This window comes from Anolis sagrei, chromosome 5 (assembly GCF_037176765.1).
Source record: "Anolis sagrei isolate rAnoSag1 chromosome 5, rAnoSag1.mat, whole genome shotgun sequence".
Taxonomy (NCBI): domain Eukaryota; kingdom Metazoa; phylum Chordata; class Lepidosauria; order Squamata; family Dactyloidae; genus Anolis; species Anolis sagrei.
Window position 1 is genome coordinate 179254046 of NC_090025.1, and position 887237 is coordinate 180141282.

The window sequence follows — 887237 nt, forward strand, 5'->3', positions numbered from 1 at the left end:
TTTATCTCAGCTTGCTATTATGAAAGTCTCAGCACCATACTTCCCTATATCTAGAGTTGTAGAATTCCTTTGGTGGTAATATTATGAACATTGAGATCCCTTGAAAGTATAATATTATAGGACAGTGGTTCTCAACCTGTGGGTCCCCCAGGTGTTTTGGCCTATAACTCCCAGAAATCCCAGCCAGTTTGCTAGTTTTTAGGATTTCTGGGAGTTGAAGGCCAAAACATCTGGGGACCCACAGGTTGAGAACCACTGTTATAGGATCTCTACTGGATATTACTACAGCTAATTCCCTACTGGAATATGAAAAAGAGATAAAACTAGTAACTGGGTATTGCAACAAAAAACCATGGAAACAACATTACAGGAATCTTTGCACTGAAAATATTTTCCAAAATAGTAGTATGCCACTTTCCAAGATCTCTTGGAATTTTGATTTTTCCAGATACTGTGGTAAACACAATGCAAGCTGGGAGGAAAACAGATGTTCAGGAAGAAACTGTTGGCACTTGAAAGGGAATTAGAGAGACATGGGAAGAAGTATTAGATGCTAGAGAGTGTTTAGGTCTGGGAGAGAGGGACTGATGGAGCAATGTTGGTGCTGCTGAAGACCACCAAGGAGATAAGAAGAATAGTGACATGCTGTGATTGGATGACTTATTTGTCTAATTAAACCTTGTTCTTACTGCAATAAAAACTGGCACTACTTCTCTGAAAATGTGTGAGCTTCTGGAAACCTTCGCCTCTGTTTCCCAACATCTCTACTTGAAGTTCTCACAACCAACCAAAGAACAGACCTTATTAAAATAGGTTCTGGCTCATTTCCTAGTAATTCCCATTAGTTTTGATGGACCAGAGTAAGCTGACTACTATTTGTATGTAGAAGAGAGGCAAAACTTTCTAAGAAAATTGTGTCATTGGCACAGTATTAGACTGTGTCTCTGAATACATTATTTCATTTTTTCCTATGTCAATATAGAAGGGAAAGAAAATATAATAGTGGAACCTTGACTTAAGAGCACCCCAACTTAACAGTGTCTTGAGTTAAGAGCTATAACTTGGCACAGGTTTCACTTTGACATACAAGCAGGGTTTTGAGTTAAGTGCTAGTGCCAGACTAAGTGCTAGCATGAGAGTACAGAGCTTTAGGGCTTCAATGGAGCAGCCTCTGTGCCTCATGCTTGTGCTCTTGTCTGATTTGGGAGGCTGCTGTCCACTTTGCTCTTTCCACTTTCAGGAAGTTCGGGTTAGTTGATTTTTTGTTATTTTTATTCCTGGCATGTTTGGCTTCATGAAGAGTGAGAGGGAGAGAGAGCAAGAGCAGGAGGGAGGCTGGAATGAGTACAGTATGAAAAAAATGATTTTTCTGCCTCTTCACTCTGTGCTTCGTGCTTCCTTGCTGCAACTTTGTGCTTCTACCATTTTAAAGTTGATATATCTTTTTTATTGTTCCATGTGAATGTGTATTTATACATTGTTATTTATAAAGTAAATTTTTAGTTGAAAAACACGTAACAAAAAATCGGGGGGGGGTGGGGGGTGGGTGGTTCGAGGCCCCAGAACGGATTAATTCCATTTAAATGGGAAAAATTGCCTTGAGAAAAGAGCAATTTGTGTTAAGAGCTCAATCTTAACACAAATTAAATTAAACCCTTGGCTCAAAGTATCACTGTATATGCCAGGACATTGTTTCAAGGCAACGCAATCTCCACTGAGTGATTCTCCAAAGAATGTAAAATGCCTCCTCCTACTTCGGCAACATAAAGCCCAATCCCAGATACGCTATGGGCAGGAATGACAGGCACTTGTTACTTATATAATAAAACACTCTGTGCATAAGCTTTCCAGTCCATGCCATGCATAACATTAGAAACCTTATTAAAATTTCACATCACAAAGCCATTATCAAATTCTGTGCAAAAATGTTGTTTTTCCATCTCATTTTATTCCAAATGTCATAAGCATATTTTTAATTATTATCCTTCAAATGTAGGGACAATGAGTCATCAGTTCCAACTTTCTTGTTTTGACATGTCTCCCATTTTCTCACGCTTTCTATTAGTTCAAATTATACAGCTTAACAATAAGCCCTATTTCCAATTTTATTTAATAGTGTGCTTGGCTGCAGTCTGTTGAGGAGGGGAGGGGAAATGGCAGAAAGAAGAAAGAAAGATAGAAAGGAAGAAGCAGCAGCCAAGGCCCAAAAGTCTTCACAGCTGCACAAATCCCATTCACTCAAGTGCAAGATTTCTGGGGATTATTAAAGAGATGATTTGACTGGGTTGGGAGGTGGGTGGCAAAGGAAAGCGATCCCATTATAATTCAGAAACGTCTTTTGAAGGGATTCATGTGGATGTAGCAAAGTATACCGAAATATATATATAGGAGGCTTAATAAAACCAATTACGAAATCCAGCATTGATAATCAATGGGAAAGCAAAACCATCTTCGAAACTGCCACAGCTATAGAAAACTAGATTTGTCTGGGATCATTAAGAGTCAGTAGTGTAAAATGGATGGGTTGGTATGTCATCCTTACCCCTATTGCTTATTCCTGCTGGACCCAGGCATGTAGCTGGGGGGGGGGGGGCTTGAGGGGCTTCAGCACCCCCCCCCCCCCCCAATTCTCATGGTGGTTTGCGAAAAGGCCTTACTGGTGCATTATTTAAACTGTTATGTTTATTCATATCATGATCTGATCACCATGCTCCATGTATCCCATATGCTTGGGGGTATTGGGGTAACGATACAAAAGGTTTGCTAGGGTAGACCCTCTTTCACTCAGACTCAGCCCCCCCCCCCCCCCCAAATCGAAATCCTGGCTACGGGCCTGACCTCTCCTTACTACTACCTTGTACTTCATTCAGTTTTAACATATGGAACAATATCTACATCTCTCCTAACTCTAAATGCTACTGCATTTCTTCTTAGATTTTCATTTCCTGAGTAAAACATGGTGTAATTGTTTGACTCAGAATGTCTCCTTCCTCCCATTTTATCTCTCTCACCTGAACTATTACAATGTTAATATATTCTATTTCATGTTTCACTATGTCTAGTTTCCCCGATTTCACATTCTGTATTCTTACAACAAACAACAACAAAACTTTATTTATATATCGCTTTATCTCCCCGAGGGGACTCAGAGCTGTTTCCAAGTAACTTCATCAATACATACAGAGTAAACAACATAAACATAAATTTAACAAAACAATATAAGCATAAAAAATCACAATAGCACATATATATTTAAAATAATCCTGCCTGTTCAAGGCAATTTTAAAAGGCCGAGCCAAGGATAATGCAGTTTCTAGAGGGCCCGGATAATTAGGTGCAATGCTATAGCAGGCAACAACAACAATAGGTATAGTCTATGGCTGTTTCCGGGGCCTAATAAGAGGAAGTGACCTGGGTAATTGGTAGAAAAAGATATGGCCATATTCAACAATATCGGGACTGAGCTAGAACTAGTAATTCTCAAAGGCTTGTTTAAACCACCAGGTCTTCAGGCTCTTACAAAAGGAGGGGAGGGATGGGGCCTGTTTTATTTCTCTAGAAAGGGTGTTCCAGAGATGGGGGGGCACCACCAAGAAGGCCCTCTCTCTCATCCCCACCAACTGTGCTTGTGACGGTGATGGGAGCAAAAGGAGGGCCTCCCTGGAAGTTCATAAAGGGAGATGCGATCACAAAGATAGGTGGGGCCCAAACCGTATTCTTATTCTCTGTGTTGGGCAGCTTCAGACTTTCCTTTCACCTCTAAGTATATCAACATCAAACTTCTTTTTTGCACAGTTGCATCATTAGACACACATCTACTCCTAGTTGTACTCTGCTGTATCAAATGGCTCCTTGAGTGCCATCTAATCTGGGAATATCATCTTCTGGTGCCATTGTTTCATCATAGGGTTTTTCATGGTAGAAGACATTCAAAAGTGGATTACTGTATCTCCTTCACTGTATCAAAAGGCCATGGTGCCACTAACACTTTCTTTCAGAGGTCCTCCACCTGTGTCATCATGCAGTAATGCTGCTGCTGGACGGTAGCTATTTGATACATTTAATCTGGCTTCTAAGCAAAAGCCTATCTGACATTGGAGTTCTGCTGCCATATAACCTCTTGCCTCATGCAATCTTACTCACCATGACAAAATAGTAGTGCCACTGGTGTTTATAGTATACTAATTATTATTTTCATTTTTGCAGCTATGGATATTACTACTGCATAAAGTCATGAATACTAATTTACAAACAACATGACCACCTGTCGCAAAAATTGACCAAGACCATTAAGGGAAAGGAAATAGTGCTGCTGAACCAATGCTCATATTGGAACAAAAATAAATAACAAATTAGGTTTACTGTGAAATGCTTTGGTATTTTTCTCCTGGTTTTAATCAGTTTCGGTGCCCATTTTTACAGATTGTCCTTATACCCATTTATTTTAACTGGCCACTGTCCAAGCTTTGTCTGATATATATATATATATATATATATATATATATATATATATATATATATCCTTCTCCCTGGCTGTGGGTTTTGGCACCAAAATGTCAGTGAATAGGGAATTTCCGATCTGTCAATCGCAGATAGGGGTTAATTCCACTTTTGGTCTATTTTATTTTACAAAAAAAATAACATTCTTGAGAAAATGCTATAATTATATAATGAACCTTGTGTGTAGAAATGTGGTAGTCTTTTTTAAAAAATGATTTTTATTAAAGTATTATAAGGTTATATAGAAAGAGGGGGAATATTTGAAAGGAGATAGTAAAGTAGGAAAAAATAGATTAACACCCACTCCCAACCAACAGTTCAAAAATCTATATATTCAAAAGAGAAAAAAAAAGAAAAAAATGAGAAAAAGGAAAAAGAAAAAAAGCAGCACACACACACACAAAGAGATAGCTGTATATATATATAAAAATTGACTTCCATCTCATCTTCAGGCTTTTAGTCTCATTAATTATCCGATGTTTCAAAACAACAACAACATTTCGTCTTAATCTCTTCTTCCTTTATCATAGTCACTAAAGAGGGCCCAGTCCGTCCTCTTGAAATGTGGTAGTCTTTAAAACTACAATTTTGTCTGTTGATGATGTCTGGATGCAAACCCACACTATGGACACAATAGAAAGACTTCAAAGAATGCACTGATGATATTGAAAGAGAGTGGTAATCATCATACTGATTTCCAAAAGCAACAAATACATAAATATCATGTCCACAGGTGTATATAGAGTATCAAGGGTCACAGTTTCATAGATATTTTAGACTAGGCATGGGCAAACTTTTTTACCCTGGGCAGCACAGAAGGGCCGGGTTGGGAGGGAAGACCCCAGGAAAAAGCGAGGCTGTGCATTGGAGGGCTGGGGCCATGGGTGGGAGGGGCAGGGGAAAATCACCCTCTGGCTTTCCTCCCAGCATAAGGATAGGGCTGCTCACATGATGCTGGGAGAAGGCAGAGGGAGGCAGGGGCTGAGGGGGCTTTGTAGCTCCCTCAGCCCCCGTCTGCCTCCTCCCTCGGGCCAGGTTTTTCCCAGCATCTGAATGGGGTCTTGCATCATCCTGATGCTGGAAGATGGGAGAAACAAGTGGTGGGTGAGGGAGAGGATGCTTTGGAGCCACCTTGTCCACCGCCTGCGTTTTCCCCCGGGCTGGATATTTCCTGGGATCAGGATGGGGCTTTGCATCACCTGATGCCAAGGGAAGGGACAGGCAAACCGTGGGGGGGGGGGGGGGGGGGGGTTGGAGCTGCCTTGCCTGCCATCTGCTTCCTTCCTCTGGTCGGGCTTCTGCTGGCATCAGTAAAGGGCCGCTCACCCAGTCCTTATGCCGGCAGGAGGGCCTGAGGAGGGTACACAGCAGGCTGAGAGCACTCATGCCTTCCTCCCTTGTCCTTTCAGCATACTGATGCAGTGGACATGGGTCTTAGTTTGTCCATGTCTGTTTTAGACCCTGCAAGCTTATTTAGGAAATTCATTTTAAGTTCCTTCAGAGATTCAGCGGCAGTGGTGACTCCTGAAAATGATATCTTGAGTTTGAGTCAAGCATGTGAAGAACAGCTCTACAAGATCTCGAGGACACTAAGAGCCCTTCCAGACAGGCCCTATATCCCAGGATCTGATCCCAGGATTTCTGTTTATCCCAAATTATCTGGCAGTGCAGACTCATATAATCCAGTTTAAACCAGAAAACCTGGGACCAGAACCTGGGATATAGGGCATGTCTGGAAGGGCTCTTAGTTCTTTTAGTAATAAGCTTTCCTGTGTAGAATTGACAATAGGAACAGAAGAGATATTTACTATTTGTCATAGTAGTTATAGAGATGGTAGTCTGTGCATTCAGTGTTCTCTGCAGTGAAGCAAAAGAATATTGCATAGTGTCAAGATTAATCACTGCTTTTCATCATTAATTGATTAAATGTTCATTGATTTCATATTAATGGATTAATTCAAAAGAAGGGAAAGCTTGCTTTTGCTCTTCTTCTCCTCTCTGTGTTCACGTGGGACCTCATCAGGTGCTGTGTTTCCTTTGTGTCTATACACTTAAAAATGGAATCCCACAGAGCTCTTCAGACAACACAAGAGTGGTCTGTGAGTTGTCTGTGTGACTCCATTTCTGAAGTGTATAGAAATGGGAGGCTTCTCTACACTTCAGTGGTGTACCTGCACACAGAAATAGTGAATGATGGGTAATGTAATATGGGATGGGAATACACCCCCTTGAGATGAGAAGATGAGAGATGAGGTCCTAAATGCACATCTGTTGTTGCCGTTACTAGAATTTCCAGTAACTTCCTTTGTGAGAAAAATGTTTCTACTAGCCTCTTATGTGAGAGAATGTGAAGAAAGGATGCCTCATCTAAGAAAATACTTTGCCCATGGATTAGTAAATACTTGCATTAGATATATCTAACTCTTCTTTTTAAAAAGGTATCTTGCAACTTAATTGGGGTCTTTTCGGTGATTAAGAGCTCCTTAAATCAGTCCACTGTATGTTGAGTCCTACTGTTATGCAAGAGAATCAGATTCTGGGAATAAATTGTATCATACAGACAGAATTCCTGATTTAAACAGGATCCTCTTAAGAACAGGGTCACCCTAGAGGACTTCATTTTTAAAGGGCAAAATTGAGGAAGAGAATGTATCTAGCTTAAAATTGGCTTTGTAGATGTTTCTTATTTTAAGCATAAATATGTTTTGTTCTCCTAAAAGCCTCTAGAGCCCTTAATAGCACAGAAAAACAAAACTACTCATCAGTACAAATTAAAGCAATAAAACTACAAAAACAGTTATCACAAGAAAACAAGAACAAGCTGCTGCAATAACCTGTATAAAATAGCAACCAACCAACCAGTAAATTATATCCCACTAAGAATTCCCACCCTTATTTCTCTGTGCACATTCCAAAGTCTGAAATTTCTTTCCTTCTTTTATTTCTTTATGGTTATTGCAAATGACAGTAAGGATCAAATCTAAGAAGGGTAGACAAACTGATTCCATTACAATGAATTTGGCTCACCGAATAACAGAATGTAAAATAGCTATTTTCAGAAGCAAAGAGGGGTTGAGATGCACTGCAATTCACCACTGCTCAAGTTTTAAGTGGACAGTTATTCCTGGATTACAGTTATCGCTATTGACAACACTTGGTAGCCAATTATAATTAAGTAATATAGGTAGGGAAGGAGCTAAATAGTAGGAAAGACTGACTCATCCATAAGATATATCGTTGTCAAACAAATATCTTAAATGGTAACATCAGAAAAAAGGATAATCACTTCAGTGTATGCACGTCTTTTACAGTCTTGTTTACAATAACTAAAAGGAGACAATTAAGGACCTCATCACATGGAGGTCAGGAAGCTGTGGGACAGTGTGGAACAATGGGATGGTGGGGATGGGGGGGGGGGGGGAAGCCGGCCTCAACCTCAGCAACATGGAGTGGATGAAGGATTAGGGGAAATCCAATCCCAAATAGGGAAACAAGTCATACAGGAATACCTGGCCGCTCTAAATGAATTCAAGTCCCTAGGGTAGATCAACTACATCCAAGAGTATTGAAAAAACTAGCAGAAGTCATTTCAGAACCAATGACAATCATCTTTGAGAGTTCTTGGAGAATGGGAAAAGTCCCATCAGATTGGAGTTGGGCAAGCGTGTCCATATCTTCAAGAAGGGAAAAAGGGACGATCCAAACAATTACCATCTGGTAGGCCTCATGTCAATACAAGGCAAGATTCTGCAAAAGATCATTAAGAAATTGGTCTGCAAACACTTAGAAATGAATGTGGTCATTTCCAATAGTCCACATGGATTTATCAAAAACAAGTCATGCCAGACTAATCTGATCTCTTTTTTCAATAGAGTTACAAGCTGGGTAGATGCATGGATCAACGTGGATGTAGCGCATCTGGATTTCAATAAGGCTTTCAACAAGGTCCCCCATGACCTTCTGGTGAAAAAACTAATCAACTGAGAGCTATCCAAAACTGAAGTTAGGTGGATCTGTAATTGGCTAAGTGAACGAACCCAAAGGGTGCTCACTAATTCCTCCTCTTCATCCTGGAAAGAAGTGACGAACGGAGTGCCATAAGCAGGGTTCCATCCTGGGCCCGGTTCTGTTCAACATCTTTAATAATGTCTTAGATGAAGGGTTAGAAGGCATGATCATCAAGTTTGCAGACAACACCAAATTGGGAGGGATAGCCAATACCACAGAAGACAGGAACAGAATTCAAAATGGTTTTAACAGATTAGAGAAATGGGCCAAAATGAAGTTCAACAGGGACAAATGCAAGACACTCCACTTGGGCAGAAAAACTGAAATGCAAAGATACAGAATGGGAGATAATGCCTGGCTTGACAGCAGTACATGTGAAAAAGATCTTGGAGTCCTTGTGGACGGGAAGGTGAACACGAGGCAACAATGTCATGCAGCAGCTTAAAAAGCCAATGGGATTTTAGCCTGCATAAGTAGGACTATAGTGCCTAGATCCAGTGAATTCATGCTCCCCCTCTATTCTGCCTTGGTCAAATCACATCTGGAATACTGTGTCCACTTCTGGGCACTGCAATTGAAGAGAGATGTTGACAAACTGGAATGTGTCCAGAGGAGGGTGACCAAAATGATCAAGGGTCTGGAGAACAAGCTGTATGAGGAGTGGCTTAAAGATCGGGGCATGTGGAGCTGAGAGGAGACATGGTGGCCATGTGTAAATATGTGAGGGGAAGTCATAGGGAGGAGGGAGCAAGTTTGTTTTCTGCTGTCCTGGAGACTAGGACGTGGAAGAATGGCTTCAAATTAAAGGAAAGGAGATTCCATCTGAACATTAGGAAGAACTTCCTAACTGTGAGAATTGTTCAGCAGTGGAACCCTCTGCCCTGGGCTGTGGTGGAGACTTCTTCTTTGGAGGTTTTTAAACAAAGGCTGGATGGCCATCTATCAGGGGTGCTTTGAATGTGATTTTCCTGCTTTTTGGCAGAAAGGGGTGTGACTGGATGGCCCATGAGGTGTCTTACAACTCTTTGACTCCATGAAACCTTGGGGCAGCTTACTGATTTGTCCCCTTACCATGCTTAATGATGGGATCCCTTCACATGACGTTTCTCTGCTGTCCCAGGCTTCCTCATGCTTCTTCCCCAGTTTCTTCTATGAGATGTTGGGTGTACACCCGACTCCTCAGATTTCTGTGTTTCTGTGCTGCCAGAAGTAGCTCTGCCAGAAGTAGCCCTACATCATCTGATGGGTTCCAGCGGACTCCGTGCCAGCAGCGGGGAGAAGATACTACTCGGCCGCCATGTGATCAGCTCGTACATCTCTCTACAATCAAGTACCCACCATGTATTCTATAATGAGCAGGCATCAGAAAATCTAGGATGTACAGGGGATGGTGCCTCACCTGAATATATTCATTTGTGGCTTTGAGAAATATGTGTTGGGCACCTACTTCTTTACTGTCATCTGAATTCAGACTTAACAGGCTCAATTCCTTTGCTAGCACCTGCTATGGTTTCGCTTGTTCTTGCTGAGTTAAGCTGGAAATGAGGGGTGACTGTTTAAAAAAAATGAATGAGAAAATGTAATTCATTCCCAATTGCTTCAAATAATTTAGTAGACATTAAAAACCTTTTCATGGAGTGTGTTTTTCCTGCATTGTATCCTGAATGAAAAACGTAGGTTTGCCTAAGGTTGATAATGTGATTTCTCCAATTGTGTGCACATTGGACCATAAAAGACTTTAATATCACCAACTCAGACACAGCTTGTATAGCCAGGAGGTACATTAAAGTGTAGCTCATTTCATGATTGTTGGTAGTGGAAGGGTAGCAAATATGTGCAAAGAAGTCTTTAACTGCTAGTAAATGACCAATTTCCTGCCCCAGCTGTTTTATAATAACTGCAAACTGCTGAGAATACTAACATGCAGTAACAACTTGGCGGAACTACACTGTGGTTTTAACTAGATTGATTGTAGCTATTATAATAACTAAACATGGTTTACAATCATACAAATACTCTACAAACTAGTCTTTTACTGGAATAAATTAGCAGTATGAGATATATTTAATCATCAGCAATTGTGAGGTTAGCTTGTTTACAAAATTAACTGTCCCAGTTGTGCAGTTCAAGGATGACAGCTTGCTTTCTCCAAAATCTAGAGTAAGCTACAGTATTACAGCACCACTCATGTACATGAGAAGTCAATATAAGGAAGCCGTCTGCTCCTAAGCTCTGTCTATGGAACAAAGCAAGCATAAACTAAAACTTTTCACAGGTGAAAATCTGGAAATTTGTTAACTGAGCAACTTCTGAGTTGGATCAAGATGAAAAAAATGTTATTAATGAGAGGCAACACACAGGATAGGAGAGGATGCAGCAATTTGCTTTTGGCTTGTTGTAGGTTTTTCGGGCTATATGGCCATGTTCTAGAAAAAAGCTGTTTCCCGTCTTACTTCTTCCTTGGAAGAAGTAAGGTTTTCCCCTGACATTAAGTCCAGTTGTGTCTGATTCTGGGGTGTGGTGCTCATCTCCATTTCTAAGCTGAAGAGCCAGCGTTGTTGGTAAACAACTCCAAGGTCATGTGGCCAGCATGTGGCCAGCATGACTACATGGAGCACTGTTACCTTCCCGCCGGAGCGGTACCTATTGATCAACTCCCATTTGCATGTTTTCAAACTGCTAGGTTGGCAGAAGCTGGGGCTGACAGCGAAAGCTTACGCCACTCCCCGGAATCGAACCTGTGACCTTTCGGTCAACAAGTTTTGCAGCTCAGTGGTTTAACCCACTGCGCCACAGGGGGCTCCTTACTTTTTCCTTGAGGAGGTGATAAATTTCTGATTCAACATAAGCAATGATGTTTTCTACTGGGATCCTGGTGGTGGTAACAGCAAAATTGCCTCCTTTAGCTAGTATGAATACTTGGTCTTCAGAGAGTTGTCTGTCTGTCAGGTTGATGATGGTCTACGACATATGCAGTTCTGATTTCAACTGTTGCTTTTGTGGATTTTCGTTTTTGTCTATTAGTATGTGGAGCCATGTCTTTCTCATTTTTTCTGTAGGTGAGTTTGTCTATTTTGTCCCAGTCCTGGAATTCATCTTTTGGCTGATGTTGATATGGAGGTGCAGCAGTTCCTTGTCTGTGTTTGCGAGTTCTTTGCAGATGGTGTGAATTCTCTCTCATAAGAGGTTGCGTTCCAGGCTGTCATAGATATGGTGAGCCTGTGGTTTTTGCTTTTGCCTAAGTCTACAGAGAAGACTCAAAGAGAATATTGTATCCCTACTGCTGAGTTGAGTACAAACTACTTATGATATATATATAAGCACACACACACCATTAAATCGAAAGCACAAACACTTCTAAAGATTTAGTGGCAGTTAAAAGTAATTTCTAAAGAATAAAATAGATACATTATAAAGAGAAGCAGCAGACCTAGAAAAGTAGAAAATTAGAAATAAATACAGAGCATTAAAGTAACAGCTAAAAATATCAGCTAGAAGCAGAAAGCACTTATTTCATTGCCTCAGGTTTTGCCCCTTAAATCTCAAGAAAAAAATTGCTTTTGATCTTGGAAGTTTAGGTGGTTAACCATATTCAAATTATGCTTCCAGACCACTTCCTGTTGAAAAAAGATCTAAAGAAGACTGAAAACAATGTAGCAAAACTGTGCCCTCCAACACTTCTGGAGACTTGGGGGGTGGGGTGGCAAACTGGAACATTAAAACCTTTCAAAAAATTTGGGATGGGGTTGGACTTGCAGCAATCCTAGATTTCCTGGAAGACTGGTATAGCATACCTGATAATAGATTTTAGCTCTGCAATTTTGGGGTCCCAGCATGCCTAAGCTCCGAAGGATCAAATAAGGCATGAATGGGTTGAAGGCAAGAAAGTTGCCTAGAAATTGGAGCAAAGGTCGTCTCTGAGTATTAGCCAGATTGTGCTTCTGAGGGAAAGGTCACCCTTGGACCTGGCTAATGAGACACTTCATGGCACCATCCTTGGTAATGTGTTTTTGAGGTCTCTGGGTTTTGACAAAATACCTACCAGCATTCACAGATGAAAATAACAACAATAAAACGTTTATTTATATCCTGCACCTATTTCACCGAGGGGACTTTGGGCAGTGTAGTCAAGCAAGATCAGATGGTAAATGTTAATAATGAGAAAGAACACATAGGCTAGGAGAGATTGCAGAAGTTTGCTTTAACTGGGCGTTCTAGGAAGGGCAAGATTCTGCCTTGTTTTTGCTCAATTTCCAGTTGGATTGAGTGCACCATTTCCTTCCCCATTTTAATAGGGTGGGGGCACCTTTGGCTTTTCAGATGTTTTGTAATAGATATCCTATATTACTTATAATAGACTAGGATTTTTGGGACCTGAAGTCCAAAGAGATTCCCAAGCTTTCTCTCAAAAGATGAGGAATTGTGCCATGATATTCCATGTATTAGAACAGTGGTTCTCAACCTGTGGATTCCCAGGTGTTTTGGCCACCAACTCCCAGAAATCCCGTCCAGTTACCAGCTGTTAGGATTTCTGGGAGTTGAAGTCCAAAACATCTGGAGACCCACAGGTTGAGAACCAGTGCACTAGAACCTGTCTCTCATTCTAGGCTGTAACCACTATATAGCAAAAGTATAGATGAGTAACCAAACAGGGGCAGAGAGCTATTTGATAATAAGACTGAACGCAAGGTGAGGTCAAACTAGATATGCCATTGAGCACAGAGTGTTAAGTTGAAAACTTTAACTTTAACTAGGTCTGCATACGAAGCACATGCATTTCTATTGAGAACCCGCCTGGAAATCAAATGTGACATACTACATAGCCCTGTGTGTCCAGGGAGCATTTTATTTTATTTATATCCCGCCCTCCTCAAACATCTTCAAATGCCCCTGGGCTTATTATGTTGGTAGAAAGGGCCATCCAGATTTGCAGGAGCCGGAACTATCTTTTTTAGGCAAAAGACAGAAGCTCACAGTTGCTCAAAGCATCTCCTCCATAACTGGAAGGCTGCTTTGCTGGCTACCTCTAGTAGTTGCCCAGAATCCAGACCTCTTTGTCTTTTAAGTGCTTTAATCCTAATTTTAACAGCCTGGTAGAAGCATAATGTAGCATAAGCTATAGTATTCTATATTAGCAGAGAGAGATACAGAGATGCATAGAAGAAATGGACAGGTTCATAAATAGTGTGTTCCAAAGACCATCAAATAGCCCTGTTAATCTTTATGGTGCCTCAGAACAGTTTATTTTACTACAAAAAGAACCCCCACATCTATATTTCTTACAATTCAAGGATTTCCCCCCCCCCCCCCCCCAAGTACATTAGATAGCAGCTATACAAATATATAAAGCATTTGGATGGCTTTCTGTGCAGTTTTTAAACAGAAAAAGACCAACTTGTTCAATTTTTTGAAGGAAGGCTTAGATGCTTGGCATGAGGCTTCAGGACCAAAAAAGTAGGGTTTCAAGACCACATGTGACCTAAAAGCTGCACTTTTCTATCACTGATTTAAAGAATAGAAAACCAAAACCTTTACTGGACTCAATCTAAATTTATTTTAAAGGAAGGTACTCTAGCAAAAACACTTCTGAGTATTCTTATTTATTTATTTATTTACTTCATTTCTACCCCGCCTTTCTCGACCCTGGAGAGGACTCAAGGCTGTTTACAAATCTGGCAAAAATTTAATGCCACACAGATGAACAATAAAACACATCTCATCAAAATATAAAACAATCTAAACATATAAGCAATTAAAATACGTATCAATCAAACAGATTAAAAGCCATATAAAATGCTGAGTCATGATCTCATATCCATAATTGTTTTCCAAAATCCATAGTCCATTATTCAAGCTGTTAAAATCTCTTTCCGTAGTTTCCTATTCACCAAACGCCTACGTAAAAAGCCAAGTCTTAAGGTGTTTTTTTCTCTAAAAACCAGGAGGAATGGGGCCTGCCTGATGTCACTGGGGAGGAAGTACCACAGCTGAGGGGTCACCACTGAGAAGGCCCTGTATCTCATCCCAACCAATTGCACTTACGAAGAGGTTGGGGCAAAGATTAGGGCCTTCCCAGAAGATCTTAAAGCTCTTATTCTTTGCCCAAGAAAAACATTTGAAATGCATTGGATTGTATAAGTTGACTTGAAGGTTTACTCACATCTTCTGGCCTACTGTAACAACTCTACAGGGATTATGGGATTTCAAATAACTTGATCTACTCATGTATGTTGTTGAGCTTCCATTACAACAATCAGATGGAAGCAAGTTTTCCATTTAAAACTACTGCAGTGTTTAGGGGTCATGCCCATTAAAACTCTGTCTTTAATTCGACAAACTTAAGACAGGACTTATCAGTCTTATGTGTGGCCAGTCCATCTTGATGTGAAAGCCCATAATGCAGGACATTCGAAAGAGCTGCTATTTGACAGTCTGTGGACATCTAAAATATAAGCCTCCTAAAGAATTCTAGTACCGTCCTATATTATATTAAGTACATAAATAATCTTTATTGAAAGTGTCTTTGCTTGTAAAATCTGAGTTTCATTAAAGGTACTAAAGCATGTTTCAGGAACATTAATTTTCAAAATCACCCTATTTTAAAAGGTCAGAAAATCTACCAAGGCAAGACGAATCAAAGCAATTCAGAGCATACAAAACAAAATGCAAAAAAGTACATTTTTTCTAAGCTATTTTTCCTTGTCAGAGTCATAACATGATTATATTAATTATTACAGATGAGAAAATTCTGCTTACCCTATTGAAAAAATAACTCACCGAGACACCCACAATTAATTTTGTCAGTAAAAGAATACAGTAATTTACAAAGCAATTTTTCCTAGGATTATTTAAATATAAATCCCATTGATTTCCGCGAGACTGAGTATGCAAAACTCTGCATAAGATTTCCATCTGAGCAAGCTTTCTGTTTTAATAAGTTCTAACAATTGTGTTGCTATTTTTTCTATAAAGAGAGTGAATATTACAAGAATAATCTACACTAAACTAACATGCAAAAACACATGAAATATAATTATAGGATCTTGAAAAGGACTACAAGGGTTCATGTATCCAATATGATAGCATGCAAGAATACACAAATAAAAGGTCTTGGTTGTGACTGGTGGCTTCCATGCCAAATAGATGATAAATCCACTCCATTTTTTAGCCTGAACTTTATGTAAACTATTCAAAGGACTGATATGCTCTTGCTACGCCAGCTCCACTGGCTGCCTATTAGCTTCAGAGCACAATTCAAAGTGCTGGCTTCAGCCAATAAAGCCCTTAAAAGTTCTGGCCCAGTTTACCTTTCCAAACGTATTTCTCTCTATGAACCACCTAGGACCTGAAGATCATCTAGGGAGGCCCTACTCTCGGTCCCTCCACCATTGCAATCGCGTTTGGCAGGAATGAGAGACAGGGCCTTCTCTGTGGTGGCCCCTCAGCTATGGAATTCCCTCCCAAACAAGATCAGATCTGCTCCGTCACTCCTGAAATCCTGGCTGTGGGATCAAGTGTTTGCAGATTAGACTCACTTGCTGGCAAAGATATGGTTTAATGGACTGTGCTGGACTGCTTTTAGGATGACAACTTAAATCAGCAAACTGTTTTGATGTTTTATATTGTTTATTATAATATTTATATTTATGCTTATTTTACTCTGTTGTTGGCACTGTACTGTGCTGGTTGGTAGCCGTCCTGAATCCCTCTGTGGAGGCTGAGATAGGATGGGAGACAAATGCCCTAAATAAATAAATGCATAAATAAATACTGTTTGTGAACAGGGTTAAGCAAACTGGATACCTCCTTTAAAGTATGGGAGAAATCTCAGAGTGGATTGACTGATATGGAAGCCACCAGTCACATCAATGCTTTTTTTAACGAGCTCTGCAACCAAATGCCATAAATGAACACTATAAATGTGGGTTGCTGTGAGTTTTCCAGAATGTGTGGCCATGTTCCAGAAGCATTCCCTCCTGACGTTTCACCCACATCTATGGCAGGCATTCTCAGAGGTTGTGAGGTGTGTTGGAAACTAGGCAACAGGCCCGTAGCCAGGATTTCGTTTCGGGGGGGGGGGGGGGCTAAAAAATTTTCAGGGGGGGTTTCGGGGGGGGGGCTGAGTTTCGGGGGGGGGCTGAGTCTGAGTGAAAGAGGGTCTAGCCTAGCAAACCTTTTGTATCATTACCCCAATACCCCCATACATATGGGATATATTGAGAATGGTGATCAAATCATGATATTAATAAACATAACAGTTTAAATAATGCACCAGTAAGGCCTTTTCGCGAACCACCATGAGAATTTCGGGGGGGGCTGAAGCCCCCCAAGCCCCCCCCCTGGCTACATGCCTGCTAGGCAAGCGAGGTTTATATATCTGTGGAATGTGCAGGGTGGGAGAGAAGCCATTGAAATCCACAAGCATGTGGACAATTTCGACAGAAAGGAGGAAACCATAAAAATGAACAAAATCTGGCTACCAGTATTATTATTTTTTTAAAAAAACCCTCTAAAATCAGGACAGTAAATAAAGAGGCACACTAAAAAAACGGGGAATTCCTGACATGAAACAATCAGTGCCAGCGAACACCTCCCAACAAAGGATCCCCCCAAGCAGGAAGCAGCCAGGCTTTGAAGCAGCAAGGCTATTCAAGGTTAATCAAGATGGCAAATTGCAACATTCACACTTGCCTCAAGCAGACAAGAGTTCTTTCTCCCATCCTGGACATTCCACAAATATATAAACCTCATTTGTCTAGTTTCCAACAGGCCTCACAACCTCTGAGCATGCCTGCCATAGATGTGGGTGAAACATCAGGAGAGAATTCTTCTGGAACATGGCCATACAGCCCGGAAAACTCACAGCAACCCAGTGATTCCAGCCATGAAAACCTTCAACAACAAATAAATTGTGGACAATGCAGTATTGTGTGAGCCCTCAAGCCCTCTTTCACAGAGAGATTGTTAAACTCCATTTGCAAGAGTTTGTTTATTTAAACCTTTGGAAAATATGTTGCCAACAAGACAGTATTTTACTTGGCTGGTGGGGAAAGCTGTTTCTCTCAGGTCACTAATATTATGTTATGAAAATCCAAGAAATTTGGGATTACAAGAGTTTAAAAAATGGGAGAGACCTTCTATACTTTTAATGGGTTTTTTAAAAAGAGAAGATTGAATTTCAGCAGGTGCTGCTTGTTACCTGGTTACATGACAAGCATCACCTGCTGATTTTTTCTTTTCTATACAATCATTAAAGATATAAAAGCCCTCTTACAATTTTAATCTGTCAACCTTACATAAACCCTTCAGTCTGTCAAACTGTGCAAATAACCCAACAGCTTTACGATGATTATGCCCCTGCCTCTACGTCCTCTCCTTATCTTTTAGAGTCCATATTGATGCCATCTCCATCAAAAAAAAGTTTTTAATGCGTCTAGCTTAGTCCCACATAACAAAATAGTTTTTTGAAATGTACATAATTTAGAACAGGGTTGGGGTACATGTGGATTCTACAAAGTTTGTTGTGCCACAGTCAGAGGCGGCCGTAGGTAATTTTCAACGGTAAGCAAACAGTATTTTGGTCCCCCTCCCCCAACCAATCACTGATATATATTTTCTGTTCGTCGTGGGAGTTCTTGCCATATTTGGTTCAATTCCATCATTGGTGGAGTTCAGAATGCTCTTTGATTGTAGGTGAACTATACATCCCAGTAACTACAACTCGCATATGTCAAGGTCTATTTTCCCCCAAGAGCGCCTTAAGAGCACCCCTGGGCAAAATCAACTATACTGCAAATGCGTATAGCTGTGTAATGGGTTGAGCCGCCCCGGCCACAGTTCCCGCTATCCTATAAAGGGTAAATGTAAAGGTTTTCCCCAGACATTAAATTCAGTTGTGTCCAACTTTGGGGTTGATGCTGATCTCCATTTCTAAGCCGAAGAGCCTGCATTGTCTGTAGACACCTCCAAGGTCATGTGCCGGCATGACTGCATGGAACGCCGTGAGCAGTACCACCAGAGCAGTACCTATTGATCTACTCACATTTGCATGTTTTCAAAGTGGTAGGTCGGCAGAAGCTGGGGCTAACAGCAGGAGCTTACACCATTCTTCGGATTCGAACCTGCAGTCTTAGATTAGCAAGTTCAGCAGCTCAGCGCTTTAACTCACTGGGGGCTCCAGTATCACTGGCTATGTTGCTGGGGACTGATGTGACCTATAATCCCAAAATACATGTTTCCTACCCCTAATGTAAACCCTTTGTTGCTGGAAACCATACTAATTAGGCCTGGGCGGTTTCGTTTTGTTAATTCGTAATTCGTTAATAATTCGTTAATTTTTTCAATTACAAAACGATAACGAACCATTCTGTAGCAATTATTTAAAAAAACGAATTTTTAAATACGTTTTGTAAATGCTTCGTAATTCGTTATTGTGTTCATTTCGTTATTGTTTTGAGGTTGTTTCGTTATTATTTCCGCATGTCTGGGCCAGTTTTATGGTTTAATTAGTGAAAAAAAATTATAATATCACACCAACAGTCAACAACAGAGGGAGAGGGAAGCTTCAGAAGTTTTTGGAGGTTTTTTAGCGTATTTCGCGGTCGCGTCCGTCATTAACGAATCGATTTGTTATTGTTTCGGAAATCGATTCGTTAATTTTTTACCATTTATGAAATTTCGTAAATATCGAACTTTTTTAAGGGAAAATTTTGTAATTATTTTAAATATCGAAACAAAAAAAAACCCCAAATACAATCGATTTTAGAAACAAATTTTTCCGTTGTTACCCAGGCCTAATACTAATCCATGGTATCCCCTATCCCTAATGTAAACAGGCAGCATACATTTATTTGCATGAAAGAGAGCTTAGCAGGCATGTAGCCAGGAGGGGGGGGGGCTTGGGGGGGCTTCAGCCCCCCCCCCCCCGAAATTCTCATGGTGGTCCGTGAGAAGGCCTTACTGGTACATTATTTAAACTGTTATGTTTATTCATATCATGATATGATCACCATGCTCAATATATCCCATATGCATGGGAGTATTGGGGTAACAATACAAAAGTTTTGCCAGGGTAGACCCTCTTTCATTCAGACTCAGCCCCCCTCCCGAACCAAACTCAGCCCCCCCCCCAAAAAAAAACCAAAATCCTGGCTATGGGCCTGGATCTTAGGATACTTTCTGAACTTTTAGGCTTGAGTCCTATTTGTAATTCTAACTGGAGTAAATCCACTGAGTATTGAATCAATACTTGTACAAATCCCACTGAATCAATGAGTCTACATTCGCTGGTCTCTGCTTTTCATACATCACCACCACCATCTCTCAGATAACGTAGCCTTGTATTTGGAGAAAGTTGGCTTCCTAAAGGGGGGTTGTTTGATTTTCTGGGTTTCGCTGAGAATTTAAGCCTTAGTATTTTATGAGAGATCTGGAGCTTCTGCCTTCTACTTTAAAAGTGGAGCAGTGAGGCTGATCAAGAGTTCAAAATACATGAAATTTTATCTACCCCCCCCCCCCCCCCAAACACCTATTCAAAGAGTCCATTGTTAGCAATTACATGTCCTGGCATCTGCTAGGGAATTAATTTGCATTTATTGAGGTGGGTGGTGAAATTCTCACTATAACTAGAGAAGCAGCACCAATGTTTAAAATGCCACATCCATTTTTGTGGAACATTTTCTAATCACTACCCCTAATATTATATTACTTGTCTATATAAAGCATTTAACACAATAGGTTGTAATGGCTCTGGGATTACTGTATACATAATTTAGGAGATGCTGTTAGTTTTAGATTGTGCAAATATGTCCACATTTTGTGCAGGAAATTAAACCTTGAGGACAAGCCAACAAATCCCACTCCAGAAATGTTTAACAGAAGATTGAATGGAAATGATAATGAGTCATTACAGTGCTTGAATTAGGAAGGGTATATATAATGCCATTTTTCAAACAGAAGATGAAAATAAAACTCATCCTTGAACCATCTCAAGATAGAAGTTTATGTCACACCTTTATTATAGACGTTTAGGATACATTTTTGTAATAAATGTTTGGTTTGGAACACCCAGAGTCTAAACCAGTGGTTCCCAACCCCCCCCCCCCTTTTTTTTTTTTTTTTTTTGGACCAGGGACCACTTTCCAACATTAGTACCAAAAGGGTTACAAATCAGTTTTTGGTCAACTTTAGATTTGGTTTAGTTTTTTGGGCTGCTGATTCTGAAAATTGCATTGAATAGACTACATCAGCTCTAGTTTCTGATACAAAACATATGCCATAGTCAACAACAGGGAAGGAGTGGCAGGCAACGCAAAAGGAGCGGAAATAAAATAAAATAAAATAAAATAAAGAGGAAGGAGGCTCATGGACCAGATTTTCGTCCTTGTGGTCTACTGGTGGTCTGCAGGCCACAGGTTAAGAACCACTGGTCTAAGCGTATGAACTTAAGTTCTATCAGTGTTGGTGTGACTTATTTCCAATTAGATAGCCATGATACATGTTTAAAATATGTTTTAAAGGACTCAAGATGGTGTATGTACCATTGAATTAAAGAGATTAAGACTCAATCAACAAACAATGTTAATATAATATTTACAAAGAAGTAAAATGGCTGTGAGTTCTGTTGTGTTTTGCTGTCTGGTAGGCTGGCTAAGGGTTGCCATAATTTGGAAAAAAGTTGAAGGCACAATCATAACAAGGACTAGCTTTTGCTATATACAGTATTTCAAAGAATTTTTTAAAGAAGGGGAAAGTTCCATTTAGGCCAAACATTGCATATAACTTCATTTTTTAAAAAAACCTTGTCACAAAGCAGATGGTTTAAAACAGCCTTTGGAGTATAGATCTGTCTTGTATACAGGCTTATCTACCATCTGGGTATTCCTGGCTTGTGGTTTACCATCAAACTTTTGCCATTAATGCCTCTTTTCTGAGATAGACACAAATTCAGAATACCAGCAGTCCTGCTGTAACACCGCCCCCACCTGCTGCCAAAAAAACCCCCAAAACACCCCCCTTCCCTGGCTAGAACCAGGTGTCAAACATAATAATGTGGAGATGTAGCTGATCTGTTTGGGGTTTTTTTTGGGGGGGGGGGAGCCACTTAATGCTGCACTCCCATTGGATTCTGTGTGTGCTTGGGCTGATACCTCATCCCTCACATATGTTGCCTTCACCCCCTTTAATTTGTCCAAATAGCAATGACTTTTCCAAGTGTTTGCAGAATTATAGCCTTAAATAGCACAATTCTGTGCATGTGTATTCATAAGTAAAGCCTACTGAGTACAGTGGGGATAACTCAAGGAATATGTGTATAGGATTGAAGGTCTACTCAGAAGTAAGTTCCATTAATGTCAATAGTGCTTACACCCAGGAAAGTGGATGTGGCTTGAAATCATATGTGCTAACTAGAAATACAAAGTCTGTCACTACTTCCATGTTTTCTCCCTTTATTTGCCAGTTATCAATCAGTCTGATTGCCATAATCTTGGTTTTTTTAAAAAATATTTAATTGCAACCTAACTTTTGCACTTTCTTCTTTCATCTTGGTTGTAAGGCTATTCAGCTCCTACTCACTTTCAGCCATCACAGTCAGGCCCGTAGCCAGGATTTCGATTTTGGGGGGGGGGGGGGGGAAGCTGAGTTGTTTTCAGGGGGGGTTTTCGGGGGGACTGAGTTTCAGGGGGGGCTGAGTCTGAGTGAAAGAGGGTCTACCCTAGCAAACCTTTTGTATTATTACCCCAATACCCCCATGCATATGGGATATATTGAGTATGGTGATCAGATCTCTAATGGTATTCCGCAAAAAAGTGAAGACCTGGCTGTTTGTGCAGGCATTCAAATAACTAGTGCAATGATTGGTAATGAACACAGGAATGGAACAATGGATGACGAATCTGGATTATGGTTTTGATGATGAGACGATAGTGATTGGTTACTGTAGTAATTGTCTAATTTATGTAATTTGTTAAGTTGTTAAATGTTTTTATACTGTTTTTTTGGTTGTGAACCGCTGTGAGTTGCCTTCGGGCTGAGAACAGTGGTATATAAGTAAAGTAAAGTAAAGTAAATAAATAAATATGAATAAACATAACAGTTTAAATAATGCACCAGTAAGGCCTTTTCGCGAACCACCATGAGAATTTCGGGGGGGGGGGGGGGGCTGAAGCCCCTCAAGCCCCCCCCCCCCCCCCGGCTACATGCCTGATCACAGTGGTATCATCTGTATAGCTAGGATTGGTAATGTTTCTTCCAGCAATTTTAACTCCAGCCTCGGATTCATCAAGCCCTGCACAAAACCTGATGTGTTCTGTATACAAGTTGAATAGGTAGGGTGAGAGTATACAGCCCTGCCATAGTCCTTTCTCAATCTTGAACCAGTCTGCTGCTCAATGGCCTATTTTTACTATTGCTACTTGGTCATTATACAGATTCCTCAAGAGACAGGCAAGGTAGATACAACAGGGCCTCCCAACACATACACACATCTCACCCCATTTTGCTTCAATCCCAATCTCGGCTACAAGGCACATAGGAAAAAAAACCCAAATTATTCCTCAAAAACACCAGACTAAACTGGAGGTGTTATTTTTATTGCTTCAAAACATTAAGCAAAAGATCAGATTTCAAAATGAATTGGGAAGAACAGTGTGTGATATATCAGGACTGAAATCATGGTAAAGCTCCATTATTTCCCATGTGAAGATTCAGCCCTAGAAAAGAACAGAGAACGTTTCCCCTGTTTTATCCTGGCTAGCATACTCTGTTTCATCTGCTATCTTTAACTAACAAGCATTTCCAAGAACTGAGACAAACTTGCTGATAGCAATTTTTTTTAGGGATGACTCAGAAGTTCATCTTTCCCTTTGGAATAAGTCATGGTTGAATAAGATTTGGTTCCACCTCCTATTTTGAAAGACTCTGATACATCTTGTACCCTGCAGCCCAAGACTCAGCAGCTCAGTTACAGTCATATGCAGCTGGGCCTTTTCTATGAACAGCTGCAGAATAGTTTAAGCCTCCACAGTCTTACTTTCCATAGATGAATATGAACCTCAGTTGCAGATAAGAGTTCACTGGAATAGAGCAAAAGACTGAAATAAGCTGGTTAATATCAAAGATGTGCCCTGAAGTCAGTGGAACTAATGAGAAATGAGCCCTTTGAAAACTGAAGCCAGGTGTAATAATTTTGAAATGCTGAATACACCAATGTTTTTTTTTTCCTATAGTTTTTCATCAACAGTGTTTCCCCCTCCTCTAGTATGTAATCCTTCACCACATAAGACTTTCATGTCAGGACCATTTTGTACTTAACTGATTGACTTCTTAAAGATACTTCGTAAGTACTTAGAGGTATATGAAATAATGCTCCACACAACCAAACAAACTGAAATGTAATCTATGCAATCATTCCAATCCATGCTCCTGGTCAGTTGAAAGGCAGATGTGTGTAGTGCCATATTCTTCAAAGGTAATTTAAAGATGGGTTTAAAGCTAACCCTAAAAATGTGGTATAAACACTGAGAACTGGGAAGGACAAATGGTTCCTCTTCATCCTGGAAAGAAGTGACTAGTGGAGTGCTACAGAGTTCAGAAGATTTAGGGTGTGCTTATCAAGTTTGCAGATGACACCAAATTGGGAGGGATAGCTAATACTCCAGAAAACAGGATCAGTATTCAAAATGACCTTAACAGATTAGAGAACTAGGCTAAAATTAACAAAATGAAATCCAACAAGGACAAATTTAAGATACTACACTAAGGCAAAAAAAAATGATATGCAGAGATACAGAATGGGTAATGCCTCGCTCAACAAGAGCCCATGTGAAAAAGATCTTGGAGTCTTTGTGGACAAGTTGAATATGAGCCAACCGTGTACTGCAGCAAGAGATACTGACAAACTGGAAGGCGTCCAGAGGAGGGCAACCACAAGGATAAAAGGTCTAGAGACCATACCCCATGAGGAGCATCTTAAAGAGCTAGGCATGTTGTAGGTTTTTTGGGCTGTATGGCCATGTTCTAGAACATGGCCATACAGCCCGAAAAACGTACAACAACCCAGTGATTCCTGCCATGAAAGCCTTCAACAATACAGAACTAGGTATGTTTTAGGTATGTTTAGCCTGCAGAAGAGAAAGATGAGAGGAGGCATGATAGCTATATATAAATATGTGAAGGGGTTTCATAAGAAAGAGGGAGCAGACTTGTTTTCTGCTGCCCTGGAGACTAGGACTAGTGGCGTAAAGACCTGGGCATGTGGAGCTGAGAGGAGACACGGTGGCCATGTGTAAATATGTGAGGGGAAGTCATAGGGAGGGGGGAGCAAGTTTGTTTTCTGCTGTCCTGAAGACTAGGGTGCACAGCAATGGGTTCGAATTACAGGAAAGGAGATTCCATCTGAACATTAGGAAAGAACTTCCTGACTGTTCAGCAGTGGAACTTTCTGCCTCTGAGTGTGGTAGAAACTGGATGGCCATCTGTCAGGGATACTTTGATTGTGCTTTTCCTGCATGGCAGGGAGTTGGAATGGATGGTCTATGTGGGCTCTTCCAACTTTATTATTCTATGACCATGGTTACATACTTAAATATCTCTGTCCACAAAGAATGGCATAAATTATATACTTTACCTAAAACAAGTAAACTTCATTTCCTTACTAATGTCATGGTTAGGTGCACAGGATTTATAGCCCTATAACAGTAATAATCATGTCCAAAAATCATGTCCAATGGCCAAATCCCAAAGAATTTGGATACTTAAGAAATAAAAAGACAATATTAAAAGCAACTTGGATTTTTAACAGTAGCTTGAGCACTTGTACATTATTTTATAAGAAATGAATACTATGAGATCCAGTTTCTAGTGAAACAGACTAGTAACCAGATATAATTTTATTACTCATTTGCACAAAGTCTGGCTATAAAGCGAAGGCAACAAAGCCATTAAAGCATGCTGTTCCATCATGATTTACAGTCCCAGACACAGTCCTTCACCATCTTCTGAGGCCAATCTCTGGAGCCATTTGCAATCTCAAGATTAATTTCACTGGAAAGGTTGCATAGTTACAGAGTAGACTGCATTCCTTTCCTTTTAAGGGGATGCTTGTCTGCCCTTATTTTTTTAATTGCTGGAAAATATGTGAAGGCTAGTGTTCAGTACTTGCACTAAAGGAGGCACTTTACATCAGTCATGTTGCTCATAGATGAAAGAATCTAGACATTCATTGCATGATCTACATGGCATTTTGCATCTCTTAATTTCCTTGTGTTTATTATTACTATTCATAAGTATATTGGACTGGATCCCTTTTAAAGAAATGTATGGTTTATATCTCTGGAAAAAGACAGTTTCACATTGGGTGAAGCCCAGAAAATCAAACAACCCCTTTAGGAAGCCAACTTGCTCCAAATACATGGTTACATTATCAGAGAGACGGTGGTGGTGATGTATGAAAAGCAGAGACCTCCATGACTCAGGGAGGTGATGAACTGACAGGCAGATGGAGCCCGTTATCTTAACTTCTCATTCCAAGTTTTCCTGTAAAACTAGTTGAAGGGGAGAGGGCTTTTAAGCAAGTGCGAGACACAGAAAGTAAAAAAAAAAAATGGGGAGGAGGAGACTGAAAAAACAGATGGGCAATGCATGAGATGGTGCTTGCTTTCTAAAGTGCATGACTGAAAAGTCTGCACAGTTGGAAAGTTTTAGACTTCACCAATTCTGTGGCAACTAGGTTTGGATATCTCTGAAGTCTCCTGAATTGTCACTATCAAGGAGAGTTTGTTGATGCTATTTATCTATTGAGCCTAGAAACATTCATTTGGAGAAACAGGATGTTTCAGAACCTGGTTCGGCATGCGACCTCGGCTTATCGTCCGCTCCCCACGCACCATCCAGGGGAGCCAGGAACAAAGTATACTGGCAAGATGGTCCATGAAACCCAACTCAGCTGCTTCTATAGTCCACCTGGAGGTAAGGGGCTCAAAGTGGCATGCTGTGTATAACCTCATAAAGATAAACTTGGATTTTATGCTATATAAACATGTTTTATAAATACTTGAGTAACTGATAAGGTATTTCAACCCCTTGCTGCAAAATATGCAACATACTGATCTATGGAATTCGGGGGGGGGGGGGGATCATAACAAATCCTGTTGTGTTTTGAATACTTCATGTCTAGTATTTTTGTCTAGATTACATATGAAAGTGAATTTCTCTGGAATGGGGAGAGATGGACCTAGAATGCCGTATTAACAAACAAAGTTCAGGAGCAGGGAATGTACTAGTTTGAGAGAATAATGCAATTTATACAAATGTTAAATTTTATTTATTATGCAGAACCTACTGAAAGACAATTTGATACACTGAGGACTAGTGAATGCAGAATATAATTCATATCAGATACCATTTAATTTGTGCATTGTCATTATTTTCAACCTCAACATTGCTATACTACATAATTTTGTTTCCACTGTTAAAAATAACCTGGCTGTTCTTTTGCCAGATCTTATGTTTTGCACTCTTGTTTCCTAACATGCATTTTTAAAAAAATCTGTCCCCACTGAAATTAAAGTGGTTTGTGCATAAGCACCTTACCAAAGGGCTTGTAGACTTTTGAAACTGACTAACAGATGTTAAACCTGATTAAGTTATTAATTATCGAATCTCTCATTTTTGAAAAGTTTTTAAGTCATGTGGAGTTTCCATTTTACCTGTTTGGATAGAATTAGAACCTATTTTGATGAGTATTCTCTAACACTATGGAACAGGGATAGTAAGCAATCTGACTTCTCCCCAGCCTTAACTACTATCAGCTACTTATGGTTTTTCTTATCGCAACAAAATCTAGGATTCCTCCAGTGGGTAGAATGTGCTTAATAAAAAATATACATCTAGACTAGAGTGGTGTGTTACACATGTTGAGAAATCCAAAAAGGAACAATCTGATATATGGCAATACGTTTTGTTTAGTTTTATGAATGCCATTCATATCTCCAATGCACAACAAGTGCTCAGAGTATCTATCCACTTTCACTTGTCTTAGATTCCTCCCACGTCCAATTGTAATGCCATCAAGCCTCACTGTTGACAGTCCACATAGCAATGTTATCTTAGGCACTTCAGTCCATCTCCTCTCACATGGCATTGTTCTGATTTGATATAATATTTATTTAACACTAATTAAAGCAATATTGTAAACTATTATAATTTGCTTTATATATGTATGCATGGTTGGTGATGTTTACTGATACGTTTCCAGAAGAAACAAAGTAGATAATCCCATAAATTATTTAAATCATTTGAAGTAATCACTTTTACCACTATATACATTACTATATACATAACCTAGCCTACATATAAGCAAACAAAACTGGAGTGATTCAGACCGCAGGTTTATATAGCTCAGTTGCTGTCAGGAAGCAATTCTACAAAAATTAAATAAATAGGAAATTCTCAAGTGAGAACAGAGGGAATGGAACTTTTAAGAAAACTTTGCTACTTTGCCTTTTTTCTGAATAAGGGAGCACATGTCATGGTCACATCCAGATTAGATTACTGAAACAAGACAACCTTGGAAGAGTGCTTGGAAATTTCAGCTAAGGCAGAATGTAGCAGCTACAATACCACTTGAAGCCTACTGATTTGATCACTAGTTTTGCTGTTGGTCCATTCCAAGCTCAGTTTGAAGTGCTAGATATGACCTTTAAAGCCCAAAGTGGTTTGGAAACTAGATATATTAAGAACTGTGTACATAATCACAGCTTCAGTAGAGCCTTGTTCCTTTTATCAGTAACTAAGAAACAATGTGTGAATAAATGGGAATAGTCCCCATTAATTTATGCTATATAAACATGTTTTATAAATATTTGAATGACTGATAAAGTATTCCAAAATTATAGCTTACAGTCTATAGCAGTAGTTCCCAACCTTTTTGACCAGGCCCCACTTGAATGGGGCCACTTGACCAGGGACCACTTTGACCAGGGACCACTCTCCAATATTAGTACCAAAAGGGGCAGGGCTGGTTAGCTCTGTGGAAAGGAACGGAAATATAAATAAATAAATAAAGAGGAAGGAGGTTCACAGACTGGATTTTTGTTCTCGTGGTTCACCGCTGGGCCACAGCCCACAGGTTGAGAACCACTGGTCTATAGTGTACCAGATAACCAACCTATGTGTATATATAGATGTCAGGGAATGACATCCCCCAAGAATCCGTTAAAATTTTGGATCTATTGGCAAACTTTGGCTTCTTTGAAAAACCGTCAGCACCTGTTTATTTTTAATGGAAGAAATCTTAAACTTCCAAACTGATACCATTAAAAATAAATCGAATTAACATAATAAGCAAAATTATCAGTTTCAACCCAAACAATGCTGTTAAATTTTCTAGTAATTAATACTAGGTATGTAATAGTGGGTATGTGTTCTGAAAACCTAGATGTTGATCATTACCAGTCTACTCTTCCATTTAGAGGAAAGTTTTGAGATGGTTTAGGTTTCACATGATGAATGATAAGGCAAGTCAATGTTCCATATTAAAAAAAACATGCCCTCAAATATGTCTCATAATTCACTGCAAGGCACTGGGCTACATAACAAATATACATTAAGGCATTCCCTAGGTAAATGTGAATCTAGCTAATCCAGAACAACTTTTGGAAAATGAAACACTTTTCCTAAACATACAAAGTTGTTTAAACCAAACTGAAGACATTTCCTGTTTAAATAATCTATATGTTAGTTACTAACTACCTCATTAGATGGGGTACTTTTTGGCGGTGTGCACCTGTTCCTCTTTACTTTTGCAACGGAGCCTGCCGGTTCCCATCTCATTATGTACAGCTACTTCCAATGGGGCTCCATCATAAAAGCAAAGAGGAACCGGTGCATGCCACTGCCATGGCAACACCGGAGGCTTTCCGTGTTACATTGGTAACAATGAAAGGAAGCTGGATGGCGGGTGCTCCCCCCCCCCCCCCATGGGATGAGATTTCTTGTACGTTGGGTAATGCAGGTCGTAAGGCAACGGGCTCCCCAATGAAAGGAAGCTGGATGGCAGATGACCCCCCCCCCCCGCTATGGGATGGGATTTCTTGTAAGTTGGGGGATGCAGGCCATGGGGCGATGGGTTCCCCACACACTCCAAAGGACTCTGGTGGATACTCCACAATCCATGGCAATTCTGGCCACAAGTATGATGAAGTCGTTGTTCTAGAATACATCGATGCAGATATTCTATCTCAAAACCAAAGCTTTTAGTCCTCCGCTCTGTTGCAATCCAGAGCAGGGAACGAGGCCCTCAGATAACTATCCACCACACTTGGCTGTGAAAAACAATCCTTTTTTATTGAAGAAAAATGGTTACAAAATAAAGGAAAAATGCAAGTCAAAAGCCACAGCAAAATCAGAAAACATGAATTTAAATGGACAAAGCAAACCCAAAAGCCTCACTGGGAAAATACTGGAATCTGTTAGCAATCCACTAACCGTACTTGATATCCTAGAAATCTTTCCAAACTATGGCCAGGGAACCGGAAGAACTGCCAAGGTCTTCATCAATTCTGAAACGATGCCTGAACTGAGGCAATCAGCCTGGCATATTGCAATTAAAACTCAAGAATCAGTTCCGTGAACCGCCCTTCTGTTTTGAAGCCAATGTTTTTAATTCTTGAATTCGGGAGGATCAACGCAAACTGAGTGTTTTACTTCTGTCTTCCCAAATTTGGCCCCTTCTGTTGTCATTACAGTTAACAGGTGCAGAAGGGAGGGAAAGTTCAAGGTCTCCCTCTGAAACATTCTCAGGAACACTGGTACTTTCATTTTCCAAATCTACAGCAGTTTCTTCCTCACTAATTTCAGGAGCATTGGCATCAAAAGGTACATTTCCACTAGCATCAGTAAATATACTTTCATTAGCATCAGGAGGAACAAACAGAGAATCAGGTTCAAGTTCAAACTCAGGCTGAACCCCAACACGCTCTTACAAATAACTATACACTTCTTTGAATACTCACAACGATGCATATAGAATGAAATCAATCTGGTTTCAAAGTCTGCTGAACAGAATGTTGCTGTTATCAACACAATTCAAAGGTTTTCATTTGGCTGTTCAAGTCCTCCTACTTGATTTTCAAATTTCTGTCATTGATAGAATTTTGTTTATGTGTAACAGGTACTTGAATATTATATAAAATAACTTAACCAGCATAAAATTGCAGACAAAAATATATTACTCAAAATCATACATAACAGAAAAATAGTTTATAGTTATTTATGGAATTCAAGCACTTGCTAACTTAATGATAGTGCATTAGGAGGTAATTTTCTTACAGAAAGCCCTAATTTTGCTTCCAGAATATGGTAAGTTAGACCAACCAAATAGCTATTATTGAATTTACTCATGCTTACAGATGTGGCCACGAGTGTATTTGCTCCTAGAATAGCACTTTTTTTGACTAAACATCTGCATTGCTATGGACAAAACACGCAGTTGAAGGAAAACATAAAACTATGTATAGGAAATAATTAAAAACAAATAGAAACAGCATCCCATTCCATTGTATTAAATTAAGATTTGAATAAGCTGTCACTATTATTTAAGAAAACCATGTTTTGTTTTAAAATTTGCAGGGAAACTTGAGATCTGCTAAACTGATTGCTTAACAGGATTGCATGCATGAACAAAAGGTCCCATTTATATTTCTCTTTAATAAGCAGTGTGATATAATTGTCCGATCCAGGCCACTGTGTGAAGATGAACTAAAATAGATAGCATACATACAGGAAGCAAAGAAGTGGTGTGTGATGATTATTATCTACATGCCAAAAATTACACCTAGTACATTTCCATTGGGATAATGCACTGCACACTGTGTCCTACTAAAACCAAAGGCAATCTGAAAGTGCTTAAATTAAACTAGGCAGTGCTCCTGTTTCAACACAATTCATTTCACTGTTTAATTTGGAGTAACTTATCTCATCATAATAAAACATAGTTAAATAAAATGTATGAACCATATACTCTACAGCAGTGGTTCACAACCTGTGGGCTGCGGTCTCAACCGTGGGCCGCAAGAATGAAAATCCAGTCTGCGAACCACCTTCCTATTTATTTTACTTTATTTGCTTTCCACAGAGCTGACCAGCCCTGCCCCTTTTGGTACTAATGTTGAAGAGCGGTCCCTGGTCAAAGTGGTCCCCAGTTAAAGTGGGTCCTGGTCAAGTGGGTTGTGGTAAAGTGGGCCCTGTTCAAAAAAAGGTTGGGAACCACTGCTCTTCAGAGAAAACTGAAGAAATAAACCAGAGAACACTGATGTAAGATGAATGGTTAGGATGCCATATTGTCCATGGGTGGCAAAAAGAGAAACAGATATGAATTACTTTTATAGAAATTAAAAGAGAAGAATGGCACTCTTTTCTGTTGTTTATTAATTACACCAAGGAGTTGCACTATAATCTTATTAGTCCTAGAACAGAAAACAATTTTTCTGGTAATTTATGTAGCAACACATGCACACACGGGAGTGGAATGAAAATAGCAGCAACAAAACTCCTATATATAAAGCTATGCAGACAGAACTTAAATTGAAGTCGCACGCTCATAACTACATGGCTTCAAATCAAGGTTAGGGTGACCTGTAAATCAGATCAGTGGTGTAACGAAGCGTTAATCCCACCGCTTGTCAACCAAAAATGTAAAGAAGCAGCGCTAATCTCACTAAAATGCCACCAAAAATTGTGTGAGGAAGTATTAATCTTCTTTAATGCCACCAATATTCTGTGAGGAACCTTCTTTTAAATATCAATTAAGCTGCCACCAATATGTTTAGAGACGCTGGTTTATGTCTCTGTTTATCTTTAGTTGGGTTGTGAGGTGATTTTGGTAGTGTGGAATGCACCAAGCATAACAGCAATGGAGGAGGCAGGTTTGAAATAAAAAGAGAACAAGTTTTATTGTTAACAGAACGTAATTGTTGCAGTTTTGAGAGTTTGAACTTGGCACAAGGCTTGATGTTACAAAATGGCTGGTTTGAGATACTTTCAGGCTTCTGAATGTTACAAATCTACAAACTCCTTCTTTAGTGAAGTGCTTATACTATTCCAGAGTTCCCTATTGTGAATGTCCACACTGTTTGCCCTATACTCGGAACAAACCACTGATCACCAGTCTTTCCTTACTGGCGATCCTTAAAACCCCCTCTGTTAGATTCTTTAACCTAAGTAATCTAACAAGGTAACACCTTCAGCTCTCTTGCTGAAGAAATATTCACAAATTCTAAGAACTACTGAATTCTCACAGCTTCACAACAGAGCCCTAACTAACTGGCTCTGCTCTTCTCCGGGTCTCCTCCACCGGACTAAACTACTTTCCCCCAGAGTCCTTTCTTGACTCTGCTATTTCCCAGAGCCCTTAACTGGCTCTGCTCTTCTCCGGGTCTCCTCCACCGGACTGGAGCTTAACTGCCACTTTCCCACCTTTTTCTCCTTAAGCTCCGCCCACCTTCTCTGAGGCTTTGTCTTGTCACCATGGCAACCTATCCCTCACAGCTAGGCCATGGCAATAAATGTAATACATAAATGCAGTTTAAACACAGTACATTAAACACTCTATAATAAACATTATAAATACAGTTTAAACACATTATAAATAACACTTTATAATGAACACATCTCTACACCTTCCCCCCCAGAAATATTATTTTTTTGGACCATTCCCAGTCCCAGAATGGCAAAAAAATAATTCCACATATTATCCAACAATAAATACATATATATCAATTCTGAAAGGGAAACATATTATGGTTAAGTATATTTCAATTACCATACATACAAACCTTTAACCTATGAAATTCTAGTATCATCTATGGATGTGGTATCAAAGTCTCACATTTTTATACTTATACATATATTCGTAAATATCTATTGCCTATTGTAAAACATATATACCTACCACACTTTAATATTACACTACCTTACACATACATTAGATTTTAAAAGCTAAATCCTTTTCCATGGAATCAGTATTGATGAAACACCTTCCAATGAAACTAACAGGCTAACACTAAACCTATATCTATATAGCTTACCTGAATAAAACTATCCTTGTCTAAATGTGTTTCTATCTCATTAACATATATAATTGACCTTCTACCTAGTCTGGTCAATTTATAAGACATTTATCTATATACCATACCACAACTTTTTTCCATACATATGGTCCCACTTTGTTAATAGCCCACACAATAGTTAAACTCCCACATTTGATCATTGACATGTCTTAGTGTCCAATGTCCCATGGTTCAAACACAACCTCGGTTGTATTGGACCAACTGTCCACAGCAATGTCTCTTTATGATGATCTTTTAGCTTCTTTTTTTCCACTTCTTCGTTTCTTCTTTTTAGGTTTCTTCTTTTGTCTGACCTTCCAATTATCAGGAACAGTTCTGTTTCCATCGATTTTCAGGGCTTGAACAATGGCTTGCTTCCATGAAGCATCAGGTTGTGGTGAATAATCTGGAATTCCTCGAGCATCTTTTCTTGGCACTGAAGAGAACTCACTGTCCTTGGAAGAACGAACACGAATATTGTCCTTCTTCATGGCAAGCTCATCACTGCTATCTGGACAAACTTCCAAAGCTAGAAATTGCAGCTTTTTCTTTTTATCATCACCAATATAGTCTGTGTATATTAGTTTTCTTGTCAGTCTATCAGCTTGGCTTTTATTCTCTCTTTCCTCTCCGTTCAAGGATAAAGGAGATCTCTCTTCCGACACATGGCCAAATCTTCTTTTTCTGTTTACTTTCTCTTCAGATGTATGGATCTTTGTTTCACAGAAGACCCCTGGATATTCTGAACTCGCATCAGCTTCTACTGTCACATCCAGAGTTTGTTTTCCTTTAGCTTTCTCTTTTACTTTTATTTTATTGTCTTTGTCAAAAAGTTCGGCTGAGGTAATTTCTTTATGTGGCGCTGAAGGAAATACATCTTTTAAGGTCAAGGATTCCTCTTTCTCCTCAGAGTTTATCACTTGTCTTTCCAGACCTATTGTTTCTATACTCTCTTCACTGGCTCTCAAATAATCAGCCACTGGAATCGGCTCTGCTGCAGGGCTTGTTCCTCGTTTGCATGGTCTCTTCTGGCTGTACACTTCTGACTTTATATTTGGAACACCATCTTCAGCAATAAATCTATAGGGTTGTTCTTTTGCTCTTTGTTCCTGTTGAATTTCTTTGACTCCTCCTGTCTTCTTAATAAGCTCAGCAACCGTAGTGCTAGATTCTGGCTTCTCATCCCCATCCTGTTGTATGGTGAAACACAGGGCTTTCTGTTCAGGGCTTTCATTGTTACATTCTTTCTCCCCATACGCCATCTTACAGTATTTAATCTCTTCAGCCAAATCATTTCCAATTAAACATTGATATGGTATGTCAGGACTGACTGCAAAATCCCACACACCCTTCCATCCTTTATATTCTATTGGCAAGGTCACCACGGGTGTCGGGATCGCGGGACCTAAACCTTTTAATCTTACTTCAGAGGTTGGCTGCTGAAATCTCTGAGGTATTATTTCGGGATGCGCTATGCATATTTCGGAACCTGTATCTCGAAGTCCTTTCCTGTCTTTGTTATCAATATAAATGGTTTCTAAATAATCCTTAGATGGGCTGCCTGACAGGATAAACAGACATTGTTTCTCTTGAGGCTCTGAGCTTGAACTCTCCTTTGGAACAGTATCTGCTTCTGCCCTTGGTGTTTCTTTCATTTTATTCACAAAGAGGGTTGTTTTCTCTTTCCTTAACAAGGGACATTGATATTTTAAATGATTCCATTCTCCACATAGATAGCACCGTCGTTTTACCTCAGGAGCAGTTGGTCTTATTACACTCTGCCTCCTACAGGTGGTGTCTTCTAAGTCAGCACCCTTTTCTTGCTGTGGGCGCTTTTGTTGTGAATAAAATGGCTGCCTGTTTGTTCTTTTGTCCCCTGGCAGATCTTCCCTTTTAAATCCTTCTTTTAAGGTTGTTATTTGATCCGCCATACCCGCTGCCTCTACAATCGTGGATGGCTTGCGATCTTGAATCACCCAACGAATTTCATAAGGAACTAATTGGAAAAATTGTTCCAATTTCAAAAGTTCCCTCAGCTGATGATAATCTTCTACCTCAGACGTCTTTATCCAACTATCAAACAGTTGAGACAATCTAGAGGCCACCTGAGCAAAACTTTGAGTTTTATCTTTCTTCAACGTCCTGAACTTAAATCTATAATATTCAGGAGTCAATCTATATTCCTGTTGAACCTGCTTCTTAAACAGATCATAGTCTCTACAAGACTCCTCCGGCATCTGTCCATAAATCTGTAAAAGCTTCTCATTTATCTGAGGCCTTAGGTATATCATCCATTTGTCTTTAGCCAACCCAAAATCTCGACAACATCTTTCAAAAGATATAAGGAATTTCTCTGGGTCATCTCCTTTGGTAAATTTTGGGAATTTCTTTGTCAAATCTGGGGTATCCCCTCCAGATCTCCCTTCCTGAACATCACTGGATGTTTGAGACAAAGTCAATCTTTGTTTTTCTAGCTCAAACTCCAGTCTCTTCAGGGGCGTGGGTTCGAATCCCACCGCTGCCACCAAAAATGTAACGAAGCGTTAATCCCACCGCTTGTCAACCAAAAATGTAAAGAAGCAGCGCTAATCTCACTAAAATGCCACCAAAAATTATGTGAGGAAGTATTAATCTTCTTTAATGCCACCAATATTCTGTGAGGAACCTTCTTTTAAATATCAATTAAGCTGCCACCAATATGTTTAGAGACGCTGGTTTATGTCTCTGTTTATCTTTAGTTGGGTTGTGAGGTGATTTTGGTAGTGTGGAATGCACCAAGCATAACAGCAATGGAGGAGGCAGGTTTGAAATAAAAAGAGAACAAGTTTTATTGTTAACAGAACGTAATTGTTGCAGTTTTGAGAGTTTGAACTTGGCACAAGGCTTGATGTTACAAAATGGCTGGTTTGAGATACTTTCAGGCTTCTGAATGTTACAAATCTACAAACTCCTTCTTTAGTGAAGTGCTTATACTATTCCAGAGTTCCCTATTGTGAATGTCCACACTGTTTGCCCTATACTCGGAACAAACCACTGATCACCAGTCTTTCCTTACTGGCGATCCTTAAAACCCCCTCTGTTAGATTCTTTAACCTAAGTAATCTAACAAGGTAACACCTTCAGCTCTCTTGCTGAAGAAATATTCACAAATTCTAAGAACTACTGAATTCTCACAGCTTCACAACAGAGCCCTAACTAACTGGCTCTGCTCTTCTCCGGGTCTCCTCCACCGGACTAAACTACTTTCCCCCAGAGTCCTTTCTTGACTCTGCTATTTCCCAGAGCCCTTAACTGGCTCTGCTCTTCTCCGGGTCTCCTCCACCGGACTGGAGCTTAACTGCCACTTTCCCACCTTTTTCTCCTTAAGCTCCGCCCACCTTCTCTGAGGCTTTGTCTTGTCACCATGGCAACCTATCCCTCACAGCTAGGCCATGGCAATAAATGTAATACATAAATGCAGTTTAAACACAGTACATTAAACACTCTATAATAAACATTATAAATACAGTTTAAACACATTATAAATAACACTTTATAATGAACACATCTCTACAAGTGGTAATTCAGATCATGGGTAATGTTTCCTTAAATATTTATATTTAAGACAAGAGGTTGTCCTCTACAACTGTTTCCCAATTCACAATCCATGTAAAGAGCAAGCCAAGCATTGGCCATACCCTAGTTCCAATAAACAGATGTCTAACAGTTATTTTGTCAGAATGGTGGTGAATTCACTTCAGACTTGATTACAAAAGGTAGGTAAAGGTTGTCCCCTGACATTAAGTCTAGTCACGTCTGACTCTGGAGTGTGGTGCTCATCTCCATTTCTAAGCCAAAGAGCCAGCGTTGTCTATAGACACCTCCAAGGTCATGTGGCTGGCATGACTGCATGGAGCACCGTTACCTTCCCTTGTTACCTTGATTACAAAGTAGCCAGCCATGTAGCCGGGGGGGGGGGGCTTTGGGGGCTTCACCCCTCCCCACCCGAAATTCTCATGGTGGTTTGAGAAAAGGCCTTACTGGTACATTATTTAAACTGTCATTTTTATTCATATCATAATCTGATCACTATGCTCAATATATCTCATATGCATGGGGGTATTGGGGTAACGATACAAAAGGTTTGCTAGGGTAGACCCTCTTTCACTCAGACTCAGCCCCCCGCCCTCCGAATCAAAATCCTGGCTACAGGCCTGGAAGGAGCTATCCAGTTTGCTAAGTCTGATCTCTAACACAGGAGGAAGTGCTTTGAAAAGATCCTTTAAAGTCCAAAATTCACCCCCGTACTGAAATGGGAGCTACCAAACACCATGGGATTATTCACTTTCTGCTGTTTTTCTGCATTCCTTTCCGCCCTTTATGTAAACCCTTCATATATTGTGTAGGTCACAAGTCTGTACACAAGCATTTATGATACAGAATTCAATTCATGTTATTTATCCCCTTCAATTATATATTACGCCTACTGGTCTTGAAAGAGAGGTAATGCTGTAATAGGCAGATGGATTGTTTATTAATATACATTTGTGAAAATCCTAGCATAATAGAGATGCAAGCTGTTCAGAGTCACTAGATGCTACTGTTATATAAAGAACTATAAGACTACATGTTATGTGCAAATGTGTCAAAGCAAGTCACAATCACTTTTTTCTTAAAGGAAACCTTTGGAAGGGGAACTAGGAGCAAAGAAGGAAGCGGCTAACCCTTTCCTTGTCTGATGTCTCTATGCCCAAAAGGCCATTCTTTAGCGCCAGCTGCTTTTTCGCACTACAAAGCTCTAAACAACGGCTCTCTTCTTTATTTTGCAAATCAGTCCATGATTCAGCCAGACTCCTTTGCAGTTTGGGTCCCTAGATACATACCTGGAGTTTGCTTCCAAAAGATATCAAATCCATCTGAAAAGGTTTTACAGAAATTGGGGGGGGGGGGGGGGCAAGCTGAGGATGTGCATTCTTTTGCTATAATACGCAATTTTTCAAACCCTTCATAATATTCCACTCCTAGCCAATAATGTGCTGCCACCTATAATCTATGTTTCATTTTTTTTATTTAGTGACTTTTCAAAACAAATTCCACATATGTAGAAGGATGGTGTATGCAGTTTCTTTCTAGAGTTGGTCAAGATCAGCAAGGACAAAAGCCAAAGGAGCCATCATTTAGTCCTGAATCCTATTGGGGATTCCAGTTTTTGAGTAGATCAAAATGATTTAGACCAGTGTTGACTCACTATTCAACAACTGACTCAGTTAAATACGAGGGTTGAATGAAAAGTAATGCCTCCACCTTCATAACTCCTCAACAGATGGCAGTACTAGTGTGCGGAAGGTACTGGCTTGTTCAGTAGACTCTCCTCTACAATTCCATTTTGGTGGGAAGCCTTAGCATTGAATGGTTGTGTTGTTAAAGTGCAAAGTATGGAACCCTGTGCAGATGGTCAGTCAATATGACTTAAGCAATGTGTAGTCAGTGAATTCTTGACAGCAGAAGGTGTCACTCTAAAGGAGATTCATCAGAGAATGCAAGCTGTTTATGGTGTTGATGTGAGTACTGTGCATCATTGGGCGAGTAAGTTTAAAGATGTTGAGGTGGGAACATCTAACTTGCATGACAAACAAAGAGTTGGATGTTCTGTGACAGCAACCACCAAGTTTCACAACCTCAGGGGAGGTCCCAGGTTTGGCCATCCTCAGCTAATGTCTCTGCACCATAAAATACGTATTATAAAATACGTATGGTGGAGAATATGAAACAAAAAGTGGAAGTGATGGGCAGCAAACCTCAAAGAATTATCAGATGAAGCGATTGTCTTTTTACTGTTATCCCCCATAAGAGATTTATTTTGACACTTTGAAATACACTTCATTCTCCCTTCATTTTCAAAAATGGGAGGCTGTAAATAATTCAAGTAAAATTATCTAAATATTACGAAATCTTCACAAATAGATGCAGCTGACATCCGCCCACTTCTGTTCCTTGATTTACTTATAGCTATCTTAATATGTTAATTCTGTATTATTATTGACTCACATTTTCAAAATGAAAGAAGCCATCCAATCTTAAAATATTTTGCACGTCAAAAACGAGATTTGCAAATATGTCTGCAGAACTAGCTAACAATTTCAGCTGACCTTTTTACCATAGAGTAACCAATTTAAAGCACAATCCTAAGTGGGTGAAGGGGAGTGGGGGTGAATGGATATCCATCATTTTCAAATCCCTGCTTCGTTACCATGGCCAAAGCAAAATAAAAACAAGATGTTATACAGCTTTAGGCTGTTAGGCAGGGTTTTTTGGAATCTTCCCCATGTGAGGATTAACTATATCATATCCAGTCTTGGGGACCTACCATTGAAGGAAACATTACCTGTAATGCTTGAAAAGTCAACCTCTGGACTATAGGACAATCACTGCCCCATTAGCCACCAGTGGATTTGATCATTACCAGCAGAGGGCACTTTTGCCATATGCTAATTTCATATGGATGGCAGTTCAGGATTTTTCTTGACCTAAGTAGCAAAGAAGATATCATGTGAAATCATTTCCTGTCTGACAATCTACATATTTTTGTATTGACCAAAGGTGACTCAGTGAGTAGCTATTAACAAGCATGAGCTTAACTGAATTAAAAAAAATCATGTCAGGACCGACTTGAGAAACTGAAAGTCGTTTCTGGTGTGAGAGAATTAGCTGTCTGCAAGGACCTTGCCCAAGGGATGCTCGGATGTTTTGATGTTTTACCATCCTTGTGGGAGGCTTCTCTCATGTCCCTACATGTGGAGCTGGAGCTGACAGAGGGAGTTCATCTGCACTATCCTCAGCTTCGAACTTTCAGTCCTGCCAGCACAAGGGTTTAACTCATTGCACCTCTAGGGGCTCCTACTGAATTAAATGGTAAAGGATTACATTATAAACTCCAGAAAACTGAAACATCACTATAAAAAATCCAGAAAGATTGGTGATTTGTAGAGAAAGCTGAAGCAAGTTTCCCCAGAAGCAAGTTTTAATAAGCTCAACTTACATCCTGGTAACCATACCTAAAGCCAGTATGGTGTAGTGGTTTGAGTATCTGACGGGGAGACCATCTATACCATAGAATTAATGCAATTTGATGCCACTTTAACTGCCATGGCCCAATGCTATGGAATCACTTACACTGAAGAAGTGGTCCCGTGAACCTAACAGATGGAGGAGACAGAGTGTTTTCTCCCACATCTGAAATTAATCAGTTTGAAGAGAATTTGCCAATTTTTGCATCATAGCAAGTAACGTACACTTATAGGAAACTTAGTATATCTTTAATGGGAAAGCAATTTTCTATGTTTTCTTGCCTGTTTGCTTCTATTCATCACTGCAATCTCATACCCTGTATTCCCTTTGACACTTTCTAATTATTCTTTTTCTCCAGGGATTAATACAGAAAACAAGGCAGACTGTTAACTACTAGGTAGAAACAGGATACTGTCAGAAAGACGCTCTGAGGTAATTCCAGTGTTTTTGAGGTGTGGTCAGCTGGATTGGGCTGGATCTGGCCCTATCCAGGATCCACATGTAAACAGATCTGTGTTGTCCGCTAGAAGGAGCTCCCTGGTAGATCCTTTCTGGCAAGGTCACTTCTGCTGGCCACGTGGCTGGGCACCCTGTTGTGACCTCATCAGATGTAATGTGGCCAGTAAGCAGCTTTTGGCTGGTGAAACTGAGGCAGTGTGGCAGCCCCAATGCACTACCATCTTGGCTGGCCATCAGGAAACCAAAACGATTCCAGAGGTGATCCTGTACTGTATCCAGAGCATCTCCAGAGCACAGTAGACTGGATTATTTTGGTAGATGTAGATTCAGCAGTATCAACAGACCTACTCTGGTCTTGCAAATTCATGGCCATGTCCTCCTTGACTGAGTCTGTACACCTGTATTCTTTTTTAGTGTGCTCTATGACTATTTTTATAAGAAGAAGAAATCTATTTTGAAAATTAATGATAATTGTGCTTATAGTTAATATTTCATGTCCGCCTTTGCCTCTAGTTATTAGTTTCTCATTTGACTGCTTTGCCACACACCCAGCTCATTCTGAGAAGAACAATGAACAGAATGACTGACAGAGCAATATGGTGACAACTGAATCAATCATGCAATTTATTTCAGCAAAGATTGCTTGAAATCTTTAAGTGGTGTGGTGGAGGCGCATTCTTTGGAGGCTTTTAAGCAGAGGCTGGATGGCCCTCTGTCAGGGATGCTTTGAATGCAATTTTCCTGCTTCTTGGCAGGGAGTTGGACTGGATGGCTTACAAGGTCTCTTCCATCTCTATGATTCTATGACTCTAAGCACATGTGTGTATGTGAAAGTTGCACTGTACATTAGGTCCCTGATTCATTCTAGAAGTCCATTTTCAATTCAAGGTCTTCCCCTTTCTTTCGACATCTAGTCTATGAAGAATTTTTGGCCCACCCAGTTACCATTACTGAAAAGAAATTCTTCAAATGAAATTCCAATTGAATGCATGCACTGTATTAGGTTATGTGGAAAGCATGCGCAGTGCCCTCTAGTGGAATACTCATTGCCACACTGACATAAACATAAACTGCTTTGCTTCCTGACATAATTCCTGATATAAATCTTTAAAATCATTTCCCTTCGTGTCAGCACCAGAATTGTTCCCTTGGCTTGTAATGTTTTGCATTTTATAAGTAATAAGCTCATACACACCATTTCATTAATTTTAGCAATACTTTATATTTACGCACATCATGTTTTCATTTTCACCTGCTATAGTTTAAAGACTAATGTAATAAACATTCTGCTGCTAATAATATTACTGCCTGATTGAAACTATAGCAAAATGAGAATGTTTACTTTCATACTACTAATTACAGTTGCTTGGTGACTAATTAACTGTATTGATCATTTCTTTACTCATTTTTTTCTTATAGAAGGTTTGAGACCAAATGATGAGGCACAAAAACCACTGCGACAAATTTAGTAATGTCTATAGCAGTTTGCGACTTGCCAACCTAAATGTAGGCACTAACTATGTATTATTGTGCACATCAGGAGTTTAATCAATGTTTCATTTTTTTGTGCTTGGGACTGTTCTAAAAGTTAGTTGATAAACATGTAGAAACTGTGGACTATATAGAATTGTTCATTACAGAACACTAATTGTATAAAGGTTACCACAAACTACCATCATTCCTGAACAGGGATATCCAGTGTAGGGTTTCCAGAATGAAACTGGGAAAGATGTCTGTATTTTTGTCAGGGGTTCAAATCAGCAGGAAATTCCCTGTTGTATAGTGGAAGGGACTCTTCGCTCCTGTTTGGGAGCCAAACACCTTCTTGCAGTGAAGTGTCCTCCTCTGGAACAAAAACAACACAGTGACACAAAGCAGTTCATTCCAACAGGAAGGCTTTTCTTTCTTAAGTTGCAGTAACAACAACAACAACTTTTTTATCCCACCTTATCTTCCCAAGGGGATTCAAATAGTGCAAAAACTAACAAATAGTGCAAAAACTAATAATAATAATAATAATAATAATAATAATAATAATAATTTTAGTCTTGTATTCCGTCTCCATCTTCCTGAAGGGACTCGGGGCGGCTTACATATGGCACAAAGTGCCTGAAACAAAACATAAAATAAGCTCACAGTACAATATAATAAAGTAAAACTACAACATACAAAACAACAATTTAAAACACAGAACAATGCCCAGTGACCTCTGCTGACCATTACCGTAAGACATGGCCAAACTGTAAACAAGACAAGGGAATGGGATTGTGCAAATTGTAGTTATATTCAATCTCAATCCCCCCTTCTATTTTATTTATTTATTTATTTATTAGATGCACTTATTGACCGCCATTCTCAGCCCTTACGGGCGACTCATGGCGGTGTACAGTACACATAAAAAGACAGTTACAGAGGCCAGTATCAACAACATATGACTATACAACAAATACAAACTACATAAAAATCCGCTTCGTCTCTTAGTAGAATCATAGCCAGTCTCATCTTCCTTATACCATTCCAGTTCTCATTACCGTAATGTTGTTGCTTAGCACTTAATTAAATGCCCTCTCGAACAGCCAGGTCTTTAGGCTTTTTCGAAAGGACATGAGGGAGGGCGCCTGTCTGATGTGTGCCGGGAGAGTGTTCCACAGCCGGGGGGCCACCACCGAGAAGGCCCTCTCCCTCGTCCCCGCCAGCCGTGCCTGTGATGCAGGCGGGATCGAGAGAAGGGCCTCCCCAGACGATCTCAAGGTCCTCGTGGGCTCATAGGCCAAGATGCGGTCAGAAAGGTATTTTGGGCCGGAACCGTTTAGGGCTTTGTAGGCCAAGACCAGCACCTTGAATTGGGTCCGGTAGCAAATCGGCAGCCAGTGAAGCTGGGACAACAAGGGCGTTGTGTGCTCCCTGCTACCCGCTCCTGTTAGTAACATGGCTGCCGCACGCTGGACCAGCTGAAGCTTCCGGGCCGTCTTCAAGGGCAGCCCCACGTAGAGAGCGTTGCAGTAATCCAGGCGGGATGTGACAAGAGCGTGTACCACCGTGGCCAAGTCAGACTTCCCGAGATACGGGCGTAGCTGGCGCACGAGCCTAAGCTGTGCAAATGCTCCCCTGGTCACCGCTGAAACCTGGGGATCCAGGCTCAACGATGAGTCCAGGGTCACACCCAAGCTGCGAACCTGCGCCTTCAAGGGGAGTGCGACCCCGTCCAGCACAGGCTGTAACCCTATATCCCATTCGGCCTTGCGACTGACCAGGAGTACCTCTGTCTTGTCTGGATTTAGTTTCAGTTTGTTCGCCCTCATCCAGACCGTTACAGCGGCCAGGCACCGGTTCAGGACCTCGACAGCCTCCTTAGTAGCAGGTGGGAAGGAGTGACAGAGTTGGACATCATCTGCGTACAGATGACACCGCACCCCGAAACTCCGGATGATCTCACCCAGCGGCTTCATGTAGATGTTAAACAGCATGGGGGACAGTATGGAACCCTGTGGCACCCCACAAGTCAAAGGTTGTGGTGCGGAACAGGAGTCCCCCAATGACACCTTCTGGGTGCGACCCTCCAGAAATGACCGGAGCCACCGCAAAGCAATGCCTCCAAGACCCATTTCCGCAAGGCGCCCCAGAAGGATACCGTGGTCGACGGTATCGAAGGCCGCTGAGAGGTCCAGGAGCACCAACAGGGACACACTCCCCCTGTCTAGCTCCCGGCGCAGATCATCCACTAAGGCGACCAAGACCGTCTCGGTACCATGCCCCGGTCTGAAACCAGACTGTGCCGGATCCAGATAATCCGTGTCTCTCAAGAATACCTGGAGTTGTGAGGCCACCACGCTTTCCATGACTTTGCCCAAAAAGGGGAGATTGGAAACAGGCCGAAAGTTGTCCAATTTAGTGGGGTCCAGTGATGGCTTCTTCAACAGCGGCTTTATAATAGCCTGTTTTAGGCTCGCTGGAATCTTGCCTTCCCGAAGGGAGGCATTCACCACCACTGTTACCCACTCGGCCAATCCCCCTCTGGCCTCTCTCAGAAGCCAGGATGGGCAGGGGTCTAGGATGGACGTGGTGGGCCTCATTCCTCCAAGTATCTTGTCCACATCCTCGGGTTTCACAAACTGAAAAGAATCCAACAAAATAGGACAAGCAGGTGCTCTCGTTACATCCACAGAGTCTGCATCTAACGCGGCGTCCAGCCCAGAACGGATCAAGGCGACTTTGTCTGCGAAGAACCGAGCAAATGCTTCACAGCGCGCGACCGAATTGTCAGGGCTCCCACCTGCAGAGGCGGGAGTTAAAAGACCTCTGACAATCCGAAACAGCTCCGCCGGACGGTTCTTTGCAGACGCAATAGTGGCCGCAAAGAAAGTTTTCTTTGCGGTCTTTATTGCCGCGGCATATGCCCTAAGAAAGGACACAAACCGTGCTCGGTTTGACTCGCTCGGTTCCGAACGCCACACGCTCTCTAGTTCCCTCTTCCTTCGCTTCATAGCTGCCAGCTCCTCAGTAAACCAAGGGGCTGGTTTAGCTCGGCTACTTGAGAGGGGACGTTCCGGAGCAATCATGTCAATAGCCCTGGTCATCTCCCCATTCCAGAGAGCCACCAAGGCTTCGACATGGTCACCTACCGAGGTGGCGGGAAAATCCCCAAGAGCCGTCAGGAAGCCATTTGGATCCATCAGTCTCCTGGGGCGGACCATCTTAATGGGTCCTCCACCTTTGCAGAGGTTAGGGGGCGCAGTGAGCCTAAATCTGATCAGGAAGTGGTCGGTCCATGGCAACGGAGAGATGGACAACTCCTCCACACCGCCACCCTGTTCCCATCCCTGACAGAAAACCAAATCCAATGTGTGTCCAGCACAGTGGGTGGGGCCAGATATTTGTTGGGACAGCCCCATGGTTGCCATGGCAGACATGAAGTCCTGAGCCGCACCTGTGAGGGTCGTCTCGGCATGGACGTTGAAGTCTCCCAGCACAAGAAGCTGTTGAGACTTCAATGCCAGGCTCGAGACCACCCCCGCTAGCTCAGGTAGGGAGACTGTAGTGCAGCGAGGTGGACGGTACACTACTAGAATCCCTATACTGTCCCGGTCACCCACCCTCAGGTAGACGCTTTCGAAATTTGCGGTCTGCGGGATGGGGCACCTGGTCAGATGGATGGAGTCCCTATAGACCACTGCGACCCCACCTCCCCGCCCTCCGGATCTAGGTTGGTGCTGCACGGAGAAACCCTGAGGACAAAGCTGGGTCAGATTTACTCCTCCAGCTTCATCCAACCAGGTCTCCGTGATGCAAGCCAGATCTGCCCGTTCGTCCAGGATTAAGTCCTGGATCCAGGTCGTTTTTCCGTTGACAGATCTGGCGTTCAACAGCACCACCTTCAGACCGGAGGGTCCGCTCACCTGGTTACACCAATTTACCTTAGGAGACCGATTTGGAATTTTGATTATAGATAAGTGGTCCGAATTTGGCCGAATTTGAGGTCTCCTTTTCCCGCATCTCCTCCTTCCCACCACGACCTCTATGGGGGCCCCTCGGCTAGTGGAACACCTCCCCTCCTCCATGCCGCTATTTCTGGCTAGGGTCTTAATCACACTTTCACCAGCTGTTTGGGATGTTGGCGTTTTATCTTGCCAATTGTGCTGGCCTTCTTCATCCCCCCTCCTCCCCTCATTGTTTCCCACAGGTTCCAGCCCACTACCTCCCCTGCCCCTTCCACCAGATAATAGTGACAGAGACAGTAAGCATAGGAGGGTGGGGGACCACATGGATGGAAATGGACACTTCGGTAGATGAAGGGTACCAGAGGCGAGCGTTAGTCGCGAAATAGGATGGTCCTTGAATACTAGAGTCTTAAAGTGCAAAGTGCAAGGTAAATTCCGCGGCTACCGAGTAATTTTCATCGACCATTCACCGACCCTCATCAAACTAACACACTGTTACTGCAACCTATATACTATAGTCTCAGCACTAGCCACCACACCCCAAATGCAATGACACCTGTGTTTAAGCCTGAGACACTCATCCTGTTATCACTTAGGCCCCTTCCACACAGCTGAATAAAATCCCACACTATCTGCTTTGAACTGGAATATATAGCAGTGTGGACTCACATAACCCAATTCAAAGCAGATATTGTGGGATTTTCTGCCTTGATATTCTGGGTTATATGGCTGTGTGGAAGGGCCCTAAAAGAAACGTTGTGTAACATTTTTAATAGTTGTAGTAAAGAAGGGAATCTTGGGAATTTGAAACTGGTGAAATGTTGGCATACCAGGTTTTCTTGGTTGATCAAGCTTGACACAGCTACAGGATTTCCTGGGTTGCATTTCTGTGAATATCAGCATGGGATTGCACAAACTAATCATACCTTTATGGATCTTGAATTGTCTTTTGGAAACACAATCCTCTATATGTCCCATTTTGCATGACGCAAGAAAGGATAGACATTGCCAAGAAAGAGAAAATGCATCACTAAAAGAAATTCCAAAAAAGAGATCTGTATGTGCTATGTTTATGAAAAGTTACAAATTCAGAATTAATTACTATGCTTTAAATAGTAATGCTTCACTGGGATAGAGAGGTCTACATAGCCTTTATGTCTGGTCTTGTCTCCAGATGTTGCTGAGGGTCAACTTCAAGCAGCTTCTTATACCTCTTTACCTTTAAGATGCATTTACACTGTAGAATTAATGCTAAATCCCAGGATTCTATAACATTGATCCATGGCAGTTAAAGTGGTGTTAATTCTACAGTGCAGATACACCTTAAGTCAGACTTTGACAATACAGACTTGCTGTCCTCCAAACAGAGGAGGACTTCTGTCCTGACAGTCCTCCAAAAAGAGGCACAGCACCATCCTAGACCTGAAATTGCTGCACAGTAAGGCTTTCTCCACAGAACTGTGTGTCATCTGGCATTGTAAAAAATTTATACTATGTGAAGGGCATATGAAGGCCACTCTGTTTGATGAAAAAAAGGAGCTGCAATGAGCAAAAAATGAAAAAGAACTACCATTAAATCTATTTCAGATGGCAAAAGGAGTATATGCGGGCAAAAAGGTAATCATTACAATTTGCTCTCAATATTATGCTGAGTTCATTATGTTACTTGACAAATTAAATATGATATTCAAGCAGTTAGGACTTGATTATGACATTTTAACATAAAAGCATACTGCTCCTCAGCATGGTTGATATAATTCTAGTGTGGAAAAAATTAAAATGAGAATTATTCTGAAACATCCAGACACTTAGCCAGGTCTGGTTTTCTGTCTCCTAAAGTGAAAGTGGCCTGCAGAAGAGTAGAATCTGAGCAATTAAATCCGACAGCAAGCCATTATGGGAGTGGGACATGGGAGCTGTAGCCTCCATATCCTTGCTCTACTTTCAAAATTTTCTCTTCAATAGAAGAGGGAAAGAACCAGGTTCCTTCTAATAACTGTAGTTCTTAAAATATAGGATGAGACTTCCATTTATGTCCAGACTTCAATCTGGCTTCAATATAATAACAGCCTTTGCTACCTTACTGGATGACTGCAGTGAAAGCTAGATGGTTCCTTGTTTCTTCTGGACCTCTCATTCGCTTTTCATGCCACTGAACATAATGTTTTTCTATCGGTTGAGCCAAGGCCTTGGGGAAACGAGTTACAATGAGTCCTTGATATCTTAAATGGTCAGTACCATGCAATCAGCATTGGCTTTGGAAACCAGCATTCAAATCCCTGCTCACTCATGGAAACTCACTGGGGGAGCTTGGATAAATCACTCTCTCTTGGCCTCAGAGGAATGCATTGGGGGGGGGGGCTCTGAATAAACCAAGAAAACCCTATGAAAGGCTCCCCTTAGGGTCACCATAAATTGAAAATGACTTGAAGGCATACAACAACAACAAACTAGAAAGTAATGCCAGGTGCCTGGAGGGCACAACATGAAAGTAAGTTCACTTACCTTTAGATTTCAGCCGCAGATGCTCATCCTGCAAAAGTATGATAGCTGGGACCCTACGAACGCTACGCTAGTTGCACAATGCACATCAGAAATAATGAAGGGAAATCCGCTTGGACTCTTCCCAGCTGCTGGGCTGATTTCTTTGAAGAGCGGAAAGTGTGCTGCTGGCTGGAGAAGGTTTTTTTTTAAATAATCTTTATTGAGTTTGAAATTTTATCACAATAGAAAGTCCACTGAGTGGGGCATAGAGAGTGAATATAGAAAAGTGTGAGAAATAGAAAAGAGCAAGAGTATAGCGTGAGGGAGGTATGGAGTGGTGAGGGGAAGAGGAGAGAGAGGGGGGGAAAAGAGGAAAGGAAAAAGCTGAAGATTAAAAAAGAGACTAGAGATATATATATATAGTATTAAAAGAAAAAGACTGAAGTGTTAAAAGTATAAGGAAACTCTTAATTTCCTGGTATCTTCAAAGATGTTTCCTCCCTTTTCCTTCTTCGTCTTTAAATTTCTTTCTTCTTTTCTCCTGCTCTTCTTTTCTCATCTGACTTTTTCTTTTTCAAAAGAGTTCATTCATGTTATGTCTTGACAAGAACGTTGCAACTTGGTTCCAATCGGTCTTTTCTCTAGGTGTGCCCTTGTCCTTGGATAGTAAAAATGTAAGCTTGTCCATGTTCCTTATATCATGTACTTTTATCAGCCACTCGTCTTCCTCTGGGATTTCTTCTCTTTTCCATTTTTTTTGCATACGTAATTCCTGCTGCTGTCGTCAAAAGGAATAACAATTTATCTTTATTTCTATCTAATTCCAAATTGTGTATTTCTAGGAGGAAGATTTCTGGTCTAGTAGGTTCTTGTGGGTCTTTTGGATTTCTGGTCTTTTGGGGATTTCTATTTCTAAGATTTCTTGTATATTTTATAGATTCTTTTTGCAGCAAGTCCACCACATGTGGAAATATCTACCTCCTATTTCCCCACATTTTCAACATTTCGAATTAGTGTTTTTGTAATATTTTCCTAATTTATGTGGGGTCAGATACCACCCATGGGCCATCTTTAGCCAATTTTCTTTTAATTCCATGGCACTGGTATACTTTAATTTTTTGTTCCATACGTCTTCCCATTCTTCTTCTTTTATTTTTCTTCCAATATTTTCTGTCCATCTCTTCACATATTCTTTTTCTTCCCCCTACCTCTGGTTGGGGAAGGTTTTTACAAGGCCCTAGTGCGAACAGAGCAGCAGGAACCAGATTTCCCCCTTCCCTTCTTCTTCTGCTTTCCCCTGCCCGTTTTCTGACAGTGAAGGAGCCGGGGCTTTGGGAGGGCAGGGCGTGTGAGCCGTAGACCCCCTCCTCCTCCCTCCCTCCCTCCCTCGCAGCTGCACATATTCCCTTCATGAATTCTGACCCGCAGTGTGCAACCAGCATATGGTCCCAGCTATCATACTTTTGCCCTCATCCCACTGTATTTCATGGCACTGCCTTCACAACCTCCTCTATAATGCTACTGTAACCTCACACTTTAAATGAACTGTTAATAAACATCCCATTCAAAACACCAGTTTCCTGGTACAGCATATCTTCAGTGAGGAGATGCCAGCTACCATCACTGCATCTCTCCCTCATCCCTTGATTTTGGAGGGTTTCTGTTGTGACAATATGTGAGAACACTCAACCTAGAGTTACTTTCACTGATTCATTAATCAATCAAAACAGCACAGAAAATCAACTAAAACAATCTCTAATCAATTGACAGCCTTACTAAAAATACCCAAAGGCTATCTTTTGTTTTAGCCTGACTTCCTTTTCAAGTTGACAGTGGACACTTCGTTACATCTCAGTGAGCACTGCAGCCGTGATTCATAATTGTGCATTTGCTGTGAATACTGATACAGCTGATAGAAAGCCCTGGAATTATTTTCTCAGATTGTGATTTTCTTAAGATGTTTCCTAGGACTACAGATTGGATTGCAACAGGTATACATTTTTAAAACAACAACATAATTTGCTTAAAATTACCTACTAGCAATGATGGGTACATATTTTTAGTATGTACCAACCCCTGCATGTTTCAGTCCTTCATTCTTTCAGGTCTACAACACACACACACACATTAATCAGAAGAAAGCAACAGTAAGTATCCTTCCTACAAATTAATGAAAATGATCAATCAAAACTGGGTGGTGTGCTGTACGTAATGTGTACTTTCCCTGCTGTAATCGTGGTTCTTTTAACTTTCTCATGGTGAAAAATGTGGAAAAATGAAATTAATTTCACACATAAATATTTTACAGGCACAACAAAAAATGTAATATATCTACATATCAATAAAACTTGTTTCCAGAAATTAATAACTACCACAAAGTTGTGGCAGGATACACCACTTTTTAAGTGTAGGCCGGTTCTAAATATGACTTCTCTCTGTGGTGATTAAAGTCCTGGCAGTGACATCTTCTGGACTGACCACAGTAGTGTAGGCTGGCCACTGGGCAGGAGGGACTAGAAAAGGAGTCTTTTTATGGGGAGGATTCTGACCTTGTCTTAGGGCCCTTCCACACAGCCATATAACCCAAAATATCAAGGCAGAAAATCCCACAGTATCTGCTTTGAACTGGGTTTTTTGAGTCCACACTCTCATATATTCCAGTTGAAAGCAGAAAATGTGGGGTTTTATTTAGCTGTGTGGATGGAGCCTTATTAACACTTTTCTTGGCTCTAAAATAACTCTTTTGTTTCCTGACTCTGACTCCTGACTTTGTTCTTCTGATCTAATTCTCTTACTTTTACTTTTACTTACTTTTAACAGATGTCTATGCCCCAGACATAGATACATAGAATCATAGAATCAAAGAGTTGGAAGAGACCTCATGGGCCATCCAGTCCAACCCCCTGCCAAGAAGCAGGAATATTGCATTCAAATCACCCCTGACAGATGGCCATCCAGCCTCTGTTTAGAAGCTTCCAAAGAAGGAGCCTCCACCACACTCTGGGGCAGAGAGTTCCACTGCTGAACGGCTCTCACAGTCAGGAAGTTCTTCCTCATGTTCAGATGGAATCTCCTCTCTTGTAGTTTGAAGCCATTGTTCTGCATCCTAGTCTCCAGGGAAGCAGAAAACAAGCTTTCTCCCTCCTCCCTGTGGCTTCTTCTCACATATTTATACATGGCTATCATAGGTGAGAGGAAGCCACAGGGAGGAGGGAGCAAGCTTGTTTTCTGCTTCCCTGGAGACTAGGATGCAGAACAATGGCTTCAAACTACAAGAAAGGAGTTTCCATTGATATGTTCTGGAAAACACATGTTCACTATCGTGCAAGTTATGGAATAGTCCCGAGTACCATTTAGAGGAGGCCTGGGCAAACTTCAGGCCTCCAGGTGTTTTGGACTTCAACTCCCACAATTCCTAACAGCCAGGAGACTGTTAGGAATTGTGGGAGTTGGAGTCCAAAACACCTGGAGGGCCAAAGTTTGCCCAGGCCTGATTTAGAGAATGTCCAGTGAGGTTAGACTGCAGGGTCTCATACCTTGGAATACCTCTCACATTATAAAAAAACCTTTATGCAATAAACACACCAGGGAGGAAAGTTTGGTGGGCCACATTAGTCCAATGCCAGGAGCCTTTATGTGGGAATATATCAAAAAACTTATATATTCTCTTCACCATTTTGGAATAGTACTGCCCAGAACTCTGCCACCTAAATCTGTAGAATATATAGTGATATTTATATCAAGTTCTGGTCCAACACTGAATTCCAAGCAAGTCTGAGGACTACTTCAAACAGCTTGCATGGGTATGAAGATAGAGGGAAACATTTATTTATATATACCTTGACTTTCTAATGAGTGCTCACAAATTGTCACAATCTCTAGCTTCCAAACACATGGAGACAAGGCAAGAGCAATAGTATGGTTTTCATGCATAAATACGTACAGTAGACACTAGATATTTTCATATAAACTTCCCTGCTACACTAGGAAACAAAAAAAAATGTCCGAAGTGTATTGAGGTTCAGTGTGTAGATACTGGGAGGCAGGCATGTAGCCGGGGAGGGGGGGGGGGCTTGAGGGGCTTCAGCCCCCCCCCCCCCCCAAATTCTCATGGTGGTTCGCGAAAAGGCCTTACTGGTGCATTATTTAAACTGTTATGTTTATTGATATCATGATCTGATCACCATACTCAATATATCCCATATGCATGGGGGTATTGTGTTAACGATACAAAAGGTTTGCTAGGGTAGACCCTCTTTCACTCCGACTTAGCCCCCCCCCCCCCCCCCCCGAATCAAAATCTTGGCTACGGGCCTGCTGGGAGGATTGGGAATTTGCAACAAAAACAACCCCACTTCTTTTTTTAGACTAAGAGCTGAAGATGTTAACAGCCCTAAGCATAAATGGCCAACTGACAGAAAAGTCTGGGGTTAATCTATTTGTGTGGATTTGTTTTCCCTGGTGTGCTTTGAGTGCCACTGGGTTGTTTAGCAGTCACTCCTCCGCTGTCTGATTTTTTGTCATTTTCAAGTGAGGCCGCGGCTGTGATATGTTTGCTGTCAGATGGAATTTACAAGCACATTACCCTTCCTGATGGCTATGGGAGGTCCATCCAAAGTGCATATGGAATATCATTTTTCTTTTGGCTGTTCTCTGGACTATATTCAATTCTACTAGTTTTGTTGTATTATTAATATAATTTAAACTGCAATCACGAAGGAGTCAGAGGAGGGGGTCTCCAACCTGTCCAAAGTTCTTCATTAATGATTTCCTGCTCCTTTCACCCTGCATGGGGTTTTGCCTTGACTTTGGATAGACAAACTCTCCAATGATGTTTTTGGTTCCAAAACAGTGGTATGCCAAAGTATCCACAGCCATAAATTGCAAGTTCACATGAGGTGGACGGTTTAATCTGAATGGCTATCAGTCCTCCCTTTTTGCCAGGACACACATATGCACACTAACAACCATTGAGAAATGTAAAAACACAGTAGGTTTGTTGGGAAATTTCCTCAACCATTTTGTTCAGTGAAGAAAAAGATAAGAGCTGAAACTTGGGAACATTGATTTGCATTATAATCTATATAAATAAAAATGTAATGTATGTTTGTGGGATTAACATAACTCAAAAACCACTGGATGGATTGACACCAAATTTGGACACAATACACATATCAGGCCAACGAGTGACCATCACTCGTCAAAACATTGAAAAACACAGCAGAAGAGACTTAAAAAGCCAAAAAACAAAATATAAATTACAACACATACACAAAACCACACACACACACACATATATGCAAACGCACATATACACAAATATATACACACACATATATACACACACATATACACAAATATATACAGCCCCCAGTGGCGCAGTGGGTTAAACCCCTGTGCCGGCAGGACTGAAGACCGACAGGTCACAGGTTCGAATCCGGGGAGAGGTGGATGAGCTCCCTCTATCAGCTCCAGCTCCTCATGTGGGGACATGAGAGAAGCCTCCCACAAGGATGATAAAACATCAAAACAGGATGCTCCTGACACGACAAATATATATATATATATATATATATATATATAAGGCCTGGGTAACAACGGAAAAATTTGTTTCTAAAATCGATTCGTTTTTTGGGGGGTTTTGCGTTTTGTTATTTAAAATAATTACAAAATTTTCCTTTAAAAAAGTTCGATATTTACGAAATTTCGTAAATGTGAAAAAAATTACAAAACAATAACGAATCGATTCGTTAATGGCGGACGCGACTGCGCAATATGCTAAAAAACCTCCAAATGGGACAGGGGGAACTTCTGAAGCTTAATTAAACCAAAAACAACTATAAAAACCCTTAGAAAACCAAAAACAACTATAAAACTTGCCCCAGACATGCGGAAATAATAACGAAACGACCTCAAAACGATAACGAAACAAATACAATAACGAAATACAAAACATTTACAAAACGATTTAAAAATTCGTTTTTAAAAAAAATTGCTCCAGACTGGTTCGTTATCGTTTTGTAATTGAAAAATTAACGAATTTTTTAACGAATTACGAATTAACGAAACGAAACCGCGCAGCCCTAATATATATATATACACATACATATATATATATATACACATACACACACATATACATACACACAAAACACATATACACAGACTGGGCCACAGCAACGCGTGGCAGGGGATGGGTAGTAATGGAATAAAATGGGTTGTTGTGAGTTTTCCGGGCTGTATGGCCATGTTCCAGAAGCATTCTCTCCTGACGCTTCACCCACATCTATCGCAGGCATCCTCAGAGGTTGTCAGGCGAAAAGTCAGGAAAGAATGCTTCTGGAACATAGCCATATAGCCCAGAAAACTCACAACAATGCAGTGATTCCAGCCATGAAAGTCTTTGACAATGTAATAAAATGTCCACCTTGAAGGTTCAGGTCTGCATGAAATCTGTAGCAGTACATGGCTTTCAGGATCCCTTGCTATGGTCTCAATGTGCCCACTTAGGGAACTAGGGACTCAGTTGGCCAAATCTAACTATCATTTGCTTGATAGATCAATCAAGAATGGTTATCTTAAATTTCGTTCTCATGGTTAGATTTAGGGAGAAATGTCATAATGTCAACCCACATTACAGAACTTACACAGTATCATGGAGATGCAAGTGATAGAAAAGAGCAGGTGGAAGAACTTTAACTCTCATTCTCTCTGATGGTCACTCTAAGATGCCAGCCACTATTCTGAATATGTTTGCCCTTTGCCCCAGATATAGAGATTGGTGCTAGTTTTGTGTTCTACCTGATCAAAGCACAGAGAGATGCTAAGAATCCTTGCATTTTTCTAAGAAGATCTCAAATCCTTCATTTTTTAAAAAAATATATAAAAAGCAAAAGTTAGTCATATCTAATAGGCAGAGAGCTGAAGTTTAGAACCTGTTCAGTAGATTTATTTTGTAATGAGCCTGTGCTCATTCATCCATGGATGATAATGGAGACGTTCCCTGTCCCTTTAATGGCTATGTAGAAGAGGGAATCTCAGCAGGTGTGCCTTATCACACAACAAGGTAACAAGCAGCACCTGGTGAAATTCCCCTTTCAACATAGTTATCTCCAGTTTTCACTCTGTCAAATGTGTGATTTATCTCAGTTGAAAGGCAATGCACAGCTGACTATGATAAAAAGAAAGTTTTGTCTGTCATAATTAATCTGGGATAGGCGGATTCAGAAGGGCAAAGTTTTGCTCCATCTGACCATTAAACTTGTGAAAGCAGGTGTGTTAACTAGCTTTCTTCCTATCCTTGTTGTTGTTTATTCGTTCAGTCACTTCCTACTCTTCGTGACCTCTTGGACCAGCCCATGTCAGAGCTCCCTGTTGGCTATAGCCACCCCCAGCACCTTCAGAGTCAAACCAGTCACTTCAAGGATACATCCATCCAAGGAAGAGGGTCGGCCCCTCTTCCTTTTTCCTTCCATTTTTCCCAGCATAATTGTCTTCTCTAAGCTTTCCTTTCTTCTCATGATGTGGCCAAAGTACTTCATCTTTGCCTCTAATATCTTTCCCTCCAGTGACCAATTGGGATTTATTTCCTGGAATATGGACTGGTTGGATCTTCTTGCAGTCCAAGGCAGTCTCAGAATGTTCCTCCAACACCACATTTCAAAAATCCTTCGCTCAGCCTTTCTTATGGTCCAGCTCTCACATCCATAGGTTACTACAGGGAATACCATTGCTTTAACTATGTGGATCTTCACTGCCAGTGCGATGTCTCTACTCTTAACTATTTTATCAAGATTGGTCATTGCTCTCCTCCCAAGAAGGAAACATCTTCTGATTTCTTGGCTGCAGTCTGCGTCTGCAATAATCTTCGTGCCTAGAAATACAAAGCCTGTCACTGCCTCCACGTTTTCTCCCTCTATTTCTCAGTTATCAATCAGTCTGGTTGCCATAGTCTTGGTTTTTTATGTTTATCTGCAACCTAGCTTTTGCACTTTCTTCTTTCACCTTGGTTAGAAGGTTCCTTAGCTAATTCTCACTTTCAGTCATCAAAGTGGTATCATCTGCATATCTGAAGTTGCTAATGTTCCTATCCTTACTTTCACATTTGTAAATTGGATTTATGTTAGCCTACTCATATAATTGATGCAATAAAGTGTTTACAAATTCAGCATCCTATATAAATGGAAAATAATAGCATATTATATAGAACCTGTTGCATGTGGTATTTCTTGTAAGACTTCTAATTGGCTGCACATGCATCTTTCTTTACAATGATTGACAGGATATATGGACAGCAAAGAATATTCCTAGAGAGCTTTGTATGAAATATATGTGCAACATCTATCTGGCCACTTGTACGTATTGCATAGAGATTAATATTTCTGTTTCTTTCTTGGTTCATTATCTAACAGTGTTTCCAAAAATGTGAAAAGCAATTCTGATTCAAGTCAATTAAAAATTAGCTTCACTGGGATTTTAGTTTTTAAAAATGGATATGTTAATACCAAATTCCGCCAAACCTTCCACAGATCATGGTTGCCATGGAGATGGTTCTGGTAAAACGGCAATTCAAAGCTGTCATAGAAGAACACTGAACACAGTGTACAGAAAGTAGCATGTGTAATGCGTTCAATGCAATTTGTGATATATTATGCTGACTTCCAAGGTTACAGTTAGGTATGTAGTATTTATGCTCTATACTAAACCAATTAATTTGACTCTGAAAAATATATAAAAATTATCATCTGTGCATGACGTTATTAATATGGCGACACATTCAGCAGCAAAAAAGGGGAGTGTATCACCAAAAAGGACAAAAGAAGACAATAATCTGCATATAATTTGTGCTAATTGATCTGTACAGATGCAGATTGAAAAAACCCCCACTGAAATTCAAGTAAGACTACAATACATCTCACCATAGTGAGGAAGGCTGTGAATAAGTCACCTACAATCCTGCTCAATCTGCTTTCCAGATGCTCTAGATGGGCCACTTCCAGGACCCTGCTGTCTCCCGTGCAATGGCTCTTTATCTTTAAATTACACTTGTGTGGAACAAGGCTTGATATGGAAATTATATCTTAGTTGGAATCAAGCTGAAATTAGTCAAATTCTTTGGCATGAACATTTCGTACAGCTAAATGCTGAATTCTGAGAAAAGAAATGGAGAAACGAACAAAGATCTGGAATAATCAGACACTTAAACAGGTAGTGAAAGAGAGAAACATTCTCCAACCTGTTCAATACAGCCCTGCTTTTTAATGTAAAACCTCGTTTGTGTGGGAGAAGATGACAGATAGCTAAAATCTGAGTTGGTATACTGACAGATGGTGCATGGCAGCCACATCCAATTTCAGCAGTTATGATATTCACATAGTGTACAAAGTCTTGCTTATGAAGTGTTTTGGTGTTTGTATTGTAACTTAGGTTATTATAGGATTTACTTGTGAGCCAGGCCATGCAAATTTAATTGCTCTGAACCAATCGATGCCAAGTCTTTCCAGGTTATTACACTAACACCCACCTTCTGTCCAGTCTTGGGAGGAAATCTACAAGGTTCACACCTACCATGCTGTTGCGGGATGTTGCATATTAGTGGAAAGGAAGGATGGACTAATATGAATGCTTAAGGCAGAAAAACCAAAAAAAGCAAGTTACATGGCTTGTAAAAGTATGATACCAAGTAGTAACAACTGCCCTTTAATTTTATCCCTAAATTTGCCACTTGAAGTACACGGCCTAGAATAGTGTGGTGGCAAATTCACAGGGTAATCAAACACTAGAATATTCAGAAGTACATCCCACTTTGCTCAACGGAATGTGTGTGCATTGCCTTCAAGTCTTATGCAATCCCATGTACTTCATGGGGTTTTCTTAGGAAACCAATACTCAGAGGCATTTTAGCCAGTTCCTTACTTTGAAATATAATCTAAAACATCTGGTATTCATCAGCAGTTCCAAATCCAAGACCTAATCAAAGCTGACCTTGTTTTGGTTCCAAGATCAGATGGAACCTGGTGCCTTTAAGATATTTTTCAGTGGGATTTACTGCCAGTTAATTTTGCACAGAACTGCAGATTGCAATCTGAAGCACACTTACTGGGAAGTATGTTCTAGCATACACAGTATGCAAAGGAATCTTGCTGCAACTTAGAGTGCATCTACAATGTACAGTGAATGCAGTTTGACACCACTTTGACTACCATGACTCAATGCTATGGAATCATGGGAATTGTCATTTGATAACACACTAGCACTCTTTAGCAGAGAAGGATAAAGACTTTGTAAAATTACAATGTCCACTATTCCATAGCATTGAACCATGGCAGTCAAAGTACATTCTACAGTGTAGATCAGGGGTCCCCAAACTAAGGCCCAGAGGCCAGATAGAGCCCTCCAAGGTCATTTACCCGGCCCTCGCTCAGGTCAACCTAAGTCTGAAACGACTTGAAAGCAATACACAACAATGACAACAACAACAATCCTATCTCATCAGCTAAAAGCAGGCCCACACTTCCCATTGAAATACTAATGACTTTATATTTGTTAAAATTGTTCTTCATTTTAATTATTGTATTTTTAAAGTGTCTTTTGCATTACAAATAAGATATGTGCATTGTGCACAGGAATTCATTCATTTTTTTTCAAATTATAATCTGGCCCTCCAACAGTTTGAGGGACTGTGACCTGGTCCTCTGTTTAAAAGGTTTGAGGACCCCTGGTGTAGGTGCATCTTATGTCAAATGATCTATAAGCCACCTGGTTTTTATTCTATAGTTGCTAAAATGGGGGGGGGGGATGCTTGTGAGAAGAATCCTAAACTGAATGCATGTTTTTACTTTTATGTCTTATTTTAATTAATGGCATAGTATTAAGGGGAAATCTGTGCCTCTTGGGCTGTGAGGAAGGCAAATGCCAAAGCCCTAGGAGGACCTTGACCCTCAACACGCTATTTTTACAGGGCTCCCAAGGAAACAGCCTTGGAGGCCAGCACACAAGGATAACACACAACCACTACCTCCCACCCTTCAGGGAAAGATGTTCAGTGTGGAGGGAAACCTGAGAGAATGTGAGAACCTTTCCTCAGTAGAAGGGAAAGCAGAAACAGTAAGTCTACAGTAAATCACACACACACACATTATGACAGACAGCCCAATCCTATATTTACCCAAGGTAAGTCCAGTTGATTCTGTGATGCATTTTCTTACACTAATAGTATAGACAAATGTGCAGTGTTTAAGAAGCCATTCTAATTCTCCCTTTGTCTTCTCCTGAGGACAAACTACCACTTTCTGTGTGCTAATGTGGACCCAAAGAGTGGCTGCCTGACAGTTCAGTATGACTCAAGTTTAAGGAAGAGTAAAGCTAGGGGAGGGATCAGGAAACAGTTATGACTACATGAGACAAAACTGCAAATGGGAGTGGGGTGGGGGAGGCAGTGAACAGTAATAGAAAAGATTCAGTTCCTTCTCCTCTCACAGGAGATAGATCTGTTGGATTTTCTGACCAAGCATGGATTTGATTTCTGTTCTCCAGAGACTTAGTCCAACATTCAAGCTACGTTCTACACCACACTGGCTCTCAAAAGGAGGACATACCTTCCAATGTGTCACGGATGGCATACCTCCAATATGTCACTTCTGCAGCCAAGCAACATCTATGTTATGAACATGGCAAATTAATGAAGACAAATACACAAGCTCAGAGAGGCTGCTTTTGTATGAACCTACTGGAAAGGACAAAGTTGTGTCCCCTTCCTTTCTCTCTTCTCTCTCCAGAATCTAATTGGATGCAAACTTCTTTCAGACTTTGAACTCTTATTTGCTGCAATTGAAAGGGGGGGGGGGGGCATAATTGGGATTATTCCTGCCAAGTAGGAAATTTGAAGGGCACGAGGTCAGCATAGTCTGCTTAAAGGGAAGAGGAGAAATGCTTTATTGAGGGAGGCACTACAAAGCATCAAATAACATAAGAAAGGGTATTACAGATACATGTGTCCCTGTTTTTATCACTGATACGAGTACGTTAAAAGCGAGATGATTAATGCACTAAAAAAAGAAAACCATAAATTGACAGGCCTAGTTTCAACCTGCTCTAGGGTAAAGAGTAAAAAAAAGGAAAAAGAAAAATTGCATTGTCCTAGAAACTTAATCTGAAAAGAAATAATCCCCTTTTTGTAGTCTGATACATTTAGGCATTTTGTTAAATGTATTCTGTTATGATAGTCATTTAAAATGAATGAAACGACTTTTCTTCTGGAGTCTGACCTTCATTTAGTAAATTCATTTTTCTGTGTTTGAAGGAAATGTCTTTGGAGCTTGCCAACTTCATATTCTATCTATCAATCTATTCTATCAATCTCATGTCTGTTCTAAGACAGTCATATAGTGAAGGATACATAGACTGCTAGTTAAATCCCAACTTTTGCCTATTTGTTGGCAATGAAAAACACTTGAATATTTTATTGCAAAACAAAACAAGCTCAGTGTTTCTATCTGGGGCACCTTAATGTTTTCTAGTCAGACATTATCACATGAAACATTATCGCATAAAACATCTAATCTGATTAATAATTATCTTAAACCAGATTATTAGATATTCTCACACTCCATCTGTTACAGATAGGTATGGTAGTCCCCTGGCTGGCTTTGGAGTAAAAAATCAATATCTGCAAAAGCATGTCCATATTGATTTATCTTCACACTAATTTACCAATTTACTAATGCCAGCCATTAGTAATATAACATTGCAGAAAGATTCTCAGGCAAATAGATGGACAAGTATGTATCTAGAAATCCCTTCTAGAGAACTGTACTTTTATCACTGTTACTATCTGATATCAACTGGAGAATTGTGACTGGCACTTATCACCTTCAAAATACCTCTGTATATAGTTGCTGGGGATGCAGTTGTACTCCCTTTAATGTTGAGATGAATGATTCTAATGTTTATACTGTATTTTTGTCCTGGCATTGAATGTTTGCCATTTGTATGCTATGTGCCGCCCTGAGTCCCTTCGGAGTGAGAAGGGTGGAATATAAATGTTTTAAATAAATAATTAATAAATGTCCTCGCTGCAAACTTTTCACCAGCATCTTGCCCCTTACATTTTCAGCATTACTCTAGGTACCTTCCTTTTCAGGTCTGCTTTTTGTTGTAGAAAAGGCTGAATGAGTGAAAGACTCATGCCCATAATAACTTAATAATAATTACTTTATTTTTATACCCTGCCTCCATCTCCACAAAGGGACTCAGGGTGGCTTACATGGGGACAAGCCTGAGATTCGACATAGTTAAAATATAACATAATGCCATTCATAAAAACAATTCCAACAGTATAAAAACAACCATACATAATACAATGTATAGCAACCGCCTAACAACCGTCAGTGGTCTGAGTAGTGCACAATTCTGAGCTCGGATGGGCGGGTTGGTGCAATCACTTGCAAAGGATAAAGTGCTGAAGGCAAATGCCAAGATTAGAAACTGAGGGGGGGGGGGGGAGAGATAGTGTAAAGAGAGCACTATATTGCTAATTAGGGAATAATGGTAATGTGTAAGAGCTGGTTTTGCATCAAACTGGGAGCCAAAATTATTTGGGGAACTGTCTAGTCAAAAGCACACTGGAACATTCATGTTTTTAGTTCTTTATGGAAGGTGGACAAGGTGGCTGCAAGTCTAATCTAGGGAGAGATTTCCAGAGCCAGGAGACCACCACCTTGTTGCCATGTCAGTTTTCATCATGAATTGTGAACTTGTGTCTTGCATTCACTATATTTTAATCTTTGCTCTATGTATTTAATATATATATTTGTAGAAATATGTTTTAAAATGAATATTTCTATGTTTATTATGATTATGTGTTTGAGCTATGTTGTAACCTGCTTTGAGCTTTGTAGACTGAGACATTTAGGTATTGGATAAGAAAGAAAATCATCATCATCCTCACCCCAAGATCCACAACAGAGCCTGTGGCATAGCATGAACTAGCATTCGAGCCACATTCCTCCTCTCTGTCATCTTCTAAAGGCATACCTCTGTAGCTATAAATGCAACTAAGTGTATTATTACAACTTTCATTATCTTCAACAAAGTTACAATTGCAATGGAGCATAGTTATGGAATACATTACTGTAAGAATGAACTAATTGTAAGTCACAGTTTAGCACATAATTACTTCCAAATTTTGAAGTCGACAGAGTGTCTATCGTATCAGATTTTCATCTCTCTTGCTGTAATATGTAATACAGCAGCAAAGAAAGGAGAAATTTTGAACCTTCTGATCTGTTGTCTGTCTCCCTAGCCACTGTCTTTGGATCCCATACAGAGAGTTCAACTACTCTATTTTCTAAGATAATACCTGTTATGGATTTCCATAAAGCCCTTTGGATATTATTATTATTGAAGTTATTGTTTTTGTTATTAATTTCCCGCCTTTTCCCCACCTGGGGCTCAAGGAAACTTACTAGTATCATGTTGTTCAGCCCCAGGACAGTGCAAGAATCCACAGCTAAAGCATTTTTGAAAGGTGGCCATCCAACTTTTGTTTATAAAAGCTCAAATAGACAGTCCACTACTAAAGCAGCCCATTCCACTGTCAAATATCTTTTATTGGTGAAAAGTCCTTCCTACTGTTGAGTTGGAATTTCTTTTCTTTTCTTTGTAACTTGAATCCAGTGATTCAGGCCCTTTTCTTTGTAGCAAGCTTCCTTCCTTTTCCATGCAACAATTCTTCAAATACTTAAAGATGGCTATCATGTCATTTATCAGTCTTCCCTTTCTCCAGGCTAAACATATCCCATTGCATCATCTGTTCCTCATGAGGACTGGTTTCCAGATCTTTTACTATCTTTTGTCCTTCTCTTCTGGATACATTCCAGCTTGTCAATATGCTTCTTAAACCATGGGGTGCTGCACCAGGTATAGTACGCCAGATGAGATCAGTTCAAACCACATTTGAAAAGTAGCATTACTGCCCTTGCATATTCCTTGGCCATGAAGCTGTAGCCTGAATCTGTATCAGCCGAAGTTCCAATTTACACATTATGGCTTCTGTATGTAAATTTACCCATAGGGCACTCAAAGACTATCATGAGAATACCATAGCAATCCCATGCACTATATAAAAAGTTACAAATTCTGTAAATAAATTAAAACAAAACAAAATAGCAAACTCTCCCTCCCCACATACCCTTTCCCTCGTCATAGAAATGCTTGCTGCTGAACACTTCTTGCCTTTCTAAGGGCTTGAATGTGTTGCTTTCTGAAGGAAGGCCACTGTTACAAAGTAGGACATTTATTAACCCAGAGACCAGAGGAAAATAGTGACTTCCTGAAAAATAACGGTTTGACTAATTGGGTCACCATGGGAGCGGGTCAGATGCCCGCAGGTACCCGGCATGCCTGCTGTGCTTTTGATCCTCTAAAGCTGATCATTTAAATACTGAGATTGATATTTTTAAAAGAAAAGCTTTCTGAGTCTTTACTTCTAGTTTGTTTCTAACCGGACTCAGCAACTTACGTCAAATATGAGATGTGTATGCTTTATCTCCGAGGAGCTCCGCAACAAGACAGGAATTCAGATAGTACCGTTGCTGTTGTTACTGGCAGATGAGACACAATAACAGAAGTGAAATATTAATACCTCATTCATAAATAATATATGAGGTTTTTTAAATGCTAACCTTAAACACCACACAAGATTGTCAGGGAGGATTTGTGCTACTTATAAGCAACACCAATGGACCATGAGGAACAAGACAGAAACTTTCATATTATTAGACAGTCCCAGCTAATCCCTTGTCATCCCACTTTTTCAGATCCTTTTAAAATGTTGCTCTGTTCTCCTCTAACTTTCTCTCTTTGTTGTCGGCTTACAAGCTAAAAGCAAAGTGCAAAAATAGTTATCCCTAAATTAACTCAGACGGGGAATGAGATGGGGCAGAATCTTGGCCTCCCCAGTAGACTCAGGGAAAAACAAACTGCTTCAGCCTCTCCTAACCTGTACGTTCTTCCTCATTATTAACTTTTACGATATTGACCACCACATACTGAGGCTACTTGACCACATATGCCTTAGTTGTAAATAGTGAAATGTACAAGGATATGCTACATTAGTCTTCCAGGAAACCCTGGAGAGCTGCATCTCGAACCCCAAACCACCCCACCTCCCCAGAATTGATTTTTAAAAATCTTACAAAATGGCCTCTAGAATCCCCAGGAAAGTTTTGCCATATTTTCTCAGCCTTCCTTGGGCCTTAAAAAAAAAACAGGAAGTGACCTAGAAGCATATTTTGAATTCAGGGAGTGGGGTGAGCTCCCATCCGTCAGCTCTTACTTTTCATTGGGGAACATGAGAGAAGCCTCCCACTGGATGGTAAAACATCTGGGCACCCCTGGGCAATATCCTTGTAGACAGCCACTTCTCTCACACTAGAAGCAACTTGAAGTTTCTCAAGTCGCTTCTGGCATGGAAAAAAAAAGATTATTACCTAGAGTTACCAAGTCAGAAGTAATGTTTTCCTTGAAATTTGAGGGGAAAAACTTGAAACAATTAAATGGATGCTTCTGCTTTTAGCTGATATTTTTAGCTGCTCCTTTAATGTCTGATATTTATTTCCAATTCTCTACATTTCTAGGTTTGCTTCTTGTTCTTATAATGAATCTGTTCCTTTCAGCTGAAATTACTTTTAACTTTCACTGGTGCTATTATCTCTTTAGATGAGATTGCGCTTATGATTTAATGGCACATTTACCTTTCTGTACATATGAAAATCATCAGCCAATTTGGAAAGAGTCAGCCCTAAAATCAGCCTGTAAATAACAAAACAATAAAAGAACCAACCATCTCTACTTATGATTTCCCATTGGAAGTTTCTCTGCTACCAGTTGCTCTTTGCTTCCACCGTGATGCAAAGAAATAACTCAAGGAGAGACTCAAAACAATATCAGATATTTCAGGCAGTCTTAACAAGCAAGACCAAGAGTAGGAATTTGGGGAAAGCAATGAGTGGAAGATTGAAGTTCACAGAAAATACAGATAGCAGAAACAGAAAGAACAGTTGGAACACAAACAAGAAGAATAAACTGAATTGAAATAATCCCTGAAGCATGGTCAATTTATTCTAAGTAAAAATACACAATCAGCCAATCAGAAACCTCTAGCTCAGTGGTTCTCAACCTTCCCTTTAATACAGTTTCTCATGTTGTGGTGACCCCCAACCATAACATTATTTTCATTGCTACTTCATAACTGTAATTTTGCTACTGTTATGAATTGTAATGTAAATATCTGATATGCAGGATGTATTTTCATTCACTGTACCAAATTTGGCACAAATACCCAATTCACCCAAATTTGAATACTGATGGGGTTGGAGGGGACTATTTTTGTCATTTGGAAGTTGTAGTTGCTGGGATTTATAGTTCACCTACAATGAATGAGCATTCTGAACTCCAACAATGATGGAATTGAACCAAACATGGCACACAGAACTCCTATGACCAACAGAAAATTCTGGAAGGGTTTGGTGGGCATTGACCTTGAGTTTTAGAATTGTAGTTCATCTACATCCAGAGAGCACAGTGGGCTGAAGCAGTGCTAGATCTGGACCAAACTTGGCACAAATACTCAATATGCCCAAATGTGAACATTGGTGGAGATGGGGAAAATAGACCTTGACATTTGGGAGTTGTAGTTGTTGGGATTTATAGTTCACCTACAATCATGGAGCATTCTGAACCTCACCAATGATTGAATTGGGCCAAACTTCCCACACAGAACCCTCATGTCTTGAAGGGACGCACTGGTGTGAACCTCCTTCCAGCCTCACACACTCTCCCTTGCCTGCACATGTGCACCCTGCTGCCATACGCCAAGCATACCTGCTCTCCCCTCCCTGCTTGGAGTCTCAGAAACAGACCTCCCCTTGACTGAGAGTCCAGCCAATCACAGTGGAGGAGGGTTTTTGGTGGGAGGATTTGCTGTCTGTCTCCAAAAAGGATGAGAGGGACAGCAATAGAGATCTTCAGCCTTCTCTGCCCAAAGGTTTCCTAAGACCATCAGAAATATGTGTTTTCTGATTGTCTTTGGCAACCCCCCTGAAACCCCCTCATGATTCCCCTTATGACTTCATGACCTCTGAGTTGAGAAATGCTGCTCTAGCCTATCCCAACTGCAAAGTTCATTGAATGGGGAGGTCAAAGAAACAAAGCAGCCAAAAATAGGATTTTCCTTATGAGAAATTAAGTTCAAGTATTCACCCATTTAGCTAAATATTGCCTAATTTGTCCTTGATTATTTGCATTGCAATCCCAATCACTGGCAAGGTTTACAATGATCAAATAGTCAATAGCCATAATTCAACAAATTATTGAGTGATGAGATTTGCTACAGGTTCATAATGGCCTTCTGTTATCAAACCACCTATGAGTTTTTGGATGGTGAGAGTTTTCATTTACAAAGCATATACACAATGTACAAGAAATACCTTTGTACTTGCAACCCAAAAGGCACATGTGTTTGGTGCAAGCCTCTTAATGTCTTTCACACATTTAACATTTGTGAAACATAAGCAGAGAGACAAGTAAAGTTGTCCACTTCTCAGTCATATTCTGTGCCCATTCTTTTAGAACCTCATCACATTTACCTTTATCACGTTTATCACATTTAGCCTCCTAGATGCTAAAGGGACAGTCTAGCTTTCCCCCAGCCAGAAAGGAAGCATCATAAGAAGGCTCCTATGTTGTGTCGTAGGAAGCGTCATAGGAAGGCTCCCACTTCAGCAATGCTTTGGCATCACTTCCCGCATATGATGGAAAACTGTCACTGCTTGGAAGTGGGGCGTGTGGCAATGGAGTCATCCTGTGTCCCTGCCGTTTTGCCACAGAGGCTGGCGAAATGGCACAGGGAGGAGTTGTCCATGTGATGAGGTCATAAGCAGAAACCTAATGTGCTGGTACTGTTACCTAAAAAAGCTTCACTTTCCTAATTTTGCAAACCAAACAACTGTTAGGTGCACACATGAAGTCTGGTCATTTTTCTCTTGCTCCTTAGCAGTGTTACATATTAGAAAGGTAGAACTGTATGGCTGAAGAACAATATGATTGGAAAGATTACATCTGTTTTACCTTGGAAAGGCAAGTGTGTTATCAAAGCAAGAAAAGCATGGCCAGTAAAAGTACTGTTTATCGTAAAGGTAGGGGAACCTGTGATTTTCCAGATTTTGGTGGATTATGGTATCCATGAGTCCCATCCCAGCATGCATGGACAATAGTTAGGTATTATGGGATGTGTAATCCAACATTTAATGGATTTTAGATTTAACACTCTCAGTTTAAAGCAGAGTTGGACAGTTGCATCTCTTTCTTTGTCTACAATTCTCATCCACTCTAGGTAGCACAGTCAAACGTGAGAAATTATTGGAGAGATCAGCCTAAAAGCATTTGAAGGCCATAGTTGCTCAGTTCTACCAAAATCATTATTTTCCAGAAATTCCAGATACACAATGTTGAATCTGGAGAAAAGTAGAAATACTAATGGTGCGCATACATATTTCTATAAGAAACATCAGGCATTGTTTCATGTGCTAATTTCTGCACGTTTCAATAATAAATCACCCAGCACTCCACGAACCTCATTCCCCCCCAGCTGTGAACATATCAACTCGCTCAGTGTCTCACAGATGGAGGAGGAAAGACATGGAGAGATGTGAGCACAAAAGTCTTTATTTACTTTGCCTGTTGGCTTCAAAGGTGAAACAAAATTGGCTTTTATATAATAGTTCTTATAAATCTGGTCATTAAACAGTGCATTTTTAAAGAAAAGATTGATCTTTAGGCTTTTATGTGAATTTAGTTTTTGATACGCAGTGGAATTCTGTGCCATATTTACTCAAAACTGGGTTAACCATTAGTCAGTTGCTAGTGTTTGGCCACGATGCTAACAACAGCTCCTAATCCCATCTGCCTAATGGCAGAGGCTCAACTCATCACATTTTTTCCTGATCTCTATGGAAATAATAGCAAAGAACCAAGGATGCCTACATGGTGTATAAATGTTGTTAGTATTTATTTATTATTTATTTATTTCCAGTATTTCTACCCTGTCCTTTCCAACCCCCGGAGAGGGGCTCAGGACGACTCACATTTGGCAACAATTTGATCCCACTACATATAACAAAGCAATATAACAACAATTAAAACAATAAATAGAGCATTAATTAAAACAATAGAAACAGTATTAACAGCCGTATCACCATTCCAGTCGAATTCCACAGTGCCTGATGTCCAAAAGCCTGGTCCCAGAACCACAATTTCGATTTCCTCCTAAAAGTCTGGAGGGATGAAGCCAATCTTACCTCTTTGGAAAGCAAGTTCCACAGGAGGGGGGCTACAGCTGAGAAGGCCCTGTCTCTCATCCCCACCAGATGCATTTGCGATGCTGGAGGGAGTGAGAGCAGGGCCTCCCCGGATGATCTTAAACTGTGAGGCAGGATGTAGAGGGAGATGCGTTCGGACAAGTATGGAAGTATTATTGTTGTATTCGGGCATTGAATGTTTGCCTTTTATGTTTGGAATCCACCCTGATAGAGTGGAATATAAATATGTTGTTGTTGTTGTTGTTGTATGGAATAGAACATAGACATATCACTTTTTCTCTCAATCCCCTTGGCCATGCTGCTGGGGGATTCTGAGTGCTGAAGTACAAAACCTTAACTATTTCATCTCTTGCAGTGTCTGTCCATTTGTGTGTAGAACCTAGAACAAAATTATCAAACACTAAAGTTTTCACCCTGGCCTTGGAAGTGCTCCCTCTGCACAAAAACAGCTTTGCTTGCAGACACAGGAAAGTTAGTAAAAACTGCTGCCATTACATTATGTTTACACTAGCACAGCAAAAAAGTTAATTATACTTAAATTTAAAAGAGGGTGTTTATTTTAATTCTACGTTGGCATGCAAATTTATGTTGAAATACTACACTGAAAGCCTTGTTGAAGTGAAGGCAGAAAATCCTATGAAATATTTTTATTTCTCTCCAGTACTTTGTCTGTGTTTTGAGTCTGGAAGAGAAGCAGACAATAACTGGAAGAACCAGAAAGTGGCCTAAGCATGCTGTTTAAAAAATCATCTTTGTCTGTTTCATTGAATCTTGCTTTTATCACTATATCTATATCTATACATCATCATCATCATCATCATCACTTTATTTCTTAATTAGTCGCTCTCCACCAAAGTGCTCTGAGCGACTTACAATTTAAAATACACACACACACATACATATAAGTAAAGGTAAAGGTTTTCCCCTGACATTAAGTCTAGTCGTGACTGACTCTGAGGGTTGGTGTTCATTTCCATTTCTAAGCCAAAGAGCTGGCGTTGTCCATAGACACTCCCAAGGTCATGTGACTGGCATGACCGCACGGAGCATCGTTGCCTTCCCGCAGAAGCAGTACCTATTGATCTACTCACATTTGCATGATATTGAAATGCTAGGTTGGCAGAAGCTGGGGCTAACAGAGGGAGCTCACCCCACTCCTCAGATTCCAATCACTGACCTTTCGATCAGCAAGTTCAGCAGATCAGTGGTTTAACTTGCTGTGCCACCAGGGGTTCCACACACACACACATATATACACCTATATATATAGGGGAGTGGGGAAGGATGGTGAATGTAATCCCTTACTACTCCTCATTGAGAAACCCCATATGAGCAAAAGCAGGTGTCCTAGTGTTAAGGGTGCCGCAAGAGAGAAGACATCTCCCCACTTAGCAATCAAAATGGCTCATGTCTTTCAATTTGGGGACAATCCATGAATAGATCAAACAGTCACTTTTGGAAACACTGTTTTTGGAGTCATTCAGTTTGATCCAGTCTTGATTAGCAATCAAAATGAAGCAACTAAAACAAGGTAAAATCACTACAGACCTTCCCTTCCCTTCCTCACTCCTCTTCATATTTCATCCAACTTTCAGTTGCTACCTGCCATGGAAAATAATAGGGAAATTGATAACATAATAAGTCTAAAACACTATTTCCCCCAACATTGTTCTTGAGAAGATGCACAAAAACCTCCACAGAATTTTATTGGGGGGGGGGGGGGTACATTCTTATGTAAGGGCAAAATAATTAGTGTCAAAGCTTTGATAACAATATCTGCTTGCTTGTTATCCGTTGAACTTGTTAATGGAGAAATTTATTTTTTCCCATTGAATATGGTGAGACAGGTTTTAAAGCAATATTTGTTATTGTTCATTCGTTCAGTCGCTTCTGACTCTTTGTGACCTCATGGACCAGCCCAGAGCTCCCTGTCAGCCGTCACCACCCCAGCTCCTTCAAGGTCAAGGCAGTCACTTCAAGGATACCATCCATCCATCTTGCCCTTGGTCGGCCCTTTTCCTTTTTCCTTCCATTTTCCCAAGCATAATTGTTTTCTCTAAGCTTTCCTGTCTTCTCATGATGTGGCCAAAATACTTCATCTTTGCCTCTATTATCCTTTCCTCCAATGAGCAGCCGGACTTTATTTCCTGAAGTATGGACTGGTTGGATCTTCTCGTGGTCCAAGGCACTCTCAGAACTTTCCTCGAACACCACAGTTCAAAAGCGTCTATGTTCCTTCACTCAGCCTTCCCTATGGTCCAGCTCTCACATCCGTAGATTACTACGGGGAATATACTAAACTATAAATCCCAGAGCCTTCAGTGCCTATTAACTTACTAAACATTTGGCTGCATCACTCTTAAAAGGTTACAATGAGCAACAATAAAATGAAGAAGGTGAAAGCAAATACCCCAAGCATCATTCTAATATCCTGCCTGAGAAGTGGTGTGGTGTGTGTGTGGTGGTGAGGTTGCCTTTGAGCCATTGTGGTTTTATTTCTTGTCTGATGAACTGAGCTAGAAAAAGTGGTCTGGAGAGAAGTGGAGAGTTTACCATTAAACTGATGTACTGTATATTATTATTTCCCTAGAGCATTCTATGATTTTTCTTGTCGGCACTTCAAGAACAGCCATAATCCACTCACAGTCTGGTTTGACAGTTACTTATGGCATGTGTTTTATATCTCCAGCTATCCAGTTCAATTGACATTTAGCTTAACTAGAGAAACAGGAGGCGATACACTTAAATGCAACGTTGGGGCCAATCAGTTGTATCTCCATTGATTTGAGTGGAATTGTGCCCAGTTGCCCAGGGCTTAGTAAGGCCTGATGATTTATCACATGTTCAGTGAAAAATTAGCACCATCTCGTCCCTATTGGTTAAATTACTAAATATTTGGCTAGATTGCTCCCAAGTGGTTGCAGAATAATAACTGAGGCAGGGAATATGCTAATAAAATATATAGAATCATACAGTTGGAAGAGATCACCATCCTCATCCAGTGCAAGCTCCTATTTTACAGATATACACAAATCAAAACATTCCTGGCAGATGGTCATCCAGTCTTTGTTTAATAACCTCCTGAAAGGGAGATTCCACCATAATCTGAGGAAGTCTGTTTCACTGTCAATCAGCTCTTACAGCCAGGAAGTTCTTCTTAATGTTTAGATGGAATGTCTTTCCTGTAGTTTGGATCCATTGCTCCATGTTTCTGGATCACCAGAAAACAAGCTGCTCTCTCTTCAATATGACATTTTTTCAAATATTTAAGCATGAATATCATGTCCGTAATTGAGGTCTTCTTTGCACTCCCAAGTTCTTTTACATTCTCTGCCCTCCTAAATCCTCCCTTTATTCCTTGATGGAAAAATGCATCCAAATGCTGTTCCAGAAGGAGGAATGTATGTGTAAAAGGTTCCTCTGAATCTTCACCAGAAAAGGCCAGATAACCCAGAAATTCAAATCAGAAGTCACTATCCCAAACTCATAGAAGCAGATGTGTAATGGCCAGGTCGCAAACAGGACGGGGCTCCTGGACCTTTAACAGAGTGTTGAACAAAGTATGATCCCAGGCCATGTGTTCCTCAAATGTTATTGTCTATTTCTCCCCAATTTGTCAGGCATTTCCCACTACTGGACTGAATTCAGCACTTGTAGGATAGGATCTCCACTCCACTCCAAGCTTGCAAATATCTCATATTCATCCTGAAAGCCAAGACTGGACATGAAATCAGATTTTCTTTTCAGCTGTGGTGCTGCCCAGTATAGCAGTGAAAAGTGGCCCCTGCATTCACTGAAGATGCCCATTCCTGGTTTAACAGCTTATTTATTTATTTATTTATTTATTTATTTATTATCAGGAGCAAATCAAACAGTTGTATTGCATTTTTTAACAAACAAATGAACAAAACACAAAGTTTGCAAGCTTGGTAGTTGATTAAATGTCCTTTGACCAGTATCTGGCCACTTGGAGTGCCTCTGGTGTTGCTGCAAGAAGGTCCTCCATTGTGCATGTAGGTTGTGCATGTTGTGCTCAGGTTGCATTGCAGCAGATGGTCTGTGGTTTGCTCTTCTCCACACTTGCATGTTGTGGATTCCACTTTGTAGCCCCATTTCTTAAGGTTGGCTCTGCATCTCGTGGTGCCAGAGCGCAGTCTGTTCAGCACCTTCCAAGTCGCCCAGTTTTCTGTGTATCAGCCATTGATTGAGGTTCTGGGTTTGAGCCTGCCAGTTTTGAGTTAGGGTTCTTCTTCTTCTAGGTGAGCTCTGATGTTAAAACTGATGTCAAAATAACAGTATTTTCCATGTGGGAAGGCTACAGAGAAGAGATGGGTGTGGGAAAGGTTGTGTGCTTTTCTTTATCTGTACACCCCTTTTGCTTCCTTGTTAAACTGGCCCTAGATTGTATTACTCTTGTATTACTCTTACAAGAGTACACCCCTTTTGCGGTGACTCCTGCACATTATAAGCAGGCCTGGGTTTAAACAGACAGACCAGCACTGCCATTTTCTCTTTAGCTCTGCTGTGTTAAACACAGGAACTAATATATTATGTCTGTTTGGTGTCCCTGTTTTTATGCAGAACTTGCAAAAGCAGGCGCAGTTCACTGCTGTTTATTAGTGACCTTGTCTTGTCCTCTGAATTATGAGCAGTCTGCTTTGATCACAGGGAAATGCTAGCAGCACTCATGATACGGTCCTTTGACTTTTTATTTTGTACATTTTTTGGCAGATGGGATAATGGTGAACAGTTCCTGGGCCAAACTGCAGTCATAAATTTGGAGAGTTTAAAACTATATTTTGAGTGCTTGAAACTCTGATATTTAGTGAAACAGTGATTTGAAAAAATCAGTAATTGAATTTGTCAAGAAGATCAGTTGTTTCTACTCTGAAAAACAAAAACTAGATAACTATTTTTACAAATCGCAAGCATGTGAATTTTGAAACAATAATTTAATTGACAAGACATTCTGTCCCTTGCACTGAAAGGTGCTTGGAAAAATAATAAGACAAAAGTCACGAAATAGGTAAACTATGCTTTTGTGGAAAGGATTTATATTCTTGTCCTTTGTCTTCAGATACTCTAATACCAGGTGCTGGCATGTTTTTTTTTAATTGCTAAGGAAATATTCCTGAGCCAACAGAGGAAAACATGATTCCTTATTCATGCAGACTTTGAATCACAACGTAGACATGCAATGTGGTACTTGAAGGTTTAGCCAATATAAATGATTCTCTTATTCAAAGTGAACTGTCATTTTTCTTTCTCTAGAGGACAGGTGATTTTTTAAAGCAAAGGGATGCCTTCTCCTTTGAAATTATTATGACATTTTGGAAGCTGAAGAAATTATTTATATGCTTTCCTGGGTTTTGTCCTCTTACCATCCTGTGAGGTAAGAGTGGCTGAAAGATAATAACTGATCCAAGATCACCCAGTTAGTTTTCTGTATGGAAGATGGATTTGAAGCCAAGTCCCAATCCAATGCATGTGTACACTGTATTTTATAAAGGAGAGGACTCTCTTACAAGAGTAATACAATCTAGGGCAAGTTTAAGAAGGAAGACCCATAAGCAGGAAGAACAGCGGTCTTGAAATTGCCCATAATTGTTTCCCTTGGCAACACACCAAAGGCAAACTAGTCTCCTGATCACAGTCTTGCCTGTCATAGTGCCATATAGTCTGTTTTGGTTTAATCACAGAAAAGCATTTGACTGGTTTAAATGAAATGAGAGCACCACAACATCACATTGTTCTGACATGTAACCGGGACTCTGGATATGAGCCTATTGTCAGGACACAATATAAAGATAATAGTTTCCAATCGGCAAGGAGGTCAGGTCAGGAAAGGTTGCATTTTATTACTCTTTTTGTTTATATGTAGAACATCTGTATCTGTATATATAATAAAGAAGAGTGTTTGTTTGTATAGGACAGAGGAAGGACGGAGGGAGGGCGGAAGTGTATGTGCCAGCGTTCTGATTGGCTGCCGCTGTGGTGCTATTTGCATATGGTCTCTGATTGGCCAGCTTCAATAGGAGCCCCTGGTGGAGAAAAGAGTTCATGGCAGAAACGGGGCATGACAGAAGGAAATTTGCATATGGTCTCTGATTGGCCAGCCTCATTTCCAACATTCCGAGATGACAATGAGAGGAAAGGAAAGGCCAAAGGGGGCTGGGTCAGAACACTACCAGTATAGACCGAAATAGGCACACAGAGCCCCCATCACCCACTCTACATCCTACTGCAGTTTGGAGGAGGATGAACCATGGATGATGGGACTTGCAGTACCACCACTCACATTCTGAGACTGCTGTTAACCTCATCCAGTGACTGATCAGGACCAAACTTCGCACAGAGACCTCTCATGACCCACTTTACGTCCTGGTGTGGTTTGGCCGGGGATGGACCGTGGATTATGGGACTTGCAGTACCATTGCTCAATTCTTCAGACCACTGCAACCCTCATCCAATTACCGATAAATACCAAACTTGGCACACTGAGTCTCCATGACGCACTCTACATCCAGGTGCAGTTTGAAGGAGGATGCACCATGGACGATGGGACTTACAATACCTAAACTCCCTTCCTAAGACCATTACAACTGCCAACAATGATGGATCAGGACTACAATTTACACTGAGAGCCTGCATGACCCACTCTACATCCTGGTGCGGTTTGGAAGAATTTGGCAATGGATGATGGGACTTGCAATCATTTCACTCACTTCCTGAGATCACTGCGACCCTCACCAATGACTGATCAAGACCAAACTTGGCAAACAGAGTCCCCATGACCCACTCTACATCCTGGTGCACTTTCGAGGAGGACAGACCATGGATGATGGGACTTGAAGTACCTCCACTCCCTTCCCAAGACTGCTGCAACCCTCATCTAATGTCCAAACAAAACCAAACTTGGCACACAGAGCCCCCATGACCCACTCTACATCCTAATACGGTTTGGAGTAGGGCATGCCATGGATGATGGGACTTGAAGTACCTCTACTCGCTTTCCGAGACTGCTGCGACCCTCAACAATGACTGATCAGGACCAAACTTGGCACATAGACCTCTCATGACCCACTTTATGCCCTGGTGAGGTTTGACTGTGGATCGTGCATGGATTTTGGGACTTGCAGTACCTTCGCTCAATTTCTGAGACCACTGCAAAACATCATCCAATTTCTGATAAGGACCATACTTGGCACACCGGGTCTCCATTATGCACTCTACATCCTGGTATGGTTTGGAGGATGATGCACCATGGATGATGGGACTTAGAGTACCTTCACTCAGTGAAACCACTGAGACCCTCATCCAATGACTGATGAAGACCAAACTTGGCACACAGAGCCCCCATGGCCAACTCAACATTCTGGTGAGGTTTGGGAGAGAACAGACTATGGATGATGGGACTTCAAGTACCTCCACTCACTTCCCAAGACTGGTGCAACCCTCATCTAATGACCAATCAAGACCAAACTTGGCACACAGAGCCCCCATGAGCGACTCTACATCCTGGTGCTGTTTGGAGGAGGACGGACAATGGATGATGGGACTTGCAGTACCTTCACTCACTTCCTGAAAGCACAGTGACACTCATCCAAATACCAAGAAAGACCAAACTTGGCACAGAGAGCCCCCATGGCCAACTCAACATTCTGGTGATGTTTGAGGGAGACTATGGATTATGGGACTTGCAGTACCTTAACTTATGTTCTGAGACTGCTGTGATCCTCATCCAATGACTGATCAAGACCACACTTAGCACACAGAGCCCCCATGACCCCCTTTACGTCCTGCTGCAGTTTGAAAGGGGATGGACTTTGGGTGATGGGACTTGCAGTACCTTCACTCACTTACTGACACCACTGCCACCCTCATCTAATGACTGATAAAGACCAAACTTGGCACACAGAGCCCCCATGACCCACTCTATATCCTGCTGCTGTTTGTAGGAGGATGGCCCATGGATGATGGGACTTCAAGTACCTTCACTCACTTCCTGAAAATAATGCAGCCGTTATCCAAAGACCAATAAAGACCAAACTTGGCATACAGAACCGCTATTACCCACTTTCTCTAATAACCCGGGCAACGCCGGGTCCCCAAGCTAGTATAATATAAAAGACAGGATTAGATTCAGAGTAAGCAGATGTAAAAACTGGGCAAGGAACCCCAACCATTTCAGATATACAGATGACACCATATTACTTGCAAAAAATAGCAAAGACTTAGAGCAGCTAATGATGAAAGTGAAAGAAGAAAGGGTGAAAGCAGGATTACAGCTGAATATTAAGAAGACAAAAATAAAGACAGATTATTTAAATAGCTTTAAAGTGGGTATTGAGGACACTGAACAATTAAAGATTTTCTATACTTCATGTAACACATTAACAAAACTGGAGGCTGTATTCATGTAATCGGAAGAAGATTTAGACAGGCATTCAGAACTAGATAAGGCTGGCGGCAGGAAAATCACATGGAGGGAACTGAGGAGTGTGTGTAGTGTGCATGGCTCCCCCCCCCCCCCCCCCCCCGTGGAGCTGGCAACGGGGGGGGGGGGGCTTCCCATGTTGCAATATCCATGCCAGCTCCATGGGGAGAAGCTGTACGCACTACACATGCTCCTCACTTCCCTCCATGTGATTTTCCTGCCAGCAGGCGAGGTGAGGTCTCTATGCCTCGCCCTTAAGAGAACCACTATTGCCCGCCACCGGTCATTTGATAAGGTCCGAAGACCCTCAAGTGTAAAAACGTACAACTAAATGCCTGTCAGATTCATCTGAGCCATACTATTTCTGATCACCATAGGTTTAAGTTGATCTGATAACAACCACATAACCAAGATGACTTTGGTGCCCAAATCCAAATGGTAACCTCATCCCCCTCACACACGCACAAGAGGCATGGTAATAAAACAAGCAACACAATCAAGTAATTTGCAGTTGCTTATTGTTTAATGCAGAAGTGGGAAGCCTCTAACCTGTGAGCCAAGTGCTCATAATGTGTGTGAATGCTAAGTACAAAGGAATAAATGAAGTCTGGGTGAGATGGCAGACAATGTGACTGTCCCAGCAAAAAAGTCTGATTTATTTTGGCCTTGTGTTCTCTGGCTCTGCTACATCAAGGAAGAGACAGCCTTGAGCTTTGAGAAGGAAAGAAGATAAAAAGAAGTATTGCAAGGTAGAAGGAAATAAAGATGATAAAGTGAGACAGTATTTACTACTTTGCACTGGCAAATTGTCATCTTAATTATGTGAAAAATGTGTGCTTAGGATATTGTGTACCACAGTCATTTTAGAAAACAAAATGTTTAATCTTTCCATTTCAGAGTGCACACAGATGCCACAATTTGGTATTGGTTAATTCAATATATATAGGTTTAATGCTTCTGTCTTCATTACAAAAAACACAGGAGTAACTTTGTTGACTATTAAATAAATTCCAAAATCTTTCAGGGGAACAAAAATTAGAGTCACAGGTCTGCCTTTTGTTCTAGATCTGCCTTTTGTTGCTTGGGATTTACAGAAAGATGGTTAATTGAAGCAGAAAGCAAAGACCTTGTGAAATTTTTCTTCCCTTTTGTCAAATTGCTTCTAGGTTTATACATATAGTAGCCAATTGGATACTCTGTTCAACCTTGAGCCTAATGACCCTAAAGTTATTGGGTAGACTTTCATACCCAAAACAGTCATAACTTTCACTTTGAAGCATATAGCTGTATGAGAGATTTTTTATTTATTTTTTCCCTTTGATCTGGATTGAGATAACTGCACATAGATATGGGAGAGCTCGACAGTCATAGAATCATAGGATCATAGAGTTGGAAGAGACCATCTAATCCAACTTTAAAAAATTAAACCCAGCCCCTCTCCAGAGGGATAAGTTTTACAAACTTTTTAGCCTCTTATGTAAAAAGGGAAGATGAACTTTAAAACTGGCTAGAGGGGATACTTCACTTTTATCTGTTTCTACATGGTGTACACAATCTTGGATCTCTTCTAAGTAAGTATCCTGCTCTTACAAACAACAAAAAAGCATTAATAGGCAAAAACCGTAGACATATAGTAGACCCCCACCACCACCATCACCACCACCATGGATACCAAAATCTATGAATATTCAAGTCACATTATATACAATGGTGTAGTAAAATGTTGTTCCGTAGATAAAATGGCAAAATACAGGTTTGCTTTTTTTGTATAGTTGTGGATACAGAATCTGTGGCTATGGAGGGCTGATTATACTAATTCCATTGTAACATGGATTCTGCATATAAATGTGATTTTCCCCTTTTCTTGGGCTATCAAAATTATCTTTAAAGCAATTCATTTTGAAAATGTTGAGATACATTAGCGTCTCTGACAACTTCAAATTTCACATTGTCTCCCTATTCAGAGACAAAGAAACAAACATTTTTATTGTATTGTTGAAGGCTTTCATGGCTGGAATCACTAGGTTCTTGTGGGTTTTTTCAGGCTATAGAGCCATGTTCTAGAGGCATTTCTCCTGACGTTTCGCCTGCATTTATGGCAAGCATCCACAGAGGTAGTGAGGTCTGTTGGAATACACAGATTCTGTATCCACAAGTATTCCAACAGACCTCACTACTTCTGAGGATGCTTGCCATAGATGCAGGCGAAAAGTCAGGAGAAATGCCTCTAGAACATGGCTCTATAGCCCGAAAAAAACATTTTTATTTACTTCCTATCATTTATTCAATTATTAAGCAGTTGTTTTACATATATCTGTATTTCATCTGGAGGGCAAAAGTTTATTATTTATTTTATTTTACTTTCAATCATTTCTCTCCTCTGGTGAATATTTTCAGTACTTACCCTTGGCCCAATAAATAACATGGGTTGGATTTCACTACAAATAGAATTGATCTAGAATGCTTTGCTATCTGAGACGGAATAATAATGACCCCCCCCCCCAAAAAAAAAAACTTGTGTGATAACCAAGTTATTTAAGCACAGGAAGCAGAAACTCCCTTCTCCCTATCTCAGACAGTAAAATGCAACAATAAATATAGCCAACTATTTGCCACTCTTTCATGGCACTCTGAATCTGCGACCTGAGGCATCAATCTCATTATATCTAATGACAGAGCTGACCCTGCTTTCTTGAGGAAAAAGAAATTTAAGTCAATCTTTACAAATGCAGACACTGTAGAAGCAGCAGGGTATTCTGTTGCCTTTCTTTTAAAAATCTGTTTATCTACAAATTTACAGGCTGAGAAGGGGAAAAAAGCAATAAAGATTGGAAAAAGGCAGCATTGCTTCAAAAGACTAGTTGAGGTTGAAAGCCGAGTTCAAATTCCATTTCTGTCATACTGTTGTCCAGGACAACTCTCACACTCCATATCTCACCATCTGTAAAATGCAAAATAATAATGAGTGACCTCAGAAAATTGCCCAGATGGCAACAACAACTCAGGACATCATTAGGTTGGCAGGTGGCTGTTGTACCATTCCATTTGGCTGCATTAGCAGGAGAAGTGAGGCATCAAGGTTCACTCCATTGTCCTGGCTAGGCTAAGTGCCATTTGATTTTCTTTCCCATCCTATTGGTTTTGCTTTTTGATTGCAGATCTATTGGAATGCTATCTTACTTGTGAATCAATGTGGAAGTTTTATGTTCAGATTTTATGTCATTATATATTTTTGTTTGATTACGTTTTGTTTAATTTAGCGATGTTAGGTTCCAATGTTGTTTTCATATGTGGGGTTTTTCTGGGATTATTTATTTATTTATTTATTTACTTTGCTTATATACCGCTGTATCTCAAGCCCGAAGGCGACTCATGGCGGTTCACAAACATTATTATGTTGGTATTTCATAGAATCATAGAATCAAAGAGTTGGAAGAGACCTCCTGGGCCATCCAGTCCAAACCCCTGCCAAGAAGCAGGAATATTGCATTCAAATCACCCCTGACAGATGGCCATCCAACCTCTGTTTAAAAGCTTCCAAAGAAGGAGCCTCCACCACACTCCGGGGCAGAGAGTTCCACTGCTGAACGGCTCTCACAGTCAGGAAGTTCTTCCTCATGTTCAGATGGAATCTCCTCTCTTGTAGTTAGTTTGTTCTATGGTGGCATTGAACGTTTCTGGTTGCTTCTGGTGTGAGAGAATCAGCCATCTACAAAGACATTGCCCAGGGGGCGCCCGGATGTGTTGCAATCCTGTGGGGAGGCTTCTCACCATCTTATAGCAACTCCAAGTGACCAGCTACTGGTCAAAGGACATTTAATATAATGCCAAGTTTTAAACTTTGTGTTTTCTTAAATACATTAAAACTGTGCCCTTAGTTCGCTCCTGATATGATAAATAAATAAATTGAATGTTTGCCTTTGTATGTTGGAATCCACCCTGAGTCCCCCTAGGGAGATAGGACAGAATTTAAATAAAGCATTTATTTTTTATTATCTGTTTTTAAAGCAATGTATAGAACCTGTTATGTCCTTTTAGAGCAATACATAAATTATTATTAACAATAACAATGTGTCAAGGATAAACCACATTTGACCCTAAATCCAAACCTCCATGGAGCACTTACACCTATAACCCCCCCCCCCCCCAAAAAAAAGAAGAAGAAGCAGGGTTTGCTATAAAAATCCACAGACTATTAAAAACAATGGCCCTCTTTCACAAATAAAATGAAGTACATTCTCACCTACTTCAATAATTGTGTAAAAAAAATTCTGGTGATTCCCAGATGTAGTCCACAGTAGGTGATAGGGTCAACATTCTGTCCATTTGCCCAATTAAGTAGGTATCTCCAAGTATATGGTAATTGTGGAACCACAGCTATAAAGATAAAGGTAATAATAATAATAATGATAAGAAGAAGAAGAAGAAGAAGAAGAAGAAGAAGAAGAAGAAGAAGAAGAAAGGATTTGGGGCGGCTAACATGAGGCCACGCCCAACAATTTCAACAAGGCAAAAAGAATACAGACATACAATCACACGATAATATATCAAATAAAATACAATAAAATATATCAAAAGAAAATAAAACAAAATAAACACAAAATATAACATAAATAACAAAAAAATTGAGCTGAGTGGGCAGGTCAAAAAATACAACGGATAGGATATTAAAACCCTGGGTGAGATGGATGAATAGAGTAATGTATCTGGTATGAGATTCAGATTGGACAAACAATCTGAAGGGACAAACAATTTCTCTGAAGGGTGAGATAAAGTAAAGGTAAAAGTTTCCCCTGACATTAAATCTAGTTGTGTTCAACTCTGAGGGGTGGTGCTCATCTCCATGTCTCGTTGTCCGTAGGCACTTCCAAGGTCATGTGTTACCTTCCCACACAAGCAGTACCTATTGATCTACTCTCATTTGCATGTTTTCAAACTGCTAGGTTTGCAGAAGCTGGGCCTAACAGTGGGAGCTCACCCCGCTTACCAGACTTGAACCACCAACCTTTCAGAAAGCAAGTTCAGCAGCTCAGTGGTTTAACCTGCTGCGCCACCCGATCACAGCTATAGCCTCCCCTAATTATCTTAAATCCCAGGCAGGTCAGTGCTAAGAGACCCTTTTGTACACAGGCTTCCTTGCATGTTGTAAGAAAAGCTATGTCTGTTTTAAAACTTATTTAACATCTCTTCTAGTAAATTTTACTTAATAAATAAGGTCTGTTTCTCTCACGCTGTAGTCTCAGAAGCTAGAAACCACAGGTATAATTTGTCATGCTGATATTATTTTTCATTCACAAATAGCTGGGGTGATTACTTTGAAATTAATACATTGCAGATTTTTTTTGCATACTATGTTTGGCTAGGATTTGAATTTATTTAGCATGTAAAAATATTATGAGCTGCCTTGTTCAAGGGTTGCCTCTTGAAGAGAACGGCTGTTTTTCTTTATTGCACGCTTCCGACACTTCTGTGCACTTTTTCAAAAAGTCTCAGAAATGAGGCTTCAAATGTCCTCAGAGAACAATTATTCAAAGCAGCACCATAATAAAACATACAAATTTACAGTCAATGATTTACGCAGTCCAATTAGAGCCTGTTTAGCAACTGCTTATGGTGTTTCAGTGTTGACTTTTTGAAAATGGTAACAAAAAACATTCTGAACAGTTTTATTGCAATTAATTTTATTTTGGCGCACAATGACTCGAGTGAACAATGACTTTAGTAAATGGGGCTACAAAAAAATGCAAGGGTGAAATGCAACCCATTAAAGGAATAAATACAATGTTGAAATCACAACTACAGACAATTGTTTAAATGAAAAATACATGGAACATTTAATAATGATGGCGCATATAACCAGTATCACTTTAGTGCAATTTAGTACAGCTAATATCAAAAGCAAAGGGAGATTTCTAAAATATATGTACTGAGAGAGATCCCAGTAAAAGCTTTCTAATTAGGGGGATACTGGGAATATAGTGTACTAATCCCTCCCATTTATGTAGTTAGGGTCACAGGGACCTGGAGGAAGTGGGGAAAAATAGTAACAGAAAGAAGAAGAAAAGCAAATGCTTTTTTTTAAACCCAAGATATTGCTTATTTTATTTATTTATTTATTTATTTATTTGGCCATTTGTTTCCCGCCCTTCTCAACCCCCGAAGAAGGACTCAGGACGGCTTACAATTGGCAGTCATTAGATGCCGACAAAGAAACAGAGCACAACAATTAACATAAACAGGTCAATAACAATAAAAAATACATTTAAAATATTGGCCCTTAAAATATTAACACAACCAAGTCTGAGTCCGCAAATCCAAATCATAGTCCAGAGTTCCAGTCCAAGGTCTCTTAACTGACAATTCTCATGAGTCATTACAATTGTTGCTCAGACAGCTGCCCGAATACTTAGTCCCAAAGCGAAGACTTGAGTTTCTTAGATATTCTTGAGTTATTTAGATATTTATAAATCTTCCAATGCAATTTTATTGTCAACTCATGAGCAGAGAGATTGTAATTTCCTAGGAATAGCTAACAGAAAGGAACTAAACATTGAAGCATATCCTTTCAACACTACCATGAAAAAATCGTATTTAGAATAATATGGAATTTCTTTTTCTAATGTGACATCCACTGGATGCTTAATTATAACTTAAACCACCAGTTTGCTCACATCTGAAAGATGCCAGGCTGGGATAAACCCATTTTAAAAGTGCATGACACTCAGCCCAACATATGTTATAAAGAAAACACAGATGCCAGCCTACCAGTATCATAAATCATCAAACATTTACATTGGCATTGAACTGATCTTATGTTGTCATTGGGCTTGGAGCATTAGAAAGCTGATATTCTCACATTCTGAGTGACACGCACTTGCTGCAGATCAGATGCTGCTGTAGCACAGTCTTCATTTATTTCAATGTGAGGCGTTTGTTATCACCTGGTTCATCCATAGTACTCATATGGATGATCTTGTACTTCTGTTTCATGTCTCATCCCACCCCAGTTTCGTAGGATCCTCAATATATTTATTCAGTTCTCAAATTAAAAGTTTCATACCTCTGTTAACCCAACAGCATGCTACCCGAATGCTTTACAATAGCAGAGCTAAACTCTGGTATTCACTTCACAGAACGATTAAAATTGGTTGTTGGGCCTTATGTATGATGCTTAGGATTAGAAAAACAATTTCTTGCGCATCACAGGTTCTTCATCTCTTTTAAGAAGGTGCTGGTTGCATTAATTGTTTGCCATTGATCTCAGCAAATTGAGCAGCATTTATATGATACAAGCCACAGTTGCTAGATTCTTCTTCACGTGCATTCAAATTAGCTCTTGTACTGGTGTTTAAAATGTTTGCTTTATTTCTGTTGCAGTTTTCTACAGGCTAAAGAAACACAACACTGAATACATATTTCATTGGCATAAAAGTGCAATCGTTGAACAGAGATAGCCATGCAATGTCCTTGTGCATCATTTGCTTTGTTAATTAAAAAGCTTCAGTTAGTGCATGGTGGCTCAATCTTCATTTGAACCATTATGCATGAGGAAAAGGTAGTTAAACCTCTCCTGTATCCTTCTCCTTGTTAAATTCAGTCTATAGAATTTTTAAAACTCCATTGGTTTCAATCCACAATTTCCTTAACTTTTAAGGGAGAGTGTCTGAAGTGGAGGATTAAACTCCTTTTCCCGTATACTATGGTCCCAATCCAAATAGAAACTGAATATCTAGACACAGATTGCTTCTCACATGGACAAATATATGTTGCATGTTCTAGAGTTGCCAAACCAGACAATCTCCATATCTGCACAGACAATGGAGCAGCAAAACGTATTGTATACCCATAAGCATTGTGAAATTAAATATATTAGAAACCTGCTCTTTCTTTTTTCTTTCTTTTCCATTTAACCAGACTGGGCCACAGCAACATGTGGCCGGGGACAGCAAGTTTATCATATAGTCATGGGGAGACTGGCTTCAGGTTTATGGATGCTTTTTCTTAACTTCATTTACCATCAAGTTATAAAGATGAAGAGAATGTCCCTTTTGCTGAAGAATAAAATGGAAAACATCACATCTTGTTGCTTTAAAAGAACCAGCTGAAGTCAATAGAATATGACTCATCTAAAATAAATACAAAGTGGTCATGTAGGAAAGAATAATCATAGGCATCAACATAGAGGGAATGAATACTAATTAGAGAATAGCATCACACGGAAAAGCCCAAGAGACATAGTAAATTATATACTAAATCTGAATTAACAATGCTCAGCTGCTACAAGAAGAGGAGAAGTGCTACACTAAGCTGTGTGAGGTGAACTACGCATTCATCAAATATATTGACAATTCTGTTCCTGTGTTCCTCTCTGGTTGAAGAAGGACCAGGTTTAAATCCTGAAATTAGATCAAATTTCTGCATCATTGAACGGGGTATGTTCAAAGGGCAGATGGACATCACAGATCAAGAGTCAACAGATTCAGTGGTGGGTGGCTAGCCTTTTCAACAATTTAGAGCGTGACAGAATGCCATGTTAGTACATCATACCACAATGCGTGCATCATGTTATTTGATGCTGTTATATCTCTAGGTTTGGGGTAGGAATTGTGCAAACCTGAACTGTTGCTCACAATAAGTTTGACCAGCATAGAATGAGGAAACTACTTCCAAGGTTCCGTGTTGCTCTTAGTCTAATATTAAACATTCTCTGTAGGCAATACATATCTCTGCCAAGAGGGATTTGTTCCTTCTTCTGCATTTCATTGGCTGGAGAAGAAGTGGAGAGTGGAAGGCTTAGCAGTGAGAGGGTTTAGACCAGTGTTTCTCAACCTGGGGGTCGGGACCCCTGGGGGGGGTCACAAGGGGATATCGGAGGGGTCGCCAAAGACCGTCAGCAAACACAGTATTTTCTGTTGGTCATGGGGGTTCTGTGTGGGAAGTTTGGCCCAATTCTCTCATTTGTGGGGTTCAGAATGCTCTTTGATTGTAGGTGAATTATAAATCCCAGCAACTACAACTCCCAAATGGCAAGGTCTATTTTCTCCAAACTCCACCAGTGTTCAGATTTTGGCAAATTGAGTATTCGTGCCAAGTTTGGTCCAGATCTATCATTGTTTGAGTCCATTGTGCTCTCTGAATGTAGATGAACTACAACTCCCAAACTCGAGATCAAAGCCCACCAAACCCTTCCATTATTTTCTCTTGGTCATGGGAGTTCTGTGTGCCAAGTTTGGTCCAATTCTATCGTTGGAATGCTCAGAATGCTCTTTGATTGTAAGGTGAACTATAAATCTCAGCAACTACAACTCCCAAATGACAAATCAACCCCAACCCCCCCAATCCCACCAGTATTCAAATTTGGGTGTATGGGGTATTTGTGTCAGATTTGGTCCAGTGATTGAAAATACATCCTGCATATTGGATATTTACATGACAATTCATAACAGTAACAAAATTACAGTTGTGAAGTAGCAATGAAAATAATGTTCTGGTTGGGGGTCACCACCACATGAGGAACTGGATTAAGGGGTCATGGAATTATGAAGGTTGAGAAACACTGGTTTAGACTATGGCACTTTGGGGGGTTTGATCTCTCATCACTATATTCTTCCTTGAGTTTTCTGACAATTACCCATGAGAGAAAGTAACCCTAAACAGATAGATATGGAGATAGAGACAAAAATATAGAGATCAAACAATTTTCCATGATCAAGGAATAACCTTTCTAGAAAAAAAGCATCATTGTTTTACCTTTTAGAAACAAACGAAAACATTAAAAAATGTGTTTAAGCGCATGTTTTCTCAGAGGAGATTAACATGATGGTATGCTGTGTTGCTTGATTCCTAATTTGTTATGCATTATTTGTTGTGCATGCAAGGATTAGTGGAAAACAATATGTTAAGTAAGTCTACATGCAAATTTTGATTTAAGATATACTATAGAAGAGATGAAGGAAAGCTATTTCTGGTCCCTAATTGAGCTTTCTGAAGAGGAGAGGGACATAAGAAGTAAGTGATGGGGAAGGCCATGGGTTCAATATATAATATGTCCAATTCCAATATGCCCACTTCCCCCACATGACTAAAATGCATATGGCTTTAATCAAAATCTGCAGCCCTTGAAAGGCGAGTTGATTTCCACAAATTGTTACAGCAGACAGGCCCGTAGCCAGGATTTTGTTTCGGGGGGGGGGGGGGGCTGAGTTTGAGTCTGAGTGAAAGAGGGTCTACCCTAGCAAACCTTTTGTATCGTTACCCCAATACCCTCATGCATATGGGATATATTGAGTATAGTGATCAGATCATGATATGAATAAACATAACAATTTAAATAATGTACCAGTAAGGCCTTCTCGTGGACCACCATGAGAATTTGGGGGGGGGGGCTGAAGCCCCCCAAGCCCCGGCTACATGCCTGACAGCAGATCTTCCAATGTGGAGCAGAATTCGAGCATGGGCACAGGAGGACTTTAGCGCTTTGCAATTAGAATCTGGTTTAGAGATTTATGCAACTCCTATTTGCACTCCTAACAACGTCGTTAAACTCAGGCAGACACACAGTGGTGACCAAAGGTTTAAAACTCTGTACATTAGCCCTGTACATTAGCCATGTAGAGAGCTATGAATGGAAAGTCATGTTATATTCTTCATCGGCAGAGAAAACCAATTCAGGCACCTGATGTAGTAATCAAAATCGTGTTGCATTCTTCTATAGTCCTGCTTTTGCAGAACATTTCTTCTGTTTCTGCTTTAGCCCATGAAGCAACAGACTCTGAGAACATACTCCTCATATTATAAGTAGACACCTCCTGTGGGACACCACCAAAATAATCAGTTTTAAGATACTTAAGAGGTAGTTGTTTGCACACCCTACCTGCATGAGTTCACAATCTCTATTTGATTGTCTTCAGACCAGAGATACATTCTCATTGCCATCAAGTGGGCAGAAAATAAGCGAATGGGATATCCCTGGGTACTTCCAGTCTAGATAAACAGCAAGCCTAGGCACTAACAATCAAAAGGCATTGTGTGGCTGTGATGGCGTGAGTGGCACCACCTGTGTATAGAACTTTAAAGTGCAAAGGTTTAAACTGTATAACATGCCCATACTTGCTTAGTTTGTAAATGTATAGTTGGATTGATTGGTTATTTATAGCTGTGAATCAATGTTGTTTGCACCAGTTATATTGCTTCCTCAGCTCAATTGCTTGGCTCCACCTCTTTCTGAAGGAGAGCAGAGTTTTTCCTTTTCCATTCTACCATCAAACTTTCTATCAGATAAATGTGAGAAAGAGACTTGGCTCTAAAGCCCTTAATTAAGTTACCGCTCATCACTAATTCTAAGGTTTTTACCCTTGGGACTCATGCTTCATGTCCAGATCGCCCTGGACAACGTTGAGAAGACCCAAGCGCCTTCAAATCGGTCCTTTGGCATCAAAAGGAAGACTCTGTGCCTTCAACATAGGCCATTGGACTGGGGGTTGTGTTTGTTTCAACTTTCACAGCCATTGAGAAAAGAGGGAACAGGAAAAGCTTCTCAGCTACGAAATCTCCTTTGACCCAAGACAACCAGAGACTGTAATGTATATTTCCTTTACCCCGTTTGAAACTTCCAGCTTATTGCCTTAAAGGGATAACTCTTTGTGAACATTAAACCTATTTTGAGTTATTTCCAGTGTTTTGGTCCTTGGGAGTTCCAGTTCTTTAAAGGAAGGCAAGAAGCAATCCCCTGGGGGAAAGATGTCACGTCTATGTCTCTTTCACTAAGAGTTATAGCCCCCAGGCACGACGGCATAGTGGCTATGCGATTTTTACCTCCTTAATGGCTTTTCTGTGATTAAAAATGGAGCAAGATTACAAACGGAACACAACACTGACTGGTCCCCTTAAAAATTATGTGAATGAGGCTAAGTGAAAGTGCAATAAGATCCCCGTGTATGCCTACATGAGGATTATCTTTACAGTGGAAAGTAGGGGTAAAATTTGTGCATGACATTTTCAGTATATCATTTGAAAATCTGAAGGTGAAGCAGATAATGAGAATAGTTGGCACAATTGGTCAAGCAATTGTCCAAAGCAGGAAGATATGTGACACTGAGGAAGAGTTGACTTCCTTTATCAGGAGAAAGGTGTGTTGTGTTCATTCGTTCAGTCGTCTCCGACTCTTCGTGACCTCATGGACCAGCCTACGCCAGAGCTCCCTGTCGGCCGTTACCACCCCCAGCTCCCTCAAGGTCAGTCCAGTCACTTCAAGGATGCCATCCATCCATCTTGCCCTTGGTCGGCCCCTCTTCCTTTTGCCTTCCACTTTCCCCAGCATAATTGTCTTCTCTAGGCTTTCCTGTCTCCTCATGATGTGGCCAAAGTACTTCAGCTTTGTCTCTAGTATCTTTCCCTCCAGTGAGCAGTCGGGCTTTATTTCCTGGAGGATGGACTGGTTGGATCTTCTCGCAGTCCAAGGCACTCTCAGAACTTTCCTCCAACACCACAGCTCAAAAGCATCGATCTTCCTTCGCTCAGCCTTCCCTAAGGTCCAGCTCTCACATCCGTAGGTGACTACAGGGAATACCATGGCTTTGACTAGGCGGATCTTTGTTGCCAGTCTGATGTCTCTACTCTTTACTATTTTATCGAGACTGGACATTGCTCTCCTCCCAAGAAGTAAGCGTCTTCTGATTTCCTGGCCACAGTCTGCATCTGCAGTAATCTTTGCACCTAGAAATACAAAGTCTGTCACGGCCTCCACGGTTTCTCCCTCTATTTTCCAGTTGTCAATCATTCTTGTTGCCATAATCTTGGTTTTTTTGACGTTTAGCTGCAACCTGGCTTTTGCGCTTTCTTCTTTCACCTTGATTAGAAGGCTCCTCAGCTCCTCCTCGCTTTCGGCCATCAGAGTGGTGTCATCTGCATATCTGAGGTTGTTAATGTTTCTTCCAGCAATTTTCACCCCAGCTTTGCATTCATCCAGCCCCGCGCATCGCATGATGTGTTCTGCATACAAGTTAAAAAGGTTGGGTGAGAGTATGCAGCCTTGCCGTACGCCTTTCCCAATCTTGAACCAGTCTGTTGTTCCGTGGTCAGTTCTGACTGTTGCGACTTGGTCCTTGTACAGATTCCTCAGGAGAGAGACAAGGTGGCTTGGTATGCCCATCCCACCAAGAACTTGCCACAATTTATTATGATCCACACAGTCAAAGGCTTTAGAATAGTCAATGAAGCAGAAGCAGAAGTAGATGTAGGAGAAAGGTAGGATAAAATATATTATATAACTGTTGTATTATGGATATGTTGTTATTTTGTTATTGCCTTTTGTAAATTGCCTTTTATATGTTGTACACCGCCGTGAGTCGCCCTAGGGCTGAGAACGGCGGTCAACAAATGCAGCTAATAAATAATAAATAAATAATAAATAATAAATAAAGTAAATAAATACATCAAAAATTAAGATTTTTCTGTGACCTGCAGGATTTAGCAGTAAAATCCTGGGCAATTCCTGGTATGAAATTCCATTGAATTTAGTGGGGTTTATTTTCACTGAAGTGCAGCTAAAATCTCTGTGAACTCTTTGAGTAAATATGCTTATGATCAGGCTGTTTTAATCTGCCTCTGAGAAAAATGGCCCGGTTTAATCACATTCTCATCTGTTTCCCAGGGTATTTTTCTTTTGTATGTGAAATGTTTATCTTCTTGTGGTATTACAGCATATAAAGCATAACTTCCAAAAAAGAGTGTGAAGATAATCTGTTAAAAATAGGTTTAAGAAGATAAAATATGCAGTAGCCATATAAAAAGTTGCTAAGGGGCAAAAACTATTTAAGGAAGGGAAAAGATGCTTAATTCCATAAAAGACTTCATATGATCTTTATTGGAAAGCTTCTCCTTGCTTATTTATTTTCCTTCTCCACAATCCCCCCATTAAATTGATTCCACGTATCACTTGGAATAATAATGAAATCAAAGAGGCAGGAAACAGGGGTTAGAGCTACGACTGATGTTTTTGGCACAATGCAATGGAGATTCTGTCTATCACACTGATCCCCATTTCCTTTTGGAGCAACAAACGAAACAGTAAACTCCCCTGTGTATTTTTGAGGATGCGTCGCATTGTGATTTAGAGCACGGATTCCCTGACAAACAAGCCTCTTGGAAATACCCTTATGCTGTCAACTCTAGCACAAGAAGTTCAGGCTATACTAGTTCACATAAAACTAGTCTGATGTAATTGCCTTTTCTGATGTAACCCATTTATTAGCCTGCAATTTAGGGTTAGATATTTTCACACTTTCAGTGCAGCCATAAATCAAAGATGTACTTCTTGTAGTGTGTTAGAAGTAGGCCCAAACCACTCCGCTAGCAGAAATGCTTGTTTACCAACAGTAATACTTTTCTGGGGCAGAGCTTTATTCTGCTGATTGACCCAAAAGGGATAGATAGGGCACACCAGCACCAATCTTCTCCATTTCAGGGGTACAACATCACTGTCAACACAAAGATAGGCCAGTAGTCGTTACTGTGGTATTTGTTTGCAGGCTAAGTATATACATTTATATTGCAGAATAAATGTTATAATAATCCCCTGAAGATGCCAGCCACAGATGCAGGCAAAACAGATGTCAGGAGAAAATGCTGCTAGAACACGGCCATACAGCCCAGAAACGACACAACACTCCAGTTATAATAATGATTTAATCAGAGTTATAAATTACATCTTAAATTAGAATTTTATGTAGGGTGTTCAAATTATCTCTGTGCAGGAATGCACTGCTCACATTGTCAAAGTGCAGAATTGCAAACCCCACTTAAAGTTTCTCTTGTAATTTTGCAATATTTTTCTACAATAGGAATCTTTAATTCTGTTAAGAGTGTACACATTTTTATGGAGGAGCAAAATGAATTCCAGAATTATTAACTGTTTCAGGAAATGGGCATTATGATGGCTAATGCAGTTTGATATTAGCAAGAGTAAAGTGAGGTACACTCAGGGGCGGCTCAACCCATTACACAAAGTAAGCATTTGCAGTATAGTTGATTTTGACCAGGGGTGCTCTTGAGGCGCTCTTGGGGAAAAATAGACCTTGACATATGCAAGTTGTAGTTACTGGGATGTATAGTTCACCTACAATCAAAGAGCATTCGGAACTCCACCAATGATGGAATTGAACCAAATATGGCACACAGAACTCCCACGACGAACAGAAAATATATATCAGTGATTGGTTGGGGGGGGGGAGGGGGCAAAATCCTGTTTGCTTACTGTTGAAAATTACCTAGGGCCGCCTCTGGGTACACACTGGAGATGGGGAAAAGCCCTAGCTTCAGGTTTTCTCATGGAGTCTAATCTGTTTATGAATGGGTAGGTTGCATTTGATAGCCTATTGGAAGTGGCGCCCAGGGTATAGACACTGTAAATAAAGCAAACTGGAATGGAAAAGGAATTTCAAATACAATTCCCAGTTGACATTTGCATCATAGCCTTTATGGAGAGCTCTGATGAAAATGTCCTTGGAATATTGTCTACAGTTCTGTTCATTACACCTCAAAAACATATTTTAGAGTTGAAGGAGTAGCAAGAAAGTACAACCAAAATTATCACGGAGCTGGAATAAGCTCCCTATAAAGAAAGGATTGGGGCTGTTTAGCTTAGAAGAAATATATGTTACTGGAAGAAGGGATATTATACAGGTTTGTAGTTATTCATGGTATGAAGAAAGTATACAGGATTTATCTCTAAAAATGCCAGGGTTCATCATGCTGAGTGATGGGATCTTCCGAGCAGATAAAAACAAGCAACTTCTTCACACGGTATAAAATGAAACTGGAATTAACTGCCTCAGGTTGTAGTGATGTTTGCCAATATGGATAGCTATAAAAAGTGATTGGTCTATTAATTAAAAATAAGACTATCAGCAAGTACTAATCATGATGACTGTATATTATCATAAGTATATTAAATACCATGGCTCTGAATGCCATTTGCTGGGGAACACAAACAGTACTGTCGTGCTTGTGAGCTTCCCAGAGTCATCTGGTTGGGTTGAGCCAGAAAAGAATATCAGACTAGATGGGTTTTTGTTTCAATCAAGCAGGGCTCTTTTTATATGCATATGTTCATTTAGGCCTCTACTATTTGCAGTAGCTAACTATAGGTCGTCATATTTTCTGTTGAAAGCATTTTCCACCTCTATTTGGAAATACTAGGGTATTGATGTCAACTCTTTGGGGTGTAAAACATTGAGCTGCAGCCCTTCCTTGATGTGCTGTTTATCACATGGCAATAACTAGGTTTGTGCACGGATTCATTTTGGATGTTTGCCTTCGGCTGTTTCGGCTTGTTCAGATGTCCGTAACAGCATTTTTTTTTTACTGAAATGGACCATGCAACTGCCAATTGTAGCTACCTTTGGTTTATATTCGGAATGACGCAACAAGCACGGGATTTCCCTGAGAGACAGAGGTGACCAGATCTGGCAATGGTGGCCAGGAAGTACCTCAGCTGCCCATATACCAGTGTGGCAAGTGAGAGGCTGTTCAACATGGCTGGAGATGTTGTCAGCTTTCAATGCAGCCAGCTGAACTCTGCTACAGCAGTTGTTTCTTAGTCAGTCTCCCACTCCTGGGCTCCCTAAATCTTGAGCCCAACTTGCAGTGAGCGAGGCAGTATGGTAGGCTGACTCAGTTGCTCTCAGAATTTCTCTTTTCTTTCTTTTATCCCGTGATTAAAAGAGAATCTCTTTCTTTCCCAAAACTCAAAGTAAACTCTCACATGGCACCTTAGCACATGTCAGTGTCATTGCACCAACTCTCTACGCAGTGTAATAGTGCTCATTCCCAAAGGGGCACCTACCCACCAATGTTGCTGTTGCTGCTTCTAGGCCAGGTCTCAGTCTCTCCTCTCTATAACCCACCTGTACACTACACTTCATGCCATGGAAGCCAGCAGCATCCCCCACTGGCCCATACTTTATTGGCACTTAAATCCATCATCATAAAACCACAGGTGAGCTGCTGCTGCCGCCTCCCAAGCAACCACCCCTGCAACATGAGGTCTGTGGCTCAATGGATCTCTGCAGGAATGTGGCCCTCATTCAGTCACTTCTGTGTGGAAGAGGGCCCTGTCTCCATAGTGCTTTCTCTCCCTCACCGATACCCGATGAGGTCATTGTCCATGGTGAAGTGGATAGACGTCCATCCAGTGCTATCCAGCAACTGCTCCATGTGTTTCCTGCAGTCCCAATACAGGGATGGCACTACCAGGCTTGGGAAAGTGGTATGCAACATTGCAGTATGAGGATGTTGTAGTGTGGTGGAGCCACTAGCACCATCAAGTGATGAAACCCTCCCAGCTTCACCATAACAAAGGGCTAGTCGTTGAGAGTCAGCGTCTTTCCTTGGCACTGTATTATATCCCTCACTGTGTGCAGCTTAGTTACCATACACATAGTGGTTGCCCCCAGCTGCACCCCACTGTTCTGGATTGTCCTGTCTCTTCAGCCTTATGAACTGGCAATAATTTATCGCTGTAATTTTTTGTCTTGATATTTATAAGAAGCACAATGCTGAAGTGGTTTGATGATTAGGGCCATGAATAGTTATCATGCACCACTATCAGAGGCAGGATGACTGTGTATATTGTGACTTGAATACATGAACTGGAGATGTAGTTGCACTCATGTCCCTTTGGTGGGCTTGCTGTAGGTCACTAAATGGCCACTGTATCAATACACTGCTGAACGAGACACTCAAGCGTTTTGGATTTCAATTTGAAAGAGTTCCATTCAGTTTGGAACCAATCTTATAGATGTCCTAAAAGATAGCTAACACATGTGTAGTAATCAGGGATTCTGGGAGCTGAAGTCCAACCACCCCAAGAACCAAAAACTGAAACAAGTATGTTGTATTATACTGTACTTAATAATATTTTATTGGATGTAGCCAATCCATCATAATGAACATAATAAGGAAGCAAATCAAAGGTCAGTAATCATGAATTCACAGATGCACAAAAGAATTGTCTCCTTTTTAAATGTAAATTTTATTGAATGCTTTTCTGGTTCTACATATAAAATATAGTAATGGGGAGGGGAAGGAATGGGGGAGGGATGGTAACTTATCAGCATGGTGGGTACACACATGAGGGAAAGTGAGGTTATTGGAAGGGGAGGAAAACATCTTGACTTCCCATTCTAATTATCCACGTGTTCCAAGAAATAAATTGGTGAAGTAGAGGTATAACTCTCAGTTCCTTTCTATATCTTCGGCTTCTCTCCTGCTCGTGGTTAAATTTGCTCTGTTTTCTTCTTCAGTCTAAGGTTTTTCTTCTTAAGAATTGTCTCCTATAGACAACTCCAGGCTTATATTCCTATTAGCAAGATCGGAATGACAATTAGCACTCTGCAAATAAAGTTATAAAAGTTAAAGCTGACAAAGCAGATTTTAAGAAAAACATGGCTGTTTTCCTTCTCATTCTCTCTTTCCCTTTCTCCCATTCTTTCTTTTTGTTGTTGTTGTATTATGAATGTGCATTTGGCTCACATTCACAGTTCTTTCATTGTTCTTTTTTTCGTAATTTTGATGGCAAAGTATATGAAGAATGGGGAAGGGTACGAAAGTGGAGTAACTCTCATTATTGAAAGTTATTGACAAAAATGCTGAATCAGGCAACTGAATTTTATGATACAAATGACTTTGTACTAAAGTAATTAGTGCCCACTTACAAAAAAAAATGCTTCCTGTGTTCTTTTTCTACCAAGTCTTATTTTCAGTAATTGGACTTAATTGTGTCCCATGTTGAGTACTTGGCAGGCACAAGAGCATCAAGACAGGAGAAGTTTTGTAGGTTATGGGGACAACTTGTGCATGTGCCTGCATATGTATGTGATTTGGCAGAAAAGGATGCTTCAGTTTCCGATAGATGACATTTGAGCGATATTATCCATAAATGTGCTACTTATTGATTACTTATCTAGCTAACAATATCAATAATATGTACTATAGATGTCCTAAAAGATAGCTTACTCATGTGTAGTAATTATGAATATTTTTGTAAATGCTTCCTAAGTGAACAAATGTATGAAATGGACAGTTTACTTAGTGAATCATACTTGGAATTCTCTGTTGACTCATCCTTTGAGACAAACAGAATCATACCACCCCAACAAAATGAAGAATTGTGCAAGCACTGAGAAAGAGAAAAAATATCAATGTAATATTATTACATTTCTTAAGAAAGAGTGCCGAATGTATGAGAATACTTTTAAAAATAGGTATGTTTCCATGAGAAAAAGTAAATTTAACATCAAAATAAATGTTGAATGCAATATGCTTCTTCATGTCTCTCAAATTATTATTTTCCTCTTATGAAAAAGGTGCTTTCACTCTTAATTAGGAGTAAAGGATTGCGCTGTTTCTTCACAATTATCTGTTCCTTTTTAGTCCTCAGCATTTTTGAGCAACAGACTGAGGGAATATACAGAAGTGCTCCATATGAACTGTGCCCTTTCCGAATTCAGACTGGCAAGCATTGGGCTATTTATGGCACCATGTTTCTATACTTGGGGAATTGTCATCAGACCATGATCCTGAGGTGAAGCTTTCTAATTGTATCTTGCAACTCCTTGAGACAGGCAAAAGAGATGGTAAAGGAAAGTACTGAAGGTGTAGAAATACTAGTTGAGGAATCTATGGAGAAGAGGTTTACATAACATACATGAAATACAATTTAGAATCACAGAGTTGGAAGGGACTAATGGGCAATCTAATCCAGCCTCCTGCCATACAAGAATAAAGCATTCCTGCAAGATGCCCAGCTAACTTCTGTTTAAATAATGCTGTCTTCTGAGGTAGTTCCATTGTCAGTTTTCAGTGAAAAAAGGTTCTTCCTTATTTCTTATCATAACATGGAATGTCTTGTAATTTGAATCCATTGGTTTGTATTCTAGTATCTGGATCATCAGATCACAAGCTATCTCCATGTTTCATGGCATCCCTTTAGATCAGTAGTTTCCAACCTTTTTTTGACCAGGGACCACTTGACCAGGGACCACTTTGACCAGGGGCCATTCTCCAACATTAGTACCAAAAGGGTTATTAATCAATTTTTGGTCAACTTTAAACTTGGTTTGGTTATTTAAAGTGCTGACTCAGAAAATTGCATTGGATAGACCACATCAGCTCTAGTTTCTGATACAGAACAAGCAGAACATATGCCATCTGGTAGTCGCCATCTGCTCGCCCATAGAAAACCATATTTAATAATCTAGAGCTGATGTGGTCTATCCAATGCAATTTTCTGAATCAGCACCCCAAATAACCCCAGTAACAGGTCTAAAAATGAAGACACCAAGGCGCCGCTGGTCCCAGGCACCACATGGAATGGAAAGAGGAGGAGGAGAAGCACCAGTCAGAAGGCTTACTACCTTTCGTGGGTAGTAAGCCTCTCCACTCCCAAAATCTTTGTTGCCTCTACATTATAACAGGGTTTTGTGAGACCAATCACTCTTGTTGCAACAGTGTAGTAACAGTGCGGCAACGGACCACATTTTAGTTCTTGACCACTGGTGGTCCATATATACCATATATGGATCTCTGTTGAAATTCATATTTTGTTAATATTGCCCCAGTTTTCAAAAATCCTAATTCTGTTCTATTTGGTGTTAGAGTTTCAAACTATGAAGAATTTGTTTTGTTTTTTTTAAAGGTAAAATAAAACTATGGCACTTCATAGCTGCAAATCCCAATGAAGGCAGGCCCATTCAATCAATTTGTGAATGGTAGCTGACATTAACATAAATCCCATTGATTTAACTATTAGTCCCCCTGAGAAGGGCAGATTACCAATACCATAAATAAATAATAAATAAAACAAATCATCATGCATTTTCCACTAATATTTAGGCCACAAATTTGACATATTTTAGGGCCTTCTCAAGTCTTGGGAAAGGGACATGGAAGCAAGAATGATAAAAGTGATGTGTGAGACAAAGACTTGAGAGAATACTTTATTTTATTTCACTTGATATTGCTCAGCAAAAAAATATTTTCAGGATGACTTTCAGTCCAGCTGAAACCAATCTGAACTAAAATTATTTGGTGAAAAAAAAAAGCCAAAGTGGTGAAGGAAAGAAGCAGAAAAGGTAGGATGCCAAAGGGAAGAGTAGGATGAGAAAACATTATAGTGCAAATCTTATAACTGTATCTATTTAGGAAAATTAGAGGATAACAGCTGAGGGAACCATCCCTCCCCCCAAATAGTAATGGGAGTATCCCCCACATGATATGCTCACTTCCCTTTTCCCTGTTGAAAGAAAGCCCAAGGCTGCTGTGCTAAACCAGGTTCTAGGTTTTGGGGGGTTATTTGGAAGATGTTGCCAGTAGTTTAGATTTGTGGAGTAATATGTAGGTTTAGACATGTGTTAAACATAGATAAGGCTACAGCAGAAATGTGTTGTTATTATGTCCCATTAAGCCAGCTTCAACTTACAGTGACCAAATAAGAGCCCTCCAAGAGTCAATGTTGTTAACAGCACCACCAAAATCTTGCAGGTCTTTCTTTCATTGAGTTGTTACTATAGCTGCCCTGAGTCTCTATGACAGGAGAAAGGCAAGATAAAAATAAAATAAAGAGAAATAATCCTATGGCTTCAGGTTTACTAAACATAATTGTTTTTTGACCATATGAGCCAGTGCTGTTTGAGTGTGGTATTAGCACACAGGAAAACGTAAATCTTCAATCTCTGCTTGCCTATGGAAATTCATGGCATGGCCTTGGCCAAGTCACACTCTAAGCATTAGAGGAAGATAATAGGAAGCCTTTTCTGAATATATATTACCAAGAAAACCACATGATAGGTTTATCCTAGGATCACCATAAATCAAAATCCAGCTGACAAAAAATATTTCATATATATCTATACACATATCCATGCACACACACATCTCTCTTACGGCTTCCTCAGACTGGCTCCAAAGCCCTGGAATTTAGCAAGTAATGTAACTGTACTTACTGTGTATTATGTACACAACACACAAATATGCATATGCACAGGGAACCCCAAAAATGTATACTCATAAAACCACTTATACTTCTGGGTTTTTTGTGTGCATTAAAAATAAATAATCCTGTTAACAGGATTAAAATTCAATGGAATTTGAAATTCTTCCTCTGTACATGAGGCAGGACACAGTGGACAAGCATACAGATGTGGAGTTGTCTGTTCTGCTCCACAGTCACATAAGGTGTGGGATTCTTTTAGGTAGTGCCATTTTGCCAGGTTGTCTTTTGATCTGCCCACTTCACTTCTGAGTCTGTTCAGGGACTTCCAAGTTGCCCATTCTTGCTTTGCCCCTGGAGGAAGACCCTCGTGGGGGGCCATCCAGTTGGGATTTCCTGGTTTAGCTGCCCAGAGGGATACTCTCGCTGTTGCTGGGGGGACGCCAAGAGGAGTGGCAGTTCTCATAAAGCTTTTCCTTGATTTGAGTCTACTGGGAGGAGGCTGGTAGCAATGTAGTGGGTGGCTTTCACAGTGTTCAACCTTATTTCTCTCACATTTAGCAGCAACTTCCTGTGGCACATCAGGGGGGCAATGCCAGCTGTTTATCAACAGGTGTAGGTTTAAGACATCCTGTGATTATTCCGCATGTTTCATTCAATGCTATGTTCACCTGCTTTGCATGGGGAGACCTATGCCAAACAGAGCAGGCATACTCGCAGTTGAGTAAGACAAGGCCAGGGCTGATGTTCTTACTAATTTTGGGTCTGCACCCCATGTGCTTCTAATCAAGGTGAAAGAAGAAAGCACAAAAGCTGGGTTGTAGCTAAACATAAAAAAACAAAGATTATGGCAACAAGAATGATTGACAACTGGAAAATAGAGGGAGAAAATGTGGAGGCTGTGACAGACTTTGTATTTCTAGGTGCAAAGATTACTGCAGATGCAGACTGTGGCCAGGAAATCAGAAGACGCTTACTTTTTGGGAGGAGAGCAATGTCCAGTCTCGATAAAATAGTAAAGAGTAGAGACATCAGACTGGCAACAAAGATCCGCCTAGTCAAAGCCATGGTATTCCCTGTAGTAACCTACGGATGTGAGAGCTGGAACTTAGGGAAGGCTGAGCGAAGGAAGATAGATACTTTTGAACTGTGGTGTTGGAAGAAAGTTCTGAGAGTGCCTTGGACTGCGAGAAGATCCAACCAGTCCGTCCTCCAGGAAATAAAGCCCGGCTGCTCATTGGAAGGAAGGAGACTAGAGACAAAGTTGAAGTACTTTGGCCACATCATGAGGAGACAGCAAAGCCTAGAGAAGACAATTATGCTGGGGAAAGTGGAAGGTAAAAGGAAGAGGGGCCAACCAAGGGCAAGATGGATGGATGGCATCCTTGAAGTGACTGGACTGACCTTGAAGGAGCTGGGGGTGGTGACGGCTGACAGGGAGCTCTGGCGTGGGCTGGTCCATGAGGTCACGAAGAGTCGGAGACGACTGAAGGAATGAACAACAACACTTTGTGCTTGGTGTTCAAGCAGTGTTTCCTATATGCTACCTCTATGGTTCTATGTTTCTACAGTGCAGAAGTACTCAGAGAACGCCTGGAGAAAAACAAGCACATTGTTCAGAAACTGGGGTTGGCAGGAAGGGATCCGTCTGCTGCTTTGGTGTGAATTGAACCTAACGCTACTTTGCCGAATTCCACCCCACTTACAGCAACCTGTTGTTGCTGTTGTTGTTGTTGTTGTGTGTGTCATCGGCTGTTCTGCGCAGCTGCGCTTCTCCACTCCGCTCCCCTTCCCCGGCTTCCAATCCCCGTGATGGCTGCCGTGGATGCTTCGTGGCCAAGAGAGCTCCGTGGGCCAACTTTGCGCCTCGCCGCCGACGCCGGGAAAGGCTGCCTTGGGCTGCCCCCGCCTGCCTCTCCTGGCCCAGAAAGCCCTCCGCAGAAGCCCACGTCATTGGCAAGGGCAAAGGCAAAGGCAACATCGCCTCAGCCGGTTGACGTTTGGCACCGATTTGTCGCGCTTGTCACCCCCACCTGAATGCAGAGGGAAGCGGAGGAGGAGGAAGAGGAGGACCTCCTTGGGCTCGCTTAGGATCTAGTCCCAAAGCCACACGCCTGGGGAGCATCACAAGGGGATCCTCTATGTCAGTGCCATTCAGTGCCATACTCTCGAATCCTGGGAGTTATCGTTTTACAAGGCCTTATAGCAGGCATGGGCAAACTTCGGCCCTCCAAGTGTTTGGGACTTCAACTCCCACAATTCCTAACAGCATCAGGCCCCTTCCTTTTCCATCCAGTCCAACCCCCTGCCAAGAAACAGGAAAATAGCATTCAAAGCACCTTCGACAGATGGCCATCCAGCATCTGTTTAAAAACCTCCGAAGGAGGAGCCTCCACCACACTCCGGGGCAGAGAGTTCCACTGCTGAACAGCTCTCACAGTCAGGAAGTTCTGCCTCGTGTTCAGGTGGAATCTCCTTTCCTGTAGTTTGAAGCTGTGTCCTAGTCTCCAGGGCAGCAGAAAACATGCTTGCTCCCTCCTCCTTATGACTTCCCCTCACATATTTATACATGGCTATCATGTCTCTTCTCAGTCTTCTCTCCTGCAAGCTAAACATGCCCAGCTCTTTAAGCCGCTCCTCATAGGGCTTGTTCTCCAGACCCTTGATCGTTCTAGTCACTCTCCTTTGGACACATTCCAGTTTGTCCAAAAGGGAAGGGGCCTGAGGCTGTTAGGAATGGTGGGAGTTGAAGAACAAAACACCTGCAGGGGCAATGTTTGCCCATTCATGTCTTTTAGCCAAAGAATGCTGGAGCTTTAAACTGCAACTCCTCTCATTCTCTAGCAGTTCAAGTGGTGTCAAAACAGCCTTAATTCTGCACACTGTGTCCAGAGCAGTGGTGCTCAACCTGTGGCTCCCCAGGTGTTTTGGCCTTGAATTCCCAGAAATCCCAACAGCTGGTAAACTGGCTGGGATTTCTGGGAGTTGTAAGCCAAAATACCTTAGGGACCCACAGGTTGGGAACCACTGGTCTAGAGGATGATGATGATAATCATCATCATCATGATCATGATCATGATCATCATCATCATCATCATCATCTTTATTTATACCCTGCCACCATCTCCCCAAAGGCCAAGCCCAAAGGTACAAAACAGCAAAAAATAAAATACAGACTACAAACAACGGAGTGTGGTGGAGGCTCCTTCTTTGGAAGCTTTTAAACAGAGGCTGGATGGCCATCTGTCAGGGGTGATTTGAATGCAATATTCCTGCTTCTTGGCAGGGGGTTGGACTGGATGGCCCATGAGGTCTCTTCCAACTCTTTGATTCTATGATTCTATGAACATACATTGCATCAGAATAAAATACATACAGTAATAAAATAACATTAGTAAAGCAAATTAACGCGATACAAAAATCAAACAGAATGGGCAGGCCAAATGGACAAGGTAAAATGACAAAACCCTGGATGAGGTAGAGATAAAAATTATGTGATTGAGAGAAGCCCAAAAAAGATAAACAGTGAGGTAGGATTTCAGTATGACTGTGTCTTGATAGGGTCCGGAAAAGGGACAGTTTGAACTGCCATGGCCCAATGCTATGGCACCCTGAGAGTTGTAGTTTGGCGAGGCACCAGCCTTGTTGGGCAAAGAAGGCTAAAAACCTTGTGAAAGGACAACTCCAAGGATTCCATAGCATGAAGCCTTGGCAGTGAAAGTGGTGTCAAACGGCACCAGCTCTACTGTTGGGACCAAACTTCGGCCCTCCAGGTGTTTTGTACTTCAAGTCTCACCATTCCCAACAGCCTAGCGGCAAAGGAGAAGGGGTACATCTAGACCAGGCATGGGAAAGCTTCAGCCCTCCAGGTGTTTTGGACTTCAACTCTCACCATTCCTAGCAGCCTACCGGCTGCTAGGAATGGTGGGAGTTGAAGTCCAAAACACCTGGAGGGCCGAAGTTTTCCCATGCCTGGTTTAGATATATTCTCCCCCCCCCCCCCCTTGCCGCTTGCTTAATATGGCAGCCGGCTGCCTGCTTGGCTTCCTCTGGAGCTGGAAGGGAGCCATGGCAAGGCTCGCAGCGCTGGGGAAGGGGGGCCCCTTGAGCGCGCTCCCCTCCCTCCTTCCACCCCAGGGCTGCAGTCCGCCGGGTCCCTGACTTTGCCCACACGGCCAGCCACGCGTGTGCGGGTCCTGCTACGTGTGGATCGCAAGGGACCGGCTCGGAAGCGCCACCAGCAAAGCCTGCCTGGCCGGCTGCTGGGCTTGGCCCCCGCCCTCCACCCCCCTCCCTGTTCCAAGCCCCGCTCCGTCTCCCCACGCGCGCAAATCAGGGATGGATCCCCCCTCTTCCCCCCTCCCCCCAGAAACAGCAGCAAGGCTGGCAAATCACACAGGGGATTTGGGGGGGGGGGAGAGAGAGAGAGAGGGAGGGAGAATGTTGCTGATTTTAAAAAAAACACCAATATCCCCCCCCATTGTACAATAGCCCCCTCCCCACTTTTCCTGGCAAGGCAGATCCATCTTCTTGACGTCATGTCTGTAGGAAAAAGGATTCAGCAGCAGCAGCAAAAACATAATAATAATAAATTACAAAAAAGCAAACCACCATCAGCCCAGTGAGCAAATGGAGGGGAGGGAAGGGGAGGGGGGGGGGGTCCTTCGGTTATGCTCAACTTTGAGATCTGGACCTCAATGTGATGAGGTCCCAAGTCGGTGGGTTGCTCAAAAGGAGGGAGGGGGAGAGGGGGCTTAGCTGCTGCTTGCTGCCCCAGCTGGAACATCTGGAAGGGCTCAGCGTCTGTCTGTCTGTCTGTCAAGGAGGGACGGAGGCTTCTGTGGAGGGAGGGGAAAGCAAGGGAGGGGGAGAGGGGAGAGGGAGGGGGCGAGGGGCTGGGACTAGCGCTGGGCTCCGTCCCTCTCCCTCTCTCGCTGCAGAAACAGCTCCCTGCCAACACAACGCACGGAATTGGCTTTGAAGAGGAGGAGGAGGAAGAGGAGGAGGAGGAGGAGGAGGAGGGAGGGGGAAAAAAAAGAAGCAGCCGCCTTTGAACATTTCTTCTTCCTCGCCCCCCCCCTCCTTCCTTGCTCCCCAATCGCCTTTCTCCTCGAGTTGGTGGATCTAAACAAGTCAAGAGAGACATTGGAGAGCGATTTTCATCCCCCTTTCCCCCCCCGTCCTCCTTGGATGCCCATCACTCCCCGTTTCCCCCTGGCCGGGCTCCTCCACGCGCCTTCTCCGTGGGCCCCCCTCCCTCCTTCCCTTTCCCAACCCGAGGAGCCCCTTCTTCTCCCCTTGGATCTCCCTCCACAGGCGCGCGTGGCCGGGCAGAGGCGGTGTGCGGGGAATCGTGCGCCAGGGGCCCGGATGTTCTCCGAGGATGCTTTGCAATTGTACTAAAGGAGGCAGTAGTGGAAAGGATCAGATTTTGGGCTTTGATGCAATCATGGGAATCAGGTAATACACCCAGCCGGGAGGAGGAGGAGGATCTCGCCGACGCCGCAGCACTCACTCGCCGCCGCCGCTTCGGTCCCCTTCCTCGAACTGCTCACCCCCCCATCTGGGGTGGGGGGTCTTCTTATAGATATATAGATAATATATTTTTGGATTTGGAGGAATTAAAACCTGAACTCCGGCTTGGTTGCATTTTTTGTTGTTGCTCTTTCCTCGCTCTTCTACTTCAATGGTCAGTGAAAACAAGAGGATGTACATTCCAGAGGAAAACCACCAAGGTAAGCCTGCGTGTTGTGTGTGTGTGTGTGTCTATATAGGGAGGGGGGAGATGTAGGTAGCTAATGTTAATAATTCTCTGCTTTTCCCTTCACTTCTACTCCCTTCGTCCTGAGCCCCCTTTTTCCTTTCTGCTAGAGAAGCCAGTGGGAAAGGATGGGAGCCACCATCCACATTTGAGATGCTCATGATGTTATGGGGAGATGCCATGCGGGGGTTTTGCATGAAGGCTGGTGGGCGCTGGAAAGAAAGAAAACAACTGCCAAGCCCTCCCCCCCCCCCCCATTCCGCGGCCAAAGCCACACACTCCGGATCAGCCCTATTTCTGGCAGGGGATACAAGCAAAGCAAAGTTGCTTTCTACAAGGAATTGGGACTTTGGGAGGATGCTGCTGTTTCAATCTCTTGACCATGGCAGCAGGTTCTTCCTCCTTCTGACATTTCCAATATAGTTCTTTGGTTTTTGGAGGGAGCAAAGTGAAATTGGGGCCATTTCCAAGTCCTACTCTTTTATCCCCCCCCCCCTTCCCTCCATCCCTATGGTATTTGTAGCTGCAGTCCAACCATGTTTACTAAGAAGTCAGCTCCAACAAGTTCATCTTCCACAAGGGAAATGTATCCCCTACCTGAGAGTAAGCCTCCCTGAAAATAGATTACTTCCTAATTCATTCTGAGTGGAGACAGCAAAACCTTAAGGTTGCCCCTGGCAGTAACTCCTTGTATTTCTCACTATGGAAGCACAAACCAACCCCATAGAAAAACTTGTCAGTTTCATTCCAACATTCACCAATCCCTTGGTGATGGAGAGACACCGAAGGAAGCAGGGGAGAGGTTTGTTTGGTAGCAATCCTGTTATCCACCTACCCAGCAATCCTGTTATCCACCTATCCTGTTATCCACCTACCTTAGGAGCCTCACAGGTTTACTTCTGAGTTCGCAGGCATAAAATTCTGCATTCAGAGGCTCTTACCCTCTCCTGCGGTCCATGTCATAGCTCCCTTTTGGGGACAGACATGATAACAGACAAAACACAGAAGGCCACCGTTAGATGTTTGTGCGCATACATTTCCCGCCTAGCCCAAAGCTGAGCCCTGTTTGGTTTAAAAAAAAATCACAGGCACCCGCTCAAACCACAATTTGCTGGAGGCGTTTCTCTGAAAAAGTCTGTAATGTTATATAAGTATTTACTTGTACAAAAAAAACTTCAGGGGGGTGGCAGGTAGGGGGTGGCCATGACCTCTATGCACTCTTCCTCCTTTCTCAGCAATTCTCACAAATAGGGTTGACCTTTGAACCTTGCGTAGTTCCCACCCTACCCCTCTTGCTAAGATAGATGGATGTGCCAGAGAGGGCCCCAGCCATGACTGCCTTGGCTCAGAGTCACTACAGCAGTGGTTCTCAACCTGTGGGTTCCCAGATGTTTTGGCCTTCAACTCCAAGAAATCCTAACAGCTGGTAAACTGGCTGGGATTTCTGGGGGTTGTAGGCCAAAACAGCTGGGGACCCTCAGGTTGAAAACCACTGCACTAAAGAAAGAGGAAGAAATCCCCAGGCCAACATATGCAGCTCAGGAGACAAGTGTCTGCCATCTCCCATAGGGCCCAATTTCTTCCTTATCTCCAACAGTCTTCCTCTCCAAGGAGTCAGCCTCGCCAGGTGTCGACTTGAGGCTAGAGGGGAACCAATTTGTCTTATTGGGAAGATTGCCCCACTTCCCTGTCTGACATGGGAGGCCTGAGGTTTGGGGTGCTGTGTGTCATAGGATAAGAAGTAAGTCCTTGATGGTTCAGATGGTGCCCTTGACTTTTTCAGTTTCCATCCTTGGTATATCTGATTTGTTGTTTTTGTTTCAAATGTTAGAGATGAGAAGGATTACAAGGGTCCATTCCTCTGGACCCTTCTAGCCCAATCCTCTGCAATGCATAATACACAACTGAAGCACTACTAGAAGATGGCCATCAAACTTCTGCTTATAGATTTCCAAGGTGGAAAGTCCACCATCTCCAAGGCAGTTTACTGTTGAATAGCTCTTTCATGCTGCATAGAGTCTCTTTTCTTGTAATCTGAACTCTTTGGTTCATGTTCTAGTAAACAGTACAACCCCCATATCAGCAAAGGATATGTTTCAAGACTATCAACCTTATATTTTTACTATATGTGGTCCAGAAGCATAACATTGACCATTCCAATGACTGGTGAACTTAAGAGAGGCCCACAAACTCTCTTGAGAAGTGAAGGATACTTTTGGAGAATGGATAAATGAAACCATGGCTGTTGAGTCCGTGGATAAGGGAGTCATACTGTATATAAATAATGTATAAGGATCACAGGCATCAGAGTTGGGTCAGAGTGTGGAGCAATAACCTCAGCTTGACATCCTAGAGAGCTATGCTTTTCAAAGGCTGATCCCTGAGCTTTTGGTCAATACTGGAAAATAATGGCAGCCAATTGGAACAAACATAGTAGTGGTCCCTGGCATACTGGAAAAAAAAACCCTAATTACTAGTCTTCCTCTTCAGATAGCATGAGAATCACTGTCCTAGAAAGCAGTTGCAAATCAGAGTTGATAGCAGTGGACTAGGGGACCCATGGTCAGAACTCTTACCAGTTTTTTTTCAGAATGGAGAGTAATTGTGCTTGATCTCATGCCCTCTTGTCCCCAGTGGAGGAGAAAGTATAAGTAAATATGCATTCCATTATAGCTATCATATGAGGAATTATGACGCTCATTACCATTACCATCAATCATTCACATGGCCAAATGGTTCCTGTAAGGCAAAGAAGTGAAACAAAAGAATAAAAGCAACAGTAGTCATCCTCCCATGTAAACAAGGACCCATCTGTCAGGCAACTCTGTGTGTGTGTGTGTGTTTCTCTCTCTTTGCAATCAATGCTACTGATAAGTGGACCAGACCTCAGCCTCCATAGAAATATTCCAAACACTATGGCAACCCAAATCCAGCTCAAGTCTTATACCAGATGCAGTGATTATATAATATATATGGAGTAGGTCTGCCATCTCTTCCACTCCCTCTGCAGATTAATTTTTTATTGCTCCTAAGGGAAAGGCCAACAATTTTACAACAGGAAATAGAGAAGGAAAGCTAGAATTACTTGCATCTATTTGAATATTTCCCCTGCAAATAAAGACGGGCTAATCTTTATTACAAATAAGAGACATAAAATACGTCATTCTTACGGGAAGAGGCAGTCTTTTAAAACTCCCTCCATTTTCACTAGTCAAACAATTGTTCTACCTGAAGTAATATACAACTTTCTCGCTATTTTTTCTATTCTTATACTCCGATCCCTGCAATTTGTCAGGACAGTCCCTTAGGTTTTCCAACCAAAACTGACATTGATTTGTGGTTATGGTGGCAAAGAGCAGAACTTAAAACAAACTAATCCTAGGCTATATTGCTGTAATTAGAGTAAATGTGTAGACCCGAGGGGATTAGAAAGATTAGAATAAAGGCAGAATGCAACTGCCATTCTTTGCATTAGAAAAAAAAATCTATATTTGAGAGAACTAGAATAGCTCAGGTAATACTTTCCAGCACTTTTCAACAAATAAATTATTTCTTAGACTGCCTATGAAAACTTGTTTGATAACTTTGTATTAGAAGGAGAGTAGGCTTCTTTTATTTCTAGTCTCAGATTCATAAGCATTCAGTTAGCTACTTAACACATTTTATGGACTAAAATGTAGGGACCAAATAAGACATATGACTAGCATCAAAAACTGTAGTATGACTAAGGCCCCTTCTACACAGATGAATAATATCCCACATTTTATCCTTTTAACTGGAATATATGGCAGTGTGGACTCAGAAAACCCAGTTTGAAGCAGATATTGTGGGAATTCTTGCCTTGATATTCTGGTTTATATGGCTGTGTGGAAGGGCCCTAGGAGTCTTTTGCTATGAACCACCCATACCACTTACTTTCTTTGGGCCCTTCCACACAGCCCACGAGGACCTTGAGATCATCCAGGGAGGCCCTTCTCTCGGTCCCGCCTGCCTCACAGGCACGTCTGGCGGGGACGAGAGAGCGGGCCTTCTCGGTGGTGGCCCCCCGGCTGTGGAACACCCTCCCTGCTGAAGTTAGACAGGCACCCTCCCTTATGGCCTTTCGTAGGAGCCTGAAAACATGGCTCTTCGAGTTGGCCTTCAACTGAGTGCCATATCATTGGAATGATGACCGGAATGGACTACGACTATGAAATCGACTATGACCCCAGGATATGACGAAGCGGATTTTTAGTATAAGTATATGTTATGTAGTAGTAGATTGTTGTGTACTGTCTTGATTTATTGTAAACTGTCTTTTCTATGTTGTTGTTCACCGCCACGAGTCGCCCTAGGGCTGAGAGTGGCGGTCAATAAGTGCAAGAAATAAATAAATAAATAATAAATAAATATTCTGGGATATAGGGCTGTGTGGAAGGGCCCTTACTTAATAATATGTGTCTGGTTTCCCTTGTCTGGTACCTGGCTTCTGTACAATTTCCAGGCCTTGTTCTATTACACAGAGTAAGGAGCTAAGAGGAATTCCTTAAATCAACAGTAGTTTTGTAGTAATGTTTTTAATGTTAAAGAATTCCACATAAACCATAATTTCTCCAAATATATTTACCACTGTATAAAGTGTGTGTGTGTGTGAGTGTGTCAGTGCAAATGGGAAATAACACAAGAAAACCACAAGAAAAAAAGCTTTAAAAAGTGGTCACAGAATATTTGAGATATATGATTGATAATAAGATTCAAATGTAGGGATATCTTATATATCGCACTATAGTATTGCTATCATTTTGCATTTGTAAAGTTACTCATGTGATCATTCAGGGACAATAAGTGGGAAGATGGAGTTCAATTTGCACTTCTTACTCTGCAACAAGGGTTTTCTGCTGCCAAATCTTCCAATATGGATTACGTAGTATTCATTTTAGGTGTGATTTAATGTTTGTTGTCATACAGCTGTGCTTTGCTTTGGAGGAATGAGGGCCAGTTCTCTGGCAGAACATGTTGGCCAAAGTAGGAAAGCCACAAACCCCTCACTTGTTGCATAGCTGATTTAAAGAACTAGGAGGAAGGATGCAGTAATACATGGTGCTGTATGGGTTCTGCCTCTGTCAGAAGCTAGTGATAAAGAGCTGTGGGGCCCAACATTAAAATATATTTGGAAAACTGACAGTACAGCTATAGCACCAAATGGAAATTAATAGGCATTCCCTGTCCTCCAGGGAACTGGTTAGTGTAGTTCTGTATCTTTGGGAATGTTTAATAGGATTCTCGACAGCATCATAAGCATATAGTTCCAAGCAATCTTTAGGTGGGTAGTTCTCAGCCTGTGGGTCCCCAGGTATTCTAGCCTGGGGATCCACAGAAATCCCAGCTGGTTTACCAGCTATTGGGATTTCTGGGAGTTGAAGGCCAAAACACTGGGGACCCACAGGTTGAGAACTACTGATTTAGAGGAGAGGAATGTTAGTTCATGCATATGCTCTGATAGGAGAAGGCACCCAAGGTTTACCACTCTGCCCTTTTCTCTTGGGAGATCCATATAGCTAAAGACATCAAAATCCTAGATCATAAACTCATCCTAGATTAATAATTTTTGACACAAAAGGGCTCCTACAGCTAGGCCATCTATTCCTTATAGACATGTTTCTCTAAGCATTGTGCTGATTAATATTAATAAATCTAAACCACTTTTTTCACCTTTGGGCTTTGTTCGTGTTGCATCACTCTGGCAGGTTCCTGCTGGTTCCTTATGCTATCAAAACTAGGTCTTCATTGGCCTCTTTTTCTCCTTTACGTTTTGGCTTTCTCAGACTTGGTATTCTCAAGTAAACTTCTAGCCATGTAACACATTATGTAAGGGAATTTAACCGCGGCCATATAGGCCAGATTGAGGATCAGTTTACTCTCCCTTCTTTTTCGCCTTTATGGAGTCAAGAGATATATTGCAGACAGAGAATAAACAAGTTGTTAAAGAATCAATAATCTCTCATAATTTTACATGCATATATTCCTAAGTACATTTCAAAATGCATATTCTGTGGCTGACTTGCTTTATTCTGTGTCTCAACACACTTCACTAGAAATAAATCTATCAATTGATTCCCAGATCTGTTTTCAACTTTTAACTTGACAGATTGATGGCTGATAATTTTCAATCCAAAGTTGCACCAGCACATAGTACTTAGAGTGGTGAATAATTACAGTCGCATCATTATTATGACATCACATAAGGTGTTGTGCCACTGTCCAAGTGACATTATGCTACTGATGCAGTGTAATGCACCAATACAGCTATTTGAGAATTCCTCATATTACCATTATTACTTTTGTATTTCTGCAATTGTCAGTGTGCTTTATAATAGAAATTCTTTTTATTCTTTTTTTCTGAACATTTATTAATCTGAAGCCAGTGCCCATGTTCTCGAATTAGTCTGTGTATGTTCTCTTAATTTGGAAGATACACGTTTAAAGGATTGTTTTGTCATTTATGCTGCAATCCTCTACACACTTACCTGGAAAAGAACCCAGCTGAACTCTTGTGGATTTACTTCTAGTAAATATTCACAGAATTACTTTAGGCATTGCCGCTTATGGAGGGTGGAAATCTTTCCTTGTGTGTGCCATACGCCCTAGAAATACATATCTTCTAGCATTTAACAGATGAATGCAGCAGATGTGTAGACAAGCAAGAGAACAGTTTGGTTGAGATGGCAAAAAATACTTGTAAGGAAGAGCACATGCTTGAGAAGCTGCAGCAGTTTGCCATTGTCTGAACCTACTGATAATGGCCCCCTCCCCTCTTCTCCTTCCTGCTGATTGTTTATTTATTTTTATCCCACTTTATCTCTCCATATGGAGACTCAAAGCGGCTCACAATCAAAAACATTACAACTTACAATATACAATAATAAAATTTTATATCACATATTGTTATAAATTATCAGTGGTTTATATTTAATATATTAGTGTTATTAGTTGAGCTCAAACTATTTTTTCACTTTGAGTTTAGTTTGCAGCAATTGAAGTAGGATGAGTAAAATAGGGAAAGTGGGTGGAGGAGAAAAAAGTTGGTACAATGTAAAGGCAGCTGAAAAAGTTGAGTAACAAAATTAATTAGGGCAGTTCCTGCTGAACTGGAGCAGTTGGAGGGTATGGAAGTGGCCCGTATCTCCAGTAATAATGAGGTAGTAGGAGTATCAACAAGAACTTGTATTTGTAGTTAATCTTAAATATAAAAGGCCTTTGAATCAATGCAAGTCTTTGAATCTTCTTTAATTAAGTGCAGGGATGTTGGTGTACAATTGCAAGTTATCAAGATAGCCTTCTTATGGTAGAACCAAACAGTCACATTTAGGTTTTAAAAACTAATAGCATGTTTAGGACTTCTTTTAAGCGGTCATGACAGAAGACAGGGAAAGACAACCAAAGAAAAGGAAAGAACAAAAAAGGCTGTATGTATATTGCAATGATCTTTGGATAATAAAGGTCAACAACAGAAATTGGTTAAGACCAGTCCATATTCTGCATCTCATGTAAGAGCTGTTGGGGCAGCTGGATCTTTTGCCCTGCTGATGGCCACAAGAATATTGTTCTTTTCTTCCTCTTATTTGCATATATTGGTGATGGGAATTTCTACACAAATCTGCAACTTATGAGTTTGGAGCATAAAAACATGGCAGACCAAAAGCATGCTATATAAACAACTTGAAAAGCCACACCATAATGAAAATGCAGCTGTCTTTCTGTGCTCATTCTGATCCTTCCAGAATCATGGATGTAACATTAATGCAGGCATAACTTGATGGCAGTAAATCCTCCAAGGATGTATTCAGGGACGTTCTTCTATCAACTAACCTTAAAAGGAATTTTTGAAAAGATTGCCAGCTTGGAGATAGAATCTTTATTTAGGTTAGGCAAATGTCTAAGGGATTCTTCTAATTGGTTCTAGCAGAGTTTCTCCTCGGTTGGCCATGCCATCTAAACCCCTTAAGGCCTAATGAAGAGCTCTGTGATGCTAAAAAAATTACATTGCAGATAGATTTCTCCACAGAAGGTTATTACCTTTTGTGCTTCAATCTGTCTTCAAACTGCAAAATCCTTTATTTTGTTGAAGAGTGGCTAATTGAAATACCTTTCAGGAGCATGAATGAATGCTTGTATGTAAAGCAAAATCTGTGGTCCTTTTTCTTCTTTTTTCTTTCAGGTTTAAAGGTTCTGAATTCAGGTGGTTTGGGGCAAGGGGAGAATACATAATACAGCCTTCCTAAGGATATGGTATTTTAGAATGTCAAAAACCAAAGCCAGAAATACCTTTGTGGCCCCTTTAAGGCTAACAGATTCATTCTACCATGGAATTTTATTGAGTTTAGCACATGCTTCTGACAAATTAGGCCATAGGCCATGAAAACATATTCTGTCATAAATCTGTCAGTTTTAGAGGTGCCACAGGAACCCTGTTGTTTCAGCTACTTCAGAATGTAAGTGAGGGAAGGCATGTCTGCATGGAATTTTTTAAAAAAATATTTGATTATCCTTCCTGTATTCTCTTAACAGACACACTAAAATATTCTGTTTGAACACATGAGAATTAAATGGCTTTCACAATATGACATAATGTGCTTTTTCTGTGTCTCTAAACATACTTTCTAATTTAAAAACCTCCTTGGACAGTGATTATTGATGGCTCCCATGTCACTCCAGGATTTAGTCTGAACTTTGAATGAGCTAACAAAGTTTTTATATTAGGAATATGAGTCACCAGCTGCTATTGCTTGGGATCTAAATAGACATGTCCTGGATTGCATATTTAGTACGTTGTTTTATCAGTAGGACCGATCCCATGATCTGGGAATGCCTGATTTTGTCTGTCTAGTGATTCACACAAAAGGTCATTTTGATATTTTCTGCATTAGTGCTGTTCTTCTTCAACAACAGTTACATATGATTATAGTATTCATGATCTTCTAAAACACCCAATTCACTTTGGTATAATTTCATAGAATCATAAAGTTGGAAGAGACCTCATGGGCCATCCAGTCCAACCCTTTGCCAAAACCCAGGAAAATTGCATTCAAAGCACCCAACCACCCACCCAAATATTTGATTTAATATTTATACTGTATCATTTATAGAGTCCATTTTAAAAATTTAAATGTATACCTCTCAACCTGTGGGTCCCCAGAAGTTTTGGCCTACAACTCCCAGAAATCCCAGCCAGTTAGCATTTCTGGGAGTTGAAGGCCAAAACATCTGGGGACCCATAGGTTGAGAACCACTGCTCTATACTATTCTTGCTTCATGTCAAAGGGCCGATCCAGGGCATAATTTATGTCAGGGGAACAGCACAATGGGAAGGAATTAATATATTTTTCTTCTACTCTGTGCTAGAGTTGGGTAAAATTTCAAAGAAGACAAAGTGATTGAAGCCAAGAGTTACAAGGTTTGGGACCCCAAACCTTGTAACTCTTGGCTTCCTATACTCTGCCTGGAAGCAGAATATATACTATGAGTTATTTTGATCAAAGTTCAATATTCTAAGCACTATATTTATTATTCAAGGTATAATTTATGGGCATTAATAATTATTTCTAAAATAGGAAGCAACAAGTTAAGTGCTAGTGGTCAAATCTGATTTCTGGGTGCCTGGCCATGATTACATAACTACATGAAAGAGTGTGTAGAAGGATAATCGGTTGAACCAGTAAGGATTGATGTCAAGTCCTTTTGAAAGTGGGAACTCCCCTCATCACCATGTTAAAAAATCTATCTTCCACTTGTTAGATTGATTGTTGATCAGGATTTTGAACATGCATGTTTACACAGAAGTAACATGTAGATTACTCTCTGATCATTGTGCCTCAGTACAAAACATGCTGAGGAACAGGTCTATAAATTGTTTTATTCCCAGTATGCAGTGCCTGCCTTTGGGTGTTTTGGAAAAGAAAACTAACCAAAAGACTGAACATGACACCATAATTATAAAGTAAATGGGGCCTAATAAAGTTATTAGGCCAGCATGTCTTCCTGTGGGCATTGCAGGGAACAGGCTGCCCTCATGTTGCTGATCAAATTTCAGCTTGTTTATTCAAAAGGGGGAAAGAGAGAGGAAAAGATTTCTCAAATGGATATAAAAGGGCATTTTACAAGCCTGTTTATACATATACATGTATACATATATGATTTATTGATCTTTTTCTGTCCTGAATTTATTTTGTTCTCTCCTGCAATTTTTATGTACAGTATTATCAGATAAAATACACTTTCAGGACACATGAAGTAACTACTGGAAAAGTAGTCTTTGCAAAGCAGTCTTGATAAATCATATGCAGCCTATATTGTCTTCGTACATTATTGACCACAGTACTAATTCTGAAATTGTAACCTGTCTTATATTATCTTGTTACAAGCACCAAACTTCTTGCATTGTAGATAAAGAGGAGATAGTAATGTTTTGCATTCCTGAACTCATGTGACTTCATATAACGTGTCATACAATAGCACAGGAGTCTCTGTGGTACATGGTTTAAGTACATGAAACAGTAAAGTGAGCTGCATTGTGGGACTGGCACTTCTGTGGTTATTGCTCATGCATCCAAATTCCAGGCCCATATATGGATGCAACTGGAAGCTCATAAATGTGAACCTTAGTGCAACAGATTTTTCTTCCACAGTCAGAAGGAGTAAATGGAGGAGAATGTTAAGGCATTCAGTTTTGGAGAGTCGAAGGGGTACAGCAGCCAAGAGAAATTATTGTACAGGAAATAAAGAGACTGGTATTTGAGAGTGAACACTGAAAATGAAAATATTCCTTGCTGTTTCTGGCCACGCTGCCAACCTCTCTTCAATACCTCTGTATCTCACACATCCTCTGCATTTTCTGCCTTTATCAATACATGGCTGCTTTAAATTCAAAACTCTGTCATTCTTGCAGTTTTTCCTCATTTCTGTTGTTTTTCTTCCCACCTTCAGTATATTTCTCACCTTTTTATTATTTTTCTTTTCCTGATCTTCTTTCTCCTGTTTTCTGCTTTTAACTTGATTTCATTCCAGACATTTAAAAGAAGCAAATTAAGAAGTTAGAAACTAGTATAATATATTTTAAGTTAAATAGACTAAACCTTGTCCCTAAATCATTATCTAATCCAAATCAACCATAATCTTAAAGTGTCCATTCTTTAAGTCCTGTGTAAGTCTGTGAAGATGCAATTGTACAGTGAGGCCTTTGTATCTACTGGGGTTTGGTTACAGGACTCCTATGCAGGCCCGTAGCCAGGAATTTGATTCGGGGGGGGGGGGGGGGGCTGAGTCTGAGTGAAAGAGGACCCTAGCAAACCTTTTGTATCGTTACCCCAATACCCCCATGCATATGGGATATATTGAGTATGCTGATCAGATCATGATATGAATAAACATAACAGTTTAAATAATGCACCAGTAAGGCCTTTTCGCGAACCACCATGAGAATTTTGGGGGTGGGGTGGGGTGGCTGAAGCCCCTCAAACCCCCCCCCCCCCCAGCTACATGCCTGCTCCTATGGATTCCAAAATCCATAGATGCTTAAGTCCCATTATATGCTTTGGCAAAAGTAAAATGGTTTCCTTATATAAAATAGCAAAATCAAGGTTAGATTTTTGAAAAATAAAATGTATTTATTTATTTATTTGCAACATTTGTATACCGCTTTTCTCACCCCTAGGGGGACTCAAAGAGGTTTTCAAGCTGTGGCTGGCTGAATATGTAGATATAGAATCTGTTGATACTGAGGACCAACTCTATGTAAATAGGACTCAAATATTGTAAATTTGAGAATGTTAAGGATGTAACAAAGTCAACTTTTTAGTGTGCTATTTTGCTATCTGCATCCTGCAGTTTGAAACCGCCTTTTCAGAAAATATCTGCTATCCATGAGCAGAATATATAAAATAATGTGCAAAGAGTTCTGAGAAACATGTCTGGAAAATGAATACACACTTGGGGTTGTTATAGTACATTTTAAGATTAGTTCTCACTGAAATCTTGTGGTCTCTTGTGTGCTGCCCCTTTAAAAGGTCAAGCATGTGAGGGCTAGGGTTCTTTTCAGCTTCTGGCAGAAGGCAATAGGAAGTGCAGAGGCTTGCTTTTATTTTCTCAGATGCCATGACATTTCTGGGCCTTTTTCATTTAAGTCATTCTATTTAAAGTTAGATTGTTGCTCCATGTTAGGCAGCTGTATTAAATGACTAAAAACTGGAGCTAGCATGGGAGCAGGCATGGTTTGGGTCATCATAAGTCAGAAATGAGTTGTAGGCACACAACCAGGGGCGGCTCAACCCATTAGGCAAAGTAAGCATTTGAAGTATAGTTGATTTTGTCCAGGGGCGCTCTTGAGGCTCTCTTGGGGGAAAATAGACCTTGACATATGTGAGTTGTAGTTACTAGGATGAATAGTTCACCTACAATCAAAGAGCATTCTGAACTCCACCAATGATGGAATTGAACCAAATTTGGCACACGAGTGATTGGTTGGGGGGGGGGGGGGGGTGCCAAAATACGCCTCTGCTGACACAGCAACAAGCTGGAGATCTTCAGTTCCAAGTAGTACAGGCTTGTTTGATCTATTAGATTTGTTCATTCACAATCCAACAATTTATTGTGTGTAGTGCTGATTTCCATGTTCAAAACAAGCTCACAAAATAATAAAATAAAAATAACATAATCTGTATGGAATATACTGTGATGCTAATATAATGCAAGTGTTGTGGTACATGTTATTCTCCATCTGTTCTTAGGAAAGTGCTGATATTCTCAATGTGTTAGATTTTTCATGTGGCATTTTGAATAACATGCTCTGTATTCCCGGAGTGTTATTTTGTTAACTATTGTAACATTCCTCTAAGGTAGGCCATTGCTACAGAATGTATCTACATTGCTAAGGTATAGTAGCTCAAAGGCATTCAAAGAATTCATGCATGTCACACTGATACACAGGTACGCAGCTTGGGGATGATCACCACTTACTCTAAAGCAGAGGTCCTCAAACTATTGGAGGGCTAGATTATAATTTGAAAAAAAATGAATAAATTCCTATGCACACTGCACATATCTTATTTGTAGTATAAAAATGCTTTAAAACAATACAATAATTAAAATGAAGAACAATCTCAGAATCATAGAATCAAATTGTTGGAAGAGACCTCATGGGCCATCCAGTCCAACCCCCTGCCAAGAAGCAGGAATATTGCATTCAAATCACCCCTGACAGATGGCCATCCAGCCTCTGTTTAAAAGCTTCCAAAGAAGGAGCCTCCACCATGCTCCGGGGCAGAGAGTTCCACTGCTGAAAAACTTATTAGTATTTCAGAGAAGTGTGGGCCTGCTTTTGGCTAATGAGATAGGATTGTTGTTGTTGTTGTTGTTGTTGTTCAGACTTAGGGTGACCTCAAGCAAGGGCTGGGTAAATGACCTTGAAGGGCCGTATCCAGACCCTGGGCCTTAGTTTGAGGGCCCCTGCCCTAGAGGATCAGGTATCGGTGGTGGTCAGGAATGCCTTTGCACAACTAAAATTTGTGCACCAGTTGCACCCATACCTTGAGAAACTGGATCTGGCCATGGTAGTACATGCCTTAGTTACATCTTGACTGGACTACTGCAATGTGCTCTATGTGGAGCTGCCTTTAAAGAGCACTCGGAACCTTCAGCTGTTCCAGAGATTGGTAGCCAGGCTACTAACAGGAGCACTGTACAAGGAAAGATCAACTCCCATGCTCTGGCAGCTCCACTGACTTCCAGTTTGCTACCGGGCTAAATTTAAAGTGCTGGTTGTTACCTTTAAAGCCATAAACGGTTCGAGTCCAGACTACCTAGCCAACCACATCTCATATGAGTCTGCCTGGACACTGCACTCATCAGGGGAGGCCCTCCTCTCGGTCCCACCCCCATCTTAAACCTGGCTGATGGGGACAAGAGAGAGGGCCTTCTCTGTGACTGTCCCCACCTCTAGAACTCCCTCCTTTAGGAAATCAGAGTGGCCCTTTGCTGTCCTTCTTTAGGAAGCAATTAAAAACTTTCCTATGTAACTCAAGATGGGAATGTCTAAAGTTCCAGCTTTATGAATTAAGGAATGAAATTTGAATATGGTTTGAATCCCTGTTTTAATATTGTGCAATCTTATTATTGTCCTCTTATGATTTGATTTATTGCTGAATGTTCAATTTTATTTATTTGGAATTGTTTAGTCTATTGTTGTATTTTATGGCATTGGATGTTTGCCTTTATGTTGTGAACTGCCCTATGCCCCTATGGGGAGATAGGGCTGGATAGAAATAAAGTTTTACTTACTAACTAACTTACTACACTGGCTTTGTCAGAACATTCTGGTTTTGTGCCATAGTAATGATCATTTTCTGTTCATACTGTAGGTAGTTGGAATAGTAAATACGATAGATTAAAAGCATAGTCTTTGATAATATAAGATATATAAGATACAAGATTTTAATATCCTCTTGGTGAAAAAAGTGGTTCAAAAGTCCTGTGACTAACTCTTCTTTCCCTTTAAAATAAGCATTAAAATATGTGCCAAAGTAACCCCTGTAATTGTTTTGTTATGTAGCTATAATTGTTATATCTATATTTTTGTTCATGCTCATGAAGATTTTGGAGGGGATGGGTGGGGGGAGAGAAAGTTATAGTGGGATGTGCAGAAACAGAATATATGAAAACATAGAACTTGCCAAATAAAACTTATGTAAGGTTGAATGTTTATATTTTTAAAACTATTTGTTTGATACAGAAGCTGGATTTGAATAGAAAATGATCCTCTGGTCTCTGTCTATGTGCAGGATATGTATAAGAAAAGTCCCTCACAAATCAATACACAAGATGAAATATTCATAGGCATCTGGTTGTGTTTCATAGTTATGAATTATCGTACCCACTTCAATATTAGTGAGGACATGGGGCACAGCAAAGCCACTACGCAGGGGTGGGGTGGGGGAGCTAGCTGGTTGATGTGTATGTGTGCTGCAATGATCAATGAATCTGCTTTTGTATAAACAGGAATTTATATTTTTAGAAAGGATCTATAAAACCAGTCCCGTGCCTTACTGTTCACCCAGTGCAGGAAAGGTCACAGAGAAATTGCTTAAACAGTTATGTTTGCATAGCTTCCTCATGACATGTTTCGAGATTCACAGACATATTTCAAGATTAGCTCCTAAGCAAACAGGCAAGTCAGGCACAGGCAGTTCAGCTCATAACCATTCTCCTAAAGAATCCCATCTCTTAACTGTTCCCACCGACTTTTCCATTGTCCTTGGATGTACAAGCTAGCAACATTGCTGTGACTTTTATCTTGCTATTTACTTTATTTCAATTTAATTATAGGCATTTATTTAAAATATTATTTTGCTTTCAAAGACAATGTCTCCTTACGGGAGGTTTAAAGGTGGTATTATACACCAATAAAATATAACATGCAATTAATTAAAATAGCATAACACATCTGAAAGAACAGCAACAATAATTAAGAAGTCCAATTTATAGATAAATCCATTCATTTATAAGCATACCAAAACATCAAGGTACTTAAAAATAATCAGGGAGGGACTCAAATACACCTCCTGTATTCCATAAATATATGGCTATCAAAGTCAAGACCCAATCTTGTCTTTGCCAAACTAATAGATCTTTCCAGTCTGGCAGGCACAGACAGGGCCAGGCAGGATTATGTAGCAGATTTATAAATACAGAATTAGAGAAAACTTTTAAAACACTGAAATATGTCTGTGAATTTATAGCAGAGATCTTTAGAGCAACGCTGTCTGGGTTTGGATCACGTCAGAGAATCACAAGTACTTCTTGGGCAGTTCAATGAGACAGCACTAGCTACAAAATGGATTTGAGAAATACTATTTTGTAAAAAGAAAACAATGCTAGAAATTCCATCATGACTATGAGCTTAGGATAATATAATTCCAGTATAAACCCCAATAGGATTAAGGATATCTGTACTTCTAAAAACCATTTAGTCCCACACTGTCTGATGGACACAGTGGTTTCAATATGCCATAGATTACCAAAGTTGTGTACCTATATCTGGTGAATTGATTTTATATCCCACCTTTATCCTGATATGGAACTCAAAGCAGCCCAAATATTCAAATTGCCTTTGAATGGAGTACATATAAAACAAAGTTTTATCAGTGTTATAAATAAATATGAATTTAAGTTGAAATTTGCTGTCACTTCAGAAGAAATTATATTGACAATGTAACCCAAATAATGTGTAATGAAAAATAAGTATAATTGTGTTCAATGCAGCTTACTTTTTAGTAATTGATTTCAAAATCAGTGGCATACCATGCTTGAATCTTGAAGTTCCTGATAGTCAATGTGACTGCTATCAATGTATTGTCGAAGGCTTTCATGGCCAGAATCACTGTGTTGTTGTAGGTTTTTCAGGCTGTATGGCCATACTTCTAGAACATGGCCATACAGCCCGAAAAACTTACAACATCCCAGTGACTGGTATCACTCTACAGATAGGCTATCCTCTTCATACTCACCCTATGACTATATCGAATGATGCTAGGTTTCAGAAGCTATTTGTTCTGTACAAAGTTCTTTCTTTTCTCTACCCTAAATGTACTACCAGTCAAGACATGGTATTTAGAGAGTGAAAAGGCTTTTCTCTCTGTCTGCTTTTACTACACATGACTTGTTTTTAAGTCATGTAGGTGGTCCCTCTTAAAACCTAAACCTAAAAAAAACCCGGATCCACAACAAATTTTAGGCATTTGGGGAATGTCAATGAGAGTAGCAGTTTATAGTTTTGTTCTACAGATGTCATGGTAGTATGACCCTAGTTAACATTTATGATAGACTGGGAGGGCTTTCTCTCTGTCCCACCATCCACTTAAGCTTGTTTAGTGGGAACACAGGAGAGGGCCTTGTTGGTGGCTGCCCCCAGACTGTGGAACTCCCTCCCAAGAGATTCCAGAATGGCCCCATCCCTCGTGGCCTTCCGCAACCAGGTCAAGACTTTTTTCTGCAGGCAGGCATTTGGAGAAGGATAAGGGGCACATTACTGAGGAGGATGTGGGTGGGATTTGGGGGGGGGGGGGTTTGGGTGTTTTGAAATGCATTTAATTGTAATTATTATATTTTAATTGTATTTTTAACCTAACAAACACATACTGATTTTTTAAATGTTTGTATTTGCTTTGTTTTAAATAGATCAAAGTGTGTGGCTGTTAGCTGTCTTGAGTTCCCTCAGGAAAGAAGATGGGGTGTAAATAAAGTAAATAATATAAATATAAATAATAGGAAGCCCACTGAGAGCAATACACCTGCAGCCAGTCTTGCAAAATTGTAAGAAATGTACTGCAGTTCCTTGATCTTTCTGGTCACACCTTTCATTGTATATAACTAGAACTATGTTTTTCAAATATGGCTGCAGCATGGATTTCTATAAAGTCATTATGACACCCTCAAATTGTATATTAGGAGCTGTTCCGAAGAGTCCCAGAATCTGTCTCTTTTCCAAATCCCATTGATGGGGTTGATCATTTTGATTGAGCTACTAACTACCACAGCCCTTATGTCTCTTTTCTTGCCATCAACGATTGCCAGAATGAAAACTGGAGAGAGTTCCTCTATCTTTACTTGATGTGAGAAGATGCAATTTCAGCAGGTATTGGATTGTAACACAACTAAGTAACTCGCAACACTTACTGAATTTTTTTCTTCGCAACCATTAAAGTTACAGGAGCCCACTCCAGTTTTTACTGTGGCAACCTTGTCTCCATCAGAAGAATACACATGAAAGCCCTCCCACCCTTGCTTGGCCCATAATGTACCTTTACAGTGAACAGAATTGTTCGTTGACCATTCATTTGAAGTTCTTTGTCATTCACTCAGGTTTTCATCATGCTGAGTCAGCAACTTTAGCCAAATTATTCTTCACCTAGCTCCAGGTTATTTCAGGGCAAATTAAAATAGGACCAGTGCCAGTACAGATCTTAGGAAGGAACCTATATCTACTTTTTACTATATAAAGTATCTATTTGAGCAATTACTAATCTGAGGATTAAGTGCATAGACAAAGGGTCCTTCCACAGAGCCCAGAATATCAAGGCAGAAAATCCCACAATATCTGCTTTGAATTGGGTTATTTGAGTCCACACTGCTATCTATTCCAGTTCAAAGCAGGTAATGTGAGATTTTATTTAGTTGCGTGGAAGGGGCCAATGAAACTGAGAGAAGTAGTTCAAAGTATTCACAATGGAGGGAACTAAGTGGGGCCTCCTAACGGTATACATCCTTTCAGTGTCCCCAGTGTTTTTAGTCAACTGCACAATCCATCAAATGTACTCCTGTATACTAATTGTCAGTGTGCCTTGCATCCTAATATGGCACCTTAATTTGACCTGATTTTCAGATAGTACTGAGCTTTAAAAATAAGCCTCACTCATGCTGATGAGCATACAAAATCGTTAGTTGCCTCAGGGAAATGTAAAATCAATCACTCATTCATGATCATCTTACTTACTAAGGTTGAAGACAAGTTCTGGCTCCTTTACTGTAGATGCCTTAATGGTAAAGCAGAGAGTTGGACATTAAATACAAACACTAGTGGAATTAACTAATGTAAGCTACTGTTGTCTGGGAACCATATGTTCTTGACTTAGTTTCTATGATGATTTTCATGGCCATTCCTGAAAATGTGTCTGGATTTTACATCTGTTTCCAAGGTTATGTGGCACTGCAGTATTAATTTCAAGTTCTGATGAGACAAAGAGCTTAGAATCATGTCAACAAAGAAGCCCTCTGGCCTTCTTGGTGGTTCAGAGAAAGTAAAAAATGGTAGTACAATACTGTTGGTGAGTTCTTTAGATCAGAGATTAAGAGCCTCTATTGGGTTGGGAAATAAATCCCAATTTGGACAAGGTTGAGAGGCAGCTACATTGCAGCAAGAGGCATGGAATGGGGGCAAAGTAAAGTGAATGGAACAGACGTAATTCTAACTCAGTGTTCAGCTGAGTTTAACAATTCAGCTGAGTTCAGTTTAACAATTTCCCAAGATGCACTGCACAACTCCAGCCCATGTAATAGTTCCCAGGCTGCCAACCAGATCAGATGTCACTTCAATGTAGGAGAGTTTCCTAGACTGCAAATCAGAATTCAGCTCTGTGCAACAGGTCCAGCTGGATCAAGTAGGATTCAGGATTTTAAACTAGAGTTCTTTGACATCCAAAAGGCTTAGCTCTTTATCTCAGCTCACTGATTTAAAGTAATAGCAGAACCTTCCAACAGCAGAACATTTGGGTCAGTCAGAAGACCCTCATTCCTCCTTTAGATGGTACATTGGGTTGTTGTAGGTTTTTTCAGACTACATGGCCATGTTCTAGAATACCTCTAGAACATGGCCATATAGCCTGAAAAAAACCTACTAAAACCCAGTGATTCCAGCCACGAAAGCCTTCAACAATACATAGATGGTACATTGTTTGCCACGTCTTGGAATCCTAGCAAAAAGGGTTGACAGCTCTTGAAATAAAAATGAATAGTACCCAAACACTTGTTAATCTAGAGCATACAGCCATTAAATGTGCGAACAGGTCCCTTATTGCTGAACAATATAATGTGGACATCATGTCAGGTCACCAGGGATCACTAAACAATCTAACTACAATCTGTGCCATAGTCAGACAATATGAAATCTGCATACAGAATCACTCCATAAAGTTAGCAAAGCCACAGACTACAAGCCAAGTCTTCATATACACAATATATTAAAAGAATTAAGCATGCAGTGAGAAATAAACAGGAATGCTTTATTAAGAATTCATGTAGAAAAACCTAGGAGCATTTCTCTTATTGGATTCACAAACACACAATGGAAAGAAATAAGCCAGGTCCATGCTGTGTGTTATGTGTTGTACACAAACATGCACAACAAGGCTATGGTCTGGTGTGGAGTTTTTTTTACCAACTCTCTCCCCTCTGGCTGGGTCATTTGTTCATCCAGCAACATTCCCCTAGCTTGACCTCTTATTTGGCAGCTGAACAGGGAGATATGTATGTATACTGTAGAATTAATGTAGTTCAACGCTACTTTACCTGCTATAACTCAATGCCATTGAATAATGGGATTTGTAGTTTGATGACATACCAGCACTCTTTGGCAAAGAAAGTTAAAGACTGTGTAAAGCTATAGCTCCCATAATTCCTTAGCATTGAGCCATGACAGTTAAAGGGGTATCAAACTGTATTAGTTCAACAGTGTAAACAAACACACCCTTGATCTCTGTATTGGTGAAAGCTAAATTGGGAACTGGCATTTAAGAGGACCATTGGAGCCTGTCCTTTTTTTCATGGCCTTGTGCTTCTGTGAGGCAGATTGGCTGGTCATGAGATGAAACAAAGAAATCTGAAAGCCTGCTCAAGTTAATGCAGAAGCAACTCCTCAAGATATAATAATAATATACTTTATTTACATTCCATTCTATCTCCCCGAGGGGACTCAGAACAGATTACAATATACACATATATAGTCAAACATTCAATGCCTTTTATACAGTAAACAATGACATACAGTTCACAAACAAAGGCAAAGGTTTCCCTTTCCATCTCCAGCATCTGGAGGCAATACTCAACTCTGGTCATGGGGGAGGTGCTCTTGTTCCATTTTTTTTCCTTGCCAAGGGGCCTGTTGTCCGTAGACTCTCCTGGTCATGTTGCCGGTATGGCTGCATGGGCACCTTTTACCTTCCTGCCGAGGTGGTACCTATTGATCTACTCACATTACATGTTTTCGTACTGCTAGGTTGGCAGAAGCTAGGGATAATAGCAGGAGCTTACCATGACCCAGGGCTTCAAACTGCCAACATTCCGGTCAGCAGTTTTTCTGCAGCTAGCGGTTTAACCCGCTGTGCTGCCTATCCCTGTAACTGTTTACTTGCTATCTCTGGTTTCTTCCACAACAATGAAAATATGAGATGCTTTGGCTGTGGACTATATGTATGGGTCACATCATCTGCTAGGGCCAAGTCACCTCAGTGATATATATAGAGGAAGATAGTAACTATTTTTCTTTCTCTTGTCCAGCAATAATAATATCAACGGAACACAAAAAAATTCCCTCCCCACCCTCCCTGTGCTTGTATAGGAATCCCATGGCACTTGACCTGTATGAGTATAAGGTCACCTTGTCATAACTCTGAAAACATCCGCTATAGCCTTGTTGGTAGTTTTTGGAAGAGGTTTTGAAAGGATTACCTACAATGGGTTATGTTTTGTGATCTGAATGTACAGTCCTAGTTAATTGTCTGGACTGGGTGTGTGACAAATGTAATCATACTCAGAAACATTTGCAATCCCCTCCCCTCCACCCTCCCACCGTAGTTTTTGGTCTGGCTGTTGCCTTAGCTGACATGAATCTGACCCTTTGTTCTGGGAAAATGAGCCTCATGTACTTGACCTCTTTGAATGCAAACTCAATCTTGTTGTGATGGAACTTAATATTCTCTGCTAGAATGTGCTTTGCCGCATTCTCCGGATCTCAACTTGCTCCTTTTGGCTGGAAATAGCTATGAATTTGTTCGTATGCAGATCACTGTGAAGCTCTCCAGTGTCTTGTTATTTTTGTTATTGAAATACTTCATTAGTTGACTAAATTCAGTCAGGTGGATGAAAGAAATTACTTCTCTGTTATAAAAGGCCATCAGTTTCCTCACCAAATCTCAGTTACTAACATTCATTTCTCTGATCTTAAATACTGAAAGATCATTTTATCAGTCACTGGAACACCAAACTTCTGTTGTAAAGCACCACTGAAATGGAGTTTATTAAGTGTCTGGGATCGAAGCTTTGTCACTTTTCTTCTCAGTGAAGACGCTTCTAATCTAAAGCATCAGTTTAAAAAAAGCTTAAATTACTATACAGCTGTCTCTAGCACCAGTAATGATAGTTTGCAATGTTCTTTTCATTACAGGTGTGATTACAGGTGCTGTGAATATGTGATATGTTCCCAATCCCTTAGATATCTCTGAAAATTGTGTATGGTTATTTAATCTAAAGTGCTTTTGTATGCTTTCATTGTTGTAATTTTCATTTTCCAGTCACACCCTGCCTCCTTTTTATGCTCCAAGAGACTAAAACAGGTACATTAAAAAACCCTACCACAAAGGAAAGCACTAGATTTAGCTAGATAGAATAGAAGTCCGTTAGTCCCCTCAAGAAACTTGCACAAGTACAGATGGACATCATCTTTCTGAATAAATTTCAAGATCAAGATATCATTCCTAAGGGTTTAAAGGAGAAAAATCCACTACATACCACACAAATTACAGTGACAAATTCTGAGGTAAGATTAATACCCAGGAACAAGACAAACAAAAATGACGGAACATCCCTAGTCATCACCGGCAGCACCCATCTTATACCACCCAAATGCATAATCAACGAACTGCAGTCAGTTCTGGAGAATAACATAGCATAGCTCGCTCACAAATTCTGAGAGGCAAACCTTTAGCAGCCTGTAGACAGTCTCCTCCAAATATTCAACAGCTACCCATTGGCAAGAGGATGTATAGCATGGATGGTAATACAGGGACAAGATTCTGTCACAAACCTGATGCCAACTCTTACCTCACATCTTCTCTGATGTTTTTGACCCCTATACAGTTACAATATCAGAGGTGCAATTACTTGCACTTCCTCCTATCTGATACATGCTATCCTACATCTGCAATGCCCTTCTACATTCTATATTGTATAAACAGAACAGTATCTGTGTAAGAGCATTAATAGACACAAGTTTAATAGTAGAAATGACAATACCCCAAACCTTCTTGAGCATATAGTAAGGGGTTTACAGGTCACAGTTCTTGAAAAAGAAGACTAGAAAGAGAAAGAACTGATTTTAATTATATATACAAATTCCAATCCATTAGCAGAGATGAACAAAGACAATGGCTTCATGGCACTCTACCTATATTAAAACAAGATACCTCACTACTGCACATATAACAAAATATCTTGTCAAAGAGAAAGGAAGGCACATTCTTTGTATTTATACTATAAAACTAACTGACCACTGTAAAAATCTGAAAAATCATGTGGTGGGGCATAGTATGGATGACTGGCCCTAGGGGTATACTTTGGCACTTGTGGATGGTAGTTTACTGTGAAGATGCCTCCAGTGTAAATACACTTTGCATAGCAGAAGTGCAGAATAGCATCTTGGCCATATTATTTAAAAGGAAAGGGATTTATTGTGCGAATGTTTTTTTCTGGGTAAATTATATAGACATTTTTTTTTTTACAAAAATATCATTTGAGTTTTTAGCTTTGCTTCAAATGCCTATGGTGTTCTGTGTTATAGCCTAAACAAACTTACTGTCACCATGTGATCAAGTCATAAACTCAGTTTGTGTTTATGTGGCTTCAGAGATACTGCAAATGTCCGTTGCCTTTTGTAAACCTGGTCCCAATTCCCTTAGCAATTGCTACGTTAGTGTTTTATCAGTCACACTGAACACATTTTTGCCCTGGAGCACGTAATATTTAGTGTCCCCAAATTCCCAGTTTCTCTGTCAGCAATGAATCATATTTGTGGATCTCAATTTCTGATAGATGAGGATGAGGATTATAATTCCTAAGTGCTAATAAACACCATTCTTTCCAGCTGCCTTTCTATTTGGCTGTTGGGCTGGGGTATAGTAAATGTCTAAATCCAGAATTTCTCCCATCATGTGTACATAACATTACAACCTTTTGTGTTTTCCTTTCTTTCCGTCTGTCTCATGTACAGTATAGTTTGTTGTAGTGAAGCTGAAACTGGTCTTTTGGAGAATTTACTGTATAGGTGATGCTAACAATTCTGTAATTTTCCTCACTCTGAGTGTGGATAGGTATCCCAAGCTTCTGAATTAATGGTTTATAAACATGTGGCTCTTCTTTAAGTAATAATATATATGCTTTTTATTATGTTCTTTTTCTCTTGTCAGTTATACTTCTGCTAGATTAAAGTGAAGCTGGTACTTTATGTATTTTTAATTTTTATAATATACACAAATGCAAATTAAAATATGATTTGGTTTACTTTAAATTATCAGAGACTGTGCTTTCTTCATTTCATTATTATTCCACTCCCCTTTCCCATTTACGGTATATATTGTTAGAGAAAGCTTAGATGACACACAAGTCAGGAAGCTAGACGAGAACATCTTGTCTTTTAAACAAGAAAGCAACAGGAAATTCCTGACTCCATCCAGACTCCATCCTGATATGATTAAGTCCAGTGCCACCTTTTTTGCGATATAATGAGACTATCTGTTATGAGGGCTCTTCCAGCTTCTGATGAGATAGACTCTAGCCCATGAAAAGTTTTGCTGGTAAACAAATCTATTTGGGTTTGAAGTATCTCAATAATTCTTCTTTTTATTCTGAGAGATTAACTAAGATATTCCTCTGGAGGTTATTACACTATGTGACATAATTTTTGTGTCTGGATTATAAATGCTATTTCCTAATTTCTATCATAAAAACATGGAAAAGGTTTATTAAACTGTGAAAACTTTGTTTTTGTGGGACATTCTGCAGCACATTTTGCTATAGTTTTTCAATGAATATCTAATAGAGTCTCAACCAATTTGGCATAGTTTGTGGCAGCCACAGAAACAAAGTTTCTAAAGTATATCAACTACTTTTAAAGTAAGTACCACACAATTAAACAGGAAAAGACACTTTCAAACCAGGAACAGATTTTTTCCCCAAATTTTGTTACATAGTGTCATCCTGTCATACATGGAAAATTTAGTCATTGGTTGTGGTAGTAGATGGCAAAAAATATGTTCACACCATTGAGTTACAAACCACATAAAAGGAAACCACATGAAATGAATTCATGTGTATGAACCAGGATAGTATAGGAAGAAGAAATGTCTTCTCTTTCATCAGTTATTTCCCAGTTTTGGGGGGAAAGTCATGATCTGATTAATGCCTATATAAGCCAACTGTTTACATGAGATTTTTTTTTTGCATGCAACAACATATGCATACAAATCTAAATGTTTGTATGAACATTACCCTTTAACCCCACAACTACCCCAGTCCCCATGGGACAGAAAATAGACCACTGTTTACTCCTCTTCTTTTTGGATTTGTTACTTGCTTTATAGTTTTTGCTTCCTAATTTCAGTCTCCAGGGAATGATCCTTGAATACTGCTTGGAGAAAATCTTGCTTTATGTTTATGTGTTCTACTGTAATATAGCTGGAGACTGCTTGATTATTTCCATCACAAACATGTAACAGTGTAACTTGTTGCTGGCATCAACACTGGATATCCTTTTTTAAAAAACCTTTGTGTTCAATGTCACCAAGACTTAATAATGTCTTTAAAATTAGAATTTGTGGAGAAACAAGCTCTTTCAGTATAGTGCACTGCCAAGTAATTTATGAAGTCTATGTGCATTACTGGCTAAGGGAATGAAACTTACATTCAGTTGCTGGTTCAAAATAAAGTACAACCACTGAATGCACAAAACATGCTCAAGCATTGTGTTAATCTATTTGCAGTTGATTCAGTGGATCTTTTCTGTTTAGGACAAGCAATTACATTTAGATTTATTATTTACAATAAATTGTTGGATATAATATTCAGCACAGCTGAATCGGGTTTAGGAATTCCTCATTACTCCTCTGGCATGTTTGCTAATCACTGCCTTCCATGTGGTCCCATGCATTGGGAATATTCAGAAGTAGCGGAGAAATTTTATATATGTACTTGTTGACTGGGCAATCAAATTGCATGGTTTTCACAGCCTAGGCCTAAAATATAAGGAAGCATGCACCCCCTGAGGCATTTGTACTGCTTGCTGCAAATGTTAGGAAGAAAGAGCAAAACAGCCCATTAGTTTTTGAGAGGTACCTCGTCTTTCGTCTTAGGACTGGCTGCTTTCCTAAGCTTCAGTCTTTGGATTTTGTAAACAGATTTTAACTCAAGCCTGTAATGTTCACTGTCTTGAAAGCAAACTGACCCTGCAAAAGTTGCCCTGAGGTTTTCACTGTGTGCAGAGGAAAGAACAAAACATCATTACCATATAAAATAAAATAGCTTTCCTAGAATTGGATGTAGCTACATTGCCACTGGGAATTGCAATTGAATCTGTGAATCACATGCAACAGTATAATGTTCCATTTTAGTTCACCAATATACATCCCTCTTATCCTAGTTCCATGTGATAGGACATATTTCTGTCTGCAGCTGAATAATGGTAAGGAATCTGGGTCTCTAGTCTCTAAATCAGGCAGAATTCAATCCATTCAAAAGCTTTTATTGGCATATTTTAACCTAGTTTATTCTTCATGCGGTTTATAGCCACAGCTCTTTCAGCTTTCTGTCATACTGGTTCTATTTAACCTTGTGACACTCACTGCTGTGGATAGACTATTTTAAAAAATCCACCTCAGTGGCATGGGATCATATTATAACAGCTACATCATCTTCATCCTTTCACATGTGAAAATCTGAATGTGTGTGCACAAGAAACATCAGAGCGTGACAAAACTGGCTCCCCCTCAAAGCCCTGCAAGCTTTAGATTGCATTTTGAACAAAAAAAATCTGTTTAATGGGGAGGGGGGTTGATATGAATTTGAGTGTTCTCTGTGGGAATCAATGTAGCACACTATTCACATTTTTAAAGAAGGGACACATGCAGCCTAGCAACATCAAAGTGCAGTCAAGATGGGAAAAGTTATGAAAGAGGAAGAAAACAAAATTAGGAGAGGCTACAGCAGTTTGCTTTTGCTTGAACAGGGCAAGATTCTGCTCCTCCGTTTTAAAAGCAATACAACAAATTAATTGGGGCAGTTTCTGCCGGATTGGATAGTTTGGGGGTGGGGAGCATGGAAATAACATTTTTCATTGGTGCCTTTTAAATATTTTAGGCTACTAGGCTTATAAATCTCAACTAGGATAGCCAATGGTCGGGCAATATGGGAATCACAGCTCAAATGCACCAGGGAAAGGTTATGCTACTTGTTAGTGGCTCTCATAAAGCTGTGTGTGAAAGGAAGACAAGCATTAATAAAACAGTAAAGAGTTCTTGAACAGCAGGTGTTGAAGACGTCATAACTCCAGCCTTCATTGCCCTGTTTCCATTGTTGCTACAAAAGCAATGGGATAGTTTGAAAAGGCGGATATTAAGCTTTGAAATGCACAAATAGTAGGATTTAACTTCTTGGAGGTAGGGAAAAATAGTTTGAAATTACAATCTCTAGAATAATCTAATGCACTGTTGCTTTTGGCAAGCTATATGAAACCTTGCTTTTCATTTCACTTCCTTCAAATGCTCTTTTATGTAAAGCCAAATATGGAGTGGTTAGTAGGAACATAGGAAGCTGTCTTAAACTGAGTCAGACAATTGATCCAGCTAGCTTATGGTTTCAGTTACAACAATTGGCAACAGTTTGTTAAGATTTCACACACAATTCTTTCCTTGCTGTACATGGTAAAGGTTGGAATTGGACCTGGACTCTTGAGCGTACAAAGCATGTGCTGTACCACTGCGCGATAGTCCCTCACGTCATGATTTTACAGAGTTATCTTTGTATAAGAGAAACATGGTTAGCCAAATGCTCATCAGCCTGTTTCAGGTTCTTGTTTCTGTCCCCTCTTACATTTTGCAGCATCTACTATGAGCAGCAATAGCTTCCAAGCACTGATGTAAACCTCTTCAGCAGCTTAGCAGAATACACTCTTTCTCTATAGCAAGGCTTCTAAATTTTTTTCAGCCATGGAGCCCGTTTTGAAGGAAAAGTTTATCATAGAGCTCCAATAAACTTTTGGACACAGGGGCCATATTGCATGTTTAAAGTTGACAGATGGGCCGGGCCACTGGCAGATGCATAGAGAATGTTTGTGTGAACTAATTGAAGAAAAAAACATGAACAAATACCTATGCACACTGCACATATCATGTTTGTAGTGTACATAATAGTAATAAGGAGGAGGAGGAGGAAAGAAATAAAATACAATATTTAAAATGAAGAACAATTTTAACTAACATAAACTTAACAGTATTTCAGTGGAAGACCCCAGGGATCATCCAGTCCAACCCCCTTTATTCTGCCATGCAAGAAAAGCACAATCAAAGTATCCCAAACAGATGGCTAGCCAGCCTTTGCAATAATAATAATAATAATAATAATAATAATAATAATAATAATATACCCATCCAGTTCAACTCTCTTCTGCCAGGCAATAAAAACCCTGAGAAGTGGGAGAGAAAGAGGCTTTTGGGGGTGAGGGAGGTGGGGCAGTGGGAAATCAGGGAAGAGGAGGGAAAGCTTGGAGGGGGAGGAGGGAACCGCAGAGCCCCTTGGTGTGCTTTGTGGAGCCCCATGGGCTCTACAGAGCACACTGAGAGAAAGTTGAACAACAAATCACATAATATATCGAGGCAAAATAAGTACTTGTAGTTTTGTTGAGAAACAGAATAACTTTATTTTCTTTGGAGACAGTGAGCTACCTTAAATCAAAAAGTAGGCAGACTCTCCTTTACTCCTTGTCACAGACATTCATTAGCCAGTCAATCTTGTTGATCCTTAAATTTGTGCTGGGCAAGGTAGAGAAGAACAAGTGATTTCAAAGGTTGTCTTACTATTTCTGTCTGTCTCTGCAAGGAGAAGATGGGTGAGGCAGAGATACTAAATTAGCCCTTCACCTACTTGTGTATATGATCCTCTGGGATCAGCATAACAATTAACCTCTGAATTTGGATAATGTTTCTGATGAGTCCTCCAGAGATAATTCTTTTTTCCCTAATAAGTGCTGCAAATAAAACACTGGGCCAGTCTACTCAGTTTTCTTAGATGACATTTAGTTGATGTGTCACCGCATGTAGACTTTTGATAATTTGAAGAATTATCAAAAGTGGACTTATTTGGTGGCTCCAGAGGGTAAAAGTTGTGTCTATTATGGTAACGTGCCAATTGCTTTGAATGAGGCTGTGATGCATCCTCTCCTAAAGAGGACCAGATGTATATGACCAGTACCATCCATTAGTCAGAGCTCCTTTTGGACTAAGTCCTTAAGGATGTGATGGCTGCATAGCTTGAGAAGTTTTTGGAGAAAAGATTATTTGGAGTTTTCAAAGTCTGCTTTCCGATCAGATTGCTAAAAAAGCCTTAGGTGCCCATAGCTGAATGGTGACCTATTCTGGATGAAAGATAGAGCACTTTTATCTGGATCTCTCAAGGACTTTTGATCATGGGCCGATTTTAAATAATCTCTATACCTGTCAGTTAAGTGCTGGCTTTATTTTACCAATTTAGCCATGCAGAATGCAGACTACTTATGTATGTGGAGATAGTGGAGACTTGAAATATGGTATTTCATTTTTACCCTTACTGAACTCTGGAAGATATATTTGATGGTTGTTTTTATATATGTAACATTTTCTGTAGCTCTTCTACAACAGCATTCAAGACAGTGTACAATTTAGATTAATTTTGCATTTCAGGGTGAAGCCTCTGTGGCAAAAGTTCTTGCAGCAAGAAGGATTGTACACAATTGATGTTGACAATGCTAAGCTGAAATCAATGTCAATATATCTTGTAGTCTGTATCTTTCAAAAACACTGTTCACATTTGAGTTTACTCTTGTTATTGTTGTTTTTACAAGCCATTTCGGTTTGTATGTTACTTTTTAAGAAAGGTCACTTTAAATTAGAGAGCTTAAATTTTTGCAAAAAATTGATTTGAAATGGGCCATAGATAGCTTTACCCCATAGTAAGTAAGTGTCATAGGTGATTGGAACAACCTATGGACAACTCACTCCTCGTAAGGCCTGTAGAGTAAATTGGTGTCAACATACCTATGGCCCAATTAGACAATTACTTCATGAAAAATAGAGTGTACATGCATCTCATTCATATTGATATTTTATTTATTAAATTATAAACTATCTCATATTTAAGAATAACCTCATTTGCCTTCTTTCCAACATTCGCAGGGGCTTAGGGGCACATGCTGAAAACTCATCTTCGTATCATATGTGTGCTATATTGTGCTGCCATGTAGTAACAGACTGTCATGTACCAATTTAAAAGCTGACAAGGGGATTTGTTATTTGGGTTCAGGATTTACAAGATAAATCTTGTCATCCTAAGCTTCATTACTGGCATTGTAAAATCAACATCATTAGTGAAAGAGCATGAAAAAGTAGGTTATAGAAGTTGGGTGTTCCTTATTTGAAATTCCAAAATCCAACAAAATACCCTAGAATCCAATATTGTCCACATGGGTGGCTGAGATAGTGACCCCTTTGATTTTGATGATTCGATATATACAAACTTTGTTTAATGTGAAATTATTAAAACCTACTGTGCACAAAACTACTATCAGGTAATGCCTATGAGGTGTCTATGAAACAGTGAATTTTATATTTAGATCTGGATCCTATCTCCAAAATATCTCATTATGTATATGCCAAGTATTGGAAAATCCAAAAAAATCCAAAATTTGAAATATGTCTGATCCAAGCATTTTGCATAATGGATACTCAGCTTGTTTTCTGTGTTCATGATTCTGTGCATGAAACAGTAGCAATACAGGAAAAGTTTATGGAGGGGTGTGTGTATGTAAGTTGGGGGAGAGAGAATGAAAATGAGTGCACTAATACACATTAGACTTCAGTAAGAAAGGAAGAAAATACTTTATGGTGTGGTTGGAGAAACTAATGTGTGTGTTGCTTGCTCCTGCCCCTACTCAATCAACATTGTGTATATAAGGGCAATGTAACAGATTGTATGTTAAATCCTCTCTTTCCCTGGACCCACAAATACAAAGTCATTAGGTATGAGGGATCCTTCTATATCTTCCCTCTAGCCAGCCGTCTATAAAAAATGAATACATAGTGCTTTAAAAACAGAAAAGTGTAGCTCAACCAACCACTCCAAAGTGTCTTCCTGCAAACAACCCATAACCACATTTATTCATTCAGTTTGGATACGGGGAAGTTCAGGTGATAATGCTAAGTCCACAAAGTGCACAATTGTAGTAACATGTAATGTCAAATCTAAAACTTACAACCATCACAAAATGAAACCCCAACATAAGGGCAACAAGAACAGAGAACAGCACTACATGTATCTAACAATACATTGCTAAAACCAGAAGACATTTTAATAAGACAATTCTTCAGTGCAAGAACAGAGTTGAACTCAAAGACACAACTTTCCAGTAAATACTCATAAAAAAGGAAAATGTCCCTTGTCAAGAAGAGACAATGGAATCATATAGCAATGCTTAGACAGTATACAATTACTGTTTCTCGGACAGTACAATATTACTTTTAAACCAATCAACTGACTAAACATCAGATATTGGGCAATTCTAAAATGTTCATAAATTGACCACAGGGTTATAAATCTCGGTAAATTTTATTCTTGGAGGCAAAAAATAATAATTTTGCTACTTTAATCTCTACTGCTATCAAGTTTGAAAATTGCAGTTTTGATAAATATTTTCAGTTTCATTAAAATGCATGTGTTCTTTTAAATCTAAAATACCAGGTATGTTATTTTATATGAAGACATTATTTGCATAGAAAAATATATTTTCTTTAAAAAGCAACCTGTTATCTGTCTTCTGTTCAAAAACGTGTGGTGGTGGTGGTAGTGAGGTGCACAGTGCACAATAAATTCCAAATGGTGAAGTTTCTTATCCATCCAGTATTCCCCCTTTCAGTATTTTTCAACCCATTATTCATCTAGGAAACATATGCAGGGTAGCTGTGTTTGCCATGCAGCAAATTACAGCAAAACCCTACCCCCACTCCCCAAACAGTGATATTTCTATTGGATTAACGAATAGACACAAAATACATAATGTCAGCTTTCAACATTTCATTGGCTTCTTCAGGCAAAGATGTTAAAAACCATACAGGAGAAGAAATGTGATAACATTAAAGTCACGAGTCTGCATTCTGGCTCAGAAGTTCCTTCTGTTGTCAATTAAGATGGCCTGGAAGGATTTCAACACAGGCAGAGACCACTCCCCTTCTTATCCATATTGGGACCAGGGACCAATGGCAATAAAACACAGGCAATAAAATTTCAAATCTGTTAGCAGTAGCAACCACAAAATAACTTCCATTGAGATCTCTGTTCCATATGAGGCTAATTGCCCTTTTTTAGACAGAGAACATTGAATTTCTCAAGAAGTCTCTTTACGTATATATCTGGAAATAAGATTACATGCTGTTTAGGTAAAAACTTCTCAATTGTAGTAAGAATTGGAGGTAAGAATCTCAAAGAGTTAACTCCAAGTTCATTAGCTTCCTTTTGTTAAAGGTTCCCCTATTGCAGTTAAGTTCAGTATTTTCCAATCCAGGAAGCATAATATATTTCTAATTTTTAGCCAGCCATTTTTCATCATTCACTCAAATATTTTCAAGTATTCTTTCTGCCACTAGTTGGCAACCTAAATATAAACATGGCTTCTGAAGAAATATAGGGAGTGGTGGTAGATGAGCTAGAACATTTTAGTTCCGGATTGTTTGACATTTAAATAGCTTTGCTACTCACACCCAGTTTGTTTATAAATCCTTTGAATTTTGCAGGATCATTTCAATTGTACAAGTTTAACAGAGCTTATAAAAGCTTCTAATATTTGTGGGAATTTTGTAGTCTAAATATTTGTAGAGAAAACCATTTGAAGGTGACAATGAAATATTATTCTGTACACAGCTTTTCAATGGAACTATACACACATAAAATGTATTTGGTGCTATGACTTCTTAATGAAACTAGACAGATATCTGGATTCAATCTAAAATACAAGTCACTTTTTAGTATAGTTCAAAGGAAGCCCTGCCATATTTTGTGTGGGTGAAAATGACATATCATGGAGACTTTATAAACCTAAGCCTTACAACCTTAAGACTCTGCAGTGATCTTTACATTCAGTGCATTTTCTAAGTCCCCAGTATTTTGGTCCTTTTGAAAAACTCCCCCTCCTCACTTGGGGGAAATTCAGAAATGGCCTTGGAAAGAACATGAAATCTTTTTTTTTTAAAGGAGAAAACATTAACAGTTATACCAGTTCACATACATGTAGGCTGTGCAGGCTACACGTAGAAGACCATGACATGTTTATCTCCCACTTTAGGAATACTTTAGGATGGATTATTTGTACAGTTCTATATGTGATGTATACATGCATTTTGCATTTCATGACTCAGAATTATATCATACACACACACACACACAAACACACACACACACACACACACACACACACACACATATATATATAGATAGATATATGTTGGAACACATTTGAACCCATGATGTGGATATGACATAAAGGAAGGCTTGAGTGAAGTGATCAGAGAACTCTATAGTATGATTTCACTGAACAGTTTCATTGTCGTTTTTAATAGGCTACTTTCCAGACAAATGAAGTAATCATACAGGCATATAAATGAAATTATTTATACAGGAAAGCATGGCCAATCCTGTTTGTGTTTTTATAGGTCATAACTAAACTATCAACTTGATTGTGCCTAGGGCCACACTGGAAGCCAGTGCACTTAGTTGAAAACAAGTCCTGAGCAGTTTTCAGTAGTCACATTTTCAGTTGATTTTTTGCTAAAACCAATGAAGAATTATATGGCACCTTAAGATCTAACACAGTTACTATGGCATAAATTCTCATGAGCTGAAGTCCACATCATTATGAGAAAGAAAATAGAATGTAGAAAATGAATAACTCTTTTAACACTGGAAAGTTTATTCCACATTTCTTGTTTATATATATTTACAGCAAGATGTAGAGAGTAGTTCAATCTGTGTGGTAAGCTGTTACATCTAGTATAAACCACCACCCCCCACCCACCCCCAAATAACATGCTGTTTTTCTTGATCCACCAAACCTGGCTTTTCTGTTACCAATGATAAAAACACAGTTTTTGTATAGAAACTATTGTTTCTATGAAGAAATCAACACTGATTCAGCATACAAGTTCCTAACAGAAGTTCCCTGTTTGAATGTGTCTTTTTGTTGGTCTATTGCAGTGGTTCTCAACCAGGGGTCCTTAGATGTTTTTGGACTTCAACTCCCAGAAATCCTGATAGCTGGTAAACTGGCTGGGATTTCTGGGAGTTGTAGGCCAAAAACATCTGGGGACCCCAGGTTGAGAACCACTGGTCTATTGCCTCACACGGGTCAGATACATTTCAGCATACTCTCTATGTTTAAGTTAAGCAGAGCAAGCTAGCAGGTTAATCAGACTAGGAATGTCTGTGCTGAAAGAATGGTGATGATAACAGAGGAAAGAGCTCTAGAGTGAGAGAAAATCCCGGATAGCGATTGGCTGTTAATCTGCCTATCAAAGCCAGTGAGGAGGGGGGCTACAGCACCTGCGATGTTCCAGCTTGAGCTGCAGAAAGCTAAATTAGCCGGTAAGTGAGGATATCATTTACTTTTAGAACCATCGCAGCCTCAAGACCCTGCTTAGTGAATAATTAAATCCATATTTTCAGAGATAATTGGGTGGGGGGATGCATATTTTTACAACAGAAAAACAGCCTTCCAGAGCCATCTCATCTCAAAGAGACAACAGAAAAGAAATCTCTGGTCTGTTACAGCTTCTTCTTCCCACTGTGACAATGACTGACTCGTTGCTGGTTTTGTTTGCAAGAAGAGATTGCCTTTTTCAAAACAATAAAATTAAGAAATGTGGGGATAATAGGAGAGGCATTAAATGAAACCTGGTATCGTCACGCATTGTGTGAGAAACTAAGGATGCAACATCTTGGTGGTTATTTATTAATTAAATGCTAACCAAATCCCCCACACTATGGCTTTTTTTGAGAATGTGAATAAAATAATGGAAAGGGAGCACTAAAAATACTCCTTCATTACCATTAGAAATAACATTCTCTGTATTACATGTTATGATATTTTGCTGTTATTTGTTCTCCCTTTTGTGCACACTCCCATTTTCTTGCTATTTATATAACTGCCCATCTACAATCGAAAATACCACTCTTGTGCAGCATTAGTTTGCTTCTATGTGATTCAGACAAGGCGTTGTCTCAGGGGGTTGGGGCCTTTAGATAACTCACAGCACTCCAAATAATTTGCAAAGAGTACCAACTCTCAAAACCATTCCAAAGTGCTAAGGAGGGTTCTTTTGTCTTGTTATCTTGAGAGATTGAATGCTAAAAATACATAATATACATATACATACATCATATACAGACGATCAAATAAAATAAAATATACATTATGAATAACTGCAGTGGAGCTGTGTATCTTATATTAAATTAAAATAAAAATGGCCTTTTGCGAGTCCCAAGTCCAATTGACACACTGAATTGATAGAATTTATATCAATGCTATACAAGTTCATCATTCTTTATCTGAAATTGTGAAATTCTAAATTGCTCAGATGGGTGATTGAAAAGGTGATGCTTTTCATTCTGATGGTTCAATGTACTCAAACTGTTTCATGCTAAAAATTACATTTGGGCTATGTGGATAAGGTATATTTATTTACTTTGCTTATATACCGCTGTATCTCAAGCCCGAAGGCGACTCACAGCGGTTCACAAACAGTAAAAACAGTAGAAACAGCAGTGGTTCCATGCAACATATAACAATTGGCTTAACACATTATCCATAAATTACTAATAAGCAATTACAATGCACAATTATTACGAAAAACAACCGTACCCAATCTTCTCATCATCCAAGCGTAGTCCAGGTTCGTCGTCCATTGTTCCATTCCTATGTTCCATTACCAGAATGCACTAAATTACTCAAACGCCTGCACAAACATCCAGGTCTTCACCTTTTTGCGGAATACCATTAGAGATGGTGCTAGTCTAATGTCCGTAGGAAGGGCGTTCCACAGCCGAGGAGCCACCACCGAGAAGGCCCTATCTCTCGTCCCCGCCAGCCGAGCTTGAGAAGCAGGCGGGATCGAGAGCAGGGTCTCCCCGGAAGATCTCAAAGTCCTGGTGGTATATATGAATTATATATTGGTCCTGTCACTAAGATATTTTATGCTGTATGTATATTCATATATAAGCAGTCCTCAAGCTGTGAACAGATAGGTTCTTTAGGTTTGTTCTTAAGTTGAATTTATTCGTAAGTCGGAACAGGTACATCTTTTTAAGTGTAATGCCAGTCAAAAATATATCTATTTTAGCTTTGGATGAGTTAACCACCCCTGTGGTGTTCATTTTGCAGTCTGTGTCCTGTTCCAAAGATTTTACCTCACTTTCTGTCCCTGAGAACTGGATTTTGAAAAAAAAAAAAAAAAGGCTTGTTGTGGGACATGGATTGGTGATAATCTTTAGTGGAAACTCCTTTTCCCCCATGGTAACTCTTTTGGGAGTGAATTTCCCTTTCTAGAGGTAATTTTCTCTCATTTCCTGTTTTCTCTCCCCTGTTCTTAACTATGAGTCATTTGTAAGTTTGTAACACTTCTGGTCTCAAGAATTCTAGATACTGTATCAGATATTTACCCTGTTACATATTCCCATCCATTTAGTAGATTTGGTTCAGATGAAGGTAATGATTGGATTCAGGCCCAATGTCCCATCTTCACAGATAACTCTGCTGACATTTATTCCTCTGAAAACATTTTAGAAGACGTTTACTTCTTGGGAGGAGAGCAATCTTGATAAAATAGTGAAGAGTAGAGACATCACACTGTCAACACAGGTATGCATAGTTAAAAGCAATGGTGTTCCCCATAGTAATCTATGGATGTGAGAGCTGGACCATAAGGAAGGCTGAATGAAGGAAGAAAGACACTTTTGAGTGTTGGAGGAAAATTCTGAGAGTGCCTTGGACTGCGAGAAGATCCAACCAGTCCATACTCCAGGAAATAAAGCCTGACTGCTCACTGGAGGAAAGGATATTAAAGGCAAAGATGAAGTACTTTGGCCACATAATGAGAAGACACGAAAGCTTGAAGAAGATAATGGTGCTGGGGAAAATGGAGGGTAAAAGAAAAAGGGCCAGACCAAGGGAAAGAGGGACGGATGGTATTCTTGAAGTGACTGGATTGACCTTGAAGGAGCTGGGGGTGGCCACGGCTGACAGGAAGCTCTGGCGTGGGCTGGTCCATGAGGTCATGGAGAGTCAGAAGCGACTGAATGATTTAAAAACTTGCCATTATATTAAATGTCCTTTGACCAGTAGCTGGTGTTGTTATAAGGAGGTCCTCCATTGTGCATATGGCACGGCTCTGACTGCATTGTAATAGGTGGCCTGTGATTTGCTTTTCTCCCCACTTGCATGTCGTGTACTCCACTTTGTTGCTCCATTTAAGGTTCTGCATCTCATGGTGCCAGAGTGCAGTCTGTTCAGCGCCTTTCAAATCTCCCAGCCTTCTGCATACCCAGGAGGGAGTCTCTCATTCGGTATCAGCCATGGGTTGTTGAGGTTCCGGGTTTTAGCCTGCCAGTTTTGGACTCTTGCTTGCTGAGGTTTCCTGTGAGTATCTCTGTAGATCTTAGAAAACTATTTCTTGATTTAAGGCATTAGTTTGCTGGCTGATATCCGAACATGGAGATGTCACTGACTTGGTCCTTTCATTATTACCTGCTACTTTCTGGCAGATGTCAGGTGATGCAATACCGGAGAAACAGTATAATTTCTCCAGTGGTGTAGGGCATAGACATCCTGTGATAATACTTTGCTACTCTGCTGCTGAGTACGCATGCCCAATGTGGAAAACATCTCACCACGCTAAAATATTGGATGTGGCTCTTAATGAGACTGAACGAATAAGCAACCACAACAATCTGATGTTCACTTTGAGATGGTTTTGAGAATGGGCTGCACATCTTTACAGAAGGGTAGCTTTATCAATGCCTTTTAGCCAAAACAGCTAAATGGAGCTTCCAATTTATTGTCGAAGGCTTTCATTGCCGGAATCACTTGGTTGTTGTAGGTTTTTCAGGCTGTATGGCCATGTTCTAGAAGCATTCTCTCCTGACGTTTCACTTGCACCTGTGACAAGCATCCCCCGAGGATGCTTGCCACAGATGCAGGCAAAGCGTCAGGAGAGAATGCTTCTAGAACATGGCCATACAGCTCGAAAAACCTACAACAACCTAGAGCTTCCAATTCCTAAAGTGGAGTTATATTATTGTACTAGCCGTCCCCTGCCACACCTTGCTGTGGCCCAGTCTGTGTATATGTGTTTTGTATGTGCATATATTTGTGTATATGTGTATATATGTGTTTTGTGTATATACATGTGTTGTATTTTTTGTTTTGGCTTTTAAGTCTCTTTTGCTGTGTTTTTATGAGTGATGGTCACTCGTTGGCCTGATAGGTGTATTGTGTCCAAATTTGGTGTCAAGTTGCCCTGCGATTTTTGATTTATGTTAATCCCACAAATGAACATTACATTGTTATTTATATACTAGCCATCCCCTGCCATGCGTTGCTGTGGCCCAGCCTGTGTTTATGTGTTTTGTGTATGTATATGTGTGTGTATATATTTGTGTATATAGAATCATAGAATCAAAGAGTTGGAAGAGACCTCATGGGCCATCCAGTCCAACCCCCTGCCAAGAAGCAGTAATATTGCATTCAAATCACCCCTGACAGATGGCCACCCAGCCTCTGTTTAAAAGCTTCCAAAGAAGGAGCCTCCAACACACTCCGGGGCAGAGAGTTCCACTGCTGAACGGCTCTCACAGTCAGGAAGTTCTTCCTCATGTTCAGATGGAATCTCCTCTGTGTGTTTGCATATATATGTGCGTGTGTGTGGTTTTGCACATGCATTGTAATATATTTTTTGTTTTCTTGTTTTGTTTTCAAGTCTCTTTGCTGTGTTTTTCACTGTTTTTATGAGTGATGATCACTCGTTGGCCTGATAAGTGTATTGTGTCCAAATTTCCAATTCATCCAGTGGTTTTTGAGTTATTTTAATCCCACAAATGAGCATTACATTTTTATTTATATAGACTAGCCATCCCCTGCCACGTGTTGGTGTGGTGGACTCTGGTGGTCATGGGGGTTCTGTGTGGGAGTTTTGGCCCAATTCTATCGTTGGTGGGGTTCAGAATGCTCTGTGATTGTAAGTGAACTACAAATCCCAGCCACTATAACTCCCAAATGTCAAGATTATTTTCCCCCTCAGCCACTTAAGTAACAAAAGGAGTAACAGTAAAAGAAGTCTACCAGGCATGGGCAAACTGGGGCCCTTCAGGTGTTTTGGACTCCAACTCCCACCATTCCTAACAGCCTCAGGCCCTTTCCTTTCCCCTCTCAGCTGCTGAGGGGGGAAAGGAAAGGGCCTGAGGTTGTTAGGAATGGTGGGAGTTGAAGTCCAAAACACCTGAAGGGCCCCAGTTTGCCCATGCCTGGTAGACTTCTTTTACTGTTACTATAATTCATTTCCTCTTCACCTAAAAAAGAGAGAAAGGTTTCTGAGGTGATTTGACTGTTTCTGTCAACTGACTGGATGTAACGGTTTTTCCCGCCTTTTCTTCCTTATATGGTCATTCCCTCTCACTTGAAAGGCCTACTAGCCAAAGCTGCATTGTCACTGTAAGCAAAGAGGAAATGCACCCTGTTTTGTGTCTACATGGCACTAATAGGAGCATAGTGTCTAGATCTAGGGAAGTAATGCTACCCCTCTATTCTGCTCTGGTTAGACCACACCTGGAATATTGTGTCCAATTCTGGGCACCACAATTCAAGAGAGATATTGACAAGCTGGAATGTGTCCAGAGGAGGGCGACTTTAATGATCCAGGGTCTGGAGAACAAGCCCTATGAGGAGCGGCTTAAAGAGCTGGACATGTTTAGCTGGACATGTTGTAAACCGCAATGAGTCGCCGTTTTAGGCTGAGATATTAGTGGTATACAAGTGTACTAAATAAATAAATAAATAAATAAATAAATAGCCTGAAGAAGAGAAGGCTGAGAGGAGATATGATAGCCATGTATAAATATGTGAGAGGAAGCCATAGGGAGGAGGGAGCAAGATTGTTTTCTGCTTCCTTGGAAACTAGGACACGGAACAATGGCTTCAAACTACAAGAGAGGAGATTCCATCTGAACATGAGGAAGAACTTCCTGACTGTGAGAGCCGTTCAGCCGTGGAACTCTCTGCCCCGGAGTGTGATAGAGGCTCCTTCTTTGGAAGCTTTTAAACAGGGGCTGGATGGCCATCTGTCAGGGGTGATTTGAATGCAATATTCCTGCTTCTTGGCAGGGGTTGGACTGGATGGCCCATGAGTTCTCTTCCAACTCTTTGATTCTATGATTCTATGACATATCTCACCCTGTTCACCAAGATATTTATCCCACCATTTTCTAGCTGATTTTTTTTAAAAAAATATGTCCTATAGTATTCTACTTCACAGTATTCTACTTCATATGAAGATTTCATAACATTTTAAAAGTTTGTCTCTAACATGGTATTAATGCTATTATAGGCTCCAGATTGATTAGGGTGTCATTTTTTAACTCTTATTTCGACCTCCAGACACAACATTTGTAAGTTGAGAGCAAAACAATTCTGTAGCTAGAGATTCCCTAGACCAGTATACTACTGGTAGTAAATTTAAAAATCAAAATTAAAGGAAAATGTCATGAGACTAATATGGGGTTTTGTGTTTTCAGAACATGTAAAAGGTTACAATTCTATGTGCACATCTATTGTACCTCACTGTGAGATTTATTTGATACAAGGTGGTTTATTTCTGAATACCAAGCATAGGATAGGATGGCTGTGAGTTTTCCAGGCTGTGTAGCCATGTTGCAGAAGCATTCTCTCCTGATGTTTTGCCCACATCTGTGGCAGGCATCCTCAGAGGTTGTGAAGTCTGTTGGAACCTAGGCAAGTGAGGTTTACATATCTGTGGAATGATGCTCAGGGTGGGAGAAAGAACTATTGTCTGTTTGAGGCAAATGTTAATGTTGCAATTGTCCGCATTGAATAGCCTAGCAGCTTTAAAGCCTGGCTGCTTCCTGCCTGGGGGAATCCATTGTTGGGAAGTGTTAGCTGGCCCTGATTGTTTCCTTTCTGAGACTCCCTGGTTTTTTGAGTGTTGCTCTTTATTTACTGTTCTGATTTTAAAGTTTATTTTAATACTGGTGATGATGAACTAACCTGCACATTGCATATTATTTGGGAACACAGAAATGCTGGACCACTCTAACAAACCACCATGTCAGACTATACAGAGAAGCAATTAAAATCAACAAGCATGTGAACAATGGAAAGGAGGAAACAATGAAAATGAACAAAATCTGGCTACCTGTATTAAAAACTGTAAATTCAGGATAATGAGCAACACACAGGAAACAATCAGGGCCAGCTAACGTCTCCCAAGAAAGGATTCCGCAGGCAGGAAGCACCTGGGCTTTGAAGCTGCAAGACCTTTCAATGCTAATCAAAGTGGCCAATTGCAACATTCACACTTGCCTCAAACAGATAAGAGTTCTTTCTCCTGCGCTGGACAGTCTACAGATATATAAACCTCACTTGCCTAGTTTCTAACAGACCTCACAACCTTTGGGGCTAGCCTTCTATAGATGTGGGTGAACCATCAGGAGAGAATGCTTCTGGAACATGGCCATACAGCCTGGAAAACTCACAGCAACTCAGTGATTCCGGCCATGAAAGTCTTCGGGGAAACATTAAACATAGGATTGTTCTGTTTACAAGAAGTTCTGTAACTGTCTCCTCCTCTTCCTTTTTGCTGTTTTATAGTACCGCACCTATTTTATGTTTCTGCCTTTAAAAGTTTAAAAGAATGCAGATTGAGAAGGATTTTATATTGCAACTAATGAAATAAATTTCAGTACTGTATATATAAAAATACGATTCTCATTTTAGCCTTAGTTCACAGAAATTTCACTGCTATAATGGTTACTTTAATATAATTATAGTGTAATATAGCACATGCTACATTAATTATTTGTATTTTTTAAAAACCTTTCTATAGATTTTATAGCTGCTATATGCAAACTTTGTGCTGTAAAATGAATAGTGTACTAAAGAGTTTCTGCTGTGTAGCTAAATTTCTGTTTGAAGCAGCTGAGCTTTTACATTTTCTGACGTTTTGTTTTAACTATGAAATGCTTCCAGTATGTCCTATTTAAGAAAATACTGCAAGTTTTTACAACATTGCCCCACAGATATAAATCTTTCTTCCAGGGAGACTACAATTGAACATCTGGATTCATGATACAGCTACAATGAAGGCCAGCAATTGAATCTAAGCCAACTGGCACCTGAGTGCTATATTTCTCTTCTGGCCCACTGAGCTATAAAAATGTATTAGTTCTTTGTAGAGCACTGTGGTTTGAGACATAGTGTTGATGTGCTTGGTGAACTCTGTAAGAGTATACATTGACACAACACCTGTTTTAAAAACCTGTTTAGACAATGAGTTGAATGTAATGTTGAAGACTTTCATGGCCAGAATCACTGGGTTGTTGTAGGGTTTTTTGGGTTATATGGCCATGGTCTAGAGGCATTCCCTCCTGAAGTTTCGCCTGCATCTATGGCATGCATCCTCAGAGGTAGTGAGTTGAATGATGTTGCTGTTGTGTGCCTTCAAATAATTACCTCAGAGGGAATGAGTTGAATGCTGTTACTGTTGTGTGCCTTCAAATTATTTTTAAATTACAGGGATGCCAAAGTGACCCTATCAGGTATTTTTCTGGGGCTGAGAGTGTGTGACCTGTCCAAGGCCACCCAATGGGTTTCCATGGCCAAGTGGAGATTCAAACCCAGGTCTCCAGAGTTGTAGCCCAATGCTCAAACCACTACACCATACTAGTTATTATTATTATTATTATTATTATTATTATTATCTTTATTTGTACCCCGCTAGCATCTCCCAAAGGACTCGATGCGGCTTACAAAGGCCAAGGCCTCAAAACATAACATAACAATACACAACCTAAAGCAAATCAAAAACAGTTAAAGCAATATTAAAACAACAGGCAATAAAACAATACACCAAGACACAATAAAATTGGGCCGGGCCAGAGTAATGGGTACAGATTAAAAGTGCTGATGTGACAGGTGATATGTAGGATTATAGTTCTATAAATGCTGTGTACTTCTACTAATTTATTAAAATATTTATAATTTAGCCTAGATTTTTGGCCAGCTTCTTTGTTGGCAGACTAAGGCTACATCCAGACAGATAGCTTTTACTAGTCCTTCTAATCATATGACATTGTGCAGCTGTTCCATCTTTCCCATGAGGAGAGGAGGATAAGAAGACCTCCTCCTCCTCCTCTTCTATGTTTGGATCTCTGGTAAAATGATAAAGTGCAGTTGCACATTCTAAAAAAAACAAAACAAAAAAAACCCCTAGGTCTATCCTAAAGGTAATATGCTTGTGATTTTTGATATTTAATTCTCTTGGCTTATTCTATTTTTTCTTCCTCCCCATCTGTTCATGGTTGCTTGGGTTTCCTTCCTTTCTTCATTTCTTGGGATACTCATACCTTATGTCAGATCTCTGCCTTTCACCACTCTTCCCTTGTAATTCTCTCTACTTAGTGCTGTAACCACAATAATAAGGTAGCATCCTATGGACATTTATATGGGAAATGTACCCCTAAGGGAAACCAATGGGATTTTTGGGTGAAGTGATGAGGGGTACTGTCTCAAACAATCCAAAGCCAGTTTCTTAGAATGGTCTCTTAGAGCTTTAGGACTCGGAAAAAATACAGGTGATCCCATGAACCACATGCCAGACCCCCCCCCTTTTTTTTTGTTTTTTTACTGACATGTTTTGCATTTTCTTATACAGTCAAACCACATATCACATCCATCTTGGATTAATCAAATTCAGTTTGCAAAAATCAAAGCAAGTTGTTTATTGCTTTTCATTTATATCCAGGACTCCCCATTCCATGCATGTAACAGGAAATACTTATTTTCATGCATAGCAGGAATAGATGGGGTAGGGGTTTTCTTTTTTTTTTTTGTGACTGCATCTAGTCATATTGTTAGCGGTTTGAAGATAATTCCTCACAAGGATTTGTGGGCCAAAGTGCTGCAGGGGAAAGGACTTTGCAGGAAAGCCTGATGAACATTTGGTGTTTTTCAAATGGCCTTTTAAAACTATTTTAATCACTTTGCAAGAATACTAAATTGTTATGCAGATATTAATATTAATATTTGATATAATAAAACTTTAATGATTTTTATTTGGAATCTCAGGGAGAGGCCACACAATTATGAATGTGTGAAATGAAATATGAAAATGGAACACTCACTGATTATCCAAGGCTGGCACTAGGATTAAATCCAATTGCTATTCCCAGTTACAGTAGAAGACAGTTGATGAAGTCCAGTGTGGTGGAGTAGTTTGAGTGTGGAAAGCACACAACAATAGAGTTGGCTCAATAGGAATTTGCTAATTCGGTGCTCTTGTTAAGTTGTATTAAGTTACTCTACTTATGACCAATAATGATTAGATTTAAGTCTTAGGATCATGTGGTGTGGGCATCTAGATGTTAGACTGTCCCACCAACTCTAGTTAGCACAACCAATGTTGAAGAATGTTGGGAGCTCTAGTTCAACAGCATCTGGAGAACTGCAGGATACACACCCCTCCCTGCCTTAGTATTTAAATACAGTTTACTCTGGGCAGATATTTGCAATATTACATTGGTTTTTGGAGGCCATGTAGGGATAGAGTTTTTTTTCTGTAGCAGCCCACATCATCAGCTCCCTCCTTTACGGTGATACCTATGGCCTCATCACTGTTTTTAATTCAATTGGCAGCAACTGCTTGTACGTATTCGTGTCTGCACACACATTATTATATGAAGGCAACACTGGGAAAGGCTAGGAAACTTGGAAACTGCAATCTGTCTTTTCTTCCTTGGTTATCCCATTCGACCACAGTTAAATTGTGTCAAATAATATGCTACATTCAGGCTGCATCATGAATCTTGGATCCTTCTCTGTTCTTTCATTTTGCTGATGTAATATAGTTAAATGCTTTAATTAACTTTTGTTTCCTAGAAACAATAGTGAATCCATCATGGGTAAAAATTCCAACTATGTGTCCATTCAGATATCTATTAGCAAACTCTGCCAGTTCGGTACAACTTGTTTCTTACAGAATCGGACAGTTTCCTTCCAATTTGTGAAGAGTGCTGTTTCCATAAGCTGTCTGGAAATCAGGCCATTTTTTACTGCCTAAGTTACTTAGAATAGTTTATGTCTGAGACAGAATTTCATAAAAGTGAAAAGTCCTTATCAAGAATCAATACTTGCAATATTTGTTCATATAAATCTGCCATTAGTGACAGATCATTGGAAATTAATTCAAGATAAAAGGCTCTATCATTGTACATTCCATTATAGTAGAAACAAACCAAACACAACTTATGTTCTGAAGTGTCAGTGTACCAAGAATAGGGTTTTCTCTGAACATGTACTGCTCTTATTTGCAAATGTTTTACTCATGAAAGTCAGAGCAAAAGTATATCTGAATTCTCCATAATAAAGGGGAACTTTGTCTTCTGAGAATAATCTCTGAACAGAAGATATGGTTTAGCAAAATATACTGGAGCTTTTACCCTAGGTGAATTAAACAGTAGGAGTGGTCTATGGTGCATTCAGATTCATTCAAAAGGTTGTGACAACATAATTCACAGTAATATTTACAGTTCTAAGAAGCTTGTGCCATAATTCCAACACAACCCCATCTCAGCATTAAAAAAGGAATGGAAATTTCTATTTGGCAGTAATTATATTTAATGGCCTGTGCAGGGAAATAGTGATTCTACCCATGTTGGATTATTTGCTGAGGTGTGTCCAGGTAAATTAGTAATAAGTTTTCAGTTCCAAGAAAGTGCAGTGCCTATTGGTATTGTGCCCACTCCTGCCTTGTTCCATGTAATTAATAAGTGATAAAAATCAAAAGACAGATCCTTAGAATTGCTGAACATTTATGAAAAGTAGAATACTGCAGCTGTTTATTGTGGCAACAAAGTCCCAGCCCAGCATGTTAGGAACACAGCAATTTTGACAGTATTATGATAGCTTCTTCATTTTGCAGAATCCTTATGACTGCACATTCAAATCAGGAAATCCTGTAATTGCTTTTTTAAATCATATGGTTAGTTTTATAATACAAAAAGGAGATGTTTTGTACATTTACTGCATGGGCTACATTCTTAGTTCCTTAAGAAAGAGCATCTGTTCCAGAAGTCCAGCATATTATAGGCCAAATACTATACTGTTGTTTAGGAAAATGTTTCATTTCACATTTAAATATTAGAATGTTTTGTAGGATGACACAATGGTGTGTGGTTTACTATGGTCCAAAAAGCTAACATGTGAAATGGTTGTTAAATGCGGACTAGATACCAGACTTTTGCATTTTGGTTATTGCATTGGGCTATCATATACCCTTCCATGGTCCTGATTTGACAGGGACATCCATTGTGAAACTTGTTCATCTGCTTCTTACATGACCATTTTATTCTCTTTCTCTTGCTTTCTCCTTTTGCACTCAGTTTTTCAACCAGTACAAATTGAGTTCAAAGTGTAAAAGTAGTTAACTCAGCATGGGGCAGAAGAACCTTCTCAATAGGCTCAGGCAAAAGTAAACTTCTGCATTTTCTCCTAGCTTGTATGTTACTCATTAAATACTTAATAGAAATCTTAATCACACAATATTCCTCTTTTCATCTAAGAAATGTTGTAGGGTATGCTATCATGCAATTGTTAAAATGAAGTATGACAATGCTTCAAAATGATAATATGGCATGCGTGATAACATCTCCCAAACTCCATAACCTCCAATATATCTTTTGCACATAAATGCAATAAGCTGCTGACATTCTGTTATATAATGCTCTGATTATATCAGGTTGTGAAAAAAATGGAATTGGACCGACATTCTTCTTGAGTGTGATTTTCTAAGATATTCCCAGAAAGAGGTTCATACTAAAATGCTATCTGGAGCATGTTAAAACTGCATTAAAAACCAGGAGAGAGATAACCAAGCAAAATAATTTTACCAGTCCTATAGTTGTTCCATTTTTATTTTCTGGCTTCTACCTTTTTTTAAATAAAAGCCAATGAAACCTCTTTTTAAAGTTCATGATTCATGTAACTTACTGTGCTGAGTAGTGTGTTAAGGAAATTGCATGAGATAGTAATTAAAACATCAGGATTTTCTTTGAAGGCCACATCAACCTTATGGTTGCCTTCAAAGGGCCATTGAATATGTGATTATACAGATGACCAACTATATTTTTTTTTACACAGTGTTTGGTTCTCTTAAGTTTTTTACCTAGTTTGGATCCCCGTTTCTTATGGAACAACAACCCCCATCACTTCTGATTATCTGCCATGTGCATTGGGGTTAATGGGAATTGCAGGCCATCAATTCTTGTGATTCGGAGGTTGAGGAGAGGTTATAAGGCAATTTCAAGTTATCATATCCACAGATGTTGAGTCTCAATTCAAATAGCATTATCTTGACTAAATGGAACAAACTGCAGCCTTTCAGATGTTACTAGATTGCAATTCCCATCATCTATACCTTTGATTACTAATGATGAGGAATATAGGAGTTGTAACAGTCCAGGATCTTGAGAGCCATATAAAATGGCATGGTGCCTCCCCCCCCCCCCCCCAGCTTTGTGTTTGACATAACGTGTGTGTGTGTGTGTGTATTCAAACTGTTTCAAGATTTAAATAAATACATGTATCCTGCAAATGTGCAAATTTGGCACAGACAGTCCCATTCATTTTCTTTCATCCCACTTGCTCAGTTGCTTTTAAAATGTAACAGTCTCCCTCTCCCTCCTTCTTTCCTATTTTCCCCTAATTTACTTCAATTCCTGCACATTTCATTCTCAGTGCAAAGATTGTTTGTACTCAACTTAGCTGTGTGGAAAAGAGAGGGCAGAAGAGGTGAGGTGTGGAATATTCTTTTTTGCAATAGGCTCCAGCAACAACACACTGCTTATCTTTTTGTTCCTTCTGAACAACTTTTGCAATCTTAACTATACTATTTCTTTGTCATATGTGTCCCAGTTTTCATTTGTAAAACATTATAGATGGTATGTGTAAACCTAACTTACAACGTTTCTTATTTAAATCAGACCCTCCTTAAGAAAAATATCAGCTATGTTTGACATCACAGATGTTAAATAGGTGACACAACCATTAAAGGGATGGAAGCCATTTTTCTGTTAGTTTCCGTTTTTTCTAGAGCAGTGGTCCTCTACTTGTGAGTCCTCGGATGTTTTGGCCTTCAATCCCCAGAAATCCTAACAGCTGGTAAACTGGCTGGGATTTCTGGGAATTGTAGGCCAAAACACCTGGGGACCCACAGGTTGAGAACCACTCTTCTAGAGTCTGGTTCCTCTGTAATATGCTCTTTCGTGACTTTTAAACATTTATATTTCTGTATTTTTGAGCTGTTTTTCAATTCTCTCTTTTTACATGCTTCTTTCTTCTGTCTGCTTTATAATTTTTATATAAATACAAATCTAATGCAGTCTTAACCTGTGAGAGAAGAAGTGCAGAAGTGTTTTTCTTGTTAGTGTAACTAGCAAAGCAATCCAAGTTCCTCAGACAGACATCTTGATAAAATTGGATGTAGTGCTGCTTCTCCACCGAATTGAGTATTACTGTATTTCTGTTCAGAATGTCACAGTTATACTGAGATGGAATAGGGGTAACGCATTTTGACAGATCCAGGGAACTTTAATTCATGAGAAGGCCTTAAGATTCCCATTCTGAGTCACCATTGAGTTGGTACAGTTCTCCTCTTTCATTAGGGCAGTAAGACAGCACCATATACATCTAACACCAACAAGATTTTGTAAGTGGCATGGCATGGAATTCACCAATTTAGACAACATCCCCTAGTTATATTGAAAATAGTACTGTAGTTTCTTCCCATGTGTACATTCAGTTTCCTATGATGATCTTTTGAATCTCTTCACAACAGAAAGCAACCATTTTACAAGGAAGAGCAAAACATAAAATGGCTGAATACTTTCTTCTCTTTGTGGACATTTCTCTTCCCTCTCCCATATCATATTATGGAAAATCCATGAGGATTTTCATCACTAGCACATTTTTCACATGTATTAAAAAAACACCTTTCTAGTAGGAGACAGACATTTCAAATGGATTGTTAATGAGTGGATAATTAATACTGTTGGAAGGAAGGGATATTTATTTACAGAAGAGGAAAAGCCCGTTTTCTTCTAAAAGAAATACTTCTTGCTGGCTTCAGACAGGTCGATTCTACAAGACAAAGTGTGACTTCTATATGGCTTCCTTCTGGACCATATATGGCATTCTGTAAAAAATTCTCTAAGCAAGCAAGCTGTCCCGACATTGGATTCTTTTTTCACAATTTCCTAGATTCTCAAAATTATTTTAGATACCGAGTTCTCTTCTTTATTTGTGGTAAAACAATATGAAATCAACTGTCCTTTAGGATGAAATAGACAGTATTTATTTTTCTTCAATACATAATAATCTCCTCTCAAGTTGCTTCTTGGCTTTGGTCTCTTTCTCTTTGTATGTTGACTCACAGGACTGCAATTAATCTTCCTGCGTAAACTGACTTTACTGTGTTTGGCTAGTAATCCTTTTGAAATCAGGGCACAATCTGTGCAAAACTGCAAGTTGGCTTTTCTGTGAGTGGTGACAGATCCATTGCCTTTTATATAGGAGCTTCCTCCCACTTTACTCTGTGTTTTGAAAAAAATTAGGCACAATACCACCTTTTCTGAGATGAAAGGAACAGCAGTCTCTCAAGGACAGCTAGCTAGTGCTTACACAAATTGAATAAATTTCTTATATGCTGCAAAGGAATTATTAAAGCTGCCTCATATCTACACATCTACAGGCATTCTCCTAATATAATTATTACTAATATACCACAACAAGGGCCACAGGTTAGTTCTCAGATAAAGAAAACATCTAATATAATTTTCAGGATATGTGACAGAGGAACTCTGAAGTATGGCTGTTAGTTGGTTGTTTTCTCAGCTAGTGGTTGATTGCTATAACTTTAGGTAAGCCTTGTAATTTGAAAATTGTGCTTTTCAAGTACATGGTCTATTCCCCACTGTGAAAAGTGTTTGCTAACAGTTGAGGTCATCTTGTACAACCTCTAGAATATCCTTCACTCCTCTCTAGTCTGTGTAGTCTGAGTATGAACTTTAAATGGCCTTTTTATTGATTACAAGATCTCAGTGGTGACACCAGAAAAACATGAAAGCAATAGAGTGGAGTATATTCCAAGGTGGGCAAGCTGTGTCCCACATTACTGGCAAATATATTACTTGTAGGCTGCAAAAAGAGGGTTTGCGGGACACAGGCAACATGCTCCTTCTTATTCATTCCTGACTTATCCAGATAATAAGATATTTATATGAGTGAAAGAGTTTTTCCTTTTAGTAATGAAAGGAACTCAGATATTGTAGGGGGAGGGAGAAGTAGAGGGGCAAGCTCTTAATTTCAGGGAGCCCCCGGTGGCACAGTGGGTTAAACCGCTGAGCTGCTAAACTTGTTGACCAAAAGGTCACAGGTTCGAATATGAGAAGCTGCATGAGCTTCCGTTGTCAGCGCCAGCTTCTGCCAACCTAGCAGTTCGAAAACATGCAAATGTGAGTAGATCAATAGGTATCGCTCAGTCGGGAAGTTAACAGTGCTCCATGCAGTCATGCTGGCCAGCTCTTTGGCTTAGAAATGGAGATGAGCACCAACCCCCAGAGTTGGACACAACTGGACTTAATGTCAAGGGAAAGCCTTTACCTTTACCTTGCCCTCTCTATGTGCAAGCCAGCACTAGAAAACACAATACTTGTTTGAATGAAAATCTTGAATTGATCATGTTTCACATACACATGCAAATAAACTTCCCCCATTGGGACTGTCAGGTCAAATAAAGAACAAGACTGCTGTCACTAATGGTTGTGCAGAAGAAAGAATTTCAAGAGATGTTGAATTCCTGCTGAAAATCCCTCTTTGATGTAACCGTTAAAGGCATAGGAAATATATCCTTTATTACACCTGGCAAATATATAAAGGAAACATATAAAGTTATAACACATCATCAGGCATCATCCTCCACTCAATCTTGGTCTTGCGTAGGAAGAGGGCAAAGCCATGTTCTCTGAGTCAGTGGAAGGGAGGTGTCTGTTTGTACTGCTTGCATAGGCTTCCCATGTGATTTAAATTGTGAACTATCTGATGTTTCTGATGTTTGCAGAAGGGAATGAAGATGCTGGTAAAATCGGAAAGAGTGCTCACTTGTGCATAAAACTATCCAGTTATTGAGATCCAGTCCAATTGGGTGCCCATACCCTCTGAGTTGTCTCCTGAGGGTTCAATCTTTAGTACTACTCAAAAAAGGTTCACTGCCCCAGTTTGTTAATAACCTTTAATAACTAAGTTATTAAGGCATCACTTTTTTGTTTTTTAATCATTTTGAAATATAATTGAATGAATGTTGCTTTATAAATTAGTACATGGGTTCAAGCCTATGTTTCATAGCTTGAATTTGTGAAATGATAAGGATTTGTTTCCAACTAATTACTAACTTTGCACTTTTGGATGTATCTTGAACAGGTTTGTAAGTAGCTTGCAGTGGATAAATAGGCAATGCAAAGTCATTTGGTCGTCGTAAACTGAGATGTTGTATAAGTGAATAACATTTTTCATTGGCATGTTGTGCCATAATTATATTTGTGGTGCGTTGCTAGTATTACAAAAAGATTGCATACTATTTAGGCATTTCTGTGCATGGTGGTTGGCTTTGATGAACTATAGGTGGTAGCTCCTGTGTCAGTAGAGTATTGAATCCGTTCTGGGTTTTAGTGTGAATTTTAAATGTATTATCTAAAGTACTAAACTATATGGGGACAGGATTTATACTTCTGGACAGCTGTTTTGAAGTTCAAACAGATTCTCTGTTCCACTAATAGGAGAGCTGCAAGTCACCTTTAGCTATTTCACTTACAACTAAAATGAAGCCATAGGTTATGAAAATAAAACATGATTTGGAAGACCTATTATAATTCTCACATCTGCTTACTTCTGAAAAGGTGCTGCAGAATCCACTGTACTCATTGAGGCAATGTCAGTTTTAAATTCTAGAGTAAGAGTACACAGTAGAAGTCAAGATACTATTATTGTGTGTTTAGATTAGGTCTAATTAATTTCTCTAACTGAATAGGAAATGCCGAAGCACTCAAAGCTGGTGACCCATAAACAGACACCAAAGTTGTTGTAACATACAAATAGAGCTATTACATATTTGCAAATACTGCCTCTGTATTCCTGTGGTTTAGTGACAAGAACCAAATTTGCAAAATTCAGACTTTCAAATGCAGAGAGTCAACTAGGCAATACATAACAGCAACTGCAATGGCTTTCATGATAGGTTCTTTTTAGGATCATTGTAAGTTGCCTTAGGGTTGTCATAGGTCAGAAATTATTTAAAGGCACACGACAACCAATATATCTATTCCAGGATTTCTATGCTTAGAATTATGTGAGTCAGTATTCTGCTCCTAGTCCCAGACATTGAGAAAGTTTTAACCAGTATGTTGCTTGACACTGGTCACCCTATTTTATTTTATTTATTAGCTTTAGTCAAATTGCCAAGTATGGTCATAGGTTATTAGTGAGTGGAATATGGGCTATTATGGAATAAATGAATGTGAAATGTAGCAACAGAATTGAGTTTTCTGTGATAAATCAAGAAGACTGAGGGGGGATGATTGATAAGAAATTGGGTTTTAGTCATGTCCCTTTTTCAATGTTGGGGTGTGTGCATCTATTTATGGTAGCCTATGTTTGTAGTCATACTTGAGTGGCTGAACATCAGGAACTGGCTTTTGTATACAGACAGCCCCTGAGTTACAAACATCCGACTCTTAATTACAAAATGGGGTGACACAACAAAAAGTGAGAGGAAATCTACTCATAGGAAAGGAACTTAACTCCTGTAAGAGTTATCATGGGGGAAAGATGTCTCCATTGAAGCTTTATCACCAGTCCTTGTTTCCATGACGACCCAACATTTTCAAAATCCAATTGTCACAGGGACATAAAGTGAGATGAAATCTTCTGAACAGGGGTACAGACAGGAAAACTAACTTCACAGGGGTGTTAACCCTTCCCTATGCCAAAACTAGAAAAAAATGGGCTGGAGTTACATTTAAAAATGTACCTGTTCCAACGTACATACAAATTCAACTTAAGTACAAACCTAAGGAACCTACCTTGTTTGTAGCCTGAGGACTGCCTATATATAGATATGAGACTTGTAAGTTAACTTCAAAAACATAGCCATATTGGTCTGGATATCAGTATGCCGAGGAGTCTTATTGCATCTTGGTAGCGTAAGGTTTTCCACACTAAGTGTACTTCTTCAAATACAATTTACCTGTTAGAATTTTTCCAAACCTTATTATTTTGTATATATTCCTTTCTAATCTCCCTTTCCCCTTCTTTTTCTAGGTTCCAACTATGTGAGTCCCCGTCCAGGTCATGCCAACATGAATGCCAATGCAGCTGCAGGGCTTGCACCTGAGCATATCCCTACTCCAGGTGCAGCCCTCTCTTGGCAGGCTGCCATCGATGCTGCCAGGCAGGCCAAATTGATGGGTGCTGCTGGCAATGCAACAATATCCACTGCTAGCTCAACGCAGAGGAAGCGGCAGCAGTATGGAAAACAGAAAAAACAGGGTACCACCACAGCTACACGTCCTCCCCGGGCATTGCTGTGTTTAACACTGAAAAATCCCATTCGGAGGGCATGTATCAGTATTGTTGAATGGAAATATCCTTTTTGATGTAGTGCACCAGATTCCACCAATGGAACAACATCCTCCTCTGCTATCTTTGGGTGGTTCACACTATTTTCTGAGATCTCACCTGTTGCTCCTCACTTTACAGCATCTGCAATTGTGTCACTTAATCTGAATTTGACTTATGATAAAGCCAACCCTATCATAATGTTGTCAAGTTTGACTGGCAGCAGTTCTAGGTTTAAGCTGAAATGCTTTTTTTATAATTTGAAATACTAAGAAACAAACCTGGAATGTTCTGCATGCAAAGCATGGATTCTACGATTTATCTAAGCACCCTCCCAAACTCTTCCTCTTTCATAATTTATAGTCACATTGTCTTTATCCTTCTAATACTAGAAGGTCCATAGAACGAGACAGGGTTCAGCTTCTCATTTCTTATTTGTATAGAACAAATTCAACTTTAATTATTGAATTCTATGGCTCTACTTCCAGGAAAGCTGGAAGGATAAAAAGAGAATGGATTTAAAAGCATTGTAAAGTAGGTACTGTCAAAACAAATTTTATTTTCAGGATAGAATCAAAAGATAAAAATAGACTTGTCAGTAAAAGTTTTACTAATAACCTCCAGCAGGCCTTCTTTTTTGGGTGCTGGCTTCTAATCCTTTCAGTTAGTTTTATTTCTTACCCTGCACAAAACTGTAGCATGTTGGTATATTATGATAGATGACTGACTTGGGGGAGATGGGAGGGGTACGCTCATATTGGTTTAGTTGTTTGGTACCTCAGCAATGATGCATCTTTAAGTAGAGCACACAAGTGACGGCCTGATAAATATATGAGACAACATGGACTGAGCAGATTGATGCATTGTAAAATGGAAGGCTGCACTGATGAGCTCTGGAAATGACTGAACAATACAGTTAAATCAGTCTCTAAGGAATGATAGTTGTTGTCAAAGCCACACAATAAATATAGCTGATATTTTTCAATACGTCACCTGATATACCAGAATCCTAAACCATATATTTACAATTATTATGCATTTTCTGTTGAGATGGATAATATTCTGCTACATTGCTATCATGATAACTAAGATTGGAAGCTCCTCTCCATGTTAGGATAGTCCAAGATATTTTTTCCTTTGAGTAACAGAACAGAAAATTCTGTCTTTAAGAATACCGACTATAATGACATGGTAAAACCACCAGTGATTCGGCAGTGGTAGGATAATGTTCTGGATTTCAGTTATGGATAGTTTCATTATAATCAGTGTGTTTTGTTCATTTAAAGTTTCTGAATGTATAGTTTCAAATAATGCAAGTAAACAGTGCAATTAAATTTTATTTAATGGGCACTCTGCAAAGAAAAGCAAATGCTTTGTTATAGCCCCACTGCAAAGTAAATATAATTGCATATTTCTGTTGCATATTAAATAAATATTAAAACTATGGTAGACTGAACCAGGGATCTGTCAAGGAGAGCATTTTCATTACCTAATATTGACAATTGGGTGTCTTTTGGAAATGTATAAGCAGGGCATGAATGCAATAGTTCTCTCCAGCTGCTTGGTATATGACATGGCAGTACACAGTACCAGTGATATAAGTGAATCCACACTTAACAAGTTTTATAACCTTGCTTATGTCTGTGTACAAACAATTTCTGACTTATGGCAACCTTATCATAGGGTTTTCTTGACAAAACTTACTCAGACACTTTAACTGTGCTCATGCTATGGAATCCTGGGAACTGTAGTTTTGTGAAGCACCAGCACTATTTGACAGAGCAGGCCTTATTATTATATTTATTTATACCCTGCTTTATCTCTCCCGAAGGAGACTCAAAGCAGCTTGCAACTAAAAGTATGGCCACATAATTTAAAATGTGCAAATATGAATTTGAAAACATTGGCATGAATGCTGCTGCTAAGCCTAACTGGAATATACCTATTGCATTGATGAGACTTATTTATGTGTTGGCTTATCATTTTATAATTGAACACTAAGGAAAATTAATCAGGACTGTTAATCCCACAACTGTTATACTAAATGCGATAGCACTGGATTTATGTTAAAAGAATGGAGCTCAGTGATTCTTTGCGCTGGAAAAATATGCAAAATTGGATATATGTAAAAATAATACCGTATTCAAAGTCAAATTTATAATTATTAATTTCAAAAAGACAGAGTTAGTATACTAATTGGAAGTAACATCTCACTTATATTTATGTAACTTCTTGTTATAGGTATAATGCTTAGTGTTTCAATGTATTCTGCTTCAATCTTTCATCTTCTGTTAGTTGTACAACCATGTATACTTCTTACTCTCTGATTCTGTACAGTCTGATTGCTGCTCAGTGTTGTCTAAAATTTATAGGTTTAATATTAAATAATAATAATATATGTAAAGTAATAAATAAAATATACAAATATGCAAACATTAAAACAGAATTAAACGTAACAGTATTAAAATTCACAGTCAAATCCATTAAAACATATTCAAAGCCTTACAGAACTACAACTCCCTGGATTCTATAGACTGAGCAATGCTAGTTAAAGTAGTGTCAAACTGAATAAAGTCTATAGTGTAGCTGCACCCTGAGGGAGTGTGACTTGCCTAAGGTGACCCAACGGGTTTCCATGGCCAAGTGCAGATTTGACCCCTGGTATTTAAAGTCAAAATCCAGTGTGGAAACCATTACACTACACTGGCTTCTAGAAGCTTTAAAACTAGATAATAATATATGGCTATAACATCTTAACAGTTCTCAACCTCAGCCATAATGAAACCATTTCACTCAACTTGGTCATTCACCATATTACCTCCTGGACTTTGTATTAAAAGGAAATCTACATAATTTCTTAAAAATTGCTCCTATGAAAAATTAAAATGTTATCATCCACTTTAATAAGGAGGACAGTGGACTGAACAGAAAATTTGAATTATTTGAGTCATTTCAATAGATTACAGAGGTCAGCATAAAATTATGAATAGGGCACTAGCTGTCTGAAACAACTGGGACAAAATGTGCATCTGTAACCAGATGCTAATTACCTCTCTATAGTCAAGATTGACCTACTTTTCCATATTTCAATCTTATCTTGAAATATCCTTCAGAAATTAAAACTTGTATAGTCATAAGCAAACAGGAACCGATCTTATTTCTTACTCTCTCCAGAGAACAAGGCAACAATTGCTTCTATTGAACTTACTAGATTTACAGTGTTCCTTTCTAAAGTTCAGATTATGAGTGGAAACTGTGGCATGGGGAAAATGACATTGAAAGGTTTCATATGTTATAGTACCAATCGGCTGCACATTTTCATCAATTTTACATCAAATTAACATTGTTTTATTTGCTCTTTTTGTTGAGATAACAAAGATATACATACATACATACATACATACATACAGAGAGAGAGAGAGAGAGAGAGTATAATATAGTTTAGGGAGTTGCTTTATTTAGTTATTTCCAAAGACTTCTGTTTTAATTTCTGAACTGAGCCATCACTACAGTATGCTGTACTGTACTGTATTATATAATGCTGTTGTGTGCATCTTCAGGTCATTTACAACTTACGACCTCATCACATTGGCAAATTTCCCTGTTGTAGAACACTTTGCCATTGCAGTCAGCATGGAGTTCTCTGAATCTCATCACATGATGCATAGCTACTTATGATGGGGCTCCGTGCTGATTGCATCATCGAAGTGTTTTACCACCAGGAACTCTGAACACGGAAGACTACCCGTGTTCTGATAGAAAATGCTAGGAGCAGCGTGGGAGCAGGCCAGAAAGTTATGCTTTACTGCATGTGATAGCCAAGCAGGTGATGTGAGCAATGCGGGGCACTGGGCAACAGATTCGTCTTGCTACCCACGATTTGCCCTGCTGCCCCATGATTTGCCCTGTTGCCCTATGGATTCCCTGCATCAAAGACCTCCATGTGATGAAGTACTCTGAACAACCCTAAAGTGAACCTATTGTTTTTTCTTGGCAATGTTTGTTTTGGGGTTTGCCATACTCTATCTCAAAAGCAAAGAGAGTATGGCTTCTCTAAGGCCATCTAGTCATTTTCTGTGGCTTAGCAGGGATTTGAAATCTGGTCTCTTGGAGCCTTATTTCAACCCTCAATCTACTGCACACTGTACAGTTAGCCATCTGTGCGCACAGATTCAACTACCCACAACTTTAAAACAATTGTTTAAAAATCCAAAAGCAAAGTTTGACTTTGCCATTTTATATAAGAGACACCATTTTACTATGCCATAGTTTGATAAAATCAGCATACACTAAACCTCAGCAGATACCAAGGGTCCATTGTATTTCGCTATGCTATTCTATATCATGCCATGCCTCATGATAGTGTTGAAAATCTACCTTGAGAGCACAACAAACACAAGACAAATAGGGCAAGGCAGTCCTGATATACATTTCAGCAACTTTTTAGACTCTTTGATTTTAAGACATGACTGACTTGGTACATCTATCCTGTGAAAACCTTTCCCTTCCTTATATGCTGCAATTGTGTGGCACCTGCCAGATAAAGAGGATATTTTGAGGGGAAAGACTTAACAAATAGTGTATGTCTGTGTATAACAAGAGCTGGAACCTATATTGTTGCAGGCTTGCATTCATTCACACTAGTTTGTGTTATTTTCTTTCTTCCTTGTCACAATGCAAAGTCTCCATAGAGAATTTGACAATACTCAGGAAACTCTGGCTACATGATTTTAAGAGAAGCAAATAGTGAATCCAACCTATTATGTGTCAACATACATGTTTTTAAATAGAACTTATGGTAAGAATGTTCCTGGTATTTTACTTTAAGACAGTTAATTGTGACCTCTAAACAACCTCTTGACCAGTGACCCCTTTGACCCAAGACTACTTGACCAGAGACTACTTGACCAAGGACCACTTTGACCAGGTACCACTCTCCAAAATTAGTGCCAAAAGGGTTACAAATCCATTTTTGGTCAACTTTAGATTCAGATTGGGGTGCTAATTCAGAAAATTGCTTAGGATAGACCACATCAGCTCTAGTTTCTGATACAGAACATATGCCATGGTCAGCAACAGGGAAGGAGTGGCAGGCAGCATGAAAGGAGCGGAAATAAAATGAATACCATTTAATAAATAAAGAGGAAGGAGGCTCGCAGTCCAGATTTTCATCCTTGTGGCCCACTGGTGGTCTGTGGCTCACAGGTTAAGAACCATTGCTCTAGAGGAGTATTGTGTCTATTTAGGTGCATGTGTGAGTTTGCATATGCGAGTTTGCGTATGCACACTCAAATAAAAATAATCTCCCTTGAAAGATTAAAATGAAGAATATGTTAAAACAAACACATATTTTAAAGCCCTGCCTCCTGGTGCTTCTTTCAGTATATCTTTCAAGCATTCCTTTTCCAAAGCTATCAATGGAAGTTTGAAAAATAGTGAACCATTGCATAGAAAGAATTCGGAAGTATTTTCTAAATGATAGGAATAACAACAGTTTGAAAATATACTGTAAATGCAATAAGAATGCAAAGGAACATGTTTGAGGTGGATTGTTTAATAAATAGCAGCTTAGTTCAAGAGGGGGAAAATAAACTGAAAATTCTAAGTATAGGAACTTTTAAAGAAACTAGTGTTTATTCTGGCACGCGACTGACTCACCGTGCTTTTGACATATTAGGAAGAAACTTGGCTGGGAGGGTTGAAAAGCACTTTAAAGGGCACATGTTTCTTTTCAAAATACAAGGGATTATGAATGTCTTATTTAAACAAAATTCTTTCAAATCTTTTTCCTGTTTTAGTGAAGTTGTTGAATGTGATTTTAAAAAATGCTTCCTTAACTCCATTCCTCAGACCATTTGAAATCATTATTTTACTGACTATTTTTGCCAATTGTGTGGCCTTAGCTATCTATATCCCTTTTCCAGAAGATGACTCCAATGCTACTAATTCCAATCTGGTAAGTTCTTGTTTTTACTATTTATTGTTATATGTTATATGTTTGCTTCCACTTGTATGACTGAGCAGAGTAACTTTTGGGAGATTGGATGAAGAGTCACAGGTTTACATCATTGAGATGTTTGGATTTCAGGTTGTAAGCGGATTGTGTATGATTAAAAATGGCACCAGTTACTTGGCTCCGACATATCCACTTATCTATACTATATGTTTGATCATATTATTGGAAAATGTAACTTACTGAGTGATGAAAATTGTTTTAGAAACTTTGCACCCTTCAATGACAATTCTCAGACTCCCATCATTAGATTGTGAAGCTGGTGTATCTTTAGTGTAGATATTTCTTTTTGGGTTCAATGTTAAAATCTTTATTTTTTGCATTGTTTTGGTGACAAAATGTCTGAAAGTATATTGTGCAATTTTTTTTTTAGTGGCAGCTGCTCCGTATTTCAGTTGTATCTATTTTATGTAGGAATACTATTGAATTCTATTGTTTCTAGGTGATGGGCAGTGTCAGAACTACATTTTAGGACAAGGTAGAATTCATTTCTATTATACACAAACTCTTCAGTGTATTTGAAAGATGGTGGCTTCCCCTCCTTTGCCTGGAATGGTTTTTGTAAATGAAGTATTTCAGCCAGGATATCAGAATAGACATCTGCTGAGAGAAGAGAAAACATGGACAGTTCTCTACATTGATAAAGTAGGAAGTTATAGCAAATAAGTGAGAGAAGCTCAATTTACAATTGGACAAATACGGTAATCTATAATGACAGGATAAAACATTTCCTCTGCTCTTCTATGAAAAAGGTTGCACATACTTAAAACTATTGATAATGCGAATAGGAAACAGCAAAATCTTGATTTTTCATTCTTTTATTTGCTCTAAACATATGAATGGGATTTTAGAGAGATCATACAAGAAAATGGAATATTTACAGCAAAGGAAATTCTCAAGGGTGGATTGAATCATGCTGGGCTGTGTGTGAAGATTTCACTGAAGATATAGAACTAGAAAATGATGGCTTCATATTCAAAACAGAAACACTAGAGCATGTATGGTCATTACGCAATGTAACGAAATTTGAGAGTGCCATTTCCTGTTTAATTGTGTGGCATTTAATTTGAAAGTAGTTGTTCTACTCCAGAAACTTTGTTTTTGTGGTTGCCACTATGTTGAATTGGTTGAGACTCACTGAGATATTAATTGAAAAACTACAGCAAAATTTGCAATAGGATGTCCTGCAAAAACAAAGTTCTGACAGTTTAGCAAACCTTTTCCATGTTTTTTATGATAGAACCAGTTAAGAAATGACGTGTTGCATGGTGTTATTCAGGCTTTGGTCACTGTGACGGAGTACCCTTTCGTGAAGCATTTTCCATTGAGCAAACAGTCTTCTAATGCAGCTTGAAAATAAGTCTTTGGTATGAAGCTTAAAACTTTTTCTGTTTTGCTTTGGGAAAGAGGGGAAGGGTTAGATGATTTTAGGTTTTTACAAAGAGGATTACGACGTCACCATGACTTAAAATATGTGTAGCAAAGACCCAGTGTTCTTCTCATGATTTGATGAAAATCTGGTATTGAAATTCAGATACTGACAATTGATTAGTTCTTCTTTAAAAATATTAGGTGGGATGGTGGGTTGAGAAAGAGGAAGTAGCTTCAGAAAGGGTACATCTTGCAGAGATGGAAATTGGATGTACTGTACTTTGAAAAGTAAACCAGTCAACTGTACAGAAAATTATCTCCAACCATGGCTAATATGCCAACTAGCACTTGTTACAATAACCAAGGGGCAAAATTCTAAAACCCCAATTCGGGTCTGTAGGTGTATGCACACGAGCATATTTTCTCTTCTCAATAATAGTAACTGTGTGTTCTATCAGAAGTAGTTTTTAAAGGCTGACTTTGATACAACATAGAATACTGGAGTAGAGTGAGGGAAAAAACACTGCGGTGTACAGAGAATTTAAACAGAAACAAAAAAGGGAATAGTTTTGGGAAGTTATTTATTATTATTATTTATTTCGAACATTTCTACCCTGTCCTTCTCAACCCCTAGGGGGACTCAGGGCGGCTTACAATTGGCAATAATTTAATGCCGCATCATAAAATACAGAATACAGAATAACAAATATAACAATTAACATGAACATTAATAAATAAAGATTAAAACAGTAAACTTTTGACACATATATAACTATAACTATATAACTTCTGTAAAAGGAGCTTCCTAAATTATGGCCAAATGTCACAACTTAACAACATCAGCAGCAACAGCAGCAGGAAGTTTCCTTTGACTTAAGGCATAGTTAAAATTAACAGTATATAAGAGCTAAGAAGCAAACTGCCATAACATTTTAAAGCAGTTAAAACAAATTAAATTAGCAACAACATATACAAATAAAGTACATTATGTAAGTCCCATTTCCCTTGGATAATACATTGTTAAAGGCCTGCTGGAATGAAAAGGATTTTGTAGAAAGATAATAAGGAAAGTGCCAGTGTAGTCTCACTGGGAAAGGAATTTCAGGGCCTGGAAGTCACTCCCATTCCTTTACTTTTTGAATTATTGTGTCTGTCATAACTCCTAAAATTGTGAAAAAGTAATTTATCATGATTCATTGATTCCTGTTACATAATAACTATACCTGTGTTTAATCGAGTCTAATGTGCCTTTGAATCGAATGCACATCTTAATTTTCAAAACCCTGAAACCAAAAAAGTATTTGCTGCCAAATGTAATGTGCAACAGCAAAAAGTGCACTCTTTGTAATTTGGTTCCAAAATGTGTATATTACAGCGGCAGTATGCTTATAATTCCTTCTTTAAAAACAAAAGTGTTAGAACACCAAAGTTTTCAGCAATGGAAAAGAAAGCCTTGGGGTTCATCTATGCTATAGAATTAATCCACTTTAACTGCCCTGGCTCAATCTTATGTGGTCATGACAGCTGTAGTTTGGGATCATGGGGGCTGCCAAAGAATGCTGATGCCTTATCAAAGTACAAATCCCAGCATTGCATAGCATTGAACCATGGCATTTAAATTAGGGGTGACGGCCCTCAAATAGGAGCTCCAGGTGCTCCTGAAGTAGCTTCCCCTTTTGCTTTGGCTCAGTACTAAGATTACCAGCCAAAAAAGGTGAGCATTAGGATTGTATCCTTAATTGTTGCAGCTTAGTTTTGCAGCACAAATAGGCACAAATCCTTATTAACAGACTGTAATTCCACTGTTGGCAAATTGCTTTATGGACATTGGTAAACATGTATGATTTCTTTAATATGAGGAGTATTATGCATTCCATATTGAATCTGGGAAGTGGGAACGTAAGAGTCCAGCACATCTAAAATGGGCCAGATGATTACCTGTTGCCAGGAGTTGATGGAACGTATAGTACAATACATAAGGAGGCAGAGATGAGTAATTTAGTTCAGATGTAGTATTCTAGCAAAGCTACAACTTTCCTGTAGATTAACTTTGCAGAGTAATACTGGCAGTCAAAGTGGGACGCTGTGGAAGATACTTTTACCTAATTGGGTGAAGTTATTATATTGTTTGTAACTGCATTTTAATCTCATTTTGCTTTATTAATTTTATATTGTTTGATTTTTGTCATAATTAGCCACTTTGTGTGCTGTTCTTTGAAAGAAAAGCAGGGTATAAATCCAATAAATAAATAATTTTTTTATCTAATTTGCTCGCAACAGCTCTGTGATTGCATGTCAGATACTGTCCAGAAGTAGATGCTTGAAACTGCATCTGTAACCTTTTGAGTGCAAAGCATGCACTCTATTATAGAATCACATCTCCTCTGAATCTGACATGACTGTTGCAAAATAAAATAAAATCTTTAAAATTAAGGTGCAGATTAAAATAGTATTTACTTCCTGTCTTAATATGTATTTGATGGGTTTTTATTAATAGGTTGAGATCAATACTTTAATTTTTAAACCACTCCATGTCTTGGTCACAGACTAGATAACAATGTGAAAAACACAATGTTGCTAAATCAGTTGGATTGATTTACATCTCATATTTTTGTTGACTGTTTTACTAGACATCTGCAGAGGTGCCTACATGGTTTTGAAGAAGGAAGAGGGGGGGGGGGGAATTGCCAGATCATGTGGGCACCTCTGCCAATGTGAAAACAGGAGGAGAGGAGACTGACCCCTTTTCATGCGCAGCTTATGCAGGTTCAGCAGAAGTGCTCACATAGAACTCTATTCTGGCTAGGAACGATGAAGGTGATAGCATGGCCATAATTCCTCCCTTTCCCTGCACTGATAAATGCAGGGAAAAGGTGACAGTACCAGTGTCCAATCTGAACAGTGGATTGGGTCAAATCAGATCCAGTGTAGCTGTCCAGACTGCCCCAAAGTGTGGGGTACTCTGGAATTTACAGCAAACTGTGGAGTATCCCCTGACTTTGCCCAAAGCAGAACACAGTTGGTTTAAAGCAAAACCCACAAAAATTGGGATATTCACCAGAAGTAGCAATGCATCAAGCCAGATTTCCATTCAGGGTGAATCATGGGGTTTTAGCAATGTAGACAAGCAGTTAGTCTATTTCAGCATGAGATGGAAAGACAGGGGATGACAGAATCCAGCTGCATCTTTAAGTAACTGGTTAATTTAGCGTGACCGTTTTATGATTATCAATCTACTTCTTTAGATGAGAGAGAATTATGTACAGTGACAGACTTTTATATACCCGTGATTATAATTCCAGGTCCATCAGTGCATCTGAAAAATTGGCTTGAAATCCATGAAAACTCATGCTGGAATCAATCAGCCACAAAATATTGCTGCTGGCTGATTCTCCTTCCCTCTTTTCCATTTTTGAGTTGAATGTGTGATTTATGAACCGTGTTTGCTATACATTGTTCACACATTCAACCATAAAGTGTTGACTAGTCAAGTGGAGATTCACATTTTTTCCACAAATCATATAGCAATGTGATATTCATGTTTTAAATGTGATATTCATGTTAAAGAAAACTTTAACATTTCAACTGCCTTTCTTTAAATACTTAGAAAACTTCTTAACACTTTTGATGATCTAGCTGGAATTACTCTGAAAAAACTAATTCATGATTTTCCTTCTTGGAGGAGGGGTACAGATTATGCTCTCATAGGAGGGTATTGGTTTCAGTAAGGTTATAGGCGGTTCATTCTTGTCTTGTTCTGCTGGTTTTGTATTTACTTTGTTTCTATTAACCTGTACATACAACTGGAAGGGAATCTTATTGAACACAAAGCTAATAAACTCCACAGAGACTTTGCAAAAAAACAAAACAAAACAAAACAAAAACAAAAACACAACCCACCAATGATGAAAGTTTGTACTTGTGACCTTGGATAAAGCACAGTGATGCTTTTCATAGTGTAAGGGTAATTTAAACCAGCCTGCACATGAGGATCATATTTGATATAAAGTATTTTTGCTTCAATCTCAATGAGTTATGTGTTAATGGACCATCACAAACAGAAAATCATAGGTAGCAACTATAGGAACGTGAGAAGAAAATCTTTGGGTATCACTTGAGTGGAATTCGTGGACTCGCACAAGCCTGGTCAATTTCACATCAAGGTGATAACATGAGCCTAACACTGTGGTTTACAGCACATCTCACCGAGTTGATTATTTTTGTTTTTAAGAGTCAGGAGGAAATCAGCTGTTTCATCTGTTCAACCTTCTCTTGTCCTTGTAATAGTTGTAACATTTTCTTATTTCAAAACTTGAATTTAGAGCTTCTTCTGCAATTACATTTGTGCATTTTTAGAGGTAGATTAAAGTTACTTGTTTTCATTCATTCTATGAAAATTGAATTGTTCCTTCTGAAGCAAGGAAGATGGAATTGTTATGTCTCTGTGACAAACTGTGCTTACTGCTTACTCTGGATGCCTTTGTGTGAGAGAGTGAGAGCACATAATTGTATGTCTGGCTTGTTAATTGGAGATTACTTTTGTGGACAGCTGAAGAGATATCTGGTCTGTATTGGTAATGAAGGACTGTTGATAGACCTTTGATATTAGACCAGTGCTGGGGATAGATCTATACCAAAATTTATGAGCTGGCAAAGACATTGCATTTAATTCAGAAATTATAGCAAAAATGATTACATTACAATTTCAAACAGTGTTTCAGTCCATCTTCCCATTTTCTTCACCACTTATTTTATAAGCTATTTTTTCATAAATTATGTTTGGAATGACTCCAATGAATTTATAGAAGTGAATAGCAAGGGTTGATTCAGAAGGATTAGTGGACTTAAATGTACTCTTGATGATTGCCTAACTAATTTTACTTTGACCAACAATTATGCCACATCAATGTGTAAAGCTGTCCACAATGAATTAGCAAGAACTGAGGAATTTCTCAGCAAAGTGATATGTCTGCCATGGATGTCTTGAAATGTCTTCTTTGATTTTTTTGTCATATGCAAAAATAAACATTTTCAAACATTCTCCTGTTTACAAAAATGTTTACACTTTTTGGCATTTGAGGACTTCATTGTGAAAACTTCATTTTCACACAAAAATAGTATTTTGTGCCAAGCACCATATTTTGCATGAAAACCAGTGAATTTTACACAAAAAATATTGTTTTTTGCACAAATGAAATTTTAACAAAACAAAATACATTTTTTCCAGCTCTCAGCACTGAAGAATAAGTGATGGCATAGCACAAACTAAAAGATGATTTTATGCAAGATTACAGTGCAGGAGACCAATGGACCTCAATGTCTATGTTCCTCCTAATTAGGAACATGAGAAAATAGTGTACATGTGTCAAAAATAGTGATTAAAAATATTCTTTAAAAATGAAGTCCAGATAGGATTCCCCCTATATCAGTGGTTCTCAACCTGGGGTCCCCAGATGTTTTTAGCCTTCAACTCCCAGAAATCCTAACAGCTGGTAAACTGGTTGGAATTTCTTGGAGTTATAGGCCAAAAACATCTGGGGACTCCAGGTTGAGAACCACTGCTCTATATGGTTTCTCTAATCCCTCTCTTTGGGATGTGGAAAATTTGATGCCCATTCTCATCACTGTGTTTTTAAGATTGGAACCAGGTGTTGCAAGTAGAACCAGAAATTATATAAATGAACAGAAGTAGAATTACAAAACATGACAGTCCTCAAAGCTGTTGTGCAATTGTTCTATAGACTGCAGATTGTTTTATCATTGTAGAAATGAAACAACAAAGAGGAAAGCACAAAAGTAGAGGTAATGAGTATCTCCCCACCATTCTGTTTTGGCTTGATGTGGTAGAGATAACTAGGATGAGAATCTGAGTGATCTTGTCAGGGCATCTCTGGTTGCCTTTACTCTGTTGTGATATTTCACACCACTTGTGTTTGTCCATTTATCTCTGTTTCAATTTTTTTAAATGTATGTATATACACCTGCTGAGCTTGTCCAGCTTTGGACTTGACCTCACACAGCAAGTATACAACTAAAATGTTATATCTGGGTCATGTGTTGCAGCTGCTGAACTCACTGCTCCTCTTTGTAACCCTCTGTTCCCTCCAACTGTGATGTCAACACCTTTTGCCACATGGACTATATTTGGCATTAGCAGGGTCCAGATGTCTAATTTCTACAGTATGCACTTTCTAACTACAGCATTTCTGTAATTCCCCAGTTAATTATATTGGCACCTATGCAGCTGCTTTTTGGTTTGTCTTGTTAAATTTGCACTGATGGAAAACGTTATGGTTTTGGAAGGATTCCTGCCAGTCTGCTACTAGCTCAGAGAGTTTAAAGCTTGTGTGCAGGAGAGTGGAGGGAACTCAAGAGGAGACCATCTGTGTGTGATAGTCTTTATTTGGCTAAACAAAATAGAAAATGTGTTTTTTAACAGTTATTCCCAAATGAAAACTTAATGGATCTGTGTTATTAAAGTTCTTTTACACATAAATTTTAATTTAATTTTTGTAGTTGCATTCTATTAATTTATATAATTTTAAAAGGACTGGGCTTATTAAATATTACCTTTGATAATTGTCTACTATTATGATAATAAGCAAATATTAATTGCTATTTGTCAGAAATAAAACTACTTTTCTATATACCATGTATACTATTTCTACTCAATGCTTGTCATTATGTCCCAGTTGTTTTAGGTTCCCTCAGTGCTCCCTTTTTCATTACATAGTCCACCTTCTTACTGTCAGTTGCTCTTCCACCTTTTAATACCACAATCAATGAAGGGCTCAAAATGTTCCCTTCTAATGAAGACATCATTGTCTGCTCTCTGCAGAAATGCATCCTGGATTTAAATATTGTATTGTATTTCTAAATCCAAGAGTTATTATTCTGTGGACTGTTTACTGATTCTGTAAAACTTTTTCTTAAAAATATTCTACTAATTTTAAAAGATAAAATATTTGTTTTCCCCAGTGTTCCATGAAATTCCCAAAATTTACAATTGTGGTAACTGCAAAATACTAATTATTTTATATCTCAGCATTCAAATCATAAAGATCATAAAGATCACCTGATAAAATAAATATTTTAAAATGTTTATTATTTATTTGTTTGTTTAATTTATATTCCGCTTTTCTCACCCTAGGGGACTCAAAGCGGTTCACAGCAAGGTAAATAGCAAAATTCAGTGCCTCACATAAAATGTAAAATACATCACATATCTAAAATAACATATAACTATAGATTAAAAAATAATAAACTATAAAACATTGGACAAAGACAAAAATAAAACATAGAACATTGGACATTGCACCAATCCTGAGGTTATAATTTCAGTACTTCATCACACTCCCTGTTGTTTTCAGTTGTTTTCTAAACACCATGAGGGAGGGCAGTGATCTAATCTCACTGGGGTGGGAGTTTCACAGCCGAGGGGCCACCACTGAGAAGGCCTTTATCTCCTGTCCCCACCAGTTGCATCTGTGAGGGTGGTGGGACCAAGAGCAGGACCTCCTCAGCCAATCTTAATGCTCTAACTGGTTCATAAAGGAAGATGCATTCAGATGGGTAAGCTGGACCGGAACCTGTTAGGGATTTATAGGCTAAAGGCAGCACTTTGAATTGTGCTGGGTAGCAAACTGGCAGCCAGTGGAGCTGGCTCAACAGGGGGGTTGTATGTTCCCTTTGTGCCGCTCCAGTTAGAAACCTAGCTGCCGCTCGTTGGACTGCTTGAAGCTCCCAAACAGTCTTCAAAGGCAAGCCCATGTAGAGTGTGTTGCAGTAGTCTATTCAGGATGTAATAAGAGTGTGGACCACCATGGCCAAGTCTGACTTCTCAAGTTACAGGCGCAGCTGGCACACAAGTTTTAATTGTGCGAATGCTCCCCTGGCCACCGCTAAAACCTGAGTTTCCAGGCTCAGCTATGAATCCAGGGGAACACCCAAGCTGCGAACCTGTGACTTCATGTGGAATGTAGCCCTCGTCCAGCACAGACTGTAACCCTATACCCTGTTCAGCCTTACAACTGACCAGGAGTACCTCTGTTGTGTCTGGATTCAGTTTCAATTTGTTTGCCCTCATCCAGACCATCACAGCTGCCCAGTGTCCTTAGCAGCAGGTGGAAAAGAGTAAAACAGTTGAACGTCATCTGCGTACAGTGGCATCACACTCCAAAAATTCGAATAATCTCTCCCAATGGCTTCATGTAGATGTTAAACAAGATGGGGGGCAGTACTGAACCCTGTGGGACCCCACAGGACAATGGCTGCGGGGTCAAGCAGATGTCCCCCAACCACGCCATCTGGGAACGATCCTCCAGGAAGGACTGGAGCCACTGCAAAACAGTGCCTCCAAGCCCCATTCCCACAACGCATCCCAGAAGGACACTGTGGTCTATGGTATCAAAAGCCACTGTGAAATCCAGGAGAATCGACAGGGACACACTCCCCCTGTCAAGTTTCTACATAGATCAGCCACTAAGGAGACCAAGGCTGTTTCAGTTTCATGATCCGCCCTAAAGCCCAATTGCGAGGGGTCTAGATAATCAGTTTATTTCAAGAACACCAGGAGTTGCAAGGCCAACATATGTTCCAAGACTTTTCTATATTTCATCTAGATAGTAAGAGACATGTTCTTATTCCAGTTTTTTTTATTGCAACACAACTTTAAAGCAGATTATAGTAAAAGCCAGTGTTTTGCTAGATGCCTCCACATCAAAAAGTAAAGATTCAGGCTCACATTTTCCTTGTTCAAAACTCTGCTAATGATAGCATAAAGGAGATCCATTTTATAAATTATAATCCCATTATAGTGATCTCTTATTAGGATTGTCTTCATGCTTAGAAAAGCAAATTAATAATAGCAAGAGTGTACATTTTCAGAAAAACCTAGATAAAATTGTGCTGAGGAAGAATCTCAGTGGATGCATTCTGAATAAGCTTGAAACCAGTGCCAGCTGACCAAAAATTGGCCCTAGCCACATGGCAAATTCAATGTGCATTAGAGCCTTCTACATGACCAAGCAGTCATCTGATTATTTTGTCACATTGCCAGATTGATTTTCAGCACACAATGAAATGGTCTACTCCTACTCTGAAAATCAATTTGGATGTATGGTGTTCAAAACAGGCAACTGCTTAGTTGTATGGTAAGAGAAAGCTCACATTAAACTCAAACAATTTTTGTGAAAAGATTTTTGTTTTGTTAAAGGGTGGCTGGTGACCTACAATAATTTAAGCAGCTACCAAAGTCAAAGAGCTGGAAAAGATCAGTGGTAGATTTACCCTGTAGCAGCGGCACCTCACGCTTTGTCTTTGACAGACAAATGAAACAGGGGGAAATAGAGGATGAAATGGTGCTAGCTGCTCCCTTTTGATATTAGTCTTTAGCACATTTAAGTGGGTGAAATAGATTTACTATCAATAGAGGAGATTACTTAACAGATAAGTTATTTCATAATGCCCCTTTCCCACCATGTTTGTTAGCCTTTCAAAGAAGGTTTAGTGGTGAAATAATAATTAGTGGCAAATAACTTGCCTTGATGATTGTAAGCTTAGAACAAAAAGGAGGTAATTTCTCACAGTTCATTAGCACTGAATAGAATTCATGAGCCTGAATATCATATTGCCAAGTGTGATTCTCCTTCTCCAACTTTGGAGCAGCTACATGCTTTATGTAAGACATGCTCCTTTTTGAGACTTCATTCTAAAATGAATTTTTAAACTTGTAAGATTATCTGGTCCAAGAGAGTAATACATCTTTAAATTTGCAGAAAAAAAGAAAAAAAGAAAAAAAAGCCAGCTGCCTTATACTGAGTTGTAGTAGTTGGATGTTGGCCTGGAACTTGGCAGATTTTGGTTGGCACTGAGTCATGCAAGTCCCTTTTACCTGGTTATTTTGGCAAGAGCAGAACTATATATGCCACTTTGAGAGCAAGAGTATAAATGCAACTATGTAGATAATCATACATATTTAGCTCAGTGTTGTTTACTCTGACTTGCAGTAGTTTGTTTGGGCTCCACGTAGGGGGTTGTCATAGCCTTGCTTGGAGATATCAGGCAATAAATCTGCATTGAAAGCACGTGCTGACTTTGTACAAGCCTTCCGCAATTCAAACAATAGATTTGTAAAACATCAAATACCTTATTTATATTAAATAGTAGAGAGAAAATAAATCTAGAAAAATGCTATCATTTATGATAGAATGGTCTTTGACAACTATGGTAACAGCGTTAGATTTGCTGGGGTAAATTTTAGTGTTCGGTGTCAATTTGCTTTAGAAGTGTTTACCTTTGCGCGCATATGAAAAGATTGCTTTGAAAAGGGATACCACAGAGATATTGAACCCACTAGCATGGAAAGATGTTCACTATTTGTATTCAGGCTGCCATGTTTCAAAAGCAAATCATGTTCCTTTTTCCTGCTTTATTCATCTATTATTTGAACCCTTTTTCGAACCAGATGGAGATGACATTGTCAAATCTAGGTGTGAATTTGGAAGAGCATGTTTGAATCAGTGAGTGGGTTTTATTGTGACTGATTCCCTACTTGCATCTAAACCTGAGCTGTGATGGTTTTCTGACAGTGAGTATTGTTGTGTGCAGGATACAAAGAGAGACTTTGTTGAGCAAATACCTGCAGTATCATGAAACAGAATCTTAAAGGAACAACTGGATTTTAAAGGAATAACAATTCATGAAGAGGTATTGCAGGGTATTTCGAATAGTTGGTGACCTGAACCATAGCCAGTTTAATTAGGTAATTTTAGACCTTGGACTTAATGCAACTACAAGAAGCTCCTTAAATGGTTATGTGCATTGTTTCTCTGCGAAGCACACAACTAACATTTCTCTTTCTCTGATCCTAGTCCTTTCCATGCTTCACTGCTGTTTCTATATACCTGCTATATCAGAGGAAAAAAGAACAAAACACTACTTGCCAGCTATGATAAAAATAAATACACTGAGTATGTGCAGTTTTGCATTTTAAATTGACCTAAAGAAGAGCACAGTCATGATTACAAGAATAGAATGGAATGTGTTTCTGCTGACCTGATGCTAAAAGCATTTGCTTCAGAATGCCTATAATTTGTTTATATAAAGGAGAAATATTATTCAGAAGTAAAGCAAGAAACGCAAGCATGCATGTGTAAGGCTGGCTACTTTCCGACTATAAAATAATTTTTAAAAATAAGAAGAAAGAAAAATGCCTGGCCAATCACCAATAGACAAAGAGGATCCTAACAGACTGATGTTAGACCATCTTCTAATACTGGAGCTGTCCATCACTTACTGCTTTTTAGATAATACACATTAAAATTTGAACATTTTAAGTTTTTATTCTTGTTCATATTAATTGTGTATATTAGTCTTCTTTCTAGAGAAAGGCAGTAACAAAAACACAGATAATTGATTTAAATAATTGTTGTTGTTCATTCGTTTAGTCGTCTCCGACTCTTCGTGACCTCATGGACCAGCCTACGCCAGAGCTCCCTGTCGGCCGTTACCACCCCCAGCTCCTTCAAGGTCAGTCCAGTCACTTCAAGGATGCCATCCATCCATCTTGCCCTTGGTCGGCCCCTCTTCCTTTTGCCTTCCACTTTCCCCAGCATGATTGTCTTCTCTAGGCTTTCCTGTCTCCTCATGATGTGGCCAAAGTACTTCAACTTTGTCTCTAGTATCTTTCCCTCCAGTGAGCAGTCGGGCTTTATTTCCTGGAGGATGGACTGGTTGGATCTTCTCGCAGTCCAAGGCACTCTCAGAACTTTCCTCCAACACCACAGCTCAAAAGCATCTATCTTCCTTCGCTCAGCCTTCCCTAAGGTCCAGCTCTCACATCCGTAGGTGACTACAGGGAATACCATGGCTTTGACTAGGCGGATCTTTGTTGCCAGTCTGATGTCTCTACTCTTCACTATTTTATCGAGACTGGACATTGCTCTCCTCCCAAGAAGTAAGCGTCTTCTGATTTCCTGGCCACAGTCTGCATCTGCAGTAATCTTTGCACCTAGAAATACAAAGTCTGTCACGGCCTCCACGGTTTCTCCCTCTATTTTCCAGTTGTCAATCATTCTTGTTGCCATAATCTTGGTTTTTTTGACGTTTAGCTGCAACCCGGCTTTTGCGCTTTCTTCTTTCACCTTGATTAGAAGGCTCCTCAGCTCCTCCTCGCTTTCGGCCATCAGAGTGGTGTCATCTGCATATCTGAGGTTGTTAATGTTTCTTCCAGCAATTTTCACCCCAGCTTTGCATTCATCAAGCCCCGCACATCGCATGATGTGTTCTGCATACAAGTTAAAAAGGTTGGGTGAGAGTATGCAGCCTTGCCGGACGCCTTTCCCAATCTTGAACCAGTCTGTTGTTCCGTGGTCAGTTCTGACTGTTGCTACTTGGTCCTTGTACAGATTCCTCAGGAGAGAGACAAGGTGGCTTGGGATGCCCATCCCACTAAGAACTTGCCACAATTTATTATGATCCACACAGTCAAAGGCTTTAGAATAGTCAATGAAGCAGAAGTAGATGTTTTTCTGAAACTCCCTGCCTTTCTCCATTATCCAGCGGATATTGGCAATCTGGTCTCTCGTTCCTCTGCCTTTTCTAAACCCAGCTTGAACATCTGGCAACTCTCGCTCCATGAAATCAGCAAACAGCAGCAGTAATTTTTAAAAATGATCCTGTGTAAAGGGTGTAAAAAAAATAAAAACAATAGGAGAGCAGAGCTGTTCCTTGGTTGATCTCATTTTCTGAAATACATTTGGTATGGCGTTCCATGAAATTTGTACCACCACCAAAATCACCTGTTTCTACCCCAATATATGCCACTTCCTTGAAACAGATTGTAGTGCTGTTCTCACAGTAGTTCAATAATAGTGCCCTGAAGGGAAACAGCCTGTCAATACTTTGGGAAATAATGTTAGACTTGGTAAAAAGAAAAAAAAACCCTACTTAACAAACCAGACACCATATCAAAATTCACCCTGGTAGACCACAGCTGCACAAGTGTTCAAGTTCTGCTCAAGAAAAAGATACTTGGCTGGAAAGATATCTAATAGTACCTAGTTATTATTTTTGTTGTTTTCAAGATGTTTTCAACATATGTTTACTCTATCTCAGAGGTTTTATCTCACCAAGAACTCCTCAGAATTTGTGTCACCCTGACCTTTCAGTCAGAGAAAAAAGAAATGCAGTTGTTACCTAATAGTAGCCAGCTATGGCTAGAATTCTAGTATTTGATGGGTTTTTTTCAACAACAACAACAGCAATGATTATAGCAAAACTTATTTTCATCATGATCTCATCAGGGTATCACTCGTGGCTGAGTATGATTGCCTTCCAAGTGTAGAGCCCTGATGGTGGGTACGTGACTGTAGAGACCTATTCTGGATCCACATATTCTTTTACAGTGCGGACATAGATTTCCACATGGAATGCAGTTCTGAAAAGGATTGGCTTGACACACCTTCCTCTTGGCACTTTTCTCCCTTTTGCCCCCCTATCCCCCATTCATGCCTCATCAAAATCCACAGCACTATTGATAACACTGATCGTCACTTCTAACACTCTAGGGGCAGGGCTTCTCAATTCTTGGTGTCTATGCTACAGTTTTTAAGGTTAGCTTTAAGCCCATCTTTAAATCTCTTTTGCTATCCACTAATATTCTGTTTTCTGTTCTTGAGTTGAGAGTAACTGTTTTGAGAGATGGTGATCAACAGTTGGACAACATGGCCAGCCCAGCTAAGTAAATGGCGGAGGATCATTGCTTCAATGCTGGTGGTTTTTGCTTCTCCCAGAATGCTGACATTTGTCTGCCTGTCTTTCCAAGAGATTTGCAGGATTTTTCAAAGACAACACTGATGGAATTACCCCAGAAACTGAAAGTGATAGTTGTAGATCACATTTCGTAGGCATAAAACAAAGTTGAGAGAACAGTAGCTGTATAAACAAGCATCTTGGTATCTCTACAAATCTCCCAATCCTGAAAACACTGCTTCATTCAAAAAAAAAAAAAAGGCTGCACTTGCAGAGCTCAGATGGTGTTGTATTTCGGTGTCAATGTTGACTTCTATGCAAAGATGGCTGCAAAGGTAATGGAAATGCTCAACTTTTTCTAATGCTACACCATTATGCTAAATTTCTGGCACTGCAGAGGAATTGTTTGGTGCCTGGTTGTAGAGCACTTTGATTTTCTCGGTGTTCAGTGAGAAGCCAAGCTTCTCATATGCTTTTGCAAATGTGTTTAAAGTAGACTGCAGGTCTTCTTCTGAATGAGCACAGACTACATTATTATCAGCATTGGAGTTGTATAACACATATTGTTGTGACCTTGGTTTGGCTTTCAGCCTGCTGTGATTGAAAAGCTTGCCACCTGTCCGATAGGTGATTTCCACACTAGTGGGAAGCTTCCTATCAATAAGGTGCACAATCATAGCTACGAAGATGGAAAATAAGATTGGGGCAATAACACATCTCTGTTTGACATCTGATTCCAACTTAAATGGATCAATTTGAGACCCACTGCTGTCTAAGACTGTTGCCATCATGTCATCATAAAGGGGCCCCAGGATGTTCACAAATTTATCAGGGCATTCTATTTTCAAGAGGATAGTCCAGAGAACATTTTGATTCACTGTTTTGAATGCCTTTGTTAGATCAATGAATGCCATGTACAGAGGTTGATTTTGTTATCTGCATTTCTTGGAGCTGTCGTGCAGGGAAGATCTATTCATATCCAATATTCCTCTGGAAGCCATTATGGGATTCAGGGAGGATGTCTTCTGAAATAGGTAAAAGGTAGTTTGTGAGGATTCTTGCAAGGATTTTTACAGTGGAGATTAAAAGGGAGATACCTCGATGATTTCCACAGCCTGTTCTTTCCCCTTTTTGAAAACGGTGATGATAGTGGCATCCTTGAAGTCTATTGGGATCGTCTAAGTCACCCACACTTTTTAAAATAAGCTGTTGGAGTTGTTGCTTCAGCTGTGGTCCACCCTCTTTAAAGATTTCAATAGGAATCCCATCAGGTCAGCTGGCTTTGTTATTTTTTAATTGGCTGATGGCTTTGCTGACTTCCTGCAAACTAGGCAATGCTGCAAGCTCATTCCTCTTAGCTGTTGTGGGATTTGCAAGAGGACTTCCTCAGTCATATTGGAGCTGCATTTAAGGAGGTTATGGTAGTGCTACTTCTATACTGCAGTCTATAACCTGTACAAATTATGCCAATTTGCCTATATGTACTTATTTGGAGAATGTCTGCACTGCTATTTATTTAGATAATGTTATTATAAGTGGTGGTAATAATGGTGTTATTAAGTACTAAAAGCTTTCCATTGACCATAGAAAATCTTGCTTATCAAAACCCAGAAACTTTGGGTAAATATGCATATTATCAGTGACAAGGGAGCACTGTTATTATAGATTTAAAATAACCAGTAATATATAGCAAGTTAGGTAGGGCTCGAAGAATTTCCTGTGAAGACACTGGCAGTAGCAAGATTCCCTACATACTTAATGAACGAATACTTCAAAATGTTAGAAATCAATATAAAACACATAGCAGTGCCATACGGAACAAGAAAATAAGCTTTAGAAATCCTAGATGCCAGCTACCTGGAATTTTTCCAGCTCTGAATTAAGCCTTGTGAACACAATCTGGTAGATGAAATATCATTTCTGATTTGCGAGTAAAATACAAAAACACAAAAGCTTCTTTTAAGCTTCATTTACAGCAGAACTAGAACTGCTAGTAAGAAAAGCATGTGATGTGATCAGGGTCATGTTGTTGTTCTCCAGCCACTGGTACTGAATGGCATAGTGGTTCTGATCCTGGAGATTCTTGTAGCCGTCATGACCGATCGCTATCAGTAGTCCTATCCTTCATGAATTTATCTAAACCAATAGTCATCAGTGCACCCTTTAACTGCAAAACTGATTAATTTATTAAATACATACACCGATAGCTGTGCTGGTGCATGAGAACAACACCCAGAATTAAGGCACAGGTAATAATAATAATTATATAATAATAAAACTTTTTTATACCCCGCCACCATCTCCTGAAGGGACTCGGGGTGGTTCACAAAGCACTCAAGGTGCAAACACACAAAATACAACAAGTGTATAAACAATAACATAAAAACAACAACAAACAACATAACATCATTAAAACCCCACTGGTTAAATCAATAAAATGCAACAATAGTTGCAGATTTAAAACAAACTGCAATCAATATCAGGTAATAGGGATGAAGTTTGTAGTTATCTCCAGTATTGATCTCACAGACAAGTAAATCATTGATGGCTATGCATATGTCAGTCTACACCTACAATGCGTGCTGAGATACAGAATCTATGGTCCTTTTTGAAAGCACAAAGATTAGCTGCAACCTAGAGTTTTGTCAGTTGCCTTTAATGAAATCCATAGGCGATTCTAGAAAAGAGTTATGTTGTGAATTTCAATAATCCAAATGCAAAATGGTTACACTCTTTTATGAATGATGGTGTTCTGGGACCAGAGCTCAAAGATTTAATAAACATTTTCATGTTCCATGATGATGACATCATCTCCCATCCTACCCACCCCAAGTCCTCCATAAATGGAGGACTTCATATATGGTTCCCTCTGAACATATATGAAGACCTTGCAATAGCTGAAGCATAAATTGCTTTTCCAGGTGAAAATATATTGTTGTAAACCATTCCTGTTGGAGTTAGAATCATAGAATCAAAAGAAACCATGTGGGCCAGTTAGTCCAACTCCCTGCCATACAGGAAAAGCACACTCAAAGTACCACTGAGTTTCCACCATACTCTGAGGCAGAGAGTTCCACTGCTGAACAGCTCTTACAGTTAGGACTCAAAAGTTCTTCCTAATGTTCAGGTGGAATCTCCTATCCTGTAATTTGAACCCATTATTCCATCTCCTATTTATTTTATTTATTTATTTAGAAGTTTTATATACCGGCCTTCTCACCTTGAATGAGGGACTCAGGTCAGTTTACAGCATATATGCAAATACAATCTCCTAGTTTCCAGTGCAGCAGAAAAATAAGCCTGCTCCATCTTCCTTATGGCATCCTTTTACATATTTATATATAAGTATTATGCCTCATCTCAACCTTCTCTTCTACAGGCTAAACATGCCCAGTTCTTTAAGGCGATCATCCAGAACTTTGAACATTTTAGTTGCCCTTCTCTGGACACTTTCCAGCTTGTCAATATCTCTTTTGAACTGTGATGCCCAAAATTGGACACAGTATTCCACATGAGGTCTAACCAAAGCAGAATAGAGAGTTATTTTGTGCTTTCAAGTAAACTGAAACTTACAGTGACTCTATTATAGAGGTTTCATGAGCTTTGCTAGTATCTCCCTGAAGGGCAGAAAGAGAATGGATTCTCATGGTGATCCAAACCCTGGTTTCTTGTAGTCCTGGTCCAACACTCAAAACACTACACTGGTTATTCCTGTCATAATGCAAACCATTTTGGGATGGTTTGGTCTTGAATCGGCAATTAAGTCCCACTTGCTATACAAAATATCTGTGCTTAGTGATGTCAAAAATGCTACATCTGTCTGGATTTTTCCTTTCAAGATAAAAATAGTCATGATGTACATAAAAAAAAACACATTATCCTAATGTTCACTGATATTGTGAACAAATAAGAATTTTAACTTCATGGAATATGAATAATGTGTGTCTGTTGATCATAAGACTTTGGCTCCAAATTAGTTTTGGGGATTTTGTCATTTTTTTTCTGTTAGCATTTATAGAATATCCCTTACCTATCCCTCTGTAAAAGTATTTTCATACAGTATAATCTCCCTTTCATCGGAAGATAACAGATTTGAGGTGGATGAATAAATTCCAGGTTGGTAGAGTAACACTTGTCACAAAGCAAGCCTGAAAGCTGGGCTGAGTGCCAGGCATGCAGGGATAGTTTTGCATTAGAGATATCTCAAGATTTATGAAGGGCCTTTTCTTTCTTTCCAATGACTGCTGAAATATTAAAACAGAAAATAAAAATAGTGAGTTATCCTTTTAGGGACATCTGAGAAAAAAAGAAAGAAAGAAAAGAGAGAAAGGGAGAGGGAGATAACAAAACATGTCTACCATTATACATATAACTGAGTGGGTGAGTAGGGTGACAATAGGTAGATATTATAAAATTCTCTCATAAATTTTGGCTCCATGTGCAAGAAATAGTTTTGATGGGAGATATGTTTTTAAATTTTCACCTTGTCCTTTCTTCAAGAACTCCAAGAGCAATAGTTATGTTGTTGTGTGTGCCTTCTATCCATTTCCAATTTAAGGCAACTCTATCATGAGGTTTTCTTGCCAACTTTTATTCAGGGAAGATTTATCTTTCCTTTCTTCTAAGGCTGAGAGAAAAGGACTTGCCCATGGTCACCCAGTGGGTTTCCATGACTGAGCAGGGAACTGAACCCTGGGCTCCAGAGTTATAGCCCAATACTCAAAGCATTACAGTATGGTGGCTCTTACAGCAATATTAGCCTGACAGTAATCACAGGTAGAGAAGGTGAGTTAACGAGACTTGCCTAAGGCTGCCTGATGAATTACACAGATGAGTAGCAGGACTCTTTTCACTCTACCACACTGGCTTTCTTTTCAAAGGCTAATTAGGGGTAGGCATCATGTCACCCTCATGTTGCTTTTTCAGCTTCAGCTCCAGGAGCCCAAACCTTGTTCTAATACAAACAACAACAAAACAATAACCTAAACCCTTCTGTTTTAAAAATGGAAATTTGTTTTTAAGGGGAGGAATTTATGAGTGAAACTGCCCATCTATGGGCTATCTAGAGATCTATCTATATAAAAGTGAAAGTGTATATGTATGTATGTATGCATGTATTGCTTTTCTATATCACAAAGGCTGTTGCTAGATGAAGTCGCCCTCTGTGGTGTCACTCGGAAGGAAAAGTGACGTGTATGAGAAGAAGGGAGGAAAGAAGGAGAGGAGAAGGGAGGGAGGGAGAGAAGAAAGAAAGAAAGAATAGGGAAGGAAGGAAGAAAAAGGAAAGGGGAAAACACCTGGACAATGTTGATAGATATGCTAGTATGCTATTAAACTGGAAGAATGACCTTACGGTGTTAACTCTGAAGCTGTGTAGCCCCAAAGACCCTGAAACCAGCCCCAAGGACAGTGAATTTTCCTCATCTCCTAATTGTGCAATACTCAAGGGCAGTTTCTGATTCCCATCACACACCAGAATGGGCCAGTGGTGCTCACTGAAATCAACCCCACCCCCAACCAGCCAAATAGCCAAAAATGGTACCTATTTAAGCACCACCCTAAAGCAAATTGCCCAAGTCCCTTGTGACAGTGTAGTGTTAACTTCCATTTTCTTCCCCATTAGCAGTCCCACATCCTGCATTGTTCAGGAGTTTTGTTCTATGAACTTCTTTTAAGTTCATTTGTCTCCAGATCCAAGACATCGCCATAATATATAAAATGTCTGTTGTTGAGCCTACTCACATTTTTTTTGCTGTTGAATAGATCATGGTGATAGCTTTTCCAAATGTACAAAGTTGAAAAGTTAAGAATTACTGGGAATAAGGGGCAAGACAGACAACAGTATCTCCTGTCTGCAGCAACATTTGAGTGAAACTATTATAGGCTTGGAAGGTAACAGAAAATGAATGCTTCCAATAAAACAAATCTTTGCTGGGATAGAGCAGATGTTTGATGTTCAATTTCCGAACTGGAGAAGTGTTCTGCATGTTCTATTGCATTAATTTTTGTGATACATCTAAAGTTATTCAGAGTCACAGTTAAATGATTAGTCAAAAGATTAAAGCTGTTTCGAAATGGCAGTTTCCCAGCAGTTCTTGTTGCATAATGCAGAATTATTTGAAAAGTGGAGAAAGCATCACCACATGCAAGTGATCCAAAGTAGTTGACTGGATTTTGATCCCAGCAACATCTGTCATTTTGACTCAGTAACCTGTGCTGACCTCACTAATCACTCAGTCAATCATTTCAGATGTTTTGTCCCAAATGCGTCAGCCTGCTGGCATTCCGGGTGTTTTTACAGGAAAAAATAGAGTCAAATATGCCTACACATAAATGTATTTGTAAAAATACTCGGAATCAGAGAGCTGATTACTTGTAAACCTCATATCATAGGAACTGATGCCTACTACTCTGAGTTTTATTTTTTTTTAAATTGAAACAGTAATTTCTTGAATGAAATGTTTGCTATTGCACTTCCTGTTTCATGGAGTCCATTGAGTCTATGATGTCAGACTAGACATATTTTCGCATACGTTTTATATTGTGGGATCAAATTGTGCCTCACAATTGTCCAATAATTCACAGAATTTTATGGGATTCCAGATTATCCAATCATCTATTTGTTACCTTGCCATGTTTGCTCTAACCACAGAAAATCTGTTAAGGACAAAAGGCGGAATAACTGCACGTTATCTTTTGCTTAGTAGTGTAAAAAGCCATCTGTCTGGAAGCAATTGGTTATGAGCATACTGATTGAATGATCCTATCCAAAAGTTCTCCATTTGAAGTTCCTTGTGTAAGCATTTGTGACAGCAACTTCACATGTTATCATCTATATGATTTGCCACTAAAGCTTGATAAAACAAAAAAGAATGAAACAGCAGGCTTTAACAAGAAAGAATGAAGGTCATATTGATGGGGTTTTTTTTTAGAGCATTCCAGTGATGAAAAAGCATGTAGGGAAACAGAATGGATACTATGGGATGGCATCAGATTACCTGTCTTAGGGGAAATTGTATTAGGAGAGCAAAATATATGTTTACCATTGAATGAGAATAAACACACACTGAAAAGGTAGCAGCAAAATTGAATTGAGCAAGAAAGGGGATCTGATACAGTAAACAAGAGGTAATTTTTCAATGTGTTTTTTGTTGCAAATTTATGAGGAACGGGGAAGGGTACAACAGTATATATAGAACAGGCCCATTTCTAATATCTTATGCCTTTGTCTTCTTCCATTGCAATCTAATACAAAAAAGATTTCTATGATGTTAAAAAAGGGGGGAAAACATTTCTTTCCTAATCTAAAAGAGAAGGATAAACAAGCAGGTGTACAGGTTTTTTTTAAACAAATGAGATAGAAAAGTTGAGAAATGGAAAATAGAAAGCCCTAACTAACACTTCCTACCCTGTCTCTGCTGTCTTCTTCGTAATCAAAAATATCTATTATTTTTGTCATAAAACTTCTTTTCACTGATAGATTGATTTTCCAGGGTCTCTTGGATATCATTGGGGATACTATTATTCTTGTCACTGACTTCTCTATTTTTTTCTTTTCTTGTTATCTGTACTACTAATTTTCCCTTAATAGTATAGAAAATCCAATATTTTCATTTTACTTCTATTAAATAGTCAATAAATGACTGTCATTCTTCTTCAATTTTGGAAGGATCTGGCAATTGTATAAGCCTAGTCAGTTTGTCCATCTCTGCTATGTCTAATTTTTTTAAATCCATAAATCTTGGGTAGGAATTTAATTTTGTTTCCAATAGTAAGTATAACCAATCCATGCTGCAGTTACCATGTACAAAAAGAGTGTCAGAATGTTTTTGGTAGTGTTGAATTTACAAGTCCAAATAGAAAGGCTACTACTGGCTCTAGTGCAGTGGTTCTTAGCCTTCCTAATACTGCAACCCTTTAATACAGTTCGTCATGTTGTGATTATTTATTATTTCCATTACTTTTACCCCGCCCTTCTCAACCCCCGAGGGGGGACTCAGGGCGGCTTACACAGCAATGCACCATTTGATGCCTATACAGTTACAGTTACACATAATAAAGTCATAATTAAAACAATTAAAAACAACTATTACAGTTAAACACACGAAGTAAACAAACCACATTATATGGCCCCCCAACCATAAAATTATTTTCGTTGCTACTTCATAATGGTAATTTTGTTACCGTTATGAATCATAATGTAATTATCTGATATGCAGGATGTATTTTCATTGTTACAAATTGAACATAATTAAAACATAGTGATTAATCATAAAAACAATATGTAAATATAACAAACCTACAGAACCCATGACCCCCGAAGTACCAGAAACATACATGAAACAAAACTGTAGGCAATACTGCAAGCATGAATCTTATTGATAGTCCTAATCTGAGGATAACTTATTCCCATAATTCATGTTTATTTTTAAAAAATAAATAGGTCATAAACAGCCAATTTCAACACATGGTATAGGAAGATAATATATATGGTTCAATCATGAAAAGGCAAGAAAAAATCATTGTGTAGAAATAAATCATAGAAAGTTGAATACTAATGTTGTATTTCTTTCCTCTGCTTCAGTTGTTAGAATGGGTTAAACAGAATAAATATGCTATCACATGTTTAATACTTACGTTTGTACAAGTGGAATACTCTGTTATTAAAAAGAAGGACCTAGGGCACATAGTGGGAAAGCAGATCAGTAAAAGGGGCATACCTCTGTTTTTATATTTACAGTACCAAATTGTAAAGTATTCATTTATGCTTTATAATAATGCCTTTATCGTTTTCATAATCTGTGTAATGGTTTGAAGACAAGTTATTGAGTTCTAATAAGAACACTAAAGGTACTAATTAGGCACTTGACAATGTTTTAATAATCTTTCATAATTTATGAGACTAAGAGAGGCTCACGAAAACATTGATTGACTCCCTGGAGTTGTAGGTTTCTAGTGTGTGATTCAATAGATCCATCCTGCCGACTGCTAAAACAAATAAATCAAGTGTAAACCATTGCATTTTGTAACAGAATTATGTAAATAAAGCTGCTTATGTGATGAGAATGAATGAGTAAACATTATCTACAATTTTATTATAATAAACCAACGATTTTCTAAATTATGAGATTGGACTTTCTGGTAGATATTCAAACCATTGCCAGTTATGTGACCATCAAGAACCACTGTACCAACCTATCCAATTGCTGCTTCTGCTGGCAAATATAGTGTATAAATCAGAATAAATTAATAAAAGGGCAAGGCTATTTAGCCAGTGTCCCCTCACTCCAATTAGGTTACAAATTATTTTGTCCAAATTTGAAAAGTTGCATTGAAGAAGTAATTAGCAACAATTAACAGATCCAATTCTTACCTAGGTAAGTAGTTGCTGGTTGCAATTTAAAAGTAACTTGTTTCCTTGTTTCCAAAAGTTACTTTAAAATTGGAATGCTACTAGTTACTAGCTTTTGGTAAGTAGTTTATTTATTTAAACATCACAAAAGGACATGAGTAGCAGAATGAGGCACGGCATGAGTGAGACTGTAATCCCTACAACCATGGGTAACAATAGCGACACTTTCCCTTGCCTAGCTACTTATTGCTTTCTACTTTTATCCTCCATTATTGAAGCCTTTGGCAGCCAAGGTTTAGGACTGATTGAGCACCCCTTATCTGGAAATTAGAAATACTCCAAAATCTGAAATTATCAACATGTGTGTCTGAAATGGAGACATGTTTGCTTTTTTGGTTCAGGGTACACAAACTTTGTGTTATTCACCAAATCAGAATATTGTATAATATTATCTCCAAATTATGCGTATAAAGTATATGTGGAATATACATTATTTTCATATTTAGGCTCTAAGATATTTTCTTGTGTGTATATATGCAGACACAAATATTTCAACATATGAACAAAATCTAAAGACCCAAACATTTCTAGATCCAATATTTTGGATTAGGAATACTCAATCTGTATATATACATTGGACATTCGATACCTAGATAGGAAAATACTGTGTTTAGGATGGGACAAAACTCATATTTTTTTCACAAAATCTGTGAAATTATAATTGGGACAACTGCTGCTGCTACTGCTACTACTACTACTGCTGCTGCTACAGCAAGTATTAAACTAATGAATCTGCTATAATCCCCTCCCCAACATTCCATAAGAAATATAGTGCTACATACAAAGTAGATACAAATCTTAAGGCCAGAGTCCTGAGTACATTTACTAAGGAACACATTCCATTGATTATAATGGGACTTATTTCTGATTTGTTTAGTACTGCATCATACACAAGGCTGATCTTTGCTCAAATTTTACTACACTGAAATCAGGAACAGTGCAATTGAAATGGGAGTGGGTGAAGCAAGTAATGTATTATTGTTAGATGTAGTATTAATGTAATTACATTATTATTTGGACAAAGCTTGTTTATATTTTGTATAGTCTTGGATTGTTCACAGTAATCGCCAATTGTTGCAAGTGGACAGATTCTGTACTTAAATATTGATTTTAAGGTTATTGGTTTCTGTCTGATGTAATTAGGAAGAAATGTATCTTTAGGTACTCTAAACATTTAAGAATATATTAAAGTAATATGCTTTTAAAGCAAAGTTCAGGGAGTGACAAAGATATGTGAACACACCTTTGATTTTTTGTAGCTTACATTCACAAGTGAACTGTGAATAACTTCTTTGTGGAATTAAAAAAGCACGAAACAACAATAAACAGAAATAATAAAAGTGATTGTTAATAAAGCAACTTTATAGTGGTGGGACAGCATGCTCCTGTGAGGCAAGAGGCTGTGCACCACTGCTAGTTGAGTCTCTCACATCAGGTAGACTTTAGCTGAGGACTCAGACTAAATCCGCCAAACAGCAATAGGGTGTTGACACTAATGGAGGATCTTTTAGAAACAACAGCATTGGTAAGCAAACTACTCTAAAAGAGTTGATTCTGTGCAGAAGAAGCAATGGTAGATCACTTCTGAGGCCTCTTAGTTTGAAACTCTGCTAATGGAAGTCTCAAAAACGAAACAAAAGACAGTGCCAGAAGAGGAGATTTCCATATCAGAATGCACTCAACTAGCCAGTGGGGAAGAACAGAGGTCAAGCAAGTAGCACTGTTGCTAACTGCATATATGAGTAGACTCAGAAAGGATGTTAAGCAGTGAATTAGCAGTGAATTAGAATTAGAATAGGCAGTGAATTGGAAAAACTCTGGACAAAAACTGGGAAATTCTCAAGTTTGATGCAAAAGAACACTATTTTGTTAAGAAGAAAGAAAATATTCATGGGATACTAGATGAAACTGTTCCAATGATTAAGACCAAATGAAAAGTAAAAGGTGACAAAACCTGTCGGAATCCTGAACTCAACTTTTCAAGCCAAGAATAGAGAGGCTAGATAATTAATAGAGAAACTCATTATGTGATCACAACAAAACAAAAAGTCAGTGAAAGCAATACCCTGAAAAACTTTATAAAAAAGATGAAATGACAGATTTCTTCAAGGAGAAACTATTTGAAAATGAACCTGCAATTTTACAAAGCAGAGTGGACAAGTTCTAAAAGTTCTTTGGAGAAATAAATCACCAGGAATGTTGCCAGATGCAGAGACAGAATCCATTCAAATTCTAACAAAAATATGCCAACAGGGAAAACAAATAATGGCTCAAGAGAAATATTCAACATACATTCCAATCCTTAGGAAACGGTTGTAGTGACTGTTTGATTATTGCATTCATCTTTCATGCAAGCAAAGTGATACTCAAATGTTTCAAGAATGGTTTTCACCATATATGGATCAAGAAGTGCAAGATGTCCAACCTGGATTCAGAAAAGGAAGAGCGCAACATGTCATATTGAAATGGATAATAGAATGTACAAAAAAATTCAAAAGAAATCCAACTTGTACTTTATACATTACAGCAAAGATGATTTACATAATTTGCACAGATGATGTATGTAATGTTGAAGTTGGTAATGAAGACACTGAAATAGATAAATATTACCTATAGCTGGGCTCAGTTATTAATCAAACTGGAGACTGTAGTTAAGAAATCAAAAGAAAACTTAAGATTTGGAAAGGCAGCCATGAAGGAATTGGATAGAATCCCAAAGTGTAAAGATATATAATTAAATATCAAAGTCAGAGTCATCCAGGATACAGAGTTTCCAATTTCTATGCATAGGTGTGAAAGAAGGACAGTGAGGAAAGCTGACAGGAAGAAAATCAACTCTGTTGAAATGTGGTACAAGAGAAGAATTCTAAGGACACCATGGACTGGTGAGAATACAAATTAATGGATCTTAGAGCAAATCTAGACTGAACTCTCAGTAGAAGGGGCTTCCATATTTCAGGCACATAATGGTAAAGTGAAAGGTGGTAAAAAAAAAGGAGGGAGACCACATAGCAGATGGAATGATTCAGTTAAGGAAGCCCTCGGTGTTCAAGACCTGAGCCGGAAAGGGTATTGGAAGTCTCTCCATTCACAGAGTTACCATAATTAGGAAATCAACTTGATTAGCAAAAACAAAAACAATGGAAATAAGAAGAAAGTGGCTAGAAAGAGAAAACACACATAGTAAAACAAAATATTCTTCCTTTAAATAAAACAGGTTGTTATGCCCAAATAAACCTAATCCGCTCACCCACCCACCCCTCCCCACCCCCCAATTCCGCAATTCTAAAAACTGTTAATCTCTCAACTGACAGGGTTATAACTGCAGGGCGACAATGCTTTCTGAACAGCCATAATTTATAATGGCATATGCAGTAAGATAAAGTACAATTAAGTAAAAAATGGGAGATGGATAATCAACAAAATGCCTGTGAAAAAAAAGTTGTTTGAGTATACCTTGGACTCAGATCATGCTTAATGAAGTTAGAAATCGTTTGACCTCAAAACAAATGAGGCCTTGATGTCAGAAGAAATCCCATGGTTTTGAGCTTGAAATGTGGCAAAAACTTACAGTACAGAAAACAGAATGCTACTGCTTAATTTGCATTACAAAATGTTGATTTGGAAAGGCAACAAAATGTTGATGTAAAAATGGGAAGAGCCAGGATGGGAAGACTCAAATAGCCAGATTAATGATTCAAGAAAGATTTTAAAAGACACCAAACAATAAGTCACTTCCTAACACTGTGGTGAGTCACTGTCCCAAAGACTTTCTGTTCCATCAGAGTAGAAGATCAGGGTAGAGACTCTTTTATCTTTTCTTCATATACAAGAAGTCACCTGGAAGAACTGTGTAACTGACAAAAAAAAAGGACGTGAGCAAATCTTTCTCCTTGGAAGATCTGGCACACTTCCACCAACACTAGGTAAAATTAATTGGCTGAATACAGGCTGTTTGTGGTTGATGCCAACATGAGAGGGAACACCCTTTGAATAATTTAGCTGTTCAATATTTTCTATACACTATGGTTTTTGGGATCAATAGTGGAAGTATTTAACTGTGATAGGGACACAAATAGCACTGTTGATATTATGAATGCACCTTTGTGATCACCTAGAAGAGCATTTCTCAAGCTGGGGATTGGGATCCCTGGGGGGTCATGAGGGGGTGTCAGAGGGGTTGCCAAAGATCATCAGAAAACACAGTATATTCTGTTGGTCATGAGGTTCTGTGTGGGAAGTTTGGCCCAATATATCGTTGGTGAGGTTCAGAATGCTCTTTGATTGTAGATGAACTTTAAATCCTAGCAACTACAGCTCCCAAATTTCAAGTTCTATTTCCCCCAAACTCCACCAGTGTTCACATTTGGGTATGTTGAGTATTCGTGCCATGTTTGGTCCAGATCCATAATTGTTTGAGTCCACAGTGCTCTTTGTATGTAAGTGAACTGTAACTACAAAACCCAAGGTCAATGCCCAACAAACCTTTCCAGTATTTTCTGTTGCTCATGGGAGTTCTACGTGCCAAGTGTGGTTCAATTCCATTGTTGGTGGAGTCCAGAATGCTCTTTGATTGTAGGTTAACTATAAATCCCAGCAACTACAACTCCCAAATGACAAAATCAAACACACACACCCCAATCCCACCAGTATTCAAATTTTGGCATATCAAGTACTTGTGCCAAATTTGGTCCAGTGAATGAAAACACATCCTGCGTTATCAGATATTTACATTACGATTAATAACAGTAGCAAAATTACAGTTATGAAGTAGCAATGAAAATCATTTTATGGTTGAGGGTGACCACAACATGAGGAACTGTGTTAAGAGGTTTCAGAGTTAGGAAAGTTGAGAAATGTTTTGTTTAGTTGTTTAGTTGAAAAGACCATCAAGCCAAAGACTCATGAGTTCAGAGAAAGATTTGTAGTTGTTAGTTTTCTACATGGTTCAGCACTGTATACACACACCATATAGCTAGAAAAAACTTCCTGTGGAGTTTTTATGGTGGTGGCAGTGGACATTCAGACCTGATTTGTGCTGCACGCAGGTCCGTAGCCAGGATTTTGATGGGGGGGGGGGGGGCTGAATCTGAGTGAAAGAGGATCTACCCTAGCAAACCTTTTGTATCGTTACCCCAATACCCCCAAGCATATGGGATATATTGAGCATGATGATCAGATCATGATATGAATAAACATAACAGTTTAAATAATGCACCAGTAAGGCCTTTTCGCACACCACCATGAGAATTTCAGGGGAGGGCTGAAGCCCCTCAACCCCCCCCCCCCCCCCCGGCTACATGCCTGGCTGCACGTTGTTGTTGTCCCCTCCCTCCATCAATAGCCATTGCAGCTAATTACTTGTGAATATCCCATGCCTTTTCATGATGATTTGTATTATCATATGATAATAGTTCCTTCCATGTTGTAAAATACAGTGGTTCATGTGTGCATGTTTCCTGTCAAGTATTTGGGGGAAAGTGCAAAAGCTAATTTTGGGGTGGGAGTTGGTTTCTTGAAACTTGCCTTCTAAAGTTCCTTTTTGTGCTGTTGCTCATTGTCCTTCCATAATTTGGCACAACAGTATTTTACTACCCACTATGCACAGTGCTCACTGATAGTATTTTTGGGAAAATCTCTGTGCTATACAGTCTTGTGTATGCTATTGTGTTCCAAAATGGCACCACATTGTAATGAAACAAAGCATCTCCAGATAATGAAATTTGGACAAGATTAAGTTCCAGTGACCCTGAAAGGGGAAGAATATAAAACCTGTATTGCATTTGAGCAAGTTGGACAAAATCATCTTAATAGTTCAACCCATCTCTTGATTTTAATAAGATTCTATGTTCATTAGAACAAATATCTGCATCTGTCTTCAAGCCTGGCTCATCACAGACCTCTTGGTGCCTAGCAACAGTGAGCAGAACCCACTGTTTTTACATCTCACTTTAGCTTTAGCTGGTTGTTTAAAGCTTTCACTGGTTGTTTGTAAGAAGCAAAAACTGCTGGAAGCCAGCAAACCACTGGGTAGTTTTTACATCCTTTTGTAGAAGCCCCTTTCGGTAAGAAGCTCTTAAATATGCTTTGCTATGATTCTAATATTATGATTTCAAACCCTTGAATTTGATCTTCTTAGGAATCTCTACCATGTGTCTGATGGCATTTCTATTTTATAACTCAACTTGCACACAATCATAACTATTTTCAAGTCAAATATGACAAAAATTAAAGACCCTTTATTCTCTAAATTGAATTGTATGATACCATCAAATAATATGGCTTGCTCGTCAGAAAGCTTTTGAACAGAGTGTATTTTTTAAAAAAACTAGTCTTTAGAGTATTCATCCTAGTTAAATGTGTCACAAAGTTTCTAATTTATTGGCTTGGAAATTCAATTCTCAGAGTTTATAATTCTGTCATCAAATAGAACACAAGCATTATGGTTCTGAAAGTCCTTTAGCCAAAAATAGAAAATTAGTTTCTTTGCATGTACAGGCTATCCTTGTAATTTTAAGACCAGTTTATGGACATCAATCACTAGTAATCTAGAATTATGTATTTACTTTTGTTTGTAATGTTGGTTGTTTGATCATACTTTACCTGCAGTACATTCTTGTAAAGAAATGAAAGTGTTTGGGTTTTAAAGGTGATAATTAGCCTTTTATTTGGTCTTTGTAGTGAATACAGTACTAACAATGGCTCTATCTATAAAAATCAGTCAAGAGTTCTAGCATCCAAATTCTGCTTGTGCCAGAAGTTGAATGATTTTCAAAGACATCCCCATGCCATCATGATATCATAGGCTGTCATTCGGGGCTGAGTATGATTGTCTTCCAAGGGTAGAGTCTTGGCGGCACATCCACAAGTGACAGTAGAGACCTGTTCTGGATCCACATGGTCTTTCGTAATGAGGATAAATATTTCCATATGGAAGATGGTCATCACAAGGGGTTGCTTGACATGCCTTCCTCTTGGCACATTTCGCCCTTTCGCCCTCTATTTGTGCCTTTTCAAAATCCACAGCACTGTGAGTAATAGCTTATCGCCAGTTAGAATGCTTGAGGGCCAGGGCTTCCCAGTTCTCTCATTTTAGGTTAGTTTTAAGCCTGTCTTTAAACCTCTTTTGCTGTCCACCGACATTCCATTTTCCATTATTGAGCTGAGAGTAAAGAAACTGCTTTGGGAGATAGTGATCTGCCATTCAGACAACGGGGCCAGTCAAGCGAAGTTGATGCCAGAGGATCATCGCTTCATTGCTGGTGGTCTTTGCTTCTTCCAGAACAGTGATATTTGTCCCAAGAGATTGGCAGGATATGTCATTTAAGGAATATTACTTTTGGAATAATGTATACTGATATAAGTCTTGTATGGCAAAAGTTTGTTAATTGTTGGGATGTATCAACTAAAATAAAATTAAAAAAAAGAGATTGGCAGGATATTTTGGAGGCAACAATGATGGAATCTTTCCAGAAGTCGAGAGTGTAGACTATCCATGTTTCACATGTATACAATAGAGTTGAAAGGACAATAGCATTATAAACAAACATCTTAATATCTCTACTAGCGTCCCAAACCTCGATCACTCTCTGCTTTGTTCATTCATTGATTCACGATGGCCATTGAGATCACCCCCAAATGTAGACTTCAAGAAAGAAAGATACGACTTAAAATGAGTACCCAAGCCCTCCAAGAGCCCTCTAAATGAGCCCTTCTCCAAACAGCACTTAATGAGCATCTACCCATGGAACACCCTGAAATATTGAGGAACATTGGAATAAACTAAAGACCTCTATCATTATAGCCTGTAAACAAACCATTGGATACCAAACTAAGAAACATCAAGACTGGTTCGATGAGAAATGATAATGAGATCCAACATATTAGGGGTGTGCAAAGTTTCAGATCTCCGTTTTGTAATTTGGAGATTCGTATGATTTGTTAATATGAATCTTTGAATTATTAATCAGAAAGAGGCCCTCTGAAACATTTTCAAATCAAAACAGCAGCCTCCAAAACTTTCTGAGAGATTTGTAGTTTTGGAGCTAGGCTGGTGCTGCTGGCAGTGGCTTCCGCTTCCTGAGTGGAGGATCTTGCCACTGCCTCCTCCTCCTCCTCCTCCTCCTCCATTGGTGGTTTCTCCTGGAGCCGAGGCTCCCCTCTGAGGTAAAAATGGGCATAACCAAAGCAACAAACGCGAATGGATGGGGCTGTGAGGGGAAATGACGTTTGGTGGGAGGCCTAGTACCCCTTCCTCCTCACTGTCACTGCCCCCTCAATGTCTGTGTGTCTTACTCCAAGCTTATATTTTCCAAATTCCCACTCCTTTCCCAAACTTTATAGCCCTTACCTTCCCCCCAGTTTTCTTAAAACGGCAGCCCCATTCTTCTGGCACGGGCAAAATTCTGGGAAATATAGTTTGGGAAGGCTAGAATCTCTGTAGCAGAGTATTCAAAAGGTAGGCGTTCTGCCTTGCTCATGCTGTCTCACTGTGTCACAATTTGAGTGGATACCTCTTACAGTTTTTTAAAAATATTTTTAATTGAAAAAACTTTTTAAAAAATCCTAGAAATCAGTAGATGAATGAACCTTTCTGAAACTTTGCAGGATTTATGCTCTGCATATATTGTCTCATTGTGCAGAAATTCAAAGGAATACCTTTTGTAGTGTTTTTTTAATATTTGTAAAAAAATTAAGAATTTCCTAAAAATTAGTGGATTACCAAAACATTCTGAAACCTGGCAGGCTTAAAGCCATAAATGTTGCCTAGAAGTGTACCAAGTTTCATCCTGATAGCTATAAAAATGATGGATTAATGAATATTGCAATATTCCCTATTGCCGCTAATGGAATGAATCTTAACAAAGCAATTACAAATCTTTGGAGATTTGGATTACAGATTGGAACAGGACCCCTCCAAATTTTTACTAATTGAAGTGGGGGCAATTTGAATCATTTAAACAAATTGCTAATAGGATTTCAGCCATTTTGCACATATAACATATAATTGATATGTAAAGCTTTCTAAATATGTTTAGGAAACAATCTATGCTAGTGCAAAAGCTGAGGTCCAAAGAAGGACCAGAGAACTTAAGAACATCTTAAAAACAAAAAAGACAAACAATCCACTTTTGTGATGTCAATGACATACAGGGGTTCTTTAAAGCCACAAAGGTCATTTCCAGCTCAACAAATCACGACATACATTCTCTAAGTTCATCAGATGGAATCAAACTTTCGAACCAAACTTCTAAAGGACAAAACATCGATTACACTACCTCCCTACACGCAGCATGAGCACGATAGTGGAAGAATGGTAATGATAGACATGTCTAGTTTATTACTCTTGAAGTTTCTTAAGAATGTCCGTATGGTTTGCTCCAGATTACACTGTAAAATAGGTACCACTACATTCTCTTTTCCTGTTCTTCACTTCTTGATTTTTAAAGCAAATCTTGAACATTGGTTCCCCTTTTAATTCTGTTAAGTTCTTCTTCCTTACCAATGTCCAAGGTTAGATTTCACAGTGGATAATCCACACACAGACCTGAGAAGCCTCTGGCTGATCATCAGAATTGAAAAACATGCAAGCTGCACACCTTCACTTGCAAAGCTGTTAAAAGTAATGGGTATGGCCAAGCACTATTGTTAATGTTTGTGTTTTGCCTTTTAACTTCACAGAAAATACACATCAATGCCCATTCAACATATTATATTTATATGAGGGAATATTAACCACAGATGTAGATTTATCATTTTATGATGAAATCGTGCTTTCAGATATTGAATCAAACAAATGCAGTGCAATCAAAAACAGATATTCAAAAGCAGATCAAGTGAATGGAAGTTGCCAAGGACTTTCAACTCTTCATGTGTTATTTATGTCCTATCCTACCAGTACTTCACTTTTCCTCCTTTATTGCTATGCATTTAGTAGCAATTGATAGATTTTGTCAGTCAACGTGTACTCTTATACCCAATGTTCTAGGTACATTGTCCCCATCATTATTATAAGAGTAGATAATACTGAATGCATGAATTTATTAAGACACTTCCGACTGTTCTTAGGCTGAAACATTGCTAGGCATTTAGCTTCAGGATTCACTGTGATTTTTGTTCTTTCTGACACTGACAGTTATGGATATAGATATAATGAAATGTAGCATGGCAAGTGTACATCAGTATGAAATGGCAAAAAGCCCAGGATTCTAGGTCCATAGCCAGAGATTCTTCCCCTCCTATCCATACATAACTGGCAGGCTGTGTTTTGCTGAAGACAGTATTCTCCAAAGAAGCTTCCTAGCTAACTCCACCTCTGAATACTGCGATTGGTTCCTATAAATGGTTTGCAGTCAGCTTTACCTTAGCAACATAGCAGCGTGAGCAGAACTTGAAGCTTCTTGTGTGCAAACTGGGGGCTTTGTTCGTTGTAAAATCAGAGAGAGGATTACATTCTTCCCAGGACCAAACCCCTGGTTCCTCTTGGCCTACTTTGCACCTAAATACTTTACACCTGATCTTTGCTTGGGTAATAGATAGCTTTGATTTAGAATCATAGAGTAATAGAGTTGGAAGAAACCACATAGGCCATCCAGTCCAACCCCTTGCAATCCAGGGAAAGCACAATCAATGCACCCCTACTTGTTATCTAGCTCTCACCTCTTGTTGCTTTGATTATACCCTGGGCTCATTTGCCTGCTGTCCACTTGTATGTTTCTTATCTGAACACTGCTTCCCATCTTTGGATGAATCAGACTCCAGGCAATAAAGATTTTGTCAGGGGCCATTGTTTTGGCATATAGTTTTCTGGTAAACTGCTTATAGATTTTGAGTGGTGGTTGTGGGGAGGACAGTCCCTCCAATCTCTACCTTGGATATTTTTCTCATTTTTAGTGCTGACACTCAGGTACTACTTGATGTTTGTCTGGCTATCTTATGTTTTTTTCTATTTAATTTATTTAAAATTACTTGTAACCCACAGTTGAACTCAAATGGAGAATGCTCACCAAAATTTTAAAATTGGTTTCAAATCCTGTTCAAAATGGAGGGAAATGAATTTATCAGCTCTCTCTGAGTAATCCACAATCAAGATGTCACAACCGAAAAGTCTCTGGTTGCTCACTAATTAAATATTTATAAGAAAAGAGAGGAGGGGCTTCAGTTCATATAGATGAAGGCAGTCCTCAGTCATTTACCATCTTCCTGGTGCTTTCTAGATTACTCTTTTGACTGTAGATCCCATATTGGATGCAGATGGCATCTAGCTTAACCCCTTCATCAGTTGATGCATACAAATGTGTCTTAAAGCTTTTGTCTGTCTCAGATGGTACTAAAATTTTTACACAATCTTTAGTGCAACTTTGGGTATCTTTTTAAGAGAGATAAAGTGAGATAGAAATAATGATGACGATGATAGATTGCCACTTCAAATAATACTGGAGAAGCATACAGAAAGCTTGTTGGGATGTGCATAAACTACATGTTCGTAGGGAATAAAAACCTGACACTTTGTCTTTACCATAACACAACTGCAGCCCTGTGAATGTAGGTTGTCAAGGGAAACAGAATGCTAACTTTTGAAATGGGAAAGGATGAGGAGAGGGGTAAGATGACTCTGAATGCTAATTAAGTTGCATTGCCAATTGAACTACTACATATAGCTGATTTCCAGTACTTGATGGATTTTGTGTAACCTCTTTTTATTTTAGCAGATGGAAGGCAGACTGAAAGAGCAGGTCACTAGGGAGGACAGATCTAAGGAATGAGTCACTGTGAAAGGACTGGATGGAGTTGTGAAGATTTTCCACTCTTCTGCTATTTTATATCTGTTATTATATTGCTGGAGGTGGGGAAATTGAGCCTTTTCTATGTGATGAGACTGTTACCTTGTGAACAGTGATACCACCAAGGTGACTGAACACAGTTAGATGAAACTCTTAATGAATGAGAGGTGACAAGCCTTTTCTGAAGAGACCTTTGACTGCTTAGGAAGGAATTGCTCTGTATTTCTTCTTATCACCTGTGTATTTTTTTCAGAAAGTGGAATCAGAACTCCTTTTAGATTTGTTTTGCTAAATATGTATGTGACGGCAACGTGTGCGTGCACGCACTTTCTTTTACAAAACGTGTTGTAGATGCTTGGAACCTATTGTATTCCTGATTCTAAAAATGTCTGAGGTTAGTCATGGAGAACATTATAGTAGTTCCAAGCCTCCAACAATTCTGCCCCCTTCCCTGGAAATTCTCATCTTCCAAATTTTTTAAATATCTTCTCAATCCTCCCCAATGTTCACTGGGTATAAATGGACCAATAAACGTATTTTTGAGATAGTTCTAGTTCAAAATAAGTGACTACTAATTGGACAGTTCTGTAAATGTTACAGAACTGCTCCTGAGCTGTTGGTGAACTTGGAAGCAGAGTGACTGCTCCCAATAAATAAATGTGCATATACCTTCTTCGTAATCTGAACTTTCTTTTTTTTTTTTTTTTACTAAATTTTTCCCCCATGCTGCAAGTATTTTAGAAATGCTCCTAGAAAAGCTTTATTGACATACATTTGCAAATCATACATGTTTTAAGACAGGTCTGAAGGACTGGAAATGAACTGGCCTTCTGTGGATATTGGAATCATTATTTTTTGAAGTTTCAGCTAGGAAGCTACTAGATGTTCCAAACTTGGATGGCAGTTTTCTAGGCTCCTCTGTTTAGGTAAAGTAGTTTGTTGTTCATCCTTCCGCCATCCTGTTTTAGTGTGTGAGCAATTTTATGCCAATTTGTTGTTATGTGCTGTCAAGTCAGTTTCATTTAATGGTAACCCTATGGAAGAAACAACTCCAAGAAATCCTGCTATTAAGAATTCTGCTGAGGTTTTGCAAACTCAGGACTTGGCTTGTTTATGAAGTCAATTAAATCAATATAAATGTAGTGGAAACTTCCTCTTTTCTGATTGTCTTTGATTTTTCCCAACATATTCCCACTTATGCAGGAATAAATGATATTAAACACAGTGAATAGTTTTAAAGGAAGCATACACCAAATAGTGTATCTATTCAAAAGCAAACATTATGCTTAAGTGACCATGCTCCTTAGAGATATGTATATGATTTTCATGTTAAAGTATAACAGAATACCAGATGTCATTGGCCAAGAACAAAGAAGAAAACTATTTGAATTCCACTTGAAGATTTGCCCTAGAAAGAGATTATAGTGTTTTGCACTCAGTGAAACAGCGTTGTGGCAGGGATGGTAGCTGCAGTTGCAAATCAGCTGCACCTCATGAGACTCATAAGACATTTATGTATTCAGCCAGAAATGCCTAACACAAAAATGTTGCAGTCTGGTTTCCTGTGCATGTAAAATCTATTCTGAATTGCATCCACCTGTAAGAGAAAGATGGATGGTATATGCTGGTTGAAAAGACTTCCAATTTGTTCTAATTGGCTGTGTTCCATTGTAAAGGCCTGTTTCAACCCCCACTGCCCTCCTCAGGTCTCTGTATTGTATGTCAAGATAGTCAGATGGCCAGATTCACTCCACATAGATGGAAAGTCTACATGGAAGATTGTGCTCATTCATTAATGTGATCACTATTATTTTATTTTCTGTAATGTTTGTAATTTTTAGCACCATCTGTGTACATGGCTAATTACAAAGATGGCAGATCCTTATCCCAGCAGGCCTTCAATCAAAAATAGATATCGAGAAACAATAGAGGAAATGGTAAAATGAAAACATAAGCAAGGGTACTATGGCACTTCGCAAAATTATGTGAGAAAAAAAAAGCAGGCATCTGTGTTGAGGAATTCACAGTGTAATTGTAGATAATGGGGTACAGGGAATAGGTCAGTGATTAAAAGTTTTCTGTTTTCTTTTTGGTGAATACTGTTTTGCTAGTGTATGTTTCTGTTGTTTAGTTGTTCTGATTTTTATTTGTTTATTTTTATTGATATCAATATATCAAATTAACCATTGCTTAATTTAAACAAAAATAAACTGCATTTACAATTGTAAGGCATTCAAACTGTGTTAGTTCATGCTAATTTTCATACTGTTTGATTTTCAATGTGAAAATTGTTATATTGATGGTGCAAAATGAGTTCAAGAAGAAAATCCTTTACCTTGGGTTCCTTAACATTATTTTTGGAACTGTTGTTCCTGCTGGTGCTTTAGCACCATTATTTTAAATATGTAGTGTTTCTTCAAGAAATAATCACAGCCAGTGAGGTATCATGTTGGGACTGAAATGACTTTGTGGAACCCTGTAACCAATCAGTTTTGGTTTGACATTATGAGAGATGGAGAGGAAAAGTCCTCAGAGAAGAAATATGAATAGAAAGCCTTGCCTATAACACATAATAAAAGTGATACATGTGTATGTGGCGGAGGTGTCCATTTACACAGACAGTCTTCTGCCTCCACAAACAGGCCATAGTTCCAAGTGCTGAGAAGCCTTCAGAGGCACTCCATCAACTAACATTGCAGATTATAGCGAGCACCATGAACATGTAGCCCAAAGGCTGCCAATATTCTCCACAAACTAACTACCCAAGGAATGCATTCATTCAGGGACAGTTTCATCCTAGATTTGTTGTGTTTTCTCCATCACAGGCAGGCATCCCAGGGTTCCTTGTGTGGAATTTGCATGACCCCACTCACTGCCTCTCCCTTAACGCTTTCCTACCCTTTCTTATGGCACACAGCAAACACAGAGTAATTGGTCAGCAACTGAACAAACTGGAGAGGTTTGGGGGACTGACTCACAGGATGGAAGTTGTAGTTCATCCTGCATCAAGTCAGAGCACTATGACCCCCTTCGATAATGCACCTGTACCACATTTGCTGTGCAGAACCCCCATGACTAGGTTTGGGGGAATTGCCCTTGATTTATAGGTGTTGTAGTTCACCTTATCCAGAGAGCACTGAACCCAGCTGACGACGGATCTAGACCAAATTTTGCACATAGAAACAACATGGGCAACTGTGATTACTAGCTGGGTTTGTGGGTGATTGCCCTGGGAATCTGGGAGTTGTAGTTCACCCTTATCTAGATATCACTGAACCCAGCTGATATCTGATCTGGACCACACTCGGCACACAGACCCAATATGGCCAACTTTGAATAATGGCAGGGTTTGGGAAGGACTGACTCAAGATTCTGGGGATTGTAGTTCACACACATCCTTATACATTTTCTATTGGGAGCATTCATAAAAAAACAAAAGGAAAGGCTGGCTTTTTTCAAATAGATAGTGTTTGACATTACCAAACTGATACTACTAAACTTCAAAAAAAAAAAAAAACAAACCCAAAAAACAATGCCTTTCTTAAATAATCTGGGCACCACCGGGGTTCCCAAGCTAGTAATAAATATAAATGACTATATAAGTTAAAGCAGAGAAGAAAGATACTGATTTTAAAAAGATATTATCTATGCTTAGAATGCATAATGTACTTAATTATATACTGTATTTATATAACTCACTAGAGCCCCCGGTGGTGCAGTGGGTTAAACCACTGAGCTGCTAAGCTTGTTGACCGAAAGGTTGCAGGTTTGAATCCGGGGAGCAGCATGAGTTTCCACTGTTAGCCCTAGCTTCTGCCAATCTAGCAGTTCAAAAACATGCAAATGTGAGTAGATCAATAGGTACTGATCTTGCAGGAAGGTAATGGCGCTCCATGCAGTTATGCTGGCCACACGACCTTGGAGGTGTCTACAGACAACACTGTATCTTTGGCTCAGAAATTGAGATGAGCACCAACCCCCAGAGTCGGACACGACTGGACTTAATGTCAGGAGAAAATATATAATTCACTGCCTCTGATAAATGTTGCAAAATAAGCTTAATGGTTGCAGTAACGTGCTAGGCTCTTCTTGGTTAGAAATGGTAATTCCACACATAAGCTTTAAACAGGAATCTTTTCAAATCCTTCTTAAAAGTTCCCTTTTTATCAGCACTCTAAACTTTAGAGTCTGATGAACTGTAGTTCCTCAAAGAAGCAACTATTAAAAACCACAAGCTGTTCCCTTCACCACTACACATCCTTTCTTTTTACTCTCCACAACCCTAACTTCTTCTTCCAACCCAGTCTCCTAACTAACTGAGCTTAATATGGCTGCTGTATTCTTGCTTCAGCTCTGGCTCTGCCCATCTTCCTCCACTGAGCTTTCTCTCTCCATTTTTTAAACAGCCAGTCATGTTGTACCTCTGGCTTTAGAGACTGCCTGGTAGCTCCACCCCCTCAGGTATGCACCAACAACATGGCTGAAGCCTGGTTTTTTTTATGCAGCAACCCTTTCACATCAACCCTTCAGAGTAGGACAATCCATTACACATGGTATACAGAATAAATATATTTATGATGTTTGTTAATGTGTATGGTTTTAAAAGTCTAGACCAGGGGTCCTCAAACTTTTTAAACAGAGGGCCAGGTCACAGTCCCTCAAACTAATGGAGGGCCAGATTATAATTTGGGGAAAAGAATGAATGAATTCCTATGCACAGTGCACAATAATTAAAATGAAGAACAATTTTAACAAATATAAACTTATTAATATTTCAATATGGAGCCCCCGGTGGCGCAGTGGGTTAAACCCCTGTGCCAGCAGGACTGAAGACCGACAGGTCGCAGGTTCGAATCCGGGGAGAGGCGGATGAGCTCCCTCTATCAGCTCCAGCTCCTCATGCGGGGATATGAGAGAAGCCTCCCACAAGGATGATAATCATCAAATCATCAGGGCATCCTCTGGGCAACGTCCTTGCAGACGGCCAATTCTCTCACACCAGAAGCGACTTGCAGTTTCTCAAGTCGCTCCTGACACGACAAAAAAAAAGTATTTCAATAGGAAGTGTGGGCCTGCTTTTAGCTGATGAGATAGGATTGTTGTTGTTGTTGTTGTTGTGTGCTTTCATGTCATTTCAGACTTAGGCTGACCCTGAGTGAGGGCCGGGTAAATGACCTTGGAGGGCCGTTTCCAGCCCGCAGGACTTAGTTTGGGGACCCCTGAACTAGGCAAAAGACAAGGCTATTAAAGGCTACTAATCAAGATGGTTAAATATTAGAAGTCTAAAGCATTGTCTTCCTTTTGAGATTGGTATCGTGTGAGAGAATGAGGAAAATTTCTCTTTTCCTTACTTCCCCCTCCCCAAACTGGAAAGGTCTTTTCTTAAGATGCAGGTTTCAATTGGCACTCCTTTCCTGTGGGATTCTAATTTTAATTGCCTTGTTTGTAATGCTCTACTTGTCTTGGCAAGATCAGTTTCACTCTGGAAACTTGTTCTTTGTACCCACAGCTCTTTTTATGTGCTGTATTTTTGAAATTAGGCATTCCTTGGTGGAAACAGTTCTTGTCTTTATGTGAAATTTATAAACCCATTACTGATTTTACACTCAAACATGCCTTTATAACAGAGAAAATAGCAGGAAAATTGCTGCTTTTGCCATTGATAGTACACACTTTCCTAGCTTGTAGCTTTTAATAGTTTGGATCAACCACAGGCAATGCAGGATTTAATAAGCTGGCTGTATCATGAAGATATGTAGAAGGTCTAGGAAACTCTTGGTTGTTGTATGCCTTCAAGTCATTTGCAATTGATGGCAACCCTAAGATGAACCTATCACAGGATTTTCTTGGCAAAGTCTGTTCAGAGGGGAGTTGCCTTTGCTTTCCTCTAAGCCTGAAAGGATGTGATGCCCAACATCAGCCAGTGGTTTTTTATGGCTAAGCAGGGATTCAGACCTTGGTCTAAAAAGTTGTAGTCCGGTGTTCAAGCTATCACAACACACTGCAGTAAAGCATAGAAGCTGGCCATTAATCACACCAGTGGTTTTGGACTTCTACTCCCAGGAATCCCAGCCAGTTTAACTTGTTAGGAATTGTGAGAACTGAGGTCCAAAACTCCTGGGTGGCCAAAAGTTGAAAACCACTGCATTACACAAATAAGCAAATGCAAAGACATTTCACTTTGAAGATGATTTCCATGGGATGAGATTTCAGGAATGCCATGCAGGACATAAACCAAGATACAGAATTCCTACTGGGACAAATACTGTACCTCAATTAGGCTAACCAGAAAGGCATAAAATTCTATTACACAGGATATACTTTCTGTTAGCTTTTGGTGAAAGCTAATGTGATTGTAGCTTAGTTTGGAGATGGGTTTGAACTCTGTTCAGGCAAACACTCACTGGATAATTTGAGTATACCTTATATTTTAGCTTTAGCGTATCTACACTGCATATTTTAAAACTCATTACATCTGATTATTTGTCATTAGGTTGTCATAAGAATTAAGAAGAACTTTATTGGATCAAACTGAAGGATTATTTGTTCCAACACCCTGCTGCCCAAATAGATTCAGGATTCTAGTGAGCATATCTCTTGCTGTTATCTCCCAGCAACTCATGTTCAGTGACATATATCTTTTAAATCAAAGCTTGGTAAATTTACTTTTTAAACTGTAACTCTTAAAAATCCTTTTGGGAACTAGTCATTAAACTAAATTAGGCAACACTCTTCTCTAGATAGAACACAAGCAAGGTGTAAACTGCTTCAAACATGGTTATTGTGATGAAATGCAGAAATAGTTATTCAGAAACAAACAAACAAACCATAACATAATTTTGCTGTCAAATTTTGCTTTTGAAGTAGTATATAGAAGGCAGTTAATAACACTGCAGATGTTAAGGTACCGTACTTAGTGAGTGCAAAGTTCAAATATAAGGGTTAATATCTGTTTAGGTACACAGAACAAAATAGATGTGCCATACCATAGCCTGCCATAGATGTGGGCGAAATGTCAGGAGAGAATGATTCTGGAACATGGCCATACAGCCTGGAAATCTCACAGTTGTTGTTGAGGGAATTCTACCAGCAGTTCTTTTTGTTGTGGGATAGTGCCTGATGGCTCCCCATACAGTGATTTTTGGCCACTTATTCTTCATGCAGTGCTATGATAATGGTCATGATGGTTTGGAATAAATATAGTGGTGACCAGTGCTACATGCAGATGCTTTGTATCCAGGATGATGTGAAGTTCCCTGAGAAACTTTTATTAGTTTTAGGTTCTTTGACAGCTTTTCAAGAGTTTTTACACAGGAGCCACTCTCAGTCCCCTCGGGGAGATGGAGTAGGATACACATAAAGTTTATTATTGTTGTTGTTGTTTATTTACACTTTACATTAAATTCTGCTTTTTTCCAGCTGTAGCTTATCACATACTAGCTTATGTGTAGAGAATCTCCAGTCCTATAGATTATGGAAATAAGATTTTGTACTGGTGGGAGCTCCATGTTTAAAAGAGTGTACATTTGAACACCAGATGATAAGGTTAAAAAGTAATAAAAGGTTCAACAGCATATTATTGACTAAGGGCTGAACCCAGCTGTTAATCAGAGTAGGTCAAATAAACCAATAGAAACCTAGAAGTTCAACACTTAGCAAAAATTCTGTTGATTCATTGAGTCAAATGTAGTTGGAACTAACAAATGTAACAAATTTATTATAACAAATATCTTTTCTTTGTGCCATTATATAGGTTTCCAGGAAGCATCCAGCTATGCTGGACTAGTTAGAGCATTTTATTAATTAAACAGTGACTCTTCTGAAGCCGAAGGCACCTGTTGTTTCAGTTTGATTAACAGCCTTAATAATGGCTTTTGAGCTGTATCCCTCAGGGTGGAGAGGCAGATAGGCAATTGCCATCATATATGTGTAGTGTTGCAAGTATGCATCTTTTTATTCTCCAGGTTACTTGATTTACCAGGTAATGTGAACCAAAGGTCCATATTTTTGCCTTGTTCCTTCTCTTCCTGTTTTGACCTTGATCCTTTCCACCTTCTCCTCAGTTCACACTTATAATTCTTGTGTGGGGGAAAGTGAAAACAACTCTTAGGCTAGAGGAATCTTGGATAAAAATCATTGGAAGAAAAGGTAATGTATATACCAGCTCTGTGACCTGTGTGTTTGTACGCTAGCTTTTTCTGTTTACAATTTGTGCTCTGTACAGATAAATCTTTATCTGGGTAACACAGAAGAATCTGCAACAGGAAACTCATTCAGAGGAATCATTTTCTCTCACTAGTCATATTTTATGAAGACAAATGGAGTCTCGTGTATGGCACAAAGAACAGAATGTCTTTATAAAGGCATTCCATTTTCCTTTTTGCACATCTTTATGGGAATTGCTAACTGGCACCACCATATATGCAGTTATTTGGCTGGAGCTGAACTGGCCTAATTATGTTTTAGAAATAAAATTTAGAAAGTGCAGTCTAAAATAACCCTCTTGAAACTTCAGCAAACATTGTATCTCTGGAAACCATCTACTTGATGGATATTTCTGTTTCCCAAGAGGATTCAGCAAAGGGAAAGGGAACATCAGGTATTTTTAGAGTTTGAAGCTGTAGCTTCATTTAAGATTATCTTTGTTATTTCTAAATACTCTCCTTTCCTCCTTCTACCCCCAGGATAGACAAAAAAAAATCACATTCCAGACTGAAATCTGACATGGCTATTATTGTTAGCAGTGTTTGCGTTTTTAAAAAAATGAGTGTGTCTATTTTCTTAAAAAAACATTCTTATATAATAGTTAAAGAGGCACACTATACTATAACCCCAAAGACTGAAATATATTAGAAAGTTGCAGGAAAACGGGAAAACAAAATGTAATGCCAAGGAGAGACCATTTTGTCTTAGAAAAGGGACCGCAGCAAGGAGCTCTCTTTGTCATCAAAAAGAACTTCATCCAATGACCGGTTAGTCCTGGAACAAAGGGATACAAGCAAGTTCTGGCTCCATCAACCAGAGCTGTGATTGTAGTATTGCTAGTTGCTTTTAACTCACCTGAGAAATATGTAATTGAGAGGTGGCATGTTAAGGTAAAGGTAAAGGTAGTCCCCTGACATTAAGTCCAGTCATGTCTGACTCTGGGGTGTGGTGCTCATCTCCATTTCTAAGCCGAAGAGCCAGTGTTGTCTGTAGACACCTCCAAGGTCATGTGGCCAGCATGACTGCACCGTTAAACCTGTAAATAAATACATCAGTGGCAGGTGATATTATATAAAATTATGTGCTGCATGTCAGAAGGTGGGGTAGGAATTTACATAAAAAAGCTCCCTCCATCTTCCACATAACATATCTTAAAATATGTATAAATCTTGTAAGGGCCAAAAATAAAGAGGAATGATAATAAATTCAGCATTTTAAGTACCCAGTGACAATTTTAAAGACCCAGGAACTTAGTGTTATAAAATTCAGGGTGATCCTAATTGTGTATTTGCAAGAACCTCTCAGTCAAAATAATTATATGAAGGTAAAAATCAAATATCAATTCTAAGACCCCTTCATAGTTTCCTCTATTGTCAGATAAAGAAATAGTGTATGTGTCACTGAAGCAGGGTGATCTTCTGGAAGCTCCTTGTGTGCTTACTAACATGAATTTATTTTTGGGAAGACCATGCCTTCATTTCTTATATGATTGGAGCAATAATGCAAAAGAGCCAGGACAGGAGAGTTAAAAAAACATAGTAGGATTTCTATATAGATTATGCATCTTTTTTATAAGCTTGTGATTTTATTTTTAGGCTTTGCTAATTCTCACTCTTCTCATAGTTTCTGGCTACCTGGCAACAGCTTACTGTCATGGCAACACAAATGTTAATGAGTAAAGCACTTGGTGTGTCTGTTTTATCTGGTTCTTTGTGATATAGATACAAAGCAGCTATGCATCTTCATGGCCATCACAACCCATTAGCACATTTGAGCCTCTCAGTGGAGATACATAGGTGTAACTTTGAGGCTGAGGTACGGAATGAATTCATAAGGAAGGTTGTATTATTGTGATTAATACTCTCACTGGACATGTGTTGTGGGATGAGAAAAGAAATTGTCACTTAATATGAATTTTGCCATTCTGCAGAGTTTTTTTGTCAATGCATTTGGAAGCTGCTTTTCAGATACTGGTCCCTTGTGCAGTTTTGTAAGGTTTTTCCATTTACTCCAAGGCAATCTTCCCCAGTCAAGCACCCTCCCAATATTTTGGTCTATCATGCCTTGTTAATTTAAAATACCTGGATGGTGATGGTCATTCACACTGTCTGTTGTACCACAGAGAAGATCATGTGTCTACTTGAGGCTTTTTTCTATGAGATGTATGTCTTCTGTATAACTAGCCTATCTGTATGGTGCATCTGTCCATTTGGCAATAAAGAGATCTCTCCAGAAGTTTGGAAGAAGACAAAGTTTGTTCTTGGTCAAAGTCCTCAACTTCTCTCCCACATATTTCAGGTCAGGCTGTTCATCCTTTTTTGATTGAATCAGTAATGGAGATAGAAGGGCCTTGGTACAATTTCTTAAGTATAAGTCATGCCCCCATATGATAGGTCATCTCAAGAAATTCAGGCACCGATGGTTTTCAAGAGTGAAGTAATCAAATATCCTTCAGCAGCACCATGCTAGTTATGTTGACTCATGAGTGGCTGTTTCTTGTATGGCCTCCTCCTGAGAAGGATCTTTTTCCACCTCATCATCTTCCTTTTTGAATTCAAGTTCTTCTACTGAGACCAGGTCTACACAATCTTATACTCCCAGATTGAGGTCACTGCTGTACCACTGGTACCACTTTGAATCTGACCACAGTTGGGATGGATATGATGTGATGCTGCAGGTATAGGGAACATGACAGTTATAGGTTTGATATGCTTGCTCCCTATCTTCAGGCCTTGCATACGAGCACAGAACTGGTGCCATGTTCATGGGGAGCATCTGTTTTACTACCTGTGTAGCCAACGTGACTCTGTTGTGATCCACTTCACCATTGATGGCGTCATGCCTCAGTAATATCGAAGTCAGTACCAAGCAGGCAAATCTAGAAAAGCAGAGCTTCCAAGTCACTACATACAGCTACTGAATCCCAAGCTCAGCCTTCCCGGTCTTTTTGAATTAATCAAAGCCAGTTTGACTTCCAAGACACAATTGGGTAGAAGGATGTCAAACAAAATGAACCATGAAGCGGGGGGGGGGGGGGGGTGATGATCTATGCTGAAATGAGGATAGTTCAGATTGGTCACTTTTTTAATTCTTATGGGTCATCTGATCAAGATGAGAAACTAAGGGAAGAAGGAATTCACTTTATTTGAACTTCTTACGAATTGCATGCTGCAACTACTGCACTCAAAGAACATGACTTTTCAGTTACACATATTAGGATACCTTTTCTCCTGGCACTATGGGCCATATGCTCAGGTAATGTTTTCTAGAATAAATAATTCTGGTATTACAAATACCAGATAAGGTGTCATTGTGATTTTAATAAAATACAAACTACATGTGCACAAATTATTATGGCCGAGTGCCCCAGTAACAATTGTGCTAAATACTGGTAAATCAGGCCCTTCAAGGCTGGAGGGAGGGAGGACTGAGAGGAAAACTGCAAAGCAGCAAGTCAGTGAAAAGCGAACTGCAAAGTAGCAAGAAAACACTGTAATCAACCAGTTATCCAGAACACAGAGGAGGAAGTAGAAATGGTGGGTACAGTAGCTGCTATCCCTGATACTAAAGCTATTAAATATTAGAAAGCAATGGTGGCGGCTGTTCATCAGGACAAGGTGGCCAATGGAAGGGAATTAAGTACAAATAAGTCATTAGTAAAGGAGGCATTGGTCCTATTTGTCATTATTTCATTTGTAAACTGTGGGATGTTGCTGTTTATGCCACTATATGGAATAACAAAATGACAAAGCATTTTACTGGGATTTAGTTTGGGGAAAAATGCAGTAATAAGTATCAGTGAAAGCAGAATCTAGGACCCAAGTAAGAAGTTCAGATCATTATGATCGTTAGCTACATATTTTGTGGTTATGTGTCTGGTATATTTTCTAGAAATATGAGTAAATGGTTAATACTGTGTACATGTTCTTGGGTTGTCAACTTTTCAACTGACTGTTGTAGCCACAGTGAGCACAGAAAAGTCAGCTATAGCAAATGGCAGATGATAGCTTTCTCTTTGTGGCATAAAAAAGCTTGTTATTTTCTTTCTGATTGCTAAACCTCTATTGAAGAAGCCAAATGAATAGTTGACAAGGCAACCCTATCTAAGGGTCAGTTCCAATGAAATTAGTGCCACAAGTTTCCAAGTAAACATAAATGGGCTTGGTCAAAGTAGCATATTGTTATCTAGAGTGCTTCAGTAGAAAGATACGATTCCTTAAGAACAATGAACTGGAACAGTGTGTTGCTGTTGCTGTCTTATGTTCCTGTCAATAAAAATTAACCAAGTTGTCATGATTATTTGGAAGGGAAGTGAGAGAACCTGGTGATATTCTATTAGTGATACATAAATGTACAGTAAATTCCCCATACTCAAACCCAGGGGAAAACTGTTTCTCTAGGTATTTCCTAGGCCCTCCTGGTGATTCTATGGTATGCTTCTCTGGATGTTACTACAGAGAATTTAGCAAATTCATAGAGATTAATTGCATTGGAGAATCAAGGAATCTCTAGATCCTCCAACGCAACTCAATGGTAAGATCATCCAGAGATTAAGATCATCTGGAGAGGCCCTGCTCTTAGTCCCACCCCCCTCGCAAGTGCGATTGGTGGGGATGAGAAACATGGCCTTCTCAGTGATGGCTCCTCGACTGTGAAACTCTCTCCCCAACAAAATTAGATAAGCGCCCTCCCTCCTGGCCCTCAGAAAAAGAAAAAAAAAACATGGCTGTGGCACCAAGCCTTTGGACAGTAAGCAATACAAGGAATGATCAGGGATTATGTGGAATTGATATTTTACATTTGGAACAGCCTTGGACCATGATTTCTGGATTATGTGATTTTAAGGTTTATATTACTATGTTTTTAACTCCATGTTTTAATTGTCTAAATGTTGTTACATTTTTATGATCTAATTGGTAATTCTATGTTATGGATGCTCTGTTAGGTTTTATACGTATGTATATGTATACTATAAATATGTTGGAACCTGTTTTGAGCCCTCCCCCCCCCCCCCCCCGTATACAAGTGAAGTAAATAAATAAATAAATAAATATGGTATGCTGGGACCAGAAGGATAGTCATTTAATAGCATTCAGTTATATTCATAGTTTCACACTATATATCAGTGTTTCTCAAACTGTAGTCCTTCAGTTGTTTTGGACTTCAGCTCCCAGAAATTCCAGCCACCTTAGCAACTTTTAGGAATTGTGGAAGCTGAAGTCCAAAAACATCAGGAGGAACACAGCTTGAGAAACTCTGGTATAGATCTAGACCCTTTACCTTTTGCATGCTAAGAAATTCCTGTCCAGTACTAACCTGTGAGGATCACTCTCCTTATTAAATATTGATATTTGATTTTTTTGTAAATCATTGTCCTTGTAACTGAGAGACAGGGCCTTTGAAATAAAGATACAAGGCCCATGTGGCAAACATAATCATTGTAGAAAGTAGGCCCGTTATAAATAATAGATGATTATGATGAATTGACCTCAATTCTTGCTGGCCTATAGCCACGTCTCTTAATATATAATTTGAAAAACTAAGAATAATTATGTTGCGATAAAGGCTACATTAAAAAAAAACATGTAATAGAGCTATTTATAAAAATTAAGAAGAGTCATATTGCACCTTACAACATTACACAGGAGGAGTTGCTGCACTTGCCTTTTGTCTGAGCCTGCAGGGAAGGCCAAGGCGTAGATTCCTCTTCCTCTCTCCCTTTAGTTAGTGGAAAACAAACTACTTTCTCATTTTGAATGTAGTTTGTTGTTGTTGTTGTTCATTCGTTCAGTCGTCTCCGACTCTTTGTGACCTCATGGACCAGCCCACGCCAGAGCTCCCTGTTGGCCGTTACCACCCCCAGCTCCCTCAAGGTCAGTCCAGTCACTTCAAGGATGCCATCCATCCATCTTTCCCTTGGTCGGCCCCTCTTCCTTTTGCCTTCCACTTTCTCCAGCATAATTGTCTTCTCTAGGCTTTCCTGTCTCCTCATGATGTGGCCAAAGTACTTCAACTTTGTCTCTAGTATCTTTCCCTCCAGTGAGCAGTCGGGCTTTATTTCCTGGAGGATGGACTGGTTGGATCTTCTCGCAGTCCAAGGCACTCTCAGCACTTTCCTCCAACACCACAGCTCAAAAGCATCGATCTTCCTTCGCTCAGCCTTCCCTAAGGTCCAGCTCTCACATCCGTAGGTGACTACAGGGAATACCATGGCTTTGACTAGGCGGATCTTTGTTGCCAGTCTGATGTCTCTACTCTTTACTATTTTATCGAGATTGGACATTGCTCTCCTCCCAAGAAGTAAGCGTCTTCTGATTTCCTGGCCACAGTCTGCATCTGCAGTAATCTTTGCACCTAGAAATACAAAGTCTGTCACGGCCTCCACGGTTTCTCCCTCTATTTTCCAGTTGTCAATCATTCTTGTTGCCATAATCTTGGCAATGTAGTTTGTAGCAACTGCAATAAGCTGAGAAGGAGGGAGAAATGAAAGAAGGAGAAGCTGAAAAGTGGGATGGCAGATTAATCAGGCTGCCAAATAGGGACAGTTGGATAAAATGCTTAAGGGGCCAAAAGTCTCTCTAGACTTGCATTCTGGCCCCGTTGTAGCTCACCAAATGCCTCTGGAAAGCCCACATGTAGAAATCTCCTGCGTATATTATCCATCACTTAGCATACCAAGAGATGTTACCACAGATACTTTTTACTAATATGTAACATAATGCCTTGTAGTTGTCCTGAAATTTTACCACTTTCTAATATGAATCTAATATGATTAAAATTATTGGATGGCAAATTGCAGTTGTCACAATGTTGTTGGACTACAACTTTGTAGTGAGGAATAACAAGAACTGGTGTCCATCAACTTTGCGAGTGCCCTCAAGCTTTGACTGAATCCTCTGATTTGGAGAGTTTTAGTGCTTAATAGTAGAAGTATTCATGGACAAGTTCTGTTTTGCACTTTGAAGAGGTTTAGATAAGAAAAGTGATGCTATTGACTAGGGAGTTTTGCAGATAAGGCCGGTAAATCTAGAGAAGTAACAGCATATTAAAATAGATATTTCTAAAATCAATTGAAGATACGATGATATGAGTACACAATTACTGTAGAGGTAACAAAGCCATAGTCTTTAACTATTGACCATGCTGGCAGGGAGTGCTGGGAATTAGACTCCAGCAACTCACAATAAATGCTGGCTAACCCATGTGTATTATATAGCTGCCATGATACATCTTTATGAAGCACCGTTGTCAGCCATTTTTAATGTAATGTGTCTTAATTTGCTTTTAGGGTGTACATTGTAATGTTTGTTCCTGTTTTTATTTTATTTTGATGCTTAATTCCTTTGTTGTAAGTTTTCTTCTGTTATTATCTATTTTGATATGTTTGTATCCATTTCGAGGCATTAAATATTTGCCTTTTATGTGTTAACCACCCCGAGTTTTTCCAAAGAGAGAGGGAGGTCTATAAAAAAAGTTGTTGTTGCTGTTGTTGTTGTTGTTACGTCTTTCAGCATGTGCTTAAAGTTAAGTCCTCCCAAACATCACACAGCTGTTGTTATTATTTCATCTTTTTGGCAAATAAAAATATTGCAGTGTTCTTTCAGCAATTCAATATAGTTGCATGGTGACAAAATGAGAAAAGATAAACAGTATAAACATGTCACCTTATTGAACAGAAATCTCACTACAAATTGCTATAAAACAAAACTGAATTTTCTTTTGCATACCTTTCTTATTTTTCACTTGAAGTGGAAATGAGGAAATCTGCCATAAAAAGAAATAAATTCCAGTTAAGTATCATAGTCCTTGTACTATAGATATAATTTATTTTATTTATTTACTGTATTTATACTCAGCGCTTCTCAACCCCAAAGTGGGGGTTTGTCCAGGGAGGGGTAGTAAATGTTAATGAGATGGGGGGAAAGGAGAAGGACTAAGGCCTCTAATATATTGATTTGAAAATATCTGTACCTTTGTTTAAAAAAATTAAAATTCAGTCAGGGAAAGAGTTACTTCCTGGTAGGAGTGCTTACCTCCCATTAACTAGCTCCTTCCACCAGTTACATAATACTTGTTTGTAACCTGTATGTAACCTATCAACAGCTTTCAGTAATTTGAGGATTCAATTACAAATCAACCAGCGATCAAGTGCTGAGTGGTAACAGATTATGTTACCACTGGGGCTGGTCAATTCGTTTCGTTAATTCGTAATTCGTTAAAAAATTCGTTAATTTTTGAATTACGAAACGATTACAAAACTTTTTTTTTAACCTGGAAGTGTTTTTAAATATCGAAACGGCAGGCGCCAAAAAATTTTGTATTTCCGTCCATTTCGGAAATACGTAAGATGGCCACCTGCCGATGCTTGCTGAGAGGGGCAAGCGAGCGGCGAGCGAGAGGGGCGAGCGAGCGGCGAGCAAGAGGGCCCACCAGAGTGAGTGCCTGCCTTCCCTCCTTAATAATAATTAATAATAATTAATCCCTATTCTACTAAATTAATAATTAAATTTAAAAAATATTTTAAAAATATTGAAAAAAAAAAGGGCGCCATCTTTACAAAATGTTTTGTAAATATTTACGAAATTTCGTAAATACCGAAACTTTTTTTTGGGAAAGTTTTGTAATTATTTTAAATATCGAAACAAAAAAAACCCCCAATTACAAATCGATTTTAGAAACAAATTTTTGCGTTGTTACCCAGGCCTAGTTACCACATATAAATATTAAACTATGTGAGATATATGTATATACACATGCACACACATACACAAAATCAAAATCTCTAACCTTAAAAAAAACAAACCATTTTGCTTGTACTTAGATAAACATTCAAAGTGTGCACTGAAATCAGAGGGCAACCTGATCTTACATAATGATTAGATTATTCATAGTAAACTGATAGCATCTGGTATTAGAAGTGCTTTTTCATTCATGGGAAACTGTAAAAAGAAATGCCCCCTCATTATCAGCGAAGATGGCTGCTGTTTTTTGTCTCTTTGATATATTGCCAAGCTGAATTATTATATAAATCCATCAGAAATTAATCTAGCAAAAGGATACATGGTGAATGATTCCAGTGGGAAAAAAAGACCCACAAGAGAAATGGGAGGTTTTTATTAAAGGAGTTCACAAGATTTTTTTTCAGTAGGTTAAAAAACGTTTATCCTGAACTAACTATATTTGGTATCATAACATGCACACAACTAAAATTGCCAAACAGATGAAAAATATTGTAAGTAGTTTTAAGGCTGGAATCTAATGACATTTGAAAATGAGCATTGTAATGGATCAAATTGTCCATTCTTTTGCCCTATTTTTATGTCTAAGTTGCTTTCACTCTGTAAGCTGAAAGAGGAATCTGTCACATTGATGATTGCATTGCCAGGTTGCAATGAGGGAGTAATAATTCTTCCTTGTACAGTACTATGAATAGTAAAACTGAGGTCCTGCTTTACAGAGACAAGGAGAATGAACAGGAAGTAAGAAAGAATACTTGAGGGAGTGCACATATTTTTGGCAGGGGTGTTAAAGGTATCATCTTGGGATCACAATTTAATAGACTCAAAAGATGTGGTGTAACATAGTATTTATAAAGGACTTCATTGAAAGTTACTGTGAAGTTTCCATATTTGAGTAAAACAGAAAGGCCCACCTGCCGAGTAGTTGGGGCCAGCCCTGATTTGTCAGTCTATTTTTCTACAGCTTCGTCACACTAGAGAATGAATCCACTTTAAATCTGGTTGCTCCCTCCTGCAAAATTCACACAAAGCTTCACCTCATTTTGGATTACATAAATGGTGGAGAACTTTTTACCCATCTTCCACAAAGAGAGAAATTTACTGAAGATGAGGTGCGAATATACATTGGGGAAATTGTATTGGCTCTTGAACACTTACATAAGTTAGGAATTATCTATCGTGATATAAAACTTGAGAACATCCTCACTAAACTACAAACCCCAGAATTCTGTAGGAGGCAGAAACCAGATTTAAAGTGGATTCATTCTCTAGTGTGATGAAGTAGAGTGAGTGGGTTGTTGTAGGTTTTTTTCGGGCTATATGGCCGTGTTCTAGAGGCATTTTCTCCTGACGTTTCACCTGCATCTATGGCAAGCATCCTCAGAGGTAGTGAGGCCTATTGGAACTAGGAAAGTGGGTTTATATATCTGTGGAATGACCAGGGTGGGGCAAAGAACTCTTGACTGTTGGAGATAGGTGTGACTGTTTCAAACACGAATCAAGGAACATAAAAGGCACTGCAGACTATTTCAACCAGAGAAGTCAGCCTTTGCAGAGCACCTGATGAACCAACCTGGGCACAGCATATTATTTGAGAACACAGAAATGCTGGACCACTCTAACAACCACCATGTCAGACTACACAGAAAAGCCATTGAAATCCACAAGCATGTGGACAATTTCAACAGAAAGGAGGAAACCATGAAAAGGAACTGAATCTGGCTACCAGTATTTAAAAAAACTCTAAAATTACAACAGTAAAACAACAGAGGGGAAACAATCAGGCACATCTAATCACCTCTCAACAAAAGATTGCCCAGGCGCTGCCAGGCCATCAAATGCTAATCGAGGTGGTCAGTTGAAACATTCACACCTAGCTCCAACAGACAAGAGTTCTTTGCCCCACCCTGGTTATTCCACAGATATATAAACCCACTTTCCTAGTTCCAATAGGCCTCACTACCTCTGAGGGTGCTTGCCATAGATGCAGGCGAAACGTCAGGAGAAAACGCCTCTAGAACACGGCCATATACCCTGAAAAAACCTACAACAACTCAGTGATTCCGGCCATGAAAGCCTTCGACAATACATAAGTAGAGTGAGTCTTGGCTTAACAATAGTTGGCATATACTGATAGTTGGTATACACTATCAGTAAATCACTTGGGGGGGGGGGGTTGAAAATAAATGATAAAGGAAACAGAGCCACTAGGACAGCTTAGATGCTGGAGGAATTGCTAAACTGACTGTCTGAAGCTGCCATACTACCTGTGCAACTACTAGAGATAGTAATCCTTTTCATAAACCCAGCCATACAAGTTGACATGACTACCTAATATGAGCCTAGCCAAGAATAAGAGCCAAGATTTGGATCTTGATCTTCCTAAAGTGGAACCAGCTGCCTCACTTCTTAAATCATTTTATACTCCACCACATATGTATAATTCTAGGAAGACTGATTTATTAGTTCTGGTTCTGTTTCAATAGAGAACGTATTTCTTTGAAGGAAACAACAAGATACAGTCTTGCAGGCAAGTTTTGAAAACTTGTTTCCCTCACTATCTGCTCATCTGTAGTTACTCTGAAATGCCTTTTTGACCCAAGGCTCTCTATTTTGATAGCTGTCATTTCAAACATATCCCACCTATCTACTCTCTCAACAACAAACAATGCAGTCCTCTAGTCAAGTAGGAGGAGACTATTTACACTTGTATAACAAAACAATATTAGATGCCATTTCAGATTGTTGCACTGTGAAGTTCTGATCATCTAGGTTCTTAGTGTGAGGTGTGTAACCAATGACAGTGAGGCTACAGGATAACAGAAATTAAGGGAATTGCTTCACAACAAACTTTGATAGACATATAACAGAAGGGTTGTATAGAGCAAAACCTTAAGGGCAAATGTATTGATGTGATCTTTCTGCAGCTATGCAGGCTTATCTATATATTTAAAATCCAGGAAAGGAAAGCACATTGATTTATGAAACAGCGTTTTTGAGCATGAGTATGGAGGACTGGCACACTGCCAGATTCTTCCAATGCTGTAATTATTCAGTGTCTGTTAAACAGCCATATGTGGCATCCCTGTAAGTCAATACTACATCTCTCTCCTCTGCAATGGCAGGTGGCAGCAAAGAGCATGAATGAAAATTATCAGCTGCCAGCATTCTGTAAGAAAATCCATATGTGTTTGTATGTTCATGCTTCCCTGTCCAGTTCCCCTGTCCCATATGCATCTTTGTGCCACCATAGTTTCATGTTAAGCTTTATTCCTCCTGTCTCCCTCCCTTCAGTGTTGCTCACCAAACATAGACTGATGTGGACATTTCTGTGTTTAAACTTCAATAGAACAAAGAGTAGCATTAGTATAGTGGTCAGTGTAATATATGTATTGACCAATTTGTGGCATCAAATTACTGCCAATTTGTAAGTCACCTTGAATCACCTTTGGGCTGAGAAAGGCAGGATAGAAATACCGTAAATAAATAAATTTACATCACAACCTCTGAGGATGCCTGCCATAAATGTGGGCTAAACGTCAGGAGAGAATGCTTCTGGAACATAGCCATAGAGCCCAGAAAACTCACAGCAACCCAGCGTAATATATTTTGCTCTCTTCTTTCAACCAAACATTATTGACATTGTTGAATACAATTGGTGTCTTCTTTCTAACCAGTGTCATATCTAACTACTTAAAACTGTGCATATATAAATAAAATCAAATGTAATTAATGTGACACTTTTTATCAAAATGACTTCTGTTTCAGAAGAAAATGCAAACATTTTGAAAAACACAGAAATTAATAGCTTGTTAAAGTATATTTCTGCAGGTACTTCTACCATACTTGTTTTGTCTCTTTTTCAAACATGTCATACAAATACTCCACTAAAATTGCTGTATAAATAAATCACTATCCTTGTAGCAAGCAACATAGTAGTGGGGGGGGGGGGGTCAAATCTGATTGCACAAGATCACCAAGAGATTCTGTATAGTCTGAAAAAGTGATAAAGTTTCAAAAGTGAATGTCTTAATCATCAAAATTATGATTTAGAGATGTTTTATGTCATGTGGTCTAACTCACTGTACATTTATCTATAAGTGAAGCTTTTCTGGCAGTGTTAACATCATGTGTTCCCACCTCCCAATGGTTTGAGGAACATCCTTATCCTAGTCTAAAAAGTGTACTGCTCATTGACACAGTGCAATTGATACTCATCACCTGCTACCTGTAATCTTTATATCTAGATCTAATCTTTATAACTGAATGCTGTGTTTTAAATGAGGGGGAGGGGTGGCTGAGTGGCCTTTAATAGGCAAACAGTGGGTATTTATTGAAGGCATAAATAGTTGAAGCGATACAAAGAGAGGTATCTCCGATAGATGCTCCCTCATCAGGAAATCTCTTTCATGAAAGAGGTTTAACCGAGCCTGAGCTTGAATATCTGCTGAAGCATCCGTTTGATGAGGCTGAAGAATTTTAACATACATATTTATACATATTTATTTATTTACATATTTAAAACATTTAAACCCTGTCCTTCTTGACCTCTGTGGAGGGACTCAGAACTGCTTCCAAACAGGCAACAATTCGATGTCGAACATCGAAGGGCCACTTCTGCAGCCTGTGTAGCCCTCCCTGTGCTTGTCTACTTAGAAGTAGATGCCATTGTGTTCAAAGAAGTTTCCTTTCATTTGTAGAAAACTAGTTTTCTATTTAAAACACTTGCCTTTTAAAGCAGAATTCTCAGGAAATGTTTTCTATGCTTGTTACTTTAAAATATGTAGACAAGATCACCGTGCTAATAGAGAGACATTGAGAGTAGATTTATGACCCAGGAGGCTGTTACTTTAGAACCTCTAGCCCTGATAACTTGGCTCACACTGCAATCTGTTTCCCATCACCTGCTACCTTTAAACTTTATATCTAGATCTATCCTTATAACTGGATTCTGTAATCTATGTATTTTAAATGGGATAAGTAGTTTTTAATAGGCAAAGTGTGGGCAACATGTTACATATGCTGCAAAAGTGGCCCTGGAGGAATCTATGCAGCCCTCCAGAACTCTTTGATAACCCTGCCTTTATTTTTTCAAGTATTCCCATTTCCTTTCCTGATCCAACCAGTCACTTTTTCATTTTAGTGCTTGATGTAACCAAGTTGATGCCTGGGATGGAAAATTACCCTTGGCCTATTAGTAGTTGGCCAATTTGATTTTATTATTATGTTACAAGCTTGGTCCCCATGCAGTTATTCTAGTAATTACACAGGCAAACAGATGTATAGGAACTTGTCTTCATTTTTTCAGTTATAATTCCAAGCCCCCAGCCCCCAAAAAGTAATAAGTAACCATATAGCGACAGTTCTTAAAAGAAACTCTCATATTTCAAAGATTACTACAAGAATTACTGCTTAGACCTCACCTCTGAGGATGCTTGCCATAGATGCAGGCAAAACGTCAGGAGAAATGCCTCTAGAACATGGCCATATAGCCCGAAAAAACCCACAAGAACTGAATTACTGCTTAGTTTATTTTAACATTTGAATGCTACAAGCCGTTTTCCTTCGTTAGGATGTAAACTTTTCTCCGATCCACTATTTCACTTCAATACCTACAGCAGAGCACAAGGCAAATCATTAGCCAATACTTGAAGCATATGGCCCTTCCTCCAGAATTTACCTTTTGTAATTATAAAAGTGATATTATAGTTCAAAACCCCTCACAAAACTAAGTCTATTTTCTTGGATACTTATAATTGGCAACCATATTTGTTTGTTTGCTTGCTGTGTGCCTTCAAGTCACTTCTGACATATAGTGACCCTAAGGCCAAAGGATTTTCTGTGACTCAGATTCTGCGATTTGCCCAAGGGCATCCAGCGGCCGAGTGGGGAATTGAACACTGGTCCCAGAATCATGATCCAATGCTCAAATCACTATGCTATGCTTACTCAACTGTAGTAGAACATAATGTATTATTTGTTTTTAGAAAAATTCTATATGAAATTTGAAGTGAAATTTCAAAATGTATGTTGATCTTGATCTGGCAAGTTTGGTTCTGGACACAATTAACTTGATTTCAGACTACAGTAAGTTCAATTTTTATTACAGATTCATATGAATTACATTTGAATGCTTAGCCTAGTGGTTCTCAAACTTTTTCAGCCATGGAGCCCTTTTTGAAGCAAAAGTTTCTCGTGGAGCCCAAATAAATGTTTATATATTATATATAATGTATAAATTATCAGGTATGCGCAAACCTTTTGACACATTGAGTTTTAAAATTTGACAGATGATCTGGGCCAGTGGCAGATGGATGGAGAGTGTTTGTGTGAACTAATTGAATATATATATATATAATTCCTATGCACGCTAAACATATCTCATTTGTAATGCAAAAAAGTAAGGAAAGAAATAAAGAACAATACAATATTTTAAATGAAGTACCATTTTAACCAACATAAATTTAACACTATTTCAGTGAAAGAACCCAGGGGCCATCTAGTCCAACCCCCATCTGCCATTCAGGAAAAGCACAATCAAAGCACCCTCAGAGTGATGGGAGGGAAATAAGGGTTTTGGAAGGAAGGAATGCAAGGGGGGAAGGATCTGGGTGGTGAGAAAAGTGAAGGAAAAGGGATTTTGGTGGCAAGAAAGGGGGGAATCTTTTGGCAGTGAAGGAGGCAGAGAGAAGAGGAGCAGGAAAGAGGGCGGGAAAATTTGAAAGAGGATGGAGAGAAGGAAGGAAGTATGGAGCCCCTCAGTATCATTTGAGAAGTCCCAAGGGCTCAGTGGGACACAATTTGAGAACCACTGGTGTTAGCTACAGTGTGATGGAGAAGAGATTATCATGTTTTTTGTGAAATTTATCTCCAAGACTTCCACCCCTCTTCAATTTGAAATGGTACAGACATGCTGTCTAGAGATAATGTGCTGTGTGGTATTTCTGCACATTTCAGACATTGCTTTGAAAATTAAAAGCCTGAGACATACTGTCTTAAGGTTTGGGAACACCCAGTTATTTTATAACTGCTGTTTTGCATGTTACAGAGGTGCTTATGTCACCTCCTCCCCTTTATACATTCTAAGACCCAATTTTAAATAGAAATCTTAGTACTCAGAATAGATTGGATTAAGTTGATGGCAATGCACTCAGATCACTATTTTCAAAAGTTTTGACAGCATAGCTGACCAAATTTTAAAGTACCATAAGCATGGCTAGCAGCTAGATATTAGTGTGGTGGATGTGTATAAAAGGCGAGGCATAGTTGTGAATCTAATGGCAAGTCTAAGATGGATAACCATAAATTCTTCTTAAAATAGATTATTATTACCAAGAAGGCAGTATTATGAAGAGATAAGCAGCTCCTACTGCCTTTTGAATTTTAGATGATGCATCCTTCAACAGGTCTGGATAAAAGTATCTTCATTTATCAAACCTAGACCTGATGGAGATGTGTCTTGTCTCCTCTGCTGATGTGTGCTAGCCACACAGGCACACCACATTTGTTGAAAGATGATGAGAGAAAGGGATTGGGTTACAATTAGCTTTGTGATCACATTTTACATAGAATAACATTGAATTCTCAAAAAAAAAAAAAAACCCCAAAACCAAATATCTATCTGAACTATAACACTTTAAAATGTAGTTATAATTTTGCTGAACTGTCACTTCTTTCTACAAAAAAGTTCTCTATATAGAAAATTAAAGTTGGGTAGAAGGTTTATGGTTTAGTTATCTCCTGACATATTAGGAAATAGCAAAATGTCCTGCCCCAGGACGGAGAGGACTTTCCAAAGCACTTATGATATTACATTGGAGACTTCTGTTGAAAGGCAGACTGGGAAGGAGAGTCAGAATCTCATAGACACACCCAAAGTAGCTCTTTGGATTCTAGCCAATGTAGCTGGAACAATATTGTAATTTTTTGCTGCAGTGTTGAGCTGACAGTGTCAATCACATGGAGATTCTTACCTAATTTCAGGTTCTTAGCTATTATGTTTTATGCATTTATAATAAAAAATAGTATGATTTTATATAGTTTATACAATGGACCTGTTCCAGCAGGGAAGATTCTCAACCTCCCAAAAATTATGTGTGCATGAGGAAATCATGCCAGTTCCATATACAACATTACTTGTAGTGTGAAATATCTGTTGTATTGCAGAATACATCTATAAGAAAGTATTGATTTGATGTATTCCTTTTTTCTCAAATGGAAAAGAGCTACATTGGGCCCTTGGTATCTGCTGTGGTCAGTTCAGGGATCTCCGCCCCACCCCGGATACCAAAATCAGTGGGTGCTGAAGTAGTACTATCAGTGGTATAGTAAATTTGTGTTACTTATATAAAACAGCAAAGTAAAAGTTTTCCTTGTGGAATTTATCTGGGGGGGAGGGGATTTTCAAACTGTCGATGGTTGAATCCACAGATCCAGAGTGTCACGATGCCAGGGCTCTGCCTTATTCAGGTAGAGATGAACCAAACAAATATCCAGTTTGTATCAAGCAGTTTAATGAAAACAGCCCTTACTTTCTGGCTGTTTTAATAGTCCAAAATATAAAACATAAAGATTGCACTCAGCCACAGAATATAAAATAAAAACAGCAAACACTGCTGCAGGTTCAAGATAACTCTGTAGTCAAAAGATCCAGTCCAGTGGGCAAACGCTGAGAGTTCAGTAAACAAAGTCCAAGAATCAAGAGTCTATATTGTAGTCAAAAGCCAGTCCAAAGATTCAAGGTTCCAGGATTCCAAAGGTTTAGGAGACAGGACAGGACACCGAAAATCCACAAACCTGGGGGGAAACCAACAACATATACTACCAAGTAGGGCTGTCCAAACACGGAAAAAATTGTTTCTAAAATCAATTCGTTTTTAGGGGTTTTTTGCGTTTCATTATTTAAAAGAATTCCGAAATTTTCCTTTAAAAAAGTTCGATATTTACGAAATTTCGGAAATCAAAAACCAATTACGAAACAATTACAAATCGATTACGAATCGATTCGTTAATGGCGGCCGCGATCGCGCAATACGCTAAAAAAACTTCTGAAGCTTCCCTCTCCCTCTGTTGTTGACTGTTGGTGTGATAATTATATTTTTTTTCACTGAGAAAACAAACAGCAACCCTAAAACTTGCACCAGACATGCGGAAATAATAACGAAACATTTACGAATCAATAACGAATCAATAACGAATCAATTACGAAACAATTACGAAACAAATTGGAAAAATTCGTTTCATTTTTTTAGTTGCTCCTGAATGGTTCAATATCGCTTCGTTATCAAAAAAAATAACGAATTTTTAACGAATTACGAAATTACGAAACGAAACCGCCCAGCCCTACTACCAAGATAAGACAAATACTTTTCTCCCAAAGATCAGTCTAAAAGCTAGCTTCTTACATTCAGAAACACCCAGCTGCAACCTCCACCCTTAATTGCTTTCACCCATGAACTCTTACTTACAGATTACTCAAACCTTTAGAACTAAGACTTACATTAACCCTTCCATCACCAACTGCTAGGCCTACCACCACCAACCACCATTAACTGCAGAACATGATACATGACACAGAGGGATGACTGTATAAAGAAAGCTTTGAAAAGTTAATTTTACCAATTGCAGAGACTACTCTGTAGTAAGTATAATCTCATGGATGAATGAGCCTTATCTTAAATCATGATAAATATTTAGAACCAGCATGTCATATTATTACTTTTGCTATCTTCATACCAACAAAATGTCCACAAACACACATTTATGTCTTTTTGTTTGAGAAAAGGGACAGAAAACATTTGCCGTGTTTTAAAGGGCAGTTCCAGTTTCTGAAGTTTTGGGGAATACAGTTTGAAACTATCACATAATGGAGTTTTAAATCATGTTTCCTGAATGGGGATCATGATATTGAGGCTTGAAAAATTGAGGATCACATCTTTTCACTGGGATGTTATTCATCTTTGGCCCCACCTGTGTCAAGCATGGCTGGTGGGGATGAGAGAGGGGGCCTTTCCGGTGGTCACCCCCCAGCTTTAGAATGCCCGCCTTAAAGAGATGAGGTTAGCCTCCACTCTCCAAGCTTTTTGGAGACAATTGAAAACTTGGCTTTTTGAACAGGCCTTTGGACCATGATTAATACTTTAATCACAAAGCTCGAGGACCTAGTGATTGATTCATGCTAGCACTTTATGGACTGAGATGGAACTCAGCTTGTTTTTATCTGCAGTTTTACTGTGTCTGTTGGATTTAAAATGGTAGGGTGTGTTATTTTATGTAAATGTATATTGTTTATAAACAAATGTATGTTGTCTTACGTAAATGTATGTTGTTTTTTTTGTGGCACTATTGTGTGCTTTTTGTGAGCCGCCCCGAGTCCCTTCGGGGAGATGGTGGTGAGGTATAAATAAAGTTTTATTGTTGTTTATTATTATCCCCCATATAGGTAGTCTGGAGCAAAATGTGCTAATTACTTAATATATGTACATAATCCTTCATAAAATATTTTCCCTTTCTGTTACAAAACTCAGAGTGGTTTCCAATCACTAGAAAACCATGAAACGTATATTAAATGAGCACAATAAAATCTTACAAACAGAGCAAGCAATTGATTAAAAACCTAAATGGGATCTGATTCAACCTGTCAAGAAAAATCCAAGAAAAACATAAAGTGATCATATGATGGAAGGTGAAGAAAGAAAAAGGACTTTACACAGAATAGATTATACTATCTTTAATGAGTGGGTTTGGCTTGAGGAAATTGCAAGAAAAAGAGAACATACTGCTTTGATATATACTGTAATATTATATAACACACACACACACACATATATTGAAAATATTACACACAACATCTGTTGTAAGTTATATAGAGACACTGCCTTTGTAGACTGAAATAGAGCAGCAAGAGAGTTTTAGTGGAATTAGTTGTTTTGAACATTACTCCAATACTGTGTACTGCAAATTATGTACCTTAACAATTTGCAGACCTAAATCAAAGTACATATATCTAAACCTTAAATAATTTAAAATCATACAACTTGAAAAGGAGTGCCTTCTCCCACATGTTCCTGTTCTTAGGATCATGCATGATGGTACAATTGGTATCTTCCAGGGAAATAATCTTTCCTTTAGTATCTCTGGTTGTGGAGTGTTCTCCTGAGAAAAATAGTGCCAATGTTTTAGTATATATTATTTAGATGCATTGTTAGCTTCTTTTTCTTGCCACAAGAATTTGATATTCATAAATGATAATAAAAACATTTATTGTTTTTATCATTATTTATTGTCTATTAATATTTTAACTTTATTATTGTTTTGTTGTTATTTTCTGTATTGTTTTTTATTATGCCTTTTATTAAAATATTTTATAATATCTTATAATAAAAATACAGTTTAAATACTATAAATGGCCAACTGGCCAGTATATATAGATATACATTTATGTATGTATAATAAATCAAATTGCTTTTATCCATGTTTATCTTTCCATCACATTTAAAGTTTCATTTTTGACAGAAAGTTCCAGTAATAAATATCCTATGCAATCTCATTCTCTAGCACAAACAATTTCCAAGTGATAACAATAGAGATCTTGTTCTCTCACACACATACAAACACACCTCCAAATACTTGGACATCAAATAGTTCCAAGAACTTCTTTAATACAGTCCAAAACAGAACAAATTTCAACCAGTTTAAAATTTGTTTTTAAATCCCTCATGAACATGCGTTCATGCACATACACAACACACTGCTGGCTTAACCCTGACCCTGAAACACCAGCCACTGTAACTCGCTCAAGCTCTCTAACTCCTAATATATCCTTTTTGAATTCTAAGCTCTGAAAATGAGGCCAAATTCAATAAAATAAAACATACTTCTTGGGAAGCCACCTATTGTTTCCATCAGCCTTATGATTACAGATTTCTGCTCCAGCTGTCTGTCCTATTCTGTACTAGTCTTTCCAGTAGGGTGCTGATTGCCACTTAAATCAATGGAAATTGAGGGTGCTAAGGACTCACCAGACTGTGTTCTTGCAGATTAGAAATAAATTGAAAACATTACCAGGAGTGTTCTTTTCCACTCATTAAGAGGAATGCTTTAAAAATGTGGATTTACTATTAACTAAATTGGGACCTGGAGGATTGAAGCATTCTTTTATTCAGTGCAGTTAATACCACCAGGCTACTCTTCGACAAAAGAAATGCTAAATTGTGGGCCTTGGATTCTATTTTACATTTGTCCATGGAAAAATAACCACCAATTTTATAGATATTCTAAATGGAACATTTGCAGAATTTGATATGAAGTTTTAAATCTGTAAAACAGACTTAATCAAGGATATTATTTCCTAGCTATCTAAGTTGCTATTTGAGAACTAATAGGATTAGTATGAAACTAATTTACTTTTAAAACCATAAAATGTTTGTCCCTGTATATTTACAGAGCCATCCCCTCTCACTTGCTTACAATCTGCAGGACAGCTCTTCTCTATATTCCAGTATTAATGGGGGCACAATTGTTATCTGTAATTGTTTCACATCTGTGAGATCAATAGTTATCATTTAATCTGCGCTTTTACATTTTCATCGTGATTTATATTAATGTAGTCCAAGTATACTGGCTAATTTTAAATACCATATAGATATCTTCTACCATTCACTTGCCAATACACCATTCCATCAAAACCTTCAATGTAATTTCTTAGAAACATAGACAGAACATAATATTTGTAGGTGAGTAGGCACACAACAAAAATTAGGAAGTATACAATTAAGTCTTAAAAAGAAAGATATCAAACTCAAATTTATTGCCTTTCTGTTATCTCCATCCTTTGAATTCTTTCTGAATTGCTTTTATCAATTCCTTTTATATCATAACATATATGATAGATATACTACAATGCTTAGGTGTTTCAGCGTCATCTGTACTTATATAAGTATATAATACAAAACTTAGCAAAGGGAATGTCTTAATTGCCTTTTTTCATAAATGGTCCTGCCCTAGAGATTTTTAATTAAATGACCTAGATATATTAATAAAATCCATTAGCAGTAAATTTGCAAGATGTAATTCTTGATTTGAATTCCAATTAAGTGCTTCTTTTCAACTTCTATGGAAAGAGAAACCCTCTCACTAACCTCTGTATACAATATTTTATTCTTCGCTTAACACTTCGTATACATTCTCTACTTGAAATTACAAATAGACTGGTTTGTAAATAGGGATGTTATTCTTTGCAGACATTATTATTGAAAGAAATGAGGATTTCAAAACTCAGCAGTTTTGTTCTCACTTTAAAAAAGGCTTCAAAACCTGCAGGTTTTGAAAACTATTGGTAGTTCAGGATTTATTGCGCACAAATTGCATACATGGGGCTATTTTGGTTTGGAAAATGACTTTTTTGCTGCCTTTTCTGCACAGAAAAATATTTGAATGTAGCTTTTTGTGTGCAGAAAATAATATAAATTGATAGAAGTACTTTCTATGCAGAAAAGTCTGTCTCCTGCATTCAAGGTGCATTATTTATTTATTTATTTATTTATCTATCAATCAAGATTATGTCTTACATTCTTTCCAAAATGAGATTCAAGTCAGTTTAAATTTTTAAATATTATTTTAAAAGACGGAACTAAAATATTAGTTTACAAAAGTAGTACACATAGTCCAAGCATGTTTTACCAGTCCATCAATGCTTTTTGGGGGGAGATGGAAATAGAAATTGAAAAACATATTATTTTCTGTGAAAGAAAATGATGTGTAGAATTTGCACAGATTAAGTCGTAAACTGCAAAGATTCTTTCAGGATTTGCTTCATTGTGTTTTTCCTACATTTGAGAAACGGGCCTTTTTGACATTTTTTTCTAACATTTTTAGACTTTTTTTCATACTTAGGAAAGAATTATCTCTGTATAATACCAGAAAGGCCCTCCATGTAAATTCACACTGAAATGAACTCTATAGTGTAACATTAACAACCTCAGATATGCAGATGACACCACTCTGATGGCCGAAAGCGAGGAGGAGCTGAGGAGCCTTCTAATCAAGGTGAAAGAAGAAAGCGCAAAAGCCGGGTTGCAGCTAAACGTCAAAAAAACCAAGATTATGGCAACAAGAATGATTGACAACTGGAAAATAGAGGGAGAAAATGTGGAGGCCGTGACAGACTTTGTATTTCTAGGTGCAAAGATTACTGCAGATGCAGACTGTAGCCAGGAAATCAGAAGACGCTTACTTCTTGGGAGGAGAGCAATGTCCAGTCTCGATAAAATAGTGAAGAGTAGAGACATCAGACTGGCAACAAAGATCCGCCTAGTCAAAGCCATGGCATTCCCTGTAGTCACCTACGGATGTGAGAGCTGGACCTTAGGGAAGGCTGAGCGAAGGAAGATCGATGCTTTTGAGCTGTGGTGTTGGAGGAAAGTTCTGAGAGTGCCTTGGACTGCAAGAAGATCCAACCAGTCCATCCTCCAGGAAATAAAACCTGACAGCTCACTGGAGGGAAAGATACTAGAGACGAAGTTGAAGTACTTTGGCCACATCATGAGGAGACAGGAAAGCCTAGAGAAGACAATTATGCTGGGGAAAGTGGAAGGCAAAAGGAAGAGGGGCCGACCAAGCGCAAGATGGATGGATGGCATCCTTGAAGTGACTGGACTGACCTTGAGGGAGCTGGGGGTGGTAACGGCCGACAGGGAGCTCTGGCGTGGGCTGGTCAAAGAGGTCACGAAGAGTCGGAGACGACTGAACGAATGAACAAAGTGTAAATGTCTTTAAACAGATGCATCATGATCTATACCAGGCATGGGCAGACTTCAGCCTTCCAGGTGTTTAGGACTCCAACTCCCACAATTCCTAACAGCTGGCTGTTAGAAATGTTGAGAGTTGAAGACCAAAGCACCTGGAGGGCTGAAGTTTGCACATGCCTCATCTATACAGAAAGGCTGCCCTGTGTACTTCATGCTAAGATAGACTTCATCACCTGTTTTCTAGAGAGGAAAAAAAGCAAAAAGTATTTTTACTTATAGCTTTCACAATCTTTGATCTGTGATCATGCTCACTAGAACTGATAGAAATTGGAACCCTAAAATATTTGAAATTCCACAGACTCCCACAATTAGAGTAGAATAATGAAGGAGGTGAGGGAGGAGGAGATACAGATGATATTAACGCCAGAGGTGGACACTGATGAACCTTGCAGATGTTGCTGAACTGAATCCACAGCAATCCTTCACCTATTCTATAGGTGATCACTTGTGCCAAGTCTTCCAAGGGTAGAGTCTTGGTGAGTTCATAAGTGACTGTAGATACCAATTCTGGATCTGCATGGTCTTTCACAGTAAGGACATTGATTTCACAATTGTTTGTCTTGGCTATGAGATATGGGCATTGCAGTTTTGAAACCTCTGACGAGTGCATGATTCCAGTGCAAATGTATATGTAGAGTGTATGTTTGCCTCCTTGAGGTCTAAATCAGGGATAGGCAAAGTGTAATCCCCCAGATATTGTTGTATTCTAACTCCCCTCTATGACTTGTTATTTCCTATGATGACTAGGGCTGATGAGTGTCCATCAACATCTGGATGGCCACACTTTGTCCACTCCCGATCTAAAGTCTCATGGTGATGGGACAGAACCAAGTGACAAAATTACAAGCTGCAATTAGGCTATGTCATCCAACCTGCTAAGCACGACCACATGTCTTATTTTGTTCTATGCACTGCCCTGTCTGTGTTTCTAGCCTCAGCTTCCTCTGTATCTGTGTAATGAGGGAATTCAGTAGAAAGCTACTGATATTCTGAATCTGAAAAGATTATTTTCAACAATTCCATTTTACATGGGCATTGCAATCTGTGAACACGCTTACTGGATCATTTGAATCCAGTTGATGTATTATACAGTAGACAGTTGGGAATTTAAACTCTGCAGTCTGTGGTATGATGAAGTCCTTAAATATAGGAGAATACAAAATACTTCACCATGTAGGGGAAATGGGTTGTTAAGACATATGTATCGCTTTATAAATTTCTTCTGCACTTCTGAGCAAGACTGTTTTAGTATCTGTAATTTTCAAGGATGACTAGTGAAGCCAGTGATAAAAGAACATTCTTAAAAATGAATTACTGGAAGCTTTTTCATCTTCTTTCAAAACTCTTTTATTATGCCTAGGAATTGTCTCAGTCAAGAATAAGAGCTAAAGTACTGAATCGGTAGGCAAAACATTATTCCTGCTAAATAATCAGTGCTAACTGAATCTTAAGAGTGATATTGAGAATGGTAACGGTTTTCTTGGTTTGGGCCAAAAAATGGATAAACCCAACAGAATGAAGAATTTATGGCACCCCAGCTTCTATGTGACTGCTGTTCCCATCATCCCTAGCCAGCACAGCCTGATTTGAGGGCGATGAGAACCGATGTTCGCCAATATCTAGAATCCCACACTTTTGCGGAATTGCACATCCTAGGATATGTGCAAAACTACTCCACAGTTTGTAACCAATTAGCATGGATATTTCCACACATAACACCTTCTGAATGGAGGTTCTGCACAGTACTTATCCAGAAAGTAGCAAATTTGAATGATAGCAACTGGCACAAGCTCACTGAATGAGCTGCATGGCTGGATGTGGATGTGGGGAACCTTGATTTTTTTGATCTTAGTCTGACTTTCTGAGCAATGCACCAAATTGGGTGAACATTCATTAGCTGAGGAAAACTCTGTTTCTCATATCCCATATATCCCCATTTCCACTGAGGAAGCTCAGAACAGCTTTGGGACATTTCAAATTTTGTTATTCACTTAAATCAGACAACCTAACTCAGTGTTACTTACAGCGATTGACAGCAGCTTTTGCAACACTTCCTCGTGATTCAAGGGGTGAAATTTTGATTTCTTTGTCTCCAAATCCTGTACTGTATTACAATAAATCCACTGTGCTGTCTGCTAAGTATTAAAAAGGTAACAGCAACATCTTTTAGTGCTCATGCTACAAGGGAATCATGTTTTTGCTGTTGATTCTAATTTCTCATGTGAGAAAATTTTCAAAGAATGTACCTACATGAAAACTGAGATAGCAGACTCCCATGAAAGACCTATACCATCTCTTGAAATTGAGTAGAATGTGTTAATCACACAAAAGGGATAGTTGTAGTAGCACTCTCATCTTTCTACATATATTATTTTCGACTCTCTTACCCACAAAATCGTCCTTTTCAGACAAAGAGACTCCAGTTTGATAGATGCAGAACTGAAAAATTATGTATCTTCTGACTTTTCAACCTTTACAGAATTCATCATGTTTAGGAAAAATGGCAGGCTACTACACCCTCAGTATACAGACAAGTACACGAGAAATTAAAGTGTTATTCTTATAATGGAAATCCAGGACTTGTTAATCCACATGTTTCATTTCTCACTCAGTTTCGTTTATTATACAATGTATATAAATTCCCTCATACAGTGTAAATGTGCAATAGGAAAAGCTTCTGCTTTCCACTATAGGAAAAAAAGAAGTATGACCACAAATTGCTGGTTGAGAATGTATGTTTCATTCTACTTTATGTACACATTGGATCTGATGAAGAGAACCATGCGTGTTATCAGCCATTGCATCATTGGGCTCCTAGATTTGCTAATCTTCTTACACACACTCTTTGTCAAACATCCTTTATCTCTGGTTTACCCAACCCAGTACCTTACAGATACATAAATGGTAACATCCAGTCTTCTCCCCCACTTTTTCAACACATCTTGTGAGCACTAAACTGGAGTAAACTGGCCCAATACAGCTGATGAAATAAGCTTTAAATTATAAAAACTCCTGCCACATACCAGAAATTGCTGTGCATATCTGACAATGCTATTCAAAGATGGAGGCTGCATCTACACTGTAAGAATAAATGTGATTTGGCACCACTTGTACTGCTATGGCTCAGTGGTATAAGTCAATGCATCGTCATCTTGTCACTTTGGTTCTGGCTTTTAAACTTGTAAATTTTAAGCAATTTCATACTTTGTTCTTATCTGACTTGTTTTTTGTTTGTTTTCCTTAAGTTAGAAGTGAATTTGTAAATTTGTTGTTATCCCTCAATTTTGGTTATATCTTTATTATTATAATATGGATGTCCATTTGTTTTTTTGGGATTTGAGTGGTTTTGGTTATTTTGTTCTTTGTCCAGCACCTTATGGCACTGAATGTTTGCCGATGTGTTGCAAACCGCCCTGAGTCCCTATGGGGAGATAGGATGGGATAAAAATAAAGGATTATTATTATTACTATTATTACAATTATTATTGTTGTTGTTGTTGTTATTCATAGGGTTGTAGTTTTACAAGGTCCTTAGATGCTTCACAAAACTACAACTCCCATGATTTTCTAGAACTGAGTCATGATAGTTCAAGTGGTGTCAAACTGCATTTATTCAGTAGTGTAGAGGGATCCAAAGCCATGTTAGTATAATCCTGTGTGTGTTAAAGTTTCTCAGCACCATTGCTTTCAGCAAGACTTTTTCCAGCAAAGTGTGAATGTAAAACAGCCTAAATATAATTTAAACTACTGTGATTTCTGCAAGGTCATAATAATAATGATGATTACTTCAACACTATTGTTTCATGTTGTCCATAACTCATTTGGTTAATATTGTCTTATAGTACGGTCAATAATCCGTAGTAGAAGATACTTTTATAAGACCTCTGCTTTTTATCTGGCAACTATTAAGCAGAGTACTTTAGATCAGTCACTTCTGGAGAAATTTTCTCTTTCTTTCATTTTTTTCTTTCCTTCCACAATGGTACAGCTTTAATTTTTTAAAGTATGTAACATATACTTTAAATATATTCTAAAATCATTAGAACACCATGTTTTGTAGCATAAGAAAAAGGCAGATACTTCCTCGATTAGATTATAGTTTAATAGCCAGAAAAGAACCGAAGAAAAACAAATGTGTGTTAGATATGTTCAGACTTGGCTGGAATTAGAAGTGAAGATACAGAACAGCAAGTTAAAAAAAAGCTCACACAAAAAGTGGGTTTAAATTAGGAATCTGAAAAAGAATAAAGTTGTTGTCATGTGGGAGTTACAAGAGAGTGTTCTAGGCATAAGTAATCATTTCTGATGTCACCAGATTAGAGGAGGCACCAGAATAAATGCCATGACCTCAATAGCTCTTTGTTCCTTGTGTTAGAAATTACCTAATTTGTACTGTGAGTAGTGGCCTGATTATCATATATATAAGTTTTATAACTTGAGACATTTTTTGACAAAAAATCAAACTGAAAACCTAGGTCTGTTACAGTGTAACTTAGGTAGGAAGATGGTGGTGGTGGTGGTTCCTTAGTGCTTCCCCACTGCTAAAAAGGTGCAAAGGGTGCTAACAACTGAGATAGCTTCTGGAATATTTGGAGGGGGGGGGTAGAGGAGTTTTATGTGAGCAGAGCTGCAGGAGCCAGAGTGCTCTATCCGCTTCTTCTCTTCACCCTGAAATTTCTAGCATCAGTGGGGCAAGGACTCCTTAAGGGGAAACTCCTTAAATTGTTGGACATGTGACTAATCATGTGAAAAGGGGTGGCTAGCAGCAAAAAGTGAAAGGGGGTGGCTAGCAGCAAAAGGTTTCTGGTTTTTGGATTTCAGGATAGGGAAAGCTTATCCTATATGTATATATAGTAGTATTGCAGTCAATCCAAGCATGAGCCTATGATCCATCCTGTTGATTCATTATGTTAAAATAGAAAAATACATCATTGAAGGCTTTCATGGCTGGAATCACTAGGTTCTTGTGGGTTTTTTCGGGCTATAGGGCCATGTTCTAGAGGCATTTCTCCTGCCGTTTCGCCTGCATCTATGGCAAGCATCCTCAGAGGTAGTGACGTCTGTTGGAAATAGGACAATGGGTTTATATACCTGTGGAATGGCTGGGGTGGGGCAAAGAGCTCTTCTCTGCTAGAGCCAGGTGTGAATGTTTCAACTGACCACCTTCATTAGCATTTGAAGGCCTGCCTGAGCCTGGGAAAATCCTTTGTTGAGAGGTGTTAAGATGTGCCTGGTTGTTTCCTCTCTGCTGTTTTGCTGTTGTAATTTTAGAGTTTTTTAATACTGGTAGCCAGATTTTGTTCATTTTCATGGTCTCTTCCTTTCTGTTGAAATTGTCCACATGCCTGTGGATTTCAATGGCTTCTCTGTGTAGTCTGACATGGTGGTTGTTGGTGTGGTCCAGCATTTCTGTGTTCTCAAATAATATGCTGTGTCCAGGCTGGTTCATCAGGTGGTCAGTTGAAACATTCACACCTGGCTCTAGCAGAGAAGAGCTCTTTGCCCCACCCTAGCCATTCCACAGATATATAAACCCATTGTCCTATTTCCAACAGACCTCACTACCTCTGAGGATGCTTGCCATAGATGCAGGCGAAATGTCAGGAGAAATGCCTCTAGAACATGGCCCTATAGCCCGAAAAAACCCACAAGAACCTAGAAAAATACATCATTTGTTACTTTGGTTTACCCTCAATATATATCCACAGCCCATATCAAAATCTGTAACTTTGACCCCAACATCTGCCCTCAGCTTATACATGAAGTCAACTTCTGCAGTAGTGTATACCATATATACAATGTGTTATAGAATGAATGTTGATATTTTTTGTTATAAAGTGCAAAGAAAAGCAATGTTAAATTGCTAGGCTCACCCCACCCCAAGTGTCTATCTCCTACTATCTTCCCTCCCTGTTTAAAAGGAAGCTTATTGTGTTATCATGACATCACCTTTCAATCAAGGTGACCCTTTTCTGCACCAATAGAAGTTTTAAAGATGTTTGAGCAAGTGTGTGTGATTGTGTGTGTGTCTGTACGCTAATATAAATGATCAATTGTTGAGTTGCATGAAACCAAAAAATAGGTCAGAGGAATGACAGAGCCAACTGCCTGTTTTGTAATTCTAAAGTTTGTTCAATGCATTAAGGAGATTAATGAGTGAAAAGGCTAGGAGCCAGCAAGGGACTGGAGAGCAACTTCTGAGGCTGAAGCGTTAATGTAATTTCATGAGCAGAACAATGCAGCAATGCAACTTCTTTCTTCTCTTTTTCTCCTTTCACTATACTGTTTTGTATGCACAATGCCCCCTTGCCACAATCCTTCTGGACTCTTTTGTCTGCATGGCCAGTGCATCAGCTGGGAAATTTGTAAAGTGCCTTTTCCTCTTACTGTCCTTCCCATGTTTCTGTTCCACGTAAATGCACCAAATGATTTGTTATGACACTGTGGATGCTCATCAAAATTGGCTATAGAGGATTAATCGGCAGAGAAAAAAACAGAGAACTCAAGACCACAGCAAAAGTCTGCAAGGCATCACTGGATTGTCTCCTTAAATCCTTTCTGTCTTTCTTCCTACAATCAAGCATATGTAAATAAAATTTCCTAGCAGTTGGTACTTTAGGGCAACACAAAGCAGCTGTATAATGTGGAAACAATGACCTATATTCTGGGCATATAAACAAAAACTCTATTGGCCAGTATAAAAAATTAGGTAGGATTCCATATTTGAAAGCTATTATAGCCTTAGTTGACACTGTATTGTGCTCTTAATTTTGTTAATTTAAAAGACTAAATGGTTAACCTTCAGATTCAGTCTTGTTGCAATAAGTCTTTGTGACTGCATAAAATATTTAAAGCGTCAAAAGAACAAGAGTATTTGAAAATGCATGACATCCATGCTTTTAACTCAGCTAAACAAACAGATTCAACATATTTTGTAGTTGGCCATTTCAACTCCCTCCTCTCCCATACCCCAAATCATTTTGGACTGTAAAAAACACCATGTTGTCTTTTCCTGGCTGGAGTAGGAACACATTGGAACTGTCTCCCAGCATGAAAAATCCAACTCTGAAGTACCTGACAATAACTTCTATTAATTGTTGCTAGATACAGATAGGCTGTGGGGTTTGTGCCCTTTAAGTCCTTATGCAAGAAGAGCAAGACCCAAATATTATCCAACCAGTCCCCTGATTACTTGTCTCAGACATTAGACCTGAAGTACTTCTATAAGTTGTCTCTAGATGATGTCCTGAAACTGACAATAGATCTCTAATTACAGCCTTCAGTATACACAAGTCTTCCCTTCTACAGTATACACAAGTCTTCCCTCTCATAGACATGTGTTCTTTGAGCCGCAAGTTGAGATGTATTAGCCAAGAGATCTCTCACAGGAGGACTACAAAGGACTGGATCAGGCTGTAGCGTTTGCCCTGGTAGGTGGGCTAGTAGAGGATAGTCTTTTTGGCTATACAGCATGTAGGGCTAATAGTGGTAAACTGTTGTAGTTGCCCTGGGTTTGACTACCTTAAGTCCTGAGAATTACATCTCACTTCATAGTTAACCAATGATGAGATAATTGACAATTGGGCAAAAGTAATTTATATAATTTGTGAAAGTAGGATATTCTAGAGACGCTCCATAAATAATTTGTATTAAGTGATCTAAGATCTTATAAAAATGAACTAGTAATACAGTACATACTGAAAGTATTTATGTATTGAAACAAAATGTAATTGAGATATTTACTAGGCCTGAGTAACAACGGAAAAATTTGTTTCTAAAATCGATTTGTATTTGGGGGTTTTTTTTGTTTCGATATTTAAAATAATTACAAAATTTTCCTTTTAAAAAGTTCGATATTTACGAAATTTCGTAAATGGTAAAAAAATAACGAATCGATTTCCGAAACAATAACGAATCGATTCGTTAATGGCGGACGCGACCGCGAAATACGCTAAAAAACCTCCAAAACCTTCTGAAGCTTCCCTCTCCCTCTGTTCTTGACTGTTGGTGTGATATTATAATTTTTTTTCACTAATTAAACCATAAAACTGGCCCAGACATGCGGAAATAATAACGAAACGACCTCAAAACAATAACGAAACGAAGACAATATCGAAATACGAAGCATTTACAAAACGTTTTTGAAAATTCTTTTTTTTTAATAATTGCTCCAGAATGGTTCGTTATCGTTTTGTAATTGAAAAAATTAACGAATTATTAACGAATTACGAATTAACGAAACGAAACCGCCCAGCCCTAATATTTACCTGAAATATTCCTTCCACCCTCCAGTAATAGATTAGAAGTCATATCAATTAATGATAGCAGAAGTTTTAGAATTAATTAAAAAAAACCTAAACAATAAAGAATAGAGACCAGTCGGTTTCCGTTTGAAAAACCCCTGTGACCTCAAATATGAAACTGAATTACTATTAACTATATTGTATTACTTATTAAAACCTTTCTCTTTACCAGAGGATGAGAGAGTAGTCACTATAACATCCTTTTCAAAAATAGAATCATAGAATCAAAGAGTTGGAAGAGACCTCATGGGCCATCCAGTCCAACCCCATTCTGCCAAGAAGCAGGAATATTGCATTCAAATCACCCCTGACAGATGGCCATCCAGCCTCTGTTTAAAGGCTTCCAAAGAAGGAGCCTCCACCACACTCCGGGGCAAAGAGTTCCACTGCTGAACAGCTCTCACAGTCAGGAAATTCTTCAGATGGAATGTTCATATGGAATCTCCTTTCTTGTAATTTGAAGCCATTGTTCCTTGTCCTAATCTCCAAGGAAGCAGAAAACAAGCTTGCTCCCTCCTCCCTGTGGCTTCCTTTCACATATTTATACATGGCTATCATATCTCCTCTCAGCCTTCTCTTCTTCCGGCTAAACATGCCCAGCTCCTTAAGCCGCTCCTCATAGGGCTTGTTCTCCAGACCCTTGATCATTTTAGTCACCCTCCTCTGGACACATTCCAGTTTGTCAATATCTCTCTTGAATTATGGTGCCCAGAATTGGACACAATATTCCAGGTGTGGTCTAACCAAAGCAGAATAGAGGGGGTAGCATTACTTCCCTAGATTTAGACACTATGCTCCTATTGATGCAGGCCAAAAGCCCATTGGCTTTTTTTGCTGCCACATCACATTGTTGGCTCATGTTTAACTTGTCCATGAGAATTCAGAAAATGAATGACTTCTGAAATCTAACCTTTTTCTGGAACACTGAATGAAGCATATTATTATAGCTGGAATTGTTGGATTTCTCAGTGAGCTTGCCATGTTTCAGAACAGTCAACATTCACAAAACAATTAATATTCCTTTGGTTTATCAACAAAGATGCCAATCATTATTGTTTCATTGAACATAAGATCCTTCAATTTTTAGCATCTATACTGGAGATCATAAGGAAAAATACAAATGTTAAATTAAAACAATTGTCTTTGAATGTATAACTGATCCAAAATGTGTTAAATTAAGAACTTCCATGAAAGTTGTTATAAATAGGCAATATTCACAGTGGATATGAAGAAAAATGAGGTTCCCATAATGGAACTAGAATGTCATAATTATGGCCAAGGAGGCTCATCTTGAATTCCCATTATGTCTGGTAAAAAAGACCTCTTCTACACTGCTCTATATCCCAGGAGCCAATTCCAGATTATCTGCTTTAAACTGGATTAAATGAATCTTCAATGCCTGATAATCTGGAATAAGGAGATCAGTTCCTGGGATATAGGCGCAGTGTGGAAGGGCCTAAGTGGGTGACCTTAGGCCAATCACTGTTTCTCAGTCTCTTATCTACCCCATGTTACTGTTTATTTTCCTGGGGATAAAATGAGGTTGCAAGAGAGCCTTCTATGCATTGATCTGAATCCCTTGGGGGGAAAGGACAGTATGAAAATGAAATAAAGACTTAAATGAACAAAAAGTCCTCTTCTTCACAGAAATAAAGAGTTTGGCAGTCAAGTACATAAATTATTAAGTATTCAGGACAAAACCCAAAGCAAACTGAAGAACTCAAAAAGAGAACTTCTAATATGTAACATATAATAATTGCAAATTATTGGTGTTGGATAGTTGCTGTGCACATTCACATCATTTCTGACTTATGTTAAATAACTGGGTATAGTATTTCAACTTCCTTGAAATCACCTGGAAATCAACAACTTACAACAACTATTCAAAAAAGTTGTAGTGCTATTCTTAGAAGTTCACTCCTCCTCTGCAGTCATAATTTCCATAGTCCTCCTTTGTTTCTATGTGAATTCCCCTGAGTTAATATTTTCTTAGTCTATATCCTCACACAAGAGGGGAAAAAATCCAGACTTCCTGATTGATTTTAATAATCCTTTTTCTTCTCTCAGGGGGTTTCTTTTATTTCTTCAACAGGGATTTTAAATAATTTGATAGCTATGGCTTAGAATGATGGAAAACATTGCGGAAGATCGTGTGGTGGTCTGGAGGAAATGGAAGGTGCTTAATTCTATTCACAGTTTGTTTCTTTGCTTCATTCAAACATATTTTAAAATAGAAAAGTGCTTGTTTTCTGGAAATGTCTAAAAAGTTAATCCCATATCATTGTCAAATCTTATTGTAGGTGAACATATGAGACCTGTCAGGAACACACATGACTCAAACTTTCCACTTAAGTAAATTAGAGACAATGTTATTTTCCAGGAAATAGTATTGTATTCTCACTGCCACCAAAATGGAAACAGTATTGGACAGCAATGGCTCCCATGTGACCCATTTAAGGTGGATTCAGGTGTCAAACAGGGATGTGTTATTGCCCCAACTTTATTTTTCATGTTCATTGCTATGATACTCCATCTTGTTGATGGGAAGCTTCCCACTGGAGTGGAAATCATCTATTGGACAGATGGCAAGCTATTTAATCTCAGCAGACTGAAAGCCAAAACCAAGGTCACAACATCTGTTATAGAACTCCAATATGCTGATGACAAAGTAGTCTGTGCACATTCAGAAGAAGGCCAACAAGCCACTCTAAACACCTTTGCAGAAGCATATGAGAAGTTCTGCCTCTCATTGAACATAGAGAAAACCAAAGTGCTCGTCCAGCAGTTACCAGCCAATCCCTCTGCAATGCCAGAAATACAACTTAATGGTGTAACATTAGAAAATGTTGACTGTTTCTGCTACCTTGGCAGCTACCTCTCCACAAAAATCAACACTGACACTGAAATACAACACTGCTTGAGCTCTGCGAGTGCAGCATTTTTCCGAGTGTAGCAGAGAATGTTTGAGGATCGGGACATCCGTAGGGAAGTCAAGGTACTTGTTTATAAAGCTATTTTCCTCTCAAAGCTGCTATACGCCTGCAAAATGCAGACTGTCTACAGATGTCACACTCAACTCCTGGAACGATTCCATCAGTGTTGCCTCTGAAAAATTCTACAAATATCTTGGGAAGACAGGTGGACAAATGTCAGCATGCTGGAAGAAGCAAAAACCACCAGCATTGAAGCGATGCTCCTTACACCATCAATTCTGCTGGACTGGTCATGTTGTCCATATGCCCGATCACCATCTCCCAAAGCTGTTTCCAACTCAAGTACAGGAAACGTAATGTTGGTGGACAGGAAATGAGATCTAAAGATGGGTTTAAAGTCAACTTTTAAAATGTGCCAGAGAAATGGGAAGCCCTGGCCCTTAAGCGCTCTAACTGGAAGTTGGCTGTGACCAGCAGTGCTGCAGAATTTGAAGAGGCACAAATGGAATATGAAAGGGAGGAAGGTATGTCAAGCCAACCCTGATCAGGACTGCCTTCCACCTGGAAACGGATGTCCTCACTACAGAAGAACATGTGGATTAAGAATAGGGCTCCACAGCCACCTACGTATCCACAGCCAAGACACAACACTTAGAGGACCATCACCCTCAGCCTATGAGGGTTGCCTAAGTAAGTAAATTAAGCTGCCAAAATGCTGCCTAATGGGAGATAAAATCTGTGCAGAAATGTGGCTTCTTATATTGATTGTGTTTTGGTGATAAATGGTAGTAATGTATATAGGAAAATGTTTCACAATAGACAATCCTACATTCTTCCCTTCAAAACTTTCCAAAACAGCTTATAACCAGTCTTTGAATTAAAAATCAGAGCAATATAGTATAAGAAGCAAATCGCACACAGTGCCTTAGCAGAAACATTCATCCCCAGCTCATTCTGTAGTTAGTGACTGGTGAATATCCAGTGTGTTTTAATGTATGTTCACTATTATAGGGGTTTTAGGACAGTGATTATGGTCTAATTGTGTATTTTCTTGTGTTTTTTTTTCTTTTACTGATAATATGGTCAGTGGACTAATCAATAAACTTTACTCTATACCCTTCCAGTGAGGACGCATTTTGCCATTCTTCAGGCAAAATGTAGCTGCACAGATATTTTGACTTTTTATCCTTTTTACCATCGTTAGAAGATGAGCTTAGTAAGCTAGTTAGCATCCTTTTCTATCTAGAATGGATTTATTTTCTTTAATAAATATTTTGACTGGAAAATATCCATTGGTAGTCACTTGCCCACTGTATTTTTAATAAGAAAAACTTGTTCAAAGCACTTGACTCTCTGGATCAGGCATTTATCATTTGCCTTGTCTTGCTTTTAGACCTTTGACTTTTTCTGAACATCTCTTGGAACAAGCCAGAGGGTAAATAAACTCCCTGAAGTGCACAAGCCTGAGAAAGTGATCAGTGCAATTCTCCAGAGACCCAGTCATATCCAAATACCAGGATGTTATTTGGATGTGACTGGGTCTCTTTCTGAGAGCCAGACATTTAGAAGAGAAACACCCTCTTGGAAGACATTTCCCTCAGGACCTTGCTATGATGAATTTGGGGGCGGCTGACTCAACTCTCTAGACAGCCTGTCCTTTGACTCCATCTAAACTACAGTGTTCCCCCGCTACTTCGCAATTCGATTGACGCGGACTTGATGTTTTGCAGATTTTAAAAATAAATAATAATATAAAATATTTACATTACAACGGGCCTCAGAAAAGGAGGCTGGTGTGCGGTCCCTCACATCCTGTCACTTTCTTTGCATATTCCATCAATAGCTCGGGCTGCGAGTGGATGTGCTTTGTCCTCCTCCTTGTTCCGGGCAGGGATGCTGCCCGCCAGAGGCCCCATTGCCACCCCAATAACATCCAGGCCTGCCTCCCTGGCCTCTGTGGACTCTGGCAACACAGCAGCCTGAGGCTCGGTGGGGAAGGCCTGCCTCCCTGGCCTGTGTGGCTCCGGAGGCGGGTAAGGAAACACGAGGGCTAGACTGCGCATGTGTGCTTCTGAAGTTAAGAGCCTCCTGTGTGCTGAAAGGCTGTACATCGTGTAGAGTACTTCCATGGCTAGAAAAATATTGCATGAAGAGTCCTCTCAGAAGTTCTGAAACAAGAAAATAGCTGAGGTAGTCCTGGCATCCATATAAATGTCTGTGACTGTTATTTGTTTCAAGTTCCTTTTGTGTTCAAGTATCATGTATGCAAGTGTTCACAATAGGTAACTAGATTTACATATGGTAATGTAATGTAGATGTAATCTTTCAAACCTTTCCTACCTAGTTTTTTGAGCTGTTGGGAGGGTACCTGACTTTTTGTAAGTATTTTTATATGGGTCTCCCTTATTCATGATTACAGCATTTAACTTATGTTAGTATTGCCTGTATTGGAATAGACAGAAGTCTTTTCCATATTGCTACCTTTTTAGATAAGTATTAGGTATGTCAGATATTCCATTGAAGTCTTTTTGCATGCGAAGTATGCGCCCTGCCAATCAGCTCTGGTCAGTCTCCCACTCCTTGTTTCTATAATAAGAACCTAGTTAGAGAGAATTTAACACTTTGCAAGCTTTTCTGGCGCTCTGCCTCAGTCTCCCCCCTCCTCCTTTTATGTTCAGATTATCTGACAGCTCTATGGCATGTTTCCTTAGTAGAAATGATAACCCTAGCCTTTGGCCCTCACCTCCATTCATTGATCCATCCTAGGCATGAGAAAGAACGAGTCAGGTTTTAATGCTGGATGTAGAATGCTTGGAATCCCTCTGATGTATTTCCAGGGAACTTTTCCACACAATAAGGACAAGTTACAATGTTTTTTTTTCCATTGCATTTAATATAGGGGGTGCATCGCATGTACAATTCTTAATAAATCAAGTCTGAAATAGACCTTCAGTAGTATGAAAGAAATAGTACTGTCTCTGAGGCTGGGATTTATCTTTTAGAAGGCAGCGTCACATCCCCCAAAATAAGCATCCATGCATATTCAAGAGTGAATGTAGAATTTAAGTCCCTAACCCCATGACTTGAAGCTAGTTGCTTAAAGCCATATTACAATTATTTACTACAGTTAGAGGCTGCCTTTAAGGATACTGATCTTTTAGGCAATTAGTACACAATTACCTAAAAGAGATTGGAGCCTCCGGTGGTGCAGTGGGTTAAAGCCCTGTGCTGGCAGGACTGAAGACCAACAGGTCACAGGTTCAAATCCGGGGAGAGGCGGTTGAGCTCCCTCTATCAGCTCCAGCTCCTCATGCGGGGACATGAGAGAAGCCTCCCACAAGGATGATAAAACATCAAAAATCATCCAGGCGTCCCCTGGGCAACGTCCTTGTAGACAGCCAATTCTCTCACAACAGGATGCTCCTGACACGACAAAAAAAAAAACTAAAAGAGATGAAATCTTAAATATAAAGCATTTGGTTTCTTAGCCTAAGTAGTGTTTATAGCCTTAAAAATAATCCAAATATTGTTACCAGAACTACTACTGCAGTTACTGCCCTCAGGTTTGCAACTTATTACTTCATAGAAGAGCTTAGATCTCATTTTATAATCTGTGTGCTGATGAGATACAAAAGGAAACCTGCCAAAGAGAGCAGAAAGGAAGATTTTTTTAAAAAAAGAAATACTGTACTTGGTCTGAGGTTTTGTTTTTTTTAATGTACATATCTCCGTGATAATCTACATGTTCAGTTGATCTAAGTGGAAGGAGATAGTGCTGGGTAAATATTGAGCTATGTTCCTCAACATAATCTATTTCACTCATATGCTCTTTATGTTTGCTCCTTCTGATGAGAAATGCCATTTGATATCTTAACATTCTATAAGAACTTCGTAGTCATAGAATCATAGAGTTGGAAAAGGTCACGGGGCCATCCAGTCCAACCCAGCTTAGAATCTACGTAGATAATAGAGTTGGAAGAAACCCCATAGGCCATCTAGTCCAATCCCCATGATAAATTAGAATGTATTTTTTTGCTATACAGCAAAACAATAGCACATTATTGAACACGTCTGACTGTATATTTCTATTTGTGCCTTCTTTCATGCCCAGAAATTGTAACTTTACCCACAGTTAGTGCCCACCTTTGGGGATTGCTCTTATTTTTCCATTGCCTTTTTCCTGTTAGAATTAATTTGTCTCTAGCACCAATGCTACAGGACAAAGGTTTCCTTGTCAGTCTGTTGCTTGCCTGCAGCGTACACAGATGTACTAGAGAAGTGGTTCCCAACCTTTAGTCCTCCAGATGTTTTGGACTTCAACTCTCAGATAGCCCAGCCAGTCTAACTGTTAGTAATTGTGGGAGTTGAAGTCCAAAACTTCTAGAGGGTCAAAGGTTGGGAACCACTGTATGAGAAAGTTGCTTGAAACTTTATGTAGTCATTGTTTTTTCCATGACTATAGCTATATTTTCTACAGTCATTATGTATGAAGACTGTGTGTTAATACAAATAAATATGTATCTCTAATGGGAGCATGAATTAGGGAGTCACAGTTACCCTGCCTGCTTAGGAACACTGGCTGTGTATCTGTACCAAATATGATTGCCATGCAGTTTATGAAGTAATTCTTTGAATATTTAGGGTAGGGGGAGTCAGTGATTCCTTGGTATTTCCCATAAACTATGGTTTGATTTTGAACAGTAAGTGGGCAACAAGATGTGAATGATGCTTGATCGACGATTTGTTTCCTTTCTTTTACCCTCGGGCCTAACATCACCTTACATTATGTTGTCATATAGTAGTAGGGATTACAAGATCAAGACTTGGAAAGTGATACGCAGGGAGAGTTGTTGTTGTTGTTGTCACTGTTGTTGAAATAACATTTTTAACCAATCAGAGTCTTAATGAAGTTGCTATTTGCTGCAGAAAAGAAACAGGTCTTGATGTTGATATGTGGCTTTGTAATGTAATGGGAAATGTGAGATTCAGAACTATGTTTTAAAAAATGTCATGAACGTTGTTATTATCATTATGTTTATTTATATCCCACCTTCTCTCTCCATCTGGAGATTCAAAGTAGTTCACAATTAAAAGTATTACACAACAATCTAAAATATACAATATACAAATATTAAAACAGTATTAAACATAATTAATATTAAAAACAATTCAAGTTAAAAGCAAAAAAACCAAAGCAACCCCCAAGTTAAACACCTTCATCTTTAAACCTTCATCTAAAATGGTTTTAGTCTGCTGCCGAAATGGGCTGTTCTGGCTTCCCTGGGCAGGGAGTTCCAGAGTTGAGGGGCAGCCACCAAGAAGGCCCGCTCTCTCGTTCCCCACAACTGAGCTTGAGATTGAGGTTGGACTGAGAGAAGAGCCTCTCCTGAAGATCTCAGGAGTGTTCGTATCTTCATGTTTTTATATTAGTAATGTTTGTTATGAGGAATAAGAAAATATAAGCTTTCTATAGAACTTAATTAAAACTGATTTGCAATCAAACTCAGATGTAGAAATAGTTTGTAAAAAAAAACAAATAGAGATGACCTCAGATCATGTTCAAAATATCTTTTTTCTTTTCTATAATTTGCAACTAGCCTTAAGCCCTCAAATGAACAATTTGATCCAAAAACTACAAAGGAGACCTGTGACAATTCAGAAGAAGTAAGGGAACGCTTTGTCCCTCAGCCTTGGAAGTATGTAATTCTTACTGCATTGCAATGAATGAAAATTGAGCAATTTGCCCTGTCAGTTTAAGCATTATTCTTTTTTTTCCAGTCAGGGTTTAAACCTCTTTGCATGAATTGAGTCAGCACAGCTATTGCAACTGTTATAGTTATAACTTTTGTTGTAGATAATTAGAGTTTATGGCTAAAGGATGATATTTATACTAATGCAATACTGGATCACGAGTAGTAGTTAAAATGCTTATTTTCAATGAGTAAATATCCAGCTTTAAAATAAACTTGTACCACAAATAAAGGTTCTCTAATTCATTTATGACCTCATCACATGGGGGCAAAATCAGTGGCATGCACCAATTCACCTTCTCCTTTAAGACGGAGTCCACTGGCTCCTCTTTTAGGACATACTGCAACTTCCAGCTGGGCTCCATCTTAAAGGAGAAGGCAAACCAGAGCAGGCTGCCGTGGCAGCAACATAGGAGGCTTCCTGTGTTGCCTTAGATCAATGGAGGAAGCCAGGGAACATGGGTGAATTGGCCAATGTGGGGAACTTCCATTGTGGACTTACCTGCTATCCATTAATCCAGTGTTTCTTAATCTCTGCTCCTCCGGGTGTTTTAGATTTTGGCTCCCAGAATCCCAGCCAGCTTACCAACTGTGAGGAATTGTGGGAACGGAAGTGCAAAACATCTGGGGGAGCACAGTTTGAGAAACACTGGATTAATCGTTTTGTCATTCTGTATATGGAATCACTCAAAATATGTTATCAATCTTTACAAACATAACAACAAAAATATACATGAAACATTTCAAATAGTGACACCAAATTTCCTTGAAGTGCAACTGGGGACATTTTTAACCCCTCCTGTACATGTTCAAATGGGATATATAAACTTCCAGAAGATAACTAATGTGTATTAAGGTACCTTTATAAAAGGCTACTTGTATTCCTTGATCTCTGATCTTAATAGGTTTTCCATTAATAACCATTTGTCTAAAGAGAAAGAATCTTAATTATCTCCAAAAGTAACAAACTCTCTTATATGTGTTACTGTATTTTCATATGTATGGGCAATGTGTTTCTGATTTGAAGCAGGAAATTAAGACACTTTGAATAGGAATATTCCCTGTTAACTCATAAAACTGATGATTAAAGGAGTAAGATTGGACTCCCATTTAAATCAAAACAGTGGGTGGTGATTACACATGCAAACACTTTACATGTAGGGTTTTCTATTTGATGACTTATTTATTGCAACCACTCACTAACAGGATCCCTAAAAGTCTGCCTGTCTTCAGTTAGAGTGACTTTTCAAAGAAGTTGAATTTTAAAATGTAAAACTTCTCTTCAAAATCATCCCACAGTTAAAGTCGAGTTTAGTTCATCATACAAATCAATTGTTGTGTAGTTTTAATTAACCAGCAGTGATGACAAAATTCTTAAGCATTATAAATGAACCAAAATTGGTGTATCTTCCCTTCCTCTCTTCCAACTTGTTTTTGCTGCATAAAACCTCTGTACTGCATTGTACTTTTAAGGACCACTCCTTATGTCCATACAAAACAGTAGATTATATGCTACTGCAAATTACCTAGGCTGGAAAATGTGGTAATGTCCTTGAGAGTTGTTCTTTGAATCCTGGTTATTACAAAAGTGGGTGAAAGTTGCTTGGGGGAAAATCTAGTTTATTCTCCTACATCTGAATATTCAAATATCCTTGTAAGATGAATTCATAGTAGCTAGATGAATTATAGTTTGCCGTACATAAACCACAAGAAGTATAATAATATGATCCAGGCCATTGGGCTGGAAATGTAATAACCTGATAATGCTTAAGAAGTCATGAAATTCTACCCCAATGTATTTATTTTCTCAAAATAGGACTCCTCCTCTCCTGTGGGGTAATGAATATTCTGCTGTGTTTAACTGATGAACCAGATGCTGTCGGAAGTAATTAAATTAATGTGGCAACAACCTTAATTTTAAGATTTATTGATTAAATGAAAAATTCTGTCACTTCCTTCCTTTATGTATTAAATGAAAATTTTCTTCCTTCCTTTTTTCCTTCCTTCCTTTGTTCTGTAAGAATGTGTGTACTATTGTAGTCTTGAGTAACTCTTGGCACAGAAAGTTAACTCGGGAATCAAGCCAGAGAAATGAGCTGCAAGGCTTTCTGCAGTATTAGAAATGCCGGTGAAAAATCTTGCTGCTTTGAAAGAAGAAAAAGAGGAAGTGTTCAGGGCTGATACCTTTTGTAGTGAAAATTTAAATCTAGAACCCATGGAGTAGGGAAAAACCTCATAAGCATTGATAATGATGAAAGAGTCCAGTTCAAATCACTGCAGGACATGGGACTATAAGAGAACCTTTGGCACCAATCTGCAAATTGTGAACAATTTTTGTCATTACTTTCTGAGTAAGATTTAAACAGTTTACTTATGTAAAATCAAAATACTAGAAACAGGCATCCAGTTATGCAAGAGAGATCTAAATGTAATTATTTTTGGATAACATGGTATGTGTGTGTATGCATGCATGTGTATGCTTGTGTTTATGTGTTTATTTTGAAGCAATTGTCTATATGGTTTTCTTTCCGGCAATGGAATGTTAGCCTTATATGTTGGAAACCACCCCAAGTCCCTTTGGACAGATAGGATGGTATAGAAATAAATTATTATTATTATTATTATTATTATTATTATTATTATTATTATTATTATTTATTATCTGGAAATATATCCAGACTCAAATCTTATGCTAGAGTTTCTGTTTGGCAAGTCTCTTCTACTCTCTGTCATTATCTGTAACAATAGTTAATTGTTTTTGCCATTTTATGAAGAAATGTACAAAATTTGGTATGTTTTCAAATTTTGGATTAAATATATAAAATAGAAGGAGAACCAAACTAAATTCTCACTTACCCATTCCTATTTGGAACTGTAACTCAGGCCCCTTCTACACTGCCATATAAAATCCAGATTATCTGCTTTGAATTGGAGTATATGGCAGTGTGGACTCATATAATCCAGTTCAAAGCAGCTACTGTGGACTTTCTGCTTTAATAACCAGGATTATGTGGAGTGTAGAGGGGCCTCAGCGAGCTTGGAACATGCATAGTACTGTATAAATATTAAAAGATCTTTTCGGACCCTATCTGTCCCATCTGGATGCTTTGCTCTGTTTTCTGCTTCCCATAATTTTCTGTTCATCTCCATTCCATTTCAGTAACCATTTTAAGTACATCTGGTGTTTTTCTTATGTCCTGGGCCCTTTTTTCTTGAGCGTTGTTGTATCAGCTGCATCAAAACTTTGAGTGAAAGCAAACAATCAGTAGTGGAAATGGAGGACTTTACAAGAGCCCAAAATGTTTGTTTCTGCTTCTGTTCAGCACTATCTGCAGTCTCTGGTGGCAGTAGCTTCAAATCAGGTATTCTGCTTGAGAGATTTGGCTACATGGTGTCATTTTGGGCAAAGGAAAGTAAGAAAATTGCTGTTATTCATTGTTTTGTTTATCCTCAGTGATGTCATCATGTAGTGAAATCTGTTTGTCAAGGGTTACATAATCATTTAGGAGACAGCAGCAAGGCTCTTCACACAGTATTAAACCTGCAGCTGAAGGTAGATAAAGTGTAGAGAGTAGCTGTCTGAATAACAGGCACGGGGCGGAAGGGGGGGGGGGGTTGAGAAGGAGGATTAGAAATGTTTGTTGGAAAGGAGGTTACTTTTCCCCTGAAAAACACTCTTTCCTGCTTTCCAGCACAGTTGAGCAGTGAGCACTCCCTGCTGCCTCTGAGGCAGCTGGGGGAGATCCTTTTGGGCCACCAAGCAGACTTGATCTGGTATCTGGGATGATGGATTGAGCCCGCTTCACGGGTCTCTGTACAACTGCCCAGAGATTCACTTACAAAGCTGGATATGTGTATCTCTGGTTTTTCTGTCATCTCCAGCATCATCACATGAAGACCCTTAAGATTTCCCCCCTCGTAATTGTATTCAGAGAAAGATTTTGTGCGAGGTTCCAAAATGGATTTGTTTTGTTAGCTTGAGTTGTTCTTTGTGCCATATTAATGTTTCAATTACCAAAATTACCATATTGCCTCAAAGAGAGAAAGGACCATGTGTATTTATGTCTACAACACCGACTTTAGATGCCAGAGCATCTTCTACCTTTAATTCGTTCACAACATCATTACTTAAAACTTTATTATAGCAGATACTTTTCTTTTGATGTGATCTATATAAAATGAATGCACTAAAGGTGGCTGGCATGATTGAATTTTGGGAGTGAAAATTAAAAACAAAAGAGACCAAAGCAAACTTTATTTGGAGATCTTTCAGCAATTAAGTCTTGAGGCTTGATATGTCCCTTATACGAAGAAAGAATGAAAATAGATTCTAAGTTGAACTTAGCCCAAAGAAAACAATTTTGTAAGCAGAGTTTTAATCATCTAGAAAATTTCTCATGGCTCCAAAGAGCAGCTTTAAATAGGAACTGTTTGGGGGCCATTAATTGCTTCTCTACAACATGACAGCTAAACAGAACAAATAGAGATGACATGGCATGCAAACTAAAAGTAGAGAAGAATTCTGAATATTTAAATATGAAACAAATATCCCTTTTGTTTCTAATTAGCTTTTATGAACACAACTGAGCCAGATGTGACTTATTTGAAGCAACAAAAAATCATGATGCAGGTCGATATTATTGAGGTAAAAACCTGGATGACTATTATGTTCACAAAAAGCAATAGCTGACAATCCATAGCCCCCGTAGATATAAAACAAGGCATAAGTACCTTTGGATACATTTTATTAAATAGGTATGATTGTTTCATATACTGGTTGTTGTGTCTGGCAATCAATTTCCAGATACAATGTATACATAAACATCTCTTGTGAATGTATAGAAATTGAAACTGACAGCAAAAGACTTGCATGTCATACTCTGATCTTTCCCAGGCAACTGACTGTGTATATGTAACTGGCAAGACATCTATGCAATTGTGCACCAATGGAATGTGAACCTTTTTAAAATATTGTAGTCTTCCAAACACATTGACTGAATCCATACAGCCCAAAATTCCTTAGCAAATCTCCCATTCCTGACTTAAAGAGTCTTCAAGTATTTGGTTATAGTAACAAAGTTAAGTAAAATGCATAAGTATTTGTAGCAATGGTTTCTGCAGAGGAAACCACCTGTGGTCAAATGCAAACAAGATTTCTTAGAGAATTTCTGCCCATCTAAGGAAATCCACAGGCTAACAGAAGTTTCTGTGTTTGTATCACGAAGTAGATCAAGAACATGCTCTTCTATGTATGTCTGTATTTGCACTGCATTCCTTCCAGTGCAGTTGAATATGTGTCTTCATTCCTATTCTGGTCACACTAAATATACAAATATGGATGCTATTTCTTCAGGACAGTTTCTGTGTCTGAAGACCTCCAGTGATGCTGTCTATTGATTTTCGTAATTTTTGGCATATCTTGGGAGTACTCCCTTTTCTCACATGCTTGAATACGTTATTTATGTTATTCATTCCTTAGTGGTTCTGAATTTTTAATCTTCAATAGTGGTTGGTAAAGTTGCATAGGAAGTTCATGTCCTAGACAGCGAATTAGGAAATTTAACAGGAATATCTATTGCGCTATTGAGTCCAAATAATGATTGTATATTCTCCATGCCAGAGCAGATGCCACATGCTTCATCATACTGTTTTGGTGTACTATATTTGAGCTGAATCTAATGTCAGCTTTGGGTTAATGCTTGCTCTGGCACTTAAGTAGAAATGTAAATTTTCAACTGTTTCATCGTCACAAATAAGAGCAAATAATGTGTGCATTTTTCCCGATGTAGAGGAAAAGGAATATTTCTGCACAGTATTTGCCTGATACTCAAACATCTCAAGGATTTTTAGGGAAATATACTGCACACTGACACACTGGGACTTTTGAGCAAAAGTACTGCTTCCCAATAGCTGCATATTTTTGTATCATATGCAGCAAAACAGTAATCTTGCACTAAAAGGCCACATGGTTATATGTATGTACTAGCTGTACACTGGTCACGCGTTGCTGTGGCTCTCCGAAAACAGAGGTATTCCAGACATGAAACAATCTGGGCTAGGGAACACATCCCCACAAAGGTTTCCCACAGGCAGGAAGAAGACAGGCTTTTAAGCTGCAAGGCTTATCAATGGTAATCAAGGTGGGAAATTGCAAGATTTACACCTGACTCAAGTTGAAAAGAGTTTTTTCCCACCCTGGACCTTTCACATTTCTTTAAAGAGAAGGGTAAAGATCTTGGGTTGCTGCGAGCTTTTCTGGCTGTATGGCCATGTTCCAGTAGCATTCTGTCCTGACGTTTCACCTACATCTGTGGCAAGCATCCTCAGAGGTTTGTTCAGAGGTCTGTTGGAAATGAGGGAAGTGGAGTATACCTACCTATCTATCTATCTATCTATCTATCTGTGAATAATGTCCAGCTTGGGAGAAAGATTTTGTAAAACTGCAACTCCCATGAATCCAGAGAATCCAGCCATGATGTACCCTCCAAAATAGGCTTGAGCAAAGGAATAAATAGGCAGTGGAAAAAGATGATGTCTCTGGCTGATAAATGCGAGGAGAAATCCTGCTCACAACAGGAGGTTTTTCACCTTCCTCAGAAGCGTCAGCATCCATTCAGCCACAAAACCATCTTTTAACACTGATTACAACTCCTAACCTTTCCTGTAATCAAGTTCAAAGTTGATAATATTTTCAAGCCATAGATGGTTGCAAGTGCAGAACTGACTGTCCTGATGCTGAAACCCCTTCTACACTGCCATATGAAATCCAGATTATCTGCTTTGAACTCAATTATATGGCAGTATAAATTCATATAATCTAGTTCAAAGAAAAGAATGTGGATTTTCTGCTTTGATAATCTGGATTGTATGGCAGTGTGGAAAGGGGATTGAGATGAAACCAGGAAAAGGTTGGGTAGTCTTGGGGCCCTTCTACACTGCCATATCAGAATATTAAGGTAGATAATCCACATTATCTGCTTTGATAATCTGGATTATCTGAGTCTACACTGCCATATAATTCAGTTCAAAGCTAATAATGTGCATTTTATACAGTTGTGTAGAAAGGGGCTTGGTTTTGCCTGAGTTCCCTCCTACACTGTATATAATCCAGATTATCAAAGCAGATAATCCACATTCTCTAATTTGAACTGGATTATATGAGTCTACACAACCATATAATCCAGTTCAAAGCAGATAACCCGGAATGTATATAGCAGTGTAGAAGAGGCAGTAGACTATCTGGTATGATGGTCTGGATTATATGGCAATGTGGGAGGACCCTAAAGCGATGTCACAGCAGCTGGATGTACACTATCCTACATCCCAGGGTCTGATCCCAGATTCGAACTGGATTATATGAGGGCCCTTCCAGTTCAAAGCTAATAATGTGGATTTTATACAGTTGTGTAGAAGGGGGCTTGGTTTTGCCCGAGTTCCCTCCTACACTGTATATAATCCAGATTATCAAAGCAGATAATCCACGTTCTCTGATTTGAACTGGATTATATGAGTCTACACAGCCATATAACCCGGAATATCAAGGCAGATAATCCACAATATCTGCCTTGAACTGGGTTATCTGAGTCCCCACTGCCACACAATCCACTTTAATGTTGGCTTTATATAGTGGTGAGGAAGGGATCTGAGCCGACACTGCCAGAGAATCTGGGATTAGTTCTACAGTGTCACTGTGCTGTGCCCTTCAACTGACTCCTGCCTGTTCTAAGGGGAGGGTTGCGATGGCGCCTGCCTAACATCCTTCTGCTTCTCACAGAACTTTCTGGGAATTGTAGTCCGTGGGGCCATGCCTAGCCCCTTTGGAGAGGGAGGAAAACACAACTCCCTGAAAGCTCTTAGCCTGACATTGTTCAGCCTGTGTCACTGAGAGCTGGCAGGAAGGTGGTAGGCTTTTAAGGGATGCACTGGAGTGGAGTGGGTCCTGTCAGGGAGGGAAATTTGCAGAGCAGTGTTGAAGTATTTATTAAGTGTATGCCTGTGTGCCTTGGGGAGGAAGGAAACTGACCACTTGGGGCTTCATGATGACTTGGGGCTTCATGACAAAGGGGGTGGAAGTGCTCATGAGGGGAAGCATCTGTTCTTAGCTATTCAGGGCCTTTTAGGAACTGTGGGGTGCCTTTTATGCCATGCAAGGGGACTGGGCAGGGTTACCGCCAAAACTTTGAGTTTAAACTTTTCCGTTGGAGCCTGCACAGGCGCATATACTTCACATGTGTGAATTCACAGAGTAGCACTCAAAAAAACATGGTTACAGGTGAGTAACCTACCATTATTCTTTGTGAAATTCCCAAATGTTCTAGATTTTGCCTGTGTTGCAGTGGGCCTTAGTTTGTTTTATGAAAGTCTTGACACAAAATTACAAAGACGTCAGACTTGAACATGCTGTGTTTAGACATTTTGCTTACTCTGTCTGGGTGAAGTTATGTCTTCTGGAGTTCCTAGACAGAGCTTCTGCCATTGTCATAAGGTGGGTCTGCCCTGCAGTCGTGTGAAGTTAGCAAGTGTTATAAATCTGCCCCTTTGGACTACTCCTTGGCCTTCACAGTGTAACAGCTTCAAACATACCAATTGAAGATCGCACCAAAATATTAAAGTGAATTAGAATGAAGTAATATGTTTTAAAAAACCAAATGACTCAAGAGTTATATATTCCAAAGACACCTTTTTAAGATGTATGCCAAAGGCTCTTAGAGACACGTAATCTGGAAAATATAATCTTTTCTATGATTATAAATAGGGTAATAAGATGCCTAGGTTACTGTACTGTAGCTATATTTCAAAAGCAAAAAAATGGCAAAGCCACTTCTGAGTATTCCTTCCTTAAGGAAACCCTGTGTTATTAATATAGTAGCAATACAGTGCCAGGTAATTTGAGGACATATGTGCACATGTAATAAGAAATCAATAAAACAGGAATACTGTTTAAAATAGGTCTATCCAGGGTGCACATAATGGTTATGGCTAAGATCCAGATAATGGGGAATGTAAAGTACCTGTATTTGAAAAATACCCAGGTTTTAGGTTTGAAATATTTCTAACAAAACAAAACTGCTAAAGTTGGGGGTGGGGTGGGGCTAGCACCACCTGCTGGATTATAAAATGCAGATAACTTTGCCTATATCTATAGGCAAGAGATATACTTCAGTTTATGCTTATGTGGGATATATCTTGCGCCCATTTTTTTCTCCAGATGCTAAGATGATATTTGAATTAAAAAACCCAGACAAGTATATTCTTTACCCACTACCAATTTTCTCTTAATCATTATGAGATTGAGAAAAATTAGAGGAGGATCAAACTTTGTCTTTTATGGGTGGCTTAGTTTTTCTGACATCACAAAGGGCATGGCTGGTATAACACCAGATTGCCAATAGGAAATATTTAGATTTGAAATCTTTGTCAAGAACATTTTGTTAGTTTAAACCCATCAGCAATTTCTGCATGGTTTAGGATTTTTAACTGCCTTAAGGTTTAAGATGATGCAAATTGATTGAGTTATCCTGGAGTCTTTGAGTGGAAAGCAATCAGGTTGGAGCCAAAGTTTGTGCTTAGTAATTTCAAAAAGCTTCCATCTATGAAAATAGAATTGCATTCATAGAAGATGTGTGGATCTGTGTGATCTTTAGGTGGTGGAAATTCTTTTATCTCAAAGAGGGGGATTTTGGATACAAATCACTAGGTGCAAATAGGTGTTGTTGTTTATTTATATTTACAACATTACTGATAATTGTTACTAATAAGGCCATTATCTGAGGTGATTTCAACCACTTTGAGTAGGGGTAGAGAACATTGATTTGTTCTCTACCCCTATATTTCCTGGGCAGATCACTACCTATCAGTTTAACAGATGTATTAAAGAATGGATTGATTCTCAAAGAAGATTGAGAAAGGAAGGACATATATGGAATTAAATAGTAACTGGAATAGTAACTGGAACTGAAACAGGGGCAACTCCTAGTTGGGGCAGATGGGCTACCTCATCTGAAATCTTGGAGCTAGGCCTCCCTCCTACTAGGATTATGAACTTCATTCAGTTGAGTTATAAATAGGTGAAATGATATAAAAGTACCTAAAGGAGAAGCACTATGAATTCCTATATAATGTGGTGAATTGGTTTGCATGTTGGACTATGATGCTAGAGACTGAAATCCCCACTCAGCCAAAGAAACTCACTCTCTCATCCTCAGAGAAGGCAACATTCCTCCATCCTAAACACGTCTTGCCAAAAAATGGCTGTGACAGAATCGCTTTAGGGTCCCCATATATTGAAAACAACTTGGAGGCACACAATAGCAATGTTTCAAATGATGTAAGTTTTACTTTACAATAAAATCATTGGAATCATGATTTTATTTTCTGTCTAGCTCTTTTTGGAAGACTGTGTTTTCTAATGAAAAATGTCAGTGAAGATGACTATTACCTGGAATCTGAAATTCAATCATAAGAAATGTATAGTACTAAACCATTTCAGTTCTTTTTCAGTACTAATATTTTAAGTAAAGGTAGACTTGTGCTGTTGAAGGGAAATGAGCTGAATATGCTTTAAAAATTATAGTAGGTAACAGTGGTAAGCAAAAAGATATATACCGTATATACTCGAGTATAAGCCGACCCAAATATAAGCCGAGGCACTTAATTTTACCACAAAAAACTGGGAAAACAGATTGACTCGAGTATAAGCCGAGGATGGGAAATGCAACAGATACTGGTAAATTTCAAAATAAAAATAGATACCAATAAAATTATATTAATTGAGGCATCAGGAGGTTAAATGTTTTTGAATATTTACATAAAACTGTAATTTTTACATAAAACTTGCATACCCTTCCAATAAAAATAGAGTAAAATAATAAATGTAATAATAACAATAATAATAAATAGAGTAAAATAATAAATGTAATAATAACAACAATAATAAAGTAAAATAATAAATGTATTATTATTAATAATAATAATAATACATTTACTACGTATTTATAACAGAGTAAAATAATAAATAACCTTGACTCGAGTATAAGCCGTGAGGGACTTTTTCAGCCCAAAAAAAGGCCTGAAAAACCAGGCTTATACTCGAGTATATACAGTACATTATATGTGTGCTCTTCTATTGTCTCATATTTCTTTCTGTCCAAAAGATCTCCTTGGTAACTCTTCCTCTTGAATAGTTTTTTGCTGTAAGCATTAGCAGTCATATTTTATGGAATGTTCTTCTGTATGATAAAATGTAGGAAATACTATTATTAACAAGAATTTGAGGCTAGATGTCTTCTGGATAATCCATTTTAAATATCTTTTTATTTACTAAATAAATTAAGCACTGCAGATCAAGCATTTATCTTAACACTGTTAAATAGAAAGAAGAATTAACTGTGCTCAGGTAACCTAATCTTTGAAGTGAACTATTGTTTATGAAATCTCAACCTGTGGTGATAAATGCAAATGAAAGAGTTTAAACTTTATAGTCAATAATGTTGCATATGTCTTTAATAGTTTATTATATGTATTCAAACAAACAGAAGAAGTCACTGAACACGTTGCGAAGTAATGCTAACAATACTTTTAAAAGAGCAGAATCTCAGGATATATGTTTCTTGAAGGCGTTTTGCACAATTTGATGTAGATTGCCAGCATTCACATGCCTTTGGTTTTGAGTTGCACTTTGTGAAATTGTCACATGGCCAATTACTGCATACCAAGAGTGACAGGTGTGCTTCCTTTAAATTGCTATATTCTTTCCTGTACAAATTTTATAATTGGTGAGCTCATTTTGAGTGAAGTGGTTTCAGTGTGAATTCAGGTCAAACTAGGACATGCCAATTTGATTTAATTTTTTTTGTCTCCTCCTCCCAAATAGTTCCTAAGCAGGGATTTTTGTGGTAGATTGGTGTGGACCTAGGAAAAAACTTGGCAGATAAAAATCAGTCCTACAATAGGTTTTGATAAGAGACAGAATTGAGCCAAACCAAGTTGAACTATATAGAACTTGATAACCTTTCTCAGCAATTTTAGCAGTAGCTGTTGAAGTGAAGTAGGCATAGAGAAATATATAAAGTTGTATCCAGACCTAGTAATTGATGCTAGGAGAAAACCCACTGATATCAGCAAGATATAAGTTGAGCTCTATCTTATACTCTAGCCACTTGAAGATTCCATATTGGAGAAAAGCAGGTTATAAAATAAATAAATAGCAAACAAACAAAACTAGGACTAACGTGGCTATTCCATAATTCTGTGTGCAGCTGCCCCATCTTTTGGACAACCACTAGAACTACACATCAGAAGATTTTCCTCTATGTCAAAGTATTATTTCTTTTTATTTTTTAAGATAAGCCAATTTTACTTTGTTTTCAAAAGAACAAAAAATAACTCAAATAAATAGTACAAAAAGGGAGGAAAGAAGGGAAAGTTAGGGACCATAAAAGGATACAGTATGTATGTTGTGGAGCCATGTTAGTTAAATAGTTCTATACGTAAGTCTATTGTATCATCAAAGACATAAAGGAGGAAGAGAGAGAATTATCATTATACACATTCTTTAATAAAGGAAGGAAGTTAGGTAAAAAGAAGAAAAAAAATCAAATTTCAACATCTTTCCTGACAAAAGTACCAAATTGTCCTTCCGAATCTGTGTTAGTTTCTTTTATCTTTTTTATGAGCTATCTTATCCCACTCAGCCAAAGTGGACATTGCAAACAAAGTTCAAAAAGTTGGGGGTCTTGTTTTTTTGTTTTTGTTTGTTGTTGTTGTTGCTTTTTGCGCTACAGCTCACAAAATATTTTCTGGAGAATTCTAGGAGTTATAGTGCAACAATAAACATTCTTGGCTCCGGTTATTATATTCTAAATGGAGAGGACACACAATAAAAGGCTTCCTTTTGGGCTTTTTTTATTTGTTAAGTTGGTTGATTTTTACTCTGCCTTTCTCCAGCCAAGGGACTGTTTTTGTAATTCAGTGTGATCTCCAGGTTTGTACTTTAGTTCTAACTTTCTGGGTTCTGACAGTCTTCTAACAGCTGCCTATAGTTCAGCCTTGACAATGATATTATAAATGGAAAAAGGAGCAAATTAAGACAGGGCTTTCAGTTTCAGTGGCAGTTGTACATTTCCTCTAAATTAGCATTCTACTCTAAAGCTACAGGCATTAGTTATACATAAAAGCATTCTTTTTGAAGAGTGAAGGGGGGGGGGGGGATGAGCCTGCTGTATTAGTATGGTTCCATTTCTTAGTTGGGGCTAGCATCTTCAAATCGTTTGTAACTCAGAATGGGGCTCATGCTGCCAATCTGCTATTAACCTTCCCTCTTCCGCCCATTCTCTCCAGTTAAAAAGCCCAGGAGGTGGAGGGCTCTATCTTAACACTTAAGGGACCTTGTGGGAAGCCTAATGTTTTGTCTTTTGTATAATGTTGTACGTAATGTGTTGTATGTTTTCGGCATCGAAATGCTGCCCTGAGTCCGCCTTCAGGGGTTGAGAAGAACAGGGTAGAAATGTTGTAAATAAATAAATAAAATAAATGATTTATTCTCCATGCCTTCTAGAGAAGACTCTTTCCTGTTTGGAATGATCAAGATATCTTCTAACCCCTATCCTTCTTTCTTCAATGTAAGGGATCTTTTTTGGCATGAGGTAATGAGAGGGCTGACAGGAAAAGAAGAAACGGTAATTGGACCTCTTGAGGGTTATTAACTGAACACTTGAAAAACCTCTCAAGGTTTGTGAGTGTTCAACCGGAGCACTTGAAAAGACCAATTAATGTACCGGTCAAGGAGGAGTAGGTCTGCACACCCCCACTTTACTAATGGGATGAGCAATGTTTTGAGTTTTTGTTCCATCATTTTGGTAAATGAGAGTGCATTTTGTATTGATTGTGAGACAACACTGTACTATATAAGGACATCATCACACTAGAGCATGGATCCATTTAAAATCCCGTTTCTGCCTCCTGCAGAATTCTTGGGTTTGTAGTTTAAGGAGGAATCTTTAAATTACTCAGTCAGACAGGTCTGAGCCTCACTAAACTACAAGCCCCAGAATTCTCCAGGAGGCAGAAACCAGATTTAAAGTGGATCTATGCTCTACTGTGATGATGCTGTAAAAGTTGATCTCTGTTGCTCTGCATCTTATTTTTCTCTTCCTGGTAAAATAAAGTATACTTTGCAACCAGGTTTTCCTGACCCATTTCTGTATGATACAGGATCACCCCAGAGATATTATTTATTTATTTAGTTATTTGTTTATTTATTTATTTAAAACATTTATATTCCGCCCATCTCACCCTGAGTATGCATAAACATTAAAGCTTTTATCAAAATATTAAAATACACTGTTTAGGACCATCTTAGTCATCTGCGTCAAATCTAAATTGGCCTGGTAAAGTTTCCTGTTGCTGCCTTATTGCACTGTCCCGAAAGCTTGGTCCCACAGCCAAATTTTACCATCCTTCTGAAGGACAGGAGGGAGGGGGCCAATTTGATCTCACCAGGAGATGTGTTCGGACAGGTAAATTGTGCCAGGGCCATTTAGAGCTTTATATAGCCAAAGCCAGCACTTTGAATTGTGCCCAGTAGCAAACTGGCAGCCAGTGGAGCTGGCGTAACATGGGATATTATCATAGAATCCCTGGCATTGGTCCTGAGCTGATCATGAATGGACAAAAGGATTTTGATTTTAAAAATTCAGTGCAGAAATCTATCAGATGCAAGAAACTGAGGCTATTGCTATGTAAGAAACAAAAACAAATTGCCCTAGTTCTCTTTTGACTCTGGACAGCCCTGAAATGGCATAACTTCTCTGCCAATTGTTTATAATGTTTTCATAATAGTTTAATTGCATGATCAAAAGTGATTAGAACCTATGTTATATACAAAGTAGGACATCCAGAGAAAAAGTACTATGAAAAAGTACTATGGATTTAAAAAAAATGACTTGGCATGACTTGATATGAGTATAGTAGCACTTCTTATACTAAAAAGATAACGTAATTGATGTAAGTTTTCGCGTTTTATTGTAAAAATGGGTTGCATTGTTTTTAAGATATCTCATGAGTTATATTAGAAGTGTATAATATTATTAGCTCCATATAATATCATTTAGCCACAGACCTAATTTCTTAGCCACACATTTGCTGGAATTGCATCAAATCATCCTGGACTATTATTTCCCTATGATCCACAAAATATTCAGGGAGGCCTGAGGGTTTATGTTTAGTATCTCTCCTTCATGTTGGGAAGAATTGTTGGATTACAATCGCCTGATCATTCATTTCAATGATGTACCTTGAGTGCTGTTGCGAAATTTCAAGGCTGTACATTCATATTGTGTATTTCTCCTGCCATTCTTGAGTCTTAAACATAATGGAAAGAGAAAGAGACGTGAATATAGTATTGCAACAGCTGACAGCATCTTTAAATAAGTGACTATTAAATGTCCTAAGAATGGATGGCTTGCTCCATACATCTTAAAGCAAGCATGAAAAATATAGGCAGAAATGCCTGAAGGGAAAGTCATATAAACAAGATGTGAAGAACTAGGGCTAACTAGTGTGATAAACTAAAAACTTGAGTGTGCTGGAGAGTTGCAGATGTCAACTAGCTGTATACTTCAATACATTCAAATCTGTGTTCTGAAATAAAAGGGCACGAAACTTTACCAGCAAGTTGAAAAGAGTCTAGTACAGGAATAGTTTACTCAACAAAGATGGAATACTTTGTTGATCTGTTTTTTGAAATATCAATTTTTTGTATCAGGAAAGATTTTCAATATTTTCTACCTCACTGCTAAAGGGATAGAATGACACCAGAGATTTGGTACCCAAATATGTCTGCTAAGGTGAAGCAGCAGCAGTGGAATAAAATTTATTTATTTATATACCGCTTTTCTTATCCCTGGAGCCCCCGGTGGTGCAGTGGGTTAAAGCACTGAGCTGCTGAGCTTGTTGATCGAAAGGTCTCAGGTTCGATTCCGGGGAGCGGCGTGAGCTTCCGCTGTCAGCCCTAGCTTCTGCCAACCTAGCAGTTCGAAAACATGCAAATTGAGTAGATCAATAGGTACCGCTCCGGCGGGAAGGTAACGGCGCTCCATGCAGTCATGCCAGCCACATGACTTTGGAGTTGTCTACGGACAACGCTGGCTCTGCGGCTTAGAAATGGAGATGAGCACCACACCCCAGAGTCAGACATGACTGGACTTAATGTCAGGGGACTACCTTTACCTTTTTTTTCTTATCCCTGGGGGTAATCAAAGCAGTTCACAACATAATCCTTGGCAAAATTCAATGCACTACTTCTGGGTTGAAAAACTAAGCTTCGGGACAATCTGTGCAGATACTGTGGGCCTGCCATGTCTGCGAGGGTTCAGTTCTGCAAATACAAAAAACCTCATGATAGTGGCAGCATTGTCTGTGACTCCAGAAATGAAGAATTGCAGTTTTCTCAAGACAATTATTCAGAGAACAATGTCAGGTATTATAACACAGACAGCAGGTTTGACCTGCCTTAAAATTGTTTTAATCCAGCAGGGAACATTATATAGATTTAGGAAGCACAAGAGGCAAACAGAACTGGGTCTTCACTCAAGAGGTTTGCCTCAAAGAAATGAGCAGCGCTATACTTATATATGTGTAATATGTGAACTATTTTATATAAGTACATGTAAGTAGTTTAACACAGGGCAAATGGAGAAAAAAGCACCTTTGGATTATAGAACTTTAAAGGTGTTCTCTCAAAAGGGATGGGAACAGTTGTCCATGTTGTTGGGGTTATTGCAACCTTCCTAAAAGCCCAAGATGTAAACAGTATTAAAAAAAATTAAAACTCAGGTAATGGAAAAAAGATTGCCAAATGTCAACATTTCACTTTTCTTTTTAAAAAAATATTTACTTGAAAAACATTTAACACAATATAATTACATTGGTACAATGAGTATTTCCCACTCTATACTTCCCCATCCCATCATATACATAATTTTATACAGATACAGCTCCATCAGTTCTCTTTCTTTTAGTTATCCTAATTTTATTAATCATCGTTATCTTAATTCTTGTAGTTTGTTTTTCTAATTGTCCAAACATATTTTTTCTTGGTCATTTGGTGGTTTAGATTTGCTATTACTTTTGCACATGTATCTTCCATGTTTTTTTTTTTTCAAATAGTTAACCTATAAATCAAGATTAGCAAAAGAAGAAATAAAAGAAGACTTATTTGAACATTTCACTTTTAGTGTACATGCTTTGTTTGAAGACGTTATTTGTCTCAATACATAGACTCTCTAGTTTTCCAAGGATTGGGTAGCCTGGAAGAATGGGTATGTCTTGTGAGACTGCCTTACTAATCAGTCAGAGATGTGGAAAGCAGCTAGCTTGTTATAAAGCATCTGTCTGTTTTCCTTTAGCTGTTTTAGTGAACAATGTGTCTTTTAGGCACCATGACACTCGAACCTGGAGTCTTACTATCAAGTATTTTCTTCTTACACCAAATGTGCTTTTGGTCAAAGAGAATAGTTCAGGTTGAAGCACTATAATCATAGCACTAAAGCTCTTTAACCAATTGGCTGGCACTAAATAGTCAGACTCGAACCATTCTATGCTAAGAAAACAGCACAAAGTTAAAACCTCCCCACCTCCCACTGCATCAAGATAAATAGTACCTAAATCATTCATTTCACCCTACCTATTGGTAGAATTAACTGTTCTTCTGTTGGTATGCCATCTTCCTACAAGGGACTCCCAGATGTTTGCCAGATCTTGCATTATTTCCCAATTCCTTTTCCCAAGAGACCAAAGATATTTATTTTAGTCCTAGAGATCTGTATCTCAGTCAGAAATAGATACTAATGGATGTATTTTCAAGGAAAAAACTACACAAAGTGCTATGGGAAAGCAATTAAGTAACTCATTCTCTGAAAACTTAAACTATACAAGTTTGTGAAACCATTTTATGAATCTTTTGTATCTAATTTAAGTAACCTGCTATAAGCTTATTAGCTGTGTACTGAACCATTTCTTGAACAGTTTCAGAAATCAGAAACAAACAAAAACAATTTTGAAAATCTGTTTTCCAAATTTGTTTTGTGGTGGTGAGTATTTGCAGCTTGGACCCCCTCCCCCTTATGGGAAATGGCAATTAAGGGCAATTAAAATAATAAAATCACTAGCAGAATTGGCTGACAAATTGTAGTGTGTCACATTACACTGTGTAACAAAATTTGGAAAAAAAACTGTTCCTGGGTTTTGTTTTCAAATTGGGACAAGGGAAATATATAGTGGTCAATTTCAGAAAGATATCTAGAAATATTTTGGATGGCCAAAGATGAGATTCTGTCACTTAGCCTGAACTTCTAGAGTCTAATCATTCATCTGTTCTCCTTGCCGTAAAATCCTTGACAACTGGTTGCATCTCTGAGCTCCTACCAGTGCTGCTTCAAATTCTACTTCTGTAGTATAAGAAGGTAGCCTAGGAATAGAGGGCTGTAGTAATATTTCCTGCCTGATGAATTGAGTTCAGAGAGCATAGTGGAAATCTGTGGCAGCTATTTCTCCTCTTACTGGCTACTCCTTCAAGCCTACAGATTAATTATAAATCTGCATTTCTTCCTCTTCCTGTATGTACACACCACATATGCACATACTTCTGCTGGCAGAAGCTCTGCTTTGCTAAAGAGAATTAGATAGAGTAAAATTCTCTTCTTTGTCACCTAAAATTGTTCACTTTTCATGAGTGTTGTAGCTTTATAGAGTGGCAGCTGCTTCGTCAACAGACAGCACTTAAATTAACCAGCAAAGCAGATATGCTCTTGAAATTGAAATGAGCTTAGGAATGGGATCACTGATGCTGTAGATAAGAGTACAGAAGGCAGGACAAGGCAAAGCCATGTTGGTTTGTGCGTCATCAGGGATGCAGGGAGTCAATCAATATTTGCCAAATGGAATAGAAAACACTGGGCAGGAATGAAATGTGTCTTTTATGCATTGCAAGGAGAAAGCAAGTGAAAGATTACAATTTTATATTGCTTAACACAGTAGGTAGGATAATATAAATAAACGACTTTGCCTGTGCATGATGTTGATCGCCGAAAAGTACTTCAAGACTGCATTTCCCCAAATAACTACAGAAGTGATTGCAGCACCAAATGGAAAATGTGGGAAAATATATCTTCAGGAGGAGAGGAACTTATCAACATAGGTTTGTAGTTTACAGAACACCATGCTGGCATTCCCTGAACATTAGGAAGAACTTCCTCACTGTGAGAGTTGTTCAGCAGTGGAACTCTCTGCCCCAGACTGTGGTGGAGGCTCCTACTTTGGAGGCTTTTAAGCAGAGGCTGAATGGCCATCCGTCGGGTGTTTTGAACATGATTTTCTTGCTTCTTGGCAGGAGGTTGGACTGGATGGCCCATAAGGTCTCTTTGAACTCTATGAGTCTATGATTCAGATCCCAGTGATAACTCCATTGATTTGAGGATATGGAAATGCTTAATATGCACATGAGTTCACAGGTGCAGAATATTCACAACAAATGGAAGTATTCAAACAATCGGAGACAGAAAGCACATGTTGAACATTTGTTGTGGTTAGCTGTCAGAGCCCCCCCCCCCTTTTTTTTATTTGCATTTTTTTTATAACTAGAAAAATGAAATAGTTTGTTGGGATAATTTTCCAACACTTTGGGTGGGGGGAGCCTCCCAGCTGTACACCTGGTTGATGAAACATGGGGACATGGCTTACTTTTCTTCAGACGGCAGCAGGATATATTGCTTATCTGGTAAGCATAATTCCATGTGATGTGATTTGAAATAGAATGTGCCCCTGGGGAATTAAAATGAAACAGCTATTTTTTGCCATGAGCAAATACATGCTTCCAGTTGCATGCATTGGATATGTTCGTATTTTACAAAGAATTAAATAATAAGTGGGAAAACAAGCTTCCCAAAATTTGCTCTATTCAGTCCTATTTAGAGCAGCTTGAACATGTTGGTTCTTATATAATAGTTGTTCATTATATATAAACTATTCAGTAAATAGTCCCACATATGAAGAAATATTAGTTAAATTTACTTCGCTTTTGTCTTCACATTAAAAAATATGCCATTGGGATAAATTTCTGTAGAGGGTGTTTGAAAAGTGATAGCTATGACTTACCTTGCTTCAGTTTAGTTGAAAAATCTTTGCACAATAGTTCAATAGAAGTCACAACACAGAGAAGTTACAATACAGACGTATGCACCATAACTTACAATAGACTTTTTTGTTATGTTGAAGCGAATACCCATTTAGCATATTTTTACTTACACAAAACAAAAATAATAACTGAGTTATGTAGAATATTGGTTTACCACACAGAATCACTGTCCTGCAAAAGAACCACAGCCCTGGTTCTGCAAGCATTAGGGTTGATGAGGTGACTTGGTGGCCTTTTATTTATGATATCACCATAAGTTTCAGTCAGCTTTATAGCATTTAACAGAAAAAGTACAAACAGAGTAAGAACATATTAAACATGATCGGTTTGCAAAGGCTATAACAATTAAAAACATGTACATCACAGTATATAGAAGTTTTATGAAAAATCAGTTTCTTGCTGTGGCATGTTGGCATTGTTTTGACTTACTTTCATTAAAGATCTAATTTCTGGCATTGGAGCCTGCAGTCAAGACAAATTATGGGGGTAGTAGCTTGAGAGCTTTTCTTACAGAACTACACAATAATGACAGTTTTAAGGAAAGAGTCCAGTTGGATTCATCTCCTGTTTGTAACACTTCCACCACTGCCTCTACCTTTTTCATTATTTACCATAAGTAAATCCATTGAGGAGGGAGATAAAATAGTAATATCATCTGTAGTAGTGTCAACTCTCCTGTAACAACTAGCAGTTTGTAGACCAGTTCTGCCGCAAACTAAAATCCAGAGATAGGTAGGCAGGCAGTTCACATTATAATTCTTTTAAGGAGGTACGTACCAGTTTAAAATGGCTACTATGATACAAAGAAAGCAGTTTAAGTATTGAGCATATAATCAGACATACTTATATAAATGTGTATGATAGGCATCTTGCACATGCCCTGTTGCATCTGTGTCTATGCTACATTATGCACTGATCCTCCAGTAATTTGATACACTAAATTAAATGTGTATATCTCTTGCTTGTGTGACAAAATTGAACAAAGTTTTCCTTTGTAAGTGGCTGCTAACAGGAAGAAAGAAATGAGGGCAAATGTTTATATGGACATCATGATATATTTTATTAAATCTTATAGTTGTTATAAATGCAGATATGTCAGGTTAAATCCCAGTATAATAATATTGCACTGATGTACCATCAGATCTTTAACTTGATAAAAGTAAAATGCCTACAATTTCTATTATGCTATATGCTATTTTGAGGTAGGGGAAGCCTGTTTTCCATAAGCAAATAAAATTTAATTCTTCAGCTATTTGTAACAGCGTAATCACATTATGATGTGATGGAGGAGGCATTTGTTGCCAGTACAACTAGAAACTTACATTGTTCTGTACTGAGACAACTGTTAAATGTTCTTGCACTGTATTAAGGTTTAGCATTAAACATTTATTTAAGATTACTTTAATCTGTAAATAATTTTACATTTCAAAGTACTAGAAGACTGCAGATGGCAAGAGCTTTCTTTCAGTAGTTTGTATTTGTATCTAAATAATGATGTACTCCTCTGCCAGTTCTGCAAAACTGTTACTAAGATGGCACTTTGCATTATAAAAACTGCAGCATAATTTTTGCTACATGAAATATGTTTATGTCTTGGTATATTAATAACACTGCAATTCTACCCCAGTTGAGGTCACTATGTATTATTCAAATCCCCACACAAGGCCCATTTGGAAAAGCATAAGGCTTTTATGTAATAACCATGAATCAGTCATGAATACACCACATCCCTGCAGATCTGTGCTGCAAACAGATTGGTATTTCAGATATGAACCAAAGTCGTGCATGGTCTCTTGTTCATTCACATACCTTCATTTTTTCTGCTTTCACTTTAAAATCCTTTCATGAGCTAATCTCTAAGCACTTGGGAAACATCCAACATAGGAAGCATCACATAGAAATGCAAATGTAACTGTCACCACTTGAGAGTAGAGAATAGTTATAATATTTGAAATTACTCGCTGAAAACAAAATAACAGTTTCTCTAACCATCATTACGATGAATGCAAAAGTGTTCTCAACAGAATTCTATGAAAATTAATACTCCCCAGGTACTGTTATCATGATGGGCACTCTTTTATCTCTTTGGCATTTTTAAAATGAAAGGCTACACTTAGGATTAATAAATCCCAAATTCTGCTTCTCAGGCATTTGAAGAGATCTCAGATAACTAGTCTAGGAACCCCATCAGATGAGGTACTTTTCGGCAGCATATGCGAATTCCACTTTACTTTTGGGACAGAGCCCACCAGCTCCCATCCCATGATGTCAAATTACTTCTGACGGGGCTCCATCATAAAAATAAAGAGGAACTGGCACATGCCACTTCTATGGTAAAATGGCTGGCTTCCTGTGTTACATTGGTAACAATGGGGGGAAGCCAGGCAACAAATGCTTCCCGCCATACCAGGCAATGCAGGACATGATGCATTGGATTCCCCATGCCCCCCCCCCCCCACCAAGGGGCATTGCTGGATTGGCCACGATCTGTGGCAATTTTGGTGTCTATCATGATGAAGTCGTGGTTCCCACTGAAGTTTGCAAACATTACTTTCTTGTGACACAAATATAGGAAGCTGTTTTATTACATTAAACCAGGAGTTCAAAAACTTTTTCAGCCATGGAGTCCTTTTTGAAGCCAAAGATTATTGTGGAGCCCCAATAAATGTTTATTATACATACAAATACATACATACATACAAATGTTTATATTACATACAATGTATATATATATATATCATGTATGTGCCGGGCCAATGGCAGATAGATGGAGAGTGTTTATGTGAAATAATTCACAGTGCAAAAAAAATGAAAAAAGAAAGAAAGAAAGAACAATACAATATTAAAGTAAAGAATATTTTAGCCAACATAACAATATTTCAGTGGAAGGCACCTGGGGCGATCCAGACCAATCCCCTTCCACTATGCAGGAAAAGCATAAAGCACCCCCAAGAGATGGCTACCCAGCTTTAGTAGTAGTAGTAGTAGCAGTAGTAGTAATACCCCAGTTGAGGTCACCCCAGAGGCCATCCAGTCCAACCCCCTTCTTTCATGCAGCAAAAATCACAATCAACAGATGGTCATTCAGGCTTTGTAATAATAATAATAATAATAATAATAATAATAATAATAATAATAATAATTGCAGCCCAGGAGCAAGCCATCAGAACAAATGCAATTAAGGCCAGGATTGAAAAATCAGCTGTTGACTCAAAATGCAGACTGTGCAAGGAAGTTGATGAAACCATTGATCATATCTCAGCTGTTGCAAGAAAATCTCACAAATGGACTACAAACAGAAGCACAGCATAGCAGGTGTTATGTTGGCAATTTCTTCCTGGATGTTGGTCTTCGAATCTTGTAGGGTCCTTGGACGGTTCACATAAACATGGGATTTCAAAAGAACCCATAGAAAAAAATCACAATGGGCCAAATCTGGAGAGCGGACCGGCCACTCCAAATCCCCCCTCAAGTGTTTCCTCAAAACAGCCATCGATGCTCTTGAAGTGTGTGCAGTTGCACGTTTCGTTGGAACCAAATGTCTCCTAAGTCCAACCCATCTAGCTGTGGGGGGGGGGGGGTGGAAATCCTGTAACATGTTTACATACCAGCCCAAATTCACTGTCACTGCAACTTCATTTTCCTCAAAGAACCAGGGACCAATAATTCCAGCTGAGGAAATTGCACACTACACTGTGATTTTAGGTGAATGCAAAGGCCTTTGATGCAATTCTTGAGGATTGTTGTCAGCCCAGTAGCGCATGTTTTGTTTGTTGACGGATCTACACAAATGAAAATGGGCTTCATCACTAAAAAAAAAAATAGTGTCCTCAGGAACGACTTCAAGAAGAACCTCACATGCATTCGTCCGAGAATTGAAGTCACGTTCAGAAAGTTTCTGCACAATCGCCATCTTGTAAGGATGGAAAGAAGATCATCATGAAGAATTCTCCTCATGGAACGATCGGAAAGTTCAAGGGCAGACGCATATTTGGGTGCAGAACGCCGTGGTGATCGCAACATTGAAGCTCTCAGTGCCTCAATGTTCTCAGGTGATCTAATGGGACTCCAGTTCTTCGTCTTGTTGCACTTGCAGTTTGTCTGAATGTAGTGACCCACGTCACAATTGATTTCCGGTCCAGGACAGGGGCCAATGGGGCTAAATTAAAGTGATTCCGAAAGGCACACTGGGTTGCGATCACAGAACATCCGCTCGAAAAGTAGGCCTCGACGGCAAAAGCACGCTCCTCACTGTTCCAACGCATTATGACGACTGAACTGTGTCATGACAAAACTTTATACTCCTGCCTCTCGAACGAGACCACTAGCGCTCCGCTATGCCTTCAACCAACTGAATGGTGCGCATTTTAAAAAAGGAAGTTATGTTGCTGCACCCTGTATATACTTCACTTGCTTTACTACCATCAGATCCTCTGAAGATGCCAGTCACAGATGCAGGCGAAATTTCAGGAGAAAATGCTGCTAAAACATGGCCATACAGCCCAGAAACTACACAACACTTCAGTGATTCCAGATGTGAAAGCCTTTGACAATACATTATTTCATACTTTTTAAACTAAAATTTGGGAAATGGAATCCGCCATTGAGATTTAGCTTGTGGCACAGATACTTGCGACTTATGAAGCTATCTATGCGTTCTTTAGTTAATTGAAATATATTTTGCTTTACTTGATTAAATTATACACATAAATATGAGTATGTTTATTGTTCTTGATTAAATTATACACATAAATATGAGTATGTTTATTGTTCTTGTTTCCAGGAATGAGTTCTATTGACTTTATTCAGGAGAATAACTGCCAATCATTGTCGACTGCAGTGGACAGTTAGACTAACTCAGTATAGAGTGCCATACTATGCCCTATGTATCCCTTAATTTCTCATTCATTTTGATCATGTTATAAATGCTAGTAGCCACCTTTGAGCAGTAACACATATGAGAAGTTAAAGGTATACATTAGCACAGGCGCCTAATTGCCTCTTTATGATCAGAATCAAGATTGATGTGGCAACAAGACTGTTTTCTCTTCTTTCATCACAATTCCCTTTTTTGTACTTTCTTCAGCAGGCTAAATAGCTTTTAGCCTGTAGCTTTTTGTTATTGTTATATATAACAGAACCATTTGCAATACTCGGGTGGTCAGACCTCTCTTGGCTTCAGTGGGAAGCAGCTGTTATGTTGAGTTTCACACCTTTAATTTAAAGCAATGAAGTATTGTAAATACATGATTAGACTCCAATCTTAAAGACTGCAAATTCAGATGTTTCCAATATTTTAAATGGCAATTGATTGTAGTTCTTTAGACCCCCATAGCTTTTTTCATATCAGAAAATTTAGCAGTAATTTGCTTCAGAAATAGAAGCATTTCAAAATCCATATGCAAAAAGCGTAGGCAGTTACTGTCTGCTTCCTGAACTTCTAGGACTTTTGCTCATTAAAATGGTCATGGCCTCATTTTTCTTTGGTGATGTCTCCCAGCACAAAAAGAGGATATTTGTACTCTGTGAAGATGTCCATGCATGGTTCAAAGATTGCAGATGTTAAAATTGTATATTGTTTGTTGGTGTCTCATGTCAAATTTTCTGGTGGAATTCATCCTGTTCACATCAAATTGGAAACACAAAATGCAGTGTTTTGTGTGTTCTCTAAATCTCATTCTATTTGTAAAAAACATTTAATTGTACAGACATTACACTGCAGGTTGCATGATTTTCAGGGTAATCACTTGTCACCATTGTGACCGGAACACCTCCCTTAATGAGGCAATTTGAGAATCCCCACAGAGACATCAGATCTCCAAATAGAAACTTTAATGAGCACAACACCAGAAGGAGTACACACTGTGAAACTTTCCCCTAAACTAGACATACCCCCCCCCCCAACATTATAGACAAGAGTGAAACTACATGAACAATGCATACTGTATCTTTTAGTTATAGAGGAAGCCTGATTTTCTTTCTCTTCTCTAGAAAGAAGAAAGCCCCCCCCCCCAAAGGTGCAGTTACAAGGATGCTGAGTTAAACTCCTTGTAACTAGTGAAACTAAAAAGGAGAAAAACATTAAAATAATTATTTTACATTTGTCAGAACTCAGGGGATTTCTGTGGTTAAATTGCATATTGAGAGCTCCAATTCTCATGTATAAGAATAAACACTGTACTTGATCCACACAAAAAAAGGATGCAGGTTTTTGTTTGTTTGTTGTATTCCAACTCAGTGCATATAAACCCTTTAAAAATACCAGAGAAACATATAATTCAGTGCAAACCTGCTGCATTAAAAGCCAAAGAAACCTATTTGGAGCATGGAAGGAAAAAAACAGAAGCTGTGGCAATTGGTTCTACCCAACCACCCAAAAACATGAGACAGGGCTACCATTACTAAAATCCCCATTAGGAAAGAGCTGTTGCCCCCAAAGGACTTGTTATGCTGAGAAATGGAGTTTGTAATGTCATTCTTCAAATAGAGATTCTGGGATTGATAAACCCCTGAATAAATGGGGAATTGTCTAATTATGTCCGTCCCCCCGTCCCCCAAGATTTTTGCAAAATCTGAGATCCTGCATTAGGACATGTATAGTAACACTTAACTATGCCTCTATACCTATGCCTCCAAACCACCCTTTAAGTGATATAGCCCTCAAGCACGGTTATTTCAATATCATTGTAGATCAGGAAGATCCTAGACATATCAAGCTGTTTTCTTACACTTGGCTGTGTTCCAATATGCATTCAGACAGACTCCGAGTTCATTGAAAGGTCCCTGCAGATAATTTTCTTGCAGTATATCCAGCTACAATAACTTATCTGAACACATCTCCACTGACCCTTCTGCTCTTCAATTACATGAAAATTTCTGTGTTGGCAGAGTTTGGGGGAAAAATTTCAATTGTTTTCCCAACCCCAAAATAAAGAGACCACATACAGTACATGGAGCTAGAGGGCCATTTTATTTGACCTATTTAATATTTAATTACTTATTAAACTTCAAACAAATTAACCTGTCAGGAAACGAACAGCAACCATAAACACACTTTTACTAATGCTGCACAAAGAGTGGGATGGAGAGGCAAATTGGCCTTACATAGGCCTAGCTCAGCCCCTGAGGTTGGGCCAGCATGCCCAGGCCACCCCATCAATTGCTCACCCACCTCCCGCCTTTGGCTGCAGGTGGGACTAGAGTGCTCAGTAAGGAAATCTGATCTGCAACAACAAAAAACCCTGGGTAGACTAAGATGGACTTGCACTATTATAACTTACTAAACAGCATTTATTTTTCTCCACAGAATACAAAAATGTAACCTGAATCTGTGCCAAGAAACCTAAACATTGCTTTGCCAAGGGCTGTGGCAATCAAGACAATTTGTAAGAATAGCCAAAGAAATCAATGAAATATTTTAAAATCAGTTTTTACTTATACAATCAACAGCATTAGGTTTTACCAATTTATAATCTAATTTGAGCTGCTACTATAACAGACATGGTCTTATTACACAACAATTTTTGCAGCAAAAATAGCCATGTTCTCTACAAGGTTTTTTTTGGGGGTTTTTTTTTGGATTATAATTATTTAGCATTGTTGACACTGGAAATAAATAATTTAAACGTCTGCAATGGTAGCAAACCCAAAATGGCATTTAATGTGTTGCTTCCCTATTATTTTCAGTTCTGAAGATATTGGAATTTTTAGACGTTTACAAAATGACTGAACATGACAGTCAAATCACAATAAGAATAAAATTGGCACTTCTTTCTTGGAAATTTTTGTTTTCTAATCTATAGATAGGCAATGCAAAATAATGCTTCTGATACTGAACCTCCTTCCCTCAACTCTAAGTGTATATTATCTACCAAATGTCAATAACCTGTTCCACAGATGGGCATAGAGACTCCTGTCTACTGTTGAATACAGTCTCATGTATCATAATATGTTGAAGTCCCAGTTTACCATTTATTTATTTATTTACCATTAGCAAATAAATCATTTTTTCTTCAGTTTTTCTTCTGTTTCTTTTGTATCAGATCAGATTGAGATCCTGGGATAATGAAAATATATTTTCAGACAGTCAATGGAAATTGAATGAAAACTATGAACTGAATGAAATCATTTCCACAATCTTTAAAACAGTAATTGAGGCAAGCCAGACAATACTAAAAGGGAGTGTAGGGTCAACAACTGCTGAAAAGAATCAGTTTACTCATTGAAGTCTCTCTAATTTAATCAAATAAATGTATTTCCCAAATGCATTTGATTCTGGCTTTATCTGTAGCTACATTACAAACTTCCATACTACATTGAGATAATCTCTGGCAATATATATACATATATATATATTCATCAAGAATGGTTTGCATCTTCTTTACCCACAAAGGAACAGTTTTGCTGTTTAAAACAAGCTCTAAAATGCTAATGGTGTCAGATTAAAAATATTAACTGAAATAATAAATATATTTATCCCATAGGGTTCTGCCAGTTTCACAAGGAAATATAGAGTATATAGAGTAAAATGAAAAGCCAGTGCATGAAGGGGATAAAACTAAAAACATAAGTGTGTCTTTATTTTCAAAGTGGAACACTGAATGTGCCATATATATTTCTGATGAATTTATACATGAGTCAATGTGATGGAATGGACGAAGCTCCTGGGATAGACTTATCTACCTCCCTTCTGGGTTGATCAGAGTAAGGAGGGTGAAGTTTAATGTCAAGTAAGCAAGTAGAAGAATATCCCTCCTTTTGCTGGCTTCTTCTCCAGCTCTGGTGGAGTGGCAGTAGCACATTCTTCTCCTTTGACTCCCTTGTACCAAGAGAGGCCTCCTCGAGAGCTGCTGTTATGGGATGTGGCAGCCCTCAACTTATAGTCATCTTATACAGGAATATATATTAGGAGTGTACAATCAACGGAAAAAATGTTCCAATACTCATTACTTAATTTGGGAAGGGGAACATTTCTAAAGTGTTTCTAAAATATTGCAAGAGATCAATATCATTACTATTATGATGTAATGAAATTTTTATTACTTTTTTTGTTATGTGATTGCACAAACGGGGAAGCTTCTGGGAATCCTTTCTCCCTCATTTTAGAACTATCAGGATGAAACTTGCTACAGTTGTAGAACACATTTATCATTGGACCCCCCCCCCCCCCAAAGGTTCAGAACATTTTAGACATCCAATGATTTTTGGGAGTTTAAAAAAAATTATGAACAGTTTTTTTAAAAAAAAACTACATGACCTATCTCCTTGACTTTCTGTTTTTAATGAAATAGCATAACCAGGGCATCATCCACCCCCCAGGTTTCAGAAAGATTTACATATCCACAGTTTTTTAGGGAATTTTAACCAACATAAACTTAACATACTATTTCACTGGAAGACCCCAGGGGCCATCCAGTCCAACCCCCTTTTTCCAGGAAGGACACACAAAGTCAAAGCACCCCCAACAGCTGCTTATCCAGCCTTTGAAATATTATTAATAATAATAATAATAATAATAATAATAGGAAACCTACTAGGTAAACTTTGGAGTTACTGTCTCTCAACTTTGCCTACCTCATAGGGTTGATTCAACTCCCAACAATCCCCTTTTATCTCAAAATCCCTTTAGAGAATGAACACAGATTTCCCCCCACCAAAACTGTCAGGGAGGAATTCTGGGAAATGTAGTTTGGGAGTCAAGGACCCCTGTGGCAGAGAATTCAAAAGACTCCACTCTAAACTACATTCCCCAGAATTCTGTTCCTTTCAGAGTACCGGGGCTGTTCACATTAAAGCCTTAGTGTGATGAGAGTGTGGTCTCTGCCTGTCTCTCTGGGCTTGCCATGTGCTGGAGGGGCTTCTTCCTTGCCTGGCCATCCAGCCAGGCATCCCTGCCCACACCTGCCCCCCTAATTATCTCCTTTGGGGAAAGAGTGAGACTTCTCCCTCAACTCTAGGCCTCGACATCCTCCGCGGGGCCCTTTGGGGAAACCAAACCCAACCCTTTTGCGGGAGAAGTGGTGCCCGCAATGGAGACTTAAGTAACTCTTCCAAAAAGTCATTGATCAGTGTTTTGAATCTTAAGATTTTTGCTGGGAATCTGTCTATGTTTCTTAATATCATGTTGTATGTATGAATCTTATGAAATAGATCCGACATACAATTTACAGCTCTAGTATATATGGTAATCACTAGTGTTTAGAAGCAAAGAAAGTAGGAATGTACTACCTACTGTATACTCCCATACTCAAACCATTAATCTTGGGCTACATTTTACAAATAAGTCAATACTCTGTAAGTTTTTATAATTGTCTCTTTATATGAAGTTACAGAAGTTACTTATTTGTAAATTAGAGTTATCACAAGGTTTCTTAGGCCCTGTAAAGTTAAGATGTTTATAGAAAATTCAAAGGGAGTGAAATGAAACATGGATATCTCATTAATATTTTATATTTCTTATTCTGATCAAGAAATTTTAAAAACCTCTAAATAGAACTAGAGAAGTATGGTCTCCATTTTTAGCCACATGTTCCACTGATCCTGCAGAATCTAAGGAGAATAATTTATTTCTGCATTTTTTTCATTCTAGGGTATACAATACAATCACTATTTTTAGAGCCATGCAGTATTCTTTATCTGAAACTTTGACTATCAAGTGACTCAGGTGGTCTCAGTGCCCAGAGATTCATGAGTCAGAGAAGCGGGAATAACCTGTTCTTCAAAGTACCAAAAGATACAGAAAATTAGGTAGGCTTGACTCTCAACTAGATATACAAAGGAAACCACCAGCGCAAATCTTCATAACGTTAATAGATGTTGTCATTCCTATTGTTACTGGAAATTAATTTATCTTCATGTGTAGATGACAAAGACTGGCAAGTCACCCATCCCTGCTTGGTTTTTTTTCTTTGCTTTTCCCCCCTTAAGTAAATAAAGCTACCTCATGTTGCCTTTTTTTTCTTATTGTGCCTTAATCAACTTCTGTTGAAAAAAACCTGCCAACTCAGGTAGAATCCTGGGACTTCAGTCATACAAAAATAAGACTGCACAGTAATGGCAGAGAGCTGTGTGTTTGGCTGCTAGTTTTGCTACTAGAGGCAATCATTCTGTTCTTGGGACAGTGCCAGCCATTAGTACTCAGAAATAGTGAGAGGTGCAACTCCTAGGACAGTATCTTGCTGTGAAAGAAATCCTGTATCTTGCTTTATAAAAGCAAAACAAAAGGAGAGGTTAAATAATGAATGGGAAGTTCTGTATACTTGTCTAGCATAGAATGTTCCTTTGATCAGTTTCAGAATAGACAGCACTTTGCAGTGAAAGATCTGAAGCCTTCAACAGGTAACATCCTTAATTCACATTCAAATAACTGAATCAGATCAATCTGTTCCCTCTTTAGCTTGAAATCACAATGTTTCTTCTAAACATTTTCCTTACTTAGACACTTAGGATCTATGATTCTATGTAATTACTATTTATTAAAAATGTATCCAATGAAAATTCATACCACCATAGAAAAGAAAGTGGGCATATAGCATATGCAGAGTCAACATATACATAAATCTGCATGTGCTTGCATGGGTTGCACTGTACCTAAGATTATTATTATTTATTTACAGTATTTATATTCTGCCCTTCTCACCCCGCAGGAGACTCAGGGCAGATTACAATATACGTATACAAGGCAAACATTCAATGCAATAGACACACAACATATATAGACATACACACAGAGGCTATTTAACTTTTCCAGCTTTCATGAGGGTACTCTGGCCACCAGTGGAGCTGTCGCTTCACTGTCCATTTGTGACACGGATGGATTACTTCCTCATTCTTTTGCTCTTTTTTCTCTATTGCAAACCCTGCCTGGAGCAGCATGGTTCAATCTCCTTTCTGTTTCGGCTTCAATGCTTCCCCAAAGCTCTTTCTATTTTCTACTGTAGAGGAGAGGTAACTAGGTGGTAGTAATTTTCTGATAATGAGGCTTCTCTTTTTGTTTGCTTGAATTACTGTTATTATTAATAATTATTATCTTTTAGAAATATTTTCTGAAGGAGAAAAAGAAGCTAAAAGGGTGACTCACCAAGCCCCCAATGCACACGCACCCCACCCACCCATCCCGCGTGTTCCAACTCCCAGTCAGTCCCACTATATAAAAAGAATCAAGAAAATAAAGAAAAATCAAGAAGATTCAACTGTGATGCCTAATAGGGAAGGAGGAGCCGTGATCGGCTGCCAGGTGATACCATTATGGACAGGGATCCGTAACTGCTTGGCTCTTGCTGTTCTGGCCACCCAACCCAGCCGAAGAAGTTGGATTGGTCAAAGGAAATGGCTAAAAACAGATCAGTGGTCAAACCTGTTAAGCAGCTAAGATTACAGAAGTATGGAGTATATAAAATAATGATAACTTGACTTTACTTAACTTGTTCAGAACAGTCCATATGACAGAGTGGTTGAGAAGAACAAGGTATAAATGTTCTAAATAAATAAATAAATAAATAAATAATGGCATGCCTTAGCTGTTTGCATAATCTCACAGATACTTGCTCTTGGGTATATATCATCTGTTATTCATTAGGAAAGATAATCTAGGAGGCAAGTGGATAAGACCTAAGATAGAATCCTGCTATTAAATGGTTTTACTGAGTATATTTTGCATGCCTAAATCTGTGTAATTTATTTATATATTTATTTTATGTACTGTTTCTCCCAAAAGGGGAGAACATAAATTTGGCTACATAAATGAAGACATTCTGTGGGAAGATTAGTGACTTAAGCATCTTGAATGTATGTTTGTTTGTGTTGAAGCAGCTAGAAATTACTTTTATTTTACTTTAAATTACTTTTACTTTACTAGCCACAGGTGTACCCAAACCAAGGTGCAATATAATCAACAGAAACAAAACATTTTTTCAAACAGGCTAAAAACATCAAAGCAGTGATAAAATAATAACATTTTGACTGTCGGTTTGAATCTTAATAAGGATAGAACCATCCTGACTTCCCTTGGGAGGGGATTCCTCAACCTAGGTGTTTCTACACAAAAAGGTCCACCAAGACACATTAGTCAAATCATACATTAATCATACAGGAAAATGTGCAGTACATTGAGTTTGGGACATGGCTCAGTGAAATATTCTTCATCTCCACTTCTCTTCTCCTTCTTCTCCTTTTCCTCAAAACTGTATTTGTATATGCATTTTATAAAGCAGTTATCTATTGGGCCGATTTGTACTAGCATGACTGATGTTATCAGTTAGAATAAACTGGAGGAATATAAATATTATTTGTTTTATTGCCAGTTTGAAAATGAGAAACTGCCAAAATTGAAAATAAAAGTGAGGTTTATGAGCAGAGAAACATGAACAGTTAATTATTGAATTAATGAGATCCATGTTTAGACAGTTTGATAACTCCTTATCTAGAGAGAGAGAAAACAATGATGATGGTAGGCACATGCAACAGAATTAAGAAGGAATGGGGATAGCTTGCACCTGGCTCAAGACAGCATAATCAGTCCTCACCCATTTCCTCCTTGCTCCATTAGTGATAGAGTAGGTAATAAACAAAACAGGACAATGTACAAAAACAGTTTTGGCAAAAGGATTACAAGGTATTTTTACTTTCTTCAGTTGATCAATGTCAAGAGGATCCCCCTTGACATACAATTATTCTGCAAGTAGTTAAGAAGCAATCTTACATTTGGTTCTTGTGGGTTTTTTCAGGCTATAGGGCCATGTTCTAGAGGCATTTATCCCGACGTTTCGCCTGCATCTATGGCAAGCATCCTCAGAGGTAGTGAGGTCTGTTGGAATTAGGACAATGGGTTTATATATCTGTGGAATGGCTGGGGTGGGGCAAAGAGCTCTTCTCTGCTGGAGCTAGGTGTGAATGTTTCAACATTCAGGAGAAATGCCTCTAGAACATGGCCCTATAGCCCGAAAAAACTCACAAGAACCTAGTGATTCCAGCCATGAAAGCCTTAGACAATCTTACATTTTCTGGAATTCCATATTCTGTGTGTTTCATGATATGTTTTTAAACTGATTTCTAACCAGATGATGCTACAATGCTTGCTGGTTTTCCTGGAGTACCCTATGACACAGGACTTGTTTGATTGTTTGTTTGTTTGAACATTGTTTATATATTGCCCCATGAAACAATGCACAATGGATAAAACATTTGTAAAAATACATAGATAAAACTTCTTAAAACACACTGAAAATACCTGGCAAAGCAGTTTCAAGAACCATAGGCCTAACCACCTTATCACATTGAGAAATTTCCCAGTTGTAGAACACTTCAGCCTCTTTTCAAGCATGGAGAGGCACAGAGCTCATAACATCATGCATAGTCCTGGTTTAAAAGAGGCAGAAGTTTCCTGAAAGGAGGGAACTCTGGCAAACAACCTTATCAAATTGAGAATGTTCGCCTTCGTAGGACACTTCAGCCTCTTTTCAAGCATGGAGAGGTACAGAGTTTATCACATGTTCCAAATGTAAAAAGAGGCAAAATGTCCTGAAAGGAGGGAATTCTGAACATGAGCCAGCAACCAAGTTCAGAGCTCCTATCTCTTATTGCACTTTACTCCCATGGTTCCAACCAGGCATGTAGCCAGGGGGGGGGGGGGGCGCTCGGGGACTTCAGCCCCCCCCCCCCCCCAAATTCTCATGGTGGTTTGCGAAAAGGCCTTACTGGTGCATTACTTAAACTGTTATGTTTATTCATATCATGATCTGATCACCATACTCAATATATCCCATATGCATGGGGGTATTGGGGTAATGATACAAAAGGTTTGCTAGGGTAGACGCTCTTTCACTCAGACTCAGCCCCCCCCCCCCCGAAACTCAGCCCCCCCCCCCCGAAACCCCCCTGAAAAAAATTCAGCCCCCCCCCCAAAACGAAATCCTGGCTACGAGCCTGGTTCCAACTGAAAAACAGGTGGGATGGGAACCATCAAAAGTTTCTCATCTTGTTTCATTGCTCAACTGTCAGCAGTCTCTTGTATCATATGAGGTTTGGGCCAGAACAATATTATCCCATGGAAAGAAATGGCTTTGTACATGGTATTGAATGTTTGCTTTTTGTTTTTGGAAGTTGCCCTGAGTCCTTTTGGGGAGAGAGGGTGGATTAAATAATAATAATAATAATAATAATAATAATAATAATAATAATAATAATATTGATGTTGCAATCCCAGGTGACAACAGGATTGAAGAGAAACAACTGGAAAGCTGACAAGATATGAAGATTTAAAAATCAAACTGCAAAGACTCTGGCACTGGCCAGTAAAGGTGGTTCCAGTGGTTTATTTCTTTATCGTGTCAGGAACAAACCAAACAGTTGTATTGCATTTTTAAACAAACAAACAAACAAAACACAAAGTTTGCAAGCTTGGTAGTTGATTAAATGTCCTTTGACCAGTAGCTGGCCACCTGGAGTGCCTCTGGTGTTACTATAAGAAGGTCCTGCATTGTGCATGTAGTAGGGCTCAGGTTGCATTGCAGCAGATCGTTCCAGTGGTGATCGGCACACACTGGGTGCAGTGCCTAAAGACCTTGTCCTGCACTTAAACACAATCGTCACAGACAAAATTAACATCAGTCAGCTGCAAAAGGCCACATTACTGGGATCTGCACGCATTATTCATCAATACATCACACAGTCCTGTATCGGGAAGTGCCCGACGTATGATCCAATACAACAGCCAGCACAGTCTCCTTGTTTGCTGTGGACTCATCTTGTTGTGCTTCAAATAATAACAGCAACAACAACAACAATAGCTATTATTAACCTGGAGCACTCTTGTATCATATGAAATTTAGTGCAGAACAATATTATCCCATGGAAAGAAATATTTTTAACCTGGAGCACCATCTCGTATACAATATGGAGTTTGCTGCAGAACAATATTATCCCATGGAAAGCTGGAGCACTGTGTCTTGTATCATATGAGGTTTGGGGCAGAACAAATTTTCCCATGGAAAGAAATGGTTTTAAACTGCTGTCAGTCTCCTTTAATGTAATGGGCTTTGGGCAGGGCAAGGGATCTCTTGGCTTTCAGATATTTTTGTTTCTCCTGATTTTAAAAAAAAAGTAATACTTACCGTAAGATGAATGTAAGATGAATGTATTGCCAGCTCTTAGGTTTCCATGTGTGAGTATTATGGGGAGGCAGAACTCGAAACAGGACTGCTGACGATGTAAGAAGGGCGATTCTCTATGCTAACAGGACAGTCACCTGTGCTTTCCCATCTCAATGTGATGAGGTCATAAGTTTCAATCTTACCCCAACTCATCCTTTTGCTCATTGGCTACAGGATATTTGTTATCTGGAACAAAGAAAAGATTGAAAACTAAGAAAAGAGGGGGGATGAAGTTGGGGCTGGCAGTCTGAGAAGGGACACTGAGCCAAAAACACACCACCACTGCTATCTTTTGTTTCAGATCCTTTTCCCCCCTCTACTGTTGTTTAAGCCTGACTTTTTCAGAAGTAATTGAAAGCATACATATCTAGATATTTCCATTCCATAATATGCTGGTTTCCCCTTGAAACGACACACGAGACAGTGGTTTTATTATTACAGTCAAGACTTCTGAGAGCTAGACTTCAGATACTGTATAAGAGTCCCTGAATGAGTTTTGCCATGTCCACCAACTTTGAAATGTCACATAAGTGGGGCAGCCCTTTGTAAAGGGAATTATGTTACATTTCTTGATTTTGGTCCATCAAAATAACAGTTTTCAACTTAAAGTAGTTGTTAAGTCTTAGTCACGGAGCTTTTCTAACCTTGCAATTGATATCACATTTAAGCTCAACTATCTAAAACGATTATGTAGGAGGGGTAGTGTTTTTCGTAAACCAGATTTGTAGGATTTGCCCTTGTCTTTTTACTGCAAGACTGAGTCGCAGAGGACACACTTATCTTGTACACAACTTATCTTAAATATTACTCAGTTTTTTTAATGGCTTGGATAGGTGTAGTCCAAATAAAAACTTGTAGATATTTATTAGCTCCAAAATGTCATTTTGTTTTTTATTAGTAATCTGCTTCCTTTCCATAATTTCTTACATTAGTTTACACATTAGAGATGATCATCTGTTTCCAATTATCAATTAAGGGTATGATTGTGCTTTTACTTATAAGAAGGCATTACAACCAGAATTTTCTCTTTATCTTTACTGGGAGATAAGATAAAACCAAAATTCATTAGACTATATGACACAAGAAAGAGAAATAATACCCTTGCAAAATTATGAGAAAGCCTTCCTAATTAAAGGAAATCAAATGCAAGATTAATTTGGGGGCATTTTAAATAAAATAGCAATAAAAATGCTTAAACATAAATCTTTCCTCAGACCTTATAAACACCATACTTAATTATCTTTAAACTTAGCAGTGCTTCCAGATATACATACACATAAATAAAACCGCAATTCCTTTTATTTTATTTTTCTAATTTGAAATATCTCTGGTGTTCCTCATAAAGCTTTACAGGCAAGGAAAGGGTTTAAAACAATAAAAAAATGTTTTAAAATGTTTAAAACAATAAAAAACAACAACATATAACTTGCAATAATAAGAAAACCAGAGTAGATAGACTGAAGGCAACCAGGATGAATTATGATCAGCAAGTAGATATGTCAAAGTCAAATTTAAATACACTTTGATCATCTAAATCAGAGGTTGGGCAATCTCTGATCTCAAGACAAATTTCATTCATTTGGGAGTAAGAAAAATAGAGGACTAGAGAATGAAATGGGAAGAGGGAATCTAAAACAGAGTGATGAATAATCTCATAAAAGTGAGTGTTTCAGGGCTGTAGCAAGAATTTTATTCTCCTTCAATACCCTGAAAAAAGGGTATAAAGGAAATTATGGTAAAATGAGGTATGCAAGTAAACAAGAATGTGAAAATTATAGCATCACCTTACCCATGTTTTGTTCTGCCTCCGGTTACTATTGGTTTCAGTCCTGCCCCACTCTGTCATTGCAATAAAATAACCTTCTGATTTGCAAATATTGCATAGTTCTTTGAACAGAGTGTACATGATCCAAAATAACTGCAATGTCATATACAAGGCCAAGTTTAGATACAGACCTTGTTCAATGAAGTGCTGAGTGCAATGGTTAATCCCTCTCTGGATTTGTATGTCATCAGTAGATAATTGCAATTTTTCTTGCCTCTGGAATCTACGGTAACTATGGTTATAATACATTTTAATTACTGCTTGTGGCTTTATAATTTTTGTTTTGGTCCTTTTTGATATATTTGCAAATGTTCGTAGATATTATATTGATAGAAATTCTGCCTAAAATGAATTCAACTGTGAAGTGACCTGGAGAGACCAAAGTGAAGGCTGCAGGCAATCAGAAAAGGCTTAATATTAATAATATCCTGCCCCTAGAGAGAGAAAATAAAGAATCTCGTGTTCCTAAAAAAAAGAGGAAAGACATCGGAAATCTGACATTTATGCAGCACAAGTTAAGGTGACTATTTCTACAGTGTAGAAAAGCTGAAGGACAGAATTCAATCACCTTGTAATTTCTTTAATTCCCAAGATATACCTTCCAAATTTAATGTTAAAACTGTGGCTGTGATGCTTCATTAACACCCAGTGTATGCTATCTGTTTTGGAAGTTAAAATAATATCACTTGGGATTGTGTTGACTGCTGAGTAACTATGAAATATCTTTGCAAGTGGGTTGAAAAGGGTTGTTCCAACAAGGCTGTTGGGTTTCTTACAAAGAAGTGAGGCAGAGGACACTTACTCTGCCATTACAGAAGGAAGTCAAGCGGAGTTTGTCCTGCATTGATCATGTGAAAAGTGCATCTCCTATCTTCAATCCCATTTGTAGGGGGGCGGGATTACAGACATATACACGCATAGAATGGGCAGATTCTAAACAGGAGTATTCCATGTTGTAACATTTTGTGTACTACTATTCTGTCCAGTGAGTTGTGTTGCAGTGGCTCTCTTGCCAACACCAAAACTATTATGTTTGTTTCCATAGCTTCTTTTTCTTTTCTGACGGTGCTCAAATCTCTGGCTGAAGGAAGTGGATTTCTCATTGAGCTTTTCACCTATTTCTCCTAGAATAGGAAAACTGAAATATACACCATTTGCATTTAAAAATTCTTCATAGGGAGTACTGAGAGTACAGTATTTATACTAAAGACTTCAATCTCATGCATAAGCTTCTTCAGTCACATTGACTTCAAAAATATTTAATCAGCCTAAGTGTGTTCAGGATTGCAGCCAAACAAAGCTAAGTAATACTAATAGGCTGATCTGTCAGCATACAGTGGAATTATTTATATATGATTTACTTGTGGTTCAACTATTTCTTGATGGGATGTTTGTCAGTGTTACTTTAGTGATATATTGCAATTGTAAAAGTGCTTGAAGTTTCCTATTACAATAAAAAGGTGGGATATAAAAGAAAAATGGATCCAATTCAGCTAAAGTTAGTTCTACTTCAATGAGTCCGGACAACGTTTTTAGCAAGGAGACACTATGGATTTATATTTTATTGATTTGTTTAGTTTTAATTATATGTTATGTTTTTAATTGTATTTATGACATTGTAAGCATTGAATTTTGCCCTGTTAACCACCTTGAATCGCCTACAGGCTGAGAAAGGCAGTATACAAATACAGTAAATAAATAAATAAATAAATAGCACCAGTTAAGAGCACTATAATATGGTCTAGACTACAGCCCTCCAGCTGTTTTGGCCACCAGCTCCCAGAATTCCTGCCCATTGGACAAGCTAGCTAGGGCTTTTGGGAGTTGGGGGCCAAAACATCTGGAGGGCTACAGCTTGTGCAGGCCTGATTTAGATGTAAATATAGATGTGCTGGAGCTCATCATGAAAGACTATATGCATACTTATATCTCTTTTCAATACCAGTGATGCTGAATTTAACTTTCTCTGTCTTGATGCAGTACAGTACTATAAATAATTTCCAAAGGGGTAGTAGTGTTAGCTTTAACAACATCACCATTTCTTCTCCTCTATAATTTTAACATCTTTGCCTGGGGAAGATGGCAATGTAGCTTTGAAAGCTTACATAATGTACAGGGTTAGTCAAAATGCATAGGCCAATAAGCCATTCAATTGAATGGCTTATTGGCCTATGCATTTTGACTAACCCTGTATTTCATTCTTTGTAGTTGGCCCAATAAAGGTATCGCAGATTGTGTATTTTTGGTTTTGTTGTATTTAGCTGCACAGCAAACATGGCTGCTACTTCTCTCTATATATATATTTTCCCAGTGAAGTCACAAGTTCAATATGTTCAACATATTGAGGTTTAACAAAATATTTTCAGATAGTGAAATACATTTACTTTGATTTAAAAGCAATAAAATCTTGCAAAGAGGATTTCCCATTTAAACTGTTAGTGTGTGAAGGAAGGAGTTTACTGGCTCTCCAGTGAATAAAATGAGAGTAAGGCTTTTAAATATTATAATTGTTTTTGAAAAATTAGCACAGAAGAACTCAGAGAAGAGGGGAAATTGTTAGGAAGAAATTGTTTTCTTTGTTAGAATTCCTACTTCATGTGCAAATATATAAAAACTCTTCCTCCGAAAAAGTTCTGAAATTATTCACCCACACATTCTCGGTCTGCTACTCCTCTTAGCTCTGGTATTTACATAAGTGGTGGCTAACGTGGTCAATTAACTTCAAAAGAATTAGTCATACTTGTGTTCAGCTGAATCAGAGCAACTGATAAATATGGAGTGTATATATGTGTGTGTGTGTGTATTCTCAGTATTTATTTTATGTTCTGGGTTATTTGCATAGTATATGATGTTTGTATTGTATTTCATTAGTGTTTGGTAAGCCTAAAGTTATGTGAGGATGCTAAATTTGCATAGTATGTAGCTACTCCCTTTGTTCAGAATAAACTATGCTACAAAAAATAATATCTTTTACCTGAAGGAGATGTCAGATTAGTGGTTCCTTCTAAAAAGTATGCTTATGTACCTAAAACCAAGGTTTATCTTGTGAGTCTAAGAGAACTGAGATACCACACTGTTTAAAAAGGCTGCTTAAATCATTTGTCTAAGGACAAGCTGCTTTTTTCCCCACATGAGTGAAAATGGAAAGGAATACTCAAATGTGGCATTGCCAGTTCCTTCCTCTGAAATATAGCCTACAGAACCTGGTATTAACTGGTGATGTCCCATTTAAGTACTAACCAGGGTTGACCCTTCTTAGTTTCCAAAATCATATGGAATCTGGCCATATGCTTTACTAGGTTCCTTTGAATGGTCTACTGATATTATTCAGAGAGTGAAAAACACATTCTTTATACTGTAGCATGATTGCATACATAGTTTATAGACCACAACTGAACAAGCAATTAATTCTATAAATTTTAGGAAGTAGTACATTCTTTTGCATTTTCTAATTCTATAACATTTTTTTAAAAAACAAACAAACCAAAGAACAGTAAATGCCAGCTTAAGAAACATACATTTTTATTTTGACTTCTCTCCTTTCCCAAATCTGCAAGCTGGTAAAAGTTTACATAGGATAATATGCTGATCTCACAACTATATGAAAGCTCTCAATGTTCCATGCTGCTACATTTCCCCAATGCTTTATGTTATATTTCTGTACTGCAGTTCCTTTTTCAGGAAAGTAGAACAGAGTGAAAAAGCAAGGGTGAGAGTTTGAGAACAATGCAATGTCTTCCATTATATTATGTAAGGAGATTCAAGCTGTTTCAACAAACTCTATTTTAATAAGAAAAGGGGTCTTTTTATTATCTGCAGCTATTTCTAAAGCTTACAATTGTTCCTAGAGAAATAATAATCAGGTGGTAGCATTTATTCATAAAGGGAAAGATTTCATAAGATTCAGGTTTAGAAAACCAAATGCATATGTATTGAACAGCTTTTCTCTTGTTTGATGGATACCTCCGATTGAAAGCTATTTCCAAAGCAGAGCAGCTACATTTGTTGATTAAGCAAAAAATAAAAACCCTGATTCATGTTTTCGATAGCCGGGCAACTGACAAATAACACCATCCAAATGTTTGAATGTGGGGCTAAGACTCAGGGGACCAAGATACAAAACCCTGCTCAGTCATTAAAACTTGCCAGGTGACCTTGGGCAAGTCACAGTCTTTCAGCCTCAGATAAAGGCAATAGCAACCCTAGCACATATACACATAAATCTTGCCAAGAACTGTTACAGATTAGAGGCGAACACTGAATTTTTAACTGTTGAAATTGACTGTCCACATTGAATGTAATATGGAAATGTGAGTTTTCTGTCTGCTCAGTTATAAGAATCCAAGCTCCTGACTTCATAATCCAAACTCCTTTGTCCATTTCTGACTCTTATGTATATTTCCTGACTTGGAGAACCGTTAGTTAGACTAGACTAGGTTCCAGAAGTAATTCTTGTTTGCTCACTTGCTGCCCTGGTGATCAAGCAGAAAACAATGCAACAAGGAAACCCTCATTTAAAAATAAAATGGCACTGGGATGTAGAAGTGTATAAAAGATATAAAATTTGAGCTAGCCAGAAGCATTACATATTCTGCAGCTTCTTCAAAATGAGTGGATTCAACTAGGTTCCAAATTTGAGCAAAATTATGATCAATTATTCTTTGCTTTGTGTGTTTTCAAGGTGACCTGTCTTTTCATTCAAAAATTCTTGCATAGTAGCAAATGGGGAGGCAAAGAAATATAACTAAAATTTACATTGCAATTTATTTGACTGGAGTGAACAGTGACTGTTCTTTAACTGTATTGTTGAAGGCTTTCATGGCTGGAATCACTGGGTTGTTGTGAGTTTTCCGAGCTGTATGGCCATGTTCCAGAAGCATTCATTCCTGCCGTTTCACCTGTATCAATGGCAAGCATCCTCAGAGGTTGTGAGATTCTCTGACCTCATAACCTCTGAGGATGTCTGCCATAGATGCAGGCGAAACATCAAGAGAGAATGCTTCTGGAACATGGCCATACAGCCCAGAAAACTCACAACAACCCACTGTTCTTTAACTGTTTAAACAGCTTATTGGTATTGCTTACATTTTTTTTAAAGTATTTCTAAAACAGATAATCTCTTCAATCAAAGAGATTATACCTAACCAATCACATCCAATGATGATAAATTTATTCAGAAGATTTTTCTGCACACTATACTCTCTAATAAGATAAAGAAGCATAAGGAGTTATTTCCAACGGCAGGGAAATTTCATCTGTCATAGTCTACATTTTGAAAAATATTATCCTCAGCACAAAATGACACTTGATTTTTAAGAATTCATTGATGAAGCAAATATGGGTTTTTGATATTTCAATCTATATTTTGGTCTGATGCATCCTTTAATATCTCATTAGTCATTTGGTTTAACATTTTTTTAAAGCTGATCTTTAGAAGAAGGAGAGGGATAAAGTTTTAGTTAATGGTGTTGGTTGGCTACAGCCACCTGCCTCATATCTTCAGCAGTACTTCCCATGTTATGTTTACATTCAAATAGTTTCTAAAGACTGAGCAATCAGAGGTCAGTTCATAGTTAGCTTAAGAACCTGTTTGACGTATCCACTAAAACATGAATCTTCTACCCAAGATGATATTGACTTTTTGCAATGCATCTGATCACATCGACAATAATATACAATTATAGTGTCATGTATGTGCCATATATAGAGAGGCAAGAAAGAAGATAAGTTAGCATGTTTTCTAAACTGTGGTTCTTTGTTTCAGGAGTTTCAATGTCTTTATAATCAGAGAATGTCTCAGAAACTTTGCCATCACTTGACTTATCTATAGGCTTACTACAGTTTGATTAATATTCTTTCCTGCAGTAATTCTGAAAAACTCAAGATGCAAACACATAACGCCAAAAGCATGCAACTTTTTCTACTTTTTCTTCTTGTCTCTGTTTTTGTCCTCTGTGTGGCGTATAGGTATTTTCCCTTCTTTTATTCCTCATTCCTCATGACCAGTTAGTGGCCTTGCCATCTCATTGTCTTGTATTTTAGTGTCTCTTGAAAAACACTGAAATGGATTTTTACATTTGATCACCTGACACTTCATTTCCCAGTAGCTGGCATCTGAATTATATTCCTCTCCTTCCCCATCTCTTCAGTTATGTCCCCTGTTTTCATGTTGTCAGTAATCTTAATTACGTGCCTTCTGCATCAGTGGTCAACAACAGAAATATTCCTTTTGCTATTTAAGGCAAAGTCCAGAATCTCTAGATTTGTAGTAGACTACACATTGTTACAAAAGGCTCTTGATCTGCTATTTTAAAACAGCTATCCAAAAACTTTCCATACGTTGCTATAGTGACAGCATGGTGTTTAGTGTGGGCTTGGGTTTTCAGTAAGCTAGAGTCATCATTCTCCTTTGCCTGTCCTCCAATGCTCTTAAATTAATTCTGACAAAAAGAGAGAGAAAGAGGTGTCTTTGTATTCAGGGCAAGGCCATACTCCTTTAACATTCTGGAAAGCTAAACAACTACAGTTATGTGTTGGTAAGAGAAAGATAGAGATTGCTTTTTAAATGTGAACAGGCTGCAGGGCATGTTGTTAATTTAGACCAGCATAGGACATATTATCCCTCTGGAGTAAATCCCCACCTTGGTATCTTCCTTTTTTGGATTTCTTTCTCGGTTTTTAGAAGGAGTTTGATAATGGTATTGTATTTCATAGTGTAGTGATATTTCTCAGTGTAGTGATATTTGCCAGAATAAGGATTAAGATTTGTCTCCCAACCCTTACATTGTAAGTAATTTTTATATCACATCCAGGAATATACTTTAATGAAAGCTATTAAAAGAGAAGCCTTAAATGAAAAATTACTACTTGCTTTAGACCTTTTTGAAGGCATGCCAATCAGTGCTATCATTGAGTTTATTAAATATTTTAATTCATTTTTACTGTTGATGTTATTAATTAACTTTGAAAATATTTGTTTCACACACGGAATTATTCAAGGTATTATGTGTGAGAATATCCCTAGTCTGTATGTAAAAAGTGTATGTGAATCATAAATGAGTTTTGTGTTTAGACTTAGCTCAATGGCCAAAATGGCTCATTATGTACATATATGCAAATACAGGTATTCCAAAATCTGGATAAAAAACCCTTAGCTCCAAAACTCTCCTGATCCCAGACATTTTGGTTAAGGTTTACTCAATCTGTATTTAACTTCAGAATCAGAATATCCTCTTAGAGTTCTATATCTTGGGAATAATCTTTGGATAAGAATATTGATGTAATTTATGTTTTTCCTTTTTCAACTATGAAACATTGAAGACAAAATACCATCCAAATATAAGGAACACCCTTTATTTTATAAAATATTTCATTGAAATCGGTTCTCATTTATTGATCATCATTGAGTAAACCACAAATGTGTTACCTTGCAAATGGTTTTCATTTGGCAGGTAACCCATTAAACTTTGATTTAATGGGTTACCTGCCAAATGAAAACCATTTGCAATTGTCACTGTCTGATAAGCCTTCTATCTTGAACTCAAGGGAGAAACTCCAGGAATATTTTTTTAATAATTGTGCCCACCATGATAATAACTCCAAATTTCCCCACTGGTTTAGACTGTACAAACTTGACCATGATAGGGCTATCTACCTGACTAGGCTCACATTTCCAAAACTTAGACAAGCCTTCACTGCCCTTCGTTTTCAAAGTATGCCCACAGCAGTGATTGATGGCAGATATACGGGCACCCCTCTAGCTCTTCGTTTATGTGTTTGCGGGGCCCCGGAAATTGAGGATCTGCCTCACTATTTGCTTTTCTGCCCTTTGTATTCTGATCCAAGAACCAAAATACTCGGGTTTATTCTTCACCTCCTTCAGACCAACACTGTGTCCGAAAAGATTTTCTATCTCTTGGCTGACACTAACCCCATGGTTACTCAAAAGGTGTCTCTTTTTGCCCTGGCAGCACAGAAAATCCAGGCAAAACTAATCTCTGATATTGCAGTTGACTGTGCTGGGGATGCTTTCAACTAATAGTGGCTGTTTATGTAGTTTTAATAATGCTGTATCTATTTGCTTTTACTTGGTTTTTAATTACGCAGGTATGAGTCTACACATTATGTAGTATTTTAAAGGTGCATCTTGCCATCGATATATGTAGTATTTTAATGATTTATAGGATTTTATTGTGTATTTTATATTGTATTTGATAATCTGGTGTTCATGTATTTATTTATTTGCCTTGACTTGTATGTGAAAGACCTATGGTCTAAGCATCGAATAAACTTGCCAACATTAAACTTTGAAGATATTGACTTGCAAGATTCCAATTCTCACAGGTTATAAGTTTTTTTAAAAAAAATCACTGGTGCCCTATTTTTTTTGTTTACAATGCATAAAGGTATAGTCATACAATCATACTACCAGTGTGTATAGTTCTTTTGCTACCTTTTTGAGCCGACCTCCTAATTTACTAGTTATCACATGTACAAGCTGCAGTTTTAAGTGTTTAGTGCTCAACCAGGTTTGGAGTCTTGCTGTGGGGCATGATTAATATTTGATCTTGGCATCATGACAAATAATTAACAGAATCTATTCATTATTTGTGTAATGTAATCTCACCGGGGGAGGGGTAAGTATTAACTGCCATTTGTAGACAGTTATATTAACTGTCTGAGAATGTAATTAACTGATTTATAAGTAATGCAAAATTTAACATTATATGCTCAAGTATCTGTGAGTCTACTTTAAACCTTGGCTGTCCTACCTCCTTTTTCCCAATTGAATGAAGAAAAAAACCCTCAGGATTATGCAGTAGTTTTTAGCTATTTTGACAGATGAATTCAAGTAAATATAGATAGATAGTCTGGAAGATTGGTGGGCCTTCAGAGTTTCTTGTAGAAAATGAAACCCATATACTCAGCTTTAGACATTTGTCTATTACTACAAACAGCACTGGGTTTAGAAGGTATAGATGGTTTAAATCAAAGCAGAAGAGGTGGTGACTGATCCAATGTTTGTGAACACAAGATTATACATTGGTCAAAGCTTGAGTGAGCAGTAGGATTGGGCATGAACAGAATGCAATCATGTTTCTATTTTATCCCTAAAAGATACAAACATTAAACAATTTCAAGTTCCTGTTTTTAGTGGATTTTCTATTTATATGAATGAGGGGTTTAAAAAAACTCTAACTTATCTTACATATAAAAGGACTGAAGTTTTACTTTTAAGGTTGTCTTAATACACTCAGCCAAATGTTACTACGAAAGAGCTTTAATGTTATTAGGCCATGGGTGATAATTTGTCTCTTCCATGCCCTTTCTTTGTTCTTGAGTACCACAAGGCAGGTTGTGCATGTCTGCCATAGCTTTCAGGACAGCTTTCATGTGACCATTTCAAGTGGTAATTCCTAAGCGCTAAGCTTATCAAGTTTACTTCCCATTGACAAGTACTGCATTCACTGGACAAAAAAGGTTCTATCCATGGGAGTTTATCTACAGCTGCTGCTTCACACTTAGCAAGTTATCACATTTCACTTGCAGAGCAACCCACAATCTGCCAATTTAAAGCTGTTTGGTACACTGCAAAACAGGAAGAAGAAATGTTGATTAACTGACTTGCATGGCTTTTCCCCACACTCTTATGGCATTATGTGGAGCCCCCTGTGGCGCAGTGGGTTAAACCCCTGTGCCGGCAGGATTGAAGACCGACAGGTCGCAGGTTCGAATCTGGGGAGAGGCGGATGAGCTCCCTCTATCAGCTCCAGCTCCTCATGCAAGGACATGAGAGAAGCCTCCCACAATGATGATAAAACATCAAATCATCCAGGCGTCCCCTGGGCAACGTCTTTGCAGATGGCCAATTCTCTCACACCAGAAGCTACTTGCAGTTTCTCAGGTCGCTCCTGACACGACAAAAAAAGGCATTATGTCATTGGGATATGTTAGGAAGGATAAATACATACTTTCATGTCATTATGACTGTAACCTAGCCACACAAAAAATCTGGCTGGACTGGACTGGGCTTTTTTCCCCTCTTTTAAAATAATTGGCAGGAAGAGTGAGGGCGGTATCAATATTTTTACAGAGAAGAGACACACCAACATATACACCTTTTCATTGTTACCTTCGTAGCTTGTTTTTTGTTTTGTTTTGTTTTTTGGTGGCATAGCTACATTGGAAAATGTTTATATGAATCCATAGCTCCTCACAATTTGTATATTGGGCTCCGATAAAAGAGATGTCATTGGCCAAATATTTTGAAGATCATATATTTCAACCAGCCAAATCAGAATGTTTTCTTTTAAGAAATCTTCTGCCTTATATAACTAATTTCTTTTCAAGAATCATTTCTTTCCAAAGTATATTTTCTCCTGCTGCTGTAAGCATGCTAGCTTGCATCCTTTATTAAAGAAACCTCTGGATCCTTCACTTGTGCTAATTATTGTCCTGTGTTTCTTCTCCCATTTCTTTCTAAAATTTGGGGAAGAATTGCCATTTCTTTTATCTGTATCTTTCAATCAGGGCTTTGTACAGGTTACTCCACTGAAATGGCCTTGATTCAAGCAGTAAATGATATTCTAGTGGCAAAGGCAGAGCACCAAACATCTGTGCTGATACTCTTGGATCTTTCTGCAGCCTTTGACACTTTGTATCATACCATACTCATACATTTGGTATTACCGTACTAGGAATAATTAGGACACTTTGTTCACCTTTATGTCTTTTCTATTTGATCATTCCTCCTGTGCTTCATTTCAAGGATCTGTGTCAAAAGGTTTTAACTATAGGGGTACCCCAAGGATCTCACCCATTTTCACAAGGATTGAAGAGCTTTCTCTGTAATTTGCAAGATGTTGAGTTTTGCCTGAGCATACTGAGATGGGTAATGGTAGTTAGGATGGAGAGAGAGGCATGGATTTGGCAATGGTCCTAGGCGTGATGCAGGTGTGCCTGCACGTCCAAAATGTTTATATTGATTACATCAGTGTTTCTCAAACTGTGCTCCTCCATGTGTTGTGGACTTCAGATCCAACCATTTCTAACAGCTGGTAAGCTGACTGGGATTTCTGGGAGATGAAGTCCAAAACACCTGGAGGAGGAAAGTTTGAGAAACACTGCATTATATCATTGTTAAAATGGGCAGTTGGGGAGGGCACTCACGTCATATGCCCTATGAGGAGCAGCTTAGCCTGCAGAAGAAAGTGAGAGGACACATAATCACCATGTATATATTTTTTTTTGAAAGGATGTCATAAGGAAGAGAGAACAGGCTAGGACTCAGAGCAGTGGGTTCGAATTACAGGAAAGGAGATTCCACTGGAACGTTAGAAAAAACTTCTTGACCACAAGAGGTGTTCAGCAGTGGAACTCTCTGCCTTGGAGTATGGTGGAAGCTCCTTTGTTGGCTGCCATTAAACAAAGGATGGATGACCGTCCGTTGGGGCTACTTCAATTGAGCTTTTTTTTCATGATGGGGTTGAACTAGATGGCCTATGCGGTCTCTTTCAACTCTATGATTCTATAATATGAGAACCACATAGCGAGGAACCTTATCCATCTGGAGTCCATATGAGTAGAATATGAGCCATGTAGCATCAGAATACAAAATGGTTTACTCTCTCAATCAACCACAAGACTGAATTATTTATTTGTTTGCTTTATTTTTATCCTATCTTTCTGCAAATATAGGGATGCAGGGAGGCTATCAGCAAACATGACACAAAACAAAACAAGTCCAATGCATTAAAATATGCATATAAAATTATAAACAAGTATTTTGTGTCGTGTACATAAAATATTAAAATACATGCAAAACTACAATACAGTGTTCATTTTCTCATTTAGGTAAATGCAAGCAAGATAAAATTAAGGATTGCATTTGGGAAAAGAGTTTGTGTGAGATCTACCTGTTCTGAGTACCAGATAACCAAAGCAGGCCTTTAGCAGGGCTGAGCTGTAGACAGCTTTCAGAGTGGAGCCTGAGCCAGAAATTATACCAGAAGGCCGGAGTTTAGAGGCCAGAGATTTTGGACTTAGAGGATGGCCACACAATTTTTTCAGGTTAAGGAGGTCTTAGTGAGACAGATTCTTTGTGCAAAAAGGATTCTGGAAAATAGAGAAAAATGTCTCTCCCTTACTAAAGCTTCCTATAAAGCTTTAATAAGGTGTCTAGATCTAAGGAAGTAATGCTACCCCTCTATTCTGCTTTGGTTAGACCACATCTGGAATATTGTGTCCAATTCTGGGCACCACAATTCAAGAGAGATATTGACAAGCTGGAATGTGTCCAGAGGAGGGCGACTAAAATGATCAAGGGTCTGGAGAACAAGCCCTATGAGGAGCGGCTTAGGGAACTGGGCATGTTTAGCCTGAAGAAGAGAAGGCTGAGAGGAGATATGATAGCCATGTACAAATATGTGAGAGGAAGCCACAGGGAGGAGGGAGCAAGCTTGTTTTCTGCTTCCTTGGAGACTAGGACACGGAACAATGGCTTCAAACTACAAGAGAGGAGATTCCATCTGAACATTAGGAAGAACTTCCTGACTGTGAGAGCCGTTCAGCAGTGGAACTCTCTGCCCCGGAGTGTGGTGGAGGCTCCTTCATTGGAAGCTTTTAAGCAGAGGCTGGATGGCCATTTGTCAGGGGTGATTTGAATGCAATATTCCTGCTTCTTGGCAGGGGGTTGGACTGGATGGCCCATGAGGTCTCTTCCAACTCTTTGATTCTATGAAAGCTCTGGACATCCTTCAAAGATTAGCGTGGGAGTGTCCTGACTCATGAAAGCTCCTACAATCAGTGATTTTGAGATACTTGTGGAAGCATTGTTTTGTACTAAAATACTATACATGAATATGAAATATTGATTATATATCTTTTCTCAGAAAGTGCTAAAATGGTACTTAAGAATGATATCAGTATTAAGATATGGAGGAACATATCTGTAGTTCTGTCCTAATGGTGCCGCTGTTTAAACAAAAAATTTTTTAACTAGATTCTGAATTTATTGAGAGTTTTTAAAAACAAGACAGAGCAAAACCCTCCACTGTAGGGTGTGCAAGAGGCTTTTCATAGAACATTCCGGAGTTAGTTACCATGGCATTGCAAAAGGAAAAGGGAAAGACTGTCTCTATAGCAACATTAGGTTGACTTGTCATACCTTGAATCTTATGCAGACAGAAAATACCAGCTTGTTTGTATCTTGTGTTCTTATGAATGCTGACAGATATGTTTACTCCTATTTGCCTTGCATAAAACAATTATTACAAATCATGTTAATAATATGGGAACTGATAGTAAGGAATAAGGTGCAACTATTAAAGAAACACGTTTTGAAGTAACCAGAGAATGCAATTTATAATGGTTCACTTCTTTGGCATATATATGTTTAAATTACTTTTTATTAGTTTACATATTACCTGTTATGGACTTAATATTGCTTGAAAAACCTAATATTGATAGCCATTCTGCCTTCTCAAAATGCAGGAACAGAGTACAACCATGCACTTTTGTATTAATTACTGTTGCCCCTCCCCAAGTATTAGTAAGTGAGTTTTATTATTCCACTGGCTTAGGTACCCGGCAGTGCCCAGGTTAGGTAATTTGTAATGCTGTTTATTAGAAAAAGTCCATCTTTGCTTTTGTTTTTACTAAATGCTCCAAAGGAGCAGGGTATAAATAAAGTTTATTATAAGTTTATTATTATTAGAAAATGTATAAAGATGTGGGTGAACTACATCTCCCAAAATTATGAGTCATTTCCTAGCAAATTCCGTCAGTATATAAAGTTGGTCATGTTGGGTATGTGTGTCAAGTCTGGTCCAGATCCATTGTTGTTTGGGTTCGCAGTGCTCTCTGGGGGTGAGTGAACTATAACTCACCATATCCAAGAGCAACCCTCCACAAACCCCACCAATATTCAAAGCTGGGTATATGTGCTGAGTTTGCTCCAGATCTATTGTTGGCGAGAGTTACAGTCCTCTGAAAGTGAGGGCCATCTTGGGAAATACATACAAACATACATAGATAGTTGAATATATACATTCATTCACAAAAACTGACTTTTATTATACAGGCAGTCCCTGAGTTCCAAACACCCAACTTCCAAACAAATCACAGTTAAGAATAGGGGTGAGACAACAGGAAGTGAATGAAATCTACCTTTAGTTCACTCCTGAAAGAGTTATCATGGGGAAAAGGCACTATAGTTTTATCATCAATCCTTGGCTTCCACAACAAGTCACATTTTTCAAAATCTAAGTATCAAAGGGATAAAAAGTGAGGTGAAATCTTCTGAACAGGCCACAGACAGCTAAACAAAAACCAGAAGAGTGTTAACCCTTCCCTGTGCTCTCTCTCTACACACACACATACATATATAGCTAGGGTTACCTTTAAAAATGTACCTGTTCCGACTTACATACAAATTCAACTTAAGAACAGACCTACAGAACCAATCTTGTTTATAACTTGGGGATGCCTATTGAATATATAGATATATAGATAAGCCATCATAGAATCATAGAATCATAGAATCAAAGAGTTGGAAGAGACCTCATGGGCCATCCAGTCCAACCCCCTGCCAAGAAGCAGGAATATTGCATTCAAATCACCCCTGACAGATGGCCATCCAGCCTCTGCTTAAAAGCTTCCAAAGAGGGAGCCTCCACCACACTCCGGGGCAGAGAGTTCCACTGCTGAACGGCTCTCACAGTCAGGAAGTTCTTCCTAATGTTCAGATGGAATCTCCTCTCTTGTAGTTTGAAGCCATTGTTCCGCGTCCTAGTCTCCAAGGAAACAGAAAACAAGCTTGCTCCCTCCTCCCTGTGGCTTCCTCTCACATATTTATACATGGCTATCATATCTCCTCTCAGCCTTCTCTTCTTCAGGCTAAACATGCCCAGTTCCCCAAGCCGCTCCTCATAGGGCTTGTTCTCCAGACCCTTGATCATTTTAGTCGCCCTCCTCTGGACACATTCCAGCTTGTCAATATCTCTAAGTATCACACTAAGTATCACAACCCTCCTGAGAGGATTAATGATTGCATACATAAGGCTATAGCATTTTGTTTTTATACTGTCTTGTAGAGCAGTATTGCATACCCACAGGCATTATAAAATTACATATATTAGAACCCAGCTCTTTCTCTTATCTTTCTTATCCATTTAACCACACAGGGCCACAGCAATAAATGATCTGGTATAGCTAGTCGACAATAAAAGACAAAACAAGCATACACAGACAAATCGACACAAATCACTATTCTAAAACTCCTACCTTTGTAGATTTTTACTCTTAGCAGTATAGCCTCTTTGAATCACTACAGCGTTCCTCCTTTCTTCTCATGGACTACCCTTAATTTACAATGGCCTTAAAATTAGCTAAAACCAACAGTTTTGATTAGGCAAAAGTTCTAACCCAAAAAGCAGCAAAAATTAATTGTAATAACAAACAGAATGAAATCTAAAAACCAAGGCCAAAACGAAAAAAGTATGTTTTTAATGCCATCTTAAAAGAGAGGACAGAATACCAGTGAATTTTCCAATGACTGCACATTACAAAGAATAGGGACCTACACAGTGAAATCTGTCTTCCTTTTTTCTGCATAGGTTACTTTGGAAAAGCATCATACACAACTTGACTGGAATATATTAATGCTGGGAATATCTTTTAGTTATATTATGTAATTGTATTTTACAATGTAATACAACATTTTGCATTCTTAATTGTTCCTTGTTTTGAACAGTGATAGATGAATATGTATTTATAAACAGAAGCTTACATTTTAATAGCCATTTTAAATCAATTAGTTCAGCTTGTTATAATCTAGGTTAGGTGTATTAATTTCTCTTCTGCTAATATCTCATTCAGGTCATAAAATGCTGGCAATAGTGGTTGGTAAAACCATTTTTCTGGCTTCTGATTAACATGGATCACTACATTTAATTTAATTCAGTTATAATGGTTCTCTTTTTTTCCAAGGCTGGGTAGCTCTTCAGTTGACCTATAGAAAACTTAAACCAGTAAAAGAAAAACAACAACTGTAAAACAACAAAAATGTTGTAGTAAAAGAAAATTAATTTCAAGAAAATCCTGCAAAGAATGGTAGAGCATTGTGGACAATTGTAGCATTCATTGTTGACATTCATAGTGTTATCCCAAGGTGAGGGAATCCTTATCAAGTTTGAAAATGACTGGGAGGGTTGACTAGAATTGAAAAAGACCTAGATAAACTTAAAACATTTTGCAGAATGAAATAAAATGAAATCCAGTAGTCACAATGCAAAATTCTACATTTAGGCAACAAAAACCAAATGTGAGGGATACTATACATTAATCATCAGTACTATATGTGAAAAGAACCTTACAATTATTGTTGATCATATGTTGAACATATGTTAGTAGTCGGATGCTGCAGCAAAGAAGGTAAATTGTATTTTAGCCTGCATTAATAAAAACACAATTTCCAAGTCATGGGAAGTAATAGTTCTATACTGGTCATCTGGAGCACTCCATTCTGTTCTGAGCACCTTGACATAGGCAAGTTGTAGCAGATTCAGAGAAGGACAACAAGAATAAGAGTTATACAACACAAAATATATGAGGAAAGGTTGAAGAAGCGGGGCGTGTGCAGCTTGGTGAAAATATGACTGAGAGGAGGGAGCAGGCCTGTTCTCTGCTGCCCTAGAGGCTTGGTTCAGTTCAAATGATTTGAAATTACAGAGGGTAAATTTTGATTGAACATTATAAGGAACTTCTTGACAGTAAGAGCAATTTGATAATGGAACATATTGTCTACAGATGTGGTAGAATCTCTTTCTCTGGACATGTTCAAAAGAGGCTGGAAAGACACCTGCCGGGAATGCTTTAGCTGGAAATCCTGCATTGAGAAGGGTATTGGATCCAGTGGCCCATAAAACCCCTTCTAATTCTATGATTCTATGAGTCTGTGATTAAGGATGGATTGCAAAGAGACAAATCGAACAATGTGATGAGGAAATTGAGATTAGGAGAAGGACTTGCTCTGTGCTCTCTACATGCAGTAAATGATGGAGTACAAAACAGAGCTTCACCAGCAGTCTTCCCCTTGAGGATGATCTTCCAATGATGGCAGTAGGATATCTCTTCCTGTTTAGCTCTATTAGTTATAACATGCAACCATGATCTGTAGGAGAAGGTACAGAAAAGCACAACATTAGAATCCATCGTTTTCTTCCAGGGATTACCAGATGACTCCCTGTGTAAATGCTCATAATGCATTGAAATGTTAGGACATTGTGGGCAATTACGATGTTATCCACATGTGAACTTACTGTCATACTATACAAAAACTCTGGGCTACAGTAGTAGCCATGCCCAATAATTCCATCTGGAGCCCAAGGCGAAATTTAGATTATTTTAGTAAACAAAGGCTTCAGTTTTTCACAAAAGTGTGTAACAGGTGACCTACTTGCTAGTGACTGCCCAAGTCGATTCAGCTCTATGTGTGGTATTGTCTATCAATGAAACTGATCTATGAGTAATTGAATCCATCAAATAATTTGTGACTATCCCAATGTGAATTATGTGTATTAGTGGTGGTGTATATGGAGGCATGTCATGAAGGAATTTCTGGACAGCAACAGAAGGCAGCATGTGATTGGATATATGCCAAGAATTAGATGTGTAAATTAATTTCATAATGGCCTCCTGGGCCATTGTACTGAGATCTTTATGTCAAGGTGGCCTCTAGAATCTACTGAGCTGAACTGATCTTTTTACAACTCCTCCCTCTTTTTCACAGGCTCATCACAAACACACCTCTCACACCCATATACTATTGCAACCTTTATAAACAAACCAGAGATGCACCTTCAACTTACTCTAATCCCTGTATTTTTCTGTGTATTGGGTGAGTCCTGATTCAAACCAAAATTTAGGAATGTCCTTAGTTAAGATCATGAAGCAAATGTCCCATGCTCTTCCACAAAGGTCTTCCTGTTAAGTGTTTTACTGTAGACTTGCTTGAAGACAGCTGTATTTGATTGGAAATGACAGCCTTGACTGGCCATGAATCTTGAGACACATTGTATTTGGAGATGTACGTGCAGCAACAGCAGTAAAGGAAAGGGAGTGAAGGTGGAAGATGGAGCATGCTCTGTTTTCTGCATGAACAGAGATAGATGACAGTAATCACAGAGACATCACATTGGCCTTTTCGGTTGTGCCCACCTACTGATGATGCTGTCATGTTCTGCACTAAGCTGCCATCCCCCTTGACAGAGGAGCCTCCATTTTGGCATTGCTCAGAATAATTAGGGTTGGCAAAACTTCACAGCTGTTTTGGTGTTAAAGGGATATGTGGGTGGGTGTAGGCAGAAGTATGGGGGAAGGACTGTAACAAAGCCAAACAAAAGTAGGAATTACATCTGCTGTCATCACAATCAACAGTTATTGTTTCTAATCCCAGCACTAGCAAAGCATATGAAACAAAAAGCATGCCTGGAAAACTGGTTCATTATTAAAGGGTACAGGAAATATAGACATTAAAGATATTCCAAATACTGTATATTCTAGCGTATAAGACTACTTTCTAACCCAAGAAAATCTTCTCAAAAGTCAGGGGTCATCTTATACATGGGGTTGTCTTATACGCTGGAGTAGCCTTGTGCATGATAGTCGTCTTATATGCAGGAGTAGTCTTATACGGCAGGAGTCGTCTTATAGAACGGGTGCTGAAACTTCCAATCTGGATTGGAGAATCTGTGGTTGTTGCATATTGTGGGGGGAGCAGTGGCCATGTCCCTGTCATAAGCAGTGACTGTATGAAAGCATTAAGGGCAATGCTGTACAAGTATGGTAGAAGAAAATCCATTCATCAGGCTTCATGGACTTAATGTGGTTCTGATGGTGAGGTGAAGGGGCGCCTCACCGGGAAGGTGTAAGTGAAGGGCAGAGCAAGCTGCAGGTGTCCGGGGCACCCGGGGTATGGAAAAAAGAGATAGAGTGACTCTGGGTCCAGAAAAAAAACACATCTCTTTTACCTGTCTGGCCCGCCCTTGTGTCCTATTACTGTACCTCTTCCTTTGCCTCTCAAATCTCACTCCTGAAGACTGCAGTGAATTTGTGCAGGTGCGCATGTGCGAGATCTGAGAGGCAGAGAAGGAGGTACAGTAATAGGAAAATTACTATATTGAAATCAAATCTGATGCTTTTAAATTTTATATTTGGTGCGTGTTGGAAGAGGGGTAGTCTTATACGGCAAATATAACTCTATATTTTAACTGGAAAAGTTGGTGGTCGTCTTATACGCCCAGTCATCTTATATGCCAGAATATACGGTACTAATTGGCAGAATTATTCCTATTGAATCTTGCACTGGTGGAGTGAGATTTTAAAACTATTGTTACCAAAAGAAAAAGTGGGTGAAAGATGCCATCACCACATATTGCAAATGCAGGAGGGCACACTTCTCTAGTAGAGAGTAATTATTTTTTAAGAATGGCCTGAATCAAAGTTCATGGGGTGTCCATACATCCAACAGTAGGCATAGGAAAGGTTCACCAGCAAGTGGAAGCCCACCCCCTTCTGCAGGGAGCAGGGAAGTCCTTTAGTGGCTCCATCCAGCGCACAGGCCACATGTTGTGTTGGCCTGGTATATATCATTGCTCTCTGAACAGGAGTGATGTGTAACATAAGGAACTCCTGACAAGTATTTATTTATGTATTTACTGTATTTGTATACCACCTTTCTCAGCCCGTAGGCGACTCAAGGTGGTTAACAGGGCAAAATTCAATGCTTACAATGTCATAAATACAATTAAAAACATAACATATAATAAAAACTAAACAAGCAATAAAATATAAATTCATAGTGTCTCCTTGTTAAAAACGACTCATTGTCCAGTCATTCCATTTTCCTATGTCAGTTACTCTGCATTTGCAAATGCTTGTTCAAAAAGCCATGTCTTGACTTTTTTCCAGAATGTTAAAAGGGAGGTGGCCAATCTAATATCTAAAGTACTCTGCTTTGAATTTCAGCCTAATGGTACCTTCCATCTGGACAGGTCAGGATGTGAACAGCAAAGGCAGGAGAAGCTTCAGAGCAGGTCTAGCATAAAGCTGACATGCTTCCTCCAGGTTACTTTAGTCAGCATTAAGCTCTGATGCATGTGGGAAAGTACTCAGAAGAGCGAAACATTAGCAGATGTTGGTGAAGATAGAGGCAGATATGAAGGCTTTTCTCTTTTTGTGCATTTAGGTATATGCGTACAAGTAAAATGTTTTAATTCTGAACTATAGCTAAAAGAAAAATATAAGATGATGTAGTGTATAGGTGGTATTTGACTCCTGAAAGATTTTCCAAAATGTATAATATTGGATAAATGCTGGAAATGAGACCAGCATATATGTCATGGACATGTAATTAATCCAGAAATATCAGAGTTAAATACATATAATGATAAAAGACTAAAAATTCAACTATGGAAAATTCCTAAATTTTATTTGTTGAGAATGATGGAGATTCAGCTGGAGAAGAACTATGGAAGAATACTTCAATATATGAAGTATTATTCAAATATTGAATATGAAAGATGAAAGATCTGATTGTACCAATAAAAAAAGATTGGTTAGTGAATTGACAAATTAGCAATGTTTATCAAAGAAAAATCCTTGGTCAACTTTTTAAAAGATTGAGATGCATTATTTTACTCTTGGGAAGACAAAATAGCAAAATATTGCAACTTCGACTTTTGATAGATAGTAGAGAAATGTAAGTAGTAAAAATGCAACTAAGAGATCACATAATGGAAGTTTAAACATATATTAATTGTAGCCTCTGAATAAGGGAGAGGGAGTTATGTTATCCCTACCAGTGACTGTAATGCAATGTGTACTATATGGTTGTATGTAGACTCATGCAGACATGCTGCCGCAACCTGATACAGATAGTCTGTTTGCCCAGCCCTCTTTCATCTTCTCAATTCCAATGCTATTTTTTTAAAAACCTAGCTTGATAGAGGACTGGGAGAAAACAGGAGATGGGCTTATGCAGTCATAAAAATACTTTGTACAAAGTTACACTGCTAACAAATGTAAGTTCTGGTGCCAGTGTTGTCGTTGAGAGAGCTTCTGGCAGTATTACCTTCACTGCTGCTGCCACCCAGTAGCTGTTTGGCACATTTAGTCAGGCTACTCGTTAAAAGGAGCCTGACTAAATGTAATATGGGGGATCCTACCAGCAGCAGTACCACTGTCAGCATAGCCTCCTGGCTTATAGGAGCACATGGAGATAGTGAGTTGGAAATTATAGCACGGGTTAATACCACAAAACTGTGTTTAAAATTAATCGGCCAGGCCTTAAAACCATATGTTTTTGTTTTATGCTATTCCCAAGCTGTAGATCAAATTAAAATTGTTATGAAAGTAACATGAAGGTGATGCCATTTAGATACCCCCTCCCAAAAGATAATTATCATGTTGCTGTTATGATAGCAGGCTTGCTGCTTAACAGAAGGTGAATAATGCCTTCATCAGAGCTGCTACAAATCTCTCAATTCAAATATGACATTCTGGCAGCACACATTAATCCAAACTACAGACGGAGCAACTTTAAACAACAATGATAAATGTCAGAAATTATTTATGTCTGACAATTGCCTGTACACAACTATATTATCCGTACCGTTTCCTTCTGTTAATTACCTGTCATGCATCCACAGTAACAACCTGCCACTTTATAGCACATTAATGCTCACTGTAAAAGCTCAGAGGATAAGATATGTTATTATAGCATATTATTTGTGAATTTTAACAGAAGCTGAAGGTTATTGAGGAGAAAGTGGTGCAATCTCTGATATCCCCTTTCAGCATTAGAGAAATGCATACAACCATTCTGGGACAGTTTTTCCCCCTCCTATATAGAAAAGGCACAGTGTGAAGTTTTAAATGTGGGAGCAATTGCAGGACAGTGTGTAGGGCAGAAGTATCAACACTGACAAAACAGAAGTATCAACACTGAAAAGTAACAGAATCAGCCCTATTGTCATCCAATAATTTTCTTACCTGCCTCTCCTTGTGGCTTGAGGCGGGTTACAGAATAATTAAAACATATAAACATTGTAAAAATACCACAAATAAACATATTAAAATGTATTTCTTTAAAAGATCTGTTTTAAAACATATTTCTATAAAATATGTATTGAAATACAAAAAAGATAGATTAAACAAAGCTTAAAAGATCTACATTTTGGCTGGAGGTACACTAAAAATGTACCTGTTCTAACTTAGAAACAAATTCAGATTAAGAACAAATCTAAAGAACCTATCTTGTGCATAACTTGGGGACTGCCAGTACTGCAAAAATACTTGATTTTATTTCTGCAACTGACTGACACAGCTAGGCCTCTGGTGATTTTCCTCACTTTGAAAAATATCATAGTGACAGAAATATTGGAGGGCTTGAAGTCTGCCATGCGAACCTTCCAGCTAGAAAGCAGACCTTTAGACAGATGCAGAGTCATTTCCTGGCACTTTTTGAAATAATCCCTTAATGGAGTTCCTGATTCTTTTTTGAAAGATTCCATGCTTTACCTCTGGCCTGGAATTTAATATATCATGAAACCCCAGAAACATTTTCACTATTTTGAAACTTCTACTGCAGTATTTTCCACAATACTGTTAAAGCTAATGAGGAACAGTTCCTTTTTCCTTTTCTTTCCAATGAGAAAATCTTGCAGCAGATAACAACGATAACAACAACAACAACAACAACAACAACTTTATTTCTAACCTGCCTTCACTCCAGAAGGGACTTAGGGCAGCTTACAAAAACAAGAACTGCAGACATTCAATTCCATGTTGTAAAAATAAAAATAAAACAGAAACAGTTAAAAACGAACAGTTAAAATAAACCACTGAAACATATGATCGACTGACCTCATAAATAACATCACCAAATGATAAAATCTGTATAAAAGTATAAAATATACACATATAAAAACATGGCTCTCTATAAAATATGGCTCTCCCATGAGTTAAGCTAATATAATAATTGTCAGCATTGCCAGACATGATAAAAGCTTCCTCTTCCTAATCAGCTTCCTCTCCAAAGGCCCATATGCAAAGGTGTTTAAGATTGCTTCTTAAAGGACAGGAGTGAAGAGGATATCCCAATTTCCATAGGTAGGGAGTTCCACAGGGAAGGAGTGATCACGGAGATGACCCCCTCTCTCATCCTCACCAACTGCACCTGAGATGGGGGTGGCACCGAGAGCAGGGCCCCCTCCCCTGACTGCAGGCCCGCACTTCTCACTGAAATACTAATAAGTTTATATTTGTTAGAATTGTTATTCATTTTAATCATTGTATTGTTTTTAAGTTGTTGTTTTTTTGTTTTTTTTTGCACTACAAATAGATTATGTGCAGTGTGCATAGGAAGTCATTCATGTTTTATTCAAATTATAATCTGGCCCTCCAACAGTTTGAGGGACTGTGTCCTGGCCCTCTGTTTAAAAAGTTCGAGGACCCCTGGTTTAGGGCTTTGTAGGTAATAACCAGCACTTCGTATTTAGCCCGGAAGCAGATCAGCAGCCAGTGAAGGTGTCATAATGTGGGAATTGCCCGCTCCCTGTACAGTGCTCTAATTAGTAGCCTCACTACTGGTCTCTGGACTAGTTAAAGCTTCCAGAATGAAATAAAAAGAAAAAGCAAATTCATTGGTGAAGGCCTTTCTTTTAATGTTTGTTCTGCTGGGGCAGTTAATAGAAATATACTCTTGTTTCTGAGGTTCCTGAAAAAGCTCTAATCACTGTTATTTAATGGAGAAACTGGACTATCTAAGCTATAATTCTATATTCCTTACTCATGAGTAAGTTTCCTTGAATTCTTTTGAGTAGATATGTATGACTTGGTCATTGGCTTGCTAGTGTGGCAATAGGGATCACCTGTGAAAGTAACATTTAAGGGTCTGCAGCATGTTGCAGACTCTTAAATGCCACTTTCACAGGTGATCCCTATTGCCAGTTGAGACCTTTCTTTCCTGAGTTCCACCAAAAGCAGGAACAGCTAACACTTCCTCAGCCTACTCAACCAAAGCCTGTTGTGTTTGGCCAGCAGGTCGTACCTTTTGGCTGTGACTGAGAAACTCATTCTTCTAATTCTAAGGCCGAGCTATCACTCAGCAAACCCTCATCCAAGCTATCCATGACAGACACCTTCTGTCCTAGAAGACACACAAGGAAAAGGGGTGTGTTGGGAATTAAACTCAACATTCTTGGTTGCTCACCTCACCTCTGAGGAAGCTTGCCATAGATGCAAGCAAAACGTCAGGAGAAATGCCTCTAGAACATGGCCATATAGCCCGAAAAAACCCACAAGAACTGAGAGATTCTTGGTTGCTCTTTTTCCCTGTCAAAATCTACTGCAATTGTCAGTTGCAGAGAAGGGAGGAGCTTTTACTAATTGCTAGAGCCAGATGTCTGGCTATTTGGTTCACAAAGGCCACGTTAGTGGCAGTTGGGAAGGGAAAGCTTCCCCCAGCTGCTTGGATCAAAAAGCCATTTCCTGGCTGCTTTTATGGAACAAAAATTAAAAAATTAGGTAACAAAAGTAAAAAAAACAGCATCGATATTTGTATTGATTTCATAAGACTTAAGAAACTAAACACATAAGCAAGTTGCATTGCACTCACTGGTAGGAATAAGCAATTTTCTTATTTAACTCATTAGAAAAAAAATCTCATTCAATCTCTGAAGTCTGATACAATTACAATGACTCAGATGTCATTGCCTATATCCTTGTAAATAAATGTTTGTGAAATATAGAAATACACTTGTTCTTTGAAGAAAACAAACATTCAGTCTAAGGATGGTAATTGTATGCACAATCCTGTCTTCTATGGTTTTTCTGACTGCACCTACCTTAAATGTATATGCTGGAGAGGAATACAGCCAAAACCATATACATGCATGCGGATTTATTGTTTGATTTGTTTGTTCAAAATCATTTTCATGGTCATGTGTTTGTATTGCCTGTAGAGACTATACTGTCATTCTGCCAAAATTCAACTATACCTGCCAAGAAATTAAAATAAATGTGATCATGGAGGTCTGGTACATAACAACATAGTGGAACTATTTTTTTTTAAAAGGGAAGTGCAGCAATGTTTTCTACTACTTTGAATTTTTTACCTTTACCTACTTAACTTTCATTTCATTAGAATTTACCAAATACTTCCTTCCCTTTCTCCCCCAAACTCTCTCTCTCTCTCTCTCTGTCTCGCACACACACACACACACAGGAAATTTGCATTTTCAAATGTTAGAAATTAAGGGTTTAATCTGAAGTAAACCTGGATATCCAGGTAGCTGTGGGGGGTGGGGGGGGGGAACAGGATGACAGTGCTACCCCCTTTACCCCCCTCACTCCCTTTTGACCTAAAATTTACTGTAGAGGCCTGCAAACAGAGGCAGGATAAGGATCTCCTGTCGCGTCAAAATGATGCCCACAAGCTTTGGAGAGGGGAGGGGAATTTTCCCTCTCCTTGGGTCCAAGGCTCCTTTTTTCGTGTCAGGAGCAACTTGAGAAACTGCAAGTCGTTTCTGGTGTGAGAGAATTGGCCATCTGCCAAGGCTCCTGTCATGCTATTTTGACGTGACAGGAGCTCTCTACCAGAGGCCTGCCTCCATTTGCAGGCCTCTAAAGTAGGTTTTGAACCAAAAAGGGAGATGGGGGGGGGGCAGTGGTGATACCCTCCGGGTGTATGGCCAGCATCCTACAAAAATGATGGGGTTTGGAGCCACTGTTTGGCTGCATACCCCAAAGAAACCGTCATTTTAAATGCCAGTTTCTCTCGGGTTTTAGGTCTGTGTAGAAATGGCCTTTCTCCTTTTCACTGAGCTCCTAATTGCTTGAGCTCATGTAACAGCCTCTGCAGCCTGTTGTTCCATGTCCTGTACTTGTTCTAGGCTTTGGAAGCTAATAAAAAGCTCATTAAGGCATTCAAAAGTCTTTGCATTTTCCCCACTTTCAAATATCAAACTTGGGATTCAGAAGCATTGCTTTTACATAGCTGTGAACTCTTCAGTACATTCACAGATTTTGTCTTTTTAATTTTATAACTATTTCTGAAGTGACCCTCTGTGTTTCTGTGAGTTATTTGGAAAAGTACTATATTTAGATCTAAATCTGATCGCACTAATAGGAAGAAAACATTTGTGCATTTGCATGTGGTTTATTGTTGCCGGAACTGAATAAACAATGTTGACTATTGACGATGTTCTCTGATCAGTGTTTTTATCCAAGCATCAATATTTTGGTAGACTCTGATTTCTGCCAGTATTTATTACACAATGTGTATTTGTTTTTTGATTAATTGAAAATCAGCTTGCATGAATGTTGCCTAAATGTGATACTCCTTTGGAACACAATTTATTTATTTATCGTATCAGGAGTGAACTAAGGCTACAATTGTAATGTATTTAAAAAACACAATGTTCTTTGACCAGAAGCTGGCCACTTGGAGCGTCTCTTGTGTTGCTATAAGAAAGTCTTCAATCGTGCATGTAGCAGGACTCAGACTGCATTGTACTAGGTGGTCTTCTCCACACTTTCATGTTGTGGACTACACTTTGTGATCCCATTTCTTAAGGATGGCTCTGCATCTCGTGGTGCCGGAACGCAGTCTGTTCAGCACCTTCCAAATCACCCAGTCTTCTGTGTGCCCAGGAGGGAGTCTCTCATTTGGTATCAGCCATGGGTTGAGGTTCTGGGTTTTACCCTGCCACTTTTGGACTCTCGCTTGCTGAGATGTTCCTGCAAGTATCTCTGTAGAACTTAGGAACACAATGTGACTCTCCTTTTTTTGAGCATATAGTTCTAGTGAAACTCCTACCATGTGAATGGCTTGGCATCTGGATCAGGGAAAGAAAAAAAAGGTACATACCTTGATAACAGATCAGCATAAGAAATGTGATACGAATATATACTTTCTAATTTGATGTCTTGTTCTACTTATAATGTGAGTTTTTGGTCTTTGTTTGGCAGAGATGATGATGATTGAAGTTGCCACTAACTTTGTTGTACTAATAAGACACAGATGTATTGGGGCCACTTATATTTATAGTAATTGAGTCCCCTTTGGAGGTTTTTAAACAGAGACTGAATGCCATCTGCCTGGATTGTGTGGCAGAATGGGGTTGGACTGGACAGCCTTTGTGATCTCTTCCATCTCAATGATTCTGCTTACCTCCAGTATTTGTTGGAACAAGTTGTATCATTTGCCAGAGCTCACCTGGATTTTTCTTTGATGCTACTTTCCTTCTTCTAATTATACCATTTGTGGACGGTAAGAAACATGAGGGAGAAAATGTGAGGAGGGAGGATAAGGCAAACATAAAGCGTCCAACTAGGTATTGTATTAGAAGTGTCTTCTTCCCCCAGAGTTCCCCAATCTTTCTTTCATCATTGATAAGCAAAGAACAAATACCAGATGCTGTGTTATTTGTTATTGGAAACACCTTAGGAATCAGAGAGCAGATAACAGATTTTCCATGGGTTGTTTGGCTCCAGCAAATAGTCTTTTTGTACAATGTTTGTGGTGATGCAGTTATATGACACATACCAGAGGAAACAATGAGGAAGGGTTATTTATGTAACACCATAGCAAGAAATATTTGCCTGACATAGAAAGCAGTAATATTATGAAATGCTTGAAATAACAGGACAACAGTGGTGATTATATGTTTTAATGGTTTTTATATCGTTTTATAATATTATGCTGAATGTTTTAATTGTATTTTTATGAATGTATGGCATCAAATTGCTGCCAATTCTGTAAGCTGCCTTGAGTTGCATTGGGACCAAATCTGAGCAGTCAGATTCTTGGAAGCAAATTTCGAGGAAAATGGGAAAAGGTGCAATCTCTTTTAATCATTTTATGTCAAGAACCAAAACTTGTTAATAATACAGACTATTATGGTATTTCCATTCAAATACTTAATTGTATCAAACAGACTTGGGTAATCCAAGTCCATGCAGAATCATAGGCAAGTTCTGTGCCACACAAGATCTTCCCTTCCTTCTTATTCCATTGGGAGGAAAGAGAAGAGAAAGAGAAAGCATAGCATGTCGCTGAATGTGTAAGTTTGCATGCACAACATTGGAGCATAGGCACTGGAGTGGCATACTATCCTCATAAGGATGGTGTAGCTGGCAACATGGTAAATTCTCTCAGTTTATGCATGCTTCTCCCATTTTTCTAGGATTTTGCTTTGCATTTTCCTAACCCAGAAATGGCTGAGTCATGAAACAATGATGTACAGTTGCTGACACAATCCTGTCCTAGCACCTCCTTGTGTTGATTGAATGATCTAGTGCTGAGATGCAACAGAATTATAAAATCCAGGTCAGTGGCTCTGTTAACAACATGTCAACAACTATCCCTTGTGAGTGTTTGTTTTGAGCTTCCAGACACTTTTAATTATTTAACTCATTTATTTCTTGCAGCAGACTATCGTTCTGCTAAAGTAAATTTGTACACCCTGCTACACGATTACAAGATCTTTACCATATCATAAGCAATCACTCATGGCCGAGTATGATTGTCTTCCAAGGGTAGAGTCTTGGCGATAAGTGACTTTAGAGCTCTATTCAGGATCCGCGTGGTCTTTCCTCAAAAAGGACATATGTTTCCAGATGGAAGGCAGTCATGATAAGAGATTTGCTTGATGCACCTTTCTCTTGGCACATTTATTTTATTTATTTATTAGTACACTTGTATACCGCTAATATCTCAGCCTAAATCGGCGACTCATTGCGGTTTACAACATTTAAAAACAACAATATTCAGATTAAAAATATAAAACACAAGTACATATACAATACACAGTATTGGGCCACCAATACAGACCAAGCATCTCTTAATTAAAATCATAATCCAATTTCGTTGTCTGTGATTGCCAGTCCATGATCAGAAACTTCGTCGCACCGGATTAGCCGAATGCCTGTTCAAACATCCATGTCTTCAGTTTTTTTCGAAATACCATCAGCGAGGAGGCTGATCTTATCTCTACAGGGAGGGCATTCCAAAGCCGCGGGGCCACCACAGAAAAGGCCCTGTCTCTCGTTCCCACCAGCCGCACCATCCCATTCAATTTATCCCTTTTCTCCCTCTATTTGTGCCTCTGCAAAATCCATAGTACTCTTGGTAACAGCTGAACTCCAGTTAGAACACTTGAGGGCCAGGGCTTCCCAGTTCTCAATATTTATTCCACATTTTTGAGGTTAGCTTTAAGCCCATCCTTGATTTTTATTTTATTTATTTATTTATTTATTGCTGTCCTTCAACATTCCATTTTTCAATCTTGTGCCGAGAGTAAAGTAACTGCTTTGAGAAATGGTGATCAGGTATTAGGACAAAGTGGCCAGTCCAGTAAAGTTGATAACAGAGGATCATTCTTTCAATGCTGGTGGTCTTTGGTTTTTCCAGAATCTTTGTCTCTAGAGTTGCAGTCCAACACTCAAAGCACTATACCATGGTGGTTCCTTTAGTGTTAATAGATAGGTGCAGATTACATTAAAGAGTTTTTAAAAGATAGCTTTGGAGAATTGACAGTGATATTGTTAGATATTATGATAGTAAGAGTTCATCCATCATTTCTATTATCTAAGTGATGCACTGGGTTTTTTTTAAAACAAAATGAATGGCATGTGTTTCTAGACAAAAAAAAGTGAAGAAAAAATATAGTCAACCTCTAATTCAAATTTCAACATTTTAATTATTTAAAATGTGGGGGCAGTAATATTCTTGTACAGAGCTTGGAGAAATGGACATTATAACATTCTCTCTCTCTCTATTTTTGTTAAAAACATTTTGCTATATTTTGGACTAGAATCAGCATGCAATATCCTATGGAAAACTGGTGTCTTTTAGCCTATTATGTTTTATAAAACTCTTTTAATATCTCAATATCTTATAGCTACTTAGATTGGATGTAGGAGTTTAAAACCAGAGAATTTTTGTCTGCCTCAAAAATGAAGGCTGTAGTGTGGTGGATTGCAGCACTTGTTTAATGGTGCAGAACATTATAACTAAAGTAAAAGAAAAAAAGAAAAAACTTGAATCCAACTGAAAACTGGAGGAAAAAAATGTTCTTGATAGAACTGACACAAAATTCTTGAACAGTCTGGAAAACTAGTCTTATTGAAGTGATTGAAAAATTCTTCGTTTTTATTTTTATTTAATGGATTGGTGCATTCATTGCAAATTATGGAAAACTACAGCTATTATGCCTAGGGGTATTTGCTCCTTTCCGTTTTGTAGGTTTTTACCTCTGTTGTTTTTGCATCCTAATGTGCCAAACCCAGAGATTTTGCTGTTGAGCAACACAGTGATCGCTATTTTGAAAACATAACTTCACTGTCCACCAGAATAATAGCTTCCTTCTTGACATCCTCATTAACACCAGCCAACCCTTGGTGTGAAAGCTACATCACATTACTATGAGGAGTTTCTGAGCAGTTAAACTATAAATCATGTGACTGGTAGGAAACCCTTCACTGAATGTAAACTTACAGCTTGCCTTCCCTCCCAATGGTAATAGAAGGAACACAGCATTTGTGTCCATGAAGACACAGAGAAGCTATTTCTCACAATGGGGTTCAGTATGTTGTACACTCAGAGCAGAATTCATTTTCCAAGCTGTCACATTCCCTTTCAGTAGGGACTTCAGTTCAGCAGTAGGGCACATGTTTTGCATGTACAAAATGAAGTGCCTTATAACTCCACTTAAGAAAGATGTCCAGTAGCAGAGTTGCCATAGACTTCTGCCTAAGACCATTTAAACCTGCTAAGCAGGGCAAGCTAGGATGGATGAATGTGTCAGTTTTAGTTTACTTCAGTTCACTTTTTTCACGCTTTGTTGTGTCCATGTACGTTTCTCCTTATATTTGTATTTCGGATGCGACAACAACAACAACCAACAAATCTGTATTATGGTCCTAAACCAGAATAAGGAGAGTGGGGTACAATCTCATAAAATCACTATACATCAATATCATTAGAATCTAGGCTAAAAGCTGAACTTCAGAGGTATAAAAAAAAGCCTAAAACACAAAATACTTAATTCTCTAAAATCATTTAGAGAATGATAGTTGTAAAAAAAAAACCTAGAAGAAAATTAAAAGGGAAAAGAATCTGGAGAGAGGAATAGGAGCATTTAGGGAATATGAGGGAGCATAAGGAGGGAGAGGGGTACAGTTAGGGAACAGCAACTTCCTTCTCCACCAGGCTTTTGTCCTAGTATTGAAGGATGGGGCTTGTGCTTCAGATAGAGAGGTTGGAGGAATCAGTGCCACATGGGTAGCAAAATGTGGATCACTGGTGAGCAAAGATCCCATTTCTTTGATAGGATGATGTACATTTTTTTCTTTTTGCCCAATGAGAAAGAAGGTGAGGGAGGCTGTTTCTCCTGTGAGATGGGCTCCTTCTCTGTCTGGGAAGACTCCGCAGAGTGGGGAATGAATTTGGGGGGGGGGGAGTGTCACATGGGGTATAGCTCTGGTCTGTTTTTCTGAAGTGCTAGGTGAGATTTGCACTGCCCTTTGATTGCTGCCAGTGTTCTGAGAATCTCAGAGGAATCCCTGTCCTCAGAGGAGTCACTTACAGAATGATCAGTATAGTGAACTGATAACTTCCTGTGGTTCTTGTTCTCAACTTATGTTGAGTTTCCATAATACTATCGGCATTGGGTGACTGTGTAATCATATTTTTAAACTGCTAATTTAATTTTCAGATTCCTGAGTTCTGCCTGTGTGTTTGGGAGGGAGATTTATAGTAACTAATTGCAGCATCATGCTCTCTTCCAGTGATGAGGTCATGGACTAATAAATCTTTAAAACACTAGTAATAGCAATGGAATGTCTGAGCCATAAAAAGTCTTTCAGCTGAGTCAAAAGGTTAGGGATTGTAGAATTGTGAAAGGGCAAAACTATATATGTGGCACCTGCATGACTTGGCAAATAGTCATTATCTTTTAGATTGATCAATCTGTGTTGATAGTGAAGTAGTTGGGACAGAGAGGTTAAAATATGTTACCTGCTGCTCCATTTGAATTTATTTTGGTGAATTTCGAGTAAGAGCTGAGTTTTCTGTAAAATACGCTGATAGCAGCTGTTTGCAGCTGATAAGGGGCACAGGGTAGCTGTCTTCTTAACTTTTTGATTGGCCTGGGGAAAATGCTGGCCAATGAGTTTTTGTCTTCAGTATCATTTAGCTGGTGTAGAATAAGGATCATAGTTTCTGCTGAGAGCAGACATATCTCTTGACAAGGCTGAGTGATGTATTTTTGGGAAGAACTGCATTTTACAGGGGAATTAGGTAAGTGATCCAAGAAGTTATCTCTGTTACTTCCCAGCTCTGGAGAATGTCCTGGGTTGGACCCTCGAAGGGCTGGGAGGGGGGAGCAGCCTAGTTGTTGCTGGATTTATGGTTGTTGATTTGTGAGATCTGTTACTCACAATTTTTGTCTCTGTTGATGGAAGGTAAGAGTCAATTCTCACCTGTTTCTCTGTTTTGGATTATTTGTGGGTTCCTATTTCATTGTTGGGAGTGATCCAGGTTCTTTTCTTCACCCTGGGTAGCATTTTGCATTGTGGGTCTTGGGTCATCTGGTGTAAGCTGCTCTCTGTTCAGAAGCTTAGTTCAGGAGCTGCTAGCTGGTCACCATCTTAGTCCTCCTTTTGGGTGCATTTTGGGTGCATTTTTACCAAACATACACATTTTTTTCAAGCAATTTCCCCTAATATAATTTATTTCTGTACATTTTCCACTGGAATGCACATCCCAATATAGACATTTTGCTTTGCATTTTAATGTAATAAAAGTATCTTACTTACTTACTTACTTACTTACTTAGGCAATTTCTCATTGTCCAAGTAGGATAGTCGTCCAGGGTCAGTGTCCTGGTGGTGGGTCTGTAGGTGACTGTGGAGCTCTTTTCTTGATCTGCATCTTCTCCCGCAGTGAGGACATTGGTTTCCAGGTGGAAGGCAGTCCCTGTCGGGGTTGGCTTGATGCATCTTCCTCTTGGCACATTTCTTTCTTTCACCCTCCAAATTCTTCTTAAAATTCTACAGCACTGCTGGTCACAGCTGACCTCCAGCTGGAGCGCTCAAGGCCCAGGGCTTCCCAGTTCTCAGTGTCTATGCCAGAGTTCTTAATGTTGGCTATGAGCCCATCTTTAAATCTCTTTTCCTGCCCACCAACATTCCGTTTTCCATTCCTGAGTTCGGAGTAGAGCAACTGCTTTGGGAGACGGTGGTCAGGCATCCGGACAACATGGCTGGTCCAGTGGAGTTGATGGCGGAGGAGCATTGCTTCAATGCTGGTGGTCTTTGCCTCCTCCAGCACGCTGACATTTGTCCACTTGTCTACCCATGAGATTTGCAGGATTTTCCAGAGGTACCAAGCTTTAGGAAACAAAGGAACACTGATCGATGTCTGTGTTTTGGTTTATGCGTTAGTTTGAGTGGCAATTAGGAATATAAATTAGGTGCAGATTTCTCCCCACTCCTGGTGCTGACCTGGATTATCAATATAACTGGACTTATTAGTACAATACAAGGGAACATAAGTTATCTATTTATTTGGTCTATCATAAACTACCTTTCAGTAACATAACTCTCAACGCAGTGTATAATTTAACAGGAAAGATCTAACAGAAATAATAAAACCGAATGTGGACTTTCTCTACATCCAGGGCCTTTTTGTATATTATTTCTTCTGCTATTTGTTTGTATTTCTTCCTGAAACTCAGATAAAATCCAAGTAAAATAAAACAGAGGATCACAGAAGAAGCTACAGCAAAATCCTCTTAAACCAAGCAAAAGTATACAATTAAACTAAAACCTGTGCCTTGAAGCATGCAGAAATTTCTGGCAATTAAAAATAAATTCTCTGACACTAAAAAGTAATAATGGTAGTCAGGCTGGTATTTCTGAAAATAGAGGCCAGGATCCTATGGAGCTCCATGCTAGTACCTCTGCTTACACTAGCAGTGGGGGGGTTTTTTTGGGGGGGGGGAGATAGCTTACATAAGACTTCCTTTTACAAGCGGTTAAACTAATTGGCATCTATCCCAATCTAACACTCAAGCATTGCTCTCTCATTCCACCATGGCTGCATTTTCTTCTCCTTGATATCTTGTATTGTAGAGTTACACCATAAGGGATTTTAGTTCAGTTTGTTTTCACCAGGATATTAGTCTCAATTCTACACCAGAAACATGTTGTTTTACAGTTTTACTATTCCATTTATGTACAATGCTTTAAGAATACATGCATAATAAATGTTTTGTTGTTCCTGAAGGGGTATGATCCTAAAAAAGGGGCCCCAAAACCAAGGCCTGTGGGCTGGATGCAGTTCCTCAAGGTCATTTACCTGGCCCCCAGCCTAAACCTTATATTTAGGGTTGCCCCAAGTCTGAAACAATTTGAAGGCACACAACAATAGCAATCCTAATTGACTTGACTATCTCATCAGCCAAAAGCAGACCCAAAATTTCCATTGTAATACTGGTAAGCTTATGTTGCTCAAAATTGTTCTTCATTTTAAATATTGTATTCTTTCATGTTTTTGTGAACTACAAATGATATATGTGCTGATTGGTACATTGTGGTAGGCAGTTCAAAATCTTGGCAGTTTGCAATGACTAATTTCAAGTCAAAATTCCAAAAAGGTGGAGATCCCAAAAACAAAAATATAAAGCCTGCCATAACTTAGAAGAATTTTTTAAGGGATAGAAAACAAGTGATATCTAAGACACTAAGATTCCTGAAGTTTTAATAAAGGCTGGGGAAACAGTATCTCTAAGTTACTGCTAAAAAGATTTCTGAAGTAAAATATGGACATTGGACTGGGGAACCAGGAGACTCCATGGAGTCCTTTGGTGGATTTAGATATGAACCCAAGCAGGGCGTAGTACACTTTTTAAAGGTGCCACAAAATTTTAAGTTATTTTATATGAGCATGGGAGTCTATTTCATAATGTTGCATGTATTTGAAAAAGACTGTTCCATTTCCTGTTCCTACAACTCATGTTGTATTTAAGTTCAGCTGGGTGAGATGAACCCCATTGTTGATCTTATCTTTCAGGTCTCATATCCCTAGAACATGATGTTTTTAAATAAAGCATGTAGGCAGAAGGCGGCCTGAAATTGCTTGTACAATGTTTTCTTTTCAGACAAAATCTTTGCTACTGCTTGTTGCTTAATGAATTGATTTGAAACAGGCAGACATGGAAGGGGGCCATACCGTGAAGAAGAATGTGGGTGTATTAAAATAAGCTGTGTAGGGGCCTATAAACCTTAAACTGAATAAGAATAGAATTATAATAGAACTGCACTGTATCAGTGAGTAAGTGGCTCTAGGTAGGTTTTGCAGAATGGGCAGCTTACACTCTAGACATGAATAAGTGTTTTCAAGCAGCTCTATATTTCTATAGAGCTTTCTATAGAGTATTTTTCCCCTTCTCTATAGCTAGACAATGATATTTTTCAGATCTCTTTCCTCCTGGCTAGCCAGAGTAGACTAATTCACAATAATCCTAATAATTATGTGTAGCAAATGTGCATGTGACACAATATTGTGCCTCACAGTAAAATCCTTGCAACATTAAATGAGGAGCTGTTGTCTTTTTGCATAAATGAAGATGTTAAAATTGCTATGTGGATATGCAGCCTTAAATACCTTACATTCTCTTTATAAAACCTCAACTCTGAAATTCTTCAGATAATTAAATTGTTGTTAAAGAAGTTAAAAACAACAACACAATTAATGACATAACTAGCCAGATTGAAAGATTCATATTCATTCCTTTCTTAAAGGAGTCAGGCTTGGAGAATTCAAGTGAGAATTTGAGTTCCAAGGCAAGTTCATTCTGAAATAGGAAATTAATGCAGGACCCTCTTCTCCACTTCCATGTTGCACTCCAGGACAGGAATAACCATCTGACTTTAAAACACCACACATGGAGTAGGGAAAAAACAATCCTTTTTATTAAAGATAAGTAAAAGCAGCAAAGTAAAAAAGCACTTTAAAGGAATAGATAAATCCAATTAGGTAAGAAGATAAGCAGGAACAAATTAGTCCAAAGTAAGGTTTAGCAAAGTCCAAAAATAAAGTCCACACTTCTTTAACAAAATCCAAAGAACCAGGAAATGTTGATCCAAGGCATGAGTATGTGATCACAAGAGACAAAGAGTCAAACCATGAAACAAGAAATCCTTAAACATGAATCTTCCAAGCAAAGCTTCCATGAGACAAGAACAAGAACTTAGCAGGATTATAAATGATGCTTTATCTGGCTATATTTCCCATGCTTTGAACTTTTTATGCCCTCGTTAAGCCATTCCAAGCACTCAGGAATTGGTTTCGCTTTCCCTGAGCACTCCTTATCTTTTTCTGTCGGAGCCTGGCAGAACGCCGAAGGCCTTGGTTGAACTATCTGTTTTGGCTAATTTCCACCAGCCAGTCTATATGTTCATTAGTTTCTGCAGGTGCCAAGTTGTTTTCAAGCCCCAAATCCTGGGAACTCTCAGGGAGCAATTCAGGGAGTAAACCATCCCTATACCCTGTAGGAACATTCTCATGGGAAACTACACCTTGAATAGCTGCCTCTATGTCATTCTCTGCATCAATATCACTGACCAAACCATTGCCATCTTGAACCTCATTGACATCATTGCCCACATCCAAAGCAACCTGATCCTGAAACACAATCACAGGCTGAACTCCAACATTCCAATAAACAGGTGTAATGGTATCTTCAAGAGTATCCCTTCTTAATATTTTAGAAATTGGGACAAAATCATCATAAGACTGGAAACCCAAATATACAGTGCTTTGTATGCTGAATCCAGTCATATCATTGAGTGGAATACTCTAGTAGATGGTATCAAACATTACTGAGAAATCAAGAAGGATTAACAGAACCATGCTGTCTCCAACCAGCCCATTCTACAGAACTGTTCATCTACCAAGATTGGAAATACCATGCTGAGATGCTGCCGTGTCCCTCTTTTATTAATTAACCCAAAAACTTCAGAGTTTTTTATTCAATCAAACATTGAAGGCAGGAGATTGTTGCAGCAAGTTTATTTGATCAAGTCACCTTGATGGGTGGAAAGTGCCACACTTAACTGAGGTGCAGTTCAGTTTTTATAACCAACATCTTTGAGCACGCGTACACAAGCTTTTTTCCTCTGAAGTTTGCCTCATCTTTTCTCTTCCTTTGTTTTCTTATCTTGGTGCCAGCTATTATTAATGTCTGTTTTTCCTCAGATTCCCTCCTTGGGCAACCCCTGCTTCCCCCTCCTTTTTTTGCCTGCTTGTTACTCAGCAGCCCATTTTCCTTTTTGCGCCTGCGTGTTATTAGGTTGAACTTTTCTCTAAGCTTGAACTCACTCTTTTCTCCTCCCTCTCACTATGTTCTGATCCAGAGCGCATGCAAGACTTCGTTGGAACTTTATTTTGGCTGATAATTTTCTATTTTCCCTAGCTATAGCTCCTTCAATTTCTTGAATACTCCGATTACTTACCTTTGTTTCTTCCCATCATAACAATCAGTGGGCCTGTTAAATTTCTCAGTGTATGTATGGATTTGTAGTGAGCTGGATGAGAGCCAGTAAAATGAAACAATCGTGAGAATACAAAATATGGCAACCTATACTGAATTGGGTTGAAGTGTCCATGAAGGGAGTACTTACGGTAGTTTGAGAATATTCCTGAATTCATCCTTTGTTTCTTTAAAAGATCAAGTAGTGTCTGAGGCTTCAAATGCTGTTGGCCTTCCTGAAGATGGATAAGTTGGCTACAGTAGTTCGTGCACTGATAATGTCCCATGCAAGTGACACAGAAGCTGCAAAATGCTGATGGGGCTAGCATATAGAAGTAACATTTTAAAAAGCTATAAATTACTGCTGGTTTTAGTAACTGCATTGGATTCCAATACTCTTTTAGTGTAGTATCAAGATGTTAAGCCTTAAATAGAACCGTGGCATTTGAGGCAGTACATTTTCTTGTCATCATCATAGACTCACTTGTAGCCAAGTGTGATTGTCTTCCAAGTGTAGAGTCTTGCTGATGGGTCCACAAATTACTGTAGACTCCTATTCTGAATACTTATAATCTTTTACAGGGAGGACATACATTTTCAGATGGAAGTCTGAACTTCTTGATGTGCCTTTCTCTTGACACAATTCTCCCTTTCACCCTCTCTTTGTGCCTCTTCAGAATCCACAACACTGCTGGTAATAACTGACCTCCAGTTAGAGCACTTGTGAGCCAGGGCTTCCCAGTTCTCTGTCTTTATGCTACATTTTTAAAGGTTATCTTTGAGCCCATCTTTAAATTCTATTTTCCATTCTTGAGCTGAGAGTAAGGCAACAGGTTTGGGAGACAGTGATCGGGTATTCTAACAATGTGGACAGTCCAGCAAAGTTGATTGTCGCTTCACTGCTGATGGTCTTCGCTTCTTCCAGAATGCTGACATTTGTCCCAAGAGATTTGCAAAACATTTTGAGGTAACACTGATGGAATCTTTCCAGAAGTTGAGAGTGACATTTGTAGACAGTCCATGTTTCTTTGACCTACAACAGAGTTGGAATGACAATAGCTACATAAACAAGCATCTTGGTATCCCTATGGATGTCCTGATCTTCAAACACACTCTGCTTCATTTGAAAATATAGTGCGCTTTCAGAATTTAGATGGTATTGTATTTTGGTGTCGATATTAACTTTTGTGGAGAAGTGGTTGCCTAGGTAGCAGAAGTGGTCAACATTTTCTAGCATTGCACCATTAAGCTTTATTTCTGACATTGCAGAGGAATTGTTTGGTGCCTCCTGACAGAGCACTTTAGTTTTCTCAATGTTCAATGAGAGGCCAAGCTTTTCATATGCTACTGCAAAGGTGTTTAAAGTGGTTTGTAGGTCTCTGAATGAGCACAGACTAAATTATCACCAGTATACAGGAGTTCTATAAAAGAAATTGTTGTGACTTTACTTTTGGCTTTCAGCCTGCTGAGGTTAAAGAGCTTGCCATCTGTTCAGTAGGTGATCTAAACAATGGTGGGAAGCTTGCCATCAACAAGGTGCATAATCATTGTGATGAAAGTGGGGAAAAAGGTTGGGGCAATAACACATACCTGTTTCACATCTGATCCCACCTTAAATTAGTCACTTCGGAAACTATTGCTATCCAAGAGTGTTGCCATCATGGAGGAGCCTCATGATGTTCACAAATGTATCAAGGCATCCAATTATTAGAAGGATGGTCCAGAGGACATTGTGATTCATTGTGTCAAAGGCCTTTGCAAGATCAATGTATGCCATGTAGAGGTTTATTTTGTTCCCTGCATTTTTCTTGGAGCTGTCATGCAGTGAAAATCATGTCCACTGTTCCCTGGAGAGATGGAAGCCATTCTGGGAATCAGGGAGAATGTCTTCTGAAATAGATAGAGTGCGGTTTGTGAGGATTTTTGCGAGGATTTTCCCAGTGGAGGTTAACAGGGAGATACCTCACCTTGATAGTTCCACAGTCTGTTTTTTCTCTCTTTTTGAAAAGGGTGATGAAATCTGCTGGGATCTTCTTGGTTACCCACACTTTTTCAATAAGGATTTGTTGTGTCAGCTCAGGTCTATCCTCTTTAAAGATTTCAGCAGGAATCCCATCAGATCTACTGGCTTTGTTATTTTTTAGTTGGTTGATGGCTTTACTGACTTCTTCCAAGGTAGGCAGTGCTGCAAGCTCATCCCTGGTTTGTTGTTGCAAGATTTGAGAGAGGACCTCTTTGGCAATGTTCAATTGCGGTTGAGAAGGTTATGGTAGTGCTCTGGCCAACATGGTGCAATGGAGTTCTGTCCTTTTGAAGTTTGGTTTCATCTGATGAGTGTAGCGAGTGTATGCCATGATTTGGTGGGCTATAATGACCTTTATGCCTTTAAATAAATCACTGTGTCATGGACAACTGTGAAGTTTTGGATTTCTTCAGCCTTTTTTGTCCACCAGATAATCTTAAGTTCTTTGGTTTTTCTTTGGGCCTCAGCTTTGCCATCAGCGTAGATCCTTTTCTTAGCAGCACAGTTGATGTCTCTGCCATATTTGGAACACTTTCTTTTTTAATGATTGTTAGATTTCATTATAATTCTCATCAAAATAGTCTTGATGTTTCTCAGTTTGGTATCCAATAGTTTCTTCATAGGTTGTAATGATTGAGGTCTTCAGTTTATTCCAGTGTTCCACAACATTTTTCAGGGTATTCCATTGGGAAAATGATCCATAAGTGTTGTCTGGAAAACGGCTAGTTAGGAGGTTCATGGAGGGCTTGAGTGTTCATTTTCTGCCTTATCTTCCTTATTTCCTTTGTGTCCCATAGTCCCATACAATATGTGATTATATGGAAGAATCATTTATTGACTCTGGGGTTCCAGTTATAGAACGCCCCAGTCCTGGTGAGCTAGCTGGTAATTCAGGCTTCATCCTGGCACTAAAGTAAGAGTTAGATTGCAGTGAGTTCCTGTGATTTTATGGTCTTTATACCAAAGTGATTTTACTTTGTATTCTGTCCTGAGATCTAGGGTGCATTAGAACTTCCAAGAGAGTTGTACCTGATAACATCACTACTGACTTTTAAGGGCACAGTCTGAATGTCCTTATCTGTCCAATACTTTTAAATTTGTGCCTTGTAAATGAATTTTGTTTTGGGAAAGGGTCAGCTTTAACACTCTTGTCCTTGTTGTATTGCATAATTTCACTATTGTAAGACACCTTCACATAACCTGAAAGTAAGATACAGATGGATAGATAAATGCATACATTGTGTTTTATTGACTGGAATGTTGGATAGGGCCTTGAAAAATCCAGGTTCTTCTGAGATGTAAAATTCACTAAATGATTTTGAGTCAGTCACTTCTCAACCTGATCTTACAAGGTTGACTTGTAGATAAAGTGTTGATGAGAGAATAATCTTTGAGCTCTTTGGGAGAAATCGAGATATAACTAACATATTTAGAAGTAAATTAAAATACATATTAATGAATATACTGGTTGTCTTCTCTTTAATAAATAATACAGGCATGAGAGTCCTGACTTCTCCATTCACAAATTCCCAATCAAATTGTTTCCATGATAATATAGAGCTTGCTCTGGGAACCAACGTCACAGGCAATTATTCCATCTGACCAGCCTATGACACAACAATTTCAGCCTCTGATTCTGATTCCTACTGTGTTAATGGCTTGAGAAGATTACCCTGCACTCTTTGGATTGGTTTGTAAACAGAACTGCTGTTTCTCTTTAGAAGGCTCCCCTATAGAGTGTTAGGGCTGAAGAGGGGAAAACAGAAATTATAAAACAGTCCAAGGTCAAAAACAAAAAAAGTGCCAGACAGCAGTCTGTGCTTCTGAGTCAAGTACAATCTCCACTTGAATATAGGTAAAGTCGCAGTGGAATTATGCATTTTTGCTATTTGTACAGGAATAACAGTTTTGCTGTTCCTCTACAATGATATCAGTATGTATTTTAATAATCTTCTCACACCTTGCATTAATGTCTTTTTACATAACAGCATTCATTTTAAAAAGGATTGTAGGTTGATTCCATCTTTTTTCTACTGTAGCCACCAGGTTGTATGCATATCTGAACAAAATGAGTCAAAACATACTTTTAAAAGAAAGTTGAAAATACTTTCACAAAAGATATTTATTCTCCTGATGTGTGCACTTTCCTTGAGTTCTCTTATTGCCCGATCAAACAGGGTTGTAGGGCTTAGAAACAACATAGAGACTTCAAAACCTATTTCTTCGAGATAAAATTGGAAGGAGTACGTAGATTGCGATCTGTGATCTATCTTTCAGACCACATACACTTCCAACTGACTCAGCTGGCAAAGTTTGATAGTAATGGTCGCAATTTTTCCCCTGGTGTTCTTTTTCAAGTGCTCTTAAAAATAGGTTTCTCTTTCCTCTTCTTATTTGCTCTCTTTATCCTAAACTCACTTCAGCTGCTGCAAACTGAGTTTTAAGTGTAAAAATACTTCGCACTCAATTAACTCAATGAATCAAGAGAAGAAGAAGGGGTAAAATCTCGCCCGTCCCAATAGACCCAGGCAAAAGTAAAGTTATGTGGTATTTCTTAGCTGATCTGTTCTTCTTTCTTAATAATGTTTGACATCTTGTCCACAATCTGATTGCATTGCAGAGCTACACATTTTCCTCTGGACGGTATGAATGACCCATTACTCTAAAAATGCCAATCACAATTCCTTTAAAATAATATTTACAGACTCCTTTTGTGGCAACAGAAAAATCATAAGAAGGTGCCAAGGCATATTCCCCTTTTTAGTTTCTTCTTGGGAGCACTCAAAGAAGACAAATGTGTTTGCAAAACTAAACCTAGAAATGTTGTGTGGGCAAAAACTTTCTTTTGATAGTTTAAAAAAATGACTTGCTGAAAATAATAGTAATCCTTCAGTTCTTTGAATTCACTTTTCTGGCCCCTTTCTTGTACAGCTGCACTAGCATGGGCATAGGCATACCTGCGACAATCCTATTGTCTTTCTCTAAACCAGGGGTTCTTAAACTTTTTCAGCCATGGAGCCCTTTTTGAAGCAAATGTTTTTCATATTTATAACATACTAGCTTGGGGACCCGGCACTGCCCGGGTTATTTGAGAAAGGAATTGTGTATCAAGGTTAGTCTTTACCAGTTATTTATATGGCTCACAGTGGTCTCAGGAAGTTAGTGAAGGTACTACGAGTCCCATCATCTGTGGTCCATCCTCCTCCAATGCAGGAAAACGCAATCAATAGCTTTTGGCAGCAAGGGAGGTGGAGGGAAAGGCTTTTGACCCAAGGGGAATGAGGGAAGAAAGCTTTTGGCAGCAAGAGAAGCAGGGGGGGAGGAGGAAGGAAAGCTTGGAAGGGAGGTGGAGGAGTGAAGGGTGGAACCCCTCAGTATGCCCATGGGGCTCCACGGAACACACTTTGAAAACCACTTCTCTAAAGCCCACCTGCTATCCCACACTTTTCAAAGCATTTTTCTTAATGTAGTTTTTATGTTGATTCCAGCATTCATCCAAATATTTTTCAAATAGTTTTTTTAATTGTGTGCATATATAATTTATAAAAAAAGTAAGAAAAGATGAATCTGCCACTCAGGTTCTCCTTGATGACAGGAAAGTTAAAGTTATGTGCATGCTTTCATTAAGTAGTCTTGCAAACCACAAAAAGCATGGATATTTTTTTTTTAGAAAAAGGAAAGATAATACAGATTTCTTCTTTATCCTTGAAATGAGCTATAATTTGTTGGTCTTAACCACTTACCTCACTCCCTCACAATTCACATTATTTGAATAATAATATGAAACAATAATAAAAAAATAATAGTTTAAAAACCCTGAAAAAAATAGAGTTGATTATATGATTCTCCTCTCTAGAATGTCATTCTCACTACTGCTGGTGCACTAAGGTTGCTGGATGAAAAGCAGGACAGAACTATGCTGCACTGCAGTGCTATAGTTTTGGGAGAATGCATCACAGTTCCAAGCAGACAGGATTTTGTTTTATGAACTCTGCAGGTGCACTTTTGAAATTGATTCATATCTATTTAATGCTGGCAGCGATTATTTAAGAGCAGTCTACATTTCTATGAGTAATTATAGGCATTCTGGGAAGTGAGAAGTTGTTACTTCTAGCAGGGCAGTAGAAATCCCCCTCAACACTTAGAATCATAGAATCCTAGAGTTGGAAGAGACCTCATGAGCCATCCAGTCCAACCCCCCAACAAGAAGCAGGAAATTTGCATTCAAAGCACCCCGACAGATGGCCATCCAGCCTCTGTTTAAAAATATCCAAAGAAGGAGCTTCCACTCCATAGAAGTGCACACTGCACTTCCCAGATACCTGAGAAGACAGTACTTTATCCAGTTCCTAAGAGGCATTTTCATCAAGAGGCATCTGTATTTGTAGCAAAAGATTTTAATACCTTCTTGATTATATAAAAATTGTGATCAGATTGGGTTGTTGTAGGTATTTCGGGCCATGTTCTAGAAGCATTCTTTCCTGACGTTTCGCCTGCATCTATGGCAGGCATCCTCAGAGGTTGTGATAACCCAGTGATTCCGGCCATGAAAGCCTTCGACAATACATTGTGATCAGTTTATTGAAAATCATAGCAAAGAACCCTATGTATGCACACTGCACTCCTTGAAAGAAAGGCAAAATGAACATGTAGCAAATATATAATACAGCAGGGACTCATTCATTAAGGTGTTTCAGTTCAATTTTTCAGAAAGCAGAAGACTGGGCCAGAAAATCTATTGATTCTATTTGTTGCATAGGTAAATACGGTGTCTTGGTTTGCAGAACAAAGACTGGGAATGTTCCAGCAGACTCCATGCTGCCTATACCTCAGGTGCCAGGCTTTGAGAAAAGCAGGGTGTTTGGAGCCACAGCAGTCTTCAAAAGATAGCATAAGATATCCTTCCCAGCACACCTTGTCTCCAAGGAATCTTCCCCAATTCCATTTATTCAGTATTTTTCTACTGGTGAGTGTCTCTAAAAGCATTAAAAAGACACAACCACAACTACAATGGATTGTGAGATATGCACCATGCAGGATTCAGGCTGCGTAGAGTGGAAAATCCCAATCATGTCTGCAGTATTTATACACCACAAAAGATGTGTGGCAGTCTCTGTGAAAATAGAACCTACACTGTTTCCGAATTGTGAAAAGAATGGGATAGGCATGTGTGACCTGCATGTCTGCCATTTTCCAAAACTAATGCTCATGCTCTAGTCACTTGCAGTTACTTTATGGATAGTTTTCAACTCTTTCAGGGGGGTTTAAAAATTAAATTCAAGAGACATTTTTCCTGAAAATTCCTTCCTAAATTAACCTGTTTTGGGTTTATTTGTTTTTTAAAGAAAAGGCGGCCGGGGGGGGGGGGGGGTGTCAGACAATTACATGGAGCCTTACATTGCCTGCACCTTAGGAATGCTGGATTCCAGTTCCAATTAATCCAGGCCAGAAAGGTCATTAGTTTCCTTTCACGAAATTCTGGCAGCTATTATTGAACTTCTCGGTTATGAAATTGCCATTTTTATTCTATTCAGTGTTTAGATTTCATACATGTGTTTCATATAATTAAACTTTGTATGTTTTAATCTTTAATTATAATATATTAATAATTATGTGATTAATCATAATTATAATATAATATAATATAATGAAATGTTTTATTTAATGTATTGTCGAAGGCTTTTATTTAATCCTTGATCCAAGGACTGCAGGAATAAGCCAGGTGTGCTCAAAAAAAGAAAGAGGGATTTCAAACAGTTTAGTAGTTCAAGTGTGACCACTCTGCAGCACAAATGTAGCAAGAAAACCTGAAAGCCCTGTTACTGTTAAGGAAGTCAGTTTACAGCTGAACTACTGCACTGGAATCCCTTTCTTTGCCTATGGTGCTGCCTTCCTCATTCACAATGCATTTTTCCTGACTCTTCATATATGCAATGGAGTATCTTAATATATTAGGATTTCACATGTGGCATACTTAGGAAAAAGGCTGACTATGACTACAAGTGGATTTTCAGGTGTAATCCAATATGGCACTAGAATCCTCTGAGGCCCTTTACCACAGTCATGTTTGCTATTAGGGCAGTGATCACAGAGACTCAGGATCATCTACACCAGTGGTTCTCAACCTAGGGGTCACGACCCCCAGGGGGGTCGTTTGGCCATTTCGGAGGGGTCATGAGGCTGCCTCCTTAGAACCTGTCTGTAGTGCCGCCTGCCGGCAAGGCCATAACCCAACTGAGGGCCTGCCTCCCGCGAAGCCTCCCTTGGCTGGGCCACGATCTCACCTGCTGGCAAGGCCGCGAGCCAGCTGAGGGCTCCAAAGTTCGAGGCTGGCCCTCGCCTGGCTCTCGCCACTTGCCAGCCGGCAGGGATGTGAGCCTGGCAAGAGGCTCCATGTAAGGCCAGGCAGTGTGGTGAATCCTTCCACGCCCTGCTCTCACCGCCTGCTGGGTTCTGTCGGAGGCACGAGCCTCCCTGTGGGATGTGGGCCCAGACTCCTCCATAATGCACCAAGCCACAGCAACTTTGTAACGTCAAGGTATGTATATTTTCCTCAAACTTCTCCAGTATTTTATGTTAGTCATGGGAGTTCTGTATGCCAGGTTTGGATCAATTCCATAATTGTTGGAGTTCTGAATGCTCTTCAATGACAGGGGAATTATACCTCCAAGCAACTGCAACTCCAAAATGTCAGAGTCTATTTTCCCCAAACCTCTGCAGTATTTGCTTTTGGTCATGGGAATTCTGTATGCCAAGTTTGGTTCAATTCCATGGTTGTTGGAGTTCAGAATGCTCTTTAATGGCATGCGAACTATTCAGCCAAGCAACTACAACTCCCAAATATCAGGGTCTATTTTCCCCAAACTCCACAAGTGTTCAAATTTGGGCATATTGAATATTTTTGCCACGTTTGGTCCAGATCCATAGGTGTTTGGGTTCACAATGCTCTCCAGATGTAGGTAAACTACATCTCCCTTAAATCACTGTCAATTCCTCCCAAACCCCTCCAGTATTTTTGTTTGACATGGGAGTTCAGTGTGGAGTTCTCAGTGGTCTATGGAAATCAGAGCTGAATCGGTTGAAGGCACTGCAAATCCCACAATCCGTTTTCCATACTCCCCCAAACATATTTTTCTTATTAATCATTATGCTTTCATTATGCTGAATTTGTAACAATGAAAACACATCCTGCATATCAGATATTTACATTACGATTCGTAACAGTAGCAAAATTACAGTTATAAAGGAGCAACAAAAATATTTTTATGATTGGGGGTCACCACAACATGAGGAACCATATTTAGGGGTCACGGTGTTAGAAAGGTTGAGAACCACTGATCTACACTGTACAATCAATGCAGTTTGCCACCATTTTAGCTGACTTGGCTCAGTGCTATGTAATCTTGGATTTGAATTTTGAAAAGCTCAAGCACTCTTCGGCAGAGAAGGTTAGACCTTGTAAAACTACAACTCCCATGATTCCATAGCATAGAGCCATGATAGTCAAAGTGATGTTGAAATGACAGGCCTTCCTTTAAATATTCCTGGCCTTGTTTCACAATTAAGATCAAGAACAAGGAGATTATAAATTACAGAAGTTTTATTACTGCAATAGAAAACTGACGGGTGACTTCTGGAACAGTCAGGTGTACCACAAAGAACAAACAAAATGGCTGCACTTTTTATACAGGTCTCAGAAAAACACACAGAAACACACTAACATTTTTTTTATTCCACCTCCCTTCTTCTTGTCCATCCTCTTCCCTGACTGAGCATGTCCAAGATTTGACTGAGGCCTATTCTTCATTCAGAGTTTGCAGCTGTCTTACTTTTATCTAGCTGCTTTTTAAGCTGAATTCAGTCTTGAGTTGAATGAGTCCTGAATGTCCCTTTGTTTGTAAAGCTAACTAATCACTCTTTACCTTCTCTCCTCCCTTTTCTTGACATGTTGAACCAACAGCAATCTAACAGATTTAACATTTCAAAATGGCATTCTATAACAATTTAATTCCCTAAAAAGTAATAAAAATATATTATTCTAGCTAGGTGTCTTCAGTGTCAAACTGCGTTCATTCTACCGTGTAGTGCACCCGAGGTCATAAATGACTTATTTCCTTTGACTATTACAAGGTAAACAAGAATTTGTGACTGAAGACATGAAAAATTTGTGCCTAAGTCAGGGATAGCTACCATCTTTATACAGTAAGGGATGGAGTCATCACAGGGGATTCCTATTAGAAGGCTAAATCATTATCACTGGCTCTTAGGTTGCATTTCTTCTGCTGGTATAATCCTTTCCTGCCTGCAAATTAAATCCAAGTCAATTGTCTCATCCTGTCCCGAACCATTAGGTACTTTATTCTGAAAGTAGATAACTGATTAATTAGCAGGCTTTTAAAAGAGGTTTTCAGTTGCATATCTTACACTAACTCACCAGCTTGGCCTCTGGCATTGCCAAAAGCTTACATCTCTTGATAGCACTGATAAAGTAAGGCATTTTATCTTCAAGTAACACATACAGACGTCAAAGCTCTTTTAGCCAAAATATGAGCTTTTCTCTTCCCCGCTACCTCCAAATGGTCTGCATGCAAACAAGGTGCTGGCTTACAGAGTATATGTGATCATTATATTAGTTCTCATGGTCTATTTTTAGAGGGATCTGCAGTATTTGTACTGGATGAAATTAAACACTAAGACAAGGCTAAGCAGACTGGATATCACAAAGGCTAATCCTTTACAATGTGCAATTGAACCAAGGTGAATTTATTTTGGGCCTAATTTGTATTTGAATCTCATTTGTACTTTCCATTCTCTAAGAGACATGATCTGTCCCCTCTGCCCAGAGGCGGCCATAGGTAATTTTCAACAGTAAGCAAACAGTATTTTGCCTCCCCCCCCCCCCCAACCAATCACTGATTTTCTGTTCGTCCTGGAAATTCTGTGTGCCATATTTGGTTTAATTCCATCACTGATGGAGTTCAGAATGCTCTTTGATTGTAGGTGAACTATACATCCCAGTAACTACAACTCGCATATGTCTAGGTCTGTTTTTCCCCCCAAGAGCGCCTCAAGAGCGCCCCTGGGCAAAATCAACTATACTGCAAGTGCTTACTTTGCGTAATGGGTTGAGCCGCCCCTGCTTCTGCCCCACTCTTGACTTAAACAATCGGTGATACTGTAATAGCATCAAACTAAAATACCAGTTTAGTAACTGCATAAATATGCTATTTGCAAAATATATGAGTGTGCTTTTTATGCCAATAGGATATTTTATTTTTAGGACTATTTTTTCTTCTATTATAAATCAAATAAAAGATCAGAAAATGCCCTAGCTTAAAATTTTGGAAGCTATTCAGGAGCAGAAACATATTATGGGTAGGTTTTGTCCATTTACTTCTGGAAGTGAAGTTCTGTCCTCACTGTGTGAGCACATCTGTATGACTATACACTCAGATTTAAATCCCGCTGAATCCCACAGAAGTTTATACAGGAACATAAACCTTTTATTTTGAATTATGTGTTGCAGCACAGTCACCTACTTGATCCCTTTTTCACCCAAACACCAAACAGATAATCAAGAATAATAAGTTTATTAAGAAAAAAGTGATATTAAAAAACAAGTATCTCATCTTATTCAAAATACATCCATGAGGTAGAGTTTCAGAAGCTTAACAAAAAGCAGTGACCAACTCTGAACAGGAATTCCAAAAATCACTTAAGGCAAAAGCAATCCAAGGTTTGTTGCACTTAAACCAGAATTATATCCAAAAGCTTGAACACATGAACATAACCATAATCCCAAAGTCTTGAAATTTGAAACAAGATTTGCAATCCAAACAGGAGGTTTGGAATTTAAACAAGAAAACAAGATACAGACCCAAGACACATGAAAACCCAATGTTGATCTCCCCATTGACTCCATTTCCCTAAAAATACTTAAGCTGGGCCAGAACCGTTTAGGGCTTTATGGACTAAAGCCAGCATTTAGTGTCCCCGTGTTGATATCATAGATGTATGATTTATTTTATTTGCTTTATTTTTTTATACCGCATTTTTCAGCCTAATTCGGCGACTCAATGCGGTTTGATGCATCTACACAGGATCAGAACAATCACTCTTGTGGCTTATTAATCAGCCATTGAGATGTTATTGCAAAATAAAGCAATACAGCAAAAAGAGCAAAATCTTCAGCAATGATAATAGTTCTGGATATGAAAATAGGAGTGTTACAGCTTATCCTTGTTTTCATCTGTTAAATAATAAAGAGTGAAACAGACATAGCAAGCAGGAAAGGGGAAAGAAGCTGGAAACTGCAAGGTAAGTAAAGTGACACGCAAGTCCTGCTCCTCCTCTTTCCTTTGGTACCATGGTGGGACCTCAGCAGTGGTACCCCATTCATACCTCCAGGTATTCACAGTTTTTCCACTTTTGCAGGGGGGATGTGCCCCTAACATGCATGAAAGTGTACCAAGAACAGAGGCAACTTAAATGACCTATGCTGAAGATTCAGATGTTTTTTGCTTTGAATAGTAGAAATGTGTTAGGCTCTTGGAGTTGCAGGGCAGGGGTTGAGGGCTGCTTACATTCCATATACAAATAACCCTCTTGTTGCAACAGCTGCACTAGCTGCTGGTCTATTTCTGGGCAAAATTCAAAGTGCTGAATATGGCCTATAAAGCCCTGAGCTTTTGTACATATTTTAATTTGTATTTCTTTGAATACTTAAATCTCAGTATTAGGGATCTCAGTATTGGAGAACACATGCAATATATGTGGTTTTCAGAGAACTGAAATACTTCCAGCTCTTGCTGATTTCAATAACAATTCCTAATATGTATGTATAACCAAAACAAGAATATTATATGATCCTCTGCTTTAGATATCTAAATGATCTTGTTTTTAAGTCACTTTTAAAATATTGGAGATGTGACACAAAGTGCTATTTAGTGAACCTACTGGCTGTATTGCTTGGAGCTGCCTTTTTTCACTGCTCATGGTTCTTTCCTTTCCTCCCCACCCCACCCCAGTTTCTCATAGCTGTCACTGTTAATACATGTGAGAGATTAAGTCTTGATAAAATCTGTAGCTCTCAAATCCCAATTTTAATGACTGATGCAAACATAAGGAAGCATAAGAGACATCACCAGCCCATTCATTAGATGGCACAAAAAGCCATTTTAATGAAACTGAAGCATTTTATTCAAGCCTCTAAGTTTTTCTCTCTCCTCACTTGAGATTCCAAATTCTGTGCCAAATGAATCTTTTGTTCAGTTCAGAAAATATTCTTCTGTACAGCTCAACAACGCTGGTTTGATTTCAAATATCTGATCATATATCTAAAATATATACAATTTAATGGGACTATTTTTATCACAACAAAATACACTATAAAGAACTATTTAAAAAACAGCATACAAACTCTTTGGCTCTGACAGGATCCAATTCTGCATTTTGTGCATCACAGACACATCACAGGGATCTTACTATAATGAAGTTGAAATCTAATTTTCTAAGATCTGCAAATAATGAGGGCCCATCGCGGGGTGAGATCTGCTAACCGCTAGTATTCTGGAACAGAGATAAAGACCCACAAGTTGAAGGCAAATGACAGAGGCTTTATTCAATCTGCAGAAGGGATGCAATGTACTGAAACAGGTGCATTAACAATGTCTAATCTTCAAATTCCCTCACTTGCCCCTGATTGGCTGAACACTAGAAGTTGGCCAGCGCCTCCTCTGCCAAGGGCCAAGAGGTGGGCTCAGAAAGGCTCACGCTGCAGTTGGTTCTAGCCCTGATGACGCAGCTGAGCATTAAGGGAGCAGCACCCATCCCAGGATGGAATTTGGGAAATAGTGAATGTCCGGGGTGAGGGAATGATGGAGTTAGACAAATGGCAAGTCCATGTCAGGATAATGGGTAGCAAAAAAATGGGCTTTAGCCAGCTGGTTAACCACCAGCTGCAGTAAACCTTGTCAATCCAAGGTTGACAGTTCAAAGCTTGGGTCAGGGTGAGCTCCTGGCCTGTAGCCCAGCTTCCACCAACCTAGCAAAAAAAAAGATGATAGGTACCACTTAAAAAGTGGGGAGATATTTTAAAAGGCAACCAAATGTCAGTGATTTGGAGGAAGGTTGCAAACAACTCTTCAGCAGGGGGATGGAGCAACAGCACCTCTCCCCCCCCCCCCCCCCCCAGTAGCCGGAATCAAGCACAAGCCTCTGAGGTGCCGAAGATGGAGAGGGAGGCTATATATACCTCCTCCTATGTACAATTGTCTGTCTTGTCTGTATAAAAAACTGCATTGAATGATTGCTATTTATACATGTTCTGTGACCCGCCATGAGTCCCCTTCAGGGTGAGAAGGGCGGAATATAAATACTGTAAATAAATAAATAAAAATCTTTCAAGTTCATATTCAGACTGAACAAAGAAAGAGTGAGTTTCAAAATGTTTATTGGAACAGTAGAGCAATTATATTCCCATTTGGTCTAGCTGTTGCCTTGGATTCCTTGGAGTGTGTTTTCTCATGTTGTCTCTCATAGTTGAGGTCTACCTATGATGTCATTTACAGGCCTCTCTCATCTTTTTAAGTGAGAGAACTTGTACAATTGGAATCTGACTAAATACTCCCCCCCCCCATATGTTTTAGTTAATTATCCTGCCAAAGAGAAGTCTGTATTTGACAGAGTGGACATCAAATTTAAATGCATTGTTTGCATTTTATATTAGTTAATAGATGCATACAGCATAGGTGCAAAGATGTGAACTTAACCTAAAGAATTTAGGGATAAAATTTAGGAAACTTTCCTTTTGAAAGTGCAACCAGGTTTTCTGTAGCCTCTGAAGCTTCACCTGTTATTACCATATATGCACTGCAGTTTTGCTTCACTCTAGTATTGATGAGAAAACGCATTCTCATTTTAAAAAGTGTTTGTTTCTTTGACATTGAAGCCTGTTGTGGCAATAACAGTAATTACCAAAACTTCTTCAGTGTGTGATGTCTTTTCCTGCATAACTGTGTCTTTTCTTTGGATGTTGGGTTACATCACTTGGCATCTGCTCCCCAATTTTGATGGGGCATTATCATTAAAAGATATCAAACTTTGCTCTTTTTGTAAGAAAATACAAAAGAACTGAGCTTTTCTCTGGGAATTTTTAACTAGATGTGTGAGATTATTGTTACAGCCAAAATAGTGCTTAGCCAGGACTGTAATATCCAGAGTCTCCTTATGATGCCAGCAAAATGCCACAGATAGTTACATCTAATGCTTCAGGAGTTGTTGCTCTTCGTTCTGAGTACTAATTTGCCAGTGCAGCAGCCCGTTAAATGCCTGACTAAAATTATTTTTTCTAGAAAGAGCTAGGACACTTTTTTGTATTACTGTTGTTATAAAGCATGAGAAAACACTGTGAATTAGTTCGATATTGATTGTGTATAATGCATATCTATTTATAGAACTATTTGATAGAAATATTTGTTCCTATTTAACAATATTTCTCTGTTTTGCATAAATGTGTAAATTGGCACTTCTGTGTCAGTGGTTACTGACAATAATAATAAAAATGTAATCTTCGTGTTCAGATGCTGTGTAATCTGAGAAGTTCATATTTCCAATTCTGCAATGAAATGTGAACTTGAAAGTGGCTCATTCTGCTAATTACAGTAGTCTTTCATATTCACAGATTCTTGGCTTGGAAATGTTTTTAAAAATCCAAAAAGTAAACCTTTAATTTTACCCTTTTATATAAGGAATACCATATTATTATTATATTTATTTATACCCCGCTTTATCTCCCCAAAGGGAACTACACTCTCATATTTAATGAGACTTCAGCATCCATGGATTTTGGTATCTATGGAAGGTCCTAGAACCAAGCCCCAGTGGATACCAAGAGACCACTGTGTACATGTTTGCTGTCAACTATTTTAATCCCTTGGGCACTCTGATTATCAGATTGTAGAGACAAACATCAGGAGATGGATAACACTATTGTGTCCTGATAATAAACTTCTCAAATGACCCTATCTAACTCCTGACAGAGTGATAGATTACACATGGGAAGAGGAATCTGTATCTCAGCACATGTTGTTGGACTACAACTCCCATCTTTCAGAATGACCTAACATGTGGGCTTGAGCTGATGGGATACCCAATAGGATGCAGCTTCCTCACCTCTGGAGAAACTTAATCTTTGGTATGTTGCCATATATAATGTCTCACATTTCTATCTAATACACAAACAATTGTTGCCAAAATTTACCACTTAGACTTCCAGAAGCCTTATTTGTACTTTTAATTATTTATCACTTTGCAAATGCATCTTGTCGCACATTAGAAACTAAGAGAAAGAAGTTAATAGCATAAGTTTTTGTAGACTAAGTCTACTTCCTCAAATGTTTGGAGTGAAGTGGTTAAGAACAGACCTTTAAAGGCAGACTGTGTGCAAAAATAGCCATACAATTGCAAAATATGTGGGTATGGTGGTGAGATTATGGTTACTGAAGGACAAAGGCAGAAAGAAAAATGGTGCTTAAAACCAAGATGAAAGGATAACTATGTGAATGATGGAAAGAGTTACTGGAATGTAGTGTGGTGTTGGCTGGGAACCAGACAGAAGATGTGATGAACTAGCCAATAGGCTAGATTGTTAACAAGTATTGTGTGTCAGAATAATCATTTTCTCTGTTGAACCCCCTGATGATATACTGTTGTTTGTGGCTTTATTTCGGTTCCACTGTTTCTCTTTCTGGTTTTCCTTTGTAGCTTTTTTTGTTTCAAGGACAACTGTTTTGAGGTCAGAGATGCAATACCCAGGAGAACTGAAGTGTTCCTCAACTGGTTTTTATGTATTCCTTTTACTAGTGTCTTATTTATGTACATTTATCCTATGCTGCAGAGACTAGCCTGTTTGCTCAATATCAAATGCTTAAAAGACATAGTTGTCAGCGAATGGCATCTGTCACATTAGAGGATGAACATATGAAAGTATCTCTAATATTATGGGTGATATTATTAGGTCCTGTGATTTTCTTAGTAGATGTGAGGGCAGTGTTGGCATTTGGGTTTGTGCCCTCCTGTAGGTAAGTAACTATGAGATATTAGAAAGCTGCTACCAAGAGCAGCATTATTGTCAGAATAGGTTCTAGTTCATTGATTATTTGTCTCAGTTGGGAGCCGTATGTGACTACTAGTAAGATTATGCCATTTCCTGTCTTCATTTTGTTGCCATCTTTTATTTTCTTTATTAAGCATCAATCACGGTCTCACCTGCCTTTAAATTAAAAGGTGGACAATGGGGCTGGGGGCCATGTTCAGACAAGACTGCTGTTAAAGCAGATTTGGTTAAGCAAAGAATTTTAAAAACAAGAATTAAATAATGAGGATTAAAAGGAGAGCTTCAAGTTAGAGGGGATGGAAGGAGGGGTAGGAGGATTTGGAAGGATCACCAAGATTGCTTCTGGGAACTTGCTGAAAGGACATTAAGCAGAAACTATAGAGAAAGAGTGTAAGAAATAAGTAGGAGTGTGGGGGAGCATCTTGGTATGCGGCAAATGATACCTATTTCAGGTAGGAAGGATATCTCAGGTTTTGCAGAGACTTAAAGGGGTCTGGGTTTGGCAAGCTGCCTTTGGTCCATGGGCTGCACTTTCCTATGCCTATTGTAAAAATGATTATATTGCATTGCATAAATGGCATTTTTTCTGCTTTAAATTCGTTCACTTCTTTTGATTCATCTTTGTGTCAAATTGTTTATTGCCATTTCCATGTTCGGATCCTTTTCATTAATGTCAATTATTTTCTTTCTTAGCAAGTTTTTTCTTTTGACCTGAACACAATTGTTTCATTTAAGACTTTGATTTCTGAAAATTAAAGCTTTCAGAAATGAATGCCATGGTGACAAGTTCTGTATAATTTTCTAATTTTTGAAGCTAGAGAAAATCAAGCTTTCCCGATTTCTTTCAATAAAATTCACTTAACCTGTTTTTTTTTAAGTTTACCAAGATAATCATGGGTAGCATGAAGTTTGTACAAATTTAAATATATAAACATTTGCCAAGAAGCCATTCCCCTCTTTTCAGTGCTGTAAATGTTTTTTTGGAAATCTGTATCTTAGAGAAATTAATATTAGGTGAAGAAAGACTACACACTCAACTTCCTCGGTTGTTCTTCATAAGGCTTGGTTTACAGATCTTTCACAGCTTGCAGAATTGAGAGTCATAAAACCTTTAAAAAAACTAGTTGATGTAGGAATTTGGCATTCTAAATCTCAAAATAGCCTCAGGTTTGCACCATCACATAGTATTTTCACAATTTGCATTCACATTTCTGTGTTGTAAGCTGTGACTGAAATCACTACTAAAATCACTGTATTTACTTGATTGTAATGCATATCTTTTTGGGCGTAATTGTTTAGCCAAAATGGAGGTGTGCATTACATTCGATGGCGCATTACAATTGTGTGCCAAAAGGAACCTTTGTTCCCCATTAGGCTGAGACTAATGAGCTCATCAGCTTTAGTCTGATGGTGGAGCAGCAGCTTCCCTCCCCAAGCCATTTCTCCTTCATCTCTCAGCCATTTCCCTCCCCTAATCCCCTGTCCTTCATCTTTCAGACAATGGAGAAGGAATGCCCTTTTCCTACTAAATCCCTCCTCCTTCGTCTCAAGAACCAAGGAAAAAGGGGCACCCTTTCCTTCCCCAAATCCATCCTCCTTCATCTCTGAGAATAGGGAGAAAGAATGCCCTTTCCCTCCCAAGTCCCTGTTTTTTCATCTCAGGAATGAAGGAAAAAGTGGTGTCCTTTCCCGCCCCAAAGCTCCTCTCCTTGGTCTCTGAGAAGAAGGAGAAGGAATACCCTTTCCCTCCCAAATCCCTACTTTTTCGTATCAGGTGTGCATTACATTCAATGGCGTACTATACTCGAGCAAATAGAAGTAGTAATGATATTCTGAAATAATTGTGTATAGCATGATTTTTCTGTTGTGTTTTCTATAATTAAGCACCCAAATATACATCCAAAATAGCTACAATATTGAAAATAGTTATTTTCCTTGAAGGTCTGTGAATTATCTTAGTGATTTTTTTATGGGGACCATGAATGTTTATGAAAAGCTCTCCTCTTCATACTCCTTGTTCCCCATGTAAGGAGAGTGAACTTGGCAAAAGGTGTTGGGGTTAGAATGTTGGTTCAAAGAGGGGTTTTTTTTAAAGTAAAATATTAGTTTCTATTTTGTGTGCTCCAAAAGACAAATTATTATTTCCAATATTTCCAATATGCTACTTAGACAATATTATATTCATATTTTTCTAAACTGAAGTAAAATACTACTTACTTAATTACCAGTAGTTTAATACCTTTAAAAACCTGAACACATTCATAGTTAGCTAATTAAGCTACCCCACAAATGGTTGTTCAGAATAAAGAGAGATCAAGAGAAGGGAGGGAAGCAAAAGCAGTGAAATATTATATGCACAGACATCGCTTTCTTGCGTAATGAACTATTCTGAAAGAAACAACTTGTAGGAAATTATAAGGAAAAGAACAGCAATTAACTCAGTAATGTTTGTTACACCAAGCCCCACTTCTTTTGTGTAGATATCAGGAGATTGTTTGGAGAATGTGGTTTTTCAAACTACCCAATATTTTGGTTCTCTAATGGCTAGAGCAATAGTGAAGTGCTTAGGCCTCTATATCCATTTAAAGGTGTTGTATACATTTTTTTAAAAAATATTACTTGTGTTAATGACATACAAAATGTAAAAGAGAACAACAAAAGAGAATCAAATACACATAATACAGAGATGCTATTCTCCCAAACTCCCCACCCCTCCCTCCCCCCGTGAACCACCACTCAGTGTGAAACTAATATCTCGGGGGGGGGGGGGGGCTACCCTTCTTTGCATTAATAAATTCTCCTTGAGGCTACTTTAAAATATATTTTGTCTTCCTTTCTAAATATCCAAATGCAAGCCTCCATTTCCTAGCAAAGTCTTCATTACTTCCTCCCTAATTGCCATTGGAGAGCTTGGCCATTTGGAGTTACTCTAATAATGTTTCTCTCCAGTCCTTTAGAAACATCTCTTTTTCCCATTTCCAAGATTTTGTTACTATTCTCACAACAACAAAACTGTATTTACAGATTTCTGCATCTTCTTTACTAGTTCTTTCACAAAATAAGCCTTAGAGCAGTGTTTCTCAACCCCCCTAATTCCGTGAGCCCTAAAAATACAGTTCCTCGTGTTTTGGTGACACTCAATTATAAAATTATTTTTGTTCCTACTTTATAACTGTAATTTTGCTACTGTCATGAATTGTAATGTAAATATGTGAAATGCAGGATGTATTTTAATTCACTGGACCAAATTTGGCAGAAATACCCAATAAGCCCAAATTTAAATACTGGTGGGGTTGGTTGGGGGGGGGGTTGATTTAGTTATTTGGGAGTTGTAGTTGATGGGATTTATAGTTAATCTACAGTCAAAGAGCATTCTGAACTCCACCAATGATTGAATTGAACCAAACTTGACACACAGAACTCCCATGATCAACAGAAAATACTGGAAGGGTTTGGTGGGTTCTGACCTTGAGTTTTGAATGTGTAAGTTCACCTACATCCATAGAGCACTGTGTACTCAAATGATGATGGATCTGGACCAAACCTGGCCTTAATACTCAATATGCCCAAATATGATGGAGTTTGGGGATAAATTATCCAATTTGAACAGTGCTAATTTTTAAAAAAGGAATTATTGGATATCCTTACTTTAAAAGTCAGTTGGTTGCAATTTTTTTTGTTTTGTTTTTTGGAGAGGGTGGGGGGTTGTGGAAGGTCTGTCTCCAGAGGCAGGAGATTCATGGCTCTACAGCATTGGCTGAGCTTATCTTAAGAAATCTCTTATTTGGAAAGCTCTGAGTGGCTGTTTGTCAGAATGCCCGATCATCATCAAAACAGATACTATACTCCCAACTCAAGAATGGAAAATTGAATATTGGTGGACAGGAAACGAGATTTAAAGATGGACTTAAAGCTAACCTTAAAAACTGTGGCACAGATACCAAGAACTGGGAAGCCCAGGCCCTTGAGTGCTCTAACTGGAGGTCAGCAAAGAGGCACGAATGGAGGGTGAAAGGGAGAAACATGCCAAGAGAAAGGTGCGTCAAGCCAACCCTGATCGGAACCACCGTCTACCTGGAAACTGATGTCCTCACTGTGGAGGAACATGTGGGTCAAGAATAGGGCTCCACAGTCACCTACATACTCACTGCCAGGACATTACACTTGGAAGGCCATCATACTCGGACAACGAGGAATTGCCTCAATAAGCTAAAAACGTTACAAGGAACAGAGTCTATTATTACTTCATAGTCTGGTTGGTAGAACAGTTAGTCTCAATCTTAACACTGTGATAATGTGTCTAGGATGGTGATAGTTTAGCTAGTGTATCTTGAATCCAAAGAATGAATGAATACTCCTCAACTTTTATATGATTGCAGAATATGGTATATTAAAGAAATATGCAGGTGATTGAACAGATCCTTTAGCAATGAGCCATAGGAAGATCAGTGCATAAGAATTAGGAATGCTAAAAATGTACAAGTATCATTGTTTTTTCCTGTGAAATGTTGGAGAACATATGGAACTAAAAAGACATAACACACAAGCACAAACGACTAAGCCTGTTACTGTTATTATAAAGCAGAGGAGCATCAAGGGACAAGGATTTCAGCTTTCCTATTAGAAAGATAGAATCATGCTTCCATTTACCAATAATGTATTTTCCAGTTGCACTAAAGGTTTAGGAAAACAGGGGAGAAAGATGACATCATGGCTGGCATTCAGTTTATTTTGTAGCATGATTATTATTTATATTCCCGGAATGTTCATTCCATGTTCAAATGCATTGCTACCATGGGCAGCCTTAATTTCAATACATAAGAGAATACAGATGAAAGCTTTCAAATGTCCCTTAGCTTTGACATTTTTGAGACCAACATTCTGTTTCTCGGGAGGGGAAAGAATGGGTGAGAGAGGAGAGACACACACATAGGGAATGCGGAGGAAGAACAACTATTTTTAAACTGCCTTCTGTCATCTAGCTAGTTATGGTGTCACAACAGCATGTGTTTCTCCTCAGTTAAGCCATGACAGTGTTCTCCTTTTCTTTTTCCAATATTCAATTTTTTTTCTAAGGTTTTGGTTGATTCCGATGGTTGTGCCAGTTGTTGCCAAGTCTCCTTCTCCAACCTAGTAAACCGGACCGTTCTGATATAAACACAGCTTAGAATCTAGTGATTACAGGGCTTAAAAATAACTTGGGAGTTTTCTGGTTCAAACTATAGACATCCATTGAGATAGAGTTGCACATATCTTAATATTCTTAATGAGATTTTAAAACACCAGCATTTTATGCATGTTGATGTGCAAGCACTGGGCAAAACCATTTGACCTCACAGTACACAGAAACCGTACAGGTTTCATTAGGGAGGGAAAGATGGGGGGGGTTATGGTGGATGATATGGAACCCTACAGAGATTTCCATTGATCAATTATTGATTGGATAGGACAGATATTTACAGTCAAGAAACAAAAGGCATGTTCCAACAGGCTCTCACCTTCGCTCAAAGCCAATATTTCCTTTTTATTTATTTGTTTATTTATTTATTTACATTATTTCTGTCCCGCCCATTTCAGCCCAAAGGCGACTCAGGGTTGGCACAATTCAATGCCGAAACAAAATACATACATTGATAAAGCAAAAACATAACGATTTGACAGATGACAATTTATGTCAGTTTCATACAAGCTTAGCTTTTTGGTCTGTCTCCCACAAACCCAGCTTCTCCAAAAAGTACTGTGTGTGTCCTGTGTGGATTTTTTAAAGAGCCCTGTGTGTTTTCATACTTGAAATACTGCTCTTTTTATGGCTAATACAAATATGCTATACAAAGGTGATAACATCTTTGCTTTACAAAAGTGATAACATCTTTGGACAAAATGAAGTACAAGGTGTATACATGCCCTCTTGGTTTTGTTGCCTGAGAACACAGCATGCGGCTTGTAAGCCTTGATAACTGGAGTGAAGCAATATATTTCAAATTATGTTCTAGTTGTCAAAATGTTTGGTATTATACTATATCATTGTGAGATTTGCAACCTTTAATGTTTTGGAATAAGTGGAAGAGAAATGCACTCAGACGCTATTTACCAGTATCTTGCAAATGTATATATACTGGAGATTTTAAAAAAAGATCATGGGACATTTCTTGTGTGTGGACCCAGTAATCTAGAGTCACCAATTACCCCTCTCTTCCCTTGGACTCATATAAGGAACTGCTGGAGGACTGTCATAACAGCCACACAAGAGAACTGTTGCGTTAGCACTAATACAGGTGTAGTTAATTAGTAGTTAAGGTTTAAAAAACTATGTGGCACACACATTGTGAAACTGACTTATAAAATTCAGCTAGAGCACTAGAAAACCTGTGCTGCACAGTGAGGGGTGTAGTTGCCGGAGATTTATTACACACAGATTCCATGTTATGGTACCCATTGAAGAAAGAGCAGCTAATAAACCTCATGATATATTGGCTAGAGCTATTCCAACTCTGATCAAGTTGTCCAGTCCTATATTTATGTACAATCATGAAATTCTTGGTGCGTTGATAGAATAAACAGCAGGGAACCAGTTTTCTTCTCCTTCTGGCAATCTAGCAATCTATGAGTTTTAATGCTACTGGGTTTAAACCAACCTATTTTTTCAATTGTACAGTTGTGTGAAAATCTTGTAAAAAGCTTTGTTTGATGGCTTAAGTGTACAGAAGGATATATGAATAGACTAGATGGTACATAGGGCCTGACTCTCAAGTAAGCTTAGGATGGTTTGCGGTAAAACATGCAGCAACTTTTCTATATCTAGGCCGAATTTCATAAATGCAGAATTTGTAGTGTAATAGTTATACAGCAAGCGCCCCCCCCCCCCCCCAATGCCTTCTCCTTCTATACAAATAGAATGTGTATTTAGATCTACATCAAAATTGCACTAGTCAAATGCAGGCAAAGGTTAAACCTACTCACACTTAGCAGCCTGTAACTGGAGATGATCACTGGCATTTAAATAGTTAGAACTACTCTAAATAATATAGTGGGCATTCAGTATCAGCTACAATTTGGTTCGAGGATCCCCTATGGATACCAAAATTTATGGATACTCAAATCTCATTATATACAGTGCATATGGTTTGGTACGGGGGAGTTGGAGATAGGAAGAAATGGAAAGTAGGGGTTTTTCATCACATATGATTGCTTTTGAATTTAGAGAATAGTCAGAGACAGTACATTAATTTATTAATCATCATCATACAAGAATTAATGAAAATGCACAATTGTTTTCATCAGCTTGTAGTGATTTTTACTTTAGTATAAAAATAACACAGTTCTTGTGCTTGGATTTGTTCCAGCATTCTGTGCTTTGCTGTTGATTTTAGGAGTGATTTGATTGCCTGTGAATATTAGATGTGAATAGATGTCTTCCCTTGTTGTTCAGTTTTCTTAGCTAAGGGTGAGGGGTCCTTACAATATACTATAGTAGTTTATCCTGAACATGAATGTATTTGAAAGGTTTTACAAGTGAGCTTCTGATTTTGTATCATTTGAGAGATCCAGAAGATAATACTAAAATCAACGTGAGAGCAAAGGACATTTTTCCCCCAGATGACAGCTGTATACTCATCTACATCTGGAATGAATTTACTCTGTCTGATCATTAATGTAAAATACTAGGCTATTCTTTTGGTTTCTGTTTTCCATAAGACAGCTCCGGTTAAACTGAGTTTCTAATACAACATAGCTAATGGCATCCATTACTTGTAATTGAACTTTTTATTAAAGGAATGATTGCAGAAGGAAAAACTAATTAGAATTAAAGAAATTTGTCTGATTGCTCTCTTTTATGCTCTTGTTGTTGAAGGCCAATTGAATGACAGTTTAAATTGTTTATCGTGCGTCAGCATCTCATCGCTGAACAAGGAGGCAGGAATGACAAGGGGAGAGCATAAGAGACCAAAGCTGTAGCAAACAGGATCAACAGAGCAATGTGTAAGATACTATGCATTAAAGATAGATAGTACCTTTCCAAAGAAAAAAGAGGGGGGAAAAGGACAATGTATGAGAATTTTCAACAACAATTACTACTGCTGCTGCTGTTTTTTGTTTTATACCTTGTTTTTTTTATTTACGGTGACCCTAAAGGGAATCTATCATGGCACATTCTTGGCAAAATTTGATCAGAATTTATCATTTCTTTCCTTTTAGGCTGAGATTTCTATGACTGAGAAGGAATGTAAACCCTACTCTCCAGAGCTATATTTCAACATTCAAATCACTACACCACACTGGCTCTCCCTACTAATACTAATTACTGTTTTGTTCTCATGAGAATTATAAGTATATTGAGTTGAATGGCATTTGTCGCCATTGTTTACCCCACTCTATATTCAACACATATGAATGTTACAAGAGAGTTTAAGAATGTTTCCTTTTTATTCTACTCCAGCATCCTGTTCCCCATAGTTACCAATCAGATGCAAACTCACAAACAGTTTATGAAAGCAATAGCATCCTTTCACAATTGCTGCATATTATCCATTGAAATCATGGTGAGAGGACTATTGGTCTTTCAGAATGTGGTTGATTTGTAACTTGAAACACATTTACTGAAACAAAAAGAGGGAAAGAAACGGTGTGCTTTGACTTCAGTGTCCTCAGATGTCCTACAGCGTAACAACTATAACAACTTTACTTGCTACACAGATGGAATTAAGAAAAGATACTGCATTCATCTGATTTTCCTACTCTATTGCAAGGATGCAGGGTTTGAAATGTATTAACTATTGAGTGTTTGACTGGTAGACAGCAGTGTGATAAAATAGTGTTTGTATGAAAATGAAAACAGAATAAATAGTAAGAGAATGTCATGGGGGATTTCACACTGATTTTAAGATAAAGGGTGGATATGCATGGAAACCCATGTACAGCAGAAGGTAGTAAAAATAAGAGTTAACATTCCCCTAAAAAACTGTTGTGATTATTCAGTGTATGTCTGTTATATTTTCTATGCATTGGGATTTTTTTTACCAGTAAAACTAGATTTCTTTGAGCATCTTGAGATGTGTTCCCAGTATCTTTTGCTGCTACCCAGTTTATGCTTCCTTTCTTAGGGACTTCAGCGTCTTCATAGTGACGAAAGGAGAGGGGCAGCGGGGCAAATCTGTTGCCCTATGTGCAGCTGCCTCTCAGCAACGCTTTCCTCATCACACGGGCGAAGTGTTGCTCTCCTGGAGAGGACACATGCCGGCTCCCGTGTTGTGGGGAAAGCCTCCAGCAAGTATTTCACCTCAGTTGGGTGCAGGGTCTCTGCCAGAAGTCACACAACATTGTGTGATAGCCGGCATGGGGCTCTGTCCAGAAGATGGAATCAAAGCGTTCTGAGTCCCCACGGGGAGGATGATGATGATGATGATGATGATGATATCACTGATGTTTGCAGACAGCATTTCTTAATTATGATTGAGAGAACAGAAAATACTATGAGGTTTGCATAAATATTTTGCATATGATCAAAGATTGTCAAAAGTCAGGTTTAATTTTCTCCACCAATCTTTGTAGCTGTGCTTGTGGTGGAACAGTGCCCTGTAAGAGAAATAAATCACTATTATTGACCCTTAAGAAACAAAGCATTTGAAGAGTGAGTGGAGTATATATGCTGATGGAACTGGAAAGAAAATAAAGATGTTGATCAGTGACAAAATCAATTGAACATATACCTCAGTTGACAAAGTAGATGTATTTCTGAGCCTTCCTTCTTTAACAAATAATTTAGTGCCAGAGGCAGAAATCCCATGGAAAGAATAGGAATACGTTCCTATGCCAAAAAAGTAATTTAACAAGTTTCAGTAAACCTTTTTCTTTAAAATTGATTTTGGAAGGCTTTTTTTTGGGGGGGGGGAGGGCTTTTATCAACCTCCACTTTGGGGTGGGGGGTGGGATTTACAATGGCAGTGGTGCAAGGAAACTTCCCAACTAGAGTGGAAACAAGAAAATGCGGAGCTGGGCTGGGCTCCCATAAAAAGATTTTGTTAAAAGGAGCTTCTTTATTAGAAGTTTAGTTAACTGTAAAATAAGATCCCATGTTTTTGAACAGCTGTCATTTACCTGGCAGTTTCAGTCAGGCTGGACTCTCTCAATTTCCAGGTAGCAGTTCTACGTATTATGACCGTATGTAGGGGAATGTTCTAGATTGCAAAAATGAAACTTTAAAAATACCAAAAACTCTCTTTTGAAGGAGCCAGTACCAAAACTTGCTTTTTGTATACCCCTTCCTTCAGTGGCAATACCCATGAGTTAATGACAATTCAATCAATGATTTTAGTTGTTAGAGTTTATGCCAATTAATTAATTTGTATACCTTACATTATCAAATTAATGCATAAACTTAATGGATTGATGTGTGGTTTCCAGGCTGTATGGCCGTGTTCTAGCAGCATTTTCTCCTGATGTTCCACATGCATCTGTGGCTGGCATCTTCAGAGGATCCTTCAATAATTCATACAAATTTAAAGTTTCAGGTCTATTCAATACATCATAGGCCTTCACCTTATATTTTGGGAAGGCAATGTGGTATGTTATTATTATTGAACATTTCCTGGTTTGAGTTCAATAAATCTAACAAACTAAGTTCCTTTAATGTGGTCTTGTAAAATGCAGTAGTTTGGTTGAGTAATTAGGTTTTTATGTGCATAACTATAATGTTGATTAGAATCATATATCACTTCCTTTTTGTGAGTATATTTGTGCATACATTTGTCTCCATGCAGGTGTACATGCACAGTGATGTTTCTCTTCCTTTAATTGCTGCATAGCATGAAAATTTCTAGCAGGTGCATTCTTTCTCATCACTCAACAAAATACTGACAGGAGACGTCATACATCTTGTCACAGAGTTATTAAAGGCCTAGAGACAAAATATGTAGCAAATGAGATGTCATGTTCCACTTGACGTTTGGTCAGCTTCATCTAGAAAACTAAAATAACCCTAGTTCATATTCCTTTGCCAGAAATCTGTTCAAAAGTAGATATCCAGAGAATATACCATATATACTTGAGTATAAGCCAAGTTATCAGCCCTTTTTTAAGGGTGAAAAAGCTCCCCACATCTTATACTCTTTCAGCCCCACACCTTCTTGCCAGGATCCTCACCTCTCCACACAGCGACCCAGCTCTCCTTTCTCTGCTTCTCTGTCACCACCTGTGTGCCTTTCTCTGCTTCCCCCTCACTCCAGCACCCTTTCTTTCTTTTTCTATCACCTTTCTCTCCTCCTCTCTCCGCAGAGTGACCGAGCTGGGTTGCTGTGCCAAGGAGAGGAGAGGGTGTGTGCCTTCCTCTCTCCAGTCCTTCTCACTTCCTCCTTTCCCATCTCAGTTTTCCCCCACTTTTTCAGCCCCCTTCCCATCCCAGTCTTTACTATCCCCAGCCCCTCTCTCTGACTTTTCCAGCTCCCTTTCCATCCCACTCTTTCCCAGGTTCCAGCCTCTCTTTCTCATTTCAGTATTGCTCCTTGTTCCACTCCAGTTTCCCACTTTCCCAGCCCCTCTTTCTCACCCCTGTCTTTCCCACTTTCCCAGCCCTCTTTCCCACCTCAATCTTTCCTTTAGAATAAACCAATCTAATTTTTGGGGACAGTTTTTTGTCTAAAATTTCTGGACTTATACACAAGCCTATGTATATATAGAATTAGATCTATGTGTTACTTAATACCCATGTTGAATTTAGATGTATGCATTATTTAATATCTGCATGGAAACCTACTCTGGGACAGGGTCTCTGAAGGTTTTGGAGTATGCTACAGAACAGGGATGAAACACAGACTTGTCTCTTTTTATCTAACATAAAGGAAAACATTGGGTTTTACACCAGAGCATAAGCCCTTTACGCTATTGCATCAGATTCATTCTGTTAGTGGAAGCAGATATTCCTAATTTCGAGTCCTCGTGTCTGCCAAGCGTATTTTGTTTAAAGGTTGTTTTATGAATAGCCTCTGAATCTGTATACTGTACTCTTTGAATTGTTACAATAATTTTTACTGGATATATAATTTAATATTTAATTGGTTTTATATTTTTATGAACTGATTTGAGCCATCTATGAATAATAGGAGAGTGGCTGGTGAGGTGCACTCCCTCTATTCCAACTGTCACTGAAATGGCCTCTGGGGAACAGATGAGCAGCCAGCATCTGCTGAATTTAGGTTATAATAGGTTGTGTTTTTCAATTTAATTTTAGTTGTTAAGTTACAATTTGCTTTTATATGTTGGGTTGTCAATTTTCCTTAATCCTTATTATTATGTGTGTATTGCTTGTTATGTTCAGGCATTGAATGTTTGCCTTTTATTATTGGAATCCACCCTGAGTCCCTTCAGGGAGATAAGAAGGAATATGAATAAAGATGGTGGTGGTGGTGATGATGATGGTTATTATTTAATCCCTTCTCTCGATGCCATCCCTTTTTCTTTATAAAAAGGAAAGAAGGAAGGGAAAGGAAAGAAATATGGCAGCAGCTTTTAAGACTAACTGATTATTACTTTCACAAATGCTTTCATGAATATAAAATCACTTGTTGGGATGCAGTACAGAGTAATAAATGCTCCGGTATAAAGCATATTTACATAATTGTGGGAGAGGGGTGGAATGCAATAAGATCCAAAAAGATGCAACTCATTATCATTTCCCTAAATCTTCAGATCTTCCCCAAATTTAATGTTATACGGGTCGTTCAGATCTTTGCTGCTTACCAAAGTCAATCTCACAGGGTTCAAAATTCTCTGAAGATTCCTGGTTTTTTTACATGACCAACTCTACTTTCTTTAGTATATGCTTTCTGACATTTTATTTTTGCACTGTAGGGGAGGGGGTCCTCCAAAGTGATGTGCCATTGCTTTCCTTTCTCCTTCATCTTTGTGCTGGGGAGCAATAAGAAGGAAAGGAGGGAGGGCCCATTATTGCTGCTGCTTTTCTGATCTAAAACTTCCCAGCAGAGTCTCTTTGGGGAAAATGCTTGCTCAGAATGAGGTCTCCAGTCAGGAGATCAACAATGAGGAGGTTAATTTGGTTACTTCCTCAACATAATTGCATGGCTAGACACCTTGTTCAGATATACAATCTCATCCGATGGACAAAATTGCCCATCCTACACCGATTTCACCCCTCTTCAGGCACAGAGCCCATTGGTTTAAATCACACATTTATCTACTTCCAGCTGGGCTCCATGCCTGAAGAGAGATGAAAAAAATCTGTGTAGACGGCAGTGGCAGCAACACAAGAGGCTTCCTGTGTTGCATTGAAAACAACGGGGGAAGACAGGCTGTAGACGCTTCACCCTGTGGAATGAAGTGAGGGAGAAGGCAGGGCTTGCAGTGATGTGTTCCCCATGCCCCACACCGGGCCTCGCAGTTTCATGCAGATCAGGCATCCTCAAACTGCAGCCCTCCAGCTGTTTGGGCCTCCAACTCCCAGAAGCCCTAACAAGCTCACCCTGTCCAGCTCCCTGCTGATGTCACCCACCAAGGCGACCAAAGCTGTCTCTGTTCCATGACCAGGCCTAAAACTAGACTGCAAAGGATCCAGATAATCTAGCTAGTGAAATATAGACTGGTGTTTAGGATATAATGATGAATCCATGAGAACTTGTTTTTCATTCTCTAGCTCTGTTTTTTCTTGTCTGCGAGAAACAATGTGAGCAGAATGTTAAATAAAAGGACTTATTTTACTCATGGACTGAAGAGGTCACTGGAAGGGAAAAAAGGACCCATGTCCCAAATATAGAACAAATGAAACTTTGTGGGAAGGTCTAAAATAACACAGATTCCAGGAGGAGGAAATTGCAAATAAACATAAATTACATTTCATTTTCATTTCAGGCAAGACCTTTGTTTAAACTGTGCAGAAACCATTGCTGGCAGAAATTATCTGAAGATTAAAAGTACATAATGCAAAAAAAGTGAAATCCCTTGAAATGTATGGGCTAAATTGCAACATCCTATCCAGCAGTGACGCATATGTGCAAAGGAGCTATAAATGTGCTTGGAGCAGATTTTTCAACCAGTAGAAGACAATGCAAGAAAGCCTGCTTTCAGTTGCATTACAACTTGCTATATTTTTTGTTAAACCTGTTAAGACATGTGTTCTATGAAATATACATTTTAGCAAAAGTGCATTTAATTCTGTATGGAATTGCCTCTTAGGTCATATTTTTAACTTCATATTTAAAAGTAAGATAAATCAGGATTTTTACCTAGCATTTCATATTTTAATTATGCTTATACTCTATAGAGTTGGTTTTTTTACTGAGCATTTCATGACATTTTAATTATGCTTATACTCTGTAGACACTCCTTGCCAAAAGGTAGCAGTGTGTAGTAGAACAAATGCTTAACAGCTAGTTATTAATACATTACATTCCTGTGCACCACTTTTGTAACAGGCAAGTCCAGAAGATGATAGTTCTTCTTAGGAAGGAAATGGATTCAATTTGTACTATTCTGTATAATATTTAGTCGCTAGGACAGAATTAATACAGTTAAGTTTTGTTTCTAAGGAAGACAGAAATTGATCTGTGTTCAATGGAATTTTAGAAACTGACTTTTCATGAAGATCAACATATTGGATCTCCTTTTTTCTCTTGAAATCTCTGCCTCTGAATTCATGTACTCTGTATTAAGGACGTATCTTGTCCCTCTATGAGAACTTTTAAGGAGCCAGTCATACTGAGAATGTTATTATTTTAACTACCCTTATGTCAGCTTTTACTAAAGTATTAAGCTGAGCGTTCTCCACTCCTTTTCTCTGTACCAGGATCCCTCCTCAGTATTAGGAGACACAGTAAGATATGTTTGTTCTGCAATATGTAGTTCTTCTGTGTGATGTTTCTGAAATGGATGTATTTTTGTGGACATTGCAAGGAATCAGTAAGGTGAAAAGACCTTTAAGCTGTAGCCAAATATGTACATGGGATTTTGTAGATGCAATTTTAATATTATAAAATTTGTGGGTTGTTGTAGGTTTTTTTCTGGGCTATATGACCATGTTCTGGAGGCAATGTTTCTCCTGACGTTTTGCCTGCATCTATGACCAGCATCCTCAGAGGTAGTGAGGTCTGTTGGAAGTAGGAAAAATGGGTTTATATATCTGTGGAATGACCAGGGTGAGAAAAGGACTTCTGTTTGCTGGGGCTAGATGTGAATGTTTCAGCTGATCACCTTGATTAGCATTCAATAGCTTAGAAATTATAAAATTTCTTGAGTGTTGGGATAAAGGCAGACAAGTCAAATAAATTCCTTAATGGAAATTTTAAAAATCCCACACATTTTGATGTTTTCCCCCAAAGTAACATGGGTTGTGGTTATTGCATATTAGATGAAAAGGCTTTGCAACATTTATTTCTGGAAACACTGCACAGGTACTGTAGTTCTTATCAAAATGAAGCTTGGGAGGGGCGTCATGAAGCAGTATCCAGGACAAGGTGTAGGGAAAACATACACATGCATATACCATAGCCACAAAAGAGATGGAGAATCTGTTTTTCACTTGTAGTTTGAAGCTGCAGAAACATTTCTTTGGCTGAAGTATTCAGATGTGTGCTAGCATCATTTTGCTGTAGGATTGTAACCCCAGCAGAGCTGCCATCATTTTTTGTATAAAATATAAATGATATAAATTGTAATGATAGTTGCATCAGTCAGTATTATGTCTGACATGGGAATAGTAAGGACAAATTACCATGGTACATCCAGTAGCGTACAAAACAAATCAATCAATCAATTATGATCAAGATTGTAGTCACATGCTCACTTACATGAAAATAAATAATATTGAATTTTTGAGGAGACATGTATAAGGTTGCATTGTTAGTCTCTATGAAGCAAAGAGGGAGAAGAAGAAAATGGAAAATATAAATGGGCAAGGAGTGAAGCAAAAGGGGAAGCAAAATTACTTTCGTGTGAATATTAAGTGTAGAAATCTTTTAAACTCACAGATCTTTTAATTGCAAGCCATCCAGAAATTATTTGATATTAGGCAGGATATTAGGTCTTAGCAATACTGTTATTATGGCTTATCTCAGAACAGTGTATCCGTAACTGGATTCTTGCATAACAAAAAGATCAAGAGAAGGCTCCCCGAACCCATGAACATTTATTTATTTACAGCATTTTTACACCACCTTTCTCAACCCCCCCCCAGGGGGGGGGGGGACTCAGAGCAGCTAACAAAGGCAGCAATTCAATGCCACAATCAATAACACAGTATAAAACCATAAATACATACAGAGTTAAAATAATAGCAATTAATTATAACCAAATTATCATAACAGTAATTAAAACAATACTCAGTCCACAAACTCACTGATAGAACCATAAAACCGTATCCTCATACATATCATCTTGCCAATCCATTTCCAGTCAAAGTACTGCTTTATGTTTATTGTCTGAAAGCCTGGTCCCAAAACCAAGATTTTAGTTTCTTCCTGAACACCAGGAGGGATGGGGTCGATTGTATTTCATTTGGAAGTGCATTCCAAAGGTGGCCCTGATTCTTGTCCCCGCCAGCTGCGTTTGCAGTGTTGGAGCAAGAGCAGGGCCTCCCCGGATGATCTTAAATTACGAGGTGGGACGTAGAGGCAGATATGTTCAGACAAGTAAACTGGGCCAGAGCCATATAGAACTTTATAAGTCAAAACCAGCACTTTGAATTGAGCTCAGAAGTGGACAGGCAGCCAGTGGAGCTGACACAACAAGGGGGTGGTATGCTCCCTGTATGTAGCTCCTGTTAGTAATCTGGCTGCTGCCCGTTGGACTAACTGCAGTTTCCGAACCTTCTTCAAAGGTAGCCCCACGTAGAGTGCGTTGCAGTAATCTTTTCGGGATGTGACCAGAGCATGGACCACCGTGGCCAGATCAGACTTCCCAAGGTACGGGCGCAGCTGGCGCACAAGTCTTAACTGTGCAAAAGCTCCCCTGGCCACCACCGAAACCTGGGGTTCCAGGCTCAGCGATGAGTCCAGGATCACTCCCAAGCTGCGAACCTGCATCTTCAGGGGGAGTGTAACCCCATCCAACACAGGCTGTAACCCTATGCCCTGTTCGGCCTTTCGACTGACCAGGAGGACCTCTGTCTTGTCAGGATTCAGTTTCAATTTGTTAACCCTCATGCTGTCCAACACAGCAGCCAAGCACCAATTCAAAGTCTGGACAGCCTCCTTCGTAACAGGTGGGAAGGAGTGACAGATTTGGACGTCATCTGCATACAGATAACATCTTACTCCGAAACTCCGGATGATCTCCCCTAGCGGCTTCATGTAGATGTTAAATAACATCGAGGACAATACTGAACCCTGAGGGACTCCACAAGACAATGGTTGTGGAGTCGAACAGCCTCTGGGTCCGACCCTGCAGGAAGGACTGGAGCCACTGCAGAGCAGTACCTCCAAGTCCCATTTCTGCAAGACAGCCCAGAAGGGTACCCTGTTGGTTCTGCTGAGAGGTCCAGCAGAACCAACAGGGACACACTCTCCCTGTCTAGCTTCCGGCGTAGATAATCTACGAATCCATTAAAACCGGACAAGCAGATGCTCATGTCACATCCTCAGAGACTGCCATTAAAGTGCAAATTGCATGTTATAACAGGCTTTGAAAGAGTTACATCACAGCTTGAAAAAGTAGCTGTGGATTTTGGATATTCTGGGAGTTATCGAAAAAGGTAATTTGGTACTATTTCATTATCCAGGCAGAGGCCAAACGGTGGCACTAGACAAAGATAGTCCATTGGGGGGGGGGGGAGGTGTTTAAATGAGTAAAGCCATTTCCCACTATTCTGACTCAATATCTTGGCTGCAAGTGTGAGGTTGTGGGAGTGTCCTGTAGCTCTCTATTTAACAAGTACTTACACCAGATATATATTGTCAGACAGTGTCAACTCAACTGAAGAGATATGTAGATAAGATTCCAGATGCTTTAATCCAGGTAGATCTTGTAGAACATCATGCAACAGTAGGTGAAAAATGATAAATTCCCAGGAGCTGAGCAGCCATGTTTCCTTTAGAACAACAAGTATAGCACTGAGAAAGGAAGGGAAGAGCAACAAGCATGGCACTGAGAGAGAGATAAGGAGCACTCTCTAGCACTCCAGAAAGCCAAATGGGCCAAACTACAAAGCAAACCTGACAGGGTTGCTTTTTATATGCATAAAGTTAGTTCTTACAGCCTCAAAACTATTGTTTGATGTATCACTGAGAGTTGAGTTATAGTTTTGGCAGACACTAAGATGCTATCTCAAGAGATCATAATTAGAGTGTCTCCTCTTCTGCACTTTATTGGTTCAGGGAACTTGGGTTCCCTACTACAGCAAGATTCAAAATATTTTATCTGTATCCACGTGGGCTATGTCGTTTGACATAATTACTTGTTTGTTGTTGTATTTATCATTTTGCTGCCTAATTGGCAACTTCTTTGGTGGCCTAGTGTTATGATTTATTCCCACACACACACACACAGAGGTCCACAGTATTCTTGGTGAAAAAGAAAAGTCTTTCATATTAGTACAGTGACACTGATTTCCCATTTTTAAAAAAGTGCTGAATCCTTCATGGAGCTCTTTCCTCTTTTCAATTCTGTCTCATGCAGCTGTATGCTGAAGTGAAAATATCTCCTTAGCAACAAAGTGTGTTTTGGAAGTAACCCAATATCAACAAATCTGTCTCAACATCTGCTTTATAAAGTTGATCCCCTAAGTACGCATTTCTGGCTCTGTAGTGCTAAAGGTCAATGTTATTAATGCTAAGTGCTGCCTTGGCTTAATATATTCACACTGCAAGGATATCCATGACAAGGATCTGTTGATAACCTATAATCCAGAAACCCAGAGTCTTCCATGCTTACATTTCCTCCCACCCAGGCAATTCTATCATGATTTCTTCCATTTACAGATCGCTTCATTTTGTTTGTATTATCTGTCATGTGACTCTTGATATTTACTGATAACAGTTATTGGGTTGAATAACTAAAGAGATAATGTTTAATACTCCTGAGCATTCTGTAAAGTACGGTAAAGAGCACAGATAATTAGATAGGCTAGAACTTGCATTTTATTTGAGTGCTTGGGCTATATTTCAGGTTCTGTGTTTTATTTAAATAGGTGCTGTTGCAGAAAACATGCAGCTGTAATTTAGAGAATAGCTGGATTGGGTCAGCTTTAGCTTGAGCTACTGTCCAAATGGATACTACAATTATCAGTTTTCCGTGTGCTGATCAGCACCAGGGAAGGGGATGGCTTGTCCCCATGTTGCTGCCCTTACTAGCCATGAAATCCCCCCCCCCCCCCCCACACACACACACACCTGCATCTATTGATGTCAGAATGGGGCATCCGTCCAATCAGTAAGAAGAAGGGGGTCTTGTTATGATCTCTGCAGGATTGACAAACAATCTGCAGAATAATATGAAGCTCTGTGGCCAGCAAGGGTACATTCTGGATCCAGGGCAGAAAGACCCCTGATTAACCTGCCCCTTGTAACCACTGCTAAGAGTACATGTTAGATAAAAGCATGTTTGATGACTATGGCTTTTGTAAACAAGGGCCCCAGCAAGTGGTAAAGTTTTATGTTATGCCTACGGTTTCAGCCACTGTGTCTCAATCACTCTTTGGACCAACAGTGATCCATGATGATAGTCTCTTGTTTGGGATATAAGCATATATTTATGGATACACAGTTGAACCATTAGCTTTGTCAGCGCTTTTTTATTCAGTCCAAATCAGTGCTGCCATTCATCAACTTCTGAAGAATGAAAAACACAACTTGCCACCAAACTAGGAAGAAAACCAAAAGTAAGACAACCAAATAATGAGAACAACAACCTTCATGAATCTTTTACATCGACTGAATTGGAAACCGCTCATAATAAATGTAAAATGGCAAAGCAGCTGGCCTGGATGATCTACGGATGGAACAAATTAAGAACTTTGGCCCAAAAGCAAGGTGCTGTCTGCTGAAGCTGATAGAACAACTGCATCACCTTCTATCCCTAAAATTTTGAGGAAAAACCAGAGCCAGAGCCATTCTGAAACCAAGCAAACACCATAATGATCCAAAAAAGCTATAGACCAGTCTCCTTTTTGTGCCATCTTTACAAAGTTATGGAGAGACTTATTTTGCATAGTATTATGGAAAAAATAGACCCATGTATGATTCCACAACAAGCTGGTTTCAGTAAAGGCAAACACTGCACATCACAAGTGCTTAACCTGACTCAGCACATAGAAGATGGTTTTGAAAGGCAGCAGATTACAGCAGCTGCCTTCATAGACCTGTCAGCAGCATATGATTCTGTAAATCATCACAAAGGACTTTCACCTTACCCGCTTCATAGGAAATCTGCTACAAAACAAGAGCTTTTTCATTGAGTTCTAGGACCAGAGAAGCAGATGGAGAAAACAGAAGAATGGCCTGCCTTAGGGAGCTTGCTTGCTCCATCAATGTTTAACATTTGCACAAATGATCAGCCACTGCCAGAAGGGACAGAGAGCTTCATCTATGCTGATGATCGTACCAATAGCGCTCAAGCAGGGAGCTTTGAGATGGTTGAACAGAAGCTCTCAAAAGCTTTAAGTGTTCTTACTGCCTATTACAGGGGAAATCAGCTGATTCCTAATCCATCTCAAATGCAGATGTGTGCTTTTCATCTTAAGAACAGACAAGCATCTCGAACTCTGAGGATTACCTGGGAAGGAATACCACTGGAGAATTGCAGCACACCAAAATACCTGGAAGTCGCTTTGGACCATGCTCTGACTTATAAGAAGCACTGCTGAATATGAAGCAAAAAGTGGGTGCTAGAAATAATATTGTACAGAAGTTGACTGGCACAATCTGGGAATCACAACCAGACACAGTGAAGACACCTTGTGCTTTGCTACTCTGCTGCTGAATATGCATGCCCAATGTGGTAAACCTCTCACCGTGTTAAAACAGTGGATGTGGCTCTTAATGAGACATGCCAGTGTGGAGAAGTAAGTGATCTTACTAAAAGATCATTTACAATGAACATAATAACAAAACAGATGTGTATATGTATTTATAATCTATATGAATGGATAATATCACAGCAGGTTGTGTTTTTTTTAGTGTTCATTCCCTTTAACTGCATTAGCTCAGTCCTATTTCATCTGTATTTCTTATCTACACATTTCTCAGCTCCATGTAAAGTGCTGAGTCTTAACTTTAAACCTTGCTCCAATACCAGAAGAGTTTAATGATTAGTTCTTTCTATACAGGTCCGACCCCTCAAAATATACTAAGTGGAAAGACGATTATACTACAGTATAAAAACTGATAATGTATTTCTCTATACAGTGAATTCTTGGTATCCCTTGGTGTTCCATTCCAGAACCCTTCCTCCCCAATACCAAAATCTGTAGATGCACAGGTTCCATTATATGTTGTGGTGTAGTAAAATGATGTTCTTACATAAGTTGTAAAATCTAGGTTTGCATTTTGAATTTTAAAAAATATGCTCACGCCATTGATAGTTGGCTGCAGAATCCATATATGGCAGAGTGTATAACTAACAAAGTATTGAAATTCAGAAACTATTTATTTTGCTTACACTCATGTTCAGATCAGCATTACTGGTTCTACTCCACGTTCTGTCACAATGTTAAGTTTTGGTAGTTAATATGAGAGATGGCTTTTTTAACCATATGGTCTTGTAAATTGTGAGGGGCTTGCCTTTCTTCATTATTTAACTTTTGCTGGTTAGTATGGCTTTGGGAAGAAGCAGCTTGTCCTTGCTTCTGTTTTCTCTGCTATCGATTTTGTAGTAGCACTTCAAAAAGATTGGGTTTCTGTTATTTGTTTTGGAAAGTAATCTGGGGTGTAAATCTTTTCAGGAAACAAACCTGGTAACAGTATTATGAGGTTCATTGCAGTACTATCACCATAGATCACAGATAAGGAGGGCACTAAGCCAAAGAGAGCAGATATTATCACCATAGTTCACAGTCTGAGAAAGTGAATTGCCTAAGGACCAGGGAATTCATAGATGAAATTAATATTGGACTGGAAATATCCTATTTCACATTTCAAGGCTTTTACCAATATATTACATAACTTCTATTAATGAAATTATGTAAACTATGTCAGATAACTCTACAGCATAATTTTAAGGATTTTCTTAGTAAAAAAAATGTAAACTAATTTGTACAGATATCATTATGTGGGTAATGACTACGGTGCATATATGTTTAACTAAAGATACATATATAGTGTGTAAAATATTCAGCTAAACTATATAAAATTTCCCAGATGCTCATAATAATTTTATAATAGCTGTTTAAGCATGCTTTTTAATATTCTGACATATGTAGAACTTTTGTGTATGTGTAAAAAAGTGAGATCAGAGACTTGCAAAATAGTCTCACACATTTTCTGGAACAGGAGAGTTATTTCCTGCCATCCACAATGAGGCAAAATCACTTGGTAGGCTCTGGCAATATGTTGACTGTAATGTTGTTGCATTGTCAATTGGACCAAGTATTGTGATTCTCTAGGGATCTCTTCACACGGGTCATTTTTGCCCCATTTTGCTACTTTTATGCACAGCAAAGAAGGGACCTGCCATGTGCCATCACACAGCATGCCTTGCCCACATTCCTCCCAAGTGGAGGTCTCTTTCACTATGGAGAGGAATGTGTAGTTTGGGTAGCTCCAACAGAGGTACCCGCACTTTCCTCCCCTTTTTGCCATGTGATGGCAGAAAGAGTGGCGGGGCAACATGCATTGCCATGTTTTGCCACCCTTACTGCCATCTGATGGTGGGAGAGAAAAGGTGCCAAGGCATCTTCTCCCGCCCCCACTGTGTGATGAGGGGAAAAGGGAGGGTGCACGGGGTACCATGAGCCACTCTGCGTGTCTTCCCTTTAGCCAGCGATTGCCGACAGAACAGCATGGCCCAAAAGGGCCATGTGAAGAGGTCCAAGATGTCATTCAATTGCAGTGCACATCAGCCCTAACCAACATAGCAAATAGTTTGGTTTACAGTCTAACAACATCTGGAGTGTTACATTATTTGAAATCTAACAAATTAAGAATGTTCCAGAGTGGGAGGTATTCGGCTTGGGGTTATGAAAAGGAACACAGAATCATATGGCTATTAGGTGAAAAATATGATCAGCATAATATTAGAGTCTTCTCTCACCCCACTTTGCCAGGATATTAAATGCTGTTTTGTGGAAGTTTTCTCATTACATAGAATTAACAACATTGTTTCATGTTTTCTCTCCTCTGCAGGAACGAGTGGAATATCTCTTTCTCATAATTTTTACAGTGGAAGCATTTTTAAAAGTAATAGCATATGGACTTCTCTTTCACCCTAACGCTTACCTCCGCAATGGCTGGAATTTATTAGATTTTATAATTGTGGTAGTAGGGTGAGTATCTATGTCTCTGTTACATTAATTTATCTCTCTTTAGCAAATAAATTTTTATCAATGTGATTTCCTAAATCTCTTTTTCCTGGCAGGACTCCTGTTTCTTTTACATTCAGAAATGTAGTAGCTGAAGCATTCCAAACACACGGCAATTACACACAGGCTTTTAGTAAAGTGTGTAATCATACTCCCATATCTACCTTCAACATTAAAAATAGATATGTGCCGTCACACCCAGACGCTATAACATTAAAACTAAGATGTGCTTCTCTCTTTATCTGGGCGAACTGCTGGGGGTCTTTCTTTGAAGCAATAACTCAATACTTTCAGCAACTGATGCCAGTCAAGATATGAACATCAACAAAATGTTTATTTTCAAAGTTCTTGGCAGACTTGGCACAGCTTGATAAAGTTACAACACAAACAGTCAATTTGGGAAACCATAGAGATGTTCTTTCTTTCCCTTTTTCTTCAATTACTGAGGTAACTTTTCTCCAAATGGTAGAAAAAATCCTGGGATCTTTCACCCTAACACTGAGCTGCTATGGTTAGAAAGAACAGGTCTTCCCCTATCTAAGCACAGGGTTAGCTCTGGAGATGAAGTAAAGCTCAATAGTATTCAATAACTATTTCTCTCTATTTATCAATAACTCAGTTTCTTTCTCTGTCTAAATAACCCATTTACTCAATTGCTTTTCTTAATAACTCAATTTCTATCTATGACTCAATTGTACTCACAATGGCTTTTCAGAGCTATCTGTCTGATCAACAGCACATTTGAGGCTTTTTTCTATACTGAAGGAGGCAGGGGAGATTCCAAAATGGAGATCTCAACCCCAGGAAAAAGGGCGGACTCCTAACCCAAAGAGATACTTTCTAAACTAATAACTGCAGAGGGCCTGCAGCCTGGCTTTCCAGACTCTGATACTGCTTAACTTCCAGGGTGCTGCTGGGTCTATAGCAACCCCAGGGAAATGCAAAGGAATGCTATCCCATGCACCTAAAAGGCAATGTAAACCATGCTCCTGGAAGACGGAACAAGATATGTATGGGTTTTTTTAATTATATTTCCTTAGTATTTTTTTTCCATTGCTTTCTTCTGGAACTGCAAATATGCTTCCTAATGTCATATGAATGTTTCAGGTTTTTCTCAAGACACCTCCCCACACCAAAAAGTCATCTCTCCAACAAAACATGTCAAATATGAATACCCCAATGGCTATTAGCAGAAAACAATACTGGGAAATGATGGGCTAAGTTTACTTCTGCTAATAACCATTGAAGGAGTATTCATATTTGACATGTTTTGTTGGAGAGATGATCAGGGGAGGTGTGATACCTTTTCCTATTCCTAAGAGGAGTTGTTGGGAGAAGTCCAGAAAGGTTCAGCCAGGTTGTGTTCCCCATTAAATGGGGAACATGACCTGGCTGAATCCTTCTGGACTTCTATGCCCATACAGACAACCAGATCCATGTAAAATGTACATTTCACCTTTACATGAGGGCCCTGCTCCCACATCTGACAAGTTGAGTGTGTTTCAGAACATTTATGGAAATTTATTTTTATAGCTTCTGTCCAAATCCAGTGAGATTTTCTAGAGCCATTCAAAAGCAATGTTAGAAAAATCTCCAAGGAAATTTCTAAACTGTTAGACCTATTCTCCTGAATACATATAATGTACCTATGCAGCTGAACTAAGATTTAGCAAATACTTCAAATACCGTATTTGTACATGATCCAAAGTAGATGACAAATTGGCAGACTACTTGAATAGAATAAATATGCAAATATAATCACATGCAAACTTTTTTCTAATAATTCATGAATATGTTACATATCATACATATCCATATGGTTTCAAGTTATGGGCAGTCCCCAAATTTTGAACAAGAAGACTATTTACCTGATGTATAAGCCTTTTTCAATAAAGACCCATTGTTCACATTATTATTTAGTTCTTCCTCCATTTGCATGCCTCACAACTTCCATATTCTCTATATCCTCTCATCCACACCCTGTTTTCCCTTGCTTAGATTGCTGAAATCTCTCTGCACTTTTATTTAATCTTACATCAGCCCCTAATGTCTGTCCACTACTGTGCTACCCAAATCATTCACCTCTCACATGATACCTCTGTGGATTTCTGTCTGTTCCCGGATCTTGCACAAATTTCTTGGCTTTAAATTGAAAGGCTTCTCTTTCTACTTTTGCATTCTGTTACATATCTATCCAGAATACTTGTGTTATGCCTGTTAGTATTTTTCAAATCCCTGTCATCATAGATGATCCCTCATGGCTGAGTATGATTTCCTTCCAAGTGTAGGTTCTCAGCAATGTGTCCGTAAGTGACAGTAGAGACCTATTCATGATCTACATATTCCTTTGCAATGAGGGCATTGATTTCCAGATGAAAGGTGATCCCAGGAAGGATTGGCTTGGCTTGTCTTCCTCTGGACACATGTCTCCCACCCTCAATTATTGCCTCTTTGAATTCCACAGCAGTGGTGGTAACAGCTGACCTTCAGTTAGAACATTTGAGGGCCAGGGCTTTCCTGTTCTCAGTGTCTATGCCACAGTTTTAAAGGTTAGCTTTTAAGCTATAGAATCAAGCTATAGAAGTGTATTTGCCTTCTCTGTCCCTGCCTCCACTTTTCTCACCATCCTACTTTTATCTAGATTTTGTGCTCCCCATAGGATGAATTTGTTCTTCTATGCTATAACTATATTAAAACTGGTAGCATATGATGGTTATGTATTTCCTTTAGTTCAAAAGATGAAACTTTTCAGCCTTAACTAGCTTGACTTAAGTATAGGCAGTCCTTACATTACGAACAAAATAGGTTCTGTAGGTTTGTTCTTGTTGAATTGATATGTAAGTCAGAACAGGTACATTTTTAATTGTAATCCTGGCTAACTATATATTTAGCTTTGGACAACATAGGAAAGGGTTAACACCTATGCGGTATTTGTTTTGCTGTCTGTGCCCTGTTCAGAATATTTCACTTCACTTTCATTCCCTGTGATAATTACTTTTATTGATTATTCTCTTTGTAAAATCACATGGATATTAGTCTTTGTGCTGATACTTATGAAATTGTAGTGCCTGTTAAGAAACACTAAAACCGGTGAAGTAATTATGTCATTGCCATTATATGATTTATTGTCTCATTTGTGTCTCTGCATTCATAAATACATCTACAGTATTATTAGTTAAGTACTCATCTATTTTGTTAGATATAAATAATTTGCCACAGTGGTGCAGCGGGTTAAACTGCTGAGCTGTTGAAGTTGCTGACCGGAAGGTCGATGGTTCACATCTGCGGAATGGGGTGAGCTTCTGTTGATAGCCACAGCTTCTGTCAACTCACAGTTTAAAAACATGAAAATGTGAGTAGATAAATAGAAACTGCTCTGGGGGGAAGGTAACAGTGTTCCATGCAGTCATGTTGGTCACATGACCTAGGAGGTGTCTATGGACAACAGCAACTCTTCGGCTTAGAATTGGAGAAGGGCACCGGACTCAACTAGGGGAAATGGAAACCTTAAAAATGACTTGAACTATGAAAAATATTAATTATTTAGGAAAATTAAGATCATGTGGCAGGAGGTAAAGTTGGCTGTATCTGTCAATCTGAATGTTATAGATGCATACCAACATCCTTCCCATTTTCTTGTAAAATAGTCTTTCATTTTGTTCCATGATGTGTACTAACAGTTCATTTTCTTTGTCTATCCCCACCACCCAGGCTTTTTAGTGCAATTTTAGAACAAGCAACCAAAGCAGATGGGGTAAATTCAATAGGAGGCAAAGGCGCCGGATTTGATGTTAAAGCACTTCGGGCTTTCCGAGTATTGCGCCCCTTACGGCTGGTATCTGGAGTTCCTAGTAAGTAACCAAGTTTGTATTTCTCTCTTGTTATTTCTCTTGTTCCTAATTGCAGAATATATTGTGAGAGAAAGATGCAGAAAGAAATGTGCAGTCCTATGTTCAAGCCCTGAGATGATAATGTATTTCATGATAATGTTTTTTCCAGCACTATTTCTCCTTCTCTTCCTAACATGGCCACTTTTTTCAGCTACTGGTTGTTGATGTCAGTTGAAGCATTTTTATTATGTTTTTATTTTTCTGGTTTTATTCATTTTAATTATGTTATATGTTTTTAATTGTGTTTACTTTGTAATTTTGTCTATGTTGGGCTTGATCACATATATAAGCTACCCCGAGTCCCTTCGGGAAGATGGTGGCAGAATATAAGAATAAAGTTATTATTATTGTTCAGGTGTTCAGTAGGAATAAGAAAAATGTTGCTATAGTTATTGTTTCTATCAAACTTCGAAAAAGAGTCCAAATCAGGTTGTTATAGAGAGACAGCAAAAAACAGATTTTTATGGGTTGAGTTATTATGCTGGTTGCATTTGATGGAACAATTTCTAAATAATATGAGATAACAGATCAGTTTGAAACAATATGAAATGAATACATAATCACTATAATGAATTTAATATGAATTAAATCAATGTAGCCATCAAGCTGCTGGCTCTGAAGTTGCTGTCTGTTAATAGTCTAACATATGGCTGGCTTGTTGAAGAAGATCCTCACTGAATATGTATTCTACTGAAAGGCATTTCTTTTCCTCTGCTGTTTCCTCAAAAGGTTGGACCTTAGATCGACCAGAAAACATTTTTTAAGTGAAATAGCATGATAGAGCATTTTTGCTAGTTTTTTTCTCACTGTCTTCCTGAATCAAAGGATTTTGAAGCACTGCATAAGTTCACAAAACATATAAAGTGAAATAATACTGGAATGGGTATATACACCATGGGAAATCATGTCTCCATCCATAGAGATGGTGGCTGTGACAGCTTGCAGTAATAATTTGAACTCCTCTTTCTCTGTCTTGATTTTTGTAAGAGTGTCATGCTCTTTAAAATGTTTTCTAATGAACTATTCAAGCTGAGATTTAAATAAAGGTTCGGATATTCTTCAACAATGAGAGAGCATGGATCAAAAACCCTCCTCATTGATAACTGAAAAGGACAATCTGGTACACCCATTGCGGTTTCATCTATTAGAATGGCTCAAGTCATGGCACCATCATGACTTATGAAATAAAATGCTACCATAATGTGAACATACTCATTTTTGAACAAAAACTATTTTGTCCTAGATATTGAAAAAGCAGAAATGATATCATAAACACAGGCAAACATGCCTCCTACAAAAAAGATGTTAAGAGTAAGAGAAACAAGCATTGAGACAAACACAGCAGTCTATGTGCTGATACCTGGCCTGTTTACCATCGTCTCCTGTATCAGCTGGAGTTTTGGCCATCATTTGTTTCTGCAGAAGTTCAACTCTGAAATTAAGGGCAATACTATCATGTGGCATGGTGACCTATTTATCTAAGATAGCCACTGGGTGCATGGGCTGCTGAACCTACACACTGCCGCAACTCCCATTCTGCAAAGTTCTGCACAGGTTGCCTGCTGCACCAGAAGAGAAGATAGGCAGAAGTATTACCTCTGCATGTTCCCCACCATGCTAGGAAGAGGAGGAGAAAGAGTGACAGAAATAGTTACAATATTCCTTCCAAACTGCCAAAGGAAAAGGCAGTGTGCAATGGCCTATTATTTTTTAATGCTTTGATTGTAGGTATCCTAGAATCAAAGATGCCATGGGAAGGGGGAGTAGGAATACTTTATAGGTGACTTTTCCAATCACATCTACTACATAGCCTTTGCTCCCAGGATCCTTGGCATTCATAAAACATCTGACAGCAAGATGCTACCTTCTTATTTTATGGTGGTGGGTAGGAGATACCAGAGACAGTTCTGCTGTTGCCATGTTCCTTGTCCTTCCATCCTCTTGCATGTATGTCAGGAGGATGCAAGGTTTCCGCTTGCATCCCGGCCCCTCCTCTAGTGCAAAGGATGGACTGGTTGGCTGGGTGGCTGTGTGTAATGGGCATTAGCAGTTCGGGAGCAGGCCATGCATATTATAGGGAGTGGTGATTTGCTTTCCAGCTCAAGCATGAAGAAAGATTGGTCATACAGAGAACCTTATGCTTAAATGGCTCTTTGTCTTGGCTGTGTAGGAAGACTGCACCTTGAGGAAATACAGTTCTTTCATGTAGGAAGAACTCTGTTTCTAGGGATATTATTTAGCAGCATGGGGGAAATGTGTAAGCATAATTTCTGGCAGAATGTAATTTATGGGAGCCACTCCAACCTACAGTGGTTAGAAGGTTGCTTTCTCCTACATTTGCTAAAGCATATATGGGATCTTGGTATGTCTGTAAGCAGGAAACCTGTGATACTAATAGAAGGTGTGATGCTTTCACAGATGTCACCATTTCAGGTTTTTCACAGCAAATCTTAAATTTTTGCTTCACCCACAACACCCACACAACACTTGATTACTTATACAAAAAATCAAAATAAATAGAAACAACTTACATAAGGACATGATAGCAGAACCAAACCCTATTGTAGGAATGAGTCGGCATTGAGGTTTCGTGTCACTGTATTGTCGAAGGCTTTCATGGTTGGAATCACTGGCTTGCTGTAGGTTTTTTGGGGCTATATGGCCATGTTTTCTAGAGGAATTCTCTCCTAGAGAGAATGTCTCTAGAACATGGCCATATAGCCCGAAAAAACCTAAACAACCCAGTTTCATGTCACTGTTCGTTTTTAGGATTTTAAAAAACTTTTTAGTGTTTTTGTGTAAACATTTTATAACTGCATGTGTATGAATGATTCATAACATTGCCTTGTTGGGAAAAGTGTGTCTGTATGTCTATCTCTCTATATTAGAGGTAGACAACTGTGTGGAAGCTAGGGCCAATTTCTTCCTCCCATAATCCTGGTTGGCAGCCCTCACATACCCCATGGTAAATCTCACCTTTCACGTATATTCCTTCTTATCCTATCACCTTCTGTTGCCATTTTGACAAGGACTACAAAGGAAAATTGAGGTATTTCGGGGCAGTGGGAGATTTTTTAGGCGAGTGCTTTGCACACAGTCAGATTTTCTAACAAGAAAAGTTTTGAAAAATTTTTTTTGAAAGGTTGTGGGCTGTGAGAGTCTAATGGGGGCATTCAGACCCACAAAAGTGGGTTCCGAAAGCCACGTGAAACCAGGGAGGCATTTTCCTCACTCTTGATATCTCTCTATAGATGTATAATATATGTTTATTTCTTCAGTAAATTTAATTGGTTCTGATTCCCAAGTCTGCCCTACATACTCATGTATAAGTCTAGACATTTTAGTCAAAAATAAAAAAAATCTGGGGCAACTTATTCATGGGTCAATGTAAATATGTACTGTAAGAGTGACAAAAAGCAAGAATTTATCCATCCTGGGATAACCTAAAAGAAGCACTGATTCTTGTACTCTCTTCCACTATGCCACTTCTGTCCTTTATGAACTCCTGACCATGAAAATAGTGTCAGTGACCAGGGGCAGCTGGCCTTGAGGTAGTAATGATACTTTCACCTTTCCATTGAATAACCCTCAACTTATCCATGAGTTATATAAAAATCCTTTTTGCCCCTCAAATTTGCCCTTAATTTATACATGAGGTCAATTTGTACACGTGTGTGTGTGTGTGTGTAATGTAAATGGGCTGCAACCCAATGTTTGTGTTACAGTCTTCTGAGCTCTCGTATTTTGTTAGCGTAGCTGGGTTCTTTATTGTCATGATAGCAAGCTTACCCATGAAAAAGTTACCTAGGAAAACCATAAAATATCATTCCTTGTGGAAAGTTCAGTGCATGAAGCTGATGGAGTTTTGCTGTTAATAGTTTTTCTTTTCTGATTAACAATCTGGGAAGCCATGGCCCATTATCAACAGAGTCATAGTGCCAAAAGTACAAACACATCCAGATGTAGCATTTCATCAAAATGGTTATTAAGCTTTTCAGTAAACTGTATTTTATGTTGGCAATAATGTATTCCATTCTGTCTTCCCTAAGCTATTTTTTGGTTGTTTTCTATGTATCCTCCCTTCATTAAAATTAAAATATGGTCTGTGCCTTTTATTTTTAATTTGCAGACTGCTTCGCCATCAGCACATATAACATCTCACTCCTTTTGACTATAGGACTTTTATGAAATAATTAAATAACCTTTGAAACATTTATTTTACACAGAATTATATCTATCTCATAAGGAGATGAGGTTAATGTGATGGTTAAAAAAATATAGAACAGGTGCAAAACCTACAAAGGTATTCTAAAGAAAGCAAATATGGTTGTAGTACCATACAATTTAGGCAGGCATTTATTAGGCAACGATCCCTATATTGGCACTAGAAAATATTTTAGATAACAGGCCTGCATGCTTGTTCACCAGCAGGAAATTTCTAAATCATTCTCCATGATAAGAATGGCAAATGGATGATCATTCCAAAAAGGTTTTCAGCTTGCTCACATGTGTTAGGTACTGACATATGACATGAGTTGCCGATCTACCATGAAGGTAAGAGAACTAATGCTTCTAGAAAATAAAGTGAAGATATTATTGTATATGGATGTTATATATGAATGAGTACAGGAAAATAAAATGTTAGGATAATCACTCAAAAATCACTTGGAAGACTGATCCTGTTTAATAGTTCTGTTTCCATGCTATTTCCTATACTATTATATGTTTCTATCCACCTAATTGAGCCACCCTATCCTTTAACCAGTTTGCATAGTGACCTCCCCCTCACCTCCAAAATTAGTCTGCTGTTGCTTTTGATGTTTGTTTATTATTGTCTATGCTGTTTCATGCTGTTTTAATTTGTTATTGTTCTGTTTTTAATTGTATATTGGCTTGGCCCCATGTAAGCCGTCCCAAGTCCCTTCGGGGAGATGGAGGCGGGGTAGAAAAATAAAGTTCTTCTTCTGATTTGGGTGAAGTAAAACAGTTATTTATTAAAGTTGACTGTCTGGAGTCTAAGTATCCTTAGAACAAAAATATCCAGAATGAGGCCCAGAATGAGGTATTCATTTGGTTTAAATATCACCACTTAGGTTTTGATTTTGTTGCGTGTACATTGTGATTAAAAATAAACTTTTTTAATAGGCAGGGATGTTCATGAGTACAGTCGTATTTTGTTGCCAACTAACAAGCACTCTATTGTCTATAACAAACAGCTGCATTCTCTTTGATTTAGTTCAGAGCAAAGAAACAGAATACAGAAATGTGATAAGATACTGAGAAGCAATTTTAGCAAAAGAGAGTGAAGTTTTACTCCTTACTGTTCCAGGTGTCTTATCAGCCGAAGAGAGACTGCTGGTTAGAAAGAGCAAACTGCTTGTCTGGTAACAGCCTTAATCAGAGGCTGTTGGGATTTTTGAACTTTTAATTTCAGCATTATTTTGAGACCCTTTTGGTTTTCTTTTTAACATTTTCCTGGGACCCCTTTAATATTACACCTAAATATTAGAAAGAATTTTCCGAAAGCAAACTGTTTCACAATGGAATATACAGCCTTAGTGTCTTTAAAGATTTTTAAATAGAGACTGGTGGCCATCTGTTAGGAGTGCTTTGATTGTATATTCCTACATGGCAGGGGACTGGACTAGATGGCTCTTGAGGTCTTTTACAACTTTATGATTTTGTGAGTTAGACAAACTGGTACCAAACGTGATGGCAAGTCAGCATTTCTAAACTGACTTTAGTATTTCTAGGCCTCTGGTGCCCAAAATCCAAAATATAGCTTAGCTGATCTTCTGTTACTCCATATGGACGAACCAGAAGGACAGAGCAGATGGCAGAGTTCAAAAGGACATCCTAAACCTTGTAGCGTTATCATTTTTCAATTAATATTTCCTAGGTTTTTGATTTTTTGTGCAAGGATTAAAGTGGGAAAGGCAGTTTCTATTTGCCTTGATGTCTTCATGCAGAAAGCTATATTTTTAAACACATACATATGTATGCGTATATTGTCTCTTTCAACTCTATGATTCTATGTGGATTTATTTAAAGTATATTTAAATATTGGACAAAATTCTCTTATTTGTCAGCTTATATGTCTATTTAAAAGTACTGATTAAAAATAATAAGAAAACAGTTTTACTTACTTACTTAGGCGATCCCTCGTTGGACGAGTAAGATGGTCTTCCATTATGGATTTCCTTGTGGGTCCGTAGGTGGCTGTGGAGCCCTATTCTTGCTCTGCATCTTCTTCCGCAGTGAGGGCATTGGTTTCCAGGTGGAAGGCGTTCCCGGTCGGGGTTGGCTTGACGCGCCTTCCTCCTGGCACGTTTCTCTCTTTCACCCTCCACTCGTGCCTCCTCGAATTCTGCAGCACTGCTGGTCACAGCTGTCCTCCAGCTGGAGCGCTCAAGGGCCAGGGCTTCCCAGTTCTCGGTGTCTATGCCAGAGTTTTTAAGGTTGGCTTTCAGCCCATCTTTAAATCTCTTTTCCTGTCCACCAACGTTCCGTTTTCCGTTCTTAAGTTCGGAGTAGAGCAACTGCTTTGGGAGACGGTGGTCAGGCATCCGGACAATGTGGCCGGCCCAGCGGAGTTGATGTTGGAGGACCATCGCTTCAATGCTGGTGGTCTTTGCTTCTTCCAGCACACTGACGTTTGTCCGCTTGTCTTCCCAGGAGATTTGCAGGATTTTCCGGAGGCAGCGCTGATGGAATCGTTCCAGGAGTTGCATATGACGTCTGTAGACTGTCCACGTCTCACAGGCATATAGCAGGGTTGGGAGGACAATGGCTTTATAGACAAGCACCTTGGTCTCCCTACGGATGTCCCGGTCCTCAAACACTCTTTGCTTCATTCTGGAAAATGCTGCACTTGCAGAGCTCAGGCGGTGTTGTATTTCGGCGTCGATGTTGACTTTGGTGGAGAGGTGGCTGCCAAGGTAGCGGAAATGGTCCACATTTTCTAATGTGACACCATTAAGCTGTATTACTGGCATTGGAGAGGGATTGGCTGGCGACTGCTGGAACAGCACCTTGGTTTTCTCAATGTTCAGTGACAGGCCGAGCTTCTCGTATGCTTCTGCGAAGGTGTTTAGAGTGGCTTGTAGATCTTCTTCTGAATGCGCACAGACGACATTGTCATCAGCATACTGGAGTTCTATAACAGATGTTGTTGTAACCTTGGTTTTGGCTTTCAGTCTGCTGAGGTTGAATAGCTTGCCATCTGTCCGATAGATTATTTCCACTCCGGTGGGAAGCTTCCCATCAACAAGGTGAAGTATCATAGCGATGAAGACGGAGAATAGAGTTGGGGCGATAACACATCCCTGTTTGACACCGGATTCCACTTTAAATGGGTCACTTTGGGAGCCACTGCTGTCCAAGACTGTTGCCGTCATGTCATCATGGAGGAGCCGCAGGATGTTCACAAATTTGTTAGGGCACCCGATTTTGTGGAGGATGGTCCAGAGAGCGCTGCGATTCACTGTGTCAAATGCCTTTGCAAGGTCGATGAATGCCATGTACAGGGGTTGGTTTTGTTCCCTGCATTTTTCTTGGAGTTGTCGTGCAGTGAAGATCATGTCCACGGTTCCTCTGGAGGGGCGGAAGCCGTTCTGGGATTCTGGGAGGGTGTCTTCTGAGAGGGGCAGAAGGCGGTTTGCAAGGATTCTTGCGAGGATTTTCCCAGCGGAGGTTAGAAGGGAGATACCTCGATAGTTTCCGCAGTCTGTTCTTTCCCCTTTTTTGAAGAGGGTGATGATGGTGGCGTCCTTGAAATCTGCTGGGATTTTCTCGGTCACCCACACTTTTTCTATGAGCTGGTGGAGTTGGTGTGTTAGCTCAGGTCCTCCCTCTTTAAAGATTTCAGCAGGGATCCCATCTGGTCCACTGGCTTTGTTATTCTTCTGTTGGCTGATGGCATTGCTGACTTCTTCCAAACTAGGCAGTGCTGCAAGCTCATCCCTGGTTTGTTGTTGTGGGATTTGTGAGAGGACCTCGTCGGCCACATTGGAGCTGCGGTTCAGGAGGCTTTGGTAGTGTTCTTTCCAACGTAGTGCAATTGAGTTTTGGTCCTTCAGGAGTTTGGTTCCATCTGATGAGCGTAGAGGCTGTATGCCATGGTTTCTTGGTCCATAGATGACCTTTGTGGCTTTGAAGAATCCCTGAGCATTATGGGTATCTGCCAGGTGTTGGATTTCTTCGGCCTTCTTTGTCCACCAGATGTTCTTGAGTTCTCTTGTCCTTCTTTGGACCTCAGCTTTTGCACTAGCATAGATCTTTTTCTTAGCAGCACAGTTGATGTCTCTCTGCCATGCTTGGAAGGCTTTCCTTTTCTTGTCAATTAGCTGTTGGATCTCGATGTCATTTTCATCAAACCAGTCTTGATGTTTCTTGGCTTGGTATCCAATAGTTTCTTCGCAAGCTTGGATGATGGAGGTCTTCAGTTTGTTCCAATGTTCCTCAACATTTTCGGGGTGTTCTGTGGGTAGATGGTCCTTGAGTGCTGTTTGGAGATGGGCTCGCCTGGAGGGCTCCTGAAGGGCTTGGGTGTTCATTTTGCGCCTTGTCTTTCTTCCTTGGAGTCTGCGCTTGGGGGCGATCTTGATAGCCATCGAGGATCGAATTAGCCTGTGGTCAGTCCAGCAGTCGTCAGCACCTATCATGGCTCTTGTGAGGAGCACGTCACGGCGGTCTCTGGCGCGTGTGATTACATAGTCTAAGAGGTGCCAATGCTTTGACCGGGGGTGCTTCCATGATGTCTTGAACTTGTTTTTCTGGCGGAAGAGCGTGTTGGTGATGACAAGGTTGTGCTCCGCACATTTGGTGAGAAGCAGGATGCCATTTGAGTTGCTGTTTCCAACCCCGTCTTTTCCTATGGTGCCTGGCCACAGGTCGAAGTCTCGCCCGACTCTTGCATTGAAATCCCCCAGGAGAATGATTTTGTCCTCCTTAGGTATCCCCGATAGGACGGTGTCCAGCTGACAGTAGAATTTCTCCTTGATGTCTTCATCAGCGTCTAGTGTTGGTGCATAGGCACTTATGATGGTTGCCCGTTGGTTTTTGGCAAGATCAACTCGGAGGGTGGAGAGACGTTCGTTGATACCAGTGGGTGCTTCGGACAGATGTTTCATCAGATCATTTCTTATAGCGAAGCCAACTCCGTGCATTCTTTGGTCTTCTTTGGGCAGTCCCTTCCAGAAGAAGGTGTAGCCTCCTTTTTCTTCTTTCAGCTGTCCCTCTCCTGCTCTCCGGGTCTCCTGAAGGGCTGCTATGTCGATGTTGAAGCGTCCCAGCTCCCTTGCGATGATGGCAGTTCTGCGTTCGGGGCGTTCACTGCCACTGTTGTCCATCAGAGTCCGTACGTTCCACGTACCGAAGTTCATTTTTCTTTTTTGGCCGCAGGGTGGTGACCCCACTGGACGCGGCAGTCCAGTCAGGGATGAGTGAGGCAGACTATGTTTGGGGCACCTTTTCTAGCCCCCTCCCCATGTGGGGTGAGCAGAGTGGGTCCTCAATAGGGCTGCTCAGTCGTGGATACAGCTGCCGAACTACTCAACTGCCTCGGACCTTGAGGTAGAACGACTGAGTCCGTACCCACCGCCCATGTGCCAGTCTGTGACTAGGGGCTTCCAGATTTCACAGTCCTGCCCCCGTCGCCACTCGCTGATCGCCATGGGACTTTGGTTGGTTGGTTTTTATTTTCTGTGGAAGACGCCTGTGCGTGGGTTTTTTTAATGTGTGGAGGTCAGTGCACAACTGATCAACACACAGACTTCACAGAGTGAGGTTCCACTGGTGATGTAGTTTAACACAATGACCGTGGCTTCTCAGTCTGTTGCAGCCTTCTTCCGCCTTCGCAGCCGTTGTAACATGTGCCATGTTATCCTCCGCCTGCTCCGCCGTTGAGGTCTTTGGGTCTTCGGACTGTGCTTGGTCTGGGACCTCCCCCGCAGCCACTCCTGGGAGTGCACGACTCCAGTTGTTGTGCCTACAGGTTCATCGGAACACGCAAGCCCCCTCACCACGACAAGGTGACAGTCCATCGAGGGGGATAAGAAAACAGTATTACCAGCTAATTCAATTATCTGCTAATTCAATCAAACCAATAAATAAGCAACATAAGAAAACAGTATTACCAGCTAATTCAATTATCTGCTTGGGGTGGTGAACTCTCCCTCTTTGAGGTCTTTAAACAGATGCTGGATGCACATATTCCAGGAATGTTTTGTAGAGTAGTCATGCAGCCCCTTTCAAATCATCATCATCATCAACAACAACAATAATAATAATCTTTATTTATAACCCACCCTACCTCCCTGAAGGGACTCAGGGTGGTTTCCAAACAAAAAGTGGCAAACATTCAATGCCATAATGAAAACAAACAAGCCAAATCAAACCAATAAATAAGCAACAGCTATATAAACTTATAATGACTAACCAATAAGTAAGTTAATAAAAAGCATAACAATTTTTCATCAAACACATTGACTTTGTAATAAAATCTGACCACTAAAGTGCATTAAAGTATAAAACGGTTTACAGTCACCAACAGAGCCAAGGTGAGTTTCCAGCATCCAATGAGGTTGTATATTAGGATGTTCTATGCTTCCCTGATTCCAACTTTCAGTTGTGTCTTCTGTGGCTAGTAAATGTGTTGAGGATTGCAGGAGCCTGTGGCTTCACAAAAGACAGAAACTTCCTAAATCTCAAGTGAAATTACTTTGCTGCTGCTGGAATTAAATTTTTACTGTCCTTTGTCTCAGTCCCAATATGGCCAGACCAATTAAACAACAACAAAAACACCATCTGATATAAAATGTCATTATGGGCGATCACTCATGGCTAAATATGATTCTCTTCCAAGGATAGAGTTTTGGTGGTGGGTTCCTAAGTGACCGTAGAGATCTATTCTGGATCCACATGACCTGTTAAAACGTAGGCCTGTGGCAGCATCACTTTTCTTTTCTGCTGCATGATTTTTAATATCTTTTACTTAATAAAGAAGCTATTGCAGCTTCAGAAGGTTATGTCTGTGCAGAATACTTTCCCTAAACACTTTGGGACACAAAAACTACCGGCTAAGAATTGTGTTATATGTTTTATTCATAATGGGCAGAAATCTATTGATACTATTCATCTTAATTTGCAAGAATTAAATAGTTGTATGTTATGAAACTCTGTTCAAAACCAAGAAAAAACATCTACCAAATTACACTGCTCATCATCTGTTAAGAATGATGAACTATAAAGGAGCCTTACTTTATTCTGGAAGGAGCATAAACCCTTGTGCTGGCTGAACTGCTGACCTGAAGGCCGGTGGTTCAAATCCGCAAGATGGAGTGAGCTCCCATCTGTCAGCTCCAGCTTCCAATGGGACAAGAGAGAAGCCTCCCACAGGATGGTAAAACATCCAGGCGTCCCCTGGGCAACATCCTTGCCATTAGCCAGTTCTCTCACACCAGAAGTGGCTTGCAATTTCTCAAGTTGCTTCTGACACACACACAAAACTTTATTCTGGATTTTATCCCACATTACCTGCTTTCCACCGGGAACATTTTTTCCTTGGGGAATGATTTACAGTGTTCGGTATAGATATGCTATCATATGAGAAGTGCTACAACTTAGGCAATTGTCGGAAATGTTTGTGTAAGTTTGTTCTTTTGTTTATTTTAAGTTGTTTTGTAGGTGGTATCGATATACTATGCGGCAAACTGATTTTTCCTTTGTTTTCTTGATTTTGTATTCTCCCATGAATTCATGCTTTGTGATTTTGTTGTGAAGTTTGCATGCCTATAAAATGTGCTTTGGAGCATACCCAGTCCTTTATTATAATACATTTTGTATGAAGGGAAGCAAAACTCCACTACAACTGTTGTGATGTCTTTGGTGCTAGGCCCACAGTTTATAATCTCAAGAGTCCCTTAGATCTATTTCTGTATTTTGCTAAAACATGTCACTAATAAATCCTACAGTCTTCTGTCAGGAAATATAAATTGCTATTTATTTATTTATTTCGGGCTTTTATATCCCGTCCTCTCTCAACCTCCGCAGAGGGACTCAGAACGGCTATGATATCGTGATCCCAAGATACACTTTTAAGCTTATAAGATCAGTGTCTGGGTTTGTCATCTTTTATATACTGGGCTATTGTCTGCTCAGATATTACAAAGCACAACCAAGGAACCACATTCCCCCTGTCACTTGGTCATAATTGTACTGCTATAGTTAGCTATTGCTATAATTCCTAAAAGGGTAGAGTTTCAACAAAAAAAAAACTGAGAACATTAGCACTTGTATTTAAATCAGGACTTGGTGGGCATGCTCTCTGAAGTCAGAGCCTAGAGTTCTAGCAGGAAGAGGTTAGACTACTGTGGTAACTACTGTCTTCCAAGGGACAATGAAATTTTTTCTAGTTTTAGTCTGAACTTTCAATTGAATGTCCTTAACTAGATTATTTATTTATTTTTATTTCCTATATTTTACCCTGCCCTTCTCACCCCCGAGGGGGGACTCAGGGCGGCCTCACAAAAGCATCATAGGATGGCGGCACCATAAAAACAATCAATAACAGCTAGGTAGAATCATAGAATCAAAGAGTTGGAAGAGACCTCATGGGCCATCCATCCAGCCCTCTGCCAAGAAGCAGGTAGATCCATTATTACTCAGACTAAAACCTGGAGTAGATGTAAACCACACTGATGTGGAAACCACAAGCTCCCATTTATGTGGAAACCACTTCAACAACAAAAAAAATGTTTTATGTACCTTCAATTTGTTTCTTAAAGCAAACTTGCCATATGGTCTTCTCGGTGACATTTGTTCATAGGGGGAGGGTTGCCTTTACTTCCCTCTGAGGCTGAGAGAGGGTGACTTTCCTAAGATTATCCAACAGGTTTCCATGGCTGCCCAGGGTTGTAGTCCAGTGTGCAAACTATTATATCATACTGAATTTCCTCACAAGCCAGGAAGTCAGAACTCAAATTGTAACATTCAGGCAGTACTAATGCAGTGAGAACCTAGGGGGAGACCAGGCTCCATCTAATCTATCACACACAGTCTAAGATGGCTCACTACATATTTGACTCAGCTATTTTGGTAAAATTTCATAGATCATGACTGGATGACATGTTGCATTGCTACTCCCATCAATGTTAATCAGCATAGCCAACTGTAGTCCTTTAATATCTGGAGGTACACACCTTAACTACCCCTGCTTGAGATTTTGTCTGGCTTATCTCCCAACACCTTGTAGATGTTAATAATAGTTTAGCACAGCAAAAGAGAATGCATAGTATACTTGGTCTTCTTTGAAAAATGCAGAGGCCAGTTTAACAATGCCAACTTTTCTTACAATTATCTACTACAAAACAAAGTTTGGAGAAAATACAACAGATTTATTGTTGATGAATTAAATGTAGAAAAACAATGTGGTAATTACTTATGAAGGAAATCATAGGAGCTGAGCAGAATTTGATGTACTGGAGTTTGTGACTTTTCTGAGATATACTTGACTACATGCAAGTTAATTAGATCCTCCGTTAATTTGCTGTCAGAACCTCATCAGTCCTTTTCACATAAAGTTGTTGTCTGTTTTGATTTTCCTACAATAAGGAAAGCAATTGAATAGAACCTGTTATCCATTGTCACAACATCTAAAATTTACCACTCCTAATCCAGTAAATCCTAGACCAGTGGTTCTCAACATTCCTAATGCCGCGACCCCTTAGTATAGGTCCTCATGTTGTGGTGACCCCCAATCATAACGTTATTTTCGTTGCTACTTCATAACAGCAATTTTGCTACTGTTATTAATCATACTGTAAATATCTGATATGCAAGATGTATTTTCAGTCACTGGACCAAATTTGGCACAAATATCTGATACATCCAAATTTGAATACTGGTGGGGTTGGGGGTGATTTATTTTGTCATTTGGTAATGCTGGAGTTGCTGGGATTTATAGTTCACCTACAATCAAAGAGCATTCTGAACTCCACCAGTGATGGAACTGAACCAAACTTGGCACACAGAACTTTAAAGACCTACAGAAAATACTGGTTGGGTTTGATGAGAATTGGTCTTGAATTTTGGAGTTGTAGTTCACCTACATCCAGAGAGCATTATAAACTCAAACAATGATGGATCTGGACCAAACTTGGCACAAATAATCAATATGCCCAAATGTGAAGACTGGTGGAGTTTGGGGAAAATAGACCTTGACATTTGGGAGTTGTTGCTGCATTTTATAGTTCACCAACAATCAAAGAGCACTCTGAACTCCACCAATGATAGAATTGGGCCAAACTTCCCATACAGAACCCCCATGACCAACAGAAAATACTATGTTTTCTGATGGTCTTTGGCGACCCCTCTGACACCCCCTCGCGACCCCCACAGGGGTCCCGACCCCTAGGTTGAGAAACACTGTCCTAGACCATGTTTTTTCAGTGCTTCACTTTCTTTTTTAAAAAAGTACAGTACTACCTCTTCTTAGGCAGAATAGAAGTTGTTTTTGATACGTTGTCGCTTCACAATTGCACCGAAAGGCAACTCCTGTTGGAAAAAGAAGGTTCTGTGCTCAGACCTATGGACAAATATTGCCCTCAGTCAACTTTGAATCAGGGTCAGTATCTGTCCTCTTAGTTCATCTGAAAGCTCAATCCCCAAGTCCACTTTTGTAAGCAAAGCTACTGTAATGCAAGCATCTTTACCTTTCTGCAGATTACTAATACCTTCATAACCATACAGCAAAATTCACGTAGAAAGTTAATATAATTATTGATTCAGTGCTTACAGCTGGCTGGCTCATATGTATTTGTTAAAATATACATCCCAAGAATATAACACAGGGGTCCTCAAACTAAGGCCCGAGGGCCAGATACGGCCCTCCAAGGTCATTTACCTGACCCTTGCTCAGGGTCAACCTAAGTCTTGAAATGACTTGAAAGCACACAACAACAACAACAACAACAACAACAACAACCTTATCTCATCAGCAAAAAGCAGGCCCACACTTCCCATTGAATTACTAATAAGTTTATATCTGTTAAAATTGGTCTTCATTTTAATTATTGTATTGTTTTTAAGTGTGTTTTTTGCACTACAAATAAGATATGTGCAGTGTTCATAAGAATTCGTTCATTTTTTTCAAATTATAATCCGGCCCTCCAGCAGTTTGAAGGACTGTAACCTGGCCATCTGTTTAAAAAGTTTGAGGACCCCTGATATAACACATAAAGACAAAAATATACTTTGAAAAATGTGCTCATCTCGGATAAGGAATAGACTTATATATCTATGAAATGGTGTTGCCTGAGATTGCATTGCATACTTTTCTACTAGCATTTCTATCGTACATTATGTCAAGCTTGTTATATTACACCTGTTATATTACACCTGTGGAGCTGGAAGCCAAAGAGAAGTCCCTGTGGGCCCTAGAGCAGAGAATGAGCAGTTCTGGTTATCCTTCTTTCGGTTTAAGCCACATTGTGCCTTTTGAACCATGTAAGGTATGGTCACAAAAATCCCAGTGCTTCCACAGAGTAAATATTTAATACATTTTATCAATGTAAATACGTATTACAGCCTGTGAACCTTGTGAAGGCAGTTCATACATTTTACTTATTTATGGAGTCGGTTTCCGCCAACAGCAGGCAGCTACCGCTATTTTCTTTCTTTCTTTTAAGGTGAAGTGATATGCTTTTTAAATAAATATTGCAAACTGTTTAAGACCTTAAATTATTGATGGTACAAAAGGGTAAACTAAACAATTGTAAATAATACTTCCTAATGGCTCTGTGTTCTCAGTTTCTATCCATGTGTCCATCTTAGATAATCTTCACATTGACTGTATGATATTCATATGTGCAGTATTCACATTAACAGAAATTAAAATCTAATTCTTAGTTCCTTTATCCATAGCAGGAATGTTATTAGTTCAAATGCTGACATAAAGAAGAATTTTTTCCCCATTTTTCTGCTGCTTTTTCTGCTGTTTTTTTCATGCTTTGTATGTCTTAATAGATGTTTTTGATAGTTACACATAATCCAGAGAGGTTGGCCATGTTAATTTGCTGGTGGAAAAATAATAAGGAGCCTTCTTGTGGCATTATATTTCACAGACAAGCATATACTTGTTAAGATGCATCAAAACTGTCTAATCCAGTATGCTTTTCACACAGTGACTGTTTACATGTCTATGGGAAGCAAGATGTAAGGGCAACAGAACAAAAACTGGTATTCAGAGGCAGATTGTCTTTTTAAAAATATATATATAGGGTCTAAATACCCTAAAGGCATCAGATTCTTTCTGATCCTGGAAAGTAAGCAAGATTAACCCTGATAAATATAACAGGTGTAATACAATAAGCTTGACATAATATAAGACAGAAATGCTAGTAGAAAAGTATGCAATGCAATAAAGTATCTCCATTTCATAGGAATGGTTATATGGCTGATGATAATGTTTTAAAATTATTTTTAATTAATGATTTATCTATTGTTTTAAATTGTTATGTTTGTTGTATTTACTATATGTTGCGGCATCAAATTGTTGCAGAGTGTAAGCCGTCCTGAGCCCCCCTCCGGGAGTTGAGGACGGGATAGAAATGCCAGAAAGAAAGAAAGAAATAATACTTAGATTTGAGATCACCAATGAATACCAAGAGCCTTATTTCCAAAAAAGGAATTGGTTAAACCTCCTCCTGAGTATACTTTGCCTAAGAAAACTCTGAAATTCACAGGGCTGCTGTAAGTCAACAGGCAACTTGAAGATACATAAACACTCACGTAGTACATAACCATTTAAATCACTGATAGCCTTAGTCTCCATAAACGTGTCTCATTCTATTTTAAAACTGTCCATGTTGTTGGCCATCATTACATTTTCTGGAGGCAAATTCCATAGTTACCTAATGTGCTATATAAAGACACAATTTGTTTTATCTGTTTTCAATCTTCCATTATTCACTTCATTGCATGATCCCAAGTTCTTATATTATAAGAGAGGGAGAAAATATCCTTCTATTGACTTTCTCCATACCATCCTCCATCATGTTCTCTCCTTATTCACTTCTTTGAAAACTTTTTAAAATTACAATTTTTCCCATATATGAGAGATTTTCTGGTCCCTGGATCCTTTGGTTGTCCTTTTTATGTCCTTTCCCAGCATGGAATGTATCCTTTTCACAGACATTTTCATTGAACTTTCTGCCAGGATGGCATATCTTTTCTAATTAACCACCATGAGCTCAGATTCTACAGCCTATATAGTTGGGTTCTGCCAGTCCTTTATATGCTACACATTATACTTGCTTATATTGAACTACAATCACCATTTAAATGCCCCTTCTCTCAGAGCAATCTTTTTGGAGCTTGTCACTATCCCTTTTTATGGTAATCGCCCACGGTGGCGCAATAGGTTAAGCCCTTGTGCCAGCTGAACTGCTGAACTAAAGTTCAGCCATTTGAATCTGCAAGACAGGGTGAGCTCCCATCTGTCAGCTCCAGCTTCCTATGCGGGGACATCAGAAAAGCCTCTCACAGGATGGGAACACATCCAGGCATCCCCTGGACAATGTCTCTGCAGATAGCCAATTCTCTCACACCAGAAACGACTTGCAGTTTCTCAAGTCGCTTCTGACACAGTTTTTAAAAAAACGAAAGATTGATGTTATCAACGAATGCTATCAAGGAACTTTAAAAGATTTTTGAACCAGAATTAAGCTTTGCAGAATTCATATTATTTCTTCTTTCTAAGACTTCCCCTTCTTTATGCTTGATAATTTTATCTTGTCAACACTTTCCACTAAATTACCTGGAACAGATATTAAGCATGAAGTTATGCAGTAATGTAGAGAGAATGTTGTAAACTGTGTAGTCAGACAGCAATTAAATGCAAGAAGTACAGTCTGTGACAATCCAATTAAAGTTTATATTCAAAGCAGCACAGTACCTATTAACAATACCAGTTATTGGTAATTAATTATAGCTAGTGTTATTAAGAATATTAAAAGAATTATTTTCATATTTCAGCTAGAATAAAAGGGATGCATTTTGTGTTCATGAGATTATATTGCACTCACCATTTGTCAATATTTGCAATTTCTTGCCTCTTTTGCATTTTCCTCCCAACAGATTATACACATTTAGAGAATAGAAGCCTTACTTCTATAAAATGATATCACTCTATGTAAGGGTTGGCCCTAAATTAAAACATATATATCTTGCAATAGACTGCTTGGACACAAAAGATAGCATTTTTCTAATAATGCCACAGATATGGTGTATAATGACATTGACTGGAACGGCGATTTGATGGACAAGACTGTTTTATTGTTTTAATTATTGTTTTATTGCTCATGGATGTATTTTTTAATTTAATTTATGTCTAATTGCAGTGTATAATTGTAATTGTTTGTACTGGCATTGAATTTTTGCCATCATTTATGTGTAATCCGCTTTGAGTCCCCCTCGGGGTGAGAAAAGCGGTATATAAATACTGTAAATAAATGAATAAAGTATTTTCATCTCTCTTACAAAAATGATAAGACATACTTGCTGCACTGTAGTTCCTTACAGAGGCATATAATTAGAAGTATGCATATTTTAGAATTTGGCTAAATATGTAGATAATAATTGCTCACTGAACTCACTATATAATGTTAATTATTTAGGTGTGAAAACCGGTTGTGCTAATAGGCTAACAAAACACTCACATTCATGTATTATGGCATGTGTTGTGTCACAATTAGCTATTCCTAAAAGGGGTTTATTATCTTGGGGGAGGTTTTCTAATTAACCTCTCAGAAGTCCCCCATAAATCAGTTGTCTGTAGCTTACTATACTGCCATTTCTATTTACAAGCAAAGTTTTGGATATGAACAGCTATACATTTATTTGCATTTGGGAATAGGAAAGTGAGCTGCTATTGTCTGCCTTGTACTTCTCTAGTACATTTGAACACTAATGGAGTAGCTAGCTAATAAGGCACAGATATAATAATGCAAACTATATTCTTCCATGGTGTTTTGTTGTTTATTCGTTCAGTCGCTTCCGACTCTTCGTAACCTCATGGACCAGCCCACGCCAGAGCTCCCTGTTGGCCATGCCCACCCCCCACCCCCACCCCCCACCCCCCCGCTCCCTCAGAGTCAAGCCAGTCACTTCAAGGATACCATCCATCCACCTTGCCTTTGGTCGGCCCCTCTTCCTTTTTCCTTCCATTTTCCCCAACATCATTGGCTTCTCTAAGCTTTCCTGTCTTCTCATGATGTGGCCAAAATACTTCATCTTTGCCTCTAATATCCTTCCCTCCAATGAGCAGTCAGGCTTTATTTCTTATGGACTAGTTGGATCTTCTCTTGGTCCAAGGCACTCTCAGAATTTTCCTCCAGCACCACAGTTCAAAAGCATTTTTCTTCCTTTGCTCAGCCTTCCTTATGGTCCAGCTCTCACATCCATAGGTTACTACAGGGAATACCATGGCTTTGACTATGCGGATCTTTGTTTCCAGTGTGATGTCTCTACTCCTCACTATTTTATTGAGATTGGTCATTGCTCTCCTCCCAAGAAGTAAATGTCTTCTGATTTCTTGGCTGCAGTTTGTGTCTTCAGTAATCGTTGCACCTAGAAATACAAAGTCTGTCCCTCTATTTGCCAGTTTGCAATCAGTCTTGTTGCCATAATCTTGGTTTTTTTATGTTTAACTGCAACCCAGCTTTTGCACTTTCTTCTTTCACCATGGTTATAAGGCTCCTCAGCTCCTCCTCGCTTTCAGCCATCAAAGTGGTATCATCTGCATATCTAAGATTGTTAATGTTTCTTCCAGCAATTTTAACTCCAGCCTTGGATTCGTCAAGCCCCTCACATCACATGATGTGTTCTACACACAAGTTGAATAGGTTGGGTGAGAGTATACAACCCAGCTGTACATCTTTCCCAATCTTTAACCAGTCTGTTGTTTCATGGTCAGTTCTTACTGTTGCTACTTGGTCATTATACAGATTCCTCAGGAGACAGGCAAGGTGATTTGGTGTCCCCATACCACCAAGAACTTGCCACAATTTATTATGATCAGCACAGTCAAAGGCTTTAGAATAGTCAATAAAACAGAAATAGATGTTTTTTCTGAAACTCCCTGCCTTTTTCCATTATCCAACGGATATTAGCAATTTGGTCACTCATTCCTCTGGCTTTTCTAAACCCAGCTTGTACATGTCGCAACTCTCTCTCCGTGTATCCTCTGAACATGCTGAGTTAACTGGTCCAGCTTTCGTGGAGAGGTCTCAGATGTGCAGGTCCTTGAAATTAGCTGACAAGAGAGCCAGCAACAGGTAAAATCTTTGAACTTAGGATTTAAGGAGCTCAAAGCTGGTACCTTGTTGCTGGCTGCAAGGTCAGTTCTAGAATTTATGACCTTGGACTCTAACTATTTCAAGTTTCCTGAACCCTGGACTTACCTTGGACCTCAGCTCATATATTCTGATTCAACCTAGTACTCTGGACACTCCGGTAATTGGCTTATGACCCTGGAATGGACATTTGGTTTCTCTATTTGTATTATCCTGTTAATGTTTACACCTCTGTTGGGCTGTCAGCTTGACCTCTGCTATTGATTAATACTCTGTTAGTATTTGTGATTGAGGCTTCTAACAAGATCTTAAACAGATCCAACTGAGTATTTCTGGTTGAGTCTCTTTTCTACTATAACTGTAGAGAGAATGTTGTCTCTGTAAGAAGCTTGAGCCAATTATACTCTTCTGGGCTTTCTTGAAGGTGCTGACTGGATTGTTAATGCTCTCCCATGCCTAATTCTGTTTTCTATGAGACTGCATACACACATCATGAGTTAGAGCATGGTGGCTTGGTTGTGTCTTCTGGCCATATGAGCACTGAATAAATTACTTCCCATTAAAAAATCATCACAGCTTCTTTCTCATGAGAATCTTCTGTTGAATACTGAGAACTGGTGGTTAGGTGACTTAAAATTAGAGGATCACTCAAGAGGGAGGAGAGTCAATGGAAGGCTATCATCTAATGCAGGCATTCTCAAACTGCAGCCCTCCAGCTGTTTGGGCCTTCAACTCCCAGAATTCCTGACAATTGAACAAGCTCATTAGGGCTTCTGGGAGTTGGAGGCCTGAACAGCTGGAGGACTGCAGTTTGAGGATGCCTGATCTAATGGTTACTAACCATAATCTCGTATTTAAAATGGATTAGAGGCTCCAAAAATGTCAGTTGGAAAGTTTCCACCTATGAGAGAAGAAATGTAGAATTAAGTGACATGTAGACTTCAGTGTTCCAGAATGGCTTTGCAGGAATTATATTAATTGTTAATAATAGAATAAATCATGAATTGATTATATTTTTTCCATCTGCATCATGATTTAATAGAAAACAGTACAGAAGTTCAACCAGGCCAATGAATCTAAAAGACAATACACATTACTTGATTTGAGCAGAAATTTTGTGAGAAAAGAGGGTGCTGCTTAAGAATTTAGAAACTGTCTCCTTGAATCACATCAAGTACTTTTCCAATCCAGCTTCAATAGCAGCCAACTGTAGTCTACTGTGGGAAATCTGCAATCATAGAGTGCTGTTCCAAAGAACTGGTTTTCAGCACCATGTTGCTTTTCACCATGGAAGCTGCTTATCACCATTGTGATAAGTAACTACAATAGTCTTGTCCTCTGGAATTTTGTCTCATCCCCTGAAATGTTTATGACATCTAAGCACCTCCAGGAATTCTCAAGAAAGCACTTGTTTATCCATTAAATCTGTTTTCATTGTTGATTGTAAACTGTAAAAACTGTTCAGTAAACAATACAAAAACATGAGAGGGTAGATTGATCCAAAGGATCACCTGGTGCTATGTATGTAGAATCACAAGTCTGATACTGTTAATACTGAGTTTAACATCATAAAGTTGGTTTGTGCTTGTGAAAACATCAGTATCATTCCTTTGGAGAGCTCTTTTAAAACAGGCCAATTCTATAGAGATGCAGCATGTTTCAATTAATTTTTCACTTAACAGCAGGCCAAATGACCGTAATCAGTATGAAATGCCATATGGTAATATTTCAAGCAATAAAATGACTAAATTGATGCTTTCTTACTGCTCATAATACGTCATCAGTGTGCTTATAATATGAAATCCTGTTTTCAGGTGTTTATGGTCAAATAAAAAAGATGTTAAAAACGGGATGAGGTGGAGGAGAGAAGAAATGTATTACATAGAATGCAAGCAAATATCTTTATTTGTGATATAGTACAGACTACTTTGCTTACAATAGCAAGGAAAACAAACTTATTGTAATTACAAAGACACGATACACAGTTTAATTTTGGGTCACTGATTTTAAAAGTATCATACATGAAATGTTCTTTAGATAGTTTAAGAATTAAGAATTTCTTTTGGGTTTTTTCTATATTTGCATGGCAGCATCATGCCTACAAAAGTCATAAATTGGTAGGCATGGTGGTAAGATGACTTAATACCAGGCCATATGAAAACTCTGGAATCCAAACCATTCCAAGCCCAGGAACATTGGATATCACATTTGACAATCCTGGCCTTGACCTAACTTTCTGTCAGCACAGAAGCTGTGCCCTAAGCTGGGGAAGGAGAGGGGAGGGGAGAAAGAAGAAACCTCCAAAGGGCATCCAGACCAACCCCCTTCATCCAGGCAGGAAGACACAATTAAAAAAAACCTCCCAACAGAGAGCCTTCCAACTTCAGTTCAAAGGCCCTCCAGAGCAGGAGACTCCACTAGACTCCCGGTCTCTACTTTTCTAGGGTTCAAAGAGAATTTCAAAGGGCATCTTTATATTTTGTATGAAATTCTTATAAGGGATTGGTTTAATCCCTCCAGTTTACCAGTAAAATTGAAGTACCATGTCATGAAAAGTTACATGCCTAAAAAGCATTTCACCAACATGAAAGGTTTGGAAAGTTCTGTTCTACGGTATCATTCCCCCCAGGCTTCCCAGATTGGATTTGATATACATCTTAATTTCTTCTTCATAGGGACCTGTCACCAATATGACACCTACATTCCTTATGGGATCAGACTCCTCACAGATGTTGACACTTGGCTTAAAAGTTTTGTTGAAGGGCTTACTGGGTCTGAAAGGTGCAGGGATTCTTGAACCCTCACAATACTACAACAACTATGAGAAGGAGCCTTCATTACACCATCGTAATGCGCTACCTCTTAGGGTTCACTAGTCCCATGGTTCTCATACCCCTCAGATCCCTGGGTTTATGGCCTGCTCAGTGCTCAGAAACTCCTTCATACCAGAACTGTTCTTCATCCTCTCCTCGCTGATCTCAGTATCAACCATCTGCTTAGCTCTCACATTTTCCAGGGTCCAACTTGTTTCACATACTCACAGCAGCTTCAGATCCTGGTGCAGCACACACTACACTGTAAAATGTTGCTACCACTATTGGTCCTTCAGACTAGGTCCCTGCAGCAGATCCCCTGCCTAGCCCTTGGATTGAAACTACACAAATCACTAATGATGCTATCAAAGCATTGGTTTTTGTTCCTCAACACCCACAGCTTCTAAATTCTAAAGGGGCCTCTTCTAAATCAAGACTTTTCCAGGAACAAAAATCATCCATTTTGAATCAGAGAATCCCTGCTGCCCCTCTCCAAAGTTATTACTAACTTGGCAGATGTATTGCTAAGAGACTAGGAAATCCATCACCGTCGGAGGATATCCACTCCTATCTGGAGAAAATTCTTAGAACTGGAGATTCAAATAAAGCCTTCTCACACCTCAGATATGGTAAACCTAAATTTCTCCAAGTCCCAACCAGTGTCAAGGACAACAAAACAGTTTGTTTATCTTGTAGCTTTGAGACACTTGGGAATTCTTTTCCAAAGAGATGAGAAGCTGCATAGTCCCCCATACCCCCAGCTGTGTAATTTCCTGGGAAAACTGTACAGTAATCCAAAAGCTATGCAGATCTCCTTGAGAACTGGACAGCCTTCTCAAAATACTATGCAGCTTTCTGTGTAAAAAGGACTGCTTTCAGACAACCATGTACAATAATGATTATTAATTTAGTAAACAGCAATATTGCACAACAAAACCATGCACCTATTTTTTGTGAAACATTGTTGGAATTTGCATACTTTTTTGTTCTGCAGTGTTGCTTTTTCTATGTAAAATCAGTAACACCATGCAAAATCAGCAATATTATGAAAGATGCCACGTGGTTATAATTTGTGTAACATTGCTGATTTTTCTATTTAAAAACAGACCTGTATGTTTGAAATTGGGAAGAAAACTAAGCAAGTATAGGCATTATGTAGCAGAGAAAAGCAAGAATTAGCAAGTAAGACTGACATTTACTTTCACAGAGACTTGTACATTTCAGGATTATTTATTGAAATTTCAAATCTGTCCAGGGCATTTTTTATGGGTAGTGAAATTAATTGCCATGCAGTTTCCACTTTTATCCACAACCAGGCATGTAGCTGGGTGGGGGGGGGGGAGGGGCTTGAGGAGCTTCAGCCCCCCCCCCCCCCCCCCCAATTCTCAGGGTGGTCCGCGAGAAGGCCTTACGGGTACATTATTTAAACTGTTATGTTTATTTATATCATGATCTGATCACCATGCTCAATATATCCCATATGCATGGGGCTATTGGGATAATGATACAAAAGGGTAGGGTAGATCCTCAGCCCCCCCCCCTTGAATCAAACTCAGCCCCCCCCCCCCCCGAATCAAACTCAGCACCCCCGGAATCAAAATCCTGGCTACAGGCCTCTCCACAACTGAATGGTAACTGAATGCCTGCCTAATATCCCTTTGAGGATGCATCGATGTTGAAGAATTAAAGCAGTTTGACATTGCTTTATATGTTATGGAACAATGCTATCAAATCCTGAGATCTGTAGTTTTTTGAGACAACAGCACTCTTTGGCAGAGAAATCTGAAGACCTTGTGAAACTACAACTCCCAGAATGCTATGCCATTGAGCAAGAATGCATTCATTATACAGTATAGATTTACCCTGAGTCATTCTTTCAAACTCCACTATTACAATGAAAGTATACAGTAAAGCAAAACATATACAAAAATCCAGATGGGGTTTAATTAGTAATTCAGGTTTCTCAATTGAACTCATGTGAGTGTAATACTGAATTCACTTCAGCACCATTTAATAAACATGATATGCAACATGCTAATACTCTTCTACAATCAGGTTAACAAACGCCAGAGAAATACCAAGCGTTTGCATTAAATGATGTGGTGTTTTCATATATACACTTTGTCTTCAGTACTTAATTCCATATTGATTTATTGTTACAATGCTGTCTTTTTCATTGCAGGCCTCCAGGTGGTTTTAAATTCCATTATCAAGGCCATGGTCCCTTTGCTGCACATTGCCCTGCTGGTGCTGTTTGTCATAATTATCTATGCTATCATCGGACTGGAGCTTTTCATGGGCAAAATGCACAAGACCTGTTATGCAACGGGGATCATAACAGGTAATGGATATGCTACATAAACCTACATTTTGTCATACTGCTTAATAACAGTGCAAATTAATATGATGTGTTTGATTTAACAGTACCTTGTACGTGTCACAGTTCCAATGACATCTGTCCCACTTCTTCAGGTGACTGATTAAGACTAAGAGCTAGAAGTTCTAAAACGAGAAGAAAAAGAAAAGAGCTGGAGTTAAATGTTACAAGCACTGTTTATTTTTCCTTCTGCTCAAAGAGCACATAGCTGTAAGGGCAGAATGAGGAATTCATTCAGCCCTGTAAGTAAATAAACTATATGAGGTATAACTGAGAATGGAATTAAGAGAAATACTGTGTATTCTATTTCATTTTGATTCTAGCTGAAGAGCACATTGCTCTAATGCAAAACTGAAGACTAGTGCAGCCTTATGTTGAAAAAGTTACCTGAAGTGTCCACATGCAGTGCTCTTCTTCTCTTCCTTATAGTCTAGAAAAAACTAAAAGAAGTTTCAGCTTGGTTATCTCATAGTTCACCCTCTCCCATGTCAATCTGCCTCCCAGCTGAGATCAGTGAGAGGTTACTGGAAAAAGGGATTGTCTTTGGTACAGTCCAAATTATCAAACTTTCCACCTGAATGCTTTTGACTGTTGTATTTGTTTGTATGTTATATTAAGATTTTGTTTGTTTGTTTAAGAATTTGAAAGTTAGGATATCTGTTAAACAAATAAGTTAATATGCACAGTCCTTGGTAAAAGATTATTTATTTATTTATTTATTTATTTATTTATTTGCAGTATTTCTATTCTGCCCTTCTCACCCCGCAGGGGACTCAGGGCAGATTACAGTGTACACATATATGGCAAACATTCAATGCCAATTTGACATACAACATATACAGACATACACAGAGGCTATTTACCTTTTTCTGGCTGCCAGGGGAGATGTTGCTTTCATCGTCCATCTGCGACACTGATGAAGTACTTCTGCATTCCCCACATGCTTTTGCTGGAGTACTTTGCTAGAGTCTTTTTTATGGCCTCATAAATTAGTTAATTTAGCCTCCCCACACAAGGTGGTACCTAATTTTCCTACTTGACAGATGCAGCTGTCTTTCGGGTTGCAAAGTTTGACAACAGGCTACACAATTGGTTGGAAGCCCGCTCCAACCTGGGCTGGTTTCGAACTCATGACCTTTGCTGGCATATATTTCTTGGCAACAAAAAGCAGAGAGCTTATGGTAGAAACAGTGATTTTACTCAGTATCCTCTAGTAAAATACAATGAAATTGTCTGAGGAAGTTCTTCAAAAGAGGGTAAAGGAAAAAAAAGAAACAAAACTAAATTTAGACATCCAAAAGAAAATCAGAAGTCACAGATTTGGTGTTTTTATTCATCTAGAGATGGGACAGTAATTAGTTACTTGTTTCCTGGTAAAACACTTACAACACACTGATTCCGCGGGCTGTTTGCTTGTTTGGCCAGAAAACAATCTCTCTTGTGTTTAAAGCAGTAGGTTTCGTATTTCATTTGGTTTTCTTCCCAGCCTAGTTCAGACAAGACTATTGGAAAGGGCTATCATCCTTACAAGCATCATGCTGCAATATAACAAGGAGAGATGGTGCCCTGTGATCATGAGCACATTGTGTAAATTGAAAAGCCAAAGAACATGATTGAAAAGAAAATAAATTGCCTTAAAAATACTGGCTTACAATTCCTTCACAACAGCCTGTTTCTTCTTATTCATTTTATTTTCTTGTTTTGTTCACCATCTTGCAACAATTGTTTCTTTATTCATGGCCTTTTTTATGGCTGCCATAATATCTTTTCCAAGCTCTCATTCTTCAAAGTGTCAAGAAAAGAAGTAGCAGCAAAATGAAACTTAACATTCTGAATCAAGTCTACTACTCTGGCAGTGGCTATATATAGAATACAAGCTGCTTTAGTCTGCTCTAAAGCGTTGTTTAGATGCCTTTTGCAGCTTTATGAGAAAACTTGTAGATGAACATTGGAAGAAACATAGAGGATAGAGCAAGCAGAATGCCCCAGAAAAAGAACATTAAAGAACCTGTCTGGCATGAGTTAGATGACAACAGTTCAAACACACAATTCCCCACCACCACAGACATTATATGATTAGTTTTGATTGTTGTATTTAGTATTTCCAACAGCTTTCAGAACCAAAAACACTTTTAGGTCACTTTCAGCCATTACATTTTGACTTGAGAATAATTTGATATGTAAAACCTGGGCTTTTAAAAGCAAACATTTTAAGCTACTATTCCTTTAAATCTTTCCAGGATTATTTATGGTTGGTTATAATACACTATATGATAGTCATTAATAAAATGATCATTTATACAATATAAAACAACTGTGGAGCGCAGTGCTAAAAATAATCACAATGGAAAATATAAATGCCTCAGAAGGCATTTATATTTCTTTACTCATGAAGTAAGAGACATTTTGTAGATGCACTTGCCACCTCTTTGCAGGCCACATCGCTCACTTCATGCGCATGAAGAAAGTGTGGCTGTAACAAAATGATAGTTAAAGGTACAGAGTCCTGGCCCTAAGATGTGCCTGGCCTGAGAAATACCTACATGTGAACAACAGCATGAATGGAATGTTCTACGAGCACATTTCTGCTCTTAATGTGTGTTTTCGATTTTCTTGTGCATTGCTCTGATTCTATTAATCGGGGTGACCTCCAAAATCATATGGTTATGATATAGGGAGTTGTGATGCAAAGGAAGATTAAGCAAACTGAGGAAGAAAAAGTGACTTGCTTATTGGTCTAAATCAGTATATAAACCACCCTGAACTCCATGAAGTACTGGCAGGGCCATCAGGCCCATAGCCAGGATTTTGTTTCGGGGGGGGGGTGTGAATTTTTTTCAGGGGGGGTTTCGGGGGGTGAGTTTCGGGGGGGGGGGCTGAGTCTGAGTGAAAGAGGGTCTACCCTAGCAAACCTTTTGTATCATTACCCCAATACCCCCATGCATATGGGATATATTGAGTATGGTGATCAGATCATGATATGAATAAACATAACAGTTTAAGTAATGCACCAGTAAGGCCTTTTCGCGAACCACCATGAGAATTTCGGGGGGGGGGGGTGGGCTGAAGCCCCCCGAGCCCCCCCCCCCCCAGCTACATGCCTGAGGGCCATATAATGATTATGATGGTCTACACACAATGTGAAGTGTGGAATGCTCCTGTTCAGGATTCCAGCTGCTCTTTTCCATTCCTGATCCTGGTATCCCCTCTCATTCCCATTTTCAACAGGTAATATTCTGTGGTAGCTGAGCATTCCCAATTGTTATTAGATGTTTTGGATGTTTAAACCTCATTGCAACATCTTGAATTCAGAAGTTGTATGTTTTCTATAAAATGTCGCATTCATTTATCTAATGATGTATTTTTCACTAGTGGAAATTTTCTATTCATCTTCAGCCCCAGATACAGTGCAATGCAGTAATTGGGAGGTTACTAATGTTTCAACTATTGTATCCAGGTTAATTATGTTTACGAAAGGTCATTGGTTTTTTGTTGTTTACAATAAAAAACATTAACAAAAAAGGAAGGGCCATTGGTGCCAGATTAATTGAAGCTGGTTCCAAGCACTTCCAAGTCACAACGTCTGTTTGACATCCACTGAAGAAGATTTATATGAGAATATTCACAGGTTGTTCATCTTCTTCTTCAGGGGAAGTTCTACCCCATATTAGGCAGTTTGCTTACCAAGTTCCTGGAGTTTCTAGCTTTTCAGTATTCAGTGTCATTGTATTGGCCTCACCCAGGCACTAGTCAGCATCTGCATAGCACCAGTTGATTTTAATAAGAAGTTGAGCTGAATATCATCAGCATATTTATAGTAGCTGAAACTACTGATGGTCTCACCTTACTGGACTTCATGCATCCAGATAGGTGAAAACCTGGGATGGGAGAAATAGCTGGTTCTGCTCAGCTAAATCTTACTGTAGCAGCCAGCAAAATCCCCATCCAGTGAGAAAACCAACAGCTCTGTGGAAGTAGACTCCAAATGCAAAGGTCCTCCTTCACTATTATTACTTGGCTGCAGGTACTATCTGTTATAGTAAGTTGTTCCTGGTAAGGTATCACACACCACTTCACCTACTTCACCTACCCCACTTGATAAAATAAGAGGAAACGATTACTGTTTAGATTGTCTCACCATTGAAAGAAATAACTATTTATGTCCTTGAGTACTGGGAGCTAAAAACAAGCTCACCTGACTTAGTTTTAATAATTCTGTCTCTCTTTTTTCCTGTGCTTGTTGTTCAAGATGCACCTGCAGAAGAGGAACCTTCTCCTTGTGCGCCTGTATTTGCACATGGCCGGCAATGTCAGAATGGTACTGACTGCAGACCAGGATGGGAGGGGCCAAAACATGGCATTACCAACTTTGACAACTTTGCCTTTGCCATGTTAACTGTGTTTCAGTGCATCACCATGGAGGGCTGGACAGATGTATTGTACTGGGTATGTATGTAAAATAAGGCAGTGGCAATAAGAGTACAGTACTATCTAATAATGCTTGAAAAAATTGGCTGCACTTTCCATGTTGCTATGCTGTTCACTAACTGAGCTATGCAAACAGCCCAATCGCATTGTGTGTGTGTGTGTGTGTGATGGTGGGGTTTTTCCAGTATTGGTCTTCTTTCCATATTCATTTATTGAGTGTGATATCTATGAGTAAACTGAATTATATCCAATATTTGTGCTGTGGTTTTATGGATCAGTTTATCAAGTGATATGGTATTCTTTTTGCATGCCAAGTACGAGTAGTTCAGACCACTCCAGATAAATAAAGTATCATAATTTTTTAACAACCAAAGAATTAAGTTTTCCTTCATCAACTATTATCAAAAACACTGGTCACTTTTTGATGAGGGTATCAATGTTCTTGATTTTTTTTCTGACATAGAAAGATAAATTTTACTTTGCCATAGGCAGACACTCAAATTACATTTTTAAAGTCTAAAAATATGATATATTAAATCTCTCTCCCTTAGAACTAGACCATGAAGTCTTTCTCAAAACTATGACCATAAATACAAGCCATGTATTTATGTTTGCAGAATTCTGGTCATCACAAGCTTCTCAGTTCGTTTTAGAGTAAACCTCTGCAAATGAATCATCTTGGTTTTCATTTTTGTACTCTACTAAAGTAAAAGAGGAATAGACTACCTGAGAAAGTGTGGTCTTTCCTTCTTTTAATGTTTTGAAATGAGGATTCCATAGCAATATATAAAAAATATCTGGCAAAGGATATGACTAGAGGGCCTCTGCAGCCTCTTCAAGTCGAGTGATTGATTCTGTGTGGGAAGTGGAGCTCCAGGTATTAAGTGGAACCTCTGTGGACAGAGGAAAGTAGTCCTATGCTGAAACACAGGTTGAAAAATATTTTGGAATCCACACTAGTCATCTAGTCCAACCCCATGCCATGCAGGAAATGATACAAAGTTTTTTAACCAGTGCATGAAACATATATGGAGGGAAACTGTGTCTTTTACTTAACTGTAACAAAATCAGAGATAAACAAGACGCAGTGGTTAAGATGACATGATTTTCACCAGTATAGTACTCAGAGCACCAAATTAAACTAAAAAATTATGTTATTTTTCAATATCCAAGTTCCATTTTTTTCTATGATTTAGGATGAGGTGCCATTTAAAAATGATGGTCATATCCGATAGAAGTAGTAATAATATAAATTATTACACCAGCGTAATAATGGATATAGCAGTACCCCCTTAATTCTAGCTAAACAAACTCTGACATAAATGAAAATGATATTAAAGTTTCCTCTTTGAATAGTTTCCAGAAAAGGGGGATTCCACTTTCGGATTTTCGGTGACTTTAAAGAGCATGCATTTGGGGACATGCTAATCATTAGTGTCCTATCCATAGGTATTGCTCTGTAAAGCAACAGCTTGGCTTGTTAAATGTTGGTACATCTGGGCTGGCCCTATTGTTGAGTGGACAGTAACAGCCCAGGAGAACCAAGCAGCAAGGCTGTAGAACTGATGTAGCAGATTTAGAAGTATTGACCTGTAAAACTCCCTTCCGTCTGCCAACATCTTTGAAATTGCACTCTTGAGCTTCCATGGAAAAGCTTGAAATGGAATTGCACAGTTGCCCTGGAAACTCTTGTCATGAACTTGAATTGGGGGAAGAAACCAGGCAACAGATATAATTTACTTTGCTGACATCCTTGACATGTTTTGTGAGGTTCTCTCATCCCTCTGCAGTCTGTTGAAGCCATTGAGGAAGATGTGATGAGAAACACAGTGATATGCCACAAAGTTGCAAAAATGTTATAAGCAAAAGCATCACCCCACAATTTTCACCAGCTGTGTTTGTGCTTTCTCACCCTTTATTTTTAAGAGTACACAGGCTTGAATTAGCATGGCCTTTTCCACCCAAGGAATAATCTGTTTTGCAGAATGCACTTCTCCGCATGCTTCCTGTACATATTTTTCCCTGAGAAAGAACTGGTGTGTTGTTTATGTTAATTTCCTTAAAAGAGGAAAATGAAAATGACAGCAGATTTTGGGAGGGTTGTAAAATATATCAAAAACTGGATTGAGGGAAAGAGTAAAAGGGCAATAATCTCTAGCCATTTTCAAGTCAACTGTCTGCCAAAAAAAAAAAAAACATCTTGGGTGGTCATGTTTTTGTACCAGTGAGAAGCCATAATGCCAAGACAATCTCTATTACTTCCAGAAACTATTTTAAAAATGTTGTTCATTTATATATGCTACTTTGCATTCATTTATTCAAATTTCTAAGTATTAATTGAAACTAAGCTTTTAAAATATTAAATCTGGACTATTCAATATTAACTAATAACCATACTACCAGATTTCTCATTTAGAGATAACTTGTATTACATGATCTGTAGAGAACTAGAAATTGATTGGTTATTGGTGATCCCAAAAGTTAAGACTCTGTTCTTGACATGAATGGGAGAGGCACAGGCTTCGCACAACCTTATTATGATCGCACAATCCAGATTATGTGGAAAACTTTTGACATTATATAGTTTGTGCTTGCCCTGCACTTTAGAATTATAACCAGATTTTCATTCAGTTTGGAGCTCTCTGTCCAGTGTCCTGCTTGGGAAGGTGCTTTTAACACTTCTATTTTTCTCTTTATCTTTCAATACGATTCTTCAGTATTTTGCTCTTTTTCCATTCTATTCTTAACTGTTGTGTTTTCCATTACCATTCCTCAGACAGTTGTTTCAAAGATTTATGAGCAGTTGTAGCCTTTTGAATAAATGTTCACATACATTGGGTAGAGAAAAAGAGGCCATGGCTCATCGGCACAGGAAAGAAATCATAGGTTTTTGCTTGTAAAAAATGTCATGCTGACTTCTCAGCATCTCCTACTACAAGAGATCAGAAATTTGTAAAGATTCATTATTAGATGCTGACTTATATACACTAACATTGATACTTTTCATATTATATAGTGTTGTTGCCTATGATTGATGGAAATACTTAAAAATGAGGACGGACATGGGTTAGACCATCCTCTACCCCACATCCAATTTATACTGTGGAATTCTGATGTAAATCCACAGACTGTTTCTGAGTATCAAGTTAAAAGCTGGTTTTAAATCTACGAAGACAACATATAGACTTTTAATGAGTGATTTTCTATAGTTCTGAAATAGTTGACTTGCCTTTTCTAAAGCCAGTTTAATCAACATACTCCACCTCAGACATCAGAAGAGCTTCAAGACCAAGAACAAGCCACGAGATTAAAGACAAAGATCCATCCAGAGGAAAAGTGTTCTTGCCATACATCAAGGGAACTACTGACCGCATAAGGAAGCTGATGAGGAAACACAACATACAAACTATCTACAGACCCACCAAGAAAATCCAACAAATGCTTCGTTCAGCAAAGGACAAGAGGGATCCTCTAGCTTCTGCAGGAGTCTACCATATACCATGCAGCTGTGGACAAGTCTACATAGGGACCACCAAACGCAGTGCCCAAACACGAATCAAGGAACAGGAAGGGCACTGCAGACTACTTCAATCAGAGAAGTCAACCATAGCAGAGCACCTGATGAACCAACCTGGAAACAGCATATTATTTGAGAACACAGAAATGCTGGATCACTCCAACAACCACCATGTCAGACTACACAGAGAAGCCATTGAAATCCACAAGCATGTGGACAATTTCAACAGAAAGGAAGAGACCATGAAAATGAACAAAATCTGGCTACCAGTATTAAAAAAAAAACTCTAAAATTAGAACAGCACAACAACAGAGAGGAAACAAACAAGGACATCTAATCACCTCTCAACAAAAGATTGCTCCAGGCACTGCCAGTCAATCAAATGCTAATCAAAGTGGTCAGTTGAAACATTCACACCTAGCTCCAGCAGACAAGAGTCCTTTATCTCACCCTGGTCATTCCACAGATATATAAACCCCTTCTTCCTAGTTCCAACAGGCCTCACTACCTCTGAGGATGCTTGCCATAGATGCAGGTGAAACGTCAGGAGAAATGCCTCTAGAACATGGCCATATAGCCCGAAAAAACCTACAACAACCCAGTGATTCTGGCCATGAAAGCCTTCGACAATACATGACTCCATGACTGTTTGGGAATGAAGGCTGACCAACCCAACCCTACTCCCAGCCACTTTCTTTTAATCTCACCCATATCATCTCTGGCTAGTATTATCAAGGCCTTCCTTTTTAGGAAACCTAGATTATTTTCACCTAAATATATAATCAAAACTTGAGGGGCTCATTTATCTATTTCTTTTAAATTCTGATACAGCGTATACATATAATAAAAAAGGAAACATATCTTCATTGGAATTGTGAGCTACTGCTTCCTGGGAGCAGTATTCTTCTTCACTGGCTGTGAACAATAAGACAAAGTGTAATTGAACCTGGAGTGTGTGTGTGTGGGAGGGGGGAGGTGTTGTTGGTTTAAAGTGGCAGGATATATAGTTTCCATGAGAGAGGAGCTCAGGAATGTCAATACAGCCTTTTAAAAATAAATTGAAAGATTACATTGCATTTCAACATTTGGCCAGAAACCAGAATAAACCTATGGAATCAGTTGCTGAATTATATACATTCAGCATGTATGCAAATTCAGTTGATTCAGTCCTAAATATGACTACCAACAGGATATAAACTTGGGAGTGCATTTCTAAAACAAATATGGGAAATATGTGACCAGCCAGATATTGTTGGAGAACAACTCCTAGCACCCCAAGCTAGTACAGTCAATGATGAGGAATGTTGGGAGGAATGGTGCCATTCAGTACCATCTAGAGGGCTCCATGATTCCCATTCTATGATTATTACTAAGGATATGTAAACATATGATGTTGTGTCATCACTTTGACACAATAAGAAATGTCATTGTGATGCAAACTTTTCATTGATTCACTTGTATATAACATACAATGCACAGTAATGGTCATCTTTTTATACTTTCCTTTTTGGTACCCAAGTCACTTTACGTGTCTATGAAGTGTCAGGTCCTAATAGCCTTGGATGATACAACTTTTGCTTTTGAATCTGCTATTCTCCTTTCAAAGTTCTGTTGATGCTTTGGTCAGTCCAATCTCATTTCCTGTAAAGCTTTATGAAACAGTACCAAGCTTGAATATCTTTGCCCCTAGAATAAAATGGGACAGTGATGCTTCTTTCTCTACTCATGAAAACAAAACAACAAAAAACAGAAGCAAAGGTTCAAAACAGGTTCTCCTTCAGGAATGTGCAGACTGAAGGCATTGCTTCATGTCATTTCTTGGTAATGGTGAACCTGGAGAAATACAAATCAATAAATAAAATTCAAATAATGAGTTATGTTGTTATTACGTTATATATATTATCATTCCCAATATAAATTCTTGGCATAATAAATTTGTCTCTGAAATCAATGAGAATTATGATAATATGTGCGATCACAGTTTGTTACCTAATCACACATAAATAGTGCTAGACAATTGCGGATAAATTATGAAATGGGCACAAAAAGTGCATTCAATAACATGTTTCAGTCATTATCTTCATATCTTTATCATGTTTCCATCAGGAGGGAATAAAAGTAGGTTAACTATGCGTAATATTGTAATGTAGATCACATTTCCTTAATCCATGTCTCTACAACTAAATCACCCCACTAGACAGTGATACTTTATTTAGGTTATATCATTCAACACATAAAAATAAGTGTTAAATCAATTTCAGTTACAAAAATACCATATTAATGTATTCAAAGCAGTTAAAATTAGGTGAATTAAAATATGTCAAATCATCTATCAATCCACAAGACTTATTTGCAAATCTGTCTGTCTTCTTTACTTAGTCGAATTCTTTCTGTCTCTGTCTTCTAACTATCCTCCATCTTTCCAGATGCAGGACGCTATGGGCTATGAGTTACCCTGGGTGTACTTTGTCAGTCTGGTCATCTTTGGATCCTTTTTCGTTCTAAATCTGGTTCTTGGTGTGTTGAGCGGGTAAGCTGTTGGTTTTGGTGTTCTTTTCCCCCCTCATGCTGTAGCATGGCAAGACTCCAAGGTTAGGGTACTTCCATATCACCAGAATTGCTTATTTATCACAAGCAAAGCCAAGGCGTGCATTAAATATCCAGTCAATATTATCTGCAAGTAGTTGCATTAGGGAATAATAACATTATAAAGGAGAAATGCATTTGCTAAGCTGACTAATTATTTCATTCCCCCTTGAGTTGGAATGGGTTTTTTCATAATTGACTAAACCAAATAAATGTACCAAATCAACACTGGTGACTAAAGTTCCCTTCAGCTGGAGTCTTGCAATGCTCAGGAACTGAAACTTCCTCACTAATTATTGTTCCACTCTTCTAGGTCAATGATGCCATAGGAAGGGAGTGGCCCTGGATCTATTTTGTTACTCTAATCATCATAGGGTCATTTTTTGTACTTAACTTGGTTCTCGGTGTACTTAGCGGGTAAGCAGTACCAGGAAAAATGTTTTAAATTGTTGTTTCTTTACATGGCCTTCTGATTTGCCATTTCCACTTTTTCTGGGATTGTATATATGGGTCCTTATACAAAATATTCCCAGTATCACTTCCTAATATTACCTAGAATTGCTAAACCCATTAGAGATGCAGCCATCAGTGAGATAAAGGGAAAGCATTCATGACATATGACATAATGGCATCAAACAGCCCACAAAATTGAGGGAGGAGTCTTTTCAAAGCCAGCAATACTAAGCCTAAGAAGATTTTTTTCCTTGAAGTTAAAATTGTAACTTCATTCCAGATATGATCTGTCACCTCTAGTAAGAAGGAATTGATATAGTGATGAGCTTAAGAAGTATAGGACATTGATTCCTTTCTGAGAACCTATCATGAGATGCAGTAATTTTGATTGTTGTTTGCTTCTCTGACATTACAGAGAGAGTTGCAATTTTGGGGCATTCAGCAGATTGCAAGAATAACTGGAGAATTTTATAATTTGACTCCTATGATTTCTGAATAGTGTTTGCTCAAATCAAACCATGTTACCTATAGGCTTTTGAAAGTCACCTTATTATTCTAATTTGGTGGTGCAGTTTTAGACCTTTTAAATGAAACAATAGTCAGGTCAAGAGAAAATATTAAATGCATATCAATATAATATCATGTTCCAAAATGACCATGATTAAAAAGAAATGGAAAATGTGAGCAAGTTGTAACCTACTCATATATTTCTTAGTGTATTCCTTCTAATCAAAAATCTTCCCCCAAGAAAGCTTGATTTAATCATGGAAGGAAAGGGTTAGAAATACTATATACAGCATTATATACTGTAGTCACTAATGTTGTATGAGAAGCCTGAAGCAGAAAGAAAGAATGCTTTGAAAATGATACGTCTCTCAAGTTTACATTTTTTCCAGTTGTGAATTGCTTACTGGTTGTATTTGAAACCCTATCAATATATATCAGACTTGCTCCAAAAAATAGTCCATGTGAATGAAAATGGGGAAAAAATCCACAGTCAACAAATCTATTTATCACTTGATAAAACTGTACCATAAATAGTAGGTAGTCATTGTAACATTGTGTTGAAATGAACTTGCAGGCATTTCAAAAAGATGTTACCATGTGGGAATCATTTGAAGGTAACATGACTGCATGTTAGTATGTTAGCACTACCTATGGGATTTTTTTCCCCTACAGTTCATTAGATATATCCAGGGGGCTGGAATATGGGAGAAATGCTTATTCTTGGCCTTGGAGGATTACTGTCTGTCAGAATACATAACACTAAGTTAGGTGGACCAATGGTTTGATTAGTTAGGTAAATTTATTTCACCTGGCTTTAAGTAGACATTATCCTTTATGGCTTGTTCAGGCTATTTTGATTAAAAAATATTGCTAGATTTTCTATTATTATCTAACAACATGCATATAATTTATTTCATTTCTTCTAATTGATACTTTGGAAGCAATACATGCCCAGCAGCTATGATTATCTAGATAGCTTTCAAGCAATTGTTCTGTTGTTTGTTGGCTCCTCTGATACAACAGTGCGAACAATGTTTAGTCAAACTGTTATGCACATTAATGTTTATGCAGACTTTAGAAGGAGAAACATATTGTTACCTTACCCAAATCCACTGAGTGGATTTTTAACTATCTATTTTAATACATATTTTGCTATAAGGCTTTGGTTTTTAATACAATTTTTCACCACATATCTGTGATGCAGCCATCTAACTTACAACAAAGCTCTCTGCTATCACTGATTTACAGAGCTACTTTTGATCCTGAGAGTTAAGTGGAGTCTCTTGCAATCCTCTCCTTTAAAGTTTTTATTATTGCAGTCCTAAAAGAGGATGGAGCAAAAAAATAGAAAAGTGACAAATGAGAGAGATACTTTGGCACATACAGTAGCTCTGACTGTTTGCCTTCAGCAGAGAAGAAAACACCTCGCCTTATATTCCATCACTTGTGTTCAATCAAGAACTATTGGAGTAGTTATTTCTCATAAAATATTTAATAAACAATTAAGTACAAATAAAGTTAATAATAAATAAATAAATAAGTGAAACTCAGGTACCACACAGAGAACTGCAACTGCAACTGATATCAGTGTATCTGAAATATAGAACCACATTATAACAACAATATGGTTTGAATTTAATGTGGGTGGTTGAATTGTATTTCCATACAATTTATATTGATTGTCTTCTCTCTCCCTCCCTCCCTCTCCTTTTCTCATCTTTTTATTCCCTCCTTCTTCTCAGGGAGTTTTCTAAAGAAAGAGAGAAAGCAAAAGCTCGGGGTGACTTCCAAAAGTTGAGAGAGAAACAGCAGCTAGAGGAGGACTTGAAGGGATATCTGGACTGGATAACTCAAGCAGAAGACATTGATCCAGAAAACGAAGATGAAGGCATGGATGAGGAGAAGCCCAGAAACAGTGAGCAACTTTCCCATTCACTTTAGATTGCTAGCTGGGATAGGTTTTCAAGATGAATTGTACATATTATTCACACATACACACAGGAACTAAAATGATGATATAATACCTTGCCTTTCAACTGTGCAATCAATACTTATTTATTTAGAGATGAGGGAGGAAAGATGACAAAACTAATATTAACTCTGGAAGGTTTTGTATTCCTCTGACATAATTTACGTTCTAACATAAGAAGGGGGAGGGGGTGAACTATAATTTTTCTTAAAGGAAATTGTGAGTGCTATCTTTAATGCCTCGTGCTTACATGAAAAACATTGCATTTAACTTAAACCTACTTTTTATGAAAAATATTGATGAAAATGAAAAAAGGAGAGTACTGATTTTTTCACTCTCACTGAAGGATTTTTCACTTATGTAGCTTTTCGAAAGTGTCTTGGTTTATTGCTTTATTGCTGTATTTGGGGATGAGGAAAACTGAGTATTATTTAGAATTCGTACATAGTGACAGGGGTCGTATGGATGCTACTAGGGTTTTCTCCTTCAGTCTATGAGATTGGAAGTGCCTTTTATATTGTTTTGATTAGAATCTGTTTGCTTTCTACAAATCTTCTATCTCATAGCTTAGATATCATTGATATTTAAAACTAATTCTGAAATTGGGGCAGCATCAGTGCTTTTGTTGTTTTATCTGTACACTGTTAGTGTCACAGTTATGCTACTTTTTATATATGGGTATATCATTCCCTTTATAAAAACACATCTTAAAGATTCAAAGAAACAGGTGATGAAAAATGGTGATGGCTTCTGTAGCTTTAACTGATGCATAGAAGAGGAAGTTTCAGCAAGTACTGCTTGTTACTAGATTGCATGTCATAGTGAAAGTTATTTTTCTATAAAGCTACAAAGCTATCATGTCCTGTTTCAACCTGGAAACCCTAGTTGATACCCTCCATCAACTAGGGTTATCCTATTCAGTCTCCATCACTAGCATCTGGGGAATAAAGTTCCAGCTTCAGGTAGCATCACCCTCCTATGTACGACCCACTGTTGAATAGCTAATAGCAATATTCTTCCTGGTAGACTGCTAATGCAATTGTGCGCATAACTGAATTCGCAAAAAGAAACAAAAACCCTATAATGCTTTACCATCCCCTCTCAATTACATGGCTTGGCTGGAAAATGACAGAAATTGAAAACTACAGCAGTAACAATGTCTGCATACATCAGTTCCAAAATTAGTTATAGAAATAATTGATCAAAATTGAGAAGTTTAGGGTTACATAGAACATAGGAGAGGAATCTGTATCTCTTTAACAGACTTCAACTAGCTTTTTATTTTACAAAATTCAGAGTACTTAATTCTAATATTGTAGGACATTGAATAGATGTTCCTGTTGATTAAACCCGGATTACTTAAACAAGTGACTCATGTGCATAGAGGAAAAGATAAAGCTGGCAAGATTGTTAGATCATTTGTCTTTGGAAATGACACACTCCTCACTTAAATATTCCTCTGTTGTATGGTTTCATACATTGTGTAATGTACTACTGAGCACAGCCATGCTTGTAATAATTTATCTTTCTTAATGATAATTTTGTTTGTTTACAGAATAAAATTGTATACCTTACATATAAAATACATTATGCATTCACTTCCAGAATGTTACTCAAATTCTGCAATGTTTTGTTATACAAGGAGGTTACCATATATATTGGGAATATATTATGGTAACAGGAAATATATTGGATGGCAGTGTTTGTGACTGTTCGGGACAGGCACACCATCAGATTATATATCCAATTATGTAGCTCTGTCATAGCAAGTGAGAATTGACCCTCATTTCTTGTAAATTATCTGAGAGCAGCCAATAAAATTAGTGGTTTTGGCAGTCATTTTACGTGTAAACATCATTGTGTTTGTGATACTGAAGATTCAGACTTCAGGTTTCATGATACATGAACGTAATTGCAAAAATGATTTCTGCTCCTATTTACAAATAATTGTTCAGTACAGCATTTTTGTTTTTAAAAAATCCCATCAAACCAATTGTTGGTGCAGTTTCCATTAACAGATATCCTTCTGAAGAACAGCTGCATCATGAGGTATTTGTTTTCTCTCACTTAAATGCTCTTAATTCCATGATCAGATTGGAACAGAAAGCCAGGAATTGATGTATTTAATAATGTATGCCAAAAAGAATGTATTGCTGATAGACAAAACCACATCAGAAACCGCAACAGAAACTATCAGGGAGCTAATGAACAGATATGGAGTATTAGCTATATAATTAGCGACTGGAACATAAGAACCTGGCTATGTTGATTCAGCCAACAGAAACTGATTAAGAAATTTCATGAAGGACAAAGTAGGATGATTAGTCTTACAAATATAAGCAGTGCAGGTAAGGATCTTTAAATGGGCACAAGTACTCTAGATGTCCCCATCTCATCTATTATGTTTGTTAATAATCATACCAAATCAAATGATACCAAATCAAATATAAATAAATCAAACACAATACTGGAACCAAGTCATACTTACTACCCAGCCGGTTGAAAACATGAATTTTAAACTCATCTCCTGTGTTTTGTTCTCTGTCCTGTGTGATTAATGTGCATTTTATAGAAATGCTTTGATATGTATCTTTTATGGAACTGCATTTTAATATGTGTGTTTTTAGAATTTTTATAGTATTTGTGTGGTTTTGACTGTGTTGTGACCCGCTTCAAGCCATATGGAGAGGTGTGTAAAAATAAAATTATTATTATTATTATTATTATTACACTTGACATTGCCAATGTGGCTGTGCTAGTTTGGAAACATACAATTTGCACTTAGGATCAAATAGCAACAGTGTTTAGAGCAGCTAACATTCCAGGAATGGACTTTACATGCAATGTTTTGTGATAGAAAACTCATCTTACTGCACCTAACATCTCTGGAAGATATGCAAAATATTTTGGGCTGAGTGAGGATATTTTTGTGAACCTAAATGCTTCGTTCACTCCCATCTCTATATTTAATGCTTCCCTATGTCCCAATCCAACATCCCATACTTTACACATACACACAATATGCTAGAAGTTAGGTGGCCATATTTTTTCTTTACAACAATAATGTGAGGTAAATTGGCCTGAAAAAGAGACCAATGTGACATAAACCATTTCACATCTGAGTGGGGATTTGAATTAGAATCCTTTCAGCCCTGATCCAGCACTTCATTGTGTTAAATGCAGGGAAGGGAACATTTTCACATGCAGTCAGGGTTCTGTCCTTTAATTCTGTTGAATATTCAGCCACTACTCCTAACTTAAATACTGCTGGCCCTGCTGAAATAATTACTCAGTATATGAGGTAGCAGCAGAAGGAAATCCATGGCTGGATATAGTGCATCCGCCAAAACCCTATCCCTTTCTCCCCCACTATTTGTTGCATTCTTGAAAAACATTTTAAGATGAAAATGGATATGAAGGAAATATTTCTGGCTCAAAATTGTAAAGTGGCACTGTAATGGGACTAAAATCTAGAATTTGTTAAGAGTCAGGGTTTCATATATCGGAGCTGGAAAAAATGATAGAAAGCTAGGTAACTGATATCATAATTAAGTAGAAGTAGCTAAAATAGTTTGTGAAGTGATGACTGCTACATGGTGTTGTGTGAGTTAGTGGAGTCTGTATCACATAAGGAATCCTGTATAGGACCAGTTTAACACGTGTTTGAGGGCTTGGGAGAGTCACCCTTTTAGCTTTTTTTCTCCTTCCCTTCCTTTTTTTCAAATACTTCTAAAAATTATTATTATTAATCCCAACAAACAAAAAGAAAATATTTGAGTCACCTTTGCGTTAGAGAAAGGTGGGATAGAAATATCGTAAATAAATAAATATAGAAAAAACGGAGTAGTTAAAATTTTCACATTAAAATTGTGTTTAGAATCATTATAATTGGGTGGCAGAGAGTGTTTGAAGATTGGCACATTCATAGGGATACCGAGATGCTTGTTTCCAAAACTATTGTCCTTCCAATTCTGTTGTATGCCAGCAAAATACGAACGAACTACAAATGTCACTCTTGACTTCAGGGAAGATTCCATTAAAGTTGCCCAAATGCCTGATTATCATTCCTCGTCAGCTCGAGAACAGAAAACAGAATGTTGGTGAACAGCAAAAGTGATTTAAAGATGGGCTTAATGCTAACCGTAAAAAATGTGGCATAAACAAAGAGAACTGAGAAGTCCTGAACCTCGAGAGTTCTAACTGGAGGTCAGGTGTTATCAACAGTACTATTGCTTTTGAAGAGGCATGAATAGGGAGAAACATCCCAAGAGGAAGGTGTGTCAAGCAAACCCTTGTCGAGACTGCCTTCCATCTGGAAATCTATGTCGTCATTGTGAAAGACCATATTTACGGACCCAGCACCAAGACTCTACCTTTGAAAGACAATCATACCTAGCCACAAATGATCGCCTATGATGATAGGATGGGGGATATTTTGCTTAGCAGCAGTACCTGTAAAAAAGGGTTTTGCATTATTGTTAATTGTAACTTGAAGATGATTCAGCAATGTGATGCTTCAGGAAATAATAATGTAGCCTTCATTAATAGAACCAGCATTTCCAATACAAAAGAATTAATAGTCCCACTGTATTCTGTGCTGGTCAGGCATTGTCAACATTTTTGTTTTTTTCAGTGAAGATTTTAAGTTTAAAGACATTGCTCTGCTTTGCTAAGAATTTGTCCAGATGAAACAGATCTAGTGATGAAAATATCTGAAGAGTCTAAATGAGAATAGAAGATGTTTAAAGTTAGAAATTATTTTACTTTGACAGCTGTGTGAGGAAACCTTGCATAACACCTGCCCACACAAGGCCTAATTCAAGGTAATATTATCAATTCGTCACTTATATGAATGCTTCAAAAAGTATTCACAAATTACAAAAAGCAACCACTGCAACCCCATTAAATAGGTCTATTTTTAAAATTAATTTGGTGTGTTTTATCCCTTTAGTAACTGTTTCAAGATATGGAAGAGCTAAAAGGATGTAAATAAAAGGCTCACTGCATATACTGCAAAAGTCTAGAACATTTTGTTAAAAAATCAACCCCAAAAAAACTAAGTTGACTTATTTACAGATCAATTTAAGTAGAGTACCTTAAAAAATAGACTGTCCCCTTCTCTAAGTAGGGTGATGTATGGTGAGAGTTTACTCTCTCTGCCATGGGACCACTGTGGGGAGCTGTGTTCAAATTACAAATATATTTAGAAGACTGTATGAGCCTCCGGTGGCGCAGTGGGTTAAACCGCTGAACTGCTAAACTTGTTGAACAAAAGGTTGCAGGTTTGAATCCTGGAAACCCCAGCTTCTGTCAGCCTAGCAGTTCGAAAACATGCAAATGTGAGTAGATCAATAAGTACTGCTCTGACGGGAAGGTAACAGCGCTCCATGCAGTCATGCCGGCCACATGAACTTGGAGGTGTCTATGGACAACGCCGGCTCTTCGGCTTAGAAATGGAGATGAGCACCAACCCCCTTAGTTGGACACGACTGGACTTAATGTCAGGGGAAAACTTTTACCTTTACCTTTACCTAGTGGTTGGTAGTTTAGAATATTGATATTTTATTCTGATTTCAGATTGGAGCAGGAAGCCTACATAACAGTTTCGATTCACTGAAATTATAAAAATTTCTGGTAACCTAGTTTAGGCCAGTGAGTACATTCAACACAATATAATGATAATGCTTTTCATAGGTAGTACTATTTCTGCCTTCAACCTGGTTTGGACCAGTTAATACATTCAATACCAGACCTTGGTAATGCTTTTTCTTGGTAGTACTATTTCAGCCTTTTAAGACACTGAATGTCTGAATACAATTTCAACCAAAAATAAAACCCCTTCACTCCGCACATACAAAATGTGCAAGTTAAAAATTCAGTTTGACTTGGGTATTTTTCTGTGTTCAGCGATTTCGCTTTGTTTTGTCTTTAGAGGGGAAAATACTTCAGTTTCATTCAGAACAGTCCAGGAACAGTTTTAGCACTTTTTAGACTGACTAGTTTTGATTCTGTAGAAAACATAATTTGCATAGCACACATCCGCTCACTTTTTTTCCCTCCCACTCCTTCCTTTTTTGTATTTCTTTTTTCTCCCCTTCATTTTCCTTCCTCCTTTGTATGATACAAAAGGCTAACAGGCTACATTTTTGTTGGTGACTTCTTCATGGTCTCTGTGACTCACATAAGTGAGTACTTTGCTCCTAAAGAGTGCATCTTTCGGAATGTCATGCGCCTCCTATCTAGACCCACAGTTACATTTCCACCACTGTTCAGAAATTTACTGGTTGGTTTTTTAAACTGTGTTTCTGGACTTGCATTTTGAATTGTGATTCAGCTAGATAAGTGTCATTCTGGTTATTGACTTTCCTGTGATTTTTGGATTGGGAGTTTTGCTTGGACTGTATGTTGCATGGTTGTTTGACTCAGATTATTCATTTGTCTATGGTAGAAGTTTCTTTTTTCAATGTTATTATTTATTTATTTCTATCCTGTTTTCTCCCAGAGCAGGATTCAATGCAGCTTCTTCTGGATCTTTTAAGGAATACACAGTGTGTGGGGCTAAGGTCTCTGAGAGGGATGGCCATTCTTGGTATTTATGGTATCTAGATGAAGGCGTTTGTATTGATTGAGATGAAATCTGATGAAACACGTCCTTTCTGATGAGGATGATGGCAAAGTGAATTATTATTTAAGGAGGTTCTTGGCAACTGAAAATAAAAACTTAGTTCTGTTTTATAGATTTGGAAAGTAATATATATTTTGCAGCTGAAAGCTATCAGGCATGCTTGCTTTGATGTATGTTCTTTTATATATAAGGAGGAGGAGGAACAGTAACACCATTATCATCTTCCTAGGATCTGGAAATAGCATTTCACTGCATGGCATGGAGACATGTGCTCAGAATCTTGTAGTGGCCTGCTGTCTGTAAATGAGGCACCAAAAGTTGTGCACAAGTTGTAAAACAAAACAAGTTAGATAAAATCAAAGAGAGGGCCATGTTCCAAAGAATCTATGTAAAAGTGACAAAATTACCTCAAAAGATTTTGCCTGGCACGTCAGAGAGTAGAGCTGGTTTACACTTACCAGGTTTTTGTTGATGTGAAAAGATGTTCTAATGTTGCGATACATTCATATTGCTGGCTCTAAATCAGTGGTTCTCAACCTGTGGTTCCCCAGATGTTTTGGCCTACAACTCCCAGAAATCCCAGCCAGTTTACCAGCTATTAGGATTTCTGGGAGTTGAAGGCCAAAACATCTGGGGACTCACAGGTTGAGAATCACTGCTCTAAATCTATCTAGTTGTAGTAAAATTGTGGGCTAGTAGACACTTGGGAATCATTGGAACTATTCTGAGCTCATTGCAGGTGGAATGGAGTGCAAGTGCACAAATAAAAAATTAATTTAGATTATATGATTGAATATAATCCAATTAATTCTACATACATTTTAGAGATAAAATGTGAAGATCCCACTTAATTTTATTCAAAAATTACAGAGATATAGTGTGCATTATATTTGTCATAGACAGGAGATTAGGATTGGAAATTCAGTTGAATATCTTTGATAGCTAAATGGCATGTTATATGGAAAATAACAATACATTGATTTATGGGAATGCAACTTTCACCAACTTTTAAAGGAATTTTCACTCATTTGTTAGTGACCACTAGCATATTTTTACATATGGAATACTGTACAATATTGAATAATGGCATGACTTTCTCGGGAACCTGATTCTTTTTTAACTTTCCACCACCTGGAGAGCTATTTGAACACATTTTTCAGACATGATAAGATTCCTAACATGAACTGAAACATTGGTACCATATTTGTGCCAAGAAAGAAGATGCTCTGATTTCTCACTACCACTGTGAGAGAGACAAGCACAACAGGAAAGCAAATACCTTTGTGGGAAAGGCATGATATTTTAGGACTACTATGATGTTAAATGCTGTGTCCAAGGGAGAAAATAATACCAAGCTTTCTTTCTTCCTCTCTTGAACATAATGGACTGCTATGAGCTTCTTCTCATTCTTTGTGAACAGAAGAGTCAACGTATGAATGTTACAGTTGCCCACTGTTTAGTCTATTTCCAAGCTACATTATGTACTAGACCAGGTCCAGAAAATATCATGTATGATATTTTTGTAGTAATGTTTGTAACTGCACAATTAAAAATTGTAAGGTGTTTGCTATTGATGATGTCACAGGATCATGTGCAAGACAGGAACATCCCTCAGTTAATTCATGAGTTATAGTAAAGGGTTTCTTCTCTCTGATTTTTTTTTATTTTCTGAAAATGATATATTGGGTGCCAGTTGAGCATTAAAATGCAAACCTGACAAAATATGTTTATCAAGAGTTCCTGTTTGCTTATTTATACATTTGTATTCAACCCTCTAAAAATTGCTTCAGGCATTTCACAATATAGACACATAAAGAATTTTTAAAAATCCAAACATGACTTTTAAAATGAAACAGCACAGCAGCAGAGACTCAACAAAATATCTTCCTGAACAGTTATCTTTAGCCCGTTCCACACAGCTGAATAAAATCCTACATTTTTTGTTTTGAAATGGAATATATGGTAGTCTGGGTTCAGATAACCCAGTTCAAAGTAGATATTGCGGAATTTTTAGCCTTGATATTCTGGGTTATATAGCTGTGTGGAAGGTCCCTAGACGGACTTGTAGGCACACTGGATTGCCCTTTCAATGGCCACAAATGAAAGGGATATTTCTCTCCTGAAAATCTTAAGGTCTAAATAAAGAGTTTGCATTGGTCTCTTCCCAGCATACTGTTCTTGCTTTGAATCTTGCCATGAAGCTTTAGGGTACCTTTGTGAATTGTTGCTTGGATTGTTGATTAAATGGTAGAGTGGCATATGAATTCAGCAGTGACAACAATTTAAATATTTAATTTTAGCTCTATGAGAAGCACTACATTTCTTGAAGAAGTAATTCATATAATGTTCTCTAACTACTATATTGGGGTGGAGAGAAGTTGAGGGAGAGAAGAGACAAATTGGTATCGAATTTAAAAAATCTTTAACCTTTGAAAGTTAATATTTGAAAGAAATGCAAGCCTGTCTAACCTTTGAAATATCTAAGGGACTCCTCTATTCATCCTCCACTCTCAGAGGCACTGTTACTCCAGACAAGAGAAATACAACTTTTGGACTATCTCTTTCAGGCTGTCAGGTTTCCTGCTAAGGAACTACACATAGAGAGACTTTATCCCTTCTTGACCTTTGAAAACCGGGCCTATGACAATTATATTGGTCTGGTGTGGAAGAGATTTTTAACTGACCAGATGTTGATTCTTTTATTGATGTCTTTTTACTTCTGTTTCAAATCTGGCCTACTCCCCCCTCCCCATGTTGGTTTAGTTTGAATTTAATATAATTGGCCATCTTGAATTCTATTATAAAGCAGACATAATGTATAATCTAACAAACACATGATAAAGTGAAAGAATAAGAGCAATATATATGCCCTTCATTTCGGTGATGTATGCAAGCTTTATTTGGGGGTGTTTCTGAAGAAGGGCTGTGCTCTCAAGGGTTTATTCTCTAGTTTATCTGTGGCTTTATTTCAAGAGGCTAGTGTTTCAAAAAGCAAGTGTTTCAAGAGGTTATTTTTGCACAGGAGCAGAACACAGAAGGAGACATCATCTGATATCAACAACCCCCTCTGTTGTGATGTTTTTCTTTTCCATATGTCTTTGTTATCATTTTGCATTCTTAATTCCCATGAAGAAAGGTAGAGGTGGCTGTCCTACATGTAAGCTGAGTTCCTTGTTTCTTTTTCTTTTGACTGTCCTTGGCTGCATGTTCTCTGTTGATGTCTTGTTCCTGGTACTTGACCATCTTGTCTGTGAAAGGAAACACTCCAGCTGGCTTGCCTGATAAGAAGAAAGGAAGGTTTGCTTGGTTTAGTCACTCCACAGAAACTCATGGTAATGTTCCAATGTTCTCTGTGTCCACCTTCAGTGTGTGTGTGTGTGTGTACCTTTCTGTGTAGTACCTGTGTAATCTGTCGGTGCATGCATTTGTCTCTTTCTGTTGCTTCTGCAGCATCCTGCACTTGTGCTTGAGATGGTAACTCCTATTGACAATCAACCTTTTGTCAAAGTCTTTGGAATTGTAATTCATGCTGTTCAAATATGTCTCCAAGATGCTCCATTATGTCCCCAAATAATTTTACTTGGTGTTTCACATGTAACCACTTGCTAAAATACTGGGGTTAGGATAATGTTGGTTATTTCCTCTACAGTATACCAAGCAGGTATCAACTGTTAAGAGCATAATATAAACGTATTTTGTGTTACTGAAAGGGAATATATTAGACAACCTAAATAATTGGTGGCTTGTGCACAGTGGGATTGATTGGGTAGAGGGTAAGATAAATAGGTTTTTTGAGAAAAAAATCATTAGGATTTTCAAAACTTATGACAGAAAAAAAGGTTGCCAACTATTTTTGTCTCTGTTATGCTGGAAAAAATGATGAATCCATATTAAATTCATATTAAGATACATAATGGTCAGTTACACATTTGATACCTTTTAAACCCTTGATAGAACATGCTGTGAAATCTCTTGAAGTTCTGCAAAATTTTGTAGTCTGTGGAGCTGCCAAATCACCTGTCCAAACTCATTGTAGTCATTTCATCATGTTTAGATCATTTTGTGTACCATATTCTGACAACGGCATTGTGGGACATAATGGACAAACCTAAAATTGCAGTACTGTGGATTTAGTTTTAAGACAGTTCATTGAAGAACTATGCATTCTGTATAACCAATACACTGCAGTATAGTGATATAGCCATGATCAGCCTTTATATTCCCAACTCAAAGAACTGGAAGCAATGTATTGCTGAATGATTTGGAAGCTATGCATGGTGACAACAAGCTAGTTCTCAATTTGTAGCTTTCTCAAACAAAGTAATGCATTTAACCACTTACTTGCAATTAGAATGAAACCGAATGATTACCAGGTGGGGTTGAAAATGAAGCAACTCCTACTATAATACAAATTGGAATAATTGGCCTATACACTCTTGGGAAGTCTTCTCAGGGAGTTATGGTTATATTTGCTTTCACATAAAATTATATTGTTGGCATTTCTAAATGGGTACCCAATATGTGATGCAGTTGTATAACAGAACTTAGAAATTTGCTTTTTACTAGTCTTTGAATCCATTTCTACAGTCTGGTATCTTTGTCGCTGGGAAACAAAAGTCCAAATTAGCCACCTGAACTTTTTTTGGCATTTACAATTACCTCTCTCTTGTGACAGTGTTCACCCAGATTTTGTACAACAGAATTGTAAGCTGCTTGACTGAGAAGATTAATGAAAAAGATTTTAGGCTTCTTCAAGCACAACATAACATTTTGATTAGACTTCTTAACTACTGCCATCACTACCAACAGACATATTCACTAAACATTTACCACAACTTTAAATTGGCCTGATGTTTTTAGATTAATTTGCATAATAACCATAATAACCAAATGTGGTATGTTTACAATCTGAGTGCTTCACTGAGTTTTTATAGAATCTTTGTCAGCATTTAATTTTAACACAGTACATACTGAACTGAATTGGATGGCCAGCAACATAATTAATACCTACCAACATACTTTAGCACAAGGTATGGATAAAGGGGCCATTTTTTCCTATCCTTCTTAATGTGAGTTAAAGGAGAGCTTGGAAAGGTTACTTTTGCAACCACATCTCCCAGAATTCCTCCAGCCAGCATGGCTGTGAAGGCTAAGAGATTCTGGAAGTTAAACTCAAGAAATCCTTTCCAAGGTCTTGGTTACCATTGTTCATATGGAAAAAATTATGGAGATCTATCATAGATATTTTTGAAATCTTGGGATGACTTAGTGGTTGAAGTGGACCCTTAAGCCTCTAGTCATCTATTCTTACTATAGGTCTATATTACTGAAAATTAGACTTCCAAATTGTTTAAATGAGAAACTTCAAACAAGTCATGCAGAAATTATATGTGTTCAGCATCACAAACTTCTGATAACGTAATTATTCTGGAAGATGAGCTGAAATGAATGAAGTATAACAATGCATTGATATGCAAAAATTTGCTGGTTTAGCATGACTTATATATCAATTTTACTGCAGATGTCTTCTGAATTCTGTAAATATAATTTAACTAACTTGGAGCACATCCTTTAGTTCAGGATGGGCAGCTGTGATAGGCTAGAGAGATACATTATCTCCCTAAGATACCTTAGGGCAGGCATGGGTAAACTTCAGCCCTACAGGTGTTTTGGACTTTAACTCCCACAATTCCTAACATCTGGTAGTTAGGAATTGTGGGAGTTGAAGTCCAAAACACCTGAAGAGGTGAAGTTTGCCCATGCCTGCCTTAGCCTCTGCAATGAACTACCACACACACAAACTCCACTGGAAATAACATTTTTGGCCCAAATATGCTCCTACACTCCATAGGCTAGGTGGAGGCACTTTAGCCATGTTTCTTGGAAGAGTGGAACCCAGAGGAGGTTTTATTTCAAAACAAGGAATGCCCAGAAATCACTTCCAATTTTTTAAAAGGCCTTATTTGGGCCAACATGTGGCAAAAAATCCTCAAATACCTACTATAGAGTATTTGGGAACAAAAGACATTTTTGAAAAACAATTTATGGGAATGGGAATGTTTTGACTTCTGAGGTGACAAATATGATCTTAGGGGCTATATCACTGGTTCTCAACCTGTGGGTCCCCAGATGTTTTGGCTTTCAACTCCCAGAAATCCTAATAACTGGTAAACTGGCTGGGATTTCTGGGAATTGTAGGCCAAAACACCTGAGGACACACAGGTTGAGAAACACTGGGCTATATACAGTCTTCTGGCCACACTTTGCCCTCCTCTGCTACAATTCCTCTTCATTATGATTATGTTTCTGATTCTGTTCATAGTAAGCAATATAGAACACGGCAATGCATTTGTCAGCACATTGTGACTCATTCATAGTTGCTGAATTCTTTAACAAGCCCTTTTGGAATTCCATCATGCATTATTTCCCTTAAATTATTAGTCAAAGAGAGTTTAGCATGCAAGGCAATGTTGATAGTTCAAACCCATGAATAAATTGATACAGCAACAGGTCTTGAAGTTCACCATAGAAGCCTGCATCCAGGTTACACCATCTAAACTGAAGGCAGGCCCCCAGTAAATATTGCAAGCAAGAGGTAGCATTTATTTAACTGTCTTGATCGCTTAGCATTTGAATATATATATAGAGAGAGGGGGTGTGTCAATAAAAGTAAGCTGCTATTATTATTGTCTGTGTTCTAACACTGATAGTAGGGATGTGCCAAGAGTTCCCCTTGAGGTCCTATTCGCTTGATCATCGTCCTCCTTCTCCATAAGTAACCTGTGCCTTTTTGCTAAGCCTCCACCATCAGAAGCCTCTAATTTAGTACTGCATATATATTACTGACTGTATACTTTTTTCTTTCTTCTAATGTTTTCAGTGAGCATGCCTACCAGTGAGACAGAATCTGTGAACACAGATAACGTAGCTGGAGGTGATATTGAAGGAGAAAACTGTGGTGCACGGCTAGCGTAAGTTCAACCGCATTTACCCTATTATCTTGTTCTGTGATTGAGTATAATTGATGTTAGTCTCAACTCAACTCTTATTTCAGAGTCAGCTTTCTCAGAAATATCTTTTCTTTCAGAGCATCACAGCACCTCACAGAACATTACGAATACATGAGCAAATGACCTCTGTTTGTCTCCACCCAGCTTACCATTTAACTTTCATTGTCCATATTTATTTTATTTTTTAAATTATGAAAAACCTTGTACTGGAAGTGGGCACCTAGAAATGTTTTGTAAGACAATGATCTCTGCATGTGTCAATTGCTACAATTGCTGTTTTTCCTATAGTTTTTGCACTACGTTTTTGACATTGAATTAAAGGTTTCATCTGTGGCAATGTTTGTAACATACCTTTTAAACTATTTATATGGAAAAATTTAAATATCTTCTAAATTAAGTCTTGTATGAACTAAAGATTGATTTTTGGGAAGACAACTAACTTCTTGTTTTTGAAAAAAATATCCAGTTGTATATTTGCCTCTAATTTATTTGATTATTTATATAGTACTAATATTCGTATACCTCCACTAACCCATTTTTAAAAGCCACAGTAACATTAAAAAGAATTAGAAAACCATAGAAGAAAAACCATTCCATGAAACCATTGAAATATATCACAGTAAAAACCACTGTAGAAGTGCAGCGCAAGAGATGTGCCTTAATGGTTTTTTTTCTGAAAGCTGAGAGAGTGAGGGCCTTTCAGGAGTTCATTCCACAGGTCCCTTCCATGCAGCTGAATAAAATCACACATTTTCTGCTTTGAATCAGAATATATGACAGTGTGGACTCAGATAACCCAGATCAGAACAGATATTATGGGATTTTCTGCCTTGATATTCTGGCTTATTTGGCTGTGTGGAAGGGCCCACATTTCATTCTCATTGGAGCAAGAAAGAAAACCCATGTGTCAGAAAAGCACGCCTGTATCAGCAACAGATTCCTCAGGAACACAATTTATGTAAGTCTCAGAAAGGGACAGTCTATCCCTTAGAAATCTAGACAGACACAATATCATCAGCAAGTACAGCAGCATGAAGGAGAAGTCAAACCACCTTCCAAGAAATATAATTGAAAGTTCTTTTTCTGTTTTTTGACACATTCTGATTAAAGATCTTAATATATAGAAAATTCTTGCTTCCTAGACACGCCTGGCAGTGTTTGGCTTTTTCTAGCAGTCTGGTCCCATTGGGCTGTCACTTGAATTTGGGGCACAAGAGAGTTCTTTTCCCTTTGAGAGATCCTTAAAACGATTTTCCTCCTGTGGGGAAGAAAGTTTCAATTAAGTTTATGAATGGCTTCAGCCTCATAGATTCTATATTCTAGGAACTGATTCTATAGAATTTCTCATTTTAAAAGGGAGAAAAATCTTCTCCATGGAATTGCAAGCATTGAGGCAAATGTTTTAAAGCAATGTTAATATGACTCATTCTTATTTGTCTATTGTGCTTTTAATACAATTTATCAAAAGAAAAAGCTGGCACAGTTCTATCCTGAATGCATATTAGTGTGAAGACCAGAGAGATACCAAGGATAGAGCTGCCACCATAAAACAAAAGTAGAGGTGGTGGTTGGATTTTCCTGGAAAAAATGTTAACATTTTCCAAAGTAGAAGCATAGTGTCACTTTAGATGGTTGTCTAAAAAAATAAGAACTGCTCAGATGCACAACAAATAAACTTAGTTAATTATTAGAAATAAATATTGTAAGGAGATACGCACTAATCCACTCAATCTATTTTGAGCTGTTATATTTTAATCTCAGCAAGACAATAAATAATTTTGAAGGAAATCTTCATTTTCTGGTTAGATCAGAAAACTAACCAGATTAATGATGATAATTAAGAATGCATTTTATAAATATGGTTCTAAAATTATTGGTAGACAATAATGGCTTGTCATTAAGCCGCAAACATAGCTTTTAAAAAACTTTCTGAAGACGAGGCTTTTGTAGTGACTGTCAGCAAAGTTATAATCGTCATGTTGCAGTGTATCAAAAGAAAAATAAAATAATGCTGCTGCAGCAGCACAGCCCTGAAGTAATGTGGTCAATGAGAAGTAAGATGACTGTAGCATAAAGTCATCTTACTTTATTGCTGGAACAAAAGCATAATGCAGTTTCAATGCAGGAACAAAATGCAGGAACAAAAAACACCAGAAAGAGAATACAGGCAGATGCAGAATATATGAACAAAGGAATAAGCTCCACCTGTATCTGATAGGTAAGAGTCAAATTATAAGCATACTAACTGTTAAAGGTACCAGCCTACCAACTAAACATAACTAAGTCATTCTATGAACTATATAATTTTGCAAACATTATAATACTTTCAACAGTGACCTTCATTAGGACTTGGGGTATTTTCTGGTAAATTTTTATTTATACTCTTACAATGTTTTCCTTTCCCTTTCTTCCCCCTTCTTTTGATCTATATCAATTCAGCAATGCCAAAATAGGGATGAATATATTGTTTTTAGATTTTAACTGGGCAGCAACAGGGCGAGTTTTGATTTTTTGGTTTCTACCAATAGTTATAGTTCTGAGTTCTGTGTGTTCAATGTACAAGTTAATATAAAGGATATAAAATGACTCTTACTTGGCCAGACCAAAAGTTTCTTTAGCCCAGCATGCCAATTTCCATAGTAGCTAACAGATCCCTCAGAGAAGTCTCCAAATAAGACTTAAAAGCCTATCTGCATCTGGTGAGGACTCACCTTTCCTTTAGACCAGTCGTTCCCAACCTTTTTTTTTTTTTACCAGGGACCACTTTGACCAGGGACCAATTGGCCAGGAACCATTTTGACCAGGGACCACTCTCCAAAGTTATTTTAGGTCTCGCGGCCCACCAGTGGGCTGGGGCCCATGGGTTGGGAACCACGGCTTTAGACAAAGGGAGGAAAACACTACAGACAGAAGATAAGAAATTCTGAAAATTATTTTTACAGATCATGCATTAATTTTATATTTCCATTGCTCCCTAAGATAGTTAGTTGTCAACAGAGGTTCTGTAGCATTTTTTTAAAGAAAAAGTAATTAGGCTTTAAACCTTGGGATATCCCTCCCCTCTACTATTTAACCGCATAGTCAAAGCAGTGGTATTCCCCATAATAACCTATGGATGTGAGAGCTGGACCTTAGGGAAAGCTGAGTGAAGGAAGACAGATGCTTTTGAGCTGTGGTGTTGGAAGAAAGTTCTGAGAGTGCCTTGGACCGCAAGAAGATCCAACCAGTCTATACTTCAGGAAATAAAACCCGTCTGCTCATTGGAGAGAAGGATATTAGAGGCAGAGATGAGAAAAAAAGGAAATCTTAGAGAAGACAATTATGCTGGGAAAATGGAAGGAAAAAGGAAGTGGGGCCGACCAAGGGCAGGATGGATGGTATCCTTGAAGTGACTGGATTGACTCTGAAGGAGCTGGGGAAGGTGACAGCCGACAGGGAGCTCTGGCGTAGGATGGTCCATGAAGTCACGAAGAGTCGGAAGCAACTGAACAAATGAACAACAACAAACTATTTAACAGGACAAGAAGACAAGAGTGAAACCTTTTTTTATTGATGTTTATTAATTCTAGCTATGGCTCCCATATCAGTGAAGTTAGGAATATGTTAAGGGTAAAACTATAAATGGCCCAAATAGGTTCAGCATCTTGGAGAGTCCTACTAAAGAGCCAATTAAGACCTGCTCCACTGACACAGGAACTACCACTCACCAATTATTATACTTTTCTTCTGCTTTTCTTCTTTCCCACCTTCTCAACACATATGAACGTATCATTTGCAATGTTCGATAGATTTATTCAAAGGCTTAAATTGTGACTCTAATAGAACCATTTAATAAATTGGATTTCCCTGTGTGTTTACTTAGGATTCAACAGTAGATTGAGTGTGTCTCCTCTTTTTGGGACCAACCAAAAGAAATCCAGCCAGTATATGATAGAATTAACTGAACTGCACTAAAGTGCTGTAAAATATATTGTGTATTACTGAACTGTTAACTTATTTCATTTAATTTGTTCTAAGGCACTTTCAGGTTGAAGAGAAGGACATTTTCTCCCTAATATTAAATGAAACAATTAATCCAAATGTTTCTACCCCTAATATATATATATATTATTTCATAATCTTCAGTGGATTGATTTGGAGGATGACATGAAATGGCAAATTGAATTAATGTATTTATAATTGTTTTTAATATAGGTTAAGTGTATGTTACGTTGTGTATTGTTTGCCACAGAATGGTGCCTACTGGTAGCTGTCCTGAGTTGAGTCCCTCTTTGGAGGCGAGAAGGACAGGATAGAAATCTCTTAATAAATAATATAAATAAATTATTTGCAGATCATAATTTCATTTTTACAGATATTTACTGTAGTAGGAACAGACTTTCACATATTCATAGCTGATATCAATGGCTATTTTAGTATTATATTACAAATGTAATTTAGACAGTTTGTTACTTCATCATATTAGTCATCTTTAGAGCTCTAATATAATAGTAGTAGTAATAATAATAATAATAATAATAATAATAATAATAACTTTATTTATATTTTGCTCTATCTCCCCAAAGGGACTCAGGGCGGATCTATAGAAAATGTGAGATATAAATATTTTTAAATGATATATTGCTATCTGTATTCACATCACACGACTTGTCCATGTCTCATGGAAGATGCATTTTGGATGTGTATGAATGTTGATCTGCTTCTTGAATCAATTTTGAAATGCGAGCTAGTTACCTGAAGCTGTTATTAACCAAAGGACTTGCGCCTGAAAAGTCAGACAAAGATAGTAACCCCATGCAAGCTAGTTGTTCTACATGGCCAATTAGCCAGACATAGGCAGGAAATATTTATAAGCAGTTTTCTAGTGTTTATTGTTTAAACTTTACAAAGCTGAATCTATACAAGTCAAAAAGAATCTTCAATGGTTATTGGGTACACTTTTTGAAAGCATGTGATTTTTTTTTTTTTACAATTTCTACAGTAAATTGTCATGGTGGGGATCACATATCTATCTATCTGATCTCCACTGTAATGATTTACTGTAGAAATTTTAAATCTTATCCTCCCCCCCCCCCCAAACACATATACATATTCCTTTATTTACAAACCCAGGGTTAAGTCCTAAACCATTTTTTTACACTAGATTTTAGTAAATGTATGATCCACAAACTAATTATGCCACATTAAATTATGTGGTTTGCTGTATTCTACAGGAACTGTATGTACAGCCTTTATGAGATAACCACCACTTGCACAGGTCCTCTCACTGTGTAAATCTCAATCTCCCTCCTCCTCCACCACCTTTCCCACTAACGGTTTTCATTTTGTATTTATTGTTTTTAAGTTAATGGGTATTGAAGTAATGTCTTCTCTCTTTCAGGCACCGGATATCGAAATCTAAGTTTAGGTAAGCATTATAACTTTAGAATAAAGAGTTGAATAATAGAGTTGGAAGAGACCACATGGGCTATCTAGTCCAACCCACGGCCATGCAGGATAAGCACAATCAAAGCACCCCAGACAGATGGTCATCCAGCCTCTGTTTAAAAGTCTCCAAAGAAGGAGCCTCCACCACACTTCAGGGCAGAGATTTCCACTGCTGAATAGCTCTCACAGTTAGGAAGTTCTTCCTAATGTTCAGGTGGCATCTTCTTTCCTGTAATTTGAACCCATTGTTCCGAGTTCTAGTTTCCAGGATAGCAGAAAACAAGCCTGCTCCCTCCTCCTTATGACATCCTTTCACATATTTGTACATGGTTTGAACCAAAATACATCCATAGTCTTCTTGTTGTAGCTTCCCATTGTTGTAATTGGAAAATGATTATGATTTATTTACCTAAAAGCAAAAGGCCCGAAACAATTTGAGCCCTCAAATGAAGGCTCAAGTCTCTTAGATCTCAAGCTGTATTGTGGTATGACCAGGGTCAGCGTATCCTATAATGACAAGACACATTAAAATGACTAGAACATATGTGTGTTTTAGATGCTTCAATTACACCCTGTTCCCTTTGGCTTTTTTACTGCAACATTTCTGGTGATGGCCCCTTTTTAAAATGTGTGTGGTAGGTAGGTGTAATAGGTGTGCCCAAGTGTACTCTCACCTTAAGATTTAACTTGGTCAGTAGAGGAAACGCTGAAGGCCATTTACTTGTCAGATAATAAGTTGCTATAAGATTGCACAACCAAACATTATTTTACTGCTTTCTGTGCTTTGTACTTCCCAGTGAACAAAGATTGAGAGAGACAAGAATATCCAAAACAGTTGTGCATCTCACTTGGCACACAAATCTTACCAAAAATGGAAGAAGAATAAAGACACATCCCAAACCCATTAACTTTATTATCTAGGAATAAATGTTTCGTGGAAACTGGTTGCTAAGCAAGCTACATTCTGAAGGGTTGGAAATGTGTAATTAGCTTTAAATACTCTGTGTGGTTAGTAATTACCCTCAGTAATCACTATGACACTTGTGAGGGGCTGTATGTTCCAGGAAAGCACATCTTAGTGTGATATTTTCTTTCCCCTCTATCTCAACAAATATTACGTGTAGCTCAGAGTTCAAGAAAGAAAACTCTTAACATTCCCACTATAGTTGCTTGAGCCTCAAATATTTGTCCACCCCTTAAATTCTGATTTAGTTCAATTACGTTATAAGAACCAAAAAACCAATTTATAAGAACCAAAAAGGCCAATTTATTTGACTTCTGTGGGCAATAATAATATCCCCTGTTATTCAGTAATTCAAAGATAACTATTTGGAGAATAGTGAAAAGCCAAGAGAAAATCTGCAGTTGATGAAAGGTAGGAATGTAGCGTCATACCCACTGTCATTGGTTTCCTATTTTTGACCATAAAAGTCCATCTACATTGCATGAAAAAGACAGCCAGAAAATATTAATATTAGAATCAGAAGTTGTTTTTTCCTAACACCCCTATTAAGAAATATACAGGAATACTGCTTTGTTGCTCTAGTTCTGCAGAAGTCCAAGCTGTAAGCTTTGCTGTTTAAATAAATAAGTACTAGTATGTATGAGTTTTTTGATACTCCTAGTGTTAATAAATTAAAGTGTTCATGTTATCGAAGAAGGTGTCTTTGATTTTTTTTTTCAGTTGCCAAACCCATTTTGCAACACAAATGAAGATAAAAGATTATGAGAAGAAGAAAGACAGAGAATTTTAGCAAAGGCTGTACAGCAGTGGTTCTCAATCTGGGTTCCCCAGATGTTTTTGGCCTTCAACTCCCAGAAATCCTAACAGCTGCTAAACTGGCTGGGATTTCTGGGAGTTGTAGGCCAGAAACATCTGGAGATCCCAGGTTGGGAACCACTGCTGTACAGTGATGCATTGTGGCTGACCATGAGTCTAGGAACACTATACCATGTCAGTGCATCATGATAGGGGTGGGTCAAAAATCGTAGTCTACCGAATTTCATCTGCTACCCATAACTAAGAGAGATTAGTATAACTTTATCAGACTATTGGACAGCTACACTGAATTAAAGTGTCTTCTTTTGTCTTTCTTCACATGTTTAGATAAATTTGAATATACATGTATAGGAAGTGTATCCAGTTCCACTAACTTAAAATAAATTGTTGGCGTCACAAGTCACATCTGAGGGTTTTGGACTATGCAGGGTTTTGGGCTTCCTTCTACTTAACTTAATTCCATATTAAGACTATTGGAACACAGAATAATGGATAATGAGATTGGATCCTGATTCTAGTGATGAGACCTGATGGATTTGCGATACTGATGTAATTTTGTATTGATGCTTTGTTTTTTATTGTGATACTGTTGTTTAAATGCTTATTAACTGTACTATATATATTGCTCAATTGTTGTAAACCGCTCCGAGTTGCCTAAGGGCTGAGAGGAGCGGTATACAAGCAAAGTAAATAAAAAATAAATAAATTACCACTGTGGATTTTCCTATTCTTCCTTTTTTTTCAGCCGCTACTGGCGCAGATGGAATCGGTTCTGCAGACGGAAATGTCGAGCTGCTGTGAAATCCAGTGTGTTCTACTGGCTTGTGATCTTCCTTGTTTTTCTCAACACCCTCACCATTGCCTCTGAACATTACAACCAACCAGACTGGCTCACTGAAGTCCAAGGTAAGATGAAGCAGAAATTCTATTTCCTTTTGTTTATTTTTGTCACCAAGTGGGGGCAGACATTTGTAATTAACTACAGTTATCTTTGCAAACTGAGAGTATATAAAGAAAAATCATTTGAGAGCATATATACTATAAATAATGAATTACAGAATGGGAAATACTTTTTATACTATTTTATAGGGAATTCACTTAGATCAGTGGGTGTGTATGCACTATACAATTATTGTACCCTTTTCAGTTGTTAAAAAGAGAGAATACTATGCGATCTCAGAACACCCAGTATGTTCTTTTTAATCCTGTATAGTCTGCTAGTATGGAAAGGGCAAATATGAATACTGAGAACTCGATATTGTCAATTCCATATTCCAACTGTATAGAGGGTTATGTAATGAGCAGCTTTGGTTTTTGTTTATTGGTTTCTTAGAATCTAGAGTTGGAAGGGGTCTCAGGGGCCATCAAGTCAATGCTCTCTCTCTCTCTCTGTTACTGTAAGTGTAGACTACAATTATGCATGTGTGGTCTGTAGAATAAAAATGACCAAATACTTGAAACTGGAAAATCTGGCTTCGGCTAACCAGGTATGATGTTATTCCTTCATATATCCATCATGGCTAGAGAAATTCCATTATTTTCCATGCCTTAGTATATTAACAATATTGATAAGATAACAATATTGATATCTGGCAGAGTGGCACATTCCTGTGTTTTAGATGCTTTCTTTTAAGGAAACCAGACATTAATCTAAGAGATAAAACAGAGCCCTCCATATAAGCATTTGCCTAGCTAGAAAGCAGCATGTGCCTTTTTGCTCTTAATCAAACTAACTGTCCTTGGATTAGGAGTGGTATAAATACTCGTATATAAGCTGAGGACAGATTGGGGGCTAAAATTTTGGGTTTTAATATGACCCATGGGCAGGCCCGTAGCCAGGATTTCGTTTCGGGGGGGCTAAAAAAATTTCAGGGGGGGTTTCGGGGGGGCTGAGTTTCGGGGGGCTGAGTCTGAGTGAAAGAGGGTCTACCCTAGCAAACCTTTTGTATCGTTACCCCAATACCCCCATGCATATGAGATATATTGAGTATGGAGATATATTGAGTATGATGAATAAACATAACAGATTAAATAATGCACCAGTAAGGCCTTTTCGTGAACCACCATGAGAATTTTGGTGGGGGGCTGAAGCCCCCCAAGCCCCCCCCCCCCCCCCCGGCTACATGCCTGCCCATGGATAAGGTGAGGGTCATTTTGGAGAAATCACCAGTGCTTGATCAGTTTTCTCAGAAGTGGCGCCATAGTGGAGAGGGAAACAAAAGAGTCAATGCTCTCACTCCTCTCCTCCAGGAACATGATGGTACCCTTTTTGATAAATTAAGGTATAGTTCAGGTATAGTATTTTCACTGATCTGTGAATAAGTTAACTCTGTTTTAGGGCTGGTGTTTAACATCATTAGACATACATGAACATATACAGTACTTTAAAAACAGCATGAAAAGTGATATAAATGGTTTCAGGTGGAAAATTAGCACACAGTTATACTTCTGCTCTCATCGATTACACAGGATTGTAAGTATGAGGTATTCTTCATTAACCTGAAATGTCTCTCCACCTCCATGATCAGAAAATAACAGAGTTAAAGAGCAGCTGTGAGCTGTGCATTTCTCCTAATCTAGAATACACAGGGTTTCGATAATCAAGAAGACCCAGAATGGGAGCCAAATGAAATCTCTGAACTACTATTTCACATTTATTTGTGTGCCAAAGAACCCCACAAAATGGTTGAAGACTGCAATGTAGTCTAATTCAACATCTATTTAATATTCTTAATACTGTTCCTACAGTCTTTCAGTTGCAGTAGTATTTCAGTGCCATTATAATAATAATTATTTTTCTCTTTCTTTTTATGAGATACTGCCAATAAGGTACTGCTGGCTCTTTTCACGGCTGAGATGCTGCTAAAGATGTACAGCCTGGGTCTTCAGGCATACTTTGTGTCACTCTTCAACCGCTTTGACTGTTTCATTGTCTGTGGTGGTATCCTGGAGACCATATTGGTGGAAACAAAGATTATGTCACCCCTGGGTATCTCGGTGCTGAGATGTGTGCGATTACTGAGGATCTTTAAAATCACAAGGTATTATTTTCTTCTTACTTTTACTTACTGGAGTTGGGGTGAGGAAGAGAGTTTACTTGTTCAAATCCATTGGTCTGACCTGAACAAAGCACTTTCTTGTTCACAAGAATTATAGCAGCCTCATAATATAAGTTCTTTCATGGTAACTTATACATAATTGAAATACAATCTATACTACAAAACTACACCGCTGTTAAAATTAGATTAGAAACTGAAAGGCTCAAGCTTTTTATATGAATTAAGTATATCTGAATTAATACAGAAACAGGAAATAGCTTCCCCATTGGGTGTTACGTGATCACAAATTAGTGTGGGGTGACATAGTTTCCAACATTCTTTCCTCACTATCACAACTGACAGAATGGACAGTTGTGTTAACAAAGATAGATATAATTGAAAAAGGAACTGCTTGTGGCTCATAATGAAGAAACAGAGAAGGCAGGGGTGGTGAAAAATCTTTCTAACATGTTTTGAAGCCCAGATGGCTGAGCCTTAACACCACCAAAGCAATAACACATGGTAGAGATGGAGCCCAGTTGTTTCTGGGTCTGTCAAGCAAAAGCCTATTAGCTCTGGTTTTCATTATGATTTACCATCTGGCTTCTTGGAATTGCCTGTATGTACTTGCTACAAACAAAAGGGAATCTTGCAGGTTTCCAATCACTGCATTATCTTTTATTATTGGCAACTAGTGCGTGTCCATAAAGGCCCATCGTATTTTTTATTATTACATTTTTCTTCATTATATCCACACTGTAGATTTCAATTGCAAAAACAAAAGAGAGTCCTTTAGCTCCTTAGGAACTATACATTTATTATATCATCAGTGTTAATTGAAGAGTTACATCAGATGAATTAAGGGGTTTTTTTCTCGGTCAGAATATGTGACTCTAGAGGAGAACCAAGTAAATTATGGGGTCCGATGCCATGAAATATTGAATGTATAGTATGTAAAAATTCAGTTAAAATTTGAATAAGCATAAAGACTATTGCTATAGCAGTATTTAGTGAACACACAAGATATTACCTTGTGTTATGCACTATCACACTGTCCTACCCCAGTGCTGAAATTAACTAGCCTGCAAAGCAGTCCTATGCAGATATACTGAGAAGTAAGTTCTATGTGATTTACTGCTATGAAAGTATAACAAGAATGGAAAGTACGTTTCTTCCTCCTCACACATTTCTTTCTTTCATCCTCTATGTGTGCCTCTTCAAAACCCATAGCACTGTTAGTAACAGCTGACCTCCAGTTAGAACGCTCAGAGGCCAGTACTTCACAGTTATCTGTGTTTATGTCACATTTTTAAGGTTAGCTTTAAGTCCATCTTTAAATCTCTTTTGCTGTTCACCAGCATTCTATTTTTCATTCTTGAGCTGAGAGTAAAATAACTGCTTTGGAAGATGGTGATCGGGCATTCAGACAACGTGGCCCGTCGAGTGAAGTAGATGGTGGAGGATCATCTCTTCAGTGTTGGTGGTCTTTGCTTCTTCCAGAATGCTGACATTTGTCCACCTGTCTTCCTATGAGATTTGCAGGATTTTTCGGAGGCAGTGCTGAAGGAAACTTTCCAGAAGTCGACAATTATGTTTGTAGATGGTCCATGTTTCGCAGGCGTATTGCTGTGATGAATGCATGGTACACTCTACAAGTTCTGATAACAAAACATCAAAAGAAATAATATTTGAAGAACATATCAGAGATCTCTAGCTCGAACTCAAGTCTCAATGCCAACTGGAGTAAGGTCTAGTAATCAATTGTGTCTCAGTATCAGAATACAGCTCACAGTCACAGCTTCTAAATTGTCTGTGTGGGAGAGAGAGACTTAGTTGGAAGTCAGAAACCTTATAAAACTATGACATGACACAAAGATCTACTAAGTTGACCCAAATCTACCTTTCATTCATTTCTTTATAAGACAGTTTCAAAGAAATGTTTTATACAAGCACAAAACTAGGGCTGGTCTAAAACATCTACCACAATTTTGTAGCTCTTTATGCATGCTGTGAATATCCAGGGAAGCTCTTTGATCACAGGTAAAGCTTACTACACAGAAATGAGAAAGAACGGCAAATATCTCTATACTGATGGCAGGAAGGCAACACTTGTCCTCAAGATATTTCTTATTAGAATGCGGGATGTATTATCCACCTACCTATGAAATTTTCTGTCTTTACAGCAGGACTCAGATGGGAATGTCTGCTATACTCCCTGTCTTGGATTTTTCTGTAAGCCACCTATGCAGCTTGAAGATAAGAGGCCCATGGGGGGTGTGCGGGGTGCCACAAGGCACCCCCACATGCCTTAACAAAGACTTCCACTGCAATGGCACAGCCCATTTAGGCCATGTGAAGAGGTCCCTAGTACACACTTATCATACATTAGTACACACTCATTTTCCCAATATAAACTTCATTATGAAATTCACTGACACCAAGTAATGGCTGTAATCTGTACTTATGAATCTTGTTTGTCAAAAGAAGCCATATTCTGGGTCCACCAGCAGTCTTGGCAGTGCTTAGCAGCAGATGATTAACAAAGCAACTTTCCCCTTGATTCTAGTTTAGGAACACTCTCTTGGTATAGGAACTCTCTCCCATGGTTTAGGCACCAGACTAGATTTTTCTTTCAGAAGGATTTTAATGAACCCTCAGTGGTAAATATTTAACTGTTTTTTTAAAATGTTTGTTTTTATTGCAGTGTTTTAAACTATTGTAAGGGAAGCTTTCTCCTCTTTTTGACTTGCTTTCTCCTCTTGCAAACTTTAATTAAAAGATGGAATAAAAAACTGATATGGGTTTAAAAGTTTGAAGGTGTTTGAAGGTGTAAACATTATTATGGTGAATTTGAATAAAGCCTTGTGATTCTAAACAAATAGCTAGAAAGCAAGGACCCTGACCCTCTCAATCAGGGAATGGGTACACAACCAAAATTTAAGCCAACATGCCATAAATTCCAGATTGTTCTCCCATCTGTTCTTGTTGGTTATCAAAGAGCCTTTCTCAGGGGTGAGGTATTCTGGCTTGCTTTGAACAGTGAGTATTGTAATAGGTTGGCTAGAACATAACTCACTGAAGCAGCAAGTAGTAATCACTGCATTTTAAGCGGTTTTCTCCCTCAATAGGCTTCCAGATGTGTATGGAGGGGAAATATTTTGTATTATACAATGTGGTCATAAAAATTAACTTCCATGGGTCCTATTATCTTCTGGAAGCATGTAGATGATTTATTTATTGACAGGCTGTTATGAAAAAGCACTGTTATGAAAAAGCTCATAGCCTGGCAGTGATATCTGATGTAGAAAAGAAGCACATGCTTTAGACAGAATGAATTCAATTCTCTCTCTTTTTGGCTCCCCAGATACTGGAATTCCTTGAGTAACTTGGTGGCTTCCCTACTCAACTCTGTGCGTTCCATTGCCTCCCTCCTCCTGCTCCTCTTCCTCTTCATCATCATCTTCTCCCTTCTAGGGATGCAGCTCTTTGGGGGCAAATTTAATTTTGATGAGATGCAAACCAGGAGAAGCACATTTGATAACTTTCCCCAGTCTCTGCTCACTGTGTTTCAGGTATGACATTCTTGGGTCTCATTTTATTTGAAAGAATCTAGATTCAACAACAGTGCAACATAGGCCATAAAGGTGTTATGTCAACTGAATGCAGCTGTAGATAATTACCTCCCTCAAGATTTCCTTCCCCAAAACAGAGAGAAACTAAAGTGATTCTCTTCATGGAGAGAGTTCTCATAAGAAAGGAGCCACTTTTGTGAAGAGTATACTCTATAACCAAATGTACTTGCTTTGCTTTTGCAATTGTGCATTTAGCAAGGCCTACCATGGAAGAAAGGAGGGAACACCTTTAGGCTGGTCATACTGAAATACAGCTGTAGATCAAAGAGACCTCAGTCTTCATTTGAAGGCTCAAATTTTCTCAGAGGAGGGTAGCAGGAGAAAGCAGAAACAGATCTTTTTGTGCAGAAATAGGATCTTGAAATTATAAATGAGGTTCTACAGTCCTATCTGGTAGTCCATGGCAAATGCAAGGGCATCTAGCCACCCGTATCTTGCAGTGTCAATAGAGGCTACAACATATGCCTTATTACCTCAGGGTTTCTCCAAGACAAAAGACGTTGCTCTTTATTGTAACATGCTTTCGTTGCAAGTTTTGTGCATGCTATCTAACACTGTGTGTCCCCTCCTTATTGGTGGGAATGTGTCATTTAGATCCTGACTGGGGAGGACTGGAATTCGGTGATGTATGATGGGATCATGGCTTATGGCGGCCCCTCTTTTCCAGGAATGTTGGTCTGTATTTACTTCATCATCCTCTTCATTTGTGGAAACTGTATCCTTTCCTGTTATCTTTGTGTTCTTTGGTCTTTTGAAAGGACTGTGTAGATGAGAGAAAATAAATTGCCAAAGTGAAATTTTGTAACTGAGCATGCAAGCTGGAACTATCTGACCCCTCATGCTTTTCCATTTCTCTTTCACCATATATGATCTTTCCTTGATCATATATTTGTTCCTTGGGTGCAGGTTAGCAAGTAAAAATAGCAGAGAGAAGTTTTAGCAGCTTAACATCCTGCGTTCTCACCAGTTTCTACCTAGATGGTAGTGGAGAATGGGTGTGAATGGGACCCAGTTTCTGACATGATTCAGAGAGAAAGAGTAAGATGAATATTTTTTGGGTGGAATTACACTTTAAAATGTATCTGTTCTGACTTACAAACAAATTTAACTTAAGAACAAACCTACAGAAGCTATTTTCTTTATAACTTGAGGACTACTTGTATATTAGCTTTGGATAGCATAGGGAAGGGTTAACACACCCCTGCGGCAGGCCCACAGCCAGGATTTCGATTCGGGGGCGGGGGGGGGGTTGAGTCTGAGTGAAAGAGGGTCTAGCCTAGCAAACCTTTTGTATCATTACCCCAATACCCCCATGCATATGGGATATATTGAGTATGGTGATCAGATCATGATATGAATAAACATAACAGTTTAAATAATGCACCAGTAAGGCCTTTTCGTGAACCACCATGAGAATTTCGGGGGGGGGGGGCTGAAGCCCCTCAATCCCCCCCCCCCCCCCAGCTACATGCTTGCCCTGCAGTGTTTCCTTTGCTGTCTGTGTCCCTGTTCAGAAGATTTCCCTCACTTTCTATCCTTGTGATAGTTGGATGTTGAGAAATATGGCTTGTTGTGGAAACAGGGATTGGTGATAAAGCTTCAGGTGAGTCACTTTTCCCCTGTGATGACTCTTTTAGGAGTGCATTTCCCTTCAGCTATTTGTAACTTAGGGACTGCCTGTACATTAATCAAAACTGTTGTGACTATTATTTTTGGTGACACAGGACAGGAGATCCATGTATTTGTGTCTTTGATATGCCATTAATTCAATATTAATATCTCACTTTCTTGACCATTGAAAATGGCAAGTCATACAGTACTAAAATAGATAAAACAACCACATTGAACAACAAAATATAATTCAAAATGATATTCAGAATTCAGTAAGATGGTCAAATCCAAACATTAACAAAGAAGAATTCAGTTCCCTTAATAGGATATCTGTGTAAAGGTGAAATTTTGGCGGCTTTGCTTAAGGCCTGCAGAGATGCCACAAAATTGATACTTTAGACTACTTTAAGTAAAATATTACATAATGGTAAGGACAAATTGAAGGCTTTGTTCCATCCCTTTAGTAAATTTTACATGAGAAAATGCTCAGTAAGGTTTCCTCAGGACATTTTATTGGGTGGTGAGGCTGAAAGGCATTCTAATTAACATTGCTTAATACTATTTAAGTCCCATACCAGAGAGTGTTCTGTCATGCTATTTGATACATTTTCCTTAAAGAAATATGCAAACAGATATTTTGCTGAATGTCTTTTTGGCCATTGCTGTGGACAATCTTGCTGATGCTGAAAGCTTAACATCTGCTCAAAAAGAAGAGGAAGAGGAAAAGGAAAGAAAAAAATTAGCTAGGTAAATATTTTCTTTATAATTTGTTTTAAAGCATGACTTAATGATGCTGGGAAAAATAGAAGACGATAGGAAATAAGTAAGGTAGATTGCTCATGGCCTTGAATTTCAAAGACCTAAGCATGAATGGTAATAACAGGATCTTCTGAAGGTTCTCATTCATATGAACCCCAAAAGTTAGGAACAACCTTGGCAACACATAATAATGCCATTAAAACATGTTTCCACTGTGGTTCTACAGAGTAAATGTATGTCCAAACAGCATGTTCAATAAAGTAAAGGCATGACAAAAGAACCTAAATTTTCTGTTCTAGCTCTGTGTTAGGATCATAGTAAGTGTTACAAGAAAAAGCAGGTATCCTCTGTTCATACCAGGTGTCAGGAATACTTTTTGAACCTTAGAAATGTTCTTTAATCCCTTTTCAGTGGGACAGAGTACATCAGGCGCTTTCAGAGAAATAAGTAGACACAGAGACTCCAGTACTTGGTTTTTATAATAGCTATATTGGTTACACAGATAAAGCGGAAACATCACATTTACTCAGCATTCACTCACATACATTTAACATTCATACTCCCCAGTCAGGCCTGCTGCTGGAAAAGAGAGGTGGATGTACAAAACTATATTTCTCACAGATCTGCCACAGTGTCAAAAAGGAAAAAGGTTGCCTTATGTAGCAATGTTTGACTATCCATGACTTGGTTGTATAGATAATCTTTGTCATTCAGCTCAGACCTGCTGAAGCTTCATCAATTCCAGAACAGATAGGTTGTTTAACTTCTTTAACTTACAGGGCTATTGTTTTTGACTATGTAGAGATGTGGTGTTTGCAAAAGAATTCTCAGTTCAGCAGTTCTTAACAGCACATTTCTTGCCAAAGTTCAAGTTCTTCACCTCCTTTGTTCTCCTTAATGCAGTTTTCCAGGTCCTTCAGCCTTGACAGACTAAAGTCATTAAATCCACTTATGGCCTTCCCCCTCTTGCATATTGATTTCATTTATAAATAAGTTATGCAAACAGGCCTGTAGCGAGGGGGTGGTTTTAGGGGTTCAACCCCCCCTCCCTGAAATGTTTCAGATTTTTTTTTTAAAAAACCTGGTTTACTCATTCATTTTAACTGGTTAACCAAATCCCCATGCTAAGTCTATGAGATGCAAAAAATTAAGAGTCCCTCCAGAACTGTAAGCACTATCTCAAGCAAATATTGACAATTTATTCACACTGTCATTACTTGCAGCAATAGCCGATGTAGTGAAGCAACCAAGTCGGGTGTGTGTGTGTTGAATGTTCTCATTAAGGAGGCCAGACTTGGTGGAGGTGGTTGACAGGGGTGGAGCTGCAGGCTATTGAAAGTTGCTCTGCCCCCTGCTGTGCTCTTTGCTTCAGCGTGAGCTAGGAGGCAGGTTTCACCCCCCCCCCCCCCGGCCGAAATTTTCAACCCTCCCCGAAAATTTTCAAACCCCCCCCCCCGAAATTGTCAACCCTCTCCGAATTTTTTTTCTTGCTACAGCCCTGTATGCAAATATTGTAAAGTATCTTCTAATGTCATTTATATAAATATCAGTTTCTTAAGCAAAAATACATTTCCACAAGATCATGATAAGTAACAAAATCATAATCACTACAATTGAATAAATCATTACAAGCTAGCCATTGAGACAAAAAAGTAGGGAATCATGCTTGTTCATAGTAACTCATGGAGCCCTCTGTGGTGCAGTGGGTTAAACCCTTGTGCCAGAAGTTCGAATCTGGGGAGAGTGGGTTGAGCTCCCTCTGTCAGCTCCAGCTCCCCATGCGGGGACATGAGAGAAGCCTCCCACAAGGATGGTAAAACATTCCGGTGTTCCCGGGGTAATGTCCTTGCAGATGGCCAATTCTCTCACATCAGAAGTGACTTGCAATTCTACAAGTCGCTCCTGATGTGAAAAAAATATAGTCATTCATATGACTAGAATTGCGTGTGTGTCATAAACAAGCGGATACATTAGGGACCAGAATTTCTCGTTGAAGAGCAGAAGGGCTGGAAAGATTATTATTATTATTATTATTATTATTATTATTATTATTATTATTGGAGAAAGAACTTTTATTCTAAAATGATATTTACTGAAATTCTCCTGAACTTTATCAGCCAGCAAAGCATTTATTTCTATTTTTCTCTGTTAGTGTTTATACGTAGCATCATTATGTAGCCATTTGAGTAGTCTGAACTAGGATTGGGGACATTTGGCTTAGAACTTAAAATAATTTGGGGGGGGGAGCTTTTTTCCTCATTTTAAAAAGATCTGATTCTCTAGAGAGATCTGAAAGTCTCTCTAGAGAATCAGGGGCTCCGCTGAGCTGCAAATCTTTCTTTTTAATGGGTTGTTATTGTCAGTTCCTGTGAGAAGGCATTCTTCTAAGCACACTCCCATGCAGATGTAGTAGACATAGATCCATTGGCATTTGTAAGGTGAGCAGAATTTTTAAAAGATGGAACCCGTGGGCTTTTTATATGATGGCCGATTGGAAGTTATGTAATGGAAAACACTGTTTGTATGTCATGACACATACATTTTTTTTGTTTTTTGCTGAATTGTTAGGACTGCTAGTCCTGAAAAGAAGCAAGAGCCCGAGAAGCTGGCTGTGGAGAGAGAGACAAAGGAGGAGAAAATAGAGCTGAAATCAATCACTGCTGATGGAGAGTCTCCGCCTTCTAACAAGGTTTGCTGTTTGCTACCACACAGCTTGCTCTGATCATCTTTATGAATGAATGAATGAGTAACATATGCTCCCTTATGCTTCCTCCCCTCTTTCTGCCAGAGCAATATAGATGAATATCAGCCTAATGAAAATGAAGAAAAGAATCCCTATCCTACTACAGAAGCACCAGGTAATTAGCTGCCCTACTGACACAGTCTTTTCCCATAGCACAGGAAGCTGAAGCTCAAATGCCTAAGGCAGTTACAGTTGGATCACAGAGATACACATCACCTAATGAAAGGTCACTAGCTAGTATTATTACTCTTGACAGAGTGGAATGATTTCTTTAGCTATTCTGCAAATGTTTTTAGCAGTTTCTCAGCTGTTGTAGTTTTTAACGTTAGAAAAATATGTGTATTTTATCATGCTTTATTTTATACATAGTCTGATCAGACACAGGTCCGCAGTTTGGGAGTCCTCCTGGACTAGGCACTGAACCTGGAAGCCCAGGTGTTGGTGACCAGGAGGGCGTTTCATAGAATCATAGAATCAAAGAGTTGGAAGAGACCTCATGGGCCAGCCAGTCCAATCCCCTGCCAAGAAGCAGGAAAGCAAGAAGCGGTTGCACAATTAAAACTTGTGTCCTTGAGAAACCAGGTCTGGTCATAGTGGTACATGCCTTAGTTACATCCTGTCTGGATTACTGTAATATGCTCTATGTGGGGCTGCCTCTGAAAAATGTTTGGAAACTTCAGATGGTCCAAAGAGCTGCAGCCAGGTTGCTCACTGGGGCTGGCTACAGGGAGCGGACAACCCTCCCCCCCCCCCCCCCCCATTGCAGCAGCTCCACTGGCTGCCAGTCTGTTTCCGGGCACAATTCAAAGTGCTGGTTATTACCTTTGAAGTCCTAGATGGTTCAGGTCCAGGCTAACATCCTGCCCAAGGAAGCCAGAACAGTCCCCTCCCTGCTGTCCTTCCTGCAGCAGGCTAAAACCTTTTGATTAAGACAGGCTTTTAAAGATGAAGGTGTTTAAGAGCAATTCAGAAAATGCTGTGGTTTTTAGCTTTATATATGTTTTAATGATTTTTAACTGGGATTTTTAAATACTGTTTATATTGTTTTAATGTTTGCGTATTTGTATATATTAAATTGTATGCTGATGCTTTTGGTTTAAGCTGCTTTGAGTCTCCTGCAGGAGAGATGAAGCAAGGTATAAATAATAATAATAATAATAATAATAATAATAATAATCAGAGCATGACAAAATGAATCATATGAATTATTATTATTATTATTATTATTATTATTATTATTATTGAGCAAACATGCTCCCCTGAGGCAGGCTGTTCTGTTTTGCCATCTGCTTCTCTTTCCCTGGAACTCAACAAAAAAGCTCCTGTTTTATAGCAGATTTCCTATGAAGCAGGTGATATGGTAGTCCTTTGTGATATTGTCATTTTTTCTAAGGAGAAGGCAATGATTTACAGTATCATATGCTGCTAACAGGTCTATGAAGACAGCTCCTGTAATCTGCTCCCTTTCAAAACTATCTTGTATATGCTGAGTCAGGTTCAGCACTTGTGATGTGCAGCTTTTGCCTTTCCTGAAACCAGCTTGCTGTGGAATCATACATGGGTCTATTTTTCCCACAATTCTATGCAAAATAAGTCTCTCCAGAACTTTGTAGAGACAAGGAGATTGGTCTATAATTTTTTGGATCATTGCGGTCTTTGCCAGATTTCTAAATGGCTATGACTCTTGTTTTCCTCCAGATTTTAGGGATCTCACAGGATGCAGTGCAGTTGTTCATCAGCTTCTGCAGCCAGTACCTTGCATTTGGGCCAAAGTTCTTAATTTGTTCCATCCATAGATCATCCAGGCCAGGTGCTTTGTCATTTTTACATTTATTAAGAGCTGTCTCCAATTCGGTAGATGTAAAAGGCTCATGAAGGTTGTTTTTCTAATTTTCTAGTTGTCTGACTATTGGTTTTCTTCCTAGTTTGGTGGCAAGGTTGGGTTTCCCATTCTCCAGAAGTTGATGCGCTATCTGGTCTGCCTTTATGTTGGCATGGGTATTCGTTTGTGAGAGATCATTGTCTTAATAGCCTCCACACCTTCTGACTACTCCTGTCCATATCGACTTCTGTTATCAGCTTTATCCACTGTTCTTTCTTGGCTTCAGAGATGGAGGACAAAATACTCTGTATCGCCTGAAGAGTTTGCTCACTAAATGGATTTTCATTGTGGAGCCTGTAATAGTCTTCCAACAAGGCAGCTGTATCAGGAGTAATGCCCTGAAGGTAGTATGTTCTGCAGCCTCTCAGTATAGAAGCCAGTGAGCAGATTTTTACTATTTTGATAAAGCGCTCGTATTCCTCAGGGATTGGGGTGACCGATATGATCTTGTCATCTAATATATCTGAAAATTTAGACCAATCTGCCTTTCTGAAGTTGAATCTGTGTTTAAATCTAACTTCCTGAGGCCTTACAGTTGGGAACATTTGGCATACCATTGGCCAGTCTGTGTGTTTGGTATTGGTGGTCCCACTGATTTAGTGCTTTGCTGCACAATGCTGTCACTCACAAATAGGAAGTCAGGGTAATATCCTCGATGCCATCTCCCACTGTTGTAGGATGGTGGGAGCTTATTATAAAAAATAAATTATAGTTTATGCAGTTCAGCCCAGGAGAGGACAGCTTCTCCATTTTTATCCTCCTGAGCATAACCCCATATGTGGCTATGGCAGTTAAAGTCACCAATTACTGCAGCTCTTTAGTGCCTATCAAAGTTTGCAGGGGAGGAGAAACAAAATGCTTCATTCGGCACAACCTGGGGATCAGAACCAGATACAGTGAAGACATCTGCCCTTGTGCTTTGCTACTCTGCTGCTAAATACACATGCCCAGTATGGAATACATCGCACCTTGTTAAAACAGTGGGTGTGGCTCTTAATGAGACATGCCGCATTATCACAAGATGTCTATGCCCCACACCATTAGAGAAATTATAGTGTTTATCTGGTATTGCACCACCTGACATCTGTTGGGAAGTAGTAGCCAATACTGAAAGGACCAAGGCAGTGACATCTTCAGGCTGTCCTCTGTTCAGATATCAGCCAGCATGCCAACGGCTTAAATCAAGAAACAGCTTTCTAAGATTGAGAGAGATACTTGCAGGAACACCTCAGCAAGCAAGAATCCAAAAGTGGAAGATTAATCAGTGGCTGAAACCAGATGAGAAACTCCCTCCTGGGCACACAGAAGATTGGGTGACTTGGAAGGTGCTGAACAGGCTGTGTTCTGGGACCACAAGATGCAGAGCTAACCTTAAGAAAGGGGGCTACAAAGTGGAGTCCACAACATGCGAGTATGGAGAAGAGCAAACCACAGACCACCTACTACAATGCAACCGGATCCCTGCCACATGCACAATGGAGGACCTTCTCACAACGACACCAGGGGCACTGCAAGTGGCCAACTTCTGGTCAAAGGACATTTAGTATAATGCCAAGTTTTTAAATTTTGTTTGTGATTTTAAATACATTTTAACTGTACCCTCAACTCACTTCTAACATGATAAATTATTTGTCTTACCTGCCTCTTCTCATGGCTCAAGGGCATAGCTAAAAACACTGGAAACATATATTTATTTATTTATTTATTTTATTTACTTCATTTATACCCTGCCTTTCTCATCCCGCAGGGGACTCAATATATGAAGCATTGTAAGCATCCCGTTAAATACACATATTAAAATGTATTTCCATACAATATACATATTAAAATATACAGAGCAAAGATTGAAACACAAGACGCGAGTTTAAAATTCATGTTTAAAAGTGACTGGGTAGGCCTGCCAAAAAAGATATAATTTAAAATACTTCTGAAGACCTAACAGCTCATTTAACTGTTGGAGCTCTTCTGGCAGGTCATTCCACAGTCATTGGGCAGCCAATGAAAAGCTGTACAGAAAATGTGAATAGTAATGAAAACCAATGTGCTTCTGAATGCAAATGATTGACCTAAAACCAAGCTAGATATTATGTAAAATTCTTTGTTACATATCCTTCTATGTTACATGTTTTGTTGGTTTTGCCTTAACTAAAGTAGGCTGGCTATCCAACAGCTGGGACAATGAGCATTCTTAATCAAATGGCCCTCTGACCATTTTCTAGGTGAAAATCATCCCTTATGGGTGATTTTAAACTTAAAAATGATTAGCTGGAAGGTTAAACATTAACATTTAAAATGTAAAATTTAATGTAATATCAACTTTAGCTCTTAAAAATTGCTTTTATGGAGCCACATCTAGGAGGGTGCCTTCTACATATGCATCTAATATTTCCAGTGACTTTTATTTATCTCAATTTATCCACTTAGCTATCTTTCAACATGATGGGGTCCTTGTCCTTATTAATAAACCAAGTCTGTGTTTAGTGTGGGTAATGTATTCTCATCCAGTCCATCTGGAACAACAACTGCCCTTAGACCTTTCCTGTTATAGTTTCCACATTTGGGAATTCGAAGATGTCCTTCGAGGTCCAGCCTTTTGCTACATTATTTTTCATTGTGTATCAGCTGTTCCACAGTCTTTGTTGTTTTGTTTTTTTACTCAAGGGGCTTTTTTTTGACAAGGATCTCTGAAAGATGGGTGAACAGTATGTAGAGAGGAATCTGTTAGCCCATTTTCTAGAAATCCTTTATACTCATCTCAGCTCTGAAAACACATTGCATTGTTACCTGCTTCGATTCTCTTGTTTAGACATTTTTGCTACCATATCCAAAAGGATGAGGAAACAGTTGGCTCTGAAATCTTATTTAGTCCATACTGTGAAATTTGTCTTATAAACACAGCTGCCCTTATATTTGTAGCCCTTACTTGGATTTGGATGGTCAGTGGGAATCTTTACAAATAGATAACTAGATGACGTTTTACTTAGCATTAACTAAACATTTTCTCCACTGAAACAGATCCATGCTTTAACAGGTTTCCATAGTCTAAACTCGGTTTATTTATTGTATTTGGCATGATTTATGTCCTCCAATAGTTGGATGTATGGCACCCTCCATGATAATTAAAACAGTTTCCAATATATAAGACGTGGTAACTAACATTAATGTTAAATTAAGTATATAAAAAAAACAATTACAGCTTTTAAAGTATTTTGGAATTAAAGTCAGAGACAGAGAGTCAACATAGTATAATGGTTTGAGTGTTATACTAGGACACTTTGAAAGCAGAGTAGGAATCACCATTTGACCTTGAAAATCCACAGGACGACCTTGGGCAAGTCTCACACTCACAGCCTCAGAGAAAAGCAAAAGCAAATCTCATTTGGACAAATTCTGCCAGGAAAATCCCATGGTAGGTTACCCAAAGGGTCGCCATCAATCAGCAATGACTTGAAGGCAGACAACAAAAATAATCCCGGAGGGATGAAGATGATGAAGCCTATATTTGACTTGACTGTTTAAGATCTTAATTAGATGTAGTCTTTTCTTGTGACATTTCTTTCTACTTTAGCTAACTAAATGCCCTGGGAGGCATCCACAATTGTCATTTTCTTCTTCCGTGAACCTTTTAAGACTAAATCAGTAGTGAGCTGACTTGAAATAATGTGTCTTGAGCAAAAATGGAAAGACTATTAGAGAATATTTGAAAATATTCAAAAAAATAGTTTAGCATCTCAACCCTGAGAAGGAGAATTAAAAAGAATCTTTGAAGTGTGATCCATTGTGTTGTTAACATCTCGCTTCACTAATGAGAATTTATCAGAAATGCGTTCGACTTTGCACACACACGCACACACGGTTCCTTCATTTATAGAATATCCTCTCTGGAATATGGAGTTATGTGCAACAAAAGCTGACTTCCACATATTAGCTGCTACTTGTTCACCAGATTCTCCTCTTTTCAACTTAGCAGAGCCCATCTTCTACACTTCCAATATTTGATGGGGGTGAAATAGGTCCAGACTCATCATGTGCTCTGCTCAGTCTTTTATAAGCTCACATTGGCCCAGTTTTCTTATTAATCCCTTCTGCCACTACATTTGATGTTTTAACTTCAGGCTGTAGTGCAGATTCAAGATCCCTCCAGCAGCAAGCCCTCCAGGCATTCATGCAGTTCTGCAGCCAGCTTCCTTTCCTCTTATAACTAGCAAGTTCTGTTCAGTAGGAGAATTGTGATGATAATGTTGTTGATATTGTATCTGTTCTGAACAGAGGAGGTGCTAATTTCACAGTCTAAATTTAATGGAAGACAAAAGATTGGGCTCTTTCACTAAAGCAGAAACAAGTATTATAATCATTCCTAGCTTTCTGACTGGAAGATAATGTCAAAGGAAAATTTAAAAATCTCAATCAGCCTTATCACCATCAGTCATTAGCAGCACTAGTTAGTAGTAAATTCAAAGGTATTATGTTTAGGTCACATGATTTGTACTGCATGATTATGAGCCAACAGGTTGTCATTCATTTCAATACTAAGTTAATCATTCAATGTACCAGGATTTAAATGGTATAATGATTATCTGGATCCGGCACAGTCTGGTTTTAGGCTGGGATGCGGAATTGAAACAGACTTGGTCGCCTTAGTGGATAATCTCTATAGGGAACTTGACAGGGAGAGTGTGTCCCTGTGGTTCTCCTGGACCTCCCAGCGGCCTTTGATACCGTTGACCATGGTATCCTTCTGGGACGCCTCGCAGGAATGGGGCTTGGGGCACAGTTTTACAGTGGCTCTGGTCCTTCCTGGAGGGTTGTTCCCAGAAGATTTTGTGGGGGACACCTGCTCGTTTTGAAGTTGGATGTCATCTGTATGCAGTTGATGTTCAGCTCTCTTACTTCTTTCCACCTCCTACTAAGGAGGCTATTCAGGTCCTGAGCGAGTGCTTGGCAGCTGTGACAGTTTGGATGAGGGCGAACAAATTGAAATTGAATCCAGACAAGATAGATGTACTCCTGGTCAGTTGAATGGGGTTACACTCCCCCTGAAGTAACAGGTTCGCAGCTTGAGAATTCTCCTGGATTCATTGCTGAGCCTGGGACCCCAGGTTTCAGTAGTGACCAGGAGAACTTTTGCACAATTAAAACTTGTGCAGCAGTTGTGCCCGTACCTTGAGAAGTCAGACTTGGCCATGGTGACCCACGCTCTTGTTACATCTCATATGCACTCTGCATGGGTGCAATGCACTCTACATGGGGTTGCTTTTGAAGACTGTTCAGAAGCTTCAAATGGTCCAGTGGGTGGCAGCCAGGTTTCTAACTGGAGCGGCATACAAGGAGCACCCAACCCCCTGTTATGCAAGCTCCACTGTCTGCCAGTCTGTTACTGAGCATAATTCAAACTGCTGGCTTTAGCCTATAAAGCCCTAAATGGTTCTGGCCCAGTTTACCTGTCCAAACTTATCTCCCTCTGTAATCCACCTTGGAGGTTAAGATCTTCTGGGGAGGCCCTGCTTTCAGTCCTGCCTCCGGCACAGGCACAATTGGTGGGGATGAGAGATCAGGCCTTCTCAGAGCTGGCCCCTTGGCTATGGAACTCTCTCCACAGCAAAATCATAGCAGCTCCCTCTCTCCTGACCTTCAGGAAGAAAGTAAAAAACTGGTTATGGGGCCTATCTTTTGGCTAGCAAGTTAGTGCAATATGAGTATATGTAATTGTGAAATGACTAATAAAATGGCCTTGAATTTGACTCTGGATGATGTGATTTTAATTAATTGTTTGAATATTGCTGCTGATTTTCGGTTTTAATGCATATGTCTATTTTTACTGTATATATGTCTGTATGTATGATGCATGCATGTATGTATATGCATGGCATCAAGTTGCTGCCTTTTTGTAAGGCAACTCTGAGACACACTTGGGGTGAAAAGGGCAGGATATAAATGTAGTAAATAAATAAATAAGAGAATTGCAGAAATTGCTGTAATTAGTTATTCTTTGCGCATTCCTTGTTCAGTATGTTTTTTCTTCAAATTTTCAAAGCTTTTCCAACACTGTTGATCAGAAACCTACTTTTTAGGACTAAAATGTTGACCCTCATATATCACAACATTACACATTAAATAAAATCATTAAGTTAAAATCCATTTAAAAACATTATTAACAACCATTTAGCCAAATCCAATCCAATTCAGCATCCCAAGACTTTGTCAGAGCCTGTCCATTGGCAGTTCACATAAACATTGCAGTCGCTATCAAGCTTGTTCCCCAGATGCTTGGCCCCAGAACCATGATTTAAGCTTCTTCCTGAAGGAGAGGAGGGATGGAGCTGACTTAATCTCTCTGGGGAGGGTGTTCCAGAGGCAGAGGGGCCACCACCGAGAAGGCCGTCTCTCATCCTCGCCAAATGTGTTTGCAAAGATGAGACCGAGAGCAGGGCCTCCCCTGACAATCGTAAAGTCCGAGGCAGGACGTAGAGGGAGATAAGTTCGAAGAAGTAAGCTGGGCCGGAACCATATAGGGCTTTATACGTCAAGACCAGCACACTGAATTGTGCTTGGAAATGGACCGGAAGCCAGTGGAGCTGACACAACAGATACATTTTCTGTGTGTAAAAAGTATCCTGTCATGTTGTGTCAAAACCACTCCTGGCTTCTGCCAGTGTTTAAAATCCTCAAAATGTTCTTTCAAACCTTCCATATCTCCCCACAGACCACTTATCTGCATTTCTTTCTTGGGGGTAAACATAGATCTGCACAGTGCCTGAAGCTCCATTTTTTTAGAACTTGAATCAAGAGTTTCAGTCTTTATTTCTGGTTTCTGTCCTGAATTTTAAGAAAGCAACAATTTCAATAATTTATTTTCATCACTTGTTAGAGAAATGTCATTCCCTGTGGGGTATTATTCGCAAACATCAGTGACCTCAGAAAGAAAGAAGAAAGAATCCAAGACACCCAGTACATGCAGATTCACAGAGATGGAAGAAAACAGTGACTAATTTGACCAAAAACTTTCCCACATAGTCCTTTTGAGAATATGCTATACCCGGAATCCATAAAAGTTTGTATTTATTTACAGTATTTATATACCGCTTTTCTCACCCCTAGGGGTGAGAAATTCTGAGGACACTGGCATGTCTAAGGCTCATGACACCAACGGTCCATCTAATCTAATCTTGTGTCTCAAGGTATATGTTGTGGGAAGCTAAAGGTAGGCTATGATCATTAGCCAATGATCTGTGCCCCTCCCCCAACTGAATGTATCCAACACTTCAAATAAATTAAGGCAAATGGGGCTGGTACCGGGGCTAGTCTATATAAATAAAAATGTAATGTTTGTTTGTGGGATTAACATAACTCAAAAATCACTGGACGAATTGACACCAAATTTGGACACAAGACACCTATCAGGTCGACGAGTGACCATCACTCATAAAAGCACTGAAAAACACAACAGAAGAGACTTAAAAGCCAAAAAAAACCATTATAACGCATGCAAAAAACCACACATATATATACACACAAACACATATATACACATATACACAAATATATTCACACACAAAACACATATACACAAACTGGGGCACAGCAAGACGTGGCAGGGAATGGCTAGTATTACATAATTTTAAAATAAATTAAAATGAAATGGATTTACCAAGAGTAAATAAACTTAAAATTTTTAATTTCTTGGCTCTTACTTGCTTAATGGTATAGCACTCTGCCAGCAGAAAAGTACAGATGGAACTTCGTAATCCTTGGTGAACTGATACTCTCCAGTGTACCATAGAGAAGGATCACTGGTGTCCATAGTCATGATGTGTTGTCTTAATTGAGGGAGGTGGTTACACTTTTTTCCTGCTTTTTTAGTCACTGAAAAAAATGGGTTTGCTAGGAGGCAATTATCCATTTTATCCCGGGAAAGGGAGGATTCATTGCTTTCCCTCCCAGTTTGTTTGTTTACCTTTTATCCACTATAAAAGTGACTCCAACGTTGCTACTAAACCTCGGGACAAATTTCTATGGTAGTAAAAGATTTCCTCCACCATGGCAAGTAATAAAATTCTATTTGCCATCATTCCTCTTTTTCCTGCTACAATAGCATTTTTCCTTTGCTCCAGGAAGTACTTCCATAGTTGTAATAGATTGCTTCCTCTAATACAGTTCCCAACTTCTGGGCCTCCAAGTGTTGTGTCGTTTACCTTAGCGTTCATTTTGTGAGTATAGTTTATTGTTGTCCTTCTTTGCTTCGGCACTGCTCGATCTGCTCTGAAGGGGGCAGGATGGTGGGGGGCCCCGTGGCTGGGGCAAACTTTGTGGCGTGCCTTCACCTTCCTCCCTCAACACTCCTTCTCTGCCTCAGTCCGAAATTGTGCCTGAGGGAGAGGGAGTGTGCCTCAGCCACTCACACACCAGGCCTCTTTGGCCAGGTAAGGCAGGCCTCGCCTCTTGGGCTCTGTGTGTTTATTTGGCTGCTCGGGCATATGCATCATGCCCCCTCCATTGGATTTCCCTAACTTCATAGCCTTCCTTTCAAAAAGTCCTCACTGTCAATCATTGTCTCATCTGAGGGTGGCAGACCTCCCTCCCTCCCTCCTCCAATGCCACCCCCACCCTCAGGAATGCCGCTATATGTTTATTATTTACTTCATTGGGGCTCCTTTGGGCACCCTGTGTCTTTCTTTAGGTCCCTTCTACACACCTGTATGTAATCCACATACATTAAACTGGGTTACATGGCAGTCTGGACACAAAGCCGAGGTTACGGATTATCTGCCTTTATGTTGTGGGTTATATAGCTGTAAAGAAGGGCCCTAAGTCTACACTGACATATAATCCAGTACAAAGCAGACATTGTGGATTATCTGCCTTGATATTCTGGGATGAAGATGTCCTCACTCCTTGCATTCCTATTATTCCAATGGATATGCCATTTCAGTTTAAAAGGTTGCAATTCCCAATTTGATTGGCGTTTGCAATCACCATCAACAAAGCTCAGGGCCAATCTTTACAATTGTGCGGTTTAGATATAGACACAGATTACTTCTCACATGGACAATAATACGTTGCATGTTCTAGAGGTGGCAAACTAGACAATCTATCTGCACAGACAATGGAACAGCCAAAAATATTGTATACCCACGAGCATTGTGAAATTAAATATATTAGAAACCTGCTCTTTCTCTTTTCTTTCTTTTCCATTTAACCAGACTGGGTCACAGCAACATGGGGCCAGATACAGCTAGTATTCTATAGAATTTTAAATTCCTGACATAGTTATCCATAACTTTAAGGCCAATAAATAAGCATTTATTATTTAATTGCCTTCTAGGAGAGGAGGAAGAAGAAGAAGAGCCTGAGATGCCAGTTGGGCCTCGCCCACGCCCAATGTCTGAACTTCACCTGAAGGAAAAAGCTGTACCAATGCCAGAAGCCAGTGCTTTTTTCATATTCAGCCCGAGTAACAGGTATTTGGAATGGCTGCACTTTTGTGACATACAGGAAACACAAAGAACAGATCTAGAGTTCTGCTTTTGTAGGAAAATGTATGTTGTAGCATGTCTTCCATGCAGGCCCACTTGAGAACTCCCCACTACAAGGAACAGAGACATCAAGTACTTTTAACAAGAAACAAATCATGAAGAATTTGGGAACAAGGAGACCCCATGGAGTAGTTATCTGAATAAGTCATCAGTGAGAAAATGAGGCAGTTGTTTTCCATGAGCACCTTTCCGTTTGGAAGGAGAAAACATTTTTTGACTCTGCAGTAATAATGGTTAAAGGCAACTAATAATTTGCTATTATTAATTGAAGTTATAAGGAAAAATACAAGTAATATTTTATTGTAATATGTATATGTATAGGCTGGCAAAGTTGGAATATCTCTATTCTTCATTTACTGAAACGGCAACTGTCTCCAGGCCTGAATGCCTCCACTCAGTAATCAAGACAACAGTTGAGCTGGACCCCTGGTATTAACAAGGGGAACAGTTGTGATTTCCACTTGACAGAGATATTTTTAAGGCCCTATACTTTCAATTTAAAGCATTTCCTTTCCATCTTTAGCCAAAAGGTCTCCCAGAGTAGTTTATGTTGCATCAGTAACAGACAGAAGCTCTGTGAACGGGTTGATAGAAGAGAATACAAATTCTAAAAGGAATGGAGAAGGACAAAAACAAATGCAGGCACGAGTTCTTAAATGATGAAAGTGCTGATTACAGCTTTTCTTTTGTAAAAGAATTTGCTTTGATATGCACCTACTACAGACTTCAGTTTGATTCACACCTGCCTCATTTAAAGGATTCCAGATCTAATTCTGGTTCTCCAGTTGGCATTATAATTAGTAGATGGAAATATAATTTGGAAGGGAGTAAAATGCTATTACTGAAAAATATGATTGAGGCAATTAAGAGACAATTAACAGCTACTCCTGTTTCTCAGACCTCCGCTCTTAAAGAATAATTTCAGCTCTCCAATGAATATTTAATTGCTCAACAAAATCTGCTATATATAATTCAAAAAAGAAAGGCCAGATTGGTATCCATAGAAGCTTGCATGATGTAAGCAGCTTTATAAGACCTCAACTGTTGTCAACTAAATGAGAGGCAATTTTTTCATAGTCATAATAAGCAGGCCTTCAATCTGTAATTGACTGGAGTAGAAGAATATGCAATGAGTGTGAGGTTTTGAAATATTTAATATAAGTTTTAAATTAATGTTTTATTTGGCTTGATTATTTAATGATTTTAAAATTTATGTAACCCATGTTTTTTAGTTATTTTAACCTATATTGCAAGCCAGATTTGGTCCTACATTGTGAAAAAGGCAGGATATAAATGAAATCAACAAATATTACCCTTACCAGTTAGAAATAACTTTCTGGTTACATTTTAATGCAGATAAATGGGATGGCTTGAGATTCTTTTTGAGCACTGACTAGCCTCTTGGCTAATGACACTCTCCCAGCTGAATTGACTGGGGGTCTCAGGTGTTATTTGAAGTCTCCCAGACTTGTATACTTCTCCATCTCCTCAGTAAGGACTTCTTAACAAGAATGTCTTTGGAGTTTAGGGCTGTTATCAATATGTATGTATTATGTTTAGAGCAAGTTTGAAGAAACACTGGCCCATAGTTCACATCTGCTTCCTGGAGTTTTTTTTTTTTTTACAGCATTTCCATCCTTCAGCAAACTCCCCTCCCTTATCCAATCCAAAATTGCTGAAAATCATTCAAAATCAATCCTGGAAGTCATCAGGAAATCCCTCCAAACTCTCTCCATCAAAGAAAATCTGCTACAGCTAGTGACCAGAAATGAATTCCAGATTTCTTTTTTGTTCCTTATCAGACAGTTTTCTTTAGTCCACAATGGAATACAGGGGGGGGGGGATTCCTTCCCCTATCACAGTGGTTTACCCAAGCTTAGAAAGTTTGCAATCTAGTTTTCCATTTGTACAAATTATCAAAGCTCCAATCAATAAAATAACAATATATAACAGTAGAAAAATAATTTACATTTGGCAAAGCTCCACAACGTATGTCATTCAACAGAAAATCAGTATATGAAATCAGCTTCTAATTGATCAAATTCGTGGATCTGACTAATAGCAGATAGCACAGAATAATGGCAGTTTGATACCACATGTGTTGTGATCCACAACTATTATCTCTTCTTTGTTGGATGGAAATAATGATCCATGATTTGGAAATGTTTTAGATTTGTCATGGATCAGTTATTGTCCGGTTAAGATTGGGCTTATGACCCTAAATTGACTTCTGCAGCTTACCTAGTAAAATGATCAGATGTCAGTCATTTATGAATGCAAACATTTTCAGTTAACTTTGGAGGTTTCTGCCTAATTGAGCTCTGCAATATGGAATTCTTATATATTTGATACAATGCCCCCGAAGTTGAAGTAAAAGTGATAAGAGAAATCCTACATCACTATTCCATCCACACAGCCTCATCCTACTCAGCTTTTCTTTATGGTGACAAATACTTTTAAACTGGGCATTTTAAGCAAAATATTCCTTGTAAGGGTTAGAAAATTCCAGCGTTGCTTGCAGTGACATGACTTTAAAGAGATTTATATATAAAATTATTTTTATCCTGATTCCATCATTATTTTAGAGCTGGTAGTAAAGGTATCCACATCCTCCTATGAAGGGAAGATACTGTATTAAAATTGCTGTGTAACCCTCTTTGCTTAATGGTTGTAATTGTGTGGACTAGTGTGGTGGCAAACCTTTGTCTAGGCTGTAGAAGTTCAGATTGCAAGTTCAGAACCACATGCTTGAATATTCCTCTTACACAACCCAGAGAGAGAAGAATCTTAGTCTGCTCATCTTCCTCTATGCTAATTTTCAGTGTGGTGAAATGCTTCATATTTAAGACACTTTCAGTCCAAAGTGATAGCTGACAAGCACAGATTTACAACAGCTAAAAGACCTAGGACTATGAAATCCAGAGCAGGTAACAAACTATCCTTAGTTTTAATTTTTGCTGAAACAGAGGCTAGATGGTCATTTGCTGTGAGTGCTCCGATTGTATTTTCCTGCATGGTAGAGAGTTGGACTGGATGGCCCTTGTGGTCTCTTCCAACCCTATGATGCTACGATTCTATCTTCAACCAACATGACTTTGTATCTCTCTTCTTTTTCTTTTCAGATTTCGGGTTCACTGCCATCGCATTGTTAATGATAACATTTTCACCAACCTGATCCTCTTTTTCATCTTGCTCAGCAGCATCTCTCTGGCAGCTGAAGACCCAGTTCGACACTACTCCGTTAGGAATCAAGTATGCCTCCCATCTTCCTTGCATCTCTGCAGCTTGTTCAAAATGGGATTCAGCATCCAGATGAGGAGAACCAATTCAGTCCCACACTCTGCTTTACTAAATTCATGTATATATATAGATAGACAGCACCTGTCCGCACCCCAGATTTTGTGTAAATTAATCTCATATTCTGTGTTTATATTGAATTACAGTTTATACACACAATCACATTAGACTTTGTGTGGCCAGAAGGCACAAAGAGTTTAATACAGAAACAGGCAGCACAAAGGTGGGGTAAATCAAGTAATATCAGGAAACATTAGGGGAAAATATTTAGGGAAATTATATGATACTGTGCATCAAAAGGAGTATAGTATCTAGGTCAAGGGAAGTAACGGTGCCCCTATACTCTGCTTTGGTCAGGCCTCCCCTGGAATATTGTGTCCAATTCTGGGCATCACAATTTAAGAAAGGTATTGGCAAGCTGGAATGTGTCCAGAGGAGGGCATCTAAAATTATCGAAGGCCTGGTAACCATGCCCTATGAGGATAGGTTTAAAGAGCTAGATATGTTTAGCCTGCAGAGGAGAAGGCTGAGAGGAGACATGATAGCCATGTATAAAAATGTGAACTGATGTCATAAGGATGAGAGAGTAGGCTTGTTTTGTGCTATCCTGGAGACTAGGACTCAGAGAAATGGGTTCAAATTAGAGGAAAGGAGATTCCACCTGAACATTAGGAAGAACCTCCTGACCATAAGAGCTGCTCAACAGTGGAACACTCTGCCTTGGAGTGTGGTGGAAGCTTCTTAGTTGGAGGCTTTTAAACAGAGGCTGGATGGCCATGTGCTGGAGGTGCTTTGGTGGTGCTTTTCCTGCATGGCAGGGGGTTGGACTAAATGACCAACTCTATTATTCTATTATGTTATTCTGTTCCTCAACCTGGACCCTTTCAGGTGGTTTTGCTGGCTAAAGATGATAGGAAATGTAGTATACACATATATGGAGGATGCCAGGATGGGGAAATGATGCTGTGGGAAGTTATGAACGCAATAAATACCTTTCCTTGTTATCACTACAGAAAAGGTGTTCAAGACATAAAAGGGATTCTGAAATTAATCTTTAGTTATTACTTGTCATGTTACTTTTTGTAGCCCAGTGTAGACAAACTGTAATCCTACAATTATTTTTTTATTTTAGCATTGGCTATATTGTCTAAGGGAAGTTGTTTTAGCCATTTCCCAAGTGCTCCTCATTAATGTATCAAGTTTCTCTCCATGGTTTTTAATATCAAGTTTATGTTATCTATTCAAACCAGTCATCTTGTTGATTTCCTCTTTGAATTTACTTATAAGCAGAAAATAGCATGTCAGGTTAGGAAAAAATGCAAATAAGCAGGAAAATACCAGACAAAGCAACATTCATATATTATTGTCCAATACATTTGACAAAGGACATGGTTATAGTACAAATGTATGTTGGTTTCATACCACTATATCATCCTTTTTTCAAAGAATCCTGACAATGTAGAATTTAAAAACATGGTTGTTTCATTTTGAGGAATGTGTCTCAGGTTTTCTGTGCATGGTTTATATGGCATAAAGGAGAATAAGTACATTAGAATGCAGGAGCTTACTTTAAAATTGCAATGAGGTTTCCAAGAAATTGTTTCTGTCTTTGAGGCCTTCTGTCTGAAAGATGAAGATTTAATGTACCAGGGATCCAAAAGAAAAGAAATTTTGAGAGTGAAGCATTTGCAATAGATTAAATCCAACAGTCAAGTTCTTTGAATAGAGTTTATGCCAATAGAAGTAGGCTGTGGACAAGTTAAAGTGGGAAGAAGAAAGAGAAGGAGTCATTGTGAAAGCAGTTGAAAAAGTGGAGTGACAGAAAATTAACTGGAGCTGTCCCTATCCAATTTGAACAGTTGGAGGGTACACAGTAGGGAGCACTGTGCAGGAAGGCAAAAGCCTCTCTGTTAGAGCAGTGATCTCTATTATGGCTGTTCTCCACTGGTAATAGTGACAGATGAACGCTATTCTCCATGTTAGAGAACCTGAAGATAGGGAAGGATTATCACTTCTCAGGCCACCCAAGAGTGGCCACAGAGCACTTGTTTTGCATAGCTTGTATGAATTATTTGCATCTACAAATAAGTTAGCTTTTGAAATTGAATAATTAAGAAAAACTATTCCATTGATTTGAACAAAGTAGGTTCAGACATGCATCAAGTTCTGCTAAATGGAACCTTAGTCCAGTCATCTTTAATTGCATTCTCATGGAATGTGGCCCATAAAGCTTTGTGCTGGGAGGAAAGATCAATTGGGTGGCATAGCCTTCCTTTCTGCCTTGGTTAACGATTGCTCCCTAATGTACCTTCACACATGTTCTATCCAATTGGTTTTTCATTTGTGAAGCGATGAGGTTTCTGTGCTTCCCCCAGAGACAATAACTCTGCAAGGTTTAATCGAACTTACTGTGGAGTTAATCCTGAAAGAATACAATCACAAATTGTATGTCTAACAATGTAGTTAACAATATTCAGGGACCAAAGGATTTGCTCACTAACTTAAAACATATGGTTGACTTAAATCCTCTCAAGTTAATACCAATATGCCAATTCACTGTGCTTGAAGTTTAAGTGAGCCTTTTGTTCCAAAGCTAATTATGTTTACTGCTCAGAAGCAAGTCTCACTGATTTGAATGACAAGTATGCTTGAGACTGGAACCTTGCTGGATGTATTGGAATATTGCTGTCCAGCATCAGTAACTGCTGGATTGTTTTGCATTAGAAAGTGTGGTTGAATATAAAGTACATACTGTATATATATTTTTATTCATCCTCATAGCAAATGTCATAGCAGATTTTGCAGAAGTCTGAAGGCACTTTGTCTTTCTGTTTGAGTATTCATCAATTGCAAAAGAGAAATAGAGGAAACTTGAAAATAGTTATAGGAATAGAGGTTGCTTATTTTTAAATAGAGATCAATTATATTTCTATGGGGGGCATAATGTTTAACTTGGGAAATGCTGGAAATGACTAGTTTTTGTCAAAAAAAAAACTGTTGTCAAGAAAATGCCTATGACAAAATGGTGAACAAAGGAAGATGCTGTTTAAATGTACTGCTTGTAGCCTGAGCATTGCTTTCACCAATTTGTTATTAAACACTTTCAGCACCACTTCCTCCTTTCCTCCAGTTAAAATGATTGTGCTTTTTGATTTTATATTGTGACTTGCTTTTGTAGTGATCACTCACAGATCTCCCCTCTCCTTGCCCTTTATTCCCTTTTGTTTTACAGATTCTCTTTTATTTTGATATATTTTTTACTGTCATTTTCACCATTGAAATTGCTCTGAAGGTAAAGTCCCCATGTTCTCTTGCATTATCTTCTCAATCCTGGGCCCATTAGTTCTCTGCTGCTGCTGCTACCTACCACTAATATGCGTGCCTATTTGTCTCTTGGCCACACTCAGTAATCACTAACCCAACTGTGCTTATTTTTCAGATCCTAGGCAATGCAGATTATGTCTTCACTAGTATCTTTACATTAGAAATTATTCTTAAGGTAACCAAAATGTGCAATACACTTCTCGCTCGCTTTTGCTTTGTCTTTTGTATCGCTTTAAATCCCAAGTCTTACTTCCACGAACAAGTCATCCTTTGTAGCTCAGTAGCAACTGTGTATGCTTTTAAAAATTGTTCCAGCTTAATATTAAAATCCATTACTTGTTATAACTGTAGTGCCTTACCTACTTACCTACTAATCAAAGAAAGCATTAGATCACTGTTTAGGAAGCTCAGGGAAGTAAAAGTGTCCTGGAGCGCTATGTGTTTTCACAATTGTAGACAAGACTACCACACGGAAATAGGTTGGTTTCAGTCTATTTGTAGTGATCCTTCTCAGTTCACGGCTTTGGGGGGGGGGGGGGAAGCAAGGTGCTATGGGAAGCATGTTGTATAGACCACAAATAATCATTTCCATTTCCACAGCCCACTTGGTACACATGTTGTTTTGTGCAGCTCCCACGTGCACTTATTTAGAAGCTGGGAATAGAATTTCTACATGAGCCTCGGCCTGCACAATGTATTCCTTGCCAAATGTTGCTCACCGATTTTGCGTGATGCTACCAGAACTTGGAAAGTTGGGTTTAAATGCATTTTTCTGTGATTTACTGCATTGCCAAAAAGGATGATTTGGTGTCATTAATGTTGGGTTTAAAAAAGAAGAAGAAGGTAAAATGTTTTATTTCATGGTTTGGCTTGGAAAGAAAATGCCATAACATTTGAAAAATTCCACTCAAAACGTCCTCTAAATATAACTAGACTAGAGGATACCAATTTTTTAATAGTCATTCCTGTTCAGTGAATTTCTATTGAAATGTAATCCTTTAAAGTCCTTGTTACTAAAAGAAGGGTAATTATTTTATTTGCCATGCCTTCACTTCCAAGTTCTGGATAAATCACTTGAGATTGCTAAAATAGCCAGATGTAATAAAGAAGCTTTCTGACCATTTAATTTTTGGCCCACACAAGCTGTGTCTGCTAAAATCTGTATAACTGTTAAAGACATGGGAGCTTTAGAGCTTTCCTAGAATTGCAAATGGGGGAGAAGTAATAGCAAATATTAAGCTTCTGGCAATCTGTAGGAAGTGACTCGTGAGCTAGATTAGCTTTGATAAATTATATGTCGTTCATGCCTTTATAGAAAACAACAGGGAAAGCCAGTAAAAATTAAACTACACCTTACATTGAACTAGAGACACTAAATCTGGAATCACTGCTTTTTGGGGGGGGGGGGTAGGGTAGTGAATTTTCATAGAGAATCAGCAGAAGGAGGAAGTACTCCTTTGCCACCAAACATTTCTCTGTGGGGAAACCCTTCCATCCAAATAATGCCTTTACAACACAGTCATCAGGGTTTAAATTTGCACATTTTTATGTAAGCTATTGACTGTCCCTCATTTCTGGTGCATCACAGTATTTAAGAATCACTGCTACAAAATCCTAGGATTCAATCAATGATTCTATTCAGATAATTTACACATATATAGATCTAACAAAAGTAATAAAGGGAACAGTTTGCCTCTATGTACCAAAAATGCAAGACAAAAGCTTCCACTGATAATATCCATAGGCCTGTTTCCCATCAACTGCTTCTGCAACTTCACTGTATGCTTAGAAATGCACCATTCCTGATTGAAGAGTTTAACTTTTAGCATGAGATAAAATGATATTAAGTTGCTTCTATGTCCACTCCTTTATAAGACACAAGGTGTCATTGAGTTTAAGCCTTGCTGGCTGATTGAGGCTTAACTTTGGTTAACTTCTCAAAAAGATGCAATCATTTGGAATCCCACATCCTAAATAGATTAGCTGCCTCCTCACGTCCATATTCTCTCCTTTTAGTTAATAGATGGAATGTTTTGGTTTCCTGAAGAGATTGCCTTCCATAAGAGGCTACAGAATAGTACAGTGAAGCATTCAGAAATAAGGCCACTTTGTAGTAATTTTTGAAACCATGGCTTGAGTATGTATAGGATGCTAGTGTAGTTTATTTTTATACCAAGACTTCGGAGATGGAAAGGTGCTGTTACTTAACAAACTTAATTGTTGGTCCAGAGTTTCGGACCTGCAAAAATTGTCTCTAAGACATGGGAGAGTCGAATTTAAATAAAACATTTTGTTTTATGTGATTCTTACTATCTTATTAATTGATACATAGAGAAGGGTATATGTTGTTCAAGTCTATAGCTAGTGAAACAAAGAGGCAGGAAAAAATAGGTCATGGCCTGATGGTGAACTTTGTCTGAGCCAAGCATGCTCTAAATAGTCCTGAGTTGTCCAGCCTATCAAAACTTTTACCTACCTTATTCCAAAGGACAGTTGGCTTTCTCTTTAGCTCCCCTTTCTGTACAGTACCTGAGAGAAAGAGGGATAAATCAAAGTTGTTACTACCTGTCAGGAGAGGTGGCAATAGTTCAGAATAGTTCAGAATGACCCAAATGTGGCAAAGCCTTTCTCCTGAACTGTTGTATTCTTGATGTAGTCTTTTCACAAATTGTGTACTGATATCTCAGAATTAATTGTCAAAACTAATATTTAAGAATATATGCTTCAAGAATAATACTCAAGGAGGGTTGGCTTTTTTCTTATAGTTTGCCTTGCTAGGGAGTAATTTGGGGGAAATACAGGATTATATGTACACACCTAACATGCTACAATGCATGACATTTACTATTTTCAATATATAATATATTGGCTGGAACCCTGTTGGGAAGTTATGTAATTATAAACAGACTTAAAGAGAAGGTTTCCCCTGACATTCAGTCTAGCTGTGTCCGAATCTGAGGGGTGGTGGTCATCTCCATTTCAAAGCCGAGAGCCAGGGTTCTCCGTAGACACCTCCAAGGTCATGTAGCCAGCATGACTGCATGGAGCGCCATTACCTTCCCACAGAAGCAGTATCTATTGATCTCACATTTGCATATTTTCGAACTGCTAGGTTGGCAGAAGCTGGGCCTAACAGCGGGAGCTCACCCCTCTCCCCAGATTCGAACCTTCAACTATTTGGTCAGCAAGTTCAACAGCTCAGCGGTTTAACCCACTGCCTATAAACAGACTTAAGATTGTGAAAAGTTGATTTGCGCCATTGCAATATGTGCTCAGGAGTAGAGTGAGGAATGTCGCTCTGTTATCAGACTCATGATTAGACCCAGGAGTATAGTTGCGCAACAATTCCAATGTGTAACAAGACATCTTGCACAATGCCCCAGTATGCACTGTCGCATTCACTTTCATGGCTGTATATTATGTGTGTGTCCAGCCATGCAAGTGAACTATGACAAAGCACACTGGAAGTTTCACATCCTAATCTTTAAAACAGGATCTCAGCCAATATGTATAGTATTTCTATAATAAAGTATATTACTATACATTTGAAAATCTGCTATCCTCTTTAAACTCAGTTTAAAAATGCATTTATATATACAAACAGCAACAAAAGACAAAAAAGGAAATAATACCTTTGGATGTTTTCTCCATTAATTTAACCCAGACACTTTTCAAACATTTAGTGTTCTCTTGGCACTTTCCTTTCCTTTCTCTCATGTTACATGCGTAGACTGACTGAAGAACTTATACTGTGTACATAAGAACATAGTAAACCTATAAGTTACCTAACATTCACACAATAATTTTGTAAACATTAAGTGATGAAGTATTGTGATCTAAACATACAAACAACTTTTTGGAAGAATTATAGTATCACTGCCCTTACACAAAAAGTACAACCATATTATATAAAATTTTACTTTGCCACTAAAACCCATGGAAGAATGAACACACTTTGTATGATAATACAACTCAGTAGAACTTCCCATTCTGATTTCAATGGTGTCGTCCTTCTCCCTTTAAGATTGCCATACAAAATGCAGACCTAAAAGGCGTATTTGCTCCATTTGTTATGGCAAGAACCCTTTCTTTCCCAATTACATCCTTTTGTATAAATTCTTCTTAAAGAGTAGAGTTTATACTTCCTTTCTGATTTTTTTTCTGACAAATCAATAGTGAGTTCTTCCTAATGTCATTTGGTTTTTGATAACCTACAAATTTAATTTATTTCCCACCCTTTTCGGCACATCTTTAATATTGGCTAGAAACTGCTAAGCTTTGTTAGTTCCAATAAGAAAGCAGCTAAGATGGTTGGTTATTTGCAGTCCAGAAAGTGTTGTCTGAGAATGCCAAAGTTTTATGTGTATTCTAACAAAGAAATTACAATTAATTTGCCTTTTGCAGGTAATGCTTTCTTAATAGTAGTCAGACATGCTGTTTCTTTTAAGAAAAATAAGTAACCATGGAAATTCACTTTAGGGCATTTGGGTTTGCCTTGTCTGGTAAATACAGATCGGATAAAAAAGTCTGAGGTTACTTTCAAACTCCCATGTGAGCAGCATAATTTGATAATTTGAGAATGTGAAGGAGTTTTTAAACTGTCTTCAATAAAAACAGTGAAACCCAAAAGCTCCTCTGTGGACAAAATGGCTAGACTATTCAACCATATGCATTGCCCTAGCTGCTTTAACATACATGAAAAACGATATACTGTTGTTTATTGTTGTTGTTGTTACAGTTATTACACCTTTTTCCCAGTCTGGGACCAAAGGTGGATTACGACGTTAAAAGAAATGTAGTTTAAAATATACAAAACACACAAAAAAGTTATCTTTTGCTTTTTATTCCCTTGTTGAAAGCATTACCTGTAAAAGAATGTTGGGAAAGCTCCTACTGCTCTGATCTAGTTAAAATGTTGCATTCCAGAATTAGAAGAGGTTGCAAATTTTGATTCACACCCATCTCTGTTATCACTGGTGATTAAAAAAAAAAAACAGGCTGCAGACACAGGCTGTCCTTTGGAATACCAAATAAGTGTTAAAAGCATCAGCCTGTTTTTACAATGAACTCTACTACTAAATCAACCGCAGGAAATTACAATTAATTTAATTTGAATTATTGCTAGTTTTAAAATACCATAACAACCCTCCTACGAACTGCTAGGGCCTCAATCAGAAGGGAGTCCCAAACTTATTGCACCTCTATGAAATTATTCTAAATTTCAGCAATAAAAAATTACATGAAAGAAGTTCCAATAAATGGGAATTCTCGTGTGGGAGAATACACTCTCCAGCAGTACTTTATATCCCTTTTAAAAAAGCAACACTGTAACTTTTGTGTAATCTTTTTTTCCAAAGGGAAGGAATTATTTTAACGTGCAAAGTAGCAGCCATTTCTTAGATGGGCCAACTTCTGTTTGCAATCTTTTCTTGCATACGCTTTTCTGAACAATGTCTATTCCTTTTATTGTTATTTTCTATAAGTCTTTGGGCTGAAATGTCTGTAGCTATTCTACAGTGCCATCTTGCATTGTCACTCATTCTGGCCACTCAGGGAGAAGGTTCCAGGCATGTGCTAATGGCAAAGTTTCTTTATGTCTCCATGTGATCACCCACAGATGACTGCTTATGGGGCTTTCCTCCACAAAGGCTCTTTCTGCAGAAACTATTTCAACATCTTGGACCTGCTGGTGGTTAGCGTTTCTCTCATCTCCTTTGGGATCCAGTGAGTGAGTTTTTTGGCTCAGAAAATCCATTGTATATGGAGATTGGTAATGACATGGAGAAACACTGTTTCTACAATACAAGCTTGAATTACATGAGGCCTTAGTTTTTATTACAAATTCCTGAATACAGGCAGCCCCCGAGTTACAAACATTCACTCCTGAAATAATTAGCATGGGAAAAAGGTGTCTCTACTGAAGCTTTATCACCAATCTTTGTTTCCACAACAAGCCATATTTTTCTTGTTTGTAACTTGGGGGCTGCCTGTACTTAAGTCTAGCCAGTTAAAACTCACAAGTTTCATCTTTTGAACTAAAGAAAACACATGGCATCATAACCATCATATGCTACCAGTGTTAATAGAAGACCAAAATCATCCTCTAGGGAGCACAGAATCTAGATTAAAAGTAGGATGGTGAGGAAAGCGGAAGCAGGGACAAAGAGAGGGGATGCACTTCTAGGATTTGATTACAAGGACTTGAGAAATATTAACAGGCATTAACACAAGAATTCTGGACAGACATGTCACAGACTGTAAAAGAAGAAAGAGAAGCCTTTCAATTTAAAGCCAAGGAGTTTGTGCTATATCTGGGAACAGACAGAAATCCACAGAGGCATCATGTGGGATGGATTATTTGGGTAACACAGCACTGGACAGACATTAGGAATCAATATAAGACTAAAGAAAATTGCAGAAAGATTTCAGGAATCTAAGTAAGGGAACACAGAGTGTGGATGACTTTTTTCTGAGAGGATATAGAGAATATAGAAGTTGTGAGACATGCAAAGAGAGGAGGAAATAATTAATGTGAGCAATGGGTCTTAATTGAGAGGGGATTATTCAGCAGGTAAATGGTCTTCAATGCACTGTCACAGATTACATTGGTCTGTTGAATTCAGTTGAGACACATATGCAGGGGTGAACCCACTTTCCATTGAGATTCACGATATTTTGTGCTGGGTAGATGCAAACTGCAAACTGTGGAAACTGTTTTAAAATGCATGATTCACTGGAAAAAAAACTGTCATACTCCTTTCTCTGAATTAACTTTTTGGTGAAGTTTTTCTGAGTATCCTTCGTAAACACTCTTGTGATTACTGCAGGTTGACATTTTTGTAATAAGTCCTCAGGACATTTGGCAAGCCGCTCTGTTCAACAGAATCTTCCAATTTTTTTCCTTATTATCTTCTGCATTTAGTTCAGCACAATGACTAACAGGTCCTTCCCTTATGGGTGAATCCTGTATCTCCATTAATAGACTTTTAAAAGACTATTTAAAAAACAACAAAAGCACTCTGTTAAGTATAGTATTGAAACATAAATTTAAGATGAAATCAATGTAAAGAAAGAACAAATGCAAAAAAAGAACACTTTCTACTCTCAACTGCTAATATGGTTACATTTGCCTTTCAAAATACAGTAGTAAAATTAATATGTTCTCTATTGAAAACCCTATTTCAGTTTATCAGCTGTTAGGATTTCTGGGAGTTGATGGCCAAAACATTTGGGGGCCCACAGAATGAGAACCGCTGGCCTATACCATTCATTAGAAATACCTACTTGAAGATTTATGAATGAGTAGATATTGTAATTTATGCAAATCAATCCAAATGCTACAGGAAAAAGGAACATCCACATATTCAAACACACTGGGCTTGAAAATATTCTTCAAAAAATTCAAAAGTAAAGCCTTGATTTTACTATTTTATACAAGGGGAACCATTTTACTACTATGGATTTTAATATTTACAGAGGATCTTGGAACCAAACCCTAGCAAATACAAAGTGTCCACAGTATGGGTCTTTTACCAATAATGTTCACATGTTCTGAAAACTTTTCTCTCAAGTTGTGAGAACCCAAAAAAGGCCATGTAGTATGGTGGTGAATAATATTTCCTTAGTTTAGTGAAACCTGTGTTCAGATCATATGAAGTAGTTCATTTCATGTACTGTATAGTAAATTCAACCTTTCAGCCAAGACCAATTATCTCACAACAATTGTAAAGTATGATATCCTGTGCTGTTTGCCTACAGATCTAGTGCCATCAATGTTGTGAAGATACTACGAGTCCTGAGAGTGCTCAGACCACTGAGGGCCATCAACAGAGCCAAAGGCTTAAAGGTAGAAGATATCTCAGAAGTCGATTCTCTGTGTGCATTTGCACAGGTGATGGGGGCCAGGGGTAGCAGAATAAATGAACTGAACTGGATGAGTACAGGGTATCTCTATGCTTTACAGGAAGTCTTCAGCCATAATGGTTCTCAACCTGTGGGTCCCCAGATGTTTTCACTGTCAACTCCCAGAAATCTTAACAGCTGGTAAACTGGCTGGGATTTCTGGGAGTTGTAGGAAAAAACACGTGGGGACCCACAGGTTGAGAACCACTGCCTTAAGGGAAGAGTTGATGGCATCCCTATACTATGGCAAGAGGCAGAAGCCAACAGATCTTTGATGGGAGCCAAGGTGTCTTCGACTAGGAGAATGCCCTGCAGTTTGACAGAAAGATGTTTAACAGATCTCTATATTATATGTTCAAGGAATTTCTTATTTACTGTGTACAATCCTCCATCCTCCATTGTAGTCTTGGCCATTTGGTCTGATGGAGGAAGATCACCACTAACATCATAGCACAACAGTGAACCATTCAAATTTATTTTCTAGATGCAATATAGTATTGCAGTATAGTGTTCAATTGTTATATCTTTTTCTACAGCTGTTAGCTTTCACCACATTCAAAGATGTGTATTCCCAGGTATCGTGCAGATGTACAATAAGATGTCAGTATTACAAGATTACTGCTTATTTATTTATATTCAACTCTGAACAAATTTAAAATTAACAAATCTGTTCATTCTTGTTTCCACCTTCTGTTTGCAGCATGTAGTCCAGTGCGTGTTTGTAGCCATCCGAACAATAGGGAACATTGTGATTGTCACCACATTACTACAGTTCATGTTCGCCTGCATAGGGGTCCAGTTGTTCAAGGTAAGCATTATGATCTCTGTTCTCCTTTTGTGTTCTTTGATTAATGCAGAAGGCGGCAGATGTATTTGACCAAGTTCAAGCAAAGGATGTGATGATGAATGACTTGGACCTTTAATTCTAATCACTGCTACCACACACAAATATTACAGTGATTGGCCTATTTACTTTAAACTTGTGTGAAACAGTTTAGATGTGTCTTTTTTGATCAAGATATTTATACACACCTAAACATGCACACATACATACAAACAAAGCTAGGAAGAAACAAGACAGAGACATGTCAGAATAGCAAAGTCAGGACAAAAAAAATCAGGATGCAACATTTTATTATAATATACTAATAAGATTGTAAACCTGAGGACAGAGAACTGTTTTGTTTTTCTTTTACCTATAAAGCAGTGACACTATATAAAATAATAGTACTGTGATTGTGCTGTAGAAAATGACTACAAGCCCAAATTGTTTTTTCTTCATGGTCTCTGTGAATGCTCATACAGTACAATTTGGAACCTTCCAGAGAGCTAAAGGATACCTTTTGGCAGTAACTCTGCCCACCATCCCTATGGTATATAATGGGGAGGCATCGCCATTACCTCAGTTCTTTTCTTTATCGGGGCTCCCATCTCACTCTGCTAGTCAACTAGCTGACTAGTTTTACTCTGTATTTTGTGAGCCTGAGGACCTTCTATCTATCCGAATCCTGAGAGGTACTCTGTGATGTCAACAGTATGCGCAGGCTGCAAGGCCAAAATTCCTAACAACAATGGCCATTCTAACAACGATGGATACCATCCTATCAGAAGAACTTATTTGAAGAATTCAGAGAAAAGTATTAAAGAAAAGCAATTATTGGTAAAAAAAAAAATTACACAAAAGCCTCAGCAGTTCTCCCACCCTATTTTTATCAAATGTTTAAGCTGAACATATAAAACAGTAAATATCCAATTCAGTTCTATTTAGCACAATTTGTCTTTTTAACAAGAGTCTTATTCTTAATGGCATCTTCAGGTATGGACAGTGGCATTTTGATATTCTTTCATCCTGACTTTGCTTTGTTTTTGTAAATTGCTGTCTGTGTCTTGATTCTTTCCAGTTGACATGATTTAATTTGCATGTCCAAGCAAAATGAAGTAATATTGGGGCAATAATTCGAGTTCTTAAAGTCTTTAAAATGTTGGCAGGCAAATGAAAAAATAGTATTTCCTTTTGCAGTAGTAATTTTAACAAACCTCAGTGCTCAGTAATGAAATGATTTGTGATTTCTCTGATTTCTCCTCCAGGGCAAACTGTATAGCTGCAGTGATAGTTCCAAGCAGACAGAGACAGACTGCAAGTGAGTTCATCATCCCTGTTTCATATCAACTGCATTTGATGCCAAAAAGTGCATTATCTTCTGTGTATTTCAACACACCCATCCTTCTTCTTCTAATAGGGGAAGTTTTATTACTTACAAGGATGGAGAGGTGTCTCAACCAATGATCCAACCTCGAAAATGGGAGAATAGTAAATTTGATTTTGATAATGTCCTCACTGCCATGATGGCCCTTTTCACTGTTTCAACCTTTGAAGGTTGGCCAGAGTGAGTACACAGTGTAAACTTCATGCATTTTTCTTGTCTTTTGGGGGGTGGGGGTGGGGGGGAGTTGCATGTTTAAATATGTACCTTATCTTAGTTCAATCCAATTTTTAAACAGGAAATTTTCATAACTGGTATCTATTGAAGCATTTTCAAGACTAGTTCAGGGTGCCAAAACCTAAAATCATCTTACCAATAGTTACTGTCCCATGCTTCTAGTTGACTGCTGTAGCAAGCAAGTGGAAGCTCATGACATATCATGGAAAAATGCAGGCAGTATTTTTGAGCTTTGTTATTTTTCATGCTTACTGTGGAATGCTGGTAACAGAGGCTATACAGCTCATACTAGTGCTCCTATTCTGGTTTCTGTCAGCCCTGAGAACTGATAGAGCCACTCCTCGCTGCTTTCTGTGCAGTTAGGGCCATTTGGAAATGTACTTAATGTCTCTCTGGGTTCTCTCTTCTTTTTTTTCTAGACTGCTGTACCGATCCATTGATTCCCATATGGAAGATGTGGGTCCTATCTATAACCACAGGGTGGAGATCTCCATTTTCTTTATTATCTACATCATTATCATCGCTTTCTTCATGATGAACATCTTTGTTGGTTTCGTCATTGTCACTTTTCAGGAGCAAGGAGAACAAGAGTACAAGAACTGTGAGCTGGACAAGAACCAGGTAATAGAAGAGCATAGCATGAGTAAAAATATTCAGTGGTACAATGGCTGTCAAAAAGAAATCCTATAATGCATGGAATCATTTCTCATTTTGAGAGATATGCAAATCTAAGTTTTTATGCCACATGTCTATATCTAGCACAATATTGCTCTTGCAGGAATTTTCATCGTGGATAGAATGTTTTTCTTGGGTATTTTTAATTATTACACATTACTAATATTTCTATATTGCCCTATTTGCAAAACAAAAACCATCAAGGCAATAAAACTAAAATAAATAATGAGCTCATCACAACAAATAACCCATGTGTAGCCATTAAAACATGGGGGGAAATAACACATGTAAAACAATGTAAAATACTTGTTTAAAAAACCAAAAAGCTCAAGAGTGGATATGACTATCCCACCACCCACTGCGGCGATAGTTCTTCTTTCCACCAATTGTCCACTACTTGCCAGTCTGCCTCCATCAAATCCCTACAGTTCACTAAAGCGAAATTTCTGCCATCAGAATCTGATGAGATAGGATTGTTGTTGTTGTGTGCTTTCAAGTCATTTCAGGCTTAGGTTGACTCTGAGCGAGGGCCGGGTAACGGACCTTGGAGGGCCGTATCCGGCCCTTGGGCCTTAGTTTGAGGACCCCTGTTCTAAAGTTATGAAAAATCTATACAAGCTCTAAATTTAAAACTGAAGCTATGATTCTGTTGTTTGTCCATTCAGGCCCAGGGCTTTAAATGTGCTGCCACCGAGAATAAAAATAATTTGCTACTTTTTAGAAATACAGATTTTTTTCAAAGAAAGCAAAATTCAGAATTATCTTCATCTCTGTATGCCATGTTTTTAAAATCTGCTCCAGAGGAGAGCAGCTTCTATTTTGGAATTTTCTAGCTGCATCTAACCATCTAACCCACTATATTTGAGTATCCTTCGGGAGAGATAAAATGGGTATATAAATAAACATAATAATATATTTTTTTCTTAACAGCGTCAGTGTGTAGAATATGCCTTAAAGGCCCGTCCCCTTCGAAGGTACATTCCCAAAAACCAGTACCAATATAAAGTGTGGTATGTGGTGAACTCCACCTATTTTGAATACCTTATGTTCGTCCTCATCTTGTTGAACACTATCTGCCTCGCTATGCAGGTAGGTCAGCAGTCAGAAAGTACTGTGTTGTGATTTCATGGTTCTTAACCTTTTCTTTTTCATGGAACATGTATTTTGTTGCTGCAGAACCCCAAGACTTAACTCAAGTTTTAAAATCCTAATGTGCATCAAATATTCATTGAAAGTTGCCCTTTGGGGAGAAGGGGGAAATAAGTAAATGCATACATTTCCATTATATTATTTGATTGGAATGGCTCCATTTTTTAAAGAAATAGCAATAGTGCTAGTAGTGGTCATAATAATAATAATAATAATAATAATAATAATAATAATAATCCTCTCTGGGATGACTGCTGTGATCATGTGACAAAAGTCAATTAAAAGGCTTACTAGTTGAGCTTGTGTGTAAAGAGGTGTTTGTCACAGTCTATAGCCACATACATTTTCTACATTGGCCAGATTTCTTTTTCTCCTGCTGCTGATGCCTAATAGTTCATCCCTTCTGTAAATCATTTGGCACCAATCCGCTTTAGAAATGTGCCAGTGGCATCACTTGGGTTGTGGTGAACTTGGTATGCACATTAGGATTTTAAAGCTTGAGCATTTTCTCATCCCATTGCAGTAACTCATGGTGTCACCCCCCAGGTAAGCTGCCACCCCACAAATCTAATGAATGGGATCTGCTGGTGGAGGGAGAGAGCTAGTCTTGGTTGCCTCCACCTCTTACCCATACCACTGCGCTTGTGCCTGGCCTGTCTTGCCTTCTCTTCTTCGATTCCCTGTGCATTCTTCTGAGGAAGAGGAGGGGTCTATTGGATGCCATAATGATGCCTGTCTTCCCCAACCTGGCCAACAGGGGCAGCCTGGCAACAGCAGCACCCCACTTCCACCAACTGCCACAGCAGACAGACAATAGAGATGCCTAGCTGCTCAGTGCCTCCTATTCACAGTGGAACTGCCACAAAACAGACAATGCACAGGCCCAACCTACCAGGCTTTGCCTTGGATCGTATTGTGTAGCTGCTCTGCTGTGAGAAGGAGGAGCAGTCCTTGAGCCTTTCCTTCTATACTTAATATTAAAAGAAGTAATATATATATAAAAAAACAACCAATCAGCTAAAATACCAAGTTAATGGCGTGCACATCATCTTAAGCCAATGATTCTCAACCTGTGGGTCCCCAGATGTTTTGGGCTTCAACTCTCAGAAATCCTAACAGCTGGTAAACTGGCTGGGATTTCTGGGAGTTGTAGGCCAAAACACCTGGGGACCCATAGGTTGAGAGCCACTGTCTTAAGCAATAAAGACTCATGGCTTGATGAAGTGCATTTTAGTTGTACCCTAAAATTAAAAATAGGAGGGACAACTACAAAGGAAATTCTATAGCTGGCATGCCACCACTAAGGAAGCCATGTTTTGTATCAACACACATCTACTTCAAGGATTAAAAGCAGAGTCTCCCTGACTAATTATTAAAGCACGGCTTCAGTGAAATGAGCCTGGTAGTTCACAGCTGTGCTTTAAAGATCACTGTCACATAATCCCAGTTAGCTGCTCCACTTAATAATATGCCAGGTACATTCTGCATTAACTATAGCTTCCAGACAATCTTTAAGAGGGAATGCACTGTAGTAATCCAATTATAAGATTATTAGAACATGGAAAACATAAAGCATGTTGTCCTAGTCAGGGTACAGTCACAGGTAACAGATGTATTGAAATTGAGCATATGCACTCTTAACCACTGAGGCTATCTGGGCTTATAGCTCTGAACTAAGAAGGCTCCAGAAACTACATTGCTGACCCTAGAATATCTCCAGGCTGTCTCCCTAATTTCTGGGTGTGTGAAACATTTGGAGACAATTTGTTTAGTTTGTTAGCTTTTTAGTTCATACCCAGACTAACAGATGTGACAGACTGTGAAAAAAAACCTCTTAAATGTACCAGTGACCACTGCCAATTTATGCCAAATTATTACCATATTCATTTTCTTTCTTGAAAACACACTATAGGCTAGCAGCTGGTGTTTGTCACTGTCTATAGCCACTTCTCCAATAGTTGCAAAGCTTCTCATTCAAACAGAATGGAGAGATGGAGTCTAGTGTCAACAGCATATTAATGATACTCAGCCCTAAATCCTTGTATGACCTTTTTAATAAGATGGGTGAGAGTAGAGAACTTTGTTCTTCTCTAATATAAACACTGAAGGTAAGAGTGGAATCAGGCCAATACACTGTATCCAACATCCAGTCCACAGAGTTGTTCTAGCTGGCCACAGAAATCAATGATGTTAGATGCTGTGGAGAGATTCGGAAGACTCAGAAGGACAGCACTCTGTTATCTCTACCCTAATTTTCAGTTAATGTGATCAAAGGTGTTTGGTTGACGCCATATTTAAATGAGCTTAGATAAAAAGGAGGAGGATCAGGGGGATCCTGCCTTGGTATATATGGCTACTTTGTGGATTAAGGAAGATTGTCCATTTTGTATATTGGAATTAGCTGTATGAATTCTGAAAGCCCCATCCAGACTGTAACAACTAATAGTATCTTTGAATTATAATAGGTGGAAAACCATGTTAAGATACCTGATGTAGATAAGAGATAAAAGGTTTCTTTAGTTAAATCTGAAATAATCACAAATAAATAAGACTGTGGGCATAAAAAGAAAATTACCAGTAGTAGAAAGATGAACATAAATGTAATACAAACAATTTATTTTTCAAATATAAAGTGGCATGACTTATTTTTCAGCACTATGGTCAAAGCTGCCTCTTCAAAGAAGCAATGAACATTCTCAATATGCTCTTCACTGGCCTCTTCACCGTTGAGATGGTTCTGAAATTAATTGCCTTCAAACCCAAGGTAGGTATTGTTGATCAAGCTATATCTCTGGGCACCAATAGAACGGAGGACAGGAGGATATGAAACTAGCAAATAAACCCAGCTCTATCCTACATTCTATTTCATCATCAAGTCAGAAAATGGACTTGAACAGTTGTTGTCTGGACTGGAGTCTCAATCTGTGTTTGGAGGCACTTACCACACTTAAGTTGACTTACAAAGAAAACATACACTTGGAAACAAATATTCATAATAATTTTCATGCTATTAATTTGAGATGCAGTTATTCAATATTTCCATGCCAATACCACATAGGACTGTGCTTGGAGAGCCACCACAAAGTGACATTTCATTTAGACATCTCAGAGTTGAGAACTGTATCCATCACCTTGAAGGGCCATATCACTCTGATTCCTATTCTTAATTCACTGGACCCAGATGATTCATTGGATTCAAATTTTGGATCCCCAAATGCTCTAGAATTGCTAAGTGCTCCCTTTAATGGTCACAGTTAAGCATTTTGTCATATTGATTTTTTCTGGTTACTTATTTGTATAGGATATGAAGGCTCCATTCTCATGCTGCTTCAATTTGCTCCAAGGAGAAACTACCATTGAAACCAATGGATGTTGTCTCCCAGGGCAAATTCATCCCAGGTTCAGGGTAGACATGGATTATTTGTTGGGGGTACAGATGTGGAAAATTAACATCTCACCTTTCCCATGTGCTTAGACAGAATATGCTTTTCTAAAAACACACAATGAGAAGACTTCAGCTTTGAGGAGTATACTTTACTAGAACATTGTGATCCACCAAATGAAGCCATGAGCCAAAGAAGTACACTTCAAACAATGCTAAAGATTTCTGAGTTTAGAATTTGTTATGAGTACCAGGAATTAACTAAGCTAATAGTCTTTCTGCACAAAAGTCACCCACCAAATACCACTGGTCTTAGCTGTCCTCATGCCAGTAATAAAATTTTGAGACATAGGAAGTTATTTTGGTATTGTCAGTTTAAATATTTGGAAAGTAGAAATCCTTGCTAGTATACCAAAATATCCCAGTTTACCTTTTGCCTAACACTGGCATAAAAGCACACTAATAAGTTGAAGTACTTTGGTCACATCATGAGGAGACAGGAAAGCCTAGAGAAGACAATGATGCTGGGGAAAGTGGAAGGCAAAAGGAAGAGGGGCCGACCAAGGGCAAGATGGATGGATGGCATCCTTGAAGTGACTGGACTGACCTTGAGGGAGCTGGGGGTGGTAACGGCCGACAGGGAGCTCTGGCGTGGGCTGGTCCATGAGGTCACGAAGACTCGGAGACGACTGAACGAATGAACAACAACATGCAATGTAGCGGGGGGGGGGGAGCATTTAACATCATTGATTTCTGTGGCCAGCTAGAACAACTCTGTGGACTGGATGTTGGATACAGTGTATTGGCCTGATTCCACTCTTACCTTCAGTGTTTATATTAGAGAAGAACAAAGTTCTCTATTCTCACCCATCTTATTAAAAAGGTCATACAAGGATTTAGGGCTGAGTGTCATCAATATGCAATTTGTCAGGAGCAAATTGAGAAACTGCAAGTCGCTTCTGATGTGAGAGAATTGGCCATCTGCCAGAACGTTGCCGACTTAAGTCCCCTCTAAGAAAAAAAGTAGCTCTGCATATCATAACAATACACACTAGAATATGATAGCCAGTTGCCAAAGGTAAATACACAGTTTGAGAAGTTTGTATGCATTACCCTATATCGAATAGTTATAACCTTTGCTGCATTACTATAAGATTAGACTTACAGCATCTGTCTTTATGAGGAGATGCATCATATTGTATTTAAGTTCAGTAGTACATGAAGTGTGATTAGTGGATTACCAGCATAGCCTTTTAACAAGGAAAACTTTATTTTTCTCCTCTTCATTTCATTTGGATGTTGATCCCATACGGATTACTATTAAATGAACAACTCAGTGGCTTTATTCAAGACAAAGTTGAAAGAAAGCTTTACAGCTGAACACTTTACCTACCCAAAGTGTTTTCTTTCATAGATAACACAGAATTTTAAAGTAACTACAATATGAATCACAGATATGAAGAGCTAATTAAATTATTTCGAGCAGGGGTCTCAAACTTTTTCTGCCATGGAACACTTTTTGAAGCAAAAGTTTCTTGTGCAACTCCTCAAAATGTTTGCATATTATATTCTATATAAAGTCTATACATCAGGCATGGGAAAACGTTTTGATGCATTGCACTTTAAAACTTGAGAGATGGTCTAGGCCAGTGGCAGATGGATGGAGAGTGTTTGTGCAAACTAATTGGAAAAAATGAAGAAATTCCTATGCACACTGCACATATCTCATTTGTAGTGTAAAAAAAGGAAAGAACAATACAATATTTTAAATGAAGAACAATTTTATCCAATATACACTTAACAGTATTTCAGTGGAACCAACCCTCTACTGCCATGCAAGAAAAGCACAATCAAAGCACCCCCAACAGATGGCTATCCAGCCTTTTGTAATAATAAGAATAAGAATATAAAAATAGCAGAAACTCCAGGGGCCATCCAGTACAACCCCCTTCTGCCATGCAGGAAAAACACAATCAAAACACCCCCTGAGCGGTGGGAGGGGAATAGGGTTTTTGAAGCAAGCAAGGCAAGGCCAAAAGGATCTGGGTGGTGGGTAAGGCAAGGAAAAAAGGCTTATGGCAGCAAGGGAGGCAGGGGACAAAGCTTTTGGTGGCAATGGAGGCGGGGAGAGGGGGAGGAGCAGGAAAGAGGAGGGATGCACGAAGCCTCTCAGTATATTTTGCGGAGCCCCAAGGTCTCCACAGAGCACACTCTAAGAACTGCTGATTTAGAACTGCTGATGTAGAGTAACAATTTGGAGAGACTACCAGTTACAAATGTTAACTTAATACCTTTGTTACCTGCATAATAGTAAAGATCAAATCATAAGCAGATAAAATAGATATACTTTCCATTCATACTTTTAACTTAATAAAAATGATGTGCTTTATTACAATTTCATTATCTGTTTAGAATTGAAGTCCAGTTTTTTAGCACAGAACCTTGCTCAGAGCTTGCTCAGAAACTGTTGTTCAGCTTCGCCTACTGTAGTAACAAAGAAAGAATAAGGAGGGAGAGATTGCCACAAGTAATTGTGGAATTCTGAGTGTAAGATGTGCTTTGCTGACCCATGACTCCCAAATTTTGACTATTTGTGTTAACTTGCATTTATACATTGAAGGGATTAACTGAACTTGAGAAACTTCAAATCACTTCTGGTGTGAGAGAATTGGCTGCCTGCAAGGACATTGCCCAGGGGATGCCCAGATGTTTGATGTTTTACCATCCTAGTGGGAGGCTTCTCTCATGTCGTTGCATGGGGAGCTGAAGCTGACAGAGGGAGCTCAACCCACTCTCCCAGGATTCGATCTGCTGACTGATAGTCAGCAGTCCTGCCGGCAAAAGGGTTTAACCCATTGCGCCACTGGGGGCTCTGGTGCTGGGAAATGACATCTGCAACACTTTCCTGGTCACATAGTACCTTGAGAAAACAGTTGTGGCAGGAGTCCAAGAAAATTTTAGCTGTACTGTATATTTAATAGAGACAAAAGTGTACAGTGTCCCCTCACTTATCATGGGGGTTCCGTTTCAGGACCACCCGCAATAAGTGAAAATCTGCGAAGTAGGTACACCATATTCATTTTAATATTTATACATTATTTTATATATATTGTGTATTATTTTCTTACTGCGCTTCCTGGCCCTTTCCAAGGGCACCTGCCTGCCTCCCTGGCCTCCGCAGACCCCGGCAGAGCCTCCAGAGCCACACAGGTAGCAGCAGGCTAGGGAGACAGACCTTCCCCACCGCACCTCAGGCCGCCATACTTCCGGGGTCTGTGGAGGCCAGGGAGGCAGTCCTTCCCCCATGCACCTCAGGCCACCACACTTCCGGGGTCTCTGGCCTCCACTAGACGTAAATATTTTATATTTTATATTAATATTTTCAAACCCCCACAAAACAGTGAGTCTGCTAAAAGCAAACCGCGAAGTAGCGAGGGAATACTGTACACTATCTTTACAGCAAAAGAAATGGAACATTTAACATTAATGAAACATATACAAATTTTATAGAAAAATAGGAGGAGAGGCGGAAAGTAATGAGAGCTGCTATTTGCCCCAGAGGAAAAATACATAGTTTAAATAGCAGCTTCCCTCCAAGACAATCAACCAGCTTTGAGAGACCATTAAAAACTGCTTAGAAAGCCGCATCTTATCTAATTTGGCCTTTATTACACGATGAACCAGCTGTTGAAAAAACATTTTAACTATTCAGTTTGAAGGTATCAACAGCTAACTGCTGAAGAGAGGTAGTCTTATCTGCCAAGTATACGGTGAGGTGGATCTGTAATTGGTTAAGTGGACGAACACAGAGAGTGCTCACTAATGCTTCCTCTTCATCTTGGAAAGAAGTGACAAGTGGAGTGCCGCAGGGTTCCGTCCTGGGCCCGGTCCTGTTCAACATCTTTATTAATGACTTAGATGAAGGGCTAGAAGGCATGATCATCAAGTTTGCAGACGACACCAAATTGGGAGGGATAGCCAATAGTCCAGAGGACAGGAGCAGAATTCAAAACGATCTTGACAGATTAGAGAGATGGGCCAAAACTAACAAAATGAAGTTCAACAGTGACAAATGCAAGATACTCCACTTTGGCAGAAAAAACGAAATGCAAAGATACAGAATGGGTGACGCCTGGCTCGAGAGCAGTACGTGTGAAAAAGATCTTGGAGTCCTCGTGGACAACAAGTTAAACATGAGCCAACAATGTGACGTGGCGGCAAAAAAAGCCAATGGGATTTTGGCCTGCATCAAGAGGAGCATAGTGTCTAGATCTAAGGAAGTAATGCTACCCCTCTATTCTGCTTTGGTTAGACCACACCTGGAATATTGTGTCCAATTCTGGGCGCCACAATTCAAGAGAGATATTGACAAGCTGGAATGTGTCCAGAGAAGGGCGACTAAAATGATCAAGGGTCTGGAGAACAAGCCCTATGAGGAGCGGCTTAGGGAACTGGGCATGTTTAGCCTGAAGAAGAGAAGGCTGAGAGGAGATATGATAGCCATGTATAAATATGTGAGAGGAAGCCACAGGGAGGAGGGAGCAAGCTTGTTTTCTGCTTCCTTGGAGACTAGGACGCGGAACAATGGCTTCAAACTACAAGAGAGGAGATTCCATCTGAACATGAGGAAGAACTTCCTGACTGTGAGAGCCGTTCAGCAGTGGAACTCTCTGCCCCGGAGTGTGGTGGAGGCTCCTTCTTTGGAAGCTTTTAAACAGAGGCTGGATGGCCATCTGTCAGGGGTGATTTGAATGCAATATTCCTGCTTCTTGGCAGGGGGTTGGACTGGATGGCCCATGAGGTCTCTTCCAACTCTTTGATTCTATGATTCTATGATTCTATGATTCTATATCCCAAATTCTATATTTTAACTGGAAAAGTTGGGGGTCATCTTATGCGCCTAGTCGCCTTATACGCAGAAAAATACGGTAGTTTACAGAATTGGACTGTAGTAGTCTTTTGTTTGTTTTGTTAATTAAGCCATAGCAGTTCCCTTGAAGTTAAATCAAAAGCAGATTTGAGATTGATTAAGGCAATGAAACGTATATACTTCTCAGCAACATGGGCTGAAACAGCAATGACTTAAAACCTAATAGCCAGCTTTAAATCTAGTCTCTCACCAATAATTCTGTTTTCCATCCATCTGCTTTGTTTCTTTAACATGACATAATCAAGACTCCAAGAAACAATTTGAATTTAAAAGTGTTAGCTGCCATTTATTAGCAGAAAGTTGGGGTATAAATAAATACATAAAATAACAGTAAAGGTCAGTTTTTTCTTAAATGATAGAGAATGAGTAAGTGGCCCTCTGTGTGTTGTTGGTGTAAATACAACCTAAGCTGAAATAGGAGGAACATACAAAAAAGGCAGAAGAAATAAACAACTTGGTCTTGATAAAAACAATTTTGTAGTTAAACAACTGCAAGAGGTGGGGATTACAGAAAATGAATCTAAGATTTATCTGTATTCTAAGTACATGCTTTATCGCTATATCCTATAGTCCCTCCATTGCTACTGGGTAACATAACATAAAAACCTGTCTTTTTGTATGTTAGGTTAGAGTGTTGAGGGCAGAGAGACATAACAAAACTACATATTATATTAACTTCTGCACAGAGAAGTACATATAGAACAGTCTTGCACTCTGAGCTTCCTTTGGTAGTCACATGCCTTCTCATTATTGGAGAATATAACCTTTCAGAGCAGAGCCAAAAACTCTTTAGAGCAGAAACTCCTCTTGTAGTTTACAATCAAATATAATTATGCTAGGCAGTGGTTACAGTTGTTACACTGAATAACCTGCAAAACACCTCTAAAACTCTCCAATCTGTCAGGAAAACAGAAATTTCCAGTGAATAAAAACAACAGAGTTTTAGAAGTGTTTTTTATTTCAGTGCCCAACTAATAGTCTCCCATAAAACAACTTTTTACATATCATGCAGTCAAGAGACAAAAATGATGTAGACTTTGATGGAAATAACATATTTGATTTACTCATGACCTTCATGTGTTCAGCATACACAGGAAGAGAAACTTCTTAGCCCAGTTTCAAATATCTTTGAGATGGTTCCTTGTGCCAACCAGTTAGGGCAGCGCTCTTGTAACAAAACAGCTATCAACAGGTCACATAGTCAAAAGGAGAGAGAGATGTGTCCAATTCTGGGCACCACAATTGAAGGGAGATATTGAAAAGCTGGAATGTGTTCAGAGGAAGGCAACTAAAATGATCAAGGGTCTGGAGAACAAGGCCTATGAGGAGCGGCTTAAAGAGCTGGGCATGTTTAGCCTAAAGAAGAGAAGGCTGAGAGTAGACATGATAGCCAGGATAGCCATGTATAAATATGTGAGGGGAAGTCATAGGGAGAAGGGAGCAAGCTTGTTTTCTGCTGCCCTGGAGACTAGGACACGGAGCAATGGCTTCAAACTACAAGAAAGAAGATTCCATCTGAACATTAGGAAGAACTTCCTGACTGTGAGAACTGTTCAGCATTGGAACTCTCGGAGTGTGGTGAAGGCTCCTTCTTTGGAGGCTTTTAAACAGGGGCTGGATGGCCATCTCTCGGGGGTGCTTTGAAAGCAATTTTCCTGCTTTTTGGCAGGGGGTTGGACTGGATGGCCCACGAGGTCTCTTCCAACTCTATGATTCTATGAGATGAGAGCATGTGGTCTGCAGCCCCTTTTATAACTGCTCAGAAATCACAGAGTAAAGCAAGCTGCACACCAGAACATACACACAGGAAATGTAAGCAACAAGAACATAGGCAGATTGCTAGAGAAGGCTTGGTGAAGATTGTCATTTTCAACAGCCCTTCCCAACTGATCAAGTTGATCACTAGTCCCATCTTGACATGTAGTTCTTCAAAACTGTCTCTCGGAAGAGGCTTTGTCAAAATATTCACCACTATTTCCTTGGTTGGGCAATAGGTCACCTCTCCTCTTCCATGAGTTTGTGTACATTGTGGTACTTGATCCTGATATGCTTTGTCCGTAACATCATCTTCTTGCTTTCACTGAATTTCATACAGCTCTGATTATCTTCACAAGCTTCAATTGGTTTTTGTTCATCAATTCCAAAATCAGTCAGTAGCTGGTCAATCCATATCAACTCTTTTGTTACACGTGATGCTACAATATAGTCTGCTTCTGCAGTAGATTGAACCACTATTTCTTGCTTCAGACTTGCCCACAAAATAGGTCAATTTCCATATAAAAACAGGAAATCACTGACAGATTTGGAGCCACTTTCATCATTTGCCCAATCTGTACCAGTTTAGCAAATCAAATTTGGATCCCTATTTGCTGGTAGTCTTACTTGTAAATCCATATCTGGCAACTCATTTTAATGCAGTCCAATCCTTTTCAGTAGGAGTGTGATGATATGTCAGGTCTAGTATTTGTTGCTAGGTATAGAAGTTTTCCTGTTCCTGTCCTGTAAATATCATTTTTGGTTAAAAATATTGTTTCCTTCATCATTTTAAAAATAATTTGTATTCATTGGTGTTGCTACAGGTTTAGCATCTTGAAATCTAAGTGTTTCTAAAAGATCAATAATATTTTGTTTTTGATTTAACATGAAAGATCCATCTTGTTCTCTCTGAATTTGTATTCCAAGGTAATGTGAAACTTTTCCTTGTTCTTTCAATTCAACTTGTTTACGCAGAGGATGTACAAGTTCTGTGTAATCATCATGTGACTGCCTTACAATAATGAAATCATCAACATAAGTCAAGATATAGGTTAAACATCCATTTTTGCTTCTTGTATATAAGCACTTATCTTCTTCTCCTTGTTTAAAATTTAATTGTTTGAATATTGAATTGAGTTTGTCATTCCAAGCTTTGGCAGTTTGTTTGAGCACATATAGTCCTTTTTAAAGTTTGCAGACAAGATGAGGTTGCTTCCTGTCTATAAAACCTGGTGGTTGTTTCATGTATATCTCTTCAGTTATCACTCCATATAGGAATGCTGTCTTTACATCTAGATGACAACTTCCATTTTCTTAGAAGCGGCTTGTGTGTGTTTGGGTTGCCAGTGAAGAACAGCCATAAGCATTTCAGAAAGAGATAAACAGATAAAAATAAATAAATAAAACATTCCACTTGTAATTATTCTTTTTAAAGCTCAGTTCATATTAGCACCTTTTTAATGGAAGGTAGAGGTATGCATCAAATAAATACATAAAACTTTTATATATAGTATTGCCCATATTTACTCAAGTGTAGTGTACCATCAAATGTAATGTGCTTTTCAGTTTTGAGGGTTGCATTATAAAAAGATTTGCCACTGAATGTAATGCAAAGTCTTTTGGCACCTCTTGCTTATTGGTTTTTCAACTACCTGTCTTACAGAGGGAGGCAGTGGACAGGCCAACAGAGGGGAAATCAAGCCCCTTTGTCCCCATTTTGAAGGTTTTGTGAATGAGGCCATTGAATCTAATGTGCACCTCATTTTTGACAATTATTTTAGCCAAAAGAGGTGCATATTAGATGAGTAAAACCAGAAATTAAATATTCACCAACATACCATCAGAATGGGATGGTATTTGATATTTTATTTCAGTATTTTTCTATGAGCAATTAAATCACAGTTCATTCTACCAATATTTGATAGGTGGCTTACAAAGAATTAAAACATATGATTCCAGTTTTGACCGGTTAGAGTGTACACCAAGAAAACTCATATACTCAGAGCATGATACTTCCAGAACTCTTATCAATACTATCTGTCTTTATTATAAGCCATCAAATAACCTCAATACAAATGTAAATAATAGGTGAAACTAGAGGTGCAAAATTTCAAACTGGGGAGAGGTTGCATTTTTTAAAAATTTTAAAAAAATAGATAATACAATGGTAGCATCCTTTACAGATTGAAAGTCTCATTGTTAATTTAGGAACATAAAACTCATTATAGTAGATCATGGTTACACATAAAATTATCATGTTTGGTACATTGAAAGTATAGCTTATTCCAAAAACAGAAAAATTGCATATGTTACACATATAATGTGTATATATATTATTGATTTGAGTTTGAAAGGCTAAGGAAAAGTGTATGTGCATAAAATGTTCACCATTAAGTGTGCACGATCCCAGGACATACCAGTTGACATATTAGCCAGTCTTGACCTTGTGCTGATTTAAGAAAGCCTTAAATCATCAGGGTTGTTTACACAATTGAATTGAATTGAGGTCTGCCAACAATGAAATTGATTCCAGAGCTAAACATTTATGAGCCCTAGGATTGATGTGCCTAGGTATATAGGCAGAGGGGTCAGATAAGCCAGAGACAGGCATGGGTCCTCAAAATATAGCTTGATGTCCACATTTCAACATTGTTTTAATTGGATTTTATTATTTCTTCATAATTATCAATAACTATCAAATTATTACTAAGTCTTGAGCTCACCCTGAAACTCCAGACCTATTCCCTTTGAATGAGTGGTATTTTTTCCATCATGGTCCACTGGATCTCTTGCAGATGGCAGAATTTAATGTGCTTACTGCCACAGATCTTTAACATGGTTCCCAAGTTTTTCAGTATAGACTTTGTAAATAGGTTCCATTTGAAGCTTTCCATGCTATTAACTAGTCTTGCTTGACATCACATTTGAAGTTCAGTTGCATGGAATATGAAAGGAGTGATCTCCAGAGAATGCTTTGGCTATATCACTGCTGAAACAAACCTAGGCTTCTTGATAGGAGATCTCAACAGGCAAAGAAACCGAGAGCAAACTGACAGATATTCAGTGAACAGTTAAAGTGCCCTGCTCTTTTTGCACAAATGAGATTCCACATCAGTCACCTTCTGCATATTTATGACCAGTATTTCTATTAACTAAGATCATGGGTTGATTTACTCTCTTTTCCACTTACTGGGAAAAGGCACTATATTGCAATAGTGGTTCAAAATATATTTTTTGAAAAAAATTATTCAGCCTCCTGTCCTCCTGCCTTAATATATTCCAGGATATTGTGTGTCTTAAGAAAATTCCTACTAGAATGTTGTGAATAATCTCTTGGGGTTTCAGCAGAATAATAATAGCATAATCATATATTTAACATGAAACCAAAGAACTATCATTGGGTGGATTTTTTGTTGCACTTTAAATGTTTTGGTTGCAAAAACAAACATCAATCAATTAGTTCTTAGATAGTCCTCTCTTATTCTCCTGGGATAATACATTTTCTGGTGGGAAACTGCATCCTCCTTCCTCAACGAAGTTTTCTTACCCAAGACATAGATGTAACAACAAGCGTTGCATGAGCCTAGAAAACAGTTTCCAGGCAAGAGTCTAGTTTATTTTCAATCAGTATTAGTGACTGTCGATATCCATTTCCCACCTATAAACTAAAAATAAAAGAAGTCTCCCAGAAAGATTGGGTTTTTAAAGAAGGATTTCCTTGCAGATATTGCACAAAATTAGTAAAGTATTACTGCTACTACCTTGCCATATTATTCATTTGATTTGAACTGACTACCGAAACAATACTTTTTAAAATGAAGGATTTCCATAGAGATAGAGCACAACACTCGCACATATTTCTAAAATTACACAATCGCATTTTTGTCATGAATGAATTATCTTTTTTAAAATTCGTACCCTTCCTTTCTCTTACAGTCACATTAATGGTAAATATGAGAAATAATTTTAAAATTAGTTCATATTAAGACTCGTTTGAAATATTAGGTGGAGAGTTGAATAAAATAACAATATTGTTGATTTTCCAGTTTTTAATCAAAACCTACTAAATAGAGAAAATTTTAATGCTTTTGATCTTTATGAGCTATGGTTATGCCCCAAAGACTGACAGGCTATACAATGGTAATGAACCTCTGAAGATAAAAAATGGGAAATGCAACAAAAACGGGCCTATTCTGTAACTGCAGTAAAAACAAATAGTAATTCCATGGAGGTTCAAAGAGCAAATAGAAACAGATACTTATGATCCCCTATAAATTGCAAACTGTTCCTAATCTAGTACATTTTATTCCTGCTACAGTTTTAATTATTACCATTGGGTTACAGTAATGTACATGTGGTACTGCTCCTACTCCTTCATATACATCTTTTTGTACTGTTTTAACTGTTACTTGCTGTAAGCCGCCCCGAGTCCCTTCCGGGAGAGGGGCCTGGATATAAATAAAACACTATTATTATTGTATTGTCGAAGGCTTTCATGGCTGGAATCACTCAGTTCTTAAGAACTGAACTATTATTATTATTATTATTATTATTGATATTAAATTCTGAAATTTTGGGGAAGTATAACAGCCTGTTGTTCATGAAAATCAGTTTTGACTACATGCCCCTGACATCATGTCTAATTGACTATTGTAGCAATAGTAGCAATGTTTCAGAAAGCTTGTTATGAGTTTTGTATAGACTGAAAAGATATAAAATCATAAAAATTTGTCTCACAACAGTCCATGGTGCAACACAAGTTGTCTATGTTCTACAAACAATTACCACTCTACAGTACCATCTCAAGGTTATAGAAATTTAAAGCCTGCATACAGCTAAAACAGATGTGACATTTGTCATGTGGTTTGACATTGTATGGCTGATATTTTTAAACATGTAGCCAATACTATTGGAGAAATTTCACCCATTGTGAATACTAAGTATGGGGGCAATTCTCCATAAAGAGCAAAGAGTTAAAGCCCACCCTGAGCTATTTGGAATTTGGGGGGTTGGGGGGGGGTTTAAGGCTATGCAATGTAAGCCATGCAACATGTGTTACATTTAATGCTACCATTAAAAGTCAAGACAAGTGGAAGGTAAACATGTTTATGGTTTAGCTCTGATAATATGAACAGCCACTTTGATTTTACTGAAACAGAAATGATCTACAATATATTGTTGAATTTTTTCATTTACTTTAATGAACTTTCAAGCTCTGATTTGTTCAGATGTCCTGAAAACATAATGGATGGGGTTTTTAAAATCCAATATATGTTTTATGCACATTATTACTCAAAATAACTGTACCTTTTTGATTTACATTTTTCCTTCCTCAGAGTGTAAATCTCTAATCACAGTTTTATTCTAGGTCCATTCGATTTCAAGAGATGCTGGAGATCACCATGATACTAATTTTAATGTTTTACTCTGAAACGTGTAGGCCAGAAAGTGACTGATATTTCACACTACTGAATTTCTGTACTTTGTCATCCTTTCCCAGTATACTAGCCCCATCAGTGGTATAACAAATTAAAAGGTTTTAGTGTATGGTTTTAGTGTCCAGTTTCCCAAAAAGCCTCTGTTCCACAGTGTGCATGAAAATTTCCCTTGTGAAACTCAAAAATGTATTTTATTACCTTCCAGTTCCACACTGTGCTCCCTTTTTCCTTCCTCCACAAGGCAGTTCCTCTAAATTTCATTTAGCCCAAAATATTTTCAGTCCTGAGTGCTTTAGTTGGAGTGCATAGCAGTGTTCCGGAGAGCACCACAGTAGTGTCTTGTCCATTTGTTATAACCAGCTTTTTCAAAGATTCCTAAACCTGGTCTGCCCATAGTCATTAGTAGAATCAATTGTTCCTCCCTTCTGCATTTTTCTTCCATCAAGTTTTCTGGGAACTTGGATTTTCATTTTACCCATGACCTGCACTTCCCTGAGCTAAGAATAGCAAATACTGTGCCACTTGGGTTCAGTGTTTTCAAAACAGGCCACAGCTGGAGAAATAGGAAAATCAAACTAGTTCAGACTCATAAACAACTAGAAGTCTGGAAGTGTGCATTACCTCTTCATATTAAAAGAAAAAGGTGAGGAATATTTGGGACATGCAAACGTCTTAAAAATAATTTGTAATCATACATTTTCAGACCCTTTTTAAAAGGGAGGCAAATCAAGTCTCAAAGTGCATAGGAATTATTATAAATTTTTAGTTTACAGGCTCCCTGAATTAGCATATTTTTAATTTGCCTCAAATAATTGAGGAAGCACCTAGTACGGCAATGGATGGATTAAAATAGACATGCATTATAGAAAATAACAATTTCTGTTTGAAGGACAGCAATCCTGATTACAGTGAGGTGCAGGCCACTATAAACCTGCTAGAATTTTTGAAAATGTGTTGATGGTTGAGAATTGTGTCCTTTTTCATCATTTCATTACAAGATTCTTTCCCTGGTCTGCCCTGCTATATCTCCAGCATATTCCATAAACAATTGATATTATATTTTCTTTTCATTGAATCTGAGCAGAGTATTTATCCATTACCATAAGATTGTTTCCTCATACTAAGTCCCCAGGATAATAAGGAATGCTAGAGTCAGTGCTTTTTTATTTCAGAGCTACATATACACATTAAGACAGAAATAGGCAATATGGCTCAAGGGCCGCCCCTGGACCCCAACACTGTTTTTATGACTTTCAGGGCCCCCAGGAATCAATAATTGCACCAAAATGACTCCAAATATACTCTAAGTACTATGATGGAATTTGCCACCATGTTTGGAGGCAAAACATTATCTGCATCCCCATCCTCCAAAAGAAAAAAAAATCCCCTCCTAGATACCTCAGTTTACACCACTGCCTGGCAATTTAGGCTTTTTGGAAACAAAAGGCTTTTGAAACAGGAAGTGACTACTGCTCACTTCCTGCTGCTAAAAGGGCAATTCATCAGCCTGAAATGACCCAGGAAGGTCCCAAAACATGATGAAAATGTCCCTCATGCCCCCTAGAAGGTGTAAGGGAGCAAAAATGTGGAGGGATTAATTTTTGTTTTTGCAAGAGACAGTACTGTGGACAAGTGCAGCCCTTCAAGATGTCCTGGGCACTAATGTGGCTTTGTATCTTTGAACTAAGGAATGATCTGTTTCCCATATTTTCTGCTCACTCTGAAATCCTGAGCTTACATGTCTATCTAGAATGCATTCAGACTGGTAATGCTCACAGAATGAGCAAGGGAAGATTAAGATCAAGAAAGGAGTCTTTCAAATCATTCAGACCCAGAGAACCATTCCATTCTACATCTTGCACTTATATCAGGCAGTCCTTATATAAATACCTGATCCCTTTGGTTTCAGTGGGATTGCTTTTCTGAGTAATACCAGCATGTGTGGCTATATCGAAAATCCTAATCATAGCTACTCATAAGACCCCTGGAGGATACCAGGGCAATAATTCTAATGCCAATTTTGAACTGTTTTTGTCTGTCTAACATTCCTTTTTAATCCCCATCCTGCCTGCCCCTTCCTTATGTAGGGTTACTTTAGTGATCCTTGGAATGTTTTTGACTTCCTCATCGTAATTGGCAGCATTATAGACGTCATTCTCAGTGAAACTAATGTGAGTATTACTCTACCCTCCCTAGGATGCCACCAAATCCTTCTTCTCTTCTTCCTTCTTCTGTTTCCTTTTTTTCCTTTATGTTTTCTTCCCTCTAGTCATGCCTTTATTGAACTTGCCGTCGTCCTTCTCTCATAGGGAAAAAAGGAGGAGGTTGAAATCCTCCTCTTTTTTTCACTTGTCACAGCTGTGACTGGTGAAAGTGCACAGAGCTTGGGGTGTGTGTGCTTTTTTTCCTCCAAAAACCAGACATGTTTGAGTGCAACATTCTAACTAACAAGGTTTTTGTTGATACCCTCCGTCATGTTTCAGAGGTATGAGCAGCCAGTACTGTAGAGTGGTAAGAGCCTCTTTAATATGCCCACGTAACCTCTTTCTTTTCTTATTTTTTTCTCTTCTCTCCCTCTTTCATGGTTTGTTTCTTTATTTAATTTTTCTTTATTTATATATATATACTTTTTTTCTTGCTTTCTCTCTTCCTCTTTATTTCTTTCTTTCTCTTTTTCCTCGGCTTCTCTGCCACATGCAGCACTATTTCTGTGATGCATGGAATACATTTGACGCCTTGATTGTTGTGGGTAGCATTGTTGATATAGCAATCACCGAGGTGAACGTAAGTAGCTGGCGTCTGTCCATGAATGTGCCTGCTTTTAACATCCATTTGTCTTTTCCAGTTTTTTTAATCTCTTCTTTTTTATTCTCTTCCCTTCTTTCTCCTTCCCTTTTTATTTAAAGATTTTTTTAAGGATTGCTTTTTTGTTGTTCTGAATATGTTTGTTTGCTTGTTTCTTTAACTTTTGGAAAAACTTTGAGGACTTTCTGACTGTTGCATCATTTTCTTTCCCTCATAACCAGCCTGGCATGAGTAAAACTGTATAGTAGGAAAACTAATGAAAACTATGTGGAGTGAATGCACAAAGAGCAGGTTTGTGTCCTAGGAAGTTGCAAAAGTAAACCACATTTCAACTTTTGGTTCCTCAAACTTGTGTTAAACTTCCCAGGGCACTGAGCTACTTGTCACTTCACAGAGATCTGTAGGACAACTCTTTCGAGGTGGAACAGAGAGAACCAAGTGTGGAAAGCTTTCTGTTAGGCCTCCATATCTCCAACTTCAAATAATGATCCCAAAAACTTCAATTGTTCTACAATACAATTTTTATAAACCTGCAGAATTATAAAGCTGTCTTCCATTAAGGAAAAGTTACATTGGGGGAAAGTATGAAGGGAAGAATTCTCCTTCCAAAAAGAACTGAGAGCATTATACCCATCCATTTCTGGCTTAGGACACATTTTGGTATGACAAAATCTGCCAGCATGGCTTGCTGATTGTTTATATATATAGCATTGGTTTCAGACATGAATGATATACATAGAAGGAAGCCTGCAATGAAGAGCCTATTTTTTTTTAAAGTTCATCATTACAGAAACAAGGAAGGGAATGTCCTGTAGATGTTATGAGATCCAAGCTCTCATAATTTCTCACCATTAATCATAATGTCTGGAGCTGATGGGAACTGGCGACCAATAACATCTGGAAGGCCACCCTTCTTTACAGAAACATAATGGAGCAGATCAAGAATAAGGAATTATTATTATTGTTTTCGAAGTCATGCTCTACAGTTAGACATACAGTAAATATTCTGTACTTCAGGGACAATTTTCACAGAAAAAGAATATGTCATCTACAAAATGCAATAATCTTATTAAATAAGTATTGAGGTTACCAACTCAATATTTTAGATTAGGTAATTCAGAGGTAAACATTAGTGCATGTCCCACCTTTCATATGCATATACCAATCACTGGCTGGCATGGTTAGCTTGCATCATATTGTTTGAAGAATGAGACCTTTTTGTCTTCTTCTGTTCACCTGAGGCTTAATTCACTAATCAGAAATATAAGCCAGTGACTCAGCTTGTATATGTATAAAACCCCTCACTAATCATTATAACAGTACACAAATTAGCTTTATGCAAAAGGATTCCATACAGTAGCATATAATATAAATAGATGCAATTAAATATATTAAACAAAGGAAAATGTCTTTTAACATTGTTATTTTTGAAGCACACCTCCTAGGACTTCATCACACAATACATTTTCAACATCCTAGGACGCGGTGGCCCCATGTTGCACATCAGACAATGCAGGCTCACTTCCGGTGGTGCATCGAGGTTTAACCGGGATGCAAATGTCTTATGACACTGCACCAGCAACATGCATCATGGGGAAGCATCGCTGCCGACAAGGCAGAGTGCTGAGATCACCCCACTGCCCTGCCAATTCACCACAGAGGCTGGTGAATTGGCACAGGGGACCTCAGCAATGTGATGAGGTCCTAGTAAATAAGTAGAACTTAAACATGGAATTAGAAAATATATTTGGCAAACTCACTGACCTGATATCTAGTCCAGGTAAAATACTAACCTGGAAAAGATATCCAGATATCTTTTAACATTTTTAACAGAAAACACAACACTGGCAGTGATGTTTTAATCTGTATTCACAAAAGCAGTACATAAATACTGAGAATTGAATTAATTACATTAAATTAACAAGGCTGGAATAGAGCAGATTTAAGTTTTGCAGTTATTAGTATTACTAAAATTTAGCCAGAGCTGTCTTCCTTCCCTATATAGAGAGCTTCCAAAATTGGATTGCTGACATTGATGATGGTTCCATTAATCCCCTCTAAAGATTACCTTCCTACTATACAGACTCTACAGAATTCTGCACATGTCTTTTTATTACCTGGCATGTTTTAATTTTATATTTTGATCCTTGCTATTATAATTCCTAACATTTGTTATTAAGAAGTTATTTATTTTGATTTGATTTGATTTGATTTTCCTTTTTGTTTTTATTTGCACAATATCTGATGCACTGATAATTTACATCAGTTAAGGATGGAGTTTATTCCAAACTGTTTGAAATCCTATTGCACATATTCCTGTTGAATATGAGAATGAACTTTACTGTACATCAGTTTGTCCCATCAAAATATTTTTGCTGCTTGAAGCTTTTGGTATGAAACAATCCCCTACTAATCCTCAGCAGACGAGCACTAATTTGCTATGGAGCAAATTGCAAAGTTTTCCTCTTCCTAAGCAATGCAAAATTATTTGATGAGCAACTTTCTTTACGCTCCACGCCATAGAAGATGTATTGCTTTGCTCACTGTTGGTGAGCCGTGTCAAATCTGCCTTTCATGCCTATATACTGTGTCATTCTGGACCATGTGACCTGGAATTGTGATAGATAGAGGGTGAAGAGGAGAAAAATTATTCATAACCTCCAGATTACAGTAGTCTCTGATTTCATACCAAATTCAAGTATCATGTGGGTAGCAGCTCTGAAGCAATAGGGCTAATTAGTTTTTTGTAGAAACTGAAAATATGCTGTATTAAAATGGTAGCTTTCTTTTTTGCTCTATATTGAAAGTGAACCTTTCTTGGCTTGAGTTACTATGTCATGAAAGGTGATGGATGCACTGAATAGGAACACTCTGTGAAGTCCACCTGGGACTTTGCCAAACAGGACGGATTTCACTGGGAAGCATTTAATTGGCATTCAAGCAAAAAGGAAGAATAGAAAGTACAAAGATACCTTGTTAAGGAATGTGTATGTGTGTGAGAGGAAGGGAAGAAGAGGTGTGTGCCTGGACATCTTTTTTCATTTAACCGAAAACAGAATGAGAGTACTTAAAATCTCCCAAAAATGCAGGAACATGTCTATAGTTCTACCCTTCAGTAGCAATCCTTATTTGTGTAACTTTTGTAGGAAATTGAATTCAATTGCTATAACACTAAGTATGAAAACAAGAGATGATAAATACAAAGGAACACTTTATAGTTTCCAGTAATAGTTCATTCCCTCACTGTTGTTCCCATCAACTTCCCATACTGTCTGGAAGCTGTTTGTTCCATCAATATTTTGTTGTAAACAAAATAGATATTTAATTACAACCTTTGACACTTCAGCTTTAATTTGAGAAATATAATAACTACCCATGTATGTGCGGGACCAGTATCCATGGTTCCATTTATCCACATCTGATAAATATGTCCTTTTATGCTTTATCTCCTGTGCAACTCTTGTGTTATTCTTGGGCCAGAAGTCCTTCATTTTTATAGTGATTACTACTATCCCAAGTTTTGTGTATCTATGCCAAGTCCAGAAATGTGGCTACAGGGGCCATACTCTAATCCTAAATGCTGAAAATAGTTTGATGATCTATTTATCATTCTTTACAACTGAATGCTGTAATACATAAAAGATTCTTGAGGAACTAGATATTCATATGTGCAAAAACAAAACAGATTTAAAAATCCTTAGAACTTTAACACATAAACCTGTCTTATCACAATCACATTCTTTAAGCCAACAGAAACACACTGTTACTCAAATGATCCCTTTGACTCCATGGTGTAATTGTATGATGCTGGCACTTTATTAATGCAAATTCCCATAATCAGTTTTCAACCAGTCTTGCTTTCTACTCTTGTTTGCCTTACACAATGTGTGCATACAGATTTTTTCCCTGCTATTTGGTCACAACTTTGTAGTTGCACAGTTTTTGCATTTTCCATCACTTAGCAATACTTTGCAGTGGAAGGAACTTGTTGCAAATGGAAGAACAACAGAAAAGTGAAATTGGATTCATTCATGTATTTTCCCCCCATTAGTGAAAAAAGATGATGTAATACTGATTCAAGTACAATGTGACTACACGACAGCCACAATCTTGTATTTTATGCCCCACCAACAGACAGCTTTATCCTGCCAAAATTGCTCTTTAGCAGCCTCATGTGATAAAGTACTAATTATCAATTAGAGCAGAAGCCTAGAGAATAATCTGTAGGGACAGGTCTATATTGATCTAGACGTGGATATAGCACATATCTGGTTAAGAGACTATCTAAAAACTCCATCTACTAATCAGATAAAGGGTTGAGTGTTTGGATGCTCATAAAATTATCACAACCCTTTATAATAGTAATTTAAACGAACACAGCATTTTATATTAAGAGCAACTCAGTTTTTCAAATTATTCTGCCCGCCTCTATAAAAATTAACTAGATAACTTTTGAAAGAATAAAAATAATATTTATGTGCATTTGTTACATATCCTCCAAAAATATCTTCACCTGCCATCACTGCTGACACGTCTATTGTTAAATAAATAAACCACCTGAAAATTTCCCAGCATATTAATCTCAATTATGAAATATTTGAAAATAACATTTTCTCCTTTGAGAGTGCAGCATTGTTCTACTGACGGATCTACAAGGAGTTTTTGACACTCAGTTCAGACTGCTCCTGAAGCAAGTGTCCTACTCCAGTATAAGGAACATTCCCATCTTCTATGTGTTATAGCACATGAATCCTCATGGCGAAGCCTAGCGAAGGAGGTTTTCTCAGAATCAAAGTTTTATAATTAGATATGTTTCATAAATTTATTGTTTGTTAATTTGGGTATAAGCTGACTCAATTTGCATTTTCCAAACTAATATATAGCTTATAATGATGTCTTTCTTCGGTATTTGCATTTTCCTGGATTTTCCATGCAGTTCTTGTCTCAAAAATGCACAGAAAATGCACATATAAGTCTAAAATACATTTAGAAACATTTGGAAATAAAAGATGGTTACAGTTGCATATCATATTTCACTGCATAATAGTCGCACTCCCCTTTTTTAAAAGGCGGTTAACTATTATAGGAGGAAATACAGGAGGTCTACAGGCTGGCAGCCAAAAAAGACTCTCTAGGCCTTGCCTGCTTGTGTGCACAGATGGGTGAAGGCTTACCCACACCAGCCAGCCAGAGCTAGGATTCCTCCCTTGTCAGCCAAGGGAAGTCTCCTAGCTCTTGCGCCTTCACCCAGCTGCACAACTGCTCATCGGAGTTACAGGGGCTGCTCTAATGGGCAGATGCAAGGGGGGTGCACCTATTATGCAAGGAATCCTTACATCCCAAAACCAAGGCCCAAAAAGGGTGACTACTATGCAACTATCATGCGATTAAATATGATATTTTTGAGGAAAATAAATAAAATATATTTAATATTAATTCACACACGCACCCTAAAATACAGATTGATGTAGCAGCAATGCAGAATAAGTTTATAACTAGGCACATTATGACACTAACATGGGTAAAAAATAGACTGATCTGTATCGCTATAATCCATCTACTATGTGGGTGCAATATATGGTACTTTTCCTTCTGGGAAAAGCACACCCAAAACATGAAGTAAATGAATTAAATTCCAATTTCAACACAGAATTTTTTCAGTCTATAAACTGGTGTAAATCAATACTAGATAATATCTAGTAATCCTTCTTTTATTACTGTGTTTATTGCATATATTTGGAAGTAAATTTGTGTGTGCATGCATATGGTAAATCGGTTTGTGTGGAACTAATGTGTGAGAGATGAGTATAGATCAATTTTAGATCATTTTTCTTCAATGTGCGTTGCAGGGTTTCAGAGCATAAGCACCCATTTACCTGATGACATATTCATATATGTAGGTGTATCTCTTAGGGCTTGTGCACACTCTGGCCAGAATCCAGTTGGTGCATTACACTGGAATAACCATGCTGATATAAGTGGTAGCAGTAGGAGAGAAAAAAAGACCACCGAGCAGTAGCCAAAAAGAAAGCAAAGTATTTTAGGAATAGGCTGCCATAAGCCATTACTTTTGTCCACCTTCCCTCACATCTTTTTATGAGCTTGGAAAAATGCAGTACCTAGAATATATCAATGGGGTTCTTGCTGTTGACAGAAATCCCCTATAAACCCGGTGAAGCATAAATATCTACCAGTATACTATGTACCATTTCAGACACAAGAGAGAGAGAATGGAGGTGAATAACCGGCAAAGGTAGAAAGTTTTTCATGCTTCAATACTGGCCAATTAGTGCCAGTATTGGGCAAGTGAGCCATGTTGTGCATGGATACTGTCTAGCAGCCATTGCACTGTCTATCAGATGTTTAATATAAGGAGACGCTGGATAACTCCTTAAGAGTCTGTAAGTCTGCTAATGTAATACTGCAGTGTAATCCCAAAAGGATTCTGGCTATTAACTTTTACCCCTTGGTTCATGTACCAAGTGGGTAATTGCTCTGTTTACCTCTAGGTAGCAGCAGGCTATCTATAAGCAGTGCTTAGAGCTAATTCTTTACAGGTAAGTGAGAACCCACTGGGGTGAATTTCAGCCTACATGAGCCAGGGAATATCCCCCTTAGGAAGATAGTGTGCGCACAAGCCTTAATATATAATAGAACTTGTGTATGGATGCATACATCCAAGCACTTAAATTTATCAGCATGCATTTGCTTGCCTTAGGATTGGGAATGTATGTGTATGCCCGTTTTCTGCATATGCATGTATATTAGCATGACTCTGATTTTGTGCCTGAGGGGTCAAGGTGTGTATACATGGGGCCACTTTTAAAGCTACGTTCACTTCATAGAGACCTCATAACCACAGTGTACTAGCTAAGATATTCCATTTTCAATGTGTAAATCTTTGAGTCAGATAGAAATCATTATAGAGTATGCCTTTTTGCTCGTACTTCTCATATGATGGTAATACATCTTATGCATGAATAACTTGACACATCTAACATTAGTTTAAAATCTAGGACTGAATTTTACAGATAAAGCTATAGTATAGTTGTTACTATATTGTGTAAGTCAGCTTGTTTTCAAGTCTGCTTCGTTTTTTTTCAAGAACTTGCATACCAAGATTTTCAGCTTTATTGTGTCCATGTTTTCTTGGAAGTGCTACTGAACTCAGACTGACTTACTTCTAAATATGGGTGTATCAGACTAAATAGACTCCTTAGCACAAGTGATGTAACTGCATTCCCAGAGCTAAAACAGTTCTTTGACCATTTAGCCTGTGGTCTCTTGGTTTTACTTTACTACCCTGCATCTGATCACATCCAGCCACTTCTTCAAGTTTAAAATCAGCAAAATCTGTTTTGTACGTGCTCACTGTCATTGAATGATAGCATAAATATAAGATGTTCAGAAAAACAGAAAAGATAAAATGTATCTTTGAAAGAAAATTTGATCCCTGGAGTTCTAATAAACTCCAGGGAGCAATACCAACAAGCCATACAAAAAGAGCATATGATTTTAGATGCTTGTATAATCTGTATATGCACTTATAGCTGGGACCATCTGTGACATTAATTCTATATGGTCTTTGGAAATACTGTTGTGAATTACTGACTCCCAAATCTGCTTCAAGGATATATGAAATCTTTTTTCTATTTATCAGTGGTAATTCCCTCTTTTCATGAGTTAACATAAATAATACGAAAACCAAAATTGACTAAAATTGTTAATGTGTTTCTTTCCATCTCTCAATTTTCATGAGTATTTATGAAAATAATAATAATAATAATAATAATGCTTTATTTATTTATATCCTGCCCTCTCTCCCCAAAAGGGACTCTGATAAGCTTACAGCAAAACAAATACAATAAACGACATAACATAATAATAACACATCAATTAATAAAACAATATAGCACAATACTGTAAAACATAAATAAATAAATACGCAATTTAAAATACTATGAGGCCCTTTAAAACCAGTATGTAATGTCCTTTAAAATCAGCCATTCCTATGACCAGAGTATCAAGGCTATAAATTATCTTCTTAAACCCATCAAAAATCCTGTCCCATAGGGTAGTTGATATTTTTAGCCATTAATAAAAGGAGATTTCTACCTCTAATACTTTCTACATAGCTATGCTATTTAGTAAAGAGTGTAGTAATGAAGTGTTTAGTTCTATTTAACTCCATTTAAGGGTTGTAGATACAACTTTGTTCTTTTAAATGCAATCTCTCAACAATAGTATAGAATTTAAAATTTGATACTTCAAAATCTCCAAGAAGGGGCCTGGTCATATTTGTGGTGTTAACCAAGAGACTAGATGTGATAAAAATGCATCTAACATACTGATAGGAATTGAAAATATTTGATGGTATTTGTTTCCTTAAGACCATGATGTAGTTTGATAAAGTGGTACTATTTTTTCTAGATGACTGGATGCTTTTCAATAAAGTAGATATTTGTGGTTAACGAGGACACTCTATCTTTATGTAATAGAAGACAGACAGCCTTCAAAATGCTTACAGAATTGGTTCATTATTCACAAAGACATGAACAAAAATCAAATTTTAAGCACATTTAAAAATATTTACAGCTATGTTAAGGATTGTGGATCTTTATAATGTGATATAGTTTTGTTGTCTAAAAAGCAAGTGAGAGGCTTTGGGCCTACTTTTGCATGGCTTACAATGTTTATTCGTTCTGTGTTTTTATCAAAGCACCTTGAAAGAGGTATTTCACATGTACGAATGCTTATGAGCACATCCAAAGATCATTACAGCATTGATTGTCTGGGGTTATTAAGGCTATGTTCTTATTTTATCGTGGCAATGTTTACAGTGAGTATGCTTGTGTGCTGAGTGTTTTAAAGAAATGAATGTTATTCATTTATTTATTGACAACATTTCTACCCTGCCTTTCTCCACCTCAAAGGGGACTCAAGGCGGCTTACACTTAGGAAACTATTCAATCATCTAGCAGACATTTTAGGGAAATATGTGAAATATTGTATGTCAGACACAATTATCTATGATGCAAAAAAGTGCCAGAATTTCATCTGGAGTTTATTATTTGCATGAATGAAGTACTGGAATGATTAGGGGGTGATAGAGGAAAAGGAAATATAAGAGAATCTCCCAGATTTCCTATTGAAACTCTTAACAGTGGCCAATTCTCACAGCCAGGTCTACTCAAGTTGTTTCAGATATTTTTAAAAAATCAATTTATCTGCCATCTCTGAAGACACATCATTTGCAGAAAAATTGTGTATGACACTGGCCACCCATAGTTACTGTTGCATTTTCACAACCATGATACCGATGATGGCAAAAGGTGAAAAATTTACTACTAGATGCATTTAGAATCTTATCAGTTGAAAAGAGCCACAAGAGACATCTAGGGCTAGACCAGTCACCTGCCATGCAGGAATAAACAATCAAGTCTCTCTGGAGTGTTGTGGAGGCTCCTTCTTTGCAGGCTTTTAAGCAGAGGCTGGATAGCCATCTGTCAGGGGTGCTTTGAACGTGATTTTCCTGCTTCTTGGCAGGGGGTTGGACTGGATGGCTCATGAGATCTCTCCCAACTCTATGATCCTATTATTCTAAGTCACACCTAAAATATATCCATGCAACCTGTTTAAAGAACTCTAGGGATATGGAAATACCCTCATTCTCCAAGGCTTTGTAGTCCACTGCTGAACAGCTCTTGCAGTAAAAAAAAAAGTTTCACCTAATGTTTAGATGGAAGCTTTCAGAAGTCTTATGCCCTAATATTTATGAAAATGTAAATGTGAACTGAAATTTTCTCATATGACAACTTTTAATTCATTCTTAAAATTTATCACTAGATGGATTGTTTCCTTTTTTCTTTTTCTTTTTTTTTTTCGTGTCAAGAGCGACGAGAAACTGCAAGTCGCTTCTGGTGTGAGAGAATTGGCCGTCTGCAAGGACGTTGCCCAGGAGACGCCTGGATGATTTGATGTTTTTAATCATCCTTGTGGGAGGCTTCTCTCATGTTTCCTGATGTAAATCACTATATCTCATATTTCGCTTTCATAAATCCTAAGAAACAGATGAGACTCTCCAGCAAAACATCTACACTTTCTGGAAATTATACAAAATAGAAAGATATTAGTCCATTAAAATCAATCATGTACAAAATACTAGTCATAATTGTGCTGGGGAGTTTCAAATGCTTTAGCACTGTAGTTACAATGCTTCACAGAATCCTGTCCCAATCCCCCCAACCCCCCTTTTTTTCTTTTCTTTTTTCTTTTTCTTTTTCTTTTTGTTTGTTTTTTGAATAGCAAAAAAGAAGTATCCAGTAGAGAGTGAAGCCTATTCCTTAGCCTATTTATCAACTGACCAGAAGCACCTCTGTCTTGTCTGGATTAAGTTTCTGTTTGCCCCCCCCCCCCCCCCCCCAAAAATCCATTGCAGGCAAACAACAGCTTCCCTGGATTTAACTGGCAGGAAGTAGCTGAATGTCACCATACTAGCCCCTCAAAGATATCTAGATATCTCCATGTGCTTTGATGTGTATGTTAAATAGCAGAGGGAATCAAGAAGGAACCTCAAGGGGCACTGCAAGCTAATAGTGTTGAACTAATAGTCTCCCAGTGCCACCTTTTGAAATTGCTCCTCCAATGGTGCCTTCATGAAACACATCCCCCAACTCCAATTTCAATTACATAAAATGGAATTGCATCTTAGTATAAAGAAACATCACTTTTTTGTGCATTACCATTTTCTCTCTATGTGTTTAATAAGCTACAATGCATGAGAAGCTAACTCTAGTGGTCATAGGGTGAATCAGCTCCACAAGGATTCTCTCTGCAACTTCATATTGTACAAATTAAAAAGTGTTCATTGCAAGTAGAGAAATCTCTGTAGCTTGTATTAACTATGGCATCCAAGTCAACATAAATACACAGTGTTATACAAATTGATCAAAAGGATCTAGAAAATAACGCATATTTTATTCAGTCTGGGATAGAATGCAATATGTCTCTGACTATGCAAAATGTAATTTGGTACAAGTCTAAAATGCATTTAAGGTATTGAAGAACAATTCCTCCATTGCCATCACATCCATGAAGTAGGTTTTCAAATTGATTCTAGACAAAAGATAGAATGGTTTGCATTCATTTATTTCACATTGCCCATGATTTAGAGAAGCTCAATCAAAATCATTTTTACCCCTTAGCATATGTATGAAAATGGAGCAGTGACTACAATTTTAGTATAAAAGGTTTAAAAGATTTGTTAATTGTTAATTTAGCTTAATAATTATTTCTGTTAACATTGATTAGGGAACATTTTAACACATTGAATTGCTATTAATTGTTCATGTTGGAAGCTATTGGATTGACAGAAAAAATAGCATACAATACTTAGCTTAATCCAATAACCTGGAAGTGCCACATTATGATGTTAATGCCTTCAAAAGTACTGTTTTGTAAGATCATTCCCCCAGATAGCATAATCCATCTATGTATCGCTCCCATAGCTTCATTTCTAGCTGTGGATGGTTAGATTTAAAGTTTGACATTTTTGGAAAGTGCCATGTTAGGAAAGCTTTTAATAGTGGTTAATAACCATTGAGATTAAATTGTGCGACTATGTGCTGGTTCTCATTTCTTCTTCCCACCATTATCATACCTGGTGATATCTTATTCACCCTACAAACACCATAACATGTTTGAGAGTGAATGTCATTTTTAAAAATCTTGTCAAAATGCTGCTAAAAGTGCCTAAATGCTCAAAGAACTTTTAAAACAATTAGAATGCATTACTGGTAACACCAAAAAGGTAATTTTAGCACATATTCTACCCCATTGAAATTGGTAATTCTTTTGTGCCATCACTCCCTTCCTGTTAATTCCTTAAAGGCAACTGTGTTGTTTCAATATGTTTCTTCCCATTTCTGAAATTGAGCAACGATAACAACACAAAGTATTTTAAGTGGTTTTAGAGTAAATTGTATTTGGCATTGTGATAGCTGATGTCTTCTTTTTAAAAAAAATCATTTCTAATGTTAAATTTTCTTCAAGTACGTTGCTGTAGTCACCTGGACCCGACTGTACACTGTTAGATTAGTACAGGGGTCCTCAAACTAAGGCCCGAGGGCTGGATGCGGCCCTCCAAGGTCATTTACCCGGCCCTCGCTCAGGGTCAACCTAAGTATGAAACTACTTAAAAGCACACAATAACAACAGAAACCCTAACTCATCAGCCAAAACCAGGCCCACACTTTCCATTGAAATACTAATACATTTATATTTTGTTAAAATTGTTCTTAATTTTAATTATTGCATTGTTTTTAAATGTTTTTTGCACTACAAATAAGATATGTGCAGTGTGCATAGGAATTCATTCATTTTTTAAACTATAATCCGGCCAACCAACAGTTTGAGGGAAAATTTGAGGGACTGTGACCTGGCCCTCTGTTTAAAAAGTTTGAGGACCCCTGGTCTAGTACGTTGTAACTAGCATTTGAATTTAGGCCTAAGTAATCAGAGCAGTTGGAGTCAGATCCTTAACAAAAACAGAATAATCCTTTTAGATAAAAAATAAATAAATCCCAAACTACAATAAACTTGCAGGGTAACATACCCCCTCCCAAATCCTGTTCTTAGAGAGACAAAAATTCAGTCATTCCATTATATTGCCTCAATATAATGAGTAGTATTATTTATTTTTATTTATTTATTTACAGTATTTATATTCTGCCCTTCTCACCCCGCAGGGGACTCATGGCGGATTACAATGTACACATATATGGCAAACATTCAATGCCAATTTGATATACAATGTATACAGACATACTGAGAGGCTGTTTAACTTTTTCTGGCTGCCAGGGGAGCTGTCGCTTTCATCGTCCATCTGCGACACTGATGAAGTACTTCCGCATTCCCTGCATGCTTTTGCTGGAGTCTTTTTTATGGCCTCATAAATTAGTTAATTTAGCCTCCCCACACAAGGTGGTACCTAATTTTCCTACTTGACAGATGCAACTGTCTTTCAGGTTGCAAAAGTCGACAACAGGCTACACAATTGGTTGAAAGCCCACTCCAACCCGGGCTGGCTTCAAACTCATGACCTTTTGGTCAGAGTGATCTTAATGCAGCTGACACTCAGCCAGCTGCGCCACAATCCCAGTGCTTTTATGAATACATTTTGAAAATTAAGAACTATATGTATAAATTTACTTCTTCGTACTTATATAACTTCCCTCTCAAATTCATTTGAGAACAGAACTCACAACTACACAGAATGTAAATGTTTCATTTCTTGTTGTGTGCCTTCAAGTTGCTTCTGACTTTGTGGTCCTACAGCGAACCTATCAGAGAGTTTTCTGAGGCTGGGAATATATGACTAGCTCAATGTTACCCAGTGGACTTACATGACTGATGGGATTCATCTCTGCAGTTATAGTCCATACTTAAACCACTACCCCATAGTGACTCTCAAATATTTCATACCTCAATGAGTCTCGTCACTGATTGCTTCATATGCACAACCCTAGTATCACTGTCAGACTGAGAAAGGGATTTGTTCTTCCTCCTGGCTATTGGAGCTACTACTATCAGAGCTGTTGTACTTATACAGTTAGATGTATCCCTGTACATATAATCAGACCTGAAAGTCTGTATCACCTGGTACATGCTACATAGTACACTATAACAAAAAGTAATCTGCATCAACAAAAATAATTAAATTAATCATTGCTGTTTCTGAAAGGAATAATATTGTAAAACTACAAACCTACCCTTAATGGAATCACTTGTGCCTCAGGTTTAATTTATATAAAATATACTACATACTTAAAATTGGTAGTTTAATTTACAGTAAAATGGGCACATTCACTTTGTGCACTGACTCAGACATGTTTGTTATAACTAAGACTTCCTTACATCTTTTCTCCCCTTTATTTTTCTGCTATAGTCTGCCCTTTCTCTTGTTTCTCAACCTGGGGGTCAGGACCCCAGGGGGATTTCGCAAGCGGGTATCGGGGGGGGGTCACCAAAGATCATCAGAAAACACAGTCTTTTCTGTTGGTCATGGGGGTTCTGTGTGGGAAGTTTGACCCAATTCTGTCATTGTTGGGGTTCAGAATGCTCTTTGATTGTAGGTGGACTATAAATCCCAGCAACTACCATTCCCAAAAGTCTATTTCCTCCAAACACCACCACTGTTCCCATTTAGGCATGTCAAGTATTTGTGCCAAGTTTGGTCCAGATCATTGTTTTAGCCCACAGTGCTCTCTGGATGTAGGTGAATTACAACTCCAAAATTCAAGACCAATGCTGACCAAACCCTTCCAGTATTTTCTCTTGGTCAAGGTAGTTCTGTGTGTCAAGTTTGGTTCAATTCCATCATTGGTGGAGTTCAGAATGCTCTTTGATTGTAGGTGAACTATAAATCCCAGCAACCACAACACCCAAATGACAAAATCAACAACCCCGCCCAACCCCACCAGTTTTCAAATTTGGGCCTATTGGGTATTTGTGCCAAATTTGGTCCTGTGAATGAAAATACATCCTGTGTATCAGATATTTACATTACAATTCATAACAGTAGCAAAATGACAGTTATGAAGTAGCAATGAAAATAATGTTATGGTTGGGGGTCACCACAACATGAGGAACTGTATTAAGGGGTCACGGCATTAAAAAGCTTGAAAACCACTGTCTTACAGAAGGAATTTTGTCTTTCTTTCTTTCTGAAAAATAATGTACCCCTTCCCAGTTCACTGATCTTGTATGCAATAGTGCAGTGATCTAGTATTGCAAATGTATACTATCTAGACCCATGATGGTGAACCTATGACACATGTGTCAGCATTGACACGTGTAGCCATTTTCGATGACACACACCCGCATGCGGCTGCATACAGAGAAGATGGGGCCGCATCCCAAGAAGGACATTTCATCCTCAGCTCTTACACCAGCATTTTTCTATAATGCCAAGATATATGGCATTATAGAAAAAGCAGGTAACTTAAATAATTAGTTTTTGGTTTATTAAATACAGTTATATATTTCAATAATATATTTTTGTTATTAGACTATAAATATCATGAAATTATGGGTTTTTCTCGAAGTGACACCCCATTCGAGTTATGCTCGGTTTTTTGGCAAATATTGACACACCAAACTCAAAAGGTTGCCCATCATTGATCTAGACAGAGAATGTTGAAGCAGGTAATTGTGCTTCTCATGTGTTTTCCTATTAATTTTGCAGTATAGCTGTCTGACATGAATCTACTAGTTTTGCTTGCATATCAAGTATGTAACGTGGCAGTGACAATAAAATATGACAGTATGGATTGCCTCAGTTCAGTACTTCAGTCAGTCAAGCCAGCCATGCATTATATAATACTCAATTCTGTTTCTCTTTCTACTTGGTCTTCTATTTCATTCTTCTCATAGAGCCAGTCACTGCACTGTAACTGCTGTGCACACTTCGCACTAACTGGATTGTTTTGGTGATCAGCCCGTTAAGATAGCTCTTTTTTTCAGAGATACATATTTATTTTTGTATTTTTGTAAGCTTTGAGATTAACAACAGTAAGAGGAGGCAGAACAGGGAAATAACTAAATATCAGTTGTGTGCATGCACATGTACATGATGAAAAGATGATATTCTGTCTTAGAGGAATCAATAATACAACAAAATACCATTAAATCCCTCAAAACCGAATTCAAAGTAATAACTTCTAAATATAAACTGGAAAGCCTACCTCAAATGATATGTGCTAGGTAGAATGTTTTATTCTAGCCTGGAACTGGCCTGTCGTTCAGATTCACTGCCACTTGGAACTAAGTCAACAGAGCTTGCTAAAATGGCACAACTACTATTTTAACTGAAGCCATCAAGTATTTCATTTATGTCTCCAGTGAGACTATAATTAACAGTGAATTTAATTAAAATCATGTCCATTTGTATACAATATGTATATAGTATACATAGTATAGCTTGCATTTATTGTCTATGAATCAAGGGCCACTTTCTCATCTCAAGAAAAACTCATTTACGTATTTATGTGCAAACTAACACTTGAAAAGAGACAAATGGAATGGATGGCTTTTTAAAAGATTTAGATAAATTCACAGATAAATCCAACAATGGCTATCAACTGTAAAAACACACACACAAAGAAACGGGGTAATATACCAATTGATTACTGCCAGATGCAAAACTTGAGTTTATGTATTTCAGGCATTTTTAACTGACCACTCTTAAAGAACTAGAATGGGCAAATGGTGTGGCTGAACAAAGAAACAATATCCAAAGGAGCACTTTCAGCAGGGAAAGTATGACACACAAGCTGCATGCATTCACTGAGACTTTTTTTATTACCCCACACCCCAAAAGCTGTGCTCCAGGAGAAGAAGTTTAGGAATATATTCCTCACTCCCACAAATGTCTATGAAAAACCTAAGTTTGCAACTAACAATGTGACCTCTCTAAGAGGCATGTTGGAGGGAATTGACCCTTACTTCGATACAGCTGCTTGCTTCCGACTTAAAAGTATGCCAAGGGGATACAGTTAGTGAGTGGTACAACCAATCATGCAGAACAGGCATGATGCAACTGGAATGTGTGTTATTTTAAAAAGGAGAAAAGATAGAATGTGGCTATACCAGGCATGGGCAAATTCAACCCTTCTGGTGTTTTCAACTTCAACTCCAAGAATTCCTAACAGCCAGTAGGCTGTTGGGAATTGAAGGAGTTGAAGTCCAAAACACCTAGAGGGCCAAAGTTTGCCCATGCCTGGCCTATATAATGCAAGCCACTGTATTTTTAAAAATGCAATCCCATTCATGCTTATTCATAAGTAAATTACACTAACATTTATAGGACTTATTTCCAGGTGTATATAGGATGTCAAGTAAACTTGGACAAGATATCAGTAATAGCTATAGTACGTATTAAAGACACATGATATATCAGAATAGGAAATGAAAAAAACTAATATTAATATTTTTATCACCATGAAAGGCTTCTAAGAGCAGAATACAAAGAGATAGGAAAGCATAATTGTTTGATACTTAATTATAAGTACTACACTTAACCAAAATGCACCAATAACTTGCACTATACTTCAGTTTTACATATGTGTTGTATGCTTGAGGCACCCTAAAAGATGAAATCCATTTAAAATAGCACTCAATGCAACTAAGTACAATGATTCTGGATTTTCTGCCTAGCATCATCACCTGACAAGACTGGGAGGGGCAGTCACAAGATCCATTAGATATTGTTGAACTAGAACTCCAAGCAGTTCTATGCAGTACAGACGATAGTTACAATCTAACAACATCTGGATGGCTACATGATTCCTATCTTTGTTCTGTAAATTTCAGTAAGAGCTTAGTAGTCAGTAGTTGTTTGAAGACCAATTCATATGTTTGACCTTTGTTTTAATGCAGTTAGCAAAAATAGACTGAAAGATTATGCTTACACGTTTGGCTAAATACTTTAAAGTCACATCACTTCTGACATCAAAGTGCTACAGATGTCAATCATGGCTTTCCTGTGTCTAATACTTTGTTTAAAAACAGTGTACTGATTGATAATTAACGGGTTCAATTCAGCACAGTCATCATTTTGTTATTTTCAACACATGTCTCATTGGATTAGCATCCTATTCAGGATACAACAGATTGTATGTATAAATGTCCACCTTGGATTTAGCACCGATTTAGAGTAAATATAAATTTACAAATACAACAGATAAAATGTCTGTCTAGAAGTCTGTGGAGCAAAGCAGAAACCAATGGCATATAGAAATTCCAGGTTCATTTACTAACATTTCCAGTTAAAAGTTTAATGGGTAACAGCAACTGAAAGACTTAGCTGAGACCATGGCAGGATACTGAAATGCAGGGTAGAAAGACTGTGGATTGGGTTAGCTATTGTTCTATCTCAGGACCCCTCTAGTCTGATCCCAAGCTTTGTAATTCATTGGGAATTGCAGCTATGCTTATCTGAAGCATCCATTTCTATACAAAATACTTTGTGACTTGGTTGTGTTTTGTTGTTTTTTTTTTAATTATTTCTTCTGAAATTCTGGTACAAACTACAACTTTTAAAACCTTCTAACAAGTATGTGGGGTTTTATTTCAGTATCCTAGATGTTTCTAAATAGCTCAGGATAAATAAGCATATCTGTATCGATCATCTCAGTCCCCCCCCCCCCCCCCGCCTCATTATATTTTTGGGCAGTCCCACTGATTTGAAGAATGTGTGTGACGCTCATCACAGAGGCTTCTTGTTCTCCTGCATTCCTTCATTGCATTACCTGATTGTATTTTTCTCCCCCTGCCCCTCTTTATTTTAGAGTTAAAGGGCTACACTATTATAGCTGTATATCATTTTAGAACTACACTTACACAAAACATAAATGAAAGAAAGGAAATAGAAGTAACATGCAAGACTGCAAGTATAAGAACGATAGGACAGACAAACAAGAGAGGTATTGAATTCATAGGCGAGGCAGGCAGAGGGAAGAGAGGAACCACAACACAGCTTAACTGCACCCCAATCAGGAGAAATTAATAGTGTGCAGATCAAGGTAGAACTGAATAGAGCCAAAAAGCCAGGGCATAAATGGATGCAGAATGGAAAAAACCCTCTGCATTACAGTGTATGAAATCCTGTAACAGAGTACTCAGAAATTCACCAGAGCATTGGGCAGTCCAGAGGAGCCTTACTTTGATCTTTTTTAATCCTTGTACACTATTTCTCCAAGAATGTTTTTCAACTTCTATTTTTCCCCTTCTAGTATGCACTATAGCTACAATCATACACACTCTTGCTCACAAATATATCTGACAGTGTGGTTTACCTGATAGATACTATATTACTCTGGAGCAGTCATAATAAGACTATTTCAAATAAAATGCTCCAAGCTTGTCATCTAAAAGGAGCATATTTAAGAAACATAGGAAGCATAAGCTAGCACCTGCCATTCCTCTTCACAGTAGATCGTAAATTGTGTATAACTGTATGTGGCAATGGATTACAAATTATATCTGCCATAAATTTGGGTATGCATTTGCATTCTGCTGTATTCAGCAGGGGAATTCCAGCATTTTGATGATGGTAGAATTTGATCCATTGTGTTCTATAGAATCAGTAAGGGCTTTTTATTGTGTAATCCAGGTTCCTACCTCTCCTATCCCTTTCCTTCCCTCTTATGGTGTTTTGTTGTTCCTTGTGTTATCCAAGACATAGCCTACTGGGCCTCTTCATTGGAGATTTATTACAGCTCATTTCTGTCTACCTTTCTTTAAAGCCAGCTGAACATACCCAATGCTCTTCCTCTATGGTAAGATCTAATAGAACCCCATCCCAGCTTCTGTGACACAGTCCTTGACCTCCTAATACACTCCTTATTCTCTTTCAACCCTTACCACTCAGGTTTCTGTTTCCAAGCCTAGCCTAGTTATCTCTGCATGACGCCACCATGTTGTCTATCCGTTTGTTGAGTCTGGTGTTCACATGAGCTGTTGATTATGCTGCACATGATCTGTATTTCTTGTGCCTCCTTGAGCTTTCCTTCAGTCAAGTTAACTGTTGTCCTACCTTCTAATGAATTATTACCAAGAGAGAACTGGAATCCTTTTTAGATTTCTTGTTTGTTAAGTAATGAGCTATAGAATAATTAGATCAGCTTGCAAAATGAATTAAAATTACCAAAAGGCCCATATTCATATGCAAATAGGTTGTAGAGACTGATCCGAACATTACTCTAGACTGGACAGCTCTCTTTAGGCAACCAGTTTGCCAAAACTGGCATTCTCAACAGCCCCCTCCTGCCTAAACTCCTATTTTGTTTCTGGTCACCAGTTCACCCAACTTACAATCCTGCATTTGCTATGCACCCTGCTTGGTGCATTCTATCAAATCTGCTACTGGGGGCGGTGGTGCAGCCAAGACTAAAATAGTTGCCAGCTCTGAGCCTATCCATAGGCTCATGTTTGTTCATACTACCATTGTAGAGGCCACAAATGCAGAAACTATGCCTGTGAGCTTGCCTACCTTCTGGGGAACATGTATCTTCTACTTAATTATGACCAGATTAAACTTATTAATCACATCTGCATTTTAGGCTGTAATAACCCTGCGATTTTTTTTGGATGAATTTGCCTGAAATTAACGGAAAGTGTTTACAGTTTCCAAAGGGAGAAGGAACTACAGATATTCAGTTAATGAGACATGAAAGACAGATTAGGTTCATGTCTTCCTTTTACATTTTCCTCCACCTTACTCTAGTTTTGACTTCTCCTGGGTTTTTTTTTTTTTTGTGAATGGTGGTAATTCTCAAAACGCAGCCACATAGGGATTCTACCAGCCTTTTACATGTGGATATGATATGATACCACAATGATACCAGGATTGTTTTAATCCCGAAAAAATCTGGCTTCAATGACATTACTGTGATATGAATATCTGTTACTTAGTGGAAGAAATTTACTGACACTGAAGAAAACTGAATCCCAACAATAATTCCACACTGCCCATTGAACTTGTTTTTTAAATTTTTGCAACTCAAAATAAATTAAGTTAAATTAGAGGTCATAATTGCTTAATGCAATGGTGTATAACACTGGATGCATTATACCAGTCCCTTGGGATTGCGGTTTGTCTGCCCCTGAATACCAAGCATTTTCTTGGCCACTCTAGAACAGCAAAAGTGTGATTTCCAAAATCAACTATAGAACATATTGAAAAAGTCAAAACTAACCAACTTGTTCTACAAGCTTTCTGAAAATAAATGCACTCCACTGTAATGCAGCTCTAGATATGGAAGGGAGGCAAAACATGGATCATGAGTATGAATGAATGTGAGTATGAATTCTAAGAAGTATATGAATACAATAACAGAAAAATACGTGTTCTGTGATTTCACCTCACAAAATATGTACAAGTGCTAATTCTGAGCTCTTAACAGGAAATCAAAAGGTCTGTTCTCTCCTGGTATACACAGTGGTGAGTAGCTAAGATTGGTGTCTGTGTGCGTGCTGTGTGTCTGTTGGGCAATCTGCACTGTTTCCTGGTCAGGTACTTCTTCAATATTTAATTTCAAACTCTTTAGTTTTATTGCGTTGGCAAAGGAAAAAACAGAATAAGAAGGAAAGGTGCTATTTCCTCCTGTGGCATCTGGTAGTTCATCTGGTAATCCAGTGCCCCACCAGCATCTTGCTTGACAAGAAATATTCTCACACAAGCAAAAGCAAACTGGCTCAATCCTACTCAGTTAAAAAATGCTTGGCCTGGCAAAAGGAATGGCCATCCTAATCACAGGCCATAGGGAATTTGATAGAAAAGTGAAATACTAAGGGATAAGGATGGAGCAGTGAATACAACAGAGGCCAGATTAGTTGTGGCGGGGATGGGGACTCTAGGGACGATTAAACAGTCGCACGTAGGCCAGAATAACTGTCCCTTCATGCTGTGGGAAATGCCCAGGGGTCATGGGAAATGTAACCAAGAGAGTTAGGATGAGTGAGCATGTAGTACAAAGTTATAAAAACACAAGAAGTGGTGAGGTTGTCAGATCCTGGATCTTTCTCCACTGGCTTTCTCCCTTTTTCTTTTCTTTTTTTTTCTTCTTTCTTTCTTTCTTACTTTCTTTTGGTAGTACAAGCTTTATTGAAAGTGACACTCCTTTCAAGTACAAGCTTTGGAACTGCTGCTCTTCCTTAGATAGTGCTGATTAAATATATCACAAGTAAATTCTAATTAATACTTTATTGTTGCACATACAAACACACACACACACACAAAGTATTATAGGTCTTATCAATATAATTCATATATCTACTGCTTCTTGCTATTTTGCTATGCCATGAGCTGCCTTGGGTCCCATGCTAGAGAAAGTTGTAGGGAAAAATTTTAGAAGTAAAAATGCTATTCTTTATGGCATGTTTATTTTGTGGTGACCTTTGTCTTGCCACTTCAGCCAAAGTTTTCAGATAATAGCAAAGTAAAACATTTCTGTATACAGTTTCTGCTGGATCTTAGTAGCTATGTTTCATTTAGCTGAATGCTTAGCTCCAAACTCTCGAATCTTGAGGCAACATCAAAAATATCCTCAAGTCATGGGAATCTCACTGGGCAAAAACATTGTTTTTGTTTTCCCACAAAAACATCTTCAAATTTCAGTCAGCATGTTTCCCAAAAAATAGATGGTCTTTGAAAATACCTTATCCTTTTTCCTGTTCAAGTATTATGTTTGAGAGAAGAATAGGAAATAGTGGCATATCTACTCATTTAAATTAGTAAGAGAGCTGAACATAAATTGCTCAGCTGATATTTTTGGGCACACTCCTCATTATGGGTAGGTTATACATTCAGGTCTGACCACTTGTGCTTCACATAATTGCAGTCACATCAACAATCATCCTACCTAAGATAGTGTATATACAGGGTCCTCCTAGGCCAATCTATGCTTGCTATCAGAGGCTTTAAAAGTCTGCTATTCTGTCTTCCTTCTTCATAACTGTCCAAACAGCAGTAGGAAATGTGAGTGTAGTTTAGACATACAAGAATTTATTCATTAGACACTATGTAAAACATTGTCTGTGAAGTAGATTCCCAAGTCTAGTAATGCCAAAGTAAAACAGATTTCTTCATGCTTAACAGTCCGTTCATAGATCTCAGCCATAGGAATAGAAGAAACAGAGCCTTGTATTTCCAGCAAGATTCTCAACAAATATTTCTTAATAAACTTAGGGGAACCAAGATTTTGTATAATCAAGAACTCCTGAGAAATGAGGAAAGAAAAAACAGCTTTATCTTGAAGTCCTAGAAGACAATCAGAGGGTTATCTGAACATCAGAGGTTAGTAGATTAGTTGTCTGTAAGTCAGGGGAACAGTGCAGTGAGCTCTTCCTGTGAAATAGCATTTTCTGTGGCCCAGGGTCTGTGTTCCTCATCTGCTGTTGTAATTACTGCCCTCTGTGCCAATGGGTTCCAGAACGCAGAGGAAAACTCTCGCATCTCAATCACGTTTTTCCGACTCTTCCGTGTGATGCGTCTGGTGAAGCTCTTGAGCCGAGGGGAGGGCATCCGCACGCTACTGTGGACCTTCATCAAGTCCTTCCAGGTATTCCTTCATTCCTCTTTATTTGGATTTGCCTTGGGACATGGGTGAAATTTGTGTCACCTCCACTCCCTGTTTGGCATTACACATTTATATAGGGATCACCAGAAATCCCCCAATAGCTCTCAGCCTGGAGAGTTGGTTTCCATGCACAAGTATGTAAGGGGTAGGGTGAAAAAGTTGGCTTTGTGAGACAGATTTTCTGATTTCTAAAATTTGTAAACTCTCAATGCAAAGTGCTAATTTAATATAGGCCCTAATAAACATGCTTAGAAAGAAAAATAGTTATGGAGCATTTCATAGTAATAATGTTTTATATTAAATATCTTTTCCCTCCGTCAGGTCAGTTTCTTGACTTGAGGAAAGATGTATATATGGCCCTGGTAGAAGTTAGCTTTCTACCAATGTCCAAAGAGCCAATGTCCAAACTCTCATGTTTCTAGCATATCTTAAAGACAACGTAACTATGTTGCAAACACTAGCCCTAAATATATGAAGATGGTCAAATGACCATCTGGGATCACAACATGACTAAAGTAAACATGTCCTAATCGATGGCAAACTCACCAAAGGAGAAAAATGTATCTGCTCTTTTTAAAGAATGTCATTTTTTAAAATCAAATTTATAATCCCAAAGTCATAACCTCATGATCCTTCTCTTCAACAAAAGATCTTTGATCCAAATCTAAGCTATTAAATCTATTCTTCAGCATGCCAAATCTAATTTTCTCCCCTTTCCATTTTGCCCCTGGTCTCTTACTGTCATTGGCAGTTCCATCCTTCATTTTTTAATGATGTGTGTGCATTTTTATGATATAATAATAATAATTTATTTCTTACCCATCTCTCCTCATTGCTAGAGGAGGGTTACATATGTGCATAAATACATACACACAGCCACAGCCACATATCTATCATAAAAAACATAATAGCTGTAGGTGAGGAGTCAGCTGTCAAGGAGAATGAAGACAGTTTCAGGCAGTCATTGCATAAATTGTCATGATTTCTGTAGTCAGTGAGAATAAGAAAATAGTAAACTTTATTGTCTAAATGGATTATAAAAAGGACAGAATTTCCCATTGGCACCAGAGTCCATAATATATTAGACTTCTCTGGACAACGGAATTATCCTTTGTAAAACTCTGCATATTAATGGCACTAAATAAGTTAACATAGCAACATGTGAAGTCAGGCACCCTCACCAACTCATCATTTATTGAGTTAATTAAGATACCTAGTTTTAATTCATAGTTACACTGAAAATGACAGATGACCTGGTTTCAGAATATTTTGTGTTCTTATTCCTTCACAGCATAAATTTTAAGATTATTTTATATTCCTAACTTGAAAACTTTTAACCCTAATGTCTACTAACAAATAAAACATTAGGAAATAGAATGCCTCTTAGGTAGGCACACTTACTTTTTAAGAAAAGTAGATCATGCCAATTAAATTGCATTGTAACTGTTTTTGCACTCAGAAATGTTGAAATCAGAGATATATCAACAAGATATACCTGTTTACATTTGTACTGAAGATAGGGAGAAACTTGACATTCTCTGAGGCTTAACTATATACAAAAATATAATTCCATATGATACTATCAACAGTAAGCAGCATTTCACATATTTTTGGAAAGAAATATTACTGACAGAAAAAAACCATACAAAGAAGACTTAATGATGAGATATGTGAGGTAGTATGGTTTTGTGTGATGGTAGAAGGGTAGATGTGACAAAATCAAAGATAGAGAAGTAGAGGCATCTAGTGGAAAAAATAATACATTACAACAAAACCTTGTTTTTTTCTCAGAGTGACTGCTTTAGTCAACACATTTTTAGAAAGGTGCTCAAGTGCATCCTTATATCCACTTTTTAATAAGTTGTCATGTCCAAAAATAAATTTATACACTTCTGAGGAGGTAAGATGCATGCAGTTCATCTCCTTGTGGAATATAGAAAAAGAGATGGATTTACTGTTTCATCAGTATCTTCAAGCGTGAGTGGGGATTTGAATTTGAGTCTCTCTAATGTGACTCCAGTATTCTAAATACTATACAAGGAATGTGCAAGATCCCTTTTTGGGTGTCATAACACATGAATGAAAACTTAAATGTAAATGCATGTGTTTTATTGTACAACAATACAGGCAGAAAAAGCTACTCTTGGCCTCCATCTCTTTCCCTTAGGTTCTTTCAGTAATACGGGGATTCATGGGAATATTCACATTTTCTACAAACCAAGCTGTATGATTGAGTGGTAGACTATGATCTGTTTTTTTCTGTTTTTCTTCAGGCTCTCCCTTATGTGGCTCTTTTAATAGTGATGCTGTTTTTTATCTATGCTGTTATTGGGATGCAGGTAGGTGTCTTCCCAAGACGAGTGTTTTGCCATCCAAACGTATGTATAAGCAAACAAGTAGGACTGGCAGGAAAAATATCTTTTTTTCCTTGAGGGTTATGACAAGCAACACAAAAATAAGTGCAAGTAAAGAGAAATGTCAAAAATGCCGTACTGATATAGTTGTGTCAGTTGAACTGTAGCATTCATATTAGCTGTGTCGATTCATATCATTTGGTAAGAGAACATAAAATACAGTACTGTCTTTATTACCTTACATAACAAATCAGTATTTCCCAATTTTTGATACTGTGTACCCAGGCCATTCAGGACAATTTTATACCTCCCTGCTACTTGTCGATACTAATTCAGCTACAACCTACAATGTTACAAAGTTATGTGCAGCAGCATACAAAATCCATCAGGGGATTTTGGTCCCAAAGTTAACTGTATATCCAATAATCATCTTCCTTGATTCTAAAATTTGCTGATAGACCTGTTCATTGTATGTTTTTGCCCTCCTTCCCCTTCCGCTCCTTCACCCCCTATTGTGCTTCAGTATTTATATTTACATTTTAAATGTACTAAATGTACTAAGTTCGTATGAAAATGTGAGTTTTCGTTCCTGTGCTGGTCTATGACCAAAATAAATGATTTGATTGATTTGATAGCTGCAGCCACTTTTTATCTGAAAATTCATTGGTATACTTTGCTTATACCTGAAATTATTGGCTTTTAGAGTTGGAAATGTAAGCATCAGAGCTTTGAAATAAAACAGCCTGTATTATTAAGGGCACCGTTGTGGTGGGAGATATATCTGTTCCTAGTTTCAACAGAACTGTTTTATTGCAATTCTATCTTCTTCTTTTTACCAGGTTTACTCTGTAAAAAATAGAATTAATGATGCAGTAAAAGAGTTGTAGTGCAAAATAGAGAAAGAGGTGGGCAGGAAGAAACAGGAGCCAGCATGACGTAATGGTCTGAGCACGGGAATAATAATAATAATAATAATAATAATAATAATAATAATAACAACAACAACAACAACTGGACTATGACTCTGGAGTCCAGAGTTTGAATCCTCACTCAGCCATGGAAACTCACTGTAGGTGCCCTTAGACAAAGCACATTTCCTCAGCCTTATAGGACAGGAAAGACAAGCGCTCTCTGTACATATCTCGTCAAGCTAAAAATGACTTGAAGGCATGACACAATAACAACCACAAAATGTATTTATTTATTTACTATATTTATACCTTACCTTCCTCACCCCAAAGGGGATTCAGAGCAGCTTACAATAAAAACCTATTCCCCTCAAATGTGCAAATAACACCAAGTAGCTAAGACTTAAGAAAATAAAATCAGGATTCAAGATAACCTTATAGGCAAATACTACCAAAAAGAGTTTCAAAAGGGATAAATATAAGATACTATGCAGACTAATGTACAAATTTAGCAGCAGTATTAACTGACTTCACAGCAGTACATCTAAAAGTCTTTCCCAATGGCATGAAGACTGTTATATGTTTATACCATATGTTTAATAACCACATAACATAAAAAGTGATTCAGACTAGAATTGAAAAAGGAATTGGGGAAGTTTGAAGCAACTTTTTATCAGACAAAATACATTTTTTGTAATTATATAATTTTTGTAGAGTAAAACAGACATAACCTAAGAGTTTCCCAGTTAAAAGATGATGGAGAAGAATTCATCTTAATTATCTCCTGTTATAAAAAGCATTATGTGACCAAGTAGAAAAAACCCAAATTCAATATGATAGGTGAAGTTGTTCAAATAAAGTGTCAACAAATGTGATTACAGGAGAGATACTGTGTACTCTACATTGCAGTCATTTCAACATTCTGTGATTTAATGTCAGTAAAATATAAATGTGGTATAATGTATTGAGTGTTTAATTGGACACGTGAGGAACCATAGTTCAAATCCCCACTCAGCCATGGAAATCTATACTGGGCACATCACAAACTCTCAGCCTCAAAGGACGTCAAGGGCAAATCCCTTCTGAACAAATTCTTCCAAGGAAATGCCTTGGGATCACCTTAGGATCATTGTAAATCAGAAATAACATGAAGGCACATGGCAACAACAAAACACAGGGAAACTTTTAAGCTTAACAATTCCCATAATTTTGTGTCTAAATTTTAAAAGACAAGTGAAAACTTATAATGTGGATATAATGTCAAATATTGTTTATCTCGGGAAACAAAACTATTGCCAATCACAAAGAATATTTGAACTGCCTTCATACAAATCTTCAGAATAACCAGGACTAGTATTATTAACTAGAAGAGTATGAGTCTGTTTAACTCCAGAGGGCTACAGATATAAAGATCCTTGAAGGACTTCCTTTGCAAATCAGTTTTTCTGCTCTGCTGCTTAATGTTGCAGAAAATTCATGTATTTCCTTCCCTTTAAAAAGCATGACCAATTTACACACTGAAGGATAATAGCAGCCAAGACAACCAGTAGGATATTCTGGACCCAGTTCATGTCCAAAGTTCAGTCAGATAATCTGTAGACCTTGCACAAAGTAAACAAAAAAAATTTGAAAGGGGAGTGCCAGATTATCGCTCATGAGACAAGTTTCTCTCACCCTATTGTGACACACCCAATAACCACCAATGCACAGGAAAACTTGTTTTTTCCCCTTCAAAGGCAATACACAAGATTTGCAGAAAAAATGAAAGATAGGTTGCTGTCCATAAAGAATACAGATGTTGCACAGACAATGAATACCCTTCAGCAGAAGAACACACAATAGCTTCCTCTTTGCTGAGCCTTAGATCCTTATCACACTACATTGTCATAGTGTGTAACTGCCAAGGCAACATCTTACAGAATTCTGGAGTTTAGTGCAACCCAAGAGCTCTCTGGCTGAGAATTCTGAATGCCCCTCTCTAAACTGCAAATCCCTGAATTGTATATAATGTTGCCCTGACAATTAAATGGAATAATAGCACTAAAAGAGTATTTTCACTGTCTTAGTATGCTCCTTAAATTCCCTACAGCACTGAAAATATTCTCTAATGCTTCCAAACACCAACTAAGGGACATAAAGATATATGTTTGCCCCCTAGGAGTTATTTCAGATTCAGAAGAGGCCTATTTTTTAACAACAGAAAGTGACCTGGAAGTCAATGGAGCTACCTTGCTTTATACAATATACAGAACTTCAGACTTAAGTGTAATACAATATCTATAAAATCTTGAGCATCTCTGCAGTTGACGTGACATGTTGGGGGTATTGATGCAGCATGTACATTTGCTCCCACCCTCATACATCAGTACAACCTTTCATTAAGTGTGTGTATGTGCCTGCAAATACTGAGGATAAATCCAGATTGCATCTTTTCCACAGAACTTGCTTTCCTCCTGCTTCTCATAAGATTAATTTTAATAACTTGTGAAGCAGAAAAAATCAGAATGTAGTCTTTATTCTTACATAAATTAAAAGTAGAGCTTAAGCAGTTATTACTTGTCACAATAGAATTTAAAATGTAAGAGCGACCAAATAAGTAATTTACATGTTTGAAAATAACAACACTCTAGGGCTTGCCGAACAAGTTCCGGAATAGAAAAAAGGAAACTCATATGTGCTTTCAGAGTGCTAGTTTCATGTCTTTTGGCATAGAATTAATAGAACTAGTGCAGAATTATGCCTGTATGGATTCTCAAGTAAAATACAAACTCTCAAATGTGGACAATTCATTTACTCTTAACCATGCTCTTACATAGCTCCTGAAGACCTGTATGGACAATGTGGTCAAAAGAAGGGATTTCTTACAAGCTTGCCTAAACTCACACAATGATTTATGATGAAACATGTTACTTATGTTCTAGCATCCAGAATTCATAACAAAATTTCTGTAATTTCTTACTCTTGTTAGATATTTATTTATTTATTTATTTACAACATTTCTACCCTGCCTTTCTCTAGCCCAGAGGCGACTCAAGGCGGCTTTACAAGATAGTTCAGTTTTTAATTATTGCCATTAATGTAAAGGATGAAAACACAATTAACTGTATAGATGAAGCAAAACTGAATGTACTATTACATTTTTAGTGAGGAAGTAGGAAATGAGGCTAATCATGAAAAAAATTAGAACAGCTTTTAAAGTGATCGCTTCTTTCACAATATAATATATTGTATGAAGCATAATCTTACAAGCTTCTTTTTTACTATTAGGTGTTTGGTAAAATTGCCCTGGATGATACCACAGATATCAATCGGAACAACAATTTTCAAACTTTCCCTCAGGCAGTCCTGCTGCTTTTCAGGTTGGTTGCAAAGTATTCTTTCACCTTTATTTTTAGAAAGTTATTTACTATTTGTTTAATCAAAGATACATTATGCCTTCCTATGATATCCTACCTCTAATCAGATCTGGTACTTCCAAAATAAATGTACCTCAGATTGCTTGGCCTTAACTTCATAGAAGCCTTTGTATACAACTAGCACAAGTCTCTATGAAAACAATCTATTTCTTTCACAGTAGCCTTCTAGTTGAAGAAAAAGAGAGGAAGAAAACGAAGTTAAAGAGGGAGGCAGATAAAGAGAAAGATCCACCTAGAATTCAGCTGGCTTCAGTCATGTCCAAAACCAGCATGTGGTCCTCAGAAGATTACTCCTGGGGAAATGCTCCCCTTTCCTTATTCCTATACCTGAGCCAACTAAAGAATACATTTATTGTCAATATAGAAAACTGTGCCTTGTTGCAGGCTTACAAAGAACATGGCTTCTGTCAGGTGGTGAGACAGAAGTTAGTGGTTGAGGTTTTTTAGACCCATTCACTGTAATAATGAAGTTACCTTCTTCCCACTACCATCTTTTCAATAGATGTGCTACAGGGGAAGCTTGGCAAGAAATCATGTTGGCATGTCTCCCAGAGAAGAAATGTGACTTTGAATCTTTGGAACCCAACAACTCTTCTGAAGGCGAACATTCCTGTGGAAGCAGCTTTGCTGTTTTTTATTTCATCAGCTTTTATATGCTTTGTGCCTTCCTAGTGAGTATCTCATGGTAGTTTCTAAGTGCTGTATTTTATCTTAGTACTATAAGAAGCCACTACTGGTATTTGTCTTTATAGCTCAGTATTGGTAGTGCTGACAGGTAGAACATCCAGGACCATCTCTTTTAATATTATAACAGAGGAACTGCTCTAGGTCCTTGATTGTTCTGATTGCCCTTTTCTGCTCTTTTTCCAGCTCTTATGATATCCTTTCTTAATTGAAGTAACCAAAACTATACAAAGTTTTCAAGTGTGCTCACACCATACATTTCGATAAGGGCAATATGGTATTGGTAGCTATAGTCTCCACTTCTTTCATAAATACGTCCAGCATGAAATGGGTCTTTATTACAGCAACTATTCACTAGATTGGCATTGAACCATTCAGCACAATCACTATCTCTTTCTTGATCAATAGCAAGATAACATTGGAAAAATAGGGAGGGGTTGCTCAAATCTGCATAACCTTTCACTTGCTACACTTGAGGACCTTATCACAGTAGACTATCCATCCACTTTAAATGTTATGGCTGCCTCCTCCAGAATTCTGGGGTTTGTAGTTTAGAGAGAGAGGCCTTTAAATTACTTGGCCAGAAAAGTCCTGGGCCTCACTAAACTACAAACCCCAGAATTTTGCAGGGGGCAGCCACAGGATTTAAAGTGGAGAGATACTCATTTGCTAAAGAGTCAGTGCTCATTTGTTCAATTTACAGATCCTTTTGAAGCTCTTCATAATTCATTTGTTGAATCCATAAATAATTCATCTCATTGCCTGCCTCAAAATCAGATAATTTACGAACAAGAAATAATTGAAGGATCCCTTAGTTTACATCATGTGGCCCTCCAGATATTGTTACACTGTAACAAAAGTGAACTGGCAGCCCTCTCATGAGACAATATAATGTACAATGTATTTACACTTAGTCATATGCTGTTTGATTTATGATTTGGTTTATGTATGTATGTAAAGCACTGAATTTTGCCATTATTTTTTGTAAACCGCTTTGAATCCCCCCAGGAGTGAGAAAAGCAGTATATCAATACTGTAAGTAAATAAATAATACAATATTCGTGCTGCATGGCTGCAGTGCAAAACATGTCAATTTGATATCACAGATATTATGTACATGGAGTAATATGTCTTTCTCTTCCAAAATGGTTACGTGATATCATTTTTCAATAAAGGAAAAGAAAACATGAATGATTCTCATATACTATTAGAATTAATATAGTGCCGTCAATGCATGAAACATTTTTTTCCTGTTCTTGTTTCTTTCTCTGCAGATCATTAACCTTTTTGTAGCTGTTATCATGGATAATTTTGATTATTTGACAAGGGATTGGTCAATTCTGGGCCCCCATCATCTGGATGAATTTAAACGGATTTGGGCAGAGTATGATCCTGAAGCTAAGTAAGTTCCCATCATGTTTTACAGATAAGAATTATATTAACTCTTTGTTCTTGCAAAGATTTAGCCTCCTAATACCAATGCTGCAATATAGTTACAGCTAAAAATAATAACCAAGCTACTCTCTTTTGTCTGAGAACACAAATCTAATAAATCTTGATGAATGTTCTCATTACAGAGCAGATATAGGGTAGATTCAGAAACTTTGTTTTAAAAAGTATAGAGGTGTTGAATTTCAGCAGTCTTTTGCATTAATGTTTCATTAGCTCTAACAGTTGTCCTTATATTAGCTGTGATCGTTGATCGCTTCAAGCTGCATTTTGATGGCAACATACCACCTTGCCCCCACACACATAATTGTGCATTCTTGTGCATTTCCAAGTCTACCATTGGAAGACCTGAAAAAGAGGATAGCATGAAGAAGGCAAGTTGGGTGAATTTCCAGATGACCACTGGAAAAAAAACCCCGTTATAGTTATACAACCGGTCTTCATTGTAATATCTAGGAGAATATCAAAGGTTGCTACAGAGAAAGCTGTTATATGTACCCACAAAACCTAACTTCATTAGGCATTGGGGTACATAACAGGGCCCTTTCTGAAGATCTCAAATTTCTGGCAGGTTTATGTGGGAGTCGGTCTTGCAGATATCCTAGCCCCTAATCATGTAACGCTTTGTATGTCAACACTAGTGCCTTGAATTGGTCTCGGAAACAAATTAGAAGTGAGTATAGTCCTTAAATGGTTACTATTATCAAGAAGAAACCAAGATTACATATCTTCTTGTTCAAATAAGAAGCACCTACATGCTCAGAGCTTTGTTGCATAGTTTAAAAGACATACTAAAGCTAATATTTTAAATCTTAGAGAAGGAATCCAGCTTCTTTTTTTCCAAAATATCTTTCTGTGTGTTTATGCTTAATGATTGGAGATGTTGTATTTTAGGACATGTACACAAATGTCTTTTGGTATTGCTTACAGAAGAACCTTTTAATTTTATAACAATTATTTATTTATTTTATTATTGTAGATATTGTTGATTGAACAACCATTATAATTTAACAGATTTCAGTTGTATTGGAAAATTACGTATCTTTTCTGTCCCACTGAAATTTCTTTTTCTTATTGATGTACAAGAAAACGTGAAGCTAAATTAGATTTAGCACATCTTTTACTATTTGATCTTATAATCACATTCACTTCTGGTAATTATTAATTTACTGGCCATGTATACTCCTGTCAACAAAAATGTATGTTTTGTCAAAGTGATGAGGAAGAATAACCTGAAATGCCTTTGATTTTGCTAAAATCAAGGCTCACAAAAAGCCATAGATCCTGAACTGGAAATTAAAGTCCCACTTTGCTTCTTCTCAAGGAGGCACTCTGTGGGGGTCAATTAACAATGTACTAAGATCAGACAGGGTTTGTTGGTTTATATCTTTGCTTTCTGTCAATGATAGAAACAAATCAGCTCATGATATGAATAAAAAAAATGTATCCTTAAACATGCAAATAAACATATTATCACTTTGAAATAACTGCATTAAAAGCCATTTAAAAACACATTGGTTTTCCAAAAGTGCATTCACATATGATAGTCCTACCTTAAATTAAAGCTATTGTCAAGTTTAATATCATATTCCAAGTGCAGAATATAAAACAAATAAACACAAGCAATACATATGTGGAGCATTTTTAAAGCTTTCTGGTTTAAAAAATATGGAATTTGCATGTATTCTGATTCCTTAGTAATAGAAACACCAGATCTCATTTTATATTACAATAGTACATTGTAGTCAGACAACTAAGTACAGCATATTTCTAATTATGGCATATGTGACAGATTCCGTTTTCATTTACTTATAGAGGACGTATCAAACACCTTGATGTGGTGACACTCCTGCGTCGAATACAACCTCCATTAGGTTTTGGAAAACTCTGTCCTCACCGGGTAGCTTGCAAGGTATGATGTTGATGTTTCCGGTAATAGTTTCTAGCTCACGTTCCCCAGATCTTGCTGCATTATTCCTGACCATAAGGCATCCTGACTGGTAATGGTGAGAGCTGCCAGCCAACATCTAACCAGTTTGATTGGGAAATACTTTTCTATAAAAACCAGTAACTATGGTTAAATTCTGGGTTTAAGATATATCTATCTCTTGAGCCATGTGCTTGCTAACTGCACTAATTCTTCAGTTGCTTAAGGCCATTTTTGTCTAGAATTGAGCACATCACTAGTAATGCTGCCTCTTCCACATTTATGACAAAGTTTGCCCTAAAAGCAAGTTTGGGTACATATTCCTTAGCTTCTGTGTCCTGACCAGAACCTGCCCCTTCTTGTATGGGGAAGCAAATCACAGCAGGTAAAAGACACAGACCAAGCATTCTTCTCTAGCCAAGGTAATATCAATGGGATTAATGCTGGTGGGGAAGGAAGCCAACACTATCCAAATAGTTCCAGCCACCTACGTACTAATCATCATGTCTGACAAACCTCCAAAGCATGTTTAGCTGTTTCCCCCTGGCATTATGTATTTTTTATTTATTTCCAAAAGAAAGAAATTAGCAACCAAAAAAAAGTATTTTAAGAAAATAATACAATGGTAACAGTGTTTCTGGATATGACAGGCATACAAATTGTGGGACACCAGATGCTATCAGGTATACCCACAAAGCAGCCTCTGTTATTAGATTTCCTATCAGATTTAATTCTTGCAACTAATAATGGATCAGAAGACTAAGAAAGGACTTGTAGGAAGAAAATCTGAAGTACTAATAATTATAGAAAATAAAGGTTCAGCCTTCCAATATCAGGTATATTATATGGCCCATCTTTGGCCAACATCCTTGCTGCTTTGCTGAAACAGAGAAACAAAATTGGATTGGGCCTTCTCTTCCCTGGTAATATAGTTGTACTTTGTATCCCTTTGGTTGTAATCAATATTTTTTTCTTATGAAACAGATAATGGTATCTTAGGAAACAGCTAGATAAAAACCATTGGTCGATTATTTATCATAGAGATGGAAATGTAATACGAAAAGGCAAATATTTCCATAATGAACATGTGTAGATCAGTGCAGAACAAATATAGCTCAAAACATCATGCTCACCTGAGACAAATGGCTATTTCACCTAATCACATGAAAGAGGCTCACGTCATCACCTTGACTTGAACCAACTACCCGTTGACCTTTTCCTCACAGAATTGTCATCCTCACGACAATTTTTATAATATTAAATCAATACCAGAATTTACTTTCTTCCTTCTGTCCAGTCCCGTTTTCTTTTATAATAAACTATTACTTTAATTGCCTTGATTGCAAGGCAGAAAGGTGCTTTGTATGTTTACTAACTGTGCAGTGTGAAATTAATATGAAAAGCTACAGGCCATATCAGTAACTATGGTCTTTAATTATGGTTCAGATGTAGGCACTCAGGAAAATGCACTTACTCTTTTATATCATGAAGTTTAATGATGCTGAAAAATGTATCAGGTTCAGAAAAGGAAGAAAGTAATCATTACTAGTGAAGTGCCACAATGCTTTCACTTCTGAATAGAGCATGCTGAGTATATTTGATGTGTCCTGAACAGTTCTGTGATCTCCTGGTAAATCATAGCAACGGAAAAGATAAGTAGACTATAGTAATCTTTGAACTAGCCCTGAAATTGATGAGAATATTCTATGTTGAAACTAAGCATCATTCAATATCAAACTAATTCCAACTAATAACATATTTCCCGGTTTCTTTGTACTCCTTTCCTTCTCCCACAGCGCCTTGTCTCCATGAATATGCCACTCAATAGTGATGGGACAGTTATGTTTAATGCAACTTTATTTGCCCTAGTCAGAACAGCATTGAGGATCAAAACAGAAGGTAAGGCATTTAAAGTCATCAGATGCAAAACCAAGTGCATCTATCCTCCTTCTCCTTAAAGTCTAAGTATACTTAAGTAATAATATACAAATTAACTGAATTGAATAATGTCTTACCTTGACTCAGTGGAACTGGCATACTTGGTTCTATGATGTGGAAATAGGGAATGGCCCCCACAAACAGGAAAGCTCATTCTGAGGAAATGCATAAAGAATAGCAAACTTCCTTCTGTAATTGAAGAAAAGATGAATGACTTTCCCTCCCACACTATCCACTCACAACCCATCTTCCAGTTATTCCTTCAATGGAAATTTGCTTTGATGGTGACAAATTCAGAATGTGTTTTTCCCAGATTCTTTTTAAAAATATAGCTTTGGGAGAATCAAAATTGTATTCAAAATATAAAATTGGAACATTTACATTTTAATTCTTAAATCACAATAAACCACAAGTTATTGTTATGTTAAAGTTCACTTATTATATATTACACCCTTGGGTCTCAACTACAGATGTGAATATCTGTTTATTTCATTCTCACATGAAAAAACAAAAACTGGTTTCCCCCAGCTGAATAAGATAATAAGAGTTTTTTCAATTTTTTCTATGATTTCTATTTAGCATCTTGGAAATATATTGAATTAATATATTTTTACTTTTTCCAATTCATTTTACTATTAGATTGTTATCCATACATTGTTATCCACTTTCTGTGGATTAAGGAGACTATAAAATAAAATAAAAACTAAAGTATTTGAAGATGAATCATAGAACCAGTCAGGCCAAAATGACCATTATTTTGAGGCTGATAGGAACTAAGTCATTTTTCTCAATTTTTATTTATTTATTTATTTATTTGCTACATTTATATACCACGTTTCTCCCCCTATGGGAATTCAAAGCGGTTTCCAACATTATAAAGGCAAAATTCAATGCCATACATACATGTGAAAACCAAAAGATAATAGCACAACAATAACATATAACTATAAATTAATCTAGCCAAATTATAACATAAACATAAAAGAACAATTAGACATAAAGCATAAAAAAACCATTGACAATATAATAACATTTGTATTAAAAACCACCAATATGCAACATAATTTAACAAGAGTTATTAAAATCAATGTTGATTCCCATACAGATGTTAACAGGTGAGAAATGATATTTTTGATAAAGGTTGCTTTGCTTGATTCGTGCTCTTGGATTTTCACATTTTGGCCTGCATTTACAAAGCAGTTATGTATTGATGAGGTCTGAGGCAGGAAAAAAAAAAGAACTGTGTTTTTAGTGAATTACTCATGCAACTACTTCATTATGGAGATCTACTCAATATTCATCCACCTCTACAAAGGATAACATGATAAAGTACTCAGGCCTTGCTGTATAATAATCAGATTATATGCAGAAGCTTTGAAAAAAGCCATAGACGTTCTTCCTGAAATGCCTTGGCTGCTCTTCAGATTTCCTCTTGCACTAGATGCTCCTATATCTGTGTTATAGATCTATTATAAATGTTATTTCTAGCTTCATCACCTTTATTCTAACAACTAAATTGGTTTTATATGTCACGGAGTGATTTACATATTTCTTATCCAACTCTAACCAGCACTGCACATTCTCAGATCCTCTAGTGCAGAACTTTCCAACCTTTTCATGCTGGTAACACACTTTTTAGACCTGTATCCTTTTGTGACATGGTAATTCAGTTTAACTAGCAAACTGAGGTTAAACTGTATAAGAGATACAGACTCAGAGATAAATTGTACTAATGAAATGTATGGGGCACAATGTATCTCATGAAAGCTTTTCATTTATATTCTTTAAAAATATATGAGGTATTGCTTATTTTGTATAGACCAGCTTTTTGCTTTTTGCACTTACGACTCTTTTTCATCTGAGATTTTTTTTATGTGACCAAGGCTATATAAGTATATAAACTAGATATACAAATAACTGATAATAAATAATAAGAAAATGTTTTTAAAATAATTTTGTGTCATTTGTAAACTTGATAAGGTTTTCTCTGTCATCAAAGTCATTGATAAAAATGTCGAAGACTAATGGCTCGAGGATACAACCCCGAGGCAGCCATTTGATGATGACTCTTTGAGCATGGTTTTTGAAACAATTATGGATCCATATGGTGAGGTTCCCATCGATTTCACATATAATCAGTTTATTTTCTCTGGTAGGTAATTTAGAGCAAGCCAATGAAGAGCTGCGTGCAATTATTAAGAAAATATGGAAACGCACTAGCATGAAACTGTTGGATCAGGTTGTGCCCCCAGCAGGTGGTGAGTACAGCTTTCTTTCATCTCTGTATTTAATAACACTGTTTAATCTCTATGTGTAAATTAGAGTAAACAATTGCAGTTACCCCTGAACAGAAAACTGGAAACTAGATGTTATGATCAGACAATTAAGATGGCTTACTGGACACGGTTATCTATATCTATCTATATGTCTATATAATAAAAATGAAAATATGTTTGTATGTATGAGATTTCCAAGATGGTTCTCACATCCAAAGAGCCCTGTGACTCCCCCCCAACAACAGATCTGGACCAAACCTAGCACACAGATCCCCCTGACCAACAGAAAATACTGGAGAGGTTTGGGAGGAATTAACCCAGCATGATGGGAGTTCCATCCAGAAAACTCTGTGAGCTCCACTGATGAGGGATCAGGACCAAACTTGGTACACAAACTTGTCATGACCAACTTTAACTACTGGTATGAGGGCAATGATAGGATGATGGAGGATATAGTTCACCCATAATAAACCCCACCAACAATTAATCCGGATCAAACTTGGCACACATACCCACTGTGACCAATTTTAAACACCGGAGGGGTTTGGGGGCAATGACTGAGAATGATGGGAGTTGTAGTTTACCTATATCTTTATGCATTTTCTAATAGGAACATTCATAAAGTCCAAAACCAAATAAGGGATATTTTAATGTTTATCCCTTCAAAATTCCTAACTAGAGCATCACTGGGTACCAAAGGTAGTATATAATAAATAAACTATGGATCTCGACCAAACGTGACCAACATGGAAAAAAATAAAGCAACTAGAAGGAAAACAATAACAGTATGAAAGACATCTTCAGAATGAAGTCAACCAGATACAACATTTGGATTACCTGAAAAGACAGTTTTCATTTAAATTAGTAGGCATCCTGAAAGAGATAGAAAACTTACAAACAGTTGGAGGAGAAGCATTTGCGGAACTGCTTACCACACAGCCTCATGAAATTGAGAAACAGCTTGATTATGTCCACATAATTAATTTAAATTACACCAAAAGGAAAAAAGTCCTGAGAGATGTAGTTGTAACCTTTGTTGAAAGAAGCCTGAGAGACTTGATCTACAAATGGCAGCAAAAAGATCCCATCAAAATAAAGGACAAAAGAATCATTATATTGGGAGACTTATCTCCACAAATTATTCAGAATATTTATTTATTTATTTACCATATTTATACCATGCCCTTCTCACCATGTAGGGGACTCAAGGCGGCTTACATATATAGGCAGCGATTCAATGCCATACGAACATACATAGTAAAATAAACATATACATTAAAGCATTCATTAAAAACATATCAAATCTTAAGTAAAGGTAAAAGTTTCCCCTTGACATTAAGTCTAGTCGTGCCTGACTCTGGGGTGCCCATCTCCATCTCTAAGCCGAAGAGCTGGCGTTGTCCACAGACACCTCCTAGGTCATGCAGCAAGCATAGAGTGCCATTACCTTCCCACAGAAGTGGTACCTATTCATCTAATCACATTGGCATGTTTTCAAACTGCTAAAACTACTTATTTAAAATCATGCAATCCAATGTCACAGTCCATAGCCATTCCAAATTGTCACTGCATTACTCCATATTCCCTTATTGCACAGGTAGATCACTAACCAAACACCTGGTCCCACATCGACATCTTTAGCCTTTTCCTGAAGGTCAGGAGGGAGGGGGCTGATCTAATTTCACTACGAAGGGAGTTCCATGGCCAAGGGGCCACCACTGAGAAGGCCCTGTCTCTCTTCCCTACCAACTGCATCTGCGAAGGAGGAGGGACAGAGAGCAGGCCTCCCCAGAAGATCTTAACCTCCTAGCTGGCTCATAGAGGGAAATACGTTTGGACAGGTAAACTGGGCCGGAATCATTTAGGGCTTTATAGGGGCTAAAGCCATGTTGGGTATGTGTGCCAAGTTTAGTCCAGAACCATCGTTTGTTGGGCTCAGAGTGCTCATTGATTGTAGGTGAACTATAGTCCTACCTGCCAGTATTTTTTCTCCCAAATAATTTTGAAAATTGAAGAACTTCCTTTGTAGATATTAACTATAAATAATTTAAGAAAAGATTTAGTGTGTGAGTAATTTAATTTAATATATGAGGCTTCCATACCTCAACAACCCCCACCCTCTTTGTTTTCTCCTTGCAACATATTAGACATTTGTAAAGATGCAACCAATAACTAATCTACTATCCCCAAATTTTTCCTTTTCCTTCCCTTGTTCCCCACTCTCCTAGTAAATGTTTAATCAAAATTATTTGGGAGAAAAAATACTGACAGGTAGGACTATAGTTCAATGAGCACTCTGAGTCCAACAAATGATGGATCTGGACTAAACTTGGCACACATACCCAACATGACTAACTTTGAATACTCCCAGAGATTTGAAGGGAATTCACTCACACTATTGGGAGTTGTAGTTCACCCCCATCATTATGCATTTTCTAATGAGTTCAGTCTTAAAATCCAAACACAAATAATGAATAATTCTTAAGTTTATCCTTAGCAAAGACCTTATTCAGGCATCACTGGGTACCTAAGCTAGTCAGTAAATACAAAGGAAAAGCAACAAATAAAACTGACACACCATCTGTTTACTGGGATCTTTTAAATCTTCCACCTAGATGATGAGGTAACAGTTGGAAAGTTCTATGCTACATTCCTGATTCAAGAGTACTTCCGAAAATTTAAGAAACGCAAAGAACAAGGCCTTGTTGGTAAACCTTCACAACGGAATGCTCTATCTCTTCAGGTAAGAAATCAGTATATACACTGTAAGCATTAAAACAGAAAGTGACATTGACAATCAACAATTTTCATTCTTTTTACCAAGGATCTAGGCCACAGATTCTAATTGTAAAATAAAGGGGGAGAGACTTCCATTTAAAAAAAAATCAGTTGCTAGTTCCACCTCATGATTTCCACTCCCCCTTTGAATTTAAACTAATCAGACCACGTCAGAACACGTTTTCACCAGAACAGAACAGAGTGAACTGGCATGCTCTCATTCTCTTTTTAAATTCCCCAAGCACCACATTACTGAAATGATTACCAGATTACCAAAATTAAGTGTTGAAATACCAATGGATAAAGAAGCCACATATTTTAAAGTGGTTTTTTTCTTTTTAAAAAGTGAGGTTTTTTTTCAGCTGTGGGCTGTCTCTGAGTTTGGGTAGTATGGCAGAAATTCTACAGCAGAAAACATCATAACAAAATGAAATCTCCCATTAAGAGGCGTTCCAGACACCCATACCAGTTTTGGGGATACACAGGAAGATGAAGAGGCAAATACCTCTCCTGCTTTAGCTGAATTCTTCTTTTCTAGAAGTAGAAATCTAATATTTGACCTTACCTATATTCTATTGTCAAGTCAAGCAATCCGAGTCAACCCAAAAAACAATCAAGGGACGCTAGTCTGAGTGAAGGTTCTCTCGCTGCTGCTTCGGCGGCGGATGAAGAGAACTGGAGGCTGCAGCCCCTCCCACGGGCTACTTATACTCAGAGGGGAGAGTGGGCGGGGCCTACAGCCAGAAATGTTTAATAGAATTTCTAGAAGGTTCCGAAAACTGTTCTGCGCAGGCGCAAGAATTACCATATGTGCGATTCACAGTTGACCATGAGAGGGAATCTCTGACTTCAAGTATCTTTTCTCTTGAAGTTCTTAAAGTATTTGATTAATCTCTGTGATCATTTAAAGACATAGCCATTTCAGTAGGCCAAAATATTTCTCAGCATTTTAAAGACTTGGTGACTGTATTCGTTTAAACTTCTCTAAAGATAATTGTATCTTTCAGGCTGACATTTTATATGCATGCCTATGTGGCGTAAACACCACATACTGGAACTTGTTTTAGAGTAGATCTACATGTGATTGTGCTATAGGTGCACAATAATAGCTCCACCAAGAATACTTTTGTATTTCCCCCAAACAACCTAAGTTCGTGATTTTAATATTTGAATGCAAACATGCTGTTCCCAGATAATGGCAGATAACCGAACCATGTGGGGGGAAATTCCAGAAAAAAAATAAGTTATCTTGAATTCTATTGTAATTAATAATGTTAAAGCATTTATACATTTATTGGGATTGTACCCTTCATATTCAACATAAAGGGAAATTACTGCTTTAGGATTGTACAGTGTTCAGAACTCAGAACAGCATCAAAGTAAAAACTATTTGCAGGACTATAGCATGATTAAGCCAGTTTAGCATTACAAAATACTTTTCCATCCATTCAAAGTTTTATTTTATATGTTCCTGGGACCCAAACTGGGTAGATCCTGTCTACCTAATCTTTTTGCAACATTATTTTACCAACGGTAGCAACTTCAATTAACCTTTATTTCTCTTATCTACTACTGTGGTTAAATTATATTCTCTTTCAGGCTGGATTGCGAACATTACATGACATTGGACCAGAAATTCGAAGGGCAATCTCTGGAGATTTAACAGCAGAAGAGGAATTAGACAAGGCCATGAAAGAAGCTGTTTCAGCTGCCTCTGAAGATGACATCTTTAGAGTGAGTGCTTTTTATGTTGCTTCCATCAACATGGTTGGGCTTCTGTAGCTTTAGAAATATTGTTGGGCTGTATATATCATGAGCCCTAGCCAGTACAGCCAATGAGGAGGATTTATGGGAGAACCTATCAACTAGAATTCCATTGGGCACTATGTTAGAAGAAGAATTAGACAAGGCCCTGAAAGAAGCTGTTTCAGCTGCCTCTGAAGATGACATCTTCAGCGTGAGTGCTTTTTTATGTTGCTTCCATCAACATAGTTGGGCTTCTGTAGCTTTAGAAATATTGTTGGACTATATATACCATGAGCCCTAGCCAGTACAGCCAATGAGGAGGATTTATGGGAGAACCTATCAACTAGAATCCCATTGGGCACTATGTTAGTGAAAAAAGTGGTTGAACTTTCTCAAAGGTTATATAAATGTGCTCCCTACGATCCAGCCAGTCATTCCACAAGTATGAACCCTAGAACATCTAACACAGATATTTCTACAAAGAGTATTCATACTTTATTTCAAACTGTACTGTATTTTATGCAGAAAAGAGCAAAAATGAAGTGCTCTTCAATCTACTAAGTAAAATGTGGATTTGCTTTGTGTTTTGCCTCCTCACAGAGAGCTGGTGGCTTGTTTGGAAATCATGTTAGCTACTACCAAAGCGATGGCAGAAGTTCATTCCCCCAAACCTTCACTACTCAGCGTCCTTTGCACATCAACAAATCTGGCAACAATCAGGGAGACATAGAATCTCCATCCCATGAGAAACTTGTGGATTCTACCTTCACTCCAAGCAGCTATTCATCATCAGGCTCCAATGCTAACATAAACAATGCCAACAACACTGCTCTGAGCCGTTTTTCTAGTCCACCAAACTACCCCAGCACTGTCTGCACTGTGGAAGGCCACAATACACCTTTGTCACCTGCTGCAAGAATTCATGATGCTTCTTGGAAACTTGGCTGTAGAAGGTAAAGACTACTAGCAGTACTGCTGTAGTACCCCCCCCCCCCCCCCAGCACCAACTGCTGCTCTGAAATCAGAATGAAGAGAGGGGCCAGGAAGGCAGTTCCATCTTGTCTCCTGCACTGTGCTTATAATATAATACAATATAATATATATTGTATATACATATAATATTGATAATATTATAATGTAATACAATATACTAATAATAATAATAAAATGATATTATAATTATATATTATATATTAAATGTAATACTACTAATAATTTTACAGTATAATGTTATAGTACAATGTAATATATAATATTAATATTGTGCTATGATAATAATATAATATATTGTATTTACTTTTTACTTGTAAGCTGCTCTGTGTCCCCTTTGGGGTGAGAAGGGCGGTATATAAATGTCGTAAGTAAATAAATAAATAAATATTAGCAATTGTATAGGACTGAAATTACACAAGTCTCTATAGACCAAATATACAAAGTGTGGAAACACTGGATTATGGGAACAGCAATCCAACAGCTTGCCCATGGTGATATTTCACCAAAAAAAATCAGTAACCTTACTCACCACACACCAAGTCTCTGTGCATGTTCCCTTGGATCAGAATGATAGCTTGCCTGAAATTAAAATATTTAAAATACACGTATTATTCCACATTTTTGTGGCATGGGAACCAAGGCATTTTACAACCTAGATTAAAACAGAAACCTACCAAAAAAATTAAAGAACTATTAAACAACAGTCCCATTAGTGCACTAATTTAGAACAGTTTAAAATACATTTAAAGCCTAATAATGTGCTGCTCAGCAGGTTGTTCTAGGCTGTAAGTTTATTGGGACAAGACTTAAGAGAGGCAAGAAGTTGAACCCTAGATTACATGCTGTGATTTTGCTGATCACTTACGGAAAAAGTTGTTCAGACTCACTCAGAATTTGAGAACACACTTTTTGCAGAGTTTGGAGGCTCCATTTAGGCAGAATTCTCAAAATCTCACTACATGTAAGTTCAACTTTTGTACATCTCAGCAACTAAAATTCTGGATGGAGGGTCATAAGGAGATTTAGAGGGTGTCACTAGTACAGACTATTAATCCATAGAATGTCTAGATTCAGCTTCATTTTATTAGTCCTCAACCAGCACATTACAACATCCAGGTCCAGCACAAGCAAAGCCTCAGCTTTGTAGTCACCAGTTACTCTGACGATAAGGAAAAATACAGCTGGTTGTCACCCACCTTTATTCCTACTTGTAAGTGTTAGCTGAGACTTTGCAGGTACTGGCCCTGTATATTGTGGTTAGCAAGTTGAGGGCTAGTCTCGTAAAACGAAGCTAAATCTTAAAAAGATAGCAGTTCTGTGAATTAATGGTTTTCAGGTCGAGAATCTTAGATTCATCTTTGCAATTGGAGACTCGGGTGGACACTATGGCTTTGAGTGTTTGGGGTCAGCTTTGGCTAGTATACCAGCTATGGACCTTATGGGAAAGCGATTAAATTAGCCATATGCACTCCACATGAGACTACCTTGAACAAGTCAGAAACTGCTGCTAGCACAGAATTCAGCAGTTGATTGCTGAATGGAACATGATGTAAAAACCATATAACACCTGTTTTAAAGGAATTGCACTGGATGTCAATATGCTCTTGGTTTGAATTCAAAATAATTACTTGCATATGTAACTCTGAAGAAGTGCTTGAGCACTGAACTACAACTCTGGTGACCAGGATTCAAATCTCCGCTTGGCTATGGAAACTCACTGGGTGACCTTGGGCAAATCATATTCTCTCCACTTCAGAGGAAGGCAATGGCAAAGTTCCTCTGAACAAATCTTACCAAGAAAATGCCACAAGAGGTTCACTTTAGGATTGCCATAAGTCAGAAATAACCTGAAGGTACAAACTAACAACCAAGATTTAAGATCTGCTTCTCTTTTGTGTCCCATCAGTCATGGTAATATGTTATGACAGAAAGTGTAAGAGGGCATTCTGTGTGGCGGTACTCTTGTTCAGGAACCAAGTAAAATATGGTTGCTCACAGAAGCTTTTAGGACCTAATTAGTTTTAAGCATCCCTCACATATTTTTATTTTTAATTCATTTTAAACCATTTTAACTCTTTTAATCTTTTAAATTTATTAAATAATTGATTTTTTTACTCATTTAAAATTACACTGTTTTAAATTTGTTATATTGGTTTCAATATATGATGCCCTGAAGCTCCTGAATAGAAGATAATATATACATTTTAATAATGGAATAACATTTTGACCTTAAATTATTTTATATTTTGAAAATTATAAATATACATCTAATATAAACATATTACTGATAATTAACAATCCATCTAACATCATTTTGGGTCTGAGGACAGTCACTATTATCCAGCTTTCAACTATAGTATTGCCGCATTATTCATTTATAATGCAATAATAACTATATTTGTAGGGACATTAACATAACTCTATATATCAATACAGATAATATGCCAGCCAATTTTGGCAAAGTACAACTGTCCACTGACACTACTGCAGATAAACTACTTCATACAGTGACGCATATTTGAACTGTGAAATGCACTGTCACAAGATATTGTACTGTAACTGCCAGCTTGGACAGCTTTAAAATGGGATTGGATAAATATTGTACATTGAGGTTAAGGTTACCAGTAACTTCTAGTTAAGAGGACTATGTTATCATTACTAATCTCAGAGGCAGAATGCTCATGCCTTTCATTTCCAGAGAATGAGAGAGTAAAGTTGTAATTGCGCTCCTCTTCTGATAGTGGTCTCCCCATAAATAACTGTTGACCAGAATGTCGGACTCGATAGAGCTTTAGTGTGATCCATCATAGTTCTTAACTTATATCATGTTTCTTGAAATATAATAAACAGATATTACAGGATTGTTCCATTTCTTTGATTTTCACTGCAAAAGCAAAATCTATTGGAATCTTATTTTCTAACTCTCTATCCATTTAATTTCTTAATTCTGTCATCTTTTCTTCCCAATGCTTCCCTGATGAATTAGAACATGCTATTATGGTACAGTGGGGCGGTAGGTGCTTACTTCCCAGTTCTAGTAGTTTTGCCATAGAAGTTAATGTATAAATGGATGTTGAATTTAAAATATTAATTTCAGAGTTAACATGTCTATTGAAAAACCAATTTTCTGACAATGATAGCAGAACAATATATTTTAAAATATTTATTTCCTATTAATTCACGATTGCCAAAGTGTTGTGAATGTGTTTTTCATCAAATACTGATAATAGACTACTATTATTAAAACAATCAAAACATGTTTTAGTAGTAATTGGGCTGAACTGCCAAGGTTGCCTCTGGATTTTTGGTTAAATTCACCAACTCATTATCAAAGGGCCTTTCCATACTGCCCTTTATTCCTGGATCTGATCCCAGATTATCCGCTTTAAAGTGGAATATATGAGTCCCCACTGCCAGATAACCTGGGATAAACAGATAATTTGGGATCAGATCCCAAGATAAAAGGGTAGTGTGGAAGGACTCCAAATGATATTTTCCTTTCCTAATGAGGAATTTAGTCATTGAAGTAAATTTTGAGCAAGAGCAAACCCCTAATTTCCAGCACCAAATTTAAACCATTATTTTACTAAAAATTCTTTTTTCAATCATTTTTGTGGGGAGATAAACTTTTTAATTCTGGTACATCATCAACTGGGGAAAAGTAATGTGTACATAATTTATTTACTTCCCACATTTGTACCCCACCCTTCTCACCCTGAAGGGGATTCAGGGCAGCCTTACAACAGGCAGTGATTTGATGCCAACACATATAAATCTGAAAATAAACAAATACAATTAAAATCTGGGGGCAATACTGAGGGGACATTTCATAGAACATTGTTGTGTCAGATCTGTTTCTCTAAAATTCTGCTATTGAGGTCTGTTACTTCTTGGAGTTTTGCTTTTAATCATTTGGGAGTGTTTTGGGAAAGAGATATATAAAGGTACATGCTTCCTATTCCCTTTCCCCGTCCCTAAATTAAGGGTTGTCAGCAAGAGTTATGTCACAACTTTCCCATTATTTAAATGTTGTGTGATATACACACACACACACGTGTGTGTGTATATGTATGTGTGTGTGTATGTATATGTGTGTGTGTGTGTGTGTGTGTTAGAAAATACTACAGCTGTGTGTACATCATGATTTTTTTAATGTATAGATCATGTTCCAGAGACAGTCAGGTAGCTATTGTTTGTGAAGAAGAGACTTCTCAGGAGGAGGAAATGTATGATAAACAACTGAAGGAAGAAGCGGAGTACTGCAGTGAACCAAGTCTGCTGCCTACTGACTTGTAAGTATTTTATTGTTCCAATAAAGCAGTTTGATGAGTTTTGCAGTATGCCAGGAGCAGGAGAAATATGACCCTCCACCAAATGTTTTTGCACTGCATTTCCCACAATTCATAGCCAGTTGTGAATAATTAGGTGTTCCAGCCCAATGTCTGGAAGGTCACATGGTTGGCTGGATTGGGTTCATTTCTGCTAGTAGTAGGGCACTGGAAACAAAAGTGTTCCTCCCTCATTTGTCTCCCCTATGGCAGACTTGCCACCATGGTCATAGGGCAGACATAAGGCCCATGGGAATCATCATCGTCCTTATCTTTATTTTTAAAGGCCCGTGGGAACCGCCCTGAGTCACCTCGGGCTGAGAAGAGTGGTATACAAATATGGTAAATAAATAAATAAATAAATAATGCTGTTCTTGCTGAGCATGACTGGGCTGCAAAGTTCAGGCACTGTATTCCAGATACCAGAATTAGAATTTTCTCTTGTCAGTGTTTATTACACCATTTCTTTCATCCAAGTCTGCCTTGATTTGCTTATATTAACTAATTCTGCTTATGTTATCCATGGAGATTTAATATTATATTTTCTATTCATCGAGGAACTGGGTTGCACTGCATGTAACCCAAGCATAATCTCTCTTAATAAAAATGAGACTGCCACATAAATACAGAGAGTGCACTTCTAAGAACCAAATCAACCCAACTGAGGAACTCTATGACACTCAACCCCACTACTGAAGCAGAGTTTTAAAGAGAGCATGTTCCCATAAAATGGAAAAATAGCTCATAATAGGCTGATGATAGCCTTTAGTGCAGACTGAGCTCTTATCCACAAAAAGCCACTTCTGTGCTTTACCAACAAGCAGTGTCTGATTTCAGCTGTTACCTAGCTAAAGATTTTGATAAAAAATATTATATTCCATTCCAGGTGCTCATACCAAGATGATGAACATAAACAGCTAACTCCATCTGAAGACAACAAATGGGAAGACACTCAACACTCTCCAAAGAGTGGACTCCTACATTCCTTATCCCTAAGTAATACTTTTGTCATGTTCTGCAGACATATGCTGCCGAATTCCATTAAGTTTTGCTAGCTTTGCTTTTACTTAATTTGCTTCTTTTGAGTCACATGAAACTGGGACCTAAATAGAATTACTAGTCCAGTTATGGAAACATATAAAAATTGCTAATGAAAAGTCATCATTAATGTAAATTTCACTGATCCTATGAGATGTTGGGACGAGCAATTAAATATAAATCTGTCTAGATTTTTAACCAGTTATTTACAGTGCTGCTTTATGTGTTGGAATATCTTTGAGTATGAAAGGCATATATATAAATATTGTGCAGGAAGTTTAGTGCTATTGATTTTTCAGTCGGAGTAGGACAGTCCTGAACTTCCAAAAAAGTAATTAGATTATAAACCTAGGTCTTTATAAAATATGACTAGGATCCTGCATTGATAGATGGAGCTGCAATGACAAAGTGCCCCTTACCCAAAAAAGAATATTACAAATGAATAATTAATGTATTTACTCAGTGATATTAATAGAACCTAATTGATATCAGTGCATAAATGTATTAATTATTCGATTAGCCTCATTGCAAAATTACACATGATAAAGAAATAATAAACACAGACCTGAATTCAGCGCAAAAAACTCTATAAGAATGATGTAAAATAATATCTGATGGAAAATACTTGTTGGCTTGTGGTTAGATTCTGTTGATATCAGTGCATAAATCCACTAATTCTTTGATTAGTTTCATCACAAAAAATACACATGATAGAGAAAAAATAAACACAGACCTGAATTCAGTGCAAAAAAACTCATATCAGAATGACCTAAAATTATATCTGATGTAAAATATTTGTTGGCTTGTGTTAATAGAATATGATGTGAAATGTGCAGACTTTACAGTAGTCCTCTAATGTACCATTCGTCATATTTTAAAAGATTGACGTGATGGGAAAAATAAAGACATATTTAAAATCATCATAAAATTGATTTAAATTGTGCTACTCTCATTTCTGATTATTACAAAAAGTTTGAGTTTTTTTGGCTTGTGTTATAAACACATCCTTTTTTAGTGTATTGATAATTTCCTCCAAACTCCAGCATATAATATTTCAATTTAATCATCTGATGAATGAAAAACAATTAAATATTTTGCAGATTTCAATATGAGTCCTTTATCTTCAGAAAGAATAAGCAGGATCTAACCATACTTACCAGTTTCATTCCGAATCACAGAAATATAATTTAAATCTAGTCAGAAGATGGTGATCCCTAAGCATGCCCACATCACATGTCAGATGGAAGCATTATTAGCGTTACATTGCTAACATTTAACTAAAGTAGTCAGTTTTTCAAAGAGGATTTAATTTTGTGTGGCATGACACTCTCTCCTCTAGATTTAGTGCTAGTCTCCCATTTGTGTGTTATGGACACCATGAAGAAGAACGGGCTGCTTTAAGTGTCAATCTGTCAACTCATATAACCACATCAACATCTCCTGACTCTCTTTAGCTCTTTGGCAGCTGTTCTGGTGTCCATGAAACTGAGGGTACACTAATATGCCATTATCTCTTAAAAGCTTATGTAATAGCTCTAGAAGCTTTCAAATGATGCACTGCGCAGGTACAAACAATCCATTAGGGTATATACACAGCTATCCACTCAAAATAACCACAGTTATGAATAAGCAACCTGTTCATCTCACAATCATCCAATTTCCTCTATAAAAAGGATGGTCCCAAATATTAAAAATGTAGATTATCCCAAAAGATTGTCTTAATATGACCGTATTGATGAAATAATTGTTGATAAGAGAAATCACACACTGGAGCATTCCGGCTGCAGAAACTGCAAGGGATAACCATCTTTCTTCCTTATATGAACATTAACTAAAGCAGTCCAGCCCAAAAGAGATATTTAAAAAGTTCATTCCAAAATTCCCCAGATAAGTGTATCTACATTAAACCATGTCTGCCAACTGTCTTTTACAAGGCAGGGAGGAACCTGCCCTACTTGCCAGCTTTTTCTATTAGTCAAGAAATACACCTATCGGTAAAAATGCAAATCTTGAAAATTGAATCCTCCTTCAGAGTTTGCCAAGTGAAAAATGGAAAAATGAGAACTACTACCACCCCTCATGAATTTCCTCAATATTTTCTGAAAACATGTTTGGGGAGTATACACTAAGATTCCAAAAGGTACATATAATATCCTTGATAAGATGTTCATCTTAAGTATATTAATCTTCCACCAAACTGGCTAGGCTCACAGGCAAATTTAGTTTAATCACCTGAACATACTCCAAGGAAACAATATACATAAACCTCTACTATCTTCAGATTAACAATGAATCTGCCAGCTGACAAACAGCTGAATGAGAATTAATCCAAATAATACCACTTCAGATTGTCAGAAAGGTATACGTGGTAGAAGAAAAGGTCTTTTATGAGACTTTCCTGACAAGTAGATGGGTTACAATCTTGACTTCTCCTTGTCATTTTGCATGTGTCATTTTCTGTATGTAGCCATAAACTATTCGGTAGTGAAATTTGGCATGGCAACCTTCATAAACATTTTTATGACACTGGAAACTAGACTATATACAATATCTGACATATAATCCCATAAATTGACATGGTAGAATGTATTGTAGGTACTTGTATTTTTCTTTACCTAATGTTTTCCCCCTGCAAATGTACCCTCCTTCATAGTCATCCTAATGTCAGTTAGGGTAAAAATAGTGCAAAGATTTAAAAAAATAACTGCTGACAAGTAGGGAAACAATGATCATCCCTTTTAGCTTATCGGTTACCCACTATAGATGTATTTCCACTCAATGTTACCAGGTAACCACAACATTTTATCTGTCGCATATGTGATTCTATACCAGGCATGGGCAAATTTGGCCCCTCCAGGTGCTTTGGACTTCAATTCCCACAATTCCTAACAGGGAGTTGAAGTCCAAAATTCCTGGAGGGCCCAAATTTGCCCATGCCTGTTTTATACCATCTGATTATGAAGGTGGTTTACATTATCATCTTACATCTGCACAATTGGTTTTGCAGGACGAAAAGCATCCTTTCATCTGGAGTGTCTAAAAAAACATAAAACTCAGAATGCAGAAGTCCCACAGAAGACCGTGCTACCCTTGCATTTGGTACATCATCAGGTGAGATTTCATGGCAAAACACATAACCACAGAATCATGCTCTACCTGAACAATTGTGTACGTAATCTCAAGATTATGCCCAGTTGTTCTCATTGATGTGGAAAATGAAACTGATGTCCAAAATTATTGATGCATTCAATACCTCTGCATCTTTTGTGGAAACAGTGTTTCTTTCAGAGGTCATCTGTGAACTCAAACACATGGCCCAGGAGCAGAAACACAGGCCTCCTGCCTAGAAGGACCCAGCGAAACAACCAAAACAGGGGAAACTCAAACCAGTAGAGACTTTTCCAGTTTTTCAAAGCTTGGTGAGTTGTGTGGATTCCAGGCTGTATGGCTGTGTTGTAGCAGCAGTTTTTCCTGACCTTTCACCTGCATCTGTGGCTGGTACCTTCAGAGGATCTGATGGTGGTAAAGCAAGTGGAGTATATATACCTGTCGAGAAGCAGGGAAAGGTGGGTGGGGGCTGAGGGAGAAGCAGGGAAAGGTGGGTGGGTGGCGAGGGAGAAGCAGGGAAAGATGGGGGGCAAGGGAGAAGCAGAGAAAGGTGGGTGGGGGCTGAGGGAGAAGCAGAGTAAAGTGTGCATGGGGCAAGGGAGAAGCTGAGTAAGGCATCCGTGGTGCAAGGGAGAAGCTGAGTAAAGCGTGCACGAGGTGAAGGAGAAGCAGAGAAAGATGTGTGGGGAGTGAGGAAGAAGCAGAGTAAAGCACACACGGGGCGAAGGAGAAGAAGAGAAAGGAGAGCTGGGTGCGGAGATGTGAGGGTCCTGGAAGGAAGATTCCTGCCAGGACCCTCATCCGCGTATAAGCCGAGGAAAACGGCTAAAAAACTCGGCTTATACTCAAGTATATACGGTATATATACTCTACTTGCTTTACTACCCACCAGATCCTCTGAAGATGCAAGCCACGGATGCAGGTAAAACATCAAGAAAAAATGCTGCTAGAACATGGCTATACAGCCCAGAATCCACACAAAACTCCAGTGATTCCGGCCATGAAAGCCTTCGACAATACATTTTCAAAGCCCGCTTGGGAAAAGACCTAACAGTGCCTGCAGTGCCTTTCTATTACATGGTTTTCTCTCCAGCAAAGAAGAGAAGACATGTTTTATATACAGTTATTAAATAAACGGTAGCAGAATATTAAAGCAATGCCATTAAAGCCATGCCGACAAAACCAACTGCCAATTAATCCTAACATTTTTTCAAGACATCCTTTACCATTTTTCTCATAATCTAACTCAGTTTCCTAACCTAATAATTTCTCCCAATCTCCTTTTTTCTATTTATAGGCACTAGCAGTTGCAGGTTTGAGTCCTCTTCAAAGAAGCCATTCACCTCTACGGTATTCTCGATCATGTGGTACACCTCCTGTTACACTCTGTTCACAGGACTGGCCACAACAATCTATTCAAACACTCCAACCTGAATGCGAAGAGTCTGATGAGAAGCTCAATAGCAGTTTCCCATCAATATATTGCAGCTCCTTATATTCTGATAGCCCCAGCTCTAGCAGCACGCGAAAAGCTAGGCCGGCCTCCCTCACAGTTCCCAGCCATACTAGAGAGTGTGGAAGACAATTACATGGCAGTGCTAACAGCCTTGTTGAAGCGGTGAGTTGATGCAATATTCATAAAAATTGTAATAACAACAATAACAGTTAAATGGAGAGCTTTGTATTTTACATCTCTTCCTTAATTTGCTGTGCTTCAATCACACATCTGAACTGGGTGCATATGTGCTTTCACCACTACCTTCTCTCCTAATTCAGCATATCACACTCCTGTTGAGCCGTGGCACTGCAAGAATTTCAGAGAACAGAAGAAGGCAAAGAAGCTAGGCTAAGTGACTAGATACACACACACACATACACATATTCTAAGACCTAGAGTGCATAAAGACATACCTCAGTTAAGAAAGCCTTTGCTAAAGAAATTCCTTTTTTACACAATCTTTTTTACAATTAGCTTTTCTGCTTTCCTCATCCTCCCGCAGGTTGATTTTTTTAAAGTAGCATGGTGAAGGAAAGCTAGGGAAACATAGACTTTCAGTGTGGAACTATAGCAGTATGTCTTCATAAACAATGCAATAAACAAAGTTTCAGCTAGTAAAATGTAAGATTCTATTTTAGCTGATCCTACTACAGCTATGTAGGCCTTCCTACACAAGAGGCAAGGTAAACAGAAGGCATTTAAAACACAATAGAGACAAAAGGGGATACACATATTTTTGTCTCAGCATCTACCCCATCATATTAAAACAAACACACACAAGTCTGTATATATAATAGTGAAATTGGAAACCATAAGAAGAGTGGGGTTCATTTTCAAAAGATACTTTTGGAAGGATACATTTTGGAAGGAGCTTTCAGTTCGGTCTCTAGAAGGTTCAAAATGTTTCTATTTATGTATGCAAAGCCTGTTAGTGAGCGATACAAAGTTTGGTAAAACATGTAACAACGCTCTGTTTTGTTTGTTTTTGGTGGGGACTTAACTTAATTCTTTCTATGTTATTTCTGCCACTGGTACCAAATTTTCTCTTAAAGAAGTAATGCTAAGGAATATATTAAATTCTTTAACAGAGACAGCCATAACACCTTAGAAGTGCAAGCAGCTAATAATTTTGCATATTTCCTTGTAATAAATAGCAATTGTGGCCAGCCCAGGCAGTTTAATTAATAAATAAATAAGGTCAGCATGATTTTATTCCCTGCCTATCAGTCCAGAAATAATGTCAAACTCTGAGGTTCAGAGTCATACCCAAATGTTTAAAAACCCCAGGACCACAAAAAATGCTTCTGACCAATTTGAGTATTCTGTTTCTCTCTCTGCTAGCAAGTGGATGAAAGCTGAGATCCGAAGTTGGTCTTCCATGTAAGCAGATATTATTTCTACCAACCACTCCCCCAATATCCAGTTTCCAGCACAGTTCCTCGCAGTCCCTCAATCCCAAAATCAATTTTAAGGAGTACAGTATGACTGGAGAAGTTTAAAATCCACATATACACATTTCCTGTTTTTAGAGAGGTAAATCCACTGCAAACTTAGTTATGCTTAAACTCACTGAAATCAGTGGGCTTAAATATGCCTAATTCTGTCTGAATTTAGGACAGAGTGAGAATTTCAGTCATTTGAACAAGACTTCCCCTTTCAAAAGTTTGCTACCAAAGAGCTTTTACATGTTGGATAGCCCTTGCTATGATTTGTGATGCTAATGCCAACTTCTGCTTTTTCCTCCCCTTGTGTTTGATTCCTGGCTGATTAAAGGTCTTGATTTCAGAAGGACTCATGCAGTTTGCTCAAGATCCAAAGTTCATTGAGGTCACAACTCAAGAACTAGCTGATGCCTGTGACTTGACGATAGAAGAAATGGAGAATGCTGCAGACAACATTCTCAATGGTAACAGCAAGCCAAGCCCCAATGGCAATCTCTTGCCTTTTGTTAATTGCAGGGACGCAGGGCAGGACTGTTTGGAAGAGGAAGCAGCCCAAAATCCAGATTGTAGAAGAAGCCAAGAGGAGCCTAAGGACAGCAGGATTTATATCAGCAGCTTGTAGCTGCCCAGGCTGAAAGTGATGCTGGTTTTTTTAATTTGTTTCAATGTTCCTAATGGGTTTGTTTCAGAAGTGCCTCACTGTTCTCGTGACCTGGAGTAACCAGAACAGCGTTCTTCATTCATTTCTGTCAGGAAGAATCACAGAGTTGGGTGATGTAAAGAGCTTTCCAGGAGTGACTATACAACCCCAGCACGTGTCCATGAAGGAGGAATGAGGAGAAGTAAAAGGAGAAGAGCCAGCTCCCTCCTTTTTTATTCCCTGCACAAGGAACAACAGCTGCTTCCTGAATGTGAAGGAAAACCTCAGCTTCCTGTGGATGGCCCTAGCCAAAAGGACACTGCATCAAACGGGTGTCTTTCAACTTTGCTTGTACAAAAAAAAATCATTTTGCACATATTCTGTATGAGCCTCACCGTCTCCATAAAGCCAAGGCCCTTTTGATCTGCAAGTGGAATAGAAGACTTCTGCAACAGATCCCCACATTTGTTGAGGAAACGGAAGCAGAAGTTAAAGGGTATCGGAGATGCAAGTGGCAATACTGCAGATGCTTATTGCTAGAAATACAGAGACTCCCAGGCAGTTTTCTTTGCCAACCAATCAGAGCTCAGGCAGTCTTTTCTGCCAACCAATCAAAGCTCTGACAGCTAGCTGTGCCCACTGCTCAGAGAGCATGAAGCCAGCTCTGTCAAACCGGAGTTCAGGCAACCCACCCATTTCGAAGAGAGGTGGTGATGGGCTTATGTAGATCTCTCCTTGTTTTTGCCGTTTGATATTTTCTTGAAAGCATGTTATAATTTTTATTTTTGAATATTTTATTTTATTCAATTTTAATTTTTGAAGCAGAGGAGTGAAGGGAGTGTTTACAAATTTTTGTAATCACCTACCTTTTTGTTTTTGTTTTTCACTTTGCAAATGTTTAAAATTGTTTTATGTTGTACTATTTAATTTTTTGCTTTCTTCCATTGAGATTTGGTAGAAGCTTAGAGGAGTTTTGCCAACCATTATGTACACCAGAATTTGTAATTTCATTTGAAGTACTGGTAAATTCCTTCTTTTGTTGATGTTTTTATAATTTAAAGATAGTAGGCAATGCACTTGATATAGTCTTGCACATATGAGCGATCCATTTGGATTCTTAATAGTGTTAGGGTATGTGGGCAAGTGAGCAGGACTGGGTGAATGAATGAGTGATCGAGTGAATGCACACTTAGAAGTATGTATGTTCATACAGTTCTCTGCTTCCTGGTTAAAACCGCAGAAGAGTTGTATTGGGGTCATTTGTGTGCAAAATAAACCACTGTCTCTGCTTTTGAAAGGAGAATCAGTAACTCTTTGCATTTTCTGTTCCACAAGATATGCAAAAACAATGCAATAATTAATTTTGAATACAAGTTGTGAATTGTGCTGGCATTAAAACGATACAAAATAGGGGATTAAAACAAAAAAACACAAAGAAAACCAACTAAGAAGGAGTTACGTTTCAATATATTCTGTGTGATGTTTTATTGCATTGATAATGTTTCTGTTGAAGAAACCGTAATACTTGAATTCAGGTCAGTTTCAGTATTTTTCAACTATTTTTTTAAAATGAATTGCAATTGTGCCAAGCAAATATAATGAATTAAGTTTGTTTAAGGGAAAAATAACAATTCTTGTATATTTTGCTGCATGTAAAGTAAACCATTTCGTATTTGGAGTGTGCCAAGCTTTACCTTTGAACTTTTAAGTGCTTTTCTACGTGTGGTTTGGGGGAAGGGTATACTTTTTTCATTTTTTTTAGTTTGTACAATGAACAACGTGTACCTGGTGTTAAGTAACTATTCTGCAACCCACTGACAGGTTGAACGTTAACTGATTTTGCATATCTTGTGTTCACTTTCCTTTTTCTGCCCATCCTTAAACGTGCACAATAAGAAATTGGAAAACACATCTTGCTTTCAAAGCTGGCAGGTTTTATCCAGATTCCACCCATTTGCAATTTCTCTCAATATTTTTGTCATTAAAGACTGGCAAGTTCCACAAGCCAAGAAAATCAGGTAGATCCATTCCTATAAACTGAACTGGCATCAGCAACTCTACTAAGGAGGAATCTCTCCTTTATTTTATATCACAGAGAAATTTCTAGAATAATGTAGTGAAAATAAATCATGATTTTAAGGGTTAGATAAAGTTTTAGTAACATCTTTATATCAGAAAGAATATACAGTATCCTTTTCCAAATTTGCGTATTTAGAAGGTTAGGAATACTTTAGAGGCTATGCTGGAACATTTTCACATTAGTATAACTAGGAAAAGCTAAGAATACAAATTTTTAACTTAAATTTTAACAACATGTTATCTACATGAAAGAACAAATGCACCAAGTATATGATAGAAAACTCACTAAATAGTAGCATTGTCAATAAGGTCCAAAATATCTGAAGGATCATAGTTTGAGAATCACTGAAGTAAGCAAAGTTCTTTGGAAATACACATTCTTCACGACAGGAAGTGTGCAAATACAAATGGTACAACACAGACAATGACAGGAAATGACATATTTGACAATGACATATTTGAATTACAGGGAAGTGGGGGGAAATCTAATTATGACAGAAATTCCGTTATTCATTTAATAATTATGTAAGGACAGCAAACATCTTTTTCAAACAAAGTGGCAAAGTAATATTCAGAGTAAGGTTAAATTTCAAAATACCCTACCTTAAGGTAGAGGCTCACTGCCACATGACATATACGTTCCCCTCCCAAATTTTGACAAGTTCACTTTCTATGAATATTCAAGCCATTTACACAGAAGTCTTCTAAATGAATTTAATTCTGCTCCGAAGTATATGGTTTGTGTGTTGTTCTATACAGGTCACCCTCCCCAACAGTTAATGATGCTGTTGGGTGGCTGTTAGTGTTACTATTCAAAATACATAATACATCTGCTCCTTCCCCCTCCCTTAATACATTTTATTTGGGCAGAAAATTGGACTAAACAAACAGCTAGAAATAGAATTTTTGGATCTCTTATAAAATTTTATTAATAAGGTAGGACCATTCCATAGTAAAACCTTACTTGAAAGTACCCTAGGTGCCAAAGAATATATTCAAACGTTAAGATAAATTAGAACCCTGATTCAAAGTTTCTGATATCCTTTTTACCAACATTCTACAGTAAATGATTCTGGATATTTAATCAGAAGAACTGCCACAGCAGAACAAACTGAAAATTACTTTGCTATGGTTAAAGACATTTTTACCAACAAGTGAAATCCACACTAGTTGAGAAGCAAGCACTAGTTAATAGATGTAACCCAACACAAGAGTGAAGCATACCTAAACATACTGAAATACTCAGTTGTGTTTAGCAAAGCAACCATAGACTTCCTTATAGCTTTTTAAATCATGCTGCCATTCATTCTCTTATAAACACCTTCAACAATAAAACAAAGATTAAGTTCTATTCAGATATCTATTCAGTTTTTCAAGCAAAAAAAGACTTTAAAAAGAAGCTTAAACTGGTAATAATATAATTTAAAATAATATAAATTGATAACAAACACAGTTAAAATATCTATTTTTAAAAAGAGTCAAATAAAGTAAGAGTTCACAATACATTTTACGCACATCTATTCAACAATGAGTTCCACTCTGTTCAATAAGGTTTACTCCCCAGCAAATAGGTATAGAATTGTAGTTGAAAATATCTTCCAAATAAAGAATGCCTTTAAATTAAGCCTATAAATTATTGAAAATCACTATATACAGAAACTACAATTCCTTGAATCATTTGTTTTCTTCTCAACTTCTCAAATAGTAGTATTAAACTCTTTCATCACTACACACTTGTTCAGGAGTAGACAGATAAGTCTGCCTTCTCAGATATGGACATGCTCCTTTTCCCACTCATTCTAGCAAGGAACTGCCAGGGCATATGATAAAGGTTGTAAGACACTACAAACTAATTTCTAGTAGAGTTTTATTCCCATTATCTATGTAACCATATCCCAAGCAATTAAAGTGAAAAGATTAAACAACATATACCATACTTCAGTAGATTCCAATTCATTTTTAATAAACAACTCTTTTTGCATCCTTATAGCTTTTTAAATCATGCTGCCATTCATTCTCTTATAAACACCTTCAACAATAAAACAAAGAATATTTTTGTAAGAATACAATCATCTATGATAAATATCTTACTTGAAGATGGCTATTCATAATTGATTCTTCATGCCTATTCTCATACTATACAGTAGATACTCAAAACACAATCTCGCCATCAATCAGTAATTATGTTGCCTCTATGATAATCATAATTTGTCTGGAAATAATTTGTGTTTTCTTGCTAGGCTTGTGCTTGAGAAATCCCTTGAATACCTATATGGAACTACTGCTTCTATTAACACACACACATATAATATACTTTCATTCAGATTACATTAATCCAAGACCATAGACAAGGTCTTACCGTACACATAATCATTATAATAGATTCCAGAAGTCATCACTAAGGCTGTAATCCTATGTCCTCTTAAATAGAAGTAAATCCATTAAACAAAATGAGATTAATGACTGGACAGAATGACACTATTCAAAGCTGTAATTCATCATTTGTGAATTACATAAGTAAACTATGTATAACACCTGAAATACAACAGAGATATCTTCCATTTAGCCTGTCATTACATAAAATAAAATTCTAATATTATACTAATATTATTCTGGGCGCCTCAGCAAAGAAAGTTGTTCCCACACCACAAAGGAATTGTTTGAACCCCAGGAACACACATGGAGCAGGGGTCAATAGTACAGTTATTCTAATGTTAACATAATCTTATCTTTAAGGGGAGGTGCTCTTATAGGAAGGTACATTATGGACTCCTCCCACATTTACTGATATTGTGCAAAAAGTACTGAAAACAGCTAATCAGTTTTAATACAACTTTCAGTAAAATCAGAATGGGACCAAGGTTTTACAGTGAAGTTGAATCAAACATTCAACTATGAATATTAGACATTTAATAAGCAAATAAAAAGAAATTGTGATATAAACTAGCCCCAAAGTGATCAAACATCTTCATTCCAAACACAATATCAAGACTATTGCCAGTACTACACTGCCAAGAACAATCAGAAATCCCGACTTTTATATGTTTCCATATGGAAGTTTAAATTCACAAGTGGAATATTACCAGTATTCACTGGTTGCATATGGTGCTATATCCTTATCTCTTCCGGTATTTATTTTATTATTTAAATATTTATATTGAACCCACCTCACGGTGTGGACCCAATAAATTTTTTAAAATTAAATTTTAAAAAGGCATATTTTAGATAATTCAACTCAGTTTCAGATGAACTTAAACAGTTTTAAAGTGGTAAATGAGCATCTTAGGGGTTTGGACTAGATGGCCCACAAAGTCTCTTCCAACTCTATGATTCTATGATTCTGCCAGAGAAATTATCTTTCGTCCACCCCAGTCATCCTTAATACCCCACTACTTAATTATGTATAAAAATTAAATTCTAACATAACATCTAGTATCATCTGACACAAACATTAATGTAATCTAATGCATAAACGTTTGTGGACCTTCGCCAGATTCGATAGGCCCACAGAATTAAATTGCAACTTTGCTGAATTACACACAGATGTGGAGAGCATGCACAGTGATGAAATAATGAATTTTATACATTGCCAAATCAATGAGCATAGCCTCAAAGTGGTGGTGAATAAGATATTAATTTCACACACTGTCTGATAAAAAAATGGTGTCCACATGAGAACTATGCATATTGATCAGGTAACACATGATCTAACTTGTTTACCTTTTCAATTCCTGCATATTTATTATCACTAGGAGACTATGCAGATTCAACAGGAAATATACAAAAACATTGTTTCTTTACACTGTGTATTTATGCACATTATCTGTGCCTTCCTGTGAACAATTGCCTGTTCATGTAAATTCTTCATTCAGTTCTCATTAACTACAATCTATACTCACCTAAAAGGAGTTTGTTTTCTCTTTAGCAGTGGTGCTATAATTTCTGTCAAAACCAGTATTCACAAAATGGGCAGGCTATAGTCATAGATTAATGAACATATTTATATAAAATGTGGAACATCTTTTGTGCTTATTAGACCAGATAAAATAATTCTTAACAGCTTTGGAAAACATTAAATTTCTGTAGAGTAGCTTCTTTTGCCACCACTACACATGTTGGGGTACCAGTTCCATCTTTGTTTAAATAAAGAAGCTTCAGACTCAATTTCAAGTACCAAATGAAAGGAAGCCCCATTAACAAACACATAACATTTCATTTCTATAGTATTTCATTCTACATTTGTAACTTCACTAATTTCAAACACTGAGAACAATAAAATGCCCTATAGGCGTTTGTAATTGAGAACTTGTTGGGAAATTGTCAGAGTTTGCTGTTGCCGGCACAGTTTTGTTCGTGATGGGCTGCCCTTTCTGTTAAAGTGGCTGTAACAGACACCTTTGGAGAGAAACTTCTGTGAGCTGAGCAAAGAGCTACTGCCTCCTTTGAAATGGGGCATAGTCCAGGACATAGTAGGGGAAAAGTTTGTTTCCATAAAATGTCCTTTCTTCTTTTCTTTGTATTGGAATTGCATGCTGGATGCAACTGCTGCACTGCAGATGAAAGCTATACAGAAGCTAAAGACTGAGTAATTGGGGGAAGCCAACCATCACTTCTGTTTGTCCACACATGCAGCTTGACAACTGTCTACACAGCAGGATAAAGAAATCTATTGCAAATACTACTGTCTTCCCCAATAATCCTTGGTCATACCACCAGACCAGTTATTTTGGATGTATTTTCTTTTTCCTTCCTTATTCTGTATGATTTCAATGTTGGGAGGAAATGTGGGATTAATGATCCAGAGCTGGAGTTCCCCTAGCCCCAGAACTTTTCTGCATAGTTTGCCTCTTCAAGCAAACACATATAATGAAGATGTTACAAAGATGCAGATGTTGCTGCTACTGCAAGGGATCCAACCTGCTTTATTATCCCAATCTCTATTGTTTAGAGGGACAGCCAAAGGAGCACTATGTACAGAATTGCATTTTCTTCTATGTTTTTTAACCCTAACCCTGCCCCCACTCTGTTGATGACTATGACAACGACAACAACAAAGGGCAAATGCATTTTTTTACATTTCTTGATAATTTTCAAAGCAATGTATCATTGCTTTCTTTAGACTGATGCCAATATAACAGTTGTATGGGTCTCAGCTAGCCTCCTGTGTCTTTTTCTGACTGAGGGTTTAAACTCATTCTACTTTTACACAAATATTACTTGACAAGAAAGAAGACAACTTTTAAATTGGATATACAAATGACAAACATGAAACAAACATGTTAACAAACATGAAACTATTGCTTACAGAAGGACAGATCTGAATCACATTCTGCATGATTTTACATCTATTTGTACTAAAACATAACAATATTCATATATGCTATTACAGAATAGGAATTATGGAATGGTGAAGTTAGACAGATGAATTGACATCTGTGCAGAATTTATCTACTAGAATAACTTTGGCTTGGTTTTTACTTCACACTGCATAGAAAAGATTCTTTTATATTCCAGTTAACATTTTCAAGTAGTTAAAAAAAATTGCAATCCCTCTAGAATTGTTAACATTCAAAAATAGGTGAGATTTAATAACAAATGTATATAAAAAGAGTTGTGCCATATACACAAGATCATTGATAGTGCTTTAGGCAATAGAGAAAATGCACAGAAAAAGAAGGAGGCATATTTTGGTGACACTGCTCGATTTAGACTAGTCAAGGCTGGGAACAGGGAGGCTAGCAGTCAACAAGATCATTAATCTTGTGGTGCCTGACAACTATGGAAAGAAATAAAAAGTACCTGGAGCCAGTGATATCAAGTTAATGATATTAATATTATGGATTGGAGTGGGGGGGGGGTAGGAAAACATTTGCAAAAATGGATGACCCTGAGTTAATAGCAAAATACACACAAAAAAGTTTCTTTTGAAAAGATATGGGCCAATCCTTGATCAGGGAGATACAGCATAAAATTCTACCACGTAGAACTATTCTCTCCTATTCACACATAATCTTTTTTACTGGCTTCAGCTCCCACCACACATTTATTTACTGTCTGGTGAACACTCGAACGATGTTCCTACAGCTGGAATCACAGCAACAATACAATCTCCAGGACCTCCTATGGGTCCCCTGGAGGTCATGGAGGATGACTGTCCACCTATAGAAATATAGCTAGACTGCTGCTACCCACCCACCCCCTCCAAATAACCATTCCCAGTGTGGTGGAACAGGTAAAAGGTAAATTTTGGGGACAAGTTTGGTCAATGCATGAGGCCAGTAGAAAATTCTTGCCTCTATGATAACCAAAGGAATTACTTACCCAGGAGTAAGTTGGATTTATGCCAGTGTAAGTCACTTAATGAGGTAAACACCAGAGTTCAAACATATTATTATTGGGGGAAGGGGGCAACCACAAAAGTGGGAATCCATTGGGGGGCTCACCTCTGCCCCTTCAAAATGTTTGCTGTGGGGAACAGGAATGGTGGAGAGAGGATGTTTGCCCTAAAACCAAATGGTATGGTATCAGTGTGGGAACTTACCCCCTCCTCCTGAATACACACCATAAAGATGAACAGTATAGTATTGGGGATGGAGGCGTTTAAGACAATCTGTCAGCAGTATATTAGCAAAGATGGGGACATCGCTCTGTACATGGGAAGTCACATTGCACTATGTCAGATAGTCCAAGGTTAGAAATAGATCAAGCTGCAGTCAGTACTGATTCTGTGTGATGTACCATTGTAAATCAGAATGATGAGATGTGGAGGTTAACAGCACAAACCTTCTAATCAAGTGTAAAACAGCAGACAAATTATTTCTTGCTTGTGTAAGCTCTTCCCAACCTTGGACTATGTGCATGACGTTTCTGCACTTCCTCCACAATTTCTCCCTGCCTTATTGACTCTAGGGCCAAAGCAGCACCTCATCTTTCTCTACTTTTACCATTTTCACTGCTTTTAAGTATATCTACATTAATGTTCTTCTGGAAGGTTAGATATATAAAGATTTTAATCTTTTTATACATATAAAATATAAGTGGGTAGTCTTCCAATTATGCAGTGTCATCTGTTTGTTCTACTCATAGTTTAAGAATACTAGTGCTTTAGAGGAAGAAATGGAACTTGAAACACTGCACAGAGCTTGGAAATAATTCATTGCAACTCATTTGTGACTCCTAATTTCTTGACATATAATATCCATGCTAAAATCTATCATTTATGTTAAATATCTGAGTAAAACAGATGTGTTGCATGAATGTAGGTCATTGTTTTCTTCTGGCAATGGGTAATTTTAGTAATTTATTTTTTAACATAAACTGTCATGCTAATATTTAACAAAATAATTTTATACTGCTAATAATAAAATTTCCAAGCTTTGGTAGCAGTTTATCCCCCCGCCCTCCCCGCAGGCCTTAACATGAGTGGTTCTGTGCAAAATTCTAACCAGTATTTTCTCCAAGCAAGTCATACTGTTCCCCTGCTCTCAGTTCCATTTTTCTCTTCTCACTCAACATTTTGGGGTTACTGGGCATAGTTCTTCCTCAATCACTATTTACAAAAATTTAAAACACACAAGCAAAAAAAATGGAACAAGGGGCAAGAATGAGGATGACGTTGCAGCCTATGATGATCCACCTTATAATGTTTTTATCAGTACGGTTTTTCCCTGTCTGCTTCCCAAATGATTCAATCCAACATAACTTTTTTTACCAAATTAACATTATTAAGAATAAGTTGTATAATTTGAGACAAAAAAAAAACATTTTCACCGTATCTCATCTTGGCTTCCATAAATGCTTTACTACACTTATATTGCTATACATGTTTTGTGCTATGCAGTGTTAATAAGAGATAGGACAATAGATTCAATCCATCACAACTTTTCTTACCAAATTAGCATTATTAAGAATAAGTTTGATAAACTAAGCTGTATAATTTGAGACAAAAAAAAACCATTTTCACCTTATCTCATCTCGGCTTCCTAAAAAGCTTTACTGCACTTATATTGTTATACATGTTTTGTGCTATGCAGTGTTAATAAGAGATAGGACTACTGAATGTAATGTGCTATGAGTTTGAATGAAAAAAAACTTTCTCATACTTTGAAAGAGATCCCCTCCCATCCCACTTTGGGTAAAGCCTGAAGATTTACACAGATCTTTGTTTTTATTTGCTTTAATTGTTTACATTATACATTTCAAAAATAATGTTCAAAGGAACTTACAGATAAGCCTTCATGTAGAAAATATCCTATATTTTCAAAGCCAGTAGAATGAGTAAACTGCTGACGCACTGTCAGCAATGAACCAATAACTGATATGGATAATCCATACATCACAGCCCAAAGGGCTGCCAAACACAGACCTGCATCTTCAGTTTTATAAAAATTAGATTAAACTTTAGGACAATTGTGCCTCTTCTACATTGCCATGTAATCCAAATTTTCAAATCTGATAATCCACATTATCTGCTTTGAACTGGATTATGAGTCTACATTGTCATATATCTAGTATAGACTACTGCAACACACTCTACGTGGGGTTGCCTTTGAAGACTGCTCAGAAGCTTCAAATAGTCTAACGAGAGGCAGCCAGGTTAATAACTGGGGCAGCATACATGTTACGCCAGATCAACTGGCTGCCAATTTGCTACCGGGCACAATTCAAAGTGCTGGCTTTGGCCTATAAAGCCCTAAACGGCCCCGGTCCAATTACCTGTTCGAACACATCTCACCCATGAATCATCGCAGAGATTAAAATTCTCTCAGGAGGCCCTGCTCTCACAGGCGCAATTGGTGGAGAAAATAGAAAGGACCTTCTCGGTGATTTCCCCCCAGCTATGGAATTCCCTTCCTGGTGAGATCAGATCACCCCCCCCCCCTTTTTGGGACAGTGTAATAAAACAGCAATAGGAAACCAGGCCAATTAGATTAGATTCAGATGATCAAGACGGTTTTAAACAGTGTATTTTCATACTGAGAAAAAATGTTTTTAATGTTTATGTATTCATAGAACGAATTCATGTCCCAACATTGAATGTATATATGCAGTGTTCTGCCCTGAGTACCCTTCGGGTTGAGAAGGGCGGAATATAAATGTTTTAAATAAATAATAAATAAATATAATCCAGTTCAAATCAGATAAGACCGATTTTATATGGCAGTGTAGAAGGGGCCTTGGATCCTCTTCATGTCACTCAGGCACAAAAGGAAAAAAATCACAATCAATAAGTGATAAAGGTAAGAAGAGACAGGTGAGGCATTGGACAGAACATAAACAGATCCCATTTTACAGAGGTTGTTACTGCAATAACAGTAAAATCACCTTGGCTGTTTAGCGTGTACAATGAAATGCTTTCTTGGGAAGAGGAGACCTATACATCTCCTTCCTAGAAAAGGCCTAATGTCTAGTGAATTGTCTACTTACAATGGAAATGGGAATAAAATGAAGAGAGGCCTTTTCTTTTTTTCTCTCCTATTAAAAAACCCAGAATGGCTGGACATGCTGGGCAATCAAGGCAAAAATGTGCAAGATGTTTTTGGAAAATAACACTTGTTAAATGGACATGGATATGTGAATGATCAGGTGTTGAGGGCAAAAGGAAAAAGTGGAGATGCAAAATAAATGGAGATGATGTAGCCAGCATCTTCTGAGTCCCCCAAAAATGATAGCACCTCTACCCCTCATCTACATTGCCCACACCTTACAGCCCCACTTCTTGCTCAAAGCAATGTATGCCGTACAGCTTCTTCCACACCCATGTTTCATCAGAGCTCATATTTGCTTCAATTTCCTGCTTCTTCTATAAGCACTCTTACAGTACTGATCACTGAGAAGTCTAGAATGCTCTTCGCAGCTCGGGCATTCAGTCAGAGGCTTCCCTTCGTCTCATTAAACAAGCTGGACACATAAAAGTGGCTACACATTAAAAGACTATTAGATGTTATTAGTCTGTATTGTCGAAGGCTTTCATGGTCGGAATCACTGGGTTGTTGTAGGTTTTTTCGGGCTATATGGCCATGGTCTAGAGCAGTGGTTCACAACCTGTGGGTCCCCAGGTGTTTTGGCCTACAATTCCCAGGAATCTCAGCCAGTTTACCAGTTTGTTAGGATTTCTGGGAGTTGAAGTCCAAAAACATCTGGGGACCCCAAATTGAGAACTACTGGTCTAGAGGCATTCTCTCCTGACGGTCATCTCACTACCACTGAGGATGCTTGCCATAGATGCAGGCGAAACGTCAGGAGAGAATGCCTCTAGACCATGGCCATATAGCCCGAAAAAACCTACAACAACCCTGTTATTAGTCTGTTTACCAATCCAAGCAAATTCAGATAACACTTTGATTTAATTTAATTTTTACTATTGTTTTGAAATTAATTAAAAACATCTTTTTTAAAAATTAACAAAAATGTTTATAATTATTTACATTTTCCCTCAATTCTAAGAACACAGTAACAGTCTTCTGTTAGATCCTATAATATGTAAACATGTAATTTAGATAATCCATACAGCTGAAAAAGAAAAAAATTCCAGGCACCAAGGTTGCAAGTCTTTCACAAAACATAAATACAGGAACTTCTGCAATACTACACTTATAACCTCACCTAATCAGAGCTTCCATATTAGAATTTTCCATGAAACAAAAAATGTTAGATGTCCCTACCAAGAGATATATTTATGTTTTATAATGCAATCTCTATGTCAAAAATACCTCTACTACAGACATATTTGATTATCTTAAAAGTGTCTGAATGAATGAGGTTACATTGTGCCTTCATTGGAGGGAGGGGGGGCGGAGGGAAGATACATTCCTAAAAGAATGAAATTCAACAAAGCAAGGAGAAAAAGCTTTTAAATGTAATGCCTATTATTATCTTGCTCAAAAGCTAAGATAATTTAGGGTATTATATTGAATTATTCATCTGCTCTCATTTATCTCAACAGTAGCACACTAGAAGAACACAAGCATACATGTAATATATGCTTACCCTTAATTATTAATAGATTAAACAGAGAGGGTTAATCCTGGCAAAAATTAAGTATCTGCAATTCCTGATTACATTTCACATGATGTGGGTGCCTGCATAATATTCACGTTTGACTTCTTAGGAATCCCTCATTTCCAATGACCATTATTATTTTTGATACAATATAGACTTCTGCATGTAACTTTTTTTCTAATTGCTTGCACCTATGAATGAATTGAATTCTCAAAAGCATAAATTAGTCAAGATGTTAACTCTTATTCCACATTTCTCCCTTCCCTAACCTAAGAAATTGTATTTTTAAGACATCCAAAAGCATAGCTATTTACCAAGTCCCAAAATTATACCCATATTTTAGACCTAATTTAAATGAAGCTATTGAAATCACATTGGCCAAATTGCCCTTGTAATACAAAATTGTATAATTTGTAATCATAAGATAATGCTACCATTACTAAAAAAAACAAAAAAACAATCAACTCCTCCCTTTTCTCACACATTTTAAAGAGAGTGAATGAGCCAAAAGTGAGTTAAATAATTGCCTTCGTGTGAGATATATGTATATAATTGTAAAATTGCATTTTTATCTAAGGAATTATGTTATTTTAAAAATTGCTAATAAATTTTATAACACTGTCTAAATTGGTTTACCTTTACTATTTTATCCATATTTCTTCTTTCTAACGCCTGGTGCAAACTCTCTGCAAATACTCTCTACCCATATATTTTTAGGCTTTCCTAATAGTATGAATTAGGCAGAGAGACAGTGTGGTATAGTGGTTTGAGCACTGGGCTGTGACTTTGGAGACCAAGGTTCAAATATCTGCTGGGCTATGAAAACACAGTGGGGGATCTTGGGCAAGTCACACTTCCTCAGAGGAAAGCAAAGGTAAAACCCTCTGTAAACATATCTTGCCAAGAAAACCACATGATAGGGTTGCCTTAGGGTCTCTGTAAATTGGAAATAATTTGAAATCGTACAAGAATTATAACTGCATTACTAAACTAATCAATGCAGCTTCTGTGAAATCTTGTTCAGTTGCCATTGGTTTGGTTTGGAGCCCATGAATATTGGAAAAAACAAACTGCAAGCAAACAAGCACTTAGAATGGAAGTCGGATTCAGAAACAAGTGAAAATAGAACAGAACTCTGAATTCTTAAACAGATCAAGCACCAGTGGATAGTTAAAATTAGTCTTTTCAATAATTATGTATGAGCAATAATAGATTAAAACAACATTTTTTAAAGATCATAACCTAATCTGTAACTGAAGATGCAAACTCAGGTTACATTTACATGGACACTTTACCTTGGACCTGTCTGGAGCGAGGAACTCCCGATCTGCCCTGGGGAACTCTGGGTGCTGTAATGAGAACAAGAAGAAGTCAGTACATGCCTTCCAGTGTCCCCAAGCCCAGGGAACAGTATGGTCATGTAAACAGTTGTAAAGCAGAACAAACCACTCAGCATCTGTATGCTTGCCTACAATGCCCTGCCTCATGCACAGAGGAAGAACGGTTTAAAGCTACAGACAATGTGGTCGCTGTTGCCCGTTTTTGGTCTAAAATTATTTAGCTCCTTGTGCTTCCTTTATTTTATCAGCTTTATACTTTTATTTATGCAATGCTTTTGACACGAAATAATAAAATGTAAACAGTTGTGGCCAGTTCTGAATCAGAACTACTTACAACCTGTAACTTTTGTTTATGCAGTTCAAGGCTGTGTGAACTGGCCTGAGCTTGCATTAACTCAAATCAGCTCCATGTATCATGTAGATGCCACAGAGCTGATTACATACACACACACTTTCCAAGGTTGTGATTTGTGGTTGTGCCCTCAATCTGCTTGGTTTTTGCAGAATCCCTCAATGGAACTCTGCATGCGTAATAGTTCAATGACTCACATTAGTCCTCAACTGTAGCATACAATAGTAATTAATGACTATCCATTTTGTATGAGAGTTCAAAGGACCGAACATTGCTTTTCAGCACCATTTTGGTAAGCGTGCTTGTGCTGCTCAGGAACAGCAGTGTCAAATAACCAAGTTCCAGCTGCTACACTAAGTAAAAGAAGAGACTTGAAAGTAAGATGGCAAATGGGAAATGAAAGGGAACCAGGAAAAGATAAGCAAAACATGACAAACGGCACTTTCCTATCCCCTCAACAGAACCGCTAAACAAATGGGAAAAATGCTATGAAGGCTAGAAAATTAAAAACCAATGGACATCAGAAAAACCTAATATTATTCATAGTGTTTTCATTTTACTCTTTTTAACTGAGGAATTCATTGGTACCCTTTTAAGCATTTCTGTATGAATTCCAGGCCCAAGAGTTCTGCATTCATTGATTCAACCAACCACAGTTTGAATATATTTTTGGGGGAAAGAGCAAACCTTGATTTTGCAGCATGACAAGCATGTCAAGCTAAGAGTAGACATAACCTGCTATAGCTTTCCACCATTTCATGGATCCTCGGGCTCTCGCCAGCATTCATTTGAGTTGTGCACCATTTTATATAAGGGATGCCATTTTACTATCCACTTCGTCACATTTACTAAATTCCACTGAGTGCTACACTTAAAATCTACACTTTTGCTACAGTTCCCTGCTTAATGTGATGAAGTGGTATGTAGCCACAAGGGGGAAAATCCCCCTCCCTCAGATTTTCTAGGACAAAGGTAGGCAAAGTGTTACCCATGGACCACCAACCCCAAAGTAACCTCCTCCAGTCTCTGAATGCTCCATTCCAAAGTGAAGGTACTCTCTATACTTTAAACAGCTAACAACACTTGCCTCACTTTGTCATGGATAAACATTGTCTTACTGTAGAAATGAATTCTTAAGCAAATACTGACCCATCCTTTCATTCTCTTCACTCATGCCCCATTTTAAAATACCAAACTGTGTGCCAAGTGTGGTGCAGGTCCAACATCTGCTGGGTTAAGTGCTCTCTGGATAAGGTTGAACTGCAACTCCCATATACCAAGCACAATCACCCTCACACACCCCCCCCCCCATATGCACAGAGGGTCACGATGGGTATGTGTGCCAAGTGTGGGCCAGATCCATCATCTGCTGGGTTCAGTGTTTTCTGAATACAACTAAACTATAACTCCCATATTTCAAAGTAAATCACACTCAAAGTCCACCAGTATTTTAAGTTGGCCATGTTGGATTTGTGTGCCAAGTGTGGTCCATATCTGTCATTTGCTAGGTTCAGTGTTTTCTGAACATGGATGAACTATAACTCCTGGATTTCAAGGTCAACTCCCTCAGAACCCCGCCAGGATGTAAAGTTGGCCATGTTGGGTCTGTTTGGCAAGTTTGGTCCAGATCTGTCATTGGTAGGGTTCAGAGTGCTTTCTGGGTGCATGGAGAACTGAACTCCCAGATACCAAGGAGTCAATAACCCCAAAGTCACCCAGTATGCAAAGTTGGTCACATATGGTCTCTATGCCAAGTTTGATCCAGATCTGCCATCGGTTGGGTTCAGTGTTATCTGAATGCGGGTGAACTATAACACCACCAGACCCCGCCAGTATGAAAAGTTGGCCATGCTGGGTCTGAGTACCAAGTGTGGTCCAGAGCTGTCATTGGTAGAGTTAGGAGTGCTTTCTGGATGCATTGAGAACTATAACTCCTACCTGGGTGAGTGAGTCCCTCAAACCCCTCCAATATGTTCTGTTGGTCATTGAGCTTCTGTGTGCCAATTATGGCTGAGATCCGTCAATGGTGGGGTTCAGAGTGCAGTCTGGATGTAAAAATAATGATGATAATAATAACAACAATAACAAAAACTACAACTTTATTTGTAGCTCACCCTATCTCCCCAAGGGGCCTCAGAGTGGCTTCCAGTATAATAAAGGCAAACATTCAATGCCTGTATAAATCAGAAGTAAAAAATATATATAAACAGCAATAAAATATACTACACAAGTTAAAATAATATAGTAATTTAAATAACAATAATCAAAATTCACACCATTAAAAGCCAGTTAACATAACATATCAAAACCATTTCCTTCCATTCTATTTATCAATGTTGTAAGCTCTATTTCTTCTTGTCATATGCTTGGGAGCATAGAAATGTTTTAAGTTGCTTTTTTTAATTGAGTAAGGAGAAGGCCATTTTGATCTCCTTGGGGAGGGCATTCCAAAGATGGGGGACGTGCTAGAGACGGGGGTGGGACCGAGAGTAGGGCCTCCTTGGCTGATCGAAGAGCCCAAGCAAGTTTGTACAAGGATATGAGGTTTCCTAGATAGCCTGGGCCCGAACTGTTTAGGGCTTTATAGGTAATAACCAGCACTTCGTATTTAGCCTGGAAGTGAACTGGCAGCCAGTGGAGCTGCTGTAACATGGGTGTTGTCCGCTCCCTGAACGGCGTTCCAGTTAGTAGTCTGGCTGCCGATCTCTGGACCAGTTGAAGCTTCCAAACTTTTAAGGTGTGGACAACTATGACCATATCTTGTGTCTCAAGGTACAAGAACAGATGGCACATAAATTTTAATTGTGCAAAGCTGCCGACACCTGAGCCTCCAGGGTAAGCGATGAGTCCAGGAGCACCCCCAGACTGCGAACCTGGGTCTTCAGGGGGAGTGTGACCACATCCTACACAGGCTGTAACCCTATACCCTGATTTGCCTTCCAACTGACCAGGAGTACCTCTGTCTTGTCTGGATTTAGTTTCAACTTATTAGCTCTCATCTAGTCCATTATTGATGACAGGGCCTGTTTAGGACCAGAACTGCGTGGAAAAAAGTAATAGAGTTGGGTGTCATCCACATAAATTTAACACCAAACCCCAAAAACTCCGGATGATCTGTCCTAGTGGTTTCTTATATAAATGTTAAAAGGCGTGGGGGAAAATTTTACTCTTCGGGACCACCGACCAAGGAATCGAACAGGAGTTCCCCAGCACCACCATTTGGGACCGGCTGTCCATGAAGGACCAGAGCCACTGTAAAACAGTGCCCCCAAGTACCATACAAGAGAGCCAGCCCAGAAGGATACCATGGTTGATAGTATCTAAAGCCCTGAAAGGTCAAGGAGAACTTGGAGGGACACACTCCCCCTATCTAGCTCTCTTTGTAGATCATCTACCAAGGCAACCATTGCATCACGGCTCCATAGCCGAGTCTGAAACCAGAGTGAATTGGATCTTGATCAATGGTTTCCAATCTGTGGTCTTGCTCCGCAAGAACTAAAATGTGATCCACAGCTTCACTATTACTACACCGTTGCAACAAGAGCAACTGGTTTTGCAAAACCCTCTTATTAAATATGGTTTTCTGTGGGCAAGCAGATGAGGATTATTGGATGGCATATGTTCTGTATCAGAAACTAGAGCTCGCATGGTCTTTCCAATGCAATTTTCCAAATCAGCACCTCAAATAACCAAACCAAATATAAAGTTGAGCAAAAACTGATTTGTAACCCTTTTGGTACTAATATTGGAGAATGGTCCCTGGTCAAAAAAAGGTTGGGAACCACTAACATTATCTGCGAAGAACCTAGCAAAATCTTCATAATAAGCCCTGGCTGACCAGGGTTTAAAAATCCTCTGACCACTCGAAACAGCTCTCTTGGGCATTTCCTTGCACTTGCAATGCTGGCAGAAATTTAAAGATTTTTCTGCCACCTTCATAGAATCATAGAATCAAAGAGTTGGAAGAGACCTCATGGGCCATCCAGTCCAACCCCCTGCCAAGAAGCAGGAATGTTGCATTCAAATCACCCCTGACAGATGGCCATCCAGCCTTCAGTGCCATGGAATATGCTTTTAAATGAGGTCTAGATCGTGCTTGGTCAGATTCACTGCGAGATCGACGCCAAGGATGCTCTAGCCTCCTTTTCACTTGCTTCACAGTTGCTAGTTCCCTGGTATACCAGGGGCTGACTTGCCTCTGCTTTGTGAAAGGAGATGTTCAGGAATGATTGTGTCAACTGACCTGGCCACCCCCGTATTCCAGAGGTCTGCCAGATTTTGACAGAATCATCTACTGCGGTGCCCTGGTGAAGGAAGTTGCCCTGGATGGCCTTAAGTATTTTCTGTTGGTCATGGGGGTTCTGTGTGGGAAGTTTGCCCCAATTCTGTCATTCGTGGGGTTCAGAATGCTCTTTGATTGTAGGTGAACTATAAATCCCAGTAACTACAGCTAACAAATTTCAAGGTCTATTTCCCCCAAACTCCATCTGCATTCATATTTGGGCATATGGAATATTCGCGCCAAGTTTGGTCCAGATCCATCATTGTTTGAGTCAACAGTGCTCTCTGGATGTAGGTGAAACTACAACTCCCAAACTCAAGGTCAATGCCCACCAAACCCTTCTAGTGTTTTCTGTTGGTCATGGGAGTCCTGTGTGCCACGTTTGGTTCAATTCCATCATTGGTGGAGTTTGGAATGCTCTTTGATTGTAGGTGAACTATAAATCCCAGCAACTACAACTCACAAATGACAAAATTAATTTTTTTAGTGATGGTCACTCTTTGGGTTAGTAGGTGTCTTGTGGCCAAATTTGGTGGCAATTTGTCCAGTGGTTTCTGAGTTATGTTAATCCCACAAACAGACATTACATTTTTATTTATATACTGGCTGTCCCCTGCCACGCGTTGCTGCGGCCCACATGGGGGTTCTGTGTGGGAGGTTTGGCCCAATTCTATCGTTGGTGGGGTTCAGAATGCTCTGTGATTGTAGGTGAACTATAAATCCCAGCAACTACAACTCCCAAATGTCAAGATTCTCTTTTCCCCAAACTCCACCAGTGTTCACATTTGGGCATATTGAGTGTCCTTGTAGAGTTTGGTCCGGATCCCTCATTTTTTGAGTCCACAGTGATCTCTGGATGTAGGTGAACTACAACTCCAAAACCAAAGGACACTTCCCACTAAACCCTTCCATATTTTCTGTTGGTCATGGGAGAACTGTGTGCCAAGTTTGGTTCAATTCCATCGTTGGTGGGGTTCAGAATGCTCTTTGATTGTAGGTGAACTATAAATCCCAGCAACTACAACTCCCAAATGGCAACATCATTATTATTATTTTTTGAGTGAGGGACGTACATTGGGTTGTTAGGTGTCTTGTGTCCAAATTTGGTGTCAATTCATCCAGTGGGTTTTAAATTCTGTTAATCCCACATTTTTTATTCATAGATAGAAGATTCCTAGATGGGAAGGGATTAAAGTGATCATTCTTGTGTAGTTTCTTTCAACTTTTGATTTGTAGGTAAGTATATATGTAAGTCTTTATACTTACATGTAAGTATATGTGTGTGTGTGTGTGTGTGTGTGTGTCTAAAAAAACTAAGGTAAGGACAAAATGAAGTCACCTCAAAAAAAAGGCGGGAACATGAGGCACGCGAGCGAGAGCGCACGCGCACCTGACTCAACGGTTTTCCCTCAGCCAACGGTCAGCTCTCGCGCCAATGCCGCCCCGCCCCCAAAAACAAACAGAAGCCACAAGTGGCGCGAGCCGCCCTTTTACGAGAAGCGACAGAAGCCCCGCCCACTTCTTTGCAAGCCACGCCCCCCCCCTCGCGGTGCAGCTCTTCGACTTGGAACTGCCCCTCCTCGCGCCAGCCTTTCCCTCCCCCCTCCCCCACCAAGACGGCAATTCCAACCGTCAGGGGGCTGCGAGCCGCCCTTTAGGAGAAGCAAGACAGACCCCGCCCAATTCTCTGAAAGCCACGCCCCCAAAGAGCAGATCTTCGACTTGTAACGGCCCCTCCCTCCTCGCGCCAGCCTTCCTCAAGACAACTCTCAGCTGCCCTTTAGGAGAAGCAACACAGGCCCCGCCCACTTCTCTGAAAGCCACGCCCCCGCAGAGCAGATCTTCGACTTGTAACGGCCCCTCCCTCCTCGCGCCAGCCTTCCTCAAGACAACTCCCAACTCTCAGCTGCCCTTAGGGGAAGCAACACGGGCCCCGCCCACTTGTCTGCAAGCCACGCCCTCCACAACTCCCAACTCTCAGCTACCCTGGAGAAGCAACACAGGCCCCGCCCACTTGTCTGAAAGCCACGCCCCCCCAGTTCAGCTCCAACTTGCAACGACCCCTCCTCTGAAGGAGTCTGCCGTGTACCATGCAGCTGTGGACAAGTCTACATAGGGACCACCAAACGCCGCAGCATTGCCCAAACACGCATCAAGGAACATGAAAGGCACTGCAGACTACTTCAACCAGAGATGTCAGCCATAGCAGAACCAGCCTGGACACAGCATATTATTTGAGAACACAGAAAGGCTGGACCACTCTCACAACCACCATGTCAGACTACACAGAGAAGCCATTGAAATTCACAAGCATGTGGACAACTTCAACAGAAAGGAGGAAACCATGAAAATGAACAAAATCTGGCAACCAGTATTAAAGGACTCAAAAATCACAACAGTAAAACAACAGAGGAGAAACAAACAGGCACATAAAATCACTCTTAACAAAAGATTCCTCCCAGGCACTTCCAAGCCATTGAATGCTAATGAAGGTGATCAGCTGAAACATTCACACCTAGCTCCAGCAGAGAAGAGCTCTTTGTCCCACCCCAGCCATTCCACAGATGTGGAACGCCCTTCCCGCAGATATTAGATCGGTCCCCTCCCTGCTGGCGTTCAGGAGAAGAGTGAAGACCTGGCTCTTTGAACAGGCGTTTAATTAAGCAGTGCAATTAATTGATTGATCTTGGAACTTAGAATAATGGACGAGGAGATCGGATTATGACTTTACTGATGAGACGTGATGGATTAGTTATATGGATGTATTGATGTTATATTGATGTACTGATGTATTGTTATATTGATGTAGTTTGCCTTAGATACTGTTTTAATTGCTAATGTTGTGCACTTTGTATATTGGTTTGGTTGTAAACCGCACTGAGTCGCCTACGGGCTGAGAGAGTGCAGTATACAAATAAAGTAAATAAATTAATAAATAAATATATAAACCCATTGTCCCAATTCCAACAGACCTCACTACCTCTGAGGATGCTTGCCATAGATGCAGGCGAAACGTCAGGAGAAAAAATGCCTCCAGAACATGGCCCTATAGCCCGAAAAACCCCACAAGAACCTAGGCACATAAAATCACTCTCAACAAGAGATTCCCCCCAGGCACTTCCAAGCCACTGAATCCTAATCAAGGTGATCAGCTGAAACATTCACAGCTAGCCCCAACAGACAAAAGTCCTTTGTCTCACCCTGGTCATTCCACAGATATATAAACCCATTTTTCCTACTTCCAACAGACCTCACTGCCTCTGAGGATGCTTGCCATAGATGCAGGCGAAACGTCAGGAGAAAAAATGCCTCCAGAACATGGCCCTATAGCCCGAAAAACCCCACAAGAACCTAGGCACATAAAATCACTCTCAACAAGAGATTCCCCCCAGGCACTTCCAAGCCACTGAATCCTAATCAAGGTGATCAGCTGAAACATTCACAGCTAGCCCCAACAGACAAAAGTCCTTTGTCTCACCCTGGTCATTCCACAGATATATAAACCCATTTTTCCTACTTCCAACAGACCTCACTGCCTCTGAGGATGCTTGCCATAGATGCAGGCGAAACGTCAGGAGAAAAAATGCCTCCAGAACATGGCCCTATAGCCCGAAAAACCCCACAAGAACCTAGGCACATAAAATCACTCTCAACAAGAGATTCCCCCCAGGCACTTCCAAGCCACTGAATCCTAATCAAGGTGATCAGCTGAAACATTCACAGCTAGCCCCAACAGACAAAAGTCCTTTGTCTCACCCTGGTCATTCCACAGATATATAAACCCATTTTTCCTACTTCCAACAGACCTCACTGCCTCTGAGGATGCTTGCCATAGATGCAGGCGAAACGTCAGGAGAAAAAATGCCTCCAGAACATGGCCCTATAGCCCGAAAAAACCCACAAGAACCTAGGCACATAAAATTACTCTCAACAAGAGATTCCCCCCAGGCACTTCCAAGCCATTGAATGCAAATCAAGGTGGTCAACTGAAACATTCACAGCTAGCCCCAGCAGAAAGGAGTCCTTTGTCTCACCCCAGCCATTCCACAGATATATAAACCCCTTTTTCCTACTTCCAACAGACCTCACTACCTCTGAGGATGCTTGCCATAGATGCAGGCGAAACGTCAGGATTAAAAATGCCTCCAGAACATGGCCATATAGCCCGGAAAAACCTACAACAACCCAATGATACAAAAAGGTTTGCTAGGGTTGATCCTCAGCCTCCCCGCTTTGAAGCAAACTCAGCATCAAACTCAGCAACCCCCGAATCAAAATCCTGGCTACGAGCCTGGCCACGCCCACTTCTCGCAAGCCACGCCCACTTCTCGCAAGCCACGCCCACTTCTCGCAAGCCACGCCCACCCGCGGCGTTGTTCCTCAGTCTTGCCCCGCCCCTCCCTCCTTCCTCAGGTGAGCTTCCGGACTTTCCGCCTCGCGTCTCTTTTCGGGTTTGGTCCCGGAAGTTGACAGCCATCGTGGTCGCTGACTTGGCGAGGCAGAGCGAGGATGGCCGGGCTGGCGGCTCTCCTGCCTGCGGTGCTTCTGTTGGGTCTGGGGGCGCCTCTGGTTCCAGGGCTGAGGCTTCTCCACGAGGCGCAGCACTTCAACTGCTCCCAGCCGGTAAGTTGGGCGAGGCAGTGCCCATCGAGGAGAGCATCTGTACTAGAATTAATGCAGATTGACACCACTTTGGGCTCATCTACACCAACTTGGGCCCTCCAGGTGTTTTGGACTTCAACTCCCACAATTCCTAACAGCCGGTAGGCTGTTAGGAATTGTGGGAGTTGAAGTCCAAAACACCTGGAGGGCCCAAGTTGGCCCATGCTTGATCTGTAGAATTAATGCGGTTTCACACCACTTTAACTACCATGGCTGAGTGCTATGGAATCTTGGGAGTTCTAGTTTGGCAGGGGAGACTAAAGATCTTGTCAAACTACAGCTGCCGTGACAGTTTAAAGTGTCAAACTGTGTTCATTCAACAGTGTAGAATTGTTGTTCATTCGTTCAGTCGTCTCCGACTCTTCGTGACCTCATGGACCAGCCCACGCCAGAGCTCCCTGTCGGCCGTCACTACCCTCAGCTCCTTCAAGGTCAGTCCAGTCACTTCAAGGATGCCATCCATCCATCTTGCCCTTGGTCGGCCCCTCTTCCTTTTGCCTTCCACTTTCCCCAGCATAATTGTCTTCTCTAGGCTTTCCTGTCTCCTCATGATGCGGCCAAAGTACTTCAACTTTGTCTCTAGTATCCTTCCCTCCAATGAGCAGCCGGGCTTTATTTCCTGGAGGATGGACTGGTTGGATCTTCTCGCAGTCCAAGGCACTCTCAGAACTTTCCTCCAGCACCACAGCTCAAAAGCATCGATCTTCCTTCGCTCAGCCTTCCCTATGGTCCAGCTCTCACATCCGTAGGTGACTACAGGGAATACCATGGCTTTGACTAGGCGGATCTTTGTTGCCAGTGTGATGTCTCTACTCTTTACTATTTTATCGAGACTGGACATTGCTCTCCTCCCAAGAAGTAAGCGTCTTCTGATTTCCAGCAATGTAGAATAGATGCACCCAATGGCATGGATTTATGGGAGTTGCAGTTCTACAAGATCTTCAGCCTTCTCTGCCAAAGAGCTCTGGTGCCTCACAGGACTACAACTCCCATGATTCCATAGCTTTATTGACCCATGGTGGTTAAAGTGGTGTCAAACTATGCATCGGTGCTCTCTGAAGTTGGTGCCTTATCTGAGTTTATTTATTTATCGTGTCAGGGGCAACCAGATAATTTTATTATATTTCTAACAGAACAAAACAAACAAGCAGGCAAAACACAAAGTTTGCAAGTTTGGTGGTTGCTTAAATGTCCTTTGACCAGTATCCGGGCACTTGGAAGTACCTTTGGTGTTGCCGCAAGAAGGTCCTCCATTGTGCATGTAGTTTATGCTTTGCATTGCTTTGTCTGCCATTTCGCTGGAAACACTATTTTGGGTACAGCTAGAAAAGGCACTTGCAAATTGAATAAATAATAATAATTATTATTTTTATTTATTTATTTATTTATTTATTTATTTATTTGTCATGTCATCCGCAACCAGAACATGGTATTACATTTCTAACAGAACAAAACAAACAAACAGATTTTAAAAACCCCACAAATTTTGCAAACTTGGTAGCTGATTAAATGTCCTTTGACCAGTATCTGGCCACTTGGAGTGCCTCTGGTGTTGCCGCAAGAAGGCCCTCCATCGTGCATGTAGCAGGGCTCAGGTTGCATTGCAGCAGGTGGTCTGTGGTTTGCTCTTCTCCACACTCGCATGCCGTGGATTCCACCCTGTAGCCCCATTTCTTAAGGTTGGCTCTGCATCTTGTGGTGCCAGAGCGCAGGCTGTTCAGCGCCTTCCAAGTCGCCCAGTCTTCTGTGTGCCCAGGGGGAGTCTCTCATTTGGTATCACCCATGGATTGAGGTGCTGGGTTTGAGCCTGCCACTTTTGGACTCTCGCTTGCTGAGGTGTTCCAGCGAGTGTCTCTGTAGATCTAAGAAAACTATTTCTTGATTTAAGTCGTTGACGTGCTGGCTGATACCCAAACAAGGGATAGTGTTTTTATCATCCTTGTGGGAGGCTTCTCTCATGTCCCCGTATGAGAAGCTGGAGCTGATAGAGGGAGCTCATCCGCCTCTCCCCGGATTCGAACCTGCGACCTGTTGGTGTATTAACTAATAAACCTTATCTGAGTTTATGCTTTGCATTACTTTGTCTGCCGTTTCGCTGGAAACACTATTTTGGGTACAGCTAGGAAAGGCACTTGCAAATTGAATAAATAATAATAATAATAATAATAATAATAATAATAATCTTTATTTATACCCCACCACCATCTCCCTGAAGGGGACTTGGGCTAACATGAAACCACGCCCAAAGATACAATACAGCAGAATAAAATGCAAAAAACAGACAACAAAAATTGCATCCAAGTAAAATACATACAGTAGCAAAGTAAAATAAATAAAGCATAAAATCAGACACAATGGGCAGGCCAAATGGACGAGGTAAAATGATAAAATCCTGGATGAGGTGGGAATAAAAAAGTGTAATTGAGGGAAGGCCAAAAAGGGTGACCAGTGGGGTTAGGCTTTCAGTTTAAGGAAGGGGGGAAGTGCATCATAGGGGCAAAACTATGGATGGAACAAACAGAAATGGGATAAATGGTCACTCTCCAAAGGCACATCAGAAGAGCCAAGTTTTCAAATTTTTCTTGAAGGCTTCTAAGGAGGGGGCTTGCTTAATCCCACCAGGTAGTGAATTCCAATGTGGGGGGGGGGCACAGCGGGAGAAGGCCATCTGCCTCGTTCCAGCAAGTCTTGCCTGTGATAGAGGAAGGGGCGAAAGGAGGGCCTCCTCAGAGGCTCGGAGGGATCATGCAAGTTGGTGGTAGGAGATGCGGTCGCGAAGGTAGTCGGGTCCCAAACTGTTCAGGGCTTTATAGGTGATAACCTGCAGCTTGAATTGGGACTGGAAAATGAACGGCAGCCAATACAATCTCTATTGTCTGTAAACAGTGTCTGGTTAATTCCCAGAAAGGCAGATTTGCATAGATAAATAGTGAAGGAGGAGTGGTGTCTGAAATTAAAGGCACAGTGCACTCACTGCCTAAATTGTGGAACTGAATTAAAATCGGCTTATATCTCCTGTACAAGAAATGAGTGGACCAGAAACATTAGTGTTATTCAGTTCTTTAATGCTGGAATGTCGTGTTTCCTTCATGGTTTTCTCCTGATGAGCATGTTTTTTAAATCCCAGACAAGAGAAAGTAGAATTGATTAAACATGACTAACCCATTTTACATCTCGCATGAGTTGCCTCTCTTCTTGCAAAAGCTAAGTACAAAACGACCACAGAGATTCTTAAGAGGGGTATTCTCTTGTATAAAAAAAATAAAAATAGAAAATTTGTCATTCTTGAGTTTTCACTTTCATGGGGTGCCCTGTCCCTAACTTCAGCTAAAGTAGGTAGGTAAAGTAGGTAGGTAAACATTAAGTCCAGTTGTGTCCGACTCTGGGGTGTGGTGCTCATCTCCATTTCTAAGCCAAAGAGCCAGCGTTGTCTGTAGACACCTCCAAGATCATGTGGTCAGCATGACTGCATGGAGCGCCATTACCTTCCTGCCAGAGCAGTACCTATTGATCCACTCACATTTGCATGTTTTCAAGCTGCTAGGTTGGCAGAAGCTGGGGCTAACAACGGGAGCTCATGCTACTCCCCGGATTCAAACTTGCAACCTTTCGGTCAACAAGTTTGGCAGCTCAGTGGTTTAACCCACTGCGCCACTGGGGGCTCCTCAGCTAAAGTAGAGAGCTAATTATGTATGAAATAGCAAATTGTTTAGATAAATATAATTCCCATTAGCTACCAACAGTAAAAATCCTCACAGAGTTGGACATCTTTTCTTTTTTCATATTAGTAGAATTTGTGCATTGAAGCAAAAATGCATTGGCACTAGAGTCAGCATAGTAACATGACAGTACCTCTCACCAAGTGTTGTTATTTATTAAACTTCACATTAATTAAATGATTCACATTAGCTTTTGTAATAAACTCCAACCGTTGGGGATCCTATTTTAAGTTTTTCCTAGCAAGGTTTATTCATATGCAGTTCTGCTGAAAGTGAGTGAATTGCCCCAACTCTCCCAGTCAGTTTCCATGGATGAGTATGGATTCATACCATTTCCTCTTAGAATCCAATACCAAAGCTCAAACCATTATTCTAGGTCACCATTAGCTTTTTAAAAGGGTTACATAAATACATATAGCATAGCTACTAGTCAGTATGCCCATATGCTATTTCCAGATTCCACAGATAATTTGGCTCTAAATTTCAATTGCTGGAGTGAAAACTGGGAAAGGTAATACCTTTATACACCGTTCTTGGGCTTCCTAAAGGCACAATTAACTGTAGAGAGCATGAACCCATCAGGTCTGTTCAAAGATTTTATTTTACATTGTTTTGCAAACCTTTTTAAAAATCTATCAATACAGTTTAAATGGGTTACAAATGATATTTTCTTGCCAAAAATATTTCTGTATGCAGTGCTTCATCTTGATAGTAGTTACGAAATAACATCAGTGGGCGCAATTTTCCATTCCAACTTCTGCTGAAACCACAGCTAGTGGATGAGCCCATCTTATGCAAATATGAGAGGCATCGACATCTACTAATCACAACTTAGAGAAGGTTGTTCATTGTGTACGAGTGTGCCAGCTGAAAAATGTAACCTTTCAGTCAGTATTCTTAACAGGTTTTGCAAACACTACTATACATTGAACAGCATCTACTGCCTTTGAACAGAAGAAGCCATCACACAAATCATTTTGTATTACTGTGTGAAGGAGTTTCTGTGTATGTAGAGAGTCAGTGTTGTTGCCTGTCTAAGATTGCAGATTCTCCATGAGATCAGATGCATAGTTGTCATTTGTGTCCCTTTAGCTCTCAACAAGAGCTAGAGATTAAATAAAGAAGCATGTAACCCAAGTTTTCCCTGACCATTTTTCTAGCTTGCTGTCGACCCGAAAGACAGTTGCATCTGTTAAATAGGAAATTTAGGTACCACTTATGCGGGGAGGCTAATTTAACTAATTTCCGACTCCATAAAAATCTCCAGCAGCAGGCAAAAGAATGAGGAAGTACTCCATCAAGGACTTGGTGTTACAAGTGGACCCTTAAGCGACACCCCCCTGGTGGCCAGAATTCGAGCATGCCCTCATGAAGCTTAAATTGCCTCTGTGTTTGTCTATATATGTTGTGTGTCTGTGACATTGAATGTTTGCCATATATATGTGAACTGTAATTTGCCCTGAGTCCCCTGCGGGGTGAGAAGGGCAGAATATAAATACTGTAAATAAATAAATAAATAAAATAAATTCTGGAAGCCTTCCATGGAAACTATTGTATATGGAAGCTACACAACGAAGATATACCCATTGTATCCCAGTTCATTTGCTAACCTCTTTATAGAATTTAGAAAAATCTTAGTTGTTACTGCTGCAATTCAGTGCAAAAATAAACAGCCAAGGTGATCTGAGAGTCGTCATTTCTTAGGTTCGCAATGGAATAGATATTGTTCTTGTTTTGATTATCTCTTTCTCAGTGAATTTTGCTATCAGTGGGTGTGATTTGTCTATGTCATTATACTAAAAAGTGCTTCCAAGTTTTCACTTTTATAATATTCAGATAATCCATTACCATTCCATCAAGGACTATCCATTAAGGACAATCATAAAAAGTAAGGAAAAGATTTCCCCTGACATTAAGTCTAGTCATGTCTGACTGGGGGATGGTGCTCATCTCCGTTTCTAAGTTGAAGAGCCGGCGTTGTCCATAGACACCTCCAAGGTCATGTGGCCAGCATGACTGCATGGAGCTCCGTTACCTTCCCGCAGAAGCAGTACCTGTTGATATACTCACATTTGCATATTTTCAAACTGCTAGGTTGGCAGAAGGTGGGTCTAAAAGCAGGAGCTCACCCCACTCCCCAGATTCAAATAGCCAACCTTTTGGTCAGCAAGTTCAGCAGCTGTGTGGTTTAACCCACTGCATACAAAAATATATCCATTTCCCTTAGGACTGGGAATGCCCTCTGGAAAATGGTTTAATTTTGACACAGAAGCTAAGGCCTTATAAAATGCCACAGCTGATGGAAATCAAGCATAGTTTTGATACTAATATGTTTTCCGTAGTAACCATTCTGATATTATGTATCTTATCCCCATATTTTGTCTTGGATCAGTTTTGTGCTAAAGCAAATTGTCTTTATATCTTTTGTAGTTTTCAGAGAATGCTTATTTTACTTGCTGATAAGGAGAACTTGCATTCAGATAAAACAGATGGTGGTGTTTGTTTAAACAATTTATTGCAGGTTACATAAAAGGTTGATTGTGGCAGTGAATTCAAACTGTGCTGTATATTTATACAGCTGAAATACAGAAGGAATGGCATTTAATAAACAGATTGGTTGTCTTGAATGCATCCTGCTTCTTTTGGACTACCAATATTTAAAGGCTAGAAAACAGTGCCACTCCATCATTCATGGAGCTCCCGGTTCAAAATGGCAGGTAGCCAAACAATGTGCCCTGAAAACACAGGAGAAATCTCTACAAAGCACTAAAAACACGAGATTTTCAATTGCAGGAATATCCTGGTTCTGGCTGAAAAATGTGTTTATTCAAATCTCTGTATGTCCCTACACTGAATAAATACAGGGTTTTTTATGTTGGTTTGTTCCCAGTTTATACATGTCGGTTCCTGATCGGTTGTATCATAAAAACATGGTAACAGTTGACTAGAGGGCAAAAACTTTATCCTGGCAGAAGAAAGTTTATTCTCCACACGTTTAATGAAGGTTGTGACACACAAACAAAGGTTTTGCTTTGTAATCAACTTTTCCCATGTTTTTATGATAAAAGCCATGAGGAACAGACATGTATAACCCAGAAATATCACTCCTATGTTCCCAGGCATAAGTACACAACCAAACCTGTCTGGACAGATGGCCATGTAGCCACTGAATGATTATAATAATGATGCTGAAATTTCTGGTGGACGTCTCATGGTGGCCATCTTTCAGGCTTCGAAATCCTGTAACTAAGCAGCAAGTCTGGATAGTGCAGGTAGAAATCCCGGGACCAACAGGTCTGTGTGCAGATCTCCTCTCAGGTCCCGGGTTATTTTGTCCCTCATGGAAAACCTGAAATTTGGTTCTGTCTGCAAGCACCCCAAGTTCCAGCAGCCCTCTGCCCTAGCGTTTCGCCTGCATCTATGACTGGTATCTTCAGGGGTTCTCTTTGCAGTGAAGCAAGTAGAGTGTATATATACCTATGGCTTGCTTCACTGCCAACAGAACATCTGAAGATGCCAGCCACAGATGCAAATGAAATGTAAGGAGAGAAGGCTGTTGGAACATGGCCATACAGCCTGAAAAACTCACAGCAACCCAGTGATTCCAGTGATGAAAGCCATTTTTTTTATCAATACCAGAAATTATGGTTGCACACCTTGCCAATTCTCTTGGCAAGCTTTCTCCCTCCATCTTTCTCCACTTGTGGAAAAGATATGGGGAGGAAGATGCCCCAACCCATATCTGAAGGTGCAGCATCCAGTATTCTGCATAGTTTTTCTGATTCCCTGCATGATGATGCCCTGTGTGTCACATCGGCAGCAAAACAACCCAAGCCTTCCTCCCTGCTTTGGAACTAAGAAAACCAAAGCAGTTTCCACCCACCTATAAAGTTTAAATTTCAGAGGAGGGCTGACTACTTACATTTTCATAGAATTGACCAGTCAGAGTAACAAATGAAGTTGTTGAAAGCTGGCCTTGATCATCACTGTACATATTCTCCTAGCCATATTAATTATAATTTGCCCAAACTGCAAACATAACTCTGCACTATCTGCCCTCATCTTGTACCAAATGAGATTAATAACTGGTTTAAAAGTTTGGTATTTCAGAGAGGTAGAATTAAAGTATGAGTTTATATTTTCAGGAAGGTTACTTTCTGGAGGCTTGTTTCTAGAACCACGTTGTTTGACTCTAGCCCAGAAGGAAAAAAAGAGTAATTTCTGGCAGTTGGTCCAGTTGTATGTAGTCCAGTTGGTCTTATTGCCAAATAAGTATGCAGAGGATTGGAGTCCTCATTTTCCCCAGAGGGAATAGGACAGATGTCGCATTCCTTGCACTAATGGAGCATTCCTTGCATTTAATACCAGGCTGAGATTTACCAACCAGTTCAAGCACAAAATAGCAGCCCAGGTGAGCTATGTATGCTAAGAATGGGATGCCTCTGAGTTCTTATTCAGGCCAGGAATTTTTATCAATTCCAATGCAAACAACAACTCTTGGCTATAAGGTAGAAAAGATATGGAAAAACAGAAAGGAGATTCCACCTGAACATGAGGAAGAACTTCCTGACTGTGAGAGCCATTCAGCAGTGGAACTCTCTGCCCCTGAGTGTGGTGGAGGCTCCTTCTTTGGAAGCTTTTAAACAGAGGATGGATGGCCATCTGTCAGGGGTGATTTGAATGCAATATTCCTGCTTCTTGGCAGGGGGATTGGACTGGATGGCCCATGAGGTCTCTTCCAACTCTTTGATTCTATGATTCTATATTAGACACTCTGTTATAGGTTCATATGTTCATGTTAACTGTTGTGAAATGAGCACTGATAATGTAAACAACCACAGTGGGGAAAATAATATTTTGTGGCACCAGTTTTTAACTGTTAAAAAATAATGCCATATAATACTTATAAAACTGGTGTTAATCTGAGAATTTATAATATCAGCCAGGATTTCATACAACTCTGATTGGGAAATTGTCAAAGTTGTGCTAAAGTGCATTGTTCATCGGGGGATGGAACTTAGAATGTTGAAACCCTTTAATCCAGTTTGGATTTATGATGATCCATAAAATGCAATGTCCAGTGCTAAAGAAGATTAAGAAGAACTGGGTCTTGAACTATTAAGAATAAAAAGGGGACCAAGCCATGGAAGAACCCTGGAGAAATAAAGAAACTTGTCAAAGGGATTTTTTAGGAGGGAAAACAAGTCTGAGTCAATATAGGCCTTTCTAAGAAAGTGGTATGTTTACCTAAGATTGCTACCCCACTGTGCTGCATGATCTGTTTAGAATGTCACTCATAATTTCAGCCTGAATGTTTCTCTTCTTTATCTCTCTGTGTTTTTTTAAACAGTGGTATGTAATCTAATAATTTTGATATTGCTCACCTATCTTCTATGATTTAGCTCTATGAAGTCAAATGAATTAGGATATAAGAAATGACATTTTCCCTGTTGATTACATACTTGTTATTTTCTCTTACAGGGTCTACTCTGCCTTGTGAGAAATAGTAAGTCATTTGTTTTCAGTAATCTTTAATAAGCTTGCAAATCTGTCAAGGAAAACTGTCTGCCTTCCACCTGGTTCTCCTACTCTGATATTATGAGTGGCTCACCATAGTCCCTTTAAGTCTGAGAGTACGACTAGTGAATGCTATCTGGGTTAGACTTGCATGATCAATATCTTGTCAGAATAAGTATGTATTACAAATACATCCACCAGGTTATGCATATCTTTTTCTGATTGTGTCTACACCTAGAACCAGAGTGTATGGTACATGAAACATTTCTCCCAAAAGGGATACTTTTTTAACTGGAGTTTTTGCATACTCACTAACTAGTGTACACTGCATTTTTTTAGTTTTCTAGGAATAGCTTCTGTGATGTTTGGTTAGACTATGTTAAACTGCAAGTATGAGAGGTGACATGATCTCCCAAAAGTCCAGTGATTACAAGGGAAATGTGCCTAAATTTGCAATGTTTAATTTCTAGGTACTTGCATGGATCAGAGCTGGCTCCGCTCTTGGAAATGGACTCCCTCAGCCCCAAGTTTCATTAATGTCCATGCTGGTACTTACTTTGATGCAGAGAGGAAACTGATCCCTGTCCTGAAAACAGAATGGAAAGTAGCTACTGATGGTAAATGAGGGGAGGTTTAATATAGATGGTATGACTGTAATATGTTAACAACAGCAGTAGGTGGATAACATGATCCATTTGGCTCAGATACATTCAGTATCTACTGGAATAGTGGTTTCACTGTGAGTGGCCTCGATGTGTGGTATGTGTTGCACAATTTTGTAATGAGGAACTACTGAAATGCACAAAAATTTTTGAACATAAGAACGTAAGATTTTTCATTGTGGTCCCTGTGAATAGCACATGGTATTTCCTGTGCCTGCGCAGACAGTTCAGAATCTTCTAGAAAACTTATTAGACACTTTTAGGTGCTAGCCCCGCCCACTCTCCCCTTGAGAGTATATATAGCCAGTGTGTGGGGCTACTGCTTCAGTTCCTTTCATCTGCCACTCTCGCAGCAGTTAGGGAATCTTTCTCTCATTTTTATTTTATTAGCATTTTTGGACTGCATTTATTTTCTGTTTTTGCTTCACTACAGCATATGCCTTCTTGTTTCTGCTTCATGGTTCTGGTATGTTACTCATTGCTTTCTTTATGAGGTGTTCCTCATATGAGGGACTGATGCCCGATATGGATGGGCACGCCTGGGAGAAGGCTACGAGGTACAATCATGCACATAGAAATCTTAACCATTGTTCCCTGGAACCCCCAATGTTCTGCAAGAGATTGTTATGGGTTCCATAAGAGATTGTGATGGTAGAAGCATTTTTGAACTATCGATACAATTTTTATGCAAGGGTTGCCTGAGACCTGAAATTCATTCCAGAGTTCCTGCAGCACGAAAAAGGTTGAGAAAGGTTGCTGTATTTTGAGTGGTAGAACGTTGAGGTTTTTCCTCAACCTTTTAATTACAATCCTTGTCTGAAGATGTCAGACAAGGAGACCTATGAAGATCCATTCCAAATCATTTCAAGGCATTGCCTAATCAGCATTCTGTTTCCCACAATGATAAATGAGATGCTTTTGGAAAACCAAGGCATAAAGGCAGTATCTCCCTCCCATGCCTATTTCTTGGTGACTGGTAATCAGGGTCATATTCAGTAATTGTTTATACACTTTGGCTTCATGATTTCGCTTAACGCCCCTTTGCAACTTCCTGAGTGGTTTAACTATTGCCACACTGAGGAAATGAATTTTGCAGTTTCACTATACATCAGGGGTGGGGAACTTTAAACAGAAGATTATTACTCTATTCAGTGCTTCCCAACCTTTGGTCCTTTAGGTGTTTTGAACTTCAGCTTGCACTATTACTATCAGCTGGTAAAATGGCTGGGATTTCTGGGAGTTGAAGTCCAAAACAACTGGAGGACCAAAGGTTAGGAACCACTGCTCTGTACTGATCTTTCAGGAACTGTGTGATACAGAGGCATGCCCATGACATTGAGGTATATGAATCCTCTGTCTTCATCTCAAGACTTCATTCTGTGGGGATTTCCCCCAGTTCGTAAAACCATACCTGACCAGCCCTCACATAGAGTAAAAGGCCTGGCTTCACTGCACATGTGGTTTCTCCACATATTGTGCAGGCACCTCATCTGAGATTGTAGGTGGAGAAGCATTCCACCATCTGCCATTTCAGTTAAGACAAGTTTCCCTACTCTGTACCTCCCCTTTCTGGAAAAGACAGCAGAATGGGAAAGAATTTAGCAGTGTTGCCCTCCCTCCCAGGCACCTTCTATACTGCCCTATAATATCCAGATTATCTGCTTTAAAATGGATTATATGGCATTGTAGATTCGCATAATCTAGTTCAAAGCAGATAATGTGGATTATTTGATTTTATAATCTGGATTATATGGTAGTGTAGAAGGGGCTCCAGTTGAGAGGGCCAATTGTTCTCTGTGTGGTACTTTTGTTTTATCATGTCACTGGTTATAGATAACATATATTTGTCCACCAGTGGGTGAGAAATGAAAGTTGAAGGAGCCTTTGTGGGCTGGGCAGGGTACTTGTACTTGCATAAACAAGAACATTTTCTGCCTGCCTGCCCTAAACCTTTCATGCTGACATTGAACTCTGACTGTTCCATAGAAAAAGCAACTAAACTAAATCAGTTATAAGATACATTCCCCCATCAAGGACTGGAACTACCTTCAAGCAGAAATGTATTTCTTTACCAATCCATTTCTTTCTCTCTCACTACAACAAACAGCAAGCATTCAGTATCTCAGAGGGGTAGAATTGACTGTACTACAGGTGAGCAGTAACCAGCAGGTCTGTGTGCAGTTCGACTTCCAGAATGATCTGTTCTCTCAAGTTTCTCCAAATACTGGATGCCCGGTGAGTGATTGTGGAGATATTTCAGTTGTTTACTGGCTCTTTTCAGTCTTTCCCCATTTTGCATCTGTTTCCCTGCAACCTTCCCACTGACAGCTATCTTATATCAGGAGTAAATGGCATACAGAGGCACTAGCAGAGCATGAATCTGAAGATGAATTTCAAAGCTTATTCCAAATGCTTTTTTAAATGTTAACATTTTATTTACTTCCAGTGGTGTATTAGTCCCGACAAGCTTCTTTTCAGAAAGAGGGTTCCATTTCCCCTTCATCAGGACAAAAGAAAAGAGAAGGAGATATGGGAAATATTGCCAAAACATTGTCCAGAAGCTTTTGCTGGGAAGCTTACTTTCTCAGGAGGCAGAAAGAAAAGAAGATTCATGCTTGAATAAATAGCAAAAGACAGAGGAGCAAACTTAAGGGCAAAACTAATGTGCCCACTATATCTTAATGGATATAAGGAGATATTTTCTTAGACTTCTTGTTTTGACTGTAATAAAATAATTACTTGTAAGTACCCTGTCCTTTTTTCTTCCATCTCTCCATCATCTTCTCATAAATGTAATGATTCAGTGGAAAACAAAGTTCTGATTTCAGTTAACTGGTGTGTAAAGTATCTGTTAAAAGATTTTCTTTTATCTGTTTCAGTGGAATTTCTCTTTCAATCAATTTGAGGTACAACCAGGTCAGGTATACCAAGTAACTGTGCAGCACCTGCCCAAACTAAGTACCCCAGGAGACCATAACTGGAAATCCATGCCATTCACAGTACCAGGTAAGTAATTTGTTAGTGGGCTTGTCATCATGTAGTTTTATGTTGTAGGACTGTACTCAAATCAAGGTGATGTTGCTTAAGGATTTGGTTGCTTATCTTGGTTAGTTATATATCACCTTCAACTTATGCTGTGCAGAAAAAGCTTTAAAACAAGTCACCCTAGCTGTAGACCTACAATATTTATATAGAGGGTAATTAAGTTAGAAATAGATTTCAGAGGGAACATAGACTGGAAGACCCGTACGTTATAAATACAGGAAATGATGGTGCCATCCAAATGTCAAATGAGAGAGAATTTCAGAGAAAAGAAACTGTAAGAGAGCTGGAGCAAGCAACAGGAAATAGGTGATGAAACCTCACAGAACCAGCAGAATGAAAGTAATGAGTGGCAAGTAGTGATGGGCAGGGAGAGAGAAAAATACCCCCAAATGATGAAATATAAACAGAATTGTGGAGATTAAAATTTACAAATTAGCTTGAAGAATTTAAAATGAATATGCTGAAGAAATTTAATGAAAGAAAGAAAAATAGAGTAACTGTAGATGAACTAATAAGCAAGACGAACAGCAGAATGAGTACAGAATAAACACTGAAAATTTTGTGATCTTTTTAAAAGGTTGTTTGAAGAACAAAAGAATCAACCCCCTCAGCTATAACCCCCACTCAGCAATTAAAATCCACTGGGTGTGTCCTTGGGAAGTCACATTCTCTCAGCCTGAGATAAGGACAAAGACAATTTCAGGAAATGAGTATAAGAGAAGGACATAGAATTGCTTCATTTCTAAACAATTTTGGTTCAAGAAAACAAACTATTGCAAAATGCCTGGAAAACAAATGAAATAGAAGAGAGAGAAGATTACAGAAAAAGTTGGAATAGAAAAAGAAAATTGAAAACAACCTGAAAATAACTTAAAAGAGAATCTAAAAGATTGGAACACCACATAATCAGAAAGCGGAAAAGTTGAAAACCTGAAATAGTAGCAAAATAACAACCTCAAGTATTATGAACAAAACAAAGAAGCAAATGCTTTCCATGAAAGTATCAGGTGAAGAAGTAGTAAATATTATATAAAATACTGAATGTTGAAATTTTTTTTAAAGCACAGAAAAAAAACAAGTTCACACTCAAATGTCTGTCTTCCTACAGTTGCCAAACATAAGATCTTGTTAGTTGCTAGGACAGGCACTTAGATTTCTGCACTTCTAATTCTTACATTTGATATTTTAAAAAATTAGACTAGAATAATATTTCAGGCAATTTTTCCTTCTTATCCAGACCTACCTCTTGCTTCCCACAGCATCTTTCTAAATGTAAATTCTTTTTTTTTTTCTAACTTCTTATTGCAGACTGTACAGATGCCCTCATGAAAACAACAGTGCCATGTGTGGAAAAAGGTAAAGTGTATTTGTAATTTTGTAAAAATGTGGGAAGATCAAGTCAGGGGGAACAGTGGTTTTTAATATATTTTCTCATATATTTTAATGGATTTTAACTGAATTTTAATAACTGTTTATATTTAATTCTGGTTTAATGTTTGCATATTTGTATATTTTAAATTGTATGCTAATACTTTTATGTTATCAATTGATGATCAGAACCAAAAAATGAACCAATGCATCAGCTTGTATATTAAGCTGTTTTGAGTCTCCTTTGGGAGAGATAAAACAGAATAATAATAATAATAATAATAATAATAATAATAATAATAATAATGCTGTTTGAAATTTCTGATTACTTTTTTCTTTTTCAGGCAGTCTGTGGGAACCCAACATTTTTGTGGAAAGCCAGGATATTGATAGTCTGTTGGTGATCTTTACCTCAGCTGTGGAGTCGACCAGTTATGTCATCCATGTGACCAGTTTTCAAGATGAAAAGAAATGCAAAGAGGCCACAAAACAAATCTCAGAGGTAATCAGCTCTTCCTTGCCACTTGTAAGACTTATGGCAGAAAGCAAGTATTTATCCTGAAATTTTAAATTGTACTTCAATAGTTACATAGCTCATAGTTATTAGTCCTTCAGTGTTTCTTGACCAAACCAAATGGATGATCTGCATTGATTTACATAATACACCATTTATCTCTTAGTATTCAATATTACTTAACTTTCATGTATTTCTTGTATTCCAGAATCTGGAATTTTGAGCAAGCAACAACTAAAAGCCACAGAGTGAGAGTGTAAATATTACACTTAATAAAAACTTCCATGTCGATCATGATTTAAAGTTGCTTTCCAAAGTTGACTTGCTTAACCTTGATTATTTATTTGCATGCAATAGGAAATGATAGTTAATTGTAACATCCTAGTTTCTGCTTCTATTCATCTTAGAGGAGGAATTAAGCAACTGAAGCCATTTGCATTGAGCTTGTGCATGTTCTAGTTCAGGCATGGGCAAACTTCAGCCCTCCAGGTGTTTTGGACTTTCACAGTGGTGGGAGTCAAAGTCCAAAACATTTGGAGGGCTGAAGTTTGCCCATGCCTGAACTAGCTGTTTAAACTAGTGTTTGTTAACTCAGAACTTGTGTTTAAGCAACTATTTTCCATGTTGGGAACCACAATCTTTATGCTGTTGATTTCAATTTCAAGTGTGTTTTTGTACCTGTGTGAGTGTATGCTACGACATTTGTTACATCTAACCCATTCAAATTCTCAAGAGCTATTCATTTGCTGAGAAAGCTCTGTGCAGTGATTTAAGTTAAGTGTTGGTTTAGGACTCTGGAAGACCAGGATTCAAATACATGCTAAGCCACAAAACCCACCGAAAATGATCCTGGACAAGTCACACTCTCACAGCTTCAGAGGAAAGCAGTGACAAAACCCCTCTGAACAAATGGTTATACAAACTTGAAGGCACATAACAACAAATTCATTTGTTATTCTACTTTCTCACGTATAAAATAAAACTGCAGCTTCAGTCCATTTCCCATTTCTCTATTATTTCTATTTATCAAACATTTCTATTCCTCCCTTTTCTGTTTAAAGATCATTGTGGCCTGATACAGTTAAAAAGAGCATTTCAATCAAAAATGAAACACAGCAACCGTACACGAATAGATGAAATTACATCTATTTGGAGGAAAGGTGTTTTAAAAACCTTCCTAAAGAATAGCAAAAAGGAACTCATTGGATATCTTGAAATTGAATTTGAAAATGAATCAGGAGCAAGTAGAGTTAAAGAAGACTTATACAATACTAGAAAAGTTGCCTCCCTAGATAATATTGACCACCGCCTTTTGCATCAGCCAAAGCCTCCAAATATTTTTTAGAAGAGGGCCAAATAAAATGCATAAAGCACATTGTGCTTGAAGGTTCCTGTTCATTTTTTCTTCTTCTCAGTGCTGTTTCTCATTTTTCCTTCTGATCTTATTAAAGGATTTTGTGATTTTATCTCAGGGCTCTACTTTATCTCTTGTTTTATGCAGGAGGGACTGCAGCAGCGATTGAATGTCACAGTTGTGCTAGAGAGAAACTTAAGGAGTTGCTGTGAATACCAAGTGCAGGTAGGATATCAGCTGCTGACAGAGCATCGGGCAATCCATAGCAAGCAATTGCAAAGAGAACAGTAATTTTTCATTTATAGATTTAGATCTCTTTCCATTCTCACTTACAGGGCACCTATAGTCGTTTTTCAGGAGAAAAGCTTGATCTTACAATGCTGAAATACAGCCAGTGGTTCTCAACCTGGGGTCCCCAGATGTTTTTGGCCTTCAACTCCCAGAAATCCTAACAGCTGGTAAACTGGCTGGGATTTCTGGGAGTTGTAGGCCAAAAACATCTGGGGACCCCAGGTTGAGAACCACTGCAGTAAACTATCTTGTCATAAAGAAAAGTCTATAAGTTGATCTCGGAGAAATCACATGACCAGTCTTCCTATCTCTCTGTGCTTTAGGGTACATACAATTACCCTTATGTTAACTTTTGCTCATTTATCCTAATTGGGATATACATTATATAACTCTTTAGGTGTTATATGTGTTATAAAAGATCACAAAAAATCTTCTGTTAGAGCTTCTGTCTTGCAAGTAATGTCCTGTGTGGTGTGTGTTTGTTTTTAGTTCCAGACATTTCTTGATAACTCTTGCATTTTGAACAGTGTATCCTAAGGAGACCAAAGTGGAGGGTGTTACTTACAAGACAAGGGGCTGTGAGCAAATCCCCCTAATAACAGAGAATCTTAAAAAATAATCTAGCTATTGTACATAATTTCTCAATAATCCAAGCATGTGCTATTTAGAACTGAAATATCAATTTAGCTGCTAAAATGGACTCTTCCTTTCCCTTCCCTCCAGATACAGCCATTCTTTGCAGCCTGTGTCACAGATTGTAGGAGACATTTGGTTTCCGTCCCATGTCCCACGCTTCCCCCAGAAAACGAACTAGAGGACCCAGGTATGGTCTCATTTTCCACCAGCAAACTGTTGCTAGTTACTCTTACTTTGAAAAAAAAAATCAAGATCTTGGAACTGAAAATATGCACTAATATTTCAAATATTCAAATGTCGTGGTTAACATAAGTAGCTTGGTACAAAGAAAATGAGAAACCTAAAGGAATTGCTGTAGGCACTTCCTCTAAAACAGGAATAGGCAGCTTTTGGTGCACCCAGGAACCAATATCTGCCTCATGCCTATCATACTATAGGAACACACCCTTCCCATCTACATCACCAAATCTTGGTAGCAACCTGAAGTTGATTTTTTGTTTTCTGGAATATATTTTTATTAAGGTTTAAATAAGGCACATGGCCAGTGATGATTAATTTGACAGCAGTATTGCTAATAGCCTTTCAATCATTGGAGACACATGGCGCATAAAGACACATGTAAGAAATGATTCTTCAGTCTGAGAACCATGAAGAGATCAGTCTCAAGTGAAGTGAGACAGAAATCACTCATCATTCCATATTTTGAGATGTGAACTGGGCACTTGGTGACTTCTGTATCAAGAGACCCAACTTTGGAAAATAATAATAATAAATAATAATAAAACTTTATTTATACCCCGCCACCATCTCTCCAAGGGGACTCAGGGCAGCTTACCCATCAATATAATATACACAATATAACACAAAAACACAACAGAAAAACAAACAAAAAAATAACCTAAAATACAAAACCAATGTATATAAGCAACACAACAATATAAAATCAAAACATTACGGCATTAAAAATGATCACCATGGGCAGGACCAAATTCAAGGATGAAATTTTTAAAACACATGGGAGATAGGGCAATGAAAATGATGATGAGACCAAGCTTCTTCTAGCACTGTTGAAATGAACCAGGGAATGAACTTGCGTTAGAGAACCAAATCTCTGTCTTTAAAGTTAAGGATTTGTTAATGTCTACACCCACACATGTGTTCAGCTATGTTAAACTGCTATGGGAGCAGTTCTTTAAAAGTCTGCTTTAAAATATAAGGAAACATATAGCATTGTTTATTGCTATCTTAGAGCAATAACAATGTTGCTTTTTGCCCATTGTTGCCAAGAATGAGGTTGACCCACTGAGATGATTAGTTTGCATTGCCTGGTTGAATGCAGCTGTGGAAATGTATCTTACAATGTGTGCTATTTTCCTCTTACGTTACAGATTATCTTTCAGTGGGGCTGCCCTTAGCCCTCACAGCGATCTGTATTTTATTAGTTGGGTCAGCTGTTGCTTCAACTATTTGCCTTGCTCGAAGGCGTAAAGGTATGAAGTATATCAGAAATGGAGGTCCCATTATCTTTGACCCCATGCTTATTTTTCTGCTTTTAGTTTTGGGGATATCTCAGATTCCATGGAGGTGATATACGTATGGTCCACTCAGTATTTATGCCATCCTGAAATATGTAGCATCTGTATTACCATCCAGAAATGGAGGGGCCATAACTACCTTTCTAATCACATACCCTATTCAATCTTCCACAGTTCAGTCCCTGGCATCTCCTGTTGAAAAGTGATAACAGAGAATGAGTAATATTCTTATTGGTGTAGGTAGGGGAAGATTGTTCTAACCCAACTAGAAAAACAGCCTGGCCTGCTCTAAGATAGCTTCCTGTATTTCTTACTGTACTAAGGCCTCCACATCAATTGCATTAGAATTTCCTTTAACAGTCCTCCTCAGTAGGCTAGTCTCACCAGCTGCTTTGTAGAGCTGGTAAGAGAGCCATTTCTTTCTCAGCATATATGTCTAAACTTTGGCTACCAGATTACACTTGGAGTTAAATACAGGAAAATAACGGGAAGAGATAGGTAGAGAGCCAGGTAACCTTAAATATAAGGAAAATGGCAGACAGTCATCACTGTTGTAGCACAGGGGCCAAGAATCATCACTCTGAAAAAGCTGGTGAAGTTTTTGGCTTGAGCATAGGTCAGCTTCAATTCCTGTGTGCTACAAAGTAGCTACCAAGAGTCTGATATGAGTTTCCATTACTAAGAAGACAGTTGTGAGCCCTAGGAGGGAAAAACCATAATCTGCCTTTTCTTCTTCTCCCACACAGAGGGTGAAAATTCCTGGGCACAGAATTCAATTATTCCTGCATCACCATAGTTTTTAGCAACAGAGATTATTCCTACACGACGATAGCATTCAGTCAGGTCATCTAATGTGTTTGCTTCTTTACCTCTTAGGAACAAACTCTGGAGCAAGCAAGAGCGATGAAGCAAACCATGGTAAGAGAACCTTTCCTTCTGGTTCATTGCAGTTTTGCAATCCGAGATCATTGACCTAGGGTTAAGTTTAGAAAAGGAACAGTTTAACTTTTTGCTGTACGGAAAGACATATCAGCACAGAGTAGAAAGCTGCCAAAAGCTATGGAGTTTTATGGGAAATAAAGGATTAGGAGCTGTTAGTTTTGAAGCAAAATTCCAGGAACACAACTGGATTTGGCACATAAGCCAAATCTTTCTCTGACTGATTAAAGGGCTGAAGAGAGATTGAGAGAAGAGACTGAGTAGGCACAAACTTACATTCTTGATTATTTAAAACTTAGCCTTCCATCCTCTCTTTAAGAATGAGTACTTTTTCCCTCATACTGAAGCATTCCTTCTTTGTCTAGTGAGCACAAATTAAAAATACTGCTGATTCATATTCTAAGTCAAGGCTAAAAGTACATGCATATCTGAGATTAAACATTTCCAAAACATTATTCTGTTAGCATTTTCAGATTCTTGAACACTGTCACCAATCTAGACCTTGATTAAATACTTTAGGTTTATACATACTGAAGGGGGGAATTTGTACTAAATCAGTGGTTCTCAACCTGTGGGTTGCCAGGTGTTTTGGCCTACAACTCCCATAAATCCCAGCCAGTTTACTAGTTGTTAGGTTTTCTGGGAGCTGAAGGCTAAAACACCTGGGGACCCACATGTTGAAAACCACTGTACTAAATGATCGTAAACATTTATTCTCTCCAGGTTAAAGTATGTAAATACCTGGTTTTGTACTTGTACTTTTTATATATTGGCTGGGCTTTTAAAAAGAAAATCTTAATTTTCTAGAGCTGCTGTCCACACCACCAACTCCTCCGCCACTGAAGCCCCGTAAGGTTTGGATTTTGTATTCTGCTGATCATAAGCTCTATGTTGATGTTGTGATGAAGTTTGCTCAATTCATGATCACCGTCTGTGGTACTGAAGTAATTCTAGACCTGTTGAATGAACGTCAGATATCTGAGATGGGACCCATTCGCTGGCTTACTCGTCAAAAACAGGAAATGGAAGCGCTCTCTTCCAAGATAATCATCTTGTGTTCCCGGGGCACTCGAGCCAAGTGGCAGGCCATGCTTGGTCGTGATGAGATGTCCGTGTCTCTCAGGCAAGATAACCTGCTTCCGATAGGAGATATGTTCACTCCAGCATTGAATCTGATCCTGCCAGACTTTAAGCAGCCATCTTGCTTTGGCATGTATCTTGTTTGTTACTTCGAGGGCATAAGTAATGAGAGAGATATTCCAGACCCATTCAACGTCACTTCCAAGTACCAACTGATGGACAAGTTCGAGGAAGTTTACTTCCTGATTCAGGATCTAGAAAAGTTTGAGCCAGGGCGGGTCCATCAGATTCTGGAGATCTCACCTGACAAGTACACTGAGAACCCCAGTGGTAGACAACTGAAGGAGGCACTACAGACATTCCAAAAATGGCAGGCTGAACACCCTGATTGGTTTAAAAAAGAAAACACCTTCTCTGCATCTGAGGATGATTTGCAGTCCCTGAATGGGGAGCTCTCTGAAGAATTAACACCCCTACAGGGAGGAATTGTGAAACAGAAGCTGATTCCACAGGAGCCTATTCACAATAGCTGTTTGGTCAACCTCTTGGTCACTGAAGATGACCTGGGAGCTCATAGACAGCTGCCCAAGATTCTTTCAGAGGATGATGTAGCATTCCAGACCCTGGTGCTTCCTGTGGATGATACTTCTCAGGTTCAGATGTTAATGCCATATGATCTTGCAGAAGAGGGAGAGATATTTAGCCATCATCTGTTGACCAATGAAGACAGTCTGGAAGAAATGCCTGTAACAGATGCTAACCTCTTAAGGAGGAACAGCGTTATTCTTCAGGATGATGTATCCTCAAGTCCCCAGCACTTACCAGCTGATGTGAGGCAGCAACTGAGTGGATTAATGTACTCTCTCTATCAGCAAAGCATTACCCCTTGCGAGCCGTCTCTCTGCCAAAATGATACCGATGAGCAACATGGTCTGGTTTTTGACTCTAGCAAAGATCAAAGACAATCAGTGCAATCAGACCAGGGTTACATCTCCAGGTGTTCACCTTTGCCTTCTGATAGCCCTGTGGAAGAGGAAGAGGATGAGGAAGGTGGCCAAGAGAAGGAAGGGCATGGATATAATGGGTCCCTCTCCCAAGATGTATTGGACAGTTTAAAAAGTCTTCAGCAACAACTGCTTTTCCAAGATATTCAGCACAGTTTCAGCTAGGATCTCATCAGAGGAGTGACTCTCTGGATCTTTATTCAGATCCTGTTCTATATTTTGCAACAAAAATGCATGTTATTTGGAATTCACACATTTCTGGCAACTGTATTTTCTTGCTCTTCATGCTTCTGTGAAGTCTAATGGGTAGGACTGATGACAGCTCCCATTTTGTAGCCAGATTAAGCTATCTACTTATGCATTCCAGTTATAACGTCTATTAGAGCATCCTTACACTGTTGTCCTCTAAATGTAAAAATTGTAAATAATGTTGCAAATGAACTGAGGCTATCACTTCTGGTGTGAGAGAATTGGCCATCTGCAAGGACATTGTCCAGGGGACGCCCGGAAATGGTGGACGAGTATTTTGTTTCATGCATGAAATGATCAGAACATATAGTGCATAAAATTACCTTCAGGTATGTTATAAGGTGCATATGAACCATAAATGAATTTCATATTTAGACTTGGGTTCAATTTCCAAATACTTCATTGTCTACATATATGCAAATACTGGTGGCACAGTGGGTTAAACCACTGAGCTGCTAAACTTGTTGACCGAAAGGTCACAGGTTCAAATCCGGGGAGTGGCGTGAGCTCCTGCTGTCAGCCCCAGCTTCTGTCAACCTAGCAGTTCGAAAACATGCAAATGTGAGTAGATCTGTAGGTACTGCTCTGGCAGGAAGGTAACGGCGATCCATGCAGTCATGCTAGCCACATGACCTTGGAGGTGTCTATGGACAACGCTGGCTCTTCAGCTTAGAAATGGAGATGAGCACCAACCCCCCAGAGTCAGACATGACTAGACTTAATGTCAGGGGAAAACCTTTACCTTTACTATGCAAATGCAGGTATTTCAAATTCTGAAATCCATAACATTTTTGGTTTCAAGCACTTCAGATAAGGGGTACTCAACCTGTTCTTTCTATTCTTTTTCCTGAATCTGCCTCTGATCAATTTAACAGGTTGGTTTTGAGTTGTTCGGTTATGAAATAAAAAGGAAAAAAATATGCACTTCATGTATTGCTTGATATGTCTGCATCATGTTCCTTCATAGCCTTTTTATTCTTCAAACACCCCAGCCTTTTTTCACTCATTGTTGGTTTTTATTTTTGGTTTTGGTTTTTTATTTCTTTGTCTTTTTTGTTTTTAGTGTGTCTCTTTCCAGTTTTCAGATAGACCACAGCTAAACTCAGTATTACAACTCAGTTGACCATGTTTTTATATCAAGTTGTTAAGTACACTTGTGAGTTTCATTGTGAGTCCCTTATTTTCAATCCTTTAATAAATCTTAATATGTTTTTCACTCTTAGTGTGTTGAGGTTATGCTTACATTGATTTGTTCACCATGTTGAACATCATTTGCCTTTTTTTTTTTTTGCCTGTTCACCAGTTTAAGAGGAGTAATCCTGTTGGGATTTTGTCTTTCTGCATAATTTGGGGTCATCTTTAAATTTGCCCATCTCACTGCTGCTCTTCCAGTCTACATCAAGACAAATACCTTTTCTTTCTTCAACAAGCACTGGGCGTTTTTAATACTGAGGTTGGTAAGGGTACAGTGAACTTGTATTGAGGTGAAATCCTGTTTTAAGTATTTGCTATACTTAGTTACAGATGCTGAGGTAATCATAGAATCATAGAATTGGAAAGGGTCTCCTGGGTATCAAGCCCAGTCTCCTGCTCAGTGCAGGATCTCCAGTCAGAGCATCTTCAGCAGTAAATATCTAGTATCTTTTTGAAGACCTCCAGAGAAGGAGATCTCACAACCTCTCTAAGCAATTGGTTCCATTACTAAATCACTCTTATTGTCAAGAAGTTCAATCCAATATTCAAATTAATTCTACTCTCCCATAACTTCAAAATATTAAGCTTAGTCCAATTTCCTTTCATACTACAAACAATCCCAATACAATTGCTAGAGATACGGTGTTTTTTTTAGTCAATTGTAAATGATTTTGCAGCTTTAAAACTGAAGTAGGAATTGAGGAATTAACAGAAGTTACTTTACAATCTTTGAAATGCGCCTAGTTTGATATTGGAAGTAATTTCTCTTCATCATATAATTAATACCAGCGTTCTGATTTAAAAGGTAATATTAAAAGTTTTGCAGCAGAGAAAAGTGATGTGATTGGCTCAATATCCCATATCTGACTTCAGTGTGCTAATCCCTTGGTTTCTACTTCCATACATAATATCCCTTTGAATACACTACAGTAGAGATGTTTATAGCAGTATTTCCATGGTAAAAGTAACATAGCTATTCCCCATGAAATACAGGAAGATGTTCTTTAATATGCATCTCTTCACACAGTTTAGATGCTCTGACTGTTTTTCATATGTATCCACCATAGCTGCTGATTTCCTACACTAGCTAAGACTCCTGATACATGAAGCAAAAAGTTAAAGCATATAAAGAGAGAGTGCATGCTCTCTTCAGGTGGCCAGGGAGCAGGCGGAAATACGGTCACTTGCCTATTGTCTAATGTAACAGTGTTAATTCTGCTTCTGCTCTCTTTTGGCAAATTTTTGCTACAATTTCTTGACAGTCCTAATAATTCAAGGTGTACATGCACTTGAGAGTTTCCTTCATGGGAAGTACTCAAAATTTCAACTGGTTTAGAAACTGATAGCTATGAAACTGATAGTCATTAAAGCTATAGCCCTCCTAAGAGTTTTTATTAAAAGGTCTTCTTAAAAGTTATGACCAGATCAAGCAAGACGTTCTTGCTCAATTTTCATTTCAAATAGAGGGCCTTCTACTGAGTCCCTTTTAAATTTGTAGCATGTCTACAAACATGACATGAAGATGCTGAAGTCTTGCACTACATGGACATTGTATGTAAATGCTCTATAGGCAATGCTACATAATAATTTCTTCCTTATTCAGAGCATTTTACAGTTTATTATAATTCTTTCCACTTCACTGTAACATTGATCAGTATTTCTTCTGTATTATGTATGGAGGAGAATTAAATGAAGGTTGTGTTTTCTTAAGATTGTCATTGCTTTGTTGCTCATGTACATGGCCAATAATTACTATAATGGTTTATCAGTTTTGTAAGTTCAATATGAAAGTGTAATGTCAAATACCAGGTATAAAGTGCTAGCTAGAAAGTGCTAGCTTTGATACATATTATATTCAACACCATATATGGGAAGAATCCAAAAACCTGTCATGGGAAGATAGTGTTTAAAGCTTACAGTAGTATGGAACATCCATTTTCTACATAGTTTTACATTCCTCTAGCATAGTTTTACATTTGTCTAGACCAGAGACCACTTGACTAGGGACCACTTTGACCAGGAACCACTCTCCAACATTAGTACCAAAATGGTTTTTGATCAACTTTAGATTCAGTTTAGTTATTTGGGATGATTCAGAAAATTGCATTAGATAGACCACACTAGCTCTAGTTTCTAGTTTCTGATACAGAATATATGCCATCCAGGAGTCGCCATCTGCTCACCCACAGAAAACTGTATTCAATAAGCCTTGGCACTATAAGAGCGTTTTGCGAGACATGTCACTCGCATTGCAACAATGTAGTAATGGAGAGGCCACTGACCATATTTTAGTTCTTGCGGAGCACTAGTGGTCCACAGACCCCAGGTTGGGAACCACTGCTCTAGAATACTGCCTTAAGGGGCCTAAATACCCTAGAAGAACCAAGTCTTGTCTGATTATAGAATCTAAGCAGGCTCAGCCCTGGGTAGTAACTGGATGGAATAATGGACACAAATGCCAAATGCTGTTGGCTATATTTCTGAAGGAACTGACAAAACCACCACGGAATATTCCTTGCCTAAGAAGCCCTAATGAGATTTATCAGGTCACCAGAAGTTGACAAGCAACTTGAAACTACACACATAAAGCATACTGAATTTTGAACTTCTTACTCAAGCAATATTATATTACAAGAAAAAATAGTAAAGCTCTGTGAAAAGCTGAAGACGTGATTCCAGAGACTACTGGACTTTGAACCAAATTCAACCAAAGTAAAGCAGTTCTAAAAATCCTTTTTCCTCTAATGGGAAAAGGTTAGCATATCTTTACCTACCTGATTAAAAAATAAAGTCATTTAAAAATAAGTACATCTCTTAGAGGAGAATGGGAGAAGAATGTGTAGGCAAATACAGAAAAAGGTTTTCAGGCTGCTGATGGGAGTATTCGGTTTTCCGTTCTCCTTCAAATTAGAATGCTATTCAGATGGATTACTAGGAGGAAGAGAGATGTGATAATATGTGACTGTCCCCCCAGTCTAGAGTTACTCTACCTTCATCATCTCATCAGGCTGCATGTGTAGGCCAAGTCTCTCTCCTTTTTCTGAAACTTTCAGAAATGTTGTATATTAGAGTTGCATTCCAAAGAATTAAACAATCAGATATCCACAAACAACTTGCTATTTTTTATTTTAAGAACAAAAGATTTTCAAAATAGAAGCTCTGTTAAACTTGTGGGGATGCTAAGTTTCCATATCTTCTTGCAGATATTTTCAATTTTCCTCAGGGCAGTTGCTGTTATAGTTGCTATCTTCCTGCACAGAGGTGTCAATGTGGCCCTGTAGACTTGAAACTACAACTTTCATCAGCTCTAGGCAAGATAACCAAAGGTGAGGGAATGACTGAGTTGCAGACTTAGACATTTCCCAACCTCACAACTTAGGTTGCCCCAAACCCTCTCTGGTGAATCCAATTCTTTTTAGAAAAACACTCATCTAAAGCAATTGTTAAGGGCCTGGGATGATGAACCTAACCTTTGTCTTTGCTTCCTTCTCCCTAACCTATTGCTGAGAGGCATGGTTTCCTGTCGTAGTCACTGCGAATCGTACATTTGGTATCTCTACGCTTGCGTAGTACTACTACTACATAGTGCTACTACGCAAGCGCAGAGATACCAAATGTACGAATTCGCAGGTGACTACTCAGGAAACTACAGTTACAGGTAAGCAACTTATAATTTCTGCTTCACTACTGGAGGGAGGTACTGCCATCTGTGTGAAACTGGCACCCATTTCTGTGTACACTTCCTCACTCAACATGGGCTGTCCTTGTGCAGAAGCTGACTACCTTCTGCATAGACATGATGGACCTAATACAGCTTTTGTTTAAAATACTGTGGTGGAGTAGGGAGCAACATGCAATTCTTACAATGCAATCCTGCCAAACTGACTGTGATTGTATAGCAAAAAAATGCAGCCCTTGAACCAGCAGCTTTAATTTAACCAATAACAAATGGATGATCAAGTCTAGCTTCTTTCAGTGTTATGAATTGTTTGTCTCTGTGATTGTTGAGCTATTTTTTTACAAGCATCGAATGCTCCCTTCCATCTGCTCTACAGCAAGAGGAAAATTGCAAACATAACCTACAATATGCTAAAATGCACCGGTTCTATTTTTGATGGTAGTGTGCCTATAATGCAAGTAACTATTAGCATTTTATTTATCATGCAACAAGCTGCTTCACAGCAAAAGGGACATATTGTACATCCACCTGTTTTTTCTGTTAGGAAACTAGCATCCCCACGACAAGTGTCTCAGAGCTTTGAAGGAAAGTCCACAGTACTTAAATCTTACAGTCACAATCACAGCACCGAGACTGTCCAGACAAACAGAAATTACTAAAAGGAAGCTGTCTGGCTAGAACTTCCACACACAATATTTCTCAAAAGCACTGCTTTGGGGCTAGAATAATGCACTGGCGAGAAAGCTAAACCTTAGTCCTCCAAGACTGGTTAACAAGAGTTGACCAGCCTATGGTTATAACCAGGCATCTCAGAGTGACTCTGAAGCTAGGGAGTGAAACACCCAATGGACATCACCAGTCTGTAACTGAGAATAAAGACAAAAGGCAGAATATAAGTGTAGCATTAAAAAAAAGCACTTCGGAATCAGGTTAAATATTACCTGAACTGTTGGTTTTTTGTTTTGGTTTTTTGTTTGTTTGTTTGTTTGTTTGTTTTTATATCATTCCTCCATAGTGCAGTAACTTGATAGCAAAGAGGCGTGCCTATACCAAATGGGGAAAATATGCCATTGTATCTTTCATCCCACCACAAGTTTTCATTAGTGATTGGGGAGCCTTATATTCTTTTCCTACCTGGGCAATAGAGAGGAACAGCACAGCACTGTTCAATACCATGCCCAATAAGTGAATCCTTGAAAGAAAAGTCAGACATGCCTTTGAATCCAAGACATCCACTCTTGTATTGTCAAAGGCTTTCATGGCTGGAATCACTAGGTTCTTGTGGGTTTTTTTGGGCTATAGGGCCATGTTCTAGAAGCATTTCTCCTGACGTTTCGCCTGCATCTATGGCAAGCATCCTCACTACCTTTGAGGATGCTTGCCATAGATGCAGGCGAAACGTCAGGAGAAATCCTTCTAGAACATGGCCCTATAGCCCAAAAAAACCCACAAGAACCTACTTCCACTCTTGCTCAGCTCTACCTGACTACACGTATAACAATATGGCCGTTAAACCATATCTTAAAACCAAGGGCAATTATAGTCCGTCAAGACAGGATGCTTCCAGATACAAAAAATTGACACAAAATAATATTGGATCCACAAGCAAACAGAAAAGAAAACCAGGTGTCTTGCGATATATATATATATATACTGCTTCCTCTATCTTTTGATATTGTGTTCTCTCCCCCAATTTTAATTCCATCACAAAATTAGAATTAATACTACACAGTGCATACTAAGCAGAATAAAATAATCAGATAAATAGATAGGTTAAATAAATAAATAAATAAATAGGTACAGTTTTGCCTTTCACCTTGTTTACTCTTAGTGGATGATTGCCTCTTACTCAATATTAAAAGACTGTTGTCAAAACAGAGCACCAATTTCTTCCCATCATGCAAGTCTATCACCAGGGAGAAAAAAAAGCCTTTGTGGAATTAGAAATTGTTGACAGACCCTGTTATCACCGGTGAGTTAAACGTTTCAGTCAAGAAGGATCTCCTTCAATCCTTCTCTGGAGAAAATTGGATGTGTCCCATTTGCAAAAAAGTCAGCGCATGATGCAATGAAGTTGAAGCAAAGAGGTAGACATTTTCAGCATGGAGAAAGATGGCTCCTTCTTTGAAGATTGCAGGTACCTCCCTAATCCCCAAAAATGTGTCTCACAGGGGAGTTACTTTATCCTGACGGGTTGGTGAAATAAGAGTTGTTTCCACAAGCTTTGACTAAGGAAAAAGTTGGTTTAGAACAATGTCCTCTTTCGAGAGTGGGGCAGTGATGTACTCGAAGGCCTGATATATGGAAGCTACATCAGCACAGTCTCTTCCAGGTGTGATTTAGTATCAAACAGTATCAAACAAGCCAAGACCCATGTTTTCTCATGGCTCACAGAAGCACTAGGTGCAAAGTGAAGGCCGCAGAAGAAACAGGCAGACATATAAAGGAGTATATAATTTGGCCCACAATAGTAACAATGTGGCTGATTTTTTAGACAATGTAATGCTTTTAAAATTAATTGGTCCTTATAGTTTTGAGCATTTCATATTGAGCTCTTCTCCAAACATTTTACTAAAAGAATATATAAAAGGGAGCCATATGAATAGAAATGGTGCCCTTCAACTGCCCTTGGCTGAAACGGCATGGCACAGGTACAGCACCCTGAGCAATAACATGGTAAGTAGAGGCACAGATTTTTAAATGGCCAGATGGGGAACCTATGTCTGGACTGCGCCCTTTTGACTTGCAGGTAGGAAATAACATTACTGCATGTTCCTCCATGCAGCCTCCTTCCACACCAACACTGTGTATAGTAAGTTGGTTACACACCATAATCATTTGCACTTACTTTCTAGATAGGGGAAATTTTGAAGGGAAAAGCACCTGTCCAAAGAATTTCATGACTGGAATCACTGAGTTGTTGTGAGTTTTCTGGGCTGTATGGCCCTGTTCCAGAAGCATTCTCTCCTGATGTTTCACCTTCATCTATGGCAGACATCCTCACAGGTTGTGAGGTCTATTGGAAACTAGGAAAATTGGGTTTATATATTTGTGGAATGTGCAGGGCGGAAGAAAGAACGCTTGAATGTTGCAGTTGGCCACCTTGATTAGCATTTAATGGCCTAGCAGTTTAAAGGCAGTAAGAAACCAGACCTTGAAACTGCTAGGCCATTAAATGCAAATCAAGGTGGCCAATGGTAACATTCAAGAGTTCTTTCTCCCACTCTGGACATTCCACATATATATTTTTCTGCTGCCCTGGAGACTAGGATGTGGAACAATAGCTCCAAACTACAAGAAAGGAGATTCCATCTGAACATTAGGAAGAACTTCCAGACTGTGAAAGCCATTCAGCAGTGGAACTCTCTGCCCCAGAGTGTGGTGGAGGCTCCTTCTTTGGAAGCTTTTAAACAGAGGCTGGATGGCCATCTGTCGGGGGTGCTTTGAATGCAATTTTCCTGCTTCTTGGCAGGGGGTTGGACTGGATGGTGCATGAGGTCTCTTCCAACTCAATGATTCTATGATTCTATATATAATTCCCATTTTCCTAGTGACCAGGAGACCTCACAACCTCTGAGGATGCCTGCCATAGGTGCAAGGGAAACGTCAGGAGAGAATGCTTCTGGAACATGGCCATACAGCCCGGAAAACCCACAACAGCCCAACCTCCAATTAGTTGGAAGGATTTCAGTCCACAAGTTTACCAACAGTATCTGGCCCAATTCAACACCATCAGTAGTGCTCCTCTCTTTGTTCAGCATTAGCATTATGGCTGGTTCATCTCTTGCTGAATAGGCAGCAGCACAAGGTAAATATAGAAAACCTGCACCGTTTACAAATAAGAGGGCAGGTGAGTTGTAATTTTGAGTTGGTGGCCATCACGTCTCTCCCCACCATCCCAATAGGCAGTGCTGGTTGGAGGCACCTCAGCAAAGAGAGGGCAGGGAATGAGAAAAGTGACCATGGCGGAGAAATAGGAGGCATGTCATCTTCATTCTTCCTGTTGTGGATACGACCAGCTCATGAAAACAATGCAGACAATACAATTTCGAAAGTGCAATTAGGCACTCAAACTATGCTTCCTCTCTTGTGAGAGTCCTATAATCCTAAATAACAAAAAGGTAAGGGCTCTCTAGAGCCAAAGTACCGCAAGTGGTCTTTTGAGAGAATCTATAAAATAGGGATAATTGGGGGCTATAGAGGTGGTGTAGAAAGAGTACAGAGTAGTCAATGGTAATTGGGAAAAAGGACTTGGGTGAGGAATGGTAAAGTTAGCTAATTGCTGCCATCCTAAGGGTTCAGTAGATGATCTGTGAGTGCCTGGTGCATAAGTGTTATTAAAATTGTGTGCGTATATGCATACCTGATTAATTCCCTGGCAGGAGACCACTAGGTCTGCAAAAGTAGGTTATAGTAATTTCCTTTTTTTTTTTTTTAAGTTGGCATGATGAAAGGGCTCTGCAGCAGATGATGTATAGCTATGGAACAGTTAAAGGCAAAAGTAGGTCTGAAAATGCAACCGCTTGTAAAGCAAGCTGCTTCTCGATACAATGGAGGGTGCAGCTGCTGTCCGGAGTCTCTTCCCCATTAACCAAATTGATGCAGAGGTGAATGCATCTTTTGGGCCACTTTACACTAGAGCAGGCATGGGCAAACTTGGACCCTCCTTCCAGGTGTTTTGGACTTCAACTCCCACCATTCCTAACAGCTGCTTAAGCGGCTGAGGGGGGAAAGGAAGGGGCCTGAGGCTGTTAGGAATGGTGGGAGTTGAAGTCCAAAACACCCGGAGAGCCCAAATTTGCCCACGCCTGCACTAGAGCATGCTGATGCACACTGAAGGCTCTCTGTTGGAATATCCCTCAACTTTGCTCAAACATACACCATAGTTCATACACCAGCCTTGTACTACCACTACACTGCCAAACTGGCCAGTGTAGATGTGCACTTAAAATAGCCTAGGTTGGAAATGTTGATGCCCAACTGGAAACTGGGGGGAAATTGCGGCCCCAGCTACACTGATCATTCAGTGCAGTTTCAGACTGATTTTTTTGCACTGCAGGTGATTACATAGGAAATCCCAGACCATTGTGAGGCACAGGTGGTGATTACAGAAACCACAGAGCACCAATACACATTAAGGACTTCCCTTCCTGTGCTCTTGTGGGAATTTGTTGCCTGGCCACCACAGTTGGGAGCTGCTTAGCTTCAAACTCCACTAAATGGTCAGTGTAGATGGGGGCTTAGAAAGGAGAGGGGAACAGTAAGGAGGAAGTGGGCATCTCAACTAGAATGGGACGTGCCTCCATCTATGGAAACTGGTCAGGTATGGCCTTGGGCTAAATGGCATGCCTGGGGTTGAGTGAGAGGTGCTTTATTCAAAGAGAGTAAGGGTCCTGTGGCTGAGTGACGAGGACCTTGGTATAAGTGAGTAGAGGCCCTAGACCTAAGTAACTAAGGGTTAGGCCTTAGGCTCAGTGAGTAGAGGTCCTAGGGCTAAGTAGGGGTTCCTGGGGCTGAGATGGCAGGCCTTGAGTTGTTGGCCTTGGTATGTGTGGGTAGGGGTCCTGGGGCTAAGTGACAGGGGCCTTGGTATAAGTGAATAGAAGCCCTAGAGCTGAGTGACTGAGGGGTGGGTCTTAGGCTCAGTGAGTAGAGGTCCTAGGGCTAAATAGGGGCTCCTGGGGCTGAGAGAGGGAGAGGCTTTGAGTGGTGAGCCTTGGTCTGAGTTAGTGGGGGTCCTGGGGCTGAGTGACTGAGGGGTGGGCCTTAGGCTCAGTGAGTAGAGGTTCTAGGGCTAAGTATGGGTTCCTGGGGCTGGAGGGGGGCTTTGAGTGGTGGGCCTTGGTCTGAGTTAGTGGGGGTCCTGGGGCTGAGTGACAGAGGGGTGGCCCTTAGGCTCAGTGAGTAGAGGTCCAAGGGCTAAGTAGGGTTGCTGGGGCTGAGGGGGGAAGCTTGAGTGGTGGGCCTTGGTCTGAGTGAGTGGGGGTCCTGGGGCTAAGCAACAGGAGCCTTGGTATAAGTGAGTAGAAGCCCTAGAGCCGAGTTACTGAAGGGTAGGTCTTAGGCTCAGTGAGTAGAGGTCCTAGGGCTGAGGGAGGGGGTGTTTTGAGTGGTGGGCCTTGGTCTGAATGACTGGGGGTCCAGGGGCTGAGTGGGGGGTGGTCTAAGTGAGTAGAGGCCTTAGGGCTCAGAAGATGTCCTGGGGCTGAGTAGGTTTTGGTCTGAGTGAGTGGGGGTCCTAGGGTTGAGTGGTCTAAGTAGAGACCTTAGGGCTGAGAAGATGTCCTGGGGCCGAGTGGGCCTTGGTCTGAGTGGGTGGGGGACCTGGGGCTGGCCTTGGTCTAAGTGAGCAGAGGCCCTAGGGCTGAGAGGGCGTCCTGGGGTCCTTGGTGTGAGCGGGCTCAGCTCTGGGCGCTGACGGCCAGGGTGTTGACGTATCCGTGGGGACCCACGTCGTTCTCGGAGAGTCCGCGGCTGAGCTGCCCTCCGGCGGGGGCGGCGTGGGGTGTCCCCCCGGGGGTGCCCTTTCCGCGGCGTCGGCGTAGGCGGTGCCGTCGGAGGAGGAGGCATGCGCTCTCGAGGCCCTCGAGGCCCCGGCATCCGAGGAAGAAGAGGTTCTTGAGCATGAAGACGGAGAGGGGCTGCTGGTGCCGGAGGAGGAGGAGGGCGCGGAGGGCGAGGAGCGGCGCGTCGAGGAGGCCGGCGGGCAGGAGCCAGTGCAGCGCCAGGCGGGCCGGGCCGGGCCGGCGGGGGGCGCCCAGCTCGTAGAGCCACAGCACGGGCGAGGCCAGGCAGGCGAAGTACACGCCCAGGAGCAGGTAGCGCAGCGGAGGGGGCAGCGCGGGGCCGGACCGGGGCGGAGAGGAGGAGGACGACGACGGGGAGGCCGAGGAGGCGGAGGGCGGCGCCGGCGGGAAGAGCAGGAGCTGCTCCAGGAGGGAGAAGCTGTCCAGCAGGTCCAGGCAGGTGCCCAGGAAGGCGGCGGCGGCGCGGTGCTGGGGCGGCGGGTGGGGCGGGAGCAGGAGCTGACCCCCGGAGAAGAAAGAGGAGGAGGAGGAGGTTGCAGCGCCCTCTCCCTCCTCCTCCTCCTCCTCCTCCTCCTGCTCGGCCTCCTCCGCTTCCCCGGCCCCGATGGCCCGGAGGAGGCAGTAGAGCAGCGGGGCGGAGAGGGCCAAGGTGAGGCGGAATCCCGTGGCGCCGAGCGGGAGGCGCAGCTCCACCAACTCCAGGATGGAGGTGCCCAGGATCAGCGCCGCTTTGGGGGTGAAGGCGATGGCGTAGATCAGCCAAGCCAGGTGTGCGTAGGCGAAGTCCCCGCCCGCCTTGCCCCGAGCTGGAGGGGCCGCCTTGCCACCTGAGGACGAGGAAGCCCCAACCCCGCGCCCACCACCGTGAGGAGGGGGGCCCAGCAAAGGATGCAAAGCGGGAGGCGGTGGGAATTGTCCTCCTCCAGTTCCTCCTCCAGTTCCTCCAGTTCCTCCAGCTCCAGCTCCTCCTCGGCGACGGGCTCGGCTATTCCGGCAGAAGAAGATGCCCCACCCGACAGCCAGCACCAAATCCGTAGCGATCCAGCTGCACCAATACAAATCCGTGACTGCAATCAGGTAGAGGTCCAGCAAGGCGCCTTGGCCTAGCAGCAGCACCAAGGACAGCGCCTGGAAGCCCCACCGGGAGCCTCGGTTGCCACTCCTGCTGTCGTTGCCCCCTCCGGGCCCCGAGGGGGGCTCCCCGGCTGTCATGGAGGAAGAGGAGGAGGAGGAGGAGGAAGAAGAAGAAGGGATGTTGGAGCCCGGCGAGGGGGCGGCGAGGGGCGGGAGCGGCTCCTGCAGCGGCACCAAAGGCTTGGCCTCCTCCTCTTCTTCCTCCTCCTCCTCCTCTTCCTCGCTGCTGCTGCGTGGGCTGCTCCTCCTTGTCCCCGTGGAGCTGGACACCGAGCCCCGCCGCCCCCTCCGAGAGCCGCCGCTGGAGCTGGAGCTGAGGCCGAGGATGAGGCAGCCTTCTCGCTTTCCTCCTCCGCCCAAGAAGAGGGGCTGCAGGTCGGTGGCGGGGGGCGGAGGAGGCGGAGGAGCCTGGAAGGAGCCCGAGGAGGAGGAGGAGGAAGAGGAGACCGGGGGGCGCTGGCTGGGGAGCACGCGGTGCATGGTCGCCTCCCCCGCCGCCGTCGCCACCGCCGGACGCCGAGCAGCCGCCTCCCGAAAGCGATGGAGAAGAGGGAGGGAGGGAAGGAGGGAGGGATACAGGGAGAGAGCGGAGACCCGGCCTGGATCGCCCCCTTTTCCCCTCCCCATCCCTTTCCTCCCTCCCTCCCTCCCTCCCTCCCTCGGAAGCTTAAGAAACCCGGAGCGGATCTGGCAGCAGCGCGGGAAGGAAGGGATCCAGGCATAGAGACACTGGGACAATTTGGTCCCTCCAGGTGTTTTGGACTTCAACTCCCATCATTCCTAACAGCCTCAGGCCCTTTCCTTTTCCCCCTCAGCCGCTTAAGCGGCTGAGGGGGAAAAGGAAGGGGCCTGAGGCTGTTAGGAATGGTGGGAGTTGAAGTCCAAAATATCTAGAAGGAGGGACGAAGTTGGCCTATGCAACATCATTCCCTAGGGCAGAGCTTTCCAAACGTTTGATGTTGGGGAGTCACTTTTGAGACATGCCCCCTTTCTCTATTTTACTAGCAAACCAAAGGTTGAACCAGACATGGGCAAACTTTCTAACTTGGGGGCCTGCATACTAGCACCCCCTGCTAGGAGGACTCTTGGATGCCTGGTGATGGATGGATGGAAGGGAGGGAGGGAGGGTGAAAAGGAAGGAAGGAAGAACATGAGGAAGAACTTCCTGACTGTGAGAGCCGTTCAGCAGTGGAACTCTCTGCCCCAGAGTGTGGTGGAGGCTCCTTCTTTGGAAACTTTTAAACGGGGGGTGGATGGCCATCTGTCAGGGGTGATTTGAATGCCACATTCCTGCTTCTTGGCAGGGGGTTGGACTGGATGGCCCATGAGGTCTCTTCCAACTCTTTGATTCTATGATTCTATGATTCTATGATGTATGCAAGCAAGGAAGGGAGGGAGGGTAGAGAGAAGGAAGGAAGAAAGGGAGCAAGAGAAGAATGGAAGGAAGTAAGTGAAGGATAAAAGAAAGACAGAAGGAATGGAAGACAGAAGGGAAGGAAGGAAGGAAGAGAGGAGGAAAGAGGAAGAACCAAAGGGTGGAAGGGAAGGATGGAAAGAGGGAGGGGAGGAAGAAGGTAGGAAAGACAAAAGGTAGGGAAGGAGGGAAGGATGGAAGCAGAAAGAGGGAAAGAGGGAGGGAGGGAAGAGGGAAGAAAAGAAAAGGGAAGGAAGGAAGGATGGATGGATGGAAGCAAGCAAGGAAGGGAGGGAGGGAGGAAGGGAAAAGAGAAGGAAGGAAGAAAGGGAGCCAGAGAAGTATGGAAGGAAGTGAAGGATAAAGGAAAGGGAGAAGGAAGGAATGAAAGAAGGGAAGGGAAGAAGGAAGGAAGGAAGAAGGAGAGAAGGAGGAAAGAGGGAAGGACCAAAGGGTGGAAGGGAAGGATGGAAAGAGGGAGGGGAGGAGGAAGGTAGGAAAGACAAAAGGTAGGGAAGGAGGGAAGGATGGAAGCAGAAAGAGGGAAAGAGGGAGGGAGGGAAGAAAAGAAAAGAAAAGAAAAGAAAAGGGAAGGAAGGAAGGAAGGATGGATGGAAGCAAGCAAGCGAGGGAGGGAGGGAAAAGAGAAGGAAGGAAGGAAGGAAGGAAGGAAGGAAGGAAGGAAGGAAGGGAGCCAGAGAAGGATGGAAGGAAGTGAAGGATAAAGGAAAGGGAGAAGGAAGGAATGAAAGAAGGGAAGAGAAGAAGAAGGAAGGAAGGGAGGGAGGGAGGGAGGGAGGGAGGGAGGGAGAAGGAGGACAGAGGGAAGAACCAAAGGGTGGAAGGGAAGGATGGAAAGAGAAAGAGGGAGGGGAGGAGAAAGATAGGAAAGACAAAAGGTAGGGAAGGAGGGAAGGATGGGAACAGAAAGAGGGAAAGAGGGAGGGAAGAGGGAAAAAAAGAAAAGAAAAGAAAAGGGAAGGAAGGATGGATGGAAGCAAGCAAGAAAGGGAGGGAGGGAAAAGAGAAGGAAGGAAGAAAGGGAGCCAGAGAAGGATGGAAGGAAGTGAAGGATAAAGGAAAGGGAGAAGGAAGGAATTAAAGAAGGGAAGGGAAGGGAAGAAGGAAGGAAGGAAGAAGGAAGGAAGGGCAGGAGAAAGGAGGGAAAGAGAAAGAAGGAGGGAAGGAGGAAGGAAAGAGAGAAGGAAGGAAGGATAGGATGGTGAGAGAGAGGAGGGCCTGAAAAAAGAGCCCAAGGGGCTGCATCCGGCCCCCAGGCCTGGGTTTGCCCATACCTGGAATAAACAAACTCCTTATAAGATTTTCCTACAATACACACATATAGGTGTCATATAACCTTTACTGTGTAAACGAGGCTTGAAAATTTATACTTATTATATACTACAGTTGATTCCCTGTATAGTTTCCTCTATAGCCGCTCCATGTGCAAATTATAGTGTTATAAGGAGGATAGGGCTAGATGAACTTTGGGGGTCTCTCCCAGTGGAATCTCCTTCTCAGGAGAGTTTTTGAACTGATGTTGAATGGCTATCTGTTAGGAAGGCTTGATTGTATCTTCCTGTCTGGTTGAAGAGGGGTGGACTAGATGCCCGCTGGGGATCTCTCCCAATGGAGTCTCTTTCTCTGGAGGTTTTTAAACAGAGTGCTTTGATGGTTATGTGTGTGGCATTTTTCATGTGACACACTAGTGTATTCCAACACACAGTTTGGAAAGCTCTGCCGGAGTGGTTGCTCATTCTCCCTGGAAATTGTGAACCAATTCCATGAGACAGGTTCGAATTCCGCCTCAGCCATTGATATGCAGGGGATAACCTTGAGTAAGTCTCATTCTCTCAGCTTCAGAGGAAGGCAAGGGCCATCTCTCTCTCTCTCACCCAGCTTCACTTTAGGGTCGACTTGAAGTCCCACAACTCAGACAACTTCTCCCCTTCCAGCCACATTCTTCAATTAAATCAGGAGGCATAACAGATTAAAAGGTCATTTTTATATCTGGAAGTGCCGCTCGTCCTTTGCTTATTTCTCTGCTGAAGCTGTATTTTTATCTCATCCCATTATTATAAAAAGGTCAGACACAGGGATTCTATGCATAGTATAAAAAGAACAGCTCACTGCAAAATGCCAGCTATGAAACAGCCGAGGAACTGGCTTCTGAAAAAAAGATGAGGAAGCATAGCACATCATTAAAAACCTAATTTAAACAAGGCTTAAATACGGTGCATTTAAGAATAAATTAATATGAGGCCTAGCAGAAATCCTTCTGCAAACAGTTTTAACGCTGTGTTGATGTAGGTTATTCAGGCTGTATGGCCATGTTCTAGAGGCATTCTCTCCTGACATTTCGCCTGCATCTGTGGCAAGCCTCCTCAGAGGTTGTGAGGTCTGTTGGAAGTAGGAAAATTGGGTTTATATATCTGTGGAATGACCAGGATGGAACAAAGAACTCTTTTAATGCTAGTGGGGCAGGAGGGTACCAAACATAATTTAAGATGAGTTTGGCTGAAGTTGCATATTCTATCATAGTTATATCCCAGCTTTTGTGCATGATGGAATTCAAAGTGGAGTATTTATTTGTCACCTATATCCCACCTTTCGTCTGAAGACTTACAAATGTTAGGGAATGTAAAAATCAATTGGTGTGTGTGTCAACTGTAAATTAAGAAGCATGAAGCTGATTGGTTGGGCCACACCCAGGGAGCTAGCTGAGCCTGGGAGTTTTGGTTACTGTTACATTTTCACAGTTGAGCTGTGCAGGTGCTTGCAGAAGCAGAGAGAGACAGTTTTGAGTGTCTCTTGCTTCAGGAGCTGCTGGAAGAAGACTTTCCACATGGACAAAGAAAGACCATTTTAAAATCTCTATCTAAAAGGACATTATGTGAGTTAATGCAACTGATCACATGATTGTATATATCTTGTTTTGCATTATGAAGAATAAACTTCTTGTTCTTTATTTATCAACTGCATGGCATATTTTCTTTCTCTGGCAAGACAGAGTGTGGGCTGATAAAATGTGAACTATGTGTGATTTACATTACGCCACAACAAAGACTCAAGGCTGCTGCTTCCTTAATTGAGTCCATCCACCTGAAAGGCAGTATTCCTCTTTTCCTACTGCCTTTTAATAAACGTTTTTGGGTTTTTTGGTTTTTTTGGTGATTCATGATATGACCAAAGTACGACAATCTCAGTTTAGTTATCCTCGCTTCTGGGGAGAAGCCCAGGCTTAATTTGCTCCAGGATCCATTTGTTGGTGTTTTTGGTATCCACAGAACTCTTCATCACCACATTTCAACTTAGTTGACTTTCTTTCTGTCATGTGTTTTTCACTGCCCAGCTTTCCTAACTAAACATAGAAATTGAAATTTTGATGACATGAACATTCCTGACATGGATGTTTAATGTTATTCTCAGTTTATCTGTTCAGCCGTGGAACTCTCTGCCCTGGAGTGTGGTGGAGGCTCCTTCTTTGGAGGCTTTTAAACAGAGACTGGATGGCCATTTGTCAGAGGTGTTTTGCGTGTGATTTTCCTGCTTCTTGGTGGGGATTGGACTGGATGGTCCACGAGGTCTCCTCCAACTCTATAATTCTATGACTTTTCAACGGTCCTCATTATTACCCCCAACTCTCAATAGCTGCACTTGTACCTTGCTAGACATAAGTTGAATGTATGCCTTCAAGTCTCCAGTCAACTTATGGTGACCCCATAAATTTAATAGTTTTGGTGGCGCCTATTCAACAACCACTTGTTTTATAAGATCAGGTGGGACTTGCTGCCTTGAGGCTTGTTATGCCTAGCTATCTGTCCCTGGCCACACTTTGCTGTGGCCTCAGTCTGGTACCTTCCTTCTCTATCACTTTCCTTCCTTATCCCCCCTTTTCCTGTCCCTTTTTCTTTCCCTTCTCTTTCCCATGGACACATGCTTGGCTCTTAAAGCCAGTATGTCCAGCTCTTTCCCTCATGCAGGAGGGTCCAGGGTCAGGAGAGTTGTTTCAATGCATGCGCTGTATCATCATTTAGGTTTTTGGAGGTTTTAAGTCTCTTCCACTATGTTTTTCCTTGTTTTTATGAGTGATGGTCACTCATTGGTCCATTAGGTGTCTTCTGGCCAAATTTCGTGTCATTTTGCCCAGTGGTTTTTGTGTTATGTTAATCCCACAAATGAACATTACATTTTTTTTATTTACATACACTCCCACTTGACTTTTCCATATAGTAGTGTTTTCAATATGGGGGATATTGGACCCCCTGGTGGTGCAGTAGGTTAAACCCTTGTGCCAACAGGACTGAAGACTGACAGGTCGCAAGTTTGAATCCAGGGAGAGTGTGGATGAGCTCCCTCTGTCAGCTCAGGCTCCCCATGCGGGGACATGAGAGAAACCTCCCACAAGGATGGTAAAACATCAAAACATCCAGTGTCCTCTGGGCAACGTCCTTGCAGACGGCCAATTCTCTCACACCAGAAGTGACTTGCAGTTTCTCAAGTCGCTCCTGACACACACAAAAATAATATGGGGAATGCACTAGAACAGTGATGGGCGACCTTTTGAGCTTGGTGTGTCAAAATTTGCCAAAAACCTGAGCATAACTTGGGTGGGGTGTCAACTTCGAGAAAAAAAACATAATTTTGCAATTATTTATAGTCTAAATAAGAAAAATGTATATTCTATGCTGGGTTATGGAGTGAACAATGCTCTAACGTGCAGATGTTAAATTTGTAGAGCCTTTTTACAAATTTAAGGATGGAATTAGATTGGCTCTTATAAGGTGTACTTCTCTATATGCGGCCGCATGTGGCCGCGTGTCATCAAAAATAGCCATGTGTGTCAGTGCTGACACGCGTCATAGGTTCACCATCATGGCACTAGAAGATGTAGCTCTAGACCTGCAGTTTGGAGTGACTCAGAGTCACAGCAGCTGATGGATGTGATTAAGTATTTTAACTCTTTTGAGTCCTGATGTGAGCTCTTTAGGATTAGAGCAAGTTGACAGGACCCAAATTAAATGATAGTGAAATGAGGACATGACTCTCCAATAAGAATTCTTCCACCAAATGAATTTTTATTTAAGCCCTCTAATTTCTTACCTTGCAGAGAGTGGGGCATTGAAAACGATTTGCACCTAGGATTCTTACATTTGCTGTCTTTGCATTTCCATTTTTTACTTTGTCTGCCCCTTCGATTTGGATGCCTAAACTGTATTTCTAAATGTGTAAATTAATGCAATGCTAGAAATCTGGGGACTGAAGGAGAATCTGGGGGAGAGCAGAATTATTTATTAGCAGGGGCATTGTTCTCTGGGTTGTTGTAGGTTTTTCGGGTGTATGGCTATGTTCTAGAAGCATTCTCTCCTGACATTTTGCCTGCGTCTGTGGCAAGCATCCCCAGAGGTTGTAACCTCACAACCTCTGAGGATGCTTGCCACAGATGCAGGTGAAACATCAGGAGAGAATGCTTCTAGAACATGGCCATACAGCCCGAAAAACCTACAACAACCCAGTGATTCCGGCCATGAAAGCCTTAAAGCAATGGTTCTCAACCTGTGGGTCCCCAGGTGTTTTGGCCTACAACTCCCAGAAATCCCAGCCAGTTTACCAGCTGTTAGGATTTCTGGGAGTTGAAGGCCAAAACATCTGGGCACCCACAGGTTGAGAACCACTGCCTTAAAGAATACAGTATTGTTCTCTGTTTGCTTTCTCCCACAGCCACATCTATCACTATTTATTCCAGCATATACTGGAATTATTTTATTGGGTTGTTGTAGGTTTTTTCGGGCTATATGGCCATGGTCTAGAGGCATTCTCTCCTGATGTTTCACCTGCATCTATGGCAAGCATCCTCAGAGGTAGTGAGGTCTGTTGGAACTAGGAAAAAGGATTTATATATCTGTGGAATGACCAGGGTGGGACAAAGGACTCTTGTCTGCTGGAGCTAGGTGTGAATGTTTCAACTGACCACCTTGATTAGCATATAATGGCCTGACAGTGCCTAGAGCAAACTTGTGTTGAGAGGTGATTAGATGACCTTGTTTGTTTCCTCTCTGTTGCTGTGCTGTTGTAATTTTAGAGGTTTTTTTTAATACTGATAGCCAGATTTTGTTCATTTTCATGATTTCCCCCTTTCTTTTGAAATTGTCTACATGCTTGTGGATTTCAGTGGCTTCTCTGTGTAGTCTGACATGGTGGTTGTGAGAGTGGTCCAGCATTTCTGTGTTCTCAAATAAAATGCTGTGACCAGGTTGGTTCATCAGGTGCTCTGCTATGGCTGAATTATTTTATTGTTGGTATTTGCACCTTCAAGGTAAATCTGGAATGTGGAGGAAAGAAAATCAAAATTCATGATGCTGGCAAGATGCAAGAGAGCAACCCAGATTTAAAATGAGCTGGACGTAACTTTAGCTATCTTAACCATTCTTAAAGAAGTTGAAGACCAAGCCTTACTTTGTTTTTAAAGCCAGTAAGTAAAGCCTGCCAGGATTTTCTTTTTAAAATGAATCCGAAGAGTCTGGGGTACAGGGATGCTTAAAATAAAACATAGGAGTGAAAGCCTTAATTATGTCTTGCATGAGCTGTCAAGAGCGAGCAGCTGCAGAAGAGGAAGACAAAGGGAGGATCAGTCAATTTTATGTATATTTTTTAAGAGAGAGAGAAATTGCTGTTAGAGTGGGGGAGGAAAGATGACATGCTCAAAATGGTAAGCAGCTCAGAAAGCCTGAATTAATCTGCCAAGATGCTGAGAATGAGGAATAATTTTAATTCAGATTATTCTTTTTCACCTCAGTGGCTGTAATGCATATTACTCTGATCTCCCACTTGCTAGCCTCTTATTTTCTATTTTACATGGATCATTTGACCTCATTTGAAAGTCTTGCCTCTTTCGGCTTCCCTCTACTACCCTCTTTCTTCAAAATGCAATGAACACAAGGCTAAGTCTTGACCAATTCAGATCATTCATCAGTCACGATGACTGTAATCAACACAGATTGACAGAAGCTCCTCTGGGTTTTAGAAAGGAGCGATTCCTAGCCCTATCCAGAGTTACCAGCCACAGAACATGGGATTTTTCTGTCAGTTACAGGACTTTCTCATGAGAAAAGTGACCTTTGAAATGTTGCCTAGTTACTCGCATACTCCAGTCCATTTACTGTTTTTGTCTCTGCAGCAGCTTTCCCCAATATAGGTCAGTGATTCTCAGCCTGTGGGTCTCCAGGTGTTTTGGCCTACAACTCGCAGAAATCCCAGCCAGTTTACCAGCTGTTAGGATTTCTGGGAGTTGAAGGTGAAAACCTCTGGGCACCCACAGGTTGAGAACCACTGCTATAGATATCTTGACTACAAATCCCATCATCTTTGACCAAGGGCTGATAGAAATGGTGGTCCAAATCATCTGGATGCTCTTTTCTTTGTCCTAAACCTTTTTTCTAATATTAATTTCACAATATTTCTTTCTACCACTGAATTCACCGCAGCACTCCCCCAACCTCTGCTTTCTCTTTGTCCAAAGAGCATTTATATTTTTGCAAAAGTGGTCATAAGGCTGAACAGGGCTTAGGGTTACAGTCTGTGCTTGATGGGGTTACCCTCCCCATGAAGGTGCAGGGAGTGATCCTGGACTCATCGCTGAGCCTGGAACCCAAGGTCTTGGCGGTGGCTGGCTGGGAGAGCTTTTGCACAGTTAAAGCTTGTGTGCCAGCTGTGCCCATACCTTGGGAAGTCAGACTTGGCCATGGTGGTCCATGCTCTGGCTACATCTCGTTTAGAATCATAGAATCACGGAATCAAAGAGTTGGAAGAGACCTCATGGGCCATCCAGTCCAACCCCCTGCCAAGAAGCAGGAAAATTGCATTCAAATCACGCCTGACAGATGGCCATCCAGCCTCTGTTTAAAAGCTTCCAAAGAAGGAGCCTCCACCACACTCCGGGGCAGAGAGTTCCACTGCTGAACGGCTCTCACAGTCAGGAAGTTCTTCCTAATGTTCAGATGGAATCTCCTTTCTTGTAGTTTGAAGCCATTGTTCCTTGTCCTAATCTCCATGGAAGCAGTAAACAAGCTTGCTCCCTCCTCCCTGTGGCTTCCTCTCACATATTTATACATGGCTATCATATCTCCTCTCAGCCTTCTCTTCTTTAGGCTAAACATGCCCAGCTCCTTAAACCGTTCCTCATAGGGCTTGTTCTCCAGACCCTTGATCATTTTAGTCGCCCTCCTCTGGACACATTCCAGCTTGTCAATATCTCTCTTGAATTGTGGTGCCCAGAATTGGACACAATATTCCAGGTGTGGTCTAACCAAAGCAGAACAGAGGGGTAGCATTACTTCCCTGGATCTAGACACTATGCTCCTATTGATTTGCAGTTTAGACTACTGCAACGCTCTCTATGTGGGGTTGCCTATAAAGACTGCCCAGAAGCTGCAATTAGTCCAACGCTCCGCAAGCAGGCTACTAACGGGAGCGGGGTACAGGGAGTGCACAACTCCCTTGTTGCGCCAGCTCCACTGACTGCCAATTAGCTTCTGAGCACAATTCAGAGTGCTGATCTTAACCTGTAAGACTCTATATGGTTCTGGCCCAGTTTACCCATCTGAACGTATTCTCCCCTATGAACCATCAAGGGTGTTAAGATTGTCTGGAGAGGCCCTGCTCTCAGTCCTGCCACCCTCACAGTCGCGTCTGGTGGGAACGAGAGACAGGGCCTTTTCTGTGGTGGCCCCCCGGCTATGGAATTCCCGCACGAATGAAATCAGATCTGCCCCCTACCTCCTGACCTTTAGGAAGCTAGTGAAAACCTGGTTGTGGAACGAGGCCTTTGCAGAATGATGGGTGAGACTGGTAATCGACCAAAGTTATTGACTACAATATATGGACTGAATATACGGACTGAGTTGGACATGTTTTTATCTTGGCGAACGGCTTTTATGTAATTTATCTTATATATATTTGTTAATTTATTGTTGATATATGATGTTTTTAGATTTTTACTGTTAGCATTGAATCCTTGCTGTCAGCCGGTCTGAGTCCCTCTACGGAGGTAGAGAAGATCGGGATATAAAAGTTTGAAATAAATAATAATAACGTAGGAATCCTGCTGAATGTATATTTGTCCCTGTGCCCCTTTAGTGTTGCAACAGCAAAGGCATACAATTTTCATTCTTTGAACATCCATAGGATCTTTTTGTCCAAAGTTTGGTTAAGTGACACCTGGATTATTCCAATAGCCTATTTGGCACATTTACTCTCTTGTCCTTTCCTTCCTGTTTTAATAAAGAACAGTGCTGCTATGGGTTGTTTTAAATCTCCCAAAGTATCCACACTCATCTCTTCTGTAGGGTGTAGATCCCTTCGGTGGCAACCAGTTGCATACTTTTTCTTCTGGTATTTTAAGGCTCTGTGTTGCAACCTCCCCCAGTAACTGGCAGCTTGGCTAGCATGGTATGTATTGCCTAGGAATTTAAGATCTACAGGCAAAAGATTACTGTCTGTTCCACTGATACACAACAGCAGTGTCAAAGCTTTCCAAGTCCTGTCCCTGCATCTGTGGACCACTCTTCCTTAAATTTCCAGTTACAGGAGGATCTCACCTGCTTTCATAAAGACCTACTTGTTTTCTGCTGCCCTGGAGACTAGGACGTGGAAACTACAGGAAAGGAGATTCCACCTGAACATTAGGAGGAATTTCCTAAGTGTGAGAGCAGTTCAGCAGTGGAACTCTCTGCCCCAGAGTGTGGTGAAGGCTCCTTCTTTGGGGGCTTTTAAGCAGGCCATCTGTCAGGGGTGTTTTTGAATGAGATTTACTGCTTCTTGGCAAGAGGTTGGACTGGATGGCCCATAAGGTCTTTTCCAACTCTATGATTCTTTAATTAGCCAAGTTAAGCTGCTGAACTGTGCCTGAAGTTCATGAGGTGGATAGCAATGAGTGGGAATTTTGTTTAATGTGTATTAAATGACCCCCATGCTGCGACAGCTCTACTGGTTGCCGGTGAGCTTCCGGGCTAAATACAGAGTGCTGGTTGTTACCTATAAAGCCCTAAACGGTTCGGGTCCAGGATGTTTGTCTAGTCGCATCTCCCTGTAGACACCATCGTGTGCACTGTGATCTACAGAGGAGACCCTCCTCTTAGTCCCACCCCCATCACAAGCTCAGTTGGTGGGAATAAGAGAGGGGGTCCATCTCTGGAACTCCCTCCCTAAAGAAATAACTCCCGCTTTCCTTTAAGAAACTCCTAAAAACGCTCTTATGCACTTTAGCGTATGAAGAGGACCACTAGAACACTATAAACCACTGGAATGATGGGTAATCCATTTGTATTATATGGCTGCTATGATATATCTTAAATCAGGGTCCTCAAATTTTTTAAACAGAGTGCCAGGTCACAGTCCCTCAAACTGTGGGAGGGCTGGATTATAATTTGGAAAAAAAATAAATTCCTATGCATACTGCACATATCTTATTTGTAGTGCAAAAAAAAAACCCACTTAAAAATAATATAAAAAATGAAGAACAATTTTAACAAATATAAACTTAATAGTATTTCAATGGGAAGTGTGGGCCTGCTTTTGGCTGATGAGATAGGATTGCTGTTATTGTTGTGTGCATTGTCATTTCAGACTTAGGTTGACCCTGAGCAAGGGCCGGGTAAATGACCTTGGAGGGCCGTATCTGGCCCCCGGGCCTAAGTTTGAGGACCCCTGTCTTAAATGAAGCCCCAATGTCAGCCATTTTAATGTAATGTTTTTTAAAAAAAATTTTAGGGTGTATACTATGTTTACTCGTGTTTCAGTTTTTTTTTTATTTTTCAGTGGATTGTTCCTGTTTTATTTTTATCTCGATGCTCAATTCTTTCATTGTAAGTTTATTGTTGCTACTGTCCATTATCCTGTATTATTTTGATGTGTTTCCACCCATTCTGAGGCCTTGAATGTTTGCCTTTTCGTGTGTAAGCCACCCTAAGTCCCTCTGGGGAGAGAGGGCAGTCGAGAAATAAATTATTGTTATTTGAAAAACAACAAGATGAGTCCACAGCAGACCCTCTGCTGACTGTTGAATTGGATCACACGTCGGACACTTCCCAAGTGTCTAGGACTGTGTTGTGTATCGGCAAATAATGCACGCAGATCCTAGTAAAGTGGCTTTCTGCTGCTGGCAGATGGTAATTTTGTCAGTGCCGATTGTGTTTAAGTGCAGGCCAAGGTCTTTAGGCACTGCACCCAGTATGCCCATCACCACTGGGACCACCTTTACTGGCTTGTGCCAGAGTCTTTGCAGTTCGATCTTTAAATCCTCATATCGTGTCAGCTTTTCCAGTTGTTTCTCTGCAGTCCTGCTGTCACCTAGGATTGCAACATCGACAATCCATACTTCGTTTTGTAACACAATTGTGAGGTCAGGAGTGTTGTGCTCCAGAACTCTGTCTGTCTGAATTCGGAAGTCCCAGAGGAGTTTGGCGTGTTCATTCTCTGTAACTTTTTCCGGCTTGTGATCCCACCAGTTCTTTGTCGCAGGCAGATGGTATTTGTGACACAAGTTCCAATGAATCATCTGAGCAATGGTGTTGTGCTTCTGCTTGTAGTCTGTCTGCACGATCTTCTTGCAGCAGTTGAGGATGTGATCTATTGTTTCATCTGCTTCCTTGCAGAGTCTACATTTGGGATCTGTTGTTGACTTTTCAATTCTGACTTTGATGGCATTGGTTCGAATGGCTTGATCTTGAGCTGCCAGAATTATTATTATTATTATTATTATTATTATTATTATTATTATTATCCTTTATTGTGTTGATGTTCCACCATTTGGTGAAAAGGATGCGATAAGTAACAATATTATCACCATCATCTTCTATCACTAGTATGATGAAAGTGCTAGTCTTGACAGTTTCTGTTCATGGAATAAGAGAATTATCCTTTTTTTTTGTCCTCAAATAGCAAAATGAGGCAGCCAAAACCAGGGAAACCTTATACGTATTTCCTTGTTCTGTCATAAAAATCAGAATTATGCCAGGATTTCTATTTGTTTTTCTAGATTTGTTTCTGACTACCTTCTGTTTGATTTAGCTGCTATTTTTTGCATTTACTACAAAAACATTGGCTGTTTTTATCATTTTTATTTTGTTACAAATTGAGTTTTGTAAATTGTGGAAAAATATGTTGTCATCTAATACATTAGGACAAGCAATAGAGAGCAGGGGAAGAACGTTTCTTTAAAAAATACTTTCATTCCTATTGGGAAGAACAAGTATAGAAGTAATCTTTGTAAAACACAGCCATCCTTCTTCTAAAGTTACATCTTCAAGTAAGAAGAATGGGAACTCAAGGATTGAAAAATTAAAACAATTCCTAAAAAACAGGTCCATCACTGCAATAAATTATATTTAAGATGCAGGAAAATTATATTTAATTATATGGATATGAGAAAATAAGGATACTGTGCATGTTGCAAAGTAATCATCTACTCAATAGAAGAGGAGCACATACCACCTCTTCTTGTGTATAGACAAATGAAGGACAAAAGACAATGAAATGACAGTCATCACCATCTGGAATGATGCAAATGTAACATTGTCTATGCTAGTGGTTGTCAACCTGTGGGTCCCCAGGTGTTTTGGCCTACAACTCCCAGAAATCCCAGCCAGTTTACCAGCTGTTAGGATTTATGGGAGTTGGAGGCCAAAACAGGCTGAGAACCACTCTATGCCACCTTGCCATTGGAGGTCAGTGCACTCAATGGAAACATTTTCCACGCAAGGCAACTAGAGATCTGCTTCTAAAGTTGGATGCCATGTAGAAAAAGAAGCATGCTTCTGCAAAAACTGTATCATGTACATCTCTGGAACAGTGATCAGATAGATTGTTGTAGGTTTTTCAGGCTATAGGACCATAGAAGCATTCTCTCCTGATGTTTCACCTGCATCTATACCAGGCATCCTCAGAGGTTGTGAGGTCTCTGGACATTCCACAGATATATGAACCCAATTTTCCTAGTTTCCAACAGACCTCACAACCTCTGAGGATGCCTGCCATAGATGCAGGCGAAACGTCAGGAGAGAATGCTTCTAGAACATGGCCATATAGCCCAAAAAACCTACAACAACCCAGTGATTCCAGCCATGAAAGCCTTCGACAATACAGTGATCAGATAAATGCTGCATAGATCCAGGAGAATGAGTTGTAATGGAAACAACAGTCTCCACAAATAGGAAGTCTTGGTATGCAAAAGTATTTACCAGAGCCTGGAAAAGTTAATTTGAATAATTATGGATACCACAGTTCCCAGACATGTTAGATGAGACAGTGTAGAAATTATTGTCTGAAAAAGTATACTTCCCAAGCTTTAGACCAGTGTGTATGTGTATCTTTGATCCAGAGTTGTCTATCTACTAGAGCAGTGGTTCTCAACCTGTGGGTCCCCAAATGTTTTGGCCTTCAACTTTCAGGTAAACTGGCTGGTAAACTGGCTGGGATTTCTGGGAGTTGTAGGCCAAACACCTGAGGTCCCACAGGTTGAGAACCACTGCTATAGTAGATAGATAACTCTGGATCAAAAATCACTAACACATAACTTGGAAATGCAGCTATTCGCAGGGAGAAATCTGTTTGCCATTTAGGGAGAAGGAAACAAAGCAAAATATGACATACAATTTATATGCTTACCCTTAACAGTCACTGAGATTAAAATCATTAGTATTATGATTTATGAAAAATATTTTTCTTTTTCTCCATTCCCATATTTTGCCCCCACATTTTTAATTAAAAGGGGAGTTTGTTAAAAGGGGAAATCAACCAGACAGCTAATTTCTGACTATCCCATCATAAAATCCTAGACAACAGAACTAACCTTGTTTCACATCCCTGAACACTGTCTACATACACAACTCTGTGTTGCAAAAAAAGTAGCAGAAAGGATAGTGTTGTTCATGACAAGGAGAGGTAAGAATTTCAAAAATGCCATAATAAAGTTAGGAAAAACCACTCGGAGGGTGCTGTTGAATTATTATTGCATCGACCAGCTATGTTATTTCTATCTTAGACTGAGCAAAAGGGCATGCCTGCTGCGGTACATACCCGTATGGCCTTAATTCTAAGATGGCATCAATTCTAAGACACTAATTTCAGTACCAACAATAGAAAAAAAAAGCTTTATTTATATATATAAAAAGCAGCCATGATTCTAAGACATACCCTGTTTTAAGAGAGGTTTATATGGGAAAAGTGCATCTTAGAATCGAGGTATTATAGTATATTTCTTCTCCAAATCCACTATGTGCTGTAGATCAACCTCTGGTGGATTTGGTAGCTGCACATTACCAAGTTTTGCTATAAGTTTTTTGGGCTGTATGGCCATGTTCCAGAAGCATTCTCTCCTGACGTTTCACCTGCATCTATGGCAGGCATAATCAGAGGGTGTGAGGTCTGTTGGAAACTAGGAAAGTTCTGTATATACTCGAGTATAAGCCTAGTTTTTCAGACCTCTTTTTAGGCTGAAAAAGTCCCCCTCGGCTTATACTCGAGTCAAGGTTATTTATCATTTTACTCTGTTATAAATACATAAAAATGCATTATTATTATTACATTTACTATTTTACTTTATTATTGTTGTTATTATTGCATTTATTATTTTACTCTATTTATTATTGTTGATATTATTGCATTTATTATTTTACTCTATTCATTATTATTGTCAATATTACATTTCCATTATATTACTCTATTATTATTATTACCTTTTTATTTTAATCTATTTTTATTGGAAGGATACACAAGCACATTTACATTGAAGAAGGTCAGAATGATTTAATTAGAGTTGGGCAGTCTTATCTTAAATATTCAAAAACATTTAACCTCCTGATGCCTCAATTAATGTAATTTTATTTGTATCTATTTTTATTTTGAAATTTACCAATAGCTGCCGCATTTCCCACCCTCGGCTTATACGCGAGTCAATCCATTTTCCCAGTTTTTTTGTGGTAAAATTAGGTGCCTCGGCTTATATTCGGGTCGGCTTATACTTGAGTATATATGGTATTTAAAAACTCTAAAATCATAACAGTAAATAAAGAACAACATTCACAAACAGGGGAACTCCAGACAAGAAACAATCAGGGATAGTGAATCAACAAAGGATTTCCCCAGGCAATAAGAAGCCAGACTGCTAGGCCATGAAATGCTAATCAAGGTGGCCAGCTGAAACATTCAAACTTTCCTCAAACAGACAAAAGTTCTTTCTCCCACCCTGGACATTCCACAGATATATAAACCTCATTTTCCTAGTTTCCAACAGACCTCACAACCTCTGAGAATGCCTGCTATAGATGCAGGCGAAACGTCAGGAGAGAATGCTTCCGGAACATGACCATACAGCCCAAAAAACTTACAACAATCCAGTGATTCCGGCCGTGAAAGCCTTCAACAATATACCTAGTTTGCATCTGGAAGAGAGACAAGAACCAAAAAATGCAGCAGTCCTCATTGTGCTAGATCACAACTATTTAAGATACGATGCTCAAAAAAAGAAAGTAGGTATGTGAGTGAGACTGTGGAGGTTCACACTGGCTTTGCCAAAGGAGACCATTGCACACGTACAGAAGAACAGGGTTACAGGAAGGAATAACATGAAGAACTTCCAGATATGTACCTGGTGGGATATGGTTCCTAAGCACCTTATGCACAAAAAACCAACGCAAACTCTACCCAAGAAAAAAACACCCCACTAAGGCGAGAATTTTCCTTTACTCTGGCATGGCTTAGACATGAAAGAGCTCGGTTCTGCTTCCACTCCTGCATTCTCAGCTTGGATGCTGGTGAGGATGATCACTCGTTCTTCCAGTCCTCCTTTTGAAAGACAAGTTCCACAGCATCATTCACGTCGTGCACAACGTGAGAGGCCTCCACCAAGCTTGGATCAAAATGGAAGTCCCTGTGTCCATGGAATACTGTCTCCAACATGCTCTCATTGCGGCCCACAGGCATGTCTCCGTAGGGATTGTAGACCCCGGTGCAGACCAGGATAGACTGGCAGCTCTCCGCAGAGCAAATGGAGACGCTGTGATCTCTCTGCACGTCAAGATGTTCCTTGCTCTCAGGAGCCATAGCAGTGATGCTGACTTCACCCTGGGCCTGGAGGTAGCGGTTGTAAAGATTTGCACCATAAATGTCAGCCATTGGATTGTCCCTGTGAAGAGAGAGCCAACAAAACAGAGGGGAGAAAAACTCAATAAAGTAAAGTAGTTCAATTATGATGCCCTGACATCCGCCGGGAAGTAGCAGCGAATAGTGAAAGGACCAAGGCAGTGACATCTCCAGCTCATCCCTTGTTTGGGTATCAGCCAGCACGTCAATGACTTAAATCAAGAAATAGTTTTCTATAAGATCTACAGAGACACTCACTGGAATACCTCAGCAAGCAAGAGTCCAAAAGTGGCAGGCTCAAATCCAGAACCTCAATCAATGGCTGATACCAAATGAGAGACTCCCCCCTGCGCACACAGAAAACTGGGAGACTTGGAAGGCGCTGAACAGACTGAGCTCTGGCACCACGAGATGCAGAGCCAACCTTAAGAAATGGGGCCACCAAGTGGAATCCACGACATGTGAGTGTGGAAAAGAGCAAACCACTGACCACCTGCTGCAATGCACCCTGAGCCCTGCTACATGCACAATGGAGGACCTCCTTATAGTAACAAGTGGCCAGATACTGGTCAAAGGACATTTAATCAACTACCAAGCTTGCAAATTTTGTGTTTTGTCTGTTTGTTTGTTTGTTTTGTTCTGTTAGAAATGTAATACAATGGTCTGGTTGCCCCTGACACGATAAAATCAATAAAATAAAATAAATTATGATGCCCTTATCCAATAGAAGGATCGATGCATGGAACATACACATTGCTGTTTACAAGGTAAGAGATGCTGCACTCCAACTCCCCCTTAACAAAGAATATACCGTATATACTCGAGTATAAGCTGGGGTTTTCAGCCCTTTTTTTAGGCTGAAAAGCCCCCCTCAGCTTATACTCAAGTCAAAGTTATTTATTATTTTACTCTGTTATTATTATGGGGAGAGAAGAACTAAAGGCCCAGGCTCTAGTGTCAGAGAGGCCGCTTCGTCTGTTAAACATGATCCAGATCTTTTAGACCACAGAGTTCTAGATATTAAAGCTTTGTTCTTGCACTTTCAGTGTTTTCTAAATACTGCTAGAGATACCAAAAATTAGTATCTAATTTTATACGAATTGCTTTAATTGCTTTTTCAGAAAGCAGGTTGAAACCAAATCTGAAAATGTACTCTATTTATTTATCACTCTATGTATTATTATTACATTTATTATTTTACTGTATTTATTATTTTTGCATTTATTATTTTGTTTTTTTATTATTACATTTCCATCTGTTATTATTATTACATTTATTAGTTTACTCTCTTTATTATTATTGGAAGGATATGTAACACATTTACATCGAAGAAGGTTAGAATAATGGTTTAATCAGAGTTGGACAGTCTTATCTTAAATTACAGTTTTATGAAAATATTCAAAAACATTACAAAATAAATAAATAAATAAAAGTCCATGACATCACAAGCATAAGGAGCCCCTGGTGATGGAATGGGTTAAACCTTTGTGCTGGCAGGACTGCTGACCTAAAGATTGGTGGTTTAAATCTGGGGAGCGGGGTGAGCTCCCATCTGTCAGCTCCAGCATCCTATGTGGGGCATGAGAGAAGCCTCCCACGGGATGGTAAAACATCCAGATGTCCCTTGGGCAACGTCCTTGAAGATTCTCTCACACCAGACACAACTTGCAGTTTCTCAAGTCGCTCTTGACATGAAAAAAACCCCACAAGGACATAGGAAGAAGGATGTCTTACCCCACAGCGTAAAGTTGGCGAAGAGGGGTTGTCCAGCCGCGACTCTCCATTTGCTGTTTGATCACGTGTTCTGCATAGCGGTAGGTGACAGTGCTGGGCTTCCCGATCAGGGCTTCGTACTTCAGGTCCTTTCCAGTCATTTTCTTGTAGATGTTCTCTAAGCACACAAGAAAGGTGCCGTGGCCAAATCTGACCAAGAGAGCAAGCGGGGAAGATAATCAGTCATGCATCGTTTGGAAACACAGGCAAATTACTCAAGTACCAAGTGAGGTGTCTGCTCATTTCTTTTTCCCAAACTGCATCAATACAGGGTTTGAAATATTGTGTGGTTGCTGCTGCATGACTGTTAATTATTTGCTCTGCTGCTTTGGAATAAAAAATCTATCCCTGCATTAGTTGCTACTGTGCTCTCTCATTATTTTGTCGTTCTTTGTTTAAAGAGGCAAATAATCATCCTGCCTCCTGAACCTTGAAGAGGCCAGTAAAAAAATCCCTTTAAAAAAACTATAAATTATATAGCATACTTCAAAGTTACGCTTTTGTTTTATATTCCTATCTTATGATTAGGGTTGTCATGTATCCCTTATTATAAAGGATATCCCTTATTTGAGAGGCCAGAAAGCTTGTCACTACAGGGCCCTTATTGTATGTGTTGTCGAAGGCTTTCATGGTCGGAATCACTGAGTTGCTATGAGTTTTCTGAGCTGTCTCGCCATGCTCCAGAAGCATTCTCTTCTGACATTTCGCCCAGATCTATGGGAGGCATCCTCAGACGTTGTGAAGTCTGTTGCAAACTAGACAAGTTGGGTTTATATATCTGTGGAATAATGTTCAGAGTGGGAGAAAGAACTCTTGTCTGTTTGAGGCAAGCATGAATGTTGCAACTTGATTAGCATTGAATAGCCTTGCAGCTTCAAAGCCTGGATGCTTCCAGCCTAGAGGAATCCTTTGTTGGGAGGTGTTAGCTGGCCTGATTGTTTCCTGTCTGGAATTTCCCTGTTTTTCTGAGTGTTGTTCTTTATTTACTGTTTTGATTTTAGAGTTTTTTTTTCTTCTATTTGAGGGCCAGAATCCTTTTCTTTTTATACAGACTTAACAAGATGGCAAAAAAAATTCCTATACTTTTAGTCTGAGATGGATATTTGTGTATCATATAATTTCAGTATGTAGATGATACTTTTATAAGGAAACAATAATTTTACAGATAAATATATGGCTACGTTAGCTGAAACAAATTCTTTCATTTGCAATTTTATTAGAACCAAAACTTTTAAATAGTATGTTATGAATTTTCACTGTCCCTTATTGCAATTTGAAAACCTGGCAATGCTAACTATGATGTCTGATCTTCCGTCAATTAAATATTTTTATGATCATCTCTAAAAGTTTACTGCTTCTGACCTTTGGCAGCTATTTATACTAAATTCACAACTAGATGTACTAGGAAATAAAATCGTAATGCCAGGGGGTGGTGGGTGGGGTAGCTAGGCAGCAGGTAGTTTTCTGATTCTGCCAAGACAACTGAGAACAATACATATTCTTAAAAAGATTTGCTGTCAACGATCCAGCCGAGGGGTTAAGGGTGGGCAGGGTTGATAAGAGATCATAGAATCATTGAGTGGGAAGAGACCTCGTGGGCCATCCAGTCCAACCCCTTGCCAAGAAGCAGGAAAATCACATTCAAAGCACCCCCAACAGATGGCCATCCAGCCTCTGTTTAAAAGCCTCCAAAGAAGGAGCCTCCACCACACTCTGAGGAAGAGAGTTCCACTGCTGAACAGCTCTCATAGTCAGGAAGTTCCTCCTAATGTCCAGGTGGAATGTCCTCTCTTGTAGTTTGAAGCTATTGTTCCACGTCCTAGTCTCAAGAGCAGCAGAAAACAAGCTTGCCCCCTCCTCCCTATGACTTCCCCTCACATGGCTATCATGTCTCCTCTCAGTTTTTTCTTCTGCAGGCTAAATATGTCCAGCTCTTTAAACCACTCCTCATAGGGCTTATTCTCCAGACCCTTGATCATTTTAGTCACCCACCTCTGGACACATTTCAGCTTGTCAACATCTCCCTTAAATTAAATTGCAGTGCCCAGAATTGGACACAGTATTCCAGGTGTGGTCAAACCAAGGCAGAATAGAGGATAGCATGACTTTCCTGAATCTAGACACTATACTCCTATTTATGCAGGCCAAAATCCCATTGGCTTTTTTAGCCGACACATCACATTGTTGGCTCATAAGTAAATTGTTGTCCATGAGGACTTCAAGATCTTTTTCACACGTACTGCTGTCGAGCCCGGCGTCCCCCATTCTGCATCTTTGAGTTTAATATTTTCTGCCTAAGTGCAGTATTTTGCATTTGTCCTTGTTGAACTTCATTTGGTTATTCATTCCATTTCAACAGAAAGGAGGAAACCATGAAAATGAACAAAATCTGGCTACCAGTATTAAAAAACTCTAAAATTGCAACAGCACAACAACAGAGAGGAAGCAGGCGGGGACATCTAATTACCTCCCAACAAAGGTTTGCTCCAGGCACAGTCTGCTCATTGTATGCTAATCAAGGTGGTCAGTTGAAACATTCACAACTAGCTCCAGCAGACAAGAGTCCTTTGTCTCACCCTGGTCATTCCACAGATATATAAGCCCTTTTTCCTAGTTCCAACAGACCTCACTACCTCTGAGGATGCTTGCCATAGATGCAGGCGAAACGTCAGGAGAGAATGCCTCTAGACCATGGCCATACAGCTCAAAAAAACCTACAACAACCCAGTGATTCCGGCCATGAAAGCCTTTGACAATACATTCATTTGGTTAGTTTTGGCCCATCTCTCTAATCTGTCAAGATCGTTTTGAATTCTGCTCCTGTCCTCTGGAGTATTGGCTATCTTTCCCAATTTGGTGTCATCTGCAAACTTGATGATCATGCCTTCTAACCCTTCATCTAAGTCATTAATAAAGATGTTGAACAGGACCAGGCCCAGGACGGAAAGATGTCAAAGAAGAACTCTTCAGATGACCAAAGTCAACAACTTGTGATTGTCCACATTTTGCTAGAATATCAAAAAAGAAGACGATGTCTAGTGGCACCACAAAGGCCAACCAATGTATTGTTACATTCATGGACTCCAGCCAACTTATCTGGAAATGCTGCAATGCATGAAATCTTATAGTAAAATAAACTGATTAATCTGTGAGATGCCATATAACTCCTCTTGATATTGATACTGATCAATGCCGCCCTCTCTAAAATTATAACTTCCATCATCTCTCACTCACTGGATATACCAGTGGAGTCGTAGCTCTAACATTGGGAAGCTCCCTAAGTTATCTGCCCTGCCACAGGACATTCACATCACCTTGGCATCTTGGCTTCTGCCATCCACAAGAGGTCCATGTTGCAGGCCAGGATGGGGAGATGTGGGTATGGCACAGTGGATAGCTCTGCCCCTGGATTCCCATTGCTAAGGAGTATATCAATAATCAGCTGCAGGCAAGTCTCCCACCGGACCGGCTCCCCCAGGAGAATTATCCCTAGAGAGAAAGAAAGCAGGGAAATTTCTTTAAATCTGTATGCCTATATATTCTACAGCATAATCCCTCAGCTCTCTATGGTGTGATTTTCAAATAATTCCAGCATAAAGATTTCTAGAACCCTTTCACATAGACTATTTTGCACCTTCAAGTAGTTTCAGAATTATAGTGACTCTAAGGCTGGCATGGGCAAACTTTGGTCCTCCGGATGTTTGGGACTTCAACTCCCACAATTTCTAACAGCCAATGCTGTTAGAAATTGTGGGGATTGAAGTCCAAAATACCTGTAGGGACTAAGTTTGCCCATGCCTGCCCTAAGGTGAAACTGTCATGGGGTTTTCTGGGGCCAAGAGTGTACAATTTGTCCAGAGTCATTCAGTGGATTTCCATGGGATCAAACCTTGGTCTCCAGACTTATAGCCGAATACTCAAACCACTACTCCACACTGTAACACCTGGCTTTAGCACACCAGCAGCAATAAGATCACATCAATCAAAAAATTGGCAGTTCGAAGCCTGGGTCAGGGTGAGCACCCAACCTTCAACCCAGATCACTGTCCACCTAAAGCAGTTCAAAAACAGCTGTTGAGAGTAGGGAAATTAGGTACTGCTTTAAAAAAGAAAGTACAAGAAAATGCCGGCAATCAAAGAATGGAAGAAGTCCGTGATCACGGACTCGTCATAGAAGATGGAGCAACAGCACCCCCCTGTGGCCAGAAACGAGAACAACCTCCAGTTCACCAAAGTTGGGAAAAATCATACCACAAACTGGTGTCTGTCTAACGGTATTGAATGTTTGCAGAGTATATGTTCTGTGATCTGCCCTGAGTCCCCTTCGGGGTAAGGGTGAAATATAAATACTGTAAATAAAATAACTTTTCATTTCTCCCTGCTGAAATTCATTTTATTAGTTTTAGTCCAGTGAAAACTACGTTAAAGTCATTCTGATCCTATCCTCTGGTGTATCGGCTATCCCTCCTAATTTGGTGTCACCTGCACATTTGGTATGCATGTCTTCTATTCCATCTCCCCGATTCATTCATAAAGATGTCAAATAACACTGGGCCCAGGCCAGGACCTGGACACCGCACCAGTCATTTCTCTTCGAAGATGATGAGGACCATTCTTTGGGTTTGGTTAGTCAATCATTCCAAATCCACCTGTATTTCAATATTCAGCATTCAAAAACACTACCAGCCCTGATGAAGAATGTGTTTGTGGGATTCTCTCTTCAGGTAATACTCCAGCTGCTAAAAAAATTGCATTTTCCAATACCATATCCTACCAAATGTTAGGGTTGTTTCTCCAGATCTCTTACCTTCAATGGTAGGGAAGTCGGTGGTTGGAGGAGGCTATCAAAATGACAAGAAGAGAAACGGGTCATTTTACAATGTCTGAATAGATCAGAGTTTTTCAAAAATATTCATGGTGCCTGTAGTGCACATTTAGTGGTATAAGTACTTTGTTAAGCAGGGCATGCACAGATTTTTTTAAAAAATAAAGTTTTTTCCAATTATTTTATTCTACATATCGTATATACTTTAGTATGAGCTGAGTTTTTCAGCCTTTTTTTAGGCTGAAAAAGCCCCCCTCAGCTTATACTCAAGTCAAAGTTATTTATCATTTTGCTCTGTTGTTGTTGTTACATTTATTATTTTACTCTATTATTATTTTTATTACATTTATGTTACTCTATTATTATTACACTTATTCTTTTACTCTATTATTGTTGTTGTTATTAATATGTTTATTATTTTAATCTGCTATTATTGTTATTGCATTTATTCTTTTATTCTATTAATTATTACTACATTTATTCTTTTACTCTAGAATTATTACATTTATTATTTTATTATATTATTATTGTTATTATTACATTTCCATTATTTTACTCTATTGTTATTATTATTACGTTTATTATTTTACTCTAGAATTAATGTAATTATTGTTACATTTATTACTTTACTCTATTTATTATTATCATCATTACATTTATTGTTTTTCAGTTTATTATTACAATTATTATTTTACTCTATTATTACTGTTATTATTACATTTCCATTATTTTATCCAGTTATAATTTTATTACATTTATTATGTTACTCTCTTTATTATTATTGGAAGGATATGTAAGCACATTTACATTGAAGAAGATTAGAATAATGGTTTAATCAGAGTTGGACAATCTTATCTTAAATTACCGTTTTATGTAAATATACAAAAACCATTTAACCTCCTGATGCCTCAATTAATGTAATTTTATTGGTATCTATTTTTATTTTGAAATATACCAGTAGCTGCTGCATTTCCCACCTCAGCTTATACTCAAGTCAATACGTTTCCCCAGTTTTTTGTGGTAAAATCAGGTGCCTTGTCTTATATTCAGGTCGGCTTATACTCGAGTATATACGGTATTTGAATTTGCTAAATCGAACTTGCAGAGTTATAGAACTTTGATGCTTTAACTTGCAAATAATCCAAGCGCTATTCTATTTTTGTACAGGAAAACAGATATAATTATAGCCAATTGTGGCACAGATCACGTGGAAATGTTTCCTGTATTGAAAAGCTTAAACAAGTACTACTCTATAGAAACAGTAAACAGTCAACAAAGTACTTATGCAACCACTAAAAAGACCCATGCTTTTAATGAATCAATGTTTGTTGTGTCAATACTTGCCAGGACTTTTGGCCTCCGACTCTGATCCACCATATCCAGCAAAGGAAATGCCTTCCTCACATTTTCAATGGTCACGACATGCTGGAATCCCAACCTAGTTTAGATGGTCAAGGAAGAAAATAGCTGCCTCTGTAGACGAAGGGAAATGTTAAGAGATAACGCACATCTTTTTAAATCTGTCTCTTCTTTGTGCCGCAGAGAACACCAAAAACAAATCAAAAAGTGGCCTGAGAATTTCAAAAAGTGGCCTGAGATTCATTTCAAATGTACCACCATATATTCTCTGAGGAACCCAAAGGAATGCACATAGTTTATCCTACTTCTATTTTACCTCTCAACCTATGAGACTGGACTAAAATGACTAAAATGACATGTTAGAATTTGGTTGTCCTGAGTAGCCCAATATTCAGACCACTGCCTTTTGGGGTTCTCAAATTCAGATACCTGCAAACCTCAACCTGGAGTATATTCAAAATCTGTGATGGGACGACAGGATTCCTAAAGCCCAATTGTGTGTACATGTGTGTGAGATCAAATTGCTGTTAACTTATGGCAACACCATGACTTTTACAAGAAATACTCAGATATGGGTTGCTGTGAGTTTTCCAGGCTGTATGACCATGTTCAAGAAGCATTCTCTCCTGACGTTTTGCCCACATCTATGGCAGGCATCCTCAGAGGTTGTGAGGTCTGTTGGAAACTGGGCAAGTGGGATTTATATATCTGTGGGATGTCCAGGATGGGAGAAAGAACTCTTATCTGTTTGAAGCAAGTGTGAATGTTGCAATTGGCCACCTTGATTTGCATTGAATGGCCTTGTAACTTCAAAGCCATACAGCCCAGAAAACTCACAGCAACCCAATGATTCTGGCCATGAAAGACTTCGACCATACTCAGATATGGTTTGCCATTGCCATCCTTTTAAAATATAGCCTATAGTACTTGGTATTCTATAGAAGTCTTCCATGCAAGTACTAACTAGGCATGATTCTGTTTAGTTGCCAGGATCTGGTGCCTTTGGGATATTGAGAACTAGCGCAACTATACTGCACCGGGACTGTGGCACAGCTGGTTGGGAGTCAGCTGCATTAAGATCACTACTGACCGAAAGGTAATGAGTTCGAAGCCAGCCCAGGTCGGAATGAGCTTCCAACCATTCTGTGTAGCTTGCTGACGACCTTTTCAGCCCGAAAGACAGTTGCATCTGTCAAGTAAGAAATGTAGGTACCGCTAATTTACGACGCCATAAAAATCTCCAACAAGCAAACAAGCAAAGAATGAGGAAGTACTCCATCAGTGTCTCAAATGGACAGTGAAGTGACAGCTTGGGGACCCGGCGTTGCCCGGGTTATTAGAGAAAGTGGGTAATGGCGGTTCTGTATGCCAAGTTTGGTCTTTATTGGTCTTTGGATAACGGCTGCATTATTTTCAGGAAGTGAGTGAAGGTACTTGAAGTCCCATCATCCATGGGCCATCCTCCTACAAACAGCAGCAGGATATAGAGTGGGTCATGGGGGCTCTGTGTGCCAAGTTTGGTCTTTATCAGTCATTAGATGAGGGTGGCAGTGGTGTCAGTAAGTGAGTGAAGGTAGTGCAAGTCCCATCATCCAAAGTCCATCCCCTTTCAAACTGCAGCATGATGTAGAGTGGATCATGGGGGCTCTGTGTGCCAAGTGTGGTCTTGATTGGTCAGAACACCCTCATGAAAGCTGGAAAGTTAAATAGCCTCTGCGTATCTGTCTATATATGTTGTGTGTCTATGGCATTGAATATTTGCCATGTATATGTACATTGTAATCCGCTCTGAGTCCCCTGCGGGGTGAGAAGGGCGGAATATAAATACTGTAATTAATTAATTAATTAATTAATTAATTAGGGTGGGGTTTTTTTTGTTCTGAGTTCCCTTCTCTTGTGGGTTTTCAGTAACACTCAGTAGCACTCTAACAATGAATCTTCTAACAACCTGAGGACCAAATTTCAATGTATTCGTTAGTCTTGATATTGGGGGATCTAAGCCTGTCTAACCTTCAATTCAGTCCATGGCACCGGCTCTTAAAACACTGCTAAGGAGGAGGAGAGAGTAGGGAGGAAATCTGAAGGCAGCAAAGGATACGCTTTGGCATTCTCCTCCACAGGTCCCTGTCCACACACAAGCATACACTTGCCATGGAACTCGTGGAAAAGGCGCAGAGGGCTATGGGAGAGGATCACCCATTCCGGAGACACCTGGAAAAGAAGGGGAAGTCAGGAAGGAGCAGTGGCCTACCTTCTAACATGCAATATGCCCGCCTGCTCAGCTTCTTCCCACACAAATGACCCCTGTTTCAGCTGACAACAGCCAAGATCCAGCATCAAAGGCTACAATGCATAATTTTATGATTATAGAGCTCCATTGCTAATATGAGAGTGACAGGCACATGGGGGCTCCTCCCACACAATGGGGTACAGGGCACCCACATCTTCCCATTGCTCTCCCTTATCGATTCCTGTAATTCTGTTGCCTCTGTTGTGCTGTCATTGTGGAAGAGCAACCTATCTTGCAAAATGTCATACTATTGCAGGTTTCAGTCATTGCCATGCCCCTCCTTCCAGTTGTGAAACAGTTCCAACAACAACACTCCCTTCCTGGGAATACAACAGTTGTGCAATGCTGTGATTCTACTCGATGCAACTATAAATTGATTTATAATATTGTAAACCAGAATGCCAGATGAAATCAAAGTAATATTGATGGAATTTCAGCCCTTGTCCTTTTTATCTCAGACATAAGATGTGAACGAGGCAGCTTGGAAAACCACACTGGGTAGACATGTTGATGTATATTATTTCTCCTGGTTCACAGGAAATAGGCAATAGGCTGGAAATAAGACCGACTGAGTGATGGCATGTGCAGAGACATCCAGTCCAACCACCACCACCAGAAGGATTACTGTCTTTTAATCCTTTTGGAGACAATCCTTCTAGATTTACATACCGTGGTGGTTGGAACTGTAACTGTTGTGTTTGTGTATATCCTAAAATTATATGTGTGTATTAGGCCTGTCGGTTTTGTTTCGTTAATTCGTTATTTCGTATTTAAATCGTTTTTTTTTTTTGCATATCCGACGCGATATCAAAACATATTTTCAAACCCGGAAGGGTTTGAAAATATCGAAACAGCAGCCCCATTTTTTTTACGAGCTTCAGCTCGTCTCGTAAATGGAATGGCGGCTGCTGTGCTGACTTCAGTGCTGTGGTCATGTGCTGGTGCCTGGGAGCCAATCCAGCGCTCCCAAGCACCCCAGCAGTGAGTGCACCGTGGCAGGAGCCGATTGGATGGCGCGCGCGCGCTCACCCGCGCGCCATCCAATCGGCTCGGGCTCCTGCGCCCCCCCCTCCTCCTCCTCCCAGCTGTGTTGCAGGAAGTGCTAGGAGGAGGAGGAGGAGGAGGAGGAGGGTGCAGGAGCCCGAGCCGGATGGCGCGCGGGGCTAACAGCAGGAGCGGAGGCCGGTTGTAAAGGTGAGCGGAGCGCGCGCGCGCGCGCCATCCGGCTCGGGCTCCTGCGCCCTCCTCCTCCTCCTCCTCCTCCTCCTAGCACTTCCTGCAACACAGCTGAGAGGAGGAGGAGGAGGAGGGCGCAGGAGCCCGAGCCGGATGGCGCGCGCGCGCGCTCCGCTCACCTTTACAACCGGCCTCCGCTCCTGCTGTTAGCCCCGCGCGCCATCCGGCTCGGGCTCCTGCGCCCTCCTCCTCCTCCTCCTACCAGCTGTGTTGCAGGAAGTGCTAGGAGGAGGAGGAGGAGGAGGAGGAGGGCGCAGGAGCCCGAGCCGGATGGCGCGCGGGGCTAACAGCAGGAGCGGAGGCCGGTTGTAAAGGTGAGCGGAGCGCGCGCGCGCGCCATCCGGCTCGGGCTCCTGCGCCCTCCTCCTCCTCCTCCTCTCAGCTGTGTTGCAGGAAGTGCTAGGAGGAGGAGGAGGAGGAGGAGGAGGGCGCAGGAGCCCGAGCCGGATGGCGCGGGAGGCCGGTTGTATGAGTTTACTTTTCAGGGCTGTATGTATGACCAATCCAGAAGCATTCTCTCCTGACATTTTGCCCACATCTATGGCAGGCATCCTCAGAGGTCTGTTGGAAACTAGGCCTGTTTGATCAAGAAAAAATTTCGATATTTAAAATACTAGGCAAATGGAGTTTAAAAAATGTTTTGTAAATATTTACGAAATTTCGTAAATAACAAAACATTTTTTTGGAAAGTTTTGTAAATATTTTAAATATCGAAACAAAAAAACACCCCAATTACAAAACGATTTTAGAAACAAATTTTTTCTTGATCAAACAGGCCTAGTGTGTATATATATGTGTGTGTGTGTGTGTGCTAAAATTATATGTTTGTGTATATATATGTGTGTGCGCGCGCATGTGTGTATGTATATGTATGTATATGTGTGTGTATATATATAGATATAGATAATAATATAATAATAATAAAACTTTATTTGTACCCCGCTAACATCTCCCCAAGGGACTCAATGCGGCTTACATGAGGCCAAGCCCACAAAACGACAATAAACAATAACAACAATAATACAAAACAATAAAGAAACTTATAAGCAAAAATAAGCGATAAACATTAACAAAAACACAATGTGTTTAAAAACCTATGGCTGGGCCAAATGTAATAATTATTTTTTTTAAAAAAAATAATGCTGCGCATGACAAGGTGACATGTAACTGGGATAGAAGTTTTGGAGAGGGAAGAAATGTGCAGACAATCTTAAATCATTAATAAAGTGCGTTTAGGGACATATTGCTGGGACTTTCCTTATTCTGGGATATAGATATAGATATGTATGTATGTATGTATGTATGTATAGTAAAAAGATACACCCAGTCCATCTTCACACACTAAAGTAAAGTATACGCACAAATGACAATCACCAAATTCTTAATGTATTGGGGATAATGGATCATGACCTGCTAGGATCACTGACCATCGAGGTATATATTGATAATGAACTGTTAGGATCACAACCAAATAGGAGTAGCAGTGCTTATTTGGTGATTGATGATCACTAGGCATGTAGATATTTCATTTCTGCTTGATGCAATGATGCAAGCAGACTTCTTTGAAAGTTAACAGGTTTTGTTTACTAATAACTTCGTGTATTTAAAGATACAGGCACGTTTTTTGTCCAAGGTTAAAGACTTCAGTAACGTTTCAGAGAGTTTGTGTATTGAACTTATAATCTTTAAGAGTTTCTTCATAAACTAGGTTGCTTTATACAAATCTCTTTAATAAGAGTTTACGTTCAAATAAAACATAAGCCTTGTCAGTTTCTAACTTCCTAACATGATCTTCTGCACTCTGACAGACTTCTATACTTAAGCTCATTCAAGGTTCAGCACGTTTCTGTAGCAGTCATTCCTCTACAGACATTCCCGGTCATCCTGTTTAAATATGAACATTATAAATCGTCACTGAGTCAGTCACAGGACCTGCAGCCCCTCCCACTGCTTTAGGTATATAGAGATAAGGAAACTGCAAATTAAATAAGACTATACTTCAGGTTATAAAACGACACATTACAAAACAAACAAACATCATATAGAGGAGGCTTGTGAAGGTTGCTTCCCCTAACATAATGAAAGTATGGACTCCACACACGATAAAGTCTTCTAAATTGTGACAAATATCAAAGAAAACTCTGTACATGTTTGATTAGTAATGGGTTGCTTCTCATACTCAAAGCTACAACTTCAGTTATCAAGTGATAAAATGTGTGTCAGTAAATAATGCTCAAAAAAGACTTCCCCACAATTATATCTGGAACAGATGCTCCAAGAACTGAGGAATTATTGTATTATACTCAAACAAATGCTGCCCTAAGCATTTAATTTTAAAGCAGCCGAGACATAGTTAGAACATAATCAGAACAATCATAGGTTAGGCAATGATCCTGTCCAGGGTTTCAGTTAATTGATTGTTTCCGTCCATCTGCTGACTCTTTAATTTGTGCTAATGACACAGCTCTGCGTTATGTCAAAGAGCTGCAGCTAAAAAACATGCCATGAGCTTCTAAGCATGAAGAAAATGAAATTAAGTTTAAGAAGGAACTACTACTAAGAATAAATAGTAAAACTTTATTTATACCCCGCCACCATCTCCCCAAGGGATCCAGAGCGGCTTACATGAGACCAAGCCCAATAACACATCAAAACACAAAAGCAATAAACAAAACAATACAGTGCAATGCAAATTAATATAAATCACATATAACAATAACACACAAGGATTTAAAAACCTATGGCCAGGCCAAATGTAATAATTTAAAATTTTAAAAAATAACGCTGGGCATGAACAAGGTAGGATATATCTCGTAGGAGGGTTTTAAAAAGTGAGGGACGCAGTCCAACGCAATCCAGCAGTTAAAGTGCATTTGTAAGGACATTTTGCTGGAAGTTATTCCTTTATTCCGGGAAGGCACACTGGAACAGCCACGTTTTCAGGCTCCTCCTAAAGACTGCCAATGTAGGGGCAGGCCTGATATCCTTTGGAAGTGAGTTCCAGAGTCGGGGGGGGGGGGCCACCACCGAGAAGGCCCTCTCCCTCGTCCCTACCAATTGTGCCTGTGAGGGAGGCGGGAGCATGAGCAGGGCCTCTCTGGATGATCAAAGAGATCGTGTGGGTTCGTACACAGAAATGCGGTCACATAGGTAGGCGGTTCCCAAACTGTTCAGGGCTTTGTAGTTAAGGTCCTGCACCTTGAAATAGGACCGGAAGATTAACAGCAGCCAATGGAGCTCCTTAAACGGGGGGTTGACTGCTCCCTGTAAGTCACTCCAGTTAATAACCTGGCTGCTGCTCGTTGTATCAGTTGAAATTTCTGGGCCGTTTTCAAGGGCAGCCCCACGTAGAGTGCATTACAGTAATTCAATTTGGAGGTGACTAAGGCATGGACCACTCTGGCCAGATCCGACTATAAACTTGTATCCCCTCCTCCTAGTTGCTATTTCTAAAAAGAGAACCTCATTAGATATGATCACATGGTAAATGTATTATTGGAGCTTCACTGAACTACTAAAGTGATTTAATGCAGTGCCAATGACAATATTATTTATTGATTTATTGATTTATTTCAAAGTTTTCTATACTGGGCTTCTCACCTCTTAGAGGGACTCAGCCCGGTTTACAACCATAAAAACATACAATCAGTAAAATATCATAGTTCATAATTACACATAATTATGAATACACATATTACCAGCCATGACACTCATATTATCCTCATTCCATACAGAAATCCAAACAAGAAACACTAAATAGTAGCAGAATGACTTGTTTTCTTTAAAGTACACACCATCCTACATAGAGGATGAATACTATATATATCCAGCACCACAGAAGGGTATGCAATACAAGGGTAGCAACAATAGTGTGCTTCCAAAGGACAGAACTTTTGTTTCTGGAAGAGCAAAACATGAAACAAACAAAACCCTGTAGAATTCAAATTTCACAGAGAAGTCCAACAGGTAGTAACCCAGTATAAAAGAGGGCCTCACATTTATTACGTACCTTAAATCCAAGGGCTTCAGTGAGTTCCTCAGCCTTGTTTTCCCGAGAGCAGTTCCCAGCATTGGTTACAAAAGCAACCGGTACATGGAACCGGCCTTTGGCATCTGTCAGTTTCTGGAAGGCCTTCTTAGCAGCAGGAATGACTAGTCGGCCCCGTAAAAGGACTCCATCGATATCGAAGAGGAATCCAAATGAGGGAGAAGTTGTCTGCAAAGAGTTTAAAAAATGAGGCTATGTAACATTGCTTTTTCACAAAAAAAGATTAAAAACTCTGAAGCAGGGAACTGAGAGTTGGGTAGATGCCATTAACTTGCAGGTCTCAGCCAAACCAATAATGAAGAATGATGAGGAAGATGCTCTTCAACAACATCTGGAGGGCTGCACTATTCTCACCCCTGGTGCAAAGGAACTACCTTCTTCCAAGAAAAGAGAAACAGTCACACGCTTATTTTTTCCAATCATCTCTTTAATACTTTTTGATCCCAATTTAAATATTCTCAAGTTTGATTTATATTATAATACATTATGTTATACACTCTGAATACACATGTGCTGAGCTAATTGCTTAGCACAGCGTTTCTCAACCTGGGGGTCGGGACCCCTGAAGGGGTCGCGAGGGGGTGTCAGAGGGGTCGCCAAAGACCATCACAGACAGTATTTTCTGTTGATCATGGGAGTTCTGTGTGGGAAGTTTGGCCTAATTCTATCATTGGTGGGCTTCAGAATGCTCTTTGGTAGTAGGTGAACTATAAATCCCAGCAACTACAGCTCCCAAATGTCAAGGTCTATTTCCCCCGAACTTCACCAGTGTTCACATTTGGGCATATTGAATATTTGTGCCAAGTTTGATCCAGATCCATCATTGTTTGAGTCCACAGTGCTCTCTGGATGCAAGCAAACTACAACTCTAAAACCCAAGGTCAATGCCCACCAAACCCTTCCAGTATTTTCTGTTGGTCATGGGAGTTCTGTGTGGGAAGTTTGGCCTAATTCTATCGTTGGTGGGCTTCAGAATGCTCTTTGAATGTAGGTGAACTATAAATCCCAGCAACTACAACTCCCAAATGTCAAGGTCTATTTTCCATGAACTTCACCAGTGTTCACATTTGGGCATATTGAATATTCATGCCAAGTTTGATCCAGATCCATCATTGTTTGAGCCCACAGTGCTCTCTGGATGTAAGCGAACTACAACTCTAAAATCCAATGCCCACCAAACCCTTCCAGTATTTTCTGTTGGTCATGGGAGTTCTGTATGCCAAGTTTGGTTCAAGTCCATTGTTAGTATAGTTCAGAATGCTCTTTGAATGTAGGTGAACTATAAATCCCAGCAACTACAACTCCCAAATGTCAAAATCAATCCTCCCATCCTAACCCCACCAGTATTCAAATTTGGGAATATTGAGTATCTGTGCCAAATTTAGTCCAGTGAATGAGAATACATCCTGCATATCAGATATTTACATAACGATTCATAACAGTAGCAAAATTACAATTATGAAGTAGCAACAAAAATAATTTAATGGCTGGGGGTCACCACAACATGAGGAACTGTATTAAGTGGTCGCGGCATTAGGAACGTTGAGAACCACTGACTTAGCAGCTTTGAATTCAGGCATTTGTTGCCTGATTCACAAACAATGCATGAATTATATGTGCTATTGACAAGAGCAGTATAGCTATGCTGTATAATGCTGCAGTCTTAAGCGTATGTAAACAGACTTAACTGGTACTGAAATCAATGGATTTCCAAGTAGAAAGGTTTTCCAAGTCAAATTTAAATTTTACTATATTACGATGAAATGTGTCTTCAAACAAGCTACTCCAGCATTACATTTTAGACTTGTATATTGAAGGTAGGATACAGGACTGAAATTATATTGACTAACAACGGTGATTTAGATTTGTGGCTCTTTTTATGTTGTCTTTGGCACCAACTCTACTAGTCCGTTGGAGGCAAACAGCAAAGCCAATAAAATCGTTATCTGTTTGTTTAAGAAGTCTTAAACACTGAAAAACCTCTAAGCAAAATTAAAACAATATTGGTAATACCAGCAAAAATTGAGAGCCTGTCAAAGGTTTGAGTTAAAAAAAACTTGTTTCAGGAACTGTGTAAAACTCCACCTCAAGGAGTACATTCCACAATTGAGATGTCATCATGAGGAAATGCCTGTCCTCCTCTTGCACCCAAAATGTCATCTGAGGACAAACAGAGCAATCCTTCCATAATCTTAACACACAAACAGTTTCGGAAGGAACTATAATATACATCTTCTGGGGCTTAAAAGTCAAGAACCAATCCACACTCAGAAATGGAACTAAGACACAATGGTATCTTTAAAAACTAGTTAAATGTAATGTGTTGTATGAGACCTCAGCCATCAGCCTCTCTTGCTGTATTTTCATTTAAGTGGCACACTCCAACAAGCCCCACAGGCAACACAAAGCAACAGTCGACCTTGGAAGTCCCAATAATAATAATAATAATAATAATAATAATAATAATAATAATAATAATCTTTATTTATACCCCATCCAGTTGTTGCCATCAGCTCACCAACACAAAAAAACCCATATTTAATAAGCCTTGGCACTATAAGAGGGTTCCGCGAGACCAGTCGCTCTCGTTGCAAAAGTGTAATGGTGAGGACGCGGACCATAATTTAGTTCTTACGGACCACTAGTGGTCCACGGACCACAGGTTGGGAACCACCGCTGTAGGGGGGAAAATGCAGTTTGACACCACTTTAAGGGCCAGGACTGAATCCTGGGAGGTGTAGTTCGGTGACAGATTGAAGACAAAGTGCTCTATGCATATTACACACTGTATTCGATCATACTGTTCTGTGTATTCTTATGGATACCATTTGTCCACTTCTACTATGAGGAAAAAGATGATGATGCTGACACATGTTCACAGGTTCAAACTGCATTGATATATATATATACGTACACACATACACATACATATACATATATACACACACATAATACATCCGGTTGCGCAGTGGGTGAAACCCCTGTGCTGGCAGGACTGAAGACCGACAGGTCACAGGTTCGAATCCGGGGAGAGGCGGATGAGCTCAGTTCCAGCTCCTCATGCAGGGACATGAGAGAAGCCTCCCACAAGGATGATAAAAACATCAAATAATCCAGGCATCCCCTGGGCAACGTCCTTGCAGACGGCCAATTCTCTCACACCAGAAGCGACTTGCAGTTTCTCAAGTCGCTCCTGACACGCCAAATAAACGAACAAACAAACAAACAAACAAACAGTGAAGCCTAAAGACCTTAGGTAAAGGTAAAGGTGACTGAATCAGGGGGTTGTGCTCATCTCCATTTCTAAGCCAAAGAGCCAGCATTGTCCATAGACATCTCCTAGGTCATGACTGCATGGAGTGCCGTCACCTTCCCACCAAGGTGGTACAGTACCTATTGATCTACTCACATTTGCATGTTTTCGAAGTGCTAGGTTGGCAGAAGATGGGGGTAACAGCGGGGGCTCACGCCTCTCTCTGGATTTGAACTTGCAACCTTTCGATCTGCAAGTTCAGCGGTTTATAATAATAATAATAATGATAATAATAATAATAAACTTTATTTATATCCCGCCACCATCTCCCTAATGGGACTCGGGGTGGCTTATATGAGGCCAAGCCCAACAATACAGCAATGCAAATAAACAACATACAACGATAGTAAAGTGTAAAAATAATAAGTAAAATACAAAAGCAATATAAAATCAAAATTTAAACACAGAAAATAAATCACAGTGGGAAGGCCGATAGCAAAGATTAAAAGTTTAAAAATATTGGGTGAGAAGGCAATGAATTGTATCTGGACAGGGGATCAGGAAGACGAAAGAAAGGTTTAATTGCACTAGTAGGTAGAAGATAAAGTGCTTCTGAGGACATTAGTTTGCAGGGCTTGGTCAGGTCAGAGGTTATAGTTCAGTTAATCATTCCTTGAAGGCGCACTGGAACAGCCAAGTTTTCAAGCTCTTCTTAAAGACTGCCAAGGTGGGGGCTTGCCTAATTTCTCTGGGGAGCGATTTCCAGAGCCGAGGGGCCACCACAGATAAGGCCCTCTCCCTCGTCCCTACAAGTCGCACTTGCGATGGAGCGTGCGAAGGGCCTCTCCGAAAGATCGAAGGGATCGTGTAGGTTCATATAAGGAAATGCGGTCACAAAGTTTAACCATATCAAACTGCAATTTTGAGGGTCCCAGAGCATTGAGTCATGGCAGTTCCAAGTGTCAAGTGTCAATATTTCTAGATACACCCTTTTCTTTTCTTTTCTTTTCTTTTTTGCTATGAGCAACATTTCAGAGGAAAGAATTGGTCAAAGCCACATCATGAGAAGTCAGGAAAGCTTGGAGAAGACAATGATGTTGGGGGAAATGGAAGGAAAAAGGAAGAGGGTCCGACCAAGGACATGATGGATGGATGTCATCCATGATGTGACTGGCTTGACTCTGAAGGAGCTGGGGGTGGCGACAGGGAGCTCTGGCGTGGGCTGGTCCATGAGGTCACGAAGAATTGCAAGCGACTGAACGAATAAACAACAACAACCTATGCTTTGACTCTGAAGGAGCTTGGGGTGGTGACGGCCGACAGGGAGCTCTGGCGTGGGCTGGTCCATGAGGTCACGAAGAATTGGAAGCGACTGAACGAATAAACAACAACAACTTATGCCTTGACTCTGAGGGAGCTGGGGGTGGTGACGGCCGACAGGGAGCTCTAGCGTGGGCTGGTCCATGAGGTCACGAAGAATCGGAAGCGACTGAACGAATAAACAATAACAACAACAACCTATGCCTTGACTCTGAAGGAGCTGGGGGTGGTGACAGCCGACAGGGAGCTCTGGTGTGGGCTGGTAGAGAAGACAAGGATACTGGGGAAAATTGAAGGAAAAAGGAAGAGGGGCCAAGACCAAGATGGATGGATGGCATCCTTGAAGTCACTGGCTTGACTCTGAAGGAGCTGAGGGTAGTGATGGCCGACAGGGAGCTTTGGCATGGGCTGGTCAATGAGGTCACAAAGAGTCGGAAGCGACTGAACGAATAAACAACAACAACAACCTATGCCTTGACTCTGAAGGAGCTGGGGGTGGTGACGGCCGACAGTGAGCTCTGGTGTGGGCTGGTCCATGAGGTCATGAACGAATAAACAACAACCTATGCCTTGACTCTGAAGGAGCTGGGGGTGGTGACAGATGACAGGGAGCTCTGTCGTGGGCTCGCGACTGAACGAATAAACAACAACCTATGCCTTGACTCTGAAGGGGTTAGGGGTGGTGACGGCCGACAGAGAGCTGTGGCATGGTCTGGTCCATGAGGTCATGTAGTCGGAAGCGACTGAACGAATAAACAACACCACCTATGCCTTGATTCTGAAGGAGCTGGGGGTGGTGATGGCCGATAAGGAGCTCTGGCGTGGGCTCATCCATGAGGTCATGAAGAGTCGGAAGCGACTGAACGAATAAACAACAACAATCTATGCTTTGACTCTGAAGGAGCTGGGGGTGGTGACGGCCGACAGGGAGCTCTGGCGTGGGCTGGTCCATGAGGTCACAAAGAGTTGGAAGCGACTGAACGAATAAACAACAACAACCTATGCCTTGACTCTGAAGGAGCTGGGGGTGGTGACGGCCGACAGGGAGCTCTGGCGTGGGCTGGTCCATGAGGTCACGAAGAGTCGGAAGCGACTGAATGAATGACTAAACAACAACAACCTTTGCTTAAGAAATCCTTATGAAATGCTTGGGGTTGGCCATAAGGACACCATATGTTGGTTAAGCCAGGACAACACAGGCTGGAAAGCTGATTTTGCATTTGCCCTTTGTGTGCCCCAAGGGACAGGGTTGCAAAGGGAAGCAGGGGGCAAAGACAGTGATCCCCAAAAGGGAACAGAAGGGGGGAAGAGGGAGGGAAGGGGGCAAAGGGCAGGCAAGATCCTGGATCTCTCTCTCTCACCCGGGTCCCCCTGCATCCTCTGCTGTCCCTGGGTCCCGAGGGGCCGGGGCTCCAGCAGAAGGGGAGCCTGCCCAGAGCGGGTCCGGGGCCCCTCCTCGCCCGTAGCGCCGCTCTCCCCGCCGGCAGCAGGCAGCCCAGAGCCATCCGCCCGCCAATGGAGGCCGCCCCCGCCTCGCCCTCCGCAGCAGCCAATCCCCGCCCGGGATCCACGGATCACATGAATCCAGGCAGCTCCAGGTCGGAGGTGAAGGCGAGCCCCCTCTGCACCGCAGCTGCGGAAGAGGTCGCGCCTTGCAACGGGGCAAGATCCCTTTTGCACCGCGCCTGCAGGCAGATTCATGACTTTGCAACACCATCCAAGCAGTGCTTTCCAATCTACAGGGCTTTGGACTTCAACTCCCAGAAGCCCCAGCCGGCTGGGCCAAGAGCCGGGGATTCTGGGAGATGAAGTTCAGAATGCTTGATGCCTGGTTCTACAGTAGCCCAGGGTTGATTGAAAAGTAATGCCTCCACCTTCATAACTCCCCAACAGATAGCAGTACTGGGATGCAGCAGGTACTGGCTTGCTCAGTAGACTCTACTCTACAGTTCCATTTTGTAATGGCTCCACCTTTGTAACTCTTCAACAGGTAGCAGTACTGGTATGCGGCCGGTACTGGCTTGCTCAGTAGACTCCTCCACAGTTCCATTTTGTAATGCCTCCACCTTCGTAACTCCTCAACAGATACCAGTACTGGTATGCGGCAGGTACTGGCTTGCTCAGTAGACTCTCCTCCACAGTTCCATTTTGTAATGCCTCCACCTTCGTAACTCCTCAACAGATAGCAGTACTGGTATGCGGCAGGTACTGGCTTGCTCAGTAGACTCTCCTCCACAGTTCCATTTTGTAATGCCTCCACCTTCGTAACTCCTCAACAGATAGCAGTACTGGTATGCGGCAGGTACTGGCTTGCTCAGTAGACTCTCCTCTACAGTTCCATTTTGTAATGCCTCCACCTTCGTAACTCCTCAACAGATAGCAGTACTGGTATGCGGCAGGTACTGGCTTGCTCAGTAGACTCTCCTCTACAGTTCCATTTTGTAATGCCTCCACCTTCGTAACTCCTCAACAGATAGCAGTACTGGTATGCGGCAGGTACTGGCTTGCTCAGTAGACTCTCCTCTACAGTTCCATTTTGTAATGCCTCCACCTTCGTAACTCCTCAACAGATAGCAGTACTGGTATGCGGCAGGTACTGGCTTGTTCAGTAGACTCTCTTCTGCAGTTTAATTTTGTAATGCCTCCACTTTCGTTACTCCTTTACAGAACCATTTTGTAATGCCTCCATCTTCGTAACTCCTCTACAGATCCATTTTGTAATGCCTCCACCTTTGTAATTCCTCATAGCAGTACTGGTATGCGGCAGGTACTGACTTGTTCAGTAGACTCTCCTCTACAGTTCCATTTTGTAATGCCTCCACCTTCGTTACTCCTCTACAGATCCATTTTGTAATGCCTCCACCTTCGTAACTCTTCAACCGATAGCAGTACTGGTATGCAGCAGGTACTGGCTTGTTCAGTAGACTCCCCTCTACAGTTCCATTCTGTAATGCCTCCACCTTTGTAACTCCTCAACAGATAGCAGTACTGGTATGCTGCAGGTACTGGCTTGCTCAGTAGACTCTCCTCTACAGATCCATTTTGTAATGCCTCCACCTTCGTAACTCCCCAACTGATAGCAGTACTGGTATGCAGCAGGTACTGGCTTGTTCAGTAGACTCCCCTCTACAGTTCCATTCTGTAATGCCTCCACCTTTGTAACTCCTCAACAGATAGCAGTACTGGTATGCGGCAGGTACTGGCTTGCTCAGTAGACTCTCCTCTACAGATCCATTTTGTAATGCCTCCACCTTTGTAACTCCTCAACTGATAGCAGTACTGGTATGCGGCAGGTACTGGCTTGTTCAGTAGACTCTCCTCTACAGTTCCATTTTGTAATGCCTCCACCTTCGTAACTCCTCTACAGATCCATTTTGAAATGCCTCCGTCTTTTTAACACAACAGATAGCAGTACTGGTATTGGAAGAAAGTTCTGAGAGTGCCTTGGACTGCGAGAAGATCCAACCAGTCCATCCTCCAGGAAATAAAGCCCGGCTGCTCACTGGAGGGAAGGATACTAGAGACAAAGTTGAAGTACTTTGGCCACATCATGAGGAGACAGCAAAGCCTAGAGAAGACAATTATGCTGGGGAAAGTGGAAGGCAAAAGGAAGAGGGGCCGACCAAGGGCAAGATGGATGGATGGCATCCTTGAAGTGACTGGACTGACCCTGAAGGAGCTGGGGGTGGTGACGGCCGACAGGGAGCTCTGGCGTGGGCTGGTCCATGAGGTCACAAAGAGTCGGAGACGCCTGAACGAATGAACAACAACCACCTTTGTAACTCCTCTACAGATCCATTTTGTAATGCCTCCAGTTTTGTAACTCCTCAACAGATAGCAGTACTGGTATGCGGCTGGTACTGGCTTGTTCAGTAGACTCTCCTCTGCAGTTCCATTTTGTAATGCCTCCACCTTTGTAACTCCTCAACCGATAGCAGTACTGGTATGCAGCAGGTACTGCCTTGTTCAGTAGACTCTCATCTACAGTTCCATTTTGTAATGCCTACACCAGGCATGTAGCTGGGGGTGGGGCTTGAGGGGCTTCAGCCCCCCCCCCCCCAAATTCTCATGGTGGACCACGAGTAGACCTTACTGGTACATTATTTAAACTGTTATGTTTATTCATATCATGCCACTCTCACAAATGCTGTTGGTGGGGACAGGAGACAGGGCCTTCTCGGCAGTGGCCCCCCATCTATGGAACTCCCTCCGTAAGGACATCAGGTTGGCCACCTCTCTCCTGTCCTTTAGAAGACAACTGAAGACCTGGCTCTGTAGCCAGGCGTTTGATTAGATGATAATGACAATAGGAAAGGATTTTGGGTTGCGACACTGGATTTCCCGGTTTGATTTTTGTTTTACTGGCATTTTAATATTATCTGGTAAATGAATGTATTGGCTGATGTGATTGATGTTTTAAGATGATTTTACTGTTCTACTGTTTTATTGTATTCTTTGATGTATATGTTGTAAGCATCAAATGCCTATGTGAGGCTGCTCTGGGTCCCCTTGTGGGGAGAAGGGCGGGATAGAAATGTATGAAATAAATAAATAAACACACACACACTAGCCATCCCCTGCCATGCGTTGCTGTGGCCCAGTCTGTATATATGTGTTTTGTATGTGTATATGTTTGGGTATGTGTGTGTTTGCATATATATATATATATATATATATATATATATATGGGTTTGCGCATGCGTTGTAGTGTATTTTTTTGTTTTTTGGCTTTTTAAGTCTCTTCTGCTGTGTTTTTCAGTGTTTTGATGAGTGATGGTCACTCGGACTGATAGGTGCATTGTGTTCAAATTTGGTGTCAATTCGTCCAGTGGTTTTTTAGTTATGTTAATCCCACAAACGAACATTACATTTTATATATCGATAGATAGATATAGATATAGATATATACACACACACAAAGACATATAGAGAAATCAGTGGACTTAAATCTGGTTTTAATTTTTAATCTTATTTTAACTTATAGTATTTCCTGAAATTTTAAATTATTTATTATTGTATTGTCGAAGGCTTTCATGGCTGGAATCACTAGGTTCTTGTGGGTTTTTTCGGGCTATAGGGCCATGTTCTAGAGGTATTTCTCCTGACGTTTCGCCTGCATCTATGGCAAGCATCCTCACTACCTCTGAGGATGCTTGCCATAGATGCAGACGAAACGTCAGGAGAAATGCCTCTAGAACATGGCCCTATAGCCCGAAAAAACCCACAAGAACCTACTTATTTATTATTGTTACATTATTATTATTATTATTATTATTATTATTATTATCCTGCCTTTACCCAATATACTCAATGCAGCTATAACACCTGTCGATCCCATCTGGTATTCACTGTGCACTTCCATCCAGGTGAATGCATCTTAGCCCCTTTCTAATACCAAGCTTTCTGGAATTAGAAATTTCTAGCTTTCTGGAATTGCAAGTCCTTTTGAGTCCCAATGTGGAGAGAAAGTGGGATACAAAGGAGAAGAAGTGCACATTGTGGAACATGGCAAGAACCTATTTAGAAATGCTTATATCATGCATGTGCCAGGATTGGCCACAGCTCTTTACAGGGTCAAACACATGCTTTAAAACCACACAAGGTTTGAAGCTTCCCTGCATTTTACACCAAGGGTCCTGATGTCTAGACGGTTCTCACTCTTTGCATCTTGACTATTAAATCACTTCATGCGCTCCTTTGAAGTGTTCTTCCTTCCTGCCAGAAGAGGTCACTTTTGTTCTGCACGAAAACAATGAGCCCCTTGATGCCTTGTTTGGCATTAGATCCCTTCAAGTAAGCACAGCACTGCTGGTGTTTGGTATTCGAAAGCTACAAAACATACATTCACCTGGATGTAAGTGCACAGTGAATACCAAATGGGATCAACATTGAGTATATTGGGGAATGGTAGGACAATAATAAAGTAAATAGTAAAGGTAAAGGTTTTTCCTTGACATTAAGTCCTTTCGTGTCCAACTCTGGAGATTGGTGCTTATCTCCATTTCTAGCTGAAAGGCCAGTGTTGTCTGTAGACGCCTCCAAGGTCATGTGGCCAGCATGACTGCATGGAGCACCGTTACCTTCCCACTGGAGCAGTACCTATTGATCTACTCGCAATTGCATGTTTTCGAACTGTTCGGTTGGCAGAAGCTGGGGCTAACAGTGGGAGCTCACCCCGCTCCCCAGATTCTAACCTGCAACCTTTCGGTCAGCAAGTTCAGCAGCTCAGCACTTTAACTCACTGCGCCACCAGGGCCTCCGGTATATAAATAAGTAAATACATTTATTCTTAAAAAACTGTTTGGGAAAAGTGTCTGAGGAGAGAGGTGTATTTGGATAGGACACGTATCTTAAAGGTTATTTTTTTTTAAGTTCATAAACCTGTTGTATAGGATTATTTGTTTATAGAAACTAACTTGCTAACAGAAAGGTTGATGGTTCAAATCTAGTGTGCGGTGTGAGCTCCTGCTGTTAGGCCCAGCTTCTGCCAACCTAGCAATTAGAAAACATACACATGTGAGTAGCTCAATATGTACTGCTTCTGCAGGAAGGTAATGGCGCTCCATGCAGTCATGCTGGCCACATGACCTTGGAGGTGTCCATGGACAACATCAGCTCTTTGGCTTAGAAATGGAGATGTGCACCACCCCCCAGAGTCCGACACGACTAGACTTAATGACAGGGGAAACCTTTACTTTCACATTTACTTTTACTAGAAAATTAGGTCTACTACTTTCTTGCAAAACAGAAGGTCAGAAACATAGGGCCCTGCTACACAGCCACATAACCTAGAATATCAAGGCAGAAAATCCCACAATATTTGCTTTGAGTTGGGTTATCTGGGTCCACACTGCCATATCTTCCAGTTCAAAGCAGAAAAGGTGGGATTTTATTCAGCTGAGTGGAAGGAGCCATAGTTTTTCAGGTAAGCAAGAGGTAAACTGGGGACAAATGCTGATCCATACTGTTAAAACTTTTATTAGTTTTCATAGCAGTAATTGAAGTGCCTTGCAAAACAATCCCCTGAAGGGCAAATCCGAAGTTTGTACCATTGGGTTCAATGGGACTTACTCCCGTGTCTGTCTGTCTGTCTATCTATCTATCTATCTATCTATCTATCTACCTACCTATCTATCTACACACACTCACACACACACATCTTGAGTAAACCCTGCAGAACCCTAGTGGAACTTGTTTCTTAATGAGCCCATGGTTATGCTATAACCTTTTCACAAAAAATGCACTTCATGCTATTTACAACACTAAAGTTCAAAATTTTGATTTTATGGTGATTACAAAAATTATAGCTACTTCAAACAGGAAAAAATAGTTGAAACGCTACAGGCCCAAGTATTACAGGATCAGCATATATTCTTCTAGACTTCTGATCGGTTTTTGTGGGTTTTTTTTTTTACCTATAAAGCAGTGGTCTCCATTAAGATGAGTTAGTATAACCTTACTGAGAGGTGTATTTTCCTTGCTGGTGGTGAAACATCCAATTCTGCACGCACCATCCTGAGCATTTACTGCCTATGGATCAGGACAATAAAGAGAAATGGAACTGGCATGGGGTAATACTCCTCTGAGGCTCCTCAAATGCTGGGCCGTAATGGCTTCTTTGATGTCTGGAGGAGCAGCGGAGGGGGATGCGCCTACTGCATGTGCCGGGTCAGGCTGATTTCGTCCCCATTACTCCACATGAGTAATGTGGGGTTCAGCCTTCTCAGTAATGGAGGTCGGGGCCACCGAGAGAAGGCGCATCATTCTCCGTGGAGTGATTGCATTTGGAGGAGCTCACACAAATCAAGGGCATTCTCAATCCGGTTGCAGAATGGCCTCCCCAATAATGCGGGGGGAAAGAGATTGTGTTTACTTATTTTCAAAAAATAAGCTGACCCACTGAGGCAAGGTATCATTTTGAAAGTGCAGTCAAGAAGATAACGCAGCCAGGCGCTCACTAGTCTCTCGGTAGAGTGGCTTAACACAATATGGCTCGCAAGACCCTGCGGGTGTACTTGACAATATAACTCTCAACCCTGCTGGGACTGAAAATTAGGGACTAGCGAGGACAAAGTGCCTTGAAGAGACAGGCACGCATTGCAAAGAACACAGAGCAGTCTAGAAAAATCTAAATGAAGCAATACTTCTTTGGGTCACTGGGTCAGTTGACACAAACTGCCATAGTGTGTTTCCATCTCAGCACAATCAGATTCTCATCCGGCACTAGAAACCAATGTGGCTTTTTTTTCATGTCAGGAGCAACTTCAGAAACTGCAATTTGCTTCTGGTCTGAGAGAATTGGCCATCTGCAAGGACATTGTCCAGAGGACACTTGGATGTTTTGCCATCCTGTGGGAGGCTTCTCTCATGTCCCTGAATGGGAAGCTGGAGCTGACAGATGGGAGCTCACCCCACTCCTCGGATTCAAACCTTCGACCTTTCAATCTGCTGGCACAAGAGTTTAACCCATTGCGCCACCGCAAGCTCCATTATACCTATGTGGCTGAGAACCCAAGTCAAAGTACATGTCAAAACTTACACTCAAACAACACAGAAAGGCCTTATAAATAGTCCACCAATTTTGACTAATATCTGGATACAGATATAAGCACTTTTGGTTCTAGTATAGGAACCAAAAAAGCAATGACAACACCAAATCGTTAATGAATTGCCTCTTAGTGCAGGGTCATTCCTAGTGCTCCAGATGAATAAAGAGTCATCTACCCTGAGGGGCTTTAGAGGATTTACAGATGCTTATTCTGTGCAAAAGGCATTTTCTGCAGTAAAATCAGGAACTACTTACTCAACTCAATTAGTCTACCTTAATCAGATTTCAGGACTTCATTGGGATGACATAACGATACAGTCTTAAATACAATACAAAACTTAATGAAATACAAACTTGAAAGAGAGACGGCATATCGGTAGTTTTCACCATCTAAAGCTATAGGAGTAAAGCTCAGAGAAAAACCAAATGTATATAGGAAGTTTCCTTCAACCTTATTGAAGTTAGAAGCATGTATGCTTAGCTAAGTGAAAGGTGCTGAAATCCCACTTTTTGTGAAGGAACCCTGTTCAGTTTCTTTACGGCACTGAATGTTTGCTGATATTTGCTGTAAACCACCCTGAGTCCCCTCAGGGAGATAGGGTGGGATATAAATACAATTTATTATTATTTGAAACACAACAAGATGAGTCCACAGCAGACAAGATCGCTCTGCTGGCTGTTGTATTAGATCACATGTCGGACACTTCCCAAGTGTCTAGGACTGTGTAATGTATCGGCGAATAATGCATGCAGATCCCAGTAAGGTGGCCTTCTGCAGCAGACAGATGGTAATTTTGTCAGCGCTGATTGTGTTTAAGTGCAGGCCAAGGTCTTTAGGCACTGCACCCAGTGTGCCAATCACCACTGGGACCACCTTGACTGGCTTGTGCCGGAATCATCATCATCATCATCATCATCATCATCATCATCATCATCAAAGAATAAATGGTAAAAGCCTTCTAATAGACTTCCAAAACATTTTAATTCACTGATATGCCAGATTCAAAAGCACTAAAAAGTAATTGAACTCTGGGACATCAGCATTCGTACATAATCAAAACTGAGTAACAAATGAAATGATAAAAAAAATGTTGGAGCATGTAAAAATCAGTTGGTGAGTGTGTTAACTGAAAAATGCAAATCACGAAACTGATTGGTTGGGCCATGCCTGGGAGGCTAGCTGAGCCTGGGAGTTTTGGCAACAGTTACATGTTTAGGTTTTCTGCGCAGGAGCTTGCCAAGACAAGTTAGTATAGTTTCTGTTTCTGAGCTTCTGGAAGAAGATCCTTCACATGGACACACAAGGGACACTTGAATCTCTCTCAACGGACATTGTGTGAGTCAGTGCAACTGTTCCCATGATTGTATATATGTTGCTCTGCGTAACTAAGAGTAAACACCTTATTCTTTACTGATCATCAATGTGGCATATCTTTTCTCTAGCAAGATAGTATGTGGATTGATAAAGATGTGAACAACGCGTAATTTTCATTCCGCCACAAAAAAATATTGTGAAATAATTGTGTGTATTTGTAATATATATATATAAATATTATATATTTGTATTATACATTTGTATTATATATTTCAAAATCAGCACCCAAAATACATTGAAAAAGTTAAGAGTGTTGGAGGAAAAACTGTACTTCATAAAAGTGAATTTTCTATGCTATGTGTGGCTGGTTAAGTTTCCGGAAATATCCAGTTAGGCACTATTGAAAAATGAATCAGATGTACCTGAGTTTCACTCATCAGGAGTTTTCTTCTGTTGTGAAAAGAAAGAATGCCCTCTTTGTTTACGTATAAAACCAGAGGGGTGGGCAGCTGTTTTCTTGTCCCAGGGATACCTGCAGCAATAAACTTTACTGTTCCTAACCCTAGATAACCTGTTTATTACTTAAATGCTCCAAGGCATTAGTTTAGGATCCATCAGGGTTTACAGCCTGGGTGTGAAACTCTCCACCTCTAAGCTTGGTCTGTATGGTTGGTGGGAAGAGCCAGAGGTTTTTGACTCCTGAAAAGTACAGTCAGCCCTCCACATTTGCTGAGTTTAGGGGCACAGGATCCTTTCGAAAGTGAAAAACTGCAAATAAACAAACTTTTTTTCTACTTGGGAGAACACATCTCTAGGAGTTTCTTGGACTTCCAGCATGATCCTATGGTCAACTTCTGCTGTAAACTGGCCATCAATTGCATTGGAGGACCAAGAGATTTCTACCGAGGAAGGTGGCCATGGGGTCACACTGGAGGACCTAGATAGTTCCCAACCTTTTTTTTTTTTTTTGCCATTCCCCACCTAAGCATCGCTAAAATCCTGATGCCACCGCCATTAACCCGGTGACATACAATTATTATTCAAAAAATGAACTCCTATTCAATGTATTGCTGAAGGCTTTCATGGCTGGAATCACTAGGTTCTTGTGGGGGTTTTTTGGGCTATAGGGCCATGTTCTAGAGGCATTTCTCCTGACGTTTCGCCTGCATCTATGGCAAGCATCCTCAGAGGTAGTGAGGTCTGTTGGAATTAGGACAATGGGTTTATATATCTGTGGAATGGCTGGGGTGGGGCACAGAGCTCTTCTCTGCTAGAGCTAGGTGTGAATGTTTCAACTGACCACCTTCATTAGCATTTGAAGGCCCGGCTGAGGCTGGGAAAATCCCCTGTTGAGAGGTGTTAAGATGTGCCTGGTTGTTTCCTCTCTGCTGTTTAGCTGTTGTAATTTTAGAGTTTTTTAATACTGGTAGCCAGATTTTGTTCATAAAATTTTGTTCTCTCAGCTGAAACATTCACACCTACCTCTAGCAGAGAAGAGCTCTTTGCCCCACCCCAGCCATTCCACAGATATATAAACCCATTGTCCTAATTCCAACAGACCTCACCACTTCTGAGGATGCTTGCCATAGATGCAGGTGAAACGTCAGGAGAAATGCCTCTAGAACATGGCTCTATAGCCCGAAAAAACCCACAAGAACCTAACTCCTATTCACTTGGAAAGAGTCTAAAACGGCATTAACTTGGTCTAAACAAGCTTCCAAAGAACTTGGCATCCATGAAAGAGAAAAATAAAGGACAGCTGAGGCTCTGAGGAACAAATTAAGAAATTGTTAAAAAAAATAATATGAAGATGGCTCGGGAAATCCACAATTTATCAGAGAGGAAATGTGTGATACTTTGTTGTGAGTCCCATGAGTCCCATGCTTTATAAGTGAGGCAAATATAACAACAGTTATAAAACTCTAAATACAAATGGTAAGTGTATTTAAAGTAGTAAATAAACTTTGATTACAGTTCCGTGATAGTTAATGCTACCATTCTTCAATTTCACTAAAAATTATGTTCCCATAATTTTTGTATCTTTTTTATTGGTAATTTGATGGCATTTTTTGGTCGTAAAGAGACATAGGCAATGAAGTGAGGTCCAAAACTTCAGCTTGTGGTTTTTCTGATATTGGTTGATGTCATTTGTTGATGGTTAATGATATGTCTAGGGGCCTAATTCACAGTTTATTTACCATATGTAGTATATTTATTACCATAAGAAATTTGGGGGGGGGGGAGACGGGACGACCATTAATAACCCATTCACGAATTGCCCCCCCCCCCAAAAATCAAATTGTCTCCCTGTGGGGCATGTGTCCTACGTTGGGAGCCAGAGGCCTAGGGGTTTCTAGAGATAACATTTTAATCAAATCTATGAATAACACAGCCCAACAACAACAATTTTTCTTGATTATTTTTTTTTAGGCCAGTCCCTGGGGTTGATTCAGAAAATTCGGGCGCTGATTCAGAAAATTGAATTGAACCACCTCTAGTTTCATAGATATAGTTATCATGGTTTTCTATGGGTGAGCAAATGGCATATGACATATATTCTGTATCTCAAAAACTGGAGCAGATAAGGGGAAACTAGTGGCATTTATGGAATCAGCAGGTCAAATGTACCCAGAAACAGGTATTATATTTGAGGCACCGAATTGTGTGTTCAGCAATGTAATCAAGTCAGCAAAAATAAAAACTGCAAATGTGGAAAGACAGATACAAAAACTTTCTCATCCACTTTGTTCTCAATCTCTGTCACTTGACAGTCGATATCCATCTCAGTGTTGATTCACAGATCAATTAGGTGATAAGAGGCACCTCCTAATTGTTCCACAAGCTCCCTGTGTTATGCCTCCCATTGGGAATATAATTGTGGCTCCTTCTTACCTTTGGATTTAGCTCAGTCTCCCCTTCCATGCTAGTTTAACTTGTGAACCAGTCATTCCTCTTCCCGCCATGCCCGCTAATTTGCATTCCACATTTTGATTGGATGTAGGGAACAATGATGCTGAATAGGGCATTATTCGTGTAATAATGCACTACAGTTATCACTACAACTTACACACACTACATTTTTCTAGAGTAGCCACATGAAAAATAAACAATATGGCAAGGTTAACATTTTAATTAAAATATCTTTGTTTTGAAGTATTCTTTAAGCAATGAATGCATGTCAATGAAACAGAATTTTAAGAACATTGATTTGTATGTTAATGTTTATATGTGATTTAATTGTATTGTTGTTGTTTTTTTTGTTTATTGCTTTTTTGTTACTGATGTGTTGTTGGGCTTGGCCTCATGTAAGCTGCTCCAAGTCCCTTGGGGAGATGGAGGCGGGGTATAAATAAAGTTTTATTATTATTATTATCATCAAGCATTTAATTTCTGGTCTCAAACATGGTTTGTATTTCAGCCGATCAGTATATTCTATGTAATTATATTTGAGTTTTGTGTTTGTGTGTGTCAGGAGCGACTTCAGAAACTGCAAGTCGCTTCTGGTGTGAGAGAATTGACTATCTGCAAGGACGTTGCCCAGGGGACACTCAGATGTTTTGATATTTTACCATCCTTGTGGGAGGCTTCTCTCATTACCCCACATGGGGAGCTGGAGCTGACAGAGGGAGCTCATCCACACTCTCCCCGTACTCATGTTGTTATTTATTTCTTTTTGTCATGACGTTCTAATAATATCCCAAAAACAAATACCAAAAGCAAGTAACCATCTTTATTAGATTACAAACAATATTTTATAAAGCAGAAAAAATACAAACCAACAAACCTGCCTTTTGCATTTCTGTTCCTAATGTTGCTTTTGGACCTTTGATGGCACAGAGAAGAATCTGCCCTAAAGATCTTAATATATACACACAAGACTTAATTTATACTACACAAGACTGTCCTCCAAGTGACTGTATTTGTTGATATAGCATATCTCTCTTTGCTGGGATGGGTTTAAGGTTTGAAACAGTTGAAAACCAATTTGTGTAACTTTTGATTGTTGTTAACAAATGGAATGTTGCTAATTTACTGATTTTGCTGATAATATTCTTGATATTTTAGAAATAATAATAATAATTTAAAAATTCACATAGCAAAGGATTACTGATTACATACAGGATGTCTCTTAAAACATTGGTAACTAGTAATCAGCACCACAACCCTGAGTACGTAATACCATTCCAACCTGAGCGAGAGGTTTCTGGCTTTCCCCTCAACTGCTATGGCACATAAAGTGCAATCACATGCCATTAGTAATTGAAGCCAATGTTTAGTTTACACTATGCTCGCTGGAGGGAAGGATACTAGAGACAAAGTTGAAGTCCTTTGGCCACATCATGAGGAGACAGGAAAGCCTAGAGAAGAGAATTATGCTGGGGAAAGTGGAAGGCAAAAGGAAGAGGGGCCGACCAAGGGCAAGATGGATGGATGGCATCCTTGAAGTGACTGGACTGACCTTGAAGGAGCTGGGGGTGGTGACGGCCGACAAGGAGCTCTGGCGTGGACTGGTCCATGAAGTCACGAAGAGTCGGAGACGACTGAACGAATGAACAACAACATGTTCCATAGGTGACAAGAAAAGTTTAGGGGCCCTTCTACACTGCCATATAAAATCCAGATTACCTGCTTTGAAGCAGTGCAAACTCAGATAATCCAGATAATCAGATAACCCAGTGCAAAGCAGATAATGTGGAATATCTGCTTTGATAAATCTGGATTATGCAGCAGTGTAGAAGCAGCCTTGGGGGATTTCAACAATTGATGGAGATCAAGCATGCTTAATTCCATCTTTAAGGAGCGTATTTTGACTTCAATCATTCTGAGAATTTGCAGCATAATTAAAAGAGTTCTTTGTTGAGGAAACAAAATGGACAAGGGACAGTAAAAATCACAATTATTTGTTATCCGCCTCTCCTCACAGCTCGAGGAGGGGAATAACACTGTTGAAATACATGGATAAAATAAAGGATTATAAAAATACATATCCTAAAAACAAAGGACAAAGATAAAAATGCTCCAATGACAGCATCTTAGTTTGCTGTTATGCAAAAGATTTTATCTATGAAATGGTTCAGAAAGACAACAAAGTGAGCCACTGAAGGCTATAGAGCAGGGCTCCTCGAATGTTTTAAACAAAGGGCCAGGCCACAGTCCCTCAAATTATTGGAGGGCTGAATTATAATTTGAAAAAAAAACATGAATGAATTCCTATGCACACTGCACATATCTTATTTGTAGTGCAAAAAACACTTTAAAACAATACAATAATTAAAATGAAGAACAATTTTAATAAATATAAACTTATTCGTATTTCAATGGGATGTGTGGGCCTGCTTTTGGCAGATGGGATAGGATTGTTGTTGTTGTGTGCTTTCAAGTCATTTCAGACTTAGGTTGACCCTGAGCGAGGGCCGGGTAAATGACCTTGGAGGGCCGTATCCAGCCCCTGGGCCTTAATTTGAGGACCCCTGCTGTAGAGCCAGGTTTAGAGCGGAAGGTTCCTAAGTTAAATCTCTCACCACACTGAACAACTCAGCTGGAATCCAGAGAGACTATATGTGCAGAGAAGAAAACTTTCTTCCTGAAAGTATTGTCAACTTATAGGAACAAAGATGTCCACTATATCGTGTCTTGTTGCATACAAATCGGGTGTTTTGCAATCTGTGTTCTAGTCGTCATCCTTCCCGTTTCAGTTTCCTAAGGGTCTCTGTATACCAGTGGTTTTCAACCTTTTTTGACCAGAGACCACTTTGACCAGAGACCACTCTTCAACATTAGTACCAAAAGGGTTACGAATCAGTTTTTGGTCAACTTTATATTCGGTTTGGTTATTTGGGGTGCTGATTCAGAAAATTGCATTGGATAGACCACATCAGCTCTAGTTTCTGATACAGAACATATGCCATCCAGTAGTCACCATCTGCTCATCCACAGAAAACCATATTTAATACAGTAGAGTCTTGCTTATCCAACCTTCGCTCATCCAACGTTCTGTTTCAGTCTGCCTCCCATCCGGATCCATAGGTGTTTCAATACATTGCGATGTTTTGGTGCTAAATTAGTAAATACAGTAATTACTACATAACGTTACCGTGTATTGAACTGCTTTTTCTGTTGATTTGTTGTAAAACATGATGTTTTGGTGCTTAATTAATAAAATCATAACATAATGGTGGCACAGTGGGTTAAACCACGGAGCTGCTGAACTTGCTTACCAAAAGGTCGGCAGTTAAAATCCAGGAAGTGGCATGAGCTCTCGCTGTTTGCCCCAGCTTCTGCCAACCTAGCAGTTTGCAAACATGCAAATATGAGTAGATCAATAGGTACAGCTCCGGCAGGAAGGTAACGGCACTCCATGCAGTCATGCTGACCACATGACCTTGTAGGTGTCTACAAACAACGCTGGCTCTTTAGCTTAGAAATGAAGATGAGCACAACCCCCAAAGTCGAACACGACTAGACTTAATGTCAGGGGAAAACCTTTACCTTTAAAGTAATTTGCTTTTCCTTAATTTCTCCTTATTATCCAACATTTTTGGTTATTCAATTTTCTGACGGCCCATTTATGTTGGATAAGCAAGATTCTACTTTAATCCAGACCTGATTTGGTCTCTCCAATGCAATGTTCTGAATCAGCACCCCAAATAACTCCAGGAACAGGCCTAAAAGTGAAGACACCAAGGCACCCCCACTTCCAGGTGCCACATGGAAAGGCTCCACTCAGGGGGAGGAGAAGCAGCAGTCAGGCGGCTTTTCGCGCCTTTCATGGGTAGTCAGCCTCTCCCCGGTTCTTGGGGAGAGTTCTTGGGGACCACTGGCGGTCCACGGACCACAGGTTGGGAACCACTGCTGTATAACAAGGAGCCTGGTTAGGAACACATTGGAGAAAATGTCTGGGAGTCTCTTGCTTTTAGCAATCTTCTTATCGAAGTATCAGCTTGAAAGATTGTTGCTGTGCCTTAGTTTGCTGTAGTCTCAAGATTGTCTGGCACTATTTAGAGACCTCAGCCACAAACCGGTCCCACTTTTTTTGCCAGATCTTCAGAGCTTTCTCTCTCTCCTTAGGTAGCAAAGCGCTGTAACTGTGAAGAAAAAAAGTGTATGGATCAAATTTAAAAGAGTAGCAAAAGGCCCTTCAGGAACAGAACAGCAACATTAAAAATCTGTAAAAAGCAGAGCATTAAAATTCAATAAGCTAACTCCATACTGCACTGGATGCAGTGTGGACCCCCAAAATGACAGTGGATTCATGCCTGGTGCTCTGTAGTCAATTAACGCACTGTTTTGGGTGATTTAAAAAAAGCTTTTATTCACAACCTATGCAGAGAGTGCTTAACAATCATCTGCAAAGCAAGCACAACCCCTACAGGTTTACAAGTGTTTTTAAAGCTTTCTAACTAATAGCATGTCACTATCTGATGGGTTCTTTGCCATTTTCCTTGGCATTAGTTAATTGGTTACAGTTTGCTCATGACATCTAAGAAAAGATAACACAGCAGCAACCAACTCTAAATATCCTTGGCTTCATATGTAAGCTTTCACAGCATAAGAACAGTAGTTCTCAACCTATTTAATGCCATGACCCCTTAATACTGTTCCTAATGGTATGGTCACTTCATAATTGTATTTTTGCTACTGTTATGAATCATAATGTAAATATCAGATATGCAGGATGTATTTTCATTCACTGGACCAAATTTGGCGCAAATACCTGATATGTACATATTTGAATACTGGTGGGGTTGGGGGATTGATTTTGTCATTTGGGAGTTGTAGTTGCTGGGATTTATAGTTCACTTACAATCAAAGAGCATTCTGAACCTCACCAATGATGGAATTGAACCAAACTTGGCACACAGAACTCCCATCACCAACAGAAAATACTGAAAGGGTTTGGTGGGCATAGACCTTGAGTATTGGGGTTATCGTTCACCTACATCCAGTGAGCACTGTGGACTCAAATAATGATGGATCTGGACCAAACCTGGCAGGAATACTCAATATGTCCAAATGTGAACACTGATGGAGTTTGGGGAAAATAGATCTTGACAATTGGTAGTTGTAGTTGTTGGGATTTATAGTTTACCTACAGTCAAAGAGCATTGTGAACTGTGCCAACAATAGAATTGGGCCAAAGTTCCCACACAGAAGCCCCATGACCAACAGAAAATACTGCCCCATGACCAACAGAAAATTTCTGATAGTCTCTGGCGACCCCTTTGACACCCCCTCGCAACCTCCCAGGAGTCCCAACCCCCAGGCTGAGAAACGCTGGCATAGAATTAATCAATAGGAGCAGCTGGGGAACTAGACCAAGTTCCTAATATCTGAGTAAGCATGCAACGTTGGAGGTAGGGACCCAGCAGACATCCTCTCAGAGCCCAATTTGTTTTAATAAATATTACAATGAATGGGGAGCATGTCATGCAGAAGGTCCAACAAGGCTTGGTAAAGCTAGTTGGCCCAGCAAGGATTCACACTATTCACACAGATACGTGGAATTCAGGTCATGTAGACTTGACATAAGTATCCCAGCAAACACGGACAGTGGTTTGGATTGATGGCTTTTAGAGAACAAATGGAGAAGGAGGAGGACATATTTAATGACTTTCTCTCAATTCAAGACTCAAAATGGCTTGCAGTGGTTAAAACTAATGTGATTAAAATTCACAATGTCCTTTTTAAAAAAATTGATTATATTAATTAAAAAATTAAAATGGAAACCCATAAAAACAATAATTTAAATACCAGCCACATTATATAAGGGCCCTTTTTTCTAAAATCATTATGAGGTCTGCAGTACTATCCACAGCACTATCCTTTATAGCAGTAGAGGAAAGGTATTGTAGATAGGTATGCTTATACATCAAACCCTAAACTCACATCCAGCCTGATCCTATGGAAGTATATTCAGAAGAGAATATCTATAGGTCCAGCTGGAGCTATTTTGGAAATGTGTGTGTGTGTATGAATGAATGCACAAGAGAATACTTACTTTAGAGAGTTCAATGCCAATTGTTTCAAAGTCCTCAGATCAGCATCCATCCCTCCAATCCCCATAAACATCTCATAGAAGTCATACGACAGCCCCTTTGCACCAAAGATCGATGGATCATCAGAGGAAACGACAATGGGTTGACCCTCTGACATTAGAAGTGAAGCAGGATGGTTCCTCAGATCTGATACTAGCATCAATACCTTGAAAGACATAGCAGAGAGAATTATTAATACCCACAAATAGATTACTGCAACGTGCTCTACGTGGGGTTGTGTTTGAAAACTGTTCGGAAACTTCAGTGACTCCTACGGGCGGCAGCTAGATTAATCACTGGAGTGTCATACAGAGAACATACCACCCCTCTGTTATGTCAGCTCCACTGGCTGCCGATCCAGTTCCAAGCACAATTCAAAGTGCTGGTTTTGACCTACAAAACTCTATATGACTCCGGCCCAGCGTACCTGTCCGAACGTATCTCCTTCTCTGTCCCACCTCGGAGTTTAAGATTTTCTGGGGAGGCCCTGCTCTCGGCCCCACCTCTGTCACAAGTGAGGTTACTGGGGACGAGGGACAGGGCCTTCTCAGTGGTGGTCCCTCACCTGTGGAATTCACTCCCCGGGGAAATTACATCCCTCCTCTCCTTCAGAACGAAGCTGAAAACATGGATATGGGACCAGGCCTTTGGGTAATCTGGCAGACTGACAAGGTAATGACGACCAGAATTTGGAAAGGACTATGGTAATGCTGAATGAACTTACGGATTTTAGAACTCGGTGAACATTGGCCACTGGATTGGCTTTTTAGTTGTTATTGTATTAATTGAATGTTTGAATTATTGTGGTTATTGCTGTCATGTATTTTATCTGATGAATTGTTGGCATCGAATTGTGCCGGTTGTAAGCTGTCCTGAGTCCCCCCAGGGGGTTGAGAAGGGCGGGGTAGAAGTGCCCAAAATAAATAAATAAATAAATAAATAATCTGTATCCTGTACTCAAGCATTTAATATTTTGAATTGTAAAGCTAGCCAGCCAGCTAGCCAATAATTCTTCAGATTGCAGAATTATTAAACACAGAGCATTCCAAATTAAGTACTTGTATCACTGGGAGATCTGTGTGCAAGCAGCTCTTAGGCACATTTGCTGCTACTCTGTGTATAGTGGAGATTTTTCTCAAGTCAATGGGGAGAGGGCAATAGTATGTGTGCAGCTCTGCAGCACTTCTGGAGTTAAGAAAGCTGGCCTGGAAATTATGTAGCACGGCTAGTGTTATTGTCATGCATGAAATGGAAGAATTTAAAGACACTCCCAGGAGGACAGAGGAACAATCTGGACATAAGAAAAAACAGTGGGGGGAAACAGGCCGGCAGCAGGTCCCAGCTGCCGCCACTGCCATCACAACCTTCTCAGAAACTGCACAAAAGAGCCAGCGCTTTAGCCTGCACCTCAGCCACAACAATAGCACCTACTGGAGCAGAAAATGCAAGATCTGGAGAGCATCCAATAAAATTAGAGTATCAAAGACGCATGTGTCATAGTATTCTGAAATATTTTAGAGCAGGCATTGGAACTAGAAAATTCCCTCTCTGATAGCACTGGTACGGATTCCATGCTTATCCTGTACATGTAAATCCTAAGGGACAGTTTTGTTCATCTGCTTGAACTACAGTAAAAAAAAACCATTCCATTTTATGTCTTCTGTTTCATCAAATCCCCCTCCTTGTTTGGCATGATAAAAACAGATTTCAGAGCTACCTGTATGTTTCCTTCTACTTGAACATTACCTGGTTAGAGATAGGGCATACTTCTATAGGGATATCCATCTTCATAGCCAAATTCTTAGCTGCTGGGTGTTTTGCAAGGGCAAAGCCATGGCCAATTCGGCTGGTATTCAGAAGCAGAGCATCCAATACATTTTTATCCACAGAGGTGCCCTCCCAGTCTGAATGATACAGAGAATACTGCCATGATTATATAATCACCAAATAGGCATTATGATACTACCAAATATATATGAATGAACCCTGAAGTAAGTTATTTCATGCAATAGAAATACAGTCTAAAAGAGAATCACTTAAGCCAGGGATCCCCAAACTAAGGTCCATTGGCTGGATGCAGCCCTCCAAGGGTCATTTACCTGGCCTCTGCCCTAAACTTTAGACTTAGGGTCGCTCTAAAGCAGTGGTTCTCAACTTGTGGGTCCCCAGGTGTTTTGGTCTACAACTCCCAGCAATCCCAGCCAGTTCACCAGCTGTTAGGATTTCTGGGAGTTGAAGGCCAAAACATCTGGGGACCACAGGTTGAGAACCACTGCTCTAAAATAACTTGAAGGCACACAACAACAACAATCTTAATTAACTTGACTGTCTCCTCAGCCAAAAGCAGGCCTTCACTTCCCATTGAACTGCTAGTAAGTTTATGTTGGTTAAAAGTATTCTTCATTTCAAATTCGACATTGTTCTTTCGTGTTTTTTTGCCCTACAAATAAGGTATGTGTAATGTGCATAAGAATCCGTTCATGTTTTCTTCAAACTGTAGTCTGCTCCCCCCCCCCCCCAACAATTGGAGGGACTGTGAACCAGCCCTTGGCTTAAAAGGTTTGAGGACCCCTGACCTAAGCCTTTCTTTATCCTAGAGAAAAGATAATGAAGAATGCACTTACTTAATATTTAAAGGTACCTTTAAAAGGTCCTAACTACATCACAATCTGATTTATCAGCAACGTAAGGGAGCGGACAACACAATCCTATTAAAATAGCTCCATTGGTTGCCAATAAGTTTCCGGTCCCAATTCAAGGTGCAGGTTATCACCTACAAATCCCTAAATGGTTCAGGTCCTGCCTATCTTTGCGCATTTTCCACTGTTAACTGGTGCGGACCCTAAGATCTGTCGGGGAGGCCCTTCTCTTGCTCCCGCCACTGTCACAAGTTTGATTGGTGGGGACGAGAGAAAGGGCCTTCTCGGTGGTGGCCCCCTGGCTCTGGAACTCTCTGCCCAAGGAGATTAGGCTAGCGCCTACTTAAAATATGAATATTCCAACGTGCATTTGCAAATGATTAGGCCCAGTCTATGATTGCTTGGTCCTAGTTAACTGCCAGATGGAACTCAGCACTTTACTCCAGCCCTGTCCCTATAGTCTATTTCTGCACAAGCCATGCCCAGCCCCCACCCTCTCCAACCCTGATATGCTCTTTATAGTCTGATTCTAGTTATAAAGATTGGTTTTTGATCTATTGAAATGATGTTTTTATACTCCATTGTTTTACTTGTTTAATTGGTTGTAATGTGTTCATTGTGTTTTTAAGTGTGTTTCATTGGTTGACTTGTTATTTACTGGGCTTGGTCCCACTTGTAAGCCACCCTGAGTCCCTTCGGGGAGATGATGATGATCGTTTTGCTCCAAGGAAGTGGGAAATTATTGTTTCCATTTGATGTTTGATGTTTTGTCTTATGTCTGTTATAACAGGCTGTGTTTTTTATTTAATTTTAGTTGTTAAGTCATAATTCGTGTTTATATGTTGGGTTGTTTAAACTTTGTTAGTATGGATGTATTGTTGTTGTATTCGGGCATTGATTGTTTGCCTTTTATGTTTGGAATCTGCCCTGAGTCCCTTTGGGGAGACAGAGTGGAATATAAATAAAGTTTTTTTATTATTATTATATGATTATTATTATTATTACTATTAAGACTCATGCCAATTACATGACATGAATTCCACAATAATGTAAAGTTATGATGGTGACTTTTTAACAATCTCCATGTTTAATCACATTGGCTCCTGTGAGAAAGAAGCACTCCATGTATACATCAGAACAGTGTTCAAAATGGTGCTCTACAACGTGATTCACCAAATAGTGATGAAGCCTTATATTTTGCCAAGTAGCATTGTATTTTCTAATGTGTCATGTCATATCATAGTGTGTCAAAATAATGATTCATAGGATTGAAGTCCTCATCTCCTAGTTTCCTCCCTTCCATCAGATCAGCATGGTGAAGCTTTTGTGTTTACCTGTCTCACCAGCATGGAAAAAGTATGGCAATTTTGATTTTAGAACCTGTGCAGAAGTCAAGGCATCCTTCAACTCCCAGAGAGAGTGTCCTCCATCTTCCCAGCCAACCTAAGAAGGGAATTGAAGAAGACAAACAACCTCTGATTATTCATTGCCTAAGAAAACTGTATTAAATTCTTTTAAAATTTTTTTTTAAAAAAACTTTAAAATTATGGGGTCACTATAAGTCAACAAGCAACCACATGCATATATACATATTAAGTGAGCACTCCCATTCATAGGTTTTCATCTTAATTACTCTTAACAGAATAAAAAAAAGTTTATACTATGATACTGCTATATTTATTTTCAATGCTGTTTAATTAACTGTATATTTTATTGTTTTATTGTGAACTGCCTCAAGAGGAATCGCATAAAAAGTGATATACAGTTTTTAGTGATATACAATAGATTTGTCCAAACTAGCCAGATGAATCTGATAGAGTTGACAACATAAACATCACTTAAACTGACTTTCAGAAGGACATTTGTGTTGCCTTGTAACACCCCAGCAGCAACCCAACTGCCATCATGCCCTGCATATTAAGTATGGATAAGATTGGGCTATAAGATCTGTTGGAGATAGCAACATTCTCAAGCCTACTCTATTTAATGTTTTGTCTGTTTGTAATATGTCATTTATTTCCTGAAGTGTATGTCTTCTTTGGTTTGAAGTTTTCTTAACTCTATGTGCTTGAGGCAGTGGGAGGGGCTGCAGACCATGTCGCTGGTTCAGTGACTGTTTAGGAGCCCCCGGTGACACAGTGGGTTAAACCCCTGTGTCAGCAAGACTGAAGACCGACAGGTCGCAGGTTCGAATCTGGGGAGAGGTGGATGAGCTCCCTCTATCAGTTCCAGCTCCTCATACAGGGACATGAGAGAAGCCTCCCACAAGGATGATAAAAACATCAAATCATCCAGGCGTCCCCTGGGCAACGTCCTCGCAGACGGCTATTTCTCTCATACCAGAAGCGACTTGCAGTTTCTCAAGTCACTCCTGACACGACAAAAAAAAGTTACTGTTTAGAATGCAGTTTAAAAAGGATGACAGTTGAGAAATGACAGTTGAGCCTTGAGTCTGTTTGACAACTACAACTACCAAATGTCGAGGTCTATTTCCCCCAAACTCCACCAGTGTCCATATTTGGCCATGTTGGGTCTCTGTGCCAAGTTTGGTCCAGATCCATCATTGTTTGAGTCCACAGTGCTCTCTGGATGTAGGTGAACTACAACTCCAAAATTCAAAGTCAATGCCCACCAAACCCAGTATTTTCTGTTGGTCGTGGGAGTTCTGTGTGCCAAGTTTTGTTCAATTACATTGTAGGTGGAGTTCAGAATGCTCTTTGATTGTAGGTTAACTATAAATCCCAGCAACGACAACTCCCAAATTACAAAATCAATCCTGTGCCGTCACACCCAGACCTTAAAAAGTTAAAACTAAGATGTTTTTCTCTCTTTATCTGGGTGAACCGCTGTATGTCTTCTTTAATTAGAAGTTTTCTTAGCTCTATGTACTTGAGGCAGTGGGAGGGGCTACAGACCATGTGGCTGGTTCAGTGACTGTTTAGAATGCAATTTAAAAAGGGTGACAATTGAGGAATGACAGTTGAGCCTTGAGTCTGTTTGACAACTACAACTCCCACTGGGGTCTTTCTTTGAAGCAATAACTTAATACGTTCAGCAACTCATGCCCGTCAAGATATGAGGTCATGGCGTTAGAAAGGTTGCAAACAACTTATCTAGATTAATCCTGAGGGGACCAATCTATAGAGAATCATGGCTCTGGAGAACTTGTGTATTCGTTATAGCTCTTGCAGTTTGTGATATCTTTTCTCACTTTATAATTGTTCAAGGAGTTCTACACATCCATTGTATTCCATTCTATACACTGTATCAGAGGTTCAGCTGTTACCATTAAAAGTTATGTTCCCATATAAGACATCCATATGATAGTGCTGCAGGGCAAAAAAAACTTTTATTTCATTAGAAAATATTATTTCCTTGCTCCCTGCAATCCTTGGAACATAAAATACAAGAACAACCAAGAAATAAAAGAGCTCACCAAATCAAATCCAGCCACAATTTTCGGGAACTTAGTTCTCAGTGCAATGGCTGTAGAGACAGCTTTCTTAATCTGATGGACAGTCTGTTTTCTGAAAATTAATTTTAAAAAGTAAGAACACAAGGTGCAGGGGGAAAGAACCCAAACAGGCGTTGTCTCTTCTGTGCTCTGAACCAGTCTCTATAGATGTCAGGTGTAAAATGCGTTCCTTAAAGGTGTAGAAATAGAAATCATTTTAGCATCAAATACAGTATAGATGTGCACTCACTGCCTTATATCAGACCTGGGCAAACTTTGGCCCTCCTGGTGTTTTGGACTTGAACTCTCACAATTCCTAACAGACTCAAGTCTTTTCCTCCCCCCAGCTGCTTATGCTCCCTTCTTTACAGAAATCATGCATGAGGGAGGGCAGGTTAAAAATAAAGATGTTGATGATGATGATGATAATGATGATGATGATGATGATGATGATGGTGGTGGTGATGATGATGTTGATTGGGTTGTTGTAGGTTTTTTCGGGCTATTTGGCCATGCTCTAGAGGCATTCTCTTCTGACGTTTCACCTGCATCTATGGCAAGCATCCTCAGAAGTTGCGGGAAAATTACTTCTTTGGATTACAATTCACAGAATCTCCTTGTTGTGGCTCAGTCTGAGCCTGCGCTTTCTGAGCCTGAGTTTCCTCAGGACGAGGAGGATGATGAGTTACAGATTTCTGAACATGTTCCGGTTATTGAGTCAGATATTGTTGATTCTGAAGAAGAGACGGCATTTCTGTTCCCCAGAGAAAGGAATGTGGCTTTAGATAAAGATAGTGAAGCTTCACAGCTGCAGGTGGAGGCTCCTTCTGAGAGCTCAGGGCCTCTTGGTTCCCAGGGTGACCAGGCCCAGCAGGGCCAGGATAATGAGCTATCCGGCCTTGAAGATAGTGGAGATTTGATTAGACAGGACTGTTTGCAATTAAGAGTTCGCAGAAGCGTACGCCTTGCCAACAAACGTGAAGCTAGAGGTCAACGTAATGCTTTCATGTTGGGAGAACATATTTAATAATCTGGTTGAAGGGCATTCTTTGTCAGTGCAATGTTGCTTATACCCTGTTAACTTCTGTGGAAATACCTTGGCTTTTGGGGAAAGCTTCTGGCTCTTTGGGACTTTGGTTTTGATCCTGATTTTTGGAGACTTTGTTTTGCTGCCATGGACTCTTGTTTAACCAATGCTAAAGGACTATTCTTCATGTTATTTGTCTTTAGATCTTGGGAGCTTTGCCTTTGCATTTAAGACTCTCTTTTGCCTATTGAACTTTTGCAACTTTATTTCTGTTTTGATTTTGCTTTTTCTCAATAAACTACAAAACCTACAGCTTTGGTGTGTGGTGGTGTCTTGAGCAAGGTGAATCTATCCTGAGCTGTGACACTCCTATCCATCGAGGCCCTATCTAAACTATTATATAATCCAGTTTCAGAATGCAGATTAACTGCTTTGAAATTGATTGTATTAATGTATTGTTGAATCCCCTCAACAAAGGACTCCCCCAGGCACTAACAAGCCACACTTAAAAACTGTCAGGACATCAAATGCTAATAAAGGTGGCCAAGTGAAACATTCACACTTAGCTCCAACAAACAAGAGTTCTTTCTCCCACCCTGGACTTTCCACAGATACACGAACCCAATTTTCCTAGTTTCCAACAGACCTCACAACCTCTGAGGATGCTTGCCATAGATGCAGGCGAAACGTCAGGAGAGAATGCCTCTAGAACATGGCCATATAGCCCGAAAAAACCTACAACAACCCAGTGATTCCAGCCATGAAAGCCTTTGACAATACATTATTATATCGTATTGCCCCTGATGGCAAAGATGTATCTTACCTGTGTGTTGTGTATATAATCTTTGCACCCACGAAATCAGGGTGGTCCTTTACAAACTGCTTGGTCACATCTTTATAAGCTGCCACAGACCAAAATTTGTCATGTGTGCTTCCATCCAATTCATATACCTGTGGACAAAACAAGCACGCACAAAGATAAATTCAAGTAAAAGACTGATGTGCCCTAAAGACAAAAAGGATAACAAGCATGAGTCACAAGGAACTCTTTGTTTACATTGGACCACTCTAACAACTGCCATGCAGGCTACACAGAGAAGCCATTGAAATCCACAAGCATGTGGACAATTTCAACAGAAAGGAGGAAACCATGAAGATGAACAAAATCTGGCTACCAGAAGTAAAAAAGCTCTAGAATCATTAACAGTAAATAAAGAACCACACTAAAAAAATGGGAATTCCAGACAAAAAGCAATCAGGGCCAGCTAATCATATCCCAATAAAGGATTCCCCAAGGCAGTAAGAAGCCAGACATTGAAATTGCTAGGCCATTAAACGCTAATCAAGGTGGCCAATTGAAACAGTCACACCTACCTCAAACAGACAAGAGTTCTTTCTCCCACCCTGGACATTCCACAGATATATAAACCCCATTTTCCTTGTTTCCAACAGTCCTTACAACCTTTGAGGATGCCTGCTATAGATGCAGGTGAAATGTCAGGACAGAATGCTTCTGGAACATGGCCATACTGCCCGGAAAACTCACCACAAGCCCCTCTTTCTTTACAGATTCCATTGAAATAATCTCTGTAATTTATATTGCGTAAACACTGCTGTGGAAGAATAAAAGGAGTGGCACAAGGAAGTTGACTTTCCTTTTAAATATTGCATGCCACTGTGAACATTGGCCTGTTACTATTAAAAGTTGGTAGAACTTAATAGAACTTACTTCCAGATCATGCTGCACATGCAGTTGATATTTTGTGTAGGAAAGAGGTTTATCTACAATTGATCTACAGCTCTATAGGAGGGCTGCAAAAAGACCTCCATGGACCTTGAATTCAAAACAACAACTGCTTTGAGGCAATAGAAAATAATCAGAGCAATACCAAGCTCTAGAAATGTTGTAGTTTAAACATTATTAATTAGTTGTATTTTTTTTAAAAAAGAAGACATGACCACCTGAAAAGGATGAGTATCTGTAGGACAGCAGAATAAAATTGTATTACTTTAGTGCCCCTAGTATCACAATAGGTTAAACCCTTGTGCCGGCAGGACTGCTGACCAAAAGGTCAGCAGTTCCAATCTGGGGAGAGGGGTGAGCTCCCATCTGTCAGCTCCACCTTCTCATGTGGGGACATGAGAGAAGCCTCCCACAAGATGGTAAAACATCCAGGCATCCCCTGGGTAACGTCCTTGCAGATGGCCAATTCTCTCACACCAGAAGTGACTTGCAGCTTCTCAAGTTGCTCCTGACACAAAAATTACAGAAATATCTCCTATGACTTTTGGAGTTGAGGGACACATTGCCCCCTACTGACTACCTGCATAGGTAATGTAGGTGGTATGAGGAATTATTATGGGCGCATCCGTACTATAGGATTAATGAAGTTTAACACCATGTTAGCTACCATGGCTCAATGTGATCAAATCATAGGAACTGTAGTTTTATAAGGTCTTCAGCCTTCTCTGCCAAAGAGTGCTTGGGCCTCACCAAATACAAATACCAAAAACCCATAGCATTGAGCTGTCTCTACGAAAGTGCAGCTGGGAAGGACCACTAGGAACCCCCCCCCCCCCACACACACACACACACAAAACACACTAGAGATAGACACTAGACCTGTACCCATTTGTGAATATTGTTTATTTCCTGAGCACTTTAAGAGAAAAATGTTGATGCCACAGGTACTAGCCAATGGAAAATAGGCAGTCAAACCATCTCTGAATATTCCTTGCTTAAGAAAACCCTACAAAATTCACTATAAATCGATAGGCGACCAGAACGTAAACACATACACAATGTTTTTTTTCTTAAAACATTGGCCTTCACAAATGTCATTCCATATGTAAAGGTAAAGACAAATGTAAAGGCGTTGTTTGAATGTCAATGTAAAGACTAAAATTACTTAAAATAAGAACAAAGAAACCAACAAAAATAATTACCGGAGGCAGTAATACTCTTATTTCAATGTACTGCACATTGTCTTCATAGAATTCTAGGAGTGCTTGATAAAAATAGGCCTTGAATACAGGTGCGTAGCTGATCAGACCCCCAGCAGCAATGAAGACTTTTTCAAATGTTTCCCAAATGGAAGCCTGAGAAGGATACATCACCTCTGGGAAGTCTGTTACCAGTGTTAGGTTTCTCACCAAGCTGGATAAGGGGGGGAAAGGCAGTTGCAAATTAACACAAGCATTAATTGTACATACATGTCTTACATATTCCTAATAACACAAGTGCCAATGTGGTATAGCAGTTTCAGTGTTAGACTGCAACTCAGGAGACTGAGGTTCAAATCCCTGCTTGGCCACAGAAACTCACTGGATGACCTTGAGCAAGTCACACTGGCTCAGCCTCAAAGGAAGGCAATGGCAAATGCCCTCAGAATAAATCTTGCTAAGAAAATACCTTGTAAATTCACCTTAAGTAAAACAACTTGAAGGAATGTGGCCACCAACACCTTGACCAATTTGCAAATATAATATTGTAAACTGTAGCTTATTGAACTTCTGTATACATTTAGAATGCTTAAGTCAGAATTAGGGAATTCCTAAACCAAGAACTTGTTGAGTATCTGAAGGCTCTTCCACACAGCCATGTAAACCAGAATATCAAGGCAGAAAATCCCATAATATCTGTTTTCAACTGAGTTATCTGAGTCCACACTGCCATATATTTCAGTTCAAAGCAGAAAATGTGGGATTTTATTCATCTGTGTGGAAGGGGCCTAAACCAGTGGTTCTCAACCATTTTTTGAGCAGGGACCACTTTGACCAGGAACCACTTTGACCAGGGACCACTTGACCAGGGACCACTTTGACCAGGAACCACTTTGACCAGGGACCACTTTGACCAGGGGTCATGTTGACCAGGGGTGACGTAGACCAGGGACCATGTTGACCAGTGGCCATGTTGACCAGGGGCCACTTTGACCAGGGGTCACTTTTATTATTATTATTATTAACTTGATTTGTACCCCGCTAGCATCTCCCGAAGGACTCGATGCGGCTCACATAGGCCGAAGCCTCAAAACACAATACAACACATCATAACACAACAATAAAACAGGAGCAAATCAAAATAATTAAGCAATAACAACAACAGTAACAATACGTCGGACACTTTAAAACTGGGCCGGCCAGAGCAATGGGTACAAGGTTAATTATTATTATTATTATTATTATTAACTTTATTTGTACCCCGCTAGCATCTCCCGGAGGACTCGATGCGGCTTACACAGGCCGAAGCCACAAGACACAATACAATATAGAATGTAACATCACAATAACAAGCAAATCAAACAGTAAACAAAATAAAATAACTCCACAATAACTAAGCAAATCAACAAATAGCAAATAACGACAATGAACAGGACATCAAGGACATTATTAAAACTGGTTCGGCTGGCGCACTGGGGTACAGGGTTAAAAGTGCTGAAATGGTAGGAGGCACGTAAGGTTGAAAGTGCGGTGTGCAGCGACACATTGTTATGCTAAGGTGCTACTAGGACTTGGGAGGGGATTCCTAGTCTGGGAAGGCACAACGGAACAGCCAAGTTTTTAGATTCCTTCTGAAAACGGCTAGAGTGGGGGCCTGTCTGAGATCTTTGGGGAGGGCGTTCCAAAGTCTGGGGGCCGCCACAGAAAAGGCCCTGTCCCGCGTCCCCACCAGGCGCGCTTGCGACGTGGGTGGGATCACGAGCAGGGCCTCTCCGGATGACCGTAACGAGCGCGTGGGTTCGTAGATGGTGATGCGGTCACGCAGGTAGGGTGGTCCCGAACCGTTTAGGGCTTTGTAGGTAAGCACCTGCACCTTGAATTGGGCTCGGAAAATGAAGGGCAGCCAGTGGAGCTCCTTAAACAGAGGGGTAGACCTCTCCTGATAATGAGCCCCGGTTAGCATCCTGGCTGCTGCCCGCTGGACCAATTGAAGTTTCCGAGCCGTCTTCAAGGGCAGCCCCACGTAGAGCGCATTGCAGTAATCCATTCTAGAGGTGACCAAGGCGTGGACCACCCCGGCCAGATCAGCCTTCGCGAGGTATGGTCGCAGTTGGCGCACAAGTCTCAGTTGCGCAAAGGCCCTCCCGGATACCGCCGACACCTGAGGCTCAAGTGTAAGCGAGGAATCCAAGAGGACGCCCAAACTGCGGACCTGTGGTTTCAGGGGGAGTGTAACCCCGTCCAACACAGGTAACCACCCTATACCCCGATCCGGTTTACGATCGACCAGGAGGACCTCTGTCTTGTCGGGATTGATCTTCAGCTTGTTCTTCCTCATCCAGATCGACACAGCGGCCAGGCACTCACCTAGCACCTGAGAAGCCTCCTTGGAATTAGGTGGAAAAGAGTAGTAGAGTTGTGTGTCATCCGCGTAGAGATGGCACCCAACTCCAAAACTCCGGATGACCTCTCCCAGCGGTTTCATGTAGATGTTGAAAAGCATGGGCGACAAAATAGAGCCTTGCGGGACCCCACAGGTCAAAGGCCAGGGGTCAGAGCAGGCGTCTCCCAGCTTCACCATCTGAGTTCGTCCCTCCAGGAAGGACTGGAGCCACGACAGAACCGTGCCCCCAAGGCCCATCCCGGAGAGACGACCCAGAAGGATACCATGATCGATGGTATCGAAAGCCGCTGAGATGTCCAAGAGAACCAGCAGGGTCACACTCCCCCTGTCCAGCTCTCTGCGGAGGTCATCCACCAAGGCGACCAAGGCTGTCTCGGTGCCATGGCCAGGCCTGAAACCAGACTGTGACTGATCTAGGTAGTTGGTATCGTCCAGGAAATCCTGGAGCTGAGAGGCGACCACCCTCTCCAGCACCTTACCCAAAAAGGGGAGGTTGGAGATCGGCCTGTAGTTATTCAGCACCGAGGAGTCAAGGGAAGCTTTTTTGATAAGTAGGCGAACCACGGCCTGCTTCAAGTTAGATGGAAAAATTCCTTGCTCCAACGATGCATTGACAATCAGTACAAACCAGTCAAGCAACCCCCCTCTGGCTGATTTAATGAGCCAAGATGGGCATGGGTCCAGGGATGAGGTGGTCGCTCTCACAGCCCCAAGGACCTCCTCCACGGTGTCAGGAAGAACAAGCCTAAAAGAATCCCATAAAATTGGACAAGCAGGTGCCTCCGTCACCTCTTCTGGCACTGCGATGGAATTGGAGTCGAGCTCGAGGCGTATCTGGGCGACTTTATCTGCAAAATGGTGTGCGAAATCGCGACACCGAGCTGCGGGGTCGTCGGGGACCTCCTCCACCGCAGGTGGGTGGAGGAGTTCCCCCACGACCCGAAACAGCTCCGATGATCTATTTGCTGCAGATGCTATACGAGCGGTCGTGAATGACTTCCTGGCCGCCCGTATGGCCACGGAGTATGCCTTAAGAGAGGCTCTAGCCCGTGTTCGGTCAGATACGTCTCGAGATTTCCTCCATTTGCGCTCTAGCCCCCTTCTCGTATGCTTCATCACAGCCAACTCCTCAGTGAACCAAGGAGATGGCCTGTCACGACGCAACGAGATGGGGCGTTCGGGTGCGATCGTATCTAACGCCCTGGCCATCTCCCCGTTGTAGAGAGTTACTAAGGCGTCGATAGAATCGCCAGGCTCCAAGGCAGGAAGAACCCTAAGATTCCTCAGGAATCCATCCGGATCCATCAGTCTCCTAGGGCGGACCATCTTAATTTGTCCTCCACCCCTGCGGAGGTTTAGGGTCGCAGTAAGTCTAAATGTGATCAGATGATGGTCAGACCATGACACTGGAAGGATGTTTTGATCTTCCACTCTGATCAATTCGTCGTCCGCCACAAAGACGAGGTCGAGAGTGTGCCCAGCTTGATGCGTGGGGCCAGATATTATCTGTGACAGTCCTATGGCCGTCATGGTGGCCATAAAGTCCTGAGCTGCGCCAGATAAAGTGGTCTCGGCGTGGATGTTAAAGTCTCCCAGCACCACCAGGCGCTGGGAGACCAAGGCCGAATTAGAGACCACCTCCGCTAACTCAGCCAGGGAAGCTGCTGGATCTCGGGGTGGGCGATACACCAGCAGGAGCCCCACACTGTCACGGCTCCCCACCTTCAAGTGGACACATTCAAACCCAGAAGCTTGCGGGACAACGCATCTGGTCACGGCGATGGATTGCCGGAAGACCACTGCGACCCCTCCTCCCCGCCCCCCTTGTCTGGCCTGTTGATGCACTCCGAAACCTGGAGGACACAGCTGGGAAAGGTTTACACCCCCCATCTCGTCCAACCAGGTCTCGGTAATGCATGCCAGATCCACCCTCTCATCCAGGATCAAGTCCTGGATGGCTGCGGTCTTACCGTTAACGGATCTGGCATTAATCAACAGGATCTTAAGACCAAGGGGGCTGCCAAGGAGCCTACCACTACCCACCTTTTCCAGGGTCGCAAGAACTCTGTTGCGCTTCTCCCTGGGATGTTTATGATCCGCAAATCTCCTTCCCCACACGACTCGGATAGCACCCCTTTTCTCTGGAACCTTCCCTCCCCCCGCCCGGCCAGAATCTAGTCAGCTCTCAGGGGAGGAAGTTGGGCTGGGAAATAATCTCCCTTGGGCATTTGGTAGGGATGACTCTGATATTGAGGTGGACAGAGAGGTATCAAGGGAGCTAAGTGGGCTGAATAAAGGGAGTGTTCTCGAGCGGAGGAGTGTGACTGGCTGAGTAGAGACAACTGGGGCAGATGGGGTCTCAAAATTATACGAACCAGGAGGGGGGGCCGTGACTGGTGAGCTAGTTGTAGAGTTCGCCCGGGGGCCAGGTGGAGTATGGTGGGACAAAGGCCCAGGATCGAACAGGGGGCGAATGTGAGGGTCTACAACTACCCTCCTAATAGTGATGCCCCATTTCTTTAGGCCAGATTGTTTAGCCATTAGCTCACCAAGCCAAGTGCTGTCTTCTGATGAAATTTGAAGACGGGTGGAGCGGTCAAAGGATTGGTAATCCCTCCACAACCACACTATGGCTTTTAGTCTTATGTCCTGTGGTCTTTTACCTAGGATTTGGGCCAGGGAATTGCAAACTGCCCTCCTGGAGGTCCATCTGCCTCTGTTTATCATTTGATCGGCAATGTCCATTGCAAAACTGTCTGTGGAAAGATGTTGATTCCAATCATAAAGTGCAGTGGGCTGATCCATATGGCCGGATGTTATGTTGTCGGCCGTTCTCTGAGCAGCCAGCCCACACCGCTGCCACTCCCGGATGTTTCCATTCCTATGTACGCCCAGGAATTCTCCTTTTCCCTCAGATGTCTCATCTTTAATCCCTCCCTCCCTCCCTCCTTCCGCCTTATGTTCCGAATGCTCTAAAGTGCTTTCCTCCCCATTCCGGCACAAGTCCTTAGCTAAGTCTGCACAGAGAGAGTCTTCAGTCTTTGGAGGATTAGATTGCACAGTAATTCCTGAGAAGGAGGCAAAGCCTCTGAGGAGATGGTCCATTTTCTCGTTCAAAAACCTGAGCTGGAACAACACATGGTTGAACGAGTCCCTCAGGAGGTCGTAAAAGTGCAAAATGTCATTTTTCGGATAAGAGTCCGTTGTAGCCATTCCTATGACAAAAATTCACTCTCTCACCACTGACACCAGACACTCTTATCACTACTCACTCACTCCCACTTACAGCACAATCAGTCAATCCACCAAGCATTCCACTGGTCCCATACTCTGCACATCCTCCCACATTTCTCTCAGCACACTAAACCAACTTATACATTCTCTCACACACACCGCTATCATCCACACCTTCCTATAATTCGCTACTATCACGGACAACTCATACACGCTCCTGGTCTTCTTCACTCACACCGTCTCATGCAATCCTGTCCTCTCCTATTATACTCCTAATTGCTCCTCGCACCTCCTATTATTATCAGCAGTTGAACATATAACATATAGCTAACTAAATAAAATACAACTAGCTAAGGAAAAGTAAGAAAGAAAATAAAATAGTAGGAAAGAAGAGTCAGATGGCAGCTGCAAATTTCTGCTACAGGCAGAGCCTGATGAGTTCCTCAGCTCCTTCCAGTGCTGGTGGGTGGATCAACCAGCTCCCTCTTCTTCACCCCTTTGTCCCGATGGTGTGGGGAATAAAAAGTGGCGCGGCCTGGTTCTCAGCCGGCCCTTTCCCGGTGCGGCGAAGGGGCCGGTGGCTGGATGGAGCGACAGCGGCTGGCTCCCTCTTCCTCGCCCTCCCGATGGCGTGGGGGGGGCGGATGGCGCGGCCTGGCGCTCAACCGGCCCTTTCCCGGTATGGCGAAAGGGCCGGTGGCTGGATGGGGCGGCAACGGCTGGCTCCTCTTCCTCGCCCTCCCGATGGCGTGGGGGGGGCGGATGGTGCGGCCTGGCGCTCAGCCGGCCCTTTCCCGGTACGGCGAAAGGGCCGGTGGCTGGATGGGGCGGCAACGGCTGGCTCCTCTTCCTCGCCCTCCCGGTGGCGTGGGGGGGGGCGGATGGCGCGGCCTAGCGCTCACCCGGTGGCTGGAAGGGGCGGCAGTAGCTGGCTCCTCTTCCTCGCCCTCCCGGTGGTGTGGGGGGGGGGGCGGATGGCGCGGCCTGGCGCTCAGCCGGTGGCTGGAAGGGGCGGCAGTAGCTGGCTCCTCTTCCTCGCCCTCCCGGTGGCGTGGGGGGGGGCGGATGGCGCGGCCTGGCGCTCAGTCGGTGGCTGGAAGGGGCGGCAGTGGCTGGCTCCTCTTCTTCGCCCTCCCGGTGGCGTGGGGGGGGGGCGGATGGCGCGGCCTGGCGCTCACCCTGTGGCTGGAAGGGGCGGCAGTGGCTGGCTCCTCTTCCTCGCCCTCCCGGTGGCGTGGGGGGGCGGATAGCGTGGCCTGGTGCTCAGCCGGTGACTGGATGGGGCGGTAGTAGCTGGCTCCTCTTCCTCACCCTCCCCGGTGGCGTGGGGGGGGGGCGGCAATGGCTGGCTCCCTCCCGATGGCGTGGGGCAGCAGGACGGCGGCCGAACAGGCCCTCACTCACCTCCTCCAGCACTTGGGGCCTAGATGGAATAGAGGCCCTGCAGCAGGTGAGTGGATTCCTCCTCCGGGACAGGAGATGGGAGGGCACGACGGTGGAAAGTCGCGGCTCCAGGACAGCCGGAGCAGGCCGCGATGCCAGGCGATGAGGAGGAAACAGGCCGCGGAGAAATGGCGGCGTGGCGCAGCCAGCCGCGATTTAGTGGCGGCGGCGCGCGGCTGCTCCGTCCCTCGGGGGTCTCTTTCCCTTCCGTCGACCCCAGATGCCCTCCGGGGGGGGCCCTCCCCAAAAGCAGCTGGGCAGAGGAGGCCACGAGGGGAAAAATCGGGGGCGATTGGATCCCGCTCTCAGGAGCTGGCAGTGCTGTGTGTGTTCACAGCGCCATCTTGGAAAAAAAATGTTGAAAAAAAAGTGCTGAGATGGCAGGAGGAGCGTAGGATTAAATAGGTGCGGTGTGCAGCGATCTTTATTCTACTAAAATGCTTCTAGGACTTGGTGATGGGGAATTCCTAATCTGAGAAGGCACAACGGAACAGCCAGGTTTTTAGGTTCTTTGACCAGGTTCACTTTGACCAGGGGCCACTCTCCACCAAAAGGGTTACGCACCAGTTTTTGGTCAACTTCAGATTCGGTTTGGAGTGCTGATTCAGAAAATTGCATTGGATAGACCACATCAGCTCCAGTTTCTGATAAAGAACATATGCCATGGTCAGCAACAGGAAAAGAGTGGCAGGTGGTATGAAAGGAGTAGTAGTAGCATTTTAAAAAATAAACAGGAAGGAGACTCGCAGACCAGATTTTTGACCTTGCGGCCCACTTGTGATCCACGGCCCACAGGTTAAGACCTACTGATCTAAACAATGCACAGTTCCTTATCACATAAATCCACTCCTGGATCCTCCAAGTCTCCTCTATTTTAGCAGCACAATTAAGAGCATAATTTCTGTCTTCCTGCTGATTTCTGTTAATGACTATAGAAATTAGCTGAAATGCTAAGTAGTTTATATCACACACTCAGGCATATTTTAAAGACTCAAAATAATAATTATTTTGTTATTAATGATTTTGACATTATTGTAGTTGCTTGACAAGTACTGTAACATCAACTTTTCCTCATTTGGGGTTCATAATTTTGGAATCAACATGCCCATCAGCTGCTGCTTGGCATATATCACACACCCATGTGAATAATATGCAAATATGTTCACTACATGTCACAAAATACGCAAATTCTGTCAGTGAGACTTTGGCTCATGCTGTTTCCCCATCAGGACCTGTAATAATGAACAAGTTGTTTGCTTTTGGCCTGGGCCTCATTCCTTCATTATGACAACAGTGACCATTTCCAAGGAGTCGCTGATGTTTGGTGTCTTGCCTAATCACAACCTCAACAATTAAAAGTACACATCATTACACAGACGAGATCTGGGTTGAATTCACACTTATTATCTTTGTATAAAAAATCTTTAGTTGTTGTTCATCAGGAAAATTGTGCTCCTACAGCTTGCAGGAGACGGCACTGCCAATTCTCATAAAATGAAGTAGCATTGGGCATGGTCAACAGATGGGATGGGAGAGCACAAAACGGACTCTGTTTGCCACACGTTTAATACGCCAGCTGCTGTTATCCTACCTAAGGAGTCCCTTCCTGTGCTTTGGACGGCAGTTATTTTTCACTCCATTTGGTTGTTTATTACTTTTATTAGACGGGATGAAGGGGGCTGATTGGGGGAATGAATGAGACCAAAAACAGTAGCCTTGCCTCATCTGGGAAGAAGGCTATTTTTTTTTTTAAAAGTGCCCACCAGTCAAGGAATTTGGAGTTAAGGTTTCCACAGCAACGTTAACTCTACCCTCTTGTGCATGACAATGGGGGTCTTTCGTTACATTACCAGACAAAAGGCCAGGCAATGCAAGAAACTACTCCATAAACAATGCAACATAATGGAAAGGAAATGAACCATAGCTAGAGGAGGACACACACAGCAGCATTTTCTACTGGTTTATGTGTGGTAGGAACTGGCATCTTAGCCCTAATCTGGGAAAAACTGCTTACATAGCAAGCATCACCCTAGAAACCAGAAATGAATGAAGCGCCAAAGGCATCTTTTGCTAACTTATCTAAAGTATAAAAGCCAGCCAAAGAATGGGAATTTTAAATGATAGCATCTCCTGCAGCTCAGCAGGGGGACTTGAGGAGATCTTGTGAGAAGGGGGAGGGAAGGACTGGCCTCCCACTCTTTTCACAAAAGCCCTGGGCAGCTCGATCTTATCCATGTGTTTATTCCAAGTTAGTTGCATTGTCATTAATTGGACCAAATCTCTGTCTGCAGCCTCAGGGCTGAAGCACACAAATATATTCTAAGCACTCATTTCGGTGGCAACCTCTGAGGGTCTGCAGTGTTCACAAAGCCAAACACCCTTGATTCTCTCCTCTTCCAGTTTACATAATTAGGAAAAGACAAAAGGGAAGACAAAAGTAGCATTTGTCCTGCTTTCTCAAATTAAAATTGGGCACTCCTGCTAAATACCCAAAAGGCACCAGATCCTATCTGATCTTGACAGTTAAGCAGGGTGAGCTTTGGTTCCTATTTGGATGGGAGACCACTAACAAATGCTAGGTGCCATGGACTGTATTTCAGAGGAATGAACATGCAAATATTCCTTGCCTTAAAAAATCTTTTGGAATTTATGGATTGCCATAAATTGGCAACTTGATCACATATACATGTAGAATTTAATTGTGGGAACGCTGTATTGTCGAAGGCTTCCATGGCTGGAATCACTGGGGCTCTAGGTTTTTCAGGATATAGGGCCATGTTCTACAAGCATTCTCTCCTGTGGGAACTGTTGCCACATCACATATTTTGAATATACCTCAGGTTAGGATCCCTAGCTGTTGGGGTTTATTGAAGCCCACACACACTGTTTAACAAACAAATGCCATAGGCAACAGATTCCAGAGGGGGGCACCTGTATCCCACATGTAAAGCAAATATTGTACATCTACCAATCAGATCTATTTTTACACATTAGTACTGAATGTGGTTAAATGAACTCAATTCTCTTGGATTTCAATGGGCTAAGATATCACATGTGTGGACCCTGAACATACTGTCTCCTCGGTCCATGTCTGACCAATCTACTGCACAGGATAATATAATAATATACTTTATTCTGATCTATCTCCCTGAAGGGACTCAGGGCGGATTACAGTACACATATATGGCAAACATTCAATGCAATTAACAAAGACAGACAGTACATAAACAGAGGTAAAGGCTTCCCAACTTTTTCCATCTCTGGCATCTGGACCGGCAGAAGACATTATCAAGACAGCACCCTCTTTGTATTATATGCACATTCCTATTTCATGTTGAATAGATTGACAACTGCATCTTATTTTTGACAAAGTAAAGGTAAAGGTTTCCCTTGACATTAAATCTAGTTGTGTCTAACTCGGGGGGGGGGGGTGGTACTCATCTCCATTTCTAAGCCAGAGAGCCAGCATCCATAGACACCTGCAAGGTCATGTGGCCGGCATGACTGATGGAGCACTGTCTGCTTCCCCCCGAAGCAGTACCTATTGAACTATTCACATCTGCAAGTTTTCGAACTGCTAGGTTGGCAGAAGTTGGGCTAACAGCAGGAGTTCACCCTGCTCCCTGGATTAGTACCACCAACCTTTCAGTCATCAAGTTCAGCAGCTCAGCAGTTTAAGTAAGAGGCAATTGTTCCTGAAGACCTCACACTAGGTAGGCTACAGGTCATATATAATTTGAATGACACCATCTCATCATTACTTCCTGTCCCATATCTACCACCTGAGGCAGTTATCTTGGTCTCCATGATGGAAGAGACAGTTGGTCTTGTTATTGTACTGTAATGGTTCTTTTTTTTTCCTTCACAGATTCTTCTCAAGAAGACTAAGTAGCCTGAAACAAGCTGTACACATTATGCCTTTTCCTTTTGTGTCCCTGGTGTTGCTACCATTGCTAGGTGCCTTCAAGTCATTTCTGACTTATAGCTACCCTAAGGACATCCTATCATGGAGTTTTCTTGGCAAGATAACCTTTTCTTCTGCCTGTCACCCGACACCTGCAGCATTGACCGACATTAATGGATTGCTGTAAGAATAATGAGAGCAGCAGGAAAAACATTACAGTACTGTTACGTACCGTGTAATTAATATATTTCAGCATGGCATTCCCTCCAGTGTGAGCATGGTATGACTTCCTGATGAACAAATTGTGCTTAGATGTAGTATATGTATGATACGCATATTCTATCTGTAACATCTACTGTTTCCAAGAAGCCATGCAGCAACACAATTCATGCATGAGGCAGACTTTCACCTACCTATTATCAAACTGAGTCACATTATTCAGATTCTTGCGATAGGTCTCTAGTAGCACCCATTCCGCACAACCCGGTGGCACCTCCATGGGAGGAAGAGGACTGGAGAACTTGAACTGGACAGTCCATGAAGAGCAGAAAGAAATGTAACAATGAGGCAGATAGCTGGCATTGGACACTAGCCAGTTGACACTTAGGATAGCATAGTCATGCAAGTGTAAAGCACCACCTGTGGAGGTAGAAAAAACAGGAAGAAACAGGGTTTGAATTGTTTGAACAGTATATGGAGAAAGAGAACAGAAGATAGAAATCCAAAGCTTTGTGTGTGTGTGTGTGTGTGTGTGTGTCAGGAGTGACATGAGAAACTGCAAGTCGCCTCTGGTGGAGAGAATTGGCCATCTGCAAGGACATTGCCCAGGGGACGCCTGGATGTTTTGATGTTTTACCATCCTTGTGGGAGGCCTCTCTCATGTCCCAAAGCCGTATCAATGATTAAATCAATGGCTGTGATTAGATGAGCCAGACAAAATTGAGATAATGGTTCACACAGCATGGATTAAGTGTTGAAATACAGTTCCATCTGACTTGTCTTGTTCTACTAACTACTAACTGTTGCACAGGACTATATATAGGGATTACCAAGAGAACCACTTCCCTCTAGCATACATTCAAAACATCTCAAAACCTGGAATAACCTCGGCAACACAAATCCAGAGCCTGGAAAACAAGCACTAATTGAGACACCTAATTTATGCAACTCCAATAGACATTCTGCAAGCAAGTGGGATTGTAGTAATCCAGTAACAGATATTAACCTGAGCTGATCTTTGGGTGAGAATCCACTGGGCAGGCTGTGTAAACAGCATGAATCTATATCTATTTAAACTATCTATACAGAAGTATAAAGGTAAGACATTCACACTATCTCTGTTAACACATGACTCTTTCATTTTCTCAAGTGCTCTTCAGAATGAATTGTTCTACATTTTGCAGAGTACTAAGTAACAGCTTTCAAACAGGCGATAATACGAAGAAAAAAAACAGAATCCATTCAACTTCAATTACCAAAACCAAATGGAGCTGATACATCTTAATCAGAGCTCTGCACACACTGATTCTTAAATGGAAACTTGCCAGAAGACATTGAGACATTTTTCTTGCATAGACTGCTCCAAATGGCCTGGCAGCCCACCATCCTGCTAAGTTTGCTTTCCTTAACAGAGTGTCCTTCACATCGTTTCAACTACAGTTCCTATCACTCCAGGTAAACAAACAACTTTGATAACGCTTTTTGCATGACCATGATATGTAACTTGTACACATTTATTTACATTAGACAAAAATGACCCACCCACAACTTGACTATGTGTTTTTATTTAAATTAATTTGGTTATGTTACATTGAAAAAAGTTGGTAGGAGTTCATTTTTGTCTAACTGAGTGGAAATAGTGCTCTTTCAGCACAAAAAACACCCCCCTCCAAATGTTTGTTATTTTCCCTTGGGTTTCATTTTGACCTTGATGTGTCTTAGAACAGTGTTTCTCAACCTAGGGGGTCATGACTCCTGGGGGGGGGGGTCACGAGAGGGTTCCAGAGGGGTTGCCAAAGACAATGAGAAAACATATATTTCTGATGCTTAGCAACTCCTTTGGCAGAGAAGGCTGAAAATCTCTCCTCCTGTCCTCTTCCTTTTTGGAAACAGAAGGCAAATCCTCCCACCAGAAACCTTCCTCCGCCGTGATTGGGTGGCCTCTCAGCCAAGGGGAGGGCTGTTTTTGAGACTCCAACTAGGGAGGGAAGAGTAGGCATGCTTGCCGCATGGCAGCATGGTACACATGTGTGGACGAGGGAGAGCATGCAAGGCTGGAGGGAGGCTCACGCTAGTGAGTCCCTTCACGCCATGGGGATTCTGTGTGGGAAGTTTGGCCCAATTCTATCGTTGATGGGGTTAAGAATGCTCTTTGACTGTAGGTGAACTACAAATCCCAGCAACTACGACTCCCAAATGTCAAAGTCTATTTCCCCCAAATTCCACCAGTGTTCACATTGAGTATTCCTGCCAAGTTTGGTCCAGATCTATCACTGTTTGAGTCTACAGTGCTCTCTGGATGTAGGTGAACTACAACTCCAAAACTCAAGGTCAACGCCCACCAAGCCTAGTATTTTCTCTTGGTCATGAGGGTTCTGAATGCTCTTTGATTGTAGATGAATTATAAATCCCAGCAACTACAACTCCCAAATGACAAAATCAATCCCACCAGTATCCAAATTAGGGCGTATTAGGTATTTGTGCCATATTTGGTCCAGTGAATTAAAATGCATCCTGCATATCAAATCTTTCCATTACGATTCATAACCGTAGCAAAATTACAGTTATGAAGTAGCAACAACAATAATTTTATTGTTGGGGGTCACCACAACATGAGGAACTGTATCAAGGGGTTGCAGCATTAGGAAGGTTGGGCAAAGTATGATAGCTGGGACCCTATGGATAGCTGGAACCCGTACACTGGTTGTGCAACGCACATCAGAATTAATGAAGGGAGGTCTGTTTGGACTGCTCCCAGCTCCTGGGGCTGCTTTTTTCGAAGTGTGCTGGTGGCCAGGGAAGGTTTTTACAAGGCCCTAGTGCGAACAGAGCGGCAAGAACTAGATTCTCACCACACAAACACACACACACTTCCCCTCTTCTTGTGCTTTCCCCCGCCCGCTTTCTGACAGTGGAGGAGCTGAGGCTCCGGGAGGGCAGGACGTGTGAGCTGTAGACCCCTCCTCCTCCCTCCCTCGCAGCTGTGTCTCTCACTCGCTGCGCTGTCTTGTGCACGTGTTCCCTTCATGAATTCTGACCCGCGGTGCGCCACCAGCCTAGGGTCCCAGCTATCATACTTTTGCTGAAGGTTGAGTACCATCTTTCGCAAAACCTTGTAAGATCCCATCATAAGCAGAGCAAAGCAAGAGGGGAGTTGTATGACTCTACTGAACTGTGTTTATGTGAGACCAAGGGCTATATGGCTGAAATGAAACAACATCCATAACAGGTTTATAAAGTACACCTAGCAGGTTGGGCCATTCTCCCTTTTTCCATGTATAGACATGACAGAGCAGGCCCAGTTAGGATCCTTACCTTTTGGCATCTTTTTTAAGATGCTGAACACAGCACTTTGATCAATGAGAGGTTTAGCTTTGAAGAAATGCATGCTGGGTGGAAACAGCCCTGTCTGCATAGCTTTAGCCACTTCCATTTTCTTGAGCTGCATCAGCTTTTTGTTGGCTTCCACTTCTGTTTTTCCGAGCACAAGGTTGCCACCTGTACGGCGGGCATTCTCCTCTTCTATTAGGGAGTCTCTGTCCTTCAGAATTGGAAGGGGAAAGCAAAGAGAAACCCAACTGAAAATGAGGATCACTTTCCAGCCCATTTGAGTGATCTGAGTCATTGTTTGAAGAGTACACCTAGAAAACAGAAACAAATGCAAATATTTGTTAAAATAAATATAACAATTCTTTTCAACACAGGAGGTGTTTGATGAGGTCTAATAACAACACTCTTTTCAAAAACATATTCTCCACAAGAAACCAAAACATTTATGATGGGAGAGATTTGTGTGCACCTTATGTGGCTCTTAGTAGCCCATGGTGGCCCGTGGGACGTGACAGAATCTCAAAGAAATTCCAAAATTAATAAAGATAGCTACAAAAATATTATTTAAAAATTCCAAAACTCTGATCCTCCAGGTGTTTTGGATGTCAGCTCCCAGAATCTCTAATCATTGACCAAAGGGGCTGCGGCTGCTGGGAGTTGAAGTCCAAAACACCTGGAGTGGGAATCACTGATCTGGTGTGTTCAAATGCTATTTTATCCTCCCTACCCTGAAGGAAAAAACAATTTTAAAGTGCCCAGATATGATGAAAGATGATTTCCAGTTTCAGGAAATTACATACATAGAACCCTTGTGGGATTGCAACATTTATTATATACACATGCAACAAAGCCCGTAGGCTTATTGCTAAAGTATAACATTATTACAAAGTAGGAAAATTACTTCTTTGGATTACAATTCACAGAACCTCCTATCTATCAAGGCCCCATCTACACTGCCATATAATCCAGTTTCAGAATGCAGATTAACTGCTTTGAACTGGATTGGGTGATAGTATGATAGCTGGTAGTCAGCCCTCATGGTGCAACACTGTTTCCGGAGCGCTGCTTTGGAAATGCTGTTTGCAGAATGGGGGGCAGAAGGATACCAGTGAAGTAATGTAGCCGATACAGGACACAGAAACCACCACAGAATCCGTGGAAGTATACCAGTGAACACACAGGGATAACACTGAATGGATTTTAATTCTTTATTGAGAAGTGATAAACAAAAGTTTGGGTAACACATAAAACTGAAGTGGGGAGACGGTAACCCACAACCTGACTCCGGACTAACTGTAACAGTGAACGAATTGTAGTTCTTTATTGAGAAGTGATAAACAGTGGTTTGGGAAACACATAACACTGATAGGAGGAGATGGTACCCCCCCCCCCATCCAGGCTCCCCACAAACTTACAACACTCCTCGTATTTCCCCCGTTCTTTCTATGCTTCCTTCTAAGCCAACAACGCACTACCTTCTAAGCCAAAGTGCCTCCATGTCTCACTCCGCCCCCTCTCACTCTTCCCCCTGTGCGACCACGTGGTCGGACACGTCTTCTCTTATTCACAACCGCTGTTGGGGAAACAGCGTAGCCATGAGGACTCAGTACCAGCTATCATACTATCACCCTGGATTGTATTTGTCTACACTGCCATATAATCCAGTTCAATTCGTTAACCTGCATTCAGATGGGACCTCAGAGATTCTGGAGGCTTAAGTGGCAAGAGTTGAACTACTTAGACTGGAAGCCCAGATTTCCTCAAACTTTAATGTACAGGTCAACACAATACCTACTAATGACATATGCTAAAGGAGGAGGACAGTCACCACTTCACTGAACCTTTCTCCCTCTAATCCTATTATTTTTACTGTTACTTCTTCCTCATGTTTGTTCCACATTCTTGCAGATGGGAATCTGATCCAGGGGCAACATACTTTGGGGGAAAGTGGCTCAGGAAGAAGAATTATGCATTTATAGAAACAACACTCTGGTGGAATACAAATAGTAAAAGAAAACCTGACAGAAAATAGCCAAATGGGTTACTTACTGCAGGCTTGTCCTTTCTTGAATCTAAAGCTCAGTACACTAACAGGGCTTTTTCACACACAAAAAGGTGGAACCCACTTACAAACATATAGGCAGTTTGACTGGTGTTAGGAAAACATTCTCATAATAAAGAACAACCTTAACCAACCAGTTTAAGTTCCTGTATCAGAAGTTTGGCTCTAAAACTAATGATTGGATCGCCTTTGTGATTAAGATGCTGCTTCATTGGTCATGCAGAAGAAAAAGAAAAAAGAGGAACAGGAACAGAGGTAAGGCAATATTTGTTTTAAAACACCGGAGACATATACTTACAGTGGAAAGAACTCAAACAAGTGGTAGCAGAATGGGCTGGACTCACTCCTTTTCTTTCTCTTCCTAGGAAACTGCTGGAAAGGGACAGGTGATGGCCAGAGCTAAGTGCCTGCAATGGGCTTTGAGCAATAGTGCCTCATCATGCTACACAATGAGCATCCCACTTGAAATCCGGCAGATTTCTGGGGCTTGTAGTTCAGGGAGAGGCCTTTAAAATTCTCAGTCACTGAGGTCTTGGGCCTCACTAAACTACAAGACCCAGATTTTCTGTGGTTTTGGATTCCTGTGGTCATTCTGTGGTCACGGCTCCCTGCAAGCACAGGCAATGTTCAGACTGGCTAAAAGAGGATCAGGACATCCGTAGCAATACCAAGTGCTCATTTATAAATTGATTGTCCTCCCAACCCTGTTACATGCCTACAGACGTCACACTCAATTCCTGGAATGATTGCATCAGCATTGCCTGAGGAAAATCCTGCAAATCTCTTGGGAAAAGAGGGAGACAAATGTCAACATGCAGGAAGAAGCAAAGATCACCAGCATAGAAGTAATGCTCCTAAACCATCAACTCCGCTGGACTGGCCACATTGGCCAACTGCCTCATCACCATCTCCCAAAGCAGTTACTATACTCCCAACTCAAGAACAGGAAACAGAATTTTGGTGGACAGGAAAAGAAGATTTAAAGATGGGCTTAAAGCTAATCTTAAAAATTGTGGCATAGACACCAAGAATTGGGAAGCCCTGGCCCTTGAGCGCTCTAACTGGAGGTCAGCTGTGACCAGCAGTGCTGTCGAATTTGAAGAGGCACAAATGGAAGGCGAAAGGGAGAAACAAGCCAAGAGGAAGGCATGTCAAGCCAACCCTGACTGGGACTGCCTTCCACCTGGGAACTGATATGATGTCCTTACTGTGGAAGAACATGTGGATCAAGAATAGGGCTCCACAGTCAGCTACGAATCCACCACCAAGACCCTACACTTGGAAGGCCATCATACTTGGACAATGAGGGATCGCCTAAGCAAGTAAGGCTAGGAAAGTGAGGAAAGTGGGGTAAGAAGAAAAAGTAGAAAGAGAGAGACAATGTGGTATTGTCCTTTGAGTGCTGGACTGGGAACCTGGGAGACCAAAGTTTAACTCCCTGCACAGCCATGGGAACCCACTGGGTGACCTTGAACAAGTCACACTCTCTCAATCTCAGAGGAAGACAAGGATAAACCACCTCTGAATAATTCTTACCCAAAAAACCCCCCACCTATGTGAGAGTAGACTTCCTCATCACACTTGAGCATTTTCCCACTTCAATCCACTTTAAATGCCCTGACTGCCTCCTGCAAAATTCTGGGGCTTGTAGATTAGGGAGGCCCAGAGCAGATCAGGATGAGCAGTTTAAAGGTTCCTCCCTAAGATACAAAACCCAGAATTCTGCAGTGACTGCCTCCTTTAAGTGGATTGAAGTGGGAAAATGCTCAAGTGTGATAAGGCCCCAGATACACAACAACAATAGCAAAGTCCAAAAACACAACGTTTCTAAACTCTGATGAAGTTTCAGGATGGGCAAATTGCAATGTTTACAAGCCCTTAACCAGAACTTCCACTAGAAATAAATACAATTCAGTGTGAGATTGTATAGTTGAACTTGCACAGAATGGGGCTGCGTTAATTTTTACAGATAACAATCTCCTTTGGCTCCACCCCACCTACATTATTGTTAATGCTACAGTTACCACTGCCCGCAGGAGCCCATGGTGGCGCAGTGGGTGTACCGGCAGGACTGGTGACTGACAGGTCAGCAGTTTGAATCCAGGGAGAGCGGCTTGAGCTCCTTCTGTCAGCTCCAGCTCTCTATGCAGGGACATGAGAGAAGCCTCCCACAAGGATGGTAAAATATTAAACATCTGGCTGTCTCCTGGGCAACGTCCTTGCAGATGGCCAATTGTCTCATACCAGAAGTGACTTGCAGTTTCTCAAGTCGCTCTTGACACACAAAAATCCAGCAGAACAGAGGGTTGTTTTTTTTTTTTCTGAAAAAGCCATACACCTACTACTCTTTGTTCTTTTCTATTTAAAAAGAGGAGATGTGGGTGCCTCCCAACCTATTTGAAGATGTAGGCTGCCATTATACTTGTGGGGAGCCTTTTTATGAGTGGATGGAATTCAAAATGCATAACTGTGGGCAGACTTTGTAATTCTAGGTATCAAGATTGCTGCAGACGCAGACTGCAGCCAGGAAATCAGAAGACATTTACTTCTTGGGAGGAGAGCAATTACCAATCTCTATAAAAGAACAGAGACATCACACTGGCAACGAAGATCCGCATAGTCAAAGCAATGGTATTTCCCATAGTAACCTATGGATGCAAGAGTTGGATCCAAAGGAAGGCTGAGCAAAGGAAGAGAAATATTTTTGAACTGTGGTGCTGGAGGAAAACTCTGAGAGTGCCTTGGACCGCAAGGAGATCAAACCAGTCCATACTCTGGGAAATAATGCCCAACTGCTCACTGGAGGGAAGGATATTATAGGCAAAGATGAACTACTTTGGCCACGTAATGAGAAGACAGGAAAGCTTGGAGAAGACAATGATGCTGGGGAAAATGGAAGGAAAAAGGAAGAGGGGCCGATCAAGGGCAAAATGGATGGATGGTATCCTTGAAGTGACTGACTTGACTTTGAAGGAGCTGGAGGTGGTGATGGCCAACAGGGAGCTCTGGCGTGGGCTGGTCCATGAGGTCATGAAGAGTTGGAAGCGACTGAATGAATAAACAACAACTGTGGGCAAGTCTACACTGGCTGTTAAATCCATGGTCAGAACACACCTGGCTGAACGCACTGTGTTGTTGTATTGGCATCCAGCTGGACTTTTCCCATATTCTTTTCCTATTACTGATGTCACACCAAACTTCAATAAATAAGTATGCAAATTAATTTAGCTCTTTTTATTACTGGGTTGCCTTTAGCAATTTGTTTTAATATATCTGTTTTATTGTAAAGTAAAGGTAAAGGTTTTCCCCTGACATTAAGTCCAGTTGTGCCCGACTCTGGAGTTTGGTGTTCATCTCCATTTCTAACCTGAAGAGCCAGCGTTGTCCGTAGACTCCTCCTAGGTCATGCCCCAGCATGACTGCATGGAGTGCCATCACCTTCCCACCACACAGCTCCCTGGATTTGAACCTGCGACCTTTTGGTCAACAAGTTTAGCAGCTCAGTGGTTGAACACACTGCGCTACCTGGGGCTCCGTTTTATTGTAAACAACTTAGATATTTTATAAAACAAAATGTCTATCCAATTTTGATACTCAAGCAGATAACACCTTCATATATTCCCTTTGTTTAGATGTACTGTCATTGTTCCCTTATGGTCTATCTTCTTACTTACTTAGGCGATCCCTCGTTTTCAGAGAAGGATTGTCTTCCAGTGTTCTTGTGGGTCCGTATGTGGCTGTGGAGCCCTATTCTTGCTCTGCATCTTCTTCCACAGTGAGGGCATTGGTTTCCAGGTGGAAGGCAGTCTCGGTCTTGGATGCGCTTTCCTCTTGGCACGCTTCTCCCTTTTGCCCTCCATTCGTGCCTCTTCAAATTCTGCAGTACTGCTGGTCACAGCTGACCTCCAGCTGGAGCGCTCAAGGGCCAGGGCTTTCCAGTTCTCAGTGTCTATGCCAGAGTTTTTAAGGTTGGCTTTGAGCCCATCTTTAAATCTTTTTTCCTGCCCACCAACATTCCGTTTTCCGTTCTTGAGTTCGGAGTAGAGCAACTGCTTTGGGAGATGGTGGTCAGCCATCCGGACAACGTGGCCGGTCCAGCGGAGTTGATGGTGGAGGACCATCGCTTCAATGCTGGTGGTCTTTGCTTCTTCCAGCACGCTTCTTCCAGCAGGTCTATCAGAGGCACCTTGATGGATGCTTGGTGAAATTACTTCCCAGTGCAGCAATCACAACTGGTGGAGGATCACAAAATCTATGACCTTCAACCTCATTCAGCATTTCTAGAGCATTATTTGGGCTAAACAGATTGCTAATCCCTGATTTGGGTATAACATTTCTCACTTGAAGATGGTGGACAGAAACAGTTAAACCCTGTGCCCCTTTCTTATTTTAAGATGTCTTCCATTCTGTTAAGCTACTCCACTTATGACACAGAAATGGTACCCACCCAGAAAAAGCTAACAATGAGCCCAAGATCCTTTTGAAGTTGGCAAAGCCAGGCAAGGCTAGCCAGGGTTGCAGCATTGTTGCCAGAGACAAGACCTCTGAAGATTCCTGCTCTCTGTGACAACAGAAGCCATTTCTGCCTCTTTCCACTCTGACCCCGCTCAGTGGCTCTTAACAATTGCTACCTGCTGGCATGCAAGACAAGAGGCCCGAGGGAGCGCCACACAAAGGCCTCTTTCAGATGATGGGCTTGCCCCAGAGCAGCCAGCCCTGGAAGCAGGCGGAGTGAATAGTCCCCCTCTCCAATGCCCCTGCCTTGCATTTCAATCAAAGTCAACAATCCCTTTGGAATCCCCTCCCCGCCCCTGCTGTTTTTATATTGTGTGCCTTATCCTACCTACCATTTACTTGCTACTAGTTTAAAGGAAATGAATGTTCATATTATTACTAGTGAAAGCAAAAGTTTATGCTGCCCAGGTCAATCAATTACTAACACTTCCTCCAAGATGCTGTATGCAGTCACTTTTATTGCTATCTACTCATTCCACTTTAGCTCTTGATTAATTAAGAGTTTGGACAACTGATCTTTCTTTCCTAAAAGCCTTTGGTGATGGATGCAGGCTGAAGGGGAAAGGGTTGTCTGGGAAGGGTACTTCAAAAATATAACTTTTTGAAACTCTGTTTCACCTGGGTACATTAAAAGAGAGGACATGTCAGGATAAAAATGTTTGTACTATATCCGTGTCTGTGGCAAGTTATTATATATAGCAATCCATACATTCTCAGAGCCCCCGGTGGCGCAATGGGTTAAACTCTTGTGCCAGCAGGACTGCTGACCTAAAGGTTGGCGGTTCGAATTTGAGGAGCAGGGTGAGCTCCCGCCTGTCAGCTCCAGCTTCCCATGTGGAGACAAGAGAGAAGCCTCCTACAGGATGGTAAAGCATCCGGGCTTCCCCTGGGCAACATCCTTGCAGATAGCCAATTCTCTCATACCAGAAGTGACTTGCAGTTTCTCAGTGTTTCTACACACTAAAGTGAGCTTCTGCACTCTACCGTCTTCCAGATGTGCTGACTACTGTCTATAGGAGAGGATGAAGAAGGCTACCCCCCCCCCCCAAAAAAACCAATTTAATTGATATTCTGTGAATATTGAATAGTGGAAGATGGTGAAGGGGAAAAAAGAATTTACCACATCATTCTTTCGTTCTGCTTCTTTTCCAGATGTGATAGATTGCTCTCAAGTCCATGCATTCACTATGGATATGCAAGTCTCTTGAGCCAGGTTGCATCCAGCAATATGAATCACATTAGTATCCCATAATTTCTATGGGAACACATTTCTGGGGTTGTCTCATTTTATCCCCATAATGATTTTGAAAGTAAGTTAAAGTGAGACAAAACCCTTATATAGGCATTTAAAATGTGGGATAATGAATCCAGGTGAAATAGTGAGAAGGACAACAGAATCATGCTTTGTGCAGGGTTTCCAGTCTACATTATTATTATTACAATATCTGCATACATTGATAAACAAACATAGAGTAAAACACAGCCTGCTGCTGTGAGGCCATCCTTCCAATATTCTTTCCATGTGAAAGAAGGCAATGAAAGAGGAGAGCTTTCTTGTAATGATGCCCAGCTTAAAGATAATGACCTGCTGCTAAATTTGGTGTCTTTTGAAAACTTACTGTGAATTTTCCAACATGCTAAACTTTATTTCTTCCAGAATTGACTTTTAAACAAACTTGAACTTTAGAAAATGCTATTATTTATATTCATTTATTCATTATACAGTTTTATTTTGGTTGTACATTTGATTAACTGGATATTACTGGTATTGGTAATGTTAATGGTATATGCCTTCAAGTAAATTCCTATCCTAGGGGTTTCTATGCAAGGTTTATTCAGGGGAGGTTTGTCATTGTCCTAGGCTGAGTATCATCTGTCCAATGTCACCTGAATGGGACTTTGACACCAGAGGCTTAGTCAAGGATTCAAACTACTTCACCATGCTTTCTCATTATTTGTAGGCCTTCCAGAAAATTATCTTTTTAAAGGAAAGTGATAAATTTCATAAACAAATTAAGAAGCAAGGAACATCTGTTTTGACTACTGGAAAGGACTATAGCAATTTATCAGAAATCACTTGTGTAACATCATGGTTGAACAGACCAGGGATTTTATCACAAAGTAATTTTGCGATCTTTCTTTGTTCTGCACTGATAACACTGCAGTATTACTTATGAATACACTTCAAAATGTACATCTGGTACTCTTAAAAAGTACATGGCTTTTTTGCTAGTTAACCTTGCATATATTTACAGGATCTTGCTTGAACACTTTCCTACAATTGAAATGTCACATTGGTTGACTTCACTTGGAGCTTAACATTTACAGAATTGCATATGTATATGTCTATTAACTTATGGTGATCCCATGAATTTCATAGCGTTTTATTGGGAAAGGAATACTTAGAGATGGTTTTGCCAGCTTCTTCCTCTAAATATAGCACTTGATAATTCTTTGGTGCAGTTTCATTTTAACCAGGGCCAGGCATGTAGCCGGGGGAGGGGGGGCTTGGGGGGCTTCACACCCCCCCCCCCCCCGAAATTCTCATGGTGGTCCGCGAGAAAGCCTTACTGGTACATTATTTAAACTGTTATATTTATTCATATCATGATCTGATCATCATGCTTAATATATCTCATATGCATGGGGGTATTAGGGTAACGATACAAAAGGTTTGCTAGGGTAGACCCTCTTTCACTCAGACTTAGCCCCCCCCCCCCCCCCCCCGAATCAAACTCAGCTCTCCCCGAAACAAAATCCTGGCTACGGGCCTGACCATGGCTGACCCTGCTCAGGTACCAAACAGACCAAACAGATTCTGGTTGTGAAGTCTTAGCTCTGCCTTTTCCTCTCAGCTGCTTCAGTTTCCCCTGTTTATAGGTTTTCCCAATAGTGTAGATACCTTCCTTTGTATTAGTTTTTGGGTGAAGCATAACAGTCCCCAGAGGCCAACCTTAGTTGGTCTATTCCATTTCCCTGTATAGAGCTCTTTTCTGGACTCCTCCCTCTTTTCCTACAGCAGAGCTACTGTGACTTAGGCTTGGGATTGTCTGGTAACCCAAAGCCTAGCAATCCAAAAACAGGCATCCTTAGCACCTTCATTCAGCAGTATTTTTATACTAGTAGTCCAAAGGATAACAGAAGCTAATGACCATCTTATGCTTCACAACAACATTTTTTACAGCTTCAGAGTATGTCTTGAAAATATAAACATGGTTGCCTAGCATGCAATCACATACACTGGATCCCAGTCTTTTTTAAGATTAAATCTGGCAGCTTTTAAATGTTAGACTCGTGGTTTTCATAGCCATGGCTGATTTTGAAAAAAATTAAGATGTGAGTTGAAAATTCCACAACTGCAGGGCCTAATTTGTTTCAACTGAGATGGCTTAATGTCTGCCAGGACCGCCTATCCCAGTTAGCTCCTTCAATTAATCAACAAAGAAGACAGCTGCAGACCGCACAGTACAGGCCGACTTGGATCACATCTGGCTTGCAAGCACATTACAGCTACCATGTGTTCCAGTGACATGAGCCATTCATTGTTTTACTTAGTGACCTTCCCCGAGGAGGTTATTGCATAAATAAGCCAGGAAAAAAACCCCTGGCAGTGGATCTATTTCGGCATGGGTGGTGGTGAACTGCTTAAAGTTAGAGCTCTTTCAGATAACTGACACGTTTACTATGCACATCAAAAATGTGCAGCTGTTCCTCAACTGTTGCACAACATCTAATACATTCTATTAAGATGCTGTTTCTGTGGCAAGCAAACTGTATTTTCTGCAGTATTTTATTGCTGATAAAATACTATCACATGGACACCACTCGTCCCCAACTTGCACTTGCAGAATCTATGTAAGTGCTATACAGACTGATTCCATGAATGTCTGGGACACCTAAGGTTGCCAGGTAAAATAAGGGAATGTATTGTCGAAGGCTTTCATGGCCGGAATCACTGGGTTGTTGTAGGTTTTTTCGGGCTATATGGCCATGGTCTAGAGCAGGGGTGCTCAAACTAAGGCCCGGGGGCTGGATGTGGCCCTCCAAGGTCATTTACCCGGCCCTCGCTCAGGGTCAACCTAAGTCTGAAACGACTTGAAAGCACACAACAAGAATCCTATCTCATCAGCAAAAAGGAGGCCCACACTTGCCATTGAAATACTATTAAGTTTATATTTGTTAAAATTGTTCCTCATTTTAATTATTGTATTGTTTTTAAGTGTTATGTGCACAACAAATAAGATATGTGCAGTGTGCATTCATTCATGTTTTTTTTTCAAATTATAATCCGGCCCTCCAACAGTTTGAGGGACTGTGACCTGGCCCTCTGTTTAAGAAGTTTGAGGACCTCTGGTCTAGAGGCATTCTCTCCTGACATTTCCTCTCCTCACCTCACTACCTCTGAGATGCTTGCCATAGATGCAGGTGAAATGTCAGGAGAGAATGCCTCTAGACCATGGCCATATAGCCCGAAAAAACCTACAACAACCCAAAATAAGGGAAGGTCTCCTGCACCTTTAATGGTTGTACAGCACTTGCTGGAATTTCCGTTTCTAGACACGGGAGCCTTGTCCTCTAAAGTGGCAACCCTAAGGACATCATCAAGAACCTTGATTCCACATGACTTGCACTGTTTTCCCTGTCTATGTATTTATTAATTTCAAGGAGGGGGTTGTTCCCTTGTTGTACAGCTTAAGGTTAACCGCCTGGGGGAGAGAGAAGAGGCAATTATGCCTAGGCCCAGAAAGGGATAAAAGGTCCTCCCTTCATATTTACTGTCTCTGCCCTGATCTTGGAGGGAGAGAAGAAAAGGCAAGCACAGTTCCATCATGGCGAGGCCCATAAAGCCCTCCTTCTATTGCAACTGTCAATAGTCTAGCCTTGGAGGGAGAGGAGAACCAGAACTATTCGCTGGAGTTAATCATCCCTCATGCTGCTAGTCACAGATGAAAACTTGGACTCATGAGGCCATGCAACATCTAAGTGGGCTCAATATGGCAAAAAGTATTAATAACAAACAATACACATGCTAGAAGAAACTGTACCAGTTTGCTTTTGCCTGAGCGTATTGGGAAAGGTGAGATTCTGCCCCCTTCTCCCTGCTTCTGAATTAGCTGAATGCAAACTGCTCTTTCGGTTTACACCCAGTTTGCAGTAATTGCAATAAGCTAACAACAAAGGGAGAACTGAGAGGAGGAAAGAAAAACTTTCTTTGAGAATTGGTCAGGGATGTCCCTGTCACATCAAGATGATTGAAGGCTACATATTATTGCCCATTTAGTTAGCGGCACCACAGACAAGCTTTTAAATGAGTCTGTTTAGCGGCTGCCTGAAATATCATTCAATCTATAACAATTAAGAGAGGGATCTCTATGCACGAGGCACTTTGGTCTACGCATCTCTTCCAAATTACATCGGAATGAGAGCAAAATAAAAACCGACAGTTATTGATGAGTTTATATTAACCTTGTCTAAAGCCCTTTGGAGAAATTAAACCTCATCTTAATATTTTCCCTTCTGTGTCAAACGGTGTTAGCGGCACCGAATAGATCAACAGGAATAAGAACAACAGTGACGCCATCAACACCAGCTCCTGGCTGAGGGAAGCAAAAAGATATAGTCTTGAAAAGATAAACTGGAGTTGGCATAGCTTTCACAAATCAGAAAGCTCCTGCCATCCTAGAACTGGGAAGGGAGGTGTCCTCTGGTTTGTTGGCAGGCTCCAGAGGGCTTTGCCGAGGCATTCTAGCTTGACTGATCACAAAGCCGGCTCCCACAAACACTTTCAGGGGCACAGCTGTCCCACCCTGGGGGATGTTCCCTGCGCATTAGTATGTGCAGCAACCAATGTTCATCCTAGACAGCATTGCCAAAGCTCCTGCTGGCACACAGCAGGGTATCTGCATGGAGATCTCCCTCTCTCTCTCTCAGCAAATGCCTTGCAGCCCTACTAAGAAAGGTCAGAAACCCTGAAGGGGAATACTGTATACTGCTGCAGGGTGGATCCAAGGGCACTGTGAGGTCCAGTCCCAGAAGAGTCAGTCAAGGAGACATGTAGATTGCAAGTTGGCTGCTGTTTGTGCCATGGTTACAAACCTGAAAGGTACAGTCTGAGGGAGAGACCCTTGGTTTCCTTCCTCCTGGCAGCTGCCTTTGTCTGTCTCTGTCAGGCCACACACAACAGCTGAGCAGATAAACAACTTGCCACCTGCTCCCACCTCCAACCCCGCCTCTCTTCTAAATCAAGACACATTTCTCCACCCATTTGCCCAAAGCTCAGCCCTTTCCCCCTCCTTCCTCCACGCAAATGTCTGCTTCTACTGTAGCAATTTCCCACTCCCGGGAGACGTGGAACAGCTTTGCGGGTCTGCTCCTAACTCAATGGCTGGAAGTGAAGATTTTGTTTTTGTTCAATTCTGGCATCATGTCCTGGTTTTAGACATGAACTCTCATTTGACATATTTGCAATGAAATTGATGGGACTTCCCTGAGGAAGCCAGTGGAAGAGTTCAGGCAGAAAACTTAATTGGTCCTACTTTGCAAAACAAGTTTGTAGACCCGGAAGCAAATGAGGATGGAAAGCAAGCAGGAGAGCCAGTTTTGCCATTCATGAGCACAGAGCACAGGAGAAACAACTCTATGATCTGGCTTTAAATGTTGTACAGTAGAGCCTTGCAGAATGTTGGATAAGCACAAATGTTGGATAATAAGGAGGGATTAAGGAAAATCCTATTAAATGTCAAATTACATTATGATTTTACAAATTAAACATCATGCTTCACAACAAATCAACAGAAGAAACTGTTCAATGCACAGTAACATTATATAGTAATTACTGTAGTTACAAATTTAGCACCAAAACATCGCAATGTATTGAAGCAGACTATGTTTGATAATACAGAACGTCGGATGAGCGAGGGTTGGATAAGTGATTCTGTATTTGGAAAAGTGGGAGCGAGGGTGCTATTGAGATTTGGGCATCAGACTGGAGTTCGAATCCCTGCTCAGGCATAGAAACCCACTAGGCATATCATAATCTTTTCTCAGCTTCAGAGGAAAGTAATACAACCCCTCTCTGACCAAATCCTGCTAGGAAAACCCCATAAGTTTGCCTTAGGGTCACTATAAGTCAGAAATAATCGGAAGGCTCAACATATCAACGCCAACTTGGAAGAGCGTTACATTTAAATGGAAGGATCGCTCCACGTTCCCAATGTATTTAGGATAAACATTATCTTGCTTGGATGGGAATATTCTTTTTTCTTTTTCTTTTTTTGCCCTCTTGCAGCGTCTGCACAAAGTACAGCTGGGAAACAGGAAACCATATTAAAAATCAATTCTGGAGTTCCAGTGGTTATTTTTGCATCTTGAAGAGTCTTGAGGGAGTATCATCTACCAGTGTTCCTGTATATCTTACCTCTGCACACGTGAAAGAGCCAACAAGTACAACTGTGGCAATGCAGGATATTATGCTTTCCATATGTTAAATTTCTGTGTATAGTTTAGGTATGAAAACACAGAACCCTCCCAAAAAAGTGGCAAGTTTAATTTTAGACTCTTAAAACTCAGCTCCTACTTTATCATTATGCTTTTAAAATATTGTTCAATAAAACCACCAAAGAAACATGAAACGTGAAGCCAACCCCCTCACCTAGCAATTTAAAGGTCAACTAAATCATACCCTCCAACTGTCCCAATTTGGCCGGGACAGTTCTAATGAGTCATTTTTTCAGATGCTTTTGAAGTGGTTAATTTTCTCTCCTCCTCCAACTTTCTGTTTGTCATTAGCTTACATCAGCTGCTGCAAACTGATTTCAAAGTCCGAAAGTGCTGTCACACGCTGGGCCTGTGAAAGAATCTGTAGATAGGACGTGTTTTCTGAGTGCCCAACGGGACGCTGGGGGTGCCTTGGCTGAGAGGCCTTTCGGATTTCCTCACACAAAGTTCTTTTAAAGACTTAGAAAGTTCAACAAAGTTTTTATTGTTGCTTAAATCTTCAATAAATCAAACAAATACTTCAAGGCTTTGAATCAACTGGTGGCTTGCTTAAATCTTGTCCACAAGGGACAGGCAACTCTCTTCAAAACTGTTTCTTCCTCCTACAAGGGAAATCCTTGACCCCTCCCTGGGCAATCTGACTTAAGCTCTGCTGGCGTGGGCCCCTACACCCGGTCCAAATTGCTTTATGGCTGCTGTGAGTGGCCCTTACCAAACAGAGTCCTTTAGTAAATTTCCAAGAAGAAAGAAGGCTTTCAATTCCCAGCGAAGGCTGCCTGTAGAGTTGTGAAACTAAATTCCCCAACAAAGGCTATGCTGTAGTTATCTGTAGAGCTGTGGGACTGGATCCCCCCAGCAAAGCTGTAAAAGACAAAGCTTTCTACAGGTGGAACTGATTCACGTCCTGTACGAAAGGCTTCTCTGTGTGAACTGAACTAGAGGTTCCCCTTTTCCCTCCTTAACCCAGAAAAAGGGGTGGAACTAAATAAAGTAATGATAATTGATGGGTCATTGGCCCTATGAATGCAAACCAAGGGAAGCCACCTTATTGCAAAATGCATGGAACTTCGGAATACATGCAAACACTCAATAGAAAGGAAAAGAAGTTGGAGCTCCTGGTACAGCCGTACCAGCACATATGCTACATACAAAGGTTAATGACAGTTTCAACATTCACGAATTTAAATCAAGGCCACTGTGCTGGGGAAAGCATTTAGGTTTTTCCCTCTGTGCTGGTTTCCATATTCAAATAAACGAGACAGGGCTTTCTCTATTAGCTGTACCTTCATTCTGGAACCACCTCCCATGGTGTATAAGGTTGAATCCAGGAGGCTTCTGGAAAGAGGTCAAATCAACCTTATTCTATCCAGCCATAGTTTTCAAATGTGGCTTTGAATCATGCTTTATATGTATATCATATTATATATACACATATACATTTATTTATTTATTTAATATGTATAATTAGATATAATCTGGTGTTTATTACTCTGTTTTGGGGGCTGTGGCAAGCAGAAAAATGGTTCATAAACACACAAATAGGCAATAATCAAATCCCACACCCTATCCCACCAACCTATTTGCATAATTGTGGAAAACATACAGATACCTGCTATCTATATTGTTTTGTCCTGAAAGGAGAAAAGTAACTTGTCATTCAAATTTTAAACGGAAATGTTGCAGAGGAGAAAAGATAAATTCTGGTGTCATAATATTTTCTCCTAGAGTGCCGCATCTTCCACCCACCACTGCTATTAACACTTCTCAAAATATGGAAGATGATACCGACAGGTCTCCTGCATCACATTTAATTGGCCTTGGGGTCATTCTGGAAATACCTTGGCATTTTCAGTAGGACTATAGTTTGTTTATTTAAAATATTTATAAGCTGCCTTTCAGGGTCAAAACCCTGCAACTCCCATGAGCCCTAAGTAGCTAAACTAGTGGCGAGGAATGATGAATGATGCAGACCAAAAACAACTGGAGGGCTACCGTTGCTCTGTGGTGTATGTCAAAACACAGAACAACAAAAAACAGCAAATTAAAAGTAGATTTAGGGATAAATCATACACACCACAAATTAAAGTATAAGGGGGGAGGGGCGTGGAATATATATGTAAAAATTATGCCCATAAAGCCAAATGTAGAACTACTTCATCTATGAAGAACTGGGACCAGTATTTTGTTTTGTAAAACATAAAAGGGAGATTGCTGTTGCAGAACACAGTTAAATCAACCCTTTGAGTGATAGCCATTTCTGAACACTTGGCAGAGAACAGGATCATTTCACCATTTCACCATTAAAGTTGGAGGAGGAGAGAAAATTAACCACTTCAAAAGCATGTGAAAAAATGACTCGTTGGAACTGTCCCGGCCAAATTTTCAAAACTTTTGAAACTTTCCTTCTATTGAGTCCTGGCAGCTACCTATATTCTGAAAATACCTGTGCAATCCTTGTCATTGCCCTTGTGTTCATATGTAATAGAATTGTTGCCTTGAGCGTAGCAAGACACCCTTCCACCGAGTGTTTTAAAAGATTGCAAAGTATTTTATTCTGTGTTCCTGAATAGTTATAGTTACTATAACATCTGTTTATCCTTATTAGCATGAATAGGATCCCTGGAAAATATTTCTTGATATCTTAATAACTGGTCCAATTGCTATAACAACAACAACAATCTTTATTTTTCACCCACCCTATGTCCCCAGTGGGACTCAGGACAGCTTCCAAAAACAAAAAAGCAAACATTCAATGCCATGTACAATTATAAAATTAAGTATTTACACATAAAATAGATTAAATGTTTTAACTTCATTTAACTACAGTAAAGGCAGATTAAATGACTTTGGCTTTGCGTCAGGAGCGACTTGAGAAACTGCAAGTTGCTTCTGGTGTGAGAGAATTGGCCATCTGTAAGGACGTTGCCCAGAGGATGCCAGGATGTTTTGATGTATTTACCATCCTTGTGGGAGGCTTTTCTCATGTCCTCACATAGGGAGCCGGAGCTGACAGAGGGAGCTCATCCACGCTCTCCCGAAATTTGAACCTGCTCTCCCGGGATTTGAACCTGCGTCCTGCCTGCACTAGGATTTAACCCACTGTGCCATCAGGGGCTCCAGGACTTTGGCTAAAAAGATGTCAATCGATCCATCAGGCATCATAGGTGGTACACTTAAATAGTTCAAATCTGTATAAAAATATAAAAATAAAAATATAAAAATATAGCTCTTCAATAAGTTACATGATCATTGTCAACTTTGTCCACTAGGATGCAATCAGTGATGTTATTCATCTTCCATTATAATAGATTAGTAACTGATTTGTTGCTCTTGGCCCCAATATGTCAAAGAATCTGACAGAAAAATAGATAATGCTATTGAAATAATATCTAATTGATAAAAAAATTATACAAACGATTGGTGGAAGTTTGCAAATTTCCAAAACAATCATGGAGAATGTAGTTCAGTGAGGTGTAACTAGCCCTCCTTCTTAGAACTACAAATCCCAAAGTTCCCTGGGAAAAGCGGGTAACAGTCTCTCAAATCCAGAGTGTAGATTTGCCCTCAGTTTCTGCAGCCCGCAGTCAGGATGACATTTGGTACTGAGTGGATTTTCAAGAACAGATGGCCGGCCTGGTCCTCAAAATACTCCACTAAGCATAAGCTGCACTGGAACAAATGGCACTTGCACCCAGCCGGGCACTCGGAGACTAATATCTTGAAAATGACACATTCATCGTCTCATCGGCAGAGAGCAGAAAAGGCTTATCCCACGTAAACCTGACACTTCCCTGTCAGTCAGCCAAATGATGACCTCGTATGCACAGAGCTTCCTGGTCTCCAAAGGGAGCAATTAATGCCATATACAAGGTCCTCCAGATGTGACAGGACTGTCTGTTCCCACAGGCAGGAACACCACAAGGCAGGGCTGCTTTTTATCTGCCTAAATGTGAATCAAATGTTCCAAGCCAGGCTCCGAACCCAAATAAATATAGGATTACTTTAAGTTTAGTGGGAGGATGTTGCTTACCCAGTTGCCTAGAACTTATTGCAACCTTGGTAGTCATGACAACAATTGCTGCCACATTTTGAGCAGACGAGTATCTGTCCATCCACACAGTCTAAATCTTTCATATCTGCTTAGTAGTCTGTCCCACTGACTTTGGAAAGGACCAAACTCAACTAAATCTGCCCTAAATTCTAGCCTCCATGCTTAAATATTTGACAATTGATTAATAATTTTCACTGGCACCACACAAAGTGGGAATGCCTCCCTAGAGAAGGCTTGCCTGTCCACTTCTTTGCTAATCTTTAGACAAATTGTGAAAACGTTTTTCCCTCTCCACACACACACACATGCGCACACACATAATTTATTATTTTATTTATTTATTTTGGACATTTATATCCCGTCCTATCTCGACCTCCACAGAGGGACACAGGGCGGCTGACAACAAAAGCATAAATATACATCTTAGGTAAAAACAGTATAAAACTTTATAAAAACATCATAAAAACAGTGAAACATTAGAACAATCACCAGAATTAAATCGTCGTCCTACACAAAGTCCATTCGAGTCCATCAGAGTCCATAAAACCAGTTACACAGACAATTAGGCTTAAGGATGGAAATCTCATTCTGATCTCCACTTATCTCCAAATCGAATTGTTGTGTGTTTTGTAGAGGAAAAAGGAAGGCACGGTGGGGTTGCCAGAGTGAAAACTGCATATGGCTCCTCTATTTTTAAGGGTTGGGTTGAAGAAGGAATTTCAGTAGGAGTTGCTTATCAAGCAACTAGATAACAAACAATGCTGCGTTGCTGAAATCCCCTCTTCTATACAACCATTACAGGCATAAGAAACCCTCTCCAGTTTTCACACTGACTCCCCTTGACAACTGTAAGTTCTTTTAAAATTTGTGGGCCAGAGAATAAACATCATGTATTAGTTTTAGTTGGGTCTATACACTTGTCTTCATTTTATACTATGCTATTAGTATTATGTGGTGATTTATGTGGCGGCAAAATGCTTTGGAAGGTTAATTGGAGGATACATATTTTTCAAATAAAAGTATGCATGCAGAATGAAAATCCATCAAGTATTTTGCTTAGACCAAGAACCAATGGATTCAAATCCTTGTTCTGTCACAAAGTTTACAACATGACCCTATCTTGCAAGACTGATGTCAGAAAATGTGGAGAAATCTATACACTAATTTGAGTTCCTTGGAGGAAGGGAATGAAAATATTACCAAGACAGAGGTACTCCTGGTCAGTCAAAAGGCCAAACAGGGCATAGGGTTATAGCCTGTGTTGGACGGGGTTACACTCCCCCTGAAGACGCAGGTTAGCAGCTTGGGTGTGATCCTGGACTCATCGCTGAGCCTGAAACTCCAGGTTTCTGCCGTGACCAGGGGAGCATTTGCACAGTTAAAACTTGTGTGCCAGCTGCACCTGTACATTGGGAAATCTGATTTGGCCAATGCTCTGGTTACATCCCGTATAGACTACTGTGTGCTCTATGTGGGGCTGCCTTTGAAGACTGTTCGGAAGCTTAAAATTGTCCAAGGGCAGCAGCCAGGTGGTTAACAGGAATGGTGCTCAGGGAGTACACAACGCATCTGTTGCGCCAGCTCCAGTGGTTGCCAGTTTGCTACCGGGCACAAATCAAAGTGCTGGCTTTAGCCTTTAAAGCCCTAAATGGTTCCGGCCCAGTTTACCTGCCCAAATGCATCTCTCCCTATGAACCATCAAGGTGCTTAAGACTGTCTGGTGAGGCCCTGCTCTTGGCCCGCCCCCTTCACAGATGTGATTGGCAGGAATGCCCTCCCTAGGGATATTAGATTGGCTCCCTCCCTCCTAACATTTCGAAAGAGAGTAAAAACCTGGCTGTTTGAGCAGGCATTTGCAGACGCAGTGTAACAGACTAATTGAGATCCACGGAACAATTGGACGATGCGACGGAAAAATGATTTTAGTGATGAGACGCTGAAGACTTCTGTTTTATGGTTTTTATTGTTTTATTGCTTTTATATGGTTTACAATATATGTAATGTTTTAAACTGTATTTATGTTGTTTGGGGGCATTGACTGCTGACTAAACCGCCTCGAGTCGCCTCCGAGTTGAGAGGGACAATATATAAATATGGTAAATCAATCAATCAATCAATACAAAAAATATATATAGTGGTACATATATAGAGAAGAACTCATTACAAAATAAGCATCTTCAGCACAACATTACTCCCTCAATTGGGTAGGCCTTGGATTTAAAACAAGAAGCAGATTTTGCTTATCTCTTCCAAAGCCTTTTCCTCCCCTGAGTTAGTGGCTATTCCCTGAGCCCAGCTGATGAAAGACACAGATGTGCTTGCAGAGATGCAGCTCTCGCTGCCTGCCTCGGTCCCCAGAGCCCTTCTCCGCCAGTCTCATATCTAAGTGGAAAGGAAGAAAATAGGCTGTCAAGTGAGGTTGCCACCCAAATGATTTTCTGAATTGATTAGCTCCTTCCTCTCTCCCCTCCGCTCCCCATCACAGATCCTCAGACTCTACAAACAGGGATCTTTGTAGATCTTACAGGCTAAATAATGACAAAGGGTAAGGGAGCTCTGGGGAAAACCTAGATGAGCTTCCCCCTCATAGAAAGGGAGACAAAGGAAAAAACGGGGGTAAAAACAAGCCAAAAGGACCACTAAATAACTGCCAGAAAGAGGCACAGATTGTAACAGTCGGAGACCACCTTGGGGCTGCAGCTGGTTTTGTCTCTCTGACTTAAAGGAGAGGCAAGGCGAGCATGCTGGGAAAAGAGTGCAGACTGAAGAGTTAATTAATAAGGGATGGACAAGCAGGCGGAGAAAAGGGAGGCTTAAATCCTCAACTTTTCTGTGGACCAAAGGCTCGGAATAAAAGATATGCTAAGCAGGAGCCTGCTACTGAAGCTAGTTATGGTCAGCAGTTATTGTGCTCAGGCTTGTGCATAGACCTGATGCAAAATGCCATTTGAAACAGCAGAGAAATAAAGAGGAGGAGGAAGGGGGGGGGGGGGAATCAGCAGATACACAGTAGCCAAAGTCGGCTATCCCAGAAGCCATAGAGCTAAGTCACTGAAGTGTTCCTAAATCTTTTACTTTTGGCTTCTTTGCACAGGCTTAACTGCAAATACTGGCTGTGTTTAGCCCAATTCATAGATGGGCAAATGTGGCTCGCAGAGTGTTGCAGGTCTGCCGCTCCTATCAGCCCTAGTCAGTAGATCGGATGCTGCGGAAAAGTGGAAGCTGCAGTCTAGCAACATCTGGAGGCCTCTACTTTGTCCTCCTCTGTTCTAGGTGGCCTTTTCTCTCACCCAGGAGGTCTCATTCAGTGGCTAGCACAGAGTAGCTTTCCAGACGGCCCATGAAATTCAAGTACAGGAAGAGAACAACTTTTCTCTTATATCCATCAGACCTATTTTCCCCTCATTATGGTGCAAACAAAAACTTTGGGAGGGAATATAATCTATGGAGAAAAGTATAGTTAAAAGGGTTAATCCCACCTTTCTCCATTTCCAGTGGTAGAAAATATCCAGATGTAGGTGTGCATGTGTCTTCCAACTGAGTTCTTGTGGCCTCTCCAACTCTCTTAAACTGCTCCACTTCTGGCTAATAAAAGTGGATGTGGAATATATTTTCTGGAATTCTTCCAGAACAATGATTCAGTTTTAAAGCAAATGATAAGAATTCCCAACCAATCATTTTTTAAAAAATCAATACAGAGGATGACTTCCTACTAATTATGATAGAGTTTTGGCCATGTTTAGTGCCACAACATCCCTACTCTGCCCCACATAACAAATATAAGATATGGAATTATGGATCTCCTGGAATTTCATCTAGTTTAATCTTCATCTGAGTAACTACAAGACTTTATTAATTTTGCTTCAAACTGAGTATTTACCCACAAAATAATTGTTTTGAAGAGGAAAACACAATGGCAGAGAAAATAATCCTTACATGCCTCTGCAGACACAGACCCCTGATTAAAATCCAACATTATCTGCTTTTAACTGGGATATGTGGCAGGGTGGGTTCAGATATTCCAGTTCAAAGCAGATATTGTGAGCTATTCTTCTTTTATATTCTGAGTTATATGGCTGTGTGCAAGGGCTCAGAGCATCAAAAGGGACTCTCTTTTCTTGCATAAAGAAAATTAAAGTGTCTATTTAGGTGTGAGACTTATCCCCACGACAATTATCAAGAGTCCTAGAGTCACCATGGGTTGTTACTCTGTACAAGCAGTCCACAGGTTACAAACATCCGACTTACATCCAACTCTTAGTTACAAATGGGGTGAGATAACAGGAAATGGGAGAAATCTACCCCTAGGAAGGAAAATTCACTCCTGTAAGAGTTATCAAAAGGTCACAGGTTCAAATCCAGGGAGCGGCATGAGCTTCTGCTGTTAGCCCCAGCTTCTGCCAACCTAGCAGTTCGAAAACAAGCAAATGTGAGTAGATCAATAAATACCACTCCGACGGGAAGGTAACAGTGCTCCATGCAGTCATGCCAATGGCCACATGACCTTGGAGGTGTCTATGGACAACGCCGGCTCTTTGGCTTAGAAATGAAGATGAGCACCAACCCCCAGAGTCAGGCATGACTAGACTTAATGTCAGAGGAAAACTTTTACCTTTACCTAAGAGTTATCATGGGAAAAGATGTCACTATTGAAGTTTTATCACCAAATCTTATTTCCACGACAACCCATTTTTTTCAAAATCTAGGTATCACAGGAACAGAAAGTCAGGTAAAAATCTTCTGAGCAAAGAGAGCAAAACAAAATTACAGGGGTGTTAGCCCTTCCCTATGCAATCCAAACATTTTTTTTAAAAAATGGCTGCAGTGAGACTTTAAAAATGTTAGCATATATGCAGTCCATTGTACTACTGATGCTGAAGTCAACAGCCGATATCCTATCCACAATGGAGCTTATCAGACAACATACATTGTGGTCTTTCTGTTTGCAATCAGTTTAGTTGATTTGATGTTGTAGAAAATCTGGGCATCCTTTAGCTTGGGAATCAAATTGGAAATAGGAATGGGGGAATCTTACAATCTGGAGTGCTTCTAGATAAGACTGGGCTATGAAATCACACTACAGTGGGTCCCTGGTATCTGGTGAGGATCGGATCCGGGGCCACCAACAGCCCATGGATACAAAAAACCATGGATGCTCAGGTCCCATTATGTACAAAGCATAACAAAATTGTCTCTCTTGTTTTAAATGGCAAAATCAAGATTTGCTTTTTTTGAAATTTTTCTTTTTGAATATTTTCAAGCTAACAATGATTTACTCTGCGGGTGGTTGAATCTGTGGCTGTGGAAGTACTGCATCTATACTATAATTCAGGTCTGTTGAGAGCATAGAATAACTCTCTTTTTCTCTCATGAGTAATCTGCAAGTTAATCTAATATGAAATATAATGTAATGGAGATGTTTTTTGAAGTGACTCCAAACTGCATGTTTAAATATATGAAAAGATGTCATATTGAAGAGGGAGTAATGTTGTTTTCTGCTGCTCCAGAGACTGGGATGCAATGGCTTCAAACTGCAAAAATAGATATTCAACCTAAACATTAGAGAGAACTTTCCCATCTTCCTCTCACATCCTCCCTAGCTTCTTCTATGAGGAGTCAGGAGCCCAACTGAGCCCACCCTAAGTAGCCCTCCAGTGGACTCCGTGCTGGCAGCATGACGACATCGCAGAGAAGAGATGAAGCCTTAGATAGAATTCAGTCCAGATAGATAAGCTCACTTAATTTTTCTCTGGGGAAAGTCTAACAGAATTTTTAGCATATGGTACAAAGGCAGACCTATTCACTGTATGTTGCTTAGACTGCATCACAAAACATTGCCATACGGCTTTTACCTTAGATCTCATGCACTGGAATATCGGATATACAGAAAAGACAGATACTCAACTGTTATGCTGTAGTTATGGTGGAACGTGAAACTGTCATCTAACGAGTCATTGCCTGCAACTATCTTGGGTTTTCCTTTGAGGCCTCCTGTCTGAGTATTTAGACAGGACACCTCAATCCCACTTTATAAGACTTAATAAGATCACAGCAAATTGGTGCCTCAAGTTGCTACATCAGGCTGTTCTATCTCCCAGAGGGGAGAAAAACCAATACTAATTTGCATTTATTTCTGGATTGAACTGTATTTAGATTTAGAAATGGCAATGCAGATCTTTGATACATACACACAGAGAGAGAGAGAGAGACCACACATAGTCAAATATTTAACATGGTGTTTGAGACATACTTCTATTTACATAATTATAAATATAAATTAGTTTATATTTATACTTATGAAAGTAGAAGAATCATTAAGAGAATTCTTCTGAGAGACAGAAAAAACTTCATGAAATGCTATTTGATATTTTAAAATAATTACATGTGACTCCCAGAGCTTTTTCTGCAGCCCACTGATTCCTCCAGGATTCACTGAAGCTCCACACCACCACCACCACCACCAAACCCCCCCCCCCCCCCAAAAAACAAAAGAAAACAAAACAAAACAAAACTGAAAAATGGCTGGAAGAACCTTGCTCCTGAAAGCTTCAAAGGTGCTGGCCCGACACATTTTCTTTTGATCTAGTCTGGTTTTCTTCAGAATCAGAAGTGGACTTTGGATTTACATTAGACAATAAAAGTATTGGATTTGAAAGAGAACAATCAGAATTTGAAAGGGAATGATGTACTAACAAAGAACACCTTAGTGGAAAAATATATAAAGTATTACTGAAGATGGAAATAGAAACTAGAACTGACAAAAGAATAAACAATTACATGGGCACAAAATATCAGACACAACATCGAATTAGATAATTGGGAAGAAAATATTTTGTTACATTCTTAGAGAATTTTTTTTTTATAAAATGATAAACAGGTGGTTCCTCACCCCAACAAAATATGCTAAAATAAATAAGGGAAGAAACAATAAATGTTGGAAATGTTAGGAACAAGGAGATTTGTACCAAATGAGGTGGTCTTGTAAAAAAACAAGGCAATTCTGGGGCAAGGTACAAAGACCACTGCAGGAAATTTCCAAATGAAAGATGTAATTAAAGCATGAATTATTTTTATTAGGGATGCCAAATAAACAAAATCACTAAACTACAAAGTACCGCACTACGTGTTCATTGCAGTATGGATGTTATATGCACAATATTGGAAGAAGTTAGATCTTCCAACAATAGAAGACTGGATTGTAAAAGGTTTTAGAACAGTATAAATTGATACATTGGCTATGATGAACAAAGAAAAAAACACAAAAACTTTATCAAAGACTGGGAACCATTTCAAAAATTTGTAAAAAGAGAGAAATGTTTTTATAAAAGGTTTCATAATTTAATCTGTCAGAATTTTTGTATGGAATTTTTAAATAATAACTATCATGCTAGAATGGAAAATATTGTAATAGGAAAGAAGAACATAACCCTACATAACTGTCTCTAACCCAATAGGTGCAAAGTCAGTCCTTCCTTAGGCGATCTCTCATTGTCTGAGTATGATGGCCTTCCAAGTGTAGGGTCTTGGCTGTGGATTCGTAGGTGACTGTAGAGCCCTATTCTTGACCCACATGTTCTTCCACAGTGAGGACATTAGTTTCCAGATGGAAGGCAGTTCTAGTCAGGGTTGGCTTGATGCACCTTCCTCTTGGCACATTTATCCCTTTCACCCTCCATTTGTGCCTCTTCAAATTCCACAGCACTGCTGGTCACAGCTGACCTCCAGCTAGAGTGCTCAAGAGCCAGCGCTTCCCAGTGTCTATGCCACCGTTTAAGCCCACCTTTAAATCTTTAAGATCAGCTTTAAGCCCACCTTTAGATCTCTTTTCCTGTCCCCCAACATTCAATTTTATGTTCTTGAATTGGGAGTACAGTATCTGCTTTGGGAGATGGTGAACTGGCATTCACACAACATGGCTTGGCCACGGTAGTCCACGCTCTGGTTACATCCCGTTTAGACTACTGCAACGCTCTCTACGTAGGGTTGCCTTTGAAGACAGCTCGGAAGCTCCAACTAGTCCAACGCTCGGCAGCCATGATTTTAACAGGAGCGGAGCGCAGGGAGCATACAACCCCCCTGTTGCGCCAACTCCACTGGCTACCGATCTGCTACCGGGCTGAATTCAAAGTGCTGGCGTTGGCCTTTAAAGCCCTAAATGGTTTCGGCCCAAGCTACCTATATGACCGCATCTCTGCCTATGAACCCACCAGGACTTTGAGATCTTCCGGGGAGACCCTGCTCTCGATACTGCCTGCTTCTCAAGCTCAGCTGGCGGGGACGAGAGATAGGGCCTTCTCGGTGGTTGCTCCTCGGCTGTGGAATGCCCTTCCTACGGACATTAGACTAGCACCATCTCTAATGGTATTCCGCAAAAAGGTGAAGACCTGGCTGTTTGAGCAGGCGTTCGAATAATGCAATGATTGGTTAATGAACACTGGAATGGAACAATGGATGACGAATCTGGAACATGTTTTTGATGACGAGACAACAGTGAATGGGTATTGTAGTAACTGTTTATTAATTGTGTAATGTGTTAGGTTGTTAACTGTTTCTATACTGTAGCACTGAAGTTTTGCTGTTCGTATTTGTTGTGAACCACTGTGAGTCGCCTTCGGGCTGAGAACAGCGGTATATAAGTAAGGTAAATAAATAAATAAATAAATGGCCAGTCCAGCGGAGTTGATCATGTAGAAACATCACTTTAATGCTAGTGGTCTTTGCTTCTTCCAGCACGCTGACATTTGTCCACCTGTCTTCCCAAGAGATTTGCATTTGCAACAGGAGGGTTTGGGAGGGGGGAATGGCAGTCAGGTACAATCACAGTATAGATATTAGATATAGATATAGATATTAGGAAATATTGCAGTTGTTTATGTATATATCCATGTGTACCGATTGTCGTTCTTTTTGATAAATGCACAAATTAAAATAAATAAATAATTGCAATACCTATCAAACAGGAAAAACAGCTCCTGAATTCAAGGACAGGTAAAAATGACACAGGTGTTGCTTGGATCAAGAGAAATTAGTTTCTTCAGGCTTACAGAGAAGCAAAAAAAGGGAAAGACAGAGCAAATGCACGTGGGTACCAACTTATCTTATATAGGAGGGACTATGATGTCATTTAGAATAATGGTTTTATATTTCATCTTATTCCTGTCAGCTAGTCTCATCATATGACCTTTCTGGCCAATGAGAGGGGATGGGCATGGCTTTGCTTTTCCTGTTGTTTTTTTAAACTATAGGTATGACTTAATAATATTATCTAATAGTGGAAGCATGTAACCAAGGATAACTAGAGCTGTCTCCAGACAACCCATCATTTCTGTGTATGTGGTTTTATCAGACTCCATTTTAGATCTTTGCTCTCACCATCAAGAAATAATAAATAAATAAATAAGATTACTTTGGAGCACATTTGGGTATTTTTTTAGGGGAGAGAGAAACAGCTGGTTCAATCTGTAAAGAGTCCTGGGTTGAAAATTGTCCCTGGACATCTAGAGCTTGCCTGGCTTATATGCACATTTGTTCATAAATAAAGAGACTATGAGAGGTGATTACATGCAAACTGTGGTGAGGGTCTCATGCCAAATCTAAGGGTCAGTAGAAGAAGGTGTTAACTGGCCTGGTCTGCCAGGAGCTATGCCTGAAAAACACACAAAGTTTTAATTCCCACCAGTAAAGCATCTCATAGACTTCCCAAACCACTTTTCCTAAACCAGTTTTAAAACTTATTCTGGGAAAGGTAGCAGAAATATCTTTCATCAAAGTGTGAGGATAGGATAGAAGAAAACCGACATAGATGGCAACTCAACAGGCAGGGGCCAAAGCGAGAACTGGGAAGAGAGAGAAAAAAAAACAGTAGGAAATATATATAATAATAATAATAATAATAATAATAATAATTACATTTTATTTGTACTCCACCACCATCTCCCCAAAGGGACTCGGGGCAACTCACAAAGCACTTCAAAGTGTCACATATACAATGAACAATACATAAACCTAAAAACGAATAATAACGTAAGATTGTAATCACCCACACCTATAATATGTGAAAGAAAAGTGAATAGAGGCAAGTCAAGAATCAATACTAGAAAAGTGGGGAGTGTGGCAATGGGCTGAAGACTTCAGAAGAATTAAGGCTCCAAAACACACGTCCTTTCTCAGATTCAATTTTGCAAACATGTATACAGTATGTGTAGATATGCACTAGTATTTTTGAGGTTGTCTGTGAATATCTGTGTAAATCGAGTTAAAACTACTGCTATACAGTAAAACAGAAGAAATTGAATTTTTGGAAGCTCTTTCTCACTGATAAGTTTTCTTTAATGCCATGGAGTCACTCATTCCCATGCCCATGGAATAAAATAGGATTTAGATTACTAGAGGAAGATTAATTACACCATATTAGTTGTTCACCTAGTATCATCTTCAAAGATCAAATTGAGAAGTAGGAGGAAGAAGGCAAGACTAATAATTTAGTGACCATAAATGTTAAATTAGGAGCCTAATTATCTGGGCACTTTCAACTTGCATCCTAATTCTACCAAACATTGTTAATGTAATGTAAAGAAGATGTGGTAACCAAGAGGCATATGAATTTTTATATAAAATTTAATCAATTTCTTCATTCACGTTGAGAGGATCTCCTTTTTTCACCAACGCAAGGATGCAATGACCCATTCTAGGACAGCAAAATAGCTGTTGTCCTTTTACAATGGGCAGACTCATCAGACTAGACAATCTTTCCTGGAAAGATGGGTAAGAAATAAATAGGAAGGTTAAAGAGCAGGCACAAAGAAAGACACATTCTTCCGAAAGCTCCAATCCTATGCCTGTTTACTGAGATGTAAACCCTGCAGGTTTTAATGGGTTTCCAGGTAAGTACAGACAGGATTTCCTGGACATTTAGTTGACTTTAGTAGTAGTAGTAATCTTTATTTGTACCCCTCCCCATGTCCCCATGGGACTCGGGGTAGCTCACAACATTGTTGTTGACTGTTAAATGTTGACTGCATGCATATAAAAGGCAAATGTATTGTGATGGGTTGTAGAGTTAGGGGAAAGGGTTCCTATGCACCCCGACTACAATCTAGCAATCTAATACAATGCCAGAATTAATGGTTCTTCAGCTAAATGAGGCCTAGATTTCCAGCAACTTTTTCATTATAAGGAAGACAATTCCAGGAAGAGTTTGTAGATGATTAAACAGATTACTCACTATTCTTCCCCATGGAACCAGCATTAAACCCCTTTCCACATGAATCATGAAACATTGAACTTTTAATTCATTTTTTTAAAAAACTGTGACTCATGTAACTATGTTCCACTTGGAAACACTAAAATATATAATTCCCACAATGAGACACATTTCTTACTTGACATCAGTCCAAGACTTTCCTTCTTTCTTTTTCTTTCTCTCTCTGTATGTATACCTTCACGTTGCCTATCAACATATGGGAACACCATTAATTTCATTAGGTCTTCTTAGGCAGGTAATACTCAGAGGTAGCTTTGCCTTCCTTCGACATGTAGCCTACATTTCCTGATACTGTAGTTTATCAAAAGGAAAGGTCTTGACCTGCTTGCAGAAGGCAAGCAGGGTTGCTCTGTCCTGGTCTCTTTGACATTAACATATTCCAATGTAGAAGGCTTTTTAGTTTGAGATAAAGAAGTATCTGAAACTTGCTCCAATAATCCTGTCAGCAGACAATGGAATGTACTCTGATTAGGTGAAAACCTAAGAGGACCACTGAGCCAGATGCCTAACCCAAGAAGTGGATACCAAGCTGTAACAACAACAACTTTATTTATAACCCATCCTCACTCCCCAAGGGGACTCAGGGTGATTTACAGAAATAACAAAATGGCTAACATTCAATGCTGAAAACCATACAATCAAAGTAAAAATATAAAATACAGTAAACTCAATATAACTTATAAACAATCAAAAACAAGGGTTTAAATAAATAAATAAATAAATATGATAGATGCAAAAAGTCAAACCAGTTAATAAACAATATATTAAAAGCACAATATAAGTTCCGAGACAAGTCTGGGAGCCAAATCCTAGGACTTATAAGGAACTCTAGGCTTTAAAAACATCTTCACAGGTCCAGGAACTCAACCAAGAAGTGGCTTACACCTCCCCAAGGTCCAGATCCACACCCCAGGGTCTAAATCCACAGCCTCAAAATGGATGGTTTTGATCAGGATTGCACCAGCCAACATGGATATTTTCCTCAAAAAAGGCTCCTGCTACGTTCCCAAAGGCAAGGAGATTTGAAGGAGCTAATTTAGTGGACTATCTGGGACTGACAAAATTTCAACAAAAATGTATTTTTGGACTATCTGATTTCATGATAGCAGCAGAAAACCGTATGATCCAGTTACCCCCAGGCAGGGGTGGCAAAGCAAACATTACCTCAGTGCTTCTTTTTCTTACTTATCCAGTAATGTTCTAATAAATGCCTTTTGCATTTGACCTCTGTAAAATTGCAACTGAGGGTGTGCTCCTATTGGCCCTCCAGACTGTAGTTTTTACAAGCCATCACAAGTGGCTACACTGGCTGGGACTTCCGGTGGAGGCTTAATGGCGGCAGCAGCGAGTTTCTGACGCTCCGTGAGCTAAAAGAAAACTCGTGCCCTCCCTATTTGGGTTTGAGGTCGTAGAGACCCCACAGCCGATGGAAGTGAGGTCGGCTTGAAAGCTAGACCCCAAGGAGGTTCTGCGGGGGCGGGAAAGGGCGGCCTCCCCTCAAGGGAGACCGCAAATCCTGCCTGGCAGCCTCCCGGGGTTCGCGCCCAAGGGAGAGACAAGGTTCGAAAGAACCACCCATGTCGCTTGCCTCCACTCTCAACAAAGATACAAGGTGAATACTTTAAGGAAGAAGGAAGAATGCAAGAATAATAGAAAGCGGGACCAACAGTCTGCTCTTTCGCTGGGAAAGATATAAAGACAAGGAGAGAGAGAGTTAAAAGGGGAAGATAGCCAAGAAAAATCAAGATTGAAAGAATGAGAGCCTAAAAGACTGAGAAACAAGGCAAAGGAATGAAAAGTCAGAAAAGCCAGAAAAACATATGAGAAACCTAAGAAGAAAAGAGGAGAAAGAGATAGAAAGAACGTTAAGGGAAGGTAAGCCCCCCACCTTTGCAGCCCACTCCCAAAGCTCACCTAAAGCCTCATTCACGCCAAGGCAAGCCAAGGCAAGCCCACCCCCCTCCCTCCTCCCTCTCCTTCAAGTCTCCAACCCCCTACCCCCCCCCCCCCCCCGGGAAAAGAAAACAAAACAAAACAAAAAAACAATCTAATTTAAAAATATACTAAATCGGGTCGGTACCTTTAAGATCCAGAAGGGCGGAAGGAAGGGCGGAAGGAGAGAGAGGGAGAGAGCGGAAGCGGAACGCCTGCCTGGAGCGTCAGGGAGCGTCAGGGGTGGAGACACGCAGGGCTACGCAGAGAAACGCGCACCACATGGAGAGAGGCTGAAAGGGGAGGAGCCTCAAACAGGAGAGAAGAAAGAAGACGCATGGTGGGGGGAGGACGTAAACAGGAAGAACGAATAAAGTGAGAGAGGGAAAGAAAGCAAGGACAGAAGAACGAAGATCAGAGAACTCAGAGCCACAGCCAAATAAAATTGAAACGAAATAAAAGGGAAAAAAAGAAAGAAAACTAAACCAAACAACTTAAACAAACAACAGAAAATATATAAATATTTAATACCCCCTAACACATATATTAAAATATAAATTAAATAAAAATACATAATATATATATATAAATATATATAGGAATAAACAAATAGGTTGAATAATAATAATAATAATAATAATAGTAAATATCACAATAATAATAAAATAACAATAGACAAACTAATTAATTAATTAAGCAATTAATTGAAATATTGAATATATATATAATAATAATAATAAAAATAAAATATACAAACACAAATAAACAAAAACTAAACATACCTAACATATTCAAAAAAACAGGAAAAAACTAATATATTTATATACAAAAACAAAATTAAAAAAACAATAAATAATAAAATAATAAAAATAATAATAAATAAAATAATCAAATAAATAATAATAAAATTTGGATAAAAGAGACTTTAATAAAACAAGAACAACAATAACAACCAACTAAGATAATAACAATAACAACAAATATCAAGAACAATAAAACCCTTAAAAAATAGAGCAGAATAATATTCTTGGGAATATACAAAATAAAACAAATAATAATAAAAAAAATGGCTGATAATAAAGGGGATAAAAAAAACACAGCTACAAAACAGAATAAAACAACGACCCCAATGACAGCAACGTCCACAACACCACCCTCAACACCAACCCCAGCAAGAAGACTTTCAATACAACCCGAACCCTCGTTATTAGACTTAATGCAAGAAATGACGAAGATACAAGAACACATTGAAAAAAAAATAGAAGACAACCAATTGAAGACACAGCAGAACATGGAAAAACTCTTCCAAAAAGAGATGGGGAAACTAAGACAGGAAATGAAGGAGGATCTGGCGGGGATCAAAAAAGAGATGAATGCCATCCAGGAAGATATAAAAGAAGTCAAAAAAGATAACGTTGTATTAAAGAGAAACCAAGGTAAAGTAGAACATAAAATAAAGACACTAGAGGCCGTAAATGAAAAACTGGAAAGACAACAGGAAGTATGGGCCAGCAAAGAGACTGAATTCCAGCTTAGATTCAGGAACATCGAAGAAAATGAAGAAAGCTCATTGAGAAACATTGTGATTGGGATAGCCGCTGAGATCGTTAATATGACTAAGGAGGAAATGGACAGAGAAATTGACACGATTCAACGAGTTAATTCTAACTATGCCAAGAGGAACAAAGTCCCTAGGGACATCGTGGTCAATTTCTGTAGAAAAAGCTTACGAGATGAGATTATTAAAATGAAAGCTAAAACCCAACCCATGTTTAAAGGAAAGAAAGTGATAATACTCAAAGAATTCTCTGCAACATCTATGAACAAAAGAAAAAAATATTACTTTCTTACTGACGAACTAAAAAAACACAAAATAAAATTCAGATGGGAGAAACTGGAGGGAATCTCGGTGACCTATAAGGAAAGAAAAATTTGGCTGACGTCGGAAGACAAAGCTAAAGAATTCTATAAAACTCTCCAAAAAGACCTAGAAAAGGGACAAAATACAGCTAAAGAAGAAGTGGCCAGCACAACGAGAAGTGAGAACAAGAGAGGAGAAAGGAAGGAAAAAACGTGGAGACAAAAAGAAAAGAAAAGACCCAGACCAGATTCCACTGAGGATGACGAGGGAGGAAACGGAATGGGAACCGTTGATCAAGAAAACCGACAAGAATATGACAATGAAGAAACTGACAATTTATGTTAATAATGTAAATGGCATGAACTCGCCAAATAAGAGAAAACTAATCTTCAATGCACTTAAAAAGGGGAATTTTGATTTTATGGCACTACAAGAAACGCATATTACACAGAGACACAGTTATCTTTTGACACAGACACAATTGGGTAAAGAGTTTCATTCACTAACTTCACAAAAAAAAGGGGGCATGGTGATCTATGTTAAAAACACAACGAATGCATCGTTTGCGTTCAAAGATGAGGAAGGAAGAATGATAGGAATTAAAACCAAAATAAACGAACAAGACACCCTCATCTGTAATATCTACGCCCCTACCGGTCCAAAAACAAAATTCATAAAAGAATTGAGAAAGAAAATACTAGAACAATCTTATGAAAATCTAATTCTAGTTGGTGACTTTAATGGTGTGCTCGATTGCAATTTGGACAAAACAAACACAAATAGAAAAGACCCAAACGGAGGGAAACTACCGACAAATTTCCTCCAACTTAAAAAAGAACTATTTTTGAAGGACGTGTGGAGAACGAGAAACCCGACGGAAAAGGATTTCACATTTCATTCCAGGAAATATAACACATGGTCTAGGATAGATATGGTGTGGGCAACCAACTCCATCTTAACCACAATAAATAAGATCAAGATACTGCCCAGAACTAATACGGATCACTGCCCGATAAGAGTCGAACTACAAGGAGAAAGACATCAGAGGAAATGGAAACTGAATGAATTCCTGCTAAAATCAGAAAAAGATATAGAGAACAACAAAAATCATATTAAGGAATTCTTCAGATTTAACAGCAATAAAGGAACTAGAATCGAAGTAGTTTGGGATGCTTGCAAGGCAGTGATGAGAGGGCACTTTCTACAACAAGGGGCGGCCCGAAACAAGAAACGAAATGAAGAACAAGAAGAACTTAAGAAGAGAATAGAAGAACTGGAATCAAAACTAAAAAGAAGACCGGGAAATAAGAAAATCAAACTAGAACTTGAATTGACAAAGAAACAAATGAATTCAACCCAACTAGAACAAATCGCAAAAAATCTCAAATATACAAAGGTAAACTATTTTATAAACGCTAACAAACCAGGGAAACTCCTAACTAAAAAACTAATGAAAAGAAGACAACAACACTTTATAACGAAGATAACGAAAGAGGGAATAACTCACCACACAGAAGAGGAGATCAGGAAACAGTTTACAACATTCTACAAAGAATTATATAAAAAGGATGAAATAAAAATGGAAGAAATAGTATGCTTCTTGTCAGAACACAAGCTGGAAAAAATAAAAGAAACACAAAGAGAAAATCTTAACAAACAGATAGATGAGGAAGAGATAAAGAGAACGATTCAAAACCTACCCAACAATAAAGCACCCAGCCCGGATGGACTAACAACAAAATTTTATAAGACCTTTCAAGAAGAACTTACCCCACATCTGAGAGAGCTATTTAATAATATCCTACACCATGCGAAAATCCCGGAATCATGGCAGGAGGCAGTCATTACATTAATTCACAAAGAGGGGACTGAAGCGGACAACGTGAAAAACTATAGGCCGATATCACTACTTAACAACGATTACAAGATTTTTTCCAGCATAATAGCCAATCGACTGAAAACATTCTTAAGCGATATTATTAACGAAGATCAGACAGGATTCCTGCCAAACAGGCAGATGAGGGAAAATCTTAGAACAGTACTTAATATAATAGAATATTATGAAGCTAATCCCCAAAAAGAACTGGGACTGCTATTTGTCGATGCTGAAAAAGCATTTGACTGTGTCAATTGGAATTTCATGCAGCAGATCATAAAGGAGAGAGATATGGGATTCTACTTCACCAACGCAATAAACGCCATATACACCAAACAGAGCGCAAGAATCAGAATAAATGGACACGATACGGATAAAATCGATATTAAGAGAGGCACCAGACAGGGATGCCCACTGTCCCCCCTGCTCTTCATTATGACACTTGAAATACTATTAGATGAGATAAGAAGAGATGACAATCTAAGGGGTACTAAAATTAGGAACGAAGAGTACAAGCTAAAGGCGTTCGCGGATGACATCGTCTGTATAGTCGAAAACCCATTAGAGACTATACAGAAATGGACGAATAAAATCGAAGCATACGGAAGAGTAGCAGGACTTATAATCAATAAGACCAAGACAAAAATTCTAACCAAAAACATGAACAAAATCAAAAGAGAAAAGCTACAGGAAACCTCAAAATATGAAGTCACCAATAAAGTAAAATATCTGGGAATACAATTAACAGCCAGTAACTCGCAGTTGGTAAAACATAATTTCGAAACAACATGGAAAGTCATCCAGAAAAAACTAGAAAGCTAGAACCATCTAAGACTAAGCCTCCTCGGGAGAATTGCGGTAGTCAAGATGAGTGTACTACCGAAAATGATTTTTTTATTCCAAACGATCCCCATCCTCAGAACTACCCACTGCTTTTCTCAATGGAAAAAAGATATCCAAAAATTTGTATGGGAAGGGAAAAAAGCAAGGGTCAAGTATAAAATAGCAAAAGATGCAATCGAAAGAGGCGGTCTGGGCCTTCCGAACCTACAACTTTACTACGATGCCTGTGCCCTATCTTGGGTCAGGGACTGGGCAACCCTTACAAAGAAAAAACTTCTAAATCTGGAAGGTTTTGATATCAGGAGGGGCTGGCACGCCTACTTATGGCTTGGAAAAGCAAAAATTGAAAAGAACTTTACACATCATTTTGTAAGGGCTGCCCTGTTGAAAGCATGGGAGAAGTATAAGAGGAACTTCTATGACAAAACACCAACCTGGTTCTCCCCGACAGAAGCCCACCATAAAAGAGAAGTACCAAGTGCCAACTGGTATACCTATAAAGAACTCCTAGAGAAAAAAGAAGGCAAATGGAATATAAAATCTCTGGATCAACTAAGAAAAAACGAAATGAACATCTCATGGTTTCACTATCTACAAGTAAAAGAAAGCTTTAAAGATGACGAAAAGAAAGGGTTTGCCCCGCAAGATATGTTCTGGGACCAAATAATGAAAAAAGAAAAGAAAATAATAAAAGTATTATATAAGAAGCTGCTCGAATGGAATACGGAGACAGAGCTAATCAAAGACAATATGGTAAAATGGGCTACAGACTTCGGGCATTCCATCCTGCTTAGAGAATGGGAGACCATGTGGAGGGTAAAAACCAAATATGCCAAATCAGCCAACATAACAGAAAACTGGAAAAAAATGTTTCTTCGCTGGCACATTACGCCGCAACAACTCGCCAAATTCCAAAAAGGAACAAATAACAACTGTTGGAAATGTGGTAATCATAAAGGCACCTACTTCCACGTATGGTGGCAGTGTAAAAAGGTAAAGAATTTCTGGTCAGAGATACACAAACAAGTACAAAGAATATTACAGATTAAATTTGAACCCAAGCCGGAGTACTACCTCCTCCATTTGCTAGACTTCAATCTAGACAAAAACAAAGATAAGTTACTCTATCACCTGGCAGCTGCTGCAAGAATACTAATCGCAAGCCAGTGGAAAAAGAAAGAGTTACCTACAATAGACAGCTGGCTACTCAAAGTAAGAGACTTGATGGAAAACGACACTCTGGCAAATTTAATATATGACAAAAGCAAGAAAAATAAGATAGACTGGCAACCGTTAAGAATGTTTCTAAAAGAAAGGAAAAACATAACATTATCAGAATAAGAAGCGAAAGACATAAGGAAGACAAGAACTACACATCGACAAGTCTAAGAACTTAGAAAACCCGCAGCCTTGATTGGAAGTCAACTTTGTTTTTTAAATATATTCACCTACCACCGCCCCTGTCGAAACCTTCCACCCCCATTTCCAACCACCCCCCCCCTCCCCTCCTCCATTCCTACCCCTCAACCCCTCCCCCCTTCCTTTAGCAGTAAGTAATTCGTGTTGTTTGTTTGTATGTATTATGGGAAACTTCAATAAAGATATTTAAAAAAAAAAAACAAGTGGCTACACTGGCTAAGTCTAGTAGCAGCTTTCCTGTAACCGTCACATCAAATACAACCCACATAGAAACTTATCAGGAATGTAATTAGCAAAATGAATGGGAAGACGGTGATGCAGAACTGTTGTTAACATGTAGCATTGTCATTAGGGTGGGAATCGTATGGCCCCAAAGCATTTTTTTTGCAGGTCCCCTGGGTCTTCTCCCAGTTTGTTCCTCCCTGATATAATCTTTACCTACTCACTTATTCCCCTCCTTCAGGTCATGGATGAATGGCCATGCTAGCAGGTTCTCTTGAATCTCTTGGCTGTCAGCTCTTTTCAAAATACCTTACTTTTCTCAGTGGCTCCAAGATGAAAGGGGCTTGATTAAGGTAGCCATGAAAACTGCCTATGCATTATCTTTTCTTTGTCACTCCCACTCTCTATTCCCTTCCTTTGAGATCATCACATACTTTGTTCTTTCATCCACAAGAGAGAAAGTGTGTGGTGAAAAGACTTACCAATGACTCACAGGGATGAAAGCAGCATACACATATGGGTGGGTCAGCATGCTAAACCCCAGGGGGTATTGCATATAGCCCTCTCCTGCCAAGAAGTTGGTGTCCTGTGCCTTAAAAAAAAAATCTGAGTTTGAATTCTCAGAAGTAAGACCTATTCTGTTTAATGGAAGTTTAATCCAGCTAAATGCAAATAGGATTGCTGGTTTGAAAGTATGCTTTACGATCAAAAACACATCTAATGACTTATAGTGAAATATAAATCCACTAAGCTTCACTGAGTTCTATAGGTCTGAACTCTGTTTGTACACACCTGTGGGCTGTTTGTCCAAGCACACTGCCCATATATCCAAGCTGAAGGGAATAAGAGAGTGCTGTATTCTATTATTTTGGGTTACCATCTGAGATATAGGAAAAGCTATAAATTGAGAGGAGACAAAAGATTTGAAGCACAAGTTAGAAGGAAATTTATTTTATACAAATAGTTTTATAAAGTCACATTATGAACTAGTAGTAACATCTTTGTGTATCAAATTGAGCTTTCACAATATTGAATACAATACATAAGAATTACCATTATTTATTAAGCAAGCCATTTTGGCCCGTTTTTGTAGAGAAAGGCAGGATCTAAATCTAATCAGTACGTTGCCCCAACTTGTACACTACCAGAAAAGAGGAAGGACATTACTCCCAAAGTGGATACAAATTTACAAATGCTCGTTTATATCTGTAGATGCAACTTTAGAAATAGTTATCAAATTTTAAAATAATTACAATATATTGCAGAAAGGTAGAAAGAAAGACTGCATTCAAAAGACCTCTGAATCTGCTCAGTCTTCAAGAGCTCAATATTTCTGGACAGTTTCAAATCCCCAGTTTCTGCTCCTTCTTCCTATGGTTCTTTTATCTTTAAACCAGACTGAAACCTGACAGCTTTCCATCCCGTTACCAACAGATAACTGTCCTTTGTAAATTAGGACGACGAGTTCTCTATGTTTATTGCCACAGACTCTCACAAGTAAACGTTGCGATTCCACAATAATGGGCTGAGTAAAACTTCCTCTTTAAAAGCGTTCTGAAAAATAAACATTTTCAAAATAAGTTTTTCTGAGTGAATATCAGGATAAAAAACCCAGAAATTTCCCCTCTCCTCCCTTAATTTACATTCTCTCCTTGTCAGCTGCAGGTTGTTACATCTGGTATGAGCAAATGGGATTAGTAACTCCCTCTACCTTACCCAGTACCTCCTGGATGACAGCACAGGAATAATGAAATAGACTCCTTCACAGGTTGTGACAAAGTGCAATATAATGTAGATGAAGTCAATACTTTTGAGATAGCTATCCTAGAGACATTCACGTGAAGGCAAGTCCCACGGAATAAATAGGTTATATACTTTTATCTGAATAAGCCACCAGGAAAGCTTGCTTACTTGCATCCTAATGGTCTTGAGATTTCTCATGTTATTCCAGTAATGCCATGTCCTTAGCTTCAGTTTTATTAAAGTGAAGTCTTGTACAAACTTCACCAATCATAAACAGAATAAAACATGGCACTAGTTGGTATTTTATCAAAAGTGCAGTTACCATTCTTAGTAGGATCGATAATAGTCACTACTTCTCTAAACAGGGGCATAACTATTCTATCATGAGTTTCTTTTAAAAGGCAAATTGTGTGCATGACCAGGAAGAAACAGCACATCATGTGGTTAAATCATGTGGGCAAATAATATGAAAATTGCCAGCATGTCTTCGAGTGAGTATTTTTTCCAGGAAAAGAATTACAAGATCTTTATGAAAGGCATGATATTTACAGGCAAACCAGATTTGAATGTTGATGTTTCCTCTTATGTTATCGTACACTTCTGCTTATCCACATCATTAAACCAGTTGTGCATCTAATTTAGCATCCTTTTGCTGCCAGCTGCCAGGAACCAAATGATTTTAAAAAGTGCTTAAAAATCCTAGAATGCACAATTACCGAAGAACCTGCACAAAAAGGGAAGTTGCTCTCTAATCCTCACCATCAGTAAGTTGTTATTCTATGCCTTGAAGCAGGAGGATTTTTATATCCTTTGGGGGGGAAAGTTTTTTATCCCATCTAATGTAGCCACAGATGGTCTCAATAGCCATATAAATGTCTGTTCCTTTTTTGAAACCTACTAAACTCTTGGCCTTGGCAATATCTTAGGATAATGAATTCCACATGTTAATTATGCACTGTGTGAAGTATTTCCTTTTATCATTTTAAATTTGCTGCCTTTTAATTGCATTGGATAGCCTTTAACTTTTCATTATGAGAGGAGGTAAATAAAATTTTCTATTTTCACTTCTATACACCTTTACTAATCTTAAAGGCTACTACTGAAAATCTTATTTCCCATTCCATTCTACCTCTTTAAAAGTTCTGTCATACATTTTTGTTGGCAGTATGTGACATGGATTCCTCAAGTTAAAACATTCTCCTTCGCAATCTCTGCTTTTAAAGATGGCAAGATTAATCGGACACAATAGCGATGCCAATAAATGTTAAAGAGTGAATTGTTCATTAATAGCATAATGCAAGCAAAGTTTAAGCACTTATACATCTTATCATTTCAAGGGGAGCGTTTTTGAAATAATTAATTCAAATTAGGAGAACATGGAAAGTACTGAAATACACATACATTGTGTGCTCTATTATCCTGTTTATGAATACCACAAAGGGCATATCTTTGTTACTTCATATAAAATATTGTGTTGAGGAAGCAATTCCCAGGAATATATCTACTTCATTAACTTAAGACATACCTGTATTACTAGTCCTTTACTCAATTTAAGACCCAGCCTTAACATACAAGCAGACATCTCTGCACACTAATTCTGGAATAAACAGTTGAAACTTTAGGAAGTCTCCTGCTTATTCCAGAATTCTTAGTTATTATATTAAACATAATTGTTGCATATTAATGTTGCGGTCTACCTTTGCTTCCAGACATTATCACCCCACATGTTCTTTTCCATTATACTCAATTCTTTTTCAACTGAGATTCACCATGTCATGGCTGCTGAATAAGCTCCTCTCCTGTTGGGCGGTCTTTGGGGGGGGGGGCAGAGAAGGAGCAAGGACTGAGTTACTTTGAGGATAGTCACACTGAAACCAATACATCCTGAGTGAAAAACTAAAACTACTACGGCCAGAATGTATTTTGTAGCTCTATATCCTTCCTTGTATTTTTTAATTTTATCTCTGTCTGGTGAAGTGACCACTATAAAGCATAAGGGCACATCCACAAGAGCTACAAAACAACACCAAACTAGTTTTAGGTGCAAATTTGCTTCTGTTTGGTATAAATTGCTAGCTGTGGAGGAGTGATCTTGGTCTTTAACTCAGTCTGTCAAGAAAAGCCACTGGATGATCTTGATCAAGCCACTCTTAGATTTAAACCATTATTCCTGAAGGTTAGCTGGAAATAGCCTTTAAACTCTCTCTGAGCCCAGTTCAATGCAATCACATAAGCCTGAGATTCCATCTGACTTTGAAAGCCAAGAAGGGCCAGTCCTCATGAGCTCAGAGAGGCCACCAATGAATACTAACTGCTGCTGTTGGCTATATTTCAGAGGAAGGAACACGTGAAACTTCCTCTGAGTACTCCTTGCCTAAGAGGACTCTATGAAATGAATACAGTCAACATGAGTCACCAGGCAACTTAAAGGCAAACACGCACAAGCACTGTGATATATTTTGCTGCTCCAGAACCTTTTGTAATTGTATAGTATTACTACGTTTGGGATTATGGGTGTTTGGTCACAGTCAAATAAAGCAATTGGGCACCGGCCATCTGGTCATAAAACTGAAAAGGTGGCAATGTTGTAAAGATCTTACACACAAATGCTAGCCAGTTTCTGTTCTTTTGTAGCAAGTTATCTCAAAGCAGCAGAAACAGCTGCTAGAATTTACCAGAGCTTGATGGTGGTGATTGGGCTTCTTCCATTTGTTTTAGTGCTGAATAAAGTTATCCTCACATAGATTTGATCTCAAGAATTCACATTCGTTCTCCTCTTTCAGATTGTTTACAACACTGCCGTGTTCAGTTGCTCTTAAGAGTGTTGATGGTATGTTTGAAACTTTATGAGTATATCAGGAGAGATGGACATACAAGATCTATATCAGGCATGGGCAAACTTGGGTCTTCCCAGTGTTTTGGATTCAACTCCCAGAATTTCTAACAGCCTCAGGCCCCTTCAGGAAAGGACCTGAGGCTGATAGAAATTCTGGGAGTTGAAGTCCAAAACACCTGGAGGACTCAAGTTTGCCCATGTCTGGTCTATATGCATGCTGATTTAAATTTTCTGAAGAAAGAATAAAGCACAAATTATTGCCTTAAAGCTTAAAAAAAAAACAAGACAAGACAAGAATACCTCAAACCCAAGAATTAAAGAGGGAAAAAAGAAAAGTGAAATTCTAAGAATTCATTCTATCAAACTGTCAAATTTGTGTCAGGTTTCAAATCTGATTTAGTGCCGTGTGGATTCAGAACAGATGCATGTGTACTACAACAAATAGTATGAAAAGGAAATTGCTTCCAAAACAGGAACATGAATTAATCCTAAATTGGTAGTTGCAACTCAAAAGGATCAAAGTAACTTTTCCCCACAAGACAAAAAAGTAAGAACACCCATAGATCAACGAGACTGATTGATAAATGGCAAATAGAGGAAGAAAACGTGGAGGCAGTGACAGACTTTGTATTTCTAGGCGCAGAGATTACTAAGATTACTGCAGACGCAGACTGCAGCCAGGAAATCAGAAGACGTTTACTTCTTGATAAAATAGTGAAGAGAAGAGACATCACACTGGCAATGAAGATTCGCATAGTTTTAGCAATGGTATTCCCCATAGCAACCTATGGATGTGAGAGTGGACCATAAGGAAAACTGAGTGAAGGAAGATAGATGCTTTTGAACTGTGATGTCGGAGGAAAGTTCTGAGAGTGCCTTTGACCGCGAGAAGATCAAACCAGTCCATACTCGGGGAAATAATGCCTGGCTGCTCACTGGAGGGAAAGATATTAGAGGCAAAGATGAAGTACTTTGGCCACATAAGGAGAAGACAAGAAAGCTTGAAGAAGATAATGCTGCTGCGGGAAATGGGAGAAAAAAGAAAAAGGGGCCGACCAAGGGCAAGATGGCTGGACGGTATCCTTAAAGTGACTGGCTTGATCTTGAAGAAGCTAGGGGTGATGATGATTGACAGGGAGCTGTGGCGTGGGCTGGTCCATGAGATCACGAAGAGTCAGAAGTGACTGAACAAATAAACAACAACCCATACATTTTATTTCCTGTCTCTACCAACTGCTACAATCCAATATAGCATCGAATATATTTATTCTGGTGGCACAGCAGGTTGAACCACTGAGTTTGCTGACCGAAAGGTTGGTGGTTCAAATCTAGGGAACAGGGTGAGCTCCCACTGTTAGACCCAGCTTCTACCAACCTAGCAGTTCAAAATCATGCAAATGTGATTTAGATCAATAGCTACCGCTTCTGCGGGAAGGTAATGGTGCTCCATGCAGTCATGCTGGCCACATGACCTTTGAGGTGTCTATGGACAATGTCGGCTCTTCGGTCTAGAAATGGAAATAAGAATCACCCCCTAGAGTCGGACCCAACCAGACTTCATGCCAGGGTAAACCTTTACTTATTTATCTTATTTATTTACGATATTTATATCCCACCTTTCTCTACCTGAAGAGGACTTGAGGCAGCTTACAAAGAGGCAAAATTTCAATGCCTTAACCTCAGTATACAATTTTGGTCGTGTCAGGAGCGACCTGAGAAACTGCAAGTCACTTCTGGTGTGAGAGAATTGGCCGTCTGCAAGGGCGTTGCCCAGGAGCCGCCTGGATGATTTTTGATGTTTTATCATCCTTGTGGGAGGCTTCTCTCATGTCCCCGCATGAGGAGCTGGATCTGATAGAGGGAGCTCATCCGCCTCTCCCCGGATTCGAACCTGCGACCTGTCGGTCTTCAGTCCTGCCGGCACAGGGGTTTAACCCACTGTGTTATTTTTATTGTTCATTCGTTCAGTCATTTTCGACTCTTCATGACTTCCTAGACAAGTCCATGCCAGAGCTCCCTGTTGGCCGTCACCACCCCCAGCTCCTTCAAGGTCAGTCCAGTCACTTCAAGGATGCCATCCATCCATCTTGCCCTTGGTCGGCCCCTCTTCCTTTTGCCTTCCACTTTCCCCAGCATCATTGTCTTCTCTAGGCTTTGCTGCCTCCTCATGATGTGGCCAAAGTACTTCAACTTTGTCTCTAGTATCCTTCCCTCCAATGAGCAGTCGGGCTTTATTTCCTGGAGGATGGACTGGTTGGATCCTCTCGCAGTCCAAGGCACTCTCAGAACTTTCCTCCAACACCACAGCTCAAAAGCATCAATCTTCCTTCGCTCAGCCTTAATTTATATTTTATTAAAATATAAATTAAAATATATTTAAATTAAAAATCAATATTAAATACAAACATTATAAACATTATAATCATTATAAACCACGCAATTCGCAATCATAGTCCAGATCATGTTTACATCCATTTGAAGTTTTATAAATATGCCCTTAAAGATCCTAGTAAAGCTCAGAAGTTAATTAGAAACCAAAGCCATAAACACCCACTACTCTAATCTACTGCTCAAAAGAGAAAGCGCTGTAAAAGAACAAATCGGTCTACACACGCCATTGAAGCAGAGTGTTTGAGGACCGGGACATCCGTAGGGATACCAAGGTGCTTGTCTATAAAGCTACTGTCCTCCCAACCCTGCTCTATGCCTGCAAAATGTGGACTGTCTACAGATGTCACATGCAACTCCTGGAACGATTCCATCAGCGCTGCCTCCGGAAAATCCTGCAAATCTCTTGGGAAGACAAGCGGACAAACGCCAGCATGCTGGAAGAAGCAAAGACCACCAGCATTGAAGCGATGCACCTCCGCCATCAACTCCGCTGGGCCGGCCATGTTGTCCGGATGCCTGACCACCGTCTCCCAAAGCAGTTGCTCTACTCTGAACTTAAGAATGGAAAACGGAATGTTGCTGGACAGGAAAAGAGATTGAAAGATGGCCTCAAAGCCAACCTTAAAAACTCTGGCATAGACACTGAGAACTGGGAAGCCCTGGCTCTTGAGCGCTCCAGCTGGAGGTCAGCTGTGACCAGCAGTGCTGCAGAATTCGAGGAGGCACGAGTGGAGGGTGAAAGAGAGAAACGTGCAAGGAGGAAGGACCGCCTTCCACCTGGAAACCAATGCCTCCACTGCGGGAGAAGATGCGGGTCAAGAATAGGGCTCCACAGCCACCTACAAACCCACAAAAATAGTCATCAAGGAAGACCATCTTACTCGTCCAACGAGGGATCGCCTAAGTAAGTAAGTAAGCATGTTTACATTCATTTGAAGTTTTATAAAGATGCCCTTAAAGATCCTAGTAGAGCTCAGAAGTCAATTAGAAACCAAAGCCATAAACACAGACTACTCTAATCTCCTGCTCACAAGAAGAGAAAACGCTGTAAAAGAACAAATCGGTCTACACACGCCATTAAACCGAAACAGTCCCAACAGTTCCTCCCCAATTAACTGAGGCGCCTGAGACGCCGTTGAGCTACCCAAAAGAGCAAGCCCCTCCCCCTCCAGCCCCCTTCTCCTATGAGGAAAGGCCCACTTTTTTCCCCTTCAGCCAACGAGAGCGCGCGCCTCGGTCGCCCCGCCCACTTTGAGCGACCCGATTGGCTACCGGCGAGAAGAAAAGGCGGGGCAAAGCTGTTGTTATGATAAAGAGCGGGCCCCGCCCACGCCTCGTGCGCTGAAAACTCGCTCCTCCTCCTTTTCCACCTTCCTTTGCCTCGCGCTGCCTTTTAACGGCTTTTAAACCAGGCCACGCCCCCTTTGGAAAAAAGAAAGAAAGTTCCTCCCTTTAGGCTCCGCCCACGTTCCCAAAGAGAGTTGGAACTTGAGAAGAAGCTCGGAGGGAAGCCCCGCCCCCTCGAGGGGGGGCCAGACTGAGAAGGACCTCAAGCTCGGAGGGGAAGCCACGCCCCCTTGAGGGAAGCCACGCCCCCTTTGCCCTTGAGGGGAGCCAGACTGAGAAGATCCTCAAGCTCGGAGGGAAAGCCACGCCCCCTTGAGGGAAGCCACGCCCCCTTTGCCCTTGAGGGGAGCCAGACTGAGAAGATCCTCAAGCTCCGAGGGGAAGCCACGCCCCCTTAAGGGAAGCCACGCCCCCTTTGCCCTTGAGGGGAGCCAGACTGAGAAGAACCTCAAGCTCGGAGGGAAGCCACGCCCCCTCGAGCGAGACCACGCCCCCTTTGCCCTCGCGCCTTGTGTGTGTGCGCGTGTGTGTCCTCGCGCTCTCTCTCTCCTCCTGAGTGCCCCTCCCCCTTCCTTCCCCTCAGTCCGGAGCCCATCTGTTTCTGTGGCGGAGGGTCTGTCTGTCGGAGGGCATTGTCGGGCGGGAGATGGGTACGCGAGGCGGCGGAGGAAGAGGCAGCTGAGGGGAAAAGAGAGGGAGAAAAAGGGCGATGTGCCCCGAAGAGGACGGGGGCTGCGGAGGAGCCTCGCCGGCACTGGACTCTGCCTCTTCGGCCGGCAACGGAGGCCCCGAAGGGACAACATTGGCCGCGGGGCTCCTGAGCGAGCTGCGCTCCTGGTGGGAAGTGCCGGCCATCGCTCACTTCTGCTCCCTCTTCAGGACCGCCTTCCGACTCCCCGACTTCGAGATCGAGGTGAGTTGGGCGCAGGGGGCCCATCTACTCCCATGGCTTGTTGACCCTAACATCTAGGTCAGGCCAATTTGGGCCCTCCCTCCCTCTAAGCCTTTTGGACTCCAACTCCCACCATTCCTAACAGCTTCAGGCCCCTTCCTTTTCCCCCTCAGCCGCTTAAGCGGCTGAGGGGGAAAAGGAAAGGGCCTGAGGCTGTTAGGAATGGTGGGAGTTGGAGTCCAAAAGGCTTAAAGGGAGGGAGGGCCCAAATTGGCCCAATACACCGACTTTGAGAGTTCATACAAGAGTTTGGAAGTGACCACCCACTCCAACCCACTTGCATACAGGGAACGGACACAAACTGACCCTCCCCATCCAGAAACCTCCCGTGAAGTTTCCCCAACGCACTGGAAGTTTAGCAATAGTATTGTCGAAGGCTTTCATGGGTTGTTGTAGGTTTTTTCGGGCTGTATGGCCATGGTCTAGAGAGGCATTCTCTCCTGACGTTTCGCCTGCATCTATGGCAAGCATGGATGGAGGATGATGAACACCGATTTTAGTGTGACGACTGATCATTGTATTTATTGAATGTAATCGCTGTTTTAATGTTTTAGTGCATTATTGTAATATGAATTATGATGTTTTATTGACTGTATGTGATATTATGGTTGGAAACCAGTCTGAGTCCCTCAAGAGAGGTGAGAAGGTCGATATTACAAAACTTTTAAATAAATAAATAAAATAAGCATCTTTAGCAATAGTATTTCCAGGCCATTTGAATCCTAGTCTCCAATGCAGCAGAAAAACAAGCTTGCCCGTCTTCCCCCACCACCTCCCCTCTCCTCAATATGGGACCTCCTTTGAGAAATCCTGGAAGCCCGGATGGTGGTGAGGGCACAAAACCACTCGAGCCCAGATGGAGCACGAGCGAAGGAAGGAAGGGCTGGCTTTTTGCGCGCTTTTGCGGGAGTTTGTTGTCGGGTTGGACTGCGTTATTAAATGGCCGGGATTGACTGGTGTTCTTCCCTTGTGAACGCGAGGGAAAGAGCCTCTAATGTGTGTATCCCTTTAAAGATGAGTGTGTGTGTGTATCCCCCTTTCCCTCACCCCATGGGTGTGTATGTATAATAATAATAATAATAATAATAATAATCCCCCTTTCCCTCACCCCTAAGGGTGTGTGTGTATAATAATAATAATAATAATCCCCTTTTCCCTCACCCCTAAGGGTGTGTGTATAATAATAATAATAATAATAATAATAATACCAACAACAACTTTATTTATAATTTGCTCTATCTCCCGAAAGGGACTCAGGGCGGATTCCAAGCATAAAAGGCAAAAATTCAATGCCCGAATACAACAACAATACATCCATGCTGACAAAATGTATACAACCCAACATATAAATACAAATTTTAACTTTTGGCCGGGATCGTCTGGTGTTCTTCCCTTGTGAAGGCGAGGGAAAGAACCTCTAATGTGGTATCCCTTTAAAGATGTGTGTGTGTGTGTATCCCCCTTTCCCTCACCCCTAAGGGTGTGTGTGTATAATAATAATAATAATAGTAATAATAATAATAACTTTATTTATATTCTGCTCTATCTCCCGAAAGGGACTCAGGGCAGATTCCAAACATAAAAGGCAAACATTCAATGCCCAAATACAACCATACATCCATGCCAACAAAATTTATACAACCCAACATATAAATCTGAATTTTAACTTAACAAACTAAAATTTTGTAAACTAAAATTTCGGAGGGAAGAATAGTAGAGGGAGGCCAAGATGAAGTACTTTGGCCACGTCATGAGAAGAAAGGAAAGCTTAGAGAAGGCAGTGATGGTGGGGAAAATGGAAGGAAAAAGGAAGAGGGGCAACCAAGGGCAAGATGGATGGATGGCATCCTTGAAGTGACTGGATTGACCTTGAAGGTGCTGGGAGTGGTGACGGCCGACAGGGAGCTTTGGCCTGGGCTGGTCCATGAGATCACGAAGAGTCGGAAACAACTGAACAAATGAACAACAACAATCTAAAATTAAATTAAAAAAAACACAGGCTGTTATAACAGACATAAGACAAAACACCCAACATCAAATGGAAATGTTGATTTCCCATTTCTTTGGGGCAAATCAATATAATCATTGCTCAAGATATCCATTGAGCTGGTGAGGTATATGTACATATCTCCCGTTCTCCCCATTTTAATTTTGGATTTCGATTTCCCCCGGTGGTGGTGGGATATTGACTGAGGGCCCTTCCATACAACCCTAAGCCCTATATCCCAGGATATCAAGGCAGGAAATCCCACATTATCTGAGTGTCGACTCAGATAACCCAGTTCAAAGAAGATATTGTGGGACATTCTGCCTTGATTTTCTGGGATATAGGGCTGTGTGGAAGGGCCCTTAGTCTCTAGTTCCTTGAGGGATGCAGGTTTTTTTTTGTGGGGGGGAAGCGCCCACCATATGCGTGCGACACAATCGCAGTCGTGTGAATCTGCCATCCCATGTAAATCCCCATTGAATTTGTCGAGGCAGGTCTTGAGCTCGCATTCAGCGCCAGCAACGGCTGAGAAATGCTGGCTCTCTTCTTCCCATCCTTTTAGAGATTGGTGTGAATCGTTTTGGGTCTGGGAGCCTTTACATACACACACACACACACACACACACACACACACACAAAAGAATAGCAGCAAAGCAACCTGTCTTGTCTTGGTTTTCAGAAGTTTTACTCAGATTGTTCTTTGGCCAATGGGCTCATCTTGCTGAGCAGAATTGTGTTCAGTGTATTGTCGAAGGCTTTCATGGCAGGAATCACTGGGTTGTTGTAAGTTTTTCGGGCTATATGGCCATCTTCCAGAAGCATTCTCTCCTGACGTTTCGCCTGCATCTGTGGCAGGCATCCTCAGAGGTTGTGTTGTTGCCATAGATGCAGGCGAAACATCAGGAGAGAATGCTTCTGGAACATGGCCATACAGCCCAAAAAACTTAGAACAACCCAGGATTGTGTTCTTTGCAAACCTGAGGAGTCCTTGCTGATGTCTCAGGGCCCTTCCACAGAGCCCTATATCCCAGAATATCAAGGCAGGAAATCTCACATTATCTGAGTGTGGACTCAGATAACCCAGTTCAAAGGAGATATTGTGGGATTTTCTGGGATATTATGTGGAAGAGCCCTCAGTGTAAATAGTTTCCAATCCTTCTCTACCCAAAGCAGCCCCTTGGACCTGTATGTCCCAGAGGCCTCTTTTGTTACCTCCAGGTCTTGGGCTGAATGAGCCTCTGCTTTTAAAGCCACCCATTTCGCTACTAGTTCCACTTTGAAAAGCTTCAGCATTAAGCAAGGAAAAGGAGAGGGGTTTGGATCTTTCTCTCCACACCAGAGCTGCTCCTTCCTATCTCTGTCCTTCCTTCTTTCCCCTCTTGATAGCCTAATGCCTTAAAAAGAGTTTGTTTTGCTACCATTATCTTGTTCGGGAAAGGGAGGGGGTGCGCCTGTTTTGCTCCTGCCTACTTGCCATGGAGGTGCATGCAGGGCTTTGTGATAATCTGCCTGCCAGTTTTGTGACCATCCAGCAAGATAGTGTGTGAGTTTTCTTCACTGCCACACTTCACCTTCTTTTTTTCTTTATTCTCTGAAATTTAGACCTGTCCTTTTCACAGGATAGCAGTGTGCTTAATAGAAATGAACAATCTGAGTAAAAAGATTCAGATAGCAATTAATAATGCATTGCCAGGCCTTTTTATTGCTTCAGCTATAGACTTGTCTCTAAGTCTTCGAGTTATGACGAATACTTAGACTTGCCTCTAAGCCTTCGAGTTATGACAGCCTTTTCTTGCAATCCTGGCAGTCTTGCTTCATCCATTCAGTAGATTCATTAATTTTCTGGAAATGGTTGCTCATTTGTTCCAGTGCACATCATCAGAAATAAAATGTTGTGTATGTTGCTGATGTTAAACAGTATAGATACAACTGCATAAACTTCATTTCAGAATGTGAAAAAAAGAATGCTAATAACATTAGACAGAAGAACCTGGTGGTGTATTTGTGTTACTGTACCCCAAGCAGACCTCCCAGGGCCTCTGGCTCATACTCCCAAGATCCTAAGCAGCTTAGGCCAATGTGATTAAACCCGGGGTTTACCATCTGTTTATAGCAGATGTAACAACTTTTGTGCTTCTGATGCTCTTTCAAACTTTAAAGTGTACTTGAAAAGCAATTCTTGTCAAGTATGAGAAGCTGGTTTCCTTAGACTCTAGGAGAAAACTATATAAGTGAAATATTAAGTGTTTGAGACATAATGGCCAAGGAAGTGGGGATTGCTTTTCAGCTGCTATTGAGGTGTAAGAACTTGAAAGAGGAATTAAAAGAACATGTGTTGACATGTAAAGATTTTGGCAGCCCATAAGAAACTAGGTTCTTTATAATGAATTGCTACTTTAATATTGTGAACTATCATATATCACTTGGAGCAGTTATTACCCATCCTGATATTATAAAAAATGTATGTCTCAGACATCCGTTTGGAATATAGAAAACATGTACTTCTCCCTAAAGGCTGCTTAAAATGGTGGCAGTGCTAGGAGGAGTTTGGCCTTCTGTGACCTATACACGTATCACACTTCACTTAAGACATGAGGAAAGCAGTGTAGAGGCTACCTAGACAAAATTGAGTATGGGCTCCATTCCACCCCAAAGGAATAATAAAGCTTGTTCCATTTTAAAGGTAACTGACATTCAGGATGTTAACTGCTGAGTCTTGTCAGACACTGACCATTTATTTAGAAAGGGATATTATCCTGCAATTTAATAATGCGTTCATCACTCCATATTGAAATATTGCAAAATCTTATGTAAGATTTGAGGAACTCATTAAATGACTTGTGCTGATGTAGCTTCCACACATTTTGTAGGGCATAAAATAAATCTTGAGTAAATGTTCTTCACCTCTAAACCTTCCCACCCAATCTATCTGGAAAACTTGCTGGTTATCTTTACAGGCATTGCAGTCTATCTTCTAATAAATTTTGCATGGATGGTTAGCCCACATCCCAACAGTAAAGTGTACTTAACATATTTGATGTGGGTTCATGTGTACCATTGTTTTGGGTTGTGACTACGGTTCCTTGTTGACAGTTTTAGATATGAATGTTACAGAAGGGAGGAGACATGTCAGGATTCTTTGTTTTTGTCTTTAAATGTTATCAGCTGGATGTGCTCTAGGGAGGTTAAGAATAGCAGTGTGATGCACAATTTTCAAAGGTGGCCAATGCTCTTTTTCTAAGGTACTCAGTTCAACAGGATGTGGGAATCTTTAAACTCCTAGAACAGGATGTGAATTTTGGGGGAGGGGAGAATCCTTTATGCAGTGCTAAATATTTGAATGGATCTCCCAATGTTAGGAGCTCCTTAGCAAAGACAGCACCTCCCCCTTGGATTGATGCAAGCCCTTGAAAGAAGGTTCTCAGTCCCAGCATGTGAAACTAAAGATCTTGAATTTACAATGATAAAGGGCAATTGCAATAGCCTTTCACCTTTGAAAGCCTGAATTAGCATCTGGTTTGCTTCACAAGTGAATCAGCTTGGATTTCAGGGACTAGAACATGCTTCCCTTATAAGAACATTGAGTATCATCTGGATTTCTTAAAAATAAATTGATTTATATACCATCTTGTTTTGAAAGCAGAACACAAAGTGACTTGCAATGTAAGTTTAAATCAGAACAGTTTTAAGTTGAAAATGGGAGGAAATCTTATCTTCCTTTGGAGAATGGGGAGGAAGATTTTGAAGATTATGCTTGACCTTTTTTTTTTTAAAGCTCTTTTTGTGCCTGTTTGTTTAGAGGGAAGTACAATTTGGCTGGAAATTTATAATATAACACACACATGTATATCCAAGAAAATAAGACTTTTTAACTTGATAGGTTAGGAAATAGAAGGTTGTGATCTGTGAAAGTCAACTAAGACAGAGGTTTGTTATGTGTCTTCAATTTGACTGTGACCAATGGTGAACCTATTCTAAGGTTTTCTTGCCAGTGTTTATTCAGAGAACGTTTGGCATTGCCTTCGTCTTAGATGACCTCAGTCATCTAGCGTATTCCCATGGCTGAGCGGGGACTTGAATCTTGGTTTCCTGAAGTCCTAATCTAGCATTCAAAGCATTGCACCACTGTGCATCTGAGACAAAGGTACAGTTACAGAAGTTTTATGTGGAAATTTTTAAAACAGAGGCTGGATGGCCATCTGTCGGGGGTGCTTTGGATGCAGTGTTCTTGCTTTTTAGCAGGGGGTTGGACTGGATGGCCCACAAGGTCTCTTCCAACTATGATTCTATGAAAAGCATAGTACTCTGGGAGGAAATGGAAATGTATGATTGCAAACAGGATTACTAGGAAAGTGCAATTGGCAGTTTATGTTGAATGCATATATGGGGCAAATGACAAAAATATAGAGATGAAATTCAAGGGACCTTGGAGAAAGTGTGAACTCACAACCTCTGAGGATGCCTGCCATAGATGTGAGTGAAACGTCAGGAGAGAATGCATCTGGAAGATGGCCATGTAGCCCGGAAAACTCAGCAACCCAGTGATTCCAGCCATGAAACACTTCAACAACACAGTGTTTCAATTTCTTCTGTAAAGAGGGAGTCTTATTGGGGCACTGAATATGGGGGTTCACCAAATCATTTTAAGGCTGCTACACTGTTGGCATATTGATACTCTTTTAGTAACTCTGCAGAGTTCATGCCTTAGAAGGGTAGGAACAAAGAGTTAGTATAATCAGATAAGTCCTTAACTTCTTTTAGCAGTAGTATTTTAATCCAGAATAGGGACTGTAGTTGTGGGTAAGACCTTTCCTTATATGCCTCTTTTGTTTTAATGTATTGATACAAGTGTCAAGTGGGGAAGCATTTTGCATGAAACAGGAATAAGGATCAGTAAGAGGAATGTTTGCTGTAGGCTGTGAAGGAAGGCTGGAATGACAAATTCCAACTGAAAAATCAATACAACCTCTAGAAAGAGTGATAGCAATAAAAACACATTCTCCAAATTGTGGAGCTTGTTTCCAAAAGGTATCAAATCCATCTGAACAAATTTTACAGGAATTGAAAAAAAAACATGCTAAAGATATGTATTTTTTTGTTACAAAATGCCATTTTCCAAGTCCTGTACCAAAATGATTTGATACATTTAGAAAATTTTGATCTACTCCTAGCCATCTATGTGCTGCCAGCTATAACCCATTTTTCCATTTTCTAGATTTAGTATCATTTGGAAACAAACTTCAGAAATAGGTTTTGGACCCTTTCGAATATTCTTATTAAACATGAGCTTTAACAGCAGTTGACCTACAATGATTTCCTTAACTATATATACAAATATTGGCCACTTTGCAATTGTTAATGAACACCAGCATTTTAGCAGTAATTATAAACCTCATAACAATCAATTATAACTGTGTTCCTGAAATTGAGGGTCTCCTGTTTACATTTTACCATTTCTGTTAAATAAATATCCATGACTTTTGTGACTTTTTTGCTGTGGTGCTAACACGGTTATTTTAATTGGTGTGTATTCATAACAGTAGTTTAGATGTTTTATAGTGTGTTTGTACCCCAGCTTGTAAACACTAGAGAGGGCCAAGTATATTGAGAAAATTATAAAGTTTGAATGGTCCCTCTGTGTTGATAAGTTCTTGCTAAGATTCTTAAGAATGTGTGCCCTTCACGTGTTGGATTTTGATGTCCACTATCTGTAGGTAATATAGTTTGCCATCCAGTATGCTGGAAGTTATAGCTTATTTATTTATTTATTTATTTATTTATTATTTTGGACATTTATATCCCGTCCTATTTAGACCTCCGCAGACGGACTCAGATTGGTGTCATTTAAAAGGCCATGGGATCACCATTTCTGCTTTAGATGAAGAAAATGTCATATATGAAGTTCACTAAGATGGTTATGGAGTTTCTGCAAGCCTAATATATTGCCAGTTGTTTTTTTGCCCAGAATTCAATGCCACATTTTCTTGTCATTGCACTCATAAATAGTATGCTCCTAGTGTGCATAGTGGAGCTGTTATTCTAGTCCCATGCCCTAGCCAAACTGTGGACCCAGACATGCTTGAGGAGGAGATTGTGTCTTCAGAAATGTGCCTGTGAAGGAAGAGTCATATGGCCTATGTTACGTGAAAAATATTATTTTCTAAACTGATAATAGTGACTTTTGCCTTACCCACAATTTGTATTTTCATTTTCTTGTGAAAACAACTAATCTTCAGTGCTGTGAAACACATGTGTTACATATCTTTGGTAATCTGATCCTGGTCATGTTTGCTCAAAAGTAAGGTTCATTGTACAAGGTTCGTTTGAACTATCAGTAACCCATTGATATGTCCTCCTTGTTTTATTGTTACATGTAACCAACCTTCCACATTTGCTATGGTTAGGGGCACAGGAACCCTGTGTAAGTGAAAGGGGTACAGGAATCCCTTGAAAGAAAGAAAAAAGTAAAAAAATTGCTATTTTTTACCTGAGAGAATATCATTCTAGGAATTTCTACATTCTCCAGGTAGCTTTTAGAGAGTATTGACCAAAGAGTCACACTGGAGGACCTCTAGATTCCTAGAACGAATATTTTAATCAAATCCATGAATAAAGTTTGCAAAAGTCAGGTGCTGACCGTCTTGAAAATTGGGCAACTGACTTTTTAATGCTTGATCAAATAGGGAATCTAATAGAATCTATTAAAATTATAACAAGAAAAGACTTCTGCTCTTCATAAAAATAGTGATTACTATTACTTCCAAAGCAGTGTGCAAAAACTATATAGACTGCTGACAGGAAACTAATGAGCAGCAAGCAAAGAATTTAAGATGATCTCGCTAATTCCAGCTCTTCCTCATGTTCTCTTGTCTTCTGAGACTCCAAAATTGGTTTGTCCAAAGTGTATATAGGGCTACTGCTTTCGTTATGAATTGTATTAGAAACTGAGTTTCTGGATTTGAACTGTCACTGAAAAAGAGAGCAATGAATATAAAGCTCTAATGTTTCTTTATTAGCGGAAGTTACAAAACCATCCTCACTCTACCACCCACATATAAAGGGGATGTCTCAACTGTTAAGAGTCATTAACTCTTTGGACTCTAACTGATGCTTGACCATCATCTAACCCCACAACTCTTTTTTCACATATTAATCCCCACATATTTTGTATTCATATAGACAGTAATAATGGGGCCACGGTGGTGCAGCTGGTCAAACTGCTAAGATGCAGAATTTGCTGACTGGAAAGCTGGTGTTTCAAATCAAACAGGGTGAGCCCCTGTTGTTAACCTCAGCTTCTGCCATCCAAGCAGTTCGAAAACATGAAATGTGAGTAGATCAATTGGTACCACTCTAGCGGGAAGGTAATGGCACTTTATGCAGTCATGCCACCCACATGGCCTAGGAGGTGTATATGGACAATGCTGGCTCTTCGGCTTAGAAATGGAGATGAGTACCACCCCCCAGAGTTGGACTCGACTAGACTTAATGTCAAAGGGAATCCTTTACCTTTATGGACAGTAATGGAAATTAAGCAATTCCAAATTAGCAGTAATTTTACTGCCAATGTAGTATTGTGGTTGTGCATTGAACTTTGACTCTGAAGAGCAGGTTTCAAATCTCTGCTTAGCCATGGGAGCCCACTGGCTAATCTAGGGCAAGTTACATTCTCTCAATCTCAGAGGAAGGCAAAGGCAATCCTCACACAACAAATTTTTTCTTAGGTTTTCCATAGGTTGGAAATAACTTAAAGGCACACAAGGCTTCGTTTCCAGGATTTCCTAGATTACAATATGGAGAAAGTTGGAATTTGTTGTGCTCTTGTGACTAATATTACAGTATGAAAGAAACCGTAAAGATCCCTTTTTGGCTTCTGCCAAAACCCATTTTAGAAAATTGTGGATTCTGATAACGTGTATATAGTAAAATGAGCTGATGTTTTACACAATTTTCTTTTAAAAGATTGGAGTCATATATGTTGCTTCATTCTGACTTGTGGTCACATGCAGATCTACAATGATTAAACTAATACAGCAAAACAAAAACGAACAGGATCATATTTTTAAACTTATCATTTAAATGACATAGAGCACTGCCAAAGGAAAAGCAAAAACTTTTACTATTTGTGAAGTCCTTAAGGTTTTCGTTCTTTTTAAATTCAATATAGGAGGCAGAACAATGCAATAATTAATAGGTGAGACACAGAACCTAACGTTTTCTAGATGTTGTAGAAAACTGCAGAAAATGCTATTTTGAGTGAAGAGTAGCTAAATGGATAGACTTCCAGATAAGCTAATATAAGTCGACTACACTGTGTTACCTTATCATCTGCTCAACTGGGGGAATGGCTTAACATGACAGTTCTGGGGGAGAAGGAAACAAATGGCAAATGGTCCCAGCCAAATCACTCTCACGTCTCCCTTTGTTGTGGTCAGGTGGAACAGCTGTTGTAAAACCAGGAAATGAACTGAGAAGAACCGAGGACCAAATTGTGTTAGAACAGTATTTCTGTAGGTCTTCCAATTCTGTTTATGAATAAAAGCAAACACAAGGTTTGGAAACACTCTATTCTTACATCTTGATTGGCCTTGATTATGAGAGGGCAACTCTTGCCTTGGAGATGTTTTTGGGGTGCTGCTCTGATTATGGAATCTATCACTACAGGCTACATTGGATAGAGATGATGGAGTTGTAAGGTAAAAAAAAAACGGTGCCTGCCAATTCCTGGGAAGGATGGTATATGCCCTTAGAGATTATTATTTGTTTCCAGAAAATTGGTGCTTAGGGAAACAAATTACAGTCTCATTTTATGTTTCACACCAACAGTTGATCTCTTTGATCTCACACAGGCAGAATCATAATTTTTTTCTTCTAGATTTAAAAACTGGTTTATTCCAGAATAATAAAAATGAGTTGGATAAATATTTTGGATCCCTAAATGAGGGTATCAGGTGTTTATGTGATGGCCATACATTAGTGAATTAAACAGGCTAGTCTTTTAGGTGCCTGAACAGCCCTCAATCAGTGGAGAACTAAAAGATCTGCCCCAGCTGGAATTATCAGTGGTGATAAAGAACAGAAGACAATTTTTTGTAGCCTGATCTTTTATGGCTCTCTTCACAGAAGATACTTAAAAAAGACTTTGGTTTTTATCATTGTAACCTGAGCTCTCCTCATTTTTTCATTATCATTCCGCAACCTTGTGTTCACTAGACTGGAAGAAGGTGATGCTTCCAGATGTGAGCTGCCACCAGCAGCTGTAGGTCTCAGAATCTGGGAAGCAGATGTTTTTTTCTCTTTCCTGGACCATTGCGTAATGAGAGGCTAAGGAAGGGGGCTGAATGTACAAAGCTGGTTGGCTCAGATAAAGCAGTGCATCCATCAGGCCAGGCTCTGGGTATTGTTATGGGAAGAGAGTGTTGAACAGCCAAGCCCCCATGCTGGCTTCGGCAGAGGCAGCTGCTTGACAAGGCTCAGGGTTCCTTTTTTCAAAACTCGCAGCTGTGAGTTTGGAGGGGAGGAGGTTGCTCAGCATTGACCAGGTCAAAAGTTCAGTGGGACATGGGGGAGATGTGTGTGCAAGAAGAATATTACACATTTATGAAAAATAATTGCAATAGACCAGAGCTCTGAGGCGGTTCTAGCAGCTGAGTGCCTCAGGATATTTAAAATACATTAACAGCTTATTAAGCTAGCTAAGAAACTGGAAATGGTATCTAAGACCACGTCTGTAGTCAGGTGTTTGGAGAATACCAGACAAATGATTTTTCAGCCTTGGTCAAGCTCATTCTGGCACTAATATATATTTTTAAATTGACACTTTTCAGTTACAGTTGGTTATCCATATCCCTATGTTCTATGTCTATAATATTAACCTACCATGGCTTGGCCTTGCTGGGGGGCAGGGGAAGCAAACTTTGCTTTTACTACATACTAGGCAAACACTACTGAAGCCTGTCTTCATTTTACAGATCCTTGGGCCCTCTCCAGCACTTTTTTTTAGCTGTTTGCCATTTTATATAAGGGACAGTACTTTATTACATCATGGTATATAATAGCACTTGAGTATCCATGGGTTTTGGTATCTGCATGGGTTTCTGGAACAAAACCCCAGTGGATACTGAGGGCCCACTTCCCATAAGTCTAAATGATTCAAATGTTACCCGTGTATCTCAGGTAGAAGAAAGGCTTTGGAGAAGGGATTTGAAGTAGCATAGTTCTAAGTAAGTCTTTTAATATTTAGGTATATGCTGCAGGAGGAAAGGTTAAGAATTAAAGGAATAATTGCAGATAATTCTTCAATAACAGCTAGGTGAGCAGGAAGCGGCTCATCTAATTTCAAATCTGAATGGTACAGTGGTGTGAACAGGACTTTGCCCATTTCTTCACTTTAGGTTGTAGAAGAGATTGATGGGGATAGATTTATGTTGTTACTTTCATTCTTCTACATTCCATCAAACAGTTGGGAGATTTGCCTTTTTCGGAGTTGAGAATCTTAGGAAATGTGATTAGTAAGGATTGGAGATCTGCCCTCTAATATGAATAACTGGTGTATTGACACCAAAGAATTAATGCAGTTTGACACTATTTTAACGATAATGGCTTGATGTTAGGGAATCATGGGTTGTCATTTGATGAGGTTCCACCACTACTTGTCAATATTTAGATAGTCTTCATGCAGGCTATTGAAGCTTGCCTGTTGTAGTAATGCTTCTGAGATTGTGTGTCCAGATTTGCTACTGTAGGAAATTCATCTGTTTGGCTGCAAGTTATTCCTTGGTATCCCATAATGATGTGTGGTGACTGGATGGTAGAAGATGGGGTAGTAAATCACTCTCAATCATAAATATACTTTAAGTAACAGCGGTTTATCCTTTGCCAGCCTCTAACTAAACTATCAAAATCATTTCTGAGGCTGTGTGAGGCATGACAGTATGTGCTGCATCGCTCAGGTTATGTTGCAAGCAGTGTTGTTCACTAATGATACTGGCCTAGTAAGTATTCTATTATGTTTATTAGAGGCAGGTCTGAAGTGATCCCTTACTTTTCCTTCCTGGTGCCTCCAGCTTCTATATTTTAGGCAGGTACAGCCAAGTAAAACAATATGGAAACACTCTTCTAGAGATTATGGGGACAATACAGAATTTTCTCTTCATCATAGGTTTTTAAGGGCAGGTGGAGGTCTCCTTTCAAAACTAGTTCTGACATTTGGCCCCTTTTTATTTTGGACATTTCCTGGGCCTAACTCAAGCCAGGGCCTGTCAAATGCTGATAAAATTGCCCAGACACACACTAAATTGTGGCAGAGACCTTTATAATATTTTATTTTTAGAATCCAGTAATAGGAAGTCTTCCCCGCCCAGATCCAATGGGTGTGTGGCTCCTGGATATTGCAAAGTTGCTTCTTCCTGTTCTAGTCCTTATGGAAGCATGGCATCTTTTGAGAGGAGCTCCGTTCAGAAGTTATTCACTTTGCCAGTTTCATTCTCATTCAAGAATTTTTGTCCTTGGAACTCTAATTATGTATAGATTCTCCACAAAGAACATTTGAGTCTATCTCAGTTACAGATTTTTATTGTCAGAAGACGTGCAGGTCTAATTTTTATTATGCAGGTCAGATTTTTACTGTCAGGATAGGTTCATGTCAAATTCATATATTTATAGAGCTAACAAGAGGTACTTACTTACTTACTTACTTACTTAGGCGATCCCTCGTTGGACGAGTAAGATGGTCTTCCATCATGGGTTTCCTTGTGGGTCCGTAGGTGGCTGTGGAGCCCTATTCTTGCTCTGCATCTCCTTCCGCAGTGAGGGCATTGGTTTCCAGGTGGAAGGCGGTCCCGGTCGGGGTTGGCTTGACGCGCCTTCCTCCTGGCACGTTTCTCTCTTTCACCCTCCATTCGTGCCTCCTCGAATTCTGCAGCACTGCTGGTCACAGCTGACCTCCAGCTGGAGCGCTCAAGGGCCAGGGCCTCCCAGTTCTCAGTGTCTATGCCAGAGTTTTTAAGGTTGGCTTTGAGCCCATCTTTAAATCTCTTTTCCTGCCCACCAACATTCCGTTTTCCGTTCTTGAGTTCAGAGTAGAGCAACTGCTTTGGGAGACGATGGTCAGGCATCCGGACAACGTGGCCGGTCCAGCGGAGTTGATGTTGGAGGACCATCGCTTCAATGCTGGTGGTCTTTGCTTCCTCCAGCACGCTGATGTTTGTCCGCTTGTCTTCCCAGGAGATTTGCAGGATTTTCCGGAGGCAGCGCTGATGGAATCGTTCCAGGAGCTGCATGTGACGTCTGTAGACAGTCCACGTCTCACAGGCATATAGCAGGGTTGGGAGGACAATGGCTTTATAGACAAGCACCTTAGTATCCCTACGGATGTCCCGGTCCTCAAACACTCTCTGCTTCATTCGGGAAAAAGCTGCACTTGCAGAGCTCAGGCGATGTTGTATTTCGGCGTCGATGTTGACTTTGGTGGAGAGGTGGCTGCCAAGGTAGCGGAAATGGTCGACATTTTCTAATGTTACACCATTAAGCTGTATCTCTGGCATTGGAGAGGGGACGGCTGGTGACTGCTGGAACAGCACTTTGGTTTTCTCGATGTTCAGTGACAGGCCAAGCTTTGTGTATGCTTCTGCAAAGGTGTTGAGAGTGGCTTGTAGATCTTCTTCTGTATGTGCACATACGACATTGTCATCAGCATACTGGAGTTCTATAACAGATGTTGTTGTGACCTTGGTTTTGGCTTTCAGTCTGCTGAGGTTAAATAGCTTGCCGTCTGTCCGATAGATGATTTCCACTCCGGTGGGAAGCTTCCCATCAACAAGGTGAAGTATCATGGCGATGAAGATGGAGAATATAGTTGGGGCAATAACACATCCCTGTTTGACACCCGATTCCACCTTAAATGGGTCACTTTGGGAGCCATTGCTGTCCAAGACTGTTGCCATCATGTCATCGTGGAGGAGCCGCAGGATGTTCACGAATTTGCTTGGGCACCCGATTTTTTGGAGGATGGTCCAGAGAGCGCTGCGATTCACTGTGTCGAATGCCTTTGCAAGGTCGATGAATGCCATGTACAGAGGTTGATTTTGTTCTCTGCATTTTTCTTGGAGCTGTCGTGCAGTGAAGATCATGTCCACAGTTCCTCTGGAGGGGCGGAAGCCGTTCTGGGATTCTGGGAGGGTGTCTTCTGAGAGGGGCAGAAGGCGGTTTGCAAGGATTCTTGCGAGGATTTTTCCAGCAGAGGTTAGAAGGGAGATACCTCGATAGTTTCCGCAGTCTGTTCTTTCCCCTTTTTTGAAGAGGGTGATGATGGTGGCATCCTTGAAGTCTGCTGGGATTTTCTCAGTCACCCACACTTTTTCTATGAGCTGGTGGAGTTGGTGTGTCAGCTCAGGTCCTCCCTCTTTAAAGATTTCAGCAGGGATCCCATCCGGTCCGCTGGCTTTGTTGTTCTTTTGTTGGCTGATGGCATTGCTGACTTCTTCCAAACTAGGCAGTGCTGCAAGCTCATCCCTGGTTTGTTGTTGCGGGATTTGTGAGAGGACCTCTTCGGCCAGACTGGAGCTGCGGTTTAGGAGGCTTTGGTAGTGTTCTTTCCAACGTAGTGCAATTGACTTTTGGTCCTTCAGGAGTTTGGTTCCGTCTGATGAGCGTAGAGGCTGTATGCCATGGTTTCTTGGCCCATAGATGACCTTTGTGGCTTTGAAAAATCCTTGAGCATTATGGGTATCTGCCAGGTGTTGGATTTCTTCAGCCTTCTTTGTCCACCAGATGTTCTTGAGTTCTCTTGTCCTTCTTTGGACCTCAGCTTTTGCACTGGCGTAGATCTTTTTCTTAGCAGCACAGTTGATGTCTCTCTGCCATGCTTGGAAGGCTTTCCTTTTCTTGTCGATTAGCTGTTGGATCTCGATGTCATTTTCGTCAAACCAGTCTTGATGTTTCTTGGCTTGGTATCCAATAGTTTCTTCGCAGGCTAGGATGATGGAGGCCTTCAGTTTGTTCCAATGTTCCTCAACATTTTCGGGGTGTACTGTGGGTAGATGGTCCTTGAGTGCTGTTTGGAGATGGGCTCGCCTGGAGGGCTCCTGAAGGGCTTGAGTGTTCATTTTGCGCCTTGTCTTTCTTCCTTGGAGTCTGCGCTTGGGGGCGATCTTGATAGCCATCGTGGATCGGATTAGCCTGTGGTCGGTCCAGCAGTCATCAGCACCTGTCATGGCTCTTGTGAGGAGCACCTCACGGCGGTCTCTGGCACGTGTGATTACATAGTCTAAGAGGTGCCAATGCTTTGACCGGGGGTGCTTCCATGATGTCTTGAACTTGTTTTTCTGGCGGAAGAGCGTGTTGGTGATGACAAGGTTGTGCTCCGCACATTTGGTGAGAAGCAGGATGCCGTTTGAGTTGCTGTTTCCAACCCCGTCTTTTCCTATGGTGCCTGGCCACAGGTCGAAGTCTCGCCCGACTCTTGCATTGAAGTCCCCCAGGAGAATGATTTTGTCCTCCTTAGGTATCCCTGATAGGATGGCGTCCAGCTGACAGTAGAATTTCTCCTTGATGTCTTCATCAGCATCTAGTGTTGGTGCATAGGCACTTATGATGGTTGCCCGTTGGTTTTTGGCAAGATCAATTCGGAGGATGGAGAGTCGCTCGTTGATGCCAGTGGGTGCTTCGGTCAGATGTTTCATCAGATCATTTCTTATAGCGAAGCCAACTCCGTGCATTCTTTGGTCTTCTTCGGGCAGTCCCTTCCTGAAGAAGGTGTAGCCTCCTTTTTCTTCCTTCAACTGTCCCTCTCCTGCTCTCCGGGTCTCCTGAAGGGCTGCTATGTCGATGTTAAAGCGTCCCAGCTCCCTTGCGATGATGGCAGTTCTGCGTTCGGGGCGTTCACTGTCACTGTTGTCCATCAGTGTCCGTACGTTCCACGTACCGAAGTTCATTTTTCTTTTTTGGCCGCAGGATGGTGACCCCACTGGACGCGGCAGTCCAGTCAGGGATAAGTGAGGCAGACTATGTTTAGGGCACCTTTTCTAGCCCCCTCCCCGTGTGGGGTGAGCAGAGTGGGTCCTAAAAAGGGCTGCTCAGTCGTGGATACAGCTGCCGAACTACTCAACTGCCTCGGACCTTGAGGTAGAACGACTGAGTCCGTACCCACCGCCCATGTGCCAGTCTGTGACTAGGGGCTTCCAGATTTCACAGTCCTGCCCCCGTCGCCACTCGCTGATCGCCATGGGACTTTGGTTGGTTGGTTTTTATTTTCTTTGGAAGACGCCTGTGCGTGGGTTTTTTTAATGTGTGGAGGTCAGTGCACAACTGAACAACACACAGTCTTCACAGATGAGGTTCCACTGGTGATGTAGTTTAACACAATGACCGTGGCTTCTCAGTCTGTTGCAGCCTTCTTCCGCCTTCGCAGCCGTTGTAACATGTGCCATGTTATCCTCCGCCTGCTCCGCCGTTGAGGTCTTTGGGTCTTCGGACTGTGCTTGGTCTAGGACCTCCCCCGCGGCCACTCCTGGGAGTGCAGGACTCCAGTTGTTGTGCCCACAGGTTCATTGGAACACGCAAGCCCCCTCACCACGACAAGGTGACAGTCCATCGAGGGGGTAACAAGAGGGGGTAACAAGAGGTACTCATATATTGATTCAATCAAGGGAGTCAAAGCCCTGAGTTGTTGTTTGTGTGTGTCAGGAGCAACTTGAAGAACTGCAAGTTGCTTCTGGTGGCAGAGAATTGGCCATCTGCAAAGACAATGTCCAGGGAACACGCAGATGTTTTGACATTTTCTCATGTCCCCACATGGGGAGCTGGAGCTGACAGAGGGAGCCAATCTGCGCTCTCCCTGGATTCAAACCTCTGACCTGTCGATTCTGCCGGCACAAGGGTTTAACCCTTTGTGCCACCGGGGCCTCCATAACCCTGAGTTGTAACAGCTTGACAGGGTTATGGATGACAGGATACTCTCATTCACAAGATTTCTCTAAATCACAGTTCATGATGAGAACAATAATAACAGCAACATCAGATGGAGGCTATGGATTAGTAATAGACCAGTGGTATAGTTAATATAGATTTTATGTGGTTGATAGAAATAAGCCTCTAAATTCTTTCAGAATTGCATTGTATGTGTTTCTATTGCAATATCCACTAACCTGAAAATAAAACACAAACTCATTGGAATTTCTGAAGAAATCTGGCACATATAGAATTAAAATATGAATTCTTATAATTTGGATTTAAAAAAATATGTTGACTAGATTATGCAATCTCCTTTGTTGAAGGTATTGAGAAATAGCCAACACTGCCTAACAAATGTACAGTATTAGAATATCTTTCCCTTTCCTTCTGTAATGGATAAACACTATCAACGTGTTAATGTTTCTTTTACTTTAATGACATTTCTGTTTAAGAGTATGAGCACCCCATAGTAGATCAAAGTACTTTGCTCTATTTTTTATTTGTTCAACTTTGTTCATTATGACCTTAATTTATGCTCTCAGACTTCGAACATTAAGCTTCCTGATTGTCCCCATTCTTTTTTCTTTTAAAAATTAGGTGTAGTTCCATTTTCTTATTACTCTTGGATGTGTGTTAAGAGCTTCGCAAATTTGATTGGATGGTCTGCACTACATAACAGTAGTAATAATAATAAACCTTTATTTGTACCCCACTACCATCTCCCGAAGGACTCGGTGCGGCTTACAAGAGGCCGAGCCCAAATACAACAGTAAAAACAACAACAACAGACAGCAAAATGACTCAGAAAACAAAGCAATAACATTGACAACACACAATGACACAATTAAAAACAATGGCAGGGCCAAATGTAACAATTAATATTAAAAGTGCTGGGTGTGACCAAGTGGAGTGTTTGGAGGGGGATGGACACGCAGATGTCCTAGATCTCTGATAAAGTGCGTTGGGACATAATGCTAGGAATTTCCTATTCTGGGAAGGCACACTGGAACAATCGTGTTGTGTATTTTGCTTCATGACCAAGTAGGGACGCAAACTTTGCTTTTCCACATCAAAACACAGCAGTCCACAAACTATCTCTGTGAATGCCAGGAGGAGGTTGAAAAAGAATGTGATCCCAATGCAATTTTGGAGTCATTTGATGTACTAACCTAAATTTATTTTTAAGAGACTAACCTAAAGAATTCTTAGGCAGAGTTTCAATGTAGATATATGGTTTGCAGTGGTTTCAAGACTGTTTGTGGGTTTAATCTTGTGTACTATCTGGGAGTAAGTACCGTTAAATAACATAGACTTCTGAGCAGAGCTTGGGAAGTTGGTTTTTAACCAGTGTCCTCCTATTGCCACTCAGTTATGGATAGTTCCAGTATGTCATTACTATAAGTGAGGTTATCCACGGATTCAACCATCCACACAGTTTTAAAAAATCTAAATAGCAAACTTTGATTTTGCCATTTTATACAAGAGACATCATTTTACTTTGCCTTTGTCTAACGGGATTTGAGTATGATGGGGTTTTTTTTGTATCGACAGAACTCCTTGAACTAAAAGTCTCAGAGGATATTAAGAGCCCACTATATGTTAATTCCTCTTGAAAGTAATTTTAAAACTTGGCTTTATATGAGCATCCACAGGGACTGTATGGCATAGCTCATATATGTATAGTCAATACTCCAGATTTTGGCAACATTTTGCTATTTTATTATGATCACTAAAAGAAATTGTAGAACATCTGTGTTTATCTGAACATTTTTAGCGCCTTTATAATATGCTACTTTTTTGTTTCTTGTTTAATATACTCCTTCCATTCATAGCTACCCTATGTTCACTGCCAGAAGCCAAAGGAGATCACGTAGCCCTCCCTCGCTGGCTGCACTAGTGGGTAAGACCAACATGACTTTGTTTGGCTGCCAGCAGCTGAAGAAAGCCATGTAGTCTCACCTGCCCATGCCGGTGGAGAAGGCTTATGTGGTCTCCCTCAGCTGCCAGCCATGGTAGGTGCCATAGGCCTCTATTTCTTCACCACATAATAGTCACACTCCTCTTTTTTGAAAGGGAGAAATGGAACAAAAGTGTGACTATTCTGTAATGAAATATAGTATATGGCAGCAAGAACTTAGACTGGAACACAATCTTTAAAGTTTTTGCTGGTGCTAGATGGCTCAAAGAAAAGTGGTGAACCTGTTTGTCCGTTTTCAGTGACCGCTCTGTGGCATGGCACTGTGGTTGATGGCAAGACATGGGCAATCCATGGTTATAAATGGTTCTAAAGTACTTACAAAATTAGGGGACGCTGGTGCTTTGCTTCTACAGTGTTGCTAAAGTTCTGGTGATGAAAATTTCAGAACTCGTAATAAAACTTTCAAAATGTCATTATTTTACTTTAACTACTTTTATTTTAACTACTCACAGTATAGACAGGAGATAGTTAGATTCTTTTTCTTAACCACAGGGTTTCTGCTTTCTCAGGTTTCATGGCCGTGATATGCTTTACTCTTGTGAGTTAGAATTTGATATTAAGCTGACCCTAGGCTATATATCAAAGAAAGGAACTGGCAAAATCATCTCTTCCATGTTTGTCTCCTAAGAAAACCCTCTGGAGTTCATGGGGTTGGCATATGTTGATGGGCAAATTAAAGATACATAAACACACTGTTTAGCAGTCCTAGGTATGTTGCTCTTCAGAACAGGGAGGAGTACTCCTTCTACTTCAGTGGTTCTCAACCTGTGAGTCCCCAGATGCTTTGGCCTTCAACTCCCAGAAATCCTAACAGCTGGTAAACTGGCTAGGATTTCTGGGAATTGTAGGCAAAATACCTGGGGGCCCACAGGTTGAGAACCACTGCTCTACATGAACCAGGAAGAAATTTACAACAGATGGAGCTTCAGTATTTGTATGCACAGACCAAAACTCTAGCACTTTAAAAAAAATAAATATTAAATCTCAATGATGAAATTCAAGTGTCACATTAGTGTAAAACCCAAGCTTCAGTCTTGACTCAACACTCAATGTCAACAGCCTAAAATGAAAATGTAAAAAAAAAATGAGTAAAATTATTCAATCTCTTGTTTATTCATCAGAGTTGTCAGTGGACTGAGGTTCCAAGATAAAGCTTCATTAGTTGAGCATCCTCCATACCAAGGCATCGTACAAGACCTAATTCAGAGCAAAAATGATGTCTTAAGTTAAAGCAGCCCAAATTGTGTGCAGAGCAAATTTAGTTCTTAGGCTTTCCCACATGGCTTTGTTTATTGGTGCCATTCCACGCCTGGCATCTGTTCAGTGCCTGTGTGGTACGGTGTAGAGTGGGGAACGCTACTCTTCATGGTGTCTTCAGATGCATTAAAATGTTTGTAGAGAAAATATATTTGAGAAAATAAAAAATAATGTTTGCTTTTTTTAAAAGAGTGGAATAATTGCATTGAAAAGTATACAAATGTAATAGTTTCATAAGAGACATAGTTGAAAGGTAGATTTTTAAAAAATCCCCTGTAACACCAACAGTACTTGCATCTGCCATAGTGTGAGAACAATGCAGCTTAGCCTTCTTCCTTACAGTACAGAATCCAGTTAAACACACAGGCTCTTTGCCTCAGAGTGTATCCTTTTCAGTAGACTTGTTCCTTTTAATGGCTGCCCATTCCTGGGGTCTCCATTGTTTCAACAACAATGGCACTAGAGGCAGCTGATTTGGTTGACAGAAAATGTGTTAATTTAACAGATCTATTCACTGTTGCAGTCTCCTCTCTATTGTGCCAGTTCTCTTTTGGTTCCTTGGAAAGCTAAGTTGGCAAATTATGCTAGGTGGGGTACCTCTGTAATTAAAAGCTTTCTGAGTTCCATATTTGAAAAGAAAAACACTTGCTAAGCAAATTGATCTTTATTGGTGGACCTTGTTTGTTACCCAAAGTTACCAGAATAAAACATACCCCTACATTTCCTTCTAACTTCTCAAAACCACACTTGATCTAATGTGATATTGTAGGAATTCCGCATAGAGTTAGAACTTTGCACTGGGGTGGGGTGGGGGCTGGTAAGGGTTCAATAGTAACTGAAACATCATTGGTCTGTTCTGTACATGAAGCAGGATTAGAGCTACAGTATTTCCTTTTGCATTCGGCAATTTCAATGTAAGTGCCTATGGGCATGGAACATGACATGTACAATTGACTGGGATAGAATGTGCATACATTGATAGGAAACTATAGTATATTATTGGTAATGTTATGTTAATACTTATTTATGGTTATTAGTAATTTGTTAACATAATAAATCTATTTGTTGATAAAATTAACACGGAGCCCATTAAGAATTAAGAGGTAGTTCAATGTATGGTTGAAGGCTTTCATGGCCAATCACTGGGTTGCTGTGAGTTTTTCGGGCTGTATGGCCATGTTCCAGAAGCATTTTCTCCTAATGTTTTGCCCGCATCTGTGTCTGGCACCTTCAGAGCTTCTGTTGGCAATGAGGCAAGTGGAATGTGTGTGAATATATATGGAATGTCCAGGGTGGGCAAAAGAACCCTTGTCTGTTTAAAGAAAGTGTGAATGATGTAATTAGCAAACTTGAATTAGCATTTGGGTTTTTAACATCATGCTTAAATGTGATAATGTTAAAATAGCAAGGTATTGAGTGAAAAAGAGTCATTCTTTGTTAATGGATTCATTACATCCACTACATAATTGTAATTAGAAAGGGTTGTTGACAAATGAGACTTCAAAGCAGAATTATGCAATATAATAGTGGGCAATTTGCTGATCTGATCTACAGCCTGAAGCTTCTTTTAGCTATTCGTGTGCCCAGTTCCGTCTGTTACTTTTAAGTGTACTAGTGGTTGATATTGATTATGCTTCTACCTAATTGACATTACTTTGTGAAGCAATGTTTTGGCTAAACCTGATTAGTTATGTTTAATTAAGCAGAAAATCACAGCAACATGTAATGCTAAACTGTAGCTTAGACTTACATGCTTGGTGCCTCTTCCACTGGAGTGGCCATGTGTGTGCGACTGGAAGCTTTTGTTTCTGTTTCCATCCAATTATTTCTTGTTCTTCAGTATATGAATTACCTGGCTATATAACCTGCCTGTATTCACTGACTGACCATCATAACTAAGCACGGATTTTTCTGTGTCTTTCTGCTCTTGACCAACAGTCTAATTAGCCCAGTTATAGTTCAACTCTTCAATATTTATAGGGAAGATGTAGTGAAAAGTATTAGAGATCAATATTTCATATTTTTAGTTTATGAGAATGTTATTGTATTGTTGTTATTGTTAACTTTATTTAAACATTGTCTTTCTCTCAGAGTGCAACTCAAGGCAGTTTATAAATTAAAATGCAAAATATGGTTTGAAACATTTAAAAAGCCAACATTAAGAATTTAAATATTTATTAACTATTATGTTAAAATAATTGAAAATAAATACTTATAAATTATAAAAAGCAGTTTAAACAATTAGTAGCATCTTGAAAGCCCTCTCCTTAAAAGCTTTCAATTCTTCAAGTCTTCAGAATTAAAAAGAAGAACTCACTTGCTGATGCAAGAGCAGCAAGGAAGTAGCCAATGTAGTCTTCCTAGGAAGGGATTTCAGAGTGTTGTGACAGCCCCTGAGAAGTCCACATCTTATATACCCACTAACTGTATCTGTAGAGTTGGTGGGATTGAAAAAAGGGCCTGAGAGTCTCAGGACTGGCAAACTCATATGGAGGAAATGTAGGCTGTCAGAAAGTCTCTAAGCTGTATGTCATGCCCGGCACTCTGAATTGTGCTTGGAAACGAACAGCAAGGAAATCTGTTGGAACAGGGAAGTTGTATGATCTCTGTAACCAATGCAGTCAATCCTCTGGTTTCACCTCTTTGTAACAACTAAACTTTCCCAACACCCTTCAAAGGCAGTCCCATATAGAGAATACAAGTCAGAGATTCAGGATTATGCAAAGGGATCTTGTAGCACACTACATTTAAAAAACTCAGCTGTAATTCAGATTGTTCAGCCCCAGATTCACCCTGTTAACATCACACTTATAGTATATTTATTATAGTATATGTTATAATAAAATTGTGTTGCTGTCCATTCCCCAAATTCAAATAGCACTGTTTTAAAAGATTTACTTAGGAATAAATAGTTTACATACAAATAAGTGAGTGGAGGATATCTCCCCTCTCTTGCATAGGCTGGCTCCCTTCTCACCCACTGTCATACTTCTCTTCTCTGGCTTTTGCCCATCTGGATGACCTTTGTTCCAGAGTGGCCACTGTTATGGGACATGGGAACTACCAGCAGCCCTCAGGCCTACTGTGGCCATCCTGTTGCTAAGGAGCCAGAGGACAGTGATGTGCTGCCCCCAGAGATAGCAAGGAGCCAAAACAGCAGTGCAAGTGCAGAGGCTCACCTGGTGAGATGAGATGGGAGTCCATCTGGCTAAGGGGAGGGGAGGAAGAGTAGTCCTCCATTTGCTCACTTGTGAGTTAATCAGCCCTCTCCTGGATTGTGATAGTCACAAAAAAGTTAAAAGGATCTGTGATGTTGCAGAGAATATTTGGGGACTTGGCACCCCAGCAATCTGTCTTGACCTCTCCCACAAAGCCACCCAAATCAACACTGCATACACATAGTGAAACACAGCAACAAACTTGATTTTTCTGGTGATTGAAGCAGAGAGTTTTGGTATATATGTTAAACTCTAAATGCAGCATTTTCATGACTAAAAGGATTGTACAGCATGTGCTGGGATCAAGGCAGCTACGAGGTCAATATATTTTTAAAATCAGTGTAGACAAGCCCTCAGAGACAGGACTCCTCTAGCACAGGCATAAGCAAACTTTGGCATTCCTGGTGTTTTGGACTTCTACTCCCACAATTCCTAACAGGAAGTAAGCTGGCTGGGATTTCTGGGAGTTGAAATCCAAAACACCTGGAAGGCTGAAGTTTGCCCATGCCCACTCTAGCACTACCTTCTGGGATTATTTCTCCGGGAAAGAATAGGGCCACTGTAAAATAGTGCCTTCAAGTTCCAGCCCATTAAGGTTACCATGATCCATGGTATTGAAAGATACAGATAGGTCCAGCAGAACCACTAGGAACAAACTCACCCTTTCTTGTTCATAGCAGACTATCATATGGTCTGTTACCCTCTGGAGGACCAGAATGTAATTGACCTCTGACCAATAAGAAGTCAATTGAATGCATCTTTAACATGGCTGTTGAGTGTTACAGGGGCTAAAGATGGAGTGAACAGATGATTTTCCTCTCCTGCAATTCATGAGCAGAAAAATGTGTTCTGTCCCTGATCTACCTATTTATTTTTTATTGGATTGGTTTGCTTTTCATGTTTTTGTAAGTGTTTACTGTGAGACCCAAGTCTTTGAAACAGATCTGGGGAACTCTAGCCCTCTCTCTGTTGTTGAACTGCATCTCTTAGCATCTGCAATGATATGCACTCATGTTGTAAAGGGAGATGTTGGCAGGATAAAATAAGGAAATCCTGTGTGCTGTGTGGGCTTGCAAAATGATTACTAGGATAGGAATACCAAAAGAATAAGTTAATGATATCTTGTATAGCCTTTAATATTTTCATGTACGTATTTAGGAAGAGGCTGTGAAGTAGCAAACTTAAGTCTGTGCAGCCTCTGCAGAAGTGATTCCACTGCTACACCAGAGAGCCCTGATTCTCTCACTAGCCTTTCTCTTTTATGCATCTTCCCATTCCCAGCTGCCCAGTCACGTTGTGTTGAAGAGTCTCGTTCCTTGCATCTGTGTTACATTGCAATGGGTCATTTGGATCCAAAATCCCCGTAAAAGAGAGTGGGGAGGGGCATACTAAAACCCTGCTCCAATGTGACAGCTGCTGGTTTGTACTTTCCCTCAGGCTGGAAGTAACGCTCCATGACATGGAGGAGAGAGTGGTGTGCAAGAAGGGTGGGGGAGGTTTTCTGGCTTCCTTCTAAGGATTTTAATGGCTTTGTGTAACTCCATTCCCTCATGGGTGGCAGTCATGCCCCATATATTAAATAGGTCTTTCCATTGGCTGTGCCAAAGCTAGACAGTTATGTAGGAACCTGAGGAATGAGTCAAGCAGTCTGTTGTACTGCATCTAGATAACTCCAGTTCCTTGAGTGGAATATATTAGGCAACTTGTGCAGGTATTTATTTCAATTTTAAAATGTGATGATTTGTCGTCGTCCCCAATGGCCAATATTTGTGTACATCTTTTATTGAAGAAGGTAAATTGAGAATTTTAGTTTTATAGAAGTACTATCAACTTGGACCACACACTGGGCTAAAAAAAAACCCCATGAGGGCTAGGACTTTATTTTTAATTTAAATTATTATATAATAATAATAATTGTATTTCTTACCTACCTCTCCTCGTGGCTCTATACTATTTAATGAAGGTTGCATTCAACTGTCAGTGTTATATTTGCCCTGCAGAATCAAGCCATGGAGAGAGGCAGGTAAGTAATAACGTTGTTGTTGTTGTTGTTGTTGTTATTGTTAATAATAATAATAATAATAATAATCCAGAATTCACTCTGGTACAGTAAGTTATATCTGGAGCTAGTTTTGTATGACCATGTGAATTGCTGCTTTTGGATTTATGAGGACAAGAATGTAGTTATATGGAAGGGGGGAAAGATGCTGATGACTGGAATACATTATAAATGTACAGTAAAAGCCTGTAGTATTAAAACTGGGATCTTTCCTGATTGTTTTGTGGGCTTTTTCTAAGGGGAGACAGTTTCGTGAAGTGCAAAGGGGAATATTTTTTCTTGTCTATGGTCCCTTCCTCCAAACCGAACCCAAGAGTCTGTGGAAAACCTTGCCTGCTTTTCCTTCCAGCTGAAGGGCTGTCTCATGATTGGAATGACAGCTTTGAACTGGAAGACTTTATTTCATTATCTTGCTAATCAGATACAGAGGTTACCTGATTGGCTACTTAATAATGAAATAAAGTTGCTTGTAATTCCTTGAGCACACAGAGGGCTAATTAAATTAACCCTTCACTGTCTGGCATGCTTTCAGATCGAATGCAGAAGAAACCTTTGAAAGCCAAATGTGAAGAATTAGGACTGGGGGAAAAGATTCTTTTGAGTCTATAGATGATATGTAGCTTCCCAAATTGTGATGCCCTTGCCAACAAGAAAGCAGTAATGCCAACCTAGGGGGTCTTAAGAACAATTATTTCATAAAGTGATTCCTATGTCTAAGGTCTTGTTTGAAAATTGTCGTTCGGAATTTTCCATCTCTGATATACTTGGAAATAGGAATGCACCTTTAAAATGCATTCCTATTTCCAAACGTATTTGAGATGGAATGTCTCTTTCTTGGCTGTGAATTTATTTCATTTCTTTTCCCATGTTAATGGCAGTCAGAAGGATATTTTAAAAAAATTAAAATGCTAGCAGAATAAAATTAATTACATCTAACTAAAATCAGCTTTTAAGTTCTCCACAAAAAGGAGGACTTCTTTATATAGGCTCTACACACTGAACATTTCTTCTTTGAGTCCACTAAGCACTCATACCTTAGACGTAATATTCTCATAGGGTCCCTTTCTCTAACAGAATGTCAGCATAGCATATCACGACCTGAACTGAAACAGCACAATCTTATTTGGGCTAGTAGTAGCTTGGACTAATTTTTAAAATATATAGTATGCTACTTCTGTTGAACTTGATGATAAACTTGTTAAGCTCTGCAACAGGAAGATTGTTTTATTTCAAATCTGGGCATTAAGTTTGAGAAGCATTTACTTGTTCAAGGTCTATATTTTTGCTAAAATGTTATGGAAACTTGCACTGGCATAGAGGATTTTGAAGTGCATAGAAACTGTGTTGTCGAAGGCTTTCATGGCTGAAATCACTGAGTTTTTGTAGGTTTTTCGGGCTACAACTATATAGAAACTATGTACGAGATAAAGACTTTGCCATGACTTTCAGTCTTCTTAGTCCCAAACTTCTTATTTTTAAATGCTTTGCTTTTGATCCACCTGTATCCTAGTTGTATAGGGATACAGTTTAATTGTTGGTGTGATTTTCTTGTTTCAGGAAACTTATTGCTGCTAATTTTATTTGTCCCTTCTTGTGACAAGAAATACTAAATTACCTAGCATAAAGGTCACTATTTGTGTGGTTATTACTTTTATGGTTCAGCCTTGTCCTTGTATTTGTGAAAAAAATCAGTTTTCATAATTGCCTGTCATCAGCAATCTAAACTAAAATTAGGGAAAAAAAGCACAATTAGTAGTAATAGTTGTTATAGTTATTTGGCAATGGGTGCTTCTGAATTTAGTTTGGTTTCTGCCACACAGTCTAGAATTCTCTCTGTGTACCTATTACATTTGGAGATGTTCTATATGTTTTTGGAAGATTTATTGGTATTGCAACTATGAAGCAGCGCTTATGAAAATAATGCATTTCCCTTCCTGATAGAACTTCTGGGATGGTTTAAAAATGGGTATATGTCTAGATTGCAGCAATGAAATACTGACGTTTTGATTTACACAAAGAATAAAAGTCAGGAATGTGAGCAAGCATGGTGTCCAATGCCATATTTTCATCATTGTGACCAGGTTTGCATGTTGAAGTTCTTCATTCAAATTTTAAGTATTTTAACACCCTTTAATATAAACTAATTTGTTTGATGGAGTGAAGTTTATGTAGAACTAGATTGGGTTCCCAGTGTTGCCCAGGTTATTTGAAAAAGTCAATTTTTAATTGTACAAATGCATAAGGTTGTGGGTGAGCTACAACTCGCATCATGCCAGGTTAACTTCGAGAAATTCCATCAGTACATAAAGGTTGTTATGTTGGACAAGTTTGCTCTAGATGCATCATTGGTAGGGTTCAGTGTGCCATTGGGTTAATAGCTCTGGATGTAGGTGAACCACAACTCCTATAAATCTTTCCAATGACCTCTGTGTACCAAATTAGCTCCAGGTCCAGCATTAGTGGAGTTCAAAGTGTGGAGAGGAACACCACTCACAGACAGGAGAACTCCAGACAGCAAATGATCAAGAGCCAGTTTAAATCTCCCAAACAGAGGATGCCCCCAGGCAACAGAGGCCAGGCTACCTCTTTGCAGATACCCTCACCGATTGACTTTGCAGCTTCATGGATCCTTAGTGCTATTCATCAAGCTTGCTCATTGCAACATTAACACTTGCTTTAAACCAGTGGTTCTCCACCTGGGGTCCCAGATGTTTTTGGCCTTCAACTCCCAGAAATCCTAACAACTGGTAAACTGGCTGGGATTTCTGGGAGCTGTAGGCCAAAAACATCTGGGGACTCCAGGTTGAGAACCACTGCTTTAAACAGACAAGGGTTCTTTCTCCCACCCTGGCCATTCCACTGATAGACAGACAGCCACATAGACACACCACTTGCTTCACTGCCAACAGAACCTCTGAAGATGCCAGCTACCGATGCAGGTGGAAATATAGGTTGCTTACCTGTAAACATAGTTTCCCTAGTGGTCACCTGCGAATTTACACAACCCGCCCATCCTCCCCTCTACATTTAGTCGTCATGCCCAGCTCTTCTATATAGCTATTTAGCGACGGAAGAACTGGCCGCAGCCCCTCCTGAGGACTATTTATAGAGGGGAGAGGGGCGGGAGGGGCTGCTCCAACTGTCAAAATAGTCTCGTGAACCTTCCGTTGCTGCCGGTGCGAGCGCCGGATTATACCATATGTGTAAATCGCAGTGACCACGTGGGGAAATTTCAGGAGAGACTGCTACTGGAACATGGCCATACAGTCCAAAAAACTTAAAGCAACCCAGATTGTAGGCTGTTAGGAATTGTGGGAGTTGAAGTCCAAAACACCTGAAGTCCAAAGTTTGCCCATGTCTGATCTAGAGGATGTCTGCAGAGTGATTACATGATCACAGCCATTGACATTCATTTCCTGCTGCAAGTTAAATACAAGATCTTGGGCTGATGCTAATTTTGGAAGAGTTGCATTGTATTCCTATATAACATCATGTATCTAGAGGAGTTGTGTTACTTTCTCTGGCCTGACACTCCCTCTTCCTGTGGTTAGCAGTTTGCTAGTCTCCCATTTATGAGTCACAGAGGCCAAAAAGAAGAGGTTGTTTACCAGTATCTCTGATTTGTCAAATGGTCATCTATGAATTCGCACAACCCCACTGATCTTTCCCTCATATGTTTCCTGCTTATCCTCAGTCCTTTGGGTTTTTGTGTCGGCTTTGGTTGAACTTCTGGTTTAAGCGGGAAAATGTTGTTACATGATGGTGCTGAGGATGTGTAGGGCTACTTCAAAAAAGCTTATGTAAGCTGGCACAAATATCCCCTTTGAGTGATTCCACAGATACCACTCAAAGAACCATGGTTAAATGTGCTCTTCCAGTGATCTTTGCAGATCATGCTTCTTGGTTGAGATTGGGGAGGCAGAAAGGATGTATGGATTTAGTTGTGAATAAAAATTTTGGGTTGCTGTGAGTTTTCTGGGCTGTTTGGCCATGTTCCAGAAGCATTCTCTCCTGACGTTTCACCCACATATATGGCAGACATGCTTAGAGATTGTGAGGTCTGTTGGAAATTAGACAAGTGAGGTTTATATATCTGTGGAATGTCCAGGGTGGGAGAAAAAACTCTTTGTCTTTTTAAGGCAAGTGTGAATGTTGCAGTTGACCACCTTGATTAGCACTGAATAGCCTTTCAATGTCAAGATGGTCAATTGCAACATTCACACTTGCCTCAAACAGACATTTTTTTTCTCCCACCCTGCACATTCCATCTGTTTTGCTGTCTGTGTCCCTGTTCAGATGATTTGACCTCACTTTCTGTCCCTGTGATAATTGGATTTTGAAAAATTTGTATTTCTCACCAACAAGGATTAGTGAGAAGCTTCAGTGGAAACACCTTTTCCCCATGATAACTCTTTCAGGAGTGAACTTCCCTTTCTAGGGAAGTTCACTCCTGTTGCCTCGCTCCTTTTCTTAACAAGTAGTCATTTGTAAGTCTGATGTTTGTAACTCGAGGACTGTCTGCATATAAAAATATAAAAATACATTGTGACATTTTATGTAGATAATATTTGAAAAACTCGGAGTGCCTCTGAAATAGCATGCCTACACTCAAGCTGTGAGATGCAGGGACTCCACTTGAGAAGCAGTAAACTAATAGTAACAGCTGCTGTTTCTAAATCATGCATTTCACAGGATGGGATAACCAGAGAAACTTTACTAGAGAAACTGATATTAAATCTCAGTTTTGCCAAAACCATGCATGTAGAATAACAATGTTGCATTGGGGTGGAAAATAAAATTAAAAGGAAGCAGAATCAGTAAGCAGATGAAAGGCTCCCCTTTTAACTTTTGCTCCTGGAGCTCAGCAATTCTCAGCAGTTGTCTGGAGACTATTTGGGATGATCCTGTGGAGTTCCAACAAAAGGACGAAGCAAACTCCCACCCCCGGTCCCTCTTCCTGACAATGCATGAAAAAACTTGATAAATGATTTCTCCGTCAAGGGATAGTGGAGATGGAGATGTCTGGGAGCACATGAAGGAATGTATCTAATTTGAGGATTGTTACAAGTTGAGAGACTAAAAGAAGATAGTTAGGAGCATGTGATGACTGCTCTCACACTGGAACAACCATTCAAGGACATGCAAATGAGATTAAACCCCTCAGCACTTCTTCACCATCCCACAATGAAGAGAAGCCTGGTAATCTGGAGAAATATAGCAAGATATATAAAGTTTCGCATGCCTCTCATTCTGGTATGCCCGAGGGTTCATTTCCCAGTATAGATAAAAAAACCGAGGAATGTTTAAAGTGTTGTTGAAGGCTTTCATGGCTGGAATCACTGGGTTACTGAGAGTTTTCTGGGCTGTATGCCCCAGTGGCGCAGTAGGTTAAACCGCTGAGCTGCTGAACTTGCTGATCGAAAAGTTGCAGGTTCGAATCCGGGGAGTGGTGTGAGCTCCCATTGTTAGTCCCAGCTTCTGCCAACCTAGCAGTTCGAAAACATGCAAATGTGAGTAGATCAATAGGTACCGTTCCAGCGGGAAGGTAACGACGCTCCAAGTAGTCACGCCAGCCACATAACCTTGGAGGTGTCTATGGACAATGCTGGCTCTTAGAAATGGAGATGAGCATCAACCCCCAGAGTCAGATCCAACTGGACTTAATGTCAGGGGGAAACCTTTACCCATGGCCATGTTCCAGAAGCATTCTCTCCGGATGTTTCGCCCACATCTATGGCAGGCATCCTTAGAGGTTGCGAGGTCTGTTGGAAACTAGGCAAGTAAGGTGTCTACTTGAGGCAAGTGTGAATGTTGCAATTGGCCACCTTGATTAGCATTGCATGGCCTTGCAGCTTCAAAGACTGGCTGATTCCTACCTGGGGGATTCCTTTGTTGGGAGGTGTTAACTGGCCCTGATTGTTTCATGTCAGGAATTCCCCTGTTTGAGTGTCCCCCTTTTTTTACTGTCCTGATTTTAGAGTTCTTTAAATACTGGTAGCCAGATTTTGTTCATTTTCATGCTTTACTCCTTCCTTTCTGTTGAAATCGTCCACATGCTTGTGGATTTCAATGGCTTCCCTGTGTAGTCTGACATGGTGATTGCTACAGTGGACCAGAATTTCTGTGTTCTCAAACAATATGCTATACCCAGGTTGGTTCATCAGGTGCTCTTCTATGGCTGACCTCTCTGGTTGAATTAGTCTGCAGTGCCTTTCATGTTTCTTGATTCGTGTTTGGGCGCTGTGTTTGGTGGTCCCTATGTAGACTTGTTCACAGCTGCATGGTATACGGTAGACTCCTGACATGAAACAATAAGGGCAGCAAACTTCTCCCAACAAAGGATTTCCCCAGGCAGGAATCAGCCAGTCTTTGAAGCTGCAAGACCATTCAGTGCTAATCAAGATGGCCAATTGCAATATTCTCACTTCCCTCAAGCATACAAAAGTTTGTTCTTCCACTCTGGCCAACTTTCAGGCACACAACAACAAGCTAGCTCACTTCCTCACCTACTGAGTGGATACTGGAAAACTAGTGAACTTGCTTAACTCACTGTGGCTCACAACAGCCATCTCCCTTTCTTTCTAGTTCCTCTCTCTCAAACACATATAGAGCTTTTAGCTCAGCCAATATTGCTTCTGATTCAAAATAAAAAAGCTACAGAAGCTGAGTCAGGCTCCATTGAATGGAACATTAATTACCCTAAAACAAAAACAAGACAAGTTCACAGCTGGGGCCCAGCACTCTGAATTCCCATCTTCCCTTTTCCACAACTTCTCTAGAGAGAACACCATCTATTTATACAATCCTTCATTGTTGGCACTTTTGGACCTTTTTGGTCATTCCCTACTCCCACAAGGTTTGCTCACTTTACCAGTTTCAGACATTTCAGAGCAGCCATGGAAGACTTCCAAAGCTAGACAATTCTGCACAACAAAACCTCCAGATCTTTGATTTACAGTGTCTCCTTTGCAGGGAACAGTGGCAATTAGGATGCAAATAACGCCCCCCCCCCCCCCAATCTGTTATTGGGCCTATGCAAAAGAAAACTCTCCATATCTGTTTTAACACTGCAAAGGGAGCCAATAGGGTTTGAAATTATTTTTCTTCTAGCTGGCAATCCCTTTTTTCTTTATTTTTTGGATGATGCTAAAAGAACATAGCATGTTGACTTTTGCCATGTACAAACCTCCTGTCTCAAAAATTATATTTTAAATAATCTACCAATATTGCAAGTTACTCAGAAAAAGAATTCAGTTTGTCAAGCAGTACAATTTCACTGATTTTAATGTGAACTTTTTCCATTTAAGGGTAGCAAAAACAAGATCTACCCTATAATTGATAGTGCCTTAGATTCATTTGTTTTCTTCTGTTTGTTTGTTTTTTTTGAAAAAACACATTGCCTTACCTCCGAGAGGAGAGGAGGAGGAAAGGCCCCAGCCTGAAATGGCTTTCGTTTTGGGTGGGGGTTTGTCTTACCTCCAAGAAAGGAGGAGGAAAAGGAGGAGGACCCACAGCCCCAAACAACTCTGGTTTTGGTTTTATTAAAATGTCTTACTTCTAAAAGAGGAGGAGGAGAAATGGCTCCAATGGTTCTGCCAGACACACACCATTGTGTCTTTAGCGATAGCCAAACAGCTGTTTACCGGTCTGGCAGAGTTAAACACCACTTCCTGATTCCCCAATGGGCCCATAAGGTAGTGTGTGTGTATATGTCTGTGTGTGTGACGGGTGTGTGTATTATTCACATTGGATAGCATAGGGAAGGGTTAACACCCCTGTGGTGTTGGTTTTGCTGTCTGTGCTCCTGTTCAAAATATTTCACCTCACTTTCTGTGATCATTGGATTTGAAAAATGTGGCTTATTGTGAACAATAATAGTAACAACAATAACAACTTTATTTTTATACCCCGCCTCCCATCTCCCCAAAGGGGAGGCTTTCATGGGGCCAGGCCCATTCAACAGTTAAAACATAACATGTAAAAATGCAATAATCAATATAAAAAACATAAGCAACATTATAACAATGTGAAAATAAAAATTGGTGCGAAACCTTCAGTAGAGACACGTTTCCCCATGATAAGTCTTTCAGGAGTGAAGTTCCCTTCCAGAGGGTAGATTTATCTCACTCCCTGTTGTCTCACCCCCTTTCTTAACTATGAGTTTTTGTAAGTCAGATGTTTGTAACTCAGGGACTGTCTGTATAGAGATTAATCATCACTGTGCTGCTTCAGGCCCTTTATATTGCTTGACCAAAAAAATGATGGTGGTGGCTTTTTGAGGGCTCCTGGCTGTGGCAGAAAGAGCAGAGGGGTGGATGCTTCTTTCAGGCTTTCTCAATTTGGTGTTTGCTCAGTATTTGAGAGCTTGAACTGTGATGGGAGTCCCTGAAAGAAGCAATGGCCACCTCTTCTCTTTCCCTGGCAGCTCTCTTGGGGTTTTTCAGCAGCAATGGATGGAAGTCAATTTTCTGCTGTGGTGGGGAAGGATTAAAGAGCTACAGGCATGTCAGAAAGACCAGAGGGTGTCAGTGCTTCTTCTGGAGTAGTAAAGTGGCAAAAAGTCTTTTTTTTCCAAATAGTTTTATTAAGCATATATATATATATATATACACACACACACACACTAGCAGTCCCCTGCCACACATTGCTGTGGCCTAGTCTGGTGATCTGGAAAATAAAGTAATGAGAAAGTGTTGGTTTCTAATTGTAATGTCTTGATGCTTGTGGGTAAACAGTATTTCTTGCTGTTTCTTTGCCAGTGTTGATGTGGGAGATTGTCTGGTTTGCCCACTCTGTAACATGCAGCATGAAAATTGTCCTTCTTTAGGGGTCCCTTTCAAATCTTTGATACTGCATCTGTCATATACATATATGTGTGAGTGTGAATGGCTGGATGGCCCTTTGTCAGGAGGGCTTTGATTATATTTTCTTGCCCTGGCGAAGGGAGTTGGACAGGATGGGCTCAAGGCAGCATTTCTGAACCTGGAAAGTAAAGACCCGGGGGGGGGGGGTCACCAAGGGGGTGTCAGAAGGGTTTTCTGTTGGTCATGGGGGTTCTGTGTGGGATGTTTGGCCCAATTCCATCATTGGTGGGGTTTGGAATGCTCTTTTATTGTAGGTGAACTATACATCCTAGTAACTACAACTCCTAAATGTCAAGGTCTATGTCCCCCAAACTCCATCTGTGTTCACATTTGGGCATATTGAGTATTTCTGTCAAGTTTGGTCTAGATCCATCATTGTTTGAGACCACAGTGTTCTCTGGATGGAGGTGAACTACAATTCCAAAACTCAAGGTCAATGCCCACCAAACCCTTTCAGTATTTTCTGTTGGTCAAGGGAGTCCTGTGTGGCAAGTTTGGTTCAATTCCATTGTTGGTGGTGTTCAGAATGCCCTTTGATTGTAGGTGAACTATAAATCCCAGCAACTACAACTCCCAAATGCCGAAATCATAATTTTTTGAGTGATGGTCACTCCTTGTGTTGTGAGATGTTTTGCTGCCAAATTTGGTGTGATTTCGTTCATTGGTTCTTTTGTTTTTAAGGTACTCATTATGCACAGAGCATTTATATATATATATATATATAAGATATAGATAGATAGATAGATAGATAGATAGATAGATAGATAGAGAAATAGAGAAAGGGAATGGAAAAAAAGGGAGGAAGGGGTCTATTTGGAAGGGAAAGTAGTTGGGCAGCATTGGGTTGGGGCGAAGGGAAAACGGGGTGGAGGGGTCTCTGATGGGAGGAGGTATTGGGGTTAGAAAGAAAGGGGGGAGAGATCTTTGCTTTCCCCTCGTGACCGCCTGTGATTTGCACATATGGTATATTCCTGCACGCGCGCAGGTAGCTTCGGAAATCTCGAGACTAAAAAGGACTGTTAGTGTAGCCCCGCCCACTCTCCATCAGCATAAATAGCCCAATGCAGGGCTAATGGTCAGTTCTTTAAATCCGCCGCTTTAGGCAGTTAGGAAATTGAGACTGAACAACCTCTTCACTTCAATTAACTAAGACAAAAAGTAAAATGTCAACATCTTCTTTCAAAAAATGCGTGTCATGCCCAAATAAATTTTCGGATAATGACACCCACATTAATTGTTTAACATGCTTGGGAGAAATACATCTTACTCAGGCATGTTCTATCTGTAGGGCTTTTACGCCCCAGACAAGAAAAAATAGGGAGCTGAGATTAAAAGCCGCCCTTTATGAGCAAGCCCTCCTCCCTCCATCAGAACAAATGGAAACCACATGAGCAACAGCAAATAAAATAAACAAAGATTTACCTGAAAAGACAGCGACGAAACCATCCACTTCCGCCGCTAAGAAAAGCAAAAATAAAACCAAAAAAGTCAAGCCGCATATTCCTGTGAGGGAATGCGAAGCGGCTCTTCAACAACCAATAATTAAAGAAATACCAGTCAATATAACCACCTAAGGAGAGGAAATATTGGCTACCAGCCAGGGGGCGACCCCACAACCACCCACTGACCATTACCCTCAAGATCAGGCAAATTTACAAGCCTCAGATCTCTAACCTGCAAGTCAAGCAAACCTACAAGCCAAAGAAATCTCTCCGACACCTCTTTACTTAACGAGATGGGAATCCAAAGGCCAGGAACCAACAATGGAGGCATTGACCTCGGCACCGCCTCCGACATCGAGACCACGTGGTGAAGCCTCTCCAAGGAACACTCGGGCACGGCCCCCATCTCGTCATATTGCGCGCGCAGGAATATACCATATGTGCAAATCACAGGCGGTCACGAGGGGAAAATATAGGTTGCTTACCTGTAAACATAGTTTCCCGAGTGATCGCCTGTGAATTTGGTCTTGCAGCTCTTCTGATGTCTGAGGTGGAGTATCCATTGGCCTGTAGAGCCCAGTTTAGGTGGTTCAGTTCATCTTGGAGGAGGTGAGGTTCGCAGATTCTTTTTGCACTGTCTGCCAAGGCTTTAATGGTGCTTCTTTTTTTGACTTGGGTGATGGTTGGCAGAATGTGCAAAAAGAATCTGCGAACCCCACCTCCTCCAATATGAACTGAACCACCTAAACTGGGCTCTAAAGGCCAATGGATACTCCACCTCAGACATCAGAAGATCTGCAAGACCAAGAACAAGCCACGAGAGTAAAGATGAAGATCCACCCAGAGGAAAAGTGTTCTTGCCATACATCAAGGGAACCACTGACCGCATAGGGAAGCTGATGAGGAAACACAACATACAAACCACCTACAGACCCACCAAGAAAATCCAACAAATGCTACATTCAGCAAAGGACAAGAGGGATCCTCTCACCTCTTCAGGAGTCTACCGTATTCCATGCAGCTGTGGACAAGTCTACATAGGGACCACCAAACACAGCACCCAAACACGAATCAAGGAACATGAAAGGCACTGCAGACTACTTCAACCAGAGAAGTCAGCCATAGCAGAGCACCTGATGAACCAACCTGGACACAGCATATTATTTGAGAACACAGAAATGCTGGACCACTCTCACAACCACCATGTCAGACTACACAGAGAAGCCATTGAAATCCACAAGCATGTGGACAATTTCAACAGAAAGGAAGAAACCATGAAAATGAACAAAATCTGGCTACCAGTATTAAAAAACTCAAAAATTACAACCGCAAAACAACAGAGAGTAAACAATCAGGCACATAAAATCACTCTCAACAAAAGATTCCCCCAGGCACTTCCAAGTCATTAAATGCTAATCAAGGTGGTCAGTTGAAATGTTCACACCTATCTCCAGCAGACAAAAGTCCCTTGTCCCACCCTGGTTATTCCACAGATATATAAACCCATTTTTTCTACTTCCAACAGACCTCACTACCTCTGAGAATGCTTGCCATAGATGCAGGCGAAACGTCAGGAGAAAATGCCTCTAGAACATGGCCATATAGCCTGGAAAAACCTACAACAACCCAGTTCAATAGTCCTTTCATAATCTCTATATGCCTCCAAATTCTCAAGAAAAAGGGAGACATGATTCATTATGCTCAAAAAATGGCTGTTTATTAGTTGTTGTTTTTTTTTTTTTAAAAAAGACTATTATCACTTCAAAGTAAAATCAATGTTCCAACATTTTGAAATATGTCTTCTTTTTCTTGGTAAAATTTCTTTGGATACTTCTAAGTTTTTGCCCCTTTGGCTATCCTGAAAAGCCTGCTACAAGTGGCAATTTTTTACCATTTGAGAGCAGACAAGCAATGATGGGGTCAAGTCAGACTGGAATAGAGAGGACATATCACATTAAAGACCATAATAGGAAAAGTCTTGTTTTGCATACACTCCTGCCAAATGAGATATAGCCAGGTAACACAGAACATGGATTTAGATATTGATAGATGTCCAGATATATACATAATAAATGCCTGAAAATCAGAAAGAAGGCACTACATATGGAATCCTAAAGTCAGTGGTTTCCAGGACTTGGCTAATACATTTTTGAGTCTTTGTGCCACTGAATTGTGTGTTGCAGCACCTCCCAAGGCGGCTTATTACCCTTAGGCCCCAGGCTGATCCTTCTCAACAGGTTAGTAATTGGGTTCTCCTGATGGATTATAACAGGACTTGCAGTTAAACCTTCCTTAAGCAACAATGTATTTCTGTATCCTTTGTTTATGTTTTTTATCTTGACTTCTGACTGACTCCTGCCTTTTGTTTTGTCTTTGTGCCCTCCTCCGTCCTGACAGTTAGGTTCAACCTGTTGTTCCCTGGCATATCTCAAAACTGCTGCCCATGATCTGGTCCCAGATTGTTTGGAAACAATACGGCGAATTGATCCTTAAGTCAAATTCTCAATCAAATGAAATGAAACAATATTAAGGCTATTGGCTCTATTGGGTAAATTTTAGTTAATATTTTGTCTGCCACATTCTCATCCAAGTTAAATTTCCAAACAATCTTTAAAGATAATTCTCTCCTAATGTTTCGCCTGCATCTGTGGCTGGCATCTTCATAGGTTCTATTGGCATTTGAGTAGCCATGAAGTTTGCAAAGTTAATCACTGAGGGTATCTGCATAGAGGTAGCCTGGTCTTTGTTGCCTGGAAACATCTTGTGTTTGGGAGGTGTTAACTTGCCCTTGATTGCTTGTGTCCAACCTGGACACAGAATATTATTTGAGAACACAGGAATTCTGGACCGCTCTGATAACCATTATGTCAGACTACACAGAGAATCCATTGAAATCCACAAAAACATGGACAGCAACAGAAAGCAGGAAATGTTTTATTTCACTCCTAGGACATGTCATTTTGGTAACTCTGAATGAAAGTTATTTATTTATTGTATCAGAAACGAACAGAGGGTGCAGTTCTGGAGTATTTAAAAAAAAACTTGGCATTATACTAAATGTCCTTTGATCAGTAGCTGGCCACATGGAGTGCCTCTGGTGTTGCTATAAGAAGTTCCTCCACTGAGCATGTGGTAGGACTCAGACTGCATTCTAATAGGTGGTCTGTGGTTTGATCTTTTCCACACTTGCATGATGTGGACTCCACTTTGTGGCCCCATTTCTTTAGGTTGGCTCTGCATCTCGTACTGCCAGAGTGCAGTCTATTTAGTGCCTTCCAAGTCGCCCAGTCTTCTGTGTGCCCAGGGGAGAGTCTCTCATTTGTATTCAGCCATGACTTGATGTTCCAGGTTTTAGCCTGTCACTTTTGGACTCTCACTTGCTGAGGTGTTCCTGCGAGTATCTCTGTAGATCTTAGAAAACTATTTCTTGATTTAAGTGTTGGTGTGCTGGTTGATATTTCAACAGGGGATGGGCTGGAGATGTCACTGTCTTGTTCCTTTCATTATTGGCTGCTACTTCCCGGCAAATGTCAGATGGTACAATACTGGCTAAACAGTATAATTTTTCCAGTGGTGTAAGGTGTTGGGCATCAATGAAAGCAATATGAAACATTCATAGACCTGTTAATTTATTTCTTTATTTTCTAAATGTTTTTGTTGTTTGGTCTCTGCATGACAATAATCAGTTGCAGGATAGAGCACTTTTCATTGTTAAATTATGTTTTAATTAATTAAATGGTTGATTGCTTGCTATTTTTTAAAAAAATATCAACATACATAATTTCCTGATATTTTCTTTATTTATGATATTTCTGTTCTTAGCAAATGTGTGATCAATGTGTGTGTTCATTATCTAGTGTGCTAAATCATTGTTTCTTCTATAACTTATATTTGTGATGACTAGCAACTTATTCTGTTTTCATTTTGTGGGTTTTGGGGGTTTTTTTAGCCTTTCTCTTGAAGATTTGGAAAGGCAATTCCCTAATCATCAAATTATTTTTCCTTTTCATGTTCCCACTAATGCTGTATGTGCACTGGCAATGTCTTTCCATTGCCTTCTTCATATTGTTCAGTCTCATCCTCACTCACATCTGCTCCTATTTCCTTGCAGGTCCTATAATGGAGCAACTTCTCCCTTTGTTTCTCTGTAAAGATTTGCTCAAAGAGGCAAGAAAATTAAAGCACCCTGATGTAACTTACCCCAGCATGCATTCAAAAGAGCATTACGCTACAGTGCACAATTGGTTGCCCCTTGTTCAGTTGAGTATTGTTCACCACACAGTACCTGGAAGGTTGCCACAGGAGGCAAGCAGAACTTTCTGCAGACCCTCTGTAGTTATTATAGCAGAAAGAGAACAAACCCCCGATTCATTATGTTTTGATGTATCAGCATCATTCTGCATATTAATAGTACCATGTCTAGATATTTTTCATTGTTACTCTTTACAGTCAGAGTTTTCCACTGTATACGTTTCCCCCCCTATAGATTCTACTCCGAGTGTGGGGAGTCATAACATTATCTATACAATTGAAGGGAGGTGTTCGAAGGCTTTCAGAAGATTGAGCATTCCCAGTGGTCATGGAATGTTGGTTAGTTGTAGAAAAGAAGGAAATAGAAGAAGAGTTAAGATGGATTGAAATGGAGTATTTGGTGAGCTTGAATCCTAAGCAGGATTAAGTGTTAATACATATATTTTTCAAAGCATTGTTTCAAGGTCTTGCGTATATGAAGGAAATGACTATGTTGGCATGAACGTGGAAATCAGTATTTTGGTTTGGTATTCTGGAAAAGGATTAACAATAGTTTTAGCAAACCACTATATTCCATGTTTCAATGTATGTGTGCCAATTATTGATCTTATAGTGCTTGCTAATGTGGCTACATGCTATCTGATCATCTTTAAATCCTCAGACTATATATATATTATAATCACTATATATAAAAGTCAGAGTATGTACAGTATGTTGGTCGGTTCACTTGTTGCTTTCTACTACAAAGGTTTGTATAAGGCTTGATGGGTCTGGATCAAACTTGGCACACATACTTTTCATTATCCAATTTAATTTTGGGCCCAAAACAGAGAGAAAGAAAAGGAACAAAGCGGATTGACTGTGGCTAGGTGAAGTGACCCTCTGTGATATCACTGGGAAAGAACGGTAGTGAAAACTTTGGCTGCTGCTAGGGGATGTGTATGGGGTGGAGGGGGAAGGGAGGGAAAGAAGGAAGGTGGGAGAGAGAGAAGAAAGAAGAGAGGAAGAGAAAGGAAAGGGGAAAAGGTATGAGAGGAGGTTAAGAAGGTAAGAGAAAGAAAAGAAATAATAAAGGAAGGGAAGGAAGGAAAAGAGAAAAAAGGGAAGAGTAAAGGAAAGAAAGAAGGAAGGAAGGAAGGAGAAGGTGTATGAGAAAAAGTAAGGGAAACAGAAGAAGAAAATTTGTTGTTGCTTATTCATTCAGTCGCTTCTGACTTTTCGTGACCTCAGCCCCGCTTTCTTTTTCCTTCCATTTTTCCCAGTATCATTAAGCTTTCCTGTCTTCTTATTATGTGGCCAAAATACTTCATTTTTGCTGTTAATATCTTTCCATCCATGCAGCTGGGCATTATTTCCTGGAGAATGGACTGGTTTGATCTTCTTGTGGTCCAAGGCACTCTCAGAATTTTCCTCCAACACCACCGTTCAAAAGTGCTAATCTTCCTTCGCTCCGCCTTCCTTATGGTCCAGCTCTCACACCCATAGGTTACTATGGATCTTCATTGCCAGTGTGATGTCTCTACTCTTCACTATTTTATCAAAATTGGCCATTGCTCTCCTCCCAAAAAGTAAACATCTTTTGATTTCCTGGCTGCAGTCTGTGTCAGCAGTAATATTTGTGCCTCGAAATACAGTCTGTCACTGCCTCCACATATTCTCCTTCTATTTGCCAGAAGAGGGAAAGTAGGCGAGCAGTGGTCCCAATGACACCCAGACAACACCGGGTACATAAGATATTGTTATAGAAACTGCAGTCTCATTCTTACTCTTATCCATCCTATAGAGAAGTGGTTCTCAACTTTTCATCCTCCAGGCGTTTTGGACTTCAGCTCCCACAATTCTTAACAACTGGTAAACTGGCTTGGATTTTGGGGAGTTGAAGTCCAAAACACCCGGAGGACCAAAGTTGGGAACCATTGCTGTAGAGATTAACAGAAAAGGACAGATTGCTGAATTTCAAATTTTGTAGAATGGTCTAAAGCCTACCCTACTATGCAGCCAGTAATTAGATCTCAATAAAGTTCCATAAGAAACTCCTAGGAAAAATCCCGATCTTTAGTTCTATCAATTTTAAAAAGATTGAGTACAAATTGGTAGATATAGTCATTTCTGCAAGAACTATTCAAGTGCTTCTTACATACTTGGCTTCCACCACATTAGTGCTGCCAGTGGTGTGGCTCAGAATGTGTCCCCAATTATTTTAGTCAATTGACTCATTATTCACTTTGGCATCTTATAGTACTGAGAAGTGCTTGTCGATCTCTGGCATGGTGGATCAATCCAATGTATGTTCTGGCAGGCATGCCTTTTTCCCCTCCATAATTACTTACCTGGAAGTTCTTTGAGTAGTTATGTGTGAATTCACACAAACCTGCCCATCCTCCCCACATCATGCCTTGCTTTTCCTTTAATACTGTTGTTTCTGTGTCCATTCCCCCTTTCCCCTGAGTAGAAGTGAGGGAATTAGGTGCCTAAGGATGGGTGATGTTACCACCAAAACTTTATGTAATGGCACCAAAAGGTTCCAAATAATGGACTGCACAGGCCCAGATAACCCATTTGTGAACTGTAGTTCTCTGAGTGATGGCCACTCAGAGAACTACAATTACAAATCTGTCCTTCCATATCCTCTCCTGTGTCCATTTATTGTTTATATATCTGTTTGAGAGAAAACAGTCAAGATTGTATGTCTAAATTTTTAGAACTCTAGACCTGGTGTTTATATGCAGTGAACAGAATAGATGGCTAGAATATTGAGGTAAACATTTAGACTGAATGACTTTTGATTTCAGGGTCAAGGCAGCATTTTTGAATGTTGCCCCAGCTTTTGAAAATAACATGTTACAGGTAGCAACATTATCCATGTCATGTTCTAAAGAGAATGAGAAGATAATAACATTAAAAGTATTATATGTTAATGTACAATTAGTATTGTTCATATTCCTGAAACATGGCTTTAAGAGCAAGAGTTGGGCTACTTTAATTTTTAAATATATTTTAATAAGAAACTTGTCAAAGCAGCTAGAAAGCTGTGCCTTATTTTCTTGAATCCGTGACTAGTGAATAATTTTAACAAGTCACATTGACTTTGGGCAGAGGGGAAGAAAATGGATTACTGTCATTCAAGCTCTGTAGCACCCCTGAATAAACAAGCTTATCTAATAGAAAATGGAAACAGGAGGTAAAGGTTGCAACTGCAACTGCTTCCTAATATTATTTTTCATTTTAATTTTGTGGGGGGACAACCAAAAGTGGTGTATGTGTGCTGTCTTTAACTTGAAGCCTGAAGTAGTCAATTTTCCCAACTTCATTCCATTGCATAGCTAGACTCAACCAGATGAAACTGTGAATTCCCTCCCTTCAATGGTACTTTAAGCTTTGAAAATTTGGACTTATTTAATGGCCAAGTCTACATATGTCCTAAATTATTTTTGTGTGAATATTTTCACTACTGTAATCCTTCCTGACCCTTACCAGAAATCAAAGCAATACAGCCAGTCACTTGTTCTTTCATACTGTTTTGTTCTTTTTCTTTCTTTCTCTCTTTTCATGCTCTTCCAAAAGTGTGACTGCTGTTTTTTTTTTTATGAAACGAGTACTTATTTATAGTAAAAACTGCTCAGTTTTGGAATTAAGTTTACAACTGGATTTTGTTTTACCTCAAAGGTTCCTAACTCATAATCTTATTTTTTATGCACATCTTTCTTACCAGCTGTGATTAGTGGAATGTGAATTCCTGTGAGGATCCTGGTTCTTCTCTCAGCTGCTGTGAAAGCAGCAGTGTTGGTCACTAAGCAACAGTGTTGAGTCCTATTTGAGTTTATTTTACTAGCATCCTGTGCTGGATGGCGGCTCAGTGGAGCAAAGAAGTACTGTGTAGCCATCAGGAAAGCCAAGGAAATGTGGTATTCCAGTTGGAATTAAGAGGCCAGCTTGGGAACGTTAGCTAGCTAAGTCAAATCTCTAAAGGAAGCTTGAACTGTTTCTGTCACAGCTTAAAAATCTGCACTGTTCATCTTCCTAATATAATTTACATATCCATTGGTGCTGAATATTCTGCTCTGTATGTCTGAAAAGTAAATACTTTTGTATTTTAGTGCTCAGGTTGAATTGTTACCATAATAAATGATACCTGAGATGTTCTCTTGATATGTTTGAGGCATTTTTGATAACATTTTATGTATTTTTGTGGTTTCTCAGGCACATTACTTTTTAATTCATTCTGATTCGTTAAATTAAATCAATGGGTTTTTTAAACACATTCATTTAGTTATAAATATATTTAATGACTTTTTCATATGTTTTACATTCTCCTATGCCAATTTAGGTTTGCTTAAGTGGAATATGAATATGATTATAAGCATCAGTAAATGTTGTGTAATAGTAAGGAGTAGAGTAATTTTAAACATGAGTTTTACGATTTTGGTATTTTGTCTTCAGTTGTTTTGATAGTATAGATTGAATGTCTGTTGGAAATAGCAACCTTCTACAAGCCTCCCATACTAGTTATTTGTTATGTATATAATTCAGATTGCTTACTATATGTGGGAGGGTCTACAGACCATGTGATCAGATCTGGGACTATTCAGACTTAAGTCAGTGTGTGTGTATTTAGTATAGTAATTGATTGCATTAGTCAGAGAAGAGACTGCAACAGAATGCCTTAGAGAACTTACTAGGATACTTTTTAATATCTGTTCTTTCATTGTCGTGTTCATGAGATGGAAGCTACAGCCAACCTAGACCTAAAATGGGGAAAGCATCTTCATCCCGTTTCCTTATTGCTGGCCAGGGAGGTAGTATTTTGAAATAGGATTATAGTTTCAAGTCCCTGACTTTGTAGTTGCAGCCTGTTCACTATGTTGCCAATGGTCTTAAAAGCTTAAGTGAACTCCCACTAGGTAGCCAGGAAGCCTCTTAGTGTAGAAGTTGGCAGCATTGTGGGATCAGCTGTGCTGTATTTATCCTGCTGTTGTGTAGCTTGAGTGAATACTGGCAGTACTAAGGCAGAGATGCTTCTGGGAATAGCATCAAGAACTGACTGGTTTGTTAGCAGATAGTCATGCTGACGTTATTTGTAAGTCTGTGATTGCAAACACTTAAGGCTATGCCCACCAGAATGACTGTGACTGCTGAACGTTCATGCCTGCTGACAGGGGACACATATTTCTAGTGTGTGTGCAGTGGCTTTAAAAAAAACAGAGAAAAATTACCTATACAAACTAGTATCTGTGATTTTGGCAGCTGGAATCTTGTGAATTACTTTTACTGGTGTTATGAATGGAGTGAGGGTGAATACATTCTATATATTGTTGACCAACTCATATGCATAATTTTGTTTCTCCAGAGATGATATACAATAAGTAATGCTCACCAATTTTTTCAACAGGTTAGAAATGCTTTCTTAGAATTTATGTTTCACTTTTATTACATTTGGGATAATGCTTAAGATTGCAGTACTTCTGTGTGTGTGTGTGTGTGTGTGTGTGTGTGTGTGTGTGTGCACCGTCAAGTCACTTGTCAATGTATTAATTTCATAGGGGTTTCTTCGGCAAGGCATACCCATACATGGTTTTGCCAGTTCCTCCCATTCAAGTACTGATCTTGCTTTAACTCCCAAGATCAGGCATAAATACAAATCATTGTGAGCATCCCCCATATGCTTGAGTGAATTCCAAAGCTCTGTTTTAAGTTAATTGGTCATATTTAACTTTAATGGCTGGCCAGAATGCTAAGATAACACACCAAATGGCCCCTTTTCTACATAAAGCATTGCAGTTGAGAATTGTGTATTTGGAGGCGATTGGGGTAAACTGTAGTGGTGATACAGATATCTGAACTGGATTGGGATTGTGCAGTAGCTGGTCTATTTTAATCTTTGTTTTAATCTTCGTCCTTAACTTCTGTGGTATGAAGTTTTACCTTGGTACTTTAATGATGATGATTATGATATTTTTAATTATCTTTCACTTTTAACTTTCTCAAGTTTTAATTGTGTTTTAATGTATGTTCACTATTACAGGGTTTTTTAGTGTTTATTTGTGTATTTTCTTGTTTTTGTCTTGTACTGTTGATATGGTCAGTGGACTAATCAATAAACTCTACTTACTAACTTTAATAAATCATTAAATTAATTGTTAAATTAATAAATCATTAATCTAACTGTTTCTTGAGCATTTGTTTTGTCCTTGATTAGAAAACAGTGGTAATAGTGGTCTTCTTATGGCCTCTTGCTGGAATACTATAGCTATACTTTTCAATGGAAGATTGGAGGAAATATACTTTAAATATATTAAATGTATAAACAAACAAATGTGCACAGTGGGATGCCTATGCCAGCCTTATCCTCTCCTGTTGACAGGATGGCCTGATACCTTATTCAACATGGTACTCCTTTCAACCAGCAAAAGAGGCATATGGATAAACGGGGTAAATGTTTTGCTCTAGGGGGAAAGAGATTATTTAAAGGGATGGGCAGGACTATTAACTATAGTGGGAGAGAACAGCATGGCCTCCAGATGCTTTGTCTGCTAACAACCCTACCACAGAACTGACTAGAATAGAGACATTCTGAGTTCATGGATTCTCTCAGTGAATATGCTACTAATTGCCTCTGTCACAAGGATGAGAGAGAAATAGAGATACGTGTTTAAAAGTATATTTAAATGCACTTAAAAGTATAGAATGTATTTTTTTTACCATTTTTATTTTTAAAAAAACATGATTGGTTTCTGGTTTTTAAAATTGCTTTCCAAACTTGCATTGTGTTAAACATTATTATAGCTCACAGCAAACTTGTTTCTTTCTAGTGCACTTTCTTGATTACAAAAAAAAAAGAACCTTAAAGTTTCAAGTACAATATTCCAGCCAGTACAGGACTTCTATGATCCTTTTAATGATGTGACCTTCATACAGATGGACAACACACCTCTTGCAGAACCTATGGAAGTGCAGTAAATGTAAAATTATTTCTCTAGTCACACAGACAACAAGTAAATCTTGCATTTTTGTCCTTCTGAATTTTAGGCCATTTTCTTTACAATTCATTTTTTTTAATCCAGAAAAATAAAAAGCAATACAATGATGCCCAACAAAACTGCATTGGTGTATGCAGATCATATTGCTTTTATCACACATTTCTGAAACATAGTTGGGGGGCTGACTGTGAATGGTATACTGTGTTTACCACATGTTTGGCATCCATTTGGTATTAAGTATGTGCATAGTCTTCCAGAGCAGCATGGGTAATTTATGGTACAAGGTGCAAAATTGGTTTTTTTCTTATTATTTTTCAAAGGTTTTCTGAGGATTTGCTTGTCTCTGAAACCAAACATCCCTATGGTATCCTTCTTTCTTTTTTCATAGACATGCTTATCTGGAGAAAGGTGGGATAAAAAAGTAAATAACATAAAATAATAAATAAGATGTATCCATGGTGAATAGTGAGGGGTGATAACTTTGACTGTAGGTTGTATTACTGAGGATCTGATGAGAGCTGCTACTATGCTCCTCTGTCTTAGTTTGGCCATGTGCATATGATTACAGAAATACATATGGTTAAGGCCAAGGGACATGGTTTCAAATATATTGTTAGTTCCAAAGTTTACTAGGTAAACTTGGGCAACTTGCTCTCAATCTGTGGTAGTGGTGGGGATGAAGGGTGTGACACTCTATGCACTACCATGAGCACCTTTGGGAAAGGGTGTGAGAACACTTTGAGGACATCCACTTTGCTTTTCAGTTGTGCTAGTGACACAGACATACACCTGTACTTGAGTCATCATCTAAAAGACTCAGATTAACAAGTCAGTGATTACCATTGTCCTTCTGCCCATCTAGTTTATTGTCGCCATAATTTTCCTGTCGTAGTTAACTGTGAATCACACATTGTGGTATTCCTGCGCCAGCGCAGGCCAGCTTCGGAACCTTCTAGAAAACTCAAACAAATGTATCCCCCTCGTGGCTCCACCTCCCCCTCCTCAAGTATATAAGGCCCAAGTGGAGCCCGTCCTCCATCCTCTTTTTTCCGCCGTTAGCAGTTAACAGCTTTACAGAACCTCTAGATTGATCTTCTGGCCTTTGACACGGATTGTTAATTGGACTTTGTAAGGTACTCTGATCCCCCTCGACCCGGACTGCTTCAACGATTCTCTCTCTCGCCTCGTCCCTGGGTCGCTTTCTGTTGGCTGGCAAGATGGCTACCACCTCTTTTAAAAGGTGTTCTGCTTGCCCCAATGTGCTCCCGGACGCGGATGGGCACAGCCTCTGCCTGACTTGCCTGGGAGAGGGGCACCTCTCCCAGTCCTGCGCCGTTTGCGCGGCTTTTACGCCGCAAACAAGAAAGAGCAGAGAACTCAGATTGAAAGCGGCCCTTTATGAAAAGGCCTTGATGCCTGACCTGCCGAACCCCCGTACTTCGGGGGAGAGGGCCGCTCCACTGACTGCAGCCAGGCCGGACTCTGCAGCCCCTAAAAAGAAAGCTAAGAAGCAAGGGGAAAAGGCCAAAAAAGATGGCCGCGCCTCGCCCACTCAGGAGAGAACCTCTGAAAAAAGGGCGGGAAAGGCGCCTACTGTCCCCTCAGCGGCGTCGGGAAGGAGCCCTCTCCCACTTGATGCGATGACGCAGGGAACCCGACCCTCCCCCAGGCAGACGCTCCTCTCACCGGCATCGGCTGAATCTCCGACCCCGGCCCGGTCTCCTCCCACGCTGGCGAGGGAACCATATCCTGAGGCGTCCCAGCTTCATGCCGGCATCGACCTGCCGAGCTCGGCCGAGCTCCACCTCCTAGACGCAGAGATACCTCCCTCCCCGGAGGGCGTGGCTTCCGGCTGGGAGCCGCTCGCCCCTCCCGTCAGGAGGGCGGAGCAAGGGGCATCGACGTCAGCAGAGCCCCTCCCGACGTCGACCGAGGAGCCTGCCTTTGCCATCCCCACGGCACCGGCGCCCAGGAAGCACAAGGAGAAGCGTGGTGCTAGTAGACGGAGGAGATCCCGATCGCCCTCACGCCGCAGCAGGAGGCGCGGCGAACCCCGGCGTCGGCGACCATCGAAGGGAGGATCTAGGGCGGGCTCGCCCTCCTCCTCCTCAAGTGACTCATCTTCCTCCTCCTCCTCCTCCTCCTCCTCCTCCTCCTCCTCGCATGGATCCGTCCGCTCCGCCTCCACGGCCAGGAGCTCCAGACGGTCCCGGCGGGGCCAGAGACTGCAACCTACAATGCCCCAGTGGGGACCCTATGGCCCTGGCCCATACCCGTTTGCAGGCCCTTGGAACATGGGCCCTGCAGGGCATTTTATGTACACTCAGGCTACAGCTCAGCCCTTTGCCCCCTTTGCCAGCATGAACATGATCCAGGGCATTCAGCAGAGGGGATGTGGGACTGCAACCACGGTTTTTCCCCCTACGCCCTCGGCATCGACATCAGTGACTGCTCCCCCCGTAGGGAGACAGGGGCAATTGAACTCTACCCAAATTTGTGTTACTGAGCAAAACTCTGCCTGTATTGACCGGAGTGTATGTGCTGAACGCTTAATAACTGATGATTTGTCAAATGTTGAGGTTACTAACCCTACGCCTACTGATCCTCCTGTACCACCTAGTACCCCTCAGGTGTCTCAGGAGCTGACTCTGCCTTCTGAGGATCAGCCCACCTTAGAACCCGAGGACTCGGATTCCTCAGCTGAACCTTCCGATCCTCATCAAACTAGGGAGAGCACTGATAACGCGCCTTTGCCACCAGACTACAACAAATTCGCCTCATTAATAGACAGAATGATCAAGGCCCTCGACATACCTGCGCCAAAGGCGCAGGAACATGTCGAGGACCCGATGTTTCCGTCGGAGGAGCAGGCCACTCCGACCCCTACGTCACTCCCAATGCTCCCCTACCTACTAAAACTGGCCAAGATTCTAGACGCTCCCCCGACTACGGTGCCGGCCACGCCAAAAAGGGTCGACTCCCTGTACAAAATCGACCTCTCGGCAGCCAAGTGGGTGGCCAACCCACCAAGGCCTAATACGGTAGTGGCCGAAGTAGTGAAGGCAAAGAAGCCAAAGAGCACCCTTTCGGCCCCTCCGGATAAAGAGGGCAAGAAAGTAGATCTTCTGGGCAAGAAGGCTCACTTAGCAGCAAGATTGGTGACTAGGATGGCCCATTATGCCACTTACATGTCCGGTTACCAAACCTTCCTTTGGACAAAAATACGCCCCTATTTGGATAAACTCCCGCCCGAGGAACAACGGTTTCCAAAGGCTTTACAAGAAGAGGCCCTGATACTATCGAAAGTCCAAAAGGACTTTGCAAAGCATCTTGCGGAGTCGGCTGGCCACATGTTCGCTACGGCGACGTCTATCCGCAGACATGCATGGCTTCGCACCGCCAATTTGTCTGAAGAGGGCAAAGCCCTAGCAGAGGACCTCCCTCTACACGAGGGGGGCCTCTTCAACCCAGAAACGGACGCTACCCTAAAAGAAAAGCAAGAGGTCCGACAAGCTGCGGGTAAGTTTGGCTATACCTGGCAGCCGTATAACCAAAGTCGCTCTAAGTGGCAGGGTCCCTCTGGCCAATACCGCAAGAATTTTAATAATTCCTTCTCGGGATCGGGCAGGGGTAGGGGCCCCCCGTCCCCCAGGTTTCAGACAAACAAACGAGGCTCCTACTCGTCGAAATCGAGGTATCAGCCATACCAGGTCAGGTCAAAGAACCAGGGCGCCTCTAGAAAGCGTCTTTGACGCCCCTGCTGAGCCATGCTTCCAGGAGCAGGAGGGGGCTCCCACCACCTGGTTTACACCCCCTGAGTTAATAGTTCCTCCTGAAACGAACCCCCCCAATTATAACAACAGGTTGCAACCCTTTTATAAGAATTGGGCCAGCATCACCACCGACAGGTGGGTGCTTGCAATTATCCAGAACGGGTACGCCATTGAATTTCACAGTATCCCTCAGGTGGGAAGAGTTAAGAGTACAAGCCCCTCAGAGGCTCTACTCTGTGAGATCGATACCCTCTTGGGGAAGGGTGCCATTTCACCAGTTGCGGTTTCAAATTTCTCTTCATGTTTTTTCTCAAGATACTTTGTAGTTACAAAAAGGGGAGGCGGCTTCAGGGCCATTTTGGATTTAAGAGATCTTAATAAAACAATTTTACCAAAGAAATTTCGTATGGTGACGCTTTCGTCCATCATGCCCCTCATACCAGAGGGTGCATGGTTCGCTACCATAGACCTACGAGATGCGTATTTCCACTTGTCAATCGCGCCTCACCACCGCAGATTCTTGACATTCATGGTGGGCAACAGGGCCTTCCAGTACAATGTCCTCCCCTTTGGACTTAGTACTGCGCCAAGGGTGTTCACAAAGTGTATGGCGGTGGTGGTAGCGCACCTACGAACCCAGGGAATAGTCGTTTATCCTTACATTGACGACTGGATTATTATTGGAAAATCAGCCTCCCAACTTCAAAAACATGTTTATATTACTTTGTGTCTCCTTCAGTTTCTGGGCCTGGTCGTCAACGCGGAGAAGTCCTCCCTGAAGCCAACCCGCTGTATCCTGTTTATTGGCGCGTTTCTCGATTCGACAACGCGCAGAGCCTACCTCCCGCCGGAACGTTTTACCAGCCTACAGGAACAGGTGAAGTCGGCCCTGGACTCTGCCAGAGTGTCGGCCAAACAGGTTCAGACACTCTTGGGGTATATGGCCTCCACGACCATGGTAACCCCCTTCGCTCGTTTGCGGATGCGCCCCCTTCAATCATGGTTTGGGTCGGTTTTCAACCCAATCAGGGATTGCTCCCGGCTCAAGTTTACACTGCCCGAGGAAGTCCGTACGTCCCTAGTATGGTGGTTACAACCCCAGTTTGTCTGTTCGGGCCTCCCTTTCCAGCTCCCATACCCCACCAGAATAGTCACGACGGACTCGTCCCTGACGGGTTGGGGTGCCCACTCACAAGGGCTAGTCGCGCACGGAAGGTGGTCCCCGGAGGAAAGCGCTCTTCACATAAACGTTCTAGAGCTGCTGGCCGTAGAAAGAGCTCTAAAATCATTCGAGAGGCTCATTCTCGGTCAAAATATTCAGATACTGACAGACAACACGACGGTTGTATTCTATCTGAACAAGCAGGGGGGCACGCATTCCCTTCAGCTATTGCGACTGACGCTGAGAATTTGGGAGTGGTGCATCCAAAGACAGGTATATCTGCAGGCCACTCATCTCCCGGGACAGGAAAATTCTCTGGCAGATGCGCTCAGCAGAAATCCGCTGAGCCACCACGATTGGTCCCTTCACCCCCTAGAGGTAACCAGACTCTTCCGTCTGTGGGGGTACCCACTGATAGATCTATTTGCCAACAGCGACAACAAGAAATGCGAGATGTTTTGCTCGAGGACCCCAATTCCCAGAGACCAGTCCTGCCTAGGGGACGCATTCCTCAGGGAGTGGGGAGGGGGTCTGGCGTATGCATTTCCTCCTTTTCCCCTTCTGTTAAGGGTGGTAGCAAAACTGCAGAGGGACAACGCGTGGTGCATCCTGATCACTCCGTGGTGGCCTCGTCAACCGTGGTTTGCTCCTCTACTACAACTATCGGGAGGAAACCACATGAGGCTCCAGAAGAGAGTAGGTCTACTGACATCTCAAGAGGGCCAGGTGTTGTACCCGGACGTTCACTTATTGAAACTAACAGCCTGGTTAGTTCGACCCCAGGGACAGACAGGATTTTGAGTCTCCCTCATAACGTAAGGCAGATTATCGAGGCTGCACATAGGCCCTCCACTAAAAGATCATATATGTTTAAATGGGCACGTTTTAGGGACTTCTCAAGGATGAGAGGTCAGGAGCCTGAGATGGCTCCCATCTCCACGGTGTTAGATTTTTTATCATCACTCTATGATGCAGGGCTTTCCAATTCTTCTCTAAAGTGCTATCTTGCTGCCATATCATGGTTTAGGAGGAAAGCGGGCCTACCTTCTTGCTTTGCAGACCCCTTAGTCAAATGGTTTTTGAGAGGCTTAGGGAATATTAGACCATCTGTGGCTCCAATTGCCCCTTCCTGGGATTTGGAACTAGTTCTTTCGGCCCTGATGAAACCTCCTTTTGAACCCATGGCTACAGCAGAGCTGGGCCCTCTAACGTGGAAAGTGGCTTTTTTAATAGCAGTCACGTCAGCCAGGCGAGCCAGCGAGCTTTGTGCTCTCAGGGTAGATCCCCCTTATCTCAAATTTCATAAGGATAAGGTGGTTCTCCGGACTGATATAGCGTTTCTACCAAAGGTAGCCACTAGATTTCACATGTCTCAGGAGGTGATCCTGCCGGCATTCTTTCAGAATCCTGAGACTCCGATGGAGAGGGCTTTGCACTCTTTGGATGTGAGAAGGGCGTTAGCTTTTTACATGCAAAGGACTGCTGGCTTTAGACAATCCCCCAGGTTGTTTATTAAGTATAGGAAGGATACCAGGGGCCTTCCGGTTTCTTCTCAACGCTTGTCAGCTTGGATTGTCTCGGCTATCCGTACCTCTTACAGGTTAACGGGCAAGGAGCTACCTTGTCAGGTGAAGGGCCATTCGACAAGGGCGGTAGCAGCGTCTACTGCGTTTATGAAGGGCATCCCTGTGGAGACGATCTGTAGGGCTGCCATATGGGCCTCTCCTTCCACCTTTGTCTCCCACTACAAGTTGGACTGTGTGGCAAGAGGAGAGACAAGATTTGGTAGAGCGGTGCTGTTTTCAGCGGTGGCATGATCCCACCAGCCGTTACATAGCTCGCTAGTCTACCACAATGTGTGATTCACAGTTAACTACGACAGGAAATGGAAGGTTGCTTACCTGTAACCGTGGTTTCCTGAGTAGTTACCTGTGAATTCACACATACCCTCCCTTCCTCCCCTCGAGTATCATGCCACCTCCTCTGTTGGCTTTTACGGCGAAAGAGGATGGAGGACGGGCTCCACTTGGGCCTTATATACTTGAGGAGGGGGAGGTGGAGCCACGAGGGGGATACATTTGTTTGAGTTTTCTAGAAGGTTCCGAAGCTGGCCTGCGCTGGCGCAGGAATACCACAATGTGTGAATTCACAGGTAACTACTCAGGAAACCACGGTTACAGGTAAGCAACCTTCCATTTTCAGTACATTGGGTGGTCCACTTTGGTAATGACCACAAAACTATTGTACTAATAACTCCATGAGTTTCAGTTCATACCACTCAGTACTGACATAAATTCAAGTATCAAAAGATGTAAAAGAAAAGAAAATTTGTTGGAGGATGGGAAGCATAATTGCAGTCATCTGCTCACAGCTCTGATGAGGCTGACTCTTGTCAGTGTCTCAGAATAACTCTATGTCTTCACTTGATGCATTTGTGGCCAGTAATTATCTCATTTCAACATCAGTTTGACACCCTTTTCAGCTCAGATATAATATTATAATATCACTCTAGCTCTGGCACTAGAATTAGAGAGTTCAAAGTCAAAAGAAGAGGTCACAAACTAGTTTTCAAAACCCTTATTGTAGCTCTGGTATCTATTCCCATATTACTGTATTTCTTAAGTGTGATATTCCAGTCATGGTAAACAATCTCATTTATATATGACTGACTCCGAGAAAAAAATAGTTATTATAAAGTAAAAAAACTGGGGGGGGGGGGGGAACTGTGCCTTTTAATTCCCCACACCCTACCAATTCCAGAAGACAGGAATAGAATTTAAAATGATCTTAACAGATTAGAGAGATGGGCCAAAAACTAACAAAATGAAGTTCAACAGGGACAAATGCAAGACAATCCACTTACGCAGAAAAAAATGAAATGCAAAGATACAGAATGGGGGACTCCTGGCTCAACAGCAGTACAAGATATCTTTGAGTCCTTGTGGACAACAAGTTAAACATGAACCAACAATGTGATGCTGCAGCAAAAAAGCCAATAGGATTTTGGCCTGCATAAATAGGAATATAGTGTTCAGATCCAGGGAAGCCATGCTACCCCTCTATTCTGCCTTGGTTAGACCACACCTGGAATACTGTGTTCAATTCTGGGCACCACAATTGAAGAGAGATATTGAGAAGCTGGAATGTGTCCAGAGGAGGGCGACTAAAATAATCAAGAGTCTGGAGAACAAGCTCTATAAGGAGCGGTTTAAAAAGCTGGGCATGTTTAGCCTGCAGAAGAGAAGACTGAGAGTAGACATGATAGGCATGTATAAATATATGAGGGGAAGTCATAGGAAGGAGGGAGCAAGCTTGTTTTCTTCTACTCTGACACAGAGCAATGGCTTCAAACTACTACAGGAAAGGAGATTCCACCTGAACATTAGGAAGAACTTCCTAACTGTGAGAGCTGTTCAGCAGTGGAACTCTCTACCCTGAAGTGTGGCGGAGGCCTTTCTTTGAAGACCTTTCAACAGAGGCTGGATGGCCACCTGCTGGGGGTACTTTGAACGCAATTGTCCTGCTTCTTGGCAGGGCATTGGACTGGATGGCCCACAAGGTCTCTTCCAACTCTATGATTCTATGATTCTATATCCTTGTCTCTGGAGCACCATAAAACAACCCAACCTCTCCTCTCCGCCTTCTTTTTTCCAAGCCAAACATAACCAGCTCTTTAAGCCATTCTTCATACAATTTGGTCTGTGGACTTTTTATCATGTTGGTTGCCCTTCTCTGGAACATGCTGCAGCTTGGAAATATCCTTGAATTGTGATGCCCAAAACTGGGCACAGTATTCCAGGTGATATATAACGAAATCTGAACAGAGTAGTACTTCAAGTTAACTCTAATAATGACCCTATTATAGGGTTTTCTTGACAAGATTGATTCAGAGGAAGATTATCATTGCCTTTGTCTAAGGCTGAGAGGATGTGACTTGCTCAGAGTTGAATCTAGCCAATCTTCCACCTACACTGCTTGAAAAAAGCAAGCTAAACCACTTCATTATGTTTATCCCTATTGAAAGCAGATAATGTTCTCCTCTTTTAAAAAAAAAGGAAAAAGAGGTTTCCCCTCTCTTCTTGTAGTGTTTGTTGAATTTATATAACCAGTATGAAAGAAACAACACAATTGCTTTGTGAATTGTAGTTTATAGCCTTCTCTCTTTGACAGAGCTATTATCACATACCCCTGTTATAAGCTCCCATTGTAACATTATCCCCTTGTTCTAATGCTTTCCAAACATCCTCCCTTGTGTAGTTATAAAAAGGTTGTGTGGAGGGAGGACCAAAGCAATGAAGTCTAGAAATAGAAGTGTCTTTAAAAGTGAATCCTAAGAAAAACAGATCTCTCCCTTCCTTTATTCATACATGGCTCTTGTTTGAAGAAAGGAGGCATAATGTAAGAGTGGAAAGAACAAGTCTAAGATATATCCTCTTTTGGTTCTATTGAATAATATAGAATTATTAAAGTTCCCCTTTTTCTATGAGAAAGTGGTAACATTCTTGATAATGCTTGACTCCTTCATAGTGACTGAATTGCCGAGAAGCTGTTTCCATGAAGAGGGCCATTGATTTGGTTTCTTTTGGCTGTGAGGAAGCATTTTATGTTGGGGTATGCATGCATTTCTTAATTTCTAACTATGGTATTATCTTTTGTCTTTGCTGTAGAGACAGTTCAAAAACTGAATTGAGGGCAGCAGCAGTGGGGCTTACAATTCAGGAAGCCATAAAGCACTTGAGCATCTTATTGGAAGTGGGTAATATACAACCTTTTGCTGTGCAATTGCCTGCAGGGATGCAGGGAAACTAAGATGCCGGGAAATCAAGGCAGGAGTCCATTAACTACAGCTGTGATAGGAAAATGATGCACAAATATAAGTGTTTTTGCCAAGTTGCTTGCAAGAGAAATAGAGGCAGATGGAGGCAGAAGCCACACTGTGCATTTTGAACTTAGCTTGCAAAAGGACTGGAATCCCTTAATCCCAGCTGTCACAAAAGGAATAGAAGGCTGATTCAACCTAGGATTGGTCCATAGAGCTACTGGGAGTTTGGGGTTTGTCTATTCTAAATGTTATTAAAAGTTTAAAACAAATTTAGTTAGCTCTATTGATTTTTTGCAGGGGGGGGGGGGTTAGCTGAAGATTCTGGAAACTGAGTGAAAGATTCACAGCTCAGTGAACATTTGTTCCCATTTTCAATCTTAGGCTCAGTAGATTTAATTAGTGTTCCTGATACTTCTTATATAAAATTCTGCAGAGAAAATGAGCCAACGTATCTTTGCCAGGACTGTAGTTGAGATCTCACTTCTGTGTGCAGAAAAAGATGGCAAGTGCACCTGGATGTCTACATATATAAGAAGAGGTGTGATGAATCAGACCAAATGCATGTGTTCTGTTTTCTCAGTAGCCAAACAGATATCTCTGGAAAACTCACAAGCAAAATGTCAATGTAGTGGCATATTTATACTGGTGTTTCTTGGAAGCTGTCATTGTCATGTTGCTTCTGATATTTAGGGTAATGTCTAGCTTTTACAAAACTTGGAATGTTAAGTTTGAAAAATACTTAGATAATGTTAAACATTAGAAACTGAGAGTGGTCAGTTCATTGCCAAAAACAGAACAGAAATAATTGCATTCATTAGTTTGAAATTTAAATATTAGTTTCAAGAACAGGACATGAGATTCGCAGAGAATGGCATAGATGTTATTAGTTTTGATATCTAAGGACACATTTTTCTATTTCTATTGCTTTTTTCAAAAGTGTCTTTAGCATTTATGTTGTCCTTTCAACATGTCTTTCATTACATATGGACTACAAAGCCTATAATACAATTGTTTTTTGGAAATGATAGAAGTCTAATTCATATAAGAAAAACTGCTGTGAAGGTTGGATCTTTATTTTGTAACCTATTGAGTTTACTTCTTTCTACCCCCTCCCATTCCTGTTAGTATGCAGACTGTTCACTTACCCTTCAAATGCTTTGTTTGCCAAAGGAATTAAGTGAAAACTTGATGTTAATTTGCAAGTATCACAAAAAGTGACTGGCTATAAAGGCTGATCAGTGAGTCAGAATTAGAGAATTCTTAAGCAGAAATGTTTTGAATGCCTCTGAGTATATTTATACAAAACATTTTGTTGCACAGCTGAACAAGTATCTTCTCTTTGCCTCTCAATTTGCAAAGACCTGTGACTGAGCACAAGTTTGGCTTCTTTAATTCAATAGGTGTGTGTGTGTATTGCATAGAACAGCAGATCTCAACCTGTGGGTCTCCAGATGTTTTTGCCTTCAACTCCCAGAAATCCTAACAGCTGGTAAATTGGCTGGGATTTCTTGGAGTTGTGGGCCAAAACATAGAACAACATAGGCAGGTTTGAAGACATTTATTTTGCATACATTACATTACTTAATGTTCTTTACATTTTGGCTCTAAACTTCAGTCTTAAAATCCTCAAAGTGTGTAAGCTACTAAAGAAAATGGGCGAAGAAAAATGGGGGGGGGGGAGTAAAAATTGGGGCAGAATGTGAACAACTTTCGACTTTCCAGATGTCTAGCACTGTGTAATGAGGACACTACTAAACCATTATAAAACAGTCCATTTGGAACTCACTTCAAATAAGCACACACACTATTAGCCATTATACAGTAATATAGAATAGGAGCAAAAATAAAATAATCAGAGAAGAAGAAGCCAGTGCACACACATCTAGAAAGATTCTACCAACTTCCATGGAGGCTGCAAAAATACCTGGTTTTCTGAAGGGGCCATAGATGATTGAAAGCTAAGTAAACAAATCAGTCTGCCTCTCAGCCTATTCCCTTACTCTATTCCAGGGCAGGTCTCTTTTTCATTCTTCTATTCTCATTTTGTAAAAATCTAGGCTTAACATCAGTATTAATCAAGAAATTCAGTGAGTTGAACCATGCTGGGGGGAGGGGGCACACTAATGAATTACTATCTTGAGATAATCATTATTTCTAATTATTTCCAAGCTATAATCTGTCAGGATAGCAGAGGCAAAGATGAAGTACTTTGGCCACATCATGAGAAGAAAGGAAAACTTAGAGAAGACGATTATGCTGGGGAAAATGGAAGGAAAAAGGAAGAGGGGCCGACCAAGGGCAAGATGGCTGAATGGGATCCTTGAAGTGACTGGATTGACCTTGAAGGAGCTGGGGGTGGTGATGAAGCTCTGGCGTGGACAGGTCCATGAGGTCACAAAAAGTTGGAAATGAATGAACGAATGACCAGCAATAATTTGTCATGGCTAAAAGCCACTATTACTCCATCATCCATGAATTTGACCAACCTGCGTTTGAAATTAGAGCCATCACTACATTTTAGTTACCCTTGTAAGGAAGTCTGTCATACTTTCTTTTACCTGTTCTGGATCTTTCACTGTTCAGATTCCTTGAATTATTGGGGTGTGAAGCAAGAATACTTTTCCTATCCACTTTACCCCCATGCATTCTATTATACAGGGTTAGTCAAAATGAATAGGCCAATAAGGGATCAACCTTATTTCTTATTGGCCTATTCATTTTGACTAACCCTGTATAGCTCGTGTATACTTTTATGGATCTATGTAATTTCACAATCACTTATTCTATATGGAAAAGATCCCAGTGTTGTAACTTTTCCTCATAGGGGATTCATTCCAATCTGCTTATTTTGACTATTTTTCTTCACTGTTTCCGCCTTCATAATATATTTCTTATGGTGCATTCATCAGAAATGTTTACAGCAATTTAAATATGATTGTTCCATGCTATTGTAAAGTAATATGACACGTATAATTATATTTCCTGCACTTTTGCTAATGATTCCTTACAAGGAATCTAGTGGGGGGGGGGGGGGGTTTAAAGAGAGGCTGCTAGATGTGTAGTGATTCAACATTTGTTATGCTATCCACCATTACTTCAAGGACCATCTTTGGTCAGTTAGCATAAAGTTCAGATTCATTAATATATATGCGAGGTGTGAGATGGGGGTGTAGACCTCAGAAGATTTCATTTTAACTTTAGGCAGTGAGACAGAGAGAGCTTTGATCACCTAGATGACACACAGAAAGAAGTGAATGGCTATAGTGTCTCCCTGTTGGTTCTGCTGTACCTTTTAGTGCTTTTTGATATCCTAAACCATGGTATCCTTCTGAGTCACCTCTCAGATAGGACTTTGACTTTTTTTGCAGTGATTCCAGTCCTTCTTGGAGGGGTGAATTCAGAAGGTGGTGCTGGTGCACTCCTGTGTGACCTCATGCCATTAGCCTCTGGGACCCCTCAACACTCAGTCTTGTTTCCCATGCTATTAACACTACATGAAACTTCTGAGACAGGTTTTCTAGAGTTTTGGAGTTGGATGCCACCATTACACTGATTTCACCCAACTCTTTCTCCTTTCATCCAGTTCCAAGAAAGCTATCTCTGTACTAAACCAATATCTACAGCTGGTTTAATTTTATTTATCATGTCAGAAGCAAGTTGAGGGTTTTTAAAAACATAAAAAAAGTTTTAAAAACTTGTCATTAAATGCAGCATGCTGTTGGTAATGGACTGAATGTGTGCAGATACATTGAAACAGAGGTGCTCCTGGTGTTCCTGATCAGTTGAATGGCAATTCTGTGAATAGCGATTCAGCCTGTACTGGGTGTGGTTACATTCATCTTGAAATCTCAGGTTTACAACTAGGTATGCTCCTAGATTCTGATCTGAGCCCATATGCCCAGGTTTCAGCAGTGATCAGAAGTGTGTTTGCACAGCTAAAACTGGCGTGCCACCTATACTCGTTCCTTGAAATGTGATATCTTGCAATGGTGATACATTTATTATTAGTATTATTATCATCATTATTTTTATTATTAATATCCACTTTTTCTCTCTACAAGGAGACTCAAAGTGGCTTACATTAAAAACATTTCAATATCTTTCAGTACAAATCTAAAAATATAGAAACATTAAAAGAGACTTAAATATAAATGGTATTAAAATTTTGCAGTTAAAATCCATACATGCCTTGATTACATCTCATTTGAATTACATCTCATTTGGGACTACCTTTGGAAACTGTTCAGAGTCTACAGCAAGTCCTAAATGCTATGGTCAGGTTTCTGACTGGAGCACGTTATAAGGATCATATAACCCTCTTGCTAAAGCAATTATGTTGGCTGCCAGTCCATTTCAAGGCAGAGTTCAGAATGATTGTTCCTCTGTGGAGCTGACAACCTATAATACTTGCTTTAGGCAGACTCCTTTACAGTTAAGTGAAAATGTTTCTATCATAGAGCTGATGCCATAATTGGTATGCCATCTATTTTGCTATTTGTTGGACTAATACCAAAGTTACTCCGGGGAGGAACTGGTAGCACAACATACATACTTCATTCAAATTCCATTCAATTTCAAATACTGCTCAAGTTTTTAAAATTTTGACCACATGTATTGCTAGGGATGGTTATCATTAGTTAGAGATACATCTTCTACTGTGCTATGATCTAGCTTCCACTAGTCTTAGGATGGGACTCCCAGTAGATAGTACGCTTGACTGGAGGGTGGTGTGTGATTTGCAGGTGTTCTGGCCTGGGAATTACGTATATGAGTCTATAATGCATGGAGGTATTCCCATGTGCGTGTACTCAATGTACTCTGTTTCAAAGAGTGTTGGAGGCATTCTCTTGTTTTAATGTTCTTTTTATATTTTCTATTTATATTTTCTTTCCCTCTCTTCTCTTAGACCAGAGAACTTAGGGGATACCATGGCTTAGCAGTATATAATTCCACCCCTGAAATTTGTATACAAGATTCCTTTCTTACTTTATTGTTAAGGATGGTTATCGTTAGCAGAAGTCATATCATAGCACAGATCACACTGTGATATAATATGACTTCTGCTGGTCTCAGTATGGGACTCCTAGTAGACAGTGAGCTTGATGAATTCTGGACTCTAGTGGTCTATCTTCCTATGCTCAAGCCAGCCCCTTGGTTTCTGTCACACAAATGAAAGCAGCTAGCCAGAGATGAAGGAAATAAGTTGATAGAGCAGATTTTTACTAGCACATTTATGTTAAATTTAGGACTGTATAATATTTTGATTTAAGGTAACATACAGTTGGTTCATTTTTGAAAGAATGTTTTTGTTATTTTAATATATTTTTAAATTATAAAAAACACAATGATGATTTTGAATAGTAATTTTGTTTGCTACTTTTACCACTTTTAAAATAGGAAAATGTTTCATATGAACTGTCATTAAAATAAATATTGATTCTTTGTTAATCATGTTAGCTGATGAATAGTCCAGTATTCTTCCTCTTTCTTCTGACATTTTAAAAAAATATTTGGAACCTGTAAATAATAGTCTTGTAAAATCTTCCTGTTTTAAAATGCATAATTATTCTGAGTTAATTTTTCTTTAGATTCTTTTGATCACTAGTTAGATGGACTCCTTTGAAGAACGTATTAAATGGTTGGTATTTGTTCCTGAGCCAATGTTGGGGCATCAGTGAGACACCTAAACAAGGAAGCATCTTAGTCTGATCAACAGCCAGTCTTTCTGAAGCAGGCCTGTAAATTCTTTTCTAGCTTGGTATCTAGGGATCTTTATTTACCTTCATGCTGCCCTCATTCTGTTGTAGGCCTTGGAGAGGTAGATACCCTTGGTGAAAGCAGTGTGTTTTCCCAACAGCCACTGCGAGACTCCGAAGGGATTTAGTCATGAAGGCAGAGGGAGGGAGAGATATTAAACAGGCTTTTCTCTAATGAGCTGTGACGCCAGCTGGAGAGCGGGGAGAAGAAGGCTTTTTACTCCAGTACTCTGTGAACATACTGAGGGGTGGAAGAGGAATTGCATGTCTCCATTTTGTACATCCTTCCAATGGCCCCTTATGCATTCTGTGCTTATTTGCTGCATCTTCTGTTTCCTTTCTGCTTGAGACCAAAAACATTTTGGCGAGGTTCAGCATTCCGTGCTCACAGCTCAGTGCTTAAGGAGAAAAGGGAAACACAAAGGGTTAGGAGGGATGTAGAGAGAGAATGGCTTCTTGCCCTTTATCAAGACTGAATATTGTGCAGTGGACCTAGTAGAAATCCTACTTTTTCTGCCTTTCTTTCTTTGCCAATAAAGAAAGTAACTTAAAAGTAACAGTTGGCTGTCTATGTTTGATCATCTGCTTTTGCACATATGCTAACTAGTTTCTCACATTAGCTTTCACATTAGGATTGATACTTTTAAACATTATTTTCCTAAAATGCATTTCTTCCACACAAATTTGAATCAAAATAAATTCATCCAAGCAAATGAATCTTCTCATTCCCCATTCTTAGAAAAATGAGTTGAAGTTATCTACAACTGGAAACATAAATTTGGTTTTATAGAGTGGAAGGTATTCATATCCGTCTGCAAACTGCTCAGCAACACAGATACATCAGTACTCCAGCTGTTTAACTTGGTATTTCGTAGATATAATATTTAAATGGAAGATGGCAGTGACATGGGGCATGCTGTTCTCGTTCATGCTATGATATGCTGGTGTGAAGGAGGCATTGGCGCATGACTTCTAAGTTAATGCATGACGCTGTTGATGCTGGTTCCTGAAGTAATGGCAAATTCTTGTTATGATAGTGATTAATGACACATTATGAATGACAATTTAGCAAAATTGTAATTTCCTGGAGCTTACAATGGTAAAGCATTAAGTAAATCTAAAAGAAGGAAGAAATGTAGATACTAAGAGCTTTAATTATTTTTAAATTCTTTATATTTTACTTGTATTTATCAATTTGTTCAATAGGATGGAATTGCAGAATTTGTTCACCAGGAAGCTTTTGTGAAAAAAAAAATTGTTTCTCTCCTAGGAACTTGAAGCCGCTCTTTACAGTGATGATGTGGAGTTCATCAGTGATCTCATTGCCTGTCTTCTTCAGGGTTGCTACCAACGCAGTGACATTACGTGAGTAATATCTTTCTGTTGTTCAAGTGCTTTTAAAAATGAAAAGAATACTGTAAAGAGATGTTTCACAACTTCTGTGGACTATAGAGGAGGTAAGTGCCAAATATAACTGTTAAACAACTATGAAATAAATCATAACTTTCAATTGTGGAGTACTTAAGGATTATTATTATACTCATATCTCATCTCATATCTGTAAAATCTCAAATATGTGTGTGCTTTTGCAGTTTTGTTTTATGGGACAATCATCTGACCCTGTAAAAAGGTCACTTTGAGAATATTAGACTTCTATCAATAAAGTTCCATGCAAACACCATTAAAATGGAAGTTGTGCAAGTATTCTACTTTGTGTCTTCTAAAACATAAATAAAGCAACTGAAGTTCTCCTCAGCCATCACGTATGACCATTGTTTTCTTTTTTCCTTGTTAGATCCATTGTAGATTCAAGGGGCAAGGAAAGTGGAATAGAAAATGAATAATATTAGTTATTATTCATTTTGAGTAAAATAAGATAAAATTGTCACATGCACATGTACAAGAGCTTTAAGATCCCTTCTTAAAATACCATTTACATTATTAGATTCTGCCTATTCTGGGTGACTTCAACATATCACTGGAGACCAGTTTGTCAGTTGGGAGTTCATGATATATATGACAAACATAAATCATTTGCGTCTCCTAATTAAAAACATCCAATCTCATCATCAGTCCTTCCATATTCCATATTATGGTCAACTTAGTGGATAATCTCTGTCTCAACACTGACAGGGAGAGTGTGTCCCTGTTGGTACTTCTAGATCTCTCAGCAGCTTTCGATATCATCAACCATTATATCCTTCTGGAATTCCTAGAGGGGCTGGGAATCAGAGGCACTGTTCTGCAATGGTTCTGGTCATACAGTGCTTGGTGATAGCTATTATGTGGCATCCCACAAGGTGCCATTCTATCCACAATGCTTTTAAATATTTACATGAAACTGCTAGGAGAGATCATCTGTAGGCATGGGACAGGGTGTTATCAATGTGCTGATAACACCCAAATATAATTATGCCTCAGCTAAGGATAGTGTTTTGCCTCTAAATGAATGCTTGGAGGAAGTAATGGGCTGGATGAGGTGAAACTAGACAAAACAGAGGTGCTTGACATCAAGGGTCCTAAACTGGGGACGGAGGTGTGTCAACCAGTTCTGGATGGGGTTACACTCCGCCAAAAGAATCTGTTTGCAGCTTGGGAGTGTTGCTGGATTCATCTCTCCAAATGTTAGCCTAGGTTGATGTGACGGTCAAGAGTGCTTACTACCAGCTTTGGCTGATGCACCGGCTGCGCCCCTTCCTTGATTTGGAGGACCTCAAGGTTGGACTTCTGCAATGTGCTTTCCATTGGGCTACCTTTGAACCAGAGACTCCAGCTGGTTCAAAATACAGCAGTCAGCTTGGTTGCAGGAGCACCCAGGAGTAAGCATATTACACTATTTCAAAGTTACTCCACTGGTAGCCAATTAGTTTCTGGACAAAGTACAAGGTGTTGGTTTTTACCTTTAAAGCCCTACATGATTTGAGTCCAGGTTACCTACAGGATCACATTCTCCTGCCCTGCACATTGAAATCCTTTTGGGGGAGGGCTACTCTAACCAGCCAGAACTTGACTGGTGACCATTCCCCAGAGGACCTTTTCATCAGGTGGGCCAAGACTGTGGAACGACCTGCCGGAAGAGCTCCAACAGCTAAATAAGCTGTCAGAATTTAAAACCCATCTAAAGACTTATCTCTTCTGGCAGGCCTACCCAGGCAGTTTTAAGCATGAAACTTGTGTCCTGTGTTTTAATCTCTGTCCCGTATATTTAATATGTATTTTATAGAACGACATTCTGATATGTGTGTTTATGCCATTTTTGTAATGTTTGTGCATTTTGACTGTGCTGTGACCTGTCTCGAGCCGTGAGGAGAGACAGGTAAAATAATAATAATAATAATAATAATAATAATAATAATAATAATTATTATTATTATTATAAGAAACACAACAAGATGAGTCCACAGCAGACAAGATCACTCTGCTGGCTGTTGTATTGGATCACACGTCGGACACTTCCCAAGTGTCTAGGACTGTGTGATGTATCGGCGAATAATGCGTGCAGATCCCAGTAAGGTGGCCTTCTGCAGCTGGCAGATGGTAATTTTGTCAGTGCCGATTGTGTTTAAGTGGAGGTCAAGGTCTTGAGGCACTGCACCCAGTGTGCCGATCACCACTGGGACCACTTTTACTGGCTTGTGCCAGAGTCTTTGCAGTTTGATCTTTAATCCTCATATGGTGTCAGCTTTTCCAGTTGTGTCTCTTTAGTCCTGCTGTCACCTGGAATTGCAACATCAACAATCCATACTTTGTTTTTTAACACGATTGTGAGGTCAGGAGTATTGTGCTCCAGAACTCTGTCAGTCTGAATCTGGAAGTCCTATTATTATTATTATTATTATTATTATTATTATTATTGCTATTGCTATTGCTATTGCTATTTGATTAAACTTAGGGATTTGCTAGTTCAGGCATGTCCAGAGTCCAGCCCAGGAGCCAATTGCGGCCCCTGTTCAAATTTCCACTTGCCCTCTCTTTCTAGGCTTCCCTCTCTTCCTCCTTTCTTCTCTCCCTTTCTTGACTTTCTTCCTCTCTTTGTTCATTCCTTCCTTCTTGAGGATCAGGGCCCAGAAAAGGTGGGCTCCTCAAGAAGAGAGAAAAAGAGATGGTGGCCTCTTGCATCCCTTCACCTCAATTAAGCATCATCTTCACTTTGGGTGGCTCTAGCCTCAGGCATCCCATCTCAGTGGCCCCTTCTCTCTACCCCCACATCTGTTTCTTTCTTTTTTTTTCTTTTTGCAAAGGAAGGCTCTGCAATTGCCCTGCTATCTCCAGGTGCTTTATGCTGCCACCGTCTCTGCATGGCCGGGAAAGGTGGGCTCTGGAGGCTGAGCACCTGCCTGGCTTCCCTCCCTTCCTTCTCTGCCCCACTTTCATCCTGTATCGTGGCCCAGCGTTTTCCAAAAAGGCTGCCCTTTGCTGCGGCTCTTCCTTTGAGAAGTAAGGGGGAAAACCAGGCAGCAACTATAAGCCCACCTGTCGAAACAAAGCCATCCCAACAGATGGCCATGCCACCAGACACTGAGGCAATAAATGCCACTGTCTAAAATGCCTTGAAGGTGCACAACAACAACAATCCTAATTAACTTACTTGCTCATCAGCCACACTTCCCATTGAATGGCTGGTACATTTATGTTCGTTAAAATTGTTCTTCGTTTTATATCAGGTATTGTTCTTTGATGGGTTTTTTTTTTTTGCACTACAAATAAGACATATGCAGTATGCATAGGAATGCGCTCATTTTTTAAAACAAACAAAGAAACTATAGTTTGGCCCTCCAACAGGCTGAGGGACCATGAACAAGTCCTCAGCTTAAGAAGTTTGGACATCCCTGCCTAGCCATTTTCATATGTATGCTAAGGTTCCAGTTTGTATGGCAATTTCTGGCAGAAATTGGGAGTATAAAAGGATCTCAGTCACGATGATTGCACCTTAGACTTAAAGTCAAGGACTCATGAGCTCTCATCATAGAATCATAAAAAATCGAGGTGGAAGAGACCACATGGACCATCTTGTCCAACCCCATGCCATGCAGGAAAAGCACAATGAAAGCACCCTTGATAAATGGCAATCCAACCTCTGCTTAAAAGCCTCCAAAGAAGGAGCATCCACCATGTTCCAAGGCAGTTGAGTTCTGCTGTTTAACAGCTCTCACAGTTAGAAAGTTCTTCCTAATGTTCAGGTGGAATCTCCTTTCCTGTAATTTGAGCCCTTTGCTCCGAGTCTTGTTCTCCAGGGCAGCAGAAAACAAGCCTGCTCTCTTTTCCTTATGACAGCCTTTCAGATATTTAAACATAACAATCATGTCTCCTCTCAACCTTCTTTTCTGCAGGCTAAACATCCCCAGCTCTTTAACATCAATAGGACATTTTCAGAAAGATTCTTAACTCCGTCTGCTTTCCCTGTTCTAAATACTGCCTGCTCTCTAAGGGCGATTTAATTTTTATATAGTGGTTTATATTTACAGTATGTGTTTCATTATTATTTATTTATTATTTTCACGGCATGTAAAAATTGTTGACAGTGGATATTGTTATTTGTCTACAGCATAATTAAGTACTTTTGCTAATTAAAATGTACTCCAAGGGAATTTTGGAAATGGAAGCCTAACTGAGAACCATTCTGCGATACAATTTTAATGTGCTCTGGGTTAATTTGGCTATTTGTCTTCGAGTGAAAACATCTTTTAAGACTGTGCTACACAACAATGGTTCTGATTTGTTAGTGTTAGCAAGGGAAAATGAATTTGGTTAAAACAGTGAAAAAAAATTCAGTACATAGTTATAAAACTTGGAATGCTTACTTGCTTAATGTGTTGTTGAAGTCTTTCATGGCCAGAATCACTGGTTTGCTGTGTGTTTTCCAGACTGTATGGACATGATCCCGAATCATTCTCTCCTGACGTCTCGCTCACATCTATGGCAGGAATCCCCAGAGGTTGAAGGGTCTTCATTATTCTATCTTGTATCTCCTTTGATATGTCCCATTACTCTGGGTAGACCAAAGTCTTATTTAATATATTGAGATAGATGAGCATGTGTGAGTGAAAGAGCAGGTGGAGGAAGGCACTCTGTCTGTTCTGTTTCTTTGCGGATGTGAGAACTAAGGGTGGGCCATGTCCACCATTGTTACATCCGTGTCTATCATTAGTATGAAGCCTTTGGCCTATCTCTGCATGTGGCTGGTTGCCCACTCCTGTTGTAAAGTGGAACCAGCTTGCATTTATGGGTACAGGGTAGCATTGTGTACAATGCTGTTGTTTAGCTGATCTGTGGAATTAATTCAATAGCTATTTCTGCCCTCATGAATAATAATTCTATTTTAGACACTTGGACCACTTGAGAAAAATGTGATGGATCTAGATTCATAGCAAGAGATTCTAAGATGCATTTCCTCAGATTGAAAGTGGCGCAAGTGGGCTGAGAAGGAAAATAGTACTGCATTGCCAGACACTAGTGCTGGGGGTTTAGGGAGCTGTCCTATGCAATCAAGCCCTCTCCTGGCTCTGTATTTGGCAATGACCTTACTATTCTTCCTTTCTCAGTTTTTCTCTAGCAGTGAAACTGGCCTGCTTCTGTTACTATCTCTAGGTTAAGTGGTTGCATTTGCTTCTGTCAGGCCCATACATGTGTCTGCAATGTGATATTTTATTAGATTAGACAGTCCCCATTGGCTCCATTCCCCTTGTTTCCTTGGGGATTTTGCTCAGCTCCAGTGCTGTTCCAATTCTATCTCTGAAAGTGATTTGGGTGTCTTCACTTCAAAATCCTCTTGATTTTAAGCATTTAGTTATAGAGACATCATGATGGAAAACAGAGCAGGATATTTGAACAATTCTTGGTTTAAAATACCTGGGATATTTTCTTTGAGAGTTGCTTGTTACAAAGCAGTTGTATGTGCTTTCACAGAATGTGGTGTTCCCATTATGAAAGGGGCATGCCATCTGTGTATGAAACCTGTGAGTTGTGACTGTAAACCTATTAGTCCCTGCTTGAATGTACAAGTAAGTGGAAAATTGTGATACACATGAAATATATTGGACTAGAGGTTGTTTTTTTTAAATGGCTAAATCTTATCACATTTAAACTTGTTTTGTTGGCACGAGCATTACTCAATCCAATAGGCAGATGCTAGACAAAGGCCAGGTTTTTTTTTTACTGACTTCACATTTTCTGACCTAATTTTAGTTCTTATCTGGAAAAATCCATGTATGCGGAGATGAACTAATGGGAAGTCTAGAATGTGCTTAAAAAAATCACCCCAAATTTATGAGAAATTCATTTAACATATCCACAAAGTTTCTGTCCTAACCCACCTAGAGGAATCCTGCAGGGCTGGAGCATTCTCACTTTACACCCTGTTGTTTCCCATTCCATCCTTGCCCAATTGTTACGTTTACTTAATAATCTTTTTAAAGTACACTCTCCTCAGTCCTCACAAGGGAGTTTATTTAAAAGTTTAAAAACCATGATTTGAATTATTCAGTTTAGGAATGTGCAGATTCTTTTTTATTACAATCGCCATTGGTGAACCTTTCCCTCATTAATTTACCTTAATCCACCCTACTAGTATTTTCTCACTGATCTATTAGTGTCTGAATAGGTACAAATGTTGTTTTTCTTCTTCTCTTGTTCCTTTTCTTTCCTCCACTGCTCTATTGAGTACCTTCCTGGACATAGTTTCTTCATAGTTGTTACAATTATGCTATAAGGCTTCTTTGGACCCCCCCCCCCCCCCCAACCCAAAGATAAGCAAGGAACTCCATTGTAGTTGTCTGGGGTCAGGCCTGCAGCTGTAACTCAGATTAAGTTGACCTTAATCAGAAACAAGTCCTTTTTTGACAACTGATGATAGATAGATTGCTGCAAGGGAGAGAACATTAGCCATCCTTTAGGCTTTTCCTTTTCTACTTCTCCTGATACAGTCCTTGCTTCTCCTGACCTTACTAATGATGTCTAAATGAGGTCATTCAAACATGTATTAGACTCCTCCCTGTCGTCTTTTCTTTCTTTTGGACAAGTTGCATTTGTGAAGAAAATATTGCCTGGCAATTCAGAATAAAGCATTCCTGACCTTGCCTGTCACTAGAAAAAAATCCTTTTGATTCAGAGAAAGATTACACATCTTAGTCTTCCATCTTCTAGTGGATGTTTTTTTTCTGAACTAAGATTCTCTCTCTTCCAGCCGAGGTGAAACTTTATAACTCTAAATGTGATTTTCCCGCATCTTGGCAGGGGGGTTGGACTGGATGGCCCATGAAGTCTCTTCTAATTCAATGATTCTATGATTCTATGATGTGAATGATTCTAGAACTTTAAAAGAAAATAAATAGTGGTCAGTCCTAGTAATGTTTCACCTTTATTTAGATATCACAAATGTATTCTGCTTCCTGTTCCAGTAAGTTATTCAATTTGTGTTGTACATAATACAAGAAGATTTAAAAGGAAGAAAGAAATAAAATGAATAAATGTATGATGGTTTTGGGGTTTTTTAAAAAAAAATCAGGTAAAACATGTTTTCAATGTTATTGTATTATATATCATGAATTAATATGTAGTCACAGTGCTGAAAAAGTTTATGCCAAATGGATTTGATTGCCATTATATTTTCTTAGTGAGAATTCCAAAGTGAAATCTCACGATGTGTCTTTCTGGCATACCATAGTTGCATCTTTATCTCTGCCTTCTTTCTACTCATAGCCCTGCTGCACTAGAGTCATTGATTGTTCTCACCACTCCAGGTATTTGAAACTTCTCCTCAAGTCCTTCTCTTTAGCTCCCATCTGTGGATCCAGGAATAACCCTGTGCTTAGCTTCACCTTTCTCCATAGTTTCCCACCTCTTTTACTAATAATGATAACTCCTCTACTTTCAGATATTCAGAGGTCTTCTGTTTCAAATATCTCTGCCTCTTTTCTCCTCTGAGGCATCAAAAGATTACCCTAGAACCGTGATGGTGAACCTATGACACGCGTGTCAGCACTGACACACATGGCTATTCTTGATGACACGCGGCCACATACAGAGAAATACACCTTATAAGAGCCAATCTAATTCCATCCTTACATTTGTAAAAGGCTCTGCAAATTTAACATCTGCACGTTTGAGCACTGTTCACTCCATAACTCAGCATGGATTATACATTTTTCTCATTTAAACTACAAATATTGCAAAATTATGGTTTTTTTCTCGAAGTGACACTCTACCCAAGTTATGCTCAGGTTTTGGGCAAATTTTGACACACCAAGCTCAAAAGATTGCCCATCACTGCCCTAGAACATCTGTGTGATCATATCTCTTTCCCTTCAAGTTCAGATTGATGGAAAAACAGTTTTATTTTGGTCCCAAACTGTGGAATGTATGTAACATTATCTTGTTCCATTGTTGCAAGCAATATTCTCATGGTGTATTTATTTGTTATTCTGCCAAATAATTTCAGTGGTTCTTATTTCTGGTCCAGTCAATGTGGGAAAAACTCATTCTGTCATGGACAAAAATAGCTTTAAGCCTCATTTTATTTGTAACAGATTTAAAATACTATTAACATGATTGAAAATAATAATAACTAGCCTGCACTGCTTGTATTCATCTTTCTGTTCCCAGCTAAATACTAGTTGACATTTCTAATAACATGGTTCTCCTCTTCATTTTGTTTAACAGGATTGGAGACTTTGTATCCACAGTGCTTAAATTTACATCCTTGATTTCCTACTTGCTGTTTTACATTTTGAAAACAATTTACAAATGGGGATGGGCTTTTTTTCACAATTATTTCCAAGTAGTGCTCTTCAAAGGAGTAAATAATAAAGTACCAGTAATATTGATTTGGGAAGGGAGTAGGGTTATGCTTGTTTGGGGAAATGGTTGTGACAGAAGGAAAGATAAAGCTAGAGTTGAAGGTAACTGAAAATTCTGTCAAACATCTGGTTTGCGTTCCAGATTCTCATTATAGCTTGAATCAAAGCGACAACCATGCGGTGATAGCCTACACAAATTGACAAGAGGACCTGGCGTGCTCCGCTTAGAACAGAGGCTCAGTGAAGCTTATGTTGAGCAGAAGGGCGGAAGTTGGTTTTAACCACTTATGTAAAAATCAAAGGCAAATACCCAAGATGATTGGTTGAGTCAACATACACATTTTCCCAGGGAGGTTGAGAATACACTACTAGAATCCTGGCCACTTTCCAGAAATATAAAATTTAATTTCTCAGCTTGTTTGTTTTGAACAGCAAGAAAAATAGAGAAAAGAAAGAAAGGCTCTTTAGATTTATGTCAGTCTGTTTTTCAACTGCACCATTGAACATGCTTGCTGCTGCCTGACTAGCCAGTGTGCTTTGCTGCTTAACACCAATTTGCGGTGAATTCCTCCTTGCACTAATTTCCTGATAATTTTATTAACTACTACAGAAAGATTAAATTGATCACCTAAGAACACACATGCACACATTACATAGTGAAGCAAATGTTTATGCTTAAAAATAAAATGCCTCCAGAAAATCCAAAATTGAGGATTTATACAAAAATAATTCTTCCAACAAATTATTGATATTGACAACAAATCCTAGGATTCAAGGTTCTTCAACCATTTCCTGAAATTTGTAAAGCTGCTTCAGCTGTCAGCATTTTGCCTAGAATTTGATGGATTTATGAAATGGTCCTTAAAATCACCCCAAACTCCAGAAGATAGTTGTAGGTGGGTTTGGAAGTGAAATTCCATATGGCTCCCACCCCTTAAAGAGAAATGTTTCAGTTTACTTTTTCAACTCTGCCAGTATAAGGCATTCTGCATTCTAAAACACAATGAGCCTGTTTTCTGAATTCAAATAATTCATAATAATATTCTTATAAACTCTGAATTAATTCCTATATTTCCTTCAAATTGTGTCCTCAATTCCTAAAACGGTTTTACAACAATGTAGCAAATTTGCCTTTAATTAGTCAATTGCATTATAAAAAGCACGCTCTTAATTAGAAATAATTATTTTCATCATTTATAACTCAAACAGAAACTAACAATTTACAACTTGATGAACTGAAACAAAATTTTGCCTGGAGAAATGTATTTTAAATCCAGTTCTCAATTATGACAAGAATCCAGGCTGAAGAATGGCATCTTAATTAGATTTTATTATGTCAATCTAACTGATGACAATCTTAACTGGTCAGTGTTTTCAGAGAGTGGTGTGTGCCATTAATCACCAAATGAATGGAAATCCAAGGAAATCCGGACCTGGAGTCTCTTAATTGGATTGTAGATGTCAGCAGTTTGGGGTGATGATAAATCATTGGATGTTTGAATGTTTGGATGTGAAAGAGCCATAAAAGTAATTGTTTTACTACATAAGTATGTCCATTTGATTTTCTTCTGGTTTGCTTAGTAATTGCAACTGGGATTCTTTTTTCCAACAGGTACAGAGAATCCGATAATTATATGTTGAATTAAAATATAATTTAATCCAGTACTCTCAGTCCATAGTATTATTTGGTAAGAAAGATTTTAAACAATGGAATTTTGAATTTCAAGTCCTGATCTTAGGGATGTAGCAATGTGACTTATGAAAATAACCAAATCAGATACCTATATATCCTGTTGTAAAATATTCCAAAATAGCTGATAAATTAGAAAAAGGAAAGTTCTATATTGCAAAATCATCCTCTCCCAACCAAATTTTCATCTTGAGATAAACTGATTTTTCTCAGACATAATGCTTGATCTGATCTTGGTTTATTAACCTACTTTGTCAGTTACAATTTGTAAAAAAACAAAACCAGATTTTTTCTTCTTTGGATTAAAGCTATGATGCTAGGAATTTAATTTGTGGGCATGTTGATATATAGAAGAAAAGGCATCAAAATACAAGGAAAAAAACTTTTTCTGAATTATTACTTTTAGTTGAAGTTAAAGGTTTAAATTATTGTTTTGTACACTTGCTGAACATGCTCAGTACACCTTTTGTTGCTTATGATTTTTGGGAATGAAACTCGTTTTAATTATGAGCATGACTTTACTAATTTAGGTGAGATACTAAACTCTCCTTTTAATTTTTTTAAAGCTAGTGTATCTTTTTGTTGGCTAGTTTTAGTCAATTATTCATATGGCACCTTTTCCTGTATTTCATCTTTTCCTGTGATGAAATAATCTATGTAATGTTTGTGTATATTAATTCCTAACATTTTAATATGCCTTCATGGAAACCACTTTGATAATATTTCTTGGAGAAAAATATTGCATGAGAAGATGCTGTGCACTTGTTTAATTTAACGTAAATCCTTTTGAAAAAGCTGAGCAGTTAACCCAGTAGAAAGAACTTGGAAAGCATTTTCCTACTAGAGACTTAACAGAGCTTTTATAAAACCCAGATCTTTTTCCTTCATTGCATCAAATGCTTTTTGTCCATTTTACCCAGTTGTGTAAGGCAGTGATGATATAAACATTTGTTCTTTTATCAGATCTCAGACATTTCATGGCTACCTTGAAGATATCATCAACTATCGCTGGGAACTGGAAGAAGGCAAGCCCAATCCCCTCCGAGAAACTGCTTTCCAGGAACTTCCATTACGCACCCGCGTGGAGATACTGCATCGCCTTTGTGATTACCGGCTAGATGCTGATGATGTGTTTGACCTACTCAAGGTGTGTTGGAAGATGACAGATATTAGATGGGGAACATGGGAAGTGGAATGATACACATTTCCATCAAAAAGACATCTCATTTTACTCATAGCTGCATTTCATGACCCATTGTGGAAGTAAGCTCACTTAAAAGACAGATTCATTTGGTAGATTACCTTTGGTATATACAGTTCTCCCAAAATAGAGAACAGAAGGAACCTGATGCATGAAATAGAACATTACTCACTGCCTTTGATATTTCCACCATGTATTTATGCCTCACTGGTAGTGGTTCTTCAACTGAACCAAACCTATAATAAATAGGCCCTGCCTTTATATTTATCTATTTGAAAAGTATTTCATTTAAATAATGAATTATTGTAGATTGTGGAGATACTAAGAAACTATCCTGATTTTAATAGATTTAGCAGTCAGGTAAAATCATATGAGACTAAGCATCAGCTCTAGGGAATGTTTGCTTCCTGACATCATAATTGTCTCTATCTGTATTTTAATGCCATTCTATTAGCATCATTTTCACACTATATGTACAATAGCTTAAATAAATTAATTGCGAATTATAAATGCCATGGGTTAATATGGTTTGATTTTACGAGAGTTGTTTATTAAAATCAGACTAAGGACACATAACAGTCTTAAGGTAATTAATATATCTGTGTGAAGTGTTCTTGTGTGTCTAGGCCAGTCTTTTTTCATTACTATCATCATAATTTTGAGGCTTTCAAATAGCCATTTGTGCTGGGATAGCAACTTATAAATTCAGACGTTGGCTTGCATTGGAAAATCATGAATGAGAGATGTACTAGTGTAGGATTTAACTGCATGGATGGGGTTTAATTACATTTTTAAGATAACTAAATTGACCTTTATTTTTCTGAACCAACAAACTTTTGTTCGATTCTGAATCAGGAAATTTATTCAAAACTATAGTTAGCCGATTCAAATATAATAGCAAGATACCATTTGATTAAAGCAGCATGTAACGATTTGTAACTCTCACCAAGTTTTCAGATGACACCAAATTGGGAGGGATAACCAATACTCCAGAGGACAAGAGCAGAATTCAAAATGATCTTGACAGATTAGAGAGATGGGCCAAAACTAATAAAATGAAGTTCAACAGGGACAAATGCAAGATACTCCACTTAGGCAGAAAAAATGAAATGCAAAGATACAGAATGGGGGACGCCTGGCTCGAGAGCAGAACGTGTGAGAAAGATCTTGGAGTCCTTGTGGACATGAACCAACAATGTCATGTGGTGGCAAAAAAGCCAATGGGATTTTGGCCTGCATCAATAGGAGCATAGTGTCTAGATCTAGGGAAGTAATGCTACCCCTCTATTCTGCCTTGGTTAGACCACACCTGGAATATTGTGTCCAATTCTGGGCACCACAATTCAAGAGAGACATTGACAAGCTGGAATATGTCCAGAGGAAGGCGACTAAAATGATCAAGGTTCTGGAGAACAAGCCCTATGAGGAGCGGCTTAAAGAGTTGGGCATGTTTAGCCTGAAGAAGAGAAGGCTGAGAAGAGATATGATAGACATGTATAAATATGTGAGAGGAAGTCACAGGGAGGAGGGAGCAAGCTTGTTTTCTGCTTCCCTGGAGACTAGGACACGGAACAATGGCTTCAAACTACAAGAAAGGAGATTACATCTGAACATGAGGAAGAACTTTCTGACTGTGAGAGCCGTTCAGCAGCAGAACTCTTTGCCCCAGAGTGTGGTGGAGGCTCCTTCTTTGGAAACTTTTAAACACAGGCTGGATGGCTATCTGTCGGGGGTGCTTTGAATACAATACTCCTGCTTCTTGGCAGGGGGTTGGACTGGATGACCCATGAGATCTCTTCCAATCTATGATTCTATGATTCTCTTAACTGTGATACTTGTCCATGTTGTCTGAATGTAACCCATGTGACACCTTGTAGTTCAGTCTACATTGTACGACAATGTGGGATAGCAGGAAAATTGTAATTCTTTCCTCACAATGTGGCCAGATGCTTCAGATAACAGATGAGTTTATCAGTCAGCTATCATAACCTCAGGTGGTGGTCTGGAAATGCTTGTGGAATAGCTCTGCTCCAATTATCCTTTTGAAAAGCTTTAAACTGTGATTGTCAGTTTTTCTATAAGTGTCTAAGAACAAGAGCCAGCAGGAACCCAGTTTTATTGTAAGATTGCTTCCTAGCCAACCTACCCCCAAAATTATGAGAACACTCAGTTCTGTGTGTGTATTTCCCATGGGCAATGCCTTTCCCAAACTGTCCTGTGCAGGCAACCATTATATTAGAAAGGTCCCTTTCATAGCTCCTTGGAAAGATAAGTTAAGCAGGTGTAGCTTCTCTTGTTACTGCAGAACTATGGTAGGAGAAGATGCACCTGCTTGCAGCCGAAGCCAAGCATGGCCTTTGTAGAACTTAAGAATTCTGCCCCTTGAGGAGGGAGAGCCCACCTGCTGCTTTGCTATTAAAGATATAAGAGGCCACTTTGAATTAGGTCTTAGCAAGCTTTACTTAGCCTTTCTCATGAATATATTTACAGCACATATATCTCAGTGTAAATTGGCGCAGTTGGCCACTTTTTTGACAAGCAGATATTTGAATAGTTATAGTTACTTTAAAGGGTACAAGAAGGCTTTCCAGATTAGTCTAAGAAGTTGGGAAGATTTACAGGGAAGCAGGAAAGTGCAACAGTGCTAGAGAGTGTTGCCTGATGTGTACAAAGCTCACTCGTGAATGGCCTATTGCTGCATCTAAAGTTAGTGCTGTTTGTATTTGTCGGGAGCACCAAGTAGTACAGCATCAAAATGGAAAGTGCATGGCCATGAGAAATTATGGTACATTCAGGAAAAGGAGAAGTCGTGTTATCATTTGTCCAGGACTGTAGAAATATTAATATTTGAAAGAGTATTAAGGGACAAGTATTGACTGCTGTTTTTCAAATGTTGACTTTTGTGTGTGCTTCAAAATGCAGGGTCTGGATGCAGATAGCCTCCGGGTGGAACCGCTGGGTGAGGATAGCAATGGTGCCCTCTACTGGTATTTTTATGGCACTCGAATGTACAAAGAGGAACCAGTGAAATCAAATGGAGAGCTGTCTTCAAACAGGTACAAACTTCTCTTCGTCATCAGGGCAAAAGTGGATCAAATAGTCCTCTGGTGCTTAACATTTGGGAAGGAAACAACAGTTGAAATATCCTTGCTAGGCCTTTGACAGGTTAACTATGTCTTGATAACAACTAGTATTGCAGTTACTACTGTTTGTCATTTAGAAATGAATGTTTTGCTGGTTCATTTTGGTTGCATGCAGAGCATCTTTGTAAGTTAGGTCATGGTTAGTTCCATGTTACAAACTTAAAAATCAAACTTGTAAAAAAATGAAGGTTTTACAAGAAATTCATAAAAGAAGTGGAACTTAAAGCCATGTTTTTTTTACAATCCAAGCACAATTCTAATTATTAGTCTGGTTCTTCTAAAGCACAGATAAAGCCAAGCAGGATGTTTGAAGGTCTTAAGAATCTTGCCATTTGAAATTAGAAAGTTCACTTGCAATACATTCCAGAAAGCTAGACCTTTTCTAATAATAAAACATTGTGCATTCTTTTGAATTAATTGTCTACAATGTGGCTCTGTACCCTTTCTTGGAGTTAGTCTCAATGAGCTTCACTCATTGCTGCAGTTACATACTGCTTATACTGTCTTTCCTTACCCTCCTGTTCTTTCCAACTGCTGTTACGAGGTTCTGTTGTTTGTCTGTACTTTTTTGATGTGTTCTAGGGGATGCGAGGCACAGATTGACACTCCAATGGTTCCAGAAAAAGTAGTGAAAAGACGAGGCCGACCTCCAAAACGGAAAAAATTGCTGGAGGAGAATTTCTTGAGGTAAAAAAAACATTGACACAGTATCTTGACACACCTTTGTACCAATTGTAAATATTTCTTTTGTGTCATCAGTGTTTTACAAAGTAGAGAATTATATAGTCTGAATTTTGATAGTAATGAAAAACTGAGGAAAGCTGTGGAAAGTGAGCAGCAAGAATAACAAGGGACAGGTGAGCATAAACTGCTGGGTTGCATACTTGCATGGATAGCAAGGGTGAGGAGATGCTGGTTAAAAGGCCAACATAGGAGCTACCTCAGCCAAGCTCAGAAGAAGGACCCATGAGAGTAGCTACCACTTCTCAGCTTGCAGAAAAGTGCAAGCAATCTCCTCTGAGCACACAGATTGATGGGTTTAGCTTTTGTGGACTAGCAAAGAGAGAAGGCTCATTAGTGGTGCATTTTCATCACTTCTTCCTTTTCATCTAACACAAAAGATCTTTTGAAATGATGACTGAAACTCATAGTGGGTTGAACATCTAATCCGTATAGGACAGTAGTAGCAAAGGATATCCAATTCAGTGAAGCAGAACTTCCCTTGAAGAATCAGGTTTACAGCCTACAGGTAATCCTGAATTCATCTTTGCACTCGGATGTCTAGGTTGCAGCTTTAACCAGAGGTATGTCTGCTCAGTTTAGCCTAGGACACCACTAATATCAATTTCTCAAGATGTCTGGTCTAACTGTAGTGGTATCCACAGGAAAAAGAGATGTCTCCAAGTGCTGCTTTGGCTGGCTGTTTTAGTTTGGAAAAATCCCAACATGTTTTAGCCTATTGTATATATCAGTGGCCTTCTTCAGATATTAAACAAAAACACACAATCACATGAAGAGCTACATTATATATGATTCTAATCAATGTACACTACTTAAAACCTGTGCATACTGATATGAAATTCAAATGTAAAAATTATGAAGCTGAGAATCTCACTGCATTTGCTGGAGTAGTACAGTCCACCTCTAAATTGATTATTGCAATTCATATTATATTGGTCCAACTTTATTCAGAAATTTTTCTTGGACCAGAAAATATTCCCAAGGATTTCATGGGTTCTCGAGCACTGCACATTTCATGTTGTCACTGGCTACTTTCAAAGCTAAAAATGACTTTCATCCAACATGCCTGAGCTTCTCCTTCCATATCAACCTGGAAATGAGGAGGCTCTTCTACATTTCTGTCCCCAGAAGTGGTGTCATTGGTTGCATCTTCTCTATGGCCTATCCCCAGGGGTAGAATGGTTGGTTGAGACAAGAGATACGACTTCCTCAGTGGTTGGCTCCGTATTGTGGAACGGTTTGCTACATGAGGCTCAGATGACTTCATTCCTGATTGCCTTTTACCAGCTTGTAAAGGTGTTTTTATTTTGGAACACTTTTTATTGACAGACTTTTAATTTGCTAAGTTGAAATTATTTTATTGAAGATTGTATTTTATCTGCCATACCTGTCTCTGTTGTTGTTTCTGTGTTTTACTATTGTAGTTTTAATTAGTTTCAATTGCTTTAAGTAATCCAGAGAAAGGTGGGAGTATAAATCTTGATAATAAATAAAAATAATGTCATGAGGCCATTTATGAGGGAAGTTACCTTGAAGCTTACAATACTATCATTTAACTAAATGTTACAGTATTGGGCAGGTTCTTTAGAGAGTGATTGTTGTGCAATTCCAAGTACTCTTAGATGAACCTAATTATTTGGATCCCTAGGCAGGCTATGACCCCAAAGAGGCAGGGATGAGTGAGGAGCTTGGTGATGGGAACAGGGTGAATTGGGTGCATGGTGCACAGTGGCAGATTGTGCCCAGTGGCTCTTTTCCCCTAACTGTGGGGAAAAGTCTTAAGTTGGGGGGGGGGGGGGGTCAGCACTTGGTGAGCACCAGAGGCCTCGGGTGGGGGGGCACATGTGGCATGCAGGCCATTTTTTGTGCAAGTTTGATCTAAGTTAATGTTTTTCAGGTGTGAAAATGAAGCCCCTTTCATTTCCCTATGATGTTTTAATCTTTTATGTACTTTTATATGTGCTAGTGGTGCTATATACTGTTGGCTGTATACTTTTTTAAAATGAGAAGCAGTAAAAATATTTAATATTCCTCAAATTCATTGGGCCTTTCAGATATCACTGTGTTTTGTTTTGTTGTGCTTCTTCATCCTAAACTGACTGACCTTCTAGAATAGAATGGGTTTATTGGATGTGGAAAACAAACTCTGATCAGGGGGCAGAGAACCATGGTGACTTATATAAAGGTTATGTATTTGGGTCTTTTAATTGTAAAACTTGCAGAAACAGAGAGAGTGAAACTTTATTGTGAAGATGTAGTAGATATATGGTTGTGAAAGTCATAGGAGAGAAAGGCTGCATAAGCTTCTTTGATCACTAGAAACTCCATTCACTGTTGGAATCAAAGAAGACCTAAGGAGAGTTACTCTTTCAGAATTTTAAAATGAGGAAAGTTAGGATAAAGCAAAAACATCTGGTATTTTCAGCACAGACTTCTCATAACAGTTATGTTTTCTGTGCGGATGCAGTTATTGCTCAAATGCTCTCAAGTTTCTCTGAAACTTTATTATTTTAATAAATTTTAATTGATTGTTGAGTTACTAGGCTCTATCTTATAGTTTTTCTCTTAGTGCTGAGATGAAGCTATGTTTCTGTTGTCATAGTTTGAGCACTGGTTAGGGCAAATTTTGCAAAACTAAGCCCTGAAGTATGAATAGCATGTTTGTAATGTGTATAATTACAATGTATGTAATACTGAAGAATACAGGTATTAGCTAGTTCCAGGCCTGAAGCCAGCCTAACTATAAACAAAGAATTGATTTATAATGAATTCAACTGTGTCAGCATGAAACGGTTAATAGTATCAGGTCTCTGTTACTGATGAATAATGGCCAAGAATGATAGGCCTCCAAGTATTCCACCACAGATCTGCCTCTGATTAGAGATTGGAAGGGTCTAAAACAGTTCAGAAGAAATAGAAGCCAGACTGTGGATGATAACACTTCATTATTAGCTTTAAGGCTGATAATAAGATTGTTTATAGTTGATAAGAGTCAGCTTGTGCTGTTAAAACTCCACTATTTGTTAGGCTAGATATGATTTGTATATAAATAATTATGTACCCATTATGAAAATAATGATGTCTATATGAATAGCTGCCCCTATAACTATCGTAGGGCTCATGTAAATATTTTCCATGCATACCTATATATTTTCTTCAGAGAAGTTATGTTTAAGTAGATTGCATAATATTTCATTAATGCTGTATGAAACCTTATATGTAATATAAAGTTGACAAAATATAATGTGCCTAGACACTAAAAAGCCATTGAGCCCCTGGTTGCGCAATGGATTAAACCCTTGTGCCAGCAGGACTGAAGACCGACAGGTCGCATGTTCGAATCTGGGGAGAGTGCGGATGAACTCCCCCTGTCAGCTCCGACTCCCTATACAGGGGCATGAGAGAAGCCTCCCACAAGGATGGTAAAACATCAGAATATCCAGGTGTCCCCAGGGCAGTGTCCTTGCAGACAGCCAATTCTCTCAGACCAGAAGCAACTTGCACTTTCTCAAGTTGCTCCTGACTTGAAAAAAACAAAATAAAAAGCCATGTTTTCCCCAGAATGGAGTGGATATCTGTATTTCTATGATTGTATATACTAAAAACGGGCTAAAAATCGTAATTACGGACTCTGGTAATTTTTCCATACAAAATATCACAGGATCCCAAGATTTAGGAGTGTTTAAGTATAGTGTTGATTCTTACTCTACTTGTTTGAACTTTACAATGGCTCATGAGCTGGGAGCTCAGGTGATTAGAGAGATCTCCGAACCGATGCAGATTAGGTCACAGGTGGCAAAAAACTCTCTGGCCCCATCTACACTGCCATATAATTCAGTTTCTGAATGCAGATTAACTGCATTGACTGGCAGTGTAGACTCATATAATCCAGTTCAATGCAATTAATCTGTATTCTGAACCTGGATTATATGGCAATGTGGATCCAACCTCAATAAACAGATAAGACTGCTGAGGAACCATACCTGTTTCACCATGTACAAACAGCTCTGATGCCTTAATGGTAGAAGGCATATTTCTTTGTTTAAATTTGCTTACATCTTAATACCACATGACCTTTTTTCTTTATGCTTGCAGGGAGAAGGCAGAAGAAAATGTACCTGTGCATGATTCACAACTGAGAAATGGTAAGAAGTTATGAATTACCCCAGCTCATCTTCTGCCCCATGGAAAGAAGAGTAACCGGAGTTATCTTTTGTCCATTTATTCTAGACAGATAGGGAACAAAAATATAGATCCTATTCCTTGAATATGCCATTTTAGTAGTGCAGTTTTATTTTTGTGCAGGGAAATGGTGGTTGAATGTACCTTGGTATAAGTTAACTGGGTGCGATACTAGAGGTGCTTTCTTTCCTAATGTCCTGCTGACATTCTTTCAGTTACTGGGAAGAAAATGTCTGCAAAACACATCTTCCCCATCCTTACACTACAGATTTAGCAATAATATGTCTATGTTTTTTAAAGGTTCTAAAGGACCAGGTCATGGAACATGGTGGCTGCTGTGTCAAACAGAAGAAGAATGGAGACAAGTCACAGAGAGCTTCAGAGAAAGAACATCTTTAAGAGAGAGACAGCTCTACAAACTTCTGAGTGAAGACTTTCTGCCAGAGATCTGCAACATGATTGCACAAAAAGTAATGGAGTTTATTTTATAAGTGCCTTCTTGTCACATGGTTCACTTGAGTTAGCCAGTGAGCACATGAGGGAAAGAGAAGGGTTTGCTCTAGAATTACAGATGAGGTACATCTAAAAGTATAGTTTCCATGAGCATTCTTTGCAGAGTAGAGAAAGGTCATTTTGTTTTTATAATAATCTACCTAAATTGTGGCTCCTGGAGAAGATATACCTGAGGTGGAATATTGATTCAAAGGCAGATGGTCCTATTAAATTTTTTAGAGTTTTATGGTATATAATTCTGTATATAATTTGTATCCAAGAGGGAAGGCATGCCTTCCTTTGAAGTGCCTTGCTTGGCAAATGTGGGCATGCTCTCATTTTAACACAATCTGTTCTAGATGCGGGGAAGTGGATACATCTTGCCGTGTGGAAGAGAATTGTACTACATGATTTAAGTGTTTTTCAACTGGGTTTTAAGGTTCCTTGTCCATCTCATCAACATTTTGGAGCCTACACCTTTTGGATACATGCTATTCTCTGTTGTTTTAAAAGCAACAGAGAACTCAAGTAAATGAATAAGTGAGAAATTAATTACAAAACTCTTTGTTAAAAATATTGTAGATTATTATTTTCTTACCATTAGTAATAATGGTTACCTATAATGCAAAGGCTTCTGGACCTGTGCTGATGCATATGGCTTCTCTCCCCATTCCTAAGGAGAAACGACTTCAGCAAATGGAGTATTCTCCCAGATGGATGTCTGACCGGCAGCATATCAAACCAGTTCAACAAGAGGTAAGACCAGTATGTGATGCTAGGCTCGAATGTGTCCAGGGAAAGGTGACCAAAATGGTCAAAGCTGTGGAAATCAAGCCCTGTGAGGAGTGGCATAGGAAGCTCGGTATGTTTAGTTTGGAAAAGAGAAGTTTGAGAAGAAACCTGATAGCCATGTCTGGATATTTGAAATGATCTGATATTGAGGAGGGGGTAAACTTGTTTTCTGCTGTGCTAGAAACTAGAACACGGGACAGTGGATTTGCAGGAAAAGAGATTCAACCTAAACGTTACGAAGTACTTCCTGATGGTAAAAGCTGTTAGCCAGTGGGGTCTGCTGCTTCGGAATGTGGTGGAGTCTCTTCCTTTTAAAGTTTTTAAGCAGAGGCCGAATGACCATCTGTTGTGAGTGCAACATCGCAGGGGGAGAGACTAAGTGGTTCTAGTGGTCTCTTCTAACTGTGATTCTATGGATCTTTCAATATGACTTTTTGAGGAAAGTCAGTATGTGGTGGTAATCCTATCTCATGTTAATCACAGTAAAACAAAGCATCCCTATGTCTGCCTCCTAAGAGGCACCTCCTCTTGTTTGTACAGAAAAGCCTCAGTAGAAGAGTGTATACTACTGCATTATTTCTGATATAAGTTTAACAAAAATATCACTGAAGTGTAATTGCACATAATCGTGTGCAGGCTACAAAACTGCAAATACAGATTCAAGGAAACAGATGGATGTCAATCAGCAGCAAGTTTGCTGTAACATAGATTAATTCCTGCCTGTAACCCAAAGTCTGTCAGAACTCTGTTAAAGTATCATGTCCATATTTTCAGCCTTTGGCTTGAATGGTGAAGATGTGTGCAGGGGGAAATGCAGCAGCTACTATGGATGTTACTGATAAACATACCCGAGAAGTAGAATGCCAACTGCTTTTTGTCCTTGCAGTTGCACATATGGGTCTCTTTAAGTTGGAAGGATTGCCAGGACCTGATAGCAGGAAGGTTGGGAAGCCTGCAATGGCAATACAAAAACTGTGTTGTTTTTGTGCCTGTATCATATTTTTGGAATGACCTCTTCCTTCCTAGTTCTGAGATGTGGGTGTAGTTAAATCTTTGATGTGACTGTCCTGTGGGCTTCTAATCCTTCAGGGTATTTCTCAAACAGGTGGTTCAGATTATCTCCTCATTAAAAACCATTTGAGCAGCACCTTCATTAAGGAGAAGCTGCGGAAATCTTTGTAGGGATAACACAGGGGAAGAGATGAAGGGACAGGGGCTGAACAATATCTGAGGAAAGAGTAAGGCAGATTGTTTTGCACAACTTGAAGATTTAGAGAGCATTTGTTCTTTTTGAGAAACTGGCTATGGGAGAAGACAACGCAGAAGGCAGAATCAGAAGCAGCCCATAGTGCCCTCTACTGCAGGCATGTGCATTGTGTGTTAGTAAAGCTGCAGATGAACAAATCCTCCCCTACATTCTGTCAGAAACTGCTATTCTACTACAGCTGCCATGCATTTCTCCAATTTGAGTCATGGAAATGCTTCTGTTTCATTTTTACAACATATATTTATTTATTTCCTATATTTATATTTAAATTTATTTCCTATATTTATATTTAAAAGAGCAGGGTTTTGTTTTAAGGGATAAATCATGACTGATTTGAACCTGTTCCTAAGTATATTTCCTTGCTTCAAACAGAGATTTTTTTTAAAAAAAATCTCAACTGATTTAAACCTGTTCCTGAGTATGTTTTGGCTTAATTCAAGGAAACTTTAAAAATAGCTGGACCTAAATTAACATTTCACCAAAAAAAAAATATCAGTAGGCACCTCTGAATAACACTGTGATGTTCATGAACCTTTGCTGAGAAATATCAACAAAGACAGATCCATACTCTAAAGTGCTTGAATTTTATTGGAAGACAACTAACAAAGTGCAAAAGGATAAAGGACAGATATTTGAAATGCAGTTACATGTAGACTTTGGACCCAAAGCCTAATGGGGTTGTGCAGAAACTTCAAACCTTACATTATTTCTGTTTTTTCTCCTCTGTTTTTTAAATGGGGTCGGCCCAACATTTATACTACTATAGGTGATCACCTGTGGCCAGGTATGATTGGTTTGATATGAATGTTTTCTTGAACAAAGGAATGATGCTGAACTGCAGACAATGAGAACTAACAAGCACTATCAATTGAATCTCCCTCCTGCCTTAATATGCATTTGGAGCATACCTACTTTGTGAAGAATCACTATTACAAAAAGTCGTTGAAGTATCCCCTCTCCCCCAGAGCTAGAAAGGATGCTGTAGTGGGCAATACATTTTTGTAATATAGTCTGTTCTGTATTTTAGCTAAGCCAAACTAACTGTAGATAGGTTATAACAAACAAGTGTGGTGTTACTCTCTAGCATGTGTGATGTACAGGTTGTCCTTCTCTCCACTCTGGAGTTGTAAGGTGGGCAAGTTTATCAAAGCATTTGCACAGGTATAGATATCACAGGTATATATGTCACATAACTCCAGAATAGCCAGGCACAGATGACATTGTATGCATATATTGTATTGGCAGAGATCTTGTTAAAAAGACCAGCTGCCAATTGAGAGGAAAGACCAGTGAGGCTGATTGTCCTTAAAATATACCATGAAGAATAAATAGCCCTTTTCTTTCTCACAGTAGGGATAAGGTTCTTCAATAGAGTGGTTGGTGTGATTTTAGATGAGAAAGGATAATAATAGGATAAATTATAAATACTTTATTATTTATTTGTTTGTTTATTTTGGAAATTTCTATATCACCTTTCTCCAAAGACTCAAGACAGTTTACATCAGCAGTTAAACATAAATAAAATAAACAATTAAAAAGGGTAGAAATTCCCCCTCAGTTCCGGTCGTATGTAAAATTATCATTAAATAATAAAGCCATTTAAAATTCCCAAGAAGATAAAATATGATTTAAATGCAGCTCTTAAGCTTTTGTTAATCCTAATTAAAAGCTATTCCACACAGGAAGGTTTTCAGGTTTTTCCTAAAGAACGGGGGGGGGGGGGGGGGCTGCACTGATAGTTTCTGGCAGAGCACCCCATACTTTAGGTACCACACCCCAGAAGTGCCATCTCTAGACAATTTTGCGTGACGACAGTCTCTGACCTGAATGGAGAGGAGTGTTTCGCTATTTGATCTTAGGAAACTAGCTGGTTTATATGGTAGGATATGCTATCTCAAGTATCCTGGACTAAAACCATGCAGGGCTTTATAGGTTAAAACCAGCACCTTAAATTGGGCCTGGAAATGAATTGAGAGCCAGTGGAGCTGACTCAGAAGCCAGGTGGTGTGTTCCCTGAAATCAGCTCTGATGAGCAGTCTGGCAGCCATACACTGGACCAGTTGCAATTTCCCTACTGGATTGAGATTGTTTGCCCTCATCCAGTCCATTATCACGTTCAGGCAATGGTTCAGGTGCGGAACTGCTTCCTTGGTTTCAGGTGGAAACGGGTAGTAGAGTTGGGAATCATCTGCATACAGATGGTACCGAACTTCAAACCGATCTGTCCCAGTGGTCATTGTAGATGTTAAACAATTGAGGATAATGATTAGTCTTGCGGGACCCCACAGCCCACAGGCCTTGGTGTTGAGAGAAAGGCGGTATAGAAGTAAAGCAAATAAATAAATAAATAAAACTCCTCCAATACCACTTTCTGGAGATGACCTGGGAGGAAGAACCAAAACCACTGCAATGCAGTTCCTCCAAGTCCCATCCCTACTAGGCACTCCAGAAGGATACCATGGTTGATGGTACTGAACACCACTGAGAGGTCTAGAAGGACCAGCAGGGTCACACTCTCCCTGTCCATTTACCCCCGAAGATCATCCACCAAGGTGACCAAAGCCTTTTCCATCCCATGACCCAGCCTGAAGCCAAATTGAAATGGATCTATGGATTGAAATTGTTGAACAGTTTTAGCTAGATAGAACAATAGTTTGATTATGCAGAAGCCAACCAACGTTATGTGTTCATAAGCAATAGATTTGTTGAGTTATTGCCTTTAACATGATAGGAGTAGGCATAGGTTATCTTCACAAGGCAGTATAGCTCCTTGTCACTCCCCAATCTTAGATAAAAGAAAAAGAAAAAAGGAAATGTATTGAATATATTTTCAGGTTGTCAAATTTGATTCTTTTTCATGTGGAATTTAGATTGTGGACTAGTTAAAGAGAATGTGTCTTTTTGCCATCTTAGCTGACCCCCCACCGCTGGTCAGTTGTTCACACTAGTTCTATATAATCATCAAAATTTTAAACAAAACATGTTAAAGAAATACAAACATTTTGGGTAATAATTCCCTATGAATGCCAGTCCATATATAGGTTGTTTACTTTAAGCAATTTTAATTTTCTTATTTTATTTATTTATTTACTACGCTTCTATACCGCCATTCTCAGTCGAGGGCGACTCAATTGCTACTGTTCAGATACTACAAAATATAAATAAATTCCACATAAACAATACCATGGATGGTCAGACAAAAGTAGTAGACTCAATAATATGGTTCTCTTCATTCTTAATGGCTCTCTGTAAATTATCCTCTTGGGATATATTTCTGTGGATTGATTGTGTACCATTGAAATACCAGTTACATACAAGTTCAGTCTAGTGTGTATCGCAATAGTCAAAGGACTACATTCTGATATGAAAAGTAGGTATTTGAATTCATTTCTCTATCCTGCTTTCATTTTCCCCCCTCAGAAACTGGCATATTATAAAGCAACCCCAAGCTCGTAATATTTTTAAATGCTTAACTAAATGGAATATTGTGCTCTTGGAGAAAAGAACATGGGGTCTGTGGTAAATTCCTTAATGCACAGCAGTTGCTGGTGACAGAAGTTTGGAGATGATGTCAGACAATTCTCTAAGGAGCATTACTGAAGGAAATTGCTAAATATTCAACACAAATGTAGACGCACTTAGGGTATCTGTGGTGGAAGCTAGCCTGTCATGCCAACCATTTGTCAATGTACCCTGAAGTCCCATTTGCTTGCTTGTGGGAAAAAAATAAAGCAATCATGACAACGATGCAAGCATTTTCTCTGGATTAATGATAGGGTGAGACCTGAAGGGCAGTAAGATGTTCCATTTGATCATTAATTCTCACAAAATGCATTGTGTCAAAGCCTTAGTTTTCAGCAAGAGAGGAAACATCTATACTGTATTTCTGCCTGGAGGTAGAGGCTTTAGTGACTGCTTCCACATATCTGCAGCAGTTTTTTATATGAAAGAGGTGTTCAGCTACAGAACTTCCACCTGTAGTGAGAAATGATATAAGAGGGGAAAAAGTTGTAGCTTAGCTTTCTGCTTGGCATGCTATGTGTTTATAGGTAGGATATGGGGTGAGAGGGATTAGAGACACATTCCAGTATATTATTCTTCCTCCTGCAAAGCCAGAGGCAGGTTTACCACTTTAACAGAGCAAGACTTGGCTGTTTCTAATCTTGGACTGAAGGAAAGGAAGCTACAGAAACACAGATCATGCTCTTTTCTGTATTATACAGTTCTGCAAAGGTGATAGATGTATTGAAAGATGTTTTGAAAGATGTTTAAATGTAAGTTCATTAATAATGACAAATAATATAATTGACTTTGTGAACAGAAGTAGAAGTATTGTCAGCTCTTACACTGAAGGCTCTGTAGCATCTTGGCATCTATTTAACTACAACAGGGTTCAAATAATAAGAAATACTAGTTTATCCTCAGCACTCCAAAGTATGAAGAAAACCTCAAATTAGAGAGACTGTAGGATTGACATTGACTGATTTTGTTTCTGCCTTCAGCACAACTTCCTTGTGCACACTATCTTATAATCCTCCTTTCCTATTTCCTTTTGCTTTGATAATTTTCAAAAAATAAATACCTTTTTCTTGTGTAGAACAGAAGTTTGCAACTGGAAAAATGATCATATGAAAAATCTCTTCCCTATTCTTATTTGAAGGATTTCAAAGGATTCTAAACTTATTTCAAGTGTTCACTATAATTTCAAGTGATAAAGTCATAAGTGGAGACCAAGTATACAGTGGTGACTTATGTGCCAGACTAGGACTGGAAAGATTTGGTTTCAAATTCCCTGGAAGCATAACGGGTATTGAGGAAAGTACAAGTGGGAGAACCGGGTGCATCTTGTAGGAAACGCAGGATATACATTTAATAAACATGTAAATTGATGTGTTTCTTTCTGCAGGTGACCCCAATGGTGTTTAGCAGAACAGAGAAGCAGAAACGGAAAGAAGAAGAGGAGGAGCGTCAGATCCTTCTGGCAGTTCAGAAAAGGGAACAGGAACAAATGTTGAAAGAAGAGAGGAGACGAGAAATGGAAGAGAAGGTCAAAGCAGTAGAAGGCATGTCAATCACTGTATAAAAAAATGCTATTTGTTATATAGGGCCGCATGGACTGAATTTGGAAATGATTGTCTTGCATGAGGAGAGGTGGATATGTAACCACTGAGAGTTAGCGCCCAAATGAGGATTGAATAGATGGAATGTTTTCTTCTGGTAGGATAATTGCATGGAACTTATTCAGATATTTAAACTGGGAGGGTAAAATTAATCATGTTCTAGGTCTGCATATTTTTTACACCAGTTGCTTATTACTTTGTACAAAGTGATAAGCGATATTGGTTGCCTTGTCTTCCACCCATCTATAAATGAGGGCTATATCTGAATTCTTTTTCAAGGGTCCTAATCACATGAAGAATCTCCAAGAATAGAGGAAGTTTTTCCCTTCAGATTATCCAGCATGGGGCTGGGGGAGATGGGGCGGGGGGTGGGTGGTGGTTGGGGGACAGACAAACACTTTAGTGCATTCCTCATCCATTGCAGGTGTACTTGATCAGAATTATACAACACCTGAATATGTCTTCCTACCTAATCAGGAGTGGAAATAGTAACTACTGGCATCTATATGTGGTGTGAATCCTTCTGAAATATTCTGCTAGAAAATATTATGTTATAGACTAGACTAAGACAATCAGTGGCTCTGGTTCATGGTATTGTATAATCGGTGGTTTGGAAATGATGAACCATTAAAAATAGAATAGCAACAGAAAAATCCACTTGAATTGCCTTAGCTATGCTTCTTTTTAAGGAACGGTGCTCCATGTAGTCATGCTGGCCACATGACCTTGGAGGTGTCTACGGACAACGCTGGCTCTTTGGCTTAGAAATGGAGATGAGCACAACACCCCAGAGTCAGACATGACTGGACTTAATGTCAGGGGACTACCTTTACCTTTACCTATGCTTCTTTTTAAAAAATAACAATACAATGAGATCCAGAAATACAAATCACCTCAATATGTAGCTGACTGACACTTTTGGCTTTCATGAGGTGGAGTTTCTTTATAATGTAATGGCTTGCTCTCAATTTGCAGAACGAGCCAAAAGAAGGAAGCTCAGAGAAGAACGGGCATGGTTGCTAGCCCAGGGAAAAGAGCTTCCTCCTGAACTTTCTCACTTGGATCCCAGCTCACCCACTAGGGATGAAAGGAAGACCAAAGACCTGTAAGTATACTGCATTGAACTTCAGAATCCATATGAAGCAGTTGATTGTCATTTTTTATGCAGGGGTAAGAAGGAGGGCCGCAGGAAATTACACTGTGTGAAAGCCAAATCATGAGAATTTATTTTTTATCATGTCAGAAGCAAATTGAGGGTACAGTTATAATGTATTTAAAAACACAAACAAAGTTAAAAACTTGGCATTATGCTAAATGTCCTTTGACCAGAAGCTGGCCACTTGGAGTGCCTCTGGTGTTGCAGTGATAAGATCCTCCATTGTGCATGTGGCAGGGCTCAGACTGCATTGTAGTAGGTGGTCTGTAGTTTGATTTTTCCGCATTTGCATGTCATGGACTCCACTTTGTAGCCCCATTTCTTCAGGTTAGCTCTGCATGTCATGATGCCAGAGCACAGCCTGTTCAGCGCCTTCCAGGTCACTCAATCTTTGGTGTGCCCAGGAGGGAGTCTCTCATTTGGTATCAGTCACTGATTGAGGTTTTGGGTTTTATCCTGCCACTTGTGGACTCTCGCTTGCTGAGGTGTTCCTGCTAGTATATCTGTTCCGTGTTCGAGTTTCTAGCAAAGCAGACGTTGGCATTCTGGCTGATACCCGAACAGAGGATGAGCCGAAGATATCAGTGCCTTGGTCCTTCATGACAATAAAAAGATGGCATTACTTGGAAAAATCTGTACCTGAATTGAATGTTCAGTATTAAGAAATTTATGCTAAAATTTGAATAAAGATGAAACTTGGAGGTTTATGTATTCATTTTTGCATTTTCACTTTGCAGTTTTGAATTGGATGATGAATTCACCGCCATGTACAAAGGTCAGTCTTTATTCCAAGTCTTAACATTTTATGTTTGTTTGGTTTGGTAGTATTTGCATCCCATATTAATGTGTAACAGTTTCCCATATTTTTACTGCTGACAGTTCTCGATGTGGTGAAAGCCCACAAGGATTCCTGGCCATTCTTGGAGCCTGTTGATGAATCTTATGCCCCAAATTATTACCAGATCATTAAGGTAAGCAGACATATAATACATTGTCTGTGATCTTGTTTTTATTTTCTGTAAACTGGATTGTTGATAATGTTATGGAATTTTACTCATTGTTTATAAGGAATGAAAGGACCCCTGTTGTGCAGCTCCACTGGCTGCCGATTCAGTTCCGAGCACAATTCAAGGTGCTGGTTTTGACCTACAAAACCCTATATGGTTCCGGTCCAGCGTATCTGTCCGAACGTATCTCCCTCTATGTCCCACCCCGGAGTCTGAGATCATCTGGGGGGGGGGGCTGCTCTCGACCCCACCACTGTCACAAGTAAGGCTGGTGGGGACGAGGAGCAGGGCTTTCTCAGTGGTGGCCCCCCACCTGTGGAACTCACTCCCGGGGGAGATTAGGGCATCATCATCCCTCCTCGCCTTCAGGAGGAGGGTGAAAACCTGGTTATGGGACCAGGCCTTTGGGCACTCTGGCAATTAAATCAGTCAATCAGGCAAGTAAGACCAGCAGGATGGATGAATGGAACGAAAAACTAGGTGTTAACAAACACTGACCATGTAAGAGGAGAAACTGGGTTTGTATTTGGTTTTAATGATTTTATTGATTTTATGGTTATATTGTATGCATGTCAACTGTGAATTGTTGTAATTTTGTGTAATTCTGTGTACGATTGTTATGATGCAGGCATCAAATTGTGCCTTGCTCCTGTAAGCCGCCCTGAGTCCCCTTCGGGGTGAGAAGGGCGGGGTAAAAGAACGCCCAAATAAATAAATAAATAAATAACCTGTTTAAGGATGTACATCACCTTGAAAGTCAGTTACGTAGCCTGAAATATTGTGATACTTTTCAGGCTCCCATGGATATCTCTAACATGGAGAAGAAGCTAAATGCAGGTCAATACTACACTAAGGAAGAATTTATGGGTGACATGAAGATCATGTTCAGGAACTGCCTTAAATATAACGGTGAAAACAGTGGTAAGCTTTTGAAAAGGAAGTCCAGCAATTGCATACAGTTAGTTAGAAAGCTCCTGGCGTGGATGGGAAATACAAGAAGAAAAGCCAACAATTCTTCATTTACAACAAATGTGAAAATTAAAGGAAGTGTATTTCCACAGTTTATTCTGCTTCCAAAGTTGGCGGGGTGGGGGACCCAAAACTTCACTGTGGTATGGGTTAGAATGGCAGAGAATGAAGACACCACAAGAAGCAAGAGAACCTGGGGCTATTAGTTGTGGAGAAAGATCTAAATCCATTACTTGGTTCCAACTAGAGTAAACCCATGCAACTAGTGGGACTTACATAAGCATTGCCTTACCTTTCAGCAGTTGATTCAATTTGTCTGGTCTGGTCAAGGTTAGCAATTGGATTTAGGCCATTATTGCACATTAAATTCAAATCTTTTAACCATTAGGAGTCTTGTGTTTTATTATTTTCTTCACCCTGCAAGTTCTGGTCCTATTCTGTGCTACCATTAGACTAGAAATGAATCTTCTCTCGCACAGGATTTACATTCTTAGAATCATAGCTTTCTTTTTAACATTGGGGTTCACAGTCTGAAATTGTGTGTGACGACTAGATTCTACAGTCATTGCACACTCTTTTCCAGCTTTTGATAATATATTTCTTTTTCTTTTGTTTTAGTCAAAGCACAGAGAAAGTATAGTTCGATTTCAGTGCTAGCTCTAAACAAAGGAGATATATAAATGTTCAGAGTTCTTCTGCCTGTGAAACTAATTTTCTTCTATTTGCTTGTCTGAATACAGAATACACTAAAATGGCTTATAACTTAGAAAGATGCTTCCACCGGGCAATGATGAAGCATTTCCCCGGAGAAGATGGTGATACAGATGATGAGTTCTGGATTAGAGAAGATGGGAAGCGTGAGAAAAGAAGCCGTCGGACTATACGTTCTAGTACAGGAAATGTATGGACTCGATCAAGGGACTATGAAGGGTCCGGCAAGAAACAACAGCATATACAAAATGGAGGAAAACTTCCACCTCATAAGGCAAAACATAGAGTTTCTGCTTCTTCCTCTTCTCCTTTCTTGTCTGCAGAGGATCCAAGTAGCAGCTCAAGTCTGCCCCCTGGAGAAGTGGCCTCTTCCAATGGCCGAGGCTTCTTGCGTTCACACCACTATGGTGGAATGCCCAGTCGCATATCCCATCCAGGACAGGTGGTGAGTACCAACCCAGCAATCTAAGATAATATAATTTTTTTGACAAAAGTTGTAAAGGAGTGGCCAAGATAGTAGTTTTGTATGCCATACCTCCTTCTAAGTCTCACTGGTGACTTCTGTCTTCCTGTGCAGAGGCCAGCAGTACCTGGAACGTTTAGTGTTCTGCATGTATCAAATCCAACAAAACCATATGGATCACCTCGAGTACCAGAACCACATCCTGGTGACCCAGGTCATCAGCACCAGCACTTTGCCATACAGGTATGAAATGGATTATCTCCCAAGCTTCCATCTACAAGTGTAAAAGGAAGCCTGAGATTTAAAAAGCTCAAGCCTGCCTAATGAACCTTTTAGACAAAAATAAACAAACAGATAGGAAGGACCAAGGGACAGGAATTATGTGCATTACATACACCAGAATTGAAGAACTATTTTTTTAAGTTGGAAGGCTGCAAGCCACAAAAATGGTTGGGATCAAAGTAGGAGGAGCTATCATTCCCCTTCCACAGTCTCAATTAGGCTTAAGACAAAAGATGTAAGGTTTTTCTTTTTTTCTGGAACAAGTGGGAAGAGCACAACCTTCATTTGTCCATCTGCTAAAAGCAAACATCATGGTAAGAATCACAAAAGCCATTCATATTTTTTAAAACCCAACACTGAAGCAATACATTCTAAAAGTCTTCTGAAGTGTCTGTACTGATTGGACTAAGTTTAAATAAAAGAGACAAGATCTATGGAGGTCCTGTTTCGTGCTCACCAGTCTGAACAGATTTTAATCATTATGTTTTGAATCTCATGTGAATGTCAACATGAGATTGACAAACCTCTGTTTTCGTCCCAGTTTTAGGCCTAAATCCAGACAGGAACAGGTCTAAATACAGTAGTAAGCTTCCATCAAAGCTATCTAGATTGAGAGGTAATCCCCTTCTTTTAACACCTTACCGAGCACTTAGTACACAGTTGTAATCTACATTTGTTGTTTAGTGATCAAAAACAAGACATCCTACATTCTTGTTCAGAATTTGGGTGCTTGATTGTTTCTGTGACATGCCCAATATTTATGAAAAATTGAATCTTCCTTTTTCCCCCTCCTATTTCCTCCTTCAGCCTACAGTTGGACTGAATGATCCTAGAGGACATCAGCTTACTGTTTCAGAGAAGCAAGTATGTGCTGGGCCAATGCACGTCTCCACAATAGGACCACCTGGATCCCTGCAGTTTGGTCGAATGAATGGTCCTCCCTCAGAGGCCAATATGTACTCACCTGCTCAGTTCCAGCAAGGATTTATTTCTCCAAGGCACAATGGACCCCCTGTGAGACAACCAGAGACCTCAGAACCTCGCCCTAGCCATATGTATAGACCTTATAAATATTTTAACCACGCACATCCTGCTGTGTGGAATGGAAGCCATGATGCAGCAAACCAGATGGCACTAGGCATAGATAAGAAATCTCCAATGGGTCCATGCCCCCCTCTGCCACCTCATGCTTTGAGCCACATGATGGAATCGCGAGCATTGAGACCACCTTTGCCATCTAATCAGTGGACTGAGCAAGCCAATTTCCTACCTCATGGAGCTCCACCCTCAGGATATATTAGACAACCAGGAAAAAGCCCTGGTCAGCGAATGCAACAGCAGCTTCCACCTTCTTTATTTGGGCCTGCACCTCAAATGCAGAGAGGGGCTCAGGGTGGGGATTCCATGATGGACAGTCCAGAAATGATTGCTATGCAGCAGCTGTCCTCCCGGGTATGCCCACCTGGTGTGCCTTATCACCCTCGCCAGCCTCCTCCCCCACACTTACCAGGACCATTTCCACAACTGGCCCATGTGGCAACTACAAATGTTCAATCTCCAAAACCAATTCTAGGGAATGAAAATTCTCAGGATACCACTCAGACAGCAGAGCCAGAAGACAATGGAGGTAATTATATATCCTTATACTAAAACAAACATGGCTTTTCCTTCAGCCAAACTAAATAAGGTCCATTTGTTTTCTGTGGTACTTTCTGATCTCTTAAACACAATAATCTGTACCTAGTCAGAGACAGCTGTTCTTTATGGTCAATGAGTTATATTAGGGGCTCTTCCTTTTTAGTGTTTTTTCACAGAAAACGTTCATATGTATGAGATACTAATCTAAACTATGGCATAGAACATACTGTAAACAGTACATTGAATAACAGATCAGGGCATTATTAAGTACAGCACAATAGAAGACAAATATGTTGGGTTTCAGTTCCCAACAGTTCTAGCTAACATGATCAATGAACAAGATTTTGGGAGATTATGCAAGTCTGGTACACGCTGTTGCAGTTTTTCCTATTCTGACTCTATTTTTTTTATTTTGAAGCAAAATCTTGGAAGGTACCACAGAATATTCTATTATATTACAGATTTGTTTATAAATGTATGTGTAAATAACTGGTAATTAAGTTCCAGCCAGAAGGCTATGGAATCACACACTCCCATCTAAATCTTCTGGTCACTTCTGGAGTAATGATCTATTGATATAGAGATAGTTTATGTTAAATATAGTTTCTAGCGTTAAACCTCATTAACAGTCAACATATAAAAGATAAACAAACATTAATACCATAGAAAATACTGCAATATCAAGGCTTCAATCCGGGATTTATGTGTTAAAAATGTGCTCTAGTAATGAGTTACAGTCCTTGATGTTAAAGTTGCTTAAGTTTGTGTAATAGGGAAGAGTGTGAGCAGACAAGCCCCTACCTTCTTAATGGAGCCCCAGTGGTGCAGTGATTTAATCCCTTGTGCTGGCAGGACTGCTGACCAAAAGATCAGTGGTTCGAATCCAGGGAGCAGGGTGAGCTCCTATCTGTCAGCACCATCTCCTCATGCAGGGACATGAGAGAAGCCTGCCACAGAATGGTAAAACATCTGGGCATCCCCTGGGCAATGTCCTTGCAGACAGCCAATTCTCTCACACCAGAAGTCACTTGCAGTTTCTCAAGTCGCTCCTGACACAGAAAAAAAATTAAATCTTGAAAGTTTGTATATTCATGCACATTGTATTGGCCCCCTTTACCATGGTTCAACATTGCATGTTGTAAAGCACAAACACTGGTTAACATGAACATGAAATGAACCCAATCTATCTCATAAAATGTGGCTGATACTTTTGTTAATTATCCCCTTCCTTATTGGGGTTCAGTGTGACTCTTAAACGTAGACTTATGGCTGTGTTATTCTGTGAATTCTTTATGGTATGTGTGGCCTGATTACAATACTGACTTGATAGCTAGAGACAGGTTTATAACAACAAGAATAGGTTTGTTAAATGCAGTAGAAAAATATAATAACCTCTAATAATCTGTTATTTAAGTACCACAACACCATAGGTAGTTTTCCCTTTTTCTCCAATCCAGATCCCTTGTTGCTTCAGCTTCAACCTCCCCCCACCAGATCAAATCATTTTGGGTCAACTTCAATCCCACATCATACTCATAGAAGCAAGCCTTTGCCTTTTCATAGGTTCTGTTCCCCCCTTTCAGCTTCCTTGAGTTATGATTGACTACCTTGGTGCCGATTGCTTAATGCTTCCTTCACAATACTATATTGCTTTGGGGCTTTAGAATAGCCATATAACAGCTGACTACTGTTGCCCGTTCCTAAAATGAAAAAGATTTGAGTGATTTTTTCCATATATGATATAACTTATCAATGCCTTCTATTTGTTTTCAATTCCCTTTGTACAGTGGAACCTCCACCAGGAATTGAAAAGAAAACTCAATGTATTGGCCTTTCTGAAGGAACTTACCCCAAGCTGCTACCTCATTCCAAGCCACATTTGCAAATGGATTGTTCCAGGCAGAACTTGACACAGGAAGGGGAGGGAGATGATTCTGAAACTAAAAATGATCCAAAAGCAAACCAGAGCAAGAGCATGTGGCCGTCAGAAAGTAACTATACAAAAACAGTAGCCCAGGGGTGTGTGCGGGATGTCGTAACAGCAACAGAGAGAGGACCTGTGCCTGAAAATGGTGCTGTAGGCGAAGGGCCGTCCAGTGGTGCAGAAGGAAAAACAGTGGCTACAAATATAATGGAGACTCCCCGTTGCACTATGGGGAAAAACCATTTGGAAACAACTGTGCCTTGTATTGGACAGGGAACCAGTGTACCTGTTGGTATAGATGGAAATCCAGTGGGAGGCACCTCTGGTCAGTTTGCCCCATTCTATATGCCCAATGTGGAGTATCCAAATTCATCAACACAGTACCACATCAATCCAGGATTGCAGGGATTCCGTCCTATGGTGGGAGGGAAGTCCACTTCAGTGTCCCACTCACAACATTTTTCTGCTCGGGGTCTTCAGCCCAATAATGGCAGCCACAGTATTTTTCCTCGTTACCGTCCCCACCAGGGAGTTCCATACCCATACCAGGCACAACCTCCTCCTTCATATCACCATTACCAACAGCCTCCTTACTATACTTGTCCCCAAGGTTACTCAGAATGGCAAAGGCCATTTCCACCCCAGTCAAGTCCTGTTGGACAGCCACATGCACAGTCACCTCTGGCTAGGCCTCCTTTCTCAGACAGAAGGACCATGGACATGCAGGGTTGTGAAGTACTTAGTACAGCTGTGGCTTCCCCAAACCGAATAAACACGACAGCCACCAAAGACATTCCAAGCAGTGGGCAGGAGCTGCCATCGGAGACCGAGAAACCAGAGGAGTCTCAAGAAAGGCCTGAGAGTCCTAAAGAATTCCTTGATTTGGACAACCATAATGCAGCCACCAAGAGACAGAGATCAGTTGCAGCAGGAGAGTACTTGTATGGTTCTCCCCCACCACCCATAAACTCTTCAGGGCTTGGATTTGGCCCATCTACTTTCCCACATCATGGTGTCATGTTACAAACAGGGCCATCTTATGCATCACGACATCCAGCCAGTCACTTCCAGCCTAGGGCTTATGGATCATCAGTAAATACACGCTTGTCATCTCATCCGCCCACGAGCCATCCTAATGGCCTTGTTCATGAAGGATCTTTGTATCATTGCCAAGAAGACAATGTGGGCCACTTCCAGGCCTTAGTGATGGAACAGACAGGACGTGGAGGAGGCATGGGTGGACTCTCTACGGATCTGTATAGAACACCAGGGTAAGACTATGGGACAGGAAAGTGGGAGCAGAAAGAGGGAGGTGGTTGCTGTCAAATGTAAGGCTCAAACAGTAACATTTCAAGCAACTAAAGAGCTTCAAACAACATTAGCATTTGTGAAAGAGCTTCACAAATAACATTTGAAGCACAGGCAGTTGGATCTTGTCATGATGAAAAACATTGCACAATACAGTACAACTCCATATCCATGGGGAATATGTTCCAATGCACACAAACTTCCCCATGGATACCAGAAGCTGTGGATAATAGGTAGTCCCATATTTTAATTGTACTTGAGTTAGAAGCAAACCATTGAATCTTTCTGGAATACCTGGAGAGGTCCACAAACACTTTTGGCAACAGGGCAGGGAAGTGAAACCATGGATCATGAACTTACAATGATTTTTCTTTCATTTAGTGAACTCATCAGGGCTTCTTGTTTTGGGAGAGAGTGTTAATGTACTTCATACTGACAGAGACCGTGGCTCTAGTTCTTATTGTGGAAGGTTCTTACGTTGCTAAATCTTTTTTTATCAGTCTTTGTCTTCCTATCCAACGTATTTATTATTTATTTATTTATTTACAGCATTTTTACTCCACCCTTCTCAACCCGGGGGGGGGGGGGGGGACGGGACTGGGACTCAGAGTGGCTAACAAAGACAGCAATTGGATGCCACAAATCAATAACAGTATAAAACTATAAATACATACAGAGTTAAAACAATAGCAATTAATTATAACCAATTTATAACAGTCATTAAATTAAAAACAATACTCAGTCCACAAACTCATTAATAGAACAATAAAACTGTATCCTCATATATATCATCTTGCCAATCAATTTCCAGTCAAAGCGCTGCTTTATGTTTATTATCTGAAAGCCTGGTCCCAAAACCAAGATTTTAATTTCTTCCTGAATGCCAGGCAGGATGGGGTCAATCTTAAATGAAATGAGATAATGCAGCATACACATACATATTTCCATTTTTTCAATTGTAAGACACAATTGATTGTAGAGTGCACCCTGATTTTAGTACCACTTTCACCGACAAAAATATATAAGATATAGCTGAGATTCTCAGATGCATTCCATTTTTTTAGTTGTTTATATAGGGAAAAAGTGTTTCTTAGAATTAAGGAAATACAGTATTTACATAGAGAGAAGAGATTGTTTAAATTTTGTTTAATCTGTGGTCCATTCATATATTCAGCATGACGAAAGAATGGCTATCTAATTTATTTTAATCTGTTACATAAAAACCCATTTACTGTTAACCTCTGATATTACACAAGTCTAATCGAGTGGGAACATTGCAGGATTAAAGTGGGAGCAAACCCAGATGTCACCCTCTGTACCAAAGGCATTTGTAGCATATAGGTGTATGTTTTTAGATGCATGCAAAAGAGCATGTGGTTTTCAAGGTGATTTCTCCATTGTATGTGATTCCAGAATGCATATGCACCACCCACCAGTCCCATTCCCAAAGGTGCCTGCACCAGCACGGGAAGAGATACCACCACAAAAACCACCAGTGTTGCCTCTAGATCAAGTAAGTGCTAATGCAGAGCACAAATTGATGTACTATGTTTGTTTATTGTCAGACGGGAATGATGTGTAATGTTATGTAATTTAAGTGAAAAGAGATTGAGAGGAGCCATTTGTAAACTGATCATACCAGGAAGTTTTTCTTCCTGATAAGTTAGCATGTAATGGGAGTCTAAGGACTACATGCAAGTCCCAACAACAGTAGACTTGTTAAGTCATGTGAATGTTGTTTTTACCGAGTTCCCATTGGTTCAATTGGTTTATTGTAACTGGTGCAAGCAATAGAATGGAGGCCTGAATGTAGGAATATCTTTAGCAGGTCTCATTTCGGTTGCAGAATGAGGTGATAATAGTTCTGGGGTAAACTGAGAATCAAGATAGAGTTGCTTCTCCTTTGGAGAATAGAAATATGAAGTGGTAGGTTTTTGTAAGGACTTGAGGGGAATTTTTTTAAAACCTTTCCTACATACAATTTTTTCTTTCCCTAAATCCATCTCCCCAAATCTGCTATTCCTTTGACCTAGAAGGGACACTCCTCATAATTTGACTGCACAGTTGGTATTTGTTTTAAAACCCTACTGACATGTTAAATGGCTTCATATACTGAATATACTGTCTAGTGGACCAGCTTTAAAAAAATCATTCTGAAACAGGTAATGTTTCTCTTTCTCTTTAGAGCTAGTCTAAGGAGGGAAGGATTTGATGAAGATGAGAGCCACATGTGACTGGATAAGGGATAAATGGAACATTCTTTCTACCATCATCTTCTTTCCCAGCAAGGTTTGACTTCCAAGGTCTGGTGGAATACTGTACCTCGGTAGCTTTCTTTTAACATGAAGCCTCTCTTGCTCTGAGCCACCTCTGCAAGCTGTCTCAGTGACACAGAAGGAGCATCTCAGTTTGATTACTTTTGTATGACCAGAGACTTCATTGAACATTTAAAGAAACTCTGTTTGAGGGAAATGAAACTTTCATAAACTGCTAAAACTCAGGTATATTGTTCAGGGTGAAAAACAAGAGACTATAGAAAGTACTTGTATTAATTTGTGTGTTTGGAAAGGAATCCAGTTTACAGATTTTTTTTAACCTATTGCCTTTAAAAAGTCTTTCTGTTGTTGAATGTATTGTATGTTATTAGGGTGGGACTGGTTGGCCCAAAATGTTGTGGGCATAGCACTGGGAATATCATAAACTGTTTACAATCATTTCACATTGAAATTTTTCAGGAGAGGGTGGATGCAGGAAATAGTTTTTGGTTGGCACCGCTCTCAGTAATCTGGGGCTTAAGCACGATCTAATGATTGAAGTTAGGAACTGCTCAGAAGAATTCGGTGCTCCCCTCTCCTGCCTATCGATTATATGCACTGCCAGTTCCTGTCATTATAGGAACAAGAAAATCAGGAATTAGAATTTCTAGAGAACTGGAAATTCCATGTAAATTCATCATTTTCTAAATAATTTATGATTGGGAATAATATGACACTAAGCATTAAAAGGGACAGGAAATGCTAGAATATAGGCAGCTTTACGACCACTGTAACATTCAACTGAGGAAAAGAAAAGATCTATAATGACTACTTTCATCTCAAACTAATTTGTTTTACGATCCTATAAGAACCATTCAGAAATTGAGAGCCTTCCTCTTCATTTTAGCAGTTTGGTGTTAAAAGATGGAGAGATTATTTATATAAAAAGGAACAACATTTGATTCTGTATTCAATCTCTGAAGCATTTAAGTTGAGTGGGTAGACAATATAAACCAGAACTTTCTCTGTGTTGCAAATACAATAGATGTTAGAGACTTCGGAAGCAAATATTTTGTCTAAATGGGAAATATGTCAAATAGTGTAAACTGTCAGATGAGCTTTTAAGAATGGGAAATATTGCTGATGTGTTGGCAGACTTATGTGAAAATATCAGAAGAGGAGACAAGGGGATATTACAGATCTGTATAACAGTACATAATGCATTCTTCTGTAAAATCTGTGGCATTGCTGTCACTTGCCAATTCTAGCATATAGGAGCTTAATAGGCATGAAAACAATCTAAAACAATCATAAGAAAGGTATTCATTGCCACCTAGTATGAAATAATCTGATGCTCTGATTTGTCTTGAGTGAATCTCTGGCCCAAATTTTAATGCAAATTCAGAAAGAGCACAAATATGATGGATGCTATAAATTTGAATCCTTTTTTATTTGGATTATGGCTTTATTGAGATTTGAAACAAGCCTTAAGAGAAGAGTTTCCCTTTTCTCTCACTCTTTTCTTATTGTTCCCTTTTTCCCTTTCAGAGCATGAAAAAAATTTCGACTGCAGTGATCTGTTGAGATTCACTTGTAGTTACAGGAATGGGTGCTTTCATCAGCTAAAGCATGTTGATAGCAATTTGCTCCCAGTCTCACCACTGGCACAATTTCAAGGCCAAGTTACAGACAGATTCAAAACTACATTGCTAGTGGCCAATTTTGTTAAGTTCAGATAAGTAGGACAGGTCAGTAGCCCAATGTAATTTGAGTTTATACATATAAATCTAAATGTTCTTTGTTTAAAATAATGTTTCTCTGTTTTTGAGGGGCGAGGAGGTTGGCTATCTTGAAGACGTTCTGCCTCCTCTGGGAAAGAAGGCAAGGCTTCAACCAGACAGCAATGATGATGATTAATTTTTATTCATCTCTTTCTATGGATTGAGATGGAAAACAACAAAAACGTACAATGCAATATCGGTGAAAAACACATAAACTCGTTAAGAATATATGACATCAGTTAAAGAACAGTATCAACAATCAATCCATACTTTAACATTTATAATTTTCTTATTCTTAACTTTGAAAATGTAACAGACAGCTATTTCCTAGTTTTCTAGTTAGTGACTGAGTACTCTGTGAGCCCTTTTATGACTCAGCAATAGATTGCTTGATAGTGGTTTCCAAAGCTTTTGTATAGCATAATGAGGAAACTGTTTCAAACAGTAGCCTTCCACATCTAACCATCTGTGTCTGTTTAGTGTACAGATGGGATGCATCACATTCCAAATGTGAAACAACAAAATCAAACCTTGTCACATAAAGACTTATCCATACTTTTCTCTCAGCTATGAAGGTGGGGGAATATATCCCTTATCTGAAAATATATTCACTCTTTAAGGCACTTTTGCAATTTCTGACATAAAGAGAACACATTGCTGAGCCATACTAATCTTGGAAACGCTACTTGACCAGCCCCAAAGATTTGGTTACTTTCAGTCAATAATACTACAAATTCTGAGGTAAAAACAGTAGCATTTGAAAAAAGTTAGATTCGTGTCATTTTTCTGTATAATCCCTAAGTGAAACATTTACTAAAGCATGCCTTTCTTCACTACAATATGACAAGATAAGGGCTGATTCAGTCAGAACATTTGCAGTACTCAAGTATTACTTTATAGAGGTGGAGGATACAGAAAGTAAAAGCAGGATTTTGTAATGTCAGAATATTCAGCTGCTCTGAACAAGGAGGAAGAAAAGCAAATAAGAAAATGGAACTACTTAATTTGCATTAGGAAATGATGAGCTTTTGATTCAGGACCCAGATACAGTTAGTTGCTCGTAGCAAACGTTTTCCCCCATAAGTATGAGCACAAAGTATAAATCATGATGGGTTTTGGAGGCTCTATGAAGCTATAACAGCTAGGCACTTCACCCAATTTTTTTGGAGTCAACCTTAGTTTCATAGGTGCTCTTAACTTTCTGCTTATTTGGAGTATTTCCTAAGCCCAAGAGGGTTCATTAGATATTAGACCATCCTTCTTGCATATTATGAGAGGATAGGTGGTGAACAGCTAGGACTGAAAATTTTTTTGAAATTTGGTTATGAATCATTGCTAGAGAAATAGAAGAAAAACTAAGTAGCAATACAATGACAAAAGTTTTTCCTACAGATCAAATATTTATCAAAGATGTTCTTCGTGGCAACAATGTTTCTTAATATAAATTTAGGTGTTGATGAAGAATGCAGAGAGAACATTGGATATCATTATTGAAGGACTTAAGCATAGATCTCATGTTTGGCAAGAAGTTATGTGCTATCAGATTTTGTAACTAATTTGTTTTAGCAATTACATAATTGTTTCTTATTAGGTGGTTAGCAAAGGCTGCCAAATTTCGGCTGTGTCCTTTAAAAGAGGATATGCAAACTCAATTTAGTAACAGAAGACCCATAAAGAACTCTTAATTGTGGATGATCAGTCCTCCTAGCACAAATAGAAATATTGCGTTGGATTTAGCCCCACTACCTACCAGCTGACCACAAGATGTCAGTCCTATACAAAATCCATTAAACAGCAAGAGCTTCTAAATATTTTGGTCCTGACTTCTCCCTCCAGTTGATACACATGCAAATTATAAGTAATTGTTTATATAATAACCTGTGCACCTACAAAAGTTGGTGCTTTGTTCTTCCATGCTAGTTGATGGACACTGAACCCTAATAGAATTATTTAGCAATAAAACAGTGGTTCTCAACCTGTGGGTCCCCAGATGACATCTTGTACTTGCATTGCTAGAGTGGCTAGAATTATTTTCCCCCCTGTCTATATTCTACATTTTGCAACAAAAAGTTATGTTTTCATGTTTCAAGTACCCTCTTTTTCCTGCTGCATAGCCTCTTACGGTACTGCTGAATTTTATCAAAGGGCAATAAGAGAGATGTTCTCATGGTCATTAAAAAGGATAAGAGTTTCTACCTGGGAGCAGAAAAGGAAGAATGTAATTTGCCTATTTTGGGACATAAGAAGAAAGGAGAATGTTCCTATGGGTGGATGCTGATACTCTATTTGATGTTTGCCTGTTTGGAGGCCTTGCAAAACAGGACTGTGAACCACAATTGTAAGAGGCTTCTCATCATCAAGCTGTGAAAATCTATCACTGATAAACTCTGGGAGAAATCTAACAAGCTCTAGACTGCATGTGGCAGTGTTTGACTGAGTAAATTAAGTCCTCATCTGGGCTTCAGAAGAGAGATCTGCTTGAGCCTTTCATGCCACAACAAACTGAACTTCTTCACATGGCTGGAGGCTTCCATCAAGAGAGCCCATCATTTGAGAGTTGACACCTGAAATAAGAGTGACTGACTGAATTCTTCCCGTATGCTCCTCTTTCCCCCCAGCTGGGGCTCAGGTACCTCACTCAGCTGCCTTTTCTGCTGCTCCTGAAAAGCCCTGATCACTTTGCCTGCCCATGGAGCGCCGCATCAGGGATCCTTTCCTCTCCACTTTTGCTGCTGCAAAGAGCTGGGTTTGAACTCTCCTGGTCAATAGTGGAAAGGGGATTGCTATTTATTTTTGTATTGTGTATATTTTGTCTTTGTCTACTGATTCCCTGAGAGTGACAGTTACCTCAATAGTTAGGTTAATATTGTGTGTCTGGGTAATTTTTTAAGGATCCTTTTTTTAAAAAGCTTGATCCTTAGAGATCTGTAGATTTTATTTCCATAAGAAGTTGTTATTTTGTATAAAGTATGTTCTTAAAATAGCAGTCTGAGCCTGGTCTGTGTTTAATTTCATCTCCCCAATGAAATTCACAAAGCTACCATATACAAAGCTCATCAGTCTATCAAGAGCATTACCTTGATCAGCAGTGGTTCTCCATGATTTCAAGTTGAAATCATTCGATCACCTGTAAGCAGAAATCCTTCGTATTAGAAATGCTGGTAACTTTTTCTGCACACAAAGCATTGGGATCCACTACAAAGGACTTTCCCTCTCTGGAAGGTTCATATTTGACCAGTTAAGTGATAAAATAATTGGAAGCCTCGTAAATTGGTTAATTGCTGCCTGGAATGTTTCAAAGATGTAATATTAATACTGTAGCAAAGTGACACTATTTTTCCCCCTCTTTATTCTTTCATCCAGTAGAAAGAACTATGGAATCGCAGATACTATTAATTCACTTCACTAGGTTAAAACTATTTTATAACTATCTCAAGTAGCATTTTTGTGCAATTACATTTGAATAAGGTACCGTGTTTTCCAGCATATAAGACGACTTTTTAACCCTGGAAAATCCTCTCAGAAGTCGAGGGTCATCTAATATGCCGGGTATTAAATTTATTATATTAAATATTTTGCAAGGGATGAATAAATGTTGCTTAAAGGGTGGGCGGCAAGGGTGGCAATCAAAAGCCTCAAGTCTTCCAGGCGGCTTCTCCTCCTCCTCTCCATAAAGCGCCCCCGCGGGAAAAGCAAGAGCGGGCCCGAGGAAGTGGGGCATAGCTAAACCGCCCGCGGTGGGCAGGGCAAGGCGGGGAGGCTTCCTTCCGGGAGGAAGAGGAACAGGAAGAGGAAGGAAGGAAAAGAGAGAGAGAAAGCCAGCCGAGAACTTCTTTCTTTCTTCCTCCTGCCTGTGCTTCCTCCTCCTCAGCGGAGACATGTTGGCGGGCCCTCCTGTCCAGTTCTGTATCAAGGTAACAGACATTAGATTAGAAGGGAGTTTGAACCGTGGCTTTCCCCCTCCCTTCCTTTTTCGTATTTCGAGTTAGGAAGTGCACCAAGGAGAAGTTTCCCCCTCCTGGGCAGGAAAGCCACCACTTCACCAAACCCAAGCCCTTCTTCTGCAGCTTTGGTGAAGCCCCCTGCCCTGTGTGGCGTGGGTCAATCTCCCTCCCAAAGACTGCTAATAAACAAACCGTTTCCTGTTGGGAAACAGTGGAACTCCCTGCCGTGGGGTGTGGTGGAGGCTCCCCCTTTGGAGGCTTTTAAGCAGAGGCTGGGTGGCCATCTGTCGGGGTTGTTTTGAATGCAATTTTCCTGCTTCTTGGCCGAATGGGATTGGACTGGATGGCCCACGAGATTTCTTCCAACTCTATAATTCTTTGGATGCAATTTTCCTGCTTCTTGGCCAAAGGGGGTTGGACTGGATGGCCCACAAGGTCTCTTCCAACTCTATGGTTCTATGTTCTATGTTCTATGTTCCATCACCCAGTGGCTCCGTCACGTCGCCACCTTCGCTGGAGGAGGCCCTCAGGGAGAGTGAAGCCTGACAGAGGGAGCCAAGCGGTGCCAGAGGGGTGCAGGAGCAGCTGCTTCAGGTGTCCTGCTCCAGAGGGAGGGTAGCTACACGCCTCCTCTACCCTTGGCATCCTGAGCAGCATGGTCTGAGGAGGAGGGGGGGCGCAGAGAGGAGGAGCGGCAAGCCATGGAGACCACTGGGCTGTCCCCGCCGGCGGCAACCTAGTGCTGGCTCTGCCTTGCCTCTGGCAGAAGACAACCCTCAAGCCTGGAGTGAAGAAAGCTCTCCTCCTCCTCAGGCATGGCAACAGGAGGAGTAGGATGGAGGGGGAGAACAGAGGAGAACAGAGGGGGGCATGGAGAGGGGATCAGCAAGCTGCATTGCCATGGAGAGCACTGGGCTGTCCCCGCCGGCGGCGGCCTGTGCTGACTTTCCCTCACCATGAGCCTCTGAGAGAAGACAACCCCCCAAGCTTGGAGAAAAGAAAGCTCTCTCAAATACTGCAAAAAAGAGCTGTGGTCTTATACGGTGAGTATATCCTAAACATTCAATTTTGGATGGAAAAGTTGGGGTCGTCTTACACCCCCCAGTCATTTTCTATGCCAGAAAATATGTTAGATAAATTATTCAAATAGAAAAAGCCCGAATGTGATTTCCAAAAGGCACTACAACTTAGTTCCGCTTCAAAGGAGTCTGCATATTTTGTATCACTGTGTGTTGTAACCCAAGAGGAGCTACAGACAAGGAACCTGCAGAGCAAATAGTGTCAGCTGTCTCAAGTAAATTAACAAAACCACATGGGAAACAAACAAAAAAAAAGATGGCTGACCCAAGTAAACATGTAATATCCCAGTTTCTCTTTATATTTTGGTTCTTGCCAATGTAAGACTTTGTATCCTTCAGACGTGTTCTGTTCAAGATTTATAATCGTGATTGAGAATGTGAAATAAACATACCAGCATGATAGGAATATGTAATGCTGCAGCTATTCTGGGTGCAATACTACAACCTTCTAGCTTGCTATCTGTATGAGTACATGACTATATGCTCCTCCTGGGGTACGAGGGAGTGACTTTAGGAGGGAAAATGTGGATTTTAGTAGGCAAAATGGGCACAGTAAGTTTTTCATGGTTTTGTGCAATAAAGAGTTAACAGGGCAAAGATCTCCCAAGCATATGAAATAAATTTGAAAGGAGGAAGTCCCTCTTAACCTCTTTTTTTTTACTATTGACAACACCAGTACAATCTGGCATGGATTTAGAACTATGGGGAAGAGTGCCCAAATCAGAGGCAGGAGTTTCCTTAATACTCTAACCTAGGCATGGGCAAACTTCTGTGCTCCAGGTGTTTTGGACTTCAGCTCCCACAATTTGTAACACCTGGTAAATTGGCTGGGATTTCTGGGAGTTTAATTCCAAAACACCTGGAGGGCCAAAGTTTGCCCATGCCTGCTCTATCCACACTGTAGGTGGTAGTGTCCTACCTTTCCTGTAGCAGTGTCTCTTTGGGGATGCTGTATGGCCGTGTTCTAGCAACACACAGATGCAGGTGAAACATCAGGAGAAAATGCTGCTAGAAGACAGCCATACAGCCTGGAAAGCACATAACACCCCAGTTATTCCAGCCATGAAAGGCTTCGGCAATATAGTGTCTCTTTTCCTGTTGGGTGGAACACTCCCCCTTTACCAGCTGAGTCAGAAAAAAAGATGTGCTTCTTTCATTTTTTTTCTTTCCATTACAAACTCCGAGCATCTAGGATTATAAAAAGTTCACAACCCACTCTGCCAATCCAGCACTCTCAGATCAGATTAATAGCTTTTTATTAATGTATGCCAGACCGTAGGGCATGGAAGTCATGTATTGTGGATATTTTGCAACCAAAGACTTCTCCAATTACCCTAGTGCAGTTGCTCCATTTCCAGATCATAGTGCAGGCTTCTTCTGTTAGCTTTGTTATATGCAGGCAGTAAAGGTTGCTCTCAGAAACATCCAGATATTCCATTAAGCTTTGCTTCTGTTATATCTCACTAGCTGGGTATTGATCCTTGATCAAATCTGACCTTCTCCTCATGCAATTAATTCAGTAAGAGCCACCTTTGAACATTTTTGTTCTAAATCTACTTTGCAGGCTGTGCAAACATTAGAAGTTATGTCAGATCTTTACCATCTCATGCTGCTAATATTCTGCATTGGCTCATATAGCTACACAGTTCAAGATGAGCCTTTTCCAAGGCAGTCACCTTCTCTCCAAGAAAGGTCATTTATTTCAGATCCATTAAAGTAATTATTGAAGCAGCTGTTGCCTTCAAATCATGCTAAAGAGCATCACTGATTCTTGATTCAGTATCAGTATCCCTGTAACAGCCCCAGAGTGGTTGTTATAAACAGGGAGCAAGAGGAGATACACACCCTTTAGAGATGTAGGACTTCTATAAGATTTAGGATGTCAGATTTGTTTATTTATTTGGAGCTTCCGGTGGCACAATGGGTTAAACCCATGTGCCAGCTAAACTGCTGACCAAAAGGTCAGCAGTTCGAATCCAGGGAGTTGGATGAGCTCCCATTTGTCTGCTCCAGCTTCCCATGCGGGAACATGAGAGAAGCTTCCCACAGGATGGTAAAACATCTGGGCAACATCCTTGCAGACAGCCAATTCTCTCACACCAGAAGCGACTTGCAGTTTCTCAAGTAGCTCCTGACATGAAAAAAAATCATTTATTTAATTACTTTATATCCCACCTTCAATCAAAGTTGAAGCCTGGGAATTCCCCTGCCCTAAACACTTTAAAACATTGGAAACTTCTGAGGAAAATTATAACTGATAACTTGTTGATAAATATTTATTGAAACATTATTTGATTTTAGTTTTTCAATTCCCAATGTAGATCAAAGTTACAGAAATAATAACTTTGTTTACTTCATGACTTTTGAAACATTTCCTCAAGCATTGTCTTTAAATATTCTCCATGGTGATTCTCCATTCATCCTCAAGCTAAAAATTCTGAAAACTCTCCTGGCCACCGTTGAAACCTGGGATTCCAGGCTCAGTGATGAACATGTTTTACACCATGTTCCCTGGACTGCTGGTTAAGGTTCTCTTGCCTCTGGATTAATATGTCTCTTGGGAGTTAAATTTAGGGAGTTTCTAGTCTTGTGTTGGAGACCACTGAAGTACATAGATTTCTAAAAGGTTCTGGATTCTTGGAAGGTTGATAGCTATCAGACTATATTAGAAGACTTCTCAAAAAATCTCTTGCTTTACATGTTAATTTTTATTCCAGGGCAGAGGGAGATTTTGTAAAACACTATTAAGCAGAAAGCAGCATAACAGTAGGCATCTAAGCCCCATTAGCATACTTCAGGCAGTACACATCTACTTCTCAATAGCTGTCATGCTGAGCAAATGTGTCAGAGATAGATAGAATCTACACAAGAAAGATAACAGTGACTAAAATGATAAAGGGTCTGGAGAACAAGCCCTATGAGGAACGGCTTAAGGAGCTGGGCATGTTTAGCCTGAAGAAGAGAAGGCTGGGAGGGCCATGTATAAATATGTGAGAGGAAGCCACAGGGAGGAGGGAGCAAGCTTGTTTTCTGTTTCCCTGGAGACTAGGACGCGGAACAATGGCTTCAAACTACAAGAAAGGAGATTCCATCTGAACATGAGGAAGAACTTCCTGACTGCGAGAGCCGTTCAGCAGTGGAACTCTCTGCCCCGGAGTGTGGTGGAGGCTCCTTCTTTGGAAGCTTTTAAACAGAGGCTGGATGGCCATCTGTCAGGGGTGATTTGAATGCAATATTCCTGCTTCTTGGCAGGGGGTTGGACTGGATGGCTCATGAGGTCTCTTCCAACTCTTTGATTCTATGATTCTATGAACAGGATTGATGGCCTCGAGCCCTTCAAAGTTGAATGACACATTAATGTCCCTATTTAGGAAAAGTGAATTTGGGTCTACAACAGTAGCTCTCAACCTTCCTAATGCCGTGACCCCTTAATACAGTTCTCATGTTGTGGTGACCCCCAACCACAACATTATTTTCATTGCTACTTCATTACTGTAATTTTGCTACTGTTATGAATTGTAATGTAAATATCTGATATGTAGGATGTATTTTAATTCACTGGACCAAATTTGGCACCAATATCCAATATGTCCAAATGTAAATACTGGTAGGGTTGGGAGGGGGATTGATTTTGTCATTTGGGAGTTGTAGTTGCTAGGATTTATAGTTCACCTACAATCAAAGAGCATTCTGAACTCCACCAATGATGGAATTGAACCAAACTTGGCACACAAAACTCCCATGACCAAGAGAAAATACTGGAAAGTTTTGGTGGGCATTGACCTTGAGTTTTGGGGTTGTAGTTAACCTACATCCAGAGAGTACTTTTGGGCTCAAACAATGATGGATCTGGACGAAACTTGACACGGATCCTCAATATGCCCAAATGTGAACACTGGTGGAGTTTGAGGAAAATAGACATTGACATTTGGGAGTTGTAGTTCACCTACAATCAGAGCATTCTGGACCTCACCGATTATAGAACTAGGTCAAACTTCCCACACAGAACCACCATGACCAGCAGAAAATACCATGTTTTCTCATAGTCTTTGACACCCCCTCATGACCCACCCCTGGGATCCTGACCGCCAGATTGAGAAACACTAGAACTACAAAGGCATATCTCCCTTTTTTGCTTAGAAAAATTGGCTAGCATTAACTTTGTAGTCTATATAACTACCACTGTAGTATTTTGCAATTTGAGAGCATGAAGAGATCATACCTGGACTGAAAATCAGGTACAATGGTTGACTGTGGTTTTCCTTCTGCCTCTTAAAGAAAAATAACCTTTACCTTTTAAGCAACCCCTATTAACAAGAAAACAATTTCACTTTAACAAGCAGAGATATTTCTAGTACTTGAGAAAGCAAGACTTGTCTGAGCATGCTTACATGCAAACAGTATTTGTCTCAAAACCAGTTTAAAGTCAAACTTATTTTTCCAAGACAAGATAGCTCTTCACCCACCAGCCTTCACCCAGCCACTTGGGTGGGGCTTGGGGCTCCTTCTCTGTCAGGCCTGAAAGGGAGAGGCCTGGTGAGTAACCAGAAAGCGGGTTTTTGTTTTGTTTTGCTTTGTTTCACTCTACAGTGTGTTTGGATAAAATCATTGAGAGTTTAACTGTCCCTAAAAGCAAGAATGGGGTTTGTTAGCAGGAAGAAACCAGATGTGAGTCATATGCTTAGAACTGAGATTGAGGAGGAAAGGAAGAATTCAGACTCTTGCAAATAAGCAAGGTAAGTATATCTTTTTCTCTCTCAAAATGTTTGCTCTTTACATTTATGTCTCACATAGATATAATGTTGATTGTTTCAGAGGCAGTGTGCAAATCCTTGCTAGAACAACCTTCTGATAAAATGCCAATAGAAGTAATCTCTATGTTAGTATATGTGCAGTCCATTGTACTACTGATACTGGAGTCAGCAGCTGATATCCTACCCACAGTGGAGCTTATCAGACAGCGTACATCATAGTCTTTCTATTTGCTATCAGTTTAGCTGCTTTGATGTTGTATAACATCTGGGCATCCTTTAGCTTTGAAACCAAATTGGAAATAAAAATGGTGGAACTTACAACCCGGAGTGGTTCTAGATAGGACATCTGCTATCAAATCACACTATAATGACCGACCCCTTGATGTCTGGTGGGGATTGAATCCAGAGCCACCAACAGTCCATGGATACTAAAATCCATGGATATTCAAGTCCCATTATGTACAACAGCATAACAAAATTGACTCTCTTGTTTAAAATGGCAGAATTAAGGTTCGCTTTTTTGAAAATTGAATATTTTTTTAAGCATCAACGGTTGAATCCATGGATGGTTGGATCTGACTATAGAGGCCTGATGTTTCCCTTATTCGTTGAAATTTTTTATTGTCTCCTACATTTCCAGTTGCTTCTTTCAGGGTTTTTTTTTTGTTTTAATAATAATAATAATCATCATCATCATCATCTTTTATTTGTATGCCACTCTATGTCTCCAAGGGGACTCAGGGTGGTTTTCAGCATAGATCAAACATTGAAATTTCAGACATAAAAATATACAAAAACATAATACTATAAAACACTCATACATATTTTGAAATTAAAAACCAATTTAGTGCTAATTCCATCCGACAAGTTCAGTTTCCTATGGCCAATATTCAAGAGTAGGTCTCAATAACTATGGGAGGGCTAATGTAACGAGGTGAACTAGGGCCAAGGAAGTCCAAGCATGATCCTGCATGATGGTCAGGGTGGGACCTGGAGCTATTTATTTCCAAGGCTTGAGGCACAGATATGAGAGAGCTGGGCCAATGGGAAACATAGGACTGGGAAAGTGGGTAAAGTACAGAACAGGGTCAGGGTAGTGCCTGAGGCTATTCTTTTCCAGGGCCTGCTGAATAGCTATAATAGAGCTAGGCCAGGTCAAGGGCAATGAGGTAGAAGAGGGCCAAGGAAGTGGGTAGAGTACTGAGCAGGGACCTAACTTTTGGCCAGGGTAGCACCTGGGGCTGATCATTATCAAAAGCCTGCTGGAACCACCAGGTCTTCCGGTTCTTTCAGAAGGAGGCTACTGACAGAACTTACAGCTCTCTGGGGAGGGTATTCCAAAGGTGGGGGGCACCACCGAGAAGGCCTTCTCCCTTGTCCCCACCAACTGCACTTGAGACAGTGGCCGGAACAAGAAGGCCCTCTCTGGAAGATCTAAGAGTCCGCACCGGTTCATAGGGGGAGATGCAATCGCGGAGATAGGCAGGGCTCAAAAGTGGATTTCCTTTGTTTACCAAAGAAAAGATAAATAACAACAGCATTGTTCTGCAGTTGTGAGTGATAAGAATTCTCTGCCATCACTTGAGTTTCAAGCTCACTGAGCAGATTTTGGTAAATAACCATAACTTTTTAAACAACACCCCTATTGGCTACCAATTGTGTGAAGTGTTTGATGAAAATAGACCATCAGTATTTGCTATTTATTCTACATAGATATGTTATGAGTGCACCGATTGACAGTTTTGTGTAGAATATGGACCTGCAACCATTGTTTAGCCTTCTCATTGTGTAATAGCTCAGAAGAGAGGACAGTACTAATTTACTGGAGAAGGGTCCATGCACTATTAAAACCACACTCAAGAAGTCCATAATATTAGGAGTAAGTTTAATGCAGTGTTCGCCTACATCTTCCATTAGTCGTTGGTACGTCCAGCAACCTTGAAGTGGCAAAAAAGGATGGACAAGGCTCATCGATGTTCACATTTCGTATGCATGAAATATTGTTAGTAACACAAAATCTTTAATGTAGTAGTTACACATAAATAACTGGAAAGCCACAAGCAGCGTTTGGGTCTTAAACATAGATGGGGAGAGAGCTTTCCTAGCAACTAAGTAACTAAATAATGCTAACAAGCAGGTTGTGATTCACTGTTTGTGTATGACTCATTGGCCATACAAATTTGTTGCCTGACTTCTTTTTTGACTGGCTGGACAAAAATGTTATATAATAGCTGAACAGCATGAAGATGATCATAAATACACACAGTCTTTTATTTAATCTTAGCTAGGGCAGCATAAAGGAACACCCAACTTGTTCAAAACACACAAATATATTGAATATACATTGCATTTTTTCTTCCCCTGTTGATACCATTCTCCAGGAAGCCAGAGATCTTTTGCTGCCATTTCTTGACTGAGCCAAAAAGACAGAATAGCTCTACTTTCTGTTAGTGTCTGTGTTGTTTTTCTGATAAAACAAGACATAAACACATCAGCAAAATCTGAAACCAATGGTGCTCATCCTTACAATGTCATAGGCAATGGGATCTTGTAATACATCAAGCAAGGATGGAGATGGACAGGAACTCATGTGGGTCAGCAGGTTGTGGAAACAGATATGATAACTAAATCTATCTGACCAGATTGCAATTCAGTATTTAAAAACCCTAAAATTAAAACAGCAAAACAGCAGAGGGAAACAATCAGGGACATCTAATCACCTCTCAACAAAAGATTGCTCCAGGCACTGCCAGGCTATCAAATGCTAATCAAGGTAGTCAGTTGAAACTTTCACACCTAGCTCCAGCAGACAAGAGTCCTTTGTTCCACCGTGGTCTTTCCACAGATATATAAACCCATTTTCCTAGTTCCAATAGACCTCACTACCTCTGAGGATGCTTGTCATAGAAGCAGGCGAAACATCAGGAGAGAATGCCTCTAGAACATGGCCATATAGCCTGAAAAAACCTAGAACAACCCAGTGATTCCGGCCATGAAAGCCTTCAACAATATATGGTCGTCTACTGAAAAGGGAGCAGGAAATTTCCCTGGTTTAAACTGATTGAAGAGGGGAAGGGAAAAGGCAGGAGGCGAGCCTTCCATCTGATTCCACTAAATATCCTAGATATCTTCTCCGGAAGTTGATTAAATGATAAACTGCCATTCTGTCTTTTAACTGACACTCTCATTTGTTACTTATAATAGATTCTTGGCAAGTAATATATCAAAGAGGCAGTAATGGTCTTCTTTCTCCCAGCTGAGAAAAGGCAGAGAGGAAAGCATCTCTGCATTTGAAAGAATTTTCCTGTGTCAGCAGCAGCTGCCGCCACCTCCATACAACAACATCCCCCGGGAACAATGAGGGACAAGAAGAAGATTAGGTCAGTTCTCTTCTCTTTTACTTCTTGCCTTTTTAAAAGTTGTGGTAGACGGGGAGGAGGGGAGAATCTCCATCTGAAGTAGGATGAAGGATGCTTGGTCTTCTGTCACTGGGTGATGGTGGGTAGGGTACGGGATGCCTCAGTGTAGGGTAGTTAATAACTTGTATACATGACCTTTTTCATTTTTAATTCTGTTTGTAAAGGCTGAAAATGTAGAGCAGCACAGAGACATTTCTACGTTTACTGGATGAGCCATCTATAAGCCTGGTCCAAGGACACTCTACGAGGGGTGTTTGCTAAAGACCCACTTCTTGTGGACTGAGAGCAATGAAACTTGGCACAGTTATGAGTCCTTCTCTACATAGGTGTCACCTAGGGTCACACTTCTCCCATATTTTCAAGCAACTGTAAACAGTTGTAGAAGTCAACAGGTTGCTCCAAAAACCATGTTGTGACTTTGGAAATCAGAGTCTCGTCATCTGAAAAATGCTTGCCCTTCAAAAGGAACTTAAGCAGCTGAGGGGGAAAAAGGAAAGGGCCTGAGCCCAGGAAGTGTGGGGGTTGAAGTCCATAATAATAATAATTATATAATAATAATAATCTTTACTTGTACCCCGCTACAATCTCCCCAGGGGACTCGGTGCGGCTTACATGAGGCCAAGCCCACAATACGTCAATAAACAAAACATCAAATAAAACAATCAACACAATACAGTTCATATAAATCACATAAACAAAAATAAGTAAATAAACAATCAGCAGTGACATACAAGCATTTAAAAAACCAATGGCTGGGCCAAATGTAATAGATTAAAATAAAAATAATGCTGACGTGACATAAACATTTTCAGAGATAAGTGAGGGAACGCAGTCAGTCCTAACTCAATGGTAAAGTGCATTTTGAGGGCATATTGCTGAGAGTTTTCCTTATTCTGGGAAGGCACACTGGAACAACCACGTTTTCAGGCTCCTCCTAAAGACTGCAAGAGTTGGGGCATGTCTGATGTTCCTGGGAAGTGAGTTCCAGAGTCGGGGGGCCACCACCGAGAAGGCCCTCTCCCTCGTCCCCACCAATCATGCCTGCAAAGGAGGTGGGAGCACAAGCAGGGCCTCTCCAGATGATCGAAGAGATTGTGTGGGTTTGTACACAGAAATGCAGTCACGCAGATAGGCGAGTCCCAAACCATTCAGGGCTTTGTAGGTAAGAACCTGCATCTTGAATTCGGACCGGAAAATGAACGGCAGCCAAAACACCTGGAGGGCCAAAGTTTGCCCATGCTTGATGTTGATCCTGGCCAGTTTGATCAGAATGCTATTGCTAGTCCCAACAAGAATTAGCCCATTGTGTCAGTAAAGTTTATGCAAAGTGTTGACTCCTTGTTCAGCAGCTGATTGAATTAGTCTATTGGGGCATGTAAATAAAAATCAGTTGCTGAGTGTGATAACTGAAAAATGCAAAGCACCAAGCTGATTGGTTGGGCCATGCCCAGACGCTAGCTGAGCCTTGGAGTTTTGGCAACGGTTACATGTTTGAGTTTTCTGTGCAGGAGCCAGCCAAGTCAGTTTGTATTCTTGGTTTCTGAAGAAGATTTTCCACATGGACACGTAAAGACCATTTGAATTTCTCTCAAAGGACATTGCATGAGTTAATGCAACTGTTCACATGACTGTATATATGTTGCTCTGCATTACAAAGAATAAACTCCTTATTCTTTTCTGATCATCTGCGTGGCATATTTTTTTGCTGGCATTGGGATTGGGAAAGACGTGAGCTACATGTGGTTTATTTTTCATTCTGCCACATAGTCTACTTTAGTTGGGGTTACTAAAAGGATCCAGGCCTACGTTTCATTATGATTCTGAGCATGAACAGTATCACAGTGTAAAGAAAAAGCAGAGTTTACTTTCACAACCACCTTAGAATTCATATTGGATATTTTACAACATTTCATATATAAATGCACAATGAAGTGTGCCATGAAAATGTATTGACAAGTATATTAGCAAATATCAATATTTTTGTACAGATTATTTTGTAATTGAATACAGCATAGAATGTATTAAAGCTTATTCTGTCTTAACGATCCAAACAGCACTCTGATGACAATTTTCTTTCCTCTTCCCAGCCTCCCAGCAAAGTTACTCAATGGCGGTATAGCAGGGCTTGTTGGAGTCACTTGTGTTTTCCCCATTGATTTGGCCAAAACCCGCCTCCAGAATCAGCAAGGACAAGCAGTCTACACTGGAATGTATGCTTTTTAGTACTTGGCCTGGTATAATGTGGATGATAGGCATAAACATTAAGAGAATGCGAATAATTCCTCTTCTAAGAACATTGAGGATTGCTGTTTGTTTTCTCCCTCATTCTCCCCAAGTGTTATATAATATACTAGCTGTGCCCTGCCACGCGTTGCTGTGGCCTATAGTAAAACTTATCAAAGTTGAGGTAGATATCTGGACTATTATGAAAGAGAGGTACCTACCTATTCCTTCCCCCTTTTCCTCCCCCTTTCTCTCCTTTCTTCCTTCTCCACCTCTTTCTTTCTTTCCTTCTTTCACTACTTGGTTTCATCCTTCTCTCTTTCCTTCATTCCCTCCCCCTTTCTTCCTTTGCCTTTCTTCCCTCCCTGTTTGCTTCCTTCTTTCACTTTTTATTTCCTTTTATTTCACCACCATCATAACAATAACAATAATGCAATGCATTGCCTCTGGGACCTGACACCTCTCCCATTCCCCCTAAAAGGGTCTCAGAGGAATAATAGCATCATCATAATCATAGAAATAACAACCTTTACCCTCCACGTGTTGCTGTGGCCAATCTTCCCTCTTTCTCTCCTTCTTTCCCTCCCTCCCTCCCTCCCTCCCTCCTTCCTTCCTTCCTTCCTTCCCATCTTTCCTTCTCCTCTTCTTTCTCTATCTCTTTCCTTCCTTCCCCCTTTTTCTTTCTCTTCTGCTGTCTCTCTTTTCTTTCCTTCCATCTTTCCTTTTTTGGTTAAGTTTCGTTGGGGGATTTTTGAGTTTTGTTGTTTTGCCGTTTTGTGAGTGTGTTGTTGTGTTGTTTTTCATTTTGAGTAGATATGTTTGTACCTTGTGGGTTGTGTTATGGGCATGGCAATTTTGGTTAAGTTTCGTTGGGTTTTTTTGAGTTTTGTTGTTTTGCCGTTTTGTGAGTGTGTTGTTGTGTTGTTTTTCATTTTGAGTAGATATGTTTGTACCTTGTGGGTTGTGTTATGGGCATGGGAATTTTGGTTAAGTTTCGTTGGGGGGGTTTTGAGTTTTGTTTCCTCGTTGGATGCCCCTAACAAATTTATATATATAGATTATGCGAAGCCACTTTAAGCAAAAAGAATTGAAGCATCTATCTGTTGGGGGTGTTTTGAATGTAATTTTCCTGCTTCTTGACAGGGGTTGGACTGGATGGCTTAAGGCAGTGGTTCTCAGCCTTTGTAATGCCACAACCCCTTAATACAATGCCTCATGTCGTGGTGACCCCCAACAATAAAATTATTTTTGTTGCTACTTCACAACTGTAATTTTGCTACTGTTAGGAACTGCAATGCAAATATCTGATATGCAGGATGTATTTTCATTCACTGGACCAAATTTGGTGCAAATACCCCAAAAGCCCAAATTGGAATACTGGTGGGGTTGGGGAAGATTGATTTTGTCATTTGGGAGTCGTAGTTGCTGAGGTTTACAGTTCACCTATGATCAAAAAGCATTCTGAATTCTACCAATGATGGAACTGAACCAAACTTGGCACACATGAGCAACAGAAAACACAGGAAGGGTTTGGTGGGCACTGACCTTGAGTTTTGGAGTTGTAGTTCACCTACATCCAGAGAGCATTGTGGACTCAAACAATAATGGATCTGGACCAAACTTGGCACTAATACTCAATATCCCCAAATGTGAACACTGGGGGAGTTTGGGGAAAATAGACTTGACATTTGGGAGTTGTAGTTGCTGGGATTTATAGTTCACCTACAATCAAAGAGCATTCTGAACCCCACCAACTATAGAATTGGGCCAAACTTCCCACACAGAACCCCCATGACCAACAGAAGATACTGTGTTTTCTGATGGTCTTGGGAGACCCCTCTGTCACCCTCTCATGACCCCTCCAGGGGTCCCGACCCCCAGGTTGTGAAACATTGGCCTAAGAGGTCTCTTCCAACTATGATTCTATGTTCTGGGTTGTGTGTGTGTTTGTGTGTAAATACACACAGAATAGCCAGCATAACCATTATAAAATTGTATAGCAAATGTAAATGCCACCTTTGCTATCAATCAGAGAGTTAATAGAGAGCACAGTGGAATGAGAGTGCCGTAGTTTTGGTGTCAGGGCCCCATGACCCTAAAGAGTGGAGGAATGTGGAGCAGGGTCCCTGTGGGAGACAGTTGCAAGGCCAGTCACAACCTTTGCTTTTGGTTTTCTTTCTTTCCAGGCGAGACTGTTTGATTAAGACTATTCGCTCAGAAGGATTCTTCGGCGTATATAGAGGTAATCTATATAAAAAAGGTTTTCGTTTTCAGTAGTATAAAAAGTGATTTTTGTTTAAATTATGTGAACTGAAAATAAGGAGAAGCTTTTGAATAATTATTGTGGTGGTTCAAAAGAAAATAGCGATGTGTTGCAAAAATCATTTTATGTAAAATATTGAGTTTCTTTAATACTAATAAATAAAATATAAATAAACAAATACTCTTAATTTATATCCCTCCGCAATCTCCCAAAAGGGACTCGGGGTGGCTTACAAGGCCCTACAAGTATAGTATATAATATAAACGGTACATGAGTGTCAGCTCACTATAGCCACTCCCAAATGAAGATACAGGGCACGCTCTGGTATCACTGGAACTTTTACTATAGTACACATTGACATATGAGAAGCCGAGAGTGCCAGGCAGCAGCCTGCACTCCATTTTATACCCTTCCCCACATTCAAAGGAACAATCCCCGCCAAGACTGAAACCCCGCGAAATTCACCCGCCAAATCCATCAGCCATTTCCTCTCAGGGTCAGATGCTGCAGGTGCCTTATCAGTGTTTATTGTCAGTGGCCCTGGTTTCGGACGCCAGAATCCAGGGCCTGAAAGCAGGGTTGTTTTTATACATGAGTATAAAAACAACCACTATTAACTAGGTTCTTGTGAGTTTTTTCGGGCTATAGGGCCATGTTCTAGAGGCATTTCTCCTGACGTTTCACCTGCATCTATGGCAAGCATCCTCAGAGGTAGTGAGGTCTGTTGGAATTAGGACAATGGGTTTATATATCTGTGGAATGGCTGGGGTGGGGCAAAGAGCTCTTCTCTGCTGGAGCTAGGTGTGAATGTTTCAACTGACCACCTTCATTAGCATTTGGAGGCCTGGCAGAGCCTGGGAAAATCTTTTGTTGAGAGGTGTTAAACTGTGCTTGGTTGTTTCCTCTCTGCTGTTTTGCTGTTGTAATTTTAGAGTTTTTTAATACTGGTAGCCAGATTTTGTTCATTTTCATGGTCTCTTCCTTTCTGTTGAAATTGTCCACATGCTTGTGGATTTCAATGGCTTCTCTGTGTAGTCTGACATGGTGGTTGTTAGAGTGGTCCAGCATTTCTGTGTTCTCAAATAATATGCTGTGTCCAGGCTGGTTCATCAGGTGCTCTGCTATGGCTGACTTCTCTGGTTGGAGTAGTCTGCAGTGCCTTTCATGTTCCTTGATTCGTGTCTGGGCAATGCTGCGTTTGGTGGTCCCTATGTAGACTTGTCCACAGCTGCCTGGTATACGGTAGACTCCTGCAGAGGTGAGAGGATCCCTCTTGTCCTTTGCATTTGTTGGATTTTCTTGGTGGGTTTGTAGATTGTTTGTATGTTGTGTTTCCTCATCAGCTTCCCTATGCGGTCAGTGGTTCCCTTGATGTATGGCAAGAACACTTTTCCTCTGGGTGGATCTTCATCTTTACTCTCTTAACCACTATTAACACTTAAAATAAAATAAAAACACTGTTTAAAATGCAGACCACCTGTAATTAAAACTAGCTGCCTTCAAATCACAACTAAAGTGCCAAAGTATCAACCTCATATGGGCCGATTTCAGCCTACTCAAGGCCAAAAGCCTGCTTAAAGTTCCATTGTTTTAGGTTGGATTGGAAGAATTAAAGTGTGGGGTGGGGGTAACCTAATTTCTTTTGGGGAGGTATTCCAGAACCAGGGAGCAACTACAGAAAAGGCCCTCTTTCTCGTCCCCACCAACCACGCTTGAGATGGTGGTGGAACCGAGAGGAGGGCCTCCCCTGCCGATTTCAAAGCCTGTGTTAGTTTGTAGAAAGAAGTGCGGTCTTGAAGACAGGTTGGACCCGAATCATATAGGGCTTTGTAGGTAATAACTCGAACCTTGAATTGAGCTCAGAAATTTGTTGGAAGCCAGTGGAGCTGCTTGAGTAGGGGTGTGCCATCCTGGCCTGGGGATCTATAGTGAAAAAACAAGGACGTGGCAACTTTTCCCCAGGGGATTGCTTCTTGCCTTCCTTTAGGGAACTGGAACTCTCAAGGATCAACAAAACACTATAGATAACTCAAAATAGGCTTTATTGTTCACAAAGAGTTATCCTTCTTAGGCATTAAACTTGATGTTTCAAAGGGGGTAAAGAAAATATACATTACAGTCTCTAGTTGTCTTGGGTCCAAGAGGTTTTCCAGCTGAGTAGCTTCCAAGTTCCCTCTTTCTCAATGGCTATGAAGTCAGAACATTCACAACCCCAGTCCAATGGCCTATATTGAAGGCACAAAGTCTTCCTCTTGATGCCAAAGGACTGGTTTGAAGGCACTTAAGATTCCTCAATGTCATCCATGTGAACTGGGCATGAAGTATGAATCTTAAGGGTATAAACCTGAGAATTGGTGGTAAGAAATGACTTGACCAAGGGCTTTGAGCCAAGGCTTTTGCACGTCCATCAGTTGAGCTATTTGGTGGTGGAATGAAAAAGAAAGCACTGCCCTCCTCTCTAGGAAGGGGTGGAGCCAAACAATTGAGCTGGGGGAGCAATTCAACCGATGCAAAACAACATTGATTGACAGCTGTAGATAACCAATCAATTCAACTATACATTTACAAGGTAAACAGGCAAGTCTGGACATGTTACAACAGTTCAAACCTTTGCAACTTAAAGTTTTACATACAGGTAGCGCCAGTTGTGCCGTCATAAGGAGCATAGTATGTTCCTTATAGCTAGCTCCAGTTAGTAATGCATAATATAAGTGGATGAATTTTACATTGCTGTAAAATAATGAATTTCTTTATGGGAGAGCCTATAGAGCAGGCATATCTTTCGGAAGTTGTTGAGCACCAGTTTCCATCAGCCTCAGCCAGTCTGCCTTCTAGTCAGGAATTATGGGAAGTTTAAGTCTGATGACACTTGGAGAGCCACAGCTTCACCCACCCATGCTTTAGGGATTTTAAATCAGTGTAGGATCACAGAGATGTTGGGTGGTGAATCATCTAGATTCCGCATTTTCTTGTGAAACCAACTTGGGTTTTTGATTAAATTCTTATCTGAAAATTGCCGCCTCATTTATTAGGAGACTAAACATCCTCCAGAATCTCTTGTGCATGCAATGCTACAAGTAATGCTAGAAGCAGTACAATTCTAATACATATGTTTAAAAATATATAAATCTAATATAACAACTTAGTGAGAGTTGAGGGGGAAAAACCCAGGGGAAATGGTAATCTCTTACAGCTCATCACAAATCTCTAAAATTGATCAAGAGCTCCCTCTTGAGTTCATTCATAGAATGATAGAATCATTGAATTGGAAGAGACCTCGTGGGCCATCCAGTCCAACCCCCCACCAAGAAGCAGGAAAATCTCACATTCAGAGCATCCACAACAGATGGTCATCCAGCCTCTGCTTAAAAGCCTCCAAAGAAGGAGCCTCCATCACACTCCGGGGCAGAGAGTTCCACTGCTGAACAGCTCTCACAGTCAGGAAGTTTTTCCTAATGTCCAGGTGGAAACCCTTTTCCTGTAGTATGAAGCCATTGCTCCGCATCCTAGTTTCCAGGGCAGAAGAAAACAAGCCTCCTCCCTCTTCCTTATGACAGCCTTTCACATATTTATACAGGGCCATCATGTCTCCTCTCAGCCTTCTCTTTAGAAGGCCAAACATGCCCAGCTCCTTAAGCTGCTCCTCATAGGGCTTGTTGTATCATTCCTTACGTATCAAGCTGAGAAAGCAAATTGCATCTTGAAAGACAGTAAAAAAATTTTAGAAAGTTTGTCTTTTTGTCTTTAAAAGGTTCCAATTTTTAAATAGGAAAGTGTACTTGGTGCTGACATTTCATCTGGTTTAATGTGACTTTAAATAAAGTATTTAATTTCTATGATTTGAATCTTGTTGGGGACTTATTTATATATTTATTTACAATATTTATATTCCGCCCTTCTCACCCCACAGGGGACTCAGGGCGAATTACAATGTACATATACATGGCAAACATTCAATGCCTTAGACACACAACACATATAGACAGACAGTCAGAGGCTATTTAACATTCCAACTTTTTCTGACCACCAGAGGAGTTGGTGCTTCACCGTCCATCTGTGACACTGACAAAGTACTTCCTCATTCTCCACATGCTTTTGCTGGAGATTTTTTTATGGCCTCGTAAATTAGTTAACTTAGCTTCCCCACATAAGTGGTACCTAATTTTCCTACTTGACAGATGCAACTGTCTTTCAGGTTGCAAAGGTCAACAACAAGCTACACAAAATTGGCCGGAAGCTCACTCCGATCCGGGCTGGCTTTGAACTCATGACCCTTCAGTCAGTAGTGATCTTAATGCAGCAGACTCCCAGTCAGCTGCACCACAGTCCCGGACTTTGTAAGTGGATTTAAGTCCGCAGGCATTACAGTTGGGTAGTTCTGTAACATCCAAATCCACTAAGAGGCTGCTGTTATGTTCCTATGTATGGAGACTGGCAAAGTGACAGATGCACAATAGAACCACTGTTCATTGGCTTCAATGTATATTGGTCATATAGCAAATTGTCCACAAGTGTCCTGGCACAAGTTTTTGTGGTTCACTAAGAGGAACCACAAGTGCCTTGGACTGCGAGAAGATCCAACCAGTCCATCCTCCAGGAAATAAAGCCCGGCTGCTCATTGGAGGGAAGGAGACTAGAGACAAAGTTGAAGTACTTTGGCCACATCATGAGGAGACAGCAAAGCCTAGAGAAGACAATTATGCTGGGGAAAGTGGAAGGCAAAAGGAAGAGGGGCCGACCAAGGGCAAGATGGATGGACGGCATCCTTGAAGTGACTGGACTGACCTTGAAGAAGCTGGGGGTGGTGACGGCCGACAGGGAGCTCTGGTGTGGGCTGGTCCATGAGGTCACGAAGAGTCGGAGACGACTGAACGAATGAACAACAACAACAAGAGGATTTCTGGGCCACTTAATGGTGCAGCGGGTTAAACCACTGAGCTGCTGAACTTGCTGACCAAATGTAAAATTCATCCACTTATATTTGAATCCAGGGAGCGGAGGTTGCTGAACTTCTTGACCAAAAGGCTCTCCCATAAAGGAATTCATTATTTTCAGAGCAATGAAAATGCATCCACTTCTATTTGAATCCAGGAAGCGGAGTGAGCTCCCACTGTTAGACCCAGCTTCTGCTAACCTAGCAGTTCAAAAACATGCAAATGTGAGTAGATCAATAGGTACTGCTTCTGCAGGAAGGTAATGGTGCTCCATGCAGTCATGCTGACCACATGATCTTGGAGGAGTCTATGGACAATGCCGGCTCTTTGACTTAGAAATGGAGATGAGCACCCGCCCCCCAAGAGTTGGACACGACTAGACCTAATGTCAGGGAAACCTTTATCCTTTACCTAACAGGATTCCTTAACGTGTCTGCTATGTAGCTATGTATACCTAAAGTTGCATAATGTAGACAGTGATATAAGATTTCAGCCAACATTTTATTTATTTATTACTTATCAGAAAACGTTTAGCATTAGTGTGTTTTTGTGCTTTCAGTAGCTGTAACTGGAAGTGTTAATATGCTTAGGTAGCAGGATATTGTATTGCTTTTCTCATCTCCTTTCAGGGGCTGCTGTGAACTTAACTCTTGTCACTCCCGAAAAAGCAATCAAGTTGGCAGCCAATGATTTCTTCCGCCAGTTGCTCTCTCAGGATGGGTATGGTGCACGCGGCCCTTTCTAATAATCTCCTGTCAATCCCCTGTGTCTACGTATGCGCTTTCCCCCGTGGACACATAAATCCTAAGGTGCAGAATGGAAATGTCTGTGTTATGAGTCACTAAGCCTTTGTGCGGCTCTTTTTTGCCTATTGAAGAACAAGTTACTCCATAAATGCAAAAGGATATGTTCACAATAATAGAGTATAATGCTGCAGGGAGGGAATCAATCCAAGCTTTAATATGAAAAGAGCAAATATGTTCAAAGAAAGAGAACAAGGAAGCCTGGGAAGGGTGACACATATTGTTACTATCCCAACTGATAAGAAATCCTGATACTTTGATCTCAATCCACTGTGATCTCAAGCAACTGTGTGTCTGAACCATTCTTTTGCATCTCAACAGAAAAGAATTGTCATTAGGAAGGGAGATGCTGGCTGGCTGTGGAGCTGGAACCTGCCAGGTGGTGGTCACTTCCCCAATGGAAATGCTGAAGATTCAACTACAGGATGCTGGAAGGCTAGGTGAGGCCTCTTTTTGGAATAGTTAAGGTGAAAACTAAAAAGCTGTGCCAATAAAATACTCTTCTTATGGGTTGTTGTAGGTTTTTTAAGACTATATGGCCATGTTCTAGAGGCATTTTGTCCTGATGTTTCGCCTGCATCTATGGCAAACATCCTTGCCATAGATGCAGGCAAAACGTCAGGAGAAAATGCCTCTAGAACAGTGTTTCTCAACCTTCCTAATGCCTAAAAGCAAAGAAAGAAAAACTTAACGTAATGGAATGCAATTTTTCTGTATTCTAAAAACAGTTTTGTGGATACACTGGGTTGCTGTAAATTTTTGGGGCTGTATGGCCACACAGCCCAAAAAACTTACAGCAACCCTGTGATTCTGGCCATGAAAGCCTTCGACAATACTTTGTGAATACAGTGTGCAATTTTCGTTCCGGTTACTTGAGCTTCATTATTGAGAGTCTACTGTGTCTGTTTTGATCTGTGAAATATTAGCCTATGCCCTCAGACTGCAAAACCCTCTTGAACATAGGTAGCAAACATATAATCCGTCAGTAGTTGAATTGCAACTCCTATTAGTCCTACCCAATATAACTAATGAGAAAGGAAGATGGACATCTGGGGGGTTACATGTTTACTAACCCTGCTCAAGGACATTTTCGAACCTGAAATCTTGCAGGTATTTTCTGACTGCAACAATTAGATTAATTCTTCTGAATATATATAAAAATCAAATTGTGGAGGTTAATTGTGCTTCACATCTCAAGAAGTAGTAGAGAGTGGAGCAGATGAATCAGTTCTTGGTCCAAAAGAGAGTTGGACATTTTTCTTCTTTTATTTTAGCGGCTCACCAGCAAAAGGCCTTGGGACAGGATGGACTCTCTGCTGCAGCCGCTTCCCATTCACCACCAGGTTTACACCACAGGCAAACAAAAACCTCAGCGTCTGCCACAGCCTATCAGCGCCCCTCTGCCACTGTGATTGCCAGGGATCTGCTGCGTACCCAAGGTCTATCTGGCCTGTATAAAGGGCTGGGGGCCACCCTGCTCAGGTGAAAAGACACTGGGATCGCTGTTTCTATGTACTTTAAGATGATAACTTCTGGTAATCTTTTTTTTTTTTTAAGAATCTTGGGGAAACTCCACAATTAAACTAGCAGATACATCTGGAAATGTTCTAGCATGTAGACAATAAGTGTGTTTGGATTTGGCCTTTATATTTATATTTATACTTTGTCTAAAAATGTCAAAATAACGTATATGATCCTAAATGTTGTAAAGGTTGTCCCCTGACATTAAGTCCAGTCATGTCTGACTCTGGGGTGTGGTGCTCATCTCCATTTCTAAGCCGAAGAGCCGGCGTTGTCTATAGACACCTCCAAGGTCATGTGGCCAGCATGACCGCATGGAGCGCCATTACCTTCCCACTGGAGCGGTACCTATTGATCTACTCACATTTGCATGTTTTCGAACTGCTAGGTTGGCAGAAGCTAGGGCTGACAGCAGAAGCTCACGCCACTCCCTGGAATCAAACCTGTGACCTTTTGGTCAACAAGCTCAGCAGCTCAGTGCTTTAACTCACTGCACCACGATTCCTAGATGGTCTCATATTAAGACAGCTTAGTTTTAATAATAATAATGTTGTTCATTCGTTCAGTCATCTCCGACTCTTCGTGACCTCCTGGACCAGTCCACGCCAGAGCTCCCTGTCGGCCGTCACCACCCCCAGCTCCTTCAAGGTCATTCCAGTCACTTCAAGGATGCCATCCATCCATCTTGCCCTTGGTCGGCCCCTCTTCCTTTTGCCTTCCACTTTCCCCAGCATAATTGTCTTCTCTAGGCTTTCCTGTCTCCTCATGATGTGGCCAAAGTACTTCAACTTTGTCTCTAGTATCCTTCCCTCCAGTGAGCAGTCGGGCTTTATTTCCTGGAGGATGGACTGGTTGGATCTTCTTGCAATCCAAGGCACTCTCAGAATAATAATAATAATAATAATAATAATAATAATAATAATAATAATAATAAATAAAACTTTATTTATACCCTGCCACCATCTCCCCAGGGGGACTCGGGGTGGCTTACACAAGGCCAAGCCCAACAAAATACATCAGTAAAAACAACAAAGCAAACAAACAACTGAAACACAATGCAAATAATAACATATAGGCTATAACACACAAGGAATGTAAAAACACTGTGGGCAGGGCCAAATGTAGTCAATTAAAAAAAGTTTTGAACCACTGGGCGTGAACAGAAGTAGGGTATATCTAAGCAGGAGGCGTTTTAAAGGGTAATGTAGGGAGATCAATTTTAGCCACTGAAAATCCTTCAAACTATTTTCTGATATTTTAGTTGCACTGTATATAGTGAGTTTGTGTGCTTGTGTGGGAGGATGTTGGTCAAAGATATACATGACCCCCCTCATTTAAGTCTCAAAGGCCTATGATGTGACTCAGAACAATGTGCATTTGTGCAAAAATACCCAGGTTTCAACAGGTGCAAGTTCTGATAGGGTAGGCAGATTTTGTTGTTAATCCCCAACACTAGCTCAGAAGAAAGCAGTCTTCAGAAAGAGTTCAGCCAACTACTTTGGTTCTTCCTGAAGGGTTCTTCAATAAGGATTCAGCCAAGTGTTTTTCTTACCTACATTGTCCCACTTCCCCTTTCAACAGGGATGTGCCCTTTTCTATGATATATTTTCCACTCTTTGCCAATATCAACAAGTTGGGACAGAAGAACCTGGAAGAAAAAGCATCTTTCTTGCACTCATTCGTCTCTGGCTGTGTGGCAGGATCTGTGGCTGCTGTGGCAGTGACCCCACTGGATGGTAGGCAATCCACAGTGCTATTTTGAAAGTGTTATTGTTTTTTTATTGTCCCAAAACAATACCACTTTACATTTAGGTTTTTTTCCCACTATCAACCCAAGTTCCATTAAACTTCTTGTAGGGCTGCTTTGTAAATTGCATGTCCTCATATGGGTCATAGAAGTCTTATCCTGAGTCTCAGCTAAAATAGACTCATTGAACCAATGGTGTTTAGGCCTAAACTTTGTACCAAATGTTGTAACTGAAGAGATCTCAGAATAGGCTGAGGCCACATCCCTCCAAAATAATTGAATTGCAATAAAAACACCATCTAATACAGGGGTCCTCAAACTATGGCCCGGGGGCCGGATACGGCCCTCCAAGGTCATTTACCCAGCCCTCGCTCAGGGTCAACTTAAGTCTGAAACGACTTGAAAGCACACAACAACAACAACAATCCTATCTCATCAGCCAAAAGCAGGCCTACACTTCCCATTGAAATACTAATAAGTTTATATTTGTTAAAATTGTTCTTCATTTTAATTATTGTATTGTTTCAAGTGTTTTTTGCACTACAAATATGATATGTGCAGTGTGGATAGGAATTTTTTAAAAAAATTATAATCCGGTCCTCCAACAGGAACTATGATCTGGCCCTCTGTTAAATAAGTTTGAGAACCCCTGGTCTAATACAACATGTAAGCCTGCAACTTTTAGCAACATCACATTTATTTTCCTGCATGATTTTAATGTATTTTCCCTGAAGAAGCTAATGGAGCTTCAAAATGTGGCATGGTGCATTTTCTGCATTTTGGTTGGCCAACAGAGGTTTTGCTTTAATCATCATTAATGATAAGCACTAGTGGGAAGTAAGACTACTGCATTCTGGTCACACTAGAATATACTTTGCGCATTCATGCCCAGAGGTAAATAACCAATATCTAATTTTCAGTTTTATAACTTGTTACTGAGAACAAATTCCATGTAATGTTGCATAGACTTTAATGAACAAATTCCATGTAATGTTGCATAGACTTTAATGAATAAATTATTTTAATTTTAGTTCTGAAAACACGCATTCAAACTCTCAAGAAAGGGCTGGGAGAGGACACATACAATGGGATCATTGATTGTGCCAGGTAAGCATGATTGTGTTGACAAACTGTCCTCAACCCATTTCATCACATGGCTTTGAGTCATCTTTCTTTAGAAGTTTGCCATAACAGTGATCGTTGCCACCATGATAATTCTCTGAATGTGTATTTTTTAAATGTAGGTAAAACCAAAACATCCCTTCCTAAAATGTGGTTATCAGTAAAACACATTTGTCCAAGTATCAAAAGTATTGTGAGGTGCAATCCAATGAGAACTGAATGAGATACTAAATGCCGTTATGCCCATTGCTAAGAAAAGAATGGAATGCCTGGAAAGGTGAATGGGAGCTTTGTTCACTACAATACAGAGATATAGACTTAATTTCTTCTGTACAGCATATATTTCTCCTTAATTTCTTTCTAGAAGGAAATTGCTAATAATAGAGCAAGTTGCTCCATAACATGTGATTAGAAAGGCAGAAATGACTACGTTTCAGCTAACAATAAAGAATAGACAAAGTATCTGAAAGTTACTTTCATATTTAAAATCCACTTCTTGAGCTTCTCAAGACCTTGACTGCATTTTGCATAGTCTCTGGGCTATTTGTGTTGCCCTAAGTGAAGTTTGCTCCATGAAGCAGACATGTAGAAAAAAATAAAATAAAAGCTGTCTCCTCCAAAAATTCAAACATGTTCTGCAGTTTGCCAAGTTTTTTTCTCCTCAGTGTCACACACGTTTTCTTGACCGGACATTAATGTCCCATGAAGATCCTTTCTTCCTTCTTTCGTAGACCCAAATTTTGGTTCAGGGACTCTTGTCTTATTGAAGCTAAATTTGTGGTATACCTTCAGATATAGAATTAAACTCCCAGGGATATATTTATCATGTCGGAAGTGAATTGAGAACACAGTTATAAAGCATAAGAAACCACAAACAAAGTTTATGGTTTTGGCATTAAGCTAAACTTCTTTTGACCAGAATCTGGCCACTTAGAGTGCCTCTGATGTCGCTGTAAAAAAGTCCTCCAATGTGCATGTGGCAGGGCTCAGGCTGCATTGTAGTACGTGGTCTGTGGTTTGCTGTTCTCCACACCCACATGTTGCGGACTCCACTTTATAGCCCCATTTCTTAAGATTGGCTCTGCACCTTGTGGTGCCAGAGTGCAGCCAATTCAGCACCTTCCAGGTTGCCCCGTCTTCTGTGTGCCCAGGAAGGAGTTTCTCATCCTGTCTCAGCTACTGATTGAGGTTCCAGGTTTTAGCCTGCCATTTTTGGACTCTTGCTTGCTGGGATGTTCCTGCGAGTATCTCTGTAGATCTTAGGAAGCTATTTATTGATTTAAGGCATTGACTAACTGGCTGAGGACGGGCCGGAGATGTCAATGACTTGATCCTTTCATTGCTGCATGCAACCAAACAAACTCCTAAGCAGCTTCTTATAAACCAAGCTTGTGAAAATGTTTGTTTCCTTCCCTAGAAAAAGTTAGCATATGTTTACGTAACCCAATGTGTGTTTCTTATCTGCAGGAAAATATGGATTCATGAGGGTCCTGCTGCTTTCATGAAAGGGGCAACATGTCGTGCACTGGTCATAGCTCCCTTGTTTGGCATAGCCCAAGGGGTCTATTTCATTGGCATTGGAGAATACATCATGGATTTTTTCAAATAGCATCATCTCCAAATGCAGTGTCTCTTCCATTGAGACTGCCCATGTTCAACAGAACCGACTGATGGAAGAGCAAAGATCTCCCCTTGAACAGCTGCAGAGCAACAAACCACCGTCCAGGCTGCTTCTGTCCAGGAAGATTACCTTCAAGAAATGCCACTTCCTATGCAATCCCCTCAAGTCAAGGGAATATGTCATCCTCACCTTTATAAAGGTGAGGATGACATAGTTTTAAGGAAAAGGTACACATTTTGCTTATTGAACTTGCATCTTTTCCTAAAAATGCCCAGCCTCAAGCTTAGTAGAAAGATAATCCAGAAGAAATTGGAAGTAAATTCTAACGAGGATTCTAGTCCTAAGGGGGAGCTTGGAATTGGCCCACGAAGGTCCTACCCTTCACCATATCCTTTTAATATAAGAACCTAGCAAAAGAGCTTTATCAGATTAATACCCTTGAACAAAAGAAAGGAGGAACCCTCGTGTATATGTAAGGTGTACTCATAATGTACAGAGAAATTGTAGACTATAATTTTTTTAACACTTTATGTTTCTATTATGCATTTGTTAGAACTTATGGAGTCTTTGGGACTGCTTTATCAACTCTATAACCAGCAGACTGATGAAAATGTCCTCTCTGTGAGTCTTTGGTTAACTCTTCCTTGAACACCTCTCTAGGTTTTCCAGCACACCTCTGTGATCAACTTCTAGCAGAAGTTAGGCAAAGATTCATGCTGGAGAAGCTAGAGGAATACTCTCAGGGACAAAAAAAACCCCACATTTTTAAAGTAAATTGACAATTTCTCCAGATTAGCAAGGGTCCAGAGGTCTTAACCCCAGCTAATGTGGAGGGCTGACTGTAGTTGTAATTCCAGTTCACACTTTAATGCATGATAGGCCTTCTGTTCTCCTTGTTCTTCTGTAAACTGGTGTGTCACATATCTCTACAAATAAAACTTTTATAACAATTTGTAATTTATGCCTCCTACAGTGTGCTTGACAGTTTTAACTATTATAATATCACTGTTGCTCCCCAGAAAAGGGTACTATTCCCACCTTTTTGTTCACACTCTGAAGTAAAACTCTACTTATGGCAGTCGCTGATCTGTTTATGTGACAAACTACACAGACTCTTTTTTCCAGATACTGTAGCAAACAGTTTCACACACCTTTTATTAAACTAATACAGGATCGGAGAGTGTGCCTGCAATGTGCACAGACAGCAGTTTAACCACATATACAGAACAAAAACCTGGGACTGGCCACAGTCACGTGAGGGTTACATTGTCTGTCCCTCAAGAGAAATGTTTGCTTTTGCAAGGAAAGAAAGACATTAAGCAGCACAAATTGGCGACATGCTTTGAGAGAAGTGGGCAAAGTTGCTGCTCCCCAAGGAACTCGAATGAATGTCTCCGCTTTTCAAATCTTAAACCATCTCCCTGTGGACAGGGGTCTCCCAGTCAGGCTAAGCACAGCAGGGATGCCCCAAAATAACTTAATTGAATAAAATGTACAGGACAGCACAATATAGACCTGGATATATTGCAAGTTTTTTTCACTGAGGTGCTATGCATCTCACTTCACTATGGCAATGGAAGAGGCTCCACCATCAAGGAATTTAGTCTGAGAATTTCCGGTTGCTGTTGGCACCAAAAAGTGCCGTTCGGACCTCTGGCATCATCTGTTGAGAGAGAGAAAGACAGGGCTTGAAAATGCCTTGATGAAGGCACAGAAGAACAGAAATATGCATCTTGTAGCCTAATCAACCTTGCACTAAAAGTCAATTTGTATTGACCAGGCCAAACAGCTGACAAATGTACTATATGGGCTGTGAAATACTCAAGATACCAGCTTGTCCTGTGACAGATCTTTCCCTATCAGCACTGAGAAATACTTGAGATAGGATTGTAATAAGAGTACTACCTCTTAAAAGATCGAGCTTCCATATGCAGCACTAAAAAAGTAAATAAGCTCTGCCACAATCATTATAAGCATTATCTACAACAGGTGTGAGCAGCTTCAGTTGGTATGATGGCTACCATCACTCTCTGGGACCAGCACATCCATCAGCCCTTTCAAAAATAAAAAACAATTTCTAAACACACAGGGAAGGATTTAGTAATTTACTAGTAATTTAGGGGCCAAAAAGATTTTTTTCAGCTCTTGGAAGTCTCCAGAGACAGCAATTCTCCAGCAGGGGAAGGGCCCAGTAGCCATAAAAATGGATATGGGACCCTCATCCCAATATAGTCCTTCCCTGATCTACATGCTCCAGCCGTATACTTATATTTCAGAAACTATGACTTCCAGGAGTATATTATATGTAGCATTACAACCCACCATAAGCCTAAACTGTAAAAAAATGTTTTATAATAGCCCACCCCAAATTCATAACTCTTACAATAAAAATGTTTACAAATCAATTTTCCATAGTGGATAGTAAGGCACCAGGCCTTTCTTTCCACTTGTTAGCCTTTCAAGCTCAGATGCACTTTGACCCTATATCAACTAATTCTGGAACTGCATTATTTGTGTTCTTGTCTTGGTAGTACAAGGGTTTGGGGATTTTCATTCACTGGCTACACTATAGCCCTAGTACCAGAACAGTGATAATTTAAACCGAAGTTTACATAATACATATAACACATTTTTGATGGCCTGTGAAGCTGCAGCAGATAGATAGATTAGATAGATTAGATAGATTAGATAGATAGATAGATAGATAGATAGATAGATAGATATTTGTAAAATGAGGCTATTTACAAATAAAATAGCTGATCTGGAAGTACAGTACAGAAAAACACTTCACTCTGGAAGACCTGTCTTCCACTCAACAGAATTACTTAAGTTTTGGATATACAAATACAAAAGCTGTGGAGGTAGTCCTTGCTAATGTACTCTTTGATATGTCTCTTCTGGTGCCATGGGTCTTACTTGCTGTTAGTAGTTTTACCATATAGGTTTTCTCTAATGAGCAATACTAAAATGCAGCACTGCGGTAATTAAAATGGTAGCTATCTTAATGCAGCCTCCCATCATGCAGACTGGGCTCCTGGTTGGGGAGGGATGCAGAAGAGTCCTGTGATCCCAGCAGTTGCCCAGAGGGGCTGTATACAGATCCAGGCCTGATAGATTGGGCCTAATGCCATTCCTAGTGTGTTAGGGTCGGAGAAGATTAATTACACAGGGAAGAGAAGATGGGGAGACTTTGCCAGGCTCACCTGCTGGGCCATCAGATCCAGACGGCTTTCCAGAGTATTGGAAACTTTAATTTTGCCATCACTGTTATAGATTTCAACACCTCCAGCACTGGGAAAAGACAAATATAATAGTCAATGTCTTGATAGTCAAAACAATTCGAAGAACAGTTATCTGTATTTACTCAAGTCTAATGCGCCATCAAATCTAAGGCACACCTCAATTTTCAAAACACTGAAACAAAAAAAAGTATTTGCTGGTGAATGTGATACGCAAAAGCAAAAAGTGCCCAAAAAAGTATGCATTACAGCTGTTGCATGCTTAGATTTCCTTCTTTAAAACACAAAAGTGTTAGAACACTAAAGTCTGAAGCGATGGAAGAGCCTTGGGGTGCATCTATGCTGTAGAATGAATCCACTTCAACTACTCTCGCTCAATGCTATGGGGTCATGAGGGCTGCCAAAGAACAAATCCCATGACTCCAAAGCATTGAGCCATGGCAATTAAATTAGAGATGACGTCTCTTAGACAGAAGCTCCAGGTGCAGCTCCTGAAGCAGCTTCCCCTTTTGCTTTGGGGCTCAGCACTAAGATTACTATATTACACAAATGAATGCACACCCCAGTTTTGGGAAGGTAATTTAGCCAAAAAAGGAGACTATTAGATTTAAGTAAATACGGTATTTGAAGGGGTGTTCCAGAGGACTAAACAAGAGCCACTCACTGCATCTATTTTGTTATAAGACTTTTACTTGGTGCAGAAACAAAATAAATATATTTTCAGAAAACTAAAAAACCCTCAAAGATCCTTTTCTAAATATCTTAGTACAAGTACATCCCTAGTCCATATTCTTCAAAGCTGTCTGGGAGATTATGGGGAGCTGAAGTCTATAAATGTAACTTTTTCAAGATCTGTTTAATGTTTTGTACACATTGCCCATTGAAATAAAGCAAATATTCATTACATCACGATTACATTTTGGCAGATATTTTGTTTTTGGGGAAATGATGGATTATCTCACAACATAAAATAGAACCCGTATTCCTGGTCATTTCATAGAGATTAATCAGAATGTATGAGGAATTCTAGAATGCACACAGGTTCATATGAGATCACATTGGCCAGAAAGAGGCCCCATAAAGCCAATTATGCATAGGTTGGGATTATTAAATAGTTTTAGTCCTTGACCTGTAATGCTTTTTACAGTTTCTAGTAGATCTTAATGTATTACTGTATTACCCGAAAGCCACTGATTTTTGTATCCTGTGGCTATTTAGAAAGTGCTTTAAAGCTTTTAAAAACTGGCTTTTTATTTAGACACATTTAGGTGGCTTTTTAAGGAAAATGTCACCATTTTATCAAATACACTGTGGCCAGTATTAGGACAACAAAACCAGAGGGATTATTATGTGCATTCCACCCACCCCACATATTCTTTTCTGTTTGGACTACTGGCTTGTCCTGAGAGGCCAGTGGCCAAGGTGGGCTTCAGTTATTGTGAGTAAAAATAGCACCTCAGAATCATGTGTATTAGTACAGGAGATGTAACTAGATGGTGAAATGCCATTCTGTTTTCTAAATGGATGTAGACAGTACTGTTAATTATACTAGATGTTGACAAACCACTGAACCATAATTATTTTTTCTTTGAGCATGTTCTAGCTGAACCAATCATCCATTAGCATATTATATAGTTTCACAGCCCTTTTTCCCCAGGTTTGCATTTATCTTACATGTCCTCGGGGAGAAATGTGTCCTGATCAATTTGAACATCAATTTCTTTCTTGGTGGCAGCTTTATAGATTGGGATGCTCTTCTGGATAGCATTCTGAAACAAGACAGAGACATTTATGCATGAAAGAAGTTTTTACTCCAGATCCCAAATTGTACTATCGATCCATTAGCCCAGTGTTTCTCAACCTTCCTAATGCTGGCCCCCTTAATACTGTTCCTCATGTTGTGGTGACCCCCAACCATAAAATTATTATCGTTGCTACTTCATAATTGTAATTTTGCTACTGTTATGAATCGTATTGTAAATATCTGATATGCAGGATATATTTTCATTCACTGGACCAAATTTGGAACAACTACTGGTAGGGTTGGGGGAATTGATTTTGTCATTTTGGGTTTGTAGTTGCTTGGAATTGTATTAAACTTGGCACACCATGACCAACAGAAAATACTGGAATGGTTTGGTAGGCATTGACCTTGAGTTTTGGTGTTGTAGTTCACCTACATCCAGAGAGCACTGTGGACTCAAACAATGATGGACCTGGACCAAACTTGGCACAAATACTCAATATGCCCAAATGTGAGCACTGGTGGAGTTTGGGGAAAACAGGCCATGGCATTTGGGAGCTATAGTTGCTGGTGCAATTCATCTACAATCAAAGAGAATTCTGAACTCCAGCAACAACAGAACTGGGCCAAACGTCCAACAGAGAACCACCCTGCCTTGAATGGACCCGCTGGTGCAAGCCTCCCTCCAACCTCACACACTTCCCTCATCTGCACATGCATGCCATGCACCAAGCATGCCTGCTCTCCCCTCCCCTCTTGGAATCTCAGAAAAAAGTCCTTCCCTTGGCTGAGAGGCTGGCCAATCACAGCGGAGGAGGGCTTTTGGTGGGAGGATTTGCCATCTAGATGGTGAGAGAAGAACAGCAGAGAGATCTTCAGCCTTCTCTGCCAAAGGAGTCCCTAAAACCATCAGAAATATATGTTTTCTGATGATCTTTGATGACCCCTCTGAAACCCCCTCGCAACCTCAAGGTTGAGAAAACACTGCATTAGCCTCTCAGAAGGCAGTGAAGATAGGAATCCTGGGCACTCAGTTTAGCAAAAAACCAAAAAAATCTTATGGCTCTACATTCGAAGTGCAATGTGCCTCTTGCCTGGAAGCAGTGTCTCTGTTCTAGTTAAAAGAAACAAAGGCAGCATAAAGGCCTCTGAAAAACTCACTGCCAGTGACCAAATACAGCTAGATGGAACAAGACATGACTCAGGACATGACCATTCTTCACATGCTATTTAGGCATTTGTTGGGTATAGGACTAACTTTAGGACTTACGATGTGCAGATAATAGTATGCTGTCGTTTTGATTGGGACCCTATTCAAGCTAGATGCATAGAGAGGAAAGGGGTCCACAATACCAACTAAAGATCTGGCCTACTACCAGGTTAGATATCAGTTTTCACTACAGAAGACTTACCCTAACCAAAGGAAGATCCTGTTTTCGACAACGAACCGTCATTTTAGGCTCAAGCAATTGATAAAACCCCTTTAATAAAACAAAGGAAACATCTTATCTAATGTATCTGACAATATTACAACACAATATGAGAGATTCACCTGCACCGTGCAGGGAAAGTACACTGAAACGAAACAGGTTAATTAAGACAATACTAAACTCAAGCACCCTGATGAGGATGGTTTAACACAGGCATGGGCAAACTTCAGCCCTCCAGGTGTTTTGGACTTCAACTCCCACAATTCCTAACAGCCTGTAGGCTGTTGGGAATTGAAGTCCAAAACACCTGGAGGGTTGAAGTTTGCCCATGCCTGCTTTAACATCACTTGTTTAAGAAGTACAAGACAATGGGATGGTGTTGATTTCTCTGTGTAATAGCCTAGAAAGCTACTGGCTGCCTAATCTGCAAAAACTTTGCTTTGGTTAATGGCAAGTGTGGCCTTCAGAATACAGAAACATTCTCTACTGATCTTAATGGACAAAAGAATTCAGAGACACTATGATTGATGACTTGCCCAATTGGTAAGGATACTAAAACTTGATTTTTTAATGCAACATATAGGCTACCATTTTGTAAATTATATATCACTGCTATCTTGAGTTTAGAAACAGAAAAATAGAATACCGAAGCTAGGAAATATCCTTAGAAACATGGCAGAAGGTTGGTAATATAAATTCAGGTGATCTTGACCAATGCCAAAAAGAACAGGGTAGACATTCAAATTATTTTTACAGAATTAGTGGGAAAAATTAGTTGTGTTTACCTGTAGAATCAAACCATCCAGCAGAGTTTGATACCTGCCAGAATCCTTTACTACTTTCGTCAGCCTCTGCTTAGCTTCACTCAGTAAATCCTACAGCAAGAGAAAGATCAGGTGAGAAAAATGCAAAACCTGGTGTAACTGCAACCCACAGAACCCTGACTTCTGGTTACAGCCACTGCTCCCAATTCACGGGCCACATCTGAAAATGCTCAGTAGCAGCTGATACCCCATCCAGTCTTCTGAATACAAGCAGCCACCTTTCCAGATGCCCTGTTTTTACAATTCTGTAAAAAGCAGACTGAAATACTGTTGGCTACTTCTAGAGTGAGCACGCAGAACAGGAATTGTGGGAGTTGAAGTCCAAAACACTTGGAGGCCCAAAGCTGGCCCATGCCTGATGTAGAATCAACTAGAGCAGACTCACTGAATGACTCCTTAACACAGGTACATACAAAACAATTCAACGGTTGTATCCCAATCAAGACAAGCAAGGATTCAAGACTTAGGCAGCGATTAAAAAGGGAACAGGAAAGTGTTAAATGCGGTGTGACCTGAAAATAAACACGAACTCAGCTTTGAGTTGTCCCTATTATAATTCAGCATGCTACATCTGACATGGGAATTCAGATTCTGGAAAGCTCCCTTCACCAATCAGCACCCAAATTACTCTTTTCAGTACCTGTTTCAATATCCTTTAGTAATAATTTTGTTGTGTTGAACAGATTATAAGGCCATCTTGGAGCATGGAGATTTAGGTTTAATCCTCACTGAGGCAGTATTACTTTGTGTCTGGGATGCACCAATTCAGGCGATAGAGACCAAAGCTCTGTGTTTACACATTCTACCAGACACAGTAACACAAATATAGAAGACATTCAGACATATGGCTCCTTGCCTGTGATGATGCCACAATATACACTGCTTAAGACAAAGTCAACTGCCATCTGATAAGAACCTCTCACAAAGGATCACAGATGAAGAATGTGTGTCCCTCCAAATACAGCAACTCCAATTACCTCTATCTCCAATTAGACTGTAACTGCAATTATATATCTCAGGCATGAGCAAACTTTGGCCCTCCAGGTGTTTTGGACTTTAACTCCCACAATTCCTAACAGCTTCAGGCCCTTTCTTTCCCCCCCCCCCCCCCCCAGCCGCTTAAGCTGAGATGAGCACCAACCCCCAGAGTCGGACACGACTAGACTTAATGTCAAGGGGAAACCTTTACATATGGTAGAAGCGCATGGGAATGAAAACTGAAATTATTTTTTTTTCTGGAATGAATCAGATAAATAGTGATTACACTTGCTCTTTTGTTATAAAGACAGGCAGATACTCACTGCAATCAGATCATCCCTGGCTTTGAGGACCTTCAGTCTTGCCTGATTCATCAGGTTGGACATCTGACTGCAAGTTAAATGGAGAAAAACAAGAAAACTGAGTGCAACGCGCTTGAGATTGTGAAAACAGCAGACATTAGTTATGCAATTCCCACTGGCCCACCCAACATGATGCAAACAAAACCTTTCAACTTAAGTAGTCCTGTAGCTTGGAAAGTATTACTTTGGAAGACAACAATCAGAATGCTTTGCCATGTTGATTTTGGAATTCTGAAAGTTGTCATCAAAACTATTAATTTTTTCAAGCATGAACTGGGACCCGCTTTTCTGCAGTGAGCCTAAGTTCTTTGCTTCAGTTTTATTGCTAGGAAACTATCTAATCCACCACATAGAGAAAAGTAATTTCTGCAGGAGACAGTTTTTTATTGTCATTTTTTAGTCAACCATTTTTCCAATCTACATCATATATTTGTAATGGTTACAAAAAAATAAGACCTAGCAATTTCTAACAAGGGGCTGACCTTGCTCTCAACCAGGCTGAATACTTCTCTTAGTAAATATAACATTCAGTTCAGAGAAAAAGCAACTGAGTAATCATTCACACTGGAGATGCCTATTTTCCAGATCACATGCTATGTCAAGTGTGTTCCTGGTGCCAGGCCTGAGGGATTTTTTGGATGGGGGATATATTTTCCATTTCATTACCAAGAATGTGTCCAAAATTTTTATGTTGCTGGCTTGACCAAGTTTTATAATTTTTCAGACAAATATTTCTAAAATATTAGAACTAGCATATTAATTTTTCCCACCACAACTTAGAACGAGGTCAGTTGTTTTTGCATTACATACATTTTCTTCTGCTGTTCAATTTGTTTCTCTTTCTTCTCATAGTACTCCATGATTTTCAGTCTCTGCGTTTGGACCAAACGACCTTTCTCAATGTTGAATTCTTCTTCCGCCTATAAAGAAAGACAATAAATGAAGGGCTTAGAATAAATGCAGATTTAACAAAGTGACTGGACCTACCCAGTTTAAACCCAGGGCTTTTTGAGTTATACAAAAGGAGAAAAGTCTACAAAATATCCAATTCATTGGATTTCCTAACCAAATTAACATCTTTGCTGGTAGATTCAGTTCTAGTATCAAATTCTTTATCCTACATTTATCAGATGTCTCAAATCAGGAGTGATCAGCACCCATGTGTTCAAAAGCAGTTAGTAAGAGAAATATCAAGCACTTTCATGCTGTTTGGAAACATTTAAATCCAGGGGGATGCGTCTTCCAATTAAGCACATATCTTAATCCACCGCCTTCCTCTCAAAAGATACACTTAGTGAACTATCTATCTATCTATTGCCTAAAAACAAAATTTCAGGCATTGAATGAGATCCAATCCAGTCATTCGCTTAAGTTTGGCACAAATATGTTGACAGATATATGAAGCAGGAGAAGTCTTGCGTGAGAATTGCTTTCACTTACCTTAGCATCTATTTCTTCTGCCTTTTCATTGGCTTCCTGTTCTATGAAAGCCATCATGTGCTTGATCTGTAACAAACAGAAGATATTTTCCAGGTAAGCCAGCAAAAGTATCTTTGTTTTTGATCACCACAGAACTTTCCATGTCCTGAGTGATTCCTTTTATTATCAAGACAGTGAAGTCAGATACATGTCAATTGCAAATTAAAGCTTCCCTTGTTATTATTGTTTTACTAGGGCTATTTGAAGTATGACTAAGGCCCCTTCCACACAGCTGAATAAAATTCTACATTTTGTCCTTGAACTGGAATATATGGCAGTGAGGACTCAGATAACCCAATTCAAAGCAGATATTGTGGGATTTTATGCCTTGATATTCTGGGTTATATGGCTGTGTGGAAGGGCCCTCACTGGATCCAACTGCATCTCAGTGTGTCATGTCACACACAGGAGCCCCCAGTGGCGTAATGGGTTAAACCCTTGTGCTAGCAGGACTGGAGACTGATAAGTCGAGGGTTCGAATCTGGGGAGAGTGCAGATGAGCTTCCTCTATCAGCTCCAGCTCCTTATTATGGGGACATAAAAGAAGCCTCTCACAAGAATGATAAAACATCAAAAACATCCAGGTGTCCCCTGGGCAATGTCCTTGCAGAAAGCCAATTCTCTCACACCAGAAACAACTTGCAGTTTCTCAAGTTGCTCCTGACACACAAAAAAAGTCACACACAGAAAATGAAGAAAACTTGGGCACATTTCTACCAAATTTGCTCTGCTTCCACAGTCACAGTCCCACTAATACATAATACTTTTTTCAAGATAGGAAAAGGACCATGGCTCAATCCTGAAAGGCTCGCAGTCAGACTTCTCACTTGTATTTATGATTACTTTAAAAACACTCAAAATGCCCCTTTGCATGCTCTAGGGAACAAGAGGGCAATTCTATCACTACATTCTGCTACCAAGCACAATGCAAAGTGCTGGCTTTAGTCTATAAAGTGCTGAACGGTTCTGGCCCAGTTTACCTGTCTGAATGTATCTCCTCCTATGAATCATCTCAGAGTCTAAGATCATCTGGGGTTGCTCTGCTCTTGGTCCCACGTTCCTCGCAGGCACAATTGGCGGGGACGAGAGACAGGGCCTTCTCAGTGGTGGCCCCCCCGGCTGTTGAACTCCCTCTCCAGGGACGTCAGATCAGCCCTCTCCCTTCTGACTTTCCATAGAAAAGTAAAAACCTGGCTTTGTGATCAAGATTTTGGAGAACTTGAGAAATAGACGATAAGGAATTGGTGTGCACTTACTAACTGGAATGGCTGGATTACGTTTAAGGATCATGTGATTAACTGCTAATGTATTGTGTTATATATTTTAAACTGTTTTAATGTATTTTATAACTCTATTGTACATATCCTATGGCTTCGTATGGTTGCCTATATGCAAGCCGCCTTGAGTACCCTCCAAGGTAGAGCAAGGCAGGATAGAAGTACTGTAAATAAATATAAACAAATAAACAAATTTTTGCCTGTCCCAAGCTGTTTTGACCCAGAAGAGGCCCTTTAAAAGCAGCAAGTGAACCAGAAATGACTTTCGGTTTACTTCCTGTATTTAAAAAGGGTTCCTCTTGAGCCACATGGCAAAATTGACTCCAAGAGGGCATAGGAGGCATTCTGAATATTTCCCCTGATTTTATTTTTTGGGTAAGAGAATAGTTGTCAAATTGTAATCTCCTCACCCATGGATGAGGTAGAAAGTAATACCAGCTTCCCAAGCTGCTGCCTGTTGACATACAGATAGCTTGAACAGTCTGTCCTGATGGAACTGCTTCAGGATTTCCTTCATGCTTGTTTCAATTACAATGCCCACTGACAGTAAGGATACATGCGGCTGAAACTTGTGTGGAAGGAGGTGTTTAACCAACAGTGACTAGGTCCAAGTAAAACAAGCGCCCGGCTCATGAACTCTAAGGTGGCCTTCCTGCACCAGTGTCGTCTGGATCAATGCAGTACTCAGCATAATACTCCATCCCCAACCCAGCTCAGGGTGGTTTTACCAACAAGAACACTATTTACAGTCAACAGGACAAGTGTAGGACAACGAAATCATGCACACGTTATAGTTTGTAAAATTCCACAATCCCTTCAAGAGAATTACTATTATCTAAAATGGTTGGAAAAGTTATTTCATATATCAGGGAGAGAGAGAAAAAAAAAAAACCCAAATCCACAATGGAAATGTCTGGTTATAAGTAATGGTTTTAAGACATTATTTTTCAAGTTAACTCATATTCAAAAGGAAAAGATGTATTATCCAGTTGACACTGTACTTTCCTCTATACCTATGTAGTAGTTTTTTGAATAAATGTAAATTTATTCTTATTTCTTATCAGGAAATGAATTACAATGACAACACTCTCAGTAGGAGGAGGTAATAATGGCTTACTAAAAGAGGTAGAAGTTCTAAAATTTCAAAATACAACCCAATTTACTTCTCCCTTCTCTTTATAACACTCAGTTTCTCGATGTAGAACTTCCCATTTTCAGAATTAACATGAGTATTAATCATAGGCTTTCACAGTTCTTCTTTTTCATTATTTGCAACTACCCTCATTCTTTCCTACCATAACTGCTTTTGTCTTCCAAAATTTGAGATCTAAAGTTGCAAGGTCTTTTTTCACTCTGTCCACTATCATACATTGAAAATTGAACATTCTTCTACATAAGATAATCCTTAAATTGTCCTTCAGAGTAAGCCATTTTATGTTGAAATGAGACATTTTACTGATGGGTGTGAAGCCCAGAAACAGAAACTAAAAATAGAAAAATTCATACGTTTTCTTCATATGTTTTCCATTTTACTCAAACTATTATACTTCTGTGTTCAGAAGATTTCATTTATCTAATTTAGAGCTACAGAATTCTGCATCACATCACTTCTTTGGGTGCCAGCAGCCACATAAAATGTACCATTTTTTAAATAGCTATATTTGAAATGGGCCTTGGAAAAAAGCAACATTTAGTTATTATTTTATTTATTTGCCATACTTGTACCTCACCCTTCTCTATCCCGATGGGGGACTCAAAGCAATGGAACAACGTCATGCCTCAACAACAATCACCCAACATTTCAAAAATTGCAAAACCTTAGAGTTAAAACAGCTTAAAAATTAAAAACTTAGAAAGCACGCCATACAAGTTCATGGTCTGAGTCCGCTCCAAGGTCAATTGCACAAGGTTTCGACTCAAGAAATACTGCATTTCCTTAGTTTCCAAAGGCCTGAACAAAGAGCCAGGTTTTGACTGTTTTCCTAAAGGCTAATAGAGAGGGGTCTGCTCTGATGTTGCTAGGGAGGGAGTTCCACAACTAAGGGGCCACCACTGAGAAGGCCTCTCTCATCCATGCCAGCTGCACTTGTGAGGCTGGCAGGACTGAAAGCAGGGCCTCCCCAGAAGATCTTAGTCTACGTACTGGTCTGTAGAGGATGATACATTTGGACAGGTAGCCTGGACCGGAACCGTTTAGGGCTCTATTGACTAAAGCCAGCACTTTGAATTGTGTTCGGTAGCAAACTGGCAGCCATGAATAGAGAAACTGTTGTTCACCCTTGTCTCCAACTGCATAGAGATCTCTTTTATTCTAGATTTATCTACATCCCATTTCTCCACAAAAAGGCATGTGAACCTGAAAACCTGTTTCTAGAAGTAACTTTGTTTACAATATTCCAACTTAGATCTTTCAGCCTAGAAGAAATCCTCATTTATTTCAGTTGTACCTGTGTTATTATTTATTTATTTATTTAGAGATTTATAACCCGGTCTTCTCACCTCCGGGGAGGGACTCAGGCCGGCTAACAAGATAAAATTCAATACAATAAGAAAAACATTATAGGTCATCAATATAAAATACATTAAAATACTGTAAACAAGTTCTTCAGATAACATTGGGAATAAAAGTTCATGCTCACTATCATGAGTATGGAAGGAGAAGGTGGGAATTATTCTTGATTAACCAACGTAACTGTTCACGCCAGAAAGCTTTTGCGAACACATGCATTTTCCACTCTTGTTCCAGACATGTAGTTAGTCATTTTCTTAGCAAACACAAACCCTTCATTCCAAGGACATATACTGGAAAGGTCACTAGGGTTGTGACTGTTACCCTTTAACACTGTGTTGTTATTTCTCCACCTTTTAAAAACATCTGCAGATGAATGTGGATGGTATTGACACAGGTTAACATTAAATGCAAAGATGTGGCATGACAACCTTAGCATTGCCATTTCCCCCCCATCTCCAAATGATACCAGAAAGGTAGAACCCGATTCAAGCATAAACAAGCATTATTCGCCATCTTTGGCACACCTTCCTGGGAACAAACCCCAATATATCTGTGGGACTTTATTTCCAAACGTTGTCACTATTCTGCACTTTTCCCCATTTTGATACTTCCATTCCCATGTTGGACCACTCATTTCCATTCCCAATTTAGTAGAACATATCCTAAATATTGGGGTCCCCGGCGGCGCAGCGGGTTAAACTGCTGAACTGATTGAAAGGTTGGTGATTTGAATCCAGGGAGTGGGGTGAGCTCTCGCTGTTAGTCCCAGCTTCTGCCAAGCTAGCAGTTTGAAAACATGCAAATGTGAGTAGCTCAATAGGTACTGCTTGGTTGGGAAGCTAACAGTGCTCCATGCAGTCATGCCAGCCACATGACCTTGGAGGTGACTACGGACAATGCTGGTTCTTCAGCTTAGAAATGGAGATGAGCACCAACCGTCAGAGTCAGACACAGCTAGACTTAATGTCAAGGGGAAACCTTTACTTTATGCTAAATGTTAACCTTATTTGGATTCGATGAAGACGTTTTCCTCATCCTAAAATTTTCACTCTGCTTAATTATGTTGCTTTCTCCTTTTATTATGGTTTAGTTGTCTTATTGCAGCCCCCAGTGGCACAGTGGTTTAAAGTGCTGAGCTGCTGAATGTCCTGACTGAAAGGTCGCAGGTTCGAATTCGGGGAGCTGTGTGGGCTCATACTACTAGTCCTAGCTTCTGCCAACCTAGCAGTTTGAAAACATGGAAAATCTTCTTCCTTGACATATATGTAATATATCTGTCACCCAAAGCAACAAGAGATGTGCTGAAGCCCACTTTTGCTATGGCTACACCAAGTATTGGCAAACCTGGCCCCTCCAGGTGTTTTGGACTCCAACTCCCACCATTCCTAACAGTCTCAGGCCCTTTCCTTTTTCAATAGATACTACTCTGGCGGGAAGGTAACAGCGCTCCATGCAGTCATGCTGGCCACATGACCATGGAGGTGTCTATGGACAACGCCGGCTCTTCGGCTTAGAAATGGAGATGAGCTCCCAACTCCTAAAGTCACGTTAGCGGCTGAGGGGGAAAAGGAAAGCGCCTGAGGCTGTTAGGAATGGTGGGAGTTGGAGTCCAAAACACCTGGCAGGCCCAAGTTTGCCCATGCTTCGTCTACACAGTACAATTAACACACATTGGCTCCACTTTAACTGCCATAGCTCAGTGACATGAAGTAATAGGAGCTGTAGTTCTACGAGGCCTTCTAGAGCCTCACCAGACTGTAATTCCCACCATTCCCCAGCCTTGAGGTATAGGAATTGATGTCATGTGAAACTGGGTTAATTCCACAGTGTAGATGCACCTTCATCCCCTCCCTTTACCTGTTTCTGGACGTCGGCATCGCTGAGCGCCATGGTGGAAGCAAAGGCAGGGCCGAAAAGCACTAGCAGCAAAGAGCCCTCGCGAAAGGTCCGCTCGAACCGGCCTCTGAGGGGGAAATGAACCAGATCCGGTCACTCTACAGCTGACCCTTCTTGCGTCATCACAGGCCCCGCCCCCTCGCCGCTCGACGTTACGGGCCAATGGGAAGCCGCCTGGGCTGTGACGTCACTCCCGAGCAGCGTCTGCGCGTTGACTCTCCTGAGTCCCCACCGCAGGGTCACAAGAGTCATTGAAGAGGGAAGGAAAGGAAGTCCATTTTGGAGGACTTCCGGGTTTGGATTTGAGCCGTCCTAGCCTTTGCAACTTTATGGTTGGCAGTTAAAGCGGTATCAAACTATATTCCTTCTACAGCTGGTTATGAATTGTGGGAGTTGAAGTCCAAAACATCTGGAGGTCCTAAGTTCTCCCAGGCCTGGTGTAGATGCACCGTTAAGTGGGTTTGGATCAATTATATTACGATTTTCTGTACATAATTTTCAATTGATTAAATCAACTACCAAGCTTGCAAACTCTCTGTTTTGTCTGTTTGTTTGTTTAAAAAATGCAGCACAACTGTGTGGTCTGCTCCTGACACGATAAATAAATAAAATTTTCAGTTTGTGGCGCAGTGGATTAAACTGCTGAGCTGTTGAGCTTGTTGACCAAAAGGTTACAAGTTCGAATCTGAGGAACGGGGGTGAGCTCCCTCTGACAGCCCCAGCTTCTGCCAACCTAGCAGTTCGAAAACATGCAAATGTGAGTAGATCAATAGGTACTGCTTCTGTGGGAAGGTATTTATTTATCGTGTCATCCGCAACCAGAACATTGTATTACATTTCTAACAGAACAAAACAAACAAACAGATAAAAAAACCACACAAATTTTGCAATCTTGGCAGCTGATTAAATGTCCTTTGACCAGTATCTGGCCACTTGGAGTGCCTCTGGTGTTGCCGCAAGAAGGTCCTCCATTGTGCATGTGGCAGGGCTCAGGTTGCATTGCAACAGGTGGTCAGTGGTTTGCTCCTCTTCACACTCGCATGTCGAGGATTCTACTTTGTAGCCCCATTTCTTAAGATTGGCTCTGCATCTCGTGGTGCCAGAGTGCAGTCTGTTCAGCGCCTTCCAAGTTTCCCATTTTTCTGTGTGCCCAGGGGGGAGTCTCTCATCTGGTATCACCCACCGATTGAGGTTCTGGGTTTGAGCCTGCCACTTTTGGACTCTCGCTTGCTGAGGTGTTCCAGTGAGTGTCTCTGTAGATCTAAGAAAACTATTTCTTGATTTAAGTCGTTGACGTGCTGGCTGATACCCAAACTTGCTTGTGGTTGCTTCTGTATTGAGAATATGTGGGAAGGTATTATTTATTTATTTATTGTTCTTATACCCTGCTAACATCTCCCGCAGGACTCGGTGCGGCTTACAAGAGGCCAAGCCAAACAACATCATGAAAAAAACAAAACAATAAATAACTCATAAAAAGCAAAAACAATACAATAATAACACAGCACATTATAAAAATATGAGGTGGGCCAAATGTAAAAGTTTTACAAGTTAAAAGCTGGGAAGTTTAAAGGGGATAGGAGGAATGTTTTGGAAAAGGTGAACGTGCAGACAGTTCTAAATCTCTCATAAAGTGCATTGAGGACATACTGCTTAGGATTCCTTATTCTGGGAAGGCACACCGGAACATCAACGTTTTCAAGCTCCTTCTAAAGACTGCCAGTGTTGGGGCCTGCCTGATGTCTTTGGGAGGGAGTTCCAGAGTCGCGGGGCCACCACCAAGAAGGCCCTGTCTCTCGTTCCCACCAATCGCGCCTGTGAAGCAGGTGGGATCGTGAGCAGGGCCTCACCAGATGAACGAAGAGATCGTGTGGGTTCGTATACAGAAATGCGATCGCGAAGGTAGATGGGTCCCAAACCGTTTAGGGCTTTGTAGGTAAGCACCCGCACCTTGAATTAGGTCCGGAAAATGAATGGCAGGCAACGGAGCTCCTTAAACAGGAGGGTTGACCTCTCCCTGTAAGGAGCACCAGTTAACAGTCTGGCAGCCGCCCGCTGCACCACCTGGAATTTCCGGGCTGTTTTCAAGGGCAGCCCCACGTAGAGTGCATTGCAGTAGTCCAATCTAGAGGTGACTAAGGCATGGACCACCCCGGCCAGGTAATGGCGCTCCATGCAGCCATGCCGACTACATGACCTTGGAGGTGTCTACGGACAACGCCGGCTCTTCGGCTTAGCCATGGAGATGAGCACCAACCCCCAGAGTCGGACACCTTTAGGGGAAAATCTTTACCTTTGCCTTAATACATAGAAATTGTAATGCTCCAATATATTCCATTTTATTCAGGGAAGAAGACCTAATAATAATAATAATAGTTGTTGTTGTTGTTGTTACAATGGCAACGCTATACGAGGCAAGGACGGGCAAGGAGAAGCGCACGAGGGGCGAGTGTGGATGTGTGACGTCACGACGCTGCCATCTCGATGCTGAGCATGCGTGCCTTCATTTGCCCTTCTCCATCATGGCGGCGGCAGAAGCTAGATCCCTTGTGTGGAGGGTAGTCTTACATGGGAGAGTGTCGTCATGACGGTGGCGTCCCGTACGTGCCCGGCTTTCCCGTGTCCCCTTTTGCCCTCTTCCATCATGGCGGTGACAGAGGCTTTTACATATAAACCCCTTGTTAAGAGTATTCTTAAATGGAGTGACGTCATGACGGTGTTGTCGCGTACGTGCGTGCCCGGCTTTGCCGTGCCTTCTCTTTGCCCTCTGTTATGGGCGGCAGCAGAAGCTTTTATAGATCCCTTGTGTTGAAGATATTCTTACAGAGAGCGAGTGACGTCATGACGGTGGCGTCGCGTGCGTGCCCGGCTTTTCCGTGCCTTCTTTTGCCCACCTCCATCATGGCGACGGCAGAAGCTTTTTTATAGATCCCTTTGTGTGGCGGGTATGTTTACATGAGGAGTCACGTCATAATGATAGCGTCGCGTGCGTGCCCGGCTTTATCGTGCCTTCCTTTGCCCTCCTCCATCATGGCGGCGGCAGAAGCTTTCCTAGATCAATGTGCTGTGCTAATTATATAATGTAATACAATATATTGTATATACATATAGTATTTATAATATTATAATGTAATACAATATAATACTAAACATATATCATAATTATATATTTTATATTACATAGAATCATAGAATCAAAGAGTTGGAAGAGACCTCATGGGCCATCCAGTCCAACCCCCTGCCAAGAAGCAGGAATATTGCATTCAAATCACCCCTGACAGATGGCCATCCAGCCTGTGTTTAAAAACCTCCAAAGAAGGTGCCTCCATCACACTCCGGGGCAGAGAGTTCCACTGCTGAACGGCTCTCACAGTCAGGAAGTTCTTCCTCATGTTCAGGCCCTGTCTCTCGTCCCCAACAATCATGCCTGCGACAATGGTGGGACAGAAAGGGCCTCCTCGGAGGATCTTAATCTTTGTGATGGTTCATAGGGGGAGATGCGTTCGGACACGTAATTTGGGCCGGGGCCATTTAGGGCTTTATAGGCCAAAGCCAGCACTTTGAATTGTGCCCGGTAGCAAACTGGCAGCCAGTGGAGCTGGCATAACATGGGAGCAGTATGCTCCCTGTGTGCCGCCCCAGTTATTAATCAGGCTCCCTCTCGTTGGACTGTTTGAAGCTTCCGAGCAGTCTTCAAAGGCAACCACATGTAATAATAATAATAATAATAAACTTTATTTGTACCCCACTACCATCTCCCCAAGGGACTCGGTGCGGCTTACATGAGGCCTAGCCCGAAGTACATCAAACAAACATCAATAACACAACATTAATAAACAATCAATAAAATACAAATCATATAAATCACATAACAAAAACAACAATCAATAATGAATGGCCGGGCCAAATGTAATAGATTAAAATTGAGAATATGCTGATGTGAACAGGTACAATGTAACTGGGATAGGATTTTTCAGAGAGAAACGAGGGAACGCAATCCATCCTA

At 39.7% G+C, this 887237-nt stretch overlaps 8 protein-coding genes across 24 annotated transcripts; 4 read left to right on the forward strand and 4 right to left on the reverse strand.

The window, feature by feature from the left end:
- Positions 1-25993: 25993 nt before the first annotated feature.
- Positions 25994-553755, forward strand: CACNA1C (calcium voltage-gated channel subunit alpha1 C). 15 transcript variants are annotated; one of them, XM_060776701.2, is made up of 49 exons: positions 25994-26475; positions 159119-159442; positions 165268-165371; positions 366659-366798; positions 370546-370685; positions 396071-396229; positions 400515-400711; positions 407110-407213; positions 409499-409671; positions 423231-423321; positions 428741-428767; positions 431313-431473; positions 433383-433608; positions 436970-437177; positions 437832-437952; positions 439481-439595; positions 442176-442296; positions 442396-442465; positions 453555-453690; positions 456888-457017; positions 460295-460354; positions 460502-460561; positions 466004-466110; positions 468145-468232; positions 468989-469096; positions 470377-470429; positions 470529-470675; positions 471149-471350; positions 472335-472493; positions 475207-475317; positions 490146-490229; positions 490759-490842; positions 510168-510200; positions 513855-513983; positions 516275-516340; positions 520531-520622; positions 521182-521350; positions 522638-522765; positions 524628-524724; positions 526536-526638; positions 528834-528935; positions 531569-531696; positions 533331-533465; positions 534078-534430; positions 538631-538762; positions 539685-539794; positions 542844-542947; positions 544242-544562; positions 546216-553755. In XM_060776701.2, the coding sequence occupies exons 1-49, from the start codon at positions 26337-26339 to the stop codon at positions 546504-546506; spliced, it is 6642 nt and encodes a 2213-aa protein (XP_060632684.2). In that variant the 5' UTR covers positions 25994-26336; the 3' UTR covers positions 546507-553755. The 15 variants fall into 15 exon arrangements, with proteins under 15 accessions (XP_060632684.2, XP_067325388.1, XP_067325389.1 ...); XM_067469287.1 differs by lacking the exons at positions 25994-26475; positions 159119-159442; positions 407110-407213; positions 460295-460354 and adding exons at positions 406637-406740; positions 537457-537483 and having other exon boundaries at positions 165272-165371; XM_067469288.1 differs by lacking the exons at positions 25994-26475; positions 159119-159442; positions 165268-165371; ... (1 more) ...; positions 407110-407213; positions 460295-460354 and adding exons at positions 406637-406740; positions 419608-419682; positions 537457-537483; positions 545784-545822 and having other exon boundaries at positions 370605-370685; positions 546216-546302.
- A 16221-nt stretch (positions 553756-569976) lies between these two features.
- Positions 569977-593375, forward strand: IL17RA (interleukin 17 receptor A). The gene is made up of 12 exons (XM_060776691.2): positions 569977-570201; positions 579441-579465; positions 579947-580093; positions 582246-582373; positions 583018-583144; positions 584492-584539; positions 584896-585053; positions 586567-586644; positions 587434-587533; positions 588735-588836; positions 589758-589799; positions 590628-593375. Exons 1-12 carry the CDS (start codon positions 570088-570090, stop codon positions 592067-592069), a joined length of 2511 nt encoding a protein of 836 aa, XP_060632674.2. The 5' UTR covers positions 569977-570087; the 3' UTR covers positions 592070-593375.
- Positions 593376-603326: 9951 nt separating this feature from the next.
- On the reverse strand, positions 603327-605330 carry TMEM121B (transmembrane protein 121B). Its single transcript, XM_060776690.2, has one exon. It carries the CDS (start codon positions 605312-605314, stop codon positions 603428-603430), a length of 1887 nt encoding a protein of 628 aa, XP_060632673.2. The 5' UTR covers positions 605315-605330; the 3' UTR covers positions 603327-603427.
- Positions 605331-618202: 12872 nt separating this feature from the next.
- HDHD5 (haloacid dehalogenase like hydrolase domain containing 5) lies at positions 618203-644052 on the reverse strand. Its single transcript, XM_060776689.2, has 8 exons — positions 643704-644052; positions 637731-637937; positions 632294-632406; positions 630181-630274; positions 628819-628852; positions 627326-627500; positions 623973-624161; positions 618203-622281 (listed from the first exon to the last, which is right to left on the reverse strand). The coding sequence occupies exons 1-8, from the start codon at positions 643845-643847 to the stop codon at positions 621921-621923; spliced, it is 1317 nt and encodes a 438-aa protein (XP_060632672.2). The 5' UTR covers positions 643848-644052; the 3' UTR covers positions 618203-621920.
- An 11861-nt stretch (positions 644053-655913) lies between these two features.
- Positions 655914-698615, reverse strand: ADA2 (adenosine deaminase 2). Of its 3 annotated transcripts, none has more exons than XM_060776684.2 (10): positions 698511-698615; positions 685823-686148; positions 682702-682927; positions 671307-671517; positions 669184-669311; positions 667316-667406; positions 665214-665322; positions 662987-663144; positions 661204-661406; positions 655914-659290 (listed from the first exon to the last, which is right to left on the reverse strand). In XM_060776684.2, the coding sequence occupies exons 2-10, from the start codon at positions 686130-686132 to the stop codon at positions 659200-659202; spliced, it is 1527 nt and encodes a 508-aa protein (XP_060632667.2). In that variant the 5' UTR covers positions 686133-686148; positions 698511-698615; the 3' UTR covers positions 655914-659199. The 3 variants fall into 3 exon arrangements, with proteins under 3 accessions (XP_060632667.2, XP_060632669.2, XP_067325390.1); XM_060776686.2 differs by lacking the exon at positions 698511-698615 and adding an exon at positions 688198-688572; XM_067469289.1 differs by lacking the exons at positions 655914-659290; positions 698511-698615 and adding an exon at positions 688198-688572 and having other exon boundaries at positions 661200-661406.
- A 33587-nt stretch (positions 698616-732202) lies between these two features.
- CECR2 (CECR2 histone acetyl-lysine reader) lies at positions 732203-841046 on the forward strand. The gene is made up of 19 exons (XM_060776683.2): positions 732203-732608; positions 797415-797509; positions 808592-808775; positions 811752-811885; positions 812555-812659; positions 816809-816858; positions 817196-817365; positions 818066-818143; positions 824353-824509; positions 825542-825671; positions 826460-826497; positions 826602-826693; positions 827524-827650; positions 828439-828854; positions 828987-829115; positions 829962-830781; positions 832580-833987; positions 835438-835537; positions 836210-841046. The coding sequence occupies exons 1-19, from the start codon at positions 732405-732407 to the stop codon at positions 836213-836215; spliced, it is 4443 nt and encodes a 1480-aa protein (XP_060632666.2). The 5' UTR covers positions 732203-732404; the 3' UTR covers positions 836216-841046.
- A 6339-nt stretch (positions 841047-847385) lies between these two features.
- On the forward strand, positions 847386-868447 carry SLC25A18 (solute carrier family 25 member 18). The gene is made up of 10 exons (XM_060776682.2): positions 847386-847819; positions 851094-851217; positions 853344-853466; positions 855666-855721; positions 861306-861396; positions 861801-861919; positions 862754-862961; positions 864582-864736; positions 865779-865854; positions 867337-868447. Exons 2-10 carry the CDS (start codon positions 851195-851197, stop codon positions 867476-867478), a joined length of 993 nt encoding a protein of 330 aa, XP_060632665.2. The 5' UTR covers positions 847386-847819; positions 851094-851194; the 3' UTR covers positions 867479-868447.
- A 551-nt stretch (positions 868448-868998) lies between these two features.
- ATP6V1E1 (ATPase H+ transporting V1 subunit E1) lies at positions 868999-883372 on the reverse strand. Its single transcript, XM_060776681.2, has 9 exons — positions 883193-883372; positions 877508-877573; positions 876878-876987; positions 876029-876095; positions 874689-874778; positions 873886-873954; positions 872404-872498; positions 870694-870781; positions 868999-869153 (listed from the first exon to the last, which is right to left on the reverse strand). Exons 1-9 carry the CDS (start codon positions 883223-883225, stop codon positions 869091-869093), a joined length of 681 nt encoding a protein of 226 aa, XP_060632664.1. The 5' UTR covers positions 883226-883372; the 3' UTR covers positions 868999-869090.
- Positions 883373-887237: the final 3865 nt, after the last annotated feature.

Bases quoted from the DNA above. Each gene is read 5' to 3' on its own strand.
- CACNA1C (XM_060776701.2), top strand. From the start codon at position 26,337: ATGTTTCAGAACCTGGTTCGGCATGCGACCTCGGCTTATCGTCCGCTC. The intron at 437,178-437,831 runs GTATGACATTCT...TGTGTCATTTAG, and splicing joins CTCTGCTCACTGTGTTTCAG to ATCCTGACTGGGGAGGACTG. The intron at 442,297-442,395 runs GTTTGCTGTTTG...TCTTTCTGCCAG, and splicing joins AGTCTCCGCCTTCTAACAAG to AGCAATATAGATGAATATCA.
- IL17RA (XM_060776691.2), top strand. From the start codon at position 570,088: ATGGCCGGGCTGGCGGCTCTCCTGCCTGCGGTGCTTCTGTTGGGTCTG. The intron at 583,145-584,491 runs GTAAGTAATTTG...TTCTTATTGCAG, and splicing joins CATGCCATTCACAGTACCAG to ACTGTACAGATGCCCTCATG. The intron at 587,534-588,734 runs GTATGGTCTCAT...CTTACGTTACAG, and splicing joins AAACGAACTAGAGGACCCAG to ATTATCTTTCAGTGGGGCTG.
- TMEM121B (XM_060776690.2), bottom strand. From the start codon at position 605,314: ATGGGGAGGGGAAAAGGGGGCGATCCAGGCCGGGTCTCCGCTCTCTCC.
- HDHD5 (XM_060776689.2), bottom strand. From the start codon at position 643,847: ATGGCTCTGGGCTGCCTGCTGCCGGCGGGGAGAGCGGCGCTACGGGCG. The intron at 628,853-630,180 runs GCAAGTATTGAC...TCATTTTGATAG, and splicing joins GTCGGAGGCCAAAAGTCCTG to CCTCCTCCAACCACCGACTT. The intron at 624,162-627,325 runs GTGATGTGAATG...TCTCTTGGTCAG, and splicing joins GCAGAAGCCAAGATGCCAAG to ATTTGGCCACGGCACCTTTC.
- ADA2 (XM_060776684.2), bottom strand. From the start codon at position 686,132: ATGACTCAGATCACTCAAATGGGCTGGAAAGTGATCCTCATTTTCAGT. The intron at 671,518-682,701 runs GTAGGTGAAAGT...CCCCTTATCCAG, and splicing joins GTGACTCAGTTTGATAATAG to CTTGGTGAGAAACCTAACAC. The intron at 663,145-665,213 runs GTAAACACAAAA...TGTATCATTCAG, and splicing joins TTTCCATGCTGGTGAGACAG to ACTGGGAGGGCACCTCTGTG.
- CECR2 (XM_060776683.2), top strand. From the start codon at position 732,405: ATGTGCCCCGAAGAGGACGGGGGCTGCGGAGGAGCCTCGCCGGCACTG. The intron at 811,886-812,554 runs GTACAAACTTCT...GATGTGTTCTAG, and splicing joins GGAGAGCTGTCTTCAAACAG to GGGATGCGAGGCACAGATTG. The intron at 828,855-828,986 runs GTGAGTACCAAC...CTTCCTGTGCAG, and splicing joins TATCCCATCCAGGACAGGTG to AGGCCAGCAGTACCTGGAAC.
- SLC25A18 (XM_060776682.2), top strand. From the start codon at position 851,195: ATGAGGGACAAGAAGAAGATTAG. The intron at 853,467-855,665 runs GTATGCTTTTTA...CTTTCTTTCCAG, and splicing joins CAAGCAGTCTACACTGGAAT to GCGAGACTGTTTGATTAAGA. The intron at 861,920-862,753 runs GTGAGGCCTCTT...CTTTTATTTTAG, and splicing joins ACAGGATGCTGGAAGGCTAG to CGGCTCACCAGCAAAAGGCC.
- ATP6V1E1 (XM_060776681.2), bottom strand. From the start codon at position 883,225: ATGGCGCTCAGCGATGCCGACGTCCAGAAACAG. The intron at 876,096-876,877 runs GTATGTAATGCA...TTTAACTTGCAG, and splicing joins ATTGAACAGCAGAAGAAAAT to TCAGATGTCCAACCTGATGA. The intron at 873,955-874,688 runs GTAAACACAACT...GTTTTATTAAAG, and splicing joins TGGATGGTTTGATTCTACAG to GGGTTTTATCAATTGCTTGA.